Source organism: Miniopterus natalensis, chromosome 15, assembly GCF_054644295.1.
Source record: "Miniopterus natalensis isolate mMinNat1 chromosome 15, mMinNat1.hap1, whole genome shotgun sequence".
NCBI classification, from domain to species: domain Eukaryota; kingdom Metazoa; phylum Chordata; class Mammalia; order Chiroptera; family Miniopteridae; genus Miniopterus; species Miniopterus natalensis.
Genome location: NC_142095.1, coordinates 37,419,944 through 38,573,376, shown reverse-complemented (window position 1 = coordinate 38,573,376; position 1,153,433 = coordinate 37,419,944). Strand labels below are relative to the sequence as shown.

Below are 1,153,433 nucleotides of genomic sequence, written 5' to 3'. Positions count from 1 at the left end.
TTCAAGCACACAGCTCATAAAAGCCCAGACAATAAAAAGTGGAGATGCAAAAGATAAAAGGGTGGCTTTCACATGCCACAAACTATCGTTTAAAATCATTCTTAACCATAGGATTGTAACCTTTACATTTCCATTTTTATGCATGGAAAAAAGGACTGTCAGTATACTAACCAAGCCTCGGGGAATGAACATCTTCTAGCCATTAAAAGCAGGTTCTACTGGTGCAGTAATGGCATCTGAGTCACTCCCTTTGCCACACCGGCTTGCCATCAGAAGTTGCAATGCATTCGTTTCCTCGTGCTCAGGGCCCCTGCTAATGCTTTAATTCTTGTACATAAATTCTGTGGCAAAAAGCAGTGCTCCATCTGAAATTTCTGACAAAAAGACATTTAAGATTTTTACAACTTCCGAGAGGTTTTCTGTAACCGATGTAAGACAGCCGCAATTGTGGAGAACCCTTGAATATAACTAGGGTTAGACTTGAACCTCTAAACATTTAGCTAATGTTCTTTGTCAGGTATCATTTAAATTAGGAGTAAAATAATAATGATAGAAATAATAGCTTACATGTATTACACGTTTTCTAGGGAGTAAACCCTGTGGTTTTTAAGTCTCCCCAACATGTCCGGGGTAGGTGCTGATGGGCAGCTCCATTTTATAGGTAAGCCTTAGAGGTGAAAATAACTTGTCCAAGGTCAAACAGTGCCTGATTTTATTCCAAGTCTGTCTTGCTCAAAAGCCCAACTTCTAATCACGCTTGATGTACTGTATTTTGCCCACTTAAACTCTTTATGAAACGCAAAATAAAGTTCCTAAAACTAGAAACTGTGCTTAAAATGTAAAACTGTCTCCCTTTTGATCCTACAGTTGGGGGACCACACTGTTCCCTGTATAAGGCAGTATAGACATAGTAAGTAGTTTAATCTGCCTGGGTTTTAGTTTTCTCATTTGCAAAATGGAAGAATGAAGGTAAACACCTTCCAAGAGCACTTTTTCTTCTGTCATTCATTCATTTGTCTATTCAACAAATGTTTATTTGAATTTCTACTAGAAGGAAAGTACTGAGTGATCTAATCATAATAATGGAATAATGAGCTGTAATCCCTGAGTTTAAAGAGCTCACAGGCTTATGGAAGAGAAAAATTTACCAAACAAATCATTAGAGTGCAGTTAGTATGTACTGTAAAGGGCGTGTGTGTCCTTGCACACCTGTATGTATATACATGCCTATACATACACATATACATATATACACAATCATACATATACATACCTACACGCACACATGCTGCGGGAACAGAGCAGGGGCAGGGACTTAGAAATTGGGTAATTTCACACAAGAGTGACAGTAAGAGTGATGTTAAGAGTGACAGCGAGCCTGGCTGACGTTGCTCAGTGGTTGAGCATCAACCTATGATCCAGGAGATCGAGGTTCGATTCCCGGTCAGAGCACATGCCCCTGTTGTGGGCTTGATCTCCAGTGGGGGGCATGCAGGAGGCAGCCGATCAATGACTCTCATCATTGATGTTTCTCTCTCTCTCTCCCTCTCCCTTCCACTCTCTGAAATCAATAAAGATACACTTAAAAAAAAAAAAAAGAGTGACAGTGAGCTGTGCGAGGAGAAGGGGTTGAGACCATTCTCAGTCCCCATGCATTCTGGGCCTGGAGCCCAGTAGTGAAATGAGCACAGGCATGGAAGTGAGATGCAGCCCAGGTGACAAAGGATCAATGGGAGTTTCCAGGTGGAAAAGAGCAGGTAGGACATTTACTCAGGCAGCAGGAACAGCACGTGCAGAAGAAGGGAGAACATATTACATGGGGTTGTGGAAGACATCGGGAGCTTGGACCCAGAAGGAGGGAGCAGGTGGACTAGTAGCTGGGAACAAAGTTATAAAACGTAAGTTTTGGCCAGGTTCCTGGTGGGTCCAAAGCCATAGGTTTGAGTTATGTGTGACTGTAGAGTTTCATTTTTTTCATTTTTTTAAAAATTTTTTAGCAGGGGGTTTGACATGGGAAGAACCGGTGTCCAACTTGTTTAGCAGAGCTCTGGATGCCTTATTTATTCACAGCTATTAGACCCCAAGTTATTTAATATGGCTACTGAACAAATAAAAGGTAACAATGGAACTCCGCTAGGAAAAGATATTGCAGGTGGGCCTCCATTTTAAGGAAAAAAACCCTAAATGAGAGGATTAATGCAACCCCAGTGCCAATTATTGCATCTGAAAGAGGGTTGAATAGCCCTTCGCCTCAGCTGTGAAAGGATGAAACCTTGCCAGGGGCGAAAACGTGGGCAGACCTGGGACATTTTGCTAAGTGAAAAAAGCCCGACAGAGAAGGACAAGCGCTGTGTGATGTCACTCACTTGGGGAATCTAAAAAACAAACAAGTGAACGAACAAACACACCGAACCCTCAAAGTCGTAGAAAAAGAGATCAGATGTGGGTAACAGGGGCCGGGGCCGGAGTGGGGGACCTGGGCCAAGGCGGTGGAGGGGCGCGAACTTCCAGTTATAACCGACAGGGGTCAACGCGATGTCAACGTTCTGTGCGCTGCATTTAAGACAGATGCTCACCAGGAGGAAGGGACAGCTTCTGTATCGATGTAAGATGATGGATGGTAACGAACGATTGTGGTAATAATTTGTAATGCACGCAGGTCAGGTCATTATTACACTGTACACCTTAAACATACATAGTTCTGTGCATCAATTAAATATCCACAAAACCGAAAGTCGAAAAGTAACACCTATACTTCTCACTCTCTTGAGGATTCAATGAGCTAACTTATGCCAAGTGCCTGCTCCAGCTCCTGCACGTCCCAGTGCCCAGCAGCGAGTAGCTGCCACTGTCAGTGCCACCTGTGAATTTAAACAAGGCATACACTTCGGGGGGAGATTTTTAGCCGAGGTTCTCGACCTGTTTCCAGTCTGCACCCTGCTGACCTCGCGCATGGCACATCCACTCCGTGGGCATTCCCAGGCTCCTGTTTCATTTCTGTGCCTTATTTTCTGTTAGGGAACATATCAGAGCATGAAAGCAACGTCATAGGCACCGCATTCAAACCACTCTCAATTATAAATAGAAGCTAAAATAGCAAATTTGAATAATTATCACCTACAAATTCCTGGCAGCAGCCCGCCATCTGTCGGGACCCGGCAGGATGCTGTACGTCATGCCTCTGGGTTTAATCGGGTGCTGCGAGAACCGCTCTCCCCTCTGCTTTCTGGACTGCGAGCTTCCCTTGGGCAAAGGCTGTGCCAGGTTTTTCTGTTCTTGGCATGTAGCTCATTGTCTGGTGCATAAATAGTAATTGATAAATATTTGCTGAATGAACAACTGTACTCCCCCCAGCCCGAGGGAGTGACAGAGCGAAGGATTTCTCCTCCCAGTAAATCAGGAAGCCCTCCAGAATTAGAAGGGAGGAACTGGCCAGAATGTCATGGTTTGAAAGGTAAACAGCAGCTTCCTGTCAGCAGTTTGACGATCCTTCTGGCTTTATCAGCCCAAAAAAGAATGAGAGAAAGGGGCTTTGTTACCCAAATGGACCATTCCCAATGGCTCAGCTCCTGCTCTAAAGCTAGGAGGGGGGTTAGTGTCTTTTCAAGTTCTTGTCTAAACTATCTCTTGACTTCCAATTCCCAGAGTCTGATTTCCTTATTGCAAAGTTTCCTGGTGTAAAGAGTTGGCACAACAAGCTCTAAATCAGGTTAGCAGATAAATACATAGAATGTTAGATGGTGATGGATATATGAGGCAAAAGATAAAGCAGGGACCAGGGGTTGGGTGTATTGAGGGGGAGTGTAATTTTGCATAAAAGGTCAGAGAAGGATTCATTAATAGGGTAGACTTTGAGTAAAGATCTGAAGTGGGCAAGGGAGTGAGCCAGGGGCTATCTAATGTAGTGTCCCAGGCAGAGGGAACAGCAGGTGCCACGGCCCTGAGGTGAGAGCATGATTAGCATGGCCGAAGATCATCACAGATTCCTGTGGCTGGGTCAGGGTGAGCTGGGCAAGACCAACGGGGGGTGACCTCAGGGAGGTGATGGGTTGTCAGGTCATGGAGGGCCTGGTGGGCCACCACAAGGATATCTTCTTTCGCTCTGTATGAAATGGGAGGGGTTTGAACAGAGGCGTGCTAAGGTCTCACTTGGAGTTTGACAGAAATTGAAGAAAGACAAAGGTGAGAATGGAGGGACAGGAGGCCACCAGGTGAGGGAGGATGGTGACTTGGAGGAAGGATGAGAAGCAGTTGGATTCCAGATGTACTTTGAAAGTAGAGCCGACAGCTTAGCCGATAGCTCAGATATGGGGCAGGAGAGGGGACCCCTTAGAATGGGGCTCCCTCTTTCAAGGTTAGACCTGTGGTATGCAGAGGGGGTGGCGATATCATGGCGGGTACCGATAGATACACGCCCATTTTAATAAATCCTATAACCAATGGACTTGACTTGATTTTCCTTGTGAAACCATTTCCAAATTTAAACTCTTTGTAGCTTTCATTGAATGTGCAGCTTTCTATCAGCAAGTCACAGATGGTCAGCTAGAAGGGAAATTTCAGATCAAATAAGCCAGCGTGTCCCACAGTGTGGGGAGGTCCCTGGTGCTTAGCCAAGAGATTTCAGGTGATACATAGTAGTGGATGTTATTACATTTTGAGAAAGCAATTTCTTTTTCAGTCCTATTTTCATTATATACCAAGAAGCAATCTCAGCTTGGTGGTAAATCTTAAGGGCTTCGTGAACACTTTCTTATTTACCCTTTTAACCAAGAGTGATCAGGCTCAGAGATGTAGCAGGCAATAAGGCCTTGCTAGAACTTAATGACATGGTTTTAAATTCACTAAGTGTATTTATTATTTCTAAAAGCATATTTATTTGTGGACTCACAGTTATTTTTTGCATTCATATTAATATAGAATACCAAATGCCTCTAACATTTGATTAAAATAATTCCTAAAAGCATTAAGATGATTGCAGATATTCTCTTGTGTGTTTGACCTAAAAAACTTGTTTATTGATGTATAAATTCATACAGAAGAGTGCACATAAGTATACAGCCTGGTGATTTTCACAAAGCACCTATCTGTTCTCTTTATCTATGAGCTTAGCTTTTTTTTTTTTTTTTTAATTTAAGGTTCCACATATAAGTGAGATCATTTGCTATTTGACCTACCTTATTTCACTTAGCATAATATGCTCTCAGCATCAATCCATGTTGTTGCAAATGGCAAGATTTCCTTCATTTTCATGGCTGAATAATATTCCATTGTGTATATATCTATTCACCCAGGAGTGGACATTTAGGTTGCTTTCCTCTGTTGGCTATTTCCCTGCATATTCTGTGTCAGCATGGCACCTATTTTAGTTCCACATGTACTTTACATGGCACAAGAAATCACTGTTATTATTTTGTGCAGTCAATATTTATTTGGCTTCCCCCACATATTTACACTTTCCATTGTCTTCTTTAGTTTCTGCATTCCTGTGCTTCCACTTGACCTCATTCTGTTCTGCTCTGAAGAATGCTCTTTAGCATTTCTCTTAGTGCATTTCTGTTGGATATGAACTCTCTCAGGTTCTGCTTGTTTGGAAATGTTTTAATTCCATGTACATTTTGAAGACTATTTTCACTGAGCATAGAGTTCCAAGTTGACAGTTATTTGCTTTCAACACATTGAAGATGCCATTTCATTGTTCCTTGGCTTCCATCGTTTTTGTTTAAAAATCAGCTTTCATCATTACTGTTGCTCTTTTGAAGGTAATGTTTCTTTTCTTTGGCTGATTTCAAGATTTTTTGTTTTTCCCTTTAAGTAGTTTTTACTATGATATGCCTAGTTGTGGTTTTCTTTATTCTGTTTGGAATTGTAAAAGATTTAAAAGTCTTTAACTTGATGTCTTTGGTAAGTTTGGGGAAAAAAAATTATCTAATATCTTTTCAAGTATCCCATCTGCTCAATTCTCTCTTGTTTCTCCTTCAGGATTTCCAAACACATACCTGTTAGAACTCTTCCCCAAGTCCCACATTCTTATGCTCTTTTGTGCAATAACTATACCTTCGTTTTTGCTTTTCACGCTTAATCTGGATATTTCCTGGTGAACTAGTTCAGTTTACAGATCCTCTTTTTTTGCATTGTCTATTCTGCCAAAATCCCCTATTGTGTTCTTATTTTTGGTTATTGTGTATTTCAATTCTAGGGATGCATTTTTCATTTTGTAAAGATTATAGTTCTTGATCTTGTAATCTACTTTCTTAAGCTTATTAATCATAGATATTTTGAAGTCTGTATCTGATAACTCCAATATCTGACTCACATCTGGGTCTGATGTTTTTTCTTGGTTTTTGGTTATGTCTCCTGGCATGCCTTATAAATTTCAGTAAATGCTGGAAATAATATATAACAAATTGTAGAGCCAATTTGAAGCTCTGGATTATGTTATCTTCTTCCAGAGAAATTACTTTTTTTAAATGCTTTTGTCAGGTGTTTCCAGTACTGGTAGATGATCTTGTTTCATCTGGGTTTGAGCTGGCCTGAAATTAGGTTTTAGTCTTTCTGAGGGTTACGCTATTTCTGTTACACTCTTCTAATGTGTAGCCCTTTCATGGTCCTAGGGGAAGTTTGAAATGTTTGCCAGGGTCCCTCCCTTTGGTGGACCCCGACTTCCATTTTTGTTATCATGAGACTGACTGTTGACTTCCGAGCCTCTGGGTCCTGTGAAGTTTTACAAATCAGCAAGAGCCTGCAGGAAAACAGTGCTTGAAATACTGGACTTATTTCAGTGTGCTTTCTTTCTCTTTGCTCTTGTCTTCAGTCCTAGCTGCCTTTGTATCTCCCCAGTGTCTTCAAACAGAAGGTCTTTGTTTTTATTTTTATACTTTTTATACCGTATCCAGATTTTAGAGTTGTTCTTGGCAAGGGGATTGGTCTGAAGTAATCTAGTCTACCATGACTGAAAGCAGGAGTCCATTGCCCTTATTTTTGTCATTGCCTTCTATTTAAGACCAGTGATTCTAACTTTCCTTTCATATTAGTGAAATAGTTTCCTTTCTAAGTAAACATATTTACAGATGCTCCTTGACTTACGATGAGGTTAGTCCCAATAAACACATTGTAAGTTGAAAATACCATTAAGTTAAAAATGCATTTAGTGCACCTAATGTATCAGACATATAGCTTGGCCTGGCTGGTTTCTACTGAATGTCCATTGCTTTCCCACCATTGTAAAGTCAAAAAATCCTAAGCCAAACTATCGTAAGTTGTCTTTATTATGACAAATGTAGAAAGTGTAGCAAGATGCAACAAATAATATAATAAATACTTATTTCTTCTCCGGTGTGTAATCATTCAAATAAAGAAGAGTTGACTTAAATGACAGTAGTAAGTAAATAGCAGTATGGGAGGTGCTTGGGGTGATGAAAATGGTGGTGATGATATTCAAACAACTTGTTTTATATAGCGAGAACTAGAAACCCATAAAAGTCAACGTCTTGCCTAAATTTACGCAGAATATGCATTGTAGAGCCGATATCATGATGCGATTCCCTTGGTTCCCAGTTCAGTCCTTCATCTGCTCCGACACAGAGCTCTGCTACTAGACACCCTTCTCCCTGCCTGTCTCTAGATAGATTTAATTTCTGTAATTTTTCCCCATTTTGTCCTGGATTCTTCCATGTGTGTTCTAAGACTATTTTTATAATTGTCTTTGGGTTATTTGATCATAAAAAAAAGACAAAGTAATGCCTAGGCCTAACCCATGAGCGTGTCTCTGTGGTGTGTGTGTGCGTGTGTGTGTGAACGTATGAGTGTAAACTTCAAATCCCCATCAGTTTTTACTAGCAGTTTATATATAATGTTTGAGCATGTAAGATGCAGGGTGAGTGATCCTTGTAAATGCTCGGCTCCTTTTAAAACTGCAGGCAAAAGAATGACCAGATCTGTGTAATTTATTGTTGCTCAGTCTCCTCTCCTTTTGCTTAATTGTGTTACTTGCCTGGGGGATGCTGTAGAAATGCGAAGCCAAGTCGGCTAAAAGAAACATGATCCCGGTACAAGAAAATAATGATGTGTCTCTTTTGCTAAATAACAGCCTCCCCCTCAACTCCAGATGCTTGGAACCACACCCTCATTTTTGGGGAAGCAAGTGAGGGTGGTGCCTGGCTTGGCCTTGGCTCTCAAGGGCATGGGACAAGGAGTGGGCAGACCAATGCAAGGGGAATGGGGAGCTTGGATCTGGGGCGTGAGCAGACACTGAGGATGCTGTGAGCGCCTGAGAGGCAGAGTCCCCGGCCTTCCCTCTGCTCTTGGATTTAGGCAATGTACCACCCCAGCCCAACCACGCAGCTGAAACCCAAAGCCATAGGTTACTCATCTGGTTTTGAAAATTGTCAAAGTCAGAAGGGCCTTTGAGGGGATCATCTATTTCCTTCTTATCTTAAAAGATCTCTGAGACTCAGTGCTTAAAATTTCTAGACTAGTGTTTTTTAAACCATGTAGTTATGCAACCCTCCACAAGCGACCTTTCATCCATTTGACCTCTTTTGGGGCCCTCTGAGGTCAAATGAGAACATGGGGTGCAGCAAAGACCATTCTGCTAGTACTTACTGAGTGCCCACTGTGTGCCAGGCACTGGTCGAGGCACTGGGGTTGTAGCAGTGCACAAAACAATCAGCCTGCCCTTGTGATGCTGGCATTCAGGATGGGGTAGGGTAAGACAAGACTCACAAGTAAAACATGTGAATGGCATGAGGAATGGAAAGTTTTATGGAAAAAATAAAATGGGGGAGGGAGACAGGGAGGGCTGGGGAGGTAGGGCTGCTGTGTTAAATAGGGTGTCCAGGGAAGGCCTCCCTGAGGAGGTGAAAGGGATGGACCTATGGTTCGGGGTGTATGGAGAGGTAAGAAGTGCCTGCTAACCTGGGGTCTTGAATGCTAGCGGATGTCAGAATTGTGGCACTACAACCTTCCAGGCTGTATCCGCAGAGATTGTGGTTCATTAGCCCCAAGGCAGGGCCTGGCAATCTGCATTCTTAGAAAGCTCCCTATGCATGCATGTGTCAAAACAACTTAAAAAAAAAATTATTTTCGACATCCTATACTTTGAAAGCCTGGAAAAGAATTATTCCAAGGACAAGCGATTTTCACATTCCAGAGAGGAAAGTTCTCTTGTGGACTTCTGTCTTGCTGGCAAATGCAGGCCCAGTGCCTGAAGGAGGGAAATCAGCAACTTTTGAGCGTCTACTGTGCTGGGTACGTTCCCCCATTTGCTGCCTCACTTGACCCTCTCGATGCTCCCGGGGCTGAGTGTGCGATGCGTGTGCGAGCAGCTCACTGCTGTGAAGGAAGGGACCCCACGTTCCCTCTATCTGACCCCAGATTTACTGAGGAGAGCTGGGCTCTTGGAGAAAAGCTTCCTCAATAAAACTTTCTGAAACAAGGCTGGGTGTCAGGCATTTTGAAAAACGACTGACTTTCTGAATGAAAAGGGGCCTCCAAGATCATGTACCTGCCCAGGAGTAGGGAAAACCTGCACCTGCCATCTTTTCCTCTGCCCTCCGTGGCCATGGGAAACATCAGGAATTGATGGCGACTTCCTTTCTCTCTTTTTTTTTTTAAAAAAAATATATCTTTATTGATTTCAGAGAGAGGAAATGAGGGGAGAGAGAGAGATAGAAACATCAATGATGAGTCATTGATCAAGCCCGCAACTGGGCGTGTGCTCTGACCGGGAAAAGAACCCTGATCGCCTGGATCCTAGGTCGATGCTCAACCGCTGAGCCACGCCCAGCTGGGCACGACCTCCTTTCTCGAAGAACCCAGATGCAACCCAGAACCCTCTTCCACTCAACGAGCTAGTTAATAGGTACTGATTTATCCAACGTGGCTCGCAAAGAAAAAACCCATTAGCTATCCATTATCTGGACAATTCCTTCTTTAACACATCGGACGACCAGGGCTCTGTGGGGTCACAGTTTATCACAGACGGAGCTGGATCTTATGTCTGACCATTGCTCTTTTTTTTTTTTTTTTAACAGCCACTTTAGTGGTTAGGAATCTCACGCCTCAAACGCAAGTAAGTAAGATGTAAAGCTGGAAACAACCGCCAACCACACTCAGGTTCTGAATCAAGCCACAGGTGACAGCAACAAAGCCCTGGCTTCTCTGTCTGGAGCTGTGCAAATTCTGAGAGCCAGCAGAGGGGCAGGGCACGGCTCGTCCTGTATAGTCCCTTTTCGATCACGTCTCTCTGTGCTGGCATTGACTGGTATCACCCATCCTCTGGTCTTTCCTCATTACCCTCCTGCTGGTGCCCAAGGCCATGCCTCTCGTCTCATCTGATCATTGGTGTGGATCCTTAGACCTTGCTGCGAAGTTATCCCCCATCGCTCTTTGTCAGGTCCCTTCACATCTGACTCCCTCTCTTTCAGCCACTGGCCCTGTGTCCTTGCTTCTCTCCAAGGATATGGGATCTTTCTGCTCTTGTGTCCTTCTGGGACAGAAGGTATTTGGTGAGGTTGTCTTAAGTTTGATTTGTCCAGCCCACTGAGAAGTCACCTTTTCTCTGGGGTTCTGTGATTTTCCTGGGCCTACACTCAGCACCTAGGGCCACATGTTCATCTATTCTCAGATCCCATACATCAGCCAGGGGATCTGAGGTCTCTTTTCCCTGGGATGGTTGGAGAACTGGAGGTGGGTCCCCTTCCTGACAATGTTCCTATATGCACATAGCCACGAATCTTACCCAGCCCCCAGCATCCACCTGCCGAGGTCTTTCCTCGGGTTTCAGGAGAGAAGCTTTGACAGTGCAGACCCATCACCTCCTCTCCCACATCCTTTGTTATACGGGAGTCTTCTCCTCTTTCATCTTCCCATGTTGGAGAGACTAAAGGTTTTCAGATGCCAAAAGCTGGGAAGAGATTCTTGTTTCTTTCTCTGCTGACTTGTCTTGTCCTGAGGCAATGAGCTCAGGGAGGCCTAACTTGAAGAAGAGGCCAAGAGCGCAGTGGGGGAGGAAAGACTACAGCAAGGCACCATTTCAGCTTGCCTCAGAAGTCTAGATTTCAGACTGAGATTGGCCAGCTATGGCACGCACGCCAGCCTGGCCTGCTGCCTGTTTTTGTGTGGCCTGCAAACTAAGAATGGTTTCTACGTTTCAAATGGTTACATTTAAAATCGTTGTGAGCTAACTATAGAATATCTTCTATTTGCTTCCTGGTCCATAAATTCTAAATTACTCATTACCCAACCTTCCAAGAAAAAGCTTGCTGACCCTGGTGTAGAGCAGGGGGTGGAAGGGGCTGTGGAGGAATGGGCACTGGTTTACCTTTGCTCACCCACATTCCAGCTCCTTAGAATCAAACATCAGTGACTGCTCTGCCCTCACCGGTTGCTGTCAGTTCCAGGTGAATTGAAAACGATAAAACTTTAGACTAGTTGGTGAGGGAGAATCTTCCTAGTAAAAATCCCCTTCAGCATCACTGTTGCCCTCGGTGATCCCCAGGAGCAGACGCTCCCCCTTTGGGGAACTGCTTTCCACTAGCAGTGTCGTGTGGAAAATTCACTATAGACGGGACGTTTCCTGCCCTTAAGCTTGCATTTTGGCTTCGCACCATGGAATACATCGGGAAACAAACGTAATTCTCACAATATGGTTCACCCAACAGGAAAATATGTTGCCTGAGTCAATGAATAATATACATTTTTAAATAAAATGAACACATTGTTTCTGAGTATTTGGAAGACTTAATTTTTCCTTCGCTAGTTCATTTTGAAGCCATGACAGTCCTGTGTATTACTCCATACAAAGACATGAAAGTAACCGTCATAATTTCTCCTGCGGTCTAAAAGTTGAACAAGTTTATGTTTCACCCAAATTAGCTTCTTTCCCTTCACATTTGCTCTATCATTAACCTTTCCTATTTGAGCCTGCAATAAAATATTACATCATGATCAAATTCAAGGAAAGGTTTTGTGCAAGCCATGCCTGACACAGATATTTATTACTGAGTGTGAAGGGCAGGAGTCAGATTTATTTGGATAATTTGTTCACAATTTATGCTGTGACTATTTTAGACTCTTGAACACACAAATGTGCGCTCTCATGTCAACCCATTGCCATGGTGATGGATACATCAACTACATCCTTCGAGTTGGGTTTTGCTGACATCTGTAAACTGAGATCTTTGAGCAAATCTTTTTGGCATGGCCAGTCTTTGCTATGAAGTGAGAAAATTCATCTTCTTAGTTTTGGTTAGGCCACTGGCTATACTAATTTGATTATTTCTACTTTTTTGAGTAGCATTCGTGGCAATGATAATAGAAATTAAATTTTATAGTACACACAATATATGTAAAGGTCAAGCCTTTTCATGTATTGTCTTTTGATTCTTGGAAACTCTGTGGACTAAGAACATAACTAAGAACAAAAACACTATTTCTATTTTAAAGAAAGGAACGCCAAGGCCCAGAGAGGAGAAATGGATCAGTGGAGGTCACACAGCTGGTAGGTGGCCAGTCCCTCTGTCTTCTAGCTTTAACTTCCCTTTTCAGATGATGCTATTTTCTCTGACAGTCAACATTTGAGGGGTCCGGATAACCCCACTGTGGTCAGATAGCCTGAGTGTGTTTAAGGTGCCTGAGAGAAGAGTGTTTATGGAATTTAGAAAGGGCTTAAGCATCTTTGGTTCTGAATTTAGAAGCAATTTTACTTTTTTTGAGGTTTTGGTCAAATTACTTGAGGCAAATAGAACTTTTTTGTTCAAGGGAAATTGATGTTTTTAAAGTCTTATAAAATAGATCCATAGTGCCTTTTGGGACTCAAATAACCCTGTCCCAAAACATTTTAATAAATTAAACATAAGTGGATTTGAAACACACAAATTATCTTTCCATGAAATACACCCAGGCCAGACCCAGAGGAGAAGCACTCAGAGACATGTGCTTAGGGATTTCATGGAGTCTGGCACTCACACATCTTGACCTCTCTTCCCTTTCTGATAACAGAATAGAGATGAAATCTGGTCTTATTCCTGAGACTATTTCTTTCTAGTCCTGAGGCTATGTCAGAGATGCCTTTCTAATAAGCATCTCTGAATGTGACCGTGTTTAATGAGGCATGGTGGGGCAATGGTGTTTGACTCGGCCATGCCCATTATCTTTGACACTTGAACCTAAAGGATGTACATCTAACATCAGTAATAGAAACTTATGAGGAAGTTTGGGTGGGTTGTAAGTCCAGCGGCTGAGAATGTGGGATTTACAGTCAGATGGTGGGGGTTAATCCCAACCCTCCTGCTCACCTGTATTACGTAAGTAAGCATGTAACCTTTTGAGACCTCAGTTTTCTCAGCTGTCAAGTGAGAATAATCGTGGAGGCAACCTATTATTATTAAATGGGACAATTTATGTCAAGTGTGTATTTAGCTGTGTGTATAGCATTTAGTAGCTGATCGCTACTGAGTGTCTTCATTATGGTGGACATTGGTGGCTTTCCGTCCTTGCCTCATGGCCCTTTCCTTTACTAATAGCACCTGATTTTCCTTTGGGGAGCTCCTTTTCTTCTACCACATGGAGCCACGCTGGCATTGTCAGTGAAGATGACCTTTCCTCAACAGGCGAGGGAGTGGGCAGGTGCCCTGAGATAGATCAATACATTGTCTCTTTTTAGGTTTGATGCTGGAACCTAGACACTCAGAACTGAAAGTGGCTGAAGTTTTAAGTGATTTCTGCTGCCTGGATCCCCAAAAGGCCCCCATCCCTGGCTTTTCTTTTTTTAAATTGATTTTTAGAGAGAGAAGAAGGGAGAGAGAGAGAGAGAGAGGGAGAGACATAAATGTGGGAGCGAAACATTGATCTGCTGTCTCTTGCATGCCCCCTACCAGAGATAAAGCCTATAAGCCAGGCATGTGCCCTGACCAGGAGTCGAACCGGCAACCCCTTGGTGCACACAATGCCCAGCCAATTGAGCCACAATGGTCAGGGCTCCCCGGCCTTTCTAAGGCCTTGTTTATCAGCTTTCCCTTAGACCCCATGAGCTGAGATATATATGTGTGTGTGTGTGTGTGTATCAGTCTCAGTGTACTTTTAAAATCAAGGTCTGATTAATTGTATTGCTGCATGTTTCCTAACTGATAAATTAAATTTCATCATCATTGTTAGCAGTTCATGCCTTAAGAAAAGAACTTATTTATAAATTACACATGTGAAATATAGTCTAAAGGAAAAAAATAAAGCATCATAAAGAAAAGAAAAATTACAATTTTTAACTTGGAGATATCCCCTCTTAACATTTTTATAAATGTGCTTCTCTTTTCCACATATGTGAGGTTTATGTGTTTTCATATGATTCTGTGAAATGATTTTTATAAACCCCCATACACATTTGAAGTTGCTTTCAGAGAAAACCATGTGTGGGAAAGTATTTAGGGTCACTGTAGAAATTTTTTGGTGGAATTTTTGGGTGACCCGGTGACAGAATTCTTATATCAGACCTTTGTGTAGAAACTGAATCTTAGACCCTTGAGTATGGCTGTGATGGTCACCTGTCCTATCTGCCCAAGAATCCTACTCCTTTTCAATCCGTGGGCCAAGTAGTGATCTGGTTGGCCCTCTCCGGTTCTGGGGAACTCACTATGATCCCTTCCATTTTTTGAAGCACTCTCCCCTCTAGATGGGTAGTTCTGAGGGCAGAGAGGGTGGACGGTTAAGGGGTGAGGTGCTGAACACACTGAGAGCTGGAAGATGGTGGGCTATCGCAGGAGCCAGCTCCTCTTTTCTGAATATTGGACATGCCTTTTATATAACCCAGTCATAGTTGACACAGGAGTTAGGTCCTAAGGGAAGCACGTAGGCAGAAATCAAAAATTGTCCTCATTACCTTCAATGTTAGACAGATGACTACTTCTTTGGTAGAGCCCTGAATGCATATTTGGCTTGCCTCTAGAGAACAGTCTTTATGAAACATACATTCAAATGCTAGAATTATCCTCACTTTGATGATTGCCTCCCACTCCTCTTTCCCCCCTCTCCTTTCTACCCTCCCAGGTGCAAGGCCGAGACCAGACATGCATACAGCAACCTTGCGCCTTTCATCTTGCACTCACTCCAGGGCACTGGCATGCCAGCAGAAACCATCAAGTAGCTCTTTTTTTTTGGTTTAAAATAAATGGTAAAAACAAAACAAAAAAAAACACACATGTTCTTCTGGGCAATCATAGCTGGAGTCTCTGAAGCTGAGTGTTTATGCGTACAACTCCCCTGAGCTAAGCTTGGAGATGTGGAATTGTAAATCTAAACCACAGACTCAGAGCCCTTAGCCTCAGGGCCGTAACCATGACAAGGCCCGGGTGCTGAGTGGTCTGCACCAGTAGGGGGACATCAGCTCGCAAACCTGGCCTCAGTGATCACAGTCACTCGGCCAGTGCTGACTCCATCCCATTGTCCATAAGGGGGTTCTTCAGTTCCTGCACAATCTCTGGGCTCATCTCTGCAGTGGCCATTAAGCTCGGTTTTATCCGATATTTAGTCGGTTGTATTAAAAAAGACAACTGTGTCATAAAGGAGGCTTCTTGTTTTTATCTCTTGGACCATAGATTTAACATGCTTCCTGTGCAGGGCTTGTAAAAGTGATGGATATGACATTAGCACAGTGGCCATTCACTTATTAATGCAGCCCTTTAAAAGAAATTGCTTTTAAATTATACTAACTCTCTATAATTTTGAAGTATTTGAAAAGATAATTTTATCTAACTGATAAAAATTATTGTGGTATCATACCTAGCAATTATAAACTATTTACATGAAAAGCATTTAGAGAGGTACATTGACCGTGACTCCTTGGCAGGCAATTTCAGCGCACATTAGTGGGGAGGCCGGGAGTGTTGCAGGCAAGTCCGGCGTGGTCATGGCAAGCGCCTTGGAGCCAGGTTGCCTGGGTTCAGATCCTGGCTCTGCTGCTTGTTCACCTTGTGACCTCCCACAAGTCACTTCATGTCTCTGAGCCTTGGTTTTCTCATTTATAAAGTGGGGTTAATAATGGGGTAAGCTCATGAGTTTGTGGTGAAGTTGAAATAAAATATTCTGAAAAAGCCCTTGATGCTATAATCACTCAAAAAATAGTACCTGTTTATTACAGTTGGCACTTGCCGTGGGGGTGGCTCTTGTTACAAACGATGAAGGATGTGGACTCTGCAATAGAAGCTGATTGCTCTGATCTTCTCGATTTGTGTAATAAGAAAATATTTCTTTTTACTAAACCTCATTCTCTGGGTTCCAGAACTTATTTTTATCAACTTTATCAGTTAGCTAAATACTGTCTGAAACCACATATGTATAAGGAACTGAGCTGGGCTTCTCAGGCCTTTGACATGCTTCCAGGATCATTAGGGATAACGGGTGAGTATATAGCCGGTCCCCTGCTGTGTCATGTTGTGGGCTGATGGCTCCAACAGTCAACACTGGCAGCCAGAGGAGGGAGCCTTGGCCAGGACTGGAGTGGTCAGAGGAGGCTGCTGAGAGAGGAATCTTGGTCTTGAAGGATATTTGGATTTTAGGCAGGTGGGGAGAAATAATGAAGGAATTCAAGAGAGGAAACTCTAGGGTGGATAACAGCAAGAAGCAAATTTAATGGCACGTGTAAGTGTGATCTATGAGAATATAAGCTGCAGGCGTGGGTAGATCTACACATTCTAAAGATGCCACGAGGATCCAGGTTCTCGCCTCTCTTCACCTTCGCCCCTGTTCTCTGACTCAAGTGAGTTCTCCGAAGGCCTTGCCTCTCCCAGTGGCAAAATAGCTGCCAGCAAGGCTGACCTAGGTCTCATTGCACCTCGCTGGCGTTGGATGGATCTGGTGTCCATCCCAGAGCCAATCACTCTGGCCAGGGGAATGAGACATAACTGGCCATGTCCCAGGTAACAGCTGACTGATGGAGGTGGGGGAGGATGGGTCCCCAAATGCAAATGGAAACAGGTGCTGACGGTAGCAAGTAGTGCAGGATTCACACACAGGGCAGTGTTCTTCACCAGGGGTGATGTTTTATGTTTAGGCCTTTCCTCTTGCATCTGATACCGGATTTACAACAATCTGGAAACAGAAATCTGTTACATGCCTGGGATATACTGAGTTTAACTCTCTGCACCCTTTCACATTAAAAATGTACAATTGGGAGCAGTTGTCTTGATCAAAATAAGGAATATTGGATTTATTTCATGGCAAACCATAACCCCTTTCACCTAAGAGTACTTTGCTTTTGATAATACAAGGGACAGGATAAGGCCGACCAGGCCATAATTGCTGCTTTTTAAGTTTTTTCGAGACTGCAGCTAACTTATTTTGTCCGATTCCCTTGGTTGTTTGAGTCACTGGGAATTGGCTCTCTCTGGTTTGGTGGCACTTGGTTCCCTCTCAGTTGAGGAAATAGTCATGGTTTTCAGAAGACAAGTGCTCATGGAAAGAATTGGCCTGTGTTTTAAAGCCAGTGTTTTTACATCAGTGAGAATCCTCCTATTTCCTTCTTATTGGAGGGCTCATGCAGTTTTCTCTCCCTCCTCCTTGGAAAGGCTTTATCCAGTTTCTCGTTGCGTGGAAAGCTACAATCACCGCCCCTGCAAAATGGGCTGATTCCTCTTTCATGGCATCCATCTCTTTTAACTGCAGACGGAATGATGGTGACGGTGATGAATGTGACCAAAGCAAAGGCTGTCATCCATTAAGCACTCATATCTTAAGAGTTTTACAGTTATTATTTTATTTAATCATTACAACAGCCCTGCTAGGTTCACCCCATTACCTGAGTTTCAGAGATGAGGCAATGAGGCTTGGGGACGCTAGGTCATTTGCCCAAGGTGACACAGTTATGAAGAGATGTGGCCAAGATACAAAGGCGTACCCACTGCCTTCCCAACATACCTATCGGCCTGAGCCTGTACCTTTGCAGATTCTGTGAAACGCTGCTCTGTGGTGACAAGTGTCGCTTGCCAAAGTCATATTAATATTATTCATCATGTGATTTGGGTGTAGTACCTGGACACGCAGGATTGGGTTGTCAGGAGCGTCAGCCATGTTAGCCCAGAGCCGGCCCGTTTTTAGTTTTCTGTAAATGCTGGTGTTTGTCCTGCACAGCCTGGCTGCAGGCACCTCTTCTACATCTGGCGCCGCTGCTGGAGAGGAGCCCCGCGCGGCCTGACTAAGGCCCTCCCGCGGCTTTGCGGTACTTTTGCTGGTCTACATCCGACTGCAGCGGGGTCCTTGGGAGATGCGGGCATGAGCCACCTGCTGAGCTAAACAAACCAGCAGTCCTCCCAGGGGACTTTAGGTAATAACCTAGTCCCAATTCCTAGTTCCCAGTAAGACAGTAATTGGTCTTTCTGCCATTTGAGACAAATAGCAGCCACAGCACAGTGTTATAGTAGCTGATGTGCTAAGGTGTGAAAAGGAGACATGCAGAACCACCACATGAATCAACGAGTGGATAAATTATTCCTTACATGAAATAACCTCTTGGGGAGGCTATAGACACAGGGGTAAAGAACTCTAGCATTGCATTCCCGCTGACGTGGTTCAAATCTTGTCTTCACCACTTATAGCATGAATAATTGGGGACAAATATTTTAATTTCTGAGCCCCAGGATTCCTCCTTTGTAAATAGTAACCTTTTTGAGTTGGTTGTGATGCTTGACTAAGAAAATTTGCATAAGTGCTCACAAAGTTCTCAGTAAATGATAACCATTATTAACTAGTTCCTTTGTGCTCTGGGCTAGGCTTCTATTTAGTCAGTTCTGTTATGATGCTTGTTTTACAAATTACATTTGTTCCAGCCGGATTGCTATATTAGGAAACAATTTTAGCATAACACAAATTTTACATTTGGGTATGCTGAGTTTTGTCCAGGATAAACACTTTGTGAACTCCAGGAACTGCACTCAGCTGAACAAAGATATGTAGGGATACATAAAATGCACATACCTTAGACACCCACCATCCCCCTCAGGCCATCATGGATGTCACGATCCACACCATCCATGTGATGGATGCTACAGCTTTCTGTCGATCTCAGATAACTTCCTTCCACTATGGCAAAGAATAGCTACAAGCGACAACCCTGTCCATGCCCACTTCCACAAGCAAGTGCCAGATCTTTTTCAAGGTAAACTGCCATATTTATTGTAGTCCTATGTATTTCTCAAATGTTTACCATGTGCAAAAATGTGTTAACATTTTTATGAGGTTCCTATCTTTTTGAGAAATGTGTCACTGATGAAGATTTTGAGTGTTGTGTTCCAGCACCTTTTTGCCCACATGTCCTGTGGTTTTTATTGTGTAATTTTGCACATCGTGATGATTTTTAGGAATGCAAGACTGATGGTACTGGCCACTCATCTGTAAAATACTGCCCCTGTTCTCAAAGGGGGCTTGCAGTTATGTGGGGTGACCAGTGCCACGCAGGTTTGACTCAGATCACTGGTGCTCAATACAAATGCTCATATGGTTTAACTGCAGAATGGATGTGCTATGCTGAGCATGGCCAGGCTCTTGCCCACTAGACCTGTGTTTGGTTTGTCAGAGAAGCTAAATGAAAGCCATGGTTGGCATAGCCTGGTATGTGCTGCCCTTTCTTCACTGGAAATTGCTGTAAGTAAAGCTTGCCAGCACTTTCATTTCTCTCTTTTCATCTCTCGGGTTCTTGAATCCCTGGAGATGGGCATGTGATACCATCTTTCTGCCTGAATTGGCAGCTACTTCTGGTAGTAATGATGCCTCCAACTGGCATAGTGTTTTAAAACTTTTTTCAATGTACTTTTACAATTAATTAGTATACTTTGTTATCTTAAATATCTGGGGAGATTGGTAAGATGTGTGGAAATAGCACCTAAATATGTATGACCCTTTTCCATGTCATGCCATGGTAGATGTTACTGGTCAATCCTAAATTTCTTTGCTTGCTGAGCTTGAATCCTTGAGACCATGCTCCACATAGCTCCTACCAATGGGCTGGCAATAGGAAATGACATTTATTTGCCTTCTAAGATCTAAACTTTTGAGCTCCTTAGGGCAGAATGTATATCTAGCCTTTATCACAGTAGGCATGAACAAATGTTTAACGAAGTGGACTGAATGACTGAGGAAACAGGTAAGGCAGGCAATGTGATCCTGATGGTGGGGATGTCGATATTTTATGATACGTGTAAGGCAGTGGGATGTTTAAAATGTGCTGTTAGCTGTAACAACCCCAGGCAGCCAAGTCCCTAGCCAGGAAGTCATACCCAGGTTAGGAAGCCAACATTGTCCACCATGAGCTCTGGGGATTTGCAGAAGGAATGCTAGAGATGAGTTTCCCTTGGTGAGATGAGGGGCTTGTCCATTAGCATGAGGAATATTAGAAATGGGCTCTTCCTGGTGAAACTAGTGTGGTCGATATATGTAACTTGGTTGAAATATACTAGGGACAACTTATTTTCATATTAAACAGGTTGTTTAAAGCCACCTGGAGCTTATTCATTTAGGGCCCAACCCTGAGGCGTGACCTTAAATGAGACTGTACTCGGCCATGGTTGCAAAGGCTTCTGTTCACCTGAGGCTGACTCTATGGGTGACACAACCTTGACTCTAGACGATTGGAACATCTACTTTACTTCAAGTCAACCTCGCATGAAGGCTACGGTCAGCTTGCCTGAGAGGTTGCAGAGCTGGGATCTCATCAACATTATAGTTCAGACTTGGGGAACCGTTTTGTGGATCCTTGCCAATTAGTGCTTGTTTATAAAAGGGCAGATTTGGGCTGAAACTTGTCTTCAGTAGGAAGGTTGTGGGGTGGGGCTGACCCTCACTCACATGTAGTCATTGGCTGTTATCTACTCCCCCAAAACAATACTTCAGCATGATTAACTTAGAAGCCAGTTTAGAAATCCAAGGTCAGATCTGGAACCATTACCCACATCAGTGCTTTTCCCCTAAAACTGTACAATCTTTCTCAAAGGACCGCCTTTCAGAGATACCACTTATATGAAAATTTCTGTACATTTGGATATTTATTATGTCCATTTTCTGGCAAATATCAATCAGTGCTATGTTCTAAAAAAGTAGTGATTATGACGAGAGTTTTGAGGGGAGAATTGCCTTCCTTTAATATTCACTAATGGAGTGCTAGTAGGTTGGTTTTTTAGCATTTCATTTCATTTTTCCCTCAGGTGAAGCAGCAGGAGGGTTCGTGTCCCCTCATACCTGGCACCTAATGGAGGCTCTATGATTTGAGTAAATGGGCCATTAAAAGAGCTAGAAATTCATGTTCTTAAACACTGATAAAAGGCTGCTCTCTAAGCAAAGAACTAAGACACAGGAATATAAAGCTCTTGGGAGCTGGAGTTCTAGGCTGTGAAGTTGGGAAAATGGGGATAAAAGAGGAGGTGGAAGCATGAAGCACATACTGTGCTTGAACCAAGGGGATCTTCTACACCCCCCGCCCCCAGCTTCTCTGGCTAAGGGGTTGTCCCTCGGCCAAGTCCCACTAAACCCCTTCACCGCGTTTCCATCTCTGCATTCCTCACGATCTGAAGCTGTTGTGCTCATTTGTTCTTTCACTGGAAAGTACACTCCGCGAGACCAGGGACTTCTTAATGGCTGTGTTCGTGCACCTAGAAGAGTGTCCAGCCCTTAAGAAATATTTGTGAAATAAGGGAATGCACGCTGAAGATTAGTCAAAAGTGTGCATCAAAAGACTGGAGATAAGAAAGGAAACTCCGGACCGTCCCGTCTGCTGTGGTCTCCAGTTAGTTCACTCTTTCTGTTGGTCCCTAGCAGAGCTGCTTCTAGGCTTTGACTTCCTTGAGCAAAGCCTCTTGGTGAATTTGTGAACATAACTTTGGTGGATTTGTTTTCATTTCTCTCAGGCAATTGTTTACGAGTAGAATGTCTAGGCCATAGGATAAAGGGATGCCCACCTTTATAAGCAACTACCGAACTGTTTGGCTAAGTCGTTTCATTGTTTTACATTGCCATCAGCACTTCAGTTTTTCCGCATTGTTGCCAAAAGTGGGTATTGTCAGTTTTTAAAATGTGAGCCATTCTGGCCCTGGCCAGTGTGGCTCAGTTGGTTGGGCACCTTCCTGTGCACCAAAGGGTTGCCGGTTCGATTCCCGGTCAGGGCACGTGCCCAGGTTGGAGTGTGCAGGAGGCGGCAATCAGTGTTGCTCTCTCAAGTCGATGTTTCTCTCCCTTCCTCTCTCTCTAAAAACCAATAAACTATTGAAAAAAAACCATGCTGAATGAACTGAATTCCTTTCCTAGTCTTAAATTTTTTTTTTTAGCCATTCTGGAGTAGGTAGTGGTATTTCATTGTGCTTTTAATTTGAACTTCTTTAGTGACTAAGAATATTGATTTATGTTCTCATTGGCCATTTGTGAATTATGTGTTTAAATTTTTTACTCTTTTTTTTATTGAATTGTTAATCTTATTATTGAATTTTATGTGTTCTCTGTATGTTTTGGATACAAATACGTTGATAGATATATATGTTGTGAATATTTCTCCCCAGTATGTAGTGTATCTTTTTCTTTCCTTACTGATAACTTTTAAAGAGCAGATGTTTTTAATTTTTATGAACTTCATTTTATCAGTTTTTCCCATGATTCATACTTCTTTTATCCAGTCAAGAAATCTTTACCTACCCCAAACTTGCAAAAATTGTTTCCTAACTGAAGTTTTATAGGTTTAGGTCTTACATTTAGGTCTATGAGGCATTTTGAATTAATTTTTGTTGATGGTATGATGGTAGGGTTAGATGCTCATTTTTAAAAATAAACATGTGTTGTGATTTCAGCACCGTTTGTTGGTAACGTCTTTACTAACTCATTCACTTTGACTCTTTTGTTGTAAATCAATTGTCCATATATATATATATTTGTGTCTATTTCTGTTCTATTTGCATGTCTATACTTATGCCCTTATCACACTGTCTTATTATTTTCACTTACTACTAAGCCTTGAAACCAGGCAGTATAAGCTCCCCAACTTTATTCCTCTTTATCAAAGTTGTTTAGGCTATTCTTCTAAGTTTTGGAATCAGCCCATTAATTCTTACAAAAAGCACGCTGGGATTTAGATATGGATTACCCTGAATCAATTAATCTACTTGGGGGAGAAATGATGCCTTCACAATATTAAGACTTTCAATCCTTGAACATGGCATATCCCTCCACTTAATTAGGTGGGTTTTTATTTTATTTTATTTTTTACCTTTTTGTGAACTATATTTTTTAGTTTTCAGTATGTTAGTTTTATTCATAAATGGTTTGCACTTTGTAAATGGGCGTATTTTTTTCTTTAGAAAATAACTTTTTAATTTTAGAATGATTTTAGATTTACAGAAACATTGGGCCAGTTTTCCCATTTATTAACCTTTGACATTCCCATTATGCCTTTGTCACAACTTAAGAAACCGACTTTGGAACACCACTATTAACTAGTCCCCGACTCTGTTCAGATGTCACCATTTTCCCAATCATGTCCTTTTACAGGAACCCTTGCAGGCCACCACATCGCATTTAGTCATCACGTCTCCCTGTCCCCTCCGGCCTATGGCAGTTTCTTAGACTTTCCTCGTTGCCATGACCCTGACAATGTGAGGAGTCCTGCTCAGGCATTTTGTAGAATACCCCTCCTTCGGGACCTGGTCGAATTTGAATTTGGGGGAGAACAAGCTCAAACGTAAAGTGTCAGTCTCATTCTATCCACCAGACCCTTTTTGATTTTGTTAGCTTTAGAGCTAGAAGGAAGTTGGGCTGTACTTTCAAGTATTTCTGTTTTACCTTTGAATTCATCTGCGGCAGGCCCCTTGAACCCTGTTTGCTCGCCCCTCCTGTGTTGATGCTTCTTGGCAAATTTGGAGGGCGTGGAGGGGGGGTGAGGCTTGTGGGGAGGAGTTGTTTGCTTGCATTTGGATTCAGTCCGGCCAGTCCGCCCTTTCAGCGAAGGTTTGACCGATTCCTGACCTGCACAAATGACCTCTGTTCACTGCTGAAGCCCACGAGGGTTCATCTGCACCCCAACTGACGCTGAGGCTCTTCTCACACACGAAGGCCCCTTTTCTCCCCTTTCATTCCGTCATTCAAGGCTTCTAACTGCTCCTTACAAGCTCCTTAGGACACTATACTTTCAAAATTTTATCTGGCTTTTTCTTGTCATTAACACAAGAGAAATGCTTCACCCTATCTTTCTACACCTTAAAAAGAGCAAAAATCGCACACGTTCGGGCATTTTCTTTTTTTCTTTCTTTTTAAAATCATTTTACGTTTGAATTTCCTTATTATGAGTGGGATTTCACATTATAAGCAGTTTGTTTTAGGCTTTATGAATCAACTTTTCATTTTTAACCCATTTTTCTACTAGAGTCTTCAGCTTTTTCTTCCCTGTTTGTCTAAATTCTTGGTATATTAAGGTCATTAGCACTTTATGATGATGATGATTTTAGATTTATCTTTATTATTGAGAGTATTACAGATGTCTCCCCTCTTGTTTGAGCAGTTTCTTGACCTTAGTCTTTATTTTTCCCCTCTGTCCTTCCTTTGTTGGATTGCTTGATAAGTTTTCTTTACAATTCTTCTTTCATCTCTTCACTGGTTTCAAGTTATGTATTCCTCTTATGCTTTTTCGAGTCCACAAAATATTCATAACATGATTGCTTAACTTAAAAGCTAAGTATATGTCATGTTTTGACTCTCCTTACCCCAACTTTAATTATATGTTATTGTAATCTTGTTTTTGTCTCACCCTTTTTATCCTAAAAAATTAACGATTATTATTTATATACCCAGCTCTTGCCTTAGGTTTCCCCAGCTTGCCCATCACTGTCCCTGTCACCCCATTGTCTCAGCGGAGGCTCGGTCCCTTCTCTCTGAGACCTGGCCTTTGACAGCTCTGTTGGCGAGGGACTCAGGCGGCGTGTTCTTGCAGACTGTGTAAAGCTGTATTTATTTCCCCCTTTGCTCTCACTCTTTTTTTTTTTTAAATATATCTTTATTGATTTCACAGAGAGGAATGGAGAGGGAGAGAGAGGGATAGAAACATCAATGATGACAGCGTCATTGATTGAGCCCGTGACCCGGGCATGTGGCCTGACCGGGAATTGAACCCCGATCGCCTGGATCCTAGGTTGACGCTCAACTGCTGAGCCAGGCCCGGCTGGGCTGCTCTCACTCTTGATTGATAATTTAGCGGAGGGGGGAATTCTAGGCTTACTGCTTATTTTTGCTCACTATTTTTAGTATATTACTCAATTTTCTTCCGACCTATGCTGTTGTGTTTGAGAATTTTCCTGCCCGTTAAAGCTCCATCTCTTGGTTCATAATGTAGCCTCCTGCCTACCTGCTTTTAAGATGCTCGCATTGTCTTTTGGTGTCCTGTAGATTTAATGTGAGGCATTTAGATGGGGATCCACTTTAATGTACATTTTTAACGCCTGTATAATATTTCTAATACTTTTACTGTTTCTGTAATGTGAGGATAATGATATCACTACTATTATTTAACATTCTTTATGAAATAGCCAATCTGGCTTTAATTACGGCATTTCTTCCCAGGACACAGTGCTGCTGGTTGATACAAGACATTTAAAACACACATTAAAAATATCCTGTTTTTTTAAAAAAAAGTCTGTAATTTTATTAAACGCTCTTTTAATTGTAAAATATATCATTATACAAAATTTTGTAAACTGCGTTAGCAGAGTTTGAAGAATAATGTCATGAACCCCAAGTACCAACTACCCACATTAAACACACGCGTACACACACACACACACACACACACACACACACACTTTCCACTACCTTCCAAACTTTCTCTTCATATTTCCCTGTTGCAGCTCCTCCCTCCCTTCACCTTTGGTAACCAATATTCAGAATATTGAATTTCTTATCCCCTTGCTTTTCTTTGTGGTTGTGTCACCATTTGCAGAGCCCTGACCGGCGCAGTTGCTGATTTGCCTGAGCTGGAACGCGATGTGAGTGGGCCACGTTGCCGCCTCGGCCCGTAGCCTGCTGTCTCCTTGCCTGAGGCCCACCGGTGCGGGTGCGGACGCACCGGGCCCTCGGTCCCCCGGCAGCCGCTCCGCCACCCCTGCGGGAGCGCACCGCGGCGCGCCTGCCCCTCCGGCTGTCGAGGGGCGCTTGGGCGGCTTCCAGTTTGTCACGTTTATGAGCAATCTTGCCATGTCATTTTTGTATATGTTCCCTTGCACGCATTTTAAGAGTTTTCTGAGGGAGCATTTCTTGCAAGTGTTTTCCAACCAGTAGTTGGAATTGCTGGGCCTTGGTGCCTGAGCGTGGTCAGCTGTACTGAGCAATGCCAACATTTATATATGTGTGTGTGTATATACACATATATATGTACATCTGTATATGGTATATATATATTTTAATCCTCACACGAGGATATTTTTTTTCCATTGACTTTCAGAGAGAGTGGAAGGGGGAGAGAGAAAGAGAGAGAGAGAGACACCGATTGGTTGCCTCCCCCATGTGCCCCAGCCAGGGCCAGGAATGGAGCCCACAACCGAGGCATGTGCCCTGGAATCGAACCCTGGACCCTCCGGTCCGTGGTCTGACACTAACCCCTGAGCCAAACCGGCTAGGGCGCCAGCATGCGTTTTAGAGGTGCTCTTCTGACCTGCATCGCATTAACAGTGCACCAGTCTCCATAGCTCCACATCCTCGCCGACATCTAGCACTGTCAGGCTTTTTAATTAGCATTCCCAGTCCAAAATTATATAATCGATATGGCTTTAGTGCACACTTATCTAATTACTAATTGAGGTTGGTCAGCGTTTAGGATGTATGTGCCGTCTATTCCTGCTCTGTTAAATACCTGTTCAAGATTTGTTTCTACTGAGTTATGACTTTTTAACACTGGTTTACAGAAATCCTTTATTCGTGATACTAATCTTCTGTTGATCGTGGGTTGCCGAAATGTTCTCCCAGTTTGTTGTTTTTCGTGAAAAATTCTCAAAAATGTCAATCTTTTCTTATATGATTTTTTAATGGCGCTTAGTATGTCTTATTTAAAAATTGCCTTTCTTATTGAAGTAATAAAGTTATCGCTTATATTGATTTCTAAAAATATTTATAGACGGAATTCTTTCAACTTTTATCTCTAAGGATCTTATTTGTGGTAGTTTTATTATAGGTTCGCTTCATTGGGATGAATTTTATGGAAAACCCTTTTTTAAATGTTTTTATTTACTAAGATAATAATACGGGATTTTTTTCTAATTTGTTAATATGACAAATTGCATTAATCTATTTTCTATATTAAATCCAGGTTATATTTCTTGACCAAACCAGGATTGGTAATGGTGTTTTAGTGTTTTTATGTATTTCTGAATTTGGTTTCCCAATATTTTATTTACAATTTTTCATATATGCTCATGAGTAAAATTGGCTCGTTACGCTATCCCTGTCTTGTTCACAACCAAGGTTAGGTTGGCCTAATAGAAATAATTCTCTGGAACTGACTGTGAAAATTGAAAACCATCTGTTCCTGCCTGTTTGACAGAACATGCCTATGAAGTTACCTGGCTCCATTGTTTTCTTTGTGTAACATTTTTTTAAAAAATATATCTTTATAGATTTCAGAGAGAGGAAAGGAGGGGGAGAGAGAGATAAAAACATCAATGATGAGAGAGTCATTGATAGGCTGCCTAACCCGCACCCCAAACCAGGCATGTGCCCTGACCAGGAATCAAACCCAGGACCGTTCAGTCCATGGGCCGATGCTCTAACCACTGAGCCAAACCGGCCAGGGCGGTTGTGGAGATTTTCTTACTTTCTAAGGGAGCATTGAAAATAAAATCACCTGTAACATACTATCTTAGATGCTTCCCACAAGTTAGTATTTTCTGACTTCCATTATTATTTTTTTGACACATTAGTTTTTTGTTTTTTTAAATTTCCAAATATATACAGTTTTTCTATTTGTTCCCTCCCGCCCCATTTTATCAGTTAAGTGATTGTTGGTCAGGGGATGTAGCACTGCTGACTTCAATTTTCAAACTTTCCAGAGCCAACTTTAGGGCATAATGCGTGGCCAGATTTTGTGCTTGAAAAGAACGTGTGTTCTCCAATTGCTGGGCTCAGTGTTCTACGTCATCCATTAAATCAGGGTTGCTAATTGTCTTTCTCAATTTGTAATGATTTCTTGGGCGGCTTGATCTGTCAATTACTGAGAGAGGTGTGTTAAACACACTTTGTTATACGGGTGGGTTTTCCCAGTTCTTGCTGGTCTGCTACTTTTTTATTTTAGATAGAGCATATAATTGAATTTTTAGAATTCCAGCTCTGCCTAGCAGTTTTGTCTTTGACCTGCAGACATCCATCCATTTATATTCATTGTAAATGCTGATACGTTTACACTTATGTTTTCTATCTTGTTATGTGCCTTTGGTTTGTTCTAGTCCTGATTCTTCCCCTTTTTTTGCCTCCCTTTGGATTTTGTTTTCTTACCCCATTTTCCTCTGCTGTTTCTTTGGTGGACGTATGTTCCATGCTTATTCTTTCAGTAGTTATACCAGCAGTTTTAATAAGCGTGCTTAGCTTAACAAAATCCAGGTTTAATTAACACACTTCCCATCCTTCTGAAAAATCCACAAGATTTAGGACAATTTCACTCTCAGGCCACCCTCCTTTTGACTCTTGCTAGCCACTATTTTTGTTCCACCTGGCGTCCCTTTACTGTTACAAGGCCAGTGTTTTTGTTTCAGTTATTATTTTTGCTTTGCCCCATTCCATTTGCTATATTTTTATTATTACTTTACACAAGCATAGGATTAGTTCACATATTTATTTATGTCTTTGCTTATTCTTTGTACTTGCATCAGATTTTCATCTGGAATAATTTTTCTTTTATCTAACACATCCTTTAGAATTTACATTTTAAGGACAATTTATAGGTTGCTGTTTTGTGGATAAACATTCTGTTTCTTTTTGTCTTTATTTCATCATCATTATTAAACGAGAGTTTCACAGGGTGTGGATCTCTAGGCTAGTAGTACTTTTCTCAGCCCGCTGAAGGTATTCCACTTTTTTGAGCTCTCTTGTGAGTGAGAAGTCAGCAGTCATTCTAATGACTGTCTCTTTGTAGGCAATCTGTGTTTAATCATTGCCCGATATTAAGATTGCTTTGTTTTCTTTGCTTTGTGGCAGTTTCACTAAGATACATCTAGGCAAATCCTAAATCTGAAGATTGGTAACATTATCTCCTTGGTAGTTAACCTCCTCCCTATTCTGTCTTTTATCATCTTTCAAAACTTGAATTAGAGTCGTGTTAAACCTTTTCATTCCGTCTTCTGTCTCTTAATTTCTTGTGTTTACCACCCAGCTTTTGAACTTTGGACTATATTTGGAGTACTTTCCTGTCTTCCATTTTATAAATTCCTTCCTTAGCTCCAAGGCTCTGGTTCAAATGTGGCCGCATGTTTCCCCCTTTAATTGTTGAGTAACGTGCCTCCATTGGTAGAAATCATAGGCCTGGCCACACAGAGCAGTGTCATTCTCTGGATGAATTTCAGGTTTTCCAGTTTTAGATCTAGAGACAATGGCTTTACAGAGAGAAATACAGACTCTGCTGGGTAATACAATTACAGCATCGATGGATCACATAGCACCCCATTTCATGCGCACCCTACATTCCCAATAGACACGCGAGCATTTCTAGCCAACTCTTTGTTAGGTAACGCCAAGAGCCTTGCCGAGTGACTACAATATATGTGTCCATAATTGGCCACATCAGAGGATGAAATCAACAATTACAGGCTTCATGCTTGCAGCAAAGAATATAATTTTATCGTATTATTGATAACAGTTCCACACTCCACCCGATTTGACCACTAGAAAATGATTGTCCTCCCTGGGGAAAAGACAAGCCTCTTGGCCCAGTGGGATGCTAGCCTCCTGCCCTTCTCTCTGCCCATCTTTGTCAGACGTTGGAGGACTTCTTCAGGCTGCTCTCCTTGGCACACTTCTCTTTTGGTGTTAAAGGGTATTAATCTGGACCTACTCAAACGAGCGGTTTGTGCTACCATGAAATTTGTAAACCGAGTAGATTATCTGAAGTGATTTGGTGGTTTGTTTTGTAACTGCCAGAAAAGACATAAAGCTGCAGTAACGTTCTGCTGACCTTGTCCCATTTTTCTTCTTTTGCTGCGTTGCATGGAGCATTTGGACTCTAACTGAAGAACTGGCTTGGAGTAGATATTTTCAAGCAGCTGTTGAAGGCATCCATGGGGGAAAACATTCTGAACTGCATAGAACTTTGAGGTCTTTAGAGAGGACAGGTTCCCTGCTCAGGGTCACTCAAGTCAGGGCCAGACTTATCGCTCCCAGTGAGCACTCCTGGAATGTTCTAGATTCTTCAGGCTCAAGCCTTTGTTGAGTGGGCAACACTGATTTTGCTCTTAAATGGTCATTGTAGTTTTGGCTGGCATGATTCCCCTTCCTCTGCCCGTCACCCCTTCCAGCAGCAGTGATGCAGCCCTGGCCAGTGTGTTCTCATCTTCCTGTGACCTCAGTCATTGGAATGGCCTTATGGCTCAGTTAAAAACACACTGAGACTTTTGTTGGGAATGTTAGAGGAAAGGCACACCCTCCTTCCCATTGGACTAGAACCTACAGTGATGCAGGCAGGAGCTGTAGTGGGCATCTTGGTGCCATGAGGTAAAGTCTTTGTGAGAGTGGAGCCACCACAGAAGGAGTAGTGCAAATAAATAGAGAGGTAACAGACCCTGGTGGTATTTTCTGAGCACCTGGAACCAGCCATGCCTGAAGTCATCCCTTCTCTGGTCTTTTTAATTTCATAACTCAGTCAAATTATGACTTAGAGAGCCCTGGTACATTTTGATCAAACCATCCTTAGATTATAATTAAGGGACCATGTGACTCCAGTTATTAGGAATTTTGTTAAGGTTTATTATTGTGATAGTAAATTTTATGTGTCAACCTGACTGGGCTAAGGGATGCCCAGAGATCTGGCAAACATTATTTCTGGGTGTGTCTGTGAGGGTGTTTCTGGAAGAGATTAGCATCTGAATGGGTAAACTGGAAAAGATCACCCCCATCAAAGCAGGTGGGCATCATTCAATTCCTTGAGGACCTCAATAGAACAAAAAGGTAGGGGAGAGGCCAACTTGCCTTTTTAGTTTGAGCTAGAACAGCCATTTTCTCCTGTCCTTGGAGATCTCTGTTCCTGGGTTTCTGGCCTTCAGACTCAGACTGGGACTTAAACCATCAGCCTGGATTCTCAGGCCTTTGGTTTGGACCATTACAGGTATCACCAGCTTTCCTGGGCCTCCAGCTGGCAGAAAGCAGATCCTGGGACTTCTCAGCCTCCACAATCATGTGAGCCTATTCCTATACTAAATCTCCTCTTATCTCTCTCCTCACTTGGGAGCGAGGAGTCGGCGCCTTCGTTAGCTGCTCACTGGGAAATCCTGAGTAGCCACCGACGGGACTAAGCTCCGGCAGGCTGCCCTGCAGCTTTGGCAGGGGTTTGTGCTCCAGCCTCAAGATGTACCTTGAACCTGTGGAGGTTCTGCAGCTCCCTCTGACTTTCCCCAGAGTCCTTGATGACTGGTCCCTCCCTCCCAAATCCTTGGGATTTATTTTATGTTTTCCTCAAAGGATCTAGGGTGAGTGTGGCACCAGAACATACATCTCAAAGTTGGAGGGCTGGTGGGAGCTCTAGTCAGGCTAGGAAAGCCCAAGGGGAAGGGTGGCCAAAGCGTCAGCCCCTCCCAGCTGCCCAGGGCCAAGGAGGCCACCCCAGAGGCCACTCCCCAGCCCAGGGCTCCAGGGACAGCCAGGCTCCTGCTCTGACACTGGCAGCATCTCCAGCTGCTGATTTTTTTGTTTTGTTTTGTTTTAAATAAGAAAATTCTTGCCAGGTGTTGCTGAAGCTTATGCATTTGTCAGAATCCTTTAGCGTGGACTCAGTTTCCTAGGCATCTACGGCACCAGCTCCCCAGCAGGGCAGTGTTCAGACAAACTGTGAGGTCGGCACGTCTCCCACCAACACGACTCCTCAGCGTCCCGCTGCCAAGGCCTGACAGCTCCCCGCTCCTCACCACCCTAAGCACTTAAAACAGGCAAAAAATGAAAGAAATGTAGTTGAACTTGGTCTGTGCATAGATACAGCCCTGAATTATCCACAAATACTGGCAGCTGGGAGCAGAGGAAGTAGTTCAGAAGTTTGAGAACCTGGTTAATCATTTTAATGAACTGGTCACAGGAGCGCTGACTTTCTGCGTGGGTCGCTCCTTGCCTTCTTCAAGTTAGAGTTCAATGTTCCATTGCCAGGTGGGCCACCTGGGCCACCCTGTGTAGGAGGGTAAAACGGAGCCATCGACTGCTCTTAACCTGCTCCATTTTTTCCCATTTTACTTGTCACCTTCTGTTCCACATAATTTTCTTCACCATGCTTACTGCTTATTGACGCTCTTCTGTTTCTAGAATGTAAGCACTATGAGTCAGGGCCTTTATCTGTTTTGTTTACTCATGTTTCCCGAGTACCTGGAGCCTGGACCCGTGCCTGACACATGGAAACCACTGAAAATATTTACTGAATGTATGAAGACATGAACTGAGGAAATGAACAAGTGAGCAATTAAGTGGGCCAACAGTGCTTGCTGGAGAGTGTGGCTCAGAACGTAGATGAGCTCTCCCCTCTCTCCCAAACAGTTAGTACTGAAGACTTGAATAATCAGAGGTAACAGATTTGGAAACTGTTTTTCTGGAAGGTGGTGAGCATCCCAGGACTGGGGACTTTCATGTGGCAAGAAGGGTAAAGAGAAAGTCCAGGCCCCAGATGCCCGGGTGCCCTCTAGGCCCTATAAGGCTCTATCTACCTCTGTGGTGCCAAGACTTTTGTTGTATTAGCCGGTGTGTTTCCTGGTTCCAGAGGACAAGTGGCAACCCTCAACCGGGTCAAGGCAAGGTTGGCAAAGTGGTGGGCCTTCAAAGTCTCTTCCGGAGAGTCATTACACTGAAGGGTTGGAGAGATACATCAGGACGTGTTGCTTTAAATCATATTCTCTGGGTTGCTAGGAGCAGAACACTCAATCAGACCAGTTTAGGTAAAAAAAAGAGGAATTTTTTCTTATAACCATTAAATCCAGGAGTATCTGACTTCAGCATGCTTGGATCCAGGGGCTTAAATGCTATCCCCAGGAATTAGGTTCTTCCCATCTCTCTACTCTGCTTACTGCCATATTGGTTTCATTCTCAGTCTCCTCTTTGTTTGCCCTGCTACTCTAAGCTCCTATGATTATAACAAGTTGAGAGCGAGAGTCAGCTTTCCCACCAGCTCAACAAAAGCCCAAGAATGTTGGCTCTGAGTGGCTTGACTTATACAACCCCTGAAGCAGTCTCTGTGGCCAGGGAAATGGAGTGAGCCAACGGGTTGTGTGCTCTACCCTGGATCCAGGTTTTGAGTCAATGTCCCTGGCTGCCAGTAAATTAGGAGTAGGAAAGAAGTGGGTCCTCCAATGAAAGTTAGACTGTCATAAGAAGGAAGAGTAGATGCTGGGGAGGAAAAAATAACAAATGACTATTACCATGATGTAAAAGGAAACCAGTGTGGAGCAGACACAGAATGGGTCCACCTCGAAGGCCAACTCCGGTTGCTTGTCAGTGGCTCTCCGGAATGCTATGTTGAGAAATAATCTGAGACTGAGCCGTGGAAAAAAATAGTGTTGTGATTGATTAGAAATATCTGCTCCGTCCTCAGAAAACAGTCGGGTGCCAGATATGTGTTCTCCTTTATTTAGGCATTAGCCAGTGGAAATGATTACAGTGAAAACATGCAGGGAATGACAATTATTCTAGGTCACGGTCAGTTTTGAGGCTTACAGTGAGTTTATTTATTAAAGTCCATGTTGCTTTATTATTCACATACCCAGTCAGGACAAAGAGTAGGACTCTAATTAACAAGGCAACTCATTGCTGTCAATGTCAACCTGCGATGCCCAGGTGAGGTGACATTAACCTTGCCTTTTTCACTGGTGGCATTGCCAAGACTATCCATAGCGTGGCCCTGACTGGTCCTGCCAACTGGCATTGAGTCAGTGATCACTCGTGTGTTCTTTTCCCCCTTTGCTCAACAAATCTTGACTCAGCTCTATTTGTGATAGGCGCTGTGCCAGGCGCCACATGAGCAAAACAGATCTGGCCCCTGTCCTCACTGAGTTTATGGCCCATTGAGAGCAGCCCTGATGTCTTGAACTTCCTTACAATGTCTCTTTTTATTCCTGATTTGCCATCTTCAGCTAAACCATGTTCAGGTATATTCCATTCCAGCCCAATGAAAATGCCACCAGATCTTCTGCCTGGAAATGTCCTTACTCTTAAACTTGGGACAGAAGCCCCAGTGGTTAAGCCAAACTTGTTCTCCCCAATGTCCACAGGGGCATCAGTTCCAAGAATGTGTTTCTCAACAGAGCCACCATGGAAACTGAATGGTAAGGCTGGTATTTCATAGGCATTATCTCACATAACGATGTCATTAAAATCCTAAAGACGGGGGCCATTATTAAGAACGCCACTGTCTTGCCAATAGAAAGCCAAGGCTCAGCAAAGTTAAGTGATTTTCTAAATACCACACAGGTAACAAATTGTAGAGCTAGGAATCCAATCTTCGTTCTTATTCTTAAGACTGGCCTCCTAACCATGAGGCAATACTGCCAAGCCATGAGCTTTGGGGAACAGAGGTGGTAAGATTTGATTATACATGTGACCCCAATGAGCTTCAGTGGAGGTGGAAGAGGGACTTAAGTGTGGAGTCATTAATGATTTTATTTATGTGTCCTCTCCTTGTAATTATCTGCTTAGGCTGCTATAACAAAGTACCAGATTGGGTGGCTTAAAGGACAGAAATGGCACATTTACTTTCTGGTGAAAGCTCTCTTCCTGGTTTGTAGACTGCTATCTTCTCACCGAGTCCTCACATGCTCACACAGCCTTGCACACCACACACACACACGGGGGGGGGGGGGGGGGGAGTGCACACCGGAGTCCTGGTATCTTTTCTTGTAAGGACACTAATCCTATGAGATAAGGGTCCTACACTTATGACCTCATTTAACCTTAATTACTTTCTTAGAGGTCCCACCTCTAAATATGGCCAATGGGGATGAAGGCTTCAACAATGTCTGTAAAGGGCCAGATGGTACTTTTGGCTTGGATCATGAGGTCCCTTTCACAGCCACTCAACTAGGTCATCAAAGTGCCAAAGCAGCCACAGATAATATGTAAATAGTGGGTATGGCTGTGTGCCAATAAAACTTTATTTACAAAAAAACAGGCTGGAGGGCCAGCTTTGGCCCCAGAGCTTCCAGGCTAAACTCAACCTGCAAACTAAATGGGGAGAGAGGTTGACCCAAACCTTGCTCCCTCTATATCCACTCACCTTATTACTTCTCTCACATCAACATAAGAATTTTGGGGAACACAAATATTCAGTACATGATACTCTTTTTCCTGGGATAAAAGTTATCTTGTAGATTATTAAGAGATCATTATGCATACTGGGTATTTCCAGTGATGGACATTAACTTTGCCAATAACCTTATAGAAGGTCAAGATACTTTTGTGGCCTAAATCATTGATTGAGTGTTAATGAATTATAGGGAGTTAAGAATCTAATGGTGTTTGCATTTCACTTAATTGGCTAGGACCCAAACTTTGGCTTCATTTTTATGTCTTCCTTGTTTTTCATGTTGGAAGCAACACCCAGGAATAATAACCATTCATATATCCCAAGACCTCCTTGGACAGTCCCAATTTCATGTAATTTTCTTCCTTTTAGTAAAGATAGCTCCTGACGAGTAAGGATCGTTTAACTGATTGAGATTTAACTTTTTATCTTTGTAAGAACTTTGATAAAAGTAACCAGACCAGAGAAGCTCATTTTGCCATTTTCTGCTCTTTACTTGAAGGCTCCCCTCTCCCTTTCCCTCTCCCCTCCCTCCCCCTCCCCCTCTCCCTCTCCCTCCTCCCCCCCCACCCCCAGTGTATACAAAAGTGTTTCACTATATTTATGAGGCCCTTTTGGATTGAGCTAGGTTTTCATAGGTTTAGCAGACTATTGGAAAGTTTTCCTTTTCTAATTTCTCATGTAGGTGTCCTTCTGCCAAGTAGATCGTTGTGGGTCTGTGGAATTAGGGGTGTGGTTATTTCCTTACTGAGTTTTATAATCTTTTCCCAGAGCTTCCCATCCAAGTACAACATCCATGGTTTTAACGGAGGCAGCAACCTTACCTGGAGGTGCCTAAGCTCTTACGGATGGGTCAGCACTGGCCACAAGGCATCACCCTAGTGGGTCTGCATCATAGACATTCAGGAATTTGAGGGTGAAATTAAAATTTGGTAAGCATTATGTTTCAGAACTGAAAGAATGTAAAAGCCCTGTAGGAAAGAGATTCTCTGGTTCCCTCCCTGACCAGGAATGTCTGGCAAAGTAGATTGTGTGATTTTGAAGGGGCCGCCTGTAAATGTTTCTTCATAGCGGAGTTGATGATCACTATCCTGATGCACAGTCATGAGTTCTGGGAGAGGACAGCCCTTCTTTCTGGGTGAGTCCATGTTTTCCATACCTCTGAGGCCCTGATGTCACAAGAGGAGAGATTACCTGATGGTGAAATTTCTTCGGAAATGGGGTATCATGGGTCTAGATACCAAGTGATCAGTTTCCATCTGGTTGTTCAGGGAAGGCGCAATGGCTGGGGAGGGGTCTAGGAAGGACCCCTTCACTGGGGACCTATTCCTGACCCCCCCCATACACTTCATATAATGGAATAAAGCCATGTGAGAGGCAATTTCAAGGGATAAAAATCCAAGTCTAGCCCTAGCCGGTTTGTCTCAGTGGTCAGAGCTTCGGTTCGCGGACTGAAAGGTCCCAGGTTGAATTTTGATTCCAGCCAAGGGCATGTACCTTGGTTGCAGGCTCGATCCCCAGCCCTGGTAGGTGCACATTCGGAGAGCAACCAATCAATGTGTCTAGACCCATCGATGTTTCTTTCTCTCTCTTCCACTCTCTCCGAAAAGCAATGGAAAAAATATTCTCAGGTAAGGTTTAAAAAAAAAAACATGAAAAAAAATCCAAGTCTAACTGAACTAAACAAATTGGATTTTATAACTAAATGTTATAAAAGTTGTTATAAAAAGACCAAGTTCAAGGGTAGTATTGCTTTGATAACTCTGGACTAACATGCTGAAACAGACTCGCTGTCAATCTGTCTCTCTCCGCCCCTTGGCTCTGCCTTTCTGTGCGCCGTCTTTATGCTCAGGTAGGCTCTTACCACCTGGAAGCAAGGTGGATATTAACCACTCTGGGCCTCGTTCTACCAACTCAGCAGCCCCAACAGAAAGATAAACTGCTTTTCCCAATAATCCCAGCAAAAATATCAAGACTCACTTTCATTAACTTGTCTTGGGTCTTCTTTCCACTCATGGAAGTGAGGGGTGGAATCAGCCTTATTTAATCCACATGCTCTGAGGACAGGAAAGTGATTTCATAAATGGAAATTTGGGGTGCAGTGTCCAGAAGACGAGGGAATGGGTAGATGGCATTTAAGCCAAATCAATGGAAAAACATCTTAGGTACATCAAGTATTGCCATCTTGGAGAAACAAGACTTTAAAATCTTTTAACTTCACTCGACTGTTTCATTTATGTGCTTTCATATATTGATTCATTCAGAAACTTTATTGAATGCCTACTATGCTAAAAATCCAGTGGTGAGCAAGCAAAACATGGTCTTTGTCTTCTTGGATGTTCCAACCTGGCAGGGAAGACTGGAAAACAGTCATCGATAATTGGTGTGTAAGGTGCTGATGTGGGGGTTACATGGTGCTAAGAAAGTGTATGGGAAAGGACCCATCTCCATTTTAGAGGGAGTGGTAATTTATTTGAGGCCAGAAGGCTGAGCAGGAAATTGCCAGGTTCCACTGGGCCTGGGGTGTATGTGGGAGGATCAGGAGGGAAAAGAGCATTTCTAACAGAGGGAACAGAATGTGAAAAAGCCTGGAGGCTAGGGAATGGGGAGTGTTGTTTGTCTGGGGAACTGAAAGAAACTCAGTATCTTCTGAGACTGAAGACTTTCTGTTTTTCCAGGGAAGCATTGGGTAAGTGGTAAGCGAAAGAAGCAGGAAAAACTCTGAAGAAATTGATTTAACTCAATCCATCGGCCCGTCTCGCTACGTTGTGAACTGAGAACTCTCCTTGGTATTGTAGAACCAGAAAGTGTGGTTCTGAGCTCAAATGCAGTGCCCCATAATTAAATACTTACAGATATATCATGGCATAGAGGAAGAATTCATTTTGTTATATTATATTGCGTGGAAATGTTCCTGATAAGAACATTGAGGATACCAAGCCCAGCAGTCTGGCTCAGAGAGCGTGAGTTCTATGAAGCTGATTTCCTGGGCAGATATATTCTTGCTCACATTTAGCCTTCACACACCCTTCAACCTCCCCTTCACTCATCTCTCTCTCTCTGACACACAAACACGTACACACACACTGGCTAAAAGAGCAGAAACACCAAAATACTGGCGGGCAGAGACATGCTACAGGATACAGGGAGGCCAGATCAGAAGCCCAGGCTGCAGCAGCCGGGAGCCACAGTCCATTACGGGAAGCCACCAGGCGTTTCCGAGCCTTTAGGAGTCAGAGGAGGCTGAAGCAGATGCACGTAAAGAAAGAAAAAGAAAAACTGAGAATATAAGCTAGTATTAGGAGTATAATCACAGCTACATTAAAGTAATGCAACGAAAAACACAGTTTACGCTTTAACCAAAGGACAGGAACGAAGTGCACAGAAATGTTAATAACTGTCAGTGGGTGATGGGTTTCAGTGTCAGTTTTTAATTTTTTATTCGTATTTACTATCCACAGTTTCCATGGGTAAATAGGTTTCAAAGGGGGGAGACCAAGATAAAAGGCACCAGTTAAACCCCAAATGTTTTCATTCAGTCAGGAGGGAGGAGCCTTGAAGGAGACAAGCACACAGTCCCTAGTCTCAAGGACTTGTCACGGGGCCTCCCGAGAGCACTGGGGAGTTACAGACGCTCCCCGAGGAAGGAGCTTAAGCACTGAGAGGAAACCAGGAGCAGCTGGGTCGGGGGGGCGGGGGGGCAGTTTTCTCTGCAGCAGATACTTTTGAATCAGTCATTAGAGGGCATGATGCCACCCCCCGTGAGGCTGTGGGATGACAGGAACAGGAAAGAGCATTCTCCAGAACAAGACTTCTTGTCTCCCCTCCCCCACATTTCTCCAGGGGGTTGACCTTATTTCTTCCTGGAGAGGACCTTGGTAGACATGATAGAGTTGGAGTGATGGAACCAATCAGGAGCAGGCGGTCCAAACACTCATCTTTTCTTGTCTGGGAGACTTGACACAACTGTCACGAAAATGCAATGGGCAGTTGACAAATGCAGACTCAAAAAGTAAAATGTAACCTATAAAACAGGGGAACACCACAAAGAATGACCTACACGTGCTCATGCCACTCTGGAGGAGAGAAAGAATCGTGCTCTAATTCACACGTACAAAGACCGAATGCTCTAAAACGGGATCTCACGATGAAAGTAGAATTTTAAGCAACCTCAAGACATGGAGATTAACACTGGTAAAATATTATGTCTGGAGTGAGTGAGCAATTCCTCATTCTTAAGTAGAATTGCCTCTGGCAGAACAATAGTGTCTGCTTAGAGATCAATAAACTTTGTGGACGAAAAAGGGCCACACACTAAACCTGAGAAGCTCAGGGGAGGCCTGCGTGGCGGCCTTGCAGACTCAGAGACCGAAAGCAACCCCAGAGGCTGGTCTGGAATGAAAACCTCTTAACTAAACGCGGGTCCTGGCAGGTAGTCATGTCCTAGGCCCGTATCTTTCTTGACGAAGGTCAGTCTTCACCTTAACCGAGCCTGTCTGTTATCTTTTTGCATCTAAGATAACATACCTGGTGACATGCCTTTGAAAGGTCGGAGTAATGTCCTTCCTCAGACCCCCCCGAGCACAACCCCCACCAGGCCGGGAGACCCTGCACCCCCCCATTGTTACCTTGTCCCCCAACACCATCTCTCTCTGCTGCAAGCGCTAATTGCTAACTATCCTGTATCCACCTATGGACGCATACGTCCATAATTTTAGTTTTGATTGTAATGTCTAAAATAAGGTGCAAAACTGCCAGTCTCTAGAGCATTTTCTCAATCCGCTGAGATTTTGGTTCCTGGCAATTGTCATCAGTTTGGCTCAAATAAACTCACACAAATTCTTACAGGTTTGGACATTCCTTACAGTAACAACTTCAAGGTTATAGTTGATGAGGGTATGAAAAGTAAAGCTAAAGCATTAAAAGAAATTTAAATAAGTGTGTGAGAATACAAAATGTGCTCTAGTAAACTAGGGTCAAGTTTACGTGCATTAAAAAAAAATCCCCCCTTGAGACCTCAACAATTTTTATAATTGTAGTACCAAAGCTAAATGTTTTAGCTGAGGGGCTAAAATGAGTTGAGTTTTCCATCAGCATGTCTGCTCTGCTAGTCAGGGACAGTAGGCGAGGGGGTTGATAAAAGTACAAATCAGCAAAAGCAGTGTTATCTTTCAGGCCTGGGAGGCTACTGGTGGCTGGTTGGATGGTTACATTTATGATGATCTATCTAGAGTAGCATTAGAGAAGGGCAGACTGACAGTTTCCCTTCACCACTCTTGCCCTGGGAGAGTATCGTGTGAACGGCACACATCTGAAATCAGGACCTGAACAACACTTGGGGGATGAGATTGTTTCATTTCACTATCTTTGAAATTGTCACCAGAAATCCAAACATATGATACTGGAGATTTTTTTTAAGCTGAAAGAATTGATTCCTGGACGTTGGCTAGCTCTTCCTTCATGGGGCTTGAGGTCGCTAGCCAACGCAATATAAGAGTGTGATTGATGGCAATGGTATCATATATTATAATAATAAAAGATGTTACTGATACCATGAGAGCTATTTTTATCTTGTTCTACCCCTTATTTTTCATCTGTATCAGTGTGGTTTATGTAAACCTGACACATTTGTGTATGTGAGACAGATGCAGGGTAAAGCATAGTTGTGTCTATTCGAACCATATTTTTTTAATCATAGACATGATTTATGAAAATGTTCTTTGCATACGAGTTTTTTCTTTCTCTCTCAAACAAAACACTGTAATTATAAATCTAACATTCAATTTTTCTGGTACGTTGTAGAGAGCTAGAAAAAGTAAAAAAAAAAAAAATTTTTTTTTAGTTGCTTTGCCTAATCTGTCTTCATTAGGTGTTATAAGAAAAACAGTATGCGGTTTTTCTGCAAATGCAAATTAGAATTTTAGAAAAGAACTTCCTACTCAAATGCATGGTATGGAAATGGCCCTTTCAACCACACACAGCCACATCCTCTAAAAATCCCTCCTCCTGAGGTCCTGGCTGCTGCTTCCTCTGTAGTCTCATTGTCAGTGGCACAAAGAAATGCAGGGTCTTCCTCAACCTCCATCCCCAGTGGCATAATTCTCAAAGTGAGTTTCCATGAGAGTATTGAATCCACGTGCTCTTATAACTGCAAATGGCCCATTACCCATCAGATTTCCCTGACCTACAACCTACGAGTTCTCCATCACCCTCACATTTGATCCATGACCATGGGTTGCACAGAGTTTATCTTCTTAATGTTTTCAAAATCTATCTGCTTCTTCTGCCCGGCAGGTGTGGCTCAGCGGTTGTGCATTGACTATGATCCAGGAGATTGCGGTTCGATTCTCGGTCAGGGCACATGCCCGGTTGTGGGCTTGATACCCAGCAGGGGGCGTGCAGGAGGCAGCTGATCAATGACTATCATCATTGATGTTTCTATTTTTCTCCCTCTCCCTTCTTCTCTCTGAAATGGATAAAGACAAATTTTTAAAAAATCTATCTACTTCTCTACACTGTATACACTAGACCAAATCATCACTGTCTCCTTTCTGGACATAGAATAGTCCTTACCTAACCTCCTGAAATCTACTCTTGCTTTCCTTAAGCCCCTTTTCTTCTGCAGCCAGTAGCGTGCGAAGGGGCAAGCAGAGGGAGCGGTTGCCAGACCCTGGCAAGACCCGTGGTTGTGGGAAAGAGCCACCTACCAGGAGCTGTGGCCTTCAGCAGAATGAATAAATGAGTAATGAATGGATAACTCTATTTCTCTCTCTTCTGCTGTTTCCATATCCTCCTGTCACCTTCCATTGACTGAACCCAAATCAAATGTAGACAATAGGAAGGCCCAGGGCATGAACAGTGTAGAGGTCATCTCCTGGGGTACAGAATAGGATGGAGAAAGGTAGAGAGTGCACCTGGGAGAACACAGAGAATGTCCCACTCACAACTCCTCCGCTTATCACTCTTCCAGTGGCACCCCATTGCACTTGGGCCTGATGCCTACTATCCTCTCTTAAATAGTGAGACGTCAAAGTGCTAGAATTAAATTAAAAAATTGTACTTTTCTTACTTGTCCTAGGTATAGTAAGAAGTTGATGCCAAGACCTGCTTTTATGAGATTTTCTGAGATTAGCACATTGTCCAAATGGATGCTGTTAAATTAATGTTAAAGAGCTGGGAGGTGGTCTCCGCAATCCTGTTTATGTAGCTACTTTCAACTTCCCCGTATCTCCTTCACGATGGCTTGTGCAAGATACAAATGCCACACTGGCCCCATCTGAATGCTCCTGATTCTGAGTTCCTTCCCATCAAAAGAGCTGGCCTGTCCTGGGCTGGATTTATGCAAAGATGAACCAGCCTGTTCACCCAAACACAGTTAATAGTTGGCTCTAGCATACCTCTTACCCTTTGCAAAAAGGTGGATGTTGGCAATACTGGTTCTAAATGTGTGCACTCACCATGCAAAAGTGGACATCACTTTTAAAGCGCACTTTAAAGAAGCAACGATCTCTGTCCTGTCCTCTTGGCTCTTTTTCTCCCTTTACCCTCATTTCCGGCCCTCTCTCCCTGCCCCTCTCCTCCCTTCTGGCTTTTCTGTTCTTTCATATTTTCTCCCCTTTTCTAGAAGTTTTCATCTTTTGCTAAGAATAATATCTTACTTTCCTTTTTTTTTTTTTTAAACCTGACCTGAGGATATTTTTTCCATTGCTTTTTCAGAGAGAGTAAGTAGAAGGGAAGGAGGGAGGGAGAGAGAGAAACATCGATGTGAGAGAGACACAGCGCCTGGTTGCCTCCTGCACGCACCCCGACCTGGGGTGGGGAGCGAACCTGCAACAGGGTACTTGCCCTTGACAGGGAATGGAACCCTCGACCCTTTGGTGAGCAGGCCAATGCTCTAACCACTTAGTCACACTGGCCAGAGCTCTTACTTTCTTTTCTAAAAAATACAATAGTTCTAGCCCTTGAAATGAACCAATATTAATACACAGCATATCTGCTTCTCTTCTTTTTCTACTGTTGACGAAAGAGCATCCAGCCTAAGAGAAAGTCTTATAAGAGTTTATTTGAACCAAACTGAGGACAATTGCCAAGAAGCAAAATCTCAACAGATTGAGAAAATGTTCTGGAGAATGGCAGTTTTACTGCTTATTTTATACATTAGAATCAAAGGAAAAGATGTAAGGATGGGGTTGTTTCATGAAATCCACTGATTAAGGGGGCAGGAGAAAATCCTGGGGTTGGATAAAAAGTAAAATGGAGGGACACAAACTTCTTTTACGCTGGTGGGTTCAGGATAGTTAGCAATGAACATTTACAGCACATAAGACGGTATTCGAGGTTTGGGGAGAAGATGACATTGAAGGGTTCCCGGGTCTGGAGCTCCAGGAGGAGATTGTGCCCTGAGGGGTCTGGAAAAAAGGGATTACTCAGGCATTCCAAAGGCATGTTGTCTTAGATGCAAAGACAATAGAAAGGCTCAGTTAAGGTAAAGACTGACCTTAGTCAAGGAAGATGCTGGCCTTATGACATGACTACCTGCCATGACTCATTTTCAGTTAAGAAGTTTTAATTTCAGACCCTCCTATGTGGTTACTTTGTTCTCTGAGTTTGTAAGGCCACCATGTGGTCCTCATCTGAGCTTGTCAGATTTGGTATGTGGCCCCTTTTCATCCACACTTCCATAGGATATTATAAGAAAACCCTTTTAGTCAGGTTTAGCAAATAATGCAATATTATTTGATGCCTGTTGTCTTGGGGCCACTGTATTTTAATATCATGTCGAATTTTTTTTTTTTTAATTTATAGGTCATCCATGTAGGACTAGGTAGGTGAGAATGGGCTTTTGCAATCTTTGACCACTCACTGGAGGGTATAAAAGTGTTAGACAATTGAAAAGCTGAAAGGAAAAGTCTAAAGAGGCTGAGAGGTGGAAATAGGGAGCCTGTTAGCAGGCTGTGATTGTCACCTTCTCAATCTCCATCCCACGGTATGTGGGTGGTGCTTCTGCTTAACCCCGTGGCACAAGAGCACGTTTTCAAGCTCACCCTCCACAAGGGTTTGCATGGATCGCCTGGAGACTTTTGGGAGATGGAGGCCTGGAGAACGTGGCTCTGGTGGCTGCTGCTCTAGTGTGCCTGGGAAGAGGAGACTGCTCTGAGCACAGCCTGCGCTACCAGACTTGCTTTCCTTTGGACCAGATGCAGCCATACAAGGAGATTCTCATCTGCGAGGGATATTTGGACTCCAACAGAGAGACTCTGCATGGGGTGAACCCTACCAGCGGCCCAGGAAAAGTGAGGAACAGCCAGCGGGGAGACCCTGGCCTATATAAAAGAACTGGAGAGGAGAGAACTCCAGTGACGGAAGACACGCCAAACAAACTGGCTCCTCCCAAAGAGCTGGCTTTAAACAGCTGCATGGCCAGAGAAAGCCAACATCAGGCTAAACTCCTGTTGACCCAGAAGGACCTTTCCTGAAGTTATCTCTCCTTACTGCCCCCTAGGCCTGCAAGAGTCAGGACCCAGTGACTGGGGCAGGTATGAGCAGGGCAGGGAAATCACGAGGGATCAGCATGTCTCCTCCCCTATAAGAGGACCCAACCTGAGACAGCCTGAGTGGGGAGGGGTGAAGCTTTAACTGTAAGTGGAATTTTGGCTGTCATATGGACCTGCCCATTACTTATCAAAATGACACAATTTCTGAAACTATAAGTGACAAAAGAACATTTTGTGGTCTCAGAGAGACCAGAAAATATATAGGCCCATCTCTAGAATTTTTCCAAGAGGTGGGAAAGAATTGGTCCCACAAAGTGGATTGAGTCGTCAAACAGGCAAAAGAATAGATGTGTGTGTTGGCATCTAATTGAGCTGCAACTCTTTATGAATGTACTGATCTGTGTATATATTACATGTGTACATGCCTTTAAAAATACAGAGATTATATGTGAATTCGCCACCCCAAAACAATTGAAGCATTGTTCTTAAGTCAAAGTCCCTTTTAATTCCTGCCCTTTTCTTCACCCCCACCCCAACACACACCTGTGCTGTGAAATTATACCCTAGATTCCTTTAGAGCGTTTAACTATGTAAAGTTTTCTGTTTTCTTTTTCTCCCATCTCCTACCATTTGATCCTCATGGCAATTCCTGGTAGTTACTAGGAGCAAAACGGAGTGTGAACCCCAGTTTACAGAGGGGAAAGATGAGGCTCATGGATGTTGTAGATGTGTCCATGTGCTCACATCTGCTTAGTGGCATCAAGTGCTCTTGCCTTGGGCCACATTGCAATCATAAGGATGGATTTTTTTAAGCAGCCCATTCCCCAAGGACATCAAGGTTTATCTTCTCCCCTTTCCTCCCCTCCTTCCTATATTCATCTTCTGGAGAGGAATCTTTGTTTGCGTCCTTGGTACGCTGACCCTCTCTGCTGCCCCCGCATGCCTTCCCTGTTAATGGAAGGGCTGGCATCCCCGCACCTTAGTCATGGCCAATTCATCTTAGTGGACCGGGTCAGCCAAGCCAACATTTACTCAGGCCCAAAGCCATTGGGCAGAGCCTTTTACAACATCAATGGCAGCAGCCAATGAGGAGGCTTGTTTAGTTCAAGTTCATTGCCTTTTGGCATTGGTGCCCGAGGTCTTTGGGATGGGTCCATGGCATTCCTTTGTAAGGTACAATGTCCACCTCTTGGGCAGCTTGGGAGTCCCACAATTCAAATGAGGCAAATTGGTGTCATTTTATTTGGCACTTAAGGCTGGAAGCCACCCCTAGGCTTCTCTCAGGATTTGGAATTGACACCTTGTGGCTCAGAGTGGGAAATTCCTCATTAAACAGCCAACTCCACATGGCTTTTTAAAGGAGAGAGGCTTAAAATGCACACTGGGAGTATTCAGGGAAAATTTGTTCAGGTTTTACCTTCCTTTCTTGCCTTTTAAAATTCAATTCAAAATTTTAGCCAGTGGAGGAACTATAGAATCCATAGTTAGGGTCACCATAAAACATTTCATCTAAACTAAACATATCATCTGGGACTGTCTAGGGGGAAATCAGGACAGGGGTCACCCCTGTTCCAGTGTACCAACCAGGCTACCCTTTGGCTTCTTCCATACACCCAATTTATTAAAAACAAACAAACCCAAAATATGAATTTCCCCTTCACTGAACAGCTGAGCTGTTTAATTAATGGATTTGTGGTTGGGGTATCCTAGGGCTGTCAGAATGTTATTGTTTTTACCAGCAAAGCTTTGGAGTCAGAACTGAGTCTGAATTCTGGGTTTAACACACTCTGTAAGTGAGAACTTGGCCAGATATTAATTCCTTTTTCAGGATAGCCAGTTGAGAGTATGGTTAAAAGAAAGTACTCTGGAAACAGAACTGCTGGGTTATAACCTCAGCTCCCCAACTTACTAAATGAGTGATTTAGGCAAACTACTTAAATTCTCTGTGCCCCAGTTTTCCTACCTGCACAATGGGATAAGATAGCACTTAACTTCAGCAAAGTTGCAGGATATAAAAGCCAACACACAAAAATCTGTTGCATTTTTGTACATTAACAATAAGCAATCTGGAAAGAAAATTGGGAAAATAATCCATTTATAACAGCGTAAAAACATTTAGGAATAAACTTAATCAGAGAAGCCAAACACATATACTGAAAATTAGAAGATGTTGCTGAAAGGAACACAAATAAAGGACGTATTCCATCATAGATTAAAGGACTTAATATTGTTAAGATGTTAATACTACCCAAAGTGATCTATAGATTTGATGCAATCCCTATCAAGATCCCAATGATGTTTTTCATAAAAATTAAAAAATCTACCTTAAGGTTCATATGGAATCTCAGGGATCCCCAAATAGCCAAAACAACCATGAGGAAAAAGTTGGAGGTCTCGCATTTCTTGATTTCAAAACTTACTACAAAGCTACAGTAACTAACACAGTGTGGTACTGGCTAAACACAGAAACCAACTTAATAGATTAGAAAGCCCCCAAATAATTCTTTGCATATATGGTCAAATGATTTTCAGCGCAGGTCCTGAGATCATTCAACAGGGAAAGGACAGTTTTTTCCACAAAAGATGTGGTGAAAACTGGATATTTACATGCAGAAGTATGTAGTTGGATCCTTACCTTACACCACATGCAAAAATTAACTCAAAATGGATCAAAGACCCAAACATGGAAGGTAGAACTACAAAACTCTCAGAAGGAAACATAGAAGAAAAAGTTCACGACATTGAATTTGGCAATGATTTCTCAGGTATGACACAAAAAACACAAGCAATAACAACAACAAAAAGAGATAAACTCACAATAGCCAAAGGTGGAAATAACCCAAGTGTCCATCAACAGATAAACGGATAAATTAAATGTGTATATGTACATATAATATTTTCCACCCTTAAAAATGAATGAAATTATGACATATGCTACAAAAAGAATAAACCTTGAAGAGATTATACCAAGTAAAAACAGCCAAACACAAAAGGAAACTACTGTATGGGTACACTTATAGGAAGAGCCTAGAGGGGTCAGATTTACAGGGACAGAGAAAGTAGAAGGACGTGGGCTCGGGGTGTGGGGGCATAGGGGTAATTGTTTAGTGTGGAATTTCAGTTTGGGAAGATGAAAAACAGTTCTGAAGATAGATGGGGGTGATCTTTGTACATCAATGTGAATATGTTTAAGGCCACTGAACTGTATGTATACTTAAAAGGGCTAAATGGTAAATTTATGGATATTTACCACAATAAAAGAAATAGCACTTACAGGCAGTGTTGTTAAGAGGATTAAGTTAATAGATTTAAAGCAAGCCTAAAGCAAACTTTGCCTGTAAAGGGCTAAAGAGAATATATTGCAGATTTTGTGGGATATATAGTCTCTGTTACAACTATTCAGTTCCACTCTTTTAGCAGAAAATCACTCACAGACAATACTTAGGAAAATGTGCATGGCTGTGTTCTAATAAGGCTTTTAAAAAAACATGTTTTTATTGATTTTAGAGAGAGGAAGGGAGAGAGAGATAGAAACATCAGTGATGAGAATCATTGATCGACTGCCTCCTGCATGCTCCCCAATAGGTATCAAGCCTGAAACCTGGGCATGTGCCCTGACTGGGAATCAAACTGTGACCTCCAGGTTCATGTGCTGACGCTCAACCACTGAGCAACACCAGCTGGGCCAAATAAAACTTTACCAAAGCAGGTGGTGGACCAGATTTGGTCCATGGGTGGTAGTTTGCTGACCCCTGATTTAAAGCAATTAAAAGAGTTCCTGGCACAGAATTAGTGCTATTTAAATATTATATAATGTTACTGCTACACAGGCTTGCTGTGATTAAATAAAATAATGCATAAAAGCTAATTTATAGCTTTTAAATCAAGACACAGTGCGGATATTTCACACCAGGTTTGAAACTTAGATGCAAATTAGCACCCAGATATGACCTAACAAAAGTAAGGTGGGGCACAAGCATTCTGAATGAAGTGTGAACCTCCCTTAGATGGAGTAGGTGCTCTGCAGCCTTGATGGATACTGGCTTTGAACCTGTGATGTTCTTTTTTTTTTTTTTTAAATATATCTTTATTGATTTCAGAGAGAGGAAGGGAGAGGGAGAGAGAGAGGCAGAAACATCAACAATGAGAGGGTCGTTGATCGGCTGCAGCCCATAACCAGGGCATGTGCCCTGACTGGGAATCGAACCCTGATCGCCTGGATCCTAGGTCGATGCTCAACCGCTGAGCCACACCCGGCTGGGCAAACCTGTGATGTTCTTTACATGGACCGTGCTCCACTTCATCAATTAATGATACATTTGCCCGTCACTGGCTGCTGCTGGGCCTCAGTGTTTTACCTGAATAGTGGTTCTCATGTGATCCTGGACCAGGAGCTTCCGTATCACTGGGGGAGTTGCTAGAAATGCACATTTTTCAGCATCCGCACCCCCTCCCTCCACTGAATCAAGAATTCCAGGGGTAGGGCCAGCGTGTTGGAGCACAACCCCTGTCCCAGGCGATTCTGATCCTGCCAAAGTTCAAGACCCACTTCTCTTCATAGAGTGAGGCTCTCTCCTCTGGCCCTGACAGGCCTGATGCTTATGACTTGGCAACGGGACAGCTGCTCTTCACCCCCCTGCCCTGACACCTCCCCCAGCACAAGGCTCACTGCACAGAAGATGCTGGAAACATGTCAAAGGACGAGCACATCAAAGTGAAGGCTGCTTTATCTACATCTTTAGGGTCGTCGAGGATTGACATCTACAGAAGGGACAAAAACAGTCTCTCTGGTCCTACGGGAGCCTGTATGGCAAAAGGCAGCCACTGAAAGGATGCTCAGTGACCATGGAAAGGTGCTTGGTGAGGTGGAGTCCCTTGAGGGAGGGCCACAGGCAGGCACCGAAGCAAGCCTTCAAGTTTGCACTCCGGTCTTAAAATAAACCTAACCTTGGCGTGGATTAGGCTGAGGCTTCGGGACCCTCACGGCCTGCTCATCTTGCCAACATCTGGGGGGAACATCCTGCTTTCTTTGTTCTTTCTCTCTGAACTTGGTTTGGTGGTGCTGTTGGCAGGGTCTTCTCATTAGGAGAGCGTTAGCATGGAGAATTCTCCTGCTGGCCACAATTCCCGATGTGTGTCAAACACACCAAGAGACATTTCCCTTCTCCGCCATCCAGGACCACTCCGGGCCATACGCACATAGTTTCGGCATGACCACAGCCCTCCCCAACAGCAGATGACCCCTCCAGTCATCCCGAGCGCAGGCCTTTGGGTTTCTTTGCAGGGGCACATCCCTGGGAGGGCAGGGGAGCTTGGAGATGTCTGCTGAAATTAGTGGCACTCAGACTTGACAGAGCTGGAGTGGGGGCCCCCCAGGTGGCCGTGGAATCCGTGGCCTCCCAGGTAAACTGAGAGCGCGGAGGTAGGAAGGACAGCAAGCGGCCTGCCAGGCGCTGCGGCTCAGCCCCGACTCTGTGATTAGAGGCAGCCTCCTGGCCAGCCTGCGGTAAACATCAGATCTCTGCTCCACTCCGGGATCAAAAACAAGTCGTGAGGAGCAGTGCCTTTCCACTGGAGTCATCTTCTGCTTCGTCCAAACACTTCACATTCGGAAAAAGAAAACATACACTTCCAAGACCTTCCCCTGACCCCCATCAAGATCCAAAATGCAGAGCGAGCAAAGAAAGGGGGCCGTTTGGACACTGACATTTGGACAGATTTCCCTTTAGGAGAGCTAACGATTGCTGAAGGGGACAGCAGATACAAACACGCACAACGCGTCACACGCCAGCGATAAAACCAGCGGCTGTCGCTTGTTTCCCCCTCGCATTGTTTCTTAAAACTGGTTTCACGTGGGTTCCTAAAGGGTCTTCCAGGTGTCCCTTTGTATTGGGATTCAATTGTGTTTGGCTCTCTTGTGTGGTTATTGATAACTTGTGGCTTTCTCTATTATTATGGATATTTTGGGGGAGTTATTAATGATGGTCATCTTTAAAGGAACATTCCCAAGGCAGGTGTGGATTCATTAAGGCTCAGCTGACAGTGTCCGTTTTACTTTGGAGACCCGGGGAGGCAGGAGCAGGAGACTTCAGTTTCAAAGCAAATCGGATCCAAACATGTGGGCGAGGAGGGAGCGCTTGCCTCGGTTAAGGAGGCGCAGTGCCAGCCGCTCGTTCCACCGGGGCGAGTGCGATGGCCCTGGTGGCGGAGAAGCAGCATAGCTACTGCTGGTCTGAAAGGAGTGAAGGGTCCCCTGCCCTGCGTCCAAGGACCTTCTGATTCCCTAGACCTCCCTGTCTCCTGCTGGCTTGTGTTCCCGACTGGGGAGCACGATGTCTTTCATTTTTCTAATGGACAGTAATAAATAGCACAAAGTTTAACTACAAATGGGACAGCATGGCCAGAGCAATTCATGCGTATTCACCAATCGAGTGTCTTCCCCCAGGGACTCTGAGTAACGAACAAACCGAGACCTGCAGGCAAAGGGAAGGGCGCCCGAGCGCTCAGGATTGTATCCTCACATCTCAGGCGTTACTGACCTGTCACACCCCCTGGTACTGGTATTAAATGCTCACCTCTGTGTGGAGTGTTCCGAGGACTTCAGACTCACACACTGTGGTCGCTGGTCTCTGTTGGTCTTGGAGAGAGACTTTCACAGTGAAGTCGCGTGGTCTGGACGCAGGAGCATGGTGGGCGCACACACAGAGCACAGGGTAGGGCTTGGGCCACAGGATAGGAAGACAGGCCCTCCAGGCAAAGGTTTGGAGGTGGGAGTGGGCTGGAGGTGCTTGGTGAGGAGAGATGAGTCCAGTGTGGATGGAGGGAAGGACATCAGGAGGCACGCAGGGAGCAAACATAAGCTGGGGAGGAGGGATTTTATAGCCTTTGAAATGGGGAGCCTTAGAGGGTTCCTGAGCATGAGAATAGTAAGATCAGATCTGTGTTTTGAGGATAAAAACCAGTGTAAAGTGTGGGGGGTGAACTGAGCCAGGGAAGGGCTGGCAGTGGGCTGGCATTTGGAGTGCCTGGATTATTTTAAGCAAAAATATACTGACAGCCCTGGAGGCAGTAATGGATTGCACAGCTGACGGGGGGGGGGGGGGGGGTCATTGGAGGGCAGGAGATTTGGTGGTGGTGGGAACCCGTGGCTGAGGGCCATGCCACAGTTGAGGGCCTCTTTTTGTCCATCTTAGCCCATGATTTGTGAGGAACGGCTCCTCAGGGCATCTGGAGCCCTACCAGGCCTTCCCTGTAACCTCCCCCGAAGGACGTGGGTGGCTGAGACATCTGAGGCATGAGGCAGGATTGCATAATTGGATTTTTCACTTGGGCCCAATCGAGGTCTGGTATCTTCAGTGGGAGGGTGGTACTGAAAACTTTGGAGGTTTAGCTTCTAATTCCACCAAGGAGGAGATTTCTGAGCTGTTATGGTTCATCCTTGGAGTCCTGGGCCCATCCCAAAGGAGAAAAGACTGTTTTGGGAGCTATGTCCAAACCAAGGTGGATTTTGATCAGTAACTGGAGAGGCTCCCCATTCATTGCATTGCTGTACACTTCCTATATTTCTTGGCCCTCCATAAACATAATTACCTTTAATTTATACTTTAGCATTTTATCACTGACTTACTGGTGATGAAATTGGGACTCAGAGAGCTTCTGAAACTTCTTTTTCCTGATTTTACTTCCTAGTTTTAGTAAAAACAAACCCATTGCTATTCTATTCTATTAGTATTTGCCATTCTGTTTTTCTCTCTTTGTAAATGAACTATTTTTTTCTCTCACTCTGACAGCTCCTAGGATGTTAACTTAGTGTGAATCTCTTTTTCAATCATTGTTTTGGACATTCGGTGGACCCTTTTATGGAAACTCATGTCATTCAGTTCTGGTGACCCCTCTTGTTTGCTTCAGTCAGATATCTTTTTCCTGTGATCCTGCAGGGTTCTGGCTCCTTTACCTTGACTGCATTTTGGGGGGGTTTACTTGGGAGGGAGAACATGGAAATAAATGTATGAGTGCTCAGGTCCTCGTGTTTAACAGGAATTCCTTTCAGCTATTTTCAATATTTTTCTAAAACTATCAGAAAGTGTTCGTTGTCCAAGCTAATGCCAAATAGGCTCATTAGAAATAATAGACTAATTAGAAAACATTATCCAGTGCCTAGAATAACACCTGGAACCTAGTAAGTGCGGAATGAATACTTGGGGAATAGATATTACACAAACTTGATGCTGTTCTTGCATTGCTCTAATGAGGTCTTGCTCTTTTCTCTCCCTCCCCCCCTCTCTCCCTCCCTGTGTGTGTGTGTATCAGTCAGCATGGTAAGAAAGTGTGGATCTACAATACAAGAAGACCTGGGTTCCAATCTTGTCCCTACCATAAACCAAACAGGTACGGTGACCTCCCTGAAGCTCAATATTCTCCTCGGAAAGTAAGAGTAACGCCACCTGCACAGCTGCTGTGAAGGTTAGACCTGATAACGAGAAGGTTAATGCTAATTAACAGCTACTAGTTCTCACATAGTGTCATGGGTTTCACATGCATTTTGTTAATTATTTCATACAGCAGCCCTCACATCTCATCTTGCAGGTGAGGAGAGGAGGCTTAGAGAGGTGAAGTGACTTTGCCTAAAGTCACCCACTACAAGGCAGGCCAGATTCACATCCAAGCCTGTGGCATTTAGCACAGAGCCATATAAATGACAGCTGCTGTCCTTTTAATTCAACACAACTGGGAAGTGATTCCCTTATTGATTAACAGTATACGTGGTTGTTTTTTAGTAGACATAATCTTCAAAACAAAAGAACAAATAGAGAAAGATTAATCAAAACAAACCATTGGTGTTAAAAAGTGAAGGGGCCTCTTGAAGAGGTTCTGCACACAGTGTCTTCTAGCCATAGTGTCGTGTGAGTCAGAGGTCCTTCCAGTCCCCAGCAGTTTCTAAGCTGTGTAGAAACTCAACTCATACTGATTCATGCCAAAAAGGGAATGTACCGGCTCGTGCAACTAAAAAAATCCCTGAGTTTCTAACTTCAGGAGTTCAGGCATACCTGGATCCAGGTGCTCAAAAGCTATCCTTAGGACTTGGGCTTTCCCTCAGCTCTGTTTCGCTCCGTGCTGAGTTTATTCTAAGGCAAGAAGGGCGCCTGAAGCTGTAGGCTTACATCACCTCTTCTCGAAACTCCTGTGGAAACAATGCCTCTTTTCAGCTGTTCTCACAAACGTTTTGGAGTTGAGTCTCTCATTGGCTCTGATGGTCTCTCACTCCTAGCCCCTTGGTTGAAAGTCTTTCCACATTAAATCCCATAAAATTGAAAGAGAAAGCAAGGTGGTTTCCCCAAGGACAAAGTGCTAAATATAGCAGGTGGGAAAATGGATGCTGAGCAGCCCGAAAAGAAAGATGTTTCCTCAAAGAGCTCTGGGGAGTCCCCCACAGGGCTCTGAAAGGTGGCGATGGGGGTTGGAGGGATTGACGCAGGGTGGATACCCCCAAGTTAAGAACCAATGGCTCGCACAATTCCAAGAGGCCACTGTTCACGTTGTAGAGTTTGTGTGAATTTGTCCAAGCCCCATTTTAACTGCAGCAAGTCAGTCCTTACGAGTTTTATGCAGGCCACCATGGCAGGTTTCAGTTAAATAAAGGTTGTAAAACATTGTATTAACCTAAAGGGATTTAATCGTGCGGAGGCCGGGATCCTGGGAAGTTGGCAGTGTGAGATCAGGGAGTAATAGAAGGGAGCATTCATCTTACATTCCAAGTGGGCAGACGGTTTATAAAAGGAAAAACAGAGGAGCTGGGAAAGGGAGAGATTGCTGGTGGAAGTGAAGATAAAGTGGGGAGCTGGGTGCGGGCTGTCCTGGGGTAGTGATTCTGGGTGTCAGCAGCTAGCTCAGGTGGGAGTCCCTGCCCAGGCATGAACTCCCTGGATGGCTCTGCCAACAACCCAGGGTGGCCGTGTCAGCATCAAATTAGGAGAGCCCTGGACGAGGACCTTAGAGTAGTTTTGTGTCCCCTCATCATCCCAGGAAAATTAAAGACGAATTAAAGGGTATCACTTGCAAGAGAAACATCAGGGATGGTTTGAAGACACCAGAAAGAATCAGGGAGATGTACGGTGCCCTGACTTGCCTTTTTCGGCCCCTTCCTGAGCTCTTGAGTATCTGCTGTGTTCCTGGCCCCTGCTCAGCACTAAGGGGGAAGATCTGAAATCTCCACGAATGTGTCAACAGTTGTGGCCGAGGCCCCCTCCACGGGACTCGCCCTTGGTCCAGGGGGGTGCCAGTAAATGCTTAACGACCAGCTCTGGGGGGGGTGGGGGGGGAGGAAAGACCTGATTTGTAGCATTTGCTAATATCTGTAGTGTAAATACTCCCATAATGACTGGTTTCAGGCTACCAACACAGAGTTGGGAAGGGGTGCTCAGTAGCATACCATTGTTTGTATTTTCACTGTATAGATTCCAAAGATATAAGTAATCGCAGAGTATAGATAATAGTAAAAGGTAATAAAATAATTAGAAAGTAATGGATCTTGAGTATGTATTATCTTTGTTTTTAATGTAAATTAAGTATAAATGTATGCAATTTAATATTTATTTATTTATTTACTTATTTATTGTTTTGTTAATCCCCACTCAAGGATATTTTTTCCATTGATTTTTAGAGAGAAAATGGAAGGGAGGGAGGGAAGAGAGACAGAGATGTGAGAGAGACACATCTATTGGTTGCCTCCCACATGTTCCCTAACCGGGATGGAACCTATAACCCAGGTACATGCCCTTGCCCGGGAATCCAACCTTTAACCTTTTGGTGGGTGGGCCCATGCTCTAACCATTGAACCACACTGACCAGGGCTATAATTTAATTTTTAATAACAACTGCATTTAACAATTGGTTCACAGAATTCCAGAAAAATTAACATGTGGCTCTCGTGAGTCATTTGGGCCCAGCTCTAGCACAAAACTGCATTGCTCTACTCATTCTCCTAGGTTCAGGCTATTTCTCGCTCTTTTTTGAGAAGCTTCACCCCAGGGCAAATCTATTGTCTAGACTTATTATTGGTCAGTTTCTTGGATGTGTTTTCTGTAACTGAGGCAAGAGATCTAGTTGCTCATCTCCATCTCCTTAGCATAGTCCAGACAGGCGCAGGGAGCATCTGATGAGTGAAAAGTGAATGTCTGAGTGAGCGAGTGGGCGAGCGAGTATGTACCAGGTAAAAGGAAATTGTGGAGTCTACAGAGATGAACCCTAGGTTCCCTGTTCCACGTTTCTGTCACTCATGATGCCTCTTGGTTCTGGCACCATCACATCGTGACCATCTGCTTAATGGCTGTTTATGTGGCTGGACCATCCTTCCATTAGGACAGGGATCATATCTGACTTTTCACTATTGCAATCATAGTACCTGGCACATAGTAAATGTCCGATTAATACTTGCTGATCTTAGCTGACTTTACAAAGTTAGTGCTTTTTTAAGTTTCACAAAAATACATAAATGCATATCAGTTAGAAAAACATTCAAACCATACAGATAAGGCTAAGCATCCTGTGACTAATCCTTTATCCCAAATACTCCCCTTTCAGCAAAGTGACCACAGCAATCACTATGGTATATATTCTTTTAGTTTTTAGTTTGTTTTCACTTACTTACAAATATATCTATGGAAATATATGGTATTATTTTGAGACTTGTAGCTTTCACCTAGTTTCCTCCAGCAGTTACAACCTATATAACTGTATCATAATATCAAAATCAGGAAATGACATTGGTAAAAAGTGTGCATATAATCACATGTATGTTTATATAACCACCATCACAATCAAGATACAAAATTACCCATATAAAGAAACCCATATGGAAATTACCCTAATTATTCCGTCACCTGCCCCTTGTAGTCACACCTCCCTGCCAACAGCTAGTCTTTTCTCTATCTCTATAATTCTGTCATTTGGGAAAGTTATATAAACAGAATCATACCGTATTTGACCCTTTGAAATTGTTTTTCACTCAGCACAGTGCCTTTGAGATTGAGGCAATACAATTTCTTATTGATTGTTGGCTGTGAGTTCTTTGCTCTCCTCTCAAGAGGCTGCTCACAGGGGGCTACCTTTCCCAAGCTCCTTCACACAGAGGCCTTTATCTGGGAGTTTTGTTTAGCCACAGCCTGGAAAGCAGAAGGAATGGCACTGGGGAGAGTGTGCCCCCCCAAATCCACAAGAGAGTCTCAGATCTTGAAGAAGGCACATGAACAAGTTTTCATGGCTCTCAAATCCCTTCTGCTTCACTCCTTTGCTAGAAGGTAAGTTGTCTTCCCACCACCCAGAAACATGAATGAAACCAGAGGTCAGGGGAAGTGGGAGGAAAATAAATAAGAGTGTCTTTCCAATTGCTCCCTGTGGTCAGTGGGTAAGTCCCATGGCAGTGATTTCTGCCCCCGGTGCTCCTAAAAGACCCCTAAACACACAGACACATCAAGGGACATAGGAACAGGTGTCAGAATGCCATTCAACCTCTTCTCCCCTCTCTGTAGGCACTCAGACCATCTCCTATGTGATGAGTGGAAAGCGTATCTCAAGCCCCCAATGGGAAGCTGATCTGAGGGGCCTGGGGTGTAAGGTAACAGGGTGAAGTGAATCTCTGAGGAGCCTCCCTCGAGCGCCATTGAGCCAAAATGAGTTATAAGCTCTCAGCTCTGTCCTGAAGGAACCCTATCATAGTTTTCAGGCCAGAAAGCTTTGGCAGGACCCAAACCCAAACCCCGGCACCCAGCAAGCCTGGTTTGTGAGCACTGTGGGCCTGGGCCTCCCACAAATTCCTTCTCTGTCTCCCCACCCTTCTCTTGCCACGCTTCGAGGCTTTTGTACAAAATTTTGGGCCTGTTACCCATGTCTGGGAGGCTCAGAATTTTATTTAGAGTTTTCTTCTTCTTTGGGAGACTAAAACGGGACTCATTTTAATAGACTAAACCAGGAATCTAAACTGAAAGCAGAGGCCATGTAAACAAAACCCTTTTATGTGGTGCCTCCAAATGAGTTTACTTTAACAAAAACAGGACAAGTAAATAAGTGAGGTTTACAAATATAAACTGCAAAGTTGCTTAAGTGTGAGATAAATTGTCTAAGGCCCTTCTGTTTAAATTCTATGGCCTGGCATTTCTCCTTTTGAGTTTCTATCAGAGGGAATCTGGGGAGGAGAGAATGTTCTGTACAGAGAAAAGAATGTCCCATAGTGGGGCCAACCAATGATCTGATTAGGGGACCTCCTGCAGGAGTTTGTCAGGGTTGGCCCTCCCTCCCAGGGAGCAGGGAGATACCTGGCTGGTGATATCACCTAAATGCCCCCACCCCCTGGAAGGGACCCTTAGAAACAGCCTGTCCTGCCATCATGACCCAAGGACACAATGCAGTGATGGGGAGGGGGGGGGTGGACCTTCCGGGGGATGACAAGAAAAATTCCATCAGATGGCATTGTTACTTGAGGGCAAATTTCCCTCCTTTACCCACCTGGAAGCATGGGGTGTGCCCAGCAGGTGGAATTCATTATGAAGACGACCATCCTTGCCAGCGGGATTGGTGACCTGGCATTCAACCACTCTCCCAGGGAAAAAATCTAAACGTGGCATGAGACTTCATCTGGGGGGTTCTGAGATACTCAGTTGGATCTGGAGGTGGGGGCAGGGGTCAAGCCAGTACAAGTGCTGTGTGAAGAAGGCAAAGAGCAGAGCAGGGGTGTTAAGACGACCTGTGTGCCATGGTGAGCTAGTCAATGTCTAACAACCGGCTGTGGGGATACAGGGAGAGCCCTGATCTGTGACATTTCTGGATTTCCATGGTGTAAATACTTCCAGCAAGAAGTATTTAATTGCAAGTTATCAACGGGAAGTCATTTGGCTCACGGAATACTTGAAAATTTAACAACCGGCTCTCCCTGGCTGGTGTGAGCTGGCTCCAACGTACCACTGACTACGTGGTTCAGGAAGTGGGCCTTTAAAGGTTGGGATAGGAAGCGATGGGTGGAAGTCAATGCTAAACCACTTTCTCAGTGATTTAGAGTGTCCTTCCTTCCTTCCTTCCTTCCTTCCTTCCTTCCTTCCTTCCTTCCTTCCTTCCTTCCTTCCTTCCTTCCTTCCTTCCTTCCTTCTTTCCTTCCCTCCTTCCTTCAACTTCCTTCCTTCTTTTTAAATACTTAGAATATTTGTACAATGTCTGTTTGCCCTTCTAGACTTGATGGCAAGACTGCATGTCTCTGGGTTACTGATGTTTTCTAACATCTACCACAGTGCCTAGCACATAAGAGGGGCTCAAAACATTTTTTTTTTTTTGATTGGTCCAAAGATCTGTTGAATGCTCTAATAGGAAGAGCCCTTACCATGTGCCAGGTACTGGACTAAGTCCTTGACAAGAAGTATTTAATATCATCTTCAGAGCAGGCTTATAAAATTATGATGGGTATATCACATGGAGGGTTGATTACAAAGAAGGCTATTTAGGCTCTATCCTAGATCTTGCCCTAAATCTTCACTTAAATAAGCTTCCCAGATGGATTTTACACAAACTAAAATTTATTATTACTCTTTTATGGGTGAGGAAACTGAGGCTGATGAGTTTCATTAACTTCCCCAAGGATGTACATTAGATAACTGGTGGGTTCAGGACACCAAGCTAGGTCTACCAGGTGCCGAAACTCACCAGTAGGCTAGATGGGTTCCCATAGAACAAAACTGAGTAATGGAAGGAAGGAAGGAAGGAAGGAAGGAAGGAAGGAAGGAAGGAAGGAAGGAAGGAAGGAAGGAAGGAAGGAAGGAAGGAAGGAAGGAAGGAAGGAAGGAAGGAAGGAAGGAGAGATGGTTCCACTGGGTGTTCACTGTGGGATTCAAGAGGTGGCAGTGGAGATGGGGAAGCCAATAGGAGTCAATGACGCCAGTTTGGGGATGAGGTGTGAACGGGCTTAGGGAAGAGGCAGTGGACATACAGAGTAAGAAGATGTGATGATGATTCAGGGCTTTGCTATGTGCTGTGTGAGCTCTGCATCGCAACCTCATTTAATATGCATAACAACTCATCAGGAGAAAAGCTGTCAACTGTGTTTCACACAGCTCAGGAAGAATAACTCACTGGGTTCACCATCCAGAAGCAGAACAGCTGGGCTAGAATCTGACTTCTTGGCCCTGATAATAAACTGGGGTTCAAAGGGCCAGTAAAAGCCACCATGGGGGAGGGTATAGGCCAGTCCTGCTAGACACAGTGAGGGGAGCTTTGGCAATGGTTGGAAGAAACACAGCGGCCGAGCAACACAGCTGCCACAACCCCTGGAAGGCACTGGAAAATATCACTGTGGTTGGGCCATCCCCACGCTGGTGTAGACACATGCTATCTGATGGTGAAATGACTTTCTTATAGTTCTTCAGTGACCTAGAGCCTGCATTTTGTCTTATCTCATGGCCATGTGCAGGTCAGCTGAAGCTGGGAGCATTTCTTCTCGGAACTGAGGTAGTTTCCTTGGAGATAAAAGTCATCAGTGGTGATGAAAACCGCAGAATAAAAAGTAAGTGACTTTGACGAATGTTCTCTGCATCATCTTTTCCTCCTTCTTCTTCATCTTTCCCACTCACAAATTTGCCCAGAGCTAATAACAAAGCTATGAAAACAAAAGTCCTGCTGGTCAGAAGAGGCACATATTTGCGTTGCGGGGAGGATGGTGGTGGAGGGTCGGCATTCTTCCAGGAAGCCAGCCTTCTTGAATCCAAGGGTTTGGAGTGAACAAGACACAGTATAATCAACAAACAGATCTGTGTCTGCACAGAATGTCTGGGATTCTTTGGGTGGGAAGGAGATAGGGACAGGAGGCTGAGGGTAAGGGAGAGGGGCCGTCACCCAAATGACTCTGTGACTCTGTTAAGGCCATGCGTTTTATTGACCTGCTCCATGATGTTCTTTCCTAAAGTGTAGGAATGTGGGGGGAAATGGCCAGTTTTTCTATATTACCACTGGGATTATAAATTGGTGTAATCTCTCTGGAGGACAGATTGGTAAATGTCACCATCTTTGATGGTTGCCTACTATTGATTAGTATAAACCACTAGGGTTTTGGAGTCCATTGTTACTGCAATATAATTTAGCCCCATCCTGACTGAAACAGTAAATACCAATTCACATTTAGGCAAAAGGTATTGGCACCCTACAGTAGAACCCTATGCAGCTCTAAAATAAGAAGATAGCTTCACATTTATTGGTACATAAGGCTCTCCAAAATACATTTTCATATGGAAAAGGTATGACACCAAATAGCATGCATAGCACGATCCCACTTTGGTAAAGCTAGACATGTAAACTGTAGGTGGCCATCAGCATCCAAACATTGGACTACATAGGTCACCTTCCCTCCTCTGGCACCTCTAAGAGGCGTTGTCTCCGTCTGCTCTCAGGCCCCTGATTCTCAGGTGCACTGCTTCATAGTTTTAGTTTCTCAGCGGCTCTCATTTGTACAACACCATAAACACTCAGAAAGCCAAAACCTGTAAAAGCCCAATCTTTACTCCTGCCTCATGTCATACATCATATGTGCTGTTCCGGGCATCATAAAGAGCTCACCAGGTGCCGAAAGGTGAGGAAAGTGCTTTATGTGGATGAATTTGGGGAGACAACTCCCCCAGCTGCCCGTGTGGCTTCTTTTTATCCTGCCCAAGGTTTGTGAAAAGACATATTCCATGCTTTAGCAGTTCACACAACTCTATCTCGCATTGTGCCATGGGGATTATAAATTAGTATAATACCACTGCTGCCAGTTAAAAAGTGAAAGCTTAACTCAACCCTTGGCACCCTCACTCCCTCTTAATGGTATTGTTTGCTGATGTGACTGTGTGTGGCTTTACAGTGGCATTTCCAGCTCTCTTGGCATCATATAGGCAGTGTGTGGTGGTTGACATCAGTGGTTGCTTGTGCAGCCAAACGATCTATTTATTAGTATATGTGGGTCTTTCAAGCCTTGGGAAGTCTTGACTTAATACTAATTTAATACTAAAACTGCTACTACTAAAATCACAATCACTGTAGTTATCATATATTGAGTGCTGACTGTGCTGGGCCCCACACTCAGCACTTCATGTGCATTATCAAATTCAACCCTTGCCATATGTATCTCCTCCAAGGAGTAGAATGATCATCTACACCTCACAGAGGAGGATGCTGACTATGAAAATGTACAGTAAGTGAGCCAGGGTCACCTCGTTTGGAAGGGGTAGTGCTGAGATTGCAACCCAGATATCTTGGGCTCCAGGTTTTGAGCTAGAACTTCTCACTTTTGATCCGCTGCTCATTAATGATGAAGCATACGCTTTGAGGCAGCCCTCATTCCCCACCGTGATCTCCCACTAAATCAATAAGGCCCAGACACGAGTCTGTAGACGGAATGGAGAGAAGGGGCCAAGAAATCTACCATTGAAGCATACACATATCTCAGCATCACTCCCTCTTGGTACCTCCCAAAGTGACATTGAACAGAACATACCTGACTGCCTGTGAGCTACCAATCCAATCAATCAGTCAATCAATCAATCAATCAATCAATCACATCTTCAGCTCATGCCTACCAGGTACTCCACATTATTACACAAGATGCCTTTCCACGGAATGCCCAGGGACCCAGTCTTCCCCTCCAGCATGAGTCCCTTCTTCCTCCCACCTGCTATCAAAAATGAAATGGGGAAAAAGTGCTAGTAACCTAAGACCCCTGCAGGCAATTGATCTGTTTCTCTCTGGCCTGAAATTTCTCTCTCAAGAGCCAATGTGGAATGAGTAGATGAGGCCATGATTTTAGATAATTTCACCTTCCCTCTAGTTCTGTGACCTCCTCTACAAGGCCACTAATGCAGCCCAGCTGGAACAACCCCAGTCTCCATCTTACCAGTGCAGTCAGGAAAGTAGTTTCCTTCTCGTAGGACCAGGTCTAAACACCTTAGGATGGCTGTCAGCCCTTTACAACCTGGCCTGTGTTCAGCTCTCACCATTGCCACCAACTCATACCTATTCTCTCTGTTGAGCATCTTTCGGTGTTGTCAGCAAGCCATATTCTGCCCAATCTCTGAGCCTTCGGCTGCATAATTTCCCCTCCAGCTGGCACAGTTTCTTCCCATGGCAAACCTGTACCCCACCCCTTTGCTGGGCAGAACAAACTCATCCTTTATGGCTGAGGTGCATCGCACTGCCCGTGGGGAGCCTTGGCTGGCTACCACTCTCAACACTCCGGAGCAAATGCACCCTCATCCCGTCTTTCCGATTCCTCTATACTTTTTACTAAAATATAGGGCTTATCACACTTTTTGACGATTTGACCCTTTTCTGGTGCCCCTTGGCCTTTTAATTTTGATAAGCATATCTCTACATATTTGTTTGTGAAAAAAGTCTCTACTGGAGAGGAATTCTTTCCTATAATGCCACTGACTATTTGATTAGCTGGACTTTCCCCAAATGTACTTGGATTGAGAGCAAACTGGTGGATTCCATTGTAGGTTGCGAATGCGTTGGAGAAATAGTTTAAAATAAACGTTTATTTGATGCAGATTGATAGTGCTACAGAAGGCATAACTTGAGATTCTGGGCTGGGACTTGCTTTTTTTGTTTTCTACTCCCTGAAATGTATGTGTGCTTCAATAAAGCTTTCCCGCTTGTCAGAGAGAGAGAGAGAGGAGATCACAGGTTCCAAGTCCACCTTATCCACAGAGTATCCCCAGCACCTTCAGTGACCAGTGGGTGATAGACAGTATGTGCAGACGGGAGGAGCGGCCATCTGCAGCGTCATGCATGGACATTAATCTGTGGTCTTAGCTCTAATACCTCCCTCCTCTGCAGGGAATACTTCTGTTCCTACCAGCCATGGCAGAAACTCAAAAGGCGAGCTGTCACTAGGCTTGTATTTTTCAATGCTAGGTTTTCCTCCCCATTCCTGCTGGTGGAAACTTTTGCTTTTCTCCTGTCTCTCTACTCCCACACCAGCTCTGCCCAGTGCCCACACCCCTCTGCCTCCCTCCTGGCCACCTTTCTTACTTTTAAAAAAAATGCATCACTTTTGGCAAAAGCGATGCTCTTCTGGCATCCTCGCATTTCCATCAGCCCGAAGCTTGCCCTGCATGTGTTACAGACACAGTGTCATCACACACACCCCTGTCCCTGCCCCAGTCTTTCATAAGCCCAGGCCTCTGATGGACTGGTGGACCACCCCAGAACCCTCTTGGATGGTCTTGTTGTCCCTGTTCCCTTGGAAAAGATGACACAAAGAAGGCATTATGCCAATCTTTGTCTGAGCAGGGCCCTCCCACCATATTGCTGCTGTTGCCATAAGGACCAGCTAAGAAATGTTTATATTAATTCAAATGCTCATTGGGGGTGGGGGTGCAAAACCAAACAGCACAGGCCGTGGAACAGTTGCAGGTGTGCTGAAGAAGAGTATTAACTGCTGTGTACAGCCCGTTTCCACGGCGACCACATGTGCTGCTCTCCTTGGAAACGCCTGCATTTGGTTTGAATCGCTGAGCTGGGTTTGTCCGACTGTGGGCCACTTCTGCAAAAGGTCAGTGTGGCCAGTGACCGTCCCCCGTCTGTCTCTGGCCTCCGTTTCCTCCCTCTCTCTTTCTCTCTCTCTCTCACACACACACACACACACACACTCACACATACTTATTTTTAAGAACAGTCTCAGCCTCTCAGGGGAAGCACAAAGCACCCCATGCACTGAGGAGGCTGTGTCTGAAAGAGCCGGCTGGGCATCCCGTGCTGCACCAGAGAATTAATTGAGTCCAAGTGGACAAATATTTGAGCTCAATTACTGGCTGAGGCGTTTTGGCAGAGTAACTCGGAGAGCTCACGGGTCCTTCCGTCGGTGCAGGACAGTGGAGTGCGGGCACCGGGGAAGCAGGGCCTCCTCTGGCCGGCCTGCTCGCTCCTCAGGCTGCCGCAGCCCATGGCACACCCACCGAGGCTCGGGCCCTGCCGGGCGAGCCCGCGTCCGCCTCATCCCACCCATCAGCATCAGTGTCACTGAGGAGGCTGCGTCTGTCCTGTCTGCTTGCCTCGGCGGAGCCGGTGGGGCCGGGCAGGGAGCCCCTGGAGAGCACCGAGTGGGAGGGTGCCTGGTGTGGGTGCGCCCACATGCCAGCGAGCCACGGGAGTGCGCTGGCTCCGACAGCTCTGCAATGTGGCAAGCTCTACCCGAGACAGGGGTAAACATTTGTCCTTGACTGTGCCCACAAAATGTTTCTTCTTTAAACTGGGATGTTCCCTCCCAACTTGGTGAGACTCAGAAAAGAGCTCCAATGCCCCAAGGGCAGGGGTGAGGGGCTGGAGGTCCTACTTCTTCCTTCTTCAGGGAGGGACCTCGCCCTGCCACCATCAGCCCTCCACCTCTCGTGGAGGGGACTTCAAAGGGCTGCCGCCTGGGGGGCCTCTTCACTGGCCTGAAGTGCCCATGGGCTGGAGCCTAACAGTCTCGGCTCCGGGCGGGGGGCCGGGGGCGCGCCCCCGCAGGGGCCCCCTCTTCCACTGCCAGCCCCCCGGAAGGCAGGCAGGAGCAGAGCAGAGCAGAGGCAGCCCTCAGTAGGAAGATGAAAGCCCTCCCGGTCCCCCCACTGCGCCTCCTGCCTTCCCACCACTGTCGCATGGTGGGGGCTCGGTCCTTTGATGAAGTCAGTGGCACAAAAGACATTGTACAGGGCTCACAGAGACAGATTTAGGGCCAAGACCCCTCTAACATGAGAGCCTGGGAATAAGAAAGGGCCGGAACTGGGGAGGCCCTTTCAGTGGTTTGTCCTTCTAAGAATGCATCCTGAGGACCCCAGAAAACATTTGGGCTTCTCCTCCCGAGAAAGAAAGCTGTGTTATTTCATCTACACTATGATGGATTAAGCCCTCCGTGGTCATAGGGGAATATAAGAGGAGCCCCGTGGGGTCCCTGCCTGGTCTCAATTCCTCCATCTCCTGCTCCCAGAAGCTAAACTCTGTTGCGTTTGAGACCTTAGGTCTGAAAAGTCTGTGTCTTCTGCCCTCATCTGTACTCACCTCCTTTCTAACCTCCCTCCCAACTTCCATTGAGGAAGCCAGGTCTTGGGGGGGGGCAGGAGGAACAGCTCACTTGTATCTTAGTCTCCCCAGATGAACAGCCATTAGCATTCTTGTATAAATGGGGTCCTTTCAGCACCCTCCAAAGGTAGGTCTCTTCCCTCTTTTCCTCTGGAAGGTCTGATTTTTTTGTTCTTTACCAACCCTGCTTATCTCAATCTCCTAGATTCTGAGGAGCCCCTCACCTCCCTCTGTTCTAGCCAACTCAGTCTCCTCACTGCTGGTTCTTGAACCAGAGTGTGTTTAAAAATCATCCAAGGAGCTTTTGAAATGCAGATCTCCATGCTCCACACACGGATTTGGATTCCATAGTCTGGCAGGGACTGGAAATCTGCATTCCATTAGGCCCTTCAGTGATCCCTGTGTCGGTCACCAGATCCTGCTATGGGGTCACTGGTCTGCTGTAACCCCAAAGCCAGGTGGTCTGGGTCTGGATATGTCAGTGCTGTTCAGTAGCTGTGTAATCTTGGGAGCATTAAAACTATATGAAAGTCAGTTTCCCTTCTAGAAGAATCATGAAAATCATACCTCTCTTCAAAACTTGACATGAACATTAAATAATTTAATGTATTCCTAGTACCTAATAAATGCTAAACAAATGTCACAGGCTACTATTATTAATATTACTGCTACTATATCGATGCGTAGATCCTTTGATTACTGCCTCTCAGCCCTCGATCACCCTCATTTGAAAACCCACTCCCTCCTGTTCCTAGTATTCCTTCACTTTTGTCTGCTTCTGTAGGTACCTTAGCACCTCCCCCTTCCTAAAATTACCTAGCTATCTGTTCTCTTCAGTGGGTTCCTCGTAAATCTCTCTGCTGCATCTCTAAAATGTTGATCACAGCTGGATCTTCATTGAGCCTTTTCTAAACTGTAGCCTGCCTTGCAAAGACTTGTGCAATACACACAGAAGTATGAGCCAAACAACCCCTCAGCCTCCTTCACCTGAGGCCAGACCTATGCCCCTAACTCAAGCCAGAAATTCATTTTCTCATTTCCCAGGCATCTACTGCTTTGCTCCAACCCCCCTCCCCCGCAGCCTATGACTATGTCTTTAGTCACCTAAATTAAGATGCAAACTGGAATAGTCTAAGAGACTTGATAACAGCCCCAAGTTCCAAAGCTTACCACATGCCAGCACCCTCCTCCCGGGATCTATCTGTTGGCTTCTAGGGGGAGCTATTGGCTTCTCCTTAGGAAGGTGCCAGACAGCTGCTGTGGGTGGCCCGCTATCCAGGCCTGCAGCTGGTTGGAAGGGCACTCTCCTACCCTCCAGCAGCTTCCACAAGTGGGAGCCCAGTTTATTCGGACACTCACACCCACACACCCTCACCTCCTTCCTCTGTCCTTGTTCCTGGCCCGTGGGCTCACACTCTCCTCACACTGAAACACCAACCTCAGTGTCTGGGTTTAGCCTTTCCAGTAGGATGTCATTTGCTCATTCAGATGGGCCCTGTTTAGAGAAAGCGGTTTTTCTCAGAGCTCAGATCTACTCTCCAGGACTCTGTATTGGGTTTGGAGACCAGAGATTCCAAAGAGAAAGGCTGATTTTCCTTCCTCTGCTGTCTGGTTATAAGTTAACCTCGCCCCGCTTCCCATCTTTCTACCTCTGCCTTTCACTCTGGATTCCATCATTGTCTTCATAACCTTGCTACTGTCTTAATGATCATGTTCATATATCTATGTGCATGTTTACTGTATTGTATTTTACTTCTCCCCTCACTACGCTGTGAGCTCCATGAGACCTTTCCCCACCTGTCTTTTTATTTTCTGGCTGCTATTTTATTATACAGAATGGGGCAGGCACTAATTAATATTGAGTAAATGAATGAAAGAAGAAAGCAAGCAGGATTAGAAATCTACGAATTCCTGGGCCAAGTGCCATGTATAATAGCTTCACTAATATCCGTTTCCTACAGGGATTTTGTGCTCACAACACCCCAGAATGAGCTGTGAGTATGTCAGAGTCTTCTCAGGTAGATAAACCAATTTCACCCTAACACTTGAACTTCCACTGAGGGACAATGTTGGAGAGCAGGGCTGGGAGTGAGTCGTCTTGGAGAGCCAGACTTTCCGTGCTCCTGAAGGGATGAAAAGCCCGCGGGCCGCTAGGAGGTGGCAGCTGGAAAGGCCCGCAGCGAGGGATGTCTCCCAGCACTTGCTGTGCAGCCCTGGGACAGAAATGTCTAGTGCACTAGCCTGCTGACTGAAGTTTGCATTCACATCGCAGGCGAGCAAGAGGTCCAGAATCAGACTCTGGCTTGGGTCCAGAAGCCAGTTTGGGTACAGGTCTGACTATGGGAAGTGAGGCAAAGGGGACTCTTGGACATGGATTGTCCTGGAGCCCCCGAGAGGGATGGTGCTGGGATAAGTTCCTGGGATGGGTGAGGGCACAGGAACAACCTAGACACAGAAGGGTCAGCCATGGAGGTGTGGGCTCCATCCTCGGAGATGGAGCCGAAGGGTGGGGAAGGCAGGGAGGAGGCGTTCTCCGGGGGCCATGGATGGAGGGGTCAGTTTATGGGGCGCCTGTGGCTTCGCCTGTGGGCAGAGAGGGAGCTGTTAAAGGCACTGGGCTGATCTGGACAAATAAAGATTTCTTTCTGAGGCTCCTTGTGTGTTCTTCCTCCCCAGCAAGACCACCTCCCCCGTGCGCCCCTCCCTCCCCCGCGGTGACCAGTGCGTAATTCTGGGCGCACAAGGCACTTGGTGTAGACGTGGACACCCCACGGGCTCCGGGGTTCTCCCCAGCTTTCCCCTCAGCCTGGGGTCCACCCTGGGACGCTTTGCGGGGTGCTGAGACAGGCAGCCCGAGAGCCCCTGGCTGAGCGCAGCAGGCGCAGGGCCGGAGGCGGAGGCGCGTTCCCAGCCGTGCCCAGTGCGCCCAGGCCCCAGGCCGCGCTAACAGGACGCCGGGCAGAGCCGAGGGGCCTCCGTGCTTCTCATACTTCGCCTCTCCCACACCCGCGGCCTGGTGGGCGGCTTTCACTTTAAAGTCAGAAAACATTCCAGCCCTCGCCCGTTAGTGTGACTCCCGATACGCCTCATAAACTATTCATAAAACAAAACGATTCCAGCCCGGGTTGCTTCCCAGTCTTCCTACTCCTCCAGGTTTACTTTTCCCGGCCGGCTCTGCCCCTCCACCTTCCTGCTTAACCCTTGGGGGCCTCGTTTAACGAGGCATTGCAGCCTGGACCAGCTCGGCGCACCCCCGCGGAAACCTCAGGCCTCCTCTCCACCCCGGGCCTCCCCCTGTGTGACCTGGTCCTTCCATCCTACCTCTGGCTGTGCCCTTCCCTCCCATCCTTCAGCATCGAGGGCATTGGAAATGCTTTCCAGCCAGGTTGCCCCTCTGCTGTGCCCCTGTCCCAAATGTGTGGGGCATGAGAAGGCGGTCGCCACGGGGTGTCCCAGGTCCTTCCTCTGCCACAGACACTGGGTGTGACTTTTAGAGAAAGGCCACTGGTGGTCACTCAGGGGACTAGACATGAAGATTGAAGTTGGTGTAGTCTCCCTTTGACCAACCATAAGTTCGGTGAATGGGAGGTTTGCTGCAGACCTTGGGTTCAAATCCTGGCTTGGGCTCTTCCTTGCTGGATGAGCTCCCTAAGCCTTAGCTTTCCATCCATCCATCCATCCATCCATCCATCCATCCATCCATCCATCCATCCATCCAATAATTAATGAGCACCTACTAAGTGGCAGGCCCTGTTTCAGGCACTGAGGACTTAGAGGTGATTAAGCTTATGAGTGTCTGTCCTCAAGGAGCTGGCATCCTAAATGAACTAGGAAAAATAAAATTACCTACCTCACAGGTAGAAAGTGTAAAGAATTTGTTAGCTTGAGCCATATGAAACTGCCACTTTAAGTAGGTCAAAGCGGTTTGGGTGGCAATCATTTCTTATGAGTCAAGCCAACCGTAAAGTGCCCAGCACAGAGTGGGTCCTCAGCGAAGAGGCAGGAAATGAGCATCTTACGCACTAAGGGTTTATGTACTCCTCAACAAGAAAAGAGCTGTCTTCCAAACGTCTAGTTCCTTTAATGAAAACTGCAGTTGCAATCAGGTATTATTTGCAGCTCATGCTTTTTTATTAAGTGTTATAAACCCATGAAGTCTTGAGAAGCAGCTGACAGGAAGTAGCTTGTTGAGTTTTACCCTGCGTTTTAATGCTCCCGTCCGCCAGACCGTATGACCGATATTTCAAAACATGCTGATCCTTTTCTTGACTCAATCAGCAGGGCTTAAAACAGACTTTGCATTTTTCAAAGCATCCGTAGGGGAAGGGGGGTGCGGAGGAAGACCCTGTGTTAAACATTTATGTCTCACCGCCGAGTCGCAAACCTAACCCATCTTTACTCAAACTTCTCCAAACGGTTGAAATAAATTTCATACAATGAGTCTATTTTACCCCCTCCAGAAAATATACAAAAGCAGGTGTCTAGACTTCCTGGTGTGTGTGTAAAAAAAAAACCCCTCAGTTTTTAATGTTTACTTGTTTTCAGGTGCAGTTAGGGTTGTTAAGAAAACATTGACGCAGCTTCCCAGGGATTCTCATTGCAGAGGAATTTGGCTCCCCAGGACTTTAAGGCGCTCACCCGCTGCTAGCCTATGACTCAGAATCCGAGAGCATGGGCCCTACAGCCCCAGGACCTGGCTTTGAATCTTGGTTGCTGGTACTTTCTAGGAGTGTGATTGTGAGCAAGTTCTTTTTATCTGAGCCCCAGTTTCTTCATTTGTGAACTGAGCATAATGAAGGTAGCTACCCCTGGAGTGGTTTTGAAGAACACAAGGCAGAGAGCTTGTAAAGCACTTATGAAAGCGCTGGGCATACACGGAGCAATTAATGATTATTGTTGCTCATAATGACAGTGTGATCAGTGATACCAATGTTATTATTTGGGGAGCATTTTCAATATCAAGACTGAAAATGTGTGCAATCTCTGTGTGATGGTTATTAAGGTGTTTTGCCAAGGTTCACTTTCTGCCCTTCTCTGTTTAGCTCAATTCCCTTGGATGGGGCTCCCCAAACTTCCCTTCCTTCTGGGCTCCAGTTAACTTAGGACAGTGAGATACATCATGTATGAAACACCAGTCCACAAGACTCTGAAAGCCTCTCTAGGTGGGACTAGATTTGATTAGAAAAACATCTCGTGCTTGAGACTTCTGTTACATGGCTTAAAAAGACTTTTGATATACACTCGGAAAGACTTCTCTCTAGCTTGTATATTTGCAGAAGACACAAAGAGGAGAAATTATTTAATATAAAAAAATTCAGCCTTCAACCTGCCTTCTTGAGAGATGGCCATTACTTATTAAGAGGTCTTACAAACAACAGTAATTGTTTTTAAAGCAATTTTTAAAATATTTATTGGGCATCTATTTCATGTTGGGTATTTTTTTTTAAACCAACACTTTGAACTCATATCTCAGGATCAGTAGAAATGGAAAGTTTTTTCTAAAAAGCCAATAACATCTTTTGTCAGGAAAAATGGGTTGTACATATATCAGCACACTTCAGTCTCCTTTCTTTTGTGTTGCATGAATTAGGGACTGAGTTGCTTATGTGGCCCTTTGGCCTCCTGTGAAATTGAGAGTTCTATGCTAGAAACTTGCCTCTCCTCTCTCCTTTCCCTCCCCCCGACTACACCCTTGAACTTGATGGCTGCCACATTCCCCAGAGGCATCTGCTGTAGCATTCCCATCACCGGCAAGGCTCAGGCAGGTGCCTTTATGACAGTCTAAGTTTCTGCATGTATTTGAGCTGTACTTAACTTACCATCCTGGTTCCCCTTGCTGCCTGGGCCTCCTGGATCCAACCAGAAGTCTGTTTGTCAGGGGAGAGAAACAAGTGGTAGGAGTAACTGGATTTCCGTGTCTGTCAAGGATGTTTCCAGAAAGTCACCGGCCAATAGAAGTGCTGAATCTTGGGGATTTTGAGGTGTTGTGACCAGGAGAATTCTGTTCTCCGGGCAGACTGCTTCTGGGTTATGGCTCATGGTGTTTATACAAATTGGCGATATCTAAGATTATTCACCCATTAGATCTGAAGAAGCTGCTTATCAAGCAGTGAGAAATTCCTAAGGGAATCAGAGAATTTATAAAGATTTATTAACCAGCTTCTCTTACATTGAATATATGACAATGAACAAAATGGATTCAATTTTTACTTTTAAGGAGTTTAGACATTAGAGCTATGCTATCCAATATAGTAGCCACTAACTACAGGTAAGCTATTTAAATTTAAATGAATCCAGATTAAATAAAATTTAAAGTTCTGTAACTTAGTCACACTAGCCCTACTTCAAGTACTCAACCGCCACGTGTACTAGTGGCCACCACATGGACAATGCAGAGATAGGACATTTTCATCACAGAAAATGTTCTGTTGGACAGTGCTGGTCTGGAGCAATATACAGCTCAGTAGAAACCAATTACTTTTTGTTCATTAGATTCCACATATAAGTGAGATCATGTAATGTTTGTCTTTCTCTGCCTGGTTTATTTTGCTTAGCATAATAATCTCCAGGCCCCTCCCTGTTGTCTCAAAGGGTAACAGATCCTTTTTCTTTTACAGCTGCATAGTATTCCATAGTGTAAATGTACCACAGCTTTTTTATCAAAATAAACTGACAAACAAAATAGATCCAGAGGCATGGAAGCATGCAACAGACTGACAAATCTCAGAGGGAAGGTGGGGAGAGACAGGAAGAGATTAACCAAAGAACTTATGTGCATGTATGCATAACCCTTGGACACAGATAATAGTTAGGTGAAGGCCTGGGGAGAAGGCAGGGGCGGTGACTAAGGGGTCAATGGGGAGAAAAAGGGGAGCCTCTGTAATACTTTCAACAACAAAGATAATTAAAAAAAAACCAGTTACTAAAAAAGTATGCTAAGTGCTATCATGAGGAAAATTCAGGCAATTGTGGGAGCCCAGGAGGCTACTATTTTTGGACTCCTTGGAGTGATGGTGTAAAATGACTGGCTCAGCCTGGTTCATGACCCCACCTCTTTGGCTAAGGAGCTAGATTTTGTTCCCAGAGGAACAGGCACTGGGCAGGCTGAAGGGATAGCCATTGGTAGAGCTTCCAAGAAACAGAAGCCCAGTCCAGCCATTGAAATGCTGAGCTATCCCGTTATATTTTTAATTGACCAATGACAGGATTCTGAGTACACTCTTAGATTTCCCTTGGATGACAATCCATCCCTCCATCTGTCCATCTATCCATTCAGTTATACCCTGGTTGGTTCTTTAAATTATTTATGGCTTACGACTAAACACATACAAGGTAATAAAAAACACCATAGAAGCCAAAATAGGGATCGGGCCCAGGAATAATATGAGGAGACATGTCATGGTGATGGTTAGTTGCATAGGACACTGTGCATTCCTCATGGACAAGGAGGTATCTTTTCATCTTAATTCCTACGCAGAGCTTGGTGTCATGTGGGAACTATAATTTATTTCTAAATGAAAAATTTTAAATAACTACAATCTATCAAATGCTTCCTCTAGCCTAGGTATTTTACATATATCACTTTTCTTAATATTGTTTCCAATATTTCATTAAGGGAAATTTTTGAATGTGTGGAAATGCTGAAAACATAATATAGGGATTGTCATGCACTCACTGCCTAGGATTAATAACTGGTAAGAGTGGCCAAGTTCAGCTTTATGTTACACGTCATTTTAAATCATTGCAGTAATTGCTTGTGAGGTAGGGACCATTATTCCCATTTTACACATGGGGAAATAGAGACTCAGCGAGAAAGTCATGCTGCTGGAAACTGCATAAGAGGGATCTGAACCCAGCTTTCTTCAACTCCTAATCCCTGCATTCTTCATGTGCAATATTGTCTCTCACTGAATGGGTAAACATGGGTTCCACGACTGGCTAGTGGCCCTTGCGCACATCTGTCACCTGGTTCTGAGACACAATTAAATTTTCACCCCGCCTCTGGGACTCTATGCCAACCCTTAGTGGCTTCGTCTGAAGTCTGGGTTAACTGGCACCCACTCCGTGTGCCAGCCTTAGAGGAATCAGCATTAGAAGGAGCTGAAGGTGTTGAGATGAGGGGGATGCACATGGGGAAGTTTGTCATTTTAACTGGAGTTGATGTGTTAGTGGGGGGGAAGCAAGGCGGGCAGGGCCTGGGAGCTCTTGGCCACGGCAGGTATGTCCTCAGCTGCTTTGAGACCTCACGGGACCTGTCACGATGGGAAGGGTGCTGGTAATGGGCCTGAGAGCCACGGAGCATCGGATGAGGGCAGTGGCTTCAATTTTGCAATCACCGGTGGAACCAGCGGGTTCTGCTGGCCTTCGGTCATCTCTGGTCTGGCCAGGCTCAGTCTGGTCAGACAGGCAAGTGACAGATGCGCCTTTGGACAAATTCCGACAGAGCTTCTCATTGGGAGGATGCCACAGAGCACAGCCGGCACCAACGGGGCAGGATTTTCCTTTACTGTCCGGTGCGCCTCATGTTCAAAATAATAATTGAAATGTATGCTGTTTATTACACTCGCATATGTTTGTAATCAAGGTACAACTCTAGTGTATGAGAAGCGAAAAGCTATAATTTGCCGCTTAGCATCATAGCTGTCGGACATTCATTTCAATAGCTTTATTTATCTTCTTCTCTGTAAAGGAACGTCCATATTGCAAATTTATTGAATGGTTAATGGCCTAAAAGTATGGGGTTCATTATAGAACGATGTATTTATTGCAGTGTTGATTAAATAAAAGCATTGTAATCTTTCCAAATTGAACAATTATGTTCATTTAAAAATTTTAAACAGAAAAATCTTTTATACACTAATTGAGTTGCGTAATGAAAAGCATGTGTAATGGAAATTTAAACAAAACAAATACTGAAATAATTTGAACAATTTTTTTTTTTCTTTCACAATATAAAATGTCTACCTCCATCTTTATTGGAGATACTCTTAAGGGCCACCTTGCTTTCAGAGCTGGCGACCTGGGAGCAGAGTGGATGGTCTCAGAGCTCAGTGGCCACCCTCATGTACCATCTGGCCAACCCCTAGACATCAAAGCTCTGGTTGGCTACCAGCCGCAGTCCCTGCCACGCTGGCTGGTAGCCTGGACCCTGACAGGCTGGCTGGAGGCCTGGAGGCCGAGCCGACAGCCTGTTCTGCAGGGTCTGATGAATGGCTTCTGGCACCCGACGGCTGTGTTCTGACTGCCCGCGAGGGCAGTGCCCCATCGAGAGCATGCACACCGTCCCTCCCAGCCCGCCTGGGGGTGGGGCTTCGGGGGTGCCCTCTGCTGCTGACTTTTCACACCCAAGAGGGGTCTTTATTTGCTCTTGGGAGCCCCACTCCGTCCCCATCTCTGTCAGGCTGTGAGGGGTTGGTGACAGCAGTGCCATCGTCAGCATTAAGGGGATTTGCTTTATTGGTGCAGTGCCGTGAAGCTGTTTCGCCGCCTGTATTTTGTGGCTCTACCCCATGCTTCAGTCATTTGGGGCTAAGTCTTAATGTTGCACTGAGATGGTCGGAAGGGTGTGGAGAGAGAAAAGCAGGCGCGTTCTTCAACTAGATGCTCATTTCCTGGTTCCACAGAGGATTTATGTGGCATCCTTGGTTTGCCCACGTCTGGTCCTCCTGGTTTGGAATGGTCTTTAGTCTCTAGCTAGACTCCGTTAGCACTGTGTCATGGGTGCATGGCAAAATGCAGGAGAGCTGCCTTCCAGCTTCTGAGACCTAGAGTTTGCTGGGATTATCAAGAGGCTTAAGGATAAATCACCGCTAAAACCTTCAATTATTTAAAGGTAGCAACAGTAAGTTGCTTTGGAAGCAAATTCCTGCTTGTCTTATCCTTAGGATGAAGTTTTAGAAACATGAGTATCTAATAATAATCCTCGTACTGGCTAAATATATTAATAAAAAAGGCTTATAGCAGCATACTCTAAAAAATATATACTCTAATTAGGTATGTGGTTCAGGCACATTTTCCTCTGACCCATTCATGAAAACTTGCCCAAAGTGTCACTCAAACTGAAGGGATTTAAGGGGATCCCCAAAGAATGGAGAAAAATTCACAAGCTCAGTCCACTCTGCCCAGGGTTATGTAGTGATGTTGGTTGACGACAGGTGAATACTCAATGTGGCAGGTGCATCTCTGGCTCAGAGAAAACTTAGAGAGCCTCAAACCTGGATTCTGTTCCCTAAGAGTCTAGTCCTTGGCCTTGACTTATAGTTAGAAAGAAAGAGGTCATTCGAAGAAGAGTTATGTTTGCTCGGCTAGTGGGTGGCTCAGTTGGCTGGACATTGCCCCATGCACCGGGAGGTCACCAGTTCCATTCCCAGTCAGGGCACATGCCCAGGTTTCAGGCTTGATTCCCGGTAGGAAGCATGCAGAGGGCAAGTGACCGATGTTTCTTTCTCATTGATGTTTCTCTCTCTCTCTCTCCCTCTCCTTTCCTTTCTCCAAAATCAATAACAAAAATTAAAAAAAAAAAAAAAAAAGAAGAGTCACATTTGCATGCCTCCTGATGTTCCCTTCCCAAGGAAGGCTCAGCCAGGTTCCAACTTCCAGTATAATCTTAGGAGACGGCATGGGTTCTGTGCCACTGACTTGTGGGGACACTGGCACTTTAATAAAAGGTTCTACCCCTTGACTACCTTTTCTGCGCCTTTCATAGACCAATCGCTAATGCTTTAAGCTCATTTTGCACTTCACTTCTTTTCATATATTTTGGCCATAGTCCTAACTATTATTGAAAGGAGTCATTTTGCAGAAGGTGATAGAGAACCAGAGCCAGGTCAAGATGGTTTGGAGAGAAGATCCTGAGATGTTGACTAGGGGTCTGACCCTTATTTTATTCCCAGGAGCATCCTAATTTTAGCTATGAGGTTATGCTTGAAATTTGCAGAGAAAACTCTCAGGGGCCTGATGAATTTTTGAGGAGTAAAACTATAACAATAACAACTTACCTAAGATCAGATAGCTAGTAAATGGCAGAACTGGGGTTTGTGCCTTGGTAGTTTAGCTCTTAAGTACTTTTTTACACTAGTTCTATATCATACTGGTTCTTTGAACACTAACTCTGTTCTGAAGTTATTATTATCGATGCTGCTATTGATATGAAAAGCTCCTTATGGGCCTACACAGTACATAATACTCTACCATTTCTGACACACATCATCTCAAAACAATCCAGGAAGGTTGATATTTGTGTCTTTGCTTAATGAATGGACACTCTGAGGCCTGGGGGAATTACTGAATTTATTCCCAGGTTATATAACCAATAAATGGTAGATTCAAGCCTGGACCTAAGATTTATAATATTTGTAACACTTTCTCTCCTTACCTTTTCATTTGTAAAAATGAAATCTCCACTGGGGAAGTTCATTGGTCATAGGTACACAAGGGGAGGTCTTTTTCATCCAAACAGGATCAGAGCCTGGACCATTGGTATTCAGGATTTCCAGAACCAGGGCACCCCTCTGGAACATGATCATGTATTACTGAGAAACAATACATATGCTGGTTCCTCATGATTGCGGTCATGTTCCACATGTACTTCGCTGTCCATCCAGCTCTGTGGCAGTCAGGAACACTGCCCTTTAAGGCTAAGAATATCCATTCACTCATTTGCTCAGTCACTCAACACATTTACTGAGCACTTACTAAGTGCCAGACACTGTTCACGATGCTGCTGACACCATGGTGAACAAGCTCGCCTCTTTGAGCTCCCATTCCAGTTGGAGGAACAGATTCTAAACCAACCAATATAGATGAGGGCCATAAAGAAAACTAAAGCAAAAGGAATAATTGCCCAACTCCAATGAGAAGCCCCCCCCCAGCACAGATACATTTCCTCTCATTCTCACTCAACATTTCCACCTTTAAAATAGGAACCGTAATCTCTTGCTTAGTTTTCGCGTTGTGTGCAGTCTCCGTGCCAGGCAATGTGCTGGGGGTTGGGGATAACACAGATAAGACCCTACATACCTGGAACTACAGTTTTGAGTGGAGATAATCATAAACAAGTAGAGAGAAAATAATTACAGAATGTGTTAAACCTACGGAATGGGTGGGGGTCAGCAAACTTTTCTGTAAAGGGCCAGCTAGTAAGTATCTTTGGCTTTGCAGGCCATATGGTCTCTGTCACAACTACTCAGCCCTACTATTATCGCACAAAGGCAGCCTCAGACTGTGTGAAAACGAAAGGGCATGGCTATGTTCCAACAAAATGTTATTTACAAAAGCAGGTGGGCTAGCAGATTTAACCCGCAGCCATAATCTGACGACTCTGTTCCAGAAGATAACAGGATGGGAACTACTCAAGAGTCTCCGGGGAAGTGTTCCTTGTGGAGGTTGACTTTTAAATGCTTGCCCTGGCTGGGTGGCTCAGTTGGTTGGAGCACTGATCCAAACACCAAAAGGTTGTGGGTTCAATTCTTGATTAGGGCACAGATCTAGGTTGTGGGTTTGATCCCAGTTCGGGGAGTATGCAGGAGGTAACCGATCAATGTTTCTCTTTCACGTCTATGAGTCTCTCTCTCCCCTTCTCTCTTTCTAAAAATCAATAAAAACATATCTTTGGATGAGGATTAATAAATAAATAAATAAATAAATAAATATAGAGCCAAGAGAAGAGGAGCTGGTGATGGGAGACAGCATTCCAGGCAGAGAAACAGCAAACACAGGACACGGAGCAGTAGAGAGAGGCCGAGGGAGTGGCTGAAGGCTGAGAGAAAGGCAGATGGGGCCACGAGAGGAGGGTGACACACGGCCGGAGAGACAAGCAGGGGCCCCAGGGCTGGCAGCCAGCAGGCTCTGCATCGAAGACAACTATCTGCTTAGGCTGGGAGGTGGGATTTGAGCCTCTCCTTTCTGATCATCGATCCAAGTTGACCCAAAGAAGCCAATCTGTCTGTTGGTACTTGGAGGGAGCACCTCTTTTGCTTCCTTTCTTTCTTCTTCGTCTTTTTATCTTTTTTCTTTTTTTTTTGAGAGGGTGATGATAGAGAAGAATATGTCCAGGGTCAACTGTATGAAGCTGGCTGATTTCACCCATAAATCCTTGCAAAACCCCAATCAGTATTTCAGCTCAGGTTCCTTTCAACGATAGTTGTTATTTAGAGCTGATAATTGTGCACAGCTATTATTAACCAGGCTGGAGAAAGCTCAGCAGTTCACAAGTTCAGCTCAGATAAGCAGTTTAATATTTGGTTGCTTAACCTGTCCTCATGAGTCAACATGATACTTCTACCTTCCGGTCTTCCCTAGAGGCCAAGTCCCGAGCTGCAAATCCCCCAGCCTCTAGAACTTTCTGCGGCCAGTCTAGTTCCACCACATAACTGCAGATGCTTTCCACGGCATTGCTCACCTTGACTGTTTCTCTGAGACCCCACATGGTTTGATCCGCCCCCTGCCACCTCCACACACACCCTTCCCTCTGGGCTTGCTTCTCTGCAGACCACTTCCCACCATGGGCAATCATTTCTAATGGTGGGATCACTGGGAGGGAAGTTGTGGGAACAACACAGAAAGTTTCAGAGTCTCTGAGAACTTTATCTGCCCCTGTGCACCACCAAGATCTTGCTTTCCTGCCCTTTATGGGGCTTCAGGGCACAGTGAAGGTGTACTCAGCAAACATTTTTCAACTCCCGTGTCCCATGTCCATGACATCTGTCTTCTGTTGCCTGGGTATATTTTTTCTGGATTGGGTGAAATTTTGAATAAAGATTCCTGCTTTTATATCCGGAAATTTTGTGCGTCATTGTAAATCATATGTAATTATGTGTATAAGAACCAAAAAAAGAAATATTTAGGTTGGAACTCTGAAGCTTTGATTTGGCTACTTCAACCAGTTAGATCCAATTGAATGGAGTCATTTTCAATATCCCCCTAAAGGTAGTTAAGTAATAGTACTGGGGCTTTCCCCAGCGCGTTGAGGGAGAGAGTCAGGTTCATTAAGGAAACAAACTAATTATCTTTAGTGAATGGATTGGTCCATGACAACATGGTGCAAAAAACCTTCTCTTTGATAAAACAGCAGAAGTAGCTTCTATCGCTGCTGCTGCTGCTGTGTGTGTGTGTATGTGTGTGTGTAGAATATTTTCATTTGAGCCAGTCTTTAAACTCTCTGCAAGGGGAGACCCCATCATATAGGCAAGTGATACTGAGGGACAGCTAAATTCAGGCTGGCAGGAGGATACGTATCCCCAGAAGGCACAACCCCTCACCTGCAAAAGTTGTTTTTTTGCTACTGACAAGACCAGTCATCAGCTCAGTGCTCTTGCCTGTAGCAGCTGAAACTATCTCAGTGCATGTGGAGTCAGAGCATGTAAAAACCATTTCTTTTGGAAGCGCCTCTTGGTTACAAGTATTGGTTGCTAGCCATGGGAACTGATTTGGCTAATTGAAGCCTTGCAGAATGTATTTGGAGGCTCTTGGGGAGCTCGCAGTGAGGAATGAGAAGGTAGAAAGGTGGGCAGGTGCTGTTGGGAAGGTCAGGAAGATGGGAGCAGGCAGGGAAGCAAAGCTTCAGGCAGGGATCCTGCTCTGGGCATGACCTCTTGCCACTGAGTGCTGAGATCAAGGTTCAACGTCCCAGGAGAGAGCCTGCCTTGTCTTTGCTGAACCTGTGAAAGGTGGGTCTGTCTCTGGCCCTTTGACTCCCATGGAGGAAGGTGGTACTGGAATTATACTCCCTCCAAGGACCACAGTGGGGCCATGGGAAGAAGTTACTCCCTGGTAGGATATTAGGGTAATTAGGAAATTAGGGAGAGAAAATAGTGAGCAAGGAGGGAGAGAAAAAGAGAGAGGCTTTCTGTAGAGTCTTTTAAGAGAAAAGCTCATAAGTAGATGCTGTCTGAACTCAATAGCTCCCACCTCTACCAGGATAGATTCCAGATTTCAAGTTTCAAAATGCCTTTGTCATTCAGTGGTTTTCTATCCTACCATTTTGATAGTGACAGTTGGGATTGGGGCATTGGGAGGAGAGACTGGGGACACAGACAATACTGGTTTGGTCACATTGAATCCTCAGAAGGTAAAGCATTTCATGCCAATATAGCTAGTGTTTTCACACAATTCATTTTTTTCTCATGATCTCTCTGTTCCTCACACATAAATGAAATCGCTCACTCATTCAACCACTTACTATTTTATTTTCTATGAAAAATTTATCAAACATTGACTATGTAAAAGGCAGCTCTTTAATACTTAGAAAAGGGGTCACTGAGGATCTATGAGCTCACTTCCTAGATAGGATGTCAGATCTCCAACCTCCCTATAATAGAAGGCAGAGTGGAGGACATGGCAAGGACAGATGGAGACGGAAGGAGAGATCATGGCCAGTGGGAGAGAAGCAAGGGAGGCTGCCCAGAGGAGGCAGTATTTGAGCCAGACTTTGAGGATAAATAAAGTACCCTTAAAGCTAGGGAGTCCCAGACATAATGCTTACCTTGCGGTGTTGGAAATGTAAGTATGTGTAGGTGTGTGCGTGTGTGCAGGTCCATGTGTATAGAATCACAAGTGCGTTCAGAGAGGGCGATAGTCAAAACTTTAAACTGCCACAGCAGGGCACTTTGGCACTGACCAATTAATTAGAACTGTCACTGGCCAGTCCAGCACACCAGTGTGTAATTAAGCACCCGCCGTGCCTATGAGGATCTCAGTGGAATCCCTCTTGTATATGCTAAACTCAGTCAAATGGTACTGTGCCCACTCAGATAAATTCTGGGTATCATTCCCTCCAGATGGGCGATGCCTTGGGTGATAGTTGGGATGTTTCCTTTTTCTATCCTGGTTCTCTAGTGTACCTTCTAGTGTAGGCATCTGCTTATGTTGAGGGCAATTCTGCTATTTAAAAATCTATATTGTTTGAGCAATATGACCCTTAAATTTAAGCCAACTATCTTCTGGGTTGCACCACTGAAGGAACAGAAGTCTGTCTCCATACTGGTGGACAGATTGGCTTCCTTGCCCCCATGGACACAGGTATGCCTGTGTATTCTACTTCACCCACAGTTGCAGGGATGCACAGGGAAGGGCCAACTCTCGCCAAGATTTACCTTGTTGTGTTTAGAACCGAGCTCCTGTTGTAAGCCTTACTGTATACAGTCTGATACAGGCATGCAGGTAGCAAAACCATAGGCCATGAGACTGTAAACAGCAACAGTCCCCAACTGTCCCCCAGTAGACAGTAGTCATTGGTTGTGAGCCATTCTAGGCTTCAGAGCTGAGGATGACACCCTAACTCCAAACAATATAGATTGTACAGCTGAGTGGAATCACATGGCTCCTCCCTCCTTACCTTCTGCAACCATCCCTTCGCCTCTTCCCAGAACCGCCTTCTCTGGCACCCATGGCACCCTGCTGTTGGCGGTGAGCAAAGAGGAGAAGCTGACCTTCTGTGCCTTGCTTTGTGGCTGAGCCCACAGCTGCTTCCTTCTCAAACTGACTGGAGTATCCCCAATCTTCTCAGTTGCGTATTCACATCAGAAAAAGACATAAAAATGTTGGTCAAGACCCTAATAGGTAAATGTTTGTTTATTTATAAGTGTATGTATTTTCTTTTCTATTGCTAAATGGAGTCAAATGGTTAGAGCTGGGACTCAGAGCTGGGATTTGAGTCTAACCTTTACTGGCCGTGATCATGAGCAAACTAAAAAATAAATGGACAAACAAGCAAACAAACAAAAACACTGCTCAGTGTCTCAGGTTCCTCAATGGTAGAAATTGTGAAATAATACTGCCTATCTAGTAGGATCATTGTTAGGATTAAATAAATCAATACTTGTGAAGTGCCTGTTTCTCTTAATTCATGATGGGGTTCATTGGCAGTGATGGGGAGACAATGATCGGGAGAGGTTTGAGGCAGCTTGTTTCTGGTATTACCATGGCAGGAAAGATTTACCCCCAAGGAGGCAGAGTGAATTTTCTCATGGAGACCTCGTGATGTGTGGAGGAGAGAAACAGCACTATTTCCCCCAGGTGTTGTGGAAAAATAGACTGGGAACCTAAAAAGCTCTGGCCTTTTCCTCCTGGAAAAGTGTACCCCACATTCTGAACTTTCAGCCTACCAAGCAAGACATAGTATAACCTTACCTACGATCCTAGATCCTACCTGGGGAGGTGATGCTAGCACCAGAGTCAGGCTGGAGGGAGTAAAGTAAGACCTTCTGGACTCGTTGGCAGTGGTCAGCTCTGGGTTCTCAGGCCTGGCCTGAGAGGTAAGCCTGGCCTGGGCCTGTGGAAGAAGACGCTCAGGGGACTGTTATTTGGATCCGGTCAGAGTGTGTAGATGAAAGTGCTAGGTGCAGAGCTGGGGATGGTAACCTGACTCCATAACCCCGCACAGTGTCTGGCGATGGGCATTGCTAAGGCCCATGGACCCACTGTTGCGCAAGAGGTAATAAAGGGAAGAGCTGAGGATGGTGACGTGACTTCATAGCCTTGTCCAGCATCTGAGAGTGGGCATTAGACAATCCATGGACTCACTGACACTGTACGCAGTTATTTGTATACTTGGGTTGTGTATCTCACAAATGATTCAGATCCACTGTTGCAAAGAAATGTGCAAATTTAAAGTAGGGCTCTCTTTCAAGGCATGCTTTTGAACCATGGAGAATAGATTTTTTTGTTTGTGTTTAAATTATAAAATAACCATGTACAATTCTCACCAAGCAGTGGGCTTGTAATTAAAACTTGAGCCAAAAAGTAATACAAACAAAAAAATTTAATAGAGCATCATCGCAATGTTGTTCATATGCCCCTCTCCAATCTGGGGGCGAGATAGTGTGTTTTTCTGGCGCACAAAAAAATGTAATGTCAGCTCCTGTGTTGCAATTCCTTCTGGAATTCATTTTCAGAGACAAGCATTTATCTTATTGAACTATTAACACCATTTATCTCCAATTTATAAAATGTCTTCCTTTATCTACCTCCCTTCAACAGCCATAGTTATCACTCCCACAAACACATGCGTATCACAAGCTGAACTGTTAAATAAACTTATACAGAAATGACCGGGAGTTATAGTGTATTTTATCTTAAAGCTTTTCCTGTTGCTGTTGAGCATTTCTTACTGTCTGGTTATTATATGTAGTGGTCATTTTAAATGACGGACAGATCCCTAGAATTGTAGTAATTGCTGATGCAAGAAAAGAATCAGAAATCATTAAGGTTTCAAAGTTCATTCATAGCCAGGTAATTGAGTGAAGTCGAACAAAAACAGGGACGAATGGTCTACCCTTGGCCCCTCAGTGCTAACATAGCTCTGGTTTCCAAACAGAAAATTCTTGCTTCAGGAATCAGTCAATGGTTTGATAACTATTTAATTCAGAAGCTCAGTTTGAACCTCAAGGGATGGGGCTCCCAGAATCATTTTGATTTATCCCATCTGCCTCCAGGTCATCCCAGGGACAAGCGGTGTGTCCCTCCCGAGGGAGGCTGACCACCAGGCTTTCCAAGAGCAGCTCTCATTTCTCTTTGTGAAAAATCTGGCCTGACTGTGTTTTCCAAATAGTATTCCCTTTCCGAAATGCAAATTCACACTCTTATTTCAAATCCAGGTGAAGACTCAGCACATCCAATCGCTTGTTTCAAGGCCAGGCAAAGAGTAGCGACCTATCAAGTGATGACATTTTTTAGATATATTGGGCCCTGAAAAGGTGTTTGAAACAAGAATCAAATTAAAAAGTGAGTGGTTACATATGTGTAACTGACTCTGTTGCAAGCCATTAAAGTGGAATGTGTCGAGGCCGCCATTTGCTTCAACCCAGGGACCCTTTCTCTGCGAGCTGGGTGCAGGCCGGGCTGCTTGCTCGGTGGGTCTGGGGTACGGTGTCGCCCGTGCTGTTTCGACGAGGGGCGGGCTCACCTTGGGATCCCAGTTCAGGGTTCCCATTTGTGAGAAACGTGATCGCAGAGGTAATTATTTGACTGCTGAAATATTGCTTTTCAAACCTGGACCCTCCCCCCTCCCTTTTTTTTTTTTTTTTTTTTAACAAGGGCTGTATCTATTTTATCTGAACCAGTAGTAGTCATAACAGCCATGTCTCTTCTGAGGGAAAAGTGAGCTATCAGTTTTTCTCAGGCTGAGCATTCTCCCACCTGTCCTCAATTTAATGCACAAATGAAAGCACATAAATCTTTGTGACATTTTGGCATAAAGCACCTACTTCAGATGACTCCTTTAGGAAACTCTGAACCCAGGTGTTTGGTTTTTGCATAAACTTTGCAAAATGAGAATTGTAACTCGACGGTGTCTACACACACACGCATGCACATGCACATGCACCTCCCCCGAAAGATGGTCGCGTATGAAATGTGCAGAGCTGAAGGGATGGGGGTGGGGGTGGGGGAGTAACATGTGTGCAAACTTAATATATCTTTTCCTCACCTTAAGTTGGACCCAGACAGTTAAATTATAATCACAGCCCCATCTGGAGGGGGGGAAAGTACAGTGCTCCAGTGCTTCCAGCCTTCCAGCCATGGGTACTTGGTCAGGTAAAATAAACACATCCCATTTTCAGCCTGGGGTCAAACTCAACAAAAGCCATGAAAGATGGGACCCTCATCAAGAACCAGATTGTGACATGGTGAGAATGACAGCAACAGCAGGAAGGAAGAAGGAAATGGTTAGTTACTGCTCTTAAGCCAGATGGCTCAGGGAGATTGCCCCAGGCTTACCATAAAGTGACATAAATCCTCAGCAAGACCCCGGTCTATTGGTGCCACTGCACGTCTGGTGTGCGCCATGGGAAGAGGCCTTCCCTGGCCAGGGAAACTGGTCCTGAGAAGCACAGCAACCCAGGCTGGTCCATGGCCATTCTTGGAGCGTTTTAATCAGATCATCTTCTCTGGTCACTAAATGGTGAGGCTGTAAAACTGGAAACACATGGTAACCTTGTTCCCTGCCCTGTGAAAGAAGCCAGTCTTGTTGCCCAAGAGAATGAAGGTGATTCAGAGAGAAGCAGAGAGGAGAGAGGGTCCTGGTTACAGTCATCCCTGAGGCCAACTCATGCCACCATTCACACAGCCCAGTAAATTCTCCCTTTTTGCCTAATCTAGTTTTGTTTCTGTCGCTTGTTATCAAAAGGGCTCAGTCTGATACATCCATCATAAAGTGAAATTTGTGAAAAGATTACGTTTGTTTGATCTGATAGTATCAATGCTAGTAATAATAATTGCTAACATTTATTAAGGACTTACTATGTGCCAAGTCTTGTCCTAAGAATGTTATACATATTTTTTTTTCCACTTTTTACACAACCACTTGAGATAAAAGCAATTATTGTTCTTGTGTTACAGATAAGGAAATCGAGGCACAGAAAGGTTAAGAGACTTGTGGAAAGTCTCACTGTTAATTGGGGGGGGGGAGTTAACTTCAAACCCAGGCCTCAGAGCCCCGTCGCGTAATCATCCCCTATTTACCTGTAGGCAAGTCACGATGGTGGATTGCACCATCACTCCCACCAACTTGCAGTTCTAAGTGTTCCTGAGTAAATCAAGAGTAGAGTTAAAGCCAATGTGTCCAGAGAGCACGCCTACGTCTATAAACCATTCTATCTATGCCACAGCCAGAAGGAGTTACAAGTACTGATCTCCTATCAATAGTTAGAGACTTCAAATTATTGTAGCCTTTTATTTCCCCCTCATGTTTCCCTCGAAAGCTGTGTCTTATGGGAAGCTGTTGTATATGTGAGCACCAAATGGCATATGTGTTGCAAGGATAGGGTGAGTGAATGAATTTGCTAACCTTTGGATACTCAGTGGTTCTCTCAGTGGTCCTCAGACTTGAAGGGAGATTAGAACCACCTGGAGAGGCTCGCTAAACCCAGACTGCTGTGTTTCTGATTTGGTTTCTGATGTCATGGGCCTGAGCTGAGTTAGAGAACTTGCATTTCTAACAAGTTCCCAGGCGACGCTCATGTTGCTGGTCTGGGAACCACACTCTGAGAACCATTGCCCTGTGACAACTGCAGATGGCTGGTCTGCAAGAACATATGAAACATCGGGTCCGTTCAATAAAATGCATCAGGCAATCTGATTACTTAGGTGCATTGCTGATAGTTTAGCCTAGCTGGTCCCTCTTCCGAAACGGCCAAATCAAAGTGAGCCTGTTTCAGGGGTACTGAGATGAATGAAATGGCACACAAAGATATTTAAAACTTTTATAAGCAAGAAAATATTAAACTACTATTTTTTTATGATCGTAATAATTACAGGTTATGATATAAAATCGCTTGAGGCGGTGTATTGCTCTTTGTTGTTGAAAAATCACATCTTTTTATCACTGTGATTGGTGCCAAGTGGTTACAAGCCTTTCTAGTATTTGAGCGTTTCCGGTACGTGATTGTGTGCCTGCTTTCACCTGCAACTCATCAGGACGCGGTGGGGAATGAGCTCACCGTTACCATCCTTTCTGTTCGCAGATATTTGTTATGCAAATGATCTGGGTGAGCGGAGCTGATGTCATTTTATTATCTTAATTTAAATTGTTTTCTGTAAATGGACCAAAAAATGGGTTGGATCCATATAGAGGAATTATGATTAATTTTGTCCTCAGGAGACAAATATAGTCTTTGGGGGATACCAGGCAAAACACAGGCACCTACTTTTTAATGCAAAATTCCACTTTGAAAAACTTCCTCTCCTGAAAACTTTCTTTGAGCCTTAAAGGTGTCTCCACTGTAAAGTTACACAAGCTGAACAAAATAGACATGAAGCAAAGGGATATCTTCAGAGAGCCGTGTTTTTCCCAAGAAATCATTTTTATTACTTTTTGTTTATGAGAGAGATGGGCCTGTAATTTTCTTTTCTTGTAATGGCTTTGTCATGTTTTAGTGTCAGGGTTATGCTGACCTCATAAAATGAATATAAAAATGTTCCCTTTCTTTAAACTTTGAAAGAGTTTATATGAAATGGCTATTAATTCTCCTTAAATGTTTGGAAAACTTCACCCATGAAAACCATCTGAATCTGGAGTTTTCTTTGTGGGAAGATTTTTAAAGATTTAATTTCTTTAACAGATTTCTTGTTTCTTTTTGTGTTAGTTTTAACAAGTTCTGTTTTACAAGGGATTTATCCATTTCATGAAATTGTTTAATTTATTGGCATAAAGTTATTCAACATAACCCATTATGATTCTTTTAATGTCTATGTAATCTGCAATGACGTGGCTTTTAAAAATCTTGATATTAGTAATTTGTGTTCTCTCTCTCTCTTTTCTTGATTAGCTTTGCCCCGGGTTTATTTATCAATTTATTTATCTTTTCAAAGAATCAACTTTTGACTTTGTTAGGTTTCCTCATTATACATTGATTGTCTATTTCTTTGCTTTTTGTTCTAATTTGTATACTTTTTAAAATTACTTTCTTTGAGTTTAATTTGCTAATACATTTATTAAATGGAAGCTTATATAATTTATTTTCACTCTTCTTTTCTTTTCCTTTTTTTAAATCCTCATCCAAGGGTATTTCTTCCATTGCTTTTCAGACAGAGTAGAAGGGAGGGGGAGAGAGAAAAAAGCATCAATGTGAGAGAGACTCATCCATTGGTTGCCTCCCAAATACACCCCAACTGGAGCCAGGGATTGAGCCTGCAACCGAGGTACCTGCCCTTGGCCGGAATCGAACCCAGGACCACCCTTCACTCCATGGGCTGATGCTCTAACAACTGAGCCAAACTGGCTAGGTCCACTCGTCTTTTCTAATGAATGTATTTAAAGCTAAAACTTTGCCTTTAGACACTGCTTGAGCTACATCCCACATATTTTGATATGTCATGTTTTATTATTGTTTAGTTCAAAATAATTTTTCATTTCCATTTTAAAGTTTTCAAAAAATTTATGGGCATCATTTCCAAGCATTGGTGATTTTCTAGTTACCTTCCTGTTACTGATTTCTAGTTTAATTCCACTGAGATGAAGAACATACTCCTTTGAAATTTGTTGAGATTTGCTTCTTGCTCCAGGATATGGTCTATTTTAGTAAAAGTTCCATATGTACTTAAAAAAGAATCTGGATTCAGTGAGTATGGAGTATAGAATTTTAGATAAATTCAATTAGTCAAGTTAGTAAGAAGTTACTTCCTGAGAGAGAGAGAGAAAGGTATTTTCTAAAGTTGAAGGGGTAAGAGCGCCGCAGGGGCCGAGCGCTGCTCCTGGAACCCGATGCATCGCTGTCTCCCCGCATCTGCCGCTCGGCATCTCTATCTGGGCGCGTAAGCAGCGTTTCCATTAATGCGCCCCAAAGGCCCTCCTGATCCCCTTCCCGTCTCCCGTCCTAGTTAATGCACCCAGTGCTCAGGCGGAAAACATTAGAAGCTGCCCCGATTTCTCCCTTTGTCTCACGCCCACATCTCCTCCGGGAAGCTTCTGTTTCCCTCCTTTAAACACTGATTGCTTCTCGCTACGTCCCACTGCTGGCCCCGCCGAAGTTCCTTCTCCGTCTCCAGACCCTGCCGCATCCTGCGACGGGCACACAGATTTTGTTTCTCCCACACAATCGGTCATTTTCAAAAAGAAAATCAGATGAAATCACTTCCTTAGTAGAAAACAAACAAATATATAACATTCCAAGGCTTTCCCTTACACTTAGGATAAATTAGAAAATCCTTACCATGGCCTCTGAGGCCCTTGGTGATCTGGCCCTGCCTCCCTCTCCGCCTGTCCCCGGCTCCCGCCACAGTGGCCCTCTGGCTGTGCTTGGAAAAAGCCCAGCTCATTTTCCCTCAGACCCCTGGCACTTGCTATCCCCCCTGCCTAGAATGTTCTTCCCCCAGGTCTTCACACACTCACTCTTCCATTTCATCTGTCTTGACTCACACGTCACCACCCCGCTAATACCCCATCCCGCCTCCCTTGTACGGTCACTGGTCTCCAGTTCTCCTGAGTAAAATCTCTTCCTAGCACTTATCAATACCCCATATTACTCATAAAACCGTTTGTAGCTCTGTTTATCTGTTGTCTGCCCTGGAATATACATTCCATGAGGTCAGCATCAAATCGGTCTGCTTTATCACTGAAACCCAACCATGTAAACCAGTGCCTGGCACATAGCAAACCCGCAGTAGATATCTCTGGGTTGGATGAATGTATAAATGGATGTGTGGAGGGTGAATGTTTAACTGAAAGAAATTAAGTTCAATTAAGTTCATCCTCTAGGTAGCACTGGGTTGTTCTCGTTCCAATTAGAAGGTTGATTTACACACTGTAACAGGTTAAACTTGTTAAAATAATCTGTGGCTTCTAATGTCACTAATTCAGGTTGGACTTGACACCAATTATTTTGAGTTGGTTTCCTTTGAGACTGAGGAAGCTCCACAGTTTCAAAAGATTACATGCTTATATGCATAGCCCACGGACAAGGACAGTGGTGTGGGAAAGGCCTGGGGGGCTGCAGGGCGGAGGGGGCCAATGGGGGAAGGGGGGGCATCTGTAACACTTTCAACAATAAAGATAAATTTTAAAAAGATTGTGTGCACAGACATTCACGTCTGAAACAGAAGTATATATACTTAGTGTGTGTGTGCACGTGTGTGCGTGTGTGCCTAAAAGCAGCTGGATCGTATCTACCTAATCCACGAGGGACTGGGTTGTGAGCATTGGTGCTGATGGATCAGAATTTAAGGACAGTGGAAGGGTGAAGGAAATTATTCCTTTGGTGCTATTTTTTGGCTTTTAGGGGAAGTATTTTTTCTTTCTGATTTTCTGTATAAGGTGGTAAACAACACTCTCTGACCACCACCATCAGCTGGACAGGCTAGGCCTCTATAAACATTATCATTAATAATAATTCTCACCACAACCCTACAAACCCAGCGTGGCTATTTCCATTTTCCAAATGTGGAAACTGACTCACAGAGACAACATATGCACAATGACATGGCTGAGGACTTGCAGAACCAAGACTTTGCCTGTTCGTGTCTCCGTCCCCAAGGTTGGTGCTCTTTCTGCTGAAAAATATATTGCGTTTCTTTTTATGTTGGGTATCACAAATAATGCAAAAATTAATATTCAGGAGTTAAGAGTAAAGACTTCTTGTAAATATACATGTACTTGGGTCTCATGTAGTAATGTATCCATAGCTTTTTATTATGACTAGGCAGACATAGACGTTTTAGAATATTCCTTACTTATATGTCCTTATGTCATCTCCTTTTCTGTGTACCTCTCTGAATTTCTGCCATCCCACTGGAAGAAATGAGAGGTCGCCAGTGATTTTCAGCATTCGAGTATGGTTGTGCCATGTACTGTTCTCATCTGACTGTTTTTATGTTGTTGTGTGATGTTGCTTCAGACCTAAAAGCCCTTTGGGGTCTTGGCAGATGGCAGTGGCCCTTACTATCATCTAGTGTGTGCTTTCCTTAATACAAGTGTTTGTTCAACTGTTCCCTCCCCGGAGAAGCCCACCCTAATACAATATCATAAGTACCTCCCCCTGCATCTACTTTCCTTCATCGCCCCCATCACTTTCTATTATACTTTTTAAAAACTGTCTTTCTCTACCACAAGAATAAAATAATCTCCATGACAGCAGAAACTTGATCTTATCCAGTGCCCAGGACAGTACCTGGCATATAAGAAGGCCCTGAGCTACTACTATTAAATGAATAAATGATGCCCCAACCGCTAAGCGCAAGGCTACACTGAGCCCCATGTGGACGTGTAGACTGAACATCCCTGGCTTTGAGGCACTGCACAGCTATGTGGAATCGCTTCATGCAGGACTTGTATCCTATGGCCATTAATTGTCATTAGGCAGCCAAGCTGAGGATCAAGTCTCCTAATCTGAGTTGATTTCTATACACAGGTTCTCAGCAATGCCAGGATATGTGAGGCCAATGATGCACAAACTTTGCTTCTCCAATTGCTAGCGTTCAATAGAGGTGGCCCAAGAAATGCTTGAGAAATGACCACCACTAAAATGTTATAATAGTGGTCTTCTCCCAACACAGGGATTGAGACAACATTGTTGAATAGACTGTTCAACTGCTGAGCGTGCTCCTCTTTCTTAATTTTCTTTAAAAATCTACAGTGCTCCCTATCTCACTAATAGGTTCAATAGCAGCAAATGAATTTTCTGGAAGAACTTTGGGACCAGGCACATGCATTTTCACCACACAATGCTTCTGAGGACGCTTTTTCAGGCCCTAGGAAGACAGCAGTGGATGAGATTAAGTCCCTGCCATGGTAGAGATGGTTTCAATCCTGTTGGCGAGAAAGATGGTTAAATTAAAAGTACAATATTTAAGGCTGAGTTGTTAAATTGCATATCAATAACACAGCCGTAGTTTTAGCTAGAAAAATTGTTTCTAGGTCATGTACTGGAAAAAACGGTATCAGTGTTTCCTGGGGTTCTCCAGAGAGAACATAACTTCCAGATGTTCTTTCCCTGAGCGTGTTAGGGAGTGCTCGGGTAAGAACACGGGTCCCTCAGCCCTGGGCTCTGGTGCTTGGGGTCCACGATGTCCACCCCGCTGTGGGTATTTTAGCTACAAATCCCACCAGCCCCGTTGCATATATTTGTTTGCTTAGCCAGTAATAAATAGCTACATGTACAGAGATTCCATCTGAACACAAACAGTCCCAGCCTTTAGAAACCTCTCCAGCAAAGCTCCGGGCGTGCATGTGTGTTTAGGGGTAATCATCTCCAGGAAACGCTGGTCGTCCTAGAAGTTGTCATTGCTGTCATCTTCCTATGAAATTCCTCATCCTTTTCAATGCTCATAAATGGGCATTTTCATGCAGAGCCCATCATTTTGAATCGAATTTCAAGAACTCCGGTGGCCGCCTGCCAGCGTGACAGTGTCCGTCTTGTGAAACGGGCCTTGGAGAGTCTGTTTGGAAGCGCGCTGGCTTTGGTTTTAGCAACAGACGAGGCTGAGTCCAGAAAATATTTTGTGATATTTATTTTCATAGCATGAATAAGCAAAACAGTCAAGAAAGTGCTGATGGGTCTCCAATTCTCAAATCCAGGCTTAGAAAATAGAAATTCAGATTTTCTTTCCCACCTCCCAGCCCCACCTTAGCTCCCTCTTTTTCCAATGGGGGCTGATCTTGCCGACTTTGGCAGGAGTGGGGATGTGTTGAAATGCTGTAAATTACAGTTAATGTGATATGGTTCTGTTTACCCTTGTCCAACACTATTGAACCTACCAATTTTTCCCTTCTTGGCTGCCCATGAATTAAGGCAACCAGAGAATAGCCAGTTGGAAGACTGGACCGTTTGCTTTGTCGGTGAGAGGAAAAGACAGGCTTAACTGACGAATGCTGGCCCGAAAGGAGAGGTTTTTTTGCTTAGACAAGACATTGAGAAAAAGCCCCAGACGCAGCCCTATTTACTTCAGAGGAAAAAGGATTATGCTCGGGGATGTAAGGAATTGAAAGCATGATTCAATTTCCTACAGGAGATTCACACCAATCAGGTTTAAATGAAAAATGTCAATGACGTCATAACTAGGAACCAAATAAAGACACAGCTGCCGCCTTTGAGTTTCTCATTCACCACTGAAAGGATCCCCACAAACTGATAGGCACCGATAAGGTCTCACTGACTCACTCATGGCTCATTCAAGAGTGTTGTTCCCTCAGGGGCAAGCCTCTGGGATGCAAGTGACTCAGGCACTCTGGCCACCATGGTGCCAAGTGATCACTGAGTAAGTTGTTCAACTGCCAATCACTGGATTTGTTGGGAAGACGTGGCATTCCCTGGATTTTTATTAGAAGTCAGAGAATTGGTAGAGCTTTGTTTTCATGTAGAATAAGGCTTTGAGAAGGGGTGAGATTATGGCCTGGGAGTTCTTTTATGGAGGAAGCAAGAAAAATCCACATATGGTCAGAACTACTAATCGTAAATAATTGGGAAATGGCTTCAAATCTGGCATGCTGTCAATATTGTAAATCCAGTTTAGGTCTGATTAAGTAAACAAGGCTGAATAACAATGACTTTAAAGAACGGTGGGTTGAAATTTAAGAAAAAATCCATTCTACCCCTCAGTTAATGATTGGCTTTAAATATCTATATAAGGGGTGGTCAGAAAAATGTAATGTGAGCTTAGGAGGTTGATGATGGGCACTTTAGAGTTTTCTAAAACAGAGACAGACACTGTCTTGTGTGTGTGAAGAGAGAAGTGTCCCCTTCACAAGCTCCCCTCGACCCCACACACAACTTTTTTGTGATGGACCTGTCAACTCAAAGTCCTTACATTTGTCTGGTGCATTGCATATTTGTATAAATTTATTTAATAAACAGAACTTTTGATTTGCCAGATACTGTTTTAAGCATTTGCAAATATCAATTCCAGCTAAACCCTCATGACTAACTCATGAGTTAGGTTAGGTGCTCATATTTTCTTCTTTTCAGATAGAGGAATAAAAGCACCTGGAGGTTAAATAACTTCATTAATTTAACCTCTCATTGACTCACTGTGCACTTATGGAGCCCTTTCTAAGCACAGACACTGTACCTGGTGCTGGAGCCACAGCAGGACTCTGACGTGGTTCCCACTGTCAAGGTATTTTCAGAATGGTAGAGATATCTAAATTAGAACTCACAATAGAAAATTGCAAGTAGAATGATAAAAACTAAGTATAAAAATCCTTCCCTTAGCCATGGCCAGGTTGCTCAGTTAGTTGGAGCATCATCCTGTGCACCAAAAACATTGCTGGTTAGAGTCCCAGTCAGAGCGCGTACCTAGATTATGGGTTCGATCCCCAGTTGGGCTTGTATAGGAGGCAACCAATTGATGTTTCTCTCTCACATTGATATTTCTCTCTCTGTCTCTAAAAATCAATATAAAAACTTATCCTTGGGTGAGGAATAAAAGAAATCCCTCCCTTACACAGCAACATCTCAATGAACCACTAGCACTGAGTACTTTTTACATGTGTCTTACTGTGCTTGGTCATATCATGTGCCATCTCACTTCACTCCAATGCCAACCCTATGGATTAGTCATTCTTTCAACTAATACCCACTGATTTTCAGTCCCAGGAGAGGCACAGTGCTCACTGTCATGAGATTAGATTCTAGTCAGGGAAACTGACACTCAGCAAAAATACCACAAAATATAAATGAGATGGTACAATTACAGTAAATGCTGCCAAAAAAGTGACATGGAGCTGCATAGGAGTGCTAGGCGGGGGGATTTGAGCTCATTGGGGAAGTCTGAAGAGGCCTGAGGACATAACCCATATGAAAGAAGAAGAGGAATTAAGCAGAGATGGGGAAAGTATCCCAGCAAAAGGGTGTAGGATGATGTATGGAGAACTGAATGAGCTCACTGAGGGCAAGTCAGGAGAACTCAGTGTGATATGAGCAAGGAGAGGTCAGAGCCAGAAGCCACATGGGGAGGGAGGCCATCCTCTTCACGGCACTGAGAAGCCACAGGAGTGTGTAACGCTTGGTGAGTAATGGTGCTGATGGGTGTTTGTAAGGAGAGCTTTGGTTGTGTTGTAGAGAATGCATCATAATGGGACCAAAGCTAGATAACAGATTCGATAACCGGGGGAGAAATACTATAGAGATGTCCAGAAGCACAGAAATCTGAGAGATACTTTGGGAGTTAAACTGACAGGATTGCAGGTGGTGAACATGCGAATGGCTTGACGTTGACCCATTCTACAGATGGGAAAACAAAGGGCGGAGAGAGAAGTTGATTAACTCTCCTAAGGACGCATAGCTGGGAAGAGAGCCCATCTTTGGTAGAGCTCTTGACTGCTGAGCAAGCACTTTTACCCTCTGTTCTATGGGAACAAAGAGCTTTGACTGAGAAAGCTGAACGAAATTTAAGAAGGAAAGAATAATTGACCTGGGAGACAGGAAGTGGGAGCATTTTGGACACAGGGAGTTATATAATAGTGGCAAGATAAGGGGACTTTGAGGGTGAATCAATGCCAGGCCTTGATTGTGGTGGTGGTTAGAAGAGTTCATAGATTTGTCAAAACTCACCAAACTCACTTAAAATGGTCCATTTTAATGGACCACTAAGCATCCTTGGTGCCCAGATCTTGGTTTCTAACACTTTTGCCCACCTAAGGGAACCAGGAATTCTGAAGAAAATGGCTGCTTTTGAGGCCGGAGCAGGTTTTTACAAGATGAACCTGGAACATTTTGTTGTTCCAGAAAGTAAAGAAGTGATTTGTTAAAAAGACAGGTGTATGGCAAGGAAATAATAGTCAACTTGAAAGGGTTCCACAGGCAAAATCTGGGAAAATTTGGGCACAGAAGTAATTAATAACAGTAATGAATTATAAAACATGAGAAAAACAGGAAACCATGAGTTCATACTAATAATAAATACATAAGTGGGTAGGAGGGGAGATATGATCTACAAAAGAAGGCTGACTGAGGACTGGTAAATGTGGAGGGAGTGCTGGAGTTGGAAAATCATCATTTTGCCTTAATAAAGTTTTGTTCATGCAAGAATCATCAAAGGACACAAAATCCACAGGGATATTTTAATGAGGAGCAGGATATTAGAACGATCGCTAAGAATCTTCCCATAAATTTCTTATTAGTTACAAGGGACAAAGTAGTAACTACACAGTGGAGAAATTGGATAACACTTTGGGTGATTAACATCAGCATCACCACTGAGGCAGATGGCCACTGTGTGTCTCCAGATGCAAGGTTCATATTCATGGCTCCAGCTGTTGAATTGAAATAGGATTAAAGCAAAGGATATCCAGAGGTATGTCTCAGTTGAAGAAGAGGGAAATAACTGCCAATGGATTTATAAAGAAAGGTGACCACCCTGACTATTAATCGGAAAATGCCATCAAAACAATGCAGCATTGATTTTCTCAGACTGAAATGATCAATGACTTGGCAAGATCCTAAGAGAAGTAAGAACATTCATATTGTTTGCATGAGTGTAACTTGCTAAATATTTTTAGAGGTTAATTTACCGGTATTTATCTATGTGAAATATCCTCACCCTTAGCCTGAGCAATCTCAGGTCTAGGACTTGTTCCTAGAATCCACCACTAATTACATGCAGAAGAACATTTGTTCCAGGGCTGTTTGTGGTAGAAAGCAATTAGCAACTGTACCAGTTATCTATTGCCGCATATCAAATTACCGCAAATTTAGCAGCTTAAAACAACACACATTTTGTGTCTCAATTTCTGTGGATCTGGAATCCAGGCACAGCTTAGCTAGGCCTCTGCTCCAGTCTCTCGCAGGCTGCAATTAAGGTGTTGGCCAGAGCTGGAGACTCATCTGGGACTCCAATGGGAAAGGATCCGCTTCCAAACTGACATGGTTGTTGGCAGGATTCCGTTACTTGTGGGCTGTTGGCCAGAGGCTGCCCTTAGTTCCTTGCTATGTGGGCCCTTCTATAAGCCAGAAAGAGAGTCTGCTAGCAAGAGGCAAGTTCCAGCCTCTTGTCTCCTGATCACAGAAGGGCTATCTCATCCCCTTCACTTTATTCTATTAATTCCCTAGGGGCACAGATACCGGGAGGTAGGGATCATTGGGGATCACCCGAGTCCATCAAGAAGGTCAAGGTTTAATACTTTCCGGTAGCCACACCTCGGGAAACACTTAGCAGTTAATAAATGTGTGATGCCAATGTGTGTGTGCACAGACGTGGAGAGGTTTCCCAAACCCATTGTTAAATTAATACAGCGAACAAAGCTATTTTGCAAACAAATGTGACACCATTTGTGTAGAAACAAAATATTTTTCCAAAACAAAACGTATTTATGTGCCCAAATATACACATGCATTCAAATACAAAGGAGGAAGCTTGGGTGGAGACAGAGCCAACTATTGATGGTGGCTGCCACATACCCAGGGCGGAGGTGGGAAATAATGAGCGACTTTCTCATTTTATTCACCATACTTATTGTTTGGGTCTTTTTTTATATATATAGTGGGAATATATTTGTGTATTATATATTTGTTTCCAAAAAAAAAAAAAGCCTTGAACTGGGAAACTGGGGCTTACGTCCAAGAGTGTTAACTTTTGAAAGCGTAGCATGCGATGCATAAACGTGTCCCAACAGTGCCTTTTCATTGTGCACATTTTAAAGGTCTGCTTGGTTTTCCATTCCAGCTTTTTCTCAGATGTTTGCGACTATGCCTGGAACAAGGAGACTAATAAGGCCTCTGTTGTCCGGGCCCCAGGAGCTGCTCTGGAAATCCACGAGCCGGGCTGCAGCAAGCTGGCAGCTGGATCCCATCGAACACTCTTCTGTCTCAGACACAAAGGAGGAACCACAGCAACCACCCAGAGCGGAGCCTGGTGCTGTGGGGCACTTCTGGGAGGCCACAGGAAGGGAAGAGAGACAAATTGTCGCTTTTGCGGTGTGCCTTTTTGTCAGTTCCATGACCCACTTTATCATCAAAAGATGAGCCCAGGCACCCATGGTGGAGGCGCAGTTCAAGAGCCACCGCTCCCTGCTGACCTTGGGCCGGCTGCCTCCTCGCTCTGCACCCAGTGGCCTCGTCTGTAAAATGGTCGTGGGGACCCTAGTGCTGTCGGAGGTTTGCTGCGGGGATTAAATGAGCTGATGCGTCTGAGGCACTTGGCTTAGTGCCCAGCACATATTAGGCATTCCAGGGAGGCTAGTATCTGGGCTGTTGTTGATGTTATTTATTGTTATCAACGAAAGTTGGCACTTGCTAAACCCTTTCCAGATTCCTGATCCCAGCTCCGTGATAAGCGTTTTACGTGTTTTATCTCATTGAATTTGCCCAACCTTCCTGAGGTTCAGAAAGGCTAAGTTAGCTTCTCAAGTTCATAAACTGGAAAGCAACGGCGCTGAGATTTGAACTCAGGTTTGTGTGTCTCCGAAGCTTCCGCTCCTAACAATATTCTGCTGCTTCCCAGGCCTTAACACCCCATTATTTGGCTCTCGGGCTGTGGGAAAGCATTAGAGGACTTGGGAGTGAACCAGAACATTTAGGAGAGGACTAGACGGGAATCTCTGCTGTAAAAACATAATAGAAACACGAGGAGAAGTGGAGGAATGAACAGCTGGTGTGGGAAACTGTCCACAGCTTCCTCAGAAACCAACCAATCAAGGGGATCAAGAAGTGAACAAAGACAAACTGGATTGGACTTGCACATTTAACATGCTTGATGTATGTGTATACAAAATCTTTGTACTCAGCAGAGAACACCCACTCTTGTCACACACACAGAGTATTTACAAAAATTGACCAAGATTTCCCTTTCATCTGGTGGTGGACCTGCCACAAAACTACACAACTTTGGGGAGAGCCATTCAAAAAAATCTTTCTAGATTGCCTCATGCATTTCATGTGAGCTTCCAGATATGTTCACACACACATCGGGTTTCATTCTGATGAACAATGGATAGACCACCTTCATTTTACCTGTGAGGCCACCAGGGGCTGGGGGATAATCTAGTAAAGGTGCATTGTTTGCAAATCCTGGCACTGAGAAGGTGACCAAAAGGGCCTCCTTTGTTCTCAGGTGCAGCCCCTTCTCTCTTCCATAGAGTTTTGCCTGCTCAGGAATTGGAGGTTTAGTGAGAGTTTTCCAGCAATTTCTTGAGTTAAGTTTTCTGGATACCCGTCTTTTTCTCAAACTTTCTTTCTGAAATAAAGCGTTAGACAAAAGGTGCAAACCTGACAATTGAAAAGACAATGACAAGTGTTGGTGAGAATATGCAGAAACCAAAGCCCTTGTACATTGCTGGTGGGAATGTAAGTGGTTCAACTACTTTGGAAAACAGTTGGCAGTTCCTAAAAATGTTAAAAACAGAGTTTAGCATATGATCCAGAAATTTTACTCCTAGGTATCTACCCGAGAGAAATGAAAACATATATTCACACAGCTTGTATACAGTGTTCATAGAAGCATTTTTCTTAATTGCCAGAAAGTGGAAACAACCCAAATGTCCATCAACTGATGAATATACAAAAGGAGGTCTACCCATGCAATGGATAAAAAGGGGTGCTTCAGGATGGATGGACTTCAAAATATGATGCTAAGTAAAAGAGGCCAGTAACAAAAGGCCACATATTGTACAATTAAATTTATATGAAATGTCCAGAATAGGCAAATCCTTGGAGACTGAAAGTAGATTTGCGGTTGCCTAGGGTCTGGGCATGGGTGGGATGGGCATGACTGCTTACGTGTTCTCTGCATGGGGTTCCTTTGCTGGGTAATGGGAATCTTCTAAAGTTAGGTGATGATGATGGTTGGACACCTGTGACTGCACTAAAAGCTACTGAATTGTTCACTTTAAAATGGCAAATTTTATGGTACAGTGGTACCTCAGTTTTCGAACGTCTCCGTTGATGAATGTTTCGGTTTACGAACACAGTAAACTAGGGAGTAAATGCTTCGGTTTTCGAACACGCCTCGGAAGATGAACATTCTCCGCAGCTTCCGCTGAGGGCAAGGTCCTGAGGCCCAGCGTTCGTCTGTTGATCCCTCAGTCTTCAAACGTTTCAGAACTTGAACGGTCTTCCGGAACAGGTTACATTCGAAAACCGAGGTACCACTGTATGTGAGTTGCATTTCAATAAAACTGGTTTTTAAAAAAACAGCCTGACTGCCAAGATGCCCTGCTTTTGAAAACTGAGTGAACCAACACCTGAAACTTATTCTTTCTTATTTGAAAATGTGCAAAAGTGGGGGGAGATGACTTCTAGTAGAGAAATCAGGAAAGACTAGAAAACAAGACATTTGAACCTTAAAGCTTGTGAGCCTTTCAATGTGCCTGAAAGAATGAAATGGGGCCCTGGTTGGGGAGCTCAGTTGGTTGGAGTGTTGTCTCAATACACCAAAGGGTTGCGGGTTTGATCCCAGGTCAGGGTACAGACCTAGGCTTCGAGTTCAGTCCCAAGTCGGGGTGAGTACAGGAGGCAGCTGATCGATGTTTCTCTCTCTCACTCTCTCAAATCAATAAACATATCCTCGGGTAAGGATTAAAAAAAGAATGAAATAGGTTTGGGCATATGCAGGAAGGATATTCTCAACGAAAGGACAACGTGAGCCGAGCTCCAGAGTGAAAAGGCAGGAATGAAAAACACTGAATGACATTGTTTGAGTTAAACAAAAAAAGACATACTGCATTTTAAAGTCATACTTACAAATACTCACAGATATGAATGGCTTTTGGATAACCTTTATGTTAGAAGTCAAAGGAAAAATATAAAAAAACTTAACCTGAGTTCACCTTGTAAGAAGTATCCGTAGGCAACCTTTGTTCTGAGCAAATGTATCTATAATGGCTTTACTGAAAAATTAAATATTGATCTGAAGTTGCTAGGAACATTTTTTAAAACACTAACTGTGAAAAACAATTTAATCCTAGTGCATCCACTTTCCGTAGTCATCTGGTCTCACTCTTTGATTGGATAGCTGATTCAGGGTGGTCACACGCAAGCCAAACTTAGACTTGATAAAATGGCCTATGGCATTACTCATAGCAGACATTTGCCCTCCCAGAGAATAAACGTTCCAGGGCAGGTAGCCAGAGGGACAACTGTCTCGGAGCCTTCAGTGGAGATGATTCATTCCAAGTCCAGGGCAGACCAGAAGTCCTTTCATAGGAAGTGGACTGAACAGCTTTCTAGATCCTCTCCCCTCCATAGACATGTCTCAACAAGCTTAATATTCATTATGTCTTCTGCTCTTGGTTCTCTGCTGTTCTCTGCTCAAAAATCCTATGATTCTCCACTTTGATCCACTAAAGGCAGCAAGGAGAAATGGAATACCTCAATTTCTCATTAAATTCCTACCTGCATATATTATAGGTGGGGAGAGCGCCACATCTCCATCTGTTGCTAGTGGGAGCGGACTTCTTGTGATATCCTAAGAAAAGGAATTTTCTGAGACTTGCACGGAAGATACTGTAGAAAGCTTTATTTCTGTGGAATTAAACCCCTGAGTTTCTAAGGTCCCCTCTCCCTTCATTCCTTCATAGAAGAAATGTGGCTGTGGCTTCAGCAGAGCTAGGATCAAGACCAGTGTCCAGAGTTTCCTCTCCATATTAGGCCAGTGTCTAGTCCAGCATCAGGCCTGCTTAGTTTGTATTTCCTCAGTCCATTGTGCGTGAGGTCTGCATGGCCTTGCAGTTATGGAAGGAACACGGGCAGGAGCAAAGCCAGAGAAACAAGAGAGCCAAGAGAGAGCCAGGAGCCAACAAGAGAGAAAACTCCTTTGTTTGCAGAATTATGTATTCCCCAAATTTCATGGGATTGCAATGGCTCTGCCTACTCTAGCCAATGGTTCACCAGCCGAGATTGACAGGCAAGCACTATCTCTATACCATCCTAATTTTACTGTGCATGTGTTCATTCTCCCCTTTGTCCAATCCTTTCCCCCAGTGGTCTGAAGGGAATGGGCCAGTGGTTTCATGGTGACTATGAAATTGCATCTCCCTGGTGAAGTTGCCCAAATGGCCATGCTTATAATGTCTGGCCTTTCTTTTGCTCTTTTCCTATTATTAACTAGCTAATTACAATGGTATCATACGTAGAAATGGAATAAAGCTCATTAAGAAGTATGAGTCCTGCTCTTTCAGAGACTGAATCCAGAGGGAGAATGCAGATGCAGATACAACCACCAGTTAAAAAGAAATCAGTGGGTGACTAAGAGATAATAGATGGTGATAAACCTCTAACTTGCTCCAGGTCTGTAGGCAAGGCAGTCGAATAAGTAGACTGAGGACGAGAACAAAAAATAAGGCCTTACGATCAGTCTTTGTGGGAGCCGAGGCTTGGGCTTCTCTTACCAGCACAGAGAGAAGTGATCTTAGCTGGTCTGAAGGGAAGTAGTAGGAAGGTGTTTCAGAATGAAGGTCTGTGGAGAATCCAGGCAGAGGGAGTAGATGTGACATCTAGTAGGACGGGATGTCCCACCAGGCACCAGCCAAGAAGGGATCAGTCTCCTGTTCTCCTTCCTCCAAGAAAGAGAAAAGGTCAGTTTTACATGCTTATCCAGAATTTTGACATCAGAAAACGTGTTTAAATTTCAGTATAACATAGGTTTGGGGACTATAAATTTGTTTTGTGTGATGTATATGTGTACACATGTGTGTGAGGGTGTCTGTGACCATGGGTGGGAGGAGAGTGTGGGTGAGTTATGCATGTGGGCTGTGTGTGTGGGTGTATGTGGGCATGTGTGTGTGCACATGTGTGAGTGGTGGGTGTGGTTGCCCAGGTATATGTGGGATTTGTGTGTAGGTGTGTGTGTAGCAGCTGTGCATAAAGGGATGGGCAAATGTACGTTTACAGTTGTTTGTATGGAAAATAATACAATAAATAATAACACAAGAATAAACTGTGTTTCACATACTCACAACTATAAACGTATTTTTGCAAACCCCTGTGTGTGTGTGCTTGTGTATGTCTGTGTCTGTGTGTCTGTGTATAAGGGATAACAGAGCACCAGAGACTTTTTATTGCCAACGGTTCCTAAAAGTCACAATCTGGCTTGAGGTTCTGCGGCAGGTGCTGTACCTGTGACCAACATCAGGACTGCCGCCACCACCACCACCAGCTAAATTCACTTATGGGAACCTACCTGAGCCAGGTGCTTTCCACACATCATTTCTGAAAGTCCTCAGAGCCACCAGGTGACATTTGCTGTAAAATCCCAATTCACAGCTAAGGAGCAGGAGATTCCGTGGTCCCTGGAGCCTTGGGCTGAAATTCACACCCAGTGTCGCCGGACACCAAGCTCTGCTCCCTCCAAGGCCCCAGCCCTCAAGGACAGTGGGTTTACTGGGTTCTTTGATGGGGAAGAAGTGAAGAGGACCCTCATCTGGGGAGGGTTTAAGGTGGGGGGATACTGCATTGGGAAACTGGTGATAAAGCAATCTTGTTTGATTAATTTGTACTTGAGTTCCACAGTTGGGCCAGTCAGTTTGAGAATTCCTTCTTCAACAGTAGCTGAACTGCCTGAAGTGCAGAGTAGGAAAAGAGGAAAGGGGGAGGCAAGTGCTCTTCAACATCTCAAAAGAGAGAAATATGGTTTTCTGGACTCACACAGGCAGGTTCCTGGGGCTATCTAAGGATGGGGCCTCCAAGCAGGCTGATTTGAAATGCTTCCAAACAGATATCATGCTTCAAAGAGTCAGCCCCTGTGGGCCAGAAGCTGGACTGAGTGTGGGAAGGGGACAGAAGACTGGAATTCAGGCTGCCGCCCCTCCCCTGGGCCCTGGAGGGTTTGTTTAACCCCTCAGGGGTGCTGTGTGCCTTCCTTGTCGAGGTGGTTTGTGGCTTAGTGAAGCAATATTTATAGAGTGCTCTGTGATTCTTGGGCGAACATTCGTTTTATAAATGAATGATCAAATTTATTAGCAATGAGTAACTAACCCGTCTACATTTATTTTGTTGATAATACAAATTTACAAGGTTTTAATTGCCAGTTTTAAAACCCCAAAAACCCATACATAAATACATGGGTAATAAAATATCTTCTCACTGTGCCCTTGACTTCTGTAGTTACATCGGGGCGTATAGGAGGGTCTGAGGGAGGTTTCAGATGTAATCACAAAACTTGCCTAGAAGAACTCAGGGCCAGAAACAGTCTAATTCAAACCTGGCTCGTGGTAATTGTATGTTTCAACCAAAATGCTCCTACTGATAATTATTAATAATTTTCTTTATAATGCTTATTAATGTTAATAATAATCTCCTTTTATTTCTATTATTATCTCATACAATGCCCTATGGCCTTGCTGCTCCGTGTGTGATCCCCAGACAGCAGCACTGGTATCACCCGGTAGCTTGTTAGACATGCAGGGACTCGGGCCTCCTCCTAGACTTACTGAGTCTGAACCGCCATCATAACAATTTCCTGGGCAATTTCTATGCACATCAAAGTTTACAGTCTTATGCATTGTGAGGTAGTTGTAATCTCTCCCATTTCACAGTAAAAAAAACTGAGCATCAAAGAAGTTCAATACACTGCCCACAGTCCCAAGGTCAAGCTGGATTTGAGCCTCATCAGTTGTAGTCAAAGTTCTCAGTCATAAGCCGGGTGCTGCAGGTGTGCAGAGTCCACAAAGAGTCCATAAGCATGGACTTGCAAGGACAGTGATGACAGTCCTGGGCCCTAGAAGTAGTGACTTCACTGGGCTCTGGTCCACGGGCTGTATACTCAGCTGTTTGTACATTCCTCCTTTAGACCTAGTGTGGGGAAGCTTGTGATGGCCAACCTCTGCACACGATCCATCTCAGAGAGACCAAGGGACATCCTGAGATTATGACCAACGATGGTCTCATGGAAAATTTTCCTTCAATGGTAAAAATGACAGTAGGTTAACTTATTTCTTAAGGAAAATAAGCTATTTTAGAACAGTGATATGAATCCCAGAAAGTCAGAGAATGTCTGAGGCCAAAGTGAAGTAGTAAATCAATTGTATTCATTAATAGCAATTTAACAAATATTTAATGAGTGTTTACTATGTAAGACAATATTCTGAATGTTGAGAATAGAGAGGGGGTATGAAATTAAGTCCCGGACCACAAAGAGAAAGAAAGTTTAATAAGTAAGATGATTGGAGCCATTCCTGTATCTCTTTACCAGACTCAAAAGGAAGTGAAATCAGTGATCTGCCTTAAACATTGAATTGATTGATGCAAATGTCAGCTAAAGCAGGATTCATGGAAATTATCCAAAGTACTTGAGCTCCCCATGTCCCTCTTTTATGGTGTCCTTAACTTGATCTGCTCTCATCCTGAATTCATGTCCTTTATTTAAGACAAGAGGTCTCCATTTGGTGCACTGAGCACTTTTGATGTCAGGGTCAGATTCTAATCATGAAGAGAAAGAAAGGATATTGGGGTACATAGAGCCTGCCCTACTGGGCATCTTCCCTACAAGGTATTCTTTAGCATTGTATTCAGCAGCCCCCAGACTCAGTTTCCCTACCTGTCAAGTGGGTAAGTAAATACCTTCTTTATTGATGCAAAAAAGATGTGTAACTTGGGTGACCAGAAAATGTGTGTGGATGTTCTAAGAAGTACATTGGCCTGTATTTCTGCACAGACCTCTCCTTTCTGAACTGTCTGGCAGGATAGTTTTAAAACAACACTCTCCTCTGCACTGTATTGAAATCATTCAGAGTGCCTTCTGAGACCAGGACCTTCTAAATTTATGACCTGTCGTCTGGAACTCTTCCCTTAGGGCAAAGTTCTTCTGCAAGGAACGCCCTTCATTGACTGCCATTTTCAAAGAATTTATGGAGGCTGGGGAAAGAGAGACTCACTCTTCCAATGGAACCACAAACAATGGGACCTACATGGGCCAAACCTCATCCAAACATCTGAAAACTACCCCTGGAGGCTCTCTGAGGAGGGGGACAGACAGACAAAGGCCCTTCACAATTGCCCTTTGTTTCTGATTTTGTTATAAATTATTTTAGGATTATTGAATGAATAGGCATTTAGGGATCTAGTTTCATCTTTCTGGGTGTCCCCTTATTAGATTCCTGAAGCCTAAACCAAACACAGGCCACCCAATAAACAAAACCCGGATGCCTGGGTCACTGGCACAATAGGTAAGAGAAGTGGCATAAAAACAGAAAATACTATAACATTGTGAAATGTAGTGATTACTAGAAAACGACCATGGTACTGTTTTCATGGATGTTTCCTTTTTTTACCAAAAGTTGCAACTTCTATGTATGTAAAACTCCCAGTAAGTCCAAGTGTTGAGAGAAAGTATAAGGTCAGAGAATAAGGGCATTGGTTGATGTGTTTGAGTGAGTGATCCAGGAAGACCTCTCTGAGGAGGTAGAAGAATCAGGTCTTAGTAATGAGGGTCAGGAGCTGCAGACTTACAGGTAGACAGCAAAGCATGTGTGAAGGCTTTAAGTTGGACCAAGAGATAGCCATCTCCCAAGAACTGAAAGGTCAATCAAGCTGCAATTGCATTGCAGTGATGGAAGGGAGAGTGAGCTGAGCTGCTATTGGAAAGGAAGGGAAGAGCCAGATCACAGAGGTTATGTTGTCCATCAGTGAGCCATTGACCTGATCTCTTTTAAGTTTGAATAGCAGCCCTCTAGCAGCTATTTGGGTAACAGAGCTGAGGGTGTTGGCACGGAAGCAAGAGTGTACTTAAAATCTGTTGAAATAGTTGAGATCAAAGATGACCAGGGTCCATAATGATGGAGCTGAAGGGAAGCAATTTAAGATTTATTTTAGGCATCAGAATTCATAAGATTCGTTGATAGATTAGATATTGATGGATTTTTTCAAGGAGCTTGAGAAGATGTGTGGATCAGTTTACTAGGGTTGCAGGAGGACCTGGTTGGGGGAGAGGAAAAGTGCTAACAGAGGGACAATCATCCTGAAGATGCAGAAATTCAGAAAAGCTTCCCTGGCCAAGGTGTTACTGGTGCTCCATTTTGGTTCATCAGGAAAGAGACATTCTGAGTGAGCATTGATGCCTGACGTGAGCACAAGTGAAGGAGTTAACCGCACATTTGTTGGTCATTTACAATCTCTGCCTTATCAGCTATAGACAATGTCAAGCTCATAAGGCCTGGTCTGTTGGGAAGTGTGTTGAGCACTTGCCAGGGATTGTGCTAGACACTGTCAGGGCAGGTTGAATGAAGTTGACAAGCACCAACTACAATGCTTTCCTTTGAGTTTTAATGCAGGCATAATCACTGAAGCTCCAATGCACTTTGTTTCTTTTAGAGTGGTGAATGTGCACTGTTCTTAGATGCCATACAATTGTCCATGATGGGAAAACCCGCGCTTACTTTGGAATCTGGAATCTGGCAACTTCCAGTTGAATGGAACAGCCATGAAAATTTGCAACAACGGGATAAATATTCCAGCCACAAATCTTTTCCAACACTTTAATACTTGACTAAAAGGAGCCTTTCTTTTTGCACTTTGAAGGTCTTAGCTGGGGACTGCTAAGGGTAATACTCTTTTGATGGAAATAGGACCTTCACTCCAGAACTCATGTCAAATAACATTGGGTACAACGCCAAGTGCCTTGTGTCATTGGCCGGTCAAACCATACTGAGAATGCCCATTACAAAAAGATCTTTATTGCATTTTATCTCTCTAAAGCAGCAACCCTTTTTGGCAGCTGGAGCTGCCTTCTCTGGATTCAGTTAGTGGCTGTAAAGGAGGCTCAGGTTTCTGGCAGTCAATCAGAACACAGGTGGAGCCGGCCTGTGGACCCCAGCAGCCTCCTGGCCTAGGCTAAATGGGGATTTAGTGGACCTCCCTGGGATTTGTCAGAGAAAAAAATCACGTTTCAAGTGGGAAGAGAGTAAATCTAGAATTCAGGAAGGGAGAGGCAGCTTATAATAATAGTCTCTTACCTCTGTACTGGGCTTTACATTTCACGAAATATATACATTATTCTATTTGGTTCTCCCTCCAAAAAATCCTTTGAGTTATATATTGTTTTTCTCATTTTACACAAGGCTCACAAAGAGATTTGGAGACCAAGGCTCTCAAAGAGAAAATGACCTGACCAGAACCACAGACTAAAAAGTGGAACTCAGCCTGACCGGCATGTTTCAGCGGTTGAGCATTGACCTATGAACCCGGAGGTCACAGTTCGATTACCAGTCCGGGCACATGCCTGGGTTGCAGGATCCATCCCCAGTAGGGGGCATGCAAGAGGCAGCTGATCAATGACTCCCATTATTGATGTTTCTATCTTTCTCTCCCTTTCCCTTCCTCTCTCTGAAATCAATAAAAATTAAAAAAAGAAAAAAAAGAAATGGGACTCAGATTCAGGTCTGAGTTCAAGTCTAAACTTCAAAGTCAAGCTGTACGGAAAGCAGAAAGGAACTAAACTTTGTTGCATTTTACCTTGTGCCAGGGACAGTGTGGTGCTGGGGAGAGACGAATTAAATACCATTTACAGCTTTGTTTATCATAGCTGATACTACTCACGGCATGATAAACAAACAAATAAATAAATATAAGCCAATATCTCAGGGATCAGAATTAATACTGGAATTTACATGTGGCCTCCATCATATTTAGTGAAAATGTGAGAATGATTTAGAGCAGGTCAGCAAACGACAGCCCAGGGGCCAAATCTGGCTGTTCTTGCACATCGCAGCTTGTTGGAACTCAGCCACGCCCATTCATTTGTGTGTGGTCCAGGCTGCTTGTGTGCTGCAATGACGGGACTAAGTAGTTGAGACAGAGACCCACACAGCCTAAAATGTTTACTCTCTGGCCCTTTACAGAAAAAAAAAATGCTGATCCCTGATTTAGAAGATTTTTCTCATCTTGACTTGAATCAAGGACTCAATCTCGAAGGCCTTTTAAAATAGGAATTGTGGTGAAGGGTAGATTACAAACTGGCTAAAAATATAAATTTAGGGTTTAAGTACTTAGATAAGATCTCTGGAATATTTCCTGAATGTGAAGTTATCGATGTCTGGGACATGGTATGAAAGTTTGAGAATAGTGTAAGAGATAGCTTATCCACAAGGCATCGGTTATGTCACCTGCCATGGATTGAACAATGGAGCAAAAGGGTTGTTATAGAATGAATGTTTGTGTCCCTCTTCAAATTTTTACATTGAACTCAGCCAGTGTGGCTCAGTGGGTTGAGCATTGTCTCATGCACCAAGAGGTCACCAGTTCCATTCCCTGTCAGGGCACATGCCCGGGTTGTGGGCTTGTACCCAGTAGGGTGTGTGCAGGAGGTAGCTGATCAATGATGTTTCTCTCTCATCAATGTTTCTATCTCTCCCTCTCCCTTCCTCTCTCTCTAAAAAAATCGATAAAAGCATATTTTTAAAAAATGTATATGTTGAACCCTAATTCCCAATGTGATGGTCTTTGGAGGTGGAGTTTTGGGGGACAATTAGGTCATGGGAGCAGAGCCCTCACGAACAGGAATAGATCCCTTATAGAAGAGACCCAGAGAGCTGCCTCACCTCCTTTGCCATGCGAGGGCACAGAAAGCTCATGGCCATTGATGAGCCCGTCAGTAAGAGGGCTCTCACCAGACACCAAATCTGCCAGCACCTTGATCTTAGACTTCCGAGCCTCCAGAACCGTGAGAAATAGATGTTTGTTGTTTAAGCCACCTGGTTTATGGTATTTTGTTACAGCAGCCCGTCTGTATAGAAATAGCCCTCATAGCTGATGTCTCCCTTTCTCTCTCAGGTTACAGATCAGTGGGGCCCGAGTGGGGGGGCATTGTGCTCCAGGCCATCATTCAGGGACCCAGGCGCCTTCGCCTTGTGGCTCTACCATCTTCTAGGGTCTTAGGGACCTCCACTGGACCCTTTGCATGTAGCCAGTAGGAGAGAGAAGAACAAACATGGGGAACAGAGCAGGAGATTTTACAGGTCGTTCCTAGAAGTGGAACACATGCCTTCTGCCCACATTCTGTGGGGAATTTGTCACATGTCCTTATGCAAATTGGAAAATGCATTTTAGAAGCAGCTAAAGATGAAGGAAACAGGGATGTTGGTGAAGAATGAATGATATTCTGCTTCAGTGATCTGTGGGGGTCAGATAGTGTTTTGCATTTACATGCCCCTTGGCTGAGAAGTCTCCTTTCTCCTCTCCTCTCCTTCCTTCCTTATTGGTTAGTAGTCTGATATGTTTAACTGGTCGGTGGTCATGATAACTATGAAATAAATGTTAGGAACTAGTCCTGCCCTGTGAACTGTGTTTCTAATTTCACCTAAATTGATAGAGGGGGAAAAATAGAAACAAACAGATGCAAGGATCCTATCCTCGTCACAGCGACAGTGGCGGGAGCAGGAGCTTGGACACCAGGCTCCCAAGCAGAATGGATTGGCTGCATTTGGCTTATGCATGTGTGAGTTTAAAGTGGTATTTAATTAAAAAGTTGTAAAGTCGTGAAGCAAAGGGTTTTGTTCGGCTCTCCCTTGTGTAACCCCAGTTTCTAGGAAACGATAACTTACGATTTAGGGGTTCCCTTTTCACAGAAGTATGGAAGTTATATGCAGCTCGTGTTCAAGTGGGAAAAAGAAAATTCCTGATGGAAACTCTTCTACCTGGCTAACAAAGGACAAATCCTGGGACATCTTTCTTGGCCATCTCATATTTATGACACAGCCTGTTGGTAAAACGGATTCTCAAGGCCAGCTCTGGAGTTTATTACATTTCGTCTTCTGAGTCTTCGTGACTGCAGCATTTATTTATTTATTTATTTATTTATTTATTTATTTATTTATTTATTTATAATGCCAGGCTCGATGGAAACCTTCTTCTTTGGGGTCAGGGGTGGAAAAGAGACTGTATGAAGCCTTGGATGATGAATCCTTCAGCATGTGACTCCCTTTTAAGAGGAAAATGGTGATATCTCTTCACAATTTGTGGGCTTTGCATGGCCTTATTGGGGTTTATTCTAAGGACTGCTCCGGTCTGGGGTGTAAACTGTGGAGGTCCTCTGAGCTTCTCTGACAGTCACTTTCTACGCCTCGCATTTTACTGTCTGAAATGATTTTTAGTGATGTTGGTCAGTGTGTATTGTCTGTCCATCTTCTTCAAAGAACCTGTGAACCCTGAGAAGGCAGGAGCCTTTTAGCGACTATCCAGCACTGTCTCCCCGGTGCCTAAAATAGCACGTGGCATATCATATGCTCCCTGTAACATTAAGAGAGAGACGGAAGGAAGGAATGAGTGAGTGAGCACATAGTGGCAGGGAATAGATGACAGGCACTCTTATGTCCCCACACTGCTGTGTCTAGAGGAGAAGAGATGTGTGCTCATGACTTTGTGCCTTTCTTGCCTGAGACCAATCACCTCCCATTGATTGGGGTCCATGAATTTGTCTTTGTTAATCACTCTGAATAATTCCCACCAGAACACTAGTGACAAGTCTTGTTCTATGGACTGCAGCACTGATGAGGGGAAGTGTCAACCAAGTCCTAATTTACCCCTGAGGGAGGAAGAACAGTGATTGTTTAGGTGCCTTAGTTGCTATGATCCAATTCTAGTCTAAGGAAATTGTCTTTCTAGGAGCACGTGAGAAGAAAATATTTTCAGAAAAATAATTGAATTTCCAGGTTTCACTTATGAGATTCCCTTCTTAATAGGAATCAGATCAATAAGATGTGTGAGAATGAATATTTCACTACCTTCCCAGCTGTTTCTATGGATATTAATCCACCTTGGCACCAATCGGGTCCCTGGGAAGGATTCAGACACAGAATGAATATTTTTCCTGTTCCTGTGAATTGCTGAGGCTCTGCTTGGACTCCCTGGGCTCATTCCTAGAGGCAGTGAGAGGTGGGTTAGCAGCACGGACCATGGCAGAGGCCTCCAGGTGGGAGTCACAGCTTCAACACATTCCGGCTACAGGGCCTTGGGCAGGACGCTTACCTATGATGTGGTTTTCTCATTTAGAAAATGAAGATAGTGGTAGCATGAACTTGCAGGCTGCTGAGAGAATTAGGTAAGGTGACACTATATGACACGTGGCACATAGTAGAAACTTTGTCCATGTTATTCAACGTTGCCTTATTTATTATTATTCCACCTCCACAAGGAATCCCAAGGATGGCTGATATTTTCATAGAATGTTATAAAAGTTGAAGTATCACATCGTAGGTTGAACTAGGTAGACTAGGGTATCTTTTTTTCCTTTTATTTACTTTATCGGGGTGACACTGGTTAACAAAATTATACAGGTCTCGGGTGCATAATTCCACACTATGTCTCTTTAATTTTTCTCCTACACATTAAATAAGATTTTACTAAAAACCCATGTAACATTAAAATTCCTTTTCTTAGCAAGTCTGAACCCTCATGGCTTATTACATCTATTACACCTAATAGTGTTGCTGTAGATCTCAGCAAGTAGAGTGTCACGTGGTCGAAGAAGGACAACAGATCTACTGCGTGACAGCTGACGTCCCAAGTCCAAAGCACAGAGCGGACATTGCTAATCAATCAGCGCACTCTTTCTGCCAAGTGTAGCCTCAGCCATGCATTTGAGCACATGGCTGCAGACTGTCGCCCAGCTGATCAGATAATGACACTTATTTCTTTCCTAACTGAAGGGGGCACGCACGCATGAGCTCTGGTTCTGGTTGAACCGCTGACCAGCTGGATGGCATTTAGCTTTGTTTTCTGCATTATAAAGCTGACATTTTATTAAAGCTCAAATAAACATTTCTTCATCCTGTTCACACATAAGTCGGGGGATGGACATGAGAGAAAAGTCGAAGTTTTATAGCAGTTTAACTCACATGGAAATAAGCACCTTTTATGCTCTAGAAGAAATTAGCTCCAAGTCCCGTTTCATGACCCGTGGTTCGCCTGTTTCTCAGAGCCCTGGAGTGTCTGTGACTTCCGAGGGGGGTCTCTTGTTTTCTTAGTCACCTTTGTTTGTCTTAATGCTTCTTCTCAGTGCTGCTGCTTCTTAATGTTATGTCGTGCACATTGTCCCCTGTGGGACCCGCTGACCTGGGTGAGGGTCCTTCTTAGCCTTTTTGCTAGACTTCACCTCCTCCCACCACGTACCCCTCTGCAGGGGCTTTGTGAATGCAGTAAGTTCGGGCAGACGGGGGCGGGTGTGCATATTGGCCATCCCTGTTGTACAAGCCCTTTCAGCTACTTTAGCACCCAGGTATTTTCTGTCTCTTTCCCTCCCCTTCTCTCCCTTTCCCTCTTTCCTCCTTTTCATTTCTAAGAACTCACTGCACTGCCTGTAGGTTCTCTGGCCCCTTCACATAGTCTTGGTGCTTTGTCTACTAGCCACTTATTCTCCCCCCACACACACTTCTTTCTTGGACACAACAAATGTCAGAATCTTCGCACTTGAAATTCACGCCTACCTCAGATCCTGACATAGGCCTTATCTTCTCAGCCCTAAGTGGTGCCTTATGGTGCCTTAGTAGTGACAGTCCCTTCCCTAAGGAGAATTATGTATCTGTGTGGTGGTGTGTGCCTGCATTTTGCGTCCTAATAACTGATGCATTCTCCCATTCCACCTCATTAGTAAGAATGCTGATTTTTAGCTGGCTCATTACCACCTGGTTAAAAAAACACGACTTCCTCCAGCTTATTTTGTAGCTATAGGCAGCCAAGTAACTAAACTGGGATTTAGACAGAAGTATTGTGTGGGATTTGTGGGAAGTCTCCAGAAAAGGGAAGAGAAGGCCTCCTTCTATCCCTTCCTTTAATCTGCTGTCTGGAATGCTAACAGGACGTCTGGAACTCCACAGCCATCTTGCACCATGAAGACCAGGGCCCACCCTAGGGATGAGGGAACAGCGTCTGAAGACCTTGTCAAACTGCCTAGACTCTGGCTTCCAGTTTGTTCTGTTTGAAAACAAAACTCTGTGATTTGTATTCTTAGCTGTGCTCATATGTCTTTAGAGGGTTACTTCCATTAGAATAAATGAGTTGGATTCTTGCAAGGAGAAAACAATATCTTCCTATATCTTTTGCCGTCTTCCTACATGTCTATGACTTTCTGTATCCAATGGGTTCTGAGTAAATGTTTTCTAACCTATTAATAAAGTGATGCATATAAAAAAACTTCTCTGTTGTTTAAACTTCTTTTATTCACACATTTCATTATTTTCATAGCTTGCATCCTCACGCCCCTCTTAAATTTTAGCCCAAAGCACCTGTGAGATGCCCCCCTGCCCCCCATAACACACACCCCTTTTATTTCTAAGGTTGAATGGGGGAAGCTCTATCCTAACAGACAGGTGGATTGAAGTGAGCCCTTTGTTATGAAACGGTAGAACAGAGGTGCTCTGATGGGATATGAACATGGGTGCTGTTGAGAATCTTCTGCCCTGAGCTAAACCTCCTGCCCAGGCCAAGAAGAGTCAGAAGGCTTCCAGAAGACAGTAGCAGGCAGGCCATTCCAACACTAATGTCACCCTTATAAAGAAGACAAATGAATGTGGTCCTGAGGAAGGCAACGGACCCCGTTATTCCCGTGATAGGTTCCTGGGGAAGCCACAGACAATTTTGCGGTTCAAAGGACAGACGTCACCCAAAGGTTGAGGAGTTCACATCAACTGAAGTGCGCACTTAAGAATCATCAAAACATAAAACAGATGTCAATATCAAAATACTGAGTGTGTAGTCCCAACATTAGTCAAACATGAAAAATAAGTTCAACCAAAGCATGTATTTTTTTTTTTCTTTTTCAAATATTTTGCTGCTTTTCCAAATAGGAAGAGGTTAGGAAAATTTAAGAAATTGCCAGTATTGTGGTGGACTGACTTACCACCACCTGGAGCTATGCAGGAGTTTGCTCTTGGCTCTTTCATCCCAGTTGGAGAAACTTGGACCATTTAATGCCTCACAAGAGCTGTGGTTAAATGAGTTTTGTATTTATCTTTGCATGATGGGCAGTCAGGAGACTTCTGGATTTGCTAAACCTAGACATGAAGTTTTGTGTGAGGCATTGTGTGTTTATATGGACAGGCATATTGCTCTTATTTTAAATTTGAGAAACAACGATAATATATTGATCATAATTAAGAAATACCCTGCCATCTGAACAGATGCAAACTGTACCCTTATTTTCTATTATGGACCAAATGCCAAGTCCACCACGCCCTCAACCACAAGACACTTCTACACCTTTCAAAAAATAATGTTTTTCCTGATTAAAATGGTCATGAATGGGCATTTTAAAACTTTCAAACAGTAACAAGAGGAATGGAGAAGAAAGTAGAAATTGCCCCAACTCCTATGAAATACAGATAACTCTTGTTCCAACACGGCGATTGTTTTCCAGACATGTTACTTGTCATTGTTGGCTCGCGCCTTTGTTCTAAACTCTACGAGGGCAAGAACTTCTGCTTGCTCCCTGCATCTCCCCACAATCCCTGGATGGGAGCAGGTATTCAAAATAGTTATTTTTGAACTTATAATTTCACACTGACATGTTTCTTTTTTGCTTAACATATCGTAGACATTTTTCAAGTCAATAAGTGTAAATCTAGAACATAACTTTTAAATGGCACGCATTTTATTAGATATTAAACGTTAAGGTTTGCTCTTTGTGATACACATGTACATGCATGTGTCTGATTATCTTTTTAGAATGTACCCCTGGGAGTGGTTATTTGTTCAAAGGCTACACACATTCAAAAGTCTAGCAAATTCTACCAAACTGCCGCCAGAAGTTTGCATGGACGTGCACTCTCACCGAGTCCAAAAGGAAGCTCATGGCTCCCCCCACCCTCCTCTAACCTGCAGAGTGACCTATCTTTGCCAATCTCGTGGCTAAAAACGTTGTTTTGATTTGTATTCATGTAATTATTTATGAACATAAACATCTTTTAATATACGTATTGGTTCTTAATCTAAATTTGTGTTTAGTTTCTCATTTTGGATGTTGAGTAGTGAGTTATCTCTCGTTCAGCCATTGATTAAATGAGCAACTGCTTTACCTCTTTGACTGGGTTTTCCAGGAATTAGTTCTTGAATTTAGCACATCCCTCAGTTTTCTTTTTTGTTTTCTACTCTATCAATCTCCATTTTACCATTAGAAATTCCTCCCTTCTGCGTCCTTAGTTATTTTTAGTTTTCTCTGTAGCTTTGAAGCAATGCTCATCTTACTATTACTACACTTTAATTTTAATAACAAATGTGTGTGAGTGTGAGTCTTTACCTCATTTGTTTTTGCTACATCCTAAAGAATTTTGAGTGAAATGTCCTCATTTTGTTTTCCACCTATTTTGCCTATGTCGTTTTGATGTTCTTTTTAACATTAGAGATGTAGATTTTTAAAAATGTTTCCTTAGCTGGTCAGGAGGTTTGTTGTTGGTAGTGTTTGTTCTTTTATGTATTTTGTGTCATTGCATGTGATTAAAGAGTGCAGCCTGAACTATTTTTACTTTCTGGAATTTTTTAAAAAGTAATTTGGAATATTTTTGAAAATGCTTCTTGAGTTCACTAATATGTACTCGTGGTTGTGGGATGTAAAATAGATCTTCATCTGACTGAATCTACGATTTAAAGCCACTTCTGCCTTATCGACTTGTTTCCTGCTTTACCTGACAAAGACTAGAGATGTGTCTAAAGTCACCACCACCACCCCCCATTAAGTTTCTCGAGGTTTCTCCTTGTAACTCCAGCAGATTTTATTTTGTACATTTTGATGCATTGGCGGTGATTTCTTTGGCTTCTATATTTTGATAAATGGTCATCTTGTTCCTCTTCATGACCTCTCTAGAGTTGGAAAAGTATGCAGTGGCTAACTTCATGACAGGGTCATCCTTCTACGCAAATGAGGAAACAGAACCAGAAGTGCAAGTGACTGGTACCAGAGCAACGCCGCCCAGCAAATTAGTGGATAACAGCCCCTGGCCTTGACCTGCTGCTATCATTTTTTTCTGGTATCTAATTCTATAAGAAATATTTCGAATCTCTTTTTCTTTATTAAGTGACTTGCCTATTCCACATAGAAGCTTGTAGAGTTCTTTTTTGATCCTTTCAGTACAATAATTTTACTGATTTTTTAAATCAGTTTTTCCAGGATCTGTGAACTCTTTCAGTGTGTAGACCCAGGTCTTCCTTATCTGCATATTTGTTTTATTATAATAAAAACCTTACTTTTATTTATGATTACCAATTATCCATTTGTCAGATATAAAATATACATATTAAATTATTATAATATATGTTTAATATACAGAATATATGTATAAATTTATATTGTGTTTCCCTCCATATCTACCATTTTTCCTTTTAACATTTTAATTTATTTGTCATTATCTGCTACATTTCATGGGTTTTCCAAATCCTGTTTCCTGTGGCTCTGATACTGCTCCTTGTCTGATGGATGCAGTTTTATGTTCTATAAAAGCATTAATTTTCTTCTCAATTTCTTTCATAAATTCTGATAAATCCTTATTCATCATGTCATTGTATTTTCTTACCGTATTTTCATCATTTATTTCATCCATGTGTTTTAAAAGTTATTTGAGAATTCAATACAGTTGTTATTTCTTTTTGTTTTCAATGAAAATTCTCCTACAGTGGACCCCTTCCCGGTCCCTCTTCCCCTCCTCCGCCCCCGGCCTCACTCTTTATTCTGGAGAGTGTTCCCCTGGGGGACGGAGGGATTGGGGAGCAGAGATGTCATGTGGAGATGCCAATTTTTCTTTTCTCTCTCTCATTCTTTTTCCTATATATTTTTTTGTTTTGTTTATTTTTTAAAAGGTGGGTAGTCTGTCCTCCTGTTTGCCAGACCAATAATGTTTATCTCAAATGTGTGAACTCCTTTCTTACAACATGAGATTTGGGGGTTGGATGTTGGTAATCTCTCAGCTTCCAAAGAAAGGCAGCCTCTGCTGTGGGTAATGTTGCCTCCGATAAATCTCTGGTTTTGTTAAAACTCCTACCTCAGAAATCACCTCACCCAAGAGGCAGTAGATTCCATCCCAAAGGGTGGGTTTCCTTCAGATTTCGAGGTTTCCCGTCTGTGGTGTGAGCAGTCTCCTTGCAGAGTTAGGGTTTCAGAGCCACCCTGTGGGTAGGAAGCATTTGATTCGCTGTGATCACAGGCATTTCCCCGCTTTTAATCCATCTCTTTGGCTGTCAGGCCTCGGCTGCAACACTTTCTGTAGGATATCATGACTTGCGTGGCTTCTGCCATCTGCTAGACTAGAGAAAACTATTACCAAGTCGATCTACTCCTCCAACTCCACCTGGGTGGCCTCAGAATATCACTTATGGGGTAAAGAGAGGTGGCTCTAGAAGGCACGTGGAGGAACTTTCTCTGGGGTCTTTCATGTCCCCAGTCCCTCCTTCTCTAGTCTCAGTCATTGGTGGGTATTTTTTGAGAATTTCCTTGCTTGTTTTCAACTACTTGCTTCATCCTTTCAGGAGGAAAGTCTATTTTGATTTCTGAAATCTTCTTTATATTTGGTTCAAATAGTTTTTTATCTAACTGATATTTCTGGATATTTAAACTACCACATAGGGACCATGTCTATTATTAGTGTCAATAAGTTTTACTTCTTTTGATTAATTTTTGTTACAACCTCCTTGGCTTCCTGTACCTTTGCCTCCATCTTTTTCAGAATCCCTCTCCTCTTGGTAACATTGAACTATCTCGGCTTTTTAAGACATTTGTCCTTACCTGCCTTGTATTTGAGTCATGTGCATATGTGACCAGTGCTGCTCAAACTGTCAACGGTTAAGGAACAAGTTGTTTTTTAGTTTCCAATCCATTACAGACCTGCACCTTTATAAAATGTAATAAGCATTGATTTTGTAGAAAATAAAAATAAGATATAAAAAGCAAATTTGAATGTTTCTTATTAGCTTCAACAGATATAACATTATTTGCCGTCCACGTTTCTAACCTCTTACTTGCAATTTCTCTTATTCCTTGTGGGTCAGGCACAGTCCATTGAGCCCCCTGTGAGCCTTCACTGTATGCACCTCAAGGGCAGGGTCAAGGTCTTGTTACCCTGTGTCTCCTTTTTAGTGTCCACCTGGCACAGTGCCCCCAAATAACATCTAAAACATAACTGTTGAATATATGAAGAAGACAATAATGCTCCAGGTAGCAAGTGCCTCTGGAGGTCAAATCTCTTAAGTTTATTCATGACCTTCCCAACTTCCTTTTGCATTGAAAAGATGCAGGTGCTATTATTTGGGTTTACAGCCAAGACTAGGGAAGAATGGGTCTACACACAGGAGGCCTTTTGATCCAGGCTGTTTTACTTGATCCCAGGTATTTTCTCTCAGAGGCTATTTCATGCCTCTACAGGGAGTACAAAGCATGGTGTGAGAGACAAGGCAGGATATTAAGCGGACCAGGGCCTGGGCCAGGTGTGAGCATTCTGTCTTCTGTCTGTCACTTTATTTATCATCTTTCTCTTGAGGACTTTGTGAGGACCCTTCAATTCCCTGTGACACAAATGGACTCTGTGCTTGTAATGATGACATGCCCGTTGGTGATAATACTGTCCCTAAACTAAGAAATAATGACCAAGCTAATGCATTTTGGTGTATTTTCCTCCAGGGTCCTGGTTTGTGAATTTGGAAAGAGTAATTGAGGAACTAGCCCTACTTAGAATGGTAGCTGAGCTGAGAGTCAAATAGCATCAATAAGGAAATGACAATGAATTGGGCGGAAAGAAGGGGCGTCGCTGACTATCAAAGGGAGTCCAACTCAAGAACGGAGCATCGGTGTTGTGCAGAGAGCTGAGCTGCTCCTGGGGACACGCAGCGATGGAAAGGAAGGGCCTGCTCTTCACTGGGGAGGAAGAAAGCCACAAGGAAACCGCTGGTGACCTAAGGCAGCCTGTGTGCAGCCAGCAGGCCTGCAGCTCCTGGGCAAGGGTGACGCAGCAGAAGGAAAGAGTAATTTTTAGGGACAAAGGGCCACTTCCCAGATTATTGAAATACATTATCACCCTAAATTATAGGTGTGTGCCCTAAGTATTTTATATGTTGTTCCCTCTTGCTTATTGAGCATCCTTCCTTTGCTATCCCAGGTGGCAATCTCATTTTTAAAAAAATATGTCTTGATTGATTTCGGAGAGAGGAAGGAGGAGGGAGAGAGAGAGAGATAGAAACAGCAATGATGAGAGTCACTGATCGGCTGCCTCCTGCACGCCCCCTACTGGGGATCGAGCCCGCAACCCAGGCATGTGCCCTGACTGGGACTCAAACCCCGGTCTCCTGGATCCTAGGTCAATGCTCAACCGCTGAGCCATGCCGGCCGGGCTGCAACCTCATTTTGCATGTATTTTTCCCATATTCCTCACGATTGCCTTCAGAGCCTCCCTGTCTATAAAGGCGTCTCATGCTGGCTTCCGAGCAGGGTTGTTGCTGGAGTGTTCGATCGATAGTCTGCCCTTGTTTCTGGCTTTCTGGCCTCTCCTGTCCGGGGAAAGGCTGTTGGTCAGTTACGATAACTCACAGCATCGCGCTGAGCTCCTGTTAGAACGGACATGAAAAGGCGAAGCCCTGGACGGGCAGAGGGGTGACGGAGCCCAAGGGTGAAAAGTGACCAGCTTGTCCAGAAACAGAACTGAAAAGCTGATTTGCTGACAGTTCAAAAATATTCTTATGGTTTTTATTTCCTTTGAGACAGGAAAGGGACTTGACCTCATGAGAAACTTCAAGTGGATATTTCTAAAACTCTGTAGCCTGGGTTATTATTTTTTATTTCTCCTCACCTGAGGATATTTTATCTGTTGATTTTTAGAGAGTGGAAGGGAGGAAAGGAGCATGGGTGAGAGAGAAAGAGGGAAACATCGGTGTGAGAGAGACGCATAGATCCCTTGCCTCCCTGAGGTTTCACTGTCGCCAACGCGCAGAGTTCCAGGCCCAGGAGACCAGTTGGACAAGGACCCTTGGAGCTAGAAGTGACCTTCAAAGGTGACTCGGCGCTCTCCACAACCGTTTCTGGTGTGTGCTTCATTTCTGCTCGGACTAAACTGCTTCACAACACAGCTAGCGAAGGGTGGCTTTTACCACCGGCTTGTAGCCGTTCTGAGCAATGACAACAATGTCACCAAGACAAGAAGTCTGCATGTGTGTCAGCTGCATAGCTCTTGGAGGGTGCGAGGGCATCCCGGGGGAAGTGCTTTGGGGCTTGCACCCGGGCCCGGGGGAGCGCAGAGCCTTTCAGCAGCGCAGCGCAGCGCAGCGCAGAGTGCGGATGGCAGCTCAGCTCCGGAGGCGCCGCGGGAGCGGGACAGGAGTCGCCCGCGGAGCCTGAGAAGGCGCAGAGGGTGAAGGGCGGGTGGAAGGCCCGACGGCAGCCCGGGACCCGCGGGCGGGAAGGCGTCCTGCCATGGACAGGGAAGGGTGGAAGCCCTCCTTCGCTCTCTTGTCCCCTTTGGCTCCTTGCGCATCTGTCCCTTGCCTCCTTGCTGTCCCCCCTCCTCTTCGCTTCACTGTCTCATCCCCTTTCTTGTTGGCTACCATTTTACCATTTCTCGGCGTTTTAAGAGACGTCTGCCCTGAGCAAGCCCCAAGCCTCCTCTTTTCTAATTCTCAGAAAATGCTGTGGACTTAAACCCTAGATCACCAGACTTACAGTAGCTGTTAAATAAAAACTCAATCCAGCGAATTAACTACCCATTAAACAAAACAGCTGCTCCATTGGGGCTTTATAATTGAGTTGCGGAGAAAGACACGTACATTAATATTATCATCAACATTAACGGCACAGAGTGCCTGTCATGGACCAGGCCCTGAATGAGACCGTTTATAGACATTATGTTTAATTGCCATAGGACCCTTCAAGAGGAGCCTGATTATTTCCATTTTAATAATGAGTTACTGAAGCTAAAAGATTAGGGGTAAGAAAGAACTAAAGAGACATTAGCCCTGAAATATATGGAATGGAATCTCTGATTGGTAATAGAAATCTTTTGTTAAGATAAACATTTTAATGTATTTATTTTAAGTTGTGAGGGTGATTGTCATAAAGAGAAAAATTTTATAATAAGATATACTTACAATCCCATAAATCACATATTTAGCATGTAAAAGCTTGGTATATCTCATCCATCTCATTTCTTTAAAAACTACATTATGGTCCATGAGGGGAAAGGAGACAGAAGATGATAAAAAGTCGTAAAACGGAAGATCCAAAGATTACAGTAGCCATGGGGGATGGATAAATTTCTTCCTGTGGAATTTTCCAATATAACCAAGTGATCTTGGGTCCCATAGTCAGTGTTTGCCCTTGAAGTTGGACTTGGAGGAGAGTTGGAAACTTCTTACTGTGCTCTCTACCAGCTTTTCCTATTGTTATTAATTTTTATTAATTGTTATTAACTGCAATTTGGGGGATGCTATTTAAGTTTCTGAGCATTGCTTTCTTATTTAAAAGAAATAGAGGTTTCTTGATATGATTGTGAGATCCTCTCCAATTGGGAGGACCAGAATTCATCTCTTTTGCGTGTTTATTCATTTTCCTCCCTCAAATTCCCATCTTGCCTGGGGCAATGTCTTGCACCGAACAGACAGGGGAACTGCTCACTGAATCAAAATGCTGTGTTGATCAAGTCTTGGGTCTGCTGCCTGCATTTTCCCCTTGGCATTGCTACATTAGCACCCCTTGCAAAGTCAAACCAGGGAAGGATCATTTCCAAAGAAAGCCCAACCTTTTCATTTCTAAACTTTCTTCCCTTTGGGTGTCAAATGGAAACTGGGCAAGATATAATCATTTAATTTACTTCTGCAAAAGTCCAATTTTTCATCTTTATCTTGAACTTCAGCTCGAATCTGTAAAATCTCTTCTTTGAGTGAAACAATTTTCATCTTGGTTCTCAGTGATTGACCATCTGTTTGTTCCTTGGAAGTCAAGGTAGCTTTTTGGGTGACTCTTATCTATTCATAATCCAGCAGATTTGTTTAAACATGATATTTTCTGTAGAAATACTTTATCTTGGATAGTTCAGTGCCTCCTGCCTGAGTGATTACAGAACTGTGGTTTTGATCAAGGGCATAGAAACTATTTTAGTGGGATAATTATATCTACAAACATTTACTGAAAAATATATTGCATACAATGTGGAGTATTAAGACAAATTCAAAGATAAATACCATGTTCTAATGAGGGAGACAGAACCTTTGTCCTCAAGTAGCTAATCAAGTACAAAGCAAGAAATGCTGACACATGACTAACTAGAAACATTCTTGTGTTGTTTATATCCAGCTTTGAGTTAGGAATTTATGGCATTTCACAAAGAAACATGCAATAATGGGGAGAAAAAAAACACGAGTAAGAAAGATCAGGGAAATGGAAAGCAAAGTCAACTAGAACCAAAATTGAGGCCAGTTCAGAAAATATACTCCTCCCTGGAAATTATAGGAAAGCAAGATCCATCTCTGATGTGTGCACAAAGATATGCCCAGTGAATGGTACCGTACCTGGCACATAGCAGAAATTCAAACAGCAAAAATGCAATGGGCACGCCTTCCATTGTAGGTTTTTGTGGCACCTCTGCTTACTCCAAAACCACATTTCAAGAACCCCAAATTTGAGGCCACCTTTTTTGGATTAGACTGGTGGAAAAGTTGGAAGCCAGAGATCTTGCTGCCGTATCTTTCCATCTGGGATGATTGTGTTTTCTTTGAAGAAAGCAGGTGAGGGAATATATATTACAGTTTTATTTTACTCGTCTAGAGGCTGCTGACTTTCTAAAGCATTTCTCTTGAATTGCATCATTGTTACATTTATTTTGATACGTAGGGTTTTTCTCCCCATGTTTATGGTTTTCATCTTTCTAGCTGAAGGCCTGTAGAGAGCAGGAAACATATTCGTCATCTTTGTAAACAAACATCCCTGTTTATTGAGCACATAGCACAATACTTTGAATGTAGTGGGCACTTAATAATTACTTTTTAAAATGTTATTTTAATGGACATTAACAGATGCTAACTTAGTTTGAGATGGGGCTCTGTCTTGCAAACACTGGGGACATTCTGCAAAGCCTCCTATACATCCTGACAGCTAATAGGGTTCAGAAAGCCAGTGTGAAGAAAAGGTTTGTCAATGTGCATGTGTATGTCTGTCTGATCATTTCATCAACCAGAGCTCAATCTTTAGCAAAATGACTCTAGGCATTTGTGATACCAAATGTGGAGCATGGGCAGAGGAAATTGAGACAGGAAGGTCAGGAGGAAAGGGGGTGTGATGTAAAAGGCAGAGACTAAGTGCTATGGAAAGTTAGGTGCAGTTTTTCATGGAGAACAGAAATGGAGAGAGAGAAGCTTTCAAGCAGCCATTGGGTAAAAAGAATAGAAGAAACAGGGTAATTTTTAAATTAATAGCTTGGATTATAAAGTAGATCCTTTAAAAATGGTCTTTAAGAGAAACAAGGAAAGTTAGATATATGTTTTTAAAATTGTTATTAGTTTTTGGCTTCTGTAGCATGTTTCTTTGAACAAGAAGTGACACTAAGACTGGACCACATGTTGCCATGGAACTATTCAGGTTAAAAAAAAGTGATGTCGTTTTACTTCAAAACACATACTCTTTCCTGAACCGGTCATAATTCCTCACTTAGTGAGCTAGGAAATCATGTAACAGGAAGTAGAACAGAGCAAAGCCCTTCACAGTTTTTTAAAGTAACTTGAAAGCCTAAAACACACTAAATTTCATTAGTCAATTTAAAGAGCAATAAGAGTATTTTCACCTAACAAGTCAGCAAATATTTGGGGGAAAATATCAAAACATAGGAAGTGAATTCTGTTATGAGTGTTCAATAGCCAACTCCCGCAAAAGTTAAAAACTCACACACTGCTGGCGGGATGACAAGTTGAGCCAGAATGCTCGGAAAGCCACATGGTGATGCCTATCGTGAGCCTTAAAGCTATTTCTACTCTTTGGTGAAATAATTACCCTAAAGCAATAATCAAAATGGAGATAGAATAAGGAATATTACATACCCATTAGTAAAATCAGGTTTTAATGACTATGCCAAGAAAGTAATAATCTACATATATACGATGACTTTAATTTTGTAAAAATCCTGGAGTGGGCAAAAGTCGGTTTACAGTTGTAAGGATGTAAAACACAGAGCTTTAGTCTTGTGTTATTTATTTATTTATGTTTGTATTATTTATTTGTATCATTTGTCATTTTATTTTGTTATTGTTTTATCTCCTTCCTTATGATTTATCTTTTAGGTAAGGATGGCTGGTAACTTACCCACTGCTGCCCACCCCTGCATGTGCAGTAGACCCTGAACAACACAGGATTGAACTGTGTGGGTCCATTTATACATGGATTCCTTTCAAATAAATATCTGTACTGTTTTTGATCTGCTGTTGGGAACCGGAGGATGCTAACGGTCAACTGTATGCATTGATCTATGTCATTTTATATAGAGGACTTGAGCATCTGTGACCTGGTATCTGGAACCAGTCCCCTGCGGATACTGAGGGACAACTAAGTTTTTCAAGAGTCAGTAGTTATACATCAACTTTCAACTGTGCAGGGTGTGTGCGCCTAACTCCCACATTCAGTGGTCAACTGGATGCTCATGCACTCACATAGAAAAAGGAGGGAAGAAAGTGCTCCAAACGTCTGGTTTTATTGAATTATGGGTGAGTTTTTTTCCTGCTTTTAAAAATAAAATTGTATAGGTGGGTATAGCTTTAATAGTGTGACAAAAATAAACATTTTAGGGGAAAAAATCTAGTTCATGACCTAAGCCAATCTTATTCACTTTACCTAACAAAGGATTCTGTTAAATTTTCTACCAAAAATACTTGACATCAGACCTATCAAATAGATTTGCCACTGTCTCTTCAAAGGAGGAAATTGTTTCAAATTCATCCTTAGCCCAAAGCAGCTAATTTGATTTTCTCAGTCATCAGCAAAGCCCTGATGTTAATTTATGCATTTTTTAGCTCCATCCTTATAGGGCAAGATTCAGTACTTAATGGAAACCATCACACCATAGACTGCTAGAGCTTATCTGACACGTTGGCTTTGAGAAGCCTCAGGCATGAAGTATTGAGTGGTCACCTAGGGCATGTTCATTGGATCTGACAGCCCCGGGGAGGGCTGCAGAGGCGGAGCAAGACAAGAGATCACCGTGCGGCTGGGAGAGAAGCCCCAAAGAAAACACGCAAGGACCTGAGTGGCAAACGCAGGTGCAAAGACAAACCTCCAATGGATGTCCGTGGATGGGGTATTTTTATACAAAATTAAGTACTTGTCAGCACCAAAGTAGCCGTCCTGGCTGCAAGACACCCCCAGATCGCCTCCTTCTGCCCGGCAGCCCTGCCTGGAAGCCAGCAGGCCTGCTTCTCGTTACCTGCCTAAGCGAGCCCGGGCCTCACCTAGGAGCTCACTGTGCTCGTGGTTCGCAGCTCTTCACTTCGCTTTCCTTCTGCTGCTGGCCTGCAGACCAAATTGCATTTGCTCATCATGAAAGGCCTTTTCATCACGAGATTTCTCAGGAGGCTCTGACACTTGGCGTCTATTCCCCTGACAAGTAGGTTCTGAGGATGATTCGGATGCAGCTTGTCAGGTGCTTTGAAAACAAATCTCCCAGCAGCGAGGGAGTTGCTGGGAATGGTGTCCCCGGCTTTGTTTCAGGACCCAGTGTCATCCCCAGGCTGGCAGTGAGAGGAGAGTCATTTTATTTTTCATGTCCGTTGGCGGGAGTAATAGCAGTAAACACTGAGGGGATGTCTTCAGAAGCGCAGGGCTGCAGGGATCAGGCAATGGTCTGTGGTAAGATCGGTTTGTGAGAGGCTGAGATAAAACACAGATGCTGGAATAGAACCTTTGGACAGAAATGGTAGAGGAAAGGTTCCTTAGATTCCTTAAGGAGTCATTTCTTGGGTTCATCAACAGTCGGCTTTTCAGCCTTTCACCAGGAAATATGAAAGTATAGGCGAGGCTGCAAACTTCCAGTTGGAAGAAGTTCTGGGGATCCAATGCCCAGCATCCTGAGCATAGCTAATGATACTGTATTACATATACTTGAAAGTTGGTAAGAGAGCAAATCTGAAATGTTCTCATCACAATAAAGAACTGGTAATTATGTGGCGCGATGAAGGTGTTAGCACTGTGGTGCTCATAATTTTGCAATATATATAAGTGCATCATCAAATCAACACAGTCTATATATTAAACTTAATGTTGTAAGTCATTTATATCTCAATAAAGCTGGAAACAAATTTGAAGAAGGTGAATCCATGTTCCATGGCCTTTATTTGGCTCGGAGAGGCAGAGAGGGCAGGCCACAACCTCATGAGCAGCCCATCCCTTGTCTGGTACCTCTTCCAAAAATCATGCTGAATGTCAAATAATGGGAATAAAAAATACACCCAACACATAGAGATAAAAAAAGCATTGGACCTTTTTGGTTATAGACATTCTCACATTTCAGGCATCTTTCAGGTGTTTCTCTAATTTACGGTCTCTCCAGGTTGCCTTCACCTTGGCCACTGGTGAACATGGGCCTCCATCTATACTCGTGGTCCAGCTGCGGAAGCTCAGCATCATCGGCCCGTGTTCACCTCCACTCACTACAGCGTCATCCAGGGAGCCGCTCAGGGGTCCACACTGTCAGCTCACACCATGTATTACTCATTCACTCACCTGCTGGTTTGTTTGCATAGGAGTCAAGGGATGAGCGATATCACCTTATTCTTAATTATTTTGAAGACTTTACCCATGCCATGGATTTGGGCCAGGTACATATATGCTTTGGGCTCCCCAGTGAGCTAACCTTCCCATCAGTGTTGCTCAAACATAGTTACTGTGGCCATAGGAGTGAGCGGCGTTCCCTTTCTCTAGCTTTAGGTGCATCCCAGTCCGTGGCGGCTTGTGGAACACGGTCTGCCGTGGGGCCCGGGGATCTAGACTTTATTAGGGTTCGCAGGTGATTCTGCTGCAGGCAGTCTCTTTAGCTCACTCCAATATCGGCATCTCGGTTAGGAAAGTGGTTTTAAAATCAAAGAACAGGGGATGCAAGTTTTCCACTATCTTTCCTGTTCTATTCATAGAGCGTTTCTCACACTGTGCCTTTGGAGCCTTTATCCTACTCATTCCTCAGGGACATTCTCTGCAATCGCTACACTCCTCAGCCCCCAGGAATAACTCACCATCTTTCTTTCCTTCTGCACGTGAGCATTTCTTAACACAGGCTGTGTCCCACGTTCCCCTTCTCTTATCAGCCTAGCCTTGAGATTTCTTATGTCAAACATTAGATAACAAGATCACAGAGGCTTAAACTCAAAATTCAGCTTTTCTTTCTAGTATGTGACTCAGCCCCTTTGTCTGTAAAATGAAGATCACAGCATTATTTATTTCATAGGGTTGTGGTGAAATATAAAGGAGTCAGTGCATGCTAATGTTTGTCGAATGAATAAAAGTTTGGCACAGCGAAGACTCAATATGCTAACTAATTGCTGTCAATATTCTAGTTTAATTCAATGGGTGTGTATTCAACTTTTACTATGCTTATTATTGCTTCTGAATCGCCCATTAGGGGAATTTTTCATTTTCTTCCCAGACAGAAGTGTTTTTAGCCTACATTCAACATTTCCTCTTTGCCTTAATGTCTCCCTTTTGGATCATTGTAAGTTGTTTCCATCTTCTCTTACAGCTTTCCCTTTAAACTATTTTACTAGTATTTTTGCTTTTTTTTTTTCCCTTCCAACTCAGCATATCCCAGTTCTTGCCACAGGTGCTGGAGAGAGAACAGCACCCTTTAGAGAGCAAGCGACTGTGACATGTACAAGGCCCATGCCTTCTTTTCAATTAAAAGGCACTCAGCTAGGGCCCCTTTCCAATCGGGAGGAAAATCAACCACATTTCTGGGTGAGAAACAATTAGTTCCACTTACATTTTAGTGGAATTTTTACTCCCCCAGGTTCCTCTGTGTTGTCTGCCACTTTCTTTTTTGTTATCTGTGCTTATGTCATTTCCCTCCCCTTTTCCCCTGTACCTTCTCTATTGATTTAAATTAAGCTTGGTTGGTATTTCTTTGAAAAGAAAACACAAGCTTGCTGGGTTGGGAGGTTTTTCCAAGGCCTCGTTGCTCTAGTAAAATCCTATATACGTAGGTCCTGCAAACCACCATTATTTGTGCTATGCAAACACCACGTGCATGTTCTAAGACATGAGCCCTCTGTATAAGATCCGGTCACACATGCAAAACCAGCTGACATGTCAGCACTTCCACAGAGTGAAAACAAAAGGATCCTGGTTCAGAAAGGTCAAGGCTGTTCTACTGGGGCTGGTGCATAGCTCACCTTGACTTTCATCTCCAGCATGAGCAATATGATGGTAGGTATTCCGATTATATACATAGTCGGATCCCAAATATATGCCTCAAAATTTAAATTCCCCCAGTGGAACCAGTGTTAGTTTTCTACTGTTATGGAAATGATATTACCACAAACTTAATGGCTTAATAAAACAACACATTTATGCTCCTACATTTTCTGTGTGTCGGGAGTTCAGGCCTTGCTTAGCTGGGTCTTTTGCTTAGAGTCTCACAAGACTTCAATGTTTTGGCTGGGTTGTGGTCTCATCTGGGACTTGACTGGGTAAGAACTCAGCTTAGGCTCACTTAGGTTGTTGGCAGAATTCACACCCACGCTATTGTAGGACTGAGGGCTTCTTGCTGGATGTCAGCCAAGAATATCATCAGCTCCTAGAGGCTGCCCATGGTTCCTTACCATGTGGGGTTCCTCAACGTGGCCTCCTAACTCCTTGTAACTAGCAAGGGGGGGAGTGAGAGAAAGAGAGAGAGAGAGAGAGGATGAACTGTATGATAACAGAGTGGAGGAGGCATCTAGGGAACAAAGGCAGGGTCATTTCCTCTAACATCAGACTCTGAGCCAGGAGGAACTTTAAGGATTTATCCCATACTATCCAGTGTGTTTATCTGCTTTACAGATAAAAAGACACTAATGCCTGGCTTACATGGCTTCTGTGATTACTAAATCAATAAGGTAGCCAAAAGTCCTTTTGTAAACTAGGTAATACATCTTAAGAATATAAGTTATTTTCATGGTTAGAGACCCAAGGGAACAAAGTTTATCCTATTTTTTTAAGACTTCTGCTTGAGGGAAGGAATATTTTAAGTTTTATAAGAATATAGCAATTCAACCTATTCTCTTTGTAAAGGAGTCATATATTCTAGAAAAAATTACAGTTCTTTTGATGACCCTCTCCAACCCCAGGCCTTCTGCAGAAGTGAACATTGTGGTCAGTGAGCTATGTGTTGTTTTTTTAACCTTTTAACATTTTGTACATTTACTTACAGATTATTATAAATGTACTTAAGGAATATTTCTAAACTAAGTTTGGAAAAGTAAACTAGATCAATACCTAGATATGTTTTCCCATGCTTCCTGTTATTGAAGTCTAAGTTAATTAATTTAACTAATTAACCTTTTTATTGATCTTGGGTTTCTTATGCTAATGTAGCATTTTTTGCCCACTAATGAAAAACTAATTTAAGAATCCTCGTGAATTTTGGAGTGGGGGTGTCCATCCTGAGGAAATGGGTGGAGATCAAAAGGTACAAATTTCCAGTTATAAAATCAGTCACGGGGATGTAATGTACAGCATGGTGACTATTGTTAATAATACCATATTGCATATTTGAAAGTTGCTAAGAGAGTATATCTTAGAAGTCCTCATCGTAAGAAAAAAAATGTTTTTGTAACTGTGGTGATGGATGTTAACCAGGTCTATTGTAGTGAGCATTTTACAATATGTACAAGTATCAAATCATTTTGTTGTACATCTAGAACTATTATAATGTTACATCTAAACTATACCTCAATAAAAAAGAAAAAGAAAAGGGTATTTATAAAGTAAAAGAAAATACTAGCTTAAGAATCCCTGTGAATTTCTGGGTGTCGATCCTAAGGATAGCGCTCTCACATACCCAAGAAACAGTTCCCTGTGTTTACTATGTGAAGTGTTAGATGTGCTAATTATCTTAAGCTTGGTAATTATTCTGCAATGTGTACATATATCAAATCATCACACTGTACACTTTAAATATATGAAATTATATTAGTCAGTTATTCCTCAATAAAATTAAAATAATCACATAACAACACAATGCTATTCCTTTATTTTTTCTCAGTTTTGGATATCATTGATTGAATTTCTAGAATAGATGACTTAGGTCTCCTTCCCCATTTACCCCATACTATGCATATTTGTCTCTTCTTTCCAACTTCCCAGTACACTAATATAATAATGCATAATTAAATACAATTTATTATTATTGTAAGTGCTGTTCATTGATAACATGTACGATGTACTATGATTATACTTTTTTTTCCTATAGAACACTTTCTTTTTCTTGAAAGTGGTAATTGCCTCACTTTTTCCTATCTTTTGTTTTCTATCCACCTAGCAATCGTTCATCTACAAACTCTCCAAAAAAACTATTTATCTTCTCTTCATATGGCCGTAAATATCAGCAGTGATAAATTGGTAGCCAATCCTCCAGAGCTGCTTTAGAAAACCAGCGCATTCTGGCCCCTGATCCTTTGTACAGGACTCATTTTTCTGACCACAGGAGTTAGGATTTTTTCTTTATTGTGGTGTTCTCAAGCTTCATGATAACGTACCTAGTTGTGAATCATTTTGTAGTCATCTTGCTGGACACTAGATCCCTTTCAATCTGAAAACTCACCATACAGATCTAAGAAATATTTCTTATTATTGCTTTGAAAAATTTCTCCTTTCAGTTCTCTCATCACAGGCTTTTAGGGTTTTTTGTTTAGTTGGTTGGTTTGATTGAGCTTTGTTTTTACTCTTACAGAAATGTTACAACAAACATTCTTCGAGATACTTTCCTATGCTTATTTGTAAATTTTTCTGTACAGTAAATGCTATACAGTAAATTGAGATGCAAAGTTGAATTTCTACCTCACCAGATATGCATATTTTTCAAGTTCATGCAAAAAAAATGCACACTGCCAATATCAAAACATGTCTACAACATCACTGGATAACTTTGTTCAGTGTTTACTCACAATACTTTCATACCTCACTGTCATATTCGCTCTTTATAATGTTCACAGCTTCATGATTGACACCCTCCCCAAGACAGTTTCTGGCTCTCTTCTGGGGAGGAAAGAGCAGGCAGAGCTGGGTCATAATCCCAGCTCCACGTCTTCCTGGCAGCAAGACTCTCAGCAAGACCTTCTCTGAACTTTAGTTTTGCTGTGTGTAAAATTGGAATAATAGCTAAGACCAGGCCATTGATTTAACAAGAGATTACTTCCCAGTGCTATTAAAGGATCCAATGAGATGCATTTGGCACAGTGCCTAACACTCGTGCAAGTGTTAAAACATATTAACTTCTCCTTTATTATCAATTCTATGCATTTGAAGTTAATGGAATTAACATAGGTGGTTGGAGATACAACTTAAATCCACACCTGTAAATCCCATAACTGTAACTGGGATCTACCATGATCCTGACCAGACTCAAGTCTACATGTCAAAATCCAGATATTACTTGAAGGTCATCTAAGACCGACTCCAATCCCTATCCTAAGAAATAGAGCTTGGACCAATCCCTTTAGAGTGAACATCCCACTTTGGATGTCCTAGCACTTTCTTATCCCCTGAGTGGGTTTGGGATAGTTCCCCTTCTAGCCTGATGGAGCTCTGTATATTTTAGATCCATAAAAGAGCCCTTGGTAAGAAAGAACAGTTTCTGTTTTATAAATTCATTTTTCTGCCTCAGTATCCAATCCATTTTTATGAAGTTTCATGGCATAAAGTGACAATAAACTAAATGATTATTGTTTATTTGATTACATCACAACTCAGATAAGAGTTATTTCTTAGGCACATGATATTCTGAGCCTGGCTTTGTAAAGGTAAGGGCCCCTTACTTCTTCGTTATGATAGTGAATGGCCTGCAGCCCTTGCTTTGCCTCTAGCTCCCTGTCTCATGTCACTGGCACAGGACAAAGTGGAAAGAATATGGTGGCGCTTTGTCTGTTTACTGCTCACGTCTCTACATCTTCCCCTTGACCTTACCACTCTAGGAAGTTCATTAGAGCCTGGCAAAGAAGCCAGAGCCCCATGCTACAGTTTCCATTGGGACCACTGGTTATCCTCATGCTGAGGGGGTCGTCTCTGACATAAACAGGTCAAACCAGAGCAATTTCTGTAGGAGTCCTAGGTAAAGTGACAGGTCAAGATACATGGTGAGGATGGGTGCACAGTGACAATCTAGAATGGACTTGACCGTATTCTGTATTCTAGAATGTCTGTTTATCTATCTTTTGTGGCCTAACAAACTCAGTGGGACAACCTTACCATTTCTACTGGGTATTTCAGAAAGCAGTTGAAAAACAACTTCTTAAATGAAGCTGAGTCCCAATGTGATGTACGGAAATACCCGGTCTACATGATTCATCACTTGGGAAAAACTTACTGAGCATCTGCTACGTGTCAGGCATTGCACGTGGAGGCGGAAGCCCCTTGTCCATGGTACATACCCCTCCCTGACTCCCTTTGTCAAATCCCACAGTCATGCCTCCTCTTACTGTAATGGTAAAGATTTAAATTCCAGTTTACATAATTATTATTTGTTGAGCACTTATAATATTCCAGATATAATGCCAATTACTTACCATACATTATTTCATTTAATTCTCATTTGAACCCCTGGAAATAGGTATTTTCATTATCTCCATTATAACCGATGCAGAAACTGGGGTGCAGAAAGGTTAAGTTACTTTCCCCCAGGCAAACAGGTAGAAGATGACAATACCAGGTTGATATCTGGGAAATTTGCCTGTAATGACCACCTGACTCTCCTGCCTCATTAACACCCAGCATCAGGGATCCCATTTCTCTTCAACACTGAAAGTATAAGAGTCTTACTTAAACCTAGGGGTTCTCACCTTTTTCTAGGTGCTCTCAGAATCCCTGTTGACCTCGTTGATGTAGGAGCTTGCTTTGTCACCTTGCCTTTCCTCCTATCCTGCCTACTGCCTGCCTCCAAAGTGAATCCAGTCCCATCTCACATTTCCCTGGCGCACAGCTAAGACCAGACCATCGATTTAACAACAGGTTACTAAAGCCTTTGGAAAACAGAAGGGGATTAAAATGTGCACAACAGAACCCCTCCAGGGACTTCCCACAGCACCCCCCTCGCTGACCTCCTACAAGCCACCATGCTGGAGGAGCCAGCTCGTCTCAACTGTTGGGAGACCCCTAGCAGGCACCTCTGTCCTGGGCCCCCATCCTGCTAAAACCTATAGCAAACAAACCAACCACAAAATCTCCCCCTAAAAGGAAGCGTAATCTGCATCTATGTCTCCATCCCCAAAGAAGGCTTCATGCAATTATGCAGAGCCCTGTGGTCTGCAAACATCCCACATCACAAAAGGGCTCAGTTTCTTTTCGCAGAGCCCAAATGCCCTTTCAACAATTGTTCATGCCCCCTCACCCGACCTCGGCAGCTGCCCACAGGCTCAGATGAATCCAGCCTCCTGTGTTCAGATTAGCCCGGACCCAGCAGGGAGCTCGCAAAAAGCCATTGCCCCCATTTCAGGCCACGATGCTTTCAGAACCTCGGGGCTCAGTTTCGGTCAGGATGCCCAGTTTCACATTCATGAGTGTTTCTCAGATAAAACCGTTTTCCACCTGTGACCTCCTTGTACCTGAGAGATTACTTGTCACACTTGGGGACAACCTTCTGCATCTTCTCCCCTGCGCCCTACTGATAGCAAGTTCAGAGTAAGGCCTGACTGTGGGCCTCTTTTCCTAGCTTTTTTCCTGGATCTTTCTCCCAGCCTTGAGTCTTTTCCTACTTCTTCCCTTCCCTTTGCTAGAGCAGGGTATTCGACCAGGTTTTGGTAACTCACAGGGAATCTTATAGACACCATGGCCCCCCTTTCTACCGATTTCCAGGAACTGGTGAACATTCTTTTGCTAATCGGCTCCTTGACCGCAGCTGGTTCGTGCGTGTGCGGCTTTGAACAGTGAGCTGGCGGCTCAAACCGCCTAACCCGAGGCCCGCACAAGCAAGCGCAGTTTCATTCTCGCACTTGTCCTCTCCGCTTTGCGTAGAGCCCGGGGGCTTCCGTGAGTCACCCTCGCACCACTGGACAGGGTAAGGATTGAACTTAGAAGTCACTCTGACTCCTATTGAACCTTTTACCTTGTTTGCAAAGAAAAGGAGGGGAAACGAATTACTATTGATTCATGGATCTGTTTCAAGGCATGTGGTCAGATAGGCCGGGCTCATCTCACGGCCACGTGCGGGATGGAATTTAACCTGCAGCCTAATCTTCAGTCTGGTAGGAGGGCCCGGGTGAGCCCCTCTGCTCATGAGGAAAGACAGGGTGGCCATACGCCCCCCAGAAGGCGCATCATTGTCTCAGGCCAAAAGTAGAAGGAAGCATGTTATAAAGATCTCATTTCCCTCCCTGTACATGGGTCTAGCCTTAAAAAAACAAAACCTAGCAATAGCTAACTCGGTAGTCCTGGATTCATTTATCTAGGGGGCTGTTTAAGGAGGAGGGCCAGCTTTGCCTGGTAATTCATATGCGGGCTACTGCATTTAATATCGCCATTATGAATCCAGTCTTCATGCACTTGTCCATCTCCATGGGGCCTGTCACTTTGTCTAACAGCCTTTAATAGTCACAGGTCATAGGGCACCTCATTTCCAATTTCTGCATTATCCTCTGGTGGCACAAAACAGACGTCTATAATCTTTAGGAATTAGCAGCCTAATAGAAAGAGCTTCCAAAGAGTATGTGTGTGTGTGTGTGTGTTTGTGTGTGTGTGAATGAAAATGATTCTCTCCGTCTAATAGCATAACATCTCAGTTTAAAGTTACCCATGTAGGAAAACAGAAAAGAAATTAGTGGATGAATTTATTATCTCAGTTATGATCAAACAACCACAAATCCAGGTCTAGTTTCATGACCAGCATTAAATCTACACTTGGCAGAGTTTCATCATCAATGGGAAATCTGACAAGTAGGCAGAGAAACCAGTGAGATTTAAAAATGTTCTCTAATTACTCTCTCAATGTTCAAAAAAGAGTGTATCCGAAACACAGTGAATCTTATCTTTTGTGCAAACTAGTACTCGTAACTTACTTCCCATACACGTGGTAAATGGGCAAAGCATGCTCTAAATTTAGAATAAATCATCAGGCGACCAGGAACGAGCTCTCCTTCACATATCCGTGCCTTGGTTTCTTCCGGCCTGGAATCAAATTTACATGCGATTGTATACAAGGGCCTCTAATCAAGAAAACAAATGAAAGAAGGAAGTCTTATATCTACATAGAGAGCGCCTTGAATTAGCATAAAGCTGTATTGGTTAGAAAAGAAAAATGCATTTTTCTTAATATTCTGTTTTTATTGGTAGTATATAGATTTTTCCCACAGTGAAGTTTGGCTGAAAGCTCTCCTTACACATTAAGTGAATCCAGTGGGGACTTAGTCTGGCCGGGATGCTTGATGGAGTTTTGATAATAAAACCACCGCTGTGGCTGCATTTTGTGAGTTTCAAGTTGAGTCTTCACACTGACAGCGAGCTAAGTCACCTAAAGAGATAACTGCTGTGCTGCTCAAACTCATGACTGAAGGACCCCCCCAAGGAAGGAACCAAAGCTTGAAATTTGCAGGATACGCTGGCATTAGTTGTTTATTTGTGTTGCATGTGGTTCTCTGATACAGATGCCACAGAATTGTTATCCATGTTTTACAAGGGTGGAGACTGGCTGACAGGGTGAGTGGCTTGCTCCAGACCAGCTCGACCCCTGGGGACAGAATCAGTTAGAACATGGTCTCTCATCACAGATGTCCCAAACACACAGAGGAGGCCTTTGCAATCCGGCGAGGAGGAACAACCATCTGTCCAATTCACCTTGCTGTCCCCAGCGTTTAGACTGGGACAGGTGCTCAGAAAACAGTTGCTGAATAAATGAAAGCACCAGGAAATTACAAAGAAGGCGACAAAGCAGCCAGGGCCATGGCGGCCACACCCTAATCCTTAGGCCGCTCCTCCATCGGCAGCAGGCCCACCCGTCACCGCTCACTCACTGGGCTGGCTGAAGGGAAGCGTGGCCAGCCTGATGGGTTACGGATTTTGTTGTAAGACTCAGGCCTGCTGTTTGTAAGCTTTTCCCACTGAGTCCGCTTCTCAGGCTTCAGATATCTGCTCACTCATGTGTGCTGCATGAGAACCAACAGTGCCTGGACCAAGCGGGAAGCTGTAATATTCATTAGCAGTCACTTCCAGAGCATTTGCATTCAGCCAAACAGAAGTGCTAAAACACATTTGCACCTAAGTGACTATAGGTCCATCGGTTAAACATCAGCAGGGAGTATCCGAGGGGGATTAAGGTATTGCAAACCCTAAGCAAAAAATCACTCAGATTTCATGAGATCTCAAGATGGGAGAGACAATGCCCTATTCTTCTTTATTGTTCAACAGAATGTAACGTGTAATCCAATTTCATGAAAGGGCCACAGGTGAAATACTCTAGAACCTGAACTGTGTGTGTGGATACTGCGTTTGGCTGGAATTTTCATTATTGATATATTTTATGTGGCAGGATGGTTCCATTTTCATTAGTGTATTGCTAACCCCATTACCTCAGGGTAATGCTATTAGGTAATGAAGCATAAGATGAAAGTGGGTTTTTCAAATAAAGAACGATATTCTGGGATGAACCATTCCTTCATTTAAATACAAACTGAAACAATCCATTCCCTTTTTGACCTGTGGACTGCAGTCAAACGTTTTGTTTTGTTTTTAAGTTACTTGTAACAAAGATTATTTTAAATAAGCTTGTTCTTGCTCAGTAGTCTAAAGTTTTGGCTGTACCACCCATGAATGCTCCTGCCCCAAATTCTGGCATGAGCTAAGAATATTATATTATAACTCACATATAAACCTCTCCCTTGCTCACCATTAGAATTTTAAGTCCCAGGCTAAGACTGGGTCTCTCGTTGAGTACAAATTTCAGTGGGATTTGGAAAAATCCTTTAAATAGATTTTTATTGGTTTTTAAGAACAGGGTTATTTTGTGCTAATAATGGGCATACATTAGGCTTTAGATAATTGCTTTATGTAACTTAGAGTTTTGGCTTTCAGCTAAATAAACACTCTGTGTGTTCACAGGTGTATTGTCCTCAAGGGCACTCGCTTTTAAGGGTGGCAGCTGTTGCCAAGGTGTTGCTGATACAGTTCTGCATATAATTTATTGGAAACAGGTGCTGGCTCATGATGAAGATAGACAGGAAACTAAAGCAGACAACATGTTTAACCACCATTAAAAAAGTTCAGGTTCAGAGAGACAATGTGTCTGAGATGTTTGGGGGATGTTGCCAGCATCCCAGAGCAAGTTTAAAAGCTCCTGCAGATCAGCATAAGGAAGAAATTGTACATGAATTTCAAGCAGCCCCGCCTAATGAGTGCCTGATGCTATGCTGCCAGATTTAATTGATTGCATTAAAAAATTTCTAGTTTGTGTAAGGCTAGCAAAAAATTATAAAATACTTTCCTAAGCTAATTGTTAAAAATTACTTTCAAATGAGGTAATAACTGTTAGTTTTCAATTATCTGGACAGCGGATTAGGCTTACAATGTGTTTTCTTTATGCTCAGAGTGTTTGCTTTGGATTCTGTCTGTGGTTCAATCCTTCAGTGTTGGGAAGAGCCCAGGATGAGTGTCCACGGGGCACTGGGGCAGGCTAGGGCAGTGAGGCAGGAGACAGGGTCTAGAAACAGGAGGACTGGATGCTCACCCTCTTCCACTGGACTCTGCTCTGCTATGGAGCTGGTCAGCAGGCTTGAGAGTGACTATCATGTTCAGTGTCTTCTAGCCCCATGGAGGAGTGGACAGGGCCTGGAGTTGCAGCACTCCAGGAGTGAGCCCTCAGCACCAGCGTTTGCCCCATTAAGAACGGGGAGACCTCTCAGCTCATGACAGCTAGATGTCCTCCGGTGAAGAGGCGTTTGTATATTTTCCCAACTAATCTCCAGTCTAATCAGCCAGCCACATAATACACATGTGCAATAAATATGCATACTAAATACGGCTGAAAAAGACGTTGTTAGGAGTGCGTGCACAATTTTTCAACCTCAAAAACCTAAATACCTTGGCCATTTACATGTTTAAAAAATACCCACAGGCATTAGACCACATTACGGACTAATGGCCTGCCAAATTTCATTTTTGGGAATAGAATCTATGTTTGAGTTACAACACATGAGGGTAAAAAAAGCAACTGAAACAACAAAATTTGGTTAGAAACATTTTTTGACCCCCAGGATCAGACCATGTATGCCAGAAACGTTGACAAAACTCTATACCGACACCAGCGGGCATGCACAGTCTCCTATCTGCTTTATGTGAAAAATCATTGACAATTTAATGCTTGCATTAATTTGAAAGAATTTTATGCAGTAGGTAGAAACTTTCACATTACCATTCCTAATCTCTACCAGCCGTCCTGTTCCCTCTGCTGAGGGAAAGTGACTGACAGGCCGAAAAAAACGAACCTGCTGAAGGGCCCATGCAGCTGCTGTATCACCCTTCCAGCAGCCCCATCCCTGCCCCATTGCAGGAATTCGCTTTGCATGCCGCTCGCAGCCTTCAACGGAGGTTTAGCATAGGAAAGCAAATAGCTGATGTAAAAATAAACCTTTTATTCAAAAAAAAAACTTTATAAGGCCCCTTTATTTAGAGGGAGAGTCACTCAAATAAATACACCGTTAACAAACTTATATAATGAATAATAATATATACTGTAGCAAGTGATGAAATGGAATCCCACAAAACAAGTGCTGAAATCCGATGATTGATTATCAAACCTATAGGATAAATAAACCTTCTCCAATTAATAGTTAGTCTTGGGGATGAGTTTCTATAGAAATGCCCCACAAGAAAAAGCACCAGTCGCAGAGGTCCAGGGAGAGTCAAATTCTCAAGTTAGCAGGACTGGCCTTAAACACAGCACCCTTTCCAGCTATGAGCTTGGAGGTCATATTGAGATGAGTTCAACCCACTGATGGAAAAATATGCTTTCTTCATCTGAGCTAATGAATTATCCGGGCCATTTGGGACCCATGTGTCTAAGTATCAGGAGGGCTATTTTTAATTTATTAAAAGGGAAATTGAGAACCAACCTGGTTTCCTTGAATGTGCCTCTTGCCAACAAACCAATGAAAGCACCCATTCAGAGGTTTTCATTTTCTAGCTTTGGTTTTCTAGCTTTGCATCTTTATTCTTCTCTCTGAGTTGATGTGGATAGCCCTGTGAAAAGCTTCTTATTGATTTTGGAAGGGAGCTGACTTCATGTTTGCAACCAGCCATGCTCTGATGTGTTGGCTGCAGAGTATGAGGAATCACAACTAATGTGAAATCCCAGATGGCCAGCTGCATGCCTACAAATCTCCCTCCACATCATTTAACAGGGTCTTCATTTTGAAGCAATGGAAGAAATGTCTCTCCAAGGGTCTCGTGAATGCCACTTTGTGACTGTGCTTTACTTATCCCTGATCTTGAAATGGAGAAGTTTTCACTCAAATAACCATTCATGTTAGACTAGTTCTGTGGGGATCAAGGACAGTAAACCTTGTACATCTGTTGGTCCATCTGACCATCCATCCATCCATCCATCCATCCATCCATCCATCCATCCATCCATCCATCCATCCATCCTAATTGTGTCCTGTCTGTTCGGTTTCATCTTATAAGGACACCGCTAAATGTATTCTCTTCCAGGTGGTGTATTAAGTATGTATTTTTATTTTGATGCTTTGATATTTTGGGCCCTTGTTGACACTGGAAGGGACTGCCCTCCCAGAGTTAACTAATTCCTAGAGGTAACGAAACAACTCACCAGGCACAATGCCTTTAATGACCCAGAGCCCACCAACATATTCAAACTAGCCAATCCAAAGCCTTGTTAGCCTACTTACCCTTTTCTTCCCATGAGAACATTCATAAAGTTTCTTGCCCACATTTTCCCCTCACTCCCTCTGCCTCCTGGCTGACCCTGGTGCTTCCTTATGTGGTCCTTCATGGTGTGACATGTCCCCTTCTTGGGAACTGTGGGTAATAAACTATCTTTTCAGTGACAGTTGTCTCCAGATCTATTGGTCTCATCATACCTGAATATTAACAAAACCTACATTTTTCAAACAGTTGAAATAAATAAGTATACCTTCATTTAGAGCCTCAAAGCAGTTCTGGCAGAATGGAAGTAGCCCTGAGATTGGAGGTCAAGAAATCTAGTCCTGGCTGCACCATTTGTGTAAATGAGTAGTTTTGTGCTAAGTCATTTGACTTTGCCTGTCCGTCAACATGAACATTTCTCATTTTGCTGGATTTTTGTAGAAGTCACATAGGTCTGCATAAATGAAAGTCCAAGCATGTAATAGGAACAGAGTCAAATCTGATATCAGTCTCTCAAGTATCTTTCCCTTCCTTGCTCAAGTTTTATAAGCCCCACCTAGGGATATTCTTCCTGTGCAAAATGCCCATTTTGATGGTGGGCACCACAGGGAGGCTCATTTTCATGCTCTATGATAATAGTGATAGTGTGGAGGGTAGTGGTTGAGAGCACAGAAAATGGAGTGAGATTTATTGGGGTGACTGCAACACCCATTGACTGGGTGGTCATAGGAAAGTTACTAGTCCTCTCTGTTTCTTGGATTCCTGATCTGTAAAACAGGGGTAATTTCCTACCTCATAAGATTGTTTTAAAGATAAAATGAGTAATACACTTAAAAAATAGTGGGTGTTCTGTGAATGGGAGCAAGGAGGAATAGGAGCAGATAAGAGGTAATAACATATAACAGGTTCAAGTACTAGCAGACTGCTCATGACTATAAATCTTTGGCACCATAATAATACCCTCCTCCTCTTGCCACGATGCCATTTCTGTAGTGAACTGCCTTCTAGAGAATGCGGTTGCTCGTTTAAATAGGCTACTTTTGACCAAGACACGACATACCTCTTAGATAAATTTCAAACAAGAACTGGCATATTATGTGTTGATAGGACAGCAAACCTAAATAAATTTACTGTCAAGAATAAAATTCTTAAAACCAGTACCAAATCCTGCAGGTTTATAAAATGACCACACTGGAACATCTGAGTGTGACATAAACAACCTGATTTTTAAGCTGATTTCAACAGAGGCCGCTTTGGGCCACTAGGCTTAAGTGTCTTTCCATTCAATCACAGACATGCAATTATGAGAGGTGGGCTTCTTTTTTGCTTGCCCCCTGCTTAATTACTTTTCCCTCAAGAAACTTCCTCTTGTTCGGCCAGGCGTGGCTCAGAGGTTGAGCGTCAACCTAGGATCCAGGAGATGGAGGTTCGATTTCCGGTCAGGGCACATGCCCAGGTTGCAGGCTCGATCCCCAGTTGGGGGCTTGTAGGAGACAGCTGATCAATGACTCTCTCATCATTGATGTTTCTATTTCTCTCTCCCTCTCTTTTTCACTCTCTGAAATCAATAAAGATATATTTAAAAAAAGAAAAGAAAAGAAAAGAAACTTTCTCCTGTTGGATATTTTTAAAGTTCTCTGCGCAATAATGATAGATAGTTCTCATAAAATTTGGACCAATAACAAACCAATAAATGATTGAAATGTGTAAACGCTGATATAGCAGAAGTACATGGACTCAGAATCAACCTGACCTGCATTTGAATTTAAACTCTAATACCTGTGCATGACATTAACTGTCTCTGTTTCTTGTTGACTCAATAGAATGAGAGTGACAAATGGAGTTCACAGGGTTAGAAAGCCTGGTTAAGTGACAGTTAATACTTATGGAGCACGTTTCACGAGCCAAGAACTCTACTGATTCATTTTAGCCCAAGCAACACCTTACAAGGTGACTATTATTATCACAGTTTATAGATGAAGAGAGGGGAGGTGATAGTTGAAGCTGCGATTTGAACCTAGGAGTTCTGGTCTGGACCCTATATCCTTAACTACTCAGATATGTGGTCTCCCAGGAATATCTCTCCTCAGAGTGGTCAATGCACATTTTTCTTGATTTCAGGTTGATTTGGGGCCTCTGGGACAAGAAGTGTCAAGACCTCTCCCATCTCATTCCATCGTTTCTCTTTTAAGGCTCCACTGCCCACCCACCCTCACTGCCAAGCCCCTTCTGTCACCAGCTCATATCTCTGAAAAGACAACACTCCCTGTACTTCCAAATTCAGGCTTCAGGAGCTGGTGGAAATGGGGGAGTTTGAAAGGCCGGGCTGCCTACAGAAGGGGCCCAGGGAAACTTGGAAGCAAAGCCGGAATGAGTCAATCAGTCAGCAAGTATTTATTTAGCGCTAGGCAGCTTGGGGGATACAGGGAAATTATAAGACGCCATCCGGTCCCTGGCTGGATTTCTGGCTGGGTTCCCCGCATAAGAACCAGGCCCGGAGCTGGGGCTTGCCCAGCCCGTGGAAGGCTGCCATGCCTATGAGACCCGCTGCCCTGTGGAGCCTCAGTGGGTGGTGGTTGAGAATAGGAGCTGGGAACCCACGGGCCGAGTCCCTGCCCCAGCCATGCTGCACACCACAAGCAAGTCATGTCAGGGCTCTGGCCCTCAGCTTCCACAAAGGTAAAAAGGGAATAATACCAGTCCTTGTCCAGTCAGGGTGTGGCAAACCACTGATAAGCTGGTGCCTGGAAAGTGTTTAGCCCAGGGCCGGGCACATGCTCAGCCAATGTGGGTTCTTATGAGGAGGTACTGATTGCCTTAAGCAGTAAAGGAGGTGTGTCTAGAAGCTCTCTGTCCTGCCTCACAGCTTAGTAACTGCCCTGCATTGCAGTGGTTGCCACTCAGCCTGGGTGTCCTGAGAGCACCTCTGTCACGTTCTGCCATGGGGTTCTTCTGACAAAGTCAGGCTTGTGGGGAAGCTCCTGCAAGCACCCTTTGTGGCTCTGGGAGTGGGAAAGAGTTAAAACCTTTTGGGACCCTTGAACAGCATAGGACAGAGCTGGTGGAGAAATACTCCCTTCTGTCCTTCAGGCGCACAATCTTGAGATGATTCCACACGGCTTCTCCAAAGGCCTGGCTGGAGGAGATCAAGCCCCGCTGTGGGGGCCAGCCTGAACACGCCCCATATTTGCTTCCTCTCCAGCTCTGTTGCACTCTCCCCACTCCTCCTACTTGTCTCCAGGGACCACTCTTGGGAACGAACCACCTGGCCTCAGGCTCTGCCTTTGGGGGAAAGTGGAGAGGAGTGGGGTGCACAGGCATGATGGAGCATAACTGCCAAGGGTTGGGTCAGACTTGGGGGAACCGTGGCTGTGTGAAGGAAATTGAGTGTCTCTGATCTTGTTTCACCTTAAGTGAAAGGGGGAAATGTCTGGTAATGGGCCCCCTGCATTGTTTTGAAGATTGGAGGAAATGATGCATGGAAAGTGCTTAGCCTGTGCCAAACAGAGAGTTGGGTTCTCCAGAAACAGAAACTGAGACCCAGATTTGTGGGAAAGTGACTTATTGAGAAGTGACCCCAGGAAAAGCCAGAGGAAAGTGGGAGTGGGAGGAGAAGGAAACTAAGTAAGGATATCAAGCCAAGTTAACATCAAGGGTATTTTGGCTGAATCCCCTGGGGACCTCTGGAGACATGTGGACACTCCTCAGAGGGAGGTGGCTTCTTAGTGTGGTCAGGTCCCCAGGCTCCAGTAGGCTGAGGGCAGCTGGCAAAGAGACTCAGGTGCAAGCTGTTGGACTGGCACACACATGAGGAGCTGTGTGCAGGAAAGTGATAAAGGGAGGACTTGATAATGGGATCCCAGGAAATATGGCAGGCACTGACCATGTCAGCCACAGTATACTAACGGTACTGTGGTTATTACATATATATTTTTTAAGCTCTCTGGAATGCCAGGATTTGAGCATGGAAAGCACCAGTTTCCCCAACTCCCTGGGGCCTTTCCTTCCTGGACCTCATCTTCATTGAAGTTCACACAGTGATAGTCACTCCTCTGAAGTACCAGCCTCCTGCCATGGGCCTCCTGCCATCTGTCAAGAGAGGCTCAAGGATTTCTCAGTTCCCCAAAAGTCATCAGGAGGGCGTCCTTGAGATGCCCTGAGGATGGAAACAGTCATGCTTTCTCTCTCTCTGAAGCTTCTCTCCATGATTCTCTCCATGTCTCTGGTCAAGACTGGACCAGGGTGGGGGTGGGTGGGTGGCAAGAGGTGCAGGGGAAGAGCAGGTTGGAGTTGGAGGCGGTTGGAGTCTTCCTGGTGAGAGGTGATGGTGGTCTCAACATAACAGAGATGGGAAGAAGAGATTCAAGTGGGTGGATTTGAAAGTTATTTGTCACTGGGTTGGATATGAAGGTGAAACAGACAGGAATCATTGAGGAGGCTGCCTGGCCATGTTTTCCACTTGGGCAAATGAATAGATGGTGGTGACATCCACTGGGATTGAAATCAGAGGAGTGGCAGTTTTAGTGGTGCAAGACCAGTTTGGGGTCCTTTTTATTTCAAATGCATGAGGGACATGCCAATAAAACTGTTGTAGATAGATAGCTCTGTGGGTCTGATGCTCAAGGAAGGCAACTTAGTGAAGCTACATATTGTTGTTCTACCAAAAAGAGGCTGAGCTAAGACCTGGCATCATGGAAGAGCCAGCCTGGGTGTGGCCTGCCCACTGTGGGAGTCGGGGGTTGAGCACATCTACAAGAGACCATTGACTTGCTCTCTGCTGTGTGGAGCATGAACTTGCTCCCACATTGCTCTCTCCAATGTCCTTCCACCATCTAAATGCTCCTGGCAATAGAGTATTTAAAACATATTGTTGCAAGGCATCCCTTTGAGAGAATGTGCTCAGGCAGGGGGAGCTACTGCTCTCCTCGCTCCCCAACTTCTCCCACCCCAGCTTCCCCCTGACACTGCTGGGAGAAATGGCCTCCTTGGGTCTCTGGCAGAGAACTCAGGTCCTGCTTATCTCCAGTATCTTTACATAGTACTGAACTCCTTCAAATTCTGTAGGATCCCTCTCATTCTTAATGCCTGGTTGACTACTTTTGCTGCTCTCATGGAGTTCTATTACTTTTCTAAACATCATTGATCTCAGCTCATAATTATACTCTCTTTCAGCTCATTGGCCATCTTACCCACTACGTTTGAAGCTCTGTTTTCGCTCGCCATCCTAGTCCCAAGGCCTTCCATGGTGCTTTCTGACATAGAAGAAATTCAATCGATATTTATTGCATGAATAAGTTCCTTTCTGGTTCCTTCCCTACTCTTGGTAACTTGGGTCCCAAACTGAGCATAAGGGCCTCACAAGACAAACCAATTCCATTGCCTTGTTTTTCTCATTAAAATCATCCCAAGAGCATCTATGCCTCTCTTTTCGGTTGTCTGTGGTCTAGCATTCTTGGTTGCCAGTGTGTCCCGAGTTTCCTGTTGGGCAGGTCCAGCTCTCCGCAGGTAGCCTGATGAAGCCTGTCGGCTTTCTCAGTAGCTTCAGACATGGACGCCGAAGCCAACCCACTGCTCAGCTGTCAGAGCCTGAGGAAGCTTTAATTACAGAAAACATGGACATCACGAAGACGTTTCTAAGCCTTTCAAACTGTATGTCCCATCTGGAAAATTTCAAAAAGGTTGGCCACGTGGTGTATTCCACATTACGTAACCCATGCCCAACGCCCCTTCATGTTCCCAGACGCTCTACAGAATAAAATAAAAATGTTCAGGGCATTTTTATCCCAAAGTATCTGGAGTCCTTATGGAAAACCTTCTCAAAGTGTTCGTGTTTATGCCCAAATTCAACATGCAAACCTTTTCCTTTGCTTTTCTCTCTGAACAGTCATGTGGGAATAGGCTCGTATGCTGTCTGAAGATTCCTTTAGTCTTTGGCCTGCTCCATGTCAGGTGGTAATCACCACTTTAAAACATTGAGATCAGTGCAGTAAAAAAGATTTATTAATATTAATTCATTTTATAGCAGGTTCTCATGTGAGCTGGAGAACAAACAGGCTACGGTTTTATTCCAGTGCTTTACTGCAAACAAGAATGGGTTGCGTGTTGTGGAAAATATTAGTCGGAGATGCTGGTTTGAAAACCAATTTGTTTAGAAAGCTTTGGCTATCACTTGCCAGACACCCTAAATTTCTGGAGAGTCTGTTCTGGAGAGTAAGGGATGTGAGTTTTATCGCTGTCATGCTTTCATAACCGGCAGCATTATCTAAAGAATTTTTAAAAATATATTTTTAAAATGCAAACCACAGAACACTAAAGTAGCTGGTATCAAGAAAGCGAGTCCTTCCCAAACTTTCCAGAGCTAGCTGAGGTTTGAAAGGTTGAGTAGTCTTGCTGGCTGGTCACTTCTCTGCAAGTCCAATGACATCTCCATCTTCACCCCTTCCCTGAAACGGTGCTTTCGGAAGTCACTGGAGTGTCAAATTCAGCGGCCTCTCCTCACCACCCTTGCAGTACTGAACATCCTTGGCCCTTACTTCCCCAACTCGCTTACCTTGACATTAGCAAGGAAAATTCTGAAAGGCTGTGTAACTAACGAAGAGGACAGGCTCTGGATTTGGCCAGGTTATCGGGGTTCAGATCCCAGTGCTACCCTTTCCCAGCTGTGTGACTTTAGGTAAGTTACTTAACCTCAGTGTCCTCATTTATAAAGTGGAGGTAACAATACTGCTCAAGGAGAGTGAATGGTTCAATGTATACAAAGTACTTGGAACAGTGTCTGGTGCATAGTAACTGCTTAATTAACACTCTTTGTTTAATTAATAACATTACAGCATCAAGGGCAAGCCTGACCCCTGTCTGATAACTTTTCCATAGTGTAATTTTTATGAGAAAATCTTCCATTTTGATGCCTGAGCCATCAATTAATCTCTTTAGGGTTTATGTTTTGAGTCTTGATTAAGAAATCTTCTATCCTGGGTCATGAAGATATTGTCTACATTTTCTTCATTAATTTTAAACCTTTAATTTTCACATTTAGTTCTATATAAAACTATTTTTATTTGGAGTGAGGTAACAATTTAATTTTTAATTTTCCCATAGAGTGAGGTTATTTACCAAATAATCAGTCTTTTTTCCCACTGACTTTTTCAAAAGTGTAGTTGACATACAATATATTAGTTTCAGGTGTACACATAGTGATTCAACATTTATATTCCTTATGATGTGATCACCACGGTAAGTCTGGTAACCATCTGTCACCATATAAAATTATTATGATAATACTGACTATTTTCCCTATGATGTACAGTATATCACTGTGTGTGTTTTTTATAACTGGAGGTTTATACCTTTTATTCCCCTTTACTTTTTTTACCCATTCTTCCGAACCCTCCCCCCCCAGCAACCATCAGTTTGTTCTCTGTATCTATGAGTCTGTTTCTGTTTTCTTTTATTTGTTCATTTGTTTTTTATTTTTAGATTCCACATATAAATGAAATCATATGGTATTTGTCTTTCTCTGTCTGACTCACTTTACTTAGCATAATACCTTCTAGGTCCATCCATGTAACTAATTCAAAAAGATATATACAACCCCTATGCTCATTGCAGCATTATTTATAATAGCCAAGATATGGAAGCAACCTAGGCGCTCATTGATAGATAAATAAATAAAAAGTGGTATATCTATATGATGGAGTTTTATTCAACCATAAAAAATAATGAAATCTCTCCAACTGTCTGGCCGGGCGTGGCTCAGCGGTTGAGCGTCGACCTAGGATCCAGGAGATCGGGGTTCGATTCCCAGTCAGGGCACATGCCCGGGTTGCGGGCTGCAGCCGATCAATGATCTCTCATCATTGACGTTTCTATCTCTCTCTCCCTCCCTTCCTTGCCTCTCTCTGAAATCAATAAAGATATGTGGGTTTTTAAAAAAAATCTCTTCAACTGATTTGTGATGCCATTTCTATAATATGCCAAGTTCCCAGAGGCATCAGAAGTAAATAAGGCTGCTCTAATCTGCTCCCTTGGTCTATTGGCCTGCTCTTATCTTATTGCCATATCCTATTATTGCTTCTCAATATGTCTTAATACTTGGCAAGAATAACCTTTCTACTCCATCTTCCAAAGTATTCTTTGCCATCCACCAGCCTTTATGTATCCATATATAGTTTAGAATACATTTCAAAAACTATGCTTAAATGTTTTCATTTGAATTTCATTAATTTTCAACTTAATTCAAGGCATTTTGATGATATAATTTCAATGTTAATCACCCCAAACTGGGGTAGAATATTTGTGCAGGTCTTCTCTCATGTCCTAGAATAAAATTTTCCATAAAGATCCTGTGCAGTTTTTAATAAATTAGCTAATAGAAAATTCACAGTTTTAGTCATCATTGTAATTTTTCTTACTTTTAATCATACTTTCTAATAGAAATTTGTTTTAGTAGGTGCACACTGTTAGTTTTTATAATTTAATCTTGTTTCTGGCAGAGTTGCTGAACTCCCTTACAAATTCTAATTTTTTTCCTGATTCTCATGGATTTCTATATAATGGAATTTTTGTCTTGTCCTTTCCAATCGAATATTTTATTATTCATTTTTTATCATCTTACAGCTTTGGAATAGCAGTTGCTAGATTGCTAACTTTTGTTTTGTTACTGAAATGATTATATAATTTCTTCATGAAAATAGTTCTCAATGGATTTTGGTAGCATAAACTTTAGCAGATTACTTCTAGTTTCCTAAGAATTTTTTTTATAAGTGAAAAAATATTTCTATATTTCTAGTTTTTTAAGATGTCTTTTTTTTCAGAAATGAATGTTGATCTTTATCATCTGCTTTCTTTATTTCTATTGTGACCCTGCAGTCTTTTAATCTATTTTTTTAAAAGATGAATTTAATTGCTAGTCTTTCTTACATTGAATTATTCTTGAATTATTACTACATAAATTTGGGGATAAATAGGTAATATTTTATTTAAGATTTTTAAACAAAAATTCAGAAGTTAAATTGACTTACAGTATTATTGTTTGTCTTAAACTCTTTGTATTTGGTTTAGCCTCATGAAATGACCTGCCCAAACTTCCCTCATTTTCAACTTTCTAAGACACTATGATAAGACAGGAATTGTGGATTCCTTACTTCATCTGTAAAATCTTCTGTGTCTGACATTTATCTTCATATTGCCATCTTTCTTTTTCCTTTGGATTTGCTGTGTTCTCTTTTTTTACCATCTTTAGATGATCACTTAGCTCATTTACTTTTCAATATTCTTTATTTTCAGAGTGCTATAAATTGTCCTCTAGAAACTGTGTTAGCTATATCCAGCAAATGCTGACATGTACTGCTTTCATTTTTATTAAGCTGTAAAAATTTCCTTCTTGTTTTCTCTTTTACCCTAGGTCTACATGATAGGGTTTTTTTCCTTAGTTTATGGACACATGGGTGTTTATTTTCAACTAACTCAATTTTATTAATTTAATATTTTATTACATTGAAGTTAAAGAACATTGTCTGTTATTGAACCTTAGATATATATTTATACATATTTTGCCTCTAGTATGATTTCTTTTTATTACTGATCTATTTATGCTAGGAAAAAAGTATGCATTGCATGTCTGGGTGCAAATTTTATATAAATTAGTATGTATAACTTCTTAATTATTTTATTAAAGTTTTCTATATTTTAGTTTATTTTTATTGGATTTAGCATATCAGTTTCTGAAAGCAGTAATCTTAAATATTTAATAGTTTTATACTTCTCTCTCTTATTTCATCTGTTGCTTCATTTATTTTGCTATTATTATGATTGCTTATAGATTTATATATATATAGTTTTATATATGTATTGTTTATATATAATATATATTTATACAATACTTATATATAAACAATATATATTTATATATATAAACAATAGATATATTTATATATATATATAAATCCATAAGATATATATATGTGCTTTAATATAAATGCAACATCTCTCTTTATTCCCTGTGATTTAAATAAAATTTACATGTATTAAATTTTCTTTTGATTTTTACTTGTGCGGCACTTTTTTGGCCTGTCCTTTATTTTCTTTGATTCTTTGCCCTTTTATCTGAAGTGTATCATTTTGTACAACTAGGTCTTATCATCTTTTTGTTTTTGTTTTAATTCAATTTGAGAGTCCCTGTCTTTTGATCAATGTGTTAAACTTACTTATTTATATTTATTGTATGTTAAAAACATTAAGACATTTTTGCCATTTAACATTATAATTTTTATTTAACATTTTTATTTTTACTTTTAAGATCATTTCCAACTTTTCATTAGACAGTATTTTAAGTTACTGTTTTTATTTTCCTACTTGTTAATTCCAAACTCTTTAGGACTCATACTTTATTTTTTAAACAATGCTTGAAGTTTATAAATATTTATATATTCTCTTACAAGTGGTTAGTCCCCTGTCACCTGTGTTGGTCTCTCTTAATTCTTCTTTTTATATCACCCCTGTATAAAACTGCAACTGAAAAATTTTATTAATTTGAATTTATAGGGCACAATGTCTTCCTTTAAACTCATCTAAATCACAAGAGAAAATATATTTTCTTTAATCTTCCTTTAAAGTTTGATCACAAATTACATCTGGTGAATAAAATTTGTTATGAAAATAAAGTAAGAAAATTCATGTAAATTCTTTATAACGGCTTCTAGATTCCAGTAAGTGTTTTCATAACTGCTTATTAGTATCAAGCAATTTGTATATTTAAAAGCATATAATGACAGAGCTCTAAGGTCCCTTAGACAACAAATAATAGAGAGTGTTCTAACCTGATGATCTTCTTTAATCCTACAAAATTATATGTAAAACTGAGTGTATGAGTGTGTGTTATACATGCATATTTATTTCTAATGTGTTTTATTTTTTCCTTCACCATTTATCCCCTCTATTCCCTCTTTCACCTTCACCCAGCTTTTCCCCTTCCACCATCACCACATTGTTTTCCATGTCCATGAATTCTCTCTCTCCTTTTTTCTTTTTTGCTCAATCCCTCCCTTCCCCACCACCAGTGCTTTCATAGTATTCTCTGTGGGTTTCATAACCTAACAAAGATTTTAGTTTAACCCACCTACTCTCATTTTTAAAATCCCAAATTGAGAATAATAAAAGAGAAAGTGATTTGTCTAAGATGTCACAGTAAGATGAACGAGCTTAGACGTGTTTAGTTCAGGAAAACAGTCACTGTCTGGACATTCCAAAGTTGAATCTCAAGAATCTAGCATAGAATTGGCACAAAGTAGACATTCAGTGCACCAGGATGTGGCTGAGCTATTTATATCCCAGCATACAATTTATATTTGAGCACTGAAAACTGTCCCTTTTATATGAATATTACAAAGATGCTAACATTTTCTGACTAATAGTTTAAAGGAACCATGCTAAAATGCTTCAAACAGCAATTACAAACATTCTTGAAACGAATGTTAGAACAAAATGTCAGGAAAAAATTAAGATATAAAGAAGAACTAAAAAATACAATAGCTGAAATTTAAAAAAACAAAAAAGAAAAGGAAAGGGGAAAAAAACCCCAAAACACTAAATGGATGGACTCAGTAGTGGAGTGGAGAGAATAGAGGAAAGAATCAGCAAACTTGAGGATAGAATAGAAAATATCCAGTCTGGGCAATAGAGAGAAAACAGAATTAAAACATATAAACAAGTCCTCAGAAACCTGTGGGACTACAACATAAGATCTAACATTCGTGACATCTGAGTCCCAGTGGAGAGGAGAAGTGAGAGGACTAAAAGGTACTCAAAGAAATAAAAAGTGATGACTTCCCAGATTTGACAGAAGACATAAGCCTACAGATTCAAGAAGCAGAGAATACAAAACAGAAGAAATCCACTGGAAGATACATCAGACTTCTGAAAACTAAGATAAAGAAAAAATTATGAATGCAACAAGAAAGAAACAATACCTTACCTACAGGAGGAAAGTGATTCAAATGGGAGTAAATTTCTCATCAGAAATAACGGAGGATATAAGGAAATGGCATAATATTTTTCAAGTGCTAACAGGAAAGAATTGACAACATAGAGTTCTATATCCAGCACAAATACTCTTCCAGAAATGAAAGGGAAATCATGACATTTTCATATGAAGGACAGACAAGGGAATTTGTCACCAGAAGTTCTACCCTAAAGAATGACTAAAGGAAATTTTCTAAACAGAAAGGAAATGATAAAAGAAGGAACCTTAGAACAAGAAAGGAGAAAGAATTACAGAATAAGTAAAAATGTGGATGAATAAAATTCATTTTTCTTCTCCTCTTGGATTTATGAATAATGCTTAACACTATCTAGTATACTCCTAAATTTGTATATAAGAAATATTTAAAACAATTATGTTATATTAAGACAATTATATTATGAACAGGGGAGGTAAAAAGGAATAAGTTTTCTACCTTTTACTAAAACTGGTAAAATGTCAGCACCCATAGATTGTGATATGTTACATATATATAATTTAAAATTTTGAGGAACCGCTAAAATACTAATGTACTCAAAAACACTATAGATAAAGCAAAACAGGATTCTAAAATACAGTTTAAGTAAAAGACAAGAAGGCATTAAAAGAAAAACAGAGAAATGAAAAGCAGAGAGAGAAAAGAGAAAAAAAATAAAATGGGAGACTTAAGCTCTACAATAGCAACAATTACATTAATTGTAAATGGCCCATAAACAACAATTAACAGTCAGAGATTGGCAAAGTAGATTAAAAATCAAGACCTGACTATATGCTGGCTATAAGAAACTAACTTTATTTATTTATTTATTTATTTATTTATTTATTTATTTATTTATTTATTTATAAAATACATCCTTATTGATTTCAGAGAGAGGAAGGGAGAGGGAAAGAGAGAGATAGAAACATCAATGATGAGAGTCATTAATCGGCTGCCTCTTGTACTCCTCTTATTGGAGATCAAACCCACAACCCGGGCATGTGCCCTGAAGGGGAATTGAACAGGGATCTCCTGGATCATAGGTCGATGCTCAACTGATGTACCACTCTGGTTGGGCATACAAGAAACTAGCTTTAAACATAATGATACAGTTCGATTTAAACTGAAAAGATGAAAAAACATGTATCATAAAACCATCCAAATAAGCATGTTAATATTGGATGTTAATATATTATATTATTAATAACACATTAATATTGGATAAAGGAATATTACATAATAATGAAAGGATTGATCCACTAAGATGACATAGGCATCCTAAATGTGCCTGCACCAAACAGCAGAGCTGCAATCTGTGAGTAAAAGATGATGAAAGGTGAGAAATCCACAATTACAGCTGGAGACTTCAACATCCATTTCTCAACATTTACTAGGACACTAGACCAAAAATTAGCAGGGTTATAAAAGAATTTAGCAACACTATGAACTTATAAGATCTAAACAAAGGGAATACTACACCCATGAACTGCAGAATGCACATTCTTTTCAAGAACCCCTGGAACATATACCAAGATACACCATATTCTATGATATAAAATGAGCCTCAACAAATTTAAAATAATTGAAATCAAGCATAGTGTATTCTCTGGTCACAATGGAATAAAACTAAAAATCAGTAACAGAAAGATAACAGGAAAATCTCCAGACACTTGAAAATTAAACAATATAGTTTTAAATAATCTTTTGGTCAGAAGGAAGTTTCAAGGCAGTTTATTTTTTAAAAAATTGTGTAATACAGCTAAAGCAGTGCTTAGAGGGAAATTTATAACACGTTTACTTTAGAAAAAAGAGAAAAGTCTCAAATCAACAATTTAACCTCCCACCTCATGAACCTGAAAAACAACAACACAGCAATAGAAACCCAAAGCAAACAGGAAGAAATAATGTAGATGACAGTACAAATCAGTGAACTAAAAAACACTAATGAAAGAATTCAAAAATTTAAATAAATGTTCATTGATTGGAAGACTCTGAGTGGTAAAAATGCCAATTCTTTCCAAATTTATGTACAGATTTAATGCAATTAATATTAAAATCCCAATAAGATTTTTCATAGATATAGACAAGATTACTCTAACATTTGCATGGAGAAAACAAGGAGTTAAAATAGCCAAAGCAATTTTGAACAAGAATAGCCCAAACAGAATCAATCTACCCAATTCCAAGGTATTATATAGATATAGTAATCAAAGCTATTTGCCATTATGGATGGATAGACATATAGGCCAATGAAACAGAATAGAGAAACCAGAAATAGACCCATGTAAGTACAGCCAACTAATTTTTGAGAAATGTGCAAAAGATTTTAATGGTGGAGGGGTAGCTTTTTCAATAAATGATGCTGGAGCAGTTGGACATCCATGGACGAAAAAAACCCAACCATTAAACCATTATACACACAAAATGTGGGCTTCATCAAAATTAAAAACGTCCCTTCTGCAAAAGACCCTGTTAGGATGGAAAGGCAAACTACAGACTTGGAGAAAATATTTGCAATTCACATATCCAACACAGGCCTGCTGTTTAGAATATGTTTTAAAAACAAACAATCCAGTTAGAAAATGGGCAAAGATATTTTATTAAACAGGATGTACACATGGCACTTAAACACATGAAAAGATGTTCAACATCATTAGCCATCAATAAAATATTATGACACACCTATCAGAATTAGCAAAATAAAAAACAGTAACAGCACCAAATGTTGCTGAGGATGTAGAGAAACTGGACCACCCATACATGGCTAGTGGGAATATAAAATGGTGCAGCTACTCTGGAAAACAGTTTGGCAGTTTCTTAAAAAACTAAACATGCAACTGCCATGAACCCAGCAATTGCACACTTGGGCATTTATCCCAGATAAATCAAAATTTATGTTGACACAAAAATCTGTGCATAAATGTTCATAGTGGCTTTATTCATAATAGCCAAAAACCAGAAATGACCCAGACATCCCCATGGATTAAATAAATTGTGGTATATCCAAAATGAGGACTACAACTCAGCAATATGTACTATTGACACACACTACAATCTGAATGAATCTCCAGAGATTTAAGCTGCATGAAAAAAAACCAATCTCAAAAAATGGGTGTGCACTATGGAAGTGTTTTACATCTTGACCGTATCATTGTCAATACCCTAGTTGTAATGTTGCACTTTAATTTTGCAAAATGTTATCATTGGGGGAAACTGGGCAAAAGATATGAGGAATCTCTTTGTAATAGTTCTTGTAACTACATGTGAATCTACAATTGTTTCCAAATAAAAAGTTAAAAATAACAACAAATTTAACAGCAGCCATTTCTTATCAAATAGAATTTAACTAAATTTTGTTTGGCTTTGTCTTACTAAGTAATTTACCTGAACTGAATTGGTTAGTTAAGACCTCTAGTTTCACCCAGACTTCTTTAGTTCCCTCCCCTGGTACCCTCCCCCTCCCCTGCCCAGCTGGCGTGGTCAGGCTCCCTGACTCGGTTCTCAGAGTATTATTCCCTTAGTCATCTAGCACCCGGGCACATTCTGGAAAAGACGACCTCCCCATAAGATTCCATTTTACCCGTAAGATTCCATTTTACCCATTTAGATTAAGGGAATTGAGGGAAAGCACGCTATTCAATTCCATCCATTTGAAATAAGGAAGCAGTCACACCATCCTCAACTGAGATGAAATTCAAGAAATAGAAAATAAATACTAGTTTAACTAGGGAAATGAAACAAAAGCAAAATTAAGCAAAAAGTGCAAAAATAGTAATGATTCATTTAAAAACTGTGGCTTGGTGAAATACTGTTGTCTGAGGCTCACTATCAGAGGGGAGAACCTTCAGGAACATGTATACAGAGCAGCTACCTGTGACTGTATGGAATGGGCTGCGTAAAACAGGCTGCGTCTTTCCCGGGTCCCAGCCTGCCTGCCTCCTGAAGTTAGCCTTGTCATAGGGCCAAGGACTTCATTCCACTTCTTGATCATTCCAAACTCATTTTGTTTTAACTACGAGACTCATTTCATGCAAGGTTTTTATTGAAATTTTGCTCCTAGGCAACTGGCCATTTATGGGTCACTGGCATCCTTGAATTTCCTTCCCTTACATATATGATCACACAGCTCCTCTGGCATGAGAAAAGTGACTGGGAGATCTGGTGGGCAGATTTTCTCACGCCATATTGGGCACGTGCAAGTAAAAGTTAGCTTTGAAGGGCTAGTACCATCAATAAAAGAGTTTCAGTGTACTCATGTGTTGTTATTTATAATCAACATTTTGTTTATAAAAACTAAATACATCCTACAAAGCACCTACCTTTTACCTTAGCTCATTAATTAATACTTCATTATTTAAATTGGTCGAAAGTTTGATATTTAATATATATATATATATCTGTATATATTATATACTAATATATAATTTAATTTACATTATTTATTGACCCAAAACCTATATGTTCTTATAAAACCAAACTGGGGTTTAACATAATAAATGCTGTACCTACCTTGACCCTGTTATCAGCATAACTTGTCTATATTGTTAGAAAACCCTATATGTTACATGGCATATGTAAGGAAGGGAGGGGGAGAAGAGGCTGATTTATATGCTTTTGAACAAATCATACCACGTCTTTTCTTGGAGGCCCCTTGACCTCTGCAAACCCATATGTTATCTGTCCCCTGTCTTCCAAGCATGTGGTCACTGGCTCTGGGCAGGGTCTACACTTGGGGCTGGTATTGATTAATGAAGAGTTGACTGTGATTCCATGTGTGACCTGGCGGAGACCGAGTCCTTGGGTCTCTGGAAGTGTGGAGATGCAGTGGGGGTGCTGGTGGGTGTGGAGAGAAGTGGACCTCAGTGGCAAGAATTTTTCTGTCTCTGTCATTGGAGCTGTTAATTCTTATTTGACACATGGTGTTCTCTGGAGGGTGTGGATTCATAGAGACGTGATTATTGCTGAATGCTGCTGATTCTTTGGCTTTTGCTGAATTGTTTTAGGAAATAAGAATTGAATTTGGGGCCCAGGTAGCGGGGAGAGTCTGTTCTCCACACTGCCTCTTGCTTCCAGAGCCCAGCACTACTGAGTCACCCCAGGACGCAATAACAGAGGGGACACCAGGGATAACCTCTCTGGCCTGGACCCTGGTGACCTAGTAATAATGCACACTTGGCAGTGACAATAAAGGAGAAGTAAACATGGTGGACACTAGCCAATGCAGGATCCCTCCTGGAGATAGTCTCTGTCAGACCATTTTGTGAACATTTGAAAGACAGCAATTGGGGAAACAAGGAGAAAACTTAAGGTATTTTGGAGGGATGGAAGTGGCCCTCAGAGATCATGCCATTCGGAGTTAGGATCACGATCATTTGGGACTCAAACACAAATATGACCCCATTGTATCATTGCTGGCTGATGGGGCTTGATAATTTGATATATGATTTTATTTATGTTTATTATCCTTTAGTAGCTATGATATTTTCAGAACTTGGCAAGCAATAACGCCAGCCCTTACAAAAGCCTTGTGAGACAGATACTGTCCCCGTTTTACATATAAGACTGTTAAAACATACAGAGTATTTCAATGATTCACATGAGGTCAGTCAACTGGCTAAATGGTAGGTCTGTCTTCAAAGGCTGGGCTGCATTTCCTCACTAGCCCTACGCCAGATTTTATTTCCGAGCTTGATTCCAAAGAACGGGGGGAGCCTGCGACACCTTGAGTCCCACTGAGAAGTTCACCTGAAGGGTGGCTCTTGACCCAGGCTGGCCAGTCTTGACATGTCATGCTTTAGAAATAAGGGAGGCACACGTGCATGAAGTGGGGCAGGAGTTTCCAAAGGGCGGTGATGTTCTGGGTGGACAAAGCCACACCTGTCCCCTATATCTTCCTGCCCGAGGAGTGGTGACGTGTAAGTTGGGGGATGGGGTTCATAGGGGTGAGGAAGATTGCATCATGCCCAGGCAGAAGCTTCTGGGAGTCTGCCTCGCAAATGACTCATTGCAATTATCTCCAGTGTGAGGCCCTGAGATGGAGGTCATCCTCTCCTTGACAGGAACAGATAGCAAACTTGTTTCTCCCCAGACCTGACACCTGGGACCAATCTCGGCTCACCACCCCTTCCTTGCCCTGACCTGGAAGACAGTCCTCACTGATGGGTAATGGGGTCGCCAATTCCAAGGGCACCCATTCTAACTTGCCTTGTCAGGTCAACCCCAATCTACTTCTTTGTAAAAGAGCTGCTCAGAAAATTAATTTCTTCAAACAATTATATAGCAAGCGTTGGCCACTCCATTCAAAGAATGAGGCAATAACAGAAAAGAAGTTAGAGGATGACATCTACGTAAATTTTACTCCCCCTGCTGTGGGCAGTAAGAGATAGAGATTAGGCTGGGGTGACATGCGATGTGTATCGCCAACATAGAAGTGGCGAAATTCATTTAGCTGGAAATAGACGGTTACCATTTATAATTAAACTTTCAAAGGCTTGTCCGCTGATTGAAAGACATTATCCCCTGCTCTTGTTTCCAGCTATATTTAGAGCTGATTGGCTAATTTAGGGGCAATACGCCTTTGATATTTGAGTCCCTCGTTCACTATAACTTGAAACAGACGTGCTGGGAAGAGGAAGTTGGGCTGGTGATGTGCTAATTCGTGTTTGTGATTTACCCCTGAGGAACTATAAGAAACCTGCAACTTATTGTACATTAAGAGCTGAAACTGGAGACAGCCACATCTGGTTTGTTGGATGGCCACCCTCCCCTTTTAAAAAATAATGTGACAACCAATGGTGTTTAGGCTAGATAGTTTGATTATAATGGTATCTATCAGGGATAAAAGGTTGGAGGCCAAAGTGATGCAGAGAGAGAAGCTGATGAGATTTGCAAAAGGGGTTATAAGCATCAGTAAGTAAATGGAAATTAAATATATATGTATATATTAAATATATAAATATATGTATTATAAATATATGTATGTATTAAATATATATGTATTAAATATATAAATATGTATATATATATATATATTATGGAATTGCTCAGAAAAATTATGTACTGAGATAAACCTTTTAAAATGCATTCATGATTTGCAGTTGAAGGGCCAAGGGACTCTGAGATGAGTCTGACATGCCTTTGGTACAGTTTTGGCCTGTCACGGAGCCCCAAGGTCCTGAGGGAGAAGCAGGCCTGGTGGGTAAGAAGCAATCAGCATTAGCTTTATAAGGGCTGTGTTAGGATATTCATGGGCCCCTTTCTCCATTAAAAAATATTAACAACTATATTTTTGACTATGTTTGTATAAAGACAAATATATTACTATTATATACGAAAACATTTTCATAAACTCAGTAATCAAAATCATAATGCTTTAATGCAATGTTTTTAAAGAATCAAGATTAAGGCAAAAACATCCATGATGAACAAAATACCAGCATTTTAAATAAAGGCAGGATCAGCTGTATGCTGAAGCTTTTGGAAGCCCCCAGCTGCATACTTGGGATTCTTGGGAACAGAGGTGGGACACAAGAGAGAGGCTGGTGGTGCAGAGGGAAAAGTCTGCATTAGGAGCCTTGAGCTCAGGGTCCTGGTCCCACTTCTTTCTTTGCCACTCAGAGGTGCTGGGTGTGGTCCAACCTTTTCCTTACCTTATTAACAGGGGGTATTTCTGAGTGGTGATGGAGGAAAATATTCTTACCACTGGCAGAGCATAAAACTGGGTTGTAGGTGGTCTGCGGATTAATATTTTTACCTTTTATTTTATTTTATTGTTTTTCATTTATTTTAATGTGTGTTTAGTTTCATGGATATTAGAAAATCTGAAACTAGCACATTAAAACCGTGGTTTCACAGATATTGTTGAGGGGGAAAAGTAAAAAGAGGGAACAAAGGGTGGATTAAAATAATTTACAAATCAGTATCTATTAACAAATCACTGTCAGGAACTCAGTATTGTTCTAATGATGCCTGGGTAGGACCCCCTGAGATGGGGCAATAATTCAGGCAGGCTCGGGAAGTCACGCCACCGGCTTCCTGTCCCAGCTCCCTTCTCTCAAACTGCATGGGTGAGACTCAGTGTCCTCCTGTACAGGGAAAAATAAAAAAAGGTCCCAAATGATTGATTGCCCCTTCTCCATGGAGCTGTAAAGATGAAATGAGATAACTCTTCAAGGCTTGTGGCCCAGACCTGGCACAACCCATGTGAGCTCTATTGTTATTATTGCGCCAGCCAATGTATGGATTATTTAATTTTGCTGCAGGGAATATGCCTTGCCCTTAGAGGGAGAAATAGCAATAAAGCTATTTTCAACCCTTTTGTCTACCACTAAAAATTGAAATGCATAAATAAGCTAAAGCTGGGGGATAGATCAGAAAGAACATGGGCTTTGGAACCAGAAGTGGTTTGGCCTTGGTTCTGTCATTTGTCAGTGAGTGACCTTAGACAAGACAGCCAACCTGGTTCCTGTGACTCATTTGAAAATTCAGGAGCACTTGTGCCTAAAGGAGAGCTGTGAATATTGCTGACGGAAAACAAGTTCACGTCATCTGGTTGGGCTCAGCAAACACAATTTCCCTCCCCCCTCTGCCCTTCTCCACCCCCCCGCCCCTCCCCCTGCCCTTCCTGCCTCCCTCCTCTCCCCTCCCATCTTCTTTCCTTTCCCTTCTTTGCTTTTGGCTTTGTCTTTCCCTAACATTCCACCCAGTTTCTTATCCTAGCCACCAATGTCTTGCCTGCTGTTTATTTCACTTGCCTTCAAGATGTTCCTTTGACTTTAATTAAACTCAAGAGCCTGGAAAATGTATTCAGTCCTGTCTTAAAAAAAAATAAAAAAATAGACAAGTATAATTTCCAGGCCCTTTCTTTTCAGCTCCTACATTCTTTTTAAGCTCTCACCAACTGTAACCTCTTATTTCTACACTTTTTCCCTCTGTAGTCAACCAATTTGGCCTCAGGTCAATTAAGCGTTAATTTTTTTTTTTTTTTAATGCTAGAGATAGAGAGGCTGAGGGGAATGAAAAGGATCCAGTGGCAATCAAGATAAATGGCTCCACAGTTTCAGCCCTTCTGAAATTGATTTCCCATTTAAGAGATGCTTTTGACTCTGGTCCAGACCAAAACAAAGCAAGGTCACAATTTTTTGAGGGTCACAATGTAGTGAAGCCTGGGATTTATTGGGAAAATCCTTCATGATGAGATTTCCAGTTTATATTTCCAGGTGTGGAAAGTGTTTTCCCAGAAGTTTAATGACAGAGCCAACAGGATAGGTGCTTTCCTGATTCAAACAGGTAAATAGATCTGTGGTCTCCCATCACACGTGGGTTTTTTGATTCTACTGTTGTTAGTGATGTGATGTTGAAATGAACTCACCATGTTTGGGTCCTAGAGAGAAAACCTATGACTCACATGGATGAGTCTTAATGAGTGAGCTTGGCTACAGGATTGTGCATCTCCTGGGAACTTCAGAACTTGGAAAAGAAGCTAATCCTAAAGAAAGGGGGTGAAACCATTTATGAAAAACTCTAGTGATGATTTAGCAGCGAATGAGAGGATGGTGAGGAGATGGTGAGAAAGCAAATGGAGTTGCAAACATCTTCTGAGTTTCCACTGTGTGCCGGGACCATGACAAACAGCAGCTCATTTCATTGTCTCAAGAGGATGCCCAGGAAGGAATTCTCTCCGAGCAACTCCTTCCGTGACCAACCACCACTCATTTCACAAATGAGGAAACTGAGACAGGGAGCCTAAACAGCTTGCCCAGGCTACATAGGTAACGATGATCGGTAGGTAGGGATGGTTGGGTTTGAGATCAGGGTCTGAAACTTAATAATGTGTGCCTTTCTATCATCTCTTGTTATAAATATTGACGAAAAAGACCTTTTCCATTATTGGAGATTTTTTTTTATGGCTATAAGAAATAACAACAAGAAAAATAGGAATTTATAATTCTGTGAAACATGTTAACTGTAATTTGGATAGAAGTATGTTTTAATGGTCAGAGGAGATGCTGTAGTCTAAGACAGACCTTGGCTCAATTCCTGGTTGTGCTACTTGAAAGCTCTGGGACCTTGGATAGGACAATTGACCCTCATGAAGCTCAGTTTCCTGACTGAAAGGAGGTGTTATTGATACTAACCTCATAGGTGTTATTTACAATACCTCACAGTGGTCAAGGCTTTAGAGTGAGAGAGCACTAGGTTTGAATTTCAGATTCCCACTTACTCACCATGTTCCTGGGCAAGTTATTTAACTTCTCTAATCCTCAATTTTCTTGGAAAATAAAATGCAGATAATAGCACAATGCCCTTAGAACTGATGAAAAGATTAAGTTAAATATGCTAAATGATGAGCCCTGTCCCTGGCATCTACTAAGTGTTCAGTAAATGAACACTAATATTATTGTAATTTTGAATAAAGATTGTGTATTATAAAATAAAAAATCTTATGACAGCTATCTTATACTAGTGTGTAGCAGAATTTTCTATGATTCTGGGGAATAAGACAGAGTACAGTAGAAAATCATACTTTCTGAGAGATTTTTTTGTGTGTGATATTTTTGGCCTTGAATAAGATATCCTTCCAACTCTTGTATCTATAGTCTTAGAAGTTCCAGGAGCCAGTTATATTCGATCTCCCAGAAAATCAATGTTATTATTTAAAAGGAAAATATTAGCATTTTGTTGGAAGCTCCAAGGCTCCGGTGGAATGACAGGAAAACCACTGAGGCAGGTGTGGAGTGAAGGATGGAGGTGTGGGCAGGTGAAGGGCATGGCCATGGGGAGAAGCCCACTTTCAGCAGTCTGCTCTCGGCTCAGCACCTGGTCCCTCTACCCTTCTGGGCTCAACTGTCACAGCAAAGTCCTTCAAGGTGACTTCACATCATAAAGATGACATTCCCTCATCACTCCTTAAAAGAAAATAAACCGGGGGAATTATTAAATATTGCAATATCACATATGTCAACTTTAGAATTCAATTTTGCCATTGTTGGACAAAGACATCTGAAAACAACATATAGACAAATGGGCATGTCTTTGTTTAAATAAAACTTTATTTACAAAAGCAGGTTTCTGCCTGCAGGTTGTACTTTGCCAACCCCTGTCTTGGGCTTCGCTTTTAGTTGCCTATTTGATTACTTTTAGAAACTCAACTCCAGGTTTCCATGCTGTTTGGCTTTTGTCCTGAAGGGGAGGCAGTTGTCCTTGTCATTGTGATCAAATAATTTTTAGTTTTACTTGATGAATCTGTGTGGAATTTTTTTTTTTTTTTTTTTGGTAGACTGCAGAAAGAACAGAAAGAATGACCCCAGTTAGCCAAAAAAATATCCTTTCCTGAAAATTGTCACAGAGGTGACAAAGCCAGTTTCTGGAAAGAGGATAGGAAACTTGTCCAATAATAAGTTGAACTGATAAAAATAGGTCCGGTAGCAAATGCCAAATTAAAAGAGGTTCTGACAAGTAATAGTTTGTGAGGAGGAAAGAATCAAATGCAGCTTGCTGGGTTTCTTGGCTGGTGCTCCATTCCCTCCATTTAGTAGGATTGCATTTGGCCGCTTGTAGCTGAAATCTGGCTATAGTGGCTGAATCAAATAGAGATTTAGCTGTTGATAACCTAATGGAAAGTCTGGACGCAGTAGCCCAGGGGGCGTGTAGCTGGTCGAAGTTTCAAAGATCTTGGCTCCTCTAGCTTCCTGCCCTGTGATCCTTAGAATGTGGCTCTTAGCTTCGTAGTCACAAGGTGGCTGCTGTGTCTCCAGGCATCAGATGCAAATTTCACGCTAGAAGAAGGGAAGAGAGGCAAGGAGCAAAGGCCTTGCTAGAGTTTGTCCCAGGAGCCTTATGTATGTGGCTACCCTTAGCTGCAAGGGAGTCTGGAGAAGTGGGTGTTTTTAACTGGGTATGATACCTCAAATAAATCTGGGTTTCTCTTGGTGAGGAGAAAAGGAGAGTGGATTTGAGGAAGGCAATAGTAATATCTGCCACATTCTCCAAAACAGCAAGTCTGTGCTGCATGGTGACTAAAAGGAGGGCTCTTGAAACCAGGTTGATTCGGCCAAGTTTCCCCATTTGTGAAGGGGAATCTTATGATCTCTCATAGAGTTGTTCTTAAAATAATCCATGTAAAGTGCCAAACATTATTGTCATTACTACTGTTACTGCAACACTCCACCCCCACCCCCACCTTCTTGGAAATTGCATTTTTCCTTAAAGTAAATTGTCTGGTTCTACAGCAGCCCGCCTGGGAACTTAGGCCTAAGAAGCCGGCAGAGCTGGCACCACCTAACCTTTTATTGGTCATTCCTTTCCAAACAAAACAATAGGGAATGCTTGGGAGCACTGGGTAAATCTGTTCACGAGAGTCCCAAGGGGACACCTGAAGTAGGTTCTGAAAAATGAGGAAGAATTTGCCAGGCAGAAAAGAGGGCACCAGCAAGGGCATTCTAGGGAAAGGGAACAGCATGTGTAAACAGCAAAGAGCACACTGCCTCATGACATCACCCAGTGACATCACCACTTCCAACCCAGAGCATCAGTGGAATTCTCCCCAGGGTCCCACAGGCATGACCAGAGGGTTGCCAGGCAATCACAGTGCTGCTGCTATCGGAGGCGACCTCTTGGTAAAAGGCTTATGTTTGTCAAAAGGAGATAACCAGAAATGTGAGGCCCTCTGTCCAGAAGCTCTTAGACTGCATTTTGTTCTGCACGTGGTATTCCTGTCCCCGAGTCAGTGCCTCACAAGACCATCAAGCTGTGCCATCTGAACACTTTATGAAGTAAGTGTTATGAGCGCCGTTTCATGTGTGAGCGAGCTGGAGTGCAGGCAGGTTAAACCACTGTTCAAGTTCACTCGAGCCAGAGCATTTGAACCTACGCCAATTCTCTCTACTGCAAATCTGTCATCTCACCAGGGAAGGCACCTACCCACTCTGTCATCATTTTTAGGTCATCTTTGTGTAGGAGATGGGAGCAAGTTTTCTCAAGGCTTAGAATTTTGGGGCTAGAAGAGTCTAGAGCTGTGCTCTCCGATAGGACAGCTAACTGGGCACATGTGAGTATTGAACACTTAAATGTGGCTGTCTGGCTAATGCAAGTGATGAATTGAATGGGAATTTTAATCTTAGTTAATTTTCCTTTAAAAAATAGCACTCCATTCAGATATTGAAAAACTTTTAAGTATATTTTGAATAAGTTGGTATGGGAATTTACTTTTCACCCATAAACATTGGGAAATCTAACTGCAGATCAAATATGAATGATAAAAATTTAGCATCTGAATTAAAATGTGCTCTAAGGATAAGAAACACCCTGGGTTTTCAAGATATAATACAAAATAAATAATGTATAATTTTTCATTAATAACTTTTCATGTCGATTCCATGTTGAGATAATGTTTTGGATATATTGTGTTAAATGGAATACCTTATTAAAATTAATTCCACCTGTTTCTTTTTCCTTTTTAAAGTCTGACTACTAGAAAATTTGAAATTACTTAAATAACTTACATTATATTTTTATTGAGCATTACTGTTGTCGAGAACACATCTCTCTTTCCAGGTGAGGAAACCGGGCTCCTCTCTGTCTCAAAAAGAAGTTGACCACTGGACAAGAACAGATGCCGTTCATGCCTTTGTCTCAAATGGCACAGCCTTGGGCAAGTCACCACACTTCCATGGATCCCCTTCTAAAAAATCTGGGTAGATTTTTTTTATATTCCAAGTGTCTATGATCCCATTAAAATCTTTAGAGTTTCAAAGGTATTAATCAACATAGGTCTATATCAAGAGGAAACTAGGAGATGAAGGTGTAATATAGAAAATGGTGTGGCAATGAGTTATGCTACTTTAATAGTATTATAGGCTTGATTAAAAACCTAAATAAATTAATAATTATCCTTATTGGATAAGATATAAATATATAAGGCATACATCTATATTACATATACATACATATACATACGCACATAGCTACACAAGTACGCACATATATATCACCTATAAATATGTATGGTATTAGTCTTATTTACATATTTTAAATAGGAAAACTGATTAACTAACTTGCTCACAGTCACTTAGCTAGTAAGGGTTAGAACTGGGGCTCAGGTTGTAGTCTGTTTGATCCTACGGTCTGCACTCCTACCCACTACCATTCACTGTGAGTGCCCAGAGGCCCTAGGTGGCAAACCCCTTCAGGATGCCCTTTCTTTCCACTAGTCAGCTGAACACCCAGGGACTGCAACTTGGTCTGTGCTCAAATGGGGGGGAATTCAGGGTCTAGATGGCCTGAAAGCTGCACACAGCGTTCAGGAAACTTGGAGGTGGGAGGTTTGAATTAGCCTCCCAGACCAAAGGGAGTACCGACCATTTGTTAATTTGATTTTGTTTAGGTTACTGAGCCATGATTCATCCTTAATTGCATTGTTTCGAATGACTAAATAGTCTAAGTATTAACCATCTGCGAAGTGGTTGCCCAGCTTCGTTTTAACTAGGACACCTTAGGAATCATTAAAATCAAAACACCCTTGGCCTTCCTCTGGGTCTTGGGCCCTCCACGGATGATGGTACTGGTGCATGGGATGTCACTGTTGCGTGGGTGGGAGTGAGCCTCCCCCTTCATTTGAGGTGGAAAATTCCCATGGCTGGAATGCCAGAGGACAGACTAATCTGAATCAGCGCATAGATCTTCCTTGTGACCGTGGACCTTTGCGATGTGCTCCACTGGCGAGTGTTAAAAGATGATAAAGCGCAGTTGGACTTCCAGATTGAAGTATTCTTCTCGGAACACATCCTACTGGGCCTCAGATTCCTTATTTATCAAATGGGAATAAAATGTCAGTTCTACCCTTTACTTGGCTAAGTATTTGAGCAAAGAAAATGAGAGGATCTTTGGAAAAGTTTTTCAAACAGCTTATCAAAATAGAAAAGATCATTGGTTGACTATTTGTCTTTTCAGGCACATCTGTGAGTGTCCTGAGTCTCTGAACATGAAGCGTACCTGTGCTTAACTCCACATAACATTTCCAGCCCTATATTTAATACTAAGAATTTCAAAATATCCTGGTGACTTGTGAAAGATTATCAGGAGTTGAGAAAGGATGTGAACTTGGGCTCCACTATAAGTTTCCAGAACATAAGGGTTGAAGGTTTCAAGAGTGATAGTCCCAGGTCAAGTTGGTTTGAGCCATAGTTTGAGAGTATGGCACAGTCCCACATTCTAGATCGATGCTTCTCGCACTTCAGCACACTCGAAACCTACCTGGAGAATTTGTTAAAACACAGATTCCTAGGCCCAAGGCCCAGAGACTAGTTCAGTGGGCCTGCGGGGAGGTGCAGAAAGTCCATTTCTAATGCAGTCCTAATGTATGCTGGTTGAGCCGGTCCACAGACGTACCTGGGACAGGACTGACCTGGGTGACTCTTACATATGACCATAGCTACTGGGACCACCTAACCAGCCTCAGATCGCTTATCCACAGGGACAGCTGGCTAGTTCCCCCGAGCAGCCGCCTCATTCCAGAAGTAGCCCTCCCCACTCATCCCGGAGTAATCTCCCTGTCTCAGGACGCACTTACAACCACACAGAAATTTACTTAAAAATAAGCACAGGCGCTAACATGCAGGAATCCACTTAACATGAGGACTGACAGATTTTAGAATAATGTCCCTGTCCTTACAAATACCCTTACCCCAGGACGGATTGAGGAGGGCTTAGCAAGGAAAGCCTGGGTGGATGTTCACATCCGCGAGGGGGAAGGGGGAGGCCCGGTCCCTCCCTCCCCTGCACAGTCCTTCGCCTGCTTGTTGTGCCGGCGGATCTGTGAAATGAGCCCTTGCGCGTCCTTGCACATGCTGAGCTCCTGAATCAGCTGGTGTGCTGCAGACACAGGAACATTCTTTAAGCTGAACATCTGGACGGGGCAAGCAAGGGCTCAACCACATGCACTGGTGGTCTGCTCCAGTTGTCTCCTAGGACTGAAGGTGTTCCTTTCTGGAGCATCCCAGTAATCTGAGCTAGCTGCAAAATGTTTTATTTTGAATTTGAATATAGGTAAAATATCTTAATTGAAGTCAATAGCATGAAGACCTGCCACCAAGGCAGTATGCCAATACACGTTGATGAAGACAGCGACTAGGAGGAGACATTTGCCATAAACGACAGCAATATTAGGAACATCAGGCTCATGGTTGGTGACGCATTTGGCTATGGGTTGTTTTAATCCAAGTACTAATACGCATATCTAAGTTCCTGGACTCTGCGGATTAGCACAGTATCATATTAGCCTAATACAGCATTAGCCTAATTTAATACGGAAGTATTAACTCAGGGCATTCTTTTCATGACAAGGTATTATTTCTGTGGCAATTTATTATTTTATTGGTCTGAGACAGTGCAGTGCCAATTTGCTTCACTCCCAAAGCACACCCTAATAAATGTGGGCTTATTTATTCTAGTTGTGGTTTCAGGGAAGCCGCTGGACAGACATAGGGTAAAGTCTTGGTCCCCCACAGATCAAACATCTGTGTCCACATCATTTCACGGGCTCCTTGGGACGGCTGATGGTCGCTTTGCATACCTTTCTCTCTTGCCCAAGGGGAGTCAGATGGGATGGTTAAGGTCCTTCCCGACTTCCAGATTCTGGGATTGAAAACAGAGCTATAACATGCTTGCTGTATCACAAGACGGAGATGATGTCACCCTTTCGGGCTTCCTGGAATCCCTGTGGAACTGGGCTTGCATCTCACTTAAGTGGAAAAGTACAAGCATGACTGAAAAGGAAAATGTCGGTCAGGGTCACATCAATGTCAAGGCCCTAGAAAAACGCTGTAGGTCAGCGCAGTTTTCCCAGAGCAGAAGCTTGCTGACCCATCCCCCCAGAGCAAGGCCCCTACCTAAACACAGAGTGTGTCTGAGACTCAGAGAGAGGCCATGCTGGCCTTGAACATGAGAGATGGCTCTCACTGCAGCCCCTGCCTCCTGTCAGCTTCACCTCTCACAGGGACGCGTTCCTGCGCACCTCCTCCTCCCAGGCCCCTGACCCTGACCTGGTCAAACCCTCCTTAACTCTCGCTCGGTCTTCTGAAGTAGCCTTTGTACTGTGTGTCTCTGCCTCCAGTGTTTTCCTTTCAATCCAGCTGCACAATAATGGTTCAATAATACAGTTCTGAGCAAGACACTCCTCTGCTCCAAAGCCTTCCATGGCTCCCCATTGCCTATAAAACAAAACCCAAATCCTCTTGGTTTGTTAAGGCCCTGGTGGCATCGTCCACCCCCTTCCCCTTCCTCCTCCCTCCCTTGAAGATTTGCGTATTTTCTTCTTAGCAGTGCAGAGATCTCCAAATGCACAGTGACCTTCTCCATGTCTGGGCCTTTGCTCATTTTGGCTCTGCTGCCAGGAATGCTGTCCCTCATGCCTTTTGGACCACCATTCAAACTTCAAAGCCAAGTTTAGATTCCCCCCTCTCCAGAACATTTCCCCCATGCCACCCATTTAGAATTAGTCACTTTGGGCACTTATATTTGGTCTCCTGTTCTGTCTATTTATGTGTCTGGCCTCTCCAATAGACTCTGCAAATAGAAAAGAAGCCCAGTCTGGGTGATTTCCCAGTGAATCTGGCACATAAAATGCTCACAGTAAATCTATGGGGACATAAAACCCCATACCTGCTCCGCCGAAATTACCCGTATGCTCCTGGCCATTCTCTGCCTCTACAGGTTTCACTCACGCCCCGTGTTCTTCTGGACACATCCGTGCTGGCTGCTGGATCATGTGTTCGACTCCTGACTGCTGTTTCCAGGTGCTCAACCAGCATTAGGCAGAGTCTCCGAGATGGTGAGAGGAAAGTTCTCTACTGTGCAGAAGAGGGTACCTCTGGATAACTACTCTTTAGCATGAGAAAGGCCTTGTGGTCAAGTTGCCTTATTATTTATTATCACAATGTTGACCTTTGACCAAAAGGAGCTGTAGGGACAGAGTAATGTCGTGGGGAATACTGAAAGTCTGGTTAACACCCAACGGGACCACATCAGTTCCAATCACAACTCTGCCAGTGCTTTCTGGCTGTGTGACTGTGGCCAGCTCCTCTTACGTCTATGAGTCTGTTTCATTGTTTTTAAAATGGAACTGGAACAGTACCTCCTCCTAGGGCTTTTCTAAGGAATAAATAGCATAGAGTGTGCATAAAACACAGAAGGGGGCTTGGTACCTAACTGATGCTCCATAAAGCCTGGCTGTTGTGGCTGTTATCATTTATTATGCTCACTCTTATTTCTAATATTTTCCACTCACTGTGTGATTAACTTAGCACACTCTAGGCTTATTTTTAATTTTCTGAGATTGACTGGAGCCCATGAATGCCACTTTAACTCTTAAGGCAGTAAGGGATTAACAGAGGAGAAACCTTCTCCCTGGACATGGAACTGCCAGGTTTCTAATACAGAAGGAAGCCACATTCAGAAGAATTTGACAAAAAGGTTCCTTATCTTTTGTGAAACTTTGTGTGTGGAAAAATCCAATGCTATGAGGAGCCACCGATGCCCCCCCTATATGCTCACTTTCACAAGGCAGGGCCTCGGGACAGCTGGGCACACGCCTGGCCTGTGGCCTCTGAAAGTCTCCATGAATCCACGCTCTTTTAGGTGACATGGCACGATCAAGGCCAAAAGGAGATATTCCTCCAAACAGAGATCGTCAAGCACTCCCTGTGGTATTGGGAATAGAAGACTCCAGAAAAATTGTTTTCCTTTGCTTTGGCAAATTTAACAACAATGAATCATATTCTGACTGAGCTCTGCGGATCAGCGTCAACCTTCACATTTATAGATCCACCCAGAGCGAGATGAGGGTGTCTGTGCTGGAGAAATCCCTGCCTGCGGAGCCTCGTCCACTCCATGAATGCATGTGCAGGTGACATCCACATGCGGGATTTCCTGAAGCGAGCAAAGAACTACAGCACCGCTGCAGTATTGCTCCCATTGCGGTGACCATGAGACTTCCTCTACGCAAGCCCTGCTTGGCTCCTCCCTTCCCTTTCCCCTTGCTCATCTCCAAGAGTCACCGCACTGCTTGCCATTCCCGAGTCACCTCCTCTGTTACCTGCGGCCTCCCAAGCCTGCGGAGTGAGGGCTCCCCGTCTCCGCACTTCCCCTTGGTTTCCAGTCTCCCCTGCAATGCTCTGCTCTCCTTAAAACAGCACCTGTCCTGCTGACTGCTGTCGCTCCATCACCGACCCATTGCTGGAACGTTGTAACTGTTCCATGAATACTTGTTGGGTGAATGATTTCAACGAAGCTCTTCGGAGAAAACTTGAACTTTTGTGGGGAGTGGAGGAAGATGCCGGCTGAGCTGCAGGTCACTGAACCACCACTTAATTCCATCTCCCTACAAATGAAAGATGGAGGGGTCCACACAAAAAGAACCCAGCAGCATACAAAGGCTTCTGAACACGTAGCTCCTTTGCAGCTTCAGAATATGAATTGTATTTTATTGCCCTTGGTTGGAATTAGCCTTTAATCTTAGGCAGCCCATCCGGTCTTCTGTACCAGGCTGTGTAGTCAAAGTCAGGGACTATACAGGGTGTGGCAAAGTAGGCTTATGGTTGTTCGTATGGAAAATAACACAGTAATTAATGAGCAGTAATACAGGAACAGACTCTGTTGTGCAAACTCTCAACTGTAAACCTACTTTTGCCCCACCCTGCGTATTCCATCTCATCTGCAGCCCCCTCTGAGGTAGAATCACCACGTGTCTTCCTGCCTAGAGTTCTTGCCTGTCTCTCTCCCTCTCTGCAAGAGGATCTCAGTTAAAAAGCAAATAAAATGTGAGCATTCAATCCTCTGGCTGGATCCATTGTCGACATGGTGCCGGGCAAATGGCTGGGTAGTTTTTCACTTTGGTTTTGTCTTTTGTTCTCTGAATTTAGCATCTGTAAAGACAATTCCTAGCCTAAAGGTGCACTTAAACTGTCCTTTGGTCCCTGAGCTTCCTCAGGCAGGCAAGAGCAAATGGCACCCTGCGTAATGAATGCCCTTAAAGAAACTCCGAGCACAATGAGTTATTAGTCAGGGAGCACGCTTGCAAAACAGCATGGAAATTCCCAGGCATCTGCAGAGGGCAGGAGAGGGGAGACGCGAGATTCTCAGGATAATTTCATTATCATCGTCGCTTGATCTTTTTATACATAAGCCGACTGTTCATCATCATTGTCCCTACCTCTTCTGCTAGGTTGAATTCCCCTTAATTCATTTATAAAACAAAATTAGAGTGTTGACTGCAACCTTTAAAATAAGTCCACATCTTTATTTAATTATAGATTCTATATAAACTATTTTAAGATTACTGAAGTTATATTAAAAAAAATAAAGAGAAGATGATTATCTTGTTAAAATGCCAATTAAAAATGAACAATAATTTTTTAAATGTACATTTATATCATGGAAGAGACTGGGTTAAAAATGCCCCAAAACACAAGACTTTTTAAGAACGACACCAGGACATGGCAGAAAGAAAAAGACAAAGCCAGTCGAACACCAGACATGAGTGATTGAAATGCAGTTTAATTTTTTTTTCCTTCTAACTCTTTCCCCCACTTTTGGAAACTGATAAAATATCTTGTTTTTGTTTGTGTTTTTTTTTAAAGGAAGTTGACCTCAGTTTTTCTAAAAGTAAAGATGTCTTTACATGTGTTTGAAAGTACGTCTGTCAAACCTTTGGAGGACTTTTTAGAGGGAAGGAACCTACAATGCATATCTTACCAAATTGTTTGGGGATTTTCCACTTTTATGTGTTTGGGCATTTTCCCCTCTTAAACATCAAAACCTAATAATCGTGGCAGAAGGTTAAATATTTTCCATATTTTGTTTTTGAAATCTGTTCCTTACAAAGAGCTTATGGGGAAGGAAATTCACACACCCAACCCATTACCGACGGTTACCTCTGGGGTTAGGGAGTGGGATCTGGGGTTGGGGCAGTGGAGGGGGACTCTTGTTTCTTTTTCCGCTTTACTTACAGTAAAAATATACTCACGTGCCACTTCTATAATTTTTAGTTAGTTAATAAAGGAGAAAACATCGTATTTAGAGAAAAAATATATATTTGGATAATTTTTAAAGCTGCATGGTATCCCTGGTTTGAACATTGTGGATTCCAATACGGAAAGGAAAAGTGCAAGTTACCATCTGCTCGCTGATAGCATCCAGCCTCTGAGCATTTCTGTGCAGAAAGACTGAAAAATAGAAGCGGGGGGGGGGGGGGGGGGGGGGGGGGCTCATGCAGAATGAAGACTCTGATATCCAGAATGGAAAGTTTCTATTGGAGAAAGTTTGAGGAATTAATACTTTGATGAAGTATATCAAGATCACATTGAATTCATTTTCCCTAATGCCAGTTTGCTTTAACCCAATATCCTTAAAACACAAAACAAAGCAAAACAAAACAAAAAAAAAACGATGCCTTCATGACACCGTCAGTCCATTTCTCTGGGCTTTAAAATAGAAACTTAAAGTTTACATGTAACAATTAAATCTAAGAGAGCACCTTATTTAAATTCCCAAATCTCTCAGGGGCTGGGAATGAAACGCAACGCTAATTTAATTTAATAATTTGTTCTCTTTCCACCAAAACACACATCATTGCTTGTGAAAGCCGCGCTCCTTCCCTTCCCCTTTTTTCATCAGGACGTGATGAAATTAAGAGCTGACTTGAAGAGCCAAGTCTAGTTGGGTCCCAGACCCTGGGCTCCCGACGCCCGGGGTCGTGCGACGCGCCTTGCCCAGGGCAGGCCCATCGCTTTACTCTCTAAGCCTGGGTGGTGGGCTGAGCGGAGGTGGCGCTTTCATTCCTCCAGGATTTAAAACCGTGCACAGAAAGCAAGCAGCTGGCACGTGTTCTTTGTGAAAGTGCGTGTGTGTATGTGTGTTGTGTGTGTGTTTTGGAGAAAGAGTTGGATCAAATAAGTGGTTTCCTGTTCAGAGCAGGACATAAGTTTCACTCCATGAAAGGAAATATAATTGATTCCACGTCCATCAGCACACCAAGAGGACGGCCGGGAACTCGCTTCCTTCCGACCCAGGCCGGGGGGATGACAGGGCCAGAGGAAGTGCCCCGGGATGGGCCCTGGCCGCGCAGGGAAAGCACGCAGCCCAGTGGCCCCCTTGCCTCTCCTGGTCCCCGTGGAGCCTGTCAGTGCTTGAATTCACTCCTCTTTGCACTCTTGGGAGGACACATGATGTCCCTCCAGGTCCTGCAGTCTGGGTTTGATTAAATAATTATAAACTCCCAGCAGCAGATCTATCATTTATGTTCCGAAACATGCCAGCATGTGTCTTTTGTGGCCATGCCAGCCCGTCGTCAAGCCACTCTCGTTATTGTCACTGAGAACACAGTGGTTCAATGTTTGTGCTGGTTCCTGGATTCTGGCGATAGAATGTAGCCCGGCAGTGTGCGGCGGGTGCCAACATCATTACAGAGCTTCATAATAAATCCCTTCTATATTTATTCAGTCCGCCACTCTGACACTGAAATTGCCTTATATGAGCTTATGATTGGAGGCTCCCATTTTCCACTTCTAACTCTGGGTGATTATATATTCTTAGAGCAAAGACGTCAAGGCCTGTTGTCTGTCCGGGCGGTGTGGTGTGGGGCTGCTGGCTGGCTGGGGGGAGGCGAGGGGCTGGAGCTGACCGTTCATCCACACAAAGGAAGCACAGAGAGGCTACCTCTTTAATCCGTTTAGTTAACGTGTTTAAAATTTTCCATTTCCTCCGCCGCGAAAGCCCAAAATAAAGTTGTTAAAAAATAAAGCAGTATTTCAGAGCAATACGTTATCTCCTGCAGAAGCACAAAGGGAGGCGGAGGACACCACCTAATTGAGTTCAAGGAACATTCAAAGAGATATTTTTGGTTCTTGCCTTAATTGGATCACAAATGATTGCTAAATTTTCCCCATTTATAGTGTATAATATCCTTTAAAAAAGAGAGAGAGAGAGAACTCATGGACAAGAACAGCAGTGTGGTGGTGAATGCCAGGGTGTGGAGGGGTGGAGGCAGAAGATGGGAATAAGGGGAATAAGTGGTGATGGAAAAAAATGAAATAAAATACAGAAAAGAATATTACTTACAAAAACCTATCCCACTTACCATTGCAAAAAAAAAAAGAAAGAAAGAGCGAGCATAATATCCTCCATAACTTGGAAAGTAGCAAATGCTCCACTGGGAAGCCTTCACCCTTCGTGTACCCGAACAGTCCTGCTCACGATACTGTGCGTGGCCAGAATTAGTTTCCTGCTCCACTAACGATAGCATGAGAAGAAGCTGCTAGACACTGCGATGTATAAAAATTTAGCAAAGTGACACAAGCTCTGTTTTGGAAAGAGAGAGAGCCAGAGAGATGTGTCTTCTTTTGTTTTGCATAGTTCTGTACAAAAGACAGAAAAATATGAGCGCGCACATCAGACGTGTGTTTACATTTTTGAAAAGTGATCAAAGTCACTCATCTATTGACGGGAGTACAATGCCACGAGATAATAAAGATTAGGGAAAAGAAAGCTATATAACTGATGGAAGAAGACCAGAGTCACAACACAGAATTCACCAGTCACTTACTTTTCATCACCGGCTTTCATTTGCATTTGCGTGTACTGAGACGCCACGGACCCGGATTAGTGCGGGGATGAGATGCGGCCCTGGAAAGGGGAATTACTCCTACAAAGGTAGAGCCGGCTGAGCTGTGTGTGCTGTTTTTACTGCTTCCTTTAAAAGGATGGTTAAATGTTTCCATTGAACGCAGAAACTGTAAGAGTCCATCATCCCAGGAAAGACTTCAGATAGTGCATTTTATTTTTAAGAGAGGAGTCTTAGAAGAACAAATATTAATGAAAGATATTTAAATGTGTACAACTTAATATCTTTTTTTTTTCCAAAATGAAAAGGGCTTATTTTCAAATATATATATATATATTATGAGTTGTTAACATTTTGTTTTGAGATAAAATTTCTGTCACTGATGTAATTCCTGCTGATATCACATTGACCCCAACACTATTCAAATAATGTTTCAGTTTCAATGTTTTTGAAAATAAAGTCAGTTATTCTTTTAAATAAACCTATACTTCAAAAATAAATCATTTTCAAACATATCAACTTAAAACTCTGCTACTATTCTACAGAGGCAAATTCAAGTCAGAGAAAATTGATAATTGCTCGGATTAAACCTTCAAATAGACTAGTAGTCAAGAGATAGACAGAAATACGGTTTGTTCTTCTTAGCTTTATATAGGAGCTCTTATATTTGGTTAACATAGAAAAGACAAAGACTTCCTAAAAAAGAATGACTCTTTCACATGTAGAATTTTTAGCCATCTGGGAGGAAAGCTGGCTTTTAAAACGCCCTGACTGTCGTGCTGAAATAGAAATGCAGCCGAGCGCAGGACTGGTTTTAGTGAAGGATTTGGGATGTGACCATCGAGTGGAGAAGGAATGGGTCACTGGCCACTAGGGGGCTTTCCTATTGGTCCTTGTTATGAAACCCGGAAAAGTAATTAATATTAAATAAACTGCAAAGATGTACCCCAATATTTTCTGTAATATATAGAAATAGCTTTTTGGGAAGTAATTAAAATGCCATCACCTGGTTATTTAGATAATAAAGCTATTGATATTGATTGAATGTTCCCCTTTACTGAAGAGGACTTTTTTTTTTTGTAATCAATTGCTGCTAATTTTTATTGTGGTTTTTCTTTTTTAACTCAAAGAACTGTTGCTGTTTCTGCTTTTTACGTAGTCTTATTTTGTTTTGTTGATTTGCCCCAAAGTTTGAAATTTAGTATAATCCGCCCAGTGCATTGATTCAGTTCCGAGGAAAGACCTGGGTCTGAATGCTCCGATTAACCTAAGCAGATGTGCACGCTCGCCCGAGCCTGAACTCATCTCTTTCCCCGTCTCCACACTGTGCTTGCTCCAGCCAGCGAGGCCGCGGTGTCATGTGCACCCTGCAAGCCTTTGTTGAGCACTTATTATGTCCTGGGTGCTGGGCTTGGTGCTGGGCTGCAGCTGGAAACCAGCGTGCTGTGGCTGCCCTGAAAAGACAGCAAGAAACACATAAGCCTTTAAAAACAGAAAATACTGAGAGGCCGGAAAATGTGCTTTGAGAAACAATAAAATGAGGTACGAGGTGAGAGGACTGGGGTGCGGAGCACTGGGCAGTTTTGAGGAGGGAGGCTGGAGGCCCGCAGGTGGGCAGGGCCTTACAGTCAGGAGGCCTGGGGTCAGGTCCTGTCTCCCCGACTCGCCAGCTGAGCAGGAGCTTGGGGGGCCGTGGACGCGCTCAGACTCCCCTGTCGCCCGCAAAGCCTGGCGGTTAGAGTGCTGGCTTTCCCCCCTCGCCAGATTTTGGCAGGATCAAATGCAGTGATTTACCCGAGGATGCCTTATAGAGGGACAGAGTTGTTACGTGATTGCTCAAAACAACCAATGTTTTTTATTGAGTGCATTCTTGATGAGAGTACTTTCATGGACAGGGGCATTCTCGCCCCCAAGATTAAAAGTATTTAACTATGAATGGTGCCAGGTGGGTACTCGAAACAAAGTATATGCTTGTCTAATACAAAATAATGCTGAATGTAAACTGTATTTGAAAAATAACATTTAAAAAAAAGAAAAAAATATATTTAATGGCCTATTAGCATGAAAAATGTTCTAATGAATTAAACCAAAAAGGTTTTTGCAAGAAGTATCTTTTTTTTTTTTTGGTAACATGGCTACATATATGCATAACAGGGTCAGCAAAGATATAACCCAAGGTTAATATTGCTGGTTAAACTATGAGTATTTCAATATTTTTCTTTTCTACTTTCCTGTACATTCTGGTTTTCTATAGTGACCCTAAAATGTTTTACAATAAAATATTATAATATAATACAGAAAAAGGGAAATGTTAACTTGGTTGAAAATATTCTATTTTATCCAGGTGAAAATTTTCCTTATAAATATTTTGGTAAACATTCAAGTGAGGAGACTTTCATCAAATATTTAGATAATTTTCAAATAAACCATTAACATCAAAATATTTTTAATTTTTAAAAATTAAATTGAATTTTCCTTTTATGACCTAAATATCTCTTTTACCAGTCTGTTCATCCCCAAAGGGAAATTTATAAAAATAATGAAAGTTATTTCCCATGTAAATATACATCTATTTATTGGCTTCCATGTTAAAACATGTTTTTTAAGATTTGTTTTTAAAATGGATAGCTCTTCCGAATGGCTCTGCTTCCACGTTTGGGTGACTCCTGCTCATTTATATCACCTTCCAGAACACATCTGAACAGCGTGCAGAGTTTAAAAAGTGCCCCAACGTTACCCTTTCCACGTCGCTCTGATCTCATTTTAAGAGGCATTTTGTGTGTTTCCACCTTGGTTTTATAAGCTCTGTTATTTTATTTTCTCAGTCTGAATTCCCCTGGTGAATTGCAATTTGCTTGACCTATTGTTTTGCTGATTTTCAAGAACACAAGTACTGAATTAATAAAGCTTGGTTGTTACAAATACAAACATGCCAAATAATGTCAAATCCCTTCTCCCCATCTTACCCTCTTCTTAACGGTCACCTCTGTTGTCCCGTGTCGTGTGGCCTTTCTGTTCCTGTCGTTACTGCTGATTTTCTATGCATTTGCCTTCACAGATAAATGCCTAAGGAAGCAAATAGTTTAGGGGTTGCTTTCTCTTTTAAACACTTGAAGTGGTATCATATTGTTTAAATGTTGCTCCGTACTTTTTACCCCCTCGAGGTTCTATCTTCCAGATCTGCGTCAGGATGCATAGATCTGCATCATTTTAAAATATTTTTCTGTTTTAAAGACCAAATCCTAGCCCTCTTCGGGTATCTCATGTTTGTAAGGAACTTAACTATCAAGTGATCAAACCATGCAATTTCAGACCAGTTCAGTATTCGCTGCACCCCTGCTTCGCGCAGATCCTGAGAGGAATGAGGTAATTTGCCCTCCAGGGGAATATAGGGCATTTCTTAAAGGGGGAAAGGAAGTGGTAAACCCCAGGGCCATGAGCTCTTCTGCCCTGTCATACATTTAATAAAGAAATGAGCAAATGTGCTCAAGAACAAGACAGTTTCAACTCCAGGCTCTAAGCCCCAGAAGCTGAAAGGAGCCTCAAGAGGTCACCTGCATCTGTCCCTTACGTTTAGACCCTTGCTCAGGATGGAACATTAAGCCTGGGAGGGAATGAACACCCAACTGAAACTGTGCACGCCCCAGAAAGGGACTAATAGGTTGCCACAGGCTCTGTTCTTCTGCTGTTAGTGGTTTGTTTTCTGCACTGTTTGCTGTCTTGAATTTTCTCCATAGCTTATGTAAGGAAGGGTCTTGTGTTTTCAAATAAAAGGCCATGCCAGCCCATAACGGGGAGGTGGGCCACAGCTTTGTAGGAATCCCTGTTGAGAGGTAGAAGCCTCCTCGCTGAGAGGGAGGGCGGGTGAACGTGTGCGGGGTCCTGAGACCTGCCTCACCCGCCACGGAACGAGACGCTGCCCCAGTTGCAGGGGTCTCGTCGGGGGGCCCCCTCTCGCCCCTGCGTCCGAGTCTTCCCTTCATTCAGGTGCTCACGTTTCTCGTAAGACTAGGCTTGGGTTTCTAAGGAATGAAAAGTGATCAAACCTTGTGGTTGGGCTCAATGTTCTTCTAAATTGACTCAGTAACATAGGAAATGTTGGGCTCCAGATGAGGCAGAAAATTAAGCTGAGAACTAAACTTCGGCCCGGCAGCTGCAATCAGCCTGCGAGAAGCAGGCGGCCTCCCGCGCTCTGCTCCGGCTCTGGCGGCCCTGGGTCCCAGCAGACAGACGGACAGGCAGACACGGGTGCCTGGGCCGTGGGAACCAGCCAGGTAGAGCTTTCAAAAATTCTCAGCCTTTCTCCAACAAATGTTGAGTTTTAACAAGATGATCGTTAGAATTAAGGAGAAAGTTTTCTCCCGGAGACAATGAAAGTAATGTTTTAATAGATTATACTATCAAAGATGTAAAAAAAAAAAAGTATTTCATAATATAATGGGTCAAAAATGCCTGAGGTACACAACTTAAAGAGAACTTCTATTTTTTTAAAAAATTGAGCTTATATTAGACACAGGAAGATTAGGTTTTTGTTTTGTTTTTTAAAAAACACATGTATCAGGAACTAATTATTGACATCACAGAAAGATTTTCTGTGGCTTGTTTTAAAATACAATACCCCACTGATGCCCTTATAGTTTATTTAACTTTTTAAAAGTCTGCACTTTTTTGGTTGTTTTTAGAAAAAGAATGTATTTAGGATTCTTGAATCGTAAAATATTAGAGGCTCATATCCATGTGGCTGTATCCTTGGAAGTTATGTCACAGGGACATAACAGAACATCTCAATAGAGCTGGTAATTTAAGATACTCTGTTAAAACACATGCCAGTGACTAAAAACAGGGTGGAATCCATCTCTGGATGAGAAAATTATCTGTTAATTCATTTTTGTTTTCTTTTAATTTAGACTTTTCTTAAAGCCGGTAATATTTTTAAGTCGATGCAATACAATTTATATGCATAGTTACATTTCCCTCCTATAACAGAGACAGGCAATACTAATAAAAACCATGCTAGGAGCTTGCTGGAGCTCTCTTGTTTCAGATGGCTCTTACGTCTGAGTGCAAAAGTTATATAGATCTATTCCAGCTCCCAGACTATTCACATATAATAGATCTTATAAAATCAGTTATTCAGATTTACTAACAATAGTATTTTTTCATTTTAATTTATAAGAACATAGTATTTATCAATTAGTTATATGAAAATAGGGTATCACTAAATTTTTACTCAATGAAAGACAATTTTCTGAACTAGAAATTTTTTACCAAAATCATGTCTTCTGAAGTTATTGAAAAATAGGGCTATTCTTTTGACATCAACACAAAAAAGTAAAAAAATACAAAGATGCCAGTTTGATTTTTAGCATCCCTTGCTTTCCATATAACTAAGAATTTATTATTTAGAAAATATATACTTGAAACAATTTAGAGTTTAATTTGAAACAATCGAGAGTTTAATCTGTATCACATTTAGAAGCAGGAAGGTAAAAGTAGGATGAATTTACAACCCCAAAATGCAAAAGGGGTCTTCCTTTAATTTGCATTCTGCTTACGTCCCCTGAGTAGTGACCCTGAGTTTGGGGGACATAACTCTGCTCACACCAGCCACCCGCCTCATGAACTACACACACCCCTTAGAGCCTTCATTTTCCACACTTGAGTTTCAACACTTTGGGGATTCAGATGTTGCAGAGAAGGCCCGAGGGACCCTGTCCAGCGAAGGTGGGCTGGAGCCCACATGTGTTGAACCGTAGCCCACGTCCTTAAGGGAGAGGGGCTAATGCAGGACTCTGAACTCCAGGGAGAGAAAAGAGTCTGGAAAATGCTTTGGAAAATAGCGAATCAGTCTACAAACATTTTCCTTTTAAGTGTCTTTGGGGAAGGGCAAATATCAGACAGGATGTAATCTGACATTTAGATCTAATTCTGCTGGTAATCTGCAGATTTGGGAACACGCATCCTAGGGTGTCCCTGGGAGCTGGCTTTCCACAGAAGCGGTCAGGCTCACTCGGAAGGGATGAGCTGTCCGCGCAATCTGAGGGGCTCTCACTCTCTGGGTTTCAACAAACAGGCAGTGGCGAGGTCTGCTGGATGCCGGGGTTGAAGAATAGATAAAAGGTGGGCCAGCCTAGGCTTCCTTCCTTCCGCCTTATATTTCTGTGCCTCGGGAAAGCAAACCAACCTCTCTGGTTCTGCCTTCTCGTCTGCAACGTGGTGCAAATATTAATAATAATGGTTCTATTCATGGGAGGTTTAATACATGCCAGGCTTGTTCCAGAAAAATACATTAACTCAGTCTTCACAGAAAGTTTGGAGTTTAAAAATTGTAATTGTCTTCTTTGTCCAATTCAGGAAACTGAGGTTTGGATGACGCAAGTGACTCCAGCTCATGCAGCCAGAAAGTGCAGGGCCAGCCCTTAGGTCAAGCTGCCCGTATCCGGAGGATGCGCCCTGACTCACGATGCCACGAGAGGCGGGTGAGCTTCCGCTAAGGACAGGACTGGGTCCCCATCAGGCCTCCGTCCCTTACAGGCTCAGCCACCTCGCCAAGGTGCGGAGCCACCTCTCTGTGCCTTACATTTTCCATGGGGAAACAGAGGACAATAGTACCTCATGGCATTGCTGTGAAAATTAAACAAGTTAATGTTTGTTAAAAACTCAGAGCAGTGCTTGTTAAGGACTAGATAAGCACTTAAGCACTATTATTATTTATTATTATTATTGTATTGGAGCTTGTCCTTCAACTATGTGGATTGGAGCAAGGGTTAATTAATATTTATCAATTACGTGCTTGCACATAATATTACCCAATTGGACTGTCTGCTCAACCTGAAAACAACACTTTTTCTCTAAGAACTGGGCCAACCTTGGCAGTCATGTGTGTGCTGCGGGACCCCATCGCCGGATCCCAGTTGTCTGAGAGCAGGTAGAGCTGCGGCCCAAAGCGAAGCCATCAGATCTGTCCTTCCAGGGCTTCAGCGTCGGGATTTACAGACAGCCAGTCAGTCTGGTCTATTTCCTTTCAAGGAAAAGAGACAACTGTTTGTTGGGTCAGCTTTTCCAGCACATGCATGTGAGACAGAGAGAAAGAAGCTGGAGCAGAGAGAAGAATGAAGTTTGTCCACAGGAAAAAGAAATGGAGATTAGACATGGAGAAAAAATGTTGTCTGGGCTTCCGGAAGCTCTCCCGTTGCTACTTCTTGCTTCTCATGTAACCCAATGATTTTTGAGTTTCAGAGCCCTTCCAATATCCTGTCAGTAAATTCTCTATTTTGCTTGAGCTTACTCAAGTTGACTCCTGTTACTTGTCAAGGTAAAGAACCGTGACTAAGTTGAGATGTCAGGGTGGGCCTTATTTATTCTCCACTTATAACCTCTCCATCATCCATCCACCTGCCACCTACTAAAAAATATTTTTCTCCTCCTCATTACGCACTGTCATCCCGGCACTGTCCTGGGTGCTGGGGCACAAGAGCAAACAAGACTCAGGGTTCCCACCTGCACCAACTCCTAATCCGTGGAAGCAGCAGGCGTGGAAGCAGAGGCCAGATGGGAGGTTCTGAGGAGCACCCATGCGCCTGAGCCTGGGAAAGAGGGCTTCCAGGAATGCTTCCTGGAGGAGGTGACCAAGCTGAGATTTAAGAGGTGAAGAGAAACTAACCAACTGCAGGGGAGAAGACGGAAGATTGTTCCAGAGAGTGGGGACCACATGTTCAGAGGGGATAGGAACCTGGCAAATCTGAGAGTCAGGGTGCCAAGTATATGCGCAGAGACCTTTTATGGGAAAGGTGAGAAGGCTAACCTTTTACATGTCTGTCCCCCACAACTATTACCTTCTCAAAGCAAGGGACTGTATTTTTAAAATTATTATTATGAACACCTAGCTTGATACTCAGGAATTTACTAATTAGAAATTGTGTCTGGGCATTTTTTTTACTTTTTATTTATATAAACTAAAATCCACTCTTCCCAGCGTGCAGGCAATGCTGGTGACCAATGCATACAGCTATGTAGCCATCGCCACTGAAGATACAGCTCCACGGCTCTAAAAAACTCGCTCATGCTGCCCTTTTGCGGTCAACCCCACTCCCACTCCTTGCCTTGCTGGCGTTTTAAATACACAGCGTTTTGCTTCATCTTCGTATCCGCCTACATGGTGCAGGTAGTGTTATCACTGCTTAAAGACGCAGTCGTGAGCAACCAGGCGAGGGGCCAGCTCCTCGCCGAGGGGCTTCATGTGCCCGTGGAGCACACCAAGGGCTCCGAGAGCCCAGCCAGCGCCCTGAAAGGCGAAGGCGGCCGGGCCAGAGGACGCCCACGAGAGACGGCCGTGGGGGCAGAGCAGCGCCGGCCTGCTGGGCCCGGCGAGCTCCCTGCGTGGGAACCGACGGAAGGGGCCTGAGCGGCTGGGCCCCGCTCCCTGTGAATTCAGGGCATCAGTGCAAACAAATAAAGAAAATAAAGGTCCTCTGTACTGTTAAATAAAAGAATGAAAGAAAAGAAAAGATTTTGCCTTCTTTCCCTGGCTTCATTCTGGAAATTGGGGGTGAGTACGCGCGTGTGTGTGCGTGATCGTGTGTGCGTGCGTGCGTGTGAAGATAAGGGGCCTCATCCTCTGCGGTCCCCAGGTAAGGCCTCGGGTGCCTCAGCCCGCCCTCAGCGGCCAAGCCAGCTCAGAGCATCTCAGCGCCCTTCCCGAGGCGGGCCGCGCTGACGGCTGGGCGAGCGGAAAGCCGGCCTTGTCCCTGGGCCAGCTCTGCCTTTCCTGGCCTTTCGCTGTGCGGCTAACGACGCCCGTTTGCCAGAGCCAATAAAATGCACCTTCTCCAGAAATGTTACGACAGCTGGCTTCCAGATCCTCCGGCTCTTGTATCTTTTTCAAGAAGCATCGTTAATTATTTATAATCATCTCTTGATTTTCGCCAAGGAGGCCGTTATTTCTACGGCCAGTTCCCTGGTAAGCCGGGAGTGCTTTCCTGCTGTGTGTCGCTGTGGCGCGGTGTGACTTTCTTTGTCATCAGTACGGACGTCAAGCCGGGTTAACCAGAGCACTTCCTCAGCCACCGCATATGGTTGGGTCATGCGAACAGCCATCATAAATCCTCCTTGACAATGGCCCCAAAAGATACGGTGACCTGGCCCCCTTGGAATCCAGATTTATGAAGATCTGAATGTGAGAACTGAGCCTTAGGAGCGTGGGTTTTTAAAAACGTGCCACGTGAGTACATCTGTCTCTTCATGTGGCTACTTGCCTCCACATGTGGCAAGTGCATGAAAAATATGTGTGGAGGTATTTGAACAATTCTTGAGGTGCCTCACACAAGCCCGCCTAGAGCCCAGTGCAGAGTAAGCACCCAATAAATATTCATTGAGCAAATGGACGAACGGATGGATAAATGAAGTGGAACTTGAGTGAGCTATAAAGTCATCTCATTTTTCTAGAAAGCAGCTCATACTAGCAAGGCCTACTTGGTTGCCTTTCCAACGCATTTCTCCCCTTTCCGCTTGTGACTGCACACCCAGGTTTGCTCAGGAAGGCTCGGTAGCCCCCGGAGCAGGATCTTACTCGAAGCCAATCAGAGCATGGCCTTTTTCACAGAGATTGTAAAAGGTCAGGGGACAGTCATGTGACCCTTTTTAGCCTAATCAGGCGAAGGGGACGAGATTAAGTTTATGGCACGGGGAGTTTTCAATTTCTTCTGATGGAGAGACGGGCGAGGAAGCAGGTTCCTGAATGGGCTGCTCTAGAGTTTTCCCTTCTGTGCCAACAGGGTCCTGCCTGGGTTGCCCTGATCGCCTTGTGACTTTGAGGGGAACCAGGTTTGGTTTGAGGCTGGTGCTGAAAACAACAGAGTGGGAAGGAATCTCATCCTGGATGACATAGTTGAGCTCCTGGGCTTTCCTGGAGAACACCCAGATTCTGGACCACCTGTTATTTGAGAGAGTAATTTCCTTCTGGCTTAAGTCACTCTGAGTTGGGATTTCTGCTGCTTTTCCCTGACAGCAAAACACTGAGGTAAAAGCTTGAACTGGAGAAGAGAGTGAAGAAGAGTGTGCTTGGTTATTTAGTGTCGTTCCAATAAGTCATAACACCAACCTCTGCGTGGAGAGCCCTCGTGAAGATCGCTTAGGCCCTGCCTTTCATTGCAAGTACCCTGGGAGGTATGTACCTTTGTCCTGGTTTTTCTCACTTCTTTAAGGTAAGACCTGCCTATCTGAAAGAGAAGTCCCAGTTGGGGTTTTGCAAGGTTGCTTTGCAACACAGGGAAAAAGGGCTTCTGTCATCAGGTACTCCACAACTCTTCCATGTTTCAGTCATTCATGCCATTGTCCTTCTCACTAGTACCTGAAATGTAGGAAACACCTTAGCAAATATTCCTCTTGTAGCTACTACAAGCAGGATGCTATGCAACTTATACCATAAATATAAATGACTCTTGTCTACCAAGATTTCATCTTCTGATTAGGATGACAGGGCACATCATTTTTGCCCGTGATAGGAGACTTCAGTGAACAGGAATACAGAACCGTGTTAACCATCAAAATAACCCCGTATATCATTAGCTCTTGGGTGAGAGGAAAGAAGGAATAGCTTGTGAATCCAAACATTTTTGGGCCTCTTTCCCCATCGCTCTCTTTTGCCTGGATGGCTGCAGTAATTTCCGGATGTATCTGTTTCTATATCTGATCAATTCTCCACACAGAAACCAGAGAGACCTTGTGGAGAGACGACGTCATCCCTCTGCTCTTCCTTCTCTGCCTTCTAGACCCTGCCCAGGCTGCCCCTCTGACCTCTGTAGCCTGGTCTCATACCCATTCCACACATCATTCTATTCTTTGTGTTTCTTTCCCTCTGGGGGCTTTTCAGTCCCACCCAACAAAGCCCTTTGCAAATGCTGTTCCCTGGGCTTGGAACACCCTTCCCCCTCCCCTTCAACTAGTCAACACCTACTCATCCTACTTCCAATAGCAGGTCAAGCATCCTGTCCTCAGAAAAGTTTTTTCTGACTTCCCTGAGTAAGACAAAACCGATCCCAGGCTCTCATGGCCAGGGATCTATCCTTCGGACTTGTCTCCATTGAAGTTCTACAGTTTTGGTCATCATTTGAAACATGACTTATATCCCCCACACACCTCTAGGTGGGCAGGGATTTTATTTGTGCCCTTTCACCACTGACTCTCCAGAGCTTGACAGCGTGTCTGGCATGAGGTAGATGCTCAATAAATATTTGTTGAAGGAAGAATGAGCACATAAACATGCAGCCCACACTCACTTTGAGCTGAGCGTTATACTACGAACCTAACACATTGTCATTTACTCCCTAAAACCACCCTGTAAGGGAAGTGTTATTGTTGTTCCATTGAATAGTCCAGTACACTGAGGCTTGGAGAGATAAAATAACATGCCCAAGGTCTCATTCAGGAAACAGAGTAGGAATTCCAACTTGGCACATGATTTCAGAAACAACTCTTAACCCCCGGCTTCTACCATGTCTCAAAGATGAAAGAAGATTCTGGAAGTTCAGAGGGGCAAGAAGCTTAGTGAGTGAACAGGAGTTTGGGTTGGTCTCATAAGACAAGATGGCTTTGGTCAGAGGGGTAATAAGTAGGGGGGTAGGTGCATAAGGACAATGCTAATATAAGCCACCTTTGAATAAGGCTCTTCTTCTGGATAGGCGATTAGAAGAAAACAAAGCACAGCCACCCATGTCCTGCAGGTACAGCCCCGTACCAGGACAGGCAGGCTGATGAGCCAAGCTCTGACTCGATTCCAGGTCCTATTTCCCCTTCACTTGGGCACTTTTTTTGTAGTGCACAAACTACATAGCTACGTTCAGTACCCTGCAGAAATAAAGGTTTCAAGGCACAAAAACAAGAGGTGCAAAGATCCATTTCCCTCAAAAAGGAAATGCAGACCTCTTAACACTTGCTCTGTCTAGTACAGTAGCCACATGTGATGATTTAAATGAATGAAAATTAAATAAAATGTAAAATTCTGTTGCTTAGCCACAGTACTACTTTCCAACTGTTCAGTGGCTCCATGTAGCCAGTGGCTACCCAACTGGGCAGTGCAAATAGAGAACATTCCATTACTGCAGAGAGTTCTGCGTAGCACTGGTCCCGAGAGCAAGCTGGGGCCATAGGTCATAGAAGGGAGCTCAGCCTTTATGCCACAGGCATGGGAGTCATAAAAGGGCTGTAAGTGGGGGAGGGATGGGACCAGGAAAAGTAACAACTACTTATGGAAGGATCCTGATGTGTCAGGTAGTGTACCAAGCACCTGTCAGGCACGCTCTCATTTAATCGAAGAGCCTGACAAGGCACATATGAGTATCCTCATTTTATAGGTGATAAAATTGAGGCCCAGTGAAGTAAATAACTCTTATAGTCCTAGGTCTGTTTGACTCCAGAAGGTTCTAGTTTATATCATGCTCCTTCTCTGTATCTAAATTAGCCTGTTGTTGGGAGCAGGTAATTCCACCAAGCGGAGACCCGGCGTTTCCAGAGAAAATGGTGTTTGAGTTAGGTTTTAACCCAATAAATTTGTATCTCTGGGAGGGCGTCTCTTGCCTCATCCTGCTGTTTAGCCTCCCCCTAGAGATCACAGGACACAGCTGGAGAGCTTGTGTGGGCCCCACCATGAGCCAAGCCCAGAAATCCCATCTGGAAATGGATGAGGCAGAAGCCTTCCCTGATCTCCCAGTTCCTTGGTAAATGGAAATGCACCAGTGGATCCACTTTCTGCTGGGATGTGGGGCCTTTCAGCTTCTTCGGCCTGCTGGTGTTCAAGGTGAGCTTTCATAGGGGAGTGGTTCCCTCTGCATTGTAAGCGCCAGCAGTCCCATGAATGTTTCTGAATGTTTCAGCCTCAGGTGAGACCTGTTGAGTCACAGAGATGGGTTGGCCCTCCCTTGATCTTATAAAGAGAACTGGCTTCCAGTATTTGGTTTCATGGATTATGGACAAGACGATCCCCATGGACCCCACTTAGGGAGTCTGTGAGAGAAACCGTTAAAGACTGATCTATGTGTGACAGCTGGGGAAACTGAGGCATAGGAGGAAGGAAGGAATTTCACGCACATTGGAATTAAAGAGCTAGGAAGAAATCCATGACATCCAGGTTGCCTGGTCATGCTTTAACCGCAACCCACACTTGCCTATTTAGTTACAACAAGCACAAAAGAGATAAACATAGATGTAAGTTAGTCTAAACACCAAATTTTAGAAGTTTTTCCTCTGATGTCTAGTCAGCCATCCTGACCTTTATTGGGGGATAAACCAACTCGCAACAGCTGTGGACAATTATTTACTGTAAGTCACAGACTGAGGAGCTCGGGTAATGAAGCGAATTCAGAATCAGGAGGAGAGCCATGTGCTTGGGACCAGAAACTTACCTTTTAAATCAATTCTCAAATTCCAAAGGTTGAGGTACCAAGTTCATGAGCAAAGAGGTGATAGAAAAACCCACAATGTGTGGGCAGTGGGCTTTGCTCATGGTTGAGGGGTGTTACAAAAACGCACAGCCACACCTGAGCCTTGCTTGGTCTGGAGTCGTCCAGGAAGATGCTCCAGGCAGATGCTATGGAGATGACATGTCCCTCGGGGTCCATAAAAGTGATATCCAGCTGCTGTGGAGTTACCCGACCATTGTAGCTACGCAATAAGAAACAGATTTGGGTTCCCTCACTCAGGCTGTCAGATTTTACAGCCAGTGACGGTCTCAGGTGGTGTGGCCACTCAGCAAGTAGCTGCTGAAGGGGCCCCCAGAAACATTTGGCAGTCAAGAGGGGGACAGAAGCTTTGCATAATTCAGGGCTGAGTTCAAAGCCAGTAGCATTTACACTCCTCGCCAAGAGAGCATTGAAAGCCAGCGAGGTGCCTCTGAGCCAATAAGGGGTCATTACCTTTCATCGTATCCCTTTTGCCTTTTGATAATAAGCACTGTTTAAAGCATTTGAAAATTTCCATCCACAGTTTCAAACAGGATATTTCACCTCTGCACTTTGAAATTCCAAGAGAAAAAGAAACCTTGACTGAGATTGATCCACATCATTATAGGAAGGTGTCACCCACACCCACACCCACACACACACACACTCACTAACCCTTACCTGTGCCATAAAATAATGGGATCTGGCCACCCTGAGTGTGGCAAGGGGAGCAGTGAGGCCAGTGATTTCTTCTCCAGGGCCTGCTGCCCACAGTCCAGGGAAAAATTTGCTGTAAACTCTCCCATGTTTTGAATGGGTTCAGTCCCATCATGCCTTTCAGAGCCAGCCCTGGGCCTGAAGGAAGAGACGCTCAGGACTCCCTGTTCTAGAATTTTAATTAAACACACCACAAAACCCACTTGCTCCCAAATTGAATTCTAAGTCTGAATTTGAGAACAATTGCAGTCCTTAAATGACAAATGACAGCAAGCAGAGAATGTCATCATTGTCCCGGGCAAAGTAATTGAACATAATAGCGTCGATTCAGTATAAGGTAGAAAAAATACACAAAAACTAAGAGCAGGGTCTAGAACTATAGAACTGGATGGCTTAGGTTCAAACGCTGGCTCTGCAATCCGCTGTGACCGGGGGTCCGGTACTTAATTCAGGTGGTTGGTGAACCCTTATAAGTTGGAATCATGGCTCAGCACGGGGAAGTACCCTTGGAGACTGTCTTGTTCAACCATTATCCCATTAGACTTACCTGTAATGGTGCATAAAGGAGACTCCAGAATCCCCAATTCTCAGCCCTTCGTCATTTCCATCAGAGAAGACCATGGGAGGACAGCTACTGAATCTTTTGCCAAATGCATTAGCCTGAATTAGAAAATATCTGAGAGTGTCTGATAGTTTGAGGGCAGTCAACAGAGCTTAAAGCTTCTGTGCTTAGGAAGCTAATGAACAGCTAAGAAACTGCTTCTCGTTCCTCTCCCGCCTTCCAGATTCGGTCCCTTTGTTCCTGGGTTGAGCAGTGCTGTGGCACATTCCACTCTTCACTGTATAAAGCGTGAAGTTTACCGTGGAACACAATGTCTTTTTCCAACCGCCCCGCCCTGTTAGCCCAATCACAACTCTCACCGCACTGGCACCCTCTGTCTGACCACACTGACCACCCCCTGGCCCCTAACATGTCACACACATTCACGACTCCGTGGCACTTGAAATGTCCTTTCCCCTTTTCTAGCTGACAAATCCCTACTGTTATTCAAGATCGAGGCCAGTGCTATCTCTCCATAAGGTTTCCCCAGGCATTATCACTGATTCTAATAGTAGGGAAGTTCAGTACCTATTAAGTGTTGAGCACCGTGTTGAATGCTTTTCGTGATTATCACATTTCATCCACAAATCCCCGCTATACGTCTGAAATACATACTGTTATGATCCCCATTTCGAGACAAGGAAAATAAGTCTTATCAGAGTTAAATAACTTGCCAAGGTCACAGAGCCAGTTAGTGGTAGAGACAGTTTCAAGTCCAGATCTGTCTGACTCTATAAGCAAGTTGTTCCGCATCTGTTCACACACAGACGCTCCCAATGAACTTGATTCATGCTTTGGTTACATCACCCTCCCGGTTTAACTTCCCATCTTTTCTTCCTTTCTAGATCAAAAGTCAGGTTGTGTGTTTTTCTGTTTTATATCTCTAATACTTAGCTCACTGCTTGGCCCGCAATACATGCTTAACATAAATGTGTATGAATATGTTGAACGGAGAAATGAATAGATGGTTGGATGAATGGGTGGAGGGGAGGAAGGAATCAAGGGAAAAACATTCGGCTTCCTCAAGGTGCATATTCTAAAGAAGCGAACCACTTCCAAGGACCCCAAGCCTTGTGTCCCATAAAGGAGAGCGCTAACGCTGCCTGGAAAACAGTCAAGGCATTTTTTATATTGACCCTGAGCCTTGTTAATGTTAATGGCAGGAAATTCAAAGGAAGGTCAAGTCTACGTTGTGTACACCTATGGCCACAGAAGAGGGGCTTAAAAATGTTGGACAAAGTAGGAAACATCTGGACCAGGCCATAATCTTGAAGAATAAAGCTGCATGCTCTCCGAGCTCGGTCTTTTTACTTAAGAAAAGTTTTTTATGTACTTTTCATGACTTGAGTACCTTGCCTTTAGATAGTGCTCCAAGGAAGAATTCTCATCCAGACTTGAAATAGGTGAGCTTATAGCTGCCACAAATTCAGATGTTTAGACTACACCAACTTGCTTTTATTAGGGATGCATAAAAAGATCTAGAGAAAATGACAACACAGTGTGGTTATCATTCGGTGTTTTCAAAGCTGCATGAGAGGCAAACGTGAATTCCCAGGGAGAGATAGAGGTAGGCTCAGAATTCTGATTAACACACAATCTCATGTTCTGAAAGGCCTAAATGCTTTGAGGCAGCATCACATTTGGAACCTCTGTGGGGTGGCCACTTCCAGGTATGAAGTCACTGCAGGTTGGCCTGTGACCAGAAAGCACCCCTGCCTTGATCAGGATGAATGTGCACCTGATTGGAGACAGATGGGAGCTCTGGAACCTGAATTAAGCAGAAGCTTTCTGCCATCTGTCTTTGACCCTAAAGGGATAAGTTCAGACCAAGTTTTACAAAGATTCAATTATTTCAGCTTGGTAACCCTTCTAGATATCTCAGCAAAGACTTTGCTTTAGTGCTCAGCATCTGCCCTTGCTTTGGGTGGATGCCTAAAGCTGCTTTCCACCTTAATTTTGTCCAGTTTCATTTTGGAAGAAGAGGCTTTTATAAATGAGTCGAATATCCTGTACACGCTTCCACACCCTAAATTTGAGAAGCAATAATTGCTTCCAGTTATGGGGGATTAATTAAGTGTGAGACACTCTGCAAAGTGCTTGATGTGACATTGTCTTATTTAATTCTCACAAGCAACCCTGAGAGAGGTGCCTGTTCAACTCTTTTATGGGTGAGGGTCATGGGACTTGTCTAATAATTCCACAGCAGACACAGGACTCACAGGTAAGCTTGCCCTAGCCCCGAACTCCATGCTCGCTGTCACCACAGCGCAAGGCTACCCAACTTTTCACAGGTTTATTCATGTCTCCCCCAGGTGCTCGATGACTGGAACTGTGTTTCACCCCCCTGTGGGCATTTTACAGCACCGTGTATAACAGGGACAGCTAAAGAAGTTGATGGAACACCTTTTAATGAAAAAGACAGGAATTGAATTTTTCAGAAGATGAATGTGACCTGTGTACTGAGCCCAACAGTAATGAATGAAGAGAGGAGCTCTGTCAACATGAGAGCTGAAGACTCCTGGGTGGGGCTGAGGGGAGGCACCAGCTTATATCACGATACGCTGAGCCTGGAAGAAAAACACAGGGTATTTGTTGCTGGAGCATAAATGTTCTGTTCACTCAGGAACCAAGACCACTTCAAAGACCATGGGTTGGCTTGGTGAGAAGCTGTTGCCGAGGTGAAGCGTCCCTGTGTCCCAAATGCCCATAAACATGTCTTCGAGCAGCAGGAAGGGGCTGTGCGAGATGGCCGGAGTGGCCGGGGGGGGGAGCGGAGCTCAGGAAGTGGATGTGTCTCCCCGAGCAGCACTGACCGAGCCAGGAGGGTTTCCACGTGCCGGCCGGCCAAGACAAACACAGCCCAGCACTGACGGGGAGGCAGCCGTCGGGGAGCAGCTGAACCACTACAGTCATGCAGCCTCTCTAAAGAGTGTCACCGCAAGAGCAGAACCAGGGCCTGTGGTTTCCTGTCGTCCTCTCCGGTACACAGCTCGGGCTTCCAATGACTCATGGCCAAGGGTGTGCCAAGATTTCACGTCCCATCTCCCACGGAGCCCAACCTGCACAGAGCCAGGCCCGTTCACACTGCTCCCTCCTCCCGGGAACTTAATGAGGGGATTAATGATGACCGGGATATGAGTGGACATCTTCACATGAGCAGCCCAGCCCGGCTGTCAGCTGGCCGCACGCAGGCACGCAAGGACAAAGCGGGGGGTCGGTCACCATCAGCTGTGCCGGGCCAAGGCTGCTGCGACTGAGCTCTGCTGACTGTGTGGGGAGGAGGGAAAGAAACTAACATTTATTAAGTCAGGCCTCTAGGGAGGTGGTGTGGTTCCGTGGTTAAGCGTGTGGGCGTCAGATTGCATCTGGCTTGCAACTTACTAGCTGAGTGATCCTGGGGAGTTGCTTAGCCCTTTGGACCTTAGTAGTCTCATCCAGAAAAAAGGAATCCTAGTGTATCTACTCCATCAGATGGTTCCGAAGATCAACTGTAAAGGTTGATAAATGTTAGCTTCTGTCGTTATCACTGCCACTGATAACCGAGTCTGTTTGGTGGTGGAGCTGAAGAACAAAAGGAATTATTTCAGAGGGAATTAACACACATTATTGAATAAAATGCTTTGTGGAAGTTGAACACTGGACTCCAGTTACAAATTGGAAGAGAGCCTTGACGCCTCCAGTTCAGGGTACATTCAGTGAGCAAATAGCCTAAAGGCCTTCTGTGATCTGTATGTTCCTTCGGGAGTAGACTGACCGGCGTTACCATCTCACTTACCTAGCACCATCGTTAATGATCTGAATCCCAATCACATACAAGCTTGCTATTCAATTCTACCAAAACGTACTGAAGGCTTTTCATATGCCCCGCACTGGGCTAGGCCCTGGTTGGGGGGTTCAGGACTATATCAGAGAGAAGTATAACATTACTGTTTTTGAAACACTAAATGGAAGAGATGGACACGTACTTTACACTCAACCAGCACTAGGCAGGAAAAGCATTGCTCCAGTGCTGAGACTAACTACATGCAGGACACATGGGGGAGAGATTGATCCTGTGAAATCTTAGGTGTATGTTTTGAGTTGGGTCTCAATGGTTGATACGAGAGGGAGGAAAGCAGTGTAGATAAAGGGATCATCTTTTGCAAAAGCAGTAGCCTAGAGTGGAAGGAAGGGATAAACTGGAAAATAAATCGAAAAGGTGGGAATGGACCACATTTTGTAGAGTTTTTAACTATCAGGTTGAAAGACTCTGATTCTGTTAATAATGCTAGGAAGCAATATGCATTTGGAACAAGAGCTCAGGCATTGACGGTGAAATGAAGCTGAGTCATGGCTCTTCCTCATTAGCATGGCATGACCATGGGAAAATACTTCGCCTCTGGACCTCAGTCCACCCACTATAAAGCAGGAATCCCAGTGGGGGCTAACTCACAGGGTTGAGATGTCCATGGGATGCTCAGCACAGTGCCTCAACATAATAAACTCCTATAAAAAAATGAGCTGTTGGCTATCATCATTAGCAATCAAGAAGCAATTACACCACCATTTATTGAAGAGACTGTCTTTACCCCACTGTATATTCTTGCCTCCTTTGTCATAGATTAATTGACCATATAGGAGTAGGTTTATTTATGAGCTCTCTATTCTGTTCCATTGATCTATGTGCCTATTTTCATGCCAGTGCCATGCTGTTCTGGTTACTATAGCTGGGTAGTAGTTTTGTTATCAGAGAATTGAGTGGATTGCCTTTCTCTGTTGCTAGTGGAAGTGGGGTTCTTAGGGCATTGCTGGAACAAGAAATTCTGGAGGCCCCCATGGAAGGATCAGACATGGTAAAAGACTTTATTTGCATGAAATTACATCCCTCGGGTTGTAAAGCCCCATTTCCCTTAAACCAATCCTGGAAGAGGTTCAGCTGGGGATTCAGCAGAGCTAAAAGCAAAGCCAAGGTCCAGAGTTTCTGTTCCATGCTGGAGCTGGGTCTGATATAAAATCAGACTAGTTGTAGTCCATTGGTCTATTGTGTGTGGGGTCCACATGGCTTTGAGCCATGTGGGCAAATGCAGGAGTGTAGGAGCACACCCCCTACAACCAGAGCCCCAAGAGAGCAAGAGAGGGAATTCCTTTGTTAGGGAGCTTATGTGTTTCAGATTTCACGCCCTTGCAGTGACCATGCCCATTCTGGCCAATGACCTGCTCCCACGTGTGACTGACAGGCAAGTATCTTTCCTATGTCATCCAGACTTTGCTGGGCACATCTGTAATATTCAGCCTTCCTTTTGTTCCTTTTCAGTTAATAAATAACTGGGTTAAATATGATATTAGCTAACTTTGTTCTTTCTCAAGATTGCTTTGGCTACTCAGGGTCTTTTGTGGTTCCATATAAATTTTAGGATTATTTGTTCTAGTTCTGTGAAGGATGTCATTGATGTTTTGACAGGAACTCCACTGAATCTATAGGTTGCTTTGAAACTAATATAAGATTAAATCTCAACTATAATTTAAAAATAAAAAAAGTTTAAAGATGCTATTAAAGGAAGGAATGTATGTGCCTTTCAGAGTCAGAATGGAAAAGTTAACAGCTTAGGTGTGAGAGGTGAGCAAGGAGGGGTTAATAATATCTCAGGGAATCCAGCTCGAGAGACAAGGAGTTTACAAAATGCTGTTACTGAGGTGGGGTCATGGACAGTAACCTCAGTTTTAGGTGTAGTGAATCGAAAGTAGCTGGCAAATCCTTTTGGGTGGACTTTTCCATAGGAATTTCAAATGCAAAGGTCTAAATTCCAGTAGAAATTTTAGCATAAAACATCTAGATTAGGGGATTATGCCTGTAGAGGTAAAAGTCAAGCCTTTGGAATGATAAGATGGTGCTGTAAAGGTCTTTAAGAACAATAGACTTGCTGGGAAATAGACATCCTGAAATGTTTTTATTTATAAGAGAGGATAAGACAACGGAAATAGAAGAATTAGGCAGCTACTGTGTTGCAGAAACCAAAAAGGCCATGGTGGTCATCTCTACACATGGAGATAAGGTCATTAGTTTGATGATACTTTCCATGAGCATCTCAGGACAGAATGGATGGAAAGCTAATCTGCAAGGCATTAAGGAGAAAATAAAGGTGTGTGTCAGGGAGGGACATGGTGTGTGTTTAAGTTGTTAAAGAAGTTCAGAATAAATAAATGTGAAAGGCAGGAGTGAGTTTTGGGTGGTAGCTACCTGAAAAGTTTTGTAGGTAGAGGAAACACCCTTTGGAGAAACCTTGATGATACACAAGAGGAAAAGAGGGTTTGATGACCTAAGGCGAGGTAGGAAAGTGTGAATTCAGGACTCAGGAGGGATGTTAGTTTTGGAGCAAACAAGGACCGTATTTTATGTGAATTCCAGAGCAAGGAAGAAAGGCTGTGTTTTTTAATAAAGTTTTTAATTGATTGATTTTTTTCTTTTTTGAGAGACAGAGAGAGGAAGGGAGAGGAAGAGAGAGAAACATAAATTCAAGAGTGAAACATCGATGACGTGCCTCCCACATGCCCCCTACCCAGGATCAAGACCACAACCCAGGCATGTGCTCTGACCTGGAATTGAACCGGCAACCTTTAGGTGCTCAGGGCGACGCCCAACAAACTGAGCCACACGGGCAAGGACAAGACTGCGTTTTAAAGCAAAAAATATTTTTTTATTTGGGTAGTTGTCTGATGTCAGTTTGGTGTACCTTTATCTTCTAGTAAACCGCAGATTTTACTTTAACAATTTAATGATCTTCCCATAAGTTATAAAAAAATCATGATGTGACGTGGGATTTTGTTCTTTTAATTCTCTTGAGAGGCAGAGTAGGGGAGCAGGAATCACCAGGCGTTGACTTGAAGTCAGAAGTCCAGACTAGTTATCCTCTCCTTACACCTCAGCCATCTGGTCTACAAGAGGACACTGCCCACCCAGAGGACGGGCTGGGATTCCAATGAGGTAATACATGTGTCTGACTCTGTAAAACTGATCTGTAATAAACTGGACTTGGCTATTTTTCTTTATCATATTTGTCACATTTTGTTCCTGAAGCTGTTTTGGGAACTTTGTCCGTGACATGAAGAGAAAAATGACATGAACAGAAATGCAAGTTTGTCCTGTGCCTTGAGTGTAATGTGCAATGCAGAGAGCAAGGCGCAGTCCCTGTCAAGTGCTCTGAAAAATGTGCCACTAACATTAGGTTGACTTCCTGGACTTTCCACTAAGGAAGGCCACTTCTCCCCAACTTTTTCCAGTGATGTCTCCAGCACAGTGCTGAGTGACTCAAGCTTTGAGACTTGTACCACTTCCCTTGTTATGCACACTTGCCGTTTCCCAGATTTCATCATTAGGGCATTTCCTGAAATTCAGACGAATATGTTCCTTTTCTTCTGATTTCAAAAAGGATTCTGTTTCAAGCCTCAGCTGTCAAATGGGGACCCCAGCTGTGAACAGTAGCTAATTTGACTGTGACATAAGAGTTTCCAATGGGAACCCAACTTTCCACCCTGATATCCAATCCCCCCCTTGATTCAGAATTTAAGACTAATGCACATGCTTCCAGACCTCACCGAGGTGCCACTGCTGGAGCCAATAGCAGCAGGACCCCGAGTTACCTTTGAGGTTGGCAGCCTGCAAGGACTGTCTGCCAAGAACCCCCTTGGAACCTGCTCACCTTTCCAAGACCCTGTTTTTAAGCAGATTAAAGTACTTTCCTCATCCTAGTGAAAGCCGGAGGTCCAGGTCAAGGTGAATGAGTGGGGTTCTAAAGGAAGCTGGCAGAACATCAAAGGATTGGGCAGGGCCTGAGTCCTTTCTTTGAAAACTCTTTTCTATTGTTTCCCAGGATTTTTCAGATGGACAAATCATTGCACTTGCCTCTCTGTTCCCTCTCTAGTCTCTACAACCCTTATTTAGCTGTTCATTACTTCAGTCATCTGATGCTTAGATCCCTTAGGTATCTTAGGTATTTACATGTTCCAAGAGCCAATGAACATATCTGTGTACTGATCTGTACATGTGAATAAATGCCCATGCTCACCCACACTTATCTTAAGCCCCGAACACATCATTAAACTTTCTTTCCCTTTATTCTGGAAGTACTTTGCTGTATCCCCTATAACACTGAATTCAAATATCTGGGCCTCCCCCACCAGACTATACACACCCTGAGGAGAGCAGTCGTGTCCTCCTATGCACCTTTGTGCCCTTTCTCAGGCCTAGAACAGAACCTGCTGCACTTCAGACCTCTGTTCAGTGGTTGGTGATCACCACAGGCAGTCTTCCCCTTCCTCCTAATTCTAACAAGTATTTATCTATATTACAACAAGAACTTTTTGGGCACTGAGTTCTCACTCTTGATGGGCCAGGAAAAAAATACATGTGAGGTCATTACTTCATAACTTAGATCAATACAAAACTAATCAGGCAAAATGGATACAATAAACATAATAAAATTTATAGCCATCATGGGAAACATTCACTGAACATTGACTATATGTCACACATGCGCAATGTGTGCTCTGCCATGTGTGATCCATTTGGCTCTTAACATTGGATTGTTCTGCGCTCATCCCTTGGTCTTCACCTATTCTCTATCTACACTCCCCTTGGTGGCCCCACATGTCAGCTACATGCCACCAGCTCCCAACTTCTCCAGATCTGACTTTTCTCCCACCTCCAAACTCATGTAGCCACTGCCTCCACTTGGATGTCTAATAGACAACACAAATTCAACATGTCCCCAATTCACTCCTGATCTCTTGGCAGAAACTGCTCTAACTTTTGCCTTCCCCAGTTGATGGCAACTACAACCTTCCAGCTGTTCAGGCCAAAATCCTTGAAACCGTCTAAATGCTACTCTTTCTCTCATATCCCATATCTGATGCGTTGGAAAGGAAATCCTGCTGTCTCGACCTTCAAGATGCATCCAGAATTCAGCCATTCCCCATCACGTCCCTTCTACTGGCCCAGACCAAACCATGACCACTTTTTTCTCCGTTAGAGCTCTAGCCTCCTAATAGTGTTTTGTGTTCCTACCCTTTGCTCTATGGTGAGGCACCAACAAAGCTACCAAAGTACACATTTTGTCAGGTCTTAACCATCCGATGCTTCCCAGTTTCGCTCAGAGGAAAAGCCAGAGTCTTCCCGAGGTCTGGGATGATTTGTAGTCCATTGCTCTTTGACCTTTGCTCTCGTGGGTCCTGCCACATTGTGCCCCTTGCTCTTCCACTAACAGCCAGGTGGGCTCCTGCTTCCTGGCCTCTGCTCCCACAGCTCCCTCTGCCTGAGGTGCTCTCCTGCAGATACTGTTGGACGAATTCTCCACCCTTTCACGTCTCAGTGAGGTTTGCCCAAACCACCTTCGTAAGGCCACCGCTTGCTCTACTTTTTCTTTTCCCCCCACAGAGTTTCTCACCTGTCAACATACCATCTAAAATTGTTTGTATATTATGTTATTAGGTTATCTTTCTTTCCCTTGTATCATGCAAGCTATGTGAGGGTACAATTTTAGTCTCTTTTGTTTGCCAAATGATTGACTCACAAAGTAGACACTCAGTGTAGAATGAATGGGTGAGAAATAATAGATGCCCTTGGAATCAAGATACTTAGGCTCCCAGCCTCACAGCACCAAATGGCTTAATGCCCCAAGTATAACACATTCTTACACCCCTCATGCTCCACCTCAGACTCAAGAGCCCTCCCCCTGCTCCCCCCTACTCCCAGTTCTCTAAATCCCTCTTCTACAGCAGGAATCTCTGCCTTGAGAAATCACTTCGGTCTGCAGAAAGTGGCAAGGCACCAGTTCATTTGCTTGAAACCAAATCCAATTAAGGATGGGAGGCTTCTGTGTCACAAATAGCTGCTTGGTGAGTGGAAGCTAATAAAATGTGACCAGCACGGGCAGATCTCCTGGCAAACTATTTTTTGAAGAGAGAATTATAGCCTGTCAAAGTTTCTGGCATGTGATAGTCCCCTCCTGCTTCTGGTGCCCGCTGAGGAGGATGCTGGGAGTGCACTTTCAAACATCCAAGGACAGTGTTGGGAAAGGATGCTTATTTTGGAGAAACAAAAAGGAGTGCTTTCCATTTGGGGGAAGAGGCGCTCTCTCTTGTTTTAGTAACTACAGTTCCATTAATTGACTATATATAGTCTTTTATAAGGATCTAGATTAAGTAATACCAACTCAACTCAACTCAAAGACATTGAATTCATTTAGGATGAGCTCTTCTGGTAAGCTTCCCCTTAGCATCGCAGACACTGGGCAGCCAAATGTCCAGATGACAAAGTAAGTGCCGAGCAGCAGGTGGGAAACTTCCTTGTCTCCTTCCCCGGTCCCCATGCACCCCCCATGCCCTCCCTCTCCCCTCCCCCCTCCCCCCTTTCCCTTCCCCTTCTTTAATACACCTGATAACTGAGTGTTATCATCCCAATATCTTTTCTGAGCTTTGATCAAAGAGACTTACTTAGGCTTTGTTAAGCATTCTTAGGTAGAAATAGCAGAATCCCGAAGAGACTGGCCCCGATTTATGACATTTCTATTAGAAACCTCAAAAAGGAAATGATCAAAAGTGACTTTATGGAGCAACTGGATCTGAAGCTGACTCCTCTTTTCTGTAGAAATATACCCTGGTGTCCATGCTCCTAGTTCTTCACATCCACTCATTATGGGCTCTACCCAGCAGGCCCACTCTACAAACTGTAGGCTAAGCATTGATTCCATTAACTCATTTCTACCTACAACTGTTCATTGCAATCCTGTTATCATTTCATATGTCCCCCTTTTTTGTCATGCAAAGAATGTTGGCGATAGATTCAGATCTGTTTTGTAAAAAATTTTGTCTCTTCCTTGACTGTCTTCTCTATATCATCTCATGTTTATATTTTTGGAGGATGGGACCCGTTTACGAGAGGGGCAGCATGAGAGTGGCCCATGTTCTCTGTCCACTGCTTTCTCTCTGTCTTTACGGAACCCTTGCATTTCAGGTGCCTGCCATCTCCACACATCCACTCCAGCCTCACCTACATCTGTTCTCCACACAACAACCAGAGTGATATTTTAAAAGCTCAGATCTGTTCATGTCACCCCCATGGCTTAAAACCTTTCAGAGATTCCCACTACTCTGACCACCAAGGTCTACATCTCTGAGCGGCCTCTGGGGTCCTAGGCACTCTGGCTCCTGGTCTCATCCCAGACGTCTCTGACATATATTCTCACTACTCTAACCACCTTCATTCATCTTTCAATTCATGAATTATCTGGTGTCTGTGCCCCACAAAAGGTTTTAACCAGGCTATCTCCCTGGCTAGGTGTTTCCTTTCTGTCTCCACCCTCCACACTTGCCTCCTTCCGTCATTAACTCATCTTAAGGTTTCAGCTGAAGCATCATTTCCTCGGGAGCTCTACCCACTGAAATCCTGTCTTCCCAGCCCTGGCCACATAAGTGCCCTGCCTTGTTACCGTCATGCCACCATGTGCCACCCCTTCATAGCACTGCTTTCCTTGGCTATGTTCGTCATTTACTTCTCACAGTAGGCACTGAGCTCCAACGAAAGCGCTTTTCCCTCTATTGTATCCTCTGCACCCAACCTGTTCCCAAAAGTAGTATGTTCTTAACAAATAGCTATTGAGTAAATTAATTAGTAAATGAATACATGAATAAAATAAATATCTCATCAAGGCACATATTATTGCAAAATTGAGGTTAAATGTGATTAGGTGATGACCTTGCAAATGAGAAAATAATCTCCTAATATGTTAATCAGGGTAAGTTATGCCACAGTAACAAAGAACCCCAAAATGTCATGGCTCAAACAATAATTGTTTTGTTGGGAATATAAAGTGGTATAGAAAGGCAGTTTCTTACAACTCTGAACGTGTGCTCACTATGTGACCCAGTAACTGCACTCTTGAGCATTTGTCCCAGAGACATGAAAATCTATTCACAGAAAAACTTAGACACAAATGTTCACAGCAGCTTTACTCCTAAGAACGTAAATTGGAAACAACTCTAATGTCTGTACATGGGTGAGGAGGTGAGCAAAAAGTGCTACATCCATATCATGAAATAAAAAGCAGTGAACTATTGATACACTCAACAGCTTGACAGAATGTCAGTGGAGTCATGTGAGTGAATACAAGCCAGTCTCAGAAGGCTATATAGTTGGTTGCACAACATCGTGAATGTAATTACTGCTACTGATTTGTACACTTAAAAATGGCTAAAGTGTCAACTTTTATGTTATATATATTTTACCATAATAAAAAATTTAAAGGTTACACACTGTATGAGTCCATTTACATATCCTTGAAATGTCAAATTTGTAGATATGGAGAACAGGTCTGTGGTTGCCAGGGCTTAGGAAGAGGGAGGAAAGGAGGGAGGTGGTTGTGGCTATAACACAGCAGCACTAGGGATCCTTGACCTGGAACCATCCTGCATCTTGACTGTGGTGGTGGCTGTACAGATCACACACATGATAAAGTTTCATAGAACTAAATACACACAAGCAAACACATATGAGTGCATGTAAAACTGATAAAAATGTAATCAGATCGGTGGGTTTTATCAATGTCTATTTCCTGGCTGTTGTCTTACATTAGAGTTATGCAAGATTTACCACTGGAGAAAATTGGATGGAAAGTATATGGGATCTCTTTGTATTATTTCTTACAACGTCATGTGAATACGCAATTATTTCACAATAAAAAGTTAAACGACAACAACAAAGAGCTATTTCTCACTCATGCCACATGTCTGACATGGCTGGGGATTCTAGTCCACGTGGGTGGCACAGGCTGTTAGCGCCTCCGCCATCTGGAACATCACTAGTCACCTCGTCAGGGGAAGGAAACAGAGTAAGTTACTCCCTGGGTCTGAAAGGCTCCCACCTGGAAGTGACACACTCATGTTTCATTGGCCAAAGCAAGTTCCTTTGGTTCTCTTGACTTCCAGGAAGCAGGGAAATTTAGCCTTGCCATGTGTCCGGAGAGAGGAAAATCAAAGCATTGGTGACAACACTAATGATCCCAGCTGTTGCTTCAGACTATAAAAATGGTTAAAATATTCATAAAGCATTGGCATTTACCTCCTCAGCAGGTGACCAATGGAGTAAGTGACGTCCACTTAATGATAAATCCAATACAGGGAAACACAAATATGAAGATTACGCTGGTCCCTGTGCATGAAACTTTGCATTGGGCCTGAGTTTCACCTTTTAGAAAAAGTGAAAACCTTCTGAAAAAGATAAGGAAAATGCTAAAATATAATTGTAAATGCACCCATGTAACAAAGAGCCTTTTCCCTCAGTTTCTGCTCTTACTTCCAAATGGGAAGTAAGAGAAAAACTGCTCACAAAATTTCCATGAAAATGGTGCCTGCAAATGACCTTCGGCTTTTCAATCTGAAGGCAAATTGCCAATTTAAAGTGTAATTCAGATGCTCCTGAAAGTTTGTGCACATTAAGGGAGGCCATGTGGCAGGCATCCCTCAGGAAGGGTGGGCATGGATCAGACCATTAATTGACAAATATCCAGATTGCCCCTGAAATGATTGACTAAATGTTGCCATTGTTAAAAATTAAATCAGATATTTTGCTGTTTGGAAATATATCTAAGATACGGCCTTTAACTTGTACTTCGTCAAAAGACAATTATATTGATCGGTGCTGCTCAGGAATAGGGACAAAGGGACAGCTGCCTTTTTTGAGTGTCCCTCAGATGCTGGTAGCTGTCTGTGCCAGCACTTTTGACCTGCACAGGGCTCTTTGGCCATGATTACCTCCCTACTCTACAAACTCCTGAAGAGTTCGAGAAGTGAAGTCATGTATCCAGAGCTCCGTTTGCACCCTGGACTGCCTGACTACAGGGGCTTGTCCTTTCTGGTGGACTGTACTGTACCCCTCATTCCTCTGCAGTTTCCTTGGGGTAGGACTATGAACATGAGACTCATGACTGTTCAGCTGCTTCTTTCCATGACCCCTAAGCTCCAGCCAGAGGACACCTGCCTCACGTCCCCAAACCCAACCTTCACAGTCCGGCCTGTGCCTTTGCTAATACTATTCCTCTGCCCTTTCTTCCTTCTGCACCCCAAATCTTTCCTATTTGCAGGTCCTAGCTCATGTGCTACATCCTTCAAGTCTTCCTACACCATTGTCATAAGATCTTTCACCTATAAGGCAAGAAAGGAATGAGTGAATGAAGGGCTGGACAAATGGTACTTTCCCTTAAAAGCAATGCTTCACCCCTTCTTTCCATAGAGTTTATTGTTATTACCGTCTGCTGGAGATCAGTAGCTATTAATTCATTTCAGAAAACATTAACTTCTTCCGATTTCAAAGCTCAGTGCAGAGTAGGGTGGGGCACACAGCAGCGGGACCCAGCCCAGGCCCTGCCCTTTAGGTGTGCAGTCACACAAGCAACAGGAACCCTCTGTGAAATGAGCCTGGATGCACTTGAGTGCCCCTGCCAGGCTCTCAGCTCGTGGAAGGAGCAAGTACATTGTCAGAGTGGGAGACGAGGCTCCGTGCCTTTTCCAAGAGAAAGCTGACTCACACCAGCCGCCCTCGTCAAGAGCGAGGCCCAGCGCACAATGACCCCATCCCTAGCCAAGTCAGGACCGACGGGCTCGGGGACGGATGGCCTCATCACCCAGGACTGCAAATAGCCCCTTGCGGCTTCAGCTGGTCCCAAATGATAAGGTTCGAAAACCAAACAATATCATCCGAGTGTTCATAAAAATAAGCAGAAATTAGAGAAGCTTTAACATTCTTAAGAGTTATCATCTATTATTATAACCTTGCTCATTTCAAGAGTATCCCAGGACATTTTTTAAAAATTATAATAAAATAAGATGGCAACATAATACTACTATTGAAAGCAAAATCACAGATTAATACCAGAAAACTCCAGACTATTCCATTTAACTTCATATAGGGGAGTCTTTGAAATTAGGTTAAGTGACTCCAGCTTTTTTATTTATAGAAACTACTTGGATGTTGGTCTGAGAAGTGAGATATCCAAGTTTTCAAATAAACTCAAGTCAAAGAGAATTGTAAATAATGAAGAACCATGTAGATGAAAATAATTATTTTAAGTACCCTGTTTAATTGCTAGGGAAAGCATTCCATGTTAGATAAAACCCAATAAAGTGATTTAAAGACAAGATGTAAAAATTATATATATATATACACACACACACACACACACACACACACACACACACACAACATCACAAAAACTGTACCACCATTCTGTATCCTGAGGGGGGAAAAAGAAAATAGGAAAGCAAAGTAGCATTGCTATAATTTAAAAAGTAAACCCCACCCCCAAGAGGAACCATAGAAAGCAAGCAGCGGGTACAGCCTGAGTGCCCAGCTAGCTAGTAGAGCGCCTTTGTTTGAATTAGCAAAAGGCGCCCCCTCTGGGTGGATACGGCACTTTGAACACATGGCCTGGCATCTGAAGGGCCTTTATGTTAATAAAGGTGCCTTGGCCTCCCAGGGAAGACAGTCTCATGCAGGTACTGAGCCTCGCCTCTGGTCCCCTTGCAGTATGTCAGTTCCATAACTGACCCTACCTGCTGGGCAGCATTCTACATAAAATGTCTGAAGGAAGGGCATCGGGTTGTAGCCCCCATTCTAGCTTTGGAGCTAAACTTTACAACTCTGAGCTCAGAGTGTTCTGCCAGTGAGAAAGCAATGTGCACTCAGACCTACTGTGTGGTGATCAAATGAGCTCACTCATGGGGAAAGGCTGGGTTAGCTGCCAGTCATCAAGCTGGAGCAACGCTCTCTTTATTAAATAAGCCGGATCCCATTTGCCTTTCAGGGAATAAAATGTCTGTCTTTTTGACTTCTTAATGTATTTTTAAAAATCTATTCTTATCTGACATTTTAAAGTGTATTCATTTTTATATTTGCCTTCATATATGTGTGTTGCTTCAAGTAAAAAAAAAAAAAATAATAGTCTATCAAAATATGATAATGATGACCATTGACTGACCACTTTCCCAAGTGCTGGCATTGTCCCAAGCACTCCCTGTATCTTTATGGTCCCATCTAATTCTCACAGGGTTCGGGCTTCATTTGTACAGATGCAAAAACTGGGACCCAAGGGGTATGTAACAAAAATTAGCACAACCAGGGCTTACAGCCACATCTCTGTGATCCAGAACTTCAGCCGCAGATGTGTTCATTGTAGACATTGGAAGAGATAAGCAAGGAAAGAGGAAAGACCCTCACTATCGCCTCCCTGGTAACAAGGCTGTTCATCTTCGAGGTGCTGCTCTGCCACTGGGGGATGACCCCTTTCAGTTACAGTCAGTAGATCAGAGAGGAAGTTTTTTAAACAGTTAAGGATGCAGCTGTTAACAGCTAGCCTCCACCGCCAGTTTAGGAAGAAGGGAGCAAGGCTCACATTGCCTGCACTGTAATTGCCTTCTCTTAGCCTCTGCAAGTGCCATCATTCTAATGCCTAACATCATTCCTAGAATCATTTATTCTTGCTAATAATTGCAGCAATAACTATTTGGAATCTTTGCAGCTTTGGCAGAGGCAGTCAAGGAAATGCACATTGTATTTAATGAGGTCTCTATTGAGAGTAAGCGGAAGGTGTTTAATCATATCTCTGAGCTTATAACTACTCTTTCTTATCAGAGACTCCACTCGGGAGTCCCTGTAGCTTCTTAAAACTGACAGGCTACAGATCATGCCCAGGACTGCACTGCCAACTGCCTTTGAGAAACAGCACCAGCAACTTGTGTACACCATGCTTCCAAATGTTGGACTCTGTTTATGGAACCCATCAGGTACGGTTCCTCCTCATTTCAAAAAATCTTCCCAGCATCAGAACATGAGTATCCCTCTCGGGTTGAAAACATCTGATTCATATAGGTGTGAACAGTGCAAAGAGTTGCTCATTCAAAAGTCCATTTGCTCCCCCAGTATTTTGGTCTGGTAATTACCAAGATAATTTTTGAGAAATTACTATGTGGAAGGTAGTGGATTAGGCATTTAAGAATTATCTCTTTTAATGCTCAGAACAATTCTGTGAGATAGCTAATACCTTAATTTTATAAGTAGAAAAACAATCTTAGAGTGATTAAGTATTTTTCCAAGGTTCTAGTTCCCCTAAGTACACAAGCATTCTAGTTGGCTTGAGTCTATCAATTTTTTAACTACTAAATACAGGGTATCCCCCCAAAATGTATACATACTTAATAGCTGATACCTCAATTGATGTTTCTTTCTTTTTATATTTAACTCAGTGAAATTAATAATTATTCAAAGTGTGTGTGTGTGTGTGTGTGTGTGTATATATATATATATATATATATATATATATATACATACACACATATATATAATGCTCCTCTCTTTGGTGAGCCCCCTGGCTCCAGTAAGTCAAAAAAGACCACTCTCCAATAACATTTGTTTCACAGAAATAAAATAAATAATCTTAAACTTTGTATGAGACCACAAAAGAACCCAAAAAGCCAAAGCAATCTGTAGAAAGCAGAATAAAGTTGGAGGCATCTCACTTCCTGGTTTCAAACTATATTACAAACAATAGTAATCTAAACAGTATGGAATTGGCATAGAAACAGACACATAAATCAAAGGAACGAAACAAAAATCCCCAAAATAAACCCACACCTATATGGTCAATTACTTTACAACAAAGGAGCCAATAATATATAAAGGGGGATGGATAGTATCTTCAATAAATGGTTCTGGGGAAAGTGGAGAGCCGTCTGCAAAAGACTGAAGCTGGACACCTATCTTAAACAACATGCAAAAGTCAACTCAAAATGTACTACACTTGAATGTAAGGCCAAAAGTCACAAAACTTCTGGAAGAAAACATAGGGGTCATCTCCTTGATATCTCTATTAGCAATGATTGTTTTGGGATTTGACACCAAAAGCAAAGGCAAAAAAGCAAAAATAAACAAGTGAAATTGCATCAAACTCAAACGCAAAGGAAACCATCAACAAAATGAAAAGACAACCTACAAAATGAAAAACAATATATTTGAAAATCATATATCTGATTGATAAGGGGTTCATATCTAAAATATAGGAAGAACTTACACAACTCAATAGTAAAATAATAGTTTTTGTGATTAAAAAATGGGCAGAGGAGCTAAATAGACATTTTTCCAAAGAAGCCATTCAAATGTCCAACAGGTATATGAAAAGGTGCTCAGCTTCACCAATCACCAGGGAACTGCAAACCAAAACCAAAACCACAATAATATATAACCTCAGGGCCGTTAAAATGACTGCTATAAAGAAGACAAGGAGTGACGTGTGTGGGCGAGGCTGTGGAGAAAAGGGGATCCTTGTGCCCTGTTGGTGGGAATGTAAACTGGCAGAGCCACTATGGAAAACAGTACGGAGGTTTCTCAAACAATTAAAAGTAGAGCTACCATATGACCCAGCAATTCCGCTTCTGGGTATTTGTCCAAAGGAACAGAAATCACTAGCCCGAGAAGCTATCTGCACTCCCATGTTTACTGCATCATTATTTACAATAGCCAAGGCGTGGGAACAACCTAAGTGTCCACGGACAGATGAGCAGATAAAGAATGTGGTTTATATACAATAGCACATTATTCAGCCATGAAAAAGAGGGAAATCTTGCCATTTGTGACCACACGGGTGGAATTTGATGGCATTATGCTAGGTGAACAAAGTCAAAGAAAGACAAATACTGTATAATATCACATACGTGGGATCTAAAACAAAACAAAACAAAAATGGATAGATACGGAGAACAGATTGGTGGTTCCCAGAGGCTGAGTGTCGGGTGGGGGCAAAATGGGTGAAGGTGGTCAAAGGGCACATACTTACAGTTACAAGATAAATACGGCCTGGGGTATAATATACACAGCACGGGGACTATTGTTGACGATACTGCGTTGTACATTTAAAAGTTGCTGAGAGGGTAGATCTCAAAAATTCTCATCACAAGAAAATATTATAACTATGTGAAGTGAAGGATGTTAATTCAACATTTTGGTAATCATTTTGCAATGTATACATTATAAAATCATTATTCCGTGCCCCTAAAACTAATACAATGTTATATGTCAATTATATCTCAACTAAAAAAAAAATTCACTCTCTTTAGTAGAACCAGGATTAACCTACTGGTTGAGTCCATTGTCCTGACATTTCCCCTTTGCAGGCTGAGCCGTGACCCCTCCTCGGCGCTGCTCAGGGGAAGTTCAGGGAATGGGAGGGTTCACAGAGCAGTTACAACGCACCCCGCGGGGCTGCTTGACAGTCCAGGGGCCTGCAAGTGAGAGTTTACTCCCTCCCCGTCTTCTGCAGTGTGGGCCACTCAAGAACGACACTGGGGCTGAAGTATGACTCTGCGAGGGGAAGGTGGCCCTGGCACCTTCTCCCGCAGACACATCGGGGGGAAGCTTCGATGGCGTCCTCACTCCAGCTGATCCCCAAGCCCGCAGTTGAGAGGAGCTGAGGCAGTTGAGAGGGGCTGGGGGCAGTGAGAGGGGCTGGGGGCAGTGAGAGGGGCTGGGGGCAGTGAGAGGGGCTGAGGGCAATGAGAGGGGCTGGGGCAGTGAGAGGGCCGGGGGTGGGGAGGCAGTGAGAGGGGCTGGGGCAGTGAGAGGGCCGGGGGTGGGGGGGCAGTGAGTGGGGCTGGGGCAGTGAGAGGGGAGGGGGCAGTGAGAGGGACTGGGGCAGTGAGAGGGCCGGGGGTGGGGGGGCAGTGAGAGGGGCTGGGGCAGTGAGAGGACCTGGGGGCAGTTGAGAGGGGCTGGGGGCAGTGAGAGGGGCTGGGGCAGTGAGAGGGGCTGGGGCAGTGAGAGGGCCGGGGGGGGGGGGCAGTGAGTGGGGCTGGGGCAGTGAGAGGGGAGGGGGCAGTGAGAGGGGCCGGGGGCAGTGAGAGAGGATGGGGGGCAGTGAGCGGGGAGGGGGCAGTGAGAGGGGCTGGGGCAGTGAGAGGGGAGGGGGCAGTGAGAGGGGCTGGGGCAGTGAGAGGGGAGGGGGCAGTGAGAGGACCTGGGGACAGTTGAGAGGGGCTGGGGGCAGTGAGAGGACCTGGGGGCAGTTGAGAGGGGCCGGGGGCAGTGAGGGGGGCCGGGGCCCATCCTGCTGGCCTGGTGGCTCAGCTCCCCCAGCGCAGGCACCGCTTGGGTCCTCGTGGGAAACTGCAGCGCTTGCAGTTCCAGCTGTGCAGGGGATGTCATTCTCACTTTGTCTTTCGCTGGTGTGGGATAGCTGAGAAAATGCTACACTTGTCATCCTTACTTTCAAGGGGAGAAAACGTCTCCATTACAAGGCACTCTATAGTTTTTCAATGTTTTCTCAAGGAAGGAAAAAGAGGAAGTGTTGAAAGACATGGCTGCCCGTGGACGCTGCTGAGTAAATTTTGGCCAGTTTAGCATTGTCATAATGCTCCAAAAATATATATTTTTTCCTGGTTCAGGGGAGAAGGAAACAGTTCTACCACTCGACTAAAGATATGCTGGACTTGACAGACAAAGGAGAAACCTACTCTTGCTGCTTTGCTCTAAAGTGTTTCCATAAGCCCAGGCTTCTGGGTGGTTACAAGTAATTTGCTTCAACTTAATTTCTTTCATTCAAATTTATAAAAATAATGCCTGTCATATGCAATGGAAAATAATTAAGACATTAGTCTAGTGTTGGATGTTCAGACAGCAAAGACCCATTAGTTTACACGTCAATGCTGAGTTCCAGTGTTATTGAACTTACGGGAGTGACAGAAATTCTAGGAATAAGATGACCAAATGATCCCCTGTCATATCCCACTCTTTAAGCCCCTTGCCTTTCGGCTCTGGTCTTCATCTTCTCGAGTACTCTGCTGCTATCTCTTGAATGAATTGATTTTGCCAACTTTGAGGATCCTCCTTAGTAATCTGTTCAATATGTGCATTCCCCTTGGAAGAAATACAGTAGTCTTGTGTGCATTTCCTATCTGCTCCTAATTTCCTATTCTGTGAATTATGTCATCTAGTTTTTGTGCCGTTGCCAGTGGGAAAAGGCTGTCCAGATCAATTTGGTCAGACCGCCCCATACCCCTAGAAATACCAATTAGATCACCACAAAGTTGACTCACACCCAGGAAGACCAACCCCAGTTTCCTGGACTGTTTCTTGTTGCTTCAACATTTAGCCTAAGAAAGGCTCTTGGATAAGTCCTTTGACCCACAGTGCTTTTCCCAAGATCTGACACCATGGTGAGTCAGATCTGTACACAGCTTGAAAATGTAACAGAAATGTGCTAAGATCTAAATCTAGGAAGAGACCTACTCTGGTTACGGAGGGTGGGTTTTGATCCAGGAGGTAAAGTTTCTGGTTCTCACACTTCTGAATTTCATCCGAGCAGCTTCAGACGAAGTAGAAAGCTCGTGTTTAGAGGCTTATTAGGTTAGAAAGAAAGAGGCACTGTAATACCCACATCCTCACAAGCCAAGGAGAGTAAAAAGGACTTCATGTCACATTACCAGAATAATTATCTCTATTATTCAGTTTTATGTCCATAATTTGAAGAGTTGAGAAGTATTTTAGTTCAATCTTGTCCTCTTGGCAGAATCCAGTTGAGAGACAGAAGATTAACCTCCAAGGCTCCCTCCGAACCTAAGAGCATAGGAAGCCATACCTATAATCAGGCCACGCCACCCAGAGGAAACCCTGAATGCACCTGTAAGCGACAGGAAATGTCCAAGCACACTTTGTAGATGGGGGCATTTTCTTCTCTTTGTCCGCCCTACTCCGTGTGAACCGTTTGATTAATGGGTATAGGTCCAATAAAAAGTGGACTTGTGTTCCGAAGTTGTTGAAGGGGAAGGAGGAGACATTTTTTGGCTGTCCAGCAGGACCTCATGGAAGACTGTACCTGTCACGCCAGCCTGGGAAGGAGAGGCAGGAATATGGCCTGTTCGTACAGAATATGAATTTCCAGAATTCCTTATACCCCTGGCTCCCGGCACCCCAGGGCCGAAAACCCTACAATTTCTGTGCCTGGACACTGATCCTGGAAGCTCTCACCAGTGTTTTGGCTTCTGAAACCACATCTAACTAGTGAGGAGCAAGTACGGCCCCACTAATTCAAGGCTGGAACCTGCTTCATCTTGACCACTCAGAGGGAATTTTAGCTACACCTACGAGAAGGGAATTTGTTCTAAGACTATGTTCCTGGACTATGATGAATGATGTCAAAGGGTTGTGTTATTTTGCCTAATTGTCCCCAATATACCTAACTCTATACACCCCTGCTCTGATTTTCATAGTGTCTTTGCTACCATCAGAACCGAAGATCCTCATTGGTTAAAATAGAATTAATTCCAGACCAGTCAGAGACAACTACCTGGGTACTCTAGACGCCGCAGTGTGCCTGGATGGGAGGTGCCCTCATTCGGCAATATCATTGTCATGGTTTTGTTTGTCCAATTTCCAGAAATGAGCAGCTGATATTTCAGGCCCCTCCACTGAAGCCAATACCCCACATGGAAACATTTTACAGATCACAAGAGTAATAACTGCCTAGAAGCCCCTAAGTCGGTATAACATTCTTTCTAGAGCAGAACATGACATTATATTATTTTATTATAATGGCACTACATGAACATAGTACTGTTTTAGATGATGTAGGCATATACAATATAATAGAAAAATGCACTGTTCTTCATATGTACTAACATGGGCTCTTTTCCCTTCTCATGAAGTGATGGCTGTTAACAGTTTTGAACATATCCTTCCAAGAATGTTTAAAGCTACACTAAATATTTATGTTTCTATTTTCCAGTGTTGTATATTTTTGGCATATATATGTCTGTGTATGTCTATATATATATATAGAGAGAGAGAGAGAGAGAGAGAGAGAGAGACACACACACACGTATATGTGTATATATGTATATATATGTGTGTGTGTGTGTGTGTGTGTGTGTGTGTGTGTATATATATATATATATATATATATATATCAGCTTAGCTTTTTAAAAAATTAATAAGTCTTGGGGCCTTTTCCCGATCAGCACATATGCATTTCACCTTCTTCATTTTAATAAAAAATCTACCTCCCTCTTACCCAATATTAGGGAAAATGTTTCCAATTTCTCACTATTTACTATGACACCATAAGTTTTTGCAGATTTTTAAATCCAATTAAGGGAGTTTCTTCTATTGTTAATTTGCAAAAAGTTGTTAGCATGATAGCTGTTCATCTTTATCAAATGTTTTTTCATGAGACTAGTGAGATGATTAAATTAGTTCTTTGTTTTCTGTTTATGTGCTGAATTACATAAAAACATTCTTATATATGTGGAAAAACTCTTCTTGGAAATGCTATGCTATTCTTTATCCTTTTAACACACTACTGGATTTTTTTATAGCTTATTGATTTTTTTAAAGAAAGAGGAAGGGAGAGGGAGAGAGAGAGAAACATTGATGTGAGAGGGCAACATCTATCGGCTGCCTCCTGCAAGTCCCCTGCCAGAGTGGGGATCCGGCGGGCAACCTGGGCATGTGCCCTTGACTGGGAATTGAACTAGCAACCTCCTGATGCGTGGGACGATGCCCAACCAAATGAGCCACACTGCCTAGGCCTGCACTACTGGATTTTATCTGCTAACATTTTGTAACATTTTTAGAGTTTTGTGCATGAAAGAGTTTGTTCTGTATTTATTTCTTGTATATATTTAGGTTTTAGAATCAGTTTATGCTGGCCTAATAAGCAGAATTGCACAGGATTTCTTTTTTTCTACCTTCTAGAAGTATCTGTGCAAGATTGGTTGACCTTTTACTGAAATTTTTGGAAAAATTCACCAGTGCAGTCACCTGTGCCTTAAGTTTTGCTAGTGGGAAAGCTTAAATAATGAATTCCATTTCTTTAATAAATATCAAGCCATTCAGATTTCCATTTTTTCTTTTATCATTTTCCATAATTTGTATATTTCATGGCATTTGTTCATTTCATCCAAGTTTCCAAATCTAATGGCCTAAAACTGTTTGCTCGGTTATACTCTTTGATTCCAATGCTGTAGAATTTGCTGTGATACCCCCTCTTTCCTATTAGTTTCTCTTTTCTTCTTTCCTTTTTCTTTAAAAATTATACTTAGTACAATTTCATCAACTTTATTAATCTTCTCTAGGATTTATTGTAGGCTTTATTTATTTCTTCTATTGGACTTATTTTTTGTATTTCATGGATTTATCATATAGTTTGTAAGAATTTTTATCAGTTTTTTTAAACACAGGGAAGTAAAATTAAACATTTTAATATAAGAATATGTAAAATCTGTATCCTGAGATGGACCTTGTCCAATTTTAAGATGAAGTGATATATGCATAGCTTTTCCAAGCAGCACAAAAAGATACAGACAGAAAAGTGAAAGCCTCATTCCCACACCCATCCAAATGCTTCTCCCCAACTAGAACCATATTTTTTTTCCAGTTTCTTGTGATTACATTTACAAATACAACATTATTCTGCATATCTCTGTTTCACCACATATGGATATATTTTATATAATTTTTTAACTAAGGATTGTGCTCAATGCAACATTTTTACTTTTTTTATTCACTTAATAACATACTTAGAGATCTTTTTAAAATAGTATATATGTTTACTAATTTTTGAATCATTTCAAAGTATTGCATCCACATGGCTAAAGTGCACAAAATACAGAAAAGCTCATAAGGAAAATTAATGTTTCCTATTTCTATACCTACCCTATTTCAGTCCTCAGATCAAATAGTTTAATCCTTTTAGCCACTTCTTCTCGGCAATTCTAAAGTATACAATAACATAACTATTCCTTGATGTTTGAACTTTAGATATTTTCTCTTGAATTCCTTGGAACTCAACAACTTGTCTTTTGAATCCCAACCTTACACCGTTCCTGGGCCTATCCCTTTCTTTGATGAGCTCCGGTAACCTGGATGTCACCTGGATTTCCATCTTACCTCATAGTGAGAGATGGAATGAGATCTGACAATATTGGTATGAGAGCTACCAAAAATATATAACAAAAAAACCCCAAATAATAAAAACACCTGAACTTAATTTGCAATTTGCTGGATCATAATAACAGGAATGCAGAATAATAATAACAACAGTACCAAAGCATTTAATACCATAAACAAGAAAATCTTGGCCCCTGCCCGTGGTAAGCGGAATAACGCCCCCCCCCCCCCCCATCTGCATCCTAATCCTGGAAACCTGTGAATATGTTACCGTAACATGGCAAAAAGTATTACATGTGATTAGGGTTACGAACTTCAAGATAGGGAAATTATCCTGAATTCCTCAGGGGGGCTCAGTCTAATCATATGGGCCCTTAAAAGTGGGGAACCTCTCCCAGCTTCAGATGAAGAGATGAGACATGAGGACTCAACCTGCTGCTGTTGGCATGGAAATGGAGGAAGAAGACCACTAGCCAAGGAATTTGGAAGTCTCTAGAAGCTGAGAATGGCCCTCAGTTTATAGCTAGCAACTAGTCAGACAATCTCAGGGACCTGAATTCTGCCAACAGCCTCAATAAGAAAGGAGAAGACTCTCCCCTCCAGCCCCCGGAGAGTAAGGCAGCCCTGCCTACACTGTGATGTTACCCGGGGAGACCCCTACCACACTGGTGCCCTACAGGCCTGTAAGATAAGATTTCGGTGGTTTTAAGACATTAAGTTTGTGGTAATTTATTACAACAGCAATAGAAAACTAACATACCACCCTCATGTAGCTTACAGGCCAAAGGGGGAGCAAGGAAGCAAGTTGGCAGTGACCCTGCAGCAGGGTATGTCTTATGAGGTGTGGAGAGCATGACCCTGGCTTCACGCTGAAAAAGAGCCCCTAGTCGAAATTTGACTTTGTTGTCAAATGATGACGCATTTACGCTGTACAGTAAGCCCCATGTAATGCCCTAGATAGGTTCCTCAACTTTAAGTGGAATGACGTATAAGGAAACCAATTTTACTATAGGCTAATTATATAAACAAAAGCTAAGTTCCTAGGGTATCTCATCGACGTTATAATGAACCAACAGAGCAACGTGAACAATGCAACATTGTTTGAAGACCTGCTGTAGTGTGAGGCCCTCTGTGTGTATTAACCCTTTGCGGTCGTATTAAATTTGGACATGGTGTCGTACTGGTCGGAATTAAGAGCTTTCAGAGAAATTATGAACTGATACATGAATGAATAGAGTTAAGATTTGTACGGTTCCTTGCTGTGGTGGCTGAGAGTAGACAAACGACAGCAAAGGGTTAAATAAACCAATTTGTTAATGGAAACATTTAAAGACACAATTTTGTTACCCTTTTGAAGCATTTCTTCTTGTTCTGATATTTTGCAGATCTCAAAACAAGCGGTTTGTGTCTCCCCTGATCCCTTGGTGTCCAGGAGAAGTTGCCTCCGGCCCATGCCGAAGAGAAAGGGACGTGGCAGGTGAAAGCTGACGGGCTGAGCAGAGCTGGGTGCAGGTGCCGTGTTGTGTCCCACAGGGAAGGGATGACATGTGCAAAGGCCAGTGGTGAAGACAGAAAGCCTGGGCACAGAGGACCTGAGAGGAGGCCACAGTGTGTGGGCCAGTGACTGGGTAAGGGTGGCCCCAGTGATGCTGGGGAAGCAGGAAGGACCTGTTGGTGTAGGTCCCTGAGGGCTGTGCAAGAGTTTGGGTTTCACCCTAAGGGCAGTGGGAAGCCAGGGGAGACTTAAGCAGTGAGGGGAGGGGAGAGGAGGGTTGGAGCCTGGGAGCCACACACTTCATTGTTTCCTCCCTGGTTGTGATAGGGAAGAAGTTCCTATGAGCTGCCCTCTTTACATCTTGATGCTCTTTTGGGAAATGCTCTTGTGTGTGTTTTTTTCCACTTTTTAAAACTTTTTATTATAAAATTTTTCAGACAAACAGGAAAGTAGAGCATGATGTAATTAACATCCACAAACCCATATCCTATATTTAGTAATGTTAACATTTTGCCATTTTGAGTCATCTATTTTTTTCTGATGTTGAAGTAAATTATAGGCATTGAGATTTTATCTTAAAATAGTTCAGTATGAATCCCAAGGAAAGACATTATTCTACATAACTTCCTATCAGCATCATTGCTAACAGCATTAACAATTGCCTAATATCACCGGAGCCCAGTCTACATCCCCATTTCCCTCACTGTCTCAAATGCCTTTCATAACTGTTTTGTTCAGTCCAAGAGTCAATCAAAGCCAAGTATTTTATTTGATTATTAATTCTCTTGAGTTTCTTTTAATCAGAACAGACCCTTACCACCCCCCCCCAAAGATATTTAAATCTGTTAAAGGGATCAAGCCACTTGTCCTGTAGAATGTCCCGCCTTCTGGATTTATTTAATCGGTTCTTCACCGTGTTGATAAACTTGTTCCTCTGTCCCCTCTGCCCCACTTCCTATAACCTGGTTTTGGACTCCTTTAGCACTTTCGGCATGAATCCTTTGTCAGGGATGCTCGTTTCCCAAGACTTTCTATCAGGGCACCTCATGTCTAGTGTCCCTACCGTGACACAAGTCAAGATCAATCTCTCCTTAAGCCAATGACAGCGATACGTTTTACACTTAGGAGCTGCACGTGTCCGCAGCGTAACACATTGACACTACATGTATATCTGGCTCTCCACCAATGGTTTGCCGAAAGATTTTTGTATCCATTTTTAATTTTTATTTGAATAGGGTTATTTCATAAGGGTTGCAAAATGGTCCTATGCTTTTTGATCCAGTGATAGGCTGAACCATAAAAGTGATCAAATTATTTTGTTACTTTGGAAAACGTCTAGTGTTCCTCTTTTTTTTTTTCTTATAGTTCTGACTCTCTGGGTATTGTCCGAAGGGACATATTGAAGGTTGCCAGGCCTGATGCCCCTCCCTGAAGCCCATGCATATGTACACACATACCTAGCTGGCAACCGAGGTTGTCTTTCAATTATTGACAGAAATGCAGCCAGATGGCCGGCTTCCAAGAGCAGAAGGTGTCCGAGGCGGCAGGAAGCAGGGCCCTCACGGGGCCTCCTCCCGCATGCATGGCCCTGTCACGAGGGCAGTCAATTGCCCATCTCCTGTTTGTTTTATGGGGTCACCCAGCCGAGGAGGAACAGTGGGTAGGAGGTTCATTCAGCCCTGAGGTTACAGCAAGGGAGGAGGTCCTGATTTGTGATTCTAGAGATTTCTCAGGACAACTAGCAATATGTCCAGTGAGAGGCACAGAAAGCTAACCTGACAGATGGTCTGTCTTAGTGGACCCCTCGTCCAGCCAGTGTCTCTGCCTCTCCTCCACTTGGCAGAGCTGCCCAGTACTTTTCTTGTGAATGGGGACTCTGTTAATTAAATACCACTGGGCTTCCGCGAGACGTTTTCTAGGCAATTATTGATTCCTATTCAACCCGGTGGAAACGTTCCCCACATTCTTGGGAGGCCTCCCTGAGACGGCGGCCTTTTCCCCAATCTTTTTTTGCTTTTACTATTTTTTTTAACCTTCCTTACACACTTGGAAATGAAACAATCCTCTAATAAAACCAAAATAAGAATAATCGGGTTCCTCGGCAGATTCAAGTATTTGTTCCTTTCCAAAAGTGGAGGCATTTTATCTCCGGGTTGCTTTTATCCCCTTTGTGAACTTAGATTGTATACCTCTTGGCTGTTATTTTCTCCAGTCTCCCAACCAATAAACAGTTACAAATACAGGGACGCAGCTCAGGGGGCTTTCTTGTGGCTCCCTTCTCTGCAAAACCACCAGCCTGGTGTCCATTGGCTCAGCACGTCGGTCTAGTACTCTGTCTGCTAAGGTAACACTGTGGTTTAGCAAAGGGAAGGGGGAAAATACAGGGGAAGTGAAATGCTGCACTGTGGTGTAAAAGCCTTGTTTCGAAAATCATTAAGAAATATCAAGGTTCAGGCGGTCTTTGATTTCAGGACAGTGAATGGGAGTCAGATGGCTCGAAACCCCTAGACATCAACAGCACCATCTCCTGGGTCTTGTGCGTGTTTCTGGGGAGAAGGGTCATGACTTTCACCAGATCCTTAGAGAGGTTCATGATCCAACAAACTAATGTGATTTTCTGTGCTCAGAAAGACGAAGCAAAGCTCTCTCCATGGAAAGAAACCAAAGAAGAAGATAAACCCTACCATATGACCTCCTCAGACAACAGCCCTGTTCAGCTTGCTGTCCTGGTGCAATGAATAATACCTTATTCCAGTTTCAGAAGAGTCCTCCCTTGGATGGCCTCCCTGTTTATAACCCTGGTCCCCACTCTGTTGGCCTAAGGTTCCTACTCCCCTCTGCAAATCACTGACACCAATCTTTTCCCAGTACATCTGTTTAATGGAACTTTCAACGAAAACCAGATCATATCTTTTGGGTTAAAACTATCCTAGAACTGGTGATAGCCCTGCAGACTATCCTAATAAAATCCTGCAGGGCATGTTTGCTCAGGACCTGGGGCACAGACAGGGCTGTGAAACGATTGCTCAATAATGTTGTTCTGCCCAGAATCCCCCTTGGCTTCTGTCATGGGGCAGGTAAGGTGCAGGCGAGAACAGAGGGAAATGAAGACTCAGGCCAGGCCTGCTGGTCACAAAGGGCAGCACATTTAAACCTTTGCTCCTGTACCCAAATACAGCCTTGGGGGCAGGGAGGGGGGCATAGGAAACTACATAGAATGTTCTTAGGGACCGTGACACATTTTTTCTATGGTTTCAATACACAAGGAATCTAAACATTTAAGTTATCCCTGGTCACTCTCGAGCTCTGGAAAGTCCTAGACTAAGGTGGCTATTTTTTTCAACAAATATTATTGTGCCCCTATGATGTGCCAGATGCTGGGAATACATTGTGGGCACAGCAAACATGAGTTCTGCCCTCCCAGAACCCCAGCTTGTGCTTGTGTGGGGTGGAAGAGGTGTTTCAGAGGCGCTGCCAGATGCTGAGCTACCAGCACATTGTAGGCATTCAATGAATTTCTCAATATTATTTGTTTCTGAATTTAGCACACACTGGCTCTTTACTTTGAATACACAGGGTAATATGGTTTCTTTTTTATGACCAGTAAATAATTGACGTTTAATTGCTGAAGTCCTACTTATAATATGAGAATCATCAGAGAATTACAAAGAATTGGCTTGGTTGTTGCTACAATGATACATTTGACAGGCAAATTTCAAATACTATGACTATTTAGACAGATAAATTAGAAATTAAGAAACATTTTTTAGTTGAAATACATATATGTACATTTAAATATATACATGCATACATATGTTTATTTCTCTCCAAAATGGCAACTACAAATGCATGCACACACACAGGCATGCACACACACACACACACACACACACACCCCCTAGAAAAGAAGGAAAGACAGACACCTACACATCTTTCTGAAAATATTAACAACAGAGGTTGGTTTCTCTTAGAGAACATTACAATTATTTAAAGACAATTACTATCATCAAATGAAATAATTCAAGGATTTTCATTTGATTTTGTTAGTAACCAAGGCTGCTTAATTAACCCTTACCTTTAAAACCAGAAGTGTCATTCTGAAAAATGGATGGGAAAGGTTTTCGAGGGGGTTACTCTCTGCAATTTATCTTTCCCATGGAAACAGTCACTTCAATAATAAACCCGCCCTGAAATGCGTTGTCCGCACTTGGCGAAAGCACTTTGGGAGGTCACGGATTTCACAACTCTAATCTCTGCAAACTGAAGATCTTGCCCAGCCCCGTGTGATAAATCAAATTAATGTCTCCATTTACAGCCCCGGAAAACGAGAGACAATTGGTTCAGAACGAGCTGGCCCCTTTGCCAATTATGACCTTTTTATTTATTGTATGTATCACGCTTGCCTTTTAGGCGTTTTTATTTGAGGTGTCTGTAATTAATGATATGGTTCATTAGTTGGAGAACAGCTCATGCAGCTCAGCAGCACAGTAGTTCACAACACTGTGGGACTTAACTAATTCCACATGGCCCCAAATATTTCCCTAATAGGGCCTTAGCGGGGATATTTTGATGTGTACATAGCAAATGACATATTTCCAACCAAGAGGACACGGTGGAGGTGTGGTGTGCTGGACCGTGTTATTTTTGGCTGATATGGAATTATTATCACAAGCTGCTTCTATTAGGCTCCCCTCCCCCACTTGATGTCCATCAGACTCAGGTGACAGCATTTTAGGCTATTGATCAGCATGTTTCTGTGCTTGACTTACTGAGAGTAGACTGAACACCTGCATCGGTGTGAGAAGTTTAAGCGCATTGATTTCCTTTGCACTAAATGCAGCCCAAGCAGGATGCAGAAAAGCCTAACAGGCCCCATGCTGTTAGAGGCCCACTGTTCTCAGTGGACCCCAGGGCTGGCTGCACATGGCAGTGACCAGCAGAGCACCCAAAGACACTGACCCTATCACAGACATCGACTACGGTGGTAGGGCCCAGGCATCAGGATTTTAAAAAATCTCCCAGGGGTAAGAGCCTCTGATGTACTTTGACCCCTGAGCCATCTTTTTAAAACATTAGTTGGATTAAACCTTGGTGGCTTCCCCCTGTATTTACATGTCATGTAAGCCCCTTGTACCCTTGAGACCCTGAATGACCCAGCCCCTGACCTCATCTTTTCCCACACCTTCCCCCCACTGCCCTGGCTGTGCCATGAATGCCGTTCCTTCAGCTCAGGCCTCCGCTCATGCTAGTCCCTCTGCCCTGTGTGCTCTTCCACCCTCCTTTTGGCAGACTCGGTCTTGAGCATTGTTCAGGTTCCAGCCTAAATTATCACCTGGCCAGGGCAAACTCTCCTCCCAATTTGGGGTACCTCCCCATGGTTCTGGCAGCCAGTGACCTTCCTCCTGGGCCTTCAGCATCACTTGTGCTCAGGCATCTGTTTGTGTAACTCTTTGTATAACATTCTCTCTTTTTCAGGAATGTGGTCTCTGGGGACAGGACCGGGCCTGCCTGGCTCATTGCTGGACACTCACTAATCAGAACTTCATGTGACACAGAGGAGATCCTAAGTATTGACACATTGACGAATGAAAGAATGCCTAGATGAATGGCCATGAAACATCATAAAATGACATAGGATTCAGAGAAATTGAACCCACATGGAACAAACCTACAAACTCACCACGGATAGTGAGCATATGGACGAAACAGTGACTCATTTATAAGCAATCTGCTTTCTGCTTCTCTAGAAAAACTTACTCTCAGAAAGCTGAACGGAAGGAAAGTGCTAACAGTTTAGAATCTGATCAACATTTAATATGTTGGAATATTAAGAAATTTTAATATAGTCTTTAGTGCCTCAGCATTTCAAATATGAGAAATAGAAAAACAAAGGTTTGAGGATATTTTGTTTTCACTGTATTTTCATGTTATTAAACATGTAGTATTAGTTTCAAACATCTATATGAGTAGTTATTTGTCCCTCTCAGTGACATTCTGAGCATTTTAATTTCACCCCTATCAGTCCTCAGGGGAATATATTGAGAAAGCACTAACAAGAAGAATGAAGGATTAATTTAATACAAAAATAAAATATCTCTAACTCTGAGGCTTTGACACTTCCCTGGGAATAAGTTCTTCACAAAATCGTGGATGCTGGCACTTGTTACAATAAGATGTGATGGCGGTACCCTTCATCTGAACTATGGAGGAGATGGCCTAATTTTGCAGAGACACCATGGATCAGGAGAGGGAAAATCTCTATTCTAAACATTGTTCTTCCCAAACAGCTATGTGACCTCAGACCTGTGCTGGGGGTGTAGGGGGTGGACATTGTGGCCGTCAAGCCCACACCTGCATCCCATCTTTTGTGTTGCTCTTTGAGATGATTGGTCTATCAGGAGGAAAGATGAAATCTCAGCAATTCTGTTTCTAGTAAACATCAAGCACGGGTTAGAGAAAGAGCAAGGACAGGGAGGCAATTGCCCTAGAATGTGGAACCCTTGAAGTATTAGGTTTAGCCCTTGATTGGGATGAACCGAATCTTCCACATGCTGAGACCACCTGGGGACACGCCTTCAAGGAAAAGTCCTATGTCACTAGGTGGCAAAATGATTCCAAAATCTTCAACATTTGTAGCAATCTTTTTAGTTCCAAAGCCAAATAAAAAACCTGGGAGAGCTGACAGGTGAATATATATAAATTCTTTCCATCAGGCTGATAACTTTTGGAACAAATTATTGTTTGTTAATGAAGATCTAATTTGCCCAGGACTTCTATGAAAGAAAACACTTAATTTATATCTCTATAGCTTTGACAAATGTTTGTCCCCCACTCCCAGGTAGCTGTGCAGGCCTAAGTTTACCTGAATAGTTTAAGAGTAAAAGTTATTTTCCCTAAGAATCTAGGGCTCAGTTAGAAAGGTAATCTGGACACTTGTCGTTTGTGGATTTCAGATGTTTTGGGTTGATTTGTTTATTCTGGTAGAATTTCACCTAAAGTCCCTGAGGAACTAGCAAAGCTCTCTTTGTCAACTGATAATGTGGGAGTAGCATTGACATTATGTCCATGTACCTCAGCCTGCATCTGAGGCAACTAAAACATCTAACAATAACTGTTACAAGGGTTTAAGATTCAGCTGGGACCCCTTTCTTCAACAAAGGCCTTTAAGAGAATCTAACTGATTCTTAAAAAACTGAGATGACTCAAAGGGTCCCTTTCAAATCAGAGGAGCAGGCATCTGGAGTAGACCTGGGATACTCCAAGTCTCAATGGCAGAGATGGTGACTGAATGTTTTATGATCCAAACATCCTCGCTTACCAAGCGGTATGTTAACCATGTGCACTAGGCAAATACATTGGAGTGAGTGGGGGTGAAACAAAGCTCAAATAAAACTGACTTCGGATTTTTGGTCCTTTCTTTCTCCAATTGCCTTATTCTTTATATAAATGCAAGATATGGCTTTGCCATTATGTATTCCACAGATGAGTTTAAATGCTCCATCCTTTCTCAGAGCTGGTACCCAGACCCAGTACCACATGACCTCACACTGGATAGTCACTGTTTCCTGGTCACATCTGGACCAAGTGGCGCGTACATTTCGGTCTTCTCCATTTGGGGAGAAATCCAGTCCTTTCTCCTAGGCAGCTGGTTCAACCATTAGCTCTCAAGGAATGTTTACTTTCCAGATCTGAAATCTAGGGTGCCTCAGACTCTTGTCCTCAGCACAGTAGATAAGGTTATTTCCTCACTTACCCCCCATTTTCCGTGATGTCCCCGGGCCTGGACCTGAGTAGTGTTCAGGTTCCCTCTCGCTTTGGTTCCCAATGATTCCAGGGCTGTCTCTTCAGGCATTGATAATGGCAATTAACTGCCAGTCTCCTGCGTCATTTTTGACCTGTTGGCCCTAGTGGAGTGTCTCATTAATTCTGGGCCCTCTATTTTCAGAGGACAGTGTGCCTCCATTGTCCCTCTGGGCATGGCTTTATAAACCTGTGAGAAAGCCAGTTTTCCCCCAACCTTTATTTGGGAGGCTTTTTCTTTGGGTGACGGTAATTCTATGATGAATATCTTTCTTTTGCTGGGGGAAGCTGGCTTCTGGGCATATAACATTTGTCTCTGTTTCGAGGGTTCACACCCCTTTGCAGTGGTCTTTTCCAACTGAATTGGCAATGTTCTTATCGTCAATGAAAACAATCAAGATTAATCATCGGTCCCTTCATGCTCTTTGGTAGATCATTAATCACCAAGCTTCTGCATTGTGCAGCATCGTTGGGTCCAACCTGCCTACTTCCATGGCACAGATCAATCATTACTGCCTGGTGAGAGTACACTCACTTCCCCAGCAACGTGACTGCACACGGCGTCTGCTCTGGGCCTGCCTCTCACCCGAACAATGCCTTTCACATGAGCAAATTTTACTTGCTACCTGATGTAGAAAGAGCATGCTTCAGGGGTGAGTTCATGAGACACCGTCGGGAGTGTCTGGCCCACGCTGATCTAATCTGGATCTGATCAGGGTGTGTGTCATCTCTGCTTTCAGCCTTGTTAAATTTTAGACCGTTTTTATCATTTCCAATAATCGCAGTAGAACCAGCTCCTAGTCAGCTGGGGCCTGTGACTTGCCCTTGCTACACGCACGCGTGTTACTTCCACCTTTCTCTTCGTGCTTCACAACAGGCCTACGAGGTGTGTGTGCCACTGTGGTGCCCATTTTGCAGATTGGGAAGTGAAAGTAATGAAGAAGTAAAGTAAGTGATCTGATCAAGATCGCAGAATTAGGAGTGTGGTATTTAGGTGTTAGTGAAACAACAGCAATTCCCAGGGCATTGCAACGGAACCCGGTGCTTCCTCGGGTGAACCGTATGCAGGCACCCAGGTTGTTCTCGGACATTCCTGGCCTCCCCACCCTCCTTCCTCCCTGAAGCTCAGACATGGCTCCTGTTCTGCCATTAGTCTTGCCGGCCCTCGCCCTTCTCAGCTAAAGACACTAAGCCAGCTGACTCTGAGCCATCCGATCACAGAATTGTGCCTGTTGTGTGGGGCCGAAGACCCTCACAGCTTCTCAGGGCTCTGCATCTCATGGACGGAACGAGCTCGAGGCCCCTTGAATGCAGCTTCAATCCAATCATCACACAATTAACATTTGAAGTGGGCACGGCCCGTGAGCGCCCCCAAATCACAAAGATGCTTGTGAGGGTTCTTTAACCATTTTCCACTAATAAAAGTTTTCAGCTGTGATCAGTTCAATATTGTATTTTTCCTTTTTTTTTTCCTTCCCCAGAGTAAAACTGGTCATGAAAAGCTAAAATATCATCCGGACAGTAAATTCTTTGGCCAGTCTTCACAGTCACCCAGTAAGTTAAGGAAACAGTTAATGAATTAAACAGAGTGTAGGAAGTGGCCATAAATTAACTAAGCTCCTGTCTATTGTTTTAACTTTAAGCGATATTGTGAAGGCTGCAGGCACCCAGGAAAGAAAACAGCCTGGCGGGGCCCACTCCCCTCCGCCGGCTCTCAGGCACCCGCACCCCGGGAGAACTTAATTAAAGGCTCTGTGCAGCTCGCCCCCCGCTGCCTCCACGCGGGCCCTGCTGGAAGGGGTTCTGCCCCAACGATGGGTCAGGGCGTGAGCGGGCATACATTAACGGGAGAGCCAGCAGCTCCGAGTCAGAGCGGGGCCTCGGCCCAGGCATGCCTCCCCCTGGGAATCCCAGGGACCCCTGAGCCCCCCCCGGTCCAGGAGCTGAAGCCCAGTGCGAAGGAAAGAAGAGCATGACAAGTGATGGGAAAGTTGGGAGTCTGTGGCTCAGGCGGTCACCTCCCGTAGGAGACTTAGGGCACCGGTGGGGGAGAGGAGAGGTGTCCTCCCGATGAGCTCCTCTGCAAGTCACCCACGATACTCGGGCGGAAAGACAAAGTTACCGTCCCTTGTGTGAGGGGCTCAGCCGTGCTGAAGCTCCCTTCAAAAACTGGCTGGAAGCTACCGCTGATGCTTGCTTTCTTCATTTATGGTTTACTTTATTTCACAAGTAAGACATGTTTCGTGTTGAAACATTCGAAAGTTCCAATGAGCGAAAGTTAAGTGCATAAGCATTACCTGAAGTCCTGCCCACCCTCCCATTCCACCAAGATAACTTCTGCCAGCATTGTACTGGGCACTTTTTGTGTCTTTTTGCTTTTAAATGGGGATGGGGGATACATATGTTCACTCTTGCACCCCTCTTCACACTCAAATGGAATCGCGTGTTTTAGACTCTTTCTTAAGTATAGCTAAGTCTAGCTTAAAACATCTTTCCATGTCAATTAGTATGATTTGCTTCTAGTTTATATGTCAGAATGAGGCCTGGATGGGCAGGCTTCCCCTCAGCATTTGTGGATCTGCAACCTGGTCCACCTTGTTCCAAGAGAGCAATGAAGGCTGACATAGTATGTGTCTAAATATTTCAAAATTCTGAAGCCAGCCTACAAGCTGTTAAATGAAAAATGTTTTATCCTCAAATCTTGATAAATATGACTTGATAAAAAGCTAGAGGGTCAGCTTAAAAATTTAGAGTCATTGGATCTTTTGGGTTCCATGCTGGAACACAGTGATGCAGGGTGCTGGCCCCTGGCCCCTGTACCCCCTCCCAACCCCAGCTGATCCTGTATAAGAAAGCTAATCCTGTGCCCACATGTTTAAATTCTGTCCACACTGCCTGCAAAGGGCCACCCCTTAGGCCTAAGGGTGAGCCTTCAGGTGGTCCAGTCTACCCTTGGGAGATGGACCTGGGACCTCAGGGCCTTTCCCAGGTCTAGAGGGAGAAATACAATATAAGCATGACCCCTTGGTTTGAGGGTCCCTCCATCTGAGAGGAAGGGCAAGGCTGGCTGGAGGTGGGCCAGAGGAGGTCCCTAAAGTATGTTAGTTCCTGTGAGTACCTGTCATGAGTGCATCTACCTTTAGTAACAATTCTTTCCCTTTGTTGCCAATTTGATAGATCAACATGGCATAGTACCGATTTAATTCACTTTTCTCTTTTAAATATGTCTTTATTGACTTCAGAGAGAGGAAGGGAGAGGGAGAGAGAGACAGAAACATCAATGATGAGAGAGTCATTGATCAGCTGCCTCCTGCACGCCCCCTCCTCCCCCGCCACTGGGGATGGAGCCCGCAACCCGGGCATGTGCCCTGACTGGGAATCGAACCCCCGTCTTCTGGATCATAGTTTGATGCTCAACTGCTGAGCCATGCTGGCCGGGCTTACTTACTTTTCATTACTTATTATGTGATCAGTCCTTTTCACATGAGTATTTCATTTTCTGTGAATTAATTAATCACATCTTTTAGCTTTGTATTGGGTGGTTTAATTTGTTCTATCTGGGCTTTTGATACATTAAAGATATTAGTCCTTTGACATATCCATGAACCAAATTTATTCTTTGTTTTTTTAAATCTTCACCTGAGGATATATTTTCCCTTGCTTTTCAGAGAGTGGAAGGAAGGGAGGGAGGGAGAGAGAGAGAGAGAAACACCTATGTGAGAGAGAGACACATTGATTGGTTGCCTCCCACATATGCTCAGACCAGAGCCAGGGATGGAACCTGCAACCCAGATACGTGCCCTTGACCAGGAATCCAACCCTAGACGCTTTGGTGCCCAGGCCAATGCTCTAACCATTGAGCAACACCAGCCAGGGCAAAAGTTTATTCTTGAACTAGGTAGATTATGTTTGTTCCTACTACCTTTTTCTGGATCCATTACCTCTCAAGGATGAGTTCCAAAAAATGAGCCATTTTGAGGTATCAGTAATGCTAAACTCAATGACCTGATTATATAGATCAATTCAACTTAAATATTTGTTCATTACCTATATGTGCTTGGCAGAGTGACAGATATAATTCTACAACTGCAGAGAACTTCTACCTTCTGAGCCGGAATGGTCTCTTATACTTATGTTCATTGAAGCGTTTGAACACATGCTCATTCAGGCTTATGGAAAGAATAAAGACAAAGCTATATGAAAATAAACCAACCGTTGCCTAACTACCTCATTATGCACGTTGAGAAACTGGGGGCAAAATAGGGTTATATAGTAAGCCAACGTTAGAGCTGGTCAACATTAGACAATAATCCAGACCCCGTAATTCCCATCTCAGTGTCCAAAAAATAAGAGTCCTCTTTACAACTTATGAAGTATGTTTGCATCTTTAGTATCCATTAATCCAGGGGCTATCTTCTTACAAAGGCTTATAATCAATCCCTCCAAAGCACAAAAGAATGGAATTGCCTCCTTATTTAAAAAATACGGCTCTCTGTGGCTTCCAACTGGACTCTGTGCACCCTCAAGGTACCCGAGTGCATCCCAAGGGGCACGTATGCACAGGAAACTTTAGAAGACTATGTTCCCATAGCCTCTACTATGCTCTTTGCTAAAATTGATTTAGTTGAGGATACACTAGCAACAGCAGGCACAGTAACAAGTAGTTAATTTAGAAGGTGATCCCAGGAAACACCTGTAGGAGAATGGGAACCAGAGACTGGGAAGGAAAGGCGACCTATGAAAAGTGTGTTGATCAAGCATAATCCTACTGGGGAGCTCCTGGAGCCAGTGCAGGACATGCCCTGGGAAGGGGATGGAGATGTGGCCTTGTGGACCGCGCAGGCTCCAGGTTCCAGGTAAAGGCATGTGGGGAATAGGCATGAGCAGAGCACCAGTAGCTCTCAGATAAGGCATCATGTGCACGGTCAGTGGGGCTCAGCTGGTTGGGTGTCATCCCACGCACCAGGAGGTGGTTGATTCAGTTCCCTGTCAGGGCACATGCCCGGGTTTCGGGCTTGGCTCCCAGTAGGGGGCGCGCAGGAGGCAGAACATCAATGCTCCATGTTTCTATCTCTCTCTCCCTTTCCCTTCCTTTCTCTCTAAAAAGATCAATAAAGAAATATATATATATTTTAAAAGGCATCGTGCCAGTTCACTTTCCCACCTGCCCTTCTGCTTCATTACAAAAGAAGGGCGGGTCTCACACAGCCTGTTCCCACCCCGGTTTGCTGCCCAAGGTGTACAATGTCCCAGGTGCCAAAGGGACAACTTAGAGCTCTCGAACTTCTTTCATGAATGCACCATAAACCTACCCTTATTCGTTTTATTGAGAGATACATTACCAATAAAATTATACATTTTATGTCTAATAATATTTTATAAAAATGCATAATATATTTATATTTCAATCAATTATGTATTAGTACTACATAATAAAAATTCCACCCAGTAGAATTTTTTTATTTATAAATTTAAGGTCACAGGAAATAGAGAAAATTCTAAATTCTAGTTTATATACATATTTGTGTCACAGACTATTATGATAGGTAATTAATAAGAAGCTTGTAAACATAAAAACAACATTGCATTAGTATAAAATTCCATAGGAAAGAGAATGCAATAACATTCCAAGAAAAGATGCAAAATTTCTCAAAGATCTTGTTCATTTATATTTTAAATGGTGGGTTTTAAATCACTAGTGTATTTATATTCTATTGGATATATTTTAGAATAGTAAAACATTTCTATTATAAAATTTTAATAGTTTCAATATGCTGTAACTATTTAAACATGTTGAGAAATGTTAGTTGTTGGATTAAAAAGGCAAAAGATCATATATATGTTTTTAAAGATTTTTTAGGGAGGGGCATAGGAGCAAGAAAGTTCAGAAATGTCCTGATCTCAAATACTTTTGCCCCGTCTCCCTTTAGGCTCCTTAGTGGTTCCCACCCGTCCTATGATGGTGGCATATCTGTAACGTTTGTATGGTAAGATGTGTGCATGCACTGGAAATGCGCAGGCCACAGCTTCATCACTGAGCGAGCCCCGGGTAACCATCGCCAGGTCAACAGAACATTCCGAGCCCCAGAGGCCCAGCTTATGCTTGATCCCAGGAGAGACCCTGATCTGACTCTGTGGAGGTGATTTCCTTGCCTTCCTTTCTGGTTGTAAGAGTTAAGCAAGCATTCCTAAATGTTATAGTTTTTCCAGTTTCCCCCCCTGTGCTTTAAATAAGCAGATCCACACAGCATATATTCTTTAGGGCCCAGCTCCTTTCATTCAACAGTTTGCGTTAACCATCCATGTCGATTCATTGCCCTTGCTATGTTTCATTCATTACCATGACTCTAAGCCAGGTAGTCCATTTTATAAATATTTCATCATTTATTTATCCATCTTAATGCTGATAGGCTTTTTGGGTTGTTTCTATCTCGGGGCTTACATGAGTAACGCGTATATGAGCATTCCCGTGTGTGTCTCTGGTGCACGCTTGCTCACACTTCTGCTGAGGATATGTCTAGGGCTGAAATTGTTGGGGCATATAGTAAGTGTAAGTTCAGGTTCAGTAATCAATGCCAAGAAGTTTTTCAAAATTGCTGCATTAATTTTTACTCCCATTGGCAGCACCTGAGCGTTCTCATTAGTTCCCATTCATTCTCACCCTTGCTATTGTACAGCTTCTTAATTTAAGCCATTCTGATGGATGTGTCACGGGATTTTATTGTGGTCTTGATTTATAGTTTCTTGTTTATGGAAAAAGTTGAGCACCTTTTCGTATGTTTATTGGCCTTTTGGATATCCTCTTTGACAGAGTACAGCCTCTTGCCTATTTTTCTTTTGGGTGCTCTTATTTATTTTAAGATTTATTTATATGTGACTAATTTTGTAATTGACACATTTTGTCAATTATATGCTGTCATTATATTTTCCTAATCTTTATGCTACATTTTCATTCTTGTAAGGATGTCTTTTGATGGAAGGCAGTTCATCACTCTTTGTTTTTAGGGTTAGTGGTTTTTTGTGACCCTTTTAAATACCCTTTCCCTACTCCAAGGTCATGAGGATACTGTCCTATATGAGTTCCAGAAGCTTTATTGTCTTCTTATCACTTTTACTTCTCCAATCCACCTAAAATTGATCTTTATGTGTGGTGTGGTATAGGGGTAAAGGTCCTTAGTTAATTATGGAGAGCAAATTGATTCAGCACAACTTACTGAAACTGTCCTTTCCCCACTGATTTGTGGTGCAAGTTTGGTCTAAATCAAGTGTCCGCGTAGGTGGGGGTCTGTTTCTGGGCCCGTTTGTCTGCTCCGTTGTTCTACTTGACGATTCCTGTGTCATTACCACCCTACCTTATGAACCACACATTTAATGTTGTTGAGCTAGACATCACACTTTTTCCATCAGGAATGTCTTAGTTTAATTTTGCCTTTTGTATTTCCATAGATATTTTAGAATCAGTTTGTCAATTCCTACAAAGATGGCTGGGATTTTGACAGAGTTACATTGACTAAATAGCTTGGAATTAACCTCTGTAAAGACTGGGCTTTCTGATCTGTAAACATGTGTTCTCCCCAAGTTATTTAGATCTTCTTTAGCTTCAAGGACATCGTATGATTTTCCATGTGAATGTCTTGCACATAGTTTGACTTTTCTCCCCTGGGGCATTGGATGTTTCTCAATGTGATTATAAATGGTAAAGTTTTAAATTACTTTTGCAATTTTAAGAACTATTTTTGTAAGACTTCAAATTATTTTTGTAAGCTCTTTTTAAAGTTTTAAGTTATTTTTTATATTTCAATAAATTTAGATAGGAAAACAACATATTTCTTTCATATTGTCCTTGTATCTAGCAATCTTAATAAAGTCATTCTAGCTTGGCCGGGCATGGCTCAGCGGTTGAGAGTTGACCTAGGATCCAGGCGATCGGAGTTCGATTCCCGGTCAGGGCACATGCCCGGGTTGCCGCCTTGATCAATGACTTTCTCACCATTGATGTTTCTATCTCTCTCTCTCCCTCTCCTTTCTTTTCTCTGAAATCAATAAAGATATATTTAAAACAATAAATAAAGTCATTCTAATAGTAGATTCTTTTGGATTCTATAAATGTATATTTATTTTATCTGGAAATAATAGTAGCTTTTTTATTTCACTCACTATACACATTACTTGTTTGTCTTGCCTCTTTGCACTGACCGGGATGTGCAGGACAATTGGAACCGAGCGGCACTAATGGGCATCACGGTCCCTTCCTCAGCCCAGAAAACACTTTCTTAACATTTCTATTATTAACTACTGATGGAAATATATGTATATGTCTTTTGTAGATATTTTTATTAGATGACAGGAGTTCCATCCTATTTAAAGCTTCCTATGAGTCCTTAATCATAAGTGGGTGTTGAATGTTATTAAGCACATTTCTACATGTATTGAGACACTCATTTTCCCCCACTTATTCTATTAATATAATGACTCACATTGCCTGATTTTCAAATGTTAAAGCAACCTTGAATTCCTGGAACAAGCCCAAGTTGGCTGTGATGTGTTATCCTTTCCATAATTAGTGGATCAGGCTTGTTAATATTTTGCTTAGGATTTTTGCCTCTCTGTTCATGAGAGAGACCGGCCTGTAATTTTCCTTTCTGTAATGTCCTTGCTGGGTGTTGATATCAGGTTACCCTGGCCTCATAAAATGGGTTAGGAATCATTCCTTCTTTCTATTCTCCCAAAGAGTTTGCATTCCATTTTTCTGTCTCTCTGGGCGTCATTTTGGTTTTCTCTCTGGTCCTGTTTTCCATTTCGCTTTCCAGTTGTGTTTAATATGCTGTTAAATTGTTCATTTCAGTGACTCTATGGTTCAATTTTAGTTTCAGCTTATTTTATTTCCTAACTCTCTGTTGGCTGCTGACATTTTCAGTATTATCTTTTTGAACAAAGCTCATCTTTGAGAATCTCATTATCTAATGCTCTTTGAGAATTTCTATTATCTGTTATTTCTCTTGGTCTTTGATTCCACTGTCCTATGTCCTTGCCTGGGAAGGAGAATCAGACCAAGTCACAAGACCAGCCCAGATTGGTGATGTGGAAAAACAGACTCCACTGCTTGATGGGAGGAGCAGCAGTCACATTGTAAAGGGTCAGGAAAGGTACACTCCATCTGCATTTCGATGGATTAATTCCTGATTCCTACAGTGAGTGGGAATTCATCTTCCTTGGTTAATTCTCACTCCTCTCAGAACTGGCTCACATTTCCCTATTACCTACTTTTCTATCACCACACACCCCTCGTTTGCAACACATCACCATAATTTCAGATTTATAGGAGAGTTTCATTGATTAACATACATTTCAGTACCACCTTTATGCATTAACCGCATTTTAAAGAAGCCACAAGGTATAAAAAGGCAGCAACTAGACTATGTTATCTGCTCTGCATCCCCTTCTAAATCAGTGCATGACATGTTAGGCGTATAATAAATATCAGCGGAGTGGTGAATAAAGGGATACAGCCAACTATGTGAGAAAGGTACCACTACATGTTTCCATTTTTCAGATGACAGAAGTTAGGCCCAGGGAGACTTCAGAGCTGGTCAGGGAGAGCTCTGCAACTGGTCTGATTGTAAGGTCTGTGCTTCCTGAGGCCATGACAGCCCCTCACAGCTCATGTACTTGGCAACAAGAAGGCCCCACAGTCCAAGCAGCATTTTTGTATTAGGCTCATTTGTGTATTGGAATCGGATCTTTCAGAAAGATAAGAGTTTTGAACCTCTGAGGGCCTAACAACCACTGCACATTGAAATGTGTAATTGAGATGCTTTATTTTTTTATTAGACAATATCAACTGAGAGATAAACCAGACTTACTACCTTTGTGACACAGGGGGCAGAAAATGGCCAATTTGTCATCTTCCTTCTTTCTGACTCACAGATGATTGCACGTGGCAGAAGGCAGTTTACATTCAGAAATTTCCCTTTCACACCTGTCAGGTCAGCTTCTTAGGGTCATTAATCCTTACCGACCCATGGCAGGCACCGAGCTGGCTGCTTGTTCAGTCTGTTCTCAGGATAAAGCCAGTGGGGACAAGGTGAAGATGGCCATGTGTGGCCTGGTCAGCTAGTCAAAAGTCAACAGAATAGCTGCCTGACCCAGGTTTGATCCTAAAAAGTCCTATTAAGGAAAGAAGCCTTGACTAAAATAGTCTTTCACTGAGGTTTGGCTTTGGAGTCAAAAGCCCAAGTGTGAGTTTCAGTCATGTCTTTTACTAGCTGGGAGACCTTGTGGAAAGTTACTTAATCCCTTTGAACTTCTATTGTTGTCATCTGTAATGTGGGATGGATGATATTTAATCCGTCAAGCTCTGAAGGTTAATCTACAGAATCATAAAATATCCTTGGTCCGAAGGAGTGTTGTTTTGGCCTGACCAGCATCGATTCCCTCTTCCCCAGGGAACAGGGCACCACACTTCCTCTGGAGGAACGCTGCTCCTTGACAGCTGGGCTGTGGGTTTTAGGTTGCCTTCCACTCCCAGCTCCGAGGCTAGAACATCTAATTCAGGCCTGGCCAATCAGGAAATTCTGTCACCCTGGCCACACTCCAAAGGGACTGCTTCACAGACAGGCATGTGACCGAATGCAATCAGAGTGAATCCTGGGCTTGAAACTAAAAGGATGTGGGTGAGGAGCTGCTGTCTGTCATCTTACCACCGCATGGAGCACGGACATGAAACCAGCGGGGATTGCAGAGAGCCTGAGGATGAATCCAGGTCCTATTGACATCATTTAAATTCCTGGATTAAGTCACACCTGAAGGCTGTGGACCTGAACTTTTCTATTATTTAAGCCGATAAATGACCTTTTTCAATCAAAAGTTCTAGTTGGACTATTTAAAAGTGAACTCTTCATATTGTTCCCCATTTCACAGATGAGGAAATCGAGGTTCAGAGATGAGCAGTAGTAACATGTATCTAAGCACGTGGTGAGATGTGAACCACTGGCATAAAAATGGACTTTGTCATCGCCAGGCCCTCTTCTCTCCTCACCCATCCTCACTCTGGTCCCCTGCCTTGCTTTCCTTCTCTCTTTGTTCCACCTAATTAAATCCATCCAATCTTCCACGTTCAGCTCAACTCCTCTCGGGATGTCCTCACCACGTTGCCTCATGATGAGTCTCATGCAGGTCAGCATATTCCACAAATGCACAGCTTTCGCTCTGACCTGTTCCTCTCCTGAAGTCTTGGTATCTTGAGAAGATGGCCTGAATTGCTTGGACATATGAAAGGGATCTAAACACTGTAATTTTTAGCTTCTCATGTTGACATTGGACACCTTTTTTTGCTGATAGGTTAAAACATATCGGTCACTAATGTTAAAGTGATTTTTAGCAAAAAGAGTTAGTTAAAAGATAATTTTGAAGGGCACAGAATCTTAGTACAGTAGGAAGACATATTCAGTCTGGTCTTTTTCCAATCATTGTCATGTTATTTTCTCTTTCTGCAGCTAAAGAAAGAGATGGTAGGACTTTGTCTTGCCTTTTTGACCAATAATTCTGTGGAATTTCAAGGTACCTTGCCATTTTTGCACTTTAAAAAATACGAGTTGAACTATAAAAAGAAACTGTAAAAATTGGAAGCAATAAAGAGGGCCCTCTGATTTCAGGATGGAGGAGGCTTTGCTCAGCACAGGGACAAATTCAGAAACCATAAAGAAATGTAGTTATAAAAAGATATGTATGTATACTTGGTATTAAAAAACCACTGTTAGCAGAAGTAAATGACAGTGAGAAACATATGTGATAGATGAAGATTATAACTTGACAACAAATTCTTTGCCCAATAGAAAGTTAATAAAGGACTTGAAAAGAAAATTTACAATAAAGGGGGGCTATTGATGGCCAATTCACAGAGTTAAAACATATTCATCTTCAGATAATCCAATTAGAAAAACAACAAGATATAGTCATTTTTTGCCTCCAAATTGAAAAAAAAAAAAAAGGGTTTAAATGATATCTTGTATGGATCAGAATACAAAGATGAACACCCTAATATGTTCCCGACACAAACTGTGCAGGGTGACTTAACAGTAAGTGTCAGCTCAGAAATGTGCATTGCCTTTGACCCTGTAACCCTGCAGGAATTTATCCTGAGAAAATGATGAGGAAAGATTCCTGCACAGAGATTTTAGTTTTTATTTTATCTCTTTTTAATACTGAAAAATTGAAAATAACTTAAAATCTAACAACTATCCATTGGTTACCTTATGATAAATGGTACATCCATGTAATAGGTACAATGACCAAAAGTGATGAAATAAATGTATATTCATTGATTTAGAAAGATATTCACAATATTTGAAGTGAAAAAAAGAAAGCCATGAAATCTGCAGGATCTCAAAATTTTTTAAAAAGTGCTTCTATTAAATACTTGTAGAATAATGGGAACATACAACAACGGGGCAGCTGGGTTGATTTCTGGATTGCAAGATCAGAGAAATTTTCCAAATTTCTGTAATCAACCTGTTACTTTTAAACATTAGAAATATTTTAAATGCAAGCAGCATGCCTTTATACCTATTTTTACCAATGCATCTGATGTCTGTATCTGATGACATCCCGAAAGGATTTATATACTATTTATATAGGATTTATGTACTATTAGGCTTGCATCATATGCCAGCATATGGACCACTTTGGCCTCTACTTTTTTACCACAACTGCTATTTTGGGGTCACAGTTATTTGCTTACTACCTGCTCCATCCGTCCACCAATTGGACACAGGCACCATAAACATTGTCATTTCCCAAATGGAAGAAGGTGTGGCTTTGAAGAGTGGAGCCTTTAATCAGACAAAACATCTCACTTTGCCCTGGTCATTAAACTGACTTCAGAGACAAAGGCCCAAGGCCCTCCATCTGCTCGGTTTGTATAAAGACAGTGAAGTGATGCTGAGCACGGGGAACACCGAGTGTTTATATTAGAAGTAATGAACTGAAAGCTGGGCATCTAATCCCTTCCCTAGCCAGGAGGTACTTCCAGCATTTTAAAAGTCTTTTTAAAAGAGTAATAGAACTTTATAAGCATATTGGTCCTTTCATCTCCCAGAAAGTATACTCAAGGCATAATTCAGACCTTTGCATTAGATCATATTAAGCCTAATTTGGTTCTTCAGCTCAACAAAGAGCCTGGGGGTCTTTAGGAAGTTGTAAGAGTTATAGAAGCTAAAGAACTTGACTTTTTAAACAAACAGGCATCTTTCCCTTATGATAATGAATGTGTTGAATGCACTGCCTGGGGGGTCTTGCCAACATATTGAAGGGTAGGTAATTCCATCAACAAAGGGATGTCTGGGGAAGAAAACACCCAGCTGGTATCACCCACTGGGTCTCCATTTTACTAAAAAAGCTCATTTTGCCCCTTTTTGGGTGCTACGCAGTGGCTATGCTGAGGCTGCTGTTGGTGAGCCAAGAGTCTATGGCCCTGAAATTCCCAACTGGCTCACTCCAGGGACCTGACATTGGATTCTTAAACCATGATGACTCCCATCATTTTGTTTTCCCGCCACATTTGAGATCTCAGACTATAGTCATGATTCGATTCTTTAAAAGAAAAATTTGATGTCATAAACCTTGCCAACAGGTATATCACACATGGCATGGGCTCTGGCCATAGGCCTGGGTTCCAATCCCAGCACTTCCATTACTTAGCTGGGGTCCTGGGACACGTTGCTAATCCTCTCTCCTCTCTGAGCCTCAGTTTCTTAATCTCCGAGGGGAGAGGCAATGGTAATACTTGCTCAGCCCACCTCACAGAGTGGGAACAAATGAGATCATGAATGTGGAAACACTTTGCAAACTGTAGAAAACTACATATTCCGACTATCTTGCCAAGTGTTGTTGTTTTGCCAGCTCCTTGTGCAGTCAAGTATCAAGTATCCGAGATGGGAAGAGTAGCCATGAATTAGACACAGAGCTGCTCAGCTCTGAGACTGGGAGCCCTCAAGAAGTGTCTCTGAGAACATTGTAAACCCAAGTCCCACCTGCTGCTTGGATTCATCAGTCACTTTCCGGACAGCATCTCCTAGGACGCTGTGCCTCATCTGATAACCGAGAGTTCTGTTGCAATGACTACTGCTCAAGTTCACAAAGGCTGGCTGCTCTGCTGGGACAGGGAAAGCTTTGCAGAGAGATTCCGTCGGCTAATGGGATCTTCTGAAGGGGAATTGGCCAGCAGCCACCCTCATCCGCCTCCCCTCCCCAGGCTGACTCTGCATCTATTAGCATGAAAAATGGGGAATTGATTGGGCTTATATCATCCATAAGTTAGCTTAGCTGAATGGAGATCATTTGTCTAGCATGCATATCCCCGAATCCAAGGGAGGCCCGCCATTCTCTTTTCCAGTGAGGTCATCCTCCCTGTCTGCAGCTTTGACATCCAGCTAACCAGGGCTCTCACCACGGGCTGCATGTTAACAGACAGAATGGCCTCTCAGCCGGGACTGACAGACCAGCTTCGGGGTTTCTTTCCCCTTCTCCGTTCTGTTCTCCTGCGCTACGAGCTCTGCTTCGGCGGGCTCGATAAGACCCTTAAGCCTCAACTGGAGGCACGTCTCTTGGCCCTGAAATGATCTCCTCCGTGCGGGCCAGGGAACACATTTTCCCTCGTAGCTCACTTTGCAGCGCTGTTTTTCATGCAGCGTGGCTCACAGAAAGCTTTTCTTTCATTGATGGGGCTGCTGCTGAGTCTCAAATGAAAACCCAGGATTAGATCAAAAGGGATGGTCAGCATGGGACCTCTGGGGACACTGTATTCAGAAACCCAAATGTGCCTGAACTAAGACAGTAAAGCTCGTGATGTTGGGAACCTGAAAAGCCCCACGCTGATCTCACCCTTGCAGGATCCAGGATGGAGGAGAGATTTTTTTACCTTCTACTATGTGCCAAGCTGTGCTGATGCTCAGTCCCACTTTTGAGTGCAGGAACTTAAAGCCCAGAGAAGTTAAGCAAGTTGCCTAAGGACACACAGCCAGAAAATCAAAGCCAGCTGGGCAGTGCCTCACAGCCCACACTCCTTGCACTGCTCTCAAGTGCTGTTGGGTTGTTTGTTATATTCACTTAGTTCACACCCACTGAGCACCTTCCACATCCTGGGGGTACAGCGACGAAAAGAGAACAGATTCCTGCAGAAACAAGTAAACAAATGACACACAGAGACAACTGCAGATGCTGGTAAGGACTTCAAAGTCCCTGCAATGAGGTGATGCAATAGAAAGAATGATGGGTGGATCAGATCCTTCAGCCAGGTGGTCAAAGTCGCCTTGGAAAGGGAACGTAGATCTGAGACTGAAAAGAGCGAAATCAGTTTTGCCACTTTCTGCAGAAAAACCCCCAGCAAGCACAGAGGCCCTGAGGATGGGACGGAAGGCTGGCCACGAGGAGCAGGGCCGGCGGGAAGGGTTATACTTGGAAAGGCAAGCAGGGGCCCGACCACGGTCTTGAGGTCTGCGATCAGGTGCTGGCATTTTATTCTGAGTGGATGGGACACCATCACAAGGTTTTCCGTAGGGGACTTCCTCCTGTTCTAAAGAAATCTCCCTAATCTCTTCAGGGGTGATGGCTCTAGGCAGACAAGAGGGGATTAGGAAGGCCAGTAAGGGATTTGGCAAACGCCAGTGACCAGAGATTTTATACCTAATTTATAATGTCACATCTGTAAAATGCTTTCCTTCAAGCATAGATATATATTCTCGATTTTGGCTTAGTGTTTGAAATTGATATCAGCTATTTCACTAAATACACAAGGAAAATGCAGTCCCTGCTGCAAACACTCTCCCTGGACATGCAGTGAGGGTCGGAGCTGGGCCAGGGAGTCCCTCTGCTGGGGCTGCCACAGAGAAATCCCAGCGTGGCGGGTCACAGAGGGGGGCACTCACTCGGAGGCCGGCCGGTGTGAGGTGCCAGGGCCCGAGCAGAGTGAGGGGCATTGTCTCGGGTCAGCCCGATGTGGGGTGCCAGAGCCCAGGAGGGGTGAGCAGGGCATCTGCCTGGGGCAGGAGGCAGTAGCTGCAGTGAGAGATTGGTTACATATGGAGAATAGATTAAAAGAGCAAATATATTAGGATAATCTCTGTTGAAGGGAGTTACAAATATAGAAGGGGAGAAAGCTAGTTTTCTGGAACCATGACTCCTGAGATGGTGGGTTGAAACTGCAGACAGTGGAGGTGTGAACTCATAGATTTCAATATATAGATGTGTGTATGTTTGTATATGTATATGTGCATTCATGCACGTGTGTATATACTATGTGTGTATCCGTGTGTGTTCATGCATGTGTATATGTTATGTGTGTGCATATGTGCACTTTCATGAATATGTGGATATATTATACCTGTGCATGTTTACATGTGTGTGCACACATATGTGTCTATACATAAATACATTCATGTACAAATTTATGCGTACATCTATTCCCTAGCTCTGTCCACTGACAGGACTTAGTAACAACACCCCAGTGAGCTCACCTTGCACTCGGATCTTGGCTTCTGTGCGCCAGTTTCCTCTAAAAGGAATAAGGTTCCTTGGAGAAAGGGCTGATTCAGGGGATGGGGCCAAGAAAGTACCAGGCAAACCTGGAGCATCTCATGCCTAAAATTAAATGCTCAAAGAATGATGGGAAAGGCCAGATGGACACTGGAGAGAACTGGTACTGACCAATTGGAGGACAATTTGCATATTAAAATAAATAACAATAACTTATTAAACCCCTTGTATTAAATAAGAGACTGTTAATTCATACTGATGAAAACAAATAAATAAATTGAAAGTTTAATGAGAAATAAGCTGCTTATGCAGTTCCAATATATCTCTTTATCAAATGTTTATTAATTATAGATGGGAAAATTATTATTTTCAGTAGATAAGATACTGCCTTATTAGAGTAATCAAAATGAATTATTGATAATGGGACAAACTGAAATTGTGTGCACCCTGATAGGATATAATGAGAATACAGTGTCACTTCTCCCATTCTCCTGCCAAAGATGCATGACCCGAATCTGAGGAAACACCAGACAAACCCAAACCAAGGGCATTCTCTAGTATGACTGGCCTGTAAGCTGAAGAATATCAGGGTCATGAAAGTCAAGGAAAGATCAAGCAACTTTTCCAGACTAAAAACACAATTAATCCAACCTGTGCTTTTGAAATGGATGTTTGCCATAAACGATATTACTGCGACATTGGTGAAACTTGAATGTGACCTGAGGGTGAGATGATGGTGGTGTGTCCTTGTTAATGTCCTGATTTTGGTGGTTTTACTGTGGTTATATAAAGAACATCCTTAATCCTAGGAAAGCCACTGCTGAGTATGGCACATTATGTTGGCAATTTACTCTCAAATGGTTCAGGGAAATGTTCTTTGTACCCTAGTTCCATTTCTTCTGTAAGTTGTGATTGTTTAAACTTTTTTTTTAATTAAGAAAAAACATAAATTTTAAAAATGTAGTTTTTATTTTCTCATATCCAGAATCAAGCTAAATCTTAAACTCTGATAGATTGTAGTGTTTCAATTGCCTTTTCCCTTACTTGTAGGCTCTTGTAATTTTTTTTTTTTTAATGGAAGAGTTGTCACTATAAGAGTAACTCCTTTAATCTTTAATTATTCTGTGATTTTTCCCTTATTCCATCAAGTGAATTCACTTGACTTCCAAAGTAAGCTAAAACTTAAAAAGAAATTCCACATGAAGTCGGGGTGAGGATTACATACCATGGATAACATCCAGACAATTATCTCATGAAAATGAAAAGATAAGACTTATAACTTTTAAATCAATCATAACTTACTCCAGGACTGGGAATGAAGTCCCTGGGGAAATAGATTCTGATTTTGTAGACATGTACAGGATTTCCTCTATGAAGGAAAATAGTCAAATAAAAACCATTCGTAAATGCATGTTTCTCTAACATTTTTATCTTCAGCATCCTGATAACTATTGTTAACTTTAAGCATTTTATAAATACTTCTATATTTATATAGAATCATGTTAAATTATTTAAATTTATTGAATACTTATTTTTATAAAATAGGAATCTTATCGAATGTTTATAGGTGAATGTTTCCTTAAAAGGTTATTTGGTGTAGTAACCTCCAGATTTGCTAGATTTCATAGGTGAGAAACAATTAAAAATTTAGATTGGAGACACTATTCTCAAAGAGTTTCTTGCATTAAAAATGCTTTTGTGCAAAGGGCACAGACTATATGCAGCTTATCTGTACCTGTATCTCTAACACCTACAGAGGTACAGCACACAGAAGGACTTCAATAAAAATCATGGAAAAAAATTGAAAACTAGAAAAGGACAAACAATTTAATATAAAAAAACTGTGTTCATCATCCCATAGTCCAAAGATGATCACTCTTAAAATGTTGGGATAATAACTTCCTTTTACTTCCTATATAAAGATGCATACAGTTAGTCATACTTGCAAAATAATGTTTACTTAAATTTCACCTGCTTTTATTTTTCCACTTAATATTGTACCGTGTACATATCTAAAGTCATGAAACACAATTTTAACAACTTCGTACGTAACATTCAATCATAAAGATTTGGTATAATTTATTCAAATAATCCTCGATTAAGAGATATTTAGTTTGTTTCTGATTTTTAGCTAATAGAAATAATGCTACAAAGAACACAGACATACTAAATTTCTGTGTGTCTTTAAGGAATTATGAGCGACAGGTATAGTTTTTTGTGAGCATTCACAGCCTTTACCCCTACCTTGCATTCTAAAGGTTTTACTGCTTGATTTGTTGTACTAATGAGAATAACTGATAGAGAAAAGAACTGGAAAAATAAAATTAGGTAAATTAATTTTTTTTTTGGTTAATCTCCCCCTGAGGATATTTTTTCCATTGAAAACAGAAGGGAGAGGGGAGGGGGAGAGAGCGAGAGCGAGCAAGAGCCAGCACACTCGAGAGAAACGGGACGTGAGAGACACATCAATTGGTTGCCTTCCTCACGCGCCCTGACTAGGGCCAGGGATCGAAACTGCAACCCAGCTACATGCCCTTGACCTGGAATCGAACCCTGGACACTTTGATGAGCTGGCCAATGCTCTAACCACTGAGCAACACCAGCCAGGGCTTAAATTAATTTCTTAATTTAACTTTTTTAAAAGTAACTTCTTTTTTAAAAAAGAAGACAAGTGATTGCTCAGGAGAGAAAACAAGGGCCAGTTTGGAGGAGCTGGCTGAAGAACGGAGTTGTTTTTGGAGAGGGGGACTTGGGTGTGGGCACCTAAAGTGATGCAGGAAACTGTAGGTGAGACCCAAAGAGGATCCATGGTCCTGCTGTGGCCTGCACAGCGCAGCACCCCCTTTGCTATGTGTCTAGAAGGCTTCACAAAGGTGCCACGTTACAGTTCAGTATTTTTGGAGTTGGACTTATTTCTTTTTGGAACTCCAAAAAGAAATGAGATGAGGAAAAGATCAGAAAGTCCCACCCTCTCTGGCCCCACCTTTTTTGGTGAGAGCCTTAGGAAAAGCTGTAGGAAGTGGAACTGCTTGCACACTTCCACCAGCAGAGAAAGAAAGTGTGTCCCGTGTGCCCTTTCGGCAGACGCTCTCAACAGTTTGGAAAAGCAAATGTCCGTGTGAATTTCTTCCCAGGCGTTTTGGTGGGGAACATGCCTTTTATTGACGGATGGCAAATTCTAAAAGGGGGCATCGTCTGTTTCTCGTAGGTCTCGCCCATCCTGGTTTGGGCCAAGATCGAGAAGGAATGCAGGGAACATATTATGTCTGCCATAGTTGAGCTCAGCCTGGACCACGCTGCCTTATACACTTGGACTCAGCTATTTTCATTTCCTGAGGACATTTTGGATGATCTGCCTGAGAAGAGCCACATCAAAACAGACTGGGGAGCTTTTCCCAAGAACGTGGCATGGGGATGTTCTCCAGACTGCTCCCACAGTACGGGCGGGGAGAGGGCTCCGGGGAAAGTGACCACCTGCTCTCCAAGAGCTCGGGAGCACCCCCGAGTGTGCCAGTGCTCAGAAAGGCACTGAAAGAGGCCGCCTTGACGTGCTGTTCTGTCATTTCCATCGCCTGATCTTTGGGAAATCCCAACACATCCCAACAGGTCAACGAGACCCAAGTGGCCTCCTGTTTTTTGGAAAAGGCCAAGCAAGACAAAGTGTTCCATGTTGCTGCCTCGGACATCTGAGTCATTAAGCCTTTTTCTAAGGAAACCCCAACTAGGAATGTGTGCCCCTCGTAATCTGAAACAGCTTCGCCCGGAGGCTTCCATCTTGAGACAAAATGCTCTGGTGCTCCTGGAGCCCTCGGCCAGGCCGTTCTTCCCCGGCCTGCTTCTGAGTCTCGCTCACCGCTAAGTGCTTCTTGTAAAATATGGTAAATGTAGGGCCCCAGAAACGCTTTCCTTGGGGGAGGGAAGAAGAAAGCGTTGTGCAAGATAGACAGCTGAGCACACGTAATGATTGCCATATGTCAAAGGATTTCGAGCCTTTAAAATAGGCTTGGGCAATACTTTGCTAAGTGTTCCCATAAAACAACTGCTTTTATAGGTTTCTGAGGTCTCGGCAATGGAAAACATGGATTCCTGATCTTTCTGTATCTTGTTTAGTTTTATCATTCCTTTGTTCCGAGGACTTGGGGACTGTCTCCCTTTGGCACTAACCAGAATCCAACCTGGATCATCCAGTTATGGCCCATGAGTTACAATGAAGCGTTTTTCTCATGATATCCCTGATTTCATTCAGCCTTTAAAAAGTTGGGAAAATTGCCCTTTAAGTAAACCTGAGAGCGCTTGGAAAAGGAATTTATGAAAATCACGACCAAATGAACCGTTTACCTGGCTTCCCGTGTCCCTCTCCCTCTCCAGTGGGAAAATGAAGTGATTAATTTGATAATGAGGAAAATCCTTAGGTGGGCGGAGTGTATATAAATTAATAGCTTCCTTTGTATATAATCCCTAACCCTGAAAAATTTCCTGTGAAGGCCTCCTTACAATCTAAAATGTTTCAGTTGGCTTCAGTATCTCAGGAAAAAAGCAAAGATCCTTTCAGTGGCCCCAAGGGAGAGCTTTGATTAAATTTTTCAAATCAGAGAAATTGAGTGATCTCACCTCGAGCTCTCCCCATGTACCGATTGCAAAGTGCAGCTTTCCACCCAACAAAGACTAAGACAGGCTCTGTGTGTGTAAAGGAGAATTCAACACAGTCCTTGTTCTCAGGGAACTTAAGTCCTGGCTTCACAGACCGAAATAAGAGAGGAGACAAATAAGACTGCTGTTTACTTTGTTAAGTGCTATGGAGGAGATAATCGAGAGGGTTGCAAATGGGTGATTAAGGAGACAGTTTCCTCTTGAGGTGGGGTGGTCAGTGGAGGTCCCTTCAAGAAGCTCATATTGAACTGACACCTGAAGGACAAGTTAGCCATGGGAAGGGCTTTGGAGATAGAAGGAACCAAGGGCTTGGCAAGGGCTTTGGAGATAGAAGGAAACAAGGCTTGGCAATGCTAGTGTGGCGAGAGCAGAGAGAGCAGAGGGGGAAGGCAGGAGACATGGACAAAGATGTAGAATAGTGGGGCTGCTGGTGAGACTCGGCTGGGCCTTGGTGGCCATGAAAACGAGCTTGGATTTCAGCAAACTCTAGGTAATATCGAATCCTTCAAGGCACCCTGAGTCCATAATGGATCTCGGTGCCTGGGATTTGGAAAGCCATATGCCAATAAAAGAAATCGATATCAAGAGAGGTGCCAAAACTACGAATTTGCGTGAGGAAGCAAAGGCTTAGCACAAAAATACTGCTTAAAGTCCTCCCATCTCACACAGCCCTCTCTGTCGAACATCAGCTTCTGTCCCAGCCCACACAGCGAACATCTTTGTTGGTCTGGCTCATGCTGACTGTGCAGAGTAAACATCAGGCAACACGAAGCAAATACAAGGCAAATCGATTGAAAAGTGAAATTGCAAACTTTGGGGGGATGCGGAATTTCTGGGAGTCCCTGAAAGTTGAAGAACCAAGCTGGCCATACTCAAAGCCATGGACCAAGGAGGACTGGGCAGGCATAAGCCAAAAAATAAAAATAAAAAATCAACCGCATTGAGTCTACAACTGGAGCTTGAGAGGAAAATGACTTGAATAGGTAGGATTGGGAAAGACAGTCACGCCCTGGCTGGTGTGGCTCAGTTGGTTGGAGTGTCGTCCCACACACTGGAAGGTCGCAGGTTCGGTTTCTGGTCACGGCACATGCCCAGGTTTCGGAGGGTTCAATCCCCCATCCGGGCGCCTGCAGGAGACAACTGATGGATGTTTCTCTCTCACATGGATGCCTCTCTCTCTCTCGCTTCCTCTCTCTAAAATCAATGAACATATTCTTGGGTGAGGATTTTTTAAAAAGACACTCAGGAAATGTGAAATCCTTAAATAACTTTGAAAAAGAGAGATGGTTTATGATAATGTGGCAAGTTGAATTTTTCTATTATACCACTTTGTCGGAACTACTGAAAAAATCCCCACTCAATTCATACCATATATTTTCTAAGAGGGAGCAATTTTAATGTATCCCTCTATTATGCTCTGTTTTGTTAATATTAAATAAAATAAGCTTGTTTTCATAATTGCTAGCTTTGTTTTTAGGTTAAAGCCTCAAGTGACTGTTTTTTACAGTTTATTTTGACAATTTAGTTCCTATTTTTGATGGCTTTGTTTTAAGTAGCATTTTTCCAGGACCAATTATCTTTGGATAATGAAGACCTCCTGTGCACGCAGTTAGGCTTGCACTGCCTCTGGTTATTAGGACGGCAGCCCCGCGTCACTCGCCACTGCCCAAGTACCTAGAGTTACTTTCTGAAGAGTATCCTGACTCTCTGAGTATCCATACTCTCCCCTGATCCTTCGCCACGGGTGAGGACCTGCCTGGGAAAGGAGAAAGCTGGGCCTAAGACCCACTTGCTTCAACCAATTGAGTTCATCGGTGGTAGTCCAGCCAGCAAAGGGAGACACTGACCCCCCGCCTCCAAAGGAGAAATATTTCTGCTTAGCAAGAGCTTTCAGAAACTACATTTCAGATGTCTCTGTCCCAGGAATTTTCAGATGTCTGCAGAACAGTGTATACACTTCCCAGATGGAAGATGTACTGTATTCAGGAATTACAAATATGAAATAAGTACTTGAAATTCCTTCCCACACTGCCTTTGAGCATGTCTGTCTATGGACATCCCTTCAGAAACTTCCTGAGGCAGAGCCAGGGCCTTAAGACATGGTGTCCAAGAGACTTGGGACTCTATCCAGGGTTTTCTACTTTCTAATTGTGTGATCTTGGACAATAGACTTACCCCCTCATCTGTCTCTGCTATGAAGTTGGACTCATAGCAACCCTAACTGCCTTTTAAGGCCGTTGTGAGAATTAAGGCGGACAGTGCGGAGAAAGTGTTAGCATTCTGCCGGGTCAGGAGTAAGCCCATTACATGTGTTCTGTAGTAGTAGCAAAACACCACCACCTGGAAAGAAGTTACACCCGACGATTCTGAACTTGGCATCACCTTTTGAAAAGTGGAGATATACAACAACTGCAAGGATTTTGTGGTCACAGTCATTTTTTTTCAGCTCACATTGAAGATCATGGAGTGCCTTGGGTAACAAAGCAACACATTTCCACTTTATTCCATAGGTTAGCAAAGCCTTGGGAAAGTTTTAATTAATGGTAAAAATGGAACTAATTATAACAATAATGATATTAGCTAACATTTACTGAATACTTGTTATATACCAGGCATTTTTTAATAGCACTTTTCATATAACAATTTAATCCTCACATAGCTCTATGAGGTAGGAACTATTGTCATTCCTCATTTTACAGATGAGAAATTTAGGAACAGAGGTTAAATGGAAGAGCCAGGATTTGAACTAGGGATGTTGGGTTTCAAAACCAGCACTTGTAACTATTAATTTATAGTGTCCCATGGGAGTGTCATCATTCTGTTAGCATTTTGAAGGGCTGGACCAAAGGCAAGTGTATGGATTAGGTTGTTGAAAGAGTTCAGAAGAGGCAGAATTAAAGCATGACCTAGGCTTTGATAGTGAATGGAGCAGGATTTCAAAGATCTGGACGCAGGTAGAAATGGAACATTACTTGGTTTTTGACAGAACCTGAGGTGGGTGATGAAAAGAAAGAAGAGTTTGTTTTTACCTTGGTTGACCAGTTGGCTGAATTGAAAAGATTTATAATTGTAAAGTGAATCTGGAGTAGGGAAGATAAAGGTACAAAGTTCAGCTTTGGACATAAAAGGTGTAAAATTCTTGGAAACATCCATAGAGAAATGTGAACGAATTTTGTAAGCCAGAGAGATGCCAGGAATTCTAGGGAGGAAGCAACAGAGTTTATCATTTAACAAGCAAACAAACAAAAAGGAAAACCCACAGAATGTATGAAAATATTTGCAAATTATGTACCTGAGAAGGCACCTGTAACTAGGATATATAAAGTACTGCTACAGTTCAACAATAAAAAGACAAATAGCCCAATTAAAAAAAAAATTGGCAAAGGCTCCAAATAGGCATTTCTCCAAAGAAAATATACCAATGGCCAATAAGCACATGAAAAGATGCTCAACATCATTAGCCCTCAGGGAAATGCTAATCAAAACCACAGCGGGATACTTCTTCGCGCCCACTGGGATGGCCAGAATGAAAAGAGCATAGTAAGAAGTGTTGGCAAGGAGCTGGAGAAATGGAAATACTTATAACAATGGAGACACCAAGTTCCACCGTAGGCTTTTTCCAAATGAGCTGTTTAAAAAAAACTCATGAATGATATACAGAATTACAGAAAAAGCTCCAACTCTCATAAATTGCTGGCAACCAGCAAGCAAAGGAGTCAAATTAATTTTAAACTGGCAATTTCAAATATTTACAAAGTCTGTCTAATTCCCATCATGTTTGAAAGTGGTATTCTGAAGGACTTACTGAGTCATGATTGCATGATGAATTCAAGTGGTAGGTTAATGGTAACTGGAAAGGACTCAACTCGAATTAATCTAAACCCATAATCTTAGGAGTTTACAAACAAAGGTTGCACTGTAATTCTGGCGGGTTTAAAAGTTTTATTCCAAAGACCTGTCCTTTCAGGAGTAGCAGCACCTTTGCCTTCCCCACACCAAGCTAATTTTCTATCATCAGCTCTTAGAATAATTTCATTCTTTCTAAAACCAAAAAAAAAAAAAAAAAGCCAGTCTTATTTCCAAACTGCGATTCATTAGGAGAGGTTTCATGGCGATCGTCAGGCCTCTTGCCACAGGCTTTCACCAAAATGGGTTTCATACGCTTCCAAGGGGCAATGGTCTGCAATCACTTAAGATGCCTACCATGTGGCTGGGAATTTTTATTTGAAATTTGGAAAGGGAGCGATGTGAGGTTCAGACAAGGATCTCTGGGCTCACACTGTGTGTCTGTGGGCAGCATTGGGCGGAATGCCTAAGAACTGGTCCTGGTGTGAATCCTGGGAAGATACGGCGAGTCAGAGCTTTACCTGGTGGGCACGAGGGAGCCCCTTGAGATTTTTTTAAACAGAAAAATGGGATAACCCAAGATGGCTGTTATTTCGATTGCATACAACCTGTACCATGAATCTGAATAATGGATGATTTTAGTGAGTGCTTCCTGCGTGCCAGGCACCACCGTTAAACTTGACCTACAGGACATTGACTTCTAAGGATGCCCGTTAGTACACCTGTTTACAGGTGAGAGGACCACATTTCAGACAGGCTAAGAAACCGATCCAGAGCTACTTTGCTTACTCAGTAAACTACAAAGCCAAGACTCGAATTCTCATCTGTCTGACTCGGAGATTTACTCTGTACACCTTCCTCCTCCAGAGGATGGAGCTGAGGCAGGGAGGCCGTCCCGTCCGTGAGGAGTGGCAAGGGCAGGAAGCAGATGGGGATGGGGGGGTGGGGGGTAAGGGAGGGGCCAGATGTGTAGGACATAAAGAGAGATGGACGGGACTGCGTGACTAACTGAAGGGGCCTTGAGATCTTTCCCTCTGTTCCAGCCACTGTGTGAGCAATGGGATACAGAACCAGGGTCTCCCCTCCCCTCAAGGGACTTCCCCTCTAGTCCTGGGATGGGAGCCGTGCAGTCGGGCCTCAGGGCTGGGTTTGCTCCACAGTCCACAGTGGGTGGGCACAAATGGCTGGGAGAGATGACAGAAGCTGGAAGGACAGGTCAGAGTGCCTCCCGTCAAGTCGGTGTGGGAGGTGGGTAAGACGGAGGGTTTTGAAACCAGACCAAACTCTTCAACCCTGCCCCCCCCCACTACAGCAGCCAGTGTGAACCAAGCGCTTAGTGCCATGCTGGCGACATTCTGAGCACATAACACATGTGGCTTCCCATTTTCTTATTGCTCCCGTCCCTGTTATCACTCCGAGGCCTGGGCAGGTTTGCTTCTCCTTGCTTTAATCCAGAGCTGTCTTTCTGAACTTTTGGCATCACTGGATACTGAATCCTACTAAGAAAGAGCTTTCATTTCAGACAAAACCTTGTTGAGTTGGCGATCCCACATCTTATCCGTTCATCTGGAGACTGGTACTTAGGTTATTTCCATGCCTTGGCTATTGTAAAAATCTTGCAATAAAGATGAGGGTGCAGATATCTCTTTGAGGTACTGATTTCAAAATAAACGATTTTGAATGCAAGCCCTGGAATTGCTCAGCAGCGATGTAGGTATTGACACACCTGCTTCAGAAGGAAGGAGACAGGCCGTGGAGGCCAGGCTCTGTGTGCATAATTAGGGTATGTCTATGCCTACTTCCCAGTGCTTGCTGTAGCAATTACTCACAAACTGACGTTTAATGAGCCCTGGGGCATGAGAGTGAAGACATAGAAAATCCCTATTTTTAATAGAACATATTTTCATTGGTAAGGTAGACAATGACGAAGACAGAGCAATGCAGGGGGTGCCGAGGGCGGCAATGAAAATAAAGTAGAGCCACATGATAGGGACTTGCTGGACAGATACTTAGTTTCAAGGGCCAAGAAGGCTTCCCTTCGGAGGTAACACGTCAACTGAGATCTGAATGGTAAAAGCGATGCCAGCTACAAGAAGACCCTGGGGAAGAGCGTTCCAGGCAGCAGGCCAGCCAGTGCCACGGCCCTGAGGCAGAACCAAGGCTAGTGTGTGGAAGGGACCAAGGAAGGAGGGAAAGAAGCATTTTGTTGGTAGTAGGGGGGGAGCATGGCTGGGAGGTTGGATCAGAATGCAGGCGAGAACTTACAGATTTTCAGAGCTTGGATTTTTCCCCCCTTAAGTGCAATGGGAAGATTTCTTTTAAACTTCGTTTTCCCAGAATTTTATTATAAAAATGCTCAAATATACAAGAGAGTTTAAAGAATTTTACAGTTCAACTCTCATCCCTCTACCATCTGAATTAATAATGAACATTGTATTGTATTTTTCTTTATCACATCTAGCCATGTAGCCATATTTCTATCACCCATTAAGCCATCTTATGCTATTTATGCATTTTGAAATAACTTGGAGACCCAAGTGCACCGCCAGTGAAACGGTAAGCAAAGCGGTGCAACGCGACTTGTCGTCTATGAGGAAAATGGATCCAGAGGCTGGAGCGAGGGCAGCGAGGGGCAGTCCGGGGACCGCGGAGCCGGCCGCTCCAGCTGCTCTGTGGGTCCCACGGCTTGGCTAAGGTCCGTGGCAGAGATGGAACGTAGCAGGACACTTAGAATGTCTTTTGGAGGGACAGCCAGCAGGACTTCCTGGGGGCCGGGTGTGTGTGAGGAGATGAGAAAGGGCCGCTGGTAGCATCTGGGCTCTGCCACTGGCTGGCGGTGCTGGGCCTGGGGAGGCTGTTTGTGGAGGTGAGGAGACAGGATGTCGCAGGTCGGAGGGGAGAACACAGATCTGTTGGGGGCGAATCAGAAGAGAGATGCCTCCAATTCATGCGGGGGACAAGTGGAGTGGCAGCTGGGGATGCGGGTCCGGGCTCCGTGGGGGGGTCATGGCCCGAGAGGAGGCCCTGGGAGTCGTGCACGTAGCACTGGCTTTTAGAATTGGGGGGCGTGATGAGATGAGCGAGGGCGGGAGGGAGCTGGAGAGAAGGGGCCTCAGGGCACGGCTGGGACATGGCAAATGGAAGGGAGAGGGGGGACCCTCATCTGTGAAGAGAGAAGGGGCACCTGAGGAGGGAGGAGGGAAGCCGGCAGAGGAGGGGGCCGGGGGCCAGGAGAAGAAAGGGCTTTAAGAACTGGCAGCGGAGAGGACATGTAAGGTCGGGGCAGGAAGGTGACTGCTGGACTTGGCCCCACGGGGGCCCCGGGCGGCCTCAGGAGGAGCCTTTCAGTGCAGGAGGCGGACTGGAGGGAAGAGTGAGGTGAGAGTGGAGCCAGGGAGCGCGGGCAGGGGCTTTAGGAAGTTTAGGAGCTGTGCAAGGGAAGGGAAAAAAGCGATGGTTGGACAGGGTGGGTCAGGCGGGGTCTTTGCAAGTGGGGGCACCAGGGGCTGTGTGCGCAGAGGGGTGGTCCTGGGGAGAGGCGGGGGCTACTCATGCACAAGAGGGAGGGACAAACCCGGGAGCAAAGCCCTGGAGGGGAGGCGGCAAAAGAGAATGGGAGGCAGGGCCCACGTCCAGGGCTGCAGCTGCCTCAGACGGGACAGGGACCCTTCATGGTGGCCTCAGGGCAGAGGGCCGAGAGTGAGCTGAGACGAGGCAGGTCAGGAGGCTTCGTGGGAAGATGGCAGCATCTCCGTTTGACACTTGCGTCGTTGCTCCTGGAGAGAGAGGCTCACGAGCTGGTAAGGTGGAGAGAGGAGGTGTGGCATAGGCGTTTGGAAACCAGGACGGCAAATATGCAACACAGAGAGGACAGTGGGGTGCAGGGCAAGGGGCTGGCGAGGGCTGGAGGGAGGGTGGTGGCAGCGAGGGACGGTGAGGGGTGGGGACAGGGCTCACGAGACTCGCTGAATGGTGGGCTGAGGGGGAAACGCAGAGGAGAGCAGCTCCAGGGTGAGGGTTTGTATATGCTGGAATGTAGCACAAGGTTGTTCTCATTCATTCATTCATTCACTCATTCATTCATTCAGTATTTGATTGGCTGAGCACCCAGACTTTGGAGCCCAATTGCCTTGGTTCAAACTCCAGTTCTGCCACTTTCCAGCTGTGTGACCTTGGGAAGGGGACTTTCTCTCCTTGTGCCCTTGTTTCTTCCCCTGCAACCACATCTACTCCCTGGATCACACAGGTTAATCAAATAAGTATTTTAAACAGCGCCAGGTAGAGAGTCAGCGCTCAGTGAGCATCCACTGCTGGGCTGGTGATTGTTGGGGTGGTCTGACTGTTATTTTGTGCCAGATTGTGCTCTGGGAGCTGGAGACAAAGCCACACGTCGGAGAAGTCGTCGCCCTCGTGGAGCCACCCTACAGCAGGAGAAACTGGCCACAGATCATCACGGATGCGGGTGTGGAGAGAGCCTATGGCCCACAGGCCAGTGGTTCTCAAACGTGGCTTCGTATTAGCAGCATGGAGAGATTTTTAATATGGAAACTGGGTCCTGCCTTGGAGAGCCAGGGTTTTTAAAAGCTGCCCAGGTGACTCGGAGGCACAGCCGAGTTTGAGAACCACGTCTGCATATGAGGACGCGGGTCTGCATATCTCCAGTTGCAGTGAGCAAAGGTGTGATCTGATATTTGTATTAGAGAAATTGCTCTGGCTGCTGCGTGGAGCACGGACCTGGATTGGGGGTTGCTGAGAGCGAGGGCAACGGGGATGCAATGTGAGGGGCTGGCAGAGGCTGGGAAGAGGGTGGCAGCGGGGAGCAGAGCTCGAGAAACTGGCTGGATGGTGGGCCGGGGGGAAAATGCGGAAGAAGGAGGCTCCCGGGTTTCGGTTTGAGGGGCTGAGTCAGTAGGAAGAAGAGTGTGGTAGAGAGGGATCGAGACTTCTGCTTTCGACACAATACGCTGGAGAAAAGTGTTAGATATCCAAGAAGACACATGGAGTGGCCTTTGGTAGAAGACATTGAGGGAACAGAGAATCCGAGGTACTGGGCTGGTGGGTCACTGACAGGCAGGTGATGCCTGACAACGCCACGGTCAACAGTGTGGCCCAGCTGTGCTCTTTCTGTCACAAGCAATGTATTCAGAACGATGCCACTCTGCTCTTTAGAATGTGATAGGGAGTGAAATTGTGAATATTTATATTGCACATATTTTACATCATTAACATGAATTTATGGGCATTATAGCATAATATACTTGACCTATTGTTGCCAGTTCTTTCAAATTTTAATGGAGCATGATAGGTCGTGTGATGTTCTTTTTGGAAAAACATTACACTGTAATTGGTTAGTGTAAATATCATGCACTTGGATGTTTGTGTGAGCAACAAATGAATTCATTCATTTACTTAGTGCACAGAAATGAAGAGTACCAATGACCACAATGTCACAATACGAGGGCCACACTGTTGTTAAATTTTTGGCAGCTTGGCAAGTCATAGTATTTGTTATATTATTAACAACACTAGGGGCATCACAATCTAAAGAAGCACAGCAATGTAGCATTGGTATTCCTGTGAATATTAGAATCATTTCACTATAAAGTAGTATGATAACATCAGTTTTTCTAAAATATCAAAAGCAGGATGTGTGTGTGTTTTTTAAAGGTTTAAGTGGTGTTCCCCACATGGCTTTTAGATGTCTGTCCTATAAAGCAAGGCATCTCGATTCTACCTAGGCACGGAAATTATTTCACTTTATTTGGTAACCATGATACAATGGAATCTGTTTTCTTTGGTCCAGGATCCAGTGTTTTAGGAATGCTTACAGGTCTGGGTAGTTTCACATCTTGTAATATTTGAGATCTAATTTCATCTCTTGTTTATGGGAAAAGCCAGAAGCCAAACGCTCAAGCCATAAGCTCGGGAGCCATTTGTAGTCATTGTTCCTTTCCTTCTTCAAGTCTTCTCACGATGAATTCCTAGGATTTATGGCTTCTTTATTCCCACTGCCAAATAGTTCAAAACTTGAATATTATGGGAGCATGTGTTCTCATCCATATTATGATTTCTATTGAAGTTTAGTTCAATAAAATTCAGGATTCTATGTAATAAATTTCCCCATGTAGATGATATTTTTATTTCCTCCTGTAAATATTTTTATAACTGAGATTGGAGCATCAAAACAATTGTTAAATATTTGCTTAGAATCTGCTTTAGAGCAGAGTCTCTGCCAAAAACCATCCTCTCCTGGTGTCTGGAATGGGTAACTTTTCATGTACTACTCAGTCTGCATCCTTGGTGATAAAGTGATGATAAAACCCAAACAAGGAGGCTGTGATTTTAATATACTTTATTTAAAAAGTACACAGTTTTAAATTGGTTTCGATGGGTCTCAAGCAGAAGGGACGCTGCCCACTGGCAGTCCCGTTTCTGATGAAGGGTGGTTATCAGGTAGCAAACTCACATTTACATGACTGGCAAAGTAAAAAGATAACATTTTTGTCAACATGTCTGTAAGAGTTTCTATCACGCACAGTTTAAAATCATGAGATGCTGATGGTTGGACTCTATTCCATGTCTCCTATGTCGCACCATGTTTCGGTTCACAGTTTATCCATAATTGAGCATGCCAAGAGAACGTGTCGGTCGGTGTCACCTGAAGAAGAGCATCGGGAGCATGGGGAAGAGGGCGAGGCCCACCTTGGCCTGGAGGCTGGGCGCACCCCCGCACTCCCTGGCGTTCTCCTGCGGGGAAAGGCGGGGCTGCTCAGAGCCGAGGCCAAGGCCCCGCACGCTGGGCAAGTTATTCTGAGGCCCCAGACCCTCCCCACTCTTCCATTGTATGAACAGTCTCCAGGACCTAGGTCATGCAGGGAAGCGAACTTGTCTAAATTTCATCAAGTGAGCGATAGAATCTCTGATTTCTGTTGTAAATGTGTAACACATTCAAAATTACCCTTTGCAAGCTATTATGTAGAACATTCGAGGGCTCAAGGGCTATTTATTGGTGCAGGTTTCCATTGGGATCCTATGGTAGAAGCAAAATATTGGCTTTCTAATTCTACCCCGTCAGAATGTAAGTTTAAAAAATCACATCTAAGGGGGTTGATTCTTTTTGGCTATGCAAGGTTTGGTTCCTTCTTTTTTTTCATTTGGAGGAAGGGGGAGCCTGCTTTACAAAAATGAAATATTATTTATTACGTTCTGCAGCGTGCTTTTATCCACTGACTGATACAAGCTTCTGCAATGCCGCTGTTCTAGTTCTGTTTCATTCAGCTATTTTCTTATTGATGGGCATTCATTTTTGCCTCTGTTCTTACTGCTACAAAGAATGCTGAATGTAGGTCCTCACCAGACAATGATATGTGCCCCTGCCCCTGCCTGTGGCAGAGATGCCCAGTCTTGGGAGTGCAGGCCTAAAGGGGATTTTGCCTTTAGTGGCTATAACTAGACATTTCATTGCTACCTGTATATTCCGATCACCCCGTGACTTGTATCTTTCATGATCGTGGCTTATTTTTATATGTAGTTGTTTGACTTATCAACTTAAAAGTCCTCTTTATAATTTGATTTATACATTTTTTTCCCAAGTTCTATAACTTGGCTACTGACTTTAAGTAATCTTTTTCCATAGAAAAGTTATAATTTTTACATAGTTAAATAAGTCAGTTTTTCTTCCATAGCTTTCTTTTCTTAGGTAGGAAGATCTCTGAAATCCCTAGGATTTCCTGTGAGACAGTTATTTTACTATTTCAGTCTAATTTATATTCTTCCTTTTGAATTGAACCTTTGTCACATACAAGAGTTTCTATTCTGTTCCACTGACCTCATCTTCGTAAGTCCAGAAACTTACAGAAAAAATGCGGATTTTTAAAAATGTTTGTCTTGTATCAAGTTACCAAAGCAGATTATCTTATTAACGCTAGAAGATCTTACTCTCCTAACTTTAGTTGTCCAAGTAGGCAGTTCTGGTTTGACTGAAGTGATTGTAGTGTTTTGGGGACTACTGTTTGTGTTTGTATTTTACATAGAGCTTTTATTAGGGGTGATCACTGAATTTTATCAAAGGCCTTTGAGCATATATATGTATAACATGTTGCTACTGAACTTGAACTCCCATTTGAATATAGAAGGAAACATTCTCAATAAATTCCAAGTTCTTATTGGTGCTGTACTGACGTTAAAATCTGTTCTAGGACTTAGATAGTTTAAATAACATTAAAATCATTTGCTATTTAAAGCTGAGATTAATACTTAGCTGGGTCTGTGGCATTTAAAAAAACAGATAGCTTCCCAGTTTCCCTATAGTAATTGGTCTAGGCAAGCCTCCCATTTTTTCAGGCTGGGTGTGAACTTAATTAAAAAAAAATTTTTTTTATACTTAAAATTTTGGCTCACAGTATTGCAGGAGGTATTCTCTCGTAAGTCACTTAAATCTATGGGAAGCTCACGTTTCTCAGCACTTAGCCTAATTTTGCTCTGATCATGGCTTTCAGAGTAAATGGAGCACCCTGTAGTTGTGACTTCCTGTGGTTAGGGATTTAGAGGCTGATCACCCCCCTTCATACACTGGGACCCTCTCCATGGTATAAATATTGCCACTTTTGCCTTGTGTGAAGTTCTTGTAAATAAAAGGTTGTCTAAACGTAAGCCGGGGAAATAATTTTCAGCATAATTTGAAATAAGTGAACTAAGATGATCAGAGCCACTTTGAACGTAATAGTGGAAGGTGATAAAATGCCAGCACGCCCACAGCAGGCAAGACAGGAGGGGGGCTCTGTGAGTCTATCGTGGGCGTAATGAGCACAGGCTATGAGCGCAGGCTGGGAAGGCACCGAGCGTGGGGACCCGTCGGCCTTCCTGCACACCCTTCCTTCCCAAGCCTGAAAAGGACGGTCTTCTCACGAGTAAACTTTTTAGCTATAGTGAGATTCTCATGGCAAATCTGATGGGAAAGAGAACAGGAAGGGTTTTCAGACTGACCTCGGGATGGAAGCCATGGCAAGACTCCGGGCGCCTTCTGATCTTCTGGGCCTTTAAACGTTCACACTTAAGAGATTCGTTATGTTGACCGTAGTTAAGGCATATTCCCAAAATGTTGCTTCCCCTCACTCTGCATCGGCACTACACGTTAACACTGAACTCCCCTGACAATCCCCCCCGATAACACGAGAATATTTCTCCCCCAGGTATCCCGGCTGTGGGGCCCTTACCAGCCTCAGCGCAGTGGCCGCCCCATGCCCGGAAGGATATACCTGATTTCGATGGGCGCCATGGTGATGGGGGCCACGGACTCACAGAGGCAGCTGCTGTCCACCACCACCATGAACAGGTTGCTGCTGGGGATCTGCTGGATGACAAAGGACCTGCGGGAACAAGGGGTCAGACACAGCGAGGGGTCACTTACCATTCCTCAAGTCAAGAGCCATGAGGAAAACTTTTTCCCCAGAGGGTAACTACTCTATTTTGGAAAACAAGCTTCAGAGACTGCTTTCCTTCTAAAGTTGCCTTTTTCCATAGGCTCTTCACCTTCAGATACTGAGCTTCATTAAAAAAAAGATAGCTTAGAACTTATAGCTATAGCCAGACACAGCTCGTAAAACTCACCTCGGGAAGACTGGAACTTTATATGTGTAAACAGTAGACTCGGATTTGGCTAATTCTGCCTCAATTGCCAAGGTCCAAGGGGTTATAGGCTTTTCCAAGCCTCATTGCCTTCCTAAGCATTATCAAAAGTTGCATTTGCTGTTCTTGGAAGTGGATATTTCTCTCTTTTCCTCAAAGATAGACTGAAGCTCTGTCACACTGATGACAAAAGATGAGGTGAACTTCCTGAACCCTTCCCTGCGCCACTCTGCAGGATGCCTGCCCATGACAGGGCACAGTGTTTGGAGGAAATTAACGCCAGCCCTTTAACAAGTCCTACCCTTCTCAAGTCCAAATTGTGCTGTTGCTGCGGCTCTCCAGCGGCTCTGACCTTCTGGGTCCATCAGTAAAGGTTAATGACACCCGCTTCTTCCGTTACCCAACACAGTGAAATGACAAAGTAACGCCACCATAAAAATACTCCTTTAACAAGAAATGCTGCTGACATTTTGGAGGAACAAATTAGAGACCAAAATCCCATATTCTTTCAGAGCCAACAGCTTAGCTAAGTATTTAGCCCCAGGCCTAGAGCCCCTGTCAGATAACTTTTCAGAATATTTCATCGAATTCAATTTAGTTGGATGACAGAGACTATAGCCTAACAAAATGTTCAATTCCTCCATAATTTTTCTCTTCGTTCATCTTTCTCTCAGCTAATTTGTTCTGTTCTCTGGAGTGTATCACCTCACCATGCTTTACACAAGTCTTCCAATGAAGAAGCATCCTTCTGCTTTGCGGGGAATTAGGAAGAAGGGGAAGGATCCCTTTTTATTTTTACCTGTTACCACCTCAGATGTTAAATTATCCAAGAATGCCTCTGAGACAACACAACTGGCTTCCTTTCTTCAAATGCCCAGTGCCTGTTCGTCTAATAGGATGCAATTATGTTGATTTTTGTGACCCATAGCAGGAAACAGGGCATGCCACTGCTCAGCAATGTTCCCCCAGTGCCTAACCCACCATCCACACTCTGGGATACTTGCTCTCTCCCTTTCTCACCTTTCCCCACAACTACACCTGGCTTGAAGAAAAAATGCAGCCTTGCTAACTGTCTCAATAAAACTTTAAAGATCTCTGCTTTGCTTTCCCCTTTTAGCACTAGGTGTCTTCTCACCTAAACAAAGACATTGCTTTAGCGGTTGGCCTCTGTAATGGATTATGCCTATCAGAATTGAAATAATCTACCTGAGATGGCTCTCATCAGAGAACCAATGACTCCCATGTTGGAGGAAAGTGAACAGAGTCTTGGAATAATGTAAAACCAAGATTATACAACTCTTTAAAGAACAAATGGTTTACTTGAAAATTAAGCCAAATGAATCTACCAGATGTACAATAAAGGAGAGGGAGATAAAAATATGAAATAGAGTTCCAAAGGGAGAGAATGTTTTCCAATTGATGAAAAATTCTATTTTTTCCATAGAAAGGGCCCATTCGAGCATGAATGAAACGTCAAATCATTAAAGATATAGACCAATCCTAAAACCTTCTCTAGAAACAAATTACTTAAAGAGGAGTGAGGATGACACCACCTTCTCAATGGGAATACTTACGATGAAGAAAACAGAGCAACATAAAGGAAGTAAAATGTATGTTAGGTCCAGAGGAAAATTGATTCTAGGTAACTGTAGATAATGATAGAAAATTATGTTTTAAAATTTAGGGATAATAGTTAAAAATAGCATGGTAAGTAATACACACACACAGAAAAACTGACAATATAAATCTAAAATTACTACCAATCACAATAAATGTGAGGTGATTAGATTCACATAGTAAAAGGCAGAGACTCTTAAATTGCGTTTACAAAATACCAGGATTATGATGTTTGCAGCAGACGCTCCTAAAACACAATGACCTGGAAAGGATGTCTGATGAGGGATGTCAAATGACAGGAGAAGATTTACCAGAAAAATGCTAACAACACAAGAGAGGAACAGGAACAGGTTAATATTATTGTGCAAATATTCAAATGGTAAAATAATTAAAATGTAATAAAGAAAATGGTTCATACAATCTGAATAAGTTTTCATATTAAAATAATATAGTATAATAGTATATCAAGGAATGATACGAACGTTTATGATCATAGTGTACAAACTGATAAAAATACCAAAGTGAATGATGAATGCATGATCGATGAAAACACTGAGCAAAACCTCTTCAGATCTAAACAATGTAGAATGTAAGTTATTTTCTTTTTTATTTAAGTTTATTGGGGTGACATTGTTTAATAAGATTTTATAGGTTTCAAGTGTACATTTCTGTAACACATGTTCTGTATATTGCATTGTGTTCCCACCACTCAAAGTCAAATCATCTTCCGTCAGTATATATTTGGACCCCTAAGTTATTTACAAACACTGGAAACCGCAACACATTCCAAAGAGCAGAAAGCATTGCTTACGTGCTCTTCTTTCTGGTAGAGTAAAATCAGAAATTAATAGCAAAAAATACATTAGCAGTGGAAATTAAAGGTTAAAAAACATATTCAATTAATGCTTGAGAATTTGAGGGCAACCCAGACTCAAATCTGTGCAGTGTGACTTTAAGTACTTTTATGGGGAAAAGAAGTTTGCAAATAAATGAACTAAAGTTTTGAATTGAGAAGCTGGAAAAACACAAACATAAGCTGCACCTGTGCCCCTCCACCTGGCCCTCCCTCTGGTACCCTGGGCTCCCTATGGACGCCTCTCTCCAAGGCCAGCTCTCAGGCTACTGCAAGGATGTGACTGATGAGAGAGAAGAGAGGTGATCATTGCACAAATAGTCCCCTACGTCTCCTAGCCATGCTCTTCAGGTCACAAACATGTCTCCCATCTCAGGAAAAACAAAACTTCCCCTTAACCTCACCTTTAGCTACTGCCCCTTCCCTCTGCCCTCTTTTATGATAAATCTCCGAAAAAGAAAACCCCACCACCCCCTCTCCCTCCTTTCTCATGGCTCTCCCTCGTCCACAAAGCCACTGAATCAGTTCTTCTCAGTCTCCTCTACCTCTGCTTGCTCCCTGCTTGCTTACTGTCTGCCCCTCGCCACAGACGGGTTTGCACAGGTGGAAGGCCGCGTCTGTCTGTCTGTGGTTGTCCCTTATCCCCAGCACCCGGAGTTGTGCCTGGGACACAGCAGATTCTAAGGCACTATAAGGTGCCCCCCCCCCCCAAATGTATACACACTTTAACAGCTAGTAGCTCAATTTTGAAAGTGAAATGTATTTTAATAGACGCCGCCTTTATAATTATCCAAAGTGTGTGTACCCATTTTGGGGACAGCCTATATTTACAGAGTCAATGGCAGGGTAGATTTATAAAGATAAAAGCAGCAGAATAAAATGCAAATAAAAGCGTGAAGGTAACTGAAAGAACCAAACTCGGGGGTAAAAGAACATTGACAGAAACCGACTTTTTTTGGCACTCCTGATCAAGAAAGGAGTCACAAAGCCGTATTAAAACTCGAAAGGTTCAGAGATATTTAAAACGTTTTAAAGGACCATTAGGTATATTATTGTAAACAATCTGAAAACGTAGAGCAAACACTCCTTTGGGGATAAAGTATAAATTATCAACATTTGGCCAAGCTATAAAAAACACAAGCAGACCAATAGCCATAAAAATACTGAAATGCTCATTGAGAATCTATCCCCAAGCGAGTCCTACCCAAAGAACTGAAACTACTGCGTTCAAGGGAAACCCGTGTGGCCCCACTGGGCCAACTCTTGAAACTAACAGAAGAACTCAGCCCACTGACCAGTTCCGCGATCCGAATACTGACACTGGCAAGAACCACTTGTGGTGTCAATCATCACTATGAAATGTCCAAGATTAAATCTAGTAAAAGACATTTCTTTTTTTTTTTTAATATATCCTTATTGATTTCAGAGAGAGGAAAGGAGAGGGAGTGAGAGAGAGACAGAAACATCAATGACGAGAGAATCATTGATCGAGCCCACGACCTGGGCATGTGCCCTGACCGGGAATCGAACCCCGATCGCCTGGATCCGTCGACGCTCAACCGCTGAGCCACGCCCGGCCGGGCAAAAGACATTTCTTTATGAAGAAAATGACCAAACTTTTCTGAACATAAAAAGACAAACTAGTAATTGGAAGGAGTTACAATGGTTGTGGAAAGAACACTAAAAATTAGAGAAATATAAATTGAAATAATAAAATGTATTTTTCACCAGCAGATTGGCAACATTTTTAAATTTTAAATCTGTCCTATTATCACTTGGTGGAGAGTCTGGAGAAGTGAATGTTATTCTACACGGCTGGTGGTAAAGTGAATTTTATAGCCATTTATATTATTAGAATGGAAATCATTTAGATCCTGTTTTTTTCCAGAGTTTTATTTCACAGTAAGAGAAACTCTTGTTCAGGATCCCAAAAAGCCATGTTGAAAGATGCTCTTGATAGCACTGTTCATTGAGAGAAAAAATACGAAACCCACCTGGACGCCCATCAATAGGGGGATGACTGACTAGGCACACTATGGGAGTCTGTGGTCTGCTGGGCACAGATAGGAGGGTAAGGGAGATGCCTGTTTACTGTCATGAAAGGATATCCAAAACATAGCAAGCAGAAAAGTTATGTTGCAAAATTATAAATAAGGTATGGATATCTAAAAAGATTTAATTCTGTTACAGAGAACAAGTAAAATAAATGGGATGGATAAGACTTATCAGATACATTGGCAATAGATAAATCAGTAAGCGTTCTATGACTTACGTGAGACACAGAAAGAACAAATGGACTAAAAAACAGAACTTGAGTTGAACACAAATATAAAAGAACATATGAAGTCTCTTCCTAAAGATAAGAAGGAATTGAAGGATGGATTGAAATTAAATATTGATAAGGCACGGACCGTGTCATTTCCAGGCTGATGGCTCTCACCTACCTCATCCTTAAACCCACCACTGGCAAGCCCCTTGCTCCGCCTGAGACACACAGATGAAGGTCAAGGCTGCTCGGGGGGTCAGAGGCAGACTGCAAACCTGCCCCAGCATCTTCCCTGTGAAGCCAGCCTGGGCTGGCTCCAGGGACCTTCTGTCTGCTGAGTCCCACCTCCACCCTCAAGTCTGATCCTTCCACAATGTCATCGATGGAAGGGCAAGGGAGGAGGGGAAGGACGGGGAGAGACTGGCAGAAAAACTGCCAGGGAGGCTTGAATGGAATCTGTAAAGCTGAAGTTCCTTACGAGGAGAAAGTGTTCACGTATGATTCCTAGAACATTTAGAGATGGAACATTATGCTAAAGGCAAAGAGAATCCATTTGCTCATGTTACGAAAGAGAACATTGGGTCTCAGACAGGATAAGTAAACTCTTAACAGAAGCTGTACAAATAAGACACTACTGTGCCCATTTTCGAGATGGGGAAAGGAGATGCTGAGCAACTTCCCAGAGTAGCAGGGGCTCAAGCCCCTGGCACCAGGCCTGTTGTGGGGCCACATCACAGACAACACACTTTCTCTCTTGTATCCGCACGAGCAGTGCTCAGGCTCCTTTGCAGCCGGATCCAGAGAGGCTGCTCCATACAGATGCTGAATGGCAGCAAGTGCAAGGTAGGGCTGTTAGGAACACACACACCCTCTCGGTGGAAGGCTCCCCGAGTGCTGTCAATGAAGCCCCACAGCCAACTCCTCTTTATTTCCCCAAATCCTGGGAGATGAAAAGCCCTGCCTGCAGCGATCCTGAAGCAAAGGAAAACAACCCCCTACAGAGGATTTGCCAGCGGAAAGATTAACTGCTTTTCCATATTTTAAAGACTTACTGTCTGCTTATTAACATGGTGCTTCGGAGGGGTCTGGGCAATGTTAGCTGTACATTTATGTGCACAACGTGTATTTATGGCCCAGGGTGCAGGGTTGAACTTCATAAAACACACCTCGGTCCAGCTGGGCCCTGCAGCCAGGCTGACGTCACCGCGTGGAGGAACCTCGGCCTGGTGGGTTTGCCTGGGGGCCAGAAGAGGCAGGAGGGAAACGCCTCCACCCCGTCCTTTCTACCAGGGATAGGTCAAAACGCGTGAAATAAATTAGGTTCTCAAGGGAAAGAGAGCAGGGGAGAGGGAAGCGATGTTGATGTGTCCGTTGCCGGAACTGAAACAACCCAGCCGTCCCTGCACCAGTCACTGCAGACTGGGAAAGACTAGAGGGGACGTGATGGGATTTCAAGACGGCCTCCCCTGACAAGAGAGGGAGGATGTGTGCCGCATGCTATCTGCAGAGGGGCTTTGTGTCCAGATGAGGGAAGCGGTCATGCTGCTCCCCTAATGCTCCCCGAACAAACACGTGCAATGGGGGAGACCCCGGGATGCGATTCCCAGGGGGCCCCAGGATACACACATGTGCAGAACTTGCTCGGCTTGCGTTTCATCGATTGGGTACAAAACCATGGCTTGAAAGATTGTCAGGGCAGGGCAGAATCGCAAAACATTTTGAAGTCTTTCGCCCTTTATAGATTTTCACCGTTTATAAATTTTCCAGATTTTATCCCAAGGTAAAAATAAAAGACAGGGAGTAAGTCTCAGGGAGACTGTTCTGTGTGGTACTAGCCTTGGGGGGGGGGGAGTGCGTAGTCACCATGGATCTTCAACAGGATTTGATTCTCGTGGAAGGTGGGAAGACATCTGTCCTCCTGCAATGCACCCCAAAATGCGCTACACTGACTCAGGCCCAAAAGTTGTGAGGAGCAAACATTTGGTGGCTGGATGTTTAAATTCAAATCAGGGATTAAATATTGAGGATGTCTTCTAGCACTGTTCTGTAGCCATGCTGTGGACCAGCAGGGGCAGGGGAGAACAGCAGCCCGGACCGAGCAAGGTAAAGGGGTGCAGAGCAGGCCTCACCTCACCGCAGAAGTGGTCGCCCCGGGAATCTCACAGGGAGTCATGTTAGCGTGTCGGGGCTCACGCAGTTCTAAAATACCGAAACTGCTTCAGAGCACAGGGAAGGGAGAAAATATTTCATATTTCTTTTATGAAGGGCTCTGATATAAAATCAAGATTGTATCAAAAAAAGCTACGGACAATCTTTTTTTTATGAATATTGATACAAAGATATGGAGTAATCTCTTTTTTATGAATATTGATGCCAAGATCTTAAATGAAAGGCAGCAAATAGACTTCAGTAGGACGTTGAAATAGTAACACAACACGCCCCAGTGAGAATAACCGAGAAATTCAAATGCACAAGCTTACTGCGTTGTCTCAGCATAATAGAAACAGAACTATGAAACAAGCCTGTTTTTTAAGTCTCTGTTTTCCACTCTGCTGTGCTGAATTCCGGCCTTCTCATCTCTAAATGGTATCTCGTAGAGATTCCATAACTTTCTGACAACTTTAGGTTAATAAAACTAGCCGGGTCTAGTTTAACACTCTCATTTCACATCTAGTTCAAAGCTCGATGCTCACCGTGCTTCCTTCAACGTCCTAGGTTCTCGCTTCTTTGGTATCTGGGGTGGGGAAAATGGAGCAGCAAAGAGGCAGAATTTTCTATGTACCCGGTCACAGTGTCATTCTCTGACCACGGCCTGTTTTCTTGCAACACAGATTGGCCTTTGGTGCCCCCCGTGTGGCCCAGAATCCTTGTGGTTTCCTTGTGAGGTTATCACCGATTCTTCAGAGAGCTGAGAGCTCCTGCCAGGCTCCCACTCGATCATCCATGCGGCTCCTGCCATCAGCACTCACTCCACAGCCCTTGCCCTTGCTGTGGGCCTCACCTGAGAGCAGCCCTATTGCTGCGTTTGAGGAAGATGATGGCGATCTTCCACTGTGTCCACCTGACCCTGAGAAACATGCAACTTTGCTGGCCCAGCCGTAGGCCCTTTCAGTGTGGCACCTTCTCCAAACCTTGCCCTGTCCCTGTAGGTCCCTTTCTCCTGTTGGGAGAGGCTCATGAATAGATTGCTGCCTGGTGGATATTCCACCAGTGCTGGGCTTCCCTTCTTTCAAATGCCCCCCAAATAGAGAAAAGAGTCTCTTGGAGCACCCTCCACTGCCCATCAGGCTCCCAGCGGGGAGAAAGCACCCCTGGAGCGAAGACTCTTTCCATAAACTCCAAGCTCCTCTGTTAGGCCCCTCACCAGTCTTCACAGGGCAGACTAAAGGTGGCCCAGCTGTCTACCCTCAAATAAGCTTGTGGGCGGGGGCGGCAGGAAGGATTTCCATCTCTAACTTAGTGCCCACTAGAAGGCTGTTCTCTTTAGAACCCGTGGTGCCTAGTGTCACTTTGTCCTTGCCTCGATCTGGGTCTACAAGGCAGCCCCACTTGACGTCCTGTTCCGTCCTACCAATAAATCTCTTCATGTGAGGCGCCCTATACAGAGCTGGAAAAGGGCCAGCGCTCAGGGGTCTGTTCAATAGGGCCCTAAGTGATGTGACAAAATCTCATCCCTGAAAACAGCCCTGAAGTGAACAGAAGTAAGCTCTTAATTCTGAACCAAATGTAGCATCAGGCTTCAGAATAAGACACTCGGAGTTAATTAGCCAGAAGAAGTGGAGGCTCACACCACCCTTTATTATGCCTCATGGTCCCAAAAGTGCCGGCCTGTGCAATTAAACTAGAGAAATGAGGGATGGCGAAATGTTGGAACAAAGGGAGTGCTCTCAGGTACCTTAACCGAACCCCCGCCCCACTCCCAATGATCATTCCTGGGTTCCCTGCATCTCTCAAGGTGCCACCATCTACTGAGTCACACAGCAGAGATCTTGAAGTCATTTCCACCACATCCCTCCTGGAACGTCACCGTGGGCTGATCTGACCATCTCCTCAACTCCTCTCCAGACATCCTCTGCAGGCAGGATCGGCTTGAAAATTTTAATTTCATCTTTGAATTTGTGTTTTTAATTGAAGTCCAATGGACAACAGAGCATGCATGGGGGCGAGGGGGAGGTGAGAGGTTCTTAGCTGCGAGGCTCCTGCCTCAGCCTGGCAAACCCATGGCCCTCCAGCCCTGGCAGAGGCCTGGGAGCAGGCATGGGATAGGCTGAGGCAGGTAGCAGTGAAACCAAGGGTCCTATGACTTTGATTAAATTTAGGTTTAAACTGTAGCTCTTGCTCTCTCTCCCTCTCTCACTGCCATCTCTCTCTCTCTCTCTCTCTCTCTCTCTAGAGAGAGACCTAGCCTTTTCCCTGGATAATTAGCAACCCTTAAGGCAGCAGAAGATAGTAGCCTGGACCTGACTAATGGTCACAGGTCTGGTCCTCTGCAGGCTAAAGATAACATCTAGACCTAAGCTGTTTCAGCTCCTGAGCCCTAAGGTGAAATGACCTCCTGGCTACTTTCCCATGGGATTGAACAGAGGGACACTGGAGACCTCAGAACTGTCCTCAAGACCTGAAGAAATGATTCATCACCCTCACATCACCTCTGGCCAATCAGCTCCCAGCATGACCCTGAACCCCTAACCCACGGTGCCCTGTGATTCTGTCCTCTATAGTCTGTAACCTGCACGCCATCAGGGAGTCGGGTCTTTAGAGCATAAGCTCCCATCTCAGTATTGGCCATTTCAAAATTAAACCATTTTTCTTTCTATCCTGCAAGCTCCTGCTTGTGCCCTTCTTTTGACCAGTGCAGGCTGGCGGATGAACTCAGAAACACCACTGGGGTCTCAGTAACAACAGCTGGCAGCACCGGGGCACGCTCAGCCCGTGACTTAGCAGGGGTGAACCCCTCATCCACCCCTGGCCCAGGTACCAAGTGTGTCCTGTGCTAAGATACAAGTCCCTTGTGGAGTAGCTGTCCATGAGCTGGGTGGTGAGCCTGTGGGAAGGGAAGGCCGAGTCCCCCTCTCCAAGCAGGGCGTGGCACCTCAGTACAGTGATAGAAGAAGGGAGAACCAGGGAGCTACTGGGCTGCACACCCCACTGAGTCACGGGGGCAGGACCAAGGGTGCCCGTGAGGGTCTCTACTTACCCAGTGAGTGCCCCTGTGCCTCAGAGAGCACAATGTTAAATAACAAAAGTATACAGGCATAGATATATACACGTATGACAGGTCTAGAGAGACCACAGGAAGGAAGAAAGCGTTTTACCTTTCAGTACCTTTAATGACACTTTTCCCTGCCTCTTAAACGAGCAGCCCACATGTTCATTTTGTGCTGGGCCTGCGCATTGTGTGACTGGCCGTGCCAACCAGCATCATGCCTGGCATACCTTAAGACTGGTTTCTCTACCACAGCCCATCTGTTTCTGAGGTGGGACAGTCCTTCCCAAGCACCAGGCTGGTCACTTTATCTCCCTCTTCACACAATTCCATGACCTCTTAGCATCTACTCCGTGGGCTGCGCCTGAGTGAAGCACACAAGGCCCTGCAAGATCCATCTGACTCTCCTTCCCGCCTGACGCATCCAAGCCCCAAGCGCTAAGCCACCTTCGTCCCTGACGGCCAGGCATGCTGACCTGACTTGGGCTCTTGAATGCGTCGTGTTTCTTCTCCTTCAGTGCTGAGACCCCGGCGGGGCTCCGTTTCTTAGCCTGGGCTGCTCACTAGAATCACCTGGGGAGCTTTGTTTTATTAACCTGTGTGCTTGGGCCACACCTAAAACAAATCATATTAGAATCCCTGGATGTAGGGCCAAGGCTTCTGTATTTGAAGCTACTTAGTTGACTCCAATGTGCTGCCAAGGCTGAGACCTAGTGACCGAGAGGAGCTGAAACCTAGTGGTCTAGAGGATCTAAGACCTACTGGTCTAGAGGAGCTGAGAGCAACTGGTCTAGAAGAGCTAAGACCTAATATCTAGAGGAGCTGAGATCTACTGGTCTAGAGGAGCTGAGACCCAGAGGAGCACTCCTCAGACCTAACTAACTTACAAATGTCCTGAGGATCTGGTCTAGTGTGGGGCCAGTGAGTCTGCCTTTCTCACCTGCTCCCAGGTAATGCTGGTGCTACTGTTTCAAAGACCAGCAAGGCTCTGAGTGTTGCGGCCATCTCTTCCTGAGCCCTTTGAGACCCCCAATTCGATAACAAAAGACCTGTTGAATGTTGCTTTCTCCACGGAGCGCACTCTCGCATAAGCAAGCACGCCCTCCTCATGCTCCGTGGCCTGAGGCAGGCGCCCGTGTCACCCATAAAGAACACATTCACTTCTAAAGGCAAGTGGATGAAACGCTGACAGCCTTTCCCACCCTGTACTGTGCACGGCAAAGGGTAGAAGGATGGACACCAACACTGCAGGCTTCACTTGGAACGGTCAGAAGGCTCTGCTATAAAACCTGTGGACAATTCCAGGGGAGCCCGTGGAAGAGTTACCATGGAAAGCAGTGAACACGAGCCCCAACAAGCATCCCCTCTGGGTGTCGGGGGAGGCACAGGTCGCACACATTGAGAAACCACGACCAGAACAAAGAAGAAGACAATTCATGACCTCAAATCAAAAGTCAAGGGGGCAGATGCTTCAAATTTCAGGAGTTGACTGGACACCAAGCTGCCGTTCCCCTAGGGGTCCCTCGAGACAACTTATCTGAAGGTTGATGGTGATAGAAACTGATTTACTCAACAATGCAATACCATCAGTAAGCTGGCTGGTGTCTTCTCTCTTCTTTACTCCCTCTCTCCCTCCCAATCTTCCTCCCCGCCCCCAACCTCTCTCTAAAAAACCAGACAGAGAGCTATTTAGTTTTTAAAATTGGGTAATTTTGTCTCCTACTAGGCTTCTGAGAGGCGGGCACACACCTTTGATATATACGCATCAGCTCAGAACAAAAGCTCATTGGATAACAATGGGAAAAGATGGGAAGGAAAAATCATAATTCAAAGAAGCAGAAGCCCCCTGGCAAATAAATTGTACAGAACATAGTTCAGGTTTAAGCAGCCCAGAACTGTTTATTCTGACAACTTTACAAGATGTAAACACCTTTGCTTCTGGTTGATTTCAGAAAAAAGAGGGCCCTGCCCTCTCCAGCGGTTTCCTTTGATAACCGATCTCCCTTCTTTCGGTACCAATATCCCCTTCTTTGTTCAGGAACCCACCCTTCCTCCAGGCATCCCAGGTGCTTCCAAAGGCCTAGCCCTGCACAGGCATGCCACCTGGGCTTATGTGACTGGTACAATTTCTTCCCCTAAAGAAGGCAACCATTTCAGAGATGGGCACTGGACCTAAGTTATTCCTATCAGACTTAACCCCAGAACTCTTATTTCTCCCAGCACATAGAAAGGAGGACATCTTCAGCCTTAAGAGCCCCCAGCAGCTTTCCTGTACTCACGAATGGAAACGCTGCTGAAACATGAGGTAGGAAACCAAGGTCTTGGTCCTAGCCTTTGGGAAACAAGGGTGAGCCTTACCTGAGGCCTGCATTTCAACTTGTCCCCTTCTTGTCCAGATTTGCTAGAGATGAGCCTTCTGTTATTTGTAATGAAGGGTCCTAGGCGATGCGCTCCTAGATTCCTTATGCCGGCCACCACGTTACCTGACGGCCACCACGTTACCTGATTACACCGCAGCAGGAAACGCAGGCTTCAGCGAGCTGAGCCCTGGAAGCCACCAGCCCAGCACCTACGGGGTGCACCTCGGATTGCCTGCCAGGAACCAGACTGGAGAGGGCCTCTCCTGCCCCACTTCTCTGGCGTGGGAAATGTGCCATGTTTTCACAGTTAAGAGCTGAGATTAAATGGGATGAGCATGTTTTCTTTGTTATACTTATTTATTCAAAAATGTATACAATGGACACATTATGGCATTCCATTTGTGGTTCCATTTGTGCCTTGCTGATGGGGAGAGCACACAAAAAGCTCAAACGATGCTTTGTCTGCAGGGTCCAGTGTCCCGAGGTGGTATTTATTATACTGCAGACAGAAAGAGTGGAAAAGAGCCATCATAATGACTTCCACTCATCCTCAGCCCCACCAAGGATTTGCTGAGATTTATGGTGCGGACCGAGAGCTTGAAAACAACTTGGGCAGGAAGTTCTTTGGCATATTAGCCCAAGGCAGGTGGCAACAAATGGTATTTTGTGTTTGAAATATGGGGGGGGAGCCCCATAGAATAAAAAGCAAGAGGGACCCAGTCTTCTTTCTCATCTCAGAAAACAAAATCTCAAAAGAGCGGACAATAAAAGATATTTTCAAAACTTGGCTATTCTTTTCGCTTTTCAAAGTTGTTTTTTTTTGTACTAGGGTTTTCAATAAATCCTCTTAATTATGACATGAACCATTTTCTTCTAAGCCCTTAAGAAAAGTAAGGAATTTGTTAAATAGTTTCACTGGAACTATTAGTATCTTTTCTTATAAATAATGAGACTAAGAGCTAACATTTATGGAGTGTTTACTCGGCGCCAAGCACTTTTCTAAGCAGTTCCCCTTTAATTCTTCACACCAACTCAAAGAATGAGCATCTTCATTGTACAGATGGAAACATTCAAGCTTTGAGAAGTTAAACAAGTTTTCCAAACCCTAAAACCCATCAAGCATCAAAGTATCAAAACTCTACAAAACCAGGCATATTTCACCCTAAGTCCTTCTTTTAACCATTTTCTATAACTAATCACCATGGTCATTATCACCACCATCATCATCCGAATCATCACAGTCGTTTACCTGAGCATTTATCATATGCAGTCAATGTATGAGGCCCTTCACCTAAAACCGGCTCATTTCACAACAACTCTAGGAGGCAGATAGTATTATTCCTAAATTATAGAAGAAACATCCGAGGCTTAGAGAACTGAAGTTATTTGGTCCCATCTTGATTTAAGATAGCACAGGTAATAGATATCAGAACCACCGTCTGGATTTAAGCTGTCAGACTTTACAGCCTACCATCCTATCCATTAAACAGTAAAATCTCATGTGGAAAAGTGTTTGAGCAGTAGTAATGCAACAATTCACTGATAAACTGGGAACAGAGAATCTGTCCCTGGATTGAAGGGGGAAAACTGACATTGCCTTGGACTCAGTTACAATCTCTCACTTTCTAGTGTTGCAGTGTCTTGCACAATCCCTGTGTGAATTGTTAGGTTCATTCAGCAAAATAGAACAGCATCGTTAACAAACCATCCGGCAGCCTGAACAGGCTTCAAAGTATAAAAAATTCACTGTGGAATTAAAAATCTTATTTTAGCCCTGGCCAGTGTGGCTCAATTGGATGAGTGTTGTCCCATGTACCCAAAGGTTGCGGGTTCAATTCCTGATCAGGGCACATGCCCAGGTTCTGATACCCAGTAGGTGTTGTGCAGGAGGCAGCTTATCAATGTTTCTCTCTCACATCAATGCTTCTCTCTCTCTCTCACTCCCTCTCAATTCTTCTCTCTCTCTAAAATCAATAAAAACATATATTTTTAAAAATGTTATTTTAAATGGCCTGGCAAAGTCAGATTCTGACCATCAATAATTGTTTTCTAAAAGGTTGTACATCTTGCATTACATAAAAAAAGCATTTTTTCCAGCCTTCTATGCTAAAGGAAAGAAAACAAGTAAGCGAAGTAGGAGGCAAGTTTTGCATAGGAAAAAAGACTGGAAGGAAATATAGTGCCATTTAAATACTTCTACTTATCCCCCATTTTACAGATGAAGAATCTAGGCAACTTGCTTGAAGTTATTAAGCTAGTAAGGCCTGGACCTAGGATTCAAACACAGGGCACTTGGCTTTGTAGCATAAGCATGTAACCTCTCTGTCTCAGTCCTGAGATTACATGTGATTTCTACTTTTTCCTTTGTACATTTTTCTACTGAATTTTCTATAAGGACTAAGAATTTCATTTTAATAAGAACCAAAACCCATGGAATAATAACTTTCTATTCTTTAGACTCTGGACATACGTATTTGTAAAACTAAGTCTCAGTGATCATTAAAATATATATATATATGTTTTTATTGATTTTAGAAAGGGAGGAAGGGAGAGGGAGAGAGAGAGAAACATCCATGTGAGAGGGAAACATTGATCAACTGCCTCCCATATGCACCCTAGCCGGGTACCAAACCCACAACCTGGGCATGTGCCCTGACTGGGAATTGAATTGGTGACCTTTTGGTGCCCAGTACAGATGACGCTCAACCAACTGAGCCACACCGACTAAGGCAGTGATTGTCATTTTTCTCTACAGTATCAGTTGCTAACTACCAGAGAAACTAAAATCAGAGTGAAAGTAATTTAATTGAAATAAACAAGGAAGTGCTGTGCTGTCATCTTCCATATGCCCAATTTGATTATAGACTTGGGGTGTGCCCCCATCTCTCTGAGCCTTTCTATAATATCAGCATTAACACTTCCTGGTCTACAGTTGAAGCTCAATACATTTTCACTGACTGAAATAGGGGCTGGATCCATACATTCCAAATGTGGCTCTAAGCTTTCCAAATAATGTATCTTACAGCTTGAATCAGTCAAACAAATCACGCAGTTTGCTGTATTTTGGGATCTGACTTCTGAAACCAATGCTGCCAATAATTCCCACCCCTATTCACAAGACAGTATGGCGATTCATTCTGAAGAGTATAAGTACTGAGGTGGACACCTACAGCCATAGGGAAATATCAAGAGAGATAAATGTATTGCAGGAACACTGTATCAAAGACAATGTTTTGGATTAGTGTTCACACAGTTTTATGTGATGATTGGTAATATACACCAACACAGGGGAAAAAACCCAAAAAAACTCCTAGGACAAAAATCAGAACTATTCTCCCATATCCACACAGGGAACATCAATATGAAGTAGAAGGAGGAATGAAATGAAGGTGGTGGGAGATAACAGGGGTCCTTGACTGGTTCAAAAGGCGGTGGAATTGAACCAAGCTCTCAGTGTGAAATTAACAGCCAATCTACTTTGGAAAGTGGCCCCTTTCCTAGCTCAGCCTTTGTTTTCCTATCTCAAAGTGATTTCTAAGGTCCCTTCCTAGTCTAACATTCTAAAATACTAGGCTTTCACATCATTGTTTCCTCCTTGCACGGAACTCTTTAAGTGTCTCCATGTTGAGGTAACAGATTTCAATTAGTTGTTATATCATCTTCTCTTTCCTTTAGCTCCCTCCACTGCAAACCCTAAAGAAAATCAGATTTTTTCATTAAAAAAGAGATATTTAGACTCTAAAAGTTAAAATTCAAAAACTCGAAATGTTAAAGAATTAATACCTAGCTTTCTCAAACTATTCCCAAAAATGAAAGAGTAAGGAATGCTTCCAAACCAATTCTATGAGGCTAGCATTTCTTTGATACCAAAACCAGACAAAGGCATTACAAAAAAAGAAAAATCACAGACCAATATTTTTGATAACCATAGATGCAAAAATTCTCAACAAAATATTATTGAACCAGATACAACAATACATTTAAAGGATCAACACCATGATCAATGCAAGCAGTGCAAGGATGGTTCAATATCGGCAACTCAATCAATGTAAAATATCACACTAACAAAACAAAGGAAAAATACATGTTCATTTCAATTGACACAGAGTAAGTACTTGACAAAATACAACATCCATTTATGATATAGAAAAAAAAAGAAAAAAAAACCTCACCAAAGGGGGTATAGAAGGGACATAACTAAACATAGTAAAGGCCATACATGACAAAGCCACAGTTAGCATCACACTCAGCAGTGGAGAGCTAAAAGCTTTCCTCCTAAGATCAGGAGCAAGATAAGGGTGCCCACTCTCCACTCTCACCACTTTAATTCAACATAGTATTGAAAGTTCTAGCCACAGAAGTCAGTCAAAAAAGAAAAAAGATACAAAAGGCATCCAAATTGGAAATGAAGAGGTAAAACTCACTATTTGTAGATGACATGATCTTGTATATAGAAAACCCTAAAGACTCCATCTAAAACTATTAGAACTAAGTAAAATTACAGGATCCAAAATTAATATACAGACATAATTAGTGGCATTTCTATATACTAATAATGAATTATCAGATAAAGATAGCAATACCATACCCCTGACTGGGGATTGAGCCTGCAACCTGAGCATGTGCCCTGACGGCGAATCAAACCCCGATCTCCTGGATGCTAGGTCAACACTCAACCGCTGAGCCATGCCAGGCCGGGCTGTGAATATATTTGACTTTTAAAATTCTGAATGTTAAATTAACCTAGGTCGACTCCTGTATACCATTTCCAATGAGTGCGAAGAAATTATATACATAATCAGGGTAAAAAGTTTTAAAGTGTAAATACTATATCTCACGTCTAAGGGCAAAAATGAAACATACTCATCTACCAAAGCCCAAAACTAAGCCACCAAAAAAGCAAGGTAATTTAAACGTGTGGTACAATAAAACTTAACATTCATCAGAAGAAGATAACAAAATTCAGGGCATCTACAATATACCATCCATGATAGCTGGTATACAAAAATTGCCATCCATGTGAAGAAATAGTAAAATGTGACAAAACAGAATAAAAATGTCATGAAAAACAGATCAACATATGACAAAGATGTTAGAATTAGTAGATAAGTAGATGAGATTTATATGTGTGCGTGTGTGTGTGTGTGAATAAGCCTAAAACCATGTATATATTGAATAAAAAAACAAGATAATTTCAGCAGAAATATAAAACTCTATAAAAGAAGCAAATGCAAATCCTAAAAAGAGAAAGAATAAAATACTTGACATCTAAAATTCATTGAATGGTGTTAAAAGCTGATTATATCGAATAGAAGAAATCACCACTAAACTTGAAGCCAACTCAATGGCTACCATCCAAACTGGAGAACAGAAAGATTGGGGGGTGGGGAGATTGAAATGAAAAGGAACAAAACTCCAATAAGCAATGACACAGTATCAAGCAGTCTAACAAACATGTATTTGGAATCCCAGAGTTGTGTAAAGAGAGACTGGGCCAGAAAATATATAGAAGAAATACTGATTGGCCTAAAATGCAAGAGAGGAATTGGGAGCATATAATCATAAGATCTGCAAACTACACATGAAACAGTACAATACAGTTTGAAAGTAAACCATGAGAAATTAAAGATGTGTGCTGTAAACCTTAGTACAATCACTTACAAAGTCTTTTTTAAAAGTTTAAAAAATAAGCCAGTAGCAGGAGAAAAAAAAAAAAAAAAATAGAATCACAAAACACTCAATATACAAGAAGGCAGTAGAAAAAAAGGGAAAAATAAACAAAGAAGCAAATAACAACCAGAAAACAACCAAAAACATGGTTGATTTTAAGCCAAACATATCAATAGCTACTTTAAAATAAATGGCCTAAACATGCCCATTATAAGATTGAGATTGACATCCTGGATAAGAAAAAGTCTGATCCAACTCCATCCTGCCTATAAGAAACCCTATAATTATGAACACAGAGATAAGCTCATTGTGAAAAGATGGAAAGAAAATGTAGTATAAAAATATCATTCAAGGGGAAGCTGGCGCTGCTCTACGGGGTGGGCAAAAGTAGGTTTACTGCTGTGAGTACATGAAACACAGTTTATTCTTGTATTACTAATTCTTAATTATCATATTATTTTTCATACAAACAACTGTAAACCTACTTTGCCCACCCCTGTATTAGTATCAGACAAAGTGTACTTCAGAACAAGGAATGTTACAATTATAAAGAGAGTGTCATAAAACAATAGAGTCAATTCACCGAAGAGTCATAACAACACTAAATGTGTATGCACCTAACAACCAAATATCAGAATAAATGAAGCAAAAACTAACACACACTGAAAGAAAAAAATACAGGCAAGTCCACAATTACAGTTGAAAACTTCAAAAGTCTACTTTTGGTCATTAGTAGAAAAAATGGAACAAATAGAAAACTGTTACGGATGTAGAAACAAGTTTACGTCATTGATATGTATGAACACTCTAATCAACAACAGCACAATATACATTTTTTTCAAGTGCATGTGAAACATTCATCAAATTAGGTCTTGTTAGATGTCATTAAGCAAATCTTTGAAAATTAAAAAAAAAAATAGAATTATACAAAGAATGTTCCCAAGCAATAATGAAATTAAACCCAAAATCAATGACAGAAAGATTTCTGGAAACTCTCCAAATATTTTGAAATTGAACATGTTTCAAAATAAACCTAAAGCTAAAGAGGAAGCTATGGGGGAAAAGGAGAAAGTATTCTGAAATATTTTGAAAATGCTATTTAATAAAGAAAAAAATAAACAACTTGGATTAAAATTGACGGGACACAGTTAAAGAAGTGCTTCAAGGAAGATTTCTCGTATTAGATGCTTAAATTATAAAAGGCAAAAGGGGCAAATCAACAATATAATTTTTCATTATTAAAAAAAAAATTGAAAGAGAGAAAATCGAAACAAGGATGGCAAAGGAAGCACTAAAGCTAAGAGGAAAACAATAAACTTGAGAATAAAAATCAATAGAGAAATTAATGAAATTAAAAGTTGGTTCTTAAAAATGATCAACAAAACTAATAAACATCTAGCCTGTTTTTTTATTATCAAGTATAAAAGAGAGATGATTCCAGCTAAAACAGTCATTAATGAAAGAGGGGACATCACGATAGCTCATAGATATGAGAATGATAATAGGGGATACAGAAAAACACTGTAAGTCTATACATCTGACAACTCAGATGAACTATACAAATTCCTTGAGGGACACAATCTACCAAAGCTCACCCAAGAAGAAACAGATTAACCTCAATAGTCCTATACTGATTCAGGATGTTAAATTTGTAGTTAAAATTTTTTCCACAAAGAAATGTCCCGGCCCAGAAGTTTTCCTTGGGGAATTCTACTACAGATTTAAGGAAGAAATAATAGATTCTACACAAAATCTTCTAGAATATAAAAGAGGAGACAAGATTTCATATGTCTTTTCAGGAGGCCAGATTATCCTGATACCCAAACAAGGCAACAATACAACAAGAAAAGAAAACATTACACATCAATGGACCATGTTAACACAGAGCAAAAATGCCACAGCATCATATCGGCAATTAGAATACAGCCATATATAACCACCCCAGGAATGCAAGAGTGGTTCAACATTTAAAAAACAATGTAATACATATATCAAGACTAAGATAGGAAAACCATGCCAGTAACAAGAAGGATTAAAAAATGAGAAATTTTTGTATCCTTTCATGATAAATAAATAAATAAATAAATAATAAGTCTCAAGTTAGGAAAAAGAAGAAATTCCCTTAACCTAATAAAGGGCATCTAAAAAAAAAAAAACCCTAATAGCTAATACTAGACATAATAATAATTCTAAATGCTTTCTCTCTATGATTGAGAACATGACAAGGCTGCTTGCTCAAGCTCTCCTAGTAAACATCACCCTGAAGATCCTAGTCAGTGCAATAAGGCAAGAAAATAAAAGTCACGCAGAGTGGAAAGAAAGAAATATGACTGTCTCTATGCACATATGACATGATTTGTCTATGTGGAACACCCTAAAGAAGCTACAGAAAAAGTAAGTAGAATTAGTAAGTCAGTTTCTTAAGGTGGCAGAATATAAGATCAACATGCAAAAATCAACTGTATTTCTATATACTAGCAACTAACAGTTGGAAATGAAAATGAAAAAGTATAATTTAAAATAGTAGCAAAGGAACAGCAAATACTTAGGTATAACTCTATTGAAATACTTGAAAAACCTGTAAGCCGAAAACTATAAAACACTGATGAAAAAATTCAAAGAAGACCAAAATAACTGGAGAGATTTAGCATGTCTACATAGTGAAAGACTCAGTCGTGCTACAGTGCCAGTTCTCCAAAGTGAGCTATACAGTCAACCCCATTTCAAACAAAATCCCGTTAAAAATTTTTATAGAAATTGACAAGCTTTTTCCAAAATTTACATGGAAAGGTAAATGTACTAGAATAGACAGAGTAATTTTAAAAAGTATAAAAAGGTTACAAATTCTTAATACCTGATTTCCAAAATTAATAGAATGCTAAAATAATCAATACAGTTTGGTATTGGGAAAAAGATAAACGTGTAGATCCATTGAATAATACAGAGTCTAGACATAGACATACACACATATAGTCATCTGATTTTCAACAAAGGTACAAAAGTAACTCAGTGGAGAAAGTATAGTCTTTTCAACAAATGACAGTAAAATAATTAAGTATCTATATGCAAAAAAAATACCTCAATTGTACCTCATACCATGTACAAATATAATTCAAAATGGATCAAAAATGTCAATGTAAAGTTGAAGAATAAAAACTTTTTAGAAGGAAATATAGAAAAAAATATTTGTGACCTTGGGTTAGGCAAAGATTTCTTAGATATGAAACAAAAACATGATCCATTAAAAATCAATTAATGGGATCTCAACCAAATTAACGACTTTCTGCTCTGTGAAAGACGTTGTAAAGAGTATAAAAGGACAAGTCACAAGCTTGAAGAATATATTTTCAAAGGACATCATTCTATGTACCTAGAATTTGCAAAAAAATATCAACGACTCAATTAAAAAAACAACCACCACCCAATTTTTTAAAAATGGGCAAAACAGCACAAAACCAAGCAACCTGTTTTAAAAAAAATGGGCAGAGGAACTGAACAGACACTTTTCTAAAGAAGACATACAGACAGGGGGCTAACAGGTACATAAAAACATACTTGATACCAAATGCAGAACATAGGGCATCCTATAGAACAAATAACCTCCCAGTTAAAGGCAATGCATGCAATTCACTTGGTTCTGCTTCAAACAAACCAAAAATGAAAGGCCATTTGAGATAATTGGGGAATTTTGAATATAAATAGGGTATAAAGTAATATGCAGGAATTAACTGTTAATTTTGTAGGGTGTGATAATAGGGAATTAAAATTTTTTTTCAAGTCCTTATCTGTAAGAGATGGATTATAAAATATTTAAAAATAAAAAATATGTTGTCAGGGATCTGCTTTAAAATATTCAAGCAAAATAATAATAGTTGTAGGACTAATGATTAATAATCATAAGAATGTAGATGGGGTTACTGTGAGATAAGGTTGGTAAAAGTTGACAATTGTGGAAGCTGTGTCATAGGTGCTAGTCCATTACACTACTCTTCCGAATTTTGTGTTTATCGCATACCCATAAAAGAGTTAAAAATGAATCTTTTGCAATGACTACGAAAAGGTCATAAAGAAATTTACGTGTCAAGTATTCTCCTGAAATCTGACCCTTTCACATCAATTTCCAAAGGATCACTTGTGACAGATAAAAGACTAGCACAGGAGGACGGGCTGGGCATGAGCCGAGGATGGACATTTTTGCCAAGGTCCTGACATGGGACTCACTCACTGTTCTTTGCATTCTAAGGAAGTGGAAATGAGCGTTGACGCCTCTTTTAAGTTTCTCTATGGTTCTATTTTTAAGAAATGTATTTTAAGAAGGAGCTAGAAGAATCTTCTCTGTACCAACGTGTCCTCCCTTTCTGTTTGTTGTTGTTGTTTTTAACTGAACAGGCAAGGGGAGCACCTCTGATTTGCACACCCAGCAGACAAGGATGACTGTCTTTTCTTTGGCACAAGGCTCTAGTCTAGTCTGTACAACTAAACCTCCTAGCTAAATAAATGCACCTATTGATTAATATTTACATATTTAGTATATGTAGATATATATAGATGATATAGCTATAGATATAGATGGTTATATATAGATATAGATGATGATAGATATAGATAGATAATATAGATATAGATATAGATATAGATGATATAGATATAGATATAGATATAGATATAGATATAGATATAGATATAGATATAGATATAGATATAGATATAGATAGTTATCTCCAACATCCTAGGCTACTTCATTTATCTTAGCATGATAATGTCCAAAGCATTTACTGTCTTATAAATATCTCAAGAGTCATGATTGACTTCTATCTCATTCAATCAGTAGTTGAAATTATTAGCCTAACAGAATGATTCTCAAGATGGACTTTGTGAAACTATTCTGTCAAGTTTTGATGAATGTCTGGCGAACTCTCAGTTAAAAAGAGCTCAGTAGACTTGCTTACTGTAAGGCTTCCCTGAAACTTTAACAGGCTAAAATGAATTCTAACTCTCTAAGAGGAGTAAGGACTAACGGCCTTTTGTACTTGTGAATTTATATTAATCCATGCCTATACCACATTTCATATCTCTAAATACTCGGATACACACACAGCACTTAACCTCATGCCTGTAGATGTATCATAAACCCATATATAGCATTTTACTAAGTTCTTGCAGATGACTATTTACATGTGCACATACAGCGTCTCATGTCACACCTGTGCTACATGTTCATACAGTACTTCTCAAGCCCATGGATGAATACGGCCTCAAGAAACCCAAGCTCTGTCTCCAGCATGAAAACTTTAGGATGAAAAATGGTAACTGGTATGTTCACCATGGTAAATTAAGGGGTACAAAAAAATGAAAGGTTTAAAAGAAAATGAACACACTCAAGGACCTTAGTATGCATTTAGGTACTATGACCAAATTTTCCAACCTGAACATAACTTGGTTGCTCGAGGTTTTCATGTCTATTTGGACAAAATAGCCCAACTTTTAGAAGCAACTACCTCATCATGGATGTTAGTGAGAGGGAAGGAGAATCTTTGAAACTAGGCAAAACAAGTTGTTATGGGGATGCAATGACTTCTCAAGAAGGCCATACTACTAGATTACAAACTGAAGGGCAAAAGCCCAATTTATATGATATATAACTGATTTCAGAGAGACAGGAGGGAGAGGGAGAGAGAGAAACATCAATGATAAGAGTCATTGATCGGCTGCCTCCTGCACGCCCCCGACTAGAGCTCGAGCCTGCAACCCAGGCATGTGCTCTGAGTGGGAATAGAACCGTAATGTCCTGGTAAATGCTCAACCACTGAGTCATGCCGGCCAGGCCCAATTTATATGATTTTTAATCTCTGGTGCTCACCACTGTGTCTGTCACCCCATGTGTACGCAGGGAACAAATTATTTCATAAATAAATGCATTCAATAAAATATATTTACTTTGATCTAAAAACAGTAGGGTTGTACATTATACTATTTGTTTTTTAAAAAATGTTTAATGCTAGAATAAAAAGGACTACTTCAGAGGAGAAAAGTGACATTGCAGAAGACAATTTCTAAAAAGAAAGACAACATGCACAGAAGTGAGAGGGGAAATGTCTGCCATGATGCACTAAGCAGTTCATTTGTCTCCTCCTTCAAAAATCAGGGCATGGTAATTGGGAGAAATCCCCTCCTATTTACTCTCTTCCCTTTCTCAAGGAAAGGCGATGACTGACTTCCTGCATCCTGGCTTTGGTTTACGGTGGGCACACCCTCTTGCAGGGAGGTATTACCTGTTTTCTCTAAGATCCCAGGACAGGAGTTCTGAAATTCCTCCTCCCCAAAGTGCTGATGACAGATTCTGTTCAGGTTTTCCTGAAGCCCTGATTCAGAGTCCACTTATGGTTTACTCACCCCTTTTCCACTGTCACTCATTTTCCATAAACTTAACTTTAAACACTAGGTCGGCCCTCTCTCTCTCTGAGCCGGATGCATTATAACAACACCTTCAACCGACGGTGGTGGGACATCATTACAAACAACTTCTGAATCTTCGGGGGGAGGTGGGGGGTGAGGTGCAAATGAACCTTCTGGCATTATTTTACCTTTGGTTTATTTTTTGTTTGTTTTTCTTAGTTATTTCTGCCTTCTTCCTAGTTTATGCCAATAAGAAAATAAGTGAGAGAATCCAGCTTTTGGAGAAGAAGTCCAGGAAAGCACTGTCACTTCCTATTGTATTCTCTCCTTAGAGATCCTGCAGAAGTCTCCCAGCCTGGCTGTTCATCAGAAACATCTGAGGAACCTGGCCAAAATACAGATTCCCAGACCCGACCCCTGGAGACTGGAAATCAGCCGGTCCAGGGCAAGGCCCAGGAACATACATTTCTACAAGGATCCCCCAATGATTCTGATGAGCGTCATCCTGAGCTTGAGAACTACTGACAGGCATTCTGAAAGATGAAAACAAAATGTAGATCATGACATCACTTTAAAAAGCAAAAAATAAAATTCCTTTGCTCATGGTGATCACCTTAAAAATAAATCACAAGGATGTCCTAATAATATAAGAGAGGAGATCGTCAAGGTACAGCTAACTGGCTTATTATGTGGTGAATAGTCTAAGCTGAATGGTCTCATAAAACTGCCCACAGGTACAGGTGCCCCTAGGAGAACAGTCATCACTTTGACCTTGTCCAAGTTAACTTTTATTTTTTTTAAGGTCATTTTCTTTCTTTCTTCTCGCTCTCTCTCTCTCTTTCTTTCTTTTTTAAAAAATATATCTTTATTGATTTCAGAGAGAGGAAGGGAGAGGGAGAGAGAGAGAGAGGAACATCAATGATGAGAGAGTCATTGATCGGCTGCCTCCTGCACACCCCCGACTGGGGATCGAGCCCACCACCCGGGCATGTGCCCCAACCGGGAATCGAACCCCGATCCCCTGGATCTTAAGTCGATGTTCAACCGCTGAGCCATGCCGGCTGGGCCCAACTTTACCTTTTAAAACAACTTGAGACCACTGTTCAGGAAACAGCTGAGACTGATGTGCAATTGTAACAGCCAGGCTCAGTGGAGAATCTGAGCTAACAAACATTCGAGACCTTTCTCTTGACTCATCTCCATCACTGGGGCCAGTATATTTTAACCTGCACCCCAGCCCGTGAATTACTAAATGCTTATCTGCATTTACCTGTTCCCATAACATGCTGAGACAAAGCTTGAAAGCATTTCTAGAATTATCGTAAACACTCTGACCGTTCAGCTCTTTTTCCTCTAGCCTGTGGTTTCCAAATACAGAAAACAAGTTTGCATATTATTTATTTTGCCTCCTTTCCCAAAAACCAATTCAATTTTCAGAGCATGATAGGCATGCACTTGAAGCCAGAGTTCTTTCTAAGGGAGAGATGACAGAAGAACAGATGAACAGGCCAGTCAGGAAATGGCTGGAATCAATAGCATTAGCATAATTCATTGGAGGGCCTCACTGCAGCCTGGAAGAGCATCGCGCAGCACACAGGCCTGCTCAGAGAACTGCGTGACTTTCTACACACACTGAGTCCTTCATCCTGTTTTCATCAGGGCTCATTAATCCCAACAATTTTTCATGTTGCTTTAATTTTCCTGATTAGTTGTACTTAGAGCCATGCTCACACATTCAGAAAGTGTTTCTGAAGCTCGTTTTTCTGTGACCCCTCACCACGCCTGTGTAATGTCATTTTAATGTTGCTTATTATTAAGTTGAAATAATTAGCTTGGCACCCTGCTAGGAGGCAATACCTTTTCTCAAAACTGGACTTAAAAACAATAATGTAAGGAGGTTTATAAATAATTACTAACAAAAGCATTAAGTGTATAAACCTGTCTATCACGGATGTACTTTCTATTTTTCTTACGTCTTAGGCTAAATTATAAACAGGAGTCTCCCATCACCTTAGCATGAGAAATAAATGCTTACACCACTTACTTTTCCACTCTCAGCAGGCATCCTGTTGTCCTGGAGAAGCTTTTTTGGAAAACAACTTCCACCTATTATCTCTTGTACCAATAAGTTCTTTTCTATCCCCATAAATAAGCAACAGAAAAAGGAATCCAAAGAAAAGTCAACATTTATATCTATTCTGTGTAACTAACCCTCATCAAGATTTATCTTAATAAAGAATGGTTCCCAACTATTTTACTTCTAGGAATTGATACTAATAGTGTCATTACACAGATACACAGTTTTAGGAGTAAGACACTCATCTGTGATGGCATTACTCATATAGCACATGTTACAAACACTCTAATTGGGGTTACTAAAGAAACAGGTAAATCTGTATACTGTGTGTTATTTTCATTTTTAAAATTTCTATTTATTGATTTGAGAGAAAGAGAGAGAAACATCGATTGGTTGCCTTCCTTACGTGCCCTGACTGAGGATGGAACCCGAAACCTAGGTATGTGTCCTGACTGGGAATCAAACCCGTAACCTTTCATTGCACAGGATGATACTCCAACCAATTGAGCCACACTGGCCAGGGCTGCTGTTCCACTTATTTGTGCATTCACTGTTTGATTCCTGTATGTGACCAGATCGGGGATCAAACCCACAACCCTGGTGTATTGGTACAATGCTCTAACCAACTGAGCTATCGAGCCAAAGCCCTGTGTGGGTATTTCTAAAAATTATGTTGCAGAAGTATTTAAGGACAATGAAATATACTTCTGACATTTCAAGTTAAAAGAAGGCATTATAAAACTATTTATAATATTGTGTCAATTTTGAAAAACACACATACAAAAACAGAAAACATGAATGGAAGCAAATACACGAAAATTTATCAGTAGTTTTACTTCCAGATATAAATGGTAGAGACTGTAGATAATTCTCTACCATTTGCATAATACCCATGTACTATTTTTGTAATGAAAAAAAAAATAGTTATAATAAACTATGTTTTTAATGCAATAAATAAGAAAATAGTTTTCTTATTACATAAGGTCAATATAAAAGTGTAACACCTTAAAAGAAGAGACTAACAACATGACTAACAACGTAAGAGAGAAATGGAGGAAAGGCTATAATTAATATACGGAAAGAGAAATATGAAACACATATATTTAATCTCAGTCATGAAAAGAAAAGTTAAGATAATGCCATTCCATTTTTAATCTACCAGATTGGCAAAGGGCAAAAGATTCTGATAACACACTGTATTGATAAGAGTATAGCTAACATATATTCTCATAAATTTGTAGAAGGGCAAATCAATTTAACATCTCCAGAGTGCATATTTGCAGGATCTATCAATATTACAAATACGCAGACCCTTTGGCCCATCAATTCTTCCGGCAATTTATCACTTGCACAAATTACATATTACAGAAGGATATTCCCTTCAATTTTGTTTCAAGTAGCCAACATTTTGAAACAACAACCATCCAATCTGGGTTAAAGGAAAACATCCTCCAAAATGGAATCTCAGGTAACCATTAAAAAAAAAAAAAAAAAAAAAGAGAAGATAGTTTCAGATCTATCAAGTGAAAAAAGAAGTGAAGTACAGTGCGTATAGTATGCTATCATCCTGTAAAAAAAAAAAAGTGATGGAGCTGTCAGTGCAGGCCACGCTGTGTGCCTACACTGGCATGAGGCACCCCCGGAGGACTCTACTAGGACCTGGACACAGCGCTTGCACCTCTGGAGAGGCCGCAGGAGTCATGGGTCGGGGGAGACTTAATTCTCACTATATACTCTTATGTACCATGTACTCAAATTATTTACTGTGTTTGTGCATCATACTTTGTATAACACCGGGTGGGGCAAAAGTAGGTTTAGAGTTGTTCATATGGAAAATAATACAATAGTTAATAAATAATAATACGAGAATAAACTCTGTGTTTCCTGTACTCACAACTGTAAACCTACTTTTGCCCCACCCTGTATTTAATTATGTATTTAGTTAGTTACCTAGTTGTTTAAAAGTTATCGGCTATGGCGGTGACGCAGAGAAAGATCCCTGAATGGCAGGCTGTCTGTTGGGCTTGGCGTCTGGCGTCAGCTGCTCCTTCCTTATGGGACCAGGCAAGCCCCCTCCCTTCTCAGGACCACCTTCTCTTTTCGTAAGGAAAATCACAGAGCTCTCTTTTGGTTCTTGGGAATCTGAGCTTCTAGTTGTTTTCAAAACAGATACTTGTTTTCAAACATCACACTAAATAGCAGGTGTCCCAGCTACTAGAATTACACACCCACCCCTCCCCTGTGGCTCACACTTTGCAAGGTTATTATTCTCTTGGGAAACTTCCCTTCAATCAACAATTTTCTGACCACTATTTTATATACAAGGCCCTATGTTAAGCGTTAGGAATATAGGAATTAAACATGGCATGTCCCCATCTACAAAGAATTCAGTATCAGACCTCCCAGCTATTGAGGGCCAACTAAACCCCAGACACTGGAGGAAGCCTTCTTAATAATTGTGCTTTGTGATGGGCACAGCAACCCAACCCCCTGTGGGCACCGTCAGCATCTTCACTTTACAGCCACGCCGTCGGCAAGGAGCAGGAGTAAGCCCCTTGCGGGCAAAGACGGCCCAGTTAGGAAGTGACGGCTTTGAGAACACAAACCCAGGTTTACACGACACCAAAGCCAGGACTACTCTTAACCACTGTCCCAGCCAATTTCACCGGATGTGAGGGGGAAAGATGACAAATAAACAGATGCTTCAAACGAATGAGGCAAGTGCTGCCAGAGAGCCCCCAGCAGGCCTGAGGGACATCCGCAGACACTGCCGCCCAGAAAGTGTGTGGCTCTTGTCAAGCTGGACGTTTGTGGATTGCTTCCCATACGTCAAGTGGATGGAGGAACTGTCAGTTTCCAAAGCAACCCCTGATGGTGAGATGGCCTGGGTCTGATGTGTGGCTACGTAGGTGACTTGGTATCATGACAGAGAAGCATTTAACCGGATGTCACAGGAATTCTGTCAAGCTTCGGAGTCAGGCACAACTTGATCCAGCTCAGATCTCGCGCTTAGCTCTGCAACACCCTGGTCAAGGGACTGAACTCCTTCAAGAGCCCCAGGTTCCTACTTGGTGAAAAGCAGATGAAATGAAACAACGGAAAGGAAAATAAGTGTGGAAACAGACACGAAGCTCCTGGTATAAAGTAGGCATTCAGTAAACAGTTACCGCAGAGGGATTCTCACATAAGCTTCGAGTTACCGAAACAAGCCGAGATTGCAGGGGCGATCGACTTCAATAGCCATGGAATCACTCATGAAATATATAATTTGTTTTCTAACAGTCAGGGTAGCAGTTGTTGTCTGCGAAGCCTCTGACAGAGTGATTCGAGCCTGGGAATTTCTCTCACATCCTTCTGACTTTGATCACCGACACCTCTAATTATCGTGGATCACGGGTGACTCTGGTCCTCATTTTGTACCCTCTCCACCCATTTTTCTTCCCATTGCACAAAGACCTTGGTCATTAGCCAGTGGCTGATATGCTCGCTAAGGTTCTGGGGCTACATCAGCATGAGAACTCTATCCAGGTTGAATACCTGCCTCTCTGCCAAGGGGTCTTCTTGTCCAAATCATGAGTTATCCTAAAGAGGTGGGAGTGGAGGTCACCTGAAGGAAAAGAGAAATTCCAAGTCCCAAAGAAAAGCTGATCACTAAAAAAATGAATTTCCTCCTCAAGTATATAACATGTCCCATGAAAAAGTGGTCTGTGTCTAGAAATCTTACGTCTCCATTCAATACGCTGCATTTCAAGCAGCATTCTGCTTTGATCCTCTGAGCTCCTTTAATACATCAGATGGGTTTTTAATACCCATAGGAACACAGGAACTCTTTCCAAGCTAAACACATGGAGGGCAAGCTGGAGAGTTAATAAACACACATCTATAGGGTTTTGGCAACTTGCTAAGCCACTTCAGGTGCAGCCCAGGGCAGCCCACGGGAGGAACACAGGCTGCTCTTTGAGGTAGGGTCGGCGGGAATCACAGCACAAACAGCCATTGGGACCAAGACAATACACCGCAGAAATGCAGCTCAATAGCGTGGGTGCAGCTCTGCACCCCTCCATTCCACATGCAAATAAACATTCCAAAAATAGTCCTTGGCTCTGCTGGTCTCCTACCCTCCAGCATGGGAGAGGAAAGCAAGCCTCCCTGGGTTGTGAGCCCAGCCAGGCTGACATGTGCTCCCACCCGCTTTCCCACACATTAAGAAATGTACAAATGGGAAATTGTTTGTGAGGCTAATTCACGTCAGGTAGAGACCTGCCTAGTCATTACAGACATGCGCCCCTCTCATTTTGCATCATGGACTCGCGAGGGAAAACAGTAATTTACAACATTTCCTGTACTAAAACCTCTCCAAACACCGCTTATCAAAGGGCGAGTAAAGATAGCAACACTCACACAACAACGGCCATTCTATCTGGAACCCCAAAGTGGTAATCATCGCAGCGTCTGGAAATAAGGGCACTTTTTCCCCCCTCTGAGCACCTGAGAAAGAGAATCAGGGAAGTCCTGTCTCCAGTAAAGGGCCTCATTGATTTGACATTGAGAAGAATTGGTAGAAAAATCCAAAGGTTTTCATCCCAATTATTCTAATTTTTTTGGACGACATTTTCAACTCCTGGAGCTATTTCAATAATTCAAAATAAAACTCCCAAGATAAGCGTTGACCTCCCTTTGCCCTTTTTTTAAAGTTTAAAGCCAAGATGTTTTGAAAGGCCGCAAGCATAGCGCTGCCCAGGTTGTTCACTGGAAGAGCGCGGAACTGTTCAAACCTGGTCCCAGACCCATGGTATAAAAACAGTGTAGCCCAGGTGAGTGGCACGTCGTCAATGTTACAGGGCACCTTGCTCAAATGCTTTTAGGTTTGATAGTCATATTTTAAGTCTTTTGTCATGGAAAGAAATCACTATTAGGGTCCAGTCGTTCTTTCTACCACCTCCTGAGACGCAGAACAGAAAGCAAGATGTCAATACTGTGGGTGCAGCTCTGCACCCCTCCTCAGGGAGAAGGAGCTGTGTCTTCTGTCACCGCACCGGCGTGACACGGTGTCACTCGGAGTGACAGGAACTACTTTGATTTGGGTGACCCCCAGCTCTGCACATCACCAGCCGCCATGGCAATGTGGAAGTGACTAAATGACACCAGTGGAAAACCCTGGGGAAAAGAAATGCACAGCCCTCCTTCCCAAAAGGAAGACTCTGAGCCTTGGCGTTAATCTTGCCGTAGAGTGGAAAGTCGAGCTGTTTAAAAGCGAACTAAGGCCGGCTGAAAGGGCCAATGATTATTTCATGGGAAATTGAATCACACTTATTTACATGTTTTAAACAAGACTGAGTACAGTAGTTTGGCAAGAATCTATAGAGCAGGAGATACAAAAATATTCCAACAAATAAGCGCATACTTGCAAATTAAGCGGCTAAAAACTGTTGCATTTTAACGCCTACAAATTATATTATTCATGACACAATGTACTCCCACTGGCAAACTCTGTATCTAATTTGCGTAATGAAGTGGCTGATGACTGCTGAATGTGTAGTCCCTAATTTAGAATTCCCACTTTTTTTATGAACCAAGAGCTCCAGCAGATCCACGAAGCAGTAAAAATCTGAGATCTACTTTATCTAGGCCAGTTTCTTTGGAGCAAAATCCTCACCAACCACTTTTCCTGATTGAAACTATGAGCTTTACCTTCCAGGCTAAGGGATCTGGGCGAGGGAACCGACTAGAGTTCTGTGGTTTTCCTACGTCTCTGTCAACACACATGGGTTTGTGAATTGTAAATTCTATAAAAATATCTCCCGTTTCTGGAGCATTTACTCAGGACTGGGCACTGTGCTAACCCACATATATATATAGATCTTATGAGACAGGTATTACGTCCCTTGCAGAGATGAGCAGGCTGAAGCCCAGAAGGCTGGAATCACTGGTTGACGTCTTTGCACCGCTAAGTGAGGTAGCCCAGCCTCTCCGCCTCTGCTCAAGGAAGACACCGTGTGCCCAGCGTTCAAGGGGTCCCTCGCACAGGTCGTTTCCAGAAGGCCCCCTCGGTAAGGACACCTGCGGGCCTCTGCCGAGAACAGTCTGAAGAGTGGCGGTCAGCGGCCCACCCAGCGGGAGGCCTCAGCAGGAAACTGGAGCAGTTTGTAGGCAAATGGAATCCCTGAACCATGCTTCTCTGAACTGGAGCCCGCGAGATATGTCAACACAGCTTCGAGACCAATTACTTTCCTTCAGCTGAGCGGACAAATGAAAGGCGCGTGGGGAGAAGTGATGAGAGAGGAAAAGTGGAGCCGCAGCTTCGGGGGCGTCCAGAAGGGTGAGCAGAACTCGTGTTCGGATCCCAAAGTGAAACTGATGGCGACGTAATTTATATGAAAAGTGATGAGTGATGCTACCAAAAAAGAGAAACACGGAAAAAAAAATAACCCACAAAAACGGATTTGTCTTAGAAATTAATATCTTGTCAGCATTGAAATGTGACAGGATCTTTAAAGCTCTGGCATTGCAAATATTACACATGTATTTTTGTGGGTTGGTTTTTTTTTTTAAATTAAATGTTTTTTCTTAACTGGCTATTCGTATTTAACTCAGCAACTGATTTTCATTCCAAGGAAACGTTTGTGGATCCTTTCTCAGCAAAGGTTGAAGGGCTATCAAGAAGAAAAGCAATGTGTTGCAAAAGAGCAAAACGTTACATTCCTTTTAGATATCCAGTTTTGTTAACTTGTTGACAGTTACAAATGCCCAGAAAATATGGGCTGAGTTGTTTTCGATCGTTGTTTGAATAACAGATTAATTTAATAATCAGTGGGATATTGAATGACAAAAATGATTGGTTAAAGCAGCCAAGCCACCAACCCTAATGACATTCTTATGTAAATTCTTATTTTCTTTTAGGCTCCTGCATTCTTAATGAACCCTATATTTTTGAAAATCCTTTTTTAAACATTGCATACTGTCCCTCTGTTATAATATATCTTTCCATAATATACACAGATAAATGTCCACGTTCGGAGTTGCCAATTTGAAGGTTTCTATTTAGAGCCCCTGAGTCACCTCTTGATGTACTTTCCACATAAAACCGTCAAGGGATTCCGGGAGCAGGGCACAGAGATGGAGCTGGGAGCAGCCGGTCTTCAGAGATCACTGGAGACCAAGAAGACTTTTACTATATGGCTAGAACCGTGTGACATGGTGTCCTGACTTTTAGCCAGATGTCCAGGCAGGCACCAAAGTCAACGGACGTCTTCCAGGGGATGGGACGACTGTTAGCAGCCATCCAAGAGCATGAAGCCATGGGAAGTGCGGTTCTCTGGGACCGTTGCTCTCTGGTCTGCTGCTGCTTGTGGAGGAAAGTAATCGCTGCCTTGAGAATGGTTTGTAACGGACACAGTTTTGTATGTTCCATTGCGGGAGGCGAGATGTTTTTCTTTGAAAAAGATCTTAGTGCGTAATTTCTGAAATACTATAATTTTCACCAAACTCAGTTTCCAGCTCTCTCCTCGCCAAATGCTGTAGAATGGTGTTATTTTTAAATGTCACTGCCCCTGACCTGAAGTTACCTACAAAGTTGGTCAAAAATGTGTAATTGTCTTAGAGGACTAGTCTACACAAATTAGATGTGAAAGAGACATGCACGTTTGGCCTCCTGGTTGCCATCAAACATAATGGCCATTATACTGAAAAATCTACTGGCCATCAGGAAGGGAGAGACGACAAACGTCAGTATTTTTCTCCTTAACATATTGCATTCTAGAAATACAAATGTCACACGAAATGCAAAATGTTACCTTCACAAATACTTTGGTAACTATTCAGATACATTTTCTAGTAAATTTATTTCATAGAACGTAGCAAAGAAAGCCAGGAAAGGATACCCACAAGAAGTAAAAGTCTCAATTTTTCTCAGGCCTCCAAAGAGACTATTTTTATGAGCCTATTTTTATGTGATGGGAGCATTATATCATAATTTTCTCACAAAGCTTCACAAAGGTTTTTGATTAGAAAAATATAGCCAGGAATTGATTCCTCATTCAACTCCAGTCAGTCTATCAGTTTCTATTCCTAAAAAGAGACCCTTTCTGCTGTTCCACACTGGTGTCCTTCAACTTCATTTGAAATCATTTGAATTCAGTGTTTGAAATCTTTCAAAGGACGAGTTCTCTTTGACTGGGCCAAAGGGGCAGCACAGTATGGCCCTGACTCATCCCTCACCTCCTCTGTCATCTCTCCTCACCCCAACGCTGTGTTCCAGCTTTCCTGGGCTTCTAACAATTTGTAGAACAAGCCATAGTTTATCTTGCCTCACAAGGCTCTTCCTTCTGCCTGGGTATTTGTACCTGCTAACTCCTCTGTATCCTGGTGGTCTGAGATTTTCGGCCACTTCTTCCAGGAAGCCTTTCGTGACCAACCCAGACCTCCTTTCTATACTCCTGTGTAACACGCCCTAATTCTGGCACTAAGCATGGAGTGTTCACATTGCCTAGTTACTGAACAATCGGCACTGAAAGCCACTTAAAGTCTAGCTGAACAGAAATCCCATAACTAAGAATATACAGAAGAAGCCATATTAAGATTGGTAGGAGGGGCAGAGATGTGGAACGGGCTGGTCCCAAACCCACGTGGGTAAAAATCAAGAGAAGTATCTTGGCTCTAGAGGTGCCTTCTGAGGGTCCCAGGCCCCCCAGCCCAGGGTTCCAGTGCTGGGAAGAGAAGTCTCCATAACTCTGGCTGTGAAAAACAGTGGGGATTGTGGCTGAGTGAGACAAAGGGCTGCTGGAGTCAAAGGGAAGACTCTGCAGGCACCAGATCCCTACTAAAGTGAGTTCTGCTCCATAGGGTCAGCCTCTGCTCATCAACTTCTCCACTATAGTCTCAGAGAGTCCTCACAACCAATCAGCCCGAGGGCCAGTCCCTCCCTGACATACCAAGAGAAATCAAGGCTCTACTACAACAGGAGGGCACATACAACGCACACAAGAGACACACCTGTAGTACCCGGCTCAGGTGACCAGGAAGACTGTGCCGCTGGGCCCCAGACACCTACTACATAAGGCCACCTTACCAAAAGCAGGACATGTGGCAGCTCTGTACAAAGAAACAAACGTAGGGAGGCAGCCAGCAAAGCTATCATTTAGAACTGAAGGGCAGATAAAGAGCTTCTGGACTAGGAAAAGCTAAAGGAGCTCATCACTAGCAAATCAGTATTATGAGAAATGTTAAAGGGACTCCTTTAAGAAGAAGAAAGATAAAAATATGAATAATTGCCCTGGCCAGGTAGCTCAGACAGTTAGAGTGTTGTCCCAATACACCAAAGTTGCAGGTTTGATCCCTGGTCAGGGCACATGCAGGAAAAAACTAATGAATGCACAGACGAATGGAACAACACATCGAAGTTTCCCTCTCTCTCTCTCTCTCCCTTTCTGTCTCTCTAAAATCAATAAATAAAAATTTAAAAAAAATATATGAATGATAAAATGGGGATAACTACATATCTATCAACAATTACCTTAAATGTAAATAGATTAAATGCTCCAATCAAAAGACACAGGGCAGCTGAGTAGATAAGAAAACAAAGCCTTTACATATGCTGTTCATAAGGGACTCACTGCAGATCTAAAGACACACACAGACTGAAAAATAAGGGATTAAAAAAAGATATTTCATGAAAATGAAAACAAAAAAATAAGCGAAGGTAGCAATACTTATATCAGACAAAATGGACTTTAAAACAAAGGCTATAACAAGAGAAAAGAGGACCCAGTCATACCACTTATGGGTATTTACCCCAAGAAACCCAAAACACTATTTCAAGAAGACAGTTGCAACCCTATGTTCATTGCAGTATTATTTACAATGGCCGAGATATGGAAGTAATCTTGTTGAATTTGTACATATATACAGTGGAATATTACTCAGCCATAAAAAATCTTTCCATCTGCAACATGAATGGATCTATAGGGTATTAGGCTAAGTGACATAAGTCAGACAAAGACAAATACCATATGTTTCACTTATGTATGGCAACTCTAAAATGAAATAAACAAAACAGAATCAAACTCATAGATACAGAGAGCATTTTGATGGTTGCCAGATGGGAGGGAATTGGAGGATGGGTGGAAAGGGGGAAGGGATTAAGACATAAAAATTGGGAGTTATAAAATAGCCGTGGGGATGTAAAATATAGCATTGAAAATATAGTCAGTGATATTGTAATAACTATGTATGGTGCCAGGTGGGCACTAAAAGTATAGAGGTGATCACTTTGTAAGGTACATAACTATCTAATTATATGTTGTACACCTGAAGTTAAAAGAACATTGTATTCCAACTGTAATCGAAAAATAAAAAATCATTAAAAAAACTAGAAACATTCACTGAAGTCCTAAGGTGTCTTTAATTTTTTTCCAAAGGCCCTATTGTTTTTCAAGTGAACTCCTTAGAAACCTCCTTCAAAGTCATTCACACATCAGCTCTCATGCCTTATGAACTGAATTGCTATCTCACAAGTTGACATTCGAAACAGGTAAAACCAATTATGATGTAAGAAATCAAGAGGGTGGTTATCCTATGACAACTGGGGTTGTACCTAGAAGGGGGCAGATGGGAGGCTTCTGGGGGCTGGACTGTTCTTTCGCCTCTTAACCTGAGTGTTAGTTATATAGATGTGTTCCCCTTGTGAAGTTTCTGCAACCTGCAAACGTTTGGTTTGTACACTTTTCTGTATGTGCTATACGTCCATAAAGAGCTTATTAAAAAAGAAAGGGAAAGCGCAGTCCCTTTTCCTCTCCCCACTCAGACCCCGGAGCTTCCCTGTTTTGCTCCTGCGGGGTAACACTGAGCTGCTGGGTGGTGGTGTTGCAATAAAGCTGTGAAAGGCAAGTCTTTCAAATCCTGCAGTGGCTTTTCGCTGGGGCCAGCAAGTTGCATATGGCCTCACTCAACATACCAACCTCCTAGGAGTCTTCAAGCCAGCGTGGAACTCAAGGTCTGACACAGGCCCGTCACGGTGCATGTAAACCCCTTCTGCATCACCTTTCTCTCTTAGTCATCCCTGGATTTCCCAAAGTTCTGGCAGGTTCTGGCCGCAGCAGGGATGCAGGAACCTCCCACTGGATGAAAGGTAGTCTTCTCTTTCATTTGAAATCACTGGGTCACTTCTTTTAATCAAACCACATCATTGTCGGTTTCTAATTACAAGTCAATAAAGAGACATATGACTTGCCCTAGCAATGATCTATCTTGGTTCTCATTTAGAATGGAAATGAGAAACCCAACTTATTCTACTAAATATGACTGCCCATCATTCACTAAGAGATATTGGCCACCTCATGGAGTTTGTAGTTGTGATGACTGGGGATATAATAGCCCTCAGGTCAAAAAAGGGTTGAAATCTTAAAAAAAACAGTGGAGGCCACTTCACAGAACCACAGAGCCAGGAACTGTCCACACTCCTTAAGTCGTACCTGAACTGTGGTCATCTGAGACACATACATGCTGTACCTTTTACTACAGTGGTGAAGGGATGTTAGACTATGAAAAGGAATATTCACATTTCAACAGAATGGTCTGTGCTTTATCCTATACTAAGCTGGTATGGTATTACGCTTGTATTCAATGTGGCCATTTATTGAGTACTTACTCTGTTCCAGGCATTATGCTAAATTCACAACATAAATTTCCCCACTTCATTCTTACAACAAGCCTGTGATGTGCTTACTATTCTCACACCCACGTTGCCCAGGAGAAGCTGAGTTAGAGTGCTGGGTTCTCGCTCGGGGTCGCACAGTCAGCACCGCCAGGGTTGGGACTCGCACCCTGACCTCTGACCAGCGCTCCTGCACTAACCCACTCGGCCGCCGCGCTCGTGAGTGGGTGGTCTCAGGGGTCCTCGGTCAGGAGGAAACTATGCCGGGGCAGATGGGCAAGGATGGAAACCATTCTGCCCTAAACACTGAGATACGGTGGGCGAAATAGTAAAACAAAGCAAGCATGTTTCAATACAAAAAAACAAGACAAAAACAACAACAGAAACTTAACAGGAGAAGATGCTAAAAACCAACTTGCACGTTTACAGCTAAGTGGTGCTGACTGGAGCTCCGGTATTAGCAGAAGAAATCAAACTCTAGGCCTAAACTACATGCTGCCGAGGACAAACATTTCCCGTAATTATATGATGCAGAAACCCCTAAACACAAAAGCTTCCATAACAATTATTCCCAGGCAGTCAATACCAATAGGATACATGATTGAAGCCCAGATACAAACCTATCATGAAGAGAAACTCAAGCTCTATACTGTTCCCACAAAAATAATAATTAATAGTAAGGATCAGTTTACAGTTAAAAATGACAAAACACATAGGGAAAAATCTGCCATTAAAGGAAGCAGACAGAAGAAACAAGAGGATTGGTGCCCTCAGAATTTAAACTACTAAAATAATCTTAAAGGCCCTTATAATTAGGTATAGAAACCTTAAACCTCTATATAAAAAAATACACAGATTTTTTTTAAAAAGCAAATAAACCTTCTAGCAATAAAAAGAAAAACATCCATATTAAAAACTCATTGCATCCTCTCAGCAGCAGACTAGACACAATCAAAAGGAAATTACTGAACGCTAATATAAGTTGAAGGCAATTATCTCGAATAAAGTACATAAACAAACAGAAATAAATTTATATCCAGACATATAAAGAGAGAGTAAACACTTTAAAAGCCATCAGAGAGGGGGAAAAGCCAGACTACTTATAAAGGTGCAAAACTCAGAGCCAGAAGACAACAGAATAGTATCTTTAAAAATTTCGATTTAGATAGTATGAAGTTAAATGATCCCTGCAGAGTACCTATTAAATAAGGTGTATTAGACAAAGGATGAGAGAATTTACCACTCCCAGATCATTCCTGAAAAAACTTATAAGATACTCTAAAACTAAAACAGCAATGGGTAAAAAAAGAAAAAAAGCAATGGTGAGTAAACAAACTGGTAAACATTGTGTTTACCCCCCGCAGGAGCAACAATAGTGCAACATATAGTGTGTTTATAAACATGGAAGAAGTAAAGTGTGACAAAGTAGACTGTGAAAGAAATAGGGGCTACTCTAAGTTAGAGGTTCTGAGCTTTTGTCCTGGAGGAGAAAAGAAATCCTGACCAATTACAAAAGTTAAGGTGAAAAGCAAAGAGTGCATATTCCCATACTCGTAAGTGGCAGAAAAGACTAGAGGAGACTCAATAAATCAGATAGAAGGCACGAAAGAAAGAAAGAAAAAGAAAGAAAGGAAGAAAGAAAGGAGGAAGGAAGGAAGGGAGGGAGGGAGGGAGGGAGGGAGGGAGGGAGGGAGGGAGGGAGGAAGGAAGGAAGGAAGGAAGGAAGGAAGGAAGGAAGGAAGGAAGGAAGGAAGGAAGGAAGGAAGGAAGGAGAATGAAGGGTAGAGGGCATGTAAAATAAAAATAGAAATAAATCCAAACAAAGCTGCCAATACCAGACAGAGGTATTTCAGCTATATTCTATTTATTAGACAAATCCAGACGCAAAATAACAAAAATGAATAATATATTGATCCCTGTACCCGGCTATTAGAGAATGAAACTTGCTTTCAAAAATACATGGACAAGTGCTAGAACACAAAGCCAATCTCCACACATACTAAAAGCCATGTGTTAAACAGACCACAACATCATTCAATTAGACATTGATAATAAAAAAGCCTCAAATGCCACATATTAGGAAATCTTAAAACACTATTTAAAAAATTATAGATCAAAAAAATTGTGAAAATTAAAACACTGTTAGAGTTAAATAATAATGAAAGCCCTATATATTAAATTACCCAGAGGGGGGGGAGAGTGAGGGAGGGAGGGGGAGAGAGATTGATTTAAAAAGGGGCAAAATCACCAAGATTTGTCATTTTTAATCAAAAGACAATTCTATTAACAAGTGCATGCAATAACCTTGAAAAGTGAGATGAAATAGGCCATTTTCTAAGAAATATCATCACCAAAGTCATTTCGAAAAAGAAACAGAAACTCCAAAGAGACAGTTAACCGCTAAAGAAACGAATCCAGTAGTTGAAAATTTACTCACACAAAAACAAACAAAAATCCATCAGTCACTGATCGTTTCATGAGTTTACCAAACCTACAAGAAAACGATAGTTTAGCCTTATACAAAATGTTAAGGTATTAGAGAAAGAGGAAAAATTCTCCAAGTAATTTTGTGACAATAAAATGACAGTAGGAGAGAGGAAAAGCAGAGCCCACTCTCCTGGTGGGCACAGATGCAAAAGTCCACAATCTAACAGGAGCCAATGAATCCTGAACATGTTACTGTTTTTTGTGATCCTGACAATGAAAGCCCATCATGGGAAAGCAAGTATGTTTTCACATGAGACAACCTATCTACTATTAAAGACATTTGTGGCATATATGTATTTCATGATTAAAAAAATTAAATTATATCCATGTAACTAAGCATAGTAAAAATTAAAATTATTTTAGTAATGTATGTAGAAAATTTTAAAAATAAAATTCAACACCCATTCAAGTTTCACAGAATAACAACAGTAGCACCAAACAATCTTAAGGAGGTTTTTGTTAACTCAGTAAATGGTTAACAACCAAAAACCTGCAGCAATTTGGGAAATGGGTAATAGCTGTGGTTGCACAACACTGTGATTACTTAATGCACTTGAATTGTACACTTAAAAATAGTTAGAGTGGTAAATCTTATATTATTTATATTTTGCTACGGCTCTAAAAACCCTACAGCAAACATCATCCTTCACATGGAATTATTAGGAGCAATTCCTTTAAATTAGGTATAAAACATGGTCGCCTACTCTCATTGCTTTTACTCAACTATGTATCAGAAGTCCAGTGTAATAAAACACAAATCAGTAATTAAGTTTAAAGATTAGAAAGGAAACTTTTCACAAGTGATATTACTGTCTATGCAGAAAGCCCGAGAGAATCTATACAGAAACTGTCAGATCTGAAAGAACATTTAGCAATTTGTTGGACATAAGATACTCAAGGTATAGAAATCTGTGACGCTCTCAAAGCCATTACCAATCAGAAAATGTAGTTTTAAATATATACCATTTATGCTAGCAAGGGAAATTATAAATCTAACATAAAATTATAAAACTATTGAAAGGCATAGAAAGAGACATATGTAAATAAATAGACATACATGGTTTATCAGGGGAAAGGTCCAATATCATAAAAGATAGCAATTATCTTCAAATTAATATAAAACCTATAGCAATGTTAATCAAAGCTTTAGCATGAGTCATGGAAATTCATGAGCTAATTCCAAAATTAATGTGTAAGAGTAAAGAGGCAAGGCTAGTCAAGGCGACTTAGGAGAAGAAAATGAAAGGATATTTGTTCTAAATAACAAGTCATATTATAAAGTGATAATAATTGAAGAGCCAGGGTGTTGGCAGAGGCACTGACAAGCCATAAAGCCTGGGACAGATCTGCAGATAGATGGGAACTCAGCCCATGACACAGGTGTCAGAATAAACTTGCTGGAAAATAAAGATGACTCAATAAAAAATGCTGGTTACGAAGCCAACTATATAGAAAAAGACCAAACTACACTACACCCTGTGCCACACACACGCACACACACACCAGGGGGATTAACCCTGAGTGTGGAAGGCAGCCCTTTAAAGCATTCAGAATAAAAATACATGAAACTATCCTTATAACATTAGTGCAGAGACAAATTTCTTAAACAAGGTACCAAGTACACAAATCCCTGAAGAAAGAATAAATTAAGCTACATTAAAATAAAAGTGAAAGCAAATTTCTGTGCATCTAAGGACATCTCTAAATGTGAAGAGACAGACCCAGGAGCAGGAAGACACGTATACAAATCATATAACTGCAAACAGATTGTATCCGAAACATGGAAAGAGCTCCCAAATCACTAGGAGTAGATCCACCACCCAACAGAGACCTGCCAATAGGAACACAGGAATGAAGAGATCAGGAACCCAAATAACCAATAAAACTGCTAAGAAGAAAAAAAAGAACAGGCCCACCAGCATTAGTAATCAGGGACATGCACATGAAACCTCCAAGCATCATTCTCAGCACATCAGACTTCGGTGAATCTGAATTTTTGGTGTTTTTGGTAAGGACACCTGGAACAAATACCTGAAACTGCCAACTGTTAACTGAGGAAAGACAAATTAGGACTTTTTCCAACCGCCAGCAAACAGAGCGAAAGTCTCCCTCCCACACTCTAGGGTGCGTTCTAATGCGTTCTGCATGCGTCCCCAAGTCCCAGTGATCTCTCCAAGGGAGCCAGGTGGCGTTTCCTCCAAGCTGAGGGACAGGCCTCCTCACACCAGAGGGCCACGTGTCCCTCTCCCCGAGTCCTGTGCGGCCCATCTGGGCAAGTCCCTGAGCAGGGCGTGGGGGGCTTACTTGGAGCAGTCTTCACAAGCAATGTTCCCTGAGGTTTCCTTGATGGTGCGCTCAGAGACAAATGCTGGATATTCAGTATCACAAGGCTCCAGGGTCTGTTTCAATTTCTGGGCTGCAGGGAGAAGGAATGAAACACAGAGAGAGAGAGATAAGAAACGCAGGGCACAGGCTTTATTGTGACTGGCAGCCGCAGGGACTCAGAATGCAGCTCCACTCCCGCTGCTCTGTGATTTTTCTAGGCACAGCATAATGCATTATTTTCTAATTAGTCCAGCGATTTCATCTGCCAAGCAACTCTATAAGCTATAATTCCTTGAGCAGTTGTGTTGGCTTGATCAGCTATCATTTATGCATCATAAGAATTCTACTTTCTGGGACAACATCAGTCACCGGGCCTCTGACCTCAGACTTACTTGAACTTAGCAACAAACGCATATGTATATCTAAATAAATGTATAAAATATAAGTTACACCATATTATTTAGGGTGAGACAAAGGTCATGATACAATTGCATGGTTTTATTACAGAAACAAAATTGAAATATGGACTAGTAAAATGCGTAATGCCTTTGAACCCAAGCCATGGGCCTAATCCTACTATTATGAAGTTCCCTGTCCAGTAATACAGCACTAAATAACCCTGTACATAAATGAGTACATAGTAGGCACTTGGTGAAGGCTTGTGGTTGATTAAATTATCTAAGCGAGTTACGTCCAGTGGGCAAGTTCCCAAACCTCTCTAAGTCTCAACGTTTAAAACTTGTAAGCCGGGGATACTATAGGTCCTCTATCAGAGGCCGATGTGAGAAGTAAATAAATATGTGAGTACTTAGTACAGTACCCGGAGCATCATGAGTGCTAAGTCAGTGTAAGTTAATAAAAATAGTAGCCATAGTGGATAACAGTAACAAAACAGCGCTAGCATTCAGGTGAGGCCAGTGCGACATTAAAACGAAGACGACAGAACTCACAGGAGCCAAGATACGGGAGCAACTTAAGTGTCCATGAGTAGATGAATGAAAGAAGCGGTGCGTATGTTCCACGGGGCATGATTCAGCCCTAAGAGAGGACTAAAATCGTGCCATTTGCACCAACAGGGATGGACCTAGACGGTATTATGCTGAGTGAAATAAGTCAGACAGGCAAATGCCAGATGACTTCACTTATGTGGAATCTAAACACCAAATAAATGAACAAGCAGAACAGAAACAGGCTCGTAGATACAGAGAACATTTTGACAGTTGCCAGAGAGGGGAGGGGGGTGGGGAGGATGGGTGAAAAGTGAAGGGACTGAGAAGTACAAATTGGTAGTTACAGAGCAGTCACGGATGTAAAGCACAGTGAAGGCAATGCAGTCAATAATTTGTAATAACTAGATATGGTGTCAGATGGGTATGAGATTTAGCAGAGTGATCGCTTCATAAATTATCTAAATGTCTAATCATGGGGTTGTACACCTGAAGCTAATATAATATTGCATGTCAGCTGTAATTGAAAGGTTAGGTTATATATATCAATGAGGATGACAGATGCTATAGCATAGTGATTAAGGTTGAAGGATCTGAAGTCAGAGGAGTCTGGAGCACAATCCCCCGCTCCATTGCTTCTAGCTACTCCTCAGTATTCTCATCTGTAAAATGGAGGTGTTGGTAGAACAAGGTACCTTCACGGGAAATTCTTCTCCTTAACATTTTCCCAGTAGAATGCCTATAGGTTTCCAGTACCTATGTTTTTGTCTGATCTTTATATAAAATATAAACATGTATTTATAAATATATATTGCATATAATATATGCTATAGGCATATATATAATTTACATTTACAATTGCAAAACTCAACAGATTTTAAGAAAATGATGGGGGGGCAAAGTCTCATGTTATATTCAAAACACGACTGGTTGGATGTCAGAACCACGGGCAGGCGCTTTGTGGAATGTCCAACTGGGCGGTTCTGGCACTAAGTGAACCATCACCGGGTTGTGAATGCAGAACAATCGTTTAGTAACAATGATAATCCTTGGATGATCGGGGAGCCGAGCTCTAAGCATTTATATCCTGATGTGATCGTTTTTTATAGTATAGGCTTTTCACTGAGCTTTAATTATTTTGAGGAAATTAATTCGGTGTTTGTGATTGAAGTGTAGTGTGCTGTAGTTTTTTCCTATTTAAAACAAAAGAAAGAAGACTCATAATTAGCTTTTTCTTGTTGTTAATCCTCACTGGAGGATATTTTTTCCATTGATTTTTAGAGAGAGTAGAAGGGAGGGAGGGAAGGTGGGGCAGAGAGAGAGAGAGAGAGAGAGACATAAACTGGGTTGCCTTCTACACTCACCCCGTCCCAGGCCAGGGATTGAACCTGAAACCCAGGTACCAGCCCTTGACTGGGAATTGACCCCTCGACCCTTCAGTGAGCAGGCCTATGATCTAACCACTGAGAACACCAACCAGCAAGAGGAGATGGCCATGCTAGCCCGCAGGGTCATTCTGAGGAATAAATGACCTAAGCACTATAGTTCTCAGCAGAGTGACACACGTGCACACTTCACATACATGCGTGGACGCACACACAACCTTCACGAAATGCTAGCTGGTAGAGAGTCACATCCACACGCCAGGAGTTGGGCTAATTGTGGAGAAGCTAAGAACAAACTCTGGGTTGTGTATTCTGCCACTGCTGTGTGGTCTCAGATGATGTTGTAATCTCTCTACACCTTCACGGCCTCATCTGCAAAATGGGTATAACAGTACCGACCTCGCGTGGTTGTTTGAGGATCAAAAGAATGAACAATGGAAAGTGGCTGGCACACTGGGAATGCTATTGAAGTGCCCGTGCTTACTGCCCCCATGACTCTTGCACAGGTCATTTCACTGAATCCTTTGGCTAGAAAAGGCCAGCGGATGGCTGCCTTCCTGACTCCTGAGTCCACTGACAGTACAGAGCTGGTAGCTATCCCGCTCCTGAAGGACACGGACCCAGACACTGTCTGTCCCCCTGCAGTGCCAGGGCACAGAGAGTGTCATTACGTCCTCCCTGGATAGTGAATAATTCTCTGAATAAAACTGACAAAAGAAATGTGAGAACCTCAGTCCCTAACGGCAACTGCCCGCCGTCAGTGGAAGGCAAGGTGAGTTTGGGTGGCCCAAGCCCCACAGTAACAGCAGAGAGGCCCTTGGTGGGAACCGTTCCCTTCCCGTCCTTTTCACTGCCTCTGATCTTGTCAGGAGGGCCTCTTTGTTTGATGGTCGGGAGTTCTTACCACCTTTCTCTCATTTGCTCTTCTCTCTTTTTACCTCGGGAGGCCACACATAAAGCTCAGAGTATCTGGCTACAATTTGGTGACACTTTTTTAGTTTCATGGTTCTCATTTGTATAATTCCTTTCTCTGTATGGCAAGTGATACTGACGTTCTATTTCAATAATTACATTATTTAAATGTAAAAAAAAATGAGTCCGATAAAATGAAATAAAGATTATGTAAACAACAGCACAGATTATAAGTGGAGACGACACGAGCAGATGGCATCTAATAACCTATTGATGGTAATGGCTAAACTTATTAAGAAATTGATATGCACCAGATTTCCATGGATTAATCTAACAGTAAGACAAGTCACAAACACACACACAAAAACACAATTAGGTGGACACAATTGTTATCTCTGTTTTGCAGATTAGTAAATAGAGGAGAGGACTGAGAAAATTGCCCAAATTCATCCAGTGAAGTATGTAGCAGAGCCAAACCTTGAACTTTAGCTCCCTGGCTCATACACATTTAACTGCCCTGTGGAGCTTGGCCACTGAACGCAAGGAAGAATGGTCTTTGGGACAGGCTGAGATAGGCAGCACATATGATTCAAATAAGCCCGATAATCGCACCATCCCTAATTCTAATTGGCTGGGCCCAGTTGCAATGGAATGAGTCCAGCAAGTTCAATGGCAAGACTCATTCGGCTCTGATCCTTTCTGGAGATGAAATGTTTGGTCCTTTGACAACTGTAGGGAACCCAAACTGATGTGGTGATAAACCGTTGAGTCTATTTGCAGCGTGACTATCGATTGGCTGGAGGTTGCTTGATGTGCTTTTGGGAAACGAACAAATTATCATATAAAACCACAGCCACATTTAATCTAAATAACATGGTTTATTGTGAAGACCTTTCTTTGTCTGGAATACTCTGGAAAACACCACATATATTTGCCGGTCTTTACTATTTGTCTATGAAATTGCAAACCAATAACTCAGGCCTCCTGCATCCTAATGAGGGCTGCTTTAACTCTTACAAAGGTGTAGGGACACAAGGGTCATGGAGCTCAGCTAGGCCGATTCTCTTCCCAGGAGGGAAAACTGGGGTTCAGGAAGCAGACACAGCCTGCCTTGAGTCCCACAGACAGTGACTACTCCTCATGACCATTATTTACCTACCCAGCAAAACCACTGCCACCTTGGCGGCCCACTCACTCCGTGCTCACCACCTGTCAGACACCACGCCGGGCCCTGAGCACCGACGACGAATCTGGAGCTCAGAGAAATGAAGGAGCTCGCCCCAGGTCACAGTGCTGAAAGTGGTGGCGCCCAGAAACACACCGCGGCCGCATCCTGGAGCCTCCTACACTCTCTGCCATCACACCACTCCCCCTCCCAGCCCACGTCCACTGCACACCTATAGCAGAGGCCCCCACGACCCGTCACTCGCTTGTAACGACGCCCCCACAGAACTGAATATCTTTAATTTCCCCTTAGCAACAACTGTCCCTGATGAGAATAATTGACTTGGGTTCACAGTAATTATGTGCAGACAATTGGGGATGGACAGAGTTGCCACTTGAAAAGCTCTCCTCTCCCTTTGTGTCTTGAATGCACCCCCATTCATAACCGGGTGCCAGCAAGCCCATTCTCTTTGTGCAACTTTGCTCAAATGATACCTTTGTGGTGCTCAGGCAGAAATGGGCTTCCACAGTCCCCCTCATTAAGGAAATGAAGCAGATAAACAGTGTAATTATGGATTCCATTTTTAGCTGAACAAAGATGCACGTCTCAGCTTGGGGTCCTGAGCTCGTGAGGGAATGGTACATTTAGAATGTACCAGGCAGTGTAGTCATGCCCTTGAAACTTCTCTCTCCTTACACTGGGTCTAAGATTTACATTTAACACACACACCCGCGTGACAGGAGCCCCATAGAGGAGTTTATTGACCCTCTGATTCTGTCTCTTCAACTATAACATGGCAAAGGTGTAGCCATGCCCAGCAGAGGGCCTTGGGCCTGAACGGGACAGTCTGTGTGCAGCAGCTGAAGTGACCAGTTGGCTTTTGTCAGCTGAGGTGGCAGCTCTCGGTTGAGGTCTGAGCCCATTATCTCTTCGCTGTCTGACTTAGGTGCCTCGGAAAGGCTCAGTGACGGAGTCTAGTGGTCCCCTCCTCTCAGGTATGCTGAAGGGCCGTGAAGGTAATCTAGCATCAGCTCTCTGGGAAAAGCTCTGCACACGAGTGTACCACGTCTCAACGATGTAATTACCTGACAAGGCCTCAAGGTGTGGCAATGGAGTGAGGCAACTCAGATTTATCTATTAAGGATCCTTTTGTAAAGCTTCCTAAAACTGAAACAGAGAACTGAAGCATCGCTGCATTCCTCTGAGCTAAAAATTGTCCACGGTTGGTGCTGGTGGACAGGGAAGCAGGGGAGAGGGGCTATGAAACTTCAGAATGGGAACCTGCGCACGTTTCTGTAACCAACGTGAGTGCAAAGCCCCTCGTCCCCTCCCCTGCGCCCCTTGGTCTACACTAGGGCTTCTCAGCAGTGGCAACGCAGTCATCCCCCCTTACCTGCAGTTTCACTTCCTGGGGTTTCACTTACCCGCGGTCAACGGCAGTTTGAAATAGTAAATGAAAAATTCCAGAAGTAAACAATTCATAAGTTTTAAAATGCACAGTGTTCTGAGCAGTGTGCTGAACTCACACAGCCCCACTTCGTCTCACCTGGGACATGAATCATCCCGTGTCAGGTGCACCCACCTGTATGTGCTATAGCCCGGTAGCCACTTAGTAGCCATCTCGGTTCTCAGAGAGAGAGATGCTACATTCACATAACTTTTATGACAGTGTATTATTATAACTGTTCTATCTTACTATTAGTTATTGTTATTAATCTCTTAATGTGCCTAATTTATAAATTAAACTTTGTCGTAGGTATGCATGTATAGGAAAAACATAGTATAGGTAGGATTTGGAACTCTCCATGGTTTCAGGCATCCATTGGGGGTCTTGGATTATGTCCCCTGAAGATAAGGGGGGACTACTGTATTGACGTCTTGAGTCAGCTAATTCTTGGTTGTCAGTGGTTGTTTGTTGTAGGAGGGTGTTTAGCGGCATCCCTGACCTCTACCCACTAGATGTCAGTAGCCCCCCCATGCCCAGTTGTGACAACCATTAATGTCTCCAGGTGTTACAATGACCTGTGGGAGGAAACACCTCCCAACTTGAAAACTACTGCTTTAGGCAAAGATCACAGTGACTGGTCCTCAACAGAGACTCAGATCCGAAGGACTAGGACCAGAGCCTGGGCCGGTGCCTGTGGTGGCAGGTGTGGGGAAGGAAAGTGGGCCAGGGGAGAGGGCGAAGTGGGCGTGGAGGCTGGCATGAGGAAGGAGTGCCTCGTCACCCTCACCGTCGGAGCCCCTCGGCCCGGGGGTGGGGGGGCAGGCACCCGGTTTGAGGAGGGACGGCAGAGAGTAAACCAGGGAAGACAACCAGCCAGTGCCCTCTGCGCTGAGCACACGCTGAAGGAAGAGCCAGGCCCTCAGCCGAAAACTCACCACCACCCAAAGCAGGAGCTCTGCCGACCGCCCGCCTGCCGTTCAATGCTCATGATATTGCCTAAAGCAGACATGACCAAGTTATGTCTACTGTTGTCCATAGGCCAACGGAGAGATCAAAGCCTAAAGAGACCAAGGGATTCGCCCAGAAGCTCACAGCAGCGAGTGGCAGAGGAAGGCGGCCTGGCTCTAACCCGGCACCTAACCTCTAGCTGAAACCACCCCCAGAGCTCGGTCTGACTGGGGAGGGGGGGTGATCTGTCCCCTGCTCTGGTGCTGCAAGCCATTCTCTGAGCCTCTATTCATCTTCCTTTTCTCTCTTTTAATCCCATTTATCTTTTCTTACCCCCAGTCGTAAAATTGTGGAAAAGCGAGTCTAACAAGAAAATTCAAAAAAAAAGATGAGCACCCATTTAGTAGGTTCCTTCTCATGTCTCCTTTCCAGATCATGTGCCATTTTACGTCAAGGTGGGCTCATGCCATGGGAAACGTTTCCTTGGGGAGCATGGGAATCTTCTCTTCCTGATTCACATTTCAGCCTCTGTTCCCTGATTCGCCGTTGCATACTGATTGCTGGTCCTGGTTAAGGCTACACTCTCCCCTCCCACTACTGAATGCTTTTGGTAGGGTAGATACAGTTTTGTATATTGTTTTTCTTGTTATAGTACTTAATATCATGAGCATTTTTGAACCTGGTAAAACGTTTTCAGAAACAGAATCTTTTAAAAAGTCTTCTGTGCCTTTCTGTGGATGAGCTGCAATGTATTTAAAATGTCCCTGTTGTTCATCTGTAAGGAGTTTGCTGGTGTTTGCAATCCTAAGTTCTCTGGTGATGGTCAGCCTACGTAGAATCCTTTGTTCCCATCTCAGTTTATTTCTTTAGGCCAGGTTTCTAGAGGCGGGATTATGAGCCCTTGCTGTCATTCGAAGATGGTACCAACCCAGCAGGAAGGGGCAATGCCCAGGCCCGAAGGGTCACCTGACAGTGTGTGTGGGTGAAAGCCCACTGGGCCATCAGCTTCCCAGGACAGAGCCGGACCAAACACACTTGGGTCAGGTTCACTGTTGCCAGAGGCCGCTCTCCGCTGGCAAACGCATGCGTGGAACTCTGCACAGGTTGCTCCATTTCATATCCTAATGAGAAATTAGCAAGTTCCCGAATTTAGACCATATGGGCCTATGTGTAAGTTACAAAGTTAGGATGACAGTGACTATAATGGTCATACCTGGCAAAAAAAATAGGGTATGTAGTAAGCAAAGACTGAGCACCAACGATGCACTAAGCACCAGTTAGGTGCTAAGGAATAACAGTGGTGAAGGCACAGCTCCTGCCATTCAGAAAGTCTAGTTTAGTGTGAAACACACAAACTGGGGCAAGAAGGGTGCGTGAGAGCTGGGGAGTGCGTGAGCTGAGGGAATCCTCACTGCCTGGGGTCTGAAGGGAAGGGAGAGGGAATGTCAGACTGAAATATATCCAGCATCTGGGGGAAGGCTGATGTGTCACTAATCTACCCCTTTTAAATGAGAGATAATTTAAAATAATAATAGTAGCAGTTTGCTCATGCCTGGCATCCCAGGTGAAAAACCAGTCAAGATAAATAAATACATACAGGAAAGGGGAGAGTGCATCTGAGAAACAGCCAGTGGATGCTGGGGAGACGACTGGGAAACAGCCTTCATTAAAGGGCATTGGCTTTGCAGGGGACTCAACTAGTCATCACTGTGGTGGCCACACTGTCATCGCCATGATCATGAATTAATTACAACTACCACTGTTTGAGAGCTCACTATATTCCAGTCTCTGTGCTCAGCATACAGCATGATTCATCTCACCATTAGATACACACACACACATACACAGGATAGGAGATAAATATTTATAAATATTATTTTATTACTTTCCTATTTTTCTCACTGTGGGGAAACTGAGCCAGACCAGCTAACTTGTCAAAGGCTAACCTTGGAGCCAGGACTCAAGTGCATACTGACCTAATTCTATAACTCATGCCCCTCAGAGTTTCTACTAATTATTGCTCAAATCATTGAAGGTTTGGGGGCAGGAAAAGTAATGTGATTAGAGTTATATTTTATGAAGGTAATTGTAAAAAAGAAAACAAAACAGAACAGGGTCATTCTCTTTCATTCAGCCTGAGAAGGCAATGCCTCTGTCTCCCTTAGATTTCAGCATCAGCCCTGAGCTTCCTGAAGACATCACCTATGCAATGCATGACCTCTAAGCCTTAGTTAAGGAAACAGGTCAAAGCGCATGTCCAACATGGGCTGAGTGAGGGCCGTGGAACTGTTGTCAGGCTGGATGGCTCTGAGCCCAGCACAAAGGGTGCCTTTAGCTGACAGAGCTGACAGCTCATCACTCTGTCCTGAGCGGTGTCACATGAGCCCATCCCTGATGAGAAGTAGCCGGTGAACCCAGGGCTCGGCCCTCTGAGCTGGGAAACAGAGGCCAGCGGCTGCTTACCTTTAGCTGTCATATCTGAGTGCCACCAACTGCAGAGGTTAAATTCCACCAGGAACCTAAAAGGTGATAGGAAAGTCCAGTGTTACTTGGTCATCCACAGCCTGAATGGAACAGTGACATCAAGTTTCCAGCATTGCTCACCTCGTTTGAAAGAATGGCATCGAAATCTGGAGATATCGACGTGGTGGGTTCGGTCACCACCGAACTTTCACTGGGCTTTATCTTATTTGTGAAAGGCTACTTTATCACCAATGCCAAACAGACCTTGAAATCAGGTTTACCTAGACTCAGGACTCTGCTGAGAAATAGTTTGCTTTACAGGCAGAAATAGTTTTTAGTCCGAGTCCTAGTAAAAAGTCAACTTCTAGCCCTGGCCAGTGTGGCTCACTGGTTAGAGCGTCGGCCCGCACACCCAAGGGTTGTGGGTTTGATTCCTGGTCAAGGGTACATACTTGGGTTGCAGGTTCGATCCCTGGTCCAGGTTGGGGCACATGCAGGAGGCGACCAATTGCTGTGTTTCTCTCACATCAATGTTTCTCTCTCTCTCTCTCTCTCTGTCTGTCTCCCCTCCCTCTCTCCCTTCCACACTCTCTAAAAATCAACAGAAAAAATATCCTCAGATGAGGCTTAACAGTAACAAAAAAGTCAATTTCTAAAGGGCCTCCCCTGCCTAGGTTCAGAAATACAAGTAGAGCATTCTCTGTTAGACTATGATCTGCAGCAATAAAAGCAGCTTTCAAAATTTACACTACAATGCAAACTTGTTCAGACATGTGTGTGACTCAAACTTCTCTTTATGAAATTAGACTACAATGTGAATTCAAAAAATCGAAATTTCTCAATTGCTCCTAAAGTGTGCAAAAGTAACCTAAACCCTCCTCTGAATGAATGGAGACTGACCAAAACTCAGCCATTTCTTTTTCAGGCACATGGCTACTCTCTGTAGCAACTCACAATCAAAATCCCACTGTGATCTGTTCCAGTATTTTCTGCCTCTTATGTACATGCAAAGCTTACTCCCCAATCGAATTCATAAATTGTTAAATTAATATAGGTTCCATTAAAGCAACAGAGAAGACAATGTCTGGTCATCCAATGGCAAGAAACCTGCTAAACCCACAGAACTGGAACTTAATGGGGAAAATAAGAATGAGAGTCGGGTGTGGCATTGGAGACCTGGTCTCCACGCCCATCCACGGAATTCCTCCTTCCGTGTGCTGCAGTGTTTCTGTGCTGTGCCCAGTCTCGTGTGGAAGTCGAGCCTCTCATCTCTGTGCCGTTCCAATCTGACTTCAGCCATAGATGCGTCCAGCACCCTCCAGACAGGATGGCAGTTTGACCGGGTAAACAATTCATCTCACCTGAGAAAAGCCCCCGGCCCGTGGCGCTGACTGCACAGGCCCCACCCTGACCACGACAGGCCGTCCCACGTAGCCCAGTGGACAGCCACGGCAATTTGTCCTTCTGACCACAGCCCACCCAGGCTGCATTAAAAACAGCCAGGCAGCTATGTTAAATTTAACAGTAACCACAATAAATAAATTTGGTTTGTGCATTGCAAGCTGTTAGTCTGCTAAACAGTGACACAAGGGCATAAGCGGTGACCATGAATAACTTAATAAAAGATAATTTTTGGTCTCAGCTTTCAGTATTTCAAGGTTTTCAATGAAATTATCGAAGAGTGTTACGAATCTAATGGTTATTGAAAGCATGAAGTAGAGTCTCCCACTTCACTTAATGATACACAAGAAAAGCAATCACGCATTTTAAATGTAGCGATTGTACTTACAAGACAAGTTCTGTCATGATCCATTTTACTGCAGCAAGGAAGGCTTTATAAGGCTGAAGAGAAGAAGTCAGGTCATTCCAAACAAAGTGTATGACACACAAAATTTGTAGTTTAACTTAAGGCTTTACATAAAGACAATTGTTATTTTTTAAGAGAGATTGATATCATGTTAAAAACCAGTGGCGCTCTAGCTGAAAGAAGAAAATGGTTGGATATTGTATCCCAACACTAACATTTTAAAACTTTGAACTGCCCTGTAGTGAGATGTGATTTACAAGTAAAATAAACATGATCTAATACAGGGGTTATCTCTGGGAGGAAAACGGAAGTTCGGCAAAGGATGCTTAAACCTTTACTCTCTGGGGGCTAATATTTCGCAGCCTAATGCTGAGGGGCTGGAATCACATAACTAATTTCAAATGGTAATTTCCAGGGCTGCTGCTCAGAAAGGAAAGGTGAGTCCCTGTTTGCCATCACTGTCTGTCATTCGTGGAAATAAGCAAAAATTGCATGTACTTGATTTTAATGCAGCCCATGAATTATGTAGGATTTAAGCTGCCTTTTCTCACACTTACATATTTGGACTTGAAAAAATGATAACCATATAAACATGTGATTTTATCCTTGCAGAAAATCCCCTTCACTCTATAAAAGAAGGCATTGACAGCCTAATCTTTATTTCAGAATATTTTAATTAAAAAAAGCAGTGGGATTGTTTACTCTGTGATATTTCCTATGTGGATAATTCAATTTCCTGGATTCTGGAAAATACCCAGTCTCCCCCTCAGTCAGTTCTTTGTACCTAGGTATGTCAGATATGTGAGCGGTGGGCAGATTTGCAAGACAGGCAAAGACACTGGCAAAGCCTGGGCTCCAGATGGCAGGTCCAGAAAACTCTCGGAATCCTTTGTGGTTGCATTTAGATATCAGAGCATTGAAATTCCAAATCCTGGTTTCTTAAGTGAGGTCTGCTTAATCCTGCCTTCTAAGCATTCTGATGATAAGGACTAGAAAGGGGGGGGAGGTATCCAGTTTTAAATAAAACAAGAACCAATTTATATACCCCAAACCATTCTCCAAACTTCCCTATTTCTAGCCAACGAGGAAATAGACAGAACAACATAAATCTACTGGGGTTGCTCCCAGCCCACTCAGGTTTCCGACTGGATCTCTTGCTCTGATTTGATGGCGTGTCTGAATCTCAGAGCCCTCAGGAGAAGGGTCAGATAAGGACAGGAGCTATTAAGTATTTCCTAAAACCAAATGCAACCTTGCAGTCCCGTGGTTTCGCCGTTACAATTCTTAGGGCTTCAAAAATATGGTCTTTCTTTCCAAATGGCCCAGGTGGTCAGACCATGGGACAGCTCTGTGCCTTTGTACCTGCCGGGATGGATAGTGACATGTCCGTGGTCCTCGGTGGTGTGAGTCTGGGAGGAGGGAGTGAAGAAGGGGACTGAGGGGGCTTTGGAGGTGGGGAGGGGCAGGCACCCTGAGGCCGGGGGGTTTGGGAGTGTGGGGGGGACTCCAGCGTGTCCTGCTGGACACAGGCTCCATGGAGGGGTAAACAAATGGACTATGTAAATACAGGATTAGAAATTTTTAAATGCATTATCAGCCAGAAAGGTAAAGCCACTGAGCTTTTAAGAGTAAAGATGAAAACATATCTTGGGAAAGTTTTCAGTCTGGGAATAGTCATGCTTAGGTTAGGGAAGTTGAGTTGGGAAAGAAAGGTTGATTCTCACTAAAAAGCAGTGTTTTCAAAAGGTCCAATTCTTAGTCCCTAGTTGCCTCTCAAAAGTTTTCTAGCTTTGAGTCATTTCTTGGGCCCTCGGGGTATGAGAACCATGTTAAATATTTAGTTTTTTAAATAATCCCCTTGCAAGATTGTCCATCTGCAAATGAGAAGGTGTGTATTTGTATTTTAAAACCAAAATGACTTAAATTTTGTGTTTCAAACCAAATTTTAGGTTAATTTTTGGAATTTACAAAATAGTAACAACATATAGGGGTTATGTTTATATGCATATGCTGGACTATATTGAAGTATCTATATCTGGGTTTTTGTTTTTTTGTAAGTGTTTCCAAGTTACTGGTGGCCAAACTTACATTGCTTGCACATTGTAAATTGTATTTTAAAATTGGGAGTAGCCCTGGCTGGTGTGACTCAATTGGCTGGAGCATCGTCTCATGCACCGAAATGTCTCAGGCTCTATTCCTGTTCAGGGCATACACCCAGGTTGTGTGTTTGATCCCTCGTCGGGGTATGTACAAAGGCAAGGGATTGATGTTCCTCTCTCACATCAGTGTTTCTCTCTCTCTCTCTCCCCCTCAAATCAATAAAAACATATCCTCTAATGACGGGGTGAGTATTAAAAACAATAACAAACAACAACAACAACTGGGAGTATATCATAGCAGTTAATTTCTGGCCGTCAGAAAGCCACTTTCTAACGCTACTATAACTACGCTGATGGATCCGCAACTGTGACATCAGCCGTGGAAACAGCTCCAGGGAAGAGATGCTGAAAGTCAGCAGCAGCAGGGTTAGGGGGGAGAACCTATCATGGAAATGTGAATTTGTTCACAGGCTAACAGCTCGATTAGAAACCCAAAGGGAGAAGTCTGTTGAACCAAACCAAATTCCCTTTTATTATAAGAATAAGCGAATCCTCAAAACTCCTCCCCTTTCCTATCCATCCAAAGGGGGCCGGTGCACTAATCCTTCAGAGACTTTGTATCCGTTTGTCTCTCGTATAATCACTGAATTTGGGTTTAAACCGAGGTGATTTTACTCAACCGGTGAGATCAGCAAACACTTTTTTAAACATTCCTGGTTCTGAAAAAGGTAACTCGATGGCCCCAAAGGCAAAGATGGGCTCCTCCGGAGACAGACACGAGCAGCGGCTTTCTGGGTGGTGGCCGGGTACTTACGTCTAGGAGGCCGTGGGCGGCGTCGCTGCTCTCCTTGTTGGCCCTGCACATGGCCTGATAGTCGTAAAGGGTAATTCTATGGGAAAGAATGGAAAGGAACTTCACTGAGGGGGAGACGCGGGAACCGAGTGATGCTGGGCGTCCGCAAGGGCGGCAGGGACGAACACCGACAAACGCGGGCCTAACCGGGCGGCAAGCCAGTGAAGGGGACCAAAGTTCCGCCACCCCAAAATGTGCCTTTCGGGATATGGATTTTAAGCTGTTCATTAAGAAACAAAAGATTCAGAAAGAACCTCCGGCCCTCCCCCTCTCCCGCCTCAGGGAATCCAGACGGAAAGGCTGCTTCTGGAAGAGTCTCAGCATATCCTCTGCCCCCCACCTGAGCTCACGTGAGGCACGTATGACACACAGCAAGGACGGGGGCAACCACCCGCCCTGCAGGCCAGGCCCTCCGTCCCCTTCCTTTTGTCCAGAAGGCATATAAACCGCAACCGTCTAACGTGTTTCGGGTCACATTCTTATGGGCCCCCAAGTGTACGTTCATATAACAAACTTTGGATATTTTCTCCTGTTAATCTGTTGCTGTTAATTTGATTATTAGCACAGCCAGAAGGACTGAGGAGGCGGGAGGAGAGTCCTGTTTTCTCAGCCCGCACACCAGGAACACGGCAACGTCCGAGCTGGAGACACTGTCTTGCTCTCCTTGCGCAACTGCAGAGCCAGCTCGAAGTGGCTCTCTGCTGTTTAACGGCAGGATAGAAAAGCTGAGCTGCTTTCCAGAGGCGGCAAACCAAAAGCACAAGTCACGCAGCCGAAGCAGGTGCGGAGAGGAGAACTCTGCCCTCCAGCTGCAGCTGAACCAACGTCTCCCCCGCCCACCGCCCAAGGAGCCAAGGGACCAGGACATAAAGGGAGCGTGAAGTCCGGGGCCCTTCAGAGGCAGAGGATCTGCTGTCTAGGAAGATCCCCTACTGATGCCCCCCACCACACACGGCCACGCTCCAAGGTCCTCCAATTCAAACTTGCCCCTGCACCCTCAGAGACCCTCTCCGAACCCCGGGTCGGGGAGCTCCGCTTCCCGTTCTCCCGGGGGCACCATTCATAATAAAATCGCCCACCTTTCTCCACTGCGAGTGCTGGGAGGACAAACTCACTGTGGTCTGTAACACTTGGAAATTGAAGAATACAGGGAACGAAGGAGTGGGGGTGCCGAGGGAATAGGAGAAGCCCCCACACTGAAGGGACAGTCGTTCTGGTTTGTCAAAGACAATGTGCGTGGACCAGGACGCCCCACAGGGAATACGCTGTCTGGACTGCATTCTGGGCCGGGACGGAACCCACTGTGGCCATGTCTCCGAGGCGGAGCAGAGCGCGCAGGGCCAGTTTGGAATAGAGAACAGCCGGACCCCCTCTCTCCCAAGCCGTAGGAGACATGCCTGGACCAACATACGCCCAGCACTGTGCCAGGGTGCTGGAAACCAGCTGGCTCCCTGGTTGTAATTCCCACCCCACTCCCACCACCGGAACAGGGAGTGTATTCTTACTTACGAAAACAGCGCAGTTTGGGAAACAAGAACATGGGCGTGTTTTTCCCCACTGGTGATAAAAGTATAGCTGTTGTCTCAATTATGACCCAAACTCAGAAGCTCTACTTTATAATCGTTCCAGATATTTTTAATTTCCCATCAACCACTTTACAAAGGAAAGGATAATGGCAGTTTCTGGTAGCAAGTTAACAGATTTTAGATGCTGCAAACACCCTCTCCCAAAGAAGACATCTTCCATCCTCTCCCCCGCCCCATCTCACCACTATTCCGGGAACCCCAAAGGAGAGACCTTAAAGTCCAGCCTGAGTTGCGTAGCCGCTGCCAGGCGACGTGTTAACACGGCTGTGCTACATGAACTTCCACACGACTGCAAGGACTCCGCCCCACGGGAATTCCTTTCCACAGCGATGCAGTGCTCAATGTGCGGCATCCTCAATGCGGTGCTCGCAACGTGCCACCAGGCAAGTGTCCAGCTCGGGGAAGTCCCGGAGAAACGTCTCACGGGAACCACCGACGGCCCTGAGAGCAGCCCAGCCGCAGAATCGACTGTGGACCACGGTGGGCAACTCTGACTGGTCCCTGCCTGGCCTTCCGTGCCTCAGTGGGCAAGCTCATCCATGGGATTTCTACAGGGGGCCCTGGAAGCGCCGTCTAGGATTTGGCAAAAATTACCGTTGGCTTCATCTTTCTCCTACTGCCCAACTGTCTCTGCAGCGGAAACTGGGCCAGGGCCGGGATGAGGGGAGCGGAGGCTGGTGGAGCGTGCGTGTGCCTGGGGTCCGGTGCATGTGCGTACAGTATGGCCTTGGTTTTAGAGGTTGCCTCTGCCATTTATCCAGGGTGAAATCTTGCAGATTGCTTACCCTCTTCCGAGGCTTCACTTTCTCACTTATAAAATGACTCACAGAGATATTCCAGGATTTAAATGATCAGGCATGTGAAAATATACTGAAATATACGAGGCAGGGTCTGTCCTAGGTCTGTGATGATCCTTATGACAGAGGCCTATTTTTATTTTGTTAGCGTTTGGGCTCCTAAAGCTACACTGTTTCCCAGGGCCCAAGTGACAGCAGTGTGACCTGATTGTTAAATTGCTTTGAAGTCAGCGACACCAGAACTCAAATCCTAACTCATCTACGTATTACAATGTGTGTGTTTTTGTTTTACGTTCCTGGTGCCCCGGTTTCCTCATCTGTAAAGGGCTGAGAACAGGGGCTATGCTACAGGGTGGCCGCAGTGATTAACTGAGGTCACATACGTGCTGCAATTAGCACAGCGCTCGACACAGAGGGTCGTTCAGCGGAGGGCAGGACTGCGGCTGCTGCTGTAATTTATTAGTATGGTTTTCGTTGCCATTACCCATTCACGGGGTTGGTGTTTAACGCGATGGGAACTGACTCCGGCCTTACCGGCTGGTCGGAGAATGGACAGCCCTCCTCATTTCCTTAGCTCATTGGCTCATATGACACCGTGTGAAATTCACCTGTTACTGCAGCGCAGGCACCTTCAGGGGCTGTGCCGGGGTTATCAAGAGGCGATGCAGGCTCTGTTCACGCGCTTCTTAGCTGAGGGCCACGATAACAGCAGCTAATAGCATCGACCTCTGTACAGTAGCCATGAGCAAGGTGCCCTTCCAAACATGTCCTTGCGAGACATTCTCATCTGCCCCATTTCTCAGAGAGGCAGGCCAAACCTCAGGCAGCCTAAGCAATGCGCTCGGGTTCATGTACCTAACCAGTGGCAGGGCCAGAATTAGATGGGGTCGAGCTGTACCCACCTTGCTCTGTTTGACAGATCCTAGGAAATGCTTGGAATTCAGCCCTGTGCCCCATCCCCTAGTCTCTGGAATGTCGCGGGAAGCGCTGCCCAAGATAAGGTCTCCTAACCAATGTCCAGAGTCGACTCTCAACCCAAACCGAGGGGCTGTTGAGGGGTCATGGGACCGGGCTGGACCAGCTGGCCTGCTGGTGAGAGCCCCTCGCCATGGCAACCACCCTGCAGCCAGATGGCAGGAAGCTCAGGATGCTCCCAGGATCACTTTCAAAGGCCGTAGTTTACATGTTGGGGCCAAACTCAATTGCTCTGGGGCAGCCTCCAGGCCAGGGTTCCTGGCTTTCATTTCACCAGGAAGCTCTCCCATCCCGATCCCCTTGCCATTGAGGAGGTCCCAAAACCGGCCTTCCCTGCCGTCTCCACACTTAGGCAGTTTTAACTAGACGTTACAGAAGGAGAGACTTCCAGATTATTACCCTTTTTGAAGTGATTTTGTTACTGTTTTAAATAACTCCATTTTGTGGCTACCTGTATCCTGTTCGGCTGATTATAGTTAAAGAACATGGTAATTGCCTGCTTTCATTTGACTCTAAAATAAGCCCGGAGCCTTGGGCCCAGCCCAAGACTGGTGCTGCTCTGCTGCCCTCAGCAGGGGGAGTTTATTCTCATGCAGATAACATGCCTGAACCCCCATGACATCACCAGCAGGCCCTTTACCCTCAGCCTGCAGCCCAGACCTTGTCATTAGCATCACTGTGCTCCCTGCCCTGTTTCTTTGAAGCTTTGAGGGAAGGCAGATATGGTCTCAGAAGAAACTCAAAGTGATGCAAACAGACCCTGGGCAACACAAGTGCTCCTGTGCCAGGTGGAGCCTCAGGTGACAGGCCCAGGACACAGGGACTTGTTTAAAGCCACTTTGCTGATTCTGCTCTTTCCAACTCGACAAAAACTACAACCAAGAAAAACATTTCTTCTAAGAATTAGAAGGCTGAGTTTCAAAGGCACGAGCTCAGCTACGTTAGGCTTGTTAGTAGCTGTGGGACCTGGCATTTATGAAACACCTACTATGTGCCCAGGAGGCCCGGTACTTTACCGGTAATGACTCAGTGAATTAACTCACTGTGGCTAAATGGCTACCTGAAAACCAATCTCAAAACAGCTCGATGTTTGCAAATACAGCCCTAAAAGCAAGACAGGGAGCCGTTTGACATAGAGACCTGCCGTGGGATGTGTTTAAGCCATTCTGAATCTAAAATTATGAGAAGCAAAGCGACTCCCTCGGGTAGCATGTCAAAGTATGTATTCTTTGCCAAGCTGTAAAATGTGTTCTCTGGGGCTGCTTTCAACTTGCTGGTGGTAGGGCATGGAGCAGGAACACAGGACATTCTTAACAAAGGGACAAGGCCACGGGAGCCTTACTGCTTACCTCTCGGAAAGCCAGGTGAGTGGGAAGCCCGGGCTTGTGATTTGAGTGCTAACTGAAGAGCCAACAGGTGCTCTGGCCTCTCCCCTCTGGCATCAGTCGCCACGTCCTGCCACAGCAGCTCCTCGAAGAGCTCGCTGTTCCTGAAGATCAGCAGAGCTCGGCTAGCAGCAGAGGTGCTGAGTGTACACAGCCCTTGCCCTGCTGCCTTTGAAAGCTGCGACTGGAAATCACTAAAACAAATCTAATTTGAGCACCTGTCATTAGCAGAGAATTAATGTCACGTGGCTGCACTGGCCAGACGCCCGGTGCACAGGGTACTGGGGTCACTCAGGGTCCAGTGCAGAGCCCTGAGAGGGGAGCCCTGAGAAAAGCCTCACTCGTTCCATAGATTAAGCAGAGGCTCTATCAGCACCAAATGCTTTTCATTGGCAGGTGCTGATAATATTAAAAAATAAAAAAAAGTTGCAGATACTGATCATGTCAGCGTCTCGCCCAGGTAATGAAAGCAGTGACACTGAGGAATGAACAATTACTTTCTGCCAGCAATGTAGGCCTTTTCTCTGATGTCAGGGGCATGGTTACATTTCACAGGCGAGGATCCGAGGCTTAGAAGGTGAGGTCACTCTCCAAGGATTACAGCACTGCCAATGGAGTGGCTGGGACTTCCCTGTAGGTCTCTGGTTCGTGCATTTAAACTGTGTCTCAAACAGGGATCCCACAGGATAACCTCCTCCCTAAGGGTCTCCTGGGGATAGGTCTCAGCTGAGGAATCTAGAAAATGGGGTGTACACTTACTGTCCATTCCTAAGGCCACTTGTGAGCACACAGGTTGGCATTTGTTTACAACAGTGACTCTCAATCCTGCCTGCCCTTTAGAATCACCTGGGGAACGTAAAAAAATCATATACATGCTGATGCTCAGGCATCACCCCTTCCCCCAAGATTTCATTGGTCAGGTTTAGAGACCTGGTATCATGTGTTTTTTTTAAAACTTCCCAAAGAGTTCTAACATGCAGCCAGGGTCGGAAGCCATGGCTTTTAGAATGGGATGCACCCCACATGCTAATTATTTCTCATGCATTTATTTCTTCCTCTCTGAACTGGACTGTAAGTGCCTTATAAGCAGGAACTGGGACTCCTACAAGCCGATTTGGCTCAGTAGTTAGAGCATCGGCCTGTGGACTGAAGGGGTCCCAGGTTGAATTTTGGCCAAGGGCATGTACTTTGGTTGCAGGCTTGAACCCTGGCCCCGGTCAAGGCATACAAGGGAGGCAACCAGTTGATGTGTCTCTCTCACATCGAACGATGTTTCTCTCTCTCCCTCTCTCTATGAAAAGCAATGGAAAAAATATCCCCAGGTGGGGATTAAAAATAAATAAATAAAAATATATAAATAAAATGAAGCCCTTAGGGTGGGTTCTACTCTAATATAACTGGAGTCCTTAAAAGAAGAGGAAATTTGGACATAAAGATCATCTGTAAGTCTAGGACAGAGGCTTCAGAGGAAACCAGACTTGTTAACACCTTAATATTGGACTTCCAGCCTCCAGGACTGAGAAAATAAATAGGCCACCCAGTATTTTGTTATGGTGGCCCTCGCAGACTAATCCAGGGTGTTTGCTTTACTCACCAACTAGATAGGTGCCATCCTCAAGGGTGAACAGAATTTCTAATCACCCGGAGGGAAGCAGTGATTTGATAAACAAACCTAAGTGCTCCAGAGCCAAGATGAGAGCATTGTCTGCAATTACGTGGCCCCGGAGAGCCCACAAGGCCTCCAGCATCAGGATCCCCTGCGTCCCCTCTCTGAGCAGAGCATGGCTCTCCCAGCCACATCTGCTTCAACTCTGGGACAAAGGACACCATGCAGGGGTGCCCTGGAGGTGCACCCAGCCAGCGGTGTATTTTCCCACTCCCCTGCCTCTCCCATAAAAATTAGCTTGACTTGTTAAACTGAAGGGGAAAACGGAATCATGATTAATCCCACATAGAAAAGATTACATTTCTTTTGCTTTTTTGTTTGAGTAAGAAATAGAAGGAAACAGCTGAATTCCGCTTGGGGAATGAGTTAATGCAAAACCCATTTGAGGCTATAAACTTGAATCTGGGGGAGCTTCCTTGGGCTCTGCCAAGCGCATGAAGCCATGTCTACATTTTACGGCAACTGCACTGCAATCACGCTGCGCTGCACTTAGCACAGCGTGGGGCTCATACCCGAGGCTCCGCACATCAGTACCTAGCGGCGTGGGTGTTTGCCATTATTATTATGAGTGAAACCCAACAGGTGTGAGTGTGAGTGATCCTGCTTGCATTGCTTGGGGTCAGGCATCATGGACACAGGGGTGAGTTAGATGGTGACTAGGACATTTGTGTTCAGGACTATGCTGGGCATGTGGGTGCGGGGGAAACTAGGGGTTGCAAACACAGATTCATCTCTGGAAGATTTTCAGAGTGGATATCACAGGAGCTGGATGCAATATTTAAAGGACCTGTATGGTCTGAAGCAAACTGGGGCATGCTGGCTGTGACAGAGACTATCAGTCTCCCAATATCCGTTCTCTTCTTCTGCCAAGCTAACCCTGACTTTTCAATGTGCACATTTCCCAGGTTCCTATGTAGTTAGGTGAGGCCATGGGATTAAGCAGAAGTATTGTATGGGAGTAAATACTTCAATAAGTACAATTTTAATAAATAAATAAAACACATTTATTAAAATAAATTTTAATGAATTTTACTTGGCCTTTTGGACCTCCCTAAATCTTTTGCCAACCTAGATTGCAGATGCGATGGCTGGATCTCAGCAGCTATATTGGGCCATGAAGTAACCTTGAATTTAAAAGCCAACTTAGAGGAAAGCAGAGAAAAAAAGATGTAATCATACATCCATGATGACAACACGAGGCCCCCCAAATTAGTATTTTCAGACTATCTTCACATAAAAGAGAAAAAGACTCCTATATTCTTTAACCCCTTGTTATTTTGTAAATTCCTATTATTTCTATAGAACCAGCTACTGATTGATACACTGGACTCCAAGTTTAATTGAGAAACTTTCTTTCACTATCTCCTGAAGCAAAACAAGCCTGAATGTGAATAAATATCTCTACAGAAAATATTTAGTCTGCTCCAAGGATGGGAAAGAGCTGTGTGATTAAGAGACCACTGTCTAGAGTCTGGAATCCAAGAGACATGAGGTCAAACTCCACCTCCCTCCCTCACTGCTGTGCATGAACTTGGACAAGTTGCTAAAATGTTTGGAGCCTCCACTTCCAGTTCCTTTTCTGTAAGTGGATATAATGAGAGTAGTTACTTCACGGAGTTGTTATGGGGATTAATTGAGGCAATGCACGGAAATGCCGGGAATAATGGCTTGCCTCTAGTTAGTATTCAATAAATCAGGCATGCTGTCATTGTGATGAAGATGAGGGCAGCTATTGTTTTTGTTGTAACTGGGCATCCTCAAGCAGCAGCTTTAGGATTTTAAAGAGTGGTCCATGGAAATCTCTGCGTCTCTGCACTCAGGAAGGTTTGGCCCAGAAACACAGTTGTCCCAGCCAGTCTCTCTTCTTGTTCCCTTCAACACCACCTTTGACAAAGCATACTTCTGTGGACACGGGCAGGTCAACAGGAAGCCAAGAAGCCATTACCTTCATTACATGAGTTGTTGAGTCTTAGACATCAGTAGGGCGGTCGGCATTAAAGGAGAGCAGACATCCAAACATAACAGACTTCTCTTTTAACACTCTCTAGACTCCAAGGCCAGGGCATTTGCTGAATTGTAATGTAATTACCAAGGACAGGGAAAGCTCCCACTCACCGGCTGTCGCCAAGCCTGGGCAGTTCCATCATATAGAGACAGGGGTAGGAATGGCCCAAGCCTTGAATTCTACCTAAAGTGTCACCTTTTTAGAAAGAAGGTGTAAACAGCAGAAGGAGCCGCCACAGGGAATTCTACACAGGTCAACTCCTTTAATGAATGTGCGTGGAGCAAGGTGAGGAGGACATTCCCCAGCCCCACAGGGAACATAGGAATGGTCTTGTAGGGGGGAAAACTTAGGCATGTTGCATCAAGCACATAAGACAAACAAACAAAATAAAACAAAACAGAAAAGACACAGCCAAGAGAGATAGGAAACATTAGTAGCTCCCAAAGCAAAAACAAATTATTAGCAAGCCGTCTATTTTTCTGTAAGCCAAAGGCCAGGTGTGCCCAATTGGTCTTTCCTTCCTCAAGCTTAATTAGATACACAAAGAACAAGGGAAGACCCCTTGGCAGAAACCACAAGAATGCTTGCTAAAAGCATGCATTATCCCATTTAACCCTCATTTGCAGGTTTAGGAAGAATTCTTTCAGTTCTGTTTTGCTGCAGAGAACACTGAAATCTAGTGAGTTCAAGTTGCCCAAGTTCAGGCAGCTCCAAAGTGGGCAGCATCTAGACTGATAACCGGGTGCCTTCAACTTAGTATTTCTTGACCAGGCTTGCACATGGGAATCACGTGGATGCTTTTAAAAAGCATCAGCGCCTGGGCTTCATCCTCAGGAGAATTAAATAGGAATCTCCTAGGGTGCAGCCCAGCATAGGTGTGTTTGCAAAGCTTTCCAGGAGATGCTGGCAGAGGCCAGGCTCACAGGCCCACCCTGAAGGCTGTGCTACAGAGGCAACTGCTGTGCATTAACCACATTTTGGGGTTCATTAGTCTAAAAAAAAAAGGAAGGGAAAAAAAGATCTGATTTTGGGTGCTCTTATCCAAGAGCTAATCTTAGCTGCTGTTTGCAAAGCTTTTTGATTTGCATGGCATTTTCATATGTCTTTGTTTTAGTTGATTTTCACCATCCTCCCCCACAGGTCCATATTTTGGTGACAAGAAAACAACAACAACAACTGAGACTCAAAGAGACTGAGGAATCTGTCCTAGGCCACGTGGTGGTGACTCCGGAGCTCAACCCGTGTCTTATTTCAAGTCCAGTGTGTCACAGAGGCCCTCTCAGGAGCCTTGAATCTTCTCCTATGACTTGCTACATACATTTCCCCACATCACCCTGCGTATTTTACATTGAATTTGCATCACTGGGGGCAAGGGAATGAGGAGGGGTAAGTGAATTACAATGAAAATGTTTTGAAACTGGACAACTAGGTTTTCTCTCAGTAGTTGTCAGAGGGGACATGTCACTTCCAGTGACACCCAAGGGGACCACAGAGTGTGGATTCTGAGAAACATGAGTGTAAGGCTCTCGTTAGACATGAACATGAGTGGAAAAGCAAAACAGCTGAAACGAAAAACCCTAAATGAGTCACTGCTCAGGGAGGGAGTCCACTTACTATCTGTGGTAAGGATGCAGGAGCAGTTGAAGCTCTGTCTGTGATACAAATAGCTGACCAGGCACATGGTATCTTATGAGAAAACAAGGGAGGCCTGGGGACTCGTCTTGGGTCAACGATTTGTCAACTTCAGCTAAAAGAAATCTGGGTGATCGTATCACTCAGCCAGCCTCCCATCCTGAAAGTTCTGCTTGCCCAGATAAGACATTGCTGAGACAACGTCTTCCTCAGCCATCCTTTGCTTCTCAAGTGAGCTGAAGGAAGATACAGTCACTAATCTTACATAGAACCAGGTCAAGGGCAGATGCTAGAAAATTCTCTCTGTGCTCAGAGCACAAGATAGTTGAATCCAGCTCTGTTACACAGAGGCTTAGGGAGAGTTCTTAACTTGTCCAAGCCTCATTATTTCCATCTATAATATGAGTATATTTATACCCAGGGCCAGGTAATGGGCACATGGCCTGTGTAATTGCACAGGACCCTGCTCTTTCTTAGAAGGGCCCCATGCTAGGTTCAATGCTCTGCTATTGCTGTCTTGGAATTCTGGACACTTTTGGAACAAAGGGCCCCACGTGGCCATTTGCACTGTGTCCTGTTGGTTGTGCAGCTGGTCCTGTCCACAGCTGTCTCACTGGGTTGTTGGAAAGAACTGCAAGCGGTACAATCTCTCAGGTGCCACCCAGGCCTGGTGCGTGGAAGGGCTCAGGGAAGGTAGCCCTGGTGATCTATATTCTCACATCACTGAAGCAACGGGTATGTCATTTGGCCCCTGGTGCTATGTCATATGCTGGGTGGCCAGAGTCACATCAGAGACTCAACTAAACATCCAAGAGTGACCGTTTGTCTCCTAGATGGTTTGTACATGCTCCTTCAAGTGGTCATTTGTTCACACAAGTCGGTAGCCTTCCTTCCTTCTATGTGGCACTGCAGAAGCAGAAGTGAGTGTCCCTTCTCTCCTATGGCACTGCTAGGTAGAGTGGCCATCAGGTCACCAGGTGAGGGGTCAGACCAGCCAGGAAAAGAGTCCACCGCCACATCGGCAAGCATCAGGGAGAGGCAGCAGACATGGACCAGGGGAGGTTACAAAGGGAGGTTGATAAAGGGAGATGGTGCTCTTCTCTGAGCTCTTTCTGGGGAAGATGGTTTGTAGGCTTCTTGTATATGAAACTCATTTGTTTGGGACTGGGTATGAGCAGATCAAATAAAAAAAAAAACCACCTTAGCGCCATTCAGGCACTGATTAAGATGCTAATATCAAAGGTCATCTCAGCCACCCATTCCTGAGCTTTATCTGGGCCCAGCCATGTCACTAGAGCAACTCAGCCTCCGAGTGTCCTGGTTTAGGGAGGAGGTGGCCTCAGATTAACATGATGCATGACCTTTCCCAGAGCACTGTTACTCCCAGCTATAGCCTTTAAGTGCTTCTGAAATACTGGTCTGAGTGAAGGACTGTCCACCTGCGCCGTAAGCACTGCCTGCTAGAAGGGCCCCGACACTGGAGACCCATCGCCAAGTGTTGTGGGAAGCCCGTGGTGAGACCTGTGAGTGCAGAGGAAGCATTGCCTGGTGCCAAGGAGAAAGCAATGCCAAGGCTGAGCCAAGATCCATAACAACAAAGGTCACAGCAGCAGCTGGCAATTACTGAGCCCTTAACATGTGCCAGGCACTGTGTAAGAACCTTATGCTTATAATTACCTCATTAATTCGGACAGCAGCCCATGGAAGTAATTATTACTATCATCTCCATTTTCCCTGTAAGGAAACCAAAGCTTGGAGGGGTAACTTGACTTGTTTTAAGTCATGCAGCTAGTCAGGGTCAGAGCGGGGTCTGAACCCAATCCCCTGACTCCTAAACCCAAACTCTCGTGACTCTCCTGGCCCCAGGGAGGAGCCCTTTCCAAGAGGCTCAGGGGGCCTGTCAGCTGACTCCCAGATGACAGCAGTTGCTGTTAAAATTGAGAAAAGTCCCCAGTCTTTCCCCTTCCTCAACTATATTAGCTACTCTCACAGTGAAAGAATGTTCTAGATTCATGCCAATCACACTTCACCCACATTAAGGAGAAGACTAGGAATTTAAAATTCAACTCTACAACAGCTTTCTTTCTCCCACCAAACTCTTTGAAGGAAATATCCAAGAGGAAAAATAAAAATAAAAGATTTTGTTAAAGACTTTGAAAATTATGCTTTGCGATGAGAAACACGTGTGTGATTACTCTTTATCTTTTGTCTCCCCCAACTCCCAAGCTGAAAACATGCTAACACGATACAAATGGACACAGCCACATAGAGATACACAGAACCAGTGGTGCCCCCGGGGGCAGACGATCCAGGAGCTTCCCTGGAAGTTTTAAATCCAGAAAAACTCCAGAAAAAGTCCCTAGCAACCCAGCCCAGCACCCGGCAGCTTTCACACATATGCACAACGACTCCTGGCACAAAAGCAAAAGCCTGTACCTGAATTTTAAAGACAGAACGAGCAGGAGTGAGCAGTCTGCTCAGGCAGGCCCTGGAGCAAGTGTGTCAGAGGCTGCAGAAGGGCTGGAGTTCCGCCAATTTTTCTATCATTTCTTTTTTCCCCTCCTTCTGGCACAAACAAGCTATGGAATCTCAAAAATCAGGTCATCATTTTTGAATTCCCTGCTTTCAGCACCGTGCTCAGTGGGTCTTGTTGACTGGCTTAAAAGTCTGATTTCCTGAGCTAACACTTCCTGGCCATTCAGGGAGAGTGGTCAATGGGAGACCGCCCTTCCTACCAGCGACCAGTGGTGAGTCAAGGCCCATCCTTCTATTTCCTGCTATTACATATTTAACAGCATCAAATATGCCCATGAAAGCACCACTCCAAAGGCCACCATTTCCCGGGAGGCCAAGGGAAGGAGATAGGTTGACTCCCTGAGGACATTCCTGGCATACTGATCTCTTGGGGTGATGGCTTTTCTCATAGGCTTTGGTGTCCCCGAGAGCACGCAGGCCATCCCCGGGGACGGCCTGGGAGGAAGCTTCACTCAGGGTGGGTGAGAGCTCTCAGGGCCCAGTTGAGTAGTACATTCCACCAGAGGAATTTGGAGCCATCTGGGTTTTCTTCTAGCAGCAGATTTAAACTTACCTCCAGCTGGGAGTAAGTGTTGAGACCTTTCATTGATTTTCTACAATTATATCATCAAGTCTCTAAATATCACTTTCCATCCCTGAGCCCCAGATTTCTACCAAGCTTCCCTGGTTTGTCAGTGGGAGACAAAATGTTCTCCTTTTTGACCAGGTGAAAACGTTTCCTACCCCTCTGCAGTCGCTTGCTTGCGACTGATATAATTGTGTCCCAGGGCAGGCTCCAACTTCAATATCGGCCTCCAATAAACTCTGCGCCGGGGGAACAGGAAACTCATTGTGAGCTGAGTTTCTAAGACTCTTAACACTCGCGGAGAGGCATCGGGTTTCAGCGAGATCTTCTGGAGCACGAACACAAGTACAAACCAGCCACGGGGTCAAGTCTGGGCTTGCTTTATTTGACCTTGGTATGTTTTATTTTTATTTAGGCAAACTTTCTCGGGGGGCGCAGGGGACCGTAAAATCCTTACCTTTTAAAGGAGCCCATTGTTAACAATTTGTTCATCACGGCTCCCTCGACCTCACCAAAAAAGTCTCCAGTCTGTGAGGGAGAAAAGAAGACGGGTGAGGAAGTGTGGAGAAAAAACGGCCCGAGCACCGGAGAGGGAAGAAAAGGGACACGGGCTGTGTCCTGGGGCTGGCCGGAGCCAAAGGTGACTTTTCAGGGCTGTTACATAAAAGGGGGAAGGGTCTTAACAGTCACGAGAATTTATGGGATTACAGCGCAAACTAGTGAGCAGAGGGGAATGTTCCACAATGCGCGATGCATGGCAGGGGTGGGGTGGGGGTGTTGCATCACGTAACACGTGCTGAGTGCTGGAATTAAACCCAGTGCACGCGTGCGTGAGCACACACGCACACAGGCACACCGCGACCCTGGATAGCGTAAGCTTTAATCTGCACTCAGTCCCTTGTGATTAAAACCCTCCTGCATACAGACAGAAACAGGCTGTGAAAGGGCTTCCTGAGCATCAATAAAAAGAACTGTTTATAAATCCTGGATGACCTGTTTAGGGAAATAGAGCAGTTCTCTTCATCGGCCCTATAAATTTCCTATAGTTGAGAATATATCCTGTCTCAAAGTCACTTTCTGAGGAAGGTTCTCATTCTGCCCATGGAAGAGAACAGTCCTGTCCCCTGAGGACACAGCAGGGCCGTCAGATTCCCGTGGCCTACCCCTACCCCAACCCGGGGCTGTCTACAGGGCATCTGAGGCCTAGCAGCCCTTCCCCGCCGCTAAGCTGACGCTTTTGCGAGCCTAGTTCTGGGAGCTGGCCGAGGTTTGCCAACTCCGAATGGTGGAATAAAGGACTAAGGTCCTCACGCATCCCTCCGGGTGCCTGGAGCCAGGTGCGGGTGTCCCCCCGGGAGGTGCGTGCACTCCAGCAGGCCGGCTTCCTGCGCCGCGCCTGGACCGGGCCAGTGCGCACCAGGAGGGAAGCCCATCCCCACTGTGGCTGCTCCGAGGATTTACGGCGCATCTGTGGCTCGGCGGAGGGCATTACTCTAGGAGCCTGAATTAATACGTTCCATAGGCTTGGTATTAACTAAATCCCAGTTCCATTTGCACAGTGACCTCAATCACGCTCCTTGGAGTTTTCAGGCAGAAAGGCCTACATACGCTTTGCCAAAAAGTCAAGAAAGGGTGAGGGAGAAATAGGAAACATCTCACTGCCTTTTTTTTTTTCACTGAGGGACACTTGGAACCTTGGCAACTGTGGGCATGTGAGGCCGCTAGGAGCAAGAAGGACATTCGTGTTTCGTGCGGGTAAATATGCCGGTGTCAATGGAACTGGTTATTAGAGGAAGAATTATCCTAATTGGGGTGCAGGAAGCCAGACAACATCAGGCAAGCCTGGGCAGAGGCAGGCTCCCCGGGCAGGGCTGTGGGCCTCCTCCAGGGAGAGGTCCGGCAGGGGACAGCCCACGCCTAAGGCTGGGCTTTGTTAGAGGTGCTCTTTCCTGGTTCACGTTTTGGGCTAGTCCAGGACTCACAGTGGAAGACACCCCCGCGCCTTCCTCCCCCAGGATCAGGCTCCGATCTTGCCTTCATGATTCTGGCAGACGGACAGAGTTCCACCTCACGGATTATTCATCTGGGTTCTTGCTCCATCAGTGATTCTTTTTTTTTTTTTTAAATTGCACTAACATTGGTTAATCACATGTAAGTTCCAGGTGTGCCCCATTATAATTTAGCATCTGTAATACTATGGCGTGCTCACCACCAGAAGTCTAGTTTCTGTGAATCACCACACATTGAGTATCTCACTGTTTCTCCTCCCGGCCAAGCGGACGTATTACCGCAGGCCTGGGGACTTCCCTGTTCCCTCAGAGACTGGTGCTGTTTCATGGGCTTGTTCCTCTGATCTAATATCCATTAACTATCCAATGTCCAGTGATGTCCAGCATCTGAGGAGATGGGGTGTGGGGCAGCTTGAGTGTCAACAGTACGAGTTTTCACCCATCAAAGCTGCATTTAAAAATCCCACAACAAGCTCACGGATAGAGAGGAAACAGCACAGTTCTACACATTACCTCTGGCCAGTGTTTGTAAATTAACAAGCATTAAGCTCCGACCCTAAGAAGCCACACTTCAGGACAACTGATTAATTTATTAAGCAATAATGCGCCTATTACACTATTGACTACTAAAGAATTTCAAATGATTTAAATGGGGCTTCATTATAAAATGTTAGTATCCTCAAATATTAGACTTAGAAGAAGCCTTATCTAGTCAACCATTCTCCTTTCCCAGAGCCCTCCAGGAGCCCCAGGCAGGTTGACTGATGTACACAAGACCCCAAAACTGGTTAAAGACGAGAGCTCTTGCCAGGACAATTTAGCTCTCTATTACACACCACATTGCTACCCCTGCCTTTTAATAGGCTAATTTGACTTCTAATTGCAAAAAATGTTTTAATGCACAAAGTTGTAATGCTATGGATTTCAACTCTTATTTTGGTTTCTGAATACACTGGGGATTTCTGTGCTCAGCCCCATAGCTTGGTGGGTTTTCTTCCCCATGTCTTTCCCTCCTGCCCCCGCACTGCACACGGCTCACTCGAATGAAGAACATTCTTTGTCTGCCTCCGGATACTTGTCCCTCAGTGTCGAGAGCACAAGTTAATCCTTGAACTCAGATTGCTGATTTTTAAAGAGCAAAACCCAGAAAGAGAGCCATAAAGAATAATTACGTTGGAATATATCTGTGTCTGTGTGTATATATAAATTATATATATGTGAAGATAAAATATCAAAAGGAGGAAACCTCCTTAAAATTGCCCAAACTCTTTAAGGCACCTCTACCCTCGAGGCATAGAGTTCTATAAATTGAACATTTTATGAGTGAGAGAGCAGACCTTGGGCTCTGTGTCCCCCCCCACCAACCCCCACTGGGAGGTAAAAACTCTTTGGGGCCTGCTGAGAAGTGGGCTGTGACATTCTTAGAAGGATGGAAATAAGGTTTTATAATCTCCTGCTATTACCTCTTAAATATAGATCATTGTCTCGAAGTTTTAACACCATAATTTGCTTTCCCTGACTCAAGCGCATTCTGAGTTCCTTACTCTGGGTTGGTAGAAATTTCTCGCTCACCTGTGTGTAGTCTTCAGACACCAGAATAAATCCGTTATTGTCTATGAGGTAACAGTTCACAGTCTAGAAAATAAAAACACCACAGTTTCAGCTTTGTATCCTCAGACTGCGTTTACACAAAATGACGTACTTCCAACGTGAGAGAAACCTGCTTTGGGCTGTGGGAGAACTGAAAATGCCTGCTGGCTCTAGGAGTTAAGGCCATGGTTAACCTAACCCCAGTGTTTACTCTGCAAAACTAACAAACGAAAATAAAACACCAAGCGAGCCTGAACATCCCAGATTAGGAGGGGGGGAAAATACACATTAAAAAATTATGAATTACAGTTTGTCTTCCTTTCTTTCCTTTATGTGAATAATATTTCCCAGGAACAAAGTGTTCAGAGGCCCCGAGCCTGTGTTCACAGTGGTTGAAGTGCAGGCTGTTTGGAAAGCAAAACGCCAGCACAATGTCATTACTCTAATGATGTATTAATGAAAACACCGTGTCAGCTCAGAAGACCATCAGGGGACCAGGTAATATTTTTTAATTTGTTCATAGACTTAGGCAGGGGGGGAAGGGGCAGACTTCTGTTAAAGGGGCCCCTCAGGCATCCTAAAGGTTTTCAAACTGTGTTTTTAATTGGGAGCTGGATTTGGGGGCAGGGCTGGTAGCTTTTGGTAGCTCAGACTTATAAATTGTGGAAAGCAAGGTAAGCCCAAACCTCTGCTTCCCCCACACTACTTTAATCTCAAGTGAATGATTTGCTACAGGCTAAGTTTTAATTACAGTGCTGTGGAGTTTAAACTTAAGGTTTAATTCTGTCCTTGATGTAACTCAGTTTCTATTTATTGCAGCTTTACATACCAACTGCAACATTTAATTTGTAACATATCTTTACCCTGAGCTAAATTCCCCCTAGCTCCAGGCCACCACAAGGCTGGAGTTTTCGGGGACATTTACCTATCCATGGAGTTGGTTTTAATCAGGCACAAAAGGTACAGCATTGAGCTGCTCAGAAAGATTCATCCCTGATTACTAGGCAGTGGTGGGGAATTAGCAGAAAATGAAAAGCCTGCTAGCACCTTCTATGAAAGAGTTGGTGGCTTTGGTGGGCAGTGGGGTTTCTCAGAGGGGCCCTGGGTAACCTGGTCACACTCCTGCTATTTGAAGAAGCTCTTAGCTGCATGGATATTACTTCGGCCCCAGCGAGAATCTTGACCAACTTTCTCCATTTTTTTAGGAGACAACCACCTCATAGAGCTGTGCTGTCCAATATGGTACCCACTGGCTACATGCAGATTTAAATTTAAAGTTAATTAAGTAAAATTAAAAATCCAGTTCCTAGGTTGCACCAGTCATATTTCAAGTGTTCCACACTAGCTGTAGCGAATGAGCCTACTTTTGGACATTTCTGTCACTGTAGAAAGCTTTTTTGGACAGCAATGGGTTTTTAGATTTCACTGGTCCTCCAATGAGTTTTAATCCAGTTTACATTGGGTCATATTAGAAAAAATCCATGTCCTTGCTGATTTGAATGTCATGGGCCTCACTTTGCAGATCTAGACACTGAAGCAAAGGGAGGTTACCTCCATTCAATCAGTAAACACATACAGAGTGCAGGAGCGTCCCCCACATTCAGACAGTGACTCTCCAGATCCTTCCAGGCGCGCAGAGAATCAAAAGTCATCATAAACCACCCCCATCCCTAATTATAAAATTAGTTCCTAGCCAATTAGTCGTCTTGCTATTAGACCTTTATCTTTGGTCAATATCTCTGTTTGCCTAATGTTGTAAATATTGGATAATACAAGGCATGTACAAGGCAAATGGATTATAAAGTCAATTGAAAATCTTGAGAAAGAGCCAAAATGTTGTGTGAAGTCCATGAAAGTGCTGTTGGAGAACAAATCCAGTCACACAGGGAGCCATTGGCCCATTAGGATCTGGCAGACATGACACGTGAAGAAAGATAAAATCACCACAGATAATACAGAAGAGGCTTCCAGAAATAATGATTTCAAAAGCCAGGGATGGAGAGAAGCTGCTGGGAAAAGTGACGAAGCTCTACTATCTTCGAGCCTCCTTGTGATCGATCATTCTCAGAAATTCAAATGTGAAGGGAAAGATTCTATATTGTGATATTTTGTGATTGTGTCAGAAACATTATACAGTCGATTGCTGAACAGCATGGGTTTGAACTGTGCTGGTGCGCTTATATGTGGATTTTTTCCAATAAATACTGTAAATGTATTTTCTCTTCTTATTTTCCTACATTTGCTTTTCTCTACCTTACTTTACTGTAAGAATACAGTTTATAATACATATAACACACAAAATCTGTGTTAATCAACTGCTTATGTTATTGGTAAGGCTTCCGGTCAACAGGAGGCTTTAGTTATGTTTTGGAGGAGCCAAAAGTTATACACAGATTTTGACTGTTCAAGGGGTGGTGCCCCGAACCCTGTGCTGTTTAAGGGTCAACTGTCCTCCCTACTTCCAAGCCCCACTAGATTTATTTTTTTGTTTGGAGAATTAAGAGTATAATTGCAATTATAACCTGAATTTGTTACATAAAATAAATGTGTTTTCACAATTTCCATTCATATAGAAGTAAAACTTTAATGAAATGTTTCATTATTTGCTGTAAGCCTTTGGTTTTTGAAATGAGGACGTCTGAGCTCCTGATCCTGGCCAGCAGTGGGTGGACTCGAGGTGGGACTGGCCATTCGGAGACTCACTTCTCAGGGAACCGCCCTTGGCAACACTCCCTTCTGGTGTGGAAGGAACAGAGGAGAGAGCTGTAGAGCGGGAGAGAGGGATGTTTCAACTCAGAACTTGGAAAACTGAGCTGTAAAAATGGAAAAATGTCAAGCTTGGGGGAATATCAGTTAAAAACTATCACTAAAAGAAGTTTTCCATAAAACACGTGATCCTCTCTAATAATAATAATAATAATAAATATTTAATAGACTAAATGATAATATAAGAGCAGAAGCATAGTGGCTACAGGACCACTGACACAATCCTTACTTGTCACACTGCCCGGGAGGGATTGTCCCGTTAGAGGAGAAGCCTGGAGCTGTTACCTCACCCAAGGTCACACAGTGAAACAAGTAGCACATGACTCCAGGAAGCCCCCTGCTTCCCCTGGCCGACCCCTCTACCTCACCAGAGACAACAGGATGTAGTTAAGGCCTGTTCATGGAAGGTTCCCCTGGTGTGAACAAAGCAATCCCTTAACATACAGATAGCTAAGGACAGAGCTCACCTGCCACGTGGCACCAGCAGAAACACAACAAATGGCAGAAAAACCAGCCAGATTAGTCAAGACACCAAATACCTAGAATGTTATTATTATGGCTGAAAACAATGAAAAAACAACAAAAGTGGCTGGTGTTTGGGGCCATTTTATAAAATGGTATTGACCCCAACTGTAGGACCCTGGATTCCCCAAACACACGCTTTTTGAGTTAATATCTGAAACCAAGAGACTTAGTCCAAACACAGCTGAGGGGATTTTCTGTACGACCCCCATCGCTTGCTAGGGAACAACCTAAAAATACACTTGATGACCCACCCAATGTGGTCAGATTGGTCTGCATCCTACCAGTTGGCGATGGGACGAAGAACGGAAGGAGGGTGGCCGAGGCTCCCCGAGGACTACAGGCCTAAGCTTCCACTTGCTCCGAAGAGCCTCGCATTTTGCTCCGCCTCCTGGGCATCGCATTTGCTCTGTCTATACTGACTACCCATTGGCTTTTACTTCTTGGACCCTGCTTCCTTTTAACATTATTTTTAAATTCACTCTCCCCCACCCCCTTACCTTAGGAACTGGTAGAGAAGATGCCACACTGTCAGTGCTGGCGTATGAATGAGTGTGAGTTGCAAGGTTACACAGATCATTAATAGACTTGGCCACAGCATTAAGCAAGAAACAGATGCTGCCAATGTTGTGATTTACAAATCACTGAGAAAATCAGTCAGAAGCAAGATGCTGCATCATTGACCTGGGCCTGGGTCGCTGGCTCTGATGGGCGGTGTGAAGTTTTCATAGGCAACACTTTCATGTGAGGTAAGTTTAGTCACCACGATGACTTCCTGAACAGACCTCGCTGCCAACAACCACTTGGATTAAATTATTATTGGGAAGTGCGGTGGAGTGAAATAAGCTCGCTGGAATTAGGGGAGCAGGATGCTGGGCTACGGAACAGTCGGCGCAGGATCCGCCACATTCCAGTCTGACCAATTGTTTCCTCTGTGTCTCTATACAATAAATAACATTCAATGGACTATTCCATACCCTCCCTCCAGTAAGAGGAAATAGAGGAGGTATTTTCTCAGCTTTCCCTCACTAGGCGACTTTCCCCTCAAATTAAACTGAACATCCTGGAAGGTGTCTGCCCAATACCTTGTCCAAACTGAAAATGGAGAAACTAGGAGCTCTGAGTTTTGACAGGTATTAGGAGCTCTGAATGTTGACAGATATTGCGAGCACCTACTCCACAGCCTTCTTTGACAATGCACCTATGTATGAGGTTGTTTGAAAAATGCAAAGATAAAGACAGAGGGAGAGAAGTTGTTTTGGTTTTGTTTTTTTAAAATACGTCTTTTCTTCAATTATTGATGACTCAGTATTGCTCAGAGAAATCTGATTCCGGGGCACAAAAGGCACATCAGGCAGAACTTGAGGATAAAGCCCAGAACCAGGTCATGTTCATCAGGCAGAGTCACAGGCAACAAGGAAAGCTGGAAGGAAGGGGCCTGGCTGAGAAACAGCACCAGGCTTGTGTCAACAGGAAGGTGGTATTGGCCTCAGGAGGCTCAGGTACTAGCTTGAGAATCAGAGACTCTGACATTTGCTCTCCGTGTGACCTTGAGCAAACTGTTAACTGAGTCACAGTTTTCTTGTCCGAAAGATGGAGACAGCAAGGCCTGTTTCACAGGGCGGTTGAGAAGATTACGTGGGAGGGGGAGTGCCAAGCACAGGTGAAGTGCAGAGCGGACAGGGAGTCCTCCAAGAACCTGCGCTTGCTTTCATTGGGCAAATGATGTCTATTGGTCACCGGTTATGTGCCACCAAGTATCCAAATGCTACAAATTTAGAGATTCTCAGAAATGGAAGTTGTTCTTGGTTCACAGTAAGAGGTTGTGGAGGCGGGTTGGTTGGGCTTGGTCACTTTTTGTTCTGCCTTTTCTTTGGGGGGGTGACTTCTGTTGGTTTTGGTTGGTACAGGCTGAGCAATGGTCACTTAGAAGCCCAGCATTATACCGCCTGTTGTTTTCATTTGTGTGGAGAGAGAGAGAAGGGAGAGAAGAGTGAGAAGAGGGAAGAGAGGAAGGGAAAAAGCGAAAGGGGGTGGGCTGGGCTCTTACCTTTGAGGGTGGGGCCTGAGTCTCCCCATCTCAGGCGCAGAAGGTGACACTTACTACCTTTTCTTCAGGTCTCACAAACTAACCCCTTATATTTCGAGTGTGGAACAGACTGACCCTTACGTCACATCACTTGATGTATCTTTTCATCATAGGTCATCCATCATAATCAAAATACTGTCTTTTATAAATAATTTTTAAAAGCTTTCAATTATAGTTGACATACAATATTATATCAGTTTCACGTGTACAGTGTAATTGTTAGACATTTATATAACTTATGAAGTGATCTCCCTGATAAGTCTAGTCCCCACCTGGCACCATACACAGCTATTAGAATATTCTTGACTATATTCCCAATGCTGTACGTTACATCTCCATGACTGTTCTGTAACTGCCAATTTGTAAACTTCTTAATCCCTTCACCTCTTTCACCCAACCTACCCACCCTCGTCTCATCTGGCAACCATCAATTAGTGCTCTGTATCTATGAGTTTGTTTTTGCTTTGTTTGTTCATTTATTAAATTATTGTCTTTTGAAAAATTTATTGCAAAGGGGTCACTTTGAACAGAAGTGCCTGGCGGGAGTCACCTGTGTCCTTGCCCTCAATGGCTATTCCCCTGGCTGGGCTGGCTGGGTCCAGAGATGGAGGCACCTGGCTACTTGATTTAGCTCTTCCCGCAGCTTGTCATGCTTCAAGGAGGTCTTTCAAATTCCAGGGGAAATGTCTACAAGGCCTTACAAAGTCTAATCAGGACTATTCCTTTGGAACAAGAGAGAGTGGCAGGTGATTTTGAATCTGAAATTTTCTACCCTCTCGCTGCCCTCACGGCTCCCCTGAATGCCTCAGCAGGACAGAAACTCCTCATGTCCCACTGTGTTTGCAAAATCCTGTGCTTCCATCAGGAGACGGTGGAAAGGTGAGTGGGAGAAGAGAATGAGAGCAGTGGGGAGACAATGGTTCCCCTGTCTGAGACACACCAGAGGTGGCACTGCCCTCCTTCCCTTCTGTCTGAATGCTGACCCATTTCCATAGATCACACTGACCTTTGCCACTCAGCACTTGCCTGTGGTGATCTCTGCCTGTAAAGGTTCCTCATGCTCTGAGCATTGTCTTCAAGGTCATCTCTTCATCTCCAGTTGACTTAAATGTTACTCCTCAGAGAAGCCTTCCCTGACCACCCCCCGTTAATTTAATTTAATTCACAGCACTTATCACAGTTGATCACCACATGTGCTCTCTCCCCTGCCAACCTGTGAGCTCCTGGGGGACAAAGAACCATTTCTGACTCTGACTCCCATTGACTCCCAGGGGTTGAGAGGTACCAGGCACATAGATGGGCTCAGTAAACATGCCTTGAATGAATGAGTATGAATATTATCTCTGTGCTCTGAAGTTAACACCCACCTCAGCGGAATGGAGCTCCTTAAAAGTTGTCAGTCAGGCTCAGAGGCAACCCCTCCAAGGCACACGGCTCAGGCACTGCCTGGACCAACCAAAAATGTAATGCTACAAGATGGGATGACATCTGGCCATACCAACTCCACCCACCAGCCCAGGGCACTCATCGAAGGCCTATGGAGTCAACTGATGGATGAGACAGAGGGGTGGGAGTGGGTCCCAGGGAAGCGTGGGTGAGGGATCCTAGGGAGTTGGGCCAGGTCTTCAGTGCAGAGAAGAAGCCATAAGCACATGTACTTAAGGAGCCCTCACAGCTGTTTGTAACGGGACCTGATCACTTGAGGGCAGTTGGGAGAGAGGAGGGACATGGTCTCAAAGGCTTAATTAAAAGTTATTGAAAGAGGAGGACACATGGAAAGAGTCTGCCAAAAGGTTGGAAAAGGGGCCTCAAAGGGAAGGCAGGGTTGGCTTTTCCATTTATAACTATGTCCGTTGGTCTCCTGAAGCCAAAACTTAGAGTCAAAATGGGAAATGAATGATATAGTCTCAAGGTGCCAAATGAGGGCATTCGGGCATCAGATAAGGGTCAGAAATCAGAGCAATGCTTAATTTTCAAACTATGTGGCCTTTCAATGACATTTGAATGGAGGTTTATCCCAACGTCTGCTAAAGGTGATCATCAGTGAGAAAGCATCTTACTTGTACTTACAGTGCCCAGGAGAGGTTGTAAGCTGCCTAAAGTGCCCCTGCTGCCTGAGGTTTTAGAGTCAAGTAGACTTTTTGGGTTTATAGGTGACATTTACTGAGTGCTCAGCAGTCACCAGGAGCTATGCGATGCATTTCTCATACATCATCTCATTCATTCCTCACCATTACTCTGTGAAGTGGATATTACTATCCCCACTGCATAGCTGAGGAAACTGAGGCACAGAGGCTTCACAATATGCCCAAGGTCTCATAGCTCATTACTGTCAGAGTTGCAGTTTGAATCTATCTGAACTCTGTAGCCTGCACCCTTAACGGTCATGCTGTACCACCTATGAAATCAGTCGCTGGACAACAAACATATATTGGAAATTACTGCCTTTGGCTTTATTAATCAAACTGTTTAACCAACTATCCATCTATCATCCAAACAACCAACTAGTAACCAACTAGTCAACCAACCAACCAGCAACCCACCCAATGAGCCAGCCAGCCAATCAACCAACCAACCACACAACTAGGCAAACTGCCATCCATCCCACCAGCCAACCAACCATCATCCATACGCTCAACTAACCAGCCATCCTCAGTTTTCTCACAGCAAACTGAAATCAGTAATTACACCTACTATACAAGTTAACAGTTTAATTAATATTATTATTGAGCTGTGTTGTTTGGAGCTGATCACTCCAATATGACAATAAATGTCTCAAAGAAGAGGAGAGGTTTGAGGCCACTTGTCTATCCTATGAATGACAGTCCCAAACTTACGGAAAGGGTATTGGTCATAAAACGTCATAGGATGCTCTTTGCTATTGGGAAAATTATTTTTTATTTGACAGAAAAAGTTGGGCTTCCTCTGAAAAGCTGATCGTTTGGCTTTTACTCTTTGGATAGTGACTCACACACAATTACGATCATTTTTAAAACCAGCAGCCAGATCTCTGGGGACTGAGCATTGTATGTTTTAACTCCCTCCCTCTGTAATTTCTCTACTTGTTTTTCCTTTGCCCACTTTTTTGAAATATACTTCCAATCTATGTTTTCTGTTTGAAATTATGTTTGGCTAGGATTTCTTTAATCCCCGTGGTAACCAGCAGGAATATAAATATATGATTATTTATAAGTTCCAGTTTATGTATTGACTAATGTTTAGCTAACACAGGAGAGAAGGGCTACCGGAGCCAAAGGGAGAGGCCACTACACATCTGCTTGCTTTAAAACATGGGGCAGAGGGTGTGTGGGGTTGAATGCTATAAAAACATAAGTATGACAGACAAACTTATGGCAGTGGTATGTTCTTTCCTCCTCTTGCTCATGTGTGGGATTTAAATTCCTCCTCTGAGAGAGGGGGGAGAGAGAGGGAGGGAGAGAAGGGAGGAAGGGAGGGAGGGAGGGAGGGAGGGAAAGGGCGTTGTAGGGGGGAAACACTATGCAGGTATAAAAAATTTTGAATTTTCAACTCCTAGGTTTTCAGCTAGTTTAGTACATGAAATTAAGCAAATCATTTCATTTCTCTGCTCCTCAGTTTCTCTGCAAAACAGAACAACCATTCCTACCCATTTCACTGGTTGTTATGATGCTAAAAAGAGAGAGCACACAGGGGAAAAGATTTGAGAATTGTAACTTGAGCTTCAAATGGCAGTCATTTCTATTTTTTCCTATAAAATGCAAACATTTCAATAGTGTTGTCCTGAGGACACTTAAAGCACATTTCTCTCGCTCTGATAAATTATCTAATTGGGGGAAGAAAGAAAAAAGGAACAAAGAAAGTAGCCCTGGGTTTTTCGGAGCCTGGTTCAGTTTTGTCTCTGTTTTAGCGGCATTCCCTCTGTGTGAAGGTGCCCCCTGTCCCCTCCCCTTGACCAGGACAGAAGGAGGACCAAGAGGTCTTCTTACCTCGTCATCGCAGCTGATGGAGCATTTGCCATCCAGAGAGGCGCACTGCGGGCGGGGAAAGCAAGGGGACATGTGTTACTCTGACATCCCAGGGTCTGCTGTGGCTGCCACTTGGTTACTCAAGGACAAGCCATCAAAGTCCTTGCCTATTATACAAATTCCAGATTTCATCTAAACAGAATTCTCCACGATGTCTTGCCTGCCCTCTCTAGGATCAATCCCAACTCCAAATAGTAATATAAAAGATAATTTGTGTTTGTGTGTGTGTGTGTGTGTGTGTCGGAGGGAGACCTGGCGCTTTTTCATTTTAATTTATGTTATGTATTTTAATTTATGTTGTCATTCAATAGTGATCTCTTTTTAAGAACTCAAAAATCTTTGAGTAACAAGAAATATAATTATGTAATTTTTTATTTTTAAATTAATTAATCACCAGTGCCTTTAAAACAAAACAAAACAAAGCTCCTGTCTGTGTTCTTAGTATATAGTTTCCTACAGTATCTTCACTTAAGAAATTATCTATCATTCTAGAACGGAGGCAACTTATGTGTTGTCATTTCTGCTGGATGACCGGACAAATACCACTGAAATTAGTACAGAGAGCCAGGTACCAGGAAAGAACGCCCCAGAGTCTCCAAGACGGAGGAGCCCTCTCACCTGAGAGGGTAGATGGGTGCACAGTTAAACCTAGTTACCAAGAGGCTTTCAAAAGTGCAGTAAGGAGGTTCACAGGTAAGCAACCAGGCATGACAATATTAGAAGAGAGACACTGAAAATTCACAAAACTCCCCAATATTAAAAGAAAACATTTATCCTCTGGAAGGTCACTATTTTGATCTCATGATTAAAACTGTTTATAGGAGCAGGTTCCCCGCTTCCCAGCATGAGGTGTCTGACATGCTGACAGCCCTGAGCTGTGCAGTGAAATGAAAGGTAACCTGAGCATCTGGCAGGTCATTTCACAAACATTCATCGGAAATCTGGCACTTTTCGGCTCCAGGTACCCGAATGTGAGCACCTGTCTAATAACAGCGCTGCTGCGGCCTCAATGTGCCGATTATAACTCACCTGTCTGCTGGCAGTCCAGAACTTCCTTTGGAAAAATTCGAGTTTCATCTGAATGCCTACAGCTGGGAGAAATTAGAAATAAAGCAAGGCATTAGCGATCCCTTTCCACAACTTTTTAAGGTAATCACTGAAAAGTATCTGTCATGGCAAGAAGCTGATAGAAGCATATCAGATAGAAACAAGTAAAAACTGAATTTACAGTGATGCGAACAAGGAAGGCATTTGATCTTTTAGGTAAGGAATTCTCAAGGTTACCTGCACACACAGAACTCTTAATACAGAGCAAACTGAGCAGAGGGCAGATGGTTCTTTAGAATGTTACTTGAGTGTTTCTAAAATTCATACATTATGGTTACCCCCTTCCCCGACACAAGCTAAAAACAGAAATGAAAAACAAATGATAGGAAGAGCTCTGTTTCTTCAGAGTTCCGGTTTTAGAAACTTGCATTTCTAAAATGTGTACTATCCATGTGTTAGTGAGCTATAAAATTTGAAAAGCACTTGTCATAAGGCTGGTATTTGGAAGTGAGTCACTTTGCTACGTGACTTAGTTTAACTGGCCTCTGGATTCACATCTCAATGATGTCCTCTCCCCAGGAACTCTGCGGGAGTCACACAATTCTGATTGTCCGTGCAAAGCGCCCTAAAGCAACAGTGACTGATAGTCCTAGGGACAGACACAGAAAGGGAAGAACTTAAGAAAGTGACCTGCAACTTTAGGAGGTGGAATTGGGTAGATCCTCAGAACTATGACAGGAATAAGCTCGCAGCATTTCTCTCTAAGAAGCCTAGACAGAGTAACTACTGAAACTGTTTCAGAAAGTGCTCTTAGGGTAGTGAGAAAGCTTTGGAGGAGTTTGGAAAGAAAGAAGGAGACTCTGCTGGGAATACCGGACTGCCTGCAGGACACATTTACTCCCAGGCAGTTTTGCAAACTTCAACCCATTGCACACAACCTCCCCAAGTTTTGCCATATCTATATACCACCAGTATTGTTATTCATCTTTCCATGCTTTTTTCTTTTATTTAAATACCTAAAGTAACTTCAACCTAAGTAATAATATAATTCAAGAGAAATATACAACTACCAAAAAAAAGTTCACTCAGTACTCCTAAAATCTTGCATGCCCCCCTTTAGATGCCCCACTCAGGTATCACTGCTGTATTGACTGCAGGAACTTGAAGGTTCGTGAAGGCCTTGGGCTGTTACCCTAATAACTAGCAAGTGCATTCCTACCTTCTAAAGACATTGTTGAAGGAAGCCCAGAGAGTCAAGGTCGACTGGGGTGTGCACTTGGAGAGTCTCATCCTCTATATCTGCACCTAGAATGTCAGGCTCTAGGTTAAGACTATCCCGAACCAAGCATAGCTGCAGCTGGCAGAACAGAAAGCCTCTGATGAGCCGTTTCAGCACTCGGGCTCCACCCTGCTTTACCCCACCTCTATCCTGCTTTGCTCAAGGTGTGGTCTGCCCTCTGGACCAGAAGCCCCCCAAGGGCATGGACCTGTTCTTGCTTCCCAATGGGGCGCTGCCCCCGGCAAGGTGTCAAGCACAGATGATCCATTGGTAAACACTTGCTTTCTAAGAAACCTTTCAGGTGAAATTACAGTCAGTGGTTAGAGATAGAGAAAGAGGAGTAACTTTATATGAATTATAATTACCCCCAAATAAAGGTTTTTCAGTGGCGGTTCTCAACCCATCAGAACAACCTGGAGATCTTTAAAATTTTATTTTATTTTTACTTTTTTAAGTGTTTTTATTGATTTTTTTTTTTTTTTTTTTAAGAGACAGGAAGGGAAGAGAAACATTGATTAGCTGCCTCCTGCACAACCCCCACTGGGGATCAAGACAGCAACCTGGGCATGTGCCCTGACCTGGAATGGAACCGGCGACATTTTGGTGCATGGGACAATGCTTAACCAACTGAGCCGAATCGGCCAGGGTACGACCTGGAGACCTTTAAGCAAAATTACTCATGCCCGTGTGCCTTCCCCTCCATGCCAAGGCCAGTAAATCAGAATTTCTTGGAGAGGCATCAGGCATGGGCAGTTTAAGAGAAGCACCCCAGATGATCCGAATGTGCACCCAGAGTCCAGCACGCCTCTCTGCCGGCCTTAGTGACTTGGCTATTGAGGACCTACGGCAACATGGGCTGCTCTTCCCAGCCCTGGGGGAAATAACAGAGGATGCCTGAAGGAAGCTGATGCTGGAGCTGGAGGGCTGTTTAATGCAGTTTCAAGTAAATATTGTCTTCCAAAAAGCCTCACTGGCTTTTTCCCTGTTGGGATGAGCCAACCAAGGAAGCTGTGAACCAGGCAGCATGCTGGGCTTGCTGCAGGCAGGGGTGAGAGCGGCCTTGTGCTCTCAGGATGGGGTTTGGAATGAGTATCTGGGGTTCGACCAAAGACAGGGAAGGCAGAACAACCTGGCTCCCTGCAGAGGGCCTCAACGTCGTCCTGAAGTCCACTCCCTGGTATCTAAGAGGAGGGTGGAACATGGGTTTGTCTCTCCTCTGTGCCCTGCTCCCTCCTGCACCTCTCTCCAGCCAGACCCCCTCCCCACCCCAGGCTGGCAGTCAGAGTACTTCTGAGGCCACCCCCAAGGCCAAGGTCGGCACCACAGCAGGCTTGAGACTCTACAGGATGAAAGCAGATAGTTCTCTGAAAGAGTCACCGCAGGGTGTTTCCAGCTCCAGCACCCCGAGCTGCCCCTGGCCCAGCCACCATCCGAGCTCCTCCATCAGCGACCAGTGCCCTTCTGAGCCCCCTCCCCTCCTGCGATGGAGTCTTGTTTTCACCTCCCTAATGAAGCCAGTCGCTCCCTCCTGGGTGTTTATCCATCTCATGCTTGCGGCCTGCTATCATCTGCCCCTTTCAGCCTGTACCCCAGCTCCTCGGAGCGCTTTAATCTTCCCGCATGAGTCAGTCCCTCCGTCCCATTAATCATGCGGCTGCTCCTCTGATCTCACTCCAGCAGGCTGCATCCTCGCCTGGGCCTGATGCCCCTACGAGGCTCCGCTTCCCTTGCTCCCTCGTCTGGGCGTGAGGTCGATGCCGGCGGGCTCCTGGCTGCAGCGGGTCCTCTCCTGCTGACCCGGCTGTTTCCGCCCCCAGACCCTCATGCCCCTCCAGCAGCTCTGGGTCTGTGGCTTCTCACCTGTGTCACTGTACTTCTCCATGGCTAAGGGGCTCAGGGGCGCATTGGTGGGTCGGCCTCATGACCACCTGCTCAGTGGCCTTCTCCACGCCGAGCTCCAGGCGGGCACGAAGGGGAACGAGAGCCCACGCCCGGTCAGCGTCCCCCTGGGGAGTAGCCGCATGGTAAAGGGACATCAGAGGCTTAATCAGAGCACTGTGGGCACAGAGGTGGGGCAGCCTTGACCTTGGGGATGGGTGAGAGTCTATATAAGGCAACGCAGGGAGATCCGACCCATAAGAAAAGAACAGAGAAAAGACGGCAATTCAAGTGCAGAAGCAGCACCGGCAGAAGGATAAACCTTTTGAAGGACCTTGTGTCTTCTGAGGAGTTAAAGGCCGGGAGCGGGGGGGGGGGGGGGGGGGGGGGGGTGGCTGTGCAGGCTGAGGTCAAAGGGCGAGGGGTCTTGAAGGTCAGGCCAAGGTATCTGAAGGGTGTCCTGGAGGCTAGGGGCTCGCTCCAGGGCCTACTCAGCCTCTTTCTGAAGGCGGACCCCTATCGGGGCCCAGCCACGCACCTCGTTGCACACGCTCTGCCACAAGGCTGAGCCGAGGAGCTACAACAGAGGCCGAATGGCCCGCGAAGCCTGAAACACTTACTCTTTGGCCCTTTACAGAAAAAGTGTGCTGACTCCTGCTGTGGGGCCTGAGGAGTCATTTAGGATCTTTAAGTAGAGAAGTGGCAGGACCTCAGATCTGTATTTTAGAAAGTCCAAGATGGGAGCCTGGTATAGGGCGCCCTAGAGACACGGCCCCGACAGTGGGGGGCAAGGAGACTGAGATGAGTTTTCAGCAGCTGCAGCCCCTTGGTTAAGGGGCATTTGGTTAATTACCTCAGCATGAAATAATGCAAAGTAAAAAAACAAAACAAAACACAAAAAAAGCAAGCAAACACCACAAAAACCAGAATAAAAATCACCCCCCCAACAAGCAAACAGAAATGCTTAAGAACACCCTGGCCAGCTCTATTCCAAAAATTAAATATGAGCTTCAATAAACAGAAATTTATCTTCCTTTCACTGTTTTCCTTTGTTTTCTTACAAGTTATTTTTTCCTTTCTCAAATTTTATCAGAAAAAATACCATTATAATTTCAGCAAGTCCCACTCTTTTCCTCCCCCCCATTCCAACGGAACGTAGGATATCTGTCATGCCCGCCTACTTTGCTCTTTCAACAACATTTCAAGCCATAACAGTGTATTCTGATTCAAGTCAATCTTGCTAATTTAATAAAGAAAACAAAGACAGAAAATGCTTTAGTGAAACCCAAGTCCCAAAGAGAATGCAGAAAATAAAAACACCATCCCTGGGTTTAAAATTTTTTAGACAGTCCAGAAAATCATCAACATATTTCTCCTGGAGTTGGTGGTGTTCCTCACTCCCATTTCATTAGGGCCACTCCCAGGCTCCCAGCTGGGAACCCCCAGCAGGAGGACAGGGACAGAGTCCCATTTCCATGACCACCTCTGGTGGTACCTCACTCACCTCCCAGGAGCAGAATAGACCCTTGAGACCCTCCCCAACACACCCATACATATTGGGTGAGCCTCTTAGGACAGTGACCCCGCGACACTGCGATGGTCTTTGGAAACCAACAGAACAGCAGGATCAATGTTAGGAGAATTGCCTTCCCAAAGAGCCCCAGAGCCTTTTACATGAAATATTCAGGCATCTGAAGTACCACCATCTCGTTTAGTTATTTGGGTTGCCTGTTCACCTCAATACTCTAAGAGGCCCAGAGAACAGATTTTCAGCTCTGCAATCCAGGCCACAGACCTACCATGAGGCATTTAACTTCCAGATTTCCTCTTTCTCCAACTCTCTAACTTCCTTCTACCTACTGTTAGCCGCCCTTCTCCCCCTCCCATGTTTATCAGAAAGCCAGTACGTGCTAGGCGGGGAAGGCACAAGATGAAGACATGAGGGATGCAGCAGCCAGGGCGGGGCCTGGGAGGGCAGTCAGGTCAGTGAAGAGAGGATCGCGCCTCAGCTCTCAGAGCTGATGGAGGCGAGCCCAGAGCACCACCCAAGCACCAGAACGGAGAGGCCATTCCGTTTGCAGAATGGCAATTACTGCACTTGAATTGGGACAGACAACTGACCCCAATCAAATGCTCTGGCCCTGGGTTGCCCAAATTAGTGGTCACTAGCTACATGTGGCTTAAGTGAAAGTGAAATAAAATTAATAATTTAGTTCCTGAGTTGCAGTTAGTCACATTTTAAGTGTTCAATAGCCACAGGGAGTTAGTGGCTATTGCACTGGACCATGTAGATCTAAAACATTTCTGCCGCAGCAAGAGTTGTCCTGGACAGTGATCGTGATAACAGGAGGCATTAGAGAGAGGAACTGGACACTGGTACTGTTTAAGGATGGAAGGTAAACTCGCCATGCTACCTACTCCCCGAAGGTGGGAGAAATGAGGCTGACTTAGGTATGAGGATTTAGATCAGATAGAACTGCCCGTGTGAGAAGACCTGGATTTGCAAGGGGAAGTTGGTAATTAGTTTGAGAGAAACCCGAAGAAATCAATGCAATATGCGCAATGTGGCTACCACCCCCAGGATTTATTTATTTTGCTTTAGAAAATTTGAGAATACAAATTACATTTCCAGTGCTATTATATTCAAATGCATTCAAGATGAAATCATGCATGCATCTCATATCAGGTTAATAGACATGCATTCAAGTGTAATCCGAGACTCACCAAAGAACAATGTTACATGTAAAATTAGAAATAAAATAACTCTTTCATATTGTATTCATTTAGAAATAATTTTCTGTGGGCTTGGCCCCCAGTTGCAACATACCCCTAGGAGCACAAATCCGGTTTGTAAAATAGGGTTTACCATGCCTGGCACGCAGGCTCACACAAACACCCCTACTTCCATTCGCCCAGACCTCTAGTCATACAATATATTCCCATGCACATGGAGAGCTCATGCAGGGGACAGTAAAACAATCCTGCCATCGCCATCAAGGAATTATAACCAGAAACGTGTTTTTACCAGGAGAACCTGTTTTCTAAGGCTTCAGCTCTGTGCTCTTGGGTATGTCAACTCACCTGTCTGTCTTACAAAGAGGGTCACACTGGCTTTCTCCTGTAAACAGAACTTTTGTGGGATGCAGATAAATGATACAAAATAAAGTGATGTGTATTAGGACACTCGAAATGCTTGGTAGTGGTGTCAACATTCATGTTATGATGGGTTCCTAGAGCATTTATCCTTTATTCTTATATTTCACCACCAAGTAAACCTTTCATGCCAATGTATTAAGATCGAACAGAAATTCGTCCATGATAAGGCCATACTGTCCACTGCTGGCAATGTCCTTCAGGGTGTGATATCAGTGGGTAAACACTACACAATTATGGTAATGAAGACGGAGGGAAAGGGTAATGTGAACACTGGCAAAATGAGGCAGAACACGGAAGACGGTTATCTTTTAGGTGAGAAAGCTTATGGAATGGATTTCTCCCCCCTCCTGGCCCAATGAAAGGTGTGCTCCACCATTCAAACCCTGTCGCTTACCCCTTCTGTTACTGTGATCACTTATGCACCCTCAGGACAAGGCCACACAGGTCGGCATAGAGAACCAAGAGGGTTATCATCCTAATACCGGCACCATCAGCTCCACGTGCCCATCAGCCAGGCTACCTGGCCACAGAGCCTCTCACGGGGTGGCTACTGTGAGTCGCATGTGGACAATTATTTCATTCCAGTGCGCAGGCAGAGAAACCCATCCCAGAGCTGCCCTGAGCTGGTTTGGCCCACAAACAGGAGTGTTTTCTTCTAATAGAGTCCAATCCATGGGCAGGGATATGGTAGGAAACTGTACCTTTATTAGGGACAATAAAACTATAATAAGTTAATAAACAGAATACCTGCTAAGGATTTCCCATGTATTTCATCACTTAGGAGTGGAGCAAGTTTCCCTAAAACCCCAATTCTACAAGTAAATGTTGGCCATACATTATCTCAGGCAGGAAATGAGCTCCTACTGGTCATCTGTCTCACGCAGGGTAGTGGCTGTTTTATAGGACAGAGTCGATGTCTCCCACCCTGTCCTCGGCTCCCCTTCCACAGAGTCCCTGCGTTTCCGTCCGTTCCTTTGCTCACAATGGCCAGGACTGCTAGCGGTGACAGTAACAAGGCCTGGCATATTTAGATTCCAACTTGCCTTAATTAACGGTCAACTGCAATAGCTGTTAGCCAAGCCACATTTGTTTAAATGTTTCTTCTGTTTGTTTTCAAAACAGTTAATTGCAAGTAGAACTAACAATGCGTCTGAATGTCACTCTCTTGGAATATTTCACGATTAACCGGGGGTTTGGAAGAAGGCCACCGTTCTGGAGCCTCGAGGGAAAGAGCTCTAACCGTCCTCGCTTCAAATGGGAGCCCATTCCAGGGGTCTGCGAATGTCCAGGATAAATGACTTACCACATGAATAACCATTTAGAACTGTAATGTGAATTATGACATAGCTCATCTGTTAAATATTTCATGTGAAGATTTTAATGAATTGCATGATGGAATGTTGGACAAAAAAAGACAACTGAAATCCTGGGACTAATTTGGGAGAAATTGAGAACAGAGTATCCTCGCGGAGACGAGGGGGAAGGACAGGCAGCTAGGCGCACTCCTGGGTGTCAGGCTGGCGGGTCCAAAGGCTTTCTTAAAAGATTACAGGGGAGAAAGAATGATCAGCAACAACCTTCTGAAAAAAATATTTACATCAAAGCAATATCCGTTTGCTATAATCTCGGTAAAGCCGGAACATTAATCTCCAAGGTATGGTATTATTTCAAAAATTAGGGGGGAGGAAACATTCTCACAACAGCAGACTCACCTCATATTTTAAGCCTATGCCGGGTGAAGAAATACAATTACGAAAGGGGAGGAGGTATTTTAAATATAACCCCTTAACCGGTTGCATATTTCACTTCTGAAGTATTCCCTGTGGTATGGGGGGGGGGGTGGTAATCTTTCTTATACATGCTTTTAAGTAACAAAGAGCCACATGATACATGCCTGTGGTGAGAGAGAGGGAGGGGAAACAGGACTCATTATGGCTTGATTGACAACGCGATAGCAGAAGATTTTCTTTGAAGACTCTTAGCTTCCGAGGCCTATTTTAATCTGAAACCGTCCCCACCCACTGTCTGGAATTGGCCTCTGGGAATGTGTGGAGAAAGGCCCGACCTATATGCCTACATGTTTCTTCCATAATCACTTTGTTTTGCCCTGTCAGAGCTCCTTGGGAATAGTCACCTTTGGTAAGGTATAATAAATGACAATTATGAATGCTTCCTGCATTTAGGCTCTAATTATTTGACAGGATCAATGTTGAAAAGAGTTCGCGGGGCTGTGGAACGGAATAATGATTTTCTGCTCACCCCTGAGGTAATCTGGAAGCATTTTTCCAGACTTCATCTGCAGAAACCTATATTCCCTCAGCTTTCTGAGGCCAGTGGAGCTGGCATCGAAAAGTTTTTGTCAGATCATTTTATGCTCACAAAACTCTTCAAATAATATTATTTCAATAAAGTTTTCAAGCCAATACATTTTTTTAGAGTCAATTCCCATCCTTTCAGCCTTTCAGAATAAAACATTTAAGCCCCAGGCTTCATTGTATTTTAATCAGGGTCACAGCAATCAATGTCCATTAAGGAAATTATAAGCTTCCAAATTATAGCTCCCCAGTTAACAATTTCTTATTAGGTCACCACCTAATAACAGTTACCAAAGGCTTTATAACAAAATCAAGGGTCAGATTTCCAAACATTTCAAAACCCATAATGGAATGGTCACATGTATTTGCCAAACACCTCTGAGCTCGATGAGACAGTGTTTAATGCCAAGCAGCACTAAAATATCCACGTGGGTGGCTCACAGGGCTGGAGGGACGTGTCCAGCTCCTTGGATTCTTCAGCTCATGTTTTAGGACTCAGAGAAGAAAAGGGACTTATCCAAGCACACTCAGCTCATCTGAGGAAGCAGGAGCTCCCAAACTCAGATCCTCCAGGGTTGGTTGGAACTGTGCCGAGTGAGAAACCACTCGGTGCAGCTGTAAAGAGAGCATCTCAGCTCAGCTCAGCTGATGCCTTGTGGGAACATGATCTGGATACTGTGAGATAGTCTGATGCCTCAGGAGAAGTTGGAAATGTAGATTTAAAATATATACAGTTCACTGAAAAATTCATACCACTCCGAGAGGGTTGCCAGATAAAATATTTCTAATTTGCTAAATCTGCAAACAGTACACTGGGGGCCACACGACACACCCCAAGCAATGACCTGGGGTGACCTCTGTTGCACACTCAACCTTGAAAGCATGGAGATAGCTTGTGTCTGCAGCTACCTATCAGGACTGGGAACCAAGGCTGTCTCCATCAATATCACTTTACTATTTACTCCAGAAAATTCTTGCCTAGAAAGATAAGACTATAAAATAAAATTACTTCATGATTTACTTGAGTAACATCCCCCAAACCAATTTATTTGAACAATAGACTACTTAGGATAACAGATGGCTTGACTAGGAAAACTGCCCATTACCAAACACTGTTGATTTATCAAGACTTGAGAGGTCCACCATTCTTAAAGTAGCCAAACCTCAATCAGATTCCACCCTGGGAGAGTGGCCCAGACCCAAGGACCCTATCTGTATCTGTCTGACCTTCCCTTTCTGGGACACTCCTTAGACCTTGTCAGGGTGGTGTTGTCCCTCCCAGCAGTAGGAATAAACCTGACTTTGTTAGATCTACAGACTATTCTGATGATCCCCTTGTCAACAGTCAAACCTGTTTTATTTTTCTTCAAATATTCTTATCAATACTTGGCATTAGATTATATTATGTATTATTCATTGTGCTTCATTAACACCTGACTAGAGGTAAGCTCCTGGGTGTCAGAGGCCCCTAGTTTACACCTGTATTCCCTGCAACTAAAAAAGTGCCCAGCTCAGGCAGGCACTTGTGAATACATGTCAAATGAATGACTGGACGGTTGGATGCACATCCCCCAACCTCAAGGCGCTGTCATTTTAGCTTGGTAAATGTCAACGTTTCGATTTTGCTTGCAAATGAATTATTACATAAACATATTTGCTCACTAGACACATCTCAGAATTACATAAGACATATTGCATGATGCAAATTATTTTATAAATTAGGTCATAAGAATTATATCACATAATAACAATAGTAATATTAATGATAACACTCATTAATACCAATTATTAAACTCCCTACTATGCCAGGCATCTGCTAGAAGCTTTAGATACTTTCTAGCAACCCTTACAACACTGTGCAAGGTGGCAGTGCTCCCAGTCACACTACACAATAAGACCAAGGATGAGAGACGTAAGAGATAGGCCTGAAGTTTCCCTACTAGGCAGTGACCTTCACCCTTGTTTTCAGCTCACAGAGTGCAGTCACGGAGGTTTCTACAGTGTGAGCTCTAGCAAGCTCTCTCTCTGTGTTTTTCTGTCAGATAAAATGTAGACTGCGCGGGCTTCACATCAGTTTCTATTTAAACGATCCAGAATATTTGCACCACTTATAAGAACATTCAGATTGGTTCTGTCTGCTCCTGATTCTATGACTGATTTGTTCAGGGGATTGGACTGTTACCTTAAGATGACTCTGCGGACACACTGCCTTTTCTGCAGGTAGAGTGAGGGACATATTAGATCAACAGGCAGGACATGTAGGATGAGTAGGAATTCATGAGGCCCTAGGGACCAGGTGAGGAGGGAGGGTGACGAGAGCATTTTAGGCCACATGCAAAACCCCAAGCTTGGAATGGTCTTGGAGAGCGTGGGAGCCCCAAGACCACTGGCTGGCTGATGAAAGGGAAGAAACTGCACTTCTCTTGTCTTTACAATGACCAGGACCAACAAGGAGGTGCAAAGAAAAACTGCAGACTACTTGGGGGACAGCTCACCACAAACAGAATTGCCCTCTTGATGGTGAGTCAACAAGACCATTAGCCCCAACCTCTATCCAGTGTCTCCATTTCAAACGACCACAGAAAGGACAAGAGAACGGGGCAAGGGAAGCCCATGTGCTGAGTGTGCTCCTACAGCAAGGCCGTCTGCAAAGGCAAGTCCTTCGGGCCACTGGGCCCGGTTCCCTCTGGCCACCCAGAGACCCATTTCTAAGTCAAACACCTGGGGGGCAGATGTGTCCAGCACAGCAGACCTGGCCCAAGGCAGATCTTCCTGGAACAGCTGCACGCAAGGTGATTATGAGCGGGGAGGGAGGAGGGCGTGAGCCGGGGAGCATTAATGAGAGGGGCAGACAGCATTTTGGAGTAATCAAGCACTTTTTTCTCCGACCCCTTGGAATTTCAGGAGCTTGGAATATTTGGGAATCAGCTTCGGAGTGAAGGATAGCAGTTTCGTCCCATACATTAATCAGGCAGATGTTGAGGATGGGAAAGTCATCTTCCGTCATTAAGTGATGGCTCCTGAACACGTGCTTGGCAACCCCGGGGCCGCTCATCTGGGTTCCCGAGCAGGCTCTCGGAGCAGGCCGCGCTGCTCAGGCCCCTGTGCGTGCCGAGGGTGGGCTGTCAGGGTGGGGCAGCGCTTCCTTTCCTAATTCGGCAGGAAGTCCAAATCCGGTTCTCAAGCCCCACCCCTAGGAACCCTCTCTGTTGACAGAGGCCTCAGTGGTGAGCCAGGCTGCCTGGCTTCCAGGGCCCTCAACTCAGACCTTTATTCTTTGCCCAAAGGCTCCTGGGTGCCCAGCAGGCTTTCACTCAAAACTGAATGAGTGAAGGAATGAACAAGTGCACTGCACTCCAGGCACGAGGCAGTTAATCAGCTGCCTCGCCTGCTTTCTGAGGGATAACAATTTGAAACACAATTGTTACCGACATTCTTGCCAGACTTTGCTGGCACCCCCTGGCTCTTCTCCATTCCCTCAGCTAAAGCATTCCAAGCTGAGGGCCTCAGGGAAGGGAGGGCACGTGGAACTCAGAGAACAAAGGAGTGAATTCTGGATTTTTGAGTCTCAAAAGCAGAGGCCCCTGGGACTCTCAGGACTGGAGGGACGACTGGGGAACTGCCTGGGTCAGTTCTTACCCTCTTTACCCAACCTCCAGCCCCCCTAAAGAGACTGCACAGGAAAGAGGACCTGGCTGGAAAAAGAGAATCCAGGGAAGCCAAGGGTGATGGTGGGCGGTGGGACAGACCCGTGGTGTCCACCTTCCTGCTCCTACCCTGGGTCTAAACCCAAAGTCAGGGTGGGTAGGTGGGGAGGCTCCAGAGCAGAGGGGAGTATGCCCAACACGCACTCTTCTCTCTAGCAGGCCTGGGAAGCTGCAGGACGCTGAAGCTTGGCCCCTTCCAGCCTCACCAGTGCTGGGAGCAGACAGCCTGGCAGAAGTCACAGGCAGACGCCCAGTGAAGGCTCCCTGCAGGCTTGTCGGAGTGAGGACCAGGGATATGCTTAGTGACCTATATACAGGGACCGCTGACAGAGGAATGGGTGACTCAGGAAATGCCCGTGTGATTTGAGGATTAAATGCCTCCTCCCACCCTCGCCTCAGGTGGAACCTGCGAAAGATTAAAAGGACACTAGATTCACCGAATGCCTCCTCCCATCCGGAGAACTGAGGCTTAGGAGAGTAACTCGTTTTAGTTCAAATAAAGCTTGTTGATCGCCCACTTGAAACGCGTGGACTGAGGTTTGCAGCCCTTTCTCATGTGTGACCCGCCGAACAAAGGGGAGCGACCGCAGAGTCCAATCGGATGCCAGGTCCTCGGCCTCTCCCCACAGCCACTCAAGGCCAGTCCTGTAACAGAGCCCAGGCTGTGGCACTGAGCTCCGTCGCCCTCCTCTCACGTGTTCAAACAGCCTGCAGAGCCCTCTCCAACGTGACCGTGTGGGTCCCTGAGGCTGCCCGGAGTGTCCCAGCAGCTCTCTCCACAGGCCAGGGGCGCGATGAATTCATCAGCTTTATATTAACTCTTCCCCTGCTCGGTGGAAATCGGACCTTTCAACACGCACAAAAGTCTTCAAATGGAAAAGATGATGGCGTCCTGTGAGGGCCCCACTGTAATGACCAGTCCCTCCTCTGTCCCATGTCATGGGTCACCTGCCCGCCCGCCTGTGCTGGGGCCTCCTTGGTGCCCCATGAGCCTGGCCCATCCTGTCTGTGTCAAGGGTGGGGAATGTCACGAGTCCCACCTCTATAGGTGAGAAGCCTCAGCAATGTTATGAGGCCCCACAATTTTAGTAGTTTCTTAGTTTCCATCTCTGTCTGTTTCCTTATACTTATGTCTGGACTGAAAAAAATGTCAAAGTGAACTTGGGTCTGAGTCCTGCCCGTCTCAGATACGGGCCATGTGCCCTCCCAGTCAGTTTCCTCCTCTGCACAACGGGGCAGGAGTCACACACACTGTTAGGGGATGTTGGGAGACTTCAATGAGCTGATGTGAGTCCTGAGCCTAGCACAGTGTCAGGCGTGCAGCTAACAGTCAATAAACGTCCCATGTGTACACGCAGGCTCAGCTCTGCACATTAAACACATGCTTTGAGTATACTAGATATCCTGTTCTAGTCCCTGTAGCTGAGTCTCCACACAGTTTTTCCAAGACTGATACACTGTCACTCACCAATCTGCCTGCTAAGATGTGGAGGTCCCTTCATGAGAGGGCCCAGGTTAATTTAATTTGCTGGACTGGACTCCTTGTAGATTCCGTGACACCTGCGGGAACTTCAGGCTTCGAACCACTGTGGAACGTTTCATCTGTAATCACAAGTACCCAGAAGATTCCAAACTCTGCTGAGAGTTTATAAATCAGAACATTTGGTAAAACCCTCACAGGTAGAGATTGTCGTTGTCACCTCTAACCGTTGAGGACACGGAGGTTTCCGAGTGGCCAAGCTGAAAGGCTCATGACAGAAATGTCCGATTTGGGAGCTGGGAGGGACTCTGCGAGAACCAGATCTTTCTGACTTGAAAGTACAAGTTAAAAAACAAATATCTAAAGTGAACTAAAGGGAGTCACCTTAAAATTACTAAAAAGAGAATATGTATTTAATGAGGCCATCCCTATAGAAAAGACTAGCATCTGCTTAATATGAGATTAATAAGTCCACATATTTTCTCACACATTTTGCTTTATGCTTAAGTTTTTCTTGCCAACTTCTGTGAACCGGTCAGTTTCCTGGAAGCCAAAAAGAGCTCCAAGGATGCTCTCGGCACCTTTCGAAGCCCCTAGGCCTTCATGCTCGCTGCCTTTCTCTGAAGGAAGGAGACAGGAGAGGAGGGTCCCTGGAAACAAGGTGGCCTAATGCAAGCCCATGACCAAGGGGGGCACTGCAGCTCAGAGACCACAGCCTTTGTCTCTGTGGAGGCAGATAACACCCAGAAGACACTGCCCAGGCCACATAGGGCTGCAGGAACTGGACCTAACACAGGGCATACATAGGGCGCACAATGGGCCAGGCACCCAATTAAGCATTATATCCCACCAAAGCTTTGGGCAACCTCAGGGAGAAAGAAATGCTCTCTCCATTTTAAAGATAAGACGCAGGCAGGTTAGTGACTTAACAAGGGCCACACAGCTGCTGGGACCTGGTGGAGCTGGGATTTGAGCTCAAGGCCCGACTCAGAAGTCTGCTGCCCATTTTCTTAAAGTTCTGAATGGGGCTGCATCACCCCCTAGGGGGCTGTTTTGGAAGTTTGTAGTTTGTCACAGTAACTGGAAGGCCTACAACTCATGGGGTGGCCCCCAACAAGAATGGTTCCACGCCCTCAGTGCTTCAAGCGCTCTGCCTGGCATCCACGCGCCTGGAAAGCATGCTCCACGTCTAGGCCTCTGTGTACACCTAAATGCAAAGTACGTCTCGCACGTGGAATTTCTGAAAAATAACTACAGTCCTGTGAAAGAGAGAGATAAGCACATTGTGTTTTGCCTGCAACTTGACTGTTTCAGAGAATCCCCTCACGAAGGAGGCCTGGTTTGCGGTCGAGATGTCCAAACAGCGTCTGGCTACTGCCTCCCGTCTCCTCTCGTAGTTGTGCCCAAGCATTTATACACTAAAACATATATTATCCTATTATAAACTACTCTCCTTTTATTTCTTGCTATTATAGTTGGAGCAGCCTATAGATTTTATTTTTTTGGCAGCGTGTAGAGAAACAGGTTATATTTTCCACGTAGTTCATTTTGGGACAGTGAAGGGATATTACAAACTATTATAAATAGCGGCCTTGAGTGGGATGGGAATGAGAACTGTCCTGGCTCCAGTTTCCCCTCTGCCCCTGAGTCTGGTGATTGTTTCCCCCTTTCTCCAACACCCCCCACCCCTCGTTTTGTCTGTGGCTTCCCTGCTCTTGTCTTGCCTTGAAAGCATAGGTCTGGCTGAGCCAAACCTCACATGTGGCCGTGGCTTCCTCTGTGCTTCCCTTCCCGTTTATTTTGGCTAAGATCAAGGTGCAAGATATTGGTATCTGAGGCTCAGCTCCACTGATGGATTTCTCATTTCAGAGGCGAGGAGTCAGGGAGCAGCGCCCTCTGCACCTACAGAACCGAGGTCCTCGATTAGGAAACACTCCCCTGGGGGCTGCTCTGCTGGAGCCTGGAGCTGGGCAAGTCAGTTCCACCGTGGGTGCCTTTTCTTTTATCCAGCTGCCCAGTCTTTGAATTCTAGGCAAGCTGGGGAAGGAAAGGGAACGTTGCAAACTGCTTTTCCTTGCACAAAGCATCTTAATTGTAATTATTGTCATCACTTATGTCGCTGCCCTGGGAGATGGAGAGGGAAGGGGGACACTCCGCAATGTCACAGCACACACGGGTCCCCCAGAGTGAGGAAGGGGCTTGCAGAGAGTCAAAGAGCCGGGAACAGAGCCCCCGGTCGATTAAAAGGGCCTCTGTAGTGGCTGCATCTGTACATTAAATAAATCTCTCCTAGCACTAAAATAACATCTCCATTCATTTGGGCCAGTGCCACGTCAGCATTTGAGAAATCTGACAAAACGCTGCTTGAGCATGTTGAGGTTTGCCAGCTCACAACAAAACAAGAAAGCTACCTCGGCCGCATGGAAACACTTCTCCCAGCGCCCTTCTTTCACTTATGACTCCCATGTTCCGGCTCCACTTGAAAGGAAAAGACTGCCCTTTCTTCAGGTGCCAACCACTTAACGTGGCCCTGAAACGGGCAGCAAATTGCCGCTGGAGGTGGTAAACTTCAAGGGGAATCTTTTTCTTTTCCCCTAAAGGAAACTGCTAGAGACGCTGCGTGCCTGATAAAGCCTTTAATAGCCAGAGAAGCATTACTTGGGGTGGCCCTCAGGTAGACTAGACATGAATAATGCCTCGTAAAAATAATTACTTCTACCCAGAGCACAGTATGCCAGATGAATTTGGCGGGAGCCCTGTTTCCAAAAGAATTTTAGGCAAAAGAAATCTTCCGTCTAGGTTCCAATGGGATGTACCTGTCTGTGGCAGAGAGGATGGTCACTTCTGGGGAGTGTGTCCCATCCAAGCCAGCTTTGAATTTTTCTGAGACCCTAACCAACAATGTTGGGAGATTTTCCAGGCTGTTTTTTTGCTGCTTTATGACACAATTTGGCCTGAAATAACCAACCAACCAATCCATTTGTTGAGAATGTTGCTAAGGCACCCCATCCCAGGGCAGTCCATTGGCTGTGGTGTAGATGGCTCAATTTGCACAAGTGTAGAGGGGCAATGGTGGAGTGGTCCATAGAGCCCACCCTACTCATTGCACAAATGAGAGACCAGAAGTGCAAAGAGGCTGGCAACTTGACCGAGATGGTGCAGAGATGGCTGGACTGATTCTAACTCCAGCTGTGCTGCAATAACAGACAGCTGTTGCTTTTGCCAGCTGGGCATGCATGCTTTTGGGGGTGGGGGGCGTAGCAGAGCCCTGCCCTCCCATACCCACACCTACATCATTTACTTAAGGGGCTGCCTGCCTTCAATTTCAATCCATGTGGTTTGTGTGGAGTTTGCCCCCTACGCAGCAGGCACAGGAATGCACCCTCCCCTGCCACAGTGATGGGCACCTAACCAAGCTTTGCCAATGAGAACCAGCCCCAGGATTTTGAACTGAAACTTTTAGGAAATAAGAGGATTCTTTCCACTGAGTGTACCAAGCTGGTCTGATGAGTGCTGGGGGCACTACATGAAGAAGGTTGACACAGGGACAAGTAAAACAAGAGACCAAGAGCCCTGGTGACTTCAACTGAGCCCTGGCTCTAACTATACCTGAAGCTTTGGACTTTATAGTTACACAAAAATGAATTTTCACTCACAATTTGCCTGTTTTATTTAAGCCGCATTGAGTTTGTCTTTTGTTGCTTGCAATGGGTGGCATCCTGATAAATGCAACTGAAGTCTAGGCTGGTGGCTCCTTCCAACAGGAGATGGGCAACTCAGCTTCATGTACAGAGACCCAGACAGCAACCCCATGCACATGGTCCAGTGTAATAGCTGATGGCAGCACTTAAGAGTAACCTCGGCTGGGGACCAAATTGTCCGAGGCATTTTTTATAAACTGCTTCACCTTCCAAAGTTGCATTTCTGGCCTTTTATCTCTTCCTTTGTTTCAGGTGTTTAATAAAGGACTGGATTCTTTTCATTCAATGGAAGAGAGAGCAAAGTGACTTGTTTCCCCTTGTTGGGCAGATACGTGCTCTTTCTGGGTTAGGAGCTGACTCCCGCAGTCCCAAAGCCGCTCTGGTTATTTGGTATCTGGAACAAGGACTGATGGCAGGTGAACCTGCTTTTCTTTTTTATTAAACCAAACTTTTGATTTTTCTTGTCCACTGGGAGGACTGTTTCTAGGAGGCATCACCTTCTTTCTGCTGTTAGTGGTTCCTCACATTACCGCTACCCTCCACGGATTTTCCTTTTCTGTACCTCTCTTCGTTCAGTGGATACTGACTGAGCTCCTTCTGTGCTGGGGACACAGTGGAGCATGTGCCAGGTACAGCCCATGTGTTCTCAGGGCTTAAAATCTCTTCGGCACACAGACATCACACAACCAGTGACTACCCTGAGCACTTTAAAAGACACGTACAGGATGACATGGGAGTTTAAAAGGGGTGCCCAACCAAGGCCAGGGGGCCACAGGAAAAAATGATGCTTGAGGCTGAGACCCTGAGGTGGAAGTCTGACCACCTGAGAGCCTTTCAGTGTATGTGCACCAGTGCGCATTGCGTTTTACTTGTTTAGAAGCAGCCACTTCTATTCATGGCACCTTAGAATCAAGGGACTGTTATAATGAGGCAGGGCACAGATTTCCCTGCTGTTTGGAAACAGCTGGGCGAGTGGGAGGGGTGAGGACTTCTGTGGGGAGAAGGAGCTGGAACAGTGGATAAAGCCCCTCCTTCATTCCAGCAAGGAGGACCACCCACCACCCTAAGAGTGCCCTGGCCCTCCCCAGCTCAGCTGCCTTGCCCACTGACTGCACAGAGGGAGTCATTTCTCCACATGCCGCAGACCTGCCTGGTCCTGTCTGGTTCCCAACATCCTCATTATGCACCAGGGTGCCTGTGATGTTGAGAGAGGGAAGGGTGGCTGGAGACATTAATACAGTCGCGATAGGGAAGTATTTCACACCTACACTTATTGGGGAGGGAGTGACTGAACTGGGCAAGCTTGAGATTCCATTGGGCTGGGCTAAGAGTTAGTGACTAAAGATTGGAGATGTTCAATAACTTTGCCCACATCACAGTTCTAATAAATGGGAGAGCCTGGTGTGGACTCCAGGCCTCTTAAAGACTTTCTCTATCACTTATATCTGTGGGGCACTGCCCATGCTCTGTTGACATTCATAGGCTCCTTGGAGAGAGATTCATGCCTGAACTGGGTACAGGAGAGTGAGGTCAAATGAGAGATGGCATCTGGGGACAGGGACTACTGGCCCCATGTAGCTACTTTCAAGACCAACACTCTACAGAACAATGCTTAAACAGCCAGATCCCCGAGCAATTCCAATCACTGTCATGGTTGGCCAGAAAGCACAGACTAGTGGTTACCCACACATTTATCCTGCTGCACATGCCACAAATATCATCTTATATATTCCTGAAAATTGTTAATGTCCAGATGAGGGGATGAACTGAGAAAATGAAAACCTGAATGCTCTCTGATGAAACTCCCTAGTTTCCGCTCCCCTACCCAGGTCCCAGATGCTGACAGCTGGGCTTATATCCCCCAAGCAAGCTCTAGAGCTATTAACATTTTACAGGCCATGCTCCCAAGTTGGCTGGGTCACACTGATTCACCGATAGTAGAGCCCATTTGTAGAGAAATTTTTAATCAACATGTTAATGCCTCACTCTTAAATAAGAACGAAGGCTATACATATTTGTGGAGATCCTTCAATATGACAAAGAAGGGCAAAACTCACAGAGAAATGAATGAGCTAGAGTTATCAGCACAGACAGCAAGAAAAAAGTCAGTATATTCAGAGAGATTAAAGAAGGTATCGTGTCGTGTCCCTGGAACAAGAGCAAGCTGCTCGAAAACAGAACTATTGAAAACTTAAAAAGAATAGAGTTAACATAAACAAATAGATTTAAGAGTAGAAACAGTTGGAAAAAGAAGTTCTCTCAGAAAATAAAACAAAAAGATTCTGGAAAATGACGTAAGGAAATTCCCTAGAATGAAGGACATACATTTCTAAATCAAAGGAGCTTACAAAATGTCCAGTACAATAAACAAGGGGGACTCACGACATCAAAGAATTTCAGGACGCTAGAGACAAGGAGTCCATTCTGAAAGCTGCTGGGATGGAGGCGGGACAAACCTGGTCATATCAAAGGATCTGATATCAGATGTTTTAACAATAATTCTGGAATTCAAAAGAAAATGGAGTAGTGCCTACACAATTCAGAATGACAATAATCTCCAGCCCAGAATTCTATACCTAGCCGCATGACTTCAGGGGTAGGCGTGGAATTAAGACATTCTCAGAGCTACAAGGACAGGAAAGATTTTACCTCCCTTTCTTAGAAAACCGTGGGGGAATGTTAGTGAGCAAAAGGAGGAATTAGGTCGGGAAAAAGTAATATAGGGTTTAGGGAGGAGAGAATTAAACCAAGGCAAGAGGAGGTGAAGGGACGTCTCAGGAGCCCAGATGCCCAGCAGGCCTGCAGAGCAACTGTTCAGATGGACAGGATGACACAGGGTGCAAGGAGTAAGGTCTCGCCAGGGAATGATGAAATAGACAGAAATACTTAATATTTTAAAAACAGTATACTAATAGGCAATTGAGGTATTTGATGAAATGCATGGAAAAATAGTGGTGAGTACAAGAAAAACTAAGCTTTTATTTAAAGGACATGGGGATTTTCATTGCAGAGAAGAATATCATTAAAAAGAAGACACAATAGCACTCTATGTAACATGGTAGGGAATATACATAGATGGTCCTAATAATACAGTCACTGTCTAACCAAAAATTATAGGTATATAGCTATCTTGGTGAAACACAGAGAGGGCTGGTATAAAAAGTCCAAAGCATCCACATGTTAAAGAAAGTAAATAAATAAAGTCTGAAAGCAAATAAAACCCGGTAATCTCAATTTGCTCATGAGAAATAGAGATGCTAAGAATGGTGAGAGCAGTTGCTTATAGGAGGTGGGGCTAGGGTTTGGGAGTGGAAGGGACGTGGTAGGTGACATGGTAGGTCAGGGGCCTGCTTTTTATCTTTGTAAGCTTTTTAATTGTTACTAAATTTTAAAAAACTGTGTCCATATATTACTTTACTGTAAAACCAAGTTAATTAGAAATAAAAAGTGAGCATTAAAGGGGAGCAAATAATCAGCAGATTCAAGCTCCCGGCACCAGATTCTGGCCAGACTCTGTTCCTCTCCTTGTCTGTTTCTCTCTGTACCCAAGTCAGGAGGCGTGCACACCTAGAAGGTGCAGCCACTCTGGGAGGTGCATGGCAGAGCTCAGGGAGAAGTCAGCTTCTGCCCCGTGGGGCAGGGTCTGAGTCTTTGATCTCTGTCTGACTCTACTTAGCATGTCTCTGTCCATAAGGTGAGCCTCAGGCATGCTGTGACCTTAGGACCCATGGCCCCTGCATCGAGGGACCTCTGTGATATGAGATGTGCAGGCACACCTGTGCAGGGGTGCATTCAAGTGTCACTGCAAACTGTCACAGAAGTCTTTCTACACATGCTCTTGGGTGTCATGGCTAAGGTACCAGAGATTGCCAAGCTCTTGCTAACAATCACGCAGTAAACCCTATTTGAAGTTTTAACATGACTGAGGATATATTTTTGCGATAAGGAAACTGGTCCCACAAATGCCACCTGTGAGCTTTTCCGGGTGGAACAGAATTTCAAATAAATCAAGTAGGTTTGTTGAAAGACAGCTGTCTTTGCCATTCCACAGGCTGAGGTTTATCCCACGGTGAGCAGTTTCCATTTTTACTGCTAGGTGCAAACAGAGCCGCAGAACCGTGTGGCAGGGAGGCCAGGGCACATCCATGAGACCTCTGCTCAGCATTCCAGGGACACACCCCCGATTCTGCTTAGTGTCCTTTCCTCTAGAGGTCAAAGAAATTCATTTGAAACTGCATAGTTAGAATTCTACCAAGATCCCATTAGCAGGAAGAAATTATTATCTTAATAAAACTTAATCTTGTAATGTCCCACAAGCTGTTAAATATTATGGGTTATCTTCTCTTGTCACAAAAGACAATGAAAACAACGTGGGGTGTTTTGGGGGAGCCATAATACATACTGAAAACTCCAAATTCCAACAAGACTTTATTTACTGCTCCCCCACATAACCCCAGCATTATAAAAACAGTGAACAATGAATGGAGGGGGGAGAAAACAACAGTCAAAACTGGAATCTTAAAGCTCTATTCTTGCACCAGTAAGTAGTTTGAAAACAGTGCCTGTCAGGATCCATATGTTTTCTGCATGTGTAAGAAAACTCTCACACAGGGGGCTTACTTCATAACCGAGATTCTTTTTCATTTAATTCAGTCATATTAGATTATGGGGCTGATTATGATCATATCCACAAATCAGTATTTTAACAGAGTTTCCATGGAAACACTATATGCCCCTGTTTTTTAACTTTTTGGACAAGGCTTCGCCTGTTTAACAACTTGAACAAGTTTGACGAGGACAACATGTTTTGTTTAAGTTACATTAGCTGGGGCCAATATTTCCTAATTGCATTACCAGGAGAAACATTTGCAGCATTACTCGTACGTACCATGGAAAACCTCCCCGAGCCCGGCACTCGAGTTGCTTTAATCACTGGAGAACAGGAAACATACCAGGATTGCCTTGTCTTATCAAGTTTTAAATGTGTTAACTGGTTTTAAATCTATGAAATAATCTCCCTTATTAAATGACAAAGTTAGTCTTGTTAAGAGGGTTGGCGTTTATGGCTACATCCATTTATTTCTTAAAATGCAAACATACCTTGGGCTCCCTGCTACAGAGGTGAACTGGTTGTGCATAAAGGCATATCCTCTTTTTGCATATGGGTTTCAAAAATAAATATTCCACCCCCCTCTCCCCCGATGGTGAAAAAAAAATATATCAAGCACAATACTATCAAGCACAGGATAAATGCAAAACCGATTTTCAGGAAACATTCTTATTTATCATTCTTTGCATAAAACCACTTTTTTGGATTCACACCCACACAACCAGAGATGTTTACTTCCAACAGTCCACCGTTTGGGACTAGCCTGTAGCAAAGTTTTTGAAAATGCTGCCCTTAAAAAAAAAGTGGGGGAGGGGCTTCAGGGACTGAAGTCAGAGTTCACCCCGACAGCATGTAAAACATTTGGCCCAAAGCTCTGTGAGATGCCTGCATCTGAAACGCTGGTGGAGCTTCATAAAATACGAGCGAGGAATAGTTTAATTTTACAGCATCAGGCACCAAGGCAGTAATGTGAGTGGGGCGGGCTGTATTTTAATACATCAAAGTATACTATCCTACAGGGAAGCCGAATATATTTTTAAAAGACATACATTCCCTATTCAGAATGACTTGCCTCGGAAACTTTCCTTTCTGAAGGACAAGTAGAAAATAGTCTCCCATGAGCTACCTGTCTTACTTTTTAAACTGTGACTGTATCTCAAAAACGAGCTTATCTGCTTCCAGGCTGATGTCCTTTATCGGGGGTATGGATGGAGACTGGGCACCCACGTGGTGAGTGTGTGGTTCTTTCCTGACCACGAAAGTCCAGCTGTCCAGTGGGATAGCCATCAGATGGGCTCCAGCCTGTCCACCTCCTGCCCTCTCTTTGAGCTGCTTGTCCTCTACTGAGACCTAGTCCTGGCATCCTGTCCTCTGCATTGCGACCTAAATTCCTCAGTGTGACGTGAAGGAGCTGCCATTCCACGTCTGTTTCTCCCAGGCCAGGCTCTGCCCTGAGCAGGAGGTTCTAAAGCAAGCGTGGCCAAGGGGCACTGTTCGTGTGACTGTCCACTCACCCAGGCCCAGGGCAAGAGCAGGTCCACGAAATGCCATACTTTTCCTGCTACCGGCCCTGAGATCAAAGGGAGTTAGTCCTGGCCTTCCTATGAGGAGAGGGTGGGCCAGTGGGGGCGGCTTCCGAACAGGGGAGCAGCCATGACGAATGTGTCCCAGATCTGACTGATAGCGCGTTCCAGGGATGGACCAGATTAGCGCTAGCTCCATGCGCAAAGTGCCCCCTTTCCTAACCCGCAGCCATGGCAGTCGGTGCCAGCTCCCTCTTCTCTAGGTGGCCCTTGGCATGGGGAAGCAATGAGCCCTGAAGACCTACAGGGTCAGAGGTCTCCTGGGTGGGGGGAGGGTCATTACTACCAAGTCCATATGTCTGGGCTAAGGCCCTTTAAGGGCCCTTCCTTTGTTTTCCCCTGATGAAGGGACAAGATGAGATAAAGGAACGTAACAGTTAAAAGGCTTTGGAATCAGACGGAGTGGGGTTCAAGTCCCCACCTTACTATCTACAAAGTGATCTCTGGGTAGTGACTCCTCTCACCCAAATTCTGTTTTTTCTTGAGTAAGATGTAACAAAACAAAACAAAACAAAACAAATAGTTCCACTCCTGGGATGCTGGAGGAATTCATGATCATCTCCAGGTAAAGCAGCTGTGTCCGAGATTTCCTGAGAGTCCTATGAGTTTGGGATGTTTTAATCCACCCTGAGAATTTAGGGACTCGCTGTGTCAGTCAGAGCCATCTTCTTTCTACACAGAGAAACTAAACAGAATAAGCTGCTAATTCACAGTGTCAGGTCACCCCAGTGTGATAGGTGGGCGGAGAAATCCATGGGAAGCTAGATTCACAGTTTCTCTTGGTCCCAGTTTGCCGTCCAATGTCTGTTACCCTTTCAGAGTGGCTTTTTGACAGGACACTTCAGTTTCTTAAGCCAATGGCCATATTTTGCTGGGGGAGTTTCAGGGGAAAAGCCTGCATGAGGCTCAGGGCTGACCCATGGCTCCCAGTAAACCCTTGGCAATCACCCACATGCCCAAATTCAGGAACAAGAAATGCCAGTCCCATCCACCAACTTTTCTGGAACCACATTTCTAGTGCGAACCATGGGTTTCCCGGACAGATGCAGAGACCACAGCTTAACTCCTTTTCAACATGTCCTAAAATTTTGTTTCTCATTTTTGAAGACCATTTTAAAAAAATTAAAGAATTAACTTATTTCTACAACAGTAGAAAAATTACTGTCTTCATGAGGGCAAGGAGAAAACACCAAGTTTACATCAAGATGTAGACGTTGGGGGAGGGGGGTAGGTGGGGCTTGGTCAGTAGCTTCCTAGCATATCATTCAAATTCTCCCCTCAGCAAAATGGTTCTTGGCTTTGCCTTCCAGACTTAAAATTAGACGAACTTGCAAGAGACAAGGATCTACTTCAGGAACAGCAAGCAGCATTGTGTTAGCATGATGCCACCAGTTGTCAGCTGTTGCTTGCTTCGTGCATGGGCTGGAAAGGATTCTGAGGCCATGCCGGGCTCCCTGGGATCGCTGGGTGGGGCCGCAGGGAACTGCAGCACCCAAGCACTTATTTGCTACCCCTGTCTGCTGGGCGTCATATCTGCACTAACATACATCTGAACACTCAGGAGGGAGAGTTCCGTTCTGGCAACACAGCCTCCCAGCCCTGGCAGGGCTGGCTCTTCCTCGACGGCACCGGACTCACGCACCTGTGTGGGCAGAATGACACGCCATCCTGCAGCTCAAAGGCATGTGTGGAGTGGACTCACTCACAATCGCAAACTGTAAGTAAAAGCTCAGGATTTGATACACGTAGACTGAGATTTTGTAATGCTTGCAAAATTGCAATCCTCTCTCCATCCGTATGGAGGGCAGCGAGGTGCATCCCTCTACTTACGGAGAGATTGTAGAGCTGCCAAAGGACGCTGTAATATTAATAATACAGTTACAGTGGGAGATGAGGGGCTCGACAAGCAGCTCCCTCACCTCTTCTCCAGGATCTTCTCACCGAGCTCTCCCCTACCCTGTGTCAGCCAGCCTGGACTCCCAGCAGCATCTAGGGCACTATGCCATCCTCAGGCTTGCCAGCCTTTCACACGCCATGTCTTTACCTGGAATGGCCCTTGTCCCTCCTCCTTCCTGCAGTAAATTCTAGCCCATGTTTCTCATCGCAGCCAGGTTATAACATCCACGGGGATGGCTGCCCCAAGCTCCCAAGTCAGCTTCCCTGATGGTGTTCTCTTATGGTCTCAGGGTCTCCTTTTCCCAGCACTCCCACGGTTGGAGTTTTTCTTATCTGTGTGTGGCCATATCATAAATGTCTGTCTCCTTGCTAGACTGTAGGGGTCATTCGGACTGTAGGTCCATTTGTCTTATTGTCTTATTTTCATGCCTATAATATCCCCAAACACAGAGCTTAACAGTTATGGAAATTCAGTAAGTGCCTCCTCAATAAAGAAATAGACGTGGAATCTATGGCAGACCTTCAGAGGAGGTGAGATGAGATAGGGGTCAAGAATAGGGTCCCTTTAATATACCCTATTTTCATATAAGGGTGTTTTCACCTTCAGGAGACATTGAAAACACCAACAAGGAGAAGTCAACACCTCCCCTGCCCGCTCTCAGGAATGTCTGCGCAGATCTAACCGTTTGGCTCTTCTTCTCACACAGCAGCAGCGCAGAGCTGCCTTTCCAAATGCCTTCCTGGGAAGAGCGACTCGGGGCCCTGGGTAGAAACTTATAAACATCAGCTGTAGCAGCGGAGAGCAGTACACTGAGTTTATTCTCTCCTCGACCCTCATTAAAATCACAAACGAAATGTTGACAACACATGAAGGAGCCTGCTTGTTGAACACAAATGTTTCCACTCCTATCAACCTCGAAACCCTGATAGTCATGCTTCATGATGAAAGCTAACCAGCCCTGGGGAGATGACTACATGCTTTCTCTAATTACGCAAGCCTGGGGAAAAGGGCCTCCTACCAAGGAGGGGCTGCCGAGGAAAGGTCGGTAGGCAAACCTTTAAAAAGAAGAGCACAGGCACATCGGGGGTGACCCGACTCTTGGATTAAACAAAAGGATGAGACCATTCCTGTTGCGCCAAGATGCGAAGCTGCCCTTTGTACCGCATGGAGGCTGCATCACAGTCCAAGGCAGGGCCTTTATTTTGCTAACAAAAGTCCCACATGAAGGTTCAGTCACATGACACCGACGGCAAACTTTCTTTTGTTTGTGGAACTATTTGATGACAAGCAGAGATATGTAGAGCACAAATTCATTTAGATGGCAGCTGATTCTAAGCAAATACATATTTGCATGCATGTTTTATAATCCAAAGAGATGGTGAACTCTGTTACATAAGCAAAATGCTCCTTTGCATTAAACTAGTTTGTTTTTGTCCCAAACAGATCAGTGCAAATAGACATGGCCTAAGTGCCTAGTTGATACATGCCACACAGACACAATAATAGAGAATAGATCAGCTAATGTACATTGCTATGTGCAGAGGCATTTTGTTTTGCTAAGATTCTTGCATAAAAATATTATTTCACCCTCCCTGCAAATCTGACAGTTTTGCCAGGGATCCATTGTACAGATGATTCAATTGAAGATCAGAGAGGTTAAGTAACTTATTCAAGGTCACACAGCCAGTAAATGTTGGAGGCACCATTTGAACCTAGATGGTTTCACTTCATATTCCATGTTTTCATATCATGGGCACTGTTCTAAAATGAAATAATGGGACAGATGGAGGCTGGAATAACAAAAAGGATTCTTGAAGTTCAGGATCGGACCTTGGTAGGTTAGAATGTAAGCCCCGCTTGAGATAATTGTGTTTTACAGAACATTTTTAAGCTAGACGTATCAAAGAGCTAATAAAGAGCAAACTTTAAAGAGAAAATGGGAAAACCCAGACTTATTATTGCACCACAATATACATACACTAAGCTATAACTTGAAAATATGAAAAACACATTGTCATTTATTTCAGAAACTGAACTATCGTGTTATAATAAAAGTACAAAAGCAAATAAAGATTCACCAAGAAGAACTGCACAGAACATTCATTTTATGTATAACATAAGTAAACAATCAAACACGAATTTGATTCCAATTTATATTTTGGGGCAGGGACAAAAGTAGTCAATCAAAAGATCTAAGTAAAATGAGTCAGTGTGAGGCCCTGGCCAGGCTTCCTGAGCTGCCATGTTGCTTGATCCTTCTGTTTCTTTCATTAGCTTAATATCAACCAGCCTCTGCCTCTGTTTATTCCACCAGCTGCATGAGCTCACTAATTACCTTTAATCATATTTATCTGAGTGCATCTTTATCTTCACATGCATCCTGTAGGCAGAACGAAGAGCTGGAAGGCTGAGGTTGGGAAGAACTTGGAATGGGAAGTCTCTACTTCCTATAACTTGGACCCCAAAAAAGTGCTCCTAAGTCTGCCTCTGCTACCAGCCAAAGGACTTCTGAGACTTGGTTCAGGAGAGTTGGACAGTGTCAGTGTCCAACAAGGTCATATGCAGTCTTTTCACTCGGAACAGGTTCAAGGTGATGAGATGATCAGCACAGAATGTGATATAATAAATAAGAACTGCTAAATAGCACCCGACAAACTGGTAAGCTCTTTGAAGACCAAGGGCCAAGGTGCTGTGTCTTTTCTAGTTCTCACAGCACCTGGCCCAGGCCTGGGCTCCATGGACAAGTGGATGCAGAAAAACAGTCTCATATATTTTGGCCACTGTCTTAGTTTTAAGGAGGTTGAAGGCACACATTTCATAACTGCTACTCCAGTCATTTTATTTCAAATCCACTACTCTATTAATTTTATTAGAGAGGCCAGGTAAGGAGAGTTGAAACTCTACAGATAGTCATTTAAAGTAAACTGAATGACTACAGGTAGCCCTTGAACCTGAATTTTTACCTAAGCAAAAAGGCACGCAAGAATAAGGGGCGCACACACCTTCCCACTTTCCCTAGAGAACCTGTGTGGCAGTCTGATTCTCCACTGAAATGCTCAACTTCCACTTAATTAAATTTGCACCTACTATCAAAAAGAATGTATTGTATATAAAAAAGACCTTACAACATAAAATACATAAAATAATAGGTTCCCTGAATATGGCACCTAACATGGGTACTCACAACCCAGATGTTTGCAGTAAATATGCTGGAGGCTTTGAGAAAGTTACTTAACTTTTCAGTGTCTCGGTTTTGTCATTCATTCATTCAGCATTTATTTAATGAACCTACTATATAGTATTGTAGAAACAATGGGTAGAAATATAAGAAGCCATCGTAAACTTAGAGACTACTGAGTTGCTGTCATAAGTGAGGCAACACGAATAGAATGTGGAGGCAGAGATGGCTAATGCTTTGCTACACATGACTCCTCTTCCTCCAAGGCACACAGCTAGACTACATTTCCCAGACTCCTTTGCTGTTAGATATGGTGATGTGATTTCATTCTGGCCTGTGAAATATGAGTAGACGTGATAAGTACCATTTCCAGGCCTGGCCCCTGCCTGATCCCATCATCTTCGCTGATCAGCCAGCTGATGGAGGGGACTCTGAAAACTAAGAGAAGGACAGAGCAACAAGCTGGAAGGAGGCTGGGTCCATGAATGACTGCATGGAACCTGGCCCCTGTCAACCTGAACTGCACTGTGTTAAGGGCAATGAATAAGCTGATTTGTGTTAAGCTATTGATATTTGGGTTTTGTTATAGCAGTGACATTAGTTTAATACAAATCCTTAGCAATACCGGTTCACTGTAAGCACTAAATAAATGATATGACTTATATTTTAAAATAAATTCCTAGTTCTCTTGCTATATGTTCTGTAAGACCAAAGAGAAGGAAGGAAGGAAGGAAGGAAGGAAGGAAGGAAGGAAGGAAGGAAGGAAGGAAGGAAGGAAGGAAGGAAGGAAGGAAGGAAGGAAGGAAGGAAGGAAGGAAGGAAGGAAGGAAGGAAGGAAGGAAGGAAAGAAGGAAGGAAGGAAGGAAGGAAGGAAGGAAAGAAGGAAGGAAGGAAATGATACTTGTAAATAGCTCTTTATAAGTTTTATTCCTGGGTGCCATTGGTCATTCACAGTTCCTGGGAAATATTTTCCAAATGCCATATTTTCTCCACAACCCAATGAAATGTCTGTGTGGATTTGTGGTGCCAAGGGTGTCCTTCCTACCATCCTGGGCTGCAGCTGTCCCTTGGCCTTGGCTGCCTCCCTCACGTCAGATCATCATGGCACCTTCTTTGGATGGGGACCCACTGATGGGAGTGGGGAAGTACTTTGTCACGATTTCACCAAAGCAGATGATAAAACTGGAAGAAATGCTCGTATGCACTGTATGGTCTGCTCACATGCCACAATCACTTGGCAGAGAAAGACATATATCACTAAACTCTAGTTATGCTATATCTACATATATAACTCAGCTAGTCACTGAAAAATAGCAATCTCAAATATTCTAGTGAACAGAATGCACCTTTACTTGCTGCTTAGCAAAAGCCAACGTTTCTCCTTTGTGTTCTTAAAATTATAGATGTAATGCATGTTTGTTGTAGCAAGTAGAATACGCAGAGGTAGAAACAGAACACTTTAAATTTCCTTTCTTCTTCTAAATTATCCCTGCCCCCTGGGTAATCAGAGTATTCCCTCTTCAGATAAATCAATGCATATTTTTTAGGGTTCACCCCTCCACTCTGACTTTTCTTTCCCAGCATAAATGGGATTATACAATATGCATTCCCATTCAAATTGCTTTATTTAACCTAACAATTTATTATGAGTATCCTCCCAAGTGAGTATATTTAACTCTAATATATTCTTTTAAAATAGCTGTATAACAGTAACTAGGAGAAAAAGCTATCTGCTGAATTTCAATACATCATCAATTTTAAGAGTTAATAATTGCTGATTTTTTTTTTTTGGAAGGAAGTGAAATGTTAAATAGACCAATTTATATTAGGAAACATTCTGACTTACTATGGACAAAAGTATACAGAAAATATATGTGTATATATTACACATATATATAGGAAATATAGAGACTAGGAAGTTCTTGAATCCCAATGCAATGGTAACCAAAATCTCTGAGGGTGTCTGGAGCAAGTTTCTGTATGGGAAACAAGGTTCTTGACTAGGTCTTGGTACCAGGAGCACCTCACTGTGGCATCCTCCCTTCTGGGGCCTGACCTTACATTTGGCATCTCTCCAGGGCTACTATTTCTCGTGTAGCATTGACTTTCTACTTCTGGGATCTGGCTCACTGAGGGAGGAAGAGAGAAGATGCTGCAGGCATTAGCATGCAGATCACACACGCTCCCTTTGTTCTCTGGGCTGAGGTCAGATGGAATTAATCACTCAGCCTCTGCATGCAAAGTCCTTCACCCTCCAAGTGTGCACTGCCCATTTTTAAATCAACGGTTAGAGTCAGCAGGAGCAAAAGAGAACCAATGAACCTCTTTGCCTGGTAAGTCACTGCTCCCAGGAACCCATAGCTGTGGGGGTTCTCTGCTGTTCCCAGGGTATTTGCATTTTAGGTGGGAGCAGCCAGTCCACACTCTTTGAGGTCCAAGAATACACACTGCTACTAGGAAATGCCACGTTTGATCATTTGCTTTATGGGTCTCTACCAGGCCTATGCTGTGCACTTAACATATAGGTGTCCCCCCAAATATGTATACACACTTTAATAGTTGAGAACTCGATATTGAAAATGAAATGTATTTTAATAAGCACTGCCTTTATAATTATTTAAAATGTGTGTATACATTTTTTTCAGACACCCTATATATCACTTGACCCTTCCTGGATCCTATGAGGTAGGTGTTATCTGCATGCTACAGATGAAGAAGCTAAGGCTCAGAGAGATTCTGTGGTTTGTCTGAGACCACACAGCGTTAGGGTATAAGCAGCGAGAATGTGTGCGTCCTCATTGAGCCACAGCTGGCTAAATGCAGGTGATCCCTGCTGTCTGGAGTTACTCTGCAGGTGTCCTGGTCTCCTATACCAGCTGCGCTATCAATGTATTCATCTTTCTTAGGCCCCAGAGTTCTCAAGATGTGGACCCTAGTTGGGCTCTGCACAACAGAGCTAAATAGCTATAACCCAAACAGACACTCAAATTATTTGTCCAAGCCCCTTAAAGTCTGTAAACACACGGCCTTTCAAGTCCACTCAGGTGTTCTGACCATAATGACAAGCTTTTACACATAACGGGGCCATAAAGATCATCTTACTCAGACCCTCATTCTATGATGAGCAGCCAGGGTAGTGGACATGTCCAGCTGGGTGGTGGAAGTTGGGGGTGGGTGACAGGTGATGGAGGTGGAACAGTGACAGCAGGGGCTGCAGAAAGGGCTAGAGCAGGGTTGACAAACTATGGCCTGTGGGGTGATCCAGCTCTCCCGTTTTGGCAAATATGGGAACACAGTCACGCTCCTTTGTATGCGTAGTCTATCTCTCGCTTCTCGCTACATCAGAGTGGAGTAGTTGCCACAAAGACCGTAACAACCTCAATGTCTAAAATATTTACTATAGGGTTCTTTATAATAAAGGTTTGTTGACCCTTAGGAAAGACAGAGGCACCCAGGTTGATACGAGTTATTGGTAACTTTCTAGTTCTTAGAGTGAGTGTTGGGTTCACAAGTGTTATGCTGTGATGAATTAATGACTGAAGGCTACATATAGGCCATCGACAGTCATGTACCATCAAGGAATGATCATTATTAAATTCTCAGCACCTGAAAATAGACCAGATGACGGGAAGGAAGAGAGGAAGGATGGAACCATTTAGCCCTTGTTAAGATTTAAATGGCTCTCTGTCGCCTACACCTAAGTTTCCCCCATTGCATCTCCCATGCTCTGAGGTGTTGGAGGACAAGAGGTAATGGCTGAGTAAAGCAGGTTGTCAGGAGGGACACGATGAGAATATTGGGTTCTCTGAGACAGAAAGTAGAAGAAAAAGGATTCCTAAGAACAGTGTCTTAAGGACAGTCACAATCCAAATTTTCAACTTCATGCACAAGGGCCTCTTCCCTTGGTACAACCAGACTGGCCTGAGGGGCCAGGGCTCCGGGTCTTGTCAGGACCTCCCTCTACCTGTCAAGTCAAGGTTGGCCTTTGAAAGCCAGCAGCACGACAGTCCTGGGAGACATCCTCATGGGAAACTGTGAATATTTATGAAGGCACTCTGGGCCACGACATGTATTGCTTTATTTAACTCTGGAACAATCTTGTGAAACAAGGACCCCTATTATCCCCGTGTTACAGATGACGCTACGAGGCTCCTAGTGCGCAAGCCACTCGCCCAGAGACATAGAGCTGGCGAATGATGGAGCCAAATTCAAACCCAGACTCCTCTGACTCCAAACTCCTCACCCAGCAGCCCTATTTCACTGCTGGAGGTCGGGAAGCCCACGCTGCCTCAGGAAAAGCACGCTTTTACCTTTACAAGGATCCCCGTGCCTCCCAGAGCGTCTCGGCAAGTTGAAGGGCAGCTGCAGGCATCCCCACGACAGCAAATGTCAGGGGATTTGCACGCTCAAAGAAATGTTCAGGTGTCCGGTGGGAAAGCTCCCAACAGCTTCAATTAGACAACAGTCACAGTTCATTGAGGCCCGAAGCCCACGGGGGGGTGGAGGGGCTTTATTGTTTTATATGTGAAAAATCAGGGAAACGATGAAAGATTGAGAAGTATTTCCAAAGTCACGTGAACCAAAAGGTCAGTTGGGTGGGAGTGGAGGCGGCAGGAGGGGGAGGTGGGGAGCCAGCAAAGAAGCAGCTGAGAAGTATTTGTGGCACCAGGGAGAATAGACTGGGATGTGCGCGAAAGGAAACCGTGGCTATGAATTTCAGGGCATCAAGGCCCTGTCAACACAGCTAATCCCCACGGATGTTGGCTGAATAAGCCTCCGATGACCGAACAAGTGCACTGTGGAAACGGTGTCAGCCGCCAGCAGGCCAATTTGTCCTCACATTACACACTCTGCTGGCTCCGCTGCCAGACCCCCAGCTCGAGGATCCACGGTGAGCGGCCCCCGGCCCGCCGAGGGCTGACACAGCACCGTTACTAAGTCAACAGGATTCAGAAACCGCGACCGGATTAAGAAGGCGGTTTTATTTTGGTGCCCTGGACTTCAAGCAGATTAAATAATCAAAAAGCCTGAGCCATCGGGGTCATGTTTGAATGCTACAGCTGTTCCCCGAGTTGACAAACGTTCTTTCTGTGGCTCGTCATCTGAATGGGACAGGCAGGGATGATCTGAGGGAGGTGGACACTTTCAGAAAGAAGAGGGGCGCAGTCAAAAGACCCTGGAATGGAAAACAATCCCAGCCAGATGGAGGCAGGGGAAGGGCTGCTTGGATAAGTGGTCCCCTGAAAGCCACAGCTGTTTTCTGCCTTGAAGAAAGCACGAGCAGGGTTCAGAAAAAGCGAATGAAAGGCTGGCCGGCGCGCTGGCTGTGGCCTCAGCGTGTTGATCTGCTGGTTAATAAAGGAGGGCTGCGGGTTCAAGTCCGATGCCTGCGGAGACTCAGTCATGAAAGGTGAGCCCTGATGCGTCCCCTAGCCCCTTAGGAAAGTTCCCTAGAGAGGAACGGGATCCCCTAAAAAGGTGTCTATGGGAAACCTTGTTTCAAGTTGTCTTTCTCTAAAGACCAAAGAGAGTTTAAAAAATGTCTCTAAGGGAGAATTTATGCTTGTGCCATGCTTGGTCAGAGGCAGGGCTCGGAGATGAATGCGCCCAGCCATGATCAGGTGTGGGGTTGGCATGCGACCGGCCATTTCATACAGAACACCATGCTTCAAGTTGGAGTTCATAGATCATCCCCTTCGGAGGAGGGTGGAGCGGGGCAAAAGGAAGAATGAACAGAGGCTGCAATCTCAGGAAGACAAGCCTTTCATCAATAGGGTGGCAGATTCTGTGCAAAACACGTTCTCTGGGTGAAGATTTGTTTTCCTACAACCAGTTAACGCCTGAGACCCATTGCTAACGTGTGACTGTCGACTCATCTCTGATGGGGAGATGTTTGGCTTTGAAAGGCGCCATTTAGATTATTTGCAAACTTATAGAAAGGAAAACAAGGATTTTGCTCTTTTTTATTTTGGAAGGGGGAGGGGGCTGTGACATCCTGCATCCATCGAGCTAAGCTAAACTGAGCAGAACCTCCTCCGAAGTCTCTTTGAACATCTTTCCTTTGCCCCAGAGCACTGTTCACATCAGGAGAGAATTCAAGGAACAGGCTCCAGTGCATTTGACAGCCACATTTTATTTCCCCTAGTTAAGGCCCAAAACAAACAAGCAAACAAACCTCTTTCAAGATCATTTTTTATGAGTAGATAATTATTTCGAGTTTTCAATATTATCGTGTGGCTTTGCGAATTCCTCTACCAATGGAACAAAATGTAGTTGACAGATGTTTGCCCTATTTTGGAATTCAAGTTCTCAGGAACAAAGAAGGGAGTGATACAGCTACTCTGAAGAATGATCTAGCAGGATCTAGAAAATCCACCATCCTCTCTGAGCCCTGCAAGGAGGCTCTTGTTGATTCTAGAGACCCTCTTGCACAGTTCCTCACGGCCAAGGGGCTCCATGCAAGAATGCTCTTTGCAGCATCAGTTTCCTCACCTTCTACTTTCAAAAAGGGATAATAGTAGAAACAGGTTTACAAGGTTATGAGGTTAAATTTTTATATATCTATATCTATATATATAGGTAAATAGATATACATACATCTATATATATATCAGAATGGTGCCTGGCTCAAAGCACATGCTGTGTGGTTATTTGCTACTGTTGTAATTAAGGTTTTTAAAAGGCCTTGTGAGATATGGCAGTATGGTGGGGAAAAGGGGGTTCATGAGGGAGTTCACCTGTATCAGTAATGCATGGTTTCTTTGAGTGAGAATTTAAAAAAAAAGGAGTATGAAAACCCATCAACGATTGCTTTACAGGAAGATGGGTGTTCATTATATTATCCTTCATGAATTTCTGTATTTTTATAGAATTCTTGTATAAAAAAGAGGGGGGCAATCACCTTTCATGGAATTATTACACCTGCAAAGATGGGCATCTATATGTAGGAATGCTTTAGACCTGCCCTATCCAATATACCACCCACTGGCACCATGTGGCTATTTACACTTAAATTAATTAAAAATAAATGCAAATAAAAGTTCAGTTCCTGTGCTACAGTCGTCACATTTCAGAGCCCAGTAGCCACATGCAGCCAGTGGCTACCATACTGGATAGCAGACGTAGGCTGTTTCCATCCCCACAGAAAGTACTAATGGACCACACTGATCCAGAGCATACTTTCCAGAAATGCAACTATCTGAACTCCCTGTCACCCTTCTACACTCTGGCCCTGATAATTTTGCTGTCCTCTACCAAGGGCACATGTCTCAGAAGGACTTTTTTACATTTCTACTCAGCATCCTAAAGTCTTCCATGTTCTGATTTCTGAGCCACTGAGAAAGGATCTTTTCCAAGGCTTCTGACAGTGTTAGCACCGAGGCTGCAGTAACTATTGACACTGGGGATGTACCCAGCCCAGCCCAAGTCTACCAAAGGCGGTGAACACTAGAACCTCTCTTTCCGTTGTGGAAAGTGTTAGCTGCCTCAGAATTGCATTGCCTGTGATTCCAAAAGGGAAGAAATGAAGGCACCACTTACAAACTGGTTCCATCCCAACTGCTTTCTGTTTGTCGTAGGTGAACTGCTCCTGCTTTCAAGTGTGGTTGTCCTGCTCCGGGGGCTGTGTGGCTGCCCAGAGAAGTGCCACTGTCACTGGGCCTCAAATTCTGTAGACTGCAGCCGGCAGGGTCTGGCTGAAATCCCTCCCAATTTGCCTCCTTGGACTCTAACGCTACATTTACAGGATAACCAGATACATCAGCTTCCTGCTTCTGCATTTAGGTCAGTGCCACTGCTCACTACCTTGAATCTGGGCAACAATTCCCTCTCCAACCTGGCCCCGGGAGCTTTCCATGGACTTCAGCACTTGCGGGTCTTAAACCTAACCCAGAACTCCCTGCATTCCTTGGAAAGCAGGCTTTTCCATTCCCTCCCACAGCTGAGGGAGCTCGATCTGTCATCCAACAACATCAGCCGCCTACCCACCTCTCTGGGTGAGCGCTGGGAGAACCTAACTCTGTTTGCGATCCAAAGAAACCAGCTTCGGCAGCTGGACCGAGCACTCCTAGAATCCATGCCCAGCGTGAAGCATTTATTTCTCAAGGACAACCTCTGGAAATGCAATTGCCACTTGCTGGGTCTCAAGCTCTGGCTGGAGAAATTTATCTATAAAGGTCAGTAACTTCTGTTTGGAAGCCCTGTCTCTGTGTTACTAGCCTAGGATGAGCCTTATCTGTTCTCTGCATTAGAAAGGATGTTCGGGGGTGTGCAAGGGGCCCCATAGAAGCTTTTTCCATTGGTGTCATTTCACAGGACGACAAAAGAAGTGAGTCACCAAAAGACGTTTAAATTGAGGTATTTAAATTCATCTACAGATATAGTTCATGGAGATAACTTTCCACTTTTTGAATACAACAGCATTAAATTATTTATCTGGAAACTGTAGCCCTTAAGGAGGAGGGAAATTCAATCTCCACCTGAATAACTACTAAACTCCAAACTGGAATCAAATTCTATTTTCAAAAGTGACCCACCTGGGGCATGGTATCTCTCCTCGGCACTTTTCCCTTCTGTGTCTGCCTCTACCCATTGACAGCTATAAATCTTCCCTAAGATGATCCCTCTGCTTTAGCAAGTGCATTATTGAAGTTGGATGCAATAGGACCCCCTATCTAAAGGTACTATTGCTTTAACCAGATGTCAGAATCAAAGCAAGAGATCCTAGAATATTAAAGATAAGGGGCTCTGGAAATCCCCCAGGGCTCAGCAAACAACAGCCCAAGGGCCAAATCCAGCCAAGGGCCAAGTCCAGCCCACACCTTGTTTTGGTAAAGAAAGTTCTATTAGAACACACCCATGCATGTTTATTTTTATTCTTTGTGGCAGTTTTTCACTCTAAGGGCAAACTTGAATAGTTTTGGCAGAGTATCTACAGCAAAGCTTAAAATATTTGCTACCTGGTCCTTTATAGAAAAGTTCATCAAGCCCTTCTAACTCAATACTAGCTTGTTATCCATGGGAAACGGGGGCCCAGAGAGGTTCAGCAACTTGCCCAAGATGACAGAGTGGAAGCTCAGAAGAGAACAGAATGAATGGCTTTTGAGTCTTGGCCCTAGTTCTTTCCTCTATGTCACAGCGGTTCAGCCATTCAGCCCTACATTTGAGTGCCTCTTATGTGCTGGCACTTTTCTAGGCACCGAGAAAAGGTCATTGAACAAGAAAATCCCTATTATCTCGGAGGTTCCATTCTGATAGTAGAAACAGATGGTAAGTCAGACAACAAATATCCATGTTCAGGACACAGGTAGTGCCAGGGAAGCAGTGAGGCAGGGCAAGGGGAGAGGGAGGGATGGGAAGGGGGCTCCACTTTGGACAGGAAGGATAGGGAGAGCCTCTCCAAGGAGGTGACATGAGGGGCAAAACCTGAGCAGGAGGAAGGAGCCATGAGATAATACGGGGGAAAAGATCGTAGTGCAGAGGGCCTGACAAGGGAGTGAACTTGGCTTGACTAAGGGCCAAAGAGTGTCTGGAGCAGAGGAAGGGAGTGAGAGAGCCCACGGAGATAAGGTAACATAAGTCCTCAAGGCCCAGGCATGTGGGAACCTGCAGAGCAGGTTGAGACTTTGAATTTTATTTTAGGTGAGATAAAAATCTCTTGAATTTTATTTAGAGGAACAATATGATCTGATTACATTTTAAAAGGTCACTCTGTTGACTCTGGATAGAGCTGACCGAAGGCTGCCCAAGAAGAACCAGGGAATGAGGCAGAAAGTAATTGCAGCCATCCAGGGAAGAGATGGTGGTGGCCCAAACCAGGTGGTGAGAAGTAACCGACCTTGGGAGATATCTGGAATACTGAACTGATTGAAATTGCTAATGGGTTGGGCTGGAAAATGAAGAAAAGAGAGTAAATATGGAAAATTCAAACTTTTGTTCTGCAGGAGTAGCCAGATACATGATGCCTATAACTGATAAGGGGCAGACTGGGGAGGGGGGGAGGGAAAAGTGGGCGAGTGTCTGTGAGAGGTGGCAAATAAGACTTCAGTTTGGGGATGGTCAAGTTTGAGATGCTCATTTCTTTTCAAGGGAAGCTGGTGAGTTAGTGGATGTATGTTTGAGTCAATAATTCAGGAAGGCAGAGGAGCTACAGATGTGACTTAGGGACTCAGCAGAGTCTGGATGGCTGCTGAGCAGTTACACAGAAGGGAGCAGGTTAGAGCCCAACAGGAGTTCAAGTGCACAATGTTGAATTGAGAATCCCTCTCAACAATGTAAAAGCAAACAGCTTATCACTAAGCGGCTAATCTTTGAGTTGACCTACATCAGGGGCTACATATTACGCCAAAATTCTTTCTTATAAGTGGTCGTAAATAAAACTTCACATCTAGAGCTGAAGTGGCTTTAGCTATTGTGTTCTAGATTAAATGGGAGGCATAAGCCGAACCACATAAAAAGATAGTTTCCATCAAAGAACATTTCTTGACAACAACAACAAAAGTTCTTAAGTTCAGGACATGGGACGGAGCGACACTTCCTGTGGTCTGACACAAACTCGCTGGTGACCTCTGGACAGCCGTGCCCCTCACCAGCTCTCAGGGTCACAGGTGGAAGCTGACAGTGTAAAGCCAGGGAGCTCCTGAGACCTATTCTGGTCCTCAGATTCCATGACTCAGTCCAATGCTCCCTCACGGCAGAGCTGCCTGGCACAGACATCAGTCTTTCTGCGGGAGGTAAAATTGATTTGGAATCACAAGATCTGGGTGACCCAAAATAACTAGGAACCCTGCCCCCTCAAAAAACTCCTGCCAAATATAGGAGACAATCTGACTACTGATGTATTATAAAAAGGTAAAAAGGGGACTAGGTATCGGTCAAGACCTCATTTATAAAAAGATATATAAATATATACAAACACTAACAGTATTAACCAGGACAGGCTGATTGATACGACAACCACCTTGGTGACACACACAATAAAAGGCACTCATGTTAGATCTGAGGGAATTGGGGCAAGGGCTTGGGTCTATGCAGTCATTCAGGGACTGAAGCCCCTTCCAGCTTTCGACATGGCCAACTTGACCACATGGCCGCTAAGGTTAACACCAAATGGGAATGAAGTGTTTAGAGGATTAAGCAGGGGTTTTGTGGCCTAGAAGTGACATTCACTGGCTCCAGTGGCCAGAAGTCAGTCACATGGTCCCAAGCTGACCACAAAGGGTGGGGATATTTCATCTTCCTGAGGGCCCAAGAGCCAAAACACATGCTTCGATGAATTCTTAATAATATCTCCTCCACAAAAACATGTGCATAGATTTCGTAATTAGTATTCCTCTCCATTCATAAGTTACAGATCATCTTTATGCTAATAGCTGACTGTATTAAACATTTATTCTAGGGTAGATACTGTGCTAAATGCTTGATATACTTTATCCAGTTGAGTCCTCAGGGCAATCTTACGGGGTAAATTTCATTATTTCCCCCTCCCACTTTCCAGATGAGCAAGCAGAGGCCCAGAAAGGGCAAGCAATTTGCTTAGGACTGTACAGCTAAGTAATGGTCAGAGTCAAGATTTAAAGCGAATTTCTTCTAAGACAGTGGTTAAGAACTACTAGTGGCCAGGACAGGCTGATTGAATAATCAGTGCTTGGTAAGCTGGAGCTTCTTGCATTGTCGGTTTCTATGAATCTAGAAGGGTGTGGGACCCTCAAGCTGTCATTAGTAGACTTGCCTCCTGGGGTACAAGGCTGGGAGGTGAATCCTGGCTAAGGACACAGCTGCGCAGGAGGCCATGGAACACTTGGTGGCCACGACCCCTGCCTTCCAGCCATGTCCCAGGCTCTAGTCCATGTATTTCCTCACCACTGGGTCCAAAGGCCGTGGCTCCCACTCTAATATTGAGCAGCAGAAATCTTGGGACTGGAGAACCACAGTGCTTATGCCTGGAGCGACGGGGTGAGCGCCAGTTTCGGAGTAAACCCTCTGATGCAACTGCTGGGTCCCTGGCAGGTGGGCTTTCTTCCCCTGGTGGCAGTCTCAGAACTCTTTTGCCAGGTTGAGTATCTACTTCTTCTCAAAGCCCCCTACTTCATTCCTATCTCTCTGGCCTTCTGCCTTACAACAAAACCCAGGGCATGGCATAAAATGGTCCATGAGGGCGACCCTTAGTCACACCCAGCCTGGTGGCACCCTGGGCTCCTCTGGAGCAGCTACCCTGCACCCTTGGCCTCCTGAACATAAGCTCAGGAAAGGAGAAAATTCCTCTGTTACCCTTTTGCTTTAAAGTTGGGGCTCTTGCCTCAGGGGGTCACTGAAGAAGCCAGGGGCGCCCAAGAGACTCTAGCAGTTTCAGATTCAGTTTCAAGCATTACTAGCATAAAAGGTGTGGGGTGACTTTTGCCAAAGCCACTAACCCCGACATGACCTGGGCCAGATAAACCTTGGCCTAAATTGCCAAGATAGCCAAATGGCCCCACCTACTAACAGGGCCACGTGGACTCGTCTTACAAGGCTCAGATAGAATGGACGTGAAGGCATTTCCTAAACTGAGTGCCATGCAATGGAAGATTCCACTCACACTGAAGGGAGGACCTCTGCATGTGACTTTTTGGTATTATTTCATGGTTCACCCACGGTATGTACAAAGAACCTCCAGTCTAACTTGGCTAAGAGTGGTGCCAGGCTTCACAGCCATCCTGGGGGGTGGTTCATGGCAGCCAGGGGGAACTGAGCCACTGGCCATGGGACAGGGTCCTGCCCAGGCAAAGGGCTTTACTGAGGGTCATTGTGTTAACTCCGCTGGCCTTTGGACACTCCAGAAAGGAGGAAAGAGAAAGAGAGGAGGAGGCACCGAGGATAGTGGAAAAACCTGGGATCAAGGCAGTGAGCTGGGTTTGAATGTTTTGCCCACTTATGACCTGGGTGACCTTGGACAAGAGTTACTTACCATTCTAGTGGAGTTGTGAGAACTAATCTAACAGTGCTTCATAAACTATGAAGTTGGATACAAATAGATGTTTTCATGGCAAAAAAATGTACTCAGAGAAGTCTACGTGCCCAAGGTCACACAGTTGGGGATCAAACTTGGCCAGAATGGAATCTACCACCCAGTGCTGTTTCAAGAAAAGAATTGCCAGGCACCCAAATCCTCCATGTGGTCTACATACCTCAGGAAACCTATCGCTTTACAGAGAATAGAAATGGGGTCTAATAAGCCATTGGAAAGTTCGGTACTCCAAGTACTAAACGTTTCAAGGCCCAAGGAGACACGTTAATTGTACTTAATCCCATGAAGTTAACTAATGTTACTGCCAAATCTTCAGATACGCAAAACACTCAAACACCACGACCTCCCCTTTGGCATCACTGAAGGGTGTTGCCTGACACATAGGTCCTTGTAATTAACACACGGACATTTGTTTTGCTTTTATTATTCTTTTCAGGTTTCCAGTGGGAACTGGGTACAATAGGTTTGTTTGTGTGGAGGGATTCGTTAGGGGCGTGAGTGCCCTCGGGTTGGCTCCCAGTGCCCCTTCTTGTCAGCCTTTGCATCGCTTTGCCCTCGGCATTTATAAGGTAAAGGTGACCTGCCTTCCAATGAATTCTTGGTCATACATAATTGGCAATTTAGTGTGTGGCGTTTTTAGCATTTGGCCAATTTAAAAATCCTAAAATCATAAAATGTAGTTGTTAAATTCTTTGACTTCAGAAAAAAAAAAAGGTGCTTTATAAATCCCATCTGCCTAACTTTTTGCAGGCTGAGGCTTTGGGATTCGGTTGTGTCAGGCTCCATTACCATCCTTTGCTTTTGTCTTTTAAAGGGGGAGTCATGGACAATGTCGTCTGTGTGTCACCGGACACCTGGAAGGGAAAGGACCTCCTTACAATCCCTCATGAGCTCTACCAGCCCTGCCCTCCTCCCTCTCCAGATCTGGAGTCCTCGCAGGAGCAGCGGCTGGGTTCTGCCCACCGGGCTGTCCCGAGGCCTCCTGAGAGCCACAGTGTTGGGGAGCAAGACCGTTCAGAATGTGACCTCAAACCCAAGCCCAGGTCGCCCAATCTGCGTCATGCCTTGGTCACTGTCATCATCGCTGGGGTTGCATGTGGGATCCTGTGTCTCATGATGCTTGTGGCCACCATCTATGGCTGCACCTATGCAGCTATCACAGCCAAGTACCGTGGGGCACCCTTGGCTCAAACCAACGAGCCTATGAAGACAGAAGGAAAAGAGCTGTTTGATAGCTCACCAGCTTGAGAGCTTTCGTCTCAAATAGGAATAGTCACATTAGGCCAGAAGATAGTGTCTGGGGAGGGCTGATATGTTCACTGTCACTGCCTCATTTTGGTTTTCCCAAAAGAAAAAAAAAGAAAAAACAGATGTGTTTGTAAAACGTATTCCTGGGAAGAGATTTATGTTTATGTTGAGATTTTTCAAATGCTGTAGATGAAATAGAGATGAGACCTGTGTTCTGTGCCTGAGAAGTTACTAGAATTATTCTACGTAGGAGAAGACCATGCACAGAAGAAGGGGAGGTACTGTCTCTTTAAGGCCCTCTTCCCTGCATTAAGTTGCTTTTACAGAGCGCACAAATTCAAACACGTGTGCCAGTCAGCATTCCTGGGAGCTTTACGGTCCATTGGAAAAGTGCCCAATTGTGAGTGCCTGGGAAGAAGCTGGTGATCCTACCCAAGGGGCACTGAATGCCTCTATAATTCAAGTTCATGCTAGATTGGTGATACTTTTAGATGTTGTGTATGTTACATATTTAATGGGAGCGTCTGTTGGTCGGGAATTTCGTAGCTTGCCACAAGAGTCAGATTATATTTAATTTTCTAAATCAGAAAACCATTTGGGGCTTTCTAGGCCACAGAGGAAGAGGAGGGTTTCATGTCTGGATAATGGGACTGAGGCCCAGGGTCTGGGGAAGTTTTGGGATGCAAGGGTAAATCATGTATAAACAAACACAAAGACGTCGGGGAGCCGGAATTCGGGGCACCTATCACTGAAAGCCATATCCACCGGGCGATCGGAACCATGCATTTATAACTCACAGCAGGAATGAATTTAGGGTGGGCTGAGAGCGAGGGAATGGCTCGTGGGCATCTGCATCCACACCGCAGCGCACGGGCGCGCGGGCTTGGAGGGCCACACCCACGCGTAAACACACGCGCGGCAATCAGCTCGCCCACTAATGAGACGCAGCCGCGGCGGGGTGGGAGCCAGCAGCTGTTGACCGCCACCCGGATTGTCTGCTCAACACTCTGGGAGAGGAAGCAGGAAGGAAGTCGGGGAGTGGGAATGATCCCGGAGACCAGAGGTGTGCGGCAGCAGCCATCCTGAGCGGCACCGAGGCTGGGGTTTAAGAACTCAGGTGCGGCTTGCTTTCCTGCAGACACGGTCCCGGAGAGTTGCATGCAAAGTGAATTTCTGTAAATTGAATCATCATTTCAATGCAGTAGGGGAGCTTGCTATTTAAAGGAACCTTTCATGGAATCTTTCTGTAATGACAATAATTAGCTCCAGATTTATGCATTTTGTAAATCTGCATTTTCTCATGCCAGGTTTTCTTAAAGTGGAATCTACCTGCTCTGTCTCTCATGATGCCCCGTCTCATACTGAGTCACCTGTTAGTATTAGATTCGCTTTACACAGAAGAGTGAAGGGCATGTCAAAAGCAGACAACGGCAGATAGCAAGCTATCCCTCCTGAGGCCTTGACAGACATTGCTAATCAATCCCAGCACCTTCCCCGCTGAGCCTCCATGCACCACAGGGGCCTTCTTAAGACAGCACTGTAGGCAACCAGAACGAATCAATTGAACTTGGTTCAAAGGGTAGAATACATTTGCTATTCAGGGTACTGGCTCTACATTCACTCCTTCGGGCCATGTCAAAATGGGTTTGAGTCCTAAATCAGTAGTCCATTCCCTGACCTGGGATGTGAATGGGAGGTCTGCCCATGCAGGAGTATTGTCTCCCTCTGATGTGGCCAGAGCTTTGCCCAGCAGTGTAAGGGGCCGAGGAAAACAGACAATGAACCTACCACAGCTTACCCTGCAGGACACACACCAACGTGCCCTAATCATCACGGAGGCCATCTACCCCTGCCCACAGTGCCTCACAACCAGTGTGGGCCCCATGAACACCCACAAGCTAATGATGGACCATCTTTTCAGAGCAGCAATTTTGCTAAATGATTTTTCTGGGGGAAAACTATAAACTTTGATGTTAATTTTCCTGAATATGAAAATAAACCTGGATATGTTAAAGAGCAGATTGAAAAATTAGCATGGATTTTAAGATCAAAAAGAGACCCCAGAGAAAGCCAGCTGTTCTGCCCCAGTCCCAGTGCCTCGTTTCTGCTCTGTCTCGTGCACCACGTCAGTAGCGAGGCTGAGCATCCGGTCTAAGGATGTAGTGAAAAAAATGTTTCTTTCTCTTGCCCTGGACTGTGAGTCCTTGGCCAAGAAAGCAATATGAGAAAGGAAATGGAAATGTAGAAGATCCTCTTTTATGTTGTCCCCATTTCAGCAAATGTTTCCCGAGCTCGCGCTATGTACCAGGCATAGTGAGAGGCGTTCTCATGAGCATTTGTCATGTAATCCTGGCAACCACCCTGTGAGATACTTGAACAGATATTACATAAGCTGGAACTACTGAGGCCAATAATCCATTTCCTCCCACTGCTGTGATTTCAGACTGTCAGCGCCGAGGATTCTGCCAGAGGTTCGGTGACATTTCAGGCCAGCCCTGTCCCCTGCCCATAGCCGTCACATGCGAGAACATCCAACACACCACAGAAAACCCTGAACGTGGCTAGAACCCTCACCGGTCAGCACTCATGTCCTATTAGATTTCTAAGGAGAGATGCTAACTCAGGCAAACAGATTCCTGCTGTATAAATAGTCTTGAAGGAGAACGATTAAAATGGTGAATACGCATAATTCAGATTTCTATCTTTTGCCTACAATCACCACAAACAGCATTTGGCAATGAAAATAATTACTTACCCTGAAATGTCAACAGCTTCTCAGCACAGAAAAATATAAATCAAATTGTTTAGATTAACAATGGCAGAGTTATCATTTGTTAATATGAGAAATGAAATGGTTTAACCGTAGAAAGCATCGCAGATGAAAGACCCAATTTGCAGGGTATCCTGCGAGAACCACAAATCATCTTTCACAACCACTACAGCTCATGAGCGGTAATTTGCAAACGCCTCACAGATTACTTTCAGCTGTTTATTGCTGCTGTCTGGTCATATTCATAGATCCCCCTATAAAAGTGGCCTTCCATCGAGTCTTGCCGAGGGTACATCGTGAGCAAAAGTCACGCTTAGTATTGATTGTTTCTGAGAAAACCATCTAAAATATAATTTTTTCACCATATTTAGTGCAACAGTATGACTACAGACTGGTGATTTGGCTTTGCCAGAAATCACAGATTCATAAGAGCGGGACCCAGTGATGCTGGCAGCCGGCTGAGGTGAGGCCTACAAGAAGCGAGTATGAGGGATGCACCCTGCCATAGAGATTGTGGAGAGAGAAGACCAAGTGTCACATCTGTACCTGAAAACCTTTCAAAACTAAGGCAAATATCCCTCTCCCTGAAGGAAGAATCTTGTGTTCAAGATGCTAAAATGCCAATGGACTACAGGATGTTTTCGTTTTCCTTATAAAAATTGAAGGCTGAAAAGTGATTCACAGTATTTCCTCCTAAGGATTCATGAAAATCAAATCTCATTACTAGAGTTAACCAAGTGGCCCCAGAAGTAAGACACTCTTTCTTAGATCCTAAATATCAACAGAAGTGGCTAAATCAATATCTAAAAGAATCTATCTGTGGCACACATTAATATAATTATACAACTGTTAGAAAGCTATAACTTTCTGCAGTAGATCAGGAAATACATGTTTCCAGTCTGGTCAAACCCACCAGTGTGTCCATTGTTAAATGCTATTAGACGGAAACCTATCAGCAAGTGATATTTCAACTACACATGGCATGACTGGGCTGTGAGTTGTATGTGCAACTTTGGGGAAATATACTGTTTTCCCTTCTGATTAAAATGCTTTTTTATTATTTTTTTTAATGCTCAAATTGCAATGAGGTCTCAAAGAAACTCCCATCCCATTCAGAGAAGCAGCTTCATAATCCACCAATCTCCTTTCAGGTTTCTAACAAGGGTCCATTCTCACTTTTCACTCTGACGACACTAAATATTCATTTGGGTGAATGGGGTGTCATCAAAAAGACCCAGAAACAGAACCAGGGGACTGGGAATGGAAAGGTCCTTGGAGAGCATTTAGTCTAATCCTGGCAAACTACAGGATAGCTGTGACTAACCTCCCAACCCATTTCAGACACTGCTAACAGATGATAGCAAACTTATCTACTGGGCCCAGCCAAGGCCTCAGAATCCTTTTAAAGCTGTTTTCTAGGTACACTACTGATCAACTGATGTCATATGAGATGAAACCTACTTGATACCCTCATATAGTTCCATGTTCTTATTTTACAAATGGGAAATAGAAGCATGGAAAAGGAAAGGAACTTTCCCAAAGTTGTGCAGATAGTCAATTGCAGGCCTGATAAATGCAGTTGCGGGGCATGGGGTTAGCTTGAGTGATTCAACCCCACCCCTGCCATTCTTCATTCATTCTACGTGAACCACAATATCAAGACTGTGTCTTTATTATATTAATTATTTGGGTGAAGACAATTGTAGTACCACCATCAACATTTACTGAGCACAGCTGGTTTCCAAGCATGATACTTGCAGTTTCTCTAAGCCTCATATTGATCAAAATATGTGGGTGTTTCACTTCCACGTTACAGATAAAGAAACATAATCATTGGACTTGGGTCACTTGTACAAGCCACACCACTAGTAAGTAGTGGAGTAGGAGTTGGGATGCAGGTCTTCCTAAAGCCAAACTCTGGGCACTTTTTGGAATGTGACAGGTTTGAAGAAGTCAGAGCTGGAATCATTCCCTGGCACAGCCAGCTCTTAAAACATGGCAGAGAAAAGAAACCCAACCACCAACCAGTATGTTGCTGCCAGAGCTCTGGTCCCACCAACACCCAGAAAACCAGCATAGGAAGCCAAGGCGAAATGGGAAAATCAGTGTTTTTCTATCACATCGACTCTGCTGGGCTGGAAAAGATGTTCTTAGACAGAAGGGGAAGACAGTGCCACTGTTTTGTAGCTGTTTGAGAAAATGAAGAAATAGACACTGGCTAAAACGTAGTGTTTCCCATTGAAATCTTCATGAATATGCAGAAGAAAAAGTTATGAGGATATGAGAAGTTAGAAATACTGGTCCATAATATCCAAGTCTCCAGCAGAGGTGCTCACTACCCAAAGCAAAGATGTGACCTTCAGACAGATGAGTGGGATGTAAAGGAAGAGAGTAACAGCCCAAATTCCTCATCCTTATGCTGTGATTCCTTCTCTGACACTGGGCTTCAAAAACCAGAGGGAAACCATCCCTCCTACACGTGGAGCATGTGAGGATATTTAACTCCCACCACACCTGCCATCAAGACCTTGCTGTCTTCATCCACTAGCGATGAAGAGTCTCTACAATGTAGCATATAACAAGATGATAAAAGGAAGGGGGGCAATAAGATATGTACAATCTTGGGGCTATAGTTTTCATCTACTGTTTCTTACAAGGAATGAAAAGTACAGACTACTTTGGTTTATCTAGGTTAAGTGGTCAGACCACCAAGCAGCAAGAGGAGGCATCCCTTACAAATCCTGCAATTCCACACTAAATGGAAGACGTGTAGACACTGGGCATTTGTCTAGGGGCTGTGTATGTCAACTAGCCTTCCAGCCTAGTCTCCAGGAGTACTCTAAAGCTAACAATAAGGGACTCTCAAGGGGAAACCACTTACCCTATTCATTGGCAAACACCCCGTATTTTAACGTTGATTAAAATGAAGATATTTAAGTATGCTAAAAGATACTTAAGAAAAAAAGGAAGAAAGCACCATTGCCCTTAAGATGCTGAGGAAGCATGAAGAATCTATTTTAAAACCTATTCCAATATAATTTTTAAAGTTTCTGGTTGGATTTGGTGTCCATTATACCCACTCACATTCTGCTGGCAAAATCATGTCATACGGCTAAGTTCAGAGGTAATGAGGTACAGAGCATACGGCCCTAGTAGGAAGGTACTGCGAGTGACAGGGCAATGGGCAAGGACGTGCAATCCCCCTACAGGGAAGGAAGGAGTAAGTGATTGCAGACAATCATAAAATAATAATAAAATAATGATCAATAATGATAATAATAGGCAAACTCAAACAGATAAATAAGTGATAAATGAGTAAAGGATACCACAATCATCATCAGAGGTACAAAAGAAACCCTGCAACACGTTGAATCACAGAATACATGCCATGGGATACTCACTCCCAGAACACAGAAGGGAAAAAAGAGATGGAAGCAATCGGTGATAGAAACAAAGGGGCAACCGTAAAAAACCAGTATATGGATACCTGGTTTTCTTGATAAACAGATTAGAACACGTGACACAGAAGGAAAAAAAATCTGCGAAGGTATTTTCCTGAGCTAAAGAAAGACACAAGTTATGTAGGTAAAGAAAAGCTTCTCATAAGAAAGACAAATATCAAAAGTTCATCTAGGCTAGTGTGGGCCACATGTAAGTCTCAATCTGTATAAATCAGAGAAAAATATGAAAAATGAAGCAAAGAGATTCCGGTAAAATTTTCAAATGTAAAGAACAAATTAAAAACTCTAAAACCTAGAAACTAAACAAATAAAAACAAAACTTAACAAGGAACCAAACTGAGTTCGCAATTCTCAGATGTGCGCGGGCTCAGGGAGCATGATATCTACACACAGCTTTTGAAGAAAGATAACTCAAGATATACCTTAATTGATCAAGAAATGAATTACAAAAAGCAAGAGGAAAGGGGAGGGGAGGAAGAGCATGAGAAGAACTTAAAAAGGTGGAAGTCATGCCATTAACATGCCAGCGATAATCCCAAAAATCAGTTAAAGTCAGAGTGAAGTCTCAATGGCTTTGCTAATTTGGCTACCAAGCAATGCAAAGTCAACAATTTAACAAATTTCTAAGCACCTGCTGTGTGCCAAGCAATCTTCTAGTATCAGAGATGAAGGAGAGAACAAGAAATACAAAGTATACCCTCCATGGAACCTAACATCTATCAGAGGGAGGACATAAATAAATTAAAATTAGATCACGTGGTGAAAAAGAAGGTATGAGGGGCAGAGAGTTCTGGAGATATGCAAAAGGATGGGCTTGTACTTTATGAGAAAATATTTGAACAGAGACCTGAGGAAAATGATGAAGCCAGTGGTGAAGGTATCTGGAGGAAAATTGTCCGAAGGAGGAGGCATAGCAGGTGCAAAAGCCCTGAGAGGAAGCAAGCTTGGTGTGTTCAAAGGGCCATAAAGAGGCAGTGTGGCTGTGGTTGATTGGACAAAGGCAGAAGTAGAAGGAGCTGAGGTTGGAGATGATGCTCAATGATTCCCACTTCCTGGCATTCATGCCCTTGTTTAATCACCTTTCTTTTTTTCTTTTGCTAAAGAAATATGAATGATGTGCATCATTTTTTAGTAGAAACATTTAATTGCTAGAATAAGGAGCCTGGGATGTTAACACCTGTAGGTATAAGACCCATGAGAGTCAACTGTACCCATAGGTGTACTTTTTGAAAGCAAGAGGCAAGCATTTGTTGCATTAAGTTGCAGATTTTAGGGATCTTTGTTACTGCACACTAACTTATTCCATCCTGACTAATACACCATCTAGTGTACTTGAGGGAAAAGTGCCTCTACTAATAAATACTTTTTTGTGGCCCATTAAAAAGTATTTTGTTATCAAAATTAAAAGAACTTTATTAAAAATGAATCTATAATTGATCCAGTATTTAGTCTCAAAATCTTGGAATTATCTGTGATTCTTCAATCTTGATGTTCACATTTAAAGATTTTCTAAGTTCTATTGATGTCAGAAATGGGGAGTGGAAAACCTGGAAAACGAAAGATTGTGGTTTTAATTTTTATGTTGCTAGCAGATGTTTTGGGGCAAGAGACTTATCATCTATGTGTCTCTGCTTCTATTTTTTCAAATGAAAGTTAAGCTATGATATCTTAAAATTATTTTTCAGCGTTAATATTCTTTGACTTTTTGAAATATTTCTCAAATAAGATTTTTGTTTTGTTTTGTTGTAAATCCCCTCCCTGAGGTGGGCTGGACCTAGTGACTTGCTCCTAACAAAAAAAGAACATGGCAAAAGTGATAGGATATTACTTCCAAGATTATATTATAAAAAACTCTAGCTTCCATCTTGCTCACTCTCTCTTGTTTGTTCTGATGGAATTCTACTAACACACTGTGTACTGCCCTGTAGAGACATCCAAGTGGAAGAGAAGTAAGGGAGGCCTCTGGCCAACAACAGTGAGGAACTAAGACCCTCAGTCCAACAGCCCAGGAGGAGCTGACTCCTGCTGATGCTCTCATGAGTGAATGTGGCAGCATTTCCTCTGCTTGTCGAGCCTTTAGATGAGACCACAGCTCTCAACAACACTTCTACTGCAGCTTCCAGAGAGACCCTGAGCCAACACCTTGATTGCAGCCTTTGTGCGACACTCTGAGCTGCAGGACACAGCTTCCCCAGCCTCATGCATCACCCAGATTCCTGATTCACAAAAACTGTAAGACAGTAAATGTTTGTAGTTTTAATCTTCAAAGTGTTGGAATAATTTGTTCGGCAGCAACGGATAACTAATACATGGATCATGGTGAGAATTTTGGCTTTTAACTCGGGGTAAATTGGGAGGTCAATAATTTTGAATAGAGGAGTGACATGATGTTACTTATCTTTTAATTAAATTGCTGTGGCTCCTATGAAGAATAGATTGAGGGGGCCAGAGGTGGAAAAGAGCCAGGGGAACAAGCTGGAAGGCCACTGCAACTATCCAGGGGAGAGGTAAGGGTGAGCTAGCCCAGCAGAGCAGCACTGGAGATACTGAGAAATGGTCAGATTCTGCACGTAATTTGAAGGAAAATCTAATGTGATTTATAGAATGGTCATGAGTAAGAGCAGAAGGGAAGAGTCAAGAATGACATCAAAGTACTGATGCAAACAAAGAGTAAAAAAATAAACAAGATTTCTGGGACAGCTAGGGATTTAAACACTGACTAGGTAATAGGTAGTCAGGAATTGTTATTTTAGGTGTGGTAATGGCATTGTTATATTAAAACACAAAGATGTTCTTACCCTTTAAAGGTATACTGAAATATTTATGGATGAAAGATTTCATGACCAAGATTTGATTTAAACTAATATGGATGGTGTGGCAGTGTACTGGGGGTGGAAGGGCACAGTGGCCATGAGGTTGATAGCTCCTGGAACCGGGTGAAGACACATGGAGTTTCTTTTATGTTTCTGTTTACTTTTGAGCATATTCAATGTTACCCAACTAAATGTTAAAAAAAATGACTCCCAGGTCTGTGGACTTATGAATAACTAGATAACTAGAATTACCTAGATCAGCAAGACCGCAGAGGAAGAGTGGAGGGTGAAGGTATACATGGAATTGGGACTTCAATTTGGAATCTTGCATTTGATAGGCCTTTTTGAGACAGACTGAAGCTGTTGAAGAGTCAAAAAAGAGTCAAGTGAGAGAGGCCTGGCTTGTCGTTTAAATGCCATGAATGGGCCCTCAACCATTAACAGTTAGGGAGATGAGTGGATCAGCAAAGGAGACATAGGAGAGGTAAACAGCCAGGTAGGCAATACTTCAAGGAAAACATGATCAACAATAAACCACGAAAAATGAACATCTGAAGTTCTGTTTTGGATTCACTTATGTGGAAGCTATTGTTACCCTTGATGAGAAACATTTCACTGTGGATAAAACCTGACTGGAGTGAATTTGAGAGAATGGGAGACAGGAAATGGGAAAGACATACAGCGTGAAAGAGTGAGAAATACATAACACAAATAAAGGAACAAAATAACAAAAATAATTTTGGCTTAAAAACCTGAGTATACCAGCAAAACATCTGGGAGATGGTGGAAGAATGCTAGTAAAGTAAAAGCATATAAAATGACCGTGTACTACATTTTCAAAGACAATTGTACACTCTCATCTGACTGAGCCCAGTCACATATAATTTGGCCCTGAAGTAGGAATGACATTCAGACACTAATCCTGACCTCGCATGCAGATCTCTTCACCCAGAGTAGAACCCAGGAGTTCTCGGTGAGAGCAAACTTTGGGAAGCCATGGAAATAGAAAGCCTTCCATCAGCGCTGTCCCTGTCCCTGTCCCTGTCCCAGCACAGCCTGGCCGAAGCATTTCCATGAGCAAAGAAGTCCACAGGCTGACTGTGAAAGCATTTGTGCTCCTGGTGCGGGCTCTGCTCATGCCCGGCCCTCCTTCCCAGGCAGGGGAACTGCAGGCCAGCTCACTTATCCTCGCAGGCCTTTCACTTAGCATGAGTCATATATAGTCTAATCTTCACCAAGATCAAAATCCCAACAAGGTAACCAGATTTGCCTGGATAAAGGCAGCTAAATAAGTCCCCAAATCTCTCATGAGCCATGTTTGAAAAAAAGAAAAAAGAAAATCCCAGAAACCATTTTCCACCGAAGCATGTGAAGGCATTTCCAATGTCCTCCCAAGAATTATGCTGATTACACTGTTCAGAGGTTTATAAACTAGAGCGAAGGTTAAGTAAATCACTGTCTTGACTGACAATGAGAGCATATATTTTTAGAAAGCTCAGGATCTTAGACTGGGATTTCTGTGTAACCACACATACAAAAACATTAGGCACCACTGACGGACGCCTTCTGATACATGAAGCTCTGTCTTCAACATCTACTTATACAGCTTCTGATTTAAATATCCACTTCACGCCATAAGAAAAAAAGTTGGTGAAAGGAGTGAAGAAGTCAGTGTTTCATGTTTGTTTGTTTTTTGTGGGTTTTTGTTTTGTTTTTTTGTTACAGACTGCAATGTATTGTCATCTAAAGCAGAGGTTGGCAAACTCTTTGCTGTAAAGGGCCAGGTACTAAATATTTTTGGCTTTGCAGTCTACACAATCTCTATCCAACTACCCAGCTCTGCTATTTCAGCAGAAAGGTGTCTGTTGACAATATAGGCATGACCTTATTTCAATAAAATGTTATTTACCAAAACAGTTCACCATTATTGAGCACTCAACTATGAGCATTTACCAAGTACTTTATATGTATGAAAATTTTATATAATGGTCATTTATAGCTCTCAACAGGAACCAGAGGGGCCCTCTAAAGCCAGACTAAATCTGAGCATAAGAAATATTCCATTTATTGGTTAATAATGAAACAAATATCCATCTTTAAAACTAGGCTGTTAGAGATCCAAAGCACCAATCAACTTCATTTTACAAATGTGAAAACTCAGGCCCACAACAAGAGGGGGCGATGGCCCTGTGCTCACTCTTAAATCCTTGGTTCATAGTGGCTTTTAATATTCAAATCGCACCATGACCTCAGAAAGAGGGGTCTTAACTTGCCCCTACAGAACATACAAGCCAGGTATGAGGACCTGTTACCTTAAAATTCTGCTGCTGATATTGGGGGGAAGGGCGTGTTGGGGCTTTGACTCATGATTATAAAAGGAGGGTGACTCTTGGGAGTGAGTGCCCTGGAGAGGCTGCACATGGGATCCAGTTTCTCAGAACTCTGGGCCATTTCTATTCCTGGAGCAGTAATCCTCACGGTGCTCCTGTCGCTGCTACCTTGGTATGCAGACCAGCAGACCTACGTGGCCAACTCAAAGTCAAATTCTGCTGCAGGCTTGTGATACAGCATAATCAGTAGCTGCATCATTCATCCATATCTATGAAGATTGCTGTTGTCAGTCTTACCGGCTTAGACCGCCTTCTTTCCCTGCATTGCACCCATTTGTCAGCTTAAAAAAACAAATGCCAAACACATAATAAGCCCCATCTTATAGCCCCATCTTATTCAGAGCAAAGATTGGCCTTGGGTTCCTCACCTACCTCAGTCATCTGCCAACCTGCCCATCCGTCCTGCTTTCAGATCCTAGTAAATAGCCCCCGAACCTGAGAGACTCAGGTGTCTAGAGAACCCACCTGGAACACAGACACAACACGTATGAGGGATCTTGTTCAAGATCCTTGAAGAAGTCTCTTCCATTTGCCTGGAATGCTCTTCCCACCAATGTTTGCATAAGGGCTGAATCTCATCATTAAGAACTCTCCTCATGTCACCTCCTTAGGGACACCTTCCCTGACCCCCATAATCTGGAGAGGCATCGTCTCAGCCACACACCCACACACAGGTATGTATGAACTGCCGACCACGCTTCATCTGTATCCTGATCCATTTTCTAAAAAGCATTTACCATAATTAGAAATCCCTCTTCTCTCCCTTCCTCCATTCACTCAATATTTGTCTGTGTCTCCCACACAAATGGAAGGCCACTGGCAGCACTGGCCTTGCCCAGTTCTCAGGGGGTGCTGCGGCATTTGGGGAAATGGTTCTTCATAGGGCAGCTGTGCCCTAGCCCTGGGGACGGGATGCCAGCAGTGTCCTCTCATTGTACAACCAACAGTTCCCCCATTCCACAGTGCTCTCTGGGGTTCTTGTTCATAGTTGTATCCCCAACACAAGGTACACAGTAGGTACTAGATGGGTATTGACTGAATGGTTTAATTAAAAAGTGAAGAAATGAAACAAGGTCTTTCTGTAAGTGAGCCTATAAGGGAAACACTGAATATGAAAGCAGGAGTTGGAGTTTGCCTGTCAGTTTACACAGCATTTCTCAGTCTTGCACCTGCTGACACTTTGAACCAGATACTTCTGCCTTCTGGGGCCATCCTGTGCCTCGTGGGATACTTAGCAGCATTCCTGACCTCTACCCACTAGATGCCAGTAGCATCCTTCCTAACCGGTTGTGACAATCAAAGAAGTTTCTAGATGTTGTCAAATGTCTCCTGGGGAAGGGGCACGGATTGCCCCTGTTTGAGAACTACTGGTGTGATCAATAGGTATTAATTTCTGCCAAGACAAAAGACTCCCTTTGTTCAGATCTAATAAAATAGAGGTTTATCCATGCAGACAGGATACATGACCCTGACATACCAATTAACTCATATATACCATATGTAAAATCCCACCAAAGAAGGGTGTCAAGCTGAATGTCTGCCTCCGCCGATTGCCAGTATTACTCATCCGGTTCTAATGAAGGGTCCGTATTAAACTGTACACTCAGTTTAAATAACTCATAGCTGACAATAGCTAATGGTCAATGCTGTTAATCAATCTCTGTCCTAATTAGCTCGTTAAAATGGAATCTTTTGTCCTATCACCAGACATTCCTATTTATCACACTGCCTAGAATTATGCAAATGAGAGCCCATAACCAGCCTTTTCAAGTTTGCCCCGAGGAGTGAATTAATGTATCTGATGTGGTCTGTATTCTTTGCACAGGGACAACCTGGCGGAGCAGAGACCCCCGCTACCCGTAAACCACTAAAAAAATCATTGAGTTTTACGCTTAAAACAGGTAAAACGTTGGCATATAAATTATACTTCGATAAATCTGTTTTTAAAATTTTCTGTGAAAAACACATGCCTCAAATACCTATAATCTCTTTCTACTGCTGCTGAGATTAGCTGTTTTAAGTATCAGGTTTTATGCCTGCACCTCAGAAAAGACTTCTGCTAAGGCAGAGGTAACTATGGGTTAGCACAGCTGCCGTTCGGACGGGGCTCTGCGCAGTTTTATTATTCCTTAAAATACGCACGTAGGTCTGTGTCATATCCCCCTGGAGAGGACTGGCGTTTCACTGCTGGGTGCCCTGCTTAGTCCAGCACCACGCGCCACTGTCTGGAGAGTAAGTGTCACAAGCTATGGACCTACATACAGCAGGTAAAAACGAGTCTCGTCTCCCTCGAGTCCTTTGTTCAGTCAATGTTTCTGACAAATTTACCCCATGTGAGCCCTTGTACTTAGCACTGTGAATAGCAAGATGACTGGGACAGTCCTTGCCTTTGGAGAGTCTGCAATTCGTTTAAGAAATCAAACTGGAACATTCTTAGGAGAGAGTTTAGATTCTGATATGTTAAAATTTACATTTTAAAGCAAGCCCAAATAATTTGAAATTTATTATCGACTCTTGAAAATCCAGCAACTTGAACTTCTTAGCAAAAATTGAATTTGTCAGAGGGAAGGTCTAGAAGGAGAGTAGGGAGGTCAGAAAAACACTGCACAGGGGGGGAAGCTCCCTGCACAGTTACACCTTCCACCTGGCTCAGCCCCCCCACCCCACCCCCCACGCCGAGCATTTGTTTTCTTCTCCAGGTCATTTCCATCCAAGTATGGAGGGAGCAGAGCCTATGACTCTTAGTCCCTGAGGACCAGTCCCTTCATTGAGAGTAAAGTGAAGAATTAATGCCATTTTTTATGGAACTTGAGTCATAATAACTAAGTAAGGGCAGGACAGGGTGCTTCAAGGTCAATTCAGTTTATAGACTTCCTATCAAGGGTTGGCTCACTGTGCTTCAGGTACTCCACTGGGTTCTGCTGCGAGGGACATACGATGGAAAGAACAAAGTCTTTGACCTCTAGGACCTTCGAGATAATTGGTTGGCTCTTCAATTCGTTTGCCATGTGTAGACATGGCTTAAAAAAAATAACTTATTTTGCAGCCTCCGGGGCAAGGGAGGGCATGTCATTCACCGGGGCCTGGTTATTATTCGTTTATATCTAGAGTGTCTGGTAAAAGCCAGAGTTCAAAAAATATTTATTGAATAAATGAGTGAATCAATAGATAGGCTGGCAACAGGGAGATAAAAATGGGTCATTCCAAACCCTTGCCTTTTTATACATCTTCATATCCAGGTATTTTCTTGTTCGGTTTCTCATGTTATCCCCAAGTCAACCCAGAGTCAGGTGAGAGAAGTAATGACCTCAATCTTGGTTTAGAGTGAACTTCAGAGACCCAGGACCACACACTTTGCAAGTTAGAGACTGAGTGACACATCCATGTGGACCTTACAGTGCAAGGCTTGTTTTTCCAGTAATAACAGAAAAATGGACCGGGGGCCTAACACACATGGGAGGTTCCAGGGCTGGAGAGACTTGGTAGGTCCAAGGGAAAGTCCTACCACATCTCCCTTTGCAGTGGGAAAGGAAACTAAGAGAATTCAGCACAAGAGTGGCATCTGGGGAGTTGGCAGGTTCCTAGAGAGAGGATCGTAAGCAATGTCACAGACCAAGAAGATGGATGGGGCCCATTTAGGCACCGGGGCTGACATCTAAATGGAATCCTGCCCAGTTTGACTGCCCTTTCTTCAAAGATGTCATTGACAGATGAGTATCTAAATGTTTTTGTTTAAAAATGAAAACAAGGGAAAAAAGAAATAAGAGAATAAAACAAAAGAAAACAAGAATCTATTTCTGCTCCAAGAGACACGTGCAGCCGGCACACGTGAGAGCAGCGGGCAGGGCCTGGGCCCTGGGCAGGCCTCTCAAAGCAGTCCGCGATAACTATTGGCAAAATTGTTCACCTTTCTTTTCAGATAAACTTCAATTTAACACAAGGATTTCATTGAAAGCCCAAATTACTGCCAGTTGGCTGTATCCCATCTGCTGTTGGAGGCACACACTGGTGGGGGACAAGCCTGCTCACATATTCCACGTCCACCTGCCAAAACAAGGCTTCTTCCCCAATTAAAGTGGCCTTTTTCACTTTAGAGTGGTAAACAATGTCCACTTAATTTGAGGAAAATACGCAGAAGAAAGTTATGGAAACTAATCACACAAGAACATGATGGGTGAGTCAGAGTCAATGAAATTTGGGGAAGTGCTGTGGAGGCCACTCTGCTTTTGGAGACAGAATGGTCCTCCAGAGGTCATTGCCTTCATGGTGCTGCATCCCTTGGCACCCTTCAAGACTGAGCTGGGCACACCTGTTTTATCTTGTGTCTACCCAACATACCAGAGAAGGAAGATTAATAATACCATTTTTAAGAAGTAGGAACTAAATACAGTTCCTCAGATAACCTTGTTTCTTTATCTTGCTCTGCAATTATCTTTTGAAAATGGGGACCAGTTGACACTTACTAAGTAGCAATAAACAGGAGGATGTCTTTTCCACCCATTAAAGGTGAGCCAAACCTGCCTGTGGTCTCTGGCCAGCTGTGTAACTCAACAGTAGACCAGAAAACCCTTTGGAGAAGTCACATTTTTCTTGGGGCTGGAGGTACAATGCCCAGGCCGAGTCCATGTTTCACCCTTACTCAGCCAAATAGACATTTATGAAATGCAAGATATTTAGAAATACTTAGGCATAGTTTATGGGCTTGATGGGTACAGTCATCTTAGGGCCAACACTTAACATTCTTCGTGATGACTAAATGAGAAACCCAAGGAAATGGTTTTAAAAGGAAATTTCAAACAGACAGACAGGCAGCTTTGGTCAGACCATGTCATCAATAGGTGTTGCACGTGGCACCAGCTGCAGAGAGATAACACGCCTCCAGAGCTGTGTGGCTGGGTCAGCCTGGAGGTTAGCAAGTCTAACTTCCTTTAAGCACAAATAAATCTTGTTGAGTTAAAATAATGATCCTGTCTCCTACTTTCATCGAGGAACCCGAGACACTAAGTGACAAAATTTGAAGACAGCAGCCATGAATCCTCCGATCCCTTATCTCCTAGCTGATTAGTTATAGGTCTGCTTAGTTCAAGATGAGCTGCAGGCCAGATACATAAGACTTCCTTGCCATACCCAGTGACCCACAAATAATCAGGGCAACTGTCCCCAAATCTTTCAGTACCTGTTAATATAATCATGATGCATAGGCTAAGCTGGAAATAAATGGGGGAAGAAAACCCAGAGTTTCCCAGCCAAAGAACAACCACTTCAAGCCTATCTGCTCTGTTTGCATTCCTTCCCACAAACCTTTGAGAAGACACAGAAGTTGAGGTTCAAAGTCACCCACCAGTACAACTTATTGAGGGAGGCTGCCCCCAAACAAAACAGAATGACTCCCTTTGGTAAAGCGAGCCAATACAAGGATGGTGCTTGGAAGGTCTCACCCATCCATCAAGCTATGGATTCAACAATGATTTATCAGAAATTGATGATATGCCAGACATGCTCTTAAGCTCCATTTTCTCCACAACTCTCCTCCAAGGAGGGCTTGTGGCAGTTTCTGGCCCTTTGGGCCAGACATCAGTGAAAGCATCCAGCCAGCCACAGGTATCTACTGACACTCCTGAGAGTGAGAGAGATGGGAAAAGCCAGAAACAGGGTTTTCTTATTTTTTTTTACAATTCAAGACTCTCAATCGTAAAATGTTTTGGCTTTCTCAAACCTAGCACCTGCAGATACATTTAACTCTAATTCCTCAGGGGGATTAGGGTGATGAAAATCTCAGGCTCGCTGGAGAAGGGCGCATTTCAGCTTGTATTTGCCTAAAACAAACCCACAATCTCCTTGTATGCCCACTGTGATCTTAATGATGGAAGTGCGAGCGGGCGCTTACTTTAAATGAGCGTGTGGCCCACTGCCGGGAAAGGCTCTCCTCTGCACATCCAACAATTTCTTACTGGCTCAGAGTTTAAGGATAAAAGTCCTGGGAAAGATTTCTGTTTGCACATCAAAATGCAACCAGCTGCCAGAGCCTTGGATTGGAGGAGATGACACCAAGCCGAAGAGGGAGTAATTAATTTTTTTTTTTCCTTTGAAAACCAACTTTCTGGTACCTAGGAGTAGTTGACTGGCCAGATAAGTGGATGCGCTGCTTGGTTTATAGTCAGTGATTAAAATCCACTGTTTACCTGCCACCACGGGAGACTTCCTTTCATCCAGGAGCTGGATGGAGGTACTTGCTGTCACCACATTGCTTTTGTTGACTGTTCCTGTAGGAAAAACACACACACAGAAATTGAGAAAAGTCATAGTGCACAAGTTAAGACAGTAATCGTATTGGCTCACAGTCACCAATTCTGCAGATGGTGCTGCGACTCGCTTCCCAGGACCCAGAGCTGGCCCACTCTGCTGCACAGGTGCTGGGCAGCCAGTCGCCCATTGAAGCAATCACTGGGCTCTGACCACCTACACTGGGAGCGTTCAACCTCTTCCCCATCAAGATTGCTGACCATCATGGACAGACCACATTTGTTCCCAATTCCTGGTTACTAATTGCAGTGTTTACTTGTGTCGGTAATCATATTTGTATTGCCTTTCTGAATATAGCCACAAAGAGCTGCGTGACGTAAAGTTTGGAAATTATTTTACAAGTTAAGAACTTTAGGTCTGATTTGTTGGTTAAAGCTTCACTGATCTATAAAATTGTAATTTTAAGTCCAATTTTTTATTAGCAAAATCATTCTAAACAGGGATAGAGCTGGAATACAATCCTTACTCCAAACTCTTATTAATGTGGCAACGATAAGGCATCAGTATTAAGAGGTTATCAATCACTAATAATGGTTCCAATGCCATGAATTAAAAGATACTGAGCACAAACTCCTACTTCGTTACTGCCTCATAAAAGGTATTCAATGAATGTGAGTTACATGGGACCAACTGAGTTGAGAAGCAGGGAGAAAGCAGACCTGAATTTGAATATTCCTATGACCAAAACAATTGAGATTCTCTCCTGGCCCAAGGATAAGCTGTAATGAAAACCAGCTTCCTCTCCAGTGTGTACAGGCATTCAACACACAGTCAAAAGAACGAGAGGAAACTCTGCTACAGCACTGGTGATTTTTAACATTTCCCCCTGAATCTAAAGGGGCCATGAAATCTCCTAAGATACTATATCATCCATAACTTTACCAGGGAAAAGGTAAATTCCTTTGCATTAGATGATTTCATTGAGAGTTCAAGGAAAACATCAATTGCCAAAAGCCAGTTAAGCAACAGCCTTAATTAATCAGAATTTGTTTTATTCCAGACATAATTCTTTGTAGGGAAAAAGGTGAATAATTACCATGCAAACTGAAACAAGAGACCATCTCTCACACACACACACACACACACACACACACACACACAGCACTTTCGGGGGATGCTCACATCTCCCACAGCTCCTCTCTGTCCAGTTTTGGGGCAAAAGCTACTTTTGTCACAAAGAATAACTTAGTGATTCCAGTCCAGATCTATTAAGCTAAGTTCTAGTTGTTTCTTTAGAGGACTATGAAAAAGAAAGAATTATGAGACTGCAAGACACAAGAAGACATCATTGGTAGGTCCGCCAGAGAATGAGCAGGTCCACGGTCTTAGCTGATATTTTCAGTAATAAAGTGTGATACTGACGACAAAAACAGAGAGCTCTAGTCACGGCCTAGCAGTGAAGGAGCACAGACTCCAAGAATCCCAGCTCAGGCCGAGCCTAGTTGATAATCATGTTGACGATCCCACCCAGCAAGGGAATTTCTATAACATTTCACCTTTTCTTAAATATCTGCATTAATGAGGGAACTTCTTTTAATGAGCCCATTCAACTAATTATTGCACAACTCCTGCCAACATGTCTTATGCAGGTTTCAAAAGAACTTTTCTGGAAGGTGTTTTCCTTCGTGGAAGGGAGGAGCTTTGACAATAAGCATTAGAGAGCCTCCACTGGGGCTGACTTAGGCATGCTTGTATGAGGTTAATACCAAGGGCCAGATATAAAACATAAGCATAGACTGAATGTCCAGAGGAGTCCAAGTTCATGGAGCTGGGTCTCACTCATCTCTGATGTTTCTATGATGCACAGAGCCTTACACAGAATGTGCACCATCAATACTGGATGCGTGAGACAAGAAAAAGTCAAGGACAACTGGAGAGAAGTCCTAGTCTGGCTTGCTCTTGAAACTGCTTGAAATGGGACAGTGTGCAGTCTTTTTTTGGAGGAGGGTGACCTTATCTTTTTTATATAATATAAAAAAGATATAATATATCTTAGGACTAAAAAAAATCATTGGCTACATGCCTCCCATTGGTCCCTGAAGCTTTCTGTCAAGAGAGCACAAGACTGTACACTCCTGCGGGCCCACTTAAATCAGTTCTATTCTGATGGGAACTGTGGGCCTCCAAAGTGGTGTGACTTGAAGGTTTTGGCAAAGGTTGCTATGCCTGCCTAAACTTTCTCTAAGTAGGCCCATCACAACATTAAAAAAAATACTGAGAAGTTTGTATTCAAATCCCACATGGTCTAAAATAGCAGTCCCACTTTTGAAATGCTGTTTGCAAAACCTGGTGAGGCAAAAAGAGTTTCCTTTTATTTGGGGCTGTTACGCTTACAGGACAGGTCGCTGGTTCGGCACTGGGCTAGCAGTCGGCATTGCCTCTCAAGGCTGAATCTGGCCCCACTCAGCACTCAGACCTATCCCCCAGACTCTGCAGGCAACACCCAGGCCAGCAGGACCTGAGGGACAGCCAGGACACCCACCTGTGCTGAAGGGGATGGAGTAGACGAAGCTCCCCGGGATCTGCTCGGCGGCTCTTCGGTACCAGAGAGGGAAATGGTCTGCATTGAAAATGTTCTCCTTGTCGCCAGCTTTCAGGAAGTCCCTTGAAATGGGAAGAAATAAGAAGAGCATGACCACTGAGCAAGGAAAAGCCGGGCACGGATGCAGTGCACCCCAATAGCCTTTGTCGAGTAAAAGCCCTGTTGGCCTTTAGAACCCCGACCCGCCTTTCTCAGAGGGTCTGTGTAACGCTGCGCCCCCAGGCGACTCAGAAATACCTGGCAGAGCCCTGGCAGTCTGAGTCCCGGTGGGTGAAGTGATTTTTCCTAGTGTATCTAGTGAACTGATAATCTTAGCATCTGAAAAAAGCAAACAGCTTCCAGAAAGCATATCAGACCAAAGGGTAGTCAGGAAGCTCTGTCTTGCCTTAAAAATCCACCACATGGACACACCCTTGGGAGGAGCAACTTTTTAATTAGATCTCACTCTTCTTAGGAAAAGTGCAAAGGAGGTAAAATGGGCCCACGTCGGGATCTTGGCTCCTTTTTTCCCTCCTCTCCCTACTTCCCAGCCAAACAGGACTGCCGCTGGGTCCTCTCAGTCCCTCACTGTCCTTGCCGCGGCCTGCTGCCGAGGCGCTTCCTTCCATCTGGAAGGCTCCGTGCACTCTCCGCCCATCTCCCTGTCAAAGTCCTATTCATTGCAAGGTGCACCTCGAATACCACCCACCATGCAAACCCACAAAGGCACGTGCGAGCTCTTGCCCCACGCTGGGCCCACGGCCCTGGGCCCTCTGACACGGCCTTCTTTCCCTTGGCTTATCTGCACAGTTGTCACGCCCCCACCCCAAGCGCCCCAAGATCTTCGAGGAGAGGAGCTTTTGCTCACTCTCTCGCCTCCTTCACAGCCCTAAACACACTGAAGTCCCAATGAGTCTGTTGCTTGACATCTCCAGAGTCACGTTTACTCTCCAGCACTTTGTCTTGGCCAGTATGGTACAACTCGGGGAGGGAGTGACTGTCTGGTTAGTCCACACTGTGCAGGGATCTCTCAGGAAGGGAGCCAGTCAGGGGACAATGTGTATGTAGGGGGAAGGCCATTAGTTGAATCAGAAATGACACCATTTTCAATCCAGCAGTTTGTAGCATGGAGTTGGATCATATAGAGCAGTGACTTTCAACCTTTCTCGTCTCATGGCACATAAACAACTTACTAAAATTCTGCGGCACACCAATAAATATATTCTTTGCTGGTATGACAAAAAAATAGATATAATTTTGATTCATTCACACTGATGGCTATTGTTGTGTTGACTGTTGTCATTTTTTAATTTGACAATCTAAGGGAAAAGAGGCAGAATTCCTGACCAAATAGTCAGGTATTGCATGTTTTATAATTCTTGTGGCACACAGGTTGGAAATCATTGATATAGACCATGGAGAGAAGTGCTCAGATATTCTCTATTGTTTCACCATGGCAAAATTTATATGCTAAATTATAACTAGTTGGTTATTAGGAACTACTTGAATTTGGCATCCAGTTTAGAAAAGTTTTCTATAACTTTAGGGTGTGGCCAACCTGTGATCCCTTGACCTCTTCCAAAGATGTGGGGCTCACTTCTTCCACAGGAAGCTCACGCTGTCAGAAGCTCCCCTCAGGTTCTTAGAGGCCACTGAACTATGCCTCCCTGTAACTTACACTAGCATGTTCTAGTTCCTCTCTAAAGGCAGAGACTTTATTTTTCTTGGCATTCCCTGGGGACTCAGTATCTGCTTAATGATCACAGAGTATATCCAAGCTCATATCCATGTAAGAACTCCTCAAGTAGTAAAGACAACTTGCTACATCTTTCCTAAATAGCATTTCTCATTTCTTTCAGATTCCCTCAGAAGCAGGAACACCTTTCGGTGGAAGAGCTCTGCTCATCTAACAGCCCTGTGAAGCTGTGCTGCTGGACCTGGACATAGTAGACCAAAAAGGTCTGACCTTGCTGCTTCCACTTGTTTACTGACTCTCACCAGCAGGCTGATGCTCCAGAAATTAAAATCTTATTTTTTTAAGCTGGAAAAAGCACTCTGCTCTTATTCAGAAGGCCAACTTTGGAGCCTTGAGCAGGACTGAGAAGGTACAGAGACCCCCATGCTATATAGGATGCTGGGTGCAGGGAGTTCTGGAATTGACGGCACAGACAGGCTCCTCTGGGCACTGGTGTATCATGCAGTAATGTTTCCTGATCCTAAAATCATCAGGTTTCACAAACATTGAAATGTGAGTTTTCATTTTCTCTTTAGACATGAAATTCTTCATCAATCTGACTTGGATAGGCATGTGAAGTTATAGGTATTTCTGGCTTCCCACAGCAGTTGTATATCTACAATTTTTTGGTTCTCACAATAACTCAGGGAGATAATTGCCCCCATTTTTCAGATGCACACAGTGGAGCAATGAGTGAGACGAGCCAGGTGCACTTCCCAGCAGTCCTGAGCTTGTGTGGCTGTCTTTCAACTGTTATGATAGCACAGGTAACAGGCTAGCAAGGTGCCACGTTTTGTGGTTGTTTTTTCTTGTTTGTTTTTGTCTCAAAACAAACAACAGCCTTCCTCTTTGAGCATTAGACACTATCGCTGTCTCCCCCTTTGCCTCTCTGGGTCCTAAAGGGAGAAGCAATGTGTGTCTTGACACTTCTGTTTCTCCCTAAGAACTTGCCCTCTGCAAAAACAACTGTTCAAGGGTAAAGGGTGAAAGAGGGCTTGAAAAAAAATCAAGTCACAACTATAGTCAACTTCCTAAATGACAAATTTGAGATGCTGAGAAAGGGAGTCCTTGAATTGAAAGTAAAAGCCAGTCCACAAAACATCTATAAATCTATTGACCTACCACGCACCAGACTCAGTTTCATGAGGTGATGGGGCACTGTCAGGGCCTCATCTGCAGAGGCCAGAGTGCTGCAGAACCGGGTTCAAAGGGGAGGAGCCCCTGCCTGGTCCTCCCCTCTTGGTTATTCATCACTGGGTAACTCAAAGGGTATGTGAGGTCCTCCGGGAACCTCTGGGCTCTCACACATACACTTTGCATGCTTTCTGAATCTCAGACTCCGTTTGTCCCTGGCCTAATAAGGTCTCTTGCTTCAGAGAAAAGAAACTGAGAAAACTTATTAGTGGGCTCAGGAAAGACTTCCTAGGTTCACGCCAGCTCTGGACAAACATCAGTTTAAGGAGTTAGCTCTCTGGAGACAAAGGACTGAGCAGCGGTTTTAGGGCATCTGGGCCCTGCATTTGGCAACGCTCTGCACACTGTCCATCTGGGTGTCTTTGGAAGCACTCGGAAACATTGTCCAACTGAATGACACCAGCCTGCCCACTCCTGGGCGTGGGGCTCCACAGGCCCTCAGGCTCAGTGCAGACCACAGAGGTCTATCAAAACGCGCACAAACAAACACTGATTCCCGGACAGGCAGGAATTCTTCAGCAGAGCTTCGGGACAGCTGAACTCCCTGAAGCCATTTGTCAGGGGATGAGTCGTCCTCTGGCTGCCCCGCCACCCCAGCAGCCACACCACGTCCAGAGATCTGAAATGACTCACCAGAGAGGGAGAGGACTCCAGGACAGTGGACAGAAGCCAAGAAGCCTGAAGAACAAAGGGTTGTGGAAGGGCTAACGGGCAGGTGAACACATACACTGGGGCCCCCGTGGTCGAACAGAGAGGAAAAATGTCAATAGGCCTGGGGTGTCTGAATTTTCTTTCTACTGGTGGTGGAATCAAGAAATGAAATAAGCCTCCTTTTAAGCTTCCCGTCTCAGGGCCTCCCTGGGCCTCACAGAGGGTCCCTCCTACTTACTGATTGGTGAGCTGCTCAGCACCAACAAACAGGTTGATCCTTGAGAGGCCCGTGCGAGTGCCAAGGAAGGCCACCTCCACGCCCTTGTCCGAATTCCTGAAACAGAGCGGCAGGTGTCAGGGCTCCTGTAAGCAGTAAGCAGATGATGGCTTTTGCGTTTTAAGACTCATAGGCTCTTTAATGAAACAACACTTTTGAAACCTGAAATTTGAAAAGAAATTACAGAAAGAAGCACATGCACACACACACGCACACCAAGCATGAAAGGCAAACTCTGATCACTTATAAAAGTTTTCATCCTAATTCTTGCAAGAAAATCCAAGAACTCCGTGACGATAAAAGTATCAAGAGAAAATGCTCCCCCGAGGCTGAATCCACACACCTCTGTCTCCAGTTTCAGGGTGTCTGTTCAGAGAGAGGGGGCTGCGGAATGACTTTAAGGACTTTAAGGAGAGGAGGCAAGTCCTGAAAGGCAGCTTTCTGCATAGATGCTACAAAGTCTATTGTTGGTCCTGAGACCATTTGTGGAATCTGTCATTAGCAGAAATAAGCAACTGAGCTGCTGTATAAAGTCTGCAGGATCCCACAGCCTGGAAATGTCTGGGACTTGAATTCAACACATTTAGGGGCACCAAGTTGTAACATCTACTAGAGCAGAGGCCTTATTATCCTCACCACCAACCCCAAAGAGATGAGTAAAGAAAGGGCTTCTTCAAACAGCCCTGTAGCTGCCATTCACAGGAACCCGAAGAACGGCCTTGACAAGAGAAGTCATTTGAAATTTCACTAAAGGCTTGTTTTTTGTTTTTTCCAACTTTTTAGGTTATTTTTATGTTTGAAGATGTTCTTTAGGCTATTTGCAATGCACACTACTTTTTAAAAAGTCAAATGGTTTTCTCAGCAAATATATAATTTTATTTTCGATGTAAGTATGAAGAGAATACTGATGATTGAGTTTGCTTCCCTGCTCCAGATGCTAGCCACGATTTGTTTCGAAGCATTCTCCATGCCATCTGCAATCTAAGATCACTGATGGTAGTCAGAGTGGTCAATGCTACCTTTAAGTATTTAAGGGGGAATAAAAACCAACACGATGCATTTGTTTCTGCTTGTAGCCAATACAGAATTGGAAAGCCAGGCTGCCCAATAAGTTACAGATGTGGACTAGAGAGCAAGCTACCATTTTGGAAATCTTTAGCACGTGTTAGGAGTGAGTCAGCAATCTTTGCCCGGGATTTGAGTTTCATGAAAGCCTCCAGAAGCATTTCCACCTCCACGGGAGGATGCAACCCCAGGAAAGGCTTCGACTCTTTCCCAGTACCCCTGGGAGTAAGACCCACGCAGGTAAGCATCCCCCAAACACCCCAAATCTAATGAGAATGGCCGTCTCTCTTTGGGGCTTCAGGCTCATGTATTAATTGCCTACCTCAATTGGGAGACTTATAGTCATTTTTAATCTTAAAATGTCTAGGAAAGAACTTTGGCCGATCCAAACTTGCTCTGCGTTATTTCCCATGCTGGGAAGAGGCACCGAGTTATTCACGTTGTAAACCTGAGACTGATCCTTGACAGTTCAGCTGCCCTCCCCTCATACAGCAAACCCATCATCAAGTGCTGAGGGTCTTACTTCTGAAGTATGCCACGTGGGCATGTCTCTCTTTCTGTGCCCACTGCCGCTGCCCTGTCCTAGTGGCAAATCCCCGGGAATGCTGTAGGAGCCTCTAGTATTTTTCTTTCCCCATTACAATCCATGTTCCACATTGCGGTACAAGGATTTTTAAAATACACAAATCTAATCATGTCCTTCTTAAAACCCTTCAAAGATATTCCAGTACTCTGAGTATAAAGTCCAAAATCTTTAACTTGACTTCCAAGGTCCTGAACCACTTGTCCCCTCTGCAGCTTCGTCTCCTGATTTTTCCAGCCTCCCTCTGTTGGCCTTCTTTAAATCTCTCAAATGCGTCAAACACTTTCTTACCTCAGGGCCTTTGCACGTGCTGTTCTAATTCTCCTGAATGCTCCCCGACCCTTGAACTAGTTCCTGCTCAGAAAAATGTTCCTTGTGTTCCATCTACACTCTAGGTCTTTTTACAATCTACATGTCTTTATTTTTCTGTCAACACAGTTATCACAATTCTTAATCATATAGCACACCATATACCACACGTATACCATGGTGGCAAGGACCATGTTTAACTGAGTTACCTCCATTTCACCAACACCTAGCCTCATCCCTGGCACATAACAAACATGTAATCAACATTTGATAAGTGAATGAATGAATGAGTGAATGGAAATGAGAGCAGAATGAATAATGGACAGGAGAGAAGATAATATACAGAAGAAAAGAGAACAGAAGGAACTAAATAAAGAAAGAACAGAAAAGGAGAGAGAACTGAATAACGTATGCTGTGAAGTTATCAGAAAGAGAAGTGATTTTTCTTCCTATTTTTAATCTTTAACAGCCTATTTAAAATAGTAGCAAAAATGATAGTAATAAAATAATAATAAGCTGCTGAAGCAGTTCTTGCCCTAGTCTTTGACAACCGCCCTTGCCCGCCCCGTCCCCCGACATCCTCCACTTCGGAACTAAAACCACAGGGTTATATCCGACACCCTCACGAAACAGAGCTCACTTCCCCATCCGACCCCCCAGCGGACCTGGCCCACATCCCAACTTCCCCCCGACTGTGGAGTGAGGCAGCCGTGGCAGGGCAGGAAGCAAACTGCTCCTTCCGCCCCCACCCGCTCTTGGAAGTGTCACCCTACCTCAGCATACCAAATTTCATGTAATGTTAAAACTCAAACAAATTATATGTCAAACCCAGTAGCTCGCCATCCAAGCCCCCAGCCGCTAATCTGCTCTAGCTCTTGTGGTTTGGAGCTTTGGGGAAAATTAAAGAACTTTAACACCAGGCTCCTCAAACAGTTTAGTTCTTAAACTATAACCATATTTCGGACTGTTTGTGGGGAAATGGCCATGAAAGGGGGACACGTGCAACCACTTACTCAGATTTGTTGAGGGCAAGGCTGGTCCAATAGGCTTCAATGGGAGCACTCACCACGGCATCAAAAAGGACCTCCTGTATCAGTTCTTTATCACCTGTTGGGAGGGACAGATTGAGAGGACGGCTTTGGCCAGGCCCCAAAGAGGGCCTCACCAGGCTCATTTTGAAGTATTTGCAGGCTACTTTCTCACAGTGTGTTGCTTTATACACTAGCCTCCCATCAGCTAAAAACATGAAACGGTCTGACACCTGATATGTCAGCAATCCAGGAGCCCCCTAAGGGTCTGGATGAGACAACAGTAAGTAGAGAGTCTTGGGTATCTCACACTTCTGCTTTCTGCTCTCTCTCCCCTTCTAGTCCATGCCACAGACCCCATGCCAACCCGGGGGTGTGAAGACCAGGGGCAGCAGTCCTTGGAGAGTTCGCTCTTCTTACCCCAAATCTGTCCTCTGTCAACACCTATGGTTCCTCAGGGCCCCAATTTCAGTAAGTTGTAAGAAGGGATATGATAACCTCCTAACTCCTGGCACTCTTTATTTTGTGATTTTTTCCATTAGAAACTGTTGTTATTTTTCATTTCAGAGGGGGAAATAAGTCCCTTTGCAAAGGGACTCTTGGCAGAGCTCTGGGAGAGGCTAGGGGATGGGGGATATCAGGAGTCTAGCAGAGGCATCCTAGAGCCCTCCAATCACCCCACAACAGGGGCCAACTAATTATCACATGTAGCAGGTCAGTCTCTCCTAGGATGGGGGCCAAGAACATGGTGGAGCTTTGTTGTAAAAGTAAAAATAACTCATCACCAAATAAAAACGCCAATGGATAAACTGAGAAATAGTCATGTAGTGAAATACTATATAGTAATTCAAACAAATGAATTAAATGATCAACACAAATACACCTCAAAATTATAATAAGTGAAAACACAAGATGTAGAATAAAAGATATAGTATTATACTATATATATAGCATACTGTATATATAAACTTTATAGACAATATATTTTAATATAGAAAGTAATGTTTTTTATTTTTAATGGATACCTATATACAGGGTGGGGCAAAAGTAAGTTTACAGTTGTGAGTACGTGAAACAATTCATTCTTGTATTCTTATTTATTAGTTATTGTATTATTTTCCATAAGAACTGTAAAGCTACGTTTGCCCCACCCCGTATATAGTCTAAACTGTGTGGGACTGACGAACAAATACACGATGGTAATTCTCTCTGGGAGGGAAATAGGACAGGACAGGGAGCTCGGGCTTCATCATTATCTGTAATGTCTCATTCCTTAAAAATGTGCGTGAAGCAAGTATAGCAAAAGATTAAGAATTGATGGTAAATATAAATGGTTCTTAAATCTAATTTCTATACTTTTTAAAAATATGTCATGAAAAAAAGTAAAAGGACATAAAAAGCTGGGCTCATATGATGTCCATCTAATCCTTGGTGAACGCCGGGCCCGCTGCTGCTCTCCCTGCCCTCCCTCTGCCTGCGTCCCTGCCATTTCTGATTTATTGAACTCCCTCTGGGGGAACTTGGTGGGAGGAGTAGATCATATCCCACAAGAGGCGACATGTCACAGTGGGGATCCCACCCTGGAGAGAACCAGGAGACCTAGATTAGGACCTTGAATGAGACAAGTCCTATTTCCAGCCCTGGTTTACCATTTGTGAAAGAAGGAAGCTGGATGAGCAGTTATATACAGTCCCTTCCCAGTTGTAACATTTTCAGGTATTTGAATAAATGGTTTGGTAGGGGAACAAATCGGTGTTAAGAGTTAATCTGGGATTGGGAATTCTGCATAACTTTCCATAACCCACATTCTTTCTCTTATTCCTACAGGAAGCAGACACTTGGCTGGATTTAATGTGACTGATAGGCTCTGCCAAAGCAAAGCTTCCCTGGAAAACTGAAACAGACTATGGCTTTGAGTCCACTCCCTCCCCCCGCCCCCACCACATGCACACACAACCGCGTTTACAAGCGCACTCACATTGCAGAAGAGGTTCTTTGCCTTTGAGGTAGAGCTTAATAGCTTCTAATTGAGACAGGTGACGGTGCTCTGGGTGCAGGTCCGTGTTGCAGTAGGACCTAAGAACATGACATGGCCCCAAACGAGAGCATGTAAATATCTATAGCATCACCTTCCTTTGCCTTTGAACTAGAAAAACTGGGCAAGAGAGCATAGTCAACTTGGAACCAAAGAGGGCACCAAATACCGGCAATGATGAAGGGCTTTGATTCTTACCATTCGTCTGCCAAGGACACGTCGGGGTGTTCTAAGTCATGCAGGCCTGGAGGTCAAGGAGAAGACATTAATGAGTAAATGCATCTGTGTGGGGCACCGACCCTCCTCAGCCTCCTGTGTGCCGTGGGGTGGTGAAGGGTAGACATCAACCCCGAAGATATCTGCCTGGGAAAAGGGACTCTGAAGCAAAGGAAACAAGTTCTTTCCCAGGCAGAACTCTGTCTCTACTGCCACCTCACTCAGTCGCCACCTTCCAGAGCTGTGAATCCCAGGAAAGCCTCAACTCCTTGCAGACAAATGACACACCAGTGAGCTGTGGGAGAGGAGTTTAGCACGATGGTGGAAACACTGCCTTTGGAACCCCAGGCAGCCTGAACTGGGGACTGGGCTAGGCTACCGAACTCCTGTGTGACACTAGCACATTACTTTACTTTTTAAAATGTTGTCTTTTCATGTGAAAAGCAGGAATAATACGAGTAGTCTGTAACTGATGGGTGATTGTGAAGGTGAAATTATAGGTCAAATGATATGAAATTGCTAATACTCAACTGTTTTGAGAAAAAATTGCTAGTTGTTACAGAATCCTAACTAAAAATGAGTCATCAGTCTGGGAAGGTAGCTAAGAGAACAGGGGCTATCGGGGAATTAAGGAGTTTTCACAGAATGGTCCAGACCACCCCAACTCTGTATAATCACTCTCTTTCTTTGTGTGTTCGTGTGACTTCACTTCAGTGGCTCGTCAGCAGACACAGTTCTGAGTGATGACCTCAGGGACTCCGATGGTGCTGACAGCCTGTTTTAGGATGTCAAAGTTTCCCAAATGGCCAACAATGTCTTATTGCACTCAGGACTCTAGTTTTCTCCTCAAATACAAATGTGTAAAATATAGCAAAATACTAGACCTATCTTCATACACTCCTGCTTGATTTTACAGGAAGTAGAGGATAAATTAGATGGACTATCATCACATATTATCCAAGTGGCCATATCCTGGCTCCAACGCCGACTGGTTGAGTGATCTTGGGAATGTCACTTCAACTCTTTGAGGTAAAAAAGCCTAACTCACAGACTCCATGAGGATTACATGGGGTAGTGATTGGTCCCTAGGACAATCCATGTAGCCATTCACCCCCCTTTTCCCCTCCCTCCCTTCTTCCCTTCATTGCATATATTCACTGAGAAAAGTACTATTCCAGGCCCTGAGAATGTAGCAGTGAACAAAACAACAATCTCTTCCCTCATGGTATTTACTTTCTAGTGGCAGACAAGAGATAAATAAGTAAAATTAAAACACATAGCTCGTCAGTTAGTGGTGAGGGCTACGGAGGAAAAGAGAGACTATACCATGGGTAGGGAGTGCCTAGAGATGAGAAAGAAAGATTCAGTTTTAACCATGGAAATCAGGAATGTCTTCACTGAGAAAATGACTTAAGCAAAATCCTGAAGGAGGTGAGGGGAGGAGCCATGTGGATACGGGAGAGAATGCTCATGGCAGACGGAGTTATAAGCGTGAAGGCCCTCTGTGGGATCTCACCTTCCTGGAAATTGGGTTAATTATGTCAATTCTTCCTGTTTTTCTAGTTTCTGTTCTCATCAGCTTTGATCCACAAAACCCTCTCTGGCTATATTTCATAGGACCTATAGAGGAGACCCTGAAAGAAAGCTTTTCGACCGCTTCCTCTCTCAGTTCCCAGGGCACCAAAGAAATTCAATAGCTTTCTAATTCTCTCACCTCTTATTTTGGTCCTTCTCCTTACAAAATCACACCTACCGATGCTTGATAATGCTGACAACAGTGACACAAGCTCTAATTTATTGAACAATCACTGTGTACAGTAGATATTAAAGACACAAAGGGTTGCCTGGCTGAGCGTGGCTCAGGGGTTGAGCTTCGACCTAGGATCCAGGTGAACAGGGTTCGATTCCCGGTCAGGGCACGTGCCCGGGTTGCGGGCTCGATCCCCAGCTGGGGACGTGCAGGAGGCAGCCGATCAATGACTCTCTCATCACTGATGTTTCTATCTCTCTCCCTCCCTCTCTTTTCCTCTCTCTGAAATCAATAAAAATAGATATATTAAAAAAAAAAAAAAGACACAAAGTGTCAAGGAGATTCAGAAGAGAAGTGTTTTCAGCAAGTAGAACTACAGCCCATGGCTTCAACCTCAGTAGCGACTCCTTATATTTGGAGCAAAGTCCACCTGTTCGTCATCTTTTTAATACCTGGCTGGCAGTAGCAAAGCACATTAAAAAGGCCTACATTCTCTGGGGCAGCATTCCTCATGGAATGTCCTACAGAAAGTGCAGTTGTCATTCCCAAAGTACTCCTTCCTTCTCCAAGAACGGAACAGGACACCAATCATGCCTTGGCCCTTACTGATGACAAGACCCTCTCCTAGTTATCCCAAGGGGAAGCAGCTTTCTCGGGCTCTGTTACTCAGCCCAGTTGGCAGGATTGCAAGGCCTCTTCCTGATAGAGGACCAACAGAGAGAGGAAGGTCTGACCTCACTTGTGTGGAACACCAGACACTCTCCCCTTGCTGAGGATTCAAACTAATTTCTTGCATGGTGGTTACAGTTAGTTCTGAAATTCTCTCTATGTGATCTCTCAGCCTAACAGCTGTGAGACATACAGGGAGAAGATAGTGGCTAAAAAGTGATCCAAAAACAATGCCAAACAACTTGCAGGCGATGCCCTGAGGATTGACCAAGGGAATGGGCACATGAGAGGCAGATAATCTATTAATAATCTCTCCTTCTATTGTTCTGACCATGAGCTATTTCCTCAGTTAGACTTCAGATGGCTTAGACTTATATTTTCTGGCTTTATAAGCAGTGATATCCACAGAGATACACATGGCTCATGGAGCCAGAAAATTATGGAATTAAAAAAAAAATGATCTTGGAGAATACATCCTGTTGAGTATCTTGCCCAAGTCACAACATTGCCTGTTTTCTCTTGCATATCTCTGGGAAGAGGCCACACCATTGATTAGCTCTGCAGTGGGCACGCTCTGAGCTCTGCCCAGGTCATAGTCACCCCCTTCCCTCTCCTTCCTGTTCCTTGAGGTCACACAATTGCTTGGGAGACTAAAAAACCAATACCAGTGGAGCAATGCACAGAGAATGGAGGGTAAACCAGAAGGCTGCCTATGGAAACCAGCATCTCAGGCACAACCAATTTTATTCTTCATTCTCAGCTACATCTGAGCCACAAGGTGGTCCAGCTTCTGGAAGTTTCACCACATTCATTTGTAACCAGCTTCAACTAATTAAAACCGGACTCTTAACAGACCTTCCTGCTCTTGGCCGTACTCCCTGGGAACACCCGGACAGAGCACTGGTCTGGTCCAATTCCTTCTTTGCAAAACTGAACACCCAGATTGGGCAAGGGGCGTACTCACGGCCACTCTGGGATGAAGCCCTTCAGAGGACGGCCCTGCCCCTCCCTGTGAGCTGCTGATACTGAGAAAGGTAACGTCTCTGAGCTAGGGGTTGTTGGAAGATGAAGAGACAGTAAGGGTGTGACAACAACTTTAAAGTCCTAAAGAGCTGTGACAATCGCTACTATTTACAGGGAGTTTACGGCGCTTTATGAAGACTAGAGGATGTGGGAGCCGGAAGGGGCCATGTCCTTCTTCTGACCTGTGTAAATCATTTAAACGATCACAATTCCCTTTGGACCTGGGCTGCCACGAAACACAAGTGAAATCTGTGGCTCAAGTGTGTAGAAGACTAAGGCTTGCGTATTTTTGTTTTCATCCTTTCCCTTGGCTTGAGTTTTTACATTCATTTGTGTTTTTCTTGGTACCGATTTTTATGGAGAATGTAGTTAGAGGATGATTCCTATGAGTGGCTTCCATGACTCTGCGGATTAAAGCAGAACATAAAGAAATGAAACGGTAAGGAAGGCCCCACTAGTTAGGGCTGCCACCATTCAGAATCAGTCTAGGAAAGCAATCAGTTGAGTCGACTGTCCAGGGATTGGCCAGAGTGTTGGACAGATAACTGAGCTCTTCAATTATCCCAAGTGGGCTCTGGGGCTTCCTTCCCACAGTAAGGATAAGACTGACCACGGCAACATCTTACCTTCTTCGATGGTGACATTCCCTCGGAAGAAATACTTCCCATGGCCTCTGGAGAGCGCCACACCTAAACTGTGCAGAGAGACAAAGCAGACCTTGAGATCCATGGCACTGACTGGAATAGACTTGTGGGCTAACTTACTTTCCATTTTCACATTTCCATCTCATGTTCTGTAAACAATTTTTCCAACAGTTTATTTTCAAAACCCCACTGATTATAGTTGGTGTTGGTTTTTCTTAGGTTCAATCAGCTGCTTCAAAGTAAATTTTCTGATTGGAAGTGCCCGCAGCAATTGGCTGCTGTCTCGTGTTTATAAAGAGGCGTGGCAAGCTGCTTAGACCCCTAGCAAGTCCTTTTTTCTCGGACGCCCTCTAAAGGGTCACTTGCCCTGCTTTTTACTACCACCTTACGCACCCCTGCCCTACATTCAACCAGAAACAGGTCTTTCCAGACCTTAGAGTTTGGGACTGGGGGAAATTAACCCCTTCCCAAGGGCTAAAAGGGAAACTTCTCCCACCACTTGAGTGTAGCCACATTATTGCTCTGTGGGCTTCTTGGCTCAACTCTCTCCCTGGTCTAATAGAGTATTCACACTCTCACTGGCCTGATGTAAGCTCCTTTCTGCATCTGTCTAAAGTAAGAGACCGTGTTTTGAAAACACGGTCTCTTCATTTGGCAAAGCCACTTCGCACTCCCGTGTTCCCTAGATTGCCTTGGTTCCAAATGGAACCTACCCATGATCCCTGGCCGTATGTGACAACAATCCATCATTTATGTTTCAGATTAATCTATAGTCAGTAAATTCTTTCTCTCCCTGGCTCTGCGAGACAACAGCTCGGGAACATGAAGCAGCCCCACTCGAAATCACTTTCTACAAAAGGTGTCCCAACTCTGAGCTAACAGTAGCAGGAGACGTCAGAATGCCACGGACGCATCTGCAAGCAGGCACTGAGGCCAAGCCATTTTTCAGGACTGTCACAAAGAGAAATAATGGGATTCAAAGGTAGACAAGCACAAAGGACAGTTCAGAGAAATTAAAATGGAAGTACAACATGTAGGGATGGGTATGCTACCTCCAGGTTTGAAGGATTTTTTGTGTGTCATGGAAATAAAAGGTGAAATGACACTCACTAGGCAGCAAGTTAGATGGTTAAGGACCCTGAAAACCCTCTGAACTTGTCTCTCCACCCTCAGTTGGAACCCCCAAAGCTTATTTCCTTGATAATGAGATGCAAAAGCCAAGGCCAGCTGAGTGAGTTCTCCTTGGCGAGCCTGACCCATCTTCCCCCTTCTGGAAAACAAAAAATGAAAACAGCCTGGGAAAAGGCCCTTCCTCACTCGTTCGGCCTTTGGGCAGGGTGTTTGCTTATCTTCAGATGATGAGCTCTGAGTGTCAGCAGGTTTTGTACAAACACAACTGATGGGTCTGATGGAATGTCCATGTATGATGGTCAGCTCTACCTGAAAGGAGTACCCTTGATGTCTGTATAATAGTAGTCATTTGTCATCACCAAAACCCGTTTCTAGATTGAAAAAAAAAGCCGTAGAGAAAAGAAAACATGGTTAGTCTGCTAGGTGAAGTTTCCAGAAATAAATAAAAATAAATGGACACACTATGATCAGGTTAACAGTACTACATGAATCTTGTTTGAGATAAGTAAAGACAAGGGAAAAATGATCTCAGCGAAAGATATTTATTCCAGATAGAGCTTTCAAAGCTAATTTTTCACAGTGGTTTGTTTTAAATTAAGCGGCAAGAATGTTTGAGAAAAATGTACCCCTTTGTCCACTGTCTTCTTCACCTCCATGGAAAACTTCCCTGTCTTTCGGTTCACCATGGCGTTTCGTAACTAAAATGATAAAAAGAAAGCCATGTTAGTTCTTCCCTGGGTTACCAAGTTATAAGGACACCTCGCAGCCTCTGGCTCGGGGGCACATTTGGGGCTTGTGCAAAGCAGAGGTAAGATGGACCTGGGCTGTTTCTGCCGAATCGTGGGTGCTTTCGCAGTGAGTCTGCCTGTTGCACTCGGTCCTCTGAAACAGGGCTCCTGCCGAGTAAATGCCCAACGGCTGTGGTACAAGGATAGAGGGGCTGACTACAAAAATAAATGACTCTCAGCTTCAATCTGAGGTGCTCGGGTGAACCTCAGGGCAACGATGGCAGAAAAGCCTGTGCAGTGTTGACGAAGCCGAGAACAAACCCACAGCAGCCCATGAACTCACTCGAGAAGCGAGAATGTCTCTGGGGATAAGTCACAGTTGCAAAAGGGGTATTGCTTTGCCATGGAGAAATCATTTTTCAAAACTTAAGTTAGAGATGTTTTCCTACCCAGTAGTTTACACACACACACTCACACACACACACGAGGCCAACCATTTGGAAGCCAGGGATTAGCTTCGCATAGCATGAATCATCTTCAAATGCTCGCCGAGAAATCAGGGCCAATTAATGGCCCCGCTGACACTGACGGCCAGTGAACAGGGCGACCTTCTATCTGATTTTTGGAGGTCCCATTTGAAAAGTGAGCCCGGCTCCCCCCCACCCCTGGCTGACCTCTTCCAATTACGTGCGGCCCTTCCGTGAGTTCAGAGAAGGACAGCAGACACCGTGATGAAAGACGTGCCGTCATGGGCACCAATGGGAGACGACAGGGAAGGCCATTTAATGGAACAGCAGCAAATGCTGACATGCCACAGCCTGTCAGGAAAGCTCTTTCCCAGCCCAGTGCCTGTTTTTTTTGTGTGGTTTTTTTTCCATCTTTTTCCCTCTTTTTTTTTTTTGAGGAGTAAGATGGAGCTGATAGAAAACTGCAAAGCCTGCAAGCAACCTGCATTTGATTCGGGGTGTTGTCTAGATTCGGGTTCGCATTCCCATCTTCCGTGAGACAGAGTAAAAGCATAATTTTTATCTGGAGGCATTATAAAATAAAACATGTATTTTACTCTAGATATTTTTTAACAACACATAATGGGCATTTCTGGAAATATTTTCCCATTTTAACGTTTGTGGTTTTGGATGGGGAGAGCTGGTCCTAATTAAGTCTACTTTCTAACTTTTTAAGAACGGCTCGATTTATCTTTAACATGGTTTTCATTTCTCCTCTTTCTGGTGCCTGCCTAAAGCCATTTGGGACCTTCCCCTCTCACATTCCCCAGGCAAGGCAGAGATGAGGTGAGCCTCCCCACCCTCCCTGCCACCCCACCCCCACTCCCAGTAGCACCGAACAATCAGCACAGGGCCTGGGAGGACCCAAGGCCAGGGTCACCGACGTTTTCTTGAGGCAAATGCTTAGACGATTAGTCTTTCCCTTTTCTTCAACAATAATGAAAGTAGGTTACATGCATTGAATACCTATTTGTGGGGCAGGATAGCACCTTAGTTAAGAGAAATGGACCCGGGAACCAGAGCTTTAGGATCCTAGATAAATCATTTACCCTCTCTGTGCCTCAGTTTACTTTTCTGCAAAACGGAATTAATGACAGAACCCATCTCACGGAGTTGTAAGGAGGACCAGAGGAGCTAATACTGAAAAGAGTGCCTGGTGCCCCCTTAGCACTCACTGAATGTCGGCTGCCCTCCATCGTCATTGGCACCAGCAGCAGCAGCAGCATCTTCATAATCTTCATTTTTCCTTACTGTCAGGCCCCTCTCAGTAGCATAATGGACCAGGATTCAAGCTCTAGCTTGCTTGACACAGACGCCCCCGCTGTAACCAGTGTTTTTCAAACATCACTGACTGTGAGCAACATAAGAAATGCAGCTTCTCTGATGCTATGCTGAGGCCTCCGACTTCTACAGATTTCACCGCTTTTCACTGCTGCTCATGAACAACTGAATGAATCCTGTGACTTCCCCCTCATTCCTCAGGTTGAAAACTGCTACTTGCAGCCACCTCTGGGTTGGCACCGACTGAAGAGTCAGTCCTTGGGAAAGAGAAGTACCACAGGACATCAGGGTTCAAGTGTCGGGCTGTGCCATGACACACACCACCTCCCTGTGACCTTGCTGTGGTTCAGTTTCCTCATCTCTCATTCATTCCGCCAGAGCGTCTCACGAGTGAGGGTTTCCAGACCCCAGGATCCGCCAGGTGCCATGCAAACTAAGTCCATCAGTCTTCTGAAGCTTGGATAATATGACAGACACGGAGCTCTTACTAGGGGCCGGGCACAGGTTTTAAAACCCTCAAAGTCATCTCTTAAGGGATCATTCTTATGCCTGTTTTACAGGTAGGGAAACCGAGGCACAAAGTTAAGACGCTTACCCACGGCACACAGGCTCTCTGCCCCCTGAACCCACATGGTTACTTCTGTTTTCAAATCAGGAGAGAAAGCATTTGGACAAATTTAAAGCATTAATATAAAAATTATGTAGTATTAATATAAAAATAATTCATTGCTATTTCCGGATATTTTTTTTTAAGTCAAAGAAAACGTTTTGAACATTGACCATGCAATAGTCTGAGGTTTGATGTCCCACCAAGCTCTCCCACAAGCTCGAGGCCCTGCGGTCTGGGGCTGACAGGAGGGTGGCTTTCTGCCTTCACTGCCAGAAGATGGGAGGGGGTTCGGTGCTTTTTCAATAGATTGTCCGGTGACAGTACAGCCGGTGGGGCCGGAGCAGCCTAGAAATGTCACTTTTCCAATGAGGAGAGGGAGGCTTGAGAAGGGGGCAACTCACCCCGAGTGCTATGGTAAGTTCGTGGCACCACCTGCTGCAGCGTCCGGGTTCCTAGGCGGTACCCAGAGCAGAGGCGAGAGTGACAGGGAGTGAGGGTGCCATCGGTCCCAGCCCGGGCAGGAAGGGCGTGGAGGGCGGTGCTGCGCTGAGCTGTCTGCCTTCCCTGGGACCTGCCACTGCCTGGATTAGAGCAGGAGCAAGGGGAGCAAGGAAAACAGCCTGGCAGGGAAAAACCTCCGAAAGAACTGGTGTGCTCATGTTAGAGTGTTATGCAGCCGTCAAAAAGTCAGTGTGCAGACGTTCAACTTGACATAGAGTCAAAGACAGGCAAATTAAAATATCAGTGGCACACCTGGGCTCTCTTTATGGTCCCCTGTCAGAGAGCAGACATTTGCGAGTGAGCTCATGCAGTGGACATTACAGCAGCTCTCACAACAGTGTGGCCGACATACCTCTGCAGGATGAAAATAACGGTCCCCCGGCTCCAGGTACCACCCTCCTTCCCCTGGGCCCTGGTTTACCCAGGTCAGAGATACTTCCAGAGCCCCAGTGCGTCGGTCCCTCGAGTCTGCACCCTGAGGCAGCTTCGCCGAGCACTCAAAGCATCCGCTTTAGTAATGACCGTGACAGCTGGTGGCCACGCTTCCAGTTCCACTGTGAGCCTACAGCATCAGAGTTCACTAGGGAAGCTTCCCCCAGAGAGCCCCTGGTCACCTTAGGGTTTGTGTAGAATTATATAAAGATAGCTCCTCCTCCTTGTGTCCGTTCATTATCTGCATCAGGACACGAGCCTCACCTCTGCCGGTGCACAGGCCTCACGCACTTCTGGCCCCTGACGGATGCGACCCTGGCCAAGCCAACGGATGAAAGGGACGGGAGAGCAGGATAAACAGCTTGCTATTCCCCCGCCCGCCTTTAGCCAGAAGATGAAAGCAGGCTCGGCCACAGCGCTTGCACAACAAAATCCAACTACCACCCTGGCCCTGCTTCAGCCTGGGCTCTCAGGTGGGCTGTGCTGGCTTGGAGGCCCAGGGCTCAAGCAGGAGCTGCACAGGTACAGGAATGGCCGTGAAGAACGAACTAAATGGTCTCAGAAATACGTTCTAGAAGGGCTCTCTCCAGCTTTGGAAAGAAAGGACTCAGAGGAATCTTTCCAGCAGCATCATGCCAGGTGAGAAGAAGTGAGTTGCCAGGAAGGCAGTGGAAAAAAGGGCTCACACAGGGTTTCAGCTGGACGCAAGGCCACAACCTGTATTTTCTGTACCCCTTACGGGAGGAAAACACATATAAGGCACTGACATAGGGTCTCCATGGACTCTTGGACTCAGGGGCTCTTCTTAAGGCACACCAACGTGGTCAAGAGCGTCGGGGCCAGGCTGCCTGGCTGGGAATCTACACTCAGTGCTCTTGGACCATTACAGCAATTCTTTGCCTCAGTTTCTTTACCTATAAAATGAGGACAGTGATAACATCAACTTCTCAGGGTTGTTGTGAGGAATAAACAAGTTCGTCCACGTACAGCACGTAGAACAGCACTGACGTGTAGGGAGAATTCAAAATGTGGGAGTTCTTACTGATATTAGCTTTCCTTCTGTTTATAGAAGTAATAGTGTCCATGGTGGAACATTCGGGAATGACCAAAAAGTAATAGGAGTAAGATAAAAACCATCCTTAGTCCCTTCAGCCACCTGTGGGTACTTAAAGATACATTTTTAATACAGGTACAGGAATGGCCGTGAAGAACAAACCAAATGGCCAAAGGTCTCAGAAACAGCCAAAGGTGATCCACACCCGTGATTCAGTCTGGGCCACACATGCGTCAGGGTCACACCTGGCTCACGGGTCCCGCAAGGTCTGTCCTACTCATTGTAGGACAGTTGACATGATGCCCAACTCACCCTGGAGCCAGAAGCCTCACTCATTCCCCTAAATGAGTTCTGATTTTTTTTCTTGTTTCAATGCTATCCAGTCTTATTTTGCATGTGCTTTAATAGAATATGTGACCTCACACCTTTTTTGGAAGTGCACAGGGTCTGTGTCATAAATAAGGTCATTAAATTGCACAAAAGCCTAGTTGCCCAGAGAAGGAGGGTCATTCTTCCCAGAAGGTCTCTGCAGCTGGGCAGACTCGTGCTACTTCCTAAATGGCTTCTGCTTGCCTGGTCTTTCCCAGATCTTCACCTACACCCCTCCTTCTGCTACTCAGACCTGCAAACCCCGGTGGCAGACATATGGGCAGATGGGATCTTGTGTAGACTTCACAGAGAGGCTTTATGTAGATTCCAAAATTCTCCAATCAATGGAATGCAATTCCCTGGGAGAGAAATGGCGACTTGGATATTTCCAATCAAGCAAGGCAAGAGACAGGAACCCAAGGAACAACCAGAGATCAATCTGTGTGGAATGAGAGCATTGGGATTGCTGGAGATGTGGGAACTCTGGGGGCGGACACCCAGAACCTAGTCCTGTGAGTCGGGTGAAAGTGAAGGACACACACAAGGCTGGGAATCTGAGGCTCTGCAGCTCCGACGGGAGAGACAGACAGAACAAGGAAATGAAAGCATGTTCCAAATCATCCTTAGTAAAAGGGGATATCACCTCCCTGAAAATTAGCTGGGGCACAGGTGACCACTAGAGCGAACCATGTCATACATGTCTTCAAGTCGCAGGCAGAGGAGAAGCGAGTGCCAGCTGAGCCTTAGCCAGCAGAGGGGCTGCTTCCTGGAGGGGGGACTCTGGAGTAAGGACGAACCTAACCAGGCCTGCCTGCCATACCAACTAAAGCGGGAAAGATGAAGGGACAGGGAAGCATGTTGACAAGGTACAGCCTTCTGGGAGAGAAAACCAAAGCGTCCAGTGAGGTCACAATAAAGCAACAGATAAAGCGAAGATGGGAGAGAAAAGAACACAATGGGATGCACCCGTCGGAGATTCACGAGACAGTTTAGCAACTGTAAGTCCACAGGGCTCTGCTCAATGAGAAGGTCTCCTGAGGACCAGTGGTGACAATAATGCTAACAACGGCTGCCACTCAGGATGCCCACCATGCCCACACAATGGTGCTTTCATGTATATCTTTCAATATATTAACACAATTAAGATTCAAAACAGCTCTATGAGGTTGTTGCTATTATCATTATAGTCATTTTACTGGAAAAAAACACATAAAAGAACACGAAACAGAAATGAGGTGCAGGCAGAATCGTTGCTGGCCCGGGAGCAGCAGCCAGCAGACAGCAGGCCTGAGCCCAGGCAGGCTCCTCCCTGAGCTGCTGGCCTCCTCACACTGGGGCTCGGCTGCTTTTGTGGGACAAGCAGGTTGGAAAGAAAGGACATGTATATTAGGTGCAGCACAATCAGAAGAACCCGGCGTGAATCCTGATGACACTGTTTCAAGAACAACAGAACAGGAAACTCTACCAGGCCACGGAACCACCGGCGTGCGTGCGCAAAAGAGCGCCGAAGAGGAAGTAGCTTTTTACCAAACGGCAACGTTCTTTAGTCTGAACCCGGCTTTTAAAAGGCTTAGTACAGATGTAGAAGGAAATAGGTTAAATTCTGAAACAGGCACGGCTTTGGCATTTTATAAGCAAGGAAGAAAGTCAGAGATTTATGCCAGCTGAGATGTCCGGGGAGCAGTGGATAGAGGAGAAGCGCTGCGGCCAGGGAACCGCCGAGCTGGCCGTATTCCTGGAAGGCGTGAGAGCCCAGCCTGGGGACTTCGGGGGCTCCCCTCACCAGCCCTCTGGAAAGCAGGACAGAGTGAGGGAGGGGAACGATGCTGACTCAATGGCGAAACTTAAGAGAGGAGCCCAGACACATCAGGGAGGATGCAGGCAGAATGTGGCCTTGGCAGAGAGGCAATGACAGACAGCGGAGAGACGTGAGGAGCAGGGACGTGGGAACACCTGGGTAGTTACGCTTTAACTGAGGACCGTCCGCCTGCGTTCACACAGAGGCAGCCCTGTCGAACAAATCTGATTGAATGTATCAGGAAGACTGACGGGGCTAAGCTGTGGGCCTAGGAAAGTTCTAGATACAGTAGCAGAGGCTGAATCTGTGTGGGAAATGAGAGTGTGGCGATTGCAGTGTGGCCAGTGAAGGGGGAAAGGCCGTTACTGCCCAGGAAAGGGGGTGGCCAACCGAGCAGCCCTGGGGTACTCTTCAAAAACATGAGCCGAGCCCAGGAAATCCTGACAGCGGAATTCTGACCCTGACTTTGCCCAGGGCAGAGCCACCTACTCAGGTTCCTGACAGTGACAGTCCCATCGGTTGCACCAGAGAAGCATATGGATTCATCAGCTGCCGAAGGGACCAGAGCCCACCAGGGGGTGGTTTTTGCAGATCGTGCAAAGCAGGCTGGCTGGCGGGCCTGTGTGCACCGGTCTGACCAGCGGGAGAGTTATAAAAACTCCAAACTCAGCACAAGGGCCCATTGTCTGCACGTCCCTCTGGTGGCCAGGTGCCCCTCTGGTAGGCCTCCCGCCGGCTCCGGGGCGGCCTCCAGGTACAGCAGTGAGTACAATGGAGCTCCCTCCGCGCCAGGCTGGAAAGCAAATCACTTACCACGTCATCTCTGTCTTCCCACTCGACCTCGGAGAGGTCAACGCTACTGTAGTTGGGTTTCCTTCGCTTTTTTCCTTCTTCGTACTAGCAAGGGGAAGGGACAGGAAAAGAAAATAAAGAAAACATTTCCGTGAGATCACCAGCCAGGGCAACCTTTCTCCCGCCGAGCCCCGTTTTGAGGATGGAGACCACGCGCGCAGGGGTATCAGCGAGAGGCCCAGCTGGGTGCCAGTCCTAGAGGTTTGAGTGGCAGGAGAGCTGAGGCCAGATGCCTGTAAACATTTGCTCTGAGCTGGGAGAATATACAAGTCAACTCTTTGCTGGATATGAATTTATCTAGCGAACCCCTTGGCTCTAAACACACCAGATGCAAAGCGGAGTTTTCTGGTCGGATGGTTTTTGTGTGAAATGGAGGAGAGCCTTTCCCCTGCAGCAAAGCTTTAAAACACAGGAAAGGGCGTCTTACGTATGTTACCAAATGCCCAGTGGTGTCCCTCTGCGTTTTATGATTCTCCACCCCTACCTCCTGCCTCAAATGCATGCCATACCCTTGGCGAGGCTACGAAAGCACGGGTCCCTGCAGTTGGGTTCAACGTCCCGGGAACGCTGTGCTGACACAGAGCCTCCTGCCTGCCGCCACACTGGCCCCCGCAGCCCTGAGCTCAGGACACTGCTTCACCCAGCTGGCTGTGGGCACTGGGGGTCACTGCCAGGTCTAATGGCCATTCGGGCATTTCTCAGGAAAAGCTGATGAGCGCATTCTTCACTGGGGAACTGGGTTCAGGATTTTTCCCCGAGTCGCTGCTGTTAAGTCACCCGGCAAGCCAACCATTTTATCAACCCGGTGCTCATGCATCTGTTTGGACATTCCCGAGTCTCGGGCCTTTAATGTTGGCTGTTGGGGTGTTTATAACGTAGGAAAGTCTGCCCTCTACTGCAGGCTGCGGAGAAGCAGCCCCTCTACAGTAAGATATGGCTAATGGCATACTGGGAAAAACATCCGTATGTACAGTTTTATCTTATTTGCTTTTGTCTCTAAATTGGTCATCTTTTGATTTAATTGGTAAGAGTCTAAGACTCCGAAACTACAAGTTGCCATTTTGGACCCTGCTTGGCTACTACGGAGACAGGGGCTGAGGGCACATCACACATGAAGCAGAAAATCACGGTGGCACCAAACAGGTCCAAACTGGCCCCCAGCGAAGTCTAGGGGAGAGACCAGTGAGTCCTTGTGGGGCCAAACAGGGCCAGGAGGTCCCCACCCTCTCTACTTCTGCATTTTGACTGCATTTCGGGAACTCTGAGACAACTCTGGAGACTGCCCACCCCCCACCCAGGAAGGCCGCCTCAATGGGCCCTGCCCAGCCCTGGTCCCAGGGCCTTCCACTCCCTTCCCTCAGGTTCCCGATGAACAGACGTTCACGGTGAGTTTTATGACATCAGATCCACTCCAGATGAAGGGGAAGGGAAGTGGTTCCCTCAGAAGCCGCTGTAAACGATAGCAGATTCTCAGTTGGATCCTGTTACGGAAAGTTCATGTATGCAGGGGGGCGCTGGTCCTGGGGAGAGCCAGGCTGGGCTGAGGGGGGGGGACAGGAGGAGTGTGACCGGTTGACCCCAGAGTCTCACAGTGAGGAGGGGTGATGGGAGACTGGCAGATGATGCGAAGACGGGCTGTCGTCCCCGTGAGGAGCTAGAGTCAGACATTCTTGGACCACTGTTACCTGTGCTAATGGCCCCAAGTCCCATTTTAGTAAGAGCCACCACTGAGAGCCACTAGGCTCCCCGGGCGTTCATGCAGCCGATTCCGACTATTTGAGGCGAACTTCCATGGTTTCTTGGGTAGCCTAGTGCCAGGTCTCAGCTGTCTCTTGGGTGGAAGTACTTTTGGTTGCCTCAAAATGCTCCTTCATTCACCTATTCAACCTCCATTTGCTGGACACCTAGCAAGTGGCAGGTACTAAGAATATAGTCAGTTGAGCAGAGCTTCATTCCTCCCCACGGACTTCGGGCAGCTTATCGCCCCTCTGCCCCTGGAAGGCCAATTTATTGCCCGGCTTGCAAATGGGAAAATGAGCTCTAACAAGTTAAATAACAAATGGAATAAGAAGTCAGATAAGATCATAGCCAGTATGGGGGAAGACACCCCCACCTACTATAGCCCCTGGCCAAATTTTCACTGCTAAGCCTCATGTTAGTTCGACCACTGTTAAATTTAGAAAGACTTCAAGGTCCGGAGCACCAAAGTTCCTTCATCCTCAGAAAAAGTGTCCATTTGTCTTTGTTAAAAGAGGAGAGCACAGTGATCCTGCCACTTATTGGGCATGTGACCGAGCCAGGCGCCCGGCTGCTCCAAGCTTCCTTTCTCTCAGTTGCCAGTGGGAAATCAAGAGGGCTCCACAGCCAAGGGCGGTCAAGAAGGTTAAACAGATGCCATATGTAAAGTGGGGAGCACATTTCCAGGTACAAATTAAACACCTCCTATGTAGCTAGCTGCTTCCTGAGAGCCATGACCTTCTTGGTGAAGACAGGCTCACTGTACACAATTGGCTAATATTCCATTTCCATGAAATGAAGGGGGCCCATTCAATAATTTTGCAGGTCACTCTTCTGCAAACCACAGGCAGGAAGGAGAGGTCTGTTGAAGAAGATGATGCCAGGCAGTCACACACACCTGCCTCCTCCTGGTGTGTATCTTACGCGCCAAGAGTTGTATACGCAACACCAAGTTGGGACTCAAGACTCTCCCGGAAGAAAAATGTATCTTTGTGCTGAAGAACCCAGGTCCTTTTAGATGGCACCTGGCAAAGGTAGAATTGCAGAGATCCCTTGATTTCCGACCATTCCTAAAATGTAATTCTTCATTTTTTTTTAATAACCACTCAAGAAATGCAGTGGATTATATTGTTGGCATTCATGAAGCTTGAAGAGATCAGGGAGGGAGGGAAAGCAAGACTTCCCAGCATATGGATGAATAAGCTGCCATGTTCCGGTAAGTCTCTGTAATTTAATTTCATTGAAAGACACAGGGCTGGGGATATTCCCTATGGAACTGTATTGCCGGGACACTCTCCACAGTCTCCTTGTCCAGGCACGTGGAATAGGTCTGAAACTCTTTCCATGTGGGTCGTTACTAATGGCTGAGCTCCTTTAGAATACAGATTGATGTAGAGCGATCAATTTGGGTGAGAAAAGGAAAAGCCAGTGGTCTGTTGCACATATAAAATAGGGCGAGAATGATGAATAAACTCTAGCCTAACGCCTCCAAATCCACCTTTGGCATTTCTCACATTAAGAAACATATTAAATGGCTAGAGACTGGACCTTCTTTAGGAAGACACCTGTCCTACAGATTGTCACCATCCATTCCCCACATTTGACATGGTAATCATGCTTGTGTTGCTGTAGGGAACTCCTTGACCCTATTCTCAATAAATACAGTTCTAGTGGAGGTAAGACCACCCTTGGCTCAAAGGTAGGCAAGTGACCTCAGCACGTGAGGTAGACCCAGGTCCCTCCAGGACATGGTGATTGGCTCAGAGATGGGACATAACTCAGGCCAACCCAAATGAAACTCTATCTGACATGCTTTCTTGGATTTATCCAGACAAAGAGGCTCTCCACCCACTAGCATCACTAAGGTGGATGTGAACTTGGCCTCCTCGTGGCCACCTCTGCCATTCTTCCTGAGAGTGACGTCAGCGCAGAGAAAACAAAGAACAGATTTGAAGCAAGTCCCGAAACAAGGTGTGCACACCTGAATCAAGCCTCTATTCTTTCGGATGTGTCATGTACCGATACATTCTCTCCGCATGACCCCCCTTCCCTTTTAAAGATTTCTTAAAAGCTGGCTTGACTTTCAAGCATAAGTAGTCAACAGAGTTCGACTTGTGTATAGTATTTAATGCCTTTGTTTTTTTCTTTTAAAATAAACTACTTTCAAAGCACATTTTAGGGAATCTGTTCACAAACTTTGGTACTTTAATGGTTATTTAGGAACAAGGGATTTGGTGTTCCTATAGGGAACCCTCGATTACCTCACTGCTAATCGAGATAAATTACACTTTTAAGCATGGCTGAGCCCCTGTACCTGTTTTCCCCCTGACAGGACATATGTGTGGCCACAGACAGAGAGGGACAGAAAAATAACTAAGTTCTCAAATCTCTGCCTCCCAGGCCAGCTCTCCCTCTCCCATGGGACTCGGCCTGGGACAAACCCCAGGCCCACCAGCCCCACTCCCTCTTCCCTGCGTGAGGATCTTGTTACTGGGGCCGAGGCATAGTATATGGCATTTGTTAGTGTATCTGTAATCTGTAACTTCCTTTGAAAATGTGATTAACGAATTGCAAACGGTTTCCAAAGGTTTATAAACAGATACTTTGAGAGCCACAGGTAGGTTTGTAGTTTTTGGTGCCTGTTTTATGAAAAAAATATGTGAGGGAGAATTTAATAAGGAAAGATATTCTGTGCTATGAAATACTTTGAGGTGGAGTTTTAAATAAAGGCCAGATGTGGCAAACACACAGACCAGCCTGTGGCCTAGGAGGATGGGACAAGAGGGGCACCCATCTGAGGAGGAAGCTGGAACCATCTGGGGGCTCGCCAAGGTGCCAGACCCTGCAGCGGGGGTAACTGTGTGGATGAGAGTGTCCTGTGTTACCTGCAGGCCCACTTTGGAAGTGTAATGGGATGGGCTATGGTGATGGTCATATTTATGTTGGTTTGAAAAACCCACAAATGCCTTTGGTTTTTCTGTGTTCTTTTGGGAAGGGCCAGAGGAAATCAGCTACACACATCCATGCATCTCTGTGAAACAAATATTGTGTGTGTTAATAATTGATCAACTGTACGTGCCGCTCCGTGCTGCCAACAGGAAGGAAGGAGAGGGGGGTGGGAGGCCCACAACTGGAGAGGAAGAAGCTTTGCCCAAAGCTAATGCCATCTGCAGAAGGGGTGTGGCGGAGGGCCGGGAGCCAGCCATTGTCTGGGCAGATGTTTCTCTCCGGGGGCAGCCACAGTCCTCAGCTGGTGAACACCTTGGCCACATCCCCCGAGGTCCTGGCCTTCTCTTGTCTCAGAGGCCCAAGTGGCCGTTTCAGGAAAAGGAAAGGGGCACATTTGCTCTTCTCGGTGCTCAAGAGAGTAAGGTCTAACGTCCCCTGGGCACTCGGTTCCTTCACTCCTTACCCATTCATTCCCTCAATTGCTCACTTGTTCACCCATACCCCCCAAAACAATGTTGGACGCTGAATATTTATCAGGTGCTGAGTCAGGCCCAGGTGAACCCTGGGAAAGGATGGAGAAGTTCAGAGAAGGGTAATGTCCTGCCCTCAAGCTGCAGATCACGATTCACCACCAATGAATCGGCCCAGTTAAGATAGCAGTTCAAAGTCAGGGCCCCAGAGTCAGCTGAGATTCTCATCAGGTTTTCATCTACAGGCTGCAAACACTCTGGGGCCAGCGTGCACTTGTCTGAGCTCTTCTGGAGACAGTGTGCACTTGTCCAAGCTCCTCTGGAGCTTGTGTGTACTTGTCTGAGCTCCTCTGGGGCCAGTGTGCACTTGTCTGAGCTCCTTTGGGACTTGTGCACTTGTCAGAGCTCCTCTGGAGCCTGTGTGCACTTGTCTGAGCCCCTCTGGAGCCTGTGTGCACTTGTTTGAGCAATTCTGGAACCTGTGTGCACTTGTCCGAGCTCCTCTGGGGCTTGTACAATTGCCTGAGCTCCTCTGGGGCTAGTGTGCACCTGCTCACCTCTAAGATGAAGGTAACAGTGTCCAGTCCACAGAGCTGCAGTGAGAAGCAATGGGTACAAGCATAGCTGAGCACACAGAATATCCTAATAAACAGGGCTTGAGAATATGCCCACTGGGCCAGCACTAATATATGCTAATGTCATTGCTGAGACATGGCAGCCCCTACCTCATTGAGCTCATCCCTAGGGAGTACATTCGCAGGGTAAAATGGGCCTTAACGGTACAGTTGTTTATTAATATTTTTATTCCTTTAAAGGGACAGTTCAACCCTGCAAGGTGGCCAATTCTTCTCAAGGTCAAAGGGAAGGTCCTCAAATACGGACTTGGTTCCCTGGCCAGGTGGCCAGACGGGCCTGTGACAGAGTGATAATCTTCTTCCTTACAATTTGCAAATCAAGGTCTATGACTGTCACAGTAAGTCTAGTCTCAGAGGAGGGGACCCCAGGAAAAGGGGCTCCCAGTGGCTGGTATCAGTCACTGTTTTTCTGGCTACAATCTAACCAGTTTGAGTGTTTGCTGTTTTTAAAGTTGCTTTTCTTTTTATCAGATTATCCAAGTAACAACTGCTCATTGTAGAAAATTTGGAAAATAAGGAAAAGTACAAGAAATGAGAAAAATATTGCCTTCACCCCCACAACGCAGGGACCATCACTTGCTATTCTGCTATCTCCCCCAAAGGGTAGGTTCATTGAAGTCGTTAGTGTTTCCAGTTTTCTAAGTTCATTGTTTCTCCAACAAGGAATTTATAAAATGTAGCAACCAATCTGTTCTGCTTTCTAAGTCATAGCCTTTAGCAAAAAAAAAAAAAAAGGCAGCAAGCTTTTTCTGAAGAGGGACTGTTCCGGGCACTGTGCTGAGCACTGTACACATCTTGTCTAATTCTCACAACTCCAAGGAGGGGATAATTGCTTCCCAGATGGGAAAACGCTGAGCCCAAGGGCGCAGGTCCCTTGGTAACACGATAAGTGGGAATCGAGATTCAAAGCCAACTCTGCCTGGTTTCTGAGCCTCCAGTCTTCACCCCCCTCTGCACTGCCACCTTGACATGGTGTCCTTGCTAATGCAGGTCCTCAGCCCAGACGGCAGCTACTGATGGGACTGTGCGTAGCAGGCACACGGATGGCCGCAGATCCACCCTGGGAATCCAATCCCACCAGCCCGTCCTGTCTCTGATAACAGCGGACAATCTCAGGCTGCCCTGAAACTGGCCTTGATGGCCGAGGTTGCAGGAATCAGTTTTAGATTAAGAGCAACTACAACATACCGCGTGAGTGCAGCGAGCCACATGCCCAACGGACGATGTTGTATTTCTAGGACACCCAGTGACCAAAGTCCAACTCAGGGCCTCAGAGGAGCCATGCAGGGCCTGGTAATACCACTGTGGCTGGGATTTCCATGGAAGCTGTGCTGCCCCTGAGAGTGTGACCCTACAATGGGCTCTTCTAGAGAAGATACAGGGCTGGGTGACACAGATGCTACGCTGGGAGAGAAACCCCGATGAGTCTGTGCTCGAAGATGAAATCCTTCATGTTCACGGGAAGAAGAGAGGCCCAGAGCACCGGAGGGAAACGGGGCCGTGAGGGTGTGTCCGAGAGCAGCCGGAAGGTGGGGGAGAGGCAAGAGGGCATGTCGAGACGGCGGCGAGCCTTTTCCCTTTTCTAAAAGGTACCATGCTCTTATTAATTAGTGTTTTTAAGCATCTCAAAGATGAAAAGTCCTACGTGCTCTCTTAGTGTGATTACAAAATCCTTTTGATCGCTGTAAATCTAAAACAGCTTTGGTATTTTTTAAAGAAACAACAATTAACAGGCCGCTTTGAAAACCCAAATGACCTTTATCTTAAATCAGTGTCCTCGGAGTCTCCGTGAGTCATAGGCACTGTGTGTGGGGAGGACGTGGCCCAGCCCCGCCACCACTTTTGTAGGTCAAACTCGGCTTACTACCCGGAGGCTGGGGTTTAAATTCCCATTAGCAAAAAGCCAGTCTGTCCTATAACAGCAAGTGAGTCATAAAAATGAACATCGTGCTGAGTGGGTGGGATAGGAGGAATGTCTTGTGCCAGCAAAGGGACAGGGGACAGGGGACTGTGATGCAGGGAGAAGAGGGGCCTCTGCTGACTCAGGTGAAGGGGTGATGGCCTCTCAGCAGAGAAGGAAATAGTACCTGGATACTTCATACAAAATAAAGACGAATGTGGCGACCTGGGAGACAGCTACTCGGATAAGCAACAACACTTTGAGACAAAACCCTCTCTAAAGCCTCCTGAGCAAAGACTGATGCAAGACGGCCTTCAGAATGAATTTCCAAGTTTCAAATCCAGACAGGCGCCGTGTGCCACTTACATTCCATATTTCATGTAAAGATCTCAAATACCACTGAGTCGTTAAGAGATTCCACTGAGGGTTAAAGAGGACCTCTACAATTTGAGAGTATGTCCGTGACATCTGACAAGCAACTTCGTGTTTGCATCTACAGAACTTAATTTGGCGCTCCTTTGAGAAATTGCGTACCCAAAGAACCTCGGGTGTGTGGAGACTGTCAGGCTGTTCTGAACATGAGGCGGAACTGGTTCTAGTTCAGAAGCGGCGAAGACCATGAATTTCCATATTCACACAGTGAGATCAGAAAATAGTATCAGCCAACACTGAACGGCAACGCGTTCGCCGTGAACGAGGCTGCCGAGTGAGCTCCCAGGTTGCTGGCTTTGGCCTGCAGCCAGCGCCATTCCCAGTGCGCCTCCCCAGCCCCGTCACTGGGGAGAGGACTCCAGTCCCTGCCTCAGCGTGGAGGGATGGCGGTCAGAACAGAACAGAGGGACCTCTCGACTTCAAGGCTTTTGCCCCGAATGACGTGAAGGGCAGGAAGTTGGCAGTGAATTTGGAAGTGAAGTAAGAAGAGCGATGCAGAGCAGAGGGAGAGGAACCCTTCCTTCCCAGCCTTGCCAGGCTTATGCCTGTACCAGCATCAACCTATGTGAGGCTGTCGGGCCTTCAGCATATGCACGTGTGAGTGTGTGTGGGCGGCTTTACTTAGGGAGCTGCCTGGCGTGATAGCTTTACTTCGTTTCTCTTTTTCTGCTAATTTTTTCCTAGATACTTGTGAAGGAAGAGAAGACAGGAAGGGACCCATCTTTGTGGCCACACCCTCCGTGACAGTTTCTCTGATTCTTCCAGCTCGTCTCTCTCCCTTCTCTCCTGAGGTGGCCCTCACCCTGCACCTCTGCAAGGACACAGGGCTTTGTAGCGTAAACATGGACGTGGCTATCTTTTAAACCCATCGGCTCTCTGCCATAGCCATGTCCTGATCACCAGACTCAACAGGTTCACATCCATCATTGGTCCATCCGGACCACGGGACTGTTGACCGAGCAAAATGTTTAGTTTTGATATTTTTTAAATGTGATTCCCAATTCTACCGATGTATCTTTAAAAAAAAAATGTTTCTGGATGCAAGCTGGTCTGACTAAAGCCCAAGAGATTTCTGATGTCACTCATGACTCATGGGAACACCAGGGGCCCCCTGGTAAGTCTGCCTGAGTCCTCTGGGTCTTATATTTGTCTGTGATCACGGACACGTGGGCAGAGGCTGGACCAGGGGAGTATAATCAGAGAAAAAGGCCAGGGGGCCTGGCAGAGCAGACGGGGCTCAGCAAACTACGTGTCTCTTGACATTGAATCACATCTCTCCATACAACTTGCCACCAACCAGCGTCAGCCCCATGATACCTCTCCCATTGATGGGGCGCGTGATTCTAGGCATCCCTGCCTGGATGCCACCCCTTAATCCATTCTCCAGGGTCCAACCAGGCAGGCTCTTCTGTACCAAAACCAGATCATATCACTGTTTGGCCTGGAGTCCTCGGGACCCCTCACGCTCTGTAGGACAGTGTCCAACATCCCAGGACGCCTGGGGTCCCCATCACTCGCACTCGGCTCGCCGTAGCGGCCTCTCTCTCACCGCTTCCTGCCTCTCACCATACTCCCCAGCTAGACTGAGCCGGCTGCTAAAAATGTCACTATCACTCTTGCCTCCAGGCCTCTGCACACACCACTCCATCTGTTGCCAATGCTCTTCACCCCAACCTAGAGTCAAGCAGCTGCCCTCAGGACCCAGCTGAGACATCAGCTCCTCCACTGGCCTGTGCTCGGTCAGCTCCGGGCCTCCCGCAGGTTCCTCAGCCTCCCGTGGTAGCTCCCTCTCCACGCCCCCACACTGGACTGCCAATTAGTTGCTTACTCGCATGCCCAGGAAGGTGCCTGGCAAAGAGTAGGTTCTCCATAATTATCTGATGAATGAGTGTACAGAGGAAATGAAAACATGAGGGTGTGTATTCCCTTAATAGACACGTGTGACACTTACTCTGTGCCTGGCCCGTTCTAGGCATTTTGTGAACATGGACTCATTTCATCCTTACAGCAATCCCAGGCAGTAGGCACTATTTTTGTTCTCATTTTCAAGGAAGGAAACTGAGTCTCCGGGACCAACAGGCACAGAAAGCACTGAATTTCAGACTTGAACCCAGAGCTCCCTGGGTTGAGGCTGGCAGGCCAGCCTGTCATTTGGGATTTCTGATCCCAGCCAGCTGGTGTACAAAAAGCATTTGATCCTGTGAAATCCGCAGCCACAGACAAAAGAAAGGCCAGCTATTGAGTGACCTATTATGCGATCTATTGTGTGTGTGTGGGGGGGTGTCATTCATTAGGTCAAGGGCAGGGGTAGACCCCATCCCAAGGAGAAAGAGGCAAGTGAGGCTGAGAACGTCCAGCCAAAAACCTGCCTGGCTTAGCCAAACTACTTTCTTGTGTCAATATTCCAAATGTGTGAATGAGTGTCTCCCTTTGCCCTGCGCACATGACTAAGAATGTGGAAGTGGCACCTGGGAGGCATGTTCCCAGATGTAGGTGCCGGTGGCAGCTAGTGAAGACCTCAAGGCCAGGCACCTCCTCAGTGAAGCGCAATGGTCACTGCAGGATGTGGTGGGCATTCGATTATTGGGCCAAAAAGTCCATGGCCTCAACCTTTTTATTTGCATTCTTTGGGTCTTATCATTTAGGATTATGTAAAAATGACAGCTGCTTATAATTATTTGGAGGGCTGAGCTGCAATAATTAAAAACAGCTGCCTTTATCTTACCGCTACCAGACTTAACCCCGCGAGGTTGGGTCTACTGAACTTCAAAGAAGGAAGCAAGAAAGAAAAGAAAACTCGGCACATTACTAACAAATTTCTAGTGATTCATTTAAATGCATAACCAGTTATTCCAACAGCCTTCAAACCTTTAATTATCTTTTAAATATATATAATTTGGGATTGCTAATTAGGTAGCAATTTAATGCTCTCATGGGGATTCAGATGCACTGTCTTCCTAAAATGTAAACTCCCGGAGGAATACTCATTGGCATTCAAATGACTGAATTCTTCAGCTATTCAAGTGAGTGGGCCTTTACCCTGTTGGAACCATTGGAATATTCTGTCAGCCCCAGCCATAGGTTTGACAGGGCTCCAGGATAGATCGACGGGAGGGTAAGCTAGGTTTTCTCCCGGTCCAAGTCCAGCCCTCTGGAGAGAAACAAGTCAGGGCCCGGAGGCCTACCCTCACTCTACAGCTCAGAGGAGCCTCCTCTTAGGTGCAGATGGCTCTGCTTTCCTGTTTTAAGGAGGCACACTCTTTCCCGTAGTTTAGAATTAAGAAAGCTTTAGAGCTCCCTTCCCAGGAGCTCTCCATGCTGGTTGGCCTGTTATCCTCTGGGCAGTTAACATTTTAATTAATAACTCTCTCCCCCCACAGGCTGCTACAGATGGAGGAGTGAGGGTTTCTCTCTGCCTTGAGCTTCCACTTCCTGTGTTTCCTACCCATGGAGATGGTCCTTTAAATTATATAAAGATGTGCATCACGTGGAGAAAAGCCATTGATCAATTAGATGACACTGGGCAATGACAGAAGCCAGCGCTCCCCTCTCAGGCCCACAGCGTGGCCGGGGGCTGCATTCCTGAGCCGGGCTGGTAGCTGGCAGCTGAGCCTCATCCCCTCCCCCCCGGGGGGAAGGAGGTGCAGACAAATCTATAGGAATTTTTAAGAGATCATTATTCAACACATTGCATGTAATTACACTTTGATGAGCTTTTTATTGCTAATTCATCATCCAAGATGGGGCACTCCAGATATGAAATTAATCTAGCGAAACAAAGGTCAGAGTGTGTCCAGTGCAAAGACAAGCTTTGCCCTCATCGCATTCTTTTGCCAAGCAATAAAGCAGCAGAGTCCTCTCTCGTAACCAGATTTCCTGAGAGTGCCTTCTCGGTTATTAACGGCATATAGCCACCGCTCCTCGGCACTTCTCAGTGCAGATGCGGATTCTCCAAACAGGCTGGGACACGGTGAAAAGCCATGCAGGGGCCTGAAGTAAGATGGAACATGTGCCTGGTGCCACTATGTTGACGCAAAGGTCTGTGTGGTGCACAGAGAACTAGAGTTGAGGTTCCAGTCTAGGGTAAATCAATTTCTACAGAGAAATGAAGATCCACTGGTGTCCTGGCTTGAGTTCTCTCTGAAGCAGACCCCAAGACCAGGATTCAATGGCAAGGTTTTTACTTGAGATGGGTTCCCAGGAAATGCTGTAGGGACAAGGCAAAGTGACTCAGAGACAGAGAAGGGCAGGCAGGCCACACAAGGTGCAGCCCTGAGCGTGGAGCATGGAAGCACCGTGGGCTCCGGGAGCCAGCATGGAGCAAGCGCCTGGAGCTATCCCGCCTGCGAGGTGCCAGCGCTCACCTGTCTTTGGTGGAGCAATGCTAATCCTGGCACAGCTGGCCTGCGGCATGCCTGGGAAGAGGGGACTCTGGAAGCCTTCGCTCAGGCACTGGTAGCTGTGAGCCAGGCTGGCATGCGTGGAAATGGTGAGGGCTGAGGGCAGGCGGACAGGCATGGGGCAGGCATCAGCAGCCACTGCTTCGCTAAGCATGTTCCCAAATAGAAATGTATCGATGAAACCTCAAGCTGCTCTGCCTCCTGCCTGGGAGTCTGCTCGGAATCTACCAACAGATTCCAGACAGGACACACTGAACATCCCCATGCCTCAAGGGCTTGCGGACACGGCTCCCTCTGCCTGAGCCAGTCTCCACAGTCTTGGCAGAGCAAATTCTTTTTCTTCCCTCAGGACTTCAGGGCTCAGCTTAAAATGTCATCCCTAAGCACAGTTCTTTCTCCCTGACCATCCCACTAAGCGAGGTGCTTCTCCCTATTTTTCTGTTTTCTCGGATCCTGTTTCTTTGGAAAGTTTCTCCAAAATGTGGACAACTGTTTGTTTGTTTACTTATCAGCTTAAACACACACACACACACACATCTTCTCCCTGAGATTGCAAACACCAAATGAAGGGGGAATTATGCCTGTTTTGTGTTATCAGGAGATCCCCAGCATCTAATAGAATGCCTGGCACAGGAGAGGTGTTCAATAAATGCGTGCCAGATGAGGGGAGGAGGGAGACAGGGGGGAGAGGAGGGAGAGGAGGAGAGGAAAGGGGGAGGGAGGGGAGGCAGGAGGGCGGCAGGGCTCCAGAGGCACAGAAACGAGCAAGTTACAGCTGTGCATCCGGCGTCCGAAGGGCTCTTTGCGGCTCTGGGCTGTGCTGGGCTGCATCGCAGGCTGCATCACAAGCTGTGACCTCCGGCTTGCAGGCTGCAAACCGGCTCCCTGCAGCCTTCTCAGACACCCCTTCCACAGCCAGACACCATGTCCTTTTGTAAGTTCTACTTCTTGGCAGTAATGTCCACCCTGGCACTTAATATACCATTATTGTGTGGTCAGTTTCCTATACGTGGGTCTTCCCTCCCCGTTTTTTCACTCTTTCCGCTTCCTCTGGTAGGTACCTTACCAGGCCCTGGGTGTACAGGGTGAACAAAATAATCTGTCCAGTGTCTTCAGACTGCTTGCTGTGCAGGGAGGGGGCACCTGTGTCAAGATGTTTCTATAACGTAGAGTGGGGTTCAAACTCTAAGGCCTGAGTGAGAAGCCTGGGGGGAGAAGGAAAGACTTCTGGGGGTACGGGGTGGGGTGGGGTTGAGAGGAAAGTGTGGGGAGGGAGAGGGAAGACATGCAGGCTGTCAGCTCCCTTAGAGCAGGGCTCAGAGCCACACCCAGCAGCGGTTCCCAGACCTTCGGATCCCGGGATCCCAGGGGGTATATCAGCCAGGCTGCTCTGGTGGTAAGCAACAGAGACCAATTCTTAATCCCTTGAACAAAAGGGGAATTTACTAGAAGCATAAATAAATAAAGGAACTGATAGAGGTCTTTTCATCTGGCCTTTTCCCTCCCTCCCTCCCTCCCTCCCTCCCTCCCCTCTCGGGCTTCCCTTGCCTTTTCATTCTTCCTCTTTCCTCCCAATCTCCCTTCTTTCCTTCCTTTTTTCTCTCCTTCTCTCTGGACAGAGTAAAGTCCTAAGAAAAACAGACCTTCCATCCACTCGTACCTTCGTATCAGTCAGGGTCCTAGCAGGAAGCACATGGCATAGGCAAGCTGGCTAATTAAGGGAAGTTTAATAAAGGGGCTATTGTAAAGGTGCAGGTAGGGTGTAGAAAACTACAAAAAATGGGGCAAACCCTGAAGCTAGAAGCAGTGGGGACCTTTTCTTCCATCTGCGTGAAGGGACAAAGGAAGGAGCAGCCCTAGGAACCCACAGAGAGAAAGCCACCGAGCAAGGGAGGCTCTGTGGCTTTAGACTGTGGGCAGCCGGTCTCCGAGGACACAGGGCTGGAGAGACAGGGACCCCATCTCTCCTCTCTCCATTTCTTTTGGGTGTCCCCCAGGAGCAAATCCCACCGACTTCTCAGAGCAAAGGAGCCACTGCTGTGTTCCACACAGGTCTGCTTGGGGGGCAGAGAGCAAGGGGAGAACTGCCTGCAGCAGCCAGGAGGCTCTCAGCCCAGCTTTCATTTTTTAAAAGAACCTTCTATAACGTAGCTTCAGAATTATGGGAAGTTCTTTCAATCACATAGGTTTAATCTTATGAAAAAGGACAGTGCCCATAGGCATCATTTTTTTTCTCCTGATTGACCCCAATTTACTTCCTCACTGGCACAGTCCTTGGGCCAGGCATCAGTTACCACCTCTGAGATGAGCACTGACACACAGGATGCTTTGAGGATGTAGGAGGCAAAGCACACAAGGGTGCTCAGCATCGAGCCTGGCCCCTAACACCCTTAGTAACAGTTGCAGTGTTACTGCTTGTCCCCTATTTGCTAAACCCCATCTAGGCCCTGAGTGTCCAAACACACATCCGGCCACGGAGCTTGGGGATCAAGGGGCTGTTGAGGTTCACAGAAAAGAGTGTAGCTCCCACTGGACAGAAATGCAGGCACACCACTCATTTGCTTAATCCGCAAGCTCAAAGAGGTGCAAGCGTTCCCAGCTCCGGGCTGCAATGCTTCCCCTCAAGTGTCCAGACCCGGGCAGTTCAAACAGTGCCCTCAACAATTTCATCAAGAGGAAGGCATGCGAGGCTCTGTTTTCTCTTTTGCCAAATGATGTATTTCAAAAAGAACAGGCTTTTCTACGTGGGGGTCATACAGCCTTGTTTATTTTTTCTAAGAGAACACACTCCTCTGAGCAGATACATTTACTAAGCATCCGTTAATTCTTTCTTTTAAACTAAATGGGATGGATTCAGACCAGGCCTAAGCTGGAGTCCCTGGGCTCTGTTCAGAGAATGTGTGCTGGCAGCGACCAGGGTCCGCGGCCTCCACACTGGGCACACGGCAGTGCCCGGGCGCCACCTACTGGGCAGCCTCCTGCAGCTCAGCAGCCTGAGTGAAGGGCGATTCCAGCATTTGAGAGACAAGCAAAGGTTTGTAAATGATATTAGTCCCCACCCCACACACCCTGGCAGGCTGGGGCCAGCAGAAAGCATGGTTCTGGGACCATAGGTGGAAGTCATGTCTTGTCTGGTTTGAGGACAATCGACCTGGCCCCTGCTGGATGGAAAGAAATGTCCCCCAAAGTGGACTGTGGATGCAGTGGGTGTGCTTGCCACCTCCTCTGGGAAGCCCTCCTGTATCACAAGGCACCCTTCCTTGAGCAAAGTAGACACCTCTGCTGTGAGCCCATAGCCCTTCTTGGCCCCTCTGGCTGATGGGAACTCTTGCTTTGCACAGTGAGCTTTTGTGGGCAGAGACATCCTTCTACTACTGCTTGTGTGTCTCCATTAGCTAGCACGGTGTTAACTCTGGGAATGTCTGATGAATGCCTGCTGGCCAGCAGGGCAGAAGGAGAGGCCGAAAGAAAGGAGGTATGATCACATGTGCTTCAGTTTCCGCACCCCAAGTAGCAAGGACTCAATGTTTCATGAGCGAATGCGTGGCACCTGCACTGCTCATTTCTTGCGGGAAATTGGTACCCAGATATCTAGTCATCAGCATCTTTCAAACACCATCAAAATCGTTCAACAAATATCTACTGACTAGCTCCTTTATGCAGAGCCAACTGCCAGGATTTCACAGGGGACACGTGGGGCACACGGACCTTTCTCAAGAGTGATATGTGAACCAAGGAAACCAAAGCAGGTGTGATGGGGAGGGACAGCGGAGAGTGGCTCCCCTGGTCAGGGAGCAGGGATGCCTCTCTACAGGGGTGACCTCTGAGATGAGGACAACCCAGCCCCGGTGTATCTGGGACGAGATTCTGGGTAGAGGGAAGGGCAGGCACAAGGATTAGAAGCCGGAAGGTTTCTGAGGAATGGAAAAGGGCCAGAGCGTGGCTGGAGCTCAGGAGAGCTTGGTGAGCTGCCACACAGGCCCTGGCAGGTCAGGTTATGGAGCCAGAACTAATGGGGTGCTGGGGTCACGCCAGGAGTTTGGGTTTTACTTGAAATGCCAAGGGAAGCCCAGCATTGGGCTAATGGCTGTGAAGGCCCCCTCTGACTGCTGAGGGAATCAGCGCTGGGGTGGGGTGGGGTGGGGTAGGGGGCAAAACCAGGTGCCCAGAGAGGACCTGTAAGGGGACTGAAGTCATTCAGGAGAGACAGTACAGTGGCCCTGACCAGCGGGTAGTGACAGAGAGGGGTGAGTGGGCTTGAGGAGTGTTTGGGAGCCAGATCCAATTGGACATGAGGGTGGATGACTTGGGGTCCAGAAAAAGCCACTGGTGGAGGCCACACCCACACCCTTTGAACTCACAAGAAGCCTTAGCCTTTGCATTGAGTAGTTGTGGATGGGAAAAGAAAGTTAAGGAGGATTAATCGAAGCAATGTTGATTCAAGAATTATACAAAAAAAGAAAACTATTAGGTGTGGGATGGAAGAAAGCCCTTACATAATTGAGGATCTGCATAATGATATAAAATCACATTTAACTTCACATTGAATATTTTGAAATTATACTGAATCTGCTCACATGGCGCATTGCTTGAGTCAAGTCAGTCCTATTTAAACTGGTGTTTGACACGCACTGTCTACTTAGCATTTAATGTGTATATTCACATGTCCATAGGAACGTCCACTTAATTCCATAGGAGAGGACAGTGGTGTAAGAATATTTATATTTATTAGTATGGCCATGTGTCAAACGTACAAAGACCTTCTGCAAGGACCTGTCTGTAACCCAGGTGCAATTACAAAGGGCGTGGAAAAATGAACTGCCTGGGGGTTAGTGAGGGCAAAGAAGCAGAACAAACCTGAGTGGGGCAGGGACAGTCAGGCAATGACACAAGGGAAAGGTTGGTGACATCAGACAGAGCTCAGACTGTGGACAGCCAGTGGCTAGACCAGCAACAGTGCTGAATTCCAGGGGAGTGGAAGGTTCTAGAATAGTTTAGGAAGATGACACAGTTATCTGCAGAATGTGAGCTCATTAAAAAGTAAACCTGAGTTGTACAGAACGAGAGAAGTGGTTTGCGTGTCTCAATATTCCTATTTGGACAACCCGGCGGCTCAGGCTCAGCTGATGTGACCAAGCTTCCTGCCTGCTGGCTTGTGTTGTGTCGCATGTTTGTCTTAGGAAGTCGATGTGGTTTGGGACTGAACCCACGCTGCTGAAATAGCCAGAGGAGCAGGGTCACACCAGGGAGACATCTGCCCTGGCGATTGACTGGATGCCCTAAATTCTGGACGAATCTCTACTTTCACTCCCAGAGAGGCCACGGCCTGCGAGGGGGTGGGGTGCTGAGGTCACAGTGGACACGGCTAAGGAGCCACCAACTGCTTGCACAGACTCCCAAGACAAAAGAGTGACGGGTGGCAGTGGCAGTGCTAAAGTTTGTTCTAATTCACTTTTAGGAAAGTGGAGGTCCTACAACCTAGCATTTTATTTGGAAGGGTCCAAGCTATCTGGTCCCACTCTAGACCTGCGCTGCCACAAGTGGCTCCAGCCCCTGAAATGCTACTGGTCAGAAATGAGATGTGCCCTGTGTGTAAAACACACCAGATTTCAAAGATCAGTATGAAAGAAGAAATGTAAAATATCTCACTAGTAATTTTCATATTGATTGTATGCTGAAACAATGTGATTTTGAATTTATTGGGTTAAATAAAATATATTCTTAAACTTAATGTCACCTGTTTCTTTTTTACTTTTAGATGTGGCTCTTAGAAAATTTAAAATTATCCAGGCAGCTCCTGTCTGCGGCTCCCTTTATATTCTCACTGGGCAGCACCAGTCTAGACAGATTCTAACTACAATTGTCCCGTGACGACCCTGCTGTTCACCCACGTGGCTTTGGAGCCCAGGCTTCTCGGTCATGCCCACCCTCCGCTCTGCCTCCTGACTCCTGAAGCACCCACCAAGGTAGCCAGTGAATTTAGCACATCTAAACTGAGCTGGGTAGGGCTCCAGGTTCTGGCACTTTCCAGTCACCTGAGCCTCTTATCACTTAGCGCCTCGCTTCCCGTAGGCAACGCCGGGTATCTGCCTTCTTCACAAAGAACCCAGCTCCTCGGTCTGGCGCTCAGAGGTGCCTATAATCTGACTCCAGGTGCCTTCTAGACCCATCTTCCCCCCAGGCCTGACCTCACACACACCCTTCCAAGGAGGCTCTGGACCTCCTAGGCTTGTTATTAAATGAGTTAGTGATTAAAGCTTTAAGGCATGTCAAACACTTCACGCAGTACCTGTCACATAAAAAGCAATCAACGAACATTAGAAAGAAAATGCTAAGACCAGTAATACAAGCACACAAAAGTGCATTTTCCTTGGTAGTGTCTATAGTCACTTATAATCCCTAAGTATTAAACCTTATCTGTCTATTAGATTTTGAGTTCTCTGAGGCAGGGCACATCTCTGTAACCACTCCGAGCAGCTTGCTCAGGCCTGGGACATAGTGGACACTCAACAAATGTTGAAGGAATGAATGAAGGTTTCTCTCCACTACTCCTACCTCCCATGGCGTCTACCACCACACCCAGTGGCCCATGTGGGTGGCAAATTTTCATCCAGCACAGAAACCCGCCAGCACCCTTCCCCGCCTCCCAGGCTTACAGACACTGAACAAACATCTTTTGGCAGATGGCAACGTGGGCTCCTGGAAGCAGGTCTCAGGTTTTGCCTGCCCCAGGCTGACTGTGGAGCCCAGCCTGTCCTGCGGCTGCTGGAAGGGGGCTTCTTTATTTTCTCTCGGTGATTTGACCAGGCCCACATTCCAGGCCTCCTTGAGGAAGGAAATCAACTCAGATGTTCCTTTCCTCTAAAGGGGAACAATGGAGGGAGAGATAATCACCAAAATCACACAAAAAATCAGATCATGCTATAGGTGGCACCTTCCCAGTCTTATCTCCCTCGAGGCCCTGTTGGGCAGAAGAAAAAGGGACATATTCAGGGTTCCAGGTTTTTAAAAAATCCATAAAGCTCTCAAAGAGATGGGAAGAATAAAATACAAAACACATCAACCTAGACAGTAACGATAAGTAATTATACTTGAAAATAATTTTAACCTGAATGTTTGAATGGTAGAGACCAAGAAAAAATTTCCAGGTGTTTTGTAATGACTCAAAAAGCATTCCTTAAGGTCTAACTTGAATCCCTCTTGCTGTGCTGTCGTCCTGTTCCCCACCCAGGGAATAGGTATGGGTCTCCACCCACGAGTCGGCCCCCAGCCCACTCGACGATGGCTACATCTGTCCCTGGTCCATGGGACCCAGCACACCAGGCACCGGGCAAATGCTTGTGGAATCAATGTCAGTTAGCCAGTTAGCCTACCACAGCTGACAGGCTGGTGGCAAGGACAGAGTGCCTGAGAAACAACTGGGGACAGACTAATGGTAGCCCAGTTATCAACGGAAAAGTATTTCTTTAGCAGTTTTGCCAATTAAACCAAAGCAAGTTGGCCGAGTAAGGCCCCTACATCTGAGCTGTTTTTGGAGACACTTCCTGATTCACACCCAAATCACACAAGATTAAAGAAAACACTGGGTGAAATCAAGCCAAACACTAAGTTCAGGGGAAAGATTTTATTAGACAAATTAGAAAAATATTGGTATTGTGCTTCAGAGAAACCCACTGCTTTCCTCTGGCTGCAGGGGCAGAAACGACCTCATGGCAGATGGAGAGGGAACAGGAGTTGTTTTAAGGGAGTTGACTCCGTCGTCTCTCGCTGGCCACAGCCCCGCACTCACACCCAACGTGCTAATCGGGTAGCCTTGGCCAGGAGAGAGGGGGCTGCGCATTTATAATAAGGATGTGATTATCTGGCTGGACTCTAGAGAAGGCGAGTCAGGGCTGAGTGAGGATTCCTTGCCGGTACCCTCAGCTCGCCAAGAGCTGCTGGCAGCTGGCTGTCCCGGGCCCTGAGTGAGGGTTCTCACCAGGGTGGACCGTGTCCCGTGCAATCCCTGGGTTTCCAGGGGGAGCTCACAAATCACATTATCTGAACCACCCAAAGTGAGTGAACATGGAAACAGCGGTTTTGGAGGATGCCTTCATTCCTTCACCTCCAGGGTCCCTACTGTGTGCTGAGTGGACTGGTGGCGAGGGAGAAGGCAGGGAAAACTTTCAGCGTCTGTTGTTCAGGGGACCGTAAACACAGAGATGAACAAGTTTCTTGTACAGGCCAAAGCCAGGAGTATGCCATCCATGTGGATCACCCTTAACGACCATCTCTGCTTACTGCAGCTTCTGGTACTATTCTTACTGCTACTTTAACAACAAACAACAGCAACAAAAACTTTGGCTTCCTCACACGATAGGGCTCAAATAGAACCTTACAGTACAGCTGTCCTCTGTCTTCTAGACAAGAGTTGGCCAAGAAAACTGAGAATGTGGGTGGGTGGGTGCCTGTGCGAGAGAGATATATGAAAGACAGAGACAGAGAGAAAGAAAGAGAAGGGAGAGGCAGGCAGACAGGCACAAACAGGCTTAGCCGAGATTTTACAGACTAAGTTGAAGGTACACAGAAATTAGGATCGACTGCACGTTGCATGATTCCAAGGAGTGTGTGTGCATCCCTCACCAATGTTTACCGTAACAGCCTGAACCACCCCTAAGCACCCACCACCACCATGTTCTCCCAAACTTTGCAGCAGCTGAGCTCAGATCCATAGAGCCAATTTAACACAAACAAGGTGCCAGGTAACCGCCACTGCCCCCACAATGTCCTGGGGCCTGCTCTGTCACGCAGAGCCCTTTACTGGCATTATCTCACTTACTCTGAAAACCAAGCTAAGATATATACACTATGGTTATGGCAGGCCTGTAAGAGAAACTGATGCTTAGAGAGGCGGTGTGACTTGCCCAAGGTCACACAGCTGGGATGTGGCAGGACTAGGAGTCGAGGGCCACCTCTGTGGTGCTGAAGTTGAGTTCCTTCCACTTCACTGCAATCTTTTTCCCAGGAGGAAAATGCAAACCTCGAGGCACAGTCAATATCCACTTATTGATCACATTCAGAGGATTACCCGAGCTCACATTCAGGGTGAGCTTGGGTAATCCTCCATGACTGGCACTGCTCCAAACCTCCTCTAAAGGTCTCATGGCCTCGGAGTCAGAGACAGATAAACGGCCTGGCTATTTCTTAGGTCCTTATCACAGATCAACTGCAATATGGTTCATCTGGTTTGGATTTTCACAGGTGAGACATGGGGCCTTTGCTTGGGCCATCCCATTGATGGAACTTGACCCTGGTTGCCACTTTCGGTGAAACCATTCAGTGCAATGTTTCAAAGGCAAGAAGAGCAGAAACGATTTGTTTTTGTACTGATAGGAGGAGATTGGTGCTGCCTGGTTGGCCTGCTTTGCTAAAAGCCTTTCGGCTGCCTTCTCTGCGGCTACAGCTCTGAATAGTGCATTAGATGGAGCATTTGCAAACAGACCTTTTGCTGCATGACCAGAAGATACAAAGGAGAGGAAAGACACTGTGAGTTCACCGTGCAGATGGGGGCTGCTCATTTCCACTGAGGCAGAGAGAGCGAAAGTACCTTGGTGACTTCTGACATCTGGTTGCATTTCGTGCCTTCTTTAAAAGCTGATAAATAGGAAGTTAATTCGCTCCCTGGCAGAACGTCCAGGTTTGATTGTTTCATTTACTCTGTTCCACTCCCCCTTGGAATAAATAAGCACTAGGAGCCAGACTGAGCCACACCAAACACACAACTCATATCACCCCTTTAGACCTAAGTATGTTTTTAGACTTAAATATCCTTAGAAAGTTAGTATATGTTTCAATCAGACTTTTCCATAATTCGGAGTCACATTTGGAACTAGCTAGCCAGTTAACTCAATCCTTTCCTGATAAAAAGATTGTGGAAATCAAATATTACCATAATTCCCATTTAGAGCATGCATATGGGATCCACATGACATGGCCATGACTCCCTCAATACCAGGGCGATTAGAGCAAAGCTGCCTGATGATGGAGCTCAGACGGGGACTTTTCTAAACAATGAGTCAAGCGAGAAGCGAACTGGTCCCCACAATGCTTCGCCAGCAAACATTTGCGCAGCAGGCACTGCGCTCTTTTCTAATTCTGATGAAGGACCAGCCGCGTGGGGCGGATGGGTCCGTGTGCACGTGTGGGTGTGGATGTGTGGATTGCTACAGGAAACAACCTAAACCTACACTTTAACTTCAAAAGCAGAATTTACTGTAGTGCTTTTTATACCTTTATATCTTCTTTAACGTGAGATAAACACACACCGAAAGGGATGCCCTTTTTTCAACACATTCCTAATAGTCTGGAGATGAAAAAACACGGCACATTTGCCACCGAAGCCCCTCCAGCACCCACAGGAGATGCTGCCAGGGGACCAGGGCCTCCTATCCCACAGTGTGGCTGCCCTTCGGAAGCTTCCTCCACATGGGGCTCCAGGCAGCCTCCCCAGGGAGCGGGGTGGGTCATGAGCTGACCTGGATTTGGCCTAACCCCACTCGCTGCAGAGAAAGTGAAAATGGTGTGGAAAGAAAATTTTCTACAGGTCAGGTCACCAAACAATGCTACTGGATATGGCTTAGGCAGGAAATGGAGAAAATCTCAACTGTTTTAATGAAACAAAAAAGGTATTGTTGAATCTCTTCAACTCAGGAGGTGCTGGGTGTAGGCAGAATTTGGGGGCCAATTCTATCATAATGAATTTCCAGGGATCCTCCTGGGACTAATTTGTTGTGTCAAATGTAACTTGCAAAAAGTCAGCCTTGGGGTCGAGAGTGAGACAATTTGTTATATAAAGATACCCACTGCGATGTGTTTCAAACTGTCTAAAGTTAAAAAAAAAAATTCCATATACTGGCAGCTGTGAAATAAATAAATAAATGCACATAGACGTATGTGGATTTATATATAAAAGCATGAGAGTAACTGCATCTATCCAACATTGTTTACTTATTAACTGGCAAAAACAACCTTTGGGAGACAATATGATGAATTCAGCTTTTAATGTGAAAACTGCTACAAAGTGTCATCACTGCAGAACTGAAGAAAATCTCTTAAAATCATAAAAGGAGAAACACAGAAATAAGTATTCCTCTTACCAGTGGCCTGAGTTCTGGGTGCGTCAGGATATATCCATTATTTGTGATTGCAAAGGCATAGCCGTGAATCCCCAACTGTAAGGGGAAGCGAGAGAGAAACCTTCATTAGCTTGCTCCCTGGTGGGTTCACAAAGCATAAAGCAGCCCGGCGTTTAGTAATTTACAGCTTAAACTTGGCATTCATAACCCTTATCAGCACAATATTTCATTAAAATGAATGCGAGGCGCTGATCCTTGACATTTGGTGGAAATGAAGACCTGTCACAGGATCAGCTCAGCAAACAGCACCATTTAAAATGTCACATCCCTACATTGGCATCAAAGGCTTTACTTTGATTTATGTAAAACAAAAACAATTACTTTTTTTTTTAAAAAAAAAAAAAGAAAGTGGCTAATATTTCTGGAAGACCCTGAGTCCAAGGGAATGGAATTTTATTGACCTGAGTGTCTTCTCTCTATCCTTGACAAGGGAAGAGGTGACCTCATTTTGATTCACATCTAGGCTGCCTACAATTCTGCATCCATAGGGGCCACCTCCAGCACGCACTCTCCTAGGCAGTCATTTTTTATAATTCTTCAAGGGTAGAAGTGAGCCCCCCCCAACCCAGCCTATAGAGGAGCCTGCCAACCCCTTTCAGATCCTTTTGTCTTTAAATTGTGAGGCTGCCAAGCTTTTCCATGCCTGCTTCCATCGACACAAAGCCTGGGTAATTTTCTATGCAGAGCTTCACTTAATTTATGTTTTCTGACTAAATGGGACTATGGGAAATAGTTTGAGAGCAATGAAATGTTTTATTAGCTTTAAAAAGTATGTAATCAAATTTAACACTGCACTTATTTAAATAATAATCCTGGCTTTTTGACAATATTTCTATTACACAGTTGACTGCACCCATTGGCTACAATAAATTTACCTACAAATCATTCATGTATTAAAATGGCCTCTGGCATAAAACCCATACTGATCTCTCTCTCTCTGAAGAGAGAAAATGTAACCCACTTTTGCCAGAGCAGTAAAAGGGGAGAGGAAAAAAAATCCTCTATTTTTTTCCGATGAGTTATTTCATAGTTCAGAGCTCTCACTGTTACTTTTCTTTAGAATTCTCTGCCGATCACAGTCTTGAATATGATCCTATTAAATGATCCAGACAACGGAGTTTACAAACCAAGAATGACCCCATCTGCTTCTTCGCTTAACGTCGAGGTGATGTGAAACTAACTTCAGAGAATTTAACACTGGCAATTAAAAGTTTCCTTTGCATTATATAAAGCAAATGTGCACGTGGTCGTCAAGGGCAACAGGCATCCTCTCCTGCACTTACCTTGCACAGCAAGTTTTAATTACATTCTACTTGAGCCTAATGATAAAAGTATATTTCATTATGCTGCGAAAGATAAACCAGAGGTTTCCTATCCTTTGAGATGCATAACGTCTCTTTCATCTTGTCTCTTGGAAAAATGTCAGACACAGTCAACACTGCATTAATTACCATTATTATGTCCCAGTTTAAAACGAACCCGAGGGGTCAAAATGGACTTGGAGAGTCTGACTTTTTCCATTAAAGGCAAAAGTGGTATTTCATTGGAAATTCGAGCTAAAAATCAGACCAAACAAATGATAGGGTAAGCTAATGTATTCAGTGCCTTCCAATGTACATCACTTCAGTTCTTGGTTCGCTTGTAGGAAGTAATACTCACAAGAAGACAAAGCTCCTTGCACAGGCTCCCTTAAGGCTCTCCACTTTCCCTGTATGGCACGTGTCAAAATGATAGTAACCAATTATTTGTGGGTTTGACGATACATTACCAAGGCGTTAGTCAGGGGCTTTGATGACTCAATGCCTGTCTCCCTACGAGTTCCAGGATGGCCAAGGTCATGCCAGGTGTGGAGGGGTGGATGGGATGGAGGGAAGGGGAGAAGGGAAACCAGAAACAGTAAAAGGAGGAAGCAGGGAAACCATAACACACGTTGAATTGAGCACAGGTTCTACAAAGCTAATCTAAACCCTGCTTTCTCCCCCGGGTGCAGAGGCTGAGCTGACCGCCCCACCCAGCGTCCTCCACTCCACTCACCCTTTACCTGTGACCTCTGCTTCCTGGTGGCCCAGCCGACTAGACTAGAACGTGCCCCCCTCCCCAAGATGGCACCAGAGCTCCCTTCCCCACCGTTGCCAGTGGCCTCCTAATTACCAAACTCTATAGACAGCGCTCTCTGGAATCTTCCTGGAGGCGGTACTGCCCCCTTCCCTTTCCACTGTATTTCCTCAGCTCCCAGGGCCCATACTCCTGGGTCTCCTTTCCACAGGACCTCATCCCCCAGGCACCGCTCAAGCACCCACTGTGCCTCAGCCTCTCTCCTAGGGCGCTTGTCTGCTTCAGCTCTCTCCCAATAATCTTCAGCAACCACCTGGATGCTGTCATCTCCACTTCTGAGCTCCAGCCCCGGCCTCTCCCCTCAGTGGCCGATCCAAGCACCCAGCTACGTGCCGGTCATTTCCACCCGAATATCCCTCAGGCAACTGGATATCACCCCTGGTCCATCACGGTGGCTCTTCCTGCCCTTCTTGCTCCATGGTGGCACCACCGCCCACCCACCCTGATGCCCACATTAGAAATTAAAGCATCGTCCTTAGGCTTGTTTCTCTCTTTCATCTTCAATTTCTTGACCCAAGTCATCACTAATTTTTATTCCCGAAATTACTCACATTCAAGTCTGCTTCTCCACACTTCCTTCCATGAAGATTGAATGTAATAGATTTCCACCTCAAAGTGGAAACCTGCCTTTCTGCCTCAAAACTTGGCCGCAACCAAGTCACTCTAAGACTGGTCAAAGCCAAAGGTAACTCTGGCCCTGTTGCTCCCCTGAGTAAAACCCACTGAAGACCTCTTCATGTGGAAGATGAAATCCGGTGTCCATCAGGTCTCCCTGGGGACTGGTCCCTACCTAGGCCCCCAGCCCTGCCTCCTTCCACTCACTGCCTCTCGAGGCGCATGGCACTGACACAACCCCCTGCAGCTTCTCCTTCCTAGACCTTCACTCCCGCAGTGCTAGTGGCCTACAGCACCACTCCTCCCTGTCTCCCCCTAGCTAATTCTCACCATGCTGTAGCTCAGCCTCAGGATCATTGCCTATTAAAAGTCTCTCCTGACCTTCCCCATTATTTCCTTCTTTCCATAGCATGTTTCCATAAAACCCTGATAATTTCTCCATTCCTACCTTGACCTTTATGCATGAAACTCCCCTTACTTTTCTGCCTCCCAACAGTAGCTGGTTCTCTTTCCTTCCCCTGCCTGTTCTAGATAAGACACTGCCTCCCCATCAGAATGGGTTCTTTGTGGGGCAGGAGCCGTGCTACTCATCTTTGATTTCTGCAAGCCCTGGCATTATGTCGGGCACATGGCAGGTGCTCCGGTTAAGGTCTGTGTGTACTTAAGAGGCTCTTCACTTTTTACCCAAATATTATCTAGTTCATCTTTAAAGTCTAAATGAAAGTTAATATTAGAATTGAGCCGAAACAGAGAAGCTGACTTGCGATGGCAGGTGCACACTCAGTCTTCCTCAAGCTGCTCCTGAGAAAGTCTTCCTGACATTCAGAAACTATCTGGTGAAAGGCCTCCCCAGGAGAACAGTCCGGGAAAATAAGATCACGATGTTTGCTGGTTGGTGGGTGACGTATGGATGTAACCTAACGTAGATGTAAGAAGAGAAACTCTGAGCAAATCTCCAAACACATTCTGTGGGCGAATCTCTCAGAAAACCAAAAGCTTGTAATAGGACAATGTCCAGCATTTGTTTTTGGCCACAACTCAATAAACTGATGAAATCTCTAATTTTTATTTCATCTGAAATAGAACCCGTCCTCCTGTCCATTCCAATGAGCATCCCGCGGAGTAATAGAGAACAGATCGGACACACGCGGTCCAGCGCTTGGGGCTGCCAAGGGGGCCTCGGTCCTGAAGCAGCTCTCCTGGAGGCCTGAGCCTCTGGTCCCACGGCCGGGAAGGCAGCACCTCCTGTCCAAGTGCAGGGGCTTTGGGCTAATGAAGTGAACCCAATTATAAAATGACTTGTTACCTTAACAGAGGTGGTGGGGTCTGGAAATTATTGCCTGGGTGTCTGGAATTCTTAATAAAAATTACAGGAAGTCTGATTGCCTTGTGGGAAAACCTATGAAGCTAAGGGGAAAGAAAGAATTCTATCTTCTGGGAAAACCCCAAGAGCCAAGAGCTGACTCATCTTTACAAGGTGTTAATCAGGACGGGAAGGTGTGATCCGCACTCGGCTCCCCCGAGCTCTCCTCTCCTCTCCTGGATGAGAGGCTGCTCTGCCGTGGCCGGGCCTGGCCTGGCTGCCACGCACACCTCCTCCCAAGGTGTTTTGTGGGAACCAGAGGAGGAACGACTGAGGTGTACTTGTGTCCTACCTGTGTCTCCAGGGCCTTGGGACAGCATAAAACAGAAGTGCCCATATTTCAGGCACTGTTGGTTAATTTCCTGCGGCTGATCTTCCTCTATTCTCCTGTTACACTTTGTTTCATTCATCTTTTACTAACTTATGTTGAGAACGTTACTTTGAGTTTCCTCAAGCAAAAATGGGGCCCCGTTGTACCCACTCCATGGGAGCCTAACAAGGATTCAATGAGAACAGCCCATGTAAAACATTTTTACCATGCCACACGGTAAAAGTTTAAGAAGTGTTCCATTGTTTATTTTGTTTAAACTATTATTGTTAATATTTTAACTATTATTTAAACTATGGTTATTATTATTTGTCATTTATTGTTCTTAATGGCTTTAGGGTAGTAAATGGCAGGTAAAATCACGGCTTACTAGCTGTGAAACTTGGCGAGGTAGTCCACCTTCTGTGCCTCAGTTTCTTTAGCTATAACACGAGGGTAACAGCAGTGTCTGCCTATTGTTTAGTGAGATAGTGTGCTAAAGAGCGTAGCACCTTTCCTGGCAGAGGGAGCTTTGAGAAATACACTCACAGGGTAATCGTTATCAGTTTCATATGATGCTCAGAGTTTCTTGATTTACTGGGCATCTACTAAGTAAGGGGTCCTAGATTTGGGTTTCCACATCTCAGATGAAATAAAAGGTTTAAGAATTGTCTGGAAACATTCCCTCAAGGTGGGTGCCCTTCCTTAAACAGTAAGCCAGCGATTCTGGGCATCTAGGTCTGGGGATCCAATAAAATTATCTTTAGGAAGCTCAAAAATCTCTCCCTCAATCTTTGGCTCTCGGTCTCTGGGGATCTGCACAGTTTCCAGCACTTGCTTATGTGGGTTTGGATCAACCAGCTGTCCTAACCTCAACTGTAAAAGCCTTGGTGGGGGATGTGGCTGGTTGTCAGGGCCCCCCAGTGGCAGTATGAAGGAGGCCTTTGTCATCTCAATAAACCCAAGTAAGACAGTTCTTTGCTAAGGAGGCACATTCTGTGGGCCTGGACACCTGATTTCAGCTTAGAGTTCATTTCCTCTTTGTGATACAAGTGGCTTTCTTTCTAACTTGATCTAAATGGCATCAGTGTATGGGAATAGACAGGCCTTGCTTGCTCATTTTTCTAGGGGTGGAGCAGGTGCTAAGGACCCAATAGGGAGTGCTGGGGAAAAGCCAGACCCTCTGGGGACTCTGAGAAGCCTGGACTGACAGGTGGAGGTGCAATGTGGGCTTATGGGTGGTGGTGATGGCACCGATGCTGGGAACGGAGGGGAGCCCCAGAGGCAGGGTGCCCAGGACTGCAGGATGAACAAATCCCAGGAGCCTCATTTCTCAGCTCTCTGTCATGTTCCCATAGACTGTTTTGCTTTCTTAGGAAAAACAGAATGTAGAACAAGATCATTTTAAAATGGCATAAGGGCCTGGTATTAAACATTAAACTTATGAGCCAGAATCACTTAGTGAGAGTGAGCCCTTTCCAATTCCTCCCATCCTTCCAAATATATCTCTATCTATTATCTATCTATCTATCTATCTATCTATCTATCTATCTATCTATCATCTATCTATCTATCTATCTATCTATCTATCTATCTATCTATCTATCTATCATCTATCTATATCTATCTGTTTCTATTTAGTACCTTTAGCACTTGCCTTTAATACTACCTTAAAAAAGAGACAACAGACTTCAAGCTCAGGACCCTGGATTATCAAGCAATCACCTATTACTATTATTTTGTTTTTATGATTTTTTTTTTTTACAATTACCCTCTATAACGGCAAATAACACTGGCTTTTCTTTTAAAATGGTGCTATGGAGTTTCCTATTAAAACTGAGCTAAGTGAAGAAACTTCTGAGTTTATGCACAAGGGAAGTGTTAAGTAAATAACGGTACAGATGGTCTATGAGCATGGCAACAAATCATGCAGTGGCAGGCGAACGGCTGGGATCTCCTCTAAGCACGTGGTTAGGAGTCACACAGGCCTGGCTGAGATCACACCCACCCCTTCCTACTTACGTGGCCTGCACTCTGTGGACACTCGCCCGTGAAGCCGGGTCTCCTGTGAGTGGAAGGGATACAGCGGCACAGCCCTCACCTGAGGACTTGCTAACATGGCCTGGGGAACGCACTTTCCACAGCACCGCGTTCTCAGCCATTGTCATCTGCTACTATTGCACCATGAGGCACCTTGTCTCCTACCACAAGGCAATGCTTTTTTAACAGCCTTTTTTCTGCACCTCTCCTTTTGCATTTGACCCTCTAAGGTGAGATCTGATCATTTTGGCTGCAGCCATCCGTTCAGCTGACTTGCTTGGACAAGAGTTTGCTGTGACACCCTGTGACTGGCTGATCTATTCTCTTGCTCTTACCCCAACCCTCTGTCAAAAGGTAGGCCTGTGCTTTCATCAAACTTAAGAATCCTGCCTAAAACATGTGACCTTGGATCATAAGCCTTTCCCCATGCCTTTCAAAGTTCTTGGAAAACCCCATTTTTAAAGGTGGCGAGGACCCCAGAGTGTGGCTGCCTCGTCATTCTCTTGGGCATTCTAGGTTAGCAAAGGCCCCGTGGACGTGAAGCCACAGGTGCCCGCATCTGGGATGCGAAGGCCGTGGGTACCAAGAGTCTGCGTGTCACAACTGTCCCCTTGACCACTGTGCTGCCGATTAATGACAACGGTCAATGCTTCAGGCAAGTCTACAAGCAGGTTCTATCACTGCTGGACAGAGGAGGAGCTGAGAGGCCGATCCACACCCAGCTCCTGGGCAATGGAGGCAGGGCCCTGTGTGTGTCGGCCTCCAGAACCTTCAGCGCTGCCTTCCTCTGCTTTCCTCCGCTGCGGGCCTGGAAGGCCCAGGGGCCCCTCACAACTGTGGTCAAGCAGGCTCAGCATGGAAGGAGGTGGTAGGGAAGGGGCCCTGCTGGCCAGGCAACTACCCAATATTCCTGGCTGGAAAAGCTTGCCTCCGTCCAAATGGGGGCAAAGAGAGCCCTTGTCAGTCTATGAGTGGGCACGAAAGGGAGACGGGCGAGCCAGTGTGCTCGGTGCTGGGAAGAGGGGCAGGTCTGGGTTCGACCCTTGTGCAGTCAGGGGAACCGTGTGGGCTCAGTGAACACCTCTTAGGACCAGGAGCGGGGGCCACTGTGGCCCTGTCCCGCCCTCCCACGCTCAGGCGCAGTTCCGCTTGGCTGTGACGGGCTTGAGGACGTTGCCTCCCCAGCCTTTGACTTGCTCTTCTGAGGAGCCCCCACGGGGCAACAGACGAGGGTTTTCTGCGTAGGGCTCAAGGAGCTGGGCCATCTTTTAAAAAGGTGAGCCCAGCCACGTCACTCCCCTGGCTACTCTGTGGTTCAGAGAGCAGCGTGAGCACATCTCCACTGTGACTGCACACGGCAGGCTGAGGTTAGAAGGGGTAATTAAGAAGAGCAGTGAGTCCGTTTACATTTAAAAAGACCTGCTCGGAGCTGTGTGGGCAGCACAGAGCCCAGGCAGTGTGTGTGGAGGTAAGTAGAGGGCTATGGTCAGGACAGCGCTGCTCTAAAGGAAGTGGGTGTCAAGTCTGACCCACGGAAACCAGGCTCCTGGTGTGTCAATGCTCTAATTCCATTAAAGTGTTTATTTAATCACGGCAGCACACCTCGAGCAGCCAGAGAACAGAAATACCAGTTAATCTTATCCCCATGGATCCCCAGATGTCTACTGCCACCACATCACCTTCATAGCAACCGGGCACCCTCTCCAGCCAGCCGGGAGGCAGTGCCGTTGGTCAGCTGCAGGTGGGAGCTTGGGTTGTGTCCACCTGCCCCAGACAGGCAGGCACCAGTCCACAGGCCGCTGGGAAGTCGTGTGGAAGACAGGGTGCTTTTCTCATGGGAACTGGAGTGGGGCTGGCTGAGGGTGGCACTGGGGCTATGAGAGCCCCTCCATCCCCAAGTGTAGACGAACTAAATAAATCGAAGGAGTAGTGCTGGGGGCAGAGTGCTGGGCATACAGCATGGCATGACTCCTCTCTCCCTGATGCAGGGCTGGCCTCATGTGCAAAGCTGGGCTCTCGTCTTTGCACACCCTTTCTGAATCCCTTCCATCTAGTGTTCCTACTCCAGGGGCCCCTGCCTTTCAATGCCCCTCGTGTTGTTCTAACTGCCCAAAGCAGTGGCCTAGTAAGGCCTGCTTTATCTCTGTTCCAAAATCACCTACTTCATTCCCTCAATTATGCCCAAAGTTTAAAAAGCCATACGACGCTTTTAGGCCATGACTTTTAATTTAGCATTAGGAAAGGAATATTAATGTATAGCCCATCACCTTCCAAAACAGAGGGAATACTCTTTCCTACAGTCAGCGACCATTTTTCTCTGTGCCTCACTGGGCTTCTACTAAGAAGTAACAGATTTTAGAGGGTCCTCAGACTGGGGTGAGTCCGGACTGGCTTAGGAGACCATTAGAGAAGTTAGGCCTGTGTCAACCTGAATAGACTTGTGTAGACTCTACTGGCCCATGTGAACCTGGGTAGGCATGCATAGACCTATCCAGATCTCCCCCCTACCCCCGAAACAGAGCCTTCCAGACAGAGAAAAGAAAGCCTTTTTACTTTGTGTTTTAATAGTTACTATGGCAGATTGTGAAATTATCTTGAACATTTGGCCCTTGATTATTAAGTAAGCGATGTGTTACCTTGTATTTGGGGATGGTCTTCAGAAGTTCTTTCACTGGGACATCTGTGCCAACCACGCCTAGCAGAATGCCTTTCGACCTCTGTTGAAAACAAACATTAAACAATAGCAATAGTAAGTTGATTTGGAAGAAAAACTAGAACCTTATGAGAAGCCAGATACCATAGGTCACCATCTGGTGCTTTCTTCAAAATGATAGAGATTGGAGGTTAACTAATATCTCCAAGAGGAACCCTTTTCTGTTCCCCATCCCCCACCCAAATGCTACTAGATAAGCATGGCAGCTTCTCAGGCCAAACATTAACAGCTACAACTCTCAACACACACTCATACTAAGACACCCTAATTCTCCTCTCTGTCCTGAAAATGAAGAATTGATGTGCAGAAGCACTAAAGTTTCAGCAGCTAAGGACTGTGATCATTAATCAGTTTCTCTTATGGAAGCTTTCTACAGGAAAGACTTATAGTGTGTTAACTGCTTTCTCAATTTACACTACCATCTGGTGCCCAGGAGAGAGAGACTAAATAGCCAGAGAAAGAAGAAATAACCCTAAGATTGTTAGCAGCCAGTTGGAACCAAGAACTGAAGTGAAGGAATAGGCCTTCGGGGTCCCAGTTTCCAAGGGCAATGTGATGCGCTGAAACTTTCTGATGTCAGAAATGCCTTCCGGAAGAAGATACAAACTGCTACTGTCCTCTGTTTCCCCCAAATTCAAGTTCACCCAGAACCTCAGAATGTGATCTTGTTTGGAAATAGGGTCTTAGCAGGTGTAATTAGTTAAGGATCTCGAGGTGAAATCATCCTGGATTTAGGATGGGCCTTATATCCAAGGACTGGTGTCTTTCTAAGAGGAGAGGACAGGAAGACAGTAGAGAACATGTGAAAACTGATGCAAAGATTGGACTTATGCTGCCGTAAACCAAGGGAAGTCTGGGGCCACGCAAGGACTCTCCCCTTGCGCCTTCAGAGGAAGCATGGCCCTGCTGACACCTTGATTTTTTTGGACTTCTAGCCTCCTAAACCATAAGAATAAACTTCTTGGCTTTAAGCCACCCCATTCGTGGAACTTTGATACCACAGCCCTAGGACACTAATACGAGGCTGGCAGCTACCAATGGAGACTGGTCATCCACCATAATCAAGGATTCTGTCTGGGGTCTTCTTTCCTCTGGCCATTTAACAATTAAATGGTGGGAAAGTGTTGCCCCCTGTAAAATGGTGCTGCCTGAATTCCTCTCATCTGTGCTTGATTTCATGATTCCAACAGTGAGGGAAAATTACACACCCTCTCTCCTTAAAATGAAATAAATAAATGAAGGTCACCAGAGCTTGAGTCAGAAAACAACCCTCCTGGCAACAAGCAGGGGGCACAGTCACTGTACTCACGGTTTCGTTCTGCTTACTAAACACGGGCATGGCGACTGTGGTCATGAGGACAAGGCCCTGATCATCAGCAAGCTGGATGGAGAGAGAAAAGCCGGTTACCTGAGACTGACCTGGAAACTGCAGGGCTGGAGGCCATCCCCCTCGGCTGTCCCTCCTCTGAGGACCAGGGGCAGTTGGGAGTGGACCACTGCCCACTCAAGCCTCTCGCCCGGGAGGAGGTGCAGGGTCTTTATTTGCAGATGAGTATCCCTGTCCCTGGCTCCAGCTGATCTGTTCACAGCATTCAGTCATTTGGGTTCAAATAAAGCCTCTTGGTCTTAACGATTTATTTTAATAACGCAGATCAATTTTATAATTTTACTTTGCAGACATTTATGTCCAATATGTGTGATGTTAATGGTTCTCTGTATTCTGAAAATTGATCAGAAAGCATGAATGTAAGGGGTTTTAGAATTGCCTCTGCTGGAAACAATGGAATCTGGAAGCATTTACTCTCTCTCCCCAACGTGGTCAAGTCAAGACCCTTTTGGACTTCTACAGATCTTTGCACACCAGTCCCAGATGAAAAACAAACAAAACAAAAACAGAAGATAGCTTGATCATCTGATCCCTAAAATCACTGCTAAGAAGCTAAACATTTCTCCTGAAACAACAGCCCTTGAAAGGTGGCACGGAACACACTCTGTGGCCCTCTGACTTGCACACAAATGCACTGAGACCCGCCCGCACATCTACTTCTCACAAAGTGTTGGGAACCAGATGGGAACCCCTACTCTGCCCCCAATAACAAATGGGGAAACAGAGTCCTGGACCACAGTAGGCTTTAGGCCAAGACAAACCTGGTTGTAATTCTTAGCTTGAATCTTTATTAACTGCATTAGCTAAGCCTCCATGTCCTCAGATAAAATAATGCCAATTATTCTAGAGTATTGTTGCCATGCAGATAAAATGTGAAACAGCCCAGCATGGTACCTGGCATATGAAGGTGCTTGAAAGGATGCCAGTTCTTTCCCCTGCCTCCTAGCCCACAAGGCTAGTAAGTAGCAGAGTCCAAAATGAGATCAAGGTATGTGGCACTGCTGATAGGAACCAAAATTGGCATGGCAAGTCCGGTAGGAGGAGGAAACTTCCTGGCTTCATAGCCCATTCAAGCCTCCACCGAGACGATTTGTGAAGGAGACTCCACTACCTTCAGTCTAGAGAGTTTTCTGATGTATGGGCACCTCTCCATAGCTTTAATTCCATAGCAAAATCAGGTAAGGCTTCCCAGTCTTCTAGGGAAGAGGCATTATAAAAAGAATATCTTAAAATCTAGAGGCCCCCATGGACTGAGGTCCCCATAGATTGGCTGTCCTCCTGAGAAAAGGTCATTAAACTCAGCCCACCTTCCACCCATCCTGTCCTTCCAATAGATTCTTCAAGCTGTCGATCCCCACTAATCATACTGTGGTACACGGAAAGTAGCATCGGAGTGCGTTAGAAATGCATAATCCCAAGCCCCACCCCAGACCCTCCAAATCTGAACCTTTATTGTAATAATTAGTATGCATATTATCACTCGAGAAGAGAAGCACTGTTATAGAGCAATCCTTTCCATCATCAATAATCATGATAACTAAAGAGAAGCTTGTGTCTGGGAAAAACTCCTAACAGGAATGGAGAGGGGAATGTTTTTATTAGTTTTACATTCATATCAAGATGGGTCTTTATTCCCCCCATAATACACAAGGTGGTTAATTTTATGTATTAACTTGGCTAGGCCATGGTGCCGAGTTGTTTGAGCAAACACCAATCTAGGTGTGGCTGTGAACAATTTTTAGATGCGATTAACATTTAAATCAGTAGACTTTGACAAGCAGATTACCCTCCATAATGTGGGTATGTCTTCTTCAATCAGTTCACAGTCTTAAGAGAAAAACAGATCTCTGAAGGAAGAAGGAATTCTGCTTCCAGGCTGCCTTCAGCCCCAAGACTGCGACACCAACTGTTCCTGGAGTCCCAGCCTGACAACCTGCCCTACAGATTTCAGAAGTGTCAGCCCCACAGTTGGGCAAGGCAATTCCTTAAAACAAATCCCTCCCCCTCTCCAAATACATACCGAAAAGATATAGAACAACATACGTCTACATCTCCTGTGCTTCTGTTTCTCTGGAGAACTCTTACTAGTACACATGATAATCATGTAGTCTAGTCTTGGGGGCAGCCTAATTTGCATATTATAAGTAAACAACTTTATCATAAAATTAATGACTAAATAAAATGAACTATGAGATAATGTTGACAGTTATTATTGCCAGGAACCACGTCAAACAGTTTGTGAAAACCAGTTCCAACCTTTTGCTAAAAGTACTTAAAATATAGTATGGCTGCCATTGAGGGCGTGCAAGGCCATTTTCAAAGGCAGAACTGACCCGCAGTGAACATCCCTCTCAGAATCAGAAATCTCCCCACATCCCGACTCCTTAAGTAATTCTTAATGCTGTAAAGAAAGCTGATTTGAGCTGATACATAACCCCGGGCAACTCAAGTCAAAATTTCAAGCAAGGCCAACACATATCATGAACGAAATCAAAACATACCATTGACAATAATGAGAAATGAAGCTTTTCTTCCCCTTCAACCAGTAAAATCAATTCTAAATCACTGGTCCTTGTCCTGGTGCAAACACTAGATCATGTGAACCTAACTTCCAAATATTAAGCCAGAATATAGTGTCAACTCCACTCAGGGGCTAATTCCAAATGTAATTACTGCATCATCATTACCTAAAATGAAATCCCCATAATATTTCATCTGTACTGAAACCCCTCATTTGTAACCAGCCGCAGGTAAACAGAGGAAATGCAGTGAGCTCAGTCTAGCCAAGATGCTATGAGCTCACCTACTCCGCTCCTAGGGGCAGTTCTGGCCCAGACTGGAACTGGATTGGCTAGGGCCCTACCCTGGACCTTCCCGATGTACAAGCTCATCAGTATGGCCACGAGGCTGGCTGGACACCTGAAATATCACTCGCGTGACATGAAGATGCTTTTCTGGACCCTCCAGCTCCTTCCCAGTCTCCACAGGTCTGGGTTTTGTGAATCTTAAACATTTCATGGAGCAGAAACATCAATTTGAAAGTTAATTTGCACTGTAAATATTTTATGATCGAAAGGCATTCAGTACTCCTGCCATAGGAAATAGCAGCCAGTGGCAAGAGTTTTTTTCCAGACCACCAAGCAGAAGTTATGCAGCCAACCACAGCCAGACATGCTCTGTCCCCAGACGCTAGGGGGTCCCTGCTTTTCTCTGGCCCCTTAACCTGTAGCAGCTGCTGAGGCAAGAGCTGCTTATGATTCATACATGTGGCTTCCAAGAAAAACGCAGACGTAGAGTCAACATTCATTTTCCAAAGGGTAGGAATGGGAGAGGGGGGTCACCATGGTCCATCTCGGCAAAAGCCCATTAACTCAAGTCCAAGTGGGAATCCTAAAATGAACTGCCATTCAATTACACTTGCCCAGGCTTTGAACAGGCCTCCAAAATGCTTGGTTGTGGCACTCTGCTGTATAATATGTGTATATTATTCCATATCCTTCATTTCCTATGCTTCATAATGAGGACTGTTCTAGTATCAAAGGAAATGATGAATAATAATACCGAACACCTGGTTTATAAAACACAAACTTGCTCAACAGATTGACTGCTTCCTGCTAACTTCCCAAGTTAATCATGCCTGTGGATCGTACGAATATGCATTTGGATTCATGTGCGAGACACGGGCTGTGGTGCCAGGCCTCTACTCCTCATGCTTGATTTGTTTCCCATGGATGACACTCGTCAGCAATGTAGACAGCTTCGGGTGTGGCCCCAGATAGGATAACAGCACCACAGTCGTGGTCTATCAGTTTTGCTGCCAGCCCAGTTATTATTATTCATTGATTCCCTTGATAGACATTCCTTGAGCATCAGCTATGTGCCCAGTCTCATGCCATGTGCTGGAAGTCAACTGGGAATGAGACACAGGTCTTATCCTCAGGGAACCCCAAGTCCACCATGGGTGATGAAGGCTAATGAGGCAGAAGGAGAGGAGCTGGCCCGGGCGGGCACACTGGCTCTCACTGCATGAGCCAGGGAGCTATCTTCCTAAGGACTGGCCTGCACTAAAGTAGAAATGTCTGGCACTTACTAGTATCTGTCAGGAGTTAAGTGACAGATTCAGAATGCTCCTGAAAGCCAGTTTATCAACATCAGGACTAAGTTCCCTGCTGACTGCATTTTCTTCCAGTTGTTGTATACTTAAGAATATCTGTGAATGAAACAACGCATGAAGACATTTTTAAAAAATCTCCCAGCACCTTTCTTTCTGTCTTTTGTAAATACCATCCCCTTCCTTTAGGGAAATCCTCTTCACCCCTCCACCCACAAGGTTCTCTTGGCAGCTAAACTCTCCCATCCTGCACGTGGCTAGGCATCTGAGCCAACCAGAGCCCCATGCACACACGTATGCACACACATGCACACACGTACACATCCTCCCCAGGCCACACTGATTGGTTTATTATTAGGCACAAGATTCAAGATAGGCTACCTGGTTTTTTTTCTGTTTTCCCACCTGAGCTAATAGGAAAAACTCTCTATTGTCCTTTGTGGACGGTTATAAGAATGTAAGTCTGACAGCCATGTCCCCTCCCCGCAGAGCAGCAACTGAGAAAATAAAGTCACTTCAGAGAGAGGAGGAGAGGTGAGTGGGGTGTGTGTGTGTGTGTGTGTGTGTGTGAGTGACAGGGGAGAAGGAGAGGGAGAGGCAGAGAGGGTGAGAGAGTAGAAAAGGGAGAGAGAGGGCACCAGTCCCTGGATGCCTTCATTCCCAAGGTCAGCTCTACCCATGCTTTTCCCCTTATTGGGTCATTTAAGGCAGTAGGTTTTTTTGGTTTTGCCCAAATGAGCATGGGTTGGGTTTGTGACTGGTGATAGAGGAGTCCTGACTTGTGCAAGTGCCAATATTGGCCATAAAAGACCCGGGTAGCTCTAGATACCCATGGAGGTGGTCCCAAGTGCCATGTACAACCCCCCCCCCCCCGCCCCGGGAGACACTTCTGAGGCCAGAAAGACCAAAGGGAAAATGGCCCCAACATTCAAAGATGAGTGGTTGTGTGCACTCCCCACAGGCAGGAAATTTAGGTACCCCCAAAGAACCCAAATACTGAATGGCAATAGACAGTCATTTGGAGAAATAACGAATTTTTATGATGGTATACAAAACTAATGTCATTAGGATTTTGTGTAAAACCATCATAATAGATAGAATTTTGCCTGCTCTAAAAAATGAGCCTGATGGAGAAGTCAGAGAACTAGTCTGCTTAGGGCTGAACCGGGACAGAGATGTAAGACGCGCAGGGAAAGAGGGAAGAAAGGGAGACGGGCTGCAGGCATCACCAGCGCCCCGCAGGCCCTTTAGACTGGGCCAGTTGTGGCTACAACCTGTTACGGTGCCTTCTTTACATCTCCCCCGGGAGGGAGCTTGCCAGGGCCAGTGGCAGAACCCTCTTCTTGTCCTGCATCTGGAGGCTCCGGCGGGTGAGTGCCAAGCCCCAGAGAAAGGAGGCAAGCTGGATGCCAGGCCCGGAGAAGGCATCTGAGCGAGTTAAGGGCTGCCAGGTGGTTTTCGGCAAAGCCTCTGCCAAACCTGCTTAGCCCTGGAGGCTTGGGCTCAAAGACAAGGCTGCGCACAAATGGGGAACTCAGCTCAGGGAGGGACTGGCTCTAAGCCAAGAACAAAGGCCAACTCAGTAACTCGCCTCAAGTATCACATTTCCTCTCTACTTGTCTCCTCTTATGTTTCTAAGTTTTCCTTTTCTTATTAAAATTGATCAATGTATTGACTATTTTAACAGAGTACATTGTATAAATGTATAAAGTTTTCCTTTTCTTATTAAAATTGATCAATGTATTGACTATTTTAACAGAGTACATTGTATAAATGTATAATGTAATACATACATATTTTAAATACGTATACATGTAGCTTGTGAGTACACAGCTGTGTTTCTGGTGCGTCCTCCTAACCCGAGGTGAACACCAACTTGCACTCCATGAAGACACTGCGGCCTAGTGGCAGGAGGGGGAATTGCAGGCACAGGGTCCTGGGAGATAAGCTATTTCCAGAGAACTGCCTTAGCAATAAAAATGTATTTAAATGGCAGCCAATGTCACTTAGGAGCTCTCCACTGGAAATAAAGATAGGCTGTATCAGCTCTTAGTTCTGCCAATAACCTTTGTATTGATAGGAAAATGACAGCACTATGAGGGAAAAATGCAGGTGTGTACATCTCTCAATAGCAGATGAAAGGTTTAGAAAGGAATTCCACTGCTTCTTTCAGGTGAGCAGGACCTGAGAATGTGACACGGGAGTGCTGTAAAGGGGAGATTCTTTTTCTGTTTGTTTTGTATTTTCTCAAATGCAGCTTGAATGGAAGAGAAGTCAACTTCTTGGCATCTCTCCTTTCCTCTCTCTGTGAGCTTAAGTTTACCAATGACCTGGGAGCCCCCAAAGGCCATGATCTGGGTATCACGTGCCGAGGGGCAATGGAACAGGATGGAAAGAGATGGCACCCATGTCCTCCAGGTTTCATACTCCATGGCAAGGGGAGAGCCTATAATAGAAAATCATGGGAATGACACCATACAACTTAGTTGGTGGGAGCATCAGGGAGAACAGCAGGGATGCACAGATCTGGAAAAGGGGACATGAACAGAATATGTGGCTATGTAGAAACCCTCCACACACACACACACAAATTCCCTGGGCCTTTCCTCCTATTCCCAGACCAAGAAAGTCCTCTGTACCTACCCCTTTCAATGCTTCCCCTCCCCCAAATCTCCCACCCCTCCCTCCATCACAACAGCCCTTATCCTCAATACTGAAAAGAGATGTCAGGGGGAAAAATCGAGTAAGATACTCCATGACCTGTCCTAACTTTTCGTATTGGGTATATGCACAAGGACCTTTGCTCTGGAGACATACCCTGGTGGAGAAACAGACACTCTCCAGAGAAGAACACAGGTGAGACCCACTGAAGCCTGGAAACAAAATCCTATTGGTGCATTTTACAGGTGAGAAGGGAGCACAGTATCATCAACATTGTCCACTTGGCTAATGTTAACATCATCTGACTGTGAATTTTACTCTCAGCTGCTAATGATAATCCTGAAATTTGCTGGCTATTCCAATAGTGGTCATTTTTAAATGAGAGGCTTTACACATGTATGTATATGTAAAAATTAATTTACTCATTAGCCTAAGAAACCATTCTGAAACTAGAAGGGAAAGAAAGAATAGCTTCTTTCTATAATAAAACCAAATGATTTCTAAACTGTGTGTATCTCTGATTGTTTTATATTTATCTTTTCTGTACGATTGACGTTTTTAATAACAAGAAAATCCTATAAACTCTCACCTACAGAAAGCATTTTATAAATAAAACCACCCAATAGCATATGCATGCAATGAATTTTAATGCTTAAAAATTAATAATAATGATGATAATTCTTTTTTAAAAATCCCTTTTTGCATAAAGATCAAAATAGTCCTTTAAATGAACAACTATAGCACTTTCACAGGAAAATGTTATCAGAATAAAGTTTTGTATTCTTGGTTAAACATATCACATATGATTATCAGTGTCTTGGATGTTCTTTATATCAAGAGGTTTAGAAAAAAAAAGCCATTACTATTATTTTTTAATTTTATTTTTAACCCTCACCTTAGGATATTTTTTCCATTGCTTTTCAGAGAGAGTGGAAGGGGGAGAGGCAGACAGACATCAATGTGACAGAGACACAGCCACTGGTTGCTTCCAGCAGGTGCCCCAAGCCTGCAACCAAGGTACCTGCCCTAGGCCGGAATCGAACCTGGGACCCTTCAGTTTGCAGGCCGAGGCTCTAAATACTAAGCCAAACCAGCTAGGGCAAGGGCATTATTATTTTTAATTGAAGAGCTAGTTCTTTCAATGTAAGCACTATGAATTGTCTGTCTTTTATAACACTACTCAGATGAACTGTTTCTCTTTTACAATCTAGACAAATTATGAACAACCACCATTATTTAGATTCTCATTTTGCACTGGCATTTTTCAACATTTTTGCAAGATGCCTGAATCCTAAGTAATACACGGCATGAGCAAAGCAGCAGTGGAGCCTAAGAATGAACATTAGAATAAGTGAAACTTATAAGTGCCACAGCCCCCTGCTTCCCATGTGGCTGCCTTGGCAAAGTGTCGTCACTTAGTCCCGGAGGGTGGTTTCTAAAGGCCATCTTGCTTTTAGCCAAGGCATTTTACTGAATCACTAATGCCTGCACCTGAGACTTGGAGATCCTGCATTCTTATGATTCACCAGAGTTTAAGTTGTCTAAATACAAAAATAAACAGGTTTCCCTCTTCGAACTTTAACTGCATCTTGCATGAACTAAATTGTTGACTTTGTTTGCTCTCTCCTTTTAACAGCCTGAAGACAGCACTGTGGATAACGCTGGATATGTTGGAACATCCGTATGAGAAACTCAAAGTAACTTTCTTCTAATAAAGTTATTGTTCAGGAAAATGTTTACGCTGCTTCCTTCCCCCGCCCGCTGTTTCTAAGACGTAAGTCATTAAACAGGGGAGTATGTTTATGAGTAAACATTTAGATAGAGAGGATGCTGTCTTTGACCAGGGACACAGAAAGGAAGCCCTGGGCAGGACAGTATTACAGGTGGACACATCTGAAAGCTGTCTCAGGAAACTGCTTTGTTTGTTTATTAGGGTAGAACATGCTTATTTCAAGAATTCTCTGGAATAATGAAAACAAGAATTATCCTGGGGCATTAGGTTTTGGCCAGTATTCATGATGAGCTACGACACATAACTGACCCCCCCCCCCCCCATCATGGCCAAATATTTCTGTTTTCACAAACGTGGTGTAGCCACCTCTCCGATAGATGCCTGAAAACCCAGCCAAGTGTCGGAGCTTCAGGCCTGAGACAAAGCCTTCCCCTCGTTTAAAGACCCCCTGAAATGCCGCTTCCTCCATAAAACCTTCCCTAACGAAGTGGAAATGGGAACCAGATGTTCTCAAACCTCACTACAAAGATAATCATATTGACTCTACAACCTAAGATACCATCTAGGACCAAGTCTGTCCAAACCGTTAATGCAGCAAAGTCGCTGAGCACTGTGGCTGGGACAGCTGGGGATTCGGGGGAGCCTGCGAACTCCAGGGGCAGAAGCCGGGGCGCTTCCTCTTTTTACCGCAGCGTGCAGCATGGAGCTGGGGCATCAGAAGCGCTCAGCAGGTAATCTTGGAAGGAATTTATTCCAATCCCATCCTTTTACTTCTAAGTGAGGCCCAGGGAGGAAGAGGAGCCGCAGGGCACTGGAACCAGCATTCGGCCGAGACTCTAAGGCTAGTGCTCTCGCTTTCAGGTGTGTGGCCCCTGCTAGCCCCCCAACTTCATATCTTCGTGTAGGTTCCGGGAAACTGGTGCCCACATGCTGACACCAATAGGGCAGGAGGTTCATGATGTCAGCTCATGTCACAGAGCTAAAAGGAAAGGCCTGTATCTAACAGCTTAGTTGAACACTGTGACTTCTTTGGGGAGCAGCGCAGAAAGGTGGGTGAGCTGCAGAAGCACGTAACCTGCATTAACATCTCAGAGCAGGCTGTTCACACCGGAGTCCCTTTCATTTCCCCATCCTTTCATCCATCCATCTATCCATCCATCCATCCATCCATCCATCCATCCATCCATCCATCCATCCATCCATCCATCCTTCCATTCATCCACCTATCCATATCCATTTCCAAACACAGCTTGCTAGAACCAGACATTGCTTTAAACGTTTTATATTTAAATAGCCTTATTTAACCCTGACACAGATCTTGCAAAGTGTCTATGAGCATCTTACAGGTAAAGAAATCAAAGATAAAAGGGGAAGGTACCTTGCTCCTGGTCGCAGAAGGCAGCAGGGTAGGGATTAGAGTGCTGACCCATCTGATGCTAGAGCCCTCATCCTAATCACGCTGCCCTAAGCTTCCAGTCTAGGGGTATGACAAATGTCATGTTTTGAGCTTGAAGTATGCTGAAAAAGTCACCCATGCAAACCATCCCGAAAATAGGAATATCTCCAGAGTTCTTGGGAGTGTTAAGTAGATGTAAAACACCCTAGTAGAGTGCCTGGCACACCCGTCAAATGCAATTAATCTCATACGGAACATTCTAGGCTTGGGGAGAGAAGTTCACCAGCTTCTTCAAAATCTACCTAGTGCTCGACCTAATTATAACTTCATCCATCTCTCCATTTGGATTGCATAAAGAATATAGAAAAAGATTTCTCCTTTATCCCATGATAGAACATCATGGCTTTAGTGCTTAAACAATATGCCTTCGAAAGCATGTGAGGAGGGGTGGTAATTGTAATTGCCAATATTAAGGGAAGCTGGGAAGGATGCACATTGGGAAGGAAATTATTAGGGAGGGAAAGGGTCGTGGAGGGAGGGATAGATGCTTCAGAAGCACCCAGCCTCCGAGTCATCTCATGTGTCCCAGCCCTGGGCAAACATGGATGGGTCCAATCCAAGCACGCAGGGCTCATGATTCAGCAAGCGGTTTAATTTAGTGAGTCATTTCTGGAAAAAGAAAATCCATAGCATGGCATTAGTCCTTTGCCTGACATTTTTCCACCTCGTGAAACTAGGTTGGGTTTTTTCAAAATCCTTCTAGTTAATGTGAAGGGATAAACATCTAACTTTCTGTTTTTGAACTTAGTAGTGTTGCTATGCACGATTGTGCAACTGCTCCAATTTACCCCAGAGGGTAAAGTTTCAGTTGAATCCTTTGGCATGAGACGCCTGGAAGCTCACATGGAGCCATCCGTCCAGTCCTCATGGAACTGGGCTACGTTTGCTGCATTTGTAATGAACAAATATCCATTAACTGGGGATCTAAGCAGCAAATAGCGTGACTGAAAAAAGGATCAGGCACTGGACCAGACCGAGAAACATGTGCATGAGTTAAGTAAGAAAAACTGAAAAGGCAGCTGCTTCATTACAATGACCAAGTTTCCGATTTTAATGTGCAGAGTCAATACAGGTAGACAAATTCTGCCGACAAAAATTAAAATTGTTTGTATCCAACAAATTATGCCAAAATACAAGTAAAGAAAGGAGAGGCTAAGCCTGAGTGCGCAGTGCACATGTCGGCTTTTCCTTGAGCCACTCACGGGGTTTACCTACTCCATCTGCCACACAGAAAACACCCTCCTGTGAGCACCTACCACCTCAGATGAAAATCACTGCCGGTGGTTTGACATTGATTTGACATGACTTGACTTAGATTTACATTTTGACATAGATTTGATTTTCAAATTAGTCGTTGAATTGTATTGACTGATTAGTTCTGTGCTGGAATGGTGTTCTTCATTATGTGTTGTCTCTCCTGAACTAATGTAAATATAATGATGAAATGTTTTTTCTGATTTCATTACTACATTTGCATTAGTGTTAGGATTAATGTTCTGGGTTGTGTAATTCTTTACTTCATTGAGGTACCCCATGCAGTTGTCCTTTCGATGATGCTGTCTTCCAGGGTCTTGACCAATAAAGAACAGATGCATGGACTACTTTTTCTGGAAAGGCATCTAGTATGGCATGTGATGGGTACAGGAGTCCCACATCTATCGATAAATACAGAGGAAACCCTATAATGGCAATCCAAGTCTGAGTTCAAGATCAACTTTGGCAATCCAAGTCTGAGTTCAAGATCAACTTTGGGTCATCTAGAAGGAAGGAAATCAAGACATGGGGCGACCTGTGTTGTCTTCCTCAAGACTTCCCTCAGACTTAACATGGACATGCTGACATTCAATGTCACATAAGTCGTTTGGACTTTCTGAAATAACTTCTGTCAATCCTCTGCCTTCCTTCCCTTATAAAAGGAAGAAAGATGTATATATTTATTTTGAGATGTAAGAACAATCGTCATGAAAACAATGTTTAAGATTCCATTGCTTTTTATTTTTAATACTCACCCAAGAAGTGAGGATATTTTTTCCATTGACTTTTAGAGAGAGTGGAAGGGAGGGGCTTGGGGGAGAGAGAGGAAGAGAGAGAGGGAGGATGTGACATTTTAAATTGCGCTATTTGCTGAGCTTATCCTGAGGACCGAATGGTCTCTGGTTCGGTTCCTGGTCAAGGGCACATACTTCGGTTGCAGGCTTGATCTCTGGCCTGGGAGGGGCTCTTGTGGGAGGCGACCAATCGATGTGTCTCACTCACCAGGATGTTTCTCTTTCTCTCTTCCCCCTTCCCTCCCTCCCTTCCACTCTCTCTGGAAAGCAATGGAAAAAATATCCTGGGGTAAGGATTAAAAAAATTAAAAAACATGCCTGTATATGTCCCTATAAAACAGTACACGATCAGGCGGGAAATGGGGTTCTGGAAACAAGATATTACAGTTTACACTCAAAACGAGTAAAGGTTAAAAACCAATGAGCCCTAAACCAGAACCAAATGTAAACAGTTATCACCTCAGTCTTACACTTCATCTACATCGATTGAGCTGGTCCTAGAGCTGCAATGAAACACTAAAATCACTAGGCCCACGGTTCTAGGAGAACAGCAGCTTTGCAAACTTTCAATGTTCTATTTTCAATGAGGGTTCATTCAACATCTCAAAGTACAGGAGTTCAATGAGGCGAAGAATGATAAATAACGCCTCGCAGTGGCTGAACTCTGATTACACTGAGATAAGAGCAGGCCAAAGTCGGCTTGTATAAGTTTGCACCTAAAGAACAAGGCAAGGAGAGGAGGAGAGAGAAAAGGGAAGAAAGCTTTAGATAAACGCATGCTTCCAGTTACTCCTCTAGATTTACTATAAGCATGGAAACAAAGAAATGGATTCCGGATCGCATCTGCACTGAGGGGTGGAAATTCATAAAACAGTTCCAGCCCGAGAGCAAAACTAAAAGTCGACTTCCATTTATGAAGCTAATTTATGCACTCCCGAGTCCCCTACCAGGGAAGCAGCACAGGATATCACAGCGGGCGCAGAACAACAGATCTGGAGCCCTGCTGTGGTTGTTCCAGAAGGCAGGGAAGCTGTTCCTAACAGGAAACAAAGCAGGCAGCCGGGCTATTAAGCAGGATCCTCGGCCACACTGCGAGGCCCTGGATGCAGGGGCTGCTGCTCCAAACAGGGTCAGAGGTGTGGTTCTCTTTAACTCTGGTTTTGAGAAGAATGCTCTGCCTGCGCAGCGTTCTCAGGCTGATGTTAACTAGCACAGAGCCGGCGAGACACACAGCACCTTCGAAACCTCCAGCAGGCTGTCTGACAAACTCCGACCGCCCGTGACAGCCGCAGAAAATGAGGGCGAGGGGGTGCCGGTGTGTGGAAGGTTAACCCACATAAACAGCCAATGGTCCTTTTGCCTTTCAGTACTGAGGGCCCCGCTCTACAGTGATTAAGTTAACCACACAGCGAACAACTGATGTTTAGTTCCTACAGACAGAACCTACTCGAATGGATAGGCAGCTTGAAAAATGGAACTTTTTTGGCCACGTATGATTATTGAATATGCATCTGCAATGGCTTTGGGTAATTCTGCTATGTTATTATAATAAAATGAGATCTCCCAGATATTTTTGTTGAAGTCAAGGAATACCATGTAAAGAAAAAAAGGCAAATCTTTCTCACATATGGATGTTTCTTCGTTACTGAATTCAAGGACAATCAATACACTGGAGAAAGTGGTTCAGTTTCCACCAAAAAGGACAGACTTGTGATGGCCTGAAGGCATCGGGTCAGTATTGCTACATGGTTTTTAACTAAGACTTCAGGATGCTACCTACATATTTGGTGAAAAATATTTAACATTGATCAGGTGTATCAACATTGAGGTTATGCAAAGGATTAAAATTCATAGCATAGAAATGATCTTATAGGCGCTTCAGAATTACAGGAAAAGGCAAAACAAAACCATTTTTGCAAATTATTGTTCTAGAAAATAGTCATAATGGGCTAGGAAGACCCCCAAAATATTAGAATCATGAAAACCATAACTTATAGACAACATTCATTAATGATTGCTACCCGTAAGAGGGACATCCAAATAGGACATTTTTAGTTGTAGATCAGCGGAGAGATTAAAATAAGCATGTCTATAGAGACATAACTATTTAAAATATTTATAGAGAAAACAGTTGCAGATGATACAAAGACAGCACAAATGCAGACACCATATGGTCCAATGTATGCACTCATGACCTCATGTGAGAAGCAGGCCAAAGACGGAACAGCTGGAGATAGCTCCCTTTACCCCAGAACAACAAACTCGTGGGTTTGGAAGGGGCTCATTATAATCATGTCCACGGATGGGTGAAATCTATGGGTAATGTCAAAAACTTTGGGAAGAAATCTCTCCAAACAATTGTCTCTTGAAGCCTTTGCTTTGTTGGGATGTCAAGCCCAATCTGCATGTCTTTCTGACTCATTTAAAAGGAGCAGTCAGGTGATACACAGAGTTTCTAATGAAATAGGAGGAGTACCACATGCCTTCTGGCCTCTTTTCTCATCTCCTGATTACTCATTAGGCTTGAGTCAGAACCACAGAACATGGCAGAGGTCCCAGACCTCCACATCACATAAGACTGTTCTCTTGACCTGCTCTAGCGCATCAGGGGCCAGGACAAGCAAATGGTCACAGGAATGCTAAATTTTATGAGTGTCCAGTATATGCCAGGCTCTGCGCTAGGCACAGGTGAGAGAAATAACTCTCACAACAAAACGGCAAAGTCAGTCTCTCATTCCTGTTAAATAAACCAGAATTCTAGGCTAAGGGAGGTTAAGGTACTTGCTCATGGTCACAGATGGATGACGGTGGGAATGGAGCCCACCATATTCCTTTGCTGGTCAAGTACAAGACAACCTATTTGAGGGAAACTGATCCTTTTAAGAACCTTATCTTTCCAGTAAAGGGTTCTGCAAGTGTCAGTGAGGTAACACTGGGGAGAGCAAGGAAGGGTGTGAGGGACAGGTCCATGCTCACACAGGACCTGTTGAGACTGACGGCCCTGAAGGAGGATGCCTTCCATCTGCAGTGGGCCTCTCTTCAACTTCCCTCACCTTCCAGCCCAGATATCCAAACATTTATATTCAATCTCCTCCAAAGAGCTGAACTGCTCAAAGAGTTTTACCCCAAAGAGTTCTGGAACCATTTCATACAGGCCTCTTAATATTTTTTAATATTATTTTAATAGAGAGAAGACAATTTGTAGCCATGGTGAGGAATGGGAGGCAGAGCTACTTCTTGTTGTGTAGGGCTGTAGAACAAGGCCCTTGGGTGGCCAAATACTTTTTGGAGACAGGGAAGCCACTGGGGAATCATCCTTGATTCTGAACTTTCTATGATCACAATAAAGTGCTTCCCTTTGCAGGGCATGTGATATGAGTCAACACATGATGACAGAAGGAAAGAGTTCAGTGGGCTAAGTGCTGTTGAAGAATCACATGTCCCAGCAACATTTGTTCTTACCACAGTCTGTGCTGATTTGTTTTGAACTTTGTTTTAAACTTCCATGGCTGATGGCACCTCAAATTCGTGAGGAATCTTCTACAACAGAATCCTTTTGTAGATGGATCAGTGGAAATTTGATGAACAAATGCCAGTAACTTGGGGCCAGTCCATTTTTAGGCACTGAATTCTTTAAGTCTCTTTACAAAGAAATTTCAAATGTGGGCAATTAAGAAAGCGTGACCTATCAAAGATGCTGAGCCTTCCAGATAATCTGGAATTCTGACCATATATTTATCCTGGAAGCTGTTGCTCTCCTCGAATACTTTAACTTTTAATGAAGTGTTCAGTCCTTTTGTGATGGCACTGAAGTGTAATCAAACATTACCACAAGCCAAGTCACACACAAGCGTGTCTCGCCTTGTTTAAATACTCAAATATAGTTGAGTAATTGTGTAATGATTTCGAGGCCTCTGGTTGTCCATATGGTCTGAACAGACTGTCTTTTGTAGAGCAGTTGTGCTATCTCTCTCAACGAGGAGAAACCAAATTATCTCTGCTCCAAACTGGAGAGTCGGGGAGGTACTGCTGAAAATTCAGAGTGGTGCCCTACCTCAAGTTCTGCAACAAAACCATCCGTTCTCTTGCCCCCAGAATTCACTGTCTCCTTGAAATCTTGCTTATGTTTGTGAAATACACAAGAACAAGGCAGCAGGCATCACGTGACATGTTTTCTGCCATAACTGTCCTTAGGATACAATGACATGCCATGGGGACAACACAGCAAAGCCAACACTGCAACCACATGGAATCTTTCTGGACAGAGAACACTCTAGATGGTGGATCCAGATCATCTCAGACAGACAATGAAGACCAGTGAAAGGGTCTGGCCATTGGCAAGAACTCGGCTCTAACGCTCTCTGAGTGGTATGGGTGACGAGACAAGAGAAGGGGCTGTAGGTTTTGCAATTAGTAAAACCCAAGGGGAGTTTTCAGAGATTTGGCTTCAGAGCCTAGAATTTAAACTTGGTCACTGGGCCTTACTAATTATTCACGTCATCTGTCTCTCTAGGAAAGTACCCCAGGGAAGATCTGAAAGGATATGTTTGAAGGATTGTGCCAAACTTACCCTTGACCTATGATTTCAGAATTCTTAGAGAAATGGCTGGGTATAGATTTGCCCCCAAACCACTGGCCACTATAAGGTTCTTTGGGGGGACTAACTTGTCAGGGAAACAGTGGACAGCTGACTCTGTTGGCCTTTCTGCTCCTGTCCAACTCCAGGCTTCTGAAGTTGTAAGAGGAAAACCATTTCACTGGTCATGAACAGTGCTGAGCGCACAAGACCATGATGACATGCACAACTCGTGAGTTCTGGGGATGACTGGAATATGATGGAAAAGAGTTTACCTTTTGTGCCTGAGGGAGCTGAAAAAATAAGGGGAAAACACAAAGAAAAAAGCAATCATTATATATGAAGTTAAGGTTAACTGCAAAACTTTGTTCAGCTGCATTGGCAAATGAAAAGACCATAATTGGGAGAAAAAGAGGAAAATAAAACTAAAGCCAAGTCATTTCCCAAAATAAAGCTTCAGTGCTGATGATTTCATCTGCTGTCTGAATCTGTAGTATCCACAGATAATCTGTGAGCGTGAGTGTTGGGAATCACCATGCCCAGGCAGTTTGGTAACCTCCCTGCAAAGCTGGACCTGAGGTTCTGTCCAGTAGCCCAAAACACACATTTCCGAGACCCAATTCCTTCTTCCTGTGGCCAACAGTTCCCACTGGAGGACTGGAGAGGGGCTTTCTGGACACACTTGAGGTTGGGATTGAGGGGAGGGGGCAAGAGCTATTAATTTCTAGTGGTTAGAGACCAAGGCTCAGAATAATCTGGCCCATATGCCAATTGTACCAAAGTTGAGAAACCCTGCTGTACATAAAGGTAAGACCATTAGAAGTAGGTTATGCTTTTAAAGTCCATTTTCCTTGCTTTGTGGCATGTTAACTGTTCCCTTTATTGGTGGTTAAGGAAGCATGCACAAGAATTTGTGCATTTGAAATAAAGCTGATATTCTAAGAACAACAAAAAGGCAGTCAGTCGATCCATAATATCAGGCATAATAGCATTCCCGATGGCACAGGCACAGAACTGAAGTTACAGACATGTGCAACGAGATGAACATTTACAAGATGTATTTGTCTGTTTTTCTACTTTGAGACGATTAGGCTATGGTTTAATGCCACAGTATTTGTGACTGCCATTATAGCACGCAATGTTTTCAAAAGCATTTTCCTAATCTGGAGTGGAATTAATATTATCTGTGTATAAATACCAAATCTAGGAGCTCATTTTCAAGACATACTTCTCATCTTAGAGATTAACATTAATTGACTGTGAGCTTGTCAGCAGGCACTGTGTTAAGCCCTTTATTTGTATTATCAACAGGAATCATAGCAACCCAATACTAGGTACCCTCATTAACCCTATTTTACAGATGACAAATAAAATGGAAATGAGAAGTTAAGTAATCATACCATGTCCCATAGATAATAAGTTGCAAAGCTGGGTTGCCTGACTTTAAAACACACAAATTCAACTCAACTCATACATCAGTAAAGGCCACAAACACTGGAAAATTGTGACTGGAGACTTCCTGTCTCTAGAGTTCCTAATATCAGAAATACCAGAAGATGCGAGACAACTGAACCAGACATCTTAGGGTCCCCAATGAGTCGTCTTCCTTCCCCATTCTTTTACCCTGGGAAGAATGCCCTCTCTAACTGTGCCCTAAGACCAGGGCTTTCTTGAACCCGCCCTACGGCCCTGACCCTGTCTATGGAGCCCAACAAAGGGCAGAAGGGATAAAGCCGGACCGACAAGATGTCTCTGAGCTCAACAGACTGCTCCAGAATGGTCTGAAGAATCTCTATGAAGTGCAGACCTCGACCTCTCCAACACTCGTTTTCTGAGCAGCTTTATCCTGAAGGGTGTCCCAGCTTAAGAAGGCAGGAATACAGGCATGGCTTTCGGATTCCTTCCTTCCAGTTGGGGCTGTGGCTGTTCAAATGGGGGGTTCGCGAGCTCCTCCCCTCTTCTCAAGACGTCGGGGAGAAACGCACCAAGAGGTGAGAAGTGGAGTCGAAAATGAGGAATCACTTAAAGAGAGGCCTCTTAAATATTAAACATCTTTTCACACAACGGAAAAGAAACCTCAGGGACGCGAACACTAAGGGAATGATAAATGTGTGTTTCCTTAGGAAAGCATTTGCCTTGAATCACAGCTATGTCATATGAAATGCGGGGGGGCCGTGAGAATTATAAATGTTTGATGAACTATAAAATAAATACCAAAGTTAAGTCCTCGACAAACTGCCAGCCTTGACAAGCCTCTCAGACAGGACAGTGGCCCTCTCCCTCGCTCTCTTCCTGGAAGTTTTCTCTTAGTGGAGCAGAAAACACCACTTTGGGACTCACCCGTTTGAGCACATGAGAAGGACCCTGGGAAGGCAAACGAGAGACTAGGCCTCTGTGGCGATGTCCTCAGTTTAAGGCTGCCCTCAGACTTGCCACAAGACATATATTTCCCTCGAGAAATAACTCATGAGAACAAAGAGCAACTTTCCTATCGGAGCTTTTAAATAACATAAATCACAGCTTGCAGTGCCCTGAACAGGTGAGACCTCTGAGGAGGAGCCTCCGAGTAGCACAGGGCAAATTTAGGCCGGGTCACTGGCAGCCCAGATGCCACTGCTTAGGAGTCTGCTCTCTGAAGGACACACCACTCCCTCCACATTTCCAAGGGGTATGCAGAGCCCCCAGCTGGGGGCAAAGCCGTTGGACATTGGGTCTACCTTGGCCTCTGGCTGGAGCCCTTGAGGCACATGCCTTCCAGTCTTTGGCCAAGGTGCTGTCTGAAAAAGGAATGGTGGAGGCAGGGTTGGGAATGGGCCAGGTCCCGGATGGCCGGTAGGCTTTGCCTTGAGGGCCAAGTCTGACTGATTAGTAATGGCCGTCTGGAGGGCCACGTTGAGAAGGATTCTGAAGTTATGTCTGAGTTTTGTTAGAAAAAATGTAATAACCAATTAGCAATGTCTGTTGTGGGCTAAAAACTAAGGACTAGCAAAACATATTTCCAGACACGATGGTCTATAAAGTCTTATTGCACTTTTTCTTTGTTGTTCTGAGCACATCTCTGATTTTCATGTAATTTATTGGTTTAATGTCTCTCTCCCACAAGGTCACAAGCTCCAGGACGGCATGAGGAGGGCATCTGCCCTGCATATAAGTCTCCATGAAGTTCTCTAAGCTGTACCTGACTGTGACTGGTGCTCACCTTGTTAAAGAAGGTACGTTATTACTAGGGTACACCTAGGGTGGATGCCAGAGAAAAGTAATCGAGGTAACCGCCTTGAGGCCACATCTCACCCCACCCCCACACACCATGTTGATAACCCAAGCAGATGGCTTTCAGGAGAGAAATATATCTCTCTGCCAGAGGATATATCTCTCTCCCCTATGCCTGGCACAGGCTTCTGTATGTGTGCAGATTGTCTCACTGACCCACGGACGTGCACAAAGCCAGCCTGCGCACTTCCCATCATCCTGTGGCCGGAGGGGAGGCCACTTCTCTTCCACAAAGGCCTTTTCTTCTTCAAGGCCACCTTGTCAGGCACTGCCCACCAAGTTTCACCTCCCTGGGTCTGTTCCCTCACCTGCTACAGAAAGGTCTGCACAGACAATTGCAAGTTCCTTCCAAGCCAAATGCCCCCAGATTGGGTGCTTTTATACCCAGCTGTGCACATCCTCCAGGCCCTTTTTAAAAGGAAGGGTAAACAAAAGAAAGAGGCTGTGGTATTCTGTGCGCTGCACATGCCTACAGAAAAGTTGGGTGCAGGATGCATTCATGCGGCACTTCATATCCGAACATGGAAAGACTGAGAATGTGTCATTCAAGAAAGAATGAAGAAGAGGACAGTGAGGGAGGTGGAGGTGACAGTCACGGCCACTCTTCAGGGAACATTCTCAATGGACCAGGTATTTGGCTAAGTGCTATACTATCCAGAGCAAGGTTGGTACTCACAGCGGACCTCTGGGTTAAATACCAGCACCCTCCTCAGTTTACAGATGATGAAATGGATAATGCATTTGACCTCTGAACAATAATGGGTTGAACTGCATGGGTCCGCTTATTCGTGTTTTTTAATAAATTTTTAAATGGGTTTTTCCCCCTATGATTTTCTTAATGACATTTTCTTCTCTCTAGCTGACTTTATTGTAAAAATATAATATATAATACATATAACATACACATACTTGTTTATGTTAACAATAAGGCTCTGGTCCACAGGAGGCTATTAGGAGAATCAAAAGTTCCATGCAGATTTTTGACTGTAGTGGTGAGGGGTTTGGGGTTGACACTCAGGACCCCTGCACTACTCAATGGTCAGCTGTATTTAGAATGGCTAAGAATAAGTTCACCCAGCCAGGAAGTGCTTGAGCTAAGGGTCAAAGTCAAGGCTCTCTGCAGCCTTCCTCTGCCTTAACTATCAGGATCAAGATGCTGCTTCTCATGCTGACCAAGGGTGCTAGCACCAGCCTCTGCTCCCGAAGGGTTTGGGGACCTCTCAGGCCATTCCATCTGGGCACCTCCCCTGTGATAAAGGTGCAGTGAGTAATCCTGCACCACCCTTTATGGGAGGGTCTAGATGGAGGACCGAGAATCCAGCTAGCGTGCTGAAGTGGGCCCGGAGAGGAGCCGTGAGGGGCTGGGGGTGAGAGGAGATGGGAGTGCACTGAGTCCCTGACGCTAAATAAAGGTGTCTCAAAAAGAGCCAGAGCTTCCACCGAGGGGAGGGAGTGTTTGTTTTTTCTTAACTTTCCCCATGCACTTTGTTTCTATCTCAGAGTTATACACGGAGCCATGGGGAAAACTGAGGAGACACACATTGCTCTTTTGCTCAACCAAGTTCCAGAATTGAGTGGACTCTTTTTCAAAAATAAACTCCAATTAGATATATTGATCAAAACAACACATTTCACTATAAAATATGTAAAGACCAAATGGGAAACAAAGTATTTTCTTGCCAACTGTGTAGAACAAAAAAAGCCTGGCCTACATATGTTTATTCCATTTGTAAAACTGGCCCTTTGCCTCAGGCCTTATGAATGAGCAATACATCCCTGCTTGCTGCAAAGGTTCTTTGTGTTCGTTTTTTGTTTTTTGTGTGTGCATGTTTGCATTTATAATCTTCCATTCTTCTTCATTAAGCAATGTGGATAAAATCCCTACTTTTCTATACATCAGAGGAAGTTCTGTTAATTGGCTCAAACTCCATAAACTACTCCGAGGAAGGGAAGGCCTCCGATGAGCTGAGATTTGGTGGTGTAGGCTCCATCCCACACCCATCCACTCCCGTCACCCTACGGCAAGCCACCATTGATGCCCACCTGTCTCCTCACTTTCATTCCTCCCCCGGCCCGGTCCTTTCTCTTTACTGCATCCAGAATGATCTAACAGTATAAGCCGGGTACTTTTCCAGCCCTGTTGTCCAAGCCTCGCTTGATTGCCTCAAAGCCTTGGTGTGTCTTTCTCTGATTGGCTAATGCTCTGTCCCCTGACCGTGTGAATTCTCTGACACCTCCCACAACCCCCACCTCACTGATTCCTACCCATCTGTCCGACTGCAGCCCCGATGGCACCTCCCCTGACAAGAGGCCCTATACCAACCCCAGGCATCTTTCTATGACATCGTCTTGTTTATCGCTGTCTTAGCATTTATTGCATCTTGTAATCTTCTTATTTACTAATTTTTACCTCCCCACCTATGAACTTAAGAGCCATCCAGGGGCCATATCTGTCTTATTCATTGTTTTATCACCAGGAACTAGACGTGGACTGTATCTGGCCCTTGGTAAGAATTTAGTACATACTTGTGGAAGGGGTGGAGGTGAGGAAACAGAAAAGGGAAAAAAAGGAAAGAAAGCAGGAAAGAAGAGATGAAGGAAGGAGAGAGGCCTTGGAGTTTTGTAGGCCAGGCTTCAAATCCCACCTCTCCCACTTGCAGGCTGTGAGGACATGGGCGACAACATATCTCTGAGCTCTGGATCCCTCACCTGTAAGACAGCAGGAGTAACACCATTTCATGGACTTGATGTGAGGATTAAATGAAACTAATACATGTTGAAAATCGACTAAAGCTACTGGCATGTAGTGACTGCTGTTTCTACCCCCTGACCTGTAACCTCTAGAGTTCTCGGGGTTCATCCCAACCTACGGTATGTGAAAGTTTATACTAACAACCAAATACTTCATGGTCCACAGATGAGCCACTGGACTGGGATCACAATCCCCCTCCACGGGCCATCCCTTCTTCACAGTGCCCTATGCGAATCAGTGACAAAGACTGAACAAGCTGCATTAAGCAGTGGCTGTCACAGTGGCTGTGTGTCTCTTTGCTTTCGTCATCAGCCCCTTTCTTTCTTAGTCTTACCCATGCCCTGGGTAAGGTCTTGCTCCAAGCCCCATAATAAGGCCAGTGCCCAGACCTTCGCCAATCAACTCATCACTCTTCCCTGGCCACAGCAATCAGCTCAGACTGAACCTATGACTTAACCTAACCTATAAGGACTTCCACAGGAGGAGCCAAAAGTTACATCCCACTCTCCCTTCCTCCCCTCTTCCCTTTCCTCTCTCAACGACATTGTGCACTGCTGGGGACAGAGCACCAACAAGCACCTGAGCGCAAGGCCAATACCATGGAAGGCAGACCAGTGCAATGGCTAGAATTCAATGCCAATGATGTCATTTGAGCCCCAGGTCCATCTATGGGGCTGAACTTCTACTCGCTTCCAGCTTAGTGCAAGCCTTGAGGGCATCCCGAATCCACCGAGTTTCTCATGGTTCCCATAGGCGCTTTGCAGTTGGCCATCTCTACGTACACGCCACGGCTGCTTCCGACTACATTTTGTCTTGTACAAATCAAGGAGTTCATCAAAATATTTCTGTACTGTTTGCTCAGCTTCAAAATTACTCCAGAGTAATTTCCTCAAAAGATTCCCAAGGTAATGTGTGAGATTTCCTTAAATATATACAAGGCATCATTTCTCAAAAGTCGGGAAGCTATTTTGGTCTTTAGGATAGTATTAGGTAAGTCAGGAGACAAAGGATGTCCCTGCATCATTCTCTTTCCCCGAGGACCTCTTTTCTCCCTTGGGCTTCACGTGAGTATCAGTCTACTTTCCTTACTCCAGTTCCTTCTCTTCCTCCTTAAATGAGGGCACCCCGCTGCTCATTCTACAATCCCTCACTGAGGCGACTGTCCAAGTCTCACGGCTTCCATTAATCGCTTGTCGTGCTGGTGCCGATGACGGAGGAAAGAATGGAAGCAGTGGCGGAGACAGACAACCTTGCACAGTGCAAGGTGGGGATGAAACCAAGGTCAGTAAAAGAAAACAAGTACACCTGACTTTTCCACTTTGAAATTATTCAAGTCCCATTCAAACGCTGGCTTCATATCCTGTAAGTTCTTCGAACCTTGTTAGAAAGACTCATGGGCAGCATGGTATCTATGCTTTTCAAGCTGTCCTGCTTTTATCAGTTTGGGTGTTGTCTTACCTGACCACACACCAGAGATTTTCAGCCAGCGCGCCACAAAAATGTTTAACACATGCAACACCTGACTGTGTAGTCAGGGGCACTGACTTCTTTTCCCTGAGACTGTCAAATAAATAAATGACAACAGCCAACGTAACAATAGCTGCCCGGTGTGAATGAATCAAAATTATACTTTTTTTTTTTCTTTTGTCAGATCGGCAAAAAATACAATGTATTTTTTGGTGTGCCACAGAATTTTAGTAATTAGTTTGTGTGCCATGAGATGAAAAAGTTAAAAATCACTGCCATAGACAATTTATGAGTGATTTCTCAACATCTAGTTTGGGGTATAGATGGAACTTTAACTTATTTTCCCAACAGTATGTTTTAAAGCAACAACAACAAAAAATGTGGACAGAAAGACCCTTCTTTGCAACACACAGACTTTTTAAAGTGTTCCTTTAAAAAAAAAAAAAAAAAATCTCACAAGCAATGCATATTCCTTGTAGAAAATTAGATATAAAAGATAGGCAAAAGAAGACCATTTAAAGCCACCTCTGATGCTAATATAAATTGTTGATGTCAGGTAACATCATGTTAAATGACTGCACAGTATTTAATTATTTATATATATAATAAATTACTTATTGAATTCCTTTTTATTAGCTATCCAAGTTGTATTTGCCTTGTCACTTACATGAACGACACTGCAGTAAACATCCTTGAAGTATAAACATCCTTGTAGTCAAATTGTTGTATACATTCTCAACTTTTCAAGAAGTTGAATTAATTCTATATTTTAGTCCAAATACTTTCAAGAAAAGTTGTTTTAATTTACACCCTGTCCAGGATTCTCTTTCTAATATTCATCTCACCACCCCTGAGTCAACAATATATATTATCATTTTTTAAATTATTCCAGTAATTTTAAAAAATAGATGATTTGGATGGGCCCTTTCCGTGGTCCAAATAAGTTACACAGAGAGAAAATACTCCAATTCAAAATTCCTGAACAGCCAAAGAGCTTGCTCTGCAGCAGGGCCCACTGTAGACTATCAACCTCACGTTATTTAGTAGAAAAGAAGTGGACTGATAACTAAAGGTCAGATTTTTCAAACTTAGCTTCAGATGAAAAAAGCTTGTGTTTCTGTTGCAGCAGTTGAGCCGTGCCTAGATGAAAGGCAAGGCTGCATAAATTACTCACTTGATGGTAGACATTTTGGGGAGACGCTAGAAAATGTGGATTATTAATGGGCAGACCAGAACAATTCTCACATTACATACAGCTAAGGACTATTGGCTGGGGGAAAACCCCAGACATTTTGCTCATTATAATGATCTGAATATTCTCACAATAAGAAGTCATTTCTCATCAGGCTTGAACTCTGCATTGTATTGGAAAAATAAGTTTCCAATTTAAATTGTCATTATTCATCCTTACTTTGGGTGGTCATCTTGCTGAAAAATTATCTGGAGTTCTGGGAATGTTGGGGACCCCATGGTCCTGCTTGTTCCCTGGGAGATTATAGGTTGGTAGAATCAAAGGAAATTTGGCGAAGTCCAGATACAACCACCGTGATGCGTTTGTATTTCCTGCTTGGAAACCACATTGGTCCACATGGCAGTCCAGGGATGAGTGTAGATTAAGGAGAATCTGATAGAAAAGGAAGTTCTTTTCTGCAGGATTCATTTTGGAAATATCTGGACAGGATGCAAAACCATTCAGACCTTCTCCTGAACTCCCACCCTACCAGTGTCACTTTTCAACATTGTGACTACTTCCAGTTGGATGCTCTAGGCTTCTGGTTTTAATTAAAACTTAATTTGCAAAAATGTTTCATAATTTATGCATGTCATGTAATTCCTCTGAGACTATGAACTTGGAGCCAACTCAGGGACATATAAGGAGACATTTTACTGAGGAGGTTGGGGGAGGAAAGCGAGGTAAAAAGAGAAGTACCAACAGGGGTGCAACAGAGGAAGGTACTGATACTTTCTTTTGGCCTCCCACAACCTGGACCTGCAGCCACCTGGGAGTGACATGGGTCTTGATATATAAAAGCAAAGAGCACATATGGCATGTTGTAGACTCAGAGAAACAGAAAAATCAGCAATGACCAAAGGTCCTCCAAGGAAGACCTTACCAGGGGAGAGGGTAAGCCAAAGAACTTGAAACCCTCCAAAGTAGATGAATAGGTTCCACCCTCCCCATGAAAGGAGGCATAAAAAACCTTCGGCTGGGGGGGGGGGGGAATCAGTGGAAACACTCTCTATGGACAGAAGCATTAGCTGGCGCCATTGTTTCTTTTGCTGTGCTCTCATTCCACTTGGTTGGCCCAGTATGGGCAGGCACTAAATTTGTCCTCCTCCATTAATCTGGCTAACACCATTCACCGTGCCCTACCAATCCTCTGAGATGCAGCCGCATTCAACCCACTTGCACTGACTGGAGCCTCTTCCAAGTAGCTCCAGACCCACCACACATAGCGACAGGCCTTGGCTCTCATCACTGGCTTTCTCAAGTGGCACTAAGCTCAACATGAGCATCAGACAGTCTCAGCTCACACCATGGCCTTTTCCAAGCAGTCCCAAGCCAAGCATAAGAAGCAGTCTTCCTTGGTTCACAATATAGCTTTTACAAAGCTGCCCCAAGCCCAGAACAAGTGCCGGCCAGCATTGGCCCATACTGGAGCCCTTCCCAAAAGGCTATAGACCTGATACACCTGGAAGCCAGCTTTAACTTACACCAGAGCCCCACCTAAGAAGCTCCACAACCAACATACCTGAATAGAGACCTCAATGGGAAAAGAGCTCCTCTAAAGCAGCTCCCACTCTGTGTGGCCAGCCCCAACACACCAGATCACTTAAAGTAGTATGTCTGGTCCTCAAAGCAAGTCAAACTGAGGGTCAGCGCCACCCACTGTAACACCAACAGTGATGCAGCTCTACTACAACAAGAGAACATACACAATCCACAAAGGGTACATGTGTGAGGCACCTGGCTCTAGTGAGCTGGGGGACTGTGTCACTGGGAGCCACAAGATGTCTCCTATAAAAGGCCATTTTTTCAAGACTGGGATATATAGTGGATCTACCTTAATACATAGAAACAAACACAGAGAGACAAAGGAATATGTTCCAAATGAAAGGTTAGGGCAAAACCCCAGAAAAATAACTAAACAAAATGGAGATAAGAGTTCAAAGCAATGGTTATAGAAGAATAGATGAATTTAGTGAGAACTTCAACAAAGATATGGAAAATATAAAAATGAAACAATCAGAACTGAAGAACATAATAAGTGAAATTAAAAAAAAAATGCATTATAGGAAATCAGCAGCAGGTAAGATGATGCAGAATAATGGTTCAGCAATCTGGAAGACAATGTAGTAGTAATCACTCAGTTGGAACAGCAAAAGTAAAAATAAAAAAAATAAGTGAGGACTGTAGAGGAGATCTCTGCAACAACATCTAGCATACCAACATTCACACTTTAGGGGTTCCAGAAGGAGAAGAGAGAGAAAGGGACAGAAACTTATTTGAAAAATAATGCCTGAAAAATTCCTTAACCTGGTGAAGAAAACAGCTATCCAAATCCAGAAAACACAGAGTCCCTAACAAGATAAATCCAAAAAGGCCTACACCAAGACACATCATAGTTAAAATGTCAAAAGTTGAAGACAAAGAGGGAATCTTAAAAGCAGCAAGAGAAAAGCAGCTGGTTTAAAACAAGGGAACCCCCATAAGACTATCACGTAATTTTTCAGCAGAAGCTTTGCAGGCCAAAAGAGAATGACACACTATATTCAAAGTGATGAAAGGATAAAACCTACAACCAAGAATACTCTATCCAGGTTATCATTCAGAATCAAAGGAAGAATAAAGAATTTCTCAGAGAAGCAAAAGCTAAGAGTTCATTACCTCTAAACCAGTTAAAATGTTAAAGGGCTTCTTTTTAAGCAGAAAAACAAAAACAAAACAACACAGCCAAAACTAAAAATAATAAAATATAGGGAAAAAACAATCCCACTGGTAAATGTAACTACAATGATAAATTAAAGAATATTTGCACACAAGATGTTAAATATGATGCTAAAAACATCAACATGGGTTGGGGGAGTAAAAAAAAAAAAAAGTAGTGCTTTTGGAATACATTCAAACATAAGCAACCCTCAACTTAAAAACAGACTGCTAGAAACATAGGTTGTAATATATGACCCTCATGGTAACCACAAACCAAAAACCTATAATAGATATACAAAAAATAAAGAGAAAAATCCAGGTATATCACTGAAGAGTCACCAATGTACAAGAGAATACAGTAAGAGAAAAAGAAAAGAACAGAGAAGACCAAGAGAGTAAAAGAATAAAGACCTACAAAACCCTGTCACAAAACAACTAATACAATGGCAAAAGTACATACCTATCAATAATTACTTTAAATGTAAATTGACTGAATATTCCAATCAAAAGAGATAGGGTGGATTGATGCATAAAAAACAAGACTTGTGCATATGATGTCTAAAAGAGACTCACTTTAAACTGAAAGACACACAGACTGAAAAGGAAGGGATGAAAAAATATATTTCATGCAAATGGAAACAAAAAGAAAGCTGGGGTAAAAATACTTATATCAGACAAAACAGACTTTAAAACAAAGACTGTAATATGAGACAAAGAAGGGCATTAAATAATGATAAAAAGATCAATTCAACAAGAGGATATAACACTTGTAAACATCTACATATCCAACTTAGAAGCACCTAAATACATAAAGCAAATATTAACAGACATAAAGGGAGATATTTATAATACAAATAATAATAGTAGGGCACTTTAACATCCCACTTACATCAATGGATAGATCACCCAGGTAGAAGATCAATAAGGAAACATTGTCCTTAAATGACACATTAGATCAGATGAACTTAATAGATATTTATAGAACATTCTGACCCAAAACAACAGAGTACACATTCTTATTAAGTGCACAAGGAATATTCTCCAGGATAGACCACACGAAGGCCACAAAAACAAATCGCAATAAATTTAAGAAGATTGAAATCATATCACACATCTTTTCTGATCACAACAGTATGATATTAGACATTAATTACAAGAAGAAAAGTGGAAAAAAACACAAGCATGTAGAAGGCTAAACAGCATGATCCTAAACAATCTATGGGCTAACTATGAAATCAAGGAAGAAATAAAAAATATCTTAAGACAAATGAAAATGGAAACACAATGATCCAAAATTAATAGACGGATGGATATACACACACAAACACACACTAAAATATTACTCAGCCATAAAATAGAATGAAATCTTGCCATATGCAACCACATAGATGAGCCTAGACGGTATTGTGCTAAGTGAAATAAATCAGACAGATAAAGATAAATATCATATGATTTCACTTATATATGGAACCAAAATAAAACAAACAGAAACAGACTCATAGATACAGAGAACAAAGTGATTGTTGCCAGGTGGAAGGGGGGTAGAAAGGATGGGTGAAAAAGGTGAAGGGGAAAAAGAGGTACAAATCTCCAGTTTAAGAAAAATAAGTCATGGGTATGTAATGTACAACATAGGGAAAATAGTCAATATTATCGTAATAACTTTATATGGTGACAGATGGTTACTAGACTTACTATGGTGATCACATGGTAGGGAATATAAATGTCAGATCACTGTGTTGTACACCTGAAACTAATATAATATTGTATGTCAACTTTACTTTAATAAAAAAAAAACCTCAGAGGAAAACTATAATGAAAACTCAAGAGTCTGCAATGAAACCATTACTTCACTCAACAGATGTCTTGAGGAGAGAATTTTCAGATCTGCCAAACTGTTGAGACACAAAAAAAATCTGTGTAGCAACTTAACTAGAAATATTAGGTCCCCAAGAAAGATGATCAGAAAGACTCTCCCCTCAACACACATCCTTTGTTACTTGTAAAAGGAATGAATCTCTAGTCACCCTCCATATCTGCAACAAAAAGAGTGTATAGATAACATATAACATGGCAAAAATCAAAGGGGCCAGAAATAAAGGTAAACACGCATTCTACACACTTATGACGAGTAGGCCACAGTGTCAGAGCTATATTTTTTAGTGGTCAACCCAGTAAGTTAGACATTTCAGTGTAGATAATCTCTCTCTCTATTTCTACTTCATCTGTGTTTCTGTAACTCAAAGAGTCAATTTGGTCCTTCCATTTTTCTGTCTCCTATGAAAAACTTAATAAGCTAGTAAGTAAAAGCAGAAGGCTATGCAGTTCTTTCATTCTTTAAGTCTGTATCTCACAGAAGTGAACACATCATATAACGGTCAAGGATAAAGGGCTGTGAGTGACAGAAAATCCTTGTCAATGTTCTCAATTAGGGGATCCTCCAGGAAACTTCGAGCTCTGTGATTCTAGTCTTTGAAAAGTCTGTGATCCTAGTCTTACAGGAGGTCTTGCCTATCTAAAAATCTATGAACATTTCCTTCTCTTACATATTGTTTTGCCTTGGCCCATCAGCAAATATATTTTATATTCACCTGAACAGAGGAAAAACTGCTAAAGCCATGTGTTGAATATTAGTTCCCTTTTTGCTTCTAAGAATTGCTCAAGTCAAGACTGGATCCTATTTACTAACAATGAGAGCTTTCACACACTGAGTGCTGACTGTAAGCCAGTCCAGGAGCTAAGGGATCTAATGCATCCTCATGAGACATTCTTATGACAACTGTAGGGGTCAAATACAATCACCTATATGTAATAAAAGTGGAAAAACTGACACTGACTCCAAACCTTGTTTTTTGACCCAATAGTATAAACAAGTCAAATAATCCAATTGGTCTTTTCCAGAAAACTTAGAATAATCTATTCATAGATAATGAAGGGACTACAAAGTAAAAATAAAAATAAAGTTGCCTGCTTGCCAGTAGAGTAGGAGAGTGCTTTACCCTCCATTCAAACCTGCTGACATACTGATTTCCATACTACTTCAGACTTATTTTGGTCATGTCTAGAAAAGAGGAGGTCTATTAATATGCTGGGACTGCTGATCTCTTAAACTACATTTTGCGCCCCAACCCCCAAATCTGGGGTTTGGCAATCCTTCAAGCTCATTTTGCCAAACACATGTTCCTATAATTTTGAAGTCCATGTGTATTTCCAATGGAATTTTTCTTATGGTCTTGATTAACTTACAATTAAATCATAAAACAGAGTAACTTTTTCCTCTTAGTTAAGAAAGTCAGGTCTTAACAGTGACACTTGGGTCCAAATCTCCAACAGGCCAATATGCTTCTGAAGTTCTCACTTAAAAACTAGAGGAATCCAAATGCCAAGACCTGAGCTATAAAATGCTGCCAGTTATAATGGATACATAAGTTAGGTACCACAATGCAATAACTAGTATTGGATTAGCCCTCCTGACACAAACAACTTGATAACTGGAAAAAATAAAAATAAAAAAAAGTCCTTTGATGCTGGTCAACAATTAGCACAGACTTTGCTTTCTAAAAGAAGGCAAAAAAGTGAAGTGAGACTGACAATCATTCTAATACTCTCTCTGGAATTGTTTACAAGACCCTAGAGCAGAGCAGGTGAACCCAAGCAGAGCCTAGTGGTTGTGCTGAACTAAGGAGGAATGAATCAGAGTTGAAGTCTGAGGTGGCTATAAATTGCAAGGTGGAACATCAGAGAGAGAAAGCTACACAGCTAAAGAGATCCATAAATCTACAGAAAGATCCTCTTGAATCTTTAATGTAATACTAAAATGAGCATTGACAGGGTGAGACTCCATGAGGCTGGGCAAAGCACAATTACAGGAAGGAAGAGAGGGGAACTGTTATAAAGTTGTAAGCTAAAAAAATCTATTGGGCCTCAAACATGGCTAGGAATTTACAAGTTCCAACCAGACAGTATAGAATACCTTGTTAAACACGTGGGGCATTCAATAGAAAGTGGAGAAAGGTCATGCTTTGGATGAGAATTAAAATAGCCCTAGAGTGAAAGATACACATTATCTGCTTAACAAAGCCTAAAAACAAGCATTGCAAGGGTCAATCTATACATAAGTAAATTAATTGACTGCCAGAGTAGAACTCAACACTTTCTAAAGAAAGACAACAAAATCTAGACACTTGACAACCTAATGTCTACTATCATAATGTCATTATGTCCAACAGCTAATAAAAATTATTAGATATAGAAACAAAAATAGTGACTCAGTAGAGGAAAAACAATCAATCAGTAGAAACATACCCAAGAATAATGTAATTGGAAAACCTGGACTATAAATCAGTTATTACAAATATAATCAATAATATAAATGAAAAATGAACATTATAAAGAAAAATAAAAAGGAAAATCAATGCAAAAACCAACAACAGTAAAACCCAAAACCAAATAGGGCTCTTGGAGTTGAAAAGTATATTTAAAATACAAATGTCACTGGATGGGCTTAACAGCAATTTAAGACATTTCAGAGGAAAAGATCAGTGAACCTGGAGACAGCAATAAAAGTAACTGAAACTGAAATAGAGAGAGAAAAAAGAAGGTTGAAGAATTTCAGTAACCAATAGGAAAATATCAAGCTGACAAATATATGTGCAATTAAAATTCCTGAACTGTGTGGGGTTGGGAGGTACAGAAGAATAATTGAAGAAATAATGGCTTCATATCTCAAATTTGATAATATTTATAAACACACCAATCTGAGCTTAATGAACCTCAAGCAAGATAAATACACACAAAAACAATACCTAGACACATTATAATAAAATTGCTGAAAACCAACTATAATAACAAAATCTTACAAGCAACCAATAAAATACAACACATAGATATAGGGGGTGAAAGGTAATTATCACTGATTTCTCATTAGAAACAATGCAAGCCAGATGATAATAGAGCAATTGTTTTAAAGTACTGTAAGAAAAAAATGTAAATGTAGAATTCTATATCCATTGAAAATATCCCATCCAAAGAAGGTGAAATAAAATGTTTTCAGATAAAAAGAAATTCTGAGAATTCACTGCTAGTAGAAGTTGAGTTTTAAAAGATTAAAGAGAGTTTTTTAGGCCAAAGGAAAATGATTCCAGACAGATATTTGAATCTAAACAAAAGAATAAATAGCACCAAAAATGGGGGAAAACAATTGGGTAAATATGAGATTTTTTTTCTCACTTTCTAGTTAACTGTTTTAAGCAAAATAAAAAATTATATTGTGTTGGGTTTATAATATATGTGTGTGAGTAAAATGCATAATAATAGGGCAGAGGATGGAAGGGTGCATGGCATATACTACTGTGAGTTGCTTCCATTATAAGGAAGGTATACTGTGAGAAGTTGAAGACGCAAATTGTTACACCAGAGCAACCACTCCAAAGACACAACTAAGAAGTATAGCTAACAGGCCAACAGTGAATATAAAATGGAATTTAGAATACTCACTGCAAAAGAAGGACAAAAAAGAAGAAAAGTACAAGAATAAAGGTATATCTGTATATATATTACATATATATAATATATATATATATACTGATTTATGATAATATGGTAGAGTTAAATAAAAAAATAAACAGATTATATACATTTTTATAACAATATAGTAGATTAAAACCAAACAATAAAGGCAATTACATTAAATGTAAATGGATGAAATACACCAATTAAAAAGTAGAAATTGTCAAGCTGGATAAAAAAGAAAAAGATCCAACTATATTTTGCCTGCAAAAGTATATTTAAGCCCAGACTGATGGCTTAGTTGGTTGGAGTGTCATCCCATACACCAAAAAGATGGTGCGTTTGATTCCTGGTCAAGGCACATACCTAGGTCGCCGGTTCGATCCCAGGTCAGGGAGTGTACAGGAAGCAACTGATCGATGTTTCTTTCTCACACTGATGTTTCTCTATCTCTCTCCCATTCCTCTCTCTCTAAAATTAATAAACATATTCTCGAGTGAGGATTAAAAAAATGATTTATATTAAAATGCTATGTAGGTTAAAGGTAAAAAAATAAAAGTATATACCACAAAACAATAATCATAATAGATTTGGGGTGGTTAAATTAATATCAAACAAAATAGACTTCAAGACAGGAAATATAATGAGATAAACAAAAATATTTCATAATAATAAAATAGCCAATTCATCATGAAGGTAAAATGCATGTAAAGAGTTTCAAAATAAGTGACACAGAAATTGGCAAAATCAAAAAATAAAATAAATTCAGAATTTTCATTGCTGATATCAACAGAGCTCTCTCAGTAACTGATAAAACAATTAGACAGAGAATCAGTAAATACATAAAATAATTTAATAACACTACCAACCAATTTCACCCAACTGATAGTTCTAAAACAATATGCACAATAACTGCAGAATATACACATTCTTTTCCAGTACCTATGAAATATTCACCAAGAAAGTCCATATGCTGGGCCATAAAACAAGTGTCAAGAAACAAAACTATTGAAATCCCAGGATATATTCTCCAAACACACAAAAAAAAATCAAATTAGAAATTAGTAACAATAATATATCTAGTAAGATCTGAAGGTATGTGGAAAATAACACACTTCTAAACAACTCATGTCACAAAATACACAAATCACAAGTGGCATTAGAAATAATTTGAACCAAGTGAAAATGAAAACACAACACATCAAAAGTTGTGAGATGTGGCTAAAAAAGTTCTTAGTAAGAAATATATACCTATAAATGCTTATAATGGAAAGAAAAGTTTGATATCAATGGTACAAGCTTCACCTTAAGAAGCCAAGAGGAAAATATCAAATTAAACAAAATATAATCAAAGGAAAACAAAATTCTAAAAAATAAGAGCAAAATCAATGAAACAAAAACAAACAGAAGAGTGAAAATGATAAAACTAAAGCTGTTTTTTTAAAAGTATTTTTTAAAACCCTGAAAAAATGTACAGCTAGATTAATAACAAATTGCCAGTATCTGCAATGATAGAGGGGATATCACCATATATCCTAAATACATTAAAACAACAAGAGAACATCATGAACATCCTTATGGCAGTACATTCAACATCTTAGATAAAATGGGCAAATTCCTTAAAACATAAATGAGAAAGAAAAATTGATATAAGAAATATAAATCAAAAAAGCCCTACGTCTATCAAAGAAAAAGAATTTGGAATTAAAATCTTCCCCCTCAAGAAAGCTCCAGACCCAAATGGTTTCATTAATAAATTCTAACAATATTCAAGGATAAATTCAGCAACCTTACACAAACTTTTTCATAAGATAAAGATGGAAAAACTTCTTAACACATTTTGCTAGAATCAGTATTATCAAACTTGGCAAGTTAAAAGGAAAAAAACCTTACACTACAGGCTAAAATCCCTTGCGAACATAGAAGCAAAAATCCTTATTAAATTGTTAACAAACTGAATTCAGCAATATATAAAAAGAAAAAAATCATGACCAAATAGAGTTTACCACAGGAATGCAAGATTATTATAATATTCTTATAATGGATATTAATTGGTATAATTTACCACATGTGGAAGATTGCATATTCCAGGGTGAGCCATAGCAATATCTCCCAGACCATGCTCCATTTACAATGTAATGCCACTTCTATTGGGATCTATGTCCTCACCTCTTGATAGTGGGAAGACCTTTGTGATTTCCTCAATCTAGAGAATATGGGGGAAATGGCACCAGGTGACTTCCAGGGATAGATTATAAACATGTTATGAACTTCTGCCTTGCTCTGGAGACCTAGCCGCCATGCTGTGAGGAAGTTTAAATTAGCCCATGCAAAGCAACCACATGGGAAGATGATGAAGGTGTGGCCAGTGTAGGTATAAAGCTGATAGCTCACCTGAAGTCCTGGCCAACGGCCAGTATTAACCAACTGACACGTGCTTAAAGATGCCTCTGGGTGACACTAGACCCTAGCGATCGATGCACCCTGACCTTTGAGCCTCCTCAGCCAGGACCCCAGACGTCTTGAAGTGGAGGTTAGCCATCCTTAATGCCCCCTGTCCAGATTCCTGCCACAGCATTTGTGAGCATCTGAAAATGGTTGTTTTTCACCACTCTACTTTGGTGTGTTCATTAAGCAGCAATAGTAATAGGAAGCAGACACCATAATTTCCATTTTACAGAGGAGGAAACTGTAACTCCTGAGAGTGACTTGGACAAGTTAGTGTGGGTGGCAGGTATCAGAGCAAAGATTTCAACTTAGCTTTCTCTGCAAGGTCACTGCACTCTACTGACCTAGACAAAAGGCTCCGGAGTGTGGTACCAAGTCATTCAATAGGGTTCTAGCTCAAGACTCTTAAAGGGTTTGGCCCCATCATTACCAAGATTATGATCTGCTTCTCTCAGGAAGACACTGGAGGTCAGGGTTTTGTATACATGGGTCACACAGCCAAAACCACCTCACTATTAAACCTTTAGCAAAGACACATTGCCAATGTCTACATTTGCAAGGCTCAAGTAGCTCAATCAGCCATGAATTCTGGGCATTTATACAAAAGTTGGTTGAAACATGAGCTTAAGGAACTCTTGCCAAACAGCTGCAAAGAACATAGGAAGTAGAGGAATAAAACCTGTTATAGTCTTGGCTCCCACTTCAGTGCAGCTCAGGAGATATCAGAGGGTGAACCAGCAAGTCTTTATGCTAACAGGACAAAAACAATTGATTCATTTCCTTCCTAGAAAGATGACTGCATTCAAGAGAGCTGAAATGGGTCAGCATTTACTATTTCCTATTGTCTTCTCCTCTCTTCCCCCCGACCTCACCTGTCCTTTTCCCCTTTATACAAACATCAGTTTATTCTCCACAGAGGTACTAGTCCTCTAACACCAGACTTGAGCAAAGTCTCTACAGATGCAGAAGAAAAATAGTTTGATTAGAATCTTAGGTTGTTAGATCTAGAAGGGGGATGGAGAGAAGAGGTGCTTTCTGCCTGAACAGAAGCTGTCCCTTCTTTTGGTAAAAGCACTTTGATTCACCTGTGAGACAAAACCTATGCCTTACTCTCAGGCTTGTGGTTGGACTGGGGCTGACTCCATTCTTCCCCAAATGGAAGGGTGACATGTGACCCACCCCTGGCCCATCAGAGCCCTCCATCCTGCTGACCGCTGTGATTGGTTCAGGCAGAGATAAGCTTGTAGCTGAAGCGATGGGAGTCAGCACCAGGGCCTTTGCTAGTACCATACGGAGAGAAATTTCTTCTGGGCAAAGGCTCCACTAGTAGGACATAAACTTGGAGCTGTTGGGGCATTCTCGACATGGCAAGGGGAGAAGAGTCTCACCTGAGAATAAATCCACACAGAGGAAACCACAGACAAGATATGGCAAGAAGCAGATTCCTGACGACATCTGGGCACCTAGATCCAGCCATGCCTGAAGAGATATACACTTGGGTGCTTCAATTTTATGATTCAATAGGTTCTCCTTAAGCACACATGTCTGGCTGAGTTGGATTTCCTGCACAGCCAAAAAGATCTGATTCGTTAAGACAACACGTTGTCAACTATCTATACCAGTGGCTCATAAAATTTGCTCTGTGGAGCCCCAACATTCTGTGAACCACAGGTGAACCAGAGAGACTGAGCAACAGGGGCCCAGTTTAATCAGAGCTGCTCTTTATTTTACATACGATGGCTGTTAGGATTTTATTTAATAAAAGAGCTTTGCAAATTAAGAAGGAAAAAAAAAAGACAGCTATTCAGTTCAGCCACCTTATTTTAGAGCTCCAGAAAACCTGAGCAGCTTTCACAAGCTCCAGACAGGAGTGTGCCTTGTCTCCACTGATCCATCCAGCACCCCCCCTTACCCCCAGCACCAGGGCTGCTCAAGTTGGTTTTGGGTCTTGCCTCTGGGATGGAAGCAGGTCTGTGGCTTCCAGGCACTTCACCCCAGCAGGGAGGTTACCTGCACCCCTTCGAGTGCATGCTCTGAGAAAACATTACAGGTGTCACTCTTCCCAGAGTGTGTCATGCACCATAGACACCCAGGGAAATTGCCAGTAAGTAAAAGACAGTAACATCCTGAAATCATGGAAGACTTTGGTGGAAGAGCCGAACTGCAGTAAGTGGTGAAACCTACAAGAGCACCACACAGATGCAGTTTTTGTGCTTTGGAAGATCACAGTATGGGGATCTTTGATTAGAGCCATCTCTGACTCGTGCTGGGCTGGTGAGGAAATCCCGCGTATTTGCCAGGGAGCAAACTTATTTCCCTACCCAACGACTGTCAGAGTAAAGGGTAGAGCTTCTTTCCAGTGTTCTGAAATACTGGTTTGGCTTTTGAAAAGGCTTTTGGAATCTATCATCTTTAAATTAAAAAAAAAAAAAAAAAAAATCGAAACCTGGTCGCTTTTTGAGACAAGTTAATTAAGTTCCATCTGTCTCAATGTGGCTGCCCTCTATTTCGAAGTGGGAAAAAAAAGAGAGAGAATCCAAACTGGCAATAATGTCCTTTTAATTGAATAAACCAACAGTTTTCTCATTCTAATGAGCATAAACTGTTTGCAGAAAAGATTTTATTTAAATTACCCAGAGTGATTATTTTAAATGCACAGTTTGGTTAAAAGCTAGTCATAAATAATTAATTTTTCTTTTTAAAAGAATTATGCAAATTTAAGCCAGGAGGCTAAAAATGGAAAATGTCTAATCAAATGTGAACTGAGCTTGCATTTCTCTTCCTTGCTACTTATCTCTGTTTTTCTGTCCTTGCAACTGCTCTGAATAAAATTAATACCTGCCCTCCCCACCACGGCCCAGGATGGTTCTTATGCCCTCTGCCAGTTCCTTATATTCCTATTGAACATTGAGTGAGACCAAGAAATGGGTAGGAACAGCTTTGCGCCCTGCCCTAAATAATGCCACGTGCTCTTAAACATTAGCAAGTTCTTGGTGATGGAGGGAAGGCAGCATCGGGACCTGTTTCTTTAGCATCTATCCTGCGCCTGCATCCTGCTCAGTGAGCAGACCTCAGAGGGACAAACTCCTCTGGAAGGAACTTCACAGACTATCCATAACAGAAAATTAAGTAAAAACACAAGAATAGAGATTAGACAGTGAAATCTTCAAGTGCCCCGAGGTAGTAGCTGGTTAACAGTGCACAGTGGGAGATACCATACAATCCAGGGTTCTGAGTTTTGGGTCGGCCAACCTGAGATTCCACAGTCCCTTTCACCTGGTCTGGCACTACCTAGCGACAGAGACGCCCCTGAGCATAGCCAAGAACGAGAAGCCCTTTCCAGATGGTGGGCTGCTGCCACAGACTGCAGGACCCTCAGCGGTGCCAGCTCAACGTGGAGCACAGTGGCAGCTAATCGGGCTCCAGCGGTGGGAGCGCTGGTGGGTGTGCGGGGTGAGCTCCAAGTGCAGAGGGACTGAGAGGTGTCCTGCTGCTATTCTAGCTGCCAGAGCTCTTGTGTACAGGAAGGGTGGTGCCAGGGGCTTCAGTAACTGAGGGAAGCAGAAGTGGATGCTGGAGGGCAGGAGGTGAAGGGGGCAAAGGAAAAGTTGTGGCCGGTATCCTGAGGCGTAAGAAATTTTCCAGCCCCAGCAAATTATATCTGTAGTTTCATTTGGCCATCAGCTATCTTCAAAGTTTTTAAAATGAAAATCTTTCAGTGGTATGTGCATGCTGTAGGTCACCACAGCCTCCTTACCCCAACCCCTATTCTTTTTTTCAAATGTTTTTATTGATTTCAGAGACAAGAAGGGAGAGGGAGAGAGAGAAACATCAATGTTAAGAGACAGTCATTGATCGGCTGCCTCCTGCACACCCCCTACTGGGAATCAATCCCGAAACCCGGGCATGTGCCCTGTCTGGGAATCAAACCGGGCCCTCCTGGTTCATAGGTCAATGCTCAACCACTGAGCCACATCAGCCAGGCCTAACCCCTATATTCTTACATTCAGAGTTCTCCATGTACTTACTTCACCAGCCTGGTCCCTGGGAACATTCACATTTGCAACCCCTGACATGGGTGATAAACCACCCATGGATGTGAAACTGTTGGCTTGCAGCAGCAGCAGGCAGCCCTGCTTCAAGGGCTGCCACAAAACCTATGGGTGACAGAGGAGAGGGCGCTGCATCAGTTTTCCCTACAATGTCCCAGCGGGGGGAGTCAATCATTACCCCCCTTTTGCATGTGATGAAACTGTAAGGGCTATACAAACAGTCCCCGAGGGCCCATCTGCTAAGTGGCAGAGACTTGGAACCCAAGCCCTCTGGCTCCAGGGCTGTTTTCTAAACCAGCATGACACACCCCTGCCACCTCCCTAAGTGACATAAATGCCTTATTAGAAAGGAAAAAGAAAGCATTCCTCATTATATGAGAAGACTGTTTGTCTCTTTCTCCAAAAAGTCTATGATGCAATCCTTTGGGAGAACAAAGGGGATGGATCTCAAAACACCGAGGAAAGGTACTGGTGCCTGCCACGTCTGCAGGCCTCCCCTCGCTCAGCCGAACCTGCAGGCCCTCGAGCCCCGGCTCGGGTTCACTTCAGATGCGACTCAAATTGGCCTCACTGAATGTGGCCATAATTCACTTTGGTTTAGAGGCGCTTTAGAGAAAGCTCTAACAGCTCATATAGCTAGAACTAAATAGCAGTTTAATGAGTAAATGAATCAGAGGCTCAGATTAAATTTCCATCCAAATAACCATAGGTTTCTCAATTAAGGGGGGAGAGAGCGTGCTTGGCAAAACAGTGTGATTTGGCCTTAGCCATGTGGATTTTCCCAGCCTCCTCCCTGAATGTGGCAGTGCACACAGAGCCGAGAGAACTGGGGCTGTGGATGTGCTCACAGGCCTCATTTGGAACCAAGCATACAACCGTAACTCACAGCGCCGGCAATCTCCACTTGGTCATCACACAGCAAGTTCAGCAGCCCTCACTCAGTGCTTATCAGAGAGCAGCCCAGGGTGCGCAGGACCAGGCTGGTGCCCTGGTGCTCAGATACCTGGCTGGCGTTATTTTAAAGCATTTATATTCTACTGCAGAAAGGACTGTTGTTTTTTAAACCAAATATCTCTAGTGGATACTTGGGAAAATTACTCAACTTTTCAGTACCTCAGTTTTGTCATCAGAAAATGGAGATAACAGTAGCACCCATCTTGTAAGGCTGTTGCATATTTACAGCTAATGCTATATTTAACTTTACGTTTTACTGTATTGATGTTACATTATTTAGAGATAATCGGACCTATAGTTCTGTGTCAAGCTCTTTGAATTGCACCTGGCCATAGTGAGTATCCAATAAATGTAGGGGTTATTATTATTTTTGGTTGCTCCATCAGTATTTCATGGACTCTGGGAATGACATATTTATTTTTTTTCACTCAACAAAGCTTATTAAATGTCTCCTACATACCAGATACTGAGAATTGAGGGAGAAACCTTTTAGAACTAAGTATCTGGGAATAAATGTTGGGGCCAAACTCAGTCCCCTGACTCATTACTGCAGTGGCTATCAAAATGTGAATATTTTTAATATCCACAGTGTCACCACCTCAACTTTATGTTACACGTTACAGTTCACATAGCATCTGACCCTATGAGGAAGGAAACTGAAGCCCAGAAAGGGAAAGTGGTTTACGTAAGGGCACATGGCCAGTGAGGAGCAGAGCAGAGGCTGGAACGTCAGTGTTCTAGCTCCAAGTTCGGCAGTTCTTTTCCCAATATCGATTCAGTTGTCAAGAGCTCAGGAGTTCTGTGGGGGGAATCACTTACAGCACAGTGTAGAGAGGGACAACGGTCAGTTCCTCAGTATCCCTGGGCTCCCCCACATTGAGGGAATTTCAAAAGTGATTTTTTGAGACACTCTCACTGATTCCCCCAATGGACACTAAGAAGGAGATGATCACTACAGAGACATTGGGAGACTTGAGGGCGCTCAGGTGTTGGGGTGCCCTGACAGGCCTTCCTCACACTTTGACACTGAGCAGCACTTCAGTGGTAGTGGGACTTCCTGAGCAATCAGGGAAGAGATGTCTGGGCAAAGCCCACAGCAGTCAGCAAGAGCTGTCACCTCAACAGACTGAGGCGTGGCAGACAATGGTTCACTACGTTGAGGACCGACCGACCTTAGATCCTGAATGCACAGCACCAGTTCAAAGATAAAAGGATTTTCAAAGCTCTTATCCGACGGCTATGTCATGATTGACATGTGAGATCAGATGGTTAAAAAATTAAAGAAGACAGGGAATCACAGAATACAGTAGGATGTCCATTAATAAGGAAGCTATGACAACTGCAGCAACCATGCTGGGGACAGAGCAGTCTGCTCTGTCTGCCATCAGAAGCTAAAGGTAAGGAGGAGGGATTGCTAAAGAAAAAGACTGCTAACAGCTGCCTTCCAGTTTTGTAAATAAAAATCATTTGTGCTTCTGGTCCATTGTTTAAAGAGAAAATGAAAGATTGTGGTGATTTTGATTTTTTTAAAAATCCTAATGGTACCCTAAGTGAATTAATGATAGGGCCCGAAAAGATTTTATGACGAGACAGATTTGGGCTGATGAGGTGGTATAAGCCAAGAGAAGCAGGTCATATTGTTACCTTGATAACTTGTTACCCATAACTAGCTCAAATGAGCTATTTCAGAATCCAATTGCTCTGAAACTCAAGGCAGTTGTCATTAAATGTGTTGTGAGTTTTGTAAACTCATTCAAAAATATGTGTGCATGAAACGCCCACAAGAAGAGACAAGCTCTGACATGTGTACGTGGCGATGGTAAAATTCGGTTCTTTTCATCTCTCTCTCTGTTAGCTGAAATTAAAACCACAGAGTTCTTTCAAATGGCTTCCACATCTCCAAATTGGAAAATCTGAAAATCTAATATTATAAAAGATAACACGTCTAAGTCATATATCCATGGCCTCATTAACTCAATCACACAAAGAGCATTCATGAGTACTGGGTATGCTGGTCACATGCAAGGATAAATACAATACATGCTCTTTGAGGCGTCACTGTATGCGCCCTAGTTTTAATATCCCATGTGAAAAATCAGTTGTGTTTCTTTTTAACCAGGAATGGGTGAGATGGAGGTGAAACTGCTGAGCGTTTATCCACTGGGTTATAACTGAGTGACAAACACAGCATTCACAACTTCTTTTGAAGTTTCAAACCTATCATAATGAATCCTGTAGTTTTTGCTAATTATTTACTCACTATCTATTAAGCATCAGCCCCTGGGCCAGGGCAAAGCAGTGGACATAAGACTTGGGTATTACTCTGTGCTGTGATGCTACAAATTGGGGAGACCAAGAGGTAAACTAAAGATAACCGTACTGTATAACTGGGCCCTGAAGCCAGAGCAAAGAAGGGAGGCAGAGACTTGAAGAAAGTAAGTGTTCAGCAAGGAGATTCAAGTATAGCAGGAATCGCATCATGTTCCCCCCAAGGGGAGACGATTTTACCCGCAGGAGATCAGAGGATGCCCTGAGAAATATGCCACTTCAGCATAAGGACTGTTCTGAGCTGAAAGCAACTGAGAAACAGTAGACTTAGGAAAAGCTCTCGAACCTTCCCTTTTCTGCCTAAAGGCTGGGTTTAAATTTCCCTTTTTGAAGGTACCCCCTTCCTCAACCATACCAGGAATAAGAAAATGACTCTTAATCATGGGAGATGCTTATCACCCTGGATTCTGCACGAGACAGAGTCTTCATGACAAACCTTATTAAAATAACCCTCACCTTCCATTAGTTTCCCCCATATATTTACCTTCATTCTATCTGGGGACTACCTTGCCCCCTACATGCACACCCCCTCCCACCCTTCCTAAGGGGGTAGAGATGTAGAAAACTGGAACTTTCCCATGGTTTCACCCCCAAACCCTCCTCTGATGCCTTGGAGAAAGTTCGATTGTGTATCTGATCTATTTTTTAACCCACTGCTTGACTCACATGACAACCCATCAAGGTGGCCAGACTTCCTAAGTCATCACCAGTGGCCCCAGGAGTCTGATTTAGGACATTCAATATCCTTCAGGAGAGAAGCTCTGTATAGAGCATATCATGATTCTGACAGAGTGACAGCAGTTGGAGTTACATAAATGATAGCATGTGATTACAGGGTGTGCTATGACACTGCCATCACAATCCTCTGTGTGATATATAACACATTCGAAATGCAAATTCCAGAATTTTTAAAAGCCCATTAAGTGGAATTGTTCTGCCTCCAGATCGAAGCCCAGGAATGCTGCGGCTTCTTTTACAAGTGCGATGAGCTGGGTTTTCCTTCTGTCATTTCATACAGAGAACTCTCCACGTGAGAGGTACATGCTGCAAAATTTAAAGTTTCCCATCTTGGGTTGCCAATGCTGTGGGAAACATAATTCAGGACAAGTTAAGCTCCAGCGTCTTCACAACTCAAAGCAGGCACCACGGGCTTTCAGCATTCAATAGAAGCAGCATAACTCAGGCTTGTGGGAATGGCAAGGCCATTTCTAATCACGCACCCGGCATTTTAAAGACTTTGGCATTCCATTGCCCGGTCTGGTGGGCTTCCTCCTCATCAGAGCACAGGCTTATACAGGGGAGACCTTCCCAAGGGGAGCATCGCATCAGAGAGCACAAGCCTCACACCAGGCAGGCAGCCTAGGGTTGAATCCCATTTCTTCTGCTAATTATCCCATCTCCTTGGGCAAATTCCTCCATCGCCCTAGGCCTCAGCTTCTGTATCTGGAAAACGGAGATTAAAAGACCTGCCTGACAGGGATACAGATGCACCTGGCACAAGGGCTGGGTGCATCTTAATGTCCCAGACTGGTGGCTCTAACATTCTGATTAGTCTTCTTTTATTTTTCTTTTATTTATTTTTAATCATTACCCAAGGATATTTTTCCCATTGCTTTTCAGAGAGTGGAAGGGAGAGAGAGATAAACATCGATGTGAGAGACACATTGATTGGTTGCCTCCTACACACGCCCTGACCAAGGCTGGGGATCGAGCGTGCAACCAAGATAGATGCCCTTGGCTGAACTCGAACCTGGGACCCTTCAGTCCCCGGGCTGACACTCTAACCACTGAGCCAAACCGGCCAGGGCATACTGATTATTCTTACTGTGCTGCTCACATGAGGCCTGGCCTACTGCACTGGTGGGAAGGATGCTTCTGAAGATCAGGGTTAGAATTCACAGCTCAGCCTTTGCCCCCAAGCTTCTTGGTTCACACCTGCTGGCCATCGATGGCACTAGATTAGGAGCACAGCAGATTCCAGAACCGCGATTACATCTTACTCCAGTTGTTTCTAAATAATACAGCCATCAAGGCTTCTGAGACAACGGGGGCAATGACATCAGTAGACATTTTTTTTCTTTTTCTCTTCCAAGCATGGGATGGGGCTTCTAGGCTGGACACAACACTCACTGCAGGAAGGACAGAAGCAAGAGTGAAGGTGACTCGGAACGCCTCTCTGCTGGAAGGAAAATACAGGCATGGCCCTCTCTACCCACCTTTCTTCTGAGAGTGTCAGAACTGGGCAAGAACAAATAAAAGGAAGGCATAAGTAAGTCCACAAGACTGCATGGAACAATACGTATAACGTTATTCTGAATTTCTGGGTAATTATGGAGGGCCATGTGCCTGGCACGGTGATAAGTGATACTATCTTTCTAAATCTCCACATCTCTATGAGATCAGCAATATTATTATTCCATTTTACAAAGAAGAATGCTTGATCGTATATAATATAAGGCTGTTATATAGCATGTGATTGACCGTAGATTTCATCATAAATGTTGTGATATAAATGTGTTGGCTAATTTTAATCTGTATCTCAGAAGTGGTCAGTTGCCCTAGTCAGGAATATACATCCCAGCTAGTATTTAAGCAAAAGGTAACATGTGCGACAGCTATTTAGCTCTGACCAGCAAACAGGTTTGGCCAATTACCCTAACAAACATTAGACATGAGTTTTTATTGGTAAACTGCAGCTGTCCTCTCTGTGCGGGCTGGTTCATTAGACTGCAGAGGCCCTGCCTTCCTCTGTATAAACCCTCACAAGGACTTTGGACTTTGGGAGCTCAGTGGCCTCTATCCCCAGGAATAGTGCCCAGCCCCGACTGTTAAACAGCCTTGAGCTGCTGACTCAGGCTTCTCAGTCACCTGACTCCAAATAGAAGGCTAACCGACTCCTGCAAAGAGCGCATTTGTTCTGATGCAAGACATCTTCAGAACATCTCGAAAGACAAAGAGCTGCGACTTCCTTGAGCTTCCACAACACTCGGCTGGCTTCTGTGAATGCTGCTAATAAATGTTCGCAGGGATGGATGGCAAATTTGTTTGAGACTTGTTTCTACCGCAGCCTGGGAACAAGACTATGAGGGAGAGGGTATAGAGTCTTTGCTGCTCACTACTGAAGGCTACCAATCTCGACCAAAAATAATATAGTAACTTTAAATTAGCTAATCGGCTTGGATCGCTCACTGAAAGGACTTAAACCGTATTCCCTGAAAGTGACAGCTCTAGCACCTTAGTGTCCAGCGTAGGGACTGACCCTCAGCTGAGGTGTCTGGTCGATAAACTAGGATAACTATACATCTGGTTCCACATGTGTCCCTAGAACACTGATGGCCAAAGAGTAAACCCTCCTGTTAGTGGACAACTACAGAGAAGGGACAGTCCAGCTGCGTAAGAGGGCCATGCCCTTCCAGACCCTCTAGGAGCTCCCCATCCAGCCCTGCGCTGGATTACCATTGCAAGAGAAATGGGAGACTGATGAACCTGGTCTAGATTCCATGAGTCTGGGGAAATCAACAGACCTTACAAAAATGTATGGCTCTGCCAACACAGCAAAGGGCTGCTGTGAACCTATGTACTGTGGCCAAAACAGCCCTCACTGCATTTCTGCATTCCCAGCCACTGATCTGCTTTTCCAAGCTTGTCCTTGTTTGCATTCAGTTGTACTTGGTTGAAAATCTGTTCCTAATAATATTAATAGTTAAAATTAAGATTATTTTAACCTTTAAATAACTTGTGTTTAAGAAAACCACATTATTTTCTAAGTAAAATGACCCACACATTTCAATAACAAAATAGAGAGTCAGTAATCTCACTTTAAAAGGAGAGCTTGCTCAACACAATACAGTTTTGCTACATATGTATTGTCATGCAGTGATCAATATTTCTTAACTTGAGAATTCCATGCTTTTACATAACAGAAAACTAAATAAGAAGCAGATTGTCAAGTGCTATGATGGGGAACAGCTGCCAAAAATCTCTTATTTTTCCCCCTTATTCCCTCAGTATTCTCTTGCAAAAGTTATACTGAAACACTGACTCATTAAGGACATCTCAGTATCTTCTCCAGAAAACACACTACCATTCTATCATATCAGACTTTCTGGGAATATTCCTTTCCAGTCTGGCTCAGAGTAATTAACTTGGCTTGAAGAAGGACGGTAATTAAAAGCAGAAAGCATTTATATTTTGATGGGGAACTGAGTGCTAATGCTAAAGAAGCTCCATGGACCTGAATATTTTTCCTGGCCTCTCCCAATATCAAGTTTCTTTGGAGTCCACCTAAATTATGATGATGCCCCACCAAAAAAAATCACATTCCACTCTGCATCCATAAACCATATCTTTAGCAAGAAAACCACTGTTAGGAACTTTTCCATCAGACCTAAGTTATGTAGCATAAACAATGTGCCTTAAGCAATCAAACCTTCTCCCAACATATTGCTTTTAACAACACGCATAGAAAGGGAACCTTGCAAAAATCTGGGTCACCCCAGAGAGTTCCCTGTTCTTCCACCTAAAATCAGTGACTGCCACTGAGCAGATGAAGTTGGCGTTCAAGAAAACCAGTTGCTTCAGATCTGAACTTGACCATTCATCTGGATTTCAAAAAGAAAGACAAATATGACAGTTGCATTTCAAGGAAAATACTTCATGCTCTATCTTGGTAACACCATCCACTTTGTAGCCAATATTCGTCATTATTTCTTCCAAGGCACTAATTCTTGGTGTCTTATTGTACCTGTTCAGGAGAAGTATAGTGTAGAATGGGTAGTAAAAAGAACAAGCCACCTAGCTTCCCTACATTAATATTGAATGTGTGGTTACTATATGCCAGGCACTGCACTGGGTTGTAGGGAACCAAGACAGACTTTACCCTAGTCCTTACATTATTGTTGGGAAGGCAGACAATAAAGAATTTTTAAAAAGAAAAAAATCAAAGTACTTAATTGAAATGATTATAAATGATTATAACTTCTATGAAGGAAACTGATAGGGATCTGAGATGGAAAGTCAATGGGCACATGCGGGGTGACATTTTAGCTGAGACACAGAAAATGGGAAGGATTCTCTCCTTCAGTAAAGGAGGAGAGCAGGAGAGAGGAAGAGCCATCTTTCAGAGGAGTTCAGAAGGAGAAGCATGTTCAAAAGCCTAGAAGAAGGAGGAAGTGTGGGGGTGTTACAGCAACAAAAAGGTGACCAGCATTGCTGATGTTCTGAGAGGCAGCAGAGAGTGGTCAGCAACCCTGGGGCTCAGTTGACCATAGTAAGATACTTGGAGGCAACGTATTAAAAATCACATTGAAAGCCAGGAAATGAAAAACAAATAGAAGGGATTTTTTTAAGGAGTCTATAAATGCCCAGTATATACCCAACAACCAGATATGATTCTAAGTGTCAAAACCATGTGAAACAATTCCTGTGTTTTAACACTGGGTAAGGACTGTAGCATGCAATTGCATATGGCAGAAGTACCATCAGCTTTATCTTACAAGGACATGGCTGATATTAAATCACCTTTGCTATTCAGATTGCCATTATCTTAGCTCCTCAAAACATGGGCACATGAATTCCAATCCCTTTGATATATGTGGCAGATGCTTCCTTGGGTTGGTGATGTTGGACACCTGAGAGAATCCCAGTCACATGGTGAAGATGAATCTACTGCTCATGTATATAATGAAGATGGCCTTGAGCAAGTACGCAGCATACTCACAAATGTTGGAGATGATGCCACGCTTACCTAACATCTACCAAACTTAGATTCAGATGCTCTCCAAGCTTGAGATGTCTAATCTATGAGATTTATGCCGCCAAATGTATCTTGAGCACCTACTACGTGCCCATCCCTGTACTGAGGATACCAGTGAACCAGACACTTTTATAGTTTAGTGCAATAAAAATAAATCTAGGATCTTTGATATAATACAAGAAGTTCTAGGATGGTGCAAAATGCTTTGAAAGCATATCATGAGGGCCCCACTCTAGACAGGGGTGGGGATCAGAGGAGATCAGTGAGGGTTTCCAAGAGGATATAGTGATGAAATTCAGCACAAAGAATAAGCCCAGAGGTTTCCAGATGGGGTGGGAGGAAGAGGCTGCTTCTTTCAAAAAGAACCTGTGCAGTAGTTAGGTATGAGGGAACATCAGGGCTCATTTTTTTAGGCTATGAGTTTGTGAGTAGTGTAAGGCTGGATGGTAGTGATAATTAGCTAGTTATTAATAATAGGAAAGGAACAAAAGAAAGGCCCAGACATTACAAGCATGAACATTAGGCAGCTTCACCAGGAAGCTGCAATTTCACACTTTCCAGGGAACCACTGGCCCATTCCTTGCAGATTACTGAGGGATGGGACTGGACAAAGGGGAGAATGGACACATGTGAAGCTGGGATGACGTGGGGAAGGTGCCTGTCAGTCAAACCTGTGAACAGAGATCATTGGCCAGAGGGACAGGGCCACTACAAGCCTGTGAAAATTTGGGATACATAACACCCCAAACAAATGAATTTTCTCTTTCTTGGTTATTGGTATGCCGAGCTTGTGGCCCTCTTGGCTTCTGGCTCTCGGGTTCTTTTCTTGTTCACCCAGGTTCCCTCCAAAGCCATGTGGCCCTGCAGACCCCACATGCAGTGGACTGATGGACTGCAACTGGGAACACAAACTAAGCTAGCTTAATGTTAGGCTGGACACTGTTCCAACACAGACTGAGAACTCTGGGCAATGGCTTTAATTCTAGCTCTATTGAAGTCGCAGCTACACTTCTTTCTTGATGGGCCAGAGGAAACTCAAGGATTTAATTCCACAGAAATAAAGCTTTCTACAATACTTCATCCTCCCACAGTGGCCTCAGGAAATTCTTATCTTCGGCAGCACTCCAAGAGACCCACTCCCCCACTAGCCACCCATGGGGATGAGGAGCTCTCCCCATTGATAACTAGCATTGAATGGGGAAAGGCCATTTTACAAGAGCAGACTAAGAGGTCATCAGGAGTCAGGTTATCAAGTGATTCAAATGCTTAGAATTTAGGTTCCCCTGGAGGATTCTGAGCCAGTGGTGATCCCACTCACACTTTAGATCTTCTAACTTATTGGTCGACCATTAAAATAGCTCAACAATTTGTGAAACCCTTTCAAACTGGGCCTCGAAATGGTTTTCAGAAGCATTGACAGAAAAGTCATCTAATTTGGCCTCCTGATGGCCCTGCCCCATAAGGTGTGACAGCGGTCCTCACAACGGTCCCTTCGATTGGGATACCACGGGAGGTAACTGATGAACAAGCGGTGCGCGTGAATCCCGTCTTCCTCTAAGGAAGGGCTCTTCACATGGAAACACGTGCTCCTAAGCAGCGGGCTGAGTAAAGGGGAGAGACTGCAGATGGGCCCTCAGCTCCTGCGTCATCCCAGGCCACCTTTAATTTGATCACTTCAGAAAAGAAATCGATTGCAAGGATGTTTAATAGTTGTTTCCAGCAACTAGCACAGATGTTGATGCTCCAGATTTTTTGATTAAACATAATGGAAATTGATTTGAAAACATGTTCCTTTTGCCTGGATAAAATATTGCCTTTGCTTTTCCTTTCACTGTTCAAACAAGAGAGTTTCCCCTAAGGAACTGGGGCTGGGCATCTCAGGAGAATGAGGCTGAAGGAGATTCTGACTGCATATTTCTCACAGCCAGGTGTGAATGGCCTTGAAGGAAAAATCTGTCAGTGTAAGAGGCAAAGAGTGGGCCCTTGCTATTTTTGACTAGAAGCAGTTTAAGAGCTCAGGTCAGGTAAAATGTTCTTATCTATGATATCTTTGAACCATGGCCTTATGGACAATACATTTATAATTGGTACAGTAATCCTTATGGAATAAGACTAGAAGAATTAACTCTTCCACATGGAAGAAATTCTTTCCACAGCAAGAGAAGAAAAACTGGCAGCTCATATCAAACCACAGCTTGATTCTCTGGGATGATTTTAATTATTCTTCATGCTGGTAATAAGAGGAATGTGTTCATTTTAGTTTAAACCATGTCAAAGCATGAGAATCAGCTCAAAGAATCTAAGTTGCCCAAATACCTGGGCTGTGAAGGGGGAAGGTAGTACAGATTTGGTTGTGATGGCCAACATACCTCCTTCAGTGTTCAGAAGGCACAAGAGTGAGGGGTTCCTACCACCCACGTAGCAGGACAGTGGATGGAGGTCAAAGATGTGGGAGGCAGGAAGAAGATGGAGACTCTGTTGGGGCAACTGGGGCTAAAAGGAAGCCATTAACCTGGAAGAGCAAAAGAAGGCATGCTCTTGAGAGTTAGTATTAGAAGCCAGCTGGGGATACAACTTACAGAGGCCTTAGATAGAGAGACAAAGGTGTAGAAATGCCAACTCCTAGAGATTCCAGTTATTACCTCCTACCCATACCTTTTTCTTACAAAATCTATCCATAGCCCTGGCCTAGCTGCTTCTATCATATGACCTGTGCCACATGACCTTTCCCCAGCCATAGTTGATTGGTTAAGTGGCAGACATCTGACCTTAATGGAACCATAGGCTAGAGTAGGTTATGTAATTTGATGGTAAATGAACTCAGATACACAAACACCTAGTTAATCTCTACTGGGTTTGAATTGGGACATCATGTAAAGTAGACTTGGAGGAGACCATGTGTCACCCATGAGTGAGGAGAGGCAAGAGAACTGGTCTACAGAGAATATAAAAAATACAGCTGGCATGTAAGGGAAAAGCACAGGCAGGAGGCTGTGTGGCTCCAGAAAGAAAGAATAGAGAGCGCTTGCTTGCTCATGATGGTTTCCTACTCTCTAGATGATTCCTGTCCCTGCCGAGGCTACTCCTGTATCCATCTAATAAGTTTCTCCTAGCATGACAGTGTTCTCTGCCTACATCCAATGTTTTCTAAGAAGCAGTATAAGTATGGTGAGTCAACTTTTGATTATCTGCAGTAATGAAGAGAAATAAGGCAGAAATATTATAGAATATTATTATTACAACAACTTTTCCAGTTTGGTTTTCTAATACAACCACATACACAACCTCCCAACCCCCACAACCATCTTTCCTCCTAACTGAACCCAGACCAGTACCTTGTTGTAAACTTATGGACAGCAGATAATCTACAATGGAGAATCCCACTTCGGATTCAACTATTACTCAGAATACTACCTAGGCTCTGCAGTGTCAAGAAGGAGCCAAAAAAGGTGATTCAGAGCCTCCCTCGGTGCTCCATATTCCCTCCCCACTATCTATCAGAGCAGCCGCCTCTGTATGTTTCACATGTGAAGGGTCCATGAAAACGTCTGACTAAAGGGCCCCATTGGTTAAAAACATGGTACCATAATGAGAACCATACCAATGGGATACATGATTTTGGCCTGGATTAGTTTTGAGTTCTACAAGTTCTATGCAGGAGTCTGTTACTTCTCAGTTCTCCCAGGATCAAGTTTCTTTGGGACTGGTTTCTTCCCCACCTCATGAGATTCAGGCCATCAATGAGTAGCTCCATCTAACTTCTCAGTATGGGGCTTTGACCTCAACAGGCCTATCATATGCTTGATATAGACGCTATGAAAATAAAAGGAAAATCAAGGCCTATAAAGATAACAAAAGTTAGTGGATGGTAGAAGCCATCACAGCCACCCTTTAGAGAAAACATGTCCGGGAATTAAGCCAGTAAGAGTCAAGGGATAAGTCTAAATAACATGGAATTAAACCTTGAATCTAGTCATGTCTCAAGACAACAAAGATGTCTTGTTTCCAAGAGTCAACAAATTTCATTTTTGACCTTGGCTACTTTGACTTGGGTACTGTCACTTGTAAACAAAGAATGCTAACTAATCTATCATGCTCAACAATTATTTAGATTGAATGGTCTTATCCATTCCTATAAGGTTTTAAATCTATTCTCAGAAGTTGTCCTTTCATTATAGACAATTGCAAATTATTATAACCATAATAGCAGAAGCAACAATAAATCTAAAAATCGGGGGGGGGATCCCCACTTGAAATCTATTTTTTTTTTCATTTTCAGCCCTAAGTTTTTGGACTAGTTGATAGCCATCCATACAGGGTATTAGGACATCTTCCCTGAAGATAATGATTTTATACTTTTGATGCATAGTTTTATAACACTAACTCAAAGAAAAAAAAGATAAGGTTAGAGAAAACAACAATAGAGAAATATAGAAGCAAATGAAAGAGGAAAATAGTTAAATGAATATAAACGGTCCCAGGAATCAGGGATGCACTCATTTTTAACATCACCATCTCCTGGCAAAAACATAATTATAATAGTAATCTGTTTCAATGGAAATAAAGTACTGTAATATTTATAGTCTGTGCCAGAGTTATAATGACTGCAGGGCCAGAAGTGAAGTGTCACAGCATGCTCCACATGTTTTTAACACGGTTTCTAAAGGCTCTGGAGGCTATTAAATTTAATGAACCCATCTGCTATGAAATAGAGGTCCCAGCATAATCAGTTTCCTCCATGCCATGTAATACAGATGGCATTCTCTGTGCCACAGCCCAGCAGGATGGTTTATGTTTCTCTTTACGTGTGTCTTTTTGTTTTGACGATTTGAACTCTTTGATATGCAACGGTGTCTTGGGAAAATACTGTAAATTCAGTTTCCAAGCCCCAACAACTTCCTTATGATGCCTTCGACCCCCTGAGTAATTGATTCTAGGCAGTAAGATGTAGCTTAAAGCAATCACCCAAATGACTCCTAAATGGCCTAGGTGCTGCTATTCCTAGATGGGAAACCGAAACAAATGTGCAATTTATAAAATGCGAAGCATTTTCTCCAACTTGGACTTAGTGGGGGGTGAGGAGGAGGGACACGGGTCCAATTTGCAAATGCAACTAAATTGGTTTGAAAATTCCTACGAATTGCAGGCTGAATTGCATTACCAGCAAAGGGGAGGGGCAGGAGGGCTCGGTAATGAATTCGCATTATTTTAAAATGGTCACATTCCCACTGTTTCTGAAAGATTTCTTTGCTTCCCTTCTGGGTATCACAGTGGTCTATGCAAACTCCCCTGGAGGGGTTGGTGGGGAAACAACGCTTCCTCAGTTTAACGTGGGTTCTGCCCTGCACAGCAAGTTGGGAGGCCCAACTGGAAAGCACAAGCCATATGCTTGCAAAATGGAACAAATTCCACTGTTAGTGATTTTTTTGTGCTCTGCACCTAAGAGATAATGACTGTGCACAACTTGTATTCAGACGAGAAGCTCATGAATTTCAGCATTCTGGTGTTTGCGGCTCTGTCAATTAATACATGAGCTTTACGAGATGAAACATAATTAATGTTAACATTAATTCATTTATTTGGGCTTCACCAGGAAAGCAAATGAAATAGAACAGCCAGGCAGGAAACAGAATGTTTAATCAGACTGGTGGTAACAGGCAGGGAGGAGGAGCCCTGAAAGGACAGCTTTGTCTGTCTCCATTCTCGGCCAGTCTTGGTTAACAGCGGTCCTCCACTCTCGTGTGAGAGACCAAACTCAGCTTCTGTTCACACACTTCTATTCTGAGCTTGTTCAGACGCAGAACTGTATGAATCAATACATAATTAATAAAAAGGGAAAGCAATGTACTTGTAGGTCGTCTTAAGCTATTCATTTAAGCATTAAATCACTTACATAATTATATTTGTTGCTGCTGGGTTTTAAGCCATAATCACTGATGAGTCAAGCAACCAGAATTCCTTTTGCTTTAACCACCAGATAATTAAGGAGAAAGAAGACTTTTAAGACCATATTGAGCAAACTTGGGACCAAGTGTCCAAATGTACTAGATAGTCAATGAATACTATTTTCTTAGAATTTGGTAGAAATTACATACATCAGCAGGCCTTCTGATTCCTAGAGGAATCAAAGCCAATTTCAGACTACACTGCCACAAAGAGAACCAGGCCTCTCAGAACCCCAGTGGTGAGCAGGGATGTCCTGATGGAAAGCAGCCACAGCCGCCTTGAGTTTGCTCAATACGGAGGAGGAGGAGGTGGGGTGGCATTTCCTTCTGGATTTTCTTTCCCTTTCAGACCACAGCACATGGACAGAGCCTATTGCATCAGGCAGGATTCTAAATGCTCCCTAGATTTCTGCCTCCATAAGTACAAGTCTCTTAAAATCCCCTCCCCTGGAATGTATGATGGGATATCACTCCCTTGAGTAGGTTGCTGTCATTGGCCTCTGAGTTAATGAAAAGAGAGATGATCTCGGGTTGGCCTGACCTAATCCAAGATGCCTTTAAAGGGAGGTGAAGGTCCAGAGAGGTACATTCTTGGTAGCCTGGAAGAAAGGAAATGGCATTGTGTGAACTGTATGGTGGCCATGTGGCAAGGAATTGTGGTTTATAGGAGCTGAGAACAGGCCCCAGTGGAGAGTAAGCAAGAAAGCAGGAACCTCAGTCCTAGGATTGCAAGCGACTGCATCCTGCCAGGGATCAGAATGAGCCTGGAAGAGGCCCCTGGGCTGCAGATGAGAATTGCAGTGCAGCCAACACTTAATTGCAGCCTTGTGAGACCCTGAGCTGAGGGTCCTGCTATCTTGTGCCCAGATTCCTGCCCCATGGGAACCATGAGATAATGCACTTGTGTTGTTTTAAGCAGATAAGTTTGTGGTAATCCGTTTTGCAATAGAAAACTAACACAGCTGCCCCGGCGATGCTGACCCACATCGCAGTATGTTGGCAGCTCCAGCTGGGAATCGCAGCTGCTCTCACACCGGGTGGTGGCCCTCCTCTCTGTGTCTGGGAAGGTCATTCTCCTCCATGGAGCACACAGCTTCTGCAGGCTACCCAGAGGCAGTAAGACAATAAGCAGACACTAACCTTGCTACCAGATCTACTGCACCACCCTAGCATGGAACAAACAAATCAAGGTAGACTGCCCTATAGGGAGGAAGGAAAGGCAAAAAGGAAAGGGAGGGAGGGAGGGAGGGGGAAGGAAGGGAGGGAGGGAGAGGAGGGGGGAAGGGAGGGAGGGAGAGGAGGGGGGAAGGGAGGGAGGGAGGACGAAGGGAAGGAGGGAGGGAGGGAGGGAGGGGAAAGGAAGAAAGATTGTGTCAGTATCCTTGGATGCAGGGAAGACTTTCTCCCGTCTTTGCTGATTGCTTTGCCCAAACGGAACACACTGATAATTTTTTCTTTACAGTCTTTCCAAGGCATTCATTTACACAGTCACAGAAGTAACAACTTTCTTTTTACACTCAGAATTCATTGGTGTAAATGATATTTTACTAATTTATACAGCTATGACAAAATGACAACTGGCATCAATGGGTTTGGGATGAAGAAGACTGGCTTCTCGTGAGCTTGCAGTTTGGCTAGGGGGAGAGTTGTGTGTATGTGTCTTGTGCCAGCGTGGCATCCAGACCAAATGCCCAGTGTGCTGTGGGCCATGACACAAACTGCTCCGGAGCAAAGAGAGGGCACTGAGCCAGTTAAGGGATAGCCAGTTAAGAGGGCTCCTACTATATTTCCCATTCCTTGGACAGGGCAACCAGGTTTCACCTCTGTAAGGCTATAATGGACTGTCCTTGGCTGGTGCAGCACAACAGCAGTCTTCCTTAGGGACGCTGATCTTGGGCACACATTAGTGCCTGACCTACAGCACGTAATGACAGCAAAGTGAATTCCAGAGGATTAAAGTGTATCTCTAGAGGAACCATCCTTTCAGGTTCTCATTATACTTAAGTCCCAACTGCTATTATCAGAATGGTAGAAGCCCTGTGGTTGTTACCATGAAGTTTCTGTGAGACCCAGCTCAAAGAAAGAAGAGTATTTTTTAAAACTTCCCACAACCAAGGAGAGATATTCCCACTGGATTGCCTGAGGTTGGGGGTGATGATTGGTGGTATTTATTGCATTTTCACCATGCACAGACATTTAATCCTTAGAGTCAACCCTGGACAGCAGGTTTTATCCCCATTTGTGAGTGGGGAAACCAATACTCAGAAAAGCTAAGCGACCCACTTGCAGCAACATAGCTGCAAGGGCATAAGTGCAGAATTCAAACTGAGGCCATTCTTACTCTAAATTCAATGCCTTTAGCTATTATGCTAAGGTAGATTTTAAGAATGTTGAAATATAAAAAAATTCCATAGCTGCCAATCCCGTCAGGACATCAGGTATTAAAATGGAGTCGCCAGTGCCAGTTGCTCTGGATGTGTCTGGTCATGACCTTGCAATCGCTAAACTCCCGCTCCCATCATTTCCTGAGTGGTTCCAAAGCTGGTGGGTTCCTCTTACAATTTAGACTCTGCAGATGAGTTCAGCATACAAATTCTATGTTGACCCCACATAAATGACCCTGTCCTGGCAGAATCCAGGCCCAGATGAGTTTAAAGAGATTGTTGTTTCCCGACCCAAGAAGCACCTGTTGGAGCAGCAGCTGCCTTCGGCTCACTGAACAGGTTTCTGAAAGAGGCAGACCGGCTCCCCCACGTCCTCACTGACCCAGCTGGTTTCTCAAGACCCCCACCATGAGAAGGAGGCCTAAAAGCATCCTACTAGGAAATGGATTTCTCAGAGCTATTTGCAAAGATACAGCAGAATCTGGGGAAGCACAGCGGCGACACTGAGCTATCATTTCAGGGACAGGCATATTCTGGGGGTTAGTTGTATGTACATCAAAGGCTTCTGGAAGAGGTGGGATAAAGAGGTCTGTTATCTTGGCATTCCATTTTACTCAATAATGAGCCACTTAAGCCATCAGTATATTTTAAAGTACATAAAGGTGATTATGGCACAGAATGCAAATTTCAAGTAAATCTTTTAAGATAAGCACAGGAATTCAATTCAAAGACTTTGCCGTTGCAACTGCTCCTCTAAAGCTGCTCCCAGACCACTTGCTTTGCCTCTGCCGCCAAGAGTTCATTAGCGGATGAGCTAGGGTAGCTGTGGGTTCTCCCTCTCTCTTCCCTGCTCTCCACACATGAACATGTATGTGTATGTATGGGTGTAATCAGTCAATCTAAAACAACTGATGTAAGAGATTAACATTATCTAAAGCAAGACATCATAGTAACACAAAGCTTTATCTGCTTCCTCACCAGGAGCCCCAGGTGACACATCCCCAGCCAGGATACTCTGTAAGAGTGATACATCCTTTCCGAAAGCACACTATGCCCATTTGCTCCTCATGGGGGACACTAATTTTGATGGCCCACTCAAGATTTTGTCTGGATTTGCTCACTGTATAGATACTATTTTACACCCTCACAACTTGTCAAAAATCACTGGGAAAGCTCTATAATACAATGAAAATATTCTGCTCAAAACTTCCCCCTAGATTTAGCAACCATTAATGACCTTTGCCCTAACCAGTCTTTACTTTATAAAATGGTCAAAAAGTGGTGATTTTCCAACCCCGGGACCCCCTCATTTACCAGTCAGCACTGCACTGGACACTGCACTCCTTCCCACCCACTTTATTATCTGTTCAGCTCATCTCTTTGAGATTTGTTTATCTATTTATAATCTGTGAGGGCACGAGAATTTGTTTTATTCAACAGGATATAATCTATTACTGTCCTTTTTTTATTTAAAAGCTCAAATTGTCCCAGAGTTGACCAGCGAGAGCTGCCTCCGGTGTCCTGTGGCCTGATGTCATTGTTTTGCGCACTTACTGGAACAAAATACTCCAGGCTTTTGGGGAGTGGGGTGGGGAGAACCTTCCCTACCCAACCGCTGGAATTAACAATGTCTCTAAGAAACCCTGATTCTTTTTAGGGGGCGTGATTTTTAGAAGCTAGGATCTGGCTTCTGGATGTGCTCACTGCTGCTCAGGGGCCGCTGCTTCTAGGCCCTTTCAGCAGCCAACTCGGGGCCTCCGCTCTGACACCTTCAATCTTTCTCCATTGGCTCACTCCTACCACACTCAAGAAATAAATTCAAAATTGCTACACACACATTTCTACAAACGACACCAAAATTTTAAAATGTATTTGCAGTCTTTTTTCCCCCTTGAGCCTGAGGGTAGTCAAATACTGTTCAGGATGTGATACTATGTGCAATTACTGTATTCAAGAGGTTATTTCTTTTACCTCCCTTTCTGGTTAATTTTTTTTTTTTTTTTTCTCATTTGAAATGCAGTTAAATTCATTTGCTTCTGTTCGCATTCACTATTAGTCTTGCCCCATTTTTAATTTTATTTCAAGTTTTAAAAACAGAGCATTAACATGCTTTCAAAAGTCAAAACTATGCAAGAAAATGACTCAGGTTTCTCTCTCCCTCCACTGTTCCTTCTACTCTACAATCTCTCCTGCTGCTCGTAGGGAACCAATTCTATTGGTTTCTGATTTATCTTTCTGTGCTTCTTTTTGTAAAAATGAGCAGATACACATGTCTTCCTATTCCCTCTTCTTTCTTACACAAAAGGTAGCGCCTTATTTATACTCTTGCATTTTGCTTAGAAATCATTCCATATCAACCAACGGAAACCACCCTCATTCCTGTTTTTAGCATTAAGGCTCCATTCTGTGGATGTACCATAATTTATCCATCTCTCTCTTACGTTTCGGCATTTAGGTAACTCAGTATTTTGCAATTACAAGCAATTCTGCAATGAACAGAAAGCACGTTATTTTTATATTGTTGAGGTTCATCATCAGGGTTAATTTCTAGAATTGGGATTGCTGGGTCAAAGGGGAATTGCCCATTCCGTCTTCCCATAGGAGAGCCTGAGGGTCCCCTTTCCACAGCCCCGCCAACACAGCACACAGCTAAGCTTTTAGTGTTCGCCTGTTTGATAGGTGAGAAATGGTATCTCACTATATTTTCATTTGCATTTTTCTTATTATGAGTAAAGCTGTATATCTCGCATATGTTTAAAAGCCATTATTTCTGTAAATTTTATTATGCTCGTGTTTTTTGCTCTTTTTTTTTTCTATAGGAATTTTGGGGTCTTCCCTTCCATTTTTAAAAGTTCTTTATATATTAGGGATATTAGTTCTTTATGTGTCCCACGTGCTGTAAATATTTTCTCCTATTTTTACAATTTACGTTTTGTCTTTGTTTATAATAGTTTTTGACTTCCACAAGTTGGTTTTTGCTTTGTTTTTATTTTAAGTGGTCAAACTTATCTTCCTTTTTACTGCATCTGGATTTGGGGGTCACTATTAGAAAGCCTTCCTCCAAATTCAGGTCACGGAGGAACTGACTCACGTTTTGTTTTACTGCTTGTATGGTTTCACTTTTTCACAGTTTAGATCTCTGATCTACTTCAAATTCTTTCCTGGGTATGATGTTAAGATCAGAACTATTTTTTCCTAAATGGCTATCTAGTTTTCTCAAAAGCATTAGTGCAAAGCCCCTCCTAGCCCCACTGACCTGAGATGCCACGTTTATCACATACTAACTTTCTACATGTAGGTGGGTCTTATTTTTGGACCTTCTATTCTACTGATCTGTCTATCCAGGTGCTGGTACTATTATGTTTTAATTATAGAGGCTTTGTTTTATATTTTTTAAATTGATGAAACAAAGTGACTGATGAAACTGGCTGTTTAATCACAAAACCACTGGGTGACTTGGTTGCTTCCATCCTGGCTCCCACGCTCCTCCTCTTCAGCACGCTCTCCTGCCTTCCTCAACCGCACAGAAGAGGGATGAAGCCATCGCTGTTGTTGCTGTTCTTATTGTTACTACAGGGCCAACATAAGTGAGGCAGCTTAATTATTTCATTTCCACGATTCTAAGTCAAACTGGTGTCAGACTCTGAAAGTGATACAAGCCTAAGGTCAACCAGAGAGGGCTTTCAGCCTAGCACCTTCTCTATTCAGGGTGATTCTCCTGGGGAAGGGACACCCCTTCTTGACCAATTCACATTTATTTTATTTTATTTTATTTTTTATTTTATTTTATTTTTAATATGTCTTTATTGATTTCAGAGAAAGGAAGGGCAGGGAGAGAGAGAGATAGAAACATCAATGATGAGAGAGTCATTGATCGGCTGCCTCCTGCACATCCCATACTGGGGATCGAGCCCATAACCCAGGCATGTGCCCTGACCGGGAATCGAACCGACATCTCTTGGGTCATAGGTTGATGCTCAACAGCTGAGCCACACCAGTCGGGCACAATTCACATTTCCACGGCCCCACAGTGACTTTAGGATCAAAGTGGGGCAGGCACTGCAGTGACCCCCAAGATGGGTTCCCACACGCTGTCCCTGCCCTGCATCTGCCTGTGGCTGCCAGACATGCAGCAGGAATGAGAGCTCATGGAGAGAAAAGCCGGCCCACAACAGCCATTGAGACCACTCGGGAGAACAGCTATGTCTGGGTTACAGTGATTAATGTGATGTTAATCCCAACAAAAACGATGGGAGAGAGGCCCTGTGGGAACATTTACAATCAATTAATGAAAAAAGCCACTCCCATCAGAGTCATTATCACTATGAAAAATCACCCTGAAAATACACAAGAAACCAGGCCGGGGAGCCATTGTTTGGTGATTGGCAAAGCTCCTCCTTTTAAACTAATTCAGCATCAGAATCTTTTGCTTGGAATTCAGCTTTAGAATGAGCCTTGGCCCGAGTTCCACAAACAACCCAGGGCCTATATAACCTCCACTGAAGCACATTCTCACTTGTCTGCGGGAAGAAAACGCAGCTGTGGCCTCTCCGGTGGCTCCGACTCACTGTGAGAGCTGAGATGAGCCCAAAGATTCATCACCAAGCCTGGGCCTCTCTAACAGCGAGGACGGAACCTAACATGCCCATAGTCACTGCTACAATGACAGGATTTGTACACACGTGGGAAGGAGAAAAAGTAGCCAGAGAAGACGCAATCAAAAAGTGAGTTTTCCGTGCTGAGCAGACACCTTCCAGAATGCTGGTTACGTTTTCACCAACCTTGTTTGCCCAGGGGACCAACACAAACCGTACAACTAAAGAAAATGTCATGGACCCCCATTTGAGGATACGTTTGCTGTCTTCTGGAATTAACAAGGAAAGTCCCCTCTCCCCACCCGAGGCAGGGCCGTGGACTCACGGTGCTGTCGATGTAAGCTTCGGTCCACACCACGTCGTGCTCCTGGTCGATCACCTTGGGCCGGCTCAGCACGTGGAGGTACTCCATGACATTTTCCTGCACGTCCGCCAACGTGGAGATCTGGGTGAAAAATCCTGCCAAAGGAGAGCCCGTTCAGTAAGGACAGGAAGACCTGCAACGGGGAGCCCGCACCCGCACGCCCTCTCGGCCTTTAGCTAATCCCTTCCTCTTTTTTCCGTTTTAAACCTTCTATCCACCCTCTGCCATCGCCCACCTCATGAGTAATGTGGTCATGCTGGAGAATATCAGCAAGAAAGCAATACAGTTAGGGTCAACCATAAACCCGCCGCCCAGGGGAAGGCCCTGTTAACCCTTTAGAGAATGTCTTCCCAGACTTTCTTCTAGATATACACACAGAGGCCTTCCCTGGGGGAAAGGGGAGTCCCCTTACATGCCATTTTGTAACCTTTCTTTTCTTTTTCACTTTAGTCAGTTTATTTCCAATGGGAAAACTATAAACCTCAAAATTGAATAGCTATCCATTTTACCACTATCACAACAATAGTTGTTAATTATTATTTTTAAGAATAGTTGATTGATTTCTAGAGAGAAAGGAAGGGAGAGGGAGAGAGAAGCATCAATGATGAGAGAAGAGTCATCACTCAGTTGGCTGCCTCCTGCACGCCCCCCACTGGGGATCAAGCCCAAAACCCAGGCATGTGCTCTGACTGGGAATTGAACCTGCAACCTCCTGGTGCATGGGGCAATGCCCGACCAACTGAGCCACGCCTGCCAGGGCTAGTTATAATTAATTCATGAGTGCTTACTAAGGGACACAAAATTTGCTGAACACTTGAGAAGCTCTGTCTCACTTATTCTTGACAACATGACAGAGCGGGGGTAACTGTGCTCACTTTAAAGATGAGACGACCGAGGCCGACTGGGGATGTGTGTCTCACCAGCAGTCCCACAGGTAACCAGCAGCAAACACAGAAGGTGAACCCAGGATTAGGAGTCTCTTAATCTGTGCCTTTCGCTTTTAGCCAATTTTGCCCTTTAGGCGTTTGAGGCTGACATGCCAGCTCACACCCCTGTGTGGTTTCCAGACCTGCTTTTTGAATACGCTGGATAGACATGGTTTCTAAGCAACAGAAAAAGTTCTAAGCTTGCTGCTGTCTTGGGGATGAGTATGCCGTCTCTCTCGAGTTCAGGGCATTGCTTTGTGCCCTCCAGTGTGGGGTCCTGTTGGCTGTGTGTGGGTTAGGAGATGTTAGAGAGAAGGGATACACTGAGCACCGGTCTGCATCCCTAGCAGGGGGCCCTTTATGGAAGGCTTTCTTGGTACCCAGCACTGGAAAAGCAGGGATTAACAAAATGAGCAGGACCCCTGCCTCCTGGGCCTGAAAAGTCTGAGTAAAGCAACCACAGAATAGCACAATCAACATTACCTAAAAGCACACAGCAGCGACAGCCATTCACTTGGAACCCCAAGGAAGGGTCAGCACCCTTGAACCCTGAAGGATGTGGACCAGTTAGCTCAAGAAAGAGGGGTTAAAGAGTGTGTCCAGTAAAGCAAGGAGTGTATAAAAGGCCAAAGGTTGGACTCAGGACCCTTCTAGGAACTGAAAATAGCTTGGGGTTGCAGGGATAAGGAGCTGGGTGAGGAGGGCATGGTGGTGTAAGATCAGAGGAATGAGCAGGGGACTGTGAGTCACACAGGACCTTGCGAAGGAGTTTGGGCTTCATCTTATAGGCAGGTAGTCATGGGAGGATTTTAAGCAGGGGACACTGGATGGACATGTCATGTTTCCTCCCCATGAATGAGACCCTGTAACTAGGTTCATGCCATCTCTTATTGCCCACATATCAGAGAGGGTATGTGTGCCTCTGGAGCCGGGTTTGTCACAGCACTGGCTACAGTGTTTACAGAACCTCATAGTGTATAAAACAAAGCTCAGCATAAGGAAATGCCAGCCCTTCTGTTGTCCAAAAAGGGCCGGGACCCTCCCAGGGCATTTCCAAACAAAGGCCAGCTGGTTTGAATTTGGTATGCCAACCCCAAACCAGGTTGGAACCATGTGGCTTCTGGCTTCCTGACGACAGCTCTGCACAGTGCTAATTAACAGGCATTGTCACTCCTGTCCACCCCCACCCTCCCAGCCAGGGCCAGAACCTCACCCATCCCAGGGGAAACAGGGCCCCAAAGGAGCAGGCTCTGAGCTCCCATGTTAGCGTGCAGCCCGTGAGTGGGGCCCATGTGCACCTTGGCCCTCCCTCAGAGTTCAGGCACCAAAGTTAGGAAGATCCATTGGGACACCTCTCACAAGACCCCTAGTGGCCCCTCTTGGAGGCATAGGGGGAAAGACAAGTTTTAAAGAGGGTCGCTGGGTGAAAGGGTCATCCATAGTTACCTCTCCATGCACAGCAACTGCAAACAATGTTTGAATATGAAAGAAAACATTTCATCTTTTCTCTAATGGGCAAGCCTTGGGTTCTGAGGGAAAGGTCTTAGAAAATCAAGACAAAGAGGACAGCTAAGAGAGGTGTTGCCATGTTGATAAGAGGAGGGGAGAGCTCCATGGTTCTGGACTGTTAGGGTACATGGGTGAGTGATTCTCAGTGTAGAAGGATTCCTATTTGGGGTTCCTGTGCCAAATGTGCATAAAGACAGCATCGCTTAGGAGGGGTTCTTCTTGGTTGCATTTTCTTAATCCTCAAAGCCAACAGTAAAAATCCTTGATTTGGGTTTTCCAAAACAGGGAATGAACGCGAAGAGGATGGGAGAGACAGGTCATTAGCATAGAGGGGAGTGGAAAGGAAAAACCACCGCACACTTGGATGGGAATGGGGCTGAGATCATCCTCACTTGGCATTGCTTGTCACAGTCAAGGTTCTGAGAAGCTACAAAAAGCTGGCTCCTCCCCAGAGCTCCAGACCCACGGCCAACTGTATACCTGACACCTCCACAGGATGACTAACAGGATTCTCAGACTGAACCCGTCCGCAGCCAACTCCTGATCTCCCTCACCAGACACGTTCCTCCCCCGGTGCGCCTCCCCATCTGGGCAAATGGCGCCGCTCCCCAATTCAGGCCAAAAACATAAGCACTATCCTTGACAGCCATCCTTTGCTCACCCAGCCCATAGCGAATCCACGAGCGTGTTCTCCTGGCCCCATCTCTATAACATGTCAGAAATCCACTTGCCCTCTCCGCTGCCCCGGCCTACTCCTGACTCGAGAGTCTCTCCTCCAGAATGCGGCAACAGCCTCCCCACGGACCCCCTCTCCTTATCTAGGCCCCTCCCAGCAGCCAGATCATCCTCTCCCTGCCTAAGAGCCTAAAACACGTTCTACTTAGAGTTAGAATAAAATCCAAGTGTCTTACCCAGGCCGCCAAGGCTCTCCTTCAGTTGCGTGCCCACCTGATGGCCGCATCCCCTTTTGGTTCCTCATGGTCGTTCTCATTGTTTCAGCTCCCTGGCCCTTCCCTTCCTCTCCCAGGCCAAGTTCATTCCCTTCCCAGGCTTTGGCGCTTGCTGTACCCTCTGCCTGGTACACCTTTTATCCAGTTTCTCCACGGCTGGGTCTTGTTTATCAGGCAGGGCTCAGCTGTCTAAACTTCCTTCCTCTCACTTCACCCTGCCTTCACTTTCTTAGGAAGATTAATCTGGTGCTGGATTCTGACTTGCTTGTTTACTATGTTCTCTTTCACTGGAATATCAGCTCCATGAAATGTTACAAAACACTGGCGCCCGTTGTGTAGGGAGCAGGATTCCCAGAGCAGGCACACGGGTTAGCGGGAGCATTAGCAAAGCAGGGACGTCCACTGAGGTCCTCCTGTGACTCACCTTGTGCCTGGGCCCCTGGGCAGCGCAACAGCCCAACTCCTGTGCTCACTGTGTGGGGAGGAAACAGAGCACAGGGAACCCAGGGATCCGTCCCAGGTCAGTTCCAATCCGGGTTTATCTGATTCCAAAACCTTTGCTCTCAACTAGTGAAGACACTGCCTCTCCCTGTATTAGAACAGGGCAGACAGGGCTGCCCAGAGGTCCTCTCCCAAGAGGTCGCCCCTAATGGGCTGTCGTCTCTGTGGCTGGGGAATGTTGAGGATGGGGTGGGGAAGTGCATGGTTCTCCTTCAGGTTCCTGGAAAATGCTCCATAACTAGCACCAAAGATCTACTCAAAACCCAGGCCACAGCTCTAAGTTATATTTCAAGATATAGACCAGGGATGCAGATGCAGCAAAGGTAAGAAGAGCCAAAATTATAAAAATAATATTAATGATGTCTACTGCAAAGCTTCATGCAAACTTAATCATCTCACCCCAACCCATTAAAATCTCAAACCTTTCTGAAAGACTCTTTCTTGTTTTCAAATGTTTTCGTCGAAGTTTTGGTTAACAAATGTGCTTTTGATGGATAACAGGAAGGGCTGAGGGCTGGATGCTTTGGCTGTAACCATAGACGCTTCCCTTCACATTCTCCGAACGGGCCCCTTGCCCTCCTCCCCACACCCCCCCCTTTTTTTCTTTTAAATTCTAGCTCTTGAATGTTTATTCTCTTCTTTAATGAGCCTTTTTGGACGTCATCTATCATGTAGGAAAACAGAATCAGCAATCATTTGGTAATTACCAAGGAGTAATTAATGCCGTAATTAGCCACCTATTACAGACGGTCTTCTCATTTTTCTAAGTAACATCTATTTATGTACTTTATTCCCTTGCAGAGCCTCCTGTGACCTCGGGGTTACAGCTACCCCATGCGACACCCCGCACGCAGCCCGGTGCTTTGTATTTCTGAGGATCTACCACCCTCGCTTCGAACTTTCTTAGGAGTCCCTTGTCTAAGAGGCGCCCTTGGGTGAGCGGCTCCATCATTCATTACTCCGTCTTGCCATGACGTCAGAGCCTGCTCCTCAGTGGGGGGCCCTGGCTGTCTACCTCCCCCGCCAAGGTTCCCATTCCACCTTTGGTGTGATGGGCACTGCTCCCTGTGAGTCTTTCCAAACACTCTTTCCCCTCTGAGCAAGACAAGCTGAGGACAACGCCAGTGCCCAGATTTCAGTCTCCTCCGGACAGTGAAGTGGGCCGTGAAGTCGATGGTGTGACCTGGTTTGCCTCCCTTCTGGGCAACAGTGTCCTTGACACACGGGCAGAATTCTCCCTCACCTTCCTCCTCCCCATCACCATCACATGCTACTGACAAAGCACCCATTTCTGTAAAAAGATACACAATTTATAAACAACTTCCTATGTCCCCATCTCCTTGGGCCTTCACGAACACCCAGCAAAAGGTTGGGCCCTGGAGCCAAAGGGCACATGTTCAGGGAGTTGGAAAGAACTGAGCAGCAGAGTATGACCTGAGGGCAGGGGCCCACCCCACAGCCGCGGTGGGCATGTGCCCACCTGGAGAATGGGGCTCTGGAGTGTGAAGCCATCAGAATCAGCCAGACTCTCACATTGAGAAACAAGCCTTTTACTTTGTGAATAACATTGCCTTTTACATTTCAACTTTCATGTTAGAAAAGGTAATTTAAAGGGTCACGTGATGCTGCTAGGAATGCCGGCCTGTCTGTAGCTCTATCACAGAACCGCACCCCAAGCTGCCTCATCTCCCCTCAGAGCCTTAGTGTCCCCATTTGTAAAACATCAGGTGCTGAACCACATGCCCACACAACTGGGGCAGGAGCATTTCTGGAGCACAGGCTGGGTCGAAATCCCAGCCCAGTGTTTATTAGCTGGTAAAGCCTTTCCTCAACCTCTAGATTCCCTTTCCTAGAGTCTTTCAAGTTATGGAAGACATACAAGAGTTCTGCATGAAACACAACTTTCTCACATCCTGGTGAGGTTAGGCTCAGGCTTCGGATCCACTGACCCTGAATCCGGGCTCTGCCACCTGCTAGCTGGTAACCTGGGACAAGAAAACTAAATTTCAGCTTTCTTCTAAAGCTTTAGTGAGGGGCAAAAGAGAGATTTCACAAAAGCACTTTGCATTCTACCTGACACGTAGTTTGTCATCCTTAGTTGCTATAAACAACAACAGCACCATCTTCAGGTTCTATGGAATGTACACAAAGAATGTGCACAACTTAAGTGTCCATCACACACACACACACACAGAGTGGAGTAGTATTCAGCTATGAGAAAGAAGGAAAGCCTGCTATTTGCAACAGCATGCATGGACCTACAGTATATTACTAAGTGAGGTAAATCAGATGGAGAAAGATTAAATGCTGTTTGATATCACTTATATGTGGAATCCATATGGAATCTAAAAAAGCTGAGCTTGTAGACACAGAGAGTGAAATGGTGGTTACCAGGGGCTGAGGGTTAGGAATTGGGGAAATACTGGTCAAAGAGTACAGAAAAATACTGTATAAAGATATCTGAATAACTGCCATTTTGCCTTCTTCTACCTGTTCCAAAATAATGCAAGTTTTAATTGCCACTTTTCCCCTACCCTCACCTACAACCATTCTGGCCTCATAAATTTGAAGCTATCTTTTAGGAGCCAAGATGTTTGGAAACAAACGTAGAATGAGGGTAAAAAATTTTTATTGGAAAAGGGCTGAGGGTCTGAACTTCTGAGGAGGTCTCAGGCCACTAGTTCGCTTTCAAATAAAGAGAGAATGACCATTAACCTATCAAAAAGGGACAAGCCGAGCAGACAACCAAGAGAGACTCATGTGGCGTTTCCATTCGACCTAACGATGACTGATTGGTTGAGAACCCAAACACGGAGGCCCTTCTTTATTTGCACAGCTGGAAAACACTCCACTCGCCGTGATTTCTGCAGGAGACTCAGGCCGTGCTTATTTAAAATCTTGGCACACTGAACATTAGAGAAGGTCATCATGGCTTTATGGCATATCTGAGCGAGCCGGCCCCTCTTTTCAGTTTTCCCAGCTCACTTATTTATCCAATAGTGTGAACTCGGAACTGTATATTCCACAAGCCATTGTACAGTGGCAATGATTGTTTTAATGGGTTTAAAATGGTTTGCTGCTTTGCCTCATTAAGGCCGTTTCCCTCAAGATGGGACCTAGTTATGCACAAAATGAAACAAACCAATGAGCTCCAGGCCTCTCTGGATTTTGCTTGTAGATTGGAGGAGGCAGAGAACTCCTGTAAGGGGTATAAATGTCCCCAGACATCGATTTCCAGCAGACACGTCTGAGGTCCAGTGGCTGAGAGCAGTCTCCATGGCTACCAGACTTGCAAGCAAGAAGTTCTGTGCTGATAGTGCATCCTGGCCCCCTTACTGCGGAAGGTGTGTGGGCCCTGGCAGCTCCTGCTCCTCCGCAGGGCCACTCTGGCCAGGCCCAGCAGGTCTGCCAACAAGCTTCTCCTTGGGCTCCCCTGGGCTCTCCCCGAGTCTGCTCTGGCCCCTGAATGTTAATGACTCATTTCACTGAAGAACTTGTCTGAGTCAGGACAAAAATATGTAAGGGGGGGCCCCTCTGGACCTCATGTCACTTGAGATGAAAAATGCTATGCTGCCTCCATACTATAACAATCTGAGACTATAAACAATGATTTAATTAATGACCATGGAAGAATACTTGCTCACTGATGTTACGTGGTCTAAAACCCCATCACTGACGCAACGCGAAGCCAGTGTTTACATGGGCACAGATGACTGGAACCTAACGTTTTGATGGCAACTGCTACTTTGAAGAGTGGTAAACAATGACATTTTATTCCCAAGGCCCTTTAGAAGAGAAGCAGAGTAAGGAAGGTGAGACTTTGGAGACGGACTGGCTCTGGCAGGGAAGGAAATGACTGGATTTGGATTTAGACGGGAAGAGAAGGAGAATCACTGTGGAATCCAAGGCCCGGCCAGCCCCACGGCTACTATTACCGCCTCGGATTTTCCAAGTTGCTGTACTCAGAGCTTTTACATCTAAAGGGCTATATTCTATAGCCAGGCCCTGAAATACTCCGAGTCGACTAAACTGTCTTCAAAAGGATGCTTCAAAGATTCTTATAAACAATGACTAAAACTAAATTATGGTGTAATATTAGTTGATTAAGACAAGACTTCAATTTGAGTAATTTTCATCAGCTGGACACAGACAGTGGTAAAAACAATAGCCCGTGACTAACTGCATACTAGCCGACGGGAAGAACTGCAATCCGACATGGCAAGAGTAACTGCAAACTTTTTAAAAAATGGAAAGGCACTTTTTTTTTTTAAGACCACAGAATAAAGGGGAACAGAAAAACAGGAAAAGTATGGCTCAATCAACATTTTCAAATGTCAACAAAGTTCCAAAGATTATTTCAAGAATGGCCTCTTTCCTCTGAGGAAGCATAGGATGCGTCAGCTTCCATCCCTGGTGCCTGCGGTCCCCCCATGTGTCCCCCTGAAATGAAGCCAAGTGCATTAGCTCTGAGCTAATCAGATTACTGATACCTATAGTGAGGCGAGCCAGCCAATACACGAAAATAATCATAGGGTGTGTTATTTTAGAGCTTCAAGGAAATGTTGCAACTGCCATGCAGGTCTCCAGTTTTTCAATGAGGAAATTGAGACTGGCTTTAAATATTGTTCCAAGTAGAAGCAGATAGGCTGAGGTTCATTTGCCTGGCTATGCATCTATGCTCTGAGAACTTCCCACGCCCCCCCCCCCCCCCCAACGCCAAGCCCCTCAGAGTGCATATATTTTGCTCTGTGGGCTTAACTCTGCCCATGCCCGATTCAGCAGGGGGAGACCTGACCCAAGCTGGGGTCATAATCTTTTTTGGGAAGGGGGTGAGGGACATAAAATCAGAACTTAGAGACGTGGCTCAGTCTGAAATGGAAAAGATATAAACTCCTTTCTAGTATCATGCTCCGCCCACAATGTGTGTTGTGTGGATAGATGGGCGCGCGTGGCATAGGGTGAGCATTTCTGAACATGCCAAGGCAGAGAAAGTCGACCTACAGAGAAGAAGAGTTCATGGACTGTAGAAAGGAACCAAACAGGGAAAGAAAAACAAAATCACTGCTCCCCGGACCTCCAGGGACACAAGCTTCCCTTCCCAGTCCAGATTCTGAGTCACTCCCCTCTCTCTCCAAAACACTCCTCTCTTTAATTTCAGGGAACAACTTTGGTTGCTTGCAACTAAAATAACTTTGTTTTAAGTCACTAAAACTAGACCGAGACCTTCAAAGCTGTCATTGGGTCCTCTTTCCTCCATTGAGGCACAAACTTTTATAAAGGATGGCTTAGGAGACAATATTAAAGTAGACCAGTGAAATTCATCAATACCAGTCCATGAGCAACAGAACAGATCTTCCTTTACTAGTGTTTATAGTCAATTACTCATTTTAGGAATATCAAATAATCACCCACTCTGAGTAAGGCTGGAGGCCGGGCTCTGTTGGTGCTCAAGGTGAAGTCAGAGTCAAAGGCTGCCCTCATGGAGTGTGTAGCCTCAGGAGGGAGGTAAGACACGTGCACAGATAAGCATGACACTGGGAAATGATATGGGGTACTTCTGTGCCAGGCACTGAGCTACCAGCTTCACTGGCACAGCCTCATTTCATGCTCACAATCTGTATGGGACAGGTATGTTCACTTCCCCAGTTCTGTGGGTGACATGACTCAGACCCAGATAGGTTTGGTAACTTGCTAATGGGTTGGTGGATGATGGAGGTTGGATTTAAACTCAAGGAGTCTGGGTTGAGACTCAAGGAATCTGGACTCTACCATCCATTTGCCTCATATGTTTTGCCTTCTTAGTTGTAGAATGAAAAGAAGCCCATCATAGACTGGAGAGCCTGTTATTTCCCTCCTTGTACCTGTCCCAAAACATTCTTTCTTACATACAACGGGGGGTCATTAATCAATTAACCTGTGAATGCACAGAAGCCAACAATCATTACACTCTCACTATGTTCCATTACTGAGATAGACCCCATTTCATTAATGCTTATATTTAATAAGAATCAAAGGAGGAACTATTATCCCCATTTCCATTTTGAAAATTAGAACATTAAAGCAGGTTAGAGTTAACTGACTTAACTAGTTGTGTAGGCTAAGTCATGCTATGGGAACATATCACACCGAAAACCTCAATGGCTGAATAAAAAGGTTTATCACACATACTGTATGTGCATTGTGGGTTGGCATATGGCAGGGGACAGGGTGAGTGGAAAGGCATTTTGCTCCATGTGATCACTCAGGGACCCAGGCTGATGAAGGTTGCTCCATTTCATGACAATTCCATCATGTAGCTTCAGAGTTCACAAGAGCCAAAGAGAGTGTAGATACTACCACAGCTCTTAAATGCATTAACTCAGAAATGACCCAGGTTGGTTCTGCTTACAGGCTATTGGCCACAACCAGTGTTGAGGCCCCACTGGGCCTCCAGGGGGCTGGGGGTGCTGAGTAAGCACATGGATATTTGGTGCACAATAAACGGCTCTGCCACAGTGATTCTCCCAAGGTCACTCAGCTCCTAAGCAGTAGAACGGAGAGGTTTAGCCACTCCACCTACGTCCTCAAACTTTATAAGCACATTTTGGGAGAAGCTGTTACAAGCTTATCAAAAACCATTTAGAAACGCCCAGACCTTATCTTAGAATTCACAGCCTTCTCCTAGGATTCTCCACTTCCTCATGCCTATTTTGATTTCTGCACATCCAAGGAGAAGGCAAGCAGAGCCAAGCACACCGGAGGGACCTACCTTTGTTGGCACAGGCCATCCACTTGAGATTGTCTGCAAAAGCCGCCTCCCGTCCAATGAGGTACGTGAAGATGCGAACCTGAGAGGGAGGCAAAGGCACGGATCAGTGGCATTCACTTTTCACAGACCGCATCACGGCTCGCGCACATGTGGTTTACCTCGTTAATGCTCCATGCTTCCCATCTGGAGAAACATATTTAAAACATTTGAAGTACAGTCAGCTTGAAATATATTCAAAACTGAGGCCTTTGATCTTTTAAACCATATGGCACTGGTGGTGGTTGTTTTTCGGTGTGGAGCTCGCGACAGAGGACAACGTGAGATGGGAGACTGGCAGCCTCTCAGGCCTGGGTTTGATGCGCACAGACGGGCAAGGAGCATCCAGGTCTGGACCAGATCCGCACAGGAAATGCAGAGCGTGCTCTTCTGGGGAATGAAAGCGCCACTGAGAGACCCTCGACGTTTCCCCCGGTGGTGAGGACAGGCTGCAGACACTCTCTTGCCATCTGTGGTCTCTGGCTTGATTTGAGGAGGTAAGTAACTGGGACAAGAGGCACAGCCTGCAGCCAGGAGACCAATGGAAAGCCTCTCAAGCCTTCCTAAGTTTTTGGCTCCTGAAGAGCAGAAAACACATGTAAAACCCTGGCTCTATTAGTTTCTATTCCTTTCCTAGCTCTCTCTCATGAGGCCAGAGTACTCTGTTTGTTTGTTTTTCAGTCTAGTTGACATACATACAGTATATATTAGTTTCAGGTGTGCAACACAGTGATTTGACATTTATATTCCTCATGATGTGATCACCACGGTAAGTCTAGTAACCATCTGTCACCATACAAGGTTTATTACAATAATACTGACTACTTGCCCCGTGACTTTTTTCTTTAAACCGGAGGTTTTTACCTCTCATTCCCTCTCACCTTTCTCATCCATCACCCCCCCTCCCCTCTGGCAACCATCCCTTTGTTCTCTGTATCTAAGAGTCTGTTTTGTTTTATTTGTTTGTTTGTTTTGTGTTTTATATTTGACAAATAATGGAAGTCATACAGTATTTGGCGAAGACAGAGGGAAAAGGGAACCCTTGTGGGCTGTTGGTGAGTTTGTAGCCACTATGGAAAACAGTGTGGAGGTTCCTCAAAAATCTAAAACTACAACTACCATACAACCCAGAAATTTCACATCTGGGTATCTATCTGAAGAAAACAAAAGCATTAATTTGGAAAGATATACCTGGTGGAGCAGAAGGAATTTTATAGTTTTGAGTACATAAAACAGTTTATTCTAGTGTTATTTATTATTTTATTATTTTCCATATGAACAATGGTAAACATACTTTTGCCCCACCCTGTAAGTACCCCTATATCACTGCAGCATTATTTACAATAGCCAAGATATGGAAGCAACCCAGGTGTCCATGAACAGATGAGCAGATAAAGAAGGTATGATATGGACAAAGAGAGGTAAGATATGGACAGAGAGAGAGAGAGAGGGAGAGAGAGAGAATGGAATATGACTCAGCCATAAAAAGAATGAAATCTTGCCATTTGCAACAACATGGCTGTACTTAGAGGGTACTATGCTAAGTGAAACTGTCAGACAATTCTTTGAAGTAAACCACAACCCACCTCCCAAAGTGGTACTTGAGGGCTTGATAGAAGAAAGATAAGGAATTAAAAGGGTTAAAGCCCTTCCACTCAAATTTAATACATGTGGGTCAACACTACACAATCCAAATAAAACTCTTCTGCAGACCAAGCTCAGCCCTTCGGTCGCCTCTGAGGCTGAGTTAAATAAGGACATGGCAGTGGGTGAGCAGTGCTTTCCATGTACCCAGGCCTTACCAGCTGATGTGCCCTCAGCTCATCCAGACAGGGTCAGGCAGCCCTGCTCCTCCTTCGAAGCCTGTTTCCACTGTGGTTTACTAATACCTCGAGTGGTTGTGTGGTTGCCTCTGTGAGGTTGATCTCCACTAGACCATTCACTTGAATGGGGGGAAAGAAGGGCTATGTTTCTTGCCCCTGGTTGTGACCCGATGGAGCACAGTTCTCAGAACATTACACATCAAGACATGAATGGATAAAAGTATATGAATGCTCAAAAATGAAGACTTTGTTCTAATTAGGAATATCGTCTTACCTGGGAATTATAACTTGAAGACTAGTTTTTATGTGATGGTTTATTTCCAACTAAAAAGGTGCTTAAAAATACATACAATCATTACGTGGCCTTAGTCTATCCTGATCGAGGCTTGGTAAGGCAGTCATTTCATCCATCACAGCTCCTGCCAGGGGGCTTCCTGGGTGGAGGAACAGGCAGAGAAGCTGTGGCCTCTCTTCACTCCCCTGGCTCTTTTCTGCACTATTCCCACTGGAGTCAGATTGAAAAGAAGGATCTGTTTTTTTTTTAATTAGGAGATTCTGCTTTTCTTGGGTGGGGGGTGGGAGGGAGAAGATTCAGCCTCATGTAGCCAAGGTGGTTACCACTGACCTTCCAACACGGAGCTGTCCTCTGTTCACTTTTCCTGTCTGGCCACTGTTGGCATTTAGCTGATAATGTCTGATTTAAGGAAAACTGAGGCCCAGTGAAATAAAGCAATTTTATTAGTTTCAAGTCCTGATCTAACCAGAGGTCTCCCTGATCCCAGAAACCTCAAGATAACACTGGGGTCTCCTCTTAACCTCCTGGAGGTGCTGGTTCTGCCAATACAGAAATCCTCACCCAGATCCAAGGTCCAGAGCCAGCACCCACAAGAGACAGGATTGGAATCCAGGCTCTTGAGACCAGACCCAGGCTGTTTTCATAACACTTTGCTGTTCACTTCCAATGTAAGCTATTTAAAGGGGAAACACTAGATTGATAAAAACTTGCATGCCCACTGACTCTTAACCAAGCAGAAAGCATATTAGATGGCTCTTAGGAAATGAAGCTATGAGTCTGTCTTGCTGGCAAAGCAGAAAAGACCCAACACAAAGCAACCCGTTTGGTTTTGGGTAAAGGCACCTGTGTGTGCCAAACCTCCTGTGCCATCCAGATGAAGAACCACCGGATAAACTGAGTTCTCTCGGAGGCATAGTTAAAACACCAGAACAATGTCCTGAATCACTGGCAAAACTTGTATAATCCCTGATTGTAAAAGATGGCAACCCATTTGGAAAACCAGTAGGATCATGCCAAACTGCAGACCAGACACGATTGCTCAAGGATAATTGTACTAACAATCATCACAGTAATGAAAACCAGCCCACACCCTACACCAGCACCATGTGGCTTCCCCAGTCAGCACCATCCCCTGGGTCAGGTATGTGCTAAGGGATTTATAGCAGTATATTTGTTTTGTTGGTTTGTGAAAGAAAAATCAGAATCATCTTTAATATTTCCACTGATATGCAGTCCTTGGCTCCCAGTGAAACGGCCTCCTTATCTGAATAGAAATGGTATGGGAATGACTTGTTGCATCTCTGCCTGAGAAGTGAACACAATCGAGTGATACTGGGTTCACACTCTGGCCTTCTCACAATACTGCCCTTCAACTGGCAACAAAAAGAAAAGAGATTTAATCCGAAAGAAATATTTTGAAGAGCAATTTAACAATATCCATAGCATTTTATAGTTGTAATTTTTTTTTAATATATCTTTATTGATTTCAGAGAGAGGAAAGGAGAGGGAGAGACAGAGATAGAAACATCAATGATGAGAGAGTCATTGATCGAGTCCACAACCCGGGCATGTGCCCTGACAGGGAATCGAACCCCGGTCACCTGGATCCTATGTTGACGCTCAACAGCTGAGCCATGCCCAGCCGGGCTGTAATTTTTTTTTTTTTAGAACCAGTAATTGTACTTCTAGGCATTGATTTTATAGCCAGGATATCAAATGAAATGCTGGTGGGGGCCAAGCTGGTAGCCAAGGTGACGGGAAGGGGTAGGGGAACAGTAGAGTGTTGTCTTCTTAAAGCCCGGTAATTCAGTTTTATATATTTTCACAGATACACAAAAATGATAAAAGTACATGGATGTCAAGCTTCATTGTTTGTAATGGTCAAAAACTGTTAAATCTTAAGTGTCTCTGGACAGCTCATTGGCTAAAAACTTAGAGTACATTCATGCAGGGAACACCATGCAGCTATTAACTCATGGAGAAAGATGTCCATTAGAAATTGGTAAGGGGAAAAGCAAGCCATGGGATATTGTGTAGCATAGTCCTATTTTTGTAAAAAGGGACTTACAGTTATTCAGAAATTTCAATTTCACTTGAATGTTTTTACAAATGAACAAGTATTGCTTTAATAATTAGAGATCCCTTAAAATAGAAAGAGCATAATGGCATGGCTACTTCTGGAACATTCTGTAAGGACATAGAAGCATAAACGCAGCAGCGAAAATCAAGCAGAGAAGAGATGATATGTGGAAATTAAACCTGGCCTTTACTCCACTGCTTAATTAACTGAGTGTGAAACCTCTGAGTAGCAGACTCAAATTGTTCATCATTCCATCACTGACAGATCCTGCAACCTGATGGATTTTATTTCCAAGGGTCGGAGATTTTTTCCCTAGGAAGTTCCATCAAACAAACTTCTGCAAGTCTGCCTTGAGTCCAACCGCTTTTCTGATGTGGCAAGGCGCCCTGGCAGGGGCAGGAGGGTGGTCCTGAAGGCCAGGTGCTTGGCGCGGGCGGTCATGAGAAGGCATCAGGCGCAGCTCAGGCCAGGGCAGGGGCAGGACACGCCAGAGCTCCCTGGAAGCCAGGCCTCCGAGCGCATCGCTGGCAGGCACGGAGGCACCACTTTCATTAACGCAGCACAAAGGAGGGTGGAAAAAGTCTGCAGCGACCTATTAGTTCATTTTGATCTTCCATTTGTTTGGATGTCTTTAAATGTTCTACAAACCCAATTAGGCTTAATAAAATGTTAAGATGTGGACATTTCTAAGTTCAAAGTCACTTAACTTAATCTACTTAGTATAAAGTTTCCCAAATGAAACAAACTCAAAACAATCCCGTCTTTCCAAAAAACAGATTTATGCTTCTCATTCATATAGATGCAATTCCCAGGAAAAACTTGGAGGGACATCCCTCCTTTCAACTTTTGGTGAACACAGGTGGTCTGAGTTTGCACAGATCATGAATAAAATTCTCTCTTTTCTGCAACCATTAAAACAGGGGAAGGGAAGTAGCTGCCTGTAGAGCTATAACGGGGCAATTGCACAGCCAGAAAACAGGCTGCTGCCACTCACACAGTGAATGGGCGATCACCAATGCCCATGCTCTGGAGACAGTCCAAGAGCAGCAGCTCACCACCCATCACAAGGAACTTCCAAGCACCAACTGTGTGCCAGGGACCATCCTTGGTGTTGGGGAATACGATGAATAAATGAAACAAACTATCCTCGGGGAGCTTAGGTTTTCATGAGCGTGAAACAGATAATAAGTGGTAAATTCACACAAAATGTTTATTTGTTGGATGAAATGCATATGAAGAAAATAAAACAGGGCAAGGCAATGGAGGGTATGGGGGCTCTTGTTTTAGGGAGGAAGGGAAGGCCTCCCTGATAAGGTGGTATTTGAGCAGGGATCTGGACAAAATGGGGTTGGGGGAGCAAGACATACAGCTACTGGGGATGAATGTTCCAGGTGAAGGGAGCAGATGGCACCAAGTCCTTGGGACAGGATGCTTAAGGGATATTGAAGAGACCAGTGGGAATGGAGTGGCGTCGGCCAGAAGAGGTTGTAGGGGATGAACTTGGACACACAACAGACGCCAAATCATGTGAGCCTTTGTGGCCACTGGTAGAGTATTTTGTTGTTGTTGTTGTTGTTTTTTAGCAAAAACATAAACCACAGGGGGACTGAGTAGAAGCCTGACATGAGCTATATATACAATTATAAAGGGCATTCTGTCTGCAGTGTGGAGAACAGGCCATGGACTGTCCTGCTCATCCTGGCTGCCCATTTGATTTTCCTGTGATGATATAATTCTGAATGCTCAGGTCCCATCCAAGATCAATTAAATCAGGCAGGACCCAACTTTTAATCTCTGTATGGAGGTTGCAATGTGCAGCCAAGTTTCAGAACCACAGCCACTGGGAGATGAGGGTAGAGACAGAGATGCTAAGCAGGAGGCCACTGAAAAATTCCAGGTGGGAGATGAAGGCAGCTCTGGTCAGGGTGGTGAGAGTCATCAGACTTCACTGGGCATCAGAGTCACTAGAAGCTTCGAATCACACGTGAAAGGTGGAGCCCAGCACCCACCCTCCATAGGTTCCGATTAATAAGCCCAGGTATCTGGATTTTTTAAAAGTGCCCATGGTGGGTCTGACACAGGTGGTCTGAGTTCAACACTTAAGAAAAAAAGTAGCACCAAGAAGATGAGGCCTGAGCAAAGGAAAACAGGGCTGGGAATTAAGAAATCACTGGAGCCACTTCCAATAAAGGTATTTCTATTGATTGCATAAGGGTTGAGGCTGAACTTCAAGAAGTTTACAATCCAGTGGCTGGTTAAAAACAAAAAGAGAGGAACTGGATCAAGATAATGTCTCTAAAGCAGCTTGTGTCAATCCAACAAGCAGAACCATCAGGCACGGACCGGACTGGGCGAGCAGGAAAGCTCAGACCTGAAGCCGATGCCTGTCACTGCTGAGCTGGTGTTCACACCCAAAGCACCTCTTCTCAAAATCAGGATAATTCCACTCTTCCCCCCAGATACAGGGGAAAGGGGCTAGGGCCAGGGCACTGAGGAGGCTATCGATACACAGTCTTTACTTTTATAGGAAAAAGAAAGTAATCTTCTGTTTTAACATGACATGTAACTATAAATCTAACATATTTCTACCTTTAAAAACCTGCATGTTGCCCAGCCGGTGTGGCTCAGCCATTGAGCATCGACCTAGGATCCAGAAGATCATCAGTTCAATTCCCGATCAGGGCACATGCCCGGGTTGCAGGCTCGATCCCCAGTAGGGGACATGCAGGAGGCAGCTGATCAGTGACTCTCTCATTATTGATGTTTCTACTCTCTCTCTCTCTCTCTCTCTCTCTCCCTTCCTCTCTCTGAAATCAATAAAGACATATTTTAAAAAAACAACAAAAAAACCCTGCATGTTATATGGATTGCAGATATAAATGGAATTTACTAAAAGAGTCATCCAGTACCTACAGGTGCCCACATCCATGGGTTCTAAATTTTAATTCAGCCAAATGGCAGCTTCTGCAAGTAACCAAGTGGACTCATCACTTTCACACCTTCTCTCCTGCTCATGTGCCTTCAGACTTACCACCCAACTCAATTATTCCCTAAAATGCTCCAGGATTTCTCAAAAATGGTGCACTACTTCAGCTTTAGAAAGAGGTCTCCTGATGTCTTTATGTTTTAAAGTCAATTTGGTGTTACCCAATGTGCTTCATCTAGACCTTCACAAAAGATATTCCTTTCCCACTTCTACTATTCTTTGCTCATTTCTATGACTGCTGATGCAGAAAAACATTTCTGAATAAAATCTTTAATCTCTAAGCAGAAGATGAGGCTTGGAACTTGATTATTCACAAAGATGCTCCATAAATCACTGCCACGACCACGTGTCTACAAGAAAATGTTGCGGGAGCGGAGGTGGACTCGGGGAAGGCTGACACCAATGGGAACAGGTCTATCGAGCCAGCTGCTTTAATCTGGAAGCCATCACGCTCACAATAAAAGGAGAAACATCCTCATTTAGAGGATGAGAGAGGCAAATAAGGTACCGCTGCCCCGAGCAGTAGTGAAATGGGGAAAATTGAATTAAATTACAAAAGTAATGAAATGTCAACAAATGAACATCATAGATCATTATGAAAAATGAACTGTCATTTTGGGACGCTCTGAGAGTCTGTATATTCTCCTTCCTCTCAAGCACAGTCCCTGATACCTCATGTATTGAAAAGATCCCAAATCAGAAAACAATCACCACGTGCCATCTCCCAGCCAGGGGATGGGACTACAGATTTATGGCCATGTGTTTTGTCCACGTGAAGGAGGTGGGTGTCTATGGGTCACCCAGAGACTGTGACCTGGGTTAGCACAGTGAGACAGAAGAGATTACACATCAGTAAGAAGTCAAGCTGCAAACACCTTCAAAGATGGGTGATAAAATTCATCCAGGAAGCAGAACCAGTGCATTGACTATGGCTCTTTATTTTCTGTATTTCTGAGGCTTTGCTATCTGGAGCCTCGCTGCCACGGAGGGACTGCTCCTCCCAGGTTTGGCTAATTCCTGGAGACAGTATCCACTTGCCTGAAGCGCACGTTGATATACAAGCCAACCAATCCAGAGCCCAAAGCTCTTACCACCTCTGTTTATCAGGCGTTCACAGCCTGAGCCATTGTCCACCAGCCCTAATCAACCCAAGGCCCGGGAACAGACAGCCAGGCACAACCCCTACACCCCAGAGCCCACTGAAATTTTCAGTCCTAAACCTGCCTACCCTGCTTTGCCTCTTTCTTCTCATGAAAACCACAATAAAGTCTTCAGCCCACTAATTCCCTCCCTCTCTCTGCCCACATCTGGCTTTGGTGCTGCCATGTGGCACCGCGTGCATGGCATGCCTCCTGCTTCTAGGGGACAACGAATATAATAAACTTTTTTCCTCATGACAGTCATTCCCATGCCTTACCATATCTGATTTAAAAAAATCCTTAGTACTTTTAAAACAGCCAGGAATCAGGGGCCCTGGGTTCCAGGTGGATCCAACTCCATACTTACTGGTGTAATGATCTGAGTAAGTTTAGTTAAACCCTCTGAACTGTGCTTTCTACCTATAACATGAGAACCACCCACCCATCCCACTCACTGTGATTAATAGCAAATGAGATAATGGACGAAAAGACAGATCAGAAGCAATGAACTCTAGTAAACTAGCATGGCATTCCACGTGCGTTTCAGATTAATTTTTCCTCAGTAAAACTAAACAAGGTGAGCTGAAGAAAGTCGAATCTTCTATCCATAGGTGCCCTCTCACACTGCCCAGAGGTTTGGTGAAGAGGAAATTGATTTTTGTGGGTGAAGAAGAGGAATTTTTTTCCTAGGGGAGGATTTTGACGAGTCATCACTGATATTTGTCTTTACCAGGGATAACGGGATTGACAGTTTCTAACACAATCAGGGGTATAACAATGACAACTTCTATTAACCTTTGGAGAATCATTAAGATACACTGAGAGCTTGGCAGGGGCTATCTATGTACTTCTCCCTATGAGAAAATCCCCTTCTGCTGATACTAGGGCTCTTGAAATGAACTTATCTCCAAGCCTCAGTGAGCGGGCCACTGCGAGACTTAGGGATTTGCATGGCTGAGAGGCCCCTCTCTTTGTCCACTGCCCTCTCAGACCTGGACAGGTCAAGTGGTGACAGTTACTGACTCATTGGTGTGCCCCTGATTCTAAGAAGGCTTACGGATTCGACACCATAAAACTCACACGTGTAAAGCTGTTAAATTAAGCAAAAACAGATCAGAAAAATCTCTTATGCAAATGGGAAACTAATTGTTTTACAAATTGGGATGGCGACAGTTATGCTCATGAAACATCATGGGATCGCGTTGCTCCCTAGCTTAGAACCTCTAATGTCTCCCCACTCTATTTGGGATGTATTCCGATCTCCTAGTCACAGCAAAGAGGCCCTGGAAGATCTGCTAACATGACAATCTCCCCTGGCTTTAGAGTCTTCACATCCACCTTCCCCAACTCCTGGGCTGTTCCTTAGCTCCCACTTTGCATGGCTAACTCCCTCCCCGTTACCCTCCTTCCTTAGCACCTCACTTGTCTCCTTCATGATACTCGGTAGTTTTCAGTCATTGCAATGATTTGTTTGTTTACTTGAACTATGCCTATTTCTCCCTCCAAACCGATGTGTGATGTGAGGACAGGAGGCGACTGTGCCCAACTCATTGCCCGGCATGCGGATTGTTAGATACCAGTTTCCTACTTGCTTTCCATTGCTTTGCACACCTTTTGGAAGTCAAAGGAAGTCAGCCAGGGACATGCTTGCATTTTCAGAACCAAAGCTCTGTCTTTCATTACCCACTCCATTTTAAACGCTCTCTGATTTTTCTAGACTGACGTGCTATCAGACAGCCGGCCTTTTCTTTTCCCAGTGCTCAGTTCCCTTGGTTTCGTTTTACACTGAAGCTCAGTGGTAACATAGGGAGAGAGGGGTGGAAGCCTCTGGTCTCTGTTATTACAGTCTCATCTGCAGGGACCAGAAGATGTGTCTTACTGCAGGCCTCCCACGGGTGCACGCTCACTGCTGTAATGCTTTTTCCTAGGTGCTACCCCTTGGTTCTAGGTGGAAGCCAAGCAAAGACTGAAGCCAACTGTGTTTTAAATAACTGCCTGCTTCAGTTGTTCAAAAATGTCCTAGTAGGGAAAAGACTACCTACTAAAATAGTGGCACGACAACTGCTACTCCAAGCAACTATCAGTGGAAGTCTCTCCTTCCCCCCAAGCTTTGTGGCAGTCTGAACAGATGGCACCATTTCATGGAACATAGGATGACTGGGTAGACAGGTTAGCAGAATGCAGTGGATATGAGATAGAGGTGAGAATCGGACATACCTAGACTTTGAATCTGGGTCTTTTCCGAATTAGCTGGGAGAACTTGGGTGAGTTCCCTGACTTTTCTGTGCCCTACTTTCCTCACTTGTAAGGTATTACAATTAACATAATAGTACCCCCAGGGCAGGCTGATGTTAAATGTTACAATAAAGTAAAATGGTAAGGGTTAGGGGGGATTCATGTTGCAAAAAGTGTGTGTGTGTGTGTGTGTAGGTTCCTTCTAAAGGGGCAACTTCCAATGGTGCTTCTTGCCTGGACCCTAAAGAGAAAATGTAGAGGAAGAGGCTGGGGCATGTGAAGCTTGAAGACACAACTAGGCTGCCTTCTCTGGACCTGAAAGAAAAATTCCTTTTTCCTTAATGTTCCTCACCCCTGAATGTCTTTCTTTGCCTCCTTTTACCACCTACCCAAGGGTGCAGATCAGGGGACAGAACCCGCTTCGCCTTGCGCCCAGATGTGGTCCTCGTGCATTCTCACTGGGATTTGGATTCAAGTCCCACAGTAAGAAGCAACCTGCACTGGGATCAGCACTCCCTCCTTGCACCACCCACTCAGCGGCAGGTCGTAGGTCGAGGATTGGGATTTTGGAGTTCTGTCCAAATCATTCCCAGACTCATTAAAACCAAAAGCTGTTGTGAATTCTAAGCTAGCACAGTTGTTTTCTCCCAAGGTTCTTGTCACTTCTATTTTCCCAATGAATACTCCCTGTCACTAAGAATTAGTCCAAAATAGCAGTTTCTGCTGTCAGACCTACCACCTTCTGGGGACTACTGTCAGTGAGAAAGTTAAGGACTCATCAGACAACTGCAAGGATATTGTTGAGGACAGAGGCAATTCCACTTACCTGTGATTCTCCAAGAGGCAGACATTGGGGATGTGGCCCTGGGGTGTGGGGAAGGGGCTTGTGTATCAGCATAGTCCATGGGGTTTGGTAATCTACAGATTCTCGTTACCTGGACACCAACCTCTGTCCCCTCCAGGGGGTCCAGTGTTCCCAAGACCTGGAACTCCCACTATGGGAGCATGGCCCTGGGCGAAGACCACTCTTTTGGTGCCAGTGAGTAGTAAGTAGCCTAGGATGGATGGGGCAGGAAGGCAAGTGAACGCTCTGGAGGAACTGCGGAGACCAGTATCTTTTTTGAGAGGAATTCCAGGGGAAAGTTTATATCTAGTCTTCAACTGATAAGAGTTGTATTTTACCCTAAGCAAGTGTTATGTTTAATCCTACAGACTGGGAATCTTCTGGCTGCCCAGGGCTCCTTCTTTGCATTGGCTGTCCTCAAGCAGAGGGCTCAGCCACCTCAGAGATTAGGGGTTTCTTGGCTCTATGTTTATATCCCTTGGTGTCCCCTTTTCCTTCCAGCTGACTTCCAATTTGTGCTACCTTTCTGTTTTATATTTCCCTACCACCAGCCCTCCTACCTGCTCTTCCATCCATCGAGTATTAACTGGGTACCCACCAGACTCTAAGCCCCCTTCTCAATGCGGGAGACACATGGGAAGAAAAATTCCACATGGTTTCTACCCTCATGGAAGCTGTAAGTTTTCTAAATCCTTATTATAGAATAAAGAAGGCAAAGATGCATGAAGAGATAAAAGAACATGGGAGAAGGATCTGTTGTTCTTTACCATTCCTGACTTCTCAAAGGTTACTGGTTGAAGATTCCCCCCTCAATTTGTTTATATTATCTCTGTCTTAACTGTGGGACCCACACTAAGGACACAAGCTTATTTTCTCTCTTTGGATAAGGGGCCTGTCGTAAAGCCCAGAAGAGTGTCATCTTTCAGAACTGCTACACTCTTAAACTTACCTCACCAAATGGCTTGGCTCCCTTGAATATGACACATGCTACCTTGAGCTCTGGCTCAAACTCCAGTTGATAAAGGGGAACTTTTTTTTGTCTTCAATCTATAACTTATTGCTTTAAGGTGCATTATACAAAAAAGGTAAATTTATTATTTCAATAGATAAATAATGCTTTTTATAAATATTAAATTTTCCTTTTAGCTTTATTATTGAGATATAACCCATATACAACATGATGTAAGTTTAAGGTTAATGTAATCATCTGATACACAGATATATCGAAAATGATTACCACAATAAGGTTAGTTAACACCTCCATCACCTCACATACCTACTACTTTTTTTGGTAGTAAGAGCATTTAAGATTTACTTTTAGCAACTTTCAAGTATATAATACAGTATTGTCAACTATAGTCACCAAGCTGTATACAGAGTGGGGCAAAAGTAGGTTTGTAATTGTGAGTATGAGAAACACAGAGTTCATTATTGTATTATTATTTATTATGAACAATGATTTCCATATGAACAATGAACAATGACATGCATTTTGTATTTTTCCATATGAACAATGATAAACCAACTTTTGTCCTACCCTACATTAGTTGCAGAATTTTTTTCTTGTGATAACTTTTAAGATCTAATTTCTTAGCAAATTTCAAATATGCAATTAATATTAACTATAGTTCCCATGCTGTACATTAATCCCCATTACTTGTTTATTTTATAACTGGAAGTTTGTGCCTTTTGACTCTCTCCATCCATTTTATCAACTTCATCCCCCACCTCTGGCAACCTATGAGCACCAAACTCTGTATCAGCTCCCCAGAACTTACTCACTTTTTACATATATATGTATATATGTATAATCCATATGTTTTCTTCTAGTTTTACATTTTCAAGTCTTACATTTAATTATTTAACCCAATTCAAGTTAATTTTTTGAGTGGTTTAAGGAAAAGTTCCAACTTCGTTTTTTACATATGGATATCCAGTTTTATTGAAAGGACATTCCTTTCCCCACTGAATAGTTCTGGCTCCCTTTTCAAATATTAATTCATGGAATTTTTTCTGTTCCATTGGTCTGTCTGTTTTATGGCAGTACCATATTGTTTTGATTACAACAGCTTTGTAGTGTAATTTTAAATCAGTAAGTGTTAGGCCTACAGCTTTGCTCTTTTTTCTCAAGATTGTTTTGGCTATTCTGGGTCTTTTGTGGTTCCAGACAAATTTTAGAATCGCTTTTTTTCTATTTCTGTGAAAAATGCCATTAGAATTTTGATAGAGATTTCATTAAGTATGTAGATTTCTTTCAGTAGTATGGGCATTTTAACAATATTAATTCACCCAATTCACAGAACACAAGATATCTTTCCATTTATTTGTGTTTTCAATTTCTTTCATCAATGTCATAGTTTTCAGTATACAGGTTCTCACCTTCTTGGTTAAATTTATTCCTAAGTGTTATATTGTTTTTATGCTATTATAAATAGAATTGTTTTCTTCATTTCTTTTTCAGATAGATTGTTGTTAGTATATAGAAATGCAACTGATTGCCCAGCCAGTGTGACTTGGTTGAGCGTAGTCCCATGCAGCAAGAGGTCACAAGTTCAATTCCCGGTCAGGGCACATACCCTGGCTGTGGGCTCAGTCCCTAATAGGGGGTGTGCAGGAGGCAGCAGATTGATGTTTCTCTTTTCGATGTTATTATTTCTCTCTCCCTCTCCTTTTCCCTCTTTATAAAAACAACAAAAACATATTTTTAAAAAGTCAACTGATTTTTGCATGTTGATTGTATATCCTGCATCTTTATTGAATGTTTTATTAGTTCTAACAGTTTTTTGGTGGAGTCTTTAGGGTTTTCTTTATATAATATCATATCATCTGCAAACAGCCACAATTTTAGTTCTTCCTTTCCTATTTACATGCTTCTATTTCTTAGCCTAACTGCTCTGGCTAGGACTTCCAGTACTAGGTTGAAGAGGAGTCGGGAGAGTGGACACCCTTGTCTTGTTTCTGATTTTAGAAGAAAAGCATTCCTTGTGTCCCCAGTGTTAGCTGTGGGTTTTCATATATGGCCTTTAACATGTTGAAGCATGTTCCTTCCAGACTCAATTTATTGAGAGTGTTTACCATGAAAGGGTGTTGGATTTTGTCAAACACTTATAATTGTAAAGTCACTGTATTCATTCCCTTAGCTTTGTGCACTGGTAAGAGGAACACTGGAGGCCAAAAAAACCTTTACTGGTCCATCTCTCAACTCTTTGTTCTTAGAAAGAAACCCTCGTTCCTTTTTCTTTTCCCCCCTACATCTTACATGTAAGAGAAAATTGCTGAAATTTAAGTAGTATTGGTCATGCAAATAAGTTACTGAAGACAAGCAGTGAGGAAGGTGAGATCACAGAGGAAAACACATTGCTCTTGTCCCCAAGGAGCCCTCGTGCAGTGAAGAAGAGAGCTGTGAACCCTAAGAAGATTTATATGGAATGCGCAGCAACGATGGAAAAGGGTGCTCTCGGAGGCAGCGGACAAAGCAGTGAAATATAAACCAAGACAAGCAATGTATCTGAACAGGAAAACACTTACAAACTGGAATAAGGTTGGCAGTTCCCGAGAGCTAGAATCTATTTTGTTTCCTCACCCTCACGGATTTATTTTTTGTTGTTTGTTATCCTTTTGAGGTCAGGATTTTTCATGGGGATCAAAAGAAAAGAGAGTTAAACACTGTGCTGGAACCGAGTTGGCTTTTTCAAATTATGTTTCTCCCAGTGGGGAGCCTCAAGACTGGGCAAAGCTGGTGGGCTTAATGGCTGCAGGAAGTTGTACAATACCACATCTTAAACATCACTTCCTGGGCAATTGGCACTTTTCCTGGAGAAGTAAGTTTGTCTCCAGGACACAAGACTCCACTGGATAAAGAAGCCAGAGTATCCGCCTCAGCCTGAAAACCCACTCTTTCAGAGCACTGGGCGACTTCTAATGACAGCCAGGGTTAAAAATGATCCTAATTTATAACCTGGAATAGAGACATAAGTAACTTATTGTGTAGCTTCTTGCTAAATGCAATTCTTGTGATTTTCATCTCCTACAGTGATACCTTGGTCTAAGCCACTACTCTCACCTGGATAATCAGTTAGGCCTCTCTTTTCTGAGCTCTTCCACTGCTATCCAGTCTAGAGAGAGCTTTTTACAATAGGAATCAAAGATGTCCCTCCTTTGTTCAAAGTTATGCAGGGGTCTTCCTTTTCATTTAGAAGAAGAACCATGCTCTGGCCCTGGCCTTGTTCCACCATCCCACCTCAGGTCGACCCCCACACCACTGCCAAATTCCCATCCCCACCCCTCCTTCCTCCAGGCTGGTCTTTTTCTAATTCCTTGAACACATGAAGTTCTTTCCTGTCACATGCCACTCTTTCTGCACTGAAACATTTTAGCATGGCTATCTCCTTCCCATCCTTTAGGTCACATCATAAAACTTTCTACCTCCAAAAGTCCCTTTATTCTCTGTCTGAGACCCTAGTGATTTTCTACATATCATTTGGTACATCTTAGAGTTTTATTTGTCTGTCACCTGGCTACATTCTGTTCCCTACACACATAAACACACACACAGAAGTGTAAGCTTCATGATGGAGATACAATATCAGTTTTGCTCACTGTTGTTTCCCCAACTCCTCATCTAGTACCTGACCCATAGAAGCTGCTCCAAAATATTTGTCAGATAAATGAATTAATACAGGCATCACTCATTCATAGGGCTGCCAGGAGACAGAGCTGACTCAAAGACACATGATACATGTGGCTATTGCAGGAAATTAAAAGGTATAAACACTGGCTAAATGTAGACAATTCATCACATTATATGTAGTAGGAACATGCTAAGAGAAATAGAGGGATTGAATGAGCACTAAAGATTTAAATTAAAGAGGTTGAGCACTGGCCCATTGCCAGGTACTACACATGGTAGAATTGCAATGAGGGGCTCCCTCAAATTTTTCTCATTTAACAGATGAGCAAATTGAGACCTGGGGTAGGAACCTGCCCCAGGTCACACAGCAGGAAGTGGCAGCTACTGAACACTTTTCAGTGAAGGCAGGTAGGACTCCAAAGATCATTTTCTTAATTGCAACACTATGATATGAGAACACAATAACAGAGCAAAGGATCCGAACCAGCAGGTCACAGAGAAAGAAATATGCATGTCAACAAAAATAAACAAACAAAAGAATAAAATGTTGAATCTCACTTTTAAGCAGAAAAACAAATATAGATTTAAATGAAAATAAGATTTTGGAGTATTCTTGTTTAATTTTTGTTATTAATATGAAAATAGGTTTTTAATCACAATGAGGGTATTCGGGAAATAGCCTTTCTGCTGTGGGAATACAAATTGGCATAAGTTTTCTGAAAATAACTAGGCCACATTTTCAAATATTGAAAATGCACATAACCTTTGACATGGCAATACCACTTGTAGGAAATCACTTCTAGGAAATTTTTTTTATCACCAAGTTGAAATTTTCTATTTTGCTAAGATATACAAATAGAATCAATGTAACAGTCCATAGTCCATTCTATGGTTTCTAAACATTCACCCATCAATGATTCCATAAGATGCTATTATTGTTCAAAGTTCAGGGAAATGCAGATGCCTGCTAGTCTATGAAAGCCCAATCTGCCTTAGTTTCTAACCACTGGATTAATCCGTCTTTTCAGAAATCCTGCCAGATGTTTTCTTGTTTGCCTCTCTATGTTGCCCAAGGAAACTATCACATAGTGAAACAAAGGTTTAATATTAAGAATATATGTTGCAGCACTGTTCATATTAGAGAAAAACTGCAACCACATAAATGTGCCTGCAGAAGCAAATTATATATAGCACATTCATTCCATGAACGCCCATGAAGCCATTACAGAAACGGTAATGCTGATGATGTAATGACGTGGAAAGACATCACTAAACAAACAAAATAAGTTCCAAAGGGCCATGTACAGTCTTATCGAAGCTATAAAAAAATGAAAATACACATGCATAGAAAAATAATAAAAGATATATGCAAAATACATCTAATGCCATAATCTCTGGCGGGTGGATAACAGGTGATACTAGTTTCCTGTTACCTGCTTTTTTATAAATTTTCTACAGTGAAAATGTCATGTTTTTGTTACAAGGAAATATTGTTTTCAGAAAAAGACAGTAAGAAATTTCCGGTCAATTCCATTCAGCAGACGTTTCCAGAGCATCTGCTACGTGTCAGGCTCTGTACACTGAACTAGTGCCACAATAGTGATGAAATAGCTGGTTCCAGGAAGATATCATTCAGGTAGGAAAATGCACAGTTTAGGACGTAAGCATTATGGAGGTGACTCGCTAACATCAAAAATGGATTAGACCAACAGCTACATGAAGGATCACCTGGACAGCTGAGAATAGGCAAACCGGATTCTTCTGCATGTTTGCAGCTGGAAGCTTATTTCTGTAGGTATTCAACCATCATTTCATTTCATGATTTTCCTCTTTGGACAAATTCTGACCTGAAAGTTGTCTTGAGTACTAGGTGATGTGCTTACCCTACACGTGAATGTGGGTGCCTGAAACACTGCAGCAGAGCCTCCCAGTGGCCATGCATCTAAAGGCCCACCATCCACATTTATTGTCCCAAGGGAACCAGAGAACAAAATCCAGACTCCCAACATGTTGGCAGGATCCACCAAAGTCTATGACCATCGAAGACCTATCAGGAGGTAGGTCTGCCGCTAAGAAACCAGAAAATGAATGAGGCCGCTGCTTTGCAGCTGACCGCGGTTAATGCAGTGTACTTTGATTTTCTTCAGAAGTGGAAGAACAGAAAACAACTCCTGGGGTGCTACTTGTCCGCCTCCATGCAGGCGCAGAGAAGGACTGGAGGTAGTGGCTTAACAGTTCCAATGCGAGCCGCGCATCCCCAGGCCTGAGGCCAGCCTCTGCCTCAGCAGATAATGAGCTTGGCAACCTCTGGTAGTCTTTTCTGAATGCTAATCCTCAGCACAGAGCGTCTAGAATGCGTGATATAATTTAATACACCTGGCAGCCTCACCAGCAGTTCATTCTCTTGTTATGTAATAGCCCAAAGTGAAGTCGAGGGTGGTTAATGCTCTGACAACCAGCTATTATCCCCAATAACAGGCGATTTTCAAAGGATTATTGCCGTCAGAAACCATTTTGTAATAACTGGCAAATGGAAGCCAATGTAGCAAAGTAAGATGGTCTTTGGGAGTAGCCATCTATTTCGCACAGGTCTGCTAAGATGCTTCAAGCATCCCCCAAACAAAACAGCTGGAGTAGTGGTGGGGTTTCGCGGGCTAAGATGAATCTCCTCACTAGAAACGTTCCAGGGACGCAAGCCTTCAAGTCACTCTTTGGAATCTTTCTATTCTTATAAGGCTTTTCATCTTTCCCCGTCATCTTTGCCCTTTTATGGTATTCTGGATTCCTAATAGCCTGCTTCCCGGGAAGGAACAGAAGTCCCGTGAGCTTTCCATGAACTGATTTCCCTCTAAGAATGTTTCCCTGGGTCAGGGCCTGGAGGGAAGACCAGTCATGGCCTTAATTCTGAGGGACTGGTTTCTGATATACAGGTCCTGACTTAACCGAATCTCACTTTGGGAAGATAATTTGGGTTGGGCTATGACAAGAGAAGAATGACCTTTTGTCCTCAGCATGCAGGAGTCTGGCTATCAGTCTATGGCAACATCAGACTTCCGTCCACATAATGCTACCCCGTCACCAAGTGGGTCCTCTCTTGGAAGAAAGGCCTGGGAATGATGTATCTCCTTAGGCTAGTTCCCCAAAATGCACCCACATTCTCCAAACTCAAAATCCAAATTCTGAAACATCAAGAAGTTGGTTTTTTTATGTCACCGCTACGATAAAAATCATTGAGTTCTTTGCATTTGACACAGATGCATAAACTCCAGCTGTTTGAACTTGGGAAATGTGTTCAGTGATGAAATTAAATCGACATCATGTCCTTTTATCTTGACAGTTCAGACGACCGGAGGCAAGTGCCGCTCTGGCTGTTGGGTTGGGATAGTCAGGACTAAAATTATTATTCTGCCTAAAGTTTATCTTTGATTAAAAATTAAATTTCACTTCCCTTTATAATTTTCCATACCCCAACAACATGCATGTGTTCTCCAAGTTACATCAAGATGGGCTAAATATTTAATAACCTGTTATAATTAGCTACAACTGTTACCTGATTTCTCTCTGTAAATGAATGTGAAAGGGCCCGGGAGGCCTAGCGTTAACCTTCATCCACTCTCGTTATAGGAGAGAAATTACAGGCTCTAATTAGATGCTTCGAATTGCAAAGAAATAGAATTTTCATAACCAGCTTATTAAAATCCTAGGGCCCCTTTGGGATAGGGCAAATTGCTTCTACTCTGATCCGTTTATCCTTGTACAACACCATACAGAAGACGCGTGTTGTCTGCCTCACACAGCTCATATTTCTCCCAAATTAATGAGTACTCAAATTATTCCAGCTGCCCTCTTGGCACAAAGAAAAATTGAAAATCTATGGCTGCCAAGTGACGTGGATAACTCAGCTGCTAAATAAAATATGCTTAAGGGGACACAGCTGCTGGGGTGCCTATTTACATTAAAATTACTAAATCCACGAACACAGAACAAATGCCCCAAGACAGCTAAACAGTGTTCAACGCTCGGGTTCGCCCTTTTATTTGTCCAGGGCCCTCGAGGTGCAAGTATCACACACAGTGAGGCAGAAACATGAAGATTTTACCCAATGATTTCTTTCCCCCCAAAACAGATCCCCAAGTATTACAGAGGGAGACTCAGTGGACATGGTCCCCAGTGAGTCCTCACTCACTTGACTGGCTGTACTTCCACTGATGTTTCTGAACAAGCCAATTAAAGCTTTGATTCTCCCTAAAATTAAGCATAGATTTTTAGATTTGCTAAATTTTGGCCTTTCATAAATCTTTAACAAGATCCTCTCTTCCCTGTTTTGTTCTCTTAATTGCTTAAAGGGTCCAATAAAGCTCAGATGGCCAAGATATGGAAGTTTTAGAAATGATGCCCCAAAGGTCAGCAGACAGCGAACAGTATCTCATATGGAAGTACTCCGCCATTTGGTGGGACTTCTTAAGGATGCTCCTGACTTACCAATTCAGATAGAGGAAACAGGACAGCATGGGCCAATGATGAAAAACAAAAACCAAGCATGGGGTAAGATGTCCAAGTATATATTTACACATTAGGCACTCATTAATAGGAAATTAATGACCTTCATTACTATCTCAAAATGCCAGACACGAAGGGATTTTATCAAATGACTCTAAAATCCCTATCACTTATGATATCAATGACCTGCTCCAGATAAAAATTCTTAACCAAGAGTTCAAAGGCTAAACCCCCATCCAGACTCATGCCTCAACCATGCACAGATATTCAAGGGACCAAATACCCTCAAAGTCAGTCTCGGGCCATCAAATAATAGATCAGCAAGGACCACCTTCTCTCATTAGATTCGTAAGTACATTTTTTTTTTTTTTTTAAGAACCACAAGTTATAGCCTGAGTTCTCTGGCTAATTACAAAAACATGTTCTGTTTGCCGTCCTGAACATTCTGCCCTGAACACTTTGCATTGTCCAAATCATGTAAAATTATAGAGTGATGTCATCCAATAGATCAGGCTCAGGAGAACCAGATGAAGATTCTATAAACACTTTTCAGCCTTAAACACGCAGCCTAAACAGAATACTTCCTCTCTCTGTAAGAGAGAAATGGCAACAAATGAGATTTAAAAGACAGAATGAGGACATGTGAACATCAAGCCGCAAACATCTGAAGGTGATCGAGGAAGCATGCACATAAGTGAAGATAAGAGGGAAAGTGATGCTCTCAGAAAGGGAGAAAAAAGGGCCCCGACACTGAAGGAACCCAATGCAAAGTCAGCTTTGATTACGCGGCGGTGATTTTGGCCCATGCCATTGTCATACATGCTTTTGCTTGTACTGAAGTGTTTCCCTAAACACCTAAGTGTCCCCATAGAAGACATCGCCTGCCTTTGAGCAGTCCTGCCTCATTTAGAATCTGAGAGCGCAGACATTTTAACACACTGTCGCAGAGTCCTGGGTCCTGCTGAAAACCAAAAATTTTGGAGATGTGGGTTTTGCAGTTATTACCCTAGGATGGGTGTCACACTCCTCCCAAAAGACAGGATTCCTTCAAATCCTTCGCTGTCACTCTTATCATGACACTTGTAACTCTTCCAGGACAAGTACAAGTCCTGGACATGTTCTGGATCAAATGCAAAATAAATCAGAACACAATGTGGCCTTGAAGAGGAGCAGAAGATATAAGTGACTGTGACCTGGAAAAGCACTTTTACAGTTCGTCTTGCCTTTGACAACTTACAGTATAAACATGAAAATGGTCCTCAACAACTTTTGGGATTATAGATAGTCTTAAAAACTAGCTCTGACATATAGGATCAGGTGAACCTGTTAAAGAGAGAGAGAATCCAGGGGCAATTATCCACGCTGATAACAGCGCCAGGGCCACAGGTCAAATAAACCATCATATCAGTGTCCGTTCATAAGGCAGTGTGGTTTTGCATGAAGGTACTCCTTTCCTAATGATCTAAGGGGAAAGTTAGTCTAGGAAGATGGGGGAAAGGTACACACATGTGCATGTTTAGGGCTGTATATGCAGTCATTTAGACATATAACTACATACAATCACAAGACAGACATGCAGTCACTGACTGACTCTTCAGATTCTTATATTTTTTGCCATGTTGACTCTTTGAGGATAATATAATAGACAACCTAGTTCTGTACGATAGATCAAGTGCACTGACAGTCTTTTCAGCATAGTTCCCTATATTTCCATGCGATGACACCGTTACTTGATCTCCTGACAGTTTTAATTTAGGAAATCAAACCGAAAGATGACTTTAAAGAGAATTTAAATTAATTTTGCTTCAGTAATGCAGAAACACTTGCTGAAAAGTGTGACAATGCACAGCCAAGAGCCAGACTCACTGTGGTAAGTTAAATATTCATTTTCAATCTGATATATTCCCTCGAGGAGGCAAAACACTCAACAATGACCATTTCCATTAGATATTCTTTCGTCTACATACTCTAGCTAGAAAACAGTCAGTGACCACTGGAAGCAGAAATAAGGCCCAGAAGTTGTCCGCAGAGACTAATCTAACTCAGCGTTTCACAAACATGTCATCACAAAAATTCTAAAAATCAAAGAAAAATCTTGATGTCAGTGAAAGGAAAAGAGACAGTACACACTAAGGAGCAATAATAAGACAACTGTCTTCTCAATAGAGACAATAAAAGGCAGAGACAACAGAACACACTATATTCTGGGCTGAAAAATCTCAAAAGAACCTAAGTGTCAAATTAGAATTTTATACTCAGTAAAAATGTCCTTTAAAATGAAAGCACTATTAAAACTTTTAGACAAATTTTTTTATCAGCAGAATTCAAAGAAATACTTTCCGCAGAAGGGCCCAACTTTTTACTTTCAGACCTTGTAAGCACAATGTAACCGTAAATAACACTATTTATCTTTGGATAGATGTGATAATAAAAAGGTTGATTCACCAGGAAAACATAACAACCCTAAATCTGTGTACAGATAATAACAAAGACACAATATATAAAACAAAAGCTGACCGAACTGAAAGGAGAAATAGAGAAACACAACACCATAGCAGGTATTTTTAACACGCCTCTTTGTAACGGTTACAATAAGCAAACAAAGCAATCAATAAAGACGCAGAAATCAGAATATTACAATTAGTCAATTCGGCCTAATTGATATATATAGAACAGTGTATTCATCAACTTCGGAATGCATTTTGTTTTCAAGTGCTGAAGGATCATTAATCAAAACACATCAATGCTGTCTATGAAGCAGGTCTAACTGTATCTGAAAGAATGGAAATCACACAGAAGCTATTTAACGTCTCAGTGCAATAACTTAAAAATCATAAAATATTAACTGGAAAATCTGGAGCCCAAATTGCTTTAAAATTATATAATATGCTTTAAATAATCCGTGGGACAAAGAAGAGCTCACAGTGAAAATGAGAAAATGGTTTGAATTGAATGATAATGAAAATATGATATCCAGAAGCATATGGGATATCACTAGAGCACTAGAGGGAAATCAATAGCTCTACATGCATATAATAAAAGGGAAGGCTGGAAATCAATGACCTAAGGTTCCACTTTAATAAACTATAAAAATGTCAAATTTAACTTAAAGAAAGTATAAGGAAGGAAATAAAAAGTAAGAATAGAAATCAATGACACAGAAAACAGATGTATGCCAAGAGTTCCTTCTTGAAAATCCGATAAAATTGATAAATTCTTTAAAAGAAGGATTAATGAAAAATGAGTGAAAACACAAGTTAACCATGTTAGAAATGGAAAACGGAAAGTCCTACAGATCTTTTACATATTAAAATGAAAATAAGGGAAATTTATATACAACGTTAGGCCAATAAATAGGAGAATTTGAGAGAAATGAACACCCTTGAAAAGCACAATTTATCAAAACTAATTCAAGAAGAAATTTAAAAATCAGACTAGCCTACATCTGTTAAAGTGATGGAATCTATAAGGAAAAAATCTTCCTCAACCTTGGCTGGTGTGGCTCAGTTGGTTGGAGCGTCTTCCCATACACCAGAAGGTCACAGGTTTGATTCTCAGCCCAGGTGTATTTGAAGTCAACAGATCTCTCTCTCTCTCTTTCTTTCCTTCCTCTCTCTCTAAAATCAGTAAAAACATCCTCAGGTGAGGATTTGAAAAATAAAAGAAAAAGTCTAAAGAATACTGGGGTATATCAAGCCTATGTAAGAATCCTGAGCGTGGCTAAGAGGCAGAAAAAGGTGATTCCGAGGCTTGTCTACTGGGTAAGCCACCCTGTTAGGACAGCTTGCCCTGGGCTCAGAGCACAGCATCCCAGTCAGTATACATGCTCGATAAAAGAAAGAGCTTAGCTTTGATGACTCTCCTTCCGAACGGTAATCTTGAATAAATTAATGCCATTGCTAATCTCGCACAGAACAAAGGCTGTCTGCAAACAATAGCACTCCTGTTTCCAGGCCCAGTGACATTAAAATATCATCTTGTCTTTCATCATCTTTGTCTTTATCTCCAGTTAGTCCCGCTGTGGGATGAAAACAGCCCAAGACAAGATATTACTCCTGCAATATATTTCTTCCCAACCCCCCGAAATTGCGGCTTTCTGCTGTCTGTCCCTTGGCCCGATTGTCATAATCCACCTCCACCAACAAAGCCAGCCTCCTCCCCACAAGGAGGATTCAGAAACCATCATCACACATGTAAAACTTGAACAATGGCTATGTTCATTCTCCAGATCACTTTCTCATCTCGTAATTACATATGATGCAATCTGGGGAGGGAAGCTTAATGGAATAAACATTTACTCAGATTTAACTCCATGAGAATAACATTTTGAAGAAAACACTCATAATCCTCCTCTTTTGGCCTCGGATGAGCAGGAGAATGGTTCTCTCAACTCTAATTATTTTCAGTGAGGTCCTCGGTGCATGAGAAAGATTCCAGAGCCATCCCCACCTGGCAATGACTGCCAGGCTCTCCCTGTGCCAAGCACTTGGGCTGTTAGCTCATCTAGTCTTCATCTCATGTTAAGGTAAGTGCTATTTTTATCCACATCTGACAAATGGGGAAACTAAGCCTTGAGGTTACCCAACTACTGAAGTCCAACTCTAGAGCCCATTATCTTAACTGCACCCTGGCCTCCAGCCCCTTCTTGAGATAATAAGATGGGACTATGGGGAGGGTGGCCCCTTGCCTTTCCGCTGGCCACTCCTTTGTGATGATAATGTTCTGCTTGGATCTTGCCCAGTGTTTCATTCTTATTATTCATAAAATTGGCTTTGCAGAAACCACATGTTTTCTATGAAGAATCACATAATTCCAAAGGGGTTTCGGGCCCTGAGCTTTGGCTTTGAGAAGCAATGTGCAAGACCCCAGGAGGAACTGACTTATATTCTTACCTGTGTCTTTTTATCATCACTTCTAGCAGTGAGCAAGGTAGCAGTCAGGTTCTTCACAGAGACAGAGCTGCCAGCAGCCAGACCCTCTAAGACACAAGCCCGTTACTGGCATGACATAGTGGGGCCACGTCCGACATTTACTGAGCATTTGCTTATGTGATTGGCACTCCTCTAAGCCACCACAGGAGTCACCTTATTTAATCATGACAACATTCCTACGGGGTAGTGATGTAGGCGGCATCTCCCGACAGGATGTCTATATTCTAATCCCTCGAATTTGCGATTCTGTTCTGTTTCGTGACAAAGGGTATTAAAGTTGCAGATGGAATTAAGATGGCCCATCTGCTGACCTTGAAATAGCGAGGCTACTCGGAATTCTCCCACTGGGCCAATACAATCACAGGGGTCCTTTAAAGTGGAAAGGGGTGGCAGAATCAGAGTGCTGTGATAGGACAACAGCTCAGCAGGCCACTGCCAGCTTGCAGATGGAAGGGGACCATAGAGCCCAGAAATGGGGCAGGCTCTAGAAAAGGCAAGAAAACAAATTATCTCCTGGAGTCTCAAGAAAGGGACACAGCCCTGCAGACATGCTGAATTTAACCCAGGGAGCCCCGTGTCAGATTTCTAACCTACGAACTGTAAGGTAATACATTTGAGTTGTTTTAAGCCACTACATTTGTGGTAATTTAGTACAAGAGAAAAAGGGAACTAATACAGGTGGGTTTTATTATGATGGCGATCTCTATTTTACAGATGAAGAGGCCAGCGCTGAGAGTTTTAGCATCTTGCCTGTGGTCAACCAACTGGGAAGTAACTGCGGCAGAATGTGAACTTGGCTGTCCAGAGCCCTCGCTCTCACCCTGTTATGCCTTCCCCCCAAGGCACCGCCTACTCTCAAAACTGCCCCTGTAATTCCTTTCATTAAAACAAAAGCCTTGTTTAACAAGTTTAACATTCATTGTGTAGCATCTGAAAGGGAAGGAAGAAGAGGCAAACAATCTTTAGTTTTCAATACACAAGTCTTTCACCTCCTTAGTTAAATTTATTCCTATTTTATTCTTTTTGATTCATTATAAATAAGATTGTTTTCCTAATTTCATTTTCAGATAGTTCATTGTTTGTGTATAAAAACACAACTGATTTTTGTATGTTGATTCTGTATCCGTATCTGGCAACTATTTTATTTATTTATTTTATTTTATTATTTTATATTTTACTTTACTTTATTTTACTTTTTTAATCCTCACCTGACAATATGTTTTTTATTGATTTTTAGAAAGAGAGGAAGGGGGTGGGAAGAGAGAGAGAAACATTGATGTGAGTGCCCTGACCGGGGATTGCTTGAACCTGCAAACTTTTTTTTTGGTGTATGGGGCGACGCTCCAACCAACTGAGCACCCGGCTGGGATAGTATCCTACAACTTTATTAAATTTATTTATTAGTTCTAACTTTTTTTTTTTTTTAGGGTTTTTTACACATGACATCATATCATCTGCAAACAGATCACATTTTATTTCTGATTTTCTGATTTGAATGCCTTTTATTTCTTTTCTTGCCTAATTGGTCTGGGTAGGAACTTCCAGTCCTATGTTGAATAGAACTGGTGGGAATGTGCATACTTGCCTTGTTCCTGATCTCAGTTTTTCACCATTGTGTATATTAGCTGTGGGTTTGTCATATGTGCCCCTTATTATGTTCTGTTCCTTCTATACCCAAATTGTTGACAGTTTTTATCATGACAGGGTATTGAATTTTGACAATGCTTTTTCTGTATCTATTGAGATGATCATATGAATTTTATCCTTAGTTCTGTTACTATGGTGCATCACAATGTTTTGCATATATTAAACCACCCTTGCATGTCGGGGATAAATCTTACTTGATCATAGTGTATAATTCTTTTTGTATGCTATTAGATTTAGTTTGCTAGTATTTTGTGGAGGCTTTTTCATGTATTCATCAGAGCCAGTGGCCCATAGTTTTCTTTCCCAGTGGAGTCCTTGCCTGGTTTTCGTATCAGGGTAATGCTGGCCTCACAAAATGAGTTTGGAAGTATATCTTCCTCTTTAATTCTTTGGAAGAATTTGAGAAAAACTGACATTAATTCTTCTTTAAATATTTGGTAGAATTCACTAGTGAAGCCATCTGGCCCTGGGCTTTCCCTTGTTAACAAGTTTTTCATTACTGATTCAATTTCCTTACTAGTTACTGGTCTGCTCCAACGTTTTATCATGATTCAGTCTTGATAGGTTGTACGTTTCTAGGACTTAGTTCATTTCTTCTATGCTACCTTGGTTTGATGGCGTATAATTGTTCATAGTATTCTTTTATAATCCTTTTAATTTCTGTAGCATCTGTTGTAATGTCTCCTCTTTCATTTCTGATTTGTCTTCTTTTCTTAGTTTCACTAAAAGTTAACTTCATTTATCTTTTCCAAAAACCAACTCTTGGTTTCTTTGACTTATTCTAGTCCCCATTTCTTTTATTTCTGCTCTAATATTTATTATTTTCTTCCTGTGAACTTTGGGCTTAGTTTGTTCTTCTTTATTTATAGTTCTTTGAGGTATAAAGTTAGATTATTTGAGATCTTTCTTTTTTTTAATATAGGTGTTTATCACTATAAACTTCCCTCATAGTACTGTTTTTGCTACATCCTATAGGTTTTGGAATGTTGTATTTTTCATTTGTCTCTAGATACTTTTTAATTTTCCTTTTGATTTTTTTTTATTTTATTTCACCCATTGGTTGTTCAAAAGTGTGTTGTTTAGTTTCCACATATTCGTGAATTTTCCAGTTTTCCTTCTGCTACTGATTTCTAGTTTCATTCCATTGTGTTTGGAAAAGATATTTGGTATAATATCAATCTTCTTAAATCTGTTAAGACTTGTGTTGTGACTAAGCATTTTCTCTATCCTGGAGAATGTTCCATGTGCTCTTAAGAAAAATGTGTGTTCTGCTAATGTGGCTACATTTAATATTCTAATTACTGAACTTCTCTAGAGAGATACTCCTGGAGCCTCTTTTCTAAAGGAGGTCTTCCACTTAGATTAAGATGCTCACCAATCCCATTTCCTCTTTCCGGACCCTCAGGAGACTGTTTCCCAGTCTCACCTGCAGTAAAGTTGGGCTCATGTGGCGAGGTTCTGGCCAATGAAATATGAGCAGAAATGATATACCCACTTCCTAGCTGGCCCAAAACATGTTTATGTAATACTCCTCAATCTTTCTCTCCCTCTGTCACAATTATGGGGAACACATTTTGAAGTTGGTGGTGCACAATAATTTAAGGAGGCTGGACAATCACCTCCCAAGAGAACTAGCCAACCTACATAATATTGGAATATGAGAAGAAATAAACCCTTGTTTTCATTAAGCTATGTAATTTATTATTTATTGTTATCACAACATAGTCCAGCCTAACCTTATTAATATGAATCTCTCATAGAGACATTTACTTTTCCTCCATCATGGTTACCATAATTTGCTATAAGATACATAATTTGGAGTTTTCTTGTTTATTTCCCGCCTCCTCAGTAACCTCTGTTCACCTGTGTTATCCATTGGCTGGGTTCAGTGTATGGTATACAAAAGTTGATGAACAAATACTTGTTCAAGGCGTGAATAAATAAATGAATCCACTTTGTGATTTTTGTCTACCACATCACTGCCCATTTTTATTGTTGTTGTTGTTAAAACCAAAGGCACATTTTCTTTTTGGAAAACAGTACCCCTACCAGATGCTAGGCATTAAACTTTTTTTAAGAAAAAATTTAAAAAGCAGTCTGCAACTGTAGTTTAAAATTGAGGATGGGTGTGAAGTCAGATTTTAGGGTTACAAATAGATGTAAACATTACTTATTTAAAATTAGTCTTATCTCATCATACCAGAAACTAAAAGAAAACAGCCTATCTTTTCAATTGATGGAGTTATAGAAAAAGAGGGAATCTTAAGACCCAAGATTAAGAAACCAAACTGGGCTCATGAACAGTAAATGAGTAACTAAAAGCCTATGTAAGCTTGTTAGGCTCTCATTCCTTCACCATGAACTCAGGTGTTGGAGGAAATTCTAGGGTCTCCAGAGACTGGGGCATCTAAATTATGGCTAACCTTACAAATATGCATTTAAAAGCATTCTTCTCTAAGAGATTTAGTTATCTGTCTCTTTCCCAACAGCCCCAGCCCTCTAACTCTCATACACTTGGGCCAAGGCCGGGGGTATTCAGCTTTCATGAGTCTCTGCTCAATCAACATGCGCCTACTATAAACAACCCAAACCCAGTTTGGCAGTAATCCCAAGGTCTCCAACCAAAAGAATTGTATTCAATTCCATCCTTTCGAAGAAGTGTTTATTTGTGTTATTTTCTGTCACTTTGTCTTTGGTAGCTCTACAGAGTAAGCAGGCTATTAATCTAAACCTTAAAATTTATCTCACTGAATTGAAATCATCATTTTTTATTACAACCTGCAGGCAAAACAGTGGTGGGCCGCTATTAAATTAGATAACACCTTTGCATATATAGTGTGATACCATCCAGCTACTTCTCATTCTCAGGGATTATAGATAAAGGAATTTGAATGGATTACTCATTTGCAAACTCAGATAGGTTTCACTTGATGGTTTTATATGTTCTTTAATTGAGTTGAGGCAAGGAATATAAGGCCCCTGGGCTCCTTAAATTATGTCTTCCACATTTCTGACTTTCAGCTTCACAGTTACCTCTTTTCAGGCCATAATAACCCTTGTCTACTGTTCAATGTGGGCAGTACTTCAAAGCTTACACAATGAACATCTATAGCCTCTCTGTGGATACAGGTGGACCTGGAGTCACACACCCAAGCCCTGATTATTATATCTGAGATCCGACTCCAACAGGAAAAAGGGAATGAAAACAGGATTAGGAAGAACTTTTCTATCTGATGAGTGATTCCTCTGATAGACAAATAGAATATGCTACTTAGCGTTCTCACTTCCCTGTTGAAGTCAGACAAGCAAATACAAACTTGGGCAGCATGTGCTCCAAAATCCCTCCCTCACTGCAGCTCTCCCACACAGTGAGATTCTAGGATGTGTAGACTGGAAATTCAACAGGTCAGCAAGAATCCTATGGAGAGCTGCCCTTACTCAAAGATTTTTTGAGAATATAGCTTCCAGGTGAGCTTTGGAGGCAGTAGCCACACCCTGGTAGCCACACCCTGATACTAGGACTGCAAAGAAAGCTCCACAGATGAAAGACAGGCGGGTTCTTTTCTAGCCAATCTTAATCCATAAGCAGGGTCTCTTTCCATTCACATATTAGGCTGCTCTGTGAACCCCTTCCATACACCGGAACAAGGTGTAGATGACTTCCGCATTGAGGCACTGGATTGATGACAGGATGAGCCAGGGTTGACAAATTTATCTGACCTTTGCCTAGAAATTAAAAGGCAATGGGCACATCCAATGAATGTAATAAACTTAAATATGACATATGGGAAGCACACATGACAAACTTCAGATTGAATCTCATCTGACCTCCAAAATGCCAAGAATGTCGCCCTTAAAACTGGCCTGGACCATGGCCAATGAGGTCTGAATGCATTACATATGTTTTGGGGGATGGGGCTTTGGCCTGGACTCAGCCTAATGAATTGTTGGGCCTTCATGGAAATGCTCTAATATAACATTTTTCAGAAAGTTTCTGGCTCTTGGCTCCTTTCACTTGTTACACTGCTTTATACACCTTCTATGCATTGCTTAGATGAAGGGCTTTGTAAAGGAGGCCTTTGTTAGGGGAATAACTGGGGCAGCAGTGCAGCAGAGCATGAAATCCCAATCTGGATGGTTGGCTGCTTCATAAATGGGACCAAGAATGGAGAAGCCAAAAACGGAGGTAGGAACCAGAGTGGTGGAGCTCACGGTAGCTGATGGAAAGCTTCCCAACCATATCATGACGCTTGGCCTGTGCAGGGCTCTGAACGAAATCCATTATGTTGCCCACAGAGCATGGGATTCTGGCCCAGTCAGAGCAAAAATGTTCCCCTCTGTGAGCTTTAAAAGTTAGCCAGTCTCCCACTGCTCCTCACCCTGGGAGTGAGGGTCTAAAGTCAGAGAGCATCCGTTCCCACAGTGCCCCTGACAATCAGTTACAAGATGAATTTTAAGGGAACCGAACATACAGAGCTTCAGGAAAGGGTACAGTGTCCCGAGGCATTGTCACTCAAGGGCAGCTGGTCTCAATGGCAACACGCTCTGGGTCATGAGGTGATTAGGATCTAATAGAAGTCCAAAGTCTGAAAATAGATAACATTTTAAATAAATACAGATTTTAATCATATGCCAATAATATCACCCCACCCACTTACTTGCATTCTAAAGGATATCCCTGCATGGCAGGGAAAGAGGTGACAGATGCACAACCCTAGGCAAGCAGTGGCATGTGCCCGACGTGGCAATGTCATGCATTACTTATTTCGTGGTTGAAAATGTGGTTGAGATTTGCCACTAGTTCAAGGGAAAAATGTCCTCTTTGGGGGTGAAGCACCCTGTGCCAGCTTTCTACTGAAATGTCAATCCCAGGAACAGAGCCAGGGCATGGCTTCACCCAGACTCCACTTTAGCTGAAGAAAATGAAGGATGCTTTCTCCTTGTGCTGAAAGGTAGCTTTACTTGGTCACAATAACATAATGCATTGTTGGGTCTTGGTGGGCACGCTCCTAGTCAAAGAAACACTGGGCATGTGGAAGGCCTGGACTTAAATGTGGAAATGAGGCTCTAAATTGTGTGAACAGGCTGGTGTTTAAGACATGTGAATGAGTTCGTGATGCGATCTCGAAGGAGGCCGAGAAACCAGAAGAGACCAGTTTATTCTTTCATGGCAACTGCATGATGAGAAAAGGCACTGGGGTCATCATCTCCTCACCACTCTATTAAGGATGAGCTTTAGGGTTACCGAAGTGCTTGTTCAGGACAATGTCTATTTTCAAGTTTGAGCAAGACAGTGGACCTCAGACACAAGTACTCATAGCAAATGGCAAGCTCATTGCGCTGGGAACAGCACATTATTTGAAGCAACTTACCTACTGCAAATGAGGAAGATGCCTTATCGTTTTGTAGTTATATCATATAATCCAAACAGGGTTAATTTGAAGGTTTTAGTTATAGAAATATTATTTGGGAGGCTCAGGCTATTGAATCAAATAACTCTACGATCCTGTTCTAAAACACTCCTTAAAAACATTGGTCATCAATGGCAAGAGAGATTATTGATATTTAAGAATCTGTCTGAAACTCTTGAGTTAGGTGAAATTTCAAATATGGAGTCATCCACTCACTCCAAACAAACAAATAACAACAACCACAAAGTTGTAAGGACCAACTGCAGCCCTTGCCATGTCGCCAAGGGCTGGGGGACAACAAGCTGGAAGAGGCCAAGTTTTTGTTCTCAAATGTGGAGTCTAGAGGGAGCTACGGAGAAGTTACCTTGTATTTCTAGTTCAATAACATCATTCCTAAGACTCTGATACAAACAATAAAATTGGGCAACACCAAGAGCCAACCCTGCCTGGCAGAGGAGAAGGGGAAAGAAAGTGAGGACTTAAAATAAGACAAAACAGTTGAAACAATTATGGCAAAATGTGAATATTTGCTGATTTCTGATAGTGGGTATTTGGTACGTTTAAAATATTTTGCAAATTAAACATGATGACTGCATATTTCGGAAACTGAGCCACTTCTAGAAATGAACAGGTAGGGAGACCTGTGCAGGTGACAGTGCAGAGAATCTGTCAGCTACAACTCCAGGGTCCCAGCTGCCCTGTGCCCAGCAGAGCACGAGGATACTGGAAGCCCACAAGAAATGTATGTTGCTTTCACTTCAATTCACTCTCCACTATCTATAGGGATGTTTCCCCTTGACAAAAATCTCCCACCTGATTCAGGGAAACAAGTTTCTGGGGTGGGGCTTGAGGGTCCTGTCATGTACATTCATAACAACTGGCTTTGGGTCACTTCTTTCTAAAGGTAATGAAATAAGAGATTTTAAACAATGGGAAGGGAGCCCCACATTTGGGTCACTGCCTTACATTAGGTGAGTTATGTCTGTGTCTCTTGGCCTAAACACATCTTGTCGAAGGGATTCTACCACAGTACAACTGTGTGCTATTTCTGATCCCCAACATCTGCGTGATCAGGAAGACAGCTTTCTGTGACATAAAAAAGGAAAATCACTAGCTCAACAAATTTTTATCACGACACGTAGCCCACAGACACCATGGAGGCTGCAGTAAGCAACAAGGGGGAAAGGTAAAGCCCATTTGCCAGGTATCAAACATTAGAAAAAATAATAAATTAAGAAATGGAAACCACTGTGGCCTGGAGATCCAGCACTGCTCCCGGTAGAAGATTTCAGCTGTCCTCACAAGTCGGTTGCCAATGCTCAAGGAACATACTTGGACTGCAGCATTTCTAATGCGGCTGTCACACACATTTAATGCAGAAAAGATGTATTTTTAAATGATCCGGTTACTCTGAGGGCTTTGGCTTATAAAAGCCTTTTTTATTGAGATTCTAAATTCCAGCCTGAATAACCTTTCAATTTGTTCCAGTAATTTTTCCCCCTCTGCATTTGCATTGGCAATACAGCTGGAGCCATTTCAAAGCCGGCCCCAAGCACTGAGCCTTTTGTACCCAGTCTCCCCCTTCAGCAGAGACTGTGGGTGCCAGATTTGACATTTCTATGAAGCTGTTTGCACAAGAAAACCACTTGCCTTTCAAAGAGCAAGATTAAAGTGATCTCAGGAAAAGAAAGAAAGCATGTAGGATTTCTCATCACTCTTGAGATTACCTGGGGCTGGAGGGAGGGCTTTGGACCACAAATTCAGTCACTTCGAGATTCCTTGAGTAGTTAAGGTGCTGGGAACAAACAGGCTCTCGGTTAACATCTCTGTCTACATCCCCAGGCCCGGGTCCATGATTTAGGCATTGCTTCCCTTTCGGGCAGCACTGTGAGCATCTGACTTAAGTGTTTCTGAACATGCAGCGTGAGTGGCACTCATCCTGAAACTTCAGTGAGAAGACATGAACAGTGTGTAAACTCTACCGCGTTTCATGTGACATCTACTTCCTAAATATTGATGAGTAAAAGAGGCCCTTGCTTGGCTGGTGTGGCTCAGTGGTTGAGCGTCGACCCATGGACCAGGAGGCCACTGGTTTGCTCCCTGGTCCAGGTTATGGCTCGATCCCCAGCAGGGGGCATGCAGAAGGCAGCTTATCGATGATGCTCTCTCATCCATGTTTCTATCTCTCTCTCCCTCTCCCTTCCCCTCCCTCTAAAATCAACAGAACAGATTTTCTTTTAAAAAGAGAGAACTTTGTGGAGATGTGGAAGTTGTGCAGGGATTCTAGAGAATTCTAAATCAGAACCAGGGAGGAGGAATAGAAAATGTTGAATAAATCCATGCAACATGCCCAGCACTGAGCTACATACTTTCAGGAATATTTTTGTCCAAAACAAAATATCTGAGTAACAGGCCACCACTCTCATTGTGATGACACTATTTTGAAGAAAACTTAATACTATCCAAGAATTTAGAAACTACTTTTATATTTAATTTGTTAGAGTAGGATTGGGCCTATAAAAGTGTTAAAGGTAAATTCTAGTCCCAAATGGTTAAAATGAATATTGGGTAGGTTACTTTGAATAATGCAAACTTCATGGCACCTTGTCTAACCTAAAACTTTTAAATGACATTTTATAGGGAATGAAGGTCCACCACATGTATCCACATCTTTTAAGCACATCCTGTGGGCAGGAGTGAGGTATACTGGGTGTAGACAGAATGGGGGGGGAGGGGAGCCCAGTGGAATTCCTACAATTTCTTGCAAATGGCTATTAGGCTTCTTTACATAATAGGGCTCATTTTATTTTCCTTAAGATCCCTAGTTTTCAAAACCTTGATGACACAACCAATTTCTCATATAACCTATTTCCGATCCACTTTCAAATATAAGATGATCTCTTTTTGCTGGACTGTACACATTTTTGTTTGAGGAGATAAAAACCAGATATAATTTTTGAGGCCTAGAAGAAAATTTCAGTTCAGTTGCCATATTAGTTTCCTTTAGGAATCAGAAGCACTTTCTGATGAGAAGACCCTGACTTCTTCCATTCACTGTGGCCCAGTCCACTGAAACGCAGGACAGAGGACAGACAACTCATAGTCTTTGAGAGCGTGCTGTGACTTTGGGGAGGTCAGCACGACACTCGGGGCCACAGCTCTGTAGGCCAGTAGGTTGGCGTCAGGTCTATATTCCTCCACTGGACTGTCCTGAGACCTAGAGCATATGACTTTCCTACCCTCTGAAACAGTAGACAGGGCGTCTGCCTCAACCGGCCACTATGAGAATGACATGAGAAAACTCATTGAAAGCCCTCTGCGTGGAGCCCAACACATACTATAAAGTCAATTAAATAAAAATATAATCTTTTCATAGTGTAAGTATCATTTTTCTACCAACAGGTTACCCAATGTCTCATAAGTTATAAAACCCTAAGAACAAAACCATGTATGTCAGAAAAAAAGAAAACAGCTTCCTGACTTATTTATTTGAGCCTTTCTGTGAGCAGTGCTGGCCAACAGCACTTCCCACAATGACAAAAATATCACATCTCTGTGCTAATAGGGCTGCCAGGAGCTAAGTGGAACTATTGCACACTTGAAATATGGCTAGTGTGGTTGAGAAACTAAATTTTAAATTTAACTTTCACTAACTTAAATGTCAATTTCAGTAGTCCTGTGTGGCTCGTGGCCACCACATTGGGCAGCACAGTCAGCCTGGAATGGGAGAAAATCAGCTAAAGAGCATAACGGACAGAGAAAGGAATACCAGTGGGAAAAGTCACCTCTGGATGTCAAGGATCACTGAACACTCTCCCAGCGAACAGCTGAGGAGTTACTCCAGGTTAGGCAGGTGAGGGCGAGTTGAGAGTGAGACAGTCCTGAGTTCAAATTCTGTATCTACCATGTATGAGTTATGTGAGTCTGGGCTAATCTGTTAGCTGCTCTAAGCCTTGGTTGTTCCCCGCTGTGATGGGTGATGCAGGTAGTTAGGACCAGGAATGGGCTCTGCTACCTGAGGAAACCAGTCAGTGACAACCTTATGTGTGTCTGTGTCACACACAGGGTACAAACACAGCACTCACAGAAACACACAATGTAACACGGTTACTATAAAGGTTTGCGTTGGCATAATTTGGGGGGCATTCATTCAATAAGGGTCTAACCTGTCCAGTAAGCACTGTTGCTGTGTTGTGGGGCCTACGGAGACAGAGGAAAAGCTAAACTAACATTGCTTAACACATGCTAAGTACTTTCCAGACAACCTCTCATTTCCTCTCATGTCAGCTCAGGACGGAGTCAGTGTTGAGATCTTCATTAAGTGTAGACTATCAACCAAGGTTCAGAGGGGTCCGATAGCTCGCCTCAAGGCACTGAGCAGGGCAGGAACTCAAATCCTACTGATGAAGTCTCAATTCCAAAGAACCACTGCGGAGAACTGAAACCATCACTGGAGCAATGTCTTATAATAAATTGCTACTAGCCTAATGGGGAAGGTAAGACCAACACAAGACAAAGTGGAAAGTGATGCCTGCGCTGTCACAGGGGACAGGAGGAGAGGCCCCAAGGAAATGCTGTTTACCGGGCAGTTTGGATGTGGAACAAGTGGCTGAATGAACAAGCAGGTTGCTTTCCAAAGGAGAAGGTTCTGGTTCCCAGGCACAAGGAAGAGCTCCCATACCATCATCTCGGCCCATCCCCTTGCACCCCCAGCTCCGGCCCCGGCGCCTCTCCTCCCGCTCCTCTCCTGCCGCTGCCTCCCCCAAGCATCCAGCCATCCTCTGGCTCTATCAGAGACTGGCTGGCAAGAAGGCAAAGGGAAGAACAAAATTTCTTGAACTGGAGAACAGATGCCCCCAGTTCCCTATGACTTGAGTCACTTTCTCACACCCTTGGGTTTTGCGGTGCTTTGATGCCTGTGTCTAATTTTCATCTTAAGTCCTTTGGGCAAGTTCAGGGTCTTCTATGTTTCCAATGAAGCACACTGTGGACATTCCGTCATCGTTAAATAACAATAGTAATTGCACCTTTCTTATCCAAATGCCCCCTATGGTTTCAATAATCTTTGATTCCAGTCTAAAACCCGTGCCAAGCTGCCTGCATTTATGAGGTTGTCAGTGATTTGTACAAGCTCGCTCTCTCCTGTGCATCCTTGTACTTGCACAAACTGTTATGTTTGGGAGAAAACACACAGGGTGAGAGAATTCATGCAGGCTATTGTCCGTGTATCAATTTACATGATGCATCATAAGAGATGAAAAGTGTTAGGCAAATGGACTTATCATTTCGATGCTGTTAACATTTTCCCCAGTCACATTGCATCTCCTTCCCCAAATGTTCTAATCATGTTTTATTCTGACTGTAAGAATTCTGCTTGCTCGTAGTTTTCAGCTCCTCAAAGGTGACTGCCAGCAGGAGGCAGAGACTCTGCTTTAATCCTTGGCTCGCCCTCCCCGATGTCAAGCGTGTGTGTTCAGCATTTCAAAATCAACAGGGACCATGAACACATCAAAACGAGCATCAGATCGTCTACAGCAGAATATTAAACATGTCTTATGTTTGTTTAAGGCAACTTTGAAAAACAGGACCAGCAACAAAGCAAGTTGAAAGTTTATGAAAACAGACAACTCTTACTGTATTCTGTTTCCCTTTGTCTGGAAGCCAGTTCTTTTGAAAGAGTTCAAAGGAAAACAAAATTGTGACTCATCTTCTAAACAAACAACACCATCCCTGTGTGTCAATAAGTTGACCTCCCCCCAGATCTTGATGTCCAAACTTATTCCCCCTAATTTGCTATTCACATTCCTGAGACTGCTCCTTGGTTACAAATCTGCTATGGCTGCTATTAATTCTACATCCGCAGGCAGTTTCCTGGGAAGAACCACGAGCAATCAATTGCCCTGGGACCTGACAACAGCTTGACAATGCTGTTATTTGGCTGCCTTGCAGTTGATTGTTTTAAATGAAGGTAAGCAGAGAACAGCAACAATGACCCCAGAGAGCTCAGAAAGGGGCAATAAACATCATTTTCTGTTTGTGGAAAGTGTTAAGATAACATATTGCGCATAATTTTAAAAATAAGAATGAATGATAGGCCAAGAATGCAGATCACCATGCCCACCCATGAAATGAGATGCTAGAAGAAAAAAAAAGTCTGGCTAAGGGAAAGATGAATTCACTGCTAAATATCTTAAATATATTTAGCAAATATTCTTTTTCCTTCCCTCCCAACCCACTTCCCAGTAGTGGCTTTGGCATCTATTAACTGGGTGATCTGAGTTCACGGAGGGCAGTCAGGAAAGGACTAGAAGTCTCCTGCCTACAGCACTCTTGCTCCAACTCCCTCTCTCTGGAACGCATGAAAAGTAAGTGAAGTGTGCACACTGCCCATCCCGTCCAGCCATCGGAGTGGGGCACCTTGTGGTCAGGGGCAGGAAAGTTACAGGAAAGGGAAAAAGAGGCCAAGAAAGCGCCGTGAGCATGTGGAAGGGTGAGCAAGGTTTCCACACAAACGGATGGAGGGATTTTCCTCCACAGACTCAGAGTCTTGACTTGCCCCTTGCAACTGGTGGGACTAAGGAGAGCTGATGCTTACAGCTGCCGAGAGGCCACCTCCAAGCAGAAGACTGCTCCTCTCTGTCTGGCTTTGAGGAAATTCAGCTGCGGATGCCAAGAGCCTCCCTGGAAGCACAGGTTTGTTATTCCTCTCTGAGTCTCGGGTGGGAATTCACAGAAGATGCCAAGGGTTTCAGTTCCATCACGTGCAAATCGGAGCTGCTCTCACCTATGAGTGAGGCCATATCTTCCCCCGAGGGGTGGAAGCCCAGTCCAGGCGCAGGGCGTGGGAGCGCCTGCCCTGGCCCGCACAGCCTACCTGCCCGGTCACCGTGCTCAAGAATCAGCCCGCCTGTCTCCCGTGCCTCTGAATGTGGAAGGGAGGTGGCATGGAAGAGCCATGTGACCTCACTGTTGCTATGACGCCCAGCAGCTCTCCCACAGGGTGCTCTTGTTTCCCCAAACCCTCATCACCCATCCATCCCCAGGAGGCCTTGGCGACCAGGAAAGCAGTCGCACCGCACGCAAGCTTCAGAGTGAGACAGAGCTGAGTCTGAGGGCTGGCGGGGTGGCCCCAGAGGAGGGGTGTGAGCCTGTTCTTACCTGCACACCCCTCAGGTGTGAAATGATGACAGATGAAAACCACCCTCTGCTGGTGGCTTAGCGCTGAGCCCACAGTGGCAGTCTGGGAGGCGTGGCTGGCTGGCTGTCTACGCAAATGAAGGGGTTCCCTAAAGCAGGAGGTGGCCAACTCCACCGTGCATTTGAATCACCTTGGATGCCTGTTAAAAGGCAGATACCTGGGCCAGACCCCTGACCTGCAAACTCGGGGTGGGGCAGGTATCTGACTTTAAGAGGGCGCCGGAGGACTCCAAAGCGAGGAGCCCTCCAACCCCGGATTCAGGAACATTGAGTCCCCAGGTAGAACTCTGGATACTCTTGGACCTGTAGGAAACAGGCTGAGAGACAACAGAAAGGATGACTTTTAACATGATATCACCAGCTGATTTAAGAGACGGCATCCATCTGAGCATCATTTAAAATGCCATCTGGAGAGTTTAGTGGACAGAGGGTCTTTTATGAAGTGGAACCACAGGTAGACGGTGTTTCCAAGTGGTGTGGTGGAGGTAGGTGCATGGAAACCCACAGGCTGAATGAATTCACAAGAGAAACAAAACCCTCTCCAAAGGAAACATCCTAGGACAAGGCAAAGCAAACACGGGACTTAGAAATGAGCTGATGAGTGAAGTAAACGCATTTCTGTGCTTTGCAGATAGCATCGGGCCTCAAAGGCATTTGAAAATAGTTTCTTAACATCAGTGTAGCAGGAAGTAGATGCGTCCCCTGCCTTGCAGAGGCCAGTGCTCCTGGAATGGAGACTTTCTCACCAACCATCTCAAGATGCACTGTGGAGGCCGCAGGAGTCCACCCCAATCTGCTGACCTGGGGAGGCTCTGGCCTGAACCACAGATAATACCAGTAATTATTTGTGAAGTTATAGCAGTCAGCAGCTATAATTGAAGCTGCTAAGAAGATTTTTATCTGATTATAATGACAGAGTTACTAGAAGTCAAAAGCACAGAGATGTGAGAAAAACAAACCTCAGGGCAATAGATGAGTCAAACCAGAGAGAAAACTAACAAACAGGAACATGCCCACCCCTCAACCTGGGCCGTGCCTCCCTCCCTGGGACCACAGTGGGGAGAGAAGTGAAGAGAGAAAAGAGAAAGAGAGGCCGCAAAAAGGGGGAACAGGAAAGCAAAGTCCTTTTCAGGAAAAGCAGAGCCAGGAAGGAAAGAACTGATCATCGAAATTCACGACACTTTACAATTTTGACATGGGAATAGCCACCATAAAAATCAGAAGGCAAACAAAAAAAAAAGAGAAAAATATTTATGGATGGTGACAAAGGTTAATGTCCTTATATAAAAAGAAATCAGTAAGGATTGATACCAATCAATAAGGAAAAAGATGAGTTCCATGATTTAAAACAAACGAAGGCAAAGGGCTGGACAAGTCACTCACAGAGAAGGGAATACAAATGACTGTATAAAATCATATTAGTAATGAAAGAATTTCTGCAATCAGATTGGCTAAGGCACTTATTATTATTTTTAAAGTAGCTTTATTAGGTATAATTAATATAGAAAGAACTGCACACATTTAATGTGTACAATTTGATGAGTTTGGACATCTGCAAACATCCCTGATACCATCACCACAATCAAGGTAATAAACAAATCCAACAGCTAAGGTTTTTTCACAGTTCATCTCTAGCAACAGCTGGTAGGCAGTGGGAAGGGGTCACAGGTACGCCGCATGTGGACCTGTGCATCTAGAGGACTGTCCCTGAGGCCATTTGGAAACAGGTAACCAAGCTTTCAAATGCTCCACTTTGAAGCCAGTCAACTTCTTTGTATCCTAGAAACAACTCATGATATGCACAAGACTGTAATTTTTTTTAAAGCAAGGAGAAAAAGGAAAGACCTAAACTTGAGTACTTCTCATTGAAATTATGTTTTTAAAAAGTACTTCATGGATGACAAAGTGGCACTGATGTAATAGAAAGGAAGGAACAACCAAAATATAAAATTATGTAGTAGGATCCTCATTTTGGGAAAGGCAGGCACAGGAAAAAGGCTAGGAACAGTACATCAGGATTTTAGCTATGTGTTCTCTAGGAGACACACTATAGGAACATTTTATTCTTCTCCTTAGATGTTTCCATCATTTCCTAAAGCAAACAAAAAATATAACCAAGGTATAAAAATGCACCAAGGAAGAAAAGAGAGTAGAATTAGTAGGGAAGCAGGCAGAGGAGGGTCGGGGAGGATGGATCCTCTCAGAGGGAAGGGACAAATGGCCAACAGATTCTTTCTCAAAGTGGCTCCTGAGTCTGAATTCTGGTATTTTGAATCTGTTGACCGGATCATATCCCCAGCTGTCTTGTCCTGGGATCTGAGTGGCTGGCAGACGGAATCCTCTCATTAACTGAGTCACCAACACTATCAGGCAGAGCAGGGGGACTGAGAACACACCCTCATCCGTCCAAGGTAAACAGAGTTTTCCTAAAGACAAATGTATTTCATTCAAGGATTGTCTTTTATTCTGAGATAATATCCCACTTAAATTTTAGTTCATTCCTCTCTGAGATGATAGATAATAATGGCTGTTATGTTTTGTTTTTCTCAACACCCTGACCAACCAAAATAAAAATCTGCAACCCCACACTACTGCACACACACACACATACACACACGCACACGTATTTTACTAGTCCGTGAAATGCAGTAGCCAGATCTCCCAGCTGTAAGCCTTTGTTCAAAGTATCGGCAAATTTCATATGTGGGAACTAAACCTCAATGGCTTTTTCCTTCAGGCCGTTCCTGGGTAAATTCTCAGCAGAGGAAGGCAGAGAACTGGGTTAGAGTTGGACGGTTTGGCCAGGCACAGACATCTGTAGAAGGAGAGTAACTCTTTCCAAAAAGGCTGCGAGAGACACGCAAAGCTGCCTGCAGAATGAAAGAAGCCGGTGCCTGGGCCGCAGCCCATCCTGGCCGCCGGTGGGTGAGTTGAAACAGGTAACTGGGCTGCAGTCCACCTTGCTAGCTGATGTGCTGCAGTCAGGGGCCTGGGAGCTGCTAAGAAATTTCAGCAGAACCCAGAGCTGAAATGGAAGCTCAGTCGTGACTACTATCTTGGGGAGCCATCTGGCTCTGACCGGAGAGGAAGGGCAGGAAGGGGCCCCGGGAGCCCACAGCTCCAGCTCGGCACAGCTGCCAGGCCCCCTGCTGCCTCCGAAGGCACAGCGACCAGCAGCGTGCAGGGCGAGGGGGCGGGGACGCGCGCAGTGGCCATCTGTGCTCCTGAAACGCGCTCCTCGCCACACGGGCTTGGGTGAAAAGGAATCTTAGAAGAGAAGAGGGAGAAGCTAACCTGGCCACAGGATCAGCAGAAAGCAATATTACTAATTTAACTGGCTATCCCCCGTCTGTGATGAATGGCACCGTGGCAACTGATGGGCTAGTCACGGTCAAAAATAAAAGATAGAGGAAGACAGATGGAGACCTCCACTGCATTCTCACCCAAGAATCAGCTCTTGGGGCTTAAAGGCAGCCCTGCGGACATGAACATCTCAGCAAACACACGGGGACTAAATTAAAAGCTATTCGCGCAGGCAAAGGGAGCACCAGCCCCACGCTCGCAGGCCCGACAGCCGGCCCCTGTCCGCGCCCCTGGGATCGGAAGGAAGTCAGCGTTGGCTCAGTTTCACGCGGCTAAACTGGGCCTTTGCGCTAGAGATTACTATAATTGCTTTTCTCTCCAAGCTGGCTGCTGGGAATACGCTTCCGGCACCTTCCGTCGGCGTCCTGATAACGTCTCCCCAGCAGGGCAGGCTAGCTATGGCCGGGGGGCCGTCACACGCCCTCTCCCCCGCCCTCTCCCTGAACCGAGCATCGCCCCCCCCCCCCCCCCCGTGGGCTGGGAGCCCCGCAGTGCGCCCGCACTGTGCCCCTCCGCTGACCACCACGCTGCAGTGCTGGTATGGCCGAGTCCCAGGGCATCCAGGTGTCCCAACCCATAGGGTAGAGGGCTAAAATATTTCTAATGTCATCTTTAAACACCCCCAATAGCAGAAAAAAGTCACACTGACAAACTCTGTATTTCTTGCTGTTGATAGGCCACTCAGTACCATAAAACAGAATCACTCACAGGGCGAGGCTACGCACAGCCCCAGCTGAGTGGGGCGCAGCTGCATCGCCCCTGGAAGGTCACCTTCTCCAGAACACTAGCCTAGGTCCTGGGGGCCAGCTTAGCATCCTCCCTTCTTATTCCAGGCACGGTGGAAATGAAAAACCAAAGCGAAACGCTCAAACAACACAAAAGCTATTCATCCGGCCCTGAGAAGTAAATTATACCTGTGAAGTCACACTTCTTAAATTTCCATATAATTTCCAATGATTCATATTTCTTTCTCAATCTGATACAATTCTTCTATCAAATCACAGGCTGCATAAAAAAAGGATGCTTGGTCTAATTAATTGTCTATACAACAATGATGATTCCATACTCATCCCACTAGACAGAAAACAAATGATAATGATTTAACAAATATGCATTGAACATTTACTGTGTATGGGGCCCTACTCTGAGCACGTGGGATTCATGAGTGAATGAGCCAGACAGACCCCTATCCCGGTGGTGCTAATATTCTATTAGACAGGAACAAAGAACAAACCTTACAAATAAGTAAACAAATTGAGTAGTATGTGAGAAAGTGATAGGTAAAAATACTAAGGAGGGGGAAAACTAAAGCAAATTGAGAGGCATTCGGAGTTATCAAACCAGAGTCCGTGGGGAGATGCGATTTTAAATAGGGCGGTCGTGGTAGGCATGATGGGGAAAGGGAGAGCTGGGCAAAGAATTAAAGGAGGTGAGAAAGTTAGCCTCACGGACATCTGGAGGAAAAGTGTCCCAGGTGGAGGGAACAGGCAGTGCAAAGGCCCTGGGGCCGGAAAGTACTGGCTTGTCTCAGAGCAGTGAGGAGGCCAGCCAGGCTGGAGACACAGAATCGAAGAGGAGAATGGGACAAGTCCGAGATGCCAAGTGGACAGGTGCAGAGGGCAAGGAGACATGAGGCTTCTTGATAAGAACTTGGCTTCTACTCTGAGAAAATGGGAACCCCCAGAGGACCGAAGCAGAGGAGGAGAATGAACTGACATACATTTTCCAAGGATCACTCTGGCTGCTGTGCTGAGAACAGATTATGTGGGAAGGGGTGTCAAGGAGGCAGGGAGACTAGTTAGGTAGCTACTGTAGTAGACAGGTGAGCGGCCCAGGGTGCTGGCCGTGGGGAGGGTGTGTGTGTCAGAGTCTGGGGGTATCTAAAGTAGAACCAACAGGATTTACTGACTGGCTGGCTGGGGGTATAAGGCAGAGCCATCAGAGCTGATGACTCCAAGCTTCTGGCTGTGCAGCTGGAGCAGTATCACCATCAAACACAAGGGGGTGGCGGAGAGGAGAGCAAGCTGGGAGGCAGATGAGGAGCTGGGCTTTGGATAGGCGATGCCTATTCCACAACCAGGCGGAGGTGTGGGACACGGGTTGGATGTACAAGTCTGAGCCTCAGAAGAGATGTATACCCTAAAAATAGACAGGGTGGGGCAAAAGCAGGTTTACAGCTGTTCGTATGGAAAACAGTACAATAAATAATATAAGAATAAACTCTCTGTTTCTCGTACTCACAACTGTAAAACGTACTTTTGCCCTACCCTGTATTTGGGAGTTGGCAACAGGTACATGAAATTGAAAGAAATGAGCCCGGATGAGGTCACCTTCCAAGGGAGTGAGTGCAGACAGAGAAGAAAGCACCAAGCACTGCAGCTGGAGCATTTAAGATCAGTGAAATGAGAGAGAACTAGAAAAAAAGACTGAGACGGAAAGGCTGCTGAGGGGAGGAAAACCAAGAGACCTGAGTACCCTGGCGGCCAAGTAAAGAAATACCTCAAGGAGAGAGAGAGATCAACTGTGTCAAATGCTGCTGCTAGAAAAGCAAGAGAAAGATTGTAAATTGACTCCAAGATTTTACACCTATCACTACAATGATTAGCATTAGTAAGGGCACCTATGACTTTTGAGCTCTTTCTGTGTCAGGAACTTTGTCAACTGCTTTATGTATATTAGGTCATGCCATCTTTACAGCCACCCTTAGAGCCCATTTTACTGGCACCATAACTCCAGCTGAAGATTGAGGTCTGGAGAAGTGTATGGAGCCAAGAGGGGGGAACCAGATACAAACATAAACCTCCCTGAGTCCAATGTGGGTGCTCAGAGCAGCTGTGCAACCTGCCCTTGCCTTTTCTCGCTCCCTCCTGACCTGCCTGGACATTCATGGGGGAAAAGACAGAAGGGAAGAAAAAAAGAGAAAGTTAAAGCAACACATTTAAAAATGAGCATGGAGAACAGGGAGGAGAGAAGAAAATAAATGAAGGGCTCTTTATGGATACAAATGGCTTCTATTTGGCTAACATCAGCAGGTAATTGAGGAGACAGGATATTTCTAATGGAGAGCCAACCAATTAATAGAAAGAAAGGAAATAAGAGCCTCATGCTCTTGGGAACAAAAAGCCACGCTTGCCATTAATTAAGGATTTATCTGTATGTAAATCCCTTTCTTCCATTTTTAAAGGCCAGTGTGATTCTTACAAACAATAAGAAAATATGAAACAAAAGAAGTTGCTCACACAACACGGAAGAAAATAAAACTGTGAGGGGGATATCAATGCATATCACTGAGGAAGAACATGCTGGTTAATGTCCACACAAAGACAAAAAATTACAGAATTTTTCTCACGGGTTGGAAAAAAAATCCCCCCCCCCCGCCCCCGGGGAAGGTGTTGAGACAAAGGGTGCCCGTGGCGGGTTCTATACTGAGGAATCATTCTCCGTAGTAAAGTTTTCTAGTGATCCTGTGTATTTAATACCAGTGTGACTGCTCTAAAGGAGCAGCTTGCAAACCACTCACTAAAGACCCCCTTTGAAAGTCAAAAAACCCTTAGAAAGCCAAGGTGATTGCTACAATGACTCCTGCAAGCGCATGCCTTTCTGTTTAGTGTCACATATCCAACATAGAATCAGCACTAAATTATTATTTATTGAAGAAGCCGGATCCAAGTGACTCCTTTTGATTTAGATATTCATTCCAAAACTTTTGGATATATTAACCAATTGAGATGATCAATTTCCTGTTTTCCCTTCTATATACCAGAATTTTTATTTCCTTAAAAAAAGACTTGGAAATTGTTTTTGCAAGGAAAAGAAAAGTCCCACTTGAATATCGAGTGCTTCTTCTTGGCACTGAGGCATTTCGCTGATAAAGACCACAGGTGAGAGGTGCCATAACTTTCTTTATTCACAATAACCCCCGGCCAAAATACCTAATCTTCCTGTTTATTAAGTCGTTATGTCCTAACAACTTAATAGGCATTAGAAAAAAATAATATTTTAAATCATTCTTAAACAACCATATTTACACCTGATGGACTAGGCACAAGTTCTCAAGCCTTGAGATCAGACTGGATACTAACATCCTCCCTTCCTGTCCCACTTTGATTTCCACATGGTACTTGCCTTTTCAATCATAGGGACTGCCCCAAACTCATCCCCACAAAGATGTAATGTCACTGGAAAAAAAACACAACAAGATCCACTGAAACTACTAGTTCGTGCAATGTCAGTGTCGAGTGTCACTGTGCTTCCCTTGGAAATTCAGAATATCCTACAGAGCTCCTGGGGTTTTTCCGCCACACCCTAGGGTGCCCTGGTACACCATTTGGGAACTGCAGCCATGTCCTAAGCTTAAGTTTCAGTGTGTCAGAAACTCACAGTGAGAACTGCTAAGACGTTTAAACTTAAACCCAGTAATTGGAATGTTCTTGGATCCCCTGTGGGCTTGTGGAGTCCATCCCAATCTCACTTTAGCACTTGATCACACACGGTAAGAGGGGAAGACACTTTCTATCTCCGTGCACACAGTCTGAAGTACTTGGTCTGAATCGCCTGTAGTTTAATAAGTGTTAGTCGGGGTTCTGAGGGTCAACAAACTTTCTGTACATATTTCAGGCTTTGTGGACCATATGGTCTCTGCTGCAACTACTCGACTCAGCTGCTCAGGGAAAAAGCGAACATAGACAGTATGTAAATGAATGAGCATGGCTGTCTTCCAATAAAACTTTATTTATAAGAACAGGCGGCAGGGCAGATTTGGCCCACAGGATCTATTTTGGAAACCCTGGTCTAGCTAAACAGTGAGCTTGCTCTATTCCTGATTTGAATTAATACAGTCCTGCTATGAGAAATAGGAGAATTCAGAGTACCCCAGGAAAAGGCATTTCTATCACAGCCAGGTAATTCAGCAAATGCTGCTGATCAGTATTTGGGGCAGGTGTCAGAGTGGGATACAGAGACAGGGAGCACTCCTTTCCTTGCCCCGTAGCATCCCACAGACTATAAGGACAAACAGGTATAAGTTAGTAATTACAGGATGAAAGCACAGAAGAGAGTGATCATTTTCCCCTGACGAGTTGGAGGAAGGAATCAGGCGACAGCAACTGAAGAAAACTCCCCAGAACAAAAAATAATCTGTCCAGAGGTGGCCTCTATGGAAAGGGAGTCTTTCTGCAATTGTTTGTACTGCTTGTCAGCTGCCAATAGTTCTCATTAGATATTATGAGTCGGCCACCATGCTGAGCACTTTATATGTATTATATATTATTTTCCCAGAGGAGAAAACAGGTTAAGGTTATAATGCAGGTTAACAACAGCAGGATTGGAACCCAGTGTTTTTTCTCTAGAAACTGGCCATTAAGCAATGTACTATATATAGTGTCTAAAAAAGAAAGGAAATGAGCTTCTAGAATATAGAAGAAAATGTAGAAAATAGCTTCTAGAAATAAGAAGGAAAAAAATCAGACTGACTGACTCATTCCAGTGGTTGGCAAACTATGGCCCATGAGCCAAATCTTGCTCACAGCCTGTTTCTATAAATAAAGTTTTATTGGAACCCAGCCACGCCCAATTGCACACATATTGTCTATGGTTGCTTCATGCTACAATAGCAGAGTAGCTGCAGCAGAGGCTATAATGGCCTGTAAAGTCTAAATCGTTTACTATCTGGCACTTTGCAGAAAATCTTGGAGGACCTGGTTCATTCATTCAAGGTGTTTCTGTTGGTTTGTTTCTTGTTTGCTTTGGTTGCTTTTGTTCTTTCTGGTGTTTCAGAGCCAGTCCATAGCGCTCTGCACTCTCAGAGGTAGCGGGGTCCTGAGACAGCCGTGGGCCTTTGTTCTCAGGGAGGTTGTCATTTTCCATACTTGGCCCAGCTGCCAAGATACGCATGCAGGAGTCGACAGAACCTTAGGGTGACATTTCATCAAAGTCAGGACCTTCCAGGCTTCTGAATTTGAAAGTAAACAGATGTCTCTGCAGATTCCTACACTCCACGGGGGCGAGGCACACGCATCCAGCAAACACAAGGGCTTGAAGGACAAGGCACCTTTACAGACCCTCCTCTTACCTGGCTGAGAGTCACACCATCCAGCTGGCACCCACCTTTATCAGGCTGGCCCCACTGGGCCGCTCTCGCCATTTCTGTGATCAGCTGAGAGCTTCTCGATGCCGAGGGGATTTTTTTGAACATGTCAACATTTAATAATGGTTTCCAATTTTGTATGCTGTCTCCTGGGCCTCACAGGAAATGAGGAAGGTAAGAGCATCTCCTGCCATTTTACCAGGTATCTACAAAATCTACTTATACCACAAAACACATCAAGGGAAAACAAGACAGAACGAGTCCCGTGAAGAAGTTGCAAGGTCCACTCACAGATGACAAGGACAGATGTGCAGCTGGCAAAGCAGGTGATTTTAGACAATACTCCTGATCTGAGATGCAGTCAAGGCTTCCTCAGGCCTAAGATAAAGACGGTGTTTGTTTGTGGCTTGAATTCTGTAGCTCAAAAGGGTACGCGGAAGACATAACCCCTGATACCTGGGATTGCGGCCTTGGTTGGGAAAAGGTTGTTTGCGGATGTAATCAAGATGAGATCAAACTGGATTAAGGCGGCCCCTAATGCAATGACTGCTGTTCGATAAGAAGAGGGAAATCTGGGCACAGGCACAAAGAAGGAAGGTGGCCATGTAAAGACAGTGGAGGAGATCAGTGTTACGCTGTCATCAGCCAGAGAACACCAAGGACTGTGGACAAACAGGAGGGGGCGTGGAGCAGACCCTCCCTTGGCACCTTCAGAGGGAGCCTGGCCCTGCTGAGCCTTGATTTCAGGCTTCCAGCCTCCAGAGCTGGAAGAGAATGGGCTTCTGTTGTTTTAGACTACAGGGTTTGTGGTATCTTGTCACAGCAGCCTAAGAACCTAATGGTGTTGAGGGTGATGGTGGACATAGAGTTGGGACAAGAGGGAGAACAGTTAGTAACGAACACCGAGGAATAGCTTCCATGCCCCAAGCATTGTGCTACATGTGCTGTGTGCGTGAATTCAGTCCCCACCATCTTTGAGAAAAGTGCCGTTTTTCCCCCCACATTGAAGTGGAAGAAACCCCTCCTAGAGGGCTTGTCCACGATCTCCTGAGCAGCAAGGTCTGGATTCGAATGTTGATCACTGGGCTCCAAACCTTTGCTTGTAACCACTACTTCGTAGTGTTGCCCACGTCCACATGGAAGGTTTCAGTCTGTGTGCGTGTGTTTGTGTTTATATTTCAAGACCTAGCAAGTGGGCCCACACAGAGAAGCTGGCTCCCAGAGCCCTTTCCCAGGGGAGTGGGGGGGGGGGGTGGCGCACACAGATTATCTCCCAGCAACTTCAGGCTGGAGCAGGCAGGGGCGCCTATGAAGTTGACGCAGAAATTGGATGCAGAGCGTTCCAGTTCAGAAATGAACTTCCAGTCCTCTCTCCTTTTTATTGCCGTCAGTGGAAACTTTCTGGAGAGAGTGCAAATGAAGGGGCTACGATCTATATCAGTATGTCTATAAGAACCTTTTTCTAGTTGCCTTTGCAAGAGAAGCAGGATTCAGTTTTCACTTTTCATATTTTCACTGCACGTCGTACAATTTAACTGACTCAGAAACTAAAGTGAACAGCTCGGCGTCCAAGACGTAACGGGGCTGACCTGGCCGTGCCCCGGGCGGTGGATGCCTGGGTGGGGAGCACGTTTAGTCTCAACTTGGTCTACAAGCAGCAAGTGCCCAGCCGGGTGTCCCGGGCCCCTCCCCAACCTGCCACTTTGGAACCGCTACGATGGCCTTGTGAGAAGAAAAGTCTGCATTTTCAGGTTTCCAGACATGTTTATGAAAAGCGTATATTTAAAGCCCATTCTGAGAGCATTCGCATTTGCATTTCTGAACTTAAAATTCTTTAACTCTATTCCGTACTGATTTCGTTCTGAATGTTCTAACAATAGGAAACATAGAACTTTGATCCACACACATACTAATTACACGTCTCCATTTTCTCCGTATCTTTACTGAAACACTTTTCTGTCACCATTACATTATTAGGGTTTTGGTGAGTGTGTGTGCCTGTGTGTGTGTGCGCCTGTGTGTGTGGACGTGTGCACGAGTGCCTGTGCGGTGGCGGGTGTTTTTGTTTTGTTTGGTATAAATGAGGCACAAACAGGAGGCAGCACCACACATAAAACTTGGCAATCATGCCAACGTGGATTAAAACTCTGAGTCCCAGTGTATTAGTTCTGTAGCTTTGGGCAAGTCACTCATTTTCTCTGAGACTAAGTTGGTCACAGATTAAAAGCTTGCCGCATATAGACATTTAAATGTTAATTCACTTTCTCCTGCCTATCCAGCCTCCCTCCTTCTTCTACGTTTGCCTCTGGTTACTATTTTCACTGTCCTTTCTGTCCGCACACATGACAATGTGGTGTCGCAGACTTAAGAGACGGGGAGGAGCAGCCAGGGCCTCACCTGTTTTCCCCTCTCACCTAGGTTCTCTCATAGACCAGAAAGGGAAAATTTCACAAAGAAGAGCTTCCTATGGCTATAAGGTTTTGGATAGAAAAGGCCATTAGAGAATCAAACAAACAAAAAAGATATGTTCTCTCTCTCTCCCCCCCATGCAGAAGCAGTGCTCCATGGACCAAGGCGTCACCCCCTGCCCTGGGCTGTCACCCTCCTCTCCACTCCCTACCTCGTGACCAGCACAGCACCCGGAACAGAGGGACCGAGCGCTCACGACACACCTGGGGAGCAGCTGACCCAGAGGAAGGGCTCTCTCACCTCTACCCTCTGTTGATTATAATTCCATTTTAAAAATTTAACAAAATGGCTATAACACATCCAAACCGCCCAAGCATCCCATTCAAAAGTCCCCGTTGTCACTGGAAGTCAATGCTCTTCTCTGTAGAAGATGACATAATGGGACACTCATTGAGGACCACCTTTGCTGGGTCAATTCTCGCCATCCAAGGAGGACCTCCCCCACTAAAAAAGAAAACAGTAAATCCCTGTATACATTTTGTTTTATAAAAATTTTTAATTTTTCTCAGTAATGGGACACTATTAAGCCCAGTATTTGGGATTTTAAATGTGATACCTTAAAGAAAAGAAAAATGAAAAAAAAATAGAATGAGTCCAGCCCACGTGGTCCTGCCATTAAATTCACAAATGCCATATTCCCCCTCTCAGTGTCTTAATTGCAGTAGCATGTGGAGGCACAGATCAGGGAAACCCTGAGGATACCAAGACAGTAGAAGAGGTTTCCTCAGACGGGACCCAGACTGGGGGTCAGGGGCGAGCTAAAGAAACTGAAGCACATTTTTACTATCTGAAAGCTATATATAAATTCAGTAAAAACTCCATTCATCAGCACAGCCTCAGAAACTTGCAAACATATAAACACACCCGGAAAAATTAAAAACATCTGTGCGGCCAACAGAAGAAAACCTTAAAATAAAGAGGAAACATTGTTGAGCTGGGCAAGATTATCGGCTTCTCCTTTTCCACAATTAGGTGAAGGCATATCTTTGGAAGTATCCATATATTTGATCCAGAGATGTAGTTGGTGATTTTTCCCCCTAGTAAACAGTTTTTTCACCTCTAAATGAATCTGCAAGCTGTTTTACAATTCCAGCCTCACCCAATCATGCTCTATGACCCACCCTTACAAAAGTGATTTGCATGAGAAAGTTAGCTTTATTCCTACATGAAAGATGAAAAACTGAAATATCTCCTTCTACTGTTAAGTTGGGTTTTAGAATTTAAATTAACAGCAACAAAAAATTTCACTCAGATTTATCACACAGGTTCAGGCTCAGACAGGCAATAACAGATTGGATTCTGCATTTTCAAAGTTTAGAAATTTGAATTAATTTGCAAATTTGGCAATTGCCAAAGAGGAAATTTTATTCACTATAGGAAATATTTAAATTTTCCATTTTATTTTTTTTAAAATGGCTTCTCCTTTGAATCCAACTCACCTCCTTGATGCTTGCAGGTCTCTCATTTGTTGACCCTGAACCCAACATAAAGTACAGTTTCAAGGCATGGTCTGCATGGAATCCTGAATCCATTTCTTAAGTCATCAACTACCAGTGACAAGGGCATTTCTGAGCGGAGACTTGAAGGATGAGTAGGAACCTGACAGAGAGAAGGGGTCATCCTGGGCTGAGGGAATGCCATTGAGTACACGGAGGTACACCGCATTTGGGGAAACCACAGGGACTTGACCATGGCTTAGACCCCTGGCTGCCTCGGCTCCCTTGGGGACTGATGCACATGGGCAGCTTCCCCGCTGGGGATTTGGAGCCCTCAGCTTCTGACTCCCTAGCCCTGTACTTAGTCCTGTGGCCTCAACCTCTCTCCTTAGCATCCACCTAGGGCTCGATGTACTTTAAGAAGACGTAGGAAGAGCCGAGCCTCTTTGAATATAACATCCAGAACATGATGAGAGCAGGAGGACGCTGGGAGTGCTGGCGATTGGTTAGTCGTTACACTCGCAGGGCTCAAGGACAGCAGGGCCCCTCCGCTTCCACTGCGGGCCTGGGGGGCCTGGGAGGAAGGGCGGCTGGGGCCCCTCAGAAGGGACCCTGGACAGAGAGGGAGGGCTTCGGCTCTCCCTGGAGCCTGACGGTGCTCTCTACAGAGCATGGCTGACAGTTAAGTCTTGAGCCCTTTTATCCACCTCTGGGCGCTGAGCTCTTGGCTGCTCAAATGCAAGGGTCTTTAATCACTGGACACTGTCCTCTAAGAAGGGGTGTGTGCCTGAGTGCTGAATACTTATGTTTAAAGGGCCAATTCCCTCGGGATTCAAAACAGCCATTCACTTGAGCTGCTACTGCATATTTTCCCCATCGGATCAAGCCAGTGTTTTTGTCTGTAAGTCTCTATAAAGTGTAGGAAGCATCATTTATATTTTTAAATCCGAGGAAAAGAGCAAATTTGGGGGATCTCCTATGTGGCCTTCCTTTCCTATTAAATTCTCTCCCTCCTGAATCTCTCAGTTTGCAGCCCCTTCTTGCTGCACTATTTTTCCTGGACAGAAAAACTGGACATCATAGAGCCGCCGGACCTGAAGGCAGCAGACCCTTCCATTCCTGCCACCGCCAGGCCTCTTCACTCCTGGGCACCTGCTCCCCCGCCCAGCCAATTTAGAAAGACCCTTCCACTTTGGAAGTGGAACTCACCGGCTTGGGATTCCCTCCAGCCCCTCCGGCACCCTGATCTAAGCCCCTAGAACTTTTATCTGATCCCTCAATTCAAATTATTATATTCAACAGAAATCTTCAAAAACAGGGTTCATCTATAGCTACCCATTTCTATTCCTATGACTTTAAAAAACATCAGCATTTTTGTTCTGTGAATTTCTTATCTCTCGCCTCGTTTCTCTCTCTGTCTCAAATTTATCACTCTAGATTCTAAAGGTAACTCAGCTTTCCCTTCTAAATACTGTGGTCCTTTGCCTTTCTCTGTCTCTGATGAATATCTATTTTTAAGACTAAATTTATTCTGTCTTCTCCTCCTTCCATGGCTTAATCAATCAAACTCCACTCCGATGGCCACTACAACATGATTCTAATATTCTCTTTGGTTCAGAGATTTGACTTTTTTCCTACCCAAATAATGAATTAACTGGGATAAAAATTATAATATTTCATAACAATAAAACATGATTTATAACATGTTTCTGGGACAGAAGAATAAAATAGAAAGTACTCTGGCTACAAAAGACAGATCTTCAAGTACCATCAAATTGTTTCTAACCATTACTAATTGAATTTTCATCTCATCACTCTATACCACTCATAATCCACGCAATGTTTTTGAAGGTACGTTAAATCCTGATGCTTATTTGAAGAGAATTTAAATCTATTTGTCTTGAAATAGAGGCCAATTCTTTTTATTGAAGATTACCATTTATAAGCTCAGATGACGAGAGCAAATTCTTTTGTTAGTTCAAATAGCAAATCAATCTTGCCATTTACAGCTCTTGGCTTTGAAAAAAGAAAACTTGGAAGATATCACCTGTGTTCAGGTCTGCCTTTCCTTTTTATTTTTTCACTCTCCTATAGAACTACCAAAATTAGGCTTTCTGGTATAAAATGAGCCATTCCAATCTTCTAGCAAGTGGCTAAGAGGCTCATGGTACCAAATACCATTGCTATGTCCTATTCAAGAAGACCCAACATTATAATGGTTTTAACTGTAGCATGTAAAATTATATATTTTATGATATGAAAAAAGAAAACATAAGCTTCTAAAGTAAATTGGGACAACATCTAATTATTTAACTGGGGGGGCTATGCTCAAGGGCACGTATATATCAACTTCCTTCTGACTCTCAAATACCACACATCATCTGAGTTTAAAAAGTTAAAAAAAAAAAAGCCCTAATTAATCCGCACCTCACTAAACATGCGGAACCAGAACTAACACAGTATGGATGTCAGACGCCCTACCTGGTACCAAAATTAATTCCTCTACCTCAGCTATTTTAGGGGTCAAAGTTAAATGCAAAGGAGAATGGCCTCAAAAATCTTAGCTCTGGCCAATCTATTTTCCCTCTACCTACAAGACTAATGCTAGTTGCAGTCTATTTTTAGTTTTAATTAATCCACTCTGCCTTCTCTTTGGCAGGCAGCTGACAGTGCTCTTCCCACCTTTCCAGCTAACAGAATGTCAGGAGTGCTCCTTGGAGAAGTGAGCTGGGTCTCTGCTTCTTGGAATTCCTGCCAGCCCATTGGAAGAACAATCCTGATGACTTAGATACAAGATGAAGTGGAAGGTTATTTCCCCAGATTCTGTCCACATGACTCATTTATCTGAACCTTTCTGTCCTGCCAACAGCCCGGCGTGTAGAGCCCATGAGCACCCCCGTTCACCACCCCACAACCTGCACCCTGTTGCATGTGGGACTGAGCAACCCAACCGCGCCCAGGTACAGAGTCGGCTTTCATCAGCAAGACGCTACCAAGACTCAGGCACGAGCTGGCAGTGGAACCAATGCATCCGTTCCAACCTCCATTAACCTTTGCTTCGATCAGCTCTGTTGTGTGTAAAGAGCATAGTTTCTTTAACAGATGGAGTTTGTGATTTAAGTGCCCATGTCAAGCTATCCCAGAAGCTGCTGAGAGGAAGTGAGGAAAGGGAGTAGCCTTTACTGAGGAGCTGCAATGAGCCAGTTGTACCTGTGTTGATGTACAGTTCCCACAACCACTCTGCATGATCCACGTAACCACAGGGAAGCCTAGGGAAGTAAGAGATGGGCAGCTGGTGGTCGCACTGGATTCAAACCCAGCACTTCCAGAAGCATGTCCCCGAGAAGGCTACCGCTGCAGAATATCAACAGAGCTCCTAGGGAAGAAAGAAAAAATGATCCAAAGTCTAGGATATAACCACGGGCGTAGACAGTTGAACAGGGGACACTGCCTTCAGGAGGGATGGCGTTAAGGAATTCAGAAACTAGGATGTCGAATGATCCATCTGTGTGGATGTCAACAAGAGTGGCGACAGGAAGAGGGCGGGCAGAGAGGCAGCGAGCCCACTGCTAGAGCCGTCACGAGTGGTCAGGAGGTCAGCAACAAGAGGGCACATGAGTGGTCTAGCCTGACGGAAAGTCACGGCATTGCCAATACTTTATTATTGTCAATACCACGTGAGCTCCAAAATCTCGACCTTCTGCACTCAATTTTCACACCACCAGCTCCCTTCCCTCCACTATCACCTGCCTCTCACCCCCCCTTCCTTCCTTACCCACCTTAGGTCCCAAGGCTCACTTCCTGAATCCGCTCTCAATTCCATTAATTCTCCTTCCATCTGACCTGTACGCCGCCCCTGATTAGATACAGCTTCCTACCTCCTCCGTGCCTGTACCCCAGCAGCTAGTACAGCTTCAGAAAAGCACACGACTGTGTGGACCAGTCCACTTAAACTTAGAATTAAAAACCTCAAGTGGCTCTTCCCATTGCTCAGCATCCTCTAGTTTTTCCCTAGTCTTTTCTTTGCCCGCCTCTTCTGAAATAATAATAGGCCCTAGTGTCTTTCCTCAAACCCCCATCTTCCTTCACCTTTTTACTCGTAACCTCCAGCACTCCTCCCCTCCTTTTACTCATGAGTGAATGAATGAATGAATGAGTGAATGGAAGGGGCTTGTGCTCCACGGGACAATAACGTTCTGTGTTATCCAGCAGAATAAAGGAACACTGGGGACCGTATCTATGTTCCAAGCATGAAGCACGTTCTAAGCTTTTGCTTGCTAAAGGAGACCAATTACTCAAAGTTACCGTACAGCATTATTGCTACCAAATATAGTTTCAATAACCACTGGGGATGTCACAGAAGAAAAAGTTATTTATTAATGACCAATGATAAATCAATACAAACCTTTAGATTTTAAGTTACCGTCAGGTTGCTCCCCTTGCTAATCCTGGCCTGCCGTGGGAGACACAGATGCTGGCTGGGCAAGTGGAAGACAGACTGGGGCTTCCCTTTGCCTCTCAGGCAGCTTACACAAGCTGACAGGCGACTGGAGCCTGAGGTAGAGAGGAGAGAGTGCAGTGTCTCTCACCCCGCAGGTCCTTGGTGCAGAGCAGCCCCAAAAGGAAGGTCAAATATTGAGAAAAAAATGGGATGACTTGTAACTAAAGCTGAGATTCAGAATGAAGGGGTTCTGAATGTTAAGCATTACTGTTTTACCAAATATCACCTTTGGTATTTTTCAAAGTTGTTCCAAGCAATGAAGAGTCATCTTTTAAATGTGGCTTTTAAATGTGCATTATTTTATAAGATGTGAAAAGTTCATGGTGGGAGAGGCAGTCATTAAAGTATCTGAGTTTTCAAGACACAGATTTTAAGACTTTGGAGAGAAGAGGAAAAAAAGGCCCTTGGGGATAATCTAATTTCTGAAAGTCCATTTTTTGTAACACTAGTCTCACAAGTTGCTATTGTAATAAAAACAGATGTGTTCATGATCAGGTGCGTTTGGGAAAAATGCCCCCTCTTGGAATTTTCAAGCACATTAAAGGTTCTGACAAGTCCTGCGATAAGGAAACCTGTCTTAATTTGTTAAATTATACAAACCATTTCCAAAACCTACTCAAAGATCATTTTCCCCACCCCCAATACCTTCTAACATTCAGCCAAACACCTCCAAGAAATGGATCTGGCCCAACCATCCCATTTCACAGGTTAAAAAAATAATAGCGTCTAAGAGAGGTGGACTTAACCCAGATTACACAGCTATTTAGGGCAGCAGTGTAATGTTAAGGAGATAGGAAATTTATGGTGTGTGCTTTCACCCTAGATTCTATCTCCAAAGGCAAATATCCCTCATTGACTTGTGTTCTCTCGCTGAGCCCATATGCAGTCTCAGAATCTTGTTTGACACAATCATCCTATTAATAGAAGTTGGCAAGTGAAATCAAATCTATTGGTCATCTGTAAACTAGCTTCCAGGTCTTTGGATTCTGGGTCCCCAAAGTAATAGGTCATTATCATTATCATCATCACAGCTGTCATCTATTGAGTATGGACTTTGTGCCAGCCACCTGCTATGGATTCACAGGCATTCTCCACTTTAATCCTATAACAACCCTAAGAGAGAGTTAGCAAGACAATCCCTCTTCAGGGCACAGATGCCTTGTGCATCTCGCACAAGGTCACCAAGTTTGAAAGTGGCTTAGCTGGCATCTTGGCGATGCCAAGCATGCAGCCCCAGGATAGCCTCTCCATCCTGACCAAGCGATAAATGTGATGCTGAGTTAGGCCTGGGGGAGCACAGACTCTGCCCAATAAATCCTTTTGATCTTTCATTTTCCTTCTGCAAACAGCTTCCTAAAGTGAGACTCGAGTCTCCATCAGCAGATTTTAGGGAAGAGAAATGGGGTACACGAACAAGTTCTGGGGTCTGTCCATGATCTCAGAGGAAGAAAAAAGGCCTGATGGGGGTTAGAACACGGAGCTGGGGGAGGGCACTGAACCCTTTGGCTGTGTCCTCGGCTTGGCCTCATTCTCTGGGAAGCACAGCACCCCCAGCTCTCTCTCTAGACCCTCTTACCAGGAACTGCAAAGTGGTCAACTTGATTGAAAAACTCTAACCAGTAAAAGCACCACTTGCTCCAGCAGCAAAGGTGCCAATTACCTGCTGGGGCTCAGCTAGCTTCAAATAGAAACCTTTAAAAAAAATGTAGATCTGTGTGTTCAACATCCTGAACCAAACACAGTCTCCTGACACACAGCCCCAGAGTGAAGTCCCACAGCGCAGGTGCCTCGGTTGTTGCTGGGACCCCGGTAAAGCAGGGCCATGAGAGAACTCTCGGTGTACGTGGGAATCCCTCTGAAGGGTCGATTCTCCTTTCCCTTGGCACAGCTCAATCATCTCAGCCAGACGTGGCTGTTCCTTTGTGACCCTATCAAGTCTCACTAACCTTCCCATCACAGCAGGGCAGACGGGGAAAACCCACTTGTGGCCAGTTACTACCTCCTCCAGGATCTGACTTTCTCCCTGAGTCTCGGGGTGCTGGGCCTTGGCAGCCTCCCAATCTGCAAGCAGCACTTGGCTTTGAGGCTACATTTCCAGGGCTTTTTCAGCTAGGGAGTGACTCTGCCTCCTCCCTGCTTCCCTCTCTCCACGGACTTTTGTGTAATTCTGCTGGGAGAGAGGCCAAAATATCCCTCGTGCCTGCCCAGAGCAGCTGTATTTCCGTGCAGAGTCCGCGACCCTCACCTGGCCATCTGCTGGGGAAACGCTGGCGGGAAGGCGCCTGTGAATCTGCGAGGGGCCCAGGCTGATGGGGGAGCTCAGCTCCCCTGTCACTGTGGACAAATCTTGCCCTCGCATCTCCTCTGCCTTCCCAGCAGCAAAGAGATTACTGAAGAAGCACCAGGGAAGCCCTTATGGAATAAAACGAGGCCTGGCCCGACACACTCCTCTCTCCAAGGACTCCCATAGCTTCTCTGGAAACACAAATGGGCAGCCCGGCACCTCCAAGCTCCCCCGTACAGGCCAGCCAGGCTGCAGGAGCAGGGGAAGCAAGAAGGCTTCGGGCTTAATTAGACATAAGTTTTTCTCCAATGAAATGAGAACCCAGTTTCCTGGTCCAAAGGAAGTGATCAATATTTGTTGACTTCTAATATGGGTGATGGGTTCCCTCATGAAAATGCATACACATCAAAAACAAATTTCTCAGTTATTTCTCGGCACTGTTTTTAATATGATCTCCCCCCCCCCCTTATTTTTAACATCTGGTAAACCTCCACTAGAGACAAGCTGATTTCCTAGCCAGAATAATGCATTTCTGTCCATCACGACATAATTAATAATAATTTCCATATTTACTTGGCTTTCATCACACATCTTTTTGCACTGGTGAGGGAAGGCAGAGAAAGTAACCCCCCCCCCCACACACACACACACACACTCTGCTTGGCAACCATTTCCAGTTAGCCAGAGCGCACCTTATTAAGATAATGGAACGTAAATCAAAGTGAATAGGCTCCCAGGCCTCGCTGAGGGTGTGTGACCACTTGCATTGCCTGCCAGACAGCAAACAGGTCTGGAAATTAAACGGGAAAAATCCGTGAAGACCCAGGGCCCATCACAGGAGGGAGAACAGGGCTCTGACAGCTCAGCTAATGCCTGTAATCACAGTGATAAAGGCTCCTAAATGGCTTCATTCCACCTTGTCACTCACAGCCTCGCTGCCACCCCTCACTCCTGCTACCTGCAGTGACCTTTGTCATGCTCGAGAAAACAGCTCCCGCTAGGAGTTCTCTCTCTTACAGAGTGGCCAGATGGGGCGGTTTTGCTCCATTATTTGCGCCTGTAAAGGGAAAATGCCAACAGGAAGATTCATTAGGGTCCAGCCCATCTCTGCAAAGCTCCTCTGATTTATTAGGGCATAAACTGCTGTACGGCTGTAATGAGACATAAATGTTCTGGAAGGCCTGTGAACTCCAGGAGGAAACGCCTTGCCATCACACTTCTGTGCACCTAATTTATTAACAGCTTGTGCCGGCACAGCCTGGAAAATCCTGCCAACTCCGCCATCTGCGGCAGTCACCTTTGGGGTGGGCAAGGGAGAATGGGAAAAACGTGTCCAACTCAGGCAAGTGACAGAAAACTTATGGGCACGCTGTACAAAATGGTGAATCTCGCATTTCCTCCGAAGCCCTCGGCAGACGTTTGGCCAGGCCTGCCATGGGAGCAAGCAAGCTGTCCCCTGGCCCGGTGATGGAAGCTCGAACTGGACACGCTGTGGGCTCAGTGTCTCCTTGGCCCCGAAGGAGCACAGGGCAAAGCGCTTCTATTCACTTCAGAGCCCCAGTCTCTGCTTCTACTGCCTCCCTCATTTGCAGGATCCTTTCCCCAAGGCAGCGTTCACCCCAGTTTATTACGGCACTCTCTGCAAAATGATTAGCATTTTTGCTCTCTAAACATCACCCTTTCAGTTCTAAATATAGAACAAAAATTAACAACAGATCGGCCCATTTTTATACTTCCTTTTATGCAACCAATTTTTTTCTTAGATCATAATACGCATGTCTCTTTAATTCAATGTTGGCTGCATGTGCCAAACTTTATGAAAAGAATCAGATTAAGTAGTGAGCTGCCAAGAAAACGTACAGCATCTTGACTCGGAATTAGGTATTAGGCGCTGTACACTTCGTGCACTAAAGGTGGGAAACCATCTTTTGTCACTGAAATGTTCATTTACAAAACGCTTCTTGAGCCCAGACCAAGTCCTCGAGATCCAGCAGGATCAGACATGGCGACCATCCAAGACTGACAACATGATTTGTGGGGCCCAGTGCAACATGAAATTGGGGAGCCCTTGTTCAAAATGTACTAAGGATTTAAAGACGGCAACAGCAGAACACTGAGCCAAGCATGGGGCCCTCTGGACACGAAGCCCCGAGTCACGGCACGGTGGCATGCCCTTGGAGACGGCCCCACTCTGCCACGCGGCACATGGATTTAGTAAAGGAGCCAAACAATAAGGCAAAACCACCAATGAGAATTAAGAAATAGACGTTAATGCTCAGAGAGAGGGGATACTGTCCCATGGGAAAGCACAGGGGACAGGACAGCAAGCCTGAGCTGAAACCTGGAAGGTGTGTCTGTTGTTGAGTAATAAACAGGAGCATCACGGGGGATAAGACAGCCTATGCCAGAGGCCCCTGGGGGAGGGAGCGTGGGACCCTGGCCCAGGAAAGCCCAGGTGTGAGGTGAGGCCTGAGAGAGACTGGATGCAGGTTTGGTGAAAATATTTATTTTTGCAACCCCAAGGAGCAACAGAATGGTTTTGTTTTCAATTTACAAAACAAAAGAATTCCCTGTGCTGCAAAGCAAATGCCAGGAGTATGCTCACTGCGTTTCTACACCTGAGGACTAAGCCTGGGCACAGTGACTGAGACTTTATCACTGTAATTACAGGATAAGAGGCCAAGAGCAGAGCCTTGAAACAAGGGCAGAGCCTCCCCTTACATTAACCTCCTGGTTCTGGTGTCCAGTGTGTCTGACCAGACATCTGAGCAGCGCCCCTGCTGGCAGATCCCAGCCTCCTGGCTCTGCCAGGCTGTGTGCACTTGATGAAGTTTTATTGTGTGAAGGAGGAATGAAGGCCAGGGTCTTTCATCTCTCAGCCACATGGAAAAAGAGTAGGAATTCAAGGCATTATATATTTGATTGACCTACTTATTTTTTTTAATTAGACCTAATAAGTTATTAGTTTTTAAAGCATTCCTCCCACGCTCAGGGGATTTGTTTTGGACTTGAATCTTGAGGCCTACTGATGATATTTGTTCTTAAAATAGAAGTTTTCCTTAAACACTGCATAATATAGAGCTATAAATAGCCCTTTGAATTTTTGAACAAGAACATTCTTTTTTCATGCCAAATCTGCCTTTTTTTTTTTTTTTGCCATATTAAGTTGTTATAAAACTTAAATTTAAAAATGCCTATCTTGACTCTTTCAATACATGGTCCAAATATTTATCATAATAGCTCAACAAATTAGACTGTGTCTCTTCTTGTAACTCAACAGGAAGTGGTCCATTAATAACAGACAATGCACCAATTTTCAGTGTTCAACACTGTGTCACTGAGTGAAAGTAGGAACACTGATTTTTGAAAGAACAGAAATCAAATCAAAACACGTCCATCTAACCATTGCAAGCACATGTGTTCCCTACCGATGGCATTTGGCCTTGCTATTACTGCTTCCTCCCAGCCTCTGCTTTAGAAGGTGGTCACCGATTATGTATCGATTAGCACAAAACAAAATTGGCCTACAGATGTCATATTTAGTCTTAAAAATTAATTCCTATCTTTCACTCTTTTAAGGTATCTTTAAATCCTTAGGTTCTAAGATTCCAGCATTACGTTTGAAAAAACAGTTCACGGATGCCTCCCTTTCATGTAAGCACCTTATGAATGGATCCTATTCAGCGGATTTTAGGACAATGTTCATGCAGCAATTCTGTGCCAGCCAGAATGTAGATAAGTGACTAACACCAGGGGACCTGCTCTTCAGGAATTTAAGCCACAGTGAGCGGCTTCTGCTAAAAATAGGAATGAACTAACCCTTTGGTCAGCAGAGTTCACAAAAGGCTCTTTTGATGGGAGGAAAATCCAGACCTAGAGCCAGAGAACTGCCCGTGGCTGACCCACTGGAATTCAGCACCAAGCACGTGGACAGGTTCTCATAAGGATTCCGCTGCCCCAGGCGTGGGGCCAAACAGAAGGTATCTGATGGCAGGAAGTATTTCTGACTGTGTTGGGATAATATAAGCCCAGGTTCCCCTCGCACTAGCAGGTAATCCTCCAGTCACCCTGCAGCCCATGTCATAAAACAAGACTTATCTGTGTCTTAGGAAAACTTGGATTAACATCTTTTCAGGCCTTCCTTTCTATGTGTATTTCAAGGGACAAAGCTGGAGATGCGGTGACCTCACAGCGCACAGCAAAAGTGCCTCTGGTGCCTATGGCCCTCGGAAGAGAGTCATGGTGGCTTAAAGTGGAGAAGAAAAGCCCGGAGGCATCTCTGCATCCTCTCAGCGTCTGTGTGAGCAACAGGGTTGGATAGATCTCCTCTTCACACTGGGCACCTTCATTACTGACTGTAGAAACTGAGGCAGAAACAATAAATATCCTCCGAATGGTTCCTTCTTGGCTTGAGTCCCACTGACTAAGGCGATGCAGAACGATCTCCATTTCAGAGAATTTAAGCTGAGCTGTGTTCTCACTTTGTTTAGTTACCAAGGACTTATTTATAAAGAACAAATTTGTATCCTATAGTTCATACTGTTGGAATGTAAGGCTATCTCTTACCTAGCTTGTCTTGGCGGCATTTCTTCTATTTCCCTCCGTGTCGACTTTGCCAACATCTTTACTGTTACCTCTCAAAGCAGTATATTGAGAAATTAAAAGAATCTTCCCCTTTACAAATAAGGAATTACTAGAAAAACAAGTCCCGCCTTTCCCTCATAATTTTCTCTAACAATCGAATACAGAATAACATATCCAAAAGTAGATTCTCCTGAGTTAGCTCTCTTCTATCTGTATCCCTTCCTGATTAGATATTCACTCCCGTCCACTCACTTAGCCATCCATCCATCCATCCATCCACCCACCCATTTACCCACCCACCTATCTATCCAACTCCTACTAAGTACTAATGTGACAGATAATGAAATTCAGAGTCAAAGAACTCATTCCCTTTGGTCTTGTCACTACCTCTTCCTATCTCAGGCGGGATTTTGGTACTAGGAGCCTTAGTAATGCATTTGTGGGGGAATCTTTATGTTTTGGGATTAGTATAGCTACTTTACACATGGCCATTTACCAGTAGATGAAGCTAAGGAAAACTGATTTTCTTAGAAAAAGTAACGAAGTACATCATAAAATACCTTCGTATTTCACTTCCAAGTTCTGTGGCTGTAAATAAAGCTCCGTCCGCTGAGCTTAAAGGCGAACCCCAGAGGAGCGACTAGGAGCTCAGTGCTCAGAGGCAGACGGCTGGCCAGCGAGATGAATGTATTTCATTATCTGGAGCCTATTCCATAGGCATAATTAGAACTCCTTTGAGAAGTCAACTAATTATGTAATATCCAACAGAATATGTGAGGGTTTCATTCTGGCACTGTGCAGAATCTATCAAGCTCTGTTTAATTTATGGTTTCCTATTAGAAGGGGAGCAAACAGGACGAGCCATTTCCACAGCAATGGTTTCTGATTAGTACCAGCAGATAATACGAAGAGAGAACATACATCTTCCCCTTGGGGCATCGCTGGAGAAGAGGCAGCTTAGATCAGCCCCATATATTATTAGATGTCCCAGTCACCCTACAGAAACACAGCTGCAGGTGTATTATTTCTGGCTGGGACAAGGGTACTGTGAGGGATCAGCAGAGACATCAAGCCAGCAACCTTTACTGGCTGGCTCGTTTCTTCCTTTCTATATATAGTCTGTAGGGAGCAGGGTGATGTGGTCCCAGCATCAGAGGCTCCAGAAGAAGCCTCCTATGTCCCAGCCCCAGCCAGCAGCTCCATCTCTGGCCATGTCTCCTTGTTGAGCTTTCTCTCTGACAGGGAACTTCGGCGACCTTGCTGGCCCCACAGAGGCTGGGACCAGCCTCTGGGCCCACCTGCTCTTCCTTTTTCCACCTACAGGGGTCCCACCTCCCGGCCCCGGCCCACGTGATGGCTTTGACACTTTTTCCCCAGAAAGCAATGTGGGAAGAAGAACTTTGCCTAACTCTTTAAACTGCATTCCTGAGAGTTTCTCAAGTTTGTTGCAAAGAAAAGCAAAAATGGAGTAACAAAGACATTTTGCAACGAGAGGAAAAGGAGAGGCACAACCAGGCAGTTTCATGTGCAGGTAACATAAAATGAACAGGACTTCTCTCCCCACAAAACTCAAATTACTTCTGGATAAATTAGCTTCAGATGATGCTTTAAAAAAGTGGAGGGGAAGGAAGGGATCCAGCTGCTCTGGGGCTGCCAAGCAGCAAAACATGGTTCAACAGATCCTTGAAAATTTCTAATGATAGAATATTATGGAAGGTATAGATATGTATGGCGTCACATGTTCAGACAGGCAGGGCTGTGCCCAGCCGGCGTGGCTCAGCGGTTGAGCATCAACCTAGGATCCAGGAGGTCGTGGTTCGATTCCCGGTCAGGGCACATGCCCGGGTTGCGGGCTCGATCCCCAGTCGGGGGCGTGTAGGAGGCAGCTGATCAATGACTCTCTCATCATTGATATTTCTATCTCTCTCTCTTCCTCTCTGTTCCTCTCTCTGAAATTAATAAAGATATATTAAAAAAAAAAAAAAAGGCAAGGTTGGGCCTTTAAGATGCAAAGAAACCACGGAGAGAAGAGGTGCCATGAGGACTGCCGCTGGCTTCTTGTGCAGGGCCGATGCTGCTTTGCTGACATACACAACCTGTCCCCTTTTCCAGCCAGATGGGTCCTCGAAACCCTGCCCAAGTCAGCCCTCCATTGAGCTGCCTCTGCAGGCCCTCGCTGGCCCTTGAGACAAAATCCCCTTGCCATCTTGAATTCGGCGCAGACAGCTGGAGCTAATGAAAGAGTTAATGTGATTTTCCACTCCCCCCACTTGCTTTGAGGGACTCCTGTGAGAACTGGTCTGATCAAATCACCTTTAGGGAATGGAAAAACCTCACTCACCACACATGAAGGCAAGCCCGGGAAGGAATGCTGGAGATGGACCAGGGACAGGCGCAGCAGACTGCACCACCAGGCCGCAAGGAAGGGAAACCCAGACTCAGAAGAAAAAAGGGGGCAGCGAGGCAGCCACCTTCCCAACGGCGTGCGGCGGCCCTGTCTCTCACATGTCCAAACCCCCATCCTCGGGGTGCGGGGTTCAAGGCCTGGCGTGCACATGGCAAGGAGGGGCTCGGCCCCCATTCCCTTGTGCATCTCCCAGATGTGTCAGCTGGTATGAGTTAGCCGGGCAGTGACCACATTTTGGGGAGAAATCATCCATTGATTTATCACAGGGGGCATAAATCATAAATGCATTTAGTTGTCTTCATCGCCTTTCTTGTCATCCTGCCCCTCTGAAGTGAAATGAAGAGGCAGATGTATTATCTGGGATCAATTCCAGATCCCTTTGTGTTTTAAAAGAAGAAATCCAGGAAGGGATTCACACAGCCCTCTGCCACAGGTTGATCAAAGTCTCGGCGCCTCGAAGGCTAAGTCACCACACAGATAACTCCGAGAGGCCTGGTGACGAGCAGGGTGGACACCCCTGCTCACACCAGCCCCTCAGCCCAGATGGGGATGAGGGCAACAGGAATTCCTGCACTGTCCCTGAAATTAAGCCATAAACACCGAGGTCACTGCACTTCCCATAATGACCTGGGCAGGTCATCGAGGCAACAGAAGAACAGACGGTGGTCAGTTACGGTTGCAAACTTAAAAATTAAGTCAGTGACAAACCTGGTCACAGCAAGGGCAGAGAGGAATCTTTCCAGAAAGGTCTGGAGGATTCCTCTCAAATGCTCATGCATTCTCAGGTCCCAAGTTTCATCTAGGTCTTTTCAGGATCCTGCCTCATTCATTCTGTTCTCCTTCCTCAGGAATTCTGTCCCATTTCCCTCACTGGTTCCGTGGACCACAAGGTACTGCCATGCGCCTTTTCTCATGGCTCTTGCAAGAAAACTAGGAGGGAGCTACTGTTGCTAAGGCCATTTTATAAATTAGGAGCTCAAAGGAAACGGAGCGGCTTGTTTGAGATCACACAACTCAAGACCAAGTTGAACATCCAACTGTGCTTCTCTGTCCTTCACATCAAGACTGTCCAGCTCCGGGTTCCTCCCACTACTCCTCCTGTTCTAAATCAACATGAAAAAGCAGTTTCCTTTGCTGTCTCATCTGAGTATCAGACACATTCCTCCAAGCACGCCTGCCACGTGAGCCTGAGTAGTGCTGGGCTTCAGGAGAGAAGCAGGAGCGGAAAGCTCCTCACCTGGGGCCGTGAGGCAAGATCAGAGCAGGCTCCTGCTGGCCTGAGGCTAAGGGGGCAGCAGAGGGTCAAGACATGGAAGAGATGAGGAACCTAAGAGGATGGATAACAGAGAGGGCCACCAACAGGATCCTAAAGGGAAAGCTGGTTCTGTCCAAGAGGACCTCCTAAACCCTCCCATCTCTGAGTCGTTTCCTCTGGCACTCTGGTCTAACCCCTGCGGGATGCCACGCACAGCATTTAGTCTATCAGGGCTAGGGGAGACTCACTTTAGACTCTTCTTTGTTTTGGTCAAAGTGATCCCTCCTCACCTCCCAGGGATCACAGATAAGCCACTGGAGTCCTTCCAGCCCTGCTAGCACATCTGCAGTCACACACCCACACACCCACACACACACATGCAATTTCATATTAAGCAGCTACTCTGTGCTGATATATTGAGTGCTGGGCATACACTGGTGACCAAGAGAGACATGGCATCCACTCATGGAATTTACAATGTATAAAGACTTAATAATCAAGTTAAACCCAAAATGAATACCTAATTTTAACTATAATTGATGGTGTCAGTATAGCTGAAGATATATAGATATAGACATAGATATAGACATAGACATAGACATAGACATAGATATAGATATAGATATAGATATAGATATAAATATAGATAGATATAGGTATAAATATAGATGATATAGATATATATAGATAGATATATATAGATAAATATAGATACAAATATAGATGATATATAGATATATAGGTATAGATATAGATTATATAGATATAATAGATATAGAAGATATAGATGATATAGAGAAAGAGATATAGATAAATAGATATAGAGATAGAGATAGAGATAGAGATATAGACAAAGACATAAATAGATAAATATATACACACACACAACACAGCTCAAGTCAGAACTTCAAACTGTGAGATATCTGTCTGAGCCATATGTCTGTTCCTCTAAGAATTTCCTGAAGGCCTGGAGAGACTCCTATGACAGGCTTCTAACATCCCCAGTGAGTGGCCCATTAGTCCACCGTCAGCTGTTTTGTTTTCAAGACAGGAATCCCAGCAACAAGGGGATTCTTAAGTGTTCTGCCTAGAAGAGACAGAAACAGAGAGACCCATACCCAAGAACCCGCACCTGTCCCTTTCTCCTGATGTCAGGGGGCCAGTTGTCAACCCCTGGCCTAAGGCAACTCTTGCTGGATTTTTTTAACAGAAGGGATGTCTAGAAATTGTTTAATGAGAAGGGCTCCTAAGAGGTCATTTCTTAAGTCCATAGGAAGGGAAAGGATCAGTATTCTTAAGAGGGTTAAGATCATTATTATTTCTTTAAAAATATTTTTATTGATTTCAGAGAGAAAGGAAGGGAGAGGGAGAGAGAGAAAAAACATCAATGATGAGAGAGGGTCATTGATCGGCTGCCTTTTGCATGCCCTCTGCCTGGGATAGAGCCTGATACCCAGGCATGTGTCCTGACTGGGAATCAAACCTCGATCTCCTGGATCATAGGTTGATGCTCAACTGCTGAGCCACGCCGGCCAGGCAAGGTAATCATTCTTTTAGGAGAAAACACATTTCAGTAAGTATCTCTTTGGCCCACATAGGCATCCTCCTGTTTCGAGTCTGAACCAGAACAGTCTTTTTTGAAATTCTAAAACCATTACTTTTTGTCTCTGTCCCACTGAGGCACAGAAACAAATCACATGAAAGCAAAGTCAAAATGATCCAAATCTTAAAAGCCTTAAAGCATCAGTGAGTCCTGAGGGTCAGATTCATAGAACCAAGGGTTGGGAGTGCCAAAAATATTCAGGCTTCTAACCCAAAAGACATCAGACACATGCCCCCAGCCAGGTTAACCCTCTCCAAATCACAGGGCACCTTGGAGATTCGTTCTAGGGCCTGATGTGGCCCCAGGAGGTGCTTGGCCATTTAGCTAACCCTCGCTGTCCGTCCCACTTTCAGTGTGTGCCCCAGCATAGATTTCCATGAGGGCCTCTGCTCTCCAGTAAGGCTCGTCAGGCAGCGGCTTCCTGCTGGACAGTCAACATGCAGCTCAAACGTGTCTCCCCCAAAGAGGCCCATTAGTCCACCATCAGCTGTTTTGTATTGAAGACAGGAATCCAGAGGAGCGGAGAGGGCAGGACAAACTCCTTATTACATCAGGGGACAGGGAACAGGGAACCAACGTTCACTGTAATGTGGAGATCTTGGGAGGGAACGGAAAGGCTCTTATGGGAGGCTCTGAGCCGAGAGAAGGGCCCTGAGTGCTGGGCTGAAGTAACGGATCATGTTCACTAAGCCCCAGAAATCTCCTTCCTTCAATTTTTTATGGAAATGATTAAGGTAAAGGTAGTTGGGCGGATAACAGGTTGGTGGCCAACATCACTTGGCGTTGGGAGACTCAGGTTTTATCCCCAGATGTTGGAGGAGGTAACACAAGAGTCAGCCTTCGGAGAATATTGGATTTCTCAAAACCTATTAGAAGAAGGAGTTTCATTTATGAGGCATAAAAGTGATTTTTCCAACAACAAAGTGAGCTGAAAAAAGCACATGGCCCCTCTGTGATGAAGGCAGAGCATCGAGAAACAGGCATGAAGTGCCAGGAGGTACACGGCGCAGGGTCAGGTTTAGGGTTGGAGATCCTTCCTGTTGGGCTGTTGGGATCAAGTTCAAAGGGCAGTTCAATCCCTCTGTGATTCAGCACTGACGACAAGGGGCTGGAGGGACTTGCAGGGGGATGTGGAAATCTTGCCTTGAGCTAAATCTCCTTTTTCCTTCCTCTCTTCCTGCAACGTTTCCTGAGCACCTGCTATGCATCCAGCACTGTGTCAAGTACTAAGCTTTGGGGAGAACCAAACAGGAAATGATCTTAGGTCTACTGGAGAAGATAAATATGCAGAGATAATGACACCAGTGCTGCCCAGATATTCAAGGTGCTGGAAATTCCACCACCTGGAAGCCTGTTGCCTGGGCACTCTCTGTCTTCCCAAGGAAGCTTGATAGGGGAACCCTAGGCAGGCCCTGGCCGCCCCAGGGACTCAGAGCAGGACAGGGTGCTGGGCACAGGTTAAAGTGAGGGCTTTAAAGTAAAATTACTTAAGCTGCTGTCAAGTAGGTTTCCTTACCTATAAAAGGGACATACTATAAATATCTATACTGTAAAAATGCTGTGAGGATCCATTGAGATGATGCTTCTAAGGTGCTCAGCCGAGTGTGGAGTAGTATTCACTCCTTCCTTCTGAAGGCTCCCTGAGCATGTCAGTCACCTGGGGTACATGGCTGGGCAAAACAGACCCAGCGCCCTGCTCTCATAGCCTCATGCTTCCAATGGATGGGACAACAAACACAACTTACTTCCTTGTGATATTCATCTGATATATTACAAAGATGAAAATGTCTATCAGGGAAAGGAAAGCTAAGATTGCTGGCGGTCAGGCCTGGGGATAACAACGTTAAATCTGACAGTCAGGACATGAAGGATGTGAGAAGTGAGCCAATGTAGAAATCTGGATGAAAGTGTCCCAGGCAGAGGGCAAGGAAACTGCAGACCTCCCAAAGCAACTGAGCACCCAGCATGCCTGACAGTGGTGGGCTGTGCAGAGGCCACTGGGGTGGGCCGTGGGGAACAGGTCGAAATGAGCAGACACCCATCAGGCCAGGTCTGTGCGTCTCTCCGGGGACTTGGCCTTAACCTCAGCATAAAGTGGGGTGATAGTGGAGGTTTGGGTTTCATAGGCACAATTTTCCTTTAGTTTCCAAAGTGCCCGGCTGCTGTGTGAACACACCCTGGAGCGCCAGTCTGACAATCGGGAAGAATCTGATTGGATCACCAGATGGGAGAGTGGCAGGGGCTGGGAAACAGTGGGCTTCCCGACTCCCAGCCCACTGGGCACCTCTCCCGAGGGCAGGTGTTTTCTCTCCTTTTCTCCACCCTGCTAAGTCCCCTCCCTGGCCCATCCTACAGGGAAATGCAGGGAAGTGGGCACAGCTCACCGGGTGAGAGAATGGACCTCAGAGGCAGTTTCTGGCTACCGGAGGCAGGAGCTCCTGATGGGAGAGGCCTGCATTTACTGGGCCAAGCCAGTTCCAGTCCAGGGTCCCTCACAGACAGGCTGCTGGGAGGCTTCCCATTAGATAATCTAGGGGGGAGTTTTATGAAGGCAGCACATGAGGTAAGGAAATCATAAGAGGCTGCTTAAGAGAAAAACAGGCTCACAGATACACAGCAGACTGGTGGGCACCAAAAGGGAAGGGGGGTGGGCGAGGGTGAGACGGGCCAACGGAGTCAAAGGTATGGTGACAGACAGAAACTAGACTCTTGGCGGTGAGCAGGCTATCATGTACACAAATATAGAATTATAATGTCATACACTGAAACTTACCTAATGTTATTAACCAATGCTACCTCAATAAAAAATAAATGATAAAAGTTAACCACTGAAGGAAATAAATAAACAAACAACAAACAAACAACCTAAGATGTTATTAGCAAAAAAAGAGGTCCCTAGCCAAGCAGCTCAGTTTGTTAGAGGGTCACCCCCATACACCAAGGCTGTGGTTTCGATCCCCAGTCAGGGCACATACGAGAATCAACCAATGAATGAATAAGTGGAACAACTCTCTCTCTCCTTTCCTCTTTCTAAAATCAATCAATAAAAATAAAAAAAATAAAATAAAAAAGGTTTGAGGGCTTCCAAACCCACTCAAGCAGCCACCCACGTTCCCTAACCTGCCCTGGTAAGTTGTGTCCTCCTGTCTCGCAGCAGCTCAGGCTGCCTGAGGACTTCGCGCAGATGCAGCTGCTGAGCCCAGGCCAGGAACCCACAGGCCACAGCCTCTTCTACGTCACTAACACTCTTCGAGCACTTGCTGCCCCCAAGGACTTGCTAGAGCCTGGGCACTACTCATTCCCTCCCCCACCCACCCCCTGCACAATCCGGCAGGGGCAGCCTGGTTCTTGTCCCCAGCCCCCCTTTCCTAGATGAGGGAACTACGCACAAGGAGGCTCAGTCACCTGCCCAAAGTCACACAGCTCAGAATCGGTCAAGTCTGGAAGCCTGTCCAGGCAGTAAGAGCCTTGACCGTCACTCTAGAAAAGGGATGCCTCGTATAAAAGCAACACTACTTTACAAATCTCCTTTTTACATTTTTCTAACACAGACGGGTTGCTCATTTGCATTGAGAAATATTAGCTCTGTGTATCATTAATTAATGATATTGAATGGTCAGATAGATCTTAGTATATTTTGATGTACTGAGGTGCTAGAAGTTTAGGATAAAGGACACTGCATACATATTTATTCATGAAACAGGTAAAGGTAAGGCCTAGACATGATTTAAAGTGCAGCTCAATACTTTAATCTTCTTATAAGTCAACCAAGACACTGCATAAGATGAATCCAGATTCAGGAATAGAAAAGTACTTTCTATTTTCCCCATCTGAAGAAATATTGCTACACCATCTTGAATTCGCTACATTTTAAAAACTACATTTTAACTGTAAGGTTAACTAAAACAGTTTTAACCATGTGAGTGGCTGGCCATCATGGTGACAATGCTGATGACACAGCATCGTGGGCTCCCCCACTCTGTGCCCGGCACTGAGCTCGGTAGCACATCCTCTCCTTCAATTCTGAACAATACTGCAAGGTGTGCACAATTAGCCCCCTTTTACAAATGGGGTAACAGGCTTGTCAGCATGCAGACACCCCCCTTTCCAGTAGGCAATGTTGCGCCCACTCCCCAAGGGCCCTACCAGATAGTCCAAGAGAAATAAAAACCCAGGAAATAAGAACCTGACATGTCATTAGCCCACAAGTAGTGCTGAACTTACTCAGCAAGCTTCCGGTCATGACGGGAGGCCTCAGCCCCAGATCCAGGGCTCTGTGAGGCTGGGGCTGGGCTCTATAGCCACGCATCCGCCTTGCCCACTGCTTCTGGCCAGCTCTGCCCATAGAGTCATTAGGGGGAGGCTGCAGGGATGCAGGAAGGGGAAGGGACTTACTCCCTCCAGCCGGCTGCCTGTCGGCTTCTTGTTTCCACGCCATCGCTCCGGCCAGGCGTCTTTGCCCCGGCAGGGACAGTTCATCCCGGCAGCACTGAATGAATCTACTTAGTAGTTTTTCCCCTTCAGAGACCCCAGCGCCTTTCCAGCCAGGGGGCCCTCCTCAGAGGTCTGGGCCCGACTCCCCAAGTCCTCTCCTCTCAGCTGAGCTTTAACAACTCTTCTCTTCCCTGCCCCTGTCCTGCCTGCCCTGCCCCACCAGCCACAGAGGTGGCAGCTGACTCCTGAAGTTGCTCCTTCCATGATTCCCTCGACTTCTCTTTTTGCCCTTTCTGGATAACAATTCTTAACATCAAGTTCTCTCATTAAACTAGCTGGTGGGTTTCTGGCCCTGCCTGGACCCGGGGTGACATAACTGTTCCCAGTGGCGTTTCTCTGAGTGCCTCAGCTGGGACAAATAGTCTTCGCCCACAGGGCCACGGAGGGTGAGAAACCCTCATAACTCACAAAGTGTGGCCCTCGAGCCGTCTATCAAAATGCTGATTCCAGGGCACGTCTGCAGAGAATGAAACTCAGGAAACATTTTTTACAAGCCCGCCCCCCCCAAACCGGCAGCCCCTCAGTTTGAGAGCCCCGTGTAGAGAGAGTCCCATACGGCTAAAGATCAAAGACCCCAGCTTCAAAGCTGTGGGCACTGGGAAAGAGACTATGTCCCTGAGCCTGAGTCCCCTCACCTGCAAGAGAAGAATGGCAACAAGAGTGTGTCCCCACTGGGCAGAGAAAATTAAATGAGAGAAAGCAAGTCAACCGTTTGACTCTGCTTGGGGCATGGGGCTGGGTTTGGGGGGACTTCCCTTTGATATCCATCTACCTGTGGACAGTGGGGGTCACGTGGGAATGTGTGCTGTCCCCACGTGCTTTCTGAAGACAGCAGTGCCGGGTGCAGGGAGGAGACCCAGCACCGCTGTGCCCACGGCTGTCTTGAGCCCGACAGGAACTGATTTTTCGGTGGCTGGCAGCAGCCACGCACCAGCGGGCCGCGTTCCTGGCTTGTCTCATCGTGTTCCCGCCGGAGTCACGGGATGTCTAGTACCAGCAGAAGTAATTAAAAATAAACTGGGAGACAGCGAACCATTGCGACTCTCCCTTTGCCGGGAAGGGGGGGTGGGTGAGCTCTCACCACCGGTAACAGAAAATGCCTGTTCCTGTCACACCATTGACTGGCCATGAGAAATGAATGTTCCTGCTGTTTTCCTAAGACAGCTTGAGGATTTATCACCCTGGAAAAAATATAGCAACGACACAAACGCGCCCAAAACTTTCAGACCAAAATGGGACTTCGGTCAGGGAGGGAGAGACGAAGGGAGGGACAGGACAGAGAAATGTCACGACCCAACTGAGCCCTGAAGTAAGTCAGCAGTAGGAACCAAGCCCACCTGGGAGCAGTCACAGGAAGTAAAAAGAAACCCACTCCCGGGTCCCCTCACCCCCAATAGAAAGCGATCACGTGGAGGACATCAGTACCAAAACTGCATACAAGCCGGGGCCCAGGCCTTGCAGCCTGATTCTGCACACAGCAGTCAGAGAGAACTGAAAACCATCAGCTCGCGCCTCTCCTTGTTCCAGAACCTCCCACTACCCTTGACCACAATCCCAGCTCCTTACTGTGCCCGTTGAAGGCCAGAGGAGCTGGCCCCTGCCTGTCCTGCCCGATTCCTCCACGACACACCCCGGCACCAACCGTGTTCCAGCCACTGCTCCTTCATATTGCTTAAGATTCTTCACGGTTGGGTTCTTAAGAGAATATGTGCTAACTGCACCGGAAACTCTGATTCCCGAAGTGGCCTACGCCCCACGGAAAGAGGGAGAGAGAGGAACTGGAAGAGCCTTTGGCACTCGCAGGCCTCTAGCACTTGGCGTGCTTGAGGCTTTAGCTTCCAAATGATACCAAGGGAGGGAGGCCTCGGGCAAAACCCTAAAGAGTGCTCCTTCTTGGAGATCCATGTGACGTCAGCTCAGAGGACAGTGATTCCCAACAGTGCTCTCAAAAATGCTCCAAAGCCAGCCCCCAAACCATTCTGCGGTCAAGGGCTTCCCTTTGTCCCCAAACCAAGAGCTGCTTTTGCCCCACCCTCCTTCCCAGGCCACCAAGGATCCTCTGAGGACCCCAAGCCCTGGCTGTCTCTCGGGGACCTCACAGCTACAGGCCTCACTGTTGTTCTGGAGGTAACTAAAAACACGGAGCACACCTAACTGAAGCAGAACTCACCTGAGAAGTCCCCTGTCCTCTCGGAAGAGGGGAATCACTGAGTTACCCCCAGACAGCCTCCGCCTGAGGCCACACAAGTGCCCTCCTCTTACCCTGGGCAAGGGCACAGCCTCAGCATTCCCTGGCTGGGTCGCCACTCCAGATCCGCCAAGCACCAGTTATGAAACCTACCCTCCTGCTGCCTCAGTTTCCTCATTTGTGAAAAAGGAGACAATGCCAGCACCCACCTCCCGGGTTTCCTGTGCGAATATGCAGGAAGCATTCGGAGCAGTGCCTGACATCCAGCGCTCAGTAAGAATAGCAATCACTCGCTCTGGTTTGTATCTTCAGGTACCGGAAACCAGTTTACAGCCCCCCCTTACTGAGGGACGTTCTGCTTCAGGGAAGTCTACTGAGCAGTCCAGTGCTGTCCGCGTCTCTCACCACAGACCCACATGAGGGACAGATAGCACAGGGCCACCTACCAGGTACAGAGGGGTCACTGCCCAGCGTGAAGCAAAATAAGAGTCACGAACCCATGAGCAGGCCAACTCTGGCCCCACCACGATGGGGGCTCCAAGAGTTACACTTGATTTGGACCCAGGGAGGCTCTGCTTTCCTGGGTCTTGGCAAAGAGGAAGTCTGATTCTCTCCAGGGTGTCCCCTGTTAGTCCAGTGATCTGAAAGCTGTGACACTCTGCCATGTGCCATGTCACCATAAAACAGGGCCCCAGGGGCAGTGAGGGCCAGCATTTATGAAGATTCGACATTCCAGGTCCTGGGTGCAGCCCCAGGCTGGGGGCTACAGCTCGTTTTCCTCCCCAGCCCTGGAGGCGGTGCTGACGGTGAAGGGGTGGGGGCAGAGAGGACTCAAAAAAGCTAGAAGGGTGGCTCCACATGCTGAGGAGAGATACCTACAGCATAAAGAAAAGTGTTTCCATGAAGCCTCCACCCCTCCACCATTTAATATGTGGCTAGTATAGGTATTCAGGTGTAAAAAGCAATGGGAACATGGGAGGAACTGCCCCCACCATTCTGAATTCAGCCAAAGCGTAAAATCCCAAGGGCAGCTCAGTAACTTTCAACAACACACTGGCTGACGCCTTTAGATCAGGGTTGGCCAACATGTTCTTAAATGGCCAGATAGTAAATATATCAGGCTTTGTGGGACACATGGTCTCGGTCACAACTATTCAACAGTAGACAGCATATGAATGAATGGAGATGGCTGTGTTACAATAATAGTTTGTTTATGGACAGTAAATTTTGAATTTTTATATAATTTTCACACATCATAAAGTATTATTTTCCTTGGTTTTTTGGTTTTTTTTTTTACCATTTAAAAATGTGAAAAATCATTCATTCGTAGCTCATAGGCCACACAAAGTAGGCAATGGACCAGATTTGGCCCATGGGCCATAGTTTGCAACCCTTTCCTTAAACCACTTACTTACCATTTCTTCCTACCCACTCTGCCTTGTCATCAGGGGAGGTAATGATAAATCCTTCCACTAGCTTTTTTTCTTTTTAGTTCACTTGGAAGAGCAGCTACATAGATGGCAGGTAGGAGCCTTTTTCTAATTTAAACGTAGGCAGCTTTATTTCTTGAGCAGATCCTTTCATGTTGAGAAGTTCATATTTTATTCCAAGTGTGCAAGAGCTGCTGTTAAGCCACAAACCAATGGATACCAGGCAAAAGGAACTGGCACCCAATAAGTGAGTGAATAGCTCCTCATTTGTGCCCAGAAATACAGTGCTGGCAAGGGACACACTGCATCGGCAATCGCTGCCTTCATGGACTCATAGTTAAGTCACCAGCAATGCATTCCTTCTTCCAACTCATTCTAAAATGATTTATCAATCAGTTGCCTTGAGCAAAGCCCTGGTTAGGTGGTAGGTAGCTTTAAAAAAATGATACCCATAAGTGCTTCCCTGGCCTGTCCCCCTACTTCCTCCCCTTTTCCCTTTCTGAGAAACCAGCTGCCATACCGTAAGGAAGTCCAGGTTACTGTACTGAGGAGAGAAACCTCATAGGGTGTCCCTGGAAGACAAGGCAACATGTGGAGAGAGAGGTCATGGCAAGGAGGACCGAGGTAGCCTCACCAAGCTCCCAGCTGCGTGCAGATTAGCTAGAGACCCCACCTGACACCATGCGGAGTAGACTCACCACATTGTTAACCCATAGAATTGCAAGAAATAATGCATTGTTATTTTCAGCCACTAGGTTTGGGGACGTTTTATAGTATTGCTATGTAAGTGATTGTCTTTCCTTTTTCCCTTTTCCTTGCTTCTGTTGCTGCATAACAAGCTATCAAAAATGTAGTGGCTTAAATCAATATACATTCGCTATCTCAGTTTCTTTAGGTCAGGGGTCTGGGCACAGCTTAGCTGGCCTCCTAGGCCTGGTCTCACAAGGCTGCAGTTGAGGTGCTGGCTGGGCTCTGTTTTCATCTGGAGGTCCAGCTGAGGAAGAAGCTGCCTGCAAGCTCATTCAGATTGTTAGCAGGATTCATTTCCTTGTGGCAACAGGATTGAGGGTGCAGCTTTTGGCTGTTGGCTGGAGGATGCCCGCAGGTCCTAGAGGTTGTCCTCAGGCCCTCATCACTGGACTTCTCCAAATAGCCTCTTCATCAAACTCACAAGAAGAGTCTCTCTACCCTCAGGGAGTGTCCAGTCCCTTTTTTAAAGATTTTCAATTAAATAAGGCCTACCCACAATAATATCCCTTTTGATTAGATCAAAACCAATGGACTTGATACCTGATTACACCTGCAAACACCTTCACCTTTACCATATTTTATTGGTTAGAAGCAAACCATAGGTCCCACCCACGGCCAAGGTGAGGAGACTATATAGGGTGTAAACACCAGGGGGTAGAATCCCAACTCTATCCTAGGGTGGCTATGCCGTGCTTCTCAGCAGGGCTGGGATATACGGTGCATGGTGGTGGGATTGTTCAGAGATACGAAATCTGTCCTATAGGACTGGCCAAACCAATGAAGAAGAAAACAGGTCCCGAAGTAATTGTAGTGCTGGACATGAAGGTATGCTTCCATATGACAACTCTGAGGGGCCCAAAGCTTAGGGTTCAGGCAAAGAAAAGACGGTCTCTGGCTGAAGGAGAAAAGGGAAAGCTTAGGGCAGGCCCAAGAGAAAGAACAAATCCCCAAAGGTTGGGTAATACAAGCCACACCTACGAAGCAGCAAGTACCTGTTAATCCAGAACTGCACCCCGATGGGCAGGTAAAGCATACGAGGGAAGTGGCTGAAGCGGAAACGACAGAATGGTGAGGGTCGTGGCCGTCTAAGGAAGCAGCCACTTCTCAGCTCCAGCCAGGTTTTTTTTCATATAAAAATGTTAGCTCCAGAGTGCCAAGTGTATCCATTTATGAGAAAAACTGTAACTTTAAAATGTTATGTACTATAGGCAGATTTTTAAATGATGCTCAGTAACTGGCAATATTTTAACAAAGCACGAGCCAAAAAACATATACTTGGGCACTGGATCTGACTGAGGAAACAGGGCCTTGTAAAGGTTGACAGAGGGAAAGGACAGTGGTGGAGCCCACACACTAGCCACAGCTTGTGCCCTGGACTATGTCTATGGCAGTCCTTCCCCAGTGGCGCTTCTCCACCCCCAGCAGAAGCATTCCCTGGGCATCTGCGAGAATGCCATGGAGCCCTACTGAATCAGAAACCCTGGAGAGGGGTTAGCAACGGCTGTTGGAACGAGCCGCCCAGGTGGTTCCGATGTGCACTCGAGTTTTAGAAAGACTGTTTGATGGGGATCATGCTCTAGCCTTAAGGTCATTTTTGCTTCTCCTGAACCCATTTCCATTTCTATAATCTGGAAGATTACCAACCACAGCTTGACACAATCCTCTGCTAATGTTCAAAATAACAGAGAAAGATGACTGCGCAGACACTGTACATCATCTCACTTTAAAACAGGGCGAACCGACATCAGGGTTTTATGTATAATTATTACCTGCACCTTCCCAGAGAAGTCACCAAGAAAAGAACGTATACGTCTATGTGTATGTATGTGCAGGTGCATATGTACACATATGTCATGGAACTCTCCAGAATGGAGCAGAAAGGAAAAAAATCCGGCTATTAATTTTTAATCATTAAAAAAGAGCCTCTTGCTACAGAGAGAAGTCTGCTTCTGCTTGATAATACTTTCTAAGTAGATGAAACTGTTTTTGCGTAACTTTGAAATTTCCAGGACCCTGATTCCAATTAATCCTAGGAAGCACCTGGCCTAAAGTCAATATTGTTCCTTTGGAAAGATATGTTGAAATTTGTATTTGTCTGAAGAATTATGACTCTGCGGCCCTCATCCTATGCCTCTCCCAGCAAGCCATGCCATAATGTTTAAATACGAATATTCCTGCAACTGCTCTCGATCAAGCATCACCCCGTGGAGGGAGTCACGTGACTCTGCGCTCTCTACTCATGACAACACATTTGGTGTTAGCCCAGCTGCTTATTAAAAGGGCCCTTCACTTCCTTCTTTTATTTAAGATGGTCCTCAATCATTCAAAACATCCCTCAACGTGCTGTGAGATGTCACGGCAGCTGTGAGCATTCTATTTGACTGCACAATATCCACGACCCTGCCCACGCTCACTGGCGCTGTGGTCCCCCTCTCGGGCCCCTCATCACTCAGCTGGGTGCCAGGTATCAGCCATGCACCTGGCACGGTGGTGGGTGCTGCCAGTGTGCACACGCACCCAGCTTGTTCCTCCCTTCACGTCACGAACATTCCTCAGGAAGGAACTCTGGCCTCTACCTGTCCCTGGAAACCATCACCCGAAGTACAGCATCTAAGTCACCCTGTCCAACAGTGGGCCTCGTCTTATTCAGGGTTGGATTCTGAAGTCAGTGCTTGCTGAGGGAGTTGCGTTCAGCCAAATTTATCTCTGGATAATCAGGCAGGTGTCGAGACAGAGCCCTGTGTTGTCAGTAAGCCCTGCACAGTTGGCTTCTCCTCCAGCCACAGAGTGATGGCTATTTCTGAGGATGAGCCCTGGGGAAGGAGCTGGTGTCCACTTGGGAACCACGCTGTACATAAGGTCTGTACCTTTAAAAACCAAACTCACACCTGGTGAGGTAAGATGCCTATGTCATCAGAGACACTTGGGGACCAAGAGCGGGCGAGGGAACATGGAATGACATCTCACAACCCCTCCAGGATCCATGCTCCCCGACACGGCTGAGAGCACAATTGTCATTTGTCTTGTTTCTTTTTGCTGAGTGCGCATGGCAGTTCAATCCCTAAATTGAATATATGAAGTAGAACAACCAGGATGGACTTATTCTGGATGGTCTCACACCCCTATGGGGACAGTCAGTGGAGCAACTGATACCTGGGATAGGAACGCACTTTGTGACCCCCCGGATTAGCACCCTGTCAGCGTGGCCTTGTTTTCCCGCTGAAATCTCACCATTCAGGTAAGACAGTGATTACCAACTGCCCATCTGCTGATTGATGCCCCCTGAAGAACTTATTAAAAACATGGATTCCTGGACCATGTCCTCAGAGATTGTGGTTCAGTAGGTGTAAGGGTGGATCCAAGTACCCACGACATAGAGCTCTCCCCAGGGAATTCAAAATGACTAATAGCCTGAGGAATCTATGGATGAAGGCACTCAAAAGGCACCAGAAATATTAATATCCATCACTGCTATGTTCAACAGATACATAAATGTCAACCTGGAAAGCAATGCAGTAATCTGAACAGAGAACAAACTCTGACACGGGTGGGGAACAGCACGGGGGGGCATGGAGAGAAGGTTCTGCATAGTAACCGGGGCTCAGGAAGGAACTGTAGAGACACAGAGACATAAAGAGATGCTGCAGGGCCACCGTGGCTGACTTCGCCACTCCAGGGATGCTGGGCCCACCAAGCAGCTCTGGCTCCATGGAAAACAAAGGGAAGTAGTGCCCCAAATGGACAAAGCACAGGTCACAACCTATCTTTTCACTGAACGTGCTGAATGTGTCTTTATGGGTTCCTTCTCTCCAAAAATGTTTCATTTTGAGAACAAGGGAAGCCATCCTTCCTTTTCGGTGAACCAGAAAACACACAGCTGAGAAACCATAGGTCATTATAAGATTAAATCTGCACGGGGCACTTATCTGTGAACAATCTGGAGGTTTCCACACAGCTAAGATTCTCCACGGACTGCACTGCGTGGCCAGTGCCGGCAGCAACTTACCTTCCGATCTGGCCAATTGTATTTCGCAAAGATTGTATCATAGGTGTCCACTGCCCCGTCTGTGATGAGCATGATGGCCTGGCTGCAGATGCTTCCTTGTCCCGTGTGGTTGAACTGCGGAGAGAAATAAGTGCAAAGTTAAAAACTCAGCAGAGAGCTCCGTGTATCCATGAGACTTCAGAGGCATGAGGTCCAGGGCTTAGGGAGCCTCTCAAAGGGAGACCTCGGGTGCACCACCAATGCGGGACCTACACAATATGCCTTCCCCTCACCGGGTCGCCACATTTACTCCTCCAACTTGGAACAAGATGCAGACCACAGAAGGGATATCTGAAGAACAGGCAGAAAGTGGGAAGTGAGATTCTAACACACATGCCCTCTCTCACCTTCCAGTGCGGACAGCACTTCAGAAGACAAGCCCAGAGGAGTTGGCCCAACAACCTCCAGGAACACACTGTATGAGTGGCAGACTATGTGCCAAGCAGCATCTCTTTCAAAAGCTGAGTTTGGTTTCAGTGGGTCTAATGGGGACAAGCTGTTCTGTATAATAAAATCAAGGAGGCTTTGGACATATAGAGAATAAAGTCAGGATCATAATAATTCAGATTAGAAGCTTGACCCCCCTTTGTTTAGTGCAGGGGCAGGGAACCTTTTTACTGCCAAGGGCCATTTGGATATTTATAATAGCATTCACTGGCCATACAAAATTATCAACTTAAAAATTAGCCTGCTATATTTGGTCAAACATTTAATTAACTCACCCTTAATGTGATGGCTGGAACTGCTTCTCTTTGGTGAGGCCTTGGCAGGGCCAGACCAAATGATTTTGCAGGCCGTATACAGCCCGCAGGCCGGATGTTCCCCACCCCTGGTTTAGGGTTTGTTTTAAATATATATTTGTTAGTATGAAACATTTTTTATTAGTTTATGCATGTTAGTATGTGTAGCATGCTGAAGTTCCAAGATAGGGCCCACTAGTGTACAAAACCCAACTGAGCTTTCAGTTTTACATAACATTTTAAAAATCCCAGTGTCCGTGAGAGGTAGGCTCGGGAGGCCAGAGCTTCACGTCCTTCCCTTGAATCGGGAGTGAAGAGGTCCCTCACTGAATGTTATTCACGCTGCAGTTCAAAGTAATGCCATGTAACAACCCTACGATGATATGATAACGCCAAGGTGTGGGAAACACACAAAACGCCTTTAACCTTCAGAAGCGAAACTCCATCTATTGTAATCTATAAAGTTTATTCACCTATTCAAAAATTATTTACTGAAAGCCCACACGAGGCTGTCAATGTAACACACAGGAATCGCTGCCCTTGTGTGATTCACATTCTGTTTACAAAGACACTTAAAAGCAAAGTAAGTAAATTATGCTGTATGTTTGATAATGGTGATTATCAAACACCACCTTTCTTTCTAGGAAGAAAAATTAGAAAGTGGAGAAAAGGGATAGGAAACGGGAAGGGGTAACTTTAGAAAAAGTAGTGAGGGAAGACCTCACTGAGAAGGTGGCACTGAGTAATTCCTGAAGGAGGTGAGCGAGGGGCACTCCAGAGAGGCAAACAAAACACATGCAAGGCACGAAGTGGGGCTGTGTGCAGCTTGTTCAAACTGTTGACCATGAAACCAAGGAGTGATAGAAGCTGCTTTTGGATTTGCTGGTTCCCGGTGAATCAAAAAGCTAATAAAACATTCAAGTTGAAGTTTAATGCCTAGTCTCTGTGCATTTAGAATTCTGATGTGGAGTGTGAAGTTGTAATAACTTGAAAGAAGATTATAATTAACTGGAAGGATGGACGGGTGGGCGGGTGGATGGATGGATGGATGGATGGATGGATGGATGGATGGATGGATGGATGGATGGAGAGATGGGGGGGATGGATGGGTAGGAGAGTGGATGGATGGATGGATGGATGGATGGATGGATGGATGGATGGATGGATAGGTGGGTGGGTGGGTGGGTGGGTAGGTGGGTGGATGGATGGATGGATGGATGGATGGATGGATGGATGGATGGACGAATGGGTGGATGGGTGGGTGGATGGAAGGAATGACTTGCCTTGTGGCAGCACTGGGACAGAGCAAAGCCAACTGGAAACATGCATGGTGTACCACAATACAGTGGAAAGTGCTTAACTCCATCCCAGCACCATGAACTGTGTGCCTGGGGTGAGTTCTCACTTCAGAGTGCCCTTTGCTTCATTGATAAGGCAGGAATACCACGCTTACATGGTTGTCAGAACACAGGTTAAATTTCATTATATGTTGGGCTATAAGTATAAGCGTAACATACTAGCCTCTGAGGTAGGTTCTACCATTGTCCCTGACTTACAGGTAGGAAAACTGAAGCACAGAGAGATTAGCTAACTTACCCAAGGTCACACAGCTATTACCTGCCATAGCTGAGATTTGAACCCAGGCAGTAGAGCTCCAGAACCCACCCCCAGATCCAGCACATTCTACCTCCTCCCAACAAGGTCCTTGAGCAGAGAGGGATACATAGGACTCTACAAATGTTCATTTCCTTCTCCTTCCTTCTTTCTCTGTCCTCTCCAAGGCTCCAGGATCACTTGGCGTCACCAGGGCTACCACCCTGAGAGGGAGTGAGTGCTCCTTAAATGTTGTGCCCTAGCACTGGCCCTGGCAGCCACTCCTACATCTAAGACTGGACAGGTGTCCTTGAATTAATGAACAGACATGGCCCATGACACAAATGAGTAGGGAAAAATACCTGACAACTAAAGCCATCACACCACAAAGCTTTTCACATAAGTACTATTATACTGTCTTTATTGACATAACAATATTCCAGAAAACTCTTGCTGAAGAAAATAAAAATTGCAAATAACTTCATAGCTTCTTCTAGGTATTGTGGAAAGACCCATCAATACAAAAGCATCAAAGGACAATTCATACTCTAAGACTCTTTGAATCCCCCCTCGGAATCTTCCCCTTACTACATCCACTATAATACTCGGATTCTTACCGAGTCTTAACCAAGCCTCTCCCCTCTCCTCCACCCTTCGATCAGAAGTTACAGTCTTAATAAAGGACGTTGTCTTTTCCATGCTGACACACCACTAAGATTCTATGGTCAGAGTGCATTTGGCTCCTTACTGCAGGAAGAAAGAGCAGCCTTGTAGCCTTGTCTGATTGACAGGTTGCTCTAGAGATGTTTGGGGGAGCCTGCATTCAGCACAGCCTGCAAGCCACAGAATAAACCCAGTAGCAAGCCACTGCGCAAAGGTGATCGATGCTTCAGGTCACAGAGGCTGCAGAAGGGAAAAAACTCAGGATAGCTTGAGGATGTTCACGCAACTCGTGAAAACATCCCGGGAAAACTCTCCCAAATGAAAGGCAAGAAAGAGGGGGAAATGAAGATGTCTGAATAATGCAGACTAGAAGGAGGGATGCCCGGAGCTGTTTATTTAACAACACTTTCCTCTCTGGCTGTGTCCCTGGGATTCTCTGCAGCAATCTGCAGTTAGAATTTGAGAGAATGCAATTAAATTCAAATGCTTTGATGAGTACTATCTTTCCTCTTCATGTTTGTCTAGAACTTTTTTTGTTGAATAGCGAGAGTGATGAAAGTGTTTTCCATAATAATAACAATGACAAGGGCCTGATGATGAACTACAATTAGCTCAGTGATTCATCAGTTAGCAGAGAAAATCTCAATGCATCCTGACATTTAAAGCATTTGGTTGTGATTAACAGTCTTTGAAATGTCACTGAATTTTATTTAATTGGCTAAGAAAATTTTTTTAAAAGTAATCACTGTAAAGATCATATTCATTGCCAAAAAAGATAATTGCAGCTGTCACATGACGAGGTGGATACTAAGGACTGTAGCACACTGGCTCCGTGTTCCTACAGACTAATGAAGGCGGCAGAGACCAATAGCCCGAAGGGTCCCCCGAGTTTATTTGAATGCTCCTTTCAAAGCGGCTTGCACAGTGACTGCAAGCCTTTAAGGCATCTGAGCAGATATGAAACTGAAATGCAGGTAATTGCAAAACAGAATTAACTTCCTTTAGTTATAGTGACCTCTGAACCATTCTAAGTTCCAGCCAGTCATGATTTCAAGTGTGTGTCTCTGTGAGAGAGAAAGGAGAGAGAGGCAGAGAGAAAGAGAGAATATGTGTTTGTGTGTTTGAGAAATAACTTTTTATTTCTTATTTGCTTGCAAAGGCAGGCATAATACACAGGAAGGGAAATACATCACGTAAAGATCGTATCGGTGAAGCGGAAAATAGCTAGAGCTTCATTTTCATGAGAGATTAACAATCTCTGTGTTTTTCAAAGCGTTTGGCTATTTAAAAGCCCGATGGCAAGAGATGAAATGGAAATGTTTCTCTCTATGGGATAAATGTGCACTAAAAAAATAAAATAAAATAAAATAAATGGTGCCAACTGTCAAAACCTCAAGCAGGGACATTTTGTAACAGTTTTTGTTCCTTCTGATTTTTACTTTCTGGAATTTACATTCGGCCTATAACTTCTTCTGTTTGGCCAGGCCCCTTGGACTGAGACAGGGGATGGCCTCGGGATTACACTGAAGAAGCTGGTGTGGCACCTTCCCTTCCTGGTTCTCTCCTCTGCAGTTGTGACACCGGCTCAGGGCTGAGACCTAAATGGCCCTCTGGGTACCAGCAGACGTTATTGGCAGAAGAGAGTCTAGAATCAGGTCCTCCCCTTGGCTTGAGAGGCCCGGGTAGCTGAGTAGGAACAAGTGAGGTCTTGGAATCAGGCATTCCTGACCACCGCGTACGACCCCGCAGTGTTGGATGCTGCTGCAACCTGACAGTCACCCCTCAGAGCTGCCTGGAGGCTAGGACAGGGAGGCACCGGAACCCTGCTGGTCTCCCAGCGCCTGGGACGCCTCAATGCAGCGGACACCCCATTGAGTGCCAGTTTGTGTTTAGCTCCACCCCCTGCCTTTTTCCTAAAAACCATGTTTCCCAGGCTCCCCAGAAGTTCCGACAAGGTTCATGCGCAGAATACTGGAGGACACAGGGAGAAGCCAGGTTTCTGAGCGACTTCTCCCCTTCTCTCTGCTGTTGGAGCAGGGCATTTTCTGGCAATGGCTGGGTCTCCCCCACGGCACTAGCTTCCCCAGGACAGGCTCTTCCCTCCAGGATCTCAGCAAGGCAGGCCCCTCCGTGGCTCTGCTCCCTCTGAATGGCCACAGTGAGGGGCTCTGATGGAGTACCACCCTCCTGTTATCCCTGCTGCCCTAGAGAGGAGCCTCCTGCTGGCGTTCATCTGTGCATTGTTTCATTCCCTGTTTGGTTTCTCAGCTTTTCCATCCCCGGTGCAACCACTTCCCAGAATTAAACTCCTGCTGTTTGAAATACCTAGAGTGCTTTCTATTTGTCTGTTTCTTAACATCGTAACTGCTGCCTCCCTGGTCTAAGCCATCACTATCTGTCACCCAAATAATTAAAACGCATACTATACATACTAACTAAATAAATGATACAGAACCTGCATTGATAAAGACAGTCATCCTTTTGCCTGCCACCCTCCCAGAGCAACAAGAACATAAAAGTCTCGGGTTGTTCTAGCTTCACACAAGTGGAGCCAGTCCAGCCCCAACGTAGTTCATGGGATGTTAGCAGGTGCTACTTGAAAAAAATATGTGTTCCAAGTGGGAGAAAGAGCAGGTTAAGCAGAATTCTTTCCTGCAGCACTTGTTGGGACCTCGATCATGGTATACTGTTTATTGGGGATCTCTAAGGGGCTGGAAGAGAGGGAAGGATAGGTACAGCACTCACGCCCTAAACATACTAAACAAAGAAGCCCTTCACCCTCAGAACATGGTCACACTCAAGGATTCAGTGACAAACAATGAGAAATTGGTCTATTCTCTGAAGACAGTGAGAGTTTCTCAGGTGAAAAGAAATCTGCATTATAAGGTGTCCGGGTATTGAGACACTCAGGTCCTGGAGGCTGGTGAGTCCCGACCAGGCTGCACCACCAACTCCGCCCAGCAGGGGCCTGGTGGGCCTCCCGGGCTCCACCTGGTTCCCCAGCCCTCCCCCTCCCACCCTGTGCCTGTGGACACCGCTCAGCGACAGCCAGGCCTAATGACAATGCTGGTCCACAACTCAAAACAATCCCATCTAGTCTGCTGGACAAGAGAAAGGCAAATCGAAGAGGAGCTTACGTCGCTGAGGATGTTGAAGGCCTCGTTCAGAGCTATGTCCAGCATGCCGATTCCTTTGGCAAAAAGTTTGTCCAGGTGCTCCCTGAAGTGCTGAAACAACAAAGCAGAAACCCATTAGCTTGTCCTGTTGGTGAAATGCCAGCCTTGAATGAACAGGCAGGTGCAGGCTAACGCAAGACCACTGAATCTCAGACCCAAAGGTCAAATTCTTTTCTTCAATATTTAAAATGTAAGACTTCTTTCATTAAAATTTACCTTCCATATATATGTTTTAGCTCTGATTAGACTTTAGAGAAAAAATTTATTGAATTCTGGTGAAAAACACTGAATTCATCTGACATTCCTGCTTTCCTCCCCAGCGTCTCCTCCCATGACTCCCTCCTTGTCTCCCCTCCATTTTCCACGTCTGGCCGCTTTAGGGCTCTGTGCACGCTCCCCTCCACTGGGAACACACTCTCTCTCCATTCTCTTTCTCCCCTGCCGGGTTTTCCCCCACCTATTTTTGGGACCTTAGGTTGAGCATCACTGATTCCTGCCTGAGAAGCATTCCCAGACCACCTACCCCCGAGATCAGCTTGGAATGTTCCCTTGGGCCCCTGCACTGCACCCCATGCTCAGATCTACTTGCACACGGCACTCGAGGTGTGTAACTGCCTGATAGGGTTCTGCCCCACTTGAGACTGTGAGGTTTCTAAGACACGGTATGCCTGGTGGCCTACCCTGTCTCCTCTGACGACCACATGTCTGATACGCAGAAGACGCTCAGTAACCATCTCTGAAGAGCAAGGATAAAGGCTGATCCCAGGAGAACTGTGATTATGGCAAGAGAGGCACAGGCTAGAAATCAGAAGAGCTTCAAGAAACAAGCAGAATGGGAACGAGCCTCTTGGGGAGCAGCCCCTAGGACCTTCTGGCTGTTAGTTCCACAGAAGCCCAGCATCAGCCAGAGAGTAAAGGGGACGAAAGGAAGTTGCTGGAACCCCACACGTTTCTGCTCCCAACAAATGGGCAGGGGCGAGTCCAGGCACATGCCCAGGGTCATGCAGAGTGCGTGCGATGTCCACTGAACCAAAGCCCACGCCCACAGCAACACAGCTGCCTGGCATTATTTTCCAACTGACCCATCCTGAAGCCGTTTCTTTTCTATTGAAATGAATTCTTCTCTTCCCAAAGGCATCCACACCCTGTCTGTTGGGGAAACTGATTGGAGAAGTCACCAGGAGGGAGAGGGGCAGGAAAGGTGGGCTCATGGAAAATGTTTGCTGGTGATTTCCTGACCTAGGATTGGTTTTCTTCTCTTACCCAACAATGCCCCAAGCATGCCATCGTGACACCCACTCATGATACATCTTCCATAGGACCCTGAAACCAATCGCAGAATCAGAACAGACCAGAAACTGATCTTAGGTCATGGCTCATGGTTCTAAGATGCTTTTCTGCCTGCACCCCCTTAGGGAGCACCAGGGCCTCTGCTCATGGGGATGGGCTGTAGTCTTGCCAGCAAACTGGATGCACTAGAACTCTAGTGGGCTCCTCCCGGTGACTCAGCTTTAATGGCACCCATGCCTAACACAAATCAAGGCTGGATTTAAGGTTTACTATTCACCCTGGGGCTATTTATACCACCCACAAGACCCTCCCCAGGCCCACCCCTCCCTCACAGCAACCACACCCTCATGTTCCAGAGTTGCTCCAGGTATCAAAGCCTGCTCCCTGTTAGGTTCTTAACAAATACCAGGTAACTGAGTCCTCAAAACAAACCTGTGAGGTTCCATCACCCCACCTGTCAAATGAGGAGACTGAGGATCAGTGCTGTGCCCAAATTCACATACCTCCAGCTGCCTGGCCCAGGTTCCTCCCCAGATCAGCTTCACCCACCCTAATGCCCTCCTTCTTTCCCATATACCTCCGCCGCTTGTTTATTGTTTTGAGTATTTTGTATGCCAGGTACTGGCCATGAGTTTGACATGGACCTGACTAGCCTGGCTCCAGAATGCTCTTTCTTCCTCTCTGTGCCTGGGCTGTGGCTGAGTCTATAGGAGATTACTGAGTGCTTGAGAGATGGGGGAGAGGAATGCTTACGACCAGGGAACCAGAAAGACCATGCTGCCAGGAACAAAGCTTTGGGCTTCTCTGTTCTTCCTGCCTGATGGTCAAGGCCCAGCAGGGCACTGAGCACATGACAGGTCCTCCACGAGAGCTCCGTGGACAAATGCAGGCAGTTAAGTGAATCTAAGGAAGCCCAGGCGTCAGGGCTGCTGGCGAGGCAGAGGTGATCAGAATAGACTGGTCAACCTTCACCAAGCACAACCACCCTGGGAACCTGACGTGTGGTGGAGGTGACCACTGAGAGGACTCAGGCTCGGCGAGTGCCCCTCCAAGCATGCCCATCACGCTGCGTGCAAGAAGGCTGGTCTCTAACCAGCCCCAGGTTCCCATGGCAGTGACCAGAGCCTGCCTTGACAAGTTCATTCTGTTCATCTGATGTCATTTCTGTCAACTGCATTTAATTGTGCTCAGGCGCACAGTTTACACAGTACTGTGTTTTTTTTAATAAGACAGCAGCCCCATTTAATTTTTCTTCTAATCCATGTGTAGCTGTGTGTCACGTGTAGAAAGCGCTTCGGGCAATGGCTGCTTTTATTACTGGATATTTAGGGGTAAAATGTAACAACGTGTCAGGGAATTTGCTTTTATTTCTGTTTTTTCCTGGTACAAATCTGGTCTATATATTAGATGGAAAAACTATTTCCTCGGGTTAAGGGTTTCCAAAATGGTATCGCAGATGAAGAACCCTCCCTCTTTGTTTCTCCCGCCCCCCACTTCCAAACTTCCTTTGCTCCCACTCCACAACCTGAACCGATTGCCTTCACCCTCCTGGTCTCCCAGGTTGCAGTAAACCCTCAGCCCAAAACCGGGTCTACACAAAACCGGGTCTTACCTTTTAGGAAAACATCTCCCGTGATGGGCTTTCCCTGAGCTGCTCTGTCCACTAGGTAGCCATGAGCTACATGGAGCTATTTACACTAAATCCAATTAAAATTACCTAAAGTTAAAAACCCAGTTCCTTGTTCTCACTAAGCCACACTTCACGGGCTCAGTAGCCCCGTGGCTAGTGGCCACACACCGGACAGTGAGGAAAGAGCTCGTGCATCACTGCGTGCAGTTCTGTTAGCGCTGGCCTGAGAGCGCCCTTCTCACCAAGCCGTTGACCAACGGCAAGTTGGAGGAAACTCTAAGGCTTGTACCCAGTGGATACGTGAGATTTTTGCTTGTCCAGCATGCATTCCCCTTCCTCTGATTTTCTTTCACACCTAGCGCTCATAGCTTATATGGTGTAGGTAAGGCTAGCACCTTTCTCTCTCCTTCCCAGATCAGGGGTGGGCCCATTTATCAGGCCTGTCCAGTCTGTGAATGCCAACTCATCAGCCGTGGCCCCATGGGCAGGCATGGGCACCTGACAACCCCTGGGCTTGTACTGACACGTGGGCAAGAAGACTCTCCACGGAGACCGCTAAGATCAGGGAGGGAGCCCTGTGCTGCCAGCAGCCACCTCACCCCCGCAGAGGAGGAGCTCACCTGAGAAAGGTAATGCCAAGCAGAGCAGAGCCCACAACGGATGGGGCAAGAGAGCATGATGAAAACACGGCCTGAGCCCCGAGATCCAGCCACGCTTAGCCTTTCCAGGTAAGTGAGCCGACGTATTTGCTTCTTTGACTAGATTTAGCTGGATTTGGGCAGCTTAATGGAAAGGACCTTGATGGCCATGATCATTACAATGACCCCAGGCTGAGACAATACCTGCCCCCGCCTTACAAAGATCCTCCTAATCTCATTTGCGCCAACTCCCCCCTCTTAACCACTGTCCTTGCATTTCGTGGTTTTCACACACTGTGAGAGCCTGTGCCACAGGGGGCAAGGCACTGCATGCCCAGCATGCCCGGTGTGCTTTCACCACCATGGCGTGGAGACAGTGCCAGAGAATCCTAACCACGTGCCTGCCAGGGTAGTGTCTGAAAGGGAACCAAGAAGCCTGTTGATGGCCCTGTAGCCTCATCAGTGCAAATTCCCCCTTCTCTACCCCCAGTTGTGGTTTCTCTAGATTCAAACACTGTGACATTTAATGCTATCGTATTATCATTGCATGTAAGCAGTTGGTCTACACCCCATGGACTCTGGAAAACAAAACAACTGAACTAGGATTCAAGAGACATCCTAGTTCCAGTTACACCATTCACCAACTATGAGACCCCCAAGGCAAGCAGCTTTGGCTCTCAGGCCTGTTTTGCTCCCTATGAAATGGGGTTGGGGAAGCTTCTGCCTGGGAGTGGGAGAGTGAGAGCAGCAGTGCCTCAGAGCGTCAGGTGGGAGTGGGTGGCCTGAGTTCCAATCCCCGATCTGCCACTCACCCTCTCTGTAAGCCTGGGTAAGCACTTCCTTCATCTGAGCCTTCATTTACCTCTTAATGCAAGGGGGATTGGCTAACCGCTCACTGATTGTACAGAAAGAGAAGTCATCTGGAAGGACCGTGATGGCCGAAAATGTGGGACTTTTAATTTCATATTCACTAAAAGAAATATTTGGGGAGGGGGGATCCTACAAAACTCCCTCTATGCCATCTTCCTGGTTTGCAACTTTACAATCTAATACACCTTGAAAAATGACTTCTTCTGCCCTTCAAGGCCCAGGTTTTATTAAATGGGGAGGGACACGTGGTTGATTTCACTGACGCCGAGACCTGCGTGTCTCCCAGAACCAGCTCCAGAGAACAGAAGGTTCAAGACTGCGCGGGCCAGGAAGACACTCCTCGACAACTGTGTGCCAGAAGGTGGCCAGTTTTCATTATTTTTCTAAATTAAAATAAACAATTTATTGGACGTGGTGACAGTTCCATTTTATTATTAAACTTCAATAGAGGAGGAGGAGGGTGGCTTTTTATCTTTGCTTCAGGCACGCATGCAGCATATGCTCCTGCCCAGGAAAATGCTTCGCTTCCAAAGCAATTACGGCGGCTTAATGCCTGGGGAGGTGAACCAGAGCGGGCGCCACGGCCTCGTGTGCCGAGTGCCAGCAGCACAGCCAGGCCGCTTATCTCTGTGAAACAGGCACAGCATCCAGGCCGGCCGAGGTCCTGCCGGAACAACCCTCTCCCTCACCAGCATTTGATTTAGCTGAATCAACACTGATAAGTCTCTCTGTGATAACAGCAATCATGTTTTTTCCTGTCTATATAATTATAATGGATATCTGAGTGCTGCCAATTAAGAGCAGGGAATTAACATGAAAGTGGACATCAGGAGACAAAACCATCCCCCATCCTCAGAGCCCTTGAGACTGGTGGTCCTTGCTAGGGAGATGTGGGGAGAGGCTAACAGCCCCTGTCAGTGATGCCCATCAAGGCCCCCCTCTGTTCAGCACACCTGGATTTTGGACCCATCAGGTGTGGACAATAGTCACTGCAGCACCTCAGCCTTGGGAAGGCTTTCAGAAACTGCCACCCAAGTCCTCCCATGGCAGCCAAGGCTGGCCAACTGACAGCTGCATGCCAGGCACTGTGCGCTTTCCCTGCATTACCTCACAGATTCTAACATCCCTAAAACAAAGGCAGGCGCTATTATGATCCTGTTTCACATATAAGCAAATGGAGACTCAGAAAGTGAGCTATTTGCCCAGGATGGCAGAACAAGTATGAGGAAGGTGGGTTTCCAGGTGCTGAGCCCCATATCTGAACCCCTAAGCAGCACAGCCCCTCCCAGTGCCCAGGCACCGCCCTCGAGGTTCCTGGTAAATCCAGCATGCAGGCGCACAGAGCCTGTTGGGACCCGTGCAAAGCCACCATCCCAACAAGGCTGGCTTCGTGCACATGAGACCCAAGCAAATGCCCAGGGCCCATGCTCAGAAGGTCTCTGTGCTTGGTTTAATATTTTGCTGACATTGTCACGAAATTCTTCATAATGTCACTGTTGAATCTGTGACTTGTAAATGAAGTCCAGTGGCATGAGAGCGTGAGGGAACAACGGAGCTGTGGGAGTCTGCTGCTGCTATCACGGTGTTTATCAGCGCAGGTGTTCATCAGACATGCTCAACTTTATTAGGTCACTTTGCACCAACCTAAAAAAAGGGAGCTAAGGGTAAGAGCACCCTGTCGAGGCTCCCTAATTTCAGCCAAGTCAGTAACACACAGGCACCACCTGCCTTCTCCTAAAACAGGGACACTGCTTATGTCCGTCAAGTCACTGTCCCAGTGATCATGTCCATCTCATTCCAATGTCAAATTCCTCATTGAAATTTCCAAATAAGCCTTCAAAACTCTCCACGATCAGTCCCATTGCTACAGAGCACCAAACCCAAACTGCAGAAACCCATCTGTCAGAGGCCCAGAGGGTGCCCACCCGTTTCCTGGCCTGACTGGGACACTAGACCACAGATGGTTTAATTTAAATATGGATTCTTTGTCTTGATAGAATTCCTCCTGGCAACACCTACCCAACCCCAACCCTGGGATGGCTCCCCCAGGCTCCAGTTTCATCTGAGAAATCCCGTGGTTGAATTTTAAGGCATCTTTTGTGCACACACAACAGCGATCGAAGGCAATGTCTTGTGATGCTGCTACCTCGAAGCCTGGGCTCCGGTGAATCTAACTCTCTGGGGAAAGTAGACAGTGACATGGTGTTTCTCAAGCATGAACACAGAATGGCCTGAGAAAGCTGGTATTAGAGAGGCAGGCCCAGATGTTTGCAATTTAGGGGAGAAAGTACAGACACTGGTGGAACCTCATCTGCACCAGTCCCCGCTTCTCCCTCACATCATCTATAACAAATTGAAGTGTCTGAGGGTAGCAGCTGCTTAATGCTAATGCCAAATTAGAGACGAGATAGATCTCCAGGATGTGAGCAATGAATGTTATTTCATATAGGTAGTCAGACCAGCTGCGAGCTCATTTCCACGGCAAGAGCACTCATCGTGCCATGTGAGATGGTGGTGAAGAGCCCAGAATTGGTGACTCTCCACAATCAGGAGTATCAACACGGAATAGGGCTCCTTGGTGGGCAAGGCCGTGTCCGGGGCTCGCTGCCATGTCGCATTAGCTCGAGTCCTCCCCGCCGGGTGTCTGAGGGAGCGGGCCCTGTGACCCGCCGAGAGACTGGGGAAAGCCCCAGCCCCAGTGCTACGGAGGCATCTGCTTAGTGTCTCTGCTGGATGCAGGGCATGTGTGCAAACAGCAGGCCTCACCCTTCACGTCTTTCTGACAATTCCCAAGGTCCAAGTTCATCTTTTATAAACTTTATGAAAACCTTCATTTGATTCAAATTTGTTTCTTGGAAGAAGAATGCTTTCATCAGCTGCAGTGTGCGAGAGCAGACAGAAGTCACGGTTTCAGCTCATTCCAAACGAGGTGCAATCTCCGTGGAAACTTCGACTCCGAAGGGATGCGCATTTATAGTCGGCATCCGGGAAGGGTGTCGTGCATGCTCATCTCCGTCAAACCCTCCCCTCAGTCAGGGCGACAGTCCTTTCCACCAAACACAAAGCCACAGCCCGGCGTGGAAGGCGCTGGGTGCGAGGACACACATTTGGAGTCACGGTCTGGGGGATTGATGGACATGCCCTGATCCACCCCACACTTGCCCATCCAGGGCGGCCACATTCATTTCTGGGACAGCCTGGCAAACGTTTGACCCGTGACACACTTTTGCTATATGATCACTTGGAAGATTCATATAGGTTTATAAAGCATGTATTTAATTAAAAAGTATATATTTTAGTGACCTCTGAATTTTGCCAAATTAATTACGTATGAGTATTAACCTTAATTGTCTAAATTTCTTCCATTCTCATTCAAGTCTGAACAAACGTCTTATAGAACACTGATTTTTTTAGGGATGTATCAACATTTGTTTAACCAGTCCCCTACTGATGAAAATTTAGGTTTTCAGCCTCTTATTTTTTCAAGCATTCCTACTGTAAACATCTCTGTACACACACAAGAGTGTGGCAATGCATATGTATACTAATATCAATATAACAACTTCATAAAAGGGAAGCTATTGGGTCAATAATTTATTTATACCATGCAGAGTTACTGTGACAATTTTATGAAATAATTCAGACATAGTCCAGCATATATAGTAAGAAATCAATAAAGGTTAGGTCTTATTAATAAAGCACCAATAGCACTGTTGGTTTTTTTTAGTTTATTAAAGTATCCAAATTGAAATTCTAAAAAGCAAAAACAGCCCTCTCAACCCCCTCCCACACACACAGACAACTCTACATATAACAAAAGGGAAGTCATTGTCTCCTGTGGAAAGACTGGAAATTCAGACAGGGACCTGAGTCTCAAAGATGCTTTCAGGCTGGGTCTCTCTGTGTCTGTCTCCTGGTTCTCTGTGTCTTTCATTCCACCAGCAGGCTCCTGACCACACAGCTGCCTACATCACTGGTCTCACATGTTCCTGGACTAGTCTGCCCAGTGGTCAGAGCTAGAGTTGCCAGACAAAATATAGGACACTAAATTAACTTTGAATTTCATATAAACAAAAAAAAAATCATATACTAAACATTTATTTATTATCTTAAGTTCAAAGTTAATTGGGTATGATGTTTATTTTTGTTTTTCTAAATCTGGCAACTATATCAGACCAATTTCGGCAATATTTTTATCAAAAAAATTCTGAGAAACACTCTGATTAACCCATCTTGGATTATATTCCTGGACCTGAATCAGCCAGGTGGCCAGAGAGGGGATCCTTGGCTGACTCAGGTCTGGATTATGTGCACGTTTCTGAACTTGAGGTTGACAGTAAGAACTGGGCTAAGTGTCACATGACCTTCAACCAAACAAATTTTCTACGGCTGGAGGAGGGAGGCGGGTGCTGGACAGATAAGTACTATGGCAGGGTCAGTGTATAAGCAGCTTGTGGGAGAGGTGCAGACCTTCACTGGTTTAGTGCACATTCTCAGAGAAATGTGCCAACAGGGTCTGGACAGCAAAGACATCACACACACACACACACACACACACACACTTCCACACTGAGCACCTGCTTTACTCTGCAGCTTGTTGAGGGGGAACATGTATGGTAAGAAGACAAGAAATAAATGGTGCGTTTTCCCAGGGAAAATCACAATATGCATCTGAAAAGCCGAAGAAAAGTATTTCCAGAAAATAGGTGGTCCTGGGGAGGGTGTGAGGCCTGGCAGAAAAAGAGTGACTGAGACAAAAAGAAAAAGAACACTGCTGACAACTGATATTTACTGGGTGCTTTCTACATACCAGCTTTGGCTTGAGACTCCTGACTAGTGTCTCCTTCAAGCCTTACAACTACCCAAGAGATGCAGCACTCTCACTGCCCTCATTTCATAAAAGAAGAAACAGGTTCAGAGGGTTTGCATCACTGACCAGTTCTCACAGCTAGGAAGTGGCAGAACTGGTATTTAAACCCAAGCTTTCTCTCTCTAAAATATTTATGTTGTTTTTGTTTTCCAAAAAATAAATAAATAAATAAATTTTATTATAAAAAATTTCCATTTTCAACACATGAAGAATCTTGTTTTTATGATATCCCACCACTACCCTGTGGTAGCTACTTCCCAAGCTGGCCTCCAATGGCCTTCTACCTGACATTCACACCCACACTGCACCACAGTTGGGCTCTGTGACCAGAAGAATGCAGCAGAAGTAATGATATGCCACTTGCAAGGTTAGGTGGTAAATGACTGTGGTTTCCGTCAAGGCTGCTCTCCTGGTCGCTGCTGGATAATTCACTCTATGGGAAGCCAGCTGCTTTGTTGGGAGCAGTCCTGTGGAGGTGCCCACGTAGAGAAACTAAAGCTTCCAATCAGTTGCTCTCAAGGAGCTGAGGTCTCTTGCCAACAGCCACATAACTGAGCTCAGAAGTAGCTCCTCCATCCTAGGTAAGCCTGCAGACTGCAGCCCTCAGCCAACATCCTCAGGGACGCCCATGAGAGACCCTGCGCCAGAACTGCCCAGCTAAGGCCCGCGCCCGCGCATTTCTCTTCCTCGGAAACTGTGTGAGATGATGGATGTTTGTCCTAAGCTATTAACCTGGGGGGAAATTTGTCACACACAATAGATAATTAATACACCTTCATCCCAATTATCTGGAAGCACATCCCAGACATTATTTCCTCTGTGACTATGACAACATAGAATGTCTCTGAAAGATGAAGGCTTTTAAAAACAAAGGCACAATAACACGCTTCACATGTGTCAATCACAGCCACACAGTCTGAACCAGGATTCAATAAGGTCCATACATTGTGACTGGTTGAGGGCTCACTTAAGTCTCCGATTCTAGGCTTCCTTCCCCATTATTTCACTTATCATTGTCTGTTGAAGAAACAAAAAGTTGTTTGTCATGAAGAATGTTCCAGAATCTGAATTTTGCTGATTGCATTCCTTGGGTGACATTTAACATGGTCGTCTGTCCCGTGTTTCAGCAAACTGACCAGATTCAGGTTTGCTACTCATGCACGTATGCAGGCGGGCAGGCAGAAAGGCAGCCAGGTATATATTTGACATTTATTTCACTGACGGTGCTGTGACTCCCCTCAGACTAATGTCTGGTGGTCTCCTTGTAATCCTGGCAGCCATTGATCCTCAATGCCTAGGCTCATTAATTCATTAGGAAGGACAAATTAATTCTATCATCCCTAGATTATAAAAAATGTCCAAAAATTTCTGGAAATAGGAGCTTCTTCTCTTACACTGTTTACTTTTCTGAGGAACCATCCGTAGAGAAAAGCTGGATACATGCTCGCTGCGCTTTGGTAACTGGTGTTAAGTATAAAAACTGCTCCAAAGGTAACTAAGGAGGGGCTTCCTCCCTCTTCTTTTAGTATCATCATGAACTTATGGTTTTCCCTGCTTCATTGTTTGGTGTCAGCATGAACTGTAACACACACTTTGTGTTTCAATTTGCTGCTCATCTTTGGCCAGTGGGAGCCTCTTCTCTTCAGGTTGGCACTTGAGTCCTTTTACCATAGTCAACAGCTTCCTGCTGTCACAACAGATGTAATGTCCCAGGCTCATTGTATTCATTTGCTACCCCTGACCTAGCATTGGCCATTTTTCTAAGAGCCCAATAAATCCCCTTCTTAACGACACGCACTCCGTGTTTTCCTTGGGTACATACTTGGGAATGGTATTCCGATTATGTGATGGGCACGGCGACAAGGAAACAAGGTGAGGAAGTCCTTGCTAGACACAAGTCGGAATCTACTCCGAGAACAGGAAACGTGGTAAGGGAAAGAAGCTGGAGTTAGAAGAAGAGTCTGATGAAAGAGGCAGGAGGCACATGCTCTACTAAGGCCAGGACCACAACAAGAAGAATTCAAATTCCGTCGCTCAGGAAGGGGAGGGCCTCCAAGGGCATCCATCCAACCCAACCCTCATCTGTACTGCATGAACTAAAGTCTGACTGTCCTGGCCCCACAGCTTCACTATCATGGTCTCTCCTTCCCTTTCCACGGTGCACATTTATCCCAGTGTTCTCAGCCTGCCGGCTTGTATTCATTCATTATGAACCCATCAAATGTCACATACTAGACTTAATGAATGGATCAAAAGCAGATCCGGTCTCTGCCCACAGAGTTCACATACCAGTGGGGAGAGACAGACCATAGTCAACAAGCACACAGATACATACAGGAGCAAAAAGCTCCATCAAGGAAATGCTCGTGGTACTTTGATTGTACACAATAGGAGCACTGAGGGAGGGCCCTGGGGTTATGCAGGCCCAGGCAAGAGAGCTGGGACATAAGGATTATAAATAGCATGTGCCAAGGCCCTGTGGCAGGAGGAAACAGGGCACGCATAAATGACTTTAATAAGGTCACTGAGACTAGAGCACAGAAAGGGAAAAAGAACATAGTATACCATGGACTCAGAGAGCCAGGAGGAAACCGAACATGGCAGGAATTTTAGACCACATTGAGGGGTTGTGTTCAATAAAATTATTAGCTAGAATGATTGTTTAAGAATCCCAAAGACTCAGAGCTGAGATGGAGTGAGAGTCTGTGGATTCATAACATGGACTTCCAGATCAGGAGCAGGTGGGGCATGGACCTCAGAGAACAGAGTGACAGAAGCCAAGGGCCGTCCACATGCTATGAAACAAAACAGCAACAAGTCACAGGAAATTAGCAGATGGCTTTTCAGTCACAGGACATAAAATCAACAGACAGCTTTAGAGACAACACGCACACTACCAGTCCAGGAAAATTAAATTAAGATTCAATCACCGGCAAGGTGCACAAAACAGCAGAAGAAATCTCTCCACGATGGAATTTTATGACACACGAAGAAAGAAAATTTTTAAATGAACTGTCATTGTAAGAATAAAGATAAACCTCTTTTGAATATCCAAGTTGTTCTGCGGAGGGAGATGCCTCCTTACAAATGTGCAGTATGCCTGACGGGTGAAAATGCAAATTAATAAACAGAATGGATGTTATAAGAGGTCTTCTGATGCAAAGTCACAGATCAACTAAACATCAACGGCGCGAAGGTCTGCTACTTTGATCCCCTTACTGTGGCTGTTTTGGGATGTTTCTTACCCATATCCACCTGGCAGGGTCCCCGGGCCTCTCTTCTTGATATCCAGCCACGGACGCAGTCTATACTCACAGTGCTTCCCGAGACACTCTCTTTGTTCCCAGCCCGCGGGGACTCCAGGGTCCCTCCTCAGCACACAGACTGTAGGTCCGAAGAAGGCAGGAGCTGTTGCCCAGCCCCACCTGCTGCTACGATCCCAGTCATCCCAGGCGCTCAGAAACCGGGTTCTCCTGCGGTGATCAGCCACTGGGAATCCTCACACTAATTAGCTGGCCTTTTCCTTCCCACAACCGGCCGTCTTCCCCGATTGTTAGGGGATGTTCCCAGTGCCCTGCGGGTGATCCACTTCTCAGTCTGGTAGGCAGGAGGTTTCATGAGTTTAATTAACACATTTCTATTCACCTCTAATTGAAATCATAGGAACTTCAGAAAGAAAATCATTAGCCTCATCATGCAGAGAAAGAACAAAATGGGCTAATCATCTGACATCTGGATAATGCTCCTTAAAAATCTAATAAAGGCAGGAGCTGGAGTAGGTCCACTGTGCGGGGTTCAGACCCTCCTTGAGCTCCCCCAACCCCCAACTTCACCTTCGTAAAGTCTATTTGGCTTTTTCTTTTGTTGCTCAGGGTCTTTGGGCTACTTCGGACTCCGGGTGGGCCATGATTTCGAGCCACCAGAACAGGGATTCATGTGATGGCCATCCAGGAAGAGGCCAGGAGAGTTTCCTGAATCAATCGGGAGGCAAAGGTCTTGCAGCCTACCTAGGCCAGGAGAGACCTGGCCATTACAGAAGAAACGCTCCTCCACCAGGAGGCACTTTATGGAAAGCACCACTGGTTTCCAGCCGTGAGTCCCACTTCACTCCCTATGGGGCCCTGAGAAGAGCAGAGGGAGGGGACGGAGGTGAAGCCTGGGACGAGACAATGAGAGCACCAGCACGGTCTCTTCAAATCTCATCCCTTTAATGCAGTCCTTCCTGGATTCATTTAACAAAGAAAATGCCACGTGGTTTAAATATGGAAGTCTGCAACAGGCACCAGATTTCTTGTTCTTTCAATCTTCTCCCTCTGCATCCTGCCAAGATCTGAATGTCATTTTCAAGGGAGCGCCATGTATGAAATACCGCCCTCCCCGAGGTAATTCTCCAGGTCTGCAGAGATTCCTTTGTGAACTCCATCCCCTCTCTGGTACCAAGTTAGCGAGGAGGCTGAATGCCCACGTGTCCCAGGCCTCATCATGCCATGTCCCTGGCTTTGTGGAAACTTCTCATTTGAGCACAAGAGCAGACACACTAAATTAACAAAACGGCTCCTTCTGGTCAGCATTTCAGAAGAAAGATGACTTCGCTGCTGAATGATTCGAGTCTAAGTGGCATCCTGAGGATCTTGAGGACAAAGACAAAAGAGCCCTGGCTAAGGGGATGCTGTCCAAGAGGAAAGTCATCGCAGGTCTGAGTCCTTGAAGTGGGGCATAAAGAGAATTTAGGGAGTCGTTTCAAAGCTGCTTTGCAAAGATCTTTCAAGTAACTTCCTGGAACAGAAATATAATCTAAGAAATGGTCAACTAGTAGAAATGTCATGGAACCCACACTACCAGCTCAACTCTATACAGTCCCCACTCATGGGAAGGTCATATGAGATTATAGATGCACAGTACTGAGCAGGCAGCCTAAAACTAGTAAATATTCCTAAATTGTTTGCAGCTATTAAGGGACTTTTTAAACACTTTTTTATTTTTAAGTAGTTGTAGACTCACAGAGAAGTTGTAAAATTAGTAACAGAGAGTTTCAATACCCTTTATCCAGCTTCCCCTAATGATGACATCTTTACTATAATACAGTGATCAAAGGCAGGAAATTGAGAGTGGAATAATACTATTAATCAAACTACAGACCTTATTTGGATTTCACCAGTTTTCACACACTTTATTTTATGAATGTTTGGTTTTATGGAATTTTATCACATGAAGAGATCGGTGTAATCACCACCATAATCAGGATACAGAACTCCTTTAGCACCACAAAGAAACTCCCTTGCACTACCTTGTACCTACCCATTTATATTCACCTCCTCTCCATCTCCTAACCCCTGGAACCACCGCTAATTCTCTATCACTTATTTTGATATCACTTGTCATATAAATGGAACTATACAGTATGTAGCCTTTTAAGGTTGTTTTTTCGATCAACATAATGACCTTAATATCTATCCAAGCTGTGACATATATCAATAGGTCTTTTTTATTATTATTATTTTGAATGGATATACCGCCATCTATTTATTCATTCACCTGCTGAAGGATATTTGGGTTGTGTTCCAGTTTGAGCGACTACAATGAAAACTCTTTTGAACATGCACATACAGGTTTTTGTATGGACATAAGTTTTCATTTTTCTGGGCTACCTATCCACACGTAGGATTACTGGGTCATGTAGTAAGTGTGGTTTAAACTTACAAACAATTGTCAAACTGTTTTCCAGATTGGCTGCACCATTTCACATTCCCACCGACAAACTATGAGAGATTCATTTGCTCTGCATCCTTGCCAGCATTTAATATTAGCAGAATTTTTTTTTGGACATTCTAATAGGTATGTTGTGGTATTATGGGAATTTTAAAACACTTGGGGAGTGTCCCTGAGGGATATATGAGGGGACTACTATGATGCAGGGAGTCCAAATAAAAACAGCCTCATGCCAGGAGCCATTCCACAATAAGAGGCTGCCATGCTTCATGCGTAGAAACAGCTGTCGTGTGCACTGATGAATTTCAGGGTGCTCAGCAGGAGCCAGGGAGAAATAAATCTAGGGGGAAGTGAACATACCCACTAAAGGTAAAGAAAGGGTGTTCTCCTTTCGCATGGCCCCAATTCTCTGCCAGGGAATTTCTCCAATGTTGTTTAATCTCAATGGCAATAATAAAATACTATTTTAGTGACAACCTTAAAATTAGGTTTTTGTCCATTTTGTTCCTCTGGTTCCAAGGACTACACATGGGACTGATTTTTAAGTTCATTTCCAAGACAAACTAAAAATGCTCTTTCCAAAAACCCATGCAAGGGAATGAAGGTTTGAATAGTATCAGAGTAAAGCGCAAGCAGCATGAAGCAGAGGTCCACAGAGGAACCGGGAGCCATCAGAGACCAATCAATTGTGTTCATTTTAGCCTTTTAGACTCAGAGTTGATGCAAAGAGGGACTGGAGAGCAAGTGAAGAGAAGGGTTCAGACTGCGTCTTCTTCAGGTTCAGGACCCAGAGATCCAGTCCCCATTTGTGCTGCGTGGGGCTATGTCTGCAGGACCACAGTGCAGTCAGCATGGGCCAGGGGAAGCCTCTGTGAATGCAACTCTCTTCATGTGCCTCAGGGTCCTGGGCTGAATGAGGTTTCTCTACAGACCACCGGCACCTTGATCTTGGACTTCTCAGCCTCTACAACCGTGAGAATAAATGCCCCAGTTTATGGTATTTTTGTTACAGCAGCCTGAATGGGCTAAGACACCTTAGAAGAAGAGGCCATGTGAAGACAGAAACACAGGGAGAACACCACGTGAAGACAGATTGAAGTGATGTAGCTACAAGCTAAGGAATGTTGAAGGTTGCCACAAGCCACCAAAAACTAGGAAGAGGCAAGGGCAGATCCCCCTACGGGTTTCAGGAGGAGCATGACCCTGCCAACACTTTGATTTTCAGACTTCTGGCTTCCGTCACTTTGAGACAATAAATTCCTGCTGTTTTAAGCCACCCAGCGTGTGGTACTTTGTTAGGTAACCCTGGCAAATTAATACAGCAGCATGGCTCAAGTTGTATGATTTTTAAAATCTCAGAGAAATTCAAGTCCGTGAACTCTGCCAAGAAACCCACTGACGTGAATTTCTCTGAGATCTTAAAAATCACACAGCATGAAGCATTGATATATTTTATATTCCTTAGCAGCAGCCTTCTAGATTTTAGCCCGTGAGAGGCCCCGGCCACATATTCTTCAGGAGCCACAGTCTCCTGCACACACTAAGGCTTATAAGCAGGGAGCTAGAACCCATCCCTCTCCCTTCAGAGAAGCGATGCAAAGGGCAACAACACTCTCGAAGTAAAAACTGTGCATACAGTTCTAACTTACGAAAAAGCTCATTTGCCAGTGCATCAGCATTCTTTGGTTGCAAGCAACAGAAACTAACTTGGACCAGCTCCCTATCGGATAGCTTTTAGGATCAATGGGAAGAATTAGGTGCTACAGTGAATGTGCCTTCAAAGCTCTTCCCCACCCTGACTTCCCAGAGTGCTGGACAGAAAGTCTCATCAACTTCTTTTATGAAAGAGAGCCACCAACCTTGATTATCAACATATGGCCCTCACAAGATTTCAAACTAAGGGTTCTACAAAAGGGGAAATGGCTGTAGGGTAGCCCAATACCCACTGACGACAAAGACACAACTCGTAAGGGAGCTCAGGCCACAGGAAAGAGTGTCCTGTGGCTGGTGGCTCTATAATCAACAGACCTTGATGACTTGCTCCTCAAGTTAAAAACTCGGCTAAGTCAAACACGTGCTTAATATTTTCCTCTCCTGAACAACCATCATGACTCCACCCATTGTAGACCTTCAACATCACATTTCTTTAGTTCTTCATACAAATAATATGAGTTCTCCTTTTTTCAAAAGTCCCTTGTTTTCAAAAATGGATATTTGAATGTATTTTCAAGCTGGTAACTTCCTGAAGTTTATCTACATGTGAATGTAAGGCCCCTCCTTCCCTGCAGACCCTAAGTAATTCCCTGAGGGGTAGGGGGCGGGAGAACCTTGGCTCACACTCTTGTATAAAGAAGAGCCTGTAAAATGATATGTGAAGATCTGAGGTGGGGTCCTGGCCTCTGGCAGGTGGTCCCCTCATTTCTTCCTACATGTGGATCTTTAGTAAATGTCTAAAGTCATTTTTCAAAACTTCAAGGCAGTGACCTTTTCCCCACAACACTGGAAATAGCTCTTCTGTAAACCTACAGAGATTTTAAAAAGTCGTTACTAGCTCACTGCAAACGAGCGCCGTCTTCCTAGTCGACGGCACTGCAGCTCACACCTAAAATGGATGGAGAGTTTTTAACTGTTTCAGCAGATTAAATGAGACTTACTCTGATTTAGCAGGACAAAAGTTAAATGTTGTTAAATGCATCATACCTATTTCTGAAATCACTTTTATAAACCCGAATTTAATTCTAATCATGGCAACAGATTTTGTAGTGTTGGGAGCGATCTGTCCTATTGACCTGTGAATATGAAAGTCACCTGCCAGTGGAATCACCACCATCATGTATTTGTAACTAGCTATACCCTGGAAAAATGTACAGTCATTTGCATTACAGGTCCCTCCGTGAACCCTCTCTGTCACTCGAAGAATCATGTCGCATCTTTACGCACTTGTTACCATGCTCTTCTCACTCTACATTTTCCTTATTTAAAGTATTATAGAGAAAGAGTCCACATTACTTGCTGAACCCCAGTTCTCATCTTTCCTCTTCCCAGGAGAATCTTGGGGGTGACATAATCTATCCTGATGGACCCCCTTCTCCCTGGAATTACCCCTGCTTCCTAATGTGGACACCTCGGAGCAGTTCCAAACCCCACCTGCGGAACCGTCCTGGGAAGAAAGGGGAGGAGCCCACTCCGTCCATCGAAGGCAGCCAGGCTAACCCCCCACATTCACTGTATGTGGCCACGCAGTGTACTGTATGTATCGGACAGCGTATGTTCAGACGGTCTATGGATTCTCTGCGCTGTGTAGTCATAGAGTACATACGAGCAGTCAACCTCACAAGGCGTGGGATCACATTCATGACCGTTAGAAAAAGCACAGTCCCCCTGCAGGGTACACACTCTCTCTGTGTCATTGTCCACATTAAATCCACCGGCAGTCTGTTTTCAAACCCATTCACCATTCACCACCGCCAACAGCATCATCCTGGCTCAAGGCACTGCTCTCACCCACCTAGACTCAGAGAAGGACCCTCCTCTGTGCTCACCTGCTTCTATGCTGACCTCACGTGACCATTCTCCTCACAGCACTCAGAGGGATTCTTTAAAAACACACATCACAAAATAAAATAAAATAAAATAATAAAATAAAATAAAATAAAATAAAATAAAATAAAATAAAATAAAATAAAATAAAATAAAATAAATAAAATAAAATAAAATAAATAAAATAAAATAATAAAATAAAATAAATAAAATTAAAATTAAAAACACACACCGCATCCTGCCGCTCCCCTACAAAACATTCCAGTTGAGACAGGGACCCAGCCCGCCTCTGACGAGGCCCCCTTTTCTCACCCAGGTTTCCTTTCAACACCACGGAGAGGTCCCTGACTGCCACCCCATCCCCGCCAAGTTACTCTCTGCCCCTTAATCTGTTGCATCTTTGTAACACTTGGAGCTTTACTTCCCTGCCTGCTTGGCTCCCTTAGTAGGTATTTGGCAGCACCCGGGATGAGCCAGGCCCTCGTGGAGCTGTATTCCAGTGTGCGGGGGAGACAACGGTGGCTGACAAGTGCTCCGAACGAATATAACACAGGGCAAGAGGGTAACGAGGCTGCGGGTTCACTAGAGAGGCCAGGGAGGGGGTCCTGGGGCGGTGAGGGAGCTCGTCACATGGCTGTGGGGGAAGATCCCTCCAAGCACCAGAAACACAAGTGCCAAGGCCCTAGGGAGGCAGCAAGTCCTGTGGGTCCGGGGAGGAGCAGAGGCGTGGAGGCCGGTGGGGCCGAGGCTGGGGGGGGGGCAACAGGGCTGGGGGACAGGGCTGAGCAGGAGCGCAGGCCCTCACTGGCTTTATTCCACCGAGCCGCTGAGGATGCCGCATACAGAAGAGGTGGTCTGGCTTTTATTTTTAAAAGCTAAAGCATCCCTCTGCCCTCTGAGTGGAGAACAGATGGAGGCAGGGAGGCCAGTTAGGAGACTGTCGGCGCAGTTCAGGGGACAGGATGGTGGCTCAGCCCGCAGTGGGGATGGTGGAGGCCAGAGTGTGGTAGGACTCTGGTTGTATTGCAGATCGGGGTGGCGGAACCTGCTGGCAGGTGGCTGCTTCCTCTCCAGGGAAGGAGAAGAAATAAAGAGAATGTAGGTTTGGGCCTGAATCTTGGAAGTCTGGGGCAGCCCCCTGCTAAGCTGAGGACAACTGCAGAGGAGAGGTTTGGGGAGGTAAAGCCAAGATACTTGAAGCTGCTGGTGAACATCCCACAGGCCCCTGAGTAGGCAGGGCTGAGATCACAGCGAGTGAGTGTTGGCATCACTGGGGTCTATAATCGCTTCAGTTATTACCTGTCTCACACCAGGACTTAAGATCGCACAGGAGAAAGGACTTTGTCAGACTTGTGCACATTTATACCCCTAAAGGTAATGGTGCCTGGCACGCAAATATTTGTTGAATCTTTGAAAAACTAATACATATAAAAAGCCTTACATGTGCACAAAAGTTAAAAATTATTTGACCCAATTTCAATCCTATAAATTTACTCTAAAGAATTAATCAAGCAAATACTCAAATAGTCATGTACAGATGCTCATCACTGCATTGTTTATAATAAAAAACTGAAAGCAAACTACATTTTCAAGAGAAAGGTTGAAATGATATCTACCCGACTAAAGTACTGCAGACTACTTCAGAGTCTGGAAGGGTTAGCACAACTCAATGCTAATTTAAAGGACACGTAGAGAATTTACAGTCCACCCTGTTTTTTTAAAGCATATCTACCTGATATGATAGTCCTCGGATAAACACAAAAATGTTATCGTTGGAACTTCTTGCTAATAGGACTACAATGTGACTTTCAAACTTTTCTTCCTGTTGCTTACCCATATTCTGGATTATTTTATATATTAAGAAATGATTTCAAATCCCTTAAAAAAATAATGTGAATCATCATTCCACCGACACAGCCTCACTGCTACAGGTGAGCCCCTCTTCTCGGCAGGTCTGTATTTGTGGAACAAGTCTGTATTTTGTGATCTTAGCCTCGAAGCCGCCCTCCAACCTGCCAGCATTACCAGCTTGCTCTTTAGGACACACAGGTGGACATGCTATCAAGTGTGCACTGGATGCCTGACCCTGGGCCTACAGCCGTGGGGTCAGTGGAAGAAAAGAGGGTCCCTACCTTCAAGGGAGCCAGAAAGATCTCCAATGACACTTTGGAGGGGCAGGAAGAGATTGACAGATGGGGTGAAGAGAGCCTAGCAGGTAGGAGGAAAATGAAAGCATTAGGGGGAACTCAGCAGCCCAAGAGCCCTATTTAGCAGGGGGCAGGGACAGCGTCTCTTTCTCTCGGGTGAGCCTCCTCAGGAGCTCTGAGCCCTGTGCCGGGTGGGCCCCAGGGCCAGGTTGTCTCGGGTATCCGAGCCCAGCTCCCTAATTGATTCTGCCTGTGCTGCAAATGCAACTGACTTGCCAATTAAGGCAGAGCTCATTGAAGCTCGCCCGCATCTCCGGTTATTTCTTCTTTCCACACGTTTGTTGATAGTGACACCGAACAGAGGGGGACCACCCACAAAAACCTTCAGCTTCAGACAGCAGGAATGTCTAAACAACAGCAGACACTGCTCTGCTTCAACTCCAGTTTGAAATCCCAGGTTACGGGGCTGAGGCTTTTTAAAAGTTCCAACCAGGTCCAGTCTGGGGTGTGAGTAAAGAAGAGGTGCCTCCTCTAGTGGTCAGATAAACTTTCACATCATAAGTAAAGTGGAAACCAGTTGAATAATCATCTAAAATAATAATAAAGACGGGATCCTAAAACTCAGTCTACCTACCTCAAAATCTCTACAAGAAGTCAGGACTCTTTTCTTCTTATTACTCAAATGCTCTTTCAAAGGCATCGTATAAACAGGTAGAAAAGAGGAAATATTTATTCTCAGAGCTAATAAATCTGGCACTGATTCCAGGGTTGGCCTCACCAGGAAGCTATGTTAAGAAGGGCCCAACCTTTGGTTCAATGCTCTTTTTCTGCCACCTTGAAATTCTTAAGTGTTGAGCCAAGGGCCCTGCAATCCCTGTAGCCGGTCCTGCCGGAGACTATGCCTCGGAAGCTGGCACTGTGTTAGAAGACTGCCTCGCTCACGGACTTGCTTTGTCTCTATTTAAATGTCTGCCCGTGTTCGTCAATGCCTGGTTTTACTTCCCCGTGTCCTGAAAAGCTAAAATAAGAACACAGAATTTTTTCCTTAACTGGAAACTGTGCATAGAGTCCTTCATAACTATTAGTTTGATGTGCTAGCTATTAACATTGACTGATGTCAAATGTCAGGAAAAAATGAAATTATTTAGAAGGCGGCTCATAACAGTGAAAGCACTTAATATTTTTTAACTCCCAAAATAAGTCCTACATTTAAATCAGGCTCTCAAGACTCGGAATGTCAGCAGTAATGAGAGCTCAGAAGGTTCATGCTCATGAACCTCCACAATCAACCAAGTTCAAGCAGAATGGTTCGTTTCTGTAGGTGACTAGAGCATAAGGTTTGGGGTTATACCAGACCCCAGTGGTGTCAAATGGTGGGTTTCTGGGCTGACTGCAACAGAATTCCCTGGACGCTTGTTTAAAAACATCCTGAACTCCAAGCTGAGAGGTTCCAACCCAGTCTATTTTGGATGGGCTCAAGAATCTATACTTTCCTTTAATGTTACCCATGAGATTCTTATACCCAGCTGCCCAGTTTGGGTCATTCTCCACCTCGATGACCAGAATGGGGATTTAGAAAACATTTACATCAAAATGCTTTTAGTCAAACGTGACCAGTCTCATCCATCACGATGTGCCTCTGATGAAGATGTGAGAGTGGGGTCCCGGCTAGCTACTCCGGATCACACAATTCCAAGTGTAAGACATGGGGCACATGACCTGGGCATCAGCAAATAATAAAAATAACATTTGATTTTCAGTAAAAATGAATCAGAAATGAAGAAACCTATGGGCAGGGAGATAGAGCACAGCGTCCCACCCCAGGGTGTGCAATGCCAGGGAGGGCTCTAGACGTTGGGTCCAGGCTGCACAGGGCGAACTGCTCCTCCTAAGACCCTAAGCTTCCACCCACGGCCCAGGAGACGCACACCCAGTGAAGCCATGGCGTAGGAGGCTCATACAGCTGGTGCAGAAGGGCAGCCACAAACAAATACAGCTGGAGACTCCATGTCTGAGCAGCTCCCTTGGTGCCTCACAACACACTACAATACCTGCAGTTTCTAAAACCTATCCTTGAGGAAAAGTCAGGCAGGCAGCCTCTGGCCCCCCAGTGGACTGATCATGAGAAGTCTCCTCCAACCAGGGCACCCTGATTTGTGCTGGATGCTCCCCTGGAAGCCCTAGCTAGCTGTTGAATGAGGTCAATCCAACTTGATCCACCAAGAGCTTGCCACAAATACCCAAGAAAGCTGCTAGACTTAAGGCAAATCCTTTAAGTATTACCGATATAATATCTCTCCAAAGATATGAAAGAGGCAGTGATACAGCGAAAATGCCTTCAGCTTGTGCAGAGAAGGCATTTAATGAAGAAGAGATGGCTCCTGAGTTAGCCACAGGACCCAAGCAGTGAGCGAGGGGTGCTCAGAGGGCTCAGGCTGGAGAGAGCAAGGCTGCAGGAGGTTCCTTCCATCATTTTTCAGGTCTTCTACATGAGCATGCCATTTTGTCTCACCCCCAGGAAGGTGACAGGCTGCATGCATCACACACAACTTGAGGACTCAGAACTGGCAGGACTCAGACAACAGTTCCTTCCTGGGAAATGCCTTCAGCACCAACCTCTGATCCCAGTGTCTCAGGTAACTGAGTACAAACCCTGGGGCTGGGCACAGCGAGGCCAGCTGGCCTACACCGCCAGGGCTGTGGGCGGGCAGAGAAGGATGTCCTCCTTAGGCTCGCTGGTGGCAGCTGAGGCACAGACCCTGGCAGCTGCCTCTCCTCCCCAGGCTCTGCCCCTGTGGCCAGGGGACTAGGTAATACTGGGATGACCCTGCATCCAGACCCAGACCTACAAAACAGCGCAGCATTAACCTTCAGTGATTTCTCGTAGCTCATTCTAACCAGGTTTGGCAAAAGCAACAGGTTTAAACCCTCAGAAGTAATTGAAGGTAGAGGGCAGGCCCCAGGGCTGCTTTCTCACACGGGAGGGGTAATCGGCATATGAAAGCCAGTTGTTCTGGCTGCCAGGTGTATATATCTATATATAATTACTATTTAGTTACTTTACTTATAGGCTCCTGTACAGTTAAATAATACAATTAATAGAGATATTAATTGAATCCTTAATACAACCAATTGGAGCCCAGGGTTACACTCGAGGTCACCTCCAATGACCAGAGACAACTCACAAAGAGAAATGCTGAACTATCTATCAGGCTGCACTCACAGGAAAATTGCTAACATGTAACCATATTTTGATTGACAAATAGCGATTTAATACGATTCCTCCTAATAGCTTTGTATTCTGAGCAAGTCGCCCTGGATTCATTTCATCCAATATAAAATATAAGATCGCGGGGCGTGATCTCCTCTCCTGCCTGGTCCTATGCCAGGGGCATCTGAAACAGCAGTGAGTACAACATCGTCAAGAACAGAAGAATTTCAATATGACTGGATCAGAAAGAAAGAGGGAAGGAAGGAGGCAGGAGAGACAGTTGGTGGAGAGGAGGGGTGGGAGGAAATGTCATAATAGCAAGAGATGGGAATGGAGAGATAAACAGGAGGCAAATCATAGAAGACTTCAGTCTGAAGGGCCTAAATATTCCATCTTCCAAGCAGGACCCTTTTGAGAGTGAAAGGTAGCAATCTTACAAATTAGACCTTGACCACTGGCATATATGGGGACTGCCCCGCTGGGCAAACAGGAAAGCACCCCCTCTCTGGTCACTAACAGGGTGTTAGCACTTCTCCCAAGAGCAATGGGGAGGCAGTGAAGGCATGGAAGCCGGGGAGGCAGACAGCAGCTCTGAGGATCACCAGGCCCCTTGGCCTCCAGCGCAGAATCACACACTCGGTCAGACCTCAGGCAGGGAATCTGCAGGGCAAAGAGGGTGATGGGAACTGGAACTGCGGAGGGGCCGCTGGAGCAGAGATGTGGGAGAGGCTGGAGCTACTAGGAGGAAGATCGGTGGGAACTGGAGACAGAGGAGGGGACTTGGAGGTTTATGTCCTGGGTAAATGGAGGAACCATTCCTGGGATGGGGAGCGCTGAAAGAAAAAGGTGTCTCCAGCGGGTATTCCTTCTTGCCCTGCCCTTCCCACCCAATTTTTCCTTCATTGTTGGCTAATAACCAAGTTGCTTAAAGTTATGTGCCAAGTAAGAGTGGCAGTCTCTCAGCCAGAGTTCAAGGGACCCCACACGGAGTAAACAGCTCCGCTTTCCTGCTGAAGCCGAAGCGGTGCACGGATCTGTGAGCTCTGGGTAAATGAGGTGTGAATATTTGTGACACGGTCATCGAGTGTATCTGGGAACATGACTACCTCCTGGGGTCTCGGGTCTGATCAGCTTTTCATCAGTGCCGCCCCAGCGCTCCACAGACCTGGAGACATCATGACCAGGCACCAAGCAGCAGCCTAGGGAAGAGGCCGCCTGTGTGTTTGATGAGATGCTATGGTGGGCGAGGCACGGAAGCCTCTGCAACCCAAACGGCCCCCACAGGGCAAGCCAAGGCAGGGCCACTGAAAGCAGGGGATTAGAGGACACAGTTGACAAAAGGCAGTCTCCACAGTGTTTCCTGGCTGGGAACTAGGGGAAATGGCAGGGGAACAGCCACCAGGTCACTGCCAAGCAACAGCAGGGAAGGAGTTTGCTCAAATAGTCACCTCCTTAGCTGAGTGGTAGAACCAAGAAGAACACACACACACACACACACACACACACAGAGCTTGCAGCAGACCTGCCATGCACAGCCACAAGGAAGTCCAAGATAAAGAACTCAGCAGTGTCCTCCGTGGGTAGAGATAAATGATGAATAAACTTTTGGATTATAGGTCACTTCGTACTTCATACAAACAAGTGGTTCAGCCCTTTCTACTAAGGAGGGCACCCAGCTCCATGAAAATACCTTATCACACAGACGCTCCCAGAGTATGACATTCAATGCTGCTCCTTGAAATGCAAAATCTGAATTGAGCTTTTCTCTACAGGGCAGGACTTTAGAAGAAAGTGGTATTGCACCATGTCAGAAAGGTAAGCCAACCTGCTCAGGTAGTGAGGGGAGTAGGACAGTATCCGGAACACAGATGGGTATCGGTGACCTGATTCTGCTTACTGAGTGTGTGTGCGCGCACTAGTCCTTAAGCTCTCTCTGCATCTCCATCTGACATTCCCCTGCTCAATCAGCTGACCATATACATGCAGGCCCAGGACTCCCCATGTATGTAAAGTGAACAGTAATATGGTAGCAATCATGAGAATCAAATGGCAAGTATTTTCTAAATCGTAAACACTGTATTATTTTCTAAATGGTAAAGTACTATATTATTGATGCTATTATTTCTTATATCTCTATTTACAACATATAAACATGTCTTCTTGCTTTCAGGTTAAATGTAAATGAACTGAGAAATCAGAAATCAGTTAACAGGCAAATCTATCCAAGGTTGAAAGTCAGCCCAGGGTAGAGATCCAGCCTCATTTACCAAAAGAGTGAAAGTGAGAGAGTGAAAGAGTGTTAGCCAGTCTCTCTCTCCCTTCCTTCCTTCCTTCCTTCCTTCCTTCCTTCCTTCCTTCCTTCCTTCCTTCCTTCCTTCCTTCCTTCCTTCCTTCCTTCCTTCCTTCCTTCCTTCCTTCCCTCTTCCCTTCTCTTGATTCCTTTCCACCTTTATTTCTTTCTGTCTTTCAGCAATATAGAAACCACGAGGCATACTGTTCTTCAAGTTACTTTTTTTGAACCTCACTATAACTTTACTTTTTCATAGTAATATACATAAACCTACCTTATTTCCACTTCGAGCTGCCTCGTGTTAAGTTATACTGGATCTACAACAATTTGTTTACATTTAAGTTGTTCCCCATTTTTTTCTCTGTAAGTTACTTTTAATGTACTCATGACATTTTAAAAGCTATGCAATTCTAACTACCTCTCATTAGTTTGGAATTGAGTAAGAGTGGGTCAGCGTTTTTCTCTGCAAACTGTCTCCCGTGGTGCCCAGGCAGCCGCATTCACTGATGCGCAGAAGGGCTGCTTTCTGCCTGCAGCTCACAGCATGCCCACACCCCCGTATCACTGGCCACCTGTACACTGGAGCCCACAGAGCCGTGAGAGGTGGGGAGTATTCGAATCCGAGGTTGTCTCCTTTGACAGAGCTCAAGCTGGAAGAAACAGTACTGGGGGAAATCCAGCAACTCTGATGTGTGCTTTTGTTAATTCATGGACGCTCAGTAACCCCATGGGAAAAGATCAAAACTGCGAGGAAGAGGGGAGTTACATGGGTTTCTAAATGAATCTTAAACAGAGCCATGCCATTCCGTGGATTTCAGAACATCTTCATTATAAAACCAGAGGAAAAGCATATCGCTCTCCTTCCCTCGCCCCAGCGAGACCACAGGAGGTTCATTTGAAGGTCTGATGAATGGTTCAGAAGGTCTGAAGTAGATTACAGCCCAAGTTTACTGGTTTGAAGTCTATATTTGAGCTCCAGGCTCACCCAATTTGTCATGGGTTCTTTTTACTTAAAAAAAAAAAAAGTGAGTTATTTGGTACATAAAGCAGCAAAACAAAATTCTCTCCAGACAGTAAACAATCCTTTTAAAAGCCAGAAACAAAAAACTCAGAGCCTTAAGCTCACTTGCTCAAGGATGATGCATGATGGGCCATTTCAAGCCAAGCCCCAGGAAACCTGCGAACCAGGACAGTTTTGTTTGACCAAGGCCAGCATTTTCACCCTAACCTTTTCTTCTATCTCAACACTCATTGAGATTCTCACTCTTCTTTCAAAAAACTTTAAATGAACTTAATTGAATACTGTTTTAATTAAAATTACCTAGTTCTGATTTTTTAGGTGGTCACCGGCATATTGTGAAACCAGAGTTAGCTGTTCTTGGACTAAGGGTACATGATACAGTAATCTCAGATGTCACTTTCTAGAAGCCCTTTCATGCCCTTTCATCAACTGGAAGTAACATTACAGTGGCCATCAGGGAAACAGTCATAAGATGAAAAAGTAGAGGAAAGAAAGACCCACTTATTTGGCCGTCATAAGAACTTGTCAGGATACACATGGGTATTTTAAGTGAAGGATGAGCGCCCCGGAGGATTTGGCAGAGTGCAGTTAGAATTATTGAACTTGGAGGAGGGAAGGCCAGCATCAGTGTGCACAGTGCCATTTCTACACAGGTGTGTACAGAAGGTCACGATCCTCTGTCCTCATTTCACAGAGAACATGAGAAAATGCTTCCAGGCTCCCATTCAGGGGATTTGGCCTGAACTAGACAGACCAGTGAGGACTGCCAACCCTGGAATCAGATCATTTCACCCACAATCTAATTCAGATTGTCCCGATTATACTGACATAATGAGTGAGTTTCATGCTTTTGTTTTCAATGTTTTGTGGATCATCTACTGAAACAAGCGGGAAAAATAAATTTCATACAGAATCCTCGCCCAGGTGGCTCATCTATTCATTCATGCTTCTACTGAGCATCTACCTTTTAGGTAGTGGCCTGGATGCCCAGTCTTTTCCTTCTGGAAAACCAAGCAGGTCTGTCCAACACAGGCCGCCTACTAGCCACCATTGCAGATACCTGGACCAGGCTGCTGGCTGGGCTGCTCCACCTCCTAGAGATGCAATTATGGGTCCAGAATGGGCACCTGACCCAATAGAATCGATCAGAGTCCACAGAAGACACATGGGGGGGGGGGGTGACTGGAGAGAGGAGAAATGATTCCTCGCATTCATTTAAGGCTTCGGTGCAGTCTTTTCCACCCCAGGACTTTGCACTTAGGTGGGCTGCTATAAATTCCCATTTTGCTTTTGTGAATTTGCTATTCTCTGTCCCGTGCCACTGAGCAGTCCCGAATGTACATGACCTAACAGCAACTTGATGATAAAAATGGAAATGGTCCAAATTAGCCAAAGAAGCTCACCTTTGTTTTAAAATATCCTAAAACTGCAATGAAAAATAAATAAATGCTTGTTCTTCTGAGATTTTCTCCAAATAAAATGAGCCATAAGTAAGAACAATAGAACTTCAATCAGTGAAGCAAACTAACACACATTGTTCAACTGTTCATACTGATTTAATGAAGCCCCATTTAAGAGTTCCTCATATACTTGAGATTATTTTTAATCAACCTGTTTGAGGCAATTACTATAGACCCACACGCAGTTGGCAGAAATAACACAGAAAGATGTAATATGTCCTTGAACCAGTATTGTCTAATAACCTTTTGCAAAACTACAGCACAACATCACAGCCAGGGTATTGACACCGATTCCGTTGAGATACCCAATCGTTTCAACACCATGGACCCCTCAGGCTGCCCTTTTACAACCACTGACTTCTGCCGACTCTCACCGCTAACCCCTGAAAACCACTGATCCATTCTACATTTTTATAATTTTGTCATTTTAAGAATGTTATATGCAATATGTAGTTTTGGGATTGACGTTTTTTCACTCAGAATAATTTCCCAAAGATTAAAAGATTCATCTAAGTTATTGGGTGTATCAATAGCTTTTTTAAAAAATTGCTAAGTAGTACTTCATTATACACACAGGAGTGGGGAAAAGTAGGTTAAATTACCAATCGTCATTACCCCAAAGATAAATCATCAGCAAGGATACAAAATAACAATAAGAAGAAAACAAATAATCCAAATAAATAACTCAATACTTCATAGCTGAGTAATAATATAAGAATAAACCTGTGTTTCACATTCTCACAACTGTGAACCTACGTTGGCCCCCTCATATGTATATAAATCACAATTTGTTTAACTATTTACCTACCAAAGGATATTTGGGTTGTTCTCGTGTTTGGCTATTATGAATAAAGCTGCTATGAAGATTTATGTACAGGTTGTCGTGTGGACATGAATTTTCATTTCTCTGAGATAAATGCCCCAGACTGCAAATGCTGGGTCGTATCACACTGCACGTTTAGTTTTATGAGAAATTCCCGAATGTTTTCGAGAGTGGCTGCATCGTTTTACATGCCCATCAGCCACGCAAGGTGTCAGTGAGCCCTCTTCTCCACATGCCATCAGCACTTAGGGTTTTTCATTCTTTTTATTATTTTATTCTAGTCATTCTAATGGCTGTGTAGTGATATCTCATTGTGGTTTTAATTTGTATTTCTCTAGTGGTTAATGATATTGAGTATCTTTTCATGGACTGACTTGTTATCAGTATGTCTTTTTCAGTAAAATGTCTCTTCATGTCTTTTGCCCACTTTCTAATTGGATTGTTTGTTTTTTGAGTTACTTATAATCCCTCTATGTATTCTTTCTTTATCAATATGTGGTTTTACAAATATCTCCTCCCAAGCTATAGAAGATATTTGCAAATCACATATCTTCTCCTCCTTTCAAGCAGGGTCTTTCACATGGCAGTTTTTTCCTAATTCTGATGAGATCCATTATGTCAAATTTTCCTTTCATGGGTTGTGCTTTTGGTGTCGAGCCTAAGGGCTCTTTGTCTAGCTCTAGATTCCAAAGATTTTCTCCTACACTTTTTCAGATAGTGTCATAATTGTACATTTCACATTTAGGTGTTTGACCCATTTGAGTTATATTTTAAGTTGCGAGGTGTGAGGTGTTTTGGTTTTTGCTTTATTGTGTGTGTGTGCGTGCGTGTGTGTGTGTACGCACGTGTGCTTCTGGGTATTCAGTTGAAAAGAATATCCTTCTTTCATTGAATTGTTTGTGTACTTCTGTAAAAAATCAGTTGGGCATCCTTGTATGGGTATATTTCTGAGTTCTCCCGTCAATTCCATTGATCTGTGTTCTACTCTTCCATCAATCCCGCACTGTCTACGTTACTAGGCCTTGACATTGGGTAGACTAGGTCCTATTTTATTCTTTTACAAGATCGTTTTACTATTCTAGGTCCTGTGCCTTTCTATGTAAACCTTAGAATGCCCTTGTCTTTGTCTACAAAAGCCTTGCTGGAATTGATAGGAATTGCTTTAAAGTTACAGATCAATCTGAAGAGAACTGACACCTTTACTATGCTGAGTCTTCCCTGCATGAACGTGGAAAGTCCCTCCATTTATTTAGGGTTTCTTTGATTTCTTTCATCAGCGTTTTATATTTTACAGCATGCAGAGCCTGTACAGGTTTTATTTGGAGCAATTGTAAATGGTATTTTTATTTTTTTCTTTCTTCTTACATTAATAGTTTTAAAAATTTTTTTAACATTATTGTTAAGAGTATTATGGCTGTATCCCTTTTTTCCTCCATTGCCCCCTTCCCCCGGTTCCCACCCTACCCATTTCTTCACCACTTATTGTCTGTATTTTGTTTTATTTTATTTTTTCCATCACCATTTACCCCTCTATGCCCTCTTCCACCTCCACCCATTCCCCCTTCGAGATCACCACACTGTTGTCCACTTAGATTTCCATATGTTCATTGTTAGTCTATACAAATGTGACTGGTTTTTGTGCATTTATCTTGTGTACATAACTTTGCTGAACTTGTTTATTAGTTCTAGGAGTTTTCTTGGGTTTTGCATTTTTGGTAGATTCATTGGGATTTTCTATATATACAATCAAGCCATCTGAAAATAAAGGGAGTTTAATTTCTTCCTTTCTGAACTGCATGCCTTTTATTTCTTTTCTTGATTTTTTTGCACTATTAGAATTTACAACACTATGTTAAATAAGAATTGTGAATGTGAATATCCTTGCTTGTTCTGATCTTAAGAGGGAAAGCTTTCTAACTTTCACTGTTAAGTTTAATATTAGCTATAGAATTTTGTAGATGGTCATTATCAACTGTTTTTGCTGACAGTTTTTTATTTTTTAATTGTGAAACTGTTGAATTTTATTAAATGCCTTTATTGAGTTAATTGATGTGGTTGTATGATTTTTCATCTTTAGCCTGTTGATACGGTCAATTACATAAATTGGCTGGACACTAATGTCGAACCAGCCTTACATACCTGGACTAAATTCTTCTTGGTGATGGTGCATAATTCTTTCCATATATTGTTGGATTTGATGTGCTAAAATTTTGTGGAAATTCTTGCTATAAGTTCATGAGGAATACTAGTCAGTAGTTTTCTTCTGTACTTTGGAGTATCAGGGAACTACTAGCATTACAAAATAAGTTGGGAGGATTTCCCTCCTCCTCATTTCATCTAGAACAGGGTCCATAAAATTGGTGTTAATTCTTTAAATGCTTGAAAGAATTTCCAGTGAAATCATTCTGGGACTTAATTTTTTTTTTCATTTTTTGGAACTTTATAAATTCAATTTCTTTAATATTTGTAGGACTATTCAGGTTATCTGTTTCATCTTGGTTGGATTTTCATAGTTCACAGTTTTTGAGTATTTGGCCCATTTCTTCTAAGTTCTCAAATTCATGAGTGTAAAGTTGTTTGTAATATCCTTGTATTGTTTTACTAATCGCAGTATCTGTAGTGATATTTCCTGTTTCACTTCTGATATTCATGATTTGTAACCTCTCTTTTTATTTTCACCAGTCTTGCTAGAGGTTTATTAGTTTTATTGATTTTATTTTTTGAAGAACCATCTTTTGCTGTCATTTATTTTTCTCTACTTGTTAACTTGTTCCAATTTAATTGATTTCTGCTTTTTATCCTTTCTTTCCTCCTGTTTGCTTTGGGTTTATTTTGCTTTCCTTTTTTTAGTTTATTGTGGTAGAAAGTTAGGTTATTAATTTGAGACTTTCTTATTTCTTATGTAAGCATTTAGTGCTATAAATGTCCCTCTAAAAACTGTAACAGGTTTGTCCAGCATGTTTTGATATGTTGTCTTTTCATTTTCATTTAGTTTTATATTTTTTATATTTCCTACAATACCTCCTCTTTGACCCATGGGTTATTTAGAAGTATGTTTCATTTCTAAATGTTTGAAGATTTTTCTGTGATCTTTCTGTTACAGATTTCTAGTTTGATTACACTACTATCAGAAAAGTTACTCAGTAAGATGTCAACTCTTCTATAGCTATTAAGGATCGTATTATGCCACAGGACATGTTTATCTTGGTCAATGTTCTGTGGGTACTTGAAAAGAATGTGTATGCTGTTGTTGTTGGGTAAAGCATTCTATAAGTGTTATTCAGACCTTATTGGTTGATAATTTTGTTCAATTCTTCCATATCCTTGCTCACTTTCAGCTTAGTAGTCTATCGATTAAAGACTATGAAATGTACAAGTCCCCACTGTAACTGTAGGGGTTTCTATTTCTACTCACAGCTGTATTAATTTTTAAATTTATTTTTCAATTACAGTTGACATACAATATCATATTAGTTTTCAAGTGTATAGCACAGTGACTAGACATTTATATACCTTACAAAGTGGTCACCCCAATAAGTCTAGTACCCATCCGGTATCATACATAGTTATTACAATATTATTGACTATATTCCCTATGTTGTACTTTATACTCCTTTGACTATTTTTATAATGGGAAATTTGTACTTCTTAATCCCTTTCACTTTTTTCACACATCCCCCCAACCCCTCTCCCATCTGGTGACCATCAATTTGTTCTCTCTATGAATTTTCTATTTTGTTTGTCCATTTATTTTGGATTTTAGATTTCCAATGTAAGTGAACTCATATGGTAATTGTTTTTCTCTCTCTGCCTTATTTCATTTAGCATAATATCCTCTAGGTCCATCCATGTTGTCGCAAATCACAAGATTTCATTCTTTTTTAAAGCTGAGTAATATCCCATTGTATGTATGTACCACAACTTTATCCATTCATCTATCAATGGACACTTAGCAAATGATACATCTGGCAAGGGGTTACTACCCAAAATATATAAGAAACTAATACAAATTAACAATAAAACAATCCAATTAAAAAATGTGCAGAGGACATGAGTAGACATTTTTTCAAAGAATACATACATACAGATGGCCAATAGACATACGAAAAGATGCACAACGTCAATAATCACCAGCTGTTAATTTTTGCTTCATGTGTTCTGAAGCTCCATAGTCTAGTCTAAATGCACTTAGAACTGTTATGTCTTCCTGATGGATTAATCTTTTTATCTTTCTGTATTTCCCCTCATTGTCTCTAATAATTTTCTTTGCTCTGAAGATTACTTTACCTGAAGTTAATATAGCCACCCTTATTAATGTTTGCATTGTATATCTTCTCCCACCCTTTTACTTTCCACATACCCATGCCCTTATATTTCAAGTGAATTTTTTGTAGCAGTACATGGTTGGATCATTTTTTAATTCACTCAGCCAATCTCTATCCTTTAAATAGTGTGTTTAGACCATATATGTCATAATCAGTTAAGGCTTAAATCTGCCAATTTATGTCTTTTTCCTCTTCGTTTCCTCTGTATCTCACCCCTGTTTCTCTTTTCTAAATTCCTATGAGTTACCTATAAGTATATCTCTTTTAATTGTTTTCTTTATAGTTGCTCTAGCTACTATAAATATGTAACTGTCACAGTCTGCTCGTATCAGCATTTACCAATTCCATTGAAATGTAAAAATTAGGTTCCTTTACCCTCCATACTTTTAAAATATAATTGTCTTAAGTATTTCCTCAGCAAACATTGGGCACCACATCAGACGATACTATAATTTTTGCTTTAACTATCGAATATGATTTAAGAATCTCCTGAGAATTAAGATAGACTATTATGCTTACTCCTATTTTTACCCATTCCTATATTCTTTTCTTTCTGAATTTCCAATGCTTTTTCTGTTATTTCCTTTCTGTTTGGAGAGCTTCTCTGGCCATTCTTTTAGGGTAAATTTGCTGGTAACAAATTCTCATAATTTTCATTCATCTGAGAATGTCTTCATTTCCCTTTCATTCATGTAAGATATTTTCATTGAATATAGAATCCTGAGTTGACAGTTCTCTGCTTTCAGTACTTGAAGAATATTATGCCACTTCCTTCTGGTCTCCATAATTTCACATGAGAAATTTGCTGTCATTCAACTGAGTAATTTTAGTAGCATGTCTTTTCTCCATGGATGCTATCAAGTGTTTGTTTTGTCCCTTGTCTAATTGTATTTAATTATTATGTGTCTTGCCATTTATTTACTTGGGTTTATCTTATTTGCTTAGCCTCTTGAATGCATATGTTTATGCCTTTCATTAATTTGGAGAAGTTTTCAGACAATATATCTTCAAACATCTATCCAGTTCTACTCTCTCCTCTTCAGGGACTTTCATGACATGTCTTCTCATTCCTTTGTTATCGTCCTACATGTCCCTGAGACTCTGTTTATCCCAGTTTGTTTTCTCTCTGCTGTTCAGATTGGGTAATTTCTATTGATCTGTCCTAACATTCACTGATTTTATCTGCTGTCGTCTCCACTCTACAAGTGAGCTGATCCAATGAACTTCTTATTTTGGTAACTGTATTTTTCAGTTCTATAGTTTCTGTTTGGCTTATTTTTTATACCTTCTACTTCTTTGCTGAGATTTCCTATTTTTTTGTTTGCTTCAAGAGAATTCCTAATTGCTGTTGAAGCAATTTGACAATTTCTACATCTGACTCATGTCAGCATTGGCTTGTGTAGTCTTTTCTCACTCATGTTGTGATTTTCCTGGTTCTTGGATGATAAGAAATTTTTATTGCATTCTGAGCATATTGGATTACATATTATGAGACTCTGAGTCCTATTTCATCACTTTCTTAGCATTCAGTCTCTCTGTTGAGGTTTAGCACAAGAGCTAAGTGGGTGTCAGTGGAATGGAAGATCAGCTCTCTGTTCAGCCCCACTGAAGCTGTGGAAGGTTGGTCTACGGTTTTCCCATTGGTGTTTGGCTGGAGTAGCAAAGGTACTGTCTCAAGGGTATTCCTGGATAGGTCATCCTTCTCCTGGTCCTTTAGCTAGAGGAAACAGGCTTTTCTTGAAAACTTTTTTTTTTAATCTGTGTCTATTGTTGGTTCAGGTGGGAGTCATTTGGATTCCTCTATTCTGGACATATGGGAGTCAATAAGAAAATCCAGGGAACTCCCCTCCATGTCTTTAGATTAGGTTACATTCAGGGATTTTTATTTGTAAGGGGGAGGATCTAACTGAAATGTGGCTGCTCCACATTGGCAGAATCAGATTCTGGACTAATCTGTATATTCAAAGCTACTCCAGTCTTCAATACCCATAAATTCAAAGACAATTTTACATAAATTAATAGGCCACCTTCTCTAATGATTTTTTTCATTGATAAGACTTTGTATCTCCAGATATTAAACTGGCCCTGTTCATTGGGAAGTTACCTAAAGGAAGGCCTTAATTGTCTTAAGCATCTTTTATATTTTATTTTGCAGGCACCATCACTGGACTCTTATTCGAGGCTTGGAAAATATTACAATGCTGCTTGAGAAAGGGATACATTCCAGACCAGTCAGTGGCCAAACAAAAGGAAAGTCTCTAGGAAAATTTGCCTATACGTCTATGTCATTTTTTCCTACCTTAGCCTAGAAAATAGCCATAAACGAACATTCTCTAGATACACTTGTTCTTTGAACTACAATGAAACTTTTTCTGTCTCATAAAAGCAAAGCTTGTTATGAATGGTATTTCCTCCCCTTCGAATTGAAGCTTGGATGTTAACTCCGGTATGATTTTTTCCTTCTCACCTGTGTTCCAGTTGTAATGAATTTTTCTAAATCTTTTATCGTTCACTCCCTCAGAGATGCCCAAACAAGGTGCTTCTACCACCTGCATTTAAGATAGCACCAATGTCCCTCCCATGGGAGCCCAGGGTTGTCTCCAGCTCATGCACAGGGCCTCACAGAGGCCCACCTTGGTCACTGTCCTCAGCAACCTCACGGGGGTCTGCTCCCCAGAGCAGGAGCATTATTTTATTGTACCTGCCTGGCAGTTACCAAAAAACGATGTGAATAATGGCAGCTATGAGTCCCAGGAGGTGTGACATTGTTGTAGTCACAGCTATACCTTCGACCTAAATTGTCACCTGACCCTGTAGGAGTGGTATTGGTAGTTGTGATGGTTGTACTGTAATTTAAAGATGGCCAAAAGGAAATAAGATCTATTTTATAGATATCTATTCCGGGCATTTTCCCAGAATGCTCCAACTGGAAAGTAAACTTCTATCCCATTTCTTAAGGTCCTCCTTTAACCTGTCTTCTTTTGTACTATAATATTTATGGGGCGGGCAACGGTTGGAGCATGAACAATACTGCAGAGAGCAAACATCACCTCTATCCTCGTAAAGTTTACCTTCTAACCCAGGAGACATATTACCCCAATAGTTACTCCAACGATTATTTAGCCAGTTGTATTAAAAGCAATAATAATGCAATAAGTGACTTCAATTTCCTTCAAAATCTCAACAAGAGTCATATTTTTCCAACGGTGTCAACCTAGGTGCCAGGCACAGCAGAGGATGTGTTAGAGCAAGAGAAGGAAACAATGCAAGTGCTTCAGAATTAGCCAGCATCTGATCTCCACGGAATCGTTTCATTACCGTCATTTCATTTTGCCTCTTCCTAAGTGTTCCCCACACGGGGGTTCTGAGGCCCTTGGTGAAAGAGCAGTGCATGTGATGAGTTTCTAAAAGTTCAGGCAGAATTCTTATAAGTGGCCCCGTGGGGGAGACGGGGGTGCCAGGACCCCCCAGCAGCAGGCCTCACCTCCTTGTTCGTCCTGTCGGCCTGCACCAGCGTCCCGTTCAGGCATGGCTCCACGTAGTGAAGCTCCTCGTTGTACTGCAGAGGGAAGAAAGAGCCAAGAGGAAATGATTAGGCATTTAAAGGGTCCCACTTAATAACTTAAAGATACACACACACCAACAAAAAAGCAGCATGGTCGCAGGCTCAATTCATTCACGTAAGGTGGCCTTCCCAATTGTTGCCCCTAGAGAAATCGTGCATATGTGACAAAGTCAGGCTTGATTCATTTCTTGTTTGAAGAAGAAACTTCTTGGTGTCTGGCAGTGCTCAGGGTGTACACAATTAATTGATCATCCCTCAGGGGCAGCTCCAAATGCTGGGGCTCCCTGGGCACGGCTGACAGCACCCGGTCCATGTGGGATCTAAAGAGCATCCCAACTTGGGCAAATAGAGCTCCAGCTCCTGTCTTTGGCTTCAGGGAGCCAAGGGAATCATGTGCGGGTCACACAGGTCTGGGGACAGAACAGAGGAGTGCCTTGATGTTCCCTGCTCACTCTGGATGGCTACGCAGGTGTTAGTCTTGACATTACTACACAGCGACACCACCTTCCACTCAGGCCAATGCCCACCTTCCAATCATTTTTGATCCCAGATCACCCAGAATAAGGCCCTTTGTTTTTGTCCAAAGTTCACAGCTAGGAAGTGGAAATATGAGCATTCTCTTCATTTCCCTTATCAAGCACAATTCTCTGCACTGTAGCTAGGCTCATCCTCCCAAAATGTATATCTGGTTATGTCACCTCTTATCAACACCATTCACAGCTCCCACTGCTCTTCAGATGAACCTTCCCAGGCCTTGGCAAGGCTCTGGACACTTGGCATCTGTTGACCTTTCTAGCATTTTCACTCTTTAGTCCCCACCCCATGAACTCAACACTGTCCAGCCCTATTCCTTTTCTGTCCTGACACGTCCTGTCTTTTCCTTCAAGCCTCCCACCGCTGGGCCCTCGCCTGGCGCCCTCACTCTGGCATCTCCTGGATGCCATCCTCTGCGCCAGCTCATTCTGCCTCCTCCAGGAAGAGGCCTCTCAGCAGGTGAGGCCCCTCTCCTGCATACTCCCGAATGCTAGTTTCCTGGTGCCTGGCTCCTCGCCACCAGGCGGGGCCACACTGTGAGAACCCAAGTCTGGTTCCTCAGTGCATTCCCTGTGCCAGCACAGGGCTGGGCCCACAGCAAGTGCCCGGGAACGATATGCTCAATGGGACCGTCGTGGCCCTTCCGCTTCATGGACCAAAGGCCCAGCCCAGAGCTCCCGAGGGGAGGAACCAAATCCATCTCTCACAGGCCCAGATCTCCTGCAAAGTCTGGCTAAGGGGTTTGGACGTTAAGCCCGAGGGCATGGAGGACTACAGAGGCCTGTGAACAGGAGGACGAGTGAAATAAAGAGATGAGCTTGGGACAACTGCTCTGGGCACACTGCAGGGATGGGCTCAAGAGGACCAGACCTGCAGCTGCTGCAACAGTGATTGAGGAGCATCAGGTTTCATGTGCTGAGGTGCAAGTAGGAGTAGCGATGATACTAATAGCAGCAATTAACTGTTAGTGAGCACTTACTTCACCTAAATATAGGCTAGAGGTCATCCACAAGATATTTCAGCCTCATGTGGTAAGCACTTCAAATTATTTGCCCTTTGCAGATAGGGAAACTGAGGCAGGGCAAGGATGATCTACTTGTCCAAAGTCATACACAGATTCCATCCTAGGTAGCCTAACCTCACAGCCACTGACCTCAGGACAACAAAGCCCCCAGTGCCTCCTCTCTGGTCCCCAAGCCTCTGTTTGTCATCAGTCTGACTTTAACCTTTGTTCTCAGTCTAGTCAGGCAAAAGCATTTGAAAAATTATAGCTCAATGGTCTTAGCACTTAGATCTCCTCTGATGAGGCATGGAGAAAGAAATACATTCATGCAATTCTGAAATGAGCCACTGGGAAAGGGGAGTGCAACTTTCCGTGATCAAATGGAACATCATCTCAGGCCCCAGAAAGCGACTGCACCATCCACCCTGAAGCAGAGCGTCCCCAAAGTTCTCAGTTCACATTGGACTGGCACTGGATGTGGCTGGGAAAGGAAACAAACAGCCATCCCCCTTTCCTCCACCCTCGCTGTTGACTGATTTAGTTCAGGGTGACAATATGTCTATTCCTAGAGCATAAACAGTCTGAGCCGATCGTAACCATCCAGCCCCCCTCCAGGGTATACAGGCTTTCACAGTGTCTGGCCACAAGAGGTGGTCAAGTGACTCATTTTCAGCCAATGAAACTTGAAGGGGTAGTTTTCTGGGCAGTTTCAACGAATCTTTTTTCTTCCCATTAAAGAAAAACTCTTCTATACCCGCTGCCTTCTCTCGTACTTGGGATGCTCTTGTGCAGTTGCAAATCATTTTGCAACAAGGTTAAGAGTGGACAGCAAAGTTCAAGGAAGACAGAGCGGGAAGATGGAGCCAGTGTGGGCCCTTGGGGACACTGCTGAGCCACTGCAGCTGAGGCCACATGTCTTCTCCCTGGATATTAGGAGGTGCGTGGATGCTGAAGCAGCCTTCATTCGGCGGTTTCGTAACCTGTAGCCAAAAACTTTCCAACTCCATTTTCTGGGTATATTTAAAAACTTCATCTGTGCTCTGCCTAATACACATTCTCAAAGTTGATTCTTGTGGTTGTACACTCTGAGCTGGGAGTCAGGACACAAGTCCAAGTCCTGCCTCTGCCATGTACTCACTGTGTGGCCTTGGGGAAGTCACTAAACCTCTCTGATTCCAGATTCTTATGCATAAGAAGGTGCTAATTCATCTTCTGTTATCTTCCAGGGGTTCCCATGAGGAGCCAATGAGGCAACAGACCTGAAAGTGTTTGGCTAATGTAAAGGCCTGTGCATGTGGGGGGCTGCGAAGGGGGCTCAGAAGTAAAGAAGACCGAGAAGTTCTTGCCCTCATCAGGGAGGAACATGTGCAGTAATCAAAACCATGCTTGCCGTCCCTGTGTGAGCCGGGGCCACAGTGGAGGAATCTGCTCTTCTGAACCCCCGCCAGCTTGTTAGTGGCATCATCCAAGCTTGCAGTTGACTAATTTCCCTTGACTGCATCAGGATAAAGCTATGCTGAGCAATCTGGTCTGTATCACCAAAGGGAGCTGGCTCAGCTGTGTGAGGGAACGGTGCGCACCGGGCAGCTGTGCCAAGGAGGCCCGCTGGCTGTGCACGCTCACCACGCTGCCCCGGAGCTCCTCCCAGGGGACGCCAAGGGCACCCTGCACGTGGGACTGCTTCCAAGCTCCCGGCAGCTCTCTGTTTGGAAACCTTTCACTTTTGCATTTTTATGGATGCTCCCTAAATGTCTACTCTGTGAAACAATAATGTGGGATGGCCACATTATTTTACAACTGCAGATCTGGTCACCTCAGCCCTAAGATGTGCCGGCCTCATGAGTGGGTCTCCTGCATCCTTCCTTAAACAATCAGACGGCAATTGTCTAAGGAAGAAAGGGTGCGATGCAAGGTCACTGGCAACATGGACTCTGCTTCTGTCATTTGCTTTTGCTCCTTCCTGCCACCAACACTGAACCCTAAAAAGGAGCTAGACCAGCCCCTTCCCCCCACAAAGCAGTAAATTGCTCCTGAAATTCCTGAGACATGAGAAGAGTCTGTTAGCAGAACAGGGGAGGACACAAGCAGCCCTGGAGAAGGTCCAGCCGCTCGCCAGCCACATGGTGAAGAGATGAACAAAGCACTTTCACCCCGTAGGAGCTCAGACAGCCACATAGACAGTCTCTGTTGGTTTCCTTCTCCCCTTCTCTTGTCTGACTGGGTCCCCTCCTCTGATTCACACAAGGCTAGGCAGTAGAGCTAATGCAACTGAGGCAAATGGGCTGGTTTCAAATCCTGGCTCTGCTGCACACTAACTGGGTGACCCAGGCCAGGGCATGTCAGCTCTGTGAGCGGCAGTGTTTGTGTTGGGGAAATTGGGGATTGACTGAACCTCCCCCATGATCTCACTGTCAGGATGAAATGAGATGATTTGGCAGAGAGTCGACATAGAACCTGGCATATAAGAGGCAGAAAGAAAGTATGTGGTACACATTCTCAGGAAGAAGGAGAATATTATGTGAAAGTGATGTGTGCTACAGGAAGACAAAGGCCACCGTGCACCCTCCACCCCCAGCTGGCACTTGCTGAGAAGGAGTGGATGTGGGGTGATGGCAGTGACCTACTCTTGGGAGCCGGTCTCATGTGCCCCTGAGCATCTCTGGAAAGCAGACTCTGCTTTTGTTGGAGAGAAATGCTTCACGAGTTGGCACATGTGACTGTCTAAATACCCGAGATGGAAACCACCAGGTGTGTGGCCACACACTGCTCCACTCTGAGCCACACTCTGAACTCTCTTGGTGACCTGGGTCTTTGACAGACTGGGAGCCACGACAGTGTAACCTGCTTGCTGCCCAATCCCCTTCCAGGAAGGCATCTGCCAGGGAACCCTTTGTTCCTGCGTTTGCTCAGTGAATATTAACCAAGCACCTGCTATGTGCCAGGGACATCAAATGCTGGCTAATCTCCCCATGCTCATCACTGAGTGATCATGAACCACTTCTTTCCTGCTTTCATTAGTGAAAGAATATGCTCATTACATCCGAATATAATGTCTGCTTTCCTTTTCATAATAAAATGTGCTTATCTGTGAGGCTGCAGTGATCCCTCCAAAACAAAAACAGGCTTGAGATAAACCCTGGATCTTTTTCAGTGTTAGATTACATCCCACTACTCTCTCTTCACAGGAACTGTCCCTCCCGCTCCTCTGTGCCAATCACCACACTCTACACTCTGACAGCAAGGGACACATCACCAACACCACCCTTGTCCTTTCTGTTGCCCAATCTCTGCAAGCATTCCCTACATCTCTCGTCTTAAACATAAAACATAATCCTCTCTGGGAATTTTAATGATGATCTAACACAGGAAAGGCAAGTTTTAAGTTTCATTAAATGAATGGCCAGAATGTTTTGGAGCAGGATCTAAAAACAAAGAACAATTGGCTGGACTCCCCCACCAAGATTCACGCAGCTTCAGCACTTGGGTGGAAAATCGCGTCACACGCTGGTTGGCGTGGGTCACAGCCCAGAGACCAGAGAGTCAAGGACAGCTGACTCTGGGCTCTGGGTCATATCGAGGACTCTGAACCCTGCTTTATTCTAGAAGCGAGATTTGGCCAACGAAAGCAATGGAGCTTTCAGGCCTGGCGGAAGATCATCAGTTGCCTAAAAAGGAGAATGAACGAAGACCTAAGAAGGGACAGACGTCACCGGGACCTCTCAACACCTCCCCAAGCAGCTGGGGCCCCTTCAGCGCCTTCCACCGTCTCCAGATGAAATCCCAACTCCGCTCTGTGGCTCCCCAGACTTGTCGGATCTGGCCTGACTCCCTCAATCCGGCTCCATTCTTTTCATCACTGTTCCCATTTACCTCCTCCGCCTCACACAGTCACCCCAACTCCAATGTGGCCAGTCACTGAAACTTGGGCCACCCTGACCAAGCCTGCACCTCCTGGGACGAAGGAGGAGCTTCTACAACCTGCAGACAGTACTTTTCTCCTCAGTTCTCCCTCCCCCTGCCCCACCTCACCGCACGTCTGGCTAATGCCTAACTAACGACCTTGAAGTGCTCGCTCAGGCATCACCTCCTCCAAGAAGCCGTCACAGTCCGCATGGGTCGCCTGCCCCAGCACTGTGCCCTCCCAGCCCCTCTCCGAGGCCGCAGGGGGGCCGTGACCCTGGCTGCTGCCCCTGGCTGCTCCCACACCAGCACCCACACACCCAACCCCAAGGTCCCTGGGGAAGATCGCCTGCCTCCACTATTCACAAAGACGACCCCACTGCTTAAGGGTGAGCACTCGACAGGATTTGCAGAAATAAGGATCTGAAGGAAGAACCAAAAGGCAAAACTGTAGGGACGGTCACTGATAAAAAAGAGCAAAGCCGAGAAAAAAAGAAGTTGACACGGGGACAAAAAAAACAAAAACAAAAAAATGAGACTCTCTACCACCTCCAAAAAATGGATAAACAAGAAGTACAGGAAGTAAGTGGGTACGTTTTAGAGAATCTCAAAATCCACAAAAAACCCACAGCATTCAAACGCTGGCATGCTCATACAACGCGAGAAAGCTGATGTGGAATTGCTGGAATGCCATTAAATAGTTTCACGGTTTTATTGGTGCACTTTTGATTAAATAACCTTCAGAATGGAAATGTGTGGGGATTATGTAACGAAGCAGATGAGCCCACAATATTTTCACCAACACAAGGAATCGCAGGGATCTTTGCACTACAAAAGCTTCTTGTATAATTTGAAACACGACTGGACATAATTAGTAGTACTGAACAAATGAGCACTGAAAGAAAATACCATCCTCATACTTTTAATACGGAATCGATTACTCTAAAAAGCAAATCTACAGCAGGCAAAGCACTGGAGAGATGGTTTGAAAGAAAATTCTGCAAATTAAAACCAGGGCACCAGAAAGTTCTGGGTTGAACTAACAAATGATGCTCTTCTCAGCACAAACAGGGGCTGCAGGAGGCATTCAAACTGATTTAACAATATCAGCCAGTTAATACCGTATTCGTTTAATGCATGGCCCTAGACGCCTGTGAAATCATTTTTTAGATTTCAGCATCGGACAGGACAGAATTAGCACCCTCATTTTTATGATAATATTGTTCATTTAATGCATGGCTTGGAGTTAGACTTCAAAGGGAATCTGAAAAATATGCCTTTTCTCTTGTCAGAGACATCTCTCTTCATGCACCAGCGGCTGGACCTTACATTTTAGCTTCGAATGCACAAAATCACTCTCATATTTCAACTGTCCCTTTATAATTCAATCACTTAGTTCATCAGTCTTAGATAGATTCTGTAATACCCTGTTCATGAAAGCTAAAACCGTTTTTTAACTTCATCTTTTCATGTTTATTCTCTGACGAGACCTGGACTGAAAGCTTTTCAATATAATGCATAAGATGCATTTAGCAATGAACTTCACACAAACATGTAAAAATGACTGGAATGGCCAAGGAAAGCCTTCTCCACTCTTTAAATCTCTCTCCTCCCTTTCCCACTATGGCCCTGAAAATCAAAAGTACCAGATGATGAATTAGATTTGTACAAACAAAAGCCTACAAGGGCTTCCAACACTGAGAATAAAGACTATTTCCTTTCCTTTCCCTCTAAAACACTGAAATTTCTCCTCAAACATCTACCCAGCAAGCAAGAGAAAGCTGAGAGTTCAGTGAAGAGTTTCTCCCGTAGATGAAACCCAGCCCACAGAACTAGGCACTCAGGCAGACAGCGCGTTCTGCATGGAGTTTCAAACATCCATTGCCCTGCACCCACGTGAGCCTGCAACGGGGTCCCCCCCTAGACAGAGGCAAGTGACCATTTTAAACGTGGTGAAGAAAAACTTATACCCAATTTCTGGAGCAATTTTACTACTATGGAAACAGGAGAAAGTGATGGAGGAAACAAAACACAACACAACACAACACAACACCACCACCATCCGGCAAAGCAAAATGGGTGAAGTGCACTTAGGGTGCGGAGAGACAATTCAAGGGAATGCAAATAAAGATTTTCCGATTACAAATCTACTATTAAAAACCCTCAAAATACTGGTGTTATGAACAAAATGTTTGTGCCCCCCTTTCGAACCTCCACATTAAACCCCCAATGTGGTGGTATTTGGAGATGGGGACTTTGGGAAGTAACTAGGGTTAGACAAGGTAATGAAGGTGGGTTCCTCCTGATGGGATCATGTCATTATAGGAGGAGACATAACAGAGCTCGCTCTCTCTCTCTCTCCCCCTTTCTTGCTCCATGAGAGCATAAAAAGGCCATGTAAGTACACAGAGAGAAGGTGGCTGTCTACAAGCGAGAAAGGAAACCCCCACCAGAAACCAAACCCTGCCCAACCTTGATCCTGAACTTTCTAACCTCTAGAACTGTGAGTAAATAAATTTCTGTTGTTTAAGCCACCCAGTTGTATTTTGTTATGGAAGATGGAGCTAACTAATACATAGTTTCTAAACATGTAAACACTACACCCTACTTAGAGGACATTCCAGTAATACCTAACTATGCACATGCCTTTTGGTGTAGCAATTTCACTTCTAGATTTTACTCAATAGAAGCACAATCGACCCTGCAAAAATAAACGCATGAGTCCATTCACTGTAGCATTCTTGATTAGAAAGGGGATCAGCAACTGCATATGCCCAGTAACAGGGGACGGATTAAAAAAATCACTGTCAACTACAGGCGATAGAATGCCCTGCTCTTCAAATGCACGTGATTACAATATGAGTAGAAAAGCAAGTTGCTGGATATACTGTAAAATGTGATTCTGTTTTTGTGGAAAACTTATGTATATTCATGCACATAGAAAAATCTGGAAGAATATGTGCCAAATGAAAAGGAAATGGGAACATTTCTGAATTGTTTAAAATTTTTACATATGTTGCCTAGATTAAAATAAATCAATGTGTAAAGTTATTGTTAATTATTCCTTCCTTTAGTGACCTCAGGCTTTTGACATAAATCCACTAACGTATTTGGTTCATTCCCTTAGCCTTTAGGGAAACAGAGTTCGTGACTTTACTACAGAGGCTTCAAGTAAAAATGTTCAGTGTACCTTCCTAGTTATTGAAATAATTATGTACATAGCCTTAAAGCAGATCATTTATGTTGAAAACTAACAAACAGATGTATAGAGAGACTTATGGGACTTCTAATGGACTTCTTTCTATAAAAGGGGCAATTTGGGGTAAAAAACATACTTTTTTTCCCCTTAACTGGTCTAGAACAACTGGCAGGTCTACTTTTAATTCTCTTAATCACCTTCTCTTCATTACTGAGTTGACACTGTTTGTACGTCTTAATGAATTTACAGAGATTATTTCAATCGATTGGTTTTGTTAAGAGAACAATAAATCCTGACTGATAAGGATTCAGGATTAATTAGTTAGCTCTTCTTATTATGCAAATCTCTGATACTTCCGTAATGAGTAATTAAAGATTAATAAGAAAGATAGTCCCAAATTAGCTGCTTCTTATCTGTAAATGCTTCCGGATGTGCGGGGATCTGGCCATATCAGCATGTTCTCCATGAGACTGGTAGCTAGAGGAACTGCTATCTGAAAGCCTCCTTGGGAAGGACTGGGCCCCTGCTCACGGGGTTTCACAGGAAGGTGGCTCAGCTGCTCCACTCCACTCTCTTCACTTCTGCTCTGGAAGCAGGAGGTAAAGCCTGACAGCTTCTGAGTCTTGGTTGTGCCACTTTCTCTGGCTATGTGACCTTAAGCCAGTCATTTCTACCTCTTGGTGCCTTTGTCTCCAGGCCACTTAGCACAGAGCTGGGAGAAGACTCAATGAGGTCATCCTCATAGGACATCTAGCAGGGGCTTGTACACAGCGGGGGCTCTGTGGAAGGCAGATGCTGACATTATCCATTCGTTAAATATTTAAGCTCCTACTATTTGCCAGGTGCTGTCCAGGCACCGAGGACAGGTCAATGAGTAAACAAGACTAACCCCAGCTTCCATGGAATCTATGACTCTTTTCCCTTTCTTGTTCGGGCTTTTTAAAAGCTGAAGCCATAAATCACGGTGCCCGGTGGTTGTGGCATTTTGCTCACAGGCAGGCAGGAGGACACTCATTCAATCAAGCCTCTCTGCAAGCCCAAGGTCATTTAAACACACTGCCCTCTGCCTAGTGAATAAAAAAGGGTGTCATGCAGAAGGCTGCCAGGAGTAGGGTCCCTTGATGACACATTCTGCTCGGGGGCTGGGGAGCCAGGCAGACCAGAGCAACAGCATTCGTACAGCATGTCCACACCACTCTTCACAGAGCACTCTCCCACGGACCATGGCCTCCTGGGCACTGGCCCAGTAATCAGGGAGCAGCCCTGTGGGCCAGATGATTATATTAGCTTCACAGCTGGTGGGCTCATGATCAGACTCAAGTGGTTTGCCCCAAGATGCACACCTGTATGTGGCAGAACCAGGATTCAAAACTAAGGCCCAACTCCAAAGCCCAAGCTCCATCCCCCTCACCAAGCTGCTTCCCCTGCCTGCTACAGCTCTTCCATGGCCCAGATAGAGGTGACACTGAGGCAAAGCACAGGTGACCCCATACAGAGGCAGCTGGTAAAGTTATCCAGGAAAAGAGCCAGGCTCACTGTGGCTATAATCTTTGGGAAAAGAGTTAGAGGGCCATAAGGGACGTAATGAGAATCACACCAGAGAACGGGGGAGAAGAGGAAGCACCTGGAGATGGACAGCTGAATCAGGGCTCCTTCCAGAGAGGATGTCACTGCCCGGCTTGGCTCCTGCATCTCCCACTTTCCAGCGTGGTGACCTTAGGCAACTTACTGACACTCTCCCAATCTAAGCAGCTTCATCTGAGAAAATGCCCAAACTACTCCTACTGCCTAGAGGTGCTATGAGGAACAAAGGTGATGCAAATATGAAGAGTATAGTAAATGGCACACAGTAGGCACTTAATAAAAGCCACTTTGGTTTCTGAAGTTGAGATAAAGTGTACTGTGAATGAGTCTACAACTGCTCTCCAAGTTTTTGTCATTTCGTCATCATGAGTGTTATCACTATTATTGTCATCAGAGTAATCCAGCTTAGAGTTCACATCCACAGGAGAAAATCTAGCAGTTTAGGAAAAACCTTGCCAGGTCTAATTCTGAAGAGGCTGGCTCCCCAGGAAAACCAAATCTGGTGCCACAGATGACAGCACCAGTCTGCATGGTTAGGAGACAAATATGTGCTTAACTGCATCCCAATGTCCCCGACCCTCTCCAGCATCACTGCTCTGTGAACTCACAGGGGCCCAGCTGGCCCTCATCCTGAGGCATCTAAAGCTCTGTACACAAAAGCAGTGAGATTGTTAAGGGTTGCTACTAAAAGATCAAACGAACCCAAAGTGCACAGAAAGCACAAACAGCCGCACTCACAGCAATGATGTTGAAGAAGTCATCATCCCCCAACGTGTCCAGAATAGAGGAGACCGTCTGCTTGGCGATGGTCAGACGGAGGCCTTTCATGCTGCCACTGACGTCAACTAAAATGACCACGTCCTTCGGAGAAGTCGCTGCCTGGATGTACCTGGGTCGCAGGAAAATAAAGTGAAAATGAATCTTGAACGTCTCTGCAAGTTTTCTTTGTAAAACCTAAAAGACTTGCCCATTTCCTACCATTTTCGGTTCCTGCAGTCAAAGGCAATGACTCCATTCTCATCTGGTTCCCATTTAATCCCTAGAAGAAAAATGGAGTTATAAGAAACCCAGAAACTTCAAATATTTATTCATAGCACTTCAAGGCTGCTCTGCTTTGCTGACTGAATGGACAGGGTGAAAAATCATATGCGAAGACCAACCCCGGAGCTCATCATGTGCTCCATCACCCATTCTGGGAAGGTGCTCCAGGGCTGCAACACAACAGCAGAACAGCCTGAGCTCACCCGCCCCAAGACCTGCCAGAGAGTGGTGACATCCTGCGTAAAGCACTGTCCATCAAGGAAGGACCTGACTCCAGCCCCTTCCACGGTTAATGATAAAGTTAGCCAAGGTCAATTCTCACTGTCCCTCAAATTGTTGGACCTGGGGCATCACTCACAGATCTCTGGGCAGAGGTGGGCCCCACCCCTGGACCCGGGTAAGGTAATGTCTGTAGCATGAAGGGTAGAAAGCATTTGATATGTGTCTATCTCAGAATATACACAGGTCTGTTCTTTCCTGACTCCTGTTTTTAAAATCAGGAGTTTTGGTCTGGCCTTCCACACTGAAATAAAATCAAATGGCCCTAATTCTGCTGTATGATGAACTTTGCATTTCAGGCTTGGAGGCCTGCAGAGTTTTCTCATGTGTAAAATCAGACCCAACACCCTTAGCTTCACGGTTTACAGATGGTCAGGGTGTTTTCAGTGTTGACATTCTCTATTTACAACTTAGTTTTTAAGAATAAAACTTAAAAAGAAAAGTGCTGCTTAAGGATAAGATAGAAAGTAATTGTTTTCAGCTATCAGTGGTGCTCAGAGATGGAGGATTCGAAACGTAGACTTTGGAGTTAATAAAATTAGAACAGAAAAATTATTTTCACGGGAGAAAATCATGACTCAGGTGGTAGCACTGAAAGTCTCCTTTTCAATTACTAATGGCCAGCTTTCTGGACCACACCGGGCTAACAGTCCTGCGCTTAAGATAACACCCCCAAAGTATGACACAGATAACTGTGAGATGACAGTTCATAACCCCAAGAGTTATTTTGATCTGTCTTCCTTGTACCTACATTTCCCACCTGCAAATGTGCTTAATTTAATGAGCTTCCTGTAACAAATCAGAAAAAAGAAGTGTGAGAAGCCACTGCCAACTGAAGGCCGTTAGGTAAGGAAGATGAAATAAAGCTGACATGCTATTGTACACTACGGGAACAAGAATGCAATTTGTTTTAAAAACATCTGACACGCTGCTTTGTATAAAGCCAAGTACAGCTAGAATTGCAGTCTTGACACATAGGCAGTTAGATCCTTGGTGAGGCCAGATAATGTTCCAATTTGTAATTCCACAGAGAACTGGTTTGAGTCCAATGTTAAGAGCATTTATCTTTTAATGTGCTGCCTCATGGTAGGCGTTCAGTGGGTGTTTCCCGAGTTGAATTGTGGGTAGTGTTCTCAGAGGCTGAGCAAAGCCGATTGCCCCCCGCCCTGTCCCCCACTCTGCCACCCATCCCACCGGGAGGAGAGAGTGTGCAGCTCTCTCACTGCCCCAGCATTGAGGCCTGGGCCTGGGGGCAAGGAATTAAGGCCGCCGAATGCTGAGACCATTTCTCTGCCAATGAGCTTATAACTCCTCCCAGGCACACTGATGGCCGATGGGCCTACAACAGTGACCAAGAAAGATGGGTCCAGCTCCTCCTGCTCTCAGGAAGCCTCACAGGTAGCAGAGAAGCAGACACTAGATAAGAAGTCTCAAGAGCCAAAGCTGTCAGGGAGGAGAAGCACCTGAGGCCGTGTTAGTGAATGAAAGGTGGTTCTAATCCATAAGGGGAAGAAGCCTCTCCTTTAAGGTGAGAACAGAATGATGGTACATTAGTTTCCTAGGGCTGATGTAACGGAGGCCTTCCAACTAGGAGGTTTTACAGAAATGTATTCTCTCGCTGTGGTGGGGGCAGATGTCCAGCATCGAGGTGCTCCCTCTGAAGGCTCTAGGAAAGAGTCCTTCCCTGCCCTGTCTCAGCTGCAGGTGGCTTCGGCAATCCTTGGTGACTTGTAGCTGCAACTCTGCAATCTCTTCCTATGTCTTCACATGGCTTTCTTCCCTCTGTGTCCCCGTGCCCTCTCCTCTTATAAGGACACCAGTCATCTTGGATGCAGGGCCCACCCAAATCCAGTGTGATATAATCTCAACTTAACTAATTACATCTACAAAGACCCTATTTCCAAATACGGTCACATTCTGGGGCTCCAAGTGCACATAGACTTGAGTCGAGGACACTATTAAGCCCACTACACATGGGTAAGACTTGTAAAGCTCAAGTGAAGGGTGACCACAGGGTGAAGAATGCCCCAGGCAGACAGAACGACATTTGCAGAGGTGCTGAGGCTGAGAAGTGCACGCCAAGTTCAAGGAATTAAAAGAGCGCTGGTGTGACTGCACAGGAGCGTCTATGCCAGAGCAAGGATCCTGCCTGGTGGCAGTAGGGACCTCAAGGCCCAGGCTCTCCTGATCGGGACATGGGGTACACGCTGAGTAGGGATGAAGGCCCACCTCGAGCCAGTTCTAGGCACAGCTGCCTGGAATGGAACAATAAAGGTCACACCTGGTCTCCAAGTCAAGACAGGATGGGCTTTGGGGGCTCAATCTGCTCAAATCTGACATATGGATCAAAACCTTCATTTCACAGCAGGGACTTCAAGGTTCTTAGAATTCAGCAGTGTTGCCTGAGATTTCTAGTTAGGACAAGAACTTGATGTCCCAGGCATTTACATAAGGGTGTCCTATGAGTTCTCCAGTGCAGTGAACTGGTTTCTGTGCCTCGGGAGGGACATCTGGCTGCCTTTAATTTGCTTCAGCGCATCATGAATCTCTGACGGGGGCAGCAGGGGCAGCATTCACCAAACTAATCTGACCGCTGAGCCCTCCCCACAAAACAATCTCACAACAAAATGTTTTAGGAGACAAACTTCAGGAAACTATTCCAGAAGATACTATCTCCCCAAGGACATATCAACTTTTTAGTGTATATTTTTTTGCACACACAGATATTTTGAAAATATTCAAGTAACTTCAAATCCTGGAGAAATAAGAGTGGGCTCATCTCAAATGAGCCAACTTTGAGATCCAGGGAATCGTTACTTAACCGAGAATTACCCCCCTGATCCACATAATTCCCAGCAGTGCCAATATGCCTCTGGGGACCCATGCAGTCTGGAAGGAGCATGAATCTCCCGACGGGATGAAGGATGCAGTTCAGCAGACTTAGCTGCCCTCTCTGTGGGCCCTCGTGGCTTTATTGGCAGCATCAGTGATTGCTAGTCTGCCTTCCTCAGCTTCCAGAGGGCACGGTCTCTAGAACATTCAGCACATCCCTAGATGAGACTCAAAATAATGTAGAAATCTCTACTGCAGATTCAAATGCTCGAATCTGATTGAGTTTCAAATATTGTGCAACATTCCTGTATCTCACAGCTTGTCCCCCAAAGTCATTAAAACTAATATTGGAGGAAAATTAATTTCATCTAAGACAACAAATGACTTCATGTTTTCCTTCAGCACATGCAAAGGAATAGCAGGGCCCACAGAGCGGAGCCTCACCCAGCTTCATCTAAGGGGTCAAGCCACACGCTGCCAACAGGATTTCATGTGGCAGAAAGGTTTCAGACTGTCCAACAGAACTAAGAACCACAACAAAACACAATAAAAAGCCAAATATCTTTTTGGCTTCTGGATTTATTTCTGCCCTTTTCAAAATCTCTACCTTAACAAAGGGTGTCTTAGCCCATTGCTTCTCTTTTCTCCTCAGTGCCAAGTCTTTTTCATAAAACTGCCTGGCATTGCCAATGACATCCAAGCCATCTCCACAACCCACCACCTGAACAAACACTAACTATCGCTCTACACCTTGGGATTTCTCTTCCCTATCTGAGAGCAAAATGCCCAGAAAGATGTAGAAAGAAAGGAAGGAAAATCAAGAGTTAGCAGATGTTGGTTTATCCCAAATTGGGTAGGTTCTGCCCAATTCCTTCCTCAATATTTTTGGCCCCAATTCTGAAGTTTAAATAAATACTTTCCAATACAACTTTAGATCTAAAATAGCTGGTCTATAATGAAATGCTAGCTTAATGTGAGTTCAGTTGTAGTCAAATGTGGCTTTCAAGTGTCTTCTGAGGCAATGGCCATGCACTCCCCCAGGAAAAAAAAAAATCTCCTTTCTTCAACCAATGTCACCTCCCTTACCAATCTCTTGAGAAACCATTCGCCATGATAAATGAGCAACATGAGAGTTGCTATGAAAACTATGAACTGTGGTTTTCCATGATCAGTCATTGGGGCCGTCCTGTTGAGCTGGTCAAGGGAACAAACTCCAACATCAACCACATTTCACCGTCTGCTAAACCTGAGCTTGGTGAAAGATGGGCTAGAAAATAAATACAAAGCAATGTTGTGCACAGACCCACTCCTGATGATCACCAGCCAACAGCTTGTATGAGTCCAACTTGCAGAGGGCTCTTTCCTCAGCCATCTGTCCCCCTCCTCACGGCTGTACTGTGAGGCAGCTTTCACCTTCGTATGGCCCAGAAGCATGACAAAGACAAGAAAATCGATTCCCTTTGTGATCATCAAGGCTTCTACTGGAACAAGTTCCCCAAAATGTGGCTCTGGAAGGGTGAGAGTCTGATACTGGGGAAGAAACTGAGCTTCTTATCATCACGCATTCATTTAATTGGTACCTGCCTTTGGCTAGATACTGACCTGTCTACATATAGACAGTTTTCTCTCGATATAGCTAAGGACACACAGAATTGTCAGTCAACCATATCATTTTGGATAAAGGTAAGAACTGGCCAGAACACGAAGGATGGATCAGCTCTGGTGGCCCCACCCAGGTAGAAACTGGGACACGCAAAGGATTGTAAAATCATGAACTGGACAAGGCTCCCAGGAAAAAGACTCACTGTGTAGGTATGATTCTGCCTCCTGGGAGATGATGAACCTGGAGAGCCCTTCTAACCATAAGGAGGTGGGCATGAGGCAAGCTGCCAACAGAAGAGGGCAGCGTCCAGGACTTGGTGGACATTGGGGTAGAAAGGACAGGGGCTTAGGAGGACTTGGCGAAGAGGGAGCAATGGGGGAAGGATCATGGCTCTATACTGTGTTTATGCCCGTTCCCTCCTTGGTCACTTAGTCCCATGGCCTGCAGCCGGTCACCAGCTTCCCAGAGAGGCAGTAGCTCTATTGTTCCTGAGGAGGGGAGGCTGCTGCTATCAGGGCGATGGGGGAAAATAGATGTGGTAGGTTTTGACCCACTGAGGGATATATCCATTTAACAAATAGATACTGAGTAACTGCAATGTGGTATTCTTGGTGCTGGTGACAAGTGATGGACAAAATAAATCTCTGTCCCCTGGGGGCAGATATCCCAGTAAAGGAGACAGGGATTGAAAGCCCGATGGCTCAGGACTGTAGGCCAGAGTTCACACTTTATAGGGTAAGAACTGCCATAAGAACAAAGAAACAGGTGATTGAAGTATTAACACCATCACCAACTCCCTTTTACCCTGTTGGTGTGTCCTGGGTTAGTCAGTTCATCTCTAGGCCTCTGTTTCCTCATTTGCAAAATGGGCATTGTAGGAGCTCCAGCTCAGAGAATCACGTGAGTGATTCTCTCCAGGCTGTGTGAGCACCCAGCAGAGTGCTCAATAAACAGGGGCCATTACACTATCATCATCATGCGTGTTAACATTCATAGCGCTCCCAAAGGCTCCCAAGGATGAAACTGAAACGAACAGAGCTTCGTGAGCCCCGAGTAACCAGTCCTGTGGAGCCCAAAGGCCCTTGAATAGTGTTTTGTTGTTGTTGTTTAGAAGAACTTATCTCAAGTTCTCTGCTCAGTGAGACCCTTCTGCAATGCAGGGACTAAAAGGTAATACCAGCAATACCTTAAAAACTGGGTAGCAGACTATAAAAGCCTTTTTCTACAGAGTTATACTGTTTGACATAGTAGCTACTAGCCCCAAGTGATTATTTAATTTTAAATTAATTAAAAGTATAAAATTCAAATTTTAGTTCCCCAGTCTTGCTAGGCACAATTCAAGTGCTCAACAGCCACATGTGGTCAGTGGCTACCACGTTAGACACTATAGACACAGAGCATTCTCATCATCACAGAAAGTTCTTTCAGACAGCACAACAGAACTGGTGCTGCCCACACTTATAAGCGGAACTCGTGGAGGCCTCTGTGAAGTTATGCAGAAAGGGACAACCTCATCACAGGGAGGCTACTAGGCTAATGCTGACTAAAATTCTCCTTCCAGAAAGAACTTCCTCCTATCTCCAGAGGTGGGATTGGTGCTACTTTTCTGTGATCCCCCAGTACCCTCTACACCCCCTACCTTACCATGAAACACACTGTACCATGAGGACCTGCTCACCTGTCTCTCTCCCCACGGTGGTCATTGTCCCTTCCCTTAGGTGTACACTCCGGGCAAGGCCACAGCATCCTCACTAATCTCCATGGTTTCCAAGGACAGGCCCTATCTGCTATCTAGTCTCCCTGGCTTCAGCATGTGGGCACATGACCCAGAGCAGGCTAATCCTTGGACTTTCATCCAAGCTGTTGAGACAGGTGCTGTCTCCTCCCCTGGGACCATAGCTGAAGAGCAGCCTGCAAGCCCTCAGCCATGTTTCCCATCATGAGGAGATCACCTGCCAGTGAAACAAGGTCCAAACAGAGGACGGTAGAGCTGAGGAATGATAGAAGAGATTCAAAATCCAAATCACATTGCTGACTACTGGGTTCCAGCTGCACCTCAAAACGGCACAACCCCCGGGTTTTCAGTTACATGAGCCAATGAATGTGCTCCTTGCTGAAGCTAGCTGTAACTGGGTTTCTGTCACCTGCAATAAAAGTCCCTGATGAATGCATGTCCCAGCAAGAGGGCGCTGCACCAGGGCAGAGACCTTTTCTGTCTAGTTCACATTTTATCCTCAGGGCTTCACACAGAGCTCGAAACAAAGCAAGAACTCAAGATTCACACTTGTAAGAATAAAGAAACATCCCTTCTGCTTAAGAAATGCATGCTGATCACTGATGTGTACTATTATACTACTCTACACATGGGAAGATGAGTCCTGAAAAGAAAAACATCCTAGCAGAAAATGCCCATGGATCATTTTTCCAGGAGACAAAAGATGTGCTCTCTGTTCAGAACTGAGCACTGAGTGACCGCATCATATTTATCAGGGCAATGAAACCCCTTTGGAGGATTGTGACATGTGTCTATACTAACATAGAAAAGATGCAGAAAGTTTACAAAATTCAAATTGTGCTACAAATGTCATAAAAGAACTGTAAGCATTTCTTAGTCAACTGTTCTGACTATAAAATCATTATATGTAATTAATGTCCCCTATTATATAAACTCTCTATTAGGATTCCCTTTTATTATAGACTTTTATAGAATGTTCGCGTCACACAGCCCCAATTCATATGTTGAAGCCCTAACCCCATGCATGATGGCATTAACAGGTGGAGCCTTTGTATGTTAATTAGGCTTAATGAGACCATGAGGACGGAGCCCCCATGATGGGATTAGTGCCCTTTCAGGAAAAATAGGAAACACCAGAGCTTCCTCTCTCTACCATGTGTGGACTCAGGGTAAAGGTGACCGTCTGCAAGCCAGAAAGAGGGCCCTCACCAAGAACCAAATCTGCTGGTACCTTGATCTTGGCCCTCCCAGCCTCCAGAACTATGATAAATAAATGTGTATTGTTTGAACCACTCAGCCTATGATATTTTGCTGCGGTAGCCTGAGATGATTAATACACCTTTATCTTCAGATTTTCTCATAACCACAGTTTGAGGACTTCCTGCTGGTGGACACAACGGATGATCTCTGGGTTCTTATCTGCTCCACCTTCATCCAAATGCCACACGGTGAGATGGTAAGATGTCCTCGTTGCCTCTGCAATGGATCAGCCACCCACTATGCTCTCATTTCAGGGACATCTGTTTGAAATTTACTCTCTGTTGAGTGTATCAAAGCAGACTGCAATTTGGTGATACTGGAACTTTAATAGACCACTGTTTATTATAATGTTATCTTTAATAAGATACTTATTGTTTAAATTTCCGTGAGCTCCAGGAGGAACATGCATGCCCTGCTGAACACAGCTCTTGGGAAATGTTGAATAATCTGGCAGAGCAGACTTTCGGCAGGCAAGTCTCAGGGGACAGATGCTGTGTGCAAGGCAAACAACTCCTCAGGGCGGAGGCTGGCAGTCTCTGTGACTCAAAGTGGGAAGACATCAGGTGCCTAGTCTTACTTAATGAAAACATAAAAGACTCCACTTAATTGCTCCAAGATTATGCAGGGTGTTTTTTTCCCTTCTTTTAGGTTGAGCTTGTTAATTTGTACAGCTGTGTTGCTGGCACAATTGCAGCCTCGAGTCCTGTTTTCACAACTTGTAAGCAAAATTAAAACTTCCCTTTTTAATTAAAATTCAAACCAAGCCAGAATTAAATTCCTATTGCAAAGTAGAGGCCTAGGAAGGCCCCAGAATGAACACCTGTGCACTCTGACAAATGCACTCATCTGAAGGTGCTGCTGGTGGCCCTTAGGGATGGTTTACTGATGGGTGGTGCTTTGGCCATTTCAACCCCTTCTTCCAAGAGCAGTCAGCTCTGGAGTGGGGAAACTCAAGCTCAAATTCTCCGTTTCTTATAACTTTCAGTCAGAACTGAACTCTGTCCAATGCTGACTTGTTCCTTTCCCTGATTATAATAATAGTAGCAATAATAACAATAAAAGCAAACCCTTGTCCAGGAAGTTTAAATATGGTACGTCTCATATCCCAGTTCCCCACTTTTGGCAGCTCTATGAATGAATGCATTGAGAAAGATGCTGGTCCAAATGTCTTGTGCAAGTGTACGTGGCTGTGCAGATGCCACGTGGCCACGCCTGTCCTGCACCTGACAATAGATTTCATAGTTTTTTAATGGACGTATACTTGCTGTGCAATATTATATTAGTTTCAGGTGCACAACACAGTGATTTGACATTGAAATGCCTTACAAATGATCAACACATTAAGTAATGAACATATGTCACCGAATAGTTATGACACTACCACTGACTGTATCCCCTGTGCTGTCCATTACATCCCCATGACGTATGTATTTTATAACTGGAATTCTGTACCTCTTAATCCCCCCACCTATTTTTCTCATTCCCCCTTCTTCCTCCCCCTGACAACCAACAGTTTATTCTCTGTATCTATGAGTGAGTTTCTGTTTTGTTCTGTCCGTTCCTCTGTTTTGCTTTTTAGAACCTTTCATTTTCCCCTAACGGAAGGGAGAAAAATTTTAACCTTGAACCCTAAAGGAAAATCTTACATGTTCCTTAGCCTGAACCATAACCCTCTGTGCAGGATACTCACCTGGATACTGCCTGAAAAAGCCCTTTGCACTTCCAAAGTACTGCCATATGAGAGACGGGTCCCGGTCAAAGTTATCCACAAAAACTTTGTTTAGGGATTCAGACCAATAAACTCCATTGACAATCGCTGGGTCTGAAGAAAGAGAGAGAGAAAAGAAGACGTTACAGAGGGAAGTAGGATAGAACCCGGCTGGCGTCCCAATCCCGCACAGCTGGCGGTTATCAGCACGAGGCCACCTGCAGAAAGCCGTGAAGAAAGTCACAGCTCCTGGAAACTCCATACATCGGGGGGGTCCCCGTCTTGCCTGTGCCCCCCCAAGCCCCCCAGAAGCCTCTCCTGATGGCTCCTTACATGAAAGCCACGCCCCTTTATTTGTAACTTTCGATCCCGAGCAGCCCATAGTTCTGGAGGAAGCAAAGACAAACCTTAGTGTCATTTCCCACTTTCCCCTCCTGAGTCCAAACTGAACATTAAAAATAGGAAAACATGTTTTTTTCTCACTGCAGTTACCTCAGCCGACATAGCCTCACTCAAATCCTCTCCACCTCACACTCAGAAGTTTGCTTTTGTTAAAAATGGGTAAGTAAATTGGAACTGTGTAACTGAATCTCTCTACTTCTTTTGTTCAGCAGAGTGTGAGCTCCAGGAGGGAAGGGACCACCTCCCTTCGGCCCTCTGCTGGCCCCTCCAACCAGCACGGGACAGAAACTCCAAAAATGTACAGAGCGATGGAGAGATGGCTCGATAACGGAAATGAAGGCTGTTCGCCAGGTTACACACAACCATCCACCCTCTGCCCTGCTAGCCCAGGACAGACCCCCTTCCGACCCTGCAGGCCGCACCAGTGACCACAGCCCTCCAAGGCAGGCTGCCTTCCGACCCTGCAGGCTGCACCAGTGACCACAGCCCTCCAAGACAGACCCCCTTCCAACCCTGCAGGCTGCACCAGTGACCACAGCCCTCCAAGACAGACCCCCTTCCAACCCTGCAGGCTGCACCAGTGACCACAGCCCTCCAAGACAGACCCCCTTCTGACCCTGCAGGCCGCACCAGTGACCACAGCCCTCCAAGACAGACCCCCTTCCGACCCTGCAGGCCGCATCAGTGACCACAGCCCTCCAAGACAGGCCGCCTTCCAACCCTGCAGGCTGCACCAGTGACCACAGCCCTCCAAGACAGGCCACCTTCCGACCCTGCAGGCTGCACCAGTGGAACCTGAGCAAAGGTTAGGGTCTTCCTTTGACACACCCCGCTAGTCAGTGACAGAACCTCCGATCTGTGTTTTCCCTATTTGTAAAATGGGGGTAATAGTGCCCACCATAAAAGGCTGTTTGGAAGGTTTACAAAAACAGCAGAAAAAGACTAGTGGCAAAAGGCATCCACGAAGCCATCAGTGGAGGTATTCCACTGGCCTGGAGTCCCACACCCTCCCAGAACTCCCTGTGGGACCCCAAGTCACAGCAATCCCACCGCGTGTTCTTATTCCAAAGATGCCTCCATACACAGCTGAGGGAATGGGGACACACTGGGTCACTTCAGTCCCCAATCTCGTGGTAAGACAGAGATAAATGCTGTCAGAAATGTTCCTGTAAGGTAGGTACACTGACAAGCTCACTGCAGTGCACTCCGCGCCCCCCTCCACACGGCCCGCCCTTTGCCAGCTGGCTGCCCCCACGATGTTCATTGGAGAGGCCCGAGTAGAGCCCACAGTGGCTCCTGACCCAGCGGCAGACGTGGCATCTGGACTTACTGTCTCACCTCTGGCTGCCTTATTTCTTCAGGTCACTTACTCAGATTCAACAGGCCATTGGGATCCTGACTCTCACCTCAAGGGTAAATGCTTTAACTCCTGTGAACAATACTAACCACATCATAGGCTGGGCAACTGAAAATGACCAATTCAGCCTTTTTACCGCAAAGTAATTTTAAGAAAGACTTTATCTTTATAGTCCTAGAAAATGGAGCCCTTTATGGTTCCTGTCCAAGCTTGACAATAATTATTCCGACTCACTCTCTACTACAAAAGCCCCTTAAATTAATCCTCAAAGATGCAAATACAATAATGACATTGAAAAATCTATGTCTCTTGCCTCTTCCATCAATGGCCTCAATTGTGTCAGAGTCACATAAAAACCTTCCACGATGGGAAGCAAAAATTCCAATTCACTAGCTAACTGTCTCTACATGTTAAGGAGTAGAACAGTTTCCAAGCAGACAATTCCTTTTTCTTGAGTGGTTTCTTTGCGGGTGGTAGAAGGAGGCCCATGCCTCCAGGCAGCCCTGGAAACCGAAGATTACCCCCTGGGGAAGGGTGAGCACATTCAGAAATGTGAAAGGAATGGTGGTCTGATGGTCACTTTGCCCACTCCATTTGGACTTCAGATCTTGCTCTGAAATTATCTCTCCTTGAGAAAAGGGGGCTCAATTTTCCTAGGGTGTGGTGAACAAGAAAAGTAGAACCACTAAAAGATACGATCTAGTTAAAATGGGGACTGTGTTGCACACACCCATTTGATCAAGTATCTCAAATGACACTTCCTCTGGAAACAGTCACAGTGCATTGATTTCACAAGCTTGCTTAGCAAGCAAATGAGAAGAAAAATATCTTGAATTGCTGTCCATTGTTACCATCACCTAAGAGATGGGGGGAACACAGAAAAATAGTGACATTATTAAGTGGGGCATTCATCTAAATATTTGGGATTAAAAAGGACTTCAGTTAAAAATGGCTTTCCCAGCTCACTACCAGAAACTAGAAAAGAAGTAGCCTAAAGGGTCATGCACCCTAGGTACCCAGGACCCCAGCCATTTCCACCGTTGACTGAGGAGGTGGACATTACATGGGGTGTGGACCAGCTCCCAACGTGATATTCCCTCGGTGGTTGCTGAGCAGATTTGCTTTCTTATTGACACTTATAAAAATGACAGCATCCTCCTCAGTGGCAGGCAAACTTTCTCCTTGTTTGTGTTTTGTTTCAAAATTTATTTAAAAGCCCTCTTTGCTTCATTTAGGATTTTCCAAGAGTCTTAGATTAATCTGAGCTTCAGCTTCCACCTCTACCTGTAATCTTCGTAGGGGTTTAATGTACTGTATGAGCTTCCTGTGGCTGCTATAACAAAATACCACAAACTAACTGAATTAAAACAGAAATTGATTCTGGAGGCCAGAACTCCAAAGTCACGGTGTTGGAAGGATTGGTTCCTTCTGGGGGCTCTGAGGAAGAATCTGCTCCATGCCTCTCTCCTAGCTTCTGGTGGTCTCCAGCAACCCTTGATGTTCCCTGTCTTATAGATGCATCTCTCCAATTCCTGCCTCTGTCTCCACATGGCTTATCCTTTCTGTCTGTCTGTCAGATCTCCCTGTCCTTCTCCTTTGAAGAAACCAGCCACTGGATTTAGGGTCCACCCTCAATTCAAGATGATCTCTTCTCAAAACCTTTAACTTAATCACATCTGCAAACATCCTATTTCCAAATGAGGTCACATTTGCAGGATGTACTGGAGGCCACTGTTCAACCCAGTACATGTGCTTGTACTCTCTTACTTTCCTACAATGTACCCATATTTCACAGTTTGGGTGCATTATTTTTCAAATCTGAGTTTAATAAATGCAGGTCTTTTACCCTGGGAAGGATGTTTAAAGGCCTTCTCCCTTTTCTTTATGGAAACAATTGAGATTTTTATGTCCGTATAATAATTTTATGAGCTTCCTGACTTCTGTCAATGGGTCCAACCTGTAATGTAATTTCAGTCCAACAAAGTTGGATTAAAATCATTGTCTTTAATGTCTAGTGTATGTGTCAATGCCCAGCCTTCTGTGCTCAATACAGAGAACTCCACACAACACAGTCCTTTTATCCAATGTTCCTGTCCATTCCACATCAACTTATGATTCCTATTGGTCCATGTGAAGTCCAGGAATAGCAATTCTGCTTCCTGCTTCCTCTATCTTCTGAGACATTAAATCCCCTCCAGCGCTAGCCAAAAATTTATCAGACGTTCAGCTTTTAGTAAAACAGATGACCAGCAGATGCTTAGAGAGTGAGAGTCCCACACCATCCCTGTGATCAATTTGCAATTTGTATCTGAGAAGCATCTCACACATCTCTGATCTGTCTTTGTAATGTATCATATAACCCATCAAAAATCACCTTTGCAGTTTCCTTCTTTTATTCCCTCCCAAATAACTGCTCTACCCCCTGCAGCTGGCTCTTGCTCCATGGGGTCACCTGGTATTACAGATGGCTACCATTCTCTCCGCATGCTCCCTCCTTCACACACTCACACAACTTCCCATCTCAGCTCTGGACCTTTGAATAAGTAGCCCTCTTGTCATCATCTTCCAGTCACCAGCCCATCCTCCTGAGTTCTGCCTGAGACGATCAGCCCCTTGGGTTCAATGGACGTAAGCATTTAACACAGCCACTGGCACATACAAAATGCCCCCAAAAGAGTGGCCGCTATTTACTCTGTACGTTAGTAAATGAATAAATAAGGTCCCAAGAAGAAGTCCCAACTTCTGTCCCTATTCCCTACAGTGGGTGTCCCTGGGCAGCACTCTCACTGTGCCGCAAACCCATCTGGAACTCAGGCTTTGGGGCTGGGGTTCCTGGTCTGAGGCTTCATTCAGCACTTGCTAGCTAAAAGCTCTGCACTTGTGACTTAACTTCCCTGAGTCTGGTGTCCACATCTGCAGTAGGAGATAAGACAACATCTCTTTCAAAGGTTGCTGAGAAAAGGCAAGTAAGGTTGGAGGCCTCCGTCACCCTCCGCGGGAACTTCACTAGTCACGTGATTCTGTGGTAAGCCCCACACCAACCCAGGGCAGCTCAGCTGTCCCAAGACTATCCAGGTGACACTCGTCCTAAGTCTCTTCCACCTTTATCAGATTATCAGGGCAGGCACTGTCAGTGAATCTTTCATTTATCTAATCCTTCAGTGGACATTTACTGAGCATCTACTGTATTAGGCATTCAGCCCTGAGCCAACAGACGTGAAGACAACATTTCAGCCTGAGGACGAGAGACAATGGACAAATAAGTGAGAATTCCAAATAGAAATGTGTATCACAAAGGAAATAAAAAGGAATGGTAGGCTTGAGAGCCACTTGTGTGGAAAGAAGGAAGGGGGGTTACTCAAACTGGGTGGTCAGAGATGACCTCTTTAGGAGAGACCGGACTGCTAAGCAGGCATCAGCCCAGGTGTGCCTTGGCCAACAAGAGCTTTCTAGGCAGAGCGAACGGCAAGTTCAAAGCCCTGAGCTGGGAAGAAACCAGTGTCTTGAGAAACAGGGAGTCAGAGTGTGTCACTGGGGCCAGGGGGGTAGGTAGAGCTGGGCTGGAAAGGAAGGCAGGCCACAGGGAGGACTGGAGCAGATCAGAGGTTTTCTGCCAAGCACACGTTTTCTAAGAGACATAATCTGTGCTCCACTAGCACCAAAGCCCCTCACACTTTTACTCCTGGCCCCCAAATCAAGTTCTTCTTCTTCTGGAATCTACAGCAAGCATAGCTTGCTTCCCCTAAGCAACCAGGATCTTCACAGATGCCTCAATACTGGAGTTTTCTCTCCAGACTTCAGAGTTATTGGATGCACACTCCATCTTTTTCTTCAATATTATTTACTCTCCAGCAAATTAACAGCACTGTGTTAATTTAAACTTGCCATTTTCTACCGTAAAAGATGGGTCTATTTCTAGAGACTCTGAGTATATTTCAGTGACTACAGAAAATACAGAATTAAAAACTGCTGTTACCCAAAACCATTGTTGGAAGGGAAGGGACAGAGTTCAGGTTCAACTGGGTTTTTGAAGTGTGGTCTTTGGGGGTGGGGGGAGGCGTCTCCTGCCTTGAACAAGGCTGGAGGAAGGATCTCGGGCTTTTCTAAAGGTCTTTGGAAGTGTGTGTCTCCTGAATACGAAATTACACTCAGCACAGAGAGGGGGCTTAAGCCCACGCAGGAGTTTCCCTCAGCTCTGCACGTTGGATCAGGTTCAAGAGAATGGCTGGATAGTTTTCATGTCTCCCATTTCAGCAAGTAAATGACATCTCTCCATTCACTCTGAATAGATCATAGATTAAATAATGAATAGTTTCGATGCTAATTATCAAGTACTTATATGTATTGGAAAATAGCCCTTAATGTGTGTTAAATTATAAAGTAGGTTTTTTTGCCAAACATTTACCCTTCTTCTAAACTTAGTGATGTGCTAGATATTAAATGCAGCTTTCACATTGAGTTCACAAAGCTGGAGCCAATTTCTGGACGCCCTGGGACAAGAGGGACGCGGAGGATTCATGGCCCCACGCTGACCCACTCGGGATGAAGTCGGGAGCAAGGGAAAGGCAGGCAGGTCCAGGGGCGCCCTGGGCTCTCAGCTGGACGCCTCAGTGTGCCAGGCTTCGCGGTTAATTCCCAATTGGGATTTCACGTCAACGACAAAAGCCCCTTGTTTGTTTGTTTTTGCCTTAAATATATGAACTTTAGAGCTCCCCTCCCTTAACATATTGTAAATTTCGTGGAGGAACCTGCATTTCTTCCTCCTAATCACTCCTTACTCTCCTGGGATAAAGCATTCCCTGACTTTTTTTAAAATTGATTTGAGAGAGAAGGAGAAGGGAGAGAGAGAGAGAGACAGGAGTAAGAGAGAAACACCGATTTGTCGTTTCACTTACTCATGCACTCACCGGTCGATGCTTGTGTGCTCTGACCAGGGATCCAACCCACAACCCTGGGCTATGGGGACAACGCTCTAACCAACTGTGCTACCCAGCCAGGGCCCTGAGTCTTTGTCAGAGATATTAAGAAGAAGAAAATTATATAATAAAAATGAAAATAATGATAATGAGGCCCTGGCCAGGTAGCTCCGTTGGTTAGAGTATCATCCTAATATGCGAAGGCTGTGGGTTGAATCCCTGGTCAGGGCACATACAAGAAGCAACCAATGCACAAGTAAGTGGAACAACAAATTAATCTCTCTCTTTCTCTCTCCCCCTTCCTCTCAAATAAGTAAGTAAGTAAATAAATAAATAAATAAATAAATAAATAAATAAATAAAATGTAATGATGACGACGATGATGATGACGATGATGACAGCAGCACAGATTGTCATTTCTGGAACATTTACAATGTGCCACCAATATGCAGGACCCTTTCTATGTAGGCACAGACATCTCTTTCTAGCCCCGCTTTACAGATGAGAAAACTGATCCTTAGAGCACTGAAATCCACTGCCTGAGAACATCACCTTGCCTGAGGTAGAGATCAGCTAAATTCCTTGTCCAAACTATTAGGTGGAAGAAGACTTGAAGGGAGGCCTTGAACTCTTATTTACTGCCTGCCAGAGAGTAAGCAGGCTGGATATAGCAAACAAAGCGGGTGGTCCCTGGAGAGGGCAACTGGGGTTAGGCATTCTTTGGGCCCTGACATGGCAGCTCAGCCCCTGGTGCTTGGGACGCATGAGTGAGCTGAAGGGAACCTGGTGGATGAAGATAAGGTAATGCTGGGGACTAGAGCTCCCTGCAAGAGCCCCCTGTGCACCCCCCTCAGGATCTCTGTGCAAAGCTGCCAAGGAGGCTATTTCGTCACTCTCAGAGTTTGGACTTGGGATCTAAAGTAAAGAGAGCACATATCAAGGGGTTTCTGACTCTAAAACGGCATTGGATAAATGGTGGTTATGCTGGCATTATCCAATGTAAAACACTGTGTGACGTGTGACAACTGGAGAAACAGGGAGCTGAAGAGCCAGAGTCCACCCCCTTCCTGAGGGCTTGCTCTGGATGGAAAGGGAGTAGTCTTGTCTGGGACAGGTTTGGAGACCGGGTGAGCACTGTCACCTCTTCCCACCAGCACGTAGGAGAACTAGAACACCAACCATGCAGGCCCTCGCAGAGGCTCCCTGGGACTCCCTGTCCTCCTCTCAAATCTCTGCTAAACACCATGCAGACCACCCACCCTGCTCCAGAAGCATCGGCAGTTCCTGCTAACCCATCACGCAGAGACCACCCCCTGCTGCCTGGTGCTCCAAGCCACTCTAGTCCAGCCCAGGATCCCTTTGCAAATCTGCTTCCCTCCAGCTCCCAATGACATAAGACATACGCCATGTCAGCACCCTGGCCAGTGTCACTGGGGCTTTCCCCTTTTTCCTTTCTAATTGTTATATTTATAGTAGTTGTTACTACTGTCACTGGACAACCCGCTTAAAGGGTATGAATCATGTCATACTTTCTTACATCCCCAGGAGCATTTAGCACCTGTACTGGATGTAGTATGTGTTCATTCATTCATTCATTCATTCATTCATTCATTCAGAAAATGCTTGCTGAGTGTTTGCTATGTTGCCAGGCACTGAGATGGGAGTTGGGGATAAAGCAGGGGGCATAACCAGACGTGGCCTTTAATCCTATGGCACGTGCAGTCCGTGGAGGAGCCAGGGAACCCAATACTTACTTAATTACATGTAAAATTACAGTTGTAATTAGTATAAGACGGGGCAAACCTGCTGCTAGGAAACATGTTTTGAGGGAAGGTCTTCCTAACGCAGCATTGATCAGGCGGGAATCTGCAGAATGAATAAGCACTGAAAGGGGGAGGGGCAGGGTCTGGCAGAGCCAGCTGCGAGTTTAAGTGAGAGCAAAGGAAGCAGGGAGAGAACTATCTGTTATCAGTCCCCAGAGCAATGACGGCCCCCAGAGGGCAGGTACACACCTTTGCCATTCAGAGAGCAATCAAACAACAGCAGCTGGACCAGGGCAGAGGGAGCACTTAGAGGCTCCTGCAGTGGCTTTAGGGGGACATGAAGGTGCCTGCACTGGGGTGTCAGGGTAACAGAAGCCAGTGACATCTAGAGAGGAAGTGCTCCCCAAGCACGTGCTAGTCCAGGCCCTCCACTCTGAAGGCAGGCATCTGTGCCAAGGGAGGAGCTCTCTTCCACACCATCCCGGCATCCACATGGGGAGGCTCCCACAGAAGCCTGGAGGACAGGGCTCCAGAGCACTGCACTAGGGGGAGGTAGCCCAAAGGGAGCCTGTGTGCTCTGTAGATCACAACCAAATGTAAAAAAGATCTACCGATGGCGATGGGGAAGAGTTTGTCCCCAAACAGCTGGATTGTCACAGATTTGCCAGCACCAGTTGCTCTGTAGTGACTGTCCTCAGAATGTACATCCCTCCCAGACATTCTTGCAGTGTCTCTAACTGATAGAAGTCATTCATCAGCAGCTTGAAAGAATAAAATAATAAGAAAAAGAAATCCTTGGCCACGCACATTTGGGTGCTGGAAACTCTGGCGAGGCTCTCTTGCTGGGCGCTGCTATGTGCCCACGTGGTGGCAGCGGCCCTGCACCCCTCATTCTCCTGGAAAGCCCACTCTGTGTCCAGAGGATGAGGGAACCAAGGTCTGGTGAGGGGAAGACCACACAGCCAGTTAGAAACTAGGCTGTCCCTTCACCTAAGGTGCTTTTCAGAGGAGGGCGGGGCAGGGGATGCAGGAGACGCAGGATGGGGCAGGCGGGGCTCAGAGCCACTGAGCCGGTGCCTCTGTCCCAAACACACTCTCCCTCACAGTACAGCCAAATACACTCTCACTCAATCAGTCAACAGCACCTAAAAATATCCAGGGTCCCTGAAGCCCTGCCTTGTGTTCCATAAGGGGGCCATACAAAGAAGCAATCCTGGAGAAAACAAATGCTATGACAAGTGACACACAATAAAGGACAACACCCAGTTAGAGGACACAGAGCTGTCATCATTCAGTGAGAACCCATTCCTGACACTCACTCAGCCTCCGCTCATCTCCACCTTTCAGAAGAGAGAAAGGAATTTAAGCAGCCCTTCCTTCCATCTTCCAGACAGGCCTGGCTCCCAGGAAAATATGATTTTGTGCGCCTGCCATCTACACCAATGCTATCAGTTTTTTATTGATATTTAATATAAACACAGCCCCGAGGCTAGCAGGTACCTTGACAGGGTCTGAAATATAATTGCTGGGGAACTGTACAAATGCGTGTAGCAATTAAGGAGCTGTCAGGGATATTGCTGGTGCAAAGACACAGAGCCGCAGGTTGGACAAAGGCAGAGGGAGCCGGGGCTGCGAGGAGGGACTGGGCAGCAGACCTGAACATCACCACCGCTGCGGGCCCAGAGATCACGCAGGGAGGAGATGAGTGGATTATGGACATGCAAAAAGGGAAGTGGGACAAGTTTAGCTTTGCTGATGGCTTTCAACACCCACAGGCCAAGTGAGAGCTGACCGTCCTGACTGCTGTGGCATTTATATTGTAGAGACCACATGCAGCCTTGAGCTTGGCTTCGAGAACGCCTTAGTGCCACGTTCCGGGTGCCAGTCCTATCCACACCTATGCTGTCGGTCAGTTAACAGGTAACAGACACTGCGGTGGGGGTGGGGTCGGTCACAGTGATGGAGGTGTAGACACAGTCTCCCCCCTGTACCAGAATCTCTTGTCTTCTTCTGAGATGCCCGGAGCCTTGGTTTTTGTGACTGGAAGCGGTGGGGTGAGGAAGGGAGCTGTGTCTAATGAATGGCCTGGGATTGGAGATCAGAATGACGGGGTTTAGTCCCTGTGCCTTAATTGGTTTTTCAATTCCTACGAGGGGGCCACCCCTTTTCAAATCGAATGCTGCTGCCTGAGATCTGGGCTACAGATAGCCACCAACAGGGTAGTAGGATAAAGAAATCTTGGTTTTCTGCTTCTTTAGGGAAAGAAGTGGATGGAAATAGGCTTATGCCCCGCCCTCACCACTTCCAAAGACACACACACACCCCACAATGCACCCTATGTAAGTGCTTTCAGTAGCACACAAAGAAACTTGTCTTTACCAGTCATGTATTTCATGATGCTAGAGAAATTTTAACCAACACATTGAACCCATGGATCCCCAGATTACTGTGCAGAATGAGGCTGAATTTATTTAGATAAAAATAAAGAGTTAAGTTAAAGAAAAGCATTAAGTAAGTATACAGGGCTTAAGCAGGACGAGATGAAGTCATCCATGTGGCCCATGAGTGACGGGCTGGGGACGCAGGTCCAGTGACTCAGAGTAGCAGCGTTCATCCTCTCCTCCCAGGTACCTCACTCCCAAACCTTAGCAGTGTCACCTGCCATCCCAGGCCCTTGTGTGGGATGGCAGGTGACACATAAACACAATCCTTGTATAAAGAAAATCATGCATAAAATCCTCTATGTCTTCCTGCTCTGAAGCTGACAAACTCCTGAAGCCCTTCAGTCCCAAGGCTGTGAGAGTGCAGATGTGGCCACATACAAAAGGCACTTCTAGCTCTACACCCCTAGCGAGGCCTGCAAGCAGAAGTCAGAAGTAGGGCTGAGAAAGTGCAGAAAGATGCTCCAAGAAGCAGGCATGTTCTCTGCAAGTAAACTGCAGGGAAAATCCGCCCTCTCCTTCCCTCCGGGGAGGAAGCCAAGATTGTGCTGAGGTGGTTTTGATGGATATGGCACAAGGGGACAGGGCTCACATGGCTAGAACACTAGAAGAATTTGCTTTTGATGCCCAGTTTCATGTGAATATCTACAGGTCGTAAACCCCCCCTGGATTTTATCACTGGAAGTTCAAACTGCTTCCAAAGAGCATGATACACACTAGGAATAATGCCAGCTTCCAATAATATTGGCCAAGAACTATTAACAAGGCGGTTCCAGACATCTTTCCACCAGACCTCACTCAACCTACAAATTCTTTTGTCAACTATTTCTTTGGCTTGTTAAACAATAGCAGTTGGGACAAATTAATTGAGACCAAATGATTGAGTTTATGGACCTTCAGTAGCTGGTGCACCCTAACTCCTGAGTGGCAGGGACCCATGCTTAAAGGTGCCTCCTCTTATCACATAATAGCTCATGAAAAATTAAAAGGTATAGGTTCAATTCTATTAAGTAATCATAACTAGGATGCCTATATAGTTTATCAACCAAACTGGGGGCAAAGGGGAAGTTTTATTACCATATATGGACTACCACTGTAAAGTGGGCGGGTCTGTCCTCGGCAAACCAGAATGGATGGGCACCCATTGATAACCCACCCCATTTCACAGGGCATAGAATTGATTGACTCTGTGTGTGTGTGTGTGTGTGTGTGTACCTGATATAACCATGATGTGTAGTTGGTTGATTAACCAAAATGAATTAGAACAAAAAAATCATTCTTAAAATGACACACCAAATGCCTTCTTTTAACGCTTAGCCAATCGTTGCCTGTAGGACCATGGCCTTTTGTGTATTGCATGCATTTTACTAGCTGTGGGCATTCAGCATGCTCTAGACGCCAGCCTACATGTTTCGCTGATGGGAGAAGAAATGGAGAACACTAAATCCACTAAATTGCTTAACTTGAGGTTACTTAAGAGTTTCTACTGTACTTATGTCAATGCAACCTCTACTTCTTCAAGCTGGGAATCTGTCCAACTGAAGAAAACAAACATCCTACTCAAAATACCTTAAAAAATACTCGGCCACATAACTAAGATGAGTAGAAATGGCTTAAAGGGTAGACTGATCCAGAGATTACCAACGGTTTCCCCAAGAACCTGGCTTCCAACTTTCTTTATATTTCTGTATCCCACTGAATTGGCTCCATCCTCAGACCCTTCCCCTCACACATCCTGGCCTTTTACCCTATAGCCCTCACCCCAGCCTATTCAGCCCATCCCCTTATAGGGCCACAAAATTGCTGTAGCACTTATAGTCATCAGTCTTTCCCCCATGCTTCTCAGGCATAGAATGTGAAATCTTCAAATGTTTCCTTATTTCAGTTGACTTTGATCATGGTAGACCCATCCCTAAACTAGTCGACACAGAGGGGTGATGAGGCAGCTTATCAAGCGGCCTCAACCTGTTAAGCCTTGGGTCTGAATTCAAGCCCAGCAGCCATGAAAGATGGGATCCTGAAGGGAATTCAGGGTGCCACTTTGGAAAAGTAGAGATAAAGAGCCTAAACCATAAACATCTCCAAGTTTCCAATATGGTCACAAACACCCGAAGAGTCATCTCAGAGGCCACGAAACCCATGTGACTCAGGATTTCTCCAAGCACTAATTCAGTTAAAGAACTTAAATTTGGCAGAATCATTCCCCAAGTGAAGCATTTCCATACCGTACTGTTGTATAAGAAATATGTTGAGCATTCTAAAACTGCATGATAGATAGAAGGAACTTTATCAAGGAAAGTTTAATGAAAAGACAGATCACTGGGGATGCAAAGAAAAATATCAAAGAAGAGAGAAAGAAGTGCTTCATGGGAAATAATGCTCCAAGGCCAGCAGATTACATGCTACAAATAACAATGAAAAAGAAGGAAATGTCATTGTTACTATAGTAAAACCAACCAGGCCATACATACTTAACAGGAACTGCATCAAGAAGCTGGCTCTACAAAACAACGTATGACAAGGACAGGCCTTCAGACATGCAAGTTGATCTCCAAAAACCTTCCAGGACACAGCTCCTTCCCAATTTTAGCTGGCATTGTTTAAATGAGAGAATACTTTTAAGTCAAAGTTTGAGAAATCTTTTCTTAAAAATTTTAGTAGTCCAAATGTTATTTTCACATTTGTAGAAATAAATGTGCTTGGAAAGATCCAGCAATAAAAACGGTAAAACTTTTATATCATGATGGTGGTCTGATTAAATAGTTTGGAACATATTTCAAACTGCCAGAAATACAAAATAAATCAAACCTCCAGTAACATTTTAGAGTCCTGACACATTTGATGACTAATTTTATTACAGCAGCTAACTAGATATAAGATAAGCCATCTACGCAGCTAGTATCCAATTAAGCTTCTTTATTTAATCTGCCAGGATTTCACTCTTTGGTCTGCTCGATTATTTTTAAATAGCTTGGTTCTATTTTGCATGTGAATTAAAGGACATGTAAATGTAAAGTTGCTGATATTTCGATAGCATTTACATGATTATAATATAATGAGATGCTTGTAAGAACTGAAAGCTATGTTACTCAAGTAATATGCCAAAGCTAGGCCCATCTATGATGCCAGGTCAAAGTGCACAAAGTCAAAATAAAGAAGGCTGGCATGGTCACTGTGAGGTCAGGAGATGGCGGAGACTCAACTAGAGGAACAAAAGATGTGAAGAGAAGATAAACCCATTTCAATACAATAGCCCATCAGAAAAGGTAGAACTGTTGAGAGAGAACATGTGACTTAAAACAGATATTTAATTTTTTAGTTGTTCATTTATTATGCATTTACCATGTGTTTATGGAGATCTTATCTCTTATGATTGAATTAGCTTAGTATGAGCATAGTTAATTAGCATATGGGATCAGTATAAATTCATACCAGAAGGTCAAGCCAATCCTCTTGATTAATGTAACTTCCATTTAAGAAGAAAAGGAAAGGAAAGAAGGGCAGGGAAAAATGGGCCCTTGCGTCCTGAAAGTGGCTGAGGGGTACAAAAAATTAATAACTTTCTGGGTCCTTAACTCTCTCCAGACATCGGCCTTAAAGCAAGAAGGAAAAGTTCAAATGTTTAAAATCTCCCCAAAACTATTAGCAAAAACAACATGGAAATATGTAACAGATGCACAAAGGCATCCTGGGATGAATATATTAAGGACACAAAACTGCAAATTCTAAAATCTGTTTAATTGTGCCAAAGAAGAAACATGAGAAAGACCATTTGATAAACAAAATGCAGACTGTATTTTTTTTAAATATCTTCCGCTCTTGAGCCAAGAACTAATCCTCAGTTGGACATTTCAGACTCTGACTAGACCACCAGAGCAGGTCGCCCTGCCACACTGGCCGCCTCTGAGAACGGCGGCAGGGCCCCAGCCTCCGCCCTACGTGGGAGGAGAGTGGAATAATGAATGTATTCTGCACGAAGTTTCCACTGGGGGCTTTTTATCTTAAACCAAACATGGAGCTCTGTTTTGGGGGAAGAGAATGGAAATCACTCTCTAGTCTTTCCCTTAAAAAACTTCTTGTTTAATTGACAAAAATAACCTCAATATTGGGAAAAATTAAATAATCAGAAAGAAAATTAAAGTCAGTCACCCAATCCTATCAATAACTACCGTTAACATCCTGATGTGAAACTCTCCTCCTTTCTCTGCCTGTGGCAAGACATTTATATTTTACTAAAGTGCAGCTGTGCTATGTGTGCTCCTCTATATCCTAAACCCCTGCTTTATATTCCATTTATCAGTTTCTCAAGTCATACGTGTCTCCCTCGCCTGTAATAGCAGCACAGCATTTATTCCAGTGGAGAGAAGTAAGGAGCCTGTTTTTGTGGGTGGAATTTTTAGTGCCCAGAGTATCTGGAAAGATTTGTTTGAAAGTAAATAAATATAACTTCCCCAGAATTGTAAAGAGAGAAATGCTGGTGAACTGAGAAGCAGTGCCTGTGTCTTTACTAGAGAAAAGTACACAAGTTAGTTCACCATTCTTAACACGTCCAAAATAATGCCCCTGACCTCTTTCTCACCCACCTTTCTCCTATCAAACCAACAGTATCACTGTTTTAAATCTTCATTATGGAATACTTTCGGACTTTAAAACATGCAAAATTGGTTTAAGAAATCTCTCTCTCTCTCTTCCACTCTCTCTGAAAAAGCAATGGAAAAAATATCCTCAGGTGAGAATTAAAAAAAAGATTTCCCATATACCCCTCACCTAGCTTCCCCAAATGTTAACCTGTACTTAACCACCACAGCCCAATAATCCAAACCACACTATCACTGATAACTAGCACCAAATCTATAGATCTCATTTAAATTTCACCCACTACCCCACCGATGTCCTCAGTCTGGGCCTCATCCAGGATCACACATGACATTGGCTGTGCTGTGTCCTCTAATTGGGAACAGCTCCTTAGTCTTTCACTGTCTCTCAGGACCCTGATGCTTTCCTTCCCCATGCAGTCCCAGGAAGGTGACGAGACACTCGTCTAACAGGTCCCAGAAGAGCCCTGGCTTGTGTGGAGAGGTTCCTGGTGCTGCCATAACAAACTACAACTAATTAGGGGGCTTCAAACAACAGAACTCTCCTCTCCCACAGTTCCTGAGCCCAGAGTCTGCAATCAGTGTGTCAGGAAGGCTGGCTCCTTTGGAGGCTCCAAAGGAGAAACTGTCCCATGTCCCTCTTCCACCTTCTGGTGGTTGCTGGCAACCCTTGGCATTCCTTGGCATCTCTGTGCATAACTCCAACTCTATCTCTTTGTGCAAGGCCTTCCTCTCTGAGTGTCTCTGTATGCCCTCCTCTTCTCATAAGGACACCTGTCACTGAATTTAGTGGCCACCCTGAAATCCAGAACGATTGCATCTTGAGATCTTTAATAAGTTACATCTGCAAAGACTATTTCCAAATGAGCTCTTCATCTGAGATTCTGAGTGAAGGTGAATTTTTGAGGGAAACGTTATTCAACCCATTACAATGTCCTTTAATTCAGTTTTTTTAAAATGGATATTTTTGGACAATAATATAAATTATTGTTATGAGTCCTGTTATACAATTTCTCACATTACCTTAATATGAAACAGCAGGAGCAGGTAAAAAGGATCATTTTATGTCTTAGAATAGCATCAACAAACTCAAAACACCCATCTTAGGGGAAGATAATGGCAAATTATATTTAGTTTTACATTTGGTATTTCAATTATAGATACAACTCGGCAGCAGCTCCACAGTTCACTGCTGTTTCCTTCTCCGGTGAAAATGTACCACCATCAGTCTGTTGATGAGCGGAGAAATGTAAACCCTTTTGTCCAGGAAGGGATCAGGAGTTTAAAGCCGCTTTGGAATTGGATGTTCTTGTAAGAGGCCATTATTTCCAACAACTGCAAAGACCCGACTGGCTCTGCCTCGCAGGCCAGGGAAAGGACACTTGCCACACTCACCATGCTCCACAGCCCGCGCCACTTGGTTAGAGAAGGGGATGGGGTTTGCTTTGCAGGGTTCGTTCTCTGCAGAAAGCCACCAGGGGGGAGACGGCAGCTCGTCCTTTCCCACAGGACTTCAAGCTGGGCCGGCGGTACTTCCACTGCGACCCGCAGGACTCGCAGGCCGAGTTCATGAAAGTGCCCCCGCCAGAGCTCCAGGGAGCTGCGCCCCCGGCCTTCACACCAGGCCCCGCGACGCCCGGCCGCGGGGGGCCTCTCAGCACATCGCGCCAGTCTCACCACTTAACCTCGTTCTTTCTCAGCAGTTTCCCTAATCAGGCAGAGGAGACTCCCCATACAATCTGTGAGATGCCTGCCCAGCCTCGAGGTTACCGATTTCAAAAGGATAAAGCTTTGAAAAGAGAGAAATATTCAAAGCACGCATGCACACTTAACCTACGTGAGCACCGTCATACATGTGTGAATGTGGATTGAGTTCTCTGGTCTGAGGGGTCAACGCAGAGGAAAGCAAAGCGACCCAAGAGTCCAGATGGAAACAGGTGCACATCATACAAACGCCCAAGTAGCAAAGAAAATTATTTAACATGCGCTGCATGTCACACTCACACACTCTCGCTTTCACACACACACACTCTTACACACTCACTCTCACACACTCTCACACCCACACACATTCACACACTCACACTCTTACACACTCACACTCACACACACTCACACAGTCTCACACTCATCCTCACACTCAAACACATACTCTCACTCTCACACACACACTCAAACTACAACAGACTACACACAATATTGATGGTCTTGGAAAAGGTACCATACACCGTTCAGCAGGTTTTATTCTAATAAGAATTAACACAGGAAGAGAGAAAAATGGGCTCAATTTTAAAAACACAACTTCCTAGAATTAAGGAGACTGGCCTTGTGTGCAGCACTGTCTGTTTGCCTGGCTAAGTACTTTGGTGCTTTGGCTCACTTAGTCCTCTATGACACAGGTCCTCTATGCACATGTACAAATGCAAGTCCGGGGCAATACAGAGTGTAATTTGCACAAGGAGACACACTTAAAAGGTAGCAGAGCCTGAACACAGTCCACAGGTACTGAGCACTCAGGATGTACCAGGAATTACTCTAAGGCATCCATGGATAGTATCACATTTTATTATCAAAACAACCCTAGGGTGAGTTTGGATGAGATTCCCATTTTACAGATGGGGAAGCTGAGCTTAAGCTTCTGAGTAACGTGCCCAGGGTCATACACTTAGCAGAGCCACCAAATAGCTCTTCTTGACCACACTTATTGACAAAAACCAATGCAAAGAATAAATAAATAAATTACTGGGGTCCCATTTCCAAAAGTTCTAACTAAAAACAAATTCACAGATACAGCACGTGAACCCTTTGGGTCCCATTGAGCAAATGAAGCACCAGCCTTAAGAGACGTGGGCCTAGGATCTCGCCCACGTGGGCACGCCTTGAACAGAGCCAGATGGAGGACCCTGAGAATCCTGCGCATCTTTGTGTGCCGGCCAAGGGGAATGAAAACAAAGCGGCGCAGGATGACAGCGCATTCCTCAGAACACTGGCCCCGTCTGTTCGGAGGGACACAGTCTCCCCAAGGGAGCAGCAGCGAGCAACAGAAACTTGGCATCCTCTCTCTCTGCTGCCCTGAGTCCTCAAATCCCCTCTGCACGGTCAGAGGGGGGTGATAGCTCAGGAGGCTGCCACGGCCACCAGCATGCTCTCTCTCTCTCCTTAACTGTGAGAGGATGTCCTCACGCTGATTCCTTTACTGATGACTCAGGACTCCTTGAAGGGAAGCTGAGAAGAGGGAGAAAGAAGTGGAGAAAAATGAAAACTGCCAAGGGTCCTGGGACTGTATAATAGCATGGTGGTATTTGACTCATGGTGGGATGAGCTGAGACTAGTGTCCAGCCACGTCATCTAACTTGCCAAATACTGCTCGAAGTCAAGCATCGTGGGGACAGGAGGGCAGCCCACAATGAGGACAGCGGCAGGGCAGCAGGTCCCTAAATGATCTGAAAGGCCCAGAGAGGCGATGTGACTTGCCCAAAGCCAGTTCTCAGCAGGTCTAAGACCAGAGCCCAGATCACCTTCTGGGTCCTACTCCCCAAGTGGACCCAGGGCGGTCATGTGGCTTGGCTGGATGGGGCATACCCGGGTGGGATATGACAGTGCCTGAGGAGGCATGGGCACCAGTCCTGAGCATGGGTCATACAGGAGGAGTGGGTGTCCTGCACCGCGGACCCCTGCACCGACAGGGATGTCACTGCAGGTCCTGATCTGGGCCAGAAAAAAAGTCAACGTGCTGCCTCCCAGCTCAGCTTTGTCACACGTGCCATCAGCAGCCGGCATGCTTTCCTAGTGCTCCCTGTCACAGTCTGCTCCGGCATTGCCTCACCATGGGGAGCAGGGACCCGGCATTAAAGGGCTCAAGTTCAAATTCCCACTTGACTGGCCAGGTGCCCTTGAAGCTGTTCATACCTGTCTGAACCCACCTGAGCCCTGCAACACAAGGATACTGTGGTCTTCTTTCTACGGTGACCCTGAGTGTCAGGCGACCACAGGAAGAGCGCTCAGCAGAGGTCTGGCCTGTGGCAGGCTCCCCAAACATGATGCTGCTATGATTCTCTAACTTGTGAGGTGGGCTGAAGGAATGACCTACACCCCAGGGGAATAACTGCCACGCAGTTATCTTCCTGGTGGGAGAGTCCAGCTGAGGGCAGAGCTGATTGCCACCGATGGGGCTGCAGAGGAGACTCCGGGCAGAGCGGGGATGCCGACTGGGGGTGGGTCAAGTTCGGCTGTGTGGCACAGGTAATCGTCTTCCCAGGACAAGTCAGACAAGGCTTGCTCCCCAAGGAGCTCTGGTTCCAGCTGTAGGGAAGCCCTGACTTTGGCCTCTGGCAGGCAGAGCTCATCCTCAGGAGTTGAGTTGTTGGTGTCCCTGCCATAATGTGCTGCCACCCTCAGAATCAACAGGGTGAGACGTAGCCCAGGAGCCAGGACACATGCTCAGGACATGGGCCAGTTCTCAAGAAGCCTCTCACTTCATGTGACCGCACACTCTAGACCACGCTTAGATTCCAGAACCCAGGTCAGAGACTGCAGCTCCGCACTGTCAGGCTCACACATGTAGACAAAGAAGGGAACAGCTGGCTCACACAGCAGCAGCCAACATGGAGACAGAAGCGACATGGGGCCATACGATCACCGAGAAGAGCACACTTCTCACCACTGATCTGGTGTCTGGAGCAGCTTCGATCAGGGGAGCGTGGCTGGCCCAAGTGGGCTGGCTCTACACTGCCCTGCTCGCCCTCTGCCTATCTCAGTTCATACGCACATGGAAAGTGGTCCCGCCCAACCAAATACATTTCCAAATACACCGACAAGGCCTTTCAAAAGACGTACACTGTAGGAAATCCAGAAAGTGCAGAAAAGGCCAAAGAAGAAAATTAAAGCCACCCTAATCTGACAACCATGGCAACGCTGGGAAATGCCCAGCCCCACTGCGGGCAACGATGCCGCGAGTGCACGCCACATGCCCACATCAGCTTGGCGACTTTTCCCCAGGATTAGAGGGAGGGGCTGAAAACTGGGTGTTTTAATAACTTTTTCTGCTCTAAGGCAATTCAGGTGGAAAGTCCACGTTTTTAGACGGAATGCGCACAGCACAGCTGCAGATGCTCACGTGTAAATAGCTCTTAGCGGTGACGCCTCCAAGAGATTCTCCAGAAGAGAAAACTTCTCATTTTCCAGCACATAACCTTCTAGTTCCTTTTATTCTGGCCGTTCTACCTGCTGGCCACTTCATCTGTTCTCTAGACAAGAAGGCGTTCAGAGCTGGCACTGACAAATTGGCCAGCAAAGGTCTGGTCGCAGCAGGCATTACTCAGCATCCTGACAGGCGACCTGTCCACCTCGAAGCTTCTACTTTTAGCAGGTCGGTGAGGCCTGACACAAATCCTGGCTGAGCCAGTTCATCAGCTCACACATCATATATTCTTTCAACAAACATCCAGCAGCACAGAATGTCACCTCTGAAATTACTCATAATGTGGAGCTATCAATATTGTTTCCCCAACAACCACTGTTATCAGAAATGTAAACCGAGGGAGGCTACAACAGCTCAGATCAGCAAACTCCAAAGGAGGCAGCGGGGACAGAGAATAAAAAACAGAAGTTACGTTTTAACCTCGAATCCTCACAAAGCCCAAACCTGAAGCATTAACATGGTTATCATGAAAAAAGTATGTCTCTATGGAATAGAATTTTAAAGTTCTGAATCAAGAAGGCAACAGAAAGTGAGCATTACAACACAGACAGGCACTAAATATGAGTTTATTGACAAATCTTTCTTAGAACTTACCTTATATGAGGCGCGATTTGAAAGCAGTGATTCTCAAACTTTAAAACACATCAGAGTCAATGGGAGGAGTCGTAAAACACAGATTCTTCGCCCCCACCCACAGCCCAAAGTACCTGAATCAATAGACCTGGGAAAGGACCCATGAATTTTCATTTAACAAGTTCCCAGATGAGACTGATGCTGCCATTCTGGGACCACAGCATGAGAACCACCGGTCCAGGCTGTGAAAATGCAGCAGAGAACAAACCAAACCCCGTCTCCCCTGGAGCCAACATTCCTTTGGAGCGATAACCATTAAGCATAAAAGAATTTCATTAGTGGCAAATTTATCATTTCTACCATGAAAAAATAAAGTCAAAAAGGATCAAGGATGATGCAGGAAGCAGGGGTCATTTTTTAACAGAAGCTGGTCAGAGACGGCCTTTCTGAGGCGGTGACACTCAAACACATGGAGTGAATGAATGACAGAGAGGAAGCCACACAGAATCAGAGGGAAACGCATTCCAGGCAAAGGAGCATCTCTCGGGAAGAACCCCAAGAGTTTCGAGTGCCCCCAAACTGCAAGACCAGCCTCAGCAGCACAGAAAGAACATATGGGGGGTGTGGATGAGTTCTGAGTGGGCGGGGGACAGATTACATCGATAAAACATTGTTTATGGGAAGGTATTGACTGGAGAAGTGATGTGATCTGATTCATGTTTTAATAAGAACCCCTTGGCTATTATGAGGTGTGGAAACAAAGATGGAAGTGAGAAGACCAGTCAGTGAGGGGCCAAGTAGAGAAGACAGCAGCTTGGATCACCAGCTTCGTTGTTACCAGCAGATCTGCAAGGAGAGGTGGAAATGGGGGAGACAACAGACTCCCTGTGGGATGGCATGTGGGTGTGTGTGGAGGTCGGGGACTCCAGGATGATCAGCGGTTTGTCTTATTTTTATTGGGGGGAAGCAGCTGGAAATAAAATATTTGTTTGGAAACATTCTCAAGCCTACCGAAAAGCTGCAAGACTAAAAATAACATGAAGAACACCTTTAAACCTTTCTAGAGTCTCCTGCTTTTAACACTTTATCCCATTTGCTTTAACATTTGCATGCACACACACACACACACACACACACACAATTTTCCTTTCCCAACCACTTGAGGACAAGCCACATACACCATGGCCCTTCCTCCCTAAATTCCCCAGAACTACAATGTGTCAAGCCTGTATGTCCAGTTGTCCTTATGCAGCTCCTCTTTTGAGTGGTCATGACACTGAGCCCCACAGAAAACCTATCAGCCCATGATATCGCCTAGCTAGGAACCAGCACGACCAGAACCATGCAGGAAAGTCAGGAAGCCCTGGAAAGCATGATCCCTCTGAAGAGCATGATCCCCCAGCAGGCTGTGCGAGAGCTACAAAGTGGTCAGCAGGATTCGGGGGGCTTTCAAGAACGTGGCAGAGCCCCAGATGAGGCTTGGTGGCTGCGAAAGTGCACGGGATTTAGACAGACATGATTAGATCAGGGGAGGGCAGCCTGCACACACCATTAGGAGAAAATGGGTTTGGAGTACACAGTGACTGACAGAAGGCCACCCAGTACTGGCAGGAACTAGATGGCAGGTGTAGAAAATGAGATCAGAGAGGCAGGGTGGGCACATCAGAGAGAAAAGGCACTGACAGCAGCCCAAGGGCAAACTGTGACAGGGGACAGCTCTGGGTCTGCTAGTTTCAGGCACTGATCACCTGCGGAGGGATTTTAGGTTTTGAACAGGAAACTTTGACCCAATTAGTACAGTGACAAATTGATCAAAATCCCCTTTCTTGCCCATGTTGCAAATGTCTGCTATTATCTCCTCTGCCTCAAAGTCCTCTTGGTCGGGGTCCTGCCCGAGCAATTCAAGCGTCTCAGTAACTGGCCAACCCTCTGCTCTTGAACACTGAGATCTGACGTTCCCAACCTGGGCTTCACAGACACACACTTCATGGTGCTTCTCTCGAACTCTGCAGCACAGCTAGCAAGGCCCTGTCCTTCTCCTTCGAGGGACGTGCCTCAAGCTGGCTCTCACTGCCATGTCCGGAGATGAGCTTACTCACAGTGATTGATAAACACAGGCGGTGATCAAAAGTTCGGCTTACACGGGTGAAAAATATTTGAGGGCATAGAGGCAGCTCCAAAACAAGACTGAAATGTGATGAGCCACTGCCATTTTTTGGATTAGGTGGGGATTTTCAATTTGTACTTAAAGGGAGTTATGAAAACCCTTCCATCAAGCACCTCATCAACTCCAGCCAAGCAGCAATCGAGCCAAGAGTACCTGTGATTCGGAAGCACTGAAACCCCCAGCCCGTTTATCCCCACGGGTGTGCAGAGATGACAATCTACCGCCAGCAGGATGTAAACATCCTCTTCTGAAAGGTGCAGACAGCAGGAATCAGAATCAGACCAACTGCTAGAGCATGTCATCTGTTCCCACAGCTCCTGGTAATCCATCCTTGATGGAGCGCGAGGCAGAGCAAACGGCACCTTGCAGGCCAAGGCAGCTGCCAGCCTGTCCTTCTACAGGCTCTTTAAGGACTTTAATTCTGGTGTCCTGAGCTCTGTGTTGTTTAAACAAAAAGGAGATCTACCTCCACAGGACCACACATGGGAGGAAAGTATTCTCTGGCTGGTTAAGACCTAGGTGGTGGTGGAGTGTGTGTCTAGGGAAGGGACCACAGCAGGACACATCTACTCTTTTCTCAGCTCAGCCAACACAGCACAATTTCTCAGGTGTCCATTTCCTATAAAGGACTTCACATTCAGGCATATGGCTAAGTATATCAAGAGGCTGTGTGACCCAGGGCAAGTTACTCAAGGTCTCTGAACTCCATCCTTCATTTATAAAATCATGATCTAAAAACCAGAGGTGACCTTCATAGTGTTGCTCTAAGATTAAAGATGTACATTTAAAATACTTAGCTTGGAGCATAATAAGTTCTTTAAAAATGTTACTATCACACTAGTTGAGTTCAACTTTCCTACCTTACTTTGAAGTCACACCAGGCCTGGTCTGGACAATTCCTGTGAGCAGGTAAGGGAAGCAAGGATTTCCCCGGGGTTGCATCTGTCTGTTTTGCACCATTCACATGTGAGCACAGTGCCTTTCAGAGTAGCAAGACACACTCCTTTCTTACTCCTTTCCAACTTAATTACATGTACGGAACACCAGCCCTTTCTAGCTTCAAGGGGCTCATCAAATCCACCTGCATCCTTCAAGTAGCAACTACGGAGCACACACCAAGTGCCAGGCCAGAGAGCTCACCCTGCAGAGGGGTGGCAGAGTAGTCCCAAAGGTCACAGCACACAGCACAGTGCCAGCAAGATCAGGCACTGGAGGTAGCACAGGAGGAACAACTAGTCTCATCTACGCAATCAGGGGGGTCTTCCAGAAGGAAGCGGCCAGAGAACAGAATTGGGCTAAGGTGTGCCAGGGAGTGAAGCCTTCCAGGAGGGACTCTCAGCCGAAGATCTTCTCATTCTCAAAGCTTTGACCTGAGTGCTGTCAGCCCTTCCTTGCAGGCTTCTTAGAATCTGGGACCTCACTTAAGGCCAAAGGGCAGGGCCCAAACCCAGCCCCAGAAGGGTCCTGGCAGCCAGCTGCCCCTACCTCCAACACAGAGATTCTCACAGCCTCAGACGATGCCCGCCTGCCTACCCCCTCCCTGCCCACCCAAGTATACACCCCTGCACTTCTGACCGCCACTGGTAAATCTACAACATCCAACTAAAACAATTTTTAAAACTGTATAAGCAAACATCTCAAACTGAATGAGAAAAACAGCAAGATAATCAACTACAAGAACATGGTCCTTTTCTTTTTCTTTAAGCTCAAAATTTACCAGGTCAAAGAAACAATAATAATAGTTTTTTTATTATATATTGTTGTATGTCTTATACTTTCTATTTATGTGCTTTCCTGTGTTACTCATTTACCCCTCACTACAACCTTCTGGGGTAGGAGTCATTCTCATTCCCATTTTATAAAACAAGAAACTAATCCAGCCCGGCCGGCCTGGCTCAGCAGTTGAGCGTCAACCTAGGATCCAGAATATCCCGGTTTGAATCCCAGTTCGATTCCGGGGCAGGGCACATGCCCGGGTTGCCAGCTCCATCCCCAGCAGGGAGCAGGCAGGAGGCAGCTGATCAATGACTCTCATCATTAATGTTTCAGTCTCTCTCTCCCTCTCCCTTCTTCTCTCTGAAATCAATAAATATATATTTTAAAAGAAAAAAAGAAAAAAAAACTAATCTCTAAGTGACACTCTGTCCACGATGGCAAACTGCCCAATGTCAGGGCTGCAACTCACATCCAGAGGCAGTGCTCCCACTCGCAGGGCACTCACAGCCCCCTCCCTGGCTGCACACCCGACCTCCTGGCTGCTCCGCTTTCCCAGAGGGTGTCTGAGCAGCTCCCAGACAGGCTCCACTTTTAGCCCAGCAGCACGAGGAGCTCCTCAGACTCGCTCCACAGTGAAACTGGCAAAGCTATTTTTAAAACAATTATTTAAAGTTTCTAGAAAGGGTCCTGAGGACATACAGCAAATAAAGAAACACTTATTCAAGAAAATGTACTGAAAGTCAGTAAGAAAAGCGAGAGCCTCCTGTGTCTGAACCAAGACCTGCCTCCTCCCTCTCCCTTCCCAGCTCAGCAGGACAGAAACTCCACTCTAGACTGAAAGAGCCAAGAGCTCGGGCAGTCTCTCCCCACATCTGCAGTGGTGGGGCATCTACCAGGAGGGCTGACACCGGCGGGTCTCTTCCTGCCACCAGCTACCTGTCACTGAGGCTCAGTTCGGAGTGAGTGCAACTGGGAGGTGAGACCTTCTCGGCATGGTCTACATTCACAGGGTGGAGGACTACCTTGGACTAAGAAGACTCAGTTTTCAAGTAGACATTTCTCTGAAGAAGCTATAAACAGATGAAAAGATGCTTGAAATCATTATTCATCATGGAAATGTACATGAAAACCACAGTGAAATATTACTTCTCACAAACGAGGATGGCTATGGCAAAAACAAAAAAACAAACAAACAGGGAATAACAAATGTAGAGAAATCAGGACTCTCACACATTTCTAGTGGGAATGGAGAATGGTGGGGCCACTTTGGAAAACAATCTGGCAGATCCTCAAGTGGTTAAACACAGAGTCACCATATGATCCAGCAATTTCACTCCTAGGTATATACCCAAGAAAAAGAAAAATACATGTCCACACAAAGACTGGTCCATAAATATTTACAGCAACGTTATTCATAATAGTCAAAAGGCAAAAACAACCCAAATGTCCATTAACTGATGAACAGATAAACAATCTGTAGCATATGCCTACAATAGAATATTACTCAGCTATGAAAGGAATAAATAGTGATGTATGCTACAACATTAATGAAACTTAAAAAAAAAAACTATGCTAAGTAAAATAAGCCTATTATGGAAAAGCACATATTATATGGTTACATTTATATGAAATGGCCAGAAAAGGCAATTCTATAAAGACAGAAAGTAGAGCTTAGGGCTGGGGTGGGGGGTGGGGGAATAGGTTGGTGATCCCTAAAAGCTGCAGGGTTTCTTTCTGAGATGATGAAGATGTTCTAAAACTGACCATGGTGATATCTGCACATATCTGTGAATACACTAAAACCCATGGAATTGTACATTTGGGGGAAATTGTACAGTATGTGAATTGTATCTCCATAAAGCTGTTCATAAAAAAAGAAGCTTAGAGCAGTTTTGATCATTAAGTGGACTGAGATAAGAACCAGCGCCCCACCCTCTGCTCCCTGGAGTCTCCCCAGGTTCTCTCTCTATAGCATTTCTGGTTCCCATATACATTCACGATACTGGCTGTGGCCTGAGTGCTGGATTTTGTGAACTTCTGTGTTTGAGCCAAACACATTGACAAATTAGCTGTGCGAAGCCCCAGCCTCATCTGCTTCCGAGATTAAGCACTAAGGCCAGCGCTCCAGCTTCTGGACCAAGACACTGACCTCTCAGCTCTCAGGATGGAAGAGGTGCCTCTGACAAGCAGTCGCCTCTTCTTGGTCACCTGGTGCGTGAGCACGTGAGTGAAGCTGGGAGACTGCACTAAGGCACCTAGGAAACGTCAGCGGTTGCACATGTAATGACCTTCAGTCCTCCTGCCCAGTTATGCAGAGGGTTACGGAACTGTCAGGAATTTTACCTGAACTTTTACAAAATCAGCTTCCTTCTAAGTAGCCATTTCAGCTTCCACGATATTGCATTCCCCTACCCTAGAGTTTTCATTTTTAACTCAGACACACCAAAACATAACAGATGTGTTCAAACTCCTTGCTTTTCTTCTTGAATGGCAACATCCTGTCCTCCCACCACCATCCAATTTTGGGGACACTCAGAGGCCTTGACTTAAGCCCTTCAGTGACAGCATTTGGATGCGCTTCTCACCAACCAAGTAACTAATCACCCCCCATTTAAAATCAGATCGTGGTCTCCATCCTTTGTCAGTGGCATGTTTCACTTAGATTTCTGTTAGTTGAGCTAATATAAACCACATCCCTCCAGAGACACAGTTTCTCTGAAACAATTTCTCCTCACTTGGCCATCCTCTGGACAGAGAAATACATGCCACAGGCCTGGAGATGGAAGATAAAGCCCTTCTGGCACAGCCTGAAAGTGCATTACGTGTCTCCTATGACTAAGCCATTGATGGGAGGGGGGGCGGGCTGCTTACAATGGGAAGAACAGATTATCTTTGCTGTCATATAGTCTGAAAAGGGGGTAAAGCTCGGAGCAGACTTCACACTGCACTGTTCAAAGGTCTGGCTTCATCTCGATTCACTCTGGTGTGGGTCTGCTAGTCCTTAGGTCCCGATTCCATGAAGAGGGCCCCCCTGCCTTCTGAAGGCTGGTAAGTAAGACCAAGAGCACAGTGAGCCCCGGAGGACGGGAGTGTCCACTGGATGGCACCTGGGCTGAAGGCGGAGCTGCTTCCATGGCTAAGGTGACTACCGTCAGCACCAGGAGATGGACCTCTGGCTTACAAAGGGTCCCTGAGGAGCACCTTCCTCGGGATGAACTCGGGGGTGTGGAAGAGCTGACCTTCCTGCAGACAAGCTGCGGGCGTGTGCTGGCATTTTATTTCTCACCACCTGCCATCTGATGGAAGCCCGCGCATGGAGGCCCCTCCCCGCAGCCACACACGTGGCCCATTCGTCACCATGCCTTCCTCCTGCAGGCAGCACGCTGGCCCCCCACCCAGGAGGGTTCACTAGTTTTCCACCCTCGAACCCTAAGTCTTTTTTAGCTCCAGGTGACATTAGCTAATAAATGTCAATTTCAAGTATTTTGTGCGACTCTGAATTTGAAGGATGGCGATGGCTTTTCCTGCATCAGTAAAAACAACACCCACCCCCTGGTCCCGCCTCCTTTTCTGATCCACTCGAGTGAGACTCGGGAGGGAAAAACAGGGTGGAAGAGTGACAGGAGGGGTTTCATATCTTGACAGTTAAAACAACTTCTACTCCTATCTTCTTCAGCGCACTCCTTAGACTGAGCCACAGGAAGAAAGAAATCTAACATTCTAGAGTGAAATGTGTCAGGATAAGAAGAGAGCATTGCTGGAGTCAGATCAGCAAGAACACCAGCCACAAAGGTAACCAGCCAGGTGAAGGAGGCCGAGAGGAGCCTGGCCCAAAGCCTCCCCTCCCCTTCTCCTTCTGCCCCCTTTCCGTCTCCCTCTCCTGCCTCTCTCTCCCTCCCCCTCTCCTGCCTCTCTCTCTCCTCCGTCCCTCCCTCTCTCCTGCCCTCTCCTCACGTTTCCCCCCATCTCCACCCTCTACCAGGAGCTCTCTGGCCACCACACTGGGGGGACTGCAGCCTTACAGACGTGCGCTGACTCTTGGAGGCTCAGGAGCTTCTGCAGTGTGGCATCCAGCAAGTGGAGGAGCGGGGACTGGCCCTCAGGCCCGCACTCATAACCGCCCAGGCAGGCCGCAGCCTCCGCCTGGCTCTGCCCTTGCTAGTGAAAGCTGCTCCTGCCCCCCCCACCTGTTTCAAACATCGACATCTCTGAGACCAGGTCACTCCCTGAAAAGTACCATCCAGGAAACTCTGGGAGGCCACTGCACTTCACTAGGAAGACACTGGGAAGATCCACCCCCACGGCGAGCTCCCCAGGAACACAGAGCACTGCAAACCTGGTGTGCGGACACTGTCCTTGTCCTCTCTAAGATTCCCAGGGCGACCCTAGGCTCGGTCCTCAACTGAGTGGGATCCTAGCCCAGAGGTCTCATTCCAAGGGTGTGGACTGAGCAGGGGGTCAAGGCAGCAGGAACACTGGACTGAGGCCAGGAAGCTACAGGGTGCATTAGGAGAGACAAGGAGGAGGGCCTGGCCCCCTGTGAGGCTCTCAGGATGCCCCTAAGAGAAAAGTTAGAGCACCTGGTGGGTGGGGAGAGGAGATACACATTTACCCACTGGAGAGGTCCCTGCCAAAGAGCCATGTCAAATCGTTGCCCAGGGAGTGCAGTGCCTTTACACCTGGGCAGCAACACTCAGGGTCTGCAACCGATCTGGCAGGTGCTGACCAACTATGATGGGCATAACCCTCAGCTCTGCAACAGGGCTCACCTAGGACTCCAGCCCTTTAGTTGCAGGGAGCGACCTGGGTGGACAAGAGATACTGGGAGGGGCCTGGGTACAACAGCTAGTCACCAACTGCACACATTCTTTCAGTATCTAAGCCACACTGAAGCTTCCTGGCTGGAGGTCAGTCCTGGCCACAGGACTATCAAGAACCATCTGTGGTGACACTGAGAGAGTTGTGACCAGGCTGACCCAAGAAATCCTTTCCTCACTGCCAGTGAGGAGAAGCCAGGGCCCTTCTCCCAAGCCCCTCTCTTGGGAGACTCACCTTGTACCTCAGGTAAGACACTGACTTCAAAGTCAGACAGGACTGGACCTGGATTCAGACTTGGACAAGTTAACCTCCCCGAGTTTCAGTCTCCTCATCTGTAAATGGGTGAGCAACAGCATGGCAGTGGCTGATGTTTTTTGAGTCTACTAATATGCGAGAGTCTGTCTGTCTGTGTGTGTGTGTGTCTCTCTCTGTCTCTGCCTCTCTGTCTTTCTGTTTGTATCTCTCTGTCTTTATCTCTGTCTCTCTGCCTCTCTGTCTGTCTGTCTGTGTCTCTCTGTCTTTCTCTCTCTCATCCAGTCATCAAAAAATGTCCTGCACTGAGGAGGGTACAGTTACCCTCCCCTGAGGCACAGAGTGGTTGAATATTTTGTCTGAAACCGCACCATGGCTGAAGAGTGGAGCCTGGATTCCATCCCAGGCCACCTGGCTTCACTGCCCCACCCGACCAGCAGACCTGACTACCCCCTGCCCCTGTGGGTGCAGCAGGCACCCAGGGAGCCCGTGGGGATGGAGCACTCGCTGCAGCACCTGCCGGTCGGGCACAGCATGGCTGCCGCCCTTGCCATCTACTGTTACCCTTTGGAGACTGGTGTGCCACAACAGGCCTTACTTTAGCTGGGTTGTCTCGGAAAAAGAGTGAACAGAATGAAGCTTCTCTGTGAGCTAAAAGTGTGTATTACACACAAAGCGGAGAGGTCTAGGCTTTAGTGTGCTTCCTTTCATGACACAGTAGCCCCAAGGGGCACTTGAAAAGCCAGTGCCCTCGGGCGCATGTGGGTATCACTCAGCCTTTTGCTGGGCTCCGCTCGCAAAAGGGAGGGAGTTGCCAGAAGGACGAAAGAAGAAAAGGCGGTTTGGCCCTTCAGTACACCTGCCTCAAATCCTCTTTGAAAGGAGAGTAAACTGGCAGACGGGAAAGAATAAAAGCCTTAGAAATGGATCCACTGGAGACAAGCAGATATTCTGTGAAGGGGGCAGTGAGAGAAGGGATGGGAAGGAGCCCGAGGCCGTGCTGCCAAGGGGCTGGAGAAAATGGAGACCGGAACAGATAGTACGAGAACCTGTTCCTGAAACCCAAGAGGACGTTCCAGAAACGCTGTAAAAACTGACGGGCGATGAGCCCCTCGACAGTCTTCCAAGTCCGCTTTGTGCGAAAGCAAACAGTCCCGCCCAGTTCTGGGCGCATGTTAAAGGGCTTGACCACGTCTGCTCTTTACTTGGGGCTCCTCTCCTACCTCAGGAACCTCCCCACCGCCTCCCTAATGCTAACTCACTGCAGGCACCGCAACTGGTCCCGAGCCTGCACCCCAACAGAAAGCTCCTCACCACCTCTTCATCTGGGTTCCCGAAGGACTTGGCCCTGCAACCTCCCTCCTCCACTCTGCCTTTAACAGCAGTGGAACCTACACGAAAACCCAGCCCCGAAAAGTCTCTGAAGGACAAGCATGGCCCAGCTTCCCCGCACCCAGCACTGGGCCTTGAATATAGACACCCGGATGAGGTGGTGCCCATGAGGGTTCCACTGTAAGACTCTGCTTCCAGCTCTAGTGAGAAACCACAGCTTTGGAGCTGGAGGACTTTTAACTCCAGTCTGAGTCCCACTGTGTAGAGTGAGATGCCTTCAGTTTCTCTAAGATGTGGGTTAATCCGCCTGCCCGGAGGTGAGGCACAGTGTGTTGCCTCTGCCTGCATGGCAGTGACCCCCAGGTGACCCAGCAGCGGGTGCTGAGGCAGAGGCCACCCAAGAATTGTTCTACCACCAGGAAGTGAGAGAGAAAAGAGAATTCGATCGGAAATGTATGAAAATAACTCTCCCACTCTGGAACTGTGGGAGGATACCAGGCAGTGGCCCTTCAGAGACCATAAAATGGAGCTGCCCATATTGCCCAGGGAATGATGTCCTAAAAGATAAATAAGGTCACTTTTACTAAAAACCCACCCAAAGTATCTGAGGTGTGGACTTTTGGCTATCACGGCATTCACAAGCAGGCCTTTTGAGGAACTGGGGGCACTGAGCTGAGAATGCACCTGAGAGTGGGTGTCCTGGCCCCCAGGCCTACCTGTGCATTCCTCAGGTGATGATGGTGACGATGCACCTCTGGCCGCAACCCCCCATGACTCAGATCACCAGTGCAGGTGAGGCTTGAGGAGGGGCCTGTGACAGGTGGTCAAGCCATGGGGGCCGGCTGGGGCACATCCTCACCACTCAGCCCTGGGACCCCATCAGGCACCTCTCTCACCTCTAGAGGGTCCACTGAGGTCCAGGACCAGCTGCTTCAAAAAGCCCTTCTGCAAGGACCCTGGGGCTGTGCCAATGAGAACACAAAGCCAGACTGCAGGGCCACCTGCCTCTGGCTTGAGACCAGAAAACCTCACTTCTAATCCCAGTTCCAGTCTGACCCCTGGAAGCACAGGTCTATTTTATTCCAAGAGTTGAACATTCCTCATATTTGAGGCAGGGTGTCCCCATGTCCATGACACCTGCCAGCAGGTGACTAGAGTATTATGGAATCATTTTAGAGGGAAACCATTTCTCCTTCCCCAGAACCACATCACTTGGGTGAAAATAAGTACTGCCACCTAAGGACACAATATGACACTAAATGTAATCTTCAGCGGAGTCAGTGTCTGAGCAAAAACAACTTACCCGATGGTCCTCCCGCTTCAAACAAGAGTATGTCGGCCGAGCCCACCACTAGCTGAGAGGGCTATCAACTGAAAGCCATTACCAGCGACACACAGGTGTATTTCCCTTTATCGGAGAGCTGTGTGCCTGAAAAACACTTGTAGATGAGTAGCTTTTATAAATCAAGTGCTTTTATACTTTTGGTTTTAATTCCTAAAAAAGCAACATGTATTCATGGGAAAACACTTAACCTGAGAGGAGGGTAGAAAGTGAAAAGCAAGTACTTTAATTTCCTGCATATCCTTCGAGAAGTGTTCTGTATATACGCCACCTGTGAATATCCTTCAAACACAGAGACGCATGAATTGTCCTGTATATTTTCCTCTGCATCTTGAACACTTGTTGGTGTGCATGTGACCCTCTCCGCCTGAGCACATGGAGCTCCAGGTCACTCGGGTCTCCCAGTCCCAGGGAACATCCTTCTGAGATGCTAATGCTGTTCCATGATAAAGCACGCCATAGTCAAGCAAGCTTGGAGAAAGCTGCCTCATACAACGCAATGGCTTTCTCTGGGGTAGAAACTCGTATTCCTTGCTTGACTTAATTGTTGCCTACCCATCCTTCAGATATCTGCCAAGCTCATCTTCCTCAAGAACATATCCTCTGACGGAGGCCACCCGACCCCTAGCTTACCCCTAGCCCAGGCTGAGCTGTTCTGGATGCACACACCTCTCCCCCACTGTTTTCCCTCTGGGTGCACCAATGCTCAGTGGGGTGTTTACTTCCCATGTGCCTCCCCACTGGCCTGTGAGCTCCAGGACAGCACGGGGGGGTGTCTGCCCATTCGTCACATACCTTCTTATGCTAACGTCTAATGTTGGCATGCAGGAGATGTTTCGTGCATATCTATTAAATCAATATATGGTGGTGGTGTCCCCAGAATCCAGCTCTGTGCATGTCACTCCAGTCACTACGGTGGAGGAATTCACTTTCTCTAAATACAGCTCAAAGAACTTTTTCTGGGGACCTGGAGAGCCGTTTTGCACTGTGAATCATTACTTACTCGCCTCATACGCATTCTGGTCTGGCAGGTTTGCAGGATTAAATGTAGAACCGTCCCATCTCCGACAGAAATATCCCCAATGTGTGAGCAGCTGGTACCCACTGACATTCTGATGCAGTTTGTTTTACATTTTTAAAAAAGATTTTATGCTGCAACATTTATTTCGATCAGGGGAAGAGATTGGGAGTGTTTATGTAAAAAAAAGAAAAGACTAGTTTTCATTTATGATGGATTTTCACATGCTGAGAAGAAAATAGCACAAATTGACAAAACAGGGCCTTCCATTTGCCACATATGCGAAGTGTGCATGTAAACAGGCATGACACAGCTCAGTGAACACTCGGGCACAGCCACAGGGTGGTAGACATGGTGGCACGTAGGACACAGTATAAAGAGACAGTGATCTTAGAGATTCTGAAGTCTGTGTCAGGGTCATATGCTGACTAACCCATTTTACTAGCTGAGTCAACCTGAGGCAGTCTCTAAGCCTCAGTTTCCTCATCTGTAAAATGGGAATAATAACTGCTCCTACTTCACCGACTTGTGGGTAGCATTATATTGTAACAGATCATGCTTGTGCCTACACATAATAAACACCACATAGGTATTATCCAAAGGCAGAAAACTGGTAGAGGGAGACATTCGTAGGGTAATGCACAGGGGAGTGCCTCCAAGGAAAACGGGTTGTGTGTCCTGGATAGAAGATCCCATAACTTAGAGCAGGGGAGAGGGGAAAGAAAAGTGGAAAGGAACGTTCCATTCATGCCCCTGCCAGGACTTGTACCAGCAAACAGCTGAGGGCTCCCAGGCCCCCTGAGAGCCCCGAGTCCCAGAGAGAAGGAAAGTCAAGAGCATTATTTGAAGCCCAATGACATTTAATTGACGACACCAAGGTTCCCAGCAGCCGTATGGCCCAGCAGTAGGACCTGAACACAAGCAGGGCTCCCCATGTCTAAGCACGAGGAGCAAAGGGAAGGCAAGGTGAACATCCGAGTCCGAATCCCCCGCCTCACACACACACACACAAACACACACACACACACACACACACACACACAGGCAAAGGGAGAGAAACAAAAAAGAAACACACTTAAAGACAGCATTTTTAAAGGTTCATGAGCCTTCTTACACGTAAATGACTCTTAGAAAACATTTTAATTATTTCCGTGTAAACGAGTCAGAAACATATGGATTAAATTTCCCTTAAAATATACACATGTAATTAAGGGGAAAAGTGCTTGGCAAATGCACTTTGCATTTTATCAAACCCAACATTTGAAAAATAGGTTGAGACATCTGACAAATACAAACAGAGTGATCCTGCCCATCCAGACAGAAGCACACACTCCCTGCTCTACACAGGGGCCCAAGTCTGCTTCACCTGACCGCTGCCCTTTCCTGGGCTTGTTGGAAGAACCTACTGGACTGTAACAGACAGACTGACTGATGGCTCTGCGACACTGGTGATGGGTGTCCCTTTTCCTGGATCTGTTTTCATTTCAGGAGCTAGGCCTCCCACACCACCCAGTCTTGCCTGCCTCGGTGCCCTGCTGGGGAAGTCCAGAAGATAAAGGGATGGCCTAGGCTGTGTCCTGCAATTCACACCTCCCCTCCGTCTGCCAGGCAGGCCACCTGTCCCCATGCCCTCCATTATTGCTGGAGGAGGGGGAGTCGAGACTGAGAGTTACTCCAGGTGTCTTTTCTTCGTATGTGTCAGAGCAAAGTAGAAAGGTTGTTTTAAATTGCACTCTTCTTTCATTCACTCACTTGCAATAAGTATTTATTGTGCACCTACTGTGTGCAAGTACCATGCCAGGGCTGAGAAATCATCCGAAAACAAAGCAGATAAGGCCCCTGCCCTCATGGAGCTAATGTTCTCAACGGAGGTTGCTCTCTGGGGCCCAGGCCCGAGAGCTCTCACCTTAGCCATCCAGTGGGCAGGGCGCTACTCCTTTCCCCTGGGTTTCTTATTCTGAGTCCTGGATTCCTTCTCTCCCTGCTGCTCTCTTCTTCATTGTGGGTGGGATCTGGGTTCCAGCACATGCCTGTTCTCAGGAAAGCTGCCAATCATACTGTACCTGTTCCCAGTGTTTCCATGACCTTCTGACGGCCTCTCACCACCTGGCAAGCCCTCCCAGGCCCCATAGTTACCTTTCTGACTCCCATAGCAGGTGGCCACTCCTGCTGCTGCTGCTGCTGGGGGCCAGCCCATCCCAGTCCACTCCGGAGCCTCTGGGACACCACACCTCCTCACTCTTGGAGTCCCTGCCCCACTCTCTCCTACCTGGACCCCTGCTCATGGTTTAGTCCTTCCGTTGGACATGCTTCACCACCACCCACTCCTCGTCTGACTAACTCCTGTCTATCCTCTCAGAAAGGCCTGTCTTCAAGCCCCACGGCCAGGTCAGGCCCCTGTTCATGCCCCGCAGGGCTCCACTCTGCCATTTGCACCTCCTGACACAATGATCATACTTTGCTCAGTATCTGTCTTCTCCCACTGCTCATGGGCAGGGCCCATGTCTGTCCTAGTCATGGACGTATCTCTAGAGCTTGGGGTGGTTGACCTTTGATGAATGAATGAAAGAAGGAACAAATGAACGAATGAGTCAGATCATATTTTACTGAGACAGTATTTTGTTTGTCCTTCCTGCCCTTTCCCCCTTTCTGTCCTGAGCAGATAATCAGAGCCTCTGTAGTTCTTGCTTCCAGGATGTTTGCAGGGTTGACATGTGCGAGCTACGTAAGTCAGAAGCTCTCTCCAGCTAGTGTGGGAATCTCAACTCAGCGAACTTACTGGGCTGGGGGTCATGGTGTGAAAAGGAGAGAGGGCCAGAGGAGAGCAAGAGAGACAAGACGCTGGGGATGGGCTGGGGCCTCACTAGTGTGGAGCCTGCCGCACTCCCAAGCAGGGCCCAGGAAAGTTAGAGCTTCAGAGGAAGGCCGGTGATGGACATAGAGAGGTGGAACCAAAGGCCTGAGGTCTCAGGCTGTGCAAAAATTCCCAGTCCCCAAGGTGACCTGAAAGTAACTGAGTCCCAGACGCCAGGGGAGCCTGAGGGACCAGGTTCCTGTTCGCTTGGAGCTCCCGCCCAGAGAGGAAGCAGAGCAAGTCGGACTTGTCATCAGGAAACTGAGGTCCACCTCGGCACAGCTCTTCCCACCCGCGTGATCCCGAGTACGTCATTGGGCCTCCCTGGCCTTTAGTTTCTTTGTCTGAAAAAGGGAGACGAGAACACCGCCTGACCTCCCTCAGGGGGCTGCGGAGGAAATAAAATGAGGGCAAGGTTGTAAATGATACAAAAGAGTAAACCAATTAACTCCTAAAATATGCACTGTCCTCTATCCAGCCTAAAACTGCTGAAAAGAAAGCTACCACCATCTGCCTCTGTTCTGCTTGGGTCCAAAATATTCACAGGCTACAGGCTTCCCCCCTCGCCTCCCCGCGAGCTGGGGGATCGTCTGTCTAAGGCTCTCCCGGGCGCATCTCTAAGCCACCACCTCTTCATTCCTCTTCTGCCAACCATCCTCCCTCTGTCTGCGCAGCGTCACGGTTCCTGCACAGTGAGGACGACGGAGGTGGGAGCAAAATGGAACAAGGAAAAAGGGGGGAGCCCTCAGATGAGAAGCCATGAAACCCAACACCACACAGAACCACAGAACTGCCCACGTGTGTCCTTCGGCAGCCACGCAGGAAGATATAAGCAGAGGATCAGAGCGCAAAGCCTGGTGCGCTTGCAGCTCCTGGGTTCCGGGCGTGTTCCAACAGAAATATCTGGGAGGCAAACGACTGCCTTTGCCTTTACAGGAGCCCTGAGAAAAGCGGCTCACAAACCCATCGTCCAGGCACTGCGGCGCCGCGGGGAGAGACACGGCTGATGAAAATGCCGGGTTCTAATCCTGCTTCTCCCCACTGGAGAGCCTGCCACCTGCTGATGCTCCTCTGGGGTTCAGGTGCTTCCTGCCTTAACTATAATGGCCTGAGAGACTCAAGCAAACAAACAAACGAACAAAAAACAAATACGGTCTTACCAGGAGCACAAGGTCGCAGGCTCTCTGAGTGGCCGCATGCCTCACCTGTGCTATCTAACTGCAACCCTGTGACATGAGTCGTCTTTTCTCTCTAGAAGGTGACAAGAGCCAACCTCAGTGGGCTGCCACTGCACCCCAGCCCACCTGGGCGTTATTCTTGCGGTGCTCGTGGCAATCCCATGCGGTCAGTGCTGTTACTGTCTCCATTTTACCGGGAGAGGTGCTGAGGATTGGCAAGAAGGGAAACTTGCCCAAGGTCATGTACCGGGTGGCCCCGTGTGACAGGCATCCTTCTCAGTGTTCAATCCCCACCACAGGCCCCTGAGGCGGATCCCTGGGATCATCTCCAATTCATGGGTAAGGAACATGAGGTGTAGACGTTCTATGCAGTCACAGATGTGCTGGTGAGGCTAAGCCATGAGGGCAGGGTCCTCACCAGGCTGGCTCTGGGCATGACTCTGACCCCTGGCCGCCCACCCTCCCCACCATTTTCCAAGCCTTACTACCTACCCTTCTTGGAGAGCTTGTGAGCCACCCAATGTCCTTTCCATATTTATTTTCCATGTAATCTGCCAGGTTATGCTTCTGCTGCTTGCAAACATCCTGGGAACACTGGGGCCCTGGGTGGCCTCTCAGAGCCCAGGAAACACATACATTGGTGTCCCCAAACTCATCCCACACCTGTGGAAAATCAGTTACGGAAGGAGCATGGTGCTGGGGCAAAGGGAACACCCGGATGGGGGAACTCCAAGAAGAGGAGTGCGCTTCAGAGACAAAGCAGTGCTGGAACAAAGGAGTAAACCAGAGTCACTCACATGGCAAAAGACCAGGAATTAAAGAGGCTGCATTGGCCTGCTTTTTAAGAGGCAAGGATCACAGGAGTGGAGAGAAATGAGACACAATGGAGAAAAGAGAAAGCTATACTCGGTGAACAGAATGGGGGTTCACGTGGGAGTACAGAGGAGGCAAGTGGGAATGAGGGGTACATTTTGAATAGAGCACTGTTCTTTTAGACACACACATATACAAACACACACGTAGAAATACACACACATATACAACATTTGTGTAGGTAGGTATGAGCGTATGTGTGTATATAGGGTGTCCCCCAAAGATGTACACACACACTTTGAATAATTATAAAGGCAGAGTTTATTAAAATACATTTCATTTTCAAAACTGAGCTATCAGCTGTTAAAGTGTGTATACATTTTTGGGGGCACCCAGTATGTATGAGTGAGTGTAAGTTTTATACCATTTCATCCCAGAAAGTACTTAAAAGGGAGTTAAGCTTTCTCTGAATCCACTGCCAGACCATCAGCAGTTCTCACAAAGCATCCTGCCCCATGCTTTACCCACAGAAGAAACGGACTTGGTCACAGCTCCGAAGCAACAGCAGCGAGTCCTCAGAGAAGCCCCACAGAGAGTAAAACTCGGGCTGAGATGCCAGAGCCCCTCCTCATGAGGAAGCTGCTGCATCGGGCAGCACGGGGACCCTAAGACACATTCCTAAGACTTTAGGAATAGGGCTTTAAATCCTTGTGGCCAGTTGGACAGCTTGTCCACATGTCACCAGAAGTCTCTCAGGGCCTACGAGCAAGGCTCCTCAAGCACAGAGGGAAGTGCTGACCTTGCCAAACAGCCTGGGTCCAAGTCCCAGTCAATGAGGTAGAAAGCAGACTGCAGAGAACAGGTGGGTTTTACCCTCCAGTTTCATCTATGACTAGAAGCTGTGCCCAAGAGCACAGTGCACAGCACCTCCCAAGCAAGTCTCAAACCACTCTGCCGTGTACCCACAGGCATCCGAGCAGCCCGGAGAGCATGATCCCGCATCAGTTTCCTTTGCTGGGATTTCTAACCCAGGAACATCACAGCCAGTGACAGCGCTCTGAGCATGTGTGTATTTTTTTAATATATATGTATATTTTTATTGATTTCAGAGAGAGGAAGGGAGGGGGGTAGAGAGAGAAAGAGAAACATCAATGATGAGATATAGTCATTGATTGGCTGCCTCCTGCACTGGGGATCGAGCCTGAAACCCGGGCATGTGCCCTGACTGGGAATCGAACCACAATCTCCTGTATCATAGGTCAATGCTCAACCTCTGAGCCATGTCGGCCGGGCTCTGAGCATGTGTTTTGAGTATATGTCATCAATAACTAGATCAGAGCTGGAGGGTCCTCTAAACATAAAATATATTTCTGCAGCTTGTAAAGAAAAGACAGTTTGGGGCCGGTTTGAATTAGGTAGAATAGAGATAGGAATGTTCCTGAAGTCCCTCCCTTGGGCAGTTTCTCACTGCCTAGTAAAGAATAGACAAAGTCTAGAGCCTGACTGACCCATAGCCTGGCTTGGGGACCAGTGAGTCTGTGTGGGAGCAGCAGGCAGACCCCAAGGCTGCTGAGAATGACTTTAAATATCATCGCCTCCCTCCCTGGCTCGAGCAATCTGCCTGTCTTCTAAGATTCTGCCCAGTGAGGCTCGCAGCCAGGACTCTGAAGCCTGTGTGACCAGTGGCAGTGCTGGTCCCTCACATGTTCCTGCCACTGAAAGGTACAATTATGCCTTTAAAGCTCAAGGTGCAATTAAATCTTTCTCCATAATGGTGCTAATGGCTTGAGCAACCTTGAAGCAGCTGTCATATTTTAAAAGATTGTTCTGAATTGTTTTATCTCTGAAATTGCTCTGTAAAATCTTGTTAATTTTACATCTTTAGTGGAGTGTGTGTTTAATGTTGAGAGGATGGTTTTCTTCCAGCCACAGTGCACAAAAGAGGCCTTGCTTCATAGCTGACAGGCCTCCCTGGAGGACTGAACCCCACCCGAGAAGCTGAGCTCGCCCCCTAAGTCTGGGTTCCCAGCAATTTGCCCGCCAAGGAAGAGTCCAAAATGAAGACACAGGTCACAGGACACAGCCCAGTCCAGAGCCCAGTAGGGGTGGATCAGACTGACATCACTTTCTCCAGGAGGGAGAGAGAAAATGACAAACGTGTGGCTGCCACATAAGCAAGTGACAGGTCCCCTCCTTGGCACTCCCACGGCCCCTGGCTTTTCAAAAAGGTGACCACTAACTAATGATCTCATTACTTGATTGTTCCCCAAGTAAAGTGTGCACCCCTCAGGAGAGGGGCTGTGTGGCTTCACCATGTGATCCCCCAAAACCCCCAGAATAATTCATGACTGGAGTACCGCCTCCACCGAGTATTAAGGACAGCTAACAGGTAAACAACGAAAGGAAGACACAGGTGACCAGCCACAAAGAACAGGCACGAGAAGAATGCTTCAGAGACAGTGAGTAGGAGGCTCTTTAATCATTGATCAACCTCTGTAAACAGCCACCTAGAACAATTTAGAAATGTAATTCCTATTCATGTTATTTCCCAACAACAGTGACAGCTAAGATGACAACATTTCTAAGAGTAGCTGTTGTGCTAAGGCTGTACCCACATCATTGTACGTCCTCACAATGAGGGAGGTGGTGTCCTTACCCTTCAGGGAGGCTGAGGCTCAGGATCCAGCACAGGAAAGAGCAGGGTTCAAACCCAGAGCCCTCCTCCTGACCCCTTTGCTCTTGTACATGATGCTGAATCTGGGGTGGTGATGGAAACTGGCCCCTGATATTTTTGAAACCTCAATGGTAGGCAATAGGGCAGAATTTTACTTTGAAGATGCCATCGCTTTCTGAATTATTTTCCTGGGGGGATGGATCTTTGTTTAGGAGCCTCCCAGGTGTGACAAAGCAGAGCAAAATTCTACTCAGTGATGGTGACGATGACAAAGATAACATAATTAGCTTAAACACTTTATTCACATCCTCAGTTCAGTCCTCACAACCACCCTGTGATGTAGATACAATTATTACCCACATCCTATGGGGGAGGAAACTAAGGCCCAAGAGCAGAGGTGGTGCCCCCAAGGTCACAGCCATTTAGAGGTGAAACCCAGAGTCTAACTAGACTCCACCTGATACCAGAGACCTGTCCTTGGCCAGTATCATCCCAACTCCAATGGGCATATGGGAATTTTAGGAAAATAACTCTGGCATCTATGTGAAGACTGGATTTGAGGGCCACAAGCCTGAACACAGGGAGCCTCATGAGGTCCCTGCTGTTCTATACCCTAAGAAAGACCACAAGCAATTCTACTGCAACCTCAGAAGTTCCTGAACATTTAACTACCATCACAAATAGAGAAGGAAGAGAGAGAGACTGCACCAGGGGTCAGTCAATGACCTTCTCCAGGTCAAACCCAGCCATCTGTTTTCATAGATGAATATTTTACTGGAACACAGCCACATCCACTGACTCACATGTTGTCTACAGCTGATTTTGTGCCAGAGCAGCAGAGCTGAGTAGTTTCGAGACAGGCTACACGGCCCGCAAGGCCCGAGATATTTACTATCTGGCCCTTTACGGGAACAAGTTTGCCAACTCCTGGCCTACATGGCAGAGAGTTTCATGCAAACAGCACTGGGAAACAGCAAGCCAGGGTCTCCAGGCAGAACAGGCACACACTCCATCTATCCAGCTCATGCTGACATACCCAGATCATATTAGTGTTTTTCAAAATAGCATAATATCCCCAACCAGCCAGCCCAGCGCCCACACCCTTCCTCTCTGCCCGAGAGGAGCAGCAGTGAGGCTCACCTTTGTTGTACATGTTTGTTGGCACCTGGACGTCGCTCAGACTGATGTTCACAGGCAGGTTATTGAAATGGTCATTTGGGGCTAAGATGAATTCCTTCCCCAGCTCCAAAAAATTCCCGTCTTTGTCCCTTTCGTTTATGAGCACGGCATTGAAGTATTCATACTGAAAGAGAAAGTCAGGAAACGTTACATGTGGCCTGGGCAGAGGGCTCTGATCTCAGACAGACCTGGGCTTTGGCTGCAGACCATCCCTTGTCGGGCGGATCCTGCTCTGGTCACATAATCGTCTCAGCCTTTCATATTGTGTATGGCAGCTTTCACATGGATGGGATAGTGCTATATAACTCTCTCTCAATGCCATTAAATATTCTTGGAAAACATAAACGGAAGGAGCTGCACAGTACTTCCTTTTGTGTATATAGAGAAAACAGCCCTAAAATCATGTTAATTTTTAAAATTTTGAAGACAGACCCTGTCCTTGTGCAGCCTACATTTAAGTGGAAGGAGACTGGAAAGCATAAAAAAATAAGAAGTAAACATGTAATATGTCAGATAGTCATACTTGCTCTAGAAAAATGGTAAAGCAGGGGAAGGGGAAAGCAGCAGGGAAGGGCTGAGTTTTATACACAGACTCAGAGAAGGTCCCACTGCTCCAGTGACACTCACACAGACACACACACTGAGTAGAGGAAGTGAGTTGTGTGGGCAACACCACAGACAGAGGGGACAACAAGGGCAAAGGCCCTCAAGACACAAGTGTGCAGGCATGTTTTTAAATGGCTGTATCATCCTCATCCTCATCATCATCATCATCATCATCATCATCATAATCAAACATACATATAGAATGCTTACTTTGTTCCAGAAATTATTCCAAATGCTTTTCATGGGTTAACTCTCCTTCCATGTGTTGCTTTCCCTAACAACTCAATGAAAAAGATCTCATGAGCATTCCCACATCACAAAGGAGAAAACTGAGATAGAGAGAATTCAGGTGCCCTGTCAAAAATTACTGCGCAGCCGATAAGCAGAGCCAGAATCAAACGCAGGCCGTCTCCTTCCACAGGATGTGCTCTTATCTACTGGGCATTACTGCAAGGTGGCAGATGGCAGGTGTGGGCGGAATGATCAGATTGGGAATTTAAAATAACTGTTATTAATATGCTCAGGAAACTAATGGAAAAAGTAGAAAACAGGTAAGGACAAATGGATAATATAAGCAGAGAGATGGATATTCTAAGGAAGATTCAATATGAAATGCTAGAAACCAAAAACACTGTAACAGAAATAAAGAATGCCTCTGCTGACTCATCAGCAGACTGAACACAGCTGAGGATATAATCAATGAGCCTAAAAATAGCTCAGCAGAAACTTCCCAAGCTGAAAAGCAAAGAATAAAAATTGGGGGGAAAAAAGAAACAGAACATTCAAGAACTGTGGGACAATTACAAAAGGTGTAACATGTGTAATGGGAATACCAGAAGGAGAAGAGAGAAACACAGAAATATTTGACATAACAATGGCTGAAATTTCTCCAAAATTATGACAAACACCAAACCACAGATCCAAGAAGTTCAGAGAGCATCAAGCACATGACTATAAAAAAATTGACACCTCGGCATATCATATTCAAACAGCAAAATGTCAGAGACAAAAAGAAAATCTTGAAAGAAGCTGGGGTGGGGGGGACCTTACCTATAGTGAAATAGGGTAAGGATTACATCAGCCTTCTCTTCAAAAACCATGCAAGCAAGAAGAGAGTGGAATAAAATACTTAAAATATTCAAAGAAAAAGCCCACCAGCCTAAATTATCCTTCAGAAATAAAGAAGAAATAAAAACCTTTCAGACAAACAAAAATTGAAGGAATCTGTTGCAAATAGACCTGCCTTGCAAAAAATGTTAAAAGTTCTTTAAAGAGAAGGAAAATTATATAGGTCAGAAATGATATAGGTCTCTAATCCATATAAAGAAAGAAAGAATGTTATAGCAGGAATAAATAAAAATAAAACAAAATATTTCATTTTCTTATTCTTAACTTACCTGACAAATAACAGTTTGATCAAAATAATGTCCACAAATTATTAAGTAATTATAGTTTATGGAAAAAAGTTAAATTAACAGCAGTGTTTGTTATAAGGGACAGGAAGGAGGAGGTGGGAATACTCTGTTAGAAAGTTTCTGTGCTACCCATGAAGTAGTACAGGGTTATTTTCTTTTTAATCTTCACCTAAGGAAATGTTTTTACTGATTTTAGAGAGAGAGGAAGGAAGAGGAAGAGCGAGAGAAAGAAATATCAGTGTGAGGGAGAAACACTGATCGGCTGCCTCCCACACACACCACAAGTGGAATCGAACCCGCAGCCTGGGTATGTGCCCTGATCAGGGGTCAAACCCACGACCTTACAATTTATGGGACAATGCGCCAACCAACTGAGCCACACCTGCCAGGGTGGTACAAGGTTATTTGAAAGTATACCTGAATTAGTTGAAAATGCATGTTGCAAACTAAAAGGCAACTATAAGATAACTTAAAAGGAGATATTTACATGCTAAGAAAGGAGAGAAAATTAAGCCAGATAATATGCTCAATTAAAACCAGAGAAGGCAGAAAAAAGAGTAAAAGACCAAAAATAAATAAATAAAAATTTTAAAAAGGAAGGAAAGAAAAAAACAATAACAGTTACAAATATAGTACATATGAATCCAACTACATCAATAATCACTTTAAATGTGAATGGTCTAAATACACTTCTTAAAAGACAGAGACTACCAGAGAGGAAAAAAATAAACCAGACCAAACTATATAATGTCTACATGAAACCTACTTTAAATACAAAGAGCAGAGATTAAAAGTAAAAGGACAGGGAAAGATACACCATTCTAATACTAATCAAAATAAAGCTAAAATATCTATATTAATTTCAGACAAAGCAGACTTTAGAGCAAGGAAAATTATCAGAAAAATGGACATTATACAATGATAAAGGAGTCAATTCTCCAAGAACACACAATAATCCTTAATGTGTATGCACCTGACAACAAAGTGTTAAAATATGTGAGGTAAAAACTGATAGGGCTATAAGAAGAAATGGATGAAGCCACTACTCTAGTTGAATACTTCAACATCCCTCTGTCAATACCTGACAAATCCAGCAGGCAGAAAATTGGTAAGTATATAGTTAAGTGAACAGTCTCATCAATTGGATCTAATTGACATCTATAGAATACTTCATTCAGTGGAGCAGAATACACTCCAGCTCACACAAAATAACCATCATGACATACCACATTTGGGGCCATAAAATACACCTTAACAAATTAAAGAATAGAACTATACAAAGTATGCTCTTAGACGTCGAGAGAATTAAATTTAGAAATGGATAACAGGAAGATAGTTGGACAAAAGTCCCCAAATAGTTGGAGAGTAAACAACATTCTTCTAATTAACACATGGGTTGAAAAAAAGAGTCTCGAGACAAATTTTAATCTAAACAAAAGTGAAAAGGCAACATCAAAATGTGTGAGATGCAGCAGAAGCAGTGCTTACAAGGAAACTGATAGCATTGGATGCATGCATTAGGGAGAAAAGGGATTTAAAACTAACCATCCAAGCTCCAACTTTAGGGAATTAGAAAAAGAAGAGCAAACTAAATCCAAAGTAAGCAGAAGAAAAGTAGTATTTTTTTTTTTAATTTGCAGAGCAGAAATCAATAAAATTGAAAACAGAAAATCAATAGAGAAAATCAATTAAAACAAAAGTTGATTCTCTGAAAAAATTCATTAAAGTGAAAAGATATACAGTAAAATCAGCAAAGGGAAGAGACACACATAGTGAAGTACAGAGGACTCCAGATGCAAGCTTCCAATACTTCTCTCCCAGGGCAATCACACAAGATGCACTAAGTCTTCCAGCAATGAGCTATGACAACACATGTGAAATGTTGTCTACCAGGGGAGCTCAATATTCACTCACTGCTAAGAATTTTTATGGGGTGTTGGTCATGTAGCAACACTATTTACCAACTTAACCTAATTAAGTTTATGGAACTACATACCTAACAACTGCAGAGCACACATTATTTTCAAGATCATAAACTGAGCCAGCAAACAAGTCTCAGTAAGTTTTAAATGACTGAAATCCACATAGCATTGTCTCTGGTAACAATGGGCTAATTTTAGGAACTAATATATGATAATGATATAAAATATTGATGATTTCTAAGAAATAATATGTCTACAAAAACCCTAAAGAATTTGAAATTAAACCGCACATGTAATAATACATGTGTTAAGAAAGAAAATGACATGGGAAATTGGAAAATATTTTTAAGTGGATGAAAATGAAAAAGTATTAATATGTGTGAGATGTAGCTAAAACAGAGTTGACCAAAAAAAATTATAGATTTAAAAGCTTATAGAAAAGAAGCAGATTTTAAGAGGCATACTCTAAGATACTACCTTAAGAAGATAAAAAAAAGAACAAATAAAATTCAATGCTAAAAGGAGAAATAAAATAATAAGATACTAGAAACCAATAAAACAGAAAACAAATAACAGCAGAGGGAAATCAATGATATTAAAAGTTGATTCTTTAAAATAGTTAATAAAATTATAAAACCCTAGATAGATGGATGAATAAAAAAAGAAAGCACAGAATACTAGTATTAGGAATTAAAGAGGAAACATTATTATATATCCTAGAGATAATGAAAAGATAAGGGGATATTAAAAACAACTTTATGCCAATATTTGATAACTTGAGTTAAATGTCAAATACCTTGCAAAACAGAAATTACAAAGGCTGCCACAAGAATTTGACTGGCCCTATACATACAAAAGAAATCGAGTTCACAATTAATAGCCATGCAAAAACAAATAACTCCAAGTTCAGATGCCTTAAATGATGAATTCTATCAAATATATAAGAAAAAAATACAAACTATCTTATATAATTAAAGGAGGGACTATGTCTCAACCTATTTAATGAAGGCAGCATAATCCTGATGCCAAAACTAAACAACAATATATTTTTTTATATTACACACCAATGTCCCTCATTAACCTAGATGTAAAAGTCCTTACAAAATATTGACTCAAATTCACCTATAAGTAAAAGGATAATACATCATGACCAAGTTGTGTTTATCCCAAGAATTCAAGGTTGGTTTCACATTTGAAAAATCAATGAGCACAGTTCACCACATTAACAGAGTAAAGAAAAAAACAATCTTATGACCAAAAAAATGCAGGAAAATCACTTGAAAGAATTCAACTTTTGCTTATCAAAAAAACTCTCAGGAAATTAGACATAGGATAAAATGTCCTCAACCGGATAAGGAGCAGTTATGAAAATCTTACAGCTAACATTATATACATGATGAAACACTGAATATGTTTTTCTCTAAGATCAGGAGCATGGCAAAAATGCCATATCACTTCTCTTCAACATTGAACTGGTGGTCCTGGCAAACTCAGTAAAACAAACAAATAAGTGATGTCACGGGTATTAAAAAGGAAAAAACCTATTTGCGTACAGCATGATTGCCTATGTAGAAAACCCTAAGGAATCCACACAATCTACTATAACTAGTGAGTTTAGCAAAATCAAGGATACAAGATCAATATATAAAAATCAATTGTATTTAAATACACTAACAAAGAATTGGAAATTAAAATTGAAAGAAATAACATTTACCATAGTATAAAAACGATGAAATACTTAGGTACACCTTTTGTACAAAGCATATATAATACCTGTATGCTGAAAACCATAATACAGAGTGAGGCAAACGTAGGTTTACAGTTGCATGCGAAACACAGAGTTTATTCTTGTATTCTTACTTATTAATTATTTTCCATTTGACAACTTTAAACCTACATTTTCCCCACCCTGTCTATGGCTGAGAAATTTTAAAAGGCTTAAATAAATGGAGAGAGAGAGACCGTGCTTAAGGATTAGAAAACTCAGTATTAAGGTATTAATTCTTCCCAGTTGATCTAGAAATTCATCAAAATCCCAAGCAAAATCTCAACAGGCGTTTTCTAGGGATTGCCAAATTGATTTTAAGTTCTACATAGAAGGAATGGGGATCTATAATATTGAAAACAATTTCGTAAAAGAGGAACCAAGTCCAAGGGCTCACATTTCCCGATTTTAAGTCTTACTATAAACCTAATTAATCAAAACAGTGTGGTATTGGCATTAGAAGAGACAAACAGATCAATGGGACAGACAGAGTCCAGAAATAAAGCCACAAAATACAGTCAATTGATTTTCTTTCTTCTTTTTTTTAATATTAAAAAATGGTTTATTGCTTTATTTTCAGAAGATAATTGCAAACATTACTGTTGTCTGGAAAGAGTCGTTGTCAGGGTTTTCTTTTTCCTCTTATCCTTATGAAGCAACATTTCCCATAATATCTGTTTTAACTGGTCACAAGTGATGACTGATTTCTTTGCCTTTCCAGCTTTGCAACTCAGAAACCTAATTTTTTTTACTGAACTTATTGAGGTGACACTGGTTATAGAATTATATAGGTTTCAGGGGTACAATTCTATTTTATTTTATTATTATTTTTTTAAATATATCTTCACTGATTTCAGAGAGAGGAAGGGAGAGGGAGAGAGAGACAGAAACATCAATGATGAGAGTCGTTGACCGGTTGCCTCCTGCGCGCCCCCGACTGGGGACGGAGCCCGCAACCCGGGCATGTGCCCTGACCGGGAATCGAACCCCGATCGCCTGGATCCTAGGTCGATGCTCAACCGCCGAGCCACGCCCGGCCGGGCAGGGGTACAATTCTATAAAACATCGTCTGTATATTGCATTGTGTGCTCACCACCCCAAGTCAAGTCTCCTTCCATCATAACTTATCCCCTTACCCTCTTCTACCTCCCCCAAACCCCGTTTCTCTGGTGACCACCATATTGCTGTCGTCTGTGTCTATGAGTCTGTTTGCTTAATCCCTTCACCTTTTTAACTCAGCTCCCCAACCCCCTCCTGCAGCAGCTCTCAGTCTGTTTTCTGTATCTATGAATCTGTTTCTATTTTATTTATTAGTTTCTGTCCATTAGATTCCACATATAAGTGAAATCATACGGTATTTGTCTTTCTCTGACTAGCTCATTTCACTTAGCATAATGCTGTCCAGGTCCATCCATGCTGTCTCAAAGGGTAAGATTTTCTTCTTTTTTACAACCAAGTACTAGTCCATTGTGAAAACGTACCACAGCTTTTTTTATCCACTCACCTACTGATAGGCACTTGGGCTGTTTCCAGATCTTGGCTACTGCAAAAAACGCTGCAGTTAACACAGGGATGCATATAGTCTTTCAAATTAGCATTTCAGGTTTCTTCAGGTATACTCCCAGAAGTGGAATTGTTGGGTCATAAGGCAGTCCCATTTTTAATTTTTTTCCATAACTCTATACTGCTTTCCACAGAGGCTACACCAATCTGCATTCCCACCAACAGTGCACAAGAGTTCCCTTTTCTCCACACCCTCACCAACACTTTTTGTTTGTTGAGTTATTGATGGCGATCGGGGTTCGATTCCCAGTCAGGGCACATGCCCGGGTTGTGGGCTCGATCAATGACTCTCTCATCGTTGATGTTTCTCTCTCTCTCTCTCCCTCTCCTTTCCTCTCTCTGAAATCAATAAAAGATGTATTAAAAAAAATATATATATATATACACATATATATATATAATTCTTCTTTAAAAACGACAATCTGTAGCCTTCAGATAGGTGATGATTTCTTAGGACATAGAAAGCACTTACAATTTTAAAAGTTGATGATTTGGACTTTATAAAAGTTCAAAACTTCTGATCATCAAATTCACTATTATTAAAATAGGAGAGCCATTGTTAAGAAAACAGTATCCATAATATGCATCTGACAAATTACTTGAACCTAGAATATGTAAAGATCTCCTATAATTCAACTTAAAACATCAATGAAATTATAGGCAAAAGATTTGTACAGACACCTTACAAAGGAAGGTATGTAAATGGTCAATATCAAATAAAAAAGTGTTCAACATCATTAGTTATCAGAGAAGTGCAAAATAAAACTCAAACCAGATGCAATTTTATGCCCACTAGAACAGCTAACATTAAAATTTCTGAAAAGACTAAATGTTGGCAAGCATGTAACCAGAAATCCCATATATTACTCATGGAAATATAAAACATTGCAATACCTTGAAAAACATTTTTCAGTTTCTTGTAAAGTTAAATGCTTATGACCCTATGACCCAGCAATCCCACACCTAAGTATTTATCTAAGAGAAATGAAAATGTTTGTGTGACAGAAATGTTTGTGTGACTGTTCATGAAAGCCTGATTCACAATAGCCAAAATTAGAAACAACCCAAATGTCCACTAACAGATGCAAAGATAAACACATCTCTGATGGTCATACAACGGATTACTACTCAGAAACAAATTACTGACACATTCAAAATATGGATGGACCTCAAGAACATTTTAAGTGAAAGAAGCCAGAATCAAAAAGAGTGCATGTGTACAATCTCTTTTTTATAGGAAGTTCTAGAATGGGCAATAGTGACAGCAATCAGGGGTTGCTTCTGGGAGGGGAGGTGGGGATCCACTGGAAAGGGCCCAAGAGAACATCCTGGGTTGCTGGAAATGTTCTGTGTGTTGACGGACTGCGGGTTACTCAGGTGTATTCATTTGTCAGTACTCATTGACTTATATGCTAAAGAACTGCATTTTATTATATAGAAATGCATGCTTCAATAAGAAAATGAATCACAAAAGACCTCTCACCTTTTAAACAATTATTAACTCAAAACCTTTACAGACATAAAACTCAGTTTAACAAATTCCACTCCCAGCCATTTTATAAAGTACAATTTACTGTGATATGACACTCAGAAACAAAAGAAATCATACCTTTCTGCTGAAACATCAACCGAGAGAGCACCTTACCAGGAAGAAACACCCTGACTGGCCCATGAACTGCCCTCGCCAAGGGGAGCCCCCTTCCCCTAAAGGGACCTGCTTTCTAAGTAGCATGTCAGCAGGGTTTCCTCCCATAGCTCATGCTGGGTAAGGTCTTAATCTTCCACAGACCCAAGTGCTTCACAAAATATTATCAACACTTTCTAAAACTCAAGCCTTCCACGCCATTGTTTCAGTATAACTGGATATTAAATTAACAAAACAAAGCCTCGGCCTGTGTGGTCAAGGCCAATGCAATCAAGGTTCAGGTTTAGGCCCTCCGGAGGCAGTTTAATTGAGTAATCTGCACAGCCCAGGATGCAAATGAAGGAGGAGTAGAAATGCAAGCGGGCTCTTGCTCAATGGTGCTCAGCATTTCCCCAGGGCTACTGTGTTCTGCGTCCCCTCCCAGGTCCATGTGTCCCTACTGATTCAGAAAAGGCTGACATGGTGCAAACAAGAAGAATCATTCCTCAGTCCCTGGAGTTCTTTGCTATAATCACGAGGCTCAGGGGCTTTGTCCACATGATCGAGAAAAGATATGTTTAGTCCAAGTCACCTCAGTATTTCTGAATCCCTGTCCCCCTTGGAGTAAAAGTCAATTATGTTGGGAGTACATCTGATAACCTACTTAGTGTGATGGAGTACAAAGGAAACCAATCCAGGGCACAGATTGTGGCATAAAAAGTGGTAGGTGTGCTGGTCACCAAAACCAGGCCCAGCACTGGCTCAGAATGAGGGGGTCCAGTGAGTGTCTAAAATGGATTCATTAGGGCAGAGAGGTAGGCACAGTTTTTCTGTAAAGGTTCAGATAGCAGGTATTTTAGGCTTTGTAAGCTACAGAGACTTGGTTGCGACACTGGGACTCTGCGTTACATCATGATAGCGGCACAAACGATGCCTAAACCAATGCGCCTGGCTGTGCGCCAGTCAAGGTTAATTTACCAAAAATTTGCCAAATTATAAAAGAGATTTGGCCTGCAGGTTTGCCATCCCTTGTGGTAGGGTATTATGAGATTTTCAAGAGACAGAAATAATAAACCTCGGGCTGGAAGGAATTAAGCTCTTCTTCTGCTAAAAAGTATTTGAGCACAATACTGGAGGAAAAGAATAATGTTGGAGGACTGATGCGACCCAGCTTCAAGACTTACTATAAAACTACAGTAACAGAAACATGGATCAATGAAACAAAATGGAAAGCCCAGAAATGGACTCCCATAAATACAGTCAAATGATTTTTGGCAAAGGAGCAAAGACAGTCTCCTCAACAAACGGTGTTGGGAAATCTGAATATCCACATGCAAAAAAAAAGAAGAAAAAAAAAGAATCTAAACACAGACCCTAAACCCTTCACAAAAAATTAACTCAAAATGAATCATAGACCTAAATATAAAATGAAAACTATAAATCTCCTAGAAGATAACATAAGAGAAAACCTAGATGAGCTTGGGTACGGTGATGCTTTTTAGGTACAACACCAAAGACACAATCCATGAAAGAAATAATTATAAAGTACTCTTCATTAGAATTAAAAACTTCTGCTGTGTGTAAGACAGTGTCAAGAGAATTAGAAAACAAACCACAGACTGCAAAAAAAATATTTGCAAAAGACACATGGGATAAACAACTGTTTCCCAAAATATACTAAGAACACTTAAAACTCAACAATAAGAAAACTAACAAATCAATTTTTTAAAAAATGAGCCACACACCTTAAAAGATACTTCACTAAATAAGATATACAGATGCCAAATGAGCATATGAAAGATGATCCACATCATATATCGCCAGGGAAATGTGAATTAAAACAACAAGGAGATACCTCTACATGCCTATTAGAACGGCCAAAATTCCAAACACTGACAATACCAAATGCTGACGAGAATGTGAACATGCAACAAAAACTCTCTTATACTGCTGGTGGGAATGAAAAACAGTTCAGCCACTTTCCAAGCCAGTTTGGTGGTTTCTTACAAAATCAGACATATTCCTAACATGTGATCCAGCAACCACACTGCTTGGCACTTACCCAAAAGATTCGAACACTTATGTCCACACGTAAACCTGCACACAGATGTCTACAGAAGCTTTATTTAAACTTGGATCCAACCAAGATGTCCTTGAGAGTGTGAATGGACAAATAAATTATGGTGCAACCAGGCAATGGAATATTATTTAGAACGGAAAAGAAATGAGCTGTGAAGTCATGAAAAGACATGGAGGAACCTAAATGCATACTGCTAAGTGAAAGAAGCCAATATAAGGAGGCTACATACTGTATGATCCCAACTCTGTGACATTCTGAAAAAGGTGAAACTACGGAGACAATACAAGATTAGTGGTTACCAGGGGTGTGGTGGGGGAGAGGAATGAAGAGGCAGAGCACAGAAGATATTTAGGGCAGTGAAAACAGTATGCATGATATTATAATGATAAATATGTATCTTTATACACTTTTCCAAACCCATAGAATGTAAAATACCAAGAATAAATCCTAAAGTAAACTATGGACTTGGGGTGATCATGTGTCAATGTGGGTTTACCCTTGGGAAGTGTTATTGATAACGGCTATGCAAGTGGGAGAAGAGGGCAGATCTCTATGTATCTGCCTCTCAATTGTGTTGTAAACTTAAAACTACTCTAAATAAATAATCTTTGAAAAAATGTTTTTGAGCAGCATCTCCTAGATACATACTTATTTATAACACACATGTACTGCTTACCAACTATTATACTAGCATGAACATTTTAAAACAAACTCCAAAATACACATTCAAAGTAAATAGAAATAAAGTGACATTCTCTTTGGGGCATCCCAGTGGCTGGTTCTGTGCACCCCCGGGGTGCAGCACTTCTCAGCAGTGGCTCCAAGCAGCATTTCCAAAACATGATGTACAACAGAAAGGCACTCCATAGAACACTTGTAAGGAGTGATTGTTTAAATGTGTGCCATGGTGAACAATACAGGGAGAGCTGGGGCTTAAGGAAAGGCAAAGAGGTGTCTTCATTTTAGGACTTCTCAGGCAGGGCCTTGAACTCATTCTGAGAATATACTGTTAAGTTTGAATGTCTGGGGGCAGAGGTGTTGAATGCAGCATTCCTCAAATACAACTGATCATGTAGGTGTCCTCCTCAACATTTACCATGGGGTCACTCTACAAGTACTTGTGTGACTGTTTTATTAATGGGTGACTCCCCCATGAGACTAGTTCAGCAACTCAGGACTCATGTCCATGTTAGGCACTGTTGTATCCCCAGGCCCTTGCACTTGCTGGTTGACTAGCTGACCAAATGACCAATGTCAGAATCCATCGGGTTACCAGATCTCTCTCGCAGACCTGTCTCCACAGTTAGCTCTCCTGGCCACGTGGTACCCAGGAACGTTCTCAGCAGGTAGGGACGATCATGCAGTGAGCAGTGTCTCCTACAGCCCAGGGAAAGGGAAGCTGTAGGAGGCCAAGGTCATATTGTTGCAGCTCCTGTCACAAATTCAGAGAGAAAAGTGTACCCAGAGTAGTGGGGTGAATGTGGCTCCAGAAGTGACCGGAACTGTTGATCTGTGTGAACCACCATAAGATGAAGGGACAAGGCAGGAGCCTTGTGATACCGCCAGGAACTGCAGCTCCCCCAAAGGCTGCCTGAGCACCCCCACTGGCAGGGTCCTTCTCCTTCAATGCCACTGTCACAGAATACGGTGATTTTCAGCTCTGCTAGGAGTGCCACCGGTAAAAATAATTCATTGCTCCACCCCTCCACCAGCTGTAGAATCCAACAGGTGAGGCCTTCTCACTGGCCCATCTGTACACCAGGCAGAATCAAAAGAATTGAACAGGGAATAACACTAGATAGCAAAAAGCTTTCGTTGGTCGTGACTGCCTGTATCTCAGCGACGCAGTATCTCAGCCAGAGGAACCTAAGCTCTCCTCTAGCGGTGGCCGAGCCTCTCCCACGCCACTCATATCCCTGAAAACTAGTTCAGGGCTTGGCAAACTTTTTCTATAAAGAGCCAGATAGTAAATATTTTAGGTTTTGCAGGTCAGTTGCTGTCACAACAATCAATTCTGTTGTTTTAGCAAAAGTAGCCAAATGCAATACATAAACAAATGGGTGAGGCTGAGTCTGAATAAAACTTTATTTACAAAAAAAGGCACAGGCAGTCTATGGCCTAAAAGCTGTAGCTTCCTGACCCCTCCCGTAGTTCCCTCTTCACTCTTCCAGGTGAGAGGCACCTGACCTCATAAATCCAGATGTCCTAAGACAATGCTTCTCAGCTCCAGCTGGGGAGCTTTACCACAGCCCCATACACAGACCAGATCTCAGGACGATTACATTCAAATACCACGGCCGGGTTTCCAGCCTCCGCCGGGTGACTCCACTGTGCAGCCCAGGCTGAGATGCAGCATTGCCCAGGGTGACTTGTTTCCCTTCCTGCGAGGTAAATTGCATAACAGAGCTATGAGGCTACAGCAGAAGGCCTGCTTCATGGGCGGGAGTCTGTGCTCCACACATTTAATTAAATCCTGCCTGGAAAGTTCTCTAATTGTTTCCTCTGTGTGTGCGCTGTGGAACCAACCAACTGTAAACTCCACAGCAGGTGGGCCTGTGCTTCTCTCCTCACCTACTGGCCACCAAACCCAAGAGTAACTCCAACTCATAAAATCCAGCCTGAGGGTGGAACCCCCAACATGGGCCATTAGCCAAGCCAGCACCCACTCAATAAATGACCAGACTGGCCAGAATGTTCCAGAGAAACAGGCCAATGCGGGGAGAGAGAGAGGGAGGGGGAAGAGAGGTTGAGCTTTGTTAAATGAATTGGCTTATTTGATTGTGGGGACTGGCACGTCCAAAATCTACAGGGTGAGCTGGCAGGCTGCATATTCAGGTAGGAGCTGATGCTGCCGCCTTGAGTCTGGATTCCACGGGGCAGGAGGGCAGGTGGGCCGGTGGGCAGGCTGGAAACAGGCAGGGTCTTCACGCTGCCCTCTAGAGGCCGAATTGCATCTTCCTCAGTGCACCCATCTTTGCTCTAAGGCCTTCAGCTGACCAGCAGAGGGTGACCTGCTTGGCTCAAAGTCTACAGATTGTCAGTGATAGTCACACCTAAAAAAACGCCTTCACAGCAGCATCAAACCTGGCGTTTGACCAAACAATTGGGTACCAGAGCCTCGCCAAGTTGACACATAAAATCAACCATCATAACTGTCCTTCTCAATGAACTGTGGCAGCAGTTTGCCAGCTGGACTCCCAGCTGTCTCCTTGTCCCCTGCCACCATCCAGGCAGCAGCCAGAGTGATTGCTCAGAAACGTGAATTGGGCTGTTACTCTCCCGTGGTTCCCTGCCACCCTCAGAATACACCATTCCCAGGGCTTTGAAAGGCTCTGTGGTCCGATTGCCACCCATCTTGCCACCTGGTCACCTCCACTAACCAGCCTCTCACCCCACTCTAGCCCCCTGTCCTCTTGCAAGGGTTCAGACAAGTTTGTTTCCACTTAGGGAGCCTCACAGGCACGCTGAACCGGTGCCCTGGGATGGCCTGAGGCAGCCTCTCCCCTGGCTCTTTATATTAAACTCTGTATTGGCTAAGCTACCTTGAGTGGGTTCTGTTACTGGCAGGTGGAGTTCCAACTAGCACACTCCTCACACCCTGATGCTGAAGGACCTCCAGGATCCCATCAGGAAGATTGCTCTCAGCATCTCCAGGCCTCACGTGGAAGTGTCCCTCCTGCCTAGGCGGGTTCTGGTCCTGGTGTACATTCCTCACCCGGCTCCGTTACTGACTTCAATCTCTACCCACCAGTCCTATTGGCCTAATCATCACCGATCTTTCTCCACCTGGTGTTTATGTGCCTCGATTTCCTCACCTGAAAAGCGAAGGAATTAAACTCTTTCTCGGCATCTAGCACAAGTAAGAACAGTAAAGGGCCTCCATGGTTAAGGGCTCGATCCCATCTGCAAGGCCCAGGGCTCTCTCTCCCACTCCCCACGAAGCCTTTCTCCTTCCTAGTTGTCCTGCCTCCTCTGACCTCTTCTCCCAACTCAGGAAATCAGTGGGTTCTTTGGCTTTTTCCTTCATGGTATTTACTTCCCTGAAAACCCTTAGAGGGTTAGTTTTGGGTGGTGAGTCACCCAAGGGCAGGCAGGCCCCCATGCATCCCCAGATCTCAGGGGCATCCGTCCATCCCAGACACCACACCTTTCGCATCTCTACATCCCTGGTACCCAGCACAGCGCCTGGATGGTCAAGCGGGGGCTGCATAAGGGAATAAATAACCCTGGTCTGCACCACTCAGGGAAACATCTTCACGGTCCACCGCCGGCTGGGAAGAGCCTCCCCTCCCCCAGCCCAGAAGTTAGTTCCAAGTGGCAGGGTGGGGGACAGGAAAAATCTGGGTGGGCCTCCTGATTCCCATCCCTCCCTCTGCCTGGACTTCACCCTGTGTTCTGTTCATGAAACATGAAACAAGAAACCAGCCAGTACGGCAAAGAGGGGAGGGCAGGGTCTTTGGAGCCTGATGCCCAGGGTTGAAACCGCACTTGTTCCAAAGGGCGTTCTGACATCTCTATGGCTCAGTTTCTCTCTCTGTGAAAAGGGAATGGGGACGCCTACCTCTTCAGGTCTTTCTGAGGACTGCATGGGATAAAATGTACAAAAGCAATGGGCACAGTGCCCAGAGCAGGCTCTTAATATGTTTGGTTCTCCCCTCTTTTCTTTATTTCTCTCCCCTTCTGTGCTCTGGGATGATGGCCAGCTTTTTACAACTTAGATTAAAAAATAAAAATTAGTAAGAATATTAGCTCCAAATGAGCCAAGCAAATACCAAATTCCCAGTGCATGCGCATCCTGTGGGAAGTGACATATATCCCTGCTCATCTGCGGCCCTCTCCGAAGGTCCAGTGCTATCTGGTTACTACTCAATAATCTCATTTTCTCCTCCTACGTGAAAATTGATTTTTTAATGATCTGTTCCAGAATATTTTTAGGTACTAATGTTACATTAACTCATTTATAATTCCCCAAGTGCCACAGTTCCTTTAAAAAAGGAGATAATGAATCTCCTTCCCCCAGCCATCTGGAATCTCTGGCCTCCGAGACCGCTCAAATATGAGTATTAATGGCCTACTTATCAAGCTACTTACGCAGGTCTAGCTGGCCACTTGGCATTTAACGTTAAGAGCCTTGGGATGGAGTAAGTATTTAACCTGACCACGCTGGGTTCAAAACCCCAGCTCTGCTGCTTGACCTCGACCTCCGGGCTGCCTCCCCCGAGCAATGGGACTCCAACAGCCCCTCACAGCGGAGTCATGCGGAGTGAGGGCCACGCAACGGACGAAACGCACTCAGCTCACCGCCGCGTTCCAGCATTAGGCCGACCTCTATACTACCGCCTACGTGTACGCAAAAGGGTTGTATATTGGTGATTTCACACGATTTCGTCTAACGGGGTTTTGACACATAGTAATAGTCGCTATTGTGGTGGAGCTGGCTGGAAGACCGAGGGCAGAGGGAAACGTGTGAAAAGACGAGGCGGTGAGTGACCGGTGATGGGTGTCCCAGTTGGTCCCTCAACACCTACTTTTGCCCACCCCCCACTCTCGTCTCCTTAGGGCAGTGGTAGCTTCCTGACTGGGCCATTGCCCTACATGCAATCCTCGAGGGATTTCCCAAGGTTCTCAGGACAAAGGATAAGTTCCTTACCATGGCAGACAGGGACCTGCATCTCTGGCCCAGTCCCACACCGAGAGCCACCCAACTTCTCTGGTCTCTGTTAGTCTCTCCATTGCTCATGATCCTAGGTCCATGTGGCCTCTGCCCATGCTGTCCCTCCTGTCCAGAACATTTTCTCCAGTTGACACTTTCATAATTTCCATTCCTTCTTAGATCTACTTCAATTATCACATCCTTTGGGCAGCCACCTCTGACCTCCCTGACTGGGGATATCCCTATTGGGTGCTCTTGAAGTCCCATGGGCCTCTCATTCATAGCACTTATCCCAGAGCCCACAGAACACTTATCTGAGCGATTACTTAGTTTAAATGGCCTCCATTCTATATTGTGAGATATATGTTTGCAGGGACCACAGCTGTTTCTTCTTGGGTCACCGTAACCCCAGCATCTAATACAATATCTGGCTCATACAGATACTCATTGGGATTGTTGAAGGAACGTGAAGGGAGTGAGTAAAGTACCACAGCAGAGCCCTGCAGCCATTCCCAAGACAGGGCAGGAGCTCAGAGGAGCTGAGCTTAGCCCACAGTGAGCCAGGCTCTGGCTGGAGAAATTGGAGACAGTTGGAATCACATAGGGTCCGAGGGCTCAGGTTCCCCCTGGAGCTTGTCTGGTTGACTGCTTAGTCTAAGTCTATGACAGGGGACCTCTCAAGGCAGCTGGGAACCCCTCTTTGGTCTCCATCAGGGCCCAATGAACCCTAGCAAAATAACATCAGATTAATGGACACCCCAGCCGGGCCAGGCCTTCCACCAGTTTTTACACCCATCAAATGATTCTAAAGGTCTTCTATGTGCTGCTTCTACCTTTGCCACCCTCTTCTTCCCAGCAGCCAGAATGATTCTTTAAAAATCAAATAAATCTGTTACAACCTCACTTAAGCAATGGTTCCCCATTGCGTAGAATACAACCCAAGGTGATACTGACCTAGCTCTTTTCTGCCTCTCCAAGTCAATCAGAGACACTGTCCATCTTTAGATCTTTAGATCTTTAAATAGGCCAAGCCCATTCCCATCTCAGAGTCTTTGCATTTATTGTTTGCTCTGCTTGGAGTGCTATTCCTTGAGACCTTTGCATGGCTCGCATTAGGTCTTAGTGTAAATGCCAGCTTCACAGCAAGGCCTTCTCCAAATAGCCCTAAATGTCTCTTTCCAGTCACTGTCAAGTCCAACATAATAGAACTTGGTGCAATGATGGACACGTTCTATATCTGCACTAATACAGTAGCTACCAGCCACTTGTGGTCACTGAGCACATGAAATGTCACCAGTGTGACTGAAGAACTGATTTTTTAATTTAATTTCTTTTAAATAAATTTTAATTTAACTTTAAACAGCCATATACTGCTGGTGGCTACTGAATTAAACAAAAACAAGCCCACTCCTCTTTTTTATTTTCTTGATTGCATGCAATATCTGAAGTTCTTTTTATTTGTTCATAAGTTTATCTCCATCTCCCCCCATTAGAAACTTGAGCTCCATATGAAGACTGAGACTTTCTCTGGAATCCCAGTGCCTACAACTCTGCCTGGCTATTGGGAGGCACTCAAATGTGCCTTCAATAGGTAGGCTTGTGTATCCTCATAACATTCATCCAAGAGCAGGGGTCTCCACCCCAGGATTTGTGCCTCAAGCAATTGTGAAACATGTCACACTTGTTCTTACTAATGGTGGGAGTACTCACATTTGCAAAGGACTGACTTTTCCAATTAGTTAGAGTAGATTTAAGGTTATCTGAACAATAAGCTCACACCCAATCATCTATCTCCAGATTGATTTTCTTGAGTGGGAGGGAGACTAACAGCTGGGGGAGAAAAGTTGCATATGGGAGCATGTCACATAGATGAGCATCATCTGTCACTTCCACTCAGGTAGGAATAAAAGCAAATATGGTGAATAAAGATGCTTTGCTCTGCTCAGCATCTTTTCTCCCCCGTTTTAGTAATCGAACACCAAGTCTCTGATGTAAGGGTAGATGTCAATCAAGGAGCCCTGTCAGCTACTCTCCAGCGCAAGACTCGGGCTGGCCAATCAGAGTCCTTGATTTTCAAGCAATGCTATGAATGCTGGGAGACTGAGGTGCCCAAGCCCTTTATCAAGGGTCCCAAGGTACAATGTTGCTGCTTTGCGCTTCCAGTAGCCACTTGCCCCACACATAGAGATCACTCTTTTGAAAACAAATCCACACAGAAACAAACAGAGCCAAGAGCTGGGAAAAAGAGTGAGGCTTAATGAAATTATTCTGGTCCAATCGTTGACTCCAATCATGCTTAAAGGCAGAATCATATCATGGAATGCACAGATAAGTAAGTCAAAGTGTGCCCTGTTTGTTTTTTACTTGGGTGGATAGAGCCCTGATTTAGTTCAGAAACACTGCCATCAACACTTGTACCAAGACTGGCTTCCCTGAACCTCAGTTTTCTTCACACACAATACAAGGACAAAAACATCTACTTATGTTAGTTTTTTAAAAGTGATAAAAAGTATCTTAAGATATGAGACTGCTTGATGGAATTCAAAGAGCTGAATACAACAAGGTCCCAGGAAAGGGCTGGAACTACAATCAAGAAAGCCAGCCCAGCGGCGTGGCTCAGGGGTTGAGCATCGACCTACAATATATGAGATCACGGTTCGATTCCCAGTTGCTCAGGTTGCAGTCTCGATCCCTGGTAAGGGACGTGCAGGAGGCAGCCAATCAATGACTTTCTCATCATTAATGATTCTATCTCTCTCTCCCCTTTTCCTTCCTCTCTCTGAAATAGGAAAGGGAAGGGAAGGGAAGGGGAAGGGGAAGGGGAAGGGGAAGGGGAAGGGGAAGGGGAAGGGGAAGGGGAAGGGGGGAAGGCTAGTTATCAGAGTATTGGGTCAAGTTCTCTCACTTCTCCTTTCTGCTTCTCTCTAGGTGTCTGCGCCAGTGTCCTCTCTACAGACTGGGTTCTTGGCCCATTGAGTCACAGAGCAACGAGAAATACCCGTAGCTTCTCCCTTTCTTTTCAGAGGCTAGCCCAGGATAACTTTTGGTCCAATTCTCAGATCCTAGGAGAAGGAATCTAATTGGTCAAAAGACCACACATGGTCCAATCAACTGGGACACAGAAGGTGGGAAAGTGATAGAGTCAAGTTGTACAAACCTGGTTCTTGGGGCCCATCCTCATGAATAAAGGATTTTTTTCGGGGAGGGAAGCAGTCATTGTTAGCCTGGATAGACCTCAAAAAATGTCAATACTACACTATAAAGGGTTTTCATACAAGCTTCCTGGGCTAACATACTCTACATGAAGTCATCAGTAAGATTAAGTACATTGTTACACGGATGACACTCAAGAACTAAATGGAATCTGAACACGTGGTCTTTAGGTCCAAAACAGAAGTCCAGCTTACAAGACTAACAGTCCAATAATGAATTCCTCTAGTGTCCAGTAACTGGACTTCCTTGGTTCAAGTAGAAAAACTCACCTATGAATTTGAATCTATAACTGAGTATCAAAATGTGAAAGAACAAGACGCGATTAAGGTACCCGGGCTTTAGAGTATAATTCTTTATGTATGATAATACCCCCGAGTCTAAGGCAAATCTATGTTTTGGTGCTGCACATTAGTAGTATTAAACTATATTTAGCCCGGCCGGGCGTGGCTCAGCGATTGAGCGTCGACCTAGGATCCAGGTGATCGGGGTTCGATTCCCGGTCAGGGCACATGCCCGGGTTGCGGGCTCGATCAATGACTCTCTCATCATTGATGTTTCTATCTCTCTCTCTCTCCCTCTCCTTTCCTCTCTCTGAAATCAATAAAGATATATTTTTTTAAAAAAACACAAAACTATATTTAAAATTATCTACCTACGTTGTTCTTCTTCAAAAGAATTCTAACAATTCCCAATAGACTAAAAAAAGTTTCTTCATAAAGCCCAACTGAAGTGAGAAATAAATTATCCCCCTCATTTCCACCTCATAATAACTTTGAAGTTCCCACTTAGAAGAGTTAAGAAGCAATTAAAAGACAGACATAGAATATGGGGCCTCATTATCATGATTATTACTGCAATTTAGAATGTTCTAGCACTTAATATCACAGTGGTCCAGTTGCCCTGGTGATTTACTCTGGCATTTCTCACAGGAAGTTAATTAGGAGAAGAGATATCCAAGGCCACAGTGCACACACCACAAAAAGAGGTGGCATCCGTCTCCCATTACCAAGGTGAAAAATTATACTGATGTCTTTTCCATTACTACCTAGCATCTTAAACACAACTGCTCCTCCGATGGAGAGAAAAAGTGTGGTAACTCAACTAGTGAGCCTAAAGTGTGGGCATCCAACTTACAGTGCTGGGCTTCCCAAAGGCTGACTAACTCTCTCCTTGGGGTGGGGGGGTACCATGGGTGGGCAGAGGACAGGGTGGAGAATGAAACAGAGGGAAAGTATAAACTTTTCTAGACTTATCTAGAATTTTTCAAAATCTAGAAAAAATATGTTATTTCCTTTTCAGTACACCCAGGGTTATCTGAAGTTACACTGAGGGTGATGTGCCCAGGTACTATAGTGTTTCCTTCCTTAGGACCTCTTACGGTCTTCCTCAAGCCCCCCTACCCATCTTACCCTCTGAGGAAACAAGCTCAGCATGACTGAGTAACTGTCTGAAGGTCCCACAGCCGGGAGGTGGTGGAATCTACACTGGAAACCTCATGCGACCAACTCCAACACCTACTCCGTTTGTGATGGCCTGGGGTTGCTTTCCAAAACTGCAGCTTAACAAGGGATCATGGAAAAGTGGTCACCTATTGCAACATACCTCTATCATACATTGGCTTGTATTTAGTGAGTGTTCTCAGTATGTTTGAGTGGACTGACCTATTATCTGAGTGATAATAAGTTGTGGAAACGGGACATCAGGAGTCAAGAAAGTAAAAACTAGAAATGAATGTAATGGCATGCCTTAAGGATTCGGCAGCTGCTACTCAGAAATAAGATAAAAAACGGTGAGGTTGTCATCTTTGTCGCATTCAGCCCTACCTGTTTATTTTTGTTATCATTTTAACCTCTCTTGACAATAAATAAGTGGGATAAAAAAATTAAACATCAAAATAAAAAATAATACAAGACGGTAAATCCATTTAGTGCCCTGACACCTCATTTCAGATAATGCTCTGGAGAAAATGGATAAACTCTCCCGTGCTGACAACACAGATCAGGAGCTGCTGCGACAACAGGAAACGACTTCAATTTCGTCTTGTCAATGGAGGTTAACCTTCTAGGTAACCTTAACAAGCTCGGTTCCCACCGTGCACACTCTGAAGGCTCTGATACACCTCCACCTAATCTACTGCGAGATGCTATTTGCTACAGAGGCCTCTAAGATCAGAAAATGAAATTTTTCAGGCCCCATATGTCAGTACATTTAAAAAAAAATCACTGTGCCATAGCAGAGTTATCTAGACTTAAACCAGCAACAAGCTCTCATAGCTGTCAATGATGCAAACGGACACGGAAAACCCTTTAAAGTTAATACTCTTCCAGCAATTTTTAATCCCTCCTCTATCAGTTTAAAACAGCAACTTAAAATGACTGCCAAGTTGTTAATAGGATGCATGATTCATTCATTTGTTCTCTCAGTTAACATTTGCTAGGCACCTGTGATGAGCTGGGGGTTGGCAACAGGAGTGCTCAGTGAGTATCCCATGGAATCTCGATATTTCCCAGCTGCTCCTGCAGTTGGCGTGGGGCAGAACTAGTTTGGCCAATGGGCAATGTGTCACTTTCTACCTAAAGTACTTGTCTTCCCCCTTATAGCAATTCCAGAAGCTACATATTCCAGATGACAGAATGGAGGGTGCCTGGGTCCCTGAGTTGCCCATTGGAAGGGAAGGTCCCAGGAAAGCTACTAGGCCAGCAGGGGCCTTTACATAAGCAATAAATAAATTTCCATGTGTTAACCCCCTGAGGTTTCAGGTCCATATACTGACTAATGCCGCTGAAAACTGAAAAGGGGGAAAATAATATAAATCCCTGCCTTAATTTATTCAAATCAAAGAAAAATGAAAATAAACATATAAATTACGGGTATTAGTCTTTTCATAAAAGTGTTTTCTTAGGTTAGTCTAAACCACCTCAATTCACATTCAGATCTCCCTGCTCACTGGTAATGAAGGCATTTTATTTGGTTGAAAGCCTTCCATTAGTTTAAAAGCTCTGATTGTTGAACCATCAACGTCTATAAGAGTGTAATAAAGGATGGAGAACTGAAGTGTTATGTAAGCAGAAGCTATAGCCATTGTAACATTCATGAGTTTACCCACCACAGTTCCATTCACAGTCATTTAGAAATACAAATACAGTAATAAAATTTCCACTTACAAAGAAGCCAAATGCTTCCCACTTCCCGTCCCCACTCCCCTCAAATGACAACTAAGTCAGGAGTATCACTTTCTTTCCTGACATCTCAATTCTGCTCTAATTATTATGGGAAGAAACACTATTAGAGAGTTACCCAATACAGCAAATGCAATTTGAGGGGAACTCTAATTATAACTTACATACTTACTGATACATATTTCTCCCACATGTTACCTTTAAAAGGGAAAACATATTTATCTGCCCGCACAACCCAAAGAAACATAAATAACTGGCTATTCAAAAGGGAAAACTCATTTTAGAAATCCCCATGTGTATATTTTAGCATCCCTTAATGAAAATTTTGTATAAACTAATAGAACCGATATGATATCAAGGTGTTGAGTATATTTACACCCCTAAAGACCCACTTCTATAAATGAGCACAAATATTGCTTAACCTTTCAAAGCATAACTTCCCTCTCCTCAGAAAACCACACATTAATTCAAATGTATTTACTTCATAAGGTCTAAGCAAATGGAATTCAGATAAACTCATCTAGCAACAGAGCTGCCTGTAGTCACTGATAGAACAGAATGAGAGTGTCTATTAGCTCTACAACAGCTCTGGAGAATGCCACGGACAATTTTTGGAAAAAGATGTAAAGGCTGGGCTGGCAAAAACAAATAGCTGTGGAAGAACTGAGCAGTTACCAATGGTTTCACATGCTTGGGCTGTTCTGAGAAGTCTTTGATCTCACCCAAAGAAGCCATGGAAACCAGGTCGATCAGAAGCCAACCCGGATTCCAGGGCCATTGTGGAGTATTAGCCACAGGTTTTCCAGAGGGTGGGAATGGAGATCACACAACGTATCCATCTGCTTGAGGTTTTCGAGAAATCCTGCGGGCATCCTAGAAACACATGGAAAGCACAACTCCACTTGGGTTGAACAAAGGAAACACCAAAGTGGAGAGAAGGTGTGGGGGAATCTGGGGATTGTCCCAATGCTTCAGAAGACAAAATACATGTGTGGCTTCTCATCAAATGTCTTTCCTATTTCATCACCTCACAGAGGCCTAGCCAGAGGCCACTTTCTCATGTCTGACCTCTACATTCCCTTTCAAGAAGCAAGAGCAGAAGTGTTGTCCATCTCCAGGGGACTTGGATTCCCGGAGGCCATCAGGAAGTGAGCATCTCCAGACCTTGCTGCTTCCCCCCAACAGAGGAAAGCCACACACAGGATCAGAAAATGTCCCAGGATCTGGGATTCCTGTGGTCATCAAGAGAAGAGTGATCTCAGGCCTGAGTCAGAGGCTGGGATTTCTGCTCTGGATTGTTTTTTCACCTGGATGAGTCTCCAACTTTCTGAGCCTCTATCTCCCCATCTGTCAACGAGGTGTTTCCACCAGATGACCCGAGGCGTCCCTCCCAGCTGCCACACACTTCAGATTCTGGAGTTTGTTCCCAAGCTTCTCAGGCATCTAACACCATCTATCAACCTGGCGTATGGAAACACAAGTCCATATTTTCCACCAAAACTGCTCCAAGTGGAAAAGAAACTAAAGTGTCCCTGGAAATCAGGAAGCAGCCCAAGTTGACAATTATTAAATTCCTGAAAGTTACATGTTTGAAGTTTAACATTTTCATGCACATTTTAAATTCTACAACTTGTTTGTGACCCAACTTATATGACTTTTCTTATTATAAGACTCCCTTTCAGTCCCTACTACCCAGGAACTGAAACAGGGCTGGTGGTGGGCCAGGCAGTGAAACGGGGTGAGAAAGCAGTTTTCTCTAAAGTGGAGAGGTCCCTAAAGTGCAGAACCTTTCGAATGTGGATGCAGGCTCAGTGGCTGAAAATCCGCGTGACTGTGCTGAGCAGCAACAATCTCAGCAAAAGCATTTTCTCTTCAAAATCCCTAGAAGAGAGAGAGGCATCGGGGATGTCTAGAGAAAGACCAAGTGACGTCACAGGGAGCAGATGACCATCTACAAGACAAGAGAGGCATCCGAAGAAAACAACCCTGTTGTTTTTTGATCTTGGACTTATATTTTCCCTAGAACTATGAAAAATAAATGTCTGTTGTCTAAGCTCCCATCCCCTCAAACACACACACACACAAAAAAAAAAAACCCAAGAAGATGAAAAATCAAAAAATGAGTTCTCAGGGTAAACAATCTCAGTGCGATTGTTTCGGGAGGAGCACTTGTATTATAAATTAGGGGTTAGGAGAGAGTTTTAAACCCTATTATAGACTCTACTCCTGTGAGCCTGTGTAAGGGAAGTTTGGAGATGAGCTGTTTACTGTAACCTTCATATTCTGACGAACAACTGAGAAGAAAGTTCTCCTGGATTTTTATAAAATTAACCCTAAAAAGATAAGACAGCCTGCTAAGCAAAGATGGATTTCCAGCTTCTGAAGATGATATGATGTTCACTTGAATAACTAGCTGTGATAAGCTTGACTAACAGCTGCACACTGAGCAAGTATTACCCTAAGAGAGTAAAATGCATACCTCAATCATCTGCTGTCCTGTTTGTCCACATATTTAATAACACTGTTCAAACCATTTCTTCTTCTAATGAAGCTATTTAGTAAAATAATGTCTACCAATGACAGATATGTGCTCACAGGATACAAGGGCTAATACGAAGCTTCCTCTCCTGTTGGGTTCTGGTATCTCCAAGAAGAGAAAGAGATAAAGGTGGGAGCCACTGCACAGCTCAGGACTACATCAGTTTCAAGAAATAATCCAAAATGGGATAAATATGGGAGAATTGAGACTGGCAACAGAGGCAGGGAGCAGGTTCCAAAAAGTTCTATAATTAAGGTTTTCCAGTCTTTCTCTACCATGATCAGATTTTGCTGTACTATATCACCTGTGTTTTTCATTAATTAATAATTTTATTACACTGTTATTTTAATATTTAAATATACTCTTTTAAAACAGTAACTTGGTACTACTAGTAAACCAAGGAAAACTTGTATCATAAGCCATAAAGTAGAAAAAATATATAAAAACACAATAAAAACAAGCAGTGGTATTAAATTCTAGCTAACTACAGCCATCTGCTCTCTCGGTTAAAAATTGAGATAATCAAGAATTAGCATATTAACACTAAACTGAGACTTTCTTCCTGAAGTTGTTAGAGGGATTAATTGAAGAGGAAAAGCTCTCACACTGTTGGTCCAGTGTCCCTCCCTGTGGAAGTCCCACCCACTAAGTGATCATGTACAGGAGTGTACACTGTGGTGGAGACAGCTCTCCATTAAGAGACAGAGGACCCACTGAAGAGATTTCACCTCTGAAAAGATCAGATTTGAAGTACAGAAACTGCCATGAACTATGGAGATCAGATTGGAAGAGAGACGACCTGATGACAAGCTAGGAGAGGGAGGCAGAAATCCAGGCAACAGACAAGATGACTTAAACAAGGCAGTGGTCATGGGATGCAGAGGAATGGGGAGAGAGAAACAGTGGGGTACAAAGTTGGACAGAAGTTGGTGATGGATTCACGGGGCAAGCGCAAACAGTGGCAAGTCAAGGATGGTTCCCGGATTTCCATTTGGTGAGCGTGAATGGCGGTGGGGCTGTCCTCCGAGACAGAAGGACAAGAAGAGAAGCAGGTTGGGGTGGGGGAAGGACAACTGTTCAGTTTTCAACAGACTGTAATGGGGGACAGTGTGGCATGGTGGGTACCTAGAGTAGGGCTGCATGGCTTCAAATCCCTGTTCTGCCACTAACTAGGCATTACTATAATGACCTTGGTCAAGCTACTAACCCATTTAGGCCTCAGTCTCCCAATCTCAAACACTTGAGGACAGTTCTTTCCTCACAGGGTAAGGTACCATCCAGGTGCCTATCTAATCACTTTATAGAGGAGCCCTTACCCCATGAGTATTAGCTATTGCTATCATTCTTAATAATCCAGTTACCCTGAGGATATTTTCTGATCAACAACCATGCCCACAGTGACCAATATGAACCCTGGGCTGGCCTCTGCTGACCTCCCCAGCAGGCCCAGGCTCCCTTCTGTGCTCTATGCCATTTAACTGCCCTTCAGGCAAAACAGAGTTTGCCGCCACTGCAAAATATGCCTTTGGGAATATTCTTTTAAGCTGGTTATTTTTAAGAAAAATTAAAAACAAACTTAGATATCTGCCCTTACTGCCTAAAATAATCTAGAAAGAGGACCTGTTCCAGGAAGGGAGTTATGATCATAGATAACTATAGTTTGATATGAACCAGGTGTGATAGACAGGGAGGAACCTAGCAAGGCCCATTTGCTCAAACTTCTGGCTGTGCCCCACGGTTAAAGAAGGCCCAGCAAACATTCATTTACCAAACATTTGCTTTTCCATCTCCACATGAATTGCATTCCTGCCTTTTCCAGTCCCAAACCACAGCCCCCTTCTCCCTGGCTCGGGACGGCACAGAAGCCTTAACTGCCCCATCTGTCCTTCGGTCCCCTATTCTCACACGTAATAAACGTGGTCATTTTTCTCGTTATGCTGTCTCATGTTAATTTGATTGCTAAGCCAGCCAGAAGAATTTAGAAGAGTAGAAAGAAATTTAACTTTTCCTCCCCCGCACCACCCTATCTACTGCTTCTTCACGGCCAGACTTGAGAGCGGTGCCCGTGTTCCTGTCTATTACCCACCCACCCCAAAGCGTGAAAAAGAGTTATTGAATCTTTAAAAATTTATGAATCTGCCTTCAAATCCAGGCAAAGCGTTCAATTATAAACCAAAAAACTCTGTTTTTCTTTGGTTTGATTCTCAAAGCAGAGTTAAACTGGAGACAGTTACAGGTAGAGAATATTAGCCAGTCCTGGTGGGACTAAGGCCCCAGCAGCTCCCCATGACCCTAAGAAAGCAATGAGACCTCTCAAACATGTTGGCTAACTTTCTGAAAAGGATATTTCTTCATTTGTTCTAAATGAATGGATTTCTGTACCAAAATCTCAAAGCAAAACAGAGCAACAACAAAAAAAAGGTCATTTATTCTCGTTTTTCCCCTTGCTACGAGAGACTTTCCACACCATTTGCAGTTTCGCTGAGGGAGGTAATTCAATTATTCCCCTAAAAGCAGAATCACTGGAAACTTTGAAGATATCCCCCCCACATTAAGTCAAAACTCTGTTGCTCATGGGGTGTGTTCTTTCCTTTGGCACTCACCAAGGGAACAGCCCCAGTGGCAGTGACTCCAGGAGCAAAGCTCAGTGCTGGGAGAGGAGCATGCACCCAGCCTTCAGTCCCAGGCTTCGCCAGGCAATCTCTATCCCCTGAGTCACTTCATTCATTCCTAAGGAGACCCGCTATTCAAGGTAGCATGTTACTTAGATTTCTCTTTAATTAGGCCTCCTGAGAGTTTATGCTCAGAGTTGGAGTGGAAAGTTTGGTGCCAACATCTTTAGTGTAGAGTAAGTTGGCAAATAAGTTGACCGGTGGTTATCAAATATCTCCCAGGCTCCACCAATATCCCCACGGGCTTACGGAGGCATCCTGTGGGTTACGGTGGTCAGTCCCCTAAAGCTGCAATTAAAGGATAGAGAAGCTCAGCATCCAAAGGTTTTTACACAGTAGACAGTGTTCATCCTAGAACCTAGACTCACTCAGGCCATGAAATAAGTCAATTCGAACTTAAGTTCTTCTTCTAAGTGCACTGAATCCTGGTAAACTAGGCCACATCCTTCTTCTATCCGCCTCCCAGTCCCATTTCCCCCGCTCCCTTCCTTCTCTCCCTTACTCTCTATCTTCCTTAATTTTTCCTGCTTCTTTCTTTTATAAATTTCCTTCCATTGCAACCAACATGTGCTTCGTACTTGCACATCAGGTGCTCTGCTAAATGCTGTTATGCATCACATAATATAAACACCCAAAGATAAGAGGTATGGTCTTAGTCCATGGGAGTAGCTATAATAAAATATGTTTTATAAGACAGGGTAACTTATAACAACAGGAACTTATTTCTCACAGATCTGGAGTCTGGGAGGCCCATGGTCAAAGCACTGGCCGATTCTGTGCCTTGTGAGAGCCTGCTTCCTGGGTGATGGTCTGTGCGCTGCGTCCTAACACGGTGGAAGGGGTGAAGCAGCTTTCTGAGTGTCTTTTATAAGGGCACTGATCCTCTTCAGGAGGGTGCCACCCTCCTGACCTAATCACCTCCTAAAATCCTCCCTTCCAAATACTATCACATTGAGGATTAGGTTTCAACATATAAGTGTCAATGGGGGAACACCAATATTCAGTCCATATCAGATATTATTATTGCTATTATTATTATTATTTGCAGACGAGGACACCAGAGTTTGAGACATAAAGCAACTTGCCCGCCTCGTTCAAGCTAAGACTTGAAACCCAGTATGGCTCACTCCATAAGCATCACTCCTCATCGCCTGCGCTTCTCTCCCTCCACCTCCTCCATCTCCCTCTCACAAGCCCAAGTGGATTCGGGCAGCATTGATGTATTTCCAAGACTCTTCCCAGGTTTACTGAAAAGAGCCCACATGGGTTGTGAAGAGCAGCCCACAGAATTGGTGCCTTTTGCCAGTTCCCATAGGTTAGACCCTCGTTCAGATGCCATTTTGTGCTCTATTTTGAACTTATTTTCCTGGAGACAGATCAACAACCGAAGCAGATCAACTTTTGCCAGCCAGGACTCCTATTGTTGTTTATTTGATACAGGGAAAATCCTATCTGGGGCCTCTCGCTCTAAAACAACACACACAAAATAGTCGCTTTTCGATTTAAAAGTTAATTAAAGCTGATTTTCAGTACTGAAAACTTCATGGTGCTCCCAGCAAATAGTCTACAAGCCACAGAATGGCAAAATCTACCAGGACTCTCTAAACTTTTCTTTTTGGAAGATTCTTGTTTCTTGACCCAAAAATAACACCACAAAATGAGGAAGCAAACCCTTCAACACTGGACTGCCTACAAAATCCCAACCAACTGTCCCACACGTTTGAAGGGCACCCACGCTTCTAGCTACACTTATAATTACAGTGTCGGGCAACTAATGAAACTCAATACGGTTTAGAAATCACAACAATATAATGAGGTGGCTCACTTTCTACAACTAGTTTATGTCAGTTGTACTAACCTTCTTCTTTTAAACTTTTCCACATGTTTAAATCCATTTTCTTTTTTAAAAAAGTAACTTTCTTTTACCCAAGACCCCCCAAAAAATAAACACTCTATATGAAGAACACTTGCAATGTGACTGAGCAGTGCCAGCCATTGAGGGGAAAAAGTTGGCCCAGATCAGCAGATTTCTCTTCCCTCCAAAAATAAAAGAGGCAACAACATCAGCATAATTTACTGGTTTCTTTGTTTTTTTTCCCCTCTGTTAGGCTGTGGTTTTCTTAGTCACAACAATGGGCAGTATAACCAGAGTGACACTGGTATCATACTGAAGGGGGCCTGAAATTAGCAAAGGTAAAACTCAATTAACTAGATACTTTAATTTTCTATTTTCTCGCCTTAATTTAGTACCAAAAATAAATAAATAAATAAAGTTTATACTACACTTATTATGGTAGTCGGAAATCTAAATATGGCCCATCCAAAATTCCTGTCCTCTGATTATCCAATCAAACATTAACCTGGGGGGTATTTTGCTGGTAGAATTGAAATCTCAAGTTGGTTGACCTTAAATTATTAATTTGGACCTCACCCAGTCAGGCAACCTCTTTAAAAGCAGGTTTTGTTTCCCAGGTGTTGGCAGAAGGAGAAGTCAGACAGATTCTAAGCACAGGAAGGATTCAGCATGCCCTTGATGGTTTTGAAGACAGAGGGGCCAAAGGGCAGCTTCTAGGAGCTGAGAGAAGCCCCCAGCTGACAGCCAGCTAGGCGGTCAAAACCCCAGTCCTACAACCACATGAAATTTAATTCTGCCAACAACTTGAGTGAGCTTGAAAATGGATTCCAGTGCTGATTTGGGTACCAGGAATTAGAGTGCTGCTATAACAACATCTAAAATGTGGAAGTGGCTTTGGAGTTGGGTAATGAGTGGAGCTTGGGAGAAATCTGAGTGCATGATTGAAAAATCTCCAGTTGTCTTGAGGAGATTGATAGAAGAAATAGAGACATTAAAAGCAGCTCCAACACTGGCCAAGTAGCTCAGTTAGAGCATCGTCTCAATACGCCAAGGTTGTGGGTTCAATACCCAGTCGGGGCACATGCAAGAAGCAACCAATGAATGCTCGCTCTCTCTCGCGCGCGCGCGCTCTCTCGCTCTCCCTCCCTCTTCCTCTCTCTCCCTTCCTCTGTCTCTAAAAGCAATAAAATTAAAATAAAATAATAAAATAAAATAAAAAGCTCCAATGAGAGCCCAGGAAGAGAGGATGACTATGGATAAAGCCCCAATTATCTCAGGGAAGGAATACAAGTATCATCATGAACAGAATGTTGCTAGAAATAGGCATGTTAAAGGGACTTCTGGTGAGGCCTTGAAAGGAAACTATGACCATGTTGTGGACACTGGAGATCCCTGTTAAAAGGGGCAGAAATCTGGCTGTTATATTCTACTGTTAGGTGGAAAGTATTATTCGTAATGATGAAATTGGATATTTAGCTGAGGAAACTTCAAAGAAATGTGTACAAAGTGTGGCCTGGTTTCTCGCTGCTTACAGTAGAATTTGAGAAAAACAAACAAACAGATAAATTGAGGGTCAAACTATTAAACAAAAAGGAACCAGCTCTTGGTGATTTGGAAAATTTGGGGCCTGTCCAGATAAGGAAGATCAGCGAGATTAGGCGAGTGACTCATGGATCCAATCACCCACCCATGCAGAGCAAGGAATGGAGGCAGGATCACCCACAAGGAATCTGTGGAGAATCTTACTGGATACTGGCATGGATCCCCTGGGCATTCAAAGAAGGCTACATAGTTCCTAAGACAGTTATATAAGCAGAAACACTGTCAGCTTGGGCTGAAGGAGACAGAGATAGGATGAAATGAAGGGGAAAAGAATGGCTCCCAGGGCAGCATCACAGATTCAGAGGCTAAAAAGGTGGGAATGAAAGAGTGGGGTTGCCACCTGGGGCCCAGAGGGTGGAGCTTCAAGCCACAAAATATTATTCTCAGGCTCTGAAACCTAAGAGGACTTGCCCTGCCTGGTTGCAAACTTGCTTGGAACTCATGACTTCTTTATTCCTTCCAATTTCTCCCATTTGGAATGGGACTATCTATCCCATGCCTGTCCCACCATTGTATCTCTGGAAGCAGATGACTTGGTTCATGGGTCCATGAAGAGGAGAAAAGGAAAGGAAATTCCTCTCCTTTCATGGAGAGGAACTTCGCCCCAGGATGGATCATACTTGGAACCTCACCCATACCTGATTTACCTGATTTAGAAGATAAGATTTGGGGCCTTTTGAGTTGGTTATATTTAGATGAGATTTTTTAAGTTAGAGTTGATGCTGTAATGGGTCAAGAGTTAAAGGATGTTGGGATGGAGATAATTATATTTTGCACATGGGAAGAAAATAAAAATTTTTGTAGGGGGAAGGAAGGGAAGAGGGCAGTGTGTCGTGGTTGAATGGTGTCCCCTCAAAAGATATGTTGAAGTCCTAACTGCAGGTACCTGTGAAAGTGACTTCTATCCTCAAGAATCCTGAGATAAAAGCCTCCTGTTGTTTAAGCCAGTTTGTAGTACTTAATTGTGGCAGGTGTAGGAAATTAACACAGGTGAAGACTCATCCAGCTCCCTAGAGCGAAGCAATGGCACAACTATAAACTGTGAACCTGAGTTATACATTGATTTAGCTTATGAAAGGGGGGAAAAAAACACCCAGAAGTTACATAAGTAAATATTTTAATAACTATTTCTTCTACAAACAATTGGTTGTTCCAATTATTGCATTTATAGATAAAATACCCAAGAGAGAGGGCAGACAGCAGAGCTTGTATGTGCATATCTATGTAGAAACAGAGCAACATAAAACTGGCACTGAGGTTATTACTTTCCTTCACATAAAGAAAAGAAAATTTGCAACAAAACTTAAAACACCAAATTAGCAAATCTTTTTCAGTGAAAACAAGAACACACCATGTTCTTTAAATGAGTGAATTTGACATGCCCTATATATGCAGAGAGACAAATTCCTGTATTTAGCTAATTGTTTTGTATTAGCCAACAGGAACAATTCTTTTCCTTTTATGCTGTTTCTATCACAAGAAGCCAGAGCTCTCTTTCCTGTGTTTTGTACAGTCCTCTCTATAGAAGTATTAACTTGGTTAATGACATTTCTGAATCCATCTCCTCTGCCCCATGATAGTCCAACACAGCACAAAGAACTGAAGGATCTAAAATAGGATTTAAAATATGGTTCAACTATGACATTAGAAAGCAGTTTGCTCTTTCTTGCTTTTCACTGAAGAGTTGGTGAGTGATATTGACCACTCTAAAATAAATACAAATGAGATAAAGTCTCATATGGTTCCAAAGTACTCATTACTGAATTTATCTTGAGTCCAACTGAGATGTGAACAGACACAAAATAACTGAAGATGAACCAGTTTCTGCAGAGATGATGTATGGCTCCCCTGACAAGTAGAAGAACACAGCTCACCCTGCATTTAAAGAACTAAGACACATTAATGATAAAATAATGCAGCAGGGAGGCACCTGTCCCAGGACCTGAGTTCTGGACAATAGAAACAGCTGAGCCCAGCTGGTTCACAAACACACTAGAGGTTTTTGGGTGGTTTGGTACATGATTCAATGATGACCAAAGAGGCAAAGACAGATCACACTGGCGGGAACATGAGCACTGCTCACTCATTTCTCCACCTGTTAGTTCACCAGCACTTTTCTGTAAAGAACATCTGTTGGCGTGGGCTTTTCAGAGCCCTTGTCCTACCTTTTGTTTCAATCTCCAGTTTTCTGAAGGTCACCTGGGGACCTGAACATAAGGACAACACACAGGAAGAAGAAATGGAGAGACAGCAAAGTGTGCAGGTCGTGTGACATTGTTCAAATCCCTGGATGAAACAGAATCTAGCCTACAGGTCTAAAGGAGACGGTTCTCCTCCCCTCCCGGGGGCGGCTCCTCCTCCAGGCTCAGCAAGCAACGCTCGGTGACCAGCTTAGAGCTGGCCATGTGACTCAGGCTAACTTTGCTGGGTCCATCAGAGGCACCAGCCTCAGTTCCGAGTTGTTTGTGTTGAGCTCTGAGACGTAGATTCTCCTCGTCCACCTGAGTTGGGTCTGGAAAGACATGGGGCTGTCACTGTGGTACCGGCCTGCTTAAGAAGGGACTAGCCCAGGCAGATGGGACTGAAGCAATAAGACGTGGAAGCAGGATTCAAGTGTTCTTGTGACATCATCGGAGCCCCGTACCCATCCTTGCTCGCTTGAAGCCACATCTCCCTTGAACGTTTTTGTAAATGTTCTTGTTGTTAGGCTACTTTGGGTTGAGTTTTCTGCCACAACCAAAACAAATCAAGAAGCAAGGCCTTTGCTGTTGTTAGATTCAGCAGGAGCTGATTCTCTTTGAAACCCTCTCCCAGAAGTATTACTGAAGGACTTCAACCCATTACCAAGTACTCCAAGGCCAAGACTGGAATTATTTATCCTGGAATGACCAGAAATATCATCTAAAATAGCTCAAAGGTTGCTTCACAGTAATATGCATCATTATAAGAAAGACTAATCCTCACAGCTTCCTCTCACTATTGCTAAAACATCGTTTTCAAAAGAATAGGCAAGTAGGGGGTTTTTGGCCCACATCTGTCCTGATGTATAACTGTGACTTAGCAGGAACCAAGCAGTGTCTTACCTGAGTGTCAGCAGGAGACACAGATGGGTGCCCCCCTGTCATCGTTCAAGGCCAGTGGGAATCTAAACAAACAAAATCTCTATACAGCTCCAGGCCACAGAGGCCCCACCACACCACATGAGATGTAGAGTCTTCCCTTCCGTGGTCTGGCTTAGAAGCCCTGTGTATACTCCGTTTGACTGACATGAAAACAAAACACTGGAAATAGTTCATTTTCTGGAAACTTCCTCTCAGCCATTTGAGGTTCTCAGACTTGAACCAGTACCCTTCTTGAAATAGCCTTTGAAATTGCTGATGTTCTCTTCAGACAAATTCCTTTTCCAGGATTTATCCTTTATTTTCTTTTTCATATTTTCCCAATTTTAATCATCTTGGCAAAGAATTCATGAGCGATAGTTTCACCTGGCATAATACAATTTCTCAGATTTTTCCTCCCTCAGATAGATAATTTTTCTCAGATAGATAATTTTTAAGAAAAACAAAAACCTGCAGCTGCCATTCATGCGGTGGTTTTCATCTACTGTGAACTGGAGCAGATTAGCCTTCAGGAAAGTTGTGGAACACTGATCAAAGAAAAATGAGCTTGGAACGTCTGGTTCACAACATTCAAAAACAAGGACAGTCTTGTTGGCTGAAAAAAGCGCCTTTTGTGTAATTAACCAAGATGTCAGGGCTAGGCTAAGAAAATGTTCCTCCCAGATCCCACCTTGAAGAATCTGAAATGTGGAAGAAACCTCAGCTGTGGCTCAGAAAGATCCGAGGGTCTCCATTCCAGGAGACTACACTCCAATGGTGCAGAGAACCCTCGGAGGGGCAGGGGAGGGAATGCCAGGGCAGACACGTCACAACCCACACACTGTGGGTGCCCCAGCGCTGCGGGAGGCGGGGGAAGCCATCCTCAGTGTGGATTCTGAGATGGCTCAGACATCACTGTCATGATGCTTCCTTAAATACCATCACTCGGGAATCCTATCATCAGGACTACACCACAAATAAGATTTTATCAAAAAAGAAGCCATACTTCTTAAGGAAAATTTTTTTTAAAAAAAAAGAACACCCAAAAAAGTGAAAATGACAAAAGGTAAAACATCTGTCTATTCTGGATGGTAATGCTGGTGTTTGTTTTATTACTTGCTGTCCTTTTCTAAGTGTTTTTAAGGAAACAGAACACTGTAGAAGAGCCCTGACTCAGGGCCCAGGCACCTGGCCTCTCCCTCTCTTTCCCTCTCACTGCCTGTGATGCCTTCCCCAAGTCAGGTCCACCTCAAGGCCTCACTGTTCCCCTGGGGGCAAAGAGTGGTCTATCTTGTCTCTGTACTCTATGGATTTTTCCCCCATGAATGTTCTTGACCAAATTGGCCCACGTTCGGGAACTGAGAACCAGAACAGGTAAGGGCACCTATTCTGATCACGTGTGGATGTCCAGAGAAGAGAGACAGCAGATGAATTAGGAGGCACGGAAAGTGTCAAACTTGAAGCACCTTTTATGAAAGCGCAGATCAGCAGACATCTCCCAGCAAAATGAAACTCTCTTCTTTGAGCACAGGTGGAGGAAACTCAGTGCATACGGTCGATGCAGGCGGGTCAAGCCTGCTCTCGGGATTCTTCGTTGCCGGGGCTGCTTCCATCAGCCTGCCTCAGCCATGCATCCAGGCCCCTCAGAGCACACCGATGGTCACCTGCATATCGGGGAAGCTTCTACGACAGGTACTGTAGACACAATGAAAATAAGGCAGTCCCTGCCTCCGGGGAGCTCTGCGACAAGCGGGCCTTGGAAACACCTCCCCTATAAAACCAGGAGCTGCTGAGGGTAACAGAGCACTATCAGGCCCCACCTCCTCCTCCCACGTGAGCTGTACTCTTTTTGTTTTTTCTGAATACCAAAGAAAAACATGTTTCTAACTGAAAGCTTAGACATTACGGAAATGAGATGTGAAAACTGTAAGTGTCCCAACAGGTCCCCACCTCCTCCCCTCTGGTGCTAATGATGTGAATTCTCCTTTCTCTCCATTCATAGATGAATGTGTGAGCACATGCATTTGTGTTTATGCAGATGCAGATATAGATATAGATACATTCTATGCAAGCGTATCTACAAATAAATAAAGAGACAGACGTAGGTATGGACAGAAATGCATTCTGTGCATGCTCTTCTGCAGGTTGCTTTTTTCTGTTAATTACTATAACTCAGACCGGTTCCTGAGGAGCACAGAGGTCAAGAATTCTTGAGACCCCAGGCTATGCTCAGTCTGCAGGCATGTTTTGTTTGGCCTAAGTAGTGAGATCTGCACAATGTTTTAAATTTCAATTTGTTGCCAACAGTTTTTTAAGTAATGGGATAGTTCATTTCAAATATAGATTTTCAGCTCTGAGGACAGCCGACCTAACTTTGCACATGGCTGCCATTGCTGGAGCCGAGCAAAGTGAGATCCCAGTCCATTTCCCTGCCTCTGTAACCCTTAACTAAAGCTCAGAGTCACTATCATTTGTCATCTTACACCTGGCCTATTCGACTCCTACTTGCTCTGTGCCTAGCCCAGGTGGGTTCTGGAATCTGCACTCTCTGGCACATTTGGTTCTGACTCATTTGTGGTAGGCAGAAGCTCACTCTTTTCAGGCAGAGGGGAGAGATAAGGAGAGGATGATTTCATGGACGATGTAGAATTTGGGCTACACTGGGAGAGACAGAGTCTTCCCCAAGAAAGAGAATCTTTATCTCTAAAGCAACAGTAAAAGGAATTCAATTATTTCTAGTCAGGAAATTCTAAAAGCAGTACTGACTGAGCAATGAACTAAGTTCTTGGTAAGGATTCATTAGCCCCTCTGGCTATGTTATTCAGAAATACAGAGCTCTAAGTGCCTCGAAAGGCAGGCCAGCCATTCACTTAAAACCAGCAAAAGCAAGAGCTGTTGGCAGCTCTGAGTGCCCCCAGGAGAGAAGAGGTTCAGCTCCCTAGGGCCCTAATCACTGTTACTTGGTCTCCTTGATGTGTTTACCAACTCAGGAGGTAGTGTCCATGGACAAAATGAGACAGAAAATGCAAGCAAAGGAACAGCCTAGTTTATGAAAAGGCCAACTGCATTAGCCAGGATTCTTTGGTTTCAAAAAGTACTCACTGTGGCAATTTAAACCAAGAGGGAATGTTTTAAAAGCATATGGGGACCTCACAGAATCAACAAGAAGACTAGAGAACAAACCTTGAGAAAGAAGGAACAAGGGCCACCATGGATTTCCAAGGGCAAGAATTATTCATGATTATGGTCAGGAAAACACCAGAGAAAGTGTCTGGGGCTTTCTACTCAAACTGAAGTCTCGGGAGAGGCTGACAGGCCAGCTCCAGGCCAGGAGTTTCCCCCTAGCCAGAGGAGAGCTGGGCATCTTGGTTAATATTTTCAACCAAGGGAATTTCTTGAGGAAGCACCCAATAGAATATAGAACAGATGGCAAGGGGGAAACTGTGTCATACTCATTGTTTTTGTCACATTAAAGGTGGCCCGGTCTCCACTCTTGCCTTGCAGGGAGAAACTGGGCATCACCTATGGCTTCAAGTCGGCCGCCCATGCTGAGCATAGTAAGGAAGTCAGAAGCAAAGAGGATGGGAGGGCATAAAAGCAAATCTTCAGCCTATGCTCCCCAACAAAACAAAACAGCAAGTTTTGCAATAGAGCTCTACAAAGCAAAGATGACTTTGTGGCCACTTTGATCCGTGACCCATGACTCAGATGAGAGGAGGAAACCGTGAAAGTCATTTCCCTTCCCAATCTCTTCTATCTGCCTGAATTAAAGACAAGACGTGGCAAGAGACAAGCATGAAGGCTGAACACAATGTGACCGACCCCAGGAGGAAAGGACGCCAAGTCCCTGCAGGCCAGCGGCAGATGGAGGGCCGAGCACAGTGCCAGGCCGTCTGTAGATGTGCCTCTGCTCCTCCCGTAAACGCTGGGCGGGCAGGCAGACAGGTAGGTGGGGGGAAGGAAGCATCCCCAGTGCAGGTGGTCCTTCCCCTCCCGTCTCCCAAATTCTTCATAGCGAAGGAACCTGAAAGGATCAGCAGTCCCAGACAGGGATACCTTATATGGAGATCAACATCCAAAAACTGGAGCCTTCCAGTCAAGAGTTTTGCAACAAATTTCCCACAACCTAAGACACTGCCTGAAGTGAACTGTTCTCATTGCCACGCCTGCCCGCCCACCTCCCCACCACACACAGACAGGCACTTAGACGGTAAAACTAAACAGCCCGAGGAAAGGCAGATGGCTGGTGGTGTGGAAGGATTCCCGGTCTAGTCTGATTCCCTAAAGACTGGTTCTGGCACATAGGCTGTCCCTGTCCCCTGACTGCATGTAGTCTCTTTAACCAATACAGTAAGAGAAGTGTTTATTTTCAAGGTGCTTTTCTTCATCAAGAGTTTCCCTTAGCTTCCTTTCCCATTGGCTTTCATTCAGCACCTCTGTGTCCAGGACACATATTACATCTTTAAATGTTTCATACAGCCCTTCCCAATGGGTAGGTATTAATAGCCATGTCTACTGACGGCAGCTCACAGAGATATGGTTCATGTTCAAGTACCCAAGCAGCTAGCAAATAGTGGGATGGCTTCATGATCCACCAAAAGCCCAAGCTCTTTGCCTGTTGGGTCTCTGACCTTTGTCTCTGGTCACGAGTAAGATGGGAACCCTGAGAACCCTGTTTCTCAGAGTACCAAGCCCAGTGCTACACATACAGTAAGTCCTTCTCTTGTTCATAAAGACTGAATGGACATATAGATGGTTGATTGTATTAATGAAGGATGGATTAATGAATGAATAAATGCTGACTTAGGGAGCAACTGAATTAACTACAACAGCCAAGCAGCCTGATTTTTATCACTTGTCAGCTAAAGATTTGATGCTGCTGTGTGAATGTCCATCTATTGACAGTGCATTCAACTGCAAGGAAGGGAAAAACCACTGAACAATGGCTTAACCAATTAATCTTTGTTTGTCTCATGAGTAATGGTACCCAGAAGAAGGTACTTAAGGGCATGTGCAGTTGTTCAATAACATCACTGAGGTACCAGCTTCCCCCATCTTCCTAGTCCATCCTTAGCCTATGGCTTTCAATCTCATGGTAGCAGAATGGCTGCTTCATTTCCAAGCACAGCATCTGCTTTCCAGGTAGGGAAAAGGCAAAATGGGAAAAAACCTTCTCTTTACAAATCTTTGTGTGTTTTTAAAAAATGTATATTACTTTTTTATTGATTTAGAGGGAGGAAAGGAGAAAGAGAGAAACACTGATGTGAGAGAGGAACATCGATCAGCTGCCTCCCACACATTCCTGGACTAGGGATCGAACCCACAACCTTTCAGTCTACGGGATGACACTCCAACCAACTGAGCCACACCAGCCAGGGCAAATCTTTGTGTTTTTAATTGATGAAAGGAACCGTCTCTTGAAGCATCTGCTAATATCCCACTCACAAGAACAAGGTCCCATGGGCATTCACGGATGCAAGGGAGGCTGAGAGATCATGGGCAAGGAAAGGCAGAAGGGCTTGAAACAAGCTCTGTGAGTCATAAGAAGTCTACCATGATGGGTTCATTACTTAAGTCCATGTCAATAATTTAAACAGATTCAAGCAAAGGGAAAAGTTCTTTGTGGGTTTCTTTGTTCAAGAGCCAGTATAAAACCATGCATAATTAGAGACTTGAAAGTAAAAGATTTTGTGTCATTACAATGTCAATCAAACATATCATCCTTCACAATCTATTCACTCCATGGGCCCTTGCTGGGTCAAGGATAATTTTTTCAATGAATGATATCTGACACATAAAAGGCATTAGAAATGTTTACTGAGTGGAACTAGATCACCTTTGTCTAATAATGAAGGAAAGCATATTCTTAGTGCTGAGCACAATGGATTCTAAAGAAATCGAAGACACCATTCCTGCCCTTAGGGAGTTTGCAGTCCAACAAGGGGGCTCAGGAACAGCAGGGCATACTACAGTTCCTCACCAAACTGTGTCAGAGACAGAGGCAGCTTGAAAATAGAAAGGAGGGGCATGATTAAGGTGGGCTTCCTGGGGAGGGTGGGGCTTCACCTGGGCCTTAAACAAAAACACCTACACTGCTGAAATCATTCCTAACAGAATTGCCAGGCCCAGGAGAAAGCCTCAGAACTGGCTGCTTTCCACACCAATTCTTCAAGGTAGGTATGACCCCTCCCACTCCAGATGCTTAAACCCAGGTCTGCCTGGGCTGAGCTGGATCTCTGTAACTGAAGAGGAGAGAGGTTAGGGACATCCCAGACCAGGAGCAAAGCGGAAGCACAGGTCCAGGGGTGAGGGGCTAAGAAAAGAGTGGACAACAAGCCAGTCCTGCTGGGTGCTAGAATGGTCCACAGTGCGGTGAAGACGAGGCTGGCCAGATAAGGTCAGAGAGCCATTAGAATGCAAGAGAAGGCCTGGACTTGTGGGAATCAGAATATCAGAAAGACCCTAGCTTATCAAATGTGACAGTGACATGATGTAAATGTTACACTGGAGAAGCACATCAGACAGCTCTGTGGCAGGGAAGAGGGGAGGGGGCAGCCTGGAGGGAGAGAAACTGTGAGAGCTGGTTCCAGCCTTCAGATTCCAGGGGGAAACTTGGCGTCCCTTGGTGAGGGAAGTGTATATCCCAGAGGTCAAGGGCAGGCTTACTTAGGGCATCTGCCAGCCACCAACCAGCCTTCTTTGCAACTGCCTCCCCTGAGGCATGTTTTATGACATTAACCTGTCCTGGGGCCATGGTCTACTGAACTAGGGGTGGGTGCGTGATCAAAACACAGCCACACTTTCTCCCTTCCAGGAATCTGGGGTTGGGACTCAAACCCTCTAGTCCATTAGCTGCCAGCACTGGCCTCAGAAAAGCCCTTAAACGTGGGCTGGGGTCCACGTTTCTGGCAAAGCAGAGAAACCAGGTCTGCAAAGAGGCTAAATTAGAAAAGCATGGGTAGGAGAGAGACAGCCTTGGTTGCTAGGACCGCCCCTCTCTGCCCAGGCCCCCAGGAAGCCTGATTATTCAGCTGCCCCTGGGTTCCATAGCTTTCTCTCCTGAGTTTTGAAATAGTCTCCTTTATGCGGGCTAGCTTGAGTGGGTTTCTTCCATTTGCAAGCACATTAACCCCGCTGGAGACAAAGATATTGCAAAATTAGACACAAGGTGGGCTGGACAAAGGTGAACCCAGACTCCTAGCTGTGGTGTCCAGAAGCTGAAAGGTGGGCTTCCCCAACTCTCATAAGGTCACTGTGGTGGGGGGCACTGGGGAGGATGAGGCAGTTCTGATAACTGTTGAACTTGAGACAATGGCAAGGTTTCTCACCCATGGCAGGTGGATATATGGACGCAGCCAGCCACTGTCACCAGCCCATACCTGGCCGACAATTTAGTACTGGTGTTCCCATGTATCTTACGCAAAGTTACGGAACGAGCACAATATGTATGCTTGCTTACTCATTCCAGTATTTAATTCTTAACAAAAGCTACCAGAAAACTAAAACAAAATGTATGTTTCACCAAAGTAAAAATGGCAGATTATCTTCTTGGTGTTACATAAAGCTTAGATCAAGCACATCATTTGTAAAGATGATCACTGATCTATTAGTGCCTCCCTTAATGATTGTTAAATTACCCCTTTAATGGGTAATTAATGCATTTAATGTCCTAACTATTATGATTACTTTTATGCAAATTTAGAATGATAATGGCTGACAAACACAATACTCCCTTTATCATAATTTAGCCATCTAAATGCCCTTGATACAAAACACAGGTCACCTTAAATGTTTTTAATAAAAATTCAATTCGATCTCTCCTTTAAACAAAGAAATATGTATTAATTATACTTTTATTTCTCAAAGAGCTTTTCCTTCTCTGAAGGGGTTGCTCTGGAAATCTGCAACAGGAGATCATCCTGATTTCCCAAAGCAACATTTTTCCAGGAAGGTTTACAGAACTGAAAATGATTTGTAAAAGTCTTCATGTCCCTTATTTGGTGGCCGATAAAGGTAAATCACACATCCTAAGGCATATCAAATTAGAAACCAAACCCTCTACATGCCATGTCAGTTTCCAAATGTTTTACCATCATATTTAGGAAGTAAGCTACAAAGGAGTTTAAAAAAAAACTTACTTAGAAAACAACAGATTTTCCTCATGCAAAGAGCATTATAGTTATAAAAGAAGTGATCCTGCCTCCTTTCTCTAACCCTCCCCATGGAGTTAACAAAGCCTTTCTTGTCCTCAGAGAAATTTTAGTTAGCCATTCAGTCATCACTAATTTACTGTAATTCTATTTGTCTCTAATATTTCCCTTAGTATGACCCCTACAGAACTAATATATAGACTGTATACATCTGTATCTATGTATCCTCTCCCCACCCCACCAATGGGCTGTCCAGCATCCACACTGTCTGTCCAACCCTGACCGAATGAAGACGCACCAACCTGCACGCACTGTCAGCCCCAGAGACGTCTCCCGCCTGCTGAGCGCAGCTGGACACCGTGCCCTTGCTTTCCTGAGTAACTACATTTACCCATCTCAACTGGTGTGAGGGTTCATGTCCACCCCTGCTGTGAGGAATCAGGAAAACAAAGAAAGGAGCTCATTTTCTAGCGGCCCCAGGAATGCTCAAGGAAACACAACTGTGGGCAATCATTTATCTTTGGGTGTAATGAAAAATTTTCTTTTTGCCTTTTTTTTAGAAAAAGTAATCAGTTTGTTTAAACCAAAAAAAAAAAAGTTCACCCACAGGTTCTTGAACACCCCTGTAGTCAGGGAGGAGTGACCAGCAATGTCTGTCTGTCTAAATTCCTTGGCTGACGACCTATCGTGATATAGGAGCACATCTAACTCTCACGGAGCTTGCATTTCCAGGAAACCTTTCCCCTGCTAAATGGGATCTGTGAGAACTGACTTAGCATACAGGCCAGAATAAGCCAAGGAAATGGTACAGGGGAAGACATCCAAGGGGTTTTATTTCAATTATAAAATTCAAAAACAAACACACACACGCACTCCAAGGGCTTCCAACAAGCATGTCCATTATGAATTGCTTGTAGTAGCTAAGCTGGAAAAACTCTTGAAAAAACACCTCTCAGTAAAGGGACAGAAAAATAAACTGGTGCATTCATATTTAACACAGGAGTTATGAGGAATCGTAAAAAAACACTGGGTAAAGAAGCACCTTGCAGAATGCCATGTACAAATGGAAGCATTTATGTAGAATCCTCATAAGCCAACACTCTACATGCCGTAAGGTGCATATACAGGTGTGTAACCATGTTTTGAAAAGTGTCAGGAAGGAGAATTGCCAATTTAAAATAGTGGTTGTTCTATATATTACAATATGGAGCATAATCTATCACAGTCTACTAGTAGAGATGTTTCTAGTGAAGTGTAGAAAACCTAATTGCATTGAGTTCTCTTTAACCAGCCCACTTTTAAATATAATTGTAGTAACTGTGTCCCCTATATACATTAAGCAACACATTAGATTTTATCATTTTTGTTTCAACCAGAAAACATGATTTAGGAAATTCATGAGAAGAAAGATAGTCTATTACATTCACCCTTACTTTGACCCATCCTAAAATTCGTCTTTTCTTTTTGAAGTTTGTTTCTGTTGACACAGCTTCCTTTAGCTATTATTTAAAGGTAGACAGGACAGCAACACATTCTTTTGGTATTCTTTAATCTGAGAAGTTCTTTATTTCCATTTATTCCTGAGGGATATTCTTGTTGCAGTTGAGAGTTTTCTTTCAGTAATAAAAAAATATACCACTTCTTCTGACCTCCATGGTTTCAGATGATAAATCTGCAGTAATTCAAATAGATATTCCCCTATAAATAGTGTTATTTTTCTTTTCTTTCTTTTTTTAATCAGATGGCCCCTGTGCACTTGATTTTGTCACCAGGGTGGTACTGAGTAGCACCCATATCACCTGATACTGTGGCTCCACCAGTGTATTTTTTTTTCTTTACTTTAGTTTTCAGAAGTTTAATTCTAGTGTGTCTTCATGTGAATTTCTTTGGGTTATCTTATTTGGAGTTCACTCAGCTTCAGTTTCTTGGGTCTGCAGGTTTATATCTTTTACCAAATTTCTGAAGCTTTCAGACATTATTTCTTTGAATATTTTTTCAATCCCACTTTCTCCTCTCCTTTTCAGTCTCTGATGATATAATTACTTCTTTTTATTTTTTTATTGTCCCACAGACTCCCTCCTCCCCCCAATCTATTTTTCTTCCCCCCAATCTATTTTTCTGTTTTTCAGCTCGGGTAAACTCTAGGATAATTTATTTTGATCTGTCCCCAACTTCACTGATTCTCTACTTCGTCACCTCCACTCCCCTACTGATCCCATCCAGCACGTTTTTATTTGGGGTGGGGAAGAGCGGAGACAGGTGATTGTATTTTTCAATTCTACAATTTCCATTTGGTTCTTTTTTAAAAAACTTCTATTTTTTTTCTATTTTCATTCCTTTCAGAAAACAATATAATTGCTTGTTCAAGTATTTTTATGGTGGTTTCTTTAAAATCCTTGTAAGATAATTCCAACAGCAAATTCATTCTTGATTTGTGTTAACTGTCTTTTCTCATTCAAGCTGTGATTTTTCTTGGTTCTTGGTTTTCAATTGTATCCTGACCATTTTGGATATTATGGGACTGTGAGTCCTATTCAGTCTCATTTCACAGTCTTTCCTCCTGTGGAGCTGTAGCAAGAGGCTGGATAAATTCAGATCAACAGTCTCTCAACAAAAGTGGTACTCTGAGTCACATTACCTTACTGCGTTCAGGTGGGACGGCAGTTCAGCTTGCCCTTCGGCCCTGCTGACATCTTCCCAGTGAAAGGGGGGCTCCAACTCACATCACCGTGTTGGCTCTGAGAAGACTTGTAAGCTCAACTCTCTGTTAGACTGCACTGCCATTGGCAGAGTGGACAAGGGAAGAGCTGACACACTATTTTGTTGCAAAATGGACACAGAAGCCCAGTGCCCCACTGGGTACTACTAACTCCAAGGGAAAAGGGAGCAGAGTGTAGTCTGCTTCCCAGCACCTCATGCCACTTCACTGATGCCAGGTGGAGGTCTCACGTGGGGCCGGGGACACTGCAGTACTGAGAGCCTCACTTCACACCACCTTGTTCAGTCTCACTGATGCCATATGGGACCCCACGGGCACTGGTGGGGGAGAGGGGTGGACCAAAACTAGAGTACCAACTGGCTCTGCTCACACCATGTCATTCAGTCTCGTTGTTGCTGCTTGGTTGTGAAGTGTGGAGGTTAAGCTGCCCACTGGCATGAAAGAAAGGAGAATGCTTATGAGCTCCAATCTGCCTCATTTGTCTTCCTGATGCCTGGCACTCTGGGCCCTCCCCCCCGACAGGGCCCAGGCAGGGGAATAGGGACACTGCTGTGTCCACCAAGCAGGGGATGGAACTGCAGATTCCTACTCAGCCACACGAATGCCACCCAGTAGAAGATGCTGACACTCTCCACTTGCTTCAGCCAGGCATGGGTAGGAGATCAGTTCCTTGCTCAGTTCTGCCGACACCACCAGGTGGGAAACTGGAGCACTGCTGCTTGATTCTGCTGGTTGGGAGCTTGGGGTGGGAGATCAGCATTCTGCTTGGTCCTGTTAAAAACATAGTGAGTGGGGGATGGTTTTTTCCATTGGTATTTGGCTGGTGTAAAGTGAATATTGCCAAAAAGGTTTCTGCCGCGAGGCCATCCTTTCCCCAGTCCTCTGTCTAGAGAGAACAGGCTTTTCTTGCAGTCTGTGCTTGTTAGCTGTCCAGGTGGAAGGCTTCTGGAGTGTTCTGCTCATGATGTATGAGAAGCAATAAGAAAACCCAGGGGACCCACAGCCCTGTGGTTCCTCATGTCTGCAGGCCCTTAGGCAGTCCATCTTCTTCCTTCTGCCTCTCAAGGTCTTCCTATGCTCATTCCTTATGGGACGTCTATACCTTTTTAGTTGCAAGAGGGAGGACCTGGGTATAATGAGGCTATTCCATCTTTGCTGTAACTGGATGTAACAGTTCTGTTCTAATGTTTCTTAAGGAGAATGGATTCCAACATTACTTTTTAGAGTTCAAATTTTAATTCTATGAAAGCTTAAGAAGAGCTGGTCAAAGGAAAAATAACTCCTGGCAGACATATGAGAAGGCGACAAGCTTACCATTTACAGGATATATTCATTCAGTTGATATTTATTTATTGAGCATCTACCAAGCTGCAGGCACTGGCTAGTACCTGGCGTTACAACAAAGAAGATACCAGACGCTGTCTCTGTTCTCACTGAGCTCACAATTAGAAGGAGACGGCCATGGAACACGTACATAAATACCCAGCTACTCACAACTTCGATAAGCAACAGTCATTGTCCCATGAGCTATATTTGCTCCTTTTCTTCCCAACCTTTAATGTCAAATTAAGCTCAACACAGGATCATTTTACCATCCATTTCACAAGTGGATTTGTGTTCAGTTTTTGCTCTGCAGCAGAACATTAGCTCATAATATTCTGATTAAAATGTGTGAGCCTGATGCAGGGTGGAGGTGATCAATGGGGGAAAAGGTGGTACATCTGCAATACTTTCAACAATAAAGATAAATTTTAAAAAATACATTAAAAAAATGTGTTAGCCTACCCAAATTAAAACCATTTGTTTGTTTTTTTTGTTTTTTTTAATTCCACCACTTAATTCTTTTGGCCCAAGCAAAAGGCGTGGTGACATCAAGCAAAACCCAGTAATCCTTAGTCTATATCCGCAATTGGAAATCAGAAGATACAATGCAGACAACATGGTTCCCAAAATGTCAACCTTTACTCCATTCTCATTTTATATTTTAATTAAAATAAATTGAATCCAGGAAGGCTTTCTTAAAATTAATGCCTGAGGTAATTTAGGAAAAAAAACTATAATAAACAGCAGCAGCAATATGTGTATGCTGAAAGCCTCACATTCCTAATATATTTGTAATGCTCTGATAAAACCTTAACAGTCGTTCGTAACCAGGCCCAATGGAAAGAAACACATGAATGGGTCTACTGGCACTGAACGCTTTGAGAAAGTGATTCCAAAGCCTTTGTTTTCAGGGGGAGACTCACAGATGGTTAGGAAAGAGCATGTTTTACTTCTTCCTTCTTTAAAATGAATTACAATATTTTGGAGAATGTTATATTCTAGAATTCACTTGGTAACAGAAATGCATCTGCATTTTTTGCTCCAGTTATGTTTTGATAGCAGCATCTGGAAACGCCAAGCGAATTGAGAGATTTAAAACAAATACGATCTTCATTTATCCCCAACAAGAGCTTCCTTATTTATTTTCCGATAATAAAATGTAACTTCATCATAAAAATAAGAAGGCACAGAAGGATCAAAACATTTTAAATAGCTGTAATTCTACTATTCTGGTGACATATCGTTTTTAGATGTATATCTATGAACACACACATTTATAAAAATGGGACCACAGCAGTAAAGAGCATTTTGCAGTTTCTATTTTATTATGTTTTGCCTGAAAACACAGCATGGCCATCTTCGATATTAGTTAACATAGACCCTCCTCATGGTTTTTACGCTATAATTGATCTAAGGAGTCCCCTACAGAAGGACATTAGCTTTGAACAACCAACTTTTTCAATACATTTTATAAGTACTTATTTTGATAAACTACAAGGTTAGGTTTATTTTAAATATATGTATATGTTATTTCATAAAAGAATTCTTTCCCAAGCAAATTTCCACAGTAATCAAATAAATGTAGAGAAACCCTCTACTGATGGTGTCTTCACAGATTTAAAGCATTCACCCTAGTCCGAAAGTGTTGGCCTTGCTGAAGTCATTACAGGTCTGGAGGAAACTCAAGGGTCCAGCCAGTTTCAGAATTTACTGGTTAGACCCTGGATATGACTGAGGGACCCAGGCACATCAAGAAACCAAACCAGGCCCAGGATTAGGCCGACTTCTGAGTATGTTGACTTGGAAGAGGAGCTTTAACCAAAGATATAAAAAAATTGGTAACTGAGTGGTGTGAATTCCAAATGTTGGCTCTGGGAACAGAGAGTTATAAGTTACGGAAGTCAAACAATTCACTGGGGTTCCTAATAACATTATGCACAAATAATTCTGAACGAGCCCAACAACTCTGCCAAAGCTAGATTATTGACCCAGCCCCAATACTTTAAACTCTTTGATTAAAGAAGGAGGGGGAAAGAACAGGAATTTTCCTGAAAGTGAAAAATTAGCTACACTGCACCTTGGTAAATCTGCAGAGAGTAATTTGTATTGAAAGAGACGCCTAGCAAATAACAAATTCCCATATACGCGCTCAGTGTAAAACTGGCGTGGGGCTTGGAAAAGTTCTCGCATTTTCCCACAGTTTACACAGGAAGTTGTTGTATAGCAAGGACATAATTAGTATCCAATGTGATTAATTCATACTGTGGGGAAACTCAGGAAGTGTTCTGTGTTTTGATACTGCGTTGTGGCTTCTTTCTCCCCATCTCCATCCGCAGCGCAGTCAAGGAGACATTTTTAGGATATTCATTCCCTGAAATTCTAAACAGAATGTCCGATTTTAATCAGGGAACTTGGGCCTTTTTCTTCCAATGACTGGGAAATCTAACCCTCTTATGATTATTCTCATTTCATGGATGTTAAATTTTCTGCAATATGATGAAATCCGTAGAAGACGATTTAAAGATGAATTCAAGCAAATGCTTCGTTCCCCCACCCAAGAGAAGTCCCTGGCAAAAAAACAAACAAAAAACTACTTTACATTTTAGGGGCTTCATGTTGCTGGATACCAAGGTATGCAGGGGAGCTGAGCAGCAGAGTTTGGCAAGGTGCCGTTGACGATGCGGTTGTCCACCGTGGTTTCACCTCCAGAAACCTTTTAGTCCCACCCCACTGTTACTGAAATCTCAGTTACAGCTGAGAAGCGCCGAGGCCACTCTTACAGAAGGCCCGACAGCACCAGGGCTCTCCTGTGAAGACAGGATCTAGACCCAGTTCCCAATCTGACGCAGGGCCCTAACACTCCCCTCCACCCGGGTGGTTTGCTGTTTAAAAAGTAGGAGACTTCCCTCCTCTTAAAAAATAGAAAAAACTGCTTGCCATATTATAATACTTACAAGAGAACTTTCCATGGGTCTCAAGCTTTTCTAAAAATTAGTTTTATGATTTTTTTTTTGGTTGATTAAAGCTAACCTTACTCCCTTTAAACATTCCTTTTTTAAAATTTGAGGATCCCATCCCATATTAGCCATGCTCTGGAGGAAAAAATGTAGCTCATTAGGAGTGGAAATCTATAGCAGCTGCCAGTCTTCCTGCTTTTGAAACTGCTGCCCAGCCTCGAATTTACTCTGTGCCTTATAACCTCCACGTCCAACACCCCCCCACACCTTACTTCAGGAGCATCCCTCCAATGTTCGTTTCTAAACCAGAACGGCTGATCAAAGATTCACTCTCCTGGGACCACAACAGGCATCTGATCGCCCCTACTGTCAGGGGCAAAACCTCAGTGCGAAAGATGTTCCTCCTTCTCAAAGTAAATCAAGCATAGATCTGTAACGGAAAAACCAACTTCACTGGATGTAGGAAATTTACAGTAACTAGATAAGTTACGTTAATACACGCTAATACACACTAACCAAATTCATCAAGGAAATGAAGTCTGATGAGTTTCACGAAAATTCAAAAAAAGCAACATGCACAAAGAGTGAGAGGGTTTAAATACGTCAGCCTTTCTTACCACCCCCGCCCCCCGACTTCTTTTTTGCTAAATTTAGAAAGGTAGAAAGAGATCGTCCAAGGGTGAAAGAGGGCGCATTTGGATGGACACAAAGAAGATGTTAAAAAGTAAAAGGTAGCAAAAAGAAATCCTTGGAAGTTCCAGATTTTTAACTCTGGGCCGACTTTGTTAAGGACTTCAGCGGGCTCGCAGCGGCACTGGTGTGAGTCACCAGCGACATCTAGTGGACGGCAACGAGATGCTGTCTGGCTGCAGCTTAAATTCAAATCAGATCTCCGACCTCAGCGCCTCACCCTATCTTAACATTTTTCTGTTCGCAGGAGAAAAAAAGAAAAGAGGTGACCTTCATTTACTTTAATTCAATAAGTCTGTCTGAGTTTAGTCTGAAGATAAGAACATGGGAGAAACTGTTAAGTTGCTTAGTCAACCTGGCAAGGATCATGCGTATGAAGAACCTGAGAAAATCTAACAGTCGTGCGCGCTGAGACCTGGGTTTTATAAAGCTGCGTTGTTGCTCAGATTGATTTCATTCGAATGAAGAAAAAAGGGCTGTACAGTAAACAAACACTGAGGTAGTAATTACGTGACTATGGCCAATGCTATTTCACCCCTGTCAAGCACATTACGCTTCAGACATTTTTCAAAATGACTTGACATTTTTTCTGCGTGACATGTTTTGGGTTTGATACAGTGGAAACAGCTGGTTGCCTCCTGCTGCCTGGAAAATCCAGCCGTGGAGAAGTAATGCTGAAGACTTCACGTTGCTGCAGGGTCTCTTTAAAACCCCGCAGAAGGAGCTCATTGCTGGCACATGCAGGTCGGGAGGCAGGAGGGTAGAGCGGGCAAGGGAACACCTCCACAGGTAGCAGGGTCGGAGCTGAGGGCCCGGGCCCGACTCCCCATGCCCTGCCCCACTCTCCAGGCCCCAGCTGTCCGACCTGGGGGGTAGTACTACCCTGTTGATCCTGCCCTGTGAAGTGGGGGAGCACCACCCACCTCCCAGGGTTGTTGGGACCTGTCGAGTAATCAGTGCAATGCCTGAGGTCAACAGCCTGCAGTTATGATTACTAACGACGGGCTCCGTGCTGACACCAACACGTCTCATGTGTTTGTGACTACAGATAGGGTTGCCAGGACAACAAATAAAAACACACGGGACTACCAGCTAAATTTAAATTTCAAACTTAACTGGGTGTCCTATATTTTACCTGCCAATCTCACCACTGGCCTGGGGTAGTCCTGCTTTACAGCGGTTGTCCGAGAGTGATGATCCATAGTTCCCCTTTCACTTTTACAAGTATCTCAAAAGTATCTCAATTTAAATAGAACTACTCTGGGCCCTGGACAGTGTGGGTGTGGCTCAGTTGGTTGGAGCATCATCCCATACACTGAAAGGTCGCGGGTTCGGTTCCCAGTCAGGGCACATACACCCAGGTTGCAGGTTCCTCGATCCCCAGTCAAGGTTCGCACAGGAGGCAACCGGTCGGTGTTTCTCTCTCACATCGATGTTTCTCTCTCTCTCTGCCCCCTTCCTCTCTCTAAAAAAAAAAATCAATAAAGAAACATATCCTGCAGCGAGGATTAAATATATATGGACAAATACTTTGGGATCGCTAATTCTAAGCCCACGCCAAGCACAATCCAGGCATGTAAGAGGATCTTAACGCGCATCTTTACCAGCCAAATGAAGGGCCACTTTCTGGATGGGTGACCCAAGGGAAGCACATGTGTCCCAGACGTTTGGTGATATAAAAACCGTTCTCTTTGAAAAATCTGTTTTATAGACAATTTTATTAGTCAACAATGTGTATTGATAACCCACAAGTGCTGGACTTCCTGGCACTCTACACGGCCAGACAACAGCCGGGAAGGGCTGAGCGCCCCATGCATGCGAGTCAACAGTCCCAGCTCTGACTTCTGGTACCACATCCCAAAGCAGAGAAAGGGGACAGAAGGACATAAAGAAAGGAAGGGAAAGAGGGAAGGAAGGAGGGAGGGAGAGGGGGAAACTTAGAACGAAGGCGGAAGAGAGAGAAAAGGCAAGGGAAAAAAAAAATCAAGAGTAAAGAAGACACAGAAGAAGAGACAGTACAATCAGACACATTAACAGGAGCTACAAGGCATAATATCCTTGAAGCAAGAAAGGCTTTTATGATTTAACAGAATGGAAAGAACTCAAAGGATAAGATTTTACAAACAGACATCACCGCCAACTCTACTTACAAATCATTTTGTAAAATGGAAAAAATATCAAAGAATGCATTTTTACACAAACAGAGCTATCCGGCATTCAGATGTGACAGCTGACAAATTCGGTTGCTCCTCAGGGAAAGACCCAGCATCTACCCGCTATTTGCGGCACACACACGTCCCTCCTCGACTGATGTCACGTCTGGGCACTGATCGGGGCTGGTGCCTCTGATGGGTTAGTGACAGAGCCGTCAGAGAGCCGAAACACTATCATCAACACAGGTAGGGAGCAACAGCTCGGCGGGACGTGCATCATCATTAGCGTCACCTTAGAAATTATTTTCAATATTCAAAATATTTAAGGGAAGAACTGGTGGTACACTGAATGTGAAACACAAAAGCACTGAGTAACTGATTCCAAAATATCTGGACCCCTAGAAGGAGTGGGAAGGCAAATATTATGACAGACATGGAAAGCGCAGTTCATAGCAAAGATGGAAAGCTGAAAAAAATCAAAATAGTTTGGAGAGCTAAAAACCACTGCTATCTTATGACATTTTTGAAAAATACGTATGTTTTCAATAAGAGTTTGGTGCCCGAAGTTAACTTTGCAAACATCCTATATCTTTAGAATACAAATAAAAATGTGTCTACCAACGAGCAGGTCTGAGAGCCAGACATGCCCCTGGCCTCTTCTCCTGCCCACTCTAAACCAGAGGTAGACATCTGTGCAAAAAGTCATCCGGGATACACACCTGGGTTGTAGTCTTCAACTGAACCATCTAACCAGGAGGGACAACTCAGCTCTCATGTAAACCAGCCAACCTCCCACACACCCTGGGGTGGGGGATACGCTGACACAAACTGCTCTGACGAAACCTGCATACCAATGAGCCCATGTGACAATCTCCAATTTAGGGCCAGGGAAGGTCAGCGAGATCACTCATTGAACCAGCTCTTCTGAAGGCTCTGCTCGATGCTGGTTAACAGGCAGAGCTGTGTTAGGGCTGGGGCTGGCCCCTCCCGCATCCTCAGTGCCTGACCGGGGACCTGAGGCCTCCAAGTTGCTCACATCTCCATGCTTGTTCACGGAAACCACAAGAGCTGCCCCAATAGGGCAGAGCTGGGGGTGGGAGAGGAGATGACAGGGATACTAGTGGAAAATTCCAGAAGAGAAGAGCAGCAGAGTGAGAAGGTGCTAAAACAACTCTGAGCCTGATGCCTTAGATCCCTTTTTCCTAGAATCCTTAGCTCGTGGCTCAGAAGAGATAAGTAACTTACCTAAGAGCTTGCCCACCTATTAAATGGCCACACTGAGCTTTGAATTTAGATCTTTCTCACATCTAAATCCATGTTTCTTCATTAGCTCAGGCTGCTTCAAGGAGGGGAAGGAATAGCCAGGGCCAGAGATGCAGGGATGTGTGAGGAGGAGGCAGGGGTGTGGGGATGTGTGAGGAGGAGGCAGGGGTGCGGGGAGAGTATGAAAATGGTAAGCAGAGGCAGTGTGGAGAAATCCAGCTGCTCTGGACCATGGCAGCCCAGAAGCTGCTGGGGATGTGGCAGAGGCTGCCTCTTGGCTACTTGCTCCATCCCCCGAGTGCAGAGCCCGCCAGAGGTCCTGGCTCCATGTGCAGCTCAGGATCTGACTGGAGTGCTACACAGTCATGCAGCAAAGCCTTCCTTCAGAGAAGTGGGGCCCATGGGTGCTGTGGTCTCTAATCTGCATTCAGGCACAAGGGAGGAAATAGTGTTGCCCTCAGGGCAAAACACCCATTCCTGGCCTCCCATGAAAGACAGGAAAGTCCACAAGGTCAAGAGCTGCTTTTGTTGCTTCATTAGCCTGAGCTAATGAAGAAACATGGATCTAGAAGTCAGAAAAATCTGTCTGATTTTCATGGATCCACACAAGCCAGAAGCTTCTCCTCCAGCCAGGGGCAAAGGTTCTCATTAGCTCTCCTCACCACCTGGCCAAGGGTGGGCCCCACAAGTCGTTCTAACCATGATGGATACATAATTTGTAGGGCCCGGTGCAAAGGGAAAATGCAGGGCCCTTGCTCAAGAAGTATTAATAATTTCAAGACGGCAATAGCAGAGCCTGAAACCACGCATGGGCCCCTTCTGCGCCCACACAAGTTGCAGACCATGGAGCTGGCCTGGGCTCCAGTGCTCCAGGCAGATCAGAGCAATGCTCAGGCTGGGCATGCTGGGCACCCTCTCTAACAGAGGCAAAGGGACCTGCTGCTCAGGATGGCCAGGCAGAGCCTTATGTAAACCTAGGGCCTGTACACAGGGTCCTTCAGACCTGAAGCTGAGGGCACCTCTGACTACAAGGCAGATAACAATAACCTATCACCAGTTACAGGAAAACACTCCACACACAAGATCTCCAAGTTCAATACCAATTCAACGCATATCTATTCAGTACCAGCTCCATGGCAGGCACTGTGCTGGGGCTGAGGAGGCAGAGGAACAGGACACACACAGTCTCACTTGGTCTTCACCAGAACCCCTCAGAGAGGTGGGAGCCTGCAGCCTAAGAGGGGAATGAAAAGTGAGGGGGCAGGGGTTGTGCAAGCATTCCAGGTTGGTGGCTCTGACCTCTGGCTTCCCTCTGTGGCTACTGTAAGGCAAGTAGAAAACACTAATGAACATTAACTCACTAATTAATTCTTCATTTTCTCTTTTAAAAACCTTTTAAAAATTCAATTTTGATTATCCCAAAAATTTCCCTTGTAAAAATCTAATAAGCATCCCAAATAAGACTCCCTTAGACCGCACTGCTAATCCCAGGCCCCTCTACTGGTGCCACGAACAGAACTTCTCCTCCGTAATAGCAGAGATATTGAGTATATACTCAATATACAGATGATCATTTTCCTGTTTAAGCTCAATTATGTCACACTGTACAAATAATTCTAAGCCCTGCCTTGGATTTGTAAAGTTAACAGTCCATGTTCTGGGCGTTGTCCTTGCTGTTACCTGTAGGTCTGCTCCATTCCTATCGCTACGACCTGGAGTCCCAACCCATGGATCTGCCACAGTCTCACTAGCCTTTCCCGGACAGGTAGACCTTCAGGCAGCTTGTGGAGTTTTGCTAAATCAAGCAATGCTGCCTTATGGGACAGGCGAGCTAGTGGTCCTGTAAGCCGAGGCAAAACATGGAGCGGACAGTTGGTGGGGTCTGTGCTCTTCAGTGTTACAAGCTCCTACATGTGGCTGCACCACCAGTCTCCTTTCCCCAGGCCTTACCCACACGGGATACTATCATCGTCATCATCCATCATAATTATTTTGCCAACTGATTGATAAAAATAGTATTCTGCTGCTTCAATTTACTGTACGGTGATTACCAGTAACACTGAGCGTCTATTCTTTGTAACTCCACTGCTATCAGTGGACTGCTCATCTCTTTTGCCCACTCTGCTGCTTTGCGGGAGATCGATAGGGAGGAGTCTTTATTGTGATTTTTTGTGACTGATGTGGAGGAGTCCTGTCGCTGTCCTAGATACTGGCCCTTCGTCTGCTGCCTTTATTGCAAACATTTTCTTAAACATTTCAAAACGAGAGACACTGCTTTCTGAAGTCTCCAGCCCTGGAAATGGTACAAACCCAGGAAAAGCTACTAACGTGCCTGCAGCTGGGATCTGTGGTACACCCCGCACCACCCCCCCCAATGCACTCCTTACTTTTGGAAAAGCTCCAGTGTCCCGACACACTGGATGCTGGAAACCCCATGAGGGGGACGCTCAGGGAGCAGCACAGCCCGGGGCGCTTCTGACAGTAATCGTTACCAGGTTCAATTAACTGCTCCCCAAAAGCAAGGCTCGTTCTCTCCAGCCAGTGAACCCTGACATTCAGACACCACGATTAGAAGCAAAGAATAAATTGAAAGCATATCCTCACCGCCACGTGGAATAAATCGCAAAGGGCAGCACTAATCATATTTTTAAAGCTATAAGCGAATTATAAAAACAAAGACAATGGACAAAACTGAGGGTGATGTCTAAGGCTCTCAGTGAGGTGGGCCACCCACCTGCTGTGAGGAACACAGGTAAGGACACATCTCTCACCACAGTGCCTCCCGGACGTCTTTTCTTCCCTGATCCCCTGAGCTTTGCTGCCCTGACTATCTCACGTCCTGAAAGAAGGGCCCAGGGCACTCCTTGCTCAGCGGCCTGAAGCTCCCTGTGTAAGTAGTCACTAAATCCTTACCTAGGTGTGCCTGTCCGCAACCCTCAGCATAAGCACACAGCAGGGAACAGTTACCTCTCTCAGAACAGCAAACACACCAACAACAGCCCCCAGCCCCCGCATGGAGGCCCCGTGTGCTTTCCAAACCCAGAGCTGGTCTGTGCCACGGCAGGGAAACGGCCATCAATAGCGTGAATCCCATCAGCAGACACTCCAAGGGACCCTACAGCCCTCATTGCTGAAGAGCCATGTCACCTGCTCTGCCTTTTTCCTATCTTTAGTCCATTAAACTTACCGGCAATAGAAAAAAAGGCAGAGCAAGGAAGCAAAGAGAGTACAGCGTGTCTGACTCTGTGTCAGGCCCCTCCTGGTGTTGCTGGCTCCCTGGCCCCAGTCTCAGAGGAAATATTCTAGAATCTTTTCCTTTGCAGGTAGATTCAAGAAAATGATGAACCGATTAACCAATTAATCCACAAATAGTCAGGCCCCTTTCGTATATAAACGCTTCAGATTCTAGATGCTCCCACACACCACCACCAAGCTCTCTGCATGATCATTTCACCTAAGGGCCGTCTTGCTTCATCTGAGAGCACAGCACCCCGCCCCAACCCCAGGACAGTACCACGGGGATTGTAAAGGGTGACTTCCGGGAACATAAGCACAGTAAACTCATACTGCAGGAGACAGTGGTGTAGCCCGATATGCAAGAAAATAAAAACCACACCTACCTGACTCCACTGAACTCAACCTGTCCTTTGACAGTCCGTGTGCTTTTCAAATTCCTCCCAACTTCCAATCACCCACCAATACCAGGTCAAAGAAAGACCTGGGAAATAAACGTTCACAAAGGCTGCTTTCTGGGAAGTATAATATTTAAACACTATTCATGGAATCAAAACCAATTAATTTCTGATCTTAGGTCTGCCACATCTTCCCATGTGACTTGGGGTAATTTATTTAACTTTTCTGAATGTTGGCTGCACCACTTGTGAAGTGAGGGCAATAAGAGTATGTGCCCACCCCGCCAGATTGGTGCCAGGATTAAATGTGATAGTCATAGCCCTCCGAATCCTACCTCACCTGACAGCCTAAAGTTTAGGGCACACTTTATAACGCTAAGTCAAGATCCTCTAACTCCTCTCAAATGATGGCCTGAAACAGGATGTGGGCCTGGCTAGGATGTGACTGAGATGCAAGGTCAAACCCTGCCCTTGGGGTTGGGGCATGTGAGGCCTGTAAAGTAAAACTGAGACAGTTCCGAACCAAGAGAATTTTGCTGATTTTAACCAAATAGCTAATGGTGTCTTTGAAAGATGAATGAAGAAGGCCCCAGACTTCAGCTATCCATGTTGCTGACATTTCTAAGAGCGTGGTGGTTATTTCTGGACACTTACAGGGGAGGGCGTGTCTCCAGAGTCACCTGCCCTACAGTCCAATGTCACTTTAAGTCAGAAGCTTCCAGAAAAAGTTTGCACACAAAGCCAAAAAGAAGTGTAGAAAATAATAAATGGCTGGTATTTAATAATGAAGACAGAATGCTTAAGGCAATTACAAGAGATTTCCTTCAAAGCCATTAACGAAATAGAAAGAGGAATATAAAGCAAGTCCTAACAGAAGTCTCTTGTTTGTGTTTCTCCTCTGACACATAAAGGAAGCTGTTTAAAACAACAATGAGCCCTGGCCATTGTGGCTCAGTGGTTAGAGTGTTGGCCCACTGCCCCAAGGGTCGTGGGTTCGATTCCCGGTCAAGGGCATGTGCCTACGTTGCTGGTTCGATCCCTGGCCCTGGTGAGGGGGAGTGCGGGAGGCAACCAATTGATGGGTCTCTCTCACATTGATGTTTCTCCCTCTCTCACTCTCTTCCCCCTTCCCCTCCCTCCCTCCCTTCCACTCTCTCTGGAAAATTAATGGAAAAAAATATCCTTGGGTGAGAATCAACAAAAACAAAAAACAACAATGAAACCAAAGGAACAATTAGCTGGCCTAGTGCTCCCAAACTGGCTGATGATTATGAAGGGAAACTGTTCCAGGTCTTCTGCTTTCTCTGCCTCCTTAGATAGAAGCCTCTCCCAATGTCACACACGCCCAGGAGAAGACAGGAGCAGCTAAAGTTGGTTTGAGTTCAGCCCCTAGGTGGACAAGAAACACCCAGTCCCAATCCTGTGGCCCCACGGCATGCCCAAGAGGCTTGAAATGGCTCCGGTTCTGAGCCTGAGCAGCCTTCCTGCTGCGAAGTTACCATCAATTCTGCTAACGGCATCGTATTTTTTCTCTTTGGCAAAGAATGCTTTTAACTTCCTTCCAAATGGGTATCTAACTCTTGAGATAATCCTTCATTTTTTTCCTTCAGTCATTCAGTCCTTCCTCAAGTAGTCACTGAATGCCAGTTGTGTGCCTAAGCCCCAGTTACACCATCGGTAAACAGATGTAGTCCCTGCCCCAAAGAGCTCAGTCCTCAAAGGAGGCGGAGACTAAGTATGCAATTATAAATGCAACAGGCCTCTTGGTTTTGCAAGAGTATTGGCCAAAACAATGATCACAGTGATAATAAGGGTTGCCCTGAACCAGGGTCATCTTCTCCAGCAGACAGTGTGCTCAATACTTCATGCAGATAAACAAGCCCGGGGAAGCCCGACACCCTCATAGGAACAGCATCGCCTTCTTAACAACATGAAGAGGAACCTGAGACTCCAACCGGCTGAGAAATTTGCCCGGATCTCACCACTGGGAAGCAAAAAGAGCCAGAACTTAAATTTGTGTTTTTCTGTCTTCAGAAGACATTCTCTCAACAGCTAGTATCTACCTCATCCAGAACATTAATCAGCAAAAATAATGAGACATAACGAATCCTCTTTTATTTCTTTGTAATCAGAGGGCCATTATGACCAGATAAGAGCTGTCTGTGGCCCACCAGCCTCTTGACCTGGGTTTCAGAAAATATTACTATTAAGCCGCAATTCCTCCCTCTCTCCCCCTCTGGTCTCGCTCCTCTTTAATCAGAACCTCTACATCTCAGCCAATCTTGCGTAGGACAAGATGACAAAAGGCTTTAAAGCCCAGGAAAAAAAATGTTTCATGGTGACTCTATGCTGTCAGCCCCCTGAAACCTCTTAGGAAGAAAGATAAATTATGAATACACTTATATGTATGACCTAATCACTTCCAAATAAGTCAAGGCAAAGGTTTAATTGGGTCCCGAATTTCTTTAACTATACAGTGAACTAAGGTTTGGAGTAAAACAGTCATTTCAGTTCCAGTTAACTTCTTAAAATTCACACAAGTGTCCTTCTATGTTATTTATAAGATTCCCTTTGAATCTAAAAATGATAAAAATTATTTGCGGGGGGGAGGGTCTATGAGTGATCCAATTAACCAATCAGTCCTTGAAGTTTCCCCTTTTCAGTATTAAAGCAGGAAGTTTACATGTATTTGGAGGGAGAAAAGAACAGGGAAATAATTTTGTTCTCAAGAGGTGTTTCCCTTAGGACAAGGCTATGTCTGCAGAAGTTGCTGGATTTCCTAAAAGAGTGCACGCACCCCCTACGGAAAAACAACTGCTCTCTTTCCATGTAAACAAATCACAATGTCATAGTTCTAGATCAGGAAGGAAAATCACGCCCATGCCACCCCTCATTTACCTGAGGGAGCAGGAAGCCTGAAAGGAAGCCTGGCTTTCCCAAGGTCACATCGAGGATTAGCAAAACGTCAAGGCACCTGGCTACTCATGTAGCACTTCAAGGACGAAATCTTTTTTTTTTCGTTCTGTTAATGATGACTAGCTTGAGAAAGGGCTTATTTTTCAAGGTTGTTTGTTTAAATGTTTTATTTTGCCATGAACAAGTGAAATGTAAATTCTAGGATTTTTCACGAGACGCTGACAGTTATGACATTTAAAGATATTCTAAGGAGATGATAATGTAAGACGTTCACTTCCTGCTAGATGCAAAGATTCAGATATGACCTCAACTCACACCCATTTGTACTGTCAAATACTCATTCCCAGAGGCCGATTATGTCTCCCTCCAAATTCCTGCTTGTACTGGGAGAGGCTGCTCCTGCCACAGACATGCCGTATCTGTAGCTCTCATTCTGGAAGCTGGGAAGGTGGGTGGGAAGCTGCCCAAGAGGGGAATCCGCATTGCAAGAGCTTGTTTCCCTTTTAATTTTTCTCCTTTCTAATTTTAAAGATGTTTTCTCTATAAGCACATATCTGTTTAATAAAATAATATGATAGCTATTCATTTAATATAATATTAAGTATAATTACCGTGTTCATAATTAATTAGTATATTCATATATTTGTAACTGCATATTAAAGGGCAGGACATATCATTTGGATGGGAAAAATTAGCAAATTCTCGAATTTATTGCAAGTAACAACAAACGCCAACTGTTTCAATAAAAGGCTGCCGCTAGGATGTGAAAATGTCCTTGATTAACACAGCAATGACTGAATCACTCCTGATTTTAAAATAAAGTACAAGTATTTACTTTAAGAAAGAATCAGCTTCCTGAACTACTAACAATGCACAACCCTAGCGATTGCCGGTCCGCTGTGGGTTCTAGTAATTGTATCACCAACACACATTTCGATGAATTCTAACAAATATTTGTGGACATCTGACTAGTTGTCATGTGCCCATTCTCGTGGAGCTTCTGTTTTGCTGGAAAAGACATAAACATAAACAAATCTTACTGGGGAGCTCAAAGACCAGAAGGGAGTGAGGCAGGAGCGCAGGCGTGAAGGGGAGAGTGGGAGGTGGCTGCTAATCCTTGAGTAATCCTGGGCAGGTTACACTGTGCTCTAGAGGCACATGTGCCGTTCAGATCTTACTCTGAAACCTCGCTGTGCTACTGTGTTTAGACGATAATCCAACTGCCAAATGAGGGAGTGTCTCCCTTATATACATGTTTCTAAATAATATCAGTAAACTAATGTTTAATCATTTTCACTAGATCATTATATTTTATTGAGATTTTTTATTTTTATCTCATAGGCATCTGGATTAGAATTTATGATTCTAGAAAATCTCATTTTGAAGTATTTGACAGACCTTTTAAATAACCCTATGATAACTTTCATCTTAAATTTACTTCCTTATAAGATCTTGTCCAGTGCAAATTAAGATCAATGTTGCAAACTGTAGTTCCACAATGCAACGTAACTTATTGGCCTTTGGAGCCAGATAAACTTGGCTGTGAATTCTGACTCCTTCCACCCACTGTTGTGTACTCCTGGGCCCATCGTGTGGCATCTCAGTCTTTACGTTTCTCCATATGTGAAAGAGAGGGTATAACAGTATGTATCTCACAGGACTGTGAGGTGCAGAGTCAATGAAATAATGCCTGTGGAGGACTTAAGCCACTGCCTACACTTTATACATTTTTTATAATGCCACCTACTACTCTTATCATTGTTACCAAAATCTGTTAGTGTTCATTAGCCAACAAAGAGAAATGTCCTCAAATTGTCAGTTGTGAAAGAATTTTCAGAAGGAAGAAATAGGATTATCATGTCAAAGGTGTGTGCTTGGAACTATGTATATATTATGAAAGCCTGTATCACAAACTAACCTGACAGCAGAAAAATATAAGAATTAATTCATCTGAGTACATATCTGGTACTTTAATAACAAGCTTAAATTGAGATAAGGAAATTTATTGTTGAGTTGTATACTTCCCGGATTGCCATTAGAGTCAAGTTTTAATTTAAGTATTCAATAGCAGTTGGCAAATCCCGAGATCACAAGATCCTCAGTGAAAAATCAGCAACCGAAAAGCATTTCCATTGCTTTCAAAAATGTTGCTACAGAGAGATCCTGACGCAATTCCTGGGGTCTGCCAATGACCTTTGTGGTCAGCCATCTTAATGAAAGACAGTAAGGTTTCTGGAAATGTATCATGGGACTCCGAATATTATGATTAACGGAACCACCAAGTGTTTATCTAATATGCAAACATGGGCCTGGTGTCCCAAAATGCCCCATTCCAACCTGGCTGATGTCTGAAACACCAGAATCACACTGCGCATATGAAAACAATAAAACTGAACATAAAAAGTATTTGTTAATTGGAATATTTAATAAAGTTTGAATTTGTGGGTTTTATTATGTTTAAAATATATTATTTAAAACAAATGTGTTTTAAACAAATATTTATTTAAAATAAATATTCCCAGCTTTGGGAAAGCTCAGTTAAGAAAATCCAAGAATCACATGAGAACCAATGACTTTTCGGCAGGGGAAAAAATACTTTCTATAGCAATATATCAGAATTCTATAATAAGTATTGCCTATAAATCGAGCATACGAGGTCATGATAAAAAAAAAAAAGAATGCTGTAGTAAGAGAGATGGCAATGAGGAAAACACTAGATTGTTCATTACTGATGAAATTAGAGATAAACAAAGCAGAGTTTCTAGACTCACACCTGTTTTTAAAGAGGGACAACATTAAGTGATCTAACATAGGTGTAAATTAAGTTTCAGCAGAAAATATAAAAAGAAATGGACAGGTAAAATTTTGAGAAAAGAAACATTAAAATTTGTTCAAATATGGTGAGAATATTCAAGAATCTTGGCAAACTCCAAGCAGAATAAATACAAAGAAAATCACATGTAGGAACATCCTCAACTTATCATACTGTATAGTATACTGAAAATCAAAGATAAGGAGAAAAATCTTGAAAGTAGTAGAGAAAAATGATACACTGCATTCAGAGACACAAAGATAAGAAATACGGTTGACATTTCATCAAAAGGATTAAAGCTCAGAAGAGAATGGGATTATACCTTCAAAGTGCTAAAAGAAAAAACAAAACTGTCAAGTTAAAATTCTATATCCAGAAAAACTATCCTTCAAAAATGAGGGTGAAATAAAGACATGTTTAGATAAACATAAGTTGAGAGAAATTGTTGCTACTGAACCTGTAATGCAAAAGTGCTAAAAGAGGTTATTCAAGCTAAAGAGAAATGGTAACAGAGGAAATGTCTCATCTACAGGAAGAAATGAAGAGTACCAGAAGTGAGAAAGGTTTGGGTAGTTATATTACCATCTTAATTCTAAATTTTTATGATATGGCTGTTTAAAGCAAAAATAAAACAATAAAAATAACATTTTACTATAGTGTTTATAACACATCTAGAAGTAAAAACAATATGACAATACCACAAAGGATGGTGATAGATAGAATTACACTGCTGCAAAGTTCTTGTTTCAGGAGAAATGGTACTTTACACACTAAGTTAAGTTTAGATACACTGTATACTTACGTTATACAGATGCTTATTATAATCCCTAGAGTAACAACTAAAACAACATATTTTTTAAAAGTAGATTAGCACCAAAAGGTAGATTGGCACCAAAAAAAAAAAAAAAGATCTAGATAGTAAACACTTGAAGCTTTGTAGGCCCTATGGTGTCGGTCACAACTACTCAATTTCTCTACTGCAACTCAAAAGCAGACAGGGTCAAGATGTAGACAAATGGGCATGGCCTTACGCCAAAAACAGTCATTATAAAATCAGTTAGTGGGCTGGGTTTGACCCACGGGCCATAGTTTGCAAACTCCTCTTCTAGACCAAGACTGAATTCAAGTGTACTATCCATATAGTTAATTGATGTGATTCCCTGCCCATATACTGCAACATCCACTGTGTGTTGTATAAATATTTAATAAACCAGTCTGTGCTGTATCCAAAAAAATAAAAAGGTAGGTTAGAACTCTCCTGGAAAAAAAGGGTCACCTCTCAGTTTGTGGAAGTCCCACAACCTAAAAGAGGTCCTAACATGTACTGAGCTCTGAATAAATGTTAAATTAAGCAACAAATGGACACTTCTGTAAATAAAATTAACAAGATAGAAAGTGATGAGCATCATAAAAGGCAAAAGTAAAGTATCATAAGAGATTATCAAGATCATTATGTAGAAAGCAGGTAAAATAATTTTAATTTTTTGCTTACAGAAAATAAAGATATTATGGGTTCCCTGTGTCTGGGGAGGTTTCTTCTAACTGGTAGAGGTGAACCTAGAATCCCCACTCAATCAAGACACACTCTTTAGGGATTTGCTCCAAGGTCCCTTGAACACCCAGACTAAGAGGTCTCCTATCCCGCACTGTGATAATACCCTGAGCTTCTCTCTCGTGTCATTTACCATGGTCAAAATTACTTATGTCGTCATGTCTTTAACATCTGTCTCTCCCATTAGAAGGTGAGTTCCGTGAGAACAAAGACAGCATCTGCCTAGCTCATGGCCACACCCACCGCACAGTGCCAACCATAGGAGGTCACCGATCACACTGTGTTGAATGAATTACAGCACAGGAGATGGATGAGATCTTAGGAATCGTCTTGATATTACAAGCATGTCATTTTTACAGATGAGCAAAGAGACCACAGCAACAGATCTTTGAGCATGTAGGTGGTCCATTTGGGACTGGAACTAGTAGGACCTAAATTTCCAGGCCACTAGGCCAAAGCTCTGTCTGCTGGATCAGGCTGAGGCTGCACTGCTGCGCCGTCTCCCACCCTCATATGAACAACAGTCAGGGAGCATAACAGGCGACCGCCAAACAGCTGATGAACACAAACCTCAACATGGTGACATTGGCCTTATGAAAAGCTATAATGTTCTAGCCAAAGGAATAAAAATAATAGTGTGTCTATGCATCTGTAACAACTGGAAAATGGCCTTGATTTTAAAATGTCACCCTTAAAGTTTCCTCCGAAACTATTTACACATACGTCTTGTGAATAAATGACAAGTGGCGAGTCCTAAGAACATCTAATTGAAGATCTTAAAATGCAGAGGACTGACTGTGACACCCCTGCCAAGCTGACAAGATGAAAACAACAGGCATCCTCTCAGAGTTAGAACAGGAAAAAAGATACCGACTTTATTTATTTATTTTAAATGTATTTTATTGATTTCAGAGAGAGGAAGGGAGAGAAAGAGAGAGAGAGACACATCAATGATGAGAGTCATTGATCCGCCGCCCCCTGCATGTCCCCTGCTGGGGATCAAGGCCATCTCCCACCCTCATATGAACAACAGTCAGGGAGCATAACAGGTGACCGCCAAATAGCTGATGAACACAAACCTCAACATGGTGACATTGGCCTTATGAAAAGCTATAATGTTCTAGCCAAAGGAATGTGTCCTGACCAGGGATCGAACCGTGATCCCCTGTATCTTAGGTTGATGCTCAACCGCTGAGCCCCACTGACCGGGCAAAAAAGACACCGACTTTAATATAGAGAGTGTGAAAACTTCCTTCTCTTCTTATTTACTTCTCCTATCGGTGTGACCCCTACCTTCCTCTTTACTGCACAAAGTCAATTGGCTGTCTCCATAAAATCACCACATAGGAAACAGAGCCAATAAGTGTGTATGGTGCCAGGTGGGTTCTGGGAATACCAGAGGAAAGACTTCATAAAGTACGCGACTGTGTAACCACTATGCTGCACACCTGAAACCAACACAAAATAATATGGAAAATAAACTAAAAAAATAATCATAATTAAAAAAACAAAAACAACCACCACCATTTCTAATTCTGAGGCCTTCTGTGCTCCAGCCCCGCCCCTCAGAAGAAGTCAACTCCTCACCCAATCCAAAGGAACAGGATGGGTAAGGGCTTGATGGGAATACACGGAAAACGCCCAAGAGGGTCCTCACTCCCCCCCCCCGGGGGGCACTTCTACTAACCAGGCCTTTGCTCCTGCTCACAGCGCACAGCTGTTGCCCGGGGCACAGCCTCACTGGCCGGCAGGGAGGCCCTGCCAGGGAGAGGCCAGCTCGGCTCGCTGCTTGCTGGGGCGCTGCCCTGTCCAGTCCCTTCCCGGAAAGGCTTCTTTCCCCCAGCGGGTGGTGTCAGAGGCTCTAAAGCCGATGTGGGGCTCCTGAGCCTCCCCTCTCCCTGCCCTGGGTCTCCTTTACCTCAAACCTCCCAGGCAACAGGCAGCAGTGAGGAGGGGGAGGAAGGCCACCCAGCGAGTGTCACAGCCATCCATGCCATCTCCGAGCTTTCTCAGCAGCAGCCCCTCTGCATCCCTTTCATGCCAATCCCCGCCCCCCCGCCCCGACTCCAACTCTGGAATCAGGCCCCTGTGCTTGCAAGATGGGCAAGGGCAGCTTGGGGAGGACAGGAGGGGTCAGGGCACTGCATCCCCAGTTCCCTTCCGCTCTCACACTTCTGTTACCCCTCTGAAGGTCACCAGGGTTTTTTTTTCCTATCACTTACAAAACAACAAAGAAAAATATATTACAGAGAACTCTGAAATGGAAAAGGCTTCCACAGGATAACCCTTCAAAACCACTTTTTTTTTTCCCACTGTGCACCAGCGCTGCACAATTGGCACTTATTTGAGACAGATTTCAAAGTAAATATGTTTGTGGTTCATAGATAAGCAAGTTTTTAGCAAACCGTCAAAAAGGCTTTTTTTCTTCTTCATTGCTGGTGGAAAAACCCAAAACACAAGAGTAAGTTGGGGGGAAGACAGTCTCTCTGAGTTATACTACATGTGTAGGCCTAGTTTTCTGGAAATTCATCAGCAGATAGGATAATCAGGGCTAGGATCCGCTCTCCCCGCACCCTGCCCCGGGCCCAAGTTAGATTTTGCCATCGAAATAATGAGGGAGGCCTAGCCGGTGTGGTTCAGTGGACTGAGCGTCATCCTGTGCACCAACAGGTCCCTGGTTCGATTCCTGGTCAGGGTACATGCCTGGGTTGCGGCCTCGATCCCCAGTAGGGGGTGTGAGGAGGCAGCTGATCCATGTTTGCGCTCACATTGGTGTTTCTCTCACTCTCCCTTCCTCTCTCTCTAAAGTCAATAAAAATATATCTTTAAAATAATAATGAGGGTGAAACACTAAAATAATCACACATGATAAAGAGAGCTTTTTTAAAGCTCTGTTTTTATTATAATCATTCATCTCGTATGTGCTTTACATTAAAAACCTATGTTAAATTCAAAACATAAAATAACAAAGGGAAGATGTCATTTTCACAAGGCCTCTGTTTACATTCATTATAACTGAAAATTGCCCTAACAGGGACATCAGGAAATAAAGAACAAAACCCCGAGAAGGCCCATCTAGTCCATCATAAAGGGGGACAGGCCAGAGGCTGCAGTGTCACCAGCACCCACACAAGCTTTGTAGCCAGCAAAGGCCGGCAGCCCTGCGTCCTGCGAAGGATGCTGCACTGTGGGCTGTTCAACAAACGTTGCATTTTGCTTTTGCCCAAAACAGTTTTTGTTAGGACCTAACAATCTAATGCTGTATTTAGGGACCTTACAAAAGGGACTGCCAACTTCAAGGCCATATACCCCTGGGGAAAGAGTTAAAACTCTGGAGGGACAAATAAAAAATAAAATTCTGACAATAAAGGAGGAATAACTTTCTTGTGATAACTTTTGATGGTTCTACCAATGAAAAACAAATTCTTCAATTTTAAAGCACTTGGATGGTGCAATGGTGCAAAGACTCCAAGCTGAAGTAAACGAACAGGCACATCCATCATCTCTTTGCATTTTGGAGAGCACAGGGGCTAAGACTATATAACTTGAAGCTACACAGTTTAGGAAATTTTTTTTAAAAATTTATTTTTTTTTTCTAAAGGAAAAAAGACTCCCAGCTCCCTCTGCTCTTCCTGAGCTAACAGTGCGAGGACCTCCTCAGCATTATTTCACGGTGAGCAGATGGTCGTCTGAAATGTTTTGGATAAAAACAATCCACTGGCAGGGGTTGCCAAGAGGTCAGCGGAACCCAGATTAACAATTGATCAGCTCTAATGGACCATGGTAGTAATAAACTCAGAGCCCGTACACAGACCTGCTACCCCAGGAATAGCAATGGGGCTGACACCCAACTGCTAACAGACGTGTGCTTAATAGCATCGCTGCTCTGCAGCCCCGAAACGTTCCCCCAAGTCGACAGGCATTCTTCAGTGCGCATCCATGCTCTCCAAGGCCAATGTCACAGGTTTCCACGAAAGCGCAGGCGCTTCACTCTCACCCACGGAAGATTTCACGGAGGTCTGAGGTCTGGACAGTGAATTTCAACATCTGCTCTTGTGTTCAGACCACAACTATAGCCTCTGATGTTTCTCGTGTACTCACACAAAACCGCTAACTGGGGAGGAAGACCTGGGCTCCGCATTCTTGTTCTCAAGAGAGCAAAAGCTGTAACACTCCAGAGGCTCATTTTTTTGCAGGAGAGACGCCGATGCTGCCTTCGTGTCTGCAGCACCACATCTGGCCAGGAATCGCTGTGCTGCCCCAGGGTTTCCCCATGAGGCTTCAGTAACAGGAAGGAAGTCAGGACACTCTTGGGACATGACAGCAGCTCCAGAGGGACAAAGAAGCGCGGCTCGAGGTCAGTCATGCTAAAACACAGGACAGTTTTCCTCTGCGGGAGGGTAAAAATCCCCTCGCCAACTAAAGCATTCCTGCCCTTGCCCACCTGCCTTTACTAGACAGCTGATCACAGAATAAAACTGACCAGATGAGCCATAAACACATTTTACGAAACAGTCCTGGCTTCCAAAAATCTTCTTTGCCCTCCTGCAAACTCATTCCTTCCAATTGGACCCATGGATCCAGATGTTTAGTCCAGAAAAACCCAAGAACAAGGACATTCGCTGACATAAACACAATACAAGGGTCAAAATCAGGAAAGACAACATTGATGTAATATTATTACGTAATTTGCAGTCAATATTCAAATCTTTGTTTCTGGTTCAGGATCCAGTTTAGGATCTCACGTGGCATTCAGGGGTCATGTGTCTTTAATGTTCTTTAGTCTGGGACAAGTCCTCAAAGTTTCTTTGTCTTGCTTGACCTTGACTTTTTTGAACTGTCCAGCCAGTTATTTTGTGAAATGTCCCTTAATCCAGATTCCTCTGATGTTTTATCATGATTAGATTCAGGTTACACCTTTTGAACACACTGTGAGAGAATTCTACATAAGCGACCTTGTATTCGTCCTGGTCATCACACCTGGAGGTTCTTGATGTCACTGTCTCATCAATGATGATATTAACTTTGGTTACCTGTTCAAGATAGTGTCTGCCAGTTTTACCCATAATAAAGTTGCTATCTGTAATTAATAAGTAGTTTGTGGATAGATGCTTTAAGACTATCAATGTCCTGTTCTTGGTTAAATTTTACCTGCTAGCTTTAGCATCCATTGAAGATTCCTATCTGAATCAATTAATAACCATAATTTTCTAACTCCATCATTTCTTCTATATTTATTAGTTGGCACTCCACTGTAAGAGCTCCCCTTCTCATTTATTTATGTATTTATTTTTTCATCTATCTGTTTGTTTATTATCAGAGTGGACTCATGGATTCTTATTTTATTCAAAGTTATGATCTAAGTTGATTTGAGTTGAGCTTCTGTCACTTAGTACCAGAATGTTCCTGGAAAAGGCTTCAGGAGCTCCTGAGGAGAGGGAGACAATTTCCCTTGGCAGCACTGTCAGGGGGTCCGTATAATCATCACACTTACAAAGGTGCTTCCTGAGGCTTCTGTTAAATCCCTCTGGCCACTCTAGGAAGTCCAGACCCTCTGAAGAGCAGGCATAAAAGGCCAATGTGACCAGCGAATGGCCCCTGGACCTCCCTGGAGCCACCACAAGGCTGTGGCTACATACAGGAAGCGAGATGTTTCCTGCTAGATTCAGCGACTTCTCTGCTCCTGCTCTTGCAGCTCTGCTCAAAGAGCCGGGCTGGCTTCCCTGCCCTTCTCCTAACATTCCCAACAGTGCCCAGAACGTCTCCACCTCCCCCTATGACTTCTTGTGCTTAGCTATACTGCTGGCTCTACTTACTTCACATATTGGTTATTATGCCTGAAAACAACACCTAGATGGTAGGTTTCACATTTTCTGCTTCCCCTCCAGACCTATTCTTCACCCCTCTCCACCCTGTGCAATGCCTCAGGGGGCGGAATCGAATCAACTACACCAACATTGGGTTTAGCCAATGGTGGGCACCAGCAAGAGATTAGAAGGCTAGAGAATGTTATTGGGCTATCTTCCCCCCAAAACTGCCAGATCACCATGGCTGCACCCCTCTATCAAGTACCCTTTCCATATAGCTACTCTCCCTGGCTACTGGAAACCACTCCATCCCTTGGCTCCTCTAGGCCAGGAGTGTGGCTTGCCCTGGGGTACAACACTATCTCTGGTTGGTGTCATTTATCACACATTTGTAAATATTCCCTTTATTAAACTTTCCTCAATTACCTTGTTCGAGTGTTCATTCTTTTACCCACAAGGCAAAAAGAAAAAATGTAGACAGTAATGAGGAAAAGAGGTGCATGGGACAGAGATACGGCCAAAGACTATCTTAGGCATCACCATCTTTTCTTGCTCTTAAAGATTTATGCGTGTCTTTATCTTTTCCATATAAATGAAAACAGTAAAATTAACACTATTTCCTAATTGTGACCACATGCCACTAAAAGAGTTATGTTCTATCAAAACAGAGACTTAAGGATTAAGATTCACTTCCTGTTTTTCTAGCAATAGGAAAGGTGACACAACTCAGAATTACAATACAGATAAAATTTCCTCCAGGGGGTACCCAAGGGAACCTCCAAGTATTATTCGATTCACTTGTTGCCTTTTACTATGTTTTCTCTCTACAAGACAACATCAAAAGCTTTCTCAACTGGACACAGGGATGCCATGATCAGATATGAGATCCGCTACAAGGAATTTATTAAGTGGGCATTCAAATCCCATTATCTCTGAATGATGTAATTTTTAAATATAATTAACAGTCAATTCAACATTACATCAATCACAACGTTGCTTTCAATCACTTAAAATGCAGCCAGGGAAGTGTCTATATTCTGTTATCTTAGCAGTTTACCATTAACAGCTCAGGTGATTATTGTCAGTGGGATGATTAAATCCCCCAGAACTGGGGAGGAACTCATCAAAATCTGGTTATATGCATGAGCGAGTGGTATCACCCACTGCAACTCTCATGGTGGACAATAGTTGAGGATCGCTATCCTGCCTTATCAAAAAATAGGCACATTTATTCCAACTTCGTACCATCCTCTCAAAGCCTTTCTTTCCCAACCACTGAAACCTGGCAGCACACACAGAAAACAATTTAACTCAAACTATAATCACTCACCTGCAAGTCTGCATCAAATTCATGCTTCAGGTGTGCTTCTTCCGCAGCCTCCACCAGACGCTGAAAAGACAGAAAGCAACACGAAGGATTACAAGTGTGCCCGGACCCCATTCCAACAGCATGAGAAGGCTGAGTTTCCTCCACTGCCCCCAAATGTCAGATTCTATCGTGGCATGCTCATGGTGACTCGCGCCTTCGCTCCCATGAAACTGAAAATATTAACATCAGCGCCAAAATCTAGTTTTTGCCTTCATTATTCAACCATCACTCTTCCAACAAATATTTATTGTTCCATGGTATAAAGGCACACATGTTCTGCACTCATTTTTGTAACAAAGACACTGGCCCTCGAGGCCTGATATGGACTCCAACACCTACCTAGAAGAGTGCACTCCTTAGGCAGAGAAGGCCTTAGTCAAGATTTATTGAGCTGAACTGACTTCAACTCTAAGTGGACTAACTTCCCTGATGCTTTGGAAAACACTACTTATTTTCACTGCCTGACTTATTCAAGGTCAACTCTTTCTGCACCCAGTTCTGGTATGTAATTATCAGGTGACAGTTATTTGAACTTTATGGTATATCAATGCCATTTTGACAATCTGCACCCCAATAAAAAAGTCACTGAAATTAAATCAATAAGCAGTACCCATAAAATACACAATTATTCTTCTTGGCCAACTAAATTCAACCAATTCATATTCTTATAAAACAACTCAGTAGAGTTCCATTCAACAATTATTCAACAACCAAAACTGTTTTACTTTAATTTGACTTGGCCAATAAGTTATTTCCCACCATGAAAGTTTAGGCCAGAAGATTTTGCAGAAAACTCATTTAGTTAAATAACATTTCATTGAACTAAGAGCAAAACTTTTAGATACAAATAAAAATCCAACCATTTCTGGTTTTCCCATGGCTTATCTCACTGCCTTTAACTTGCTTTTTCTTGACATAGTACAAACCTGAATTTAAAAGACCATGTTCCAAAAAATGGTGACATTAGTATTAATGATCATTAGCATTAATGATCACAAATCTACAGACAAATGTTCCATGAATAATTATTAAATTGGACATAGAAATGAAGAGGCTGAATGTGTTTGGGTAACTTTGGTCTCCAGTATGGAGCACTAAAGCCCTCCCTCTGCATAGCAGCATACAAAGAAAGAGATAGGCCAGCCAGAGACAGTGCTGCCTGAAGACAGGAACCTGGGAGGGCTGGCAAATCTGGCTCCCCACACTCCCTTCAGATGGTCAGGAAGGGACTTCTCCTTCTCTGGTCAATCAAAGAACAGACCCCAGGAAACATGACAGAGCTGGAGACAGAAGACCCAGTTCTAAGTCTCTCCATGAGGCAACCCAATTGTGAGATCTTGGGCAAGTGCCTTCCCCTCTCTGGGCCTCGTTTCTTTATCCTATGCACAGGAAAAGGGGATCCCAGAGTAGTGGTTCTCAGAGTGTCTTCCCCCGTTGGCAGCATCAGTTTCACCTGAGAGTTTGTTAGAAATGCACACTCCCAGGCTCCATCCCAGTCCTGCAGAATCAGAAGCTCTAGAGGCAGCCTGGCAATCTGTTTCCACAAGCTCTGCAGGGGATTCTGATGCCACAAGTGTTTGAGAACCACCGGCTAAAAGCACCACTTATCCTAGACCTTACCTCATCCCTGATGCTTTGCTTAATGAGCTCAACCCATCCTCCAAGGTTTCTCAACTCTCATTTATCTTTTTAAAACCTGTGTACATCTGTACTTTCACCACTAGACATAAAATACTTTATAGAAGAGAGGCATAAAATAGAGGGTGAGAAACAGAGAGAAAGAAAAAGGAGAGACGCAGTCTATGTAGATTGGCCATGTTGGCCCCAAGCTAACACTGGGTCAGCTGTCAATGGGCCATGGTCTTCTTGGAATCACCCCAGTCAATGAAGCTTGTCGGCCTCCTGGGATCACAAGATACAATTTATAAATGCATCGATGTGGACCCAGAGAGATGAGTGACAGGCAGTGATATAACAAATCAATGTGTTCGTGAGGGCTTATTCTTTTAATCTTTGTAACGGATTTAAAACTTATATGCATGTATCATAAAATCAGTTGTGTGTATAAACATTATGCATGTCTGAACATTTACATTATCAAAAAGTCATGCATTTTGATTATGTATTTACTTAAACACAGAGAAGTTGTTTTTCATAATGTCTAAGCATTCTGAGAATCCAGAAAGGTCCATAAAATGTGCAAATGATCAAAAGAAAGGAACAAACTAATTTCACAATGACCAAGACAATACTGAAAAAAAAAGTGAAGAATTGGAAATGCAAAAAAAATAAACACAAAAGCAGTGTAGGACCAACAAATAAGAGAACAAGATGGAAATGATAGGCAAATAGAAATTATGAAAGAGCATAGCATAAAATGTATTTCATATATAACATTTAATTTATATTTGTGTGTATGTGTGTTTATCATACACACCACATAACATGTTCAACTATAACATAACATGAAATGTATTTCAACCACAAATATTGCAATTCAGATTAGCCAGAATACTGCTCTAGGTGTGGAGCAGTGAGTACATGAGAATCTGAACCCTGCTGGCCAGTTTTTATATTCATTTTCAAGTTAAAGTTGCTGTATGCCTTGTTAACTTAATTTATTTCACACACTGCTTGTTTCCACAAAGGTATTTCCCATCACGCTCACTGCAAAGCTTCAGGAAACAAGATTCAGAAAAAGATAGTCAACTAGTAGCTATGCATATAGTTGTTCCATGTGTAAAATGTAAGTACTCAGGACCAGAAAGAACTCTGAAAGGATATACACCCTTTATGCAATCAACCACGGGGTTGTCCCTGATGCCAATGCCAGGTTTACATTTTATGAGAGAATTCAGGGAGGAAACCCCAAGAATAGGCTCAGCTGTTATGCGCAATAGTAATGACAAGCAGTACATCGAGAGCTACGTGCCTTTTGAAAAGAACAGAAGATAGATCTTTCCTCTGAAACACTCTTATAAAGATAAATGAGTTAAAAAAAATAGTATCTAAGAAGAAAATTATGTGCCATAAATTTGCCTAAAACAGAGTCCTGAGGACAGAGGTTTCTACTGTTAATAAAATAAAAAATAAATTGAATTATCATTTTAAAAAATCAAGATGCCCTGGCCAGATAGCACAGTTGGTTACAGTGTTTTCCCGATACGCCAAGGTTGTGAGTTCAAGCCCCAGTCAAGGCACATATAAGAATCAACCAATTAATGCATAAATGGGTGGAACAACAAACCTCCCTCTCTCTCTCTCTCTCTCTCTTTTTTTCTCTCCCTTCCTCTCTGTCTAAAATCATTTAAAAAACACTTTTTTAAAAATCAAGACAACTCAACTTTCAACTCTGATGCTTGCCAGTAAAAAATAGCCTATAATGTTCTCTTTTCTGCACAAATATCCCTATCATCTAATTCAAATTAAGTATCTTTTAAAAATAAGTTTGATTATCACCTGCAGGTAATAAAAAACAATTTAAATGCACTAACATTTTAGTTATTCTATAAAAAGCTGCCACTGAGCCTGAGGAAAACTGTTACTTTATTATATCTATTAGAAAGGCAGTGTGTTTTTAATAATAATAAGTTAATTTTCTCTTGTATGAATCCCTCTTTGGATCTGCAGATGGGATTATAGAATTGCGACTGTGGTTTTTAATTAAAACTGAACCCTGGAAATAAAAATGGCTTTGAAGACTAGTATTGAACACTGAGCTCTGAGGGAAGGAAAAACAGAAGTTATGTCTACAGGTTCCCTCCCCCCCTTTAATGTCAAATTCTCTCCTCTCTCTTTAATGCTGAAACATGTCCTTACTCTATAAAAATGATCATATACAGGAATATACACCCTGGAATTGGAACAAAGCACCTAAACCCAAAAACCCTGTAATTTATGAGTCAATGAACATTTCACTGACTTTTATATTTCTAAGTTACTCCTCCCTTTTAGTGAAATAAATACAAACAAAAGCTACCTTTATAAATAGCAAATGCTAGAAGTCATGGACCCTGGATAGTATTTATAGTTATGGTGAAGCAAAATTGCCAAGGGGAGCAGAGCAGCAGGGATATTAAAGCATCTCATTTGAAATCGCATCTAATTTCTTGTTACAAGGACACCACGTTACCTCTACAACACTGCAGAATGCAGTCTCCCTTCTCCCCCCCAAACACTGAAATCAAGACGAAGGTTAATGTCACAGAGGTCAAGCTTTCTGTCATGGTCCAGCAGGGGGAAATAGGACACCGAGTCAAGGTAAGAATTGGATCAGAAGAAAATGGTTTTCTGTTCTGTTTGTATTTCATCTTTTTGTTCCTGGTCGTCGTGGCTTATGAGCAGAAAGGATGGGGAGAGATGTGCAGTGAGCGTGGGGAGGGAAAGGAAAATGGACTCACACAACCAAAGTGACTACTGCTGGGATCCTACTGATTCCATTAGGACGAGCGAATTGTGTACAAATGAGAAAATTTTAAATTAAAAATCCTTAAAGTTGAGGGGGGAGCTTCATTATGGACAAAACTCTTAAAGCAACACAAGTATTAAAACCAAAAGTAAGGTGTTTTTATTTCTCACGCTAAAGCAAAAAGGCGTTGGCTTGTAAATGCAGTTATAATGGAATATTAGAAGATTTCAAAGCACTTAATATGTTTAGTGGTTTTCATTTAATGTTTTGCAACAACACATTTAATACTCATACCCGGGTTTTTATTGTCATTTTTTTCCCTAGGATGAATGCACAATTGTTTCTCAAATACTGTTTAACTCAACTAAGGGGATTCTAAGAAAAATCTATAATCATTAACATGGATTTAAGCTGCAGTGATTATTAGCTTAGAGCTAGTTTTTGATTTTTTTTTTTTTTTTTTATTGGTTTCAGAGAGAGGAAGGGAGAGGGAGAGAGTAGAAACATCAATGATGAGAGAGTCATTGATCGGCTGCCTCCTGCACGCCCCCGACTGGGGATCAAGCCTGCAACCCAGGCATGTGCCCTGACCGGGAATCGAACCCCGATCTCCTGGATCCTAGGTCGACGCTCAACCGCTGAGCCATGCTGGTCGGGCTGGAGCTAGTTTTTGAATTGTCATTAATACCAAATCAATAAGAGCTAAATGTGTAGAAAAACAACGAAAATAATTGATTAAAGAGAAGTAAAAATTACCACCGCAACCACAGCCAGCGTGGCCCGTTCTTCTTTTCCTCACGCTAGATTTAGTGGCTTTTGTTGTAAGGACTAGAGTTGAATGGAAAGAGAGCTACAACCAGTGTGGACATGGGGCTGATGCTCTCCGAGGGCCGCAGTTCCCGGCAGGCCCGAACTCTGTGTGCTGACCGTCCGCAGAGGTGAGGCCCGAGGAAGCCCATATCCTCTCTAAAGGCACAGGTTTCAAACTCAGACGATCTCAAAACCTGAATGAAAAATCTTCATCCTCACTAAACACCAAGCAGCACATCAAAAGTCTTCTCCGGGAATCTGGACAAAATGAGACTGATTTGTTCCCAGGACTAATTTCAAACATTCCTCTCTCATATAAAGGTCAGAAAACAATAGTTTAAGAACTATTAAGTTAAAAGACAAAACAGTATTATGTTCAAATTTACATGTTCATTCTTCTGTCACTGAGACCCCTTCCCTGTGCTCTGGAGAGAGTTTCTGTCACTCTGTAAGAGCGTGGATTAATCTTTGCTGCTTTTGTTGCCGGAGTTATCTGAAGACGATTTCCCAAAGTGTGGGACCTGTACCCCTGTGAGACACGAAACAACATGAGGTGGTTTACAGAAGGCCGAGGGACACGCATGAGGAAAGCAGCTATTTCACATGAAGGGGTAAACAACAAAGAATGCTGACAGTAGGCCAGGAAGCTTCCCAGCAGTGACACGGAGGCTGAGCCCTGTGGGAGAGTGGGAGGTTTTTCCAGAAGGAAAGATGCAGAAAGATCGGTCCAGTCTATAGAAACATTGTAAACAAGGTTTTGGAGGCAAGAAAAAGTTCTGGGGACAGCTGGATCTCAAAGTCCTACCTGGAGTCCACATCATTGACTGGGTGACCGTCAGGCAATTAACCAGGGCAAAAGGAATAATCCAGAGAGATGGGCAGGATTAGACAAGAAGAAATCCAAGGCACTTTCCCTCCCACCCTGAAACACTAAACTGTCGACATGAGAGCTTGAGGATCTTCAGTAATCCTTACTGATACAAATGTTTTTACTTTTCAATTCCACTCGAAATGGCACATATAATTCACCAACCATCAAGATGATCATTTCTTCGGATAAAAACAGCTTTTAAGGAGCCTTCATTATTTCTTTGTTCCTTCAGAAGAAACAAGCTTTGCTGCACACGAATGGACATTTTGTATAAAATGACCTTCTGCCTGAAAGCTGCAAAGACTGCTTCTGCTTTAAAAAAGGCAAACATTGCACAGTGGATAATAAAAGCTAATCTGCGAAGTTCCCAGAGCAAACGCATCTCGTGTGTGCGTGCGAAGCGACACCAGGCTTTGTCAAGACAAAAATAAGCCCGGAGTCTACATCAGAAGAGACGATCACAATCGATAACAAATTATCTTTGTTTCCTCAGGAGATATCTGTTATCAAATTGAGGCTGATTAAATTAATACCTGTTATCAACAGGAATGGCCTATTTCCAAACCAAAGCCATCTTGCTCTACATCTAAGGCTGCATTCACCAAAGTGCAACATTTGCAAAGCTGCTGAAGATGGAAACAGCCGAACTTTGCTCAAATGGCTGCCCAAGGGCTAACGCAGCTGGGGAGGAGACAGGAAGAGAAGTCAACCTTGTATGTCAGCCCAAGTGATTTTTGCCAGTGAGCCAGCATTTTAAGAATGGTCTTCTGCTTGGTAACCCTCTGGGAATGGTTGAGAGCTGATTACCAAAATCAAGGCTATGTAACCGTAAACCTTAGAAAGCCCGCTCAGGGCCCTTCAGTTCTCACATGGCTGAACTAGTTCCTTTGTGGGAGATAGAACTGTCATTAATTTCCCAAGGGGACAGTCCAGGGCGAACAGGACTATGACATCATGTCAGTTGGAGGGTAGATGTTTGTTTTACACGCTGGAAACCATCTACCACTGAGGGCTCTGATAGCAGTGGATAAAATTCTGTTCCTGCCCTGTATTACATCCCTCCCAGCACCTACTCAAGGTTTTGAAGGGAAGCCGGAATGGTAGAGCTTTGAAGGCACTGTCCAACTAGCTAAAGAACATGGGAGCATCTGCCTAAAACAAGATAGGCCGCACGAGATGAGGCACAGCCAAGTTAAGATGGTGATAGTCTCAGTGACAAAGTCTGACCTACAGACAGTTTCCATTCCTGGTGGTAGCAACACAGTTCCATCACTTTTGTTCAATTTACTTTAATAAGTATTTGTTGAGAAACAAGTAACCAGAACAATAACAAGAACTGAGTGGGCCACCAAGAAATTGATGACTTCGCCTCGGCCCTCAGGAAGCTTTTGGTCTTTCGAGAATTATGGCCCCATAGAACCAGACCAGTCCCAGAGTCTGAAGACAAGGGTTGCGAAGCCATCCTACTCATTAGCTGCTCCACTCCAGGAAAATCTTCTCTTCTCTGAGCCTAGACTGTCTCATCTGATGAATTAAAAGTATCATCTTTGGTTGATGCTCCTGTGTGTGAATTTGATGAACATACACACAAAACATTTCCTCCGGGATTCCGCACAAGTGTGAGATATTATTATGATGGGGCCGGGAAGAGACAGCATTTTCAGGCACAGCACAGCTTGACTGGAACAGGAAACCTGACAAAGTCTGTGCCTCCCACACTTGGCTCTCATGTGGGGAGAACTTGGAAGAACTCCTCAAGTTCACAGTTACAGGGAGGTTATGTGAAAGTTAATTCTGCTGCCAAGGATAGGGCTCCAAGCCGTGTGTTCTCAAACACGAGGCTGAGCACCTGCTCCGTAAGGACTGGCTTGCGGAATCCACCACTCTCTTTCTCAGCTTCAGCAGCAAAATCTGTGATCAGTGAGGCTGAAAATGGACTGAGGCAAAGGCCTGTATCGCAGGTTTGACTGATGTCCTCAGAATGGCGCAAACACAGAAAGGAAGCTATTTGCCAACACAAGCTCCTTTGATGGATGGCACTGTGAGACGGCGAGTGTGGCAGGACGGCGAGTGTGGCAGGATGGTGACTGTGGCAGGACGGCGAGTGTGGCAGGACGGCGAGTGTGGCAGGACGGCGAGTGTGGCAGGGCGGCGAGTGTGGCAGGATGGTGAGTGTGGCAGGATGGCGAGTGTGGCAGGACGGCGAGTGTGGCAGGACGGTGAGTGTGGCAGGACGGCGAGTGTGGCAGGGCGGCGAGTGTGGCAGGATGGTGAGTGTGGCAGGATGGCGAGTGTGGCAGGACGGCGAGTGTGGCAGGACGGCGAGTGTGGCAGGATGGCGAGTGTGGCAGGATGGTAGGTCTGCCAGGCAGCTCCCAGCCCCTGGGCCCAACCATGGCCAGGAAAGGGAAAATTACCTTTCTAATTGATCATGGAAAAACGAGAAACAATTTCCATGTCCATTCAGACTTGACTTCCTCAAGATGGATTTTTATGTAAACCTGATGCAGGGAAAACACCATTTCCTTTTCTTCTTGCCTCCTCTCCATCCGTCGATGCTGACCAAGCAACTTCAGCTTGGGAGGGAACACACCTTGTTGGGTCAGAGAGCAGGCCCTGGGGTTAGACAAGCTGACTGAATCTTGGCTCCAGCTACTTAACGAGAATGCTCTGGGCAAAAGTTCTTAATACACAGTAAATGTCCATTAGTGCTAGCTCTCGTTATTGCCGATGATGATGACACTGGTGGTGATGATGATGAAGCATGTGAGAAGAATTCTGCTAGAGGCTTGGGCCAGGAAGATGACCAACGGTCCATAGTTTAGCTGGGAGCAGAAGAAATTAGACAATGTGGCATGACCTATACTAGGAGGTGACATAAGGCAAGAAAAGCAAACAATTACTGGGTCTCGCACTTCCTATCCTAGTGCCAACTGTTCCAAGTGCTTCAGTCAATTAACCCAGGTAATCCTCACAACCGTACTATAAAGCCACGCACAGCTATCATCACAAGGTATACATGGGGAAACCAAAGGGCAGAGAGGTTCAAGTGTGATGAAAACTCAAAGCAGGGGGCCAACGCCTCTGCCAGGGCATGGGGCACTGGTGTAGAGATGGTTTCATAAAGGCTGTGACAGTGCCTGAGTTATAGGATGAGCAGAAGTCAACCAAGTGACCCAGAGAAATGATGGAAGAATGAACAGCGAAGGCTCCAAGGCAGGAGTCTCATGCGTCTAGAGAGTGGCAATGGGGACAGTCAGTGGTGTTGGAGGAAAGGGTGCAAAAAAGCAGGCAAGTGAGGTTCAGGTGAGCAAGGGCAATGAGCACAGTGGGGGGTGGGGGGTGAAGAGGTCTGGTTGGGCATAAAAGCAACATGATCAGTTCTGAAATTTAAGTCATCTTTAAATTAATCTGGTAGCTGTGTTGAAAAATAAATTAGAAGGTGATGGACCTGAAACAGAGAGACTGTAGCAGGGAAACCACTTGCTTTAATGTCACTTATTCCACAAATATCTCAATCCATCAGCAAGTCCTGTAGGTTCTCCCTACAAAATAGGCCCATGTTTTACCACTTTTATCATGACCTCCCCTGATAAAACCCTAATCAAAGCCACAGTTTATCTTTTTCCTGGAAACCCCAGCCTCCTAACAGGTCTCCAGCTTCTTCTCCGTGACTTACAGTCAATTCTTTACACAGTTGCCAGACAGAGCCTTTTAAGAATGATTCTGATGACATCTTTCCCTGTTGAAACCCTCCAGTCACTTCCCATTCATCATGACCATGACCTACAGGCCCTTCATGATCTGACCCTGCATCCTCAGCTCCACCTCCTCCCCTACTGGCCCCAGACTCCCAGCCATCTTTCTGACCCCAGGCCACCACATTCTTATCTCTGTTACTCTTGCTGTTCTCTTGGCCTAGAATGTTCTTTTCCTAGATCCTCAGGTGTCTGCCTCCTCATCATTCTGCCACTCAAAGACTCCTCCTTAGAGATACGTCGAATCCCCACCCCAACTCCAATGAAATGGTGACTCGACTCATGCTAAAATAGTATGGAGAACATGGCCAGTGCTCAAAATACAGCTCTGGGTCAAATTAAATATCTATTAATCCTATTGTGTGTGTTCCAGGGACTGTATTTGGCTGGGAATATAAAGTTTATAAGACACAGCTGCTTCCTTTGAGGACGTTACAGTCTAGGGCAGGAATGAGACAAATAGGCCACCACAACTCAATGTGACCAAGATTTCAATAGGAGAAAGCAAGAGATGCTATGGACATCCACCGAGGGATCAATTAGACCAGGCTTAGGGGTACAAGGAGGCTTCTCGACTATGTTGAGACCTGAATGGCAAGAGCTAGCTCAGAAAACAAAGGAAGGACATTTCAGGATGCCAGTGACAGGTCCTAAGGCAACAGAGAACATGATACATCCGGGCAATTACAGGTATTTCAGTGTATGGGGGTATACAGAGGAGGGATTGATTGCATGGGGGTGGAGGTAGCGAGAAAGAAGGCCAGGAAGTTTTAAGCAGCTTAATATTACTGAAGTTATCTAGACCTTTTAAATTATCAAAAGGTGATCCAAGGCAATAAAGAGAAGACTGTAGAGAAGGCAAGCTGAAGCTATTTAGGAAAGAGGGTCTGCAAGACTCAGAGGCAAACAGGGCTGAGGCAGAGTAGCGGTCATTAGCTTTGGTGCCATTAGCCACTACTCAGTACTGCCCCCATGAGATATCCATGGTCAGAGAGGGAGCTGGAGTTCAGGAGAACATGTGAGAAAAGAAGGGCAGGCGGGAGCTGCAAAATATCCCAGTAAGACTGAGTAACACGGTGACAGAAAATGTGGTGACTAAGGGTGTGTTTTGGGTGGAGGCTGTTGATCCTCGGCACCACCTACAATGTCCCTCCTATGGCAGGGCTGGAAGCCTGAGGACTACATGGTCCAGATCTCCTTGCCAGCAGGGCTTCAGGCTAGATTCCTGAGAGATGTGAAGGCAAGAGGAGGAAACGCTGATATTCTTCAGCTGAAGCAATGGGCAAGTAACTTGGGCATCTGCAGATGGCAGACATCGTTAGCCAGCGTCATCCAGATGCCCTCCTGAGAATTACCCTCTGGGCCTGCAGACAGCTGAGGCCACTGGTGGTGGCTCCCTGTGACCAGGGCACTTCCTGAGTCTATGATCTTGGGCAGCAGCTCCCCTGACTCTTGTGCCCCCAGTTCTTCTATCAAGTAACCTTTTAATTCTCTACATTAAATCCCTGCCTACTTGGTATACTACAGGGTTTTGTGGTTTTCTCATCAAACCTGACTGGGTGAGCCAGAGGGTGACTGTGTAAGGCCCTTTCAGAGCAGAGGTAGGGGCAAGGGCCAGAGTGCAGAGAGCAGAGAAGTGGGAGCGAGGGAAGTTTGGGAAAATAAATCTAAACTCCTATATCAAAAAACTCAGAAGAGAGGGACAGAGGGAGGGAGAAAGGGAGGGAGGGAGGAATGGAGGAAGGAGAGATTTGGGCCATGGCAGGAAGGGAATGCAGAGTGAAGAAAGCTTTAAGATGAAAACATGTCCTTTAACAAAAGCAGTAATAAGAACTGTTCTCGGAAGCTGCCTGCAGATCCAGCTCAGGACAGCCCTAGGGTCCTTCCCAGGAGCTAGAAAGCCAGTGGGCTCAGGTCTCTAATTCAAAGGGCCTTAAAGTTGGACTCTCCACATTATCTCTGAAAGAGATTACACATATAACCACAGAGAAACCATAGCACTGGAAGGAAAACTTGCTTAAAGATGCATCCCTTTCCTGAACCATGCGACGGCCCATGCCGCACGATCATTTCTCTTACAGTATCTTTAATTTTCCCGGAAAGAGCTCAATTATATTGTGTAGGCACTCTTTAGTGAAAAGCAGCAATTTTTAATGTAAATATTTAAAATATGTCACAATTGTCAACTATGTTTTGTCATTTCTTCATTTCATAACATACTAGGATCCTTGAAAAACAAAAAATTCAAATGGCCTGGGTCACGCATAACTTTTGAAGGGCTCTGAGAAATAGGACCAAGCTGGCTTTTACTCCTCTTAGGCAGCGATTCTGAACTTTTTCCATCTCATGACACACATAAACCAATCACTAAAATTCTGTGGCACACTAAAAGATATATTTTTCGCCGATATGACCAAAAAATGGGCATAATTTTGATCCACTCATACCAAATGGCTATTGTGTTGGCTGTTGTAGTTTTTATAGGACAATCTAAGGGAAAGAGGCCAGTGGTCCCGACTAGACAGTCAGGTGCCGCATGTTTTAAACATTCTTGCGGCAGACCAGTGTACAGTGGCATACAGCTTGAAAATCGCTGGTCTAAGGTAAGGTCAAGCAAACACATGTACTTGGTGTGAAGCTTATTTCAAACGAAACCAAGGAGGAATAATAAAAAATAAGACTGTCTCCAGAATCTCGGTCCCCACAGAGTTTACCCAGGTCCCTTGTCCAAAGTCCTCAGAACAGGCCCTCTTCTCGCAGTGTAGGAATAAAATCCTGAAGCCAGCACCTCTGAACCTCACTGACACGCTCATGAGAAATGACAGCTTCCACTCGAAACGTGGGGTGGGAGGGAACCAGCGCTCGTGAACTGTGCCATGTGCGTGAGCTCATGAGTCTGCAGGTTACTGCGCAGCCCAAGGGGCTGGCCCTGAGTTACAAGTGTGCCTTAAACTCATTTTTTATTTTTCTCTTCTATTTCTTATATTTCTTCCCTTGCATTCAAGACATGCCATTTTCACCCTCTGGAACCAGACTTAACATTTTTAAATTTCCGAGGAAGAGAAGCTAGCTTAAAGGATAAACTGCCTGCCCCTTTTTAATGCCCAGGTAATGAACTGAAATTACACAGGTTTGAATTGTGATGGAAAGTTATTCACAGACTTTATTCTGTCAGCCTCCACTCTTTCTCCTCTGTCAACTCTTAATTAGAACTTTATTTCAAAATGACAATGAAATAAGCAGATATATGAGCACATGCTAGTGGTAAAAGACTTGAGGATTATTTTTAATGAAGTAAAGACAGAGCTAATGAAAGCCTAAATCCATTTTGCATAAAAGTAAACTAAGAGTAAAAACGTAACTCCCCTAGGTCCCTACACAGTGTCTCATGGTGCGCCAGGCCTGCTCTCACCGCCCGTGCCTGCGGTGTGCACCCCTGTGCCCCCCGATGCTCTTACAGGACCAAACACCACAGTCCTCATTTCAGCACAGCCGCCGACACCCCTCGCTCCCCTGTCTGCCAACACCCGCACCCTCCTTTTACTGTGAAACAGACTCAGAGAAGTAGTAAATTATAGAAAACTGCCATTTGGTGAATCAAAAGCAGTTGAATATCAGCAATGCTACATAGTTTGAGCAAATTCATAAAATATATTTGGACTTTGATGGATTTTAAATTCCCTTTAATATTCCAAAGGAGCTAAATGAGTCTGAGCAAATTAAACGTCTTAGGAAGATGAAGAAGATGGGAATGGACATGACCAAGGCCCTTCCCATGCCAGGAAGTTTACAAAGGTCTGTCCGTTTCAGCGGTATATAAGCCCTTGCAGAGCCACCAGGTCCCCACTGCACGGGTGAGAGTCTCAAAGTGACCCAGCAACTGACTTATGGGGTTAAGAATGGAACTCAGGACGTTGTCACTTAGTTAAATTGTTATGAAGACTCAAACCACAGATGCCAGCATAGATGTGCTCTGGAGTGACACAGGCCCTTGAAACCACAGCCACTAGCAGCTGCCTCAACTAGTCCTTAAGTCAAGATACTTAAATCCAACATGCAAATAAACTGAGGCTGTGCTGTCTTTTTTTTTTTTTTTTTTTTAATGTATCTTTATTGATTTCAGAGAAAGGAAAGGAGAGGGAGAGAGAGATAGAAACAGCAATAATGAGAGTAATTGATCAGCTGCCTCCTGCACGCCCCCTGCTGGGGATCGAGCCTGCAACCCGGGCATGTGCCCTGCCCGGGAATCAAACCACGATCTTCTGGGTCCTAGGTCAACGCTCAACCTGAGCCATGCCCAGCCGGGCGAGGCTATGCTATCTTGATCGAAGCCTGCAAATCATGAGTACTATGCTTTAAAACTTTAAAGCCACGTGTAAATTGAGGGGCAAAGGGCTGGACTGGAGGAGACTATGCATTCTAGTATCTTTCACACTGCGTGGGAAAGCATGCCAAGGGAAAAGCAGACTGATGTTCTGGTCACAACTTTCCATTCACCTGCCAAAGGAAAAGCAGGCTGATGCTCTGGTCACAACTTTCTTCCTGTCCTAAAGGCATGGATGAAAATCTACCTTTGAAGAAAATGAAAACAATCTGAAGGCTGATGATTGTCTAGTATCTCTCACTGCCAAGCTGTCCTCCCTATCGGGCCGGAAAACCACTTACAGAACGTCCTGTCTCCATCTCCATGGCGACAGGAGGTTGGCACAAGAATCAAGACACCAAACATTTACTTGTGATGTGCTGGGAGAGGCGGCAGCCTTATGTGTTCTGACAGCAGCTCCTCAGCAGCATCCTTTAGGTCAAGTCCCACTCTAGCCCCAGGAGGAGCCAAGCACAGCCAACTCAGTAGCAACAGAGCACATCAGCAGGGACACAGACAGCAAGCGAGGGAAGAAATGCATTAGATCACATCAGGTAAACAAGGCGACATGGTAGACAGTGAAAAGGACCCGCATGTTTGGGCGCTCAGGAAAGGAATCCCTGCATCTAAAAACTAGAAGGAGCCCGGAGGTTATCTGGAAGAAGAGCTTTCTGGCAAGAAGAAGTACAAAGGCCCTGAGGTGCTGGCTACTAGAACCAAACACAGGTCTCCAGACAATACCTGAAGCCCTTGGTCCAGGTATACGATGAGAGTTCAGAATTATTTGGATTTTAGAAAGGTAAAATGAAGCCTGTATCACATATTTATTACAAAGCATCCCCAGTGAGGGCTAGGGCAGCACCCCATAATCAAATATTAATACTTCTGTAGTAAGACATGTGATTATTCAGTTAATTAAAATGACTGTTATACGTACGAACAGGTCAGTTTAGGTCAGGCTTTTTAACCAAATGAGTTATGAAAAAAATTTTCAATTTTTGGAGCTTTCTAGGTTTCAAAATTACAGAATGGGCTTTTGAACCTACTGGGGCTTGAAAAAATTTTAATTGATAGAAGTTTCTCAATTTTATGTTTGTCGGCCACAAAGTTTTCTCAGCTCTTTGGCTTAGCTACCACCTGGGCCAGTGAATCACGAAATTAAATGAGTAACAACAGGTCAAATAACTGGCAAGTGATGAGGGGGCACACACCTGATGAGCACCAATGACCACATCACGGGGACACGTGCACCACCCGGGACACCTACTAAAGTCATCGAAGTGTACACGGAAAATGGTGACTTGTATTGGATGTTATATGCCAATAAAGTTGTCAGAAAAAATATCAATGGGAGAAACTCAGAAATGTGAATTAATGGACCAGTTTTCAATTGCAGAAACTCACTTATGAATAACGTGGTCCTATTTTCCCACAGTAAAAGTATTCCGAGTACTGTAAAGTGATACAGCCGCTTTGGGAAACAATCAGGCACTTCCTCAAAAGGTTAAGCATGTGAACTAGTAAGTTCACTCCTAGGTATACATGCAAAAAATGAAAACCTGCGCCCGCACAGAAACTTATACGCAAATGTCCGTAGCTGTGTTAGTCATAAGAGCCCAAAAGTGGAAACCACCCAAATGTCCATCAACTGACAAATGGATAAACAAAACGTAGCACATCCATACAATGGAGCATTATTTGGCAATAAAAAGGTACGAAGTACTGACACATGCTGCCCCATGGGTGAAGCTTGAGGACATTATATTAAGTGAAAGAAGTCAGTCACAAAAGACCACATACTGTATGATTTTGTGTATATGAAACAACCAAAAGAGGCAAAGCCATGAAAACAGAAAGTAGATGAGTAAATGTCCAGGGCTGGGGAGAGGGATAAGATTGGGGGGTAATGGCTAAAATAATGGGTTTCTTTTTGGGGTGATGAAACTATTCTAAGATTAACTGTCATGATGGTTGTACAACTGTAAATACACTAAAAAACACTGAGTGTATACTTCAAGGGCGCAAATTATATTTCAATAAAACGGTTACCCCAAAAAAGTGTCTTCATTATATGAGGATGAAATTAAATATGTATCATTGTCTCCTGTTCCTAAAGTGTACAGTGACTCCGCAGTGCCAACTCAGCAAGTACAGCCTGTCTTCATGGAGTGTGACCTGGTGACCACCAATCACCATCAACAGTGGGAAGTTCTCATCTCCCAACTGTGAGCTGGCAAGGTCTGTGCAGCAATTTAAATCTGCTTTAAAGACTGACTCACTTTGTTCTTAATTAGGATCTCTGATGTGCCTTTAGCACAACCCATTTCAGATTAACTAGCGGAATTATTGTCATTTGCAATACTGTGATGAGAAACACTAAATAAATATGGTTGAGGTAAATGTAAGTTAAATATATTAAAATAATCCTTAGAAGTGTGTTGTACTGTGAACATTCAACTACTGAAGTCCAGGAATTATGACTCGGATGGCATCTGGCAGAACTTGAGGTCAGTCTGGAGCTAACATACAAATAGTGCTAATTAAAAGTTCTCTCACTCTCGAAGACTGCACAAAATAGGAAAAGAGACAAATATGTAATCAAATAACCACTGTTACATGATGACTGTTAGGTCGCTCAGGTGTGGCAACTTTAAATAAGCACTCAATTAATAACTGTAAATAAAACAAGTCAAAAGAAGAATACAAAATCTTGCTCCTTAAACAGTTTCCCTCATTTACCACTATGTCTTTAAGCAAAGCAATTGATGCTGTTTAATAAATCATAGTTTTTAACCTATAGATACTCAATGAAAACCATCAACAGTGCACCCCACTTTGCTGATAACTAATACTATAAGCAACAGCCAGACAGCACAGCGGATGGTGAATCACAGGACAGACCAATACCAGAGGTCATGGTGGGCAGGTATCTAAACCATGCAGATGGTAGGGAATGTCTTACAAGGTCAGGGTCAAGAAAAGAGCAAAAGAGTGCTACAAAGTCCAAAGGGGCCAGTGGGAACATAACCCACGACACTGCGAAAACCACGATGCTGCGGCGTGATCCTGGCCCAGTTAAGGCAAGTGTACATGGGAAGAGAAGCTGGCAAGGTTCACCTAAAAATGAGCTACTACAAAACTAAGATGAGCTCTTGTAGGCCCTGAGCCAACAGGCAGAGTTTACGGTCAAGGCTCTAGTCTTAACCCTCTAGGACGGTGTTTTGACTCTACTTGGATGAGTTGCACCCCTAGGACCCCTGCACTCCCTTTAAGTAGGAACATTTGACAGCTGCTTCTTGGGATCAGGTGATGGGTGGCCAGAACTAGACTCTTCAGCTTCCCTTTCTCTAAAAGGCTGGCTCTCAGAGAGGCCACTCAGGGCTGGAAACAACGTCCCTGAGGACAATACAGTGGGAGCACCTCAAACAAGGAAGGGGCGCTTGAGTACTGATGGCCAGAGAATCCCAGAGCCCACACGGGGCTGGGCGCAGGGCTGATTCACAGGCGTTCACCCTTTGGTAATTTGCCTTTAAAGAAATATCTTCCTTGCCAGGCCGGGCGTAGCTCAGCAGTTGAGCATCGACCTAGGATCCAGGAGATCGAGGTTCGATTCCCAGTCAGGGCACATGCCCGGGTTGCGGGCTCAGTCCCCAGTCAGGGGCCTGCAGGAGGCATCAGATCAATGACTCTCTCATCACTGATGTTTCTCTCTCTCTCCCTCTCCCTGCCTCTCTCTGGAATGAATAAAGATATATTTTAAAAATAAAATAAACAAACGTCTTCCTTGGTAGGGGATCAAATAGGCAAGTGCATTGAGCAAAATTTAATGGGGGAAACACCTACTGACTCTCAGCGATCTGAGCGGACAGCTGCTAGAGAAAAGTATTAGGGAAGGTGAGTTGGTGCTGAGAGAATGAGAGCTGGCAGCTTATCACATGTGAACAGGAGGGGATGGATGACTTCTAAGTGAATAACCATTTTATCATCCCAAACAACTTCCACCTGGCAGGTGCCTGGAGTCCAGCCACGACAGTGACTTGCAAAATAGTTTGCTTTTTGTCTCCCGTTTTCTTTGCTCTCCGCTTTGTGTCTGCAGCGCCCTTCCATTCTTCAGGGTGGTTTTCTCTTTGCCAGCATTGTAGCCTCTTGTAAGAATCTTAACCATAATTGTAAGATCATTTGAGATAATACAAGTTAAACCAGCAGCTGCCTTTTTCTCATCAAGGGACATCTGGGAAAAGGAGGGAAGTTAAGAAAAGCTGAGTCCAAAATCCAGGGACCATGCCTATTGAATATTTCAGCTGGTGGTTGCCAAGGTGAAATGCATAGGCCCTTCTCAAAGATTTCTCCCCTAGTTTTTCAGTTGTATCAAGAGCCTTACTCTAGTTTATGGGCAAAGTGCCTAAATCATTTCAAAAAAAATAATCTAGTACATATGTGGAGCTGGCACATCTCCTGTGAATCCAATTTAAGCCCCTAATCTTTGCATCCTAATGGGTTGAAACATTTTCTGTCGAGGGGAAAAATGTATTTTACATTTGCTTTCCAAGTCTCAGAGAAAACTGTTTTCTAGCCCTGGGGTGATTAATCCTCAGAAGGAAAGCCTAACTCCTCTTACATTTCGAGAGGTCATCTAGATAGAGTGCAGAGTAGTGAGAGAAGTAGGGCCCACACTATAATCATTCACACTGCGTGTTACCCAAACCAGCAACAAGCAGTTGTGTCTTCTCCGTAGGGGGTGCCTCTGGCTGGACTCGGGCTGCCCCTGCCCAGTAAGCTCCCATTCCTCCTTCAACACCCCCATCAAACATCCCCTGTTTTACTAAACCTTTGTTGAACACTCCAAAGCAAAATAAATGACTCCTTACTCTGGGGTCCCAGGCCCCTTTCACTGGAATATTTGACAAATCAGTATTGAACTAAGCACTCCACTTCACCTGTACTGTATTGTAAACATCAGCCACAGAGCTGACCCTCCCCTCCTTCTATCCCTGGATACCTTGAACTTGTCCACAGCTGTCTGTTCAGGGCACAGGGAAGGACCCATATATGGTGGTGCTCCATCAGCGGCTGATCAGCAGTGAATGACCCTTCCCATCCTTAAAAGGCCTGTCCCTCTTTTATTAGGCTAAACTCTGAAATAGTAGACTATCTATCCAACCCCTGGCACATAGTAATTACTCACTAAATATGGGCTAAGTGGATGAGTGGGTGAGTGAACGAATGAGTGAAAAAATAAAAGCAAACAGTGTCCAGTCTCCATTGAACACATCTGTTGAGTTACTGGTTCCCTCTTCAGAACGTCTTTATCTGCTTATCCCTCCTGTCACTCCACATGCTCTACCTTGGAATTTGCAGGTTTACAGATACATCTTAAGTAGATGTGCAACAGAACCCCCTAAGGTCCAGAACTGCCTGGACTGCTCAGGGCCCAAAGTGGAGCACATTGAGCCCAGAAGTCATTCAATATTGTCGACTAAATATTCAGCAAAGGTTACATGAAATAACAGGGTATTTGAGGTGGCCCGACTTCACTCAAAGAATGTCCAACTTCTGAGCCATGTCAAAGGTTCAACAACGTAAGCTGGCAAGTTGAGCTCAGGTTTCGGGAATGCGTTTTACTCTCTAATTCCAAACCACAAATCTCGGTGACTGCTGCCAGCCACTTCATTTCCCCATTTCTCTCCTATCAGAAATAACACAAAATCGTTTCTCAACCTACTACAAAAAATAAAGGGGAAATGCATGAGGCGGTTCACATTAGGAAATCTGAGCCCCTCTGACAAGAGGAGTTCAATATGTTATTAGTCAAATGCAGTGCTTAGAAAAGCTAAATATGATTATTTACTCGCTGGTTATTCATTGACGTCAAAATCTGACTTTTCACTCACCTCCTTCTGCTTCCTTGCACTTGTTTTTAGTTGAGAACAAATGCATTCTGGGAGTTAAGATCTATATTATAATAAACAGCTGGAGGGAGTCACTATAATCAAGTGAAAAATAGTCAATATTGAAAAATGCAATGATCTCCGAAAGTCTAAAATTGTTGTATAATTAATTGGCTTTCCTCCACTTGCCATTCTTTCTTATTCACCAAATTTTCTAGACTGAAGGAGTAACTTGACCTACATGTGTTCAGAGGAACAGAAATCATTTAAGTAGCAGCAAATGAGATACTGTTGTCACAATTCAATATAAAATCGCCATCCATCTTTTAAACAATTTGATCTGTGTCAGGGACAGGAAATTTCCATAGACAGTCTTAAAGACTACAAACATTTCTCAAGCTATCAAATTAAGAGGCACAGAAATAATTAGATGTTGCCCAAGGTCTTTCTATTCTGAAGGGAGAGATTTTTCAGGAAGATAAAACTGTGTCCCTGTTGTTTTGATATTTGGTCTTAATAAAAATAAGGCCATGTTTCAGACAATGATTGAGCTACAAAATGTCAAAAAGGTCTTCACTAATTATTTTTTTAGGTAGCTAATCAACATTTCCTACAAGTAGAGAATGTTAATGTGCCCTCTCGAGGTCTACACATGGGTCGGGTTAAAGGGTGTCTGCAGTGTCTGCCCAGCCCACCCTTCCCCTCTCTGAGCCGAAACCCCCACTGAGGGGGCCCCGCTGCCACACGGTGCTAATCAATCTTATCTCAAAAATGGACATGTGGCCAGACTGGTCTCCTCGGGCAGTGTTCCCCAAGAATCTGGAATCGGAGGCTTTCGTCAGCCTCTATGGGACATTAGAAGACGTGAGCTTGGAAAGGGGCTGTCGCTGCCACCAACGACAGTGCGCCCAGAGACCCAGGGAAAGCCAGGTGCCTTCAGGAGGAAGAGCAGCGGAGGGGAGGGGAGGCCGAGGGCAGCACCTCAGTTCCTGCTCATGGCCCGGCGCCCACCTCTCCCCGTCTGGCTCCATCACACACCTCTGCTGCTTCACCATCAACTCCTCATTTTCACCAGCACTGTTTCCTGTGGGTTTTGGGGACTTGTCACCAAGAGAACCTTGAGACAACCTTGACAATAAACCCTGACCACTTCGCAGGCCAGCTTTGCTATACGCTCTAAAGCCAATGACCCAGTAACGACCGCCAGGGGCTTCTAAATATTCTATTCAAAGGCACCCAAACCTGTGCAAATTCAACTGGAGCAGTTTTAGGCTTCACCTAGCAAGAGCAACTGGCCAGGAAGAGCTGTCAGAGGCCTCAGTTGCTATTTCAGCCCAGGAGGCCACTGTGGTCATCTTCCCGTGGATTCTATCCTCGGCTCTGGAGTGGGAAGAGAGGCACTGGGCCCCATCGATGACAGCAGAGCGGACGACATGTGCTTGACCCCAGGACTGCTCGATTATAAGTGGTGAAAGGGCTAAATTTGGTTTTGTTTTTATTTGGGTGTGTGTGTTTTCCAACTCATCGGAGTCCAATACTTTTGTAAAACACAAAAGTAGAGTGTGCTTGATGTCACAGCAATGTCATATTGTTATAACTGCTTCCAAACACTTACTCACAATTTCTCTTCTTATCTCCTTGCAATAACAGTTCCGAACCTATACCAGCCCATGGCCCTCATTCTGAGAAGCTCTGGTCTACACTGCAGATATCCCCACCCAGGACTGCTGTGCTAGTCCCTCCATCCCTCCCCCGCCCCCCAACATCGTGCCGGGGAGGCTGCCAGTGATGAGATCCCGGCTTTGTCCTTCCTGGCTCTGTGACTCTGAGCTAAGAGTGTAACTTCTCTGAGAATTTTCTCCCATTTGCAAAATGGGGGTGTATGGTAGGGAGAATTCTAAGATGGTTCCCCAAGATCCCCATCCCCTGGTAACACACCCTGCACAGTCCCCCTCCCTTGAGTGTGGGCAGGGCTTGTGGACAGGATGGGGTAGCCGCTCCCCGAATTAGGCTACATTACATACGATGCTATGACAGCAGGAATGGGAGAGAGGGATCACGCTGGCTCCGAGGAAGCAAGCTGCCTTCGCGAGGCAGCCATGTGGCTAGGGCCTGAGGGTGGCCCGTGGAAGCTGAGAACAACCCCTGGCCAACAGCCAGCAAGAAAACAGGGACCTCAGTCCTTGCACCTCAAGGGACTGAGTTCCACCGACGACCTAAATGGAACTAGAAGAGAACCCCAAGACTCCAATGAGACTGCAGCCCGGCCAATGCTCTGGTTTCAGCCCAGTCAGACCCTGAGCAGAGAACCCAGCCAGCTACACTGTGCCGGGGCTCCTGACCTATAGGTAATAATAAATGGGTGCTTTTTTTTTTTTTAATTGATTTCCAAGAGAGGAAGGGAGAGGGAAAGAGAGAGAGAAACATCAATGATGAGAGAGTCATTGATCGGCTGCCTCCTGCATGCCCCCCACTGGGGATCGAGCCTGCAACTCAGGCATGTGCCCTGACCGGGAATCAAACCGTGACCTCCTGGTTCAGAGGTTGATACTCAAACACTGAGCAACGCTGGCGGGGCTGGGTGCTGCTTTTATATGCAGCAACAGAAAAATAATACAGAGTGGCCTGGTACTAGTCATGGGCTTGTTGTGAGGATTAGATATATTTTTTGGGAAGTGCCGAGCAATTCATTTCATTCAGCTCACAGTAGCTGTTATGCCCATGTTACTGATTAGTTTTCATAAGGCATGTAGGCCTATTTATACAGTGAGTGAAGTATTTATGTACAAACACACATTCACACACATAAAATCCTAACAGACTTCAAAACCTTCCTACAGAGGGCAATCTGCCTATCATTTTCAAAAACTACTTACATCTCCTCGATCTCTCTCATGAGTCTCTCTTTTGATCACTGTCATTAGCCTGGGAGGCATATACTACCATTTACATTATACCAGGAAAAATCTGAGGGTCTGAGCCCGCCCAGTATCACACAGCCAGTTTCGGCTCAGAGCAGAACCAAACTACAAGCCTAGTCTTTTCAGTACCTACAGCAGCCTTACTTTTAAATGTAAAGCTTTCTTTAGGTGAAATAAGCTGCTTCAAACAGTATCAAAAATTAAATTCTGCAAACATCATAGATGCCATTGATTATAATGTAGGTCTCTGTCCATCCTGAAATCACAGGGTAAACTACTTTCTGGTTCTCAAATGGAAAAAAAATAAAGTGGATATTCCCATCAGCAAAATCCTGGAAGTTGAATTGGGCCTAAAATTCATCATCTCAGATGAGCCTTTAGCCATGAGAATTAAAAGCCAGACCGGCCACGTTGGGGATATGAGGACACCAGTTCATTGAGCAGACCTGCTCTGTTGACCTGTGCATGATCTTCCAGCTTCCAGCCAGCCAGGCCCTGTTTTCAGTTCACTTCGCAGGTTCTGCAGCTACCTTCGCACGTCATTTACAACCACCCATTTTATAAGCTGTGGAACTCTCTGCTGGTACTTAACTTCCCGTAAAAACAAATATTCAAATCGTGATTGGATGTGAACACTTTCACTGCCATGTTTCACAGCTAAGAAACATTACCTTTTTATGTTTTCTGTGCAGCTATCTGAAAATTCTTTTAAACACTTGCTAACACATATAAAGTGACAAATATTAGCAATTCTTATAAATTATTTTAAAAACTAACTTTCATAGAGTCTCCAACGTATCAACACCACTGAAACAATACAGTTTCAGATTTTTGGAGAGCTTATGCATGAGAAAAAATAAAATAAAATAAAACATATACTGGGTGTTGGGCAGCCAGGCCTTAAACGGACCACATAAATCTGTCTTGTGGGAGCGATGGAATTGAATGCCTCCACTCCACCTTTTGGGGCAACCACATACTTTATCATTACAAGACTTTACATTATAAATGGTATATAAATATATGTATCCCAAGAAATATGTGTAGAAAGCTGCTCTCCAAGGGAGAGAGCAGACAGTGTCTGCCAGTATCAACAGTATGTTGAGGAAACTGGGCTCAGAGGAACCAGAAACTGCAGCTGGATTCCTATGGGGTTGTGACATAGCCTGAGGTCGTGCCAAGGGTAATGACTGATAGCTTAGGGGTTCAACATCTGAGGATACAAGCGGCCTCCAGACCTCCAGCAGGCTAGGCCCCACCATGGGAGGGATAGCAGAGCCCACCAGAGATGAAAGCAGGTCTTCAGGTTCCTTGGGCCTTCTGAGACAAGGAGGATGCCCTGTCTGCCCCTTCTATGATATAGCCAAGTTAGGGCTGACTCCTAGAACCTGGCATTTGGAAATTTGTTTGTATATATTTTTTGCATTCATCTGTTTGAAGAGACTGGAACTGAAAATCCTTGATAATTCTCTTACATTTGCATAGCTGAAACTAATCCAGTCAACCACCCAGATCAGGGGTCAACAAAAGCTTCTATAAAGAAGCAGATGGTAAGTATTTTTGGCTCTGCAGGCCACATGGTCTCTGCCTCAACTACTCAACTCTGTTGTTATAGTGAAGACAACACGGCAAGGGATGGGTGTGGCCGTGTTCCAATAAAACTTTATTTATAAAAACAGGTGGTGGACCCATTGGATCTGGCCCATGGGCTGCAGTTTGCTGATTCCTGACCTCAGTGTCTGAAAACATGCCTGGGATCCACATAATTTTTGCTATGGTATAGCCTTTGGTTCTCACAATGGTGCTCTGACAGATGTCCTTCCTCCCACTCCATCTTCTACCTGCTACTGCAGGGCTCTGAGCATATCCCTCCCTGTCAAACCTTATGGGCCCCCATGGCTGGCAGCAGCACCCAAAATGCACACCAGGGATTCTCTGGTATTAGCCCAGATAATCACGGATGAGTTACACACAAAATGGCACTGTCTTCAGTACCATGTGTTTGAGACACGGTGGCTTCGGCGTTACCGCAGAACAGGTGAGGACCCCACACCAGTGAGCATCCTGCAGCCATAAAGGAGCGAGAACCATTTCTCACCCATCTGCCCAGGGTACCGTTCCTTTCCACAGAGTATCACTCAGAACTTGTGTTCAGGCGAGATACCTTGGGAAATACCCCCACATTCCTTAGCATGACATAAATTTCCCTTTATAATCTGGCCCTAAGCTAGAGAGTTTCCATTTTGTAGCTGCCAGGGCCCCCCACCATAGCCTCCACCCCACTCACTTGAGCTGAGCATCATGTGCGTGGGTTTTTTATATCTCTACGTGGAAACACACACACCACCACCCACCCCCGACGAATGCTACACTGCGGGGACCAGCTCAGTGTTGAAGCAGCCTCTCCCATAAAGTTCCCCTCTCAGGCCTTTGTGCCCAGAGAATATTTGAAATAATAACTCAATTATCCGTACAGTTTGGTTCATTCCTAACCTGATGGTAAACAGCATAGCCCTGGAGGAAGTGATACTCCCCATTTGACCTTGGATGACTAATTTGAGGATAGACCCTGAATCCTTTTGTATTAGTTTCTCTAATCTGGTGCAATACATCCAGTTTAATAAAAGGTTATTTCTCACATAATGCATGTGTTATGAATGCATGAAATGTACTCCCTCATCTCTCCCTCTGCCCATGTTTTTTACAGGGGACCCCTCAGACAACATAAAGGGATGGCTGAGCAGAGGGATACAGGAAATGTTTATGGAAGATAAAAAGGGCAAGGGAGAAGAAAATGATCCTAAAACATGTCCAGCAAACAACAAGTATAAACTGTTAAAATTAATTATCTTATTTGTTTCTCAGGCTTTTCCCATTACCTTTTGCCTTTTAATAACTGAATACTGGTCTTCTAACTTGCCTCCGGGTGATACCCAATTTGCTGTGCTCTTGAGTCATAGGTAATTTCACCCACTAAGTACCATGATAGGAATTACGGATGCCTGGACTGGAGGGAACAACAAGGTCATTTTTCAGACTCGGAAGCCAGGGGCCAGCGGGAGGCGCCTCGCCCCAGCAGCCCTCCCACCGACGCCTCACATTTCAGGAGATTGCTCAAGGGCCATGAGATGCCCATCTTCTCCTTCCGCGGGCCTCTGATTTTAAGTATCCTCAGGCGTTAGCGTCCTAATTTTACAGATGATGAAACCAGGGCAAGGAGAAGCTGATTGGCCTACCCAAGTGCCTCGCTTGAACACTGAATGTTAATGCCAAAACACTGCAATCAGTCCTTCTTGCAGCTGTGGCCTCAAAGGGAGAACAGCTCCTTTACTTAAATGAAACCACATATTCTGCTTTACAAAGAAACAATTTCAGGAACTCTGGATTCAGATATACATAAGGCTTTTTTTTTTTTTTTTTTTTTTTTGTAAATCCAATGGAAAAAAAAGACACTATCAGCCCTCTCCTTGCATTTCCTTATGTTTCTATAGCATTTCACTTTTTTTATTTTTAATATATCTTTATTGATTTCAGAGAAAAAAAGAGAGAGAGGGAGAGAGTTGAAACATCAATGATGAGAGTCATTGATCAGCTGCCTCCTGCATGCCCCCTACTGGGGATCGAGCCCACAACCTGGGCATGTACCCTGACTGGGAATTGAACCTCGATCTCTTGGATTATAGGTTGATGCTCAACTGCTGAGCCATGCCAGCCAGGCACATTTTACTTTTTTAAAAAAAAAGATTTTATTTTTTAGAGCAGTTTTAGGTTTACAAAAAAATTGACAAAAAGAATTCCCAAATACCACCTCACCTCACCTCCCACACAACTTCCCCAATTACTACATCTTGCATTAGTATGATGCACATGTCCCAACTGATGAGCTAATACATATTATTAACTAAAGTTCATAGTTCACACTAGGGCTCATTCTCATATTGTACATTCAATAGGTTTTGACAAATATAAAATGACATGCATCCATCATTACTGTATCACACAGAATAGTTTAACTGTTCTAAAAATTCCCTGTACTCCACCTAGTCATCCCTCCCTCTCTCTACAGCCCTAGTAACCACAATCATTTTACTGTCTCTATAGTTTTGCTTCTGCCAGAATGTCATACAGCTGGAATCAGGCAATATGCAGCCTTTCACATTGGCTCTCTCACTTAGCAATGAGCATTTAAAGTGCCTCCATGCCTTTTCATACTTGACAGCTCGCTCTTCTAACTAAATAATATTCCATTGTCTGGATATACCAGGGTATCCACTCGCCTATGCAAGACACCTCGGTTGCTTCCCAGTTTGGGCAATTATGAATAAAGCTTCTATAAACATTCTTGTGCAGGTTTTTGTGTAGACATTAGTTTTCAACTTATTTGAGTAAATATCAAGGAGCACAACTGCTGGATTGTATGGTAAGAGTATGTTTAGCTTAGTAAGAAAAGATCAAACCATCTTCCAAAGTGGCTGCACCCTTTTGCATCCCCACCAGCAATGAATCAGAGTTCCAGATGCTCCAAATCCTCACCTTCAGTTGGTGTTGAGCTGTTACATTTGTAAAAAAGGTGTGAATGTCATCACCTCAATTTATGACAGCTTTTATGGATTATATATGTTATATGCCAAAGGTCAAGATTGGATATTCAATATACCTGAAACCTTATAATAATGACTTATTGTGTCCACTGACCACATCTCGTTCATGGAATAACTATTAAGCCCCATCCTGTGCACTGAGTGACACGATGGCACCAAGAACAGAGTGATGCACAAGACGTGGCGCCTGCACTCATAGAGTTCATAGCATGGCAGTGACCAAGGAGGCAGCACTTGTGGTCATGTCACATCAAGGGCAACCAAAGGTAAGGCAGGAGCCGAGTGTGGTCACCTCTCATGGGGAGCCCTCCATCATGGCATCAGACAAGGAGGGGGTCCTCTAGGATGACAAACAAAGGGCCTAAACTTCTTGCAACTGTGTTTGTGCAAAGTTGCCAGGATCAATGTGCTCTGCCAGGAAACCCAGGGAGAAAAGTGACACAGAGCTAAAATAAGCAGCGCTGGAGGTTTCTGAATGGAGAGTGTACGGCATCTCTGGAAGTGGTTTTGACAAACACCAAGGCTGCAGGAATGCAACTTTTTTATTATTAATACCACTCTTGTAGAATTTACAGAGGCATATAAACTGCACTCAAAAAACGTGTTCAGTATTTTTTTTGGGGGGGGGGGATATTCATTAGCATTTAATACTGAACACTCCCTATATTTTAAGGCCACCCTCCCATCTGCCTGCTATTCTTTAAGGCTACTCATCGACCTGCTGTGCTGAGCATCTCCGAGCCAGCCCACATTATTTATAAAGGGTTTCACAGGAACAGGATCGCAGTGCCTCAGTGTGGCTGCCAAGGCATAACTCACCACGCTGTGTCAAGGTTATACCTCGGTGCCAATAGATTCATTAGGCACAAAAAACTGAGTCAGCAGTGTCTTTGCAGCGACCTGAGCCCTCAAGCTGGTGCAGAGCTCTAGACGTTCTCAGCAAAGAAGAAAAGTAAGACTAAAAGTTTTTTAATTCACAGACAACATGACAACGATAGAGAACAGCAGCCCAGCCTAACAGGATGACCAAACAGGAAAAGGAAAGTAACTTTAAGAACCACCATCCCACTAGCTCAGCTTAGGTTCCCTCTACGAACCATCTGGGGAATGACTACTCACCTGCATTGCACTGACCCTGGCCTTGTCCAGAGCTGTCCAGATTTAATCCTGAGAGCTGCCCTCCAGGTCTGGGCATTGGAGGAAGTCATCACAGAGCACTTCAGATGGTGCCTCTGCAATGTGTAAGGAAATCAAACCCGATGTGGCTAATCCAGCCAGTCCTTGTGAGCCTCCAAATATCTGATCAACTAAGACTGGAGCAATTCCACAGGGACTGGCCCCAGCCTTCCGAGCAATCGAGGAGAGCAGAGCAGTGCACAGAGTGACAACATCCGCACTGTACGGTGGAGTTTCCTGTATAACCAGAGTGTGAGGTGGAAAGGGTATGCAATCCAACCGGGCTCTTTTCCTCTCTCCCACGTCTGTAGATCTCCCACTAACATGACTTACTATAGCACCTATATGTGGATCCTCCCCACCTTCCACGTTCAGCCTAGATTCTTGCCCTGGGCTTAAGGCTTATGGAGGCAGTGGCATTTTTTTTTACATCTCCACTTACATGTCTGAAAGGCATCTCAAACTTAAGGTGGCCAGAGCTGAGCTGAGGGCTGTAAAGCAAAGTCTGGGAGGTATCATGTGTTTCTCTCCTTCCCTCAACCCCTCCTGCACACATTCCCCTAAGGCCAACCTATGAGCAATTCCTGATGACTCCAACTTCCAGCGTATCCTGACCACACCTCTCTCCGTCTCTACTGATACAACGCTATTTCCAGATCTCTTCACTGATGAATGCTAGAGCCCCCTTGCTTGCCTGTTTCCACTCTCAGCCGCTATGCACTGGTCTCCACACAGCACATGGGGTAACCTGGACGTAAATCAGATCATATCTCTTACTGCTTGAAACACTTCGATGGCCTCCAGTTGTACTTCAAGTAAAACCTATACCCCAGCCCTCACCTGCAAAGGTATAAAAACCCGACCCTGGTCCATCCCCTCAATCTCACCCTTCCTGTAGATCCCAATGTCACACTGTCGCATACGCAGAGAGACTGGCCCTGATCCCTGATATGAAGTGATCACACCCAATCACTCTCTCAGACCATGTCACTTTCATTCCCTGAAGCATACTTACCACCATTTTTCATACACACACACACACCCCGCAAACTTTGTTTACAACAGTATAGTAACTGCCCAGAAGTATACCAGGACAGAAGAGGTCCTAAATAAATATTTTGTTGGAGAAACAGAAATTACATTTTTTGGTTATTTGTTGAATAAGTGGCAGTAACTGGTTTACTTTTATGGGCAATGCTGTACAAAAGATATGTACCATCAAATACTGGAATCCCACTTGAAGTTGAGGAGAGGCGTGTGAGACGCAAGCAGCCTGGGGGGCCCAGCAGATAGGTCTTAGATCTCACATTCCAGACACTGACAAGTGGAACCTAATTTAATATTTAAATAGTTTTGCCCTTTTTTTCCTTGTGGCAGATTTTGCGTGAGTTAAACTGTGTTTTCCGAGAAGTAAGAGCATTGACCAAAAACCCTGTATACACAATAAAGAGACTCAGACTCTCAGGAGGGTCCCACGATGGAAAGCACTGGAACCCCATTAAACTGGCAGCTCATCACAGCACTGTCTGTCAATTTTCATTATACTTGCCTTGTTTTTCTTTTTTGGTTTTAGGCCTTAAAAATTTTCATACTTTATAAGCTTGAAAGTAATGGAAACACTAGTCACTGTTGACTTTCGCCCATGCCTCAAATTCAGTTTAAAGAGATACCACTGGGGGGCTAAAAGGCCCTGTGCTGTACTTAGAACAATAGTAAACTGGGCTCTGTCTCCGTAATTCCCTGCATGGGTGTGTTTGTGGCAGACTTGCAAAGTGCACACCCATGCCAGCAAGTCTAAGGAGGAAAATTCCTCCCCTTCCAAGATGCAATCCAAAGCAAACAGTGCACAGCACGTCCGGGGAGGCGTTGAGGGGCTGGAAGGCTGAGATTTATGTGCAAAGATGAAAAGACCCTGAGTGTGTATAGTTTGGCAAAAGAGACATGATAACTGCCCTTAAGTATCTGACAGAGTAAAACACCAAAGGGAACGAAAATAATGGCCAAAGCTACACAAAGGAGGCAATTAGGGGTAATGGGAATCCTGGGCAAGCATGATAAAAAGCCATCATGGCAGGAGAACCTTCCAGATGGAAGAACAGTTCTCTTTCATCCAGCACCGAGTACTGCCCGAGGGGCCTCTGCTGGGGCTCCCACCTCGCCTGCTGCCAGGCCGGCTGCCTAACTTTCAGACCGGGACAGGAAGGCAAGGAGCCCAAGTCTGCAGGGAGGTGGCTTGGCCAGCCGCTTCAGCGTCTCATCACCCCACTCCCCTGCCTCCTGAAGCTGCCCGGGGAGAGGGGAAGGTTTCCAAGGGTCACTTCAGGTTCCGGAGCTGAGACTGGTATTTTCATACATCTGGTCCACTGCATTGCTGGCTCTAGCATATTCACCAAAAAGTCCTGCCACTTATGCCAACTTTGCTTTGGGCTGTGGTTCCCAAACTCGGCTGAATGTCAAAACTACTGTGGAGTGGGAGCAGGGTGATGAGTTTGTGAAAATACCATTCAGGGCCTCCCCATAGCCAACCTGCTAAAGCAGGGCCATCAAACCCCTGGAACAGGGCAGAGGTGGGACTCAACCTACATCAGTCTGGCTCCAAGACTGAACTCAGGCGCTGGTCATGGGCCTTGAGGGGCAGCTACCTTTCCCAACAATTTCAGATTTGAATCTCTGTTTCTTTCAGAGCTACACAGGAATTCTGATGCCCTAACTTACCTGCTGTGTCTGATTCTGAGGAAGCAGCTGTATCAGTAAATTACCTGCATGACTTCAATGTAATGACTAGAAACCGCTGGACTTACTGGCTAGACCCTATCAGGATTCACTACCAGCTGCATCCCCAAGCTTCCAGACATGGCTGTTTCTAACTTTTGTGGATACTTCCTTAGAATTAAGTGCCACTCCCTTCCTACCCATTCACATTTAAAAGTGATATATTGGGCCCTGGCCAGTGTGGCTCAGTTTGACGAACATCATCCCACTCACCAAAAGGTTGAGGGTTCCATTTCTGGTCAGGGAACATGCCCAGGTTGCAGGCTTGATCCCCGGTGGGGGAATGCAAGAGCCAACCGACCGATGTTTCACTCTCACATCAATGTTTCTCTCTCTATTTCTCTCCAAAAGTAAATAACATATTAAAAGTGACATATTTGGAGGATGTATGGTAATTTCTGGAGTAACCCAAAATTGCTAGAGCTGAGTGTCCATCTAAGGGGGGCTCCACTGTTGCCCCAGTGACCAGAAGATGCCTGATCTGGGTAGGGGGAGCCCTTAAAAACTTAGAGGTCACCGCTTTCTGGTTTTTTATTTTTCCACATGTTGACTTAAGTGTTGGTGACCCCATAAGTTACAATCTACTTTCCGCAGGTTTATGTCTATGATTGGCACACACCAATTTGTTCAGATTCAAATCACTTTCACATTTATTGAATAACTTATAGGAGTAATAGTAATACTTCCACTAGGAGTAGTTAATAATAACACAACCACCATCTTTAAGTGTACTGCACCCTGGGACTCTATCCTTACAACGATTCTATGAGGTAGGTGCTATTATCACCTTTATTTTGTAAATGACTCAGTAATGCCTCATGGATATGAAGTAGTTTGCACAGTGAGGGCCGAAAAGGCAGAGCCAGAGGAGAAATCAGGTGGACCTGCTACTCTCTCACCCTTGTGCGTATGGCCTTCCACTATGCCAAGAGCAAGGGGATTATGAGAACAAAGGAGAATGCCCTGGCCCACAAAGGGCCTGTCATTGACTGGGGAAGTAAGAACACCACATATATCCATGTAACGATGCACTACAAGCCATCAAATCTCCACCCTAGCCAGGTGGCTCAGTTAGTTGGAGTGTTGTCCCATACACCAAAAGGTTGTGGGTTCAATTCCTGGTCAGGGCACATAGCTGGGTTGCAGGTTCGATCCCTGGTCAAGGTACATAAGGGAGGCAACTGATTGATGTTTCTCTCTCACATCAATGTTTCTCTCTCTCTCTCTCTCTCTCTCTCTCTCTCTAAAAGTCAATAAAAACATATTCTCATGCAAAGATTAAAAACAAAAATTAAAGCAAAATACCCAGAGCCCTGAGGAGCAGGGGAAAGAGACTTGCTAAGGGCTCTGACAGAAGCACAGCAAAGGGGATCAGACTCTGAAGAGAAGGGTCCAGCATGAGATACAGTGAATCAGGTGAGCAGCATGGGATCACTCTGTGGGAAGCCAGGAGCTGGGCGGGAGGTGATATAACTGGGCTGTACTTTTGAGAAGTTCCCTGGCAGCAGGGCACGGCCATGAACATGGGTGAGGCAGGGCCAGTGCTCAGTTCCCAAGAACTGTCTCCTCTTACTTTACAAAAAGTAATGTGCAGGGCTGTGCCAGTGAGTCTAAAAAGGAGGCTATCAACCGGTGTGTTGAAAGAGTGCCCCACCTTGTAATACAGGTGAAACCACATAAGCTGCAGAGATTGATCATTCTTTAAAGTGATTGCATCCCAACTACCCTTGGTTAGGTAGGACATTCAAACACGGAGATAGAGCTGAGAGCTAAAGAGTTGCACAAAGCAGGGAACGCAAACACATAAGGGTCTCTTGACTCTTAGTTTAAACATTATTCTAACAAAATAGAAAATGGCAGCTAGCAGAAACAAGAATCCCCAGTGGCTACCTGACAAGAAAAAAGGAGGCAGAGAATATTTAGAAATCAAACTAAAGAACTCACAGTCCATAGCAATCTGGAAACATTTGACCCTGAGGCAAATGACCTCTGTAGGCCTTACCAAATGATTGTGTCACAACTAATGGATATTCAAAGTCATTAATGAGTCCGCAAAGGGAATATTAAATTACACCATTCAAGTAGGCAGGGCAGGGAGGGAATACATTCAAGACACAGGTCCCACAGAATTCATGACATTTTACAAGGCTCAATGCTTTGAGTGTCTAGAAAGCTCTCTCCTGCAGAACATTTACCTGGGATGTGAGCAACAGGATACGATATGGCTAGATTGATAATAGACATGTTGAGCCAGCCAGCCTGAAACTTCTAGATGATTCTGTCTGTGGTCCAATAAAGCATGTACAAAATGTGAAAGTGTGAATTATTCTGCAGTTAGTAGAATCTAAAATACTCTACCACTTTGTGCTAGAGCCTCTGTGGTCAATTGTATTGGTGCCCCCGACACACAGACCTCAGGCTGAAGGAGGGAAAGATTTCGTCTATTTGTTCACTTCTCTATCTCTTATCTCTGGGCCTGGCATCGTACCTGAGGTGTGAGAGATGCTTAATAAAGGTGGAATTAATAAAAAATAAACAGAAATATGACTAGCATCAATCAGGAAAATCCTACACTTATCTGAAAAACCCACTTAAACAAATAAAATAACCAACATTACACTGCACAACTGAAAACCCGTTTGGCATTTCTAAAGTACAGATATTTGAACACTTCAAATTTTATTTTTTTAAAAGGGAAGAGGGGCGGTGGCCTACTTCCCATCCAAAAGCCTTTCTTTTTATGCCTTCACAATACCAGCTGTGAAGGGACGGAGATTGGACGGGAAGGGGGAAGGGAACACTGCCCACCGGGCAGATCAGCTAAGTCTACCTTGATGAGCAGCCAGAGCTGAAGATATAACTGAAGTCAGCTCCTTTGGTTATAAAATGTCAAAAGACGCACCCACTGCATGGGCAACATCTGAACCAAAGGGCTCTCTGTCCGAGGAGTGTTGCAGAGAGAGCTCGCACAGCAGCCAGCTCTACAGACAGCACCCGGAGAAGGCACACGGCTGTCTCGGGCACGGGGTGAGAACCAGAGGTTTCCGATGCTCAGTTACAGGCAGGAGGACTAGGGAAACTGAGGTAAGAATTTTAAGAGTCATGATTGGACAGGGAGGGACATCCATCCTACCAAAAAGAGACGCTGGGCCGGGACGGGCCATCCCGTCACCAGTGAAGGGAAAGCTATGGGCCGCCAGGATGGATGCCGGGGGTGGGGGGTGGGGGGGGGATTTTTCAGCAAGCTCTGTGGACAAAAGAGGCTCAGAACTAATTAAAAAGAAAGAAGAAGCTCACTGGTGATTTTAAAGATAAGGAAGCGAATAATGAAAAGTTAGACGGGCAAAAATTAAAGGAGCATAGTGAAATAAAGATAAACAGAGCAATGCTCTGGAAAGATAAGGCGCCAACAGCTTGGCTCAGCCGGGGGAGCCATTAGGAGCTGCTGGGAGGAGGGGTGACAGATGGGGCTGGTACCCTGATGGGCTCCATGAAGTCTGTGCTTCGGGATTCCTGAAAGGAGCCGTCTCCTAAGAACGTCTTCTAATGAGAGGTTCCTAATGAGAAAGTGCAATGTTCAGAACGAATGGTTGCAGGAGGCCGGGCCTGGACAGATTCAATCCACGGGCTCAGTGGGCTCGGGGCTGGTGGGCGCTGCCTGCCTTCTTCATGCCACCCTCCCAAGTCCCTCTTCTTGGGTCCTGCAGTGTGATTGTGGAGCTGAGAACTGCCCCGGGGGAAACAGCTCAGAAACTCAGCACCCCACTCCCTGAAATACGTTCCTTCTTTGTCCCTCCCCCCAACCTCATCGCCACCCCAGGCCCATGTTCTCCCTCCTTCCCTGGGACAGAGCTGGCAGCCTCTTACTTCCTGCTGCAGGATGCTAATCGAAAAGCCACAGTTGCAATTAGGTGCATCCTGACACAAGAAATCTCGCCTCTTGACAGAGAAGACAGATGAGCAAATAATTTTAATGTCATTTGCAATAATCCACAGAATGAGGAAAACGACTTATGGGTAAAGAAACAGCAGCGTTTCTCCTGAGAACAAGAGGCTCCTGATCATGTGCCTTGAATTTCCATTTAAAAAGAAATAGATGCCTCTGCAAGTTCATAGTATCAAGCATTTTATAACCGAAACATAATACTGTAGATATCAGAGCACCAGCAATAACATTACTAGAAAATTACCCATTTTGACTTGAACAGGGAGATTCTGTAAATTAAAAAATATTTTATCTTGCAGTTAAAATGTTTCAATGAATCATGGGTCACAGTTCTTTCAGCCACAATGCCAGCCAACGAAATAAAAAATAAAATAAAATAAGCTTCACCAAAACAATCAATATGTACTCAGGCTCAGAACAAAGAGGGCCAAATTCCAGAAAGAAAAATAATTGGCTTTGTTGAACCCATTCGCAGGGCGACAAAGGGTCTACGGTTAGGGAGCTGCAGTGCATACAGTGAAGGTGGGAGTCTATTCCTGGTGGGCGCTTTGGGCGTTCTTGGTGAAATCTTGTGCTGCAATCATTCCAGTGAACCCGAGAGCAGAACAGTCTAGGAATTTTCTCTCAAGAAACACTAACTTCTTTGCATTCACATATAGGAGTCAAATTAATGTAAGACAAGACTTTTTGCATATGGGCCGGCTTTGTAAAGGATACAGCCCTCTACAATTACATTTATTAAATAAAAACTTATTAAGTGCCTCGGGTGCACCAGGCCCCACGAGAAGCTCCTGCTTTCTGGGGCAGCAGCCTGGGAGAGAAAGGTGGGCCCCCAGACCAGTCAGCACACGGAAGGGCACTGAGGCTGTGTGATGCAGTGGTCCTCAGGCAAGGAGGCACCGGTTCTATCTGGGATGGGGCAGAGGGGAGCCTTGTGTCATCAGATCCACGGGGTCACCTGACAAATGGATCCCAAAAAAGCCTTCTCTGAAAGAGCAGGTAATAAAATTAAAAAATTAGCCAAAACAAGTTATTTCTGATCTTGACACAGCACACTCTTTACTCTGTGTCCCCCAAACTTCTGGCATTTAACATAGAAATAAGTGTGTTCTATATTAAGGGTGTTTATTCCAAGGTATCTATCAAATCTGATAGAAACACAAGTAAGAGAAAAACCGAAGCATCATCTTCAGTTATCGTCTAAAGGGCTCCCTAATAAGGCAGAATAAAGATGTCCCTCTGGGCTGGTCTCCAGAAGGGAGTGAGCCTTGCAACCCTCAAGAGAGGGTTCAGCTCGCTGCCTCGTCAGGTGCCCATGGCAGCGGGAAGGTGCGCCGGTGACGGGGCGGGCTGTGGAGCTGGGCCGATGGGGTTGAATCCCAGCTTTGCCATTTCAGGGCTCAGCTTCTGGTCTCCCTGCCTCTCCTTCCTTATGTCTTAACAACAGCTGCCCTACAGTATTCGCATGAGAAGTCGATGTGGCTCCGTGTATAAAAAGTGTGGCACGGGCTCCATGTGCAGTCAAGGCTCCGTGGCCTTTCAACATGACTGAAGGCATGTCTGGTTTTGTCATTGTTTTCATCACATTTGTGGCTTCAAAGTCAGCCACTCTCCCAAATCTACACCCCATTAAAAATGCACGTGAAGAAATTGTACACTTAAAATAGTAAATTTTATGTATATTTAACCACAATTTTTTTTTTTTTTTAATATAGAAAAAGAAAAACCTATAGAGACAGTAAAAATATCACTCATTGCCAGGAGCATGGCAGATTTTTAGGGCAGGAAACTGTATGACACTGAAATGCTGGACCCATGATATTACACATTTGTTAAAACCCATAAAACTGTCTGTTAAAGAATGAATGTCTGTGTCTCTGCAGTATTATAGGTAATACTTGAAACCTAATCTCCAGTGTGATGGTATTTGAAGGCGGGGCTTTGGGGAGTGATTAGGTCATGAGGGTGGAGACCTCGTGAATGGGATCAGTGACCTTATAAGAAGAGGCCCCAGAGAGCCAGTTCGCCCTCTTTTCCACCATGCGAGGATACTACTCAAAGTCAAAGTCTGCCGCCTGCAGCACAGAAGGCTCTCACCAGCACCCTACCGAGCTGGCACCCTGACCTCAGACATCCAGCCTCAGGAACCGTGAGAAATGAACTTCTGTTATTTATAAGCTTCCTAGTCTACAGTATTTTGTATAGTAGTTCAAACTGACACAACACAAAGAGTGAACCCTCACATAAACTGTGGACTTAATTAATAATAAGGTATCAATATTCATTGATTAGTTTTCACAAGTGCACCCCACTAATGCAAGATGTTAAAAGGAAAAGAGAAACTGTGTGGGTGAGTGGGGAAAGGGTATATGGGAACAGGTATATGGGATCACTGCACTTTCTGCTCTATTTTTCTGTAAACCTAAAACTCCTCTAAAAAATGAAGTTTATTAATTTAAAAGTTGCATGAGGAGAATCTCAAGTACAATTAACATCTAAACATTGTGAACAGGAAACAGAAACTACTGCAAGGGCTATTTGGTGTCTGCAAAAGACACGGATTCCGTTTCATGCTCCCTGGTGCAGGCTATCCTGGGCGCCCAAAAGGCTCTCCTGACTGTTGTCCTACCTGGCCCTGAGCGGGACCAGACTCCGGACGAGACGTGGTGAGTGGCTCTCAAGAGGTGCCTTCTTTGTCCAGTCACCTCTCTCCACTGCCATGCACTGTGTGGTCATCTCAAGGAGTAGCACTTCCCAGTGGATCGCTAAAAATCAGGCCTAAACTAACAACACCCCAATTTCAAGGCAGTCAACAAACCTCTGAGCAGGGGCACGGCTTCCCCCTGCTCCAGGAGGGGAGCCTTTCTTAAGCCCTCCTCCTCAGAACTCAGCCCCCAGCAAGGGTCTCAGGCTGGAGGCACACACAGTCCAAGCCCGGCATGGGGTGACAGGTGTCGTAATACAAGTGGGGTCTTTCTGGCCCCTTATATTTATTTAAACTAAAAGCAGCTGTGAGAGACACCTGGTTTCCTGAAAAGCTGTGATTTGAACCTTGAGCATGCAGTTTTGAAGAAAAAATAAGCAACAAGGGACACCCAGTAACTAATCCTGTTCTAAGGTAGGGAAGGCCTGGGGTCCTCCATGGCCAAGAGAGAGGCCTGTGGGGATGGCATAAGACTTCAGGTGCCTCGCAGAGTGACAGTAGGTGGTCACTAGACACCCTATTAAGTAACACTGAACCTCAAATAGAAAAATATTTCTTCTCCAGTTCTCCTTCAAGCCTCGTGACTAAAGACAAGGAACAGGAAAGTCCCTACGCAGCGTCTGGGTCTCTAACACCTTCCCAGTCCGGACGCATCTCACCCGCAGGTCTCTGGCTCAAACCTTGCAGGCCATGGCACTGAGCGAGAACTGAGCAAGTCTGTTTTGGGTTCACTCCCCTTCTTTAAGTATCTTCTTTATGGCCAGCAGGTTTTCCTTCAACACTATGAATTTAAAGGCTGCTGTTAAAATAAATTTAAGAAAAAAGGAAGTCACTGTAAAGAAAACATCCTGTTAAACATTTTTATAGGTGCTACTCAGGTTAGGTAAAAAATATAAAGGCAAAACAGGAGTAGCTGGAGCTTGGGTCACTCCAACTCCCTCATGTCACTGTTAAGGAAACTAGATCCCAGAGAAGAAGCATTTACATAAAGGTCACGGACATAACAAGCAGGCGAGCTGGAACCCAAGCAGGGTCCAGCGAGTCTATGTCTCCATCCAAACAAGTTCTTTAAGGAACAGAAACCTTCTGATCAGGGGCATATTAGGCAGAAAACAATGAGATATGGATAAATGGTTTATCGCCACCAAAACACAATTTGCTCTTGTTTATGGTTCTCAGCATGCCAAGGGCAAAGATAGACAGCAATGGATAGAGTTCTTTCTTCCCTCCCTCCCTCATTCAGTCACTCAACATAAGGAGAGGTGGGCACTGATGTGGGCAGGGACACAAGGCAGGGGCCATACAAGTGTAACTCGGGCAGTGCACCTTAAAGACAAGGCTTGTTATTCACCCACTATAAGTGAAGAGTGCTGCTCCGTTACTATTTCCTCCTCTAATTGCCTGTGACATGGTACACCTGGCCTGTTTGAGCAAGATGAATCCTAAAAACTTCCTTTAAACTAAATGCCTGAATTTTTAAAAATTTAACTGAATTTTTAAAAATTTAACTGAATTTTTAAAAATGTGTATTGTTATCAGCAAAAAACAAAAAAGTGAGCATATGCTTGCAAATAGATACTTATATGCACATTATATAAATATCACTGTTATGTACATTATTGTAATGTACTGTTGTTCTGCTATGTACATTATAAAACATACACAAAATTGGGCCTTTGAAAAGAGAAGTTCTAATGCTTTCTGCCTGCACGGCAGAGAAGCATCTTATACACCATCCTTTAGAATTATCGTCTGGCTCAAGGCTTCTCAGAATGAGATCGCTAGAGCTCAGGGGCTGGGATCTGCCTGGGGTTTGGGGTGGACAGTGGCAGTGGAGATGGTTTTAAAACTCCAGTTCCCCAATCCTCCTCCAAGCTTATTGAATGCACTGTCCAAACGGGGCCCATGAATCAGCATTTAGCAAACTTCTCAGGTGAGCCCTAATTTCAGTGAAGGTCTAGAAACATTTCTCTGGATTAGATACATTTTCCCAGAAAGAACAAAAGTTTAGGAACTTCTTTAATGCATTAAGTCTATTTCAGGTGCTCATTACCCAAGAACCATCACCATGAACAGCAGGGACAGTAAATCATTTTGATATGAGATGGCGTCAATCCCCACAGCTGCACAAGGAGGGCCTCCCTAGACCCCGAGCTCCCCAGGCTCTGAGAAAGTTGCCTGCCAAGCCCCAGGCCACCAGAGAGTCATAGCTTAGTGGCTCCCTACCAGGGTGGTTCCAGCCCAAGTGAGGCTTTGGTAGGGACCTCTCCACCTTTGCTGGTAGCCAATTATCTACCTTGTCCACTTCTGGTCAACCATCTCAGACACTCTTTTTATTGATGTCAGTTTTATCTCCTGAGATCCAAGAGGTATTTTCAAAGTTCAAACTGGTCAGTAATTTGTTCAACACTGTTCCTATCAATGATTTGTCATTTAATCTACTGGGTAGGAGGGAACACAAGGCTCCAGGTACTGAAGCATCAGTTTCACACAGGAAGAACAAACATCTAACTCAAAGGTGTTGCGCAACATAGAGACTGTGTTAGCTGCAGTGACAAAAAAGGCCAGAGATGCTATCTTAATGAGAGCAACCAGGAAAAGTCTCTTTGAGAACTGTCATTTGAACAGAGACCAGAATGAAGTGCAGGGCAAGCCCTGTGGCTGTCTGCAGGAAGAGCAGACCGGGTGAAGGAGACAGGAGGCACAGAGGTGGGAGGTGAATCACAGTGAATAAAGGAGAGAATGGCAAGAAGTGAGGTTAGGGGAGTGATGAGGCAGAGCTTCTCCACTGTGGCAGCAACTGCGACCTGCCTAATAGACAGTTACCTCCTCTGTGTATGAGCTATAAGAGCCTTCTTCTCTCACCTGCGATCTGCTCCATCCAAACCTTATGGACTAAGGGTCTGGAAAGCGCAGGTTCTAACAGAAAATCAGGAATGAGAGTACCAGGAAGTAGAGTAATTGATGTTGTATATAAAAAAAGGGGGGTTAGGGGGAAAGCCACTGCATCCACCACCAGAAAAACAGAAATCCAAAAGCCAACTTCAATTGGAACAAGCCTCACTTTCCCAACCGCATTACATTTCACAATAATTGCACAACCTGGTGATGATTTGAGGGTCTCTGAGTCACAGAGCTAACACAGATATCTCTCCATATAATGCAGATCTGAATGAACCAACGCTGATGGCCAAAATGGAACATGTGCACACACATACACACACACACGCACACACACGCACAGAGTCTGACAAAAGCAACTTGGTGGAACAGACATTCATAAGACCACAGTGATTCTTTCACAGCTTTGTTCTTGCAAGCCTATAATTACTTTTCTCTCCATTATGCAGAATGGGAAACAACACATATTTATGTCTGTTTCAATTTGGGCACTGTTTAGTAGATGATCTGGGTTTTACACTAGAGATTGGAAATAAAAATGTGATTTTGTGTGTATGATCTGGGCCAGAGGCAACAAACAGGAGAAAGTCAGTCAAGAGTCCCATTAGCTTGATGTTCACAATGTAGTCAGGATGCACACAAACCTTAAACAAGTTCTGAGGCCGAGGTGGCCTGTGCAGAAGACCCTCATGCAAGTGAGGTTCAGTGGGACCCCTAGCTTTTATGGAGCTTCAATCAGTCACAGTCCAGTGGTAAATCCCGAAAGCAGAGGGAGTAGCTATTCATTCATTCAAAGTGGACTCAAGTCCAACGATGTAGAGCTTACAGTTCTATAAGGTAAAGAGAAGGGTACCAAGCTGGCTCTGGGGGGCATAAGCCAGGTGGACACCAAAGAGGGAGGTGGCAGTGTCTCAATGCAGAAACATCTATCCATGTCCAGAAGAGGTGCCCCGTGTTAAAAGCATAGGATGGTTTTGGGCTTTTGTTTTTTTAAATGAGTGGTACATAGGACACATTTAGTTCCAGGTGACAGATACGGCAAACTGACTCAATTTTTAAAAAGGGGGCAGAGTAATTGGCTCATAAAAATAAAACATTCAGGCTAATGCTAGCCACATCCACAGCTGAATTCAGAGTGTCAAACCCTATCACCATGCACCTCCACGTCTGCGTGAGTGAGCCTGCACACATGGCCTACATCAGTAGTGGGCTTTGTTCTAAGGCAGACCCTCTCCTATGGGGCTACGGGAGCACAGCTGTGGCACTTCCACAGCTTACCCAAGCAGCTCAGCCAACATGGTGCAAGAGAGGGCCTCTGTTCCCATCTTTCCAAAATAAGCTCCCCAGGGGAGTTTCTTTGGGCTGACCCAGGTCAAGTGCCCATCCTGAGACAAATGACTAAGGCAGAGAGATAAAGTATACAGACTGTCCAGGCCTGGGCCATGTGTCACCCATCACCCCCACTCCCACTCATGGTCTAGAATGAGGAAAGAAAATCAGGGTACAGCTGCCTGAGCAAGAGGGACAGATACTTGGAAGGCAGAGCATAGCAGACAGCAATGCCAGGAGGGTCAGGTGTACTTTGAGCTCAAATCTATCCAAAACGTGCATTAACCTGACTGTGCAGCTCTAACACGGAATCCTGGGGAGCCCTGGGGAGCTCTGGGGGAAGGGGTGGAGATATAAACGATTCCACAGGGCTCCAAGCCAGACATTCCTGCCCAGTAAACACAACCCCACGTTCTGTCAGTCTATCATTTCCACTTCATTCCTTTGAATTTTGGAAGGATCCCCAGTCCTAAACCCTTAAGATGCCATTTGAAAACACATATGCTTTCAGGGAGGCATCATTATATAAGCTCTTTTTTCACCAGTTATTTATCCATCCATCCAAACACATTTGTTTTGGTCAGTGTAAATTTATTAAAATTCAATCTGACAGAGTACAAGTCATGAATTTTAATTCTGAACATCTGTAATAGCAAAATACTATCATTTGTATCTCCAAATGACACTAGAATACTATACACATTCCATGAAAAACCATTAAAGTGACTGGCTAGTTTTCTCAACATTCTAGATATACTATTCTTGGTATGAACTTTCCTATAGGTTTCTGATATAATATTTGTTAAACGGGCTGGTGCTGATTGTTAGTAATGTGCTTGCCCCTATGTCTCAGGGGCTGGCAGCCAAAGAACTACATTTCCTAGAATCTACCAGGCAGGGTCCAGGTTAGATTCAGCCAGTGAGAGGCCCTTCTGGGAGATGGGCAAGAGCCTGAGAAGCAGGCAGTATTGCTTTCCTAGGGCAGTAAGCCACAGACAGGTGCTTGGGCCTCAGCTGAGGGCAACAGAGGCTTTGCCAGTGGCTGCCTGCATCCTCCAGCAAATCACCCACCTCGGGGCTGCAGGCAGCTGAACTGGCGGAGTGTCTCCTGGGATCTCTGCACTTCCTGCTTCCCTAGAAACTAAAGTTGATTTTCTCAGATGTTTGTTCCCTCACCCTCTCCATCTTAAATTCTCCATGTTAAAGCTCTTCCTGTTTGAAATACCTGGAGGGACTTCTGTGTCTTTCCTCATACTTTAAAAACTTTAAAATTCTTCGAGAGTGCACGTGATAATAGCTGGTCATGTCAAACATAAGGTTAGAGCCTGGAAGACTCTGGGTCCTGGCTAATTAGGCTGAATAATTCACTAACTCCGTTTGAAATTTCTGCATTAAATCTATTAGACTTATATACCAACCCAACTTCTACAAAACATGTTTCATTTTCAACGACAAATAGATTATTAAAACTACTATCAACAAGTCTGCCATCTACTTTAAAATGCACTACAAACAAGATGTACTAATGGGTGCATAAAGGGATGGAAAAATGGACAAATATGTAGTAAAGCAAGTAATACCTTTTTTTAATAAATCTTTTTTTTTTAATTAACGTCGTTATTGATTTCAGAAAGAGGAAGGGAGATGGAGAAAGAGATAGAAACCTCAATGATGAGAGAGTGTCATTGATCGGCAGCCTCCTGCACACCCCCTGCTGGGGATCGAGCCCCGAACCCAGGCCTGTGCCCTGACCCGGAATCGAACCCCAATCACCTGAATATATAGGTAGATGCTCATCCGCTGAGCCACGCCGTCTGGGCTAAAATGAGTACTACTTAGTGTCAATGGTAGAAAGTGGGCGATGGGTATATGAATGTTTGTGGTAAAATTATTTCAATTTTGCTGCATGTTTGAACATTTTCATGATAAAGTGCTGAGAGATGGGAACACTATCAGTCCCAAACCTAAAGAATAACATTGGTGGAAAATTTCCCAAGTGTTTATTTAAAAATCAGTAGGGTTAACTTATTTATAATCTAAGTTTTCTAAAATCATTTTCTCTTTCAATGTTGTCACTTTTCTTTGTCCTTTGTCACCCTCAACAGCGAGATAACCACTATGACTCATCACCTCTGGGGAAATCTTTCCCCTAAAAATAACTCTACAGTATTATTAAGTAAACACATGTAAAGATCATAATGAATTTTGAATAAATATTTATAGGTCATTGCCAATTAAACTCTTTAATTTAAAGCCTTGAGAAGATTAAAGTTTGATGATTAAAGTTCATATCACTTTCCACCCTGCAATTCCCTGAGCTGGTGGTATCATTCGTAGTTTTAATTCTACCACTGCAGAGCATCTTACAACCCATTCACAAAGAACAGTGTTAATGCCTAATACTTTAAAAGGCTATTAATTAATGAGGATTAATTTAAATTGCTTGAGTTTTCAATACTTTTGTAGGCTAAATATTCTGATCTGATCTGTACATCAGAAAAACATACATTCCTCATTCAAAGAACACTTTCTAGGTATCTGTGCTATAGAAGGCACTGTCCTAAGTGAACGGGTCACACACAGTCTTCCTCATGGGGCTTAAATTCTAGCAGGGAAGGAAATTAAAGCCAGATACATGAAAAGGTAATTTCAGATACTGATAAGTTCCATGAGACAAAGCATAAACAAGGCAAGGAGAGAGAAAATGACAGGGCAGTGGGAGGGAGGGTGTGGGGAAGGAGGGTGGGGTTTGGGGTAGAGTGGGAGAGAAGCCTCTCTTGGGCAAGGTGGCCAAGAAAGGTTGCCTTACAAAGACCCTGAACTGAACCTTGAATAACAAAGAGGAGCCAAATTCTGGCAAAGAAAATGCCACCGAGCGAGAACACAAGGGTACTGCAGAGAGAACAGGCTTGGCATGTTCAAGGGACAAGCAGGAGGTCCACGTGGGAACACAGCGGGAGAGGGGCTTGGAGAGGCAGGCAGGGTCAAGATCATGCGATGGCCTTGCCGATGGGCTTCCATTTCATTGCAAGTGAAATGAACAACAATGGAGGGCCATAAGCTCTCTGCAATAACAAAATGAACTTCAGGCATTAACATGGTTGCTCTTATGTATAAATCCTAAAGGCTGCAAAATAATTCCAAGGTTAGGGGAAGTTGACGAAGCTCTGGGGATGCCAGAATATCTATGTTGATGCTATCAATTGCTGCTGCTACCCAGTAATGAGCAGGAACACTCATTAGGCACTGTGTGACTAGAATCAGGTCACGTTTTATGGGCCCCCACGAGTGTGGCAAGTCACTGCTCTCATTTACAGTTGATAATCCTGAGGCTCAGAGAGAGAAATGAGCTTCCCCTAAGCCACACAGCTATCAAGAGGCAGAGGCAGAAGCAGGATCTGAACCAGGATTCGGAGAGCTCCAAAACCCACCTTTTCATCACTGAATCAAGTGGCCCATGATATATATACAAGCCCTTGGGATAGCATTCTGTGGAGCTTCAGAAAGACTTCATCAGAAGGCTGTTAATCGCTGGGATAGGCATCATTCCCTGGTTAATTTTATTCTAACCCATCCAAGCCCCAGTAGACACACACACACACACACACACACACACACACACACACACACACACACACACACACGTAGGGGGAGGAAACATAGAAAAAAGAAAAACGTAGCTGGAAGTTGTCTTCTGGTCAAGTTTATCATCTTTTCCTGTGGGAACAGCAGCATGCTTACAACCTGTGTGGTTCATAAAAGATAAAGAGAGTGCACCCCTCGCAGTGGGCTACGGTTCATATTTTCCTTTCTGATCCACGGTAAACAAGTTACTGTGTTTCATTCCTCCCACCCATCACCCAAGCCGTAGGAGAAAAACATTGTCCCCAAATGTTTTCTTACTGCAGAGCCTTTGTGTATTGGTGATTGCTGTAATTTAACCTCCATAATAAAACAGAATCATCACTGGATGACAATTTATAGCACGGTTTCAGAACTGTTTACTTCTTCCATCCGTGCTCCATTGTGATTACGATTTACTGGTGTTGTCTGCCCTTGGGGAGCACCCGCACAGCCCTGCCAACAGCCATCAGGCCAGACAAGTGCTCAATTAAGGCACTCAAAGGCTCTGAATGCAAGAGCCAGACTACATCTTAATGACCAGGATGGACTCGAGGCTTGATCTACTCGTGTGGACAGTGAAATGAACTATAAAGCATCCCGAGTGATTCAGCTGTCCACCGTAGAATCGAGCATCGTCCTGGTAAATCATTTTGAAAGTACTCACATGGAAGCCCAGTGTTGTGTAATCACCTGCTATAAGCAGGGAGCATGAAGATGGCCTGAAATCAAGCCATCTGCCTGGCCGGCTCAGAGCAAGGAGGAAGAGCACTGGGGTAACACCGCAATGCTTCCAATGACAAAGAGAGAAGGTAAGACATGGGGCTTCAGAGGCCCAAAATCAAGTACCAGAAGTGGGAGAAGGACTGCCACCCGAAAGATCCAACCTAATATTCCCAACAGGACCTTCAACTACCTTGGGATGACTCTGTTTTCAGCTACTGTAGAAACAGAAGATCTCACACAACGCAGGCACTGACCAGGATGTTAAAGGAGCACCCATTTTAAAGGAATCCGAAAGTGCCAGTAAATGACATACATGGGTTTGGGAGCCAGACTGAATGTGTAACTGCTCTGCCACGCCTTCCCTCCATGACCCCGGACCTGCCTCCGTTTACTCATCTGTAAAAGGAGGTGACCATACTACCTGCCTCATAGGGTTGCCGGAACCTCAGACATTCGCATACCACCATTACTACTTGCTGATTCAGCTCACTGTCCTGTGTGCAGATCTATGTCTATATGCAACTATCTATATCTCACTGTGTGTGTGTGTACCCACCCCTCATACAGGATGCCGAGTTATTCATACTCCGCATGTCATCATCACTGGGCCATGAAAGGCCCATCTCTCGGTTTATATTTTCCCCTTCAGCCTGAGCTATACCCTTCGTCGGCACCCACTCAAATGAATTTGACAGACGCCCTTAACTGTGCATGTGTTTACGTAACATGCACACTGCTTTGTATGCTTTTAATTTCTATAGATGCCATTATGCTATAAATCTGATTCTATTTCTTATGCGCTGTTTCACTCAAGATCAGTGAATTGTTCATTGCTTCTCAAGGTTACTTTTAGCACATTTGACCTGTTCTCTTTCCTAATGATGGGTTAGAGAGTCTCCAGCCACCCCCAAACCATGCTTCAGCTGGCCACCTCATTTCATCTTTACTTACTACATTTTTTTGTTTGTTTTTTAATTTATCTTTATTATTGAAAGTATTACACATGCCCCCCATTTTCCCCCCACTGACCCCCACTATCCCGCATGCACCTGCCCCCAGACCTTTACCACACTACTGTCTGTGTCCATGGTTATGCACACATGCATATTAGTTCTTTGATTAATCTCTCCCCACCCACTCCCCCGCCCCCTGCCTTCCCACTGGGATTCATCTCTTTACATCAACTCATATAGTTTATATAAATTTGTTTTAAACGGTAGTTATATTTGTTCTAATACAGATTAACTACACATATAGCTATTAAAATTGCCAGGCAGCTGTGTCCGTGTGACCCCTGGGCTCTCGCACATGTATCAGCCCACAAAAGATGCCCTAATGCTGTCCACACTCAACACCAACCGCGCACCCTAGCCCCTGGCTGAAAGACTGGGCTGATGAGCTCTGGTTATCAATCTAGCTTTCTCTCTCTAAATGTTCTCTGTAATTGGCAGCTCTGCCTCCCCTCAGACAAGCACAGGCTGTGACAGGACCAAATGAAGCCTTGGAGCATCGCCCTCCTGGCCCGGGAAAAATACTGCAATGCCAGGCCAGTTCCCACACGTTTGTCTCCCACAAGGAGCTGCAGATGGCCCACTGTCCACCTCGGGGGCTGCCTGGCTGACTGCTCCTGAGGAAACCGGCCTGTTGTATAGAGCAAGAGCAGACTGTTTGGATGCCTTTGACAATCCAATATGGAGTCACTGTCAGTGCTGACAGTTATGTCAAGTGCTATGTCAAGACTGAAGCAACGGAGTGTAATGGGAACACCCAAGACCACAAGTCTGGACACTGGGATGAAGATTCCATCTGGACACAGATATGAGTGGGACTTCCACCCCTTGTGGCTACAAGAACTTAGAGCTCCAACCACCCAATGCCCGAACTTGGCTGTTCCACGAGTCACGCTCGGAGCCCTGCAGACCTCCACTCCACTGGACATGTGCCACCACTGCAGCCACCTGGCTCGAGAACGACGCCTACAGATACCACCAGGGACCGCGACTTCGAGCCAGACACTGGCTCTGCTTGCTTCTATCACGTCAACAACCCCTCTCTTTGTGCAACCTGCGTGTGACTCTATTGGTTTGTTGGGGAATCTCCCCTAGTAAACCTGGCCTTGTGGACAGGCACAACTGTGTGTGAGTGACTGCTTTCAGGGACACTCCCTAGCTCACGACACCTGTGCAGTGCAGAAGGCTTCGCTGCTGACAGGAGGCAGCACAAATGGGAACTATCCGCTCTCTGCTGGTGACTATCCCACAAGCAAAGGTCTCTGGGAATCAGAGGAGGGAACATTTCCTCTAAGTTACCTCCCTGAAATAGCAGTGCTGGCCAAAGAACTAAATTTTTTAAACTTCCTCATATGACCACAAAGTTTCCGTCACACCCATGCTTTCTGTCCAATTATACTAACAATTGCAGCTGTAATAACAACAACCAATCATGAAGTAGAGGAACCACGTGCCAGGCACTGGGATAAAGTGCTTTACATTGATTTTCTCATTGACCCGCCACGTAACTCCATTAGGTGAATATTGTCATCCCCATTTTACAGATGAGGAAACTAAGGCTTAGGGAGCTTACGTACACTGGGCAAGATTATTCAACTATAAACAACTGGGACAGGATTTGAACTCAGAGTGTTTCCTACCAGAGTCACAGTCTGTTTCCACCATGCTGATTGTATAACATACATTACATATGCAAATAAAAGTAAATCACCATTTACAAAATATTGGCTGTGTCCCTGGCACCATGCTAATGTTATACCCATGTTTCTTACTTACTCCTCACACCAGTTCTGAGGTCAGCTGCACAACTGTCTCCAATTCAAAGAGGAAGAGACCTGGGTTCAGGGCACTGGGTCTGAGGGAGCCAGCCTCAATCCCAGCTCTACCCGCATCCTAAGAGTCACAATGCCTGTCACATGTTATTATGTCCATTTCACAGATGGGAAAACTCTGGCTTAGAGAGGTTAAGGTTTCACACTTAGTAAATGACTGTTAACCCCAGGTGTCCAAGGCTCCAAAGCCCAGGCAGATATACTACCTACCAAATAAGAAATGAACCGATTTCCACAGAGCTGACTGAATATCAAGTGCATCAAAACTCTAGGAAAGGTGTCGGCCAAGGCCCTGTGTGTCCCTTCTACAAGGGAAGGGAATCCCCAGGGCTAGCCTTCTACTTCTGGGGCCACTGTGACAAAGAGAGCATGCTCCTAGAAGCCTTTGCTAAAAGTAAGCAAATCATGAGCTGTCTCCTTAAAACTGCCTTCAGAAAGGTCAGACCCAATGGGGGGCAAGCTTGGAGAATTAATGGTGACTGCCCCTCTTGGTGCCTAGAAGGTGCCCCCACTCACTGTTGCCTGAGTGGTGGGTCAGACTCCCCAAAATCCAGAACTGATCCATTTGCTACAAGTAGCTGACAATAAAAAGCTGAACTGTCTCCTGGAACAACAGCGACCTCACAGCCCCTCCTCCTGAGTGTTCCCTGGGCGCTTCAGGCCCCGAGCTGAACAAAGGATCTGCTCTCTCACCGCCACAGTGCACTCAGCTGGAGGAGCGACCAGGGACAAAGGAACCCAGGCTCACACTTCAATTTGGAGAAGCCTCCTCACAGCCTATCTCCTATTAGAGACCACAGAATACTTTTTTGAGGGGAGAGTTAGGTGAATAAAAATCAATACACAGAGAAAGTGGGGACTATGGCACATGGGAAAGGGAGCCAGCCACGAGCTGTGCAGAGACAGAAACACACACTGTCCTGCAGCTTCCTGCACCCTTAGGGTGACACCAAACTCCAGTGGACACCTACTGCCCTCCCAGCCGGTATGTGAGCTGCTGGGGGTAACACAGGGAGCAAAATGGACCCAACCACTGCCCTGGTGGGTGTCGAGAGAGGCATTCAAATAACCACACAAGTGCATCCCCTTTATCCCACTGCACCAGGCTCCCAGGTGCCACCTTACCTCCCAGACCTCACAATGGCCCCTGGTCTTGCTCTCTCCACTCTAACCCCCCCACTCCATCCCTTTCACCTCCTTCAGCTTGCCCCTCTCTGCTCCCTCTCCAGCTTCAAGCACGCGTTCCTTCTGCCTGCAGCCCCTCTCTGCCATCTGGGTCCTGGGGTATGCTCTTCACCTCTCCTCAGTTTCCCTGAGAGCACCCCCAGGCAGCCAGGACTGCCTGCCTCCAAGCCTTCCCTACGCCCCTCACTCCCGACTGAGTATCTGTCTCCTCCAACAGTCCATAAACTCCGTGGGGGAGGGAGCCAGCGTTTCTCCCTTGTGGCTGTCCATCTAGTTCCAACAGTGCTACCCTGAGGCCCCGGGCTGCCCATTTTGCAGGACACGGCTCACAGTCCACAAGCAGAGAGGATGGTAAGAGCAGCCGTGGGCAAGGACAGGCAGGGCAGGTGGGGTGAGCACAAGCCACCCACGCACAGGCCTTAGAGGGATGAAGGTAGCTTAGGCAGGAAGCGAAGACAAATAAATTGCACCCCTACTCTAAAATTTTTATTTTATTTTCTCCTCCTGGAAGTGGAAGGAGCTCTCAGAAAAATGAGAGCTTCATCCTGCTCCCAAATTAGTTCAAAGCATTGCTCAACCTGAGCAACTCCCTGATGAAGTAACCAGATACATGAGAGACCTTGAACTTGACTTAGAGGGACTGTGACCCCACATCCGATCGCTTCCAAGCAGCACGAAATGGACAATGAGCACGTGTCCCACAGACACCTGTGACAAGAGCAGAGGCCCCCGCATGGGGAGGGTTTGGAAGGGGCCCAGCAGCCCTGGAGCATGGGTGTCAGAGGGCCCTCTCCAAGGATCTGCTCAGGCCAGGGAGGTCACCCACTTCACTCAGGCTCCTCTTCAAGTTGACTCCAACCAAGAGGCGACCCTGGGGCAGGATGCAAGGGCTGGGAGCTGGCCACAGACAAAGGTCAGCCTGGGTTGGAAACTCAGCTACTTAATACCAGTGAGAACAAACTGAGCCTCAGTTGCTTCACCTATAACATGGGTTAATAATTGGTAATAACTCTACCCAACTCAGACAGGGGTTATGAGAATTAAATCAGGTAACATATGGAGAGTGCTTAATACATGCTTGTCAGAGTTAGCACTACAGTGCTGTTGTGACTACAGCTCTAATGAGCCGGGCTCTTCAGATGCTAGGACTGCGCTGATTAAATGTCAGGGCTAAAAAAAACTCACCTTAAGTTGCAAGGGTATTTTTCAACAAATGACACTGGGACAATTGATATCCACACGCAAAGAATGAAACTGGAACCCTACCTCACACCATATACAAAAAATAATGCAAAATGCATCAAAGACCTCAATCTAAGAGCTAAAGCTATAAAAACTATTAGAAAAGAAAAATAGGGACAAATCTTCATGACCTTAGATCAGGCAATGATTTCTTAGATATGACAGCAAAAGTACAAGGAACAAAAAGAATTGGGCTTTGTCAATAAGCACTTTTGTGCTACAGAAGATATTATCAAGAAAGTGAAAAAACAATCCAATGAATGGGAGAAAATATTTGCTAATCATCTATCTTATAAGGCTCTAGTATCTAGAATATATAAAGAATTCTTTAAACTCAATAACAAAAGAAGCAATAACACAATTTACAAATGGGCAAAGGATCTGAATAGGCATTTCTCCAAGAAAGATACACAAATGAACAATAAGCACAGGAAAATATGCTTAGCATCATTCATCATTAGGGAAATGCAAGTCACAACCACAATGGGATACCACTTCACCCTCACTGGGATGGCTGTAATCAGAAAGGCAGATAACAACAAGCGTTGGCAAGGATACGGAGAAGTCAGAACTCTCCTACGTTGCTGGCGGGAATGTAAAATGGTACTGCCACTTTTAAAAACAGTCTGGCAGTTCCTCAAAAGGTTAAACATAGAATTACCATATAACATGGAATTCAGGCAATTCCATTCCTACATATACCCACACAAACACCTGTAGCAGGTTCCTGTGTTCATAGCAGCATTTGCCATTATAACCAGAAATTGGAACCGGCCCAAATGACTATCAACTGATAATAAACAAAATGTGGTATATCAATACACTGAAATATTATTTGAGCATAACAAAGAATGAAGTATTGATACACGTTATAATACAGATATACTTGAAACATATTATGCTGCCCTAGCTGGTGTGGTTCAGTGGTTGGAGCACCAGCCGGTGGCTGGAAGGGTTTTGGGTTTGAGTCCTGGTCAAGGGCACGTACCTGGGTTGCAGGTTCAATCCCCTGCCAAAGAACATATATGCATAACCCATAGACACAGACAGTGTGGTAATGGCCAGAGGGAAGGGCAGGGCGGGGACATGTTGGAGGTGAGCAAAGGGGGTGGGGAATGGGGACATCTGTAATAGTGTCAACAATAAAAATAAAGTTAAAAAATCTAAGGGGAAAAACAACAAAATTATGCTTAGTGAAAGAAATCAGTCACAAAAGACCACACTTACACTGTATGATTCCATTTACATGCAATGTCCACAGCAGGTAAATCTTTGGAAACACAAAGTGGAATAGGGTTTGCCTTATCTCCTTGGAGGAAGGGTTTTGGAGGGAATGGGAAGTGGCTGCTAATAGGTATGAAGTTTCCTCCTTACGTTGGTGAAAAATCTTTTACAGTTGATTAGGGATGATGGTTGTACAATTCTGTGAATATACTAAAAAACACTGAATTGTACACTTTAGATGAGTGAAGAGTTATCATACATGAATTGTATCTCACTAAAACTGTTAAAAAATTGCAAAGGTAACTTGGGGTTAGGCTAATGATTAGATAACTGTTTTTTAAATACGAACAACTCAGTTATTAAGACAAGTTATACACATGACAAACATCAGAGAGGAGATGTGAGAATCTAATTTAAAACCATTGACTATGCAAATGTGAAATTTCAAAATATGCAAATGCACCACACTGTGATAAAAAGGAAGGATATATGAGGCTAATTTCTTCCTGTTAATTCTGCTAAAATAACTCCTTTATTGTCCTGTTCCTGCCATGGTGAGCTTCTGATGTTGTTGTTGATGAAGGCTTAATGCTCTTTTTTCTTGAACGAAGTTTGATGAATTATTTTTTCTCTAAGGTGCCTGCACAGAGAGATAAGTGCCACATATTCAAATGTAACCACTTTGAGCATTTTTCATCCCCTTGTCCTCGTGAGAGATACTGTCTCAGTCCTCATTCTAGCAGGAAAGCGTGTTCGGGAGGGGTTGGGAGAGGGGGCGCCTCTACGATTTTTGCTTCCCTATTCTGTGAATGAGACCAGATTGGTAATTATTCCCATCCTGGAGATGGGATAAAAATATAAAGCAAAACAAACAGTACTTCTTACGGGTAAGAGCCTAAAACAAGGGCTAAAATCCTAAAATGTTACAGTGAAGAAAATCTCAGAAATAGTCCCCTATGGTGGGTGGTCTCAAAATGAGGGGGGGTCCTGCCCCCTTAACCTTCATTATCCTGTGTCCACTGAATGATTTTTCCCTCACCCTCCCAGCCAGCCAAGAACTTCACAAGGTTGTAACACTTAAATGAGATAATATCTGTAATGTATAGCATAGTGTCTTGGCAAATGAAAAGCACTCACTAATGTGACAAGGATGGCAACAGTGACAATGACTCCAGCTTACTTCTGTAGAGTGAATTATGAAAGCTGTGAGGATCCTGCCTATGAGCTTCCAAACTTCTAACACTCAGACTCTGCTCTGTTCCCTAAAAGAGGTTGTGGCCCTGACCTGATTAATCCAGGGGTTGCAAACTCAGCGCTTCTGGGGACCAGAGGGGCAAAATGAATGGCTGGGGAAGGTATGGAAATCAGCAAACTGGATGGTTCACGGTGATTGCACATGGGAATGAGGCCCTAGGATGACCGTCCCTCTCAATTTTTCAAGCTTTAAATCTGGGTATTATATATCACTTCATATTTTTATATGTCATTTCATTTTTTTCAAAGCCCATGTGGATCCACACAGCTCTATGGCCAGGACTGGCATGGGGGCCACCGGTTTACAGCTGTGGTACAGATGTTTGATTCTGACCTCCCCTTTTGCACTGAAGCAATTCCTGCGAGCGTAAACGGCCACACTCCTCTGTGCCCCCTTTGCCACGGGAAGAGGGCTGAACACACTTCCCAGGGGTAAATCATCTCCACCATGTCCAACCTCAGAAGCCACCTCTGACTTCCTGATGAGAACCACACTGTCCTCAGACCATGGCCGCAGGGACCGCAACAGCAGGGTCCCAGCGCAGCAAGGGAAGGGGCACACTGAACAGGTGGGGGATATCCTTATGGAGACAGACTGCCCAGCTCAACAAACCTCCTAACAGAGGCCAATGCATAGCTGGCCACACAGCTGCCTGCAGGCCTCGCCCCTGCAAGCCTGGCCCTGCCTGGGGCTGCTCCTACGGCCCTTTGCAGCTGGCACCGACTGCTCACCTCTGGTGAAAGTTCTGAGACCAGGACCTTTGCCGGGCCTGAGTTCTTACAGAGACATCTGCTTGAGAAAAGGAGACTCCTCCTCACTGGCGGGTGTGGGATATTTATAAGCAACCCCCCATGACCACAATAAGGGTCTACGTTCTGACAACCATCACAGGGTTCTAGGGGCCCCTGGACAAATCCCTCTCTACAAAGCCCATCAGTGAGGAGCTGCTCGGGAATCACTGGGTGCACAGTGAGGGAGGCTTTCTAAGTATACTCCCAAGGATATGATTTTCCTCCCCAGCTAACATGAAAAATTCAATTAAAAAACACACAAGAAATAAAAAGTCCCTATTTGCCCTGATGGTACAGAGTATTGTGGTATCTACTCAAGCAGCCAGTACAGCTTGCGATATGCAATCAAGGCTGTCCCAGCTGATTTTAACAAAGACTCTGATTACTGGAAAAGGCCGTCCTCCCTCCCCGAAATGCGGCGCAAGTGAAATGCCAGCGAATTCCTAACCACTTTGTCATCTTCCCGCATCACCTAATCTAGAAACTAGAAACGTAAATAACCCCCTAGAGTTTGCAGGGCCCACTGTTCTGACCTCCACATAGAAAACTGAGCAAAGACCAAGAGAAGACAGCTCATGCCACCAACATGTCCTTGGTTAAATATACTAACTATGCATTCAAAATATTTCTGAAAACCTTTCATTTGTTGCCATTTATACAATTACAGCCAGGGGGATATTATTATTATTGCTATATTATTATGGCTTTATTCTGTCATTTGCATCTATTGATGGTGACACTTCAGTGATTCACCATAATTTCCTCCCACCCATAAACCTCTTAAGATGTCCTTTACCTCACTGGAGTATACATTCCGTGGCACTGTTTTCTACCTGGTCTGGGTGCTGGAACAGCCATGCGACACTCTGAAAAACCAGCACCTTGCTGCAATACTGCTGTGTTGAGTTCCCCTCGCCCCCAGCCCCACCCTGGCCGTGCACTTTGGTGCAGACAGTGGGCCGCGTATCTTCCACCTGCAGAAGGCACCCTGCTCCTCCAGTTCCAGCGGGCGAGGCTGCCGAGAGCCTCAGGATGAGCCCGCCAGCTCCGCGTGGCCTCCCTGATGGCGCATAATTGTTACTTGGGCTAAAGGCAGGGGCGCGCACTATAATTTCATACAGGGTCTCGTGGCCACACACCTCTCTTCTCCAGGCTGCTTGGTCCACTCAGTCCTGACCAAAGCGACAGGAAATCTTTCAAAATGGATTTTTTAAATGAAAAAGAAAAACAGGCAATGGAAATGGGAAATGTGACTTTAAATGACATTTTGCTTTGGATGCAGAAGTAATTTTTTTCTTTTTCTTTATCACTGCACAGCATAAACCAAATCCAAATTTCACCTTCGAGGCAGAGGACGATGGATGGGTTAGTGGGGAACAGGGGGAAAGGCAGGCACAGACACGTGGGAAAGGCTTGGGACCTTACTCAGCCCTGTGTCCTGGTGACCAGATGGTCATCCCAAACTTGAGGCACTCACTCCATGCCATCATCATTACCAGTGTGACAAGTTCATTCATGGACACTCACCGAGCACTCTACCTGGGTCCTGGGGGCATAAGGGGGAATATAACTGCCATGGTCCCTGCCCTCGTGACACGGGGGTTCTAGGGTAGAGCCTGGCAAGCTGAGAGTCAACACTGAGATAAACAGAGAAAGTACAATGTCTTTCAAAAGTGTATGAAAGGAGTCAGCAGCCTGCTGTGACAGACAACGCCGGCGGGGTGGGGCAGGGCTCCAGATGAGCGTCCCGACACAGCCATGCCACAGCTGGGCAACACCAAGCCAGCAGCATCTACTACTCTCAGCATCACTCCAAAGTTCTCTGCAGGACATCGGGCTCAGATTCAGGGCGAGCCTCTCAAACCTGCTCACAGCATCGGTTTGCTCCATCTCTCGGGGGTAGCAGGCTGCCTGTGTTTACCACCTGCCACATGAGGGAAAACATCTGTCCAGCCGGGAGGCACACACCCTGGCTCTAGAGTCCAGCTTGTGCATTAGGATGAAAAACTCAGTCAGGTAGAGAGAGCACCAGGGAGCTGTGGCCATTTTGCTAAGTCACAGCCTCGCAACACTGACTCCCCCCCGCCCCCATCCAGGAATCGAGTCTTCCTTTATCAGTTCCAACCTAACAGGAAAGAAGGACCGAGGAAGGGAAGACAGAAGGGAGGGAGAGGGAGGGGGAGGGAGGGAAAGAGAGAGGGAGGGGGGAAGGAAGGACTTCCACAGATTTCCCTCTGTGGAGATCATTAACCTTTATTTCCACTCTGAGCAGCTGGCCTGATGTCTGCCCATTTCAGCTCCTCCATTCACCTGGCTCCAGGAGCAGGGCCACGTGGGAGGGACTGAGCTGAAGCCGCAGCTCGAGTCTAAGCAGGCGGCAGCTAGACTCGGGGCGGCACGTAGATGTCTCGTTTACATGGAACAGACAGTGAAGCGTCTAGAAAGCCCAGGAGCCCCACCGTTTCTCTGCAATTAAGGTCAAATCCTTTCCTTTCCCCTTCATCATTCAGGAGTTCTCTGGTGAAGGGGAGAGGTGTAACCCATGACCACTGCGGCTTCCAGGTACCCTGACTCCAAGATGAACGTCTGTGAGTCAGTCGACAAATGTTTAAAGAGCATTTAACTGTAGGTTCAGACCCTGTGATGGGTACTGGGGCTAGAGTGGGGACAAGCTAGGACAAGGAAGGGAAACCGAATAGTATAAACAGTGGGAAAGGCTATTAACAGGTGTGTTTTGGGGTTTTTTTAATATATCTTTATTGATTTCACAGAGAGGAAAGGAGAGGGAGAGAGAGATAGAAACATCAATTGTGAGAGAGTCATTGATCGGCTGCCTCCTGCACGCCCCGGACTGGGGATGGAGCCCAAAACCCAGGCATGTGCCCTGACCGGGGAAGTGACCCATGACCTCCTGGTTCATAGGCTGACACTCAACCACTGAGCCACGCCTGCCAGGCTCTCAGTTTTTCCTTTTATTTCCTTGCGTATACATATAGTTATTTCAAAGTCTGTGTTTGATAAACCCAACAAAAGTTTCTCTGCAGGAGAATTTACCATGTTGTTGCTTATAATAATGAAACACTGACACGATGTCAACGTTCACCAAGAGGTAACTGCCTGGTTGGGACATCCAGGGAGAAGACTATTAGGCTGTCGTGCAAAAGAATAGAAATACGTATTCACTGCCATGGAAAGATGTCCACAACATGGGACATTTAAAAAGGAAAGAAAAGCTGGTTACAAGAAAATGTAATCCAATGTTTCAGAAGTTTATATAAACACACGCACGTATGCATATACACACGCACAAACAGAAAAACATCTGGAAGAATCGAAATTGAGGTGGTTAAAAGCAAAAGGTATGGAAAGATATTGTGCCTTTTAATACATCTTGGTGCTGTTCTCTCTACTTTCTCCTTTATCTTTTTTCACGTTACTCTTTCTTTTACAGTAACCACGTATTGCGTAATCAGCAAAAACAAAACAAAAGGCGTAAGAGAGCAAACATGGTTGAGGTGAGTTACATAGAAACCCCCAAACTAAGTCTTCCATGTGGCTCTGAGAATGGAGATCTTTTAGACAAATATTTGGGAATGGGACAAAAAAACCCATGAAGTTGGGGAAGGTTTGGCACAGTGGTTCTATCCACAAAGAACTCTTTCTACAGATCAGCACCCCAGAACAGCGAGACCACTCGCATGCAGTTCACCAAGCCGGCCCGACTTCCAGCACTCGAGGCTGGTGGGAGAGGAGGGGCTCGAGGGGACAGGAGACGGGAGGGGACAGGAGACGGGACGGCCCAGACACAGCGCCCAGGGGCTCGCCCTTCCCCACTTAGCGGGAAGCTCATCTCCCTCATGAGGCAGAGGAGGGGCTCACTGTCAATGTGGGTGGGACAGCAGCTTTCTGGGCCTGTCTGTGAGGCTCCAAAGTATGTTAGCGGAAACCCCAACCCCATTTGGGGTGAGCTCCACGAAGACTACGCGGTTCCATGCGGTCTTACCCTCAACCGTTCACCAAGAATGGCTCGCTGACCTCATCAGAACTGGGGCATCCAGACTGCTGCTATTTTTTGTTTCTTCGGGTTTGAGGTTTCTGCTCTAAATTCTCTTACATATATGTATGGAATTTTGCAATCCAGTTTGCCAAAAGAGAGAAAGAGAAAGGGGGGAGAAAAAAAGCAAATAGGCCACAAGATACAGCAACATAAAAAATAATAGTCTTTTCCTTCCTCACTTGTGACTTAAAACACTTTGTTTTCTCAGAAACAAATTTAGTCTTCTTTCAAGGAGCAAGCTTTGAAAATCTGACATGAGATCAGACATGGACACAAGGCAGAAAATGTTTTTATGTTGTACAGCCACTTCGACTAAGGCCATCCTGGCAGTGTTCAGTATAGAATATTCAACTCCTAAGACCTCTGCAGCTCATTTTGGACTTAATAACCAAAGAGTCCTTGTGATCTGAGACTCATTTTATACAGGACAATCAGTTCTGTCTTAAGACATTTTACTTAATGTATAAATTTATAAACAAAATGGTTGATTTCACTTCCAACTTAATGGGTTCCTTTCGAAAGAGTCACCAGGCCAACAATTTTCACCTTGATTAAAATCTACAGGACTATATGAACATGTCTGGTTTAAAAGATATAGGCAGTTTTTAAACCAGACATGTTCATACAGTCCTGTAGATACTAATCCCTCCTGTAGCATATATGTTTGGTACAGAGCATGCTTTCCCTGGGCTCCCCCTGATTTGCATGCCTCAGTGTATATATATTTACATAAAAACAAAGATGTGTTTTATAGTCATACATATGTAGACACACACACATCAAAAGACAGCAGAAAGTCCCTGTAATAGCACCCTCTAGCTTTTTGGAAGACTGGCGTAAATCTCTTCTGCAGGGGGACAAAGCTCCATCTTTCGGGGAAGGTAAATGTTTATTAAATGCAAATGCTGGTATTCACTACCCAGGAAAAGCATCATGCCGCATGTGGAATTTCTCGATAAAAAGCCTTCAAGTCCCAGGTTCCTCCAGATAAACCCCTATCGGTGAACCGATGCGTGAATGCCCCGAAATTGAATTACTGTACAACAGCAATTACTCTCTGCAGTACAGCTGTAATGGGAGACGGTTCTGCAATGCACAGCAGGTAGCTATAGGAAGGGGGAGACCGTATACAATCTAGTCTCTCTCAGCTCTTCCCAAGGAGCAAGCATGTTTATTTTTAAGCAAAACACTCTTTTTTGAGTGCTGGATTTATCGTTTTATCAATGTAAATAAAATAAGTGAAACAGAATTAAGTTTATTTATAGTATGAGCTTCCGAGTGCCTTCAAAATTTACTCCATAGCATATCCAAGGTTTGAAAACAGCAGACTCCTCACCTGTGAGTTTAGCTACAATCTGCTTTTTATGTCTCCTCACTGTCCCCATTGAAGTTTGTTCTTTTAGGTACTTTTAATTAACTCTTTTGGGGAGGGAATGAATTTGAACAGCAAATAAAATACTTAATATTTTGGCAGATATGTGGCTGTAATAGATACCATCCTATAATCCTTTCTCTCTGTGAAACACATTTAAGTTTCTGGAGGCCTGAACTCTGCAGAGCCCAACAGTGAAAGCGATGTACCTGCCCATTATACCAGGGACACCTGAAACCAAGACGGAAGGAAGTCACAATTCTGGCCCAAATCAGTGTGACGAAGGCAGCGCCCGCCCAGAGCTGCTCCAACAATCAAAGGCAATAACCACTCTGGAAATCAATCGACCCTTCGAAAACCATTCTGGAAAACCCTAGCACACATTTAGATATTCTCCAAAGTCCTTCTTTTTGTCATTTCCTGGTTCAGCTACTCTCTTCAGATTGTGCTGCTCATCTTGAGCATATGGGCTTTTTCGAAAACACAAGATCACTGTGTCCCCTGGCAGTGCTGGCATCTGTCTTAAAAGTGCATCCCTGTAATCAGAGATGCTGCAGTTGCTCAGTCACTTCCTACAATCTTCCCCAAGTGCATGCTGCACTGTGCCGCTCGGAATCCCCGGAGCTCCGAGGGCCTCTCAGCTGTGTGAAGGCTTGTGCTACTCCTAGTGGAGGCTCAGATCTTAAAGACAAAGGAAAGGCAGGGAAGCCTGTCCACACAGCCAAGGCCATGGGATGCACCTCCTTGCCCTTCCCCCGCCTCTCAAATCAGGGAGGAGAATCTGTCACCATTAGCAAGACAGAGAAAGGGGAGCTGTGTCAAATGCACCTCCCGCCAATATTTCACAGGAGCTCTGACCTGTGACAGGCCGAGCACTTCCAGGGTGTCATTGAGGAGTGGCCCAACGGGAGTCATCCGCTGGCACAGGACGGGTGAACACCACTCCCCCCACGCCCAGCACGAGAAATATCTCCCTTCAAATGTTAATGAGCTGAAAGCAAATTGATTCCATTTCTTGCCCATTCATAGGACTTAAAACTTGATAAACTGCTCAGCAACATTAATTGAGGGCTTGGTCACATGAGTTTGTTTGAACAAAGGAGTGGGGAGATAAAGCTTCAGAAACAAAGGAGCTGCGTGTGGCATCCAACTCAATTTGGCTCTAAGTGAAAACGACCTGCATCAAGCCTCCAAGTGGATTTGGGAAAATGATTTAAACCACCAATCGCATTAAAACATGCTAGAAACTATTAGTTAAGAAATGCTACCATAATGATGGCACCATTATGTTAACGGCAATTATTAAAGCTAAGGTGATTTGTAATTTGCTGGCCTGGGGAAAAAAAAAAAAGTTGCGTATAGTCCATTACCAGACAGATGACAGAGGTTATGTAATGGGCAGGCCACTTTAGGTTCCCCATTTACTCCAGACATCTGACGGCTAGAAAATAGGACTTTCTGTGATAGGATAATTGCATAGTGCAGAGTAATTCATATAGGAATGAGCATGATAAAATCACTCTGATTCAACTAATCACTGGGAAAAGTGACAGGGTAAAATGATGAAATCAAGCCAGAGACAGAAAGGACCAACACTGTAACGGCCAAGAGACGACAGGCATGTCAGGGGATGGGGTTACGGCACATACCCCTCTTTTCCCTCCCCCGGCACTAACTTAACTGCCTTCACAGACTAAAGGTGTTAGCGCAGTTTCCCAAATTGCTATTGCCAGTCTCATAAATATTTTATGTACAGCAATGGAAATTTTAATAATCAGTGTTGTTTGTGAGCCAGTTTTTTTCTCACATATGTTCCCGAGTCCCCCCAGCCACTCACCATTGATGAGCACTTGGCACTGAATCAGGTACTGGCAGGCAGACACTCGGGGAGTTGCAGAGCCTCCAGCCTGACTCAGACTGCTGAGGGTGGGGATGGGGGCTCGGAGATGGACGCTTGCTAGGCGCGGTGCATCGCAGGGATGAAGTGAATTCTAAAATCTGTTCTTTCCCTTGGCCACTTGGGAAGGAGGTCCCTCACTGTTCGGTGCGTGGCATGGGGAAGGGTGGGCCCCAGTGCACCGAGGTGTCTTCTGGGGTAACACTGCAGATAATGACTCTACTGCAAACCACAGGCACAGTGGGGTTGGAGGTCTCTGCTCTCCAAATGGCCCCAAATCCCACAGGCACATAGCAACCATTCCTATTCAGGAAGTGAGGTGTCGTTATGGTATGTAAAGGAGTCACGCCCTCTGCTCCCCTGGCTTCAACATAAACCAGCATCCAGGAGCCTCTCAGTGCCCACCTCATCTCATTCCAAATGCCACATGGTTCATGGCTGTTGCCAATAGAGCTGCATAGCTGACAACGGGGACCAACCAGGCCAGTCTCAAAGTCGAAACTGTCTCTATACCAAACCCCAACTTGACATACAAGCCCTCTTTCCTGTTTTAAGACTGGGAGGGGAGAGGCACTATCACTGGACCAGGCAACACAGACTTTATGGCATCCTGTGTGCTCACAAAGGGCCTTGTACATTTGTTTTAAAATTCATGAAATACACATTTCAGAGAACCCTGAATGCCTTTACTCTGGGAACTTTTCAATTCAAACAGAGTGACTTCTTTTTTTTTCCTTTTCAAAGGAACCACACCAATCATAGCAGTCTTTTGTTTTTTCCAACTTCACTAATTTAAACCAAAAAGGCTTCAAAAATTTGCTTCCATCTTGTCATCACCCAGGGACTTTCTAAACCTGCAAGACTCCCTCGCTATTAAATGTTCACACCTTAAGCTGCAGTAACAGCAAACATACTGAAAGTTTACTGTTTGCCAGGCGCTTCACACTGAGGCTCTGCAATTCTACACCTGGCTGTGAAAAGAACTCCACAAAGCCCGCCCATGTAACCTGGACAAAGGACTCACTCAGCCAAATCTGTCTGCTCATCTCTAAAACAATGATGGTGACAGAGTCTCACTACCAGGTGGATGCGAAAATGAAATGAGAGGACACTTGTAAAGTGCTTAGCACAGGGCCTCCTGCACAGGGAATTCAATGAAGACAAGCATGGATTCGTAAGTCACCAACTCCTCCTAACATCTCCGGGGAGGTAAGGGAGGAAAAGGGGTCTCCTGTGTTTCTCAGCTTTTCTCATCAGCCTCCCACCATGGGGCACAACTGAGATTGGCCCGTGGCTCCCCCTGCCTCATGGGCCCCTGCCCCTGAGCAGCCAGGCCCAGGCTCTGGTGCTGGCTGGGCCTCCTGCCGGGGTGACGTGCCACACAAGCCCCCTGGGCCTCCTGTTCGGGTGGCATGCCAAACAGTCCCCGAGTTCCACACACCAGGGCTTCCTTGTCCGTCAACGGCAGAGGCAGAACCAGAGAATATTTATGTCTCTTTCTGCTCTAAAATGTTGTGATTCACAAGGAAATGCAAGTTAAAACAATAGTAGCATTTCCCCTTCTCAGATCGATAATGCTGTATTTACAGCAGAATAAACATATTTATTGTTTTCGCAGAGTTCAGGAAAAAGAGCACTCACATGCCACTGCTGATGGAAGAACTGAATTGGCACAGCCTCCTCTGAACAGAAATGCCTTCATGTACATAGGAGCCCGGGAGACCTGAAGTGTCCCCTGAGATCAGTAATTCATCTTAAGGAGTGTGTCACACATTGCAGGGTGCCAAGGGCATGGGAGGGTGAAGAATGTGGACTGAGGTCTCCATGTGCCTGGGGCCCACCTCTCACTCCCCATGTGACCTTGGAAAGCAACCTAACTTCTGCCTCTCAGTCTCTCCTTTGTAAAACAGAGTGACAGGAACCCCCATCTCAGGGCTGGTACGAGAAAAAGTGAGTGAGTGTAGTCCTTAGAGGAGCACCCAACACATAGGTGCTGAGTTGCTTGATCTCTGTAGCATTGTTTATATCACAGCAACTTAAATATCCAGATACCGAGGGGCAATCAAATCAGTTACAACATACCTACAGATTGGAATATTATGCAGCCATTTAAGAAAAATCAGGAAATACAGTGACTCAAGAAAATGCTCACACCGTAAAGCTGTAAGGCAGTGGAAAGAGGCTGGGTGAGAAAGTGAACGGGCAATACAACTGCAAATTTGAAGAAAGAAAAACACAGAGGTACAAGCCTAAGAGTGCAAAGAAAACCAAGGGAAGGAAGGAAACACCCAGGAACACAGCTGTGGTTTCCTGCTGGGTGGTGGGACTTTGGGGGATTTTTTTCTGTTTAATACTTTCCAATATAGAGGGGTGGGCAAAACTATGTTTACAGTTGTAATACAATAATGAATAAATAATAATACAATAACAAACTCTGTGCTTCATGTACTCACAACTGTAAACCTGCTTTTGCCCACCCCTGTATTTTCAAAGTTCCACCAAAGGAGTGGTCATTTTATAAATAAAGACTAGTAATAGTGGTGGGCTTTTTATTCAGGTTTCTGACTGTTAGATGTAAATGGCTACCATGCTGCTATAAAGAATACCACCTATTTCAAGGTGATGACACAAAGACATATAGATAGATAGATTAGATAGATGATAGACAGATAGATAGATAGATAGATGATAGATAGATAGATAGATAGATAGATAGATAGATAGATAGATAGATAGATAGATAGATAATCTTTACTGATTTCAGAGAGAGAAAAGGAGACTGGGAGAGAGACAGAAACATCAATGGTGAGAGAGTCATTGATCAGCTGCCTCCTGCACGCCCCCTGCTGGGGATCGAGCCCACAACCTGGGAATGTGCCCTGACCGGGAATCGAACCTCAGTCTCCTGGATCCTAGGTCAATGCTCAACCACTGAGCCACTCAGGCTGGACTTGTGACAGATAAAAGTATTTTTTTTCTTCTAATGGACTTCAGAGTTTCCACCAAAAAGTGTCAACTTATTTAAATGAATAATCATGGTAGCAGCAGAAGCTACCACTGACTGAGCACTGTTTACATGCCAGGGTCTGTGCTAAGTGGCTCGAAAGCATACCTTTAATCTTCATACCTCCTGCATGTTTTCCCCACTTACAGATGAGGACATCGAGGCTCATGAAGACTGTTTCTCCAAAGGCCAAAGCTTAGGAAATGGCAAAGGCAGGCATTGAACCCAGGGCAAAACCATGCTCTTACCTACTAAAGTAAACCCTTCCTCCCACAAGTCAAAATAGTACTGCAAGGTTTTAGAGTCCAGCAAACGTGTGGGGTCATCAGGTCTAAAGCAGAAATAACTTGTGGAAATTTCATTCGTCCAATTCAGTGTGAGAGAAGCTAAAGTAGGAAGTATTCTTTTATAACAAAGTGATTCTGGAGATAATTATTAAAACCAAAGGCAAGCAAACTAGGTATTCGAAATAAAGAATTCTGCGCATTGCCATTCTTTCCTATAATCCTGTGCCAATATGGCATTAATGTAGGTTCCTGCAACATTCCCATGTCCTAAAGCAAGAATGAAGGATAGCCTGTTCAGTTGGCTCTAAGGAATAAAGTCAGAAACCACCTTGGAGATGAATCTGGGCACTGTAGTTTCATTCATCCTGCTGATAATATGAAATTTCAGGGAGCTCTTACCAGTCATGACAAACATTATAATTACAGTACTATTCCGATAGTGATAAAGAGAAACCTCTGACTTCATCTAGATTCATTTACTCCACTGAGATTCCAGTTCCACATTTTGGCAAGCATTGCTTGAATTTGTTACAGTTGCTTAGCTGAACCACAATGTACCTTTGAATGATTTTTTGTAATTAGGAAATGTATCACATAGGCATAAGCCATCCTCTATGACTGTATAATTAGTTCTACCTCTGATGAAGGCATAAAATTATAGGATGAAAACCTGAACCATATATGGAGAGGGCAATCCTGCCCCTGGCAATAACTTTTCTGGTTAACTAGACTCAAGAGAAGAAAGAGCTCACATCTAGCAGAGTCAACTTTGGTCTTTAGAGTTGGTTTCAGCAGAGCCAGTTCCCTGAAGCTGTCTTGTGTCTTGGGAGGCTAAAGAGCTGGAAACAGGCACTTACCCGAACCGCTTCGGACTTCTTGTGAAACATCTCTTCCATGTTCTTTGCCAGCTTTTTCACTAGCTGGAGGCCATCGATTTCTTCTATGGCAACGTCTTTCTCATACTCTTTGTATTTCTGTAAGGAGGGAGGGCAACAATGAAGGCTCACGATCCCACCAACACCACACCCACGATGTCCTAGCAACTCTACCTACCAGGAGGCGGCAAAAGCAAAGTTACAATGTGACTGTCTCTGCTGGGTTGGTGGAGATGGGACTCTATTTCATAATTATGGAACCAACTAAGAGGAAATGTAAAAATTGGCTCTGATGCTCTCGGAAAGGAATAAACCATAAAGCAAATAAACTATCATTCATCCTCTTAGGTTCCTGAAATCAACACTCTATATACTTCCAATTTGCCCACAGTCAGCCGTTCCTCAGGAGATCTGCCTGCAGCCAACACCACTGGAAACTGACTATTCCAGATGTGTCATAAAGTAAAAAGGAAGAAATTCAACGTCTGTGTTTTATTTTTCCTTGAACATCACTAACTTAATTTTTCATGGCCAAAGACTGAGAGTTTGGGGAATAATCCTCTCAAGGCTATGACTCTAACGTATAACTAGAGCAGGCGTCAGCAAACGACACCCCTTGGGTCAAAGCTAATCCATCACTTATTTTTATAAATAAAGTTTTATTGGGAGAAGCCATACCCATGTGTTTCAATATTCAATCAAGTTAAGTAGTCACAACAGAAACCAAAGGACTCGGAAAATCTAAAATATTTACTCTCTGATCCTTTACAGAAAAAGCTCCTCAATTCCTGAACTGGAGCAGGAATTAAAGAAAGTAATGGCTGAGCATGTTATAAAAATTTTATAATAGTAGAGTCCTTGTAATGGGTTTCAGCAATTCAATTCAATTATTGAGGACTTCATATGTACTTTCTCCGAGCTCACAGAAAGGAGCATGTACTATAAAGTACAAATTCCATAAAAACAACACTTTACATAAGATTTCTTAACTTATTACTCTGCTCATAAGGAACTGATTTGACCCAGTGTCCACTCAAATTCTCAAAAGCAATTTTTCATTTAAAACCCATCACATACGCTGGTAGTTTATCTGTTTAAACCAGTAGTTCTCACAGTGGTCCAGGACCCCCTGTGGAGTCCCTGAGACCCTTTCAGGAGTCCACAAAGTCCCACATTTTCCCAACAGCATATCTATGTGAAGTCAGATTTTCTTCATAGATTTTAACAAAATCAGAATGGACTGAACACAAAAGCAGATTTGAAAATCACCTGTCTTCTCTTACACCAAACATCAAAGAGATTTGCAAAAGAGGAAAAAAAAATGTCAACCCTCTAAATCTTTTTGTTTCAGAAAATAGATTTTTCATAAAATGTTATTTATGTTAACATGCAAGGAGTTTTTATGTTTTGAACTAAGTTTTAAATTAATTTTTAAATTTCTTAGTTTTAATTTCTAAAATGACAAATGTAAATAAACATAATCCATATAAGCGAAAGGTCTTAAGGTGCTCCTCAAATTTTGTAAGACTATAAAGGGGTCCTAAGACTAAAAAGTTTGGTTTAACTAAAGATTTAATATTGGTCCCACTGAAAAGAAATACTGTTTATTAATAAAAACCTTTCAAAGCGAGTTCCAAATACTCAGTGTCAACAGGATCCCCGTACATTTATGCAGCTATCAAAGGGCTGGGAACTGAAAATACTGGAGATTTCACATTTACTCTTCTTTGTGGGGAGAACCTGAATCAGTTAATAATCCTTCACCCCAAGATCCTATTTAGGAGAAATAAAGGCTCCACATCTTACCTTGGCTCCAGTAACCTTGACAGTCATTTTGGAAATGAAAAATATAAATGACTTTTTTTTAAAACATAAACTGAAAGTCGGAATGTTTGCTATTATTTTATTTTATTTTTAATATGTCTTTATTGATTTCAGAGCAAAGAAGGGAGAGGGAGAGATAGAAACATCAATGATGAGAGAGTCATTGATCAGCTGCCTCCTGCACGACCCTCCCCCCGTGCTGGGGAATCCAGCCACAATCCAGGCATGCGCCCTGACCAGGATTCGAACCTCAATCTCCTGGATCCTGGATCATATAGGTCAATGCTCAACCACTGAGCCACGCTGGCCAGGCAAATATAATGCCTTTTTAACATCAGGATCATTTTTGAGATACCAATTTATTTTTTCTCCCCATTTCCCTCCTTTAACTTCAAAAATGTAAATGAAGGAGGCTCAGTCTTTCCCTTGCCCCAAGGAAAGGGGAGTGAGTGCGTGTGTGTGTGTGTGTGTGTGTGTGTGTGTGTGTGTGTGTGTGACAGAACACTTCCCTTCCTAGGGTAGATTCATAAGTTCTCTGAGGCATTAATACCGGGTGTCTTGAAAAAATAGATGAGAGTTTGAGGACAGAGGGAGTGACTCTAAGGAAACCAATGTAAAGAGAGAATTCCTCCAAACCTTAACATTAAAATAAAATTCCTAGGGTCTGGGGCCTCTGGCCACACAGAGTCCCCAGGGCCCACCACTGAACTCTGGCAGAGGACAGGAAGGGACCCTCAGACTGGGCACTGGGGCCTCTCACCTAAACATCAGGCCCAAAGGCTTGGCATTTCTCAGAATTAAGGTAATCCTAAAAAAAATAAACAAAGTGCTATTTTCAGACCACCTAAGTCTGGATGAAGACAGACACCTGCCACATTATTTATATGATGCTCTAAGCTGCCCTTCATGGTCCCGTAATGGACCATGAGTTGTAAGTGACATGTTTCTCCTTGCTCCCTGAAAACATCCATAAAAATCTTATGTGTTTGTCTTGAGAGTCTCTCTCCTATATCTCACCTAAAAAACCAGTATCCCTTCTAACTTTTCCCTCCACCTCAACAACGGGGTCCTGGTTCCCCAAGGCAAGGAGGACACACCCTCCCTCCGAGCCCCCAGGGCATAAGTGCTCATCTCTCCAGGCATTGCAACTTCTGTGGTCCAGGAAGGACAGGTCCCCGTGGTCACCCACCAGCTCACAGCAGACACTCACAGGACTCTTTGGGTAAAGCTTGTTGCAGAAAAATCCCAGTGTTAGTACAAGGAGCAAGCCAGCAGTGCAGCTGCGCTGTCCTGCGGTTCTGCAAGGGTGAGCTCCCCACCCCTCGGGAGGTGGACTGGCTCGGCCTGGGATGTGGGACCCCAGCCAGCCCACGCCTGGCTCAAGCTAACAGCGTCCTCTGCTGTATGAATCAAACTTCAATGACAATTACTGGAAACTCTCCCTAAGTCCAAATGCAAGCCAATGTCTTTAGAGCCAAAAATCCTGGGGGTTCTCTGCTGCCTGCCAGATGTGCTCCAAAAGCCAGCAGCGGAGACCAACTTGTAGCCAAGGCTGATTCACTACCAAAAATACCAAGTTCAAGAAGTGAGTGAAATAAAACAAAACTAACGTCAGTCTAATATTTACAGTCAGTGAAATCAGTCTCTGTTAAGTAATTCTGAAACTAGCGTTGATCTAGGGACTTAAGATAAAGAAAATGCAAGTGATTTCACAGTTAGCCTTTACCTGAATCTTTTGATTTTTAAATAGGGGGCCACTATTCTGGCCATTTTTGTTCCTTGCCCGTGTTTCTCTCCCAATAGGCTTCTAAAAGGAAATCAACCCATTTCTCGCCATCCCCTAGGTTTTAAATAAGATCTTCCTGCACCTTCTCTTCTGAGTCTGTTCTGTGAAAGGAGCCACTGACTTTGTGGAGAACCTGTCAGTCTCCCAGGACTGCTTCGTGCCCGGTGACCTAGCTAACCGATCTCCACATGAAGCTCTTTGCTAAGCCAAGGACTCCAGGTGTGGGACAAACATAGCCGTTCCCTGGATCTATTCCCCTGCCAGCCATGTGACAATGGGTACCTCTGCCAACGAGCCAAGCCCATGCTACTTTCTCACCACCCTGGGGAAGTCAGTCCATAAGCAAAACAATAAAATTGCTTTCCAAGGTGTGTCGATGCCTGTTGGACTTGGGTCATAACAATGTAATGCCGGACTCTTACCAGGAAACATTACACTTGCTGAAATCAAAGGATGTTGAAGAAGAGAGAGATTAACCCAGTGACAGTCATTTATAGCCATCCCAAAACGGTATGAAAGAATGGAGAAGAGGAACATACAGAGAGTACTCAGTGACTTTTTACTTTGTTACTGATCTGCATACACGCACACAAGCACACACACAAACCCTGCTAGAAAAACGTGCCGAATGTTCACAGCTGGTGGTGCAATTACAAATGGGAGGTGTGTTTTTTCCTTTTTTTTTTGCTTACCTGTATTTTCTCACTTTTACAATGAACATCCCTGGAAATTGGAAAAGATGAAAGTTGTAGTTGTATGTAGACTAGCATATGGGCACCTAATAAACAGATTCCTGCAGGGGGACATGGTCCCAGTTAGAATCTGTGTGATTAAGCAGCGTGTCCTCATTAGCAGCGCCTGGGGAAGTCAGTACAATGTGTCTGTCAGTCCTCCATCTATCCTCGGCCCAGCACGGTGCTGGAAGCTTTTCACAAATTAATTTGTCTCATCCTCACAGCTACCCTGGGAGGCTGGCATCACCCCATGTTGCAGATGGGGAACTGAGGCACACAGAGGTTTACTGGATTGTTGAAAGGCAAATGGTTAGAGCGAGTTTTAAGCCTAGCAAGGTCTAACTTCTACTCGCTTTGTCATTTGATCTTGAGGGGTAAAGGGTGAAGGACTGATAGTCTAAATGTTTACAAGCCTGTTCCCGTTACATCGATTTTTGTAGCCAATGGTGGCTTAGACTCGCCAAGAGAGTCAAGTACCAAAACCTGGAGACATCGTTTTGGAGGGCTGCAGCTGCTCACAAGGCTGCTCCAAGTAAGCCAAAGCCACATGGCCAGGGCCCATTGGGTGTCACAAAAGTGGACTATATCCCTCCACGGAGCCACTGAGGGGTAAGCTTGAAGCCTGGCCTTACAGGAGCAGATACAGCTCTTGACAATACAAATACCTGGAGGGAAAGGAGCAAGGCCCCTCTGAAGGTGGCCTGGAGCCTTAATTATAAATGACACCACAGCTGTGTTTGAGCTACCACCTGTCTTTTCTTCTCCAAGGTACCAAGAACTTGCCGGAAGCAGACCACCCCACCGAGCTCCTCCCCCTCCAGTTGGCCCCCACACAGCTGGAAGAGCAACGGGCTTTGTTTCCCACAGCTTCAAGGGCTGTGCTGACACTAGCTGTCTCATGTAAAAGCAGTCCTCCTCCCGCTGGAAAAAGGGAGTTAGGAAAGTATCAGCAGGTCCCTGGAAACACAAAGGAAGTCACAGGGCAAGACGAACCTGGAAGAAACATTTGCCACCCAATTAAAGATTCAGGCAGGTTTGGATCTGAATACTCTCTCCAGTACTCCGTTTATTTGTTCTGCAAAGACCGTTTTTATGTCTCTGGTATGCCGGGCAAGGTACTAGGCACCGAGCACAATGATGAATAAAGCAAAACCGAAGAAAGCTGGCATTCTAATGGTCAGGCGCCTTCTGATGGGTAAACAGGCAAAGAAGATACAACACAGAGGTAGGCTGTACCAGTGGCAGCGGTCAAGGTTGTGACTCCCACTTTGCTGGAGCTTTAAAAGATGACTAGGCTGGGAAGGTGGGAGACACAATAGGGGATGAGCATGCCTGGCAGAGGGCGAGGCAGGTATGCAGGTCCAGGGGCAAGAAGCTGCCTGGGGCTCAAGAAACTACCCCGTTTCACTTCACTGGCACATGGATGGCCAAGGTGGGGACTCTGATGAGTGATGAGGTAGAAGTAGTGAGTAGAGTCAGGCCATCAGGGTAGTGTTCTAGGATGTGAGAGCTTGGACCTTATCTTGATTAGGTAGGAGGGAGGGGTGTGGACACAGGCAACGGCCAGAGCCATGAAGGGTTTCTAGGTATTATTGGGACTTGATGATCAGGTGTGTCCTTTTGAAAAATGTTAGTGTGGAGAAGGCCTAGGATGGAGTAAAGCTGGATGGAGACAAGGAGTTGGGAGGCCGACGCGGCCAGAACTTGGAGACAGCTATGGAGACAGGCCAGAAGAGTCACCTGAATGAGAGAGAGGCGGGCTCCCCAGGAGACACGCAGAAGTTTGATATTCAGACAAAGCAGCAGTTGAGAGGTTGGCCATGTCATGTTAAGGAAATCACTTAACCTCCTGGGCCTCAGAGTCCTCACTCAGAATGCCGGGGGGACTGATGCCCATCACCCAGGGATCCTCTGGAGGGTCACTGGGAGGATGTCCCCAGAACAGTGCCAGCACATGACAGGCCACTCCAACTCTTGTCCACCCTGACTTTCCCTCTTGGCATTTTGCTATAGAGGATTCTAGTAAGTGTTGTATTTTCATACTAATGCCTTCCTGAACTGAAGCTTTTAAATATAAGAGAAAAATCCAACAAGGTGGTAGATGATGTCGATGCTCCGCACTCTGCCACCCCTGTCCTCTAGCCTCCCCCGGCTTGGGGCAGTAGCCAGAGACACCTGAGACACCCAGCCTGTGGCTTCAGCCAAGACCAGGGCAAAGGCAAAACACAGCCCTTCGCAAGAGCACCTCTCAGTATTCAAGCCACAGAAGGAAGGTGGCTGAGAAACTTTTTATCCCTCTGTCTCAGGAGAACGTCTGAAGCTTCCACCCCTTCCGTTAGCAGAATCAGCATTTGGCAAGAAATCTCGTGATGAGCCAAGAACATTCATCATTTGCGAAGGGAGGCACAGAAATGCATTATTTCTGCAGCATCTATTTTGCCAGATCATTTCACACAAACACCAGAAGAGAAAAGCACTACGTCACTGTCAGAACACTTAATGTTGTTCATACATTCGGGTCATTTTTCTTCTGCGTATCTAGAAGTGAGTCACCTGGAACAGCCCTCGGAGAGGGGCTCCAGTCAGGAGACTTCTGACCAATCACAATTAATTGGTATAAAAGCCAAACACGAAAGAGGGGCTCTGAGGACACTCAGCACAGTGAGACATGCCCTCTGCAGGGAACGGATGAAGGAGGACCATCAGCCAAAGAATGGTGCGTCTGAACTTCGTCTCTTGGCCAAATTTTTCATCAATAAATGCAATTTCATCTCTAGAGTCGGCAGAATTAAATCACTAGATGAGGGCTGACAGCAAGTCCAGGAAGGGCGATGGCAAAGCAAGGACCTGCTCAGCCCCAAGTGAGAATCTGGGGACTTGCCTCAAAGCCAAGACTTGAGGGTCTGCTTCTCTATCCCTCCCCTAAGCCTCTGGCACTTCCCTTGAAATCCCTGACCCATATCCCCAAGAAACCCTGCTCCTGGGAAAGGACCTGGACACTGGCTAAGCCCAGACGCTTAAAGGAACATGAGCGGAAGATGCCTCATGTTTCCTACCTTAAGGTTCAATTTTCAGTCATTCTCTAAAATGGCCACGGTGCAAGAGATAAATTAATTAAACCAATCATTTAAGTAAGGATCACCCCAAGACAAAAAAGGAACCTAAACTGAAATCACTTTTACTTTTATTCATTCAATTTACAAATCATCTACCATGTGCCAGGTGGGTGGGGGACTTGAACAAATACATGTGTTCCCTTGGGGTATAAAGAAGCTAAGTTTTGGTTCATTTTATTAAAAATAAGGAATAGCCTTGGCCGGGTGGCTCAGTTGGTTGGAGTGTCATCCTGTACACTGAAAGGCTGCAGGTTCAATTCCCGGTCAGGGCACATACCTAGGCTGCAGGTTCAAATCCCCAGTCAGGGCACGTCTGGGAGGCAACCGGTCGATGTTTCTCTCTCACACTGACCTCTCTCTCTCTCTCTCTCTCTCCCCCCATTCCTCTGTCTCTAAAATCAATTTAAAAACATATCCTCAGGCAAGGATGTTTTTTAAAAAGGAATAAATAAGTTGGAGCAGAGTGCATGGATCATTTCAATCTAACTTGAGCCCTGATATCCCACCAAGCGGCTCCATCTATGCCTTCCCCCACAAAGCCACACCTGTCTGCAGTGCAGGTAAATCACTTACGCCAGAGGCAAGAGGGTGGGTGCTGTGTCTTCCACTGAATGTACAGCAGTCTACAAAGCACTGACCTATATTTCTCCTTGAGTGGGGAGGGGTATCAGGTAATGTAGGCAACCCAAAAGTTCTGTAAACAGTGAAAACTTGGCCAGAAACAGGAAGATTATCAGTCATCAGGTAGGAAAGGGGTCCCAGGGAGGGGTGTAAAACAATAAATGAGCCAAGACTCCTAGAAAAGGGGGTGACTGTGAAGTATATGCAATTCCCTTCCTCCTGGGAGATGGGGTTGATGGAGTAGCCTGTTAATATAATGAGACAGTCATGAGCCAACATAAAGTGGCCAGTAAGCAGAGGCAGGACTCTATGAACAAGGCTTGATGGACAGTGGGGAACAAAGGGAGCTGGGGGCAGTCTCTTTAGAGGGCATGTAATCTCCTTCCATGTACATGTACACGTAAGCGTATGTGTCCCTCCATCAGGGAGAAAGGGATGCAGTTCCTGTTTTGTCTCCTCTGTCTTATTTCCAGCAGAGTCCTGACCACGATAGGATGGGTGCGAAGGAATCCACATGGACCTTGCTGGAATACTATTGATTTGGAGGCTGGTAGCAGCATCCTTCTTGGTTTAGCATCACTCACCAGGGTTCAAGTCAGAGGAAGATCAACCATGTGTATCCCACTCACGAGGCAATTTGACATGATGCTAAGACCAGGGACTCTCCAGCCAGATGTGTTAAGTTCAAGTCCTAGCATCACCACTCACCAGCTATGTCAAGTGATCTGGCCTCCATCAGCCTCCTTTCCTTCATCAGTAAAGTGGATGATACTAGACCTCATTTTGTTGTTGAGATGACCAAATGAGCTCAAGTGTGTAAAGTACCCAACAGAAAGCTGGACACAAAGTAATCAAAACTGGTGATGGCAATGGTGGAGGTTAGTAATAAATTCTGACATTTGGTATACGACTTCTGAAAAAAAGTCATTCTCTTGCCTCAACCATAAGAAGAAATTCTCAACCAAAGTTCACAACCTAAGAGGTGAGCTAACGCTGAAGGCTGCTCTGGGGAGTGGCAGTTTCCAAACACAGTCACAGGTACTGAGTGGTCTTCAGCAATAACTCTGAGGATGGCTCCCTTCTGGCAGAAACTGGCTGACAGAAGCCTATCTTTATATAAGGGGGTGGGGATGACAGTTTTTAGATATGTTACTAGAGATGTTGTTATAAAAATGAATCATCTACAATTCTTAGATTCTCGCCTTATAGGTAGTGTCATTTTCTCATTGTGACATAAATGTACTTAATATTCCTCTTGACTCAATTATCGCACACAGAGTGTCACTTCAAAACACAACACTCCAAAGCAATTATGTTTCCAAGTAAATATGTTTCCAAATCCTTTAAGCTGATGTTAAGAACACTACTTCTCAACCATAACAACAACAAACCTGACTAGACTCGTGGAACTCTAGGCCACAAAAGACTGTTTTAATATCTGAAGATGGGAGGTGCCGTTCATACAAACAATCCTGTTCACACAGATATTCCAACCAAGGTCTCCAAGGTCACAATTTAAAAAAAAATACACACCCGCTCCTGATGCAGTGCTCTTTCAGGCCTAGTTAAGCTTGAAGAAAATCCTTGAAGAATGCAGTTTTTCACTGTCAAAGCCATCAGAACAAGACACAATTTGCATAAGAAGAAGAGACCTTGGTTTGGAAATGACAGAAGAGAAAAGAGGACAGGGCATTAAATTATAACCCGAAGAACAGAGAGGAGACAAGGAGCAGTTGGGCTCCAACTTCTGCAGGCTGTGGTACCTGGAGACCACTGGAGGAGCTTGGTATATCACCTGTGAATCAGTTCTCACTCCATGGGGTGAGAAGCATGGACATGGACCTCCACTGAGGGCAGAAGTTATTAAGAACTTCTAGCTGGGGGGCGGGGAGTAGTGTGGTTTAAGCTACTTATCGAGGTTCCTTCTGGTACTCTCCTCAAGAGAGCACTGTTCCAAGAGTTAGCGGGGTCCCCAGCCCCAGGGTCCCTGGAGCCCTTGTTGCCCATAGCCGTGTGGGGTCCCTCTTCGTGAGAGTCCCAAGGAGACGGGCTTCAGAGCCGCTGGCTCCGCAGTGGGTGCTTTCTGACTGACTTCTGCTACTTTCAGATTGTCAGGTGCTGAATTAAAAGATGAATATCTCTCCTCTCCGGTTTTACTGTCGATACTTATTTTTAAATCTTGATGAGTCTCATTAGCTTTTATTGTTCAACACAGACAATTGGACAAATACCACTGATAAGTTGTAGCTCTGTGCTGATAAAACTGAGTGTGAATACCGCATTGCATTCCCGTTTTATATAAGGGAAATTAAGTCAGAGGCAGGCTACTAAACCAGCTGTTGACACAGCCATCCTTGCCCAGCATGGCGGCAGAGAAATTCATCTCTCTACTGAACAAAATCAAATGGTCTCAGTGCTTATTAAAAAAAATCCCATTCCTGAGTAATTTCTGAATTACTATATGGGGGATCTGAGGCTCTGAATGCAAATATGTATGCTGTGCATACATCCTCACAACACTAAAACCCAAAATAATGATGACAGGTGTTAGAGAAGAAAAATTCCATTGTACGCATTTATGAGTGTGTTTTATGTACACCGACCAATTTAACTACAGCCAAACTGCAAATAATAAAACATTACTTTACAAAGCCTGGACTACTTGATATAGATTATTTCCTTCAGGCCGCTTTTTTCAAACACATTTTTCTGATGTTCCAATTTAAAATAATTCATCCTTCCTGCTCCCCAAGAATCAGAAGGGATGACAATAATAATAATTATCATTAATAATAGCAACCAGCATTTAATTGAACACCTCCTCTGGGTCAGATAGATACTATTTCCCTCCATTTTACAGACTAGGGAACTGAGGCACAGAGAGATTAAGTAACTTATCCAAGGTTACACCACCAGCGAGTGGTTGTATTAGTTAGGGGGTCAGAAGGTACATTAATAAGAATATCCCCAAATCTCAGTAGCTTTACACAATAGAGGTTTATTTCTTGTAACCATTCCACATGGGAGATCCTTGTCATCAAAGACCTTCCACACAGTGACTCAGGGACCCAGGATCCTCCAGTGTGTCTCTGCTCTCCCCTTAGGTCTTGGAGCCTTCTGCATTCAGCCAGCAAATGGAGGTAGGGGGTGTGGAGAAGCAGCACCTGCTTCCTGAGCTCCTTAGCCTGGAAGTGACATGCATCAGCTCTGCTCACATTCCACTAGCAGGAACTAGCCACATGGTCCGACCCAGTGTAAGAGAGCCCAGGAAATGGGACCGGTGGCTGGAGAGCCACATCCAGGCTCTAAATCAACAGTGTGGAAATAGATGCTTAAATCACCAGGGGTCTGTTAGCTGTCTGTGCTTCTGTCACAGAACCAGGATTCAGACCCAGGCAGCGTGGCCCCAGAGTCTACGCTCTTAGCAGCCACACTTTAGTATAAAAGTGCTGATAAACTGTAGACAGATGAAACCTCAGATTAAAACTTGGCTTGGAACCATCTGCAGGATGGATACTTTAGAGCAGGCACAATCAAGTCCCAGTCTACAGGAAGGATCATATCACCCAATCACTTGTGTGTGTAATTACGGTCAGGCCCAGATGTTAAAGGCCAAGTTAGCGCAACACAGAGAAAAATACGTTATAAACAATCCTTAGACCTTTTGTACGATTTCCTTAATCCCAGCTCAAACAAAACTGCTATTTGATTAACATCGATGACCTTCTCCAGAATACGATATTAGTTGCCCAGGCTCCAGGAAAGTTAATTGGCTTAACTAAAGTCGTTTTAATTCTATAGCCAAGATGTCCTGAAAATCGAAGGCAATCAATGAATGAGCCTGCAAGATCCGTAACAAGCTTAGCGCTAATACTATTTGCAGCTGCTCAAGTGGTTCTTGTACTTACAGAGCCAAAAGCTGGAGTGAGTGTTAGGACCCTGCCTCTGAATCTTTAACTCCATCGACTCCAAACTGAATGCAGATGGCGCTGCTGGACCCCAGCTTTTTGTTAGGGAATGTAGAGAACAACGGTGAGATCATGCTTAACAGTTATGAAGCTGCCCTCCCTCCTGTGGAAAGGAAAAGCTGAAGACTGAGTCTCCCTTCTTGTATTGGAAAACTTCCTTTATAAAAAGTGTGAGAAGAATATGTTCCCTAATACTGATATCAGAGGCCCAGAAAAACAATCCACAGCATCAACATTTTCACGGAAACATCTTCTTGCCTCACGTTTGCCATAGCTACTCTGGGAGTTTGCAGCAGGTGACCCTCCCATTTCACCTGCCATCAGCAGTGACAAAAGCGAAGGTGTAACAGCACAGTCACCCCTCTGCTCAGACGCAAAACATAATCTGAGCCTTCCAAGAATTTAAATGTCACCAACTTCAGAATCAAATAATTTTTTTGACATGCTTCACTGAGCCCAGCACACAGGACTTCTCCTGATATCTTAAAAATCACAGTGATAGAATCCGAAAGAAATTTAGAAACAATCCATTCCAGAAGCCACAAACTCAAACACCTCTAGAAACCAGACAGGTCATCTCAGGTGAGGGGAAATTTGGGGCAAACAGCAGAGCTTCGTCTCATCCTAAAATGACGGTCACTATTTGGCTGATCTCTGCGGGTGAGGCGCACACTGCAGTTATCCAATCTTCCTTTTGTTAGGCGAAGCCAGAAATCCATGTTTTTGTGTGAAATCTCCCACTGAGTCCCTTTCTTTGAACACTCTGGCACCCAGACACAAAATGTGAGCAAACATCTTCCTTCTCATTCGTCTTCACATAAGGAGACCGAGACGAAATAACACGGGCTCGTGTGTCCCATGAGGCAGGGGGGCGCTGGACAGTGTGCAGAGTGCCTTCAGGCATAGCGCTGACCTTGACCCAGGCGCCGCCGTGACCGCCACCACAATACGCATCTCAGGCACCGAGAGGGAGCAGCCAGCTCGGGGCAGCGAGGGGCAGGTGCCCACTGGCTCAGCAGGGTCCCGGCACTGGCGTCCCCTGGCCATGCAGGGCTCAGAACTCGAGGCTGCCTTCCCTAGAGACCCCACGTGGAAGACAAAAGCACTACACTCCTCATGTTTTAGGGGCTGCCAGGCATAGAAACAAGGCCCTGGAGGTGAGGGCTATAAGCACATTGAGAGAAGCCCACATATTACTCTTTAAATAGGGTTTTTTCCTACGGTGGTTTGAAAAATCCTACAACCCTAAGGAATTTTAACTAATGTCTGTCTGTCTGTCTGTCTCTCTCTCTCTCTCTCTCTTTCACACACACACACACACACACAATCACTATGCTACCAGTATTTTTTCTCCTGAATGCCTTTAGAAAAATATAAAAAAAATTAATCAATACTGTCACCCTATTCTTATTAGCATGTAAACTATGCATTTAAGACGGGGATTTGGGGGGGATCAGGGGAGTGGCATTTGGTGAAGCCCCTGGCATTTGGTGAAGCCCCTGGACCCTTTTCAGAATGATATTCTAAACGCAAAAAAGTAAACACATAGGCAGAAGACCAATTATATCGAAATTCAGTTTGAAAATGTTCAAAGCACACATTTGTATATAGTAATGTAGGTGTATTTCAAGAGTGCATTAAAATAACAAGATCTAGTGGTGAGTATGAACTGCCATCGTCATGGGTGTCAAGGGTGAGCACCAACAGCAAGGAGATGTCTGGGTCAACTATGACATGATATGAAAATACCTGTGATTTCTGCTGGGGACAGAGTCACAGGCACTGCTGCGGCTTATTACCTCCATGTGTAAGATAAAGGAATACACTGTGGTTAGAGGTCAGTGAAAACACAAGATGTCATTTTTTCCCACCTAGATTCATAGCCCCCTGAGCTGTCCCCAAGGCTGTGAACCTGGGATAAGCACCCCTGTGCACTACCTGAGAACAGCAAGAGGTCCCAGGAGACATTACCTATTGTGTGAACAGTGACAGGGATCTGCCTCCAGTTCACAGACAGCAGCAGGAAATTCAGCACCTCTTGACAACTGCTGGCCTATGTCACTTGCTCTGTCTGATCACTGGCATATATTTACAGTCCAATTTAAGCTTTCTGGATGTTACCCATATACATCAAATTATGGACATTTTGGTGAATGGTTCTGTTGTCTAAGTTAAGTATAGATTATGGCTTATAAGGTTCTCTGGAAGCTCCGTCAATAACAATTTCTCAAATGGATCACGGAAGGGTAAATATAAACTGGAAACTGTTTATCTCAGGCCAGGGTCTTAGAGCACAATTAATGGGAACTAAAATTTTCCTCTTATAATACTGGGTTATTAGAATTCTTCACAAAGAACATACATTCATGTATTATTTGTGTGATTAAAAATATATAAAGTGTCAAGTTCAAAAAAATTTAGAATGTCTCATAACATGCAAAGACAAATGTAACTGACTCAGGTTTACACTCGAGACATGAATTAAACAGTCCAGTCAACAAGCCTGGCCATTGTCCACAGCTACCAAATGACTGCATCAAAAATATACCTCACCCAATGTACATGCAACTGTGCACGACCACAGAAATCTGTTCAGGAAATTATGCTGAGTGAAGTGCATTACGTTGATAATTAAAGTCATGTAAAAACACAAACCAAAAGACACTGGGCGGAAGCACAGCAAAATTCTGACTATGGCTGGGTCATGGTGGCAGAGCTTTGGATAAATTTTTCCAGTTTTCTAAAAAAAATTTTGTGATAGTGCTTTTCAAATGGGAAAAATAAAGTCTAAAATGGAGAAAAGTAGAAAGGAAAGGGTGGGATTCAAATCCAGGCAGGCTGGTTCCACAACCCCCGTTGTATAACTCTCCTAAAATAGTTGAAGGTCAAATGAGACATTTTACTTATTATAAAAGTAAAATGTTCTCACTGTAGGAAGAACCATCAGAAGGTAGATATAAGCAAATAGAACAAAACACCCTTAATCCCAGTTCCCCAAAACACCAGCATTTACCCTTGGGTCATAGGCAGAAGGGGTCAATGGGGAAAAAAGGGGACATCTGTAATACTTTCAACAATAAAGATAATTGTTTTTTAAAAACAAAGTAAACAGAAAACATACTCCGATTGATGGCAGCATGTTGCACTAGAAAGCATTGAGCCTCTACAAAGACTTCAGCAAGGGATCCCCTGAGGTAAGAGACCCCATGCACATAATTTTTATTACAGTATATTATTACAATAGCACAATTTTATTATGTATTGTTGTTAATCTCTTACTGTGCCGGTTATAAATTAAACTTATCACAGGTATGTATATATAGAAAAAAGACAGTATATATAGGGTTTGGTACTACTTTGGGTTTCAGGCATCCACTGGGCATGTGTATCCACCAGAAGGAGACACTACTGTATTAGTTGACCTTATATGCACAAGTTTATTTCTGGGCTCTAAATTTCTTCCATTGGTCTATATTACCACTGATAAAACAGAAATACGAAGAATTATAAGATACTTCTAGGAACAAGTATACACCAACAAATTGGATAACTTAGAAAAAATGGATTAATTCCTAGAAATATATAATCTAGGAAGGCTGAATCATGTAGAAATAGTCTGAACAGATTAGTAATGAGTAACTAGATTGAATCCATAATCAAAAAACTCTCAGCCAGGAAAAGTTCAGGATCACATGGTTTCACTGGTGAATTCCACCAAACAATTACAGAAGAAGTAACTCTAGTCCTTCTCAAAAACTTCCAAAATTTTTAAAAGGAAGGAACATTCCAAGACTCATTTTAGGGCCTGGCCGGGCGTGGCTCAGCCGTTGAGTGTTGACCTAGGATCCAGGCGATCAGGGTTCGATTCCCGGTCAGGGGCACACAGGAGGCAGCCGATCAATGACTCTCTCATCACTGATGTTTCTATCTCTCTCTCTCTCCCCCTCTCCTTTCCTCTCTCTGAAATCAATAAAGATATTTTTTTTTAAAAAAACCTCATTTTAGGAAGACAAATACCTCAATGTTCACATAAATATTTGGGGAAATGAAGTATTTTTAAAATGCAGATCATCTAAAAATGCGGGATTTCTAGATATTACTCTGAGATAATTCTACTGTAGACTGATTTTGGTGCCACTTTGTGAAATGTTTGATGGGTTTACAAAGTATGTATACTTTATTAGCAGATTCATAAATAAAAATATCTTAATGTAGAAAAAACAAAATGCAAGATTTTAAATGTGCTATAATTACAATGGGATATATTTTCAAATTAGTTCCCCAGGGCCCTGGCCAGTGTGGCTCAGTGGTTAGAGTTTCAGCCCGCACACTGAAGAGACTCACAGGTTCGATTCCTGGTCAAGGGGCACATACCTTGGTTTCTGGTTCGATCCCTGGCCCGGTAGGGACATGTGCAGGAGGCACGCAATCAATATGTCTCTCTCACATTGACACCTCTCTCTCTCTCTCTCTCCCCCTCTCCCTCCCTCCAATCCTCCCTCCTTTCCAATCTCTCTAAAAATCAACTGAAAAAATATCCTCGAGTAAGGATTAACAACAACAAAAAAGATTATTTCCCCAGGAAGCTTAAGTACAAAACAGTTCATCCTTCAGACCACCAAAATAAAGAAGGGGAGTGTTCAATAAGAGAACAGAAGCAAAAGGAAGAGATGAGAGCAGGAGAAGGGGAAATGAGCCCAGAACCAAGTCCAAGTAAATGCCCCTGTGTACAACCGGGTGGCGGAGAAGAGAGAAACTGATGAAGGAGGAGTGAACAGACGGGAGAGGGTGAGGTCACAGAGATCACACAAGGAGGCCAGTCCAGCCCGGAGCTCACGGAGACAACGGCACAGCCTCCTCCTGTGTAATCAGGCTTTGTGAAAGGCCGTCTCAGTCCGAGCACTGACGATTATTCAAAGGTCCTGGGAGGTGGGGGATGTGCATGTGCATGAAGAGTGTACGCTCAGCTGCAGGGACGCTTTCGGTGAACAGCCTGAGCAAACTACACTCCAGATCGAGAACTGGAAGACCCACCAAGTGCTGTTTCCATTCCGCACTGGGGGCCCTTCAGAATTTTTCCATGGAAGCTCAGCAATGTTCTGAGAAACACATTCTACTGGGGGGGGGGGGGGGGAAACACCTTCCAAATGCCTGAAAGACATGGTAGAGAATCCTCTCCACAACTTCCACAAACCAAAGTCATTTTTAAAGCAGCCTCCTGGGCTATCCCAGCCACTCCCAGATCTCCAGTCCTCAGGTCTCACACAGGGACTTAACTCCCCAGAGGCTGCCCATCAGTGTTACCGCACCTGAGAGGCGCCGAATTGTTCTCAGCAGAGAGGCAAGGCTAGAAGCCTTGGCTGGAGGATTTTACCAGGGAGAGGAGACTGTGCTGCTCCAGCACACAGCTTTGATATAAAACTGAATACAGTGCTAAGGGTTTGCAGCAAATCTGAGCTGGGTGCAACTGGACCTTGAATTAAAACGGGACAAAGTGAGACGAGAATGGTTAGCGCTGCCTGTATGTTTGTTTCTTGGGCTTTTGCAGTTCAATTTTAGGAAAGTATTTCCTTTCCTTCCCTTAAATTCCATATTCTGTAATCTACATAAGGAATCTTAAACAATGGTCAGGTGGGAGACATATGTCTGCCTGCTTGAGTCATATGACTCATCTTTTCCAAACACTGGTTAATCCAAAAGCAACAGAGTTCCCAGGAAACCATCCTTGTCTCCCCTCCTCCCACAAAGGTGTGTGTCCACGTGTGCCTGCTGTTTCATGAGGTGCACAGGGACAAAGTGGGAAAACAAAGAAAACTAGAGCAAGTACAGGAAATTCAGGACTATTTCAATGCATAAAATAACCAAGGTTTGTTTGGAAACGGCTAACTAATAAATGCGGTACACCTTTGCAATTTCAATATTAAAAAATCCCTAGTGAAATTATTATATATCTACAAAACCTGTATAATTATTATATTTAAATTACAATCTGTGTATTTGTTAAACATATTTTCTTTTCCCTTTTTATATCTTTGAAAATAAATAATTACAACCTAATATAAAGAGACCTATTCACCCAGTGGGCCATCAGGTATAAGAACTGATAACAGTGACATTAGTGGTAACACTTGTACCCAGAAAGCAGCACAGTCAAAAGCCAAATATAGAGTGAAGACACCTATATGAATAGAGAGAAAAGCAAGGAAGAGGCTACATATAAAAAAACAGTAGGGGACTGAAATTAGGACAGGGGTGGGTACACATGGTGACTTTTGTCTTCTAACAACCTCCACCCCCTCTCCTTTCTGCAGGACAGTTTATATCCCAAAGGCAAAGAAGCTATAGATCACCAGAAAATCAATAATCCTTTGTGAACTGATGAGTCAAACAATATAACGCAACATCCTCTGGAAGGGTCAGATACGGGAGTCCAGGTAAGGGCCATTTCAGAGAATGGGCCACGTGGCAGAGATTGCCCATGGCAGTTTTTACATCAAGTCCATCACCTGGCGACAGGACATCACATCCTATAAAACCTCCATCAGGTAAACTGCCATGTTCTGCTGTCAACAGACAAGATGAGTCCCAGGATAGTCCTCTGAAACCAACAGAAATGCTTTCTCGGAATTCAGGTGAAATGCTGGGAGGTAAATGTGAAATAAACAAAAATCTAACACAAGGTTCTTATTAAAAAAATGTCCCCTGATTAAAAAAAATCATTTTAGCTTCTATTACAAATTATTTTCATTAAGTGTTAAACTAACTCCTTTGTTTAGAGAGGAAATTATTTAAATTACTAAAGAAGACAAAAAATGCATCTGAGACAGACAGAGACAAACACAGAGAGAAAAAGAGGTCTGGCAGCCTTTTTATAGGATCTACACTATTCCATGTTCATCAGCCATAAGATTTTCAGGGGGGCACAGCTTCACTGGGTAAAAATCACAACAAAACACTTTCAGGTTTCAATTACCAAATATTTATCTTCCAAATAAATCTTGTGTCTTCTAACCCTTACAGAAAATCGATTTGTTAATTCAGTTCTATCTCATTCTATAATGTCTCCTTTTGTTAATCCCCCTTCCCCGGGGGACTCTTTTCACATCCTGTCATTTATCCTTAACGGAAAAAGTTCCCTTTTCTGAATTCAAGGTGAATCGTACTTAATAAACGAGCCCGGGATTTATCTGCCTTTTCTTGCATTCATCTTGTGTTCCGCGGTCTCTCGCGTTAACTGAATGCTGCTTGAGCATTACCAGGCTTCCTTGAATCCATTCATCTTTCATTAAACACAGTGGGGGGCTATATAAGGTTAACCAGAAAAAAGGAAAGCAAAAGAAAAAATGGAATATCAAATAAACCCAACCTTAACAACATGATGCACACATTACTGAAGAAGCTCTCCCCGATGTAAGGCACTTGTGCAAACACTCCCCTTGCTAACGGAATTAAGGACAGCCATCCCACCGCCCCAGATCAGGAGTGTGGCGAGTGTGGCACGTGGCCCTGTCCCCCCCTCCCACCTTCATTACATTTCAGTTAGGCTATAAAGCACTGACTTAAAAAATGATGGAGCCACATATCTGAAGGTCAGGTAGCATGCGTTTCATGACTCTTATTTCAAACCAAGTTTTCCCAACAAGTAAGTGAAATTTCCAAAGCTACATGTCACAGATTAAGACTTAGAGGCTACTAACTGGCCCAAGTTTCCTCCCACACATGGAAGGAAGAGTGTAGGCCCAGACCCGGACAGAGGAATTCAAAACCCACCCATACTCTTGCCTTCTCATTCCAAGGAATCCATCTGAAAACTGAGTCAATTCACTGCAAAGTGGTAATACCTCTCCATCTGTCTGTTTTATGAGGCCATGTTTCACACACCAGAATTTTGGAAGCAAGTAACTTCTGCATTGTTCAAAAATTATTTCATATGACCCAAGCACATGCATATTTATTTCATATGACCCAAGCATATGACCCTGCGTTAATGCTAAAACAAATCCAGGAAACAGTAAATGCTAAGTTAAGAAAAGTGAAGGCAGGTCAAATGATCTTGCCATCACTGTCTTTGTACATCTGTTGTTTCTTGGGAAAGCCTCTCCCTCCCTTTATTTGCTCACACTCCTTCCTCTCCCCAGCCAACTCCTATTTCTTGGTCAATACCCTGATCAAGGGTCACTGCCCATAGGAAGTCACCTCATCCTCCTAGACTTTGGGCCACCTCATTGGAATTTGCTCTTGTTCACTGGAAGACTGGACCAATGAGTGGGAGATATCACAGCACCTGACATATTTTAATATGCACTTAAATCTCGCGAGGGGTTTTATTAAAATGAGGGTTCTGCTTCTGATCTGGGTAGGGCTAGAGATTCTGCATTTCTAACAAGTCCTGGATGATGCTGATGCTACTGGCCCATGGACCATAATCTGAGTTCCAAATGAAAAAGATGCTGGGTTTCATCTCCATGTTCTAAGCCTGGGGCAGCAGGAGGGCAGTGTGAGGAAGGAGCCTTGCTGAGGGAATAAAGCAGAATAGCTCTGGCTTCGTAGGTCAGGAAAGCTCTTTTGTGGGTCCTGCCTTTTCTCCAGCTTTTAAAAAATTTCTAACATTCAACATTAATACACAAAGTATCCTCACTTTAGAAGATGGAATGTATGCAACAAGGCCTCAGTCTAACTTCAAAGTGATTTCCTACCATATGCAGTAGTCTCAAAAGATGCCACCATCTTCAGCAGCCCGGGGAGCTCAGAAGTTAACAACAGGTGAGAGGATCTTCTGGGAGAAAATCAATGAGGTCGTCAATGTTCTCTGTAACCTATGGCTCCAATGTGTTGACTCCTCCTCCCTCACTATGGGCTGGGTTATGAAGTGACAGTTCTCCACCTGAGCTAAACCCTCTGCTAGGACTCGCCCTCAGGGGCTGACAGTAATAACAATAATAACCACAGCAGCCAGCCGAGAACAGGCACCCTGCCCCATGCAGTGTTCTCAGTGCTTCACATGAAAAGTGAGCAGTTTAATCCCACAGCTGCCCTGCAAAATAGCTACTATTATCACCTCCATTTACCAAAGAACCGCCTGGGGCCACGTGGATGCCATGGTCTGCCCACGGTCTCAGAGCTGGTTCTCAGCAGGGCAGGATTCAAGCGCAGGCGATCTGACTCCTAAGCGTGTGTGTTTAACAGATACTCTGCCACAGTCATTTCAAGGTAGAGTGAAGGAAAATGTGACCCTAGAGACAAATTCTGAGCCCCGGGTCACAAACTCTAGAGAGGAAGCGGGGGAGGTATCCCTGGGTGTGCACAAAAGGTCCCCCTGGCCTTGAAAGATGCTGAATTCAGCCCAGACACAAGCCCCGCTCACCCCAAGTCAGCGTGATCATCAGGGCGCCCAGGGGTTTCCCGTTTTACTCATTTGTCCCTTACTTTGCATGGAACACATTCCTCTCCTTTTTCCACAATACAATTTGTCTCTCTCTCACTTGGCTTTTTAGTTAAAAACAAGAGAGATGAAGCTTGAAACCTAATTAAGGAAATGGCCCATGTACAAAGAAAACAGCCAGGGATCATTATTCAAACAGCAGCCTCTCTTTTTATTTTTGAAGGAAAGCTAATGACTGCTCTGCAGCCCAGTGGCCTCTATATCATATCGAGTACACATCCCGTCATTAGAGGGATAATGCCAGCAATTGGCGAACACGCTGAATAAAAGCACGCATGGATCCCTGTTCTCGCCTAAATGCTGTTTCAGTGATTTAAAATAAAGACAAATGTTATCCTGGGAAATGCAGAGCTCCCTGTGGCCAAGCCAACCCATCTTACGTTAGTAAGGTTCCTTCCAGTAGACCTGGGTCTGTGCGGTGAGGGCAAGGGCGAGAAAAGAGAAAGCAATGGGATCCACTGCCTTCCCGTGAAAGGGCTGTGCGGGGGCCGCTGGGGAGGGAGACAAAGGGGGGGGGGAGAGAGAAGGGGAGGGGGGAGAAAAAAGCAAAAGAAATCCTCTGGAGAAGGTCTGGTTGCATCTTCCCCCTGGATTTGCTGAAATCTGTTCACTTCTAACCATTCCAACCACCAAGTCCAGTCCACACCCATGTCTCTACCTCAGTGCCCTAGGCGCCCTCCAAAGGTCCTCCAGCCTCACCCCACCCAGTCCCCCCTCCATCTGACTCCTGCAGTGTGCATCCTAGAACTCATACCCTTCTGAGGCTGGACCACGGCAGATGCAGCCCCTGGGATCTCCTCCATCTAAACCCCCTCAACCTCCCCCTCAACCGTCATCACACCCATCTTACACCTGTGCTCCAGCCACACTGAACCCCTTCCTCTCTGTCAAAGCCCAGTAATTCCTGGAACCTGGGGGGCGGGGGGGTTCCCACAGAGTTCAGGACATCGGGAACGCGCTCTATGCTGCACACTCCCCCATCGCCTGCCTGTCACCTACAAGGCAGGTCTGCCCTGGGGCACCACTGCCTTCACAAAGGCCTCCTCGCACCCCCAACCTGATGAAGCCTGCACCAGGACCACAGAACCTTGGAAACACCAACTCTTCCAGTCATAGACCTCACCACCCTTCCATAGTTCGGGGCTATTAGGAATAAATCTGCTACGACCATTCCGATGCAGGTATTTGTGTGAACACAAGTTCTCATCTCTCTTCAGTAACTGCCTGGGAGTGGAATGGGTAGGTCCTATGGTGGGTATATGGTTAACTTACAAGAAATTGTCAAACTGTTTTCCAAAGTGGTTGCACCATTTCACAGTCCCGCTGGCATCGTATGATGGTCCCACCTGCTCTGCCTCAACAGCACGGGTATTGGCAGGTTCTGGCATTTTGGCTTTTTGAGGGAGGGAAAGGATAAGAGTCATTCTCATAGGTGTGTAGTAATATCTCACTGCATCATTAACAGACTTTTCCCTAACCATGACCAATGTTAAGTACCTTTCCATATGCTTGTTTGCCATCCGTCTGTCTTCTTTGGTGAAATGTCTGTTGGAAATTGCCCAATTAACTTGAGCTGTTCATCTTCTCATTCTTGGGTTTTGAGAGGTCTTTATATATTCTAGATAAAGGCTTCTGGCAGATGCGTGAATTGCAAATATTTTCTCCCAGTCTGTGACTTGTCTTTTCACTTTTTTAACAGTGTCTTTCACATAGAAAAAGTTTTAAATTTTGATGAATTTCAATTTGTTCTTGTTTTCGTATGAATTGTGTTTTGGGTGTCACATCTAAGATCTTCGTGCCTAATCCACAATCATAAAAAATGTCCTTCTATGTTTTCTTTTGGGAGTTTTATAGTTTTATAACTTACATTGAGGTCTATGATCCGTTTTTATTTAAGTCTTCTAAAAAATGTGAAGGTTAAGGTTATTTATTTTACATATGGATATCCAACTGTTCCAAGCCTCATCTGTTACGAACCACAGCGGTGCCTCGGTTTCTGAATGTGATCGGCTCCGGAGCCCGTTCCAGTTCTGAAGCGTTCGGAAACCGAGGGATCACAGCCGACAGCTGGGCCTCAGGATCCTGCCCTCAGCGGGAGCCGCAGGGCATGTTCGACTCCGAGGCTGCTTCGAAAACCGAAGCATTTACTCCCGCGTTTACGGCGTTCCTAACCCGAAATGTTCGTCAACAGACACGTTCGAACCGAGGTACCACCGTAATGCTTTTTTTGGTGAGGGTAGGGGGGTTTGGAAAATTTAATGTTAACACATTAATAACTCCTTTTTATTAGAAAAGAACAACAAAATTATTGTAATTGCCCATAAACTACACATATTAAGTAATGTGAATTTGGAATAAAAATTTGTCAAAGTTCCTCTCATAATCATCTTGCATAAGAGAAGAATTTATAACTTTTTGCGTGTGTGTGTGTGTGTGTGGTAAAATATACATAACATAAAATTTGTCATTTTAGCCATTAAGTCCACCATTCAGTGGCACTGAGTGCTTTCACCACATTGTAACCATCACCACCATCCACTTGTAGGATGTTTTTTCATACCAGACTGAAGCTCTGTACCCATTAAACAATAAAGCCCCAGTCCACCTCCCCCATCCCTAATAACCTCTATTCTACTTTCTGTCTCTATGATTTGCTTACTCTAGGTCTTTATATAAGTAGAATCATGCAATATTTCTCCTCTGTGTCCAGCTTAGCTCACTTAGCATGTTTTCAAGGTTTATCCATGTTGCAGCATTATCAGAATTTTGTTTCTTTTTAAGCTTGAATAATATTCCATTGAATGTATTTATCACATTTTGTTTATCCAGTCATCTGGTGATGAAGAGTTGAGTTGCTTCCATCTTTTGGCTACTGTGAGTAATGCTTCTATGAACATTGGGGTACAGGTATCTGAGTCCCTTCTTTCAATTCTTTGGGGTATAGACCTAGGAGTGGACTCATTGAGTGAAACAGTAATGTTATGTTTAATTTTTAATTTTTTGAGAACTTCCAAACTGTTTCCCACAGCAACTGTACCACTTTACATTCCCGCCAGCAATGTATGAAGGTTCTGATTTCTCTACATCCTTGCCAACATTTATTATCTGACATTTTGGTTATAGTCATCCTAGTGGGTGTGAAGTAATATCTCTCTGTGGTTCTGATTTATGTTTCCCTCATGACTAATAATTTCAAGCATATTTTCATGTAATACTTTCATGTGTTTATTGACCATTGGTATATCTTCTTTAGAGAAATGTCTATTCAGATCGTTCGCAATTTTTTAATGGGGTTGTCTTCATATTACTGAGTTGTAGAGTTCTTTATATATTCTAGATACAAGTCTCTTGTAAGACACATGATTTGCAAAAAATTTATCCCATTCTGTGGGTTGTCTTTTCACATCTTTGAAGCACAAACATTTTAATTTTGACGAATTCCAATTTATGTATTTTTTATTTTGTTGCTCATGCTTTTTGGTATTATATCCAAGAATCCATTGCCAAATCTGAGGTTACAAAGATTTAGTACTATGTTTTCTTCTAAAACGTTTATAGTTTTAGCCCTTACCTTTACGGTCTTTAATGCATTTTGAATTAGTGTTTCTATTTGGTGTGATGGAAGGGTCCAGTTTCATTCTTATGCACATAGCTATCTAGTTGCCCCAGCACTGTTTTTTGAAAAGACTCTTCTTTCCCCGTTGAATGGCCTTAGCACCCTTGTTGAAATCAATTGACCATATATGTGAAGGGTTTGTTTTCTGGCCTCTTTATTAAACTAATGCTTTTTTAAAACTTTATTTTGGGGGTCAATAATCACTCTACTAATTACCTGCATGCTTATCTCCCTTTCTGGATTGAGTTATGTTCCACAGTTTCCAACACAGTGTCTTGCACACAACATGGACTCACTCAATAGTTGAGTAAATGAATGAATGCATGAAGGAAGGAATAAATGAACGAATGCAGATTCTTCTTCTCTAGACATTTGTATAAAACTGTCCAGCACACTCACTCCCTGGACTAACTATCTCTACCAATCATCCCTTGCTCCAGGGGCAGATCATAATTTGGGTTTTAGGAAATGTCTGAAACATACCACCAAGCCATAGCAGGTAAACAGTGTACCTTATGAACAAAAGTTACAAAAAAGCAATTGCTCCAGGCAGGTTCTGTTCTGTGCCAATGGGGATAGACACAGTTTTTTCTAGTCCATAGTAATTAATGTTTACCCTCTTTTTTAAAAGATTACAGATTCAGATCATTTATGACATAAAACATCAATGGCTAAAATGGCAGGCGGTTCTGATGAACTGTTTAAGCTTTCAGCTATAAGAATGAAAGTCAAAGAAAAGAAATGATGTGCTTCAAGAAAAAGGAAACTTAAGGGTTATTTTTGAGAGACAAAATTCAGACTGTGGGTATGTCATTTTTACTGCCTGAGATAAAGCATATTAATCCTTCTTCTAAGGGCTTTTTAAATTTGTGTACTGACTGGGAGGGCCAATGACTTTTTTTTCTCTTAAACAAGTAATACATTTTCATGGCAGTAATAATAATTTCTTAGGAGATTAACAGAAGCAAAATATAAAAAAGGACCACTCATAACTCACAAGCTACTTATAAACAATTTTATTTTGGTACACAGCCTGCCAGATTGTTTTCTACCCTCCTGCATATGTAGGTATATATTTTATTCACAACTCCTTTATGATCTACTTTTTCCACATATTAAGAGCATTATTAATATCAAGTATATCCGACGCCATCACTGTTATTGCTGAGAGTATTCCAGGACGTTGAAGGGCCTTTATTCATCTAACCAACCTCTTGTTTGGGATCATCTTTTACTCGTGTCAATAGTGCTGCAGTGAACACCTTCCTCTGATTCTGGGTTTAGAAAAATTACTGAGGCAGGCAACCTGATGACTGTTTTTATTAAGAAGCTCTCGTATTGAAGGAGCTTTCTTCCAACTAAATTGATTTTTTTTTATAATTTATTCTGACAGTGAAATTGTTCATCAAGACAGAGATGTTTACTGCTCAGAGTGCATTCGATATCCTTACAATGAAGACATTTTAATAAAATATTTTCCCTTAAGTAGATTTATTTTGAAATAACTCTAGATTTATAGAAAAGTTACAAAGGAAGAAGAGTTCTCATCCACCCTTCACTCATCTTCCAATAATATAACATTACACCTAACTGTGGCACATTTGTAAAAACTAAAAAATTAACACTGGTGCAAAAGTTAATAAAGTTTTTAATGATATCAAAGGAAAACAGAGGGAAAGTTTTCATGCAGCAGATATTATGTAAATACATACCTCAGAGCAGTGGTAATGGAATCAGCACTTCTTGCCCTGGGGCTCCGTGTACACACAGAAACCCCTCTGATGTGAGCAGCTCAAGAACAACACTGTCACGTCACTGTCAGCTTCCGTGTGGTACAATGGGAGTGTGATCTCCAGCGATTTATCCACGCTGGCAGGACTGCTCACACACACAACACTCGAATTCTGATAACGCTGATTAAATCATATCCCCAGATCCTTACTCTGCACCATGAAAGCCAGGTACACAGAGTGAGCCAGAAAGCAATTTCTTTCCCTTGCTATGCACACTTCCTAAATACTTTATCTGCTCTTACTGTGAAGTATCTAAACTCAAGACAGTTACCCATTAAGAATCCTGTTCTCATGTTTAACACACAGATAAAATAACCCAGGACAACATGGTAGAAACCCCCCACCACGCGGTCACATGAGCCCCACCAGGACAGCATCTTCCAGAGGCGCATACCCATTCCTAACCGCCGGGAAATTCTACTCATTGAGATTCTCCTCGCCTCCGAAAACACTGCACTGGTACAGAGCTGAAGCTCCTCACTAGGAGCTTTAATTCTATACAACCAAACGGAATTCATTTTCCCAGCAAGAATCTGCAGAGGAGGGAAGATACCTATAAACATAACCCACACAACTGGACATCCCGTGGGCGCCCTGAGGGGAGTGAGACTCCCTCATGACGGCCATGGGCACACACCTGTGTGTGAAGTTCTCACTCAGCAGTTTAGGGAATGAAGAATCACCTCATTACAGAGCTGCCATGTCTGAGTGAGCTCTGGAGTCTGGGTCTCCCCTCCTTCCCCAGAGCCTGGCCACCGCCTCCCATCACGGCCCATCATGAATCGGGGAAGGAGAGGGGGAGGTTTAGCTCACCTCCCTACACACCACCTGCTTGGTCTTACACAGTTAGGTAGGTGTGTGCTTTTTGGCTACCTGGATGCACAATGGAAAAGATTAGGAGTCACCAAAATGTGTGAGAATCTACACAAAAATAGCGATGCCTTCCTATTCCAGAAATCATGAGACATTCCTGTGAGCACAGCGCCACGGGTAGGGGCACTGCTCTTGACACTGTTTTAATCTACACCGCTTTTCCCACGCTGGAGATGGGTGAATTATCTGCATGCACTGTCAGGCTTCCTGCAGTCCCCATGGGGTACCTTCCTCCTCTCAAGTCCAAGTTTTTTAGGAGCCCCAGTCTCCTCCAGCACTCACTGGCCCACGTCTAAGAGTGCTGGCCACACTTACGGTAGGTGCTGGAGATAGAGGAATGAATGAATGTCCACAATCCCTGCGCTCTGGGAGTCAAAGCCTCATTAAGGAAGGGAAATAAGGAAGCCCCACACCACGATGCGGGAAGTCTGGGTCGTGCAGACCATGTCTGGGGGAGGCACCCATTCCAGACTCGAGGGTCACAAAGGGCTGTGCAGAAGAACGGTGCCTAAGCTGAGGCCCAAAGGAAGAGTAGCAGCTGGTTAAGAAACGTGCGGATGAGAGGGAACCACGCAGGGGGAACAGCAGTGCGAAGACGAACAGGCAAGAGACTGAAGGTCAGAAGAGAAAACATCGTCTGGAAGGGGTGTCACCTCTGAGTCTGGGAGGAGCATTACCTCTGAGCTTAAGAGGGAAGCTGTCAGTGTGACCTGAGAGGCAGGCATGGCCCAGCTTGTGACATAATCAGGTCTGGGCTTCCATATCACCTGTCTGAGGCCTGCCCTGACTACCACCCCACCCTAGCCCTCCCCTCTATCTATCTGTGCAGTGTTCATGAACTTCACAGCACCTCACACTTTGTATTTACCCATTTACTTGTGTCCCTCTCCACTAGATTAGAACCTTCACAAATGCCAGAGTTTTTTGTGTTTCTTGTCACTGCACACAGTAGCAAGCCTGGGTCCTGAGAGGCATAGTGCTCAACAAACACAGGATAAATGAACAAACGGGTCATCTTTCTTATTTTCATTTAGTTATAGTTGATGTATCAAAGAAATCGCTGTTAAAATTACACTACAGGTGGAGCTGACCCTGGATTGCCTCTACTACTGAAAACTCAGGGTATAAAATGTAATTTGGAGAACCTTTGCTTTCAGTCTGCACCAAAACCAAAACTAAACAAATGACTCAGGTTATACCCTGGTCACGGCCTGCTAACCACAAGCCCCAAGCCAGGTCTTCAGTCCTGGGTCTGAGGGCAGAGATAGCTCCATGCACAAGATGTTGGGGCTCAAAGAGTTTCAATTATTAGGACTAATCTAGAGTTCTGCTCAGACGATCCAGCCTATATGTGTGGTGTTGCTCACACTACGTAATGCTTTCTAATATTAAAGACAGCATGATGGAGAAGGGAAGTTCTAGAAAATCACACACCTTGCCACACGCAGACAAGGCCTCTCTGAAAGCCCCCCCTTGCAAGGCATAAGCTGCGTGCAGTCTCGGCAAAGTCAAGGTCACCTCCAAGCAGGGCACACTACCAGAAAGAGAGAGACAGGGCTTGTCAGTATTCCAGTATTTAATAAATCCACTGTCCCTTGGGAAATTACTCAGCTCCAGTTAGATATGCATAATAGTTGGACCATGCTGTTTGGTCCACCCTCAGCCAAGGTCATAACCACCTGCCCGTAGCCATGGCCTAGAGGTGCCGCAGGAATTGCTTGTGATGTTTCAATTCCTGAGTCAGAATCTGCATCTCACCCTTGCCTTGGACTTGTACATTCCCCTCGTGTAACTGGAAATTAAATGAGTCATCAAAGTGACACAGCCAATCTCTTCATCGCTGGAGCCTCACAGGGGAGGAGCGAAGCTTTGGGGAACAGGAAATAAGTTCATTTGCAGCAGTGAATTAGGTATCTCCGCAGGATCAGTGTACATTGAAGAATGCTAATTTGACTGTGTCAGCTCTGTAGCTGGGCTGGTTATACCAGCCTGTTTTAAAGAAGCAAGAAGAGTGCAGAAGTTTTTAAATGGCAGCAGCATAGTCCTTCAGGGTGGCTTTGATCTGAAGGACAGAACAGAACAGGGCAGGACGTTTCCCAGGGAGACCTACGGGGCCTTTGTCTTTAAGCACTACCTCCAAGCCATGGAGCAGAGTCCAAGCAATACAGCAGCTGGGGGAAAATGGTGCCTGGAACTTGATCAGAAAATGACAGAGGACATTACAGAAACAAGTGGCTAGCCAGACTTGGCCCAAGAGCCATGGCACGTTAACCCTGGTCTACACACACAATCACAGTACACAGTCATGAGTGACAACCCACTCCAGGAAACCCACCTCACGGTCAGCTCTGGCTGAGAGACAGGTTTAAAGACACAGCAGTGGGACAGCCAGAAAACACAAGATTTAACTCTTTACCTCAATCTCACAGATAAACATAGGACGCCTTCCATGTCCCCTCGCCCCAGCTCTCGCAGTCTCTCTCCCACACACCCGTGGTCTTGTTTCTACCTCTCACCCCACCCCGTCTCTCCATTCCCTGTCGCAGGACTCCAAACTCCCAGCTACGCAATCAACATGGACAACCCTCTCTATAATGTCCTCTGTCATTTTCTTATCAAACTGCTCTTGTTTTTCTCTCAGATCATCCTCATATTACCAATAGGAACCCTGCTGGCCCCTCCATTCTCCAGCAAGAGGTCAGGCAAGGACTCTTGAACCTGGGGGCTGCGGGAGGAAGAGAATGTGGGAAGAAAAAGGGGGGGCGGTGGAGGCAGCTAACCCATTCCTGCGGTGGGGTTCTCAAGCAGGGTTCAGCATGTCCAAAAAAGAATCGTATCTTGATTCTCACTGAAATGTAGCATTCCCTTGATCTTTGAATAACAAATAAAAGTCATATTATATGAAGCTAACTTTATCACTAATAGAAATCAGATATTTTCCTTCCACAGTTAAGCTGCTGCCAGTATCTCAAAACAGCATTTACTTTCATCACTATTTTGAAATTAAGCCTGATAATGGATCTTGAAATTTAAAGTGTTAATAAATAAGCACACCTATTAATATGTCAGACATATTGGAGGTTATCTTGATAACTTTATTTCATTATATTGGGTTTCCTTATAATTCTATGCATTTCATTTTATGCACTTGAAAGTGCATAACATTTTTTCTAAGAGAGAGGAAGCGTTAGACTGTCAAAGTGGTTGATGGCGTAAAAGAGGTTAAGCACCACCTGCCTGGTAGATGGGTCCATCAGCTGAGACCTAAAGGACTGAGAGGAATTATCCAGCAAAGGCATAGAGATGGGATGGGGCAGTGGTCACATGTTATGAAAGCCCAAATGGCCACAGCAAGACAGGTTTCCAGGTGCCTGCCTCAGGTGCAAGACGCTTTATCTGACTAAGCCGCGGAGAGCAGAGCTGTGAAGGTAAAACACAGTTCAGTGCAGGAGAGGCAGCAGGCTCACGAATGAAGCCTGTCTGCAGTAGGCAGCTTCTGAGATGGCCTCCAATGGTCCATCCTGCTTCCCGGTATCGGCCCCTTCCCATGAGTGTGGCTGGAGCTAGTGACTTCTTTCTAATGAATAAAATATGACAAAGTAATGTGGTGCCACTTCCAAAATTATATTATAAAAGATTATAAAAGGAATCGCTCCTCTCTTGCCTGCCTCTCCGGCTTTCTCTCATGCTCACTCTGAGGGAGGCCAACCGCCAGGTTGTGAGGTGCTCTACAGAGAGGCTCATGTGGTGAACACCTAACAAAGCCTCCAGCCAATAGCCAGCGAGGAACTGAGGCGCTCCGTCCAACAAGCAGGCAGTGAGCTGGGGGAAGACCTGCCCCAGTCCCATTAGAGCCTTCGGATGAAACTGCAGCCCAGTTGATACCCCGATTGCAGCCTGTAGGACATCCTGGGGCAGAGGACTCAGTTAAGCTGTGCTCAGATTCCTGACCCGTAGAGACTCTGAGGTAATAACCTTTGCTGTTGTAAACCACTATGTTTTGGGGTGATCTGCTATATGATGACCCAGAGCAGACAATGATGCTCAGGAGAGCCAACATTCAGCAGATGCTAAGGGACAAGTCATCTCTTTTAGCTGAGAGTGACTGAGGAGACTTGCACCTGAAGTAGGCCTCAAAAACAAGGATACCACAGAGACAAATTCATCAATGAGTTTTTTAAAAAGAAAGAAATGAGGTCAAAGGGAAATAAATATAAATGGTTATAGTCAGGTAATAAAGTTATGGGTTTTGGCTATCTACCCTATACTTTTCTATATTTCCTAGACGTTTCTATATAGATAAAAATGATTCTATAAATATAGAAATATAGATTTGTATATTTTCCAAATTTTTCACACTTTATACAAGATGATTTTTAAAAATGGGATTTAGGTTTAGAGTTCATGAGAGAAGATCATTTCCAGTAGACTAAGTGTCACAAACAAAGACGGAGGAACACAGAAGGCACAGGAAGTGATCTAATTCATCCGGATGATTGGTAGGTTAAAGAAAGCACCGGGAAATAAATCAGGGAAGCTGGATGGGCTCAGAGGGTGGAGGAGGGCGTGAGGGTGAGAGACAGACGGACAGAAACAGAGAGACAGAGACAGACAGAGATAAAGAGACTGAAAAAGAAAGGAAGAGAAATCTCTCTTCTCCAAATTATGAAGAGCTGCAGCCAAGAGTAATGAGATGGATCCAACCCGTTCTTTCCAGCCAATAAGCACAGCTGGATGAGAGGAAAGAACAAACCTAAGACCTTCACAGATTCCTCAGCCTTCCTCACCAAAAGATATCCTTGTGTTAGGCAAGTGGAACCACAAAAATCTGCTTTTCCTTCTCAAGTGACATGTTTACAATGACCAAGACGGGATAAGAACAGAAAATATGATGTGATGGAGCAGAGTAATACTTTAATGTACTAACCAGGAGGAGAGGCTGGCTCTCCTCACAGCCCACAACAGGACCCGCACAAGGGACTCCAAGGCTTGGCTTTGAACTTTCTGGGACGTAGAACTTGGGATAAACTAAGCCTGGAAGGGATGGAGTCTGAGGCAATCAGAGCCACTTCTGCCCACTCCCCCTGCTCACCAGGGCCCAGACTGGAAATGCTAGCAGCTGTCAGGGGAGGTCAAGCAGTGTCCCTAGGAAGGAGTGTCCCTAGGAGCCCTGAGTCCTCACCGCCCTGTGTTGGCCAAGTCAGACACAGAAGATGGGAACAAGAGAAGCCCCAGATAAGTTTAAGGAACCTGAAAACAAGGGAACCTGCACCTTTTGTTCCCACAGCAGTATGAGAGCCAGCAGGGTTCCATAATGCTCCCACAACCAGTCCTGTTTTCTTTAAATAGAATAAGAAAGTTATTTCTCCCACTCGGTACTGAGGGCTTTGATGTTAAATCATACATAATTTGAGAAACACCAGAAACCTTCCCAATCTCTGTGACCAACTCTGCCACCACCTCTACAGGGATCTCACTGCCTGGTATTGCAGGTACAGCAGCCATGAAATCCCTAGTAATATAAGTTCAAGTAACCACAGGTCTCCAGCATAAAGGCTGCTTCTGAGTGGGTCTAGATCAAAACGTAGTGGTGTCAAAATCACCAGCACCTGTCTGATTTTCCCCAGCATACGCAGACTCTCGGAGAATGGATGGCATGGGCCTCAAAATCAGCCTGGTGTAAAGTACTGAGCACCCCTGCTGTCAAGGGAGTGGGCAAAAGACATACACGTGTGGTACAGCTGTGCTGAAGAGCACAGCCCCAGCGCTTCCCCAAGCCCAGGCAGGCACAGGAAGGACAGAGAGCCTCCAGCACTGGCTGCGAGCAGCTTGCACAGAGCAGAGCTGGCGACCTGCTCAAAAATTAAAGGAAGGATTAAAAAAAGTAGAATCAACTCAAAATGAGTCAACAACTGTGGTAGCTACTGTCAATGCTCACCTGACATCCAAGTGCCCCCCCCCCACACACACACACACACATACATCTTCTTGCCTCCCTCTGGACCAGTGGGTTGCTGTTTCCAACCCTGGCCAGTGCATATGGGAAGGAAGGGGCCACGTCCAGACCAACACATTTAAGAGCCACCCAGCGACCTTCCAGCCCTGTCTTCTCGCCTGAGAAACTGGAGGCTTTGTGCTGAAATAAGACCGCGACAGCCAGTTCCTTGATCAATGGATGGATGAAAGATGCCCTAGATAATTAATTGCCCAAGTCATGAAGGACTTTGAGCAAGAAAATGACTTAAGTGTTACTGAATTTGGGGGGGTTAATTCATTAATCCAGCCTCTCCTGGATAAAATCAACAACTGGGAGCAAGGATGTCTCCACGGATGCCATCACAGACAGGTGACAGCAAGGGACCAGCAGCCCCTCCACCTCCATGCCTCGGCTCCACATGGCCTGTGGAACTTGGAAGGACCCCAAGGAGAACCAGAGGGAGTACCACGACTTAACTGGGATTTCATTCCGACAACTTGGCAGAACAGGGGCTCAAACTAGAAATGAAGCTCAATTAGAGAGGAAGAAAGTGACTTTTTCTGCACACCTCAATTTGTGGCTTGAAAACCGAACCCGCTCCCCAGATGTCTGTATGACAAGCCAAGCGAAAGCCAACTGGCTCTTCCTTGGCTGGCTGAAATTTGACCAAGGGAGCTGATAATTTCTCATTTCAGAGAATCATCACATTTCAGGATGAAATGAGACCTCCAAGTGCTGGGATGACACACAAGTTTCGGCTCCAATGCCAACTCCGGTGGATTGCTGGCGACTTCCTGGAGGGCCATGTCAAAAGGATTCTAGGACTGCATCCAGGCTTGGTGGGGAAGAGGAAGACAGCTGATTTACAGAGGTCGGCCCGGGGGAAGGCAGAGTGAAAGCGGGAGAGTAGGGGGAAGAAAGACAAAGGAAACAAGCCCAAGAGCCAGGCTACCTTTTTCTACAGATGATCCCAGAAACTGTGCTCAGAGCTCTCCAGACACACGGACCCAGAAACAGACTCGAACCCCCGGATCTCAAGTTCCATCCACTGTAGTTCTATTACCACCAGCTGTGGTTTAAAATAATTACTTTTAAAAATGCAAATCAGATGCAGCCCTCCTGCTTTTCTCCAGGGTTTCTTGGTGGCTCGCTGTTCCGGATTTTATATCAAAACAATACATAAAACTAAATAATCGCTCAAAAGCAGGAAAGTTTCTCTGACTGGAGACACAAGGGAAAGCCAGGGAAGTAGGACGCTGGAGAGGCCTGATGCCCTATCGCTGTCTTTGAAGATGAAGGGGCTACATGAGAAGTGTCGAGGGCAGCCTTACGGAGCTGAGAAACATCCTGGACTGAGAGCCAGCAAAGAAATAAAGACCTCAATCCTATGCCTGCGAGGAACAGATTCCGGCTGACAACCTGAACGAGTGTGGAAGAGTCCCCTTCCCCAGAGCCTCCAGATCAAAGCCTAGCCAGGATGTCACCTCGATTTTGGTCTGTGATTCACTGAGTACAGATCTTGCCCACCCCACCCCCGGGCTGCTGAGTTACAGGACTGTGAGATAATAAATGGAAGCTGTTTTAAGCCGGTAAGTTTCTGGGAAATTGTTAAGCAGAAATAGAAAGCAGACACAGTCGAAAACTGAAATGTGCCTCCTGTGGATGGCTGGCAAAGCCACGTTTCAGAAATGAGGTCTCTCAACACCTTGTTACGTGGTGGCAATGGGGGAAAGCAACATGTGTGGTCAACTCAAGAAATGGCTGGACCAGGTCAGTTAATTCCTTTAACACTCACTGTCCAGTATTTCTATGTCTTAGATTTAAATAAAGCAAGGTTTGTAGGATAATACCACCCAAAAACAAAATAATCTCCAAAGTGGAGGCTAAGCAAAGCAGAGAAAAGGAACTATTTTCTCGTCCATATTGGCAAATTCAGCAGACCAGTAATTTTGCTAAAGGCTGCTTTAACAATTAAATCTGCAGGGCACCCGAGGAGAATGTGAAATGCAGGGGAAATAAGGCAATTTTAAAAACGCTTTCAAGCTTAAGCATCACGAGGTCTGAATTAAATGATGTCCACACATGACTTTGCCCAGCCTCAAACTCAGAGCAGCTGCTTCCAGTTCTGGTACAATAAACCAAGGAAAGCTTTTGTTTGTCTCTTCCCCAGGGCCAAATTCGGATCAATACTAATATTATTATTACTAAACAACAACAAAACAACAGCTACCGTGTATTAAGGTCTTTCCTCAGGGTCCAGGCACTCTTCTAAGTATCTGACATACTTTCATCGATCAAATTCATGGAACAAAACATAAATAGTTTGAGACCCACTGCCTCCAAAGTTACAGTTCCCAAGTGCTTTGTTTTTTTTCTTTATCCTAGTACAGGACGGTACAGTTAGAATACAGAGAGAGGCCCAGGTTCGAGTCCCAACTTTGCCACTCACCAGCTGAGTGTCCTCGAGCAAGTTCTTTTTCCCCTGCTCCAAACCTCAGTTTTCTCATCTCTAAAATACTGGAAATAACTGTCCCTCATTCACAAGGTTATTGTGAAGGCAAAATGATATCAGGGACACCTCAGTTTAGTGGCCGAGCAGGTAGTCGTGGCTCAGTGATGGCAGCCATGGGCCACGGTATGAGCAGAGGTGGAAAGACCTCGGAATGGCAATCATATAAAGGCTGTTCCACCCAGAACAGACAAAGAGTGTTTCTTATACATGAGCAGCAGCTTCTTTCTTATTAAAACTTTGTCATATGAACCTTTTCTTTAAACCTCTTTTCCAAATTCCCATACCACAGCTCCGAATATTAATGTTTCCCAATTGCCAAAACCAGCACACTATTCTGATTCAGAATATAAACACATACCAACCCTAGGTTTCAGACCATTAACTTCTTTCCCTTTTCTTCTCCTTATTTTATCATTTTAAACTTGGAGCAACCAAAGAGATTTATATTTTAAACATTATTTTTTAAAATATCCCCAAACATCCCTTGCTTCCAGGCTGAAATCTTTTTTGTGCCATTAGATTAAGCCAAAAATATATCTGTTATGTGAATGAATTGCAAACCCCTGAAAATCATACGTTTGGGGTGGAAAAAGTTACTCAGAGGCGTGGGGCCTGGAATAATTACTTCGAATACCCTTCCCCATTGCCACCTAACACTACAGGTACCTTTCAGGGCTATTCCACTTACGATTCGCTTTCTAAGGTTTAAGAAAAACTAAAAACAGCCAGGGACTGGGTGTTCCTTTCCCTGAACATCTGCCTTATGATTTCAGATTCATATCCAACTTTGGACTTTTGAAAAACAGTAACTAAATGATATTCCATTCAGGAAGGATATCTTTAATTCTGTTTTTAAAAATAAAGGAATAAGTTTCTACGACAGGCTGACCTTGTTTCTGAAACTTGCCAAGCTCTCATCCCAGTGGCGGGAGGATGAGGTCCACGAGCACTTCCAAGAAAGATGAACGGACTGCCCAAAAACGTCTGCTGAAAGTGGACTGAGTAACCCCGAACAGGAGCTTCTGTGCTGTAGGAGCCTCCTCTGCAACTCCGACAAGTTGCTGTTGTTCAAGAGTATATGTGAAGGGTTGTTTAAGAAGGCCGAGTATACATTCCGTATTAGAAATAGCACTTTACAAGCCCAAAGCCTTAAAAGGTAAAATACACACCTGAGTGTGAGTATGCCAAGGTCGTGTGTCCAAACTTCTATTATCTGAGTGATGCCACCATACTCAATGTCTGACCACCACCTGCAATCTTTCTTTTTTTACTAAAGTCACATTTTCTCCTTACTGCCTACCTTAGCCTCATCCTTAAGCCCAAATGACAATGACACCATGATTGTGCTAGTTACATTTTGCCCCCATTTCACACTAACATAAATGCAAACTACAGAAATGTAAAAGGTCTGTGGTCCATGATCAGGTCAAAGCTACGATGAGCTGGGTAGAGGATTTTAAACCATCTAAATGTGCTCAAGTTTCTGTCGAATGGGTCACTTGGTGCCACAGAAACAACAATGAAGTAAACTGGCCACAGACCTGTGGAAACTGAGAGAAAGCAGGAGGCCTGGGCAGGCTGGATGTCATCCCATATCATCACCTTGCCTCTCTGCCAGTGGAGGCCCTTCCCAAGCTGGAATCTAAGGTAAGAAAGGGCAGACAATGACTGCCAATGTGACTCCCTCTAGGCTTGAATTCTGTGTCTTCAGCATGGATAAGGCAGCTACTGCAGTCATTCAGTCAGTCACCACTCACTCATTAAGCACATGTCACACTTACATGAAGACCCTAATAGCAAAAGAACAGGACAAGATGCCCTGTGATGCATGAGTAAGACGTTTTATCAGGCCCTGGGAGTAGGTGCTCCTGTGGAGATGGCCCAATTTGAGCCAGCCAAGCAACCTCAGGGCCCTCTCTCTTCTCCACAACTATAATCCAATACCTTCAGCCAAAAGGCAGAGCTAACTTCAGGCAATATTAAACTCCAAAATCCAAAACATGCGAATTCAGGAAATCAGCACTCTTAGGAAAATTCAGAAAATTCCTTGATGTCTTATCTTATTTCTCTCAACCTCATTTTCCATTTCAGTTATCGGGAATAATAGCCAAAAAAACTCGGTAAATATTATTGACAGCAGCTGGCAGACTTATTCAATTCCAATTACAAGAAGTATTACCAAGATCTCATGTTCCAACATTTCTCATGTTAATTCCATTCATCATGGAGATGGCTGAGGATATTTCACTTCTGTATGGTTCAGGCCGAACTCGTCCATTTCCTGTGTCTGGCAACAACCAAAATTTTCCAAGAGCCACTGATTTAAGTCCCACTTTTCTAGACCTAAGAATTTTTTCCACTGCTTTAAATATGATTATATAATTTTTAAAATGGCCCATATTTTTCTAATTCCTGTGTCATCCATTCATCAAATGCTTTCCCTGAGAGCTATTTGATATCCAAGGAGCCTTCCGAGTATTTTAAAAGCCTTGACATTTCCCCACCTTTGAACTGGGAAGCTGCCTTTTTTTGCTAAGAAAAAACTAAACTTCAACCTCAAAAGGCTTTAGGTCAGTCTGAAATTTAAACCTCCTCAAAGTACAAGCAGGTTCTATCCCGAGAGGAAAAACATGCTTTCTTCTTTTAAATATATGTACTTTTTCACCACCACCCCCCCCCATATGCATACCAAAATGAGAAAGAAATTATTTAGAAGGACAATGTATCTCTTAAAAATGCGGTCTTGCCTGGCCAACATGGCTCAGCGGTTGAGCATCGAGCTAAGATCCAGGCGATTGCAGTTCGATTCCCAGTCAGGGCACATGCCCAAGTTGTGGGCTCGATCCCCAGTAGGGGGCGTGCAGGAAGCAGCCAATCAATAACTCATCAATGATGTTTCTATCTCTCCCTCTCCCTTCCTCTCTCTGAAATCAATACAGACTTTATTTTTTTAAGTGGCCTTTAAGCAGTGAAAGAAAGCTTGATAGTTTTCAGTTCAATAGACTAAAAAGTAGAAAGTTGTAATTTGATTTACCTAAGTGTTCCCAAAATAGATAGATAGATAGATAGATGGTAGGTAGGTAGGTAGGTAGGTAGGTAGATAGATAGATAGATAGATAGATAGATAGATAGATAGATAGATGATAGATAGACAGACAGCAGTCTGGTCAACACCTCCTATAGGTTCCCCTCTTTCATTTCATTGCTAATAGCAAAAAAAAAAAAAAATTTCAAAAAGAAAGAAAAAAACGAGACATTAAACCTTTTCCCTTCTAAGCTAAAAGATTATTCTAGGTCCAAATAAAGAGCCAAGAATAAGCACAACCCCTTCATCTGAGCCTTCAGGACAATTAACACATCCTTGAGTTCAAAGCTAAGTGGTTTATGCTTCCCTCTGTCCTTAACTGTTCCACTGATTGTCCAAGAAAAAAATCTCAGGCACTGTGATTACCCTTCATCATTACACGAGATACAGTGAATACAAGAGAACCTTTCCTTACTTCATTTTTCAATGCAAGAGCAGAAACGTCGACCCACAGAAGTGATATGAGGACAGGAAGTAAGAGCAGCTTCCCGAAATGCCCAGATGCAATCTTTGTAATCAGTGGAGGACACCACCCACTACATCTGGGTGGGCACCAGAGGCGATTATGCGAATTATGATTGAGCAGGATGAATGGCAAATCTGTCCATATTGCAGCTGGGCAACAACTGGGAAATAAAACACCAAGGTTCCAGGACAGGCGGCCTGTACAGAAGCAACACAGCTAATGTTGCTACAGAAAGGCCAGACACCTCCAAATATGCCAATGGACCCACAATAAAAATGCAATTTAACAAACGCTACTAATGTGCAAGAAGATCCCCGCCGTACCAGGTGCAGACGTCATGCACGCCTTAGTAGGTGCTCGCTCAGCATTATCCTAGCTCACCGCGAGCTTCCTGGGGCACAGCCGTGTCTCTGCTGTGTTGCCGGGGACTCACACAGAACCCCGCATGCTGAAGGTGCTCGACAGGCATTTGCTGAACCAGTGAGTTGACAAACCTGCAAACCATCCATCCATTGGCCCCTCAGTGATCATGTACCACCCTGTCACACACTAATGCTTCATTAGTAGCATAGAAAGTCCCAGAAATCACAGATGCTCTAAAGAACCAAGAAATCTCGGGCTCTGCAATTGCACTACCTGGCTTCAGATCTTGACATCCATTTTTTCTAGCTGTGTAACCTTTGGAAAATTACCTCATTTCTCCATGCCTCAACTTCCCTCTCTTACAGAATGATGATAAAAACAGTACTCAGCCCACTGAGGTGCCCTCATGATTAAATGAGATCATCCATGTGAGACTTAGAACCGTCAGGCAAATATTGAGCACTCAAAACACCCAAAGGCTTTCTATCTATTACTTTTTACTATTCTGGGTCAGTAGACAATCACCAGGATACAAGCTTCTAAGGAGGATTGTGAGTAAGCACAAATTTCAGTAATTAAAATTAACCAATTTCATTTCCAGACATCAACGTGAACTAATGTAAAAATATTCTACGAAATAAAAGCAGCAAGTTGCACAATGATGTGTGCATAGTGTGTGCTGCATCTGGGTTAGAATGATAGTAGTAACTTTCCACGGAGAGTAACACACACACACGGAAGTAGAGCAAAATTCTCCACAAAAGTAGCTATAAATCCATCACAGTGGGTACCTGGGTGGGGGAAGTCTGATGGAGCTTACGTTTTATCTGTAATGTTCTAATTATAAAGCAATGGGATTCCTGAGTTAGTTTCTTATATTATCATTAAAAATTGAAAACAGCCCAGCCGGGCATGGCTCAGAGGTTGAGCATCGACCTAGGATCCAGGCGATCAGGGTTCGATTCCCGGTCAGGGCACATGCCCGGGTTTCGGGCTGCAGCCGATCAATGACTCTCTCATCATTGATGTTTCTATCTCTCTCTCCCTCTCCCTTCCTCTCTCTGAAATCAATAAAGATATATTTTAAAAAAAAAAATTGAAAACAAACTTTTAAAATGTATACCAGAAATAAAAACAAAAATGAGACAAAAGAGAATGGTCTCCGCTGACAGGGCTGACAGGTTGGGGGTTCGCTCTCCACGTGGTTGCTGAGGAGGGACCTGTAATTACTGGGATAAGGACTCCCTCTTGGTTGATCACAGGTTCTGCCTGGCAAGGAACCCAGCTGCCTCACAAATATTCTTGTATCTCCAGCACCAATCAAGGAGGTAGGCACACAGTGTGTGCTCAGCATACATCTATAGACCAAACGCATTTAAGAAACAAAGTTCAAAATCCTTTAAGCAATTTGATAAGGTCTTTCATTTTTCAATATCTGCTTTGAAAGTCTAAGCACACTGAATTATCTAACTTTCAAACGAAGAGGAGAGACTTCTGATCAGTCAGGGTTTTAACCGGTATATTTAAATCACAGATATTTGGGGAACTCTCTCTGTGAAATAATGCTCCATTTATTATGACTCCCCTGCCCCCACCCCCGCAATCTCACATCATGACCTTGGAGGCACAATAAATCGCCTTCCTTCCCTGTCCCACCTCGGCCTGAGATTGTGATATGATATGCAGACCTGGTCTACCGAGTCCTGCAGCCTGAAGCAAACACGTCAGCAAAACTACTCATCGCTGCTATAGATTTATGTCGGTCCAGCAATTATACAGGCTGTCACGGGTTCTGGGAACACACTAAAGTGAAATATAGAAGAATTCCTTAGAGAGCAGCAGCAAAAAAATCCAAACTCCTGCTGTCTCACCCCACCCCCTCTCCTCCACTGAGGTCCCAGCCCCCAAAGAGACAGACCCCTGTGGGGCTGCAGAGAGCCACCTGCCTATTAGGGTGGGTCATATTCAAGCACCATGGAGAGATTTGTGCCTTTGCTATGGGGGAGATACAGGACACTTCAAACACAACAGCATGTTGCCCCTTAAGGCATATTTGCATATTTTGGACCATGTCGCTGACTATCCCTTTCCATAAACCAGAGGTAGTATGGGCTAGAATCTAAGACCCTATGTTACTAAACACACAAGACCATGGATCTTTCTGAACTCAGGTTGCCCGTGCTAAAGGTGAGAAAGACCCTATATTTCTTTCCACCCCTGCAAAAGAACAGATGAACAACGAACTTGGAAATGTTCTCCTAGCCATAAGAAAACACAGATGTGCTCAGGGAATTCTGTGGCCACAAAATCATGTGTCCAGACCAGGGAGAGTATGGGGTTTAGCCAGGAATCTCCCTCCACCTACCCTCATCATTAGCCCTAAGGCCCCTGGTCTGAGTCACAGCCCTTTTTGTGCCAAGCCCTTTTCAAGGCCCAAAGGGTTCAACAGTCCTACAACCACACGTGAAGGTCCAGCGGGAGAAGAGAACAGTACACATATACAGCTGACCCTTGAGCAACTTGGGTTTGAACCGTGCAGGTCCACTTATACACGGATCTTTTTCAATAAATATACAGTCGGCCTTTGGTATCCCCAGTTTTGCATCCATGGATTCACCCAACCAGGATAAAAATGGTATTTTTACTCCACGGTTGTGAATCTGCAGGCGTGAAGGGCCAGCTGTACGCATTATTCTCCGCGACTCTGTATAAGGGACTTGCGCTCCCACGGATGCTGGTATCCACAGGGGACACTGCAACCAGTCCCCTGTGGATACTGAGAGTCAGCAGCAGTTAAGTTTGAGGGGGAGTCAAAAATTATACACAGGTTTTCGACTACATAGGGGTGGGTGCCGGTAGTGTATTTAAGGGTCAACTGTAATCAAAAAGTCAATTGATCCTCATGATATCAAGTGCCAGGAAGAAATTTTGGTGCCGAAAAGTGAAACCGGACTCCAGATGTGGAAAGAAGATGGGCTCCTTGGGTTTCCATAAGGATTCAATGAGATCATTCAAGCATCCAGCTTAAAGTGGAGTCTCAGACTTCAGTGTCATGTTCCACCTTCCCCTCTTTGTCACAGAAGTGTGAAAAGAGGAAACGGGTTCAGATTTCAGACGAAGTGACTGTGGAGAGAAGGAGCCGGACCACATGCTCCGGAGTTAGGTTCCGGGCAAAAGATGTTGGGTCACCCAGCCACTCAGTGCAGGCTCCTGTGCGGAGATGGCCTGTGAGCTGAGCTGCCTGGCGAGCCAGGAGAGCAGAGAGGCGCAGGGGCAGTGTATTCAAGACAGAGGGGATGTGAGAGTCAAGGTCCTCAGCATCAGGAGGTTGGCTTGTTTAAGGAAGAAGATGAAAATCAGTGTGGCCAAAGCCTCACTGAACACACAGAGGAGCAGGAAGCATAACAGGGAAAGAGACGCACCTGGGGGCTCTGTCAGCTGCGGTAGGAATTTGAGGCACTCAGTTCTAGGGGCCTGGTCTGCAGAGAAAAAAATGAATATGAAAGATTCCCAAGAGTGACATCTCAGCACGGACACAATAAATACAGCTTCTGTTAGGAAACAGGTTTGTCACATGCCGATTCCATAGGAGATATGGCTCAAGTAACTAAACGGCTGACTCCTCTTTTATAAACATCAGACATTACTGGATTCAATTCTTGGAAGAAGCTAGGGCGAAAGATCCTGGCTCCCAAGAAGGAGGAAGACGGAACATATTTATTCAAGACTCCCCTGCCCATATATTAACTGAGTCTTAGCAGAGCAGCTGGTCCATAAACACACTGAAAATCCCTGAGCATCGCAGAAGCTGAGCAGTTAGAAGGCAGCGCTTGGCTTAAGCAGCTGCAAGTTTTGTCTCTCTTCTCAGAAGTCCCTGTTCTGCAGCTACATAAATGGATTGGCAGGCTTCTGTTTTAACTAATGGACTTTTAATTTGGTGTGTTTCCTTCACAGAAAGCCTTTAAGGTATGTATTTATGATGCTGTCATCATAAAAGTTACTGAAGAGGACTGTGTTTCCATGGGAGTCCTGAGAGCAAGCGCCGGGTATCAGCTCAGCCCGCCCCTCCCGGGAGAATTCTTTCAGTTCCCTGCATAGTAAGAGCACTTCCACCTGGCTCTCCAGACAACAGAAGCAAAATCTCACCAATGTGGCCTAATTAAGTGGAAGCATATTTCAATTTCCTGTTTTTAGAAGAATGTTTTCCCCATTAAATTTGTATACTAGTTCCAACAAGGCAACCTAAGGAATCAAGAGCTCACAATTGGGGGTTGTCTCTACACCTGCTGTGATTACTTCCCTCTCAGCACAGCTCTTAGCTCTGCCCAACTTCCTTCCATACAAGCAGGCCATTCCAGTGGCCTGTCCAGTCCATGTCACCATGCCAGACTCTCATCCTATCAGCTTAACCACGCTGGTGGTAAGAACATCTTTCTCACTGGCTCCTGGAGATAATCAGGAAAGCTCTGACTGGCCTGCCTAGTCTGAGTCACAAGCCCTTTTTGAGGCAATTCCTGTGTCCAGGGTAATTTGTGACCTTGGTGGGCTGAGCTTGGGCATCCTTACCACCTTGTGGCTGGAGCTTATAGGGCTTGAGTATCAAAAGGAAGGAGGAGCCTGAGCCAGTTTGTCTCAGTGGTTAGAGCATCTGCCCACAGACTGAAGGGTCCCGGGTTTAATTCTGGTCAGGGGCACATACCTTGGTTGCAGGCTCGATTCCTGGCCCTGGTCAGGGTGCATGCAGGAGGCAACCAGTCGATGTGTCTCTCTCACAACGATGTTTCTCTCCCCCCCTCCCCCCCAATCTGGAAAAAAAAAAATGGAAAACATATCCTTGAGTGAAAATTAAAAAAAAGGAAGAAAGAGATGATCCCCAAAGACACCCCAAAATGGGAGCTAGGAAAGCATGATGATCAGGTTAATACTTTAGCCACCTCGGTCCCCTAGAGTGGAGATGTGAGTGACTGAGGTTACATGCAACTGAATAATATGGAATCCTCCTCCCTAAGCAGCAGCATCTGGGCCTCTGAGATTCTCCAAGTTTTGCTTTGTAGGTTATTTATTATTAATCACTCCCAGTCCCTTCGCGTGTCATGAGAGTGTTCGATCAATACTTTCAAATACGTCCATGACTGAGCAGAAACAGCATCCCTCGCCTCTGAAGTCATCCCCAGCATCTCAACTGGGTATTTTATATTGGTTCTTTCCCCTGTGCTGAATGCTGATGGCATCAGCTCTCCTCCTTCCAACGTGTAAAAGGAAACTCAGCTACCAGAACATCTGGGAGACAGACCGAGTTCCGTGGTGAAAGTGGCTACAAGCCCACGAGCTGGGACAGAGTCAAACCTGCCTACCTATCTCTTCCTTGGCCTTCGATCTCCAACGTCAGGCAGAGCCGCCACCTTCTGTGGTCTGCCATCCCTAACACTATCCGACAGCACCTTACATAGTTGTAAGCGTCAGAGATGCAGGGTGTCATTTACTCAGATAGGGCCTAGACAATGTTTACACGTAGCAGGTGCTCAATAAATACTGGTTGGCTATAGGATTTGTTGTCCATAGAATCCCTTTTTCAGCAATCCATTCCCATTGGATCCAACTTGGAAATGCTATCATAAACAACTCTTAAATTAAAAAGCATCGCCACACCCAGAAGTCCTAGCTTCTGCCTTGTCCCTGGAATCTGAGACCCTCACCTCCAGCAGGACATCGTCCACCCAGGGTTTCAGAAAGCCCTTGAGGCCCTGGAGGTTTCTGTGCTTTGATGTTCCTCCGTGTCCACAGCCCCCTTTTCTTCCTGCAGCCGCTAGGAACTTGTGCACTTGATTTTCTTATAAAAATATTTCACAATCCTTCTCTCAAGTTCTACTGAGATCCTGATTTCATCCAATGGCCGGCTGGCTGGTGAGGACTGAATGACCTGCCACTGTTGGGACTGTCCCCATTTTCCAATGTACTCAGTTGTCCTTGAGTTTACATGCAGTACCCGAGTCGTTCCTCCACCTACAGGTGTCTGAAGGCCAAGTGTACTCAGAAGGTTCTCAGCAAAATGAACATTTTTTTTAAATTCTCATCTGAGGATATTTTTTCTGTTGCTTTTTCAGAGAGAGTGGGGGGGGAGAGAGAAAGAGAAAAAGAGAGAGAGAGAAATATCAATGTGGGAGAGACACATCGATTGGTTGCCTCTCGCAGGAGCCCCAACCAGGGCCAGGGACTGAGCCTGCAACCAAGGTATGTGCCCTTGGCCGGAATCGAACCCAGGACACTTCAGTCCACAGGCCAACACTCTTAACCACTGAGCCAAACCGGCTAAGGCAAAATGAGCACTTCTTGAATCTGCCTATCGCAACTCCTGCCACTTGCCTAATTTTCTTACATTCATGGAAACATTTCTAAGGTCCTCTTGCTTTCATGTCAGCCAACAAACCCCTCTTTTTATGAACATGCTTTTCAGGAAAGGAATTTACTCTAGCTGCAGTCGACCTTTCTAGAAGGAAACCATTCCTCCCTGACATGACAAGACCCACTAACAAACAACAGCAGGAAGAGCAGTTGTACAACACTGCTGACACCCAAAAGAGTAGGGAAAAAATAGCTGGTCGGGGAAAAAACTGAGTCCATAAACACGCAGAGAGGCAGGGCTCCGCCAGCTCTCACGCTACATGCGGCAAACAATTACTCTCTCAAAAGAAGAATGCAGGTCTTACATGAAGTGTAACAATTAATTTCACGCTTGTCATCCCGGCCTCAATGGTAAGTTGATTTGAATCAGATATCTGCGGTACATTACAGCTTGCCGGGGACAGTGCGGGTGCCTCCTGAGCTGACGGACTGCCTTGATGGCTACCATTGTAAAACAATCCATCAATAAGAGTAATTATGGTATTGATCAGAGCGGTTGGCTGCTTCAGATTGGAATCAATTCTCAGGAGTTGCTGGGAACAGAAGCGTCTAATGGACTATTCCATCACCAGTCACTGCAGGAACCGAAACAGCTAATATTCTGGAAAGTTCTTAATAATTACTCATCGAATCTGCATTTCTGCTTCATTGGACATAAGTAGACCCTGCTTACTGTAGCCTGAAAGTCAGTCCAAGTGGATGAAGGAAGGGCCAAAGGCAAACTTTTAAAGCGCCAGCGCTGGCCAAAACAAGTAATGTGGAAAACTACCTTCAATGGTTTTATTGTGTCGTAATCAGAGGAGCTCACTCCTTTTATTCCACAGTTTCTGAGAAATTGCGCTAGGAAGAAAGCGGCTTATTTTATGGATGCTGCTCTTACGGTGGTACTCACGAGAAGAAAATTCTGTGTGTCCATTTGATGGCAGAGGGCGCATGTCACTGGTGTGAAACTCTCATGCATGTGTCACCCACCACATTCCAGCTCCTGAGGGAAAGTGTGGACTCTCTAGGAAGAAGCATAAACTTGGGGATACCCACAAAGGCCCACAGGCCTAAGAAACCTCCTTTCTTTTTCCCTCACTCAAATGCCTACTGATTTGTAAGCAGGCTCCGCCATCTCCAAGGTGGCCCCCACAGGGAAGAAGGAGACCCCAGCAGCTGCCACTCCTTGTCAGGTGGCCCCCTGCTCAGCACAGGGAGAGAAACGGCGGCTGTCCAATCCTGGGGACTTCTTCCGATCAGGGCCAGACTTGGCTTAGTAGCCCTTCCCAGCACAGCCAGCAGAGAAGGCACACCACCGGAATGACAAGAGGACAGGTCCTACAGAAAGGGCATCGCCGACCTCGGGCTTGGGACCCTCCCTCTCCAGGACTCAGCACAGAGAGCCTTCTTCCAGGGTGTATTCCCACAGCAAGTCCCCAAAAGCCTACATTTCACACTGACATGCTATTCCCAGCTACGCTTTTGCACTGTTGTTAAGCCCTGCATTGCTCACCCAGCCACAACACTGAACAAACATGCAACCCTGGGTAAGTTACTCAACCTCTCTGTGCCTCTGTACATCCATGCACTCTAGTCAAGGAGGGCGGAATGATTAATTCTGAGGGCAGAGTGTTCAGAAATGGCTCTACTGACAGACACTGGAGATGACCTAAGGGATTCCTCAGAGCACCTGGCAGTGGGAGCAAAGCCTGAAGGGGCAAGCACAGGGCCAGCCACTGTTGTCTATAGCACGGGAGCGCTGGGGTCAGGTGGGAAGCAAACAAAGAGGGACCTGGAACACAAACCTCCAGGGATTATACTTCTGTTAGAGGCAGTGGGGAGCTGCACTGTGCTTCTAATAAGCAAGGGAGCGAGCTGATGAAAACACTGTTTAGAAAAGGTAACCCAGAGTCAACGTGCAAGATGGACTGAAGTAAAAAGGGAAAGGAGCGTGAAGACCAGTCAGGGGGTCGTCGCAATCATTCAGAGGAGAGATGACAAAACACCAAATTCCTCCAAAATAAATCTCCTTTCAAAGAGCAAGCTGATTAATACGCGTGTGGACATTTGCCAATGCACGTCCCTGCGTTGCGTTTCGTTTTGTTATTTGTAAGCTGCAAGAGTGGCTGCAATGTTGCCAGGAATTTACAGGATCATTACTTGTCCACCTCTTACATTTCAAAGCTCTATAAGATGCCTGAGTGAATTCCAGGTTCAGTTTAGAAAGTTTCAAGATAACAACCATATATTTATTTAAAGGCTTGGAAGGTTTTAACGCCAGAATGACTCTAACTCTCCTTCACACTATAAGCATCACTATTAAATCAAACAGGATTCCATTTTTAAAGGGGAGGGGAACTGGGCTGAGACAGTTTTTAACCTGAGAGAAAAATCTGTGCAACTGAAACCAAGCAGCCATTCCACGAGGGGAGAGTTACAGATGTCTGCCTTCCCTTGCACCCAAATATTAATTTCACTGATGGAGAGATTAAGGAGGCAGACAATAGTCCACTGAGATCACCCTAGTGCTTTTATCTGAAATTGGCAGCACCTCTGAGCCAGGGCTGGAGGACAGGAAAATGTCCTATTAACGCTCTGCACAGTAGATTGGCTGATAAAGTCTCCACACTGCAGATAAGGGCTGTGCTCATCCCAGAAATTGCACCGACTCCCTTAGAGCATGCAAGCCGCTGTGCAGAGGGTTCTCCCATATCTTTCTTCTCGATTCCTATAAATTTATGACAAAGGAGATTTTTACTTTAATTCAGTAATTTAGTAACAATACTAACACCAATAATACCACTAGCAAATAACCCTTACGTAGCGTGTATTACATGTGAGGCTCTATTCTTAACATTTAGCATTTAATCTTTATAACAACCCTGTACATTAGGTACTGTTATCATCTCCATTTTCATACTGGGGAACTGAAGCTCAGACAGGTTAAGTAACTGGCCAAGTCCTTGTCTTCTCCTGTTAAAGCACACAGGCACACACACGGAACCACCCAGAAGCTAGCAGAAGATTGCATTTGGTGGCTACATCATTGCACTCCTACAGGGTAAATACACTGCATTGCTCCAAAAAGCAACAATAGCTTATTAGAAACTACTTGGCAGTTCTCACTGGTCCCCAGGACAACTCCTGGGGGCGGAAATAGAAGGAAGCAGTGGATCATGAGATAAAGAACCATCACTTAACCGTTTCTATCAGGAAATGGAAAATGACCCTTGGGAGATCAGACACATCCCTGACAAACCCAAACCTGCCGTGTGATGGCAGTCGGCCCTCCTCTGAGAAGTGCTTCTCAAGCGCTCTCTCACAGCACCAACCTGGTCCAAGGAAGTGGAAAACTCCACACTTCCGAGCCCAGCCCAGGTAGAGCCCAGTGACTCACTGTAAGGAAATACGAGAAACTGCATTTTAAACAAGATCCCTACGTGATTATAGGGAGATTCCTGGATTAGACACTGAAGTTATCCTGATCTTGTGACCCAAGGAGTCCTCCAAAAGGCACGCACACATATGAAAACACATGATTCCTCTGAATCAAAATAGGTAACGGGAATAAAGAGACCTGCTCACGGCCTCTTACTCACAAAAGAATTAGCACAGGGCTTGTGGCACTGAGCAAAGAAAGCCCTTAAAAACACAGCATCGGTACAGTATTTCAAAATGTCATCCCGGCATGAAGACACCCTGAGCAACAGTACTTCAAAGAACCGGGCAAACTCAGGGCAGTTTTAAACCTTCAATGCTAAAGACCCAATTTCAGAACCGCATGTAAACAAGATGGGCACAGAATAATTCCGTGAGAATGTTCAATGAAATCCTCACCAGCCGAAACCGCAGGATCAGAGAAAAGCAAAAGTTAGGTGAGTCTAACGGCCAGCAAAGTCTCAGAAAGCGCAGAGAGGTTATGAGGCCTGGAAATGACTGAAGGTAAGAACCCCGACGCCTGGAAGCTGAGACCCACTGTGTTTAACTGGGGCCCAGTCCTCCTGCTGGCTCTGCTCTCCCTGCTGCCCCGACCTCTCCACTTCACTCTCCTCTCATGGGGCCCTCGGTCAACAGCAGGCTCTGGGACAGTAGGAACACAGTAGCCAGTAGCATCACTCAGATACTCAGAACATAGACACAGACACCGACACCGACACCGACACCGACACAGGCATAGACAGACAGCAGGGGACAGAAGGCAAATGCCTGGTCCTGGGTGAAAACAGAACAGACTGCACAGAAAGGCAGTTCTGTGTCCCAAGGTGGGGCAGTCTGCACAGAAAACGCCAGAAAGAGATGAGCGATGACAAAAGTCCTGGCGTGGAGTGTGCAGAAACTGCTGGAGACAAAAACATCTAATTTTAAGAAATTGTAGCCAAGTCCTAGTGACATAGTCACTGGCCAGTTAAGTCTTTATGGAAGCTCCTAAAACAAGGGAAAGAAATAGTAAAAATAAAACCTGGTGGACATGAAAGAGCCAGGACATGGGCCCGCCCACTGCACCTGACCACAGAAGAGAGACAGCGCTTTTCTCACAACTGATTCCATGCCCCCGGCACATATCTGTGACAGGGATGGCTGTCATTATCTACCAGCAAGTCTGTGTATATCTAGAGGATGTGAGGTTGTTCTCAGATAAAGTTTAGTGTGGAATCCAATACAAGAGGCTCAACCTAAATCTAGGCTAATTTTCTGACAACCTATTCATCAGACCATCCTGTAAGAAAGTAGAGGTTTTCCTGCACGGATATGCTCGTCCATTAGCAAAACCGTATAAAGGGAAAATTGTTTTACAGGAGATTATTGTGCCAAAAAGGCAGCTTTGCAAAAACAGAAATTGGTATCACTGGGATCAGGGCTCTTCACATAGATGCATCTTTGGATCCCAATTAAGAAAGATTTCTGCATGGATAGACTGATTCAAGAGCTGTTAACAGACAGCGCGTAAACACAGGAAGCCAGCAGAGTTCGACAGGAGAGCTGGAACAGTAAACGCCAGGCTTCCCCATAACCCAGCGGGTCCTCAAATTTCACACTATTGTCCTACCTTATGAGTGAAAGCACTTTAGGACAATATCATGTTGATATTCCTCTAACTAGCCCTTGGAGCCAGGTCACTTAATATTACTTGTGGCCCATATGAGTGCCATACTCATGTTCCAAACAATACTCATTCACACGCGAGAGAAGAAACCAGCTTCGAGGACCACAGCAGACGTGGGTAAACACAGTTTAGGGAGACAATAAAGTTACGCCATTTCTGAAATTGCTGTAAGAGCCGGACAAGATCTGTGCAGTCGGGAAGGCTCTAAGAGCCCTTTCTGACCAAAATAGGTTGGCATTTGAGATGTCCACTCATTCTTACTTGCTACGATGCCACGGTCTGCAGAGTGTAAATAAACTGTGGCAGATGGCAGTAATGTGCTTCCACAAAGCAGGCTGGGTGGGTCACCTCATTCCATCCTAAATGATCTGTGGTTTCAATTTAAGTGGATTATGCAGATACACTTGTTATCTCTTAGCTTCAAAATACAAAAATACCGACTTTCATAAAGAGTTGAGGATGTGCTGCTGTGTTTCAGATGCTGGCTCTCCTTTCCCCGCCTCCCGCAACGTGACTTGAGTCTAACGCCCTTTCGTCTCTTGCAGAAGCCTCTTCACTGTTCTCCCGACTTCCCTCCTGCCTCCCAAACCCACCCCATCCCCCCTGTCAAACCCCAGCAGCAGGATCAGTGTCATGCAGGTCCCCAAACCTGGCTGGACTTCCTCCTGGGCACACAGTCCCAGGCTCTCTACCTGACCTGGCTCTACCTAAAGCCCTTCCCTAACCCCTTGCCACTCCCCCGGATTCTCCCACTAAGACAATCCGTGCCTCACAGTCTGCAAGCTGGTGCTGCCTGAGGGCCTTTGCACCAGCTATTTCTTCCACCTAGAATGTTCTTAGCTCAGATCTCCATTCCTTCTCATCATCAGATCTCACACTGAATGTTGCCTCCACTGCAGATTAAATGATTCCTTCCCAGATCACAACCTAACTACTATCCAGCATATCCCCTGTTCCCCGGCCTAATTCTTACCAGGGTCTGATCTTTTCCTCCTCAATTGTTTCTTGCCCTCCCTCTGCTAGACTCCAAGCCCCTAGGAGTAGTGCCCCCATCACCTCTGCAAATAAAGTGAATTTATAGTTCGATGCTTGTCACTTATCAGCCACATATTCACCGATCACAAAACAGGTTTCTGTCTGATCCCAGTATGTGTATTAGAACAAAATAAACCAGTCATGAAAATCAAGCAAGAAAAAAGTGATGGGGACACTAAATGGGCCAGTAAGACCCTCGCTGACCATGATAATGTTCTATCAAACTTTAGACTTTACAAATATCGTATCCCAAGAACATATCATGGTTGAGAGAAATGCAGGGTCTCTGGGGAACCCCACCAGAGGCATTTGCCCACCACAGAGGGGTCCTGACTATTCCTGCCACTAACGGAGGGCTCAGGGCACTGACTCCATAGTACCAGAGCTTCATAATATGATTTTTTTCAAACAACAAGGGGCAATGAAGGAGATGCCTGTACCTACTTGGGATCGCTGTGGGTAATGGTTCCTCTCCTGTTTGATATCCCAGACATCAGATACCATGATGTAAAGTTAACAATACTTTAATACTGTGATATAAAATCAATACGATGTATGTTACATGGCAAGGGGATAAAGAACGGAAGAAAAAATACCGGCTCTACCCACAGGTGCGCACACAAGCACACACACGGTCACATCAAAACAAAGAGGAATGCCCGTCGCGATTATAATCCTGGTTTCTGTAGCCTGTCACGTGTCACAGTTGGCATTTATAACCCCCTTCATCCACTCCCCAGTGTGTGTTCCCTTCGCCTTCAGCAAGCACCTCGGCCGGTTGCGGTTCTTTACCTGATGGGGTGACCCACACCTTAAAATCCGTGTTAGTCTGCTGGGGCTGCCCCAACTAACGCCACAGGCCGAGCGGCTTACACAACAGCAACTGCCGTCCCAACAGTTCAGGCGGATGAACGCCCAAGGTGAAGGTGCGGCAGGCTGGCTCTGGGGAGGGCTCTCTGGCTCCCGCGCCCAGGCGGCCACTTTCCCGCTGTGTCCTCGCATGGCCGTTATTGTGTGTGCGCAAATGTGTGCGTGCATGTGTGTGCGTGTGCATGCGTGAGTGTGTGTGCGTGTGCTCGTTCCTCATACTTCACCCTCTTCTTCCAAGGATACCAGCCCTCTTGGATCAGGTTCCCAACCTTATGACTTCGTTTAACTTCCACTGCCCCCAAAGGCCCTGCCTCCCAAATATAATCGCATCAGGGCGAGGGCTTCAACATGTGACTCTGTGGGGAGACAGGGCAGCGCCTAACAGCTCGTAACACAATTCCCAGTCTCCTCCAGAGCAATGCCCGCACGTAACAGTTCAGGAAAATACGATTATTAACTTTTCTAGGGCTGTTAGAGAATCTTTTCTGTATTCACCCGACATTAACACATCTATCTAACCAATAGTCTGAGCGCCTGATGTAAAGTTAACAACACTTCAATGCTGTGATATAAAGTCAATACAACGTATGCATCAGGCACTGTCCCAAGCTCGGGGAGCATAAGCAGTGATCAAATCAGACACCAGGTTACCCTTGGGTGCTGGTCATTCGTTGTGGGCCACTGTTCTCAGATACGAGGTTCCACTACGGAACCTCAGATTCCGTTCATTCCAGGTAGTGTTTCTCGAAGTACGGAATGGGCACCAGTTCTGGTCCTGCTTTAGTTTTGTTTTTCAGAGGCTCCTACAAGTTATGCGTCAGCTCCCCTTGGCCTGCCTTCAACGTTTGTCCCTTTTTCTTGAATTCATTTTTTCCTATTAAAAATGTCCCCAATTTTCACCTTCCATTTCTTTTAAGGCATTCTCTGTCGTGTTTATTGGCTCTTATGTTCCTCATAGTCTTTATGTCTAAAACATTTTTCTCTTATGTCCAATGCTTTCCTCACTTCCGTCCCTTCATTTCTTAGATTTATGTTGTTCCCTGATTACCTCTCATCATGTTCTTAATGAACCTGAGTTCATTCTGATGGTAGTAGGTTACAGTTTGGTGTGTCATACGTAGAGATGTTTCTCTGTTCCTGATTGTTTTTATCTAATTTTGTCCTTGTGTGGGATTTTACCTCCATCTTCTTCTATGGCTTGCTTTTTTTTTTTTAACCTTCACTCCAGGGTGTTTTTTTCATTGCTTTTCAGAGAGAGTGGAAAGGGGAGAGAGAGAGAGAAACATCAATGTGAGAGAGACACATTGATTGGTTGCTTCTTGCACACGCCCTGAGAGGGGGGCCGGGGATCGAACCTGCAACTGAGGTACGTGCCCTTGCCCAGAATGGAACCCAGGACCCTTCGGTCCGCAGGCCGACACTCTAACCACTGAGCCAAATCGGGCAGGGCTGTGGCTTGCATTTATGCAAAATTAATTTTCCTAAACTTTGAGGGGGAAACATGGTTCACAGCTCTTCTAACCGCAGAGCTCCCTCTTCTGTTGTTTTCATGTAGTGTTAAAAATATATTCATTTCTTTCTGAGGTATCCCGGCTCCATTTCTCCCCCATGTCCACGTCTATTACTAAACCTTAAACAGAATGAAAAAATTCTTTGAGCCTCTGGGCAAAGCAAACAAACAGTGACTTATACGGAAAAAATGTTATAATCAGACTATGAAAATAATCATTTTTGCAAAAGAGAATAGAGTAACATTTTAAATATTCAAGGAAATAAAATATGAGCCAATGATTCTATATTCAAAAGAACGATTTCCAATTGTAAAGGACGTAGGCGGCATACAGGAGCTCAGGGAGTGCAGTTCTTGAGCCGTTTGTGAGGAATTCACTAAAGAAAAAGCTTCAGACCATCAAAATGTCTCAAAAGCAGAGATGAGTACTAGTGGTGACGATTACAGACATAGACAGTTGAAAAATTAAGACTAAATAAGGGTTTAAGGGGAAACAATAGTACGTAATGCTGTATGCTTTCAAAATGTAGATATAATGCCACTTTTTTTAAAATCTGGAGGGTGGAAAAAACATGCAAAAAATATTTTAGGCACTTTGTGTAATAATATTCACAGTGAAATATTGTTCTGAGATGTTTTATATGTGAGGTCAAAAAAATGAGTTATCATGAGTCATGTGATTTTCTAATTCTATCATTCCTATGTCCTTAGAAGTGAATTTCATGATCTGAAAGATAGGAGATACAGATGTAATGTATAAAAGGTTAAAAACTCTATGGTCATGTATTTGAATTGGAAGTATCAGCATGAAGTCATAAAGTAATTAAGCATTTTTACACACACACAGATTCGCTCATATGTCTATATCCTGGCCAGCTTCCAGCCTTCTCCCCTGAAAAGACCTAGAAACAGTGACTAGCCAAGTAACACTGAACACCTCTATATTCCTGATTGTGGCCTACATACTCTTTCTCACTAAAAGAATTCAGAATAGTGTAGAGAAATGGCCGATTCCAGGTCTGGGGCAGGAAATACAAAGATAGGCCTGGGAAATCTTGATAGCAGGGAAGCTATCAAAGGCTCCGAGGGCCATGGCAAACACAGCCAACTTAAAGAGGCTTTCTCTCCCAGAGCAAAGATCCACGCTTCAGTAAAGATGATAACTGCAACTGATTAAAACCCATTAAATATGTTTAAATCTATCTGTTCATAATGATACAGAAAAAAGAAAAAAAAAACCCACCTCATTGGCTGCCTTCCACGGGATGACGGGAAAGATTCCCTATCTTGAACCTAATCAAGGATTTATCCTGCCTGTCTCTTGTAAACTATGCTGAATGAAAAGCCAATGAGGAGATGAGGAAAACACCCCTTTATAGGAGTATTCTAGCTAACAAATGGAAAATAAATGATATAACCAAGACATCACTGCTCTACGATCCTCGTAAACCAGTGAATCTAGGCTCTGAGCACCTACAGCCGCCAACGACACAAAGAGGGCAGCAGGTGTCACATGCCTGCAGTGAGAGAACACCCGCACCGCCCCGTCCTGCAAAAGAATCAGACCTGAGTCTGGTCAGGCCTGTGGCTGCAGCTGCCAATTAATTTACAGGAAATTCCGAGGACAGACGAACAGAGTGAACTCCATCCACTATGGCTGAGCAAACATCAAAATGCAAACTGTAAGAAACTACAAGTTAAATAGCCTGATTTTTAACAGATAAATTATAAGAGGGAATAAAGAGGGATAGAAGAGAAGCCCACAAAGTTTTTTAAAGGCGTAAGATCTATCAAGTAAAAAGGAAATGGGTGAGATGAAACTGTAATGTCTGGGATACACACATGAGTGGTCAAACTGCAAAGAAATGCAAGAACATAATTAAAATGAGGGAAAGAGAGATTATGGTCTAATGAGGGGAGAGGAAGACATATAAAAATAAATTTAAAAACACATAAACTCCCAAAGCAACTGGGTTTATTTATAAAAATCCCGTGTCAGAATTATCAGGTGACAATGACAACAAAGAAGCAAATCCCAAACTAATCATAGGCATGTACTCTTTCACAAGCATCCATCCCTGTGCTGCATTTCCGTTTGGAGAACAGACAAGGGGACGGGGTGACAGATTTTACGTTTAGATGAGCCCATTTTCCATATCATGATGGCACTGGCAAGGGACTGGGAGAGAACTGTGAATTCGCCAAAGGCAGGCTTTCTGAGTAGATGCTGCTTCTCAGACTCTGCATTACACTGAGCAACAGCCGCATTACACAGCGGGTCCAGAGTTGGCTAATGGAACCCATGCCCCAGGCCAAGGTGCTGTAAGTGCCATCGCCACCCCAAGAATGGGAGGCAATGCAAAATACTAGGCTCTGGATAAAAGATGGGAGGCACACCTGGCCTAAGGTCAAAGGCCCTAGTCCTCAAGTATGAGCCAAGCTCAGAGCCAGGACTCCACTTTCTCTGTTCGGCACAAGCTACCTTTGGATGGTTCCAGCCAGAGAGTCCCTGAGGAAATGATCGCTCATAGACACACACACAAAAACACCCATACACACACTCACTTATTCACAACCATTACAAAAACAAACAAATAAAGCCTGTGTTCTCTGACAGTCCTGCTACTTGTAGGCTATGACCATATATGTAATTTATTGTTCAAGCAAAGACACTGTTGAACGTGAAAGAGAATCACAATAATTACACTAGACAACTGGTATAAACTGGCACTGTCTTGGGTAAATCAGGATGAACGATTACCCTAGGTATGGCCACCCAGCACATTTTAAACTGCTTGAATGTCAATGTAGATGCCTACTTTTAAAAATTACCGGCACCTTCAACAGATGGTTCTTTTTTCCTTCAACAAATCTTTGCTGAACCCTCCCTATGAACAGGGCATTACCCCAGACCCTGAGGCCACAGTGGTGCCTTTGGTCCCTGCTCGGAGAATTCACCAGCCAGTGACACTTTGGCACAAATGATGTTATTTTTAAAGTTAATGAAGCATTTGATAGTTTGATTTAATAACAACGAATATATACTGTGTTTCATAGTTGACATAGTTTGAACATACTCAATCTCACTCAACTAATAGCTATCAGTTTACTTTAAAGTTGAAGGGGAAGCACTGTTGTTCAAGATCACCTCCAATGCCAGCTGCCTCTGGTCCACCGGCCGTCTCTGCAGGTCACAGGTACGGACGGGCCTCTTCCCACCCCTGCCCAGAGCAGTGCTGCTCATCTAGCCACTGGGGCTACTTCCCTCAGCAGCTGAGTCCTAACTTGAAGTCACACTGCAGCCCCGCTTGGACTCCATGATTTCCCCAGTTCCTGCCAACAGCACCCTCAGTTGAGAAGGACTGAGGGGCACTATTAGGCTCTGAGGAGAAGGTGCCGGAGTGAATTGTCAGGCCGTTCTCCAGCAGGGGATGGGGGGTGCTGTCACCTGAATCTGTACCCCTTACAGAGGGGAAGCAGACACTCAGAAGCTGACCCGCGTGGTGCATCTAATACACACGTGTCACACATTAAAAGCACCTTTTCCACATACTATTTCTGCCTGACAGTATGTTACATGGGCCACACAGGTCTGCATCATGAATGTGCTAAGCTCTGTGACCTCAGGGAAAAGAAACAGTATGAACTAAAAGTCATGGTGTGCAATTTGGAAAGAGCCTCTGGATACATTCTAATGTGTCTCCTTGTGAATCCAGTAAGAAGGAGGGCAGATGTCATTGTCCACAGGTAGAGGTAAGGGAACTAAGGCTCCGAGGGATTAGCGACTTGTCAAAGTCACGCTGCTAACAGGTGCAAAGCTGTCAGAGCTCAAGAACTTCCCACTCCACTGTTTCAAGCCTCGGGCCTGGAGCCCGGCAATCAGGATGACTTGGAGGCCCCACCTCCCGGAGGAGAGCTTTATGTGAGGGGGGGTGGGCATGTTTGGTTTTGGTTTTGTTTGCTTGTTTTCCCCCTTTGGATTCTAATTAACTCATCATTTTTTAGTCAGAATGATCAAATGCTTCCCTGGCCTCGAGGATGCAGGTAACGAAGAAAATGCTGCTATCTGTGCTGAGAGGTGAAAGATGCAGCTCCTCCTGGAGCGGAGCCATCACCGAGGCTTTGGGCTCCGGTTTTGGTCCTCAGTGCGCTGCATGCTCTCCACGTGGCGATGGGTCACCATCAGCCAGAGAATAAAAGAACTGGAGGCAGAGAGTGCAATCTTGGGAGAAGGTCCAGACTCCAAGGGCACCCATTTAGGATATGAAACTGGGGGGTTCAGGCTACCTGTTGAAGCTAACTGCAGTTCACCTGGAACCAATCTCCTTCGGTCTCTCTGCTGCTGGGAACAGAACTCTCTACAGAGCACTTCCATATTTTGACAACTGGTATAAAATGCTTTACTGTCAGTTATTGTCACAGCTCCCTCCTTGTCCCAATAGCAACCAAACAGAATCGACCACCTCCGTCATGGACTGCATACTCACCATGTCCCAGACCTTGTGTTTAAGCTTTTACATGTTTTCCCTCACTTAATCCTATCGGTGTCCCTGTTCCATCATATTTTAGATGGGGAAACTGAGGCTTAGAACTTGACATAACTTGCCCAAGGTCACACACAGAAAGCAAGTGCTGGAACAACTAACCAGCTACCACTACCAACACACTCAGAAGCTGGTGCATGTGTCCCCAGAGGCCGGGCTCTTAATGACTGCCCTACACCAGGGCCCTCCGCCATAGGGGCTTCCTAGATATCGCCAGCCCGCCATCCACTGCACCCACTAATCGCCTCTAAAACGTCATGTGAGCAGCATGCAGCTGGCACACCAGCCTCCAGTGTCCTGCGTGCAATTTGAGTTGGGTACACCCAACTTGGTCTCCATGAGGCCCAAGTTGCTCAGACCCTGTTCTGCAGGCCTTTTCTTCATCTCAGAGTTGCCCAAAAGCCCCTTTGTCTTTAATATGCTTCCTTTGTGGACCCTAGAGCCAGATGGCTGGGATTTAAACTCTGGCTGTACCACTCAGAAGCTGTGTGGCCTTGAGCAGGGCACTTAGCCTCACTGGCTCCTTTGTCTCATTGCTAACACAGGTACTCACGATGGTACAGGACCCACCACTCAGAATGCCATGACTGTTAAAGTTCTGCTCGAGAAGCGAAGTGCTTACAACAGTCATTTGCAGGAAGGCAGCCCTCTGTCATGGTCACTTCGACAGCACTGAGATTTTCTGGACGAATGTTTAGATTTCTCTTAGAAACAATGTTTGATGGCGAATAAGAGCAAAGATACAGAGTGATCCTAAGGTGCCAGCTCTTAGCTCCATGTCCAAGGAGGCCCATTTGCTTCCGGATTCAAGTTCCATTTTGGAATCACCCAAAAGAAATCAGAAGTGGGCAAAAGAATAAAGACCCCAACCTTTATTTTTAGAGAGCTTTGTCCCCAAGGAGTTGGAAGTTAACAACTGGCCTGGATGGATCCTAAGTTATTCTTTTTCTTTTTACCAAGATATTTCCAAGAGCGATAGCACCTCCAAGTTTCCAAGGGCAAAGTCAGCCTCCACTCCGCTGTGGCCGCTCCAAGCACCTCTCTCCAAAACCAACAGAGGAAAAGAAATAAGAGCCCGAAATCCCTGTAGAGGATCACATCACGAACCGTAACACAGGTAAGTCAAACTCTCCTTCCGCCCACTGCCTTCCTCAGCTTCACTTACAAGAGGGGGATGCACCCCTCAGCTGCTGATACCTCTGCCTTTGACTTCACCTAATTAGCATTCTGAGTGGCTGCCTCTCACGTGGAAAATCGCCCGCAACTTCTGTCCTTCTGATTATGCTGAGGCAGCAGAGGGTTTTCAGTAACCGCCTTTGACAAGCATTGCTGTATCTGATAATTACTGTTCTCTGGGGTAGGTGGGAACAACACAGGCTCGCTGATCATCGCTAATCTTTCAACCTTGGTTGCTGGGCTTCTGACCTGCAACAACCAACCAACAGGATCTGTCAGCCCCACCCCACCCCTCCTTTGTGACCATCTGTCTGGATTGGTTTTCAGGTCAAAGTGAAAAATCTACCTAATATAACCATCGTCCGTCAATTCTTTTCTCGTATCTTGGTGGGTTGAATACTCTAAGTTCCCTCTTACTCGGAGAGCTCCTTTAACATCTTGAACTGCTCCAGATAGTCGTGGGTAGTCTGTCATAAAGGCCAGAAGGATAGTTTATATTTAAAAATTAGAAATTAAGTTCTTTGACTATATGATTCTACTCTCTACACTCCATAAACTTTATTCCCTGGCCCCAAATAAAATTCTACACATGTTGTGCACAGTGATTCTCGTAACAGCTGATGCTTAGTGAAACATTTATGCTATGACTAGCATAACGAAAAGCGGTTTGATCTTAAAAGTGTCATCTGATTTTATTCTGACAGAAACCAGGTGGGTAGTTATTATAGTTGTATATATTTTCACTACCCCTATTTTAATGATGAATAAAATGAGAATTAAGACACTCAAATAACCTGCCCCAAATTCCACTAAGTTTGACTTGAAGGCTGATGTTTACCCGTTATATCCTATTGCCTCCTACGCCATTATTCTGAGCAAGGCTCAGATCTTCTGCTTCCCGGGAAAGTAAAGTTATGACTCCGAGCCATGGCAGGTGGCAGAATCGCATTTGTCGTTCCCAGACCTCTTCAGCACACAGTGATCCACCTTCTTCTCACCCAGCCCTTTAGACTTGGACACATCTGGCTACCGGGATCACAGCAGACAGGATAATGCTCTTCGAATGCGGTTCCTGAAACCCGGCGCTGCTTCAGCGCTCTTCCGTTCTTACACTGGCAGTGAGCTCTGCCCATGAGCTGACGTCCCATCTCTCCGTCTGAATTATAAAATCTTAAAAGGCTGCAGGAGTTAGGCTTTAATGCTCTACATCCTTCCTTTGGGCACAGCGGTTACTCTGTAACTGCCAACGCATTTATTTCCACATTTCATTAATATAATAAAGGCATGTTTGCTTTTAGGGCTCAAAGCAACACATCTGGAAAAATCCAATCCCTACTTTTTCCTATTGTTCAAGAGCCTCTGAAAGGCCTTGACCATACTCCAAGCCAAGCTGCGCCGTAAGACTCAGCCGACTCAGTAATTCCCATCCAATACTGCCTCGTGTCCTATATTTTAGCCACAGGGCCAGACTCCCACCCCTTTTACATATCAAATAATAATATTTGACAAGCATTAAGAAGAATGACTGATAGCGAACTTAAGAGCATCACATCCCCAATATCTTTCCATCTGACATCAATAAACACAACTGTTGGTTTCTATGTTGCTAATAAATAAAATACTCAAAACAATCTAAAGACCTCAATTGAGTTTATTAGTGCTGTGGCTTACATTTTGGGTAAACAAACGGAGGCATAAGAAAATTAATTTCCTTGAACCACAGGAAGAAAAAGAGTTGACTGAATCACTGTAACAAGTTCCGTTTGGTCCCATCATGAGCAGTTCAGGCTGCATTAGGGAGGCAACTCTCTCATATTTGGGGGTCTTCTCTGTAGCCCTTGCAAACCTCTTTTTTCTTTTAGACTTAAATCAGGAATGTATTTTAGCGCTTTTCCTTCTCAGAAAAAGCAGGATATATTTGCTTAATTGTATCAGTGTTTCTACCAGGTATTGTCACATATAAAAACTGACACCATAAAAACTAGATCACTTTGAGATTTACTGTCCTCTCCCCAATAGTAAGAAGCTCTGTGACGATGGAAAGAAAATATCTTAGCAAGTGCTTTCATCTTCTGAGGGGGTTTTTTTCCTTTCTATCAAAATAAGCCCACATCGTGGGATGGCCATAAGAAAGCAATTATAAGACCCAAATTGGACTTTTTTTTTTTTTTTTGCATAATCATTTGAGGTGATTTGCTGTAACTCTGGGTTCAGCAGCAATTTGCTTCTGCCTCCTTCTGCCTCCTTGTGACTGACAAGCCACAAATGCCAATACAGGCAATTATGCAACTAAAATAAAACCCCAAGTTCTACAGAGGTTCAACTACACTATTTTTTAATTACAATATTATATATTGAGAGAAATAATATGCAAGAAAATTTTAATAATAAATAAATTATGCTACAGATGACCTGTGGACATAAGAAAGCAAGTCTGCTGAGTGTGAAGAAACTGAAAAATCGTATGGAACAGTGTTTTTACGTTCAAAGACCGATCCCTCAGGATCAGGCTGCAGAGACATTGCAGAAGGCCGGTTTCAAGGGATTTGGGAGATGAGCCATACTGCACACTCTCAGGGAATCTCAGTGCCCACCAGGAAAATCAAGGCTCTGAAAAGTCCATATTAAAGAAATCTGCCAAACTTGGCTTAGCTCTGTACTTCCTAAACCTACTGACACATGAAGCCATTTTTTTCTACTTCCTTATTATGCACAGGGGCTAAGATTAATGCACTTGCTAAGATATTTTCCACGTGTTGAACTCATGAGGCTTTGGGGAAGTCCTGCAAAGGAAAGGGGAAAACCCTGGGAGATGTAGCCAAGGGAAACTGAGGCAAAATTGGCATGCTCTGCTGCATGCAACATGTGCTGATAGCACAAACACTCGGGCTTTCAATCGAGGTAAAATGTTGATGATTAATAATTCCTGAGAGGCAGAAAAAGGCAATTAAAAAATTGAGTCTATTAAATAAAGTCTTGGTGGGTCAGTTAGAATTCTTCTTCATAAAAGTCAAGTTCCAGAGCCAGCTGTTTGGGTAAAGGTTAACCTTTACCATGAAAATCTGTAAAATCGTGTTTCACCTACATTTCATTGGTACAATTTAGATCCAATCTACGTGGACACTTAGATGATCAGGGAATATAAAATATTAACTTCTTAGATAAACAGCAACAAGGTTATCCTTTGGTAGATATAGGTGGATTTGGGAGGTAAGCTGTGTGCCTTCGCCCTCCTCTCAGAACCCTCCTCTTCTCTCCAAACCTCTGCCCCAAACGATCCCAGGCTCTGGTATGCAATGTTTCCCCTGCACAGCAATCCTTGTAAACCCTTCCACGCCAGATGCACTCTTCCTCCTGGGGACACAAGCAGCTTGAAAGAGGTATGGGAACATCTAATACAAATTATTTAACCCAGTTAATTCTTCCAGGGGGAAATGGAGGTGTTGATAACAGATATTTTGTAGGGGAAGATCTTCCTCCTATGCTTGAAATCTGATCAAAGTAGCCACTAGCATCATTTACTGCCACTAAGCAGAATTCTTAGACCTCAGTTAATGGAATATTTTTTACAAGTTAAGAAAAAGGAGTTATCATCAGCAACCATAGCAGCTGCCATCTAAGAAACAGCAAATGTGTACCAAGTACCGTGCTGAGTGCTGTACAGATGTTAGTATGACCTTCGCTTTATCTTGGAATCCACCAATGATGTGGTGTTACCGTGATACTCATTTCATTGAAGAGGAAACTGAGGTTCCGAGTGTAAAACCACTTGTGCAAAAATCTGCTGGCTAGTACGCCACGTGGCTGGATTTGAAGGCAGGACGGTGTGGCTTTGCTGCCATGCTGTAGAGCCTGCTTGGCTTAGTCTGTTTGGAACAATGGTTATTTCAAATGAGCTTTGCATTAGTTTAAGAGTTGCCCAATTGGCCCTGGCAAGAAGTTTTCCCATCACTGACAACTTCCATGCACACAGTCTATACCTATTGAGCTAAAGTGTTTAAGCCACCCCTCACCTTCATCCAAGGAACACACATGGGCATGCTGACTTGGCATCCTGCTGTCCAGTCAAAAGTGAAATAACCCAGAGTTTAGCTCAGTGGGTATTTTTACATAAACTTTTTGTCTTAGAATAGTTTTAGGTTTATAGAACAATTGCAGAGATAGCACAGATTTCCGATAGATCCCCTGCCCAGTTCCCCCTACTGCTTATCCTCTTAAATTCACACGGATATCTGTCAACACTAAGAGGCCAACATTGATACATTATTATTAACTAAAATCCATGCTTTATTCAGACTTCCTTGGTTTATACCTAGTGTCACTTCTCTTTTCCAGGCTCTCGTTTAGTATATCATCATATCACGTTTAGTCATCCTGTCTCCTGAGTTTCCTCTTGGTTGTGATACTTTCTTTTAAACTTGCCTTGTGTTTTTTTAAATATGCTTTCATTGATTTCTGAGAGGAAGGGAAGGGGAGAGAGATTTAGAAACATCGATGAGAGTCATCGACCGGCTGCTTTCTGCACCCCCCCACACACTGGGGATCAAACCCGCAACCCCGGCATGTGCCCTGACCGGGAATCAAACTGTGACCTCCAGGTTCATGGGTCCACTGACACTCAACCACCGAGCCACATTGATCAGGCAAACTTTCTTAGTTTTGATGATCTTGGCAGTTTGGAGGAGTTCTGGTCAGGTATTTTGTAAAATGTTCCTCAAATGGGATTTTTCTGATGTTTTACTCAAGGTTAAACTGGAGTTCATGGGTTCTGAGGCAGGACATGCCATTCTCATCACGTCACGGGACTCATCACTGTTGACATAACCGTCATCACCTGGCTGACGTGGTGGTGGTCAACCTGCTGCGAAGTTATCATGCCTTTTGACTCCCTTTCCATGCTGTACTCTTGGAAGGAAGTCAACAGCCAGCGGGTGAGGGGTGGACTATGCCCCACCTCCCCGAGACAGGGCAGCTGCTCACATCACACTGGGTTCTTCTGCGTGGAAGATTTGTCTACTGCTCCACTACTACAGATCCTGGATGTTTTTACTTTGGGTTCCAATCCAACACTACTGTATTTATTTTGTTATTTTGTTATTGAAATTATTCCAGTTCGGCCACTGGGGGCTCTTTCAGTTGACTCCTCTGTCTCTGGCATACACTCACCGTTGTTTTTATTGTTTGCTTCTTGAGTATTTGCTTATTACTTTCTGACACTCCAAATGCCCCAGGCTCATCTTATAAATTCCCTGCCCCAGTCCTAGAACCTGCTCTTTCTCCAGAGAGCCCTGGTTCCCTCTACTGGGAAACAGTATCAGAAACCTAGATCTGGGAGAGTAGGTATTTTTGTAAATGTTCATGAAAACCTTCTTAGGTTTATTTATACCAATAGTCAACCCACCCTTTGTCTTCCAAATAGAATCAGTTTCTGCATAACTCGGGCATACAAGACAACTGAAAACAAACTGTGATAATCAAACAGAAAGCTTAAATCCTCCATCCTAAGGATCCCAACGTCCCTTTGAGCTGAGACGCCTGCTTGCAGGCATTCCTCCTTAGATTAGATTATCAAGCAGTCCACTGTATCCAGATCGCTCATTTCCCTAAAGCTATAAGAACTCTGTCCCGAAGATGGATGTCTCTATCAGAAAGCGGAGCCCAAAGAGCACTGTCCTGCTTAACCAGGGCTGTGTTATTGGATGTGTTTCCTAAGGAGCAGAAGGCCACAGGGGCCGAAAAAGCGAGGCAGCCCCTTATAAAATACTCACTTGGGACACATCCATCTACGGTGTCGCGAGGCTCTGTGCCTCTGGATAAACTGTTCCTATGGCCTGTGCTGCTTTCCCCGGCCCGTGTGGGGCTCTCTTTTCTCACGGGTAACTTCTTATGCACTGTCCACAGCCTATGGGTGACTCCTCTGTGGCTTCCAGTTCATGGGCCCTTGTGTCTTTCATTCATTCCACACTGTGGCAGACTAGTCCAGGCTCCGGGACCTGGAATACAGGAGAATGCTAACAGACTAAGGCCCTGCTCTCACAGAGTTAATATTCCAGGGGAATAAAAGAGAGGCAGAAAAATATAAGGTGGTGGCAAGTGCTAAGAAGAAAAGGAGAGCAAACGTGGAAGGGGACACCTGGTCTCTAGTCAACAGCCACTTTATCAGAGGGGCCTTCTCGAACCCACTCCCACCACTGCCCTCTCCTCGGTCCCTTATATTTGTCTTCCTAGGACTATAAGAGCACTCACCATGTTGAGTATAACTACTTATTGCTCTGTATGTCTCCCCCAGTAGAATGACAACTCCTTGAGAGAGGACCGGGTTAGGTTCATCTTATCAGTACAGTATTTTGCAGACAGCCAGCCCTCAGTGAGGCTCACTCCAAGGGAATTGATTGGCAGGAGATTCTACAAACAATAGGGTCATGGATGACAACATGGCTTTGCACCCTAATTACGTGATTTGCAGCATGGTTCTTATACTGTCATAAATCAAAATGCCTACGTGTTTTATATCTGCTTTTTAAGGAAAAGCTCTTCAATATTAGGAAAAGACCTATGAAGGGCCACACGGAGAAAAAGACACCCAACTGATGTGAAAGGAATGGACTGAAAGCATGGTGGGGACGTGTTCAATGTAGGGTGGGGGTCGGAGACTGAGTATGATAATCTAAAGGAAGCTGTTTGGATCAAAACAAAGTAAAAAACGTCCTTGTGACTTGTTTCCTTTTGGGCTTAAAAACCCACCTCATAGTATTGCTATCGAAATTCAAAAAGATTATGTGCCTAAGAGTCTTAGCCCAGGACCCAGCTCCTAGTAATCCTATAACAAGTGGTACTGATATGAGAACAAGGACAATTAACACTCTCTTCCGCACACTACCACTCAAAACTCATTAATCCCTCGTGGACACTGACTCATTTCATGCTCCCAGTAACAGTATGAACCAGGGGCTATCACTACCTCCCTATAGCTGAAAACCCAAGCTCCAGGAGATTCAGTGACGTCTGAGAGCATGAAGCCAGCAAACGGCTAATCTAAGAATGGACCCCCTTGAACAGTTTGACTCTGTAGCTGAGCTCTTCAGGTCAGACAGACACACACAGCACATCTATGCATCATATATATGATACATACATGTGTTTATATGGCTGAGGCTACCCCCAACCATGTCACAAAGGATGTCATTCCCATGAAACCTGTCTGTTCTTGGAAAACAAGGCAGCGTACCCAAGAGTTGGGGCTGAGCCAAACCATAACACATGGAAACAAGCAACTCTGGGTGTGCCAAGGGCAAGAGGTCACATCCAAAGCAACAGCTTGGGTACTGTTACCTAAGTTCTTGTGAACTTCCCTCCCACCCGTCCCCAAGACCACCCTTTCCATCCATCATGCAGCTGCTTGACATTTGGCAGCTGCCTGTCTCCATGCAGTGGACTGTAACAAACGTCTCTACAGCCTTGCAAGCTATAACCTTGGCCTTGACAAAGCCATGAACTACTAACAACGCCTATGCAAACCATTCATACTTACATTCGACAAACTTAGGGAACCACTAGTACATGCCAGGGACTTTATTACACACTGAAAATATACAGGTGAGACTGGACAAAAATCCCTTTCAGCTTCAAGACAACAGTCTAGCAGCATCTGAAAACATTCTTACAACACAAGTGCACATTAATTACACATACGTGTGAGCTTCTTGCTCATGGGGTGTCCTGCTCTGCTAGCAGATGCTCAGGGAGTATTTGGTAAAACAACCAACAAATTAAGAAATAAGCTGCTTTAGATTTTTCAAGAAACTATGACAATCATCACTTCTAAGGCCTCCTTACATTTACCCTGAAAGGTAGAAACATGTAACATCACCCCTACTTTACACATGGTGGACCACTGGTTCCACGGGGTTAGCTGTCAGATTAAGGAGCAGCAGGTAGGCTTTCTAATTCCTGCTTAACAACTTCTTCTACCCAGCAAAGTACAGCATTTTAGGTTTCAACAAACAGAAACCCTTATAAACACCCAGACACTTGGCAGCTATGACTTTTGAGCCACTTTCCTAGAGACCCATGCCCCCGACCACTGAATTTTCCCCTTGTCACCTCAATGTGATGGCATCCTCAAGACATCACATGAAACCATGGACCACTGAGCCCTGGCTTACATGTTGGCAGAGTGTATATTTTTTGTAAACCTCACACTGGCCAGCACACTCAGGCAGAACCTAGAAATGGAGTCCATCCAAGTCACCACATGTCCCCATCACCATCGATCATGTTTACCAGAGCTGGAGATCGCTTGGCAACAGATTCAATTTACACAATTAAAAAGGAGCTTGGAAATTTTAGATCATTTAATTAATCTTTATGTATTTTGTCTTATTAAGCAGCAGAGGAAATGTCTGCAGCTCAGTTGAATGAATTAGCATTTATAATTCTTCCTTTTGCGAAGAGATTTATCTACATCTATCTATATAAAATATTGTTGAAATAAAAATGTCAAATCTAGATTCCTTGGCAAGATAAGAGAAATTTTATAAGACTGCAGAGGTGACATGTGGCCTGAATAATCTCTCATACAGATTTATGGCATTTCTTGAGCTGTAAGTATAGCATGTTTAATGAAGCTAAACATTTGCGACCTGTCTCCCACAGAGTCCGGCAGAGTTTGCCTTTAGAATCTCCTGTGTCTAACTGTGGCTCAGAAACTATTTACATGCTAAGATGAGCTTTTCATTCATAGATCATAGAATATACTCTTCAAAATTATCTACAAAAATTATGCCTTTTCAGAAATTAATGACCCTTACAATTTACCAATTTAAATATGTATTGGCTTAATTTTATGAGATTTGGGAAACAGTTTCTTGAATATTAGCAAGGTAAGGTGATGTGTCTCAGTCAGTTTGGGCTGCTATAACAAAATCCACCATAGAGTGGGTGGCTTAAACAACAGATGTTTATTTCTCACAGTTCTGGAGGCTTGGGAACCCAAGATCAAAATGCCAGCACATTCAGTGTCTGGAGAGGGGCCTAACCGGCAGATGGCCACCTTCTTGCTATGTCCTTGTGGCAAGGCGGGCCAGGGGGAGTGGGGGACACACCATTCTGGTCTCTTTTTATAAGGGCACTAATTAATCCCATCATGAGGCCTGGACCCTCACACTGCATCTAAACCTACTTACTTCCCAGAGGCCCGCATCTCCAAATACTATCACATCAGGAGTTAGGACTTTGACATATGAATTGGGGTTTGTGGGGGACACTAACATTCAACCTATAGTGGTCAGGAAGGAGAATTTCACAGGCTCTTGGAGCTTCATCTTTCAGGGAGCCCAAAGAAGAGGCCAGAAAATACTCCACTGGCAAGAATGGAGAAAAAATGAAATCTGGCATAATTTCCCTACAGTAAAGCTATGCTACCTTTTAAATTAATGTCTGTTTTCAGGACCAGAAGCTGGGAACACTAATAAATTGAAAATACTTTAAACCACAGGACAAAAGAAACAAGTAAGCCTCTTATAGTCAGTCCTGTAGTGAACAGGTGTGTGATTTTTATTTATTATTTTTTTAATTTTTTTGCTTAAAATGCTTAGCTTTGGCCAAGTGTTCAACTTGCACATACATTGCTGTGATTGTAATGCTTCCTTGGCCCTGGGCTATTTAGTTAGAGGCATTGTGTGGAAGTGACAAGGAGCAGATGTGAAGTTTCATCCAGATGAGAAAGGAGGGGGAAGCCTCTGTACTCCGCAGCCATCTCAGGGATTAAAATTTCCCTCTCTACTAAAACGAGTGCTGTGAACATGATATAATAAAACGGAGTCCAGTTTAAACTCTATACAAAGCTCGCCAAGGTGGGGTAATGCTCAGGGGTAATGCTGGGGGTTTTATAACTGGGTAACTGTCATGTGGTTCAAACAGCGTAAGAAGGAAAAAAAGCAAAAATGGATTCAGCAAACTCCACAAATGCTTCAAATTTCCTTAACTTATCAGTAACTTTCAAATCTGGCATAGGACTCCCTAGCCCTTCAGGCCTTCGTCCAAAGATCAGGTAACAAAGCATCATGTGTCATGAGACAAAAGGCCTGCATGAGAAAGGGAACAGCCTCCCCAGACTGGACACAGGCAGCGTTGCTCGCCTAAGAAATGTCTGATTTTCCCTGATGCTTCAACACAGCGCAGGGGAAGCTCTGACCCAGCAGAGCCACACGGGGCCCTGGCGTGTCCAAGACACGTGAACCAGCAGGTGCAACCGGCCGCCTGGCGGATCCCAGGGTTTCTATGAAAACAAGCGTGAGCCCCTAGTGGAGAGAAAGCGACAGAGCACCAAGTCACTCCATCAACACTCCGGCGTGTGTGACAACCCAAACTAAACACCCAAAGTCCACTCCTGACAACACAGGCCAGTAATGCTGCCCCTCCGCGAGTCACCTGTGAGACAGGGATTCTGTCCTTTCTCAGTTCAGGCTGCAAGGACATTACCTGGTCGGCACAGCAAAGGCCTTAGGAAAGATCCTCAGGGACCTGCTGAGAGCAAGAATCGGGGACAGAATAAAGCTGCAGGTAAATAGGTCGCAGGTCCTTGTTCTCAGGTTTCTGACTTCAACGTCGGAATTTTCTGTGTGAAATAAAAGGGCTTGAAATAAAAGACCAGAATTTCTATAAACTTGCTAAAGAAATCACTGCTAGACTGGCCATCTCCTAAAAGACAGGGCCCACGTTCCCAACAAGCAGTAGGCCAGAGTCAAGAAATATTTGTTCAGTCTTTCTGACACCATTTAGTGGTGTCCTGGGCTAGGTGATTTATACACAGTATGTCTAATTCTCAGTGCAAGCCAAGTATTATTGCCATAGCACAGGTGATGAAATCAAAACTCAAAGAGCTCAGATCTCTCCATGAGATCATGCCCAGTTAAGTGGCCAAGGTAGGTTCTGAACTCGGGTTTCTGCCACCCCATCCTGCTAAGGAAACCAAACTGGAATCTGTTAGGGCTCCAGATTTAGACCTTTGCACAGGCCTCTGCTTTCTAGTCTATAAAATCAGGAGAATGGACCCTGGAAGTTCTGAAAGGTCAGATGACATCCTCTAATCCCATATATTTCACACTGAAATAAAAGAGGAGCCACAAAGAGCCCCTGGAACAAGTTGGACCAAGAGCATAGAAGTAAGTTTCTCTTCATCCAAGCTTTGCTGGCTCAGAAAAACGACTTCTCACTGGATTGGTGAAAGGGAGTAGGGAAGGTGACCGAAAGAGTCCTGGGCAATAGCCGAATTGTTTCCCTTTGCTTTGTCCTTTTGTAAAACTCCAGCCTGAATAATGAATGTTTGGGATAGACTCAAACCCATGTAGCAAAGGCTTAGAGAACTTAGCTGAGATTTGAACAACCCAGACAAGCTCCAGGATGAACTGTAAACTATGCATGCAAAGGACAGATCCGTATCAGCAGCCCATAGTTTAGAAGGCTGGCTAAGATGTGAACCACCATCCACTGCAATGAAGACAGAGTTTACAGTCTGAATCTAATTAGATTCACTGCCAGATAAAACCAAAACAAAAAATTCAATATCTTCCAGAGGATTCTAACTATATCCAGAGTTTACACCAGGTAACTTTCAGAATGCTCAGGATATAATCCAAAATTACTTGAAAAAAATCCAATCAACAGATGCTAACCCCTATGTAGGAACTATCAAACAGAGACTTTAGAAAGAGCTATTAAAATTATAATTCATACCAAACAAATGAACAAACAAAACAAAACAAAGACAGACTTACAAAAAGCAAAAGGGAATATAGTCAATAATACTGTGGTAAGTTTGCACCCTGACAAGTGATTACTAGACTAGTAATCACATTGTAAGGTATATAATAAATGTTGAGTCACTATATTATACACCTGAAACTAATATAATATTGTATACCTACTATACTGAAATTTTAAAAAACTATAGTTCATGAGATAAAGGAAAACACACAACTGAAATAAATGAAAAAACAAAGCACTCAGCAAAGAAATACAAACCACAATAAAGGGCCAAAGGAAAATTTTAAAACTTAAAAACACTATCTTAAATAAAAACTCATTAGATGGGCTCAAGAACAGAATGGAGATGACAGGGGAAAGGATAAGTGAACTTGAAAGGGAGAGCAACAGAAGTTACCTACTCTGAAATACAGAAAGAAAGGAAGAAAGGAGATTGGGGGGGAAATGAACAGAGCTGCAGGAACCTTTGGGACAATATCAAAGGTCACTGGAGTCCTGACAAGCTGGGAGAAAGAGATTTGGGCAGAAAAATATGTTGGGGGATAAAAATTGCCAAACTTGTTCAAATACATAAATTTACAGATTTAAGAAGCTCAGAGATTCAGAAACAGGATAAACTCAAAGAAAACCACATCTAGACACAGCAAAATCAAACGGCTGAAAACAAGACATAAAGAGAAAAATCTCAAAAGCAGCTAGAAAAAAACGATACATTACCTAAAAAGAAACAATTATTTGAATCACCACAAATTTCTCATCAGAACCTCTGAATTTCTCATCGAAAAGTATGGAGACCAAAAGACAGTAAAACAACACCTTTTAAATGCTGAAGGAAAAGAACTGCCACCCCAGAATACTATGTCCACTGGACTGCCCTTCAAGAATAAAGACAAAATTAAGACACTCGCAGATGACACGAAGAGAATTTGTCACCTGCAGATCTGCTCTACAAGAAAGCTGACGTTCTTAACACCAAAGGCAAGTGTCAATAGAGGGGAAACTTGGATCTTCAGGCATGACAGAAGAAAAATGGTAAAAAGCTGGTCAAATAATAAACTGCCTTGTCTACTCCTAAGTACTCTAAAATATGTATGACTGTTGAAAGCAGAAATGATAGCATTGCCAGTGTAACACGTACGACAACTGTAACAGGAGAGAAAGGGACGGATAGGATTGCAAGTTTTCTGCCCATGCATGAGATGGCATTCACTCTAAGTACACTGTGAGAGGGTAGGTGCCTACTCTAGACTTGCAAAATGCACAAATGGGTGAATAATTGAATCAATAAGAAAAAATGTTTTATAGAATTATAAATTGCTGAATATGTTAACAGCATCTCTTCGCAAAAATCTTCCTAGGACAAACTCACAAGTGCAAGAAACTAGTCTATAATATGCTAATTTAATAATTGATGTATTTCAGTGGATTTCAGTTTAGATGAACTCTCATATAGGTGTAAGTTTTCACAAACAATTTAAATAACTCACATTAAAACATAAACTACCAAATTAGAAGCTCAAAATTACAACTGTACCTTGGGAAAACACTCAATTGTGAGAGAGGTTGAGTTAATCAACTTTAAGTACATACAGGAGAATAAACTACCGTCATAAAAAATGCTGGTTATCCAAAATGGAAACAAAATAATCAATGGGCCTTTTTGGTCATGGCTGTACCATTCTCAATATCCCACCCTGTCACACCTAACGTTTTGATAGTCTCTAGACTATGTGGTATATGGAGGCAGGGACTCACTGACTGTGACCTCTATATCCCCAGCACCCAGAAAAAGGCCTGCCACGCGGCAGCCACTAATACCTACAGGGTGAATCAAAGGCTGCTTCCCGGGGTGAGAATGAAATGAGAAAATGCACTTTAAAGTGCTTTGACTGGTAGCTGGCGTGGAGCAGAGGCATAACTGCTGGCTGGCTGAGTACCTGCTTCACGTCTGCACTCCCACCCGAAGCCTCTCACGCAAGGCGAGCACGAGTGGAGTCGCTGAGCCTCCGAGCCTCAGCCTGAAGAGGTCACAGGTACAGAGGGAAAAACACCGAAGTGGAAGTCCACAGGCCTGGACCCTGGGCCTCATCTTCCAACATGACAGCCCCTTTCTGGCCCGTTGTCACATCTGAGGGCGGCTTGAATTTTTAAGTTAATCATCTGTCACTCTTCTTGGCTGCATGAGTATAAGAGATTTTGTAAATTTAGCACGATTTTGGTCAATCCTCATTTTTAAATAACTTACTGAAAATCTTCCTCTATGAAAGGAATGTTAGCTAATAATTTTATGCCTAATTAATGAGGCTTTACTTGAAAACCTAACTGATAAGAGTAATTATGTCCCAAACATGCTTGCAATGTATGTGATGAAAATACATACTATTCCTGTCACAGCAGACTGACTATAAACAAAGTTGAAAGAAATATTCATAGCAGTCACTAAGAAGCAATTAACCAAATACTGACATACAGGGAGAAAACTGTAATTTTTAATATTTTAGCTAGCCCATTGTATGGAACTTCTTGATCAAAAAGTTGCTTGAAATTCCATTAGCAAAGAGAAGAGCAGACAGAATTTTAGAGATTCAAAAGGCACAGTTAGCATGAAAAAATGCCAAGTGCAAAAGCAGGTTTGAGGTTCTGTGAGAATATTCTACTCTACGAGACTCCTCCAGTTCATAAGGAAAGATGGTTTTATTAAGCAGAATCCTTAATGAATTGCCAGCATGCTTCAAAATGAGCCCTGTTCCACCAGGCTCCAGAGATCACTAAGGAGTGTAGTCACTGAGCTTTTGCAGGACTGCACAGGCCTATCAAAGTTGAAATACTGGGAGGAATACCCGTAGTCTCCTCACAATGGAGCGCACAGGTAATTAGCCCAAAATGCTTATGAAAGGAGGGGGTCATTTGGTTAAAGCCAGCAAATATTTAATGTCTTCCTTATGCCAGAAAAGGAGTATTGTAATGCCAGCAAGGAATGAGCGAAAATCCCCCAATTGCTTTGAAGGAAGGAAAAGCAAAGGGCACGTGGTTTATTATCCAAACTACAGCGTTCAGACAGGTGTCACTAATGGTCTCCATACCAAGATCTCCGTAATGCTTCCAGACATCCATCTCTGTCTCCCCAGATGTGAGTGACAACCCACAGAAAAACGGACAGAGTGCCCCGGAAAACAGGAATCTCAGCCCAAACAGAATAGGTGGAGTCAAAGGTGTGCTGGTAAGTGTCTGACACCCAGCTCTCTGGGACAAAGAACAGAGGAGGACGGTGGGAGGGCCTGAGGTGGAGCACTGGCTGATGTCCGTGATGTAAATACACTACCCTGGCCCACTTCAAGCTACCAACACGAAGTCACTAAACATGAAACTGGGAAGAGAGAGGCACAACTGGCTCTTTTTTTTAAAAAAAATTTTATTTTTCAATTACAGTTTACATTCAATATTATTTTGCATTAGTTTCAGGTGTGCAGTATAATGATTAAATAATCATATACTTTACAGGCAGCTCTTGAGAGCTGGTGTCGACCAGCTGCAGCACAAACTGGAATGGCTAAGAGGGAGACAAGGCAGCCTGGAGGGTTTTTCTTGGAGATATACAGGTAAATGCCAGTTACAGGCTGTGGTGGCCCCTCAAATATGTCCACATCCTAACCCCCACAACTTGTGACGACGTTACCTTATGTGGAAGAACAGACTTTGCAAGTTAAGGCTTCTGAGATGGAGAGATTACCCTGTGCTATCTGGGTGGGCCCGGTGTGGTCACAAGGGTCCTCATACAGGAGAGAGGGGAGTGACAGTCAGGGAAGGAGATGTGACAAGAGGCAGAGGTCAGAGTGGGCCATGAAGTGGGCCATGAGCCAACAGCAGCCTCCGGAAGCTGAAAAAGGCAAGACCCAGACTCTCCCGAGAGCCACCAGGAGGAACACAGCTCTACAAACATTTTGATTTTAGCCCTGTAAAATCTATTTTGGACTTCTGAACTCCAGAACTGTAAAATAATAAAGTTCTATTGTTTTGAGCAATTAGCTTGTGGTCATTTGTTACAGCAGCCATGAGAAACTAATATACTGACTCAAACCCCAATCAGACTCTTAAAAATGAGGATGGAGATTAATATGCTAACCTCTGGGACAAATTAAAACTGTAAGACAGTAAGTCAGAAGTTACAAAATACAGTCCTTCTCCTCACCCTAGCATCAAATCAGACCTGCAGACTAAACACTTGGGCCAGGTTTCTATGCCAGAAAATTTCATGGTTAAAAACCAGATTGTTTTCAGGCTTGTCTAGGAAACCTAGGATATCTGACCTCACTATCCCCGCATCCCACAGGGAAACATCAGCTGCTCAGGGCCTGTGCCAGTCCAGGCTTCCAAGCCCCCCTGCCCACCTCCCTCATCCACAAACTATGACCAGTCTGGGGACTGGACAGTCATCACCCTCAACCTCTCTTCCTTCCCCCCATCAGCACCCACCAAGCTAGGGGTTTGGGAGCTCCAAAGAAGAGAGGAGATGACACATCCCTCCACCCCTCCCTTTCCCCCTAGGGCCTGTAGTAGTTTCCTGTGGCTTCTGTAACAAATTGCCACAAACTAGTGGCTTAAAACAATTGTGAGAAATGTATTATCTCACAATTCTAAAGGCCAAAAGTCTAAAATCAAGATGTCACTAGGGCCACACTCCCTCCAAAGGCTCTTGGAGAAAAGCCATCCCTGCCGCCCCAGCTTCTGGGAGCTGCTGGCCCTCTTGACATTCCTTGTCCCTGCCCTCAGCTCCTCTTCTCCTCCAGGTGTGTGCAGCATCCTCTGCCTCTCCTTTATAAAGACGCTTGTGACGGCATTTAGGGCCCACCCAAAAGTCCAGGGCAATCTCATTCAAAATCCTAAACGACACCAGCAAAGACCCTTTCTCTAAATAAGGTGACACAAATTCCAGGGATTAGGACTTGGTATTTGGGGGTGGCTATTGTTCAATTTACTTCAGTGTCCATCAGCTCCCCAGCCCAGGGCAAGTGTGGGGCAGCCAGACAGAACCAGGATAAGGGGCGTACACCTGGCTGACGCTGCCGGCACATGGGGGTGGGGGTGCTCAGAAGCCAAGCTCTCTCTGCCTGAGACCCCACCTGCCCTTAATCACTGCCCTGCTGAACAATCCTCTAGGTGCCTCCCCATCACACTGGAAAGAAAAACCTGCCTCCCTCTCAGACCGCAGGGCCTCACCCCCTCCAGCCAGATGGCCTCCCTTCTCTCCCTAGGGGTGGGCTCCTGCTCCTCTCCTCAAGGCCTTCCCTACCTCTCTACCCAAGGGCATCACTCTCTTTACTTCTTCCGGGCACTCGACACTACCTGGGGTTACTCATCCAGCTCTCCTTTGTCTCCCTCCACCAAACAGAAGCCCCAGGAGCAGGAAACCTGTCTGACCCTGTTCTGACAGCACCCTCAGAGCCCGCCAGGGCAGGTGCTCCAAACATCACAGATCAGGGGATGGTTTCCCCATTCCAAACCGCTGTGATGATTTCCAGTCTTGGCTGGGGACTGCTGTCTTCCACCTGGGCTTATTTTTGACAAACACAAAATAGTTAAAGCATTTTTCTAGGTTTCCTTCAAATGTGCTCAGTTAAATCACTGATGTTAAAAAAGCTCTCCTAACCAGACAATTATGCCATGCTGCCTTCCAGCTGGACTGCAAGAAGCCACCATGCTTTCTTTGAAATGCTTTTTCCTTGCCTAATTAGTTTAAAATGTTGACATTACTCCAGACATTCGATTGTAGCCCTGGCATTGTGGGGCTCATAGCCCACCCCACATCCTTAGGGGGGCAACTGGATAACCTATCTGTGCAAACCTTAAAGATAAGCAGGATGTTTTAATAATTATATAAATATTAGCTTTTATTTATTATATAAAGTACATACATATTTGGAATATTTAAAGATCTTCAAAACATTAATTTTTTAAAATCACTGAAATGTAAAAAAAATGTACGACTGCAAGAAAACTGACATTAAAAAGGCTGTTAGTTTGGAATATAAAGGTCCCAACTTTAAAAGCCTTTGCTTCTGCAGTTGTAAAATATCTTCTGCAAAGAGTGGATGTGGGGCTTCTTAAATTGTGCCACACCCCGTCTCCTGGAAACTACAAGTAGGAAAGTGACCATGGGTGGACACATAGGAATGCACAGCTCTCAAAGGGCCCATAAAACAAAAAAGGTGAGGACTACCTAATTTGGGAAACCAGCAGAGGACTGTCAAGTTTTTATTTAATGAAGTTAGAAAATTAAAGAGGAAATACACACACGCACATACAATCTTCTATTATGGTCATTTCGTAAAGGATATTTTAAATCAAAAAAGAAGAGCAAGCTCAGAGTAAAAAGCTTAGCCCTCGAATGGAATATATTTCCATGTATGAACGCCTCTCTGCATTATTCTTATTTCTCTTTGGTCAACTGAGACTAGAGGAAATCAATTTCACACCCACGGGCCCTGGGCTGTGGACCTGAGTCTGGAAATTACGTGAGAAAGGCTGTGACAGATGAAAAAGTAAAGAATGTGCTGCCCCACCTCCCACCCTCACCAGCTTTACTCACTTGGGAAGAGGGAGTCCCTCCAAGCAAGGCATGGCAAACCCAGCAAACAAAGACAAGGTAAATCTTGGCTTCTAAAATCCAAAGGTCAAGTCCACATGTACGTAAGAATATTTGAAGGGAGAGGAGGTAGGGCAGAAACCCCCAGCAACTCAGGGCCTCTGGGCTCCATGGCTGCTCTGAAGAGCTGACATCAGCTCAGAGAGAGAACAGGGAGTATGCACAGTGCAGAGGAGGGGTCACAGCCACATCTCAGCTGACAGATGCTTGGCATAGGTCACATCTGAGGATCCCTCCTGGAGAGCACAGTATTTTACGGACTATCTGCTCCCATCAGGCTTGTTTGAGAAACTTCAGCCAAAGGACAGAAGGTCTGTCTGGGTCCTGCACCCCAGTTCTTGTTGGTATCAGCATCTGAGCACCAAATGATGAGACAAAAACAGCAGTGTTGCTGTTTTGGTCTGGTATTGTCAACTCTGGACACTGGCATGGGACATGAATCTATCAGAGCTGCTTCTTTCTGACTCTGCTGGGGCAGCCTTTTCACACCCTGGGAGGCTACATGAGACCACATAACTGTGAGCTGTTCAGGGCAGGAGGGCCAACCACACACACCTTCCAGCTCTACTGCAGAAGCCTTGTGTGGTTCCACATACAATCTGCAATGGAAAGCACTGGCTCATCACTGACGACAGATGCAGTGGATAAAATCCATTCACTTCTCCAAATCACCTTTAGTGACGTCCCACTGCTTGCTACCCAGGCCCTGCCCTCTGGCTCTACTGTGTCCCTTAGAAACAGGGGAGGATGGCCTCCCATTTGTCTCTCTTGGTGGCTGTGATGTGAAGATGAATTTTACAGCTCCTCTGTGTTTACAAGTCAAAAGAAAGGCATTTGAAAATACTTGCAATAGACTAAATGTTAATGCTGGATGCTCGAGGCATGGTAAGTGACAGGTTTAACAAATTGATTAACTCAGCCAGAATCATCGGGGATATGAGAATTTCCCCCACAAGAATCTTTAAATGCCAGATTCATTCTTGCCAGAGGTGTCTCAAGACTTAATGAGTAGTCATGAGCTACTCCAAGGCCCCATTCCAACAAGGCTTGAACTCCAGGGGCCAAGGGATCTCAGCAAATGCCCTAGTCCCAGTATTTCCGTTTGAAATGGCAAGGCTCAGACAACCCCCATCAGGGCAGGGTTGAAATGGTAGTGGACCAGCCTCTCACTCATCGGACTCTTGGGGCCCCTCTTCTGGCATTTTGCTACTGAATGGGCTCTGTCAACAAGGGCAGAGGCATCAGAGCCTGAAGCTTCCCCACCCCTCTTCTCCCCCTGCCAATACAAGTGAACACCAAGGTAAATACATTTCCCCGTTTGACTCCATTTTTACTTCTACCCTAATGTCTCTGCCATATCATGTGTCTCCATATCTATCTTTCCCCATTGTTACAGGAAAGCCTGATAACTGTATGCCACTTGACTCTCTCTGCAACGGACTCTGTGGTATAAAACAGAACTGGTGGCTCCACACCCATCCCTGCATTCATCAGCCTGAGAACAGCAGGCCACCCCTGACACTTAGCAGCGGGGTCACGAGGAATTCCGTAATTCACCTACATCCTCTCTGCAGCGCAAGGAAAGGAAGCATCCTCCCAGTGAGGGCCAGGGGAGAGAGGAAACGCTGATACCTTCCACAAGCAGCCTGATGGAGACATCCATTAAAGAACAATGAACTGTGACCCAGGAAAGCCACCAGGGAGCAATCGGTCCTGTATTACCAATGTTCCCCAGGGGTTGGGGCAGGACGGGGTGCCTTTAAATGGCCCAAACCCATGCTGGTAAATAGCTGCATTAACATTATAGAAATATACTAATTAATGCATCCAGAGAGGGCCTGGAGAAAAGAGGCCTTATTATCTCTACTTAAACTATCCCATTAACAACCTTTCAAAAGGGCGAAAAATAAGGTTTTCAGGAAGCAAATGACCTGAGCATTTTCCTAAAGAAAGGAAATGTGACCCAATTTCACTGACCAAGAGCCATTTGTGGGAGCATTTGCTAGCTCTGGGCCCTCTTCCCAGCCACTGACACGAGTCATCTGGAGGTTTCACAAGGAACAACTGACAGTGGATATTCTGACCTTGGATCATCAACGCAGAAGCCCACATTATACACACAGATTAAAGGTGATTTGTGAGGAACCATGAAAATACAGGAGCGACACATATAGGGAGGGGAATTAAGGAGCTCTGGAGGGCTTGTTGGAGAAACTCCAACCAAAGGAGAGAAGGTCTGCCTGGGTCCCACACCCTAACCCTCATTGGTATCAACATTGAGCACCACATGATGAGGCCCTGCACTTACTGCATCATACACCATCTCGTCAGGGATTATCACCATCCCCATTTCACAGATGAGGAAACTGAAGCCTGGAGCCTGAGACTGAGTGCTCCCTTCCTCTACACCTGTCTGAGTACAAAACAGACACCCTTAAATCTAACTAAGTTAGCTGATCTCATGACTATTGGTGAAGATTTTTTTCCATTCTCTGAGCCTTAAACAGTAAGGCCTCAAGGTGTCTGGGGGATGCCTTTGAAAGACAGAGGTGGGTGGAGTAAAAATTTCTGTCATGTTTCCTACAGTCTCCTAGTGTAAGGGTTTAGAATGAGCCACCCCAAGATGTGGCTTTGGTATGTGGATAATTTTGAGCTGCAGACAGTCAAGATCCTGTGGGTTCAAGAGAAACTTTTACCTCTCCCTTTAAGAATTTAAATTTAGGGCTCTGTCCAGAATAAGAGTTATCACCAGGAACAACTTTTTATGACCTAACTGTAGGGCAGGGCAAAGCTCTAATTACTGCACATCTGCTCTTTTTATCGTCCCGTCAATTACTACTGTCCGCTCTGAAATCTCAGGCCTCTTCCCTCATTCTTTACTTTGATTCCACTTATACTTAACCTTTCTGTCCCTAGCTCTCATGTATGTGAGATTCTCGTATGTACATATGTAATTAAATTCAGTTATTTTTCTTGCTAATTTGTCTCATGTTGATTTAATTATAAGACCAGCTGAAAGAACCTGGAAGGGTAGTGTGAAATATTTTCCGCCCCAATACTAACTAAATAAATCCATCTGGTTTCAATGGTGACTTTGCTTCATTGTGCACTGCAGCCTCCAATTTTTAAGAAATCTAACACGTAAAAACCTAAATTAAAAAAATAGAAAATTAATAAAATAATTTATATCTGATAAATACAATTTTGTAAAGAAATTTGTAAGTATGTTTAAATAACAGGTTCCCTTTCATTAATTATGCATTAATTCATAGATGACAGAGAAAATTAAAACTAAAGAAATGACTCACTGTCAGTTAAGACAGCAATTAAGAACACCTAGACAGTCAAAGGAAAGTGTTCAGTTTATAAAAAATAAGTGGGTCTGAGTTTTGCCTACAACGGTAAGGAAAACATGTAGTCCAGAGCAGATTACAGTGTCTTCTAGGAGTAAAGTTCTCAGGTTCTAGTCACCTGCTCTTCTGGGAAAATGCAAAATAGAGAGGAGGTGGCAGTCCAGGGGGCACAGGGGGGATTCAGAGAATCCCCCTTTCTCAAAACTGCATCCCTTTTTACCTATCAGGTGGGAAAGAGTTCACTAGTTCACCAGTACACTATCCTGGCAAGACTATGGGGGAACATATTCACGGCTGGTGAGGGGGTGTAAATTGGTGTAACCCCTCTAACGGTTAATTTAGCAAAACATATCAACATTACCAACACAATCAGCCTTTATCTCTACATTTCCACTTCTAGGGATTTATCCTGAAACAAAGGTACCCGCATGTGAAATGATGCCTGTGCAAGGTATTCAGGGTAACATGATAACAGCAAAAGACAAGTCTCTCAAAGGGACATGGTTAAAATTATAATGACTCATTCATACGGGGCCCTACTGTGCAGTTGAGGAAAACAAAAAAGTATTTGTGCTCTAATATGAGGAGACTTCCAAAGTGGATAAAAGCAGGACTTATAGCAGCATAGATAGTGTGCTATCACTCACCTAAAAAAGAGGAAACAAGAATATATATTTGTGGTGACTTGTATATGCATAAACATATATCTAGAAAGATAAACTAATATCAGTTATTACCTGTTTGGGTGATTCAGAAACAGGGAAAGGGAAAATAGAAGTAAAAGAAAAACTTTTCCTGTGCCCCTTTTCATACTTTTTTGATGCTTAAGTCAAGTGTACTATCTATTTTAAACACTGAGTAATATTCAATGAGCCCCCATCATTATAGAGCTAATCCTATTAACACAGTCCTCCATTCAACCATCAGTACCCAGTCCCCCTTCTCAGGACTCAACCTATCAGTCATTTACACACTATCAAGAATGACTGGGATTCCCAGCCACTCTCTTCCGCCTCACTCAGAGCATCAGCACAGGCTGGAAGGCAGGAGGGTGAACCTGGATGGGAGACACTTCAGGGGGCAGGCAGGCCTGGGAGGAAGACACATAATGAAAACAATGGACAGCAGAAGGCCCAAGGGACAGAAGCCTATGGGCTTACTAAATGCTCCCCAGAGGCCTGTGTGGATTACTGTGAATCCCACGCAGCCTCACTCCAGGACACAATGAGCTGCATTTCACAAAGTCTCTTCACATCCGTTACCTCATTTACTCTTCCAACACCCAATCTACCTCTGACAGATGAAGAAACTGGGTCTACAGAAGTCCAATGTCCTCACCAAGTTGACATACAACCCTAGCTTAAAAACACAAATGTTTCTTCTTAGGTCAATATGAGCTATCTGACATCATGAGATACATTTCTTTGCACACTGTTTAGGTTTTTAGACCATGTTTGTAAACTTTCCTACAAAGAAATACACTAGACAGTCTTATTACCTAAGAAACAACAGCTGTTTAGTTAAGCATACAGGACAACTTTTTAAAAAAATAACTCATTGTTCAAAAAACTTAGAAGTCATTTCTCAAATCCTAACTTTACAGGATGGCAAGTCAAGGGCTGACCAGCTGGGTGATTGGTGCCACCTCTGGACTAGTGCATTCCGATTCCCACCACCCTTACATCCCCAAGTTCTAATCTTCCTCACCTCTCCACTGTTTCCATATTACATACCACCTGCTACAAATGTGTGTCACTCTTATTTATTATGCTTATCTTTATTATCTGTCTTCTCCTCACTAGAATATACACCCCACCAGGGCATGGATCTTCTCTCCTGTTCACCAATGGAGTCTAAACGCCTAGAACAGTGCATGGTGCTTAGTAGATGCTCAATAAACACATGCCACATACATCTCAAATCAATCATCAAAAATCCACATAGAGCAACAGAGATACACATGCAACAATCACCTCTAAAGGGATTTTTATTTTCTTAAACAAACTCCTTAGATATTTGATAAAGTAATGAAGGCAAAAGAGCAGAGAAAATTTATACAGTAAAATAATAAAAAATTTAAGATCAAAGATGGTTTGGGAGAGCCCATATATCTTTAGATCATCCTCTGGAGAGTCTATTAAGGTTATGTTCCATTAATATAATCCAAAAAACTGCCTGCATCCAGAATTTTAAAAACCTTTGTTCTTGGAGCAGATGATGAGATGAGAGGTTCTACCACAAATGACTAAGGCTCCTGTCTTTCTCTCATCAGATTTAAAAGCCTTTCACATTATGCTTTCTTTAAATAAAGCTGCAAAGGGACATACACTGGAACAGAACCCTGAAATGTAATTTAATGGGTGAACTCCTCTCAGCCTCACTGGTACAGAATGGACACAGGAATAATTACTTTTAACCTGTATTTTCATTAGTTAAAAATTCTGCAGGAAGTCCTCTCATGTCCACTGATACACAACCCCAACCAGAGTTTTAGACCGCATCAAGATCACCAAGTGCAAACAAAGGGGCAGGAACATAAGACATGATGGACAACTTACTTCATTAAGGGCCAAAACTATACTTCATTAAAGGGCCAACTTTACTTACATCCTCAGGGGTCTGCAATTATTTCAATGCATATCTTGAAATCTTCTGAAAATTGTATAAGCTCTTGGTTCAATATGCTAAATCAAACATTCACCAAATATATTGGTATAGGTGAGAATAAAGTGTATTACCACCCACACAGTAATGTTCTAAAACAAGGAAAGGCAACCTGTATAGACCAGAAGTGGACACGCCTGTCCAGAATGAAAGAAGCAGAAGAAAGCCCACTGGAGGGCCCCAAATTGCCACTCACCACCAAGAGCAGACACTGGTGAGTAACAGAGGCCTGGCACTGGCAAGGCCACATGGAGCCTAGGGCTAGTTACTTCCTACCTGGTGAAAGAGGGGGTGAGGGGACGTGGAGGTGTCACACAAGTCCCTGGTCAGAACTGCAGGCTATCCACGGCCAAAGCAGAGGCCATTCAGAGACCAATGCCTCCCACACAGCAAGAGCCTTCCCAAGCCAGTTAGTGGGTTTGCTGGGGTCCCAGCTCTCCCCAGAAGGACCCTGAGGAACACCAGCATCTTAAAGGGTAGTTGGAAAAGAAGATTAACCAAGTAAAGAAGTTTCAGAACACACTCACTACACAGACTTTTTAGAAAATTGAAGAGGAAATGCGTCACCAAATTGAGACAATAATACTGAGTTAACCCAGCTTCAAAAGGGGCTCTGAATCACTGTGATGCGGTTGTAATAACCTGGTTATTATTTAACAGGAAAGGAGGAAAGAGAAGACCAGATAGATGCATGCCCAGTAAGGTCTGGGTGATTTCAATCACACCTAAAAGAGAGTCAGTGGCCAGAATAGGCGTGGCCACTGCAACTGTGAGAAACCTGAATATTTAAACTCCCAAACAAAGGAGCCAGGCTCTCTTGGTTTTTACTCTCTTGGATCCAGGGAGCAGGGCTCCTGGGACTTCTGTTGCAGGGGGCTGCGCTCCCCTGTGCCCATGTGGCTCATGGCCATATGGGACTCCACACAGACTAATGGACTTTCATTAACCTAAATGCTGAACTACACCCAGCTGCAACACGGAACAGAAGCTCTGGACACTGGCCCTCCTTTCGGCTCTGCTGAACTCCCAGCTGCCCCTTTTTCAGGACAGGCTTAAGAGGGATGGGACTCTGGAACCCGAGAAATGTCACTCCATGCAAATAAAGCCTTTTTCCACGTCTCATTCTCCCGTGCAAATCTTAGAAAATTCATTTTCTAAAGATATCGCAACAACCTCGCTCCCACGAGTGACGGGGAAGTTTAATTTTCCGGTAACAACTGGACACAACTGACAGGGGACTCGAGAAGCAGATTTCACACCTAGGCCATCACTCAGACAGCTGGACTGTAGATCACTTTGCAGCATAGTGACTAAGTGTCATGAGAACAGATGCCCCCAGGGAAGGTAATCCAAAGTAATCTTGCGGAAACGCTCTCATCAAGCGGCTCCATCTCAAGGCGCCCGTGATGGAGTTATAGCGAGAAGTTATTTGTCAGTCCCCCCTCGTGCCATCAGCACTCTCCTCACTAGTGACCATGCTCCATGGCCCACTCTCCATACGGTGCAGCGGTGCACAGAGCCTGTTTCAGTCATTCCCGAGGTAACTGAGACAAATGCAAGTTTCCCCTCACTGCTGGCCTGGAAGACTGCCACCAGGAATCTTACACCAACTTCCACTCAGCCGGGAAGGTGAGCAGTGGGCTTAGGCAAGGGAGAGAGATACAGAGCTTCAAACCTCAGACACAATACGGAAAGGAACAGAAGAATAGATCCGAGAGAGATTCTAAACATGCTTATATATTTTTTCACAATATTCTTCCTTTTTAAATAAATGATTAAAATTCAAGTTAAGAACCGCTCAGGATACAGCAGTACCAGATCATGAACAAGCCCAACTCTCCCACTTGCTAGCTGTTTGACCTTGACAATGGCCATGTCTCTGAGTTTCACTTTCCTGGTGAGGAAGACGGAGACCTTAGAACACATCTCTCATAACTAATGAGATAGTGTATGTAAATGGCTTAATATGTTGATATACAGTGAGAGCCCAGCACACAATAGATCCTGCATCAGATGCTGCCTAGAGGCTCACCTAAGCCCATTCTTCTTCCTGAGCACTCAAAAAGACTACATTTCCCAGCCAGAGATTAGGTGCAGGGCTCAAAGGGAGCAATTGGTTGAAAGCTTATTTGCAGGGCCATTGAGCCCCCCTGGTGCCTTCTCCACCATATCCAGACATGTGACTATTGAATTTCTACCCCTTCTATCTCCTGCATCCTGGGTTTGTCATTTCCAGGCCTAGTGTTGCCAAATAAAACACAGAATGCCAAATTAAACTTGAATTTCAGACAAACAACATTTTTTTTTTTTTTTTTAGTAAAAGTAAGTCCTAAATATTGCATGGGACAAGCTTATACTAAAAATTATTTGTTTATCTGAAATTTAAATTTAACTGGCTATTCTATATTTTTAACTGGGTTTCCCATATTTTCATTTGTTAAATCTGACAGCCCTATTAATGAACAGAAGACTGGTAGGGATAAGGCCAGATGAATTCACAGAGTTCTGATGTCCATTAAATGTGGTCTTCTGAGCCTTGTAGCTTCAGGGGGTCAGGAAAAGCTAAGAAGAATATCCTGTTTTCATATCTTTACAATTTTCTTCTACTGATTTTATTCTGAGATCAAATACACATTTGACTAGCTAATGTTCCAGTTCTTTTTAATAGTTTAATTTCTTACATTTATTTTCTTAATCTATCTGGAATTTATTTTAGACTGTATTATCAGGTTCAAACTCAAATATTTTACTAAATATTTTACCACATGTAGACTGTTTATTAAATAATCTTGCATTAACCTAGTGATTTGAGGCCACCTTTACATCTACCCAATACAAACACCAGAGCTGGTTTCTAGGCTGGATGCTTCATTCCATCCATGATTCTTGAGCCAATACTCACTCCTGTTATTACTATAGCTTCAAACATTATAACAATATTCTTCAGTATCAAATAAGTCAAGCTTCCCTATCAGTGTTCTAATTCTTCAAAATTTCTTTAATTATTTTCAGCTTAATACTCAGTGCTTTGCAAAATAAATATGTGGTAATTACATGTGTAATTTAAATTTTCTGGTAGCTACAGTCAAAAGTAAAAAGAAACAGATAAAATTAATTTCAATAATCTATTTGGCTTACTCCAAAATACTATCATTTCAAAATGCAGTCAATGTTTTTAATTTGTGATATATTTTACATTTTCTTGTACTTTGTTTTGGAAATAAAATGTCTACTTCACATTAGCATGGCATCTTCATTGATACCAGCTATATTCCAAGCACTCAATAGCTATATGTGGCCCAACTGCTATCGAATTAGTGTAATTCTAAGTAATCCACAGAAGCATTTTAGCAGGCTGCCTGTACCACATAATATAATAATAATAATTTTGAATTATTAGTCAAAAACAATTTTTCACCTCAACATCTTAAAATCTCAACCAAAAGAAATCTTATTTTCTTAAGCACCTGCCTAAAATGTGGGAAAGTGGGGAAACATCAGAAAAGTTTATGGGTCAATATAAACCTGTGGCTCTCCCACCCTAAGTAATCAAATGATGCAAATGCCCTACAACAGTTCTCCCTGTAGCATTGCTCCTACTCTAATAATTGTGGCAGGAATAGATACCAAAGTGAGAAAACCACAAGTATATGCTAGAGATCGCTTACATTTTACTTTATCTTGATGCTTTCCTCCCAGCTGAATATCTGCCACAAAAGCTAGAGATGAAACTAATATCTCAGAGTAAAATCAGCTCAGCATTCTGTGTGAGGAGACCCTCCGTGTGTTTTCTTCGGTGGTAAATTATTCAACTTCACAAATACAGTTCTTATGTCTTTGAAATTACTTTCCTCCTAGTTGGTGTAATAACTTGAGGGGCTACAGCAACAGAAACTTAATAGAAAGAATTTTATTCTAAATTACTGAAAACTAGACATTATCTCTGCTCTGGAATGAACAACTGCCCAACATAAGGCCTAGGCCCAATCTGAAATGCTTAGAGATACTCACACAAGGCCTGGGGCAGTGCTTTATGGTGGGAAAAGCCCACGGAAGGGAGAAGTGGGCTGCAGGATGGACTGCTACCCCCAGCTGTGTGACCCACACAGCCTTATCTCCCTGGGTCTTAGCAACATTAGCTACAAAGCAAGAGTTTGGGTCTGACTGGCATTTCCCAAATGTTAGCCAGTCACGTGCCAAGGTTGTGATATATGCCCCATCCACATATTTCCTAAACCATGGATTGGCAAATACTGTCCTGTGGAGGGCCAGAGAGTAAATGTTTTCAACTTTGCAAGCCAGACAATCTCTGTCGCAACAAACTCAGCTCTGCCATTCTTGCATGAAAGCAGCCATAAACAATATAGAAAGAAATAAGAAAGACTGAGTTCCAATAAAACTTTATTTACAAAAATAAGCAGGCTGGGGGTTGAATTTGGCCCTCAGGTCATAGTTTTCTAACCCTTGTCCTATACTGTTATTTAACTAGTATTTTTTTCATTTATTCCCTACGCTGTACTTTACATCTCTGAAACTATTTTGTAACTACCAGTTCGTACTTGTTAATCTCCTCATCTTTTTCACTCAGGCCCCCCAACTTCCTCCCCTCTGGCAACCATCAGTCTGTTTTCTGTATCTGTGAGTCTGTTTCTGTTTTGTTTGCTTGTTTATTTTGCTCTTTAGATTCGTACTTTTATTTTTAAATGATTCATTTTCTTTATTCGCATTAGTATCATGAATGGAAGAGCAGTATCACTTGCCATAAAATAGAGCAGATTCAGAAAAACAAATATATAATAAGGTTTTAACTACTGCATGCCACTTCAATTGCCCTGTATGCTGCACTTTCAGAAACGCTGCTTTTACTGACCGTTACGGGCCTCTGGAGAACCAAGTTTCTATGATGTTCTCTATTAACATTCTTTCATCTCAAAAAAGAGAGAGGGCGAGGAAGAGTCCTTCCATTTTAGAGATGCACACCGAAATCCTGAGAGATAAGCTATGAGGCGTGAGAGCTGCTTCGAAATAACCCAGGGGCTAGGGAGGGGAATACAGGGACTACAGATGAAACCAGATTGGGCCAAGAATGGATAAGAGTTGAATTTGCATGATTTTATTACTCTGTTTTGTATATGGTAGGGGGTTAAAAAAATGTATACCACATAGGAAATACAATCCTTAGCCTCAGGAGCAGTAGGGTCAAGGGGAGGTGAAGAGGAGGGTAAAAAGAGAAGACCAGAAATAAGGGCTTAAAAAGGAAAGGGGACAGGGGGTCCTGGCTTGGTGGCTAAATTGGTTGGAGGGTTGTACCTTACACCAAAGTTGTTGGTTTGATCCCTGGTCAGGGCGCGCACCAGAAGCAACTCATCAATGTTTCTCTCTCACCCTGATGTTTCTCTCTCTCTCTCTCCCCCCCTTCCTCTCTCTCTAAAATCAGTAATAAAAAAATATATATCCCCAGATGAGGATTAAAAAAAAGTAAAAAGGAGGGAAACATAAAGTAGGGGGCCAGGAATAAGAGAAATGGATAAATTTCACAAAGGCTCCTAGTCTACAGCGAATGTAAGAAGCCAGGCACTCAGGAGCTCGTGGCAGGGCCATCGCGCAGTCCAGGAAAGTGAGCAGGAGAATAAAAGCTTCGATGAGTGCCCAGGCCAACCAGACCTATGTGCTGCAGGAGGCCTCACTAAGCCTGGGGCTGAGGCTGATGTCACCGGCCAGGCCTGACAGGCAAAGCCACGCCTTGAAAGGACAGATGCCAACCCCTGAATTCCACTGTGTTCCCAGCTGAGTCTTCCTTTTAAATTATTCCACGTGAGGCTCAGTGCCAGAGCAGGGGAAGAAAGCCATTTAACGTGCTAGAAATGGGCCGATTTAATTTCATTGTCCAAATGTACTGGAACTGAAGCATAAAAAGTGAGCAAATGGTATAAGTTAGCAAACAGAGCCCCACACAGTGGCAAGCTCATCAAATACTCTACTGAGGGAGCCTGACCAGCAGCCTCCGGCTGGTTTACAGAAATGCCCTGGGCCACAGGAAGCCAGAGGCTCTGGCCTCACACCAGGCTGCTGGCCCTAGTTGGTTCACATAAAGAGGATTCAAGACACATTAAAATGCCCTTGGAACAGCTAAGCCAGCAAACAGGAGTTGGGCCTTTCAGGCAATGATGGGTTCACTGCCTCAAACCTCTTGCGGCTGCATTGGAACCTATTAGGAGGGGACTCTTTCAAGCATTACAAAGACAAAGACAAAGACAAAGACACACAAAGGCGGTGGTTCACCCCCTTCCTTGTTATGCACAAAAAGAACAGAACGGGCCTTTTAGATCTTTTCGGGTAAAAAAAAGAAAAGTCTGATAAGAAAGAGGCATCAATTTAGCTTCTGAGATCTCTCTTTCCTTGGAACTTCACACCTGCTGTTCCAACTTTCATCATGAGTGTATCCAAAGAGACACACAATATCACTGTACTGATCAAAGCCCAAGCTCCTAAGTGAGTCTCTAACACCCAAAGGTAGAAACTTTTAACTTCAGGTTGGAGACAGTGAGGAAATAGGGTAGGAAAAATAATGGCCCATCAAAGAATGTGCAGAAAATTAAGAAATGGAGGCATGAATATAGAAAGAACGGGCTCAGCGACCCACTCCTGTTCCCCCCATGGCTCGTACCCTCTCGCAGGACAGCAGCCTGCGGGTCAAAGATAGAAGCTCGTACATAGAAGCAGTTCTGAAACTAAGATTCTAAACAAGTGTCAGATGTTATCATGATGACTTGCCACAAAAAATCGACACACACAGCTCGAGGAAGAAATTTTATCTGTGAGCTCATCCTCCTGGCTTCCCTCAAGAGATCATCCTAAGACCAGAGGGAAATAATGGTACCAGGGGAAAAAACACACACTTCAGGTAAGTTTTGATATGAAAAAAATGATGATGAAGGTGGGCCCACCCTGGAGTCAGGCATTACATATTTCCTGGGAAACTGAGAAGGCACGAGGACATGCTACAGATATCAACACCTTCCTACAGATGCTCAAATAACCCTGGCTCATGGCCAGGACCAGCCCACTGGGGGTCAAATGAAGATGTTTCCTGCCATCCCCAAGTTCAGCTTCTCTAGGACTTCACTCAGGACACCCAACACATGTCCAATAATATTTTTAACAGATTCCCTTTCTGCCTGAAGAATTCATGGATGGAGATGAGGAAACCTGGGCTAAAACTGACTTTAAAAAAATAACCCTTTGTGTAATAAATTTTAAAATTGTTTACTAACAAGTCCTACAACAGCTTTTATATAAATATTAGTGGGGGAAAGTGAAACAGGTTTTACAATGGATCTCATAAATAATGCAAAAGGTCTAATTTACCATAATCACATCTGACATTTATGCTCCGTCGATAATGTATCAGGCACATACGTTATTTTATATAAAAACAAGTGCAGCAGCAGGAATGCATCTGTGTGGAATTCAGTAAATCCCGGTGTCCCTGCAGCCTATGGGCAAAACTTGCCATCTTTGAAGACATTCACCTAGGCAAAGGCTGGAAATGTCATTATTTTCCATGTGAAATTAAGTGGGAAATTACTGAAAATGCAATTTAAATGGGGAATTTTTTCTGAGACGTAAATATTCATAACTCGCAAACTGACAAAGCCCTGCAGATACCATAGGAACCACTTTATAAGAAGAGCTGATTCTTCCAGATTCCGTTTGTCAGTGACAAGATAATTTTCATAGCAACAAATTAACATCTCAAAGAGAACTGAGAGGGCTGTGATGTGTGGGCAGGAGGCAAGCTGAGGTCTAGTAAAGGCATCCCACTCCATGCTCAAGTTTTATTTTAACAACTTTCCTGTGCAGACCCATCCATTAGCTGCCCCTCCTGAGAACTCACTGCCCTCCCACCCCTTAAGAGCCTGACTTTTAGAGAAGTGGATTTTAATCTGTGAGACCAAACACTCTTTTTTCAATAACCGTTTGGTGATGTCCCCTTTACTATCCTGAAATGAAACTCTGATAATATCAACATATAATGTTAAAGAAAATCAATAGTATGCTTTACCTATAATATAAAAGAGACTCAAAGGCAGCTGGTTTATAATAAAATAACATATATTTCAGGAGGTAAACGCTAAGGCACAACTACACTAAAAACATAAACAGTCGAATGCTTGTACCTCTATGTAGAATCGCCAAAAATTCAACAGCTACAAATCCGGGCAGATGTAGGTCTTTTTATTTTTCAATTATGGTTGACGTACAATATTATATGAGTTTCAGGTGCACAACATAGTGATTAGACATTTATATAACTTATGAAGTGATCACCTCAATAAGTCTAGTACCCATCTGACAGCATGTATAGTTCTTACAATGTCAACGACTATAGTCCCTACGCTGTATTTTACGTTCCTGTGACTATGTGTTTTAACGGCTATTAATGCGGCTCTCAATGATGGGATTCTTCCAAAACAATGAACTCTTGATGATTCATGGTAGTCATGCCCTAGAAAAATTCATTGTTTATTAAAACCATAAAATTAAAGGTGTGCAAATACCTTCCTGCCTGCTTCCTCCCACTGCATAACTCCTACCCAGAGCAGCCTCACTCACCCCACAGCCATAGCCACTGTTGCTGACTTCAACGGACACAAAGTCCTACCACTGGGGCTGAAACCAGTGTCCCCGACTTACCACATGACCAGGGAGCATCCCTTCATCCCTCATCCAAAGAAATGGGTTCAATAATAATAGCTCCTTCCCCAGAGGGTTGCTGTAGAGACTAAATGTGAATCACTTAGCACAACGCCTGCCAAGGTTACGAGCTAAATAAATGCTAACTATAATCAGGAACAGCCCCCTCATCACAGTCCCAGGAGGAATGACAGCTGGAAGGCTACAACTAACACTACTTCACTGCCCATATTTCCTTGGTTCCCTCTCCCCTCCATGGGTCTCCTATGGTGACTGAACTCTCCCCGAGGGGTAGGCAGCTCTGCTGGCTCCATAATACTTACGCAGTTAAGGGTGGCTTTCCTCGCACCAGCTGCAGACATCAGTGTGCACCTGTCACACCTCTACTCCCACCTGAGTTACCTGGAGGTCCCCAGAGAACAAACTGTAATGAGTGTGGTGGGTGCACACACAGAATGGGTGTGGGAAAAGCACGTGGGGAGCTAAGGCAGCCTCCTGTCCCTTGTGCTCACTCCTCAGTTTACTGGGGAAGAAACCCCCCAGTGGTGGCAGTGCTGGGACCTGTGGCTCCGACACTCAAAAGCATGTGCTCACTGCATCCTCAGTTAGGTCCCTGATTTTTTAAATACCCCAAGAGTCTGTTTGGGCATTGGTGTGGTTTCCATGTTTTTACCAGAGATCCGTGTGTACATGGCACTAGCCCCATCTCAGTCCAAAACTGTCGCCCAAGTGTTGCAGGGAGGAAGTTAAGTCAATGCCCTGTTTGCAGAAGGAAAAGTAAGCATGGTGTGTAAGAGCAAGCATTCCCCCTCTAGCAAAAACTCACCACGGTGATATATTTTTGTCAAAACACATCATTTGTGTTAAAAAAAAAAAAAAAAATGCTGAAGTCTTACCCTCCACCTGCAAGCAGTCTTTAAAAGAACTTTCTGGAAGTGGGAGGAGGAAGGACCACCCACTCTTGAATCACTTGGCACTGCTGACTGACAGGGAATTGAAAAAACTCAGCTTCCCAGGTTTTGTGATTACGGATGGCACAAGAGAGTCTAAAGAAAACTTACAGGGAGAGCATGAATGCACTGGAAGGCAGCTGGCAGGTCCCAAATAAATCCAAACCCCCTCCAAACAAACCCCCTCAATGCAGCTGCATCCGAGGACCCTCCACTTCAGCATTCAGGCTAGAAACAGCAGATTAGGTATACTGCACAGAAACATCAGAAACAGTGGCAGCCAGCACTTAAGGAGCCCTTCATCCTTGCCAGCTCTGCACTCTACATACGTTCTCTCTTCATCTTCACAACAGCCTATGAAGGCAGGTATCAAAATCCATCACTATCCCTCAACATCAGAAAACAGAAGGCCCGAGAAATTACATAACATTCCCCAGTTGCAAAACCCTGACACCCAAACCCAGCTCTCTAAAGCCACACTGTCCACAGAGGAGATGAATCCCCACCATGCCACTGAACAGAAAGCGTCTCCGAGTTCCACGTACTCAGTCAGTTCAACGTGGAAACAGACTGAAAGCAGCACATCTTCCAAGGAGCTCCCTGGGTACCCGATTATGAAGTCCATTTAACGGTTTGGATGGCTCAGCGTGGTTATAAAACCAAAATTACTAAACTGAGTAGTATTATGATGATGTGGCTGTTGATGATGTTAAAAAGAGGAAAAGCAAAAAGATGTTAGAACATTAAATATGGCCAGGAGGCAGAAAAATACTCATTTTAAAATCATTAATCTGATGTGATCTCACATTACAGAAAGACATTGAAGATTGCATGTTTGTCCCCTAACAGTGTCCCTGCTCACTGAAGCTGCACGAGCTCCACTCCTCCTTCAGAGGGTGGAGACAGCGGCTGTCCATGTACCAGGGTTACCCTCCATCCCCCAGAGCAGGATATGTCCTGGCTCCAACTGTCCTGGAGTGGGGTCACCATAACTAATTAAAACAAATCCAACTCAATAAAGGGAGGTTTTCTTCAGCTTCCACCAACCTCTGTCAAGAAACAAACTATACCAGATGCCACACCAGGTTCTGACACTGTCCCCCATGACCCACTCACAGTCATGGAGGGTTTTCATTTCTTTTATTTTGGGCCAAGATCACCATTTTATGGATGAGAAAACTGAGGCCCAAAGAGGTTAAATGTTTTGCCCAAGATCGTATAACCATCAAGCAGCAGGGTTAGGATTTGAACACAGCTCTACAGATCCCAACCTTGTGCTCTGTCCACTGCACTAAGATGCCTCTGCAGTTACAACAGAAGGTCCTAAAATGTTTCTAGACTATCTTACTGATAGTCCCATATAACCTAACAAGGACAGTCAGATGAAAGAGATTTGCTTTTCCTGGAAACAGAATGGCTTATTGCCGATGGCGTCATTGTGAAAGAGGAGATGAGAGAGCACACTGGGAGGATCACTTTGAGGCTCACATTCAAAGGTTTCTATAGACAGAAACTCTGATAGTGACATGCTTAGAGATTTGAGCTGGATCTGAGAATCAAAGTGACAATGATGTAAGGTTTTAAATCTCTCGATTTTAAGAGGAAAGTGGTGTGTGTGCTGGTGGCAGGGCAGGGAGAGGCGTCACTCATCTGGAACATAACCTTGTAACCGCCAGCAGGAGGTCCTAAACTTGTATTCTCCCAGTACCTTTCTGCCTTCTGTAGAGGGGTGAGATTTAAAGAAACATTTGCCCTTTCTTTCTGGGTACCTCACCTTATCTGCTCCTAACAATTTGTAATAACCCACTTCCAGTGAGGAATACTGTGACAAGCATTTATGAGGCTGGATTACTATAGGTAAAGATTAAGTAGTAAAAAGTTATGTGTACTTTTATCAATGATAAAAGAATAAAAAATTACCTTTGTAAAGCATCTAAGGTGAAGGTACACAGGGCCTGAATTCAGCAGACAGGGAAGGCACACCTGCCTGTGAGGTCCAGCCACTGGGGTCAGGCCTTTCCTTCATGCCCAGTGGGGAGGGAAAGGGCTTCTAGCAGGTATGTCTCTCCAAACTCTCACAGCTCTAGACAACTCCCCCCTGAAGCTGGGCAAGAAGCATTCCTCACCCTAGTAACTTGCCAATCCTATGCCCAGAGATGCCCAGCTCGCCAGCCTGCTCAGTATCATGTGGGACACTCACCCACTGCCACCTAGCAGGACTGCAACCCCTCCTAGCTGCCTTCTGGGTGCTAGATCTCAATGGATGGATTAGGGGTGTGGGGGAGTGAGGAATAAGACTGGTTGGAGAGCCACAAGACTACTGACTGCCTTTGCATTTAAGTTTCATTCTGTTGCTGGCCTTATGCTAAAACTGTGTACACCATGGAGGACAGTTATGAAACCTTTATTAATGGACAGAACACCTATTAAAATCCATTGTACCTCTATGGACTTAGAACTCAAGTCTTTACAAGTCTCTGTACTCCGGTTGTTATTCTCTTTTCACACCAGATTATGTCCAGGACTGGCTACATAATTTACAGAATTAAGTAAAAATGAAAATGTGAGGCCCCTTGTTCAAAAAATTAAGAACTTCAAAAGGTTGGCAGCAGAGCATTAAACAAACATGGGCCCTTCTGAGCACAGGGTCCAGTGTGATAGCACAGATCGCACACTCATAAAGTGTGCCTTGACTGTGTCAACCCCAGCAGGGACCCACAAAGGTCCATGAGCACAATTAACTCTAGTGAGTTTCTTTAGAAACATCACATGCAATTTTTTAAAAGACACAAGCCCATTCAGACCTGAGATGCCACACATAGGATCACTTGGCTTATTTCATGGAGAGCCTCTTGTTAATAATCTTTCTAGCTAAGACTATATAAACAAATATGAACATCCCCCCGGTCTCTTTGGGGAATCAGGTCCACATACAAAGGCTTCCCAGTCAATAGCCTGGCTAAGTGGGAATGGAAAAAGCAGGGTTTATGACCACAAAAATCCAAGAATTCCTTCAACAAATCTGAGGCCTCATTTCCAAAGTAAATGTAAAGCGGTTACTTTAGCTAATGCTTCCAATAAAAAAGAGTCCTATTGGAGGCTCAGACACCACAGCTTCACTTCTGGCTGAGGCTGGGCACATTAAGGGAGGGGCAGAGAAAATTCTATCGACTTGTCAAAGTCAGTCAAAGGCCGAGTCCATCATCTGAGTTTCTGGGGGACAAACACCACAAATGACACCGAGTGGCCTGCCAAGTACTAAATGAGTGACGCTCTATATCCTACAGAATTTGGCAGCTAATAGTACCACTAATTTCACTCCACTTATAAACAGAAAAAATAGCCATTTTGGAAATTTGGGATCTGTGGGTTTATTAGAGAAGGGGCCCTGTGATCATTACCTATGACCTGGAAAAGGCACAGAAATTCTTCATATATAAAGGAACTGCAAGTAAAACTATAACCTTGGGGCAACTGTCTGACAGAAAATGCATCAGGCACTGCCTTCCATCTGCTTCAGGAGCAGGAGAGTCCTTGTGGTCTGATTCCAACACCAAGTGGTCTGTACCAAGGGAATGTGATTCTGAGGCACAGGGATATCAGTCTAACCTATGGTGGCTTGACCAAGCATGGCTTGGGTGCTGTCCAGAGGTCATGATGAACACAAACTCTGCCAACAATGTCATTCCTTCCCACATTCAACACCTATGAATCATCAGCAGATTTTCCAGGTCCCGGAGTTGGACCCGCTGCGTGTCGCTGTCCTCGGTGCTGAAACATCACAGATCTCAGCAGGGTTGTCCCTTCAGGGTAGTTCCTGCACTGCCTTTCCTGCTACTCAGTTGTTTGTTTGTTTCTCTATTAAGTTCATCTGTTATATTTCATAAAAGTTAGTATAACAATGCAAAGATGGAAGAATCACAACCATGACTTATGTTTAGCAGCCTACATGATGAGTTCCATGTACATACATTTCACAGCTACACTAAACGTTCTTCTGAGTGTCTGGTTGGGGAAGCACAGCCCCTTGTTATGCCCCTAATTCTGTACCTGTAAACCTGACCATTATCTGGGAATTCTACTCTCTTTGTGAGGAACTCCTGGCATCCTGCCCTCTGATTTTGTGAACATCAGGTCATCCTTAAACACCCAAGTTAATCATAACCTCTCCGGGAACCCCTTCCTGACTGTCTAGTCCCCATTCCAGACATACAGACAGAGATGTCTTCCTCCATACTCCCACATGCTTTATACACGCTGTCATCCCCCAGGCCCACAGTCCTGGGCTTGTGTCCACCTCCTTTAGTCATATATGAGCTCCTGGAAGAAAGGACCTGTGCTTTAATGAAGAATATGACCCTGCTATTCAATTACTTCCATTTTCAAGACTTTAAAATTGCTGCAATTTCCTTCTGTCCAGTTCCTAAGATCAGAGTGAGAGATAGGCACAGTGGTATTTAATATTCAACTGAGTACACGGAGTTTTATTTGCTAACATCGAAGACAACCCAGGACAATCGATCTCTCCAGACAGATGGAGTCATCCAGAGACTGAAGGCCAAGATGTCAGGTGACTCTCCCAAGGTCATCCCATTCATCAGCAATGGCATTGAGATAAGACCTGCTCTGCCTGCTAGGACTCTAAAAGTCACTACCCACTGCCATGCTCCCAGGGACAGCAGCAGCAGGGGGCCAAATTGCTGAGAGAATCCCAGCACTGGACTCTGGGAAAGTCACGGTGTCTCTTCTAGAGGAATGTAGTTCAGACCTTATGGGATGTCAAGCCAGCCCTTCCTTTCCTTTCCTTCCTCACCAGGACAGCTCAGGGTCATGGACACATCTGGAGGTCAGTGGGGCTTCCTCCCACTAGGGAGGCAAGTGAGAACAAGACTACCTTGGCCTCAGAGAAGGAGAGGCTGGCCATTGAATGGGAGAGCATTTGGGTTGGATCTGAGATTTTAAACGCTCATTCCCTTTTAATTCACCTACTTTATTTTAACATTAACGCAGTTAAAATTTTTTAGAAGGTGTAAGAAAGAAGACATATCATAAATCGAGATACAGTAGAGAGCACATTAAAAATGCAGTTCTATTATCTTAAAACTAGAAATGTAATTAGAACAGTCATGTAATATGAAGAGAAATTACCAGAAAAAAATATTTTAAAGGCCAGGGTGAAAAGAGTAAAAAAGGTTTGTACCATTTAATCTCTAATACGTGGAGAAAGGAGAAAATATGCCTTCAGATCTCTCAAATGCTTCCCCACTGCCCCCTAAATTGTCATTTTCACTCCACTTTTCTGTTCTACATGCATAATTTACCAGGGTGCACGGCAGCCTCATTTCTTCCTTCCTTCACCAGAGAATCACATATTCTGGGAGCATGTGGAATTCATCCCCAGATTTTTCCAAATGATCCATGTCTTTGGGGACACTTAAAATTTTTATTTGGAAAGAGCATTTTCCTCCTGCTGTACTTACTATTAACTCTAAGAGTTCACCCAAACAAAACAAAACACTGTATAAAGTTATCACAGCATCATATTTGTCCAACAAGCTCACAGTGACTGCCTGTATCTGAGCTCAAGCTACACACTAGCAATAAGGTCTCTTCCCTCAGGGCTCCCAATTGGGGTAGGGGCAGGGAAGGAAATGAGTGATGACAGCATCGTTGCTTAGGTCTATGATAGAGGCGGCCACTGAGAGCTATCGGGGCAGGACAGGGGTGCTTGAGCCGAGTTTGGGAGACTGAGTAGCAGTTATTGAATCAAGACGTGCTTTATAGCCAGAGGGAACAGCACAGACGTGCAGGAGTTTGATCTGCAGACAAGGGATCTCACACAGGATGGGCAAACTATGACCCACAGGCTAAACCCAATTGGCCCTTGTTTCTGTAAACAAAGTTTTTCTGGAACACAACCATGTCCACCCGTTTATGTGTTTTCCATATCTGCTTTCAGGCTGTAACTGCAGAGTCCAGAAATTGCAACAGAGCTTAGGGCCTGCAAAGCTCAAAACATTTACTGCCTGGCCCTTTGGAGAAAAGGTTTGTTGATCCTTGGTCTAAAGGACTTGGCTTTGAGTCTGTAGACTAATATGCTCATAAATAAATAATTTAACCTTTAGATGTCATGTGACTGACCTCTAAAGTATCTAAAACCCCATTTCTAGAAGTGCCCATCAGGCACAGTAAAATCTGGGGTGATATGTAAGGTTGGGAAATGCCAGGGTAAAATCAAACAGGTTTCTTTCTCAGGATTTCTCGGTGCCTTTAACATACAAATGCACAATCACCAAGAAAAAAAATTCAGAAAGCAGAATTTCCCAGTTATTTGTTCAAAAGACTTTTTGTGAAGTTCTCTTCTGAGAAGAGTCATTTAATTCTACATAAGTGTTTCTTTTGTACCCTAAAGAGCCTATGATGGGACAAAGCAGAGTGTGGAATCCTCTGGACTCTGTGAAGCCTATGGAAAAACAACAATAAAAAATATCCAAGAATCACAACTTTGTGGTACTGAAATATCACCAGCTGGGCTGGAAAATAGGTTTTCCATCTCCTCACCTTCCAAACCAATGGCTTTTATTACTGCCTTGTCAACAGAAAATCCCAACATGTATGAACAGAACCTACAGGAAACATACACAGGCCCCTCCTGCTCTCAAGGCAATGGGGCTCTGTCTCCAGCCTGTGGGGCAGTAACACCATGCAGAAGAATTCTCTCCATTTAGGGCTCCACTGCCTAGGTCACTGGCACCTTGGAAGTCATTCTCACCGGAACTATCAGTGGTTGGGATTCTAGCCTCTGGATATTGCTGACAAAGACAAACACTGCAGCCTTCTGCCATTAGTTCTGGAAACTCCGGAATCCCAGTGTTAGAAAACCTCCCTCCGTTGCCACCATGCTCACTACACTGAATCAAAGGAAAAATTAAAAGGTGAGCCAGGAAGGGATGAGAAGAGGCATCATGGTTAGGAGAGGAGCTCATCTCCCCAAGTGAGTTCAATTCCATCAAGTTTAATAGTAACCCATGGAAAGCATAAAGAACTCTACATGTGATGGCTCCTTTCACGCAGGAATCAGACATAAGGGCAAGGGGAAGACGAGGGCCCAAATGTCCTGTTCCCGCATTGCTGGTACTGGGCACGACCTGGCTTCGAATGCAGAGGGACTCTGGGCTGGTGACTCGGGCTCTCAGCCCTCATTTCTGTGTCTCTATAACTGGAGAGGGAACGTCATAGACCTTAGCACAGGGCCTGGTACAGAGTCTGGTGCACAGGGAACAATCACAGAAGTGGTTGGTATTTTCTCAAACAGGTGACGAATGCCCTTATTCTGAGGAGGCCACAAAGACCCAGGGAGCACCTGCCCTCAAGGGTTTGTCGGATGGGTGGCAAGTGTTCAGACAGAACCTTTTAGGGCTCTGGTTTCCCCCAACCACCCTGCATCTCTGATCACTCTATGTTCCCAGCTCTGTAAGAGTGTCTGTTTCCCACATTCAGAGACAGATGACTACATGTTCTTGTGTTCGTGATGCCTACACCACCTTCGAACATGACCTCTGATGACTGAGTCTCATCTAAGAAGACCATCACAAACACACAGGGATAGATGCCATGGAAAATGCCAGTGACGCTACAGTCGAGGCAATTCCTCATTCCCTAAATTGAAAAGGAGTGACTCCAAGATGGGAGAACTGCTGAAGTTTCCGTGGAAGATCATTTATTTTGTGGTTCCTCTTAAACTCAAGCAAATGTGAATCTACACACTGAAAGAACACAATACTCTGCAGTATTAAAAAAAAAAAAATTATGGGTTTCCCAAAAGAAAAGTTTAGGAGACTCAAAGACCAAGTTCCCCAAGAATATGGACCAGGATGCAAATCCAGCCCTGCTCTCAGCCAACCATCTGACTCTCAACAGGCCACCTCTCCTCTCTGGTTTCCAGGCTCCTCAACCAAATAAGGGTGTGGGCCACCATGAACTCCACAACTACCACCACTCTCAACTGACACTCTGAAAAGTAAACCAGAAATGGGTGCAAATACTATTAAATTATGGAGTCTCCCTGCAGCTCCTTCAGCATATTTATTTTTGAATAGCAAAAGAAATGAATTTTTTAGCCCTGATTTTCCCAAACCCTCACTGTCTTACTCACTGGTAACAGTGATGGCTTTTATTCCAATTTTGTTGTGGTCAAATAGATTGTATTTCACAGTGTGAAAAATGTCCTTTGGGAGGGGACAAGGTCAGCTTCAGGGGGGAAAATAGCAAAACTCTGTCTGTATTTCCCACGAGTATATGTAGATTATATCTTAAATGGAGATGAATTGTGATTTTTAAAAACGTTGTCATAATGTGCTGTGAAATAAACTCAGAAATAGGCTTTCTATCCAGTGCCTGACAGATTAGTTCCTCTGTTTGTTAACTGAATTTAGCCTCAGCTTCTATGCACTGCTCCGATTGTTATTTTCAAATTGTCACTTGAGCTGTATGGCACTTTTGGGATTTATTTTCTGTCCAGGGCCACGATAAGCAGTTTCTGCCATCCCAAAGGAAAGCCACAGTAAGAAGGTGATCGCCAAGGGACCCCTTTCCCAATAATCCTCCACGGCGGGTGTAGGGCACTCTGCCATGGTGAAGTGAAACCCAATCAGAATCCATTGTTAAAGTCATCCCATTTTAGCCACTCTAAATCAAATAAGGTGGCAACATTCATTTCGGACTTCAGTCTCTGGATTTTCAAAGGTAGCATCAAATGTCTCCCGAGTTGCCATCCAACATCCCCTTCCTTTCTGTTCAACCAGAAAGAATACATTTATTCTTGCCAAAGACAGGCTCCAAGCATCTGATTTCACTGCACTATGTCATTGCAAAAAGCTGTTACCTCTCCTTTACACTTACGATAAAGTGTGACAATATTTATCAAAAAACTCATTATTATGTGAGACAAAAAGCTAAAATTGGATTTTCAAAATAAAAATAGCAATCAAGCAAAATCTCATTTAAAGCAAATGGACTTTTCCACTCTGGCGGGGTTATTGACTGCTGATGAGTTCTCTGGGTGAGCACTGGGAAAGGTTGTGCTGCTAAGTGGCTTACCCAAAACACCTTCATTTTTCATCAGTCCTGGCACAGGAAACATAAGTATTTGTATTAAAATTATGTTATAACTTCAGCTTTGGGGCAAAATAAAGCCTAACTTTGATGAATATTGTTGCCTGTGAATACATTTCCAGAAGTGAGTGCTTACAACATTTCAGGCCCACCAGATTACTCAAGGTATCAAAACCAGCTTCCATATGTAGGTTTGTGCTTCAAACCACTGAAAATATCATATTTTAAATAGTTCACCTGTTCTTACAGCTTGTGACGTGCCAGACTCTGTGGCCAGGACATCTATCTATTCCCCCTGACAAGCGTGCCACAAAGGAACCCATCCCAACAACACCGGGACAGGAGGGAGAATCGGCTCTGAAGCCCATCTCAGTAAAATCACGTGGGACTTGGGCCAGCCCACAGAGTTGCTTAAAGTGTAAACGAGACCGTTTATGGCCAAGCACTTGGAAAACATTCCAAGCACAGGGGCTGAGTTCAAATCCTAACCCTGCCCTGTCAGCTGTGACACTGGAGCAAGTCACTTGACCCTCTGAGCTCATGAAATGAAGTATTCTTTATTTCATGGAGGTATAGATTAGGACAGATTTAATGGGAGCATACATTTTATACCCAATAGTTTATTTAGAATTAATTGAAAGTATTAGCAATGTCTCGTTCTGTAGGCGTACCTTGCCATAACTATTGTTTAAATACAGGTTTATTTCTAACTTTCTAGAAAAGCCTAATTGTAAACAGCCAGTATGTATGTAATGGGAAGTTAATCATCAAATGGTATAATTCATCCTTGGGGAAGTTTATTTACTTTTACAATTCCTCATGGTAGCTGTTACTGCTAAATATGAATACCTTGATTAATAGCAGCAACATCATTGGTGCCCAGTATCTATTCATCACCAAGTTCAGTTTCTTTATAAAATACCTCCTTATATAATAAATAAGACCTTCATGTTCCACCTGACAGCTTGATTAACAACCCTACAATGAAACCCTTTACACAGTAAGTGAACAGTGAATATTGTAAGTGTCAGCTGTTCTGTTGTTTCCACTCAGACTAGAACCATTCACTTGTCACAGAGAAGAGGGACGAGTTCAGCCATACCTGGTTGGGGGGCACGGGCCCTGGGTATCCTTTGTTACTCATCGCTATGGGTCAAACAGATGGTCCACTAGCTCACAGACTCTACTCAGAGCTACTGTCTACTGGGTACTCTCCTTCTGCAAAAGTTTACTGAGCACCTGCTGGGTGTTAGGATGGAAGATGCAGCCCTTCCCCTCAAGGGCCTCCCAGGCCAGGAGGTCTGGCAGGCAAGTCCAGACTTAGTGCTTACAATACACCTGGTTCTAGGGTCACTGACCAAGCACATCCCTGGACATCAACTGGCAGGAAAGCAACCAGGCCTGCTGAGGAAAGAGGCAGACACAGTTCTTGGAAGACTCCAAAGAGGAAGGACACATGACCTGGGCCTTGAAGGAAGACAAGACAGTAACCACATAGAGAGCTACTAACAATAACCACGAATGGGAGCAGCAGCTGGCGGCTGAAAGGCTCTGTGGCCGGGCTTCCTTAGACTGAAGGAAGCCTCCAGTTTCAGCAGTGAGGTCATGTATCTCACTGGCTGTGGGCAAGGGCTTTCTGGGTTCACAGAGCTGGGCTGATTCCAGCATTGAGCTTCAGTTTCCCTACATGTAAAATGCAGATGGTAACACATTCACTCAAAAGACAGACCTTTCTGGCTTGCCCACTCAGGGTCTTGAATGCTAAGTAAGTTGACGCACTTGGTGTCCCATCTGGCACAGAGCAAGTATGCAGCAAACTAGCCTGTGTGTGGTCCCACCTGGTAAACTGAGCCCCACTCACTCCACCCACCTCCCGGCACTGTTGGGTGAGGTCTCAGAAATGTAGAGTCTCAGGCTGTTCTTCGTGTTACATCCACATTTCTAGAAGATTTTCCTTTCCCGATTAAGGTGTAACAAAAAATGCAAAAAATAAAAAGAACATAAGTTAAAACACAGAATGGAAAAAAAGAAGGAAAAATATTCTCAGAAACTAAAGCTAAGAAAATCCAGAGCACAGGTAGAGATAGCTCTGGCCGTGAAAGGAAGGAGTCCAACCTGCAGAGCCAGCTGAAGAATTTAGGAGGATCTCAGCAAAATTCCACCAAGGTGTGGCTCCTCCACCATTAGGCAGGAGGGCGCAGGTGCAGACGCTCAGCCAAGCACCCTGGAGAGTCAAGATCAACCTGGGTCAGAGTTAAATAGCAGCAGGATTCCCACAGAAGGAGCCTCCCCAGGGAGCAAGGCGAGAGCAAGGATGCCTGGATCCCAGCTTTCCAGATCTTTCTGCACGTCAGCAACCCACATGCAACTACTGAGGTGCTGACAGAGATACAAGTGGTCCAGTCCCCACCTTCAGTCAGTTTAATCCTCAATGGTTTCATGGCTGTTTCTCATTCTCATTTTTCTTCTTTTGAAATCAAAAAGGTGCCGGACCTCTGATGAAGGTCAAGTGCCCTTCCCAGGATGGGCTACAACCTCTCTGGGGGGAGCTTCAAGCCACCACTCTCTCCTCCTCTCCTCAAAAGGGCTGACAGTGCAGGCAGATGCAGTACAGACACCATCGGCCACCAACTCAAATCAATATGCGTGCCCAAGTTTAAGGAGCAGGCTTGCTGTGCAAATGGGCCCTCAAGCTGTCACCCAATCTTCCAAACAGGAATCCAGGGATTCTGGAAACCAATCCCTCACTGGACGGCCCAACCCTTCCTGTCCCAGACTGCATCCTTCTGTAGCCCGGAGTGAAAAGCCCTGGATCCGAAAGAGGGGACACCCACTCCCACACCTTATTCCACCCGTATTCATTTTTTATCTTCATCGTTGAGAGTATTACAGATGTCCCCCCTCATCTTCATTCATTTTAAAACTGCTTTCTTCAAAGGACACCATTTTTTTATTCTGACACATTATTTCTGTTAATGGTATCAATCGGCTCCCAACTAACTGCTCTGTTAAAAGTGCAGGCTGATTGGGCTTCGGTAAAAGCAAAAAGCCAATTTCATAATTTCCAGGCAAACAACCAAGACAGCCCGCAGAAAGAGCGAAGCGCAGTTTGTGACAATGCCACTCAACCTCGCGCTCTTTGTTCCTGTGTCCTCCTGCTAAAGCAGACAGAAAACGTGAAAGCTGCTGCCAGTGTGAGGACTCGGGGAGGCTGAACTCCTGGCAGACAAAAGCCGGCTCCTCTCTCTACCTGTCCACCTTGGGAGACCAGAGATACCGAAATTGCCAGACAATCAATGACATTGTCTCCACTGCTTTAGAGACCATTCTGAAACAGAGGCGGGGGGTACGCATCCATGGGGGCTGAAGCCATTTCTGAAGCCCATTCTAGACAACAAAGAGAAGTGTGGAAAACAGCGGAGCCCCTCATCTTAGGGTGAAGGCCATTTTCTGAGTAATAACCTCTGGTTTTCCAGCCAGTACCAGCATCCCAGAGGGTTCACAACCAAACTGACCACACAGCAACTGCCAGAAACAGTCTGGACCACAGTCCACGTGGCAGCTCACTTTTATAATCCTTTTTACCTTGTCTTCACCGATGTCACTTCCATCTCTATGGAAACTGGAGTGGGAATCAGGAGCTAGCCCTGAAAATGATCGTCAGAAACTATCTCCTAATTCTATTTCCATGGAAACAGATGACAGATCAGTGGGGGGAAAGGTAATGTTTTTAAATAAGGTAATCCTCTTTAAATAATTCTCCTTCCCCAATTTCCCATCAATTTCACAGAGCTGAAATTTGGGGAGTATATACTGTTCACGAGCCGCAAAGACAGCAAGATTCTCTTGAAGTCAAAGATATATGTTGGGGACAGAGAAGCAAGGATCCAGCCACACAGGAAACCAGTGAAATTAAGAAAACATTGTCTCAGCAGCAACCACAGGAGCCTGAAGTAGAATATCCTGCACCCGTCACACGTCTTTGTCTTGGGCCCTCTGTCAGCTTCTGTAATAACATCATCACCGCGTTATGGTGGTTTTCACTAAAGAAAGTGAAAGTGTTTCCTAAAATCTAAACTCTCATGGAAGCTTTACAATGGGAAAGACCAAGTGTGGGGACATTACTATTCTCTGTAGCCAAGAATTCTCCATAAAAAAGAGTCTAAGGAGCCTCTACTGCTCAGCAAGGTTGAAAATCACTCCTGGACAGACAGCAGCCTGGTCAAGAAATGTTCCACCTACCATGTCCGTTACTGAGAAAAATGCAGAGGTCCTGCCAAACCCTTTCAGTGAAGTAACTGTGGGTCCAGTACCCAAAATAGTGAGCCACAGATAAAGGGCCTGAACTTTCAGGCTGAAAATGTAACGAATCATAGCATTTCAGGTTGGAAATACATAGGGCTCGTGGGAACGGGCATATTCAGGTAGACGGTATTTCTTCTTAAGCAGATGGAGAGGGATTCATCCACCTTCTCGTTATCATGGTAACAGCTCACATTTTCAGAACACTCAACCTCTGGCAGGCATATACTAGACAGTTTTCATGCATGTGATACACACCCCTCCCCGGGAGGTACTGCAGAGAAGGGACCTTAGGCTCAGGGTCACCCAACCAAGGAGTCAGGCCCTTCTGACTCCTGACTCCAAGCTTCCTAAGCCCTCACTAGGCTTCCCAAAATAGCTCACCTCCAACCAAAGGAGAAAGCATAACCTCTAGGCGCAGGCTATGCAAAAGTCCACGCAAACAGTGGAGGAATATTTGTTGCCCATAGAAAGCAATGAGTAAATGAAATGGGTTTTTATTTTAAAAGTAAAAATATATTTAGAAAGAAGGAATTAAAAATCAAGAGGGAAGACAAGAAGCAGAGAATAAATTCTCATATTTAAAATACATATAAAGCCAAGGCTGTTAAAAAATAAACAAGGAACAAGAGAAGGCTTAAAATCGCCCTGTGATAAATGAATACAAAGTGGATTTGGAACTGGATATAAATATGTCAAAAGAAATTGCTCTTGTATTTGATAACAGAGAGTTGACAGTGGCATCGCAAAGCTACACAAGCTAATGATACCACAATATGCAGACGCGAACCATGAGGGAAACAGATTTTAAGACTGAATCAAAGAGAACAGCTCAGGTGTGTGTGCCATTAGGTTTCCAGCATAAGCCACAGTATGAGCAGAACTGAATTAAAACATTATAAAATGCACAAATTGGCCACCATCATTATCCCTTCAAAGAAATCAGAAAATAAGATAATAGCAAGGAATTGCTGTGACACAGAAGAAAAGCCTGAGGATGTGAACGGAAATACGTTCTGAAAGCTGCATTAGTGGGTGCGCTCGTGGCTCTGGTCCAGGGGAGCTATTTCTTCCCTAAACACATAAAAAAATTTGAAACTAAGCAAACCATTTGGAAAAACAACATTTGAACAAGGGAAGCGGAAAAGCTCATAATCTGGTTGGATGTATGGAACTGGGACAATTGAACCCCAAACCCAACGTAATACAATGAAGCACATGAAAGTACATTCACTAATGCTCAGTACTAACACGTAAAGAATAAGGCCCCCTCTCACTCCAAAAGCCTTTTAAGAGCAATGAAAAATTAGCTACCATGAACATAACACAGAGCGTGCTATGGTGGTATTTGAAAACGGCAAGAAAATCTCAGGTTGCTGAACTTATCTGTGCCCCCAAAGAGTCCAAGGTTCTATGAATACAGGGCATAGATGCCAATCCAACTCTGAGGGTGGGGATGGGCTTGCCTGACTCCAAAGGCCAAGCCCAAGAGACAGAGCAGGAATTCAGCAAAAAAACAAAAACAGAAACAGTAAGCAGCAGCAAGTTGGGCAGAGAAAAAGAAGGGAGACAGTACCTCTCAAGCAACCACTACCCAACTTCCATCTCCTCCTCTGGGAAATGCCTGACTTTTCTTCAGAATAGATTCAGGTTCATCAGTTCCCTCCTGTTGCAGCCTCCAAGCCAGGAGATGGCCTCAGCCACAGTTAGGACGGTGGTGAGGAAATCCCAAACCACTTCAAAACTCGTAACCACAAACGGACGAGTTGCCATCCGATCACTCAGAACTCCCTCCCCTTCCCCAGCAAAGGCATATTCTCCTTGCATCTCTGTCTTTAGGCCACACTGAGGAGGTGTCTGGAAGGGTGGTTGACTTTTAGCACAAATGCCTTTGAAATGGTAAATAGGCAGCACTTGGCAGATCCTGCAGCGGGGTCAGCAAACTACAGGCAGAGGCCAAGTCTGGTCACCACTGTCTTTGTAATAAAGTCGTATGGAACACAGCCATGCCCATGCCTTCGGGCACAGTTTATGGCTACTTTCACACCACAATAGAGTTGCAAAGCCTAAACTATTTACTATCTGGCTCTTTAAAGTTTGCCAACTCCTAGAGCAAAGCTAACTTTAGAGTGCAGGCATCAAATTTAGCGGAGAGCTTGTTACAGAATCAAATCCCAAGACCCTGCCTGAGATATTTTAACTCAGTGGATCTGGAAAAAGGCCCCGAAATCTGCATTTTAACAAGCTCAAAGAGGGTTGTAAACCGCACTCTGAGAAACTCTATAGGCTTTCAAGATGTCCTTTAAAAATATAGCCAATAACCATCATATTAAGGGATGACTACCCTTTTTAAAGTAAGGAAAGACTCAGAACCTGAGCTTGCTCAGCTCTTTCCAAATTAAAATTTTCTAGGGGGGAAAAGTGCAAAGGCCAAAAAACACCTGTTCAATCTTTTAGGCTTACCTGTACTTTGCAAAGATTAATCATTTCCACTAAAGTTTGCTCAGCCACGCTCTCTAATTATTAGCAAGGCATTGCTCTCAGACGGGAGACCGTTTCCGTTTCCATAACAACTTGGCTCAGACTTCGGTGCAAAAAACACACTTGCAGAAAGAGGTGAGCAGCCAGCCTGACTCTGCATGTCAGCCAGGAAAAAAGCCTTGCAGTAACTCACAACCCTCCACAACACATTAGCAACCCTTCTGAAAAACCTTTTAATCCCAAGATTGCATTATTACTAAATTTTCTTGTGATGGGCTATTTTAATACTAATGTTGGCTGAATCATGGATCAGACTAATAATATTAGGTAATAATGTGCACTTTAGGATAGAGAATGATGCAATTTTTCCCAAAAGGACAAAGAGGGGAGAACCCAAAGATGTTCAAAGGATGTTAAGTACAAAAGGAGTTTCAAGGTCAAAGAAATTAGAGAAATCCTGGTTAAACAAATTTAACAGTTTCCTCCAGTGAAAATTCACAGAGCTTTTACTTTGCTAATGTGCTTTTTTGCCTCTCCCAGGCTGGAGGGGTGGCTTCATTTCCCATCACAAACTTCTTAAGCCACAGACTTGCTATTTTTGCATAGAGCCACAACTACACGATGCCTACATAATCCAGTCCCAGTCTACCCAGGACTTTCTGTGTTAACACTGGACAGTCCCAGGGAAACCAGGATGGTCAGTTCCACCCACAGAGCCCTGGGTACATGGACAGACTTTCCTTAGAACATCTGACACTTGTACTCAAGTTAGTTGAGTGTCTTCCTGACTAGAAGGCAGGGAACAGACTTGATTTCTCTTGGTAAACCCAACTAATACCTACCAAAATGCTAAGCATACGAAACATGCTCGATAGGTGTGTCTTGAATAAATGAATTAATGAAATGGAGCAGAGAGTCCTTTTAAACCAGGCCCACTCCTCCTTTCATTCAAAACTAAGTTGGACCACAGGAAATGGCTAGTTTTATAGGTCAAAAATGGTCAAATATCAGGGATTTCATGTTTTAGCCGAATTTATACATTTTCCATTCTAGAGCTAAGGTTTTAATGTGCAAAATATGTTGTACAGAGTTGGTAGCCACCTTCTCCACAGTCAGCATTAGGCACTGAGCCCACAGTAGGTGTCAAAGCCTTGCCCAACTGGGTCTACATCACCTCAACCTACATTAAAGGGCGATTCAGACAGTGAGACCACCCTTTAATGTACAAAGTACAGAGCAGGAGCTCTATATTTAGGAGCCAAAGGAAAAAAACCCACAGTTCTGCTACATCCAACCAGCATGTAGCAGGACCAGAGCTTGCCAAGCACTACAAGTCAAAGACTCCACACAAAACAAGCACATGGGCCTGATAGGAATAACACGTGTTCTGCCAAATCAAATGAACACCTTTCAGCATAGGTTTACACTGGCAGTCCAGGCAGGGTAAACAGCATCGTGAGGTCTGGAAGGGAAGCGTGGAGGTGCTGGATGCCTGAAGACAGACACTGGGAGGGCAGAACCACAGAGCAAACACCCCTAAGGATCCCTCAGCTGTGCAAAGGCCTGAGCACACTGGGACTGCCTAATGGGCGGGTGGTGCTTTCTTGGGAAAGAGGCCATTCATGGAAGCAAGAGAGCTTTCTCATTGGCCGTTTAGGAGATACGCCATAGGTCAGGAGAGGAAGGACAGAGCGCAATCTTTGCTGGACTCTGGCTGAGGGAGGAAAGACAGTCAAGGACAGACAGAAGTGAACGTGAGAGAGGCAAACAGGCAGGAAGAACAGAAGAGAGAGGGAGATGGACAGAAGAGGGAAAGAAGCAGAAGGACAGACACATAGGGAAAGACACCAGCAACCAAGGACTTCAGCCTAGAATAATCCAAAGTTCAATGAAAAGCTACCCTGCAGGAGTCACACGTCATTTCTTTAACAGCCACCAGTCGTTGACCGTCCCTGCGAACCATTCTGCATGGAAGAGAAAGCTCTGTTCCTCAAACTCTGGCTGGAGACCTACCTGATTTTTGTTTTTGTTTTTTAATATAATTTTATTGATTTCAGAGAGACAAAGGGAGAAGGAGAGAGAGAAACATCAATAATGAGAGTCATTGATCGCTGCCTCCTGCACGCCCCATACTGGGGATGGAGCCCGCAACCCGGGCATGTGCCCTGACGGGGAATCGAACCGCGATCTCCTGGTTCATAGGTCGACACTCAACCACTGAGCCATGCCGGCCAGGCAAGACTCGCCTGTTTTAAGCCTTTAAGCTACTCGTGAGTCCCACCTACTTTTTTTCTTTTAAATCCTTACCCGAGGATATTTTTTCCACTGCTTTTCAGAGACAGTGGAAAGGAGAAAGAGAGAGAAACATCGATATGAGAGGGATACATTGATTGGCTGCCTCCTGCAGGAGCCCCGACCAGGGCCAGGGATCGATCCTGCAACTGAGGTAAGCGCCCTTGGTGGGAATCAAACCCGGGACCCTTCAGTCTACAGACTGATGCTCCAACCACTGAGCCAAACGGGCCAGGGCATGAGTCCCACCTACTGAATCCTCTGTGCTTCCAAGTGTCAAGAGACATCTGCGTTTCTTTAACCTTCATTTTGGATGATCATTTCTTCAACAGTTTTGGACATAAAACATTTCAAATGTGGAATGTGGGGGTCTGTAAACAGCCTGCCCTTCCTCTGGGATAGTAATAATTTTACTGTATGTCAGAATGACCTCTCACAGGTCCGAAGCCATCCCAGCATGAACTGTCCCACCACCAGAGGTCAGCCCTGCCCCCAAGAAATTGCAACCACACAGTGCAGGGCCTGCCAGGATGTACCTAGAGACTCCTCAGAGCATCTGTTTAAGAAACCACCAAAGCTCTTCCTTGGGCTCCTCTCACAGTAACTCATCAAGATCGCTTTGGCACAGCAAACTAATTGATCCCTCATGACAAATATCAACGTGTATGTTACAATGCAGTTACAGAATTCAAAAAAGTCCTCATCAATAACTTCCCTACTCACTTAGCTATTCCTAAAAAATGCTTACAATCTTTAACAGGTGAACAAAAGGTTCCGAAACAGTTCCACTAATATGCCTAAACAGATCATCCTCAAAGTTCTAGACTGCAAGTTCCTTTCAGGCGGGTTTGATCCGAATGCCTTGCCCTCCCCCACAATCACAGTCAGATGGTCTGTCCAGTCTTTCCATCAACACATGAGGTCTTAGATCATTCAGTAGAAAGTTTTCATTAAAATTACTCCATCTATATTTTTTTAGCTTAAAATATCTAACAAAGCGTAGAGAAAGACTGAAATCTACTGATGTGGGAAAAATAATAAAATCTACTCATCTTTCCAGAGGATTTCGGGTTTGACAAAATTGGGTTTCTTAAACAGAATAGAAGCTTTAAAATGGACACTTGCTGGACTTCAGATAAAAAGCTTTTACTGAGCAAAATTGATTCCAATAGAGAAAGGTTACTCACTGATCTGACCTTGGGTGATATTGCTGAACATGAGAAAAAAGGGAGGGAGGGAGGGAGGAAGGAAGCACGGGAGGGAGGGAGGGAGGGAGGGAGGGAGGGAGGGAGGGAGGGAGGGAGGGAGGGAGGGGGACTGAAGGATATTTCTTGACTCTCCTAGAACAAAATTATCAATATAGAAAAAGTCTACAGCAGCAATATTTTGAAATTCCAAACTGTGTCTCAGATGCCCAAAAATCTGACCATTAAGACTTGTCTGAATAAGGAATATTTTTATCATGTACATTACTTAATTTTTAATTGTGCTTTGGATTTTCTTTATAATCTATTTTGTACTAGGAATAGGCAAACCTGTGCTCCTAATGGGTCTGATGGAAAAAGCGCTACCTGAAGGGCTAACTGTCTTGGTCCCCTTATCAACGTGTCTCTTGGCAAAGCTTGTTACTGAGATAGCCTATTTCCAGGCCACATTCTCCCTCCACTCTTTACCTGGGTAACTCGCTCTCATCATTCAGATCTTGGCTGAAACATCACCTCCCTATGCACCAGGCTGGAGAGCACCAGGACAGAAAGCCCCGGGTGCCTAGCAACAGACAACAGTAAGGTGGGAGCTTGCCCCCAAGGTGACCTTTCCACCCCTAGCATATTACTAGTCATGTGGTAGACCCCCTTACAGGAGGAACAAGGGGGGTGGAGAATAGCCTCAGAGGACACCCATATAAGCCCTTGCACAACCACTCCCTTAAACATCAAGGCCTCAGGACAATGAGGTTCTGACCTGAATCAAATAATCTCAGGAATAAAGCCTCAGGTCTGTTGACCACAGAGACAGAGTTTTGGTCAAACTAGAGATAACATCTAGGCCTCAGTTGTATTTCAGCTCCAGGCCCAGAAAAGCTTGGCCAGGCGGTGGGACACCATGGCTGGCATCAGGACCAGATGCAATGACTAATGACCCCCTGCCTTGGCAAAGACCAATCAGTGGAAACCACAATCCTGAAAGGACACACCTAGAAAGCTGATGAATATTCTACTGGGATCCTCCCCTGAGACCTCCCCTAAAATCCCCTCCTTTAGAGAACAGATAAAACCCCTTAAGAGGAAAGACCCGGTGAGAGCTCTCCCTCTCTCTGGAGCAAGCCCAGCACCTTTCACCCTGTCCTTTCCCCAGGCCTTCCTCTCTCCTAAGCTCCAAGGGCCCTTCTTTTGCCTCTGTAACTTGTTTCCTGAGTCCACGCAGCCCAGCTGTCTCACTTCTACAAGGCTCACTTCTTCTACCTCTGTGTTTCACTTGTATTTGAGTTCCTTGTCTCTGAATTCTTTTCTTAGCCAAACTCAAAAACCAAGGTTGCTAAGCCGAGGTAACAACTGGTGCCAGTTTGCTGTTAATACTTACAGAGAGATCTTCCTTCTCACCTGATATAAAAAAAATGTTCCCCCGACTCACCATCACCACCATCACCATACACACACACACACACACACACACGCACTATTCTCTATCACTGTTCCATTTCTTTATTGCATTTGTCACAATTTAATTTTTAAAATATATTTGTTAATTATTTATTTTCTGTTTCTCCCAGTAGATGGTAAGCTCCACGAGGTCAAGTGTCTGGCTCATAGTAGAACTGCAACAATAAACTGTATAATACATGCACGAAAGAGCATCATGATGTCCCACAAGCAAAATGTTACTCGGTTCCTTTCCAAGGACCATGAGGTATTATTTTCAGTCTTTGGAGTTTAGGGAAAAGTTCTATATCCTAAAAATAAGGCCCCTTTACTTGAGTTGAGTGTGTCTCTTGCAACCCAGAGAGCAAGGCCTGCTCCTCTGTCAGGCTGCCATTTTCTTTACAGGTTCAGGCTCAGACACTATGTTTCAGCCTGGATACTTCTGCTGAAATTTGAATGACTGCGTTTTCATTCATTTTGTTCTTTAGCTTTTCAGTTTCGTGTTTTTAAGACCAACGGCAAACAGGGGCTCTCTTTCCAAAACACACTAATAGCTCACAATCAGTCTCCTTCAATAAGCAACATGCCCTCTGGCAGTTTTGAAGCATATTGCTGGTCATATCCTTGACCATCCTGATGTCTTGGGCAAGAGGCAACGTGCAGGGAGGGAATTTCAGGCCAGCATCCAGGAGCACTTCCTGCCAGGACAAGTGAGAGTTCAGAATAAAGCCCTTGGGATGAAGTACCTACATCATATTTCCTGGCACTGAAATTAAAGTAGGTAAGGCCCCAAAGTCTGCTCTGCTGAGCCTTTGGGAGTCCAGGAGCATTGGCCCAGGTCACCTGAAGGGGTCTTCCTTTCTTCTCCAATTTGCATCAATTTGTGAATTCATTTGCATAAGCAAGCTCCAGAGAATCAACAATCTGTGCTCTCAAAGTACAGCCTTGGCCAGGTGCTCCTGGGCCAACCACAGTAACACTGGCAGGAGTGCTGAGAAGGCTGTGGACTCTGGCAAACATGCCTGGAGTCTCATCTGGATCATTAAGTAGAATTGAGCCAGGCTTCATGAAGCAGCTCCTGGGCACCCAAGGCATCGTGGGAGGTGAGCATCCTTGCATTCCAAATCTGGGATTTCCACTTAAAAACTGCAAACAACTCCCACCCTGAAATCACCCTGATGTATGCAACATTACCTCTAGATTGTTCACATTTTAAAAGACAAGCACCCAATCAGAGAGAAAAATCGAAGAATATTTCTGCATGAATTAACAAAACAAAACCTAGTCGCCATTATGCAAATGTGAAATAATGTCAGCACTAGTGAATGAACGTTAGGAACTCATTCATTCCACAGCATTTATGGAGAACCTACAGTGTCCCAGATTCTGTGCAGGAAGTTCCCACGGATCTCATTCTAACTGCTGGCTTTAATTCTTCCCCTTCCCAAGATCTATTTCTTCTGTCATAAGGAGTCAAACATAAGAGCCCAGTGTTGGCTCCATTGAAAGGCTCACTAACAAGCAAAATATGGGAGAAGGGAGAAAGAAGTAGAAATGTAGATGAAAAATTGAGAAGAAAGGAATGAAGGAAAGGGTTTGGGGCAAAAATGAAGAGAGTGGACTGAAGAAAAAGGCAAAGAAAAATCTGTGAATCCAGCACTCATCCCCTAATTAGGCAAAACTTGAGCAAATCACTCAGAATCTAAAAGGAGCCCTATAAGGTCCTTTGCCCCAATTCCCCCCAGATGGCCTCACCCCAAGACCTGAAGCCTCCTACAACAGCCACAACCAAAAGGACTTCCATTCCAGCTGCTTCCTGAGCTCCTGCAGTGAAAGGACCTCACTCTCCCCCCAGGCAATGCTATCCATCTTACCTACACTGGGCATCCATTCCCCACCACCACCACCACCAAATGAGGGTGATGAACTGCATGAGCTCAAGGCCCCATCCCCTGCCTCCCACTCTCTCTGATTCCAAAAGTTGGCTCCACATTTAATCAGTAACCCACAGATCTGAATGTGCTCCTCCTCAGCCTCAACAAGACACTAATGGAGTCCACCATCTTCAATGCACTCTTTCCCAAGTTTGAGCTGTCACTGTACATCTCCATAGACTGTTTCATGTATGACAACAGGTAAAGGGGGTGTAAGGAACCCACAGAGATGCCTTGTCTCAATGAGAGAAAGGCAAAAACCTGGGAATGAATAATCAGAGTTGAAGGGAATCAGGTCCAGTCTGACTCTGGCACACACCAATGCCTTCGCAGGGCTAAGGAAATCGTACATTGTTCCATTTGACAAACCTTTACTGAAAACATTCTACTGTGGGCCAACTGTTCTACTGTGTGCCTGACTCAGGGACATCTAAACACTGTGGGAGAGCTTACGATCTAGTGGGGAACACAGCTGTCTCAACTCAAGCAGATGATGGGAGAATTCAGTAAGAAAGCAAGGCAGAGGGAAAGAAGTGCAAGACAGGAGCCAGCAGACACTGTGTAAGTAGAAATTCTCATTCTAAATGGGGAGAGAGGGAAACTTCCCTCTAGATTCAAAGACTGAACTGCAATCATTTTTCCCAAAACAATCTTACTAGACATTTTCTTAATTTAAAAAAAACTGTAACCCAGGTAATATTATAACTCATAAAGTCTCCCCCCAAGTGTTAACTTTAATCAGGATACATTTGATAGTAGAAATGATCTAAAATCTATCATTCAAATGTAAATAAAGATATCAGGATTCTTCAGACAATTGAGTCGGCAATCTTCATCTCTCCACACTAAAGAGATGCACAGTCTCATAAAAACTCATTAGAAATGTTTCCAAAGGTTCAGAAAATTATCTGATAAATGCAACAAACTCTTCAAAATCCATCCTCTATAAATTAAGCATCATGGAGGCAGAGGCATCACTAACAGCTTCTTGACCAAGATGCTTGTGATTAAAGGTATCGAGGAAGAAAGGAAAACCTTCCCACAAATTACCAAATTTGAGTAATTTTATTAGAAGAACATCCGGGGATAAAATAAAAAAATAAAACAGGGCAACAAACTCCCCTATCTCGAAGTTAATGACATTCTCTGTATTTTTTCACCACACATTCAATTAATAAGAGGCTCTGGGCAGTAGGGTAATTTTCTTCTCTATTCACAGAATTTCAAGGTGAGCAGCTAATAACTTGCAGTAAGTTGCTTGCTTAAGATTAATGGTATTCGGCAAGGAGCATTATAATTTAGGGCTGTCAACCTCAGGAGGACAAATGGGCAAAGGGACATGATGGACTCAGGCTGCCAATGGTTCTCAGGACCACAAAGCACCAGCTGGAAAAGTCCACCAAGGTCAAATCTCCAGGCTTGAACTTCCTCTGTGAAATGCTCAGATAGTCTAAAAGGAAACACGGCCAGCTCCACATGGATCCACGCTGCAAACTTCAAGGTTTTGAACAAAGCCCCTGCCCTTCTCAATGATTCTTGGCAAACAAGGTGACAAGGATGGCAGGAGCTCAGCTGCGGTCATTGCATGCCTGGCCGCCTCTCTCAGCAGAACACTCAAGGCACCTCTCTTTGTGGTTCCTTTTTTTAGGTCACATACTTCAAGTTACACCACTGGAGGTCAAATGTATTTTCAGTGATCACATGGTTGCCTCTCCACCTTCCCAGGAAGGCATCATATCTCAATTATCAAGAATGTGACTAGGGGACAAAGAGGGATCCTTAGAATAAAATCAGGTTGTGTTTTTCATGTGTTGGAAACCCCTTCCTTCCTCCGTATATAGGGGCCAAGAAGCTTCTGAGTCAGAGGAAATGAAGCTGTCTCAGAATCAGACAGCAGAGGCCCCAAGAATCTGTTCCTTGTCTACCTGCCCTGCTGGATCCTCCCTCTGCCACTGGTACACGACGTCAGGCAGGATCGAGTTCAGGATGAGCCGGTTCAGTGGTTCTCAACCAGGGGCAGTACTATCACCAACTCCCAAGGACAGTTAGAAACGTTTGGTGGTAGAGGGGTGCTGCTTGGGGCTGTGACAATGTGGGGGAGACCACTGGCATTTAGTATGTGCACACAACAAGAAACTGTCCCATACAACCAGGAATTGTCCCTCCCCAAATGCCACTGAAGTTTCTATTAAAAAAGACTGATCTCATTGACTCATCTTGTTAGACAGAAGGGGAAAGTACAGCATCTTGCCCTACCTAGTTCACCTAGCTAGTTAAGAGGCAGAGCTGGGACTAAAACTCGGGCATTCTGGCTTCTTCTCTCTACTCTCTCAAGGAAAGGCAGAAGCAGCGGTAACAGAGGTGAGGGATATTGTTTACCCATGCCCAGGGTTCAGTGCTTTGCACGCTTTATTTCACTGAATCCACACAAGGACCCTAAGAGGGACCTAAGTCACAGAGAGGGTCTGTGACTTTTCTGAGGCCACACGGCCTGGAAGTGGCGGCCTGGGACTCTCGCTGGGACCCCTGTCCTGCTCAGGAGATGAACACTACTATGTACACCACACAGAGGAATGGCGGGCAGAGGCTGAGGACACACCAAGCTTTGTCACAAAGTACCGACCTCCAGGAAACACAGCAAGGACTGGAAGATGACCACACCTTCCCTTTCTGAACTTTCAAATGACCTAAAAATTGACCCCAGAGGAAAAAGTTCCTTCCAAGGCTTAGGAGCTGTCTGAACGAAGGCCAGATACATGAATCTGAAAGGAAACTGAGAAGTCGAGAAAGCAAAATTACAAAGTCATTCCAATGGAGTCCCCAGGAGGGGGAGAATGTGAGCAGAAAGCCCCATCTCAGGGTGAGCTCAGACTGCTTGCTCAGCGTGTTAATTCCTTGTCATGGCAGGGAACTGGTTGTTCCACACTTCAGTGGTGCAGGGAGTACTCCTAAGGCTGTGATTTGCAGAGGTAATGCATGTGGAATCAATATGCCTACCACAAAGACGTGTGGAGCTCCTAGGACAAAACTTAAGAGGTATGAAGTCCCACGGAAAAGGCAGGGGACACCTGGGCCTCAGCTGATTCCCTAACACACATCCTTCTCAGCTGAGAGCCTTTGCTGATACACCAGGAGTATCCTAGTCCTGTCTCCCCAGCATCTTCTCCTGACCCAGCTAACTTCAACTTGATGTTGAGTCTCCACCAAGGAGTCATCTCCTTCCCTGACCACCTGATTGGGTTTGGCACTCCACTGGGTATTACCATAGCCCTCTGGGTTAGGAACCAGCCACGCTATACTGAAACCGACTGTTCACTAGCCTTTTCCTCAACTAGACCTTATGGTCTGTGTGGGAAGGGGCTGAGCAACTCCTGGAACACCTGACACGCCCGACAGGCTGGGTGTACAGGTGCACTGACACCTCCTCATCCTGCGGTCTCTGGGGACCACAGCACCAAAGCTCTCTCCTACTGTCTCTCATTTCAGTAGCAGTATTACATTTGTTTCTCCAGAGGATCTTATAAAAAGGCAAATTAGATGTCATTATCCACTTGAAAACCTTCAATGGTTCTCAGGTTGAGTGTGCTTGTTCATAATTGTTTTCTACCCCTCACCCCCAGGAGGACTGTCACTCCCACCCCACTGATAGCAGCCTTGGCCATATGACTTACTTTGGCCAACGAAATGTGAGAAGTGACATGCCCACTTCAAAGAAGTAGCTTTGTGAGCTATCAAGGATTCCACCATTGCTCTTTCCTTCTGTCACTGAGACAGAACTCCCCCAGAAGAAGGTGACTCCCTCGGCTTAGATCCTGGGATGAAGAGGACATGCAGCAGAGCCATAGTCAGCCCATGAAGGTCAAGGAGCCATGTGGGTCGTAGATGAATGTTTGAAAGGTGGGCTGCAGCCATTCCCTAAGGCTTCCCTGAGATTTTCCTTCATAGTACTTGTCATAATTAGTTGTTGTTGTAGGTCACTGAGGTTTGTTGTAGGTCACTGAGATTTGGTTGTTACTGCAACAAAACCCAGCAAAAGCTGACAAGCTCCCATTGCATTCAGTATCAAATCCAAAGTCATCACCACAGCCTGGCCCCACAACATCTGACCCTTTATGGCTTCAATCGTATTTTCAACCACTCTTCTCCCCATTTATTCTGCTCCAGCCACTCTGGCCTTCTGGCCATTTCTCAATCGTGCGAACAATATTACTGCCTCTGGACCTTGCACTCGCTCTTGCCCCTGCCTACAATGTCCCTAATTAGTGAGGCCTTCCCTAACAGCCCTTTCTAAACAGCACCTCCCACTGTTTCCTGTCCCTTTACCCTATTTCGTTTTCTTCATATTACTTACCACCACTTGGCATTACATTTTATATTAATTTTAACTATTGCTTGTCAGTTTCTGCCACCAGCAAGGAAGCTCCATAGTGAGAGATTACATCCATCTTACTTATCTCTAAATCCCCATAGCTTAGGACAGAACCTGGTGCATTGCATGTGCTCAACAGATATTTGTTGAACAATTCAATGACTGACCGCCTTATCCACTAGGTTATAAGCTTCATGAGAGCAACACCTGGGACCCTCTGAGTCACACTGTGTTTTTCAAAGATGGTGACAACAACATTTCCCATCCTACATGTTCTTTTTAAAACCTTATCACTCCCTCACCCTGAATTTGGGTGGGCCTTTACTGGCTCAACCAACATGGCAGAGTAACGCCAAGTAACTTTCCAGACTAGGTCCTAAAGTACCATGCACTCCTTCCTTGTTCTCTTGGAAGTCAACGGTCACATTATGAGGGAGTCCAAGCCATCCTACACAGAGAGACTATATGAGAGGCCACGTATGGGGTTCCAGCTGACAACCCAGCTGAAGTCCCAGTATGTACACATAAGTGAAGCTGCTTCCAGATGATTCCAACCCCCAGCCACCAAGTCATCCCCAGTTTTCCCAGACAAGGTCCCAGCTGAAACAAGTCATTCTGCCATGTTTAAATTTCCAACCCCAGAACTCATGAGCATGACAAAATGGTTCTTTTTCACCACCAAGTTCTGGGGTGTACTGCTACTCAGCAATAATAACTGAAACATCTCTATGCCATGCAGATGAACCAAATCCACTCAATAAATATCCCTGAGTGACAGATTGGCTCTGGCACCACGTCCTTGGCTTTAGATTGAGGCTAATTCCATCTTTTGCCTTGTCTCCAACAAGTCCTGGAGAAGAGCGATGCTTTTGACCTGATTCTCTTCAGGATTCCTGGGGCTCCATACACCTCAGAATTAACCATGACCATGAATGTGCACCCAGATTGTGAGCCCATGAACTTCTGAACCCATGGTCAGGATGGTATAAAAACACAGTGGCTACTCCCCAAGGAGCAATCACTGCTCTTAATGTCAGGGAATGATGAGATTCAGAAACCCTAACGAGGAGGGCTCTGGTTCAGCCTTTGCTAATTTCCTAAAGGACCCTCTTGTCGGGGAACTCAATGGAAAGAGGATGGCAACCTAAGAGTTATGCTTTTCAATATCATGACATTCTACAGGTTGTGAGGCTGCTGTCTCAAAAAGCTACAATAGTTTCTCATACAATGAAAACAGAAGAAAAAGCACAAAAGTTTAAACTACTTTTTAAGGTCCTAGGGCTGAAACTTTGTCATCAGTAGCTCTTTTATTCCTTTCTAAGCCTCAATTTGACCAGTACATGTGACATTCAGTTACTAATTCATGTACAAAAGCAGAGGTAGATTAACCGTGAAGCATGCTTTTGTCAACTTAACAAAGTTATTTTAACCTCAATTGGGTAAGACCAGTGTCTCCTTTGCTCCATCTTGCCTTCAGTCACACTCCTCTTCCCAGCAGGTGGCACAGGTGTGGCCAGGGGTTTGTAGGGATGCAGTGAAGAGGAAGTTGAGTTGGAGATCTATTGAGTTTGGGTGTAGAGGGCTCTATGCATGTCTTATTCCCATTGGAGTCATTGCTGGTTAGTAATGCTCGCAGAGCTAAGATTCACACAACCCTTTGGGGCCTCTGACAGGAATGATCTTAACACTGTATGGTACTGGCTTTCACATGCTTATTGATCCCTTAACTTAAAAGCAGGCTGTCCATTCTCCAGCACTTGCCAGCATGTGGCATTTTCCCGCTTGCACCTATATTCCCTTTCCTAGTGGCATCTCCCACAGCTGCTCCACCAGCCCACTGCCCTCAATCCACACAAGACTCACCTCTTGGACTTCACCTTTGCTCACACTCTTCTTTCAATGGAAATGTTCTCATCCAATCACATTTCTTTAGTCCATTCAGTTTCTTACTGTTTTGGCACAAAATACCGATCTCAATAAAAAATAGCATAAAACTCATAAAATGCCTGGAAAATGACAGCACCAATGACAAACTAGTCAATGAGTGTCTTCATGTCCAAGAACATTTAAGATTAGTCACGGCACAGAAAATTTTAAATGCCCTAAAGTCTCACAAATCATGTATTAAAGAAATGTGGTGGGGTTCTCCCCAATGTGACAAGACTAAAAATATATATGACAATACCAGTAACAAGTAGTGAAGCTGAAAGAAACTTTTCTGAACCATCAATAATAAAAGTCAGATTTCCATCATCCATCCTGAGCTATGGTTCTCACCCTATGCTTTTACAAAAGACTAACGCCTGGGTCCCAGCAACTCTGATTTAATTAGTCTAGGGAGCATTCTGGGCCTCAGGATTCTTAATAGTTTCCAAATTATTCTACTGGGCATCCCATGTGAAGAACTCCTGCCAAAAAAAAAAAAAAAAATGAGTCATCTTTCTATTCTCTCCATAGAAAATGGTATTATAAAATCATCATCAGATGAAGAGCAGAGCAACAAGCATTCGGCCAAAAACTGTACGAAACAAATAAATCTTTTTATTATAATCATAAAGCAGGTCAGGCAGTTAATTAAAATGAAATAATAATAATTTTATGTTATTTTCTGGATTTTGTAACATTTGTGGTATGTTTGTTACCTAAATGACGCTTTCAACTGTTAAATAACATGCTGCGATCTGTTTTTGTTTTTGTTAAGTGTGTGTTTTTTCATAAAGCGCACTCCCCAAACTCTGCAAGCTTCAGCCCTCCTCTCGGGAGAGAGCAATGTTTTCCGAGTGTTGTTTTTGGAAACAGGTAGATTCCATTAGCTAAGTAAGACAAAGAACTTAGTGGGTAACAAAACCCAACTAGTCCATAGAGGATTAGATATAGAATCAACATTTATTTATCAGCACCGGGCCCATAAGAATTCGATGATTCTGCCGTATCTGCCTTTGCCTCCAGCGCAAGCCTGGTACTGCACATGGGAGGCATAAGTGAGAAATGTGTTCATTTGTTTTTAACTTACCTCCTTCTGTACTACTGGATATATTGCAACTATACAGAAGATAACTTTTATGATTTTGAAGCTTAAGTTTCTTCATTTAAACTGTATCCCCTATTACACAGTTATTAAAAGGGACTTTTATGAAGCATACGTAATAACACAGTGGATAATATAACGTCCATGAGAGGGGGTGTAAAATTGTACATACCAAATGACTAATCAAGCTTAAAAAATCTGCACTGACCAAGAAAAAAGTCTGAAAAAAATGCTCATGTTAATAGCAGTGATGTTTGGGTTATAAAATTACAATTTTTTCTCTGCTTTCTATATTTCCCCATTTTCCAAATTTTCATGAGTGATCAGGTACTAGCTTAATGACTGAATCAGCCAGGAAATAATGAAACAGGAAACTACGATAATTTGAAGAGAATTTGGTTCAGAGGGATGATTTCAAACAAAGGGCTTGGACAGAGCTTCTACCGTCTAAAACACTCCAGTTGCTCTGCAGGGTGATCAGACACAGGACTCTGAGAGACTTCCCCCAGAAGTGACACATATCGTGTCCACTTACATCCCACTGGCAAAAAGGAAGTACTGTGGCCACAGTTAATGTCAACAGGATGAGAAGTGAGATTTAACATATGCCCAGAGGGAAAACCAATGAAATATTTGTGACTATCACTAGTGACCATCACAGACAGCCTATTTCTTTACATTTATGCAAATGATGAGACTCACTCAAGCTCCAAGCACCAAGGTTCCTGAGTGCTTGCTGGGTGATCAACTGAAATCTATTTCCCCAAAAGCAAGTGCCCTCTCTCCACCCCCTCCAACAACACAGAAGCAAGCTCAGCAGACATACAGGTGGGACCCCAATCAAACCCTCAAAAGGAACAACAGGAAAAAAACAGCCAACCCTGCAAAGCTGAGCATAGCCATCTGATTCCCAGAAGCCAGCTCTGCATCTATACCTTTGTTATTCCAGAGATTAGGTTTTATGTAAAGAGGAAAAGTTGGTTTATCCTGCAGAGAGGATCCACCACAGGATTCTGCCCGGGATGCGCTGGACACAGGAAGCCCACTGCACACTGCTCTGAAGGCTCGAGATGAGCTCCTTTTTTCCTGTCAAGCAGTGAACTCAGGCATATTGTTCAAAAACAGAATCGATACTGAAAACACTTTCCGGTCAGTCTGGAATAAAATTTCTACAGAAGGTAGCTGACATAAAATAACTCACAGAAGGACCTAAATTAACAGGTATGGAAAATATACCCCCGAAAGAGGCCAAATTAAAGGCCACAGAAATAACCAGCCAGGAGGCTCCTAACACCATCTCAGCCTCTGCTAAAGAGTCGCAAAGCTCTAAGCAGCCAGACTGCTGGAACCAGAGATTACAGACAACACAGTGGTGGGGACAATCATCAGCACCTTCAGGACCGGGAGCTGCTCTGCCTCCCATCCTGGGTGGCAATTTCCATCTGAAATAGTGCAGGTCCCTTCAAATTATATGTTGCCTCCCTCCTTCCCCGAAGAACTCAGGAATGCAATGATTCTGAGGAAGTGGGTAAGTGAAAAGAGCCCTTGTACAGGGAATGTCTCTTCTTTCTTCTCCCACCTAAGTGGCCATCATTGCTCAACACATCCAGCATCCCTACGTGAAGAGTAAATCCCTTCAGCACAGGGCTAGGGACCCCTGCTGACTTGCAAGTCACTCAGAGACTTTGATGAGTATGTTAGTAATTGAATGCTACAGAACAAGTCACCCCAAACTCAGTGGGTTAAAATAGTAATGATCATTTATCTCTCATGGCTTCTGTGGGTCAGGAATCGGGGAAAGGTTCAGCTGAACAGAGCTCACGTGTGGGTGTCTCATGTGGGTGCCGTGAGATCTCAGGGGGGGGATGTTGTCATTTCAATGCTACATGAGGTCAGAGCAGCGACTTTCAACTGGTCAGCTGCAAGAATGTTTAAAACATGCAGCACCTGACCATTAATAGCTAACACAACAATAGTATGAATGAATCAAAATTATACCCATTTTTTGGTCAGACTGGCAAAAAATATATTTTTTGGTATGCTGCAGAATTTTAATAATTTCTTCATGTGTGCCATGGGATAAAAAAGGTTGAAAATCGCTGGGTTAGAGGATCCACTTTCAAAGTGGCTCACTCACCTAGCTAGCAAGTCGGCGTTGGCTCTGAGCCAGTGGCCTCACCTCCTCTCCACATGGGCCCCTAATAGCGTGGTGACCAGCTCCACCAGAGCAAAGGATCCTAGAGACCAAGGCACAGACCCAAAGCAGTGAGTGGACTGAAAAGTTTCCTGTATTCATGGAGCTTTCATGAAGCTGAGGACATAGAACATATGCACATAAATCAGGCTGCACAGCCTCAAAAAGCAAACTGTAAACAAATATTGGCAATTACGCTCCTAAATAGAATACTATGTTTGGCAAAACCTTAGTAAGATCACAGGAAAAGTAGAAGATTAGTGCAACAATAAAGTGACATCCAATGTATTTTTTAAACTATGGTAAATAAAAGTTCTGGAAGATATCTATTTCTAAAACAAACTTTGTTCAGGTTGAATATCTGCCCTGGAAGCAGCCCTGCTCCTGGATTACCTTCCTCAATTGCCCCATAGTCAGGGGTCTGGTGGCTGGGACTGCTGACCCAGGTTTTCCTGCAGACCTAGCATGAGAGATGACCCAGCATTAACTAACGTCCACCCACGCCACGCAGGTGTTTTCCTCTTTACAAATTGCCAATGTTAAGAAGAAAAAAAACTTCAACGTCATATTACACAAGGTTATCTCTAACAAAGTACCCATCTGTTCCTTTTTATTTCCCAATGTCCCTTGTGTCTAGAGTGAGACCAACGGTTCATCAATGGATTTGAGCAGAAGTTATGTGTGTGCCTTCCAAGCCAAGGTGCCTCCTCACTCCCTCCTCCCCTTCCACAGCAACTAGACAAGACATGATGTGACGGTGGAGCCAGACTGGAAGTGACCTGCAGCCTGGAGTGGAGATTCAGGACAGACTCTGCCCTGCTGCACTGCCTGCCACCCCGGGCTCTGTGCGAGTCACAGGTAGAGCTTTGCTGGGGTCGGCCATGAGATTCCAAGGGGTACTTATTATTGCAACATAGCCCAGCACAGCCTGACCAATAAAACCACCTCTCCTAAGTCCCTCTCTAAAAGAGAGAGCAGGCCTCAAGCACAGAGCCTTCAGCAAGCAGAAATATCCAGCTAGATTTCAATCCCACTGTTTTGTTTTCAGAGCAGTTACTGCCATTATGGCGGGTGATAATGGTTTGTTACTTATCTGTAGCACTTCTACAGCACTTCCATTTAAATAATTGTATTGAAGTTAGAAAAAAGTAAGTCAATTTATAGAAAAACAGTAAATATTAGATAAATCCATGAAGGCAAAACCAAAAGACTGAAATGTAGGGAACTTGGCATCAGCCTCACAGAGGGAGAAAAAACATCACATCAGAAGGTTCTTCTGTTGACACGACAGAACTGCACACCTGTAACAAGATCCTGGGCTTTTAAACTACAGTCAATAAGTAAGTAAGCCCAAGAGCTCTGGATTCGAATCTCACTCCATCAACTTGATCTTAATTACATTACTTAATCCGTGCGTAGTTCTCATTTGTAAAAGGAGTGCCTCCCTAATCAGGTTATCGGGAATAGTAAATGAGTTACTGCATGTAAGTGCGTACATGAGCGCCTTGTACATAACAAATGCTAGAGATGTATTAGATTTTTCTTTTTTTTAAATCTGGTACATAGTAGAGCCTTAGTAAAATTGTGTGAATTTGAATAAAAGAAAATAATGATTTGGATGGGAAACAGCATTTAAATTAGCTAGGTAGGTTAAAAGAACCATTTTGTTCATTTAGTCTAGAGATTTTAAAAAATATACTGATGCAAATCCCCGTATTTAAAAGTTAGGGCTAGGTCTAGAATTCAGTACTGATTGCAGTCTACCACTTTACTTAGCCTCTACGTCTTCATTGGCTGAATGCCCATGCTGCCCAAATCCGAGGCTCTGAAAGGGTTCAGCCTGCATATCACTTTATCGTGAGGAGTGTACCAGCCAAACCCGGCAGCAAAGGGTAGGGACTATTTTACAAAAGTGTTTCAGGTTGCAAGCGGCAACCCAATAATGAGCAATAAAATCAATTTAGTGGGTTGGAACTACCTTTTTTTTAAATAAATAGAAAAAAACAGTGCAATGTGCATATAAGAAGAAACAATTGCTACACACACACACACACACCCCAGTTTGTGAGTCATGTTATAAAGTTCAGAAGATGTACTCCAGCCCCTTTAAGTCCTCTCTTCATTAGTCATCATATACTTATTCCTTTACTTAGCATCTATCCAACCAGGAACCCATGCTCCCCTCCCAACTAAACGCCCTGGGGCCACGTTAGTCTTGTTTATCATTCATAAACAATGGCGAGATTGCAGTGCCTGACACCCAGCAGATTCAATAATGCTGACTGAATAAATGAGATTTAAGTTATTCCACAACCCCTCAAACCTCGAGTCCTCCCACACCTCGGTTAGCATATTTATTCTGACTCTAGAATGCATGTGTGTGCACTTCTCCTTTCCTGCTCCTGTCACTGTCTTGAACTAAGGAATTCAGGTGGGCTGCTGGCACTGATGTGTTTCCATATGAAGTGCGGTGGTCAGTGCTTACCTATGTGATCCTAACTTTCCCCAGAAGAACACTCTCCTCTTTTTACAGGTGTGAACACTGAGGCTCAGAGTAGTTACTTAACCTGCCCAAGATCACAGAGCTACTATGTGTCTCTATAGCCTGATACTCCCTGCCCTGAACAGTCTCTGGGTTCTCAATACCAAAGAACCTGCCTGCATTCTCCTCCAAAAGGGAGACTGGGGTCTCAGTGGACCTGTGGCCTATTCACACAATATAATGAGCTCATGAGGAAGCTGTGTGATGAAGCTCTCCTAAGACCTTGGGTTCCCAGCTACAACACTTGCATCACCTATATATGAGTCCAACTCAGATTAAGCTCCTTCCCAAGGGAACTCTTTGCTTCTCCAGCAGTTTGTGCAACGAGGGTCAGCCTCAGCAATCTGCTCACAATAAATAAGCATCGAGGCAAATAACCACATATTTTTTTCCTCGTGCTTAGATAAAAATTCTTCTAGTATTAAAAAGATCAATCACAGGCTGCACTTAAAAATTATCTATAAATGTCTCTTTAAAATAGTTTTCCCATGTGTTTTTGTTCTATAAACACTATTAAAAATTAAGAAGGAAAGACAGGACAATTACATCCCAAGGTTTCATTTTGCCTCTGATTCTCTCCTCCCTGCGGCCTTGAGTGAGTCATATCTTTCTCAGTTTGTCTGTCCATCTCCCACCCTACAGCTCCTGGGCCACAGTGTGGACAAATGACCAACCTCTGAGAAACAGTTATTTACTCCTTAAAAATACTGGAGGCACCTACTATGTGCTAGACTGTGTGAGACTGGGGTTCACATGCATTTATTCAGAGAAGGTTTTGAAAAGAAGCCAAACACTAATGGATTTTTTAAGTACCATTTTAAATTCCTACCAAACAAGAGGAGCTGTAGATAGAAATGCAGTTTTTAAAGAAACAGGCACGAGTTTGATGGCCAAACATTCCAGGTGTGGCATTTGGTATAAACTCAGCCACAGAACATTGTCCCTCTCCTGAGATGAGAATGTTTCATTTAATGTCATTTCCTGCAAGCATGGAATATTAACCACTAGGTGTTGATTCCAGGCCACATGGGAGACAGAGGTGAAGCAGAGGGTCCCTGACCTCCAAAAGCTCAGTGTCCTGAGAGAAATGCCATGGGCATAAATAAACAAACCCAAAGCAACCTTGCATCAATGCTCTAAAAAGCCTGTGAGAATGGTGCAGACAAATCTTGCACAAACACAGAGTAATCCATTCACTCATCTATTCATACAGCCATCCTTCCAATCATCCATCCATCATCCATCCATTTATCCACCCAACAACCATCCATTCATTCACCCCTCTCTCCATCCACCTACCTACCTACCCAATCATCCATCTACCCACCTACCTATTCAGTCCCTCGCCCAACCGTCCATCTATCCACTCCTCTTCCATCTATCCCCACTTCCTCCCTCCTCCATTTACCCACCCTTCCATCCATATCTCCCTCCCATCCATTCACCCAATCCATTCATTCATTCATGCACTCACCCATCCCTCTATCTCTCCCTCCATCCACTTATCCATTAATCCATCACATATTAAGCAGCAATTCTGTAGCTATTTCAACAGCTATCTCCTCTTAGAATACTCCTCAATCCTAAATGAATTATAATTATCACTTTGTTTATTCCTCTGTAATGTTTTTTGTTTTAATATTAACTCATGCCTCTCCCTGGGAAATGAGACCATAGCTCTACCATATAAGGGAATCAAGTTATAGTAATTACAATAATAGAAATCATAATGTTATCATTTATTGAGAATTTACTATGCGCCGATTATTTGGTGAACCCTCATAACATCTCTCAAAGACATCAGAATCACCCCCAGCTTAGGCCCATGAGCACACTGTGTTTAAGAAGCAAGACCAGAATGGGCCTGTCCAGTCCCTGCCCATGTTCTCAGGAGAGGAGTGGGGTTGGGAGGGATGCCTGAGTCTCATTCATTCCCATTCTCCTCCTGCCCCAGAATAAGACCATCCCATCTGCTATTCCATCTGGGATTATCCCATCCCATAAGACTATTTCATCTTCACCATATTTTTCTTAAAAATCTTCAGAGCGTTTCCCAAAAGCTTAGACCTTCGACACCTAAAGTAAAAACTGAAAGGGAGAAACTAGAAAATGACAAATTCAGTTCCCAACAGGCAAGTTCCATCTTAACTTACTGGAGTTTTAGGGGATTTTTATCTTTTTGTTTTATTTTTTCCTCCCCAAGGACTACCAAAATTCTTTTTTTTTTTTTCTACATAGGGAATCAGATCCTCAAAACTGAACTTTCCCAGAGAGGGTCAAATCTGCTTCTATTCTTTGTATGTCTGTATATACACGAGAAGGAGGGAAAGAGGGAGGGAGGGAGAAACTGATTCCTTTAAGAGAGTCCTACCAATCAGAGAAAGACAAATAGCATATAATATCACTTATATGTGGAATCTAATGAAAAAATAAGCTAAAAAACAAAACAGGAACAGAATCATAGATACAGAGAACAGACAAACAGCTGTCATAGGGGAAGTGGTAGGGAGGCTGAGTGAAAAAGGTCAAGAATTAAGAAAAAAATCAATGACAAACAACAGTATGGAGATTGCCAGAGGGAAAGGGTGCTGGGGGGAGGTATAAGAGGGTAAGGGGGAATAAATGGTGATGGAAGGAGACTTGACTTGGGGTGGTGAGCACACTATACAATGTATAGATGATGTATTATAGAACTGTACATCTGAAACCTATATAATTTTATTAATCAATGGCACCCCAATAAATTCAATAAAAAGAAAAATAATAATAATAAACATTATAAATAAAAGAGAGAGAGAGAGTCCCTATGTAACTAAAATAATATAAAGTGCACTATCCCAAGAGGTAGGCACCAAATCAATCTTCCCTTAACGGGACTTCTGGTAAACCACAGACCACCAGAAGGTGCACTAGGATGTCCTGTGGGCACCTGAAACTGAACATGTCCAGAACCAAGCTTGTCATCCTCACTCTACAAAACGCTCCTCTCTTTGTATTCCTTGTTTGGCTCATGCAACCGCCCAATCACTGCAGGTCCTGCCCTGAGCCTCCCTCTAGCCTTCGTCCAGCCATGTCCTTCCCAAAGGGGAAAAGGGTCTACAGGCTCAAGGGGATGTGCCCACCCAGCACCAACACCTTTCCCCTCTACACTTCCCTCCAGATAGCTGGGATCCTGAAATTCCCTTCCCCGAGCCTGCTTCCAGGACCTGTGTGGGCCCCTTGCCCAGATGGCCCTCCTGAAGGCAGACAGCACTGCCAGCATGTGCAGCCTTAGGTCCAGGGTAGCAGAGAGGTGGCTGGTAGAGGGGGTGTGGAGGTAGCACAGATGCGCAGGCTGGGGTGTCCTCGTGTGTGTATGTGTGACCCCTCAAAGTCCCATTTAGAACCAGGGTGGGTGGGGAGACAAAGTAGTTGGGACATAGGCTGAGAGTCTAATTGTTCCTCTTTCCCTGAGCCCACAAATGTTGGAGACAGGCCTGAGTTCTCCCCTCCAGAACTTCTCCTGGGTGCCCATACTCCCAGTTCTCATTGCTCTGGGATAAAACCTTCCTCACTAGACTTCCTGGCTCTTCTCTCACTCCTCCACTTCTTCCTGTGAACCATATTGGTTGGTGCTTGAGTTGTCTTAAAGCACAAAACTAACCAGACCTTGCCCTCCTCCACACAACCCATGGTCAAAGCCTCCCGTCCCCTGGCTCCTACTCACCTCACTTCACCGGCTTCATTTTCTTTTCTCTGTGTTTATATGCAGGGCTCAGACCATGGCAAATGGGGCCCAGGTTGCCCCGCAGCCTGGAATATGACCTCCACTTGGCAATCCCATGCCAGCTGCCAAGTTCTAGTTGATTCAACAGTCACCTTCTTTTTGAGGCTTCACCCCAGGGTCTCACAGGAAGATCTAACCAAGTGGGTCTTCTCTCGGGCTGCAGTCTACACTGGGAGGCGTTTCTGAGTGTGAAGAAGTCTGATTTTGTGTCTAGTTGTCCCACTGTACTGGGAGTCCCTAGCGTGGTCTCTGGTCCCAGCCCTGTGTGTGGCGCATGGCAGGGCAGAGAGAAGGGAGGAGACGCCTCAGGCTGACAGCCCCGGGGATCCCAAGGAGTGGAGCTGGAGCACCACAGAAGCCAGGCATATAAGAACTTTCCAATCCTAACTATTCCTGAAACCTTCGGAAAAGCTCACTTTGGCTCTCAAGCAGACTGCCAAGCAGAATAATAAAAGCGAAGACTGATATATAGCGCCCATGATGTGCAAGGAGGTACCTGTATTAACAGTGCACTGCTAACAACAATCTTACAATCATCCCCATCTTATGGATGAGGAAACGGAGGCACAGAAAGGGTATGTAACTTGCCCAAGATTGCACAGAGGACGGAAGAGTCAGTATCTGACCCAGGCAGTTTAGTGCTAAAGTCTGTTGTCTTTTCTACTACTCAATACAACTAACGGTAGCAGAGAGGGATAAAGGGGGGGAAAGTCTCGGTCTCTCTGTACCAGAGCTCAGTGGGCAACTGTCTAAGCAAGGGCTCCTCTGGTGTCTTTCACCTGCTACTTCTACATACACCAAATGCTGGTTTTCAAACAATCAGAGGGGCTGAAGGTTCCACTCTGCCAAGCACTATGGAATCAGGAATGAGCAAGTTCCTGACTCCACATAAGCCTGAAGCTATTGGTTTTCCCATTTTACAGATGGAGACACTAGGGCCCCAAAGAGCAAAGCCACGTGCCCAAGTGACGGAGCCAGTAAACAATGCGGGGGCGGGGGGGGTGTTCACAGCGGTGCCCTTATCCCAGGTCTCACCCTGACATCTATTTTTGACCATTTTTTTGGGTAGCTGTGCACTGGTTCTCTTGGAATAGTATGGGTTTGGGATACAGAAAGAAATAATTAGAAAGCAGAGTATATGATTAGCATTATTCACTCAAAATGGGAAATAAAGATAAATTTTAAAAAATAAATACTTCTAATACAAAAAGGGGAGGGTCCATTCTTCCCTGAACCTGCAATGCAGGCAAGAAAAGGCCATGAGTGATGCTGAGCCACAGCCTTGGTCCTGCCTGGGAGGAGGCTGGGAGGGCCAAGCCCCAGCGGGAAGAGCCAGGGCTGCCAGAGGCTCTGTCCACCGCTACAAGGGAGCCCAGCTGCAGCCTCCGCATCTGACTCTTGCTGCCACCCTGTGACGAACTGCAGCAATCGCAGGCAGGGAGCAGGGGCCAACCAGGCCAGTGGAGGACAGAAGGGCCCCCCCAACACTGATTCCCCTGGGGAATCCCTCAGGGTCGCCCCACGAGACTCAGAAAGACCCATGGGTAGGATGTTCCCAGACCCCCAGGGAAGCAGATCCCAGCCGTGGGTGGAAAAGCCTTGGGGTCAGCAGGATGTGAGGACCAAGGAAGACAGGTGACAGGCCCCAAGGAAGCCCTTGCCTCCCTTGCTGGGCACCCAGGACCAAGTGCCCTCCAAGGGGTGATGTCCCAAAGCTCCAGGGCAGGATCTTGGGTGCACAGCCAGATGCCATCTCAGAGACCCTGGAGACCCCGCGACCCTGCTGCCCCGGTCCTAGGAGGGAGTGAGGAGGCCCCACTGCCCTAGCTGGGGATGAGGTAGGGGTGGGGCAGAGAGGATGCCACTCCTGCTGGAGCCACACCTTTCTGGAAGCTGAGCTCTCTTGCCTCACTCCTCCCTAAACATACTCTGCGATATGAACTGTTTTCACAGCAAGATGAATCAGACTTTATTTACTCTGTATTTACCAGAGGGGGGAGCCCAGAGCCTCAAGGACAGGGAAAGCACGTGGGTGTAGCCCAGCACAGAACAGCAAGGGACTGAGGTCAGGCCTTCAGACAGATCCAAGTACAAACCGGCCCTGAGGACTGTTCCCTGTGTGACCTGGGCCCACCAGCTGCCCTCCCTAAGCACAGCTCCTGGTCTGTGCACTGGGGATTATCACACCTGCTCCCTGGGTCCTCAGGGGGATTAAATGAGCAAGTGCGATTCCTTCCACGCAGTGGCGAGCAATTAATTACAGGTTCCAACATCATTTGCTGTTACTATAATTCTTATGTCTCCTCAAATTCCTCCCACTCCAGGGTCAAGCTAATTAAGTTACCCTCTTGCCTCTGCCTCTCCAGAGTCAGGCTTACTAGCTGTGGGACTCTGAGCAACTTACTTGGCTTCTGGTGCCTCAGTTGCCCCACCTGCAAGACAAAACAGGGGCGGAGATAGTTCAGAGGGATGTGGGTAGAAAATAATTAAAGAATGGAAGTTCGGGACAGAGCGCACTGCCTTGCCCGCCCGGAGAAGACTCTATCGGTAAACATTACCTCTGATGAGGAATGCTGCAGCCTCTGAAAGGCAGGGTGCTGAACGGGGCGGGGGGGCATGGAGAGGGGCTGAGAGGGGTGCAAGCTGCAGCCCCTGCCATTGGTAGGAGGAGAGCCTGGGGCCAGGCCTCCTCAAAAGCCCCTTGTCAGAATTCCTCTACAGAGAAAACAGGGCTACAGCTTCATGTCTGCTCCAAAGGGGCTCCCACTGAGCTAACAACAGGTTCTGGATTTGTCCTCAGCAGGAGAAAGGAGAAATGTCTTCCCGCCAGGCTATAAACTGTCTCAGCCGGATTTTCTTCAAAAAGGGAAAAGAGATTTACATAACATAAAAACAACAGAACATCAGCGGGAAGAGAAACTACTCAAAAGCCAGGGATCCAAGCAGCAAAGGGCATCAATCACCTGGAGAAGGCCTGAGCGAGGTGGGAATCAAAGGCAGGGCCCAGTGTGGCCCCGCACAGTTCTCTTCCCCAACCTCCGACGGTGACCCGTGGCGGCGTGGAAACTAGCCAAGTGCTCTGAACGGCGGGTCTTGCGGGGTCCAGCTTACAGGTAAGGCAAGGGCTCTGAGCATGTTCTAGGGAGTCTGGGCCACCTCCAAAACTCTTCACACAGCAAAGTGGCCACACAGGTCCCTAAGCAAGGCTGCAGGTCTGGACAACAATCATCAAGGTCTCAGCCCCTCGGGACAACGCACGAAGTGCCACCTCGAGTCACTTCATCCCCATAGCAACCCCCTTCCAGGCAGGTGCAACCAGCATCTTATTTCTTGAAATAAGAAAAACAAATTCTCAGAGACTCAGTGACTTATCTAAAGACAGACACCACCTTCATGGCCATTCCCTGGGGCCCTGCTGTCTACAAGGGAGGCACTGTGGGGCATGGAGCTCACTCACGAAAAGGGACCATCTGAAGGGACACTATCTTCACCTGGCCACACCAGGCCAACCTCCATTTCCCCATAGCCACAGAAAAGGAACGTGCACCAACCATCACATCTTCCAGCCTCACCCTCCCTGGCCCACAGAGAAGTCTAGTGGGTCTATGGGTCTCTTCTGCCCACCCATCCCCCAAAGAGCCCCTAGAGCATGGGGTATTCAGTGGCAGAACTAGGCTCTGCTGTTTCAACTGCCCAGCATTCAGAAAGCACCTAGAATTGTTCCTCTTCTTATATATTTAGTGACATTAAATGGATAAGGGGACACTTCCCTGAAAGAAAAAATGCATTTTTTTCCTTTACAATGTCTAGAGCCCATGTTTTTTTCCCCCTTTTTATTTATTTATTTATAATTGAATTTATCGAGGTGACATTGGTTAACAAAATTATACAGGTTTCAGGTGCAAAATTCTACAACAAAGCCCATGTTTTTATTTGTGTGAGGTTTTCTTTCCTTTCTTAAGTATGTTTTTATTGATTTTTGAGACAGAAAGAGAAACATCGATGAAAGAGAGAAACATTGATTGTTTGCCTCCCATATGCACCCCAACCTGGGGCGGAACCCGCAACCTGGGCAATGTGCCCTGACCGGGAATCAAACCAGCGACCCTTCGGTGCACAGGACGACAACCAGCTGAGCCACAGCCCATGTTTTTCAAGCCAGCAGGAAACAGTTCTAGTTTGGCATCCAGGTTCCAGAAGTCCATGTATAAGCATCATGGGTGCTTTTATTATCAAAACGCAACCCCCTGGCCTCCTGACATTGTGCACAGTGCAAGTCACAGTGCAAACATCTCCATTTACTCTGGGGTTTAGATATCCCTACATAATTGGCGACATACTACATTTTATAATTAACTGTTGTTAATTCCTATTATTACGGTTACCCTTAATTTATCTGACTGCTGAAACAACTGCACTTGGGAGATTCAGGAGGCAGCCTGCACTCCCCCAGCCAACACTTAGATCATGGTCTATCTTTTTAGAGCCATTTTTTCAGGGTAAAAGCCAATCCAAAATCTCAAACTATTTTGGGGACCCTATAAACTGATACAGGACACCCAACACCCTAAATGACACCCAACACCCTAAGGCATCTCTCTAAACCACACAGACAGTGTAGTCTGGTTTAAAACACACAACTGAGCCTGGCTGGGCGTGGCTCAGTGGTTGAGCATCGACCTAGGATCCAGGAGATCGAGGTTTGATTCCTGGTCAGGGCACATGCCCGGGTTGTGGGCTCGATCCCCAGTCAGGGGCATGCAGGAGGAAGCCTATTAATGATGACTCTCTCATCATTGAGGTTTCTATCTCTCTCCCTCTCTGTTCCTCTCTTTGAAATCAATAAAGATATATTTAAAAAAAAAAAAATTTTTAAATAAATAAAAATTAAACACACAACTGATCTCTAGACCATTTCAAAGCTCTAGTCATATGAATAGCAGATTTTTAAATGAAGCAAATTCCTATAGTCCCAAAGGCTGAAGGCTGGAATTGTAGGAATAAACATTTGCCATTACTGAGACTTTGCTATGTGTTTGATGCTAAGCCCTTGGCATGTATTATTCGCTTAGTCCTCCAAATAACTTCATAGGTAGATATCATTTTTCTCTCTTTAAACTGAAGTTTAGGACAAGTGAACAACTTATTCAAGTCCACACATCTAGCAAGTAGCAGAACCAGGATTTGAACCCAGGTATGCCTGACCTGGTATGCAGGGTCTTGCTTTGAGCCCTGTGTCGATTGTCTAGCACATGTAAGAAAAAATAACTTTAGTACAACCAATGCTGTCAGGTGAGCTTACGCCAAGGACCATGGAACAGAGCTGGATGCCATGGGAGAGAAACAAAGAGGACAAATGAACACACACACACACACACACACACACACACACACACACACACCCCCAGCAGCAAGAACGGGAGTGCCAACAGAGCTCACGCCCCTTGGAGAGACTCCCCCACAAGGATGGCTCTGAGGGACATAATCACAAATTTTGGAACCAGCAGAGATGGAGGGATGTTCAGTGAAGCACTGTTTACACAGGCGGGAAAACTGGACATCACCGTTTGTGTCCGACGTTGAGGGAAGGTGACATAAGTTACGCTACATCCACGTGGTGAAATGTTTTCTAGCCAGAAAACATATCGAAGAACACTAAATGATAAGAGGACATGGTCATGCCATAAAGTTGGGGGAAGGGAAGGCAAAATAGTTTCATGTCTACAGGCTGATTCCAATTTTAAGCAGCCGGAAAGAAATGCTGCAAAATTTTAATGCAGTTATTTAATGCATTGTAAGGTTAGGAATAATTTCTTTCTCATTGTATTATTCAGTACTTTCCAATTTTTCAAAGAATAGGATGAATTTTATGTTGTAGGAAAAAGAATTATTTTAAGTGGTGGCTACACTGCCCAAATCCACTCTAAATGTCTTGCCATTATAAAATAGTTGGTACAACATGATCCCATTTATGTAAAGTAAATATGTGTATATATGTGCATAATATAGACTTAAACGTATTCAAAGGGAAAAAGACTGGAAGAAATACACCAAAATATTAACAGTGATCAGGCTAGAAAAGTAGCTGTTTTTATTTGCTTTTTATCTGTATTTCCATAAATACCCACAATAAATAGACACCACTTGGCAATTTAAAATGCTACAGTTTATCACAGTCATTACTTCATCCAGCATTTATGGTTGAATCTGCAGGGAAAGGAAATTCTTGTCTCTGGCAGCCTTTGAAGCCCTGTGGTCACACAAAGAATCTGTACCTGCAATAATGAAACTGGCATTTCTGCTGAGAAGTCACCTACACGCCTTGGCCTGGCCTAGGGCTTCTTCAATCCTGGGAAGAAAAGCAACCCAGGGAAAGAGAATCTGGTCTGAGCCCAGCAGGGCTGCTGGCGCCCCCTCACCCCCTACCTCCTGTGATGGGAACAAATTCTGGAGCACAGAAACCTAATCAGGACCCTACCTCCTGTGGCACCTGGAGGGCCAGTGTTAGCGAGTCACTCTTTTACCACATGGGGTTGCTGTAACCGTATGCACTATGGAAGAGGGATGTGTTGTATGTCACTAACTAGCACAATCATTTCACATGTACAACTTGATAGGTGGCAGGCCACGCTGGGAAAAGGGTGTGGTGCGGTGGTTATAGACACTGGAGTCAATGGTGCCCAAGGTGGAATCCTGGTTCAATCACCTTCTAGACAAGTGACTTTGAAAGTAGAAGTTAATGAATAGCCTCTATGCCTCAGTTTCTTCTTCAGTTAACTAAGGATAACACCAGAGAAGCTTGCTCGCTGGGTTGTTGTGAGGAATAAATAAGTTCATATGTATTAAGTGTTTTAAATGCTGTCTGGTGTGTGGTAACTGTTCAACAAGGATCAGGGTTCATCATCATCATCATCATGAGGCTTTGCCCTAGGAAGCTTTGAGAAAAATAAAAATGAAAAAGGTAAGAGGGCCCCAAAGAGCTTGTGGAGCTGAGGGGAAGACCCAGTGATGGTACCACAGTTATTAGAAACCAAGGTCATCTATGATGACCACAAGGGAAGTACAAAAGGCAAAGGACGACAGAGACTGGGAAAGGCTTCCCAAAAGGCAGGAGCAACTGAGAGCCCAGCACTGAGCCCCGGCAGAGCAGAAGCTCAAAGCTGTTTGATGAATTAGAGAACCAGCCATGAAGACTGAGAAGGCTACCAGCAGCTCTGGGAACAAGGGGGGGGGACTTTAAGGCACTGGGAACAAGAGAAGCAAAGGCTGAGAAGAAAGTATGGGATGAGTTTTGGGACCTAGATTTATGCAAAGAGCTGAAGCACAGGTCCTGGTGGGGTGAGGAGGGTGTAGCTGGGCCTGGATGGGTAAGGAAGCATAGCAAAGGATCCAGGGTCCCTTCTTCTACCTCTCTGTCATATTAATTCCTGCTGTTCCCCAGGTCTCAGCTGAAGCTTATCCCCTCTGCAAAGCCTCCTCTGACCCCAGACCAGAGCAGGTCACCACCGGGAGGCTTCATGACTTAGTCTAATTCTCTGAGAAATGCCTGATTCTTGCACGAGGTTGTGATCTCTATGAGAGTGTGGGTTATGTCTTATTTTGCTCGTCTGTAAACCCCCAAAGCCAGCACAACACCAGGAGCAGAGTAACAAGATGCAAAAATGTTTGTTGAATGATAAATGAATGAGTGATGGGTAAATGAAAGAACTCATCACATGCTCACTGCTTTCTCCTGCTCCTGCCAGGGCCCAGCCACGGTCTGAGGTGGTGTATTCCCTCTGGAGATGCTCTCCACCTCCCCCTCCACATGAAGTGGAGAAATGGAAAAAGAAGCGTGTTATTGATGTATTTTGACATCCTGGACTAAAACCTGCTACACAAGAAGCAAAGTAATAATAGCCTTCATCTCTCAAATCTATACCGCACTATTCAAGGGCTTAATTCAAGGGCTTTTTTAAATGAACAGAAAGTGCTCCTCCTCACACTCCAGCCCCTCTGCCGCTCCTTCTCTTCCTCACAGAACCCAGTAGTCTTGCCCGCAAAACAGACCTGAGAAAGTGGAGAAACAGTGAAGCTACACAGCTCACTGCAATTGGAGTCTGAGAGATTCTGCAGTGAGCAGGGAGGTTTAAGTCACCATTGCAATACACAGGAGAAAGATGACATACACATTGGCTCAGTGGGAAAAGCTTTCCTCCACCAAGTCCCAGAAAAAGCACCTCGAGTGGGACCTTGATGGGAATGGGCTATTTCCACATCCTGGTGGGATTCTGCAAACCAGAACATAGGAGTTCTTAGGGAGTGTTTCTCCGAAAGAGAGAAAGCTTAACGGTCTGTCATTTTGCCCCAGAATAAAAGCTGACCAAATAATTAGATTTTAAACAATCATAAGGCTACATCTAACATGACCCACCTTCTCAGGATGCCATCCTGGAAAGTGTGCATGCACACACATGCACACATGCGCACACACACATTTAACCTTCAGATTGCAGGAGACAGATGGTGTTCCTCCCAGGAATTTAGGTAACACTAAAAAGAGGAGCCAAGGAGCCCCCACTAGCTGATGGTCATGGCTGAGGACTGAGCAGACCTGGCATGAATCCCTGTTCTGTCCTTTATGATCTAGCCAAGCTCTCTGAGCCTCAGTTTTCTCAGCCTCTGAAGTTCATTCATTCCCTGCACTCATTCATTCATTCCACAAATATTTACGACCGAGGCTATTACGAGCTCCAAAAATAGAGCAATGGACAAGCAAAAGGTATTGCTCTGGGGGGGCTGACATCCTCTAGATGAGGCAATACCTCAGAGGGTAGGTGCATAACTCAGAAATGTAAGAATTAAAACCTTGGTTGCTGCCATTGACTGAATTCCTATGACTGCCAGGCACTGAGCTAAATTTTATATTCATGATCTAATTTCATCTTCACAACAGTTCAGTGAAATAGGATCACTTTTTAAAAAGAGGAAAATGTAAAATAAGAAGCTAAGTAGCTGCTCAAGGCTATATACTATCCACAGGTTTCGAACCCACAGCCAGGTGCCATGAGCTTAACCCTCAGCTCCACTGCTTAAGTCTGGCCCAATCAGCTGGTAATCTTGGGGTGTCCAGGTCCCTGAGCTGCTCAGGTTCCATATCAGCCTTCCCTCCCCCAAGAGACTTCAGCTCTTCCCTGGCTCCAGCCAGGAAAGAACACGCACACTTGTTGAACTAATGCTGGCTTATTTTTTTTTTTTACTTTGGCAGTTTAAAGCAATTAACGTGATTTAGTCATGCATGTTATTAAGTCAACATTCAAGGGAGGGTGGATCAGGGGAAATGAATATATCAGGTTATATAAATACCAATTTACTCACTGTCTAAAATATCACAGAACTTCATCATATGTCAAATATTTTAGTGCCTTTTATTTTTGCCTTTTACATTCAAAGATGACTCCATTCCCCGACACAACTCTAAGAACAAGGCTTTGGTACAACATTTCCTGGGAAATAACATTAGCAAAAATGTAGAGGAGAATTTACTAAGATGAGATGTCATTTCTGCCTCCTCCGACAATGGTGCTACCCTGTTTTCTCATGGCCATTCAGCTACCTCTGTCTTGTCACCCACAGAGTTTGCTCTGCTGTGAGTCACGGCCCCTACTGCATTCCTGCGGGAGAGCCCGTAGTGTCCCACACCTCCCACTACTCCAGCAGGTGCCTGGTGCAGACAGAGGCAAGGGCAAGAAACATCAGCAAGAGAGATGGCCACTGGCACTAAATGGAAAGAGTGCCACCCATCTCCTGGTGGAGCAGCCTGGAAGATGAGGTAGGACCTGCCATCCTCTGACTGTGCCGAGTCTCAGCACTGAGGATCCCTGGAGCTCTGTGGAGCACAGGCCCAGGAAGAAGCAGCGTCAGAGCCAGAGCTAGAACCTGGACCCAGACTCCCAGGCAGGGCCTTGTCCTCTCTAGCCCTGTGACCCTCTGGCCCAGCCACATCACGCCTAAACAACCAAAAGAGCTAGGAAACCAAGCTCATCCAACCCAGATCCAGATGTAGGAAAATATATTCTTGGGAGGAGGTGGGATAACCAAAGTAATTTTCAAAAAACAAACAAATAGGAACATAGTAGTCATATGTGCACCTAAGGGTGGTGTTCCTCCATCTGGCTCTTCTATCATTAGCTTCTGAATCTTGGGCCCAGTTTCCTCAATGCAATACTAAGATGGACTACTACTCCTGGGCTAGCTGTGAAGATTAAATTAAAGGATCTCTTCTTCGTTCACTCACTCATTCACCAAACACTCGTGAGGCCTCTCCTCGGGCCAGGTACTGGGCATGCCAAGATGACCCTAGTCAGAGAAAGAGATGAGAAAACAAGTAACTGCCCAGCAGGTTCAATAACACACACTCGACACAGTGGATACACTAAGAGGAGGTGGCCAATAGAACACAGACGTAAAAACTCGCTGTAAATTCTCTAAGTGCTGAGTATAGTATCAGATGTTTTGAAGACCCCTGTTCACCCTGTGCTTCCCAAATTCCCCTCTTGCACTCTCCTTTCTCTCACACTTCCTCCATTGCACCCCATCAGGCCAGCCCCATACTGTCCACGCAGCAGCCCAGGGGTAACATTTGGGACCAACTAAGGCGGCGGCTGGCAATAGGAAGAGGCAAATGCAAACATAGGTTAAGAGTCTAGGCTCACAGTCAGGCAGCCCCTGAGTTCAAGAACCAACTTATTAACGATGTGACCTTGGGTAAGTCACTTCACCTCCCTGAACCTAACTGTCCTCATCTACAAAATGGGGCCATTGGAGCACCTATCTCTTGGGACTTTGAGAAGGTAAAATAAAATTTATATAGGGAACTTAAACTATAACTGGCTGATAAATGTTAGCTATCACCACCAAGCATTATAATGGGGGAAAACACAACTTTAGTCTCAAAGATCAATGCTGTAGTTCCCAGAATAAAACTGAACCAACCTATAATCTACCCTAGTAACGTTTCTAGCACTATTTTTTCACAACACATTTATTAGTTTGTGAGATCGATTTACTGCTCATAACTAGCCTTCTGAAATGAATAAAACAATAATAGAATAGAATAGAATAGAATAGAATAGAATAGAATAGAATAGAATAGAATAGAATAGAATAGAATAGAATAGAAAAGAGTATAGTCAAATCGACTGTACAGCCCAGACTACACTTCAGAGCATAAGGCTAAGTAATGTTGCCTAAGACTTGTGTTTCACATGTGAAGTTGTATGCAATGGGTGGCAATGAACCATGTATTTCTTGCTGTGGGCCATGGTCAAAAAAGTTCGAAAGCCACTGATGTGGAAAAAAATGCAGTTTTGTGCCCAACAGGCCCCTGGAGGAGCGATTCTTGTACCAGGGAGATTGGGAGCAGCCTTTTATGGGAAGCAGATGATGCCTTTCATACTGATGTTCACCAAACAATTTTCTGTTAAAGGGTTAGTAACCACAGGTCCCTGTAACCTATTTGGTATGAAGAAAAGCCATTGGTGACAGGTCAACAAATTCCTCTCCATCTCACAAATTGAAGAATGGCTGCTTGGTGATTTCTAAATAAACTGCTCCAACAATCACACATGCTCCTGGGTATGTTCTGACTGAGAAATAAAATGTCTGACTTGTTCCAAAGCCCCCATTTTTATGGCAGAAGAAAAGCTCCATTTATGCCAGGGACACCACGCAAGGCTACATTCAGTGCCAGTGCCAGGCTGGAGTCAGGGGCCAAGCACCCACAGCCTCTGGCCCAGCATAGCACAGACTTCACACTCAGAGAAACTTAAGGAAACCACGATGGGAAGATGTGCCACCTCCTCCCAGCAAAAAAGAGAGGGAATGAGTGGGTCTCTTAAGGGCAAGCCAGCAGCCTTCCCAAAGGCTGGATAAAAACAATGTTTCTCAAAGCATGGTCCATGGACCACCAACATCAGAATCACCTAAGAAGTTTGTTAGAATTCAGGTTCCTGGGCCCTGGGCCAAGCTTACTGAGTGTGACTCTTGGGGTGAGACCCTGGAATAATGCATTTTAACAAGCTCCCCAAGTACTATTTCTGATGCTAAAGCCTGACATCCTCCAGAGTCAGGGTTGAACAGCCAGACAAGGGCAACTGGATGGGTAGTGTAACAGCAAGAAGAGCTTGGGCCAAGGCATGGAGGCGTGACGCAGCCTGATGGCTTTGGGGACTGTGAGCAGTGTGTTGTCACTGAAGCATCCCGGGTGAGGATGGGAAAGGGAGCCACAGCAGCCAGGGGGTTTGGGCACCCAACATGCTCTGCACACCTCACTGAGTATTCAAGAGGCGTCTGTTGAAGCAGGAAGGGGGGGGGGAGGTATTTCAAACATTAGGTTACAAGCAAATGTGTTCTTGTAAGTCTGTTAAGACAGCTAAAGATTTTCCCAAACCATAATATTCTACCCCAAATGAAGCGCTTGGCCACTGGAACCTCAACTGTGCAGAAGGAGGATGCTGCGGCCACAGGTTTCCAGATGGGTTTATCAGCACCGAATAAACATCTGACTAGCTGTTCTGTCTCCTACTTGCTTCATGTACGGAGATCGAGTTAATAAGGAGAATGTTCCCTGATGACACACTGGGACAAATATTTTGGCTGTTAAAAATATATACATTGGAGAAACACTTACTATAGGCAAAATTCAGGTTTAAAAGAGATTTAATCCAAGGGAAGGTTGCAAAAACCACTTTCCCTTACAGTCCAGCAGGGGCACTTTGAAAGGTATGGGACAAGGGGCAGAGGGACAGGGGGCTAGAGGCTGCCTCTCCTGTCCCGACATGGTGCCTTTCCTCCCTCTGTGGGCTCAATGCCCCAATCAATGCACAACCCAGGGCTAGCATTCCCGATTTACTGTGACACCTGGGGCATGCCACCGAGTCCCCTGAGCACCCACAGGAGGAGGGGCTGGTTCTCAGGAGGCTCTTCTCCAGCCCCAGGGTCTTCTCATTCCCACCTGAGTGAGTGATCAGGCTCAGCAGGAAGGCAGAAGGTGACCACAGGGTTCCGGTCACCGAAAGGCCACACAGCAAATTCCAGGTGTGATATGACACGAGGTGCTCCATGGAGCAGAAATCATCCTAGAAGCATCAAGGCCCCCACAGAGTAATGGCCCAGGGAGGAGCTGGACACAGGAATCCTTCAAAAGCCTCCAAATGCCATACTCTGTTGGGGCTGAAGCCAAACATCTTTTGGCAAAACTGTCCCCCCCCCCATTAAATCCATATAATTTAATTCCCACTTTGCAGCCAGATGCTCCCCCTCATCTCAAAGGGGCTGTGCTTAGTGCAGGCTTTCGGCAGATCCCCAGGGCCAGGCCTGGGGAAGAGAGCGGGCAACTAAACCTGCAGGACACAAATGCAAATGTGAATCACCCAACGTGGATTTATGGCCTCTCACAAGGTTTCCTCCCACACGGAGGTGTCGGACACAGGGATGTCATCCAGGAGTGGATAAGTGCTGCTCTGTGGATGCTGCAGGTACATGCAACAGACGAAGAGGCAGCTCCGATTGCCTGCAATGCACAGACTCGGAGACCAGTCCCAGTGATGAAAAAAAAAATAAACAAATATAAAATAAAAGGAAGCCGAACTGGGAAGGTGAAATCATGCTTAGCAAACAGTGTGCAATGTCCTGATGCTGACAGGGCCTCAGAGAAGGCCAGGTAATGGCCCCACATGAAGGTGAAGGGGATAGAAATTAAAATCCACGTTTCCCCTGATGTCACCGGGAATGTGGCATTGGAGCGCTCCACAGAATCAGCTGCAGCAGCTTCCTAATTGCCTGTGCAGAGTTGCCTCCCCCAGGTTGATGGTGGCGGCTGCGCGGCCCCATCAGTCTCGCTTGGTGCTCCTCATGCACCCGCCCAGCACTGCGGTGCTCCTGCCCGGCATTGCGGTGCTCCCGTGGCAGCTGCCGGGCTTGGCGCTGCGGAGGCACCGGAACCCCTCAGCCCGGCTGGGAGGCTTCTAGGGGAGACCTGGCCATGTTTTCAGGGTGCTGACCGAGGTGGGCTGGGATGATCCCAGAGGTGAGAGGGGGTTGCAGGCTGGGAGAAGCGAGGACCAGCTGGCTAGGCTGTCTGGCAGTCCCTGCTGGCACCCAGAGGGCTGTGGGCGAGGAACTCGCCTGCAGGGCTTCAGAGCTGGATTGCTGGAGCTGGGAGGCAGTCCCCGACTTTTTGCGGCATCCACGCCTGATGCTAGGGACTCATAAAACCCAGCGTTGGAGATGAAATGAATAAAGGGATGTGAAGGACTTAGTTCTTGGCCCGTGCTCAACAGCATTCTTGTTCTCATCGCTGGCATGTAAGGCGCACCAGGAAAAGCCTCCCCTCGGCCCTTCCTTTCTGTACATTCACACAGTCCACCACCCTGAAGCCCACCCTAAAGACAGCTCTATGCTAAGTGCCAAAGGAGGACCCTCTCCTATCAGAAAGAGCAAGCCTGCCCTCGAGGAATTTAAGGTCTAGCTCACCTGCCGCCTCCTCAACACACCCCACTGAAAGAGATTAAGGGGTTCTCAGGATATCGCACATCCCCAGACCCGCCGAGGGCATGGACAGATCTGCCAGACGCATTCCATGCAAAATAAAACTGACCCTGGTGAGTCCAGGGGCTGTAGCCTTTACGCTAGCTGTCAATCGTGCAGAAAAACAGGACTGTGGCTTCCCCGAGGGGAATAAAAAAATAAACATCATCAAACATTCAGGACAGAGAGACAAAGAATGGAGATAACAAAGACCAAGGAGTTAAAATTTACTAGGCACTTTACCAATGTCCAGTTCTGTGCTAAGGCTGTTACATGTGGCCCTAGATGTTTGGCTCAGTGGTTAGAGCACTAGCCCGGGGACTGAAGGGTCCCGGGTTTGATTCTGGCGAAGGGCACATACCTCGGTTGCAAGCACGATCCCTGGCCCCAGTCAGGGTACATGTGGGAAGCAACCAATTGATGTGTGTCTCTCACATCAATGTTTCTCTCTTTCCCACTCTCTGAAAAGCAATGGGGGGAAAATATCCTCAGGTGAGTATTAAAAAAAAACAGCAACTGTTACATGTCAACAAAACTAATCCTCACCACGACCCCATTTGACAGATAAGGAACCTGAGGCCTGGTTGAACAAAGGCCTAGCTGGATCTCAAAGGCAGATCTGTCTTGTTCCAAGGTCCCACAGCCCATGCTGGCTCTTCCACAAGACCATCCATTACCCTAACGGGGGATACACGAAGGGAAGTTTAACCAAATTCAGTGAGATTCTCAGAAAGGCTTCTGAGGAGACAGACCTAATGAGCTGACCTACAAGGAAATCGAAAGATCAGCAGCACCACTTTATTATAATAAAAGAGAGAACTGTAAAAAGCTAGAGGGCTTACTAGGCCCTCCCCTCAGTCCAGCCATTGTCTCTTTTAATTCTGTATTATGAAAGCAAATGACAAGATATCCAAACAAGACCGAGCATTCAATTGGGGAAAGGTTAAGAGCAGGAAGAAGTCTCCAACAGACACCAGGATGATCCAACACCAGGCTGTAACGAAAGCGTGGGGAGAATGCTGGTCCAGGGAAATACCCAGGTGCCCTTCCTCAGACCGCATCCCAGGCCAGGTGACCAGGATTCACATGGCGCAGGCTCCAAACCTGCCTCTGCCACCTGGAGCTGTGCCGCCTTGGGCAAAGTCACATTCTCTGTCTCCATTTCTGCACTTCTAAAATGCACCCTCAGAAGTGGTTGTGACGAATTAAATGAAATAGTACAAATAAAGCACATGGCACAGAATACAAACAAAGCACCTGCATCACTATTAGGATTACTGCCTAAGAAGCACTATGGGGCTCAATACTAGGCAGCTTTTGTGGAGGTCTCTGGATGGTCTATAAGCTCTCCCCCAAGTGGACAAATTGCCATCTTCAGCAGCAACATGCCCTGGTACTTGGGAGCAGCTACTGTGAAATAATCATCATCACAACAGTAACAACAGCCCACCTTTCTAAACACTTCCTAGGAACAGCTTTTGGCTAAGCATCCTGTGTGCAGCTCCTCAGTCTGACCTCTCAACTCCACCTTAGAAGTTAGTACCACTGTGCCCATTTGACAGGTAAAAACACTGAGGTTCAGTGACTGACTTCTCAGGGTCAGACGACCAGTCAGCGGTAGCATCGGATTCACACCCAGACTAATCTGACTCAGATCCAGACTCTCACCTCTACACAGTTCTGCCCTCCCAAGACCTTTTAAAATCAGTAATCCTCTAATTTCTCTCTAACTCTATATATTTTTCCTGCCATTCATAGGGCATTTGTTTCATGCAAAAAAAAAACAAACCTAAAAATCTTGCTGTTTAAGTACAAAATCCAGCATGGGTCTATAACTCTGAAATTCCTGTTCAGGGAAATGTGTATCATTGGGTTGTTGTTTTTTAAAAGATTAGTGAGCTATGAGCCCTTTCCCGAGAGGATTATCTCTTATTTCAGGATGACTAGATGACTCCTGATGTTCTGAAATACTTGAATTTGGACACAGACCCTGGGACTTTAAAGGAGTTACCAGTTTTTATCAACAGAAGGAAACAACCTGTGTAGATTAAAACACCCACACATGCACACTCGCGCACACACAAGCCCAGGCCAGACCTGAGAAAGAATATTCAAACTTCAGCATTACCATCCCAGAAGCCAAAGAACTACCATTTATTGGTCAATGGGGCAAAAACCCACACCCACTGAGCTGTTTGTACATGATGCGATCATATTGTGCTAACAGAAATTTCCCCGATAATGGAAACTGGTAGGGAGCTAAGAGCAAAGCTGTATGTTATGACTCGTGGCCAAAGCCTTGCTACGTCCAGTGGATTTATTGCCTCCCACACCTATTGTTCTTTTCCTACAATATCTTTCCGCCTCTGCCTCAACGAAGCACAACAGCAAAGACATCATGGATGGCACAGGACACAGGGCCAAATGCCTGCGCGGTGTCTCTGACTCTCACCTTGCTTTGCAAATTACAGTACAGTGTCATAGCAAGAACAAACCTGAATCCCACAACTGTGCACCCTTATTATGCGAGAGACAGGAGGAGGAAATTTGGGGGGAAAGCAAAAAAAATTCACCTCCTCAGGGACATAATAAATATTATTGTGTGCCATTGTGCCCATCACATTAAATGCGTAACACACATTGCTTAATTTTATGAACTAGTCATGGGATCAAAGTGACTAAAATTCCAGGCATCTCTCCCGCACTTCATTAATAATGAAATGAGACTATAAATGAGAGAGTAGCCTAAGAGCTATAGCTTCCCATGTGCCACATATCGTTCTAAACTCTTCATATGTTGTATCATTTAATTCTCCCAGGGCCCTATGTCACAGGGGCTTTCGTGATTAGTTCTGTTCTGCTGATGAGCAAACCAAGGTAAAAATGGTATCTGAACAATTTGGCCCAAGTGGAACGGCGTTTTCTCTCATCACTGACTTCTTACTGACTTGCACTGCTAATTACAATGATTGATGCATCATCAATTTTAAAAGTTATGCAATTACTTATGTTGGTACCTATGTTTACACAAGAAGGGGGTGGTGTCACTCATTCAAAATCTTTAAGGAGATCAGCAGAGGACAGCAGATACTCAGAGGCCAAAACACAACAACAGAACACATCAAGGAAGCTCTGAGGAGGAGGCAGGCAGAGCCAGCAGGAAGAACCAAGAAACACGGATGCCCTTCAGCGCCTCCAGATGACAGATGGTGGTCCCCATGCACTGCTGCACCTCCCTCCCTGACTGCAGGAAAGACCACCCTGCCCCAGTGAGGTGCCTGGTCCCCGGCTGGCGTCTACCACTGCTCCATAGGAAGCAGGTGGGAGAAGTTCAGTGTCCCCCGAGGCCAGCAAGAAGCATTCTCACAGGAGGAAACGCCTGGAATGCTGTCCTAAAGGACATCTGGATTAATGCGTGTCTGTGGCTGGCTGCTAGATGCGCTTCTACGGTGGGGGAGGCTGCTGGGTGCTCTGGGCTCTCCCTCTGGGCAGTGCAGCAGACACAGTCATTCCTCAGCCTGACCCACCACCTACACAGCAGGCGAGCCAGAGGAAGTAACAGGAGGACCCCGTGTGAGAGGCTCCTCTGCGAGACTCCCTGACACTCAGAGAGAAGGAAGCTGACCTCCAAAAGAGTTAACATCTGGGCAGAGGCTATGTCAGCTGCCGCCTCCTCCTGCTCTGAATACTTGGTCCCACGAGGTCCACCCCATCAGGTGCCAGGTAGGATCACCTTCCTCCACGCCAGCACCCAGCACGCACCCATTCATTCACTTGCATGTTAACTCAGTCCACATGTATGTGTGGAGCCACACCCAGCAGGTGCTCAGTGAAGGTTACCTGAGGAGCTGGTATCTGGGTCATGCAAACAATCATGACCTCAACAACTCTCTGGCCTGAAGCACTTATGTGCCAGGCACTGTGCTAGACGCTTTGTGTATTTTATTTCATTAATTCCACAGCCTGTAAGGTGGAAGGAATTGGTCTCCATTCACGTTTGAAAGTACAGGTTCGAAAATGTTAAAGTACAAGGTGACCCAGCTAGGAAATGGCAGATCTGGGACTCAAATCCAAGTTCTAACTCCAAACCGTGTCCTTTCAGCTGTTATCCCAGGCTTTAATTGTTTCTAGAGTAATTTCCCAGATGTTATCTCATTTAATCCTCCCAGACACCCAGGAGGTGGAGAGATGCAGGTACTATTCACATTTTTTTCAAATAGGAACTGAGGTCAAAGAAGGGCACACAAAGCCGAGAGACCATAGCAGCATGTGGCCGGGCCTGCAGACTCTGGGAGCTCAGCTTGGTCACCTTAAGGCTGCTTAGCTTCTGTAAGCCTCAGCTTCTAAATCTGTAAAATGGGGTGACTGGTAGTCCCTGCCTCATTAGGTTGTTGGGGGAACTGAATGGGATGGCTTATGTAAAGTACTTATCATAGTGCCTGGAATGCAGGCACTCCAGTGAATGCTGTTTTTTATGATTTGATTAAGTGATCTCCCAAGGCCACTCAGGAAATGCCTACAGAAAATATAAAAAGACAGATGCCACCACTCCTAGGCCAGGGACCTCACCTTTAACAACACTGTGCCTCCAAAGATGTGCATCTCTGAAAATGCTCCAAGCTCTCGACCTATTACAACAAAGATGAGCAAAGGATGCCCCCTAGACTGACTGCAGCCAGGAACCGTAAATTAGGCTGAGAGTACCAGCGACTCAGCAGGAGGGGGGGAAAGCAAAATGAGGACGGCCTCTTCCACAGTGGGTTTTCCTGGGTCCAATAAGGCTTGTTCTTGCTTTAATGCTCTATTATTATCTTTAAAGCCTTCACAATTTTTTTATTTTTTTTTAACAAGGGGTCCCATATTTTCCTTTCACACTGAGCCGTGCAAACTATGTAGCTGGTCCTGGTCTGAGCAGATCCTCAGCTTGCAGTTGCCTACAAAATCTCAGATGCTGGACAAATCCACACCTGGTGGACTGGGTCCCTCAGTTCTTTCCTGGCACCCTGGTGTGCTCCCTCAGGCCACTCTCTCCAGCAGCACAGAGGATAAGAGCAGCCTTCCCTGTCAGCAGGCAGCATCTGGCACATTCTGTGCTGAGCAGCATCCATTTTTATTGGCACATGCATGCACACACAAACTTAATAAGTACAATGGTAATGACATGTGCAAGCCCAGATATCGACTGGCAGTGGCTTCACCTAAAATGGATAACCAGAGGTCTGTCCTGTGAAGCCACAGTCATTTATAGCCCGGCCCACCTTGCCTGTCCAGATCATTTACATGGATAACAACTCTTTTAACCTTGGGAGGGTGCTGTTTTCCAATATCAAGTGCACAGAGTGAAGAAACAGCCATCTATTTCTTGTCAAGAGATAATGCTCTCCTTTCCAATTTGGCCTTGAAATGCCCATTAATAGCTTGGTTTCTGAGTTATTCTCATAATTTTGATTTGGGCTAACTGGGAAGCTATACAACATATAAATTTAATACACCCTACAAATGTAATGCCATAGTTAAACTGCCTTAGAATGAGCACCCAGTGAGTGTTGTTCAAAGCAAGTGAAAATCGAAATGTTTACCACTTATTGAAAACATGCTAGACTCTTTTCACAGGTGTATTTGTAAAATAACTTTCTTCTAAAAAGCAGACATGCTGGCTACGCAGGTACAAATCATTCCCTAAAACACATCAGCTATGAAGATGCCTAATCTGCCAAGGGTGAGGTGTGTCAAAGAGGGGCCCTTAGTTCTGGCTTTACATTTCAGACACAATCACCTTCCGTCTGCTGGTCACTAAATACTCAGGAAAATCAAGGGACAGCAAGTACTCTCCTCTTCCTCTGCATCAACTGCTTCCCTTGAAGGAGAAGCGAACTTCAGCGGACCAAAGAGGGCTTATGAAGGTTCTATCTGTGTTGCCAGGTATGAGGAGTGTCTCCTGTTGTTGAATGATACATAAAAGCCTCACTCCAGTCACTCGAGATGAAACACAGGCCATTCTGTCTCTTATATAAAAGTTACATTAAAATGGTGTGGGGAGAATTTCATATGCTAATTCATAGTTTGGCATTTACAACATAACATCTATTTCATTTTTCTTCCTCAGTCTCAGCCACAGCAAACCTCTAAGTCACATCAGAGTGTCCGAGGGAGCACACAGCCTGTGGAAGTCCTTGCTGTGGATCTCAACTTCGGAGCCTGTTCCAACAAGCACTGTGACTGCAGAAGATGGGAGGATGGGGCCTGAAATAAATGCCACAGAGGTGTATACTTGGGTAAAGAAAAAGCCCACTTGTGGGCACCTGCAGTGGTAAATCTGGATTAATGACAGACCTGAAGCAAAGAACCCCCGTGAGAATCTACGCTTCTCTAAATAAGCCCAACACACAGAGCGGTTCATTCATCACCATGAGTGGGAGCACTAAACGCCACGCGAGGATCAATCAAAAACTGGAAAAGAAAAAAGCGAAAAGCCCTAACTTGCACTTGCGTGAATACGTGCTTCAGGCTGCAGGACAATGAAGCACCTGGCCGGGCCTCAGGTGCTCGGGGTAATGGTTTTATTTATCCTGATGCACAGCTATGTCTTTATCACAGACTGGAAACATTAATTGTGCTCGCCTGTGCCTGACAGATTTCATAACCATTAAGTGGCTTGGTACTCGTGTGTCTGCCTAAAAGCACCCTGGCATTAGACTAAATAAGATAAAATAAAATATAAAAGAAAACCTGTTTGAGATCACCGTAAGTGATCATAATTCATTAGCGCATTGTCATAAAAACCTGAAGTTTGCCTCCGACAAAAAAAACAAAAAATGCCTAGATTTTCATTTCCTTTATTTGATTAGCATGTGTAAGTCTGAGCCACAGAGTCTGCAGCAGTTCCCAATGAGAGAAAAAGCAAAGCAGAAATTTACCTGGCAGAAAAAAAAAAATTCGAGAAAAAGAAAAAGATATGAACAAAAAGAGGCTCAAACAAAAACTGAGCAAAGCCACAGAAAGAGAACTTTCTCTGGACAGCAAGGGACCAAGTACGCGTTTACCAACACAAGTAGATATATGCATGGGGAAGGTGCTCAAACTGAATTTTAACTAGTTTACCCTGCCCCTCTAATGCCCTGACAATTGGGCTAATGAGACCAATAAACTGCCCTCAAAGATTGAAAACTGTCATTTCCGAGATTTCAAGACTTTAAAAAATAATCTGCCAGGGAAACATCCAGTAATTGAAGTGGTGCAGTGACTTAAAGCATCGGCAGCATAGGTCGAATGCATTAATCTTGCAGGATGACAAATAACTGTATTTATTCAACAAAAATGTTCAGCTAAGTAGCACCTCCTCCATAAAAGCAATCTGTAGAGCGAGCGTCAGGCTTCCTAAAGGCAGCACAGCACTGCTCCCCAATTCCTGACAAGTGACTACTCCTATTTAATTATTCAAAAGTCCATCGATTCCAACATTGATAAAAAGTCATAATTATCAAAATGGCTTAAAGAACCAGCCTTTCACTTTGCTGACTCTGTCCTGTGGAAAGAGACGTCAAGTTTGTGTACTAGAGCCGCTCTCTCAATAAATAGTTGATAACACAAAAACCTGGTTGTGCATTCCAAGAAGCGCGGAGCAGGCCGCCCAAGGTAAATGTCAATTCCTTTCCAGCATTAATGGTGTGGACACACATTACCTGCATTTCTGCTGTGGATTTATCATCACAGTTCTGGAAAATGTAATTGGAACCTTTCGTTCCCATGAACAAGCATCCCCTGAATGCAGGACTAAATAGAATGAAACACCCAGCTCCTACCAAATTGTCCCCAAGGAGAATGAAATGAGAATCATGCGAGTTTAATGCCTTTTTCTGGTGAATGTTAGGGCTGTGGAGCCCAGGAGTTTAACAGCCTAGGTTACTGGGCCTACAAGAAAGCTTCTCCCAGTATCCCAGTATTAGAGGGGTAATGAAGCTATGCCTCCCCAAAAGAACCCAAACAAAGCACATTCTTTGGGGAAAATGAAGCGAGATAGAGGCAGCTGAATCCTGGCATGAATGTGTCAAGTAGGAAAGTTAATTAAAGGGTGAAGTGAATCGAAACCCCTGCAGTATCTGCAGCTCAGGGAGGGAGCACCCAGGCGCATGGCAACACACCAGCTCCTTCCTTTCGGGGCCCGCTCTCCACAACCACTGCAAAACCCCTCGAGACTAATGCCAGCTCCAACACCCAAGTCTCACGCTCCTCCATTCCATACTGAACACACACAACTTTTCTAGAATATGGACTGCTGCATTTTACAAAATCAAAAATATCCTCTTTGGAAGGAGCGAATAGGTTGCTATTCCTGTGCTCAGCAAAGACAAAAAGGAGAAAAAATAAGAAAAGTCTGGCAGTGAATACCTAATATGTTATCATAAGCTAAAGTAGCAAAAGCTATAGTATGAAACATAGAAACAATTGATGAGATATTCTCCTTTCTGAAGCCACAACAATGAGGTGCATTATTAAATATCTGTATTTATGTTGAAGTCGGTGCTAATAATGCTGCCCCCAATTAAATTACCTAATAGGAGCGTGTTACCAAAATGGCAGTTTTCCCTGTCTTCAAACACCTTAAAATAGATGGCCAATTATTATTTAACTTATATTCACAATAACTACTTTGTAAAGTTTTTGCCTTAGTGAAAAAAGTATTAGAGTCCCATACTAAAAATGAACATACTACATCAATCACAACATGAAATGTCAATTAGAGAAACTACATAACAGAGTACATAAAATTATAGTGGCATACAGTAAACCTTAGTTAACTGAAATTCAAGTTTCAATGTCCATGCCTTAAAACTGTAATTTCAGTCTATTATGCAACACAGTATTGTCACCTTTGAGTCCTCTTAATACAGTGTTAACGCATTTTTCAACAAAGTTTTCTGTCATTTTGAGAGTATCTTAATTGTTGAAGATGCAGTGATGTAATGGATGAATGCTTAGAGTTTTGACTTAGAGGAGTAATTCCTCATGCAAATAGCCAGGAACTTGAAAATAAACAAGAGAAAGACAACCGTCGCCTTGCTTTTCCAAATGATGTCATGCCTCCCACACTCTGAGTACCTCAGATCTTTTCTCACTCATCCTTCTGAACCCTCTAAATCAATGTTGGTTGCTAATTTTTAAAATAGTCATATTTGGGGGAAATGGAACAAGACAGTCAAAAGATAACTGCGCAAATGCTCCCCAAGTTGTCTAACGTGCCCTGCCCATCATTCATGGAAGTGCTTGCCTAGCAAGCCAAAGGCATGGGTATCTCAGGACTCCACAGCGGATTATTGCAATCCAAGAGCGAGAGCAGATAACCACCCTGGAGCTTAATTCGAAGCAACACCTCACCTTCCCCTCCTATCAGATTACAAAATGCCAGGCAACAGCTAGAAATGACAACAAAGCCATAAACAGCTGGAAATAATTATACAATTGTCAGGCTGCAAACACGACAAAAGCAAAACTAGGCTTGTGAATTCCCTATCAGAAAGGAGGCTGATGAGAAGGTAAGAGAAGCATTTTAACTGTTTCCAATTTGCTATCATACAGAAGCCAATAATATGGTTGATGGGGCTTTGTGCAGTGTGTGAGAGAGTGTGTGTGTGTGTGTGTGTGTGTGTGTGTGTGTGTGTGTGTGTGTGTGTGTGTGTGTTAACTTCAGATAGAAGGAAAAAACATATTTCATGTGCTCCTACAAAATGTGAGATAGGAGATATGTCAGCAGACTCTGAAGGGATTCTTTCAGAGTTGCTACAACTACACTACAACACGCAGGTCAAAAATATTTCTTTAAAGTTATACAAATATTCTCTTCTTTAAAAGAATAAGAAAAATACACAGGCAATGTAATAGTCCAGAACTCTTCACGTAAAACAGCTGACACATGGGCAAAACACCAAAGCAGAGTAGAGACTGGTCCAGAGTAAAAGAACACCAGTGAAAGAGGCGATTCCTATGAACTGAGAGAACGTTCACAGGTACGTAAATTATTATCGTCCATAAAGGCACATCATAGCCTCAAATTTTTATCAAGTGCCTATAATTCAATGACTCCTTCTCCAAATAATGGAGTTGAGCAAACAACCTTTGCACGGTTTCAATGAGTACGGCTATTGGCAGTTTTTAAACCAGAATAACATTCTATTGTGGGCTGATATCTTATTACGATATTTAAATTTTATGTGACAAACTGTTACATATACTGTCCCCAAAAATGCTACTCTCTGAAATGGAATGCCATAAATAAAATACGTACTTGGTTACCAGGCAGCATGCATAACACATATGTTACATTGGCCCAAAAAGCACATTTTAAAATGCTTAAAAGTTAACTTAACAATTTAAGCTGTTTGTACCCATTTTCAGAGAATTATCCCCTCAAGGCCAATTTTGTTTTCTCTCTTGGAGAGAATACTTGGATTTATCCTGTGGATGTGTTAACTTGAAATTCTTTTAACCCCTCTAATCTCTCCTTCCCAGACCTTTTTTTTTTTTTTTCCCCCTTTTCTTCTTGGAGAGGAGAGCAAAGGACCATATATCTCACAATGTAATTTTAAGCATAATGCTGCCTGTTTGAATTAAAATTGATGCCGCTTCTGATAAAAGCCTAATAATCAATTCTCCATTCTCATTACTCTCCAGAATTATATGGACGCAGAGCAATTTCTTAAGTTTGTGGACGACTCTCCTAGGTTATTACCCGGCAGGGCAGCTGAGTGGAAAGATAAGCATATTCATTCTCCTTATCTGTAATGATGTAATGCATCCCAGCCCTGGGTCTAGACGAGTGGGAAATAATGGGATTGTACAACTGCAGGGATGACAAACAATAGTACAGCGTCTTTCTCTGATCCACTGAACCCCAGCCTGGTACCCGAGCAAGGTGACAGGCATCGCCAAATAGGTGCTGATTCTGCCCCTTGGATGAAGTTAGCATTTTTTTGGCCAGAGGAGCATCTGCTCTCACACTGAAACAGCAATACCGACACTGAGAGGAGAGCTGTGCAGAAACACTCAGTTTCAGAGCCCCAGCCAGGACAGTGCCAATGAGTATCCTGCTTTTCTTTGTGTTTAGAATCAAGTGTCATCTAAAAATAACCGGTTGGTAGGGAGAAGTCACTGCACACAGTCCATTGCCAAGAAACCGGGGGATTGGGAACACCTCTGCTAACTGATGCTGCTTGGGGTTCACGTTTGTTTGGAAAACTAAAACTGCCTCCATTTTCTGTGCTGAAAAAAGCCTCGCTTCCTGCCACCACGGAAACCTTACCTTTTGCAGAAGCTGAGAGCCAGAGTACTTAGCAGCAATGGATTTTATCTCCCCACCAAACGCGGAGGCCCAGAGCTTCACCCTACAGGGGGAAAGGGCACAGGAACAGATGTAACGCCCGTGCCACAGTCGGCGCGCACGCACACGCACACGCACACGCGGGCTGTGGCCACGGGGACCCGGCGATGGACATTGGAAGGGGGTAAAAAAAAAAAAAAAAAAAAGAAAGAAAAGAAAGAAAAAGCGCCTCGGTAGAAACTGCCCGCACCAAACTGCAGAGCGCAGCGCGGGAGGGGGCCCGCGGGGGGTCACCTAGTGCAAAATGCGCAAAGTCTCCCAAGCTCTCTAAAAAGACCGCTGGCTTTTATCTGAATAAATTGCCTGAGAACTTACCCACCCCAAATACTAGTCAGAAGAAATCCACCCATCCCCCCTCCCAAAAAAAGAAGTGAAGGTAGCAAAGATGGGGATAAATAAACGGCCCGCGGAAGTTGGGTTCGGTAAACAAGCTCCAAAGTTGGTGCTGGCACTTAAGGTGAGCCTCTCCAGGTCCCACGCGCCAGCCCGAGGGTCGGGGCTCAAGGATCCCATCCCAGCCTGGCCGCACCACGCCGCTCCGGGGAGGCAGGTGCGAGAGGCGAGGCCGACGCCCGCCGCAGGTCGTGCCAGCCGCACCTGCGGGCGCCCAAACTTGAGCACAGTGGGTGGCGGGCGGCCCGGTCCCCTCCCCGGGCGGCGCAGGAGCCGGTACTTACACGGAGAGCGGGATCTGCTGCTCCGAGCGCACCCCGTCCCCCAGCGCGGCGTAGAGCAGCGCGGCGGCGAGGAGCGCCGAGGCCCCCCGGGACGCGCGGCGCGGCCAGCCCGGCCGGGCCATGCTGGGCTCCCTCCGACGCGCCGGCGGCCGGGAGCTGCGCGGAGCGGGCGGTGGGCGAGCGCGCGGGGCTGCCTGCTCCGCGCCGCCCGCCTGCCTCTCGCGCGCCCCGCTCACTTGAGGAGCTGAAAAAGGAGCGGGTGGGGTGGGGGGAAGAGGGCGGAGAGGAGGGAGGGAAGAGAGGTGGAGAGGGAGGCAGGCGGGGGAGGAGGAGGGGAGCGCGCCTCTCGCGGCAGCGGCTGCGGGCCCCGCCTCGGCGGCCCCGGGGAGTCCAGCGGCCGCGGCGGGAGGGCGGGAGGCGCCGCGCGGGCGGGGACTCGCAAACTCCAGTGTCCTTGGCCGCGGCGGAGCGTGCCCTGCCCCGCCCGGCCCACTGCGGCCACCGAGTTCTTTACAACTCCGCAGTCCGCCACCGCGGATGCGACTCTCGGGCTGGCCCGGGCCGTCCCCCGGCCCTGCGCGACCCAAGCCGGGGGTGGGGCGGGGGCGCAGGAGGGAGGCCGAGGGCCGCGCGCAGCGCCCCGCACTTTGCCAGCCACAGCTCCTAGCCCGCGCCGCGTGCCGGGTCAGGGGTGGCGGGGTCAGGTGCCGCCGAGTCTGGAGGGAGTGCGACCCCCTCCCCCGCCGCGCAATTTTCCAGAAAGAAGGGCAGGTGAAGAGGCGAAAGTGTGGAGAAGGAGCCAGGGTCGGGCGAGGGCGAGGGCGAGGGCGAGGGCGAGGGCGCGGGCGGGCGGGCGGGGTGGGGACTGGAGCGGGGTGGCGGCGGGATGTGGCGAGGGCACGGCTGCGTGGCCGCCCGCAGCGGCTCCTCCGGCCGCAGCGCCTGACCGGGAAGGCGCGGAGGGCGGCGCTGCTGCCGCGGCGCGGGGACCCGGCGTCGGCCCGCAGCAGAGCCGCCCCGGCGCCCGAACCCTGCGAGGGCTTCCGAACAGCTCGCGCTCGGACGGGCTGCGGCCCGGCGGCCGCAAGGCTGCAGCGAGCGGCGGGGGCCGGGGAGTCGGGGCTGGGCAGGGACGCAAATTCGGCGCCAAGTCCTTCCTGCCTGGCAGGCTCCCCTGGTTTGGGAATAAAAGACTCCCCTGATGCCCGGGGGTCACCCTCTCCCCACTCGGCCCCCAGCCACCGGAGGAGGCGCACCGAGGGGGGGGCCGCAGGGGAAGGGCGAGGGGAAAGAAGTCGGGGTACCCCCCTGCGCCCTTAGAACTAGGCTTCCCCGAGGCCTCGGGACCCTGCTTCCGAGCCCCCAGCCCCCGTGAGAAGTCGGAGGTGTGACTGGGAACTTCGCGGAACGCTCCAGCCGGCCGGCCGCGGAGCCCGACCCCAGGGCGGCTGAGTCATCCCGGACCAGCGCGCGCTCCTGACGTCGCGGGGTCCCCCGGCGGCCGCCCGGTGCGCCCTAGCTGCGCGCCTCCGCCCCGAGGGCTAGGCGGCCCCCGGCCCGCCTGCCGCCGCCGCGCCCTCCGCGCGCAGGGAAGTGCGGGTGGGCTGGGGCTTCCGCAGGTGGTGCCGGGCGGGAGTCCTGGCCGGCTCTGCTGCCCAGCAGTCCCTGGAAAAAGTTCCCCCAGCAGATGCTGGGCTGGATCTCAGAGTTGGCAGCGCAGGGAGATGGGCGGCTGAGGGGGCATTGGTGCTTTCTCCAAGTTCAGGGAGACCCCGGGGTTCCTTTGGGCCGGTCGCGCTCCAACCCCGGGGCGCAGCGCAGGGAACAGGCCCCACCCGGGAAGCACCAGGTGCGTCCTGCCCACGGGCAGTGTCTACAATCTCCACGGATGACTAACCGGTTATAATGAATTCTCCGCTTCCGTGCACACCTCCCATCTATGGAAGCGTGCTAGCAGCTCCAAACCGAGCCAAGCGCGCAGCCTGACCCCAGGGCAAGTGGTCGGGATGGCTTTGCCGCTCAGACTGGGGGCTGCGAGAAGATTAATTTTCCTGCCAGAACCCAGGATTTTTTTTTCTTCTAAATTAATCAATGAATGAGTGAGTGGAAGTATACCACCCCTTGTTAGTAAGACTCCAATCCATTTCCTGTATGGTATCTACATAACACCCCTCAAGCAGTCCCTCCTTCATCCAGTGATAGGATGGTAGGATGTGCTGGAGACCCAGTGGGGAGCAAATCAGATATTTGCCTTCACAGAGTTAATACGCTAGCACAAGACAGGCTTTGCTCCAAAAGCCACAGGGATAAATGCACAATTATAAACTTTGACAAGGGGTTCAACTACAGTATACTGTATATGACAAAATAGAACCTGTAGCAGCCATCCTATTGTTATCCCTGTTCGCTGATGGGGAAACTGAGGCACAACAAAATGATACCGCTTAGTCATATTTAAACAACCATTTGATTTCTGGGCTGTACTGAGAGCCACCTGGGCATCAAGGTCATGAGGACATTTTCTGATGAAGTCATTATGGTCTCCCAGCCTGACCCAGGCATTGAACTTCACAGGCATTTCCAGGCATCTAGAGAGTTACCAGGAGAGAAGCCCTGACACGGGGCATCACAATCACAGGAGAACGTCGTCTTGAGCACGGGAAACTTACACGCAGACTATCATCAACAGAGCATTATGCACAATACATGTATGATGGATCCCACTAAACATTTCCTACTCTCTCAAGAGTAAAAATATCTAAACTATCCGATAATTAAGTTCAGAATTCAGTGTCACAAAAATTTGGGGGTTGTTCAGCCACATCAGGACAAGTGACCCCGAGTACCTTTCAATATGCCAAGTGCAACACCAGGCATTGGGTCCTACTTGCTATTTTCACCTCCAAAAACTATATTTCTGTACCCAACTCTCAGCTGAAGCATTGACTCCAGCCAGTGAACCTGCATACCCTGTGCCGTCAGCTGAGGCTGTTGCCTTGTCCTGCAACAATGAGTGGCTCGTGGAGGGGGCTGAACAGAGTGAAATACGATGAAAGAGAGATGAATGTTTTAGAAGCGTGCACCGAATCCTGATCTATGGAGTGGATTCCAGGGGAGACCCCAAAGCAGCAGTTCTCAGGGCAGAAGAGTTGGAACCTTTCACTTCATCACAATGACCTAGAGTCCTACTGGCATTTAGTGAATGAGGGCAGGACAGTCCCACGCAAGGAAGAATTGTTCTGTGGCCCACAAGACATTCAGGTAGGAGAAAAATCTGCTTATAACCATCTGAATCTAGAACTTAGACCCGTTTTATATATCAATACAGAAGAGTGTTTGCATGGTTTAAATAAACATGGAATTTTCCAGGAATGAAGCTATTGTGTAAATAAAGGGAAGGTTGTCTTTTGTTGTGTTCAGAACCTTATCAAGAGGGTTTTTTGTTTGTTTGTTTCACCATTTTGGAAAGTTACTTCTCCAGTGACAACTGTGCCCACGGGTCCTGAATCACCAACAGAGGTATCAGTTTTCATTTGAGGTGTGGCATCCAGTCAGTCCAAATACAGGCACAAGCATCTAACGACTTCATTACATCTTGCCATATACTCTTGCACAAGTATTCCACATAGGGAATGCCTCTTACTTTATTATAAATTATTTTTATTTTATTTTCTTTGATATTACCAAATAAAGCATCATATTGATTTTTTTCTTTAATTCTGACTTTGAGTAGGATTATTGTCTTAGAATTTCATACCTGGATGGTAAAAGTGGGTATTGGGTCTAACTGGGTAATACTACTCTAGATTAGAAAGACACTAGCTAAAAGGTTGTGGTGTTGCTGGTAGGGATGCAAAATGGTTCTCCCCAAAGAAGCAAAGTGACAAATGCTTTAACCTTTGACCCAGCAATTCCGCTTCTGGGAATTTATCTTACAGTTTCTAAATGACATACATATACGGTTATTCATTACCACACTATCTCTAAGAGCAGAAGACTGGGAAGAACCCTTGGTTATCAGTACATAATTGGTTAAAGAAACTGGTGTATCCTCACAATGGAGTATTATGCAACAATTTTGAAAGTAAAGATATTTTCTACACATGAATGTGAAAGACTGTAGCATATATTAAATTTTTTAAAGCAAGGTACGAAACTGTATTTCATGCTACTTTTGTGTAAGAAAGGGGAAAATGCTACATATTTGTATTTGCTTAAAATCAATAACTACTAACAGTTATTACCCGTTGAGGGATTAGGAGGAACAAAGTCGTTGGGAATGAGTCTGGGAGTGACATTTCACAATGTTTATCACTTTCAATCATTTTTGTTTTTTGAGCTTTGTGAATGTATTACTTATTCAAAACAACAGCAAGTGTTCATAGCTCTGTAACAACTTAGATTCCGGGGCCTGGGCTGGAGTGGAGGGAGTGATCTATCCTTGGGAAGAAATGTGAGAAACACTTGAAGTCCTTGATCCCTACAGAGCTGGTTCTCAAACCCCCAGAGGTTCTGATTCAGTAATTCAAGTTGGGGCAAGAGGTGGAGTAGGGATGTGTACCTCTGATAAGCTCATCAGAGGACTCTGATGCCAGTGGCCATGGATCACAAGGCCTCTCTTACTCAAAGTGCAGTGCAGAGCTTGGGGTCAAACAAACCTAAGTCCAGGTCATGGATCACGCTCACACTAACCGGGGGTTACCCAGCCTCTCTGAGCCACCCTTTTCTCAACTGCCAAAGATGGTAACAGCACAGCCATGTTCACACAGACGTGAGGATGATGAAATGGGATAGTGCAGCTAAGTATTCAAGAAATGTTGGTATGTTGGTTACTACTTTCATTCCATGAGCACAGCAAGCATTTAAGCATTTCCACACCTGGGCTATTGCTTTGGCTTTCACTTTGCCTTGGAGTGCCAAAGCCATGGAGCCCTTGGCTGAAGCCCAGCTTCCTGCTTGACCATACACACACAGACACACACACACAGACACACAGACACACACACAAGCAGAACCCATCTCTCCATGCCCATCACACTGACAGGCCCAGACCTCTACCATATCCTCTGTAAAATCCTTTGACTGACTCCTAATGAGGCATTCCTTCTAATACATTCCTTTTTTAAAAACAAAAATCTAAACATAGGCATTCCACAGCTCAAGATCATCCAATGGTTTCTATTTTAAATTAAAATTCAGACTCCTTTTGAAGGCTTCCAAGGCCCTTGACTGGCTCACTCCAGCCTCACTTTCCATTCCTCTCCCCGTTGCTCACTGTGCTCCAGCCAGTCTCCTTGGAGCTCCCAAAATGCTGAGCTTGTTCCCACCTTGACCTTTACACATGTGCCCCTCTGCCTGGATCACTCTTCCTCCAGATGGCCGCATGACTATATCTTACTGTATTCAGGTCTCTGCTCAAATGTCTCCTCTGTGGGGAAAGCTTTGCCCTGACCACTCCAAGTAAAGGAAAAAAACATACACTCACTCTCACACACATGCCTCTCTGTTCTCGCACCTTGCTGCATCTTTTCCCTGGCAGTTATCACTGCTGATAGAGTGATTTATTTGTTTACACTGTGCCTCCCCCATTGGATGGGATGTGCCCATGTTCATCATTCTGACTCTAGTGTCTTTAGCAAGGACTTCGATATTATGGGGCTCAATAAACATGGCTGAATGGCTAGAAAGGATGTCAACTTGAAATTCCTTCCTCCTAAGGCTTGAGTTCACCTCACCCAAGACACAGAACCTTTAAAAAGGCTCTGGATTTGCCAAGAAGGAAAGACTCAGGGAGACTGTTTCTCTGAGGAGAAATCCTCAGTAACATCTCCGTGGGAGGATGCTGGCTGGAGGAGGAAGGGAAGGAGAGACAAGGAAGATTTCTCAAGTTTAGAAACACTGTGAAATGCCACACTGGGTGATGCCTTTTAAGCTGTCAGAGGAAAGAAACCTACTTGTCCTCTCCAGAATTCTGTTTACTGTACAACAGCTGCATTATGTCAGCCCCACAGTGGAGCTCAGGGTGCAGATATGTGCCAAGGAGACCACGGTGACCACAGAAGAATGCTCTACTCTTGGGAGCAGTTTGGATATGTGTGAAATGCAACCCTTGGAAAAGATGGCCCTGAAGCTGGTGTGGGGTTCACTGTGCCAAAGCTCCTTGCATGGAACAGGCATGATAGCAGCTTCAGCTGACTTCAACCAAACTAACTCTTCCACTGAATTAAAAAAAGAGGGCTTTTGAGTTCCCAGCACAGAAAATGGCAATGGGTGGGCAGGGGGGTACTTTGTATGAGATGTGGCCCCTCTATCTAAGAGCTCTTCCCAACTCTGAGAAGATTATCCTGGGAAGTGGCACAGGCCCATCCCAGAGGAAGGACCTAGAAGGATCAGCTGGCTGTGGAGCAGCTCACCCAAGCCTACCTCTGTTGGCCCACAAATGTTGGAGCTGGCTTGTCCACTCCTACTCAGGGATGGGACTTAGCTTGCAAGTCTGCACTCCTCCAGCCCTTCCCTGTTCATCTCCAGCCCCACACCGTGAACCCTCACAATGGTTTACTGAATAAAGTGATTCTGTGTGTATATACATATATATAATGTACATATACATATATAATGTGTGTGTATAATGTATATCACATATCTATGTATGTATGTGCAGAATATGTCTTGGTAAGAGTGTATAATGTATGAGTATGATTGTGTGTGAGTGTGTGACTGTGTGTGATTGTAGGTGTGAGTATATATGAGTATATATGCTTTGTGCATGTGTGTGGCTAGATGCATAAGTGTGCATGTGAGTGCAACAATCATAACATTGTAGTTGACTTGTCTGCAAAAGGCAGTATGTGCAAGGGTAAGGCAGGCCTAGCATTCAATTGAGAGGATTTCTTTAAACAGCTCCCTTTGTCCCTGAACAACGGTGGCCTCACACTCACACAGCTATACTCACATGCCTAATGACACAACTTCTCAGCCACCATTCTCTGGCCACAAGTAGATTGCGCGTGTGAAATGAGGATCTTTAAATGAACAGTTGCTACATATGCTGAGGCTACTGTTCTGGTTGTGATTTACGTTCAAACCATCAGGCCAAATGGAAAAAAAGAAGCAAGTGTTCACGTGTAGCACGCCTGCTAGTTGTCTGCATCCGAAGTTGCCTGTTTTCATAAAGGACAGATGCGTTCTGGAGGTCAGGGGTGTAAGAAAATGTCTTTCCAGGATCAGAGTCATTTCTTTGGGAGTATCTTAAGAAATGACAAGGTTTTTTAGTACCCATCAAATGGGGACTGGTTAAGTTAGTCACAGTTTATCACATAAGGGAATTTCATAAAGCAGTTTAAAAGGACAAGGTGATGCCCGGCCAGTGTGGCCCAGCGGCTGAGCATAAGCCTAGGACCCAGGAGACTGCGGTTCAGTTCCCGGTCAGGGCACATGCCTGGGTTGTGGGCCCGATCCCCAGTAGGGGGCATGCAGGAGGCAGCTGATCAATGATGACTCATCATTGATGTTTTAATCTCTCTCTCCCTTCCCCTTCCTCTCTCTGAAATAAATAAAGACATATTTTTTTAAAATAAATAAAGGATTAGGTGACACCCTGGCTGGTGTGGCTCAGTTGGGTGGAGCGTCATCTGTACACCAGAAGGTGGAGGGTTCAATCCCTGGTCAGGGCTCGTGCAGGAGGCAACTGATCGATGTCTCTCTCTCTCTCTCTCCCCCCTGCCCCTTCCTCTCTCTCTAAAAGAAATCAATTTAAAAAAAAAAAAAAACAACAGATAAGGTGACGTTTATGAACTGAAGTGCCCACATGGCAAGCTGTCCATTATAAGTGAAAGCTCTAAATGGAAAAACAACAGGCTGTATTACAATGTGTAGTATAAACCCATTTCTGTCTTTTAAAAACATAGATATAGGCATAGATGCAAGTATAGTCTTGCAAATATCTCCCCTATATATCTTCTGAGTTTGTAAGGGTGGAACAGACTGGGAAGTCACATGCTGAACTGTTAATGCTGGTTACCTCTAGAAAACAGGATTGGGAAATTAAAGTAAAACATTTCATTTTTACTTTCAACAATTAGGTATTGTTTGAATCTTTACAAAAAAGTGTGGAGAGAAAATAGTTCGCCTGGAGGAATTAACACGGGAAGCATTCAAACAACAGAGATATTCCAAAAAGACGACTTGTGTGTGATCACCTGTTTTTAAAATCATGATAAGGCAGAAAAGGAAGACCCAACAGTGCTAATGAATGAGCAGGGGGAGAAGAGGTCTCTCCTAGGAGCTGAGACCTGTCAGGAGGAAGTGATACATGTCTTCTAAGTTGAAAAACATGATCATGTCAGCAGGCCCGCCAGCAGTGTGGCCCAGGCAGTGTGTGCATTTGTGGCTTTCCCCAGATTTCACTGGCAACAACTGTTTTTGAAATGCTGAATTACAGTTGTGTGAATTTCTATTTTACGCATTAAAGCATTTGTTTAACCAGGTTTTGGAGACATAAGGTATTTAAATTCCAGGAATATCAATAATCGAAAATGTAAATTGTTTTCTGCTATATAACTGTTATAGTAAAGAGAAATATAATATTTTAAATTTTGCTTGAAATAATCAGGTTTCAAATACACATTGTAAACCCTCTGAAGCAAATTTTAAAAAATATGTTTTTATTGATTTTTAGGTAGAGAGGAAGGGAGAGGGAGAGAGAGAGAGAAACATCGATGAGAGAAACACATTGATTGGCTGCCTCCTGCACACCCCCTACTGGGGATGGAGCCTGCAATCCGGGCATGTGCCCTGACCTGGAATGTAACTGGGGACCTCTTGGTCCATGCGACTGCACTCAATCCACAGAGCCATACTAGCCTGGCTGAAGACAATTTTTGAATGATCCACTCTCAACTTCTCATTCCAGGTCAGCTTCCCAAGGCCATTCAGCAGTGCCTCCCAATATTCAATAAGGCTACATTTTGGAAAATAAACCAATTTTTAAATAAGATAAATAAAAATAATTTATGTTGACAAATGATCTATTTAAGTGCATGCGCACACAGGCACACACACACATTCCACTGTTTTAAGTGCTTACTGTCAGTAGTTTTCTAGCTCAGCATGGACTAGGGTTGGCAGTAAGAGCTAAGCATAACTTCCTATTGGGAAAAGAGGACCTCTAAATCCTCAGCTCATTTGTATAATATATATTCATATAATCATCCAATGCTTTAAAATTGTTATTGCCAATGAAGACATACAAACAATTCAAAATACCTCAAATATATTTATTATCAGTGAGATTGCTTTGGTTCCCCCCCCCTATTTTTTATTCAATCATTTCTTTTAAATTATAGAAACAACATGTAAACATGATTTTTAAAAGACTTCAACCGGTACAGAAAAGTAAAAAATGAGATGTGAAGGCTCCTTTCTTTCCAAAGAAAATGGCTTTAAACAATTTCTTTTTTTAGTTACTTTTGTGGTTATCATTGTAACTCTAAGTAGTATACTTTATATTTCTACTTTTTTATTTGTTTAGTCATCAGCTTAGCCATTTTCATAGTACCCTCACCAGGTGCAGGTGAGATTCTAAACACTGAGGATGTGAGAGTATGTAAGGCAGTCTGTGCCCTCATGGAGTTTTCTGTCCAATGGGTTATTAACTTTACTCTCCAGTGCTGCACTACCCAGTATCCTTGGACATACCACAATGAAAAGTTAACTTTCCAATTTGTGCACTTAGCCTCCCTCTTATACTCTTAAGAATATTTGGCAAGTACATAACAATTTTTACATTGTTGAGGTTTATAATGTTTACATTTTATAAGTCATTCTTCCAGCCTTTACCTATAAATTAATTATAAAAATTGAGAGCCCAAAAGTCACATTTATGGTAACAGATGGTTACGGACTTATTATTAGTCTCTGTGAAACCGTGTAGGGTGTCTGGATCCACAGAGAAAGGAGAGAGCTCTGGTATGAACATATAGCTCTATCAATTCAGCCTTTTTTTCTTTCTCAGAGAAATCACAAGTGAGCAACAAAGATATTTTTTTCAATCCACAAACTCCATTTTCATCAAAACCTGAAGGCAGGTATAGTCTGCAGAGTGCAAAATACAAGTCAAGGCTGCCCACCGGTGCAGGTGATGCAGAAGCTGCACCGAGGACGGGAGGACAGGAGAGCAGAGAGAGGTGAGCGGTCCCAACGTTAGCGGACCCCTGAAATCACAACTGCCCGAGAGTTAAAAGCACTTCCTAAATGCAGACGCGCCCTCCCTGTGGCAACAATGGATGGAGAACTTAAGTTGAACAAAGTTGAGAGCAGAAGCCCTCGGAGGCTCAAGGCGGTTCCTTGGAGCAAAGGATACGGTGCCGCGCAGGGAGCCCGGCAGCCTGCTCCACGGGAGGGTCCGTCAGCGGGAAAGGGAAGGGTTGGGGCTGAGGAGGAAGGCGGGGAGGAACCTACCTCAACTTATCCCCTGACCGCCTGCCCACGTGCACACACCTGAAGCTCCTGAAAATAGCTATTGACCTAGAAAATCAACTAACTCAATGGTGAATCAAAAGAAGAAATGAGGGAGAAACAAGACGGCGCGTAGGTAGCAGCTGCGCCCGCCGCCTCCCGCCACCACATCAGAACTACAACTGAAATCCAGGACCACCAGCGCTCAGAGCCTCCTGAGGTCTGGCTGCACAGAAGCCCCACAACCAGGGAGCTGAGGAGGCACCGAGAGCGGGAGGAGGGGGGAGACGCGGGCGGATCGGGGCCGAATCGGGGAGACGCCGCCGCGGGCCCACACCCGGTGCCGCGGTTGAAACCCGGGAGGGACATCTCGGTGCAGAGGTTTCCCGGAGGAGGGAGGGGGTCCCAGCCCCACAGCAGGCCCCCCGCCCAGGGCTCCAGGGCCGGGAAGAGACGGCCCCACAACTCCGGGCTGTGACACCAGCGGGGACTGTCCCTGAGGGTCGCGGAGGCGGCGGGAGCCCCAGGCTTTCCTCTTAAAGGGCCCGGCACGGACTCACTCAGACGCTCCCTCTGAGCCCAGCGCCGGGCAGCAGCTTGAAGGGACCTGGGACACTGGGGAGGAACTAACCTGCCTGAGATCCGGGCGAGAGGTGGAGGGGTGGCTTCCTCCCAGGCAGAAGAGCTGGCAGAGGCCATGGCTCCTGTGGCGAGCCCTCCCCCACAGAGCCGGCAGGCGGGTGCCATATTGGAATTTCCAGCGCCTGACTCACACCGTTGGCCCCGCCCCGTGATTCCCGGAGGCCCTGCCCCTTCCTACCTACAGCACAGCCAGGCCATTTCCAGGGGCTTTTCTATGCAAGTGGCCTCTCGGGCCTCATGCTTAGGAATTTCCTAAAATCTCTCGATCAAGCAGCGGGCCTCATACAGCTTGATAAGCAGCCCCAGGCCTGGCACTAGCGGCAGCCTGCATTGGTTCATGGCTTGGCCTCTCCTAGACACCTCCAAGCCCAGCACAAGTAGCAGCCAAGTACAGTTTGCTGTGTAGCTCATGCTGGGTGGCCCTGGGCAAGGCACTGGCAGAGGCTGACTTTGCACCTCCAGGGAGGCCCCAGAGACAGTGCACTGGTGATCAGACTCGACCACGCTGGATTACAGCCCTATCACATCCACAAGTGACACTCGAGGGGCACACTTGGTAAACACCAAAGCCCCAGTGAAAGTAAATCCTGCTCCATAGGGGTGTCTCCAGCATAGCAGCTCTTTGGCTGTAGTTGCAGCTGGTCCTCACAGCTGATTGGCCTGGGGGTCAGTTTCTCCCAGGGACGCCAACAGCAACCAAGGCTCAACTACAACAGGACAGTGCACACAGCCCACACAGGGGAGCACCTAGAAGGCCCAGCTCAGGTGACTGGGGAGCCTGAGCCACTGGACCCTACAGGACACCTACTACACAAAGCCACTTTACAAATTCCAGGAGACATAGCAGCTCTACCTAATACATACAAACAAACACCTGGGAACAGCCAAAATGTGGAGGCAAAGAAACATGTCACAAAGGAAAGAACAGAAGAGATCTCTAAAAGAGGAACTAAATGAAATAGATCCAAGCAAGCTAACAGATACAGAGTTCAGAATTTTGTTTGTAAGGATGTTTAAGCAGACTATTAGGGAAATAACTGAGAAAATCGATAACATAATAAAGTACCAATTTGAAATGAAGTCTACACGAACTGAAATGAAGAATAATTTACAGGGAATCAACAGTAGAGGATGCTGAGAATCAAATCAGCAATTTGGAACATGAGGAAACAAAAAACACCCAACCAGAAGAGCAAAAGAAAAAAGAATCCAGAAATATGAAGATAGTATAAGGAGCCTCTGGGACAACTTTAAGAGGCTCAACATTCTTATTATTGGGGTGCCAGAAGGGGAAGAAAGAGACCAAGAAATTGAAAACCTATTTGAAAAAATAATTACAGAAAACTTCCCCTACCTGGGGAAAGAAATAGACTTACAAGTCCAGGAAGCACAGAGAGTCCCAAACAAGAGGAATCCAAAGAAGCCCACACCAAGACACATCATAATTAAAATGCCAAAGGTTAAAGACAAAGAGAGAATCTTAAAAGCAGCAAGAGAAAAGCAGTTAGTTACCTACAAGGGAGCACCCATACGACTGTCAGCTGATTTCTCAACAGAAACCTTGCAGGCCAGAAGGGAGTGGCAAGAAATATTCAAAAGTGATGAAAAACATGGAACTACAACCAAGATTGCTCTACCCAGCAAAGCTATCATTTAGAACTGAAGGTCAAATAAAGAGCTTCACAGATAAGAAAAAGCTAAAGGAGTTCATCACCACCAGACCAGCACTACAGGAAATGTTGAAGGGTCTTCTTTAAGAAGAAGCTAATGAACAAAAGAATCTGACAAACTAAATAGATCTAGAGACATTAAAGCATGCAACAAACGTCATATTTCAGAGGAAAGAGGGAAGGGGGGTGGAGGGTGTGAAGAGATTAACCAAAGAAGTTATATACATATATGCATAACCCATGGACACAGTCAATAATGGGGTGAAGGACTGGGGAGGGAGTGGGAGCAAAGTAGAGGGGGTCAATTGGGGGGGAAAAGTGGGACACCTGTAATACTCTCAACAATAAAGATAAATTAAAAGTAAATAAATAAATAAATAAAGTCTGGGGGAGAAAAAAAGAAAAGAAGAAATAAGGGGAGGAAGATGAAGATGAAAGAGAGGGTGTAGGGGAGAGGAGGAGGGGGAAGAGAAGAAACAACTGGCCCAACATCAGTGCAAAGAGTCTATTCTTTAAAGTGTAAAAAACGAAATAGCAGAACTTGCCAAAGAACATTCACCATAAAAAGGTTGCCATAGAGCACATGAAAACTGTAACCAAATATTTCACCATGAACTTTAAAAGCATAAGAAGTAGTGCCCTACTCCCCCCACCCCCACCCCCAATGATGGAAGGGCACAACAAGAAATACCAGTGCTCAGGGAAAAGAGGAAGGCAACAGGAGGGGTGAAACATAAGCTTGCAGAGCTCAGAGAAGAATTAGATGAAAACGATAAAAACACCAAAGAAATAAAGATAAAATTGAAGGGACATAAAGAAGAATAGATACTGTAGGAAATAAAGTAAGGGACATAGAGAATAGAAATCATAACAGCTAACAAAATAAAATGAAAATAAAGAAATACTTAAATATTAGCTAGACAATGAGATGTTGGAGACAGGCCAAGGTGATCAAACACATGTGTGATTGTAGTCTTCAAAGAAGAAACTCAAGACAATGAAAATAGAACAAATAGTTAAAGATATAATTCAAGAAAACTTGATGCAAATATAAGAAAACTTGAATCTGCATACAGCACTAAAAATGAATCACTAATACATGGAACAATGTACATGAATGAACCTCAAAAACATTAGGCTTGGGTGAAAGAAGAGTGTATACTATAACAATTCCAAAATATGTGAAGTCCAAAAGCAAACAAAAACTAATCTATGGTGATAAATCCAAAAATGCTTGCCCAGTTGGGAGGCATCATGTCATTGTCTAGAAAGGGCACAAAGACACTTTTTGGGGTGATGCTAATGTTCTATATTTTGTTTTGGGTGGTATTTGCGCAGGTGAATGCTATTGCCAAAATTCATAAAACTAAACCACTTAAGATCTATGCAATTTATTGTATGTAATTTATGCCTCAATTAAAAAAAAATTATGGTTATTAGATTTCTCCGTACCATAGTTTTGCCCAGCAATAAGCCTGTTCTTTTCAAGAGATGCTGTTGGACTACATTGCGATGTGAAAGCTGCCTTTTTGTATTATAACTGTTTGTAACTATAAAATCTTCATAAATGTGATCAGTTTTAATAATAAGGTTGTGAAACACTTAAAAATGACCAACTGGTAGACTGGGGATATTTACAACTCAGCTCTCAAAGGGCTAATCACCCATATATATAAGAATTCTTAAAAACTTATTTAAAAATACCATATGTTACCAAAGTAAAGACAGCTTTTCTCTAGGCATGGAGTGCGTTTCTCACAAGTGGATTCCACTCCTGGGTGTAGCTACTTTTCTTGTCTCTGGTTTCATCTCCATTTCCATCCCACGTCTAATGAAAAAGGGATAGAGGGAATGAGGAAGACATCAGGAAAAGAGGGAGAGAGGGGGGGAGATATATCCATTTCTATGTTCAGAAAAAATGCTGTGTAGAAACATACCGGTATTGCCCTGGCAACTGTTGAAGTGTCATCCCATGCACTGAAGGGTTGAGAGTTTGATTCCTGGTCAGGACACATACCCAGGTTTCGGGTTTGATCCCTGGTAGGGGCAAGTGCAGGAAGCAACTGAGCCATGTTTCTCTCTCTCTCCCTCTCCCTTTCTCTCTCTGAAGTCGATGGAAACATATCCTCAGGTGAGGATTAAAAATATATATACACAAATATTAATAACAGGGAATGAAAATGAGAGCTTTTTCTTTTTATGGATTACCTGTGTTTTCTACAGTGTCCATATATTACTTTCTGCTCATTTATAGGAAATGCCATCATGCAAATGAGAACTATTTCTGGTGAACCTATTATAGTTACAAGTACTTTAAATAATTTTCATGGAGTTCAATTTATGAGTTGCAATTTTAGTCCTTCAACGGGCAATGCTTTTATTATTCACTTATCCCCACCCACCCACAGAACATAGATGAATTAAGAGAGCTTCATGAACTTTTACTTATAAATGCTGCATAATTTGATATTCCAACAGCAGAGGATATTTTTTAAAGCTATTTTAAATCTACCTAATTTATGCTTGTAGTTGTCTTCTATAGTTTCCATCAGAGATGGTGTACATATTGGTTTCTTAAAATAGATGTAGAAAAGGAATCTACTAATAATTTAATACTTCAACATGCATCTCTTTTTTAAAAATATGTTTTGATTGATGTTATAGAGAGAGGAAGAAAAAGGAGAGAGAAATAGAAACATCGATGAGGGAGAATCATTGATTGGCTGCCTTCTGCATGCCCCCTATGGGGTTCGAACCAGGCATGTACCCTGACCAGGAATTGAACCTGTGACCTCCTGGTGCATGGACAATACTCAAATGACCCACACCAGCCAGAAGTCAGAATGCATTTCTAACATAACCAAAAGAAAAACCAATTTTCACTTCTAACAAAATTAACTATAATTTCTTAATATCATCTAATACTTAGACCATATTTAAATTTCCCTGATTTGTCCCCAAAATGTATCTTTGCAGTAATTTATTCAAACTAGGATTCACGTAAGTTCCAACTGACCATTTCATTTCTAAAATCTAGTCTTTTTAAATCTGGAAGCATTTCCATTATCAGCACCATTTTTTTCTTCTCTTTAATGTTATTGACTTTAAAAAAAAACTTGGTCCGTAAGTGTTTTCTGGTAATATAAAGAATGATTTGAGAAGAGTGCGTTGCAAAGAACTCATTACAAAAATTACTGTCTCTAAACTCAGCATCAGACTCATATTTTAACCTCTAAATTTTGCAAATCTTGATCTTGGACATCAAGAATGTAATGGGGGAGGGATATTAGGGGGGAAATGCCTTAAAAATAGCATACAAGGAGACTGATCTAGACTTCCTTGTTTTTTGCTATTAAAGCCCTGATTTTAGGAAGAAAGCTGCCTTCCTTGCCTTTGAAACCTCTAAACCCGGAAGAGACATCACAATTTCCCTCTGGCCTGGAGGAGCACAAGCTTAATGTAGCTTGCAGGAAGCCTGATTTCAGTAGCTTTAGCAGCCCAGAAGGAGTTAAAATGTGACAGAACAGCACTTTCCCACTTAGGAGGCCCATCTTATCACAGACAACAGGGGTAAGAGAAAACATTTTAAGTTAATGATGTTTACAGCTAACCAAATCTGGTTGAAGCAATTCATTGGACTCCAGTTTGCAAGACTCATTTCTTATAAGGTTCATTTATCTTAGAATGCTCAACCACAAAAAGTTCCCTGCCTTCACATGTCTCTGAATATTAAGCTAGACAATGAATTCTTCTCCCAGCTGGTTGACTATCTTTAACCCCCCAGGCTGCTACAGTGTGTGTGTTAATTCAACTGCATTACGAATCCTCTAGTATTGAAAAACAACAAAAGAGACAAATATTAAGCATAATAAAAGGAGTGTTGTTGTTAGGGAGATTTTTATGTAATGCAACCGAAAAAGTCCTCCTTGTATAGAAGGAAGACTTCTTAAAGGACTCATCATACAATAACTGAACATCTGCTGACTGGCTCCTGCCGCTATCTCTATACTGGCCTGGAAGAAGGTGTGGCTTTCCTAGCCAGGCCTGGGTCACATACCCACCTTGAGGTCAGAAGTGAAGTCAACTTCATCCAGACCTAAATCTAAGAGTGGTAAACAGAGCCTTCCCCAAAGAAAATCAGAGAGCAGCTACCAGCAGAAGAGGGAATGGATTCTCGGCAGGCAAAACCAATAGATGGGCATCCATAGAACCAGAAGGAATGAAAACAGGGCTCCATAAACAGAGAGAAATGGTCACCACTAGCATGCGTCCCTTCTTCCCAGGTCCCTAATACTTCTTAACTAACTACCCTCAGCCTTTCTCCTAGTGGCATCCCAATCTCCTAGGACTCTGAATCCATCAGGTTTCTTGGCCTATTGTGCAAGCTTCCGAATGTATCTTCTCTCCCGGGCAGACAAACCTTATCTCCAGCTAACTGCATTTTATGAAATCCTTAATAGAAAGAATGTTTTAGTTCCAATTCCTGGAAACACATGACAGTTCAGCTACCTGTTGAGTTCAGCCTTCGTGGGAGAAATCATTCATTCTTGATTTGGTTCTTCTATGTGTCGGAAGACAACCTAAGAAGCAGTCATTTAATTTTACAGTGAAAGATGCAGTGAAGTCGGGGAGGTTGGTTGTTTTTTTTTAAGACTTTTTTTAGAGCAGTTTTAGTTTAACAAAAAAATTTAGAGTAAGGTGTAGAGATTTTCCCTATACCCCCAGGAACTGCACATGCAGAGCCTCATCTATTATCAACATCACTCACCAAAATGGTATTTATTTTATTTATTTTTTTTACCAAGAATGAACCTACACTGACACATGATAATTACCCAAATCCGTAGTCTACCTTAGCATTCACTCTTGGTGTTGTGCATTCCGTGGGTTTAGACAAAAGTGCAGTGACATGTATCCATTATCATAATGTCATACAGGGTATGTTCACTGCTCTAAAAATCCTCTGTGCTCTGCCTATTCCACTCTCCCACCCCTTCTCCCCAGAAGATCCCATGGTAGAGAGTTTTCAAATCACTACACAAATCTACCTTTCTAGTAAAAAAAGGTGACTCTCAGAGCTTTCCTAGCCCAGTGAGGTTGTTTGGTCCTGCCTATTGTTTTTGTTTTGTTTTGTTTTGTTTTGTCTTATTTCTCCCTTTCTTTTCCCCTCCTGCAAGCAGCTCAGGAGCAGAGGAAACACTCAGTAAACATGGGCATAGGCTCCTCTGGCCCTCCCAGAGTCACTGATCAGAGCCTTCCAGCAAGGGCCACACATGTGCTGAGAAATGCGTGGCAAATATTAAAGGGTAATAAGTTAAAAAGAAAAGAAAAATGCGTAACATTTGCAAGTGAATTTATGTTTATACAAAATATTTGCGGAAACACGCCTTTCCACTTTGGAGAGCCTGCTAATCCATCACCATGACACTAATGTTGCAAGAAGCAAATCCGTCAGGCAGCGGTGACCATTACTTTTTAATAGACCACTCCATTCTCAGCAATCACACGAACAAAATCAGGACATAGCCTGGTCTGCTTGCAGGAGATGCAGACTCAGAAACACTGCACAAATGCTCCCCTATGCGCACGAAGGACTTGCTCACAGGTTGTCTGGGAGGTAAATGTCAAGAGAACCCCCAATAGGTAGATTCTTCCAGAGCCTGGGTGTATGGTCTTTGCTTTCAGATTACATAAGATGCTAAAACACATAATCTGGACCACTCAGGCCAGAGTATGATTTTTTTAAAGTTTCTTCTGTGTGTGTGTGTGTGTGTGTGTGTGTGTGTGTGTGTTGATTTCAGAGAGAAAGGAAGAGGGAGAGAGAAATAGAAACATCAATGATGAGAGAGAATCATTAATCAGCCGCCGCCTACTGGGGATCGAGCCCACAACCCGGGCGTGTGCCCTGACTGGGGATAGAACCCTGATCTCCTTGTTCATGGGTTGATGTATGACTTTAAAACTGTTTACCAAAGGGCACTAAGAGAGAGTGTTTTCATTTTCTTAAAGTTTCTGGTGCATTTGTGACTACACTAGCACTCCAGTCATTCATTGATTTGATGAGTATCTCTTAAATGGTGGGAATTGTGCTTGATGTTATGGAACATGAATATTCATAAGTCATGGTCCCTGCTCTCAAATGAGAGGGAAAGGCACAATGGGCCATGCTAAATATCAGAACTAATTAAGTGTGAAGCCAGAAGTACAAGTAAGGATCTATGGAAGCATATAGAAATAAGCAATTTATGAAGCTTCATGTGAATCCAGAAAAACATCAGGGAGGGGACTTTTTGGACCTTGACTTTGAAGGATAGCTAAGAGTTACTATTTTATTACTGCCTTATTTCAAAAGTAATATGTTTGTATTTTAGAAAATATACACATAAGCAAAAGCCCCATAATCCTACCACTCAAATATAACTACTATTGGTATTCCCATTTTTTTGTAGGAATGTGTTTTTCATAAAAACGTGATCATATTTCATGATTTGAGTTTAACCTGCTTAACCTGCCATGTGTGCACACCCTGTGGGTTGTGACGTTACAGCGGAAGCTGTCTTATCTGACATAATCAGAAGTACTTGATAGTTGTTCAGTAAAGAAATTAATCAATGGAAGGAATCATCAAATATAATAAAAACAATGCCTGAAACATCTTATTTTAGCTTAAAACAGAGACACAGAAGCATGGAACAGACTGATGAATCTCGGAGGGAAGGCAGGGGCGTATGGGTGGGTGGGGAGAGATTAACCTAAGAACTTATATGCATATATGCGTAACCCATGGACACAGACAGCAGTGTGGCGAAGGCCTGGAGGGAATGGTGTAGGGGGGAGGGGATCAATGGTGGGGGAAAGAGGACATTTGTAATACTTTCAACAATAAAGATATATTAAAACATTAAAAAAAAGTCATGTGCCTTCATTCACCGCTCTTCTGAGATAGGGCCAAGGCCATTCCTTTGGGTGTGGCACGGCTGAGGGAAACGTCATGTCAGCTGCCCTCCTCGTGTACTATGTACAGTCTCTAGTTTCAAATTCTTTCCCGTGGAGCTACCTGCAGAGCAGTCTAAGGGCAAAAACCTCCTGGACAAAGAACCATAGGATGATATCAAAATGCACCCACTTTCCAGTCATTCAGGAAGGAAAAAACTTAAAGGAGAATTCCCAGTGCTAAGAGGTGGAACTGACACGGTGAAAACTTGCAGTGTGAGTGCAACTCGTTAAGGAAACAGATTTGCACTATGCTATAAAGGATCAAAATATTCATGCCCTTGGACCTCACACTGGGGACTTCATACCAAGGAAATAACCCAAAAGAGTTTTTTACGTTATGTCATCGAAATACACTTTGTAGCAATATTTATACACTATAATATATTTCATCTAAACATTCATCATCATAAATGAAAATCGTCTCACCATTCAAAGGAGTAGTGTGCAGATATTAGCATTCTAATTGTGAGGAGTAAAGTGAAATACTGAAAACTGCATATGGCACCTTGAGTTTAAAAGTAAAATGCAACCCTTATCTATCTTACTATTGAAACTGGGTGAAAAATACTTGGTGCATAACCAAGATTTGGGCGGCACCTCGAAAAATGAAATAAATTTGAGTAGGATTGTGGATGAACTTTTTCTTTCGTTTTGATTTATATTAACAGTGCTCTATGGTTGTTGGTGCAATAAATAATAATGATAGTAAGCTTTTTAAAAAAAATCACATATGAACTTTGAAAGACTGACTACTGTGAATGTTACTGCACTCTCACTGGTTTTAAATGGACCAGAGAGAGATAAACAAACAAAATATAGGCCAGGGCCACCGCAACATGAGCCCTCCCCTCTGAGCTCAATGCCGCGAAGCAGCCCTCGTCAAACAGAAGCACAAGTACACTTCCCTCCTCTGCCTTTTCCATGTTCTTTCAAGGAAATAGGCACATGTGATGTTACAAGTGTGTCCTCTGCCGTGGGAAGCAATGAGGGACGCGAGGAGGAAACGAGCATCAGTACAATTCACAATTTCTGCAGAGAGAGGAAAAACTCGGTTTTTGGAAGACACAACACAGAGGGAATAAAGCGTCCTTAGTCAGACCCGTCATCTGGAGAGTCGGTAAGAGAAACTTTTGTTTTTCATTTGGTAATTCTGGTTGGAAACATCGCTTCCATGAATGCACATTCCTAACCTGAGCCGGGCAGATGTTACAGTGACCTGCTGGAAAGCGATTTAAAAGCAAGCAAACCAGCCCTGGCCGGTGGCTCAGCCGGTGGGAGCGGCCTCTCATACACTGAAAGGCTGTGGGTTTGACCACTCAGGGCACATACCAGGTCTGAGCGAGCATGGGAGGCAACCAATCCATGTTTCTCACATCGATCTCTCTCCTTTCCTCTCTCTCTAAAAATCAATACAAACATATTTTTGAGTGAGAATTAAAATAAATAAAACCAAACGAACCAAATCATACCATTTAGCCATAAGTTGAAACAAACTAACGGTTCTCTCTATGGCAGGGGTGAGGAAACTTTTTCATGCCAAGGGCCATTTGGATATTCATAACATCATTTGCTGGCCATACAAAATTACCAACTTAAAATTAGCTATAAAGAAAGCTCCTAGATTTATTGAATTTTAAGTCCCACCTTCGGTTGCCTTGGCAGGGCCTGACCAAATGATTTTGTGGCAGGCCAGACGTTCCCCACCCCTGCTCTATTGTATAGATTTCATTATTTGCAAATATACAAGGGCATCTAACTCTCCCATTCTCAGCTGAAATTGATTTTTATTCTGTTTTGCTGGGAGTTGGCTCTCTTTGCTAATGGGATTTGCACTGCCTTGAACCTCGAGTCCAGAAGTCCCCTGGAGAAGAGGACCCTGTGGGGAGAAGATCGCAGCCCCTACTAAGGTCAGCAATTGATCAGGGAGCATTGACCCGCCTCGTCTCTGTTGGCTTCTAATTGCCTCTGGTTTCATTTCCATCAAAGAAGCAAACATTTACCATATTTAAAATTCCTCCACTAGTCAGCAGCACTCAGGAAAAAATCATGTCTCCTCCAGCGCTAGGGGATCTATTGCAAATCCTTTAAATTGTCCTATTATCCTCTCATTTGCTTCTCTTTTAGCAAAGCAAATGATTAAAAATTAAACTTTCATTTAGAAGCATAATTATTCTAAAGGATGTCAAGGCTTCACGTTAAACAAATTTGCCTCAGCAAATAGAATGAGGATCTGGAATTCGATTGAAGAGTTAATGAAATAACCATCATTTGGTTAGGCGAATCAACCTACATCATCTTATTTATTTTAAACAAATTTCTCTCCTTATTATGTTTTCATGCATGTAGTGTGTTTACTCCTTCAATAGATGCCTTGGCCTCACAGAGTGAATCGGGGAAACATTTTTATTTTCAGTCAGGAAGAGGATTCTCTATACACAAGATAATGAATTCATGTGATTTCCCTCAAAAAGAGTGGACGTGTATAAATTAGGAAAGTAGCAATAATACTAATCTGACTTTCTAATCCTTAAAAATTCCCCACGTAACATGAAACTGTGATCTGAGTAACTGAGATAAACCAGTTCAGTGTTATGAGTGACAAGGCCAGTGCCCAGTGCCTGAAAAGCTCTGGGTTGATGGAATGAATGAAGAAATGAACTAACTATGATAGACAGCCGTCTCATATTGCTTCCAGTGATCTCTGCCTATATTCATACTTTTGTGTAATCCCCTCCCGTTGGATATGAGCTGGACCTGGTGATTGCTTCTAAGGCATATAATGTGACAAAAGTGATGGAATGTCAGTTATGAAACTAGCTTACAAAAGACTGTAACTTCCACCTTGCCCATGATCCATCCCTTGTCTTCTCTCTTGCTCTGATAGAAAAAGCTATTTTGAGCTGCCCTATGGAGAGACCCACATAGCAAGGAACTAAGGAAGTCCTCCAGCCAATCGCCAATGAGCCCAGTGGCCCACAAAAAACTGAATCTTCCCAACCACCATGTGAGTGAGCTGGGAAAGTGGCTCCTCCTGAAATGGAGCCTTGACATGACTGCAATCCCAGCCAATACCTGACTGTAGCTTGTGAGAGAGCGAAGCTGTGCACAGATTTTTGAGCTATAGAAACTATGAGATGATAAATCTATTTTTTAAGCCACTAATTTTTGGGTACTTTGTTACACAGCAATAGATAACTAATATACTAACCAATAAATTCAGGCCTAGCAGAGCTTCTCTTCCATGGACACATTCATATTGAAATGCCTGGGCTCTATCTCGTAGCTAATTCAGAATTATTTCAGATGATATGGTCTCCATGCTAATTCATTCAATTGTCTTGGCAGTTGGCACCACAGTGATGGGTCTAGGAGCTGGTGGGGAGGGAGGCCATGGTAGAGAGCACAGCAGATATGCAATGGAAGTGCCACCTCTTTATCTTTTCTGCCTTAAGGTTGTACCCCCTCCCAACAGTCCAATAGGCCTACTAGATTTTACTGGGGAGCAGGACACAAGCCTGGCTCTAAATTCATGGGAGCAGACCAAGAGTACAAATAAAAGCCTACAAACTAAATGTTTACATATTTAAAAGTTATAGCCATGCTGTACCCACAGCAAAATACATACTCTGAGAGTTCCCCCACTCCTCACTCACCAGCCCCCTTTCCAGAAGGACAGAGGAATCTGCTCTGTGCTCCAGGGCCAGCCCTTCATCCTGGGAACCTGGGTGGGGTCATGGATATGCAGGGCAGGCTGGAAACCGGCTGGACTTGAGCTGTGCTTCAACTGGCCCAACTAAGGAAGGGGGACAACCCAATCAAGCTCCCCAGGGAGCCGGATCTAGCTGGGAAACCAGCAACAACACTCATGCTGGGAGACTGACCAACCAGCACAAGGCCATGCCCCTGCCAGCTCATGGGAGAATTACATAAAACCGCCAGCAATCAGTCCTCAGTTAGAGTGAAGCAGATTGGATGGGCTCAGTTCACCCGAGTCATCAGGTAATCATCACCACGTTACAAGGCCAAAACCAAAAGGAAGGCCTGCGAGACGGGGTACTAAGCAGCAACCAGTTGCTTAATTACACAGAGAATAGGACAGCGGTTTACAGTCTACAGAGTCCTTCACACATGCCTTCGGCCTCAAAAGTACAACGCACAAGTCTACTTTTATTCAAGAGAAAATACATTTTTAAAAAGAATAATAGTGACAGCTAATATCCACTGAACACTTATCCTGTGCCACATACTATGTTGCCTGCTTGCCCTGGATAACCTCATTGAGTCCTGGGGACAATTCTGTTGGGTGGGGACAAGTACCGTAAGAGGAGGAAGCAGAGGCTGCGAGGGATTTACTCCTTCCCCTGGCGAGTGGCAGAGCAGGGAAGTCAGCATTGTTCAAGACTACTCTTAGCCTGGACACAGAGCCCTCTGGACAATTGCTTGAACCAGAGGACCTAAACCCTAAGAGAGAAGTGGCCTCTCCCAAGCTACACATCTCTGGATCTACCGCTCTCTACTCCCTCCTTACCCCTGGGGAACAGAGGAACAGAGCAGAGCCCTTGACCGTGAGACCACCCAAGCCCCCTCTATTGCCAACTGTCTGAGAGCCTAGGAAGAGTATTTACCTTCCTCTTGTCTCTCTTTCCATATCCACCAGATGGGTATAGTGGGGTTATGTGTTCATTCATCTAAAAGGCAAGTAAAATTGGACACTCCCTTTTTTACTCTGTTCACATTTGAGCACCAAAAATGTATATATTCTATATAAAATGGGGACTATGCAAAGGTTCACCATTAAGCCCAGTGTTTAGCATAGGTTGCTAGTCCATTATTAATAGTATACAGAAGAGAAATCTGTGACAAAGGGGCTAAATTACTATCCTAGAATAAAAGTTAACAGGACTATAGTTCTGCCTAACATCAAGTAGGCATTCAATAAACACTTAATAAATGAAAAATAATTTTAAAGCTTAGCTTATATACTAAGATCTATCTAATTGGATTGTATATTATACAGTCAATACTTTCATTTTTATTTTATTTTTTCAATTACAGTTGACATTCAGTATTATATTAGTGATTAGACGTTATATAATTTATGAAGTGATTCCCCCCAATAAGTCTAGTACCTATTTGGTCTTTACAATATCATTGACTATACTCCCCATACTGAACTTTACATCACCATGACTATTTTTAAGTGCCAAACTGTACTTCTTAACATTTTTATTAATTTTAACACTAATATAATATTTGATAAATCTCTCTCTCTCTCTCTCTCAACACTAAGTTCCATCAGGGCTGGGCCTGTCAGTTTTGTGCACTAGGACTTAGAACAGTGACAGGCACATAAAAAACTCAGTAAGTATGTACTCAAAATATACTGAAGGCCCCTAAATATTAGGCACAGTGCCAGGCACTCTAGTGAGTTTTTAGTTTTCCCAGGGGGTAATAATTTAATGGAAAGAGCACTGGGCTAAGAATTAAGAATCATGATTCTGTTCCTGCTTCTACACTAGTTCTGTGGCCTTGGGCACATCACTTAACCTCTCTGAGCCTTAGTTTTCTCATAGGCAACATCATTTAATAATACGGCCCTGCCTGTTTCATAAAGGTGCTGTGAGGACAAAAGTAGAATTATATGATCACTCATTTATTATGCTAATGATTTATTGTCTGTGTCCAAACTAGAATATAAGTCTCCCAAGGGCAGAGACTCTTGTCTGTTTTGTTCACTGAGGAATCCAGAGCACTTACAAATGCTGACACTCACAGGCATTAAACTAATACTTGCTAAATTAACCGAACGTATACCAAAGATAGTGAAAACGGGATCTAGAGTCACAGCCATCAGCTGTTGAGTGTGGCCTTCGCTGGCTACTCCGAAATGGCCAGAGGTAGAATCTCTAATAGATCCTTCATGAAGTGATCTTCCCAGAACCTACCATGCTTGACATGTTTTTATCATCTTGACTAAGTACGACACTTTGCCTCCCGTGTGGAACACACACCAAGGGCAGCCTATAATATAATTTTAGCGGAAAGTGGAAATGTTAAATTGACTCTCTTTCAGTTCTTGGTATCACTCAAGGAGAAAGCCTTGTTTGCCCGTAGTCTTTGACTTCTCCCTAATAACTTGCTAGAATCCGATTTTAAGAAAAAGAGAATAAGCCTTAGGCTCAACAGTTGTAGCTAGCAACAGAATCAATCCACAATTTAATAATATGATTTTATTTCCAATACACTCACTTATGGCAAGCAATACTACTTTGCCATTTATGGTAAGGATACAAAATTTCCCTCCATTTAAAAAGTGGGTAGCTCTAAATAAAATTATTAAGCCTTGTGTCTGCCACTCAAGGCTGGCTTTCTCCCCACCTCCCTGCAACTCCAGGTTCAATATTGCTTCATAATGTCTCCACCTTGGGTCCAAGGAAGCATTTCTCCTCCAACTGAGGGATCCCTGTCCTGGATGAGGTGCTGATTGGCCCATGTTGGTCAATCCCCATGGCCAGAGGTGAGGTATATTGATGGCCTTAGGTCAGTGGAGGTCATCAGAATGCGGTCACTCTCAGGCAAACCTGCTGGGAGTAAAGGAAGCAGAGTCCCCAAGAAAAACCCCAGGAGTGGTCGCTGTGGAAGCCAGAAGCTATTGCTGAGCTCCCTGCGCCCTGCCCTTTCGCTCTGACTTCGGGTGCACCCCCCGGGAGGGGTTCGGGGAGAGCTGCGTGACACAGGCAAAGGACGGACAGAGGGATTCGGCGGGCGGAGCTGGCCCGAGCCCGGCGCGGTGGGTTCGCGGGCCCAGCGGGTTGGATCTGGGGACCCGGGGATGAGAGTCCCAGGCTGCCCAAGTCGCCTTGCTGTCCCGCCTCTGCATTTTATGGAATGTGGACAGCCCTGCCTCCTTCGTTTATGAAACGCAGGGATGGCGCTCCCAGATCTCTCAGAGCGGCCCGAGCTGGGGGCGAAGGGCGGGGGTCCCCCGGGAAGGCTCGCTGCTGCCATCCAGGGGCGCTCTGCGCAGCGCGCCTCCTGGCACCTCAGGGGGCCTCCCTGGTGGCCGCCCCTCCGGCAGCCTGAGCGCTTTGCCTCTTCCCTGCACCCCAGGTTGGATTTGCGAAGCCAGGTCTAGGCCCGCAGGCCCGAGCGGCGGAGAGAGCGAGCTGGGGGGTGCCTGCTGGGAGGGGCCGGGACGCTGCCCCGGGTCCCAGATGGCTGGGGCAGAAAAGCTATTAGCGAGGAAATAAAGAAAACAGCAGGCCAATTAGCCCCGGGCTTGAGCCACGGGAGAGTAAGCCCTGTCCGCAGCCTCCGGGGACCACCCAAGGGGGCACCTGAGGGTGCGCGGGGCCAGCCCTCAGCGCGCACCGCGCGGCCCCGGGCGCCCGCGCCCCTCCTCCCCCACCCCCCGCACAACCGCGGATTCGGACTCGCTTTGAGCATCCTGGCCTTGGGTGGGAAAAGCAGCTGAGGATTGGGTTTTATTAATTTTTTTTTTTTTTTTTTGAGCTGGGCATTGTAATCGTCTTTACTCCTGCCCCCAACGCTCTTAAGTGCATTTAGTTGGAGGAAAAATTGGCCCGCAGAAGTCTCTCTGCATTGTACCCAAAACGGTATGTATGTAACTTCCTAATGGCCCTAGGAATCCCCTCAGGCCCCTGCTTCTAATAAACCAAACCTCAAAAGTGGAAGAAAATCGTTTTCGGACCCTGTCAATCCTCTTAAAATCGGGATTCAACTAGAGAGCCCAGCTGGGGCTGCCTGGTGGGGGACCTGTGGCCCTCACCCACCCTGAGCAGGGGAGGGGAGGGAAACCGGCTTCCTCCTGCTGAGCTTTCACGAGGGCCAGAGCTGGGCCCGTGCTCCACAGAGCAATCCTAGGGACTGTTATTAAACCCATTTTACAGGACAGTGAGGCTTGAGGATGAGGGACCTGCCCTTGTTTCCCTCCTTTGTAAGCTGTAGAGTTAGGTCTGGAGTCCTGGCCAGTGGGTCTGAGAATGCTCTTGACCCGCTTTTCATGCCCCTATGAGTCTCACTGGGTTAGTCTCAGCCATATTAGCAACCACTAAATTTCATGAAATCAGCTACAAACAGAGTGACACTTTAGGGGAAGTGGCACCCTTTGCAGGCCACTTGAGGGCAGTTTCAGTTTCTGGTACACACCAAATCAGACCCTTTCACTTGGTTGACTCTCTGTGGCAGAGGCCATGGCAGTGGTCAGTTTTCCTGTGGGTCAGTAAATCTAGATGCAATCTGGCAGTCACATGTTTTCATTTGACGTAGCAACGCATCTGCTCACAGTGATGACAGCACCATGGAAAGTTTAGCGTCACACAAGAATGTTTCCTTGCTTACATTTTCTGGTGCAGACCTCTCTTTTACAGTGTCCTTGTGTTTAAAGCCTTCATAAAACATTGTAACCGAAAGTTAATACGAAAGCATATTTCCTTGCTTACATTTTCTGGTGCAGATCTCTCTTTTACAGTGTCCTTGGGTTTAAAGCCTTTATAAAGCATTGTAATCGAAAGTTAATACTATTGAGCTTAAAAGGGAGTGTCTGTCCAAGCCTAAGATTTAGAGCAACATCTTGACCAATTCTCTAGTTTTCCCCTTGAAGAAAATTTTCCATTCTCTCTGTTCATTGTGTCAGAAGAAAATCTGCCTATTTCTTTAGTAGAATTTCTCCTTTATTTTGCCCTAGTAATGGAGTAAAAACTAAATACACCAGTAAAGAAATACCTATGTGTCACAGAAGCAGGGGAAAAAAGGACTGATAATCTAAGGTTAAAAATTAAATTAATTAAGACCTGTAACTTCCAGGCTGTAAAAAAGAAATATTTCACCTCTCCGTGTTTATCGAGTATCTATCATGTGCCAGGCCCAGGTCTCAGCATCAAAGAACAAAACAGACCCTGTCCCAGCCTTTATGGACTCAGAGTGGTGGGGAAGACAGTCGTGATGCCAATAGTTACTAATTATGAATTAAGCCACCCAGAGAAATATGGTGTACATAACAAGAGGATCCAACCCAATCTGGGTCAGGGAAGCTTCCCCAGAGGGAGAAGAGTCTCAGCTGAGTTGAAAGGGAGATAGCCAGCCAAAGAGTACTCCAAGCCCTGGAGAGTATGTGTGAAGACCAGAGGCAGGAGAGTCTGGTGGGATGGAAGAACTGAGAAGATTCCAGAATGACTGAAGGAAAAAGATCGGGAAGAGAGTGGTGCCAATCTATGAGTAGACATGACTGCCATAGGAACCTACCCCAGTGGTGTAAGCTCCATGAGAACAGAGACCAAGCCTGCTTTGCTTGCCATACCTGGCATACTTGCTAGCCCAGCGCTAGCACATAATAGGTTCTCATAAAATAGCAGCTATTTCTACATGACTGTCGCAAATCCTCATGCATAATAATCCCCCTTTCTATTTCCTTCCCCTCCTTCAAACTAAACATTGCTTCTGTTTCTCCTGTTTTCCTGTTCCTGATTTGAAGGTCGTAGATTCATGAGGTTTCTCTCTACCTCCCATATTCTTCCCTCTTCTTTCTTCCCGGATTGCCATCTGATGCATTTAACAATTCCTTGCCGTCCAAACAAACCAATATATCATCCAGCCAGATTACTAAAAGGAAAATCCAGGACACCCTCACTCCTTAAATATCCATTCTCTCCAGGGCGGCTCAAATCTGAACAGGGCCAGTGGATATTTACATAACCAACCGGCAAAATGAGGAGAACTTTCTAGTTTGTGCTTTAAGTGACAGGTAATTTATACCCAAGGGGAGTGTTTGAATTCATCATTAAGCTCCCCGTCATTGATTACAGTACCAAAGCCTGAAGTGGCACACAGAAAATGTCGTGTGCGTTAAGTGCCAAATGGGTCCCTCTGGAACTGGAACAGCAGTTTGGAAACCACGTTCAAGGCTGGTGTACACACAATTTTAAGTCGTTCAAAGCTCATCTCTTTACTGCAGCAGAAATCACCAATAGCCTTGGCTTCTCAAAAAAAATTGGCACCACATACTCTCCAGATACTCATACATATGTTGCATTTTGTTTTGTTTTGTTTTCAAGTACTTTGGATTGCAGGAGATCTTCCTAGAAACCTACTTAATAAGCAAATCCTCCTGAAGGTTTATTTGACTTCCTCAGCCTCTGGGACAGTCGTCCTTTGCTTTAATATCCAACTAAGATAACTTACATTGTCATCCCACTGTTGGTGACAGGTCCAAAGGCTTCCCTGAGAGCTCAGAGACACAGGTTCCTGTCCCCTCTCTCTCTGAGTTCCTGCTCAGGGCTCACAGCTCCAGCCCCTTCTCTCAGCATGAGCAAGGCTGCCTTCTTTTACTTCCCAAGTGCTGTGTGTATAACAGACCTGTATAAAATCTGGAGACAGCAGAAGGTAAGTACAGCACAGGGCGAGGGTGGGAGGGGGACTTCAAACTGAATGCTGGGCATGGATAGTTACTGAAAATCCATCCACCCACCCCTGACCAAGACTGTCTCTTCAGGCCCTTGGGTCACTGGCCCCTTGTTTTCTCTCACCTCCCAAAGCTTTTTCCCCTTTTTTTCTCCAGATGAATTCTACAATTACTGCATCATTCAAAAAGCAACTATAGTCATTTCATGTTCTCGAATAGCAATTATTTCCTCCCTGTTGCACATTTACTGGAGACTCTTAAAGAGGAGCCTGCCTTTAAAAGTCAAACCCTGCAACTTCTGTTTCAAAAATTCAGCAGCTCCCTTGGAGCTGAGTCTCCCTGCCCCTCCACATCTCTCACCCCTTGAGAATGATATTTCTAACATGAAGAAATGACCCTACAACTGCCATTTTATGAGAACTTGCTAGGTACCAGGTGTTTAACAAGCCTTGTTTCATTTCATCTTTCTAATGGCTCTATATGATTGGCATCACCCTCTCATTTTACAGTCCATAATCCTAATACAGCTAAGATTTATTGAGCGCCACTATGCACGAAGCTCTGTGCTAAGCACTTTGCATGCATCGCCTTGCCAAATCCTCACAACACTACGAAATTTGGGATCATTCCCATTCCCATTTCACAGATGAGGAAACTGGGGCTCAGAGAGGAGAAACGATGGGTATTAGCAACACCCAAACAAGAGTGGAGCCCAGGTCCCTATAACTCCAAGGTCTGTGATTTTTTCACTACAGCACTGGGCTTCAATATGACTGAGCTCCAGGAATTTGGGGAAAATTCCTTTAGAAAACTATGAGCAGTGATCTTCCTGAACTAGCTCTGAGCTAGTCCATGGTGTGCCTCGGAGCAGGCCTTCAGAATTAGTTGTCCGAGAACGAGGGGTACTGGTTCTGGAGAGACTCCCAGGAGCACCCCCTTCTGGGGAAAGGGGCTTATTCCTTGCACTGGGTCTGTTCTTGGTCATCATTTGGCCTCCCTGGAGATGGCTTAGTTGGGGGAGTGCCCAGCAATTAAGCAGCAGCCTCCTTGCTGAGAGTGCAGCATTAAATTTTCATGGGGACCGAAAGGGAAAAACAGTAATTGTGGCAAGAATAAACGAGGCGGTTTTCTAACAAAACCTCTGCACAACCTTCCCTGATTTCCTTGGGTCCCTTCAAAGTGGGCTGGGCTGTGGCATGCGGAAAGACCTTGCTGCCGCTGAGAGACTGGAAAAATCCCAGAGCTCTCCAGTCAGCTAACAGGACCCACGCCTTCCTCTCCCTGTTTCTACACTGGGCTACCCAGGAACCTGGCATCCTAAGCACTGAGTAGAGAAATACTGGCGCCTGGTACTAACAGGAGCAGAAGGTAATTCTTCTGGAACCTGAGATTGAGAATTGAAATTCCTGGCTCTCCAAACCTAGGGGCTGGGTTCAGGAAAGGAGTGGGATGTGGGCTGGAGGGGCAGCTGCTGTCTGGTGAGACCCATGTCTGGGAGTAAGGTTTCCTTGCCAGGAGCTTTATGGGAGGGGACCGGAGAGACCAACATGACCCCTTGCCCAATGGTGCTGGCAAAGCTGTACACCTCTCTGCCCTTCAGATGGACAACAGAAAAAGAAACATGGTAGCGCCCAGTGTTGGAGGGAGTGTGAGGGCTGGGCCCTTTTGAGAGTAAGTACCAGGAGTCACACTGGCACTGTGTGTCACTGAGTTTTCAAAGCACCCATTTCAGTGGGCCTAGCCATTCCACTTCTAGGAATTTATTCAATGGGAATGATTTAGAATGTGCAATATTTTCACCATAAGAATGTTCATTCACTCAGTGTTTTTATAATAAGGTAAAATTGGAATCAACCTAAATGTCCAACAACAGAAAATTGGTTCAATTAATTTTGGTTCCTCCCTACAATGGAATATTCAGCAGCCATTAAGACAATCATGAATAGCTCTGTTTGTTGACAAGGAAAGGTATGACTTAATGTTAAAGTGGGGTGTGTGTGTGTGTGTGTGTGTGTGTGTGTGTGTGTGAGAGAGAGAGAGAGAGAGAGAGAGAGAGAGAGAGAGTGAGTCTGATATCCTGGGCCAGTTAGAACTCTTTTCAGATGTAAGTGACAAAAGAAACAAACAGAAAAAATACAACCCAAACCATCTTAAGCAAAAAAGGGATTTACTGTCTCCCATAACTGAAGTTTGTAAGCATAGCTTCTGTTGGGTTGAAGTCTCAAACAATGAAGGACTTGGTCTCCCTCTGTCTCTCAGCCCTGCCTTATTGATGTTGGCTCCATTCTTGGATAAGCTCCCCCCTTGTGAATCTAAGAATGCTCCCAACACCTCCAGGCTCCCAGAGACTCAAGTCTAACAGGAAAAAAAGAAAGAGTGCATCTTTTTTGAAATCCAAGCAAAAAAACCTCCAGATTGGCTGATTGGACCTGGTTGGTTGCTTGGTTCATGTGCCCATCCTGAACCAAACACTGAGCTAGAGGGTACCTCATGTACAGCTCTGTTTGCCTAGGTCTGCAGCACCTCACATACTCAGAGTGAGGCAGGGGTGGCTGGCTCCCCCAAACACAGTCGGTGTGCCATTTCCAGAAGAAGGGAGGGGGGGATGGGGGAATAAAACTAATAACGTCTATTAAGCTTTCTGTCCTGACAGAAAGCACATCTTGCCTTAGTTTCTTGGGCCCGAACTCACCCTATTCCCTTTTAAGCATAAACATCTTTGTTTTCTCTCCCTGCCTGAGCAGCATAATTACACTCAAGTCCAGGTGGGAAGATATAACTGCTTCAAGCTATACCTCCTTGCTCTGGCCAAGTGCTGCCATGGACTTAAGTATGCGTCTCCCAGGGACCCATTCTCACCAACCCCAGCTGGTGGGGACCATGGGGTGAGGAGGGCTTCTACACATAGATGCCCGGTGCACCCTCCTCCATTCTAATGCAGGTGGTCTGGGTGGGACTTTTCATGTCACCCAATCACCACCTCCACCGTGAATTATAGAGCAACAAAGGGGAGACAACCTTGGCTGTGCATTCAGACACTGCTGAGAGCAGGACCCTGCCTTGCCATTTACTAACCCAAGGGCAGTGAACCTATCTCTTTGAGCCTCACTTTCTTCATCTGTAAAATGGGAATGACAGCCTCTAGTTTGCAGGGATGCTCTGAGGATTAAATGAGGCAGACAAAATTCTGGCCCTAGTAAGTACTTAAAAATTCTTCTATGTAGGTTCCAAACAAGATTGCCAAGGGGCACCTATTACTCATCTATCCAGAAGTGAATCTTACTTTGTTCCTGACTAACCCATTTTCCAAATGCCAGCCACTCATTCCATGCTTCACCAAGGAAGAGCAGTTTGTCAGGATGCTCAGTTTAAGAAATCCCTCTTTATATTGTCATAATGTGAAAGGACTTTTTTTTAGGTGAGTGTGTGCCTTGCTCAGATAGCATGAAGTACAAAAGAGGTATGCATATGCAAATTAACCTTATAAAAAAGGTACTCCAAAAACACTTTCTGAATAATGAATGAAAATAATGGCAAGAATATTGGTTACCCAAGCACCAAAACCTGTCTTGGAAACTTCAAACATTTGTTTTATATATTGTTGACATTCTATGAAAGGAAAGGTCACAGGTGAAATGTAAAGAGATCTTACTATTTGAGACTGTGTTGCAAGAACAGCCTCCCCCTAGCACTGGAATATCTAGGAGGGTTTAAATGTCACTAACAGTCTCAAAATTATTGCAGTGGATTTCCAGGAAAGGGAATCTAAAGGGTCTTTTTCATTAAAAATGTTCTTTGATTTTCAGTTGTACCATTGGCGGTGTTATTGGCAAGGGAGGGATTATAGGGAGATGTTTCTCAGATGGTGGTGGAAGACAAACTTGGGAAGGTATTTGGGGCAGTTTACACATGAAAGGAGTTTCTGCTCAAAGAGAAAGTGCAGACCAGCCAGCTGAGCTCACATGTAGTCATTTCCTTAATTTCTAGAAAGAAAGAAAGAAGATTGAAAATACTTTAGAGCACTCCCCAAGGAAACCAGCCTAAAAACCCTGGGGGATGCCACATCAGGGCTGCAGACTGCAGCTGCTTGCTCATGATACCAACACTTGCTCATGACACCAACACTAGTAACAGACACTTGTGTGGGCCTGGGGATTGCAGCGGGAGACAGGGCAGGGACCCCGAGGAGCTCAGAGTCCAGAAGGGTCTATGGAGCTGTAAGCAATTCAGCCAATAACTGATCCTGCTTCGGTAGCCTAGAAGGAAGAACAAAGGAACAGAAATAGTGTGAATAAGGTAAAAATTGTTCTCCAAAGAGGACATACAGGCGGCCAGTAGACATATGAAAAGACGCTCACCATCAGGGAAATGCAAATTAAAACCACAATGAAATATCACCTTGTACCTGTCTAAATGCCTGTGATCAATAAATCAACAAACAACAAGTGTTGGCGAGGCTGTGGAGAAAAGGGACCCCTCATACACTCTTGGTGGGATTGTACATTGGTGCAGCTACTATGGAAAACAGTATGGAGGTTCCTCAAAAAATTAAGAATAGAACTACCTTATGACCCAGCAATTCCACTTCTGATTATCTGGAGAAACCCAAAACTCTAATTCAAAAAATATATGCACCCCTATGTTCATTGCAGCATTATTTGCAATAGCCAAGATATGGAAGCAGCCCAAGTGTTCATTGGTACCTGAGTGGATAAAGAGATGTAGTTCATACATACAATGGAATATCAGCCATAAAAAAAAATCTTACCATTTGCAAAAACATGGATGGTCCTAGAGAATATTATGCTAAGTGAAATAAATCAGACAGAGAAAGACAAATACCACATGATTTCATTGATATGTGGAATCCAAAAAAAACAAACAAACAAAATAAATGAACAAACAAAACAGAAACAAACTCATAGATACAGAAAAAAAAAAAGATGTTGCCAGATGAGAGGGGGGTTGGGGAAGTGGGTGAAAAAGGTGAAGGGATTAAGAAGCACAAATTGGTAGATACAAATTAGTCATGGGGATGTAAACTACAGCATAGGGAATATAGTCAATAATACTGTGATAACTATGTGTGGAGCCACATGGGCAATAGACTTATCAGGGGGATCACTTCATAACTTATATAAGTAGCTACTCACTATGCACGCCTGAAACTAATACAATATTGAATGTCAAATGTAAGTAAAAAATATTTTTTTAATTAAAAAAAAAGAAAAAGAATGATTCTCCACCCCCACTAAGGACAGGCTAAGAGGAAAGGGAAGGATTTCAGTTAGCAGCACCGGATAACTCCCTTTCTAGAGGGACTGAGAAACAAGGGAACATATTAACAAAGGCGATGGCATCACCACCTCTAAAGGCCCTCAGATGGGCTTCTGCATGTACGAGCACCTGGGCCGGTGCCATGCCTAACGGAGGAGCTCAGTGAATACTGGCCAGGCGGGTGTGACTTTTACTCCACTCAAACACTGATGACAATGTCACATCATACTCCTCTGCCAAATCAAACCTAACTCCAAGTTCCCACTCACCAGGATGGTGAGAATTGTACTAAATCCAATCTCAGGCATACCTGAGCCTGCCTCCAAGCTCTCCTGTCCTTCCACCAGGGCCGTTGGAAGGTTCAGGTCCTATCTGGACTGGAACATATGAGGAGGACCAGTCACCTCCTTATATGGTCGCTGCTGCTCCTCAGGGTCAAGCCAGCCTAGTCTACGAAAGGCAGAGGTTTTTCTGCTCCTCTGCCCAGGCTGGGCACAGGGATCCTGGTGGAGCTGGGAAGTCACAGTGCCTGGGGACAGAGTCCAGCCAACCAGGACTACTGGGCAGCCATTGTCCTCTGCAGCTCTGTCCTCTCCACTGTGTCCCCCAGGGAACGAGACACTGACACCTAAGGAAGAATATAGTGAAGACACCATTCCTGAAAGGCTAAGAGTGAGGTTCCTGGCTCCCTTGGCAGAGTGGAGGAGGGTGATGCTTATGGCCTGAGCCAACCCTGAAGCCAGTAGACAGACCAAAGCTGCAGGATCAAAAAGCCCAACAGATGGAAAAGCCACCGTTAACACCTGACTCTGGGCTGGCCCAGGTGGTGGACACCGCTGGATTTCCACCTCTTTAATCTTTCTCCTGCTAATGTTGCCTCAGTTTCCCTCTGGTGAACTCTCTCCTTTCCTACTGCAGCCCATGTGTTTTGGGTGGAGTTCAATCTCTGATCAAATTCCCCAAGCAGGGGTGACCAGTTCAGGAATTGGCTTAGCACCTAAACAAGTCAAAGAACTGTGGTGGGACTTCCGTGGTGATTATTGAGAGAAGAGTGAACCCTCCCACCGTGGCTGAACCTGCCAGGATGCAGACCTGGGGGCATGAGCAGTCACCTTGCCTAAAAAGGAAACCAACACAGAGAAGTAGCTTTTTTTTTTTTTTTTGAGCTCCTGGATCCAACTGAGCCTGAAACTGCCATGCCCCTGTATTTTTCAGTTACCTCTGGCAGGTTGTAGTAGGTTTGCTGTCACTTCCAATGTAAACCTTTTCAACTGTCCAACTCTTCCCTCCCACATTTGGTCTGTGCCTTCTAACTCCTGCTAGACCTCTCATCCCCGCCACAAAGAAAGACCCCAGAGCTCCCTTACTCCTCCTAAATCTCACACCCTTGCCTGCAGGTAATCAGAGTCAGGAAAAGCCAGCAGCACTTGCAGACCCTACCTGCTGACCGCTTTCTGGGAAATGGTAACACTGGAGATTTTAGCAATCCTGCCAAAGGGGCTCAGGCTCAGCATCGAGCCCCAAGGGTCCTGCCAGGACCAGCTTCAGGGGTGCCCCTGCTGAGGACTGGCTTCCTTCCTCCAAGATCCACCTGATGTGAGGAAGGCAGACCTAGGGCTAGATGAACAGGCCATATGCAGGGTCTCAGGTCGTGCATCTTTCTCTAACGCAGGCAGGCACAGTTACAGAGCAACAGCCACAAGCCAGGCACCATCTGAACCCTCACCCTCACAAACATCCCTTGTGTTGATGCTATTACTGTCCCATTTTACAGATGGGGTAAAATGATACTTAGAAAGCAGGGAGATTTGTGGACCTTTCTCGGCCTTTTTCTAATCCATTAGAACTCTGCTTGTGTAGCATTGTTTTTTTCACCTTAAAAGATAGGTGATATAAACGCATACCCTAAAAAACTCAACCAGTACAAAAGAGTTTACTGCGAAATGTTCTTCTCCCTTCCCTGTCCCCACCCCTAATATTTTATTGAGTACTTGCAAGGTGCCAGGCCCTCTGCTAAGTACTTTACATTCTGCATTTAATTCTCAAAAGGACCCTATGTGCAAGTATTACTATTTCTTCTCCCTGATTAAGATGATGAAATTGAGGCTCAGTAAGAAGGTAAGGACAGAGCCAGATGCCAACCCTGACTGTTGCTCCAACGCACCATCACCTCAACCTACCTGCACACTGAGGCCGCCCCACTTGGGCCAGGACTTTTCCACTGCAGAATCTGCTTGCAAAAGGTACTACAAGCCTCAAGGTTACTTGGCATCTGTGAATTTATTTCAGAAATAAAAGCAAATTGCTTTCCACTGCATGAGAAAGATCTCTGTGTATCTCCGGCTATTCCCAGCTCTTTCCTCCAGGCTATGTCTGTGCCCTCCCTCTGCCATGGCAGCCAGCTCAAGGGTGACTGGACACACACAGCATTCTGAGCTTCCCTGTTCATTGCTCAGGGAAGTTACTGGTCTGCAATAACCGGGGGCTTATTTTAAAGCCCCTGACACTTCGCTATCTCCACCCACTCTGGCAGCCCAGGTATGGATATGGAGATGGGAATAGGCCAGTTAATTAATATTCTCCATGGCATCGAAAGTAATTTCATCTCATTCCTCCGGCTAGAGGGAGCCAGCAGGTGGAATGCCTGGCATCCCTCCGGTTCATGGTTGGCAGGGCTGCGGAGGCGTCTCCTGCAGTCTTCTCCGCAGGGGTGAGAGGAAGTGTGGAATTGTTTCCCCACGATGCCGGTCGGTCCTCATGCCATCTGCACTTAGCAGCAAGTGACCCAAGCACTGAAGACTTCTCCTGTTTCTGCTTAGACAGTGGAGAGAGAGAGACAAAGAGAGAGAAGGAAAGAGAGAGAGAGAGAAAAAGAGAGAGAGAGAGAGAGAGAGAGAGAGAGGAGAGAGAGAGAATCCTGGCTGATCCATATTAATTAAATTGTAAAGACTCAAACAGGAATACAGTAATGATAACTGGCCTGTGGGTGAGTTGAGTGTATCTTCCTCTTAGGAACAGGCTGGGAAGCCTGGGCCGTGAGGGGATTTTAATAGTAAGTGGGTGAGAAGTGGAGAAGTGCGGGCGACCTGCTGCTGGCGCCCAGTGTGGCTCTGGGTCCTCGGCTAGCGCACCTCTGGGGAGCCCGCTTCTGCGGCGCCTGGGGCAGGAGTGTGTTGGGAAATGCGAACAAGCAGATCTTAAGGGGCAAAGCCTCTCCTGTCGCACCTGCTAAGTTCTGAGGTGTACTGGGCCATGCCTGATTTCACGCTCACGATGCGAAGTCACCGAAAGCGGATTTGGGGAGAGAAGCGCCACAGCACACAATTATACATAGAGAATAGATGAAAATAACCTCGAGGGTGGGACATATAAAGCAACTAGCAAATAATGAGTTCTGAATATTTTTTACCTTTGTTTTTAATATACTTTATTTAGTTACAAGTATGTATAATTTAATGTTTGATAATGGATGTGCTTAAAAACCACTTGGTAGGATTCTTGCAAATCTGGCAATCAGCTCTTGTAAGCTGGCGTGAGCCAGTCCAGCACATCATTGAGGTGAGGAAACAGTACTTGAGTCTTTCGGATTTCAAGGCAGAGTCAGACATGGATTATCCCAGTCATGGGGGTTAGTGCAAAGATGCTCCAAGGAGTGAGGCAGCTGCAGACACGGCCTCATCAGCTCCCGGCTCACTGGGGTTTCTCGGAACGGGATGGATACCAGGCCTGGTGGGGAACTGGAACCATGACACAGTTGTGGGGACAACCTGAGTCCTATGACCCATCTCTGAACACCTGACATGATGGACCGCCCCACTGGAGAGTTTTGCATGTCAAAGGTGACCTAGCCTCCCTTCAGACCAGCCCACATCTAGATGGCCGCAGCTCAGGCCATGCTCACTGGTCTGACTGGCAGTGCCTAGAGTCCTCTGGGACGCACAGAGCCTGCGCCTAACCTGAAGCAGAGCTGTGGTCATGGCAGGCCCTTGGCACACCACAAATCTTTTGTTACGCTGAGGCTCCTTCAGCTCATCTCTCTTGGGGGCCACTTGAAGTGTTCTGGCTTATTTGGTTTCAGAACTCAGTTTTTCTCTATTGCCAAGTAAATAAAATAGAGAGCCAGATGCTGCTAGACACCCTACGCTCTGAAACTCAGACACATGGAAGTAAATGCCTCATTTCCTGTCACCAGGACGCTGCGGGCAGGAAAGAAAAGCACCAACTTTCAAGTACAAAGCTAGAGTCACTGCCTCCCATGCTGTCCCAGCTGCTTGGAATATTGCCCATCCCTTCTCCCCCCTTCCCTACTTGCCTTCAAACCAACTCTTATTCACTCTCAGGCATTCTGCTAAAAGCAAAAAACAAATGACAACACAGAATGCAAAATGCAGGCCCAGTTGTGGATATGTACGCACTCATACATACCACGCACAGGGCAGGAAGCACATACATGCACCAGAACAGGGTTTCTTCCTGTGTGCTTTTTTATTTTCTCTATATTTTCTCTACTGAACACATCTTAGTTTTATGAACAGGGAAGCGGCTCTCCCTCACTTTCTCTATGAAGCCTTCTCCCAGCCTCGCAGCGGGAGGGCCTGTCCACCTCCTGCACTGTCTCTGTCCTGTGCCTCGGCCATCACTGCCTGCACCACGGTGGAGTGGAATTAGCCTTGTATTTCTTCCTATTTTTTTCCCACTAGATATGAGTCCCTCAAGGCTTGGGCTTGGCTTGCCTACTCCGCCAAGGCATCTGACCCCTTACCTGGCCCAAAGAAGCCTTGCTGAGTGATTTGTGGAACGGCACTGAAGCAGCAAAGCCCCAGATGAAGACCGCTGCCCCCTGCACAGAAGGGAGGAACTCACTCTTTGGGAAAGTGTCTCCACCAGAATGTAAATTACAGTGTCTTGTCGGGGACAGATGTCGTTCATCTTAACTTTTTTTATCTGCGCTCTTTCAGAGATGAGAAAACTGAGGCCCAGAGTGGTCTGGAGACTTTCCCAAATCACATAACAAGTATTCTCTAAGTCTTAACAATTTCTGTCTCACAAGCGAAGCATATAGAGAGAAAGTACAGGGTGCTAAATAACTTTAACAAAAGTTAGCATTTATTGAGAGCTTCCGATGCTCCAAGCCCTTTGCAGGGCCTTGCTAGTACATTGTCTCATTTAAGCTACTCAACAGGTACGGTTGCCATTCTTTGTACTGATGGGAAAGCTGAAGTTCAGAGAGGTGGGGTAACTCTCCCAAGGCTGCAGGGCTGGTCCAGCCAAATGTATCCTGGGTGTCCAAGCCCCTGTGCCATTAGCAGCTAAAGAAATAGAAACGCAAGAGCTGAGTGGCATGAAATCACCGCCTTCAAGGAAGGCGCTGGGCCCCTGGAGGCCGTGGTGGAACTGGGTGCTGACAATCAGACCCAGGCCGGGCAACAGAAGTGCTGTTCTGCCAAAGCAGACGGGTCAGAGCTGCATTTTCCCCCCACAGAGGAGCTGAGAGGAGCCAATTAAAGCACCACCACCTCTCAAGTGCCTTTCTTCTCGGGGTCTTTCTCCTCGGTGTCATTATTTTTCTTTCTTTCCCTATAATCTTTCCTCCATGGCTTCTCTCCCTCCCCCCGCAGTCTGCTAGACTGGCCTCATTTCTGAGCTGAGGTGGTGCCTCTTGCACAGAGCACCCTCCTAGGGGCTCTTCTTTGCGCAGCCCACGACTCCTTTGTTCTTCTGCCTAGAACTCAGATCCTAACCCGAGCATCCATCGCATCAGCCTCCATACAGCCAAGCTCAGCACCCTGGATGGCAGCTCCCAGGCCTTTCTTCCTTTTGCTAAAAAATCCCCCCCCTCTTTCTCTCTTTTTAATGTTTTTATTGATTTCAGAGAGAGGAAAGGAGAAGGAGATAAAACATCAATGATAGGAGAAAATTGATTGGCTGCCTGTTACATGCCCCCAGCTTGGGATCAAGCCGGCAACCCTGGCATGTGCCCTGACCTGGAATCTGACCATGACCTCCTGGTTCACAGGGTGATGCTCAACCACTGAGCCACACAGGCTGGACAAGGACCTTCTCTTTTCATCCCTATTATTGGGAGCTCATTCCAACAGCCCTTCTCTCTCATCTTCAAATCTTTACCATTTAGGACTCTTTTTCATTTAATATGATGGACAAAACAGAATCATGTTAGTTTTGGATATAATAAAGTTAATTTTACTAAAGTGTTTTGTTTGTTTTTTCTAGATGTTTGGTTTGTCTCCTCAGTCACTGTCCACAGGACTCTGAGAAGCTGTAGGGATATACTGGTGTTCCTAATGTTTTCAAAAGGGCAAAATGCCCCTAGAGATATTCCTTAGCACAAAAATCACTTTTCTGTACGCAGGAACTTTTCCAGGTCCTTGCGTCAAGACAGAACATTCCCTGAGATGTAAGGGACTTGCCCAAGGTCACACAACAAGGCAAGGTGATAACTGCTTCGGTGGGAAGGATTCTTTCAGCAAATCAACACACTAACTGGGAGCAAACTCAGCATAGAAGCTGTCTCAGGTCAGGGTCCCTAGAAGCAGAGCCTGAGAGGCGATTTGTGTAAAAGGCATTTATTAAGGGAGCAATCTCAGGAGAACCTTATGGGAGGGAGGGAAGTAGGGTAGGGAAGAAGAAATTAACCAAGAATGTAGTTTAGGTGACTCTAGCCATAGCCTGATCCTGGGGAGGGCTCTAGAGAATAAACTGCATCGTGGAACTTGAACCACAAGGAAACAAGGCTGCTGAGCTCTTGCAGTTCACTGGCTGGCTATGAGCTACGGGATGCTCCCGGGTGGGTGGCTACTCCCAGGTTCTTCCAGGTGAGGTGGCTCTAGTCTCTGAAGGGCAACACCCCAAAAAAGCTTCAGGTGTGACCTATTAAGAGCAGCCCCTTTAGTGCTGGGGAATAGGCACACTAACTAGTAAAAGGGGTCCCAGGAGATAAAGATGGGGAAACCTAGGTGTCTACTGCAGGGGTTAAGAGAAAATTTTCTGGATCTCAGCATAACCACTGGGATTCAGTGTCAGCTGTGTGACCTTGAGCAAGTCACTTAACCTCTCAAAGCTCCAGTTGCCAAATCTGAAAATTAGGAAAGTAATCTTCTCTTTCACTTGTGAGCATTCAGTGGCTAATGCATATGAAGTGCTTAGCCCAGCGCCTGCATTTAGCAAGTATTATTGTAATTATTAGCACTTATTGTTAATAATTACATTACTGTAATTACTTACAATAATGATGATAAAAATTGACGACCCAGAAAGTGGAGCTATCTGAAGTCACCATCCATCCCTTGCTATCCAAGGGAACTGCCCACATCTCCATGACAAAATCAGAATCATCATTCAAGGAGTGGCATTATTTTTATCCACACTGTGGATGTAAATGTGTGCCTTTGGTGCTCCCAGCTCACCACTGAGATAATTAACCAGAAGCAATTACAGTGCACTTGGCAAATTGCAGCTTTGCCCTCTTTGAGAGGGACATGTTTTATTTATATTTCCTCCCTCGTGGCTTGCTGATTGATCACATTCCAAGTCCAATGTTTAAAGGCAAGCTGCTGACACGGACCTCACCTGGGTTTCCCCAGGGTTTTGACACTCTGGGAGCTAAGCTAGAAATGTCCCTGTGTTTTAGGAACGCAGCTGGCGACTCACACAGGCGGGCAGATCCCAATGCCCCACCCCAGGCACTTTCGCAGCGTCCCCGAGTTGAGCATCGCCAGTGAATCAGTGCGGTGCCCTGAGCCAGACACTCAGCTCCTCTGCTGTTCTCAGGTTTCAGAACCTCAGCGAGCCAACGCACTGTCAGAATATTGAATTCACAGAGGCTTTCAAAGCTGGACGTTAAAAGTGGAGATCCCAGTAATTCTATTTCTGGAAATCTGCCTGGAGGACACAACCTGGAATGTGGATTCATACCAATATGTGTATATGAGACGGTCATCTGAGCGTCACTTACCATAGCAAGAGGGGGAAAGCTGGAACGTCCTAACAATTTAAGGTTAGGCATGGCATGCCCAGGCAGTGAGATAGAGGCAGACATTAATATAACATGGCCCAGGCCAGTGTGGCTCAGTGGTTAGAGCATCAGCCCACACACTGAAGGGTCTCTGGTTTGATTCCCGGTCAAGGGCATGTATCTGGGTTGCAGGTTCGATCCCCAGCCCTGGTCAGAGTGCATATAGGAGGCAACCAATCAATGTGTCTCTCTCACATCGATGTTTCTCTCTCTCTCCCTCTCTCTCTCTCTTTCTCTCCCTCCCCTCCCCTCTCTCTAAAAATCAATGGAAAAAATATCCTCAGGTAAGAATTAACAAAATAATAATAATATGAACACAGATTGGCAGATACAGGAAAATATTAACCAATGGTTTTTCTGCACAAAATGTATTTCTTCTATGCATTCCCCCAAGACCATTTGTATTTGTATTTTTATTGATAGAAGTTTGAAATTAATTCTTTGAAATCTAGTGAGTTATTAACATTTTAATAAAGAATACTCTTCACATTTATCAAAGGTCAAAACATACAAACTCTTTAATTTCCTAACATAACACCTGTATTTTTTCATTAAATGAAACAAAAATACTGCTCATGAGAAGTCCATGCTTTGACTATATTCTCATTATAATCTATACCCATGATTATCTCTTTTCTCATAGAAAAAAAATTTACCTTTATCAAGTGACAAAGTAAGAAAGGGAAAGGGAGTCTGAGGTTATTTTTGTCCCCATAAACAATCCTATGTGATCTGTCACAACAGTGTGGTAAGATGTCAAGTAACCACATGTTATCACAGTTACCACACCTCTCCTCTCCCTGCCTCCACATCCTGAGTACCTCCCCTAGTGGCATCAGCTGTAAAATAGCATTTCTATTACTCTATAAGAAATCACTTAAAATAAACATGATATCTAACCTCTGTTTAAAATTAGATTCTGTCACTAATCTTTTAAATTTAGAACTTATCCATTGAGTACCTTACACATTTCAGGCCCAGGAAATAAAATGGTGAGCTAATCTCTGCCCTGAGGGAGCCTAGAGTTCGTGGGGGAAAAACAAATGAGAGTCAAAATGAGACACTATTAAATAAAGTCTGAACACTAACAAGGGCTAGAAAGGAGAAGAATTTTCACCTTCCTGGGAGAAGTGGGAGCTGAGGAGCATTTGAAGGATGAGTAGCAGTTAACTAAGAAAAGGGAGAGGAGGGAAGAGCAGTCCAGGGAGAGGAAACAGCATGTGCAAAGGCCCTGAGGTAGAGACTACAGCCACCTCAAAAGAAATAGTACTGATAATAAAAAAATTTGTTAATAAAAGCTAAAAAAAAAGAAAGGAAGGAAGAAAAAGAAACAGATGGAGAAACACGTGCAGCGAGCCTGGAGGTGTGACTAGAGTAGGCAGGAGCGACATGGTAAGGTGCCCATTTGCTGGACAATGTTGGATGCCTCTGCAGCATCCATCGCACCTTTCCCAGCAGAATCCAAATTTTGCTTGGATGTTGAGCCTCTCCCCTAAGCCTATGTGATACAGGATGAGATGACACCTGATCCTCAGCTCCAGGTATGGGTTCCAATAAATTTAAGTCCATCCTTCCAGATCCTAGGTTTAAGCACTGAATGGGACAACTACTAATGGTACCAGAGTGAATATGTAACCTAAACTGGACCAGTCAGACCCCCAAGTGATGGAGAGGCCTTTCGCTCTCCCTCTAGGCATAACCAAGGGAGCCTGTTGACCTCATCGCTGCTGCCAGCCATGAGATGAAGCCAATCGGGTGGACAGTGAAGAGGGGAGACGGGAAGACCTATGGCCCTTAACAATACTGTTGTCATAAATCAAGCAACCCTAAGCCCTGAGTTACCCCGATACTTCTGATAACGTGAGATAATAAATTTCCTTGTTGTTCAAGCCAAGTTAAGCCAGATTTTTTGATACTTGCTTCCAAAAGCATCCTACTGGACACCTTCTGTGGGTAAGGACTGTTGCCTTTATCCCAAGGAGAACAGTGTTCTGGAACTTAGGTGCAGAATGCATAATTGTAAGAAAAAGGCTATGGAATGGGACTGGTACATTCGTCACCACCATCACCCAAAATATTCTAATGTTAAATGAAAAACATGAAAAGTAAAATTCCTTATACATGATCCCAACTGTGTTAACACACACACACACACACACACACACACACACACACACACACACACACACACACTTTAAAGACTGGTGATACTATGTGAAATGATTGCTCCTACATAGGAAGATTATTAATAGGGCCTTTAATTTGGTTTCATTTGGTTCCATTTGGTTCTTAATGTTATCCAGTATTTCCTGATTTTTTACAATATTATATTTTACTTCTATAATTAAAGGCAATAACTGTTTTTTCCATCTAAATTTAAACTACTTATCACAAAGAGGTTATTTTTATTTTTTAATATAATGGCCAAAAGGAAACTAAGAAGTAGCATATTGAACACATTCTATTGGAAAGAGAAACATATCTAGTCTTTATAGACTGTATCCAAACCATTCAGGATGTATCATTGGTAATATAATAGAATAAAATATCTTAAGAGAATATCTAATTTTAATTTTAAATCCTCAATTTATAAAAGAGTTACTCTTGCTCACTTTAAAGTCCCATTATATAAAATAGAGACACTTGCAAATCTTGACACCCTCAGGAGATATCATTTAGCATCTTTGGAAAGCATAATATTTAATTATCATAGCATGAGGTACTTTTAATGGCACATTTCAACATCACTACTGAAAACTGATTTCTGAGAGGAAAATTAAGTGATATTTCCACTCACATGCCTTATTTAAATACAAACTACATGCATAATCATCCTTGATCCCCACTGCTGCTTAAAAATAAAGTACAAAAGTGGAAATGCTAGTCATGGAATTTTTCCCTGAGTAACTACAATCACCAAAAAAGTGATATTTACCAAGTACCCCTAAATAGTTTATGTGCCCCTAAAGGGTTTGGGAGCCCTGTTTGCTGACTGGTACCTACTACAGGATTCAAATTCCAAAGCTCAGTGTCCTGCTACTGGAGTCATTTGAAATAAGCTTTATTCCAGGAAGGAAGAGGATACTATTTTTATTAATTACTTTTAAACATAAAATTTGCATTTTTGTTCAAACTTTGCTCAACTATGCACTCCTTTCTTTTTTTTCCTAAAAGTAATAAATTGACCTTCCTATTTTGCATTACCCATTTTCTCTCTAAGATAGCAGAGACATTTTTAGAGAGATAGCAAAGCCAGACAACCTGACAGATACATCAGAGACAGTATCTCCCCCAGCAGGTCCTGCATCTGCAATGAGTGAGAGATGTCAAGGAGGAGACAGGGGGCACTGGGGCTGGTCACAAACATTCCGGTTCTTCACTTTGTGAGCACTAGATAGGTCTGTACTTCTCTTAAAATTAGGACAGCCATATATCTTTCCATGGCCAATGGTTTGTATATGGAAGTGATGAGTGTCTTCTAGGTTGAAGTTTAGAGAGCCAAGCATGAGTCATAACATCCCCTTCTCTAGCCAGGGAGGTGTTGGATGTACACGTCGAGGTCAAATCTCCACTGCCTGAGCCCTTAGGTGACACAAAGGGCAGAGGCCCACTCCCAACCAGCACCTGAGAAATGCACCTTTGCTAAATTAAGTCACTGTAATCTGGGGTTTGTTTGTTACTGCTGCATAATCAAGCCTATACTGATTGTATAAAATAAACACAAAAGGAAAAGGCCTTATGCTCCTGTTGAAACACTCATTTCCTATTTGATAAAATATAAGTAAGCTCAATAAATTCCTTTAAAAAGCATAAAATCATCCTAAAAATGCTGAAAGGTCACTGTGTTATAATCAAAACCTTTTCATTGTAAGCCCGAATTAAGTGATTTAACTCTAAACTCTTATTTACTGGGTTACTGAGATGAATTTATGAGTACTTGTGAGATTCCTAAAGGGGAGTTTTAAATTTGGGTTTTCATGTTGATGATAAAAATATTAGTATGAGCATATTTTGCAACACCTGGATGACCAACCTGTACAGGCAAAGCCAAGACACAAGTTTGCATTTGTCCTTACATTTGTCTTGCCGCCAAACTGTACTAATTTGTCAAGGGCTCGGGAGGAGAGAACCAAGGTGGACATAACACTGAAGAGCTTGCTTTCGTGCCAGAGGAGCTCCCCAAAGCCAAGGTGGTCAGTGACTTACTCTGAGCCGTGATTTAGTTCTGGAAAAAACAGATCATCTTCCACATTAATGCTCTTAATCTGAATTTTATTGGTTCTATTGTTTGGTTTCAATGTGACCTATAAATTTGTTTTTCTTTTATAGTTTTATAAGAACTACAAACATAAGAAATTCATACTTATTTTTCTGTGACCTATGTTTAAGTAATATTGAAATACAAACAGTAAAAGTCCACTCTTTGGTGGTGGTAAGGGTGTGGTTCTAGGATAATTTTTCTTTAAAAGGCCCCACACATTGTTCATTTCAGACTAGGCTCAAAGCAGCTCTCTCCCTTTGCGTAGCTATTGGTTATTTCAATGTATTCACCCCAAGTGTATCCACAAGAGTTATCTGAAAATAAATGAGCTGGCTCTAGGGCTCCATGAATCTCCACTTAATGCTTCTAACAGAAAAAGGCAACTAGAGAAAGAAGAGAGACAGGAGCTCTGAAAAGAATCAGAAATAATTCAATGAAAGTATTTATGGTTCTGTTCAAAGGCAAGACCTGTTGCAGCAAAATATAGCTTTCTTTGCACTGACGTTAGTGGAATGGGAAGGCTGCTCTCGCCCGCTTTTATATGCACCCTTCTCTGTTACCTTGTTAAGAGCAATAAGGGATTGATGTGATAACAAGACTTGGGCCATTCTCCACTGAAAACATTGGCCACAATAAGGTCAACACAGAGTACTCCAACCAGATGCAATATAACTTCTAATCTCTCTTTTTATTAGATATTGTTTGAACTCTTTATGCTTGCTAAGTGATTTAACTACTAAACAGTAGCTAGCTTTTGTTTGCTGAGACATGTGTCCTCACTGCACTTCAAGGTGCCCATGCCTAAAGATGCACCTGGAGAACCATCGGCAGGAGCTAGAGAGGAGGGGCCAACAGACTCCTCAGTACACCCCAAACCGCTCAGGCAGACAGAGCAAATGTGCCCCTCCCGCGACCCTGCTGGAAAAGGGCTTAGAAATCAGCACAACCCTTTCCTGACATAAAAAGAAACCAATGAAGATGATGGTGGTCTGGATTCCTTCGTATGTTCACAATCACTTAGCGTCTCATGTCAGGCACCGGTCACTCTAGGGGGAGGAACCAAGTAAGACATGTACTTTGCCCTCAGTGAGCCTGCAGGCCAAGAGGAGAAGCGAAGCAAGGAAATGCGTACATCATAGGAGAGGGCAGGAACAGACAGGGGTTACTCTTTTTAAATTTATTTTTCTTTTTTTATTTTTCAATTACAGCTGACATACAATATTATATTAGTTTCAGGTGCACACCCCAGTCATTAGACATTATATAACTTACTAAGGCCCATCTGACACCATAAAGAGGGGTTACTGTTGCTCAAAACTAAGGTTCCCAGCCTTTTGGTTTTCTGGCCTAGTTTGAGGAGGCCTCTTGACAGTCTAGTCTCTTGGTCACTGTGATGATGAATTTTATGTGTCAGCTTTATGAAGTGTCCAGATTAAACATATTTCTGTGCCTGTGAGGGTGTTTCTGGGTGAGATTAGCACTTGAATTGGTCGACTGAGTAAAGTAGATGTCCTCTCCAAAGTGAGTAGGCGTGATCCAATCTGGTGTAGACCTGAATAGAAAAAAAGGCAGAAGATGGAGGAATTAGCCCCCTCCCCCGGCCTCACTGCTTGAGCTGGAACATCTCATCTCATCTTCTTTTGCCCTTGGCCAGAGACTTACACCATCAGCTCCCCTAGTTCTCAAGCCTGGGGTCTTAGACTGAATTATGCCACCAGCTTTCCTGAGTCTTCAGCTTACAGAAGGCAGATCAGCCTCTACAACTGCATGAGCCAATTCATCACAATGTCTCCTTTTACAGTGATACGTATATCATATAATATATATAGAACTATAAATCCTATTGGCTCTGTTTCACGTCAGAGTGCATGATATGCTGTGGTGCTAGCCCCGTGCTAGGCAGTGGGCACCCAGTTCCAGAGGAGCCCTTGAGCTTCAGCCTCATAGAAACCACAGCAGAGCCCGTTTGGGTAGGACTGCTTCCTACCACGCTCTTTTATGTGCTCATGAAGCAAAAATCGCACATTCCCCAAATTACACAATCTGTCTTTGGTGCCAGTGTACACTTAAACCATACCTCTGGCCTCCCTGTGGCAGGCAGGAGCTAGCTGTGCCCTCAGCTTCATGTCCCATCCGCTCAGTGTCGCTGTGCTGGGAATCTCCTCCTCGTAGACGTTAACCTCACACACGCATCAAAATCGGTAGGTTTGCCTGTAAGGGGTGGAGGCCAGACACCCCAGTTGAGAAACACTGGATGTGGAGAGCACTGTCACAAAACTGCCGCTGCCACCTTAAATCCGTTCAACTCTGTATTTTAAAGGGAAAATGTAACTCATCGAATCCCGATTTGTTTGCACTTAATTCATCACAGTGTTGTTTTGAAGAAGCTGATGTGCGAAAAGCTTTTCCATCAGCTTTTTAAAGAGCTTTTCTCTTCCAGGGGAGAAAAGAATCAGGCGGTGTTTACCAGAGGTAAACAAAACAAAGCCTTCAAAATAAAAAATAAAAAAAGACCCAGCTTATTTCTAAAGCCTGAACTCAGCAGAGGTCGAGGGAGAGGGAGAGGCCGCCCCGCGCCCTCTCTTGGGAAAGGAGTGTGGCCCAGAATCCAGGGCCGGCCTCCGACAGCTCCTGGCTGGGGCGACGGGCCTGCCGCAGCCCATAAACGCTCCTAATGACGCTCGCGACAAAGGCCCGCATTTGGAGCCTTGTTTTCTCTCCCGTTTCATGTTGTTTCTCTCAGTGAAAGGATCAAAGCAATGAGGCCACTTTTTCTCCCCTCAATCAGACGGGAGTTCTTTGAAGCAAATGTGCTTTTTTCTTTTGCTTTTTTTTCCCTTTTCTCCTTAAGGAAGAATCTTTATAATCAGAGGCTGACTGTAAATTTGCCGGTCCCTTTGCAGGCGCACGTGCACCTCGGCAAGCGGAGGCCCAGCTGTCTTTTTCTGGGAGGCCCTGTCCTTGCGGTCCCCCTGAGGAGAGCCATTGGTGGGTCCTAATGTGTCCGACGGTCAAGAGCATCTGAAGACAACATCATCCGTCCATCAGAAACATATGAAGACGAAGACACAATTGTTCAGCTGAACAGGGAAATAAATCAGGGAATTTTGAAAAAGCATTTGTAGTTGCTGCTTAAGGCTGTCATATAAAAAAAGTATCAAAATAACTCCACTAATGATCACCTCAGAAGCAAAATGAAGCTGAAAGCTTGTTACTATGGTTCTTGCTTCCACGGGGAATTTCAGAATAGCTTATAAAAAATAATAAGATGGTGAATTAAAAAAAAGATACAGAAGTGAAGTTAAGCGTGATTTCTTCAGGAGCCTTTCAGCGGCAGGTACTGTATAAAACCAGAGACTTTCCAAGAATGGCTACTTTTATAATAAATAATTCATAATAGCAGCGAATGCAAATTGAGCACTTACTATGTGCCAGTCATTGCACTAAGCGCTTTCATGCGTTCTCTCTTGTCCTCTTCATACTAGCCCTGTCAAGTAGGTGTTCTTTTTAGTTCCATTTTGCAAAAGAGAAAAGTGAGTCTCAGAATACCCAAGGTCAACATGAGCTGAAAGTAGCAGGGTCAGAATTCAACCCCAGGTCTATCTAACGCTAAAGCCCAAGCTCTGGACCACGGTGTGTGTGTGGTTTATCAGGAACCGGTTACTAACATTCATTCTAGAACTGCTCTTGCTGCTCAAAGGCTGAAGTCACATTGCTCCTGTTAAGCAAACTGAAGCAGTAATCCAACTATTTTGGACAAACTCCTTTTTCATCATTAATTAACTCAAAGAAAGAGAAATTGTTTTATAGAAGTTTCCAGACATTCCACCGACACGCCCCTTTGTAGAGTAGTAGCATAGACCTACTTCCCTCCACACTCTCCTCACCTAAAATATAATAGGGCTGCTTAATCCCATCAAACTATACACCTAAACACCTAAACTCCAGCATTTTATCATTTGTAAGGTATACCTCAAAAAAAGTTGTTTTGAGAATAAAGATCTCAGAACATTCGATGGGAGGTGCTCCTGGTACATCTTTGGCTTCACTTCACCATTTCCCAGATTCCATGACAAGTTGTTATAAGTTGAGCTACATAAAATTGCCATTTGTGCATGTCAGCTCCTTATAGATCAACTTTTTAAAGTTTTTAATTCGTGTTACCATGTTTGTGGCATGTAATCTGCAGCTATTCTCACCCGTTGTCTTAGTAAGACATTTTAATTTAAATAAAGGTTTTCTTTACTAGCGAATGTACTCGGGGAATGGAATTTCTTTCATTGTCCTTTCCTTCCTTCTGGACACTCAGCTGGACTACGTTTCCCAGTCTCCCTTGCAGTTTAGGCACAGCCTTGTGACTGTGTTCTGCCCAGTAGAACGTGAGCAGAAGTGATGTGTATAAAAAACCCCTACAGGCTACGCTCTCCTCTTTTTCCCATCTACTGTCTGGCAGTGAAGAATTCTGAGGCCTTTGGCTGAGGCACAAGACAGAAGAAACCTGCATCTCTGGATCAGACTGAAAAACCACCTGCCAATCCAGCTCCTTCAGGGGAGCAAGAACGAATTTCTCTTGTGTGAAGCCCCTGAAATATGGGGACTTAATATCACAATTAGTGCTACTATTACCAATAGTCTCTCTCTCTTTACCTTTCCTTCTTTCAACAATATTTATTGTGGATTTTCTGCATCCCTTAGAGAGCAGTTCAAGGTACCAAAATGAAACAGATGGCTCCTCAAGGAAATGCTACAGAACATTAAGAGCAGGGGATATTCAGAGTCACTGCAGAAAATAAACTTCCTGTTAATAAACAATATCTGTGATCTGCTGCCCATCACTCACTCACCCTCTTCTTGGGAGTAGCCTCCCCATATTTCCTTTGGGAAACCACCCTCCTCCATGCCCAGCCATGTGATTTTGGTGAGTATGAAACCCCCATCAGGTGTGGGCCCAGATGGACTTAGGCCGGGCAAGGCTTCTGACCCTCAGGCTACAGCAATTGGCCAGTGAAACACTAAGGCGCGAGGAGGCATCCCTGAATCCTTCTGGCAAAGATTTCTCTTCCTCTGCAAACACCAGTCAAGAGACCCTCACTCTCGGCCTGCAGAGCACGTTGCAATGATGCTAAAGCCTGGAACTGCAGCAACGTGTGTCTTTTAAGACTTTTTTAAAGAAGAGCTTTAAGTTCACAGAAAAACTGAGTAAAAGATAGAGTCTCCCCATCTTCCGCTCACCCCCAGGCATGCACAGCTTCCTCCACTATCAACATCCCGCAGCAATCAATGAATCTAATGACAGATCATATCACACCGAGTCCATAGTTTACATTATACTTCACTCTTGGTACATTCTATGGGCTTGGACTAATGTATAATGACATGTATTCACTATTATAGTATCATACAGATTAGTTTCACTGCCCTAAAAATCCTCCTGTCACCTCTCGCTCCCCTCTATCTCCCAGCAACCACTCAACTGTCAGTGTCTCCGTAGTTTTGCCTTTTCCAGAATGCCATAGGGTTAGAATCATATAGGATGTAGGCTTTTCAGATCGATTTCTCTCACTCAGTAATATGAATTTAAGTTTTCCCCATTTCTTTTTCATGATTTAATAGTTCATTTCTTTTTAGCGCTGCATAATATTCGATTGTCTGGGCCACAGCTTGTTTATCTATCCACCTACTGAAGCACATCTTGAGTACTCCCAAGTTTGGGCAATTATGAACAAAGCAGCTACAAACATTGTGCGGTTTTTGTGTGGACCTAAGTTTCAGCTCCTTTGGGTAGCACCAACGAGCATGATTGCCAGGTTGTATGGTAAGAGTACGTTTAGCTTTGTAAGAAACCACCGAACTGCCTTCCAAAGTGGCTGCGCTATTTTGCGTTCCCACCAGCAATGAATGAGAGCTCCTGTCGCTCTCCAGCCTCTCCAGCATCTGCTGTTGTCAGTGTTCTGGATTTCAGCCGCTTTAATAGGTGTGTGTTGGTATCTCATTGTTGTTTTAATGTGCATTTCCCTGACAACATATGATGTGGAGCACCTTTCCGTGTGCTTATTGGCCTTCTATATATCTTCTCTTCTCTGCTAGAGTGTCCTGTAGCCATCCTGCTGCTGCCCAAGAGAAGCTGACCTGCCAGGGCTGCTGTGTGAAGCCTGCAGGTGACGATGCTGCTCCCTGAGGAAAACCTGGGCAACTGGGAGAAATGGACCTTGGAGAACATCGTCTTAATATCTGGATCAATACTGACCTAACGTCTGGTCTTCTGGACTTCTCAGTTTTATGGACTCTTGCTCTTTTACATAGTTCAACCAATTTGCATTGAGTTTTAAATCCCAAGTTATGTGACTTTGCTTCTCAGACATTCATTTATTCACTCATTCATTCACCCTGAATTTGGCTAAGTTAGGAACTGTCACAATTCATATGAATTTGAAAGTGGACCAAGGAAAACTCAGTACTGAAAATACTCATTGAAATGTGCGTGTTATTTTCTAACTTATGAAGACCATTTTTCTTCTCTGACAATTACTAATGCTTCCAAACTGAGCCTAACTCTAACGGTACAACCTCTCCTGCGATGACAATTGCGTCTCAGCATTCAGGAGGAATTCACGCCACAGACCACTGCTGGCTGTCAGAGAAACCCAGCAAGTAATGTACAGGTATTGCGTTTATTTGTACGAACTGTATTGCAATACATATTCATTATGTAAGTTAAAGTTATAATCATTTGTTCTGATACACCACATTTCCAGAAGTTCTACAGAAAACAGGTGATGGTGTAACCCTGAGACCTTTCACTAACTGCTCCAGTGTTTTGGCTGAATTGTAGTTCACTCTCCCCATGACTCTGGTCTCCATGGCCATTCATTCATTCACTTGTGCTGAAATGGAGTGGATAAAGATTGATGACTTAGAAAATGTAGAAAATTGACCACAAAATGAACCTATGATATTGAACATGCCACCGAGCCTGCAGCTGCTTTCGTTTTATTTTCATTCAGTCCCTCCTCATTTTTATTGCCTATATAAGTCAATATTCTTTTGCTGACAAGTAACAAAAAACCCAACCACAAATGACTTAATGAAAAGAGGGCGAGAATTTATTGGTTTAAGCAACTGGAATATCCTGGGGCAGATCAAGATTGGGACAGATCATCCCAATCTTTCTCTCCCTGTCTCTTGGCCCACTCTCTTCTATGGCCACTCTCTCCTCATGCGGTAGGCCTCAACAGCTTGCACTGTAATCACAGCTTCAAATCTAGCAGAAAAGAGCCTTCCCCAAAGGCTCTGCTTGGCTCAAATGCCCATTTCTAAACTAGTCGCTGTGGCTGAAGGGATGCAATACTCTGACTGGCCAGGTCTATATTACTTACATATCCTCTGGAGTATATGGAAAGAGAATGATACTGTTTTCATCAGAAAGGGGTGTATTAGTTGGAGTAATTAGCATTAGCTGCTATAACAAGCAATCCCAAATACCTGTAGCTTAACAATAAATTGTATTTTTCACTCATGCAAAGTCTAATGCAGAGATGTTCTGGTTGGACAGCTCCTTTGGCAGCCCTCCACCAAGCACTGACTCAAATCCAGGCTTTTTCCATCTCGTAATGCTGCTGTCCATATCATATAGTCTCCAAGTTTGCTGTGGAAGGAACAGAGTGAGCTGGACAAGGCGTAACTGCTCTCAGCTGCCTTGGCCTCAAAATGACACATCCATCTGTCCTTACATTCACTGGGGAGAGCTTAGTCACATGGCCCCACACAGATGCAAGGGGGCTGGGAAATATGACTCAGCTGTGTGCCTAGGAAGAGATTTGGTGGCCACCTGGCCAGCCTGTGACACAAAGGCAAACCCAATCCTTATCTGACACACAGCCAGAACTGCCCATTGGCTCTCCTCTGCTAGACATACCTTAAGTCAGGGCCAGCAGGATCTTGAGACTTTATCTGTCTACTTGGACAGATGAGGGAAGCAAGAAAGGAGGGACTTTTCGCACTGATTTAGTGAACCATGGATGTTACTAAGTGTCTCAAAATGAATGAAGAGGAATCCCTCCCTTCTCAGATGCCAGAAGGACCTTACTGTCCTGCTCCTACCATAGCTACCAACTTGCTGAAGTTTGTTCTTATCAAGCATCAGACAGTAGAAATGTGGTTCGTGTTACAGTCAGATGGACCTGAGTTCAAATCCTCGTTCCATTTGTGTCTAGACTGGGGAAGCAGTTAAGCTCTTTGAACTGCAGTTTACTCATCTGTTTAATCTAGAGTAAACATACAACAAGCATGAGACTCCTATTTTCTTCTCATTATTTCCTACTATAACACCAGTGATGCCTTGAGTTTTCTAGGAGTCACTGATATTAGTCATCTGAGGGTCCCTAGAGTATAATGTCTTTTCCCAACATTTTGTGGCTAGGGCATTAAAACTAAACACACCTCCAGTGAAAACAGTATAAGCTCTGAGAATAAGAAATTACCCCTTCTTAGAGGTAAATTCACTTTCATGTAGTGAACATTTTACTCCCAGAATGTGCTTTGCTGATTCAATCATTGCAGTTCTATAACTTGGCTAGCTAAGCTAAAAATGGAGATATAAAGTTGGACTAACTCCTCTCCAGAGCCTGAATGAGGGTAGCAATCTCTTCCTGGGAGAAGTGGCTCCATTTTCAGAAGTGGCTTAATTCTAGGTGCTTTGCAAGGCCATGCCTAGTAGACTACCACCTACCAGGAAACCCCGGCTTCTTCATTTGGACACATAAGACCCTAATCCATACTCCTGGGTTGCAAACACCATGCCCAAAACTTTAAACAAACTGTCTAACTCCATGCTTTCATGTCCTTTTAAAGGAAACTCAGCAGTTTGCAAAGACAACGCTTTGAACAGTCCTAATAGGGCCAGACCAGGAGACTAGCTTGATTTCCAATACCACAAATAGTCACCCCAGTGCTCCTCATTGCAGAAGCTTCCCCACCCCAGACAGCCCCCAACCTCAGGATTTCTTTCCTTTCTTAACTCTTCAAAACATATCTGTTGGATGGCTCATTCCCTCAGATCTTTGCCAACCACTCAGTCAGCCAACCAACCTGATAATGTAATTCATGGTTACATCAACACATATTACTTTAAGCAGGGGTCTCTTTGAGATAAGCTACCTGTATCAACATATATTCTTTTAAATAGGGGCCTTTTTGAGACAAACTATCTGTCTCAACACACACACAAAAATGCATCTAAAACTTCTGGTGGATTAAGTTTTGTTGAGAAGACATTTCTCTGTCCTAGAAATTCTATCGGCTCAGATTTGGCTAAAAGTGCACCATGCCATGAAAGTCAGCCTCAGGTCTTCAGGCTGTTACGATTCTGCAAGGAACGTAGCTATAGATACCACCTAAGTTTCCATCCCATTACATTAGGCTTCTGGATGGGGGGCATTATCACTGTAATACTTTCATCCTTTTGTACGTCTGCTCTCCAGGGTGTAGAAAAGGTCACTATAAAGTTTCTTTTATTTCATTTGAAAATTTCCTGGAGGAAATCTCCCTTTTTTTCAATCCACACTTTTAGAAACATTATGGTTTTGTCTTCCTAATACAAGCTTTCTTTTTTTAGGGACTTCTTTTTTCTCCTCTGTCTCCTTTAGCTGACCTTCAAAGACTGGCCCATAAAAGTCTGCATGAAATGCAGGAAGCCAAAGCTGAAAAGACACACATTCATTTCACCTTTGTTACTCTAATACTTTTAACTCCTGCTTTTAAAAGTTACATAGAGATATTACTGCAATAGAGATTTCTGTTCAAGATTCTGTCTGATAGGCTACAATCCAGAGCTTACTGAGAAAATATTTATGGAGCATGTCCCAGAGGAGCTTACCACCTTCCCAAAAGCCCCAAATCCTGGTGATCTGCACCCAAAAATAGATCAACACACATACCTCACTGCTGCCTAATTTGAGTTCCATTCACACCTGGATCTTACTTGCATTTCATAGACATTTGAGTATTGGGGACATTTCTTAGAAGCAGACCTGCTTAAACTTCTATTAGGCTGGACAGAGACAATGGCGTGGCTGGAGCTGAGGCTGCCAATTTTGAGAACTGGCCTCTAAATAGCAAAGGCCCTCATTCTGTTCAGGGTAGGAGGCTTGGAATCATCTTTTGTTCAAACCTCTGCCTCCCTCTGCCATGAGACAGCTCACACCACGGAGAGAGCCCTGGTTGAGGAGTCAGGAGACCTTGGACTCTGCCAAGAACCAGATGTGCTTGCAAAATGGGGAGAGCTTGGCCTGGAACAGACTCAGTTGTTTTCATTGCTTGGAGGGGAGGTTTTCCCTTCCAAGAAACAGGTAAGAGGTACGAATCCTCTCCCTAGAAAAACAGGGGAGCAAATGTTACCTAGAATTGATGGCCCACAAGTGTCAGCCTCAGAGCTCCCAAGCAAAGCACCTTCAAAACTTCCTTGTCCTAGTAAAATGACAACAAAGTAAACAGTTGGTTCTTCTTTCCAAAGCCCGATGGTCATGCTCTTCTTCTCACCTCCATCCCCACCCCTACGCCTCATCTGCCATGACTTCCCATTACTGCTAACGGCACAAGATAGACCCCAAGGGTCCCCTCCTCTGCCCCCCCACCTCCACCCTCTCCATGCACCTCTTGCCCGTGCCCCCTGCAATCCATTCTTGGGGACAGCTGGGGAGGGCTCCTTCACACATGGGGCTTCTCTGCCCATCGGCCTCCTGAGGCCCCGAGTGGCAAAGCTCCAGCAGGATGTCCAGTGGACCTCCCGCTACTCTGCCCCGGCCGCAGCCTCCTGCTTTCTGCTCCTCTATTTGCCAGACTCATCCCTGCCTCCACGCCTCCTCCCACCTGCACCATTCTGTCCCTAGAGCTCCCCATGACTGCAAGGTCTCGGCTCAAGTGTTCCTTCCTCGGAGAAACCCATCCTCAGAGCCTCACTTCCCGCCTTCCTACCATGGCGTCTCCATGGCCTGTGCCCTTGACTGGAACCACCGTGCATGGTTTCCTATTTGAGGATGCCTTCCTGTTTACTGCTGGTCCCTCTTCCCTCCCTTCCCATCTCTGCCACCCAAATATACGTCCTGCCAGAGGAAGGTCCTTGCCTGTCTTGTTCCCTGTAAATACAGGCCATGGTGGTTGCTTATCATGGTGGTTGAATTCATTAACTAAAATAATAGCTAAGTCATTCTTTTGACATTGTGTTATAAACTAGCAGACTGGCTCCTGTTTTAAAAATATTTTAATTGATACTCATGAAGGCATCAGTGGATGCCATTAATTTAGCCCCTAGAATTTATTCCTCCGGGTTAAATTAGTCCCATCTTCTGAGTCTTCTCCCTGGTCTTACTCTCGTCCCCTTGATCGGAGGAGGGAGGGCAGCCTTTCCACATGGTGAGGACTCAACTGTCTGCGTTTCTGAGCAGCCCTGGCTTCAGATCCAGCCCCTTTCTCGTTAGGTGACCTTGAGGGGGGCCCTCTCTCAGCCTTGGTTTCCTCCTCTGTGAAATGAGGTGAAAAAAATATCCCAGAGGGTTGTCTGTGGTGATGCGAGGAGCTTCCTCCTGCAGAGCACTCAGCACAGGGCCTGGTGCCCACTGAAACCTCAGTAAGTAGACTCCTGTTACCAATAAATAAGCCAAAACTGTAGCCACTTGAGATAAGCAGGAGGGCCTAGAAAGGGAGCTGAGCTGTATGCACAAGCCACATGAGAGGATTTGGGATTCTGTAGGGAAAAAGACACGTGAGGGAAAAGGTTATTTACTGAAACTCAACTAAGCAAAGGGGAAATGGAAGGATACGTGTCCCCTGTTCCAGGAGTGGCCGGCAGGACACAGACAGGAGCGATCGTGGGTGTGCAGCGAAAGAGCCAGCTAACATGAAGTCGGAGCAAGTGCAGGGGGCAGAGGTGAAGCCACTGGGTAGGAGATGACACCTCCTTTCATTGGTGGGAGATGAGCTAACGCAGGGATGTCCACCAAGGGTTCACGCACCTGCCTTTTCACATGCAGAGGGCTCCCCGCCCCCAGAGGAATGGCAGAGCCTGGCTGCGTTTCCTTCAGTAGCCCCGGGACCTCCGCAGAGACCCTCGGGAGCCATCCTTGTTAATGGAAGGCCTCCGAGGCCCCATTTGGCTATGAGAGCCCTTGGGGGATACAGGAGCAGCAAGCTCAGAGAGACTATTTGGAGGATTGTATTTAGAGCACACGCTTCCACAGTGATGGATGACAGGACACAACTGGGCCCACCCTAAGGGGCCTCCAGAAAAGGTGCACTTCAAACGAAGGTGGGCATGCCTCCGCAGACCTAGGGATCAAGTTCCAGCAGCCCCCCACCCAGTGGAGTACTAAGCAGCCACAAAAAAAGATGAATCCGATCCCTAAATGTACAGTCTAGTGACAAAAGCAAGGTGCAGAACTCCCTGAGAAATGGGTGAGGGAGAGCCTTACCTCTCCTCCTCTCCACTCTGCGCTCAAGTGGGAGGAGACCTGCAGCAAACGCCTCCCATCTCTTGCTCCCTCCCTGACTCGCCTCCCTGGGAGAGCTGGCCACCCCCTGCACCGTGTTTCCTAGAGAGCAGAGAAGTAGAGAAAGTGCCCAAGACCTCCGAGATCTTGAACTGCCTGCTGCCAGGCGTGGCAGGTGCTTGTGCCATCTCTCAGGCCCTTCTCTGGACTTCCTGTCCCAGGGGGGAAAGCAGCAGGATGGGGGCAAAGAAAGGTGAGCAGCTCCATGCTTCTCTCTCTGGTCCAGAAGCTCTTCCTGCTTCAGGGGTGGGGATCAGGCCAGCCCTGCCCTGAGCTGTGAGCCTGGCTCTCTCTATTTCAAGGTGTTATTTTGGGCTTACCCTGAGCCAATTGTTCCAATTTCACCATTACCAGAGAGCTGTCAAAAATATAAAAGTTAAAAATAAAAGTAATGTGGCAGATAGACTTTAAGAATAATGCCCACTGATCCCCGGCTCCTGGCATTTGCACACACATGTAATCTCCTCCCTTGAATGTAGGCTAGCCTGTGGACATGCTTCCAACCAATGGAATAGGGCAAGAGTGGTTAGGTTACATCAGCAAGTAATGTCCAGGCTGGCAGACTCTCTCCCTTACTGCTTTGGTGAAGCCGGCTGCCGTGTTTAGGCTGTCCTATGGAGAGGCCCACATGGCCAGGATCTGAGGGTGGCCTCTGGCCAATAGACGGTAAGGCTCTGAGGCTCTCAGTCCAAGAGCTCACAAGGAATTGCCAAAAATTATGTGAGTGTGGAAGTAGATCCATCCTCAGTCAAGTCTCAGAGGAGTCCCTGCCCAACACCTTCATCACAGACACGTGACCCTGAGGCGAAGGCCTCAGCAAGCCCAGCCTATACTCCTGTGACCCACAGAAACTGCGAGATGATAAATGTGTGTTGTTTTAAGTCCCAAAGTTTATGCTAATTTCTTATGCAGCAATATATAAATAAAAAGACGCATCAGCAATGAAATGGAGGCCAGGCAGTACAGTGGTGAAGGGTCCAGGATCTGGAGACTGACTTGCCTGGGTTCAAATCCTGCCTCCCAGTTTAACCTCTCTGTGTCTGAGTTTCTTCATCTTTTTTGTTGTTGTTAATTTTCACCGAAGATATTTTTCCATTGATTTTTAGAGAGAGTGGGAGGGAGAGAGAGGAAGAGAAAGAGACGTCAATGTGAAAGAGACACATGGGTCAGTTGCTTCCCACACTCCCCTCAACTGGGGCCAGGGATCAAGCTTACAACCGGGTAGTGCCCTTTACTGGGAATCTAACCTGTGGCCCTTCGGTGCCAAGGCTTACGCTCTAACCACTGAACAACACCTGCCAGGGCGGAGTTTCCTCTTATATATTTATTTATTTGTTTATTTATTTATTTGTTTATTTATTTATTTATTTATTTATTTATTTTTAGTTCCCTCATCTTTAATAGGAACAGTCCTACCCCATGGCCTCATGGTAAAGGCTAAATGGGTTAATACAGCTAAAGTGCTTGGAATGATATGTGTTCTGTAAAAGTCCAATAAAGGTTGGACTTTTTACTTGCTGGTTTCTGCCTGCTTTCTGTTAGGTCCTTCTAAGGATGGGATCTCTCTCGGGTTCCTAGAAATAGCAAAAATCCATGCAAACCAGCTTAAACAGAATGGGGATGGAGTTGCAGGATGAACTCTGGAGTGTGGCACAATATAGGAGGTTAAGAAATGCCCAGGGGCCTTGTGGGGCCAGATAGCATGGCCAGACACAGACGAGCCTCAGCCTCCCTGCAGCTTTGGCCGTGTGGTCTCTCTGCACCTCTGCTTTAGGCTCCTCTGAGCCCCTGGTAGGAGGTGGTGACCATGCTGTTTACATACCAAGCAACCAAGAGAAAGTGATTAGCTACTCCATGTCCAATTCCAAATTCCCTGAGGAAAGAATCTGATTGGTCCAATGACCACCCATGGTCTCTTTGGGAGAGGGAAGCAGTGTCCCCTCATGTGAACTGAACTGTTGGGACTACATCAGGCAGGGGCAGGACAAGTTGCAAAAATGAAGGGAGAAGGGCATGCCCAGAGGTGTGTGTTCCAAGCCCATTCCTTCTTTTTACTAAGGGACAGCAAGGACATCGACAACGATGTCCAAGAAGCTCTCAGAGACTTTAGACAAAAGATTGTGTTTGCTATGAACCCTCCAAATCACTAGAACTCTCTCATTTGGAGAGAAATTTAGCCAGTTATTTTAGTTAGATGTGCTCATCTTTTCTCCTTGATATCCTGATCCATATGGGGTTGCCGCTATCCTACTGGGCATAAAATAAAAGTTAAGAGGATGGCCCTACCCAGTTGGTCCTCTGCCTCAGTCTAACAAGATTCATGGGGCCATGGGAATCGGAACTTACCACGCCAGTCAGGGGGCCAGGGTGCGCAGTAGCCATCACCCAACTCGGAAGAATGTGCCCTCCCTGCTTAGAATCACAGTTACAAAGTACAGGTCCCAGTCCAAGGCAAACTCTGTATGTCATACACGGATGCTAAAGATGAAACAGACCATTCAACTTGAAATTATACCTTACTTAGTAGAAACATTATCTCCAATTAGCATAATTATCTAATGAACATTCAAAGGGAAAAACTAATTACTAGAATCATAGGCTCTCTGGGCTGGAAGGAAACTCATGGGTCAGTATAAATGACTGCCCCCTCCCCACCAAGCCCCACTGGTACCAGGATCCCCTTTACCATGTCCCTACCAGATAGATGCTAATTCTGCTTCACACCTCTATTGAAAAGCACCTTCCACTTCCGGATAACTACAGTTATCAGGATATCTTGATTTGAGTAAAACTAAAAATTGGCCTCCTCATAACTTATACCAATTGGCTCACATTTGCCCAAATTTTACATCTGAGTTTCTAAAACAAACCTTCTTTTGCATACCAAGAAGGAATATCTTCTCATATTTGAAAAGTAAGCTTATGCCCAGTGGCAGATACATGGAGTTGCCCACCCAACAGCCATTCCTCACACCTCCTCCTTCTGAGCTAAGAGAACACCGATTTTGCTTCATTATGATATGGACAGAAATATGCTCAAAGAGAGACATCCCTTCCCTAGCTACAGAGATAAGGTCTAGTCAGTGGCCAATGAGATATAAGGGGAGCATGCTAAGAAACCTCTGGAAAAGTTTTTGCTTCCTGATGGAGGAGTATAATATGTTTGAGAAGAGTTCCTGGTTCTACCTCTTCCCACTTCTCCCGGCTTTAATGTGCTTGTGTGAAGTGTTGCACTTGGAGCAATGGCAATCATTTTAGTACCATGAGGAGACAAACTTAACGATGAGGAGCCAACATGCCAAGGATGCAGAACATAAATCTAGAAGGAGCCTGGGCCTTGGACAACATCATTAAACCACTGCTGCTCACTCTGGAGTGGCCTACCTCCAGGCATCCAGTTCTAGGAGATAATCACATTTTTCTCACCCAATCACCGCTAGTTTAATTCTCTGTAAGTTGTAATGGGATATATTTTAACCAACAACAGTTCACCAGAGCTTCAGATCTCTTGGCTCCCTCAGCTGAGATTCATGTGACATTTCAAATCCCCCTTCAGCCCCACCATCCTGACCTCTCTCCTTACCACAATCTTTATTTGTCAAGTGTGGTGAAGAAAACTCAACCCACGCCCTCGGTGATGGCTGCCCAGGACAGAGCTCTTTCCTCTTCATTCTATCAGCCCTGCTCCCCAACTTTGCTTCCTTGGCAGCCTTATCTCACCTTGGGGTTACTGTTTACGACAACTCATGGATCTTTCCCAGACGTGCGGCCTGAGTCTCTCACCGGCCGTCCTCGTGCAGTGCGTCATTGAGACCCAGGTGCTAGAGTTCGCACGGGGCCCTGCTATGGACCAGGTTGCTTCCTCGGCCGTTAACATTGCTCTGGCTCACTATGCCTTCATCCAGCCTCTGAGCTCACCCGCAGCCCCATGGCAGCCTGGAAATGTGATCAGCATGCTATCGATGTGCTCACCCACACAGCGCTGAAAACAAAAAACAATAAGACAGCAACCAGAGACTAAATGCAAACACAATGCTAACAGTTGGTCTGACAATGATAACAGCTCTGTCAGTGTCTCCAAAAATACACCAACTTGATACCCATTTGGACTGAACGCTTTTCAGTATTTGTACCAGCGGGAGAGAAAGGCAGGATTCATCTCACAGGAGCTAAAATCGCTGAAGAAGGAACGGTGAAGGGAGGTCAGCACATCCCATGGGTCATTATCATGGCAGTTACCGTCTCTCCGTTCTGGGGGTCCTGTAATTGCAGCTCGTTAGGTCATGCGCAGCACAACGCACCTTGAAAAGGAGTCCTGGAGATTTAAGAGCCTTGCCCTGAAAAGACTGTGCTTTATAGAATGCGGACATCTATTCATAACGAGAGAACATAGTCATGATTTATAAAGCAAAGCAAAGCAAAGGTATGTTGTCTGCTATCCTAATAATAAATATTTTTATTCTAGACATAATAAGCAGATCTGAAGTAAAGAGAGCTCCTACATGAAAACAGGTATCTGTGATGCCAAGAATGAAGGGGATGGAAAGAGGGGAAAAAACATCCTGGCTGGTGTTGCTGTGGTTAGAGCGTCGGCCCACACGCCGAAGGGTCTCGGGTTCAGTTCCCGGTCAAGGGCACATACCTGGGTTGCAGGTTCAACCCCCAGCCCCAGCTGGGGCCAGTGCAGGAGGCAACCAATAGATGTGTCTCTCTCACATTGATGATTCTCTCTCTCTCCCTCTCCCTCTCTCCCTTTCTCCCTCCCTTCCTCCCTCCCTTCAACTCTCTCTAAGAAAATTAAAAAATCAAAAAATCAAAGGGAAAAATATTCTCAGGTGAGGAGTAACAAAATGAGAGAGAGAGAGAGAGAGAGAGAGAGAGAGAGAGAGAGAGAAAGAGAGAGAGAATAAGGAAAAGAAAAATAAATTCTAGAAACACAACCAGAATAACTGCCTTTGCATTTCCCAAGATTTGATTTTTTTTTTTAAATCCTCACCCAAGGATATTTTGCCATTGCTTTTCAGAGAGAGTGAAAGGGGGATGGAGAGAGAGGGAAACACCAGTGTGAGAGAGACACATCGATTGGCTGCCCCCGCACGCACCCCTCGGAGCCTTGTGCCCTTGGCCCGAATCGCACCCTGGCCTCTTCAGTCCGAGGCCAACGCCCTAACCACTGAGCCAAACCAACCAGGGCAAGAATCGCTTTTAAGTGCAAACATTCTTAGTAAAACCTAAAAGTCAGGAAGAAAAATGAGACTTGAGGGAAAAAATGAGTTTTATTTTTTGATTGACTGGTGTGAGGTTACAGAGGGTCACCAGGGAAGACATATCTCAAAGAGAGTCAAAAATACTCATTTCCTTTCCTGAAACTGCTCCTTTGAAGCTGTTTTGTTTACTTGTTTGCTGCCGGTCCTTCCCCCTTGGAACAAAGCTGCCCGAAGGCCAGGCCTGCTCACGGGCGTCCTCCCAGGGCCTGCACAGCCCCTGCCACGCAGGAAGCGCTCGATTTTATTTAGGAAACGACAAAATGAGTGAACAGATGCATCGGTGAGAAGAGCTGAGAGTAGAGAGCAGAAAAGCTGAGAGTAGGAAATGAAATATTTTTAAGTTTAAAAGCATTTGTTAAAGGAATAAACAAATGGATTCATTTAGGCATGACTTTCCCACACAAAAGAAAATGGGGTGATAATTAATATGAACCAGCTTTAACATTATCTGTAATACTGAATTCTCGTATTAACTTTTAACACCACTTGAGCGTAAAAGCAAAATAAAATTGTATTGCTCTTAGATACAACTAGAAAGGTAAATTTAAATGATAATAAAATTGAACATAGCAGAGGGCGTGACGAGGGGGGCTTTTCGGTAAACTGATGGTTTCCAGCGTCGGGGATGCAGATGTGCGAGGCCACTGCTGAGCCCCTTCCAGCTGCTCCTCCCAGGCCAAGGCTCTTACTACGCGGGTACCGTCCTCTCACCTGCAAAATGGGGCAGCGACACTTGGCGGGAAGGGGACTAGTTGGGGTCCAAGGACCCGGGGCCAAGTGCCCTCTCTGCCCCAAACCCTCAGACAAGCCACTGTGCTGCAGTCCCCATGTCCTGCTCTGCTAGTGGCAGGGAATGAGGTTGCTGGGTCCCCTCCAGCACCAACGTCCCTGCCCCAGCGAAAGACCAAACCAGCTGCCAGGTGCCCCTCCTCTTTCCTTCCTCCACTGGACATTGATGCCAAAGTATAACCCAATGGCTTTAGCCAGGGGCACATTCCTGCTTAAATTATAGAAACCAGATTTTACTTTAGGTGGAGACCTTCCTTATTCAGGCTCATAGGGAAAAATTTTCTTCTAAGCAAGGCTGGTGAAGCCTTGACCGCCTTCCACATGGGGCATGATAGCTTCGCAAAGCCTTCGCCTGAAGAACTAGTTCTACATGAAGTCGACTACCAGTAGGCCCAGTTCCTGGAAGCCCTGAGTCACCAGCGGACTGTTGGAGGGAGGAAGCCTTCCTGCCCCCCGGATCCCAGCAGAGTGGAACTGAGCCAGGACGGAGAGCCGGGCAGCAAGCTAGGACTCAGCGTCCGAGGCTGCAGAAATGACAATCCCCTTGGCAATGTTCTCTTGCGTTCAGCAGTTTATTCCTCCTGGGTGTTCAAAGGACAGTGTGATTTAAATTCAGTATCTGGCATTGCTGGTTTTCTTGGCTTTGTGCATGTTAAACCTGGTATTTTTATTGATACATTATTTAAAAGAGAGAGAGATACTCTCACCCCTCCTCTTTCCTTTCTCTCCATTAACCTGACTCTCTACAAAGTTATTCTCAGGATCGTGGGAGACTGCAGAATATAATCTTCATTCATTGTTCATCGAACACCTTCCGACACTGTTCTGAGCACGCTCCAGCATTAAATTCATATAACACGGGGTAAGTAGGCATTGCCATTGTCCCTATCTGTGTTTGGGGAGACCGAGGTCCAGTGAGGTCAGGGAGTCAAAGTCTGTGCTCCACAAACACAGTGCTGGGCAGCTCTGGCTGGTCCCTACCCTTGAGGAGCTGATGTTTCTCCAGGGTGGAGTCCGAAAATGAACAAGGGAGCAAAAGAGATACGTTCTGCAACAAACAAGAGCACGGAAAAAAGCAGGTGGAGGAGACTAGTCCGCCTTGTCCAAGGTCACGCAGCACCTAGTAAGTAGTGAGGCTGGACCTGGAACCGAGGGCTCTCAGGCTCCCGGGGCCAACATCTGGACACCTGTGCTGTTCTCAAAAAGGCTTATCTGTCATTTCCAACATGGCTCTTTGGGGGAATTAAAGTGAATTATTACATATAAGACAATGTGGAAAAGGAGAATGTATAAAAAGGTCTCTTTTAAAAACTTTTAGCAAATATATAATAACTGGGTGGATGAGAATTCTCAGCTATACATTGGCTTAAGCTCTGTACTTCCTTAAAATGCAGGCATAGGGGTGGGATTTCTGGTTCAATGGTTTCAGAAAAATCACCCTAAAAAAGTTATCCAGAATACAGATCCTTGTTCCTGTGAAATTATTCCCAGAAAGAATATACCTTTGTAAACTCCTACCAGCGTTGCAGCCATCCCAGTGTTAATTATGGATATAAATCTTTGACAATTCGGTGGGAGACAAGTGGAGTCTTGTTGACTTCCTTTGCATTTTTTAAATTATTAATATAGTTTTTATAATGCTTATGTTAAACTTGCCTCTGACTTTAAGAGAAAATTTGTAAACTCCGCATGTAGAGCATTCATAAAAGGGATGAGCACCACATATTTCTAACTTAATTACTACACCATTAAAATGAGCTCCGCACAATGCCTCCGGAAACGGGCTTTTGTCTGAGAGACAGAGAAGAGCGTGTGCGGTTTCCTTTCCAAATCAGACAGCTGAACGCGCTGACAAAGTTGTGTCCCACAGCACACACTATCTCTGCGTCCCACCCACCCTGGGTAAGGACCTCCCAGCTCCCAGGAGTTCCCATCCCAATGCTTGAAGGCAATGTAAAGCTTTAAAGAAGAAAGAGACAAGAAACCGGTCTCCAGTTTTTATTATGGCTAATTTAAGATGTAGTAACACAACAATACTTTTCACTTGAATAGCCTTTAAGCTTCATTTTGAAAACAGCAGTAGCCATCTTGAGACATATTTATGGTGAGTTCTCAGCACTCCACCAGTGGGGATACAAAGCAAAATTCTGAAATCACTACTTATAAAGCTTAAATGAATTTAATTAGACTGCTAAAAATGAAAAAGTACTAAATTATAAACCACCATAGACATGATTAATTACATTTGCATTATGCACAAAGCACCCGAATGAAACCACCCCACGGCCTGCTCCTCCCAGATTTGGAGGTATGTGTAGTTGCCAAGAAGACAGCTCCCAGCGGAGGCAAACCTAGAGCCGGTGTCTGCAACCAAAGCGGGGAGAGTTTGATCAGAAAGGGCCCCTGTGGCCTCTGCAGCCTTGTGACCACTGAGTGGCCCCCTTTCCTGGGCCAGTCCCTGCAATCCCTCCCTGCAGGGTTTCCCAGGCAGATTCCAAGATTTCCCGGACGCCAGGCCCAGCCCTTCATCATTACTTCCCAGCCTCCCCGGACACACGCACCCCGCTGTTTCTGTTCGGTGCTGCCCAACTGTCATTGCAGTAGATGCTCACTAAACAAGCGCTGAATGAGTGAACAGACGATCAGACGATGGCAAAGTGAGCTCTCCCTCAGGGAGATGACAATGACAGACAAGATATCCATGACCCATGCTGTAGAAAATAGCAGATTATCAAATGGTGAACAGACAGGATAATCTGATTTTAAACTTTCTAAAAAGGTGTGAATGAAAAGAAAAAAATTCTGAAAAGATGTTCTCTCATATCAGCATCCAAAGGTGACAAGCAGAGGGCAGAGGCGGACCAGACACAGAGAGGTTCTCCCTCCGAAGAGGCCTCTTTCCTTCCAATGGGGAAGAAACATTTCACTAGAAATTCCCTAGCAGCCTTCTCCTGAGTTGGTCCTATGGACACACACAGCTGGAGGTAAACTGGAAATGTGAGGACAGGGCTTTTTCAGCCTCTATCAATGGACCTGGGCAAGGAGGAAGGGAGTTGGGGATAACCAACAATGTTTGCCCTGCATCTTCCCCGTCATTCGTTCAACAGAGTACTTGCCGTGTCCCAGGCATTGTCTGGGTGATGGGCTATAGCAGTGATTAAGACAGACAAAATTCTAAATCTCAGGGAGCTTACATTCTAATAGAGAGATCCAAACAATAAATATAATAAAATAATAAATCATATAGGAGGTTAGATACAGCAATGAAGGGGGAACATGATGAGGAGGGCCAGTGGGGTAGGATTGTGATTCTTCACAGAGTGGTCGGGGAAAGCCTCCAGGACCAGGTGACTCAGATGTAAGGGGCTCACCAGGAAGGCACCTGACAAGGGGCTTCTCCAGCAGACGGACAACAGGACAATGGGCCTGGGGCAGGAACGTGCTTGGCACACCCTGGGCACAGTGAGGAGGCCGGTGTGACTGAGCAGATGAGGACACTGGAAGCCAGGCCACCTGGGGCCCTGTAGGGTGATATGAGTCATTAGGATGTGGGTCTGAGGAAATAGGGGCACCTCAGGAGGACTGGAGCAAAGGAGTGACAGAATCCAAGTTACACTTCTTAAATGGCTTGATTGAGGTATATAATTCACATACGATATAATTCACCCATTTAATGCATGCAATTCAATGATTTTTAGTATACTCACAGGGTTGTACAACCATCGTCACTATCTAATTTTAGAACATTTTCAAGCCACCCCCAAAAGTGCACACCCATTAGCAGTCACTCCCCATTCCCTCTCCCTCCAGACCTAGGCACCACTAATCTCCTTCCTGTCTCTATGGATTTGCCTCTTCTGGACATTTTACACAGTTGCAATCATACAATATGTGGCCTTTTGTGACTAGCTTCTTTCCCTTAGCGTATTTTCAAGGTTCATCTGTGTTGTATCAGTACTCCGTTTCTGTTTATTGTCAAATAATATTCCATTGCACAGATAGACCACATTTTGTCTATCTGTTCACTAGTTGATGGATATTTGGGCTGTTTCCACTTTTTTGGCTTAATAAATAATGCTGCTATAAACATTCATGTACAAGATTTTGTGTGGATGTATGTTTTCAATTCGTTCTGGGGAACTGCCAAATTGTTTTCCTAGGTGGCTGCACAATTTTGCATTTCCACCAGCAGTGTATGAGGGCTCCAGTCTCTCCACATCCTCACCAATGCTTGCTGTTGCCTGTTTTTTTAATTATAGCCACCTTAGTAGGTATAAAATGGTATCTCATTATAGTTTTGACTTGCATTTCTCTAATTATTAATAATGCTAAGCATCGTTTCATGTGATTACTAGCCATTTGTATATCTTCTTTGAAGAAATGTCTATTCAAATCCTTGCCCATTTAAAAAATTGGGTTATTTGTCTTTTTATGACTTGTGTTTTAAAAGGCTTGTTCTGACTGCTGCGTTTAGATAGCGTGTTTGTACAAAGAACACAAATTACTCTTGAAAATGTAAGACATTTAAAAAATATATTTTTTAAAGGTACTAGTCTTGGAACCAAAAGAGCCTAGTACAACTTTTCGTCCTCACAGCCTATCCTTGACCAGGTATGGGTTCTTGGCCAGGTGTAGGACCCAGAAAACTACATCTTCTCTGAGCCTCAGTCCTAATCTATAAAATAGAAATGCTGGCCCTTAATTAGGATTTAGCACTGAAAACAAGCTCAAAATGAGGAAATCATGAGGCCAGGCCTTGCACATCACAGCACAAGATACAAGGCCAAGGTTGTAGACTTCCATATAGTGGAGAGAGATGGCTGCATTACCCTGTAATCCTGAGAACCTCAGGCATGTTTGATGGTACTGTGGGAACTGGATTCTGCCCACTGAGTGCCTAAGATCGAATCAAAGAGGCATGGAAATGAGTGGTGTGTGGTTTGATCACTTCTAATTAATATTGTTCTGGAATCGATGGTGAGTCTGGACTCACCAATCCCAACAGAGGATCATAAAATATGAGGAAAGGAGCTAAGGGGGCCAGTGCATGAACAAATGACTGTAGAAATATTTGTAAGGAAGAAAAGCAGGAGGAAATATACTGTAATAGTCAGGGAAAGCTGCTGTAACCAAGGGCGCAACAATCCAGTGACCTGAGAAACAAAGACTTTTACTTGTCTCTCGCATTACGGTGTCAAGGTGCCTGGTGCAGGAGGTGGCACCTCTCCTTCCATTATGCACTCCCACCTCCCGACACTGTCACCACAAGCATGGTTGACATCGAGTGGATGGGCACACATGTAGGTTCCAGCCAGCAGGAAGGAAAAAAGTGCTCACTTCCACTGCCACCCAGGCCCATGGATGGTCCACATCGCACCACTCATATTCCACGGCTAACAACCGCATCACCTGTTCACACCTAACAGCCGGGGAGGACAACCAAGGCCTGAGTATGACTCTATTTCTATGGCAAAAGAAAGAATGGCTTCTGCCTCTGCCACATACAACAAAGTGCTCATGTGGCAATACTGTGAAGAGGGCTTTTCTTCTTTGCGTAGGTATCTGGATTTTTCAAAATTTTTCCTAGTGCCCTCAGGTAGTGTACAAAATAATCATTATGGTTCTAATCTTGGGTTCTGGAGTCAGACAGTCAAGGTGCAAATCAGCCTTACAAACTGGGTGACCTTGGACCAGTGGTTTCCCCTCCACGAGCTTCCGTTTTCCTTGCCTGTATCATGGGAGCAGTAGAAGAGCCTACTCCATGCAGTTGTGAAAATTGAAAGACTGAAGATCTCTCTACAAAGTGCTTGGCCAAAGTAACCTCAGGCAAATAGTACTGGTTATCACTAGACTGCCATGATTAGCGTGGTAATTATTAGCAGCAGACAACTAACACCCAGGCCTGGTTGTGTTTGGGGCATCAATCTCCACAAGCTCCTGCCTTCCTCTTCTCTCCTTCCCCCCATCAGCCCTTCCAACAAACTCATGTGCTTATTAAGTGCTCAAGTCTCCCCTCTCTCATCTCTTCTGCTCCCCTAAGGATCACTCTCTAACTCTGCCTTCTCCTTCACCTCCCTGCGGTGGTCCAAGGTTTAGGGGGCACTCAGGGGTCCTACCTGGAGGTAGAAGTGGTGACTAACTCTTAGGTCCCTGAGTTATTTAGATCTGATCACAAGAGCAAAGCAGTGCTCCCTCCCACTGGCATCCCTGAGACACCCTGGAGAGGCGCTAACCCCGAGCTGGTCCCCTGCCTGTGCCAGGTTCGCGGGACTGACCCCCACATCTTCTGTCTACTCCTCATGCTCCATCTGTCTTCCTTTTCTTTCCTCCCTGCTCCCACACGTGTGCAAGCTCGGATGCGCACACGTTGAGGAGCCTCTTAAACAGCTCATTAAAACTATTAAAAGCTGAAAATTGACCTTGGGAAATGACTGTGCAATAGCTTTATTAGATTGCTTGGGAGAAGAAAGGGTTAGAAAGCCTGGCTGTCTTACTACCCATTTCTCAGGGCTCTCCATACAAGCTTCTAAATTTGGATCTTAAGAATTATTGAGCTTCTACTGGAAAAAAAAGAAAAGAAAGAAAGGGAAAAAAAAACAAAAAGAAAGAATCTGAAGTCCTGCCAGAGCCCAGAGAAATTCCCCAGTTCTTTCTCCCAGAGCCCTTGCAGAGGGCTGAGGGCAGGTTTTTAGATTTGGGGGAGGGAGGGTCATAGTTGTTGAGTTTTTTGTGAGGAGTGAAGGTGCTTAGAGGGGTTGAGGAATCTCTACTAAACTGACCTCTCTCTTTACAATCCTGAAATAAATTTTTGCAGGCATTCATGATTGATAGGACATGAGCAATGGAAGAAACACCAAAACCCACCTACTAAAGAAAGGCAAAGGATTCAAAACGTATTTCAAAGACAAAGGCATGGAAGCAGATCTTTATTCTGTTTTCTAAAAGGTTTGTGCTTTGGGGGTGGGACCAGGCACTTGGGGAAAGGAAACGGGAGTGAGCTGAGAAGATCCGAGAACAAATGCCCACGTGCCTTGGAAGGGCCCATGGCTGGGCCGGCCCAGTGTGGCATGAGGGCCTGAAATGGGGATCACGGCTGGGTTCTAGGCCCCTAACCAGAGCAGGCAACGCACAGTGCTCCTCCCACCTCCCACACTGAATAAGAATGAATGCCGGGCCTCCACAATCCCTTCACTTCTAGCAGTCCATGAGGCTCACTGGGTCAATATTATCAGCATTTCCTGAGCACCTACTCTGTGCCCCATGTCATCTGGCTCCTCTATACTCATGCCATTTCATCTCCACAGCATCCCCGTGATAGAAGCATCATTGGCCCCATTTTCCAGAGAAGGAGACTGAGGCTTAAAGAGGGAAAGCAACTTGTTCTAAACCACACAGCTGTGAAGTGACATTACCAGAGCTCAGTCCAGCATGTTTGCACTGTGTGGGCTGAGTTCGTGTGTAGACACACGTGTGGCAACTGGAGAAAGCTTGGTTCGTGACTTCCTTTCATTTTAGTCCCCCGGACATACATCTCCCTCTCCCCCTCCCACGGCTCCTTCAGGGCTGGCCCTGTGTGTCCATCTCCGGGTGCTCCCAATACCTCGTTCGGTGCTGAGGAGTGGGGATGGGAGATGAAGAAAAGGACCTTTTTTCTCTAATATTCAAACTCTGCCCCAATTCTGTTTTGTGGAGGATCCTGGCTAATATCCCCCAAAGGTACTGCCTCTTGTCCAGGCTTCTCCCACAATCTGGGAGAGCCCAGAGATCACCTGCAGCTCAGTTTCCTCCTCTGAAAAGTGGCTAGGGTGAGAGTTGCCGTGCTCACACGCTGGAGCCACGTAAGGCTGAAACCAGAGGCTTCGTGTGCGAGCAAGGTGTGCAAATCAAAGGTGTTAGGACACTCATTCAGAAGTCTGACTTTGACAGCTTCATGTTTCTGAGTTAGATCTTCTTTTCTAAACCCCATTCTTGTTTTATTTTCATCTCCCTCCACCCCCAAAAAAAATACAGAGGGAAAAACATGTTTTTTCACACCTTAAAAATAGGGGTTCCAAATGAGCACTGGCAGTTTGCAGGTGTGGCTCCCCAGAACTTGAGTTCCCATCACCCAGGTCACAACCTCCTTGGCCTGAGCCCTCCTGACCTCCAGCCGGCCCAGGCAGCCATGAAGCCAGCCTCTGCATCAAGGAACAGCCTGCGATGCCCTTCTCCTTGCCCTCCAGGCCACTGGCACAGGCGATCGCCATTGCCTGAAGTTCTGTAAGTTGCTTCCCAGCAGGAAAGCAGGAATGGCTCGCAGGGGGTGCTCACGCCCTGGGGCTGTGCTGTCCTGAGGGCAGGCACTCTAGCTCAGCAGAACAGCCCCCAAGCAGTCCCTGAACACAGGTGACTGTGCTCAAATCTGGTCTTTGTTTCCTGGCCATGGGGCCCTAGACACATGTACTATAACCCCTTGTGTGTCTCAGTTTCCTCCCTTTAAAGAGCAATATGACCCCACATTTCTTTTGGATGGTTTGAGGATTAAGTGAAATACAATAACATATGTGCTGCATGGTAGTTGGCGATATTATTTCTATGCAAATTGCTTCTTTCCTCTACAGACTCAGAATTCTCCCCGAGTCCATTTCTTTTGAAATTTAATTTAAAGAAATGAAAACTACAATGAGATACCACTTCTCATCTATCAGGATGGCAAAATTCAAGAGTTTGACAATACGGGCTGCTGCTGAGGCTCTGGGGAAATGGGCCGTCTCACCCATTGCCAGTGGGAGTGCTAACAGCCACGGCTCTGCGGAGGGGAATTGGCAACATCTAGCAAAACCACACATGCCCGTATCCTTTGACCCAACAAAGTCACTTCTAGCAATCTATCCCAGAGATATACTGGCAAAAATGCACAAAAAGACATGAGAGAGCTATCAACTAATTGCAATGTATGGACCTTATTTGGATCAGGATATGAACAAACAACTGGTAGTTACAAGACAAGGAAATGTGAACACTGATTGGGCACCCGATCATTCTATGGAATTATTAATACTTTCAGGTATGATCATGGTATTAGGGTTTTGTTTTTCTTAAAGGGTCTTTATCTGTTAGAGATACTTTCTGAAATATTTATGAATGGAGTACTATGTCTGGGATGAGCTTAAAAATAATCCACGAAGAAGGAATATGTGGGTGACAGGTACTTAGAGGTTTATTTCAGTGTCCTGTTTTTATATATTTAAAAGTTTCCATGATAAAACTAAGACATTACAGATAAAGCTGAAGTTCCCCTCAATGCCATCTAATCCTAGGACACTCCCCTTCCCCAGGTAACCCTTGTTTTCAGTTTGCTCTGAAGTCTTCCAATTTTCTGGACATTTAAGAACTATATATGTAATCACAAGAACTGCTTTTTTCCATTTATGGCAGAGATATCATCCTGACGCAGTGTCCTGCATCGTGCCTTCTCCCAGCCATGTGTCTTAGAGACGATCCACGTAGCCCAGAGACCCAGCCCATTCTTCCACTGTTGCATAGCACAGCATGGTGAGGGTGTGTTCCAGATTATTTACCCATACCCTAAGGATGGGCATTTATATTGTTTCGGATTTTTTGTGAGTACAATCATTGCTTCAATAAATATCCTTGGGTGTGTCTCCTCATATAAGAGAGTTTCTACAGGACAGACAGTACGAAATGGAATGAAGTCGTAGGTCGCTTTCAGTTCTGCGTTAATAGATTCTAACTCTGCCTTCTCTGTACCCTGTTTTCTATCACTAAAGTCTCAGAGATTTGTTTCCCCCTCAGTCTAAGGGGCATCCAACAAATAGGAGATGCTATTTTTATTGTATCACCAGCATTCCTATTATTTCATAATTTTGTCCCCACCTCCTTCATCTTTAGAATTATTTGTCTAGACTCACACCTCTACCCCTTGCTCTGCGATGCAACCAGCTCAGCTCTCCCGCACTCCCATGTCTCTCTCCTCCCTTCCTCTGCAGGACCCCTTGCCATGGACCTGCCCCCTCTGGGCCCTCATCATTGCCCCTTGCTCTCTGCCCTTCAGCCACACGGGCCTGTCTCTCTGCAGATGTTCTCTGACCTCTCCAGGCTTTACACACACTGTTCCCTCTGCCTGGAATGTTCCTGTCCTGCCCCATCTAGTGACTCAGCTTAATTGTCACTTCCTAAGGCAGCCATGCCTGACCTCCTCCTCTAGAAGTGCTCGGTACCTTTCATGATGTCACTTAGATCAATTTTTAATAATACGTGTGCACTGTATTGTTTTATCTCATTAAGGTCTGTCTTTCCCATTAGATCTCAAACACTATGAGGACAGAAACTGAGTGCATTTTTGCTCACCACTGTATACCCAGGATCTACCATAGTGCAAAGAACATAACAGGGCCTCAAACAATAGTTGTTAAATAAATGAATCAATAAGTGAAGGAACTATGGAACACTAGCTCACCTATGGACAACTCCCTTACTTCTATCGAATGACAGTTCACCCACAAGGTCCACTGGTAGGAGAAATTCCAGCCCTTAATGGGGCCTCTGGCCAGGACTCCTCTCAAGGCCCCTGTGCAGATCTGAAATTCTGCGTCTTAACAACATAGCAGCGCCTTCCTGAAACACTCCACTGGCTAGAAGAGAGGTCTCACAGCTGCCCCTCGATTCCTGCTGCACCTTTCAGAGCGCTGTTAGTGCTTCATCTGGGACACTGCCATTCGGGGCCAGGCCTCCTCTGCTATTGGACTGGTGGTCAGAGTCTGGATCTTAGTTGTCCCTGGGTCCCCTGGGCCTGATGGCTGCACGTCTCCTGGTAAATATTCAACAGCACATCACCGAGGGAGACAGGGAAAGAAAGGAGTGATTGCAGGGCCCTTAATATCAATTCTCTTCTGACGGTGGGGTCTCGCTGAGTGCTGGTCCAAAAGCTAGAACATACCCCAAAGTACTTTAAAAAACAAACCCTGGCCCTGCTGCTTCCTCTCTGCAGCTCGTTCCTTATCTGCCTGAATGGACTATGGTCCCAGAAGGCTCTTCTCACAGCCCGCGGTGGGCCCCTGGCGGCCACGCCTGCCTTTGTCCCCTGGGGTGTCCTGCGAGCGCCAGGCATCTGTCTCCCCGCAGCTCCCTTTAACCCAGCTGCCAGAAGGCCAAGTGCCCAGCTTTTCCTGGCAAACCTAGTGACTTTCGTGGCTGGCAAAGTTGTTTTCTTCCCCTTACCATTTTCTTTCCTTTGAAAATTCTTATTTCATAAAGTTTAGGGTATGAATTTTTTGGGTAAGCTGCTACAAATTCCATCAAGGGAGAAAAAGGGCCAGATGAGCATCCTGAATAAAATTTTACACCCGAAGTCTCCACTTTCTGGCTCTACCACACAAATGAGGAGAGAATCTCAGGACTGAAGTGACTTCAGGCAACATGTGCACATTTAGCCTCCTTTGGAGAAATGACGGACACCAGGGCAGGTACAGGATGAACCTGGGACATTTGTGGCCGAAAGTAATGAAGTGCTCAGAGAATGATCGGGGACATACGGAAACATGGCCCAGCTCGAGGGGACAAATCTGAGACAATGTCAACATCACAGTAAGTAATGGTAATAAAAGCATATAACTCACTGAATAAAATAAGAATGAATCAGCCTATACTCAATTTCTTAATTAGTTGGGGGAGAAGTTGTCTTCCTTACAGCAGAAAGACAAGAAGAAATGTAAAGGAAATTAGGGAATTAGAAAACCACCATTCGGCAACCACCGTATTAGTAACTTTCCAGCAAGATTCATCAGTGGGTGGGAACAGCGGTGGGTGAAAGTCTGAGGGGTAACCCAGTCCCCAGCAGCATCAGCAGCAGAGGCGAGAGTCCACGCCACGTGCTTCCTGATGGGACGCACTGGGGAAAACGCAGCATCCTTCTGAGCGTTTCTGCTGGAGAATCAGAGCCTGAATCTAATCGTGGGGAACATCGGGCACACCCAAGTGAGGGCCATTCCATAAGATAACTGCCCTGAGAACTGTACATGTAAAAAGGGTGACTCCTACTGTATAAAGACTGTGCCTCAATACACCTGATTTTTTAAAAACACTGACTGATCATCCTAGAAAATGTCATTGTCAGGGAAAACACAGACAGACTAGGAACTAATCTGTGTTATAACAGACTGAAGAGACAAGCCAAGTAAATGCAACGTGTGACACAGGATATTCTTTTGCTATAAAGAACAGTGTTGGGAAAATGGGCGCAACCTGAATGAGATTTGTACATAGACAATAATATTGTATGAATGTTATTTCCTGATTTTGATAATGGTATCATGGTTATGTAAGAGAAATATCTTGTTTTTAGGAAATAGACTCTTTAGTATTTAGCAGCAAAGGGGCATTATATCATGTCTACAGCTTAAGAGTAAACAGTAGATAGAGAGGCAGATTGGATAGATAGATGGGTGGGCAGGTGAATGGATGGGTGGATGGATAGATGGCGTTAAAATAAAATAAAATGGAGACCAGGTTTGAAGATCCTACTAGCTGAAAAAAAAATAAGTTAAGCCCCATAAACAAAACTTATTCTAGCTTATTTCATGAATGTAAGCAAAACTTAAATCAGGTTATTTCTTGTAAATGTTTCTGATAATCATAAACAAAACTTAAGTCACCTTCCTTAAATGATATAAAACAATCACTTTTACCCAATCTCCTCCCAACTGGAAAACTTTATTGAAAAAAACAATCATTGTAAAAGTTAAACAACTTTCTCATTTTCACATTAAAAGCCATCCTATAATGTCATGCCCCTGAGCTTCCTACCACTTTAGAGTTTGTTCATCTTCATGAACATTTTGTTTCTTGCTCAATAAAATATTCATGTCTAGTAAAGCTCTCTGAATTTCCTTTTGACAATGGATGAGTGGATGGATAGATGGATAGATAAACAGATAGATAACATGGTAAAATGTAACATCTGAATGACCTGGGTAAAGGGTATTATATGGGAACACTTTATACTATTCTTTCACCTTTTTTGTAAGTCTGAAATTATGGCAAAGTAAAAATTAAAAGAAAAAACTCTTAGAAAGAGGGAGAGAGAAGTTTTACACCCAAAGCGCCTGCCTTGAGATGTGGCTATCTGCCTAATCTTTATAACCTTAGGCGGAGAACTGCCCTCCTCTGGGAAGCCTGCATTGGTCTCCCACAGCACTCACTTTTGATAACACAAACTTTGATCCTTTCTACTATAATTTAAATTGCCTCTATTGTGAACATAGTCACTGGAAACCATTTTATATAGCTATAAAATGATTTCTCCTGGAATTACATTCCTGTCTCTCGTGGCACAGCTCATGGCTGTAATTCTACATGGATTTGTGTCATCCTTGGGTTCATGTTTGTCTCTCCCACTGTATCACACACTTCAGAAAGGCAGAGATTGTGTCTGGTGTTGCTGAACATTGCACCCTCAGTGTGGGGCCCAGTACAAAATGAAAACGGGGAGCCCCGGTTCATAAGTGATTAAGAATTTCAAGATGGCAACAGTAAAGCATTAAACCAAGCTCCAGGTCCTTCTAACCATAGTGCCCTGTGCAAATGCACAGACTGCACACCCACGGAGCTGGCCCTGGCCAGCACAGCGCCGGGTGCAGAGAAGAGACCCAGTAGATGTTGGTTACACAAATGGATGGATAAATAAAAGCTCCTGTGCAGCTCCAGACTGTACATAAAGCTCAGGTCTCCTGCAGCCAAAACTTTTTTATTGCTATTTGATGTGGGTCTTCATAAACCAACTCTGAATGAATTCTGGACTGCAGGGGGCACCACCTCCCACCGGGCAGCAGGTTACAGTGAGTTCTTAATGCCCCACATCCTCCCCCCTGGGCTGTAACCTGGGACAGATCACCCTGGGCTCTCCAGTCTCCGTGTAGGAGCACAGCTCCTGCCTGTCTCCCCTCGCAGTTTCTGTGCCTCCTGTTACCCACCCCCTCCTCTTCCCACTCAGTCCCAGTAGAACATTCCGAGGCATGCCAGCCCCTCTGGAGGCCCCCGGCATTAACAATCCCTGGCTGTGCCAGGCTGGGCACTGAGGAAGCCACCAAACCCCTCTTCACTCTGACCTACATTGCCATTGGTTCCATGGACTGTGCATTCTGCAAATCGAGGGGGGAAACGTTACTATGACAACAGCTCCTGGAGCTGCAGGGATGCAAAACACCTACTTAAAAAAAGTTCACTTACCCATATGGCAAATGGACTTCATTAGTTGTTTCTAAATCAAATATTCGAACAAGGTAGGCTGAAAGGAGACTATTTTTAAAGGGCTAATTCAGATTGTGGCACCAGGGCTACCCACTGAGAAATCGAAAATACAGAGTACCATCGTTTTTTGTTTTTGTGGGGTTTTAAAAATATTTTTGCAAATTAGGAGCTTGCTCACTGGCTCACATGAACTTGCCCGTATGAGCAGGAATCAGACATCTACTCACTCTCTCTTCTGAAGTCCCAGCCTTGGTGATTCCCTTCGAGTTTTCCTCGCAGCTGTCTGGGTTTTCTAGCTCTTTCCACTCCGCCACCCAGCAAATGCTGTGTGTCATAAAAAGAGAATGAAGTTCATGGGCCTGAATTCCAGCTTTGCTACTTACGAGCTGTGTGATCTCAGACAACTTACTTCTTCCCTGAGACCCAATTTCTTCATAGGAGACATTCGGTTACTCTTTCATCCAAATGCTCGCAAATGTTTCTTGAGCAATTATTATGTGCCTGAAGTAATAATACCTCCCTCGGGGGTTGCCTGGCCTGAGGCCACATCAAGGGGTTAATATCTTTGTAGAAATCATGACCACTTGTTGTCACTTGCTTTCTGAGCCCATGCCCCAGCCAAGTTAGTAACAGCCTCCTCCGACTTCCACAGCACCAGGTTAGGTGGGAGTAGGGGGCAGGGATCACTGCCCAATTTGACTGGGTGACATTATTCACTGTGTATCTGTGTCATCCACTTGGACTCTCACAAGGCTCCTCAACGGTGAGGATCAGCTTCCAACTTAGCCCAGTGTCCCCAGGACCTGGCATCAGAGCATCGTAAGCCAGGGCCTATGTACAGTTAAAGTAGCTGCTCGAGCCAGCGGCAGGAAGCAGCTTTGCACTTTTTCTTGTGTGAACAATGCAGTTAAACCATAATCACCTTCCAGGGGTGGTTCCAGAATTCCTGTAGGGGTGCCGAGGAGGGGCACCTGGTTGGAGGCCAGAGCAGCACTCTCATTTTAAGTCGACTGTACTGGCAGGACTTGGGGAGCTTGAAGCTGCATTAGAATGGAAGCAGTCTGTTTGGGGCTCAGATCATTTGCATATGGAGTGACCTGGGCAGGGTGGTCGAGGGATAATTATGAAGGACCTTGACCCCCAGCCACCTTGGGAGTCCCCATTCTCATCACCTTCCAGCTGAGCATTCTGTTACCTGAGCCTGTGCATTCCACAAAGTGACCTGTGACAGTCCTCACTGCCTTCCTGCAAAATGACATCTTTCTTTCATTTCCTTCCTTAGCTGAAAGCCCCATCCCAGGGGAGGTGTACAGAGAAGAGAAAATCAACATAAAACAGGGCATCAAACCTCTGGGGACTCGAACCTGAAGCCACGTCACCCTTCCTTAATTCCAGAGTCTCCGGCCCAGCGGGGCTGAGAGAAATGTGGAACATCACTCAGGTAATCGCTTCCGGACACGATTATGTTCTGGTTACTGCCTACAAGGACCTACTTGGTATTTCTCATCTCACTCTGATTGCATTCAAAACTTGATTAGATTCTATCGATTCTGTCATAAAAAAATAAAGTTGGCTGCTTTTCCCCCTGAAGTCTTTCTCTTGCTTAATATAAAAATCCCACCTGTGCCTCATGGGCTTAAACCTACATTTCTTTGCTCCGCTCCACTTCTAGTCCTTTCTCTTTCCTTCCCAAAGCTGACATCTCCCCTCAGTCTTGTGCACGGGCTTTAGTTTTTATTGCTGTTATTTGCTGGTCTCTGTTAGGGCTATTTTCTGTCCCAGATACCAGAGAAGAAAGGAGAAATATTTTTCCAATTCCCAGATAGTTTCATTGGCCAAACTGCTTTTCAATGAACTCTTCTCTATTTATTGGCTCCAAGTGTTATTTCTTCCCATTAGAAGCAATTTTCCTGACAATGAAGGAAAGGTTGACCGTGGCCTGTGACGGGGTCAGCCAACTTGAGGGTCTCTATACCGGCTCTCTATTATGTGGGAAATGCTTTCATTCACCTTTTAAGACCCAAATAAATGTCCCAACCATCTAATGTCTTCCTTGGCTCCTCGGACAGTTAAAAGCAGATGAGACAGAAGCACAAAAACCAGATTGAGGACCCCCAAATGGATCCATGAATGGTAATCATAAAGACACAGTTCCAAAGAGCTCACACCGGCCAGTGACCATGAGACCTGGGTTAACTCACTTTTTACCCAGATCTCATTTACTCGTCTATCATGTCATGATTTTCTTTTGCCAGACTTGAGTATCATTTATACTCTTGATTATTTATAATTTTTCTTAATATCTATTTGCTTTTTCCACTTTCTTTACTTGCATTTATTTTTAAAGAAGCTTTATCAGGATCTCTTGCCATAACCAGGAGGTAACTGGATAATTTTTAAAGATGAAGACAGTGAAAACAATGATGGCACTAAATTTTAGCCTTGCCGGGACTCTGACCCTGAGGGCTGCTCTCTCCTTGTCAAAAAGGGAAGTCCATGTTCAGTGTTGAGGATGTTCTAGCACCAAACTAATACTGACTCCTTAAAAAAAAACAGGGAGACTGAACAAGAATTGGAAAGGATATGACTTTCTCATCTCATGATCCATTCCTATAGAAAGCCACCTAAAAATCACCTCTGGCGCCATCTGGAATCACTCCATACACCAAAACCAGTGGGGCTTACCCCGCACTTTAAGAACGGGAGGCCTGCTTATAGAAAGGTTCACTCCATGCTACTCACGAATTGCTCCCCCATTCCACATTCCTAACCCTCACTTGAGGTTCCAGACCTCCAAACCCTAGAAAATCTAAGCTTAGCAGTCCCAGAGCACCTGGCCCCCCCGGAGTAGCCAGGAGCTAGGCCAGAATCCTGGCCACAGGCACACAAGACAAAAAACAACAACAACAAATCCCACAAATGTTTAATTGTAAAAAAATCCAATTCAACAACAAAACAACCCCTTCTTCCTACCCTTACTATTTATCTTTTTTTTTTCTTTCCGGAGTGTTCCACTGACAGGTCCCTTAAACTAGAGGTTAAAAACAAAAACAAAAACAAAAAACCACTCATGTAGAATCTGTGCAGATACTACCCCACAGGAAAACAAAGCTTCATATGAAGGGATGTCTTAGGTAGCGGGCAACAATAATGTTCATTATGAGAGTCAAAATGGGAAAAATGCAAACTCCCAGCAACAGTATTTTGATTCTACAGGCCATGGGACACCCATACGATAGAATTCTATACAGTCATTAAAAATTGTGTTTTAGGAGTATGTAACTGACATGGAGAGACATTTACACCATAGAATCAATTCAGACAGTCTCTCTAGTATAACTATATAGACTAAATATGATTTGGACTTAAGATCAAGTATTCCTCAGCTTCCTTGGCTTCCATGAAACACTGCATTAGTTCCCTGAATTACAGAAAATAAGAATTCCTTGCTCAGATACATTGAAAAAACTGTAAATAAATCACAGTGAAATGAACTTCTTTGCTACTAAATTTCTCAAATCTTTGAATATGCTAATGCACATCATGAATCTCTAAGAGGAGGTGTTAGGGTGACCCATTTTCTAAATGTACTTAATCATGAGACATGTCCTGGGGACCACACTTTAGAAAAAACAGCTAAACGGATGATTGAATGCATGCATGGGTGGATCAACGCAGAAGCCTAGAGGATACACACAAACGTTAACAGTGATCCTATCTAGCTATTGGAAATACGGGCGACTTTATGGTTGTATTATTATGATGCTGTGATTTCCCCACATTGAACATTTCTGGTTATGTAATTTCAAAATAACAAACTGTTCTGTTATTGTTTTATTATTTTTTTTTTAAGATGGCTGGAGAAGTTATGGAGATGAGGAAGAGAGTTCTCCCTCTGAAAGCCAGCTGTGTGACTGCCAGTGCTAATTATTGCTCTTCTAAAGCAATGAGGCAGAGTCCCTGGATGACTCCCCCTGGTTCTCATTGGCCATCGTGGGAAACACTCTGAGTTCAACTGGCACCACCACCACCACCACCACCATCATCATCATCATCATCATCATCAAAGTCAGTCGGTCACTAACATGCTTTTCTTTTTCAATATTTTTATTGAGATAAAATTCACCTAACATAAAATTAACCATTTTAAAGTATACAATTCAGTGGAATTTACTTCAGTCACAATGTTCTGTAACCATCACCTTTATCTAGTTCCAACTGATAGGCAGTTGATGAGAATATCTAGCATTGTGCCCTGAATTTGTGCCCGCCCCTAGCCTTTTCCTAAAAAGAATTGAGGTGGGGTGTCAAAGGAACTGATATTTACTAAGGTTAATAAAGCAGAAAATAGGAGCCATGAAAAGGAGAAGGGGCTAAATATACCAATCACTAGGTCAATATGATGCTTGTGATTAAGATCAAGGGTAGCTCTGAACTTCCTGGTAGCCAGAGAAAAATAGAAAACACAGTAAATGGCTATTATCAGAAAGGAGAAAGCTCAGTATAACTCAAGTGAGCTAAGGTGTTTTTCTAGAACTTAATTCTAAAAGGAACTTTTCACGTGGATTTCATACATAGAACATTAATATACATAATGGGCAATGTCCTTGACTATAATTTTATAACCAATGCATAAGAAAGGTTTTCATATGGTTGTTTTGCAAGAAATATTTACTGGATGAATTAATTAAGTAAATGAATAAGTGAATGAATAAAGGATATATATCGGCTCAGTCACATTCTCATCGCACAAACCCCTCATAAATTTGTCAATACGAGAGAACTAAATGCCAGTGAAGATTGCAATCGTTGCTAAACTAATGAAGAAATTCTTTTCAAATAAACCTAAACTGTATGGAAGATATTAACTATTTTAATCAAATGAAAATACTAGGAAAGTCTGGGTTATCTCCTGGCAGCAGGAGCAGTGTAGGGAAACCATGAGTCTCTGAGTACTTCCTAATGGCTTTATAGTTGTACAGAGCTTTTAGGATGAGTGGCCTCCAGTCTTCATCGCAGATATGCATATGTCGTTTGAAGCTCAATTGGTAGTTAAAGTTCTTTTCAGGAGTTCCTGGGCTGTGCCTACTCCCCAGACCGTGGCAGTAGGGGGGTGAGAGCAGCCACCTGGGCACAGCCGCCCTCGACACCGCCTGATTCTGCTGGTGGAGTGGCCTCAGTCCACCCAAAGCTACCGTTCCTCGCTCCTTCTCATCTTAGATGTCAAGGGAGGAAATCCTGGCACCCAACAGCAGTTTTATGATTTTCTGGGCTCTAATCTCAAGGCTAAGACTTAAGAACAAGTCTATCTGCTCCCCCTCTGCTTCACAGATGCGGAGAACATACTGTGTCCCTAGAGAGAGATCCCAGGAGAACCCCAGTGGCCGCCTGAGAGCAACTGCCCCGGGCGGCTATGTCCAAAAGGTCAGCTATGGATTTCCAGGTGTTGACGCGACAGGCTGTTTTTTATCTTAAAGTGTTTTGCCCTTCTCAGTATTTTCTACTTGTTCTATAATAAGCTTATTACTGGTTCATGATGAGTTGCTTGGTTTGGTTTTAATAAGAGAGAAGCAGGGGTTGAGAGAACAGGTTTAAAGTGACAGGGGCCATGGTGAAGGCCGCTTGTCTGTCCCCTCGGAGGCTGTGACACCTGGGGAGACTCCTTCACTCCCTCACCCCATTCCCCAGGGATTAACCCTGCCCGCCCATCTCACAGATGTGCTGCGGGATTAAATGAGATAAGGCAGAGCTCTGGGGCTCCAATTGGGCATGCACTTATTATATTATATTATTAATATAATATCACAAATGGTAGCTATTAACATTATCAACTGATATTTTTATTTGGCATGACAGCAGAAACATTAACACAGCAATAATAAAAAGAAGAGAAAGTTGTCTCTAACCCCATGTCCCCAACAAACAAAGCTGCTGTCATTTCCCCACACCCTCTTCTTGTCCTGACCCACATGATTCATACATAGTTATAATATTGTAAATGCAACTTTGCATTCTGATTTCTTTCAGCTAACATTATATGAGAAGCATTTTCTGCTACCTCTGAATCATTAAATGGTGACTTTAAAAGCCATGTGTATTCAGGGACAATAAGATGCAGTGACCCCTCTATAGCATAAGCAGCCTCCTTCATATTTCCTAAATTAAAATCCCTCGAGATGACCCATGCTGACCCTTGAAGGAACCAAATTCCATGTAATGAAAACAGCACCACAAGAAGGCAAGCAAATCAGGGCACTTAGGGTGATGGGGGAGCATTAACCTTTTATAAGTTTGAAAGCTGATGGGTTTCATCCTGCCACAATGTACAAATGCACCTTGGAAAACAGTCCAAAGATGCACTGCCTTCTGAATGGGAGTGCAGGGTCTGACTTCCAGAACTGAGCCAAGAGTATCTGAAGCGTGCAGATCAAGGAAGGCCAACCCTGGCATGCAGGCTGCTGCTCTTCCTCACCCCCACCCCCCCACCCCCCATGCACAGAAGTCTGGCTTGTGCAGGGCCTGCCCGAGCAAGAGGTGAGAGGGCGCAGAACTTGCTTAGGACAGAGGGCACATTTAGGCAGGACGATCGGGTGTGGCTCAGGAAGTGTGGGGAAAATATGCTGTCAAAATTGATTGGCCTGGAAATGGAAAGCCTTGAATCCCGCTGAGGAGCTTTGAATGCATTTAGGTGGGTACCGAGGAGCCCCTGAGAGTTCTTGAATAAGGAAGTGGGCCAGCCAAGGCGTTAAGTTGGGAAGAGACAGAGCAAAGTGGTGTGGGAGACAAAGGGGAAAACAGCTCTGATGAGTGCGGAAGAAAGGGGACCCCCAGAGAGATGGCGGCTGATGGGTACTTAGAGCTGTGTCCCGGCTCTGTTCTGTTACTTTATGTGTGCTCAGTAATTTAATTTTATAACAATCCTGTGGTTTGGGTACTATTATCATTCGTGTTTTCCACATGAAAAATGGAGATTGAGAATTACTTGGTGACTTGGGCAACTTGTCAAGGTCACAAGTAGTAAGTGGCAGCCCCAGCGTGGAAATCCAGGCAGGCTGGCTCCAGAGCCTGAGGGGCCCCCTCCACCCCAGACTGCCCACACAGAAGCAGGAGGCCATGTGAGAGGCCACCACGGGGGTGGGGGAGGCGTTCCAGGCAGAGGTGATAACAACACAGCAAAAGCAGAGATGAAAAACAACGTGCTACTCATGGGGGGAGGCCAACTTCCAAGGATGCAGATGGGCAGGCCAGAGAAGGGAACCTGTACCCCGAATTTCTGTGACTGGCAGTGCGGAGGGACCAGTGACAAAGGCCAGGAAGCTCTGTGCTGCTCCTTGTTCCCTGAGACAGCTGTCCCCAGGAACTTGGTTTCACTCACTGTGTAGTGCACAGGTGGGAAGGTTAGTTTGGTCGAGGCTGCCTCCACTCTGGCTGGTCTCCCCATAGTCATTCTCCCATCGAACAAGCCTTGGTTGTGTGCCCCTCTCAGTGTAGGGCACTGGCTGTGCAGAGATTAACAAAGCTGGCACAGTGCCTACAGAAACCCCTACCCGAGGTGAGCTCCCTTCCTCCCAGCACGTAACTAGCTTGGGCAAAGGGTGTCCCTGTGCAGTACCCCAAACCTCTTTGTTCTTTCTGGGGAAAATCTCATCCAGTGAGCTGGGATAACCCACTTCCTGCTGGAGAGGACCAGGTTTGACTCGCTTGTCACTGATAAAATAAACAGGCAATGTACGTAATTTCACCTGGATTACGGCTGCGTGGGAACCAGATGACCCAAGCCGGTGTTGTCCTTGTTACACTCAGAATTGTTCAGCGGGAAGCCCATCCAGGAAGCCGGCCTCTCCTCTAGGCCCCGAGCTCAGGGCCACTAAAGGCGGTTCTCTCAATGGTGGACTCTAACGAGGCCAAGAGACGAAGCTCAATGGTTCCCTAAAGCTGGACCATCCCTGGGCACAACTTGAAAACCGCTGCTCTGAACTTGCTTTGTTCGGTCCCCCCGCTGCTCTTGCCGTGAACGTCCACCTGTCAATCCTCCAGGCCACTGTGCCAGTCACAGCCTGGCTCAAGACCCTTCAGGTGGCATCACTGGAACGGGGTGAACTTGTCCTGAGGGGGGGCTGCTGAGAATTGCCGAGCCTCTGTAAGCAGCAAATGGCTCCGATCCAGCTCCACACACCATGAGCAATCACCGTGGACATAATGGGGCATTTAGTAAAGCAGCGGTAACAACAACAAAGGTTTGTCTAGCAAGGTTTACAAAAGGACCTATATCTCTACTCAAGAAAGACTGCTTCTTATGCAATTAAAATAAAGCCTCCATCTGTTTAAAACGTACATAAAGTGCCCCCTTCTCCCTCGCCTCCACGGGGTCATCTGTGGGCCAGGTCGGATGCATGGGTGCACCAGGCCAAGGTGCATGGGTGCACAGCCACACAGCCCAGAGCTAACAGCCAGGGAGAGAAGTCCCTTAGCGGACAGCTTGCTCTAATACACACTGCAGTCCTTATGTGAGGAGCATGCTTCTCCACGCCCATTAGCATATAGCTCCATCTGTGCCCCTGCTGCGAGCAGTTTGGAAGTAGATAAAGTCTGAAAATATTACATTTGTACATCTGTACACACACTCACCCAGAGCATGTCCCTGAGCAGAATGGATGAGAGGTGGCTTTCCTGCAAAGGGCTCAAATCTTTCCTCTCTCTACTTACATATACATTTACTTGTCCCTTTAAAAGATGACGGTGCTGAGATGGACTTGCAGGATGGACCCGCAGACTCCAGGATAGCGCTGGTGACTTGTTTCCCACCTACATCCCAGAGGCTCAGGAATTGGCCACACAAACCAGCCAGCAGGGGAAGCGGGCACGTGTGTCTCAGGGAGCAGCAGAGCTCTCCCCAACTTCTCCTGATGTTCCCCTTCTAGGCTGACCTCAGGCTCATACTGTCCTGTTCCTCCTCTGCGCTCCTGTCTGGGAGAAGCCACAGTACAGCCTGGGCTTTGCATCAGGCAGAACCCGATTTGGGTTCTGCATTTACTACATGGACAGCTCACTCGATCTCTGCAAACCTCATTTTCCCCATCTGTACAATAGGGACAGCAATGCTTGCCTGTCAGGTTTGTTGTGGGCACTGAATGAGACAATGCATGCAGAAAGCTTCATCCACTGTGTAAGCACACTCCACTAATGCTAGCTCTCACAGCACGGGGCATGCTTGGCTGCCTTACCTGCTTATTTACCACTTACTAGATTGACAGTCCTTTCAAGGTAGGGTTAATTGTTTATTAACTGGTATATCCAATGGATAAACATAGTTCCAGGCACACAGTAAACATTCATTAAATACTTGTTGAATTTATTAAATTCATAAGCAATTATAGACCCACATCATTAGCACCTGTGATGATTAATTTTATGCGTCAACTTGGCTGGGTCATGGTGCCCAGATATTTGGTCAAACATTATTCGAGATGTTTCTTTGAGAGTGTTTTTGGATGAGATTAACATTTAAATTAGTGAACTCTGAGTAAAGCAGATTGCCCTCCATAATGTGGGTGGGCCTCATCCAAACGGTTGAAGGCCTTAATAGAAACAAAATTCCACTGAGCAAGATGGATTTCTGCCAAATGACTGCCTTTGCGCTTGAAGTGCACTCTTTCCTGAGTCCCCAGCCCACCAGCCTCCCCATCAGCCTTTGGACCTACCAAGCCTTCAAAATCAAGAGAGCCAGTTCCTTAAAATAAATCTCTCTGTATAGATATAGATAGAGATACAGATATAGATACAGATACAGATACAAATATACATCTTGTTGGTTCTATTTCTCTGAAGAAACCTGACTAATACAATGCCTAATCTGCTAATAGAGAAACTAGCCATGGGAATAAGGAGGGAATAACCCTCCTTAGCCTGGAAAAATGGTCAATATCTGTTTCATAGCACTTCTGAAAGCTTAAATACCATGAATCACTCCTATTCAACCCACTTCTCTCATTTGATACTCACACAAGTTTGATGGCTAGGAATCATGGGCTCTGTTTCCAAAAAAAGGGAAAGTTGGGCTCAGAGAGGTCAGTTAACTTTCCCAAGGTCACAGAGTGTGGTATATTATTAAAATGACCCCAATTCTTCACCTCTTCCTGTTTCCAAGCCCTTTGCCATGAAATGTGTAGTGTCCATCTACTCCAACTCTGGGTTCAGCCATGTGACTTGCTTTGGCCAATGAGATGTTAGCAAATGCGATGCACTATCAGAGGCTTGAAAAGTGCTTGTGTGCCTGGGCCTATTCTCACTCTTGGTCTGCCATCACCAAGAGAACGTGCCCAGGCTAGCCTGCTGGAGGATGGGAGACACGTGGCACAGAGTCAAGATGCCCTATTACCCCAGCCTAGGTCACCCTAGATCAGTGGTTAGCTAATGTTGAATAAATCTGTGTAAGATCAACAGAGTTGCTCAGCTGACCATCCCTGAAGTACAAGCAATAACCTCCTTGTGTGCCATGGAGGCTTGGTGGGGTTTGTTCCATGGCATTACCTTCACAATGGAGAACTGATACACAGAGCTAACAGGTCTCCTGACCAAGGCTGTCTAACGCCACGGTCTGTGCTCTCCCCAGCGCACCAGACAGTGTTGGATGTCACCTGAAAGCAAGTCTCCCAGGGGAGACAAACTCTTAAAAAGTTGAGATGTTCCTTTGCAGTTTAGCCATGAGAAAGCAGCTTGCCTGCCAGGCACCGGCTGCCCAATAGTCAGGCTAAGCCCAGGTGCCAGGCACAACCTAGAAAAGTAGGGGCAATAGCACAAAAATAAGAAACTTTTTTTAAGAACTTGATATTTCAAAAAATAGGCACTGAAGTAGTCATCATAACTTTTTCAGAATTCCTTCTGTTATTTTATGGTTTAGGTTTTTTCATGAGAATTCCAACTTGAGAGGTGGGTGTGTCCCCAGAATCTGTTGCAGGCTGAGTTTCTAAAGGGCCAGTGTGCCTCCTGCTCCATAGGGGTATGGGGGGGCAAGGGGCAAGGACTGCATTTAGCCTGAGTAGCACGGCAGGGCATGCAGGAAGTAGCATATGAAGCAGCTTGGGGGGGCGGAGGGGGGACACCCCAGTAAAGGAGCTGGGTTCTGCAATCTGTTTCCAACTGCTTGTGCCTATGAATCATCTACATCCACACTCCCTCACAACCTGCATGTTACATAAATATGTACCAAATGAGCAAAATCGAGCCACCGCCATGAATGAGCTTGACCTTGGGTTGTCACAGAGGAACCAGGAGAAAAGGTTGCTTTGGAGAGTTGTGGGCTGTCCAGAAGGCTGACTTTTGCTTGACTTCTTAAAGTCACGAATAGATTTTAAAAAGTCAGTCACCTTCAATGCCAAGCCCTTAGGAAACTGTCTTCAATGTCAATTTCTCACCCAGTAAAATCTCTGAAGAGGAAAATAAAAGTAGGCTTGCATTCCAAGGAGAGCAAGGAGCACAGAGACACCCCAGAGGACTCGAAATGCTGGTGAAATCCAATCAGGGGCGTGAGTGGTGTAGGAAAGAAATGACCACTAATTAAATGAGCAAAAAATGTAAGTGCCCGACTCTTTTGTAAAATGTAGGGGTAGAAATCTTTATGTGTTTCCTCTTTGAATACCCAAAGATTATGCAAAAATGTTATTGTCAGGCAGGGCTGAACAGTGACCTCCAGAAGGTTTCCAGGACTCTATCTTGCTCCCAGGGAAGAACAACTGAGGAAGTGGGCAGGAGAGGTGACCAATACCCAGGTCATGTAGCAGGGAGGAAAGGAGGGAGAGGAGGGAAACTGAGGGAAGGGGGGCTGGGGTAATTTTTATTGAGCTCTGACTCTGTGCCAAGCATTATTAAATTCAGTCTTCCCAACAACCCTATGAAGTCATTATTATTCCCATTATATAGATGAGAAAAAACAGAGAACTTAGGTAATGTAGGCAAGACTGCTGAACCTGTACATGTTTAAATCCCGCGGGCTAAATTATGGACCTATACTGACTTCTAATACACAGCTCAATTACCTTGACATATATTTAAATGTTTCCCATTTGGAGAAATGCACCTAAAGCTGCAAAGTACTTTATTCTATATCAACATGGGAAGTGGTTTACTCTCAAAACACATTTATTATTAAAGTAAACTTTGTTTAGCAGAGCCTTCCTTAGTATGCCTTAAATAAATACCATACAAACTTATTTGGTAGAGAGGCCTCCTCTGTCTTGAAAATGCTGTTAATTTATCTGGTCCTTCATTCATTCACCATTCATTCATTCACTCAAGAAATATTTACTAGGCACCTACTAAGTACCAGGCACCCTGCTGCTTCCTAGGACTTAGCAGATGAGATTTCTGCCCTGAAGGGGCTCACGGCCTGTACCTGGGTTTGTTCAAGATGAAGCATCCAAAACTGACAGTCTGTTGGTGAGATGTTAGGTGTCAAAAACAGATTCACAGCACAAGAAGAGATTCTGGGATCTTATTAACTGAATGTACCTGCTATTAAATGAACAAACTATTTTCAAACTTCTGACCAGATCATCCATAGTCAAAAAAAAAGCTTTGTACTCACAACTCATTGCTTCCTCATTTGATCCCACCCATATAGCACACTCTTAAAATAAAACAAAAAGAGTCAAACATTTCAGCTTTCAAAAACTGGACCAAAGCCAGTACACTGGGCTTCTGCTGTGGAATAACCAAGACCCCTTCTGTAAACCTATAAATAAATTTCAGCAGATGCTTGGACTCAAAGACTCTAAGTGGAAAACCAACCCTCTGGTTCTCAGAATCGTGCATGCTGCCTCCTTTCCGACCCCTCGCCAGCTTTAGAAAGTTGTGCTTTGGGAAGCTATTAGTACAGAAAACAGTATTTCCAAAATGATGGGTTACCCAGAAAACCCTACGAAAATAGGTAGCCCCATAGAGAAGTGAGTGTGCTCAGATCCTAGTTCCAAGAGGTCTCTTCTGCCCTGAAGTTCCCAGGAAAGTCAGGAGAGAGAGCCGCTAGACAGGACTCCTTCAAGATACTCTGCTGAGCTCCCGGCTGAGCTACTCTGTCTCTGTCATCGACCACTCAGAATGTCAAATCGCCAGCTCAGGACTAAAACGGTCATCCGTTCCCAACTCAGGTTTTGCAGCGTCACATCATATCTAAATGGTGGCAAATAATTTCAAAACAAATGAGCTTTAATTCATTTAATGTGAAAAAGGTAAGGAGCCAGCAACCCTTTTAGGAGGAGTAGGAGCACAGAGAGACCTTATAATGAGAGAAGTAAACAACAATAAATAATTAGAATAAACGTAAGTTTCTGAAGAGCAGGGACATTTTCCATCCCGTTCTCTGCTGAATCCCTAGCGCCTGAGCAATCAGGAGCTTAACCCGTGTCCATAGAATGAATGAACAGGTGTTCTAACAAGGATTGTTTACAACCTACCAGATTCTGTACTAAATACTTCGTTCCCATGACCTCATTTAAACCTCTTGGCCCAATAACCAGTGGCCTGTGCAAGCCCTGGCCTGCGACGAGGAGACAGATGCAGGGAACGCACATCATTTCTGCAGGGCCCTCTAGCTGCGGGGCACGTCCCGGTTTGAGGGAGCCTGAAACGTACACAATTTGAGTGCCTGCTTTAAGGGAAGGGATGCGGAACCCCGAATAAACACTTAGGCATATGAGAGAATATTTACTGAGAAGGGCGACTTGCCAGCTTTTTCATCCCATGGCACACGTAAACTACTAAAATTCTGCGGCACTCCAAAAAACATATTTTTTGCCAATCTGGCAAAAAATAGGCATGATGTTGATTGATGTACAAAAAAATGATGATAACAGTAATTACCTACCTGCCCTTTCTGCTCCAGAGCGACTTTTTAAAAAATCAGGCACCTATATTTGTATGTAAGGATTTCTGGTACCAAAAATTAACCAATCAGATGCAATCTTATTATGCAACTTGACCAATAAGATGCATCTCTATTATATGACTGATATATTTATGTTTCAAGACAGAGCATTCACATTGGATGGCTATTGTTATGTTGGCTGTTGTCATTCTTTTTATTTGACACTAAGGGAAAAGGGGTCAGTGCCCTTGACTAAATAGTCAGGTATTTTGCATATTTTAAAAATTCTTGGTGGCACACTGGTTGAAAACCGCTGACTTAGAATGAAGAAAGAAATTGCAACAAATTATAAATGTAGAAGTATTACAAATATAAAATTGGAAAAATAACAGGAATTTTTGTCATCTGCCTGGCATACCTCTACCATATTTTTTCTTATATATTTTTGGCTACATATTTTTATGTAAAGAGAGCAGAAAGATAATTCATCTTTCCTGTATTGTGGTTGATCAAAATTTGCTTTTATTATTGATAGTTGGGGAAATATCTTTCAACTTCACAACACATTACAGATGCTATCAGGTAAGTCCTTAGGATTGTCAAGTTTGGGTAAAAGCTCTATCAAGTTTCTTTCATATCTGAGCTATAAGATTTTAGGGCATTTCAAGTTTTCTTGTCAATGAGTAATCTTGAATGAACATCACTGAGTTGACAACACTCGGGAACCTGTTTGCCTCACTACAGTGACTTATGGATTTCATGTTATCTTTGTTCTGTGTCAAATCAGCAAGTAGTTTAAATCTTTTCCCAATATGTTCATAATCACTCCTCTTTGTTAATTGGATTATCAAAACTCCAAGTGCTGTTCATTATTTCTAGTCAATATTTCTTTCTTGCTAAATGACTGGATAAAATCACTCTCTCTGTTAATTAATGAGCTTAAATGATCTGAAAATTTTTGTTACAATTTGCTTCTCAGTGTCTATTGATTTTATTGTTCATCTTTGTCACATCTATTTCACATTTCTATCTTTCTGTGAATTTTCTTTCAGTTCTTTAAGTTTAAAGATGACCCCACAAAAAAATGTACAATTCACTTTTGTTCAAATCAGAAGACTGTAATTTCTCACTTGTTTTAGTGTAGTTAAAATGGCATATTTTTTTAACCCTTATTTGAGGATATGTTGTTTTTAATTTGAGAGAGAGCGGAGAGAGAAAGAGAGAGAGAAACATCTATAGGTTGCCCCCCGTATGTGCCCCAATGGGGGAATCATACCCTGAGCCTGAGCATGTGCCCTGACAATGCTCCAACCACCTGAGCCACCGGCCAGAGAAAAATGGCATATTCTTCACTGAACTTGCCCTTAGCCAGATCCGAAAAATACCCTTGGCCTTTCCAATGCCATCTACACAAGGTGAAGGGAGACCAAGAGGTAGTCAGATTGGACAGAGACAGTAGTCTTCACTGATTAACTATTAGCTAGAGCCCCTCCGAGAAGGGGACACCCTAGAATTGAATTGTTACCAGCTTCATGGTAAATTGGCCTCCACAAAGCAAGTGCGTGGTGAAGCCTAAACCAAGGTTGGCCTGGCCCCAGGCCCTGAGAACCTGACCTCTGCTCCACATACCGCCTATCCAAGACATTAGCCAAACAGAGTGTGAACTCCAATGAAGTTAGAAATTCCTTCCCAGCAATGGTTTTCCATGGAGTGCCAAAGGAATAGCTAAGATTCTTTCTGTAAGTTCACATACACAGCAAAGTTTCCAGAGAATACTTGAGTTCAAAAGAGCTGAGCTAAAAGCCAGATGAAGAGTCCTCAGACAGATTCAAATTCATTAAATACCAAAAAATAAATAGAGAGAAAAAATAAATAGAACCATCTCTGTATTCCCTTATGCTCCGATTTGGATAAGTACAGCTGGGAGCGCTTGCTGGTCAACCAGAGCCATATCCAGGCCCTGCTTCTCCCAGTTGGTTCCTGCCTCTAAGTACCAACAGGCCCCTGTCACCAAATTCATCTCTTGAAGGCTGTGATTACCAGACCCCTGGAAATAGCAAACCTTCTATTTATTCAGTGTTAGAACTAGGGACACATTTGTTTCCCTTCCTTGGGGAACAGTGGGATCCTCACTCCTTTCAACTGTGTGAGTGTGAGTGTGACTGTGTGTGTGAGAGTGTGTGAGTGAATGTGTGTGAGTGTGTATGTGTGTGTGAGTGTGTGTATGTGTGTGAGTACGTGTGTGAAAGTGAGTGAGTGTGTAAATTTGACATACTCCTTAAGAACCATAAACAAATATGACTAAAAAAAAAACAAAACAGGTTTACAGTGGAAACATCCATAGTTTGCTCCTACAAATTATTAAAGATATAAATGGAGTATGTATTCTCCATCTCAGTGTCCTCAAGACATGCATTCCATGTGAAAAATTCTCATTATAAAATTATTTTATAACTCAGTTTTTAAAATCATGTTCTTAAAATAAGAACTCCACCTACTCATGCCACTAGGGAATTCAGTGTTGATAAAGCATATGCAGGTATGTGTCTCCTCGCAATAAATTCACAATCTAGCAAGGGAAGGAGGACACAAACACAACAAATACCTCTAACGTCATGCCGAAAGTGAGAAATGGCCAAAGGGAGGACCTGACGCTCCGCTGTGGGCGCTCAGAAGACATGCATTTCCTAAGGGGAAGGACGGCCGGAGCATGTAAAGCAATATCAATCATCTCGATCAGAATTGTATTTTTTTAAAAAACTAATACAGTTCAGAGACTTGAAAATATCTTGAAAAATTGAAATGAAAAGGGAAAGACGACAAAGCACCCTCCTTTTTTCCCCTTCTGTGGGTTTGTGGGTTTTTTACACAAAATCGATATTGTATTTATTCCGTGTAATTGTGCTTCACTAATCAGAGATCCTGTTCTATCATCCTCTCCATTATCTTGTTTTCCTGCCTCATTTGCTTTCTGCTTCCAAATTCTGGCAATATTATCCTACAACATTACTGCAAAGTAAATTTTAACTGAATTTGCAATTTGAAATCATTGATTTTTCTCAGTTTAAACAAACAGAAGCTCCCGCTTCTGTTTCATAAGGAAAACCTGAAAGACGGTATTAGATTGTGTCACGGAATTCCAATCTGGAGGGAGAAATGCTAAAGAGTTAGGAACGTGAAATTTTTTAATGACTGTAGAAAACGAGCCACAAGCAGGGGGTATGGAGCAGAGATGACCCGCGCTGACTACTAGCGGGCAGAGAACGTTTTCTTGAGACACTCAGCAGACTCCTCACGTGTCCTGTTACCACGCTTGGCAGTAGTTTGTTCTTAAGTTCATTGAATGGGGAGGCTGTAAGGAGATTGCGGAGCAAAAGATACCACTTTGAGGAGCCTAATACTAGGTTAGCTCACATGAGAGAGGGCTCCCTACTTTGGCAGGGATGGGTTTGGCATCAAGACCCACAATGGCGAGATCCGGATCTATTGACTGTCCTTTGCTTTCATCATAAAGTCATTTGTTCTTTCAGACACACACCAAAGGTCCACAATGATGAGGAAGCACCAGCACAAATGTGAGAAACTGAGTCAGTGCGATGGGAAGGAGCAGTCAGGGGGACCGTCAACAGCAACATCAAGTGGCCGGTGTAGGAGGGGGAAGAACAGCCAGAAAGAGGGAGCAGTCCCGAAAGGGGCAGGGAGCTTGAAGAGAATTCCAGAGCCCTGTCGCCATGGCCGCTGAACCTCACACTCTGGTTGCTCTTGTTCTGGAGGAAGGAAGAGCATTCAGGCTAGCCTGAGCTTCCCTGGGCACTGAGCAAGTCATGCTAACAGGGCCCAGATTCCCTGGCTCCTGTCCCACACGAGGCCCTACCTAATCCCTTCTGAGAGATCCTGAGGTGTCTTGCCTGAGTCACAAACAGCCCTTTGGTTCTCTGAGGGCCCCTCGTTGATGCCAACTCTCTACAAAGCCAAGTAAGGGCCAGGCTCATTCCTGCCATTGCTGCTGCCATCCTCCATGGGAACACTGATATCCAAGCCCCGAGTGCCACCTGAAGACACCCGCAGAGCCATACCCTCTGGGTGCCAAGACAGAGCCAGTTTCCCGGGGTCAGAGCAGCTCTGTGTGGCACTCCCTGTCCCGCTCTGTGCTGTCCTCAGTCTCCCAGGCCCCGAAGCAGCACTGCTGGTGCAGTCACAGGCCACGGTCCTTGGCTTGTGCCTGCAGCCCTCTCCGCAGGGCTCGGACAGGGCCCCGGACCTGGAGGAGGGCTCGCGCTCGAGGCATATAACATGCTGCTCTCCTTTCCTCCCCGCCACCGTCTCTCCCCAGGCTTACGGCTGCCTCTCTGAGCAAGCCTCTCCTGCCCGTGTGCATTAATTATTTCAGAGAAACGCAGTCTGGGCACCTGCCCCACTAACTCATTGGACGCACCCTGAAACGTCAGAATTTCAACCACAGGCCCTGGGACCCCGGCTCCTCGGTTAGCAGCCATGGTTGTGAAGAGAAGCACTTTGATAACACACGGGGCACAGGGGTGCATAGGGAAGGTGGGCCGGAGGCCCCTCTCTGAAATAAAGAGTGAACTTGAACTCTGGATTGTTTCCAAGAGCTTTTTACCCACTAAACTGCTTGGGCATCCAAAAGGGTGAAAGAGCCAGAGGAAATTTTGCTAGTGCCAGGGTAATTCTTTTCAATTATACATTTACTAATACATTCTGGGGTCAAATCAGTTTTCTCACACGCACCACAACCACCCACTTATCACACAAATGTGCAATACATGAACTTCCTGGGGAGTAAACAAAAGCTCCGGATCAGTAAATTCCACAGATGAAATTATTAAAGCTATTTTGCTTGTAAGCTCATAGAACCTGCCAGGCCCAGATGGGTAATTGGTAATTGATATTTATGAACAGTGCTCTCCACAGCTGGGAGAACCTGGCTGGCACATGGTAGGTCACTCACCTCCAGCGGGCCTCACTTCCACGCTCCCTCCACACCCACCGGAGCGGTAAGAGCCCTGTGAATGATTTTCCTGAGTCCTTGGCTATTGATCAGCCCATTTGCTGGAAGTCCATGTGGACTTTGGGGCCTGAGCAGCTCACCACGTGTTCCCATCCCCCTCCATATCACCCAGATACTGTTGATGCTTGTCAAAACCTTAATTCACAGGAACACCCTGCACCAGATTCTTTGGAGTTCTCAGAGATCTGGGATGGAGAGTCAGCTCTTCTGCCAAGACCTCAGAAATAGCACAGAACGAAATCTGCCAGCTTGTGGCTTTGAAAAGTCCGCTTACCTTTCTCAAGAGAAATTAGTGCCTAGCAAATGAAAATCACTGATGTACCTACTCATCTGGCATATTATTCCCCTTGGATATGAAATGGCTCTTCTCAGGGCTGCAGCAAATGGATGTCTTGACCTCTGATGCTAAAGCTTGTGAGCAACTCACCATGTCAGGTCTTCAGCACAGAGGACTTGGAGGGCGGGAAGCGGCACCTGGACCTGCAGCCCTGGTTTCAGCTCTGCCACTAACTATAAATTCTACACAAGCCCCTTCTTTCCTTGAGCTTCAGTTTCTCCAGGTCCAGCCAGAGCACAAACACTCGTGGCCCTCTCCTCCTCAAGCATGTTTGGGGTCCTGTTCAGTCTAAGAGATATGAACAATTTGAATTCTTAAAAGTCAAGAGAAGGAATCAATGACTCACTGGCTGTCTGGCCTTAGGTAACATGGACTAACCCCTCCATCCCACCCCACCCTCACCTCCCATTAACTGGAGTTCATTTGGGTGGTGGAGAGTGGAGGGAGGACATCCTGGGACATATAAGCCTGACCCCCAGGGCAGAAAGGTAGGAGCAGGGAAGGCCAGGGAGGTCCTGTTATATTTCAGCTACCGTAATATTTGAAAATGTGAACCACGGAAAAGAAAAGTAAGAGGTGATTATTTGCATTACAAAGGAATCCTTAGTGCCAAAGAGAATATCAGTTACCAATACACTTAAATACTTTCGTTTCTGGGCAGATTAGGGAAATGTCTGTTGATGGTCTCCATCACTAGGGGCTAATTATGGTGCCAGGTGCTTTCACATTGACTATCTTATCTAATCCTTTTAACTGCCCTGATAAACAGAGGCCCATCCAGCTCCCACAACCTGCCTAGAGTTCCATAAGCAATAAATGCTGGTAGGATTTCAACTCGGGCTATTCGACTTCAAGGCTCATCTTCTTCCCACAATTTCATACTGCTTCCCAAGCACAGGGAGGCTCAATTTGAATTAATAAATATTTAGATGTCTAGTTTGTGAACCATTTCCCTAAAATTAGGCATAATGTAAGTTGAAGAAGAAATAGAATTCTAGTAAAACAAACACATTGTTTCCACAGCAGTCCTCAGAAATCTAACCATTGCAGAAGGTGAGGCTCACCTGTGCTGCTTTATCGATGGGACACACTCGGTTGTCTTAGGTAATGAGACTGGCTCTGTGCTAGGAGACAGGGAGACAGATCACCTCCTCACCGACAGCCTGGTCAGCAGGGCTGGCTCTCAACACCTCGACTTTAATTCAAATCCAACCCAGAACTTTTTCATTTTCCCCAAGAAAATAAAAATTATTTGTTTCTTTTAAGTGTTAGCACTTACACCAAAAGAGAAGCCTTAAAGATAAAAACAGATTTGAGCCTATAAAATTCTTTAACTTTTATAAGACAATAACACTAAATAAAGTTAAAGGCAAGTGACAACTTGAAAAGTATTAGAACAGATGATAATCATCCAGTAAATATGCAATATATAAAGAACCCTTTTTAATTATTTTTCAAATGAGCAGATACAAAAATAGGCAAAGGACCTCAACAGGCAATTGGTGAGAAATCAAAGCACAAATTAGTATATTTTTTAGTTATCAGATTTGCTGATAAGACAATAGGGCAAGAGGGAACTGGAAAGAATATAGGGTAGCTGCCCCCTCTGTACACTGCTAATTAATGTGGATTAATTTCAGAGTGGCAATATGTACTAAAATAGTTTATGTTTCTACCACGCTTGGGGGTGTTTTTTTTTCAACAAGCATACATTGCTTTTCTGATAACAACAACAAAATAGATGACATTTTTAAATGAGCTTACCCTTGACCTGACACAATTATTTCCTCAACATAAATCCTAAGGAAATAATCATGGATATGTAAAAATATTTAGCTAGAAGAGATGGATGACAGCATTGATTTTAAGGGCAAAACTTGGTGTGGCTGAGACAGTAGCTGCTACACGATAGCCTTTCTTTCCTTCTTTCCTGAGCAGCAGAGCTCTCTGCCCCCCCCCCCCCAGCCACCCGCAGCTGAGTCTGCCCAACCGCGGGAAGTGGGGGTGTTGTATGGGACTTCAGGGAGGCTATTTAAAGGCAGCTGACTTACCTGGGGAGGAGCCCTTTGGACCCTTCCTTCCTTTCTCCTCTGCACTACCTAGAACTTGGACGTGATGTTCAGAGCTCCTGCAGTCATTTGGGGCCAAGAAGTGACCCTGAGGATGGAAGCAATCCAGAAAAAGGGTAGAGCAAAAAGGCAGGAGAGGCTGAGCCTCTGGATGCCTGGCATCCGTACCAGCCCAGCTCTGGACCGCCTCTCACCAGGAGAGAGAAATAGCCGTCATGTCTGAGGCACCGCTCTTCGGAGTTTTCTGCAAATAAAGCTGAACCCAATTCTAGCTCGTGCATGGGGTTAAAACCTAAAAGTCCAACAGCAGAAAACAAGTTCACTATATGAAGTTCACATACAAAACCTAAGTAGCCATTTATAAGGATGCTAGCTGGATAGAAGCTTGCAATATATTGGTATTTGATAAAGGCAGGCTTTAAAACAGTATGCACAGTATAATCTCACTTTTGTAAAAGATAAAGCTTGATATTCACCTATTGAAAAAAGTCTAGAGAGTTATACTCCAAAATAGTTACCTCTGAGTAGCTGGACTATAGTGATTAATTAGTCTGTGTTTTTATATGAAGCGGCTAATTAATTTCATATCATGAACAGGTATTATGCAACTGACCTGCATGAGACACTAAGTACCACCTGAAAACCTATTTACTTCCAGTTAAAACACACAGAAAAAAAGGAATATTTAGCCATTACTTAAGGCAGTACTGCCTAATGGCACATGGGGGACTTGGAGGGAGCTAAGGGTGACTTTCAGGAGGTGTATTCACCCTTACAGATCGCTAGGGAACCATTGAATACATTAAGCTCAACTCCACAAAATAGTTCCTTTAAAGACCCAAAGGGTTAAACACAAAGGCACATTATTTTTCAGTGGCCATATGCGTCTCAAGCAAAGGAAGGAGCCTGCAGAGTTGCTTCCAAATGTTCAAAGGATAAGTTTCCAGGTCTACAGCTGGGCTTTATTAGGGAGCTACAGTCAATATCCATAAGAATTTGGCATACACTTATTTGAAAATACATTAACGTGCATTGGAAGCAGATTTAATCTGTGTGGGGAAGGGGGCAGATCATCCGCTGTGTGGAACAATCTCACAGATGTGTTCAAATGCTTCCTGTGGGCCTTTCCAACTTGGTATCTCCCACTGTTCTCACCGTGGAACTCGGTCTCCTGACACAGGAGGCGGCGGGTGACTGTACTCAGCTGAAAGGGACTGTCCGAGAACCCTGTAATTAGCTGTCACCTCAGCAAGGCCATAATTAAAGGCCTCCTCGGAGGCTTCTGTCACAGGCGTTTCCGAGGGCTGTGAGTTTTGCTCTAGCGTTTCCCCTGCCTAAGGAGCAGGGATGGGCTGGGACAGGACCGCATGGGCGGCCCCTCCGGGCGGCGGTCAGGTCGTTTGTCAGTCACACGCGCGTCAACGAGAAAAGGCCGTTGGGGTTTCAAACAGCTTTAGGTTCCCATCTGGCGTCCAAAAAAGGCTCATTTAACTTAACACAGCCACATTTCCCAAACACCTGGTTCTTCCTCGGCATTCTGCCCGAAAAGGTCCTTCCAGAACAAGAATGCGTCTCGGTTATGGTTAGCCATTCGTCAGCGCGTGGTGAGCAGCCCTTACTACCCACGGGCTTAGTCACAGCCACAGCACCGCCACCACTGTCCCCTGGCGGGCACTGAGTGCTCACACTTGGAGCGGAGTCCTGGGTAGATGTTCTACATCCTGCCTGCTCAGTGAGTTAGCCATTGCTATGTCCATTTTTAAAAGGAGAAACCAGAGGTTCAGAGGTGTAAAGTCGCCTGCCCAATTCGTACAGACAGGTGATAGGTAGCGAATTCCCGCCTGGGCCTATCTGCATTATGACAGGCTTTTTAAAAAAACTGTAGTAAAAAATACATTACATGAAGTTCACCATTTTAGCCACTTTCGGGTATACAATTCAGCGTCACCAAGCATATTCACAGTTTTTATAACCATCACCACTATCTATTTCCAAGCCTCTTTTATTGTTCAAAACAGATTCTAGAGCCCAATCATTCCCTAGCCCGTTCCCCAGCCCCCGGCAACCTCTATTTTCTATCTCAATGGATTGCCCATTCTCGGTACCTCACGTAAGTGCAATCACACAATATTGGTCATTTTGTGGCTGGTTTCTTCCACTGAGCACAGTGTCTTCAAGGCTCATTCCCAAAGCATTTGCAGCACCAGAATCGCATTCCTTTCTGCGGGTGAGTGATACCCCACTGCGAGTGTGCGCCACATTGTTTACCCACTCGGCCTTCAAGGGGCACTGGGGTTGTCTCCTCATTTGGCCACTGTGAATAATGCTGCTGTGAACATTGGTATTAAAGCATCCGAGCTCCTGTTTTTAATTCTTTTGAGCATATACCTAGGAGTGGAGTTGCTGGGTCTAGAGACTCTATGTTTAACTTTTTGATCTAGACTTTCTCCGCATAAGGTCCCAATTTTATAGATATAAATATAAACATATCACACACACACACACACACACACGCACTCAAACGCAACCTTTTGTTGGGTCAGAGTGGAAAGAGAATGCCGTTTGAATCAGGCAGACCAGGGTTTAGGCCCTGGCTGCACCACCTGCTGGATCTTGGGCAGGTCACGTCACCTCTCCAAGCTTCAGTTTCTTCATCTATAAAATGGGAATAATAAAATCTGTCCTTGAGTGCATGTCAATTTGATTTCAAGTGGGCAAAGTGACCAGCATGTACCTGGACAGAATGGGCAGTGGATGAATCGTCACTACTTTCCTCAGTTCCATGAAACAGAATAAGTCTGTATGTTTAATGTGTAAAACATAATGCCTTTTTAGGTCCAGTTTACAGATGAAAATCAAAAGCAAAGCCACATCAGGACAAATCTGGGGACTTTGGACGCCTCGGGGAAAGTGAGAACCTTTCCCAGGGCAGCAATGAAGGATGGACACACTTGGCTGGCGGTCATTAGCTCTCCTCTGTGCCTTTCCTGCAGCCAAGGGACTGTGAATCAATCAGCACAGTCATTCGATAAAGCTCCCTGACTGCACGTGGCTCAAAACGCTAAACAACTAAATGCAATTTACCTGGAATACAAAGGCACATTACATCTCCCCAGATGAGAATGAAAGTCCTTTAAATACAGAGATTATTTTTAAATAGATACGTGGGTCCAAATTGGCTGGAGTCAGTGGAACCACTGATGTCTTGGGCAACATCAATGGAATCTGTGTGGTCCAGGGTCCTGTCCCCCACCCCCGTCTCCCTCCACCCCAACCAAAGGCCAGGGCTGTGCCCAACTCTTAACCCGTTGCCCTTGAAGAAATGAACCCGTGTTCAAGAGCAGTGATAACTTGCACCCAGCGGGCACTTCCAGAAATGTGACTTGATGAGGGTGATTAAATCTTCTGATCAATTTTGCTTTGGGTTCTTATGCATTTAATGACTTTTATTCCATTTAATAATGATAAGGCCACTTAACACCATCGTTTGTTCCTCAATGTCAACTCTGCAATTTTGATCTTGCTTTGTCAGTCTCCTCGGACTTTCCTAAAAGACTGCTATGGATCAGTCTTTACTTTCTTTTGGTAAAACGTGAATGCCTATTAGAAAATGAAAAATATACATAGGATATAAAATTGGATGGAATTTAAAATTGTCCAATTCACTAAGTACAACAATAGATAGAAATCATTTTGAAGAGTCCAATTCTCACCTTAAATCTAGAAGGTTGTTTGCTATTATTTACATTTGAAATTGCAGCACTAAATTACACTAGTCCTCCCTTATCCCTGGGAGATAGGTTCCAAGACCCCCAGTAGATGCCTGAAACCTTGGATAAACCCTACATATATTATATTCTTTTCCTACACATACCTATGATAAAGCTTAATTATAAATTAGGCAAGGTAAGAGATTAACAACAATAACTAATAATAGAATAGAATAATTATAACAATTAAAGTTATGTGAATGTGGCATCTCTTTCTCTCTCCTTCAAAATACCTTATTGTACTGTGCTCAGCCTTCTTCTTATGATGATGTGAGATGATAAAACGCCAAATCTATTCCTGAACCTGGGTAGCCATCCCTTACTTACAGTAAATGGCTTGATGTCACTCATTTCAGGGGACCCCTTGCTAAAGTCTTCATGTAGGCTCAATGCTTTCTGACACGACACATTTCTGTCAATCACAACACATTTTCTGTTCATGTCTTTCACTCACAAATGTAATACCTTTTCCATCTTAACTAAGCACTTTTCATGCACTGCGGCCATAACTTTTGCAGTTTGAGGTGTGACAGCAAAACCAGCATGAATTGCTTTTTCCTTCCTCACAATGTCACAGATAGAAGGTTCATTCTTCCCGTAGATCTTCACAACCTTAGCATACCATTCTTTTTCCTTATTAAGTCAAGGACTTTTAGCTTTTCACTTAAAGGAAGCACTTTACAGCTTCTCTTTGGCATATCTGAATTTCCAGCACCACTACTCTTGTGCTTTGGGGCCATTATTAAGTAAAATAAAGGCAACTTGAACACAAGCACTGCAATGTCGCCACAGTCGATCTGATAACGGAGATGGCCGCTAAGTGACTAATGGGTAGCACGTACAGTGTAGATACACTGGACAAAGGGATGGGTCATGTCCCAGGTGGGACAGAGTAGAGGGCGTGAGATTTCATGCTACTGAGAGCCGCATGCAGTTTAAAACTTATGAGTTGTTTATTTCTGGGATTTTCCACTTAATATTTTTCAGATCACAGTTGACCTTGGGCAGCTGAAACCGTGGAAAACAAAACTGAGGATGAAGGGCAACTACTGCAATCAGACACTGTGGCTGGTGAGTGGCTTTAGTAACTTCCTCTGTAGGGAGAATCCCTGTCTTGGCTACTCCTCCATCGATGGGGTCAAGAGAGGGGTGGAGGTAAGCTACCAGAGCGGAATGCCCGTGTTTGGAATAACATAACAAGGGTCGGTGCATCTTGTTTTGTCATTTCTTCCTGCCTCTAAGACTAAAGATGCAGGCTGACATTTAAAGCATGTGAATACAGTTTCAACCTCCATCTGTAAGCAGAAAATAGTTCATTAAACAAATGTCTGTTGGTGGTACAGCTTGAACATAAAGTCTGGTGTCTTACGTGGCCCTGAAGTTTTCTAAAATATTAATGAGCTGGTTCATAAGAACCCTCATTATGTTAATACAGATTCCTTCAGGAGCCTCCAGGATCAGAGCTGGGGCTGACAGGACCTGTTGGTGGGTGAACCGAGGCCCTGCCATCGGTGTCTGCAGTGCACGTTGGTGTGACCAAATGCTCTTTCCCTAATCTTTCAAGCTGTTTCTTCTTGAGGCACGTAAAGCTCGCCCTGTCTTCATTTGGTTGGAAAGAGCTTGCGGATAGTCTGTGTTTTAGGAAGGGCAACGAACACCCAGGATGTGGCTGAAATATTATTGCTGGGCTGATTAGAGAAATTACAAAGCTGCCTGTGTCTGCTTTGGACAGTTCCAATGCAGTCACTGCCCTCGTGTTGGATGCACTGGGCAGCTAGTTAGCCTGAAGAGGGAATCAGAGCATTCAGGACACCTCAACCCGAATGTCCCAACCCAAACAGGAGGTGAAGGGCAATGTCAAGTAAATACTGTTATTTGGGGGGAAGTTTTGACCTCTGAAGATTTGCAAAGAGAATTACATGCTTAATTTCCTTGGTTCAAGTATTTCATTCTTTAACTATGTGCAAACCAAACTATTATCTGAAATATTTTCATTCATTTATTCACTCAACAAATATTATTTTACTTCAAAAATTGTATACACTTAAGATGCACCAAACACTATACTGGGCACTAAGAATAAGGTGATCAGAAGGTCATGTACTCCATCCACAGAGCACCTACAGTCCTTGCATGAGGAAGGTGAGTAACCAGCTACAGTAGAGAGGCTGGGACAGAGGCTGGGACAGGGATGTGCACCTTCAGGATGCAATGAGGCACAAAAGACATACTACTCCAGGGTGGAGTCTAAAAGGCAAAAATCAGGGAGAGGGAGTGCAAGAAAAACATCCGAAAAAGTGAAAGCTGAAGTGAGTCCTTGCAGGAAGAGTGGGATTGGCTCTGGGCTCTGCAGGGCTTGCAGAGCTGAGCTTGAGGGACAAAGGTGTAAGCAAAAGCTTGGGGCCTGTGAGCCACAAATGAGTGGGGGCATGTGGCTTCAGATACACGCAAAGGCTTGGCCCGCAACATGAAGGCTCAGGAGATCCGGTGATAAAATCTGCATTTTGGCTGCTCTGTCTGAGTCCCTGGGCAGCCAAATAGATGCTATCAATCCCATGAAATAGCTTTTACCCATTACACTCTTCCCCTGCACACCACCCCCCAACCCAGAGTCTTACTTCAGTCTAATGTGCATGACAATTCAATTTTCAAGCCCGTAGACTACTTGTGATTGGGAGGAGGAAGAGGGAAGGGTCAAGCCTCAGCGGTAGTAGCAATAACAGCTGCCATTCATAGAACAGTGACTTCGTACCGAGTGCTACCCCTTCTGGTTCTCTCCACAATCACATGGATACGTACTATTATTATCCCCATCAGAAAGATGAAGAAACTGAATTTCTGAGAGGTAAAGTGATCTGTCCAAGGTCACACAGCCTACAGTGGGGCTGGCACCAAAGCCTTTGGAAACCAACAGCTACATCATCTACTTGACTGAAGCGAAGGGACAGCAGAGCACAACAGAAAGCAGACACCAGTATTTAGACACCAGGTACTTGATAAAGATGGCAGATTGAACATACCTATCTAATTTAGTTCCCTTTTGAGACCCCACTAAAATTGCTAGTAAATGGATTTTTGGAAGCCAGAAGAGCAGGTAATTTAGCAGTCTAGAGAATACTGGTCAGCAGAAGAGAAAGCAGAAAACAAAGTCCATTTACTTGGAAAATCCTCATATGAGAGACCTATCCAGCAGATTCAATATCCAAATTATAGTATTTATTACTACAGGAAGAGAAAACAAAAAAAGGGATAGTAAAAGAAACCATTCAAGAACATTTCCTAGAACTAAAAGGGCTCACCAAGTGCCCAGCATAATGAAGAAAAATAAATCTGCATCATGTGAAATATCAGAATACGGGGTCAAAGGGAAAAGTTTATAAGTTTCCAGAAATTTAAAAAAAAACAAAAAACACAACAACAACAACAAAACAGGTCAGATAAAAAGATTCTGGAATCAGAATGGTCTTAGACTTGTCGACAACAGCACTGGAAGATGGAAGACAAGAAAGCTATCTGAAGAAAAATTAGTTCCAACCAAGAGTTCTATACTCAGCCCAATAAGCAGCCAAGAGAGTAAAATAAAAAACATTTTCATTTTTTGACATTCAGGATCTCAAAAAATTTATTTTCCACACACCATTTTCCAGGAAGCTATTAGAGGATATGCTCCATAAAAACAAGGGGGTAAATCAAAAATGAGGAAGGCATGGAAACCAGAATAAGAGGTAGGCAAAAAGAAACCTGAGGCTGAAAAAGGAGAACCCAGACCCACGGAACAGCTATATACCTGGTATACAGAAGGCAACCAACACAGAGTGACATGTCAGAAGGCTCCAGAGTGGCCTCTTCAAGAAGGCAACACTGACAGAATACTCAGCATATTCAGATATATTAACAGGTGTTCTGACAGTGCTACGCAAAGTATGGTCAGCCCACTGCTGCTATCCATGAACTGTTCTAGAAATGTGTCTTTATTGTATTGTATAAAAGCATCTATCTGTATTAGATTAGAAATTTTTTTAAAAGTTGGTCCTTTCCCACAGATAATTTGAGAAGCACTAATTGAGACAATGGGTTGAATCAGAAATAAACACACAGAAGACTGAAGCAAATTACTTAAAAAGACAATTATTAACTTGAGAGAAAACAAAATTGTGCAGGAAAGAAAAAGCAATTATTGTTTTCTACATGGTTAAACTCTGAATAGAATACAGAGTCGTAATACTGTGAACACTAAATATTGACTTAACTAAAATTATGATAAATCATCCTGGGAGGTGGGAAGCATGTGTGGTAGGGACGGGGAAAAGTTAGAGTTAAATCCTCGCCTTCCATAGTGGGAAGTCAATAGATAAGTCGAAAAGAGAAAAATAAACAAGTAGCAACACAGCCATGTTACTTATTGATATGAAAGGAAAGTTTTAAGTCCACTAAAAAATGTAAAAGTGATTCCCTGTGGGGAAGGAGAAATAAGAGTAAGGGGCTCCTACTTTTCTTAACAAACCTCAAAGAACTTGTCTCTTTGAACTATGTGCCTGTATAACTCTAATAAAACTAAAAATCTCTTTCCAGGGGCACACAGTTCTGCAGATACCCTAATAGGCAATAAGACTACCTGTGCCTAAAGATTATTAAAGACTATCACATAATACAACGTAATAACCAATGCCCATAGTGGGCTATGTTTCAGATAATCCATGTAAGAAGGCAGTAAGTGTATCACAGGTTTCAGAAAGCTCTCTCTCCAAAACGGTTAAAGAAAAAGAAAAGATTTAATACTTCAAGGGGTAAATCCTCAGCCAATAGAAAACATTACTATCTAAGCTAAAGCTTTCCATCAGAGTTCCAGGTAGTAAATAGAAAGCTAACCTTGACTATCAAGGTACTATTTTAAATAAAGGTGAGTCTAGTGATCAATCAAATAATTCTTGACTATTATATAATGTTATGTTATATTATATTATATATAATTCTTAATACATAGAGAGCCTGCTAATGAGACATAGATTCTTAGAGAGAAACTCCTGAGGATGTTTAATTAACCCTGCTTTGTAACATGAAAGCGCAAGTCCCATTGTATATTCCCTTAAATGTTGCCCATCTATTCTGTGCAGGTTTGTAAAATATTATAACTCTGTCCTAAACTTATCAAGGTTTACAGACGGCATTATACCATAATCCCTATTATTATAATTAAGCTTTAGAAGGCATCCAAGCGTATTCTAGCCACTGGAACAAATACCAAGACAGAGGCAGCCTTTGCCTCAGGGGCTCCACTCTCAATAGAGGGCCAGGGAAATTCAAAGGGAAGGGAAAGAGCACAGAGCTGGGAAAGGTGGCACACCATTTTTATCCGTGTTTCTTTGGAAGAGATAAGGTGATTTAAAATGCCGAAGAGGGCAAGTCTTTGTTTGCAGAATCTTAAAATCAGAGCATTTAAGAGCATGAAAGAGCTTTGGAGCCCCTCTAATCCATGAGTGCTGGGGTGGGAGGAGCAGGGCACAAACCCCATGGAAGGTGATGTAATGGCCTCGTGCATCTTCCTAGGGAGCAGGCCCTTGGTGTTCATCAAATTATCAAAAAAGCTTATGAATCTTGGTCTGATTCAGCTCTTTTGTTTGGCAGGTTTATGCATTTTAGAGCTAATAGGACTCAGACTTCCGGTGCGTGTTTTCTTTCCCAGAGGAGAAGGGAGGCCCAGGGAGGAGACAGGATCTGTCCAGCCTGGGCATCTAGAAAGTCAGAGGCAGAGCTGGGAAAGGAGCCTGGTTTCCTGACTCTCAGTCCTGGGTCTCTTCACCCCACCTTACTGCCTCTAGCGTGCTGCATCTGCCTGTTTACAAAGTCCCACAGGTTTAGCTAATTAAGTCGGTCTCCTTCATAAGGAGTTACTTTTCAATAAGTGGTCAGCGATTTTTACATAAAACATATTTCTACCCAGTTGTCCACGCCAGAAATCTGGGCAGCATCTCTGCCCCTTCCACCCTCTGCTCCTACATCTAACCAGTCACTAAATCTTGCCTGTGCTCTGCCCTAAGTAGCTCTGAAATTGTCTCCATTCACACGTCCAGGCCTCTGACCATGACAGACTCCTAACTTGACTCACCAGACAGGTTGGCAAGCAACCTCTAAGAATTCAGAATCCAATGCGAAGGTAAAGAGATTAATTTAATTAGATCGGGTGGTGACAAGTTAGCTGCTGCACGGGTGGTCAGAGTTGAAGGAAGTAAAGGAAAATCCTGAGCAATGGTGAAAGACTCCCAAGAGAAATGGAATGCACGTAGCTGCAATAAATCCCAGTGGAAGGTATGGGCTCGGAAGGCGTCCGCCAACAATGGGAGACAGGCTCTGACTCTGACAAAGGGCCTGGTGTGTTCCCTGGTGGCGTGGGTAGAATCATCCAGGAGGTATGTGGTACTAGGACCCAGGTCCTGGTCTCAAATATAATTGGTAGGTAACAATACCGTGGTCCTCAATTTTTGACCAAGTTAGCTTAGCCTGTCTGAGGTGGTAAAACTGCTCCTCTTATTTGGGTAACTGGTTTTACAAACTGAGATGGTTAAAAAAAATAAATAAGTACCTTAAACCTGTAATTTAATACTGCTAACTAGCGGACTAAGTTTTGCAATCTTTGGGATACTCTGCGTATTCTTGTAATTTAAAATGCAGTGGTTAGTATGGCGTATTGGTGAACCTATGATTTATTTCAGATTTTGGATTTTTTAAAAGTTTTTAAAGGTGTACTAAAATTTGATCGGGTTAGTAAGGTTTGGGGAATATTCAAAAGAATATGCTTCACGATATATACAAATATCAAATTAAGTTGTACATCTGAAATTAATACAATGTTACACATCAATTATACCCCAGTTTTAAAAGAATATGATTTGCAACATTTAAGATCTTAATACATTATATTTGCAAGAAATGCTTCAATGCTTAGGAAGCCGTTGCCTATTAGGGTTATAAGTCTTCCCAATCGAGCATTTAGAGTGCTTGAAAGAAGTCAGATATATTAAATAAATCTCTAAATGTAGTATGATGTGTTTAAGATCACTTAATTGGCTAATTGTATAATTAGGAATCTTTGTCCAGGGAAATTTAATACGCATTAATGAAAGTGATTGCTCTTATTTTCAACTCTGATTTAAATACCTGCAACCATAACTAGTTCTCCCTGGTGATGAGAGACTGACTATACTGGCAATAGCCAGGCCACATGTAAAAATAGAGCTCTGACCCTCAACCTGCAGCGACCTGCCCAGAAACCAATACCTTACCTATAGTAACCAGCCCAGGAAACCAGGCTGCTACATGTCAGACCTATGGGAAGCCAGGCTGCTATCTCCAGTAACAGTCCAAGAGGCAAACAATAACTTCTGTAACAATGACCTAAAATGGCCAGGACTTGATGAATCACTGACAGCTTTCTTAATTTTTGCCCCTGCTTCCAAAGTATATGCTCCCTTAATCAATCACACTGGATGCCCCTCTCCCAGTTAGTCCGCGCACGGCTTCCTCATGCCAACTGCTGCCACCTCGTGCCAGCTGCCGCCGCTCGGGGCACACCTGAAGCCTTCCCTGTTTCCCACAGTAAAGCTTTCCCCCTCCTCTGCCTGCCTGAGTCTCCGCCAAAGCACAAGCGACGGTGGCTGACTCCCTTGTATAGCAAGGTCTGAATAAATAGTCTTTGCTCGCTCGTATTTGGTTGGTCTGCATGTATTTCCACAATAAAATGCCCCCTTGGATGTTAAGAACCCAAACTGACCCTAGTGCTGGTCTCTTCGCCTCATCGCCCCCTGCTGCAGCCAGAACCACCCCTCCCCCTCCTTGGGACCCACTCCAAACTCTCCCACACAGGCATCAGGGCCTCTCCCACCCTTCCCCGGCCAACCTCTGGCCCTGCCTCTCCCCATCCTATGCCTTCCGCTCCAGAGTCTGGTTCTGCCACATTCTTTCCGTCCCTTGTCCCAGGAACTATTCCCAACCACATTGTCCTTCGTGTCTCAGCTCAAATATCAGTTCTGCTCCACCCTATCAGCACTGTCATCACTTCCTATTCCTCTGCTTTGCCCCTTGACCGTATCCCCAGCTACGAGCTCAGTGCCTGGCCCATGATAGGCATCAATAAATGAGCTCATCGGTGGGAAGTCAGCATTCTACAGATGGCCTACGGCCGGGAACATTAAGTAATTGTTTTAATGAACTATACGAATGAGAGTATTTTTATAAGTGCAAAAATCCACCCTATTTCCAAAGATGGAAACATATATAACTATTTCAATTCATCAAACATTTTCGGAGTGTCCCCGAATGCCAGTCCCTGACCCAGGCACCAAGGATAGAGAGGAAATAAGACATGAATCCAGCTGTCAGAGACTCTGCTGGATGCTGGAGATACACAGATGATTAAGGCGTGCTTCCTGCCAGCAGGGGACTCAGCGACAATGGTAGTAATAGTCATGAAAACACATGATCACAGCATATAGAGTATGATAGTCTGAATCAGGGAAGACAAGGTCTAGAAGCAACGCACATGTTATGGCCACACAAATCACACTCTTCTACCCTCCTCTCTACACGTATTTTCCTGAAGCGTTTGTAAATCAAATCATCTGAAATGCCTCCAAGGTACCTTTCTGTTTAAGAAAGCTTGTGGTGAGTCTTTTTAAAATCAATTCCTAATTTAATTCTTTTGTAAATTTTACACTTAAATAGAACAATTTTTTTTTTCGAAAAGCAGATCACAATTGTATTACATTCTAAGGAGCCAGAATGACCATGCACGGGGGAACACAGTAATCTTTAAGACAAGGAATTTTCCCTTGGGAGCTTCCCTGGCTGCATTTTTAAAAACACCATTAGAAGAGGCTGTTGAGTGTATCTGTGCAAGGAGGGAGGAAGAGAGCACAGTCTGAAGGCCCAAAGTTTGCCCTCTTAGAGCGGGCTCTGGCCCTAACTGGTTCAGTCAACTTGAGCAAAGCAAGGGCCTCCCTCCCTCCCAGGGCTGCTGCGAGTACCGGGATGCCTGGGAGAGAGCTCTGTCAACCACAAAGTGTTCCCAGCACAAGGGAGTTCTCCCATTACGCCTCCAGAGGAAAATTAAAACCCAAAAAACTGTTTTCAAAGGTAGCTGGTACCCCTTCCTAAGGTCTTAATGTCCAGTGACCAGGAAGCAAATGGTCTTAGACTCCAGCCTTCCAGCATTTCAGGTTTCACTGGCACATCTCACAGGGGAAAGAATACAAGTTGCCCTTGAGATGGAAGCCCCTGGGGCCAGACACAAGCAAAGAAGCTCTGCCCTCCTTCAGATGGGACAACTGGGCCGAGCGAGGAGAGCTGTACCCTGGTTTGATGCCATGCCTTACAGAGCACGTGCTTCACTCTACTGGCACAAAATGCACAGGAATGGTGCAAAAGCAAAGCCCTTCTGTGATGTGCAATAAATACAGGGACTCACGGGGAACCTGTGGTTCTGTGTGTGTAAAGCACATTGCATGATGCCTGGCACATAAGAGGCTGTTGTATCCGTTCAGGTTGCTGTAACATACTATAGACTGAGTGGCTTAAGCATCAAACATTTGTTTCTCACAGTTGTGGAGGCTGGGAAGCCCAAGATCAAGGCACCAGTTGGTTCAGGGTCTGATGAGAACCCACGTCCTGATTCACAGACAACTATTTTCTCACTGTGTCCTCAAATGGCAGAAGGGGGAAGAAAGCTCTCTGGGGTCTCCTTTAAAAAGGCACTAATCTCATACTGAGGGCTCCACCCTAATACCTAATGACCTAATTGCCTCCCAAAGGCCCCACGTCCTATTACCATCACCTTGGAGATTAGGTTTCTGCACATGAATTGGGTCCCCATCAGTCTATAGCAGAGGTGCTCAATAAATGGTGACTATTATTACTACATACTTGTCATTCACGCTGCTCACTAACCCCTTTCCTGAGGACTACCCCTCGTGACCTAATCACCTCCCAAAGGCCTCACCTCCTGAAATCCTTGAGGTTAGGATTTCAACACATAAATTGTGAGGGGGACAAAACTTTCAATCTATAGTAGGGGTGCTACTTTCATTAAGGTGCTCAGTAAAAACCTCTCTGAATTATAAACACAGTGAGGTGGCCAGTTCAGAGAGATTGAACTTTCTTACAGAACACTTTTCTGCAAAAGACACTGACAGCTATTCCACTCCTTCCTTTGTAGAAACGATTCCAGTTTTGTCGAAGCACATGAGTGTGTTTGTAAAGGCTGGGGAAATGTTCAAAAGGACTCATACCAAGCTATTATCTGGTCACCTCTAATGAGAGATGATTAAGTGGGGGTGGGAGGGATTTATTTAGTAGTTTTTAAATTCCTTTATTGTTTGCATTTTTTACAATGATAGCAGTAAAGTCCAGTGGCCTTGGAGCCCATCTTGTTCTGAGAAGACTCGACTCTTGTATAATTGAAGTAGCATCGAGCAGGCTAAGAGCCAGGTATGAAGTGCTGGCTCAAACTGGACACTGTATAATTTGAGTCAATTACTTTCTCTGTGCTTTACTTTCCTCCTGCATAAAATGAGAATGATATTAAGGCCTACTTTATAGAGTGTGAGAAGATTAAATGAGCAAATCCATATAAGACTTAAAACAATGCCTATACATAGTAAGCACCCATAAATGTTAGTGATTATTATTTGTGGTAAGGCATGTAGAAACCTACTGTTCAGAGAAGGGCAGTCCCTGAGAAGGGGTGGGATATCCTGGGTCTTCTTAGAGGAAAAATGCCATGAACATCTTTGAGGGTCAAAGTTATAGGCACTTGTTAAGGCCTGGAGTGGCCATAACCAAAACTGTGGGCTGAGAGGAGCTGTGAGCTTATGATCAGCTTGACCCTGAGGGTGCACAGACCAGGCCCAGGGGCTGGCTCTTAAACCATAAGCAGCATGGGCCTCAAACAAGACCATTCTGCCCTGCCCTGGATCTCAGGGATTGGAAATTTCACATCCAGGAACACAGTAATCTCACTAGGGGGTTGTAACCTGGCTACCTTCTGCTTGGCCTGCAGTGCCCACAGCTGAGCAAACCACTAAGGAGGCGTCCTCTGTCCCCCAAACCCTGAGAAACCAGCAAGACCAGAGGCAGCAACTTGCCCCTCAACCTACACCCTGCCCTTGCAGCAGACAGGAGGCTGCCCATGTCCACCGGGCTCCCTGTTTCCTGCAGTAACACGAAAGGCAGTGAGTATGGACTCCCCGGGTTCTTGGGCTTAACAGAAGAAAAGGGCCTTGGGGAAAGGAGTACAGACTCCTCCCAATATAGGACAGTGGGGAAGGGACACTCAAGTGTTCTCATTTGTGACATTCATTACCTTGGGTCACTCTTGGTACCTCAAATTGGAAAGCAGAAGGCCCCAATTTCACAAGTCAAAGCAATTCTATCCTACCTGAGGTTTTTCAGAGCTAGACCCACGCTGCTTCAGATCATGAATTATATTTCCCCAATCTCATAAGTCAATTAGACATCATGTCTGTTCATTGCTTCTTTTCTACCCAGACAATCTGATTCCTGATTGCCTTCTGACTATGCTCACACCAACATACACACACACAAAAGTGGCTTGTGAAGAGACACTTCAAAGATGTAGCTGGCTTACAAAGAGGGGGAAATGCATTCACCACCCATCTCCTTGGACTCAGAGGCAGGTGCCAGATGTTGTGTGGAGCTGTGGTGCCAGTTCTAATAGGAGCACATCTTCTCTCTGTCCCACAAAGTACCAAACACAAGTCTTTAATCAGAAGTTCCCATCATCCAGGAGGAGGCTCGGGCCTTTATGTGCACCTGTGATTACAGAACCTCTCTGTTCACAATGAACTCCTTTCTGTGAAGGGAAGTGACACTTTGCAGAGGGGCTTGCCTGCCAGCAGCAGCAAGGAAGTCCTGTGTGCTTGCTGGCTCTCTCTCCCCAGCACCCCCACTGTGTGGGGGCAGAGCTTCAAGAGGACCACTTGTCTAGTGACCCACTCCCTCTGCTGCCCAGCACTGGCTGCTCTGGCTCATGAGGCAATTTCTGCACCCCAGTGCCAGGCACAGTGCTGGCAAAGGGATGTACCAGTGAGCAATGCCATCACATTCCTTCCCCTCACTCAACTCAGAGTCTAGTTGAGTCACAGGCAATTAAAATAAGGCACGTCAGGAGCTTGTGTGGCCCTCCTTCATAGTATAACACTGTCACTGGACAGGGGCTGCTCCTGGCAACTAGGCAGCACTATGTTTGTGCCAACGGAATGGGAGCAGAAGGGCACCACAGAACACCTCCATATCAGGCCAATAAGGGGCAGATGTGCCTTCCAGCCATTGTCCCCCCTCCTGCCCAGGCTGGATGCTGAGGACTCAAAGCCCTAGAGAATGGCAGAGCTACAATACAGACAGAGCCTGGGGCCTTGGTGACCCTGGAGAGAACAGACTAACAGCCAGAGCGCCTGCACTGCATGCTTATATGAGGGAGAAATAAAATTCCATTGCATTAAGCCACTCAAATGTTGGGATTTGCCTCTGCAGCCGGCATTTTCCTAACTAACACAGTTCTACCACTGGAGAAAGCAAAGGATGCTATGGGGCACCTAGCACAGGCACCTCCAGGGCCAGTCCCCAGAGGGATTGATTTCTGGGCTATAACATGAAATGTAGGATGTGGCAAAAGTAGGTTTACAGTTGTGGGTTTGTGAAACACAGTTTATTCCTGTATTATTACTCATTAATAATTGTATTATTTTCTATATGAACAACTATAAACCTACTTTTGCCCCACCCCGTATAAGTAGGCACAGGCCAGCCTAACGGGTAAAGGGTAAAAAGAGTTTTCCAAGAAGACGGAATAGTGTGCGCCTGGGCCTGGGGAAAGAAAGAATGTGGGAAATTCAAAGAATTGGAGAGTGTGGACAACCCAGAGCCACAGTGGGGCTGGGAAGGGGGGAGGGCTGCAGAGGCCCCAGCTTTCTCCCGAAGGGCGTGGGAAGCTCTGGGCGGGTTTTCACCAGGGCAACTTAATGAGATTTGTGTTTTAGAAAGATCACAGCGACTGCAGCGTGAAGAATGAATTAGAGTATTCTTGGAAAGACACGTGTTCGCTATTTCCTCCGTCTGCCAAAAGTGTACTAGGACAGTGCTGCTGGGGAAGTGTGAGTGGCCCAGTGCTGGAGCCTGGAGAGGCTCCCAGCCCCACTGAGGCCTCAGGAGTTTTTGAGAGGCAGGTGCGGGGCTGCAGGAGGACGGCATTAGTGATCTTTGTTTGCAAAATGTCAGGATGCCAGATGAATGCCAGGGGCCTCAGGAGAGGCCTGCACTCAGGAGAGAGGGAGCCTGAATGAAGACCTCTGATCCTCACTGATGACTCAGGGGCCCCGGCCAACCAAGCTCATGGGGCAACCCCCAGGATCCCCAGCACACAGAGGAATTTGCTCTGCCCACTGACTCACCAGACCTGGCATCATTGAAGGTAACAAGGTAAAGAGCTAAGCTTCGTGTGCTGAAAGAGGACTGTCCCCACCCTGGAGAAACCTGAGACCCAGCAGCACCACTACTCTGCCTCCCACCCCTTGTAGCGCACACACACACACACACACCAAGCACCTTCCTTCCTCCCAGTGCCTCTGCTGGGCCTGACCAGTTCTCCTTCTAGAGCTGTGAACCACGAAGAGGGAGACTGAAGCTCTTTCCCAGGCCTGAAGCTCTCTGCAAATGCCTCGGACTGTTCACCTGTCACTTAAGCTCCTGGAAGAACACCCACCCACATTTAACTTCTGCAGGGCTCAGCTGAGAAGAAGCAGTGTTCATGGAGGACTGCTCACCATCCATTCCTCTAGACAGTCTGTGCCTTGGTTAAACCAGCAATGCACGGAGAACCTAGAATGCATCCCTGGGATCATCTGCGGGCCTGCGGTGGGCAGGCCCACATTGAAGGCTGCAACAACACCCAGCTCTGAGGACTGTTTCCTTTTCTTCCAGGAGGATGCTGCTCAGGACCCTGCTCACTGAATTCCACGGGAGTCCTTTTGGAGACCCCCTCGGAGAAATTTCTCTCTGGTCTAAGTTCCAGGAATTATTGTGCTATTTCTGACCAACCAACCTATGACTCATGGGACCGATCATTTTCTCCCTTTTGAGCTGGTTGCTAGACAGCCAGGGCCAAAATTGGGGTCCACTCCTGACAAGGGCTCAACGCCTCATGGAGCACATTTTGTACTCCCCATTTCTTATTTTTCCTCACCTTTATTTTCCACTTACCTTAATTTTCTCACTTTGCTAATCTTTGTTTTACCTTGTTGTATTACATGTATTTTTGCAACCTACCTTATATCCTTTTTGTGGGACTGAAAATAAATAAGTAGAACTATTAGCTATCTTTTGTAATCATTGCTGTAAAGCAGCCACTAATGACCAAAATATAACTCCTGAGCAGAACGTGGCTCCTGGTAATTAGAGCAGGAAGTGGGCAGGAGACTGACAGGTGGCACAGGTTGATGTCAACAGAAAGGAGCTTTGAAAGTACTTATAATTTTGTTTAGTGCACAATTTTAGCAAATACAAATGGATGCTTGTCTATTGAAATTTGATAAAAGATCAATGATTATTAAAATAAGTCAAGTTGGGTGTCTGCCATTGGGGATCTTTGGGGCTGCTCACTGACCAGTCTTCAACTGTTTTTTATTCTGAGCCAAATTCTTGTATTTCTGTATATGTTCCAGCCACTGGTTATTCTAAATAACAACTTTGTTGTATTTTAAATTCTTCGGAAATCTTTTCAAGGAACTGAAATGTATATGTGTATATTTTTTATATATGTTTACATAAATTCATATATGCTCATACAGAGAGAGACTATAGAGTCATGCATTAATGCAAAGATAGTTTTGTAATAGAATACACAGTCTTCCTTGGAAAGTAGGAATTTTCCTATTCATCTTGGCCACACCCTACCTAGATTTAAAATAGACAGGTTGTGCACATTCTCCACAATCCCAATCTTTTTTTTCCCTAACCAAATAAAGCATCATACACAAAGCCATTTTCTGGCATATCGCCCCCAACCCTCACTGTTCCAAAACCACCCTTCAGTGACTCCTCTGAATACTTGCTAAGTTCCAGCCATAAACTCTTAGTTCTCCCAAGGCTGTGGGAAAGTCTGATAAAATTGGTGCTTTCTATTTTCTTCTTCTGAACAGATTGACAAGCCCACTTATGAGTAGAATAGAAAAGATGCATTTCACTATTTTCCCAGAAGATGTGCTTTTCCAGCTTTCTCTCTTTCCTCCGGGAATGTTTGAGGCTATTTGGAAGGGTATTGACAAGACGAGAATATAATTCTATATTTTTCATGCATAGGCTTCCAGGAAATGCCATCCTTCTACCCCCATCCTTCCAGAGAAGTCATGGGACGTGTATTAACTTCCTACTGCTGCTATAACAAATTACCACAAATTTAGTGGCTTAAAACAATGCTGTAGGTATTTGAAAACATTATATGCAGGAAGAGGCTTTCTCCAGTCCATCTCCCTTGACCTGCCTGAAGATTGATCCTCCCAAAGCAACCCAGTTACTAGAATCCCACTCCCAGGACCTCCGACCAGGGAAGGGAACAGCGACTCTTATCACAGGAGACTGGAAGTCAGCACCACACCCAGACAAGCTTTGTCAAAAACTTGAATACCTTCCATTTTTCTTCTGAGGGCCCACTCATCTTTCCTAAAAGTCATTTACTCTCCCCAGAGAGGCCCACATCCCCTACACTTTCCCTATTAAGATGGCATTTAAGCCCAAATTCTAAGCCACCTCAGCTCCTCATTTTTCCTGAGAATCTTCCATGTACACGAGGTGCAAGTGTTAATTAACATGTTTGTTTTTCTCTTATTAACGTGCCTCTTATTACAGGGGTCTCAGCCAAGAACCCAGAAGGGTGGAGGAAAAGTTGTTCCTACAGTTCTCATAACAAAATATTGCCTTCCTTGATTGGTACATGGCCCATGTATAAACTGAAAGTGTCCTCCTCGATACCACCACCAAAAGAAGGGAAATAACATTATCATTTAAGGACACTATTGGCATAACACCCAAGCTGGAGTTTATCTGACAAATTTCCTGAGCCGTCAGATTCTACTCTTAAAATATTTATGAAAGTCCACTGCCAAATGGTAAGGAACAAATATTAATCTTTATATTCTTATATAGGGTATCCCAAAAACAGTATGCACAGGTTACCATCTGATAACTCACTTAATTTTCACTCCTTTTCAAATTTAACTGATTTGAAATAATAGGTGAAGCCATTATACTAAAGTGCCCCTAGACTTGTTTTTATGGGGATAAATAAAAGATAAATTTACAGTACAAACCCGGCAACAATTCACAAATTGAGAGCACACAAAACCAAACAAAATGATTCTTGATGTTTGTGATTCCATTGCTTCGTGTTATCAGCAGTCCCTGGACCAGAACACTCATCAGTTTGAAAGTAGGCATTGACAAAAAAATTATTCATTTCTGTAGATTCTTTAAAATTTTTTAAATGAATTGTATGTTAATAAACACTGACTTTATAATCATTCAAAGTGAGTGTACATTTTGGGGGGACACCCTGTATTAATAAAAATGAGCTTTGGGGCTCCCATTACATAACAAAATATTCTTTGCTTGTTAACAGAACACTGATGATGAACTTAGTCATAATTGATAATCAGAATTGATAATGAACCAAGATTCAGGGAAAGAACTTTTGGTTAGATGGCTCACTGTCAAATGCTGACAAATGTCAAGCAACCAGGGAGTTTCAAAACATCCACAACAGTCTGTCTGTGCTTGGGATCTAGAAAGCAATTCCATAATAAAGTGAAGTTAAATTCTTTTTAATTTTTTTTTTTACTGCTTTCCTAACAACCATTAGAATGGTTGGTGTTAACCCTGGCCACTGTGGCTCAGTTGGTTGAGGGTGGTCCTGTGCACCAAAAGGTTGCTGGTTCGATTCCTGGTCAGGACACATGCCCAGGTTGTGGTCTTCAATCCCTAGTGGCGGTGCATGTGGGAGGCAAGAGATCAATATCTCTCACATCAATGTTTCTCTCTCCTCCTCTCTCTAAAAATCAATAAAAACATATTTCAAAATGGTTGGTGCTCTGGGCACAGTGGCATGTACACAATAGGAATCTAAAAAGTATTTGTTGAATGATAGAATGATCTTTATGGCACCTTATACCCAGAACAAGTCTGTTATTGCAAAAGCACAACCCCAAAATAAAAAATTTGCGCTGTTGCATGCCTCCAGCACTGGCCCTGAAGTACTGACCCTGAGCCAACAGCTCATTCCATTGCAACTCAAACTTCTGCTCAAATCAACATGCCTCCCCCTGTTGGCTTAGGCTTAAGTGATCAGACCAACCATATGGAATATTAATTTCACATGCAAATGAGGCGTTAGTAATCATTGAATAGAGTGAGCAGTGAGCCATCAATTATTTATCAAACACAAGATTAAGAGATTGTTTAGATCAAAAATCCTGTTGTAAGGAGTTAACTTTAATAAAAACTTCTCTAATTTTCAAAATAAAAGAGAATGAATTAGTCAATCATGACACGACCTTCACCGCCTGAGGAACTGAGCTGTCCTAGAAACTGCAAATCAGGGTGTCTGCTTCAAGCCTCAGGCTGCCAGGGCACCTCAGGGGGTAACGAACAAGAGAGAAGGAGCTGGCAGCTCTTGCAGAAGGACACAAGCAATATAGTGAGAACACACACACATCTGCTGGGCCACATCTGTCCCTGCGGACGTCTCAAGTGCAAGAGTAGGCAGGGCCTCCCCGTTCACACAACCAGGAGCCTGGCCAGGGGCTAAGACTAAGGTGAACACCAGGGTGGAGACAGGAACAGGCCCCTGGTGTTGGTAAGTAAGCAAGCATCTAAAAATGGAGCCCATATTCTACCATCTTCTCTGTGCATTTCATGTGTTGCTTTCATGCTGTTGTTTTGTTTTGTTTTGTTTCATGCTTTCCCAATAGTCTTAGAGACTGTGCTTGGGGAGGGGTCTCTCTCCTGCCCCCTCCCCGTTCTGTTTCCGTACCTATCAAAGGAGACTGAGAAAGGTACAGCGAAGGGGAGACAGAGGGTGTCCTATATCCTTGGGTGGCAGTCTAGGGGATCGACAGTTGTTGCAAATTCTAGTATAATGTCGACAGAAAGTTGGGAGAAAAGTATAAAACCCCTTCCCCAGTGCCGTGTACCTTGACCATGCTGCTAGAGATGGAGCCTAGGTATATTTATGCCGGTGATTGGTATGTGTCACGAGCGTCAGATTTATTTCTCCCTCCATCCTAAATGAGCCCTAGTTGTAAAACTATTCAACAGTAGTGAATAGGAAAGATCTCCAAAAAAATGCAGGGTCACAGATCTCTCCATGTGCCACGACGCTGGTAATGAATTTCATGGAGCGGAAAACAACTACACTGACCCTTGATCAACATGGGTTTGAACTATGTGAGTTCACTTATACGCAGATTTTTTTCAATAAATATAGTTGGTACTCCATATTTTGGGGTTTCAAACCAGGGATTCGACAAACCAGAGATTGAAAACAATACAGGGCTGGGCAAAAGTAGGTTTACAGTTGCTCATATGGAAATAATATAATAACTAATAAATAATAATACAAGAATAAACTCTGTTTTGCATACCCACAATTGTAAGCCTACTTTTGTCCTGACCTGTATTTTCATATTCCCAACCATGGTTTCTCAACTGCAATTCCCAACTAAAATATTGTTTTCAATCTACAGTTCCTTGAACCCACGGATGCCAAGGGAAACTGCAGTTAAGTTTTTGGAGAGTCAAAAGTTACGTGCAAATTTTCGACTGCAAAGGTGCGTGGCCTAACTCCCGTGTTGCTCAAGGGTCAACTGCATACTATGTGCTGGGAAGACAGCAAAGAACGAAGGTCAGTGAGAAATCTGTTTCAAAGCAAGAGAAGATTGGGTACATTGACACAGCTACTTGTATATTGTACTTAATTATAGAGTTAGTTGTTCAAACTTTGCCAATGTTGTGCTAAAACAATGAACTGAAAAGTTAAAAATTTTGCCAAATAAATAACCATTTTTATTTGCATTACATCCAAAAATAATTTGACTGGTTTTTAAAGTTTGAACTGCTTTGCCTAAACTGATTAGATACCTTGTCAATACTTGATAGATCTCAGAAGTTTGATAGGTTTCCTCCTCGGTAGCAGTTGACTGAAAGAGGCTACCTGGGGCTCACTTTTCCAAGGGATCCTGAGATCATGCAGAGGCTCAGTGTTAAAACATTTGCTAAATGATTAGTGATGCCCAGCCTGGGTGTGTGGCAGAGGCGTGGGGGTGATGGGGGAGGCCGGTGGTGATGGGGGTGAGGGAGCCTGTGGGAGTGGGATTTGGGGGGGTGAAGAGCTGCACTTGTCCCATACATGGTGCCATATTGCCTTATGGACATTGAACCGATGACAATGCATCTGAGGTTCATAATCCTGGAGGGAGGGGACTGAATTATTATTACACTTAAGGGAAACCTTGGTCCTCTATGAAAAATTGTTTCACAATGCAAATGTACTATTAATGCATAACATTTCTCCACTGAAGGGCAAATTGTTCTACGCAATAGTTTTCTCGATTATTAAATTATTAAATAGATACGACCAGGAGCACAAGAGCCTCAGCCCGCCGGGCGTGACGGCCACAGGTGGGCTCTGCCTGGGGCCCTGACCCCGCGGCCGGCCTGGCTGCTCGCGCAGCTTGACCTTTCCTAATGCGGTGGAGCCAACGCATTAAGGAACTAGCAAAACTCATGAAAACTGCAAGCCAGAGTCACTCTTTTTTGAGAAGGCAACACATTTAAAAAACATCGCTTGTAATTATGAAGCTATTAGAAAAACATTTTAAGAATGTGGAAGTACATTAAATCTACTCAAGAGAACAGGCACAGGAACGAGACCTAATGTCATCTCTTGGAATAAATGTAATGTGTCAAAAGTTGCTTCATTAAAACAACAACAACAACAACAACAACTTAAAATGTCCAAAAATTATGTAAGGCATTTAAGATTAAATGTCTATATTCAGGAAAAGAACAGATACTTGTCGGGGGCTGCCTTAATGACTAACACAAATTGTCAGATAAGTAACTGAGCCTTGATGAGAGAGGAGTCGAAATGAACCGAAGATTCTTTCTCAGACAGACATGGAGTAAGCTGTGATGGCCAAGTATGAAATCGTAGGTAATTCCGTCTACCTCCAATTCCACATATCAAATTGCTTTCTGTGCTACAAAGGTAGGAAGCATATATAAACAAAATGAAAGCCTAGAAAAATGGGAATTTCATCCTGAGTCTCTCCAAAATATTAACAATAGCGATATCCACTTATGTATCCTGACCAAGTTTTTTATATATTACTACATTTAACACTCAAAATAATCTTTTAAGGCAAGGATTATTATTATGCCTAATTATAAAAGAGGAAATCTCCTTTCTTTCAGAAGCTCACCCCAAAACCCCACATTTATAACAAAAATTGTCTGTTAATATCCATGCACAGAATTATGTAGGTCTGGGCTCTACGGTGTCCATTGGAAACAGGAAACAGAAAGCTGCGGGCTTATCTCAGCCCTAAACTGAATTTGTTTGGGCTCCTTCTGGAACTCAGGGAACAACTCAGTCCCAGCTGTAAAAATCTCCTAAATACATTCAAACACATAAGTTGCTCCCTTATTTTATCTTCTCAAAAACTAAGAAATATCATTGTAACAATTCAAATTTTCCCATCCCAAACTATCAGCAGTTGATATGTACCCATCTAGACTGCTTTTGACATATATAAACACACTTTGTTTTTTACAAAACTGGATTTATACTACACGTAATGTTTGGAAACCTGCTTCTCGCACTTTATCGCATACGTGTATATCTTCCCACCTCAGTACATACAACTCTACCTTAGTTTTTCCCGTGGTGGACTAGAATTCCACTGACGGAGCGTCCTTTTATCTATTTAACCGTTTTCTTACTGCTCAACATTGAAATTGCCTGTAGTTTTCTTGCTGATATAAGCATGCCGGGATGAACATCCTCGCATGCCTGCGGGAGCAGTTCTGTGTACCCAGTAGCACTACTGTAGACAACTACGGCTGGCTTAGAGAGTTAGGGACCTAAATACCTGATGGATGCTGACAAATCGCCCTGCACATGACTTTCTTAACCAGCTTCTTTTCCCTGCTCGCCTTCCCGGCCCGCCTCGGGGCATGGTGTCTACACTGTCTCCCAGCCAGTGCCCTCTTGCCTGGCCTCTTCCCTTTCCGTGGGCCACTCTCCACCTCTGTCTATTTATGTCCCACCACCCTTTGACTGCCCTGCTTAACTGGCATTAACATGACCAAAAAGCATATTTTAAATTTTGACATATTATGAAGGAAGTTTTCTGTTTCCACTAGTTAAATAAATAATCAGGTAGTTTATTTT

At 44.4% G+C, this 1,153,433-nt stretch overlaps 2 protein-coding genes and 2 non-coding genes across 4 annotated transcripts; 2 read left to right on the top strand and 2 right to left on the bottom strand.

Moving 5' to 3' along the window:
- Positions 1 to 257,340: 257,340 nt before the first annotated feature.
- Positions 257,341 to 813,819, bottom strand: CACNA2D3 (calcium voltage-gated channel auxiliary subunit alpha2delta 3). Its single transcript, XM_087825134.1, has 36 exons — positions 813,796 to 813,819; positions 799,245 to 799,304; positions 727,116 to 727,278; positions 684,547 to 684,678; positions 675,085 to 675,145; positions 674,845 to 674,995; positions 663,806 to 663,880; positions 626,459 to 626,548; positions 620,287 to 620,400; positions 537,678 to 537,756; positions 527,005 to 527,138; positions 481,566 to 481,583; positions 464,629 to 464,700; positions 463,243 to 463,323; positions 454,128 to 454,202; positions 430,431 to 430,514; positions 422,965 to 423,036; positions 422,648 to 422,709; positions 421,190 to 421,257; positions 417,104 to 417,149; positions 416,849 to 416,946; positions 414,856 to 414,949; positions 411,847 to 411,942; positions 407,990 to 408,111; positions 405,387 to 405,467; positions 344,719 to 344,780; positions 343,651 to 343,695; positions 334,291 to 334,353; positions 331,167 to 331,237; positions 317,525 to 317,600; positions 314,594 to 314,646; positions 312,805 to 312,860; positions 303,517 to 303,628; positions 260,254 to 260,371; positions 259,989 to 260,066; positions 257,341 to 257,750 (listed from the first exon to the last, which is right to left on the bottom strand). The coding sequence occupies exons 1-36, from the start codon at positions 813,817 to 813,819 to the stop codon at positions 257,658 to 257,660; spliced, it is 2,979 nt and encodes a 992-aa protein (XP_087681260.1). The 3' UTR covers positions 257,341 to 257,657.
- Positions 381,042 to 387,770, top strand: LRTM1 (leucine rich repeat transmembrane protein 1). Its single transcript, XM_016204517.2, has 2 exons — positions 381,042 to 381,693; positions 387,337 to 387,770. Exons 1-2 carry the CDS (start codon positions 381,042 to 381,044, stop codon positions 387,768 to 387,770), a joined length of 1,086 nt encoding a protein of 361 aa, XP_016060003.2.
- On the bottom strand, positions 771,822 to 771,933 carry LOC148091457 (small nucleolar RNA SNORD67). The gene has a single exon (XR_015715749.1). It is a non-coding gene; the product is annotated as a small nucleolar RNA SNORD67 (small nucleolar RNA).
- Positions 813,820 to 1,093,158: 279,339 nt separating the features above from the next.
- LOC148091456 (small nucleolar RNA SNORA8) lies at positions 1,093,159 to 1,093,293 on the top strand. Its single transcript, XR_015715743.1, has one exon. It is a non-coding gene; the product is annotated as a small nucleolar RNA SNORA8 (small nucleolar RNA).
- The last annotated feature ends 60,140 nt before the right edge of the window (positions 1,093,294 to 1,153,433 follow it).

Excerpts from the sequence above, each read along its gene's own strand:
- LRTM1 (XM_016204517.2), top strand. The coding sequence starts at position 381,042 with ATGAAGGCACCACTTACAAACTGGTTCCATCCCAACTGCTTTCTGTTT. Across the intron at positions 381,694-387,336 it reads GGAGAAATTTATCTATAAAG|GGGGAGTCATGGACAATGTC; the intron begins GTCAGTAACTTC and ends TGTCTTTTAAAG.
- CACNA2D3 (XM_087825134.1), bottom strand. The coding sequence starts at position 813,819 with ATGGAGATGGAGACAGGACGTTCT. Across the intron at positions 620,401-626,458 it reads CCTTCAACATCCTCAGCGAC|TTCAACCACACGGGACAAGG; the intron begins GTAAGCTCCTCT and ends TTCTCTCCGCAG. Across the intron at positions 430,515-454,127 it reads ACCCAGAACTCAGGCCACTG|TACGAAGAAGGAAAAAAGCG; the intron begins GTAAGAGGAATA and ends TCCCCTTGCTAG.